General features: G+C 35.5%; 1 pseudogene; it reads left to right on the forward strand.

The window, feature by feature from the left end:
• The first annotated feature begins 1,121,561 nt into the window (after window positions 1-1,121,561).
• On the forward strand, window positions 1,121,562-1,122,312 carry LOC147918311 (transmembrane protein 183A pseudogene; annotated as a pseudogene).
• Window positions 1,122,313-1,153,433: the final 31,121 nt, after the last annotated feature.

Here is a 1,153,433-nt window from a genome sequence, read left to right on the forward strand (position 1 = left end):
TTATCTTTCCTGTTCTTTTCCAGATGTCCAGATTTTTTATAATAACCATGAATTACTACTTTTATGATCAGAGAAAGAATTCTGTGTGTATGTGTTAGTTTTAAGAAATAAAATAAATTCTCCTGCATGTGAACTGGCTATAAGAGCTTCTGCAGGAAGGGGAGAGTTATTCTCTTAGCTGCGATAGAGACCAAAACAAGATGGCCTCAAAGACGCCCGACTGAGGGCTATTAATTGAGCTGGGGTCTCACAGTCTCCAATACCTGTCCTGAAGTGTCAACATTGTTCCTGCTGTTCTCACTAAGCAATTTTCAGGAAAACTGCATTTCTTAGAGAGATACATTTTAGGACAGAAAATGCAGATGAATCATAAGCTAAAATATAGGGATCTATGTGACTTGTTTGAAAGAAACGACTTCAACTAAATATAGATGTGGAGAATCCTTACATCATTTGGAAAAGATTTTATCTGGCAAAGAATATATGAAATTTTTTGCATCATCAGTTAGTTGTGTGTGCACACGCACACACACATGTGTAAGCCGCTTAACTTCCAGGGCCTGAATTTCTTCATTCACACAAAGAGTTGTGTTAGACTCTCTTTCAGGAAGGCCCTGCTCAGCTCTCAAATTTCTAAAACTCTAAATCGTATGTATCAGGTCACTTTCTTCTTTTCGTAGCTTCTCCTGTGACGAATAATGAGTAAACCCAGGAGAAGAGATAACTTTGGCAAAACTATTGATAATGTCTACTAGGTGCTACAATCTATGTGGAAGTCACATAGATTGTACTTTCCTTGAACTTGCCACTGAGTCAGTAGCAAAAATAATTAAGAGAGTTTCTAACTTTCGGTTTTCAAGTCTTGGAGCCTGCAAGCCTATGAATAAAATAAACGAGTTTTAGAGAAAAGGCAAACGTTCCCTTTCCAAGACGAAATTCGGGCAACTTTTCAAATATTGCTCTCTCTGGTCTGAACTCTGACCTACTTCAGGCTGACCAGACAGCGCTGTGCTGTCACCATTTTCATGAGAATGCCATTACCGCAACCCATGACCCCAGGTAACTGACTGCTCTGGGGAAGCAGAGCATTTTTGCCCAAACCTTAGTATTTGGGTAACAGTAATACATAGTTATTTTTTAATTTTCATTTTTTAATATAGGTATAGATATAGCTACTCAAGTGTTATATGGCAGCATAATTAAAAAATTTAATCACCCTGATACACTGGGAATCATAATTAATCGCCATTATCTTAAAGCAGCTTTATAATTTTTTCAGGCTATTTAAAGTTTAAGAAAATGGCTCTAACTCCAGAATGATCTTGAAAAGTAAATTTGATTCTCTTTAATTATTAATGTGTGGAAAAGACATATCTTTTGTTAGCCCTGAGCTAACATCTGCCAATCCTCCTCTTTTTGCTGAGGAAGACCAGCCCTGGGCCAATATCCGTACCCATCTTCCTCCACTTTTTTTATATGGGACGCTGCCACAGCAGGGCTTGACAAGTGGTGCGTCAGTGCGCACGTGGGATCAGAACCAGCGAACCCCGGGTTGCCGCAGCAGAGCGCGCTCACCTAACCGCTTGTGCCACCGGGCTGGCCCTGGAAAAGACATATCTTTGATAAAGGATGGTCAACTTGTTCATTTTCTTTATTTAAAGGCAACATTTCTCAAACTTCAGGGTTTTTAAAATAATTACCTTCATAATATTTGCCATAATCTTATCCTATTATTATTTTAATATTTTTAAAAGATTCTTTTTCCAATTTATTTTGATAAACTTTATGGTTTCCATGAATAAAAAAATAACTTACTTGTGATATATAAGGTAAGCATAAAAATACTTATGTAACCAAAACATATTATACATGTATAACCAAATACACACGTGTAACCAAAGCATACTATTGACTTTTAAAAATTGAAAAAATAAGTAAAACAAAGTGATAATGCATGTAATTAATTTACAAAATTTCTGAGCTGCAAATTAGTTCTTCAATGAAAGAACTGCAGAAAAATAGGGTTTCTGAGTCACTAATAATTATACAGTATTTGTCACTTCATTTGAGATGAAAATGAGGTTAAAGTTTAATTTTGCACAACTATTTTTAAATTTTTAATATCAGCCAGCATATCTATGTAGTAGGAAAACATGAAAGATATTTAACCGTTCCTCTAAATTAAAAATGAATTCTTAATCAATCATAATGATATAAGTGGTTTTTATTCAACAAACTTTTATTTCAAGAAGCCATCTGAAAGGCTATTCTGGATCTGTTCTTCAGAACATGTGGTTATTTAATAACTCCCAGTTTTGCAAGCATCAATTCATAAGGTTTAGGCTATTTACAACAATTTTTTCTGATAAGTTAATAACTAGGTAATTCAAACAATTATATCTGTTGATTGGAAGACTGAAGGAATGAAGTGAGGATTTACCACCAGGGTTCTGTCATTTTTTTTTTTTTGAGCCGGGCACTGCTCTCACAGCCTCCTAGATTAGTGCTCTTATTCACACCGTATTATTGAATCCCAGAGAGGTGATGTGATACATGTGGGCTCACATAGCTGTGAGGCTCAGCCAAGACCAGGATACAAGTCTAATATATTCCTAAGCCTCTCTTACAACAGCTCAACTTGGCTACCTCTGAGGGAGCTCAAATGGCCTCAAGACCTTCAGCCTTGACTCCATCTTCTCAAAGCGCTTGGTTGTGGGTTCCAGCGGTGCCTGGCAGGAGCTAACCTTGTTTGGACTGAGGCTACTCCTCCTCTCTCTGGTCATCGAATCTCAGCTGGCCCAACCCTGATCTGAAAACTAAGGCAGGACTGTGGGCAGGAAACTGGCACAAGTTTATGAATGTGTGTGTGTCTGTGTGTGTGCTATGCACGTGCACACTGAGTCAGACAGATTAAGTCACACAGAGAAACATCAACAGCCTCTGGATTTTCTTCCTGTATCACTTGTGCCCTCCCTTCCTTCTATCCATTGTTCCCCTCACTGCCTTTTCAACTAGCCTGGCCCTACCTTTCCAGTTGGGCCTCCCTCCCAATCCCTTAGTATATCACCTCTTGTCAAGTCACCTGGCTTACCACCAGTTGTATTTACACCATACTTCAGCAAAGAGCCATCATTTAAAAAATTGAACATCTAATAAACTTATTAATATTAAAAAAACCTAGTTTGTCAATTTGTGGATTGACAATATTTATTGTATCTTCTTTCTTTTCATTATATCATTTTGACCATTATCTTTTTAAAGGCATTAGTTTCATTTCATAAGGGAACAATACAAAGGATGACATTACATTATCTCATGACTTGTTAACAGCTATGGATGTAAAATAAATTAGTAGATGAAGGAAAAAAGAGAAGATTGAGATTCATGGTCAGCATGGGGATTGAGGCTATGCCAAGTTTTATCTATCAGTGCTGACCCAGTTCTTTGCTAATAGGAACAATAAGGAGTGTGTGCTATTTATGAGCCTGAAGGGCCAGGGTCAGATCACTTCAGCAGTATTTTAAAACATCACTTTTCAACTTATGGATTCTCTTTCATACATCACGAGTCTTTCTCACTCAACTATTTCATCCTCATCAGCATACACACATGTTCTGGAAACATCCATCTTAAAATGAATAAAACAAAACCAACCCAAATTAAAAACAAAATTCCAAATGTCCTTTAACTCTACATAACCCTCCAGCTAACACCACATATAGAAAAAAAATCTCTTAAAATTGTGATCTATCTTTATTGTCTCCAGTTCCTCTCTCTCTTTCCCTCTTCAGTCTATTGCAATTTGACTTCTATCCCAACTGCTCGAATACTCTTTAAAAAGTCATCACATTTCTCCATGTTGCCTAAGTCTATGGGAGCTTTTCTTCTTATCTAACATCTCAGTAATATTCAATCCAGTCCACCATTCCTTCTTTCTTTGAACACTTTCATTGGTTTTTGTGACACCACACTCTCTTGTCTGGTTGGTTGCTCCTTCACAGTCTTGTTTCCTGGCCACTCTTCTATCAGAACTCTAAAGTTTGGAATGCTTCAGGGACCAGTCCTAATCCCTCTTTTCCTCTTTAACTACTTGGCCTCTTAGATGATAGCTTATCTCATGGCCTTAAATATGTTTGATTTTCTGATAATCGAATCTGATTATTGTTGATAATTTAAATCTATTTATTCCTCACTTGTAATCATCTGCCAATATGGAGCTTTATTAGATAGTCTAGTTTTAATTTGTAAGAAATATGGAACCATCCCCATCACAAACTTGTCCCTTTCCAAATCTCTTATAATCTCAGTAAAAATGGCTCTTCCATTCACCAGTATCCAATTCATTAGCAAGTCCAAGTCTTTACACCTCTAAAATATTTCTCAAATCCATCCACTTGTCTCCTCACTATCACTACCTCACCTGAGTCCACTAGCATCATCTCTCACCTGGAAAACTGAAATTAGCCTCAAATCTTGTCTTTCTGCTTCTACTCTTGCTCCTCTCCAACCAATTCCTCACACATCAGACAGAGTAATCTTATGCAATAGTAAAAGAAAGCATGTTACTCCCAGTTTCATTGGCTTCCCATATATACTTCAAAAGAAAACAGTATCATTATTCACAGATAACGTGGTTGTGTACCTAAAACATCCAAAAGAATTTATAGACACGATTAGAAGTAAAAAGTAATTTAATAAGCGTGCTGGATGTAAGGTCAATATATAAGAATCACTTAAAAAATATATACCAGCGAGCAACAATAGAAAATAAAATTTAAAAAAGATTTGATTAATAACAGTATCTACAACATCAAATATCTAGGAAAAAATTGAATGAAAGCTATGTAAAACTGACACAGAAAACTATAAAAATTTATTAAAGAGAAATTAAATGAAGTGATTTGTATGGTCATAGACTGTTACATTGTAAAGATGTCAACTCTCTCCAAAATAATGTATAGATTTAATATAATCTCAATCAAAATTAGTTTCTGGGAATTGATAAGCTAATTCTAAAATTCATCTGCAAAGGCAAAGAGCCAAGAAGAGGCAAGGTGATCTTGAAGAAGACGAAGAAAGTTGGGGGCCTTACACCACAAGCTATTAAGTTTAATTGTAAAGCTATAGTAATTAAAATAGTGTGGATATATATAAAGGTAGATAAAGGTAGTGTGGATTATATAAAGGTAGATAAACTGACTAATGTAATGAAATAGAAAGTCCAAACTCAAACACACACAACGCACAAACACACATACATTAATGACAACTGTTGCTAAATTTGATATGTAACTATATGTTGCTTAAATATTTAGATTTATATTTGCATAAGTATCATTGGACTCTAAATTTCATAAAGGAAATTTCTGTAGCTCCAAACATAGATGTGTCATGCAAATAGTATACAATATGTAAAAATTTTGTAATGTGAAAGAAAGTTAAATTTCATTTGTTATTCAACAAATATTTATCAAATGCTTATTACGTGCTAAGCACTGTTGTGGATGATGTGATAGGTTGAGTGTATCAACAGCCTTCCTTTTTCACACCTTCTGTATCCATAGCCTTTGGTAGTACCCTTGCACACTGACTCTGGGCTTGGCCAATGTGTCTTGACTGGGCCAAGAAATAAATGCCTGCAAAGTTGATGTTAATAGAGGCTTTTAAAAATGCTTGCACATTTCTGTTCCCTTTTATAGAACCCTGCCACTACCATGAGAACAAACTGAGGCTAATCTGCTCTAGGGATGTGAGACACAGAGAGAGGAGCCGAGTCATTCCAGCTAAGGCCATCCTAGACCAGTAGTCCTCAGCCACCAGCCAGTTGGCCAAAGACTCATGAATGAACCTAGCCAGGGCCAGCCAAACCCAGCACAGATCTGCTAGGGGATCTGCCTATAGACCCATAGACGTGAGAAATAATAAACGACTGTTGTTTAAAATTACTAAGTTTTAGAGTGGTTTGTTAACCAATAATAGCTAACTGATACAACGAAGGAGTTACAGCATTAACCAAAACACACAGAAATTCTGCTTTTGTGGTAATTATTTTCAAGTAATAAATATACTTTATGTTAGAGGGTGATAAATGCTATAGAAAAAATAAAGGAGTATAAGTTGGATAGGGAGATTTGCTTCAACACAGGTAAATTATGTGTAGCCAATAAATAATATTTCCTGTTTAAATAACAAAGGAAAAATAAACTATTGTCACAATCGCCTCTTTCTAAAGATAAATTCTTGCTTTAGAACAGTTTTAGATTTACAGAAAAAATTGTGAAGATATTACAGAGAGTTCCCATGTACCCCACACCCAGTTTCACCTATATTTAACATCTTAACATTAGTATGGTACATATGTTACAATTCAGGAATGAATATTGGTAACTCATTGTTAAGTCCATATTTTATTCAGATTTCCTTAGATTTTCCACAATGTCCTTTCCTTGTTCTGGAATGTCATCCAGGATATCGTATTACGTTTAGTAGTCCTGTCTGCTTAGGATCCTCTTCGCTCGACGGTTTCTCAGATTTTCCTTGTTTTTGATGGCCTTGACAATTCTGAGGGGTGCTGGTCAGGTATCTTGTACAATGTCACTCAATTTAGATTTGTCTAATGCTTTCCTCATGATTATACTGGGATTATGTCTTCTTGGGAGGAAGACCCCAGAGATAAAGTGCCATTTTACTCACATCATATCAAGGATTCATACTATCAACATGACTTAATCACTGTTGATGTTAACCTTGATCACCTGACTGAAGTAGTGTTTGTCACATTTCTCCACTTTTTCCATACTGTAAGTTTTGGAAGGAAGTTACTATGAGCAGCCCAGAATTAAAAAGTGGGGAGTTATGTTCAACCTCACTGAGGGTAGAGTCTCTACATAAATTATTTAGAATTCTTCTGAATGGGAGATTTGTCACTTCTCTTTCATTTATTTATTCAATTATTTTTATGTCAGTACAGACCTGTGGATATTCATATTTTGGTTATAATCCAATACTACATTATTTATTTTGTTGCTCAAATTGTCCCAGCTTTGACAATTGGGAGCTCTTTCAGTTGGTTCCTATGTGTGTGTGTATCTGTGTGTGTCTACGTACTTGAGCATTAGTGTGTGTGTGTGTGTGTGTGTGTGTGTCTATGTACTTAGGCATTTCCTTTCTTTCTGGCGCTACAAGATGCTCCAGGATTATCTTGTATATTTCCCGCTACCGTTCTAGAATCAGACATATTTCCAAGAAGTGGAATCTTGGTTCCTTTTACTAAAGAATAGTGTTAGAAATTAAGATCGAAGTGCTAGGTGTGCTCCTTGCTACTAGCGTGTTGTTGTTTCTAGGGCCTCTCAACTGATGAGCAAAGATTTATACATGTGCACACAATAGCCTTTTCAGGAACTAAAATATTGTCTATATATTGATTACTCTAGTTAATATATACATATGTTAAAATTTTTTTGTGTGTTGTTTCCCTATACGGGTATAACCTCTATAGGTTTGTTATTCTGATTCCCAGTAACTGGAAAGATATTTTATACCTTCAAGAAACAATCCTTAAAATTGCAAGTTTAGAAAAAATAATTCTTCCCCAGGTATCATCTTTATTAGTGCTTGGTCACTGATTTATTGCCTGGTAATGGTATTTAAGGTACAGTTGGGGTCAGTAATACTGGAATAACTTTCACCAATTCCCTGATTTGAAAATCACATGTCCTTTTGATTAAAACCTAAAAAACACCTGCTAAGGAAGTCACTTAAAGTAAGTACGTAAGCCCATACAGTGGTATTTTTTTTTTTTTTTTTGGTGAGGAAGATCAGCCCTGAGCTAACATCTGATGCCAGTCCTCCACTTTTTTGCTGAGGAAGATTGGTCCTGGGCTAACATCCATGCCCATCTTCCTCTACTTTACATGGGACGCTGCCACAGCACGGCTTGAGAAGCGGCACGTTGGTGCGCGCCAGGGGTCCGAACCTGCGAACCCCTGGCCTCTGAAGCGGAGCGTGCGCACTTAACCACTGCCACACTGGGCCAGCCCCAATGGTATTTATTATATAGTCACTTTTATAGAGAAGTCAAGGAGGACTCAGAAAATTTGTAGAATACAAATATATACATATACGTTTTAAATACTGTTGAATAATTAAAAAACTACAATATACTAAAAATTCTATTTGGCAAAGCAAACATGAGATGTTCCACATATGTGATTGTCTATAATAACAGAAATCACTGCATCAAAATATTCTAGCTCAAAATGTAAACTTTTTTCTTTCTGAAATATATTTCAAATGCCTTTGTATACTTCAACAAAAGTCTGGACTAAACTTAATTTTTCCGTTTTTGTCTCAGGTTCATAATTATTGCTATGTGCATGAATTTTTTTGCTCCATGCAAAACGTTGATAAACTTAGAGATACTAAGTTGTATAATTCATTTTTTTGCCCCTATTAAATTGCCCCAGCATGGCATGTTGTTTGAGGTAAAATGCCTATTTTCATGATTATGAAATATTTTAGGTACACAAAAATGTATAGAATAATTTATTAAACATATTTGCAGCCATCACAGAGTTTAAGGGTCATTACAGATATAGTTGGCACCTCTTGTTTTCTCTCATTCCATCAGCTTTCTCTCCAGATGCAACCACTTCCGTGAATTTGTGTTTATCACTCTTTTGCACGCTCTTATGTTTTTAGGATATGTCTATGGAGCCATAAACACTATATGGCAAAGAACTGCATCTCTTTTCACTTTAATAAATATATAACATCACCTTGTATCTATCATTCAGCAACTGACGTTTTTTGCTCCAAATCATGTTTTCAAGGCTTGTCCATGTTTCTCCACCTAACAGTACATCAGAGGTTGGTAAACTACAGCCTAAGGGCAAAATCTGGACCACTGCCTATTTTTGTAAATAAAGTCGTATTGGAATATTAGCCATGGAAAGTAGCCTGGTATATATATACATATATCACCTTTGCTGCTTTTGTGCTAAAATAGCAGAGTTGAGTAGTTGTGAAGGAAACTCTATGGACTAAAAGCCTAAAATAGTTACTATCTGGTCTTTTACAGCAGAAGTTTGCTGACTCCTGCTCTAGATCATTCAGCTTATTTGCTATATAATATTCTAGTCTATGAATAATGTAATTATGAACTTCATTTAGTTTTCCTCCTACTGTCAGGTAATTACACTTTTTCTGACATAAATGTTTCCAGCCTTTTTGTTTTCCCCTACAGTTCCTGACTTTCTTTCATAGGTTGTGTAGTATGATGATTCTAATCTTATATGGGATGGGAGATTATACAATTAGGCTTATCGACACTGGGTGTAAAATATGAGTAAGAGAACATGGAATGAGAATTTTGGAATTTCTCATAAATGTTACATGTGTTAGTTTAGCTCAAGTATTACAGCATGGAGGTCTTGTTTTTCTCTTCATTTCCATTGCTCAGCTATATTCCTGATCATTAAGGTTTATTTTGAGGCAGTGAGGTGTTCCTGTATTTATATGCAACCTACTATGGCAGAGGCTATGCAAAATATGAAACTGAAGAAATTTAGATTGGTCCCTCAGCACCTAACCCATTGCTTTTGGCAAAATCTCAACTGCTATAGGAAAAATACAAAGGTGTGACCTTCAAAAGAAATCAACGAAATACTCACTGAGACAGACGCCCAACAAAAACACTTCCTGAAATGAATTACAGACTGATGATGAAATTGGAAAGAGAGAAGTTAACGCTGAAGACATCCTTCAACTGTTCTTTAAGGGATCAAGGGAATGAAATACACCTGCCTGCCTGTAAACATGCACAGCTAGACATTTCCATCTATAATCTCATATTCTGAAAGGCACAAATGCTATTCTGATTTCACAATCTTGAATTTCCTTAATGAATTTTCTGCTAGAATATCACAAGCTGTTCTATTAAATCAGTTTCAGGAGACTTAAGCAGGATTTGTATTAAAATGATTAGCTATCTATCATTTTGGTGGAAGAAAAAGTGAGACTGGCTTAAGGAGAATGCAATGTGGCATCCCCACACCTGAATTTATTCTATTTTTCAACTTTCTCCTCACACAAGTGTTTCCTAATATAGGCTGAAGCCATCCATTTAAGCATGACTTATTCATGCTCAAAAAATGATTGATTTAGACAGCCAATGAAATGCTGAACTCCCTAGTCCTATTGCTTGACATACTTGTGCTACAGATACTGATGGTTTAAAGCAGCAAGATTGACTATCTGGAGGATCAGCCAGAATGCCAGAATGGGTCAGTGAGAGACACATTGACTTTTACATGCAGGTATAACTGTTAAAGCGACTGGGTAAAAATGATATTATGGGAGTCCTTTTACCCCTCACAAGGACTTCAGTAGGGGATTTGTTCAGTTTTGCAGCAACAAGAGCATGTAGTTTTCTGACCAAGGAGTTGGCAAAAGTTATGCTGGTATCAGTAAACTGCGGTCTACCTTACATATGAGGAATTAGTAAATAGTCAAGCACAAATGAGGATGTTAGAAGAGGCAGAAGTTGATTTTCCAAATCTGTACTCCTCAAGCGTCATTTCTAAGGATCAAAAATATTTTTCCACTTTTAATCAAAGTGAGAACAACCTTATCCACACAACAAATCCTAAGGTGTGAATGAAATGGTGTTATCTTTATAAGAAAAATTAACCTTTTTTTGACAAGAGTTTTAACTATGGCAATCAATCTATAGGCAACCTTTGACTCCTGAAAAGGAAATTTTAAAAAGATGTTTGCTTTGCTTCCTTTGGGACTTCTACTAGGAAGTTTATATATCAGCCAAACATTTTAGAGCTGTGGAGGAATTCTCTGTTTCTTCATTCCTTTCTTCCTTCCTTCCTTCCTCCTTTCTTTCACATTTATTCCAACATTTGTCGGATACCAATAAATAGGCACCAGGCCCTAGAAGGGTGACAGTCATATGCAGTGTGCCATTATTGTTAGAATATAATAGATATGTTATCCAGAATCTGTTCTGACTGGTTTATTCATGTGTTTTATCAGTGATCAAATATTCTATCACCACTGATGCTAGGCATATTAATCAATGATGTACTCAACATATATAGTTTCTGCCTTCACAGAGTTTGTGCCTTGTGGTTTTCCCAGGGACTTACATTTAAATAAGTCATCCAGGGGATTATTTTAAGGACTGTAAACAGTTTTAAATAATAATCTGAAAAGCCCATTGAGAAGCTAAGTAGCACAAGCTTCTCATCCCGCTTGTCTTGAATCTATTAGGACACCTTTTGTGTCTTCAGAAGTGTGTGTGAAATTGTTATTCTCGGCATCACAAATTCTGCTAGACACTAAGGATACCAAAAAATATTCGGTGTGGTGTCTGTTCTACAGACTTTAGAAGTATTTGGGAGGAGAGTACATAAAAAGGTAAATAAAATATGACAACTTGCTAGTAAGAATGTTTCTTATCTAGAAGGATATACGACTGGGGAAGTTTAGTTATAATTATAACTAAATATAATTATAGCAACTATAATTCTAAGTCCCAATTTATTTATCTGAAAGATAGGGTTAATAGTATTACCAACTTCCGTATAGGTTTTGAGTATTAAATAAGATACTTCATACAAAATGCTTATCATAATGCCTGTCGTTATAAGTACTCAAGGAAAGTTACGGATTACTAGTCTGCTAATACTATTACTAGTCTCCACTGCTATTACTACCCAGCAAATGTACTCAAAGAGTATCTTCAAACAAGAGAGTTTAATATAGAGCTGAGGAAGACAAGAATAACACAGATGTCCACTTTCCACTTTTATGTGCTGGTTGTTTTCCATCATAAGTCAATCAGGCAATTCTGGTTTCTATAAGATGTTGAGTTATACCAGTCATTCTGTAATTTTTGTAATCTTGAACTGATGGTTTAATAAGGTTAACAGAAAGAATCTTGTCCCATAGCACACAAAATTTCACTAAAAAAATCTACATAAATACTTTTATTTTCCAAACTCCCTACTTCTTCTTCTGTCACCAATGATTCTTTCTCTTCTTCCTCCACACAGTGTTCACATTGTGGGTTTCCTTCTCCACTTCTGTGCAGAACAATCTTGCTTTGGACCCAAACTTGAATGTCACACTCATCTAAATTTTCTATCCAACAAGCAACCTTACAATCAGCAGGATGTCCTCGGCTTAGAAGGAACTTCTTTTGCTGTTGACTGTGGTTTATTAAAGTATTACACTGAATAGAAATGATGATATTTTCTCTATGACAATTTCTAAGCCAAGAAGATACACAATTTTCTCTATATCATTTTACCAAATAGGACAAATTTGAAAAGGAGTTAATCAGTGGTAGTGAATGCCATATAGGAGTTTTTGAACTGAGAAAATTCCATTAAATTTGGTGATTAGATAGCTGATCTTTGATGGAATAATTTCAACCTGATCCTGGAGGCTGAAAAATCAGATTGTGATATGCCTGCATCAAAAAAATTTGTCTTTACTGCTTCCAAATCTATATGATTATATTGAAATTTTAGAGCCAAAAAGAAAATGGTTAAGAAATGAACAGATGGTAATTAAGTGGAGACGGGAGCCAAAATTATTCTTTCAAAAAGTTTGTTAGTGAAAAAAAAGTGATGGACCAAAGATTTCACAGTATCAAAGAATAGCTTTTTTAAAAGAAATATGAGTAGAAATGATAAGATTGAAGATGAGACAGAAAGTGATGAAATGGAAAGCAAAAGTGAAGAAACTTTGGAAAGTATTTCTTATATTGGTCTAGGAGGGAAAAACATAAGGAGGGATAAATGTGTTGAGGAATTTTGGAGACGGTACAAACTGGAGTTATGGAGAAGTATTGAGGTGGCGGGAGAGCTGAGAGAAGTTGGCATCAAAGTTTCTACATTTTCCAGATCTTCGAGTGAGTGGGAAAAGCTTTTGTAAAATCTGATATGAAGAAGAAAAGCTAGTATGAGAGAAGTTATATTGGATGCTCTTGGTGCCCCATCCAGATCCCCTTTCCTGGTAGTGTACCCAACCCCAACTGCCATGAATATCGGCTGCTAAATACTCACAGCTGCACTCTTCTCTGGAGTGCCGCCACCTTCCACTGCAGACCCCAGCCAGGCATTGACACAGAGGTACAAAGAGACTGACTGCCTTGACTCAAGGTGGGACCAACTCGGTGGGTGCAATTCATGACCCAGAGCTTTGCCGTGGAGCAGAATAGCCTCCAGGTGAAACCCGTTCTTACCTGGATTTTCTCCCCTGCCCCATCCTACTTTCTCACTGTTTTACTCCTTAGAGCATTAAATTTAATAAATCATTGGAACAAGAATCCCCATCTCAGCCTCAGTTTTAGGGGACAGGGATGTATAAAAGAATCAGAGGGCTGCAAAGATGGTTTGACTGAAGTTACGCAGGGCTCATTTGTGGTGAAGTTTGTCGGAGTATTGTGGTGGTGGTTGCATTACTGTTCGTTTTATCTTACTTTTCAGGCGGTCCTCAGTCAGAAATGGGAGCAGTGAAAGCAGCTGGTAGGTTGACAGAGTAAAATGAAAAGTAATTGATTGTTCTAAAGAAGATAACTTTGAGATATCTGACGAAGAGATCTAGGCTGGGAGGGAATATGTAAAATCCAGAGACAGAGCTGTTAGGTAAGAGGGCTAAAACGAGAAAGCAGAAACTCTTCTCTCCTCAGTTACATTTGCTCTTTGCCTTTACCTGTAGATTCTCTGCAGTTCCTCAAGCATCTTTGACCCTGAACCTCCAATAATCCTGTATACCCCAGAGAAGCAAGGTCATGCCTTTGGGAAATGACAGTCTCAGCTGTCTTCAGCAAATTTATAGACCATTCTTTACCCCAGGAAAGATGAAGTTATACGTATGAAACCTGATGTTGTAAATATATTTGAAAACATCTGACAGTTAACTGGATCAATTACTAGAACACAAGAAAATATCAGCATCAATTCTTGCTCTTATTTTTTTATCTATTATATTAAAGTTTTGATGATTGGACTAGTGTGATCCTTCCACTGGGTTGAATTTCTTGGACTTCCAGTGTATTCCATCCAAAGCAAGGATAGTCTAAAAATATATCCTCCCTACTCTCTCACCTCTCAAGTCAGGGCTGTTTTGGGGAAAAAATAGGGTTATGGCTTCACTGGGGATTAATGGTACTTTCAATTTTTTTTTTTGTCAAAATAAGGTCAATATTCTCATATCTCAATATCTAACAAAGATGATTTTCCTCCGATTGTTAAGAACACTTATGCATAAGATAATACACTGCAGCATGGTATTTTTGAAAGCATATTGGAACAGGGCTCTGGATAACAGGTTTTTAGTCACAGTTCTGTCATCAGCTAGCTGTGAAGTTAAGCAATTCCTCGATCGTCCAAAGTCTTAGTTTCATTTGAGCAATAAAGAAATGTTAGTCCTTCCTAGAATTTATAATTAATTTACTGAATATTTAGTAAATGCTTATGCTGTGTGAGCTCTTGAGGAGTAGGGCAAGTACAGCACTTGAAACCTTTGCTCTCAAGAAGCTCGCTGTTCAGAAAGATCCTATGCATGTGGGAGATGAGGCAAACCGAGGACTTGCATTTTCAGAAGAGACCTGTGGAAGTACTCTGAGGGCCTACAGGCTGTTTTAGGCATATGAGGTGATGGAGAAATGAGCACAGAAACAGCAGCAGCAGGAAAACTACAAGTTACACCTGACCTGAAGTCCTGAAACACGTTCCTCAAAAACTGCAAATATACCTTAAAATGTAATGCAAACTGGACTCAGATTAATAACTGAGAGATGTCATTGAAAGACTAAATAAGATTTTATAATCTGATGCATTGTCATCAGTTTTTATTTATTACTATCAAGTATTAGTAGGTTTACCTCTGTCTCAGTTATAAGGACATCATCATAACTATTGAGCATTGCCTATCAATCTGCTATACTTAGCGTTAATAAAATATAGAGAAGATGCTTACTTTCTATTGAATTACATTTATCATTGTGATTTTTTTAATGATTTACATAAAACTTACAATTTTTTATCATAAAACACAATTGTAGTCTTTTCTTTTTTTAGGGGTTTCTGAAGAAGCACCTTTTACTTACTGCCATCAGAAAAAAATCTTCATTTTTGCTCAAGGCCTGGGTCATATTGTTTGGCAGAATTTTTTATAAATAGGAACTCTGTTACTAAAATGGTATCTTAGGGCCGGCCGCATGGCGTAGCGGTTAAGTGCACGCGCTCCGCTACTGGCAGCCCGGGGTTCGGATCCTGGGGCGCACACCGATGCACGTCTTGTCCGGCCATGCTGAGGCCGCGTCCCACATACAGCAACTAGAAGGATGTGCAGCTATGTCATACAACTATCTACTGGGGCTTTGGGGAAAAAAAAGGAGGAGGACTGGCAATAGATGTTAGCTCATAGCCGGTCTTCCTCAGCAAAAAGAGGAAGATTGGCAGGGATGTTAGCTCAGGATGTTAGCTGATCTTCCTCACAAAAAAATAAATAAAATAAAATAAAATAAAATAAAATAAAATAAAATAAAATAAAATAGTATCTTAAACAGAAATGGAATAAAAAATTAAACATTTGGAGACAAAAAAGGAAGTGATGCAGAAAGTTTTTTTTGACATATGCTTACACCTAGGAATTTAAAAGAAAACTGCTTGGGAAATAGACAAAAATTGTGTCCTTCAACTTATGTGGCTGAATGAACATCAATCTTGTATGATATTTTAAGAAAATTTAAAAAAGACAGGACTTCTACCTTCCCACATCTTGAATATGATGTGGGTTTTGGCGAGAATAAAAAGTAAAGTTTATTCAAATTATACCAGGCAGAGTGAAGGCAAAGAGATAGAGGAAAAAATTGTTGTCCTCGACGGGCTTATGAGCTAACTGGGGAAGAGAAATTGTCAAATTACAAATGCTACATTTTGTGGTGTATACCACTAACACTACAAGAATGCAGGAAGAAGACAACATGGGACTACAATTGTAAGGGAGGCCTCTGGACAGAAGTTCACTACCTTGGGGTTGTTAAAGAACATGACTTGGTTAGATGAAATGGAAAATAATGGCAGATAAATATGCCGATATTATGGCATATAAATGGTGGTACAAACACAGAAAGGCTTTACTGTCTATAGGTTGGATTTAACAGAGTCGGCAACAGCTGCCACCACTTGTCCCTTAACGTGAGCTATGAAGAGTGTTATTCTGTTACCCATTTTAATCTTCATAGTAGGCTTATTATTAGTCCCACTTTTCAGATGGAGAAACAGAGGTTTAGAAAGTGTTTGTCATTCTAGCTCTCACAGCTAACAAGTGATGAAGCCACCTTTTGATTCTAAATTTGTCTGGCTCCAATCCTATTTATTTTTTATTCTATGGCTTCTTTTTGAAGATTCTTAAGCAGAGGAGAACTATGATGTATTGACAGTTAAGAAAGATTACTTTTTTAGTGGTGTGGATGGTAAATTAGAGGAGAAAAACAGACTAAAGATGAAGCCATCAAGTAGAGTACTCTGGCTGTAATTCCAGCATTTCCATTTAATTCTTTCTTACAGTTTCCATCTCTTGCTGAAATTACCTAATCTTGCATGTAGACTACCTTTCCCATTAGAGCCTTTAACATACTAATCATAGTTATTTTAAATTCCTTGTCTCATAATTACAACTTCTGTGTCATATCTGAGTCTTGTTCTGATGATGGCTTTATGTCTTCAGACTGTATTTTCTTGCCTTTTTGCATGCCTTGGAATTTTTTGTTTGACATGTACAGGAAAGTAGATACTGAGGTAAGCAGGCCTTTAGTGTGGGAATTTATGTTAATCGAGTCAGAAGTCGTGCTACGTTTGAAGTATTTTGTTGCTGTGGGCACCAAAGCTGCAAATTTCTCTAGTGACTGTCTCCCCTTTTGGTTTTTGATCTGCTCTCTGTGTAGCTCTCCCAGCTGTACTGGAGGCTTGTTAGCATGGCAGCCAGGTGTTCTGATTAAATCTCCTGCTCTGGAGTGCACATGGGACCTGTGTCTTGGGGGCATGACCTTCACAGGTGTTTCTGGCCTTCTCCAGGGATAGAGGTTTTGCCCTCTGCCCATTATGTCCTTCCTTGGTGGAATGGTCATTCTCCAGTGCTCTCGGTCTATGTCCTTGAGACACTTTCCTATGGACATGAAGCCTTCTTTAGTTCCCCTCATGTGAGACAGGGGTTGGCCCAGTGGCATAGTGGTTAAGTTTGGGCACTCTACTCTGGTGGCCCAGGATTCACAGTTTCGGATCCCAGGCGTGGACCTACACACTGCTCATCAAGCCATGCCTTGGCGGTGTCCCACATACAAAATAGAGTAAGACTGGCACAGATGTTAGCTCAGGGGGAATCTTCCTCACCAGAAAAAAAAAAAAAAAAGAAGAGCAGAGCTCCCTTCTGGAGCTGAGATGGATTTTTACTTATGCCCACAGGGGATATCCTTTTCCCTGCAGATAGAGCCTTTTGCTCAATAAAGGAGAAGGGTCTGGATGGATTTTACAGTGGCTTCTTTTCATCGTCCCCTGCTAGTTCCACAAAGGGAGCTTTCTCCAGTTTCTCCCCAATCTTTCCCATGAGAGGAAAAAATGGGACCCTCCCTATGACTTCAGCAACCAGGAGTTTCACACTTTTACTCCAGGCCAGCAATTCCTCAGAACTTCTAGTTTAATGTTCCTACCACTTATATGATGTCCAGCAGTAGCCTCCTTGCCACGTGAGTGAATGTTTTGCTCCTCTGTTTCTCTGCAGGTGTCTGTCTCTCTTCAGGTCTGCCGTTGGGTTCTCTAACAGGTTTATGAAGTATTAATTTGCTTTGTGTCCATCTTGTTTTCTCAAAAGGATGGGAGCTTGTTTTTTTCAGCTCACTACGTGTCTAAGTCGAAATTGAAGTCCTCCATCCATTTACAGTTAATTTATTTGAGCCTTCTATTTAAAGTGGATTTCTTTTAGACAACATATAGTTGGGTGTTGTTTTTATAATCCAACCTGACAGTCTGCCTTTAATTGGAGTGTTGGGCTATTAATATTTATAATGATTATTGATAAGATTAGGTTTAAGTCTAGCACCTTCTTCATTGTTTTCTCTTTGTCACATCTGTTATTTGTTTCCTTTGTCTTCCTTTTCTGTCTTCTTTTGAATTAATTCTTCTGGATCAATTATATATTTGTAATGATTCCATTTTATCTTCTTTGCTTTCTAATTAAATATAATTCTTTGTTTTGTTATTTAGTAGTTGCCTTGGAGTACATATTCTATAGCTTTAATTTACTGTAGTCTACCATCACGTGATTTTATAGCAATTATAGCACTTCACATATAGTATAAGAACCTCCCAGTAGTATACATCAATTTCTTTCCTCCTAGCCTTTTTGCTATGTTGTCATGATTTTTACTTCTACATAGGTTGTAAATACAGCAATTTACTGTTAATTTTCCTTCAAAGAGATTTAAATAATAAGAAAAAAATCTTAGATATTTATCCATATTATTATCAAGTCTTATGTTCTTCATTCCTTTGTTCTATTTGGCATCATTTTCCTTTTGGCTGATGAACTTCCTTTTACATCTGTTGCTTTTTGAATCAGCTACTGATAAATTCTTTCAGTCTTTGGTAGTCTTAAAAAGACACTATTTTACCTCATTTTTGAGAGCTATGTTGCTGGATATAGGATTCTAGGCTAACAGTTTTTTTTCTTTTAGTACTTTAAAGATAGTGTTTGATTATCTTTTTTCTTGCATTGTTAAGAAACAGAGAAATTTGCTGTCATCCTTATTTTTTTTTTGTTCTGTACATGTCTTTTTTTATGGCTGCTTTAAAGTTTTTCTCTTTATCACTGGTTTTAAACAATTTGATTAAAAAGTGCCTTAATGTTCTTTTCCTCGAGTTTCTTATGCTTGGGGTTCATTGAGCTTCTTAGATTTGTGGGTTTATAATTTTCATTAAATTTGGATAATTTTTGACCATTATTCAAACATTTTTCTGTTCTCCCTTCACAATCCTCTCCTTGAATATTCCAATTATATGTTGATTAGATCATTTAAGGTTGTCCCACAGTGTACTGATGCTCTGTTTATTGTTTATTTTGGGGTCTTTTATCTTCTCTGTGTTTTATTTTGGATAGTTTCTATTTCCATATCTTCAGGTCCATGAATCCATCTTCCTGCAATCTCTAATATTCTGTTAATCCCATTCAGTGTATTTTTTATCTTACACATGATTTTCATCACTAGAACTTTGATTTGTGTCATTTTATATCTTCCATGTCTCTGCTTAACTTTTTGAATGCATGGAATATAGTTAAATAACTATTTTAATATCCTTGTCAGCTAATTCTAACATCTGTGTCAGTTTGGGGCTAATTTCAATAGACTGATTTTTCTCCTAATTATTTGTCCTACGTTCTTGCTTCTTTTCATGTCTGTAAATTTTTTTAATTGAAATAGCTGACATGCAGTATTACGTTAATTTCAGGTGTACAACATAGTGATTTGACATTTATATACATTATGAAATGATCACCACAATAAGTCTGGTAGCCATCTGTCACCATACAAAGTTATTACAATATTATTGACTATATTCTGTATGCTGTATATTACATCCCCATGACATTTATTTTATAACTAGAAGTTTATACCCCTTAATCCCTTTCACCTATTTTGCCCAACCCCTTACCTCCCTCCCCTCTGGGAACCATTGGTTTGTTCTCTGTATCTATGAGTCTGTTTCTGTTTTGTTTTATTTGCTCATTTTTTTTGTTGTTTTGGATTCCACATATAAGTGAAATCATACAGTATTTGTCTTTGTCTTATTTCACTTAGCATAATACCAACTTAGCATAGTTCCTTTCATGTTGTCACAAATGGCAAGATTTCATTCTTTTCTACGGCTGAGTAATATTCCGTTGTATATATATACCACATCTTTTTTATTCATTCATCTATCAATGGACACTTAGGTTGCTTTCATATCTTGGCTATTGTAAATAAGACTGCAATGAATATAGGGGTATGTGACATGTCTGTAAATTTTTGATTGGATGCCAGACATTGTTAACTTTTACCCTGTTAGATGTGTACTATGTTTATATTCCCATAAATATGCATATCCATTGTTCTCACTTGTAGTTAGGTTACTTGGAATTAATTTGATCCTTCTTTTAAAGAGTGTTAGGCTTTGTCTTGATCAGCAGCTAAGTTACTTATGATTTAGTTTGTTCCTTTCTAGGCTTATTTTTAAGCTTAGGTAGGGCAAATCTAGAATGTCCTTTACTCTAGTGATAGTTTTACTTGACTACTAGAATGTGACTCATTTGGTGTCCCAGGGAAGGTGATCATGAGTGACCAGTGAGGACTCTCCCCTCTGGGTGGCTGGGACTTAGACAACACTCATTCTTGTGTGAGCTCTGGGAACTATTCATCTCTCAGATCCACAGTCATTTTTTGCCTGACCTCAGAGAGTTTCATGTTTCACATACACATCTTCTAAGTCAGCAAAAACTTAGGGGAACTCTGTAAGATTTATAGGGATCTTTGCCTGATGTCTGCCTTATACTAGCTACTTCAGACATTTTGAATTGAGTGCTCTGTTTGGAATTTCCTTTCCTGTTCCAAGGTCCAGAATGTGCCTCTAGGCATAAAGTTGGGCCAAATGTAGGACTCATCTCTTCTGTTTCCCTTTCTACAGAAATCACCATTTTGTGCTGTTTCTTAGTGAAGTCTGAAAAGAGTAGTTTTATATATTTTGTCCTTTTTGTGTGTGTGTATGTATATGGGAGTATAGCAAAGCTGGTGTGTGTTACTCCATCATAGCCAGATGTGGAACTAAAAACAAACAAACAAATAAAAAACAGTCTTCAACATTACACTTCTCCAAAGCAAAATTTAAAAATTGAATAGAAATTCCAAGATATATACACTTGTTTCTTTACAGATAGCTATATTCAATGATTTTCTAATCTTTAATGTTTACCAGTAATTGGTATTTAAAAAAGAACAACTCTAGCCTTTTCATTTAATTATTTTTCTAATTAGGCACACAAAGATAAATTTATCTTTAGGTCTCCTCATACATTTTGGTATGTTATAATTTCATTATCATTCAAGTTCAAAATATTTTCTAATTTACCTTGTAATTGCTGTTTGACCCATGGGTTATTTGGGGATTTTCTAGGTCTCTTATTGTTATTGATTTCTGACATAGCACTGTTTTTATCAGAAAACATAATTTGTATGATTTTGATCATTTTAAACTGATTTAGATATGTATTTTGGTCCAGCATATGATCTATTCCAGTGAGTATGGTACATTTCATAAAATATGCATTCTGTGGTTGTTGAGTACAGTGTTCTACAGGTGTCGGTTAGGTCCGGTTGGCTAATGGTATTGTTCAAATGGTCTATATCCTTTGTATACCTCATGTTTGCATGGTGTCTTTTTCCACTCTCTTGTACTTATAAGTTAACCAGTGTTAGAAGTTTTCTTTCAGGTCTCATGTTTCACTCTCAAACTTAGGAAGGCCTTGAGTGGCTATACCTCAAATGAGGGAGGAATCTCTTCTGCTGTTTGCCCCTGGTAGACAGTAGTTTTCTCATACTCATTGTAGAGTCTGGAGTGTCAGATGGTTTCTTTTAATTTCCTGCTTCCCTCTCAGACCTAGGCAAGCCTTCTGTACCTGGACTTTCATAGTATATCTCTCAGCACTCTCGCTTCATCCCCAGGGGTGAATGTTAGCTGCCTCATGTATAGTGGAGGCCAGGGTGTGAGAAGTTTTCCTTAGTTTCCCGGTCTGTGCTGAGACAGGCAGGCCTAGCACACTTGTGTCTTAGAGGACATGTCTCTCAGTTTTTATTGTCTTCACCAGTCTTTCTCATGAGCACTCAGTAAGGCCCCATGGAAAAGAATTGGCATAAGGTGCAGGCTTCCCTCTGTGTGGGTCTTCTTGGATGTTTAAACTGCCAGGCAAGTTTACAGTTGGCCTTTAAAAATGTGTTAAAAGTCCATCTGCTTTCTTTTTACCTGTTTCTCTGGTGGCTTCCTCCTCCTTTGCCAGCTCTGCCCAAAATGAAATGGTTGTATGTCCCATTTTTCCTAGGAAGGACTGCCACTTCTCTGATTTTAGTTCATTTGTTTACTTTGTGACATCAGCTATGTGATGGGCTTAAAATAATCCTGATTTTGTAGGTTATCCAGCTTGTTCTTGTCAGAATAAGCAAGGTTTTCTTTTGTGAATTTCTACACCTCAAATGGGAGCAGAATTCCCTCATCACTCTATTAACTCTCCTGTCATTAACCTATCATCTTGTCAATCTCTGCTACGTAGGCATCTGTTTCGGGATTGTTTCTCTCATTATGTCTCCCCAAATCACAAGCAAGACCACTGATTTATTCATCTATTCATCAATTCAACAAATTTTATCGAGTGCTCAGGCTCTACAGATGCAATGCTGATCAATACAAATAAGTAGGCAATTCCAATCAATACCAAGCACTGTAATTGAGGAATCCCTGGGTACTATTAGAACAATTTAGAACTTGAGGAGAACAACATGCCACCCAAACATTGTATGTCAGATGTGATTTTATAGAGGAAATTACATGTAAACTAATATTACACTGTCCCAGCATATCCAAAAGCACTACTAATGCGTGGAAGTGAGAAAAAATATGGCTATTTCCACAAAGAAATGAAATACGATTGGAGTAAAGCACATTGGCAAAAGGAGAGGAGCAAAAGGTGGCAAAAGATGGGGCTAATTGGTAGCCACAGGCAAAATCATGAAAGGGCAATTAACACAAGTTTAAAAAGTTTGAGTTTTAGGACCAAAAAGGGTATCTTTGAATCTGGCTATAGCAGTATATGAGCCCATTTTTTCTTGCCAGGTGTTTTTCTTCGCTATTCCTTATCCTGATTCTGATATGAATCCCCAGTGATTTTTAATTCCTAATGAGGAATGCTTTCAACTGAGAAAACAGGTCAGAGCACTCTAAGCTGAGAGAAGTATGGAAGATAGTTAATGTTTTCAAATGATCCCCGGTATAGTGACCTCTAGAGGATTGAATATATGATAGGCATGTTGTAAAATGAAACTGGAAAAATAGGTTGGAGAAAGCTTACAGAGGGAATTTTTTTTTAATTGTGGTAAAAAACTCATAAATTAAATTTACCTTATTAACCATTTTTAAGTATACAGTTCACTAGAGTTAAGTATATTCAAATTACTTTGAAACAGATCAGAAATTTTTCATTTTACAAATCTGAATCTCTACCCATTAAACAACAACTCTCCCTTTCCCCTTCTCCCCAGGTCCTGGTAACTCCCATTCTACTTTCTGTTTCTATGAATTTGACTGTATTAGAATCCTCATATAATTGGAATTACACAATATTTGTCATTGTGTTACTGGCTTATTTCACTTAGCATGGTGTCCTCAAGTTTCATCCACATTGTAGCATGTGACAGAATTTCTTTCATTTTTAAGGCTAAATAATATTCCATTGTATGTATATTTCACATTTTGTTCGTCCATTCATCTGTCAACAGGCATTTGTGTTGCTTCCACCTCTTGGCTTTTATTAATAATGCTGCTATGAACATGACTATATAAATATCTTTTCCAGACCTTGCTTTCAAGTCTTTTAGATATATATCCATAAGTAGTATTGCTAGATCATATGTAGTTCTATTTTTAGTTTTTTGAGGACTCTTCATTCTATTTTCCATATTGGTTGCACCATTTTACGATCCCATCAACAATGCACAAGGGTTCCAATTTCTCTATATTCTTGTCAACATTTGTTACTTTCTTGATTTTTTTTTCATAATAGATACCCACATGGGTGTGAGCTGATATATCATTGTGACTTTGATTTACATTCCTCTGATGATTAGTGATATTCAGCATCTTTTCATATTCTTGTTGGCCATTTGTATTTCATCTTTGGAGAAATGTCTATTCAAGTCTTTTGCCCATTTTTTAAATCAGGTTATTTGATTTTTTTATTGTTGATGTGGAGGAGTTCTTTATATATTCCAAATATTAATCCTTTATCAGACACATGATTTGCAAATATTTTCTCCTGTTCTGTAGGTTGCCTTTTCGATCTTGTTGATTGTGTCCTTTGATGCACAAAAGTTTTTAAATTTGATGTAGTCCTATTTGTCTACTTTTGCTTTTTGTTGCCTATGCTTTCGTTGTCATATCTACAAAAACATTGCCAATTCCAATGTCATGAAACTTTTCCTCTATGCTTTCTTCTAGGAGTTTTATAATTTTGGATGTTAAATTTAGGTCCTTAATCCATTTTGAGTTAATTTTTGTAAATGGTGTAAGATAGGGATCCAACTTCAATTTTTTTTTTTTTATATATAGATACCCAGTTTTCAGAACACTGTTTGTTGTAGATACTGTCCTTTCCCAATCGAGTGGTCTTAGCATCATTGTGAAAGATGATTTGACCATTTACATGAAGGTTTATTTCTGGGCTGTCTATTCAATTCCACTACTTGTCTATCTTTATGACAGTACCACGCTGTTTTAGTTACTGTAGCTTTGTAATATGTTTTAAAATGAGTAAGTGTGAGTTTTTCAACTTTATTCTTCTTATTCAAAATTGTTTTGGCTATTTGGGGTCCTTTGAAATTGCAAATGAATTTTAAGATAAATTTTTCTATTTCTACAAAAAAGGCCATTGGGAATTTGATAGGGATTGCACTGAATCTGTAGATTGCTTTGGGTAGTATAGATAATTGAACAATATTAAGTTCTTTCAATCCATGAACTCAGGATGTCTTCCCATTTATTTGTTTCTTCTTTTAATTTCTTTCATCAATGTTTTGTGGGTTTTAGTATACAAGTCTTTTACCTCCTTAGCTAGTTTTCTTCCTAAGTATGTTATTCATTTTGATGCTATTTTATTGGAATTGTTTTCTTAATTTCTTTTTTGGATTGTTCATTGTGTATAGAAATGCAACTGACTTTATGTGTTGACTTTGTATCTCATAACTTTGCTGAATTCGTTTACTAGTTCTAACAGGTTTTTTGTGGACTCTTTAGGATTTTCTACACATAAGGTGATATCATTTGTGCATAGAGACCATTTTATTTCTTCTTTCCCAATTAAGATGCATTTAATTTCTTTTTCTTGCCTAATTGTTCTGACTAGGACTTCTAGTACTATGTTGAATAGAACATAGTACTCCTTGCCTTGTTCCAGATCTTTTTTTTTAAAATTTTTTGTTTATCGCAGTAACATTGGTTTATAACAATGTAAAAATTTCAGGTGTACATCATTGTACTTCTATTTCTGCATAGATTACATCATGTTCACCACCAAAATACTAATTACAACCCATCACCACACACATGTACCGAATTATCCCTTTCACCCTCCTCCCTCCCCCCTTCCCCTCTGGTAACCACCAATCCAATCTCTGTCCCTATGTGTTTGTTTATTGTTGTTATTATCCACTACTTAATGAAGGAAATCATATGATATTTGACCTTCTCCCTCTGACTTACTTCACTTTGCATTATACCCTCAATGTCCATCCATGTTGTCACAAATGCCTGGATTTCATCGTTTCTTATCGCTGAGTAGTATTCCATTGTGTATATATACCACATCTTCTTTATCCATTCGTCCCTTGATGGGCACTTAGGTTGCTTCCAAGTCTTAGCTATTGTGAATAGTGCTGCAATGAACACAGGGGTGCATGTACCTTTACAAATTGGTGTTTTCAAGTTCTTTGGATAAATCTTGAGTTTACACTATTTCACCATTGAGTATGATGTTAGCTGTGAGCTTATCACATACAGCCTTTATTATGTTTAGGTATTTCTCTTCTATTGAGTGTTTTTATCATGAAAAGGTGCTTTTTCTGTATCAGTGGAGATAATCATGTGGTTTTTGTCCTTCATTTTGTTAGTGTGGTATATTACATTGATTGATTTTTGTATGTTGAACTATCCTTGCATGCAGGAATAAATCCCATTTAGTCATTGTGTATAATCCTTTTAATGTGCTGTTGAATTCAATTTGCTAGTACTTTGTTGAGGATTTTTTGCATTAATATTCATCAGGAATGTTAGTCTGTATTTTCTTTTCTTGTAGTGTCTTTATTAGGCTTTGGTATCAGGGTGATGCTGCTCTCATAGAATGACCTTAGAAGTGTTCCCTCTTTTTCAATTTTTTTGGAAGAGTTTCAGGAGCATTGGTGTTAATTCTTCTTTAAATTTTGGTAGAATTCTCCAGTGAAGCCATCTGGTCCTGGGCTTTTCCTTGTTGGGAGGTTTTTGATTGCTGATTTAATCTACTTGTTATTGATCTGTTCAGATTTTCTATTTCTTCATGATTCACTCTTGGTAGGCTGTTTCTAGGGGTATATCCATTTTTTCTGTTATACAAATTTTGGCATACAATTGTTCATAGTGTTCGTTTATAATCCTTTTTGTTTCTGTGGCAGTGGTTGTAATGTCCTATCTTTTGTTTCAGATTTTAGTTATTTCAGTCTTCTTTCTTTTTTTCTTATTTAATCTTGCTAAGAGTTTGTCAATTTTGTCCGTCTTTTCAAAAAACCAACTCTGAGTTTTTTATAGTTTTGTTGATTTTTTTCCTATTTTCTATTTTATTTATTTTTTCTCTAATCTTTATTATTTCCTTCCTTCTGCTAATTTGGCCTAGGTTTGTTCTTATTTCTCTAGTTTCTTCAGGTGTATAGTTAGGTAGTTGATATGAGATCTTTCTCTTTTTTTTAGTGTACATGTTTACAGCTGTCACTTCCCTCTTAGCATTGCTTTCACTGCATCCTATCAGTTTTGGTGTGTTGTGTATTCATTTTCACTTATCTTAAGGTATTTTCTAATTTCCCTTGTGACTTCTGCTTTGATCCGTTTATTGTTTAATAGTGTGCTGTTTAATTTGCACATACTTGAGGATTTTCCAGTTTTCCTTGAACTATTGATTTCTAGTTTCATTCCAGTGTGATCAGAAAACATACTTTGTATGATTTCAACCTTCTTGAACTTGTTAAGTCTTGTTTTGTGATCTAACATGTGGTCTATCCTTGAGAATGTTCCATATGACCTTGAGAAGAATGTATATTCTGCTGTTTTGGGTGGAGTGTTATGTAAATGACTGTTAGGTTCAATTCGTCTGTATTGTTTCAAGTCCTCTTTTCCTTATTGATCTTTTGTCTGGTTGTTCTACCCATCATTAACAGTGGAACATTAAAGTCTCCTACTACCATTTTGTTGCTGTCTATTTCTCCCTTCAATTCTGTCAAAGTTTGCTTCATGTATTTACAAGCTCTGAGGTTTGGTGCCTAAATATTTATAATTGTTATATTTTCTTGGTGATTGACCCACTTATCATTAAATAATATCCTTCTTTATCTCTTGTAGCAGTTTTTTATATAAGTCTATTTTATCTGATATGAGTACAGCTACTTCTTCTCTTTTTTGGTTATCATTTGTATGGAGTATTATTTTCTATCCTTTCATTTTCAGCCAATGTGTACAGTTAGATCTAAAGTGAATATCTTATAGACAACATATAGTTGGATCCTATTTTTATCCATTCAGCTAACCTATGTCTTTGACTGAGGAGTTTAATCCATATGCATTTAAAGTAATTACTGAAAGGGAAGCACTTACTGTTGCCATTTTGTTGTTTTCTGTATGTCTTGTAGTTTTTTTGTCCCTCCTTTCTTCTCTTACTGCCTTTCTTTGTGTTTTGTTGATTTTTGGCAGCGATATGCTTTGCTTCCCTTCTCGTTTTCTTTAGTGAATATTCTACGGATATTTTCTTTATGATTACCATTGCAATTACATAAAATATTGTAAAGTTTTAGCACCTAGTTTAAACTGATAACAAGTTAACTTCAATTGCATACAAAAACTGTACTTACAGCTTCACTCCCACCACTTTATGTTATTGATTCACAAATTACATCTTTATATTTTATACCCATTAACATGGAATTTATGTTATTTTGAAGTGTTTCTGTCATTTAAGTTCTATGCACTGAAATTACAATAGTACAGGTTACTATATTTGTCCGTGTATTTTCCTTTACTGAAAACAGTTATGTTTTTGTAGGGCTTTTGTTTTGCTGTCTACTATCCTCTCATTACACCTGGAAGGACTCCCTTCTACATTTCTTGCAGAGCAGATCCAGTGGTAACGAACTCCCTTAGCTTTTGTTTATCTGGGAAAGTCTTTATTTCTCCCTCATTGTTGAAGGACAGTTTTGCCAGATACAGTATTCTTAGTTCTAAGTTTTTTTCTTTCAGGACTTTAAACATATCATCCTACTCACCTTTGGCCTGCAAAGTAAAAGACAGAAATATCTGCTGAAAAATCCACTGATAATCTTATGGAAGCTTCCTTGTATGTAATGAGTTGCTTGTCTTCTGTTGCTTTCAAGATTTGCTCTTTGTCTTTGACTTTAGACAGTTTGATTACAATGTGTCTCAATGTGATTTTGTTTGGATTTAGTCTAGTTAGAGTTTTTTGAGTTTCTTGAACGTACATGTCCATTTCTTTCCTCAGCTGTTATTTCTTCAAATGAGTTCTCTTCTCCTTTCTCTCTCTCTTCTCCTTCTAGGATTCTCATAATGTGTATATTGGTCACTTTGATAGTGTCCCATAAGTTCCTTAGTCACTATTCACTTTTCTTTATTATTTTTTGTTTTTGTTCTTCTGACTCAATGATTTAAAGTGACGTGTCTTCTAGTTTTCTTATTCTTTCTTCTGCCTGATCAAGTCTGATGTTGAACCTATTTAATGAATTTTTCAGTTCAGTTATTGTCTTTTTCAGTTCCAGAATTCCTGTTTGCTTCATTTTTGTAGAGTCTAGCTCTTTGTTGGTATTCTGATTTTGTTCGTGCATTGCTTTTCTGATTTCATTTAGCCATCTGTCTTTTACCTCATTGAGCATTTTTATGACAGTTATTTTAAATTCTTCATCAGGCAGCTAAAAATTTGCATTTATTTAGGGTTGGTTTCTAGAGTTTTATCTTGTTCCTTTGATTGGACCACGTTTCCCTGTTTGTTTGTATGCCTTATAATTTTTTTTGACTGGGATTGATTTAGGTATTTGAAAAAACAACCAGCTCTCCCAGTCTTTGCATACTGGCTTCATGCAGGGGAAGCTCTTCACCAATCAGCAGGCTGGAATTTCTAGGATCTCTCAAATTTTTCTGAACTATTCCTCCCCCTGGTGTCTGCCTATGGAGCTGTACTCTAACGTGCTGCTCACCTCTGTTTTCAGTGGCTTCTAGACTCTAGTTGTCTCTATGGGAAAAGGATGGCCAGTAGTTTCCTCATCCACCATCTTGCTAATCTCCCTGGAAGGACTTTTATACTTTGGTAAGAAGTTGAATCTTTTTCCTGTGAAAATAAAGTCTCAGGAGAAGGTCCTATAGAATGAAGTAAAAAGATTCAATCATAGTTGAAGAATGGGAATTCTAACTTAACATCAATATTTGGATGAAAACATGAAGGAATTAAATGACTTGTCCAAGATGGCTGGTGGCAAAGGCAGATGTGCATCTCCAATATTCTTGTTTTCTTCCTTTCGTCACATGTTATGTAGTAATCTAAATAATACTTTGTGTACAGTGATTGTAATAAGTATTCAATAAAGTTTAAGAAAACTTTGGAGTTTTCATTACTCATTCCAAACACTCCATTAATTACGATTATCCTATGTTTAAATTATAAACTGTGTCTTATATGATTCACATCTCTAGAAATCCATCCATTTATTGAATCATCTCAACAATTGTAGATATTAGACTTTCCATTTAAAAAATTCATCTTGTAGTTTATTTTAATGACTTCTCTAAGACATTTGGGACTTCCCCGTACTGATATGTTTAATATTCCTTACTGTTCGTTACTAATAACTGAAAGGCATGGGGCTGGAATTCTAAGACACAGAATTATCATCAAATGATTAGAGTTCTAATAAAATTTTTTGAAAGCCTCTTTTAGGTAGCCAGGAATACTGAACATCTTTTATAGAAGAGTCTCATCAAGCACAAAAAGTCATGAAGTATGGTGAACAGAGACTTTTAAGGGAAAGACAGAATTTGAAATATCCTAACAATCACATGTTTAAAAATCATATGTTATATTAATAGTATAGTTGATAAATAATAAGGCTCGCCTAAGTCTTGGAAAGGTAATCTGCATACAGGAAAACGGTAGCACATATATTAGGGATTTTGTTGAATAGAAAGTTTCAAATGTGTGGTCCTGTTCAGCATGGTAGAGATAATAGAAAAGAGGGCTCTACATTGATGAGCATCTTCGGGGAAGATGGAGCAGGTGGAACGCAAGCTCAATGAAAGATGGTTGTGTTTAGAAACCAAGAAGGAAAGACTGCTGGCCTTGCCAGATGCAGAGGGTGAAGTGATTAAAGGTACTGACTAAAAATAGTTATCGCTCCTGTGAATGATAAGAACTCTAGCCTAATTTGATTGGAGTATTGGTAAGATATAAATATGGAGATGTGTAGTGAGGCAATAGAAAATGTTAAGGCTAAATGGGAGAACTTGAAATTTTTTCAAATTTTTGGAAGGGTCTAAACCATTATATTGGAAGAAATGTCTAGAGAATATGGCTAATCAATTAAAGGTTTGGTGATACGCATACATACATATACACACACAATTAAAACAACAACAACTGCATAATGTGGGGCATGGGGTAGTAAGGAGTTGGCTAGCATAAAAAGTTGGAGAAGCCCAGTAATAATGAAATAATCAAATGAGAATAGTTGAAGCCTACTCGCATAGTTTATGAAAATACTAATATTTATTGTTGTTATGCTTGTAGGCTAGGTAACTCGTGGAGTAAATCAGAAATAGCAGAGGGGAAGGGGGGAGGGAGGAGGGCAAAAGGGATAATTCGGCACATGTGTGGTGATGGGTTGTAACTAGTATTTGCGTGGTGAACATGATGTAATCTATGCAGAAATAGAATATAATGATGTACACCTGAAATTTATACAATGTTATAAACCAACGTTACTGCAATAAACAAAAAAAAAGAAATAGCATGATATGAATCTGAATTAGGATTTTGGAAATGGGGATTCAGGAGCTTGATGGCTATGAAAATCCATCTACTAACTGTAGAATGTGTATGTGTAATCATAACAGCATTACTCAATTTTTTTTTTTTTTTGGTGAGGAAGATTGGCACTGATCTTCCTCTATTTTGTATGCGGGATGCTGCCACACCATGGCTTGATGAGTGGTGTGTAGGTCTGCAGCCAGGATCCAAACCAGCCAACCCTGGGCCAACGAGGCGGAGCACGCAAACTTAACCACTATACCACCGGGCCGGCCCCTACTCAATTTTTAATATACAAAATTCCAATGCTTTTGTGTGTTGAAGTCTGTTATAAGTTTGTAAAACTAAAACATAATTATAAATGACAGTACTCTAAAAATGTAAAGTGTAGGCGTTGATTAGTGATGTTATATCTGCTGTTCTAAATATTACAAAACAAATTTGCTTATCATTAATAAATATTAAGAAATAACGTTTCTAGCTACATTACAAATATTTAGTTCCATCTATACTTAAACATACTCCAGCTGGCTGTCAATAGAAATTTTCTTTTATATGTTCTATCTTATCTATTATTTCTTATTATTTATTTTGTTATATACTTAGTAGCAGTTCAATTAGATGTAGTTTGGTATGGTTGGGGAAATAAAATTAAAAACAAAAACCCTCCCAACCCAGAAGATTTCTCCAAAAAGGTAGAAGGGAAAGAAAACTATTTTAATTATTGAATAAGTGTTAAACCAAACTGTGACCCACATCACAGGCAATCCACTGAAAAGATGGAAAAATTAGAAAGAACTCTTACTCTTTTCTTTAGCCAAGCAGATCCACCAACTGTATGCATTTTCTGAAGATAAACGAAACTAGTCCTCAAGTAAGAGGACTTGTCATCACCAATTATTCATTGTAAATTTATTTGGTAATTGGAGTGACCATCTGTATTAGTTAATTGGCTTTATCCACAGGAAAAATAAGCTTTTCATGTCTTTATGATGGGAGATAGTTTTACAATTTGGAGAGAGGCAGCCTGCGCTGAAGTTAGGCTCCTAGCTCCCATGGGAACTGGGAGATAGGGTACTATCTTCCTTGATGATTACATTTCAAAGAGATGATTCCCATGTACTTGAGAAAGGCACTCTTAGGTTGTGAAGCTGGTAAGAGACTTATTTAGCTTTTAAAAAGATTTACATACATTTCGAAGAGATAGAAAAAGAACTTACAAAATTTCCTTTTTTTTTTTTTGTGAGGAAGATCAGCCCTGAGCTAACATCCATGCTAATCCTCCTCTTTTTGCTGAGGAAGACTGGCTCTGAGCTAACATCTATTGCCAATCCTCCTCCTTTTTTTCCCCAAAGCCCCAGTAGATAGTTGTATGTCATAGTTGCACATCCTTCCAGTTGCTGCATGTGGGACGAGGCCCCAGCACCGCCAGAGAAGCGGTGCGCCGGTGTGCGCCCAGGACCCGAACCTGGGCCGCCAAAAGCAGAGCGCGCGCACTCAACCGCTAAGCCACGGGGCCGGCCCCACAAAATTTCTAAAGTAAGTACTCTAAGAAAAGGGTGGAGGAGATGATTCTCTTCTCTTATTCTTAACAGGGAGAATTAGGCCTCTTATTTGTAATTTTTATTTACCCTTACACTATCTAGAAGTTAAAATTTTGTTTTATGACAAATTTGTAGCTAGTTTCTAGTGAATACCAAAAGAATTCATAATCTTATAGTGAAGCATTAGTTATAAAATAGTACAAAAAGCCATATGCTGTATGTATGATTAAGAATGCTGATTTCAAATTCATCTAACTGCTAGCCTAAATTACTTCACAGCTGGGTTTTATCATTCAAGCAAAAGGAATGTATTTAAAATAGAATGAATAAAGATATTACTTATACCTCTGAAGACATTTTAACCCAGCGTCTATCAACATTATCTCCATTCTTGTCAAAATACATATTTTAAGACCAAGGAAAGTTCTAATTTTTGGTAATAAAAGATGGGGTCACTTGGATCAACTCTCCCACTAAAAACAATAGAAGTTGCTGGAAAAAATGTGTTTTTAAAAAATCATCTTATAAATCAATGAGGAGTCAGAAAGACAACGGGGATCTCCAAGCCAAATATGTATTTTTTAATTTTTATTGAGATCACATTGGTTTATAACATTATGTAAATCTCAGATGTATATCGTTATATTTTGACTTCTATATAGACTACATTGTGTTCACCACCAGAAGTCTAGCTGCCATCTGTCACCACACACATGTCCCACTTTACCTCTTTCACCCTCCTCCCACCCCCTTCCACTCTGGTAACCACCAATCTGTTCTCCATATCTGTGTGTGTGTTTGTTTATCTTCCACATATGAGTGAAGTCATACAGTAATTGTCTTTCTCTGACTTATTTCGCTTAGCATAATACCTTCAAGGTCCATCCATGTTGTCACAAATGGCAATATTTCATCTTTTTCATGGCTGAGTAGTATTCCATTCCAGTAGTATTCTATATATATATATACCCCATCTTCTTTATCCGTTCGTCTGTTGATGGGCACTTAGGTTGCTTCCAAGATTTGGTTATTGTGAATTATCCAAGGCCAAATATTTAGATAAAAACCTGTTAGCAGAGATATAAACATTAAATCTATTTTTTGCCTTAGGGGCATTTACTGATAAAGTTCTCTTGGGCTTTGATTTAATAGCATTACACAGCAAGAGAGACAGCTGTTAAGGCGCAGGACCTGACCAAAGTCTAGAATCCTGTAGAATTCCCTTTCCTAATAAAGTGGAGGCCTCAAAGATCCACGTCCTTTGGATGATGGTATACTAGATTTACTCCCACTCTTTTCCCATCCCATCCTGAATCCCCAGGGACTTCTGAGAAGGCTACCACGGCTCTAGGCAGGGCAGGAGAACAAACTGGAAAGAGGAAAATGAGGATTTGTGACCAAGGACCTTCCCTTGCCTGGATTTTCCCTCTGGGTATGCTTAGTCTGGGGTGACCAAGGAACCTCAAGACATGAACTTTATTTGAGGGGATCCCTGACTTGTAGTAACTTTATGCGCCGGGCAGAAGCACATGTAAAGTGTTTCTGAAAGAAGGTTCATGCATCCTAGACCCAGGGAATGCTCACAAATAATTTTTCAAATCCAGGAACTCTTATTAATTTTTTAAAAATTAACTAGTTGCATTTAGAAACAAGGCACTATGAATATTAACCAGCAGAACTAAACACATTGCCAAACCTCAGAAATAAATTTTTAAATAACTGTGCTTACTCTGTTTAAATATATAATATCAAACATCAAATCACCTGCAGGTAAGAGTTTATAAATGTGACATAGTAGCTGTGAAAAATAAGCAGAATTTCTTTAAATGAACATCAAGATAACCCAAATTAAAAACTTAATGGTTGTATGTGGCAAGAGATGGAACACAACAGAAGAGACAACAAGAAGAAAGATACAAATAAAAAAATTGTCTAGATTCAGCACACAGAGACAAAAAGATGGAAAATTCAGAAGAGAGGGTAAGATACAGAAAACAAATGTGACCCAAAATTTGGTTCCCAGACCAGCAACATCAGCAATCATCCGAGTGCTTGCTTAAAATATGAATTCCTGCTTCTTGATTTTGGGCTCACCCTGTGTATTGTTTTGGCCAATGAGATGTTGAGAGAAAAGATACAAGCAGGGATACAAAATATGCTTTTGCGGTAGGCCTTGCCTTCTTGTACCCCTGATATGAGGGGAACATGCATGAAACATTCTTCTAAAATAGTTGTCCCAAGCCAGCAGCTGCAGCATTACTCAGAAACTTATTAGAAATGCAGACTCTCTGGCCTCCACCTCAGACCTACTGAATCAGGAACTCTGGGGGAATCTCCACGGACATATACTTCATCTCCATGAGATCATCATAGGGAAATTAATAGCTGTGGCTAAGAATTTAATCTACTCTATAAAAATAATGAGAAGTTGAAAGTAAAGACTATAAAGAGATATACTGGGTGAATATTCGTACAAGAAAAGCTGGTGTAGCTATATTATGTAGGACAAAAACAGATTTCAGGTCATGAATCTAGAGATAAAAAGTTCAGTTTAATTGGAACATATAATAATTCTAAGCATGTATACTTTAATAACATAGCCTCAAGTTTACAAAACTCCAAATATAGAGGTGCTAAGTAGGAGACAGAATATGATATTTCTGCAAAGTTATGAAACATGACAACAATTTATCATGCATCCACCTATTCATCAATCATTTCATAAACACTATGTGCCACTATCATCCTAAATGTAAGAGAAAACATAAAGATGAATGTATGGTTTCTATCTATAGGAAGTTCATCGTTACGTGAGTTTAATTTTTTTTTTTGCTTTTGGTAAAATAAAAAAAAATCTTAATATTTTGAAAGTCAGATTACTACCTCTTTCTACTTCCTAGAATCCCCAACAATTCTGAGAGAAAACAGTGGCACAGACTTGACTAATGTCGTGGTTTTAGGGGGCAGTGGCATGTTTCAGCGTGCATGGCTGTGGATATGGGAATTTAGTGAAGAAGTTGCCCACATGGGAATGGAAAACTGTAGTAACAGTTCCCTCTGAGAAATTGCGAAACCATGACGCCAAATGTGACCTTTTATGTCTTAGAGTCAATTTTTGAATGGTTTCAACAGAGTCCTAAGAGATGGGTTAGAGCACAACATACAAACCTGATGGTGTCTCTCCAGTGTTACTTCAAAAAGTAGAGAGGCAGGGTCCACACCTGGAAAAACAGAAATCCAGTGAAACAACAGACCTATGTAGCCCAATCTGCTGCTTCTCCTCACAAGTTCTAGCAACACTGGATCCCTAGCAAGCAGTGCTTCAAAATGCTTATCATCCAGGTGATACGCACTGTTCTCAGGGAGCTCGCCCGCCTACTTCCTTATAGTGTGTTTGTGTGTGTGTGTGTGTGTGTGTGTGTGTGTGTTTATATAAGCAAGATATTCACATTGTTCAAAAATCAAGACAACCTAAAAAAGATACAGACTGTTCCCATCTACCCTATGCCTTACTCCTAAAGTACTATTTATTGGTTTCTTTTCTGCAACTATAAGCAAGTAAAAATATATATTATTAGCAGTCATTTTTTTATACAGAAGTTTGCATACTACGTATGTGGTTATGTTCCTTGTTTTCTTCCTTCAGAATGAATTTTAAAGATCTTTCTATAACTGGACATAGATTTCTCATTCTTTTTTGCAGCTCTGTGGTATTTCATTGTGTTAGCATACTATTATTTTATTAACTTGTGTCCTATCGATGGCCATTTGCTCCTAATATTTTGCTATCATAAACAATTCTGCAATGAAAAAACCTATAAGGTATAACAGATACATTTCCTTAAAAGTAGGGCAAGGTGTCAAAAAAATCTCAACTTAGATAGGGAGAGACTTTATTCAAAATGATTATTATTATTTTTTTTTTTTGGTGAGGAATTTTAGCCCTGAACTAACATCCATTGCCAATTCTCCTCTTTTTGCTGAGGAAGATTGGCCCTGGGCTAACATCTGTGCCCATCTTCCTTTACTTTATATGTGACGCTGCCACAGCATGGCTTGACATGGCGGCTTGACAAGCGGTACATCGGTCCTCACCCGGGATCTGAACCTGTGAACCCCAGGTCACCAAAGCGGAGTGCGCGAACTTAACGGCTACAACATCGGGCTGGCCCCCTATTCAAAATGATTATTGTAATAAGAGGAGAGAGATTATTACAATAAGGAGAATGATTCCACCAAAAGATATGCAAGCGTCTCAAAAGTCAGGCAGAAAAGCGTTACTGGTTTATAGGGAGAGGTGAGTGAGGCTAGGAAGAGCTGCGTATCGGGAAGTGGGATGAGTGAGTGGTGTGATAAAACGATTTTCTCTGAAAAATCGTTTCTTCAGGTTTTCCCTGAAGTCAGGGCTTGTCGTACATCCCCGGTCACAGCTTTTCAACACACAATAACATGCCATCTGCAAATAGCTATAGTTTCACTTCATCCTTTCCTATCCGGATGCCTTGGTCTTGCCTAATTGCTCTGGCCAGAAACTCCAGTGCAGGGTTGAACAGAGGTAAGGAGAGCAGATGTCCTTGTCTTTCCCCTGATCTTCGGGGGAAGCATCCAGCCTTTTCTCATTAATTCCCATCTCTTTATTGATATTCACTATCTGATGCACTATTATACCTTTCTTTACTTCTTTAATCATTGTTCCCTTCAGTTCTTTGAACATATTTATAATGGCTACTTTGAAGTTTTTTTCTGTTAATTCCAACATCTAATCACTCTCACAGGCAGTTTCTATTGCCTGGGTTTTTTTCTTTCGTCTGGGTCATACTTTCCTGTTTCTTTGCATGTTTAACAATTCTTTGTTGGGAACGGGACCCCTCTCCTCCAGGCTTGTTATTGTTATTTGCTCGTTCACTTGTTTGGTGACTGACTGGATGATTCTAGTCAGGTGGACGTGTCCCTGTGGTGTGAAGCCTCTGGTGTTGCTCCTCAGGGGTGCAGACTTGGTGGTGGCCATGTTTTAATTGATTTTCTGTAATAAATATTTTCAAATTTGCTATATGTCCTTAGGATCATTTCCAGACACTTTAGATGGTTGTTGTTTTTTTAAAAAATAATTTTCAGCCCTTTCGCTGGGGAAGAGATCTGCAGAGCTCCTCACGCTGTCATGCGAGTCTGCAGTATTCTTACAGATTTTTTATTTTAAATCTTTGTTCTTTTTTTTGTTTTTGTGGGGAAGATTAGCTCTGAGCTAACATCTGTTACCAATCCTCCTCTTCTTGCTGAGGAAGATTGGCCCTGGGCTAACATCCTTGCCCATCTTCCTCTACTTTATATGTGGGTTGATAAGCGGTGTGTAGGTCTGCGCCGAGGATCTGAACATGGGAAGTCCGGGCCGCCAAAGCAGAGCACATGAACTTAACCATTATGTCACTGGGCCGGCCCCTTAAGTTTTAGTTCTATTTGGACCTTTGCTTCATGTAAGGTGAGAAATAAAAAGCCAACTTCTTCCCCAGATGGCTACTCACTTATCCTAACTCTTTTTATTGACTAGTCCATCTTTATCCCACTGATCTGAAATACCACCTTCATCATAGACTAAATTCTCATATATATATTTGGGTCTATTTCTGGATTTTTAAATTCTCTTCTATTTGTTGGTAAGTCTAGTGACATGCCAGTATTTCACCTTTTAATGTTTTGAGACTTAATAACGTATTTTGATATCTGCTGTGGCTGGTTCCTATCATCATTATTACGTTTTTTAATTTAATGACTAATTTTACTTTTTAATTTTTCCCTATAAAGTTTAGAATGAAAATTCCTATCTCTATAAAAAGAAAATATATATTAGTATTTTTATTAATTTTGAGTTGAATTTATAAATTAGCTTGACAGGAATTATATGCTATTATCTTCCTGCCTAACAAAATTTTATGGTTTCCATTTGTTCAAGTGTTCTTTTGAGTTTCTAGTAATGTTTAAAAACATTCCTCATGTATGATTTACATATTGTTTATCCCAGATATTTTATGCTTTTGGTTGATACTGTAAACAGTCTTCTCTCCCTTTGTGTCCTCTTGCTTTAAAATTTCCTTACTGTATTCTTTTCTTTTCTCGGAATAATTTTTTGATACATTCTTGTCTTTGCCGGGTTATAGTCATCTTACGGAACTAGAAATCTCTAATTAAATTTTTTCTAACTATATTGGTTCATACCAACAGTATAATGTTAAAAGGTATAGGTAATAGTGAGAATTTCTTATTTTTTTTGTATTTTTGATGTAAATACCTCTAGTATGTTATATATATACATATGTAATACATTATATATAAAATTATACGTAAATATAGAAATAATTTTAAAGTTCTCAGTTTTACCTATATCATTGAATGATTTCTATGTAGAATGGGTTTTCAATTTTGTCAAATACCTTTTCAGCATCTGTGAAGATAATCATGTAATTTTTGTGTTAGCTCTATAAATAAGGAGAATAATATTTTTACCTTTCTTAATATCGACTCATCCTTGCGATCTGAGAATAAACTCTGAATATTCATGATTTTATTTTTTTAACATGCTGTTGACTTTTGTTCAGAAAGTTTTTTTTAGTATTTTTGCATCAATGTTTGTAGGTATGATTAATTTGCCACTTTTTTGTGTGTGAGAATCCTCAAACTTTAATAATAATAAAACAACAGCAACCAAACCCACATCCACACCCATTCCTGATTAAGAAATAATTCAAAAATTTGATTTATTGGTAAGGGCACAGAAACGGAACAGAGTGACATCATTTTACCTTAATAGTTACCATTATTCTGGAGGGGGTTATGCAAAGGGATGCTTAGAGACTACTTTCGGGAGGGTGGCAAGGAGATGACTAGGAATTTGAAACGTGTAGGTTAGAGGAAGGAGAGAAGGAGAGAGGGTCATGATCTAACAAATATATGGATATCTAGCCTGAAGGAAAATTTTAAGTGGGTGTTTATGTGACAAACTGGTAAGAATTAAGGTACCTGGAATAATTTTAAAATTCATCTCTTTCCCTCTGCCACAGTGTGTGGCATTCCCTCTTCCATGATGCCTAACCTTTCTTTATCTGCTGACACAACAGCCTTGCATTAGTTATGTGAAAAACTGAGGGCAGGGATGTGGGGGAGGTGCAGCACCCCCCACCGTACCCACATTGGTGGGAGCATCACCTTACAGAATTCCAGGGCAAGAACGGGCATGAAGTGAAGCCCAAGACAGACAGTCACACTTAGGAGTCAGGAGTAGGGGTGTGAACTAATTTAGGAATGAGTGGGAAACAGACCATCTTACCCTGAAATGCTATAGGAAGGTGACACGTGAAAGGTGAAGAGGTAAAAGTGTAGTAGTAGATAATCAAGTCTTCTCTTGCATAGCATTTAGAATTGGAATGTCACATTCACAGGCATAATTTCATTTGAACTTTATAGGAGTTTGGTGTGTTAGGTGGAGCAAGCCGTATTATTATTTTATTTTCTAGATGAATAACATTGTATTGTGTGAGGCATGTTCCTAGTCCAAGGTCACGCAGCTAGTAAGGGGTGGAATCGGGTTTACATCTAGGTCTTCTGAATATCTTCTGTTTATTTTTCATAATAATTCAGACATATATAAATCACGTGCCCCTAAGATAACTCTTCTGCAATCACCTTTGCCTCTAACCTGAAGTGGGACGTGTTTGGCAGTATTCAGCTATCATTAAATCGATGTAATTCTTTGAGACCTTCCTAGTGGTTACTGAACAGTGGCAGATGAACACCTAAATTAAGAAGCGGGATTGGTCCACAAGAAAGAAGTTGAATCTTGATCTACTAAAGCTCTGATTACACTTAAGATGCCATTTCTGTACAAATTTAATGCCTTTTGAGGAATTTTCAATGGCAATCAAAATATGTTTGTATGCCTTCTGGCTTTGAAAAATGATGACGCTGCTAAAAGTAATTCAGTAAAGATCTCTGATCATTGCCAGTCTGACAGGTATGGATCAAGGTAAACTTCTTTTAGAGAAAGTAAGTTGCTCAATGATTCAGTAAGCTGAACTTTAAAATGTGCTTCTAGTAGTCTGTGAATATAATGCCATGCATGGATGATACCTTAGGTTTCCACCTGGCCGCTTGCAAAGATTAATGACCAATGTCGCAGGCATGAAAGAAAACTCGTACTGATTCTGGATAAATGCACAGCACACTGTATAGTTTCCCTAAATAGCACTTCAGTATTTTTTCTCCTTGTGTAAAGCTATATTTTCAATCTTACCAATAAGTTAAAGCATATTCTAGACTCTCAAAGAGCGTTATCAAAAATATAATGTGCTCTGTTACACTATAGTTTTGTCTCAGTAAGCCCCACACCGTTTTTAACTAGGGTTACCATCTTGCCTTCCAAAATGCTTGCCTGTCTACATTAGGATATACTTGACAAATGTACTCTTGACGTATTGCTCAGAAACAATTCCAGAGTGCAAATTTTAAACTTTCTGACTATGGAGGAATAAGTGTTCTTTCAAGCTTTTTAGGCATTTGAGAAGACCAAGTGCTACCCTCTGATATCTATCAGCTTTTATAGTAGTATACTCTTACGAATTTTGCAAGGTTCTAAGTTGAACAGGCATATTACCTTTACAGAATCTGACCCTCAATTTCTAATCCTACAATTAACATATTTTTCTCCTAATTTTACATATTGGATGATAATGGGCATTAGCCAGTGATATAGCCAGTTCAAACGATGCAAACTAATTCTGCCTGTGATAATACCTGAATCACCTGACAGCTTTACAAAAAGTAAGATCTACAGGAATATACATTCCTAACTTTCTGTGTAGGACCAAATTATGCTGTTGCATGCTAATGAACTTTACATGGAAGAAGGCCAGACGGCCGAAATAATGGTTTCATTCTATGCTAAGAAATGAAGAGATTTTAAGCTAGCTCTCTTTGTTTATTTTTGAATTAACTTTTCTTAATAAAGGAACTTTTACTCCAATTAAATAAACTCTGTATTAGAGTTGATTTACTTCAAAATCAACTCCAACTGTTGCTAATTAGAATGAAATGTTTTTAAATTAAACAACAGCTGTAAAACAAATATAATTGCTCATTTTCATAAAGTATTCTTTTATTTTTAATGAGAAATTTTAAATCCATTGAGTTTATATACAAATTAGCCATAAGGCTCTTGAAGAAAGGAACTCTCACTTTTTAAAAGTTTCTTGTAATGCTTACAGAGCTTAGAAATGCATTTTGCATTTGGGTCATTGAATGCTGTGGAATGGACAAACTGGTGAAATCTAGTACCCAGAGTCATATCTGTGTGTGTTGACGTATAGAAATGAACCTGCCTTGGAACTAAAGTCCTTTTTCCTGCTGCTGCTCCATAGGAGCTCCCACCAAGTTTTGCTCATTTATGGACTGCCGCACGGTTTCTTAACAGATTTCCTACAGTATCCACGGAACTGTGTTCTGCTTGACTGGGACCCTGATGATCCTCCTCATTCTTGCTAGCTTCCTTTTCCCAGAACAGGACCTTGGTGTTCTATCCCGGCCAGTGTCTGGAGTCCCATTTCAAACTTGGTAAATTGCATGGAAATCTAGCATCTTACTTTTCTGATAATATTTTAAGCATTTTGACTGATTACAGATTCTCGCCAATATATTCCATGTGAAGATAGGACTTGCTGAATATGGCCGACAACTTGGATTTTTATTTTAATTTTTATTTTAGATCCATGACACAAAGTTGGAAACACAGAGCACCTCATAGAAAGGGCTCCCTTTGGCTATCTACGATACCATCTCCTTCACAGGGTATGGCAGCAAGTTGATACCCGAGCTAGAATTCCTAATCCTAGATGAGGAGCAGTTGTGGTGGGCTGACTTACAACTGTCAGAGAAAAGTGGGTCACCTGTAAGATGCACTATGGTGCTTTGGATATCAATATTCAATATTTAAATAGAGACATAGAGAAGAACCAATAAGTTGTCTAAGGGGAATTTATTGTCAGCCTCCCTTTTATCTCATTACCTTTGGTCTTGTTCCAAATAGGAACAAGAAATAAAACAAGTAAGGCTGAAAAGCCATTTCTGCTTCATTCACATTGATGCGGATCAGGAGTATGTGTCACCTGTGAAAAAATGCCATCAACAGCATTACAACTACCACCTCCGATAATAGCACACACTTGCACAGTGCTAACTATGTATCAGGCACTGTTCTAACTGCTTTACATATATTGACTCATTTTGTCTTGACAAAAATTTGTTAATTAGGTACTGTTATCAGCCTTATTTTACAGATGAAGAGGCAGAAGCACACTACGGGGCGTATTTCTTATGGACACGCAACTATCAAGTAGTGGAGAAGGGTTTTGCACACAGGCAGTGCACAACCGAGGATCTGTGCACTTAGCAATATGTTACGCTGCCTCGGGGTAAATTCCTTTTGAACTTAGTCTATTGGGATTTTATAATATTTATTCTCAGCTATGAGCTGATCGTTCCACAGGAAAGTATACACCTGCAGCTGAGCCAGCAAATGATGAGACATCTAGCAGGTAGCAAGGAGAAAGATTTTATTGATATTACTTATCATTACGGAGTCGAAGTAAGAAAGCACCAAAAGTTGTTACACAAATCACCTTTAATTGAAGTCAGAGCCTCTGATTGAATGCTGGCCTCGTTTGGGCTTTGATGCCCAAATTTAGCAATAGATGGGGATAAACTCTTGATGCACTCAAAATAATTACGTTGAGCAAAATTATGCTGAGTAAACTGTTGATACACACTCAACCATGGATACGTGCTCAATAATTACGGCAAGTAAAAGAAGCCAAAGAAGTGAACATATTGCATGATTCATTCATATACATTAAATTCGAAAAGGCAAATTAATCTATAGTGACAGACAGCAAATCAGTATTTGCCTGGTGACAGGGGACTAGGGGATGGGGAGGGCACGTAGGGAAAGGATTACTACAAAGGGGCCCAAGGAAAGTTTTTGGAGTGATGTCTATGTTCGTTATCATGAATGCATATGTCAAATTCATAAAACTGTACACTTTAAATATGTACAATTTATTGTATATCAATTATACCTCACTAAATCTGGAAGAAAATTAAGATAAAAAAAGAAAGGACATTGAAAGCAGTGGCTACAATGATGCAGGTCTCTCTAACCTACATGGCCTCCTCTGCTAGAATCAGATAGAGCTGAGTCCTTGTGAGTTGGGAAAGCTATGGGGGGTTGGGAAATCTCATGGGATAGTCTCTCCCATGAGGTGGCTTTCTATACTTCTTTAAGTGCTTTAATGCCTTGTAGGATGAGGTAGGGAAGGATGGGGAGAACATTCTGCTGTACTTTGATTTCTGGTTTCAAGCTTGCATTTATGGGTTTTACGACTAGTTCTGTTCATGTTCCATAACCCCTTCAAACAGTCTACTCCTGTATGTGACAGTTCTAGCTAGAAGCATTCTGGTAGATTATTTCTGATACCAACAATGGGTACACAGTGTGTATACAGTATAAATGGGCCAGTACAACATGGTCCATTGCTTCTTAATGCTCTATGTCTAGCTCTAATAGGTACTTAGTAGTAAAACTTCTGAAAATGATTTGCATCATATCATTTTTGCTTATTGCACAAGAGTATCTTACTGCACTTATGTTGTATACTTGTGAGTCCAACCCAGGTAGGCAGATTTTTCAGCTTTTAAGCATAAGGAGGAAAGCAGCTTAATAATACTGGTGTTGCTAATGCTGTTAACAGCTGTTCTGACAATAGCTTTTATGAGAACAAATGCTTTCTGACAAAAATTTCCTTATTAGCATACTCCTGAGAAACTCTATACTGGATCAAACTAAACCAAATTTGTCTCCTGCTTGATACAATATCTTCTCTGCAGCCTTATTTAGATGTCTGCATCTCTCAGGACAGTCTCTCTTGTTTTATCAGTAAACATCCTGTTGAAGCAATCTTAGTCAAAACTTCCATGCAACTAGATTAACACCCAGTAGTCCTTAATACATGCAAAAATACATCCGATAGGAAAGTGACAATGTGCTGTATGTCAGGAAAGTGACAAATGCAACCTTTGCCTCTATCATCTTTTGCCATTCTTTCCAAGGCAGAAAACCAGACCAGTTATTTTTCCTTACCCCTGCTTTGTATTGCTCTTTATTGTTTCCTTGACTTCGTGGCACATCAAATTATGCATCACTGCAAAAATTGAAAGCTCATGCATTTTTTTTCAGCAGATATAAGTAAATGAAAATTTTATTCTCGCCTATTTTTCTTCTAATTCTGGTAAGCATAAACTGAGCCTCATTAACTGTGCAGCATTTCTCTTTGCCCTGTGTATTTTCAGCTGTCCTTGATTCTTTGTTTTCCTCCTTTAGTTTTGGAAGTTACTAGCAATGTTATTTCTGAAATATTTTTTATTTATTTATTTTTTATTTTTTTTTAGTCTACTATTTGCTTTATTATTCAAACACAAGCTTTCTACCAACAGAAATAAAAACCTAAGCAGGATCATTTGAACAACTAAATAGAAAAATATCATGATCAAATTTAATGTCTTTTATTATTTTTTTTTAATAAATTTTTTGTTTATTGCAATAACATTGGTTTATAACATTGTAAAAATTTCAGGTGTACATCATTGTACTTCAATTTCTGCATGGACTACATCATGTTCACCACCCAAATACTAATTACAACCCATCACCACACATACGTACCGAATTATCCCTTTCACCCTCCTCCCTCCCCCCTTCCCCTCTGGTAACCACCAATCCAATCTCTGTCCCTATGTGTTTGTTTATTGTTGTTATTATCTACTACTTAATGAAGGAAATCATACGGTATTTGACCTTCTCCCTCTGACTTATTTCACTTTGCATTATACCCTCAATGTCCATCCATGTTGTCACAAATGTCTGGATTTCATCGTTTCTTATGGCTGAGTAGTATTCCATTGCATATATATAGCACATCTTCTTTATCCATTCGTCCCTTGATGGGTACTTAGGTTACTCCCAAGTCTTGGCTATTGTGAATAAGGCTGCAATGAACACAGGGGTGCATGTACCTTTGCAAATTGGTGTTTTCAAGTTCTTTGGAAAAATACCCAACAGTGGAATAGCTGGATCATATGGTAGTTCTATCCTTGATTTTTTGAGGAATCTCCATACTGTTTTCCATAGTGGCTGCACCAGTTTGCACTCCCACCAGCAGTGTATGAGAGTTCCCTTCTCTCCACATCCTCTCCAACACATATTGTTTCCTGTCTTGTTAATTATAGCCATTCTGACGGGCGTGAGGTGATATTTCATTGTAGTTTTGATTTGCATTTCCCTGATAGTGATTTTGAACATCTTTTCATGTGTCAGTTGGCCATCTGTATATCTTCTTTGGAGAAATGTCTGTTCAGGTCTTTTGCCCATTTTTTAATTGGGTTGGTAGTTTTTTTGTTGTTGAGATGCATGAGTTCTTTATATATTTTGGAGATTAAGCCCTTATCAGATGTATGGTTTGCAAATATCTTCTCCCAATTGTTAGGTTGTCTTTTCGTTTTGTTGATGGTTTCCTTTGTTGTGCAGAAGCTTTTTAGTTTGATGTAGTCCCATTTGTTTATTTTTTCTATTGTTTCTCTTGCCCGGTCAGATGTGGTGTTTGAAAAGATGTTGCTAAGACCGATGTGGAAGAGCATACTGCCTATGTTTTCTTCTAGAAGTTTCATAGTTTCAGGTCTTACATTCAAGTCTTTAATCCATTTGGAGTTAATTTTTGTGCATGGTGTAAGGTAAGGGTCTACTTTCATTTTTTTGCATGTGGCTATCCAGTTTTCCCAACACCATTTGTTGAAGAGACTTTCTTTTCCCCATTGTATGTTCTTGGCTCCTTTGTCAAAGATTAGCTGTCCATAGATGTGTGGGTTTATTTCTGGGCTTTCGATTCTATTCCATTGATCTGTGTGTCGGTTTTTGTGCCAGTACCATGCTGTTTTGGTTGCTATAGCTTTGTAGTATATTTTGAAATCAGGGAGTGTGATACCTCCAGCTTTGTTCTTTTTTCTCAGGATTCCTTTAGCTATTTGGGGTCTTTTGTTGTTCCATATAAATTTTAGGATTCTTTGTTCTATTTCTGTGAAAAATGTTGTTGGAACTTTGATAGGGATTGCATTGAATCTATAGATGGCTTTAGGAAGTATGGACATCTTAACTATGTTAATTCTTCCAATCCAAGAGCATGGAATATCTTTCCATTTCTTTGTGTCTTCTTCAATTTCTTTCAGAAATGTTTTATAGTTTTCGGTGTACAGATCTTTCACCTCTTTGGTTAAGTTTATTCCTAGGTATTTTATTCTTTTTGTTGCAATTGTAAATGGGATGGTATTCTGAATTTCTCTTTCTGCTGCTTCGTTGTTAGTGTACAGAAATGCAACTGATTTTTGTATGTTGATTTTGTATCCTGCAACTTTACCATATTCGTTTATTACTTCTAAAAGTTTTCTGGTGGATTCTTTAGGGTTTTCTATATATAAAATCATGTCATCTGCAAATAGTGACAGTTTCACTTCTTCCTTTCCAATTTGGATCCCTTTTATTTCTTTCTCTTGCCTGATTGCTCTGGCTAGGACTTCCAATACTATGTTAAATAGGAGTGGTGACAGTGGGCATCCTTGTCTGGTTCCTGCTCTTAGAGAGACAGCTTTCAGTTTTTCACCATTGAGGATGATATTAGCCGTGGGTTTGTCATATATGGTCTTTATTATGTTGAGGTACTTTCCTTCTATACCCATTTTATTCAGAGTTTTTATCATAAATGGATGCTGTATCTTGTCAAATGCTTTCTCTGCATCTATTGAGATGATCATGTGATTTTTGTTCTTCATTTTATTAATGTGGTGTATTACGTTGATTGATTTGTGAATGTTAAACCATCCCTGCATCCCTGGAATAAATCCCACTTGATCATGGTGTATAATCTTTTTAACATATTGTTGTATGCGATTTGCTAGTATTTTGTTGAGGATTTTCGCATCGATGTTCATCAGTGATATTGGCCTGTAATTTTCTTTTTTTCTGTTGTCCTTGTCTGGTTTTGGTATCAGGGTAATGTCAGCTTCATAGAATGAGTTAGGGAGCTTCCCCCTCTCCTCAATTTGTTGGAAGAGTTTGAGAAGGACAGGTATTAAGTCTTCTTTGAATGTTTGGTAGAATTCACCAGGGAAGCTGTCTGGTCCTGGACTTTTATTTTTGGGGAGGTTTTTGATTACTGTTTCGATCTCCTTACTGGTGATTGGTCTATTCAAATTCTCTACTTCTTCTTGATCCAGTTTTGGAAGGTTGTATGATTCTAAGAATTTATCCATTTCTTCCAGATTGTCGAATTGGTTGGCATATAGCTTTTCATAGTATTCTCTTATAATCGTTTGTATTTCTGAGGTGTCTGTTGTAACCTCTCCTCTTTCATTTCTGATTTTACTTATTTGTGCCTTCTCTCTTTTTTCTTGGTGAGTCTAGCTAAAGGTTCGTCTATTTTGTTGATCTTTTCAAAGAACCAGCTCTTGGTTTTATTAATTTTTTTATTGTTTTTTTGGTTTCTATTTCATTTATTTCTGCTCTGATTTTTATTATTTCCTTCTTCTACTGATTTTGGGCTTTGTTTGTTCTTCTTTTTCCAGTTCCTTTAGGTGCATTGTTAGATTGTTTATTTGAGATTTTTCTTGTTTGTTGAGATAGGCCTGTATCGCTATAAACTTCCCTCTTAGAACCGCTTTTGCTGTATCCCATAAATTCTGGCATGTCGTATTTTCATTTTCATTTGTCTCCAGGTATTTTTTGATTTCTTCTTTGATTTCTTCGTTAACCCAGTCGTTGTTCAGTAGCATTTTGTTTAATCTCCACGTATTTGTGGCTTTTCTGATTTTCTTCCTATAGTTGATTTCTAGTTTCATACCGTTGTGGTCAGAAAAGATGCTTGGTATTATTTCAATCTTCTTAAATTTATGGAGACTTGTTTTGTGGCCTAATATGTGATCAATCCTGGAGAATGTTCCATGTGCATTTGAAAAGAACGTGTATTCTTCGGTTTTTGGATGGAATGCTCTGTATATATCTACTAGGTCCATCTGTTCTAGTGTGTCGTTTAAGGCCAATGTTTCCTTATTGATCTTCTGTTTGGATGATCTATCTGTTGGTGTAAGTGGAGTGTTAAAGTCCCCTACTATTATTGTGTTACTGTCTATTTCTGTTTTTATGTCTGTTAATAATTGCTTTATATATTTAGGTGCACCTACATTGGGTGCGTAGATATTTACAAGTGTTATATCCTCTTGTTGGATTGTTCCCTTGATCATTATGTAATGCCCTTCTTTGTCTCTTTTTACAGTTTTTGTTTTAAAGTCTATTTTGTCTGATATGAGTACTGCTATCCCAGCTTTCTTTTCATTGCCATTTGCGTGGAGTATCTTTTTCCATCCCTTCACTTTCAGTTTGTGAGTATCTTTAGGTCTGAAGTGTGTCTCTTGTATGCAGCATATATATGGGTCTTGTTTTTTTATCCAGTCAGCCACCCTATGCCTTTTAATTGGAGCATTTAGTCCATTGACGTTTAAAGTAGCTATTGATAAGTATGTACTTACTGCCATTTTTTAACTTTTTTTTTTTCTCAGTGTTTTAGTAGTCCTTCTCTGTTCCTTACTTCTTCTATACAGAATTGATGGTCACTTTAGTTTGACCTCTGTCTGAAAGCTGTACTCTTTAACTCCCCTCCTCCCTCCTTTTATGTTTTTGATATCATATCTAACCTCTTTGTTGTGTATTTATATCCATTATGTTCTAATCATGGAAATAGATAATTTTTCCTATTTTTGGTCTTCTCTTTTCCCCTTAAATCAGTCCCTTTAACATTTCTTGTAGCACTGGTTTCTTGGTGACAAACTCCTTTAATTTTTGCTTATCTGGGAAAATTTTGATCTCTCCTTCTATTTTGAATGATAACCTTGCTGGGTAGAGTATCCTTGGCTGTAAGTTTTTTCCTTTTAGCACTTTAAATATATTGTGCCATTCTCTTCTAACCTGTAAGGTTTCTGCTGGGAAGTCAGCTGATAGCCTTATGGGGTTTCCTTTGTATGTAACTTGACATTCTCTTGCAGCTTTTAGGATTCTCTCTTTATCTTTAATTCTGGACCTTTTGATTATGATGTGTCTTGGTGTGGGCCTCTTTGGGTTTATCTTGTTTGGGGCTCTCTGTGCTTCCTGTACCTGGATGTCTGTTTCCTTCCTTAGGTTAGGGAAGTTTTCATCTATTATTTCTTGAAATAGATTCTCTGCCCCCTTGTCTCGCTCTTCTCCTTCCGGGACACCTATAACACGGATGTTAGTGCGCTTGATGTTGTCCCAGAGGTCCCTTAGACTGTCCTCACTCTTTTTAATTCTTTTCTCTTTTACCTGTTCACCTTGGGTAATTTCTTCTAGTCTTTCGTCCAGCTCACAGATCCGTTCTTCTGTATCCTCTACTCTGCTTTTGAGTCCCTCTAATGAATTTTTCATTTCCAGTATTGTATTCTTCATTTCTGATTGGTTCTTTTTTATATCTTCCATTTCTTTATTGACATTCTCACTGAGTTCATCTATTCTTCTCCCCAGATCAGTGAGCATCCTTAACACTCTTAGTTTGAACTCTGTGTCAGGTAGGTTGCTCATTTTTGTTTCACTTAGTTCCTTTTCTGGGGTTTTGTCCTGTTCCCTTACTTGGAATGTATTCTTTTGCCTCCTCATTTTGCCTCGTTCCCTGTGCTTGTGTCTACGTATTAGGTAGGTCAGCTACGTCTCCTGCTCTTGGATAGGTGACCTTATGTAAGTGATGCCTTAGGAGGCTGCCAGTGTGCTTCCCTCAGTTCTCAATGTTCCAGGGGTGGCCCCTATGTGGGCTACGTGTGTCCTTCTATTGTGGCCTGTTAGCTCTCCCTATAGGTGCCCAGGGAGGCTGAGTTATGCTCCTGGCCAGCTGTTGTAATGCTCAGCTGCTTGTAGTTGTTGTGGGCCCTTCAGTCTCTTTATCAGGTGTGGGGAGCCCCAGCACAGTTGGGTGTAAGTTCTAATACCACATTTGTGTTGCAGTATTTCTTTTAAGTGAGTAGGCCCCCAGCGTGGCAGGTTGTTAGGCTCAGGGCCTTACAACTGCTGTAAGCCTCTAGCCTATTAGGTCTCTTGTCAGCTCTCTGAGGATTGCAGCTGGGTGGGGCTGGCCTCAGGCACAGGAGCACCCAATTGTTTCAGGCTTTGGAGTGTGGGGCAAACCTCCTATGTGGGTCTTTGAGAAGCACAAGTCTTCTGCAGCTGACAAGCCCTGTTGCCCACAGGTCCCCACACACAGTCAACACAGTCCTGCCCCGTTGAGCTCCCTGACCTCCCCAAGCGGACCCAGTCTCACCACGGTGGGAGCCCCACACACTCCGCCACCGCCCCACACTCTCCACCTGCTCCTTGTGCACACCCTGCCCCGCTCAAGTCGGCTCAGTTGCCAGGCTGCAGAGAATCCAGTCACCAATCTATGCAGGCCCACACGTTGCCTGAGGGCTTGTTGTTGGGTGGGGCCAGTCTCTAGGGTGGGCTGCCTGCCCTGGCTGAGCTGGATTAAATCGGTGCTCTAGCGGGTGGGGCAGACCCTGGGCTAGCAGGCCTCAGGGAGAACTCCAATGGTGTCTGTGTCAGCACGCCCACACCGGGCCACAACAATGGCCGCTGCCAATGTCCCAGTCCCTGGAGAGGTCTCACCCCTCACCGAGATGCACTCAGGGCCTATCAGGTGAGTCTCTTGTCACAAAAGCACTGTGCACCTTTCTTTCTGGTGATTTTAGGATGCTTTCTGGAACGGGTGAGTTTGCGCGCGGGCCCTTTAAGAGCCAGTTTTAGTTTCTTTGTGAACCGGGTTTTCTGGGGGTGTTCCCCAATGTTTTAGTAGCAGGCACAGTCAGATATTATGCCACTCGTCTCGATTGTGCTGGGTCCACAAAATGCCCACAGCGGGGGCGCTCCCCGGCTCAGAGCCCCGCGTCTCCAGGGAGGCTGCGTACCTGTCCGCTGCTCCCGGCGGCCGTGAAGCTGGCAGCTTGTGAAGGCGGCGTTTTTCTTCTCCAGAAGGGAGTCTCTGCCTCTTCCACCTCAGTTAGGATTGTCCGTTGTTGTAGGAGTTCCTCTCATCCAGTTTTCAGTTCTGTCTCAGGGGTAATTTTTCCACAAGTCGTTGTAAATTGGCTGTGTCCACGGGAGGAGGTGAGTTCAGAGTCTGCCTACGCCACCATCTTCCACAGCATCCTGAAATATTTTTTATGATTCATTTTTAAAACTATTAAGAAAAGTCATGTCAACTTGTGCACTTCATGCATTAGGAAAAGGAATTTCAAGATGAGATATTCATAAAGTACTTGACAATTAATTTTCTCTTACTACAAAATCAATTCATCAAATGTAGAGAATTGTTTTAAGTACATAAATAAAAATAACCCGTAAATGAGCAGTCCTAAACTTCCAATACAGTATAAACTAACATTAAGACCCAGAAATAATGAAGGGATGAATATAATACAGCTAATAAAGTGCAAATATCTTAAAACTAATAGGAATACAAAAACAAAAGAAGTAGAAAAATTAGTGTCTTATGAAAAGGCAGAAGTTAAAGGTAGAACATTCCAGAGAGATCCCTAGTGAGTACTAGTGAGAGATCATTAAACCAGGTGAATGTGATGTTTTTGAGAGTGGCAGTAGGGAGTCACGATAGAATAATGAGTCATAGTCTCTCGGTACTTCTATCTCTCTCTGAGTTTGAGTAAAGTCCTTTTAGAACTGGAACCAATTTTTTTTTTTTTTTTTGTGAAGAAGATTGGCCTTGAACCAACACCTCTTACCAATCTTCCTCTTTTTGCTTGAGGAAGATTGTCCCTAAGCTAATACCTGTGCCAATCTTCCTCTATTTTGTATATGGGACACCACCACAGCACCAGTGGTGTGTAGGTCCGTGCCCGGGATCTGAATCCATGAACCCAGGGCCGCTGAAGTGGAGTGCACGAACTTAACCACTATGCCACAGGGCTGGCCCCGGAATCAATTTTTTAACACACAGAAATCTCATTGGAGCAATGTTTACTATTCAAGTGTTCCATACGAAATGGGGCTTTCCTGGCTTCTTCCAATGAGGTTTCACTAAGGAAGAAGTGACAGAGTTTTATCAGGAAACATTATGACATATTAAACTATCCCAATGCCTATACCCCAAGTACAGCTAGTATATTTATTATAAAGTAAATCCTAGTAAATTACAGCTTTATAACACAAAAGAATACAAAATAGCCTTAAAATATCAAGTGTCTTAACATGGAAGTAGGAGTTTAGAAGGGCATACATTCTTGATTATGTATTTTTTAAATGTCACTTCACCTAACAATCCCCAAAAGAAGGCAACCACAGAATAAATCTTGTAGAACAAATAACTAGAAGAAATTCTGAGCTGACAATTTATTAAATGTTCTGTTCTGTGTTATAGAATATAAATGACAACAATACACCCACATACTAATTCCTGACTTTATAATTTATTAGTCATATTGTTCGGTAGTCATGTCCCTGCTTTAAATATCTTGCAAAGTAATGATCTTTTGAATGGGAGTGTTGTCTTTTTAGACCTGGGTGAACAGAAACATTTTATGAGAAGACAACCATTGTTGTTTGTAAATGTGATTCTCTTTCTCGTTAATCCCTTCAAGAGGCTTATTGCTTCTATTTGTGTCTCTTTTCAATTTTTTTCAGCTCTGGGAATTTTTTACTCAATATAGCCTAAAGTAATTCAGTTTTAAGTATTCAAAGTCTTAGACTTTAATGGCAAAATACTTGGAACCTTTGGAAATGACTTTGAATAAACATTCACATTTTCCGAACACTTAATGGTTATTGATGTTAAAGTACCACGCCATTAATAAAAGATCATAAATAAAAGCACTTACAGAGGAAAGGAGAAATAAAATTGGAAAAAGGCCTTAGTAGGATGAATTATTGAATAAAAATAATATCTTCTTAAAATACAGCAGAATTTCCAGTGACAAATCAGATTTTATTTCCCTAATTAAAATTGTTGAAATGTGTTCAAGATGCACTTTGTCAAAACATTTAGGAGCAGAGGAAAGAGCTAGGCCTGTGCCATTTTGGCATTTAATAATTCAAGTCCATTACCAGGGTCTCATGCCCTCCTCTCCTACCTCCCTGTACCTTGGACCTTGCTTACCTCTCCAATCTCATCTAATAATTCTCTTTTTCTTTTATAGAGAAAATAAGTAAAATCTATAATCTTTGCAGTCATTTAAAGCTATTGAAATAGTCCCAAAACATGGGATATTTTACAGAAGGTTGCTCAATATAGCTAAGGTGCCAGAAATAGACATCTTCTCCATCAATACTCACTTTATTTGAATAGAGTTCAGTGTCTTCAGAATGTGAGAGGGAAATGATGTGTTGGATATGGGATGAGGGGGTACGGAACAGGGTCTTTGCTGTATTTATTTTACAGTTCTCAAGGGTAAATAGGACAGGACATTTTCTGGATGTCCTTTGAGAGCTAGGGAACCCCAAAATTAAACTTATGTTATAGGTACAATTACTCTTTGGAGATAATTTAGAATAATTAATCATTAATTTTTCTCCTATTCTTTTTCCTTTTGTAACAAAAAATATTAGAACTCTAAGATAGTTTCGATGTGAGTACCCGCCAGCCCGGAGCACTCTTAGGAAGCGTTTCAAGAGCACAATTCACCGTATGTAGCCAGGACTCAGTGGGCAAGCCTGGTTATCACTATTGTGAAACAACAACAGTAAAGACCTCAACAACAACATCAAATTTTCTCTTCTCCCTTCTTTGCATCGTTATTCTTTATACTGCCCTATTTTTTCTTTGTCTCCTTTCTTTTCTTATCTCTCTACTCTTTGTTCTCTTTCACTTCCCTTGACTCTCCATTCTTTCTCATCTACAGTATCATTTACTTTATTATGTTTCCTCAACATCTTTTTTCTTCTAAACTCTGCAGTCTAGTTTTGTTCTCATGCGCTCCACTATAACTTGCTCAGTGTCTCAAATATTTAATGAGCACCTACGGTGGGATAGGCACTGTGCCAAATGCTACAGACAATAATGAACAAGACAAAGTCTTTGAACTCAGAGAGGTTACAACCTAGATTATTCTTAGCTTTCCAACTGCTTAATGCGATAGTCTTTTCTTACCCAAGCCATCCTCCTTGACTCCTGCTTCTTTTGATTATTTTGTTCAATCTCTTTTTAAAACCCTCTCTTTCTTTCCCTTCAGTTGCATCTTGTTAAGTAATTCTCAAATAACACTCACTTGGATGTGAGACCTGTGTAATTGGTCTCATTGCTTTATAATGTCAACTTTTCTTCTTATGATTATTCTGCCATTTGCTCTTCCTCCGTCTTGCCTGTGAAGGAGAATTAATTATTGTGTTTAGGCTGATGATTCACAGATATATAATACTCATCTTTAGTTTTCTATTTCCATTTTATTATTGATTCTTAAAGTATATTCCCCATTCCTTCTTGAAACCAACTTTCTAGTAATTTTGCTAGCCATACCTTTCCGGAAATAATCTCAGTTCTAGTTTTCTTGGTGTTTCAATGTCATCACCATTCTCTCTAACATAGAGCTTAAAATCTTGGTTTTACAATTGGCTTGCATTTTCTATAGCTCAATGATTCTCAACCTTCCTCTTTTTCCCCTTTTTATGAAACACTCCCTCCTTGAATTGAAAATAACTAATACATACAAAATACAACCTATCTATGGCCTAGCTCTCATCAGCCAAGATAATTTTGAGTTATGTTTATGTACTTTGAATTAAAAAACCATAAACTTTTTAATTCAAATGTAAAATTATTCCTTAATATTTAATATGCTTCTTAAAAGGCGTGCACACACACACACACACACACACAAACATACACACAATGTTCAGAGATCTCACACACCCACACGTGGAGAAAGACTTTTCCTCCCTTCACACCTTCCCCCAATTCCATAGTCTCCCAGCCAAGAATCACTATTTTACCTAATCAATCTGTTTTTGACTGACTGCTCAATGTTTTTATTCATTCTTTTAAAAATATTACTCTAATATAATCTACACAACTAATAGAAATGAAATTACTGCATTATAAATCCGTATGAGGATAAACAGATTGTGAATATGGACAAGATTTTGTCTCCTTTTCATTTATAAGTGTTTCCAATACATATTTTACTTACATTCACATATGGCTTTTCTTAAAAAATAAACTTTTTATTCTACATCAATTTTGGATTTACATAAAAAATTGTGAAGATAGTACAAAGAGTTCCCATATACTCCACACCAGTTTCCCCTGCTAGTAACATCCTACATTAGTATGGTACATTTGTTACAATGAATGAACCATTCTTGATAAATTATTGTTAAATAAAGTGCGTACTTTAAGATTTCTTTAATTTTTATCTGAGCTCCGTTTTCTCTTCCATGGATCACTTCCAGGATACCATGTTAGATTTTGTCATCATTTCTCCTTAGGCTCTTCTTGGTTTTGGCAGTTTCCCAGACTTTCCTTGTTTTTGATGACCTTGGCAGTGCTGAGGAGTACTGGTCAGATATTTTCTATAGTATCTCTCAATCTGGGATTGTCTCATATTTTTCTCATGATTATATCCAGGAAAAGACCACAGAGGTAGAGTGTCATTTTAACCACAACCTATCAAGGACACATACTATAGCATGACTTATCACTGTTGATGTTGACCTTCATCACATTTGTCAAGTTTCTCCATTGTAAATTTACTCATTCTCCCTTCCCATACTGTAGTCTTTGGAAAGAAGTTGCTATGAGCAGCCCACACCTAAGGAGTGGGGTGTATCTACATAAATTATTTGGAATTTTTCTGCACATAAGATTTGCCTATTCTCCCCCATTTGCTTATTTATTTAATCATTTCCTTACATTAGTGTGGACTCATGGATATTTATTTTATATTTTGGGTAATCCAATACTTCTTTATTTTCTTGCTCAGGTTGTTCAAACTTTGGCCACCGGGATCTCTTTCAGTTGTTTCCTATGCCCTTTAACATATCCCCATCATCATGAGGGTTTTTGGTTATTGTTTTTGTTTGATTGTTTGTTTTAGTATTGTCTTACTTTCTGCCACTACGATGCTCCAGGCTTATCTTATATATTTTTTGCTTCAGTTCTAGAAATAGCCATTTCTTCAAGGTCTCTGGTTTCTTTAGAAACCAAGATCTGGGTGTAATCAATCATTTTTGAAATGTCTGTTGAATGTTTTTTCCTTCCTGGAAAGTATTAGTGCCACCACCTTAGGCTGTGGTCCAACATACAACATTTGTTACCTTTTATATTTTCTTGCTGAAAGCTGCTAGAATAATATTTCCCAGGTACTTTTTAAACTTTCCACTGAGTACTGACATGGATATAATGACACACCTTGCCTTTTTGACCAGCGCTAAACTCTTCAACATTCATTCAAGAACTTGCATCCGTTGGTCCCACTGTGCTTATTGAATATTATTTCCTCTCATTCTAAACATCTAACCCGCTCTCTAGTCAGGCTGACCGTTGCTCACAGACTCTCACAAATGCCGCATCCGTTCCTGCTTCTATGTTTTTTTGTTTATGTGGTTTCCCTGGTGGAGTTTCTCACTTTTAGACATAATTCCAGACTCATTTCTGTATATTCATTTCCAGATTTTGTTAGAGTAACTTGAATGTACTTGAACATCACCAGCTTGTAGGTACAAATGATGTCACGTTAATATGTGTGCCCAACTATAAGTGAGTCCATTTATACTCCTACTTGCAGAGTGACAGCTCCACTTTTCAAGGTTTTCCCTCCCCTCTGGAATCTCAAGAAGTCCTCTGGGCTATAGCAGGAACTTATTAACACAGCCAGCCTCTTGGGCTTCTTCCTACGCTGTGTTTCAGCCTCTGCTCAGGACAGCTGCAAGCAGTGCCCTGTGAAATGGATAGTCGAGCCCCTCTCTGCTCCAGAACTGACTCTTTCAGAGCCATGTCCCAGGAGGGATGCTTGGACTCTCCAATGCCATAGTTTATATGTTGTCTGAAATGAAAGATCTGATAGAGTAAAATTAAGAATAATTTAAGATCCCTATATTAGTCAGAGTCTAACCAGTAAGAGATTTAATTAGGGTCATTCAAAAAAGGCTTATTTATAATAGATCTTCTGACAGAGTAGGGTATTAAAGAGCCACAACAGTGCAGGAACCTGGCCTAGCAGCAGTGGAGCTGCTACACTTCTATGGCCAAAGGGACAAGGGGATGGAGATAGAATCACATCAAGCAGGCTGTCTTGAGTGGAGCAGAGACTTTGGTAGAGACACAATCAGTATGAGGCAATCTCTCAGGGACAGAATAAGTGGAATACATGTTCTGCAAGCTGATGATACTAGACTAGAGATGACAGAGAATGGAAATACCTAAAGAACTTATGTTATCTCTAAGCACTGTTACATACATGGCCTCATTTAATAGATATTAATAAAACAGTAAATAATATCCACTGGTCCCATACTATATTCTGAGTGCTGTTCTGAAGGATTTAATTCCCACAACTCCATGAGGTAGTCCACTTTATAGATAGGAAAATGAGACACAGTGAGGTGATCTAACTTGACAAATAGTAGAGCCTGGATATAAACACAGAGCCTGCCCTCAAAGCCATAACAATATACTGTTGCTTCTGACAAGTACAATGAAAATGGAGAATAAATGTGGATTAATACAGTTATTTAGCATAAGGAAAAAAATGAAAGCTTGAAGAAGATAAGGTGAAATGCTTTGGGTGCTTTTGAGTGAAGAATTCAGCAATGGGACTATAGGCTTCTAGTCTAAGGTCAGAGCTCTCTTCATTATTTCTCATTTGTAAGAAAGATTTCTTTCATGATGAATTCATGTTTCAAGATCTTGTTAGAGATAATGCAAGAAAAATCAAATATAAGTAGCTAAACATAAAAACACGTTTTCTAGTTTTCAGTTAACATGCAAAAATATGGAATTGAATTTCTTTCATTTAAACATACTTTAGCAGTTGCTGATGCCAGGGCTCCTCGGCTGATGCCTCCACATTTCCTGTGAAGAGTGGCCATTGCATCACTTTTATGTCATAGGGTGTGTAGACCTCTTCTTGCTTTCCTTGGAGAATGACAGGTGGCACCACCAAGTGACACACCTGTCCAGAGCTGCAGAATCTATGGTGTTCTGATGCATTATGCATTATTTTTTTAATATTCCACTTAAGCAAAATACTTTTAACCATCTTTATAAGGGCTGTTGTTTATCTGAAGTTTGCCTTCAACATGAACATGGAATGGCTTGAATTTATATTCGGTACATATCTTCTTTACTTATTAATATTCTCTGTTGTCTATAGCACAGTATCCTTAGAATTCATATTCTTTAAGATGCATGTATAGCTTAGGGTCTTACAACCTCAGTGTGTTTTTTTTCACTCACTAATTCAACACATCCTATTTTTTTTAATGCCAGCCCATTTTGATATCTTTCTTTGACTTATCATGTGCTTCAAAAATTGATATGGTCTCAGCTTGTGTGGAGAATGAGTATTTATTCTTTAGGATAAAAATCCAAATCCTTAATGTAAACCCACAAAATCACGCAACTCTCTAACGCCCTCTCTGACCACTCTCCACTTTTCTCACCATGCTTCATTCATCCTGGCCCTCCCTCAGCAATCCCATAAGTCAAGCTCCTTTTCACCTCAGGGCTTTGGCACGTTCTCTTCCCTCTGCCTGAACTGCTCCTCGTACCTCTCATTGCTTGAGGCAAATTTCCCCTTCATATTTCAGACCATATATTGATATTAGTTTCTAGAGAAGACTTCCATGAACTCCCAGTTTTAATATTGAAGTATTTCTTTATAAAATCACAATTTATAATTGGCAATTCAGCATCTCAATTCGTATTAATTTATAGATAAGTGTGAATTTTTTAATCATCTCTTGCTCCCATGGACAGTAAGCTCCATGAGATCAGGGACCACATTTATTTTGCTCCGCACTTTATAGGTGGTACCAGCCCAGGGATCAGCACATAGGAGACACTCAATAATTAATGGCTGAGGGACTGAATGCTCACCAGATTTCAATGTTTTCCGTGGTAGGAAGAGTATGTGGATTTCCTGAAATGTCTAGAGCATTTTAACTTATTTGATTAACCTTCACCCCATGTCCTTTTCTGTCTCTCTTCCTTTCACCAGATCTTATCCACTCTCTGCTTTGGTCTATCTGGTACGTGGGCGCTTTCTTGGGCTACACTAACTTTCTTCTCATCTCTGTTCTGCTCTTTTAATCGCCTTAAAATTTCCCACTTAGTTTGTCCTCCTTATTCTCTGATTTCACTATTTAAGTTTATCTGTTATTCAAATCCCTCAGTGATTCATGGTATTTCCTTGGATTTGCCTTTTGAACATGCATATGCCCTTCCTCCCTCTCTCCCTTCCTGCTTTTCTTCTTTTCTTTTGTTAAAATTCTGAGACTTTGCACAGATCATCACCCTCCCATTGCCCCCACCCTCCACGTGGTCACTTAACAAGCTAGGCTACTCTTTCAGAATTACATCTTGGAAATGTTCACTTTTAGTTAGAATGTGTATAAATACATACCCACAATGTCTAAATTGCCTTTCTTCTCTAAAGAACACCCTCCCTCTGACAAGTGCAAATGCAAGTGTCCTGTCATCTTCTGTGTGCTAAAAGACATAGGGAATTTCTCCAGGATCCATCTTTTATTCACTTTTCTAAAACTAATTGCTCCATATTGCCTGGCTTCTGTCAAAGCCTCTGTTTTGTGGCCAGGCTTTGCTTCTCTCTCTCCCTTTGGATTTGACTCTTTTATTTTTGAGTCTTCTTTTACCTTCCATCCCCAATTCTTTGATTAACTAAGTTCCTCCTTTACTATCCAGTCTCTGTTCTTTGAACTCCAGCCACATCAGAGCCCTGGATTAGAGCCCCAGGTCTCCTGCCTGCCTAAGATAAGAGTTTACACTCATGGCATGACAGTGTGTCTTCTGTAATATTGTGTGTAAAAAGTCAACCAATGCACATAGATAAAACGCATGAAAGTTGGAAAGAATTGGTGGAAATGGAAAAACAAAATATAGATTTGGCATGAAGCTGATACGATTCTACAGTCTCCAAATATTGTAATTACATTTAGTAAATTTTCTCCTCCAATGTGACTAAGTGATAGTCTTAAAAATATATGAAATCACTCCCTTAAGTGAGGATAAGTCTGTATAGCTTCTGCAGAATATATATTAACTCCTGCTGTAAAACACATCTTATGAAAGTTGTGTAGATTTGAACAACTAGCCCCAGAGGAGATTGGTCATTTATTGGGATCAGCAAACTTGCCTGGAACATGGGTACAAACGGAGGCCACCCACCATATGTATAAACATTTAAAAAATTGAAATAATGTTAGCAAATTATTTTCCTTACCTTGACAAATATCTTTCATAATGACCTGGAAGGCCTGGTTTGGATTTAAAATTCTCACCTTCTTCTAATGACATGCAAGAAAAGGGTAGTTCCTGCCTTGGCTCTTCACCTCAGTTCACCTACCTGTCTTTTCTTCCTACCCTTGCTCTGCCCCACACGATGAGAGACCTTGTGCACACATGTGTGGACACAAAGCCCACAGGCCCAAGCTCTTTCCACACCTCTGCAAACTGTGGCTTCTTAGGGATGGGAGCATACACCTGTGACATGGACCTCTCCCGGGATAGTAGACCTTGGGAAGAAGTCTGTACATCTCCTCTGTGCAGGTTTGGGATACTTGGCCAGTAATTTCTGGTTCCCAGGAATCTGAATTATAGTCTAGAAAGGGACCGGGAAACGTGAAGTGGGCACATCACTTTGATTTACAAACTCCTTGTCCTGTTTATTGGAAGGGGTAGAGCCAGCAGAAGGCTCAAGCCAAAGTCAGGCCACCTGAATTTCAAGGGTCAGGGCAGAGACCTTCCTTTCTGGATTTAAGGACGAATTGGTGTTTAGGGTTTATTAAGAATTTCTGCTTTGCAAACAAACTGAGAAATACATTTTTTCTTTATCTAGAATGAGAATTCGATGGAGAGCCTTAGATTGGGAGCAATTGTTTAAAAGATAAAAAAAAGCCAGTTTGTTTCCATTTCAGAAAGGCCTCTAGAAATCTTGTGCCCATCATCAAAAATCAAAGGACCAGTAGTGAGGTTAGACAAAGCTGAGTACCACTGAAAATATGGAGTAAGACTGGACAACGGTGGGAACTAAATTTCTCAAGGCTTGGGGACAGAAATCCTTCAAGAAGGGCGTAGAAAATTCAATATTAATATAAAATAACATGAGGTTCAAAGGCAGAGCTTTAGGACTACTTAAAAAGTCTTCATTACTGTTAGGTCTAGATTCACAGAAAAATCAATATGGCCAGAGAATTGAAAAGTGCAGTGAAACTCAGGACGAGAGGTGATATTGGGGTCACATTAGGAAAGATCAGGAAATAGCCTGGGAGAGACTGAGATTCTCAGCAGACCTCACAACAAAGCCCATAGAAGTCACCTCATACTAGAATTTGCTCAGAGAGAATGAGGAAAGAAATCGGTAGTCATTGAAGGGAATACGGCTCTCTACGAAATTGTACCAACCATGAAATCTGTTACTAGACTTTTAGTAACAGATCTGTTACTAGAATTCAGAATTCTTCCCTATAATTGTTCATTCATTTCTATTTTATTTTCATTTCTTAGTAGAGCTCCTTTATCAGCCAAAGTGCTTTGTTGAAAGCAACAAAATTTGACTCTGGAAAATTTTGACATAAACTTAATTTGCTGAAAGGACATTTTATAGCTTGTAGAAATTTTGGGAAGGTTGAAGAACTGAGTCCAAAGTGGGTAGAATTAAGCAAGGGCAGGGAATCTACAAGAGCCATGTGGGAGGAACACTTCCGTCTCTCTCTAGATACTTGCCCCAGATTTAGTCCCAGGTGGGATAGTATTACTAGCTGATCTGTGGTCCCATGCCAACATCCTAACAACCAGAGGGGCAAGAAAACACAGGCTTTAGACATTTTAACTTCTTTAGAATGAGATGCATTTTGTTTCCCACAAGATTCATATATTCAGATGCTACATAATTAACTTAATAATGACCACCATGGCTTTGGAAAAAAAAAAACACATCTGTTTGGCTGACTGAGGAGAAAAAAAATAAAGTTATAGGATATGTCTATACTTGGGCACACATAGATATCAGAGTTTCCTGAAAGTAAAAGTACAGTCTTGTCAGAGTGTATGGCAACAAGAAATTCAGGAGAAATTAGGGGAAATAGCAGTTAGTGAGGTAAAGCCTTAGAGTAGATACATAGCCGTGATTGCTTTTCTCTTTCCATGGCATGCAGTAAAGGATTAACTCATCAGGGCTGGGTTGCCCAAACTCTGCACATTCCAAAGCTGGCCCTTGACTGGCTCCTGGGAGATAACCTTTGAGTTATTGGAACGTCCTGCCTGAGAAGAATGTTTTTGTATACCTGAGACCTTGGGCCACACTGGATAGATTATACTAACCATGTGATTTATGGTAAATGCCTATTTTTGTATGTATGTCTGGGGCTTTGAGCCATGCTATATCAGTTTGACCTCTGGAGAGGCTCAAGTGTGAGTAGCTGAGGTCAGTTACACAGGAACTACATGACTAGGTGACTAACTCCCAAATAAAATCCCTGGACACCAAGGCTTGGGTGAACTCCCCTGGCTGGCAACACTTTGCATGTGTTGTGCCACGTCATTGGGAGAATTGAGTGCTGACTGTGTGACTCCACTGGGAGAAGACAACTGGAAGCTCGTGCCTAGTTTCTTCTGGACTCTGCCCTATGCACCTTCTCCTTTGCTGATTTTAATCTATGTACTCTTAATGTAATAAACTGTAACTATGAGTATAACAGCTCTTCTGGGACCTGTAAATCCTTCCCATGAATCATTAAACCTGAGAGTGGTCTTGTGGACTTCTGACACAGAGGGAAAAAAGATTTAACTTAGGATTTCCATAAAATCTTGAGTTAAAGAGTAGAACTCATTCTCTCTATCTATTAAACTTTTTCTCAGGAACTGCTATTTTAATGCATTGCATGCTATTATGTTCTATTTTTATTTAAGGATAAATATAATGCCTACTGGATAGAAGGCAGAAAACAATAAAATGGAGAATTGATACCTGACTGAATGCTTCCAAAATCATTGTGTAATAGTAGAAGAAGCAAGGTAAATAAGAAACAAATGAAATAGACCTGGAAGTTTACATCATTCATAAAAAGCAAAGCAGCAATACAATACTTTACATCATTTCTTTCTTAGAATGCAGTTTTTTGTGCATTCTAAGTATAGTTTATTGTGTACTATGTTTGCATAAATTGTTTTTTTTAACTCCCCCTTTTTGTTACCTTCTATATATGTTCCTTTATTTCTTTATGAGGTTGAGTTGGCAAGATGTAAGTTACAGAGACAAAACAAACATGATAAATTTCTCTTGCCCTGTGAAATTTTTTCAGTGTGGAGTTCTTTTCCTGTTTAGAATCCTAATGTTATGCTCAAGCAGTCCTTTCCATCCATCAGATAGCGTGCTGCCATCTGTAGCAGTGCCACCATGCTAAGATTTATGTGTTACTATTTAAGGAATTTAGGTTTGGCAACTTCACTCTGTTCCTTTGGCCAAACAATAATATGCTAATTAACCTGCTTGACCTAAATTATACGGCACTTGAGGATGTGCAGCCAACCCAATTGCTCAATTGGCTGAGCATTCCTGACCCTAGAGTTTTACATATAAGGAGCTTTACATCATAAAACAAATGGTTATTGGACTGCTCCACTTCATCATCTGAAAGGGAATTAATTATCTTCAGTTTACTAAAGGAAATTTATATATCATTTGGTTTGTTATGATTATACCAATATTTCACAATTAATGTGCATCAGCAGGGACAAAAAAAATTTACTTTCTTTCCCAGAACAATTTGTATTTTTTAGTTGGCTGAAACACTGATAAGGAAGTGTAGACATTCATATTTGTTTTAGCTTGAGCTTAGGACGTGAAATTCAAGATCTGTATGTGGGTTTCAGAGTACATGAACGCCCAGAAGCTATATGCAAAGTTTTATATGCATGTATTTGAAGTATTTTACTGGAAAAGGTTTTCTTAAGATTCTCAGAATGGATTCTTGCCCCTAAAATAAAATTAAAAAATAGTCATTAGATATTCAAGACTAATGATCTTTCTTAAAATAAGTTCTTCCTGTGGGCCCATATCTCTGGTTTCCTTATGGTTATTTTTCATATAGTGCTGAAAATTTATTGCAGTATCTCTCACCACCCCCAGTCTGCACCTCACCAGAATTCAAATAAGTGAAACTCTCCAATAATCAGAAACAAATTAAAACAGTAGAGATATTGAAGAAAATTATTGCAAGGAAGCTCTTAAACGTCAAAATCGTGCTAAAATTGCTCAGATCCCAAGACTAAAATCCCCTGATATCTTGGTAATGGAGGAACAGGGAAAGAACTTAGAAAAAGAAAAACATTCAGCAGGGAGAAGAGAAGTTAAGAGACAAGAAAGAAAAAAAGGAAATGGCAAATGGAATAGAATGTAGAAAAGTAGGGCTTTAAAAAATGTGTATGTACTGCATGTGTATAATATAGAGAAGTAGCCAAAAAAGCTAGATGTATTGTCCTGTAAATCAGTGCGTCTCAGACTGGCCTGGGAATAGAAATCATCTGCGGCTCTTGTTAAAATGCAGGTCCTGACTCAGTAGTTCTGGGTTGGAGACATCCATTCTGCATTTCTAACAAGCTTCTAGGTGAAACTAATGATGTCTACAGACCATACTTTAATGAGTAAGGCTGTAAACTAAGATCAAAGTCCACCTACTGCCTGAATTCCATCCTCTCTGTAAGGTAAAGTCAAAGCTGAAACACTTTAAAAAAGTTGTGCTAACAGCAAAAGAAAATTATATCTGTGCATGGCTTGAAAAGAAGCAAGAAGTTGAGGAAAAGAATGCCAGTAATGTCTGCTCAGTGCTAATAAGCATCCCGTGAAGGATTGCTGCTGTCTTCCCTAGAACAGCGCCAGGTAAAGATGATCAACATCTCTAATCAGTATGATTGAATGAGTGCCTGTGAAAAATGTTATTGAAATATTTCCAATAAAATAATCAGGTAAATGTACATATCGTTGGCCTAATGTTATTTAAAAAGCATTGCTATAATAATAATAATAATAATAAAAATAATGATGGAAAAAAGCAATTTACTAAGCAATGTAGGTGGCTTCCACATTCTGTCCCATCTTCCCAGTAATTCTGTTCTTTTTCTCATGTGTAGTTTGTATTCATATACAGATTCCTTATTCAAATATAAACAGAGAAATACATATTTTTATTATTTTCTCATAAAAGGCTACATACTATACATACTCTTCTAGACTTTGCTCTCTTCATATATACCATATTATGTACATCTTTGTATATCAGTATATGAGATAGGATTTTTTTTCTTTTTTACAGTAGGATAGAACAATGGCTTATTTAACCAGTCTCCTATTGATAGACTTTTGGGTTTTTTCCTACAGTTAACAAGGACATCATACTCAAGATATTTTGTACATGTTCACGTATACTGTAGGAAAACTCCCCGTAAGTGGGGTTGTTGAGTCAAAAAGTATATCCATTTATAATTTTGATAAATACTGCCAAATTGCTCCCCGTTGAAGTTGGTAGCAATACAGCTGATAGCATGTTTCCCAGTAGCCTTACCAATAGAGGATGTTTACACTTTTTTTTTTGATTTTTACTAACTGAAATGTGAAGAAACGTCAAATCTGTGTAGTTTAAATTAGCATTTCCCTTGTTATGAGTTAAATTCAGCAATTTTTCATATGATGAAGAATCACTTGAACTTCCTTTTTGGTGAAATATTTGTTCATGTTTTTTACTCCTATTTCTACTGTGTTATTGGCCTTTTGTGACTGATTTCTGGAGGCATTTTATATATTAAGGAGATTAGCTTTTGTGATGTGAGTTGCAAATATTTTTTCCCAGTTTAGTATTCATGTTTTTACCTTGCCTATTTTTTTTCTTGTAGAACTTTTTATTTTTATGAGGTTGATTTTATCAATCATTTATTTCATGGCTTCTGGATTTTGTCTGAAAGCAAGAAAGGAATACGCCATTGTTTTCTTATAGTACATTTTTTCACGTTACATATTTAAATATTTTTTATATTTAAAGTTTATCTGTTAAAGTTTATCTGATTTTGGTAATAAATACTATTTATTAAACAAGTGACCATTCTCTTACTAATTTGAGATGCTATATTTTTCATATTCCAAATTTCTATATATATATATTTTAGTCTAATTTTGTTTTTTCTGTCCCCTCGATCGGTCTATTCATGGATTGGTGCCATGTTACTTCAAATATCGAGACTTTATATGTTTAAATTCCTGGTGGGTTTAGACTTTCTTCATGGACTTTTTATAAAAATGCACTGAATATTCTTATTTATTTTTTGTAAGAATTTTGACATCTGTTTACATAGGTCTAAAGAAAGTTAACTGTTATTCGAATTTATTTCATATGTGTAGAATAATTTATGAATAACAAATATTTTTTTGGTGCCTAGTGTGTGCCAGACGCTGTCCCAGTGCTGGGGATACAAGTGGATAAAAAAGAAAAAAAACAAACTTCACTGGCCTTAAGGAACTTATGTTTTGATGGTGAGATATAAACAATGGGACAATAAAATAGGTAAATAGTGTAATGTATTAAAAGTTTCCAGTGCTATGGCCAAAACTAAAGTAGGGAATGGGGATACAGAGGGCGAGTATGAATCTCTCTCTATCGTCTATCTATCTCTCTATCTCTCTCTCTCTATCTATCCATCCATCTCTCTGGTGTTGGCGTATTTTTTCACTTATACAACCTTATTTTGTGTCCTTCAGTACCTATTAATTGAATGCTTGTTATGTGCCAGGCCTTGTCTAATTGATGGAGATCATCTGTGCTTTTGGAGCTCACATTTTGATAATGAGAGAAAAATAACGAAGAAAGTACAATGAGCAAATCATATAGTATATTCAAAGGTGAATAAATGATTGGGGAGAAACAAGGCAGGGGAGGGGGACAGAACCGGAGTGCCTGTGTGTGTGCATGTGTGTGTGTTTGTGTTGATGCAGGCAGTGGGGGGGCAGTGTAGATATATTTCATGATGCAGTGTTTTTAATTCAAAATCATAGTATACATTTTCATTGGTTCATTCTTCATTTATATCTTTTGATAGTGTTTTAAAATATTCTCCACATAGGTATGGTATATTTCCTGTTCAATTTACACCTAGGCATTTTCTCTTTTGTCTTTGTTATTTTTGCCATTGTAAGTAAAATCTTTTCTTCCATTGCATCTTCTAAACAGTTACCTATTATATGTGTGTGTGTATATGAGAGTGTATGCTAATTTTACATTATTAATTTGGTACTCAGCCATGAAACTGAATCCATGTATTCTTTTTTATAGTTTTAAGTCAAAATAGAGTTTAGCAAGACTGGTTATAGAATCATAGAGGATATATACATATATAAGTTTGTATGTATGTAGTATATGTGTGTATATATGCATGTACTATAAATATATCAGAGGGAGAGAGAGACAGAAAAAAAGAGATAGAGGGAGAAAGAACCTAGTAGAAAACAAAATGTAAAACCTCTCTTTATGGAAAAAAACTTTATTGAAAAACATTGAAGAAGATAGCAGTAAATGGCGTGATGTACCATATTCCTAGATAGACAGAAAAAAATGTCAATTATCCAAATCAATCTGCAGTGTTAATGCAGTTTCAAGCAAACTCTAATAGGTTTTCAGGCACACTGATAAACTGCTTCTATAATTCAGATGGGAGAGCAAAGGCCAAAATATTCATGAATAAAAGAATCAGGTCAGTGACTTGCTTTACCAGATATAAAGATATAGCTTAAAGTTATGGTAATTAAATAGGGTAGAAGGTGCACAGATAGACAAAGACGTTAATAGGACAGAATTCAGAGCCTAGATACATATCTCTACATACATGAAATCCTGATATAAGACACGTCAGCAGAGTTAGGATAGAATATTCAATAAACATGTTAGGAGAGTTGGTTGGTCATAGAGAAGAAAATGAAAAGTCTTTCTATGTCCAACCATACACAAAAATCTATTCAAGGTAGATAAAAAATATAAAGATGAAAAGCAAAGCTGTAAAATTTCTAGAAAAAGATATGGAAGAAGCTGTAACTTCTGATTAAGTAAAGATTTCTTAAATACTCAAGTAGTGCAAACTGAAATAGAACTGATTGAAAATCATAATTACCCTAAAATCATTACAAAGAAAATAGAAATAAAAGCCACACATTCAGTTAGGATATTAACAATACACTTAAGTAACAAAAGGTAAAGAATCTAGAATATATGAAGAACAAATCAATAACTTATAAGTCAAATGAATAGAAACATGTGCCATGCAAGAAATGGAATTTTAAAGAAAAGGAAACAAGAAACTCATCTTCAGTAGTGATTACCAAATAAAAGTTGAACTATAAAGAGATGCTATGTAAATCCTACAAGAGCCTCCAAATTTAAAAAATTTGAAAATACTAAGTGTAGACAAGGATAGGGATCGATAAGAACTCCAATATTTTACGGGAGTAAATGTAAATGGTACACCTTGGAGCACAATTTGTTATCATTGTATAAAATTAAACATGCGCACACGTATGACTCAGCAATTACAATACTTTCATTATGATCTTTTGACAGCGACACGAAGCCATCTGCAGAGTTTTAAAAATACACCGATGCTGGGACTTCACCACAGACCAAATGATTCAACACTCTCCAAGATGATGCCTAAACATCAGTATTTCTAAATAGCTCTTTGCATGATTATTATGTGCAGTCAGGTTTGAGGAATGGCGCCTTAGAGAAAACCTCTCATGTGTAACCCAAGAGACATGAATGAGAATGTTCATAACAACATTACTTATAATAGCAAAATGCTGTAGTCAAACCACAGAATTAAATAAACTGAACCACAATCATACTACAGAATGCCACATGGCAGTAAAGGGTGCACAAACTACAGGCGTATGTATCAATATGGATTAATTAAAAAGTAAACTGTTGACTGACGTAGTTTGGAGTCCTCAGAAAACAGACTGTGACTCATACTTTGAGATTTATGTGGGAATGCTCTTGGGAACAACACCTGTGACAGTGAGAGCAGCAGATTTGGAAAGAGAAGTTCAACTGTGACGCAGCTGTAAGAGAGGCCTCAGCCAATACTGTGGGGAGCTTTGATTGGATGGCCTTTCAATGTTGTCACAACTGAGGCAAAGGGGCTGGACTTTTTATCCCCACTTCAATCAGACTGGGTGTTACCTTTATTGGCTGCTCATCTTTCTTGTCCCTGGGAACACTGTATTCTATCGACTATCTCCATAATCCTTTCAGGGCCAGATACCCCTGGCTGACACTCTGATATTGCCACTTATTAAAATAATTGTACCCACTTTGCTTTTTATTTTTTATTATATTTTTTGAGAAAGAGTAGCCCTAAGCTAACATCTGTTGCCAATCCCCCTCTTTGCTGAGGAAGATTGGCCCTGGGCTAACATCTGTGCCCATCTTCCTCCACTTTATATGTGGCACGCCGCCGCAGCATGGCTTGTTAAGTGTTGCCTCAGTGTGCACCCGGGATCTGAACTTGTGAACCCTGGGCTGCTGAATCGGAGCGTGCGAACTTAAACACTATGCCACCAGGCCGGCCCCCTGACTTTGCTTTTAATCATTAAAAAGTCCACCTGAATTCCCTTATTTAAAAGCCCCATAATAACATAACCAGGTTCTTTAATAGCATCTCCTACCTGTAGCCCTGGCCTCCAGAGAACAGATACTTAATAATGCTAGTACCCTAATCACAAGGACATTCCTTATCATTATGGTGAATAGAATGTCCTCTGGGTTCTCTGGTGTGTTTTCTGACTTTACAATTCCCAATTCTCTGAGCCTTTTGATCTCTTCCTCTATCATTTGCCATGGAAGTTCTGGATTTCTACTCTTCTAAGTTTGTACCATTGCTTTTTCCAAGTTTTTCTGTGCTAACCTAGATGAATATTAACACTCTATTCCATGATGCTTGCAAGAGTGTTTAATCCTGTATCATGGGAGAGTGCTCCCATTTCAGCAACTCCAATGTTATATCTCGTCTCCATTATTGCAGAACCTAAAAGATCTAGTCCCTACACACTTTCCCAATTCCTGCTGGGATGTGTTAACTAGGTCTTACAGCTACTTTGGGCTGTAGTCCCTGTCCTTTCTTAGCAAACCCATCCATTCCCTGGCCAGATTATGTTGTGACTTGACCCTAGCGATTGGTTTGGTAGGCAAGAAGGGAGAGAGAAGTGGATTTTGAGGGGACATATGTTGTCTTGCAAAGCAGAAGACTCTGCAATGCCTTCAAGCAAGAATGGAGTATTTGTTTCTAAAAGGGAGGAATGAGCTACTTACCAGGCCCAGAGTGTTCAGGAGAATCTGAGATTTAAGATATTTGAATTCATTGACCCAGATATCCCACCCAAAGTCCTTGCATCTCATTCCTTTCACATCAGAGACCTGATGTTCACACAGCAATTCATGCTGGTTTTAAGAGTTCCCTCTTCTATGGAGCTCTGCTACTCTTATAATAGAATCCTCTGCCTGATCCTCAGCTTTTCTGCCCCCCAGGCATGGGAGATCAGAGACTTTTTATATGCTGTGAAGAACTCCCTCTAGCTTTCACACTTTTACACATTTTTTTACATAGGTGATTCATAAACTTCAGCCTTATGTTATCTTCTTGCAATGCAGTGATGGGTCCTAGCAACAGTTACCCTATTCCATTGTTCTTATAATTTCTATTTCCTCTGTGTTCTTGAACATTGAGCTATTGCATCCACCAGTGGATTCCCTTTCTTTAGCATTTCACTCCAGTTTACCACTGATAAAAGTTTAACAAATACACCACTACCACACAACAATGGCAATCAATGCTCCTCTTACCACAAGTGGTGGAATCTTGATTATCAGCTGGCCGTGGGGTGACCCAGCTCCAGAATCTTATCTTAGAGTCTACTTCCTAAGTTCACCACTGGCACCATTTGTCATAGATTGTGTTCTCCAGGAAACAGACTTTATGTGCAGGTCTGTTTATTGGGGAGTGTCAGTGACATCAATACCTATGAGACATGGCAGAAGCTAGACGAGGCAAAGGTAGAAGCTGACCTGTGATGCAATTGCAACAGACACTATGGGGACATCCGTAGCTGAGCTGTCCCTTCAGAGTTGTCCCATTCCAGTCAAGAGGACCAAGCATTTGTCCCTATGCATCAGCAGGGATAAATAACAGATGTTAGCAAATGTCACCATGGAAACACAAGAACGAATGTTTTTATAGAAACTCTAAGCCTCCCTACTTATAATTATGATAGTATCTATTTATGATAATGCGAATTTTTTTTAATTTTTATCATATATAACAAAAATCAGAGGTAGCCCATGATGGACGAATTGGGACTACAAATACATCCAAAATATGACCTAAGGAATATCCATCCATCTAACCAGCTGACTCTCTTTCCAAGCATGCATTCAACAAATATTTAGTGATTCCTGTTTTTGCCAGGCACTATTCTATTTCCTAGAGATACAGTAGTAAATAAGAGAGATTAAAGCCCAGAAACCTTTGATATCCATGGGAATAATTTAAAAGTAAAATAAAATCAAATATAATTCAATTATATAGTTTCACATGGGGCTAAGAGCTCAGAATTAATAAATGTGCACTAAGTCATTTTATCTTTCTCTTTCTTCCCAGCATCTACCGACCTATTCATCCTAGTTACCTACTTAAATACCTACTTTTAAAAATCAGGGCTGTTTGTGGAAATACCGTTTTCTTTCCTGTTTCACATATACACTTAATGCTGTATGTTAATATTTCTTCCCCTTAATTTCTAAAATAGTGTTTCTTTTTTGGTTCATTTTTAACTAGAACGTGTAAGTTTATATGTTTGAGGTGGATGGGGACGTGGGGATCCTAGGGACAAAGAAGAGGAATATTATAACCCCAAGGCTGGATCTAACGACAGCTCTTGGAGAAACAGCATATGATTTTAATAGGCCTCCACTGCAAGCATTGTTACTATGTTTAAAGTGCAGATTTGCAGAGGTGTTAGAGGAATATGCATGGATTAAGTATAACAACCAAGGATACTTGCAATAGATAGTTAGAATATCTCAGAATTTGTTGATATTATTTTATAATAGTACATTATTATCTTTATTTTAAAAGTTTGAGAACTGAAACTCAGGGAGGTTACATAATTTGCCCAAGGCAACATTGCTAGAAGTTGGAAGAGTTAGTCTCCAAACTCATGATTGCGAATCCTGATCCTTTTCACCACAGTGTCTCCCTAGCTTGGTGTCACAGAATGAAGAGAAGGGATCTTTTCTTATACATTATCCCCTCCATCTGCATTCTCTGCCTAGCTTTTGAAACCCTTATTGATATACATACAAATGAGGAATGGATCTAATCACAGACCAGGCTAATAACTCTTCTTGAGGCTATAATCTAAATGGAAAACATAACATCATGCAATTTTCTTTCCTTGTGAAGGAGGACCTGTTTTAACCAGATGTGTTGTGACATTTGAACTACTGGCTGTTGACTAGTTCAAATCCTATGCTGGGTATTAATAACTGTAGGGTATTTTATTGTAAGCCATTTACACATACCAAGAGTCATATTTTACTTTCCTATTTTGCAAGGACACTTCATGGTTATTTGAATCTGGATGATTGAAAGAATGGATGAATTCTCTTAATAACTCAGATTGTTTGACAATCATAAAGAAATCAAATAAATAGAGATTGTCAAAAAGTTGACTTTCATTTATATACGGTGTAATCCCAGTAAATTATTAAATAGTCACAAAGTGTTTCTTCTGTGTTTCCTTAGACATAAGAAAATAAACCCATAACGGAAATTTCTACTGGGGATCAACCTTTAAGCACTCATCACTAAGTAGAGCAGAGTATGCTTAGAAGGAAAAAAGAGGTAAGAAAAAAGATGTAGTTTATTTATATTGATATACGTTTGCCTCACTAATTTCTAAAAGCCTATTAATAGTAAAATATTAGAATATTCTCTTTCCTCTGTCTCACACACACACACGCGCACAACCACACATGAACACACAATAAATACTGCTTTGCTATTGCATAAGCCATTTAACATATACCTCAAAGGCCTAAACTCTTATTCAAATTTTACGGGTTTATCCTTGGGTCGTAAGGCTTTATCTCAATGATGAAGTATAAGAACCTCCTAGTTCTACAAGTGTTACTTTTAAAATAGGATTAACATTCGGGCAGATAACATATTTTTCTCCAGCATCATGCATTGAACTTCCAAGGGGAATAATATTTTAAGTAATTCCCAACAACATCATTTACTAGCACACTGTAATCCTTCTGTATTACCGAAGACAAATCATTTCCAGACGTGTCTAATAAGAAAGAGTTCCTCATCCATAATAGTTACAAAGTCTATTGATATCTTGACATTTTATCTTCATTACTTATAAATACGCCTCCACTAACTGAGCAAGGCCACCTCTGACCACAAAGGTTAACTTGTTTTTCTTGGAATAAAGTTAATGTAGCCTATGAGCCCATGATTCATATCTGTTAAGGGCAGAGATTGAGAGGGTCTGACCACCAACTAACCGTAATGAGAGAGGCAACTATACCATCAAGGCCACTGTTCACAGTTCACTTCTGGAGGCAGTGAGGTAATCTTAATCTGTAATATAATTGTGGGAGGAAATATTTTCCTGACTTCTTTCATGGTAGTTGACACATCTGAGATTCTCAGAGGGATTCTCAATCCATAGGAAGAACTCTAGGAAATAATTTTTCAAAATCTTTAAAGAATTAAGAATCTAAAACTTATCAAGCCATATATATTTATTATAATAACCATGAAAATTTAGTATTATATTTTGTATCTCTAAAACCCAGTATTTATATCTTTTTGGTGATTGCCTTTCTATGCATTTACCGATTGTGTGATTTTTCATATTATTCACTAAACTTGTATCTCAATGTCTTTTTTGCTATTTCTAAAAATGAAAGCCACCCTTATAGGTAAGAATTTACTAACAAGAGGATACAACAGATCCTAAGGCAGCTGTCACTGTTCCACACTTCTTTAAGTAAGAAATACCAATGTCATTGGAATGGATGTATAGTTTACTAGGGAAGTTACTTTAAGGGAGTAAATAATTTGCACATGCAATTTCTAAAATCTTTTAAAGAATTTGACCATGTTACCCTAGTTACATATCTTAGCTTGATTCATTCTGAGTAAGTAAGGTTATTGGCCTTTCTTTAAAAAGTGACTTCAATTCCATGGACACTTGCTTTGGTAAACACAAAGGGATAACTCAGAAGTATGTCTTCTAATGTTGTAATTGCTTATCCTTTTCATGAGTGAACTTTGTGTTCGTGAATTTTTAATCCAGTTTTCCAGGCTCATTTTGTTGATATTTGAAATGATGAATGCCAGGAAAAAAATGACTATAACCATAAGCACAAATTGTAAAATCCTTAAATTGCTTTTGAATTATCATATTTTGTACCACAGGTCTGATTCAGCATGCAGCAGTCAAGGAGAGTTGACCGTAGCCTGCTAGCATCATTGGTATGGCAGGTATCTCCTTATCAGGAGTAAGCCACTCAGGAAACACAGCTCCAGGTCAATTGTCAGAATATGCAGAAATCAATGTTGGTATCCCGTGGAAGAAGAAAAATATTCTTTCTTGAAATGACTAAGCTTCCATGAATAAACTTGACTTTGCATATAGTGCAGATCAGAATCCTAACCATTGTTTTTTTTTTCTTCAACTATTAAGCACCTGAATATAAGATGTTTTCCACTATTCATCAAGCAGGCTTTCTGTCACTAGTCTCATACTGTGCAAATAACTACCAGTTCTTTTAGACAGGACTACTTATGGCAGAAAACTTGTGTTATCAATATTATTTGTGAAACTAAGAATTCAAGTAGGCTTTAGGAGCATTCCTAAAGGTAAATATTAGGATATATCTTTCTAACCATAAAATCATGATTTTTTCATTTCTTCAAGAATTATGAATTTTGCAACTCTCAAAGATATAGGCTAAGCCACTCAAATGTAATTGGATACCAAATGATATTTGGTTGACCTTAATATTTAATTTTTCCCCAAAATACTTCCTTGTAAGAGAACTTTCTGCAAATATCTGGTATATATCTATGTGTATCATACAGGAGGGAGGACTATTTTTATCTTTACCCTTCTGTAGGAAAACTTAATTACAGGACTTGAGATACTGGGATTCTTAAGCAAAGGATGGGAAAATGAATATTGGAAAACATATACAACTTTTAGTTCTGGTAAAACATTCTTCAACACCATTTGGTGTTTGGCTTATTTGATTAAGATAATTCTTATTGAATTGAATGTTCGTATGTAAAGTTTTATAAGATACTTTCCAACCTTCAAAAATTATCAAACTCATTTAAGTTATTTCTTCTGTAGCTTAAATCTGAATGTTTTTCATTGCTTTGTGAGGAAAACTAGTGTTAAAAATTTCCATTTCTTTACCTGTAATATATAAACTCATTTGAGATAAACTCAAAGACAAAAGTTTTTGCTATAACTTATTCAAAGGTTGTCAGATTTAGTATAATAGGTTATGCTAAAATAGAAACCTGTTTTCATTGTTTAGCTTTTCATATATATATATCCTGTCTTCTCAATAAGATTTAAATTCTGGAGCGTGGGGCCTATGATTGATCTTAATCCATCTTCAACAAGTCAGTTAGCTACTGAGTAAACACATGTTGATAGTTGTGTTAGAAGCTATTGATGCCCCGTCTTCTAGACTAGGCTGAGGCAACTATTCTCAGCTATGGCAGATGTTTGCTGCTAATGGCTCTCAGCTGCACCCATCTGTGGAGCGTTGTCTTGGGCTGTTGGGAGTTGCCTTGCCTGATGGTCCCGGGGAGGCTATGTACTCCCACCCTAGGGTGGGTAGCAGTTTAGCCCCCTTGCTTTGGACAGTACAACTGTGGTGCAACTCATGCTCCAGAACTCCCTCTGGGATCAGGCTGATCTTGACTTCTCCTAAAACCACATCTTTTTCCCAGCTTCTTCCCCCATCTATGCTGCTTTTCTCATTCACTTACAGATTTCTTTTGAGAGAACTTGAAGTCAATATTAACTCTGTATTCTCTAGCACAAATGAGAGTAATTCTTGTAAACAAATTTAAAGAGGGTAGGTAAGAGCATGAGGACACATGACATCTAGTGATGGAATCATGGGTTTAAGTGTTGACAAAGGTTAAAATCCGCATATAGGGTTTTTAGCCTTTCTGGGGTTAATGCTATTTTTGCATTTGCTTTTGTCTGTGTAACCCTCTTGTCTTTTACTGTGTAATAATAATAGGTAGGATATAAGTGGAATGCACTTATGCTTATTGTTCCCACTGGTGGCCATATAAAAAAATTTGGTGTTATTTTGTTGGTTAGAACCCAGAATGGTGAAGTTCCCATCATTTTCCTGAACATGCAATTCTCTGCCTTTTCCCAGAAGATGCTGCCTGAGCAGGTCGTAGTTGTCTGGATCTGGCAGACTGTGTATTTAAAGGAGGCCACTTTGAAAGCTACATTAACTCCTTCATGCCTTTAGGGCATTATTTAGGATAATTTAGGACTAGTCTTAACCAATTCCAAACTGGTGAGTTACTCTAAATGATACACTAGAGCCTCAAGTGAGTTAACACAACTTCCAAACATGCTACCTGAACGAGAGAACAGCTGACACCCAGGAAGAACCTAGCAGAGTGCGTACAGGTGGCAGGATCCGGGACAGGGCAGCTCTGCTTGGCCTGAGTGAGCACTGAGTGACTGGGTTGGCCTCATGTCCAATATGCTCCCTCCTTTGTGCAGTGGAGCTCTATTTTACTGAATGATAATCTACAGGTCTGAAGGAATTAATAGAGTTTCCATTTATTTAGAAACAGATGTGACACTGGCATAGTCTGGATCTGTGATCTGAAATGGGAGATTAATTATTTCCAGTCTTTAAACAAAATCCAGTGTATTCTGAATCGTAACGCATAGCATCTGTATTAGTTTGCCAGGGCCACCATGACGAAGCACCCCAAGCTGGGTGGCTTAAACAAGGGACAGTTACTGTCACACAGTTCTGGAGACTAGAAGACTGAAGTCAGGTGTCAGCAGGGTTAACTCCTCCTGAGGGCTGGGAAGAGTCTATTCCATGCCTCTCCCCTCACTTCTGCTCTTCTGCTGGCAGTCTTGGGTGCTCCTTGGCTTATAGAAGCATCACCCCTACCTTTGCCTTCATAGTCGCCTAGTGTTCTTCCTGTGCATATCTGTCTCCAAATTTCCCCTTTTTATGATGCCAGTCATATTGGATTAGAGCCTACCCTAATTATTTCATTTTAATTTGACTACCTCTTTAAAGACCCTATCTCCAAATCAGGTCACATTCTGATGTACTGGGGGTTAGGACTTCCACATATGAATTTTGGGGGACACAATTCAACCCATAACAGCTTTATTAGAAAATGCTTTTGTGTTGGCAGACGTTATGGTTTGAAGTCACGAGACTTCAAAGAAATGCAGTACTTAAGGGTACATCTGACATAACAAATGACAGACCCGTACACTGACAAACCATATGTTGATAAGAGAAATTAAAGAAGAGAGAAATAGATATCTCATATTCATAGACTCAATGTTACTAAAATGTCACTTTCCCCAAAATGGGTGTATATATTTAATGCAATTACAATTTTAAAGAAATCACAATAAAAATCCCAGCACGTTCTTTTGCAGAAATCAATGAGCTGATTCTAAAATTCATATAGAAATACAAAGGACCTAGAATAGTAAATCAAATTTGAAATAAATAATAAAATTGGAGGGTTTGCATTAGAAATTATACGATCAAAGAATTCAGTAAAATAGCAGGATGTAAAATTACTACACCCAAATCCAGCACTTTTGTATTCACGATGAGTCAGAAACTATAATGGAAGATACCATCCCATTTACAATAACCACAAAAAGTAAAAATAGCATTTTATTTAGAGTATATTTAATAACAAACATGCAAAACCTAAGCAAAGCAAAAGCAAAATAAATAAGACAAAATAATAAAAACCAAACCAAAACCTTTAAAATACTAATAAAAAGACACAAAGTAATTCTGAAATTAAATGAACTGACAATCTCTCCCCTAGGTGTATGTCTAACAGAAATACTTTGAAAAGAATGTTCATTGACAACATTATTTGTAATAGCTCCTAAATATAAACCACCCAAATATGTAATAACAATAGAACAGATAAATAAATTGTGGTTTTCATCCAAGGCTATTATACAGCATTGAAAGCGAATGAAACATAGCTACCCAGAATATGAATCCACACAGAAGTAAAAGATTGAGAAACCAAAGACGGGAGGCAATGAGTGCAGGAGACATGATTCCTTTTATATATGCAGTTCAAAAGAATCACACAAAATTAATACAAACCACTATTTTTAAGGGTGCATATTTAGCTGATAAACTGTAAACAAATTAAGAAAATTAATACCATACGAGTCAGGATAATGTCTAATTCTATGGGGATATGAGGGCTTAGTAATTGAGGGAAGGTGTAAGCGTGGTGACCAATGTTCTATTTCTTTATTTGGATGATGATAACTTAGATATAATATTTGTGATTAAATAACTGAACCATATTTGTATTTTGTGTTCTTTTTAATATGTACATTAGGTTTTGCAATAAAAATACAAAATAAATTTGAATAAAAATTTTAATATATTCCTCTCACACCACAGGGGATGATCTTGTGCGCTCCCCGAATTGTGGCAACTGCTTTTGAGGATGAGGATGGATTAGACGATAGACAATGATAACCAAATTTGTATAGAAATATGCATTTTATCAAGATAATTCTATTTAAGACAAATGCAATCTGTCTTCATGATAAGGATCTTTTATTGCATCATTTAACCTTTCTTTTCTATAATAGAGACTTCTACTTCTTCCTAAAAAAGGGGGAGTCTTAGTAGAATGTAAGATAGTTGGAAATAATTGAAATGAAGTGAATGTCTTTTAAAACAGCACTGATTTTTATTTTAATATATCAGAAGAATAAAAAGTATATGTACATTTTAAACATATTTGAAATTTAGGTATTTATGTTCAAGTGTTACTCCTCGCTATTAGCACATTCTTATTATTTGTCCTTGCAATGTCCCTGATTTATTTTGCTTTATTTTATTTTATTATTATTTTTTTATTCTATGTATTGTTATTTACCCTCAGCCCTCAATTTAATTGCTATCTTGTTATTTATTTATTTTTTTGCATCCCAAGAGTGATAGCTCATTATTATTCTTATTACTCACAATATATTCAAGAAGTAGACGTTATGATAAGGAAAATCATTTCTGGCATCATATGTGAGTGTGTGGATATCCACGTCTAGATACATGCCACTGCAAAGTCTTCTCATATTGTCCCTCTTTTTCTCTTGTTTCTTGTATTTTGTATAGCCTGGGCCATGAATTTCCTGTATGATGATTTTCTAGTCACACATAGAGATTTGGGCCCTTAGATAATGAGCACAAGACAGTGGGAAGAATTCTTACTGAGAATCAGAGAGCTGGGTTCTCATTCCAGATATGCCAGTAGGCTACTCTGAGAATTTGGGCAAAGCAGTTCTTCATTTTGGACCTGTTTCTTCATTCATCCTGTAAACTGATTGGTTTAAAAAATCTGCACCATGATGGTTTCCAGACGTTAGGATTTCAAAAACAATTAAGATCAAGAGAAAATGTAGACCAGAACAGGACTGCCAGTTTATAAAATTTTGTGAAGTGAAAATATCTTTTCAACACAGTATGCCGTATACCAGGGGTCAAATCAACACCTTCAACTCCAACTTCTATTCATCTACATTCATCCATTCAGCAGCCTATCCAACATTTACAACTCTGAGTTCTACAGGCTCCTAACGCGTGACCTGCCCAAAACCAAATTCAATTTCCTCACCTGTGACGTGGTTCTTCCTCCTGTATTCCTGTTTGATTAATAATATCACCATTCTGCCTCTCAAGTTTGAAACGTTAAATTCTTTGGCTTTTCCTCTCTTCTACCATCTGCTGAAAACTTCAATCAGTCATAAAACCCCATTACTAGGAAATAAAATAGATCCCTTAAGTCGCCTCACCTTCACTGCCGTAACCTTCCCCCTGAACAGGTTTCAGCTCCATTATTGTAGCAACTTCCCAATTGTTTCTGACACTCTCACTTACTCCTTTTCAAGTGTGTTACTAAGCTGTCATCTTTCTGAAGATGGAATCATGTCACTCATATGCCTGAATTTTCTGCTGACTAATCAGCAAGAATTAATATCCAAACTCTGCAATTTGATGGATTAGACCTTTCAAAGTATTTTCTCAATTTACCTTTTGAGTTGCAATTCCCTGTTTCCTGACTGGCACCGTATACCTTTCCCATAGCAAAAGTTTTTCCTGTTTTCTGAACACACCACAATGGATGAACTCTTGCCATCCCGTGTCCTGTTTATTTTTCGGGGAAGGCCTTTTTATCCTTCTTTGCCTGCTAACTTCAATGAACCTAGATAAACATTACCTCACTCAATAAACTTTCACAACCTCTCCAGGATTAATCATCCCCTCCTTTTTTCTCTACCTGCGTTTAGCTCGTGATATTCTGAGGGAAAGGACAATATTTTAGTCATATTGTATCCCAAGAGCTTCGTATCATGCCTAGAAAATATGATGTATTAAAAAATATATTTATGCAAAATAATTGGTGAACTATTGAACGACTTTGCCTTAGTGTGGCTAATATTAAGCTGTATGAGGTGAATTAAATATTGGACAATGTTGCATCCTCTGTCCTCAGCATAGTGCCTGTTTTATAGTAAATACTTGATAAATATTTTTTGAACAAGTGAATTACTAAATATATGAATAATTTGAGCATGACAGAATAGGGAAATACTTAATCAAAATGAACTTGGAGGGCTCTGAGAGTCCCTTTACCCTCAGGGTCCACGCCCACCAGCCCAATGTCTGACAGGAAGTCTTACCCCGCAAAACCCGGATACCACAGACCTCTAACGTTGGCAACTATGTTCTAACATTGCCTATTCTTGGGAATCTTCATTTGGCAAAATTGTAAATCAGAGGTTTTCCACATAGTGTAATTGATTTATTCAGGCATGCTATTTTTTCCTTATCATGAATATGAATAAATCATTTCCACTGACAGAGCCTGCTGAAGGAACGTTCCCGACAAAGTGCACAAGAGGAGACTTTCAATATGGGGGCAAGGTGGGCATAGGTATGGAGTCAGGAAACTTACTAACAGAGGCGGTCATGTCACATGTGTGGGGACCATGAACATCTTTCCAAAGGTGCCGAGGTGATTCTTAGACACATTAAAGATGAAGCACCACAGTCTAAGGGACGAGGCTGAGACACGTGTCCCTGTGGCTGGGGGAAATCCCAAAGAATGCGCTTTCCTCTAACAAGTTGTGGAGTTTATTTTCCCCACTCCTGGAGAGGTCTCAGCAGAGTCAACAAGTGTCAGCATAACTTTGAAAATATTTAATTAGACTAAATGGAGCAACAAAATGTCTCTCACATTGCTTATTAGAAAATGTGGTAAATTATCCTGTAGGTTCTGGAGCCTCCACACTACCAAAAATTAGAAATTTATGTGGGCTTGATAGTTTGACAGAGACTTTTTTAGGGAGAAACAAACAAAACACACACACAAAAATGGCAAGTCTATGCACAAACTCCATAGAGTATCATTGGTGCTTTTTGCACTGTTTATAACACCTAACATTTGGTTAACAATTAGTTTGTCAATAACCATTGATTTAAGTATGAGCAGGGAAGGCATTAGATATACAAAAGCTTTTAAAAATTCTCAAATCTATCATATTTTCTTTTGAAGAAATATATGGGATTATTCTCAGCCAATAAAAAGCAAATTAGAATGTCATCAGAAAGAAATCACTTTTTAGTTTGTTGCCTAATTAAAGGCAGAATAATATAGTACAGTTTTAACTTAAGATATTAACTTTATTTAAAAATTTATTTTCCAAAACAATTTCTTTAGAAACTTTGAAAACTGATTTAAGAAAGTTTCCCACTAGATCTGAACTGATTGATCCATCTGTAAACTTTCCCTTACCTGAAAAAAAATCACAATCTCCTGTGAAGTAGCCAGAAATTTTTGTCATGACTTTGGTGGAGACAGAGATGGCATAGCGTTTCCAAACTAATTGCTTTGACCAAGACTTTAATTAACCAACTTCAACCAATTTTAATAAATTCCTCATTACTCTGTCTCCTTGAGTCAGTCTTTCCAGAAACTCAAATTGAAAAGAAACAAATGAAAATTCGTTTCATTTAAGGGGCTGGATTTTTTGTTTGAAAACTGGTGAAAGTTTATAAGTGGAAGAAGGTTGCTTCCTCCTCTGGAGAGTTTTGCAAGACACTGCGTAAGATACTTCAATTCACAAACATGTACTGAGCTTCTTTAATGTGATTCTCTGTGATAAATGCTGTGGAAAATACCTGGACTTTTAACTGTTTTCATGTTTGCAAATGGGAAAACTACATCCAGAGAAATTTATGTCCAAGGCTATAAAAGAAGCTTTGGGACTCTGAGTCAGAATCGGGTATCAAAATTGTTTCCTAACTCCCAGTCCTGTTTTGTGCACCTCTGAATATCATATTTCAGTGAAATTTCTCATCGTTTCTATGCCAGAGTCCCTTGATAACTGTTAAATTTCCATCATCAAATCTTCATTCAGAGAGTTATAGAAGAATCAGTATTAGATGCAACATTGCAGGTCATTTGCTTCAAACACACCTTCACTGAACTAAGCTAAATAAGAGGCTCTGTTGCTTTCTGAATCCCAAATAAAAAGAAACCAAAAGGAAAAATGCTACATTATCTCCTGGAATGACTTATCTGTAGCAGATATTTCCATAGTATGAGTTTTTTACAGTCTTTTCCCAAGAGCTATTTTCACAGAGAGAGCAGGAGAGAAGATGAGAATACTGGGAAAGAAATCATTAGAGGTAAGGAGGCATGGAAAGCATTGAAAATAAAATTTAATCATCATACATTTCCAGCATATTTTTTTGTAAAGTCATTTCTAATACTAAATCTAGAGGCTTTTTTTTAAAACCACTGTTTCCTTATCAACACATAGACTAAAATTGGCTCACAATGTACAAAATTTATTGAAAATTCTGTAGTGCTTTTGAGGTGGCAAGGACTTCTTTGCATAAAGCAAAATTAAGAGTTGCCTTGTGTGGTTAGTAATAATAATATACAACTGCCCTACCCTATAAACACTCATTCTACCCAGCGATTCATAACTGGATTTTAAATGCAACTGGAGACCATCTCATTTTCCAGATGAAAAGTTATACACATTTTTAGAGACTGATACAGAGTTGATAATATTCAGTCAAAAAATGTAAATAAGGGGGCCTGCCTGGTGGCATAGCGGTTGAGTTCTTGTGTTCTGCTTCGGTGGGCAAGGGTTCGCCAGTTCGGATCCTGGGCGAGGACCTACTCACTGCTCATCAAGCCATGCTGAGGCAGTGTCCCATATAGAAGAGCTACAACTCTACAACTATGATATATAACTATGTACTGGGGCTTTGGGGAGAAAAAAGAAAAGAAAAAGAGGAAGATTGGCAACAGATGTTAGTGCAGGGCTAATCTTCCTCAAAAAAAAAAAAGTAAATAAAGAGGGAGAAACACAACAAAATATATGGAAAATCATGCTAGCATTTTGAGCCTTTTATCAGCAAGAATCCATTCCTAAATTGTATGTTTAATAATGTGGACAATTGTGGATATAGCACTAGATTTGGAAAAGAGAATTCAGCTGTGAAATTACAAAACAATTTCACATAATTTAGTGCTCATCCCCACCCCCCGACAAAATATCTTGTAAATAAGTAGAACATGTATAACCATCCCTACTTTATAAAAGCGGAAAGGCAGCTTTAGAGTGATTTGCTATAGTTACTAAAAAAGCAAGCCACGGACAGAACACTGCTGAACAGAATCAAATTAGATTTTGAATTTAGGTATTCTGATTCTAAATCTGATGCTCCTTTGCAATGATATGAAAACGAAGGTGTTAAAATATTCTTGGGAAGATGACGTAACAGGGACCAGACATCTTCTACCTGAAACAATTTAAAAACCAGACAAAACATACAAAACAATGATTTCAGACATTAGACATCAGTCGGGGCAGAAAGTGATCCCTGAGAGAGGAGAAACAAGTGAGGGGAGCTCTCTGATTGCCCCAGCTCACTGGAGCCTGGTGGACTGCTGAGTTGAGGAAGATAAGAGAGACCAAAGTGGTTAAAATTTGCAAAGCAGAGTACCAGAGGAGAAAGAGAGAGGAGAGAGAGTGAGAAGGAGAGAAAGCGGTATGTGGGGAGATCTGAATATCTGCAAAGGTTCTCTTTCAAGTCTTTAGCTGTGTACTGATCAATGCACGAGAGACAACTTGCTGAGGCTGGGAAAGAATCACACGAAAGGATTAGAGGAAACAATTTACAAAGGTTGCAAAGGGTGGGGATAGTTCTTGTTCCCACCATCCAGAGGGGTTGCAATTTTGTAATTAAAGGACTTTGGGTAAAGTATGCAGAAGTGTATTGCCTCAGTAGTGGAGCAAAATTAGCTCTTGACTAAAATCACATCTGGTCCCACCTAAAAGAGTATAAAAGCAAGCTTTGAAAGGATCAAACTGTTTCCAAGTAATGCTACTACACCCCAGAATAAAGATCAAGAATATTTATAGGAATATAAAGATGTGAAGACCCAAAAAGATGAAATTCACAGTGTTTGACATCTGATCCAAAGTTACTAGGCATGCAAAGAAGCAGGAAAACTTCCATAATGAGTGGAAAAAAATCAATCAATAGAAACAGACATAAAAAATACGGATGATAGAATTAACAGATAAGCATATTAAAACAGTTATTATACTTATATGGCATATGTGTAAGAAAGTAGAAGAAAGATTATTCACGTTAAGTAGAGATATGGAGGATAAAACAAGACCCAAATCAAGCTTCTAGATATGAAAGTTACAATGTCAGAGATAACAAATACTCTAAGTGGAAGTAACAGCAGGTTAGATACTGCAGAGAAAAAGAATAGTGAATTTATGTCAGTAATGGCAACAAATTATCAATATCAGCAACAAGAGAGGAGACATTAATACAGAGCTTACAGAGTTTAAAAGGATAATAAGGGAATATTAGGAACGACTTTATGCCAATATATGACACTTAACGAAGTGTAAAAATTCCTTGAAAAACATAAATTACCAAAGCTCCCTCAAAAATAGATAACCGATAGTGCTTTTTCTAGTACACAAATTGAATTTGTAAACAAAGAAATATCCAGGCCCAGATGGTAACTTCTATCAACCATTTAAAGATGAAATACTACCTGCAATGTATTAGCAAACAACCCAATTAGAACATGGGCAAAAACTGAACAGACATTTCACCAAAAAAGATACATGAATTAAAGATTAGCACGTGAACAGATGCCCAACATATTTAGTCATTAAGGAAATGCAAATTAAAACAACAATGAAATGTCATTACAGACTCACTAGAATGGCTAAAATTAGAAACTTGACCAAACACAATTTTGGCAAGGATGTGGACCCACTAGACCTCTTATACCCTGTTAGTGGGAATGTAAAAAGGTACAGCTGTTTTAGAAAACATTTACACATGTATCAATGACATGCTTTGGCTATTTCACTCCTAGTATTTACCCAAGAGAGGTGCAAGCATGTTCCCACACGAAGACGTGTGTGCAAATCTTCATAGCAACTTTATTTCTACCAGCTAAGAACTGAAAGTGACACAAATGTCCATCAATAAAACAAATGATTAAATAAATTGTGGTATGTTCTTATAATGGTATACTACTCATCCATAAAAAGGAATAAACTTTGTTTATATGCAACCACATGGACAAATCTCAGAATAATTATACAGGAAAGAAGCCAGACAAAAGGAGTACATACTCTGTGATCCCATTTACATAAAATTCTAGAAAATTCAAACTAATCTGTAGAGACAGAAAACAGATTTGCTTAGGATTGGAAGTCAGGATTAGAGAGAGTCACGATGAGCTCTTACAAAAGTGCACATGTAAACTTGGGGGGTGTGATGGATATTTTTATTATCTTGATTGTTGTGATGGTTTCACCGTGTGTGTGTGTGTGAAAAATAATCAAACAATATACTTTAAATACATGGTGTTAATTTTATGTCAGTTATATTCCATAAAGTTGTAAAAAATTGTTTTTGCCATGTTGTTGGCCAAAGTATTCACAAATATTAATAATTCACTTCTGAACGAATGACTAAAGAATAATGAACTATACACAATTTGGATGGATATGAGTGGTAAAACATTATTCATCTTACCTGATAAATATTTGTACTAGCCCCAAACTGAAATAACTCAAATGCCCATAAATAGGCGACATATTAAACAAAGCGTGGTATATCCTCATAGTATACTGCTCAGCCATAGACAAGAATTAACTTGGCTTATATGCAGCATGGGTGAAGCTCACTATTATGACTACTATCCTTGTATACATAAGAACTTTTGAATAATAGGGTTTTCTAATACAGTGAATCTTTGTTGCTGTTGTTGAAATTATGTCACATTTCTTTTCCCATATGTAACTAAGATTCCACTCCGATAATCAGAGGCTGTGTAGCTTTTCTGTTGGGATAGTATAGAATGCATTCTTTCATTGGGAAGTAGTTTGGACTCAAATACCATTATTCAAAGATTCTTTCTATGTATCCAGTTAGAGGAGGCAACAAGAGAGATTCTTGAGTGAGATTTGGAGGACGGACTTAAGGCAGCAGCCACTTTGTAATTCACACCTCTTGTAGCTGATCTGCTGGCCCATATCATTGGTATGGGGCAGCTACTTGTCCTGCGAATACTGCGTCTTCCCCTGGATCTTCTTTCAGCTCTTTCAACTCCTGGTCCAGAGGTGTGTTCCCTTCCATGACTAAGGGCATCAGTTTCTCCTGCAGGACTCCCTTGCCCTCAAGATCAGAGGCAACAAGAACTGACACAGGTTTCAATCCATCCTTGTGGATTCTAATTCATGTTGTTCCAGGTTATCCTTGCTCTCCTCTACTTACACCCATCTTCCCTTCCACAATGCCTTCCTTGTGGATTTAAAGCCCCAGAATGAGACTCTAAATTTACTGAAGAGTCTGAATTATAGAGAGAGAAAGAGAGAGAGATACAGATATAGATATAGATTTTAAGGCTTCAGCCACTTTGGAGAAAGTTTCATTTTCATCTTGGGTTCTTGATCTCATTTCTTGAGACGTGAAAATGTTAGGGATATATTCACAATGACACCATCCATGGAAGCCTGCCTTAGTTATTTCAAAGCTCACTTGTGAGTTATAAGCTGTGTCATATAGCTAGAGACCCCTAGCAGTGTGTTGAACAAAGTAGATTTGAAGATGGCAGGCTAAGTGAAACACAATACTGCTCTACTTAAAATCAATGCTTTTTATTACCTCCCAGTCACAAATAGATATGATGCTTCCGTGGATGTGTGGTCCTAAGTGAGTCATTGACTTTAATCACCTCACAACACAAGGCAAAAATGTTCATGAGAAAGGGTCATTTTTACTTATAACTTTCAATTTCTTCTTTTTTCCTTGTGAAACGCCTTAGAATTAGCTCTCACTCTCTTTGTGATTTTTGCCAGCAGAGAGTATTTTTGTTTTGGTTTTGTAGTATTTAGAATTTAACTTAGTGTGAACACAATGACACATGTTTCCACCAGTTCTGTGCCTTGTACCAGTGCAGATTACCACGCAGATGAAAGAGGAAACCATGTCATTCATTCAATTTGTGCTTCCAACCATCCATCCTATCCTAGGGCCCAGCATTTCCAATGTGGGTAAAGCACAATTCTTAAGAGCCATTGAATGAAGTCAGGGGTTTTCAGGGCAGTGTTTGTTTTTGACCTCGTTCTCTTCCTTCACCCTGTAGGGAAATCTTAGGAAGGAGAAAGCTGTTGTTGGCACAGAAATTAACCCACGAATCAGGAGTCTTTTTGTTGTAAACCCAGCTAAAGTTAAGTAAAAAAAAAATTGAATGTATCTCCTCACTAGGACTATGTCAGTATTTGAGTATGTATGTGTGTACGCAGGTGTAGTGAAAATGGAGCTTTTGTTCCAGGAGAACAATTGGCTTTGAGGACCGCCTCACCTCTCCACAGTTGTGAGCATATCTTGAAAGGCCTCAGCCGTCAGTACTGCTATACCAACATTAAATCCCCAAAGAGGACTGAACCCTGCAGAAGGGAATTTCATTATGAACCAAGACTGGAGAGAGGCTAAGCTGTTTGTCATCAATTTGGATAGATTCAGATACAGCTGGAGTTTCCCTTGACTAATTATATTCCTTTCTGTCTTGTTTTATTAATGATAGGAACAGAGGAAGCCTGTCTAGAAGTGCTGGGATTTTTTTTTCTTTCTTTCTTTCTTTTTTTTTTTTTTGTGAGGGAGATCAGCCCTGAGCTAACCTCCGTGCTAATCCTCCTCTTTTTGCTGAGGAAGACCGGCTCTGAGCTAACATCTATTGCCAATCCTCCTCCTTTTTTTTTACCCCAAAGCCCCAGTAGATAGTTGTATGTCATAGTTGCACATCCTTCTAGTTGCTGTATGTGGGACACTGCCTCAGCATGGCCGGCGAAGCGGTGCATTGGTGCGCGCCCGGGATCCGAACCGGGGCCGCCAGTAGCGGAGCGCGCACTTAACTGCTAAGCCACCAGGCCGGCCAAGTGCTAGGATTTTTTATTGCCTGATTTTGATGGTAATCTTGGTAATATCAATAATTTCAGGAGGGAAATGTTACTATTAGATTATTTTTTTTTTTTCCTTTTAGGACATTTGAACTTGGTTACAAATTCTTTCTATCTGGTAGAATGAAGTATACAAAGATGGGATCAGGAAGGATAGACTCAAATTTCAGATTTTCCGCTTACTTTAAATATATCTATTACTGTTACTCTTTCTAATCCTCTGTTCTCTTGGCTGTGAATTGAGAGGCTGGATTAGATGTCTCAAAGTTATTCTATATCTAAAAGCTAATTATTATTTCTTCCTAATACATGTAAAATATTACCCATTTTTAGTAATATTATTTATCATACCATTAATATGACAACCATATTTAACGCTATCAATGAACTAACTCTGCCATATTAATTCTCAGATGCTCAATACCCAAAACTATTTTGCCAGCTCTCAAAACTCTTATCTGTTTTCTTCATACTTATCAATGTTATAACAATGAAACACAGCTAGGAGAGAACATTGGTAGCCTGAAGAAGCATGATAGAGGAAAATGGGTTGTATTTTCAATTTTATTAAAATTCTTATTTTCCACTAGCTATATGCTTTTTATGCTTGGCCTAATTTCCTTTTGGCTGTGGGCAACTTTTTATGGGTTTTACAGTCTTTTCATAAAACACAGCCTATACCATTATCATTACATACCTCCAAAGGCATGTAATATTTTGCTCAATTTAGAGGTAGAGAAATAAAGGTAAGAACAATTTTCAAGGTTTTGAACTTTTCATTAAAATGCAATTTATTGCATTCTGCTCCTAGTTGCATATTAACCAATATGCATGATAAAATATTTGAAGCCTTTTTATCTACTGATTTCTAGAAATCTCTTATATAGGTAAGAATTATTTGAGATAAATGGATTATTTTAACATGTCATTTTAATTTTGTTTTCATTTCTATAAATGACACACATGAATTAATATTTACTATACTAATGCATCAAGGTAAAAAATTCAATCTCACTCTATTCAGCTGTGCAAAGAAAGTTTAGATTCTTTTTTCCAATAATTGAACCTCCCCTCTACCGGATGACAAAGAAACTTCTACTTACTGATATCTCAGTATTTTCTGGGTTAACGAGTTTCTTTTCAGTCTAAGTAGTCAGTCTACTTAAATTTTAACTCTCTATCAGAATTGGTTTTATGCAGTAGCCTTTGTATTAGTAATTTTCTTTAGGTTAAGAGCCTTTGGAGTTTCATCTCTTTCACTGCTATGCCTCAGGATCATGTCTGAGTGAGCAAGTGGACCTATCTCTGGATGGAGAGAAGGGGACCTTGGCTTGATATATTGTCCTTTGGATTCTGGTTGATGGTACAATTGAGTTCCTTGCAGCTGGAAGTTGAGGTCCTATTCCTCACTGGCTGTTGGCCAAGGGCCTCTCTCTGAGCTCCATAAGGCTGCCCACATTCCTTCTTGCATGGTTTCCTCCATCTTTAAACAGCAACAGTGTGTCAAGCTCTTCCCATACTTCCAATCTCTCTGATGATTTCTTCTGTTCTGGCTAAGAGGAGAATATTCTGCTTTCAAGGGCTCTTATGTGATTAGGTAAGTCCTACCTGAATAATCTTCATATCCTAAGTCAAGTGACTTGGGACTTTAATTACATCTGTAAGATCCATTCAAAGCATTACCTAGATTAGTGTTTGAAAAGCCAAGAGATGGGAATCTTGGGAGGATCATCTTTAGAATTCTGTCTACCCCAGTCTGCCTTCTGGTCCCCAAAGATTCATGTCCCTCCGAAAAGCAAAATACATTTACCCCATTCCATGGTACCCAAAAGTCTCATTTCGTTACAGCATTGTTTTAAAGTGAAAAATCTCATCTATATCTCATCAGCTCAAAATTCTAAAATCTCGTCATCTACATCAGGTGTAGACGAGGCTATCTTCCTTTCTGGAGACTCTGGGGAAGAATCTGCTTCCAAATTCATTCAGGTTTTTTACAAAGTTCAGTTCTTTGTGGTTGTAGGACTGAGGTCCTCTCCTTGCCGCTGGCAGCCAGGGGTTGCACTCCACTCCTAGAGGTGAGCTGTATTACATCTGCAAAGTGTCTTTTGCTGTATAACATAACATATTCATGAGCATGCTATCACATCATATTCACAGTTTCTGAGGATTAGGGCAGGACAACTTTGGCAGCCATTTAAGAATTCTGCCGGGCCGGCCTGGTGGCACAGCAGTTAAGTGCGCGCTCTGCTTCGGCGGCCGAGGGTTCGCAAATTTGGATCCCAGGATCGCACTGACGCACTGCTTGTCAAGCCATGCTGCGGCGTCATCCCATATAAAGTAGAGGAGGATGGGAATGGATGTTAGCCCAGGGCCAATCTTCCTCAGCAAAAAAAGAGGAGGATTGGCATGGATGTTAGCTCAGGGCCGATGTTCCTTACAAAAAAAAAAAAAAAAAAAATTCTGCCTACATGGATGGGATGCTCCTATGGGCCTTCAGGAGCCCTTCCTACTTCTCTTCTCTCTCTGCGACTCCTGATTAACTAAGCCTCAGTTCTGGATGTTCTTGGGTTTCCCCACACAGGTCCCAAGAGGCAGGTGGAGCAAGGATCTGATATCTGATTTATTTATCCTACCTTTGTCTGTCTTCTATAATCCACTCAGTCCAGCAAAACAGGCTTTACGCTTGTTCTCCCTACTTTATTATGACTTTCCTTAATGAGAGCCCTGTGATTATGTTTTTCAAGTTTGGTTCTTATTCTGGTTGTCATAGGACAATTTAGATTCTAGGATTATAGAGTTCAAATATAACTATACACTCACTTTGTTCTAATAACACTGAGGGACTCCAACGCTTCCCTCCAAAATACACAGAAAGTATACAAGAGATAAATGGAGATGGACGTGATTGAATAAATATTAAAAATTGGAGAGAAATTACACATTGTGACTACCAAGTGTTTAAATTTGAATTTGCATCATTGATTGTCTGATGAATAGATGCTCCTTTAAATTTTGATCCGAGCATTGTAGGCATGTGATAAGTGCTACCTAGGTCTAGTGTCCAGGAGAGCCAACAGAATCTGAGAAATATCAGAATGAATAGATAGATTAAAATAAAATAAACTGTTTATGTGACATTCACTTAACAAATATTTATTGAGTACCTATTGTATGTCAATACCACTGTTCTAGTGAATGGAATACATCAGTAAACAAATCAGATACAAAATTCCAGTACTCAACAATATAAGTAAATTATATAGAATGTTAGACGATAAATGCTACTTATAAAAAATAGAGCAAAATATAAGAGATCAGAAATGTTGATCCTGGGATGGAGAGATTCAATTTTTTTTTGTTTTTGTGAGGAAGATCAGCCCTGAGCTAACATCCAGGCCAATCCTCCTCTTTTTTGCTGAGGAAGACAGGCCCTGAGCTAACATCTATTGACAATCTTCCTCCTTTTTTTCCCTTTATCTCCCCAAAGCCCCAGTTGCATGTCATAATTGCACATCCTTTCTAGCTGCTGTATGTGGGACGCCACCTCAGCATGCCCGGACAAGCAGTGAGTAGGTGCGCGCCCGGGGTTCCGAACCCAGGCCACAAGTAGCAGAGAGCATGCACTTAACCACTAAGCCACGGGACCGGCCCCAAGAGAGATTCAATTTTGAACAAGTTTATGGAAGAAGATCTCACTAAGAATGTACCATTTGGGCTAAGGCTTGAAGAATGAAAGGGAGGTTACCATGTGAATATCTAGGAAAAGAGAATTGCAAGCAGAGGGAATAGTCAGGGCAAAGGCCCTAAGGTAAGACTATGCTTGGAATATTCTAGGAACAGCAAAGGAGGAGTGGGGCTGGAGTGGAGAGAGTGACGGGCAGAGTGAGAGGACCAAGGTCAGAGGCATGAGTGGGGTAGGATAGAAGTCAGGAAGGGTTGTATAGTCACTGTAAGGATTTCAGATTTTCCTCTGAAAGAAATGGGGAGACATTTGAAGACTTTGAGCTAGCTTTGACATAATATACAACTCACATTTTAAAACAATCATTCTAACAACTTTATTGAGAGCACTTGTATAGGGAAAGGCTGGAAGCCAGGACCTAGCTGGGAGGCTACTGCAATAATCCTAACCAGAGAAGATGGTGGCTTACACCAGCGTGCTAGAAGAGGAAATGTGAGTAGTGGGCAAATTGTTGATGTATTATAAAAATATAGCCAAGAGAATTTTCTGAAGGATTGGCTGTAGGTGTAAGAAAAAGAAAGGATTCAAGTATAAATCTAAATTTTTTGGCTTGAGCATTTAGAAAGATGGAATTGTCAACTAAGATAATGAATGCAGGTAAAAACAGTTTTGAGGGACATCATAAGTTTAGCTTGGATTATGTTAAGTTTGAAATATTTATGAGATATCCAAAAGGAAATGTTTATTAAATACATATCAAAGTAGAATTTTTTTTTTTTAGATATCCACATACAAATGTTTTCTAGGTACCCAAGTAGAAATGAGTAGAGATTTGAATATCTAGGTCTGAGTTCAAAAGAGAGGAATGGGCTTGAGATATAAATTTGGAGTTATTGGCATAAAGACACCATTTAGATCCAAGAGACTGTATAGAATCCCCAATGCAGTGAGTGTAGATGGAGTAGAGGATCAAGGACTGAGTTCTGGAACACTACAATTTTAAGAGGTTGGGTAGAAAGGAGGAATAAGAAAAGGAGATGTGATAAGAAGAGAACAGTGGTAAGAGGGTATCAAGAGGGTGCAGTGTTCTGAAAATCAAGGGAAGAGGGTGTATCAAGGAGAAGGAAGTGATCAAGGAGGAGGGGTGATCAGTGTCAAATATTTCTGATGGTCAAGTAAGATGAGGACTGAGAATTGACTGTCGGATGGAAGGAACTGGAGATTTTTGGTGATTTTGACAAAATTAATTTCACTCAAGTGTGGGATGATAGCTCACATGAAGTGGGTTTAAAGGAGACTGGAAAGAGAGGAACGAGATAAAGTGAGTTTGGGCAGCTCTTTGATGAGCAACAACAGGGAGCTGTAGCTGATGAGGAAGTGGGTCAGTTTTTCCTTTTTTAATGAGAGAAAAACACAGCATGTTTCTGTGCTGATTAGAATAATCATATAGGAGGAAAAAAATGATGATGTAGGAGAGAGAATTGCTATGGCAAAATACTTCAGTAGGTGAGAGGAAATAGGATCTAATACCCAAGTGAAGGAAATGGCTACAATTGTTCATCTATTATTTTAGACGGGAAGGCAAAGCACATGGGCACAGATCCTGTAGGCAGATGTGATAATGGCTTCAACTTTCACAGCGAAGTAGGATGCAAGTTCATGCACCGAGAATGAAGATGATGGAAGAAGTGGAAAAAAAGTTGAATTTGAAGAGAAATTAGGTGAATATATACAGGATTTTTATTGTTGTTTCATATTATATACATCTGATATATTGTTCACCTTGCTCTTATCATCTATTGGTAGAACTCTTGTTTTCCAAGAGTTTTTTCACCAGTGCCCTTATGTGCTGGAGCAGTGTTCTATCAACTCCAGAAATGAGACTATGCTCCAAGTTAGGTACTTACTTTTATGCTATGACTTTCATAATTTATTTTTTCTTAATGACTTTTAGTCACTTGCATTAATTTTTATTTCTAACATAGTTTTTCCTTTTGGATGTCAGAACACTTTGAAACTTAATCCTCAAATTTTACATAAAGAGGAACCAAACCTATCAATGGCAAATTAGTCAGTACGTTTACTCCAGCCAGAGATCAACATTGTGTAATGATAGTGAACAAGAAGGAATAATCTTGTTATAATAAATAATGCTGTATGGAAATCAACCAAATCGTTAAATTCAACTCCTGTAGAACAAAATAGGAATTAGTGCATTCAAATAAATACTGGAATAAAAAGGCAAGTTGTTCTAATACAGGTTAACTTCCTAAGAACAGACTTCAGGGAAATAACTGGTTAGGCATGTAGATATCATACAGAAATGTTATCTCTATTTAGTCTCATTAAGAGAAAGACATTAATAAATAGAATTTTGCAGACACCCTCATGCATTATTCTCACATTTACCTCACAACTTAGGCATTAAACCTAATAACTTACATTGTAATTTTATTGATAAACTCAAATGCTCTTGTTAAAACACCACAGATCAGTAGTTCAAACTTAGCAATACCATTTGAGTAGGAGAGCAAATCCCTTTATGAATTTGGAGTTATGTGTTAAGGAAACTGCATACTATATAAAAGCTTACTAAACAAATAACATTGAATAGAGGAAACTGAATTCCCTCCTCAGATGGGAAAATGTGTTTTGTTATTACAAATAAGAAGTAAATTTCTGTGCTATATCATTCTTTGCTATGATGTATTTCCTTTAGTTTTTCCTCTGAATCCCCAATTCACAAACACGAACAAATGTATCAACTTCAATACCCTATCTATAATTTATAGTGTGGCAGCTATGTGTTTTTTCCTCCTCCCCCTCGACCCTTTTTCTTTAGAATTGCTCGTGCTCTTAGGGGCACAGTGTAGGTTGGTACTGAGGGAAGGCCAGAGATAAGAAAAGCACAAATATTTATCCAATACAACTATAGACTCCAAGGGACTTAGACATCTACACCAAGTAAAGAGAAGGCAAACTATTTCTAGAAGGTGAGTCTAAGTTTAAGTCTTAGCAATTCAAGTACTTTATGATACTATCCATAGAGCAAAAAAAAAGTCCATGACACAGCAAATAATATGTACTTATGCTGGGCAACATTTTGCTGGGTTGTATATGAGGTGGTGATTAATAAAGCCTAGAGGCAAGATGTGTAGGCTAAATAATGCAGTCAGAAATGTTTAAGCAGTTTTGGATTTTCCTGAAAATATTCACTCTTTTAGTACATACTAAGCACCTGCTGATCAAATTGCTATTAGAAATATTTCCTTGTGCATGGTATTTGGATTACTCCCCGTCGTGTTTGTTAGCCAAGGTTATGGATGATTAACCTATGATGATCTAAGTCAAAGCTTTTGAAATTGTTTCCATACAGGTTAAATAACAGTATGAATAAGTTTTTCAATAGAAAATTTATATTTTAAGTATAAACTAAAAAAATTTTACACTATATTTAAGGAAAATAAATGCTACTGATGTTGACCTATATTTCTTCTTCTGGTTCCTTTGTTTTCCATGAAAACTTTGTACATATACATAAATTATACATTGTAATTGTTTGCATGCTTGTCTTTGTTACTTGGCTAAGATGTTCTTGAGGGCAGACACAAAGTTTATAGATCTTGGTATCTTAACTTGGCATACTTGTATTCTTCGGTATGTTATGCAGGGGCTATAGTCTATGTCAAAGATTGACCAATGGGTAGTAAACACCTGGGCTAGGTCCAGAGATCTAAAAGGTCTTTGAAAGCCAAATGCACATTGGAACCACAGCCTATAGAAGGCAGTTTGGAATTTAAGGCCTGAACTTGACTAAGTCAATTAACTGCCAAAACAAAAATACCATCATTCTCTATAATATTTAAATAAGACACAGAGTTTTGACTAATATCCAAAATGCAGCAAATAAAGACAAAAAGTTACTCAGCATACAACAAAACCTTGAAAATCTCAACTGACATAGAAAAGATAACTAGCACATGCCAATACTGAGATGACACAGATATTGAAATTATCTGATATAGACGTTAAAACGTTAAAGCTATTGTAAAAATGCTTGAATAAAGTATTTTATGCAGCCTGTATGGTGATAACATTTTTTATAAATACATTTAAATACTTAAAACACTGAAACTATAAGCTCCCTTCTGACCTAGTAACCAGCTAGAATCATACATTTACACGACTGACTTGGTGCCTGTAGTGATCAGATTTTGTACCGCTTGGATTAGGCCAGAAGTTCATAGTTGTGGGCTGTTCAAATCCTTATGGGGCATTTTGGAAATGTGTGAGAGTGCTTTGGTGTTAATAATTGTTGGGGGTGTTACTTGCATTAGATCAGAGGCTGGGAATGCTAGATATTCAGCAATGTAGGCAACACTCCTATATGGCAAAGACTTGCCTCTTCAAATATCTCTATAGTTATCTCTTCACAAGTGAAAAAGTTACTTGTGTTTGCCTGAGGTGAAAATTTAACTCTATATTAAAAATAATGTAATAAATACTTTATGTTTATTATGTATTTAAATTTCTATAAATGAAAATGTATAAATTGAGAACACTGTTTTGCTCAGAACATTACCAAAAGTTGATTGCCATTTTGGTATCATGAAACCAATGACATATCAGCTCATGGATTTTAAGCCTCTAATACAACATGCATATAGCCCACTATTCTTGTAGCTGTTGCATTAAGGATGATTATACATAAGTGAAAGCATCTGACTGTTTCAATATGTGTTTTAATGTCTTGTGTTCAAGCATTAACATGATATTACATATTTAATTATAAGTCAATTTCACCTTTTATTTCACCTTTATACTAAAAGAGCACTATCTTGAATTAAATAATTTATAAATGTAGGTAGTTATTAAAAATCATATGTGAGTCATTTCAGAATAATAACTAGAGTGTTATAAAAATATTTTTATATTAAAAGGTATTTCAGTTCTAAACAGGTTGTGAATCATGACATAAATCTTCTGACATACATTTATTTCAGTTTGTTTCCCAGGTATCTGATAATCTGAAGAGATGATTTTAAGGGTAGGTTGGAGGCTAGCCTAAAATATATACAAAAAACTCTTAATTCGTCCATATGGCAGTGGGTCTAGGAATTTAAAAGCACTAAGACTTAACCTCATTTTCTACATAAAGGAAGAGACAAATGATCTTTTTGCTAGAAAATCTATCACTAAAAGCAAACACATAAACAAACAAAAAAATAAAGCCCCAATTCATCTGTCAGTAATTCATCACAGTGGTATTACACTAAGGTAGAGGCTGTGGATATCATACATGAATCATATTCATAAGTCAAATAGCAACTATGCAATACTTTCCATACAACTGGGATACAAAATTGGTAAAATACAACATCCTATTCAGATAAAAACTCTAAATAAAACGAAAACAACCTCAACCCAAACCTCATACCTTATACAAAAATGAATGAGTTCCTCTGCCCACTTTTTTAATCACAAGGTTGCTAAGAGACTAGATATTAAATGTTCTCACATACAAAAGAAATTATAATTGTGTGACATGATGGAGGTGTTAACTAACATTATGGTGGTAATAATATTGCGGTATATAAGTGTATCAAATAAACATGTACACCTTAAACTTACACAATGTGGTATGTCAATTACATCTCAATTTAAAAAATAAATAAAAATTAACTCAAATAGTTCATGAACTTAATTGTAAAACATAAAACTGTATAACTTTTAGGAAAAAAATTAGCAGAAAATTTTTGGTCTTCAGAACTGGACAATGAGTTCTTAGAGGACATCAAAAGCATGATCCTTTAAAGGCAAATTGATAAACTGGACTTCATCACAATTACAAACTTTTGCTTTGTGAGTCTCTGTTAAAAGGATGAAAAGAAAAACTACCAACTGGGAAAAAGTTGCAAGTCTCATATTCAACAAAGGACTATTATCTAGAATAATAAAGAATTCTCAAAACTGAGTAGTTAGAAATCAAACAATCTCAGTAGAAAACAGGCAAAAGATATGAAGAGACATTTCACCATAAAGGATTTACAGATGGCAAATAAGCACATGAAAGATGTTCAACATCATCAGCCATTGGGAAAATGAGAATTAAAACTACAATGAAGTACCACTATTCATTGGAATGACTAGAATAAAAATCAGCAAGGACACCAAATGGTGGCAAGGATGCTGAGTAACTAGATCACTCATACATTGCTGGTGGGAATTCCAGCCATTCTGGGAACAGCCACATTTCCAGCCACACTAGAACACAGTTTGGCAGATTCTTATAAAACTGAATATATACTTATTCAAGGGTGAGACTAAGGGGAGACAAGAGAGGCACTCACCTCAGATGCACGATTTAAGGGAGGATGCTAAACTCAGTAATCTAACATTTATTGTGTGTGTGAGGAAGATCAGCCCTGAGCTAATGTCCAATGCCAATCCTCCTCTTTTTTGCTGAGGAAGATTGGCCCTGGGTTAACATCTGAGCCCATCTTCTTCTACTTTATATGGGACGCCGCCACAGCATGGCTTGACAAGTGGTGCGTTGGTTCATGCCCAGGATCCGAAACTGCCAACCCCGCACACCGAAGCAAAGCACCCTCACTTAATCTCTGTGACACCAGGCTGGCCCCTAAGCTCAGTAATCTAACATTTTAATGCCATGTTTTAAAGAATCAAAATTAATGTTAAAAAATCTATAATGAAAAAAATTTAAATTTTAAATGAAGACAAGATTATATGATCCAGCAATTGTATTCCTTGGCATTTATCCCAGAAAAAGGAAAACTTATGTTCACATAAAACCTGCACATGAATGTTCATAGCATCTATAGCCCCAAACTGGAAATAACTCAAATATCCTTCAAAGGGTGAATGGTTAGACATAGCGTGGTACATCCATACAAAGAAACACTACACAGCAATAAAAGGGAACAAACCACAGATGCCCAGTACAACTTGGATGGATCTCATGGGCATTACGATGAGTGAAAAAAGGTCAATAACAAAAGTTATATATAGGCCAACTTCTCAAGGCCAAATTCTCAAGGTTACATAGGAAATTGAGGGCATTTAGTAACATAGGTGGTGCCATGTTTTTAACTTGCCATATACTTGTCAGAATATATTAAACCTATATGTAAATATTACTAGTCTGTTGGCCTCCCCTCTGGTTATTAGAGTGCTAGCAGAATTATGTGAAAGTGGCTCCTTCCAAAGCATCTTTACTATTGAAACTGGAGAGCATTAGGACATTTGAATACAAAATCATTGGAAAAAAGTTAAAGTAATAAGTTGCCTTCAAAAATAAAGGTTATATATTATATGAATCCATTTATATAATATTCTTGAAGTAACAAAATTATAGAGATGGTGCTCAGGTTAGTGGTTGCTAGGGACGAGGGGAGGAGAGTTCTGTGGTCATGGAGCAGTTCTATATCTTTGCTTTGGTGGTGGTTACGAGAGCATATACATGTGATAAAATTATATAGAACTATACACACACAAAGGATTGAATGTAAAAATTCGTGACATCTGAATAAGATCTGTGGTCTAGGTTCCAGTATTGAACCAATGCCAATTTTCTGGTTCCTAGTAGCTATTGTACTATAGATATGTAAGTTGTTAACACTGGTGGAAGCTGGAAAAACATTATACAGGACTCTGTACTATTTTTTCAACATCCTGTGAATCTACAATAATTTAAAAATGAAAAGTTTAAAAATAAAGGACAGAAGGATAGTTTCTTAAATGATAAAACTATCTCAATGTAGTACTACCTAACAAGGCTCCTATTTAACATACTTCCACAAGAGCTATTCAACTCGTAAATATGCTCTGTATTCTTTGGATGGTATGTTTACTTTATTTTATGGTGCTGTGTCTTTTCAGAGTTGCGATAAAGTGCCAGATGAATCTGGATGAATGCACTACATTAATGAGATTTTGGGTCAGAGCAAAGCTTTGTTTGCAGCATGCCTCGGCTCCTTTGCCTGCCTGGAAGGCCAGGCCTAGGAGAGGCTGAACAGTTAGTGTGATGGTGAGGGGTAAGTGACCAACGTAGGAAATGAGACAGGCAACCCCAAATCTGAAGAAGTAAATATGACCAGTTATATGAAGAAGTATTAAATGGATGCAGAATGATGGAGGTGTTTGGATTGCAAGCTGAGAATTTGCGTCATTGACACATACCAAAAGATCTGAAGAAAAATTAAAATGCTTTAGCTTCTTTGTTAATATGATGGAAGCTACAGAGATAATATTTTTCCTCATATGCTTTAGTAGCATGTTATACGTGCTTGCATTCACTGCTATAGTCACTCATAATTTAGTTCATATTTTACAATTGCAAGAAAGATATCTTCAGGCAAAGTTGCATTGTCTTCAATATGAATTTTAGAAAACAGTGTTAACAGCATTAGAATTATACTCAGTATAAAATTTCTCAAAAAACAACTGAATATATTTACAAAAATAGGGGCAATTACAACTCTTTGTATAGCTACAACAAAGATAAATGTATTTTATATATAATTGTATAATTTTCCCTAGGATTATAAAAGTTTTACCAATGGTGTTTTATTACTCCAGCTTTTAGATGGTGGGAATTAGAGAGGACAGTAATTACAAAATTTCTATCTCATTCAGAATAGAACAAAATGATCAAACCATGATCTCCCTTTGGGGGTCAAGATATGAGAATTCTAGAGCCAACTCTGCCAGGATCAGAACTGGTCATATTGAAATCTCTCACATTAAATTTTTGGCTCCCTCCAAAAACCGATAGCCCTAAAATGTTTAACATTTTAGTTGAGTGCATAGACAAATACATTTTTTACTTCTAAAAATTGTATGCCTGTTCAAATAAGGTATTTATTACTATAAATTTTCTGAACAATTCCTTGAGAGGCATTTTAACTATATATATATATGTATATATATAAAATTCACTTCACTTCACTGTCTCCAGTAAAACCCGCTGCACCATGCTTTTTTTTTTTTTCTTGGAATATCAGCTGCCTGTGAATGACAATTGTAAGAGAGAGTCATCCGGCAGGTGCATCCTGTGTAGTTCATACCTCCAAGTGTTATTCACTTGGCACTTTTTCAGTTGTGTAAGTTGTCATAAGTGGAAAGCTTAGTTAACTGACCTCCCATTTCCAACATATTCCACCAATGTAGAATTTCATACCGGGAAGCTAACACTAATTTAATCCTTAATTTGGTTCTGCTTTCTGCCTTTAATTATCATTTTTCTTTTTCCATATTTACCCCGTGAAATTAATTGTCCATTGGGTAGGAAGTAGACAGGAAGAACAATGGCATGAACCTAGCCAAGCTGTTTTTGGGAGATAGTCGCTAACTTTGGATACCCTAGAGGAAAGCTGTGCTAAGACCCCAAGGAGTGAACGCCAGAGATAGTGCATAAAGCTGTGTAGACGGCTACATAGTTGGCTACGTGACTATACCAAGTTGTTACTTCTAGAGGTTCTGAAAGTTCAGAATTGTTTTGTGACAAATTGTCAGCATGCATAATTCTCAAGAAACAGTAGGCAACCTTACCTGGCCAGTTACTAAGGATGCTATCTTACTCCCAGGGGAGAGAAGACCATTGCTTCTGAGGCATTCCATCTTTAGCTCAGAAATAAACAATATAATGACAAGGTAGAAAATGTATGTAGTAAAGACATTGTCTCTTTCAACATATACATCCTGAACCATTCCATTGTCACTTGAAGATCACCATTCCCAACACTCGGGTAAGATTTGATCAGAGCCTGAGTCCACCAGAACACCTGAAGTAGTATAATTAGAAAAGGTTTAAAGAGCACCAGGTGTTGTCACCTGAATTTCACTGTGAATGATGTGGAGAAACTAATGCAAACAGTAAAGAAAAGACTGCCCCAGGGATCATAATTTAGCGAATTGAGGGTTTCAACTACTTCCTTACTATTTTGAGTGTTTAATGGCCACTAATCTTGAGTCACATGTGGCTACTCTGAGGACTAATTCACAATTCAGCAAATGCCTCCCCTAACTCATCTACCTGTAGGATTAGAGAAAGTGAGAAAAGCTAAGGAGTGATTGTTCTAAGACTTTCTGACAAAAACCCTATAATGGCACTTCATCATATTTTGGGTTGAGAGCACAGTGTGGATAAGAAGCAAGGAAAAGAAAATGTCTTGAAAACATCTTGGATGACTAAGCCAATAGCAATGGAAGAGATTAAATATATATACATGTACATATGCTTTTACTCTGTGTTTAGGAGTAGTCTGTCATTCATAGAATTAAAAGCAACAGCCAGTTTCATGTTTTAACAGTTTACAGCGTATTCTTTTGACAGTCTTCAAAACTTTTCCCCAAAAAACCTTTTTTTCTTTTGTGAAGGTGCCAGGCACCTGTTAAGCAATTGCAAAAATTTTAGTGATCCCTAATCATACTTTACATGAGGAAAATGTTTTTCCTTTAGGGGAAAAATTATAATTAAAATCAATTTTATTCCTGCACTCTCCTCGGACTTATAATATTTTAGTTGTCTTCCGTTTTATTAAAAAACCTGACTTTTTATCAGCTAAAAAACTAGAGCATAGAAATATTTTATGCAATATTTGAATTGCTAATTAAGTGTGGGATTTATTTTAGAGTTGTAGTTTCTGAAACAGTGGAAATAACAGCTGTGACAGTTCATGTTGTGCATTTGAGACTCCATTCTCAGCAAAATGAGTAAAGTATAAAATAGCCCGTCTCTAATAGGGGACACTTGAATCCATTATAGAGTTCTCTCTACACTGAGAAAAATTGACTGATGTTCTCATTCTGCTGTTAATAACAAACACTTCTCTCTCCCTCTGTCTTCCTTTCCCTCCATCCTTCCCTCATCTCTCTCTCTGTCCCTACCTCCCTCCGCCTCTCTCTTTCTCTCTCCTGCTCTCTTCTATGTAAGGGATGCTTTTGTGGAAAGAGCAGTTGGGTATCCCTAAATATTTTCTTTTCAACTTTAACCCTATAGAAACTGGTTGTAAAAACTGAGAGTGATTCTATAGATTAAGTGTAAAACAGTTTTGTAATATTCCATATTTTTTAAAATGGTGTCTATTTTTTAGGAAACATCTGAAAAATCCTAAAACCTTCTTATATTTACATAAAAACAGGCAATAAGTAAGACAAAATGATGAAATCTGCAGAAGATATTCATTTGATTCTATTTTTGCCACTACGTGTTCACAGGAATTCCTTAAACTCTGTGAGTCTTAGTTTGGCTTTATCTGCAAAATAGGAATAATAATAACTACAATGCAGAAGATTTTCTAAAGATTAAGTAAGATAACACATATCAATGTCATTTTTTAAAGCTTTATTGTGTTGTAAGTTACATATCATAAACTTCATCTAAGTTCACAATTCAATGATTTTATAATTACAGAGCTGTATAAACATCATCACACTTTTATTTATTTTAAATTAAGTTATTGCTGTGGCGACAGAATTCTAAGATGGCACTCCAAGATTCCCGGCCCTGGATTATTCAAACACTAATTTCAGGTTTGAATAGGTCCCAAATCAGCTGACGTCAAGATACGGAAATTGTCTGAGTCGGCTGGACCCAATCGCACAAGTCCTTTAAAAGCGAAGTGTTTTCTTGGTTGGATACTGACGAAGTTAGAGGTTTGGAGCATGAGAAGGATATGACAAGGAAGAGTTTCTCCATTATTGAGATGGAGCGGGCTTTGAGGCAAAGAACTGACAGTGGCCTCTTGGGGCTGAGAGAGGTCCCAGCCAGTGGCCAGCAAGAAAACAGGGGCTCCAGTCCCTGAAATAAGGAGTTCAAGTATTTTGGGGAGAAGATGCAGGGTGGGCCCCAGAGGATTTGGAAATGAGGTAGGGAGGAAGGTAGCCAACAAAGGATGTTAAATCCAGCTACCACAAGGGGGCACCAGGAGCTTAACTCTTGAAGGACACCAGAGACTATGGCAAAAGCCAAAACCAAGTCTCGGGACTCCCTCACACAACAAGAGAGAAGGCTGAGTTGTTTGTACACCAACTCCAATATGCCACTGGTTGAGGGCTGTTCCCTGAAGGTATTACTAGCCGGGCACTTCTGGTCTGCCCTGCCCGTGGACAAAGTACCTTTCCAGGGTTTTAAAAAAGCACTATTCAGAGAAATTCAAATATTGACAATGAGGAGTCATAAGGAGTACACTGGGGTCTGATGAGTGGTGGGTGTTGACAGTTTCTACTATATCTTTGTTAAATTTTTCGTTAAAAAAATACTACTTAAATAAACCCTGCTCTATGGCTGGGAAGAATTGCTTTTTTCTTCCACTTGTAACTGTTCCTCCTGGTGAGGTGTTCCCGTTACGTTGTTTCATTGGTTGGGTCCGCGCAAGTCCTACTTGGACATCTGACTAAAAGAAAATCTTGCCTGACTATCCAGCTTCTAGTGCATGTTTGCTAGATTATCTGCCTGAATAACTTATTCTGTCATCTAGTGTACTCATTTGTATCTCCAACATTTACGTTCCTTTCTGATTGTTCTTGCTCCATTTCTCTCAAAATTATAGGTTTCCTGGTTACTAGATAAACCCAGAATTCCTCTATCCACTTGAATTTTTGATGTTATTTAACACTAATCCATGGTTTGCCATGTTCTGTTTTTTCCCTTCATGTACTTTGTCCTCTGACTAGCCTTGAATTGACTTGACCCTCAGCCCCAGAGGAAAGGGCCACCGGAAGGATCTGTGCCTACTGGTTTGGCAGTTGTCACAGGTGGTGGTCGTGGTTTGATGTGTGGAGCAGAATCTGATCAATAGTTTCCTTCCACATATGTAACTAGTTGAATCTCAGAGATGAAAACACAGAGTATTTTATTTGCTGTCTAAAATAACTATTAAAAGATGCCATTCAATTGGCTACATATGATAGATGAATATTTAAAAGAAATAATAATAGATTACTCTATTGGAAATAAGCAGTTTACATAATAAACAAAATTCAAATTATGTGATATTCTAAAAATGAAAAAACCGGTTGCTTCAACAACTAGAGAGGGAGAGAGAGTTGCCAAGAGATAGCCCTAGCACAAGTGTGCATGGAGATATAAACAAGCATACTTATTGTAGCGTCCTTTGCAATAGTGAAAATTGGAAACAACTTAAATCAACATGTGCATGGATAATTACATTTTAGTGTCCTAACCAATGGAACATTTTAAAGTAATTAAACAAAATTTACTCATCAGAACATGGCTCAATCTCTAAAAAGTAATATTTGAATACGAAGAGCATGTTGCACAGTGAACCTTGGCAACCTTATCCCCTTGGTCTCATCATGTTCACTAACTTCTTGCTATCACTTTTGGATTCTTGTACTCACCACTCATGGCCTACCTCAGCTTTGCATTTCCATTACTTGTCTCGAATACTTTTTCCTAGTCACTTGAATGTCTCTCTCCAGTACTTTATTCAGATCTTTGCTCATCAGCCTAAATGTTTTAGCATCTCTCACTTCAACAACTTATTCTTTACCTCTTTTTATTTTCACATCAACTATCACTTCCTGATAGTATATTGTAAATTTATTTTTGTTCCTCAACTAGAATGTAAAGTCCAAAAGAGTATGAACTTTGTATTGTTTTTCACTGTAAATTCAATTCCTAGATTATTGTTTGGCACATAAAAGGTGTCAAAAATGTGGTTAACTAAGTGAATGAATAGCTATATTATTATACCATTTATAAAAAGATTAAAAGATCATTTTTACAGGTAAATACATATGTACTAATAGTACAAACTTGTGGATGAGACTGAAAATTGAATTCTTCATGGCAGAGAATGAGATAAATGACATAAGGGAGGAGTCAACTCCTTAAATAATGATTTATTAATTTTAAAAACCTGAAGCATGTTTGCCTAATGTCAGGAGTAGGTAGAGTGGGATGGTTGGTACTCTGGTGTTTATTGTATTAGTCTGTATATTTTAGGATATTTGGAATATTTCAAAAAGAAAATGATTAAACAAATAAAGTAACTGAAGAGAATCAGAGATTGCCTATGGGAACGTGCTGACATATTTTTTCCTCTTCTTGCTTTAAATTAACCTTTTTACTGCCTTGGTGATGAAAGGGTACATTTAGCTTTATGTGAAAGTGAGCTATAATGAAGGTATGGAAATAAAAGAAAGGAAAGTGCTTACATAAAATTAAGTTGTTGACCTTAAAGCACCAGTAAAGTAAATTCTCTGGCAGTGGCCTTTTCTATTTTAAAGCGGAAGACGCTACCTACATGGAGAAATAAGAGAGAAAAACATTGAAAAGTTTGAAACCTTCTCCTCAAAATTGGAAGGGCTATTTTGTAAATTCTGGTGATGATTAATGAAATATGGAATACAGGCCATTGTATGAAATTTTAATCAAGAGAGCAAGAAAATGGTACATTATGGGTATAGTCTAGGCATTGCTCAAATTTCATTTAGAAATCTTTATGAAAATTCCTTTAGTAGTAGAATAGAAAAACATTTCTCCTGATTAAATGGCTGTTTGCGTTTGTTTTCAGCAGTGTCACAAGCTAACAAGAAGAAAAAAAAAAAAAAACGTGAACAAAGTCTCTTAGAAATGAGAGACTGAGGCAAAACTAACATTCTCGTACTGTGGAGGTGCAATCCCAGGGCTCCGTGAATGAGGGAAGAAGGGAAAACACTTACAAGCAGATACGATTTAGTGGGTTACCAAGACACACAGCCTTGCAAGAAACGGAACTAACTGCTCAGCCATGTGGAATGTTTCCAGAGAGGAGGGAAGAGTTCACATCAGACACTTTCCGTACCCCGACGTGCATTGGTCAAAACTTGCCCAAAAAGTATTCACTCCTTTGTACTCCTTGATTTTGTTACCAGCTCCAGGGGGCAGCTGCTGGGGAGGCCAGAGCATCTCTAGCATCCCACCTGCATGCTGCTTCTCCTGCAGCGTGTCTGATGGAATCCTGTGGAAGCGGCGTCTCCACGACTTGGAGAGGCTGAGACAACCTGGGGTATTAGGTGGTGAGGAGACAGTACATAGTAGTGGTCAGGCCTTTGAGCAAGTGGGTGAGGCTGGGTGGCGAGTGGACCAAGAGAATCTAGAGGGGCACGAAAACTGCGATGTAAGGTGTAGGAATTTAAAGAGACTTCGACAAAATGGTTAATGGGCAGATTTTGCCTTCGTTTAAGACTGAAATATGTGGTAATTCTTCTGCATAAGCAGAATGATGTTTTGGATAAATTCAGTTATTGTAAAATGAGAGAGAAAATGAGCAGTAATATTAATCTTGTTGAAGCCAAAACCCTTAATCCAAAATAAAAGAAAAAAAAAAATCTGAGGAGAATTCTTTAGTGAAGAAGATTTGGGTTGGGCTGGGATTCCTAATATGTGACAGTCAGTCTCCGGCTGGATTTCTGAAGGGTTATTTGGTAGAGTCATGCAAATTACACTTAATTTCTGTGATGCGAGGTCAGGAAGCTTTTGTTTCTCGTCTAACGAATATTTCTTTTCATAGAAAGAATCTAGAAATGCTCGTGTGAGCATGCCCAAGGTCCATGCCTTTAGGTCCTCCAGCGCCATTTCTGGGGTTTCTTGCATGAACATCCGGGACTACTTGTTAAGTGACTTCACTAAAATAAACCAAGCTAAAAGCTTAATATGGGTGTTGGCATTTTATTTTTGGCAGCCTGCCTGAGAAGATCTATTTGGGGTAGATTTTCCTCCGAAGATTTAGCAGTAATGTTCTTTAATAGGGTTAGAATCACATATTTCAGAAATAATTAGAAGAGTACATAGAGTATTTTAAACGCTGAAAGCAGAGTGGCTGAGCACAAAGGCTTGGGACTCCTAGCCCCACCTCACTGTGTGACTTTGTGCAAATTTCCTGCTCCGTTAACTGTGGGGAGGGGATAATCAGATTTAACTCGTAGGTTCATTGTGAAAATTAAATGAATGTTTTATATATTATGGCATGTATAAATGCCTGATATGAGTTGATTCTGTATATTACACAATTCTTCCCACAAACTCTTAGTGCTTGGGAGTAATCTTGACCAATTTTAGTCTTTTATATCAAGTTACATTTCATAGAAGCATAAAATAACAAAGCAGGAAGGGACTTGAGGGTAAATTGGTTCATCTTTTATTTTACTCAAAAATTTCCTGTTTCCTGTATTAGAATATTTTTGATGGTGAGTGGTCATCTGGTTTCTGAATATTTGTCATGGCAGTGAACTCATCACCTTGTATGGCTGCTTGTTTCACTATTGGGCAAACTTCCTTCTATTCTACTGATTGGAATTAATGTTATCTCTCTAATGTGAATTATATTATAATTTCCCGGGAATAGCAGTTAGCCACATTATATTTAATCTGATTTGTTCATGGCCACTTCCAACTGACATCTGAAAAATAAAATTTTCTTGATGGCAACAATAAAGAGAAAGAACAAAAGTAGTAATAATTTATATTTTAGTTTCCTATTCTGTATCACTAATATTTGAATATTTTTAATTCCGGGAGTTGAGAATAGAGCTCCATAATTGCATTAGGAATTCTAATTTGTAGACGGCCTACAAAATTTGGGAAATTCTTCTCAGATCAACACCACCACCGCCACCATCAACAACAATAAAACCTGCTGTACTGACCCACAGTCACAAAAGAAAACTTTTTATGGGCTTGTCTTATTACCTGAAAAGTCCAGAATATATTGCCTTGATTGTTTCCATCCAGTATGGACAATAGGAAGATAAAATGAGTATCACTTTCTTCCAGGTGTCAAATGGAATTAGGCAAAATAACTTGAAGGGTACCTTTCTTCTGGTAACCACATTTTTTCAGCTTGCATTACCTATTCTCTCTGGAAATAGGTGGTATATTTTTCTTCTAATAGAGGGAAAGCACTGACAGCCCATTGTACTGAAGGTTACGTTATTAATGATTACTATGAGGGTTGGAGAGCAAGAAAGGGGAAACTCGTACATGTAAATGTAACATGTGTACTGCCCTTTCAATCATCAGCAGGCAAAGAATTCTCTATCAGAGGCCTGAAACATATAATTGATTTTGACAGGAATTAAAATGCAACAATAGCATAACCGCAGCAAATACTTCAACTTTTTTGGGTTTTATCACAGAGCCTTTCATCTGATTATGTGTCTTAAGATATATAGCACTCACAGAGAAAAAAAACATGCTGAATGCTGAAAGCAACTATTAAATCTTCCTGAGTATTCAGATTACTACAAAGAGAAATAAAAACATGAATACTAATTTTTGGACTGGCATGGTTGATAATAAGCAGACCCGTCTATTCACAAACAACTTCTAAAGCCATACTTTAAACCACATGCATTTTATTTATTACAATTTTAGTAGACGTGGAGGGAAAGGATAAATATTGTATCCATAACTATTTTCCTTTTGTGTGAATTTTTTTAAAGCATCAACAATTGTCTTTGAATGGAGCTTCCAGGGCATCAGTTGAGGAAACCTTATGGATAATGAGAACGCTGTTCGTTTCCCAAAATCTCCCTCTACTGGTCCTGCGAAAGCAATGGGGGCCCTCAGCTCTGAGCTGTTATAGTCCTTTGGAAAATTAGAGAGATTATGTTCTATGCCCTGCTTCTATCGCTAGGCTTTTGAGATCAGATGACTTCATATATGTGTAAGTACTTTGGTGTTGATAATGAACTTCGATGATATGAAGAATTGTTTTGATATTAAATGGAATTTGTCTAATTGAATGTTTAACTTGAAGCAGCTAGACATTTGGAATATTATACCTAAAAGTATTATTAAAAGCTAAATATTTCTATTTATTTATTTATTTATTTATTTATTTATTTATTTTTAGTGACGAAGATTGGCCCTGAGCTAACATCCGTGCCAATCTTCTCTATTTTGTATGTGGGACATGGCATGGCTGACGAATGGTGTGTAGGTCTACACCCAGGATCTGAACCTGCAAATCCCGGGCCACTGAAGTGGATTGGGCCAAACTTAAAAACTATGCTACCAGGCTGCCCCCAAATTTTTTTAAATGAGATTTTTCTCCCCTAGATTAATGTTATGTTGCTTTAAGTAGACAAAGTGAGCATATTTCTAAATATTTAAATACTCAATTACATGTATTAAATTTATTATTATTATTTAAAATATAATACATCCACATTTTTGGGATTGACCCCTCTGTGATATCCAGTAACTTCTTCTATACACCACATTTTCTATATTATATCTTAAAACAATTTATCTGCATATTTAATTCACTTAAAATTACTAGAGAGTCTATAAAAACTGCAAATTGTTCAAGACATACATAACAATTCTTATATCAATTTTATGAAATGAAATATATTTTTTGCAGATGAGGTGGTTTGTAGATGAAGATACTGTAGTTTATATCTTTATTCCAGGCAGGAAAGGATATAGTATATATAAAACCACTTACATAAGATTTATAAGGAGAAAAATTAATTTCCACTTTAAATAAAGAACATGGTATTGTATATACTGCCTGATTTTCTCAGATAATATGCACTATATAATCATAAAATGAAAAATAAAGTAACATAGTTAAGTTTTTTAAAAGGAGTCAGGATACCTAAATATGATTCAACAATGCTCAAACATGAAGACAGTTTTCTTTATAAATGTGATAAATATATGCTGAGTATCTTTTAGATAGTAAATTTAGACAAAATAGTTCTGATTAAAGAATTATAAGAAACAAAAAGGGTAAATCTAAATATGCCAATGCAAAAAACTTCGTTTCCTTCTGAGTATTTCTCAAAGAAGAAAGTTCAGAATGAAATACACATCCAGTAGTTACAAGCAAATGTCTGAAGAATATGATACATAAGATAGATTATCTCCCTCAATTCTTTCTAAAATCATCTCTTTCTGTTCCCCCCACCCTTATATTTTTATATGTCAAATATAGGCATGACCCTTAGTTTATAAGACATTTAATACCAAGACTAAAAACACAAGGATTTTAAAAAGTCCTAATCAGAAAATTACTAGAGAAGTTTTGTTGGAGGTGACTAAGATTTATTCTATAATGTTGTTTTCATTGAATTCTTTTTGGCCTTTCTGAGGCCAGTGACAGGAGCGATCATCAAACATAGTCGACAGCTTTTATATAAAAATGTTTTTTGTGGGGGCTGGCCCTGTGGCGTAGCAGTTAAGTGCGTGTGCTCCGCTGCTGGGGGCCCTGGTTCAGATCCCAGCCGTGCACCGATGCACTGCTCGTCAGGTCATGCTGTGGCAGCATCCCATATAAAGTGGAGGAAGATAGGCACAGATGTTAGCCCAGGGCCAGTCTTCCTCAGCAAAAAAGAGAGGGATTGGCATGGATGTTAGCTCAGGGCTGATCTTCCTCACACACACACACACACACAAAAAAAATGTTTTTGTGTCTGTAATGTGAATAACGCTGCCTGTCAGAACTTGAATTTTTTCATATCCTAAATTTTGAGGAGATTTTAATTGTTAACCTTGAGAGAATATTAATATAACTCGATGAGGACAGATGAACTACTTTTGCAATAGGAAAATGGTACTAATAATAACCATATAGTAAGGAATCCCAGGTTCCAGTATTGATTTACCTTTTTGCTAGCAAATACAGCACAGTTTTACTTATTCCTTATTCCTTTTATTTATTCCTTATTCCTGTAACTTTTTCAGGTAAGGAGCTCAAGTTTTTCTGCTGTTATTCAACTGAGGGTAAACATTTTTATATACTTGCCACAAACTTTTCCTTTGTAGACACTTTATAAATAAACTATATCCACTTAACAGCCCAGAAAAAATTATGGAGACTTCTTTGTTGAGTACTTCTGAAGCCCACACAAGTACTCCAGGAAACTTTAGCCAAGTTAATGCTCAATCCCTTTAAGAGGGCTGTAATCATAAAAAGACTGTCTCCCAAGAGTATTCCAGAGACTGAAGCCATGCTACAGGACTTCTGTCAGTGGCTAACGTCTGGAAGCAGGAGCTGTAAAACAGAAGTCAGGAAGAGGTCAGTTGGTTTAGCTGGACGGTCAGCCAGGATGGCAGAGTAGAACAGAATCTAGGAGGGACCTAGCAAGACGGGAAATGGAAGGGACCGAGAAAAGATCAAGGTCTGGGTATGAGAAAGGGCAGTTGGTGGTTTAGTGTTCATCGTAGCATTCTTCTTCTGTTTGGTTTGCAAAGTGTTCAACTTCACTGTCTTCAGTACAAGAATTATGCCAAACATTGCTCTTGAATTTTGGCTACAGGATTTGACAATCCACTCCTTTATTGCACTGATTTCATGGCTAGTTTAATGGGACCTCTTTTGCTTTTTGACATAGTTGATTGACACTATGTTTTTTACATAATTAATAATTATGATAATATAATAATTGATAATACATATTAATTTTGCCCTCGTTTGGAAAGTTAGTTTTTCGTCTGCCTCTGAAACCACTGCTTCGTCTCTTCTCTTGTTGTTAACAGAGACTGAGAGGAATTTGCAACTTGAGAGCAATACGCTACCAGCTCTGATCCCAGCTATTAGGGCCTTGGCAGGTTCGGATTTACTCAATTGAATACCACTTTAGGCCTAATAGTTTGCACTAAACTTAGCCTGCTGATTTACCATATAATTTGTATATGGCATAACCTGGTGGTAAAGAGCTTGATTTCTGCACTCGGCTAGATCTGCGTGAATAGATAGGAGCTCTTATAATTCTTAATCCTAAAATGCTTTGCAACCCATAATCCTATGTTTGACCACTTACGACCATTGCTTCACTCTTTTTTGCTTCATATTACTGAATTATATGAATTACCGTGGCCTATTGCTTTACAAAAGTTTTCAAGTTACATTATAAGCTCTGGTTATTTTTTCCTGACTAGATTATAAATTCTTTGAAAACAGAGATGATTTCCTCTTTCTTGAATATCACCAAACAGATTCTAGTAGACTTAGCTGCCTATGAAACACTAAATCAATGCTTTTTGTTTTTGTTAAATGAATTGTCATTACTTGTGATTCCTAAATTAATCATATGTTTAAAATTTAATTATTCATTATATGATTTTCCTTTTAATTAAAAATCTCCTTAAAGTTGTATATTACATAAGCTGTTAATCAATTTTCTGGCTCTGCTATATGTTATATATAATGTGGGAATTGTTTAAATTCTGAATGTAGTGATATTAGAACTTATTCGACAATTCTGAGGAAGTTCAGAGAATTCAGGTGTGGGTTTTACGATTGACTGCCTGCATTGTATTCCACACTTGCTTTCAAATATGTCGAATTGAATCTTGCAGTCTGGACCTTCTTCAATCATTACTTACTTTTGACATTGTGCTAAGTCTTATCTCAGGCCTAGCAGAGGGAGTGCCATGCTGAATACTGCAGCAACAGCTATTTCTTTTCCTGCTCCTGAAATATTGATGATCGTGGAAGTTACTGCTGTGTTTAGCCTCCAACTGCTATCGCTGCCTCCTCCAACTGAAGCTTAACGGGTAAAGAATGGATTAACCAGTGGGAAGGGAGTGTGTAACAACCCAATGACAAAGTTTAGCTTTCTAAGAAATTGTATTACAAAAGGCGTATTGACACCTTTTTGGAAAATTCACCCAGAAAGATGTCCCAGATGACTTTTTTCCTGTAGAAAACATGTGGATGTGCAATTATAAAAAAAGCTTTTCTCAAACAAATAAGAAATGATTTAAATGTAAACAGTTAAATTTTAAACTGAAACTGGTAACTTTATTCAAATGCTGATAAATTTTAGCAGTGAAGAAGAGCCTAAGCAGAGGGTAACCAATCTAGTGTAGCGTAGCTGCCTATGCCAAAACGCTGCTCAGTCAGGATCAAGTGATAGATGGAGTAGTACATTAAGTTGAGCAAATATTGGAAAAAGTGCTTGAAGAAGGCAAACTCAGTTTAATCAACTGTTATCCAGCCCCTCTTCGAGTTACACTCTTGGATCATTAATGGATATTTTTTGAGTAAATAAAAAAAAATACTCTGCTGAGTTGCTTAGTACCTCAAAGAATTTACTATTTGTTCATGTTTACTTTACTTGGAAAATGATTCTAGAAATATAAAGACAAAACATCCAGTTATAAAATGCAGTGTTATAAAAAAAAAGAACCGTTTTTTATATTATTTAAACCATATAAAATGCTGAACAGACACATGCATGCTCTTTTCCTTTATGCTCCTATTTTCAGATTTGCTTTGCATAACTTGACCTGGTTAAGGTGAGTTTTCAAGATATCTGTCCTTTTAGTTTTTGAGACTGTTCTGTTTTGATAATTATCTATGATTCATGTGTTTACTTATACACTGTGAAATGTGCAGAACAATTTAAAATGAAGGAAATGCCTTTCTGGAAGGTTTCCTTTATTTTGAAGGAGCATTCTAAGCCTTTTAACAAGTTTAGTATCAAAGAGGAATTTATCAGTTAGGAAATAATTTTAGGGGACAATGTAGAGGCCACCAAAGAATCTGAAATAGAGTTTGGAGTGTTGAATTTTATGAGCAAGGTACATAAGGGTCATTATAGAGGCTAATTCTGGGCTATAGATGTCATAAAAACATATTACCATTAATCTCCTAAAGTGAATTTTACTAGAAGACCTTGATAAGATGTGGGGAAGCAAGAAACAGGAAAACTTGCGTCAATTTCCTTGGATTAACATCTCCTGGAGAGAGCAGAGACTTGCTTATTTTCATTTGATGGCTACTTTTAACAACACATTTGAAAAATATCTAAAAATTTAAAGAGATGTTTACTAATATCAATCTCATTAGTATATTAAATTATTGAATCTTAACATTGAAAGAAATCTTGTTTTTTTTTTAAAGCACAGATTTCTTCCTTCCAGTCAATGCAGAAATCTCTTTTATCATATCTTTAATAAATGGGCAGTTGGCAGCTCTTCATTACTTCCAGTGCAAGGTCCTCAGCGCACAGTGGTAAAGACACACACTTCATTTTGAGTGAGTCATTTTAAAATTTAAATCTTGTCTTTGTTGCTTGCACCTTTCTGAATCCCTCTGTTCTTATCAGCAAACATTCCTAAAAATTTTATAGAGTAGTGAGGAGTAAAGAAATCCTGCATGTAAAGGGAGTAGGTTAGTAGTACACCAATGTTCTTTTTTACAATGTCAGTTAAAATGGTCTTTTGTTTTGGGAAAAAAACTCATTGAAAGACTGAATTTCTATAAATTCTACTCATTTGTTCACATCCTGTTGTACTACAAGAACTGGTCTGCTCCGTTTACTTCATGACACCTTTTAAATATTAAAAGGTATCATAAACCTTTGTTTTATTGTCTCTAGACCAAATAAACAACACTCTTTCCAAAAAACCTACAAAAATCCTTTCTCAAGCCTTGCTCAGAGACATAGTCTTCAGATCCTCCTCCACATGCGTTTAAAATGTTCAGAACCCCTTTAAGTGGTAAAATTCTCATCTTCCCTCACAGAGATGGAAGAGTAGAAGAAGAATTTTGGCATGGAGTGCTCCCGAGGAATCAATTTAGGGGAATAGCAAATAGCCTGGAGTGTGATTGCGAAAAGACAGTGTGAAGAGTGTGACTGCGAGATTGCCCAAAAATTATTCGGGAACTAGACGGAAACAGGTCTTGAAAATCATGCTAATGTATTTAAGTAGTTTGAAATTTATTTTACAGAAAATGGAGGAATATTGATGACTCTTTTTAAAGGAGGAAATGATGTATCTGGATCTGTGCTTTTTGCATAGGTTACGCTGATAGGATAGATTGGAGGTGTAGGCTGCAGGGGGTACAGTGACAAAGAGCTCAGAAGTTTCTGCAATAGTCCAGATGAGAGTGGTGGGGCCTGAACAGGAGCAATGACAGTGAACATGGAAGAAGCAGAATCAAGAGAATTCCACGAAGTAGAAGAGGCAGGAAGAGTTGACAATATTCTTATCTGAGCAGGTGAAGAAATGGAAGTTCTGACCACAGATGGAACTCAGGAGAGGAGTAGGCTGGGTAAGCGAGCAGATGGTCAGAACTCCACTTAGAGAGTTTGTATTTGAAGCGTTTACAGAACGTCTTAGCAGGAAAGTCTTTATCAGACACCCTGCTGAAATAATGAAACACTATGTCTCTGTAATTTTCACTAATTCATTTGGAAATGTTTAAATTTCAGCTTATACTCCACTCAAGGAAAAAATATGTCCTAACATCTATAATATATTCTGAGGTTCAGGAAAGATCTCAGAGGAGTAGAATATTTATGAAGCGAAAGGGAGTTTCCAAGGGTCAGCTTCCTCGTGGTAATCCCTCCTAGAAGTATTTGGTTCTCACAGAAGCAGAAAAAAATGATTATGGTAAAAAAGTTAAAACAGATTCAAATACCATATAGTTAATTATTTTTACATGACTGAATAAATAATATAATTTTCTGTGTCTTTGTGATCAAAATGAATTATCAACATTTGAATAATAATTTTCAAAGCACATTGGCATATATATTCCATATACAGTCCTTACGAAGACTTACAAAAACCAAAACAAGGCCTGAAAACATCATTGCTTGTTAAAGAAAATTCAAAAATAGATGCAAAAAAGATTAGATACTTTTTCCAAGGTTAGGTAGCTTTTCCAGATTACTGAAAAATATATATAGTTATTAGCAAAACTTGAACATAAGCCTGGGTCTCCAGGTTAAATCTAGTGAATGCTCGTCTGAAATCATCATGAAAAGCAATCCTTAGTAGGTGTACAACTTTACAAGGCAATCCATAAACATCTGCCACAAGAATCTGCAAGATTCTTATATTACCATGATCACTGCAGATGGCAATGTGAGGAGAGAGAAGACCACTGCAGTACCCAGCAGCTAGGCAGAGCAGCATTCCTATGGAAACAACCACAGAGGAAAAGCACTGCAATAGCATTGGTGAGACTGACCGCTTCCTGGTAAATGTTACAGTGGTATGATGAGGGTTCCAAGGACTCATAGAAGGCAAAAAATAGAAGCAAGTTCTAGAAAAAGACTGGTTATATGGATTTTAATGTTAAGAAGTCAGTTAACGCATCTGCCTTAAACGTTAAGTGTAAGAACAGCCTGAAGAGGAAGATGGGTAGTTATCTTTTAATTGTGTTTAGTTAGAATTGACAACTGGTAAGCCAATTTACAATGCAGATATAATTATAGGACAACACATGCAGGGTTCAAGATCCCAATCTATAGAGAAGAAAAGAAGGATTAAAAATAAGGCATTCTGGGTAAAGGAATACACAACTAGATCAATGGACCAGAATAGAGAGCCCAGAACTAGACTGACATATATAGTCAACTGATCTTTGAGAAAGGAATAACAGTAATGTAATGGAGAAAAGGCAATCTTTTAAATAAATGGCCTTGGAACAACTGGAGTTCCACAAGCAAAAAAAAAAAAAAAATTAATCTTGGCTCAGACCTCACAACTTCACAAAAATTAACTTAAAATGGATCATAGACCTAAATGTGAAACATAAAACTATAAAACTCCTAGAAGATAACATAGGGGAACAAGCTAGATGATCTCAGGTATGGTGATGAGCTTTTAGATACAACACCAAAGGCACAATCCATGCTTACGTGATGGTTTATGTCTATTCTGACTTGAGGTGGGATGACTTGGAGACTAGCTGGCCTCCTGTCCCTTGATTCCTTGACAGTGTGTAAGCCTTGACAAGCCAAACCTTGACAAAATCTGAAGCACTAGGAATCAGGGCAAACCTCTCCCCCCACAGCAACTCTAAAGACTAAGATTAATGTCATCACTAACCCAGTGAGATGGTGGCTCAAAATTAAGTTGAGATGATAGAATGTAAAGTTAAATTTCCTTTACGCTCTAGTCTGTTAACTGAGAGGCATACTTGCTATGTCTCCAACTCGCTGATGACCTAAGAATCAACTAGAGAAATTTAGAGAAGCTATTTTTGGATAAATTTTAAAAAAAAAACGTTGTATGTTAACTGATAGAATAACCATGGAAAATCATAGTGAAAAAAAATAATTTAAGCTCTGACAGATGCTATCAGTGATTATATCTATAGATTTGGGGTGCTAAAAGCTTGTTCAGGGTAAATCCAAGGACATAAGCAACTATATTTTTTAAAATTAAGTGGACATTAACATATTGATGCCCCTCAATAATATGGAGAATTCTGAATATTGCGTTGTCTCTAATGCATAGGAGCTGATACTACTATTGGGCTTTCTCCATGTCTTCTGGAAGCTGACCCTCTCCAACATATACTGCATATTTCTGACACTACACAGAAGTATACTCCATTACAGGTAAAGTTGAATATCTGAATATCAACCAAAAAATGTCAGTTGAATGAAAGAATGAGAATGAATGAAGAAACTATCTCTGCCACCTCCACAAGAGGGGGAGGGTTGTTACAGAGTCAACAAAGAGTCAAATTGTGGTAACGTGAAAAAAGAATGGACTCTGTACAAATATTTTAAGTAATATTTTCCTCTCAAGGTGTTTCTTACACTTAAAAACATCTTAATAATGCAATACTCAGAAATTCTTCTTTAAAAAAATAAGATTTTAATTTTTTTGTGCAGTTTCCTTGTTTAAAAGTAACATATCAGGTGCCTTTCCATTTGGATGCCTACTTAAACAGCGATGTGATAAAAGATGTGAACAATTGAAGGACTTTCACTCCAAGAAGGTGTGCACCTTTTAGCAGGTCACTACCTAACATCGGCTGTCGCTACTATAAACAAGAAAAAAATCCAGGTTTATTCAGATCTCCTAGAGAATAAGATTTGTCAGACAATAAAATGTTAAACTCTGTGTTTTGATTGAAGAGGCAGTAGAAAAGAAGAGTAGAGTAAAAGTCAGAAGCTAGTTTGTCTAACCTCTAAAAATATAAATTCTGAGCACATGAGTATCCCAATTACAAAGAACATTGCTGTCATCGATCATATTTTGAATTATAGTAGATAATCTTTCATTTTCACATTCTATATGTGTGCTGTATGAGTTTGTGTACCTACAGTGCACACATACACGCATGCTCCATTCTTTTGGAATAAGAATAAATTACTCACGGAGGCAAGAGAAGTCCTTGCAGAAGAATTCTCTATAGTGATTTCCCTCAAAAAGCCAAATGATTTTAATAGACCAAAAAATACATGCAAAACAGCAAGGAAAGGAGCATTTTAATAGCATTTAAATTGTAATTATATATAGAAAATCGATTTCTAAAGTGATCTGGTGGGTTTTGAACGTATTTACTCATTCTCAGTGACTTTTACATTGAATGTTCTCAGTTTATAAATCAAAAGATCATTTTTAGCTGCCACTGTTGTAAATTCCACCTGCAATCTATTAATCACGCTATGTTGCTTTTCTCTGACATCATCAGCAGTAATAAAGATTCTGCAAATGGAACTTAGCCGACAGTGTTGTAGTTGATGTATGAGAAGAAAAGAATCCAGCCTACTCTTTCATAACTGCACTGGCTCAGCAGGAAGTAATGGTGTTAAAACTCGCTTTCTGTTACTGAGGTAAGGAGATACTGGGCCAAGATACCTAGGGAGAAAAAAAGTGTTGAGTGAAGCTCTGCAAAATTCACCATCTGGCATCAGCCATCCTTACTGTTTGCTTCAGTTCATGTGGCTCTCTGTTCTTTAAATTGTATTTTGTTTCATTAAAACACAAGTACAGATGGAAAGGCTGATAGGCAAAACAAAATCACAGGACTTCCTTCCAATGTGTAGATTCATAATTCCTTATAATGGTTTGTCTCTTCTCAGTTGTAATTGAATAATCAACCAGCACAAAATGTTCATTACACGGCTCAAGAGAACATCCCACCCCAAACTCCAAGAAATGTCTACCTTTTAAAAGACAATAATGTATTCTAAAAGAAAAGGCAGATAAAATGTGTATAGTACCAAAATAGAATCACATAATATTTTTAGAGAATGTCCAATTCAAGCTCTTCATTATAGATATGAAGAAAATGATACTATTACATATCTCAAGTTCAAAAGCTAGTTAGTGTGGAAAAAAAGTATCTGAATTCGATTTTCTTTTCAGTATTCATTTTACCACATTTTGTAGCCCAGTAAACCTGAATTTCAATCCTGACTATACCATTTATTGGCTTTGTGACTTTGGACGATTTTTTTCAGGCAGTCAATTTCCTCATGTCTCAAGTGAAAATATCACCACATAATCATGAGATTGTGTTGTGGATTACATGAGACTACTTATTCACACCACCAAGAATAATTTCTGAGACATTTTAGGTGCTAAATAACAGATACTATAATTAGTATGCATCATCCCTGTGATGCTTAATTTTATGTGTCAAGTTGGCTAGGTTATGGTGTGTGTTCTTTGGTCAAACATTAGTGTAGATGTTGCTGTGAAGGTATTTTGTAGAAGTGATTAACCTTTACAATCAGTTGACTTTAAATAAAGAAGAATACCCTTGATAATGAAGGTGGGCCTCATCCAATCAGTTGAAGGCCCTTACAGCAACAACTTAGATTTCCAGAAGAAGCAATGCTGCCTCAAGTCTGTACCATAGAAACTCAGTTTCTATGCCACCAGTCACCTACCTGTCCTATGGATTTTGGACTTGCCAGCCCGCACAATCATGTGAGCCAATTCTTTTTTTTTTTTCTTTCTTTCTTTCTCTCTCTCTCTCTCCCCCCCACTTCCTTCCTTCCTTCCTTTCTTCCTTCTCTTTCTTTTTTTTTTTTTATAATTTTATTTATTTATTTTTCCCCCAAAGCCCCAGTAGATAGTTGTATGTCATAGCTGCACATCCTTCTAGTTGCTATACGTGGGACGTGGCCTCAGCATGGCCGGAGAAGCGGTGCGTCAGTGCACGCCTGGGATCCAAACCCGGGCCGCCAGTAGCGGAGCGCGCGCACTTAACCGCTAAGCCACAAGGCCGGCCCTCTCTTTCTTTCTATGATCTGTCTGTCTATCTATCTATCTATCTATCTATCTATCTATCTATCTATCTATCTATCTATCTATATCACCTATTATTCTGTTTCTCTAGAGAACCCTAACTGATACAATCACTAAAGGAACTGATAAAAGAATGAAGCAAATGGCCCCTCACCCCTACAATACATTTTATTATTCTGAAAACAATATTTAACTCTGTATTCCACAGTTACATAGCTGGAGCTAAGCTCCACTGACGTGTTTAAATGTAATCATTTTATCCTAATGTTGAAGTATAGAATATTAGAGTTGTACCAGGCATCGATTCTCTTAAGCCAATCTCTTCTTTTACAGATCAAGAAACAGGTTTAGCAATGTCATCACACTCATTCGAGGAAGACAGAGACTAGTATTCAGGTCTCCTAAGTGATTATGTAGTACAGTTACACTTCTCAAGCACACATTTCAATACTTCAATTATTTTCTCAATAACTTGATGTGGCAATTTCAGTGTGTCCTGTGTGGGATAAATCCTCTTTATGTTTTAAAAAATGGAATAAAATATTTTCATACCTTTTAAATATTGGCATTATTTTGATCTCAAATGATAAACAAGGATAATTTTAAATAAGAATAGATAATTTAATGAATAATAGGCAACTGCATTAGGTACTATTGTCATAGTAATGTATCCCACATGACTCCATTATTGTCTTTCCTGGGAAAAATTTCTGACTCATTAATCCTATTTCTGGATACTGACATTTATGCCAGTGAGGAGTCATCCTCATACCATATTCATTTTTTAAGATATTATGGTCATTTCTTTCACCTATCCTCATGGACTCATTGAAAAAAAAAACACACAGCATGTTTAGAAGCTGGAGATATTTAAAAATTGGATAAGAAGCACAAATTTGTATGAGTTAATAATCTTTAGAAAGAAATGGGCTATGTTAAATTTATAAATATTAAGAAATCTGTGTTCCACTAATAAGAAGAAGAGAATTGCCTCATCTATGGTCAGAAAACTCCCTGAGGCTGCCCACACTTATCCAGCAGAAGGAGGCACCCCTTCTCTTGCCCTCTGGGTTAGCGTGGGAGGAGGCCTAGTGGAGAGTCAGAACTTTCACTACCACCCCAGCCTGATGGTAAGGCCACTCCCCCCTCCTCCTCAGTCATGCCTTGTGGTGTCAGTGGAGGCCAGGTGGGGAATCTGGACTTCTACCTCCATCTGACCACAGGGAGATGGCATGACCCCTCCTCCTACAGGAGCAGTGTCAGAATAAGCCAGATAAATACAGAAGGTTTAAATAAGCTAGAGTCTTGTAACATTATACACAAAATGTCCAGATACCAGTTTAAAATCACTCATCATACCAGGAACTAGGGAGATCTCAGCTTGAAGAGGAAAAGCCAGTCAATGGATGTCAACACTGAGATGATACAGATATTAAAATTATCTTACAAAGAATTTAAAGTAGCCATTACAAGATGCTGAAGTAAGCAATTGTGAACATGCTTTAAATAAATGAAAAAATAGAGAGTCTTGGCAAATAAATAGAAAATCATAGCAAACAAAGCAGAAGATATAAAAATAACCAAATGAAAATTTTATAACTGAAAAATACAATAACTGAAATAAAAAGCTTAATGGATGGCTCAGAAGCAGAATGAAAGGGACAAAAGAAAAAAGTAGTGCAATAGAAATTACCCAATCTGAGCAGCAGAGAAAATAGAATAAAAAAACAAAACAAAACAAAACAAAGCAACAAATCCTCAGAGACCTGTGGGAATATACAGAATTTCTCATATTTATGTTATCAGAGCCTGAAAGGAGAACAGAAAAAGTGTAGGGTTGAAAAAATAGTCAAAGCAATAATGGCTGAAAATTTCTCAAATTTATCAAAAGACGTATACATAAAGATTCAAGAAGCTGAGTAAATCCCAAATAGGATAAACCCAAAAATTCCACCCCAAGACACATCATAGTCAAACTTCTGAAAACTAAAAAAGAAACAAGTCTGAACTATATAAAGAACTCTCAAAACTCAGCAGGAAACAAAACAAAAAATCCAATTAGAAAATGGACAAAAACATGAAGAGACAACACCAAACTCTTGAAAGCAGCAAGAGAGAAATGACACTTTACCTATAAGGGGAAAACAATTAGAATTGCTGATGATTTTTCATCATAAACTAGAGAGGCCAGATGGAGGTAGTCCACCATTTTCTTCAACTGCTGCCTGGGCACTTCAAAGGCAAGGAAGCAGTCACAACTTGGCAGGTGTTATTGACCCTGATTAGGAGATGTCTGGGTTGTTGTTGTATAGTGGGGATAGGAAAGATTACGATTGGTGTGCAAGCAATCCCCTTGGGTGTGTTTTGATTTTCTATGCCTAATTTTGACGGTAAATGTACAGGTCAGCATCTTCAGCCTGGGAAATGCTTGGTGATCAGGAGGTCAATATCTTTCAAGGTTCAGGTGTAGGTCACACTCCCAGGTAAGACACCAAGGCCAATAGAGGCATAGCTGAGGGTAAGGGGCGTGTATCTACAATGGTGTAGGTTAGAGCAGATGTGTCTATGCTTGCTTGTTTGGGTGTAAAAGGGATCATAGAAATTAGGATGAAGAAGGGAATGGAGGAGCGGGATTATTGATTTCCACAGTTTAAGGCTAAGGTACATTTTTGTTTTTGCAATGATGATTGTTTGCTGTTTTTCTTCCACTATGTTATGATAGTACGGGGTTGAAAGAACAGGTCCTATACTGAATAATGGGCAAAGAAATAGTTCTGCTGGTAAAGTTGAAGGGAAAAAAGCAGGATGATCAACAAATGTCACAACAAAAAAGAGCAGTGACTGGAAGTAGATAGAAGGCTGTAGTGGTGGGAGGAAATGGATACATTGGCGAGTGTCTTTCTCCTTGCCAGGTAGCTGTGAATTGTGGCCATTTGCCAACAACTTGCTTTTGCTGCTTGGATTTGTTGGTGAATGGGAGGAGGGGAGTGTTGGTGAAAAAATACACACTCGCATTTTGTTCTCTGGAACTTTTCTATTCAGACCTGAGATCTGATTAAATTATGGCCAGAGTCTCTAACAGATGACAATTACCAGAACTAAAGAATTAGTGTATAAAAGAAAAGGAAGAGAGAGGGAAGGAAAGACAGAGGAAGAAATGGAAGAGAGAAAAGGGAGAAATAAAAAAAAAGGGGGAGAGGAAGGGAGAGATAAAAAGAGGAAGAAACCAAGAGAATGGTGAAGAGAAAGACAAAGAAATTGAAAAAAGGAAAAATCTTTTCCATATAGAGAGGCTGAGATATTTTTCCATAAAAAGAGGCTGGGTATTTTTTAACCTTGGGCCCTTAGCCACCTATTTTCATGAACTTTTAACACTTGATTTGAATAATCAGAGAAAAGTACAATCTTGTTACAGATCATTTCATAAAGGTCTTGGAAGTAAATACTGTGGCTAAAATTTTATAGAGAAAAAATCTTGGCTTTGTCTTTCATCTGACCTACATCCAGCTACCAGAGAGACTGAGAAACTAGACATCTTTATACAGGCACTGAAAGTTACAGAGGTTAAGAAAGTCTGCATTACTTACTCCTACCCCCATTAGTCTTTCAGGTTTAAGAGGCTAGATTATGCCATGTCGATAATTTTAAAGCCTTTCCAAAAAGAAAGGGAAGTTAATACAACATAAACTGAGAAAATACTTCTACAGAATTTTCTGTAAAGGTAATGGATATGTCTTATTTTCTAACGATAAGACCCTGCCAAGAAATTTTCAGAGCTGTGTAAAGTGGCTAAGGGAAGAGTTTATGGTGGGTCTAATCATTGCCTAATTTAAATCTGCAAGCAAATTGAGTCAAAAATAACATGACAGATGAGGATCAGAAGGCCAAGCTTATATGCCAAACAACATTTCACTAACCATGGGTCGTCCCGTGGGAATGGGAAGAAAATGTATAATACATCTGTCTGTGTATAGAGTGAGGTCAGAAAGAGTGGATATTCTATTGCAGACTGTCCTCAGAAACCATGGTCCCCCCTGGCCAGCTGGCATTTCCTCCTGGCTTTCATAAGGAGGCAAAAGGAAGCTGGAACATTTTCAGGCAGCGGGCAGGGGTAATGCAAAAGGCAATTTTGAAGGTGAAAATAGATGCCACCTGGGAGGGAACAAGAGGCTGAAGGCTTCCTTTGGGAGAAGTAAGAGAAAGACAGCTAACTAGTGAAGAAAGAGTTGAGACTGTGGTAAGGATAAGAACTTTGGACTTGATCTAATAAGTACTTGGAGACTGTTATTAGGAGGAAATGAGATAACGTATGTGAGAGCACTTTGTAAATGGAAAGACTCTATGCTAATGTGAGGCATTAATACTGTTATGCTCATTCACTACAGGTTCCTGAGCAGGGGAGTGAGTGATAAAAGCTCTACCGTAGAAGATGAGCGTGGGAGTGATGTGCAGAATGGCTTGTAAAGTCAGGGAGAGTGTATGTAAGGACAGGATTCTGCTGATGCCAGTTTAACTGAAAATATTCCTTAAAAAGCGAAAGTACTCCTCCTTTCTCTCTTCTCCCACCCACCATGCCCTGAGGAAAGTCTTCTTTTGGCCTGAAGAGCCAGCTGACAATCAGATCCTGCTTCAGCCTAAAGGTACACCGAGAAAGAATAGTAAAGGATGCTTAACCATGACAAAGACTGGTGATCGTGTAGATCTGTTGGTGCTTCTACTTCTGCTGCTTCTATATTTGGCTCAATATATTTATCTCTTCCTCCTTCATGCAAAACAGATGTCACGTTGTTAATAGTTGTTAATATAAATCCATTTGTGGTTCTAGGAAAGGAAACTGCATTAAAACCAAGCATTGGCCTCTGATTTTGGCTTCCTCATGGCTTAGGGGTTCCTGACTACACACCTTATACCACTGGTGCAATACTAAGGTTAACTGAGTGACTTGATCCTACTTCCTCAAACACTAAGCTTCTAAATCAATGCTCTTATGTGACTTGTAATAAAGTTTAATACCTCATTAGCAAAAAAACCATGAAGAAACATGCATTTTTAAACAAGATAAATCCTTAGGGAGGGAAAAAGTCCTGAGGTATATAGAATGGAGATAACATTGCTTAGAATAAAGGATCAAGATGGATAATATGAAACTTTAATTCACAAAAAGAATGATGAGTCTTACAAGTTGAATGATGAACTGCCAGCAACAAAATTAGAAATCAATATGCTATATAAAAATTAGTCAGTGTAAGACCAATAGCAAAATACAGTAATCATTTTTAGAGATGGGATTGAGAATAAAAACAGAGCTAGTTGGATCAAATTGAAAGCTGCCACACATTTGTCAAGGGGAAAATACCAAAGACTGTCAAAACATGGTAGATTTCTCTTCTTCTTCCTTTTTTATTTTGAGTTAAATAAACAAAAGCCGCCAAATAGTCAACCCTTATAAGTGAGCCAGGAGAAAACCATATTAAGAGTAGCATTTGCTCATAAACAGTGCTATTTGCACACATCATTTGTTATTTACATCATTGTAGTAAGCATCTATTTGCTGCTGTCTTGGAATGCTAGAGTCTGGTTACTGGAGGTACTTACCATGCATAACCGGGGAACCTGGAAGAATGGCTGAGAAGATTTGAGCCTTTCAATGCAGAGGCTCTGACCTCAGGCAAAGCGTGTGCATACGTGCACACACACACACACACACACGTACACACAACCAACTAGTCAGTCTGTGGGTCCAGGGAAGTATGAAAAAGACATTAGTTTATAGGCTTTCTCACTTCATAATGGGCCGTAGTAAAGTGTTTATAACTTTTAATGTTATATTTATTTATAAGTTAGCAAAATAAGTAAGAAATCCGAAGATTCCCTACTTTAACCATAGTGATGTTATAGGGCTAGGGAATTGAGTGTCTCTGTTACTGGAAGCAAGGAAATGTGTACAAGATCAAAGAGGAAGAGAAAGATAAAAGAAAATAATTAATCATTTTATAGTGAAAGAAAAGAATGTATGCAAGAGTGTAAAACACGAATGTGCTTAAGAATACACGTCTTTTAATTTATAGATCTTAAGAGTGAGTAGTTGTTTTGTTTTTTCAGTGTTCTTGTTATTTCTGTCCTGGATTCACCTGGCAAAGTGGTTTGGGTAGAAGAAATGATGAGACTAGGGCATAAGATTAAGGCTCTGTTGCACACGAAGGTGGATCTGTCTCATCCTAGTGGGAGAGATCCTCTATGAGGAAGTAAATGTCTCCAGCTTGAGGTGGCAACTCCTTTTGCTAATTATTGATGTATGTTATAGTAGTAATTTGAATGTAAAGCTAGGATTTAATATATAGAAGTGCAATAACTGGTTAATGAGTATGAAGAAAAGGGATTAATAATATATAAATGGCCTTTCTACCCACTTGAACAGTATTACTCAGGCTTTTCCAGAGAAACAGAACAGAGAGAGAAAGAGAGAAAGAGAAAAGGAGATTTATTATAGGAATTGGCTCATGTGGTTATGGAGGCCAAGAAGTCCCATGACATTTGCAAGATGGAGAACCAGAAAATCCAGTGATGTAATTCAGTCTGAATCTGAGGGCCTTAAAATCCCGGGGCTGATGGTGTAAGTCCTGGTCTGAGTCCAAAAGCCAGAGACTCAGGGAAATTGATGTCTGAGGGCAGAAGAAGATGTGTGTCTCAGCTCAAGCAGAAAAAGGGAATTTGACCTTCCTCCGCATTTTTGTTCTATTCAGACCCTATAAGGAGTAAATGATGTCCACCCACTTTGCTGAGGGCAATCTTCTTAGTCTACTGATTCAAACACTAATCTCTTTCAGAGACACCCTCACAGACATACCCAAAAATGTTGTTTTACCAGCTATTTTTGCATCCCTTAGCCCCATCAAGTTGAGACATAAAATTAACCATTACAAGTCTACTCCTTGTCAACGTGGCACCCATGCCCATCTCCTTAAACCATACTTAATCTCCAAGTAAACACAATAACAAAGTTGTAATTCACCTAACATGAAACATCCATCCTGCTTACAACCAAAAATGTTCTAATCTCTTCCCCAGAAGAGGAGGTAAAGTCCTTGAGTGATGTTTATTCTTCTCCTGATAGCTCATAACTTAAATATTATGATATAAAATTAACAGTACTCAAATACTGATATGAAGTCAATACATCTTATGTTACATGATAAGTGAATAAGAGAGGAAAGAAAACAAAAATATTTGTACACACAAAGGTATTCACTATAAAATAAGGAGGAAATACCACAATTATAATCTTCATTTCTGTAACTGATCACAAGATCATAGCTGGTATTTATAACTACCTTCTTCTACTACCCATTTTTGGTAGTCCCTTTGCCTTCAGCAAGCATTTCAGTTGGTTTTGGTTCTTTACCTGACAGAGCCACTTAAACCTTCATTCCTGAAGGGTCTGGTCCATTAGTAGTCCTGCCTGGATTGGGTTGCAATGTTTTCCATTGACTTTAATCACAGGACATGGTAATACTAAGAGATGTCCTAATGGATCTCCTGTATTCCAGACATATTCTTCCTTAGCTCCATTGTAGAATAGTAGTCCCACTTCCCCTTGGTGGTAAGGATCAATCACCGCAGCCAACACCGTCTGTTGATTCAGAGGCATGAGGGTTCAAAGCGGCCAGGCAGCAGTCTTAACTTCCAGTTCAATGGAACCATTGTTGTGTCTTCTGGTGGAAGCATTCCTCTCTCTGAAACAAAGAACTCTAGGTCAACAGAGTATAAATTTTGGGGAACAGGAAGCAAAAATTTGCTAGTGGGTCACTAGGGGTAATAGCGAGTGGTGCTGCTCCCATTTTCACCACTTGACTCCTGGACCTGAGAATCCTGGCTATTGGAGAAACAGCACCATATACTGAACAATGACTTAGAGCATTTACAGCTTTCTGGAGATCTTGCCCTAGCTCCTACCTAGCTGGATTGTGACCTAACTAGCTTTGTAATCAAATCTTCAAAATGCCATTCCACTGTTCTATCAAACTGGCTGCCTCAGGGTGGTGGGGAATATGGTAAAACCAGTGATTTCCATGAGCATGAGCTCATTGCCCCCCTTCTTTTGATGTGAAATGAGTTCCTTGATCAGAAGCAACGCTGTGTGGCAGACTATGATGGTGGAGAAGGCATTCTGTAAGTCCATGGATGGTAGTTTGGCAGAAGCATTGCATGCAGGGAGGGTAAATCCATATACAGAGTAAGTATGTATTCCACTAAGGACAAAATGCTGCCCTTTCCATGATGGAAGCAGTCCAATGTAATCAACCTGCTACTAGGTAGCTGGCTGATCACGCTGGGGAATGGTGCCATATCAGGGACTCAGTGTTGGTCTCTGCTGCTGCAGGTTGGGCACTCAATAGTGGCTGCAGTCAGGTTGCCTTGGTGGGTGGAAGTCTTTATTGCTGAGCCCATGCATAATCTCCATCACTGCCACCATGGCCACTTCGTTCATGAGCTCATTGGGTGATGACAGGGGTGGCTGGGGAAAAAGGCTGGGTATCCAAAGAATGGGTCATCCTATCCACTTAATTATTAAAATCATCCCCTGCTGAGGTCACCTTTCAGTGAGCATTCAGTTGGGACACAGATATCTTTACGTTTTTTGCCTGTTTAGACAGGTCTGTCCATATACCTCTTCTTCAAATTTCTTTGTCATCAATTTTTCATTCATGTTCCTTCGAAGTCCCTGATCATCCAGACAAACCATTGGCCATAGCCCATCACTATAGATATTTATATCTACAGATATGAATGTGCAAAACTATACATCAGTTAATTAAACAAACACCTATTAATTACACACTAAAGACCTAAGAAGGACTATGATAAAAAATGAAAACAGATGGGTGAAGTGTGTGATTAGGGGTATGACTTTATTTTTAGTTGGCATCAGAAGACAGCAGCACATGTAGATATTTGAATAGCTTGATTGAGATTAGCTTTAGCTAACTACCCCAATATGATGATTCTCTTGTTCTTATTCTAAAGAAATCAATATTACTTGTGATTTTGTTAATAAAATAAATATAACATACTTAGATTTTATATTATAAATTTCCATTTATTTAAAAAAAATACTGTGGCATCTGCCATATCCATTCACCTAGGGAAGTATCATAGTCTCTGAAAATTGGTTCCTGAAATAGAGCAATTGAGACCCCATATTCCTAGCAGCTATAACAAATTTCAAAAATGAGAAAAAGAAAGAATTCCAACTATCTTATTCAAACCAGATAAAATATTTTCATATTAAATTAGTGCAATGAATTAATAAAACTAATCTCAATAATTTTCTAAGGTTTTGTGAAATGTTGAGTGGTATTAACTCGTTAAAATGAAGGAATTATTTAATTCCATGGTTATCAGATTTAGAAGAGTATTTCAAAAAACAGTAATTTCTCACCTCCCTATTTCAATTGAGAAATTGTATTTAGAGAAGCCACACACATGCTAGATATATTTGAACTGTGTCTAGAGTTGAAAGAGACATTAATTAGCTTTACACATTTGATAAAATAAAAGAGAATTTGAAAGAATACACAAATTTGCTATGTAAAATTGCCTTTCATTTATAAATTAAAATTTTATATTTAGCAAGGTCCAACTATGCTCCTCCAAAGGCAAAACTCTCCTCTTCTCTTAGGTATGGGCATCTCATCTGTATTTATTTTGTCTGGGCCAAGGATACTGACTGTTTATTTAGTCTTAAAAAGCTCGTTGAAGTTTTAAGGGTTTACATAACAGTAGTTTTGGCAAACTAGATCAGTCATCACAAAACTAAATAACAGAGAAAGAGGAGTAAAAAATAAAGTTTAAAAAGATAGGCTTTGGGATTAGACAGTTTTGCATTAAAATCCCTGCTCCTCTTTGGGACTTTGAGAAAGAAAGTTAACTTCTACAGGCCTCAATTTTCTCAGCAGCAAAATGGGGATAATCATATTAACCTCATACTTTTATTTTGAGTATTAAATGAGAGGATATAAAATACTTAACACAACTCCTGGAATAATTAGGTGCTTAATAAATGGTAGTTATTTTTATTATAATAGTAAATATGTTGGACCTCAATCCAAGGTTCCAAAGTCATTTTCTGGGAGTCACCTGGGTTATAGAAAGTAGTGGCCAAAGTTGAAAAATGTATACTTAATACAGGATAGTGAGTGTCTGTGCAAATGGTTTAGATAGCTAGTACGATGATATTAGAGTTATGGATGAACTGTTTGATAACAACGGCATTATTAATCCATCTTTCTAGTCATGGAGCAACCTCCTTAACTGTGAGCATTTTTGGAGGAGGAGATGTCTGGGGCAGGCTTCCCTAGAGATTGTGAAAGACATACAATTGACCACTTTTTTTCTAGTCACTGAAACCCAGGTATGCCATTTATAAACGTCTTAAAACAGCTCAAGTCACAACAATCTAACTGCCAGTATTGGATTCTGGGTATCATATCTTGGGTAAGCTTGATAAAATGAGTTTGTTCTTTTCTGATTCAAGAGAGTGGAGTCACCTATAGGCAAAGTGTCAAAGTGAACTTTTACAGGCTTGTTCTTTTGCTCCTTACCTTTCCACCTACATGGATTTCTAGCCATGACATAGATACATTTTTCCAAATGAAGCAGATGAGATAAGAAATAACAACTTTTGGAAAAGTCTGGAAATTAAACACCGGTTGCAATGAACCTTCTTTCAGCTTCACAGTGTCTGTGTTCCCCGAGTACCCTGCAAAGAGCATCTATAAACAGCACTTCTGTCTGCCTGAGAATTGCAACCACGTGGGTGATGAGCGAGGAAATAACCTCTATTGTGGGGTCAAGGAATTCACTTACCTATTGTTGACTAGAAAGAAGCACAGATGAAACAGAGATTGCGAGTCAGTTGGATTGGAGAGGTCAACATTTTTGTGAGCATTTGATGCCTTCCTTCAGGTCTTAAGGAAAAGTTCTCTAGAAATATTGTGGCCAAAAAATTCAGAAATCCATTCTATTTTATCTCATTGGGTAGCTGCTCCTAACATTCAGCTGACATGTTGGTTCTGTCCAATCATTTAGGCAGCACTCTCTTTGACAAATAGAGTCAGTTAAGATGACATTCAGTCTGGCCCCACAGGTTAAAATTGAATTGGTGAAACTCAGTTTATCGTTGTCCTGCTGAAGTTTTTCTAAAATGCCAAGTAATTGATCTCTGCATTAGAAATATATTTTTGGGGGCTCTAAGATAACAACTGATGAGCAACAGAGGAACAGTGAGATGATGTTTTTGTTAAATGTATGACACCCAACATTTTAAACTCTATTTTTGAGTTTCAGGATGGAATAATAATTTTTTCCTAAATTGTATGATGATTGAGTAAGAAAACTTATAAAGAGTAGAGCAAGTATTTTAAGAACTGGATGAGAAGATAATAAAAATGCATAGATAATGACAGTGGAGGAAGAAAAGAATCCTTTTTGAGAGTAGAGTAGGGTTTCAAGACTTTGTATGTGATTTCAAAAATCAATGTAGAAAATAATGGAGACATAAATAGAATAAAAAATGTATTTGTGGTGGATCTTTGAGAATGTACTTTCCTCCCATCCAAAACATTATCTTTACTCAAAATAAATTTGACTAAATCTCCTGTAGTCAAAATAAAGTAAACTTCTTGAAAAAAAGATGATGTTAATCTCTGACAAAGAAGATCCAAATGGTTAGTGGAACTTATCATTGGTCTGCTTGATCTACAATGTCACAGAGCCAATGATTGAATAGTTTTCACTGTCATTCAGATACATGCTGTTTTAGAACAAACTCGAGTTTTCAGAGAAAGTCTCCCCCAAATTAATAAATTTCATTTATTTCAACTGTTCTTATGGGCCATACTAATCAGTAACTTAAAGGACTAAAGTTGAGTCTTTACCACAGGGAGAGCAGTTATGAAGATTCTGAAGACAGAGGAAGGGAAAATCTCTTTATTTTAAGAGCAATATCCAGGCCTTTGCTTAGAGGTAGGTCAGCAAACCGTTCTTTAGTCCAGGAGTTTATTAGAAAATGTAGTTTAAAAATTACATTGCCTTGGGCTTGCCAAAAGGTAACTAATTGTAAATTCCTTTTCATTCATTGGAGGGGATGGTGGAGGATGGAAAACAAATCTAGTGTGTTAGAACTGGGTAGTGTATATACTGAGCTTTGCCTCAGGACATTATGGACTCTGTGTAATAAGAAAGAAAACAAAGTCACTCCGTAGTTTCTCCAGATAGCAGCCTAGATCTCTAAAACTTGGATTTTTTGCACAGCATATACTAAATATTTCCCAACTTTAGCTTTCTGATATGGCAACAAAAGCGCCTTACAGCAGAGAAAGTGACAAAACTAACTTTAACCCACATTACAAGGAATAATATAATTATGTAAATACATAAATATACAAAATTTTTCAAGTATAGTATTTATTATCATTTGCATAATATGTTATGTTTAAGACTAGATTTGGCCAATGCCTTGTGGTTTAAATCAACAACTCTTTTATATTTGTACAAATTATAAATGTGTCCTTAAATAAGAAGGATATAACTGAGGCTAGAAGAGCCTATGAGAAACCAAATGCAGAGGTAGATGTGGACAGACAGACTATATCCCTCTGAAATTTATGTGCACAACATCATGAATTAGAACCTCACCTTGATACCTTCTGTGATTTAAGTTACAACTTAATTTTTTCAATTTCTCTGGAGCAACGTTATGAAGGGCTGGCTCATCATACTATCTATTACTTCATCCCAGAATGTGGGTACAAAAAAAAAAGAATTATATCTCCAATGACTGGTTGCCTATTTGATAATAAAATGAACACGTGAAAAGTAGCCTAAGGAGGAATATTTTATTAGATCAATTAATATTGTAGAGGAGTTTTGTTCCTGGGTTAATCATTGGTATGAACTCTTAGCTTGTAGTTAAGGTTTGAGGCTATCGTAAAAGTGACTTAGAAAGGACACCTCTGTTCTTCATTCTTTATTGAGGACTTTAACTCAGATTTATTCAATGTGGTACCAGCAGATTTCTCAAATAATGCATTTGCCAAAGGAATTCTAAGAAGAGTGTTGAGTTACCTTTGAAGGGTGTTTCACTCATTTTGATTAGAAATTTGTTTTTGCAGGTGAAGAAAACACAAGAACACCTAGGTACTCTCTAAGTTTTATTGATCATAGCTGTCTTTAATGAAAAACAATATAGATTTCAATTTAATATAAATACAGCCTAGATGTTTTTTGCTTCCTCTAACCCTTCTCTTTTTTTCAGTGTCACCTTTGGTAACCCATGGGATGGATCTTGCTATCTAATTTGCGTATATTGTCTCTGTCTGTGTAGAATCGAATCCTGTCTACAGGATTGTGGGACTCTTTATTGATGGCAATAGTACTGGCAACTTGTGTTCTAAGCCACTCAATGAACCATGCCCCTTCTCTTCTGGAGGCCTGCAAAGAATACAAGTTATCTGTGGGACATATATCCTTTCCCTCTTCTCTTTGCCTTGACAACTTTTCAGTTAAAGGGTTAGTGCCATGTTACAAGTGACTTAAAATTTTAAAGTGACAAATATTATTGGTCTTACTAAGTGTTTTCAGACTGTGATGGTCACATGTTATTGGGCCATGGACTCAATTTTTTGTATTGTGAAAAATTAAAAATAAGAGAATAGAAAATATTAGAGTTCATTACACAGAGCAAAGGTAAGTATTATTTTGGAAGTATTCTTTTTGTTTTGCTCATATGTATAAAATATATTTCTTATTGTGGGTTTGTGCTGGATTGAATAGTGTTCCCTCAAAATTCATGTCCACCTAGAACCTGCGAATGTGACCTTATTTGGAAATAAAGTTTCTGCAGATGTAATGAAGGTAAGACGATGTGGGTCTTATTGGGTCAGGGTGGGTCCTAAATCCAATATGACTGGTGTCCTTATAAGAAGAGGGAAGTTAGGACCCAGACACATAAGGAAGAAAGGCATGGAGGCAAAGATAGAAATGATGCAGCTGCCAGCCAAGGAACGTCAAAGATTGCCGGCAATCACCAGCACCAATCTTGTTGGCACCTTGATTTCAGACTTTTAGTGAGAGAATAAACTTCTGTCGCTTTAAGCCACCCAGTTTGTAGTACTTCATTAAGGCAGCCGCGGGAAACTAATACAGGGTTGTTAACAAAAATTTAAAATCTCTGGATTTGTTAACTTGGACTTATAGCACAAGGAAGGCATCTGATGTTTTAAAGTCTTCAGAAAAGAGGGACTCGTGGAGGCTCCCTCCTGTCTTTTCCTGCCTGTTCTGCCTTTAGCTGTAGGGCTTCGCCTCAGATGAATCCCCTTCTTAAATCTTTCTGTGCTGCAACCTCACGCCCTCCCACTGGGAAGAGGGACTAGGCTTCAGTTACAACATAAGGAAGATTCTCTCTCTTCCATAGGAGGAGGTCTTACTCCTTAATTATTTCCAGAGTTTTCCACTTCCCAGTAGTGCCCAAGACTTTAGGCGAGTGTGCCCTGATTAACATTTGTATTGCCCCTAATCTGGGCTTCAGTCCGAAGAGAAATGGTGCGTGTGTGCCCTTCAATTCTAGTTCAATTTTCTAAACGGAGAGAGCCACAGACTCACTAATTGTTTTGCTAATCGATATTTTAAGTAAGAACACATCTCCAAGATAAGTATTATTTGTTTCTCAAAGTCAGCACACTCTAAATTTCTTATGGACTAATGCAAGGAGAAGAGTATTTTCCCTAGTAATAAAGCATTGAAACTGACCATAGAATAATTGTTTCCTTTTTTCTCCAGCTCATCTGCAAGTTTGGGGACATCACACTAAATATCGTAGATTTTGATGTCTGCCCTGTTTCTACGGGAATGATATTATCTTGGATTTATATATATATACGTATATATATGTACATATATATGTACATATATATACGTATATATATATATTTTTTCCTTTTCATAATAGCTCTGATAGAAGATTGGGGGAGTGAGGCAAGCTACTCATGCTTTGCTACAACATAGAAATAGAATCTTATTAATTCTGGCTGAACTTGGTTCAATGAAACCTACTCAAATCTGGTAGCAATGTGTAAACCACCCTCATAAGTTAGCAAATACCTGAGAGAAAATATTTAACTAATATTTCTAATGAATTACTGCTGCTTTTGTTCAGGAGAGAAAAGAGGCATTAAAAAAAAAACTTGTAATTTAAAATCTAGGTAAATATTCCAAATATTGTGCATTATAAGTAGTTTGTTTTGAATTGAAACTTGAAAAGCACAACTATTTTTGAAGACTTCTTAATAATATGATAATTTAATATAGGAAAATAATAGAAAATTCAAATCTCAAGAGAACAAGTGGAGTAAAAGAAACAAAATAATTTCTTGATATTTTATAAAAAAAGTAGTCTTACCTTTCATTCTATTTATATTTACTTAAAAAAATACTGGCTGCCTACCACGTGCCATGCCCCCTGTTGGTGCTGAAGAGACAATTGTGAACAAGACAGATGAGGTATATTGATTTCTTGGAGTCTGTGGTTGACAAATGAATCTTTCATGTTTTAACGTTACAATCTTCCGGATTTTAGAATAGATGTAAAGAGCTTTGAGGCTAAGAGATGTTTATATTTTATTCAGAGATACTCATATTTTAACACTGGCACAATTTGAAATTGTGTGGAATTCAACATCCTCAATAAATGTTGATGATAGGTGCAAAATCACTATGATTGTGTAACTTGGATCAATTTCAGGACTCACAAACCATTCTGATTAGTTATGTCCTTTTAATGGGTTGAAACATGTTGAAAGAAATACTCAAGTACTTGGTGATTGTAAAAACTTGAAATAATTCAGAAGATTATGGAATAAACATGTGAAGTTCATGTCTTTCACAAGTGAATTTCTATCTTTCCCAAAGATCTTTCATGAAATCAATAATTCTAGCTTGATCTTTTGTAATTGCTGCATAGTATTCCAAAATAGATATGTGGCTTGATATATTTAAACATATATTTAGGTTATTTAAAATTCTACAATATTATAAACAATTCTACAACAATATGAACTATACTGCAATGAGCACCCTTGTATACGTATCTTTGTACACAAATGCTCAGAATGATAGCTGGCTATATTCCTGCATGTGGGATTATTGAGCGAGAGTCAGTAGATTTAAAATTTTGATGGCTAGGAATAAACTGTCCTCCAAAATGCCCTCCAACTTACAGACTGACCAACAACATGTGAGGATGCTTACTTTCTCACAACCAAACATTGGATATTATTAAAAGCTTTTAATTTTTGCCATTCTAATAAATCATGAATAATTTATCATTATTGCTTAATTTGTGTTTCTCTGATTAACAATGAGGTGTAATTTCATGTTATGTGTTAATTAATATTCAGATATTAAGTGGACATTGTATTTTTTCCCCTGTGCCAGAAGCATTTATTTAATTAAATAAATTTTATGTTTTTAGTTGAAGAAATTCATTATATACTTTATTATGGATATTAAAATTTTGTTATAAATATTGCAAATATTTTCTTTTAGTCAATTGTGTATCTGTTAACTGTATTTATGATCTTATATCCTAGCCATATATTTTTAGCATGGAAATTTTTCATATTTTACTTTTGGCATTAGGATTTTATGTCTTTATTTAATGGCTTTTATTTGCTTTTTAGTATGGTGGGAGTGGCCAGTATTTCTGTCTGCATTTATTGAGTAGTTCAGCTATTTCACCTATTTAAATTGTCATACATTGGGGCCGGCCCCGTGGAGCAAGCTGTTAAGTGCACACTCTACTGCAGCGGCCCGGGGTTCGCCGGTTCGGATCCCGGGCGCGCACCGATGCACCGCTTGTCAGGCCGTGCTGTGGTGGAGTTCCACACAAAGTAGAGGAAGATGGGCACGGATGTTAGCCCAGGGCCAGTTTTCCTCAGCAAAAAGAGGAGGATTGGCAGATGTTACCTCAGGGCCCATCTTCCTTACAAAAAAAAAAAAAGTCATGCACATCATATACAAATTTCCATATGTGCATGGGTTACTTTGTGTACTCAATATTGTATTTTTCTAATTTATTTGTTTATCTCTGCATCAATGATATACTGTTTTAATTGTGGTATTTTTCTAGTGTTTTTTGTTATTGGTAGGTCAAAACTTTGTTCTTCTTACTCATAATTTTCTTAGGTATTTTTGCACATTTGTTTTTCTGTAGGAATCTTAGAATCAGCTTGTCAGATTTCAAAAATGCCATTGGTAAATGAATTCAAGGGATAGATTAATATGGGAAAATGAATATCCAGGTATTTCCATTTATTAAACATTCCTTTATGAGTTTCAGTAATGTATTTTTATTTTTCTCATATGAAACTTCAAAGATCTTGTTGGATTTATTCCTGGGAATTTTACAATTCTGCTGTGAAATAGATTTTTTTGGTTCATTTTTGGGTTTTTGGTAGGTAGGTTGGGTGCTGAAATATTGTTCATTTTTCTATGTTTATCTTGTCATTTCATTGAATACATGATAACAGTATTCCTGTTCCACATAGATGTTGGATGGTCTGGTGTGAAAATTTATTATAGTTCTCCTTCATCAGGTTTTTAATCCCAGTGATTGCAGAGAGAAGGAGATTTAATTTTTAAAAATCATCTTAATTAAGTTTAAGTTGTAAAATGCAGCTTGAACCTGAGGCAGAATTGAGTTCTCTAATCTTTCCCCCTGAATGAGGACAGTTTTAGAGCTAAATGCCCCTCCTGAGGAAAAAAAAAATTATATTGGGAGAATCCCTGCCTTACTGGGCATTGGAATAGGAGGTGGAGGAAAAAACCATACTTTGAGAGGAGCACAATGGACTGGGTTGGGTGATGTCAAGAGGTGTGGCACAGATTTGAATTTTTTATTTTTTCCTAATTTTTGACAGACATGGAATGGGGAAGAATTAGAGATGGGATAGCGTTGAGAGACTTTGAGGCCTTTTCGTGGTAATGTAGAAGTGTTCTGGAATAACCAGAATCGCACCCCGCTAAGCCTTCCATGCCTGACATCGTTGCCTCCTCTCTCTCCTTCAATAATGCTTTTCCTCCCTGGTTTGAGGAAAGACACTGTTAGTGCCTTGTCAGAGGAGTTTACCTTCCATAGAGGAAGTTAATTTTCCCCTTGTCCCTTCCCCATCACTCCTCATTATGTCCAGACCTATAATTAGAATCCAATTCCAGTATGTGTAGGAGACCAATCACGAAGTCAAACGTGTAGGGAGAAGGCTTACACAACAAAGGATTTCAGGATTTTGCTCACTTTCCTTTTCCTTCTTCTCCCTTTCCTCCATTATTGTATATAGAATTTGCATGTGAAAGTCAATTGTAAATTTTGGTCTATAGATAACTGATTATTGAAACAGAATTGCAAAAGAAGCAGTGGAAAAAGAGACATCATTCAGAGAGTCTTAACTTGGAACTGAATTAGTTAAGAGATAAGAATATGTAATGCATAATTGCATTAAGTTAATTAGAAGCTTTAAAATTTTGTATTACCCAAAAAGAGTGTATGTGGATGTTAGAACAGTACCTGGGATATAGTAGGTATTCAAAAACCATTTGTTGATTGAATAAATACATACTGGGCCGCCAGTGAGATGGATTGCAAGGTAATTTGAATTTTAATGTTTTTGGCTTATTAACACCCAAAGCTCCTTCTTCTTTGAGGGAAATTACCCATCTCGGTGAGAGGTTGTGCATGCCTCTAAACTCTTTCATTTTGTTCTACGAAATTCAGTTTTTCATCAATAAAATTTGGTCATTTAAAATGATTTCTTATTTTCAATTTCTTTGATATCTGCTCTAATTCGTATTATTTTTTTTCTTCTGCTTACTTTGGGCTTAATTTGCTCTTTTTCTAGTTTCCTAAGGTTGAAGCTTAGATAATTGATTTTAAATATTTTTTTAATATATACATTTAATGCTATAAATTTCCCTCTAAGCACTGCTTTCACTGCATTTGCAAATTTTGATAAACTGTTTTTATTTTCACTTAGTTCAGAATATTTTAAAATTTCTCTTGACGTTTATTCTTTTTTTTTTTATTGTAGTTTATCCATTGTAGTCTGAGAGCAGAAATTCTATGATTTCTATTCTTTTTTTTTTTTTTGTGAGGAAGATCAGCCCTGAGCTAACATCCATGCTAATCCTCCTCTTTTTTTTTTTTTTTTTAAATTTTTTTTTAAAGATTTATTTATTTATTTTCCCCCCAAAGCCCGAGTAGATAGTTGTATGTCATAGTTGCACATCCTTCTAGTCGCTGCATGTGGGACGCGGCCTCAGCATGGCCGGAGAAGCAGTGCGTCGGTGTGCGCCCGGGATCCGAACCCGGGCCGCCAGCATCAGAGAGCACGCACCTAACCGCTAAGCCACAGGGCCGGCCCGCTAATCCTCCTCTTTTTGCTGAGGAAGACCAGCCCTGAGCTAACATCTATTGCCAATCCTCCTCCTTTTTTTTTTTCCCCCAAAGCCCCAGTAGATAGTTGTATGTCATAGCTGCACATCCTTCCAGTTGCTGTATGTGGGACGCGGCCTCAGCATGGCCGGAGAAGCGGTGTGTCGGTGCGTGCCTGGGATCCGAACCCAGGCCGCCAGTATCGGAGCGTGCGCACTTAACCGCTAAGCCACGGGGCCGGCCCGATTTCTATTCTTTTAATTGGCTAAGGTGTGTTTTATGGCCCAGAATGTGGTCTAGCTTGGTGAATGTTCCATGTGAGCTTGAGAAGAATGTGTATTCTACTGTGGTTGGGTGAAGCAGTCTGTAGATGTCAATTATATCCAGTTGATGGATGCTGCTGTTGAGTTCAAACTGCGTCCTTATTGATTTTCTGCCTGCTTATTGATTTCTAAGAGAAGAGTGTTGAAGTCTCCAACTCTGATAGTTGGATTCACCTATTTCTCCATGCAGTTCTATCAGTTTTTGTGTCACAAATTTTGATACCCTGTTGTTAGGTGTATATATGTTAAGAATTATGTCTTCTTGGAGAATTGACCCCTTTATCATTACGTAATGTCCCTCTTTATCCCTGATAACTTTCCTTACTTTGAAGTCCGCTCTGTTTAAAATTAATATAGCTATTCCCCTTTCTTTTGATTAGTATTAGTATGGTAAATTTTTCTCCATCCCTTTACTTTTAATCTATATGTGTTTTTATATGGAAAGTGGGTTTCTTGTAGACAACACGTAGTTGAGTTGTGTTTTTTGATCCATGTTAACAATCTTTGTCTTTTAACTGATGCATTTAGACCATTGGCATTCAAAGTTATTATTTATATAGTTAAATTAATATCTACCATATTCTTTACTGTTTTCTATTTGTTGCCTGTGTCCTATGTTTCCATTTTTGTCTTCCATTCTTTTTCTGCTTTTGTGATTGTAATTGAGCATTTTATATGATTCCACTTTCTCTTTTTTCTCAGTATATCAATTAGACTTCTTTTTAAAATTTTTTTTTTGGTTGGCCTAGAATTTGCAAAATATGTTTACAACTAATCCAAGCCCACTTTTAAAGAACACTATCTCACTTCATGGGTAGTGTGAATACTTTATAAAAACAAAATAATCCTAATTCCTTCCTCCCTTCCCTTCCTGGATCTGTACTTTGGTGTCTGACATTAATTTGGGGAAATTCTCAGTCATTCTTGTTTCAAATATTTCTTCTGTTCTTTTCTCTCTTTTTTTTCTCCTAATGGGTATTCCCATTTTTGTGTTACAGCTTTTGTAGTTGTTCCACAGTTCTTAGATATTCTGTTCCTTTTTTTTTAGTCTTTGTTCTCTTTGCTTTCTAGTTTTTGAGGATTCTATTGATATACCTTCTAGCCCAGAGATTCTTTCCTCAGCCATGTCCAGTATACTAATAAGCCCATCAGAAACATTCTTCATTTCTCTCACAGGGTTTTTTATCTCTAGAATTTCTATTTATTTTTCTCTTAGGATTTCCATATCTCTGCTTACATTGTCCTTCTATTCTGGTATGCTGTCTACGTTACCTATTAGAGTCCCTAGCTTATTAATCATAGTTGTTTTAAATTCCCAGCCTGATAACTCCTACATTTCTGCCATCTCTGGTTCTGACTCTTGCTCTGTCTCTTCACATCATGTTTTTTGCCTTTTGGTATGCCTTGTAATTTTTTCTTGATAGTCAGACGTGGTGTAGCAGGTAAAAGGAACTGCTTTAAGTGGGCCTTTAGTAATGTGGTGGTAAAGTGTAGAGGGAAAAGCATTTTAAACTTCTTTGGGGGGCGGCCCCGTGGCTTAGCGGTTAAGTGCGTGCGTTCCGCTACTGGCGGCCCGGGTTCGGATCCCAGGCATGCACTGATGCACCGCTTCTTCCGCCATGCTGAGGCCGCGTCCCACATACAGCAACTAGAAGGATGTGCAACTATGACATACAACTATCTACTGGGGCTTTGGGGAAAAAAAGGAGGAGGATTGGCAATGGATGTTGGCTCAGAGCCGGTCTTCTTCAGCAAAAAGAAGAAGATTAGCATGGATGTTAGCTCAGGGCTGATCTTCCTCACAAAAAAACAAAAAACAAAAAACTTCTGTGATTAGGTCTCAATCTTTTAGCAAGCCTATGCCTCACAAATGTTTCTCGTTTTCTTTCTCTTCCCTTAGGTGAGTCAGGGTGGCTAGAGCGGGCTAGAGTTGGGTATTTCTCTTTTCCCACATGGAAGGTTAGAGCCATCTGGAGTTGGGTATTTCCCTTCCCCTGGTCAGTTAGGCTCTGCCAATACCCACTAGGTTAGGCTCTAGTTAAATACTTTCCACTGAGGGTAGGCCTTGTTGAGAAGAATAGAGCACTCTGGAGTATTTCAGAATGGTACATTTTCCACTTTCCCTGCTGGAAGCTGGAGGGAATTTTTCTTTGATATTTGCTGTGGGAATATGGTTGAGCACCTGGAAGTAAATCTCACAGTATTGTGGGGGCCCCCATGACTGGGTCCCCCTGGAGTTTTTAACTCTCAGTTTTGTTTGTAATGAGTCTCCAGGTTTTCCTCAACTATAGTTCAGGTTTTCCTACTCCGCGCTGGTTGCTGCCACGGTTTCAGCTTGTGAGGCTGCTTGGGTAAGTCTCGAATCCCTATATTTGTCAATCTCCAGTCTTGGGGGCAGCGGTTTGCCCGGTGTCCTCCCTCTCTTATGGAGCCAGGAAGAGTTGTTGGTTTTTCAGTCTGTTCAGCTTTTTACTTGTTAGGACAGAGTGGCGACTTCTAAGCTCCTTATATGTGAAACCTATAACAGGATGCCCTTCCTCTGCTTCTTATTCTCCTGTGACACTACCTTAGGCTGGTCCAGTCTGCCGCGATTTCTGCCTCTACAGTTTTATAGGTGATTTACTTTCACAGGCTGCCTTGGGACATTTTTCACATTGTTATACTGAATGGTAATTTTCCCTATATATTAGGGTTTTCAGAATGTTTAATTTTTGACTCCCGAAATATGTTTTTTGTTCTTTCAAAAACAAAGTGTCTATTACTTGTTTAGAATCCTCTGTCCCGTCCCCAGCAACTATAATTGAGCCTTCAGTAAAGATCAGAAGGCTAATTATCAAACCTTTCCTTTGGAATCTGTCTCTACCTGCTTCCAGGAACAGCTTATGCCATGTATTTCCCACTCAATTCAACATTTGTTGTTTTTGCCAGGGTAGCATCCTTGCCCCATTCTTTCCTATCGGGATTGAATCAGGCCTTCATGTTACAGATATGTATATAATCTAAGCATGATCAATTAATATATTTTATTTCTCTGGCGAGGACAAAAGTAGTTTAGGATTGTATATGTAACCTACTTGGTTCCTGGCACTACTGTCTTCTCTGAGGCTCTTGTGATAGAGGTACTGAGAAAGACGTTCATACAGCTTAAAGGTATAAGGTTGGTAAGATGTGTGCCTTGCCACCAGCCTCCTTTCTCACCGTGTGGAGACAACCTCACTGAGAGACGGAGGAGTGGCGTCTGATGATAGCATTGAAGCCCCTAGATTCGGCACCTTAATTATATGAAGCAGTAAAATTTCTTTGTTGATAAAGTAATTTTAAGTGGGTTTCAATTATTTGTATTTAACAGAATTCTGCCAATACATCTCTCTTTCATGTGTCTGTAACTACATTTTCCTAGTGGTTTATTTCCAAAACATACACTTATTTTCGAGCACCTCTCACTATACAACAAGCCATCAAAAGCCTTCTCCGGACATCTGGGTCCTCTTTTTTCTTCGCCTTTTCATTAAAGCTTCTTGAAAGCGTGTTCAGAGCTCACAATATATCCTTCACTCCCCATTCACAGTAATGCTGATTTGGCTTTTGTCTCTTCCACTCCTTTGAAAGTGCTATTGTTAAAATCACTAGTGCTTTCACATCGGTAAATCCATTGATTATTTTTCCGGCTTTACATTATTTATGGTTTCTGCTACATTTGGCATTGGATAGTCTCTCATTCACATACCCAGCTTTCCCCTTATTTCCTCTGATACTTATTTCCTCTGAAACAGTATCAGGTTTTATTAAAAACAGTATCTGGTTTTATTCCCAATTATTTACTGCTTTGTCTTACTCTCACAGACTCCTCTGCCCAACTTTCTGACATTTTCAAAGGTTTGTCCTCAAACTTTTCATCTCTCACTCTATTTATATAGTTGCCTCATTTAGATCTATGGTTTAATATATTTCTACTTGCTGAATATATGAAAATTGAGAATTCTGGTTTCTGGCAATAGTGGGCTGGGTAATTCAGACCAACCATCCCATTGAAAACCATTAAAAATGCCAAAAATTAAAAATAAAAATCACCTTCCATAAAGCAGCAAAGGCTTTGCAAGATTATAAACAATACCCAGATAAAATATGAAAACAAAACAAAACAAAACAGGAATGCAGAGAGGTGAGCAGAGCGCAAGTACTGCTATGGAATTAAGAATGGTAAACTTTTATTCAATGGCTTTTTCCAGTACGAGATGCATATACCAAGGCAAAAGGCCATACAAGGTGGGATTCTAACAGAGACCTTCCCCACTAGAACCTGGGAACTCATAGTGTTGAACCAGAAGTAATCAGCACTGTGTGGGATTGCAGCTGTAGTTTGCATTGTCTGAGTTCAGGAAAAGACTCTATTTTTCAAAGGTTTGTTGGAGTTTTAGTCGGACCTTGAAGCCCTTCTCTTGAGCCCATTTAACTGAGATTGTCTCTTTGCTAGGTTACCTACCAAGCACTGAGATTCCTTGAGACCAGCAAATAGACAAAGGATTTGTCTCTCTCCTGACTAGAGTTACACAAAACAAGTTTTAATTTAAAGAGGATAATATATATGGAAATCTAATAATGGTTTTGAATTTTTCACAATATTCAATAAGTAAATAAATTTTAAATAAAATAACAATAATGTTAACCTTAATTAGTGGTATCAGTTTGAAACTTTTGAATCATTGTTCACTGGACACATTTTGTCCTTCTGTAGTGGTTGTTTAATTAGACTTGTTTACCTGAAAAATCACTAATTTACCTTGAAAAAACAAAAGGATTAGTTGTAATGTTAACTACAAGGAATGGAACTAGAAATCGTTAGATACTAGCCAATTTCCCCATTTTTCTGCCTCATCCTGCTTTGTCTATTGACTAACTTCTTTTTTTTTTGTTTTTTTTTTTTGTGAGGGAGATCAGCCCTGAGCTAACATCCATGCTAATCCTCCTCTTTTTCCTGAGGAAGACTGGCCCTGAGCTAACATCTACTGCCAATCCTCCTCCTTTTTTTTTCTCCCCAAAGCCCCAGTAGATGGTTGTATGTCGTAGTTGCACATCCTTCTAGTTGCTGTATGTGGGACGCGGCCTCAGCATGGCCAGAGAAGCAGTGCGTCGGTGCGCACCTGGGATCCGAACCGGGCCGCCAGCAGCGGAGCGCGCGCACTCAACCGCTAAGCCACGGGGCCGGCCCCTATTGACTAACTTCTTACACCTGATTTCTCCTTATAAATTCAGCTTCCAGGTGATTTTGGCTTTCTGTGACTTCTTTTCATTTTATTTAACTTTTTTTTTTTTGATGAGGAATATTACCCCTGAGCTAACATCTATTACCAATCCTCCTCTTTTTGCTGAGGAAGATTGGGCCTGGGCTAACATCCGAGCCCATCTTCCTCTACTTTATATGTGGGATGCCTGCCATAGCGTGTCTTGATAAGCGATGCATAGGTGCACATCCAGGATCCGAACCTGTGAACCCTGGGCTGCCGAAGCGGAGCATGGGAAATTAATCACTATGCCACTGGGTTGGCCCCATTTATTTAACGTTTTATTAAGAAAAATTTCAAACACATGTAAAATAAAAAGAATTATATGATAAATTCCCATTTATAATTGCCTCACTTCAACAATGATCAATTTTGCCAATACTTCATGGGCACATTTCACTTCTCATTTTATATATGTATGTATTCATTTATTTAGTTTCCTGCATTATTTTTTTTAAAAAGCTAATCTCAATTATGAATGAATCAGAACTTTTTTCTTGACGTAACTACCATGTCATTATGAACCCTTGAAAATTAATAGTAGTTTCTTAAAATCATCTAATACCTAGCTCATAGTTTAATTACCCAGATTGAATCAAAGATGCTTTTGGTTTTGTTGATTGTTGCCTCATGGAGTTGTTTGTTTTGCTTTCCTCTTCCCAGTATTTCCTGTAAACTGATAGATCTATAAACTTGATATTTAGGCAAGAATTCTTTATGAGTGACTCTTGGTAATCTTTTAGCATCATATCATTAAGATAATGGGGAAACGTTTTAGCATCCCTTTACTTATTATTTTCAAATGGAAATGTTCTAATTCTATCTTCCTTCTGTCTTTATTTATTGGAATTCTGTGAAAAGGAAATTTACACATCAACCTTTTGGTACTCTGCTTCTAAGAATAAGGGAAAGGCAGTATAAATACTGCACAGCAATGAGTTGGTGCCCTAGCAACTTCAGTGGTGTCCAATGATATTTATTTTTGTAGCGTAATCTTATGAATTTTTGTATACTTGATGTATTTCAATTCATCATAGTCATTATTATTTTTTATGCTGTTTAAATTGTCCAATGAGAGCTCTGTCAAATTATCTTTGTCATTTTGTCATAATGTCATTGGCCTTTTATTGCTTTCTTGTTCTCTAGCACAGCAAGATAATCTAGATTCATTCTTTTGCTTCTAGGTTTTTTCAATTGGTAGATCATGCTGTTAGTATTTTAAAAAGAAATATCATGCATGCATTTATTATGGTATTTCAAATTCAAATTTAATATTTTATATTTTACTTAAATTCTTTGATTTCATACTCATAATTTTTCTCTTTTGATGAAACTCTTGGTTCTTAGAAATATTAACAAAATTATTTATTTGTTTTTTTCTACAACATACCTATAATGGTTTCAAAATAATGATCCAAAATATTTTACTTTAGAGTAATATAAAATATTTATATTCTCTCTGTGATTTGCAGCCATTGTTGTAATGTTAGATATATTTGTTTCAGTCCCTCTCCCCTACCCCAGTGTTAGAGATTGTTTTACGGTTTGATTTTTTTTCATGTGTAAAATATTAACCTAATTCCAATGTCAAAATGAATAATAAGGTATGTTTCCATAAACTTGTTTTTTCCCTGTTCTTTCACCTATTTTCTCCATTTAGCTGTAGGTAATCATTTTGATATGGTTTTATCCTTCCATACTGATAATAAATAATTCTGGAAAATTCATTAGCAATTTAGTAACAAAATTTTACATCATGTTATACATCTAAGTAAATGCCACAATTAGTTAATAGCTACATGTAAAAATTACTTTCAATAAAAAGGCATTTAATGTTGATCTAAATTCTGAAAGAAGAAACAATTATCTAACCATAGAAGCTCTAAAATAAAACAAACACTGAAACAAAAAATTTATTTCAAAATAAATCACCAAATTAAACAGTAAAAATTATCATTGGAAATTTTTCAATAAATGTATCAAAATAAATTATAAAAAATAATAGGTACCACTTATTATCTACTCTATTCCAGGAACTTTTCAAAACCATTTTATTTGATACTCAGTATTTTCATGATGTTTGTTTTGGTATACTATTGTATAAGTGAAGAAAGTTAGTTTTAGAAAAATTAATTTGCTGTTATGGACTGAATGTTTAGGTCTCTACAAAATTCATATGTTGAGGCCCCAACCCCCATGCAACTGCATTTAGCCACGGGGACTTTACGGAGAATTAAGATTAAACGAGGTCATAAGGATGGCCTGGCTTCTGGTTCTACATGGTGCTGGGCTCTTCCTGGCGGTCCAGCTCTATGTGCAAATCTAGTCCCAGGAGATGTCCCGGCCCCGTGTGGAGGCCGGGGTTCCTGAGGAGGTCTAACCTCTTCAGAGGCCTCTTTTTGCCCATGGGCTTCTTACCTAAGGCAGCTTATTTATGAAGGAAGACCTGGTTCTGTGAGAACTGGTGTCTCACATCTCATGGGTTTCATGTAAGCAAGGAGTTTGGAGAAATGGCTTGGTTCCACAGGACAATATGCTCAATGGGGTCTTTACATTGCACACCAGGGCAGCCTGGCTCCCAAGGTTTGATTAGTGGTCATTGAGCAAATGCACTTTGGAGGGCTTTGTTTCCCCATGAGGAATCTGTTCTTCCTGCTCTTGGGTTCTTTGCAGCTGGCTTTGGAAGCCTGAAAGTTAGGAAGCACTCCTAGGAGACTCTTCCAGGAAGAGAGGGAAGGGACGGCATTGTGAGTCTAGAAGTGTCCAAAGAGTCATGGCTGTGGTTCTGTGGAGCCCTCGGGTATGTCTCCTATCAGGCAGATAAATCCCTTTCTACAAGCGTGTGTGTGTATTCACACATACATACGCTTGCCTATACTCATACACTTGCCTAGGGTTGCACAGCTAAGAAGTAAAACAGGAGAGAAGGAAACTCTAACTCATCTGGCTCCAAATTTCATGTTCTTTCCTATTGTGCCTTCTATAAAACATTTATTAAATATATAAAGTACTACAGATAGTAAATAAAAACAGCAAAAGAACATTTCATGAATAATTACAAAAGAAGAAATACAATCAGGAAAAATATGTATTGGAGCAGGAGTGCATATTACTTCATTAGTAACAAAAAAGAGAATTAAACAAGATAATATTGTTTCTTACAGTTAAGTGGCAGAGTATGGTTCTAAAAATTCTGTCAATTATTTGGAGTCTGAATCACTTTGTAAAAATTGGAAATATGTTATTAAATATCTTTCTATTGATTGGTATTTTGTTTCTGGGAATCAACCATAAAGGAAGAATAATATCACATTTTCCCCTCAAATTTGTTAATTAATGGCTAATTATAAAACATTCCTTCCCAGACTTGATGATTACCTTTCTGAGGTTAAAATTATTTATAACTCAGCAACTTGAGATCATATGGAAAGTAAGATTGGGGAACCCATGCAAAATGTAAAAAACAAAAGCACTTTCTTCTTTTTGTTTTTTATTGAAGTATAATTGACACACAATATCCTTTTAGTTTCAAGTGTATATCATAGTGATTCGGTATTTATATACACTACAAAATGATCAGCATGATAAGTCTAGTAACCATCCATCACCATCAAAGTTATTACAATATTATTGATTATATTTCCTATGCTGTACACTACATTCCCATGACGTATTTATTTTATAACTGAAAGTTTGTACCTCTTAATCCCCTTACCTATTTCACCCATCCCCCAACCCTTCCGCACTCTGGGGACCACCAGTTTGTTTCCTGTATCTATAAGTCTGTTTCTGTTTTGTTTGTTTGTTTTGTTTTTTAGATTCCACGTATAAGTGAAATCGTACGGTATTTGTCTTTCTCTGCCTGACTTATTTCACTTAGCATAGTACCCTCTAGGACTAAAAGCACTTTCTTTTTATTCCTAACACTACAGAAAATAAGTAAATAGAATGCAAAATTAATTGCATCATAATTTGGAAATTAAATCCAATATTTTCCCATTACTGACCCTTGCTACCTATAGTTGTTTTTATTATAAGCATATGAAGAGGTACTTTTATGCCTGGTCCTTTTGATTGAATTAGAGGAGAAACATTTTGTGTTTTACCTGCATATCTCCTTCTCATAGACCTATGACTCAGGCAACATGATCTAGCAGTTTGATATGATGTATTCATTTCAAATCTTTTCCTGGAATCCAGATTTAAGATCTTACTTTGTCCAACATATAATTTCTTCCAGAGTATCTTAATCTTTTTTTGGTTCATAAATACACTTGAGAATTTGAGACACTCTTTGTCCTTTGTACACCCAACTGTTGTCTTCCATGGATGACGAATTGCCCTTGCATGAACTTACATACTGGGGAATGTATATGTGGATGAAATAGTTGCATACTAGCTGGACATGGTGTCCAAAGAACCATTGTTCTGCTTAGTGATGGTCTCAGTTGGGCTGACTCACTTATGGATCATCCTAAATTTGGAACTCCTGTATTGGTTCTAATTTATTGATTATATATCAGCCAGGATAAGGTAGGTTACGCAGCAGGAACAAAAGCCAATTTTTCTTACCCAAAAGACTGCTGCGGTGTTGGTGTCCTACATGTGTAGACTCTTCATTCAAAGCTACCTTGATCTTATTGCACTACTGTGAGAAGATGTTACAACATAATAGCTAGGGGGTCAGGTAGGGAAAGGTGATCACACCCCGGCTCTTAAATGTTTCTTCACGGAAATGACAAGGGTCACTTCTCATATTTTACTGGCCAGAGTAAGACACTTGGCCAACTTCAAGAAGTTCAACTCTCATACTTAGTTTTAATAACACAACTGCTCGAGTACAGGTTATGGGAAATCTGACTGACTGAACAGTGGTTCATGGGAGAGCAAGGAAAACGAACAAAAACTTAGTGGTTTGCTTAAACATAAGTTCAATATAGATCGACGAAGCCTATTTAAAAAATAATATCTTTGGCAGTTAGCTGCTACACAAAAGTGAATTGTGAATATTGGCATAATATTTTAAAATCAACAAATAACTATGAAGCTTCAGAAATATAATAAAGGTATAGTGACTATATGACATATTAATAGGTTAAAATAAAGCCAAAACCAAGGCAAAAAATATAAGAATATTTGACCTAGCGATAATCAAACTCGAGGAAGACATTTCTTACCAAAAACATGGAATCAAAATTTAACTTATCTTGAGCAGCACAACATAGCTAAATTAGGACTGATGAATGGAATTTACATTAGTTCAAAATAAGGAAGAGGCATCCAACAAAAGGATGGGGCATCTTGAAAAAGACGTTTTCTGTTCCAGTGTGTTCAAGCTGGGGCTCGGTGACTGTGAGTCAAGGAGACCATAGAAGGAATCCTTACACCAGATGACTCAGTGAACCTTGAAAGTTTCCTTCAGCTCTAAATTATGTGATGTGATCCTATGTCATCATTTTATTTTCAGGGCCATATTATTTTCTACTATATATTCTTGAGTGAATTGTTTCATTTAACTTGAAACATTTCATCCTGACAATGTCTTATAGAATACAATCTTTTCCCTTAACTCAGTTTGTGGTTGTTAGTATTTATTTAGCCTAAGTTCTCTGTACCCTTCCTTTCATTTCCTCTCAATCCTCTGCCTCCCTGGGCCATCTGTCATTTCTGTTTTCCAAAGGAAAACACATTTTTATTTTATAGATATAAAGACTTGGTGTATAACTGGACTACTGAAAGTGAAAGAGACAGATATTGTTTAATAGCTGTTTCTATAAGAGAGAAAGGGCTCGGTTATTCTCCTTGTCCCTATAGATGTTTCTTTCACTTAACTGACTTGATATTGTATATATATTTCATCTGAGGCAAAATTAGAAAGACCAGGAGACAGAGCAGAAATGATACTGCTGCCAATTCATCTTCACTAGCACTTTTTTCATTGAGCCTGTCAGATGCTACAGGAGAAGGCGACAAAGCTCCAGTGTGACAAATAGGCCCCATGATTATTTTCAACAAGTCACAAAAAGGTAGGACAAAATATCTTAATGTTTTCCTCTTTCCCTTCATCTTTCATTCAACAGAGATTGGCTGTCATTTATAAAGGTCATTGGGCCTGTAAGGAGTCAGGCAGAGAAGAAGTTTGGTCCATGCCTTAAGTAGACTTTTAAACAGTGACTTGACTGAAATACTGTCAAATAAGAGCTTGGAACTCGAATGTGTCTGAGTCTTTTGGGGGAATAGATTTTATTAGACCACCCACAGTCTTCTGTCTACTTGGAGTTATTGTGAGCATCAGATAATATAGCATTTTCATGTGGAAATGATGGGAATGTTAAAAGCAGAATTTTTTCCTTGTTTCTCTCTAGAAATAGTAGATTGGTTTTGAACATGAAGTCCTAAAGAACAAAAGTTCATATGGGATACTCTTTGGCACTTAATATATATATTGATCTATTTAGTAACTTTTTTTTTCTCCTCTTGGGAGGCATTTTGAAGTAATAGATTCCTCAAACTGTAAATGTGACTATAGCTAACATGAATAAAAGATAGACTGAAATGAATATCTATTGCCACTTAGCCACAGTCACTTTGGTCTTGGAAATGGCCATTGTACCTGAAGGATTTATACTAATTGAAGAACTTTTAGAGCATGTATTGGATGTAGTACCTCCAATTTACTCCTGAGATAAGCCAGGACTGTAGTTTTACTAGGAAACTTTTCACTATAAATCTTTATGTGACAATATGATGAGGCAGTGAGAAAAGGAAACAGCTAATGATTGTTCCTTGAATGCCTACTCTGTGAAAGGCACTAAGGAAGGGGTGGCGGGGGGTCAGGAAACTATTTAAGGGATTTCTAGCCATCAATTTTATATTAGTCATCATTTTACTTGATGCAGCAGCAATTCTGTACTTTTCCTTCTTGGAAAAGCTTTCAGTTGGCTTCCAATACAACTCTCTTTATCCTCCTACACTTCACTAGCTTCTCTTTCTCAGTCTCCTTTACTGGTTCTTCCTCTAAATGTTGGAGTGCTCAGAGGACCAGTTCTGGGATCTTGTTCTCTTTGACTATCAGCTCTTAGGTGATCTCATCTGCATGCTGACGACTCCCAAATTGTTATCTCCAGCCAAGACTTCTGCCTTCGACTCCACTCGTACAACAACCTGACTCATCATCATTCCCACTCAGAAGTCTAAGAGGAAGATCTAAGTAGACATTTTCAGAACAGTGTGTGGTTTTCCCCAACATAACTGCCTTCTTTCAATCTTCCTCATCTCTTTTAATTGGGTCTTTGTTCTGCTAGCTTCTCAAGTAAAAACCTTAAAATCATCTTTGCAGCTTCTCTTTCTTTAGCCCCTACTCTAATCCAACCCATCAGAAAATTCTGTCAACTCTGCCTTCAAATTACATTGAAAACCCGAGCACTGATTCCCGCCTCCAGCACTGCCGTTAGTTTAGGTCTCTGTCTGTTCTTGCCTGGTCATCTGCAGGGCCTGGTTCCTTGTACTCTTCAGGTTTCGGCTCAGATGTCCCTCCTCCTCGTAACTGTCTGGTTGTCGTTGTTGTTTTTATACATAGAGCTTAATTAATTCTGTTTGGCTTTTACTTTGTTATTGTTAATGTAAGCTCCATGAGGGAAGGACATTGTCTTTTTCATCTGTTTCTCTATTTTCAGCACACAAAGTAGGCCTTAAATATATCTGTTGAAGGAATAAGTGAATGATTTAATGAGCCAGATATAACCATCAACCACTTGCTGCAATACACTGGTCCACGGATACTGGTGCCAAAGAAGACAGGACTTTTGATGGTGTGTTCCCTTGATACGGGTCTGCCTCCTTCTGTTGCTGTGCATATGCAGAGGAGGAAACAGGCATTCTAAGACTGGATGTGAAGAAAGCACAAGCCAAGCCACTGGGGAGAGTGGAAGGATATTTGAGGAGAGTGGATAGACAAGCCACTACAGTATATTAAGGAGAGGAAATTAAGGTCAAAAATGTAGGTCAGGGCCAAATCATGGATAGTCTTAAAAAATCAAGGAGTAAATTTTATCATCTCAAAAGGTCCTAGGAAAACTTTTAAACAGAAGGCATTATGAAAGTCATATTTTAAGCTGTTTAATCTGGCTAGATCAGAGAGAATAAGTCTGCCTTCTGTGAAACAAACCAGCAAGCTAGGTCATAGTTGAGTGGGAAGTAGAAAGACATTAATCTATTTATTGGTAGAGTGAGTAAAAACAATGCAAGAGGCATTACCAACTAACAACTGGGTGTTTATATAATAGGTTTTATCTAACTATTGCTTACAGTAAAACTTAAACACCTGGACTTGGGAAAATGACGGTAAAATTAACAGAAGATAGGAACTGTGTGGACAGTGGGAACCTAATGAGAGTTCTACTTTTATGTGTTTTGAACTTCAGGTAATTATAGCAATTAAGAACATCCAGTTGGCAGTTACTAGTAAAATTCTGGCCCCCAAGTCAGAATTAATAGGCCTCAGATTTCTAATTTAAATATTGAGGATAAATGAATTCTCTAATAGAAGGCTTATTAGCGAACAAAGATTTGAATTGTGAGGCCCCAGTTTTAGAATGTCAAATCTATGGGGTTAATTGAACACAAAAAGGGAACGAGAAAGAAAGAGTGGTCAGCAGAGAATCAGAAAAGAGAAAATGATGTTTTGTGTAATGCCACAAAAAAGTTGGGAAAAAGGACATTCAGGAAGGGAGTAAGGAACATTATCAATGGTTAACCACTAACGAAGAATAAAGACTTTTCAAAGAGTATTTGTATTTGGTGTCTATGGTATCGTTGCTAATATCCTATTTTTATATTTTCAATGTTAGGGGAAGTTAGTTTAATATAAGATCATAAAAAGTGAATAGGTCATGACAAAACAAATGCAGTAGATATGGTAAAATTTGCAAGAGAAATTTGTCAGGAAAAGAACAGAACTAGTTTGAGTCAAAGATACTTATGCAAAATTTAGAAATGGAAAAAATTTGAATGACTATTTAGTTTAGTCTTGAGTATTGCCTAACAAACCCAACTATAGGGCAACCCACCTAAAGGTCATCTGACTAGAGAAACGTAAATTTATTTGACTTGATATTTACTATTGATTATCCATATTTTCTTGTAATATTTTTTGACAATGCATATTATTAATACTTTACAACTCTAAAATTAGAGGTAAATTTATACATAACTGATAAAGTATAGTTATTTTCCTTATTGTTCAGTAGAAAAGATAACCCTGAAAATTATGCTTTTTTCTACCCTCTAGGATATTTACCAGTTTTCTAAATAGCCATCTTATTTCAACATTCCTTTTTTCCCACTGAATATAAAATCCAGCTTTTCTAAATTTCCTTTTGAACTAGATTTGTTTTCCTGCTATGCTCTCATTAATGAATTAAGTAAAAGTTTGCCACATCCTCACCATCGACTTGTATGAAAATTATGTTTTAAAAATTTGAAAATTATACTTTGAACAATGGCAAGTTTTTTATTTTTATTTCATTCCTTTTTTTGTAAGATGGGGAACACCTTTGCACATTGAAATATGAGGTTAAAAAGCCAGAAGATAGCGGGAGGTTCTGTCTGGAAGTGAGATTGCCATGCCTTACAGTTGTTAGCAAGAATGTGAGCTGTGTTCTGTTATCAGGTGTTAGAAGTAGATGGTCCAAGAACAAGCCAGCCCAAAAAATGTGTTCTGTGGCTTAAAGTCTTTGAGAAAAACAAGCAATTCAAGCAAGTCCAGGGGTGTCCAATCTGCAGGTCAGGGTTCAGAAAGAAAAGTTAGATCAGGAGCTTGCAAAACTTGGTGTAGGCATTGATAGAAAAGAATATAACCCTTTAGAGTTCTTCATATCCCCCACTTCCTGGTTTTTTACTCTTCTTTGTCAGTCTTCATTTCAGAATACTTGGACAGAGAAAAATCAAGAAGAAAGCAGAAAGATAATGGAGTAAGGTCTTAGAAGAACCCAGAAGAGATAAGGTAAAAATTGTAGTGTGAAGGTTCTTTCTCTGTGGTAAAGATCTGCATTAAGGGAGTAAGTCAGTAGGTCATATGCTGGGCTTCAGTTTCCTCATCTGTCAAATAAGGGCGTTGACATTATTATAATACTTTTTCCGCTGTAAATTCAATTTATTATCCTAACATGGGGGTCAGAACATACGTATGCTCATTTTTTTTTCACTCAACAAATGTATGTGCCGTATCTATTATTTTATGCACTTTAAGAAAGATTACATGTAAAAGTCCCCAGAATCTCAGAAATCTATACTTATAGATGAGAGAGTTTATGTATGAATGACCTGATCAGTAAATTAATATGTCTTGATCCTCTCTACTCAGGCAAAGATTGGAGGCTGGGGCATGGCGGATAAAATCTGATGATGTTTCCATGTTTAACGTTCTCTTCTGTTACCTAGACTGGTATGAAACAGTGCTGGCACGTGGTAGGCACTCAGTACATACCAGCTGAGTGAATGATTGCCCACATGAACAAATCGGTAATCAAATTAGGAGCAAATATTTATTGTGCACCCTATATTCCTAGTTGAGGAAATGTAAAGTAGGTAGGCAAGAAAGCAAGAAAAGAATGACAGATTATGTTAAGTGCTATGAAGGAAATAAGTTGATGAGTTAGAATAATTGGAGAAGACAGTACCTCCACCCCCCAACTCTTCTCTTCCATCCCAAACAGACACATCAACTATAACATGTATATACACATGGTCAGAAAGCCAAGGAGCTGGGCTCTCCTAACTCTTACTCCAGTCCATTATTGGCTGAGGGCCTCAGAGGTGGGAGCAACGGATGTAAACTTCCAGGCACTTCTGGGTCTCAGTCTGCAGACTGAGCAGCTCCTGTAGCCCAGGGTAATTCTTTAGAAGAATGGCATCTGCTTTGGATGCAGCAAAAGCATGCTGAAGCCAGGAAGAGAACACAGAAATGGTAAAGGGATCCAAGAGAATCTGGGATGACAGTCTCCATCAAAATGGGCAAACTTGTCTACAGGTATCCTTTATTGTCAGTTACAGCTAAGAGAATCCTGGTAACTTTGTGAGATATTTCTGAATCATTTTGACTGCCAAAGCTGTCCTTGAAATTTAGTCACCAACGTAAGATTTCAAAAATTGATCCAAATATTTAATCTGGTCATGAAATGAAAATGAAAAGTTTTCCTCTTCCAATTGAAGTTAAACTTGGTTGTTGCTATTCTGCACTACAAAGCAAAACCGCCCACAGGCCAGAGGTGGCATTTTCTAAGATGTTTTATGTACCAGTTATAAATATTTTGTGCGATTTCTTAGACCTCTGGGCTATATTTAATGTTTTTGCTTTATCTTTTTGGTTTTCATTATAAAATACATAACCCTTAAAATTTAGATAATACCACGTAAAATTTATGTTAATAAAAGACCCTTTAGTCTTAAGATGTAAGCTAGCTTTTGGGTATATTTACCTTTCTGAAGGTATGGGTATTTTGACTTTAAATCAGTATAATTATACTTAAAGGAAATTATGAATCTGTTGGCCAATGCTACCTTAAGCAAAGGCCTTCCAAAGGCCTTTCTTGCATTTAATTACAAGGTAATTTAAGGAAGTTTTAAAAATCATTAAAAATATTGTTTAGATTTTAATCTTCATCCAATGGCAATGTGAAGGATTTATTAGATATCGGGTAAGTTGCTAAAAATCTCTGAGTCATAGTTTCCACATCTATAGAGATAATGATAGCAACAACTTCATGAGATTGTTGTTAGCGTTAAATATGTAAAGCATATACTACAGTGCTTGAGAACATGGGGAATACTTCATAAATGGTATTTATATCGTTAGAAACAGTGTCCGCAGCAGCAGGAACTGTAGTAATAGTGACAGCAGTAATGCTAACGGTAGCAGAAGTAACATAGTAGTAACACTAGTGATAATGACTAATAATATAAGAGTTTAAAGTCTTTCTTTACCTGTGTGTCTCGCATGTTCAAACAGTTGTGATTTGTTGCTATTTATGTCACAATTTACCCACCCCCACATCTTCTGACATATCCTTTCCAATTCTTTCTTTTCTTTTTTTATAACACCCCTCATCTCTAACATATTATACAATTTACTTATTTTTCATACCTATTGCGTACTTTTTATGTCTTCCCTACCTCCATTCCACCTGAGAATGAGGGAAGGGTCTTTGTTTTGCCAGCCAAAGCCTGCATAGTGCAGGCAATGAAAAGCTACACTCACCGAAGCTGCCAGTGAATGAATGGGAATTGATTGACAGCTTCCTATTGAATTCAGGATGTATTTTTGATGGTCCTATAGGAGATGAAACAAGTTTCTTTTAAAAATGTTTTAAGTACGACTTTCCTAATTTTGATTTATATTTCAGGTGTCTTATAGATATGTCTTCAAAAATTTTTTTCTCCAGGAGGGCATAGGAAACCTATTTTGGGGTCTTCAGATATGAAGACGTTTTTGCTGCTTTCACATGGCCACTAGTGGACAAAAAAGTTTGGTGTAAAATTACTGGGTTACCAAATTTTGCCTAAAAATCTGTAAGTATTTGCTGTATTGTCATCTAGAATTTAGTGTTGCTGAGGAGTCTAATGCCGGTCTTAATTTTCCTCCTTTTGGTGGTCTGTTTATCCTGCCTTTACTTTTATAATTCAAACATATTCATTGGATTCCAAGGAACACATTAATGCTTCCATTCTGTGTTTTACTAATTCTTTTATTTTTTTCCCTCGAATACATCAATAAATCACGAGTTGGATTTATGTTATCTCTACAGCATATTTATCACCTTCAAAAATATTTTAATCACTTTCTATTTTTTCATTTCCTTATTCATTCAATGACGGCTTTTATACTTTGTTCTTCAAGTTTTTAGAAAATATTTGAGTGTTAATTTAGTACTTTGCTATCCCTAACACTGGTTTTAATTTTTCTAATTAATTTTTTGTCTCTGTATCTTTTCTTATTGCTTCTATCTCAATTTTTTTAAAATTATTGATGATACCATTTTTTCTCATTCAACAAATGTTCTGAATTTTCTCCTCTTACATTCTGCTGAAAATGTCCAATAATTTTCTAAAAAATTCACATGAACTTGATAGTAAATAATATATATATTATTTCATATAAAATTATATATAATACACATTACATATAAAATATATATAAATTTGTAAATATAACATATTCTTTTTAGATTTAAGGCCTTTAGATTTAAGATATAAAAATATATTCTTTTTCTTTTGTTTTATGATTTTGTTTGGTAATCCACTTATATAGTTTACATTTGCCTAGCTATTGATGAGGATAGGTCTGTCTAGAAAAATATTTGTCAACCATATACATTCCTCTGACTTCTATTTCTTCATTATAAATATTTTTAGCTACATGCTGGGTAAAGGCACATAGCTATTGCTCCCATTCTCAGAGAAGGGCAGGGTTTAGTTGACTGTTCAACTGTTGACTGTTCAGTTGAACTGAACAGGAATCTCTTCTTACCACTACTTCCTAGCTTGCTGATACTCCAGAAACATGGACAAATTAAAACTTATCTCCAACATACACTGCCACCAGGGATCTTTCCTGTCTCTGACACTCCCACTGGGCTTTATACATGTAGGGATTAAGCTCACAAGTATGCAACAAAATACAAATGCTTCTTTACTGGGAGACAAATGGTGTGTGTTTGTGTTTTGGATAGTCTCTTTCTGGATGTTGATAAATAATTACCATTATCAAAGATTGAGGATGTGGAAATAGCATTTAGGCTTCCTTGAAGAACAGCACCACTACAGTAGATGTGGATACTCAATTTTCTGACGGGAGGAAAAACTTTAATTTTGTAAAGCAGGATGACTATCAGGCAGAGGGATAAAGTATATTCCTTTCTCCTATCACGTGAATATAGCATATGTTCATCAGCAGTTATATTTCTCAAATTTGTTACAATAGTCCGTATTTCAGAGAAAACCTTATGTATTTGAAACGCCGTGACTGCATTTTTAGTGGTGTTATAGGTTTTCATTTTTCTTTGCCTTTATGTTTATTTTAGTGGAAAGTTGTGAAAATTGCATCAAGCCAATATTGCCAAATCAATTTTAAATCAGAGGCTCATTTGTTTTTCTCTTACAATGTGATTCAAAAGATTCATGGAAAACTAGCAACTGTTTGAAGATTAGAAACTGGTTAAAAAAAGAGACTAGGAAAAAGCAAAGAAATATTTTACTGTTTTTTCTTTCTATACAAAGTCCTTTACCTTTTTAAAAATTGTAAACATAAGATATGCTTACTGTAAAACATAAAGACACAGATACAATAAAACATCAAAGGCTTCTTACCCACTTCTGCAAAACCATTCTACCAAAGTAACTATATGTGTATTGTTAATTTTTTGACAAAAGCTACAAATTCCATGTATATAATGTTGTGCCTTGACAGTTGTTGAATACCTAAAAAAAAAAGCTATCAAGAGCCTATTTAAAAAATTGTACCTATAGATAGACGTGAAGAGGGTGTCTAGAAGAATCGTGGGATAAACTAACATTTGTGTATAGAATGACGAGGAACATACAGATACTGTCCAATTCCTCACTCGTTCCACTTCAGAGCTCTCTGGTGGGTCCTCTGAGCCCTCTGAGACTGTATGGCACTTCCCTTTCTCCCTCTGTCCAACCCTACTTCTTTTTTTCTCTCTCTCTCTCTTTTTTTTCATTGTGAAATTTTTGTTGTACATTATTGTTTATCAGTCACCATATAAGTGCATCCCTCCACCCCTTGTGCCCACCCCTCACTCCCCTAGCCCAGGGTAACCACCAAACAGTTCTATCTGTCCGTGTGTCCAACCCTGCTTCTTTCTCTTCCCTCCCAGAGGTGTTGATCTCAAGAATATCACCTAATAAACCTTCTGCATGTTCATCTCCATCTCAGGGTATGTTGCTGGGAAGCCCAATCCATGGCACCACCCAAATCTGGTTGCTCAGAATCCATACCTACCCTTCTAACTATATTTAAACTTACAAGCAACGGCATCAATAGCACATTTCCACTAAAGATAACCCAACTATCTTTTATACCAACAAACACACATTCTTAATCCAAAAAGGGGAAAACCAAACTCCCATCTGTTTATGTATTCCTCTTGTAATGACATGCATTCTTCTCTTTTGTTCACAGTACCCTTTTTTATCCTGTAGCTTAAAGATATAATTACATGTTTAACCACCTTCACACTTGAGAGGTAAATTAGTGAAGGAAGTGGGGAAAACTACAATGGATGATAATATGTATTATAGCTCCTGTAATTTTCATTTCTGTAAGTGGTCACAAAACCATAGTTGATACTTATTATTTCTCTCTTCTACTGTTTATTTAACGTTACTTTTGGCTGTCAGTCAGTCCCACCACAGGCAATATTATTATTATTTAACTGATGGAATGACCCCAAACCTTCATTCCTTCAGGATCAAATCTTATGGTTGCTGTATTTGATTATGATAATATTTTATTAACCTTTATTGCTGCACATGGAAGCACTATGAGGTACGTAAAAAATCCCTCATATTCCAGCAGTGTGCTCTCTTGTCCCTGCTATTAAGAAAGCCCCCAAATTTCTATGATATTAAGAAACAATTATCCCAGTTAATGTAAGTATTAGCCAGTTTTTGCTATGGCACCAAACAACAATCAAAATTCCATAACCTACAACAGTAAATATCTATATCTTCTGGTTGTGAGAGTCAGCTGCAGTTCTGACTTTGCTCCACATGTCTTATCCTAAAACTCAGGCTGATGGAATACTCCCTGCTCCCCCTATGGAGGAAGGAGCAAGTTGGCCTGAGCCAATCCACTCATTCTCATTCAAGCTTCTACTCAGTTGTGGAAAATATCCCATCTCTGTACGTCCCATTGTCCAAAGCATGTCATATAGCCAAGGCCCACATTAATGAGTTTTGTAATAGGGAGTTTGCAAGTTCTCCCTTTGTTTCACTGAAAGGCAGTTTTCCTACAAAAACCAAACTACTTTTCTTTACAATAGTGAATTCACCCAATTCATAGTTATTACTAGTTCAATCAATTTATAAATATTATCATTTCTGTTGCCTTAGGTCTCTGCTCTGTCATCTTATTTTATCTTCAAGCACTCCTTCTTATCTTTCCTTCTTTTTCTCCTTCCTTCTTTCTCTCTCCTGTGTTCGTTCACTACTGTGTGTGTTGTATTTTGTCTCTTTACTATTCTGTGTTGATTTGAAATAGGGAAATGCTAGTAAAGCTAAATGGCCAAAGTTCACTCCGCGATGTGTCCCCAAACTCATGGAGCTCATCAATGGAGCCAAAAGATATCCCTGCGGTACACAGCGAGTTACAGGCTCATAATATCCTCAAGGAGAACCTGGCGTTGTGTTACATACATAAAACCATACTGATTTTATTCAGTCATGTTAATTACTCATTGTGCCTAATAACCATATGGCACAATGATAATCATCCTTACTATTAAATGTGGTATTAAATGTGTAAGTTGTATTCATTTGCAATACTAATTTTGGCTCACAGAAACCAACTGGAAGAGATTTTCAGTCATCTCTTGAGAGAGGAGTGAGTGAAGGATGGGATCTGGGGTTGTTAATCTAGTTCAGTGAGTCTCAAATTGGCTGCTCATTGGAATTATTTGACTGGTGAGTTTCAGACAAGAAGCTGAGTTCAGTTCCTTCTTTTTTCTCTCTTCAAGCCCAGTCTGTCTTCTGAGATGGTGTGCTCTGATCTGACTTACCCTTGGTTAAGGGCGCACCCTCACAGAATTTTGTTTTCTCTTGAGGTGAGGAGGTCCATCTGATCGAGGAGTGGCTACCATTGATCAGCTACCATTGATTTCCATCTTCTTGACTCCTCTGTATATCTTTTAACCAGATTCAAGCTTAGAGACCAAAGAGAAGCTTCATTTGTTTAATTCCATACAACTCCAACAATAGTCATTATATAATCACTGAAAATACATAATACTAGACATTAGTATTACTATTACCTCTTCCAGGCATTGACATTTGTGAAGTTCCTTTTCCTCTCTGCTCAGTTTTTTTTTTTAACGTAGTCCACTCCTTATTTTCCTGATGATTTTCTTCTTTTTTAGATTTACAAAAACTATTATATATCTGTAATCAAAAATTTTTAGTTTTTATATATTGAAAAAATAGAAATCATGTATGTAAACTTAACATGTTAAAACAAAAATTGCTAATCACCTCAACAGACTGGAGAAGTTTAATCCCAGAACAGGGAGGGGTATAGTCTAATCTTGCCCTCCCTTTGTACTCGGTGTTAGAGTAGAGTTAAGGAGCGCATCTTTCCCATCTCAGGTGATGGGAAGTTACAGTCATCAGGACAAAGGAAGTTTTAAACTCTATTAGTGACTGTCAATAATTAAAAATGTTTCAGAAATTATGGCATCTGCCTCTACTGTCATTAGGAGATCTGCTCCCCAGTGAGAAAGTGAGTTTTGATATAGCATATTTGAGGGCAGCAATGCAATACAAATATTTTTGAAAAGATTTTATGTTTATACTCCTCACAGTTAAGGCAGTTTAATAAATCAATTCACTTAGTGTTAAAGATATTATTTGTGCCCTTCTGACTTTCTTTAGACAAGACATACAACTATGTGAGAATAAAACTCAACTACTACTTTAATTTGGACTTATAATAGTACTAATATAAATCAAAGAAAAAATAGTACTAATATATATCCAAGAAATTAAAATAGAAAAACAGGAGAAATAACTGATGATGGAAAGTAACCAGTATGCATCTTGCATAGTGTTTTCCTAAACATGACATCAAAATGGAGCATGGTCCTTTTAAAAATAGTTTGAATTAAAGGTTTATGCCCACAGTGTTTTTTATACTTATTTTATTTTATAAAAAGAGTAAAAAGAGAAATGCATATTCATAACAAATTAGGAGGTGAAGCCTAGAAGTCAGATCTTCAAATGGCTCTTCTCTTTGGAAACTCCCTCAGGCCGTCATGATTGATTACTTCTAATTTCCTCTTGAAAGAAGATGTCAGGCATAGATTCTTAACAGAATTTGAGCTTGAAGTGTTTTGAGGGATCAGTGACCAGAGTCGAAATAGAATCTTTAGAGTTTGTCATAGAGGAACATTTTAGAACCAGCTAAATTTTATCAAACACTTTGGAAAATATTAGAATAGAAGCTATTTATTGAAAACTTGAATGACTGAAGCTTAGGTGTATATGGATGGGTTGATCGGCTGTGTGACTGTAGGGAGAAGATTGGAGAGAGAAGTGAACTCTGTAAATATATGGCTAATTATTTGCAATATCACAACGTGAAGAGCTGTTGCAACACAAAGTGCTTATTGGGAAAATACTAATAGGCTGTTAAGAAAATAAAATTCGGATTTTCCAGTCTTTATTGGAAATTATTTTGCATAAAAACAACTAAAATTGCATACTTTTTTCACAAAAATGAGATGAAATGAAAATTTCAAATGGTTGCTCATTACTCAATTAAAAACATTTAAAAAAATTCTGGCTTTAGAGACTAAATTTTTTTCCCTATTTAATAGTTTTATTTTTGTCTTTGGTATAAATTAGCTCATTAATCTTTCATTTGAACCTTGTTCCTTAGATCTGTGTTCCAGTGCTGGCTCCCGGTGAGTTTGTCAAATCACTTAACTTTTCTTCACTTCTTCTTCCGGCCTCCACCGCCCTCCCCACCCCCTCCTGTCACCGTCACTGTACATACTAACTAAGCCATGTTTGGAAAGTTGGGTTGCCTTCTGCTTTTTCTGCACTGACATTACTGATATTTCTAAAAAGTTAGGTTTACACATTAGATCCTAAGAATCTTAAAATGCAGCCTTTGTAAAGATTTCAATATTAGGCTTCCTGTCGTGTTGACAGCAGGCAATCAACATAATCATCATCTTCATCATCATCATCATCTTGGTTAAAAAAAACAAAATTCAGGCGCCCGCCCGGTTGGCGCAAGTTGTTAAGTGCGCATGCCCCGGGCAGCCCTCGGTTGGCAGTTTTGGATCCCAGGTGTGCACCAACCCGCCGCTTGTCAAGCCATGCTGTGGCGTGTCCCATATAAAGTAGAGGAAGATGGGCATGGATGTTAGCCCAGGGCCAGTCTTCCTCAGCAAAAAGAGGAAGATTGGCAATGGATGTTAGCTCAGAGCTAATCTTCCTCACAAAAAAAGAAAAACAAAACAAAACAAAATTCAACTGAGTAAATTTTAAAGATCTTATTAGCTTTATTCAACAATTCATGAATCAGGTAGTAGCCCGTCTAACAGATAGAAAGTAGCTTGGAAGAGCTATACAAGGCAAGAGATTTTTATTTATTTATTTATTTTTTGGTGAGGAAGATCGGCCCTGAGCTAGCATCTGTTGCCAATCTTCCTTTTTGTTTGAGGAAGATTTTGCTGAACTAACATTTGTGCCAATCTTTTAATGTAAATCCTGAATAGAAGAAAAAAGTTAGGGGTTGGCCCAGTGGCATAGTGGTTAAGTTCACGCACTCTGCTTTGGTGGTCCGGGGTTTGCGGATTCAGATCTCGGGCGTGGACCCACCCACCACTGATCAGGCCATGCTGTGGTGGCGTCCCACATACAAAGAAGAGGAAGACTGGCACAGTTGTTAGCTAGGGGACCATCTTCCTCAAGCAAAAAAGAGGAAGATTGGCAACAGATGTTAGCTCAGGGCCAATCTTTCTCAACAACAACAACAGAAAAAGTGAAAATATTAACAAAACATTTAATTCCATAGTTTACCATTGAATAGATAACCAAATCTTTGCTGAATTAGATTTTCAATATTTAGTCTCCTAAAAGCATACATTTTGTAAAATGAATAGTTTCCTATTCATAAGTTATAGAAACAAAACAATAAAAATAATCAAAGAACAAAGTATTAAAATAACTGTATTAGTTTCCTGTTATTGCTGTAACAAATTAGCACAAACTTAAAACACACATATATTATCTTCAAGTTTTGGAGTACAAATGACTAAAATCAAGGTGTGGGCAGGGCTACATTTCTTCTCGAGACTTCATGGAAGTGTCCATTTCCTTGTCTTTTCCGGCTTGAAGAGGCCATGCATGTTCTTTGGCTTCTTCCATCTTCAAAGCCATCAGCATAGCATCTTCTATCCTCTCTCACCTTCTGATTCTCTCCTTTAAGGATGCTTGTAATTATATTGGGCCCATTTGGATAATCTAGGATAATCCATTTATCTCAAGATAATTAATCACATCTGAAAAATTATTTTAAATTTAAGGTAACATGTTTGCAGGTTCCAGGGATAAGGATGTAGACATCTTTGGGGGACCATTATCCCCCCAAATAACATGATATAAATGATCTTTCAGAAAAATGCTTTTGTTTTTTATCATTTATGATGTTGATGGTTATTGTTGCCTAAATCCTTGTCCGCATACCAGATAACAAGATAACTATATTTCTGCACACTATAGTTATAGAGGGAATGAGCAAGTAGGCCTCCTATAGAAAATAAGAATCATGATGTACTCATCTTTTCTCCTTATTGCTTTATCAAATCTGAAAAAGAAAATCTAACTAAAATGTTTACATTATTCCATATTTAGATTTGATTTTGAATTAAGTTGAGAATGTACCTTAAATAAGACAATCCCTGCAAAATACTATCACAAGTTTCCTTTTTCAATTAGGGTTTTGAAAACATATCAGAAGTATTTTTTCCTAAGAAATGTATTAATGAATTACTATCAATTATGCTAATGCATATTAATACACATTTAAACATTCAGTTTTTTTTTTACTTGGAGAAGGACAGAATACTATGTGATAACCTGGAAGAGAAATTAATAATATTAATGAAATTAATGATATTAAAGTCTTCTGAAAATAATAAAATATATTTGTACTTAGCCAACATGTGCAATAAAAAGACAAAAACAAGTTTTCCTCTTGTTTTTACTCCAAAAAGATCAGGAGAATATTTTTCTAGTAGCTTGTAAGTACCATGTTGTTTTTGTGACAACAAGCTTTGTCACTGTTTCATACAGAATATTGTTGTCTTCGGTTTTAACAACACTGCTGAGTGGCTGGGAAAGCAAATCAGATAAGCTACTTCAAAAAATGTAAAAACTCCAAATCTTCTTCTTTGCTTGAGAAAAGGAAGCCAGTTTTCAAAGCTTTCAAAATGGTGTTTTTCACTGACTCTAAAACTTACAAACCCTACATTGTAAAGTTAGAATAGTGTAAAAAGAATGCATGAATCTTATCACAGCTTCAGTAAATGACAGTTCTCTTATATGTTGTCTATTTGAGACTAGGGTTTCTACTGCCGTTATATTTAAAAATAGTTTTCTTGGGAGATAAGTTTATTCTCACAAGAAGTCTATAACTGGAACTTTGAAGCACATTTTAAAAATGCTCTTATTTCTGAATGGAATGCAGTGTTTTTTCTAGAAATAAACCATTTGGATTTCTCTTAATCTCTTTTTCTCAAGAAATTAAAAAAAAAGATATTTGCGTTTGCATCAGTGGTTATAAAAACCAAAGTTCTTTCAAACTGTGATTATTTCTAAGAATTAAAGAATAATTTCTTCAACAAAGTAAAATTTTCTCTAGATTTGAGTCTATATCAAATGCCTACTTAGTTGAAAAAGCCAAGGAAAATGCCAATTATTATCTCAGAAGTCCAGGATCCCAAGTATGAAATCTAAGCTAATAAACTTCAGGCTCAGTTTTTTCTGCTACAAGCATTATTTTAACATTTCATAATGAGATATATACAAAAGAAAAGTAAAAATGGTTTTTTGTTGACAGTAACACTAACATGTATTTTCTTTTTAAATTCTTACCAGCTAGTCAGATTTCATTAGTATTTCCCATTTTATACATTAGGAAAACAAGGTTCAATGTCTAAGCTTGCAGAATAAGTGACAGAGCTGATATTCAAATGATCCTCTTGACTGCAACTCTATATTTTCATCACTCTATGGTGTCACAAACAAAAGAAATTTCAGACGTGAATCCTGCCCTCTAAGAAACAGACAGACAAAAAAGAAAACAAGATGTCTAACAAGGTAATATTTTATGTCATGTGGTGTAGTGATAGTTGGATAAGTAATCAGAACTCTAGGAGTTTAGAGAAGAGGAACTTTGGTATATAATGAATGAGAAGTGAAGGGGAGATTCTTACGATGTTGATGGTTCTTGTGATGGTCTCTAAAAGTTAGATAGGAGTCGGATAGAGATGGAAGATGGCAGAAAGCATTATGGAAAAAGGAAATAGCTGCAACAAAATAACATCTAGACCTGGGATGTTTACAGGTTAATGAGAGCACCAATCGAATTCTAGAGGATATTGTTGAATTAACTCTGGAAAGGAAATATGGGCTCAGGTGTGGCCTGAGCCACACAGGGATGGAATATACAAATAGGCAATCGCCAGATCACTTATTACAATAGAACTCTGACCCACAGTCTGTAGCAACCAGCTTTGGAAGCCAAACCACAACCTATACAGCAAAAACCCAAAATGGCCAGGACTTGATCAATAACTGCCAGCTTCCTTAATTTGTGCTCCTGCTTCTAACTTAGGGCCAATAGAGAAGGCCAAATATGCTCCCCTAATCAATCACATAGGATGCCCTGCTTCTATTTAGCCTTCTCTTGGCTTCCCTCTTCCAACAACCTCCAATCAGGGCATATCTGAAGCTTCATTTTTTACACTATAAAGCTTTCCCACTCCTCTGCCTGCCTTTGAGTCTCTTTCAAAGACAAGTGATGATGGTTGACTCTCTTGCTATAGGAAGCTCTGAATGAATAGATGTTACTTGTTCTCATTTGTATCATGTTTGTTTATTTCCACACCAGTTATTTTGGGGTGAAGGCAGTGGACATATACAGGCATATTTTAGAAATGCAGTGACCTGGAAGATTGTATTGTAAAAAGAGTAAATGCAAGGAGAGTGAATAGTTTAGATTTGAATGAAAACTGATGAGCAGTCAAGAAGTTATTGTAAGGTTTAGGTATGAGTTGAAAGTCTGTGAGTAGGGTAAAGAAATGAAAATAAAATAGAAAAAATAGAATCGTCAACAATTCATTCATTCTTTCTCTCTACAAATATTTACTGTGCCCTTATTTGGCCACTTAATTAGATCTTCTGGGTAAATTTTATTTCCATGAATGATATATTTTCCATAATAATATCACTAGAACACTCCTGTCCTATTTCCTCAGCTTTTATTCCTGTTACATGGTTGGTTAGTGGAGGACAATTATTGGTCCTTCTTTCTCAATTAGGTACATAAAAGCTATGTGATATCCAGGGCAGAGAGGATTTATCTCTTTTTTTCCCTTCCTTCTCTAGTGAAACCCGTTGGAGATAGAAACTTTGAAAAGTATATTTGCTCTACAGACTGTTGGGAAAATATAATTTAAAACAAAATCTCCTCCAAACTCAGAAACCCTCTCAAAGGGTAGAAAAGAAAGAAAACAATTTTATTACTGAATAAGTTTGAACCAGAATGGAAGCACATCGGGAGCATTTCACTAAGAGATTGGTTTTCCTCTTCTCCTTTGACATCCTGGGGGATGATGGGTGCTTTGTTCACGCTGGGCGGAGATGGGCTTTCAGACTCTCCTCTCTTCTCCTGCTAACTCCACCTGGCTGGCAGGAGGACAGACACTTTGTTCTTGCTCCCTATGTAGCCTCTACTGACAATATGGTGGCAGAGTATGACTAGTTACCACTGGTTCGTGATGAGATTTCCAGCTTCCTATTTGCAACTCACACACTAGCAGGGAGGGGTGGATATCCCTTGTTACTGCTAGGAAGAGTGGAAGTCCATGATCCCTGTATGGCCTCCACTGACACAATGGTAGTGGGGGGGTCATTACTGCTGGGCAAGGATGAAACTCCCAGCTCCTTACTCAGTCTTCTCTAGTACCACACCAGTGGGGTTGAGGGAGTGGGGGCACCTCGCCACAGCCAGGCAAGGCTGCATGTCTAGTGTTCCTACGAGGCCTTTGATGACACGTGGGTGGTGGGACTGCAGCTTTTCCCGGGGTGTTTGCTGGGGTAGAGTTGTTGTTGTCTATAAGATTTTGGTTTTGGGGTTTTTTTTTGTCTTACTAGGTTGCCCTCCTCTCCCTGCCCTTTGTCTAGAAACAGAAGGCTTTTCTGGGGGCCCTTTCTGTTTGCTCCATTGGTATTTCTGGGTTGTTGACTTCTCTAGCGTCCGGTCTGGGATATGTGAGGCAAAAAGAAAACCCAGCAAACTCAAGAGCATATCATTCTTCAGCTGCTGAAGCCCCTAGCCAGTCTGCCTTTTTCTCTCCACTTTTCAGAGTCTTCCTATGTTGGTCTTATATGTATTGTGCAGGGTTTTTAGCTGAACTTAGTAGGAATAGGAGAAAGTATGTCTACCCCATCTTGGTCTAGATATTACTTTAAATATTAAAAACATACTTTATATATATCACCCCATACCCAAATCCCAAGTATCTGATTTATGTTGGGGATATTTTCACATGTCTCGGTTGATATTTAGCTATGTCATTTCCTTAGAAGTACTGTGTGGGATCCCTCTGAAGGATGAAGTTCTCTATAGTATCAGGACACTGGTAGTTATAAGAATAGAAACTAGAACAGAATGAACAAACTTCAGGCAGAAACTTTTTCTCTCAGTCCTGATCAGAACTAAGACATCAAGATACCTGAGAAACAACTCTAGGATATCAAAAGTTGAGTTATACTCTCTACAAGAACAAATGTCTTTAAAAAAACTTTGGGAGTTGTAGCTAACTTAAGACAATGTATCCAAACTCTGGGAGCATGGTATTGTGCTGTATGGTCCATATATGCCATATTCACCAGGCTGGTGAATGGTTGTTCCAGAATGAAGATAAATGTCTGTGGTGTTGCAGAAGTTAAGGAATTATAAGGCATAACTGTGAAAACTTTGAAATGCACTGATAAAGAGGATCCTGAAAATTTCTCCAGTTAATAGCAAGTGGAGAAAAACTATGGATCAAGTGTTTGTGTCGTTTTTGAAATGTGTGAGCAGCAAATATTATTGAAAATTATCTCCCTTCAATGAGTGTGAGTGGCAGATGCTGAATTTTTCATGGGAGAGGTCAGTTGGAGAGGAGTTAATGTGTCTTTAAGGCTCCTTGATAAAAAGAGAATAAAGTTGGAAATTTTCTAGGTTACATGGAAATCTCTCAATAGCAGTAGTGGTGTTCCAGAGAGCAAAGAGAAGAGAGTGATAGAATGGCATATTTAGCAGAACAGAGAGGAAAGGGCAGGGGAGGAAAATGGATGACTAAGGGATTTGAAGAGCAGGAGCCACATGATGGTAATTGTGGGTGAAGGCTGGAGCCTCCACTCTGTCTTGTATCCACTATGAATCAACTTCAAATACACTATTTTATTTTTGTGCTACTGACATGTGTGTAATCTTTGTTGGACATGGAAAGATATACTCCAAGATTGGAAGGAGAAACTGGAATATTATATTCTGAAGATGTAGTCAATAAACATGCATTAAAGAAGACATAATAATTGATTTGTTCTCTTTTATACTCATTTTCAAAAATGTGTTTCTCTTTGTAATGATGATTTCCTTTTGAATATTTCTAGTTTTATTGCATCTTCACTTAGGATTGTAAATATTTCATTTATTCCAAAAATATTGATGTTAAGCTGAATATTATTAAGATATTTTGGATTCTTCTGCATTTTGTTTGTCTCCTCTTAAGGTGTTTTTCTTTTTATTCACTTTCACTTGGTATCAGACTCCCTGTCATTTAGCATGCTACATTTACTGTGAAGTGAATTTCACCAGCAGTTCTTGATGACTCCTTCTTCCTACAAGACAATGCAATAAATCATGAGGAAAGCACTCTTATTAAATGTATATTTTCTATGGAATTTTGGAAAACCATAAATTAAATTTTTTTTAAGTTTTAAAATTACAGGCACAGGAGTTCCATTCTCAGATAAAATGGAATCAGTACAGTCTACCCTGTCTCTCTTGCTGAATGCACAATAGAACCTTAACAGACGCATGGAGCAGCTATTGGGGGACGCAGGTCCACCACACTGGCTATGATTTTACCATTGGTTTTTCTCCAGCGTACTCTGGCCTGGATTCAAGCCCACCCAAAACCAGGAAGTTGGCGTTGGTAGGACAGAGAGAGTTCCAGGAGAAGCTATTTCGTTCTGGCTCAAGGAAAGAGTCTCCTAAAGTCCAGACGAAGTGGGAAAATCCTCCATGTTTTTTCTTCTTTCACATGCACACCAGCCCTAAGGCAGTTGTGCCATAGGGATTGTGGTGTTAGCAACAACTGCAGCATAAGGGATGTGCAGTCACCTAAAATTCTGAGGGAGGGGGATCTTCCACTCTGATCAGAGAAGCTGGTGTCTCAAGAGGGTGGGTCAGACTTCCATTATTTTATTCACTCTCTGCTTGGCCTTAGATGTGGGAGCATTTTAAGGAAGTGCAGGGTAGAGTGAGTGAATAAAGCCACGGCTTTCAGGCCAGAGGACAGAAAAATAAGTCCCAGGGAATTGGAATGTATTTGGGATATCAGAGAGAGGGAAGAGCTCAGGAAAGCAACCCCATAAGTAGTTTATGAATTTCTGGGATTACCTCTAAGCTGTTCTAAAATATGCCAAAGACTTGGGAACTGAACAGATACATAGAGCACTGCCCAGGCTCCAGACCGCACTGGGCATGTGCAGAATATATCCTATAGCACTGCAAAAACTTTGAAAATGTAACGAAATTTGAAACCGTAATCTACAGAAAGCTGGTTGCAACTTGTAGCCCAAACTCAACCAAGTTGATAAGCCTGTTAAAACAAACAAAAAAATTCAACATTCTCTGTAAGATTGAAACAACATCCAGAGTTTCAAAACATAATATTCAACATGCTCAGGATACAATCCAAAATAATGCATCATATGCAGAACTAGGAAAAACTCAAGTTACAAAAAAGGCAATCAACAGGCACTGATACTAAAAGGACACGAATGTTGGAATTATCTAATGTATTTTTAGGAAAACAACTATGAAAATGCTCCCAGAAGTAAGTACAAACACACTTGAAATGAATGGAAAGGCAGAAAGTCTTAGCAATGTTTTAGATGATATAAGGAAGACCCACATGTAAACTTCAAAACACAGTAATCAAAATGAAGTGGCTTCTCACTGAATTGACTCACTAGCAGAGATGACAGGAAAGAAGCAGTGTACTTGAAGATGCATCAGTAGAAGTGATCTAATAAGAAAAACAGTCTCACTGACCAAAACGTCAAACTTTCATGTCATCAAAATCCCAGGAGAGTATGTGAGAAAATATATTTTTATATAATTCATATATAGCTGAAATATGAATTATGAATTCATATGTTAATTCAAATACTATATGATATATGATGAATTATATATATATATGAAAGAATGTAGCTGAAAATCTCCCAAATGTGGTGAAAGACATAAACCTTATGGATTTAAATAGCTCAGCAAACTGCCAACAACTCAAATTCATGCCCACACACATCATAACAAAGTAATAAACTAAAGCAAAAAAACTCTTAACAAAACACCAAAGAAAAGTGATACTTGCCTTATAAAGAACAATTAGAATTATTGATGATTTCTCATCTGAAACTATGAAGGCAAGAGGAAAGTGAAACATCTTTTTCAAAGCACTGAGGAAAAAGAAATTTTAACCCAGAATCCTATGTCAAGTGAAAATGTCCTTCAGAAATGAAGGTAAAATAGAGTTGAAAGCAAAATGAGAGAATTCTTAGCCGGCACACCTACTCTAAAAGAATTGCTAGAGAAAGTTATTCAGCCAAAGGGAAATGATACTAGATGAAAACTTTGAATACCAAAATGAAGCAGCATTACAAATTGTAAATATCTGGGTGTATTAGTTTGCTATTTCTGTTGTAAGAAACCACCACACACTTTGTGGCTTTAAACAATACAAATGTATTATCCCCTAGCTTCTGAGGGTCAGAAATCGGCACAGGATGGCTTGATTTCTGCTCAGAGTTTCAGCAGGCTGTAACCAAGCTAGCAGTTGTGGTTGCGGCTCTAATCTGGGGTTTGAGTCCTTCTCTTCCAGCCTCACTGGTTGTTGACAAAGCTCGTTTTCTTCTCATGCTTTCCACGTGGACCTCTGCATCTTCAGGTCAACGGTGTCTTGAATTCTTCTTGTGTGTCAAATCTCTCTGCTTTCTTTTTCTGCCACCAGTCAGAGAAAGATTTCTGCTGTTCAAGACTTATATGATTACACTGGGCCCACTTGGATAATCTCCCTCTTCAGAATTTATTACTAGTCTTAATTACATCTGCAAAATCCCTTTGCCACGTAATATAACTTAGACATAGGAGTAACACCAAGGTGTTAAGAAGGCTAAAAGTCTGCTTACTACACTGGGTGAATAGAATAGACTATTCTCTGCTCTTTGAGTTATTGAAAATATACTTCGGAGTTGAAATCAAGCTATAGACAAAGATTGGTGCCTTCTTTTTATAGCTACTATCTTTCTTTTACTCCTCACTGAAAATTACCCGTTGCTGAACCTGCTCATGCTATTCACCTAGTATTAATCAGGATTCCTGCATTACTTAATTGCAGTCATGAAATTGTGTAAAGGCTATCAATTAAGTTGTTTCTTCTTGTAGCAAGTAGCAGAAAACCAAATCTAAAATGTGATAATGAATATGAACATTTAATTCAACTAGCAATAATTCAGAAGGTAGACTGATTCAAGGTTAGATAATTCTGTGATTCAACAGACATCAAGAAACCAGGGTTTATATTTCTTCCCTTCAATGATGATGATATGATAATTATGTATGATCATTGTTTTATATATTTGTGGGGTTTTTTTTTTTTTTGCTCTTTTTCTTACTAGAATACAAACTTCTTGAGGACAGACACTGTGTCCATCTTTCTCATGTTTGAATCTATAGTGCCTAGTATAATAATAGGGATTAAATACATATTGGTGGAATGAATGAATAAATGAACCTCTTAACTTTCCCTTTAATTCCAACAAATAGAAACTGAGAATTTCTGTAAATGTAGATTTCCATCCTTTGATTTTAAAGACTAAGATGCTTATAATAAATTTAAACAGCTTATTTTGCAGTTTCTTCTGTGGCTTGTTTTTATGTAAAAGATTTATAATTCTCAGATCTTGGTCCTAATTAGGTGTTTGTAAGTTTCAGATTCTCCAAAATAATCTTAACTTGCATTCATGCCTCTTAGTAATTTCTCAGTGCTAGTTGCTGTCATAACTAAAACAAAACAAAGATAAATGTATATAGATGTCTAGATTACTGAGGAGACAAACAAATACAAATACTGAATAATAAGTGTTAAAGCAAAAGTACTCCCATAAAGAAGAATAAATTAACTTAAAGAAATCATGAAAGGCTTCTGGGAAGAGGTTATATCTGAGCTAAGTTTAAAGGAATAAAGTGGGGAAATGACGTATTTAAAAGGGAGTATTTACTGTGTTAAAACATGGAGGCATTACACATTCTTATAAATGTATCTCCTTGAATCTGACTCATTCATTGGATTCTAGGCAAAAGATAAGTGACAAGCTTTTAGGATGGCTTAGATTTTATTTTAAATCAATAGATGTAACAATTTTCCTATAAAAAGCTCCCTATTTTTCCCTTCCACAATGCCATTCTCTTCTTACCTTCTTTAGATATTTTCACTCTCATGTCTGTTTTTATATTGTAGATATGTGTGTATATTTACTATATATGCATATATAGTGTACGTAAAATATATATATACTTAAAATATTGTTTTGCACATTTTTAAATTGTACATCATCTATATTTATTTTACTTATTTTCTTTCAGTATTATATTCATGATATTTATTGATCTTCATAAGTGTATTTGTTTATTTACTTTACTGCTATAAATTATACCATTAAATGAATATACTACAATTTACTTATTTAATCTAATATTGATGAAATTTAAGGTTGTTTCCAATTTTATTCTCTTATTTTTATTTATTTATTTTTTTGTGAGGAAGATCAGCCCTGAGCTAACATCCATGCCAGTTCTCCTCTTTTTGCTGAGGAAGACTGGCCCTGGGCTACCATCTGTGCCCATCTTCCTCCACTTTATATGGGACGCCGCCACAACATGGCCTGGCAAGTGGTGCCTCGGTGCGCTCCCGGGATCGGGACCCTGGCCGCCAGCAGCGGAGCATGCACACTTAACCACTCTGACCCCTCCAATTTTATTCTTTTAAAAACAATACTTCTATGCATATGTTTCCTTGTGCACATGAACAGGAATTTCTTTAGCAAATATGACTGGGCATGGAGTGACTGAGACCCAGGATATGAACACGTTTAAATATCCTAGACATTAACAATTTTTTTTCCCAAATGTGCTGTTGCAATCTCTATGCCCACTTACAATTGCCATTTTCTTCATATTGTTGCCAACAACTTATATTTTTAGAGTTTCAAAATTTTAAGAATTAGCTAGGTATGAAACAAGACATCATTGGTCTTTTTAATTGCACTTCTGATGCACTTTCCTCATTATCAACCAGGGTCCAATAATTTGAGTAGGAATAATTTAGAATAAAAAACTCTTATCTAGGTAAAATGCAGCTAACTAATAAAGGGGTAGAGAGGAATTTGCTGTGGAGTGGCTGTTCACTCTTGGACTATGGGGGAGTGTTAATAAGAAAGGAACCTGGAAACTCAAAGGAAGGAGAAGAGCAAAACCAAGGTTCAGACCACTGGAGAGAAGGACATGGTTACCACAGGCACATACTGCCCAGGGCTGGGGTGACAAAGAAACTGGCCACCACTAGGCTGTGAGAGTAAGAGCTGCTGCCAATGCTGTGAGGATAAAACGGCTGGAAGGGTTCCAGCTGCTGTGAGAGCCAAGAGTATCTGTCAATGTGGTAACAATGAAACTTGTGGAGTGGACTTTGACGCTAAATTGCAAAATCAGCCTGCCACCATGGTAACCTAGCTGGGACCTTGGCACACCTATCTACTCAAAGTCACATGGAAAAATAGGATATTCTAAAAAAAAAAAAGACTGTTCTTCATCTTCCAGTTTGGCAGTGTCCTTCTAGAGTCTTCTGTTTGCAGAGGCTAATATTGATCCAGCTGGCAAAGGGGTAATGTAGTTTGTAACGTCCAGTTCCAGCATCACAAAGCATGGCACAGATGGGTGGGTTTAAAGCTGAAAGGAAATGAATTATAACTGGCACAGTCCACCCCTTTGATTACTCAGCATTCCATTGTGCATTCCATTCTACATGAACGTGGACTTCTCTACAACAACAAAACAACTCTGTTTCCACCTAACGAGTCACAGCTCTTTATAGAAGTGATGATCTCACCCTTTCCCCAAAATGAAGAAACAGTTTCAAAAGTTGTATTCAAAGCTGCCTCAAATTTAGTTTCAGACTCATTGAACATTCTCTTACCTGAAGACTAAATTGTAGAGTTGGCCACCAACAAACTTGTATAAAATAATAAAGGAAAAAAGGAGAGAGAGAGAAGAAAATGGTTCATGTATTCAAATAAACATATACATATTATAAGCAAGGAGGAAATATGTAAAGCTTCTACTCTCCTTGTTTCTGTGATTGGTCCAAGGCCATACTTGATATTTATCACAGCCACCTTCTGCTCTCTTTGCAGTGTGTCTTAATCTGTCCTTTACCTTAAAATGAAACCTCAACTGGTCAGAGTTCTTTACCTGGTGGGTAACCCAAACCTTCATTCCTGAAGCGTCTAAATCCTCAATGGTCCTGCCTATTTTGGCTGCTGTAGTTTTCTGCGACACTTTACTAATGGGAAGGAAATACTAAAAGCCACCCAGGGAGTCCCCTGGGTTCTAGACATAGTCCTCCTTGTTCCCAATGTTAGCAGCAACCCAATTTTCTCCTGGGCATTGGGATAAGTTACTCCAGAAGTAAAATAGCCCCTATTTTCCAGGTGCTTTATTGGAAAAAGGAGTCAGAATGTCCAAGTTACAATTTTATCTTATAGTTCAATGGAACCATTGTTGCATCCCCTGATGAAAGCATTCTCCCAATGGTAATTAAGATCTCTAAATCAGCAGAGTTCTAAGTTGCTAGAGCTGGAAGCAAAAATTCTAGAAATGAATTACTAAGTAAATTAGTAAGAGAAACCACTTCCGCTTCCATCCCATGATTCTTGGACTCATGCATTTTTGCTAGAGGGAAGACAGCACCTTATAATGGTCTCTGATATGAAGCATATACTTCATCCTATCAGACATCTGTTTTATCCCATTTTTTTTAGGATGTTGACTCTTAACTGGCACCATAACTCTGTCTTCATTAAGCCATTCCATCTTTCAACTAGGATGGAGGTTTCTGTGGGATAAGGTATGTGGTGAGGCCATTTAATTACATAGGCAAGAGCCCATAGCTGCACTTCCTTTGTATCTAAATGAGTTCCTTGATCAGAAGAAATGCTGTCAATACCATGGCACCATCACTGGACATATTCTGGGATATGAATTTTCCTTTCCTGTCTGTAATGTTCTGTCAGTAACACCATTCATGGAGTCATGGAATGCCTTATCCACCATTGTGTTACCATTGAAGTTTCATGAGAGTGTGAGTAACTGCCACTATGGCCACTTTGTTCATTAACTCATTCAGCAATCACTGGAAAGCACTGGCATGGCTTGAGTCAAAGGCTGATTGACATGCACAAAACATATCACGTTTTCCACCATAGGAGATGTTCTTGGGTGAGCGTTAAAGTAGGACATGAATATCTTCACTATCTGCTTATTCTGAGCAGCTCATCGACAAATTTCTTCCCTAGACTTTCTTGTCACCAATGTTCTAATCCTGATCTTTCCAATCTATTACCATCCACCAAAACAATAGCAACCACATATGAATAAGCTAAAATTCATATTTCTGACTACCATTATTCCAGAAGAAGTGACTACAATGGGTATCACTTGAAGTTCTGCCCACTGAGAGATTTTTCCTTCATTTTAGTCTTTCTGGACTACCCCTTGAGTGGGGAAGCAATGCCACAACTATCCACTTTCAAATGCTACCAGCATATCTTGCAGAAACAAGAACTTAGAAAATCAGAGGAAGGGGTCCCTCAGTGCTGAGATTCACATCCCTGAGGATAGGACAACTATGAATGAATTGACTGTTACTCTGATGATGACGAATCTAGCCACCCTGAGCCAAAAGTCACTGCCAATATGGTGAGGACAATGGTAGAGGGACACCAGTGACTAAATTGCAGTAAACGGTGCCAGTATCTCTAACAAGATTGCTGCAAAATAAAAATATCCTACACAAGGAGGAGTCCCTCCTCTTCACTCTTCACAGAGTCCCTCTGGTACCTGCTACTGGTGGTGCCAAACATTGATTCAGCTTGCGAAGGAGAAATATAGTTTGTAGGATCATGTTTCAGTATCATTAAATAGGGCAAAGTAGGTCGGTTTGGAGCTGAGAAACAATGAATTACTAACTGACACACCTGGATTATTACTTAAAATAGCTTCAAGATATTTTTTTAATGGATTTTCAAGTTGCTTCTTTTTTTTATTAACTTTTCCCATTATCTATTTTTTCTTTTATTAATTTTTATCTCGCTGAAAACATGAATATTAGTCCTTCATCTGTTTGGGAACATTTTCTCCCAGTCTGTGTCTTATTTCCTCACAATTTGTAGGTATTTTCACTTTTTCTTACTATTTCTTTATCTCTGTAAAATTATAAATACTATAATAGAGTTTGAAAATGTCTTCTCTCAGTCACTGGCTAGTCTTTTTGTTTAATGACATATTTTGATTCATAGACATTTGAAATTTAATGTAGAATAACATTAATTTTTTTGTGTTTTTTTATTAAATGTTTTATTTTGGAATAATTTTAGATTTACAGAAATTTGCAAAGACAGTACAGAGAGTTGCAATATAACACTCACCCAATTTCTTCCATTGTTAACATTTTATTACCCAGGTGCATTTGTCAAAACTACGAAATTAACTTGGGTGTATTACTATTAACTAAACTCTAGACTTTATTTGGATTTCATCTATTAATGTCCTCATTCTGTTCCAGGATCCAATTCAGAGTACCACATTGCATTTAATTTCCACGTCTCTCCAGTGTCCTCTGGTCTGTGGCACTTTGTTAATTATTCATTTTTTTAAAATAATTTTGACAATCTTGAGGCGTATCGGTCAAGTATCCTGTGAAATATTCCCCAATCTAGGTTTGTCTGATGTCTATCAGAAATAGACTGGGTTTATGGGGTTTTGGAAATAATATCACAGAAATGAAATGTTCTCCTCGCATCAGATCAGAGAGTACATGATATCAACATGACATTGTTGGTGATGTTAATTTACATCACTTGATTAAGGCAATTTTAGCTAGGTTTCTCCACTGTAATGTTACAAGTTTTCTCCTTTTCCTACTCTGTTCTTTAGAAGTCACTAAGTCCAGCTCATCCACAAGAGGAGCGATAGCCAGAAATTAAACTCCACCTTTTGGAGGGGGAATATTTATACGTATTATTTGGAATTCTTCTATAAGGAAGCTATGTCTCCATTTATTTATTTGTCTGTTTGTTTATTCAGTCATTAGTCATTATTTATATCATGTGAGTTTAGGGATATCTGGATTATAATCCTGTGCTACCTTATTTATTTTGTTTATAGAATTGTTCCAGCTTTGGACATTGGGAGCTTTTTAAGGTTGGTTCCTCTGTTCCTTTGAAACACCCCTATTTTCTTTCTTTTTTTTTTTTTTACTTTCTAGTGCAATAAGATGTGCAAGGCTCATCTTATATTTTCCCTGCCCCAGGCCTAGAATTAGGCATTTCTCTAAGGATTCCTGTTCATTCTATTCTAAAATAGTGTTTAGAAACTAAGGTCTGGGCTCTGGGTATGCTCTTTGCTATTAAGGTCTCATTGCTTCTAGGCCCTTCCTGCAGTCAGAGCTAGGTAATATATGTATGTGTACTGATCTTCATCTATAATCTATCTATCTAACTACCCTCTATCTATGTTTATCTACACACACACAGAGAAACACACATAAAAATATTTAGTATGTGTGTATGCAATTGAATAAATCCATTATTTCTTTCTCTAATTATTACTTATCTTTTTTTTGTGTGTGTGAGGAAGATCAGCCCTGAGCTAACATCCATGCCAATCCTCCTCTTTTTTTTTTTGCTGAAGAAGACCGGCCCTGGGCTAACATCTGTGCCCATCTTCCTCCGCTTTATATGGGATGCCGCCACAGCATGGCCTGACAAGAGGTGCATAGGTGCGCGCCCGGGATCCAAACCCAGGCTGCCAGCAGCAGAGCACATGCACTTAACCACTATGCCATGGGGCTGGCCCCTAATCTTTCTTTTTTTATATAACCAGCTCTCATGCTCTCATATCTATGTTGGTCTATTTTTATGCTTGCCTTTAAGGTCCACTGTTCTATTTAATTTTCCATGTACTGATCCACAGTCTTGATTATTACATCTATATAAAAATCAAATATATAACAATTAAAATTGCCACACTCTATTATTATTCTAAGTTTTGAGAAGGACCTTCTTCCTGGACCTTTTTTGGGGGGGAGAATTTAAAAATGATACTGATGCTTCCATCTTCTCTAATTTTCCTGTCTTGGGCTAAGTGGGATAGTATAAATATTGGTGGAGGATATCCAGGTCACGTTCTCTATGTATACCTACAGTCAATGGTTTTGCAGAAGTTTTTGGACCTCCAAAGGAAATCCTACATGAAGTAGCGAAAGAAAACTCTATTGAGAAATATGGTCCTTATATGTAAGTGCCCACCTCCCTCACACAGTATTTATCCCAATGCCTTCAGTGGGACACGAGGTTGTTTTCTTACTGAGCTGGTAGTACCTACCAATTTCTGGAGCCAAGTGAGAAATTCAAGAGGTACTTTTTTGAAAAAAATCACTTTAACTAAAATTAAACTTACCACCAAATCTTGATTTTGCCAAAAAAAGAGAAAATATCTTTTCTGTTTTTGTTTCTCTGTTGATAAAAGCCCTATCTCTTATTTGTACTCCAATAATTATCACAGTTCTTGATAATTTAAGTAAATAAAATTTGATATTGTACATGCTTTTGCAATACCATGTACTAGATACTTTGCAAAGTGTTTTGGATATAATAGTGAATAGGAGTAACGTGATACCTCTTATTTGATCAAAGAAAATATTAGTAGATGAATTATGAAAATCTATCAAGCATCAGACCTACAAGCATCAGCATACACTCACTGGTCTTCCCTCACCCCTAATCAGAACTAGGAGTTTATTACATGATGTTGTGGATTCCAACTCTAGTTTATGCCCATGTGTTTAATGCATTATCCCTTACCCTAACCCCAATAAATTGTAAGCTCATTGTACACAAAGTCTCTGCCTTTAACTAGTCATAGTACAGGACTCAAGTATTCAATGATAGCTGGACTGTTCAATTAATGTAAAGGAAGTAGCAAGATAGAGTAGGGAAAAATGATTAGGAACCAGAAGCAATAGGTCTTAATATTAATTCTACTGTCAATGCATTCTTAGATTTTTGATTAACTCACATAGCACTTCTGAGGCCAAGTTCATATATCCATGAACTAAACTAAACTATCTCTGAGAACATACCCCTAACCTTCTGTTACTGGTATTTGACTTGCTTTGGTACTGTTTTCTCACCCTTTGGGTGAGGGTCCCCAAGTCATATTGATTTTATTGGTAAAATGAATTAGGAGAGATGGTTAATAAGATAAATATAAGCAATATTAAAAATGATCTAATTAGTAAATTTTTCCAGCATTATTGAAGTATAATCAACAAAATTGTATATACTTAAAGTGTACCATGTGCTAATTTGATATATGTATACATTGTGAAATAATTACCACAATCAAGTTAATTAACACATCCATCACCTCACATAGTTTAACATTTTTTGTGTGGTGAGAATGCTTATAATTTACTCTTTTAGCAAATTTCAAATATATAATACAGTATTATTAACTATCGTCACCATGCTTTAAAAATAAATAGGATAAAACATATTAATGGTAAATGTTGTTCTATTGTTTTACATACATATGAAAATGCATTTTACAAACATGGGTTCTGGGATAGATTAGGATTGTCAAAATTTTATGTTAGAAAGAATGTTGAATTACAACGGACTGTAGATCTTTGTAACTCCAGAATTTGACTTTCCATCTGAAAGTATTTTTTAGCCCCTACAATGAGTAAGGCACTGTGTGAGATGTTGAAGTACAAGAGTAGCAATCTGACATTCAAAACAACAGAAAAGATAGACTTATCTTGAAGTTTTTCTTTTTTTTTTGGACAGAGGGGGTGCATTTATGCATATTGACAAACGAAAAGGCACTCGTTGGAGGTAATTGGAGGTCATATTTATTAATATATAAAACAAGCAGATGAAGGACGGTAAGAAGAGAGGTCAAGTTTAAGCAGGTACTTGATATTTTTAAACAATGTGTCAAATAGAGTGAGGATAATTTGGTGTATTAATATTCTAGTGAGAAAGTTGTACACTTCCTTTAGGAAGTCATATTTCAACTGTAGAGGATACAAAATAGAAAATAAGGTATAATGAAGTTTCTCCTAATTAAATGTTTCAAGCAGGGTTTTAACAGCCATGTCCTCTGAAAGGCTGAATTGTTGGGTAAATCTCATTAGGTTCTCTTAAGTCCTTTTTATATATAAGACTCAATGATTATAGAGTATCATCAATTTTCATTCTATCTACTTAAACTGACATTACATGTTGCTTCATATATGAAAATCTCATTAAAAATATATCCTCTAGGGCGAAGAGTAAACATGGCAGTATAATATCTTTATGCATAAAGTAGCCTTAATGTAGAGAGAACTTCATTAAAATTAAAAGAGAGAAAATTGCTAATTTTGTCTCTGAAGGACATAAGTATAAACACATATGTAGGCACACACACAAACACACATGTCACTAAAAACCTCAGGAGACTATCTTCTTTCTGTATTAACTGGAGCTATAGCACCATGACTATACTAACAAATAGTGATGTTAAGGATGACTTGGAAAGATATGACTTCTTTTTATGAGAGTACACACAAAAGCAGTGTCATCACATTACATATTCCTGTATTCTATAATGATCACACTCTGTCACCCTGAATAGGATTAACATGTTCACACACTTTTATTAAAAATATTTTAACTTGCCAGCCAAAGCATTATAGCCTAAATATTCTTATAAGATATTTTAGCTCTCTGTATTTCACTTAAGAAACTTTAAGTTCTATAAAAATATTAAAAAGAACTCTAAGATAGCCATTGTTGATAGGAAAAAAATAGAACAAGGTAAATGGGAGTTTAGAAATACAATCAGATGCATACAAGGAACAGAAGACAAGAATAATCTAGACTGTCAGAAAGTTAAGATATTGCCTTTTTGTTTCTCCTTGAGGATGAATACATTACCAAGGATTAGTAATGCTGTAGAAATTAGATCCTAGGGAAAATGTCACCACCACTTTGACAATAACTACCTTTCAGAGCTAAACAATGTGAAATCTGGATTCTGTGTAAATATTTAAATGAGCCATGGTATGATATCACATCATTTGTTTTCCTTTTTTGTGACTTTTAAATTGACTTGGCCTGCAGTAACTGACTTTTGTTTTTAATATAAAGAGATATTCAATTGTGTTCATAAAACAGGATAAATGTTTACCTTGATTTTGTTAGTGTTGCACATCCTCCTCACAGAAATCTATTTTTAGCAACAATTCCTGTTTACCTAAATATCAACCAGAAGAGCTATGATTACTGTCCCCAAACCTTCAAAATTGATTAACAAAATACCATTCCAGGTGGTTTTGTATGTTTTTAAGTATCAGCGTAATATCTGCATTATGTTTTCCTTAAAAATGTTTAGCATCCAATAATAATATAATTTTCTATAAAATAATCTATTTGAAAAGAAAGGCCGGGGAAAGGAAAACCTTAAACACAGCAAATTAGAAGGCAAAACATGGTTCCATAATCCATTATTCACAATTCCGAAATCCAAAAATTTAAAAAATAAAAAAAATTCCCATAAATTCTGTACAAACTTGTTTTGAGGCAAAACCTGACCCTAGAGAAATGTGATATTATACGTTTATTTTTATTATGTGAATAATCAAATGTTTTACTGTAAAAATGTTGAAGTATTTGATAACAGGATGTAGCCTCAGTTTCTGCAAGGATAGTGCATGAGGTATGGACTGTATTATCTTTTCAAAATCTGGAAAACTTCAGATATACTCATAAAACTCTCAGGGCTTCAAATAAGGGATTATTGATTTATATCACAACTGTTCATTGATTGTATGTGAAAACCATCATGGGGAATCTTGATAAGGCATACTTACTGGGAGAAATATCAGTCCGAGTGGTGTGTAATGCAAAGACTAGAATATTATGACCAAAAATTCTAGTATGAATTTATGAGTGAGAAGTGGGCTTGAAATGGAGTGCTTCAAATGATGTGATGGGAACTTCCATTAAGGGCTCATGTACCTCATTGAGGTATTCTGATGTGTATTTAGTTTCATAAGTTTTAGTTAAGGGAAGAGTTAAGAGATGAAATCATTCTGTGTTAGTCTCCCCCTTTCAGTCTCTTTAGAGAAAACTGACTGCTTTTCATGAGAAATAAGTAATGTTCTTGTCCCTTAAGCCCAAAGATAAGCTTTGGTGCTTCTGAATCCTCTGGGCTTCACAAATCTAAATAGTATATACTTCAAAGCAGAAAAAAAGTAAGAGATAGCGAGTGGGACTGCATCACCATCAGGAAGAAGTAGAAAGACTTGACAAACCAGTCACAAATAAGGAGATTGAACAGTAGTCAAAATCTCCCAGCAAAGAACAGCCCAGGACCAGATGGCTTCCCTGCTGAGTTCTACCAAACATTAAAAGAAAAATTAATACCAGTTCTTCTTAAATGCTTCCAAAAAATAAAAGAAGGAATACTTCCAAACTCATTTCATGAGGTCAGCATCACTCTGACATGAAAGCCAGAGAAAGACATTATAAGTAAAGAACACTGCAAGCCAATATCCCTAATGAACATAGATGTAAAAAACCTCAACAAAATACCAGCAAAATGAATTCAACATAGTATTAAAATGATTATACACTATGACCAAATGGGATTTATCACTGGGATGCAAGGATGATTCAACATATGCAAATCAATCAATGTGATACACCACATTGACAAAATGAAAGCTAAAACCACATACAATCTCAATAGATGCAGAAAAAGCATTTGATAAATTTTAACATCCATTTATGATAAAAACTCTCAGCAAAATAGTTACAGAAGAAACTTACCACAGCACAATAAAGACTATCTATGAAAACCTCACAGCTAACATCATAATTAATGGGGAAAAAGTTAAAGCTTTTTCTGTAAGATTCATTACAAGACAAAGATGTGCATTCTCATCACTTCTATTCAACATAAACTGGAAGTTCTAGCCAAGGCAATTAAACTACAAAAAGAAAAAAAAGCACTCAAATTGGAAAGGAAGAAGTAAAATTATCTCTATTTGCAGATGACATGATTATATATGTAGAAAACACTAAACTCAACAAAAATACTGTTAGAACTAATAAATGAATTCAGTAAAGTTGTAGGATATAACATTAACATAAAAAATCAGTAGTGTTTCTACACACAAACAATGAACTAACTGAAAAGGAAATTAAAAAAAAATCTTGTTTACAATAGGAACAAAAAGAATAAAATACTTAGGAATAAATTTAACCATGGATGTAAAAGTTCTGTACATTGAAAACTATAAAACATTGATGAAAGAAATTGAAGAAGACACAGATAAAGGGAAAGACATCTTGTGTTTATGGACTAGAAGAATTAATATTGTTAAAATATCCATAGTACCCAAAGTGGCCTATAGATTCAATGCAATCCCTATCAAAATTGCAATGGCTTTCTTTACAGAAATAGAAAAACCAATTCTAAAATTCATATGGAACCACAGAAACGCTATATAGTCAAAGCCATCGGGAGCAGAAAAACAAAGTTGCAAGCATCACATTTCCTCATTTAAAAATATTTTACAAAGTTACAATAATCAAAACAGTATGATCCTGACATAAAAACAGACATATAGACCAATAGAACAGAACAGAGCCCAGCAATAAATCCACATATTTACCATCAACTGATCTTTAACAAGGTGCCAAGAATACACAATGGGGAAAGGATAGTGCAGAGGAATGAAACTGGACCCTTTTCTCACATCATATACAAAAATCAACTCAAAATGGATTAAAGACTTAAATGTAAATCCTGAAACCGTAAAACTATTAGAAGAAAACATAGGGGAAATGTTCTTCTTCTTTTTTTCTTTGTTTTTTGGTGAGGAAGATTGGCCCTGAGCTAACATCCATTGCAAATCTTCCTCTTTTCGCTGGAGGAAGATTGTCCCTGAGCTAACATCTGTGCCCATCTTCCTCAATTTTTTATATGTGGGATGCTGCCACAGCAAAGCTTCAGGAGCAGTGTGTAGGTCCAAACCCGGGTCCTGACCCCGTGAACCCCGGGCTGCCAAACCGAGTGCACGAACTTAACCACTATGCCATCAGGCCAGCCCCAGGAAAAAGCTTCTTGACTTGATCTGGGCAATGATTTTTTGAAAATGACACCAAAAGTACAGGCAACAAAAGCAAAAATAGACAAGTGGGATTGCAGCAAACTAAAAAGCTTCTGCAGAGAAAAAGGAATCAGCAAAGTGAAAAAACAACCTACGGAATGGGGGAAATCATATCTGATAAGATGTTAGTTTCCAAAACATGTAAGGAACTCACACAACTCAATAGCAAAAAACCCAAATAACCTAATTAAAAAATGAGCAGAAGACCTGACTAGACATTTCTCAAAGGAAGGCAAACAAATGGCTAATAAGTATATACGTAAAGGTGTTCAACATCACTAATCATCAGGGTAACGCAAATCAGAACCACAATGAGATATCACTTCACATCTGTTAGGATAATTTTTATCAAAAAGAAAATAGCTAACAAGTGTTGACAAAGATGTGGAGAAAACTTCCACTGTTGGTGGGAATGTAAATTGGTACCGCCATTTTGGAAAACAGTATGGAGGTTCCTTAAAAAATTAAAAGTAAAATTATCATATGACCCAGCAATTCCACTTCTGGGTATATATCTTGAAGAGATATCTGCAGCCCATGTTCTTTACAGCTTTATTTGCAATAGATATTGAAACAACCCAACTGTCTATTGATAGATGAAAAGATAAAGAAAATGTGTGTGTGGGTATATAGATACACACACATATCTACATACGTACATACATACATTAAAGAAAAGACGTGTATACACACACACACAGGAATATTTATTATTCAGCCTTAAAAAAGAAGTGAATTCTTCATTTGTGACAACATGGATGAACCTGGAGGACATTATACTAAGTGAAATAAAGCAGACAGAAAGACAAATAAGGCATGATCTCACTTGTATGAAGAAGCTAAAATAGTTGAATTCACAGAAGCACAGACTAGATTGGTAATTAACAGGGGTTGAGTTTGGGCAAAATGAGGTTATATTGGTCAAAGGGTACAAAGTTTCAATTATTCGGGATAAGTAAATTTTGGAGACCATATATACAGCATGGTGACTATAGTTAACAATACTGTATACTTAAAATTTGCTAAGCGGGCAGATCTTGTGTTCTCATCACACACACACAAAAACATGGTAACAAAGTGAGGTGATGAGTATGTTAATTAGCGTGATTGTGGTGATCATCTCACAATGTCTATGTATATGACAACATCAAGTTGTATACCTTAAATACGTACAATATTTGTCAATCATACCTCAGTGAAGCTAAAAAAAAGTTAGCTGTAGCTTACTCTCTTTTAGATATATACTAAATGTCAATATTTTATGTTGTTTTTCTTTTTATATTTCATGGTCTGTGTCATATTCTCTATGATATCACTATCAATTGTTTTCCTTTCTCACTGAGTGCCATTATGCATATTTTATTCAGTTGAAATTTTTTTTGAATTTATTTTTTTATTGGGTAAAAACACTTAACATGAGATCTACCCTCTTAAATTTTTGAATGTACAATACAGTATTGTTAACTATAGGCACTATCTTTTTTAGCAGATCTCTAGGATGATATTTATTAAATAAGAATTTATTTTTAACAAATATTTTTTTATGAGGGAATAGTGCAGCTCAAAGATTGTTCATTCAATTGAGGCTATGAATTGACTAGCTTTTGACTTTTTCAAATGAGCAAAAATATCCTTTCATAGCTTTCATATTTTCAAAACATTGGATAATTACAAGTTTTGTTTGGAACATTGCACACAATATAAGAAAAAGAACTCATTCTAGACATATAAGAGAGGCCATCTTCTCGCTTATGTAATTAGCTGCTCATTGAAAAGAAAATGAAATCTTCGAAGCCGATTCAGCTCTTTTCTGTCACCCTGCATTTCATCTCCCCTTGGGATTCTTCACTCTGATTACTGCTGCCTCAATCACACTGGTACCCAGTGTGAAAAGTGTGACCTTGGGATGGACACAAATCTACTACATTAGTTCTGTTAGAACAAGTGAGACTTGAAAATGTATGTTTCGATATGTTTAAATAGTAAGGAAGAATAGGAAGAAAATAAAGAGGATGCAAGAAGTATTTAACCATATAGCTGAATATTACTGCCATCCCATCTCACTATGGATGTATCTCCCTTCTTCAATCTCTCCGAGGACATATTGTTACTCTTACCCGATGGTTTCATATGATTGACAGCCTCTTTGCTTGGCTGCTTTGCTTTTCAGTTTCCAGTCTGACTGTCAGAGAAGGGCCAACCTTCCTACTTTTCTTGTGTGATTCCCTTCCTAGCCACCTGGGGCCCCATCTGCAAAGTCCCCTTGTCCCCCTGCCACTGACTAAAGGCAAACGATATCATTTCTGATACACACTGTTTGCATAGCTTTCCCGCCTCCAGTCTCAGAACCCCTTGGAATTCACCCCACAGTCTGCTACCACAGCTGTTCGAAAGCTCCACACTGGAGCATATACTGTTCCTCTGCTTGGAAAGTTCTTTACCCATGGTCCTCTTGGTCAAGTCCTTCTCACTCATTCTTCAGTGTCAGTTTATTTTCCATCTTCCGAGACACACTCTCATGGTCTAAGTAGGGGTTATTTTTCTTTCCATCCTTTGTGTCACCAACATACCTTGAACCCGTCTCCCTTGTAGATTACATAGGCCAGTGACATAAGCTTTCCGCATTTCAGTTTTCCTCAGAGAGAAAATGTGGATGCTAATTAAATCCATCTTATTGGGTTATTTCAAAGACTGAATGAGTAAAAGTCATATAAAGTCTTTCTACTTGTATGTGTATGTAGTGTTAAATAAATGCTAGTTATTAATTTAATTATTGGAATTATTGCTTTTTATCTCACCTTTAGGGAAAAATCCATTAAAACAAAACATATGCACACATATGCATAATAGACGCATATAGGGATACATTTAGTAGCCCTCAACAAGGAAATATTATGTTGCCCTCTACGTATGAAATTGAAAATTAAAAAATAAAAACAGCTAAGATGAATGCAAGGATGTTAAAAGAAATTCTTATTCTTTCCACTTTAAGTACTATATTTTTTGTTGTGTGTGTTTTTTGAAATATCAAATGTTAAATGATATGTAGAAGTTTCCTTTACTTTTTTTCTTCTAAAATTTTGGTGCCTGGGTGCTTTTTTGATCTACCCTTTGGGTATTTAAATACGGTGTGTTTCCATAAAGGTAATAGAGAATTCAGCTATAAAAGCTTTTCGCACCCCCCCCCATTGTCCAAGTAATGAAGGTCTAGAGAGTTCTCCATACTTAAATGTATTGATACATAGCAGAACATGGATATCGTGTGTAAGACTGCAGTACTAAGATCCCTCCTCCTCTTCCTTTCATGTAAAAGTGCTGATGGGAAGGAGTGAGATTTGAGCACAGGAGCCAACAGGGAAAATGGCCTGTGGGACAGAGAGGCCAAGTCACCACATGTGCACCCGTAGCGAAGCAAACCCCAGAAAAAGTCTGTCTTACGAAAGGTTGTGGCTGATCATTGTTTACCCATCTCCCTCCCAAGTGGAGGAGGCTTATGTGTGACACGACATTGCCCTGGGCATGGTGAAGGTTGTTTCAGGGACCAGGAGCTGAACCCGGGACAGACTAGGCTGGGACACTTATTGTGGGAAATGTCAGAAAATTTTTTTCTGAGTTGGAAGGAGGAATTGGACAGGGCTGAGTGTCAGATAACTGTATACTTTGTTTTTCTTTTTTTTCAGAAAGCTGTGTTGAAGTATAATTGATATACAAAACTGCACATATTTAATGTATACAATTTGATGAGTTCGGAGATATGCATACCCCATGAAACCATCACCACAATCAAGGTAATACACATTTCCATCACCTCCAAAAGTTTCCTTGTGTCCCTTAGTTTTTGTTTTGTTTTGTGGTAAGATACTTAACATGAGATCCACCCTCTTAAATTTTTAAGCATGCAATGCAGTATTGTTAACTACAGGCCCTATATCTCTACTCCCATGTTTATTGCAGCATTATTCACAATTGCCAGGATATGGAAACAACTTAAACGTCCATCAACTGATTAATGGTAAAGAAAATGTGATATATGTTTACCATGGATTATTATTCAGCCTTAAAAAGGGAGAAAATCCTGCCATATGTGACAATATGGATGAATCTTGAGGACATTATGCTAAGTGAAATAAGCCAGTTACAGAAAGATAAATACTGCATAATAACACTTACATGAGTTTTCTAAAATAGTCAATCTCATAGAAGCAGAGATTAGAATGGTGGTTTCCAGAGGCTGGAGGAGGAGAAAATGTGAAGTTGCTGTTCAATGGGTATCAAGTTTTACTTATGCAAGGTAACTTAAGTGAATCAGTATAATAACCCTGTTTATCTCACATCTTTAGACAAAACTTCATTTGACTTACTCCAGAGAAGATGTTTATGGTGTTTCTAACATCTTATTCAAGATGCCAGTTATAATAAAGCTGCATTTGGTGGGAAGAAGGTTTACTGACAATTTCCTAAAGCCAGATTTCGTTCATTAATGAATATTCTATTTCATAAGAAGGTTAGAATGTGGCAGCTACTCTGAAGTTCAGGTCAAAACATGTCCACTCAGTGCCCAATGATCGGGACACATGAAGCAAGTCCTCACGTGCTGAACTTGCAGAAGTCAGATGTAAGCTATTAGACACAATTAGTGATTCGGATTGGAATCTGGAGCTGCTTTCCGTGCCGGTGGCAGAAATGGAAGATATTAATTGCGCTGCTTAGAGTTTCAGCCTCTTCAGCTGAATGAGATGTTGTGTGATTTCCCCAGGAGCCTGAGGCTTGCAGCTGAAATATATTTCATGACAGATTGACAAATAGGGCAGCTTTTTAAAACGTATTTTAGATTCTGGAATATAAAACAAGAACAAATAATAAAGAAAGGGTTTTATTTTCTCTCCCTAATACAAGAAAATTGTTTTCAAAGGATTATCTTCTTTTTTTAACATTTCCATTTTTTTGCAAAAAATGTATTTGTTCTCTATTTTTCTTATTTATAGAAATACATGATATATTATCTTTGAATTTTTAATTAAGCAATAATCAGCTATAATGATAATTTATGGGTGTTCAGGATGAGAGTAAATATGGAAACTAGCCAAATATTTTTGTTCATATGTTATTAATTGTGGTATGTGTTATTGTGCGCCCCCCAAAGAGGTTCACACACTAATTAGTGGAACCTGTGAAGATGTTACATTCTATGGCAAAAGGGACTTTCCTGGTATAATTAAGGGTATGGACCTTTAGATAGAATATTATCCTGGATTATCTGGGTGGGCAAAATCTAATCACATGAGCCGTTTAAAGCAAAGAATTTTCTCTGGCCAGAGATAGAAGAGAAATGTGGCAGAAGCAGTGCAAGAGATTTCAAGAGTGATGAGGGTTGCAAACAACATTGTTGGCTATGACACATGGGAGTCTCTGCAAGGACCACAGCATGGCCTCTAGGAATTAAGTGTCTCCCCCGGATGACAGCTGGCAAGGAAATTAGATTCTGTTAACAATGTGCATGGGGTCAGAAGCAGATTTTTCCCAAATCCTCTTGATAAAAGCCCAGTAGTGGATGCTTTGACTTCCTGTAACCTGTGTAACCTGGAGTGGAGAAACCAGCTCAGCCAACCCAGGCTTCTGGCCCATAGACCTGTGAGATAATAAATTTATGTTGTTTTAAGGTGCTACATTAATGGTAATTTGTTATATCAGCCCTACAAAACGAAAACATTAATTTATGTCCTGCCTACTTTCAAAAATGATCTGAGGTGAACTTTAATTTAAACAGAAGCGCTAATATGTTATAATGAAATGTTATAATTATTTAAGATGAATAATATTTAACATCTATAAAGGAAGGATTAATTTGTTTAACATAGAGGCAGCAGTATGTATAAATCCAGCTGACTGGAAACATACCAGGTTTTCAGAAGAAATATACTTTTTCCTAATTTGAAATGCTAACGGGATATTTTTCATTAATTTTAATTATTTAATTAATTTTAATGTAATTGTCAAAGAGCAGCCCAATAGGCTCTTCCCGTTTGTAGAATATACAGGAAATTCATGAAATGGCTGCTTCTTATAGAGTTTCTCAGTAAACTTAAAGAATGACAACCAAAAATTCAGAGAAGATAGTACTTCATGAGATCTACATTAAATGTGTATTCATGAACATACTTTACTGGAGACCCAGAAAAGGATAAACTAATAATGGAGAAATTGATATCAAGTGCTTTTATCCAGTTTCCTAGATAAAAGGAAATAACTTAATAATAAAAATGACAAAAATAATGGTAATTAAATGGGCAAACAGACACAGAGTTGTCATTTTTAGTGAAGTAAGAGGATAAAAACAATTTTCATTGACTATAAATTTTTCATGAACAAAAGAGAAAGTGCATTCTAGCACAAACATTAGTACTCTGATTTTTATGACTTTAAAATATTTAAATGTATTTATTTTGTTTTCTTTGACTGTGTAATACAAGCACATAATCAAAAATTAATATGGCCTACAAGATATAAATTGAAAAATCTACTCCCACTCCAAATCCACATACCTCACTATCCCTTTCCTCAACATATAACCTCTTCACTGTAATGCAGACTAAGGCAAGTACCAGTTTGCTATATATTCTTTTTTGCCATTCCCTTCTTTCACAAAAGGCAGAACACAAATACATTCTATACTTTGCCTTTTTCTGATATCATTTGTTTTATGTGAGTACAAAGATAGCTTTCCCAGATCCTTTCAATAGCTGCATAGTATTCCATTGTGTGGATGTACCTTAGTAATTAATGGACATGAGATATTTCTAACCTTTTGTCATTATAATCAAAGCTGCGATGACTACTTTGTATATATCTTTTATTTTTTTTTTTATTTTTTTTAAATTTTTTGTTTATTGCAGTAACATTGGTTTATAACATTGTAAAAATTTCAGGTGTACATCATTGTACTTCTATTTCTGCATAGATTACATCATGTTCACCACCAAAATACTAATTACAACCCATCACCACACACATGTACCCAATTATCCCTTTCACCCTCCTCCCTCCCCCCTTCCCCTCTGGTAACCACCAATCCAATCTCTGTCCCTATGTGTTTGTTTATTGTTGTTATTATCTACTACTTAATGAAGGAAATCATACGGTATTTGACCTTCTCCCTCTGACTTATTTCACTTTGCATCATGCCCTCAATGTCCATCCATGTTGTCACAAATGGCTGGATTTCATCGTTTCTTATGGCTGAGTAGTATTCCATTGTGTATATATACCACAGCTTTTTTATCCATTCGTCCCTTGATGGGCACTTAGGTTGCTTCAAGTCTTGGCTATCGTGAATAAGGCTGCAATGAACACAGGGGTGCATGTACCTTTGCAAATTGGTGTTTTCAAGTTCTTTGGATAAATACCCAACAGTGGAATAGCTGGATCATATGGTAGTTCTATCGTTGATTTTTGAGGAATCTCTATACTGTTTTCCATAGTGGCTGCACCAGTTTGCACTCCCACCAGCAGTGTATGAGAGTTCCCTTCTCTCCACAACCTCTCCAACACATGTTGTTTCCTGTCTTGTTAATTATAGCCATTCTGACGGGCGTGAGGTGATATCTCATTGTAGTTTTGATTTGCATTTCCTGATAGTTAGTGATTTTGAACATCTTTTCATGTGTCTGTTGGCCATCTGTATATCTTCTTTGGAGAAATGTCTGTTCAGGTCTTTTGCCCATTTTTTAATTGGGTTGGTAGTTTTTGTTGTTGAGATGCATGAGTTCTTTATATATTTTGGAGATTAAGCCCTTATCAGATGTATGGTTTGCAAATATCTTCTCCCAATTGTTAGGTTGTCTTTTTCGTTTTGTTGATGGTTTCCTTTGCTGTGCAGAAGCTTTTTAGTTTGATGTAGTCCCATTTGTTTATTTTTTCTATTGTTTCTCTTGCCCGGTCAGATGTGGTGTTTGAAAAGATGTTGCTAAGACTGATGTGGAAGAGCGTACTGCCTATGTTTTCTTCTAGAACTTTCACAGTTTCAGGTCTTACATTCAAGTCTTTAATCCATTTCGAGTTAATTTTTGTGTATGGTGTAAGGTAAGAGTCTACTTTCATTTTTTTGCATATGGCTATCCAGTTTTCCCAACACCATTTGTTGAAGAGACTTTCTTTTCCCATTGTATATTCTTGGCTCCTTTGTCAAAGATTAGCTGTCCATAGATGTGTGGGTTTATTTCTGGGCTTTCGATTCTATTCCATTGATCTGTGTGTCTGTTTTTGTGCCAGTACCATGCTGTTTTGGTTACTATAGCTTTGTAGTATATTTTGAAATCAGGGAGTGTGATACCTCCAGCTTTGTTCTTTTTCTCAGGATTCCTTTAGCTATTCGGGGTCTTTTGTTGTTCCATATAAATTTTAGGATTCTTTGTTCTATTTCTGTGAAAAATGTTGTTGGAACTTTGATAGGGATTGCATTGAATCTATAGATGGCTTTAGGAAGTATGGACATCTTAACTATGTTAATTCTTCCAATCCAAGAGCACGGAATATCTTTCCATTTCTTTGTGTCTTCTTCAATTTCTTTCAGAAATGTTTTATAGTTTTCGGTGTACAGATCTTTCACCTCTTTGGTTAAGTTTATTCCTAGGTATTTTATTCTTTTTGTTGCAATTGTAAATGGGATGGTATTCTTAATTTCTCTTTCTGCTACTTCGTTGTTAGTGTACAGAAATGCAACTGATTTTTGTATGTTGATTTTGTATCCTGCAACTTTACCATATTCGTTTATTACTTCTAAAAGTTTTCTGGTGGATTCTTTAGGGTTTTCTATATATAAAATCATGTCATCTGCAAATAGTGACAGTTTCACTTCTTCCTTTCCAATTTGGATCCCTTTTATTTCTTTCTCTTGCCTGATTGCTCTGGCTAGGACTTCCAATACTATGTTAAATAGGAGTGGTGACAGTGGGCATCCTTGTCTGGTTCCTGTTCTTAGAGGGATAGCTTTCAGTTTTTCACCATTGAGGATGATATTAGCTGTGGGTTTCTCATATATGGTCTTTATTATGTTGAGGTACTTTCCTTCTATACCCATTTTATTCAGAGTTTTTATCATAAATGGATGCTGGATCTTGTCAAATGCTTTCTCTGCATCTATTGAGATGATCATGTGATTTTTGTTCTTCATTTTATTAATGTGGTGTATTACGTTGATTGATTTGCAAATCAATCAATGTATATATCTAAGTTTGTTTTTACTCATACTGGTGTATCTGAAAGATAAAGACCCAGAAATGGGACCCCTGGGTCAAAAGATAATTGGATTTGTACCTTTGATAACAGCTTCTCCAGTTCTTTCCGTAAGACTTTATGAAGGAGCTGTGACTTCTTCCAGCATTGTATTAGAGCGTCTGACATACCATACGTAGATATTATCAAACTTTTGCAGTTTTCCTCAGATTTATTACAAGTGAAGTTGATCATCTTTTCATATACTAGAGAGCCATGTATTTTATACTTTTTCTCAGATACATATGTTTGTGTATATATAAAAATATAGTATCTTCCACTCTGTGGCTTGTTTTTGTAACTTAGTAATTCTTTTTTTCTAGATGGTTGAAGTTTTTCTTCTCAATTTCAAGGTAATTTAGAAATTTACTTTCCTCCCATCCAGGTGTGAGAATTCTAATTGCTCCACAGACTCAACAACACTTGTCATAATCTTTTATACTTTTTCTTATTTAGCTATTCTGGTGGGTGTGTGGTGATATCTCATTGTGGTTTTAATTGGCATTGTTGTGATGATTAGTAAAATTGATCCCATTTCTTTATATGCTCAATGACCATTTGGAAATCCTCTGGTATGAAGCGTCTATTCAGATCTTTCACCCATTTCTATATGAGGTTTCCTGCCTTTTCTCACTGATTTATAAGTGTGGTAAATGCAAAGCCTTTGTCAGATCTGAGCCAGATAGCCCAGCCTGTCTCAGCTTTTACGCCTAAGAGAAGCCTCCAAACTCTGCCCTTCATCTCTTATGACATGTAAACATTTAGGAAGATAGTCTTCTATCTTCCTAGGAGTCTTCTAGCACTGTTGGGCATACCCTAGATACTTTGCCAGTATGTAACCATTTAGTCCTCTCAGGGAAATAAGATCAGCTTTATTATCATTTGGATCAGAATAATTAACTACACAAATTATTACAGATCTAATTATCAAGATATGTGAAGAGGTTTAGGTGACTAGGACTTTTTGCAGGAGTACTGAGATATCTACAGACATTTTATTTCCCTACAAATTCAAATATAAATTCTAAAAGTTTATCTGTAGAATCTTAGATTTTCTAGGAACTCAATTATGCCATTTGTGAATAATTTCTGTTTTAATCCTTCCAATCCTTTTATCTTTGATTTCTCTTACATGCCTTATTGGGTTTTAATCTTGAATAAAGTGGTGATAGCAAACTTTTCATGATCACAGATGGAAAACTTTTGAAGATCTGGAAATTTTCTGTATCAATTTGAGAAAAATCTCCTTACATTTCTAGTTTTTCACAATTTTTTGGCCATTAATGGGTGTTAAAGTTTATAAAACTTTTTGCATCAATTCAGGTGATCATTTTATTTTTCTTGTTATTTTTTCTGTTAATGTGATCAAAACTATCAATCGATTTTCAGATATTAAACCAATCTTGCATTACTGGAGTAGAAGCCATTGGGTGCGGAGACATTATACTTGCTGTATTTCCCAAATTTAGTATAATAATGTATTTGAGGGGGTTATTGCATCTGTATTTATGAGTGAGATTGGTCTGTAATGTTCTTCTCTTTTATCTCTGTCAGGTTTTGGTGTTAAGAAGGTGCTGGCCTCCTGAAACACCTTGGAATTGGTCCCTGTTTTCTACATTATAGAAAAATTTGTGTTATTACTCTAGTGTTAATAATTAAGGAATTTCTTAAATATTTGTAAAAATTCACTGGTTAAAGCCATATAGAATGTTCTCTGTGGGAAAATATTTAAAAGTGATTCAATTTTTCTAGTAGGTATAAGACAATTCAGTTTTGGAAAGCAATGTTTTGTAAAAATTTGAACATTTCATGCAATTTTTCAGGTAACTTGGCATAAAGTTGCTCATAATGTTCTCTTATTAACTATTTGATGCCTAGGAACAGTAGTAATATCCTCATTTTCATTCTTGACATTGATAAATTATATTTTCTCTTCTTTCTTGCTATAAAATCCTCCAATATTTACCATTTTAAGAGTCAACTCAGCTTTGTTTTTTGTCTCTTGTGTCTGTTTTCTTTTTAATTTTTGTCTGCTCTTATCTTTATCATTTTTACCTTTTAACTGTGGGATTGATTTTTTGTTTTTTCCCCCTGTATTTTTGAAATTGATGACTTCTTTTTAACCTTTTAATTTCTTTTGTAGCAGATGTATTTGAAGTACTTTATTTCCTTCCTGTCCTAGTTTTAGCAGCATCCATGAAGTTTAAATTGTTTATTTTTAAAATTGTGATTTATTTTTCTATTTGTCAAGCATCTTTCATGTTTCTTTTACTCTCATTCCTTGCCTTCTTTTAGACTCATCGATGTTTTACTATCTTATTTTTCTCTTCTATTAAGTGTATATTATATAATATCTCGTATATTCTTTTAGAGGCTTCCTGCAGATTAGAACATTCATCTTTGGCTACTTATAGTCTAATATAAATTACGAATTTTGGCACAACTGTTGGATTTCCCAACAACACTAGGACTTAGAAGACTTTACTTCCTTTGCCCCTTTTTATGGAGTAATTGTGTATTTTTTGGTGTTCCATTTTGTGTCCACTACTGGAATTTTAACTCTGCATTTTGTTTTTGATGTTGCTCTAGGGTTAAAATAAATATCTTTAATAATTTATCACAGTCTAACTTCAAATTATATCACTTTATATAAAATGTTAAACTTTTATGATACTATCCTTATTTTTCCCACCTCCTGTTCTTTGTGCTGGTTGTGTCATACATATATTCTTCATATGCTATAATTATTATATTGTTAGCATTTTTGCTTTAAAGAGTGATTATATTTTTGAAGAAATTTTATAAACAGCAAAAGTCATTTATATTTATTCATATATTTATCTTGTCTGTCACTCTTCATTCCTTTGTGTAGATCCAAGTTTTTCTCCAATACCATTTTTCTAAGTGCAGATCTTCTACTGATAAATTCTTTTACTTTTTCTTTGTCTGAAGAAGTCTTATTTTGCACCTATTTTTGAAGGATAGTTTTCCTGGATAGAATTCTGATCTGATAGGTTTATTTATCTTTCAATATTATAAAATTATTGTTCCGTTGTTTTCTGGATTGCTTTTTTACTGAAGAGTAGTCTGAGGTTTTTCTTCTCTTTTTTCCCCAAGATAAAATGAGTCTTTTTTTTTTTTCCCCTTCTGGTTACTGTTTAGATGTCCTCTTTATCTATGGTTTCCCTAATTTTCTTATTATGAAACCTTGGTATGTTTTTCTTTTGCTTAGATATCCTTATTTTTCTTGAATCTATGGGAGTATAGTTTTAATTAAACTTGGAAATCTTTTGGCCATTATTTCATCAAAATTTTCTTCTCTCTCCTCCTTATTTTGGGATTCCAATTTTAATTATGTTATCAGCTAACATTTTCCTGCAGGTAATTGGGGCTCTGCTTTTTTGGGGGAAGGGGGGTATTTTTTCCCTATTATTCTTTCAGTTTCCATATATACAATGCTCTATATTCAAATGTACTGAATTCTCCTTCATTGTTTCATCAACTGTTAAGACCATTCAGTGAATTTTTCATTTTTGTTAATGTATTTTTAAGCTGTAGACTTTCCATGATCTCATTTTCATTAGGAGTTCATATCTTTTATCATTATGTTCATATTTTTAACTCCTTAATGCTCTTTGTAATAGCTGTTTTGAAGTCCTTGTTTGCTAATTTCATCATCTGTCATTTCTAGGTCTGTTTTATTGACTGATTCTCTACCTCATGAGACATATTTTTCTGCTTCTTCACATATTTTATAATTTTTATTGGATGCTAGACATTATGAAAGCTATATTGTGGAGCATTTGTACTTTGCTGTTGAGTTGGAGAAACTCTCCTGTGTTTCTTCTTAACTCTCCTCACACAACTAAGACACTTCACTTCTGCTCGCCAAATGTGTGGGATTTTATGCCATATATTAAGCAATTCCCCAACACCAGCTGAGTGTCCAATTTTGACACTATTTACCTGGAGATAGCATCAGATACCACAGGTTAAGGGCTCAGTCCCACAAAACTGCCCCTCCTCCACTCCAGATGCCATTGCAAGTCCCAAGTCATCACCTGTACTTCTGAAAAATTGGCCGTAAATCAGGGTTCTCATGACTCCCTCCTTGGGTTAAATAATTTGCTAGAATGGCTCATAGAACTCAGAGAGACACTTAATTACATGTACTGGTTTATTATATAATAAAGGATATGATAAAGGACATAGATGAACAGTTAGATAAAAATATAAATAGGGTGAGGTCTGGAATGGTCCCAAGTACAGGAGCTTCTGTCTCCATGGAGTTGGAGTGCACCATCCTCCTGGCATGTAGATGTCTTCACCAACCTGAAAGCTCTCTGAACCCTGTACTTTTGGGATTTTTATGGAGGCTTCATCACATAGGCATGATAGATTATTAAGTCAATCTCCAGCCCCTCTACCCTTTTCAGAGGATGTGGCTGAAAGTTATAAGCTTCTAACCATGACTTTGTCCTCCTGGTGATCAGCTCCCATCTTGAAGCTAGCCAGGAGCCCATCAAGAGTCACCTCATTAGAACAAAAGACACTTCTACCACCCAGGAAATTCCAAGGTATTCAGGAGCTCCCTGTCAGGAACTGGGGCCAAAGATCAAATAATGCTCCTAGTGCTCTTATCACTTAGGAAATTACAAGGGTTTTAGGAGCTCTGTGCCGTGAACCAGGCTCAGAGAGCAATATATATATACAATTTCTGTTATTCCAGTTATTTTCCTTAGGAGCCTAGAATTCAAATTGACCGGTAGTTAAGCTACTAGTGGATAAGTTTTATAATTTCTAAGCTTTTTATTAGTTTTGTTTTTAAAGTTTATTATTATAGGTCTAAAGTCACCTTTATCTTAGGGGTTATTTAACCATACTACTGTCAAATTTGAAAAAAAAGTAAGGAAAGACTGTTTTCAAAAAGACTAATGCAATAGGGAGAGCACTCCAACCTCAGGATCTGTAAGCATCACAAAATAAAACAGAAAAAGTATTTTCTATTATAAAGAGGATTGTATTAGTTTCCTAGGGCAGCCTTAAAAACATTACTATGAACACGGTTGCTTAAAACAGCAGAAATTTATTCTCACAGTTCTAGAGGCCAGAAGTCTAAACTCTAGACTCGGAGAGAATCCTTCTTTTTCTCTTCCAGCTTCTAGTGTTTACGTCACTCCAGTCTCTGCCTCTGTCTTCACATGGCCCTCTCCCCCTCTCTGTGTCTTCTCCTCTGTGTCTTTTACAAGGTTACTTACCATTAGATTTAGGGCCCAACTGGATAATCCGGGATGAACTCATCTCAAGATCCTTAGGTTAATTATATCTGCAAAGATCCCTTTCTAAATAAGGTAACACTCACAGGTTCTGGGGGTTAAGACATGGACACATCTCTTTGAGGGCCACCACTCAACACATGACAAGGGATTAACAAAGTTAGCAGGAACTTTGTGGGAGTGCAGTGAGCAAGTAGGAGTGAGCAGACAGCATGGTTGGAGCAGATCTATAGGAAATGTTCTTCTCTGTGGTTGGCCGATTTCCAGAATGATCTGATAAAGGGAAGTGTACTGCATGTTAGGACGTGCTTAAGCTTGAGGGTGAACCAAAGTTCAGAGGCCTGTGGGGAGGAGAGGTCTGACTAAAGTTAGGTCAAATCAAGTCAATGTGTAAGTTCTGGGCAATTGTGAGTGACTGCTAAAATATAACACTTCTGGAAACTCTTACTGAATGCTTCGAGTATTCAGTTAAGTCTCTCCAATTTGGCTGGTAAGAACTCAACTATGTCCTGGTCTCATGTGAGTTCTGGGAATCATTTTATTTTATACCTCGCTGGTAATTTTTTCCCTGGATCTTTTGCCCTAAATATGTGTAGCTTATTATTCAGCAACACACTCAGGGGGAGCCTTCTATAGATTTCTGAATCTCTTTTGCTGCATAGCTCCTTTCTTTACCGTAATCAATTCTAGCCACTTTAACCTCCTTGAATTCTATGATCAGGCTCCTCAGCTCAGCCAGAACATCATGTCTGCTCGTTTTCCCTTTCCCTTTGCTGCAGTCCAAAAAGTGTCTCTAGGTAGACATCCAATAATTATAAGCCTCACCTCATTTGTTTATTTTATATTATGGATCAAAATCCTGCAATGCCCCTTGTCCAATGTCTTAAAACAGTTTTTCCCATTGTTGACTCATTTATGGTGGGTGGGCATGTCCAGTAGCTCTCTCATCATGGCAGAAGGGGAAGCCCCCCCAGCAGGGTAATTTTTAATTGGCACTTTCCACAGTCTCTTATCTGAAATCATTTTTGCTTCCTTATTACCCAGGACTTTGGTCATACTGTTGCCTTTTCTGAGGATGAAAATAACAAATAGACTCATTTTTAAAATTTATCTACACCTTTCAGAAGCTTGGCAAATGTGATTCTTGAACCTGCGGCAGCAGAATTATTTCGTTGCCGTCATGATTAAAGTCTTCCACTGCCTTGGCTACTGGGTAGAACAATCAAGGACTTAGGTTCAATAGGATTATAAGGGCAAATGTTGGGCTATAAACGGGAGGGAACAATGAAATGTGAAAGAAATGGAAGCATTAGATATTGACTATTGCTTTTATAAAATATTTTACAAAAATGAAGGAGAGTGGTGCATTTTGATGGGATATCTGAAGTAACAGGATTAAAGAAAAAATTGTTTTTCTTTGAGGTAAGAGGACATGTATTTGTTTTTAGACTGAGACAATAAATTATTTGGAAGAAAGAGGATGGAGAGGAAAATATTGGACACAGAAGAACCCAGCAGAGTTAGAAAAAAGATGGAATTAAGGGAATAGGGATGATGGGTGAAATTCATTTAGAAAGGAATAAGAATATTGTTTTATCTAACTCAAGAGAAAGAAACATAAAAAAGAAATATTAGTTATTGAGATCTTATGTGTCAGACAGTGTGCATGCTAATTCATTCAATACTCATGAGACACACTAAGTAAACATTATTATTCCTGTTTCAAAATTGAGAAATTGAGATTTGAGAGTTAAATAACTAGTACGTTCCCCAGCAGCAGCCATTGTGAGCCTTTTACAGCAAAAATATATTCAAGTCATTTTTCTACTCAGCACCTCCATTGATTCCCCATTCTACACAGTATCGGAACCAATGTGCTCTGGGTTACAAGGCCCGCAGGGTATGATCTGGCTTCCATACATCGGTCTGACCTCACCTCCTATCTCATTTCCATGGCACACTCTGCTTCAGCCACTGGATCCTGCCTTCTCTCTCTTCTCCAACTCCCAGAGCTCACTCCCATTCTAGAGCCTTTGTACTTACTATTCCCTCTACCAGGAATCACCATTAGCTTTCTTACTCCATTACCTCAATTGTGCTTCTGCTTAAATGTTATCTCTTCAGAGAGGTTCTTTCTGCCTTTTCTATTGAAAATTGTACTTCTATCATATTCTGTCATGATATTCCACTTTTTATATCTCTCTACCTAGCTGCCCATGTAATGGAAGTGCTTAATTTTTGTCACATTGACTAGCATGTATGTTGCACAGGGAAGGCACATGGTTTGGTTTGTTCACTATTTTATCTCCAGAGACTAGATGGGTGCCTGGCACATAGTAGCTGTTCAATAAAAATTTATTGGATGAATAAAGAAATGAGGGAAGAGCCATACAGCTAACAAATCACCAGAACCTTAATTCCAAAATTCTTTTTCTTCCAGCCAAATAAGGGAAGGTAAGGATTCTTATATCATGTGGTCTTTAAGTGGACAGCAAAGTCAGGAATAGCATTTTCCTCATGGGAGCAGTACAAGGAACATCCTGACATCTTTTTGCTGTGATGGTTTTAATAAAAGCCAAGCTTAATTTCACATAATAAGCCCTTTAAAATGGTAATTAATAGATACTTAAGAAAAGATTGGCTTTGAGGGCTGGAAAAAAAATAAATGAAGAGCAGAATCCAAATACAGAAGCTGTATTCCAAATTTATATTATGCAAAAATAAAAAAAACTTTAAAATTTAATTAAAAAGCAATCAAAGTTTTTGTTTCAATGAACTTATTTTTCAATTTGGTTAACTTGTGGCACTCTGAAGGCTATTTAGATTGCTTCATTTTTTTCAGATGTTTCTTTGTACAGAAAGATACTGCTTTGGAGCATAATGTGTTTTCCTAGATAATGTCTATTACATTATTTGAGGATTTACAGAGGACAGGTCAGGGCTGACGAATAGAGGAGCTAGACTAGATTATACATCTGAAGAAATCAATAAGTGCATTAAAAAAATCACCTTTAGAAACTAAGCAAATTCGTTGAACACCTTACTGCTTAATTTACATTACAGCTTTTGTGTGATGAAGTTTACCTTCTGGCACTTAACGGTTGTAATAATCTTTTCTACTTTAGAAGAGAACAAAGAATTTGCTTAGCATATGAAATATAATTATTTTACTTTTCATGTGCTTGGATTTTTTTTGAATTTGGCTGTTATTGATTACGGTGGATAAACATTGAGTCACAAAGCAGTTTATACATAAGAACAGTAATTCTTCATCCTGTTTATTGAGGGCAGGATTGAAATTGAAATGCCATACACCATTATGAGGAACCAGTAGTTTATGCATGAGGGCAGCCTAGAGTAGTTTGCTGGAATTAATGTCATGGAAACTCTTAGAAAAGCAAATGAAACTCTGAGGTTATTTGTAATTTTTCTACCTATTGTTATCCTATATCCATTTAAAAATATTTGTTCTTAAATAATAATATTTAAAATACTGATTTTTAAAATTTAAACTTAATAATCATAAAGATGGTAATTTTAGATTAATGATAATTCCTATTATTTCATTAATTTAGCAAGAGAGACTTAAGTTAATGCTCTATCTTTCTGTTGACTTCTTGGGTTAATAAAAGGCCAAAATCCTATAGCCACATAATCAGCATTAATCAGGAATAGTTAAGTAAATCAGAAATGGACTGAGGTCGATGTGATTTGATGTGAATTTTCTTTTGAAGTTTTAAAGAGTTCTTGATTTTACCTGACCTGGTTTACTGAAAAAGCTAATATGGTGTTTCTCCATGAATAGGAGATATATATACATATATAGTAACACCAAACTGCAGGAGAAAAATATTGTTTCTAAATAACGTTCTTGCTTCAAGTAAATGACTATACAAATGTGAGGAAGAGAAAAGAAGATATATCTTAATGGATATTAAGCTAAAAAGGAATCTTAGGTGTTTACATCTGAGAAAGAAAAAAATGTTAAAATTGAAATACAAACTCTGGTTTTCACTTATTCAGGTCAAATTTGGTTTCTTCAGTACTAGTAATATTTTATTACATCCATACTTAAGAAAAATTTCTGAAACATAAAAATATTTTGTTCTTGATTTGTTGATGAATTGATTCTGACACTATATAGATCTCCTAAAAAAGTTATATTAATCAGATTGCAAATGATAAGTTATAAATATATGCTCTATAAATAAATCCTGGGATAAGAGTGAGGAGACTGGGTTATAACCCCCTTCTCAAAAAAGTCTTCGATTCACTTCTCAAGAGCTTGGGGAAAGCATTAAATGTCTCTATATCTGTTACCTCATTTGAAAAATGAGTACAATAATATTTTTTCATTTCAATGAGATTTCTGAAAGAACTAAATGAACTTTTTAAAAAATATGACTGAATGATGAATCTTGGAATGGGGACATAGTTATAGAAATGCTGATAGCATGCATGGCTATGGAGATATTATTGCAACTCCAGCAGATAGACTCATGGTAGAAGTTATTGAGAACATGGTGGAAGGAGAACTTCAAGAACAATGATTAGGATGTGTTTATTACCCATAGCAGAAAATATGAAGCTAAAAGGGAAAAAAAAGAGAGAGAAAATTGAATCAGGATGAAGAAAGGAATGAGGAGAATTGTGAGCAAATAAAAGAAAGAGGATTGTTATTTTATAGATTATTGACTATGGAAGGATTGGGAAATAGAACAAAAAATTGACAATATTTGTGAGCATCCAAGAGTCTGAGACCAGTTTTCTGAAAGAACTATGGGAGGGTCTATCATCATAACAAACTAAAATGAACCAAAGGGAAATGTTTGTATTAACTAAGATCTCCTGAAAGAAAAATTATTTATTTCTATATTGCAAGCATATATAATCATATTAAATTTAGTTAGGAAAATATTTAAATCACTTATAAGGTTTTATATATTTTGAGTTACTATCTCTGTCTTAGCTAGAATGGATTAATATTTTTAAAGCATTTCAATCATAGTGTATGTTCATTTATATAGATTTTTTTAAACCCAAATCTAGTTATTCACTTATTTTCAATAGTTCAGGTCAAGTGTGGTTTCTGCAGTTGTTGAGTTGTTTTAGTGTTAGTTGTGTATTTATTACACAGTAGGAATTAAGATATTTAAGTGGGCTTAGGGACACTAAATAAATCAAGGTTGTAGAGTGATAAAGATGGTATCAGGAGAAAAAGAGTAAAGCCGAAAAGCTTTGTGATGTGGTAGAAAATGGGGGAAAAATGAGAAACGATTGTTTTTCATCTTGGCTCTTTTGAGTAAACACCTTAATCTCACTGAATCTCAGTCTTGCCATGAGTAAAATGGGATAACGCTTTACGTGCCCTTTACAGGCAAAAAAACAGATGATATGTATGAAAGTCTTTTGTCATCTATGAAACCCTGTATGCATGTAAGATGACATAATTTTTCTTGAAGGAACTTTGGGCTGCTTCTATTTAGAGGCAATATTAAAAAATTTTATTCATCTCTTTGGCATGAACTAGCTGCTATAGGTAACATGAAGTGTCCTGAAAAAAAAGTGCTATTCTGATATTCTAGAAATTCCAGAGAAAAGACAGAAGAGTTTGTGATTTGAAATGGAGATTATACATGGGACAGAGAATTCTGGCAAGTGAAGGATGGAATTAACCACCTGCCAGGTACGATTCACATAACCAGGGAAGGATTATAGCTCTATAGGGGACAGTCAAAGACATGCTATAAATGTGACTCAAGAACTCATTTAAGTGTAAATGTGCAGTCAGGAAAAGTGTTCTGGTGTGGAGGACAAGGGCATAGCTGTGCTTTCAGTAAAAGAGACTTTGTGTGACCTCTGTGAGGAAGGGGGAAGGTCATATATAAGCAAACTATTCAAAAACTTATAATCATCCTTTCTCTAAATAAGATGTATAATGGATTTCAGGTCTTGAAGACCCTGTTTTAACTTACATTGGCTGTTTAAACTGGGGGGAACTTTCAGAGGGTTCCATTGGGCAAACCAAATTGTAAATGCCAAAGATAATTTAATTTTAATTTATTACTCATCTGCTCTTAGCATCCATGTCCACTATGGGACACTTTAGGGCAATGAGTGCTATGACTGTGGGGAATTTAGGAAAGGCATTAGTCTGATGGTTAAGGTAAGTCATATCTATTTTTTCTCTATTTTATATTTGATGAGATTGTAGGCAGTACTTTGTTTAAATTTAGTGGGATCACCAAGTATATCTGTAATTTGAGTCTCAATATTGATTAAGGCCATCAAGATTGGTCAATTGGTCTGTTTCAGCAGATGTTCAAGTTAATTCAGAACCAATGTTGTAGAGGTGCAGAAGGCAAAATGACACTTTTTATCTTTTGTTGTGTAACTTCTAGTAAATTTTGGATATCTGAGTGAAACTAAATTATGGACTTCTCTTTCAGGCTTCTATTTTTTTGTTTGTTTGTTTCCTCCCTCTGTATCTAGATTTCTTTCTTTTTTTAATCATCTTTCCTCTCTTTCTCTCTTTTGTGGTTGCTAAATATACTTTGGGGGAGGGGAGTTTCTCTCTAACCTGCTCATGTTTATGTATTTTTTCCTCCAGAGAGCTTCAAATCAGTATCATCAGGTTAACGGCCTTGTGACAATGGTAGAATTAACCCCTTGGGTGTTTTTCCTTATGACCCCGAAGATCAGGATCTTCATTTCAACAGAGTCATAGGCAGCATCAGCAGCAACAGGGGTATTTTGTAGCATCTTAATGACCCATGTGATTCTAAGAGTGTGGCCCTCAACAATCCAAATCTTCAAATAGCAATTGCTCTTCAAATTGTGCCTGCTCTTCCTCCACATGAGCAACTACCTGAGGGGCGCTGATATTGCACAGAGTATGGTCTTTCCCCTGAGCATCTACAGAATGAGGGCCAGTGCCTGACTGAGACACACAATCAGTCACAGAGTAAGAGTCATTCCCCTGAGCCTAGCATTCGTCAGAGCTTATGCTGGAATTGAGACACGCGACTCATTCCAAGACACACAGATACAGCTAAGCCAAAACACACGACCCGGGGCTGCTTTTAGGACAACCTCAATCCCATACTCCTGTCCCTAAATGACAATTAGTTATCCAACTTACAACTTAGGTCAATTAGACCTATAACAGAGGCTCAGCAGAAATTAGGAAACGCAGCATGGAGCAGCACAGTCAAAGCTCAAACTAGCTATCAGGTAGCAGCTCAAAGTACATGCTTTTCTGCAAACAGAAGAGCCAGTTTCCAAGTCAACATGAAAGAAGAAAGGCTCTGGTGGCGGTGGTCACTGTGTAGACTGTCCTGTTCATAACACCAATTGTTGTGACCACCCTGAAGGACCAGGATGGCCCCTCACCCAAAATTTGGTTTAGACATCAAGATTTCTGATACCACAAACACACCAAAGGGTATGGAAAGGTTTGCTACTTCCATAATGAGATTTTCTGGGGGGAGCAGGGCATGTCTCCCAAGCTATTCCAAAAATGGCTTGAGAGAGCAAAGAACAGAGAGTGACTAGGGTTTTTATTGTGGGTACGTGATGAGTTTGACCCAAGGGTCCCTTTATATACGCTGGAGTTTGTGTCTTTTGAATCTCCCACTGGCACCATAGGAACAAGCACTCAAACTTACTTAATGTCTTGCAAAGATGTAGATCAGAAGGAGAAGAAGAAGGAGTGAGGCTAAAAGCTGTCAGCAAACATCAAAAATGGAGTCAGACTCTTTATTCCACCCCCAAGTTGATTCAGAGATTTTATGCATTCACAGTCAAACGCCTATTAAGGTTGTTGGTAAATATCTAAAAACTATTTACATGAAAAGGTAAAATACCTAAAATAAGCAAAATTTCTTTCAAAAGAACAAAATTAGAGGGCTTACGTCAGTTGATTTCAAGACCTAATATACAGTAATCAAGACAGTACGGTGTTGGTTTGCAAGGCTAGAGATGTCAATAGGACAAAATAGATTTTCTGGAAATAGACCCACACTGGTATGATCAACTAATGTATGATCAAAATGCCAATGTAACACAATTGAGAAAATAGAACTTTTTCAACAAGTGGTGCTGGAACAACTGGATACACATATGGGAAGAAAGTGAACTTCACCTTTACCTAACATCATCCACAAGAGTTAACTGAATGTGAATCATAGACCTAATCATGAGAGAAAACTTTTACATTTCTAAAAGAAAACTTTGGAGAAACACTTGTGACATTGAGTTAGGTAAAACTCAATTATTCCTGTACAGGAATAAAAAATGTATGAACTCTAAACAGAAAAGACATTGTTAAGTAGATTTCATCAAAATTAAAGACTTTTATTCCTCAAAAGATACCTTTAAGAAACGAAAATGTAAGCCAAAGAAAAAATTTCCAAAAAATATATCAAACAAAAGACTTCTATCAAAGGTATTTAAATAAATATTACAAATTAGTAATTGACAATTTACTTACAAGTGGACAAATGGTTTGAAGAAACAGTTCGCGAAAGACATATAAAGGACAAATTGGCATGTAAAAAAATGCTTGAAAACACTATTTATTAGAGAATTACAAAATAAACCGCAATGAGGTACCACTATACACCCAATAGAATAGCTAAAATTAAAAAGACTGACAATATCAAGTTTTGGTGGCAAGAATATGGAGTAACTGGAACCCATACAATGCTAGTGGAAATGCTGTCACAACCACACTGGAAAACAGTACAGCAATATCTTTATAAAGTGAAACATACACTTATGATACTGATCAGCAATCCTACTCTGATATTTTCTACAAGAAGAATGTGAAAATATCGGTCCACCTAAAGATTTCTGTTCAAATATTCACAACAGCATTATTTATAAAAAAAGAAAAAACAAACTGGAAACAATCCAAATGTCCATTAACTAGTGAAAGGGTAAGCAAATTGTGGCATATTGCTGCTATGGAATATTACTCAGCAAGAAAAGAGAAAATATTAATATTCACAAGAGTATGACTAAATCTATAAACATTGTGATAAATGAAAATAATCACACAAAAGACTGCATCCTGTGTGACTCATTCATATGAACTTCTAGAAAAAAATTATAGAGACAAAAAGCAGATTGGCAGTTGCCTGGTGCTGGAGTTTGGAAGAGGAGATAATCTACAAAGGGCCATGAGAAAACTTTGTAGGACAATGGAACTCGTCTCTATCATTTTTTTGTGGAGAGAGTTAAGCAGCAGTACACAATTACCAGAATTTCTCAATCTGTATAGTACCAAAATGGGTGAATACAAGTTAAACCACTTAAAAAAATGTGATAAAGAGTCAGGTTTTAATTTTACCTTTACCAGTTTTTACTTTTGTGGCTTTAAGCAAGTTATATAACTTTTCTGATTTTTCTGTATAAAATGGAGAAAATAATACCTGCTTTGCATGTTTGTTGTCATGATTAGTGTAATATAAACAGAGTGCTTAGAACTGTTCAGGTCACATGGTTTATTAAATTAGAGAAAATGAGAGTGATTATTTTTATTAGTAGCAGAAAGACATCCTGAGTCAGAGGAGAAAACATTAAGTTGTTTTGCATATCAAATTATTTGGCCATAAAATCCAAAGAATTTCTATATTCATGAATTAAATATGAAGATTGTTTAAATGCTCTTTAAAGTGTAATTGTTTTAAAAAGCTTAAATTCTACTGGGAGTTTTTTTAAACCAAATACATTTGATAATTACTTACAAGTTCATAGAGTAATTAAACTCCAAGTTTTTGGTTTGTTGGTTTGTTTTACAAAGGTAAAACTGAGCACTACGTAGCAGAAAGGTTAACAAGACAAGAAGGCACAAAAATGGCTAGGAAATTAATTTAGCGTTGTATCTCATGAAAGCACCATCTTTTAGAAAGTGATAGTGGAGTTTCTGTTTCTTTTGGGTGGGGGAAGGGGTAGGGGGGTGGTACTGTTTGTTAGATTATTTTATCCAGGATTTGGTAACTCCAGTTCCAGAAAAAAATGCCTAAAGGTGTCCCATGGAAAAAATTTATCTTTGGCTAGGTGTATCTAAAGAGAAACTATCAATGTCCTGCAGAAAAGAGAAAATTGACTGTCGAGACAGAATAATTGTGATAAAGTAAGTGAGGGAAGGAAGAGAAAATGAAGAGAGAGATTATAAATTAAAATATATCATAACATTATAAAATGTGCTCAATTACTTGTTCTGTTATTGATAGTACCTGTTTCAGTGCTTTAAAAAATAAGCCATATAGCAGCCTTAGTAATAAATAAATCTTGATACTACTGATTATTTAAATGGGCATTATTACTTGGTATATGTGAGTCACATTTACAATATTGTCTGAGAGTTAAGCGGAAATCTCCAGAAAATTTCTTAGGATAACCGCTTGTGATGGAAGAAGTCTCTCTCTTTCTAGACAGTAGAGCAAAAAGTTGTATTTGAATATTAATACTACTATCCCCAATTTACCTGCGCTATACCTTGGGTAGGAAATTTTTTCTAAGGCTGTGTTCCTTCACAGGTGCTGGAGCAAACTGCTAAGGCATTGGGAACCTTTTCTCTCCCAATTACCTGCCTTCGACCTTCATTTCTTCTTTTTCATTCTGCTGTCCCACTGCTCTTTCTCTGGCTGTCCCAGGAATTTTGAGTTTTTTCTTAATTTTTAAAATAAAGCTACTGTATTCTTTCTTTCTTCTACCTTTTCTTCTATATCGTACTATACAATGAGGAGAAAGAGCGGAAGTTATGGGTAAAGAGAATTTATTTTTCATAGAAAATTCATCCAATTTGGTGTTTAGGAAAATAAAAATGATCTCATTTCAGAAATATGTTATTCTACTTCCTAGGAAATAGTATTGGATCGAGTCAGTGTTTATTTTGAACAGTATGTTTTTCCTTTCCATCAGTCATATAGTAGTTTGGTGAAACTCAGTATTCAACGAATAAATGCCAATTAAAAAACTAACTGCTGTTTCTCATCAAAGCAATGGGAAATTATAAAATTCAATGATGTCAAGGGTGAAATGAGATTTGCTTACTCACCTGTGGCTGTTAGACATAAGACTTATGATATAGATCATATTATTAATCCCAATTTGTAGATACAAAACATATGACTATATTCTTTTCCTATTTTTCCTCCAATATTAAGGTCAACTTTTAAATTTTTGCCAGTCTGGTCAAAGCATGAAATGTAACTTGTTATTTTAATTTACACTCCCCTCGGTATTGTGTTTAAACATATTTTCATTTTTTATTATTCACTTGGATTTTCTCGTCTACAAATTGCCTATTCATATGTTCTGTCAACTTTCTCTTGCTTTGTCTTTTTGTATGAAGTAATAAGAGTTCTTCACATATTATGGTTTTCAATTTTTTTTGTGGTCAATTTTATTACAAGCATTTCTTTTCCAGAATGTTGTTTACTGTGACCTCATTTATTGTGTGATATGTCTTCTGCCACATTGTTGTCCCATAAAGCACAAAGAGCTGTATGTTCTGCAATTTCCTGGGCTACCGCTATTTAAGATATTGTTAGCAACTGGGTCTGAGCTCCAATCAGTACAAAATATAAGATCACCACATATATAAAGAGGTCCAGAGAAGGAGCAAGCAAAATGACTACGATAGGCTGACAACAAAATCTGTGTTCTGGAGGACAGATATAATGTCCTTTAAAAAATAAGTTAATGAAGTTAATGAATATACATACAAACAAATACATTTCATATATATACACACATGCATATACATATGTACATGTGCATATAACACTTAAGGATAATCATATAAGGTACAAACTTGAATTTCTGGAATAAAAAATACTCTGTAATTTACAAATGTAACACAAAGTTCGAGCAGAAATATGTTTATGTACTGAGAAAAAATTACCAAATGATGGAAATCTTGTGCATAGGTCCAGGAAGCTTACCCATGTAAATGAAGACTTCTATCTTGCTAACTTAAATATTCATGTGGGGAGAGAGTAAGGCAATAAAAAATGCTTTTTTGTGTGTATAGGTTATATTTTTCCTTTTCCTCAGTCATGTAGTCATTTGGTGAAACACAATATTCAACAAATAAATGACAATTAAAAAACAAAATGCCGTTTCTCATCAAAGTGATGTGAAGTTGTCAAATTCAGTGCTGGCAAGGGTGAATAGGATTTGCTCACTCATCTGAGGCTGTTAGGTACAGATGTATAAACGAGAGAAGGAAATCCTATATGTGTAAAGTCTATACATTTGCGTCTTTAGAATTTTGTAGCAAATTAGTAATGTATTACTTAGTAATAGGAATACAATGAAATTTAAATGAGAAAAAAGCACCAGGAAAAGCCAGGTGAATTCACTGAAATTCAGCCTAGCTGAAAATGAATAGAGGATCCCAACAATGAGAAACTAATCTAGATCATATAAACACTGTTTCTAAATGAGTGTTTATTTAAATTCTCTTCAGATGTGTATATGACTGAGAATTTTTCTTCAACTTTGACAACACTTGGTGTGAGCGACTTTTGTTTTTTGCCAAATGAGAAGGTTTGTAATATATCCTTGTAGTTAGGATTTGAATTTCTGTAATAATAATGTTAAGTACATTATCATATGGCTGTTGACCAATTGGATGCCTTTTCTTGGTGGAGGGAGTGCTTGTTTCAAGTGTTTTCTTCATTTTTACATTGGTTTTATTTTATCTTTTCCTTTTTGAAATACAAAATTTCTCCATGTTTGTTGCTTGTCTTTTTATTTTCTTCATGATGTATACAAAGTTTTGTAATGTCTACATACTGTTAAATTTATTAGTACTTCTCTTTATGATTAGTACTTTTTGTGATTAGTACTTTTTGTGTCCCATTTAAGCAAATCTCTAACCTAAAGTCACAAACATATTTTCTATATTTTCCTTTAAAATTCTATAGTTTTGTATTTTACATTTCATTTTTTATTACATCTAGAATTGATTTTGTAGTTTATATGAGTTTATTGTTCAAAACCAGTTCCTTCCTTCCCTCCCTCCCTTCTTCCTCCCTCCCTTCCTTCCTTCCTTTTTCTTTCTTCCTTTTCTATCTGGATACCCAAATCTCCTCATTTATTGACTGATTTACCTTTCTTCCTCTGATGTGCAATGCCAGCTCTATCTTAAATCATAAGGCCATATGTACATATGTATCAGTCAAAGTCCATGCAATAGACAGATATTATACAGTAATTTGAAGAGAGAAAGTTTAATATAAAGAACTAACAACAGGCTTCTTAATAAAGCATTGCAGGATCCCAATGTCTTTCCTACATATCAAAAAATTACCTCTGTAATTTGTTTGTTCCACTGGCTACTTCCTTATCTTTCATCTCTTCTACTCCACTAATCCTTCCTGATTTTCACATCAGGAACCTCAAAGAAAGAGTCAATAATTGCCCCCTCAGTTTCTGCACCTCCTACCTCTGTACTCCCACCAACTGCTTTCAGGCGTAAGTCACTCCCATGCCAGTGGGACCACACTGACCGCTGCCGCTGATGATCTTGCTAGGTACCAACTCCAGTAGATTTTTTCCAGGGCTCATTTTCTTTTCTTTTCTTTTCTTTTTTGAGGAAGATTAGCCTTGAGCTAACATCCATTGCCAATTCTCCTCTTTTTGCTGGGGAATATTGGCCCTGGGCTAACATCCATGCCCATCTTCCTCTACTTTATATGTGGGAAGCCTGCCGCAGCATGGCTTGATACGTGGTGCGTAGGTCTGTGCCAAGGATCCGAATCTGAAAACCTCGGGCCGCCGAAGCAGAGTGTGTGAACTTAATCACTATGCCACTGGGTCGGCCCTTCATTTTCTTTTCACATCCACACTGACAATATTGACAATATTTTTTTTTCTTAAATACTACTTATTCCTTTGGCCTTTATGGATCGACTTCATCTGGCTCCCTTTCTACTCTTCTGATTCATTCTTTACAGTATTTTTGTATGCCGTTCACTCTCTGCCTATTCTGAAAGTGGTCTTCAAATTCCTTTTCATTTTAAGTTTTTTCCTGTTCTCCATATATATTCAAACTGAACAATCATATTAAATACCACAACATTTTGTTATAAGAATCTAAAGGCTAAGCTTGCCACCTGTTATCATTTGTATTGACCTTATGTGAGGTTGGCCTCTTTCTGTCCTTCATCCCACATCCAATCACATCCAATTGATCACTATGTTTTATTGACTATGTTTCCAAAATATTTTACCTGTGGCTTTCCTTTCCTTCTCTGCACCATGCCCTCAGTATCTCCACTGTAAAATTGCTTCCTGTCAGATAGCCTTGACTTTAGCCATCTCTTCTTTTATTCTATGTTGTAGTCATCTTCTTAAAATGTAAATATGATTGTCTTATCTCTGTGCTTAAAAAGCTTGTATATGTGTCCACATCAGCTACAGAACATGTCTTTAGTATGATCCAGCCTTTAACACACTTCACAATTTGTTCCTAACCTAAAATTCTAGGCTATATTTGTGTAAACATAAATATAATACTCTCAACATACACGACCATTAGTACAATTTTGTTGGTGTTAAGAATCCTGTTAGGATAGATTCACAGAATCATAGAAGTTTATAGTCTTAGAACATTAGGCCAAATAAAATCCAGACAAAAAAACTCATGCTCAGAGATATAACTTGAGTCGTCTAGCTTATAGAATTTGTTATTGACAGAACAGGAACAAAACCTTTGGTCTAATACCTTTGGCGCGATTGATCTCTTACTTGGCAATGCAAATATATCCTACAAGTCTATAGGACTATGGCAACATTGTATAGGTACACATATTCTAGGCAACAGAAACACACACTGGTTATATGGATCCACTGGTTGCTCCTTGGCAACTGTCAACTCTTTGTTTTGTACATCTGGGTTCCATCTAGATTTCATCTGGGAATATCTGTAGTTAAAAATCTTCAAGGATAGCAGATTATTTTTCTTTTCTTTTCTTTGATTTTTAATGGAAAATGAAGTGCTTATGTAATTGCAATTTCATACTGAGACACAAGATATTGACCAATATTAACATCTTAAGTAAGACTAATATTAGAGAAATTCATGCTAACTATAGAGTGTTTTAATATTAAAACAGAATTAGAGTGAGGAAAAAAGAGAAAACTGTTCTTCATTCTCACCATTCTTTTCGAGCAAAGGACGTTATCTCTTCAAGATAGAATCACCGTAAGTGTTCATATATTTTCAAATGTGTTTATTTTTGTTCCCTGTTTACTAGCTATGGATTATTTTGTTGTCTTAACGTGAAAAACCAAAACTTGTGTTAAGTCTTCTGGACATAAAAACATTAGATACCTGACTTCATCATCCTTTGGTTGTCATGATGGGAGGAAGCATAACTTCAGATTTTCTTGTAACTTTGTGAATGCTTTCATATTTGAATCAGGTTTGGGCAAGGCCATCTCCTTATTTCCTTGGCATGATGAATGGTATATGGCCAAATACAATTTCCTAGTCTTACTCGGAGCAATGTAATCCCGTTTTTAAAGTTACCCATGGCTAATAGGTTGTGGAGGCCTATTCTGACATCAGAGATAATCTACTCCTTCAAAAGACATTATTTATTTATTTACTGAGGTCACATTGATTTATAACATTATATGTTTCAAACATACATTATTATATTTAGTTTTAGTGAACCTCATAGTATTTTTTTAATCATTTCACAAAAATAACTTACTTATTTTTTCCTCCCCAGTTGCTTATTACAGAGTTACATATCAGAATCATTGTACTTTGGAGACTGGAATGTACTACGAAATTTACTTAACAAAGCAATGGGTGTTAAAGGGTTCATTCTTTTGAATTAGTTAATAACTGATAGGAATAGGCCTCAATGTACTATTTTCCTTGCATGGATTATGCATTTTGGAACTCTTTGCTCTTCAATTTAGCATTCTAAATTAACTTGTATCATAGCCATTATTGAAGGACATGACCACCTGCCATCCCCATATGTTGGCTTTAATTATAAATATTTCCATTTGAAAGTCACAAAACTCTACCCAATCCTCTACTCTATACAAGTGAAAACAAGGAGGACCAAAATCTCATGAAATACTTTTAGACAAATAATATCTTATTATGGGTCTTCACATCAAAAAAAAAAAAAAAAGAAAAGAAAAAAAGGAAGACAACCTGTGAAAAAAGTAATGTCAGAAACCTAACAGATGGCTCATAGTAAGAGATTTGTTAATCTAGTTACTTGAGACTTCCAAAATCTTTGACAACTAATAAAGCATAACAATTTTTTTTTTTGGATCCTACTCATCACAGTAACTCTAGTATAGAATTTAATTTTTATTTGCTTGGTTTTGGAGTAACTCTTTTTCTACTTCCTCACTTCCTTCCTCCTTCTCTCCCTTCCTTCCTTCTTGCTTTGCGTGTTATATCCAGCAACAAACACCATTAAAGAGAAGTAAGCTTTAGACAAAATTTTCTAAGCAAAAATTTGTGACTAGCACTCGGCTTTCTGGTTCCCTATCAACATCTATCGTTTTCCTTCTGGTTTATTCTACAGCAAGCATTTATTACTCTCTTTTTATGTTCCAGATACTTTATGGTTGTTGCAGATACAAAGTATATTATAACATGGTCCTTTCACTGACCTCTTGTGTGTAGGGCTGGGACAGACATGACAACATAAGACAAGTGTCCAAATAGGGGTACAAATGAGCTACTTGGTTATCGCTAGTGTAAAACACTTACCTTCCTGGGAATATCAGGAAATTATTTTTGGCGTTGATAACGTAGGGACCACAACTTGAAAGATACTTAAGAATTTACTAGGAAGAGCCATCCTGGTGGAGGGGGGCGGTGCAGGAAGAAATGTGAATTTCCTTATGCTGATGCTTATTCCCCTGGGTACCTCACCTCTGTCCCATTTTGTAGGAAATCGTTGTTTTTCTCAACCTAAATCTTAGCTAAGAAACCTTTCTTAATCTGTCTCCAGTGTATTTTTATTTACAACATCTTTCTTTGAAAGCTAAAAGTCTTCTTATAAAAGAAAAATAATTTCAAGTGTGGTAGAAAACATCTTTAAAAACTTATTAAGGGCTAAAGCATTTTACTTATGTTATTTAAACCTTTCTACAACATTATAAAGGATATTTGTTACCAATGAGTAAACTGAGAGGTAGGTCAAGTAAATCACACAGGAAGTAAGAGATTATGCCAGAATTTGAAACCAAATTTCGGTACTCTGCTTTCTTAGAATGGAAGAAGGTAGTAGTGCATAATCTTTGACCCTTTGGTTTTCTTGTTCTTTCATTTTTAAAAAAATTCATCTGAACCTCTTAATTCCCATTTTTATGTAGGCTATCCTCCCATCTCTGTCACTCAAATTGCTCCCAATACTTCAATATTAAAATAGCTTTGCAATATAGTTTGAAATCAGGAAGTGTGCTGTCTCCCACTTTGTTCTTCTTTCTCGGGATTGCTTTAGCTATTTGGGATATTTTGTAGTTCCATATAAGTTTTAGGATTACTTTTTCTACTTCTGTAAAAACTACCACTGGAATCCTGAAAGGGATTGTGTTGAATCTATAGATCACTTTTAGTAGTATGAACATTTTAACAATATTAATTCTTCTAATCCATAAACACAGGATGCCTTTCCATTTATTTGTGTCTTCTTCAATTTCTTTCACCACTTTCTTGTACTTTTCAGTGTAGAGATCTTTCACCTCCTTGGTTAAATTTATTCCTAAATATTTTACTGTTTTTGATGTTGTTGTAAATGGGATCATTTTCTTTGTTTCTTTTTCAGGTAATTCATTGTTATTGTATAACAATAAAATTCTCTGTTTTTGTATGTTGATTTTGTATGCTGCAACTTTACTGAACTCATTCATTAGATCTAGGAGATTTTTGGTGGAGTCTTTAGGAATTTCTCTATATAAAAGCATGTTATCTGCAAATAGAGACAATTTTACTTTTTCCTTTCCAATTCTGATGTCTTTTATTTCCTTGTCTTTTGTGATTGCTTTGGCTGAGGCTTCCAGTACTATGTTGAATAGGAGGGGGGAGAGTGGAGACCCTTGTCTTGTTCCTGATCTTAGAGGAAAAGCTTTCAAACTTTCACTGCTAAGTATGATGTTAGCTGTGGGCTTATCATATACGGCCTTTATTAAGTTGAGGTACATTCCTTCTATACCTAATTTGTTAGTGTCTTTATCATGAATGGATGTTGAATTTTGTCAAACACTTTTCTGCATCTATTGAGATGATCTTATGATATTTTTCTTTCATTCTGTTAATGTGATGTATCACATCAATTGACTTGCATATGTTGAACCATCCTTGCATTCCAGGAATAAATCCCACTTGATCATGGTGAATGATCTTTTTAAGGTGCTGCTGAATTTGGTTTGCTAGTATTTTACTAAAAATTTTTGCATCTATACTCATCAGGATGTTGGCCTGTAGTTTTCTTTTCTTCTAGCGTCTTTTCTGGCTTTGGTATCAGGGTAATGCTGGCCTCATAAAATGAGTTTGGGAGTGGTCCCTTCTCTCATTTTATGGAAGAGTTTGAGAAGGACTGACATTAATTCTTGTTTAAATGTTTGGTAAAATTCACCAGTGAAGCCATCTGGTCCTGGGCTTTCCTTCATTGTGAGATTTTTGATTACTGATTCAATCTCCTTAGTAGCAATTGATCTGTTCCGATTTTCTATTTCTTCCTGATTCAGTCTTGGTGAGTTGTATGTTACTAAGAATTTTTCTATCTTTTTTAGGTTTTCAAGTTTGTTGGCATACAGTTGTATATAGTTGTCTCTTATGATACTTTGTACTTCTATGGTGTCAGTGTAATGCTCCCTTTGTATTTATAATTTTATGAATTTGAGTCCTCTCTATTTTTTCCTTTGCTAGTGTAGCAAAACGTTTGTCAATTTTGTTTATCTTTCCAAAAAACTAAGTCTTAGTTTTGTTAATCTCTTCTATTGTTTTCCTGTTCTCTATTTCACTTATTTCTGGTCTAATCTTTGTTATTTCTTTTCCTTTATTATTTCCTTCTTTCCTTTATTGTTTTATTTTATACTCCTTGGGTAGAAGTTAGCTAACTTTTGGCTCAGTTTGTACTTCTTGTTCTAGTACCTTAAGGCATAGAGTTAGGTTGCTATTTGAGATCTTTCTTATTTTTTTAAAAATAATTTTATTTATTTATTTTTTCCTCCAAAGCCCCAGCAGATAGTTGTATGTCATAGTTGCACATCCTTCTAGTTGCTGCATGTGGGACGCAGCCTCAGCATGGCCGGAGAAGCGGTACCTCTGTGCGTGCCCGGGATCCGAACCCTGGGCCGCCAGTAGCGGAGCACGCGTACTTAACTGCTAAGCCACCAGGCTGGCCCAAGATCTTTCTTATTTTTTAATGTAGGCATTTATTGCTATGAACTTCCCTGTTAGGACTGCTTTTGTTGCTTCCCATATGTTTTAGTATGTTATGTTTCCATTTTTATTTGTCTCAATACTTTTTTATTCCCCATTTAATTTCTTCTTTGACCCATTGTTTTTCAGGAGGGTGTAGTTTTATTTCCATGTTTGTGAATTTTCCAGTTTTCCTCTTGTTATTGATTTCTAGTTTCATATCATTGTTGTCAGAGAAGATGCTTGGTATGATTTCAGTCTTCTTGAATGGGAGAGGACTTGTTTTGTGGCCTAACATATGGCCTGTCCTAGAAAATTTTTCTTTCAGTAATTTTATTGAGATCATAATGGTTTATAACATTGTGTAATTTCGGGTGTACATTATTATTTGTCAATTTCTGAATAGACTTCATCGTGCTCACCACCAGTAGTCTAATTTTTGTCTATCACCATATATATGTGCCTCTTTACTCCTTTCGCCCACCCTCAGCCCCCTTCCCCGCTGGTAACCACTAATCTGTTCTCTTTATCCATGTATTTGTTTATCTTCCACATATGAGTGAAATCATGCAGTATTTATCTTTCTCTGTCTGGCTTATTTCACGTAATTTAGTACCCTCAAAGTCCATCCATGTCATTGCAAATAGGACAATGTTATCTATTTTATGGCTGAGTAGTATTGCATTGTATATATATACCACATCTTCTTTATCCATTCATCTGTAGGATGGTACATGGGTTGCTCCCATGTCGTGGCTATTGTGAATAATGCTGCAATGAACATAGGGGTGTATAAATCTCTTTGGATCCTTGATTTCAACTTCTTTGGATCAATACCCAGTAGTGGGATAGCTGAGTCATATGGTATTTCTATTTTTAATTTTTTGAGAAATCTCCATTCTGTTTTCCATAGTGGCCACACCAGTTTGCATTCCTACCAATAGTGCATGAGTATTCCCTTTTCTCCACATCCTCTCCAACATTTGTTGCTTTTTGTCTTGGTAATTATAGCCATTCTGACTGGTATAAGGTGATATTTCATTGTGGCTTTGATTTGCATTTCCCTAATAATTAGTGGTGTTGGACATTGTCTCCTGTGTCTGTTGTCCATCTGTATATCTTTGGAAAAATATCTGTTCATATCCTCTGCCCATTTTTTGATCAGGTTTTTGTTGTTGTTGTTGAGTTGTACGAATTCTTTATATATTTTGGAGATTAACCCCTTGTCAGATAAATGATTTGCAAATATTTTCTCCCAGTTGGTGGGTTGTCTTTTCATTTTATTACTGGTTTCCTTTTCTTTGCAGAAGCTTTTTAGTCTGATGTAGTCCCATTTGTTAATTTTTTCTTTTGCTTCCCTTGCCTGAGTATACATGTATTCAAAAAGATGCTGCTAAGACCAATGTTGAATACTGTACAGCCTATACTTTCTTCCAGGAGTTGTATGGTTTCAAGTTTTACATCCAAGTTTTGAATACATTTTGAGATAATTTTTGTGTTTGGTGCAAAATAATGGTCTACTTTCATTCTTTTGCATGTGGTTTCCCAGTTTTCCCAATACCATTTATTGAAGAGACTTTCTTTTCTCCATTGTATGTTCCTGGCTCCTTTGTCAGAGATTAACTGTCCATAGTTGTGTGGTTTACTTCTGGGCTTTCAATTCTGTTCCATTGATCTGTGTGTCTGTTTTTGTGCCAGTACCATGCTGTTTTGATACCTATAGCTTTGTGCAGTATAAATTTTTTTGTGTGTGAGGAAGATTAGCCCTGAGCTAATATCTGTGGCCAATCCTCCTCTTTTTGCTGAGGAAGACTGGCCCTGGGCTAGCAACCGTGCCCATCTTCCTCTACTTTATATGGGATGCTGCCACAGCATGGCTTGACAAGCGGTGCCTCAGTGCACACCCCAGATCCGAACCCTGGGCTGCTGCAGTGGAGCACACACACTTAACCACCACGTCACCAGGCCAGCCCCTATAGCTTTGTGTAGTATATTTTGAAGTCAGGGATTGTGATATCTCCAGCTTTGTTCTTTTTCTCAGGATTGCTTTGGCTATTTGAGGTCTTTTATTGTTCCATATAAATTTTAGGATTCCTTGTACTATTTTTGTGAAGAATGCCATTGGGATTCTGATTGGGATTGCATTGAATTTGTAGATTGCTTTAGGTAGTATGGACATTTTAACTATGTTGATTCTTCTGATCCATGAGCATGGAATATCTTTCCATTTCTTTATGTAGACTTCAATGTCTTTCAATAATGTCTTATGGTTTTCAGTGTATAGGTCTTTCATCTTTTTGGTTAAGTTTAATACTAGATATTTTATTCTTTTTGTTGCAATTGTAAATGGGATTGTATTCTTGACTTCTCTTTCTGCTAGTTCATTGTTAAAGTACAGAAGTGCAAATGATTTTTTTAAGTTGATTTTGTACCCTGCAAATTTGCTGTAGTTGTTGATTATTTCTAAAAGTTTTCTCATGGATTCCTTAAGGTTTTCTATGTATAGAATCATGTCATCTGCAAGCATCAAGAGTTTCATTTCTTCATTCTCAATTAGGATTCCTTTTATTTCTTTTTCTTGCCTAATTGCTCTGGCTAAAACCTCCAGACTGTATTGTATAGGAGTGGTGAGAGTGGGCACCCTTGTCTTATTCCCGTTCTCAGAAAGGTGGCTTTCAGTTTTTCACCACTGAGTATGATGTTGGCTGTGGGTTTATCATATATGGCCTTTATTGTGTTGAGGTACTTTCCTTCTATGCCCATTTTATTGAGACTTTGTATTATAAATCGATGTTGGATCTTGTCAAATGCTTTCTCTGCATCTATTGAGATGATCATGTGATTCTTATTCTTCATTTTTTTAATGCAGTGTATCACATTGATTGGTGGATGTTGAACCATCCCTGTGTCCCTGGCATAAATCCCACTTGATCATGGTGTAGGATCTTTTTAATGTATTGCTCTATTCGGTTTGCCAGTATTTTGTTGAGTATGTTTGCATCTATGTTCATGAGTGATAATGGCCTGTAATTTTCCTTCTTTGTGTTGTCTTTGTCTGGTTTTGGTATCAAGGTAATGTTGGCCTCATAGAATGAGTTAGGAAGTGTTCCATCTTCTTAAATTTTTTGGAATGGTTTGAAAAGGATAGGTGATAGATCTTCTTTGAATGTTTCATAGAATTCTCCAGGGAAGTCATCTGTTCCTAGACTTTTGTTTTTTGGGAGGTTTTTGATTACTGTTTCAATCTCTTTGCTTGTGATTGGTCTATTCAGATTCTCTATTTCTTCTTGATTCTGTTTTGGGAGGTTTATGAGTCTAAGAATTTATCCATTTCTTCTAGGTAATCCAATTTGTTGGCACATAGTTTTTCATAGTATTCTCTTATAATCTTTTGTATTTCTGCAGTATCCATTGTAATTTCTCCTCTTTCATTTCTAATTTTATTTATTTGAGACTTCTCTGTTTTTTCCTTCGTGAGTCTGGCTAAGGGTTTGTCAATTTTGTTTGTCTTCTTGAAGAACCAGCTCTTAGTTTCGTTAATCCTTTCTACTGTTTTTTTTTTTTAATCTCTATTTCATTTATTTCTGTTCTGATTTTTATTATTTCCCTCTTTCTGCTGACTTTGAGCTTTGTTTGTTCTTTTTCTAGTTCTGTTAGGTGCAGTTTAAGATTACTTATTTGAGATTTTTCTTCTTTGTTGAGGTGGGCCTGTATTGCTATGAATTTCCCTCTAATGAGTGCTTTTCCTGCATCCCATAAGAGTTGGTATGTTGTATTTTCATTTTCATTTGTCTCCCGGTATTTTTAAATTTCTCCTTTGATTTAGTCACTGATCCAATGATTGTTCAGTAGCATGCTGTTTAGTCTCCACATATTTCTGACTTCCTCAGTTATTTTTGTAGTTGATTTCTAGTTTCATAGCATTGAGGTCAGAAAAGATGCTTGAGGTTATTTCAGTCTTCTTAAATTTATTGAGGTTTGCCTTGTTTCTTAACATATGGTTTATCTTTGAGAATGATCCATGTGCACTTGAGAACAATATGTATTCTGCTGTTTTGGGGTGGAATGCTCTCTGTATATCTATTAAGTCCATCTGGTCAAGTGTTTCATTTAAATCCACTATTTCTTTGTTGATTTTTTGTCTGTATGATCTGTCCATTGATGTAAGTGGAGTGTTGAGGTCCCCTCCTATTTTTGCGTTGCTGTTAATTTCTCCCTGTAGGTCTATTAATAGTTGCTTTATGTACTTTGGTGCTCCTGTGTTAGGTGCATATATATTTGTAAGTATTATGCCCTCTTAGTGGAATGTCCCTTTTATCATTATATACTGCCTCTCTTTGTCTCTCATTGTCTTTTTTAATGTGAAGTCTTCTTTTTGTCTGTTATAAGTATGGCAATCCTGCTTTCTTTTGCTTGCCATTAGTTTGGAATACCATCTTCCATCCCTTCATTCTGAGCCTATGTTTGTTTTCAGAGCTGAGATATGTTTCCTGGAGGCAGCATATTGTTGGGTCTTGTTTTTTGATCCATCCAGCTACTCTGTGTCTTTTGATTGGAGAATTCAATCCATTTACATTTAGAGTGATTATTGGTATATGAGGGCCTAATATTGCCATTTTATCTCTTGTTTTCTGGTTGTTCTATGTTTCCATTATTTCGTTTCTTTTGTATTTCTGATTTCCATTTCATTTTGGTGGTTTTCTGAGGAGGTTTTCTCAGTTTTCTCTGTTTTTATGAATTGTGGCTCTGCTCTGATTTTTTGTTTAGTGGTTACTGTGAGGTTTGTATAAAAGACTTCATAGTTGAAATAGTCCATTTTTCTCATACCCTCTTATCTCCATTAGCCTAAGAGGGTTCCATCCCTGTCCTCTTCTGCTTCTGAGTTATTGTTGTCACAAATTATTCTGTTTTGTGTTGTAAGTTTGTGACTAAGTTGAACTGTTTATAGTTACTTTTGATGCTTTCCTTCTCTTTATCTTTTAAGTTATAATTGAGTATTTGCTTCCCTTTTCTGATATACAGCCACAGTTTTGTGATTTTGTCTATCTACTTATCTCCTTTCTCAAAGCTTTGTAGACCTTTGCCTTTTTGTTTCCAGTGTGAGAGCATCTTTAATCATTTCTTGTAGGAGAGGTCTAGTGGTGATGAACTCCCTCAGTTTCCCTCAGTTTTGTTTATCTGAGAAAACTTTTATTTCTTCATCATATCCAAAGGAAAGTTTCACTGGATAGAGTATTCGTGGCTGAAATTTTCTGTCTTTCAGTATTTTCAATATATCATGCCATTCTCTCCTAGCCTATAAGGTATCTGCCAAGAAATCTGCTGAAAACCTGATAGGGTTCCTTTGTAGGTTATTTTCCTGTCTTGCTGCCCTTAATATTTTTTCTTTGTCATTGACTTGCCACTTTTACTATTATATGCCTTGGAGAAGGTCTTTTAGCATTGCTGTAATTAGGCATTCTATTAGCTTCATGTATTTGTAAATCTGGTTCCATCCCCATGTTTGGGAAGTTTTCGACTATTATATCTTTGAACAAGCTTTCTGCTCCTTTCTCCCTCCCTTCTCCCTCTGGAATACCTATAATCCTTATGTTGCTTTTCCTAATTGAGTTGGATATTTCTCAAAGAATTCCTTCATTTTTAAAAAATCTTAGTTCTCTTTCCTCCTCCACCTCTAGCATTTCTATGTTTATATCCTCTAAATCACTGCTTCTTCCTGCATAACACCAGCTCTATTTCTTAAGGTTTCTAGATTATTTTCTATTTCATTAATTGTGTTTTTCATATCTAGAATTTCTGGTTGATTTTTTTTTTATAGTTTCAATCTCTTTGGTTAAGTATTCCTTCTTCTCATTAATTTTATTCCTGAGCTCATTAAACTGTCTTTCTGAGTTCTCTTGTAACTCATCGTGTTTCTTTATGACAGCTATTTTGAATTCTCTGTCATTTAGATTATAAATTTCTTTGCTTTCAGGGTTGGTTTCTGGAGAATTGTTATTTTCCTTCTGGTCTGAATTGTTGCTATAGTTTCTCATGGTGTTTGATAAACTAATCTTTTGTTGGCTCATTTGTGTAGTATTAGGTCACAGATTCCACCTACTACTGCTAGGGGGAAGCAGGAGGAGAGTTTCTGATCTCACCCTTTCTGCTGGAAGTTGTGGGGGTACTATGGGCACAATGTGCTGGCCTGGAGAGCATTCAGATGCCTGCATAGACTGTGCTTGGTGGGCAGGACTTCCTCTGGGGGGTGGAGCCAGGGCTTCTCCTTGGGGCCACAGGGGCACGGTGGGCTCCCCCACCACTGGGAACATGATCATGAGCAGGCTAAGGGTTGCCACCGCCACTTCCTTCAGTCTCTGCAAGGCACAGTCTCACTTTCTGGTGCAGCATTTCTATGTGCAGTCACATGTGTCAGAAGTGTAATTGCCCTTGCACATAGATCTGCCTCTGCCTCTGCTTGTGGTCCCGCTGGCTGCTGTGCTTGGTGGGTGGAGCTTCCTCACAGGGACAAAGCCAGGGCCACTCCTTGGGGTCACAGTGGTACAGTGGGTTCCCCCACCTCCAGCAAAGTGATCATGAGCAGGCTAAGGGCTGCCGCTGACACTTTCTACAGTCACTCCAGGGTGTGTTCCCACTTTTGGGGCTCAGTGGTACTATGGGTACTTGAGTTGGCCTGGAGTTCAGTTGCCTTGTCATGTAGATCTGCTGCTGTTTCTGCATGTAGTCCTGCAGGCTGTGCTGGTTGGCAGGGCTTCCTTGCAAGGACCAAGCCAGGGCCACTCCTTGGGGCCACAGGGGCACAGTGGGCTCCCCTACCACCAGGAAAGTGATCATGAATGGGCTAAAGCTTGCTGCCACCTCTTCCTACAGTTACCCTGGGGTGTGTTCCCACTTTTGGGGTGCAGTGGTACTATGGGCATTTGTGCCAGGCTGGAAAGCATTTGTGCACGTGCACAGGGCTGCCAGGGAAGGGCAGGGAGTGCTCACCTATCTCTACCATTTCCCAGAGGGCCAGTCAATCCACCCTCAGATGTATAGCTGTGTGGGTCTCTCAGGTGTCCTGTTGTGCTGTGTGGGCTTCCTCTGTTTGTCCATGCATGTCCATTTAGTTGTAGTTCAAAGGGGGGAGAGACAAAGGGAACAGCTCACGCTGACATGTTACTGATGTCACCTCCTAGAAAATGTTTAATATAGGCTTGAGAAGCATGTGTATTCTACTGTTGTCAGATAGAATGTTCTGTAAATGTCTGTTAGGTCCCTTTGGTCTTTGGTGTTGTTCAAATCAGCTGTTTCCTTATTGGTTCTCTGCCTGGATGGACTATCCATTGTTAAGATTGGAGTATTAAAGTCCCCAAATATTACTGTATTGCTGTTTATTCCTACTTCTAGCTCTGCTAATTTTTCTTTATGTATTTAGGTGCGCCAATGGTGGGCATATATTTAGAATTGTTATATCTTCTTGGTGTATTGACCCCTTTATAGTTATATGATTACCTTCTTTGTCTCTGTGCCATTTTTAGTTTAAAGTCTATTTTGTCTGATGTAAGCATAGCTACCCCTGATTCTTTTTTTTTTTTTTGGTTATCATTTACTTGAAATACTTTTTTCCATCCTTTTATTCTGTCTATGTGTGTCTTTAAGGCTAAAGTGAATCTCATGTAGGCAGCTTATCATAAGATCTTGTTTTTTATCCATTCAGGCATTCTATATTTTGATTGAAAATTTAGTCCATTTACCTTTAAAGTAATTATTGATAGGTAAGGGTTTACTGTTGCTATTTTGTTAATTGTTTTCTGGCTGTTTTGTAGATATACTTTTCCTTATTTCCTATCCTATTGTGTTTTTTTTGTGTTTTTATGTCTTTTGGTTTCAGCATGCTTTGACTTTTTTATCATGTTCTTTTATACATTTACCACAGGTTTTTCCCTTGTGTTACCAGGAGGCTTACATAAAAAATCTTAAAACTATAACAACCTATTTTAAACTGATAACTTAACCTTGATAGCTTTCTTAAACTTTACACTTTTACTTCTTCTCCCCCTCATATTTGAGGTTATTGATGTTATAGTTTACACAATTTTTATATTTTTTATCCAATAACAGATTATTCTAATTATGATTATTTTTACTACATTTGCTTTTTAACTTTTAAACTAGAGTTGTAAGGAATTATACACCACCATTACCTTATTACAGAATCTACCTTTGACTATATATTTACCATTAACAATCACTTTTTTGCTACCTTCTTATGTTTTTATGATGTTAACAAGTGCTCTTTTACTCCATTCAAAGAACTCCCTTTAGCATTTCTTGTAAGGCAGGTATAGTGATGATGAACTCTTTCAGGTTTTTTTTTGTTCTAGGAAGTCTTTATCTCTCCTTCATTTCTGATGGACAGTTTTACCAGGTATAGAATTCTTAGTCGACAGTTTGTCTCTTTCAGTATTTTGAATATAGTATCCCATTCTCTCCTGGCCTGAAAAGTTTCTTTTGAGTAATCTGCTGATAGTCTAATGGGGCTTCCCTTGTACATAACTTCTCTCTTTCTCTACCTACTTCAAAATTCATTCTTTGTCTTTGATTTTTACAATTTAATTATACAGTGTCTCAGTTTAGCCTTATTTGAGTTCAATCTATTTAGGGTCCTTTGAGCCTCATGGATCTGGATTTCCATTTCTTTTTCCAGATTTGGGAAGTTTTTGGCCATTATTGCTTTAAATATACTTTCTGGGGCCGGCTCCGTGGCTTAGCGGTTAAGTGCGCGCGCTCTGATGCTGGCGGCCCGGGTTCGGATCCTGGGAGCGCCCCGAGGCACCACTTCTCCGTTCAACGTGAGGCCGGGTCCCACGTACAGCAACTAGAAGGATGTGAACCTATGACATACAACTATCTACTGGGGCTTTGGGGGGAAAAAACTGAATAAATAAAATCTTTAAAAAAAAAAAAAAATATATACTTTCTGTTCTTTTCTCTTTCTTCTCCTTCTGGGATTGCCATAATGCCACAATGTTTGTTTGTGACCTGTAAGTCCTATAGGCTTTCTTCACTCTTTTTCATTCTTTTTGCTCCTCTAACTGGATAATTTCAAATGTCTTGTCTTCATAGTCACTGATTCTTTCTTCTACTTGGTCAAGTATGCTTTGAAGCTCTCTATTGAGTTCTTCAGTTCAGTCATTGTATTTTTCAACTCCAGGATTTCTGTTTGTTTGTTTTGAATGTTTCTGTTTCTTTGTTGAACTTCTCATTTTATTCATGCATTGTTTTCCTAATTTTGTTTAGTTGTTTGGCTATGTATTCTTGTAGTTCACTAAACTTCTTTAAAAGGATTATTCTAAATTGTTTGTCTGACAGTTGTCTTCATTTCTCCATGTTTCCATTTCTTTAGGCTCAGTTATTACTACTTTATTAGTTTCCTTCATTGGTGTCATGTTTACCTGTTTTTTCATAATCCTTGATTCCTTGTGTCTGTATCTGCTCGTTTGAATAAGTGGTCCCCTCTTCCCAATTTTACGTGTTAACTTTGGCAGATACAGTTCTTCATCAGTCAGCTCAGTTTGGGCTTCTAGATGTGTACACTGGTAATGTCCTTGGGCAGGTAGGGCTAGCTATTAGGGTCTATTATTGGACAATGTCACTGCCAAAGCTCTGAAGTTTGTGGGTGGGGGAGTGCCACTGGCTAAGAAAAGTTGGATAGGACTGCTGGCTTAGTTCTCTGCCCAAGCTAAGCTGTAAGATGGGCTCCATGGTTGCCTGGGCTCTCTGGTCAGACTTAGTAGGTGGTTGGGACTAGATACTATACTCAGTAGTAGGCAGGGCCCTGAATTAATTTCCCTGCCCTGGTGGGGCAGGAGAACAGGCTCCTAGACCCACGTGGCTCATTGTTTGGAGACCCAAATTAGGCAAGATTATGGACTGAATTCACTGGCCAGACAAGGCCACTGATTTTGTTCTATGGATGGGGAAATCCACGGCTGTGCTCTCTGTTCAAGTGCCGCTGTAAGCAAGGCTATTGGACAGGCTACAAAGCTTCCTGTATGCTCTGGTTAGGTTCCCTGGTCAAGATGGCTGAAGGCTGTAGGCTGTATTCAGCAATGGGTCTACAAATTAGTTTCGCCTGCCTGAGTAGGAGAAACAGCTCCAAGGTTGGAAAGACTCTTTGTTTGTGGTCTTGATTCAAGCTGACCCATGTCCCAAGTTCCCTGGACAAACAGTGCCACTGACTTTGCTCTGTGGATGATCAGCTCTGCTTGCTGGACACTCTGCTTGAGCATTGCTGGGCTATGCAGCTTCCAGGTTCTCTGGCCAGCCTTTCTGTTTAGGCAGGTCCAGGAACTATACTCAGCAATGGGCCAGGCTATGACTTAGCTCTCCTGTCTGGGTGAGAGTAGAACACACTCCAGTACTGGAAAGCTCTTTGTTTGGAGACCCAAATCAGGAAGACCTGCACCTCACTAACTTCACTGGTCATACTGTGTCACCTTCTTGGCTCTGCAGATGGGCAAAGCCACAGGTTGGGACTACTACTTGGGCACTGCAGGTAGAAATTTTGTCTGCCCAGACCGGAGTGCTGGTGTGGCAAGCTCCTCCCTGCTTCTCTGTTACAATCAGATTCCCTCTGGTCAAGCCATGCAGATTCCCCTGCAATCCCTGTGGGGTGGTACCCACAGTGGGTACTCCCAAGAAATGACGTACAACACTGAGTGAGCTGGATGTCCACTCTGGGATCCCTTTTCCCACTAGAGGAACTGAATGCTCAAGGGAGACCTTTCGGCATGGTGCTCCACTGGGCCTGAGGTAGGGGTACTGTGTTCAGAGCATAGCTGCTGCTGACACTGTGCTAATGTTGTCTGTCTTGGTCTCGGTGGTGCAGGAGGGTGCTTCAACTTCACCCCTGTGTTCTAGGGTTTTCTCAGTGGTATCTTGTCCGTGAATAGTTGTTAATTATTCTTTTTTTGAGGGGACGTGAAGTCAGGAATGACCTAGGTCACCATCTTGGTGACATCACTCTCAGTTTCTTTTTCTCACTCTAAGAGTAAAACCTTTGTCGCTTTGGTTAAGTCTTTGACATTTCTCCATTTCACGTGTCTCCTGTAAAAAGTAAGGTGAGTCATCTGTGACCTCTGAGGTTCCGTCTAACTTTAACGTGATGCCTAGTGTGTTTATTTTTACTTCTCAATGCATCCTGAAGTGTAAACATACATGGTCCACTATTCCCTCCACAGGCCCATTCATTCTCCACTATAATATAGCCTTCATGAAGGTAGAGAAAATAAACAATTTGTTTATTGATAAATCTCTACGGGGCTTTTTAATAAATCTTTGTTATGTAAAATGATTCATACTTGATTCTTCTGCTATATTTTCTCTTCATTCATACATCCCTTCATTAATACATCTTGTGTTAAGTTACTTAGCAAATACTTATTGATCACCTCATTACCTGCTTCTTTTTGATTCTCTGGATCCTATCTGCTGTCAAAGTCAATTGAGTTTCAGCTTTTCCCTTAAACTCGCCTGGAAATTCCAGCTATAACCAATCTCTATCTTATTTGAACTCCTACCACACACACAGCGGCTATCATATTATAATAGACCTACCAGTATAATCTTTAGGGACGTTGATGTGCTATTTATTAATACCATACTACTTACTAATATACTATCTTTTAACAGTTCTGGTTTTCTCATAGAGTCTGAGGATGTTTCAAAGGCAGGAATATTATAACACTTGTTTTCTAAAATTTATCCATGGCCTCTAATACCATCTACACACAGAATCTGAAAACTGTAATTTAACACATTCTCTCTTTCTCTGCCCCTCTTTCTTTCTCCCAATAACATGTGCAAGCACATACATACACACACAACCCTGAATGGCACTTCAGCATCCATGGATTTATTCTGGTAGAGATTGAAACAGGAAAAAGGGAGAAGTGATATATACTCCAGGAAATGGCCACTGAATTTTTGTCTGATTTTCAAGGACAATGGCAATCTATAATTACCTGACATATAAGTGTTTCATCCCATTTTCTAGTTTTGCCCGTGATATGAAAATGCTCTTTCCTTCCTTATCTTTGCCACGATTTCTTTTTTTGCTGTGAGAAAAGCCAAGTAGTCTGAAGCTATGCTGGTGCACAAAGCATTTTAAAATAGCCTTCATTTATGAGCAATCAACTATGAAGGACTAACATTTAAGGAACCTTGCTGTGTCCTTTTTTGAGATTACAGCTTCTACACAAGTGACAAATGTATTTAGATGGAGAATGAAGTGTTCTCTGTACGGTTTTAGATTTGTATAGTTAGCAGTCATATCTTTTAGGATAAAATGCCCAATGGGGAAATGTTGAAGAATACTAATAACTACCAATAAATAACTAAAATAGATGTTGTCCCAGAAGTGCAACAGCAGGCTATACTTCCAGGGAGTAAATTTGGGTGGATGATTTATGATTCCTTTCTGAGGAAATATTAATAGTTTTTCTGACTGTACATTTCTCTTACTCAAAAAATTCAGAGGGAGATGAGAGAGAGGAGACAGAGAGGAAGAGAGAGATTTCTAATAGTTTATCTTATGTCTACTCTTTCTAGGTGAATACTATGTGTGAAAAATCTCAAAAGAAAAATTTATGGTAATGCATCAATAATTCCCTATTTTATATATTTCTTGTGGCCAAAGCCCTATTGATCCAGTAAAACTTTGATAAAAAGAACATTATATAAATAATTCCTAATCAAGAGGATGACAAACATAGAATTATATATAATATAGAACCAAACTACATCTCCCTTTTATTCTCTTTAAAGCAAGAATACACGAAGATATCACTATATTTGAGCTCTCTCCATATTATAAATAAATGAGCAACATTTTAGATAAGCATAAATAAAAATGGAGACTTCTTCCGCTAGGAGAAAATGTCTTGTTTAAGGTCTGCTATATGGCATTTGTTAAAAATTTAGGCCAATGCCAAAGCTAGAAATAATGATGACTGCCTTAAACATAACACAGGAGATTTCTGAGTATTGAGGTTGGAGCATGAGAAAAGATAAATGTTTAGTGTGAAATAGTGACTTAGAAATCATCTTGTGACTCATTTCACAGGTGATGATATTGAAGCCCAGGGAGATGCAGTGACAAGCCAGACTTAGAAACTAAGTCCCAGAAATCCAGAATCCAGATTTCCTCATTCAGAGGAATATAGTGTCCTTTTCTTTCCATATTTAAATTGATAAGTTGAAGTAGAGTAGATATTTCAAAGTATAGATATTTTTATATCTTCATAAATGTTATTATAAAATCCTCATTTTCTAAAACAATTGAAAGTAAATTAAATGCTAAATTTAATGCATCCTCTCAAAGTTCACGAAAAATAAGCTCCTGACATAGCTCTTGTTTTGTTTTGTTTTTTGTTGGTGTTGTTTTCATAGTAAAGTATACACAACAGAAAATTTCCCATTTTACCACTTTTAGGTGTACAGTTTTGAGATATTAAGTATACTCACATTGTTGTGCAACCATCACCATAATCTCCAGAAATTTTTTATCTTCTCTAACTGAAACTTTGTACCCATAATACCAACTCTCTGTTTTCACCTCCTCCCAGCCTCTGGCAATGATAATTCTTTCTATCTCTGTGAATTCGACTACCCTAGGGACTTCATGTAAGTGGAATCATACAATATTTGTCCTTTTGTGACTAGCTTATTTCACGTAACATGATGTCTGCAAGATTCATCCATGTTGTCCATATTTTTTTTAGTAACAAAAATGTCTATTTTCTTTTTTCCTCTATCGTTACTGAGGTGTAACTGACAAAAATTGTATATATTTAAGGTATACAACTTGATGTTTTGAAGATCTACCTTCTTAGCAAATTTCAAGTATACAACTATAGTCACATTGCTGTACATTAGAGCTCCAGAATTTATTCATCTTGCATAGCTAAAACTTTGTACCCCTTGACCAACATCTCCTCATTTCTTCCTCCTCTCAGCCCCTGGCAACCACCATTTTACTTTCTGCTTCTATGATTTGATTATTTTAGATTCAACATACAAGTGAGATCATGCAGTATTTGTCTTTCTATGTCTGACTTATTTCACTTAGCATAGTGTCCTAGAGGTTTATCTATGTTGTTGCAAATGACAGAATTTCCTTCTTTTTCAAGGCTGAATCATACTCTGTTTTATATAAATACATACATTTGTATATATATATTTCATATATATACTATATATATATAGCATATATCATATTTTCCTCATTTATTTGTCCATTGCTAGACTTTTAGGTTGTTTCCATATCTTGGCTGTTGAAAATAATGTTACAATGAATATGGGTGCAGATATTTCTTTGAGATCCTGATTTCATTTTCTTTAGATATTTACCCAGAAACGGAATAGCTGAATCACATGATAGTTCTATTTTATTTTTTTGAGGAACCTCCATACTCTTTTCCATAGTGGCTCTACCAAGTTACATTTCTACCAAAAGCCTCAAAAGTTCCCTTTTCTCCACATCCTTGTCAACATTTGCTATCTTTTGTTTTTTGGTAAAAGCCATTTTAACAGGCGTGAGGTGCTAGCTAATTGCAATTTTGATTTGTATTTCCCTGATGATTAGAATGTTGAGCACCTTTTCACTATTTGTATATCTTTTTTTGAGAAATGTCCATTCATGTTATTTGCCCATTTTTTTCAGTTGAGTTGTTTGGGGTGTTTTGCTATTGAGTTGTGTGAGTTCTTTATATATTTTGGATATTAACTCCTTAAAAGACAAATGGTTTGTAAATATTTTCTCCCATTCCATAGATTGTCTTTTCACTCTGTTGATGGTTTCCTTTTCTCTGCAGAAGCTTTTTAGTTTGATGCAATCCCACTTATCTATTTTTTCTTTTGTTGTCTATACCTTTGGCATCATATTCAGAAAATCATTACCCAGACCAATGTCAAGAAAACATTTCCCTACATTGTTTTCTAGTAATTTTACGGTCTCAGGTCTTACTTTTAAATCTTTAATCCATTTTGTGCTGATTTTTATATATAGTGTAAGATAAGGGTCCAATTTCATTCTTCTGCATGTGGATATTCAGTTTCCCAACACCATTTGTTCAAGAGACTCTTCTTTTCTTTTGTCTCAAAGAGTCTGTGAGTCTACACTGCTTGAAAGCTAACAAGCTAGTTTGTTAAAATTACAAGGATGTTGTTCGAAGCACTAGAATCCTGGGTTAGAGGTAAATGGATTTCTTCCTTGGGGCACAATATGCAACATGAGCATCATATGTGGATCAGCCCTTGCCTCGCGAGTCCCAGAAATCCAATGTGAAGGTGCTAGAGATACTGTCCTCATAGTGGGCACACATCACAGCTGAGGAACCCTGAGCTGAAGGCATCCAAATCTTTTTTGCTGATGGCTGACAAGCAAACCTGCTCATTGTCCCAGAAAGAGACATTACTAGACTGTAAGTAAATCTGTCTTTAGTTTCTGAGAGATCCCAATTTTTCAAGGTGGTTCACTATAAACACAGCCTTGAGAAGATAATATGGAAAAAAAAGGGCAGTCAGTACTTTACTCACGAGACATTCTATAGAATCATTCATTTATTCATTCATCCTTCTACTCACTTTTTCCACTATTCAGTGAGCAATCCGTCTCTGCCAGAGACTGTTCTATGCTTCCATATCTCTCCATTTCAACAAACAGGATAGATCTGTCTACTTTAAATCAGTCAGTCAATCCACGGACTTTTCTAACACAATAGCAATGTCTTTTCTGATGCTCTTCTTTCAACTTAGAAAATCCTTACTTTTTTCTACTAATTCAAATCCTCTGTTTTTCTCAAGAAAAAAATAAAATACTATATTCTTTACTCATTCTTTTTTGATTCCTGTGATTGGAGCTAAACATCAACTTTTGTTGAGCTCATATAAAACTTGCAGCCTACATTTTTATAACCATTTTTGAATTTTTGCTTTCTTTGATGTTTGTCAGAGTTTTTGTGTTTAGTTCTAACTCCCTATCTTGGTTGTTAGTTCCAAGGGATGAGAGTCTGCTCAATCCTCGTTTTTTTTTCATACCCTGTAGTGCCTTTGCAGTCTCTTGCTCATAGTTGGAAACCACATATTAATTAAAATTGATTTCTTTGGAATTTGGTCTGTGCTGCAGCTGGGATTTTAGTTGATATGCAAAATTACAGTGATTAACAAGTAGTTACATCATTTAACCGATTTTTTCCAATGCATTTGTACTTCCATAGGAAAAAAATATATAAATATCATATATATGGTATGTGCTTTATTCCCATTTTCTGGGCCAACATTATTGTGCCTGCTGAGGTGGAATTTAGCAATTCAGAAACCAAGTTCTACCTTCTACCTGTTGATTGGTTACAGTTGGAAAACAGGTATATTGCCTTAAAAAAAACCCAACGTTAGAAATAGGGTTCAGGAACAAAATGACTAAAAATAAAATAACTAATAATACCAAATATTGTCAAGGATGTTGAGCAGCTGAAACTCATGTATCACTGGAGAGAGTCTAAAGTGATACAATTACTTAAAAAAATTGTTTCACAATATCTATCAAGGCTAAACATGCATATACTCTGTGACTGAGCAATTACTCTCCTGGGTATATAGCCCCCAAAACAAATACATATGCCCATCAAAGAGCATGTCCAAGAATGTCCAGAGCCAGCCCTGATGGGCTAGAGGTTAAAGTTCAGTACACTCTGCTTCAGCAGCTTGGGTTCTGTTCCCAGGAACCACACCACTCGTCTGTCAGTAGCCATGCTGTGGCAGTGGCTCACACAGAAGAAATAGAAGGACCTACAACTAGAATATACAACTATGTACTGTGGCTTTGTGGAGGGAAAAAAAGAGGAAGATTGGCAACAGATGTTAGCTTGGGGCGAATCTTTCCCAGCAAAAAAACAAGTAGAAAAAAAAAGCATTCTCACTGATGCAAATACATTAAAAAAAAAAAGAGTGTCCATAGTAGGCTTATTCATAATAACAAAATAATGGAAATAACTCAAATGTACATCTACAAAATAATTGATAAATTATGGTATATTCACACAATGGAATACTACATAGAAATTAAAATAAATTTATCTCTGCTACACATAACAATATAGATGGATCTTATAACACAAAATGTTGAATGAAGGTAGCATTTACCTCTGTGGGGTATTGACTATTTGGGGGTAGGGGGAAGAAGCCTGCTGGCATGCTTTAAATTTTCTATATTTTTATACATGTGTAGTATTTACACTTGTGTTTTATGTGTCTGTACGTATATACATATATAGTGTGTACATATATAGTGTGTATAGTGTGTACATACATTGTGTATATATAGTATGCATATATATACATTCACACAAATACATTAAACAGTTCAGTTAATATTTTTAAGATTTTAACAGTTTTTCATATGTAAATTACTCCTTAAATTTTTGAAGGAAAAGGAGGAGGAGATTAAACTATGTTAGTGGTAAAATGAACAAAGTCTGAGGTCTAGGACCTAGAAACTGGAAATCCTATTGGCATAGATGACATTTTTGAAATGTTGGTCAAGGTAAGAGGTGGGGCAGAATGGGAAAGCACTGAGAGAGGTATGATTTACATCGTAAAGGGTAGAGAGCTACTCAAGAAAGAATAGAATAGATCCTGAGTCTAAGGATGAGGAAAGATATAAGGGAAATAAAACTAGAATTTATTTTTGTGCAGTTCGGGAAAATAAATGTGCATGTTGCAAAACATTCAGTAAAAACTGAGTTCTCATACCAATACCTGAGTTTAGAGTAAAACCTCAGTTCTCATTGGCAAAAATGGAAGCCAGAAGGTAAAGGACTAATATCTTCAATAATTAGAAAGATAATGAAAGGCAACCTAAATTCCTTTATGGAATAACATTACCAAGAATTAGGGAAATAAAAGACATTTTCAGAAAAATAACAATACAGTTTACCATTACTCTGTAATTAAAGAAAATTACAAAGAATACACTATATAAGAAATATGATCTCAAATGGAAAATCAGGGATACAAGAAGAAATGGTGAGCAAAGAAATTGATAATCATGTGGAAAATCTAAATATTGATGAATATTGGCTACATAAAATAATAAATTATGTCTAAATCATAGAGTTGATAAAAGCAGACATAAAAATAGTTTGGAAGTAGGAAAGACTGTGATAAGAATTAAAGCATTTTAAATTGTATTCTTCAGGAGGAGGGTAAAATATTGACTAACTTTGCACTTCATCATACGTAAACATAAATATTAAACTTAACTAAAATAACCACTTATTATTGAATTCAAAAGGTTGTGTGGGAATGTAATAATAAAAAGGAAAATAATTTCATCCTAATAAAAGGTAAAATTGAAATAAATTAAGTAACAGAAAATATAGGACAAATAGAAACATATAACATGGGAGAAATATCCCTAAATATATTACCAATCACAATAAATGTAAATAGACAAAAAATCTCCCATTAAAAGGCAAATCTATTCAGACTGGTTTAATAAAAAACACAAACTTCTAAGCAACTCAAGAGTCAAAGATGAAACACAATTGTCAATAGAAAATATTTAGAAATAAATGTATATAAACTGTTATTTATTAAACTCGAGATGAAGCTAAAACACATCACAGAGGAAAATATTTAGCATTAATACTTACCCTTAAAATGGCTCATAATTAATGTGTTCAGTTTTCATATAAGATAGTAAGGGATCAGATAGGAGAAACTTGAATAAAACAGAAAAAAGAAATAAAAATAATAGCAGAAAAGAATGAAATATAAAACAAACATAACAGAGAAGACCAACCAAGAGTTATGCTAGTACTTTGCAAAGATTAATAAAAGAGATAAAAATATTAATAAATGAAAAAAGATAAAGGAAATAGTAACATTTTATTCTATAAAAGGACACATAGCTACCATTGTTGAAGAAATGGGAAAGGCAAAAGAAAATTTACAATTTATGCCAATAAATGTAAGAACTCTGTGAACCAATTTTTTTTAAAAGCCTGGTGAAATAAGACTTACCCAAACTGACTCTAGATGAAATAGAAAACTTAAAGTCTATAGCCATCAATGAAACTAATTCATTATTTTATAAATGTAACCTCCAGGAAAATCATAAGTCTAAGAAATGTTATTTCTATCAGTCATTCTAACAAGTTAGAATTCAAATCCTAAATAAATCCCTCCAGATAGTAGAAAAAGGGGAACATTCTCTAATTCATTTTTAAAAGCTAACATAACCCTGATGTAAAATCCAAGTAGGGACAATACAGTAAATGAGCAAAATAGATTACTCTAGCTCAGGGTAAAGTTACAAAGACCTAAACCAAAAATAAATAAACTTAATCAAGTAGCATATAAAAAGGCAAATACAACACGAACACTTTGGATTGACATTAGTTTAATATTAGAAAATCAATTAACATAATCAACAACATTAAATGACTAGGAGAAAAGGCCACATGATCATCCTAAAATAGATAAAGTGTTCAAGAAATTCAAAATAAATTTAAAAGTTAAAAAACTAGCAATTTAAGAATTCAAGGGAAGTTTTTTAACTTGATAAAAGGAATCTATAAAAAAACTACAGCAAACATGCTATCTAATGGGAAAATATTGATAACAATCTCCTTTTGATCAAGAAGAAGATAAATATGCCCAATAATCCAACTTCTAATCATCATTGTAGTGGTTTACAGGAGAAGACTACAATAATGACATAAATACAATACAATATGATACAGTAAAATATAGTTTGGGAGAGAAGAGTCAAACTAATTATGTACAGATAATATAATTGTTTCGGGGGAAATGCAAATATTGAAATCTTTTTTAGAATTAATGAAAGTTTATCAAGATTGCTAGATAAAAAATCAATATTCCAAAAATTACATTTCTTTGCAGAAGGAAAAAAAATTCAGCTAGAAACTAATTAAACAGGTACTATTCAAAATAATAGTAGATTAGTTCAAGTATCTGGAAAAAAACATCTACCCAAAGACGTTAATACCTTTATGAAGAATATAAAATTCTACCTTATGATACTAAAAGGAACTTAATAAATTAAGAAACATGGAATGTCATGGATTGGAATACAGTCATGTGTCACTTAGCAACAGGGGATACATTCTGACAAATGTGTTGTAGGGCGATTTCATGATTGTGTGAACATCCTAGAATGTACTTATCCAAACCTAGATGATGCAGCCAGTACACACCTGGGCTATATGGTACTAATCTTATGGAACCACCATCACACATGCAGTCCATTGCTGACCAAAACATTGTTAGGCAGTGCATGACTATATTCAATATCAAAAGGATATTAATTCTCTGCAAGCTTACCTATAGATTTAATGCATTTTATTTAATGTCTCAGCAATTTTATTTGTGTTTTTGAGTGTGACAAAGGAGGGCTGTATATTGACATGTTAATTCCCAGATATATGTAGAAAAGCAAACAGTCGAGTAGCCAAGGAACTCTTGTAGAATCAAAACAAAATTTTGGGAATTTCTCTTAAAGACTTCAAAACTTTTAAGAGGTGCTAGTAAATAAGACAGTAGGATCTTGGTGGGGGAATTGATAAATAGACCATTGAAACAGATTTGAGAGCAGGGAAATAGGGAGTCCAGAAATAATTGATGATAGAGCTGGATGACATGGCCAATCAATGAAGACATAGTGGGCTTCTCAATAGATGGTTCTGGGTCAAAAGGTAATTATATGTATATACATACATACATACATGCACGTATGGTGTCAGGTTCAATATGTATAATTGAGCCTTGCATCATTCACAAAAATTTAATTTCAGATAGATTAAATACAAAATATGAAAGACAAATCTAAATTACTGTTATAAAACAAATAGGTACATTGACTCATTTAATCCTTAATAACCATAGTATTGTTTATAACCTTTGTTATTCAAAAGTTACAAATAAGCAACTTATAACTGAGATAAACAAGATATCTAGCTCAAAGTCATGCAACAATTAAGTACTGGTACCAGATTTTGAACCTGCGTAGTTTGAATGTAGAGTCCATTTTGTTAGCTACTACTGCTAAAATGCATTGTTTTGGTATCTGGGTAGATAAAGGTTTCCTAACCAGATTCAAAATATTCAGAAAATTTTTGATAAATTTCAATACATTGAAATAAAATAAGATAATATATTAAATAAAAAGAAAGGCTATAACCAAGAAGAATATATTTGCAATAATTTTGTGAAATTATTATCCAGAGAAATTAAAGATTCTATGAATCCATTAAAAAAAGAGGAACACTTCAATAGGAAAATTGGCATGTGGACAGAATGGATATTTTATAGAAGAAAAAAATGAGATTCTCAAAATTAAACCACTATGTAATATTTTATTGTTATCAGTTTACAAAAATTATAAAATTCTAACAGTACCAAATTTGTTGATGATATGAAACAAGATCTCTCATCCGCTGGCCATAGAAGGCTAAATTAGTTCAACCATTTTAGCCACCAATTTGTTATTACCTAGAAGAGCTTAACATATACATAGGTTATGGACCAATAATATCACAGTCAGATATGAGCAGCCCTGTCCAATAGAATTATAATGCAAGCCACATATGTAATTTTAAATTTTCTGGTAATAACATTACAAAAGAAAAAGAAATAGTCAAAATTAATTTTAAGAAAATATTTTATTTGACTGGATATTTATAAAGGATTATTTCAATATGCATTCAACATAAAAATAATAAACAAGATATTTTACATTTGTCTTCAAAATCCAGTGTGCAATTTACACTTATACACTCAATGCAGACTAGCCACATTTCAACTGCTCAGTAGCCACATGTGGTTAGTGGCTACCATATAGGATAGCACAGCTCTAGAGAAGTGTGTCTCAAACTTGAGTGTGCACACATACTCCATGGAGATCTTGATAAATGGAAGATTCTAAATTGGAGGTCTGGATGAGGCCTGGTCTTCTGCATTTCTAATAAACTCCAAGTGATGCTGATGTTTCTTATGCTTTAGTCACAGGTGACTAGCAAGTTCATAGATGACACACCCGGATACATGTACAAGAATGTTCACATTAGGATGCTTATATTAGCAAGAAAAAAATGGAAACCATTCAAATGTCCATCAACAGAAGAAAGAAGAGTTAGTATTACACAGTGGAATTCAATTTCACAGGGAAAATAAAGTTTAGCTGCAAGCACGGATGCAACTCAGAATATAATGTTTAGCTAAACATGCAAAAGTAAATAGCATATTGTTTAGAAATATTTTCATTGAGAATAAAATTAAAAGTAAAATCAAGGAAATTATTATTTTTATGTCTATATTCACAGCAGCATTATTCACAATAGCCAAAAAGTAGAAGCAACCGAAATATCCATTGACAGATGAATGGATAAACAAAATGTGGTGTATACATACAGTGGAATATCATTCAGGCTTCAAAAGGAAGGAAATTCTCACACATGCTATGACACAGATGAACCTTGAGGACATCAGTCTAAGTGAAATAAGCCAGTCACAAAAGGACGAATACTGTTTGGTCCCACTTATATGAAGTTCCTAGAGTACTCAAATTCATACAGACAGAAAGTGGAACGGTGGGTACCAGGGGCTGAGGAGAGGGAGAAGTGGGGCGATGTTGCTGAGTGGGTACAGTGTTCCACTTTTACAAGATGAAAGAGACTTTTGAAGCTTGCTTGCACAACAACATGAATGAATTTAACACCACTGAACTATACACTTAAATTGGTTGTTAGTAAACGTTATGTTTTGTATAGCTTGCACAATTAAAAATAAAATTAAAAATCAAGGAAATTATTAACATTAAATTCAGAATAGTAGTTACCTGGGGGGGTGTTCTGGAAGTAAAGATAATTTTCTATTTCCTACTCAACTATGACTGTTTTTATACATTAAACTGTAGAAATACATCTTGTGAAACATTACAATTTTTTAAAAAAGGTTTAAGATAGGAGTTGGTAATAAGAAACTATGCCTGCTTTCCTTTAATTTGCTCCACATAATTTTTGACTACTTTTTTGAGATCTTCACGTTGCTTCTGTAACAGAGCTATAACATACCGAAGGAGCTTTGAAGTTTATATACCTGGATCGGTTTACCCCATTTTCCAGCCATGCTGTCAGTGAAAGTTACTTAACCTTTCGGTACCTCAATTTTGTCAATTGTAAAATGAGAAAAATAATGCCTACCCTTAGGTTAATAACCGTTATGTAGGAACACTGATAAGAGCTTGTGCAGTGAACATCCCAATTATCTGTGTTGCTTGTATTCCTTTCGCTTTATTCCAGTGGAATGTTATGTTTACTAGTATTTGATATTCTTGTAATATCCAGCATTCTCTTTCCCTCAACGAATTTTATGGTCTCCTGTCCTAACTGGGATATGCTCCGCCTACCTGTTACGCAGTAGTTGAGAGATCTTAGTGCCTGTGGCTAGTGATGGGTCCAGATGAGTCTGAGCTCAGGGCTACTGGCTGCCTTGAAGCAGACTGAAGTGTTGAAGACTTACTGGCTGGAGATACTGCTGCTGTTACTACTACTAAAAACAACAATGAGAGCGCCAGTGCTAAATGCACTGGGGAGGAACGACGATGTGTGAGGCAAATCTCCAAGCTCATTCATCTCTCCAAGGTGCAAGGTCGATCCTCCTGTGGTGGTTAGATTGTCACTGTGCTGAGAGACTGGTGAGTTACTGGGAACGTTGAAAGTTACTACAATACGGAAAGAGGCTTAACCTATGTAAGTTTTTGTGGAATCATACTTCCTATAAGAAGTAAGTGTTTGAGATTTTACATTTTCTACTCACAGAAGCTAGAATCTTGGGACAATAAAGTCACCTAAGTTTCTGCAAGACAGGCCATACGCGTTCATTATATTTCCCAAACAACTCCACAGAGCTCATGAGTACTAAAGAAATCTTGATGATGAAAAGAACATCCTCTCAGGGTTGTACTGAGAACTCAGTAAGATAATGCATGTGAAGATAGCTAACATAGAGCTGTCTTGCAGTAGGTACTCATCTCACATTAAGTTATAAAATGAAATCCAATTATCTCAACCTAATATATGATCTATGGGAAACAGAATACTGAGCTATTGGCATAAAAATTCTTTTTTTTTTTTTTTCCTTTTTAATCCTCACAAAACCCCATGATGTGGCCAGATGTTTTTTGTGCCTGGAGAGGGGTGAAACTGCAGGTAGTGGCTAAATGGCTCAGGAAAGTCATTATAAAAATGAGAAAAATCAAACCAACTAATTATGCAAACTGTAGTGATCTTGAATTTCTGTTAATTGGTGAAAACTATACAGATACAATGCACATCCTGATAAGCTGAAATAATGCATTTGAGCAAGGAAAAGTAAAGAAACCTTTTCATCATTAAAGGAGATAAAGCCAACATACTTCAGATGTCTTGGAATCTTTACATTCTCCAGTCAATAGAGATGGTTTCCAACTGAAGATAATTTGACTATGAAATTCCACCCACCAGTCACCCTCCTCTACTTAGAATTGTACAAGAAGCCGTATAATGTAGTTGCTGAGAGTTCAGTATCTAGAGAAAGGCTCTCCACGCAATTTGAGTCCTGTTCTATGTTCCAGTAGCATGTGACATGGGGCAAGCCACTTCACTTCTCTGATCTTTAGTCCCTCATCTATAAAATAATAAAAATGATAAAAATGATTAGAGCACCTTCTGCATAGGGCAGTAATGAGAACAAAAAGACAGTCTGAGCAAAGCCCACAGGGTGTGTTCTATAAATTTCCCTATTCCTATCAGCCAGTGTACAGAACTATTCTGCCAACGCTGGGAAGAGATCTGCAAATTAGAGCTGAAATCTTGTAGTTCCCATAACTTCTACAATTCATCCAGTTACTTCGATTGAGGTTATTAATCTATTTCAGTTGATTGACAGTTGCACAGTAGTCAGTTATTTGATTTATAATTTGGACCAAGTTATTAAATTTATAATTTGGACAGAGCTCTAAATGCGTTTTTGATTTATGTGTGTCCCCCATGCAGTTACAACAAATCACTGGTGGCTGAGCAACATTTACTGTAAGACACACACATTTAGCAGTTGGATTTTAAAGGGCAAAGACATTTGTATTTCTTCGTGTAAATGTAGGGAATCAATACTGCAAATAAAGAAGCAATGTGATCAAGTAGGAAAGCTGCACCACTTAATCAACAGAAATACCCAAATTCTGTGTATAATTTTGTCCCTGGCTGGACTGCATTACAGACTTTCAGAGTTCTGCCAGACCACGGTGAATATCTGGGTCAGCATTTTTACTTTACACACCAGAGAGCTCAAGAGCTCCAGGCCATAAAGTAATTAGGGGCTAAGCTGGAAGTTGAACGAATTTTCCTGATTCTTGTTTAGGAAGCTTTCCACTGTATCACACAGTTTTTCTGTGACTCAGTTTCTTTCTCTGAAAAATATAAGGATAATAATACACGCCCTGCTTATCAATGGAGTATTCTTTTTAATAAGATAATTCACTTGGAAGAACTTTATGATATAAAAGTACTTTACAAATTCCTATCTAGACCCAAACCCTTTGTTCCTAAGGCAAGGGGAGATCCAAATGTGTGGGGTCAAGTGTTTATCCAGGGGCTACTATTAGCAGAGGGCTCCACACCCACCTATTTTCAGTTTAAATCCTCACAAAATCCCATTTCTCATTTTTGGTTGATGAAACTGAGGCTCAGAGAGGTTAAGGGAATTGTCACGCTGGGATTTCAAACACCCAAGGCCTGTGCTGTGTCACTGCTGCACTGCCACTGCACACACTAAAATAGGATCCACCGGGCTCCTTCATGGGAGACTGTGAGTTTAATATTTTCTGGCAAAGCAAAAACACCTGCCTCTTTAAGATTTGACCCTAATTGTAAAACAGTTTACTTCTTGCTGCAGTATTAGGTGTCATATTAATCTTTCGTTCTGACCTCATTCTGGCAAATCGTCTTGGAGAGAGGAATAAATAATGTTCCTCCAAATTGATTTATATGAACTCTAGAGATATAGTACTGGCAAAAAATACCAGGCCACGTCTGGGCCTCAGTCAGTAGATCAAAGGTGTCTGTGTCTTATTATTTGTCTTCATATCAAGCTCAGAATGATTACTGGAATGCCCACTTCCCTAGTACCCTACTTTCAATCAAGTACCCTGCACTTTGACCTCCATTGATCTGGTCTCAAATACAGTGCAAAGACTTCTTCCAACAGCCAGGAAACAACCAGTTGTAGGAATCTGAACTTGAAATGGAGGGTCCGGCTAGAGCTGTGAAGATGAGCCATCGGAACAAGGACGTTATACTTGTGGACTTCCAAGTACTAAAATGAACTCTGCAAAAATACTCTATTTCAGAGCATCACAGGGCGCTGCTCCTTTCATTTTGAGTTGCATGATTGAAGCCTGATGATTCTCCACTTTGAAACCCCCCTTTGATTGTTACAGAATGCAACTTTCATCCAGCACAGCAGATACCCAAAGCTGAGGATATGGTTGTGCCCATATCCTCCCATACTATTTCAATCATTTCCTTCAGGGGAAATTGGTACACTTTATATGACGAGGTCATTATCATCTTCCATTCAATTCAAAACATATTTATTGAACGCCTGCTATTGGATTAGCACTCGAAAAAACAAAAAGGACATACTCAATGACCTCAAAAACACTCATATTTCATTGAGAGACAAAGAAGTAACATTGCTTAAAAAAAGAAATGCAGTATATGGCCATGTGTTAAAGTAAGAATTACAGATAACTTCAATATAACGGTAATCGCAAAGAGGATTAAAAAGTATAGGAAAGCATCCAAGAGCTGAAATTTGTACGAAAGCTTGCCAGGGTAATCTGATGAGAGGGAAGAAGATATCTAAGACATGGAAGTGGCATGGCCAAAGTGAAGCAGCTATATAGCAAGCGTTTATTCTAAAGGCACTGGGAGTGAGGCGTTAATTTGGGGAATTAGTGGGCATGCAGTTGAATAGAAACATGCACCCAGTTAAGAAGGAGCCTAAAAATTAATGAATTTGGACTTCATCCTGAGTGGATTAGAGAGCAATGGAACACTGCAGAGCAGACACTAAGGACATGGTGAAAAGGTTTCAGATGGCATGCGCATGTCAGATGAGAACGACTGTGAGTGGCCAGAGGCAGGGAGTGTATGTACCAAAGACTGTGCAGGGATGACAGCAACAATTGAAGGGACTAAGCAAAGTGGCAAGAAGAAGAAAATGAGGGAAAGAGGAAGGAAGAAAAACATGAAGCAGACATCTTTGGGGAAGCCTGATGGAGTCTCGGTAATATTTCCCGGTGGAATTGACAGATTTAACAAATAAAAATACGGAAGGCCAGTTAAATTAGACTTCAAAGTAAGTGATTAATCCATTTTTAATGCAGGTATGACCCACATATGCCTAATTACACTAAAAGTTAGTTATTTATTTGAAATTCAAATTTAACTGGGTAGCCAGTATTTTATCTGGCAACCCTATATGGGGAATTTCTGTACATTACAGAAACACTCAAAGAACAATTGGTGTGGTGCTACAGAAAAATATGAATTCATTATATTTGGCTAATGTTAGAAGTATAGAACATGTTTAATTAAAAAATTATGTATCCAAAAAATAACTACTGCATACTGAGTCTAAACTTATTAGGGAAACTGTAGCATTAATCTAGGTAGGGCTTTCATAAAAACACACATTTGACCAACAGTTCTGAGAAAAAAAGTGGAAATTGTAGTTTTAAGGGATAATATGCAATTACCTAGAACTTGTAGTTTCAAAGTGTAATAAAACATATTTTAGTGCTTTGAAGAGAGCTTCTGAACTAGAATATGAACAGCATACTTGGATGAATGGCTATACTATAATGATTATACTATAATGATGCCAATGTGACTAAACTTTAGGGCTGGTCAAGAAAGGAAGTAAAAATAATTCATCATACATTTATCCATTTTTTGGAAAGGGAATTATGATTAAATGTAGGTATTTGGGAAATAAGTACTTGAAACTTCCTTAAAGACTAAGATTACCCTAAAACATCTAATAAGCTCAAAGATTTATGTCAAAAGTTAAAATTGGTCACAGAAACAAACAAAAGCATTGAACAACATTCGATCAAAGAACACTGTAGAAAGAAAAATGACACATAGAAAAGATTACATAGATTTTGTATAACATAAAAAATTGAGAGAGGGAAATCAATAAAATGCAGCATCTGGAAGATGCAGGATAGGAAGAGTGGTTGGTGGGAGAGCGTGTGGTTGACATGGTGAGGTTCTCTTACAAGGGTTTGAAAGTCAATGACAAAAATTTGGTTGTACTGGTGAAATGTCAACATGTGTATCTCTTTTTCCACCTTCAGCATAACCAAATTCTATTCACTCAAAGCACTCTCTTCTCATCATGAAGACTTTCTAGATGGCTCTCACCACCGTTAATTTCTTCCTCCTTCAAAACCCCTTATAACCTATTTTACTCATTTTTTTCTCATAATGATCCATAGCTATATATGCTTCATTTGTTGCACATCTTCTTTCGCCTTCATGAAAGCAGGGATATTGATTTTCTTTTTGTATGTAGCTCTAAATATATAATAGGTTCTCCATAAACACTCAATAAATTAAACAGAAAGATGTAAAAAAAAAAAAAAATAGGAAGCAAGTTTTGATTGAGGGTCTAAATCAGAAGGCTCATTTATCTGCTGGTTTAAAACATGGAGGCTGATTCGTCAGCGTATCGTCCACACAGGCTTCCTATAGTACAAAGAAAACTGGGTTCATGGAGAAAAGTCCCCCACCTTATGAAGAACAATGGAAATAGACTGCTTGAGACATCATTCTTTCTTGTCTTTTTGTCAAGGCAGTTTTTAAAAACTCAGAATGACTGCCATATATGACTTTCAAAGGAAGGACATTTTCATTTTGATTGTTGTCAAAAATTTAAGTCATCTCTTTTGTAGAAGGAAGTGTTAGACCAGTTGTAGCAGTCAGATCTTTACACGAAATAAAGTGTGTTATCTGGCAGAACCCAGTCCTTCTTTTGTATTGCTAATCTTTAGCATCATCTGAGGACAGATAAAAATTACAAATTTCTAAGATAGGCTGATCACAGTGTGTGTTTTTTTAAAAATCTCATCATACCTAGATTAATATTGCAACTTCCCTAATCTCATTTTAGTCTCAGTGTACAGTATTTATTATTTATTTACATTATTTTTTCACTTAAACAACTCTATATTTCTGTTATTAGATAAATATTGTGAAATCATATTTTTCTGTAGCATCAAACCAATTGTTCCTTGACTGTTTCTGTTTTGTGAGGTAATCATTGGCCCAGGGAAATTCCCGAGATGTGGTTGCCAGATTCATTAAATCTGGGGTAGGACCCAGGAATCTATAATTAAAAGAAAAAAAATCTCCAGGTGATTTTGTTCATCAACAACATTTGGGAATCACAAATCTATTGCCATAATTTCATATTTAAAGAAATTGAGCCCTCAGAAGGTTAAAAGAGGTTTCTGAGTGTCACAAATCTTTTTGTTGTTGAAACTGAGGGTAGGGGCTCAGATCTGCAATTTCAGTGTCCTGGAATTTCGTGTCTACAGTTGTGCTCTGGTCATTTCCTTTGATGAATAAATTCTGTCCGTTTGACAACCAAATTCACTTTTACATAATTATGCCTGGGACTTAATTTGAGGAAAACCATGGCAATCTGCCCCCTGGAAGCAATATTTTTGAAAACAGAGCAATTCCAAGTACTGCTGGAAATCAAGCATCAAAGAGAGTCACTTAAGGGTGAGATGAATGGGCAATATCATTTTTGTCACAGTGTGGGAATGAAATCCTGTAGTCCCAAATAAAGAGTTCACTTTTTAAAGCTAAAAGTGCTTCTAATAAACTAGAATATATATATATATATTTTTTTTTTTGTGAGGAGATCAGCCCTGTGCTAACATCCGCCAATCCTCCTCTTTTTTTGCTGAGGAAGACGGCCCTGGGCCAACATCTGTGCCCATCTTCCTCTACTTCACATGGGACGCCGCCACAGCATGGCTTGCCAAGCAGTGCGTCGGTGCGCGCCCGGGATCCGAACCAGCGAACCCCGGGCCGCCGCAGCGGAGCGCGTGCACTCAACCGCTTGCGCCACCGGGCCGGCCCCTAGAATATATATTTTTAAGTAACTCCTTGATTAATTCCAGGATGTAATAGCACCCTACCATTCAAAAAACAAAAAACAAAAAATGTTGTTCCTACAACTCAACTCCATAGTGTATCATTCTCATTCCACAGATAAGGACACATAGTGTAGCAGATCTAAGAGTAAAATTTATTTTTGTATCTTGCTGTCTTTAATATTTTACTTGTTGCTACACTTAAATCTTCCTCTCTTCTTTGAAAAAAGCAGCAAAACTCATAATGTATATGTTTATTCTGAAAAGTCTAAAGAATGTACATGCAAATAGAAAAAATCCACTTTAGGTGGAAAGTATTTGACTAGAAAGTGCACTAAGGGTTTTGTCTGGCTAGAGTTGATGCTCAAAATACACTACTAAAAGAGACAGGTGAGACAAGCTTGAGTTGCTCTGTATATTCTGTGCCAGATCAAACAAAGCAAAAACAAACAACTTAGAAAATAACAGTAACAAAAAAACTAAAAAAAGGGAAAAAAAAGTCTTCCTAATTTTCACATGAGAACATGTAAACAGATGTTTCACTATATTTTCTTAATTACTTAGGGCTCAGAAATCCCAAGGGAGAGAACTTGATTGCATCCAAACTAGGGTTTCAGACATGTAGACAAATAACTGAAGAACCTGAGGTAGGGAATAACTCATGGGAATCTATTTCAAGAAAGGCAATGGTTTCCTTAGACAGAAATCTTCATGGAGAAGGAAGGAGCTCTGTATAGTGGGCAACCTTGGAGATAGGGAGTAAATACTGGAGAGAACAATGCTTCTGAGTATTGTACTCATTGTCCCTGAATATACCTCACACCTATCACCACCATCATCCACACAAGAGCTCCTGGAAGGGAGAGAGCTGTATGCTAAAAAAAAGTTTAAAAATTCCTCTAAGTTACACTCCCTTTAAAGAGGGGGGCAGGAGAAAGGAATTTCTCTTGAAATTAGAGAGAAAGGAGCACAGAAGACGGGAGACAATTGACGATGAAGAATTGCTGGCTGCAGAAGCCCCATCTGGGAAGCGCTCCCTCACATGCAGCCTGGAGGCCTGAGCCGTGAATAGCGCCACCTAGAGGCAGGGATACCAGTGAGGAAGAGAGCCAAGCAACTGCAGAGCTAGAGTCCAAATTAATCATGTATGATGCAAATCCCCATGCCTTCACCCTTGCAAAGAAATAAGATAAGATAGCCACCCGGCAGATGGAGGTTACTGATGCAACGAGCCTAGAGATCTAGGGTAGAGATGCCAGATAAAAAGACAGAACACCCTGTTAAATTCGAATTTTAGATAAAGAACTTTTTTTTTTTTTTTTTTTTTGGTCTAAGTAGGTCCCAGGAAATATTTGGAACATTCTTATATTAAAAAATTATTTGTTGTTTATATAAAGTTAAAATTAAAATAGATGTACTGTATTTTTATTTGATAATCTGGTAACGCTAACCTAGGTTCATACCAAGAGTCAAGCTTGACTGGGGATGAGTTATTAAATTGGCCCTTCCAAGACAGTGAATGTGAGGATTTTTTGAAAAACAAATATATACAAATGAGTCGTGAAAACTCTATTTTATCTAGTCATGTCAGATAGTAGTGGGTACAAATGGGGCTGCATTGAGTATAATCATCCTTGTTTTTATGACTTGTGCCCTTAAAAGCTAATGACAAACTTCCAGGTTTATGAAGAACAACCGTCCTTCATTAGCACCTTCCCACACACACCACACTCTAGTTGGCTGGTACTTTGAGTTTTCTCTCACTTGGTGTCTTGATACTCTTCCTCACCTGCTCTCAATATCACAAATGGTCACCACCCATGAAGTCACCTCCAGGTTCCTCATCACTGCCTTTGCTGCTGGTGCTCGTGGACTGACATCTAAGATACCTACTTTCAAGATGCCAAAGTAATACTGAGTACCCTAGAGGCTCCATTGCACCAAAACACCAAAACAACGCCGTGCCCTGCAGATGTATGGAGAAATTTCCTTCCAATTCAGACTTACACATTGTCACATGGCCATAAAAACAGCCCTAATTGTGTCCTATGATTTACAAAGCAATTCATGAAGATTTTGTTCTACTTCAAGCCCTCAGCCATCTCTCCAAAGTTGCCAGGCACAAGCTGTGATTCCAGCCCCTTAGGTAGACCCCATGGAGCCTTTACAACTTGCGCATCCATACAAGCTCCTTTAGGTCTTTTTCACACACATCCCTAGCTCTCTCTAAGCCCTCATGAAAATCACCTCGCCAAAATTGCTCCGCTAATTTTGGGAGCAGCGCATTTTAAAGCTGGGAACACTTTTATAAACAGATATAAATTTCAAGCAATTTCTAACCAGTTGCTATACTCTTGAATATTCAACAACAAAAGATTAACATTCTTTAACATGCTGAATTTATATGAGCCAGCTGAAGCAATGGTCTCTCAAGGGTCACAGCTGCCTAACACTAGTTTCTGAAGTTGGAAGGTGTCCTGGTCACCTCAGATTTTATATATGGACATAGTTCATTCCAGGTCATTTATTCACTCACCAAATGTTTCATGAGGACTTTTATACGAAAGGCACCACCAGAAAATCAAAGATATACGTAACAGAATAGTGTATTTGGAATTTTTTTTTAAAAGCTCTCATCCCTCTCCACTTGACTTGCCTCACGTTGGCCTAAGTTACTCAGTCATTATGCTTTCATTGCCTCAGAGGAGAGAGATGATTTCATGACAGAGAAATAAGACAGACTCTTCTTGCCTTTAAAGTTCTGAGATCTGTTCACACAGGGAACTGAGAGGGATAAACATATTTTTTAGGAGTGTTTGAAGGTAGTTAAACCAAGTGGGGTTAGATAGCATTCCCTCCCTTCCAAGCTCCCATCCCCTGAATATTTTCTGTTGGGCATATAAATTAAGCCAAAAAATGATAAAATCTAGTAGAGACGTTGGTGGGTCCCAAAAGAGAAGATCTGGCTAAAAGAAAATAAATTAATAAATACATTTCAGCTTAAACTTTATCCTGCTACTTTCCTTATGACTATGATGATCATAAAATGTATCATCTAATTTTTGGCAATTTTGAGTAACAGAGGACTTGAATGAGATTTGATGTCAGGACAACAGGATTAAATCCTGTCCAAGGTACACCCAAACCTATGGTCAGCCTACTTATGACCCTCTTCTGTCCCAGAACCCTACCTCTAATGTGACTGGATCAAAAACTTCAAAAGGATAAATTCCTTTATTTTACGATAATTTTTTCAGTTATTGGCCTGCCTTTCATATCTTGGTCCCTCTTTTCTTAACATGATTTTATTTCCGAGTGAAACATTTTGAAAGGACAAGAGATTAAAAGTAGTTTATCTAAGGAAGAATGGGGAACATTGGGAAAATTTAGAAAACCTTGACACTTAAGGAAAAGTCAAGAATAGGAGATGTTTCAATAGGAGAATTAAAGGGGAAAATGTTGGGCTGAATAATCTTTCACATCTAAAATTCTATTATTTTTGTGGCAAAATGTCAAGAGTCATAGTGCTCATCAAATCTGTAAGCAACTAAAATTAAAACTGGGGATACAACAAAACTGCTAATCTACTTTGAATAGTAAGTATCGCTTAAGCATATAAATATTTTCCATTATTAAATTTCCCATCATTATACTCCTAAATAAGTGTGGCACAAGTGAACTTCTATTATTTGTGATCCTCCAAACTCTTCTCTTTACCTAGAATCTGTCTAGGAGTCAAGAGATTATCATATTCCCAGTGAACTTTTCTTTGTACTTTTCATATCATTAGAAATTACCAAAAATTCCCACTAGCAGATATTAAGGCATTTATTTGAAACTATTCAAGTAATAAATGACATGTCATTGTTAACACAGAAGAGGTTTTGAAATCCATCTTCTCGATGAGTGTTAAGTTAATCAAATTGCTTATCCTCAGATGAATCTAAGATCAATCCTCTAGACGCTCTCCTCCTGCAATGAGAGGAGGATAACTCTGAATGTATGGCCCCAGGGAAGAATGTGCCTGGCAATAAAGAATAGTAGAGAGGAATGAGGGAAGGAATAAGGGACATAGTTCCCACAGCCAACTACAGTCATCTCACCTTGGGAAAGTCACTCCTAGCATTTGCGTGGTTGATGTGTCTCTGGCATGCCAAAATGAAGACTTGCCCTCATTACATGCTGCTTAAAATCTTTTAAAGGCTCTTCGATAATGTCAAGTGAATAACAGATAAAATTAAACTCTATAGTGAAATTTTCCTCTCCAGGTTTATTTTATAACAATTTCTTTCTTATGGTTTCCTCTACGGTCTACCTATTTACATTTTAATCTTTGTTTCACACTACTCTCTTACATATAGTCTACATTTTTGCCATGTCTTGGCAGTTCTCAAATTTTCCATAAGCCCAAGATCACTTAAAAGAAAAGTCATATTCCATAGGATAAACAATTGCTAGTGAATGAGGTGGAGTTAAAGGAGGGAAACAATTATTTCCTTACCATTTAGCTTCAAGAGCGAATGCTGGCAGCTTGTATCTGCTAATAGAGGCTTGAAACCATCTGCAGTGAAATCTGTTCCACTAGACGGCAATGCAGTAACACTAGGAATAAGTTTTTTATTAGTTATTATCTTTAAAAGGTCAAATAAGAAGTAAAATCAGTGCCTAGATATTTAATTAATGATTTGATTAACACATTGTGTAAGAATCCATATACACATCCTAGCAGGAACTTCACACGTAAGAGAAGCTGACTAATGGAAGATGCTCATAGAAAACAAAGGGTTAAAGGCTGTGTCCTGCCAGGAGACTGCAACCGCTTCAAGACACATTACTAAAAATATTAAGATAATGATAACTACTTTTCAAACTGTCCTAAAATCATGATTTCTAGGTTTTAAAAAAAGATTTGGTGGATAAACTTAGCAGATGTGGATTCAATAATGGACAGAAAAAAGCATTTAAAGCTGGATGAAGTTATAAAGATAGCTACAGAAAGAATTCAGTGCAATCTGAATTCTGGATGTATTCATCTTGGAATCTTGCAAGGAAAATTCTGTGGAAATGAGGAAATGACTTTTTTTCGTTTGTTTATTCCAAGTAGATTCCCCTTTACTTGATGCTTATGCTTTAAAAACTCTGTGTTTCAGAGATGATATTATACAATTAAATGCAAACCATTTGAAACAACCACTTGGTGTTTCTTTTCTGAACATTTGTCTGGAAATCAAATTGGAAATACTCTAGAAATACTTAAAAAGTCTACAGAAGTGGGGAAATATGTCAATAAGTAATCCTCAGTACTCTCTAACAAAACTCTGATTTTACATGGAAGAACAATGAAAAAATAAGTTTTAATAGACAGGAAAATTCCTCAGTGCAATGGCGAAGGTTGAAACTATTTATGATAAGCATTTTATAAATACAAAAAAAATACTTCAACTTACTTTCTAGGAAAACATTTTTTCCATCGGGTACCAGACTATCTCTCCAACTGTAAATGATGAGAAAACAAACAAACAAATGTGTGTGTATATGTATATATACATATATATGTATAAATATATCAACTGTTTTACAGCATTGTATAAAAGCCAATGCAAGATCTTTATCCTTGAGAGCATGGATATGCACAAGGGAAATCCCACCTTCAATGCTGTTCTCTCTCTGGGGACAAATTTCTCATGAGTGTGCAGTGGAGTCCAAACAAATCATGTGGTCCTGTTGAGTGGAGAAGGCAAAAATCAGAGTCTGGGGCAGATGAAGCAGCTGTAATCTACAAATGAGAGCAATATGGAAGAGAAGCGTCCAAAGAAGTCAAGATGAAGATCCCCCAAAGTACTTGGCTAAGGATTGAGCTGTCTATACACAGAATGAGACACTACAGCCTTGCCAGAAGTTGGCAGCTATGAGGTTGAGATTGAAGCATAGTTATTAGAGTCTGAGATGTGCTGGGGACATTGGAGTTCCGACACATCCCTAGTACACAGAGCATCTACTGGAGATGCCATTGAGGCCACACTTTAGAAGTTATGTCCTTATTCTAGAATAAGACTTCTATGGACTGACCCTAACACAGTCTGAAACCAGGCCTTGATAATATCTACACAGGAGATAGAGTTTGGAGACTGATTCTTGCTAATTTAAAGAGGTTTGAGAAAGACATTGGGCTTTCCCCAGGTGTAAAAGCCATAAAATCAAGCCTATCCAAGCTCAAGGTGATCAGGCAGTAATTCAGCTGCCCACTAAAATAAAAATCAATGTTTTTAGAGGACAGTAGCAGAACCTGGAACTGCCACAATTTGTAATCCACAATATTCAATATAAAAGTTTTAAAAAACTACTAGTCGAAGTAACATGAAAATGTGTTCCGTACTCACATTATGGAACATTATGGAAAATGTGTTCTGTACTCACATTATGGAAATAATTCCATACATTTGGAAATATGTACCAAAAAGAAAAAAGAAAATGTAGTCAATAGAAGCCAACCCAGTGATGGCACAAATGTTGGATTTATTGAATTGCATCTATTATAAAATATTCAAATAATTATAAAAACATATAAATAGAAAATATACTCTTAATGAGTTAATAGGCTATCTGAAAGAACAACTGGAAACTATAAAAGAGAACGAAATGGAAATTCTTGATCTTAAAATTATGGTAATTGAAATAAAAAATTAACTGGATGGCCAATGTATATTGAATTATAACCCAAAGTATAAAATAAATATCTCTGATATGATACTGAAAAAATTTTTGAGAAAATAATAACCAAAAATTAATTTGCTAAACATTTAAGTATTATATAATAAAGAAATCAGGGTTTGAGTTTTTTCCTGTTAGAGAAGATTTGAGAATTCATACAGTAGGCTGGAGATTATTGACAACATTGGCATCCTATTATTGGATTAATTATGGGCATGGCGTGTCATGGTAGAAATACATCTTATTATGTATTTTAAAGTTGCTAGTTATAAATGTTATCAGCAACACAGCAGCTGAGAATACATTTTAAAAGTAGATGTGGAAGAAGAGTATTAGTTTATTGGACTCATGATGAAATAGTGAAGGATTATCAAGGCAGGTGTAGAGTGCTTATTTCACAATTTTTTGTCAAAACCATATAGTTGAGAACTAAGAAACAATGGTTTTGAGCGGGATTGAGATAGTCTCCAGAGAAGTGACCCAAACTTGTTTTCCTATATTCTATACAAAGACACTTCGTAAAAATGATTCAACCTTCCTTTGTCATTATCTCATTTCTACTATATTTACCTATTTACCACATAGTCTTGTCAAAGAAATATAAGTATTCAATGGTTCCCGATGAGATCACCTTGACGTTTGTATTTCCCAGTATTCACAGAAAGCTCATATCTTTAAGCTCTTCACTGAGGCAGCAATGCCCTATTACAGGTATGAATTGCTCATTACCTCGATGGATTTGTAGGTAAGGGCAAGCAACATTCAGAAACTTTCCGAATGACATATTTACCCCTTCCCCCCACCAAATGTTCAAGCTAGGGTTAAAGAATTTCTTTTGGTATGTTTCTCTGCTGCTGTACCACTGGAAGTTGGAACAGGTTCTGTGCTAATCTGGACATTTAAAAAAAGTGTTAATTTTCCTTAGGTTTCCATTACTCATTTTTCCAACTGATTGAGTGGCTGTATGTGTACCTTCCAGTACTTGCCCTGATAGCTGCTCCATTCACATTATAAAAGAAAAAAATACAGTTTCTTGTTAATCATCTTATTTAATACTGCATCACCCAGAAAGGATGCAATCATTCTGGGAACCAGGCTGCAATCCAATCTTTTTTCCATTTACGATAAGCAAATTCAATTCCCCACATCTCTGTTTTAAAGGAAATTTAATCGTCAATGAAACTGACGATCTTGTAATTTGACACTTGGATGTTGTCTCTAGTGGACTAAAGATGATGAATCAATATTGATTTCCATTAAATTGAACAAAATATGATATTTCATCCAGGATCAAACACTTTCAATTCATTCAATGACAACATGTAAAGATACGGTTCCAATTTTAGGCATCTCATATTTAGCAAAATTAACAAATCAATATAATTATGCAATCCCCATCACTAGGATATGAAGTTTTTATGAAATATTTTTTACTTACAAAATCTTATTATGAATTAAGCAGGTAAATAGTAAAAACATATACATTTTTCCTATTTAGTTACTAGTAGTCTTATTGAAACTTCTAATATCTTTGCTCCCAAGCAAAGAGGTAATGTTTAGAATTAAAGTCAATGTAGTAAGATTACTTTTGATAATGTTACTGCTATTTTTAAACCTAAGATTCATTAATAAAATAATGTTTGGCTCAATCATTGTAAAATGTGAATAAGCTTTAGCTCTGGCATTAGAATAAGATATGGATTATACCATCAAGTCTGTTCCTTCTCAGCTTAGTTACATACTCTCTCAACCACAGTCTTCTTCATTTGGAAAATAGAAAGCTTGCTTTAAAGAATTTTGCCAATGTTTGGGCCAGCTCCGTGGCTTAGCGGTTAAGTGCGCGCGCTCTGATGCTGGCGGCCCGGGTTCGGATCCCGGGTGCGCCCCAAGGCACCGCTTCTCCGTCCAGCGCGAGGCTGAGTCCCACGTACAGCAACTAGAAGGATGTGAACCTATGACATACAACTATCTGCTGGGGCTTTGGGGGGAAAAAAGTGAATAAATAAAATCTTTAAAAAAAAAAAAAAAAAAGAATTTTGCCAATGTTAAATGAAAAATATGTGTGTATTTTGTGTTTGTGTGTGTGTGTTTATGTGCATAAATCATATTGTATGCTCGATTGTGATGTCTTATAAATATTTCCTCTGAAATATTTTTCTTTCTGTTTACATTTTTAATTATTTCCATTTCGAATTATCTTTTTTTGGTAATTTGATGAATATAACACATCGTTTTTAGTTGTCCTAAGCCCCAATTTTGATAGCTTTTGAATGATGATACTTAAAAGAGCAATTCTTTCTTCACCATTAAGATATCTTATTTTGATTTAATTTAGAGCTTTATAGTTCACAGTTTATCTTTACAAATTATAATCATTAAGACCCCCAGTAACTCTGGAATATTAACATCATTGGGATAAATATCTTCATTTCACATATTAAAAAGAACTGGATGTTTGGAGAATACATCAATTTGACTACAGTTACAAAAGAGCAAGTGATGGATCTGAGAATAGAGACTGTGTCTTTTCAACATAACTTACAAGACTTTTGGAAAGGCGTTAGGCAAATACATTGTGGGATACATTACTAATTGTGAATCTCTGTCAGTTCTTTCTTTCCTGTTAGTAGTAGCCCCCCTGTTCACACAGACAGTCAGAGTCTATATTTCCCAGCCTCCCTTCCAATACCAGACACTCATGTGACTAAGTCCAGGGAAATAAAATGTGATCAGATTGATGTGAGCAACTTCTGAATCATGCTGCCAACAGAAATGTGGTTGTACTATCCCTTTCTTTTTCACTTTTCTATCTTTTTTTTTGGCTACTTATATTCGTCTATGATAGAAACCCAAGAGGATATTTCTAAATGTTGAAAGCTTTTCCAAGGGAAAGTAGAAGTACCATCCTGAAAGTGTATAGCATTCTGGTGGTCTTATTTGATGCAAAGGCTTGGCTTTCAGATTCTAAAAGAATGAAAGCTTTATACATACAAATTACATACAAATTAACTCAGCAACGTTGGGAAGGAATTGATTCAGTAGTAAGATTTTTCTGGAGAGAACATGAGGCTTTTGTTAAAAACTAGACATGCAGGTGAAAAGTTGACTTTCAGATAAAAAATATGAAGCAACAGATTTGTATCATTGCTCAAATAGGCTTTCAACTCTGCATGAAGTGGACTATAGAGAGAGCTAAAAGTTTCCTTAGGAAGCAGCTTTGAACCTGTTCATGTGCCAAAATCTATTGTCTTATGTTTTGGTTATATTTTATTGGACCTATGCCCCCTCTAGAGATCCAAAGAGGAAAAATGCCTTTGAATGCTAGATAGGTTTAGGTTTCAATTCTATCTTCTATCTTTACCAATTCTAAAACACTGAAGAAATTACTTAACCTCTTCAAGCCTCACTTACCTAGAGTGTAAAACAAATACAAACTATTACCTGATTAGGCATTTGTGAGTTTTTAACAAACTGAAAAGCATCAGAAATAATAAATAATCGTCACTCTTTGAGAGAAAGGTATATGCATTTTGATATCTGTATCATAAGTATCCCAACTCTAATATTAATATAATGTAAGTCACATGTGTAATTTACAATTTTCTATTAGCCACACTAAAAATTTTTTTAAGTGAAATTAATGTAATAACACTTTCTATAACCCAGTATATCCAAAGATCATTTCAACATGCAATCAATATGAAAATTCTTAACGAGATATTTTACATTCTTTTTTTTATATATACCAAGTCTTTGTAATCACTTATGTATATTACACTTACAGCACATCTCAGTCTGGACTGGCCACATCTTAAGTGTTCAACAGTCACATGTGGCTAATGGCTACTGTATTGGACGGTGCAAGTATAGATGGTTTAATATATAGTGGTTATTCAAGATATGTTTTCAATGAATAATAACCCAAGTTACAGATAAACTAGAGGATAATGAGATCAAAGATATTTCTCTTGGTAGGTCTTTTATTATACAGAAAATGATACATAATCGAGATAGAATAAAGCGATCTGCAGTGTGTAATTATTGATAATGTATAAGTGCTTTTGACTTTGAACATGATCTTAATCAAAATGGATTTTAAGGAATACATTATTAACTATGTATAAATAGACTAAAATGTCATTCTATTAGATCATAAATGGGAGGACCAGATCTTGAGTGAACTAGTCAAATAATTTTCCTAAACTTCACAGGTGACTGTAAAATGGAGTCTTTTCAATAAGTTCCAAGGCTATTTCTTTTATTTTGTTAATTTCCATGCTTTCTTTTGTCTATTTTTATTTATTTATAGTAGGGACATATTGATGACAAAACACATTTATAATTTTACGCATTTTGAATTCTCTAATTTAGATAAGTTCAGAATAATCCTGAGCATAATGTGCAACTTTAGCAAGCCTTAACTGCAAGGGATGAAAGATTTCTTTCATCAGGCAGCTACAAAATTGCTATTCCTGGCTCTAAACAATTCCAGATCAAATACAAAATGAATATTAAAACATATTCTCTGGAAATATCATATCTGAGGTGTAAAACGTGATATAAAATTTCTTTAAATTTTTGGAAAATTATACTTTATCTTATTCTGGAGTTTAATAAATTCATTAAAACAAAAAACACAAGTAAGATACATGTTACAGTTATTTGTGAGCTATTTTATGAGGAATCAAAAGTCTAAATTAATCAACTGAACAGAAAATTAGAACCAATAAGAAGGCCCCATAAGTTAGCCTGTATGAAACAAAAATATAAAATAAATGTACTTGTTATATACCATCAAAAACAATTTAGAAAATACAAGAAAAATATTCTATTAACAAAAGTTAGTGGCAAAGTATAGGTATCTAGGAATAACTTTATATCCTCATGAATAAAATCAAGAACCAAAAAAATATGAAATAGATGTTTACTAAGAGGAGATTCAACGTTCTGCTCTTAGATGGGGCACTAAATATTACAAATATTTTAATTATTTTTGAATTATTTTAAATATTTACTTAATTTATCTCAAAATGACTTAAAAAAATAATAGAGGTTTCTAAAGTTCCTTGTGAAAATAGCCAAGAATATATGAAAAAAATTTTAAAGGGAGAAATTAATCTACCACATATTGAAAAAATTATAAAGGTATAATAATTAAATAGTCTCATATTTATATCAGAATACCAAAAGACATTCCTGAATTTGCATAGTCCAGAGTCTATACAACATATGTTAGGTAAAGGTATTACTTTTCCGTGGGGAAAGGAAGAAATATTCCATAACTAATTCCGTAGAGTAGAATAACAACGTTTTTCAAATTATTTTTAGCCTCTGAGCCTATTCTTTAAAGGTCAAAGTTTAATACGTGAGAGTAAAGGTGGCAGCGGAGCCCCAGGAGACCTACTAATTGCTCTTTTTCTTTTCTTTTGTCCCTACCCATCCTGAAGCTACTCGGAAGAAGACATACATGTCAGAAAAGCACAGTAAAATATTTTCTGGGCAAGCTACTTGAGGAAGTTTTGGTCAATAAATTACTAACAGCCATGGCACAAGTAGGGGCTTGAAATGTGCTTGCACTGTTGTGTTACTGCATTTTACCAAGAGAAAAGCATGCCTCGGAGAACTGAAGTTACATCTCTACACTGAGTTTGCTACATTTTAAAAAAACATGAATGGGAACAAAATTTTATCGGGTACATTTTTCTGCATCTTTCAGGGAAAGTAAGATTTTCTCCTTTTTTAATATGTTCATCAGATGAAATAAACATTGATTCTATCTACCCTGTGTTTCTGTAATAAACTCCACTTGATGGTTGTATGTATATTCACTAGATTCCACTTGCTAACATTTACTTAATGGGTTTTGCATCTATATCTGTGAGAGAGATCAGTCCATCATTTTCTAGTCTTCTAATTCCCTTGTCACATATTGTATAAACATTACTTCTTCTCCTAAAATGAGTTGGACAGGATTAATTCTTTTTTTCTCTCTCTCTTAAAGAATTTGCTAAATATTTCTATTATTTCTCCCTTAAATGTTTGGAAAAAATCACTGATGAAACTCATAGGTCTAAAGTTTTCTTTGTGGAAAGTTTTGTAATAAGATTTTCAGATCCTTCAGTAGATACCAGAGTATTCATATTTTCTACTTCAGCTTCTATTAACTTCAGGAAGTTGTATTTTATTTAAGGATTTTTTCCACTAGATTCAAATTGTCAATTTTTTTGTATAAAGTTATTCATAATATTTTATTATTATAGCTTTAATGTGTGTGAAACCTGTAGCGATATCCCCTTCTGTATTTTTGATATTGATACTTTTTGTTTCCTCTTTTTTATTATCAGTCTTGCTAGGAATTAATTAATTTTAAAAACCTTTTCAAAGAAATAGTTTTTAGTTTTTGTTTTACAAAATGATTTATTTTTACAATTTACAATTCCATTGATTTCTATTTTATATTTATTATATTCATCCTTTTACTTTCTTTAAATATTGTGTCTATCCTAACTTCTTTTGATGGGAGCTTAAATCATTGGGTTTTTTTTGGTTTTTTTCCTTGTCTAATACATGCATTTCTAAGCACTGCATTATCTCTTTCTTACAAGTTTTGATATGTCATATATCATATTTTAATTATAATTTAGTTCAGATTATTTTGTAATTTTTTTAATTTCATCTTTTACTGACTTACTACTTAGAACTCTGTTATCCAAATTCCAGACTTTTGAGATTTTTCTAGTTATCTTAAAATTATTGAATGCAGTTAAATTCACTTGTGATCAGGGACATATTTACTCTCAATGATTTCAATTATTTGAAATTTATTGCAGCTTTCTTTATAACCCAACATATTGATGTTAGTAAATTTTCAGAATCATATTGTGTCTAAAGAGAGTTCTACTTCTTCTCTTCTAATCTGAGTACTTTTTCTTTATTTTTCTTGCTTAACTATTCTTGCTAGTACTCTCAGCACAGTGGTGAAGGAGAGCGGTAAGAACAGGCACCTTTGTTACGTTCCTGATCTTAGGGGGAAAACATTTAGTCTTATACCATTAAATATGATGTTAGCTGGGGTTTTTCATAGATGGACTTTATTAAGTTAAAGTTCTCTTCTATTACTAGTTTGTATGTTTTGTTTTCATGAAAGGATATTAGATTTTTGTCAAATGCTTCAAATAGATGAGAATCTATTGAGATGATTATGTTGTTTCTGTCTTTATTCCATTAATATGATGTATTAATTGATTTTCAGATGTTACACCAACCTTGCATTCGTGAAATAAACCTACTTGATCATGGAGTAAAATCCTTTTTATATGTTGCTGAATTTAGCTAGCCCTGAACTAATAAATCTCTCTGCTAAAAAATAAAGCGTCAGCTGAGGAGCTTATGTGTATGTGTGTTGGGACATGCTTCCATTACAGTTTAAACTCTGCCTTAGCCTTCACTTTCCACTCCCACAGAACCTCAAGATAGACATAAAGGAGAGATTAGGACCTTCTAAGGTTTCTTCTGGGCGTGTTCACAGCCCTGCATATGCATATGTCCTTCTAGATAACCAGAAATATGTGACTAATTTTCAAAGGCTCTATGAACATCTTATTCCCTAAATTTTCCTTTTAAGTTTTCTCGTCAGCCTCCTGTTTGCCCCAAATGGTGTTGACAACTTAGGCAGCTGCAGTGTTGAAGATTTGCTGCTGATTGTTTTTGACAAATACCCTGGGGATAGTGCTATTTGCCCTCAGTGGGCTCTGAGTCAGGTTAAATAAAGACAAACTCTGGGGCCAGCCCAGAGGTGCAGTGGTTAAGTATGTGTGCTCCACTTTGGGAGCCTGGGGTTCACAGCTTCAGATCCCGGGCATGGAACTACACACTGCTCATCAAGCCATGCTGTGGTGGTGTCCCACATACAAAATAAAGGAGGATTTGCACCGATTTAGCTCAGGGCCAATCTTCCTCACCAAAAACAAAAAGACAAACTCTAAGAAAAGAGTTTTTCCAGGGAGCAGCCAGAGAGGTCAAATAGTAATAATTGTCTAGGAATGGGGCTTTGAGGGAACTCTAATTACCCATGTGTTAGACCATGTAACCAATGGTCCAAGTCATTTATGCTCTGTCTTATCTTGTCCTTTTTGCTCTGTATACCCCAGGATGGCCATCTTTTATTGATGTATCTTCCACTTCAGCAATGCTGGTCATGCTTTAAACAGTCTGCTATTAAAACCATCCATTGAGTTGCTAATTTCAGATATTTCATTTTTCAGTTCTAGAATATTTATTTGATTATTACTATTATTATTATTTAGATTCCATTAGCTGGTGAAAATTTTCATCCTCTCTCACTTGACCTCTTTTTCTCTATTTTTAACATATTAATCACGATTATTGTAAGCTCCTCATCTACTAACATCAATATTGGATCATCTATTCATCTCATTCTATTGTCTATTTTATTCTCTAGGTTGTTTATCAGAGAGCCATACTATTCATATGTTTATTTGTTTTTTTTTTAATCTTTATTAATACAGAATTTGTATATCATAAAATTCACCCTTCTCTTAGTTTTTAATCGTTTGGCAGACACTGTATATAAAAGAAGTGTAGAGGCTGAAAAAGGTGACATATTCATTACCAGAGAGGATTCCCCTTTTCCTCAGTTAGGTTTTGGGGCTGGTCACCACCGTCCAATCTAAGATTAAGCTCATTCAGTGCAGGGTGGATGTTTCAGAAAATACAGGTACTTTTGGTTAACCACCATTACACTACAATTCTGTAGTCCTTCAGGACTTTTAATTGGCATCTTATGGGTCTTTATCTATACTGAATGACTATGAGGATTTAGTTCTTCCTGGGGTAATTTTTTTAAAGTTTTCTCTTTAGCTTTTGTGCAATAATGCTTCAAAATTTGGCAAGTGTCTTGAGGGGGAACTTCCTCCTTGGTTTTGAGGGCTCCTCCATCCTCTGACTTTATCACACCAGCACACACCAAAGGCAAAACCTCTGCTGGCTTCTCTGTCCACAGCAGCTACTTTTTGACACTGGCCTTCCAACATCCATCTGAGCCCTGAGTCAATGCTCTTACACAATGTTAGCTGTTGATTTGCCATGGAAATTCACCACTCATTCCAGTACCTCCATCTCTGGCCTATTTTGCTTCTGCTTCGATCTAATCTATCTTTGACAGGGATAGGTTTTAAACTTCTAAGCAGTGAAAGTCTATGAGAAATTTCACTTTCCTTTACAGGGCTTTCCTCCTAATTCCTTAGACTAGCACTCAGTCCAACAGTTCATCCAAGATTGTGCAGGAGAAACCAAGATTATATACCAGTACTTAAAAATCTTCACATTCTCTCATTCCAGTTCCTCACCTCAATTATAAGCTTTACAGGTTTCCCTTTCTCTAACAACAGTCCACTGCCTGATCCTAACTAAGCCTATGCCCCAAATCAGCAAATGTATTCATTCTACAAACCGGCTGCTTATCCATCAGCTCACTGTTGAATGGTTCTACTTTCTATAGAATTTCAGTTCATCTAGTCTTCCTAGCTTCCACAGATCTCTGATATCTTTAAAACTTGCAATTTGCCTTCTGTTTCTTGTTATCACTATTAAAAAAAAACAGAAAACTTCCAAAGGAAAAAACTGCACAACACACAGAAGAAATTCAAATAACATACTCAAATGAGAAAAATGATAAATCTCAGTATAAAAAAGGAAATGCAAATAAATCAATAAGATATCATTCTTCATTTATTAAACTAGCAAAATAAAACAAGGAGGAAGGAATGTTTCCCGCTGTTATGTGTGAAAATCTGTAAAACTTTTCCAAAAATAATAAAGCAGTACATTTTAAGAGGTTAAATAGGTTTGTATGCTCTAGTGATTTCAGTTATTATCTCTCTAAAATTCTTGGGGAGTAATCTGATAAGTATAAAAATATTTCTTTACAAGGATCATCATTATATAGTTATTTAAAATAGAGAAAAATTGACAAGAACCTAAATGTACAAAAATAGTGTTTAAATTATGTACATTTATAAAAGGATTATTCCACTGCTAAAATGGTGTTTTCAAGATATTTCTAATGTCATGGGAAAATACTTGTTGCATAATGCTTATTTTAAACAAGGTTACATAATTATCCTTATTTATTTATTTTTTTTTAATTTTTTGTTTATTGCGGTAACGTTGGTTTATAACATTGTAAAAATTTCAGGTGTACATCATTGTACTTCTATTTCTGCATGGACTACATCATGTTCACCACCAAAATACTAATTACAACCCATCACCACACACATGTCCTGAATTATCCCTTTCACCCTCCTCCCTCCCCCCTTCCCCTCTGGTAACCACCAATCCAATCTCTGTCCCTATGTGTTTGTTTATTGTTGTTATTATCTACTACTTAATGAAGGAAATCATACAGTATTTGACCTTCTCCCTCTGACTTATTTCACTTTGCATTATACCCTCAATGTCCATCCATGTTGTCACAAATGGCTGGATTTCGTCGTTTCTTATGGCTGAGTAGTATTCCATTGTGTATATATACCACAGCTTCTTTATCCATTCGTCCCTTGATGGATACTTAGGTTCCTTCCAAGTCTTGGCTATCGTGAATAAGGCTGCAATGAACACAGGGGTGCATGTACCTTTACAAATTGGTGTTTTCAAGTTCTTTGGATAAATACCCAACAGTGGAATAGCTGGATCATATGGTAGTTCTATCGTTGATTTTTTGAGGAATCTCCATACTCTTTTCCATAGTGGCTGCACCAGTTTGCACTCCCACCAGCAGTGTATGAGAGTTCCCTTCTCTCCACATCCTCTCCAACACATGTTGTTTCCTGTCTTGTTAATTACAGCCATTCTGACGGGCGTCAGGTGATATCTCATTGTAGTTTTGATTTGCAATTCCCTGATAGTTAATGATTTTGAACATCTTTTCATGTGTCTGTTGGCCATCTGTATATCTTCTTTGGAGAAATGTCTGTTCAGGTCTTTTGCCCATTTTTTAATTGGGTTGGTAGTTTTTTTGTTGTTGAGATGCATGAGTTCTTTATATATTTTGGAGATTAAGCCCTTATCAGATGTATGGTTTGCAAATATCTTCTCCCAATTGTTAGGTTGTCTTTTCGTTTTGTTGATGGTTTCCTTTGCTGTGCAGAAGCTTTTTAGTTTGATGTAGTCCCATTTGTTTATTTTTTCTATTGTTGCTCTTGCCTGGTCAGATGTGGTGTTTGAAAAGATGTTGCTAAGACCGATGTCGAAGAGCGTACTGCCTATGTTTTCTTCTAGAACTTTCACAGTTTCAGGTCTTACATTCAAGTCTTTAATCCATTTGGAGTTAATTTTTGTGTATGGTGTAGGGTAAGGGACTACTTTCATTTTTTTGCATATGGCTATCCAGTTTTCCCAACACCATTTGTTGAAGAGACTTTCTTTTCCCCAATCTATGTTCTTGGCTCCTTTGTCAAAGATTAGCTGTCCATAGATGTGTGGGTTTATTTCGGGGCTTTCGATTCTATTCCATTGATCTGTGTGTCTGTTTTTGTGCCAGTACCATGCTGTTTTGGTTACTATAGCTTTGTAGTATATTTTGAAATCAGGGAGTGTGATACCTCCAGCTTTGTTCTTTTTTCTCAGGATTCCTTTAGCTATTCGGGGTCTTCTGCTGTTCCATATAAATTTTAGGATTCTTTGTTCTATTTCTGTGAAAAATGTTGTTGGAACTTTGATAGGGATTGCATTGAATCTATAGATGGCTTTAGGAAGTATGGACATCTTAACTATGTTAATTCTTCCAATCCAAGAGCACGGAATATCTTTCCATTTCTTTGTGTCTTCTTCAATTTCTTTCAGAAATGTTTTATAGTTTTCGGTGTACAGATCTTTTACCTCTTTGGTTAAGTTTATTCCTAGGTATTTTATTCTTTTTGTTGCAATTGTAAATGGGATGCTATTCTTAATTTCTCTTTCTGCTACTTCGTTGTTAGTGTACAGAAATGCAGCTGATTTTTGTATGTTGATTTTGTATCCTGCAAATTGACCATATTCGTTTATTACTTCTAAAAGTTTTCTGGTGGATTCTTTAGGGTTTTCTATATATAAAATCATGTCATCTGCAAATAGTTAGAGTTTCACTTCTTCCTTTCCAATTTGGATCCCTTTTATTTCTTTCTCTTGCCTGATTGCTCTGGCTAGGACTTCCAATACTATGTTAAATAGGAGTGGTGACAGTGGGCATCCTTGTCTGGTTCCTGTTCTTAGAGGGATAGGTTTCAGTTTTTCACCATTGAGGATGATATTAGCTGTGGGTTTCTCATATATGGTCTTTATTATGTTGAGTTACTTTCCTTCTATACCCATTTTATTCAGAGTTTTTATCATAAATGGATGCTGGATCTTGTCAAATGCTTTCTCTGCGTCTATTGAGATGATCATGTGATTTTTGTTCTTCATTTTATTAATGTGGTGTATTACGTTGATTGATTTGCGAATGTTAAACCATCCCTGCATACCTGGAATAAATCCCACTTGATCATGGTGTATAATCTTTTTAACATATTGTTGTATGCGATTTGCTAGTATTTTGTTGAGGATTTTCACATCGATGTTCATCAGTGATATTGGCCTGTAATTTTCTTTTTTTGTGTTGTCCTTGTCTGGTTTTGGTATCAGGGTAATGTCAGCTTCGTAGAATGAGTTAGGAGCTTCCCCCTCCTCAATTTTTTGGAAGAGTTTGAGAAGGATAGGTATTAAGTCTTCTTTGAATGTTTGGTAGAATTCACCAGGGAAGCCGTCTGGTCCTGGACTTTTATTTTTGGGGAGGTTTTTGATTACTGTTTCGATCTCCTTACTGGTGATTGGTATATTCAAATTCTCTACTTCTTCTTGATCCAGTTTTGGAAGGTTGTATGATTCTAAGAATTTATCCATTTCTTCCAGATTGTCGAATTGGTTGGCATATAGTTTTTCATAATATTCTCTTATAATCTTTTGTATTTCTGAGGTGTCTGTTGTAACCTCTCCTCTTTCATTTCTGATTTTACTTATTTGTGCCTTCTCTCTTTTTTTCTTGGTGAGTCTAGCTAAAGGTTTGTCTATTTTGTTGATCTTTTCAAAGAACCAGCTCTTGGTTTTATTAATTTTTTCTATTGTTTTTGGTCTCTATTTCATTTATTTCTGCTCTGATTTTTATTATTTCCCTTCTTCTACTGATTTTGGGCTTTGTTTGTTCTTCTTTTTCCAGTTCCTTTAGGTGCATTGTTAGATTGTTTATTTGAGATTTTTCTTGTTTGTTGAGATAGGCCTGTATCGCTATAAACTTCCCTCTTAGAACCGCTTTTGCTGTATCCCATAAATTCTGGCATGACGTATTTTCATTTTCATTTGTCTCCAGGTATTTTTTGATTTCTTCTTTGATTTCTTCGTTAACCCAGTCGTTGTTCAGTAGCATTTTGTTTAATCTCCACGTATTTGTGGCTTTTCTGATTTTCTTCCTATAGTTGATTTCTAGTTTCATACCGTTGTGGTCAGAAAAGATGCTTGGTATTATTTCAATCTTCTTAAATTTATGGAGACTTGTTTTGTGGCCTAATATGTGATCAATCCTGGAGAATGTTCCATGTGCATTTGAAAAGAACGTGTATTCTTCGGTTTTTGGATGGAATGCTCTGTATATATCTACTAGGTCCATCTGTTCTAATGTGTCGTTTAAGGCCAATGTTTCCTTATTGATCTTCTGTTTGGATGATCTATCCATTGGTGTAAGTGGAGTGTTAAAGACCCCTACTATTATTGTGTTACTGTCTATTTCTGTTTTTATGTCTGTTAATAATTGCTTTATATATTTAGGTGCACCTACATTGGGTGTGTAGATATTTACAAGTGTTATATCCTCTTGTTGGATTTTTCCCTTGATCATTATGTAATGCCCTTCTTTGTCTCTTTTTACAGTTTTTGTTTTAAAGTCTATTTTGTCTGATATGAGTACTGCTACCCCAGCTTTCTTTTCATTGCCATTTGCGTGGAGTATCTTTTTCCATCCCTTCACTTTCAGTTTGTGAGTGTCTTTAGGTCTGAAGTGTGTCTCTTGTATGCAGCATATATATGGGTCTTGTTTTTTTATCCAGACAGCCACCCTATGCCTTTTAATTGGAGCATTTAGTCCATTGATGTTTAAAGTAGCTATTGATAAGTATGTACTTACTGCCTTTTTTTAACTTTTTTTTTTTTTCCTCAGTGTTTTAGTAGTCCTTCTCTGTTTCTTACTTCTTCTATACAGAATTGATGGTCACTTTAGTTTGACCTCTGTCTGAAACCTGTACTCTTTAACTACCCTCCTCCCTCCTTTTATGTTTTTGATATCATATCTAACCTCTTTTTTGTGCATTTGTGTCCATTACGTTCTAATCGTGGAAATAGATAATTTTTCCTATTTGTGGTCTTCTCTTTTCCCCTTAAATCAGTCCCTTTAACATTTCTTGTAACACTGGTTTCTTGGTGACAAACTCCTTTAATTTTTGCTTATCTGGGAAAATTTTGATCTCTCCTTCTATTTTGAACGATAACTTTGCTGGGTAGAGTATTCTTGGCTGTAAGTTTTTTCCTTTTAGCACTTTAAATATATCGTGCCATTCTCTTCTAGCCTGTAAGGTTTCTGCTGAGAAGTCAGCTGATAGCCTTATGGGGTTTCCTTTGTATGTAACTTGACATTCTCTTGCGGCTTTTAGGATTCTCTCTTTATCTTTAATTCTGGACATTTTGATTATGATGTGTCTTGGTGTGGGCCTCTTTGGGTTTATCTTGTTTGGGGCTCTCTGTACCTGGATGTCTGTTTCCTTCCTTAGGTTAGGGAAGTTTTCATCTATTATTTCTTGAAATAGATTCTCTGCCCCCTTGTCTCACTCTTCTCCTTCCGGGACACCTATAACACGGATGTTAGTGCGCTTGATGATGTCCCAGAGGTCCCTTAGACTGTCCTCACTCTTTTGAATTCTTTTCTCTTTTACCTGTTCACCTTGGGTAATTTCTTCTAGTCTTTCTTCCAGCTCACAGATCCGTTCTTCTGTATCCTCTACTCTGCTTTTGAGTCCCTCTAATGAATTTTTCATTTCCAGTATTGTATTCTTCATTTCTGATTGGTTCTTTTTTATATCTTCCATTTCTTTGTTGACATTATCACTGAGTTCATCTATTCTTCTCCCCAGATCAGTGAGCATCCTTAACACTCTTAGTTTGAACTCTCTGTCGGGTAGATTGCTCATTTCTGTTTCACTTAGTTCCTTTTCTGGGGTTTTGTCCTGTTCCCTTACTTGGAATGTATTCTTTTGCCTCCTCATTTTGCCTCTTTCCCTGTGCTTGTGTCTACGTATTAGGTAGGTCAGCTACGTCTCCTGCTCTTGGATAGGTGACCTTATGTAAGTGATGCCTTAGGAGGATTCCAGTATGCTTCCCTCAGTTCTCAATGTTCCAGGGGTGGCCCCTATGTGGGCTACGTGTGTCCTTCTATTGTGGCCTGGTAGCTCTCCCTATAGGCACCCAGGGAGGCTGAGTTATGCTCCTGGCCAGCTGTTGTAATGCTCAGCTGCTTGTAGTTGTTGTGGACCCTTCAGTCTCTTTATCAGGTGTGGAGAGCCCCAGCACAGTTGGCTGTAAGTTCTAATACCACATTTGTGTTGCAGTATTTCTTTTAAGTGAGTAGGCCCCCAGTGTGGCAGGTTGTTAGGCTCAGGGCCTTACAATTGCTGTAAACCTCTAGCCTATTAGGTCTCTTGTCAGCTCTCTGAGGATTGCAGCTGGGTGGGGCTGCCCTCAGGCACAGGAGCACCCAATTGTTTCAGGCTTTGGAAGGTGGGGCAAACCTCCTATGTGGGTCTTTGAGAAGCACAAGTCTTCTGCAGCTGACAAGCCCTGTTGCCCACAGGTCCACACACACAGTCAACACAGTCCTGCCCCGTGTGAGCGCCCCGACCTCCCCAAGCGGACCCAGTCTCTCCAAGGCGGGAGCCCCACACACTCCGCCACCACCCCACACTCTCCACCCGCTCCTTGTGCACACCCTGCCCAGCTCAAGTCAGCTCAGTTGCCAGGCTACAGAGCATCCAGTCACCAATCTATGCAGGCCCACAAGTTGCCTGAGGGCTTGTTGTTGGGTGGGGCCAGTCTCTAGGGTGGGCTGCCTGCCCTGGCTGAGCTGGATTAAATCGGTGCTCTAGCGGGTGGAGCAGACCCTGGGCTAGCAGGTCTCAGGGAGAACTCCAATGGCGTCTGTGTCAGCACGCTCACACCAGGCCACAACAATGGCCGCCGCCAATGTCCCAGTCCCCGGAGAGGTCTCACCCCTTACCGAGATGCACTCAGGGCCTATTAGGTGAGTCTCTTGTCACCGAAGCACTGTGCACCTTTCTTTCTGGTGATTTTAGGATGCTTTCTGGAACGGGTGAGTTTGTGCGCAGGCCCTTTAAGAGCCAGTTTTAGTTTCTTTGTGAACCGGGTTTTCTGGGGGTGCTACTCAATGCTTTAGTAGCAGCAAAGTCAGATATTATGCCGCTGGTCTCGATTGTGCTGGGTCCACACAATGCCCACAGCGGGGGCGCTCCCCGGCTCAGGGCCCCGCGCCTCCAGGGAGGCTGCGTACCTGTGAGCTGCTCCCGGCGGCCGTGAAGCTGGCGCCTTGTGAAGGCGGCGTTTTTCCTCTCCGGAAGGGAGTCTCTGCCTCTTCTACCCCAGTTAGGATTGTCCGTTGTTGCAGGAGTTCCTCTTATCCAGTTTTCAGTTCTGTCTCAGGGGTAATTTTTCCACGAGTAGTTGTAAATTGGCTGTGTCCACGGGAGGAGGTGAGTTCAGAGTCTGCCTATGCCGCCATCTTGACTCTGCCCCCTAGACCTTAATTATCCTTATAATAATTTCAGTAATAAAGTGGAATAGCAGCTTAAATCTAAAATCTAACTGCCTATAGCAAATAGTGAGCTCTAAATATGCTAATATATTAAGTGTTTACTTCTTCAGCATTAATTATGGATTATTCTTTATACTTTTTCTCTAATTTTCAAGCTTTCTACTATAAATATACATTGCTCTTGAAATTAGAAAAACAGTAATGAATCACATTAAAACAATTTGGAAGATTTCTATACAAATACTCAAGTTTAGGATGCGTACGAAAGGCCAATTGTATATACTTAGGTCTAATAGCTTTTGTAGCGACCTTAGGGCTAAAAAAATATGCAATTGACGGGCAAAGAAATGAGCAGATATATTTTTTATATTATACATAGTTTTTCATTTCTGTAATAGCTATGATCTTAACTTAGGTTAAACTTAACTATGAAACCTTCCTTTCAAAAAAGGCCATCTGCTCTAGTATAGTATTTTTTACAAAAGATGAAAAACTGATGCTGTGCTGGTTCTAAACCTTGAGTGCTACCCCCTGAGTTCCCTGTTGCCTGCTTCAGGCAGTTCCTGAGGAAGCTCCCAGGCAAGGCTGGTATCTGTGAGGATGGAATGAAAACATTAGTTTAGAGTAACACTTTTATAGGAAGAAGTTTAGCAAATGTTTCATTTGTTGATGGTCTAGCTCTACTAGTCTGAACTATTCTGACTCTACCAGGTAATATTCTATGAAGGTAGTAGAAAAGCTAAACATTACAGGTTACCTTTAGACAGTTAATAAACCAAATATTTCTAATACAATGACTCAGAGCATGTTCTATTTTATAATAGAGTTATAACTTAAAATTACTCCTAAATATGCACACAGCAGATTTTTTTCATAGAATTTAAATTTGTGATGGCAAAAAAAAAAAAAAAAAAGTAATTCGAGCCCTAAAATACTACCTTGTTTGGAATGTTATCAGATGCACATAACAAAAGTAGGCACTACCCTTCATTGGAAGATTACCCAGTGCAAAGTGCTGTGCTAAACACTTTACATACGATTTTTATATATTCTTAACCTCAATAGTATGAGATAGATGCAATTGACCATTTACCATTAACCCATTTTATAAGTGAGAACACTGAGTTTTAGAGAAACAAAGTAAATAACAAGTAATAAATGACTAAATCAGAATTTGGCTATAAATATTCTAATAGAAGAGACTACATTCACATCCCTGTGCTCTCTGCCCCTCCCTAAAATTTAACAGTACAGCTTTTCTCCTTTATTAAGACTTTTTTTTAATGTAAAAAAAATCATTTGCCTTATTTTTTTACTGCCTGCTTTCATTGGGATTTTAGTACAAAACAGATGGTATACTTAAATTAGGATAACTCAAAGAGAGTTTAAAAAGGAGATTATTTCTGAAGTGTGGGCAGAATGTAGGGAAACCTCAGGAGATAGTACAATATCACAGAGCTAACAACAGCTGCTGTTGTTACCACCCTTAGCCCTGAAGGGATGTGGGGAGGGAGTCGTTGGTTACCCAAACCCAGTAGGAGATAATGATGAAAATCTGGTCAGTTTGAGAGGAGCTGTGATTTTCAATCCAGAGACACCATATTGGAGCAATCCTACAAAGAAGGAGCCAGAGATTGATTATCCTGACTTCCTGTTCAGGCTTCCCATTGGCTGAACACAAACTGAATCCAGGCACCAAAAGTCCACCGAAGGAGCCCAATAAAAGTCGAGAAAGGTGAAGAGCAGTTGGGCAGGGATAGACAGAAGGTATTAGCTGCACACTCATGCAACACAAATGAAAATAATTCTTACATAGTACCTCCTAATTTTTGCAATTTGACAAATTTTAAAGACATCAAAATAAGTTTTATATTCTTTTTTCAATAAACACTTTAATTATTTAAAGTGTTGATATTTCTTGGCTACTTTTAATTGTTTATTTTATTCCAAGCAAAATTTTATGTCCAAATAGAGCTAGCTTTATTATAGAAATCATTATTGAGAAGATAACTTAGTGAATATTTAATGAATCTTTTGCAAAATTAGTCTAATGTACTTAGTCTTAAGCAAAAATGAGTGGAAATTTTAGCACAAAGGTTTGTACTGTGTTGTGATATTAAAGAGAGTTATCAAACATATTTTAAATATTCATTTTGAGTGCTGTAGCATGGAGGTCAACACTAATTGCTAAATGAGGTATATATCCAATAGTAATGTTAAAATATTACACCCAGAACAAAAAATATGAAAAACTTAGTGATTACTGTATGCAAGACACTGTGCTAAAGCTCTTTTCATTCATCATCTCAATGTTTCCACCTTAAGTCCTATGAGATACATGGTGTCATTAGCCTTATTTTAAAATAAGAAAATAGAGACTTAGAGACACTTAGTAATTTAATCACATATAACTATTTATTCGTTCATTCATGTCTTCATTATTTGAAATATGTTTATTGTGATACTAAACTAAGAGAAACTTGAAGGCAAGGTATGTCTTCCATCTCTGCATTTTCTTCTATCTGCAGTGCTTGGTATATTGGAATGAATGACATTTTCCATCAAGGAATGGCCCCCACTTTTCAGAGGCAAAGAACTGGATTATTTCTGAAAGTGTAGGATCTTCTCAGGCTATGGGAAATCCTGTTGCACTTGACTGAGAAGTTTCTTGAGGTTTCTGGAGAAGCTCAGCATTTGCCACCTGGAGGACATTAATGGAAAGAACTGAGATGGAATTCTCCCAATATTTAATTTTGAGCCTTGCTCAAAGTTCCTTGATTGGAGTCCTCCATGTGAAGGCTCCTAAAGTCTCAGGAGGCAATGTTTCTTTCTGGCAACAATTTGTTTTAACATAGACCTGCAATCTATTTACTTTAGGGGAAATAATTCTGGACAAAAAACACACAGACCCTAGTACAGGCATACTTCATTTTATTGCATTTTGCTTTATTGTGCTTTGCAGATATTACATTTTTGGCAGATTGAAGGTTTGTGGCAACCCTGTGTTGAGCAAGTCTACTGGTATGATTTTTCTAACAGCATTTGCTCACTTTGTGTCTCTATGTCACGTTTTGGTAATTCTCGCAATATTTCAAACTTTTTCATGATTATTATATTTGTTATGGTGATCTGTGATCAGTGATAATTGAGGTTACTATTGAAATTGTTTTGGGGCAACATGAACTGCGTCTGTATGAGATAGCAAACCTAATCAACAAATGTTGTGCGTGTTCTGACTGCTCCACTGCCTGGCCTTTCCCCCATCTCTCTCCCTCTCCTTGAGCCCCTCTATTCCCTGAGACACAACAATACTGAAATTAGGCCAATTAATAACCCTACAATGGTCTCTAAGTGTTCAAGTGAAAGGAAGAGTTGCACTCGCTCACTTTAAATCAATCAAAAGCTAGAAATGATTAAGCTTAATGAGGAAGGCCTATTGAAATCCAAGATACGCTGAAAGCTAGGCCTCTTGCGCCAAACACTTAGCCAAGGTATGAATGCGAAGGAAAAGTTCTTGAAGGAAATTAAAAGTGCTGCTCCAGTGAACACACGAATGACGAGAAAGCAGAACAGCCTTGTTGCTGATGTGGAGAAGATTTTAGTGTCTGGATAGAAGATCTAACCAGCCCCAACATTCCCTTAAGCCAAAGCCTAATCCAGAGCAAGGCCCTAACTCTCTTCAATTCTATGAAGCTGAGAGAGGTGAGGAAGCTGCAGAAGGAAAGTTTGAAGCTAGCAGATGTTGATTCATGAAGGTTAAGGAAAGAAGCTGCCTCTATAACATAAAACTGCAAAGCGAAGCAGCAAGTGCTGATGTAGAAGCTACAGCAAGTTATACAGAAGACCTAGCTAAGGTAATTAATGGAGGTGGCTACACTAAACAACAGATTTTCAATGTAGACTAAACAGCCTTATTGGAAGAAGATGCCATCTAGGACTTTCCTAGCTAGAGAGGAGAAGTCAATGTCTGGTCTCAAAGCTTCAAAGGACAGGCTTTCCGGTTAGAGGAAAATGCAGCTGGTGACTTTAAGTTGAAGTCAATGCTCATTTACCATTCCAAAAATCCCAGGGCCTTTAATAATTATGCTGAATCTACTCTGCCTGTTCTCTAGAAATGGAACAACAAAGCCTGGATGACAGCACATCTATTTACAACATGGTTTAGTGGATATTTTAAGCCCCCTGTTGAGACCTACTGCTCAGAAAATATCTTTCAAAATATTACTGTTCATTGACAATGCACCTGGTAGCCCGAGAGCTCTGATGGAGATGTGCCATGAGATTAATGTTGGTACATTACTTGTACATTAATGTTGGCAGCCCATGGATCAAGGAGTAATTTCGACTTTCAAGTCTTATTATTTAAGAAATACATTTCATAAGGCTATAGCTGTCATAGATAGTGATTCCTCTGATGGATCTTGGCAAAGTAAACTGAAAACCTTCTGGAAAGGATTCACCATCCCAGATGCCATGAAGAACATTCATGATTCAAGGGAAAGGTCAAAATATCAACATTAACAAGAGTTTGGAAGAAGTTGATTCCAACCCTCACGGATGACTTTGAGGGGTTCAAGACTTCAGTGGAGGAAGTACCTGAAGATGTGGTGGAAATAGCCAGAGAACTAGAGTTACAAGTGGAGCCTGAAGAGGTGACTGAATTGCTGCAATCTCATGATGAAACTTTAATAGATGAGGAGTTGCTTCTTATGGATGAGCAAGGAAAGTGGTTTCTTGAGATGGAATCTACTCCTGGTGAAGACACTGTGAAGATTGTTGAAATGACAACAAAGGATTTAGAATGTTACATAAACTTAGTTGATAAAGCAGCAGCAGGATTTGAGAAGACTGATTCCAATTTTAAAAGAAATTCTACTGCAGCTAAAATGCTATCAAACAGCATTGCATGCTACAGAGAAATCATTTATGAAAGGTAGAGTCAATTGATGTGACAAATTTTATTGTTGTCTCATTTTACGAAATTGCCATGGCCACTCCAGCCTTCAGCAACCACCATCCTGACCAGTCAGCAGCCACTAAGATTGGGACAAGACCCTCTACCAGCAAAAAGAATACGACTCGCTGAAGACTCAGACAATGGTTAGCAATTTTTAGTAATAAAGTGTTTTTTAATTAAGGTATGTATCTTGCTTTTTTAGACATAATGCTAATGCACACTTAATAGACTACAGTATAGTGTAAACATAACTTTTACATGCACTGGGAAACCAAAAACTTTGTGTGACTCACTTTATTGCAATATTGGCTCTATTGCAGTGGTCTGGAACCAAACTAGCAATATCTCCAAGGTATGCCTGTATAAGAGATTGAAAGAATCACTGCATCTAGCCCTCAGTATGTAAGCTTACTCCTGCTGTAAGAGTTGTTTCCACAGGGCATTCAGTCATAGAATTTTAGGAATTCTAGGAAATAAGATAGAAGATTAGAGAAGTTCTTCCTTTTATCTGGTCTAATTAGCACCGTAGGTAATTGTGAATAAGATTTTCCAGGAAGGGTGGTCAGCGCCAGTTCTCTTATGGATTTAAAGAACTTAATGCATGATAAGAACATCACTGGCATAAGCACTGTATTTTCAGCTGAAGGCTATTCTTTACTCACAGGCTTAATACACACTGAAACATCTGGACCAGGATACAGTCAGCATGGAATTAATTTAATCCTTGTTCTAAAATGGCTAAACTCCGAGCGGCCAAAAGGGAAAAAAAAAATAGGTAACACTTTTATAGTACTTATGCTAGGCCACGCTTTGTCTAAGCACATAGCATTTATTAATTTACTTCATCTTCAAAGCATGAAGTTGGGTTTTATCATTATCTCCTTTAACAATTGAGGAACCTGAACACAGAGAGATTGAAGAATTTGCCCAAGATTAAGCAACTAGTAAGCAATGGGACTGGATGGGATTCCAACTCAGGCAGTCTAGCCTCTTAGTCTACACTCTCACCATGTGATATCACTTCTCAGATACGTTTTCCTCCAGATAGGACCATTGAGTCCCAGTGAGGAAATGTGCTTTGGTGTGCCCTTTCTTGTACAAGGCTGGAGCCCGCCAGCAGGGAGCAATATCTGAGGAAATCTTCTAACACATAAATCACCCAGTGAGTAATTTACCTACAGAAATCACAAAATGACCAATGGCCAAATTCCAAGTTGCACAAAAATTGAATCTAAATGCTTTCCCTAAATTTCAGAAATCTCATGTAGATTTCCACATATCTAGTTTTTCTGGACCTGTGTCCTTATTTGATTGACAGCACTCTGTTGGTGTTCTGTTGGTGACCCCTTTTAGGTCAGATCGTGCTCAGGCATTTATTATAGTTCTTCATAGTTCCTGCCAGAACTGGCTGTGTGACCTTGGAACCTCCGATCTACTAGTTCATGCTCTCACACTTCCTAAATTATATAAACTGATGGTTGCGAAGGACCTATACTTAGGGGTGGATCCATGTTTTATGGAGACTGATGCTTATGCAATATTGGGAACTCTTTAAGGAGAACAACATAAAATTATAAAAACAAAAGTAGATGTGAAAGTCAATATTTATTTAAACTATATTTATTAATAAAATAATTTGTAAAGTTTATTTAAATTAAGAAATAATTACAAAGTACTACAATTCAAAAGTATTAAATTACACAAATGTCACAAAATCCAGAAAATGTATTTATATTAAATTAAGGTCTGACATGCCTTTATAATATTTCTTCCAAAAATCTGGCTCCCTAGTCTTGGATTGCCTCTTTGTATGATAATAATTTTTATATTATTATTTTCTATACAGAGAATATAATGACAATTCAGTCATAACAAACCTATATACTTATATCTCACTAAAACCAAACCAAACTAAATCTATCCCCAGCTCAATTGACACTCAGTAATATCACAAAAATGGCCACCGCCACTTCTACATCATTACACACAACAGGAAATATGATGGAGAGGAAGCTGAAATAGAAAGATAGTGGTCTTAAGCAAATGTAGTTAAAATTCTTCATTTTTGCTAAGTCTCCCAAACCATAAGTGTTTCAATCAGCTTGGGCTGCCATAACAAAATACTATAGACTGGGTCGCTTCAACAACAGAAATCTATTTTCTAACAGGTCTGGAGGCTGGAGGTCTGAGATCAGAATGCCAGCATGGGGGTTTCTGGTAAGAACTCTCTTCCTGACTTGCAACTGGCCACCATCTCACTGTGTCCTCACATGGCGGAGGGAGGGAGAGAGAGCGAGCTCACTGGTGTCTCTTCCTATCAGAACACTAATACTATCAGAACAGAGCCCCACCCTTATGACTTTATTTAACCTAATTATCTCCTTTCAGGCCCTATCTCCAAATACAGTCATATTGGGGGTTAAGGTTTAACATATGAATTTCAGGGGGACACAATTAAGCCTGTGTGTGAAATATGACTTTGTGAGTATGTCACTAAGGTCCCTGCCAGGACCTTGGAAGGAGCCTGTGCAAGTCAGGATCCCGAAACTTCAGCTTTTTTAACTTCATGGTAAATCGACCTCTGCATATATGTCCTAGAAAAAGCCTTTAGAAGGAAGATAGGTGGGGTGAGCAGGAAGGGTTAGGGTATTCCTCCTTCTGAAAAGTACCTCGGCATTTTTAGATAGCTGCTAACGCAGGGAGTCAGTACCATAAACCTTGGGGGCCCAGTAAGCTTTAGCAATTTGTTACTGTTGTCCATTTTTGCTACTGCACTGTTTTCTATCATGTTTAACGGGAGAAAAAGAGAATGGCCTGTCTCCTTATTTTGGCAGAAACTGCAAAGAAGGCAGATGGAGGTAACGCATTCTCTTTCGCAGCAAGTCTTAGGGGATGTAGAGAGTAGAACCCTGTGAGATAAAGTCAACCTGGCAGTCTTGAAGATGCATTAAAAAAAGAAAAGTTCCTAGAGGCTGAGGTAAATAAATAGAAAAATTAGAGCCACTAGGTTCTGAAACTTATCTGGATATTGGCTCTAATGGGCTCTGCCTCAGTGAAACACGGCCACACATGGACTTAATTTCTATTAATGAAAAGGAAAGAGGAAGGCTACTGGCCTAGAACAGACTGTAATAGACTTTGCTCTCTCCTTCCTTTAAGAGAATCACTTCCACCCCTTTCCTTGTGGCTAGCAGCACCTGGCTGTGGAACCTGTGGTGGCCAGCCACGGGGATGCTGAGGAGTTTGTTGTAATTAAAGTGGGGCTAAGGTGAGGAAGAGAGGATGGAACACCTCATCCACTTCTTATGTGCCTGAACTGCTGAGGAAAGGACTTTGCCTCTGTGAAGAATTTTCAGAAAATGAAATAGACATAGAGGGTGAGAAATGGGCTGGAGGAAGGAGAAGGTCCATGCTGATCAGGGAGTTTCTTAGTAAGAGTAAACTTTAAACTGTTTGAAGAATATGAAGTAATCAGCCAAAGGTAAAAGTGAGGACAACATCCCAGCAGAAAAATAAGGAGAGAAAAGGGAGAAAAGAGCAAAGTAGGATGAGATCTGAAAAGCATACAGAATAGTTGTGCTTAGGTTATGTGTAGTATTGAGTATCCTTGGAAAGGGGTTTGGATTGCACTCAGCATCCCTGGAGAGTCAGTTAAGAGTTGTAAGCAGAAGAAATAAAGTCAGATTTATAATTTAAAATGGATGATGTCAATAGGCAACAGAAGTTGTCCAAAATGTTTGTTGAATTGCTGAAAAGATATAGTGAGAATCTACTATCTGCCAACTGCTTAGTAGTGTATTGTTTCACAAAAGGATTCTAAGGCGACGTCAAAAACTGTGGAGGCCTGGGATTTTACTCTACTTAAAGCTAATAAACTACACCTGTTGCCAATTCATGGATTCAGGCCCAAGACTTGAGACTACTAGGACAGAAAGAAAGGACTTTATTCCTCACAGGAAAAGCTCTGTCTAGAGCTTCATTTTTGTGCCTCTTCCCATGTCCCTAAGGTCCAAGTGGGGAGGGAGGTGATGCAGGGGGCCTCAGTGGACGCCTGTAGACACAATGAACTGAGGCACAAGAGAGGAACACTGGGCTTGTGGGACTTTATAGTAAGCAGAAGCAAGCCTGCTTTGTCCAAGAGGAGAAGTTACCGCATCCCTTAAGGTTTCCCACTGCAAACACAGTCCTTAGAAGCGGCCCAGGTAGAGTTTTCAGAGCCTCGTATTCTTGGCAGAGCAAGCAAGAACATACAGGGATGCTAGGGATCATTGGCGGATTTTCTCTCCCAATAAGTAATTGCATCATTAGAGATAAGGATCACGTGTTTCAATTTCTACTTTTTATTAAAAAAAAAGACAAATAGTATTTGGACGTTTATGTTCTTTGAAAAGGAACAATACAAGAACTTTTCAGAGTTCCATCATTCAGCAGATTACTTATCACTCAGTGGAGTGCCATCAGCTATCATGGTGGCTTTGTTATTTATAAAGTTTATTTTTTCTAGTCAATTATTGTTAGATATAAATCTATAATGTACCATTGGTGAAAGGTACACAGATGTGTACCTTAAAATATAACACGTTAGCTAGGAGTATAAACTAAGTTCAGAGAGGAAGTCAAGATGGCGGCGTAGGCAGACTCTGAACAACCTCCTCCAGCGGACACAGCCAATTTACAACTACTCGTGGAAAAATTACCCCTGAGACAGAACTGAAAACTGGATGAGAGGAACTCCTGCAACAACAGACAATCCTAACTGGGGTAGAAGAGGCAGAGACTCCCTTCTGGAGAGAAAAAACACCGCCTTCACAAGCCGCCAGCTTCACGGCCACCGGGAGCAGCCCACAGGTACGCAGCCTCCCTGGAGGCGCGGGGCCCTGAGCCGGGGAGCGCCCCCGCTGTGGGCATCTTGTGGACCCAGCACAATCGAGACGAGTGGCATAATATCTGACTTTGCCTGCTACTAAAACATTGGGGAGCACCCCCAGAAAAGCTGGTTCATAAAGAAACTAAAACCGGTTCTTAAAGGGCCCACGTGCAAACTCACCCGTTTCAGAAAGCAACCTAAAATCACCAGAAAGAAAGGTGCACAGTGCTTTGGTGAAAAGAGACTCACCTGATAGGCCCTGTGTGCATCTTGGTGAGAGGTGAGACCTCTCCAGGGACTGGGACATTGGCGGCGGCCATTGTTGTGGCCTGGTGTGGGCCTGCTGACACAGACGCCATTGGAGTTCTCCCTGAGGCCTGCTAGCCCAGGGTCTGCCCCACCCACTAGAGCACGGATTTAATCCAGCTCAGCCAGGGCAGGCAGCCCACCCTAGAGACTGGCCCCACCCAACAACAAGCCCTCAGGCAACTTGTGGGCCTGCATAGATTGGTGACTGGATTCTCTGTAGCCTGGCAACTGAGCCGACTTCAGTGGGGCAGGGCGTGCACAAGGAGTGGGTGGAGAGTGTGGGGTGGTGGTGGAGTGTGTGGGGCTCCTGCTGTGGAGAAACTAGGTCCACTTCAGGAGGCCGGGGCGCTAACACGGGGCAGGACTGTGTTGACTGTGGTGTGGACCTGTGGGCGGCAGGGCTTGTCAGCTGCAGAAGACTTGTGCTTCTCAAAGACCCACATAGGGGGTTTGCCCCACCTTCCAAAGCCTGAAACAATTGGGTGCTCCCATGCCTGAGGCCAGCCCCACCCAGCTGCAATCCTCAGAGAGCTGACAAGAGACCTAAAGGCTGGAGGCTTATAGCAATTGTAAGGCCCTGAGCCTAACAACCTGCCACTCTGGGGGCCTACTCACTTAAAAGAAATACTGCAACACATGTGGTATTAGAACTTGCAGCCAACTGTGCTGGGGCTCCCCACACCTGATAAAGAGGCTGAAGGGCCCACAACAACTACAAGCAGTTGAGCATTATAACAGCTGGCCAGGGGCATAACTCAGCCTTCCTGGGCGCCTACAGGGAGAGCAAACAATCCACAACAGAAGGACACCCATAGCCCACATAGGGGTCACCCCTGGAACATTGAGAACTGAGGGAAGCACACTGCAGGCATCCTAAGGCTTCGCTTATATAAGGTCACCATTCCAAGAACAGAAGACATAGCTGACCTGCCTAATACACAGACACAAGCACAGGGAAAGAGGCGAAATGAGGAGGCAAAGAAATACATTCCAAGTAAGGAAACAGGACAAAACTACAGAAAAGGAACTAAGTGAAACAGAAATGAGCAACCTACCTGACAGAGAGTTCAAACAAAGAGTGTTAAAGATGCTCACTGATCTGGGGAGAAGAATAGATGAACTCAGTGAGAATGTCAACAAAGAAATGAAAGATATAATAAAGAACCAATCAGAAATGAAGAATATGATACTGGAAATGAAAAATTCACTAGAGGGACTCAAAAGCAGAGTAGAGGTTATAGAAGAACGGATCTGCGAGCTGGATGAAAGACTAGAAGAAATTACCCAAGGTGAACAGGTAAAAGAGAAAAGAATTAAAAAGAGTGAGGACCATCTAAGGGACCTCTGGGACAACATCAAGCTCACTAACATCCGTGTTATAAGTGTCCCGGAACGAGAAAAGCGAGACAAAGGGGCAGAGAATCTATTTCAAGAAATAATAGATGAAAACTTCCCTAACCTAAGGAAGGAAACAGACATCCAGGTACAGGAAGCACAGAGAGCCCCAAACAAGATAAACCCAAAGAGGCTCACACCAAGACACATCATAATCAAAATGTCCAGAATTAAAGATAAAGAGAGAATCCTAAAAGCCGCAAGAGAAGGTCAAGTTACATGCAAAGGAAACCCCATAAGGCTATCTATCAGCTGACTTCTCAGCAGAAACCTTACAGGCTAGAAGAGAGTGGCACGATATAGTTAAAGTGCTAAAAGTAAAAAACTTACAGCCAAGAATACTCTACACAGCAAGGTTATCATTCAAAATTGAAGGAGAGATCAAAAATTTCCCAGACAAGCAAAAATTAAAGGAGTTTGTCACCAAGAAACCAGCGCTACAAGAAATGTTAAAGGGACTGATTTAAGGGGAAAAGAGAAGACCACAAATAGGAAAAATTATCGATTTCCATGATAAGAGGGTAATAGATACAAATGCACAAAAAAGAGGTTAGATATGATATCAAAAACATAAAATGAGGGAGGAGGGGAGTTAAAGGGTAGAGCTTTCAGACAGAGGTCAAACTAAAGAGACCATCAATTCTTTATAGAAGGAGAAAGGAACAGAGAACGACTACTAAAACACTGAGAAAAGAAAAAGTTAAAAAATGGCAGTAAGTACATACTTATCAATAGGTACTTTAAAGGTCAATGGACTAAATACTCCAATTAAAAGGCATAGGGTGGCTGATTGGATAAAACAACAAGACCCATATATATGCTGCATACAAGAGACACACTTCAGACCTAAAGACACTCACAAACTGAAAGTGAAGGGATGGAAAAAGATACTCCCCGCAAATGGCAATGAAAAGAAAGCTGGGGTAGCAGTACTCATATCAGACAAAATAGACTTTAAAACAAAAACTGTAAAAAGAGACAAAGAAGGGCATTACATAATGATCAAGGGAACAATCCAACAAGAGGATATAACACTTGTAAATATCTACGCACCCAATGTAGGTGCACCTAAATATATAAAGCAATTATTAACAGACATAAAAACAGAAACAGACAGTAACACAATAATAGTAGGGGACTTTAACACTCCACTTACACCAACGGATAGATCATCCAGCCTGAAGATCAATAAGGAAACATTGGCCTTAAATGACACATTAGAACAGATGGACCTAGTAGATATATACAGAGCATTCCATCCAAAAACCGAAGAATACACGTTCTTTTCAAATGCACATGGAACATTCTCCAGGATTGATCACATATTAGGCCACAAAACAAGTCTCCATAAATTTAAGAAGATTGAAATAATACCAAGCATCTTTTCTGACCACAACAGTATGAAACTGGAAATCAACTATAGGAAGAAAATCAGAAAATCCACAAATACATGGAGATTAAACAAAATGCTACTGAACATTGACTGGGTCAATGAAGAAATCAAAAAATACCTGGAGACAAATGAAAATGAAAATACGTCATGCCAGAATTTATGGGATACAGCAAAAGCGGTTCTGAGAGGGAAGTTTATAGCAATGCAGGCCTATCTCAACAAACAAGAAAAATCTCAAATAAACAATCTGACAATGCACCTAAAGGAACTGGAAAAAGAAGAACAAACAAAGCCCCAAATCATTAGAAGAAGGGAAATAATAAAAATCAGAGCAGAAATAAATGAAATAGAGACTAAAAAATAATAGAAAAAATTAATAAAACCAAGAGCTGGTTCTTGGAAAAGATAAACAAAGTTGACAAACCTTTAGCGAGACTCACCAAGAAAAAAAGAGAGAAGGCAGAAATAAGTAAAATCAGAAATGACAGAGGAGAAGTTACAACAGACACCTCAGAAATACAAAAGACTATAAGAGAATACTATGAAAAGCTGTATGCCAACCAAATCGAAAATCTGGAAGAAATGGATAAATTCTTAGAATCCTACAACCTTCCAAAACTGGATCAAGAAGAAGTAGAGAATTTGAATAGACCAATCACCAGTAAGGAGATCGAAACAGTAATCACAAACCTCCCCAAAAATAAAAGTCCAGGACCAGACGGCTTCCCTGCTGAATTCTACCAAACTTTCAAAGAAGACTTAATACCTATCCTTCTCAAACTCTTCCAAAAATTTGAGGAGAGGTGGAAGCTCCCTAACTCATTCTACGAAGCTGACATTACCCTGATACCAAAACCAGACAAGGACAACACAAAAAAAGAAAACTACAGGCCAATATCACTGATGATCATTGATGCAAAAATCCTCAACATAATACTAGCAAATCGCATACAACAATACGTTAAAAAGATTATGCACCATGATCAAGTGGGATTTATTCCAGGTATGCAGGGATGGCTCAACATTTGCAAATCAATCAACGTAATACACCACATTAATAAAATGAAGAACAAAAATCACATGATCATCTCAATAGATGCAGAGAAAGCATTTGACAAGATCCAGCATCCATTTATGATAAAAACTCTGAATAAAATGGGTATAGAAGGAAAGTACCTCAATATAATAAAGGCCATATATGACAAACCCACAGCTAATATAATCCTTAATGGTGAAAAACTGAAAGCTATCCCTCTAAGAACAGGAACCAGACAAGGATGCTCACTGTCACCACTCCTATTTAACATAGTACTGGAAGTCCTAGCCAGAGCAATCAGGCAAGAGAAAGAAATAAAAGGGATCCAAATTGGAAAGGAAGAAGTGAAACTCTCACTATTTGCAGATGACATGATTTTTTATATAGAAAAACCTAATGAATCCACCAGAAAACTTTTAGGAGTATTAAACGAATATGGTAAAGTGGCAGGATACAAAATCAACATACAAAAATCAGTTGCATTTCTATACACTAACAACGAAGTAGCAGAAAGAGAAATTAAGAATACCATCCCATTTACAATTGCAACAAAAAGAATAAAATACCTAGGAACAAACCTAACCAAAGAGGTGAAAGATCTGTACACTGAAAACTATAAAACTTTGCTGGAAGAAATTGAAGAAGACACAAAGAAATGGAAAGATATTCCATGCTCTTGGATTGGAAGAATTAACATAGTTAAGATGTCCATACTTCCTAAAGCAATCTATAGATTCAATGCAATCCCTATCAAAGTTCCAACAACATTTGTCACAGAAATAGAACAAAGAATCCTAAAATTTAAATGGAACAACAAAAGACCCCAAATAGCTAAAGGAATCCTCAGAAAAAAGAACAAAGCTGGAGGTATCATACTCCCTGATTTCAAAATATACTACAAAGCTATAGTATCCAAAACAGCATGGTATTGGCACAAAAACAGACACACAGATCAATGGAATATAATCGAAAGCCCAGAAATAAACCCACACATCTATGGACAGCTAATCTTTGACAAAGGAGCCAAGAACATACAATGGAGAAAAGAAAGTCTCTTCAACAAATGGTGTTGAGAAAACTGGACAGCCACATGCAAAAAAATGAAAGTAGACTCTTACCTTACACCATACACAAAAATTAACTCCAAATGGATTAAAGACTTGAATGTAAGACCTGAAACTGTGAAACTTCTAGAAGAAAACATAGGCAGTACGCTCTTCAACATCGGTCTTAGCAACATATTTTCAAGCACCATGTCTGACCAGGCAAGAGAAACAATAGAAAAAATAAACAAATGGGACTACATCAAACTAAAAAGCTTCTGCACAGCAAAGGAAACCATCAACAAAATGGAAAGACAACCTAACAATTGGGAAAGGTATTTGCAAATCATACATCTGATAAGGGGTTAATCTCCAAAATATATAAAGAACTCATGCATCTCAACAACAAAAAAACTACCAACCCAATTAAAAAATGGTCAAAAGACCTGAACAGACATTTCTCCAAAGACGATATACAGATGGCCAACAGACACATGAAAAGATGTTCAAAATCATTAATTATCAGGGAAATGCACATCATAACTACGATGAGATATCACCTCACCCCCGTCAGAATGGCTATAATTAACAAGACAGGAAACAACATGTGTTGGAGAGGATGTGGAGAGAAGGGAACTCTCATACACTGCTGGTGGGAGTGCAAACTGGTGCAGCCACTATGGAAAACAGTATGGAGATTCCTCAAAAAATCAAGGATTGAACTACCATATGATCCAGCTATTCCACTGCTGGGTATTTATCCAAAGAACTTGAAAACACCAATGCATAAAGATACATGCACCCCTGTGTTCATTGCAGCGTTATTCACAATAACCAAGACTTGGAAGCAACCTAAGTGCCCATCTAGGGATGAATGGATAAAAAAGATGTGGTATATGTACACAATGGAATACTACTCAGCCATAAGAAACGATGAAATCCAGCCATTTGTGACAACATGGATGGACATTGAGGTATTATGCAAAGTGAAATAAGTCAGAGGGAGAACGTCAAATACCCTATGATTTCCTTCATTAAGTAGTAGATAATAACAACAATAAACAAACACATAGGGACAGAGATTGGATTGGTGGTTACCAGAGGGGAAGGGGGGAGGGAGGGGAGCGAAAGGGATAATTCGGGTCATGTGTGTGGTGATGGGTTGTAGTTGGTATTTGAGTGGTGAACATGATGTAATCTATGCAGAAATAGAAGTATAATGATGTAAACCTGAAATTTATACAATGTTATAAACCAGTGTTACCGCAATAAACAAAAAATTAAAAAAATAAATAAACTAAGTTCACTTTAAGATGTTAATCACAAACACAACTTGTATTCTGCTGATCAAAGGTTTTATATAGCACATCAGAATGACTCTGGTGTTAAAAACAAAAGGTTAAAAAGAAAGAAAAAGTGATGATCATATTTGGTCTTTTCTTCATTAATGGAGAAAAAACACTATTCACACTTTAAATGTGTTATTTTCATAGATGTAATTTAAAATACCTTGAGACCTTCACTCATCTTGCCTATTAGAAATAAAACATATAATATAAAAACAAGCCAATTTATTTTTTAATGCAAAATCCAAGATTCAAAATTTGGGTAACAGAAGTTGTTTTTTACTTTGAGTTGATAACCTAACCTAAGGTTGGCTAAAACATATATATTTTATTATAAATTCAGATACAAAATATATGTTGAAAAATGCCATTTTAAAACCTTACAATTGTCAACAAAAATCTTTTATATTATATGAAAAGTTAATGTAAATTAAACAGCATGCCCCTTATTAAATGAAACAAAGTATCTTTATTTATTAGAATGCTGTTGGCACATAATGTGGCCTCCATGTATATTTGTTGAATAAATGCATAATTATTATAAAGATGATCTTCAAATTGAAAATGCATATTTATTGAGCTTCCTGCTCTGTGAAAGATACTAGGCCTAGACTGGTGAGTATCTTTTTTGTCCTCATAAAGCATACAATGTTGGGGAGAACACAGAAATTATACAAATACTAACACAGACAATCTCATAGTTAAACACTGTCATAAAACAATGTGAATGATAATAACAGGACATTGTGAAGGGGCATAACAGGCTCTATTTAAACTGTTTTAGATGCCAGATAGCATCAACAAGAAGGCCACATTTTGCACGTGTTCTAGGAAGGAGTAGACATTAGCCAGCAGAGTGCTTGAAAGAATACCCCATGGTGACTGAATTGTATCAATGAGGTCATTGGGGTGTCCAGTGTGGCTATGACAGTGAGAGAAAGCGCGCATAAAATGGGCTGAAGTTGGAGGCAGAACTGGTGTAGTGGGCGAATGGTGGATCCCAAAGATAACAGATCTTAATCCCTAGAACCTCTGCAAGTTACCTTACATGGTAAAGTCTTTGCAGATGTGATTAAATTAAGGATCTTGACATGAGGAGCTTAAACTGGATTACCTGGGTGGGCCCTGAATGCCATCACAAGTGTCCTCAGAAGAGAGAGGCAGAGGGAGAACACAGACACAGAGAAGGCAATGTGAAGATGGACCAGAGAGAGATTTGATGAGAATGGCCTTGACAATTGGAGTGATGTGGCCACAAACCAAGGAGTGCTGGAAGCTATGGGAAATCTGAAGAGGCAAGGAACAGATTTTCCTCTAGATCCTCTGGAGGGAGCACGGCCCTGCCAACACCTTGATTTTGGACTTCTGGACTCCAGAACTGTGAAAGAACAAATTTCTGTTGTTTTAAACCACCCCATTTGTGGTAATTTGTTACAGTAGTCACAAATAACTCAGACGTCAGGTGAACCTTTATCAGGGCTCTGCCTGTTATCCTATGTGCAATAGGAGATAATGGGAGGGTTCGTTTGCAGGGGTTTGGTATCATTCTATTTAGATGGTAAGAAGAAATCACTGTTACTTTCCTGTGGAGAATGGACTGTGGAAGTCACTAGTGGAAGCTGGGAGACCGGTTACAGGAGACTGTTTAAATAATTCAGTCAAGAGATGGTTTGAATTAGGTAAATGGCAAACCTGGAATTCAAATTTAATAAACTTGAAACAATAAAGCAATTGTACAAATATTAATGAATAACAGGTCATTTTGCCCAATATATTCTCCTAAGGCTTTACTTAAAGGAGATTCACATCTCCAATGATTTCCACTTCTTTTCTCTTTCTTGGCAACTTTAAGAAAAAGAACAGATAAAGTCACTGGTTTCCAAAACATAGTACCCACATTTAATTAAATGTAATTAAATTAAATTTAATTAAAAAAACATTTAATTTTTTTTTAGTCACATACCTGATATTTTGAAAGATTTAGATTGCAGCCTCTATTTTAATACATATTTAGTTTCTTTATTTTTATTAATCATAAACACAAATGTTAATCATATGTGTTGATTGAGATGAAATGAACTATTACTGTAGTAAGTTATTATAATTCCTGAAACAAAGCAAACTGAGCTAACAGATATACTTCACTGCAATCCAACCTCTTATCCCATCTCCAAAATTGCCTATGGAGACCACAGATAGTTTGGTTTATACAGGAGTCTGCTAATCTTAGGAGACATCACATAGATGTGAATAGATGTTTTTCATTAGATTATATATATACTATTTAAATGTTAAGATGTTTATCAATATACATACATATATATATAATATGATATGTATATATATTAGGTATATATATTATGTATATTATAAATTAGACTAATAAGAACTATAATCGCTATCAGAGACTAGTAGTATATCATATGAACAAATGATTGACGTGTAGGTAATAAGAGGTGATATTTATCAAGTTGTTACTACATGCCAGGCACTCTTCTAGGCACTTAACATGAACTGACTCATTTGATACTCTCACTAATCCTTTGAGGCAGCTATTATTATCAGTCTCTTCTAAAGATAAGGTTATTGAAGGAGAGAGAAATTAAGTTACTTGTTTAAGACCACCCAAGTGGAAAGTGGGAGAACTGAGATCTGAACTTCAGCAGTCTTATTCCAACCTATGAAACATTATACTGTACCATGACTTTGATGATTTTTAAATTATTTATATTAGTATATTTAAATCTGTAAAAAGCATGATATTTCCCTAAGTGTTAGAATATTTGAAACAACTGTCAGTCCTCTGAAAGAAAGAACTGAGTTCTCTTGATATCTGCATCTCCATCACCTCTCACAGTCCCAGCTGCACAATCAGTATCGTTTTGAATAAATGACTAATTGAATGAGTGAATAAATAAGATAAATAATTTAAAGCTGACTGATAAACTTGAGGGACACCAAATTGTTGTCCAACTAGAAGATTCTTAATAAGAAGAAAATAAAATGTAGAAAGAAACTACAGTCATTATGTTTCAGGGGAATAATCAGAGTCCCCTCTTACTAATTATTTCAGAGGTCTTTGGGCATTTTTGAATTTGTTTCCTTATTTGTATGGAAATATTAGTACCTGACGTATCTCATAGGGCTAAGAATGTCCAGGCACTAACAGATGTGAAATATGATTTAGACTCTAAAATATATTCCTCCAAATTAATAAGAATTCAATACTGAACACTTGAAAAATTGCTGTCTCAACTTATATGATGTATTTTATATATTTTTCAATAAGCATAAGATAGGTAGAGATGGATGGATAGATGAATGGAAAAGTAGATAAATCGATGGATAGATAGAACAGAAACAACAAGAGCTATATGGAATACCCTAATAATTAATCTAATTGTTATAAGTCTGTGTACTGTCAATTAATGTCTCCCCTTACTCATTACCCAAACTTAAGCTGCTCAAGTTCCCTATTATCTCATTAAAAAATAAATCTTATTCAAATGCAAGAATTCTAACATAATCCTTATTGTTCTTTATTATTTAAAAGACTTTCTTGCCCAGACTTCTATTTATGTGATGCCTTTCCTGGGTCTTTATGGATAGCTGTGTCCATTATCCTGTAAGCATTGTTTAGAATCCAGTCCAAGCTTGTTCACTTGGGCTCATTAACCTTCATTTGTTTCTACGGGAGGAGAGAGATCACCCTCTCTTGCCCTGCACTGCAGTACTCAGAAGAGTGTGGGTCAACTAAAGCATATCCCCATGCACCTCTTTCCATACATCTTAGAAAAGATGAAACACCACTATTTAGGTCTCTCTCTCGCTCTCCAAATAGCGTTCATTTATTCTGATCTGTTTATTTTAATTTATATGCTAGTTCCCAAAATAGGACAAAATTTTCCTTTTTTCTCAATCATGTGATAAATTATCATGCAATGAACTCTGTGGAATCCTATCAAGACTTTCTAAAAGACAAGCATACTTTTTATAGTATTTTCTTTCTTCTATACAATGAATTATTCCCTCGTATAACTTTAATAGCTTAAAAAGCATGGTTTCCCAGCATAGAAATAAACTTAAAATATGTGAGGTAAGAAAGTTAACAAATGTATGCATTTGTTTTTGTGTGAAGCAATGTAAAAAAAGATCTTCATGCAAGAAATAATTTTGATTTAAAAATTGCTCAATTGAAAGATCTGATATTTCTTATTATGTTTATTAGTGGAAAAAAAAGTTCCTTCATGGCTATTTTATATAATGAAGAGGTTTATGTACCAAGAACAGGTAAGTGAATACTTGTAACTTCAATTGTAAATTGAGAAATTGTATAAATATTAAATGATGATTTTTCTTTTTTCTAGAGAGAAAAAAATGCATTAGTGTTTATTGCAATCATTAAATAATGTATTAAAGTTACTTTAAGGAACTTAGTTTTTCTTCATCCAAAGTCTGAAATACTTCAAACTTTGGATATCAAGAAATTCCCTCAAGGCATTTTTAGAATAATTCATAACGTCACAGTATCGGCAACATGATTTTTAAAAATTATTTTACTCAAAGGCAAGTACAACAGCAGGACAATTAACAAACACAGAAAAACAAGAATGACCTGAAGGCAACAAAAAGAATTATCAAGGTGACAGTATTTTTTAAATAATCAAATTCAATAACTCTGAACATGTGTGCTAGAGTATCAAAAAATGAATTAAATAGTAAGCCAAATATCTTAGAATTATAGATGCAAAATACTTCTTATGCTGAGTATTTCCTTAAAAGTTCATGCAAAAACCCTTTTTTGTAAATAAAATAATGTTGCCTTGGTCTGTATTACTCTTCTAGTGATATATTCTCACCAAAAAAATCTTTTGGCTTCAGAGTGACATAAAACATGATTGAGAAAAGTGAGTTTTTATAAAAGTGTTTATTTAAAATAAAAAGAATGTTTTCAAGTTCTTTGGATAAATACCCAGCAGTGGGATGGCTGGATCATATGGTAGTTCTATCCTTGATTTTTTGAGGAATCTCCATACTGTTTTCCATAGTGGCTGCACCAGTTTGCACTCCCACCAGCAGTGTATGAGAGTTCCCTTCTCTCCACATCCTCTCCAACACATGTTGTTTCCTGTCTTGTTAATTATAGCCATTCTGACGGGCGTGAGGTGATATCTCATTGTAGTTTTGATTTGCATTTCCCTGATAGTTAATGATTTTGAACATCTTTTCATGTGTCTGTTGGCCATCTGTATATCTTCTTTGGAGAAATGTCTGTTCAGGTCCTTTGCCCATTTTTTAATTGGGTTGGTAGTTTTTTTGTTGGTAAGATGCATGAGTTCTTTATATATTTTGGAGATTAAGCCCTTATCAGAAGTATGGTTTGCAAATATCTTCTCCCAATTGTTAGGTTGTCTTTTCGTTTTGTTGATGGTTTCCTTTGCTGTGCAGAAGCTTTTTAGTTTGATGTAGTCCCATTTGTTTATTTTTTCTCCAAAGAACTTGAAAACACCAATTTGTAAAGGTACATGCACCCATGTGTTCATTGCAGCATTATTCACAATAGCCAAGACTTGGAAGCAACCTAAGTGCCCATCAAGGGACGAATGGATAAAGAAGCTGTGGTATATATACACAATGGAATACTACTCAGCCATAAGAAACGATGAAATCCAGCCATTTGTGACATCATGGATGGACATTGAGGGTATAATGCAGAGTGAAATAAGTCAGAGGGAGAAGGTCAAATACCGCATGATTTCCTTCATTAAGTAGTAGATAATAACAACAATAAACAAACACATAGGGACAGAGATTGGATTGGTGGTTACCAGAGGGGAAGGGGGGAGGGAGGAGGGTGAAAGGGATAATTCGGTACATGTGTGTGGTGATGGGTTGTAATTAGTATTTTGGTGGTGAACATGATGTAATCTATGCAGAAAAAGAAATACAATGATGTACACCTGAAATTTTTACAATGTTATAAACCAATGTTACTGCAATAAACAAAAAATTAAAAAAAAAAAAAAAAGAAAAGAAATTCAGTTCATCCTGTCTAAAAAAAAAATAAATAAATAAAAAGAATGACTATTTCATATCAGCTTAATAGGCATATTCAAATTAAATAGCTCTCTAGAAGGGCTGTGCAGAACACCCTTGTTCCATGCTGATCTAGGCAGCGCTGACCTGCCCTCATGCTGGCCACAGCCGACAGGCAGCCCCAGCCCTGCTCCTCTGGCACCAGCACACCAGACCCCACCGGCTCAGCTCCACGTGCGCCAAACAACCCCAAAGAGATAACTTGGCAAGCAATGGCCCACTTTCTGGTGACCATCTATTGATTTATAGTGAATCGTTCAGCTATTTTCAATAATAAAAAGAAAAGAAAAACATTAAAATAGTTAACTTACCTTAAAATGGAAAAAACTCCAGGAAAGTGAGCACAGGAGGAAGTGTGTTGTGCTCTAGGCTTAGCTCCTTCAACCACCAGGAAAATTCTAAAGATTTCAGAAGATATAAGAAATATCAACCAATAAATTCCTAATGGTATGTTGATAACAGGAAATAAACTACCACCTGTGAGATACATCTCCACAGAGACCATGCAATAACGGCCCGGTCCAGATCTGCTTCTGTTCGCATTTCCGTCTGCTCGTGTATTGCCAGCACCAGGAGGCTTAGGGGTGGAGAAGGGGAGATGGGTCAGGACGCAAGAGGAGAAAATAATTAAGGCTGGCCTACGAAATGAAGGTAAGAACAAAAACAACAGTTGCTGTTTCTTTGAATCACAGGCTTCAGAGAGATTATTTTTGTAATTTCTGCTGATATGACAACGCATTTATTTCTTCATTTATTCCAGCTTTTGCAGCACTTTATCCCCACTACCCATAAATTGGAAAATTATAGGATATAGTCACAAAACCTCTAGCAATACAGAAATATATTTCTCTCTTCCCTCTCTATGCTCTGCTCCCCCACAGAAGTAACATCTATCAAGAGTTTATGCCCATCCTTCTACTCTTTCTCTATGCATTCTTACACACACATACACACACACACAGAGCTAGGAATAATTAGTTAGGGATAATCTGTACTTGCACATAAATATATAGAATTACTTTCAATAAAATCATATATTTATTGTCTAGTGAGCTATACATTTCTGTTCATATAGAGCTATTTCATACTTTAATTGACTTTCATATTATTCAAAATATGCATATCCCATAATTTCTTAGTCATTAGCCAAGCGATATTTACCCTATTACAAATGGTGCCATGACATTCTTATAAATATACATTTTGTGTATTTGTGAATATTTTTGTAGGGTAGACATAAGTATGCACATTTTCAATTTTGACAGATTACTGTCAACTTGTCAACTTTAAAAGCTGTACCAGACAAAAAAGTGCTACCAATTTATACTTCCATCAACTGTGTATGAGAGTACCAATTTTAGTAGGCTGTTTTACTATTGTAATTTATCATATTTGCATTTTAGTTCCATAATATAATTAATGAAAATTAAAATCTTATGATCACATCTATTTGCATTACTGATTACTAATGAGAATAATATTTTATAAGCTTATTGGCCATTAGAATTTTCTTGCTGAGAATTCCTGCTTTTATCCTTTATTTTTTCTATTGTTATCTTCTTTTGTCTTGTGAGTTCTAGAGATTCTTTATATATAAATATTAAACATTTTATTGCAACATATGTATTTTTCAATCTGTTTCTTACCTTTTAACTTGCGCTTATAATGAATTTCATGTAGACAAGGTATATAAACTTAGGTGGTCATATCTATCTTTTTCTTCATACCTTTTTGATTTTCTGTCTCATTTAGGAAGGACATAATGTAGTAGATTTCTCTTGTCCTTTTGACTACTGCACTACTCCTGTGCATCTGATACTGGCATCCCTACTTTTGTGAAGGAAATCACCCTGACACTATACGAATCAGGTGAGACAAACTCTGACTCCAAGGATGGGCCAATCAATGCATGCATTTGAAGACAAAGAGTTGGAGCAGATGACCCAGGCCATGTAAGAGCAAGGGAAAGTCAACCCAGGGACTTTTGCTGTTACATTGGATAAAGAGAAGAAATTATTCATTCACTGAAGCCCTCATCTAGTTGGATATAAGCCTAGAACTTTTTATGGCCATCTTGTCAACCTTCAGTAGACCTTGCCTGAAAACAAACCCAACACAAAGGAAAGCAATGCAGAAAGACGTAGAAAAACACATTCCTGATGACACTGCTTGGGTTCTGGTATCAACAGTGCTAAAAGCCGGGGCTACTCTTGGGCTTTTTAGTTACGTGAGTGAATAAATTCTTAAAGTGTTACTTTTTTGAAATGCTGGTTTAAATAGCATTCCATTCTGCCTTGGATTTAAAAAAAAAAAAAAAGACTTCTTTAATACATTTTCCACCAAATATAATTTTTTAAAAATCTCCTATACTTTAATAGTTTTCTCACTATATTTACAAATATAAAGTTATTGTAAAAATATTAAGAAATACTCAAAAATGTAAGTGAGGAAGTAAAAGTGTCCTCAATTTCTTTTTCTTTTTTTTTTTTTGTGAGGAAGATCAGCCCTGAGCTAACATCCACGCCAATCCTCCTCTTTTTTTTTGCTGAGGAAGACTGGCCCTGAGCTAAAATCTATTGCCAATCCTCCTCCTTTTTTCTCCCCCTTTTTCTCCCCAAAGCCCCAGTAGATAGATGTATGTCATAGTTGCACATTCTTCTTAGTTGCAGTATGTGGGATGCCGCCTCAGCATGGCCGGACAAGTGATGTGTCAGTGCGTGCCTGGGATCTGAACCCGGGCCGCCAGTAGCGGAGTGTGTGCAATTAACTGCTAAGCCAAGGGCTGGCCCTGAGTCCTCAATTTCTTGAAAGAAGCGCCACTGATATTTTTAAGTTGTCTTTTTATATGTCCTTCTAGATACACCCTGGCCCTCAACCCAGCCACGTATTTTCATATATGTCTTACCATAGAGTTCTTATTTTTTTACTGGAAAATGGACATACTTATTTTTACAGCATTTTGGTATTATTTTTATTTACATCCCTCTTACCTTCTTTTCTCCTCTACCTACCATGTAATTAATGTTAACAACCCGGTGTGTACTTTTCTCCATGGTCATAATATGGTTATTGATACACATAAGCACACACAAAATGCATTTTTGCCATTTTTGTGTAACAAATATGGCACATTATATATACTTTTCTGCATCTTGCTCTTCTCACATAATAGTATCCAACAAATCTCTCCAACTAGTGATATAAATGTTTATTTTGCATATATTATATATAGTAATCAGTGCCACAATTTATTTCCAAATATCTTGTCTATAAGAGACACTGCAATAACATTTTTGTCTTTTATTTCAATGTCTATATGTGTTTGAAATTTTAGCAGATATTTTTGAAGTTGCTTTTCCAAAAGAATGGAAAGCAATAAATACTTTCGTGAGAACTCAAGAGCAAGCCACTTTCCTTGCATCTGCTACCCAAGTAGGTGTTACCACTTTTAATAACTGTTATCAATATAAACGTTATTCAGGCCATCTAGTTTTTACTTTTATATTTTCTTAATACCGAAATTGAACATATTTACATATATTTATGGTACATTTTGAATTTTTAAAAAATTAATGTAAACGTATTGATATCCTTTACCAATTTCTTTTAGTGTTGTTGGTTTTCTTCTTAAGAGTTCTAGACCTTTATTTTTAATATATCCTTTGAGACATTATTCTCTTATATATAATAAGCTTGTAAATATTCAACCTACTACATTTGATTTAATTTGCACGAGTAATTTCTCACATTTTTCACATATATTTTCTTTCTCACACAAGTTTTGGAAAGCCTACAGGTTTCTTCACCCCTCATTGAGATCTGAAGGAGGTAAGTAAGGGCTTCACCTCCCTGGGCTATTTCCTTTGATTTCTCCCCTAACTACCTACTCATGCCTTGTATTGGCCTCTGTGTGCAAGTCTCTGCGTGGACGTATGCCTAGAAATGAAATGGATGGTCATGTGGTACATGAATGTTTAACTTTTTAAGGAAAAACCAAGCTATTTCCCCAAATATGCTTACTATTTTACGCTCTTACCAGTAGTGAATGAGATTTACAAATGCTCCACAATATTGCCAATGAGTTTTTAGGTTAGGTTAGGCTTTTTAATTTTAAATATTCTGAAAGGTGTGGAGTAGTGTCAGATTGTGGTTTTAATTTTCAGTTTTTTATAATTGATGATGTTGAATAACATTTCAAATGCTTGTTTGCCGCTTATACTTCTTCCTAGTGAACAGGAAAATATTTCTATTCAAATATTTTGCCCATCTCTAATCAAGTTGCTGGTTTTCTTATTATTGAATTTTGAGATTTCTTTATATATTTAGAATATGAATTCTTCATCAGATATATGATAATTTCTTCCAGGTGTGTCTTATCTTTGGATCTGTTAATAGTGACTTTCAAAGACCAGCAGTTTTTTACTTTTTATAAAACCCATTGGTTTTATATAGTTATTATTCTTTTAAGAAATCGTGGCTTAATATTAGGTCAAAAATATTTTCTCCTCTGCTTCTAGAAGTTTCGGCTTTATATTCAGGTCTATGATCCATATTACATTAATTTTTGTGATTCAAGGCATGGATTATTATACTTCTTATGTATTGTTGGATTTAATTTACTAAAGTGAAGCCATGTTGGTCTGTACCTTTCTCTGTGGGAAGGATTTTAACAACAAACAACTGATACACGGCTATTCAGGTAATGTATTTCTTCTTGAAAAAGCTGTGGTAGGTTTTGTCTTTTAATTTGTTCATTGCATCTAATATTTAAAGTGGACATTTTGTAAGCAGAAGATAGTTGAGTCTTGCTTTTTTATCCTTTTTGACAATCACTGCCTATTAATTAAATAGTTTATATCACTTAATATGATCATTGTGATGGTTGGCTCTAAATCTACCATTTGCTACTTGTTTTCTGTTTGTTCCTGTTTCACTTTTTCTACTGTAATGTACTCTTTTATATTAATTTAGTGTATTTTATGATTCTATCTTTTCTCCTTTGTTGAATTATTAGCTATAACTCTTTGTTTGTTTTAGTGTTTGCTTATATTTATACTATGCATTTTAACTTAGTCTATTTTCAAATGATGTCATACCACACCGTGCATAGTATTAGAACCTTATATAGATTACTTTCATTTTTCCCCTATTAGCCATTGTGTCATTATTGTCATACATACATTATAAAGTCCAGGGGCTGCCCTGGTGGCACAAGCAATTGGGTGCGTGCGATCTGCTGTGGTGGCCCGGGGTTGGCCAGTTCAGATCCCCGGGCATGCACCGACGCATCGCTTGGCAAGCCGTGCTGTGGCGGCGTCCCATATAAAGTGGAGGAAGACAGGCATGGATGGTAGTCCAGGGCCAGTCTTCCTCAGCAAAGAAAAAGAGGAGGATTGGCAGGTGTTAGCTCAGGGCTGATCTTCCTCACAAAAGAAAAAAAAAAGTCCACAATACAATATCATTGTGTTTCATTTAAACAGTTAATTATCATTTGGAGTTTTTACATAATAAGAAAAACATTTTATATTTATTCATATAGTCACCATCTTGATATTCTTCATTCCATTGTATATATTGAAAATAAAATTTGGTGTCATTTTACTTCTACTTGAAAATTTTCCTTTGGCATTTCTTGTATTTCAGGTTTGTAGGTGATTCATGCTTTTAGCCATTGAATGCATGAAAATGTAATTTCAACTTTGTTTTGAAGATATTTATGTCAGGCATATAGCTCTACATTAATTGCTTTGTTTTTCTTACAGTACTTTTTTTTTTTTAGGAAGATTTGCCCTGAGCTGACATCTGTTCCCAATCTTCCTCCATTTTTCCTTTTTTCTCCCCAAAGCCCCAGTAGATAGATGTATATCATAGTTGTACATCCTTCCAGTTGCCCTATGTGAAACGCTGCCTCACCATGGCTTGATGAGCAGTGCGTATGTCCACACCCAGGATCCAAACCGGGGAACCCCAGGCTGCCAAGCAGAGCGTGCGAACTTAACTGCTACACCACTGGACCCGCCCCTGCTTCTAGTACTTTAAAGATACTGATCCACTAACTTCTGGCTTGCCTTATATCCTATGAGAAGTCTACTGTTATTTTTAGCTTTGTTTCTATGTATGTTCTGTTTGCTTCTCCTCTGACTACTTTTTGAGCTATTCCTTTATCACTAGTTTTAAGCAAACTATGATGTACCTTGAAATAATTTTTGTCATGTCATTGTGTTTGGGGTTCATTTGGCTTCTTGGATCTCTGGGTTTGGTTTTCATCAAATTTGGACCATTTCAAACTTTATTTTTCTTATTATTATTTCTGTCTTTCTTCCTCCATTTCCCTCTCTCTTTCTGGAACTCTAATTACATTTATAGTAAGGTGCTTGAATTTGTCCCACAATTCAATAATGCACAATTTATTTAGTTTTTTTATTCCTCTTTCTCTTCGTTTTATTTTGGATAGTTTCCATCTCTATGCCTTCAAGTTCATTGATCTTTTATTCTGCGATGTCTAATCTGCCATTAATCCCATCCAGTGCATTGCACACCAGACATTGTAGTTTTCACCTTTGGAATTAAATTTGCACCTTTTTTATATTTCCATGTTTTACTTAACATGCTCTCTCTTTTCCTCTAGCTTCTTATACATATAGAATATGGTTTAATAAGTGTTTTAGTATAATGTTACTGATTCTACAATCTGTGATTTTTGGATTAATTTTGATTGATAAATTGACTTTTCTCCTCATCATGGGTCATATTTTACTGCGTTATTGCATACCTGGTAATTTTTGAATGGACATCTTGTTGTGTTTGTATACCTTCGCATTCCTATAAATAGTGTTGAGCTTTGTTATTGGACACAGTTACCTGAAAATAGTGGGATATTTTCCTGTCTTGCTTTTAAAAGATTTTTTAGGCAGGACTAGGACCAATTTTAGTCTAGGTCTAATTTTTCTCTATTACTAGGGAGAGTCCCTTTTGAGTAGTCTACCCAATGACCTGTGAATTATGAGGTTTTCCACTTTGTCTGTGGGAACGGGAGCTACTCTTGGCTCTGTGTGAGCTCTGAGGGTTGTTTCTCTCTGTTTGTTTTAGATCATTGCTTCCTTGACCTCAGGTAGTTTTCTCACCATACAAACTGATCAGTACTCGGCTGAAGACTTGAGGACCCTCTGCACATCTCCAAATTGCTTTTTTTGTGCAGGTATCTCCCTCAGGATTCTGCCCTGTGAACTACAGCCTCTTGTCCTACCCAGATGCTCAACTTCCTCTCCTCGACTCAGTGAGAGTAGCACCCTATGCTTGGGTTTTTACTTTGCTGTGATGCGTCCGGGAACTTCTCTCCACACAATATACCGTGCCAATCATAGAGCTCCCCTTGTTGGTTTACATCTTTTAGGAAACGCTGTTCTTAATTGCAAAACCTCCAATGCGTTGAAAAGTGTTATTTTATATATTGTGTCCAAATTTTTAGTTGTTTGAGCTGAGAGTGTAAATTCAGATGCAGTTACTCTATCTTGGTCTTAAGAAGAAGTTTTTATAGGGATTTTGTTCAAGATTCAAAGGTAATAAATCCCAAGAGTCACTGTTGGACTAGGTTGTACTCTCACTGTTAAATATGCCTGTAGGTTTATAGTAAAGAACTCTAATAAGCATATGCAACTTTAATACAACTCCTCTATAGTTTATGTACAGTTTTCTTGTAGGCCAATTATTCAAAGTCAGCAAGAAAGTAACAATCATTATTTTAGTGTAATATGTAAATCTATATCCTAATGAATATAATAGGTTTGGACTAGGAATTTTGGAATTACATAAATGGAAAGACTAAAGGATATTATTCCCAAGCATTTTATGGAGAAGGAGACAAAGGAGATTAACTAAAGGAGATAAAAAAAGTTGTCATAATTTTTTTTAAAGGTAGGCTGTTAAAAGAAAAACACTTAATTTGAAAGCTTTTTCTGAATATGCCTGCTCCCATTCCTGCAATTTTGTCAAATTTTAAAGGATTTTCTACTTAATTTCATTAAGAAATAAATTGTTAACAAAAGAAAACTTCAAATTCACCTATAGGGTGTGTATTTTTATTTGTTTTTACTGTTTTATATTTCTTATCTTATTCTGGACTTCTGTTCCATAAAATTTGCAGAAAAGTATGCAATTGCCATTAACCATGAAACTATATTGTTCTTTAGCAAGTCATATATTCATATAAAGGACAAGTAATTTGAATTCTTGTCCTTTTGAATATTTGAATATTCTTATTTGCTTGGTAATTTAATTATAGTACTCCATGGTTAGTGCTGTGTGTTTTTCTTCAGTAAACAATCCATTTATCTTTATTAACTTCTCTATATGGAATATATTTTCATGGAGAAGACCAAGAAAAGAAGAGCACTCGATTTCATAAAGTTTAGTTATTAAGTGTTTAAACTTTCTGAAATCAAAATACTTAATGTCTCTTTTTTGTCTTAGAGGTATTGGAAATATTAAATTAGGAAATTAAAACTCTAGAAAAACCTACTCCTTGATTTAGGATACGTTTATTATCTTAACTAATTAAAAAGTAGTTTTAAGCTACTGGGTAGAATGCCACATTTCTAACTTCCCCTAAAGAAATATTTCTGTTTTCCTGTTATGGTGAAATAAAAGAAACAAAAGCTAACAACCTTAGATACTGAGATACACAAATAATCTAATGCCAGGATGTGGAAAAAGGTCACAGTTATCAAAACTGAGATGGATGGGGCCGGCCCTGTGGCGCAGCGGTTAAGTGCACCTGCTCCGCTTTGGCCGCCGGGGGTTGCAGGTTCGGATCCCAGGCGCGCACCGACGCACCGCTTGTCAAACCATGCTGTGGCGGCGTCCCATATGAGGTAGAGGAAGGTGGGCATGGGTGCTAGCCCAGGGCCAATCTCCCTCAGCAAAAATAGGAGGATTGGCATCGAGTGTTAGCTCAGGGCTGATCTTCCTCACACACACACACACACAAAAAGTGAGATGGAGTTGGATTGAGAGAAAAAAGAAAACATGGTTTCAACGTATGGTAAATTCTGCCTTCATTTTTTTGAACATAGACTTATGAAAAGGCAAAAGTTTCTAAATTTCTATAATTGATCCTTTGATGTTCTGATGCAAATATTTAAGGCCTACACCAGGAATTCTCAAGGAGGAGAGAAGGCCCTGGGTTTTACCAGAATTAATTGAGAAGTTTTATTTTTCTAAGTATACTCAGCTAGAGAGGAGAGGGAGAGAGCTGATTTTGGAGCCTGATTATGTAGGCTTGAATCCTGACTTTTCCACTAAGTTTATAGCACTAGTCAAATTGCTTCCTTTCTCTACCTTACGATCTTCGGCTATAAATAGGAAACAAAAGTAAATCATAGAATTATTTTGAGGTTGAAATGAAATAAGCTATGTAAACTGCGTAGCACAATCTTTGACACATAAATCCTCAATAAATGTTAAATAAATATTAGCTATTACATTAATAGTAGTTATTATTATTATTATCAGCCATACAGAGCTATACCTACTAACAGAAGTGTTTCATAATATGTAGAAGTGGTAGGACAGAAAACTAGTCGAGAATTTCAATTATCAGTAAGAAAACTGGACAGCCACTCTCCACAACCCACCAGAGGATGAGTAAGGAAAAATGCAAAGCATGGATTGTTCTCACCCTTTATTTACCTTGTCCTATAGCATCCCCATTTTTGTACCTTCATGAAGTCATAGTCTTTATCAGGTGTAGGAAATTCTCTACTCCTACATTGCCGCGAGTTTTATCATGAATGAGTGTTGGAGTTTGTGAAATGCTTCTTCTGCATGAATTGATCTGATCATACGAATTTTCCTATTAGCCTCTTGCTGTAATGGATTAACTTAATTGATTTTTGAATGTTAAAACAGTCCTGCGTACCTGAAGTAAATCTCACTTGGTTGTACAGTTATTTTATGCATTGTTGGATTCCATTTGCTAATATTTTGTTGAGGAATTTTGTACGTATGTTGATGAAAGATATTGGTCTTTAGTTTTCTTTCTTGTAAGATCTTTATCTGGTTATGTTGTTAGAATAATGCTGGCTTCATAGAATGAGTTAGAAAGTATTCCCTCTGCCTCTATCTTCTGGATGAAATTGTTGACAATTGGTATCATTTCTTCAGTAAACGTTTGACAGAATTCATAAGTGAAATTGTCTGGGCTTATTGCTTTCTATTTTGGAAGGTTATTAATTATTGATTCCATTGTGGCCCGAGAACATACTTTGTATGATTTATGTTCTTTTAAATTAAAGTTTGTTTTATGGCCAGAATGTGATCTGTTCTGTTCAATAGTCCATGTGAGCTTTAGAAAAATGTGTATTCTGCTATTGCAGGATAGAGGATTCTTTAAATGTCAGTTAGCTAAGTTGATTGACAATGCTTTTCAGGTCAATTTTATCCTTGCTGGTTTTCTGCCTGCTTCGTATATCAATTACTGAAGAAGAGATGCTAAAATATGCAATTATAATAGTGGATTTGTCTGTGCCTCTTTCGGTTCTGCTTTTATTTTTGAATTTTGATGTTTTGTTGTTAGGTGCATAGAGGTTTAGGATTTTCTTGGAGAATTGACCCTTTTATTGTTATTTTATGACATTCTTTACCTATGATAATTATATTTCTTTGAAATTTTTGTCTGGGAATAACGTAGCTACCAGCCTTCTGTTTATTAGTTTTATCATGGTATATTTTTCTCCATCCCTTTACTTTCAACTAATGTGAGTCCTTATATTTAAAGTGTATTACTTGTAGACTGTGCTGTTGTTAATTGTGTTGTGAATACAATATTTTGCTTAAGGAAACTCATTTAACTGAGGTAAATCTGAACACAAGAAATTTCTATATGAAATGACAAAAGAGAATTGAGCCTATGTTTGGTGAAGTGTTTGGTCAATTACTATGGAAATCCTTTGTGACATCCAATCTAGAAAAAATAATATTCTCAACTGAAGATTTTTTTGCCTATTTCAGTCATCTAATCCTCTTCATTTAACTGAGAAATCAAAATTATAAGGTTATCTACTCTTGCCAATATTAATCTCACTATTATTGTCACCTTACTTTATTATTATCTATATTAACATTTTGACACTTCTAATACTCAATTCTGCGCCTTTCTTTGTAATTTTGAATTGTTATGCTCTCTTTTTCTTTTTTTTGGTGAGAAAGATTAGCCCTGAGCTACCATCTGTTGCCAATCCTCCTCTTTTTGCTGAGGAAGATTGGCTCTGGACTAACATCCGTGCCCATCTTCTTCTATTTTATATATGGGACACCTGCCACAGCAGGCTTGATAAGCTGTGCACAGGTCCACACCAGGATCCGAACCTGCAAACCCTGGGCCTCCGAAGTGGAGCGTGCAAACAACCACTATGCCACCAGGCTGGCCCCATGCTATCTTTTTCTTAATTTAACAACTCAACACCTTTCCTTAAAATTTTTATGAGTTTATGAGTTCATTAATTGGCTGCTTAAGAATGGTACTCTAAGCATTATTCAAGCAATTTTGTTAGCATGGAAAATAATTCAAATTATTAAAACTATGAAATTTGGGTCAAGAAGCATCTAATTTTTATATCTGACCAATTTTAATGAGCTTATCAATCATAATCATACTTCTACAAACTTACTATACACATGTACAATTACAACTGAGCTTTTATAAGAAATTATTTCACTCACGTATAGGAAAAAAGTGGCATTTTTACTTTAATTTTGTTCTTGTTAGTTATTGTCTTTCTAGGTAATCCTATTTTCCCATGTTAATTTATAATTATCTTTCATGTTCCATGAAAGATTTCCATCTTTTTGATCTGAGCAAGGATCTCTGATGCAAGGTACCTCTATCGTCTGCTAGAGATTGTGAGAGTTAATTCCTACTGAGATTAAGTAAAGATGTATTTGTAAATGAAATTTTCATATTTGAACTACATACAGGTCTCATAGAAACCATTAGGGAAGGGAAATTCTTTGTGATCTTGCTCTATATTTCTTTTTCTCTTAGTTAAAATGGTAATGTTTATCCAGATGAATGTTAAAAAAGTTTTCACATGTTCTGCCCACATTACTAACCCATTATAGCAATCCGCTTGATCATGATACTTTTCAGCGTAGCTCTCCATTACCAAAGAGTTGATGTCAGTATGGGAGATGAAACCTTTGTGACCTCCAGAATTTTTGTCTAAACAGAGAGTCTATGGACTCCTTAATTAAAAAGGCATAATATTGTAAGCCTAGGCATCTTTGTGCTTATCCTTCAAAATGATTACTCTTGTAGTTATTTTAGTATTTGTAAAAGCTTTACTCTAATTCCAAATACTTTGAAAATAATGTGAATTTTTTTCATAAATTATATTGTCATCTTTTTTATTATGATATAATTTACATATAACATTAGTTTCAGGTACACAACATAATGATTTGATATTTGTATATATTGTGAAATGATCACCACAATAAGTCCAGTTAACGTTCATCACCACACACAGTTACAAATTTTTTTCTTGTGGTGAGAACTTTTAGGATCTACTGTCTTAAGAACTTTCAAATATACAATACAGTATTATTAAATATAGTCACCTTGCTGTACATTACATCACATGACTTATTTTGTAACTGGAAGTTTGTACCTTTTAACCTCCTTCACCAATTCCCCCAATTCTGGCAACCACCGATCTATTTTCTATATCTATGAGTTCCTTTCTGGCTTATTTCACTTAACATTATGACCTCAAGGTCCATCCACATTGTCACAAATGGCAAGATTTTCTTATTTTTTTATGGCCAGTTAATATTTGATTGTGTGTATATACCATGTTTTCTTTATGCATTTACCCATTGACAGACACTTTGTTTCCATGTCTTGATGTTGTAAATAATGCTGCTATGACCACGGGAGTGCAGATATCTTTCTGAGTTAGTGTTTTTGTTTTCTTCAGATAAATACTCAGAAGTAGAATTGCTGGATCATATGGTAGTTTTATTTTTAATTTTTTGAGGAAACTTCATACTGTTTTTCATAGTGGCTTTAACAATGTGCATTTCTACCAAGAGTGCACAAAGTTTCCCTTCTCTTCATGTTGTCTCCAACACTCGTTATTTCTTGTCTTTTTGATAATAGCCATTCTAACAGGTGTGAGATGATGTCTCATTGTGCTTTTGATTTTCATTTCCTTAGGATTAGTGATGTTGAGCAACCTTTTCACGTACCTGTTGGTAATCTGTATGTCTTCTTTGGAAAAATGTGTAATTCAGTTCCTCTGCCCATTTTTTAATGAGATAGTTTTTTTTTGCTATTGAGTTGTATGAGTTCTTAATATATTTTGGATATTAACCTCTTATCAGGCATATGATTTGAAAATATTTTCTTTCATTCTAGAGGTTGCCTTTTCATTTTGTTGATGGTTTCCTTTTCTGGGCAGAAGTTTTTTAGTTTTACGTGGTCCCACTTGTTTATTTTTTGCTTTTGTAGCCTTTGCTTTCAGTGTGACATCCAAAAAATCACTGCTAAGACCAATATCAAGGAGGTTCCTTCTTTGTTTTCTTCTAGGAGTTTTACGATTTCAGGTCTTACTTTCGAGTGTTTAATCCATTTTGAGTTAATTTTTGTGTATGGTGTAAGATGGTGGTCCAGTTTCATTCTTTTGCATGTGACTGTCCAGTTTTCCCAGCACTACTTAAGCCCTTTCTGCATTGTATGTCCTTGGGTCCTTTGTTGTAAATTAATTGACCATATATGCATGGATTTATTTCTGGGCTGTCTATTCTGTTTCATTGATTTATGTGTCTGTTTTTCTACCAATACCATACTGTTTTGATAATTATAACTTTGTAATATAGTTTGAAATCAGGGACCCTGATGCCTCCAGCTTTGTTCTTCTTTCTTAAGATTTCTTTCGCTATTCAGGGTCTTTTGTGTTCCATACAAATTATATGATTGTTCTCTCTCTCTGAAAAATGCCATTGGAATTTTGATAGGGATTGCATTAAATCTGTAGATTGCTTTGGGTAGTATGGACATTTTAACAATATTAACTCTTCCAATCCATGAACACAGAATATCTTTCCATTTATTGTGTCTTCAATTTATTTCATTAATGTCTTATATTTTTCAATGTACAGGTCTTTTTCCTCCTTGGTTAAATTTATTCCTAGGTATTTTGTTCTTTTTGATGCAATTGTAAATAGGATTGCTTTAATTTCTCTTTCTGATCATTCATTATTATTGTATAGAAATGTAACAAATTTTTGTATATTGATTTTGTATCCTGCAACTTGGCTGAATTCATTTATTAAATCTAAATGTTTGTGGTAGGAGTTTTAAGGATTTATATACATAATATTACGTCATCTGCAAATAGTGAGAGCTTTATTTTCCTTTCTGATTTGGATGCCTTCTTTTTCTTTTTCTTTCCTAATTGCTCTGGCTAGGACTTCCAATATTATGTTGAATAAAATTGGCAAGAGTGGGCATCCTTGTCTTATTCCTGATCTTAAAGGAAAAGCTTTTAGATTTTGACCATTGAGTATGATGTTAGCTGTGGGCTTGTCATATATGGCCTTTATTATGTTGAGGTACATTCTAACTATACTCACTTTGTTGAGAGTTTTTATTATAAATGGGTATTGAATTTTTTCAAATACATTTTCTGCACCTATTGAGAAGATATGATTTTTTTTTCCTTCATTTTGTTAATGTCGTGTATCACATTGACTGATTTTTAGATGTAGAACCAACCTTACATCCCTGATCATGGTATAATCCTTTTAATGTATTGTTGAATTGGTTTGCTAATATTTTGTTGAGTATTTTTTCATTATGTTCATCAGGAATATTGGCCTGTAATATTCTTTTTTGTGGCATCATTGTCTAGTTTTGGTATCAGGATAATGCTGAACTCATAAAATGCGTTTGGAAGTGTTCTCTCCTCTTCAATTTTTTGGAAGAGTTTGACAAGGATTGGTATTAATCTGATTTAAATGTCTAGTGGAATTCACCAGCAAAGCCATCTGGTCCTGAGCTTCTGTTTGTTGGTAGGATTTTGACTACTGATTCAATCTCCTTACTAGTAATCTGTTTCTTCTGATTTTCTTTTCCTTCATGATTCAGTCTTAGTAGGTTGTATGTTTCTAGGAGTATATACATGTCTTCTAGGTTGTCCTATTTGTTGGTGTAGAATTGTTGACAGTAGTCTCTTATGATCCTTTTTTGTGTGTATGATATCAGTTTTAACATCTCCTGTTTCATTTCTGATTTTATTTGAGTTCTTTTTTTTTCTTTGTGATTCTCGCTAAAGGTTTGCCAATTTTGTTTATCTTTTCAAAAAGCCAGCTCTTAGTTTCATTGATATTTTCTATTGTCTTTTTAGTTTCTATATCATTTATTTCCATTCTGATATTTGTTATTTCCTTCCTTCTACTAACTTTGAGCTTTGTTTGTTCTTCTTTTTCTAGTTCTTTGAGGTATAAAGTTTGGTTATTTATTTGAGATTTTTCTTATTTTTTGATGTATGCATATGTCACTATGAACTTCCCTCTTAGAACTGCTTTGGTACATCTCGTAAGTTTTGTTATGTTGTATTTCCATTTTCATTTGTCTCAAGGTATTTTTTTGATTTTTCTTTTGATTTCTTCTTTGACCCATTGGTTTTTCAGTAGCATGTTGTTTAATCACGTATTTGTGAATTTTCTAGTTTTTTCTGTAGTTGATTTCTAGTTTCATACCATTGTGGTCAGAGAAGATGCTTGATATGATTTCAATATTCTTAAATTTATTGAGATATTTTTTGTAGCCTAACATGTGATCTATCCTGGATACTGTTCCATATGCACTTGAGAAGAATGAGTATTCTGTTGCTTTTGGATGGAATGTTCTGTATATATCTGTTAAGTCCATCTGGTCTAGCGTGTCATTTAATGCCAATGTTTCCATATTGATTTTCTGTCTGATGATCTATCCACTGATGAAAGTGAGGTATTAAAGTCCCCTACTATTATTGTATTGCTGTCTGTCTCCCTATAGGTCTGTTAATATTTGCTTTACATATTTAGGTGCTTCTATTTTGAGGGCATAAATATTTACAAATGTTATGTCTTTTTGTTGGATTGACCCCTTTATCATTATATAATGAGCTTCTTTGTCTCTCATTAGTGTTTGTCTTAAATTCTATTTTCTCTGATATATGTACAACTACCCCAGCTTTCTTTTGGTTTCCATTTGCACGGAATATCTTTTTCCATGTCTTCACTTTTAGTCTGTGTGTGTCCATACATCTGAGGTGAGCCTCTTGTAGGTGTCTAGATGGGTCTTGTTTTATTTTTAATCATTTCTTTTGATTAGAAAATTTAGTCCAATTAAATTTAAAGTAATTGATAGGTATATATTTATTGCCATTTTGTTCATTGTTTCTTTGGCTGTTTTGTAAGGCACATCTGTAATTGCAAAGATTTAAAAGGACTTTGCATAACTTGCCTTGCTCTGCATCTATTATTGTATCTCTCTTATTTCTCTTTTAATCGCCTAACTCATATGTCATTGGCCTTACTGAAATGAAATTACATTTCTGTTATGTAGACAAGTTATTATGGCATAGGAGCTCACTGGCAACCTGTGAGAAATTCACACCCTTTAGCCTATCATGAAACCAGTGACAGTGAATCCCCATCTATATACCGTTGGACAAGCCTCCAGGTCCTTAAATTATATCTGCCTTTCTAGTCCTGCCAGTGGTCATCCCTGAGAGAGGGTCCCCTCAGCATATTGATACTTTACTGGACATGCCTATTTTCCTATTGGTGATCTCTTCTGATGCCCTCATTCTGACTAGTGGAGGGGATTTTTTTTTTTTTTTTACATAATTATTCATAGTACAGCTGAGCTCAGGCTGTGACTCTTAGAAAGCTTTCCTTATGTTTGTGTATTAAGGGAAATTCAGAATGGAGATCAATGTAAAACTTCTCTTAGAAATAGTTACTCTTAGGGTCCATAAGTCCAAACATGATATCAGAGTTCTTACTTTGCATCTTACTATGGGGTACACTTTAATCCCCACCATTAGCCTACTGCAAGCATCTTCACAATTTCTATTTCAGGCCCAATCACAACCAGGCCCTCAAACACGGAGGTAAAACTTCCCTGTCTCATACAACATTCACTGCATTCCCTGACCTTTCGTAATTAATATTGGACGTGTGATTCTTCCTCAGTGGATACTCCAGTTCTTTCCCACAGAATACCCTTCCTGCCACTATGTTCCATAGAATGCATTTCCTGTACTACTAGAGCACATTTCTGAAAGCCTGGGTTTCAGGTTTTAAATTGTGCTACATATTAGGCCCAAGTAGTCCAGTTCAATAAGTATCAAACCAACATCAGATTTTGTTTTCCAGTGTTTCAATACTTCCTTTAATATAAAGTTTTAAAAAAAGCCTCATCTTCACATACCTTTTCATTGGCCTGAAGGATGCACAAATGTTTGGACAATATACACAAACACTTCAAAAAAACAAACAAACACTTTTGGGATACAACAAATATTTAGGGGGAAATTCCTTAAATTTGCAGTAGCATTTTATGCTAAATGTGCTCACATATAAAATTATCAGACAGAACTAGTAATAGATGACACTGAAGAATATGCCCCTGGAATATTTCCCTGCATTTAGTTCTTTCCAAGGACAATAGCTGGTACCATACTTTCCATGTACAAGTCAAAGTTACAATGAAGAGATATTTCTTACATACAGGTGCTCTTGGATACCAAAAAAAAATTTCAGTAATTTCTCTAAAACTTGGGAACCATTCACAACCTCTAAGTGGAATTCCACTCTACTTCAGTAGAATTTATCATTCAGTTCTCATCAGCACAGTATCATCTTGTATATGTATTGATTTCTGTTCCCAATGTTTTCTTTTGCTTCTGAATATTGCTGTGTTTTCTGAGTTCCAGTTTCTTATCTAAATCCTTTCATATATAATCACATATCACTAAATATGAAGTATAATCTTCAAATGAAAGCACACTGGCATTAAAAGTAAGACATCTGGAAATTTGAGAGGAAACGTTAATTATAGAGCAACAACAAAAAAGGAAGGTATAAAATAAAGGACTTAGCAGATACCACCTATCTGCCACCTGCCTGATATTTTAATAAATACTTTCTGCCTTTATGTTTATAGCTCCTCAAATGACACAACTAATTTAATGAACTTCTGTTCTGTAAGCATGTGCCCATCACTTACTAAGCGTGAAGTGCTGTGAAATGGGTTGTACTTACACAAAAGACAGAGATAGAGCGTTTTCTAAAAATGATACCACACTTTAAAAGGAGAGATATGATTATAGACAAGAAGTTACATATAATTATACACTCAAATACCAGCAGAACATACAAGCCATGTATAGAGCAGCATGTCAAAGGAATGTTGCATAACAAGATAAACAAATTCATCTGTGAACGTTCACAGTCTTTCCTTTTCCTCTGTGTTGGTTCAGTATTTCACCTTTTCCCACCCTCTAAAGAGAAAGTAAACTACATTATTTTGTGGTGGATTCTCAAGAGGAAAACTGTTAGAATAAAATAATGTATAAATTCTCAAGGAGGATAGCTATCAGGAGAGAGGTGAAATGCCTGAGCAATTTCCATGATTCTACATATTATGCAGAAGACAAAAGATGTGATGAGACTAAAATATTAGGGTGAACATGTTTTGGATGAGAAAAAGAAACAAAAATGTCATTTTGAAGAAGGAGCATCAGAAGCCCCAGGAATTTCAGAATTTCAGATACCAGATATATGTAAGAGTTGTGTGTGTAGACAGTGTTAATTGTTTGAGAGATTTGAGTAATGCTTAAACTTCTCTTTGATCCTTGAGCTTTAGTATGTGAAACCACCATGGGACTTAACTATATGAGTCATGAACTTCAAGGTATTGCAGAAGCATGAATGGGCTTTCTCAGGTTAGGAAATATATATATGTAAGCATAACAAAACATATACATTTTGTTGTATATGTAGGGTGCATGTAGGGATGGGGGAGGAGTGGTGAGAAGTGGAGAGGAGGGAGAGATCATGAAATGCTTGAATATATAAGATGGTGGCAGAGCACAGGAGCAAAACAGAAATATCTCTGAGACTCTCCACTGAGGGCATTGCAGTGGATCTCCAAAGTCTGTGGGATGTGCCGCAGGATGGTGAGATATATCGAGACAGAGAGCAAGGAAAATTCCCCAGTGATCCAAAACCTGATAACTAGGCACATAAAACAGAAGAATTCACCAAGCTTTTCACAGCTGGCTCTTGAGCTGTAAAGCAAAAAGAAATCTCCAGAGTCTTACTGGTTCTAAGATCTCAAGCCCCACTAAGAAAATGTCATGATTCATGACTTCAGCATATCCACATGGAGTGGTCAAACAAATCTAACTAAACCTGCAACAAAATTGAACCCCAAATTACTGTAGATTAACTTTATTTAGCTCTCTGCCTAGAGTTGTGACGTGGCAACACCAATATGCCTTTTCCTGAGGATAAATATTATTTACTTAAGTCCCTATTATTTCTCAAAGTGGCAAGCAGTTAGAAAAAATTACGTCATGATAAGAGGAAAGAAAATGTCACATATGATCAAAGGAAAAAGCAGTCAATAAAAGCAGACTCAAGAGTTACCCAGAAGAGACTTTAAAATTACTATGATAAGTATTAAACATGTCAAACATGAATTAACAGGTGGGAAATTTTATCAGAGATAAATGTATGCCCCCCCACCAAATAAAAACAACCAAATGAAAATGATAGCTATGAAAAATAGTTTAAAAAATATAAACCATTACAGTACTTACAACACTAAACACTAAGTGTATTATTCAGGTGATATAGACTGAATGCATTCCCCCAAAATTCATATGTTGAAATCCTAACCCCCGACAAAAAAGAGGTTAGATATGATATCCAAAACATAAAATGTGGGAGGAAGGGAGTTAGAGTAGAGCTTTCAGATAGAGGTCAAACTATAGAGACCATCAGCTTAATATAGATTGCTATATACGTAGGTTACTGTATATGAAACCAGAGGGGAGGAGGAAGGGGAGGAGGTCGAAAGGGATGACTAGGCACATGTGTGTGATGATGGATTGTAATTAGTATTTGGGTGGTGAACATGATGTAATCAATGCAGAAATAGAAGTATAATGATGTATGTATGAAATTTATACAATGTTACTAACCAATGTTACTGCAATAAAAAAATAAATAAAAATAAATAAATAAATAGAATCATTAAAAAAAAAAAAAAGAAATCCTAACCCTCAATGTTAGGAGGCTGGTCTTTGGGTTGTAATTAGGTCATGAGGGAAGAGCCCTCATGAATAGTATTAGTGCCCATATGAAAGAGACCCGAAAGAGCTCCCTTCCCCTTCGGCCATGTGAAGACACAGTGAGAAAATGACCATCCATGAACCAGGAAGGGGGCTCTCATCACACACTGAATCTGCCAGCACCTTGATTTGGACTTTGCAGCCTCCAGAACTATGAGACATAAGTGTTTGTTGTTTAAGCCACCCAGTCTACATTATTGTTGTAGCAGCCCAAACAAAGACATCTAGGTTCTTTAGAGAAATAGAACCAAAAGGACACACACATATTCCTTTGGCATATATTTGACATATATATTATAAGAAATTGACTCACATGATTATGGAAGTTGACAAGTCCGAAGATCTGCTGTTGGCAACCCGGAGACCTGGAAGAGCCAATCCAAAAGTTCCAGTCCGAAAAAAGGTAGGCTGAAGACCCATGAAGGGTTAATATTTCAGTTCAGAGCTAATGTTTCAGTTCAAGTCTGAAGGCAGGAAATAAAATATATTTGACATATAACGTTGTGTAAATTTGAGGTGTACAACCCCTTGATTTTATACATTTATATATTGTAATATGATTGCTGTTGTAGTGATAGTTAGTGCCTCTATCACATCACCTAATTATCATTTCTTTTTTGTAATGGGTATAAGTAAGATCTAGTCTCTTAGCAAGTTTGATGATTATAATACAATATTGTTGTCCATATTCACTGTTCTGTGCATGAGATCTCTAGGACTTCATCTACCAGTAACAAGTTCATACCCTTGAACAACATCTCTCCTATTCCCTCATCCCCCAGCCCCTGGTAACCACCATTTTACTCTATTTTTATGAGTTTTGCTTTTTTAACTTCCACACATAAGTGATATCATAAAGTATTTGTCTTTCTATATCTATCCTACTTAGCATAATTTCCTCGAGATATATCTGTATTAACGGCAAGATTTCCTTCTTTCTCATGGCTGAACCATATTCCATTGTACATATACAGTACATCTTCTTTATCCATTTATGCATTGAATGATACTTAAATTGTTTCCACAAAATTGATATTTATAGAACATTACACCAAGCAACTGCAGAATATGTATGCATTTCAACTGTGCATGGAATGTTAACCAATATAGTCCATTTGCTGGGCCAAAAGACAAATGTCCGTACTTTCCAAAGTATTGAAATCATACAGAACAAGTTTTCTACAATAACAATATTAAATTATAGATCAAGATATCTATAAAATCCTAAAATGTTTGGAAATTAAACAACACACTGCTGAATAATACAAAGATCAAAGAAAGAATCACAAAGGAGAATAGACATATTTTGAGCTTGCTGAAAATAAAAACACAACATATTGAAATTTGTAGATTGCAGCTAAAGCAGTGCTTAGAAGGAAATTCATTGCAGTAAGACTCTACTTAGAAAAGTTAAAATCAGTGATCTATGCTTTCACTCCAGAAGCTAGAAAGTGAAAGGTAAATTAAACACAAATCATCACAACAAATAAGAGAATAAAGTAATAAAATGGAAAACAGATAATCAAGAAAAAACTGTCAGGCCGGCCCAGTGGCACAGGCAGGTAAGTGCGCATGCTCCGCTGTGGTGGCCCGGGGTTCACAGGTTCGGATCCCAGGAGGGCACCAACGCACTGCTTGGCAAGCCATGCTGTGGCGGTGTTCCATATAAAGTGGAGGAAGTTGGGCACGGATGTTAGCCCAGGGCCAGTCTTCCTCAGCAAAAAAAAAAAAAAAAAAAAGGAGGATTGGCAGATGTTAGCACAGGGCTGATCTTCCTCACAAAAAATAAAAAGAGAAAAAAACTGTCAAATGTTGATCTATGAGATTTTAATAAAATTTATAAACTCATAGTAACACTAATTGGAACAAAAAAACAGAGATACAGAATTTATCAATGTACTGAATGAAAGACAGGATATTACCATAAATCCAACAGCTGTTAAAAGAAATATAAAAAGTATTTTGAAGAGCTTACTAACAATATGTATACCAACTTGAATGAAAGACTATTTACCTGAAAAAATAAAACTGAACAAAACTGAAATAGGAAATTGAATGGAAAATTTGAATATCCTTATATCTATTAAGGACTGATATTTCAATTAAAGATCTTCCCACCAATAAAATTCCAGACCCAGAGGGCTTCAATGTTGAGTTCTATCAATGATTAAAGGAAGAAATTTTACCAATTTCACACAAACCCTTTTATAAAACAGAAGAGGCCAGAATCGTTTTGAAGTCATTTTGCATGTCCTCATATTACCCTAATACTAATGCCTGATAAAGAAGTTACAAGAAAAGAAAATGAGAAACTGATCATCTTTGTGAAAATAGGCATAAAAATCCTTTACAAGTTAGCAAATCAAACTCAGCATCTTATAAATGCTATATATAAAACCCAGTGTATTTATCCCTGTAATGCAAAGTTGGTTCAGCAATTGAAAATTAACAGGATAATGTAAGAAATATCATTATCCTTGTATTACATGAAGAATAAGCATTTGAAAAATTCAATATAAATCATAATAAAAAATCTTAGTGAATTAGAAATAGAAGAGTATTTCCTCCATCTATTATAGGGTATCTGAAAAAACCTAGGTCTAATGTGGAACTTAATGGTAAAATATTGAATGTTTTCCTCGAAGACAGGGAAGAAGACAACTATACATATTTTGACCACTTCTGTTCCCTATTGTACTAGAAATCCTAACCAGAGACAATAAGATAAGAAAGAGACACAAAAGGCATGAGTTGTAGGGGAAGAAGTCAGAATTTCATTATTGGAAGATGATATGATTGAGCATATACGACCCTATGTAATCTATATATAAACATTGTTATGGGTAGAATTATGTCCCTTAAAAATTCATATGTTTAAGTTTTAACCCCTAGTACCTCAGAGTGTGAATTTATTTGGAAATGAGGTCATTGCAGATGTAATTAGTTAAGATGAGGTCATACTGGAGTAAGGTATAACCCTAATCCTAGATGACTGGTGTCCTTATAAAACAGGAAATTTGGACACAGGCATGCACACAGAGAGAGCATCATGTGAAATTGGAGTTAGACTGCCATAAGCCAAGGAAATTCCAGAAGCTGGGGGAAAGATCTTTCCCAAACACCTTCAGAGGGAGCATGGCCCTGTCAAGACCTTGATCTTGCACTTCTAGCCTCCAGAACTGTGAGACAATACATTGTTGCTGTTTAAGCCACTTTGATACTTTGTTATGGCAGCCCTGGTCAAACTAATACAAACACAGCTCCTAGAACTATGAGTAAATTTAGGTTGTGGTAAAAAAATTCAATATAAACAATTTTAAGTGTATTTCTATATGATAACAACAAATAATTGGAAAATAAAAGTTAAAATATCATTTATAATAAAATCAAAAAACATCAGTTACCTATGAATAAATCAAACAAAAGATGTAGAAGAATTATACATGAAACCAACAAAACAGTGCTGAGATAAATTAAGGAGACCAACATGAGTAGAATTATGTACCATGTACAAATTTTGCTAGAATGAACACAATATTGGCAAGATATTCATTTTCTCTAAATTGATATGTAAATTCAATGTCATTTCAATCAAAATCCCAGCAGCTTTTTGAAGAAATAGTCAGGCTGATTCCAAAATTTATATGAAAATGCAAAGGATTTCAAATAGCTAAAACGATATTTTAAGTGAGCAACAAAGATGTAAGACCAACACTGTTTCATGCCAAGATTTTCTATAAAGCTACAGTAATTGAGACAATGTGGAATGACTGAGAAGATAGAAAAATATCCAGAAAAGAGATTCCAGAAATAGATCCATATCAACCAAAACTAACAAAAAAACCCCACCCAGTTGCTATATTCTTGGCTTAAATCAAAAATGAATCGCAAAACATGCTCCATAGAACATTACGCTGTAGGATGCAAATACGACCTAACAAGATTTTTTAAAAATCTGTGAGCAAATAGCTTTGGGAGATGGGGATAAAACAGAAGACAACAACATAGATTTCCTTACTGCAGGGGTTCAGAGGGGTTTTAATGTGGAAATGTACAATTAAAACCTCTAAAGAATGTGCAGTTTCCCAAATTTATTTGGCTTTGAAAACTGTTCCAGTCAGCATATCCCACAGGAGAGTATTTCAATGAAAGCCCTTTGAGGAGGAACAATGGAGTAGAGTTGTTAAATATATAGAGATGGGGAAACGATGGTCTCTTCAATAAATGATGCTAGGAAAACTGGATATCACATGCAAAAGAATGAAATTGGACCCTTATCTTACACTATCCCCAAAAATCAACTCAAAGTACATTAAAGATTTAAATATAAGACTTAAAACTGTAAAACTCCTAGAAGAAAGCATAAGGAAAATCTCCTTGACATTGGCCTTGGCAACAATCTTTTGGATATGACACCAAAAACTCAGGCAATGAGAGTGAAAATAAACAAGTGGGACTACATCAAACTAAAAAGCTTATGCACAGAAAAAGAAACAATCAACAAAATGAAAAGGCAATTTATAGATTGGGAGGAAATATTTGCAAAATATATCTGATAAGAGGTTAATATCCAAAATACATAAGGAGCCCATACAGTTCAATAGCAATAATCAAACAACATGGTTTAAAAAAAAATGGGAAAAAGGACCTGAATAGACATTTTTCCAAAGAAGACATACAGATGGCCAACAGGTATATGAGAAGGTGAGGAACATCACTAATCATCTGGGAAATGCAAACCAAAACCACAGTGAAGTATCACCTCACACCTGTTAGGATGGCTATTATCAAAAAAAAAAAAAAGTGTTGGTGAGGATGTGGAGAAATTGAAACACTTGTACACTGTTGATAGGAATATGAATTGGTCCAGCATTATAGAAAACAGTATGGCAGTTCCTCAAAAAGCTAAAAATAGAACACCATCCAATCTAGCAATCCCACTCTAGGTATATACCCAAAAGAAATGAAATCAGTACCTCAAAGAGATATCTGCACTCCTATGTCTTTGTTGCAGCATTATTCACAATAGCCAGGATATGGAGACACCCTAAGTGTCTGTCAGTGCATGACCAGATAAAGAAAAGTTGGCATACACACACACAGGCACACAATGGCATATCATTTAGCCTTAAAAAAGGAGATCCTGCCATTTGCAACAACATGGATGAACCTGGAAGACATTAGGCTAAGTAAAATAAACCAGACACAGAAACAAAAAAAACTGCATGATTTCATTTATATTTGGAATCTAAAAAATTCAAATACATAGATGCAGAGAGTAGAACAGTGGGTACCGTGGGTGGGGATGTGGGAGAAATGGGAAGATGGTTAAAGAGTACACAGTTGCAGCTATGTAGGATGACTAACTCTACAGATCTAATGGACATCATGATGATAATAGTTAATAATACTGAATAGAATACTGGAAATGTGCTAAGAGAAAGGATTTCAGGCGCTCTCATTACACTTACACAAAGCAACTAAGGGAGGAGATATGTTAATTAGCTTTAATATAGAGTTAATTAAACTCTATATTTAATAACCTCATGTATTCATACTCCAGGAGTGATAAAATTATTACAAATATTTCAGTATTTCAGCTAGTAAATATTTCTGACTCTTTTCGGAATTTCAGAGTTTTAAAAACTAGAAGTATACTTTCTTTTTTTTTTTTTTTTGAGAGTAAGATTGTCCCTGAGCTAACATCTGTGCCAATCTTCCTCTATTTTGTATATAGGATGCCACCACAGCATGGCTTGATGAGCGGTGTGTAGGTCTGCGCCCAGGATCCAAACCGTGAACCCTGGGCTGCCAAAGCGGAATGTGCAGACTTAACCACTACACCACCGAGTCGGCCCCTAGAAGTATACTTTTTTGAACATTTGCAAACATATCTTAAACATCCCCCACTCATGTGCATTCTTTGGAGAAGTTCAAGAAGGCCAGTGTGAGAACTAATCAGGCAATGAGGTCTGTTTTTAGGGTGACTGAAATGTTCTAAAATTATATGTGGTGATGATGGCACAGCTCTGTTAGTATAACAAACCCCCTTTGAATTGTATACTTAAAGTGGATGACTTTTATGGCATGTATAGATTATAGTTCATAAAGCTGTTTTAAAAAATAAACCAATCAGGCAATCTTTGGGAATAAATGTGCTCTTAAGACGCTTTAAGAACACTAGCAAAAAATCTAAACAGTAAAAAATGAGAAGAATCTGTTTGGGCATTAAAATATTATTGCTTGCATTGGTATTCACAATATTTCCCCTAATATCTTATTTTAAATGTTATTGCTATTGTTGCTGCTCTTGTTCATGTTAGTGTTGGTGACCATGGGGCTGCTTCAGAGAGGTGCTGAGAAACACGCAGCGTGTCCTGTATCTCATGGGAAATCAAATCAAAACACTGGTAGGTATTGAAAACTACTGCATAGGCAACAGTTAATACAGACTCCTGTGCATAGGGGAGATTTTTCTTTCTTTTTCTTTAAGATTTAACTGACTTTTCTGCATTTGTTATTTAGATAACACATGACCTAATAGCAGAAACTGTCAGTCTAAAATTGTCCCTCCCATCTATAAATTATGTTATTTTATCTATACTTATTTATTAAAATTAAGGTACTTCTAGTTTGTTTTATGTTTATTTACACATTTATCTTATTTCCTCCATGATATATGACCTCACTGAGGGCAAACAAATACACTCTGTTCATCTTTATAGCTTTTAAAGAGCCTAGAAAATTTTGCAAATAGAATAGTCAATTATTAAACATATGTTGAATTAACTTAAGCAACTCCTTATAAAGAAAACATATGGACCATTTCTGCAACAATATGCTTAGACTTTTAAAACAAACAACAAAAAATCCCAAGTAAATTCGCAATACTTACTATTTGTATATGACTATTATTAAAATATTTTTGTAACTTATAAATGATCACTTGATTAGTATTTATTATGGATTGGTTTTCAATTTTGGAGTACTAAATATTTACAAAACCAATTTCCTCATTTTTCCAAATTATTAAAATATTTAATTTGTTTTTGGGACATATAGTCCTTCAGAAAAGACTTCAATTTAAAATAGTATTACTCTAACACTAAAAATAGTACTACAAATTTTAAAGTAGTTTATCCTGTTTTCTGAATTTAAATGATGAGGAAAATTATTTCCCTATTCCAATTCTAGCATTATGTTATATTTTGTGTGACATCTAACAGTTTATGTTAATTCAATAATTTTGATTTGCATACATCAAATTGATTTATGAAAAGCTTGCTGTCAGAAAAAATCATGTCAGCAAATAGCAAATAATCTTTCTGATTTACTAGTATTATAAATTATATTCTGAGTATAGATTTCTATACATTCTCAATATCTCAAGGAAAGGATTTCATTGCTAATATATCTAATTTTATAAAGTATGTTTTAAAAACTTATCAATATCAAGTGAAAATTATATATTTTCATATCAAGACACTGCAGTTTAAATCAAACAGAGATGAAAAAGTAACAAGGCCATAAAAAAACCCACAAAGGCCTAGTCCTTGGGAGTTAACGCTACCTACTTTATGAAGAAGAAAACATAGTGGTCTACTCAAAAGACAGTATCCTGGAGGTACGTAAAAGAAATTTATGAAAACATTTTGTACAAGAGTCTGTATATTAATTGGTATAATTAGATATTTTGCAATATGTTTTCTTGTAGAGTTTAGTAGGTCCGGTAATTTACCTAAGGTAACATATCACGTGTATTGTATATTTTATTTGCTAAACTTCAAACTAGATGCCAAACCAAATTATAGTCCTAATTAGTGTTTTCACAACCAAATAAATTTTCAAATTTTGGCTCTTAAACACATTATAAATATTAATACTGCCATTATTACCTTTAGATTTAATAAAGTGATATTAGTTCCTCCTCCATGGCTATGAATACCACTAAGAAGAAAATCCGGTTCCATTGTGGCACTGAAATAAAACACATCAATGGATATTATTATATCATAAAGACTCTCTGTAATGAAAGCAAAATCATCTTGACATAATTATTACAATGTCGTCTGGGTAATCTAATGGAGTTGCCATAGACTTGTATTCCACTAAACTTTATCTTTTATTCTGCTTTAATATCCCATTAAGTAATTCTTTAATTGCTTTCAAATGCTCATGTGTTATTTCTGTTTAATAGCATTTTATGTGAAACTTCCAAGTTGGATTTTTACATCTGCATTTGACAAGGAATTACACTCTAATATACTACTAAAAGTGGTTGAATATATTTGGTTTATGTACACATTTAAAAATTGTGTTTAATCCAAATGATATGTTGAAATATTATTAAAAATAAAATTATTTTGAAGTTGTTACATTTAAAAAGATGAGTAAATCATTAATGAAACCTTTATTAAAGCTTAAATGATTAAAATAATGTTTCTTTTCTTGGCAGTTAGCAGTATTAACAATAAAATCTGACTCTTTTGCTCGAGGATCAAGATTTTTTAAGTTGTCCATGATATAAAAATAAATGAATTCCTATAAATACATACCTAGTGTACAGGACACTTCGAGATACAGAAAGGGAAACAGTCCTTGATTACCCATGACTGAGCTGATACACTCAGTTTTCTGAGAAAGAAAGCACAATGGATCTTACCGTCAAATATACACATTTCATTCATGGATCAAACTTATATCTCTTTTCATATAATGGCAAGTTGGGCCTGAAAATTTAAGTAGGAATCATGTATCTCTTTCCCTTAAGGATGAAGCCAAATGAGGGAAAGAATGAGGAAAATGCCCTAAGGTCTTTCTGGATATCATCTTGTTCCTTCTCGTCTATTCATTAAGGAAACCTCAAAGAAAGTGGCATTTCTTTTTTTTTTTTAAAGATTTTATTTATTCAGTTTTTTCCCCCCAAAGCCCCAGCAGATAGTTGTACGTCACAGGTTCACATCCTTCCAGTTGCTGTACGTGGGACTCGGCCTCGCGTTGGATGGAGAAGTGGTGCCTCGGGGCGCTCCCGGGATCCGAACCCAGGCCGCCAGCATCAGAGCGCGCGCACTTAACCGCCAAGCCACGGGGCCGGCCCGAAAGTGGCATTTCTATCTTCAAACGACTCACAGGAAAAATGGCTTCTCCATGCATAGTCCTGTCCACCTTTCCTGGGTTAAAAATGAGTTTATTCCTGAAGGCAAACAGTTTCACCTAATGTTTGTGATGCCTTCACTTGGACAGAGTGTAAAGAGCAGAAAAAGGAAAGGTTGTGTGGTGTCAACTCTTTCCTTTCTTGGGAGATAAGTATGCATCATAACATAAACTATCACCACCATCTATGTGATAAACATATCCATCTCCTTCAAAAGTTTCTTTCAACCCTTTTTATTTATTATTATTTGGGTGATAAAAACATTTAACATAAGATCTACCCACTCTATAGATATTTAAGTATTCAATACAGTACTGTTAGCTGTAGGCTCTATGCTGTACAGTAGATCTCTTGGTCCAGCCACTATGAAAAACATTATGGAAGTTTCTCAAAAAATTAAAAACAGAATTACCATGTGATCCAGCCATTGCACTTCTAGGTATATACACAAAATAATTGAAATCAGAATCTCAAAGAGATATCTGCACTCTTGTGTTCATTGTGACATTACTTACAATAGCCAGAAATGGAAACAACCTAAATGCCTAACAACAGGTGAATGGATAAAGAAAATATGGAATATATATACAACGGAATTTTATTCAGACTTAGAAAAGAAGAAAATCCTGCCACTTGTAACAATGTGGATGAACCTGGAGGACATGAAGCTAAATGAAATAAGCCAGACACAGAAGGACAAATGGTACATGATACCACTTAGCTCTTTATTGTTTTCAGCGCACAGGTCTTGCAATTCTTTCCTCAGGTTTTTCACTAAGGATTCTATACTTTTGATAACACTGTCAGTTGCATAATTATTTTGATTTCAGTATCTGATTATTTGTTACCACTGTATAGAAATAGTATTAATATTTGTATTTTGATCTTGTATCCTGCAACTTTGCTGTTCTTGCTTACCAGTTTTTTATATATTCAGTTAGATCTTATACGTAGAATGTTGCCTACAAATAAAGATAATATTTTTCTCTCTTTCCATCCTGGATAACTTTCATTAGTTTTTCTTACCTTACAGCACCAGTTAGAATCTCCAGTACAATGTCAAACAGATATAGTGAGAGCAGATATTTTAGCCATCCTCCTGATCTTAGAGGGAAGGCCTTCAGTCTTTCTCCATTAATAAGGTATCAAGTAAAATTATTGTAGATGCCCTGAATCAGGAAGGGCAAGCTCTCTTCTATTCACAGTTTGTTAAGAGTTTTTATCATGAATAGATGTTGGATTTTGTCAAATGCTTTTTCTGCATCCATTACAATGATCATATGGTTTTTCCTTTTTAGTTTGTTAATATGGTGGATTATATTTATTGATTTTTGAATATTATACAAACTCTCATACCTGAGATAACTTCCAGCTAGTTATGATGTATTATCCTTTTTAAGTATTGAATTCCATTTGCTAAAATTTTGTTTAGAGCATTTTCGTCTATTTTCACTCTTGTACTATCTTTGCTTGGTTTTGGTATCAGAATAATGCCGAAGGTACAGAATAAATTGGGAACTATGGCCTCCTCTTTAATTTTCTGTAAGATATTTTGTAGAATAAGCATCATTTATTCCTTAGATATTTGGCAAAATTTATTAGAGATTCTATCTATGTCTGGAGTTTCTTTGTGGGAAATTTTTAACTAGAAATTCAATTGTCTTATTACATATAGGGTTCTTCAGGTTATCTATTTATTCTTTTTCTTGTATATAAATACTTTATTAGGGCTCCTGCATACAGAGTAAAGGCTCAATGCATGTTAGCCATTCTTGTTTTTATACAATCTTTTCATTAAAGTGTACAATTCAGTGGTTTCTAAAGTAAATTCACAGAGTTGGGCAAGCATCACCACAATCCAAATTTGAAACGTTTTCATCACCCCCAAAAGATGTGCCATTTGTAGTCATAACCTATTCACACTTAACCCCTGGCAACCATGAATCTACCTTCTCTTTCTCCAGATTTGTCTTTTCTGGACATTTTCTATAGACAGATTCATACAGTGTGCAGTCTTTTGTGTCTGGTTTCTTTCATTGAGTATATTGTTTTTGAGGTTTGTCTGTATCCATTTATTCTTGAAAGAGCTTTGGTAGTTTGTATCTCTATTGGTTTGCTAGGGCTGCTTTAACAAAGTACTGCAAACTGGATGACTGAACAGAAATTATTGTCTCACAGTTCTGGTGGCTAGAAATCCAAAACTAAGATTTTGCATGGCCATGCCCCGTCTCAATGTGCAGGTGAATACTTTTTTTCTTCTTCTTCGTTTCTGGGGATTGGTAAGCAGTGTGATTTGTTGGCATTCCTTGCCTTGTAGAAGTATCACTCTAATCCTCCATATTTATATGGTATTTTCCCTGTATGTCTTCACATCATCTTTTCTCCATGAGTGTCTGAGTCCAAATTTCCTCTTTTATAAGGACACCAATCATGTTGGATTAGGGCCCACCCTAAGGGCCTCATTTTAACTTGACTACCTCTGTAAAGACTCAACTTCTAAATGTTGCCATACTATGAGGTACTGTGGGCTTAGAACTTCAACGTATGTTTTTCAGAGGAGTAAGGGGGAACAAAATTTAACCCATAATACTGTCTTTCAGGGAATTCTTCCGTTTTATCTATGTTGTTCAATTTATTGGCTTAAAATTATTTACAAGATTCTCTTATTTTTCTTTTACTATGTGTACAATTACTAGTGATATCAAGTCAATCATTCTTGATACTAATAATTTGTGTCTTCTTTTTTCCTAATTCAGTGTAGCTAGAAGTTTTTCAATATTATTTTTCTTTTTTCTCTCTCATTGTTTTTCTCTCTAATATTTACTACTTCTTTTTTACTTAATTTGCACTTATTTCACTTTTTTTTTTTCTATTTGCCTAAGGTAGAAGCTGAGGTGATATATTTAAGATCTTCCTCCTCTTCTAAGATAGGCATTTAGTGGTAAATTTTTCTCTAAATATTGCTATTAGAGTATCACACAAATTTGGATATGTAATTTTTCATTTTTATTCAGTTTAAAATATGTTCTAATTTCCCTTTTGATTTCCACTTTGACCTATGGGGTTTTTCTTTTCAAAGCATGTGGAGATTTTCCAAAGGAGTTTCTGTTACTAATTTCTAATGTAACTCCATTAAAGTCAGAGGACATACTTCTTTATAAATTTAATCCTTTTAAGTTTATTGGGATTTGTTTTATGTCCCAGAATATGTTCTATCATGGTCAACGTTTTGTGTGCACTTGAAAAGAATGTATATTTTATTGTTGTTGGGTGGAATGTTCTAAAAATGTCACTTAGGTCAAGTTGGTTGAAAGTGTTGTTCAAATTCTCAACATCCTTACTGTCTACTTCTTCAATCAATTATTGAGAGAGAAGTATTGAAATTTCTCACTATAATTGTTGATTTGCCTATTTCTCCTTACAGTTTTATCAGGTTGTCTTTCATGTTTTTTAAGTACTCTTATAAAGTACACAAACATTTAGGACCATTATGTACTCTTGATTAATTTACCCCTTTATAATTAAGAAATGACCTCTATCCCTGGCTATATTCTTTGCTCTGAAATCCACTTTATCTGATATTAGTAGATCTACTCCAACTTTTGTGATTAGTACTAGCATGTTCCATTTTTTTTTCATTCTTTCACTTTTAAGGAACTGTGTCTTTATGTTCGAAATGTATTTTTTTTGTAGGTAGTTTATAGTTAAGTCTTGCTTTTTTATTCAATTTGACCATCTCTCCCTATTAGTTGGGCTATTTAGACCATTTAATTTTATTTTTCATATGGTTAAGATTAAATCTATCGTCTCACTGTTAATTTTCTATTTGTGCCATTTGGTCTTTGTCACCCTTTCCTCCTTTTATTTTTCTGCCAGCTTTTTTATTTACTGAATCTTTTTTATGAATTTATTTTATCTGCTTTGCTTTCTTAAAATCTATTATTATTTTAGTGGATGCCTTTTGGTTTACATTATACATCTTTAAATTATTTCAGTCTACCTCCAAGGTGTGTTATAACATTTCCTATATAGTCTAAAAATCTTATAATTGTATACTTCCATTTATCCCCTCCCTTTCTGTGTACTATTGTAGTAATATATTTTATTTTTAAATATGTTTTAAACTCCATACTACACTACTATATTTTACATTACTGCTATGTTATTATTCACATGTGATAAAACCCATACTTTTACTTTTTAAACAGTAAATTATCTGTTAATAATACTTAAATAATAAAAAATTTATATATTTACTCACATAGTTACCCATTTCTATTGCTCTTAATTCCCTCTTATTGAGCCATTTTTCCATCTAGTTTCATTTTCCTTTTGTGTGAAGTTCTTTCCATTTTTTATACTGTGAGTCTCATGGTGATGACTTCTTTCAACTCTTATATGTATGAAAAAGTCTTTATTTAATATTTATTTTCAAAAGATATTTTTGCTGGGTATAGCATTCTACTTGACAACTTTTTTTCTTTCAGTTCTATAAAGATGCTGCTCTATTCTCTTCTCAATTACATTGTTGCCAACAAGAAATCTACTGTTATCCTTGTATTTATTCCTCTATACCTAACTTTCTCTGGCTTATTTTAAGATTTTCTCTTTATCACTGATGTTGAGTAATTTGATTTTGATGCACTATGATGCAGGTTTTTCAGGTGTCCTTTGGTTGGGTTTTGTTGACTCTTGGTTCTGGGGGTTACATGGTTCATCAGATTTGGAAATTGGCCATTATTTATTCAATAATTTCTGTGTCCCTTTTTCTTCTGTGTGGACTGCATGTACACATATTAGGTTATATGAATTTGTCACAATACTCACTGTTCATTTTTTTTTTCATTCTCTCTCCTCTCTGTATTTAATTTTAGAAACTTTCTGTTGGAACATCTTCAGATTCACTAATGTTCTCTTCTGCAGTGGCTCATCGCCCATTAGTATAATATCCAGTGAATTTTTCATCTCACATATCGTAGTTTTCATTTTTAAAGGTTTGTTTGGGTCATTGTTTGTATCTTCAATTTGTCTCCACTTAGCTTTTTCACTATATTAAACACAGTCATAAAAACTGTCATTAGGTTCTTGTCTGTTAATACTAAAATATATTTCAGTTCTGAGTCTGTTTCGTTGTTTATCTTTCTCTTCGTTATGCATATTTTGTTACTTCCTGCATGGTTAGTAATTTTTATTAGACGCAGACATCATGAATTTTATTTTCTTTGGTGCTGGATATTTTTGGAATTCTACAAGTGTTCTTGAGCTTTGTTTGGGATTCAGTTAAGTTAGTTGGATACAGCTCGAGATCCTTTGGATCTTTGTTTTTGAAGGTCTATTAGGCAATACCAGTGCTCAACCTAAAGATAGTTATTCCTCATTCATTCAGCCAGGAGCTTTTTGTATATTCTACCCAATTCTCTCTTAATCTTGAATCTCTCTTTCTATTCTGGCTATTGGGAAGTGACAATGTTTCTGGCCCCATATGAATTCCAGGCACTCTATATCTCTAAGAACATCTAATACTTCTAGCCTCAAGTAGTCTCTTTATATTCATGTGCTAATCTGTATTCTCATATATCCAGAGTGCAGTCTCTGTGCAGTTCTCTCTATTCTGGTAGCGTGTACTGTGAGTTTTAGCCACATTAATCTACCTTCATTTCTTCAACTCAGAGACACAACTGGGGTTTGCCTGGGTTCTCTCTGTTTGTCACAACCTAGAAATTCATTCAAGTAGTACATTTGGGTAAGCATAGGGTTCACCTTGTTTACTTACTTCTCATGGACTGCGGTGCTTTGTTACCTGATATGCAGTGTCTTTAAAACCATAGTTCCATTAATTTGGTTCATCTTTCGGTTGTTTCAGGCCATAGGGTAAATCTAGTCCCTGTTATTTTATCTTTATGGGAAACATCCTTACTAGTCTATTTTTTAAAACTTTTTTTATTAACAAATACTGATTCCTACAAAGACTCAGAATATTTAAATGTAATTAATAAGAGCATGCTTTTCTCAAAATACACTTTAACCACTAGAATATGACACTCTTCAAAATAATGACTTTGAGAAAAGAAAGTATTTCTCGTTTCGAATTTAATTTTAATATATCTTTAACATCGAAGTCCAACCATGACAAAATATACGAAAGCTGAGTAAATTTAATACCTGAAAAAATATCCTAGGGTTATACATGTATTTTATTTAATTTTATTGGCTACGTTAAAAATAGAGATGGGAGTATTGTCCTTTGGTGAAAGTAAAGTCCTGACAATAATGAAATTCCTTTAATAATATATGAATAAATTTATCTATTTTTATCTTACTTTATGAAAAACATTTAATATTTAACTGTTTCTTTTTAATATTGTTTCAAAGTAAATAGGCTATATACAACTGACATAACACTAAAGTATTTTTAAATCTGAAGCAGATATTCTATCCCAGAAATTTTAAAGACATGACGTTTTTTAATATCCATCATTTTTAGTTTGACCTTTATTTGTTTTTTCCAGAGTGGGAATAAAGTAAGAATTGGAAAGTACTTGTCTCCTCCTGATATGAAGAAGTGATCTCCATTTATAATATAAGGGCAGGGAAGCTCTGGTATCTTTCAAATAGCAACAGCACAAAGAAAGATTGTGAAACAGGTGACATTAGGCTTCGATCCCCTTCCGTCACCTCTTGCCACTACCACTTCCTACCAGCTGCTGTTCTTGCTCTTTCCTCTTTGGGTATCACGTGCCCTGATTACAATCAGATCTTCTGTTACTTGCACTGCAAAGTCAAAGCCTGGTCACTAAATAACCACTTAAAATTCCATTGACAATTATGTTTTGCAGAAAGGAACTTAGGCTAAACTAATAACATTGAAACAGTAAAATTAGAGGAAATTGACAAAGATGGAAGAGATTGTTTTTAGTTCCATATTTTCTTGTATATATTCAAGTGAAGTATTGCTTGTGATTCAATATTATGTTACATGGAATGGAAACAAATATAAGCCGTATGATTACTTCTGTTACATCTGAAGGGTTTGTCAAATTATTTACAACAATTACAATAAAGTATTCTACACTCATTCATTATTGATCCAAGCTTATAAAATAATTTTTAATGAATCATTTTATATAGATATTGATAATCCCTACTTACCTAGAGATTATCTGGGGGAGAATAATTCCTTTTCCAGAGCTCACCACACATATTTTTCTTGTCTTGGTATCACTAAACTCCTTCTGCCTCCTATAAAATATTCTGTTGGCAAATCAGAAGCTAAATAAGAAATTTGAAATTATCCTAAAGCAGGGATGTCCTCTGAATATTAATATGCTAAATGTATAACTCAGACTTTGTCTCACTTTGAATTTTCCTTATGTTTTATTTTAAAAATCTATATTAACATGATATAGATAAAATAAATGAGATGTTTTCTATATTTAGTCAAGCCTTTCCCATCACCTTTCATTAAAACCCAATAAAATTTATGAAAAATCATACAGAGATTATTAACTATCCCTTGGGCACCTGTGAACATGTGTTCTCAGAGTTGCATTAACTGTCTCAGATACAGACCTCCAGCTATGATGGAGAATATCGCTTTGCTTTCTTCTTTTTTAATATGTAGTTGGGAAATTTTGAGAAGACAATTAATCTCAAAAGATACATAGTGGTTGTTTTAGAATTTATATTGAAATGATAAATTTATCTTTCAACAGCTGTTTTAAAAAGACATATACCTTTAGGAACAATGTCATAGTCTAATTTCATTTAAGATAAATTTCAGGTTCTATCATTTCAAATATTATGTTCATCATATTGTTATATAATTTAAATGATAAAATATGCCCAGGAGGAAAACTAAGTTTCCCAGTCAAATAAGACAGACCAGGCTTTTGAAACACACTGTTATGTTAATATTTTTCACATAAATTTACTATGAATGATGATTCATTTTCTTTGGAATTAAGGAGCTATAATGCAGTTCCATCTGTCTTCCTGGATAATATTCTCTTCCTCTTGCTTTGCAGCCTCAGTCCTCAGGCTATAAAGAGACACTAATAAATTGTTACTTGGTAACTCTAAAAACTTCTGAAATGGTACAAACTAAATTCATGTTACCAGTGAAAATTCAGGATGCATACATACATATGATTCTATTTTTTTCTAAGCTGTAGATAATATTTTCTTTACCATCTAAATCAAATGTGGTAAACATCAGCCAGATGGATTGATTTAATAAAATCTGGGTCTTGTGGAGATGGCTAAAAGAAAGTTTCGTTATATTTTACCTACACCCCCAAGTTAAGATAGATATTGCTAATTGGCTTGTGTTAGAAGGTATAATCCTGACATAAGCTTCTCCTTCTATCAGAGTACTCTCAGAGCTGAGAATGCAGTTGACATAATGTTTATGGAGAAAATTGAAGACCAGCTCCTTTTGTAGTGAGTTCTTGAGTTGAGGAATAGTGAGTTCTTGACTTGAGGAATAGTATCTCTGACAGTAAGAGCAAGGTTCGGTAGTGGACAACAGTTTAGCTACCACTCCCAACCTGGACTCACACATCTTTATATTTTTAATAATGCCAACAGTGAGGACAAAAGAAATTTGTACAATCTTCTCTACAGTCAACCCAAATTTATAGACTTCTTTTACATTGAGAGGCACTATCTTAAACCAAAATGTAAGTTTCATAAATATTTCTTTCTCAAGAAATCAATTATACCTTTGTGTATAATTTCCATCTCTAGGGTCATTTCTATCTGATTGCTGTATCCATCCTGAAACAGAATTCTTCCTAAAATTAAGTTGGTATCAATCTTCCATCCAACCCCATCAGCTCTTGCTGCCCGCCCTCCCTGGCAAACCAAACTGACTTCTGTGCTTTTCTTAGTGGCATCATTCTATTAGTGTCTAAAGCGAAAATCACAAGTAAATTTTTACTTTTCCCTTCCCCTTATCTCTGTAGTAAATTGACCAATGTGTTTTCAAATTGTTTAGAAATCAATAACAAAAGGACAATGAGAAAATTCACAAATAAGTGGAAATTGAACACACACTTGAACAGTCATTGGGTCAAAAAGGGAAATTAGATAATATCTCAAGACAAATGAAATAAAAACACAACATACTGAAACTTATGTGATATAGTAAAAGCAGAACTAAGAGAGAAATTTATAGTGACAAACAGCTACATTAAAAAAGAACCTAGGGCCGGCCTCATGGCTTAGTGGTTAAGTGTGCACGCTCCGCTGCTGGCGGCCCGGGTTTGGATCCCGGGCGCGTACTGACGTACCGCTTCTCCGGCCATGCTGAGGCCGCGGCCCACGTACAGCAACTAGAAAGATGTGCAGCTATGACATACAACTATCTACTGGGGCTTTGGGGGGAAAAAATAAATAAAAGAAAAAAATTATTAAAAAAAAAAACAAAAACCTAATTTTACACCTCAAGGCATGAGAAAAATAACAAACTAAGCCCAAAATTAGCAGAAGGAAGGAAATAATAAAGATTAGCGAAGAATAAATGAAATAGAGAATGTAAAAACAATAGAAAAAATTGGCAAATCTAAGAGATTTTTTTTATTATAAATGTGCTTTTTTTTCTTCCAGTAACTTTATTGAGATCATAATGGTTTATAACATTGTGTAATTTTGGATGTACATTATTGTTTATCAATTTCTGAGTAGACTTCATCGTGGTCACCCCAAGTAGTCTAATTATTGTCTGTCACCATTTTATTAACCCCCCCCCCGCCCCAGTAACCACTAATCTGTTCTCTTTATCCATGTATTTGTTATATTCCACATATGAGTGAAATCATGCAGTATTTGTCTTTCTCTGTCTGGGTCGTTATTCACAATAGCCAAGACGTGGAAGCAACCCAAGTGCCTACCAACTGATAATTGGATAAAGAAGATGTGTTATATATATATATATATATATATATATATATATATATATATATACAATGGAATACTATTCAGCCATAAAACAAAAAACAAAATTGTCCCATTTGCAACAACATGGATGGACCTTGAGGGTATCATGTTAAGAGATGGTTTTTTGAATAAATAAAATTGACAAACCTTTAGCTAAACTAACTAAGAAAAAAAAAAGACTCAAATAAGTAAAATAAAACATGAAAGAGGACATTACACCTTATCCCACAGAAACAAAAAAGATCATAAGGGACTATTACAAACAATTATACACCAATAAATTGGACAACCTAGAAGAAATGGATAAATTCCTGGAACATACAACCTACCAAGACTTAGTCAAGAAGAAACAGAAAACCGGAACAGACCAATAACAAATAAGGAGATTGAATAGGCAATCAAATGCCTCCCAAAAAACAAAAACTCAGGACCAGATGGCTTCACAGGTGAAGTCTACCAAACACTTAAAGAATTAATACCAATCATTCTTAAACTTCCAAAAAAATGTAAAAGAGAAAGGAACACTTCCACACTCATTTTATGAGGTCAGCATCACCTTGATAAAGACACCAACAAACTACAGGCCAGTATCCTAATGAACGTGGATGTAAAAATCCTCAACAAAATGGTAGCAAATCAAATTCAACAGCACATTAGAAAGATGATGCACCATGACTAAGTGGGATCCTGGGATGCAAGAATTGTTCAACATATACAAATCAATAAATGTGATATACAGTATAACTGAATGAAGGATAATATCACATGACCATCTTAATAAATGCAGAAAAAACATTTGATAAAATTCAACACGCTCTCATGACAAAAACTCGCAACAAGTTAAGTAGAGAAAGAACTTACCTCAACACAATGAAGGCCATATATGAAAATCCTACAACTAATATCATACTCTAGGGTGAAAAACAGAAATCATTTCCTCTAAGATCTGGAACAAGGTGAGAATGCCCACTTTTGCTACTTTTTTCAACATAGTACTGGAAGTTCTAGCCAGAGGAATTAGACAAGATGAAGAAATAAAAATCACTGTTTCTTTTCCTCAAAATTTATTATATTTACCCCGTCCTTTGTATTCTAACTGCCACTGGCATAGTTCAGGATCTTAGTACTTTATACCCAGACTATTGCAATGTCTCTACACTGATGCTCCCACTGCGCAATCCTCAACTCCTGGGGTCTCTTTTCCAGGATTCAACTTCTAAAATGCTCATGACATTCATCTTCCAATTTAAAAAAACAAAACAAAACACTGTCATAGTACCCATATCACGTTTCAGAATAAAGGCCATGAGATTGTGCATTGCATTAATGGTGTATAATGATCTCTCCTTATCCTCTCCATTTGTCTGCCAGTTTGTGACATGAGCCTGTAATATGAGCAACCAAAACCAAACCAAACCAAATTCTTTGCCATTCACTGAATACATCTTGTACATACCTGTCTCTTTCCCAATGCCAGATACAATGTAAATATACAATGTTTATAGATGTAACAATGTAGCATTATTATGAAAACAAAAGTTCAGAGAAAAAATACAGTCTCTATAATCTTCCAATATTCTAGCTTGTTTTTGTGCCGTAAGTATATTTTTGAAGATGCAGAACTTAATGTGTGGCCGGTCAGCTTACAGAATATAAAGGAGAAGCTGTGACAAGTAATGTGTATGTTGTATTCAGATTTTAAAACTGAATTGCAAATGGGATAATCATGTTCCTTTGAACATTTTTGAAACGTAGATATACCTGGCAATTTAGACTTCTTTATTAAATTCTATAATTCAACTTGCTGCAATTTTTCCACTCTAAACGATTCTTTTAGGTAAAAATAGACATCTAAAGACTTAAGTAGAAGGCATATTTTGCAATAAATTTCAGTATGTCTAAATTCCTGACTCTATTCCCATATAATGCTATTGTTCAATATAAATATTCAGTTAATATTCATAAATCCTATAATAATTTTGCTTATGAAATATTGTTTAGTTTAAATTATACATATTATGTGTGTCAATGAAAATATCCATTAGAATCCACATTTTTGATGTTATAAACATAAATTACATCGTAAATATTTCTTCTAATTTATGTGACATTTCACACTGATCTAATCACTATAAAGTTTATTTCGTATAAAGAAAAATTGTTATAAACAAAATATTTTTGGTATTTAAAACATGGTAAAGTATTCATATATTAATAAATTTATAAAATATTCTTCCTTATATTTCCCCTTTCTTTTTGTTTTCTATTTATTTGTGGTATCTTAATAAAATAATATGAAATGCTGACATTAATTATAAGTGTATCATTCCCTTAAATCGAGGTATTAAAACATAAAACACATTTCTTTAAATTAGTATTTTATTATCTCCCTATCTCTACTGACACATTTGTTAACTGTAATGTTTGAACAATGTACTAATAACATTCTGTGAGATGAACTGATCATAAGACCTTTTTAACATTGTAACAATCTCCATGGCTAGAGGTACACCAAAGGAAATAAGGATTAAGGAAAAGAAAATGAAAAGCCTACCACAGAGCCATGTTTCCTAATTTGAAAGCATAAACTCATATTCTATATTAAATACAGGTATAACACTAAGAATGTCACACACATACGAACACACAAGGACACGATTATATACTATATTAAATCAGATGCAGAGCCAGATATATGGGCTGAGACATATGCTATATTTTGTTTGCAATGTGAAATTGTTTTTTTTTTAAACAAAACTGACAGGTCATGGAAACCCTGTATCACATCTGTGGTGCAAATTCTGCTCCCGATTCTCTGCTCAGTTGCAGCTACTTTCTGTCTGTATGAATTTGATTACTCTAAATACCTCATATAAGTGGAATCATACAGTTTTCATCTTTTTCTGACTGGCTTATTTCACTCAGCATAATGTCCCGAAGGTTGATTCATGTTGTAGTATGTGCCAGCATATCTTTTCCTTTTAAAGCTGAATAATGTTCTATTGTATGTGTAATACCATGTTTTATGTTTTGTTCATCCATTCATCCATTGATGGACCCTTGAGTTGCTTTCATTATTGCCTGTTGTGAATAATGCTGCTGTGATCATTGGTATGCTATCCTTAAGGAAAGTATCTTTTTTGTTAATTCTACACATGTAGACACCCTTGCCACAAAGATGAATACGTGAATGAGTTGTGGTAGAAGTATGTGACAATCACTATCCAAACTTGCCAAAATCCCAACTGACCTTATGAAAAAATCAATCAATTGTGAATTTTATTATTACAAATTATTTATGGAATTTTTTCTCTGTTTGAAGTTTGGAGAGTTGGAAAGTGTATAACATTATATTGACTTCTAATGTTAGAGTCAAGTAGAAACACAAAAAAGGAAAAATAATGTATGTTTTTAAAACATTTAATGCAATTTAACAAATAAATCTACCTCTTTTTTTACGTTTAAAATATTGCTTTGTATTTGATTCTGGTTTGAAAATATGCTATATATGATATTTCCCCAGTTGCATAGCAAGATAAAACTTGATGTAGTGCAAAAAATGAGCACTAAAAGAGCACTGACAGGCCCTGTTATCTTTTAAAATATGTTAATTTTTAATGTATAAAATTGGTTCCATTAAAAAAGCTTAATCTTGTGAGTTGTTTCATTGTCTCAGGAAATTCCATTAAAAATAATAGTAACACCAATATAAAAAGCAAAATCTAATCTAAAACTTACTGCAGGGCATTTTCTTTTAAAGCCATATCTGTGTTTTTTACTTGTCATAAAATAAAAAATGGAAAGTGGTCTCCATGTACTGGAATACTAAAGTATGCTTATCAGGAAATTAATATATTGCAACATGTATACTGTTTTATTGAATTTGCAAATATGCACTTCAACAGAGCTCCCAAAGTTTCATAAGGGTAAAGTCAACATCAACCTATCCTGATTCATGATTATATTCTGGGAGCTCATAAAGGGTAACATATCAGTCACATATAGAAGAAAAATAGCATACAATTAGATGGCAGAGAATCCTAGTTACTCTCCTACCACATACTCTTTATTAGTTTTTTTCTTTAGAAAACTAACCAAAGATGTGGACATGTCCTAGGTTACAACATTGTATTTCCAAACCGAAACTTTTGGATTCTGCTTTTCAGAAATCTCCTTAAAGAGGGCTGACTCTGCTGGGTCCTTTTGGTTTTATGCTTATGTCTCCCTCCTTCTTGCTTCCTGGAACATGGATTTAAGGCTAGAGCTACAATAGGTGTCTCATGAAAATGAGTCAATCCTTGAGTTTGGAAACTTGTTACAAAGATCACAGAAGAGATAAAAAGAGACTAGATTCCTGAAGAGTCTAGAGACTCCATAAAAATCATATCAACCCTGGTCTGCCTATGTCCAGAATTATTTTACATAAAAGAAATATAAAGGGCCGGCCCTGTGGCTTAGCAGTTAAGTGAGTGCGCTCCGCTGCTGGCGGCCCGGGTTCGGATCCCCCCGGGTGTGCACCGACACACCGCTTCTCCCGCCATGCTGAGGCCGCGTCCCACATACAGCAACTAAAAGGATGTGCAGCTATGACATACAGCTATCTACTGGGGCTTTGGGGGAAAAAAATAAATAAATAAAATTAAAAAAAAAAAAGAAATATAAAACATCTACTTTCTTTAAGTAACTATTATTTTTTATGTTGTTACTGTTTTTGATGTTATATAGAGATAAATTTAATCATAACTGATATAAAGTTTGGTACCTGGAAGTGTGTATTTCAATTAAGAGATCATCAACCATGGAATTGACTGAATGGAGAAGATGATCAGTCAAAAACTAAGCATTCAGATATTGCAAGCTACAAAGTTGATGATTCCTGTTAGGTGAGAGCAAAATATTTGTTCAAATTATTGGAAGGAAGATAACATGCCAAGCTAGGTTGTAATATTACAACCTCTTCTACAATTATAGAAAAAAAATAAAAATGTAGCACAAACTCAATTTTCTTTGCTACTTTCAATTGATAAACTGAAGTTAGAGCCAGGAGGAAAGTAAGCAGAAATCAGAGAAATACAGCTTGAGGCATCTATCTGCCAATGGCTTGCAGTCTAACTTCACTGAGAATCCATCCATTGATTTGGAATCTAGCTGGAATCAAAAAGGTGAATTCTGTCGTATTCCAACCTGGTGCCTTTATCAACTCTGGCTGTTAAGGGGCAGCACTAGTAGGAGATAACACTGTGGCCAAACCCTTTCAAACAATTTTCTTAAGTGTTTTCTTTCTTTACAACAGGAGTAAGCATGCTGATGAATGTAGGAATAAGGTATGGTATTCCTACCCAAACTTATTATTTCAGGTGAATTCAAAATAGTCAATGTTATTTTAACAAATAGGAGATGGGGAGAACACAAAACTCAAAAAGTGAAAGTCTTCACGCTTAACAGGCTTAACGTCTGGATATGAACTTGAGCTATGATTATTTATACATGAAATTTATTGCAAGGAATACACCAGATAATGGCTAATATTTGTCAGTACTTTTACAGACAATTAAGTAGTCTTCATTTCCTTAAAGAGAGTCCAAACCTCCCTGAACCTTCCCCAAAAGAGTTGTGCAGCTCCCAGAAAGAGTATCTTCCCCAATGTCCATGCTAGACATGGTTGTTGATGATAACAAAGGAGAACTTCCCAGAGAGCAAGCCACACCATATGTTTATGTTGGGGTGTGTGTGTGTGTGTGAGAAAGAGAGAGAGAGAAATATATAGGGAAGGAGAGAGAGAGGGACAGAGAAAGAGACAAAGACAGAGAGAGACAGAGACAGAGAGAATGGAGAGAATGAGAAGCATTATCTAATTTATTTCATTAACTATCACAAAAACCTACAAAATAATTAACAATATTATCCTCTTTTTTACAGATTAGGTAATGGGACTTAGAGAAGTTAAATGATTAACCCAAAATATAACTGCATATAAACGGAAGAGCTAGTGCTGGCTAACTGCACAAACTATATTCTTGGGTATAGAAATTAAACAGGAAGAAATAATAGCAGTACATAATTCTAGGTGGTGAGATTATAGGTGGTTTTTAAAAACTATTATAGACTTTTCTTTAATTCTACAATAAGTCTGCATTTACTTTAATTATTTGCAGGGAAAGCAATTTAAAAATTATTCTAATGAAACTTACATGCGCATACTATCCTGCTGTATGACTGTGTCACTCTTTAGGGTCATTCATATTGCATCTAATTTCTTGCTCTTTCTTGCTCTTACAAGCTAAGACTACCACACATATCTGGGAATATGTGTGTGTGTGTGTGTGTGTGTGTGTATATATACATATGTGTATATATATATATACACATATATATGAACATGAGTTATTCTAGGATGCCTAGGGATGGAACTACTGAATGAAAATAGCTTTACATATATTTAAGCTTACTAGATAGTGTCATATAGATTTTCAAAGAGCACAGTTGTTCCACATCATCCACAGCTCTTGCTAGACTTTCACCAGTTTGGAAGGGATAAAAGAGTATCTCTTCGTTTTTAAATTTGAATTTACATGGTAACAACTGAAAGTATTGCTTAACAGATTTATTTTTTTTATGCTTGATTTCTGTCCTGTTAATCATCCATTTTAATACTGACAATATTTTTGTGTGTTCTAAAGAAAATTCCCCTAAGACTCATTATTGCTTTTAGTGGCCAAAGGTATTTAGAAACCACTTTCTAGAGTGCTAATTGTGCTCCCTGCCTCCTTGCACTTCTGATATTTTAGGACTCTCAGTGGACTGAAAAAAAACTGTTTCTAACAACTTTAGCACAATTACTCATTTTTATATAATTTACCTATATTAATATAAATGTTACAACTAGCAATAACACTTTATCGAATTCAAGGTGCCTGTGCAGTACTTTTTGTCAGTGGAGTATATTCCATTAAAGATGTACAATCGAAGTACCTTGTTCTAAACCATTTGAAATACTTTTTTTCTCTGTTTCATTTTATTACTTTCAGTTCATTTGTTTCCATTTCTTTCAGTTTTATCTATTGTTATTTTTCCTTTGATTTAATGTTATTTTATTGAAAATCTAAGGCACATACAGCGTTCAAAATAAAAGAAAAAAATATATTGAGATATAATACATCCATTCTTGTTATCTCTACTTCTTCCCCTCTCTCTCCCACCTTGAATAGGTTACAGTTTCATTAGTTACTGGCTTATCCTCTCACTGTCTTGCTTTCTAAATACGAATATGAATTTGAATACAAATATGAATATAAATGTTTCCCACTTTTTCTTATATATTCTTTTATTGATATATAACTCATTTATTGAGTTCTTATATGAATATTCTCCCATGTTTATTTGCTTTTTACTGTGTTTATGATGTTCCATGTAGTTGAATTTACTGAATTTTTTAATACCTTCTGCTTTTAAAGTTGCAGCTAAAAAGATATTCCTACATTACAGTTATAAAAGAATTTACCTGTTTTCTTCTAGTGCATTTAGGTATATGATATATTTGGAATTTATCTTGGTTTACAGTGTGAAGTATGAATCCAATTGTATATTTTTTGCACATAGCTATCCAGCTATCAACACTATTTATTAAAATAGTAAAATAGTAAAAATAGTAAAATAGTAAAAATCTTATTCCACCAGTTTAATAAGGTGATTTCTTATTAAAGAAGTCATATATTCACAAACCTCAGAATGAGATCACATCTGTCATAGGTGGACACTTAACCTAGATTTCAAAAAAGAATTTGAATGTTTTGAAAAAAATGTTTATTTCATACCTACAAACTTTATAATTTAATACAATTCCTAAAGGCTGAGGGATTCTGAAAATTATATTTCTGGCCATGTGATTGTAAACTATTCTGTAAGAAAAGGAAATGTGACATGTTCAATGAAAGGACTGCTCTGATATGCAATTTAATTTTAGAAAAAGAGAAGATAACCAAAACCATTGTATTAAGTCATGTGCCTAGCAAGAAATACCGTAGGAATGGGAGATTCCTTTTGCTTGAAATAAATGGTACAAGAACAACAAAAAAGATTTAGTGAAAAGGATGCAGCACAAAACTACTGTGCATTGCCTTCCTAGACTCTGACTGGCATAGCTAACATCGTAAAGAGGGAATTGCGGGTCCTGATAGATGAGAAAGTATGAAGAAAATCATCTAACTATTTTAAAGTAGATAAAAGTCCTAGGCCAAAGGATTTACATTCTTCATAACGTTAAAATAATTTGCATGTATGCTATCACAGAGGACATTGCAGAAGTGATTTCAAATACTATCATTAAGGAAGATAACATTTGAGAGGTAATTAAGCGCTGAAGAAGGGCTTACCCTGTGTCTATATGTGTAAGATAATCTAGCTCTTATTTTTATAAGGAGTTACGACAGGCAAGAATTAATTCTGTTTCCTCACTTGTGGACGCTACGTAATTAAGATAGTTTTGCCACGCACGAGTAAGTCCGCATCGATTTTTTAATTTCCATAATATGAAAATGAATTACTTTTTTTTTAGAAGAATAAACTTCTAAAAATGGACTATCCAGGGTGCCAAACCATAGATAATGAAACATTAAAATTGAAAAGTACAATGAAGCTAGAAAATTGATTCATTAAAGAGCTTACAACTTTCATCAAATTACAAAATGAGGAAATAATTCCTGTATATGGGTCAGTAATTTGACAATGATTTAATAAAGAAAGCCTACAAAACTCAATACTATTCAATATTTTATTATCTAAAATAAAATAATACGCTTCACAACATAATTTAACTGAGGGCTTAAAGAGAAAAACATACAACAAATAAAGAGAGAGTAATCATAAGCTTACAAAACTCAGACAAGTTGACTTCTAGATTCCTATTTCTAATTTGAGTGTGTATTTATGGAGGGAAGACGGTTTTTTTTCTTTAGAAAAGTAGAGCAAAGAGCCATTTATTTCACATAATGTCAAAGTAAAAAAATATCCGTTAGTAATTTTAGTTTTAATGGAAGATTGAGGAATTTCTTTGGATAAATACACAAGCTGCCTATCTCTCCTAAGGCCCTTTGTCTCCAACCTCTCTTTCAGGATGTTTGGTATGAAGAGAAGCAAAATATTCTCACTTCCTCCCAGGCTTATGACAAAATTCCTCACTCTCAATTTCTAATGAGATCTCAAAACTATGAATAAAAGAAAATTGACTTCTGTAAAAAGTTTCTTTTTGGAAAATTAAGAAAATAAAGCATGTTATCTGTACCAATGCTGAATTGCAAGTCTTCAGATGAGATGAGATATGAAAGTGTTTCTTAACCTTCAATGTGATAGAGCACTGTATGTAAATAGAAGATTTGATTATGGAGGGGCAGAGGGAGGAAGGGAAAGAGATACACAGACAGAGAAACAGAAAAATTTTCTTCCTCCATGGACAAAATGAGAAGTTTTCATAGCTACGAGAAACTCATAAATAACCAGTACTGTTTCGCCAGTAAATTTTTATATACAGATATCTTGTTTTGTTATTATAGTATCTCTCATGTTTCAAGGAATTAATTTTGCTGGTTTTTCTAATGTATTATATTATTCTTCAGTTGGTTTGTTTTAATGCTTTAAACCTTAAGAACATTTAACACTATGAATAGCTGTGTGTGTGTACAGTTTTTGCTAATGACGTGAAGTGTTTCCATCATTGTTTTTCTCTGTAGTTTGTAATTCTAGTTTGATTTTTTTTTTTTTTTATTTATTTTTTTTTTGTAATTATTGAGTAATTATTAGGAGAAACTGTGGTTTCTAAGAAGTTGGTTAATATTTCCATGATTATTTTATTAATTTCTAATCCCATTATATTTTAATAATTGAATTTCTGCTTTTGCCATTAAGTAAATTTTTTAATATGTATTTCTAAAATTTTACAAATGCTTGAGTGCAAGATTTATTTGCTGTAGAGAAGCATTAATAAAATTGATAAACATAAAAACTGTATTAACTATGGTATTTAAATAATTTAAAGTTTTGTTTACATCAGACGGTTGTATATGAACATTTCTAAAACTTTTTTTCTTATTAATTATTTATTTTTTGTATTATGTAATTTTATGTACTTTATCGTGGACAATTTTACCTTCTTTATGAGTTCAACTTTTAATTAATATAAACTTATCTGTCTGAGAGAATTTTTAAACAATTATTTGATAGCAATATACGCTTCTTTGTTGTTTTTTTTTTGGTTTTTGCTTACCCAATATTAACTTTCTGTGATATTTTGTTTAAGATGGTTTCTTAAAAACAACAAAGTATGTTTTCTTCTATGACGTGTGTTATTGATTTTGGTCATTTTATAGGGAAATTCTGTCTATTTACATTGAATTATGTATTAGATTTATTTATATTAACTCAGTTATATTTTGTATCCTTTCATTTTTTGATACTTTCTTACTGCTTCTTATTTTTAGTAATATGGAAAATTTTTATTATTTTTTCTCTAGTGGTTTGGAAAAATACTGTGATAAACTTCATTAATTTTATGCATAACATTTTAAAATACATTTGAATCTTTGTATCAACATTTTATTATCTATTCCCATAATTAAATACTTATTGATATGCTATAACAATGTGATATAATCACTTTCTTATATAAGATGAGGAGAAGGTCTGGTTATTATTTCCTGTACTCCTAATCTACTGCCTACTTTTTATTATTGTTTTTGAAATATATAACAGTGCTTTATATTTACTATTATTTTAACTTTACTCTTAAGAATACAATATCCTATATTTTAATAATTTAATACCTTTTCAACTTTGTTGAATATTTTCATTTATTTAGACTTGATTTTGCAGAGTTCTACTACTTAATTTTGCTTTTTTTTTTTTTTGGTAAGGAAGATCAGCCCTGAGCTAACATTTGTGCCAATCTTCCTCTATTTTTATGTGGGACACCGCCACAGCATGGCTTGATAAATGGTATGTAAGACCACACCCTGGATCCGAACCCAGGAACCCCAGGTCACCAAAGCAGAGCACACAAACGTAACCACTATGCCACCAGGCTGGCCCCAAATTTTGAATTTTTTCTTTTTCTTTCTTTCTTTTTTTTTTAGTGAGGAAGATTGGTCCTGGGCTAACATCTGTTGCCAATCTTTCTCTTTTTGCTTGAGGAAGATTGTCCCTGAGCTAACATCCATGCCAATCTTCCTCTGTTTTTTCTATGTGGGACACCATCACAGCATGGGTTGATGAGAGGTGTGTAGGTCTATGCCCAAGATCTGAACACGCAAACCCTGGGCCACTGAAGCAGAGAGCATGAACTTAACCACTATGCCACTGGGCTAGGCCCTAAATTTGCATTTTTAAATGCTACAATTTACTTTTTTCTTATTTAGAAGTCTATACAAATAGGACCATAAATTTTATATTCTTTTATTCCCAATTCATTTTGTTTAAATTGCATTCTTGACAATGTGTCCATGTTGTGTATAGTTATAATTTATACTCATTGTTGTATAGTATTCTGTATTGTGATTATGACACTATTTATTTTTCCATTCCTCTATTGATGAACCTTTAGGTTGTTTCTAGATTTTGACTATTATGTATAATGCCACTATGAACATTTTTGTTTATGTCTTTGATGAAGAAAATGCACATTTTTCTTTTGAGTTTATAACTAAAAATAAGATGACTGAGTTAACAGGTATATTTATCTTCAAGTTTAGAAAATTTTTCCAAAATTTCCCAAAGTGGTTGTACCAATTTTTATTTCTATCCACAGCGTGTGAGAATTTTACTGTTCCATATTTTCGTAATAACTTGGTTGGGCACTTATTCATATTTTTCATTATTTAAGTATCTTCTTTGACTTGTATGCTCAAGTAACTCTTAATTTTATTAGGCTATTAATGATATGATTGGATTGATGTCTACTATCTTTTTCATTTTCTATTTGTTCCTCAGGTTCTATTTCTTTTTTCTTGACTCTTTTGGATTAATTGAGTATTTTTATGAATCCATTTTACCTCCAATATGGGCTCATTACTTTATATCTCTTTAAAAAAACTAATTGCTGCCTAGGAGTTTATAATATACCTTTAAAATTGTTCACCATTTACCTTAAAATAACAACCTACTGCTTCACATGCTGGGCGTATAAGTCTTGGTTTATAGGGGTATTTTTTCCTGTCAGTACTTTAATGATGTCACTCTATTTTCTTTTGACATGCATAGTTTCCAACTAGAACTAAGACTTATATAAAGCAAGATCACTGACTACAAGGCTAATATGCAAAAAATAATCATATTTCTATGTATTATAGTAAATATTTGGAAATTAATATTTTTAAATGTCCATATACAATAGAAATAAAAAATTCAGAAAAAACCCACACTTAAATGATCAATTAATCTATGATAAAGGAGCCAAGATTATATAATGGGGAAAGGACAGTTTCTTCAATAAATGATGTTTGGAAACTGGACAGCTACATACAAAAGAATGAAACTAGACCACTATCTCACACCATACACAAAAATTACCTTAATATGGATTAAAGAGCGAATGTAAACCTGAAACCATAAAACTCCTAGAAGAAAACATAGGCAATAAGCTCCTTTTCATCATCCTTGGCAATAATTTTTTGGACTTGACACCAAAAGAAAGGCAACAAAAGCAAAAATAAACAAGTAGGGGGGCCAGCCCTGGGGCATAGTGGTTAAGTGCACACGCTCAGCTGCTGGCGGCCTGTGGTTCGGATCCCGGGTGCACACCAAGGCACCACTTGTCAGACCATGCTGTGGCGGCATCCCATGCAAAGTGGAGGAAGGTAGGCACAGATTTTAGTCCAGGGCCGGTCTTCCTCAGCAAAAAGAGGAGGATTGGCGTGGATGTTAGCTCAGGGCTGATCTTCCTCACAAAAAAATAAATAAAAATAAACAAGTGGGACTAATCAAACTAAAAAGCTTCTACACAGCAAAGGAAACCACCAATAAAATGAAAAGGCAACCTACTGAATGAGAGGAAATATTTGCAAATCATGTATCTGACAAGGGGTTAATATCCAAAATATATAAAGAATTCATACAACTCAATAGCAAAGAGAACAAACAATCCAGTTTAAAAATCGGCAGAAGATCTGAATAGACATTTTTCCAGATGGCCAACAGTTACATGAAATGGTATTCAACATAACTAATCATCAGGGAAATGCAAATCAAAACCACAACGAGATATTACCTCACACCTGTAGAATGGCTGTTCTCAGAAAGACAAGAAATAACAAGTGTTGGCAAGGATGCGGAGAAAGGGGAACCCTTGCGCACTATAGATGGGAATGTAAATTGGTGCAGCCACTAGGGAAACAGTATGGAGTTTCCTCAAAAAATTAAGAAATAGAATTACCATGTGATCCAGCAATCCTACTTCTGGGTATATATCCTAAAGGAAACAAAATCACTGTCTCAAAGAGATATCTGCACTCCTATGTTCATTGCAGCATTACTTACAATAGCCAAGATATGGAAACAACCTGAGTGTCCACTGATTGATGAATGGATCAAGAAAATGTGGTGTATATACAATGAAACATTATTCAGCCGTAAAAAGGAATGAAATCTTGACATTTGTGACAACATAGATGGAACTTGAGGGCATTATGCTAACTGAAATAAGTCAGAGAAAGACAAATACTGTATGAACTCACTTATATGTGGAATCTAAAAAACAAACTAACAAACAAAAACAGCAACAAAAAATGAACTCATAGATGCAGAGAACAGGTTGGTGGTTGCCAGAGGCAGAGGGTAGAGCTTGGGCGAAACGGGTGGAGGGAGTTAAAAGGTACAAATTCTAGTTATAAAATAAGTAAGTCATGGAGACGTAATGTACAGCATGATAACTATAGTTAATAATACCTCATTGTATATCTGAAAGTTACTAAGAGAGTAGATCTTAAAAGTACTTATAACAAGAAAAAAATTTGTAACTTGTGAGGTGATAGATATTAACTAAACTTACTGTGGTAATCATTTCACAATACATACAAATATCAATTATGTTTTACACATGAAACTAATACAATTTTATGTGTCAATTATTTCTCAAGAAAAAATTTAAAACACACACACAAAAACAACTTTTTATAAATTTAACGAAATATGTTTGCTGCTAACAAGATCTATTTGCTAAAAGCAATAAAACACTGATGATAGCAATGAAAGTAAACAAAAATTGGGACTATATTCTAGTTCCATGAATTAGAAGGATCAGTTTATAGGATGCCAATTTTCCTCTAATTAATCTATAGATTCAACATAGTCCCAATCAAAATCACCACAAGCATTTTTTAACTTTTGTTTGGGTTTTTTTTTTTTTGTGGAATCACAAACGGATTCTAAAATCTTAATGGAAAGCAATGGAACTAGAATAGCAAAATAATTTTATATGAGAAGCGCAAAATTAGAGAATGCACAGTTCATGATTTCATGAGTTCCTATAAATTCCAGTAATCAGCATAATGTGGTATTTGTGAAAGTGTAGACACATGGATTAACGAAATAGAATAGAAAGTCGAGAAATAAACTGATATACATATGGTCAATTGATTTTTTTACAAACTTCAAACATAATTTAATGGAGAAAGGAAAGTCGTCAAAAAATGATGCTGGAGCAACTGGATGTCGATATGCAAAATAAGGATTCTTACAAAAATTAACTCAAACTGTATGGTAGACCTAAATATACAACTAAAAGTCTTTCAATTTCTAGAAGAAAAATTCAGGAAAAAGTATTTGGGTTAGGCAAAGATGTCTTAGATATGACAAAAAGCATGATGCTTGGAAAACGTTAATAAGTTGGACATCATAACAATTTTAAATTTCTGCTCTTCTAAAAATGTTAAATACATTTAAGTAAATGAAAAACAACAAGCCACAGACGGAAAAAAAGACAACATATATATTATTAAATCATTATTTCTTTATTTTTGCTCCAAATACTATCCCAGCTTGTATTCTTAGAAATAATGTATATAAACACATGTAAGTACACCTAATTCTTTGGTTGCCAAAAGGTTTGCATGTCAAAACTTCTTTTGCATTAATCCTAAACAACTGATACATATTGCTGAAGGAAATATCCATGAAAAAATAAACAATTATTGTCTCAGTTATATAGCCTTTTAAACTATAACAATGTGTTTATATTTATTACAGTGTCCTGAATGTGTCCACGGTTTTAATAAGTATATATCATTCTTATATTGTGATTTGTACCTACTGTGGCTGCTTGGAAACATTTTGCTTCACTCATTTCAAGTTTATTGGCTTTCTTTTTAGGTAGGTTAGTTTGTTGCATGAATGATTTCTGGATAAACGAAACATTCTCATCTTTGAATAGGCTATAGTTAGCAGTTTCTGTTGAAAACATGTGAGTCCGATTTCTGAAGGAAATAATTTCATAGAAGCAATAAAACCAAATATGGTGATAACCAAAATAATCATCTCAGAATAATTATGGATATATCTTCTTTTGCCATGTACATTTTAACTTTATCATGTAGTCTTCTCACTGACAATATAATAATTTAGAATTAATCTCCACAAGCTTTCATGAATACTGTAGTTAGTTATGGTAAAAAGGGATTTAATTAATTTCTGGGGTAAATTCCTGATCATCATAAAAACTTGGAAGGGGACCATTTGTGTATATTTAATTAATAAACTATAACATGCACACTGTTGTTTTTATTCAAAATGAGCACTGTAATACTGATCATTGCTCAATGTGAAATTCCTGCCAAGTATAATCACAGGGAAATCCTCAGGATGAAAAATGAGTATAAAGAAATATCAGCAGCATCTTAGAAAGAATTCAATGGAAATAACAACAGTAATAACAGATTAGGACTAGGTATATTTCCACATGGTTCTTATAAATCACTTGCTGAAAATAATCAGACTTGTATACAAACTGATTCTAAAATGACAAAATCCATGGAGATTCAGGCACATGTTTAAATACCTTGATATGATTTAACTAAACTTACCTTACTGAAACCATTAAATACTAACTAATTTATTCAGGTACTTTTACTTACTGTTGCATGTTGCTTTCAGGTAACAAGTCCCAACAGGAAAAACTGGAAAGGGTGGAGAGGTGGAGTGATTTTGTTGTTTGGAGAAATTCAGGAGTTCAATTTAATTTACATGTTAAGATTAAAGTGTTTACCTCCAAGTGGAAATGTCATATAGACTGTTGGGTATATGAGTCTAGGGTTCAGGAAAGGAGTCTGGGTCTTGGCGGTAACTTTCGATGGCATTCAAAGCCAAGGACTAGATAAGACAACCAGGAAGGTGAGTGTAGATAGAGAAGAGGGGAAGGCTACGGACTAAGAACGAGAATACTTCCACAGCAAGTGATCCTGCAAAAGCTGAGGAAGCAAAGAAAAGTTTACTTATTGCAGCTTCTATTAGTTTGGGTTTCCCCAGAAAGAGGATTCAGGTATGAGTAGTTTACTTGTAAGGTGAAGGACACATGAGTGGTGGGGTGGGAAAAGAATTCAGAGAAGGAAGATAAAGTAACCAAAATTACGTGTTATTAAGTTACTTGCCATAGTAGACGACAGGAGCTTAATTTCATAGGTAAATCTTGAAATCATTGTTAAAATACTTGGCTTAGAGTTATCCCACTAGTGGCAAATCTAAAATGCTCTTTGATTACTAACCAGTGGAAAAAAAGTAAATCCATATCTAAGACTTAAAGGTGAAGCAAAAATTATCAAGAATAGACACAATCTTAAAAGCTACCAGACAACTAAAAATTATCTTCACAAGGATAATGATTACATTAATCTTAGGCTTATTTTCAATAAATAAAGATACCAGAAGACAATTAGAGTATCTTCAAAGTATTTTCAAAGAAATGTAACTCTCTAATAAGAATTTTATATCCAGCAAAATTATCATACAAGACTATGGGCAAAATAAAGACATTTTCAAAATAAATATTGAGAAAGTATTCTACACGTAAACCCCTACTAAAAATAATTGGGATGAAAGAATGTCAGCCTAAAAATAAAAAAAAACAGAAAGAATGGAGTGTATAGACTATTCAAAACAATGATGAGCTCAGCAAAAAATTTAAAAGATAGTAAAGTTTTACAAACTAATTCATTAATATCAAAAATATAGTAAAATAGAAACTATAAATGACTACAATCCTAATAAGACTGGAGATGTACCTACTGCATTGATCAAGCAGGCAGAAGTCTTTGTCATCATAGAGGAAGAAAGAAATGTCTGGTTTTTATATATATCTTGCTCTTTTTTATTTCTTTTAAATATGTTCTTAATTTTAAAGAAACGTAATTCAGTTTCTAGATTTCAGATGTTTCTTATGTTAAGCACCTTTGATTTTCTTTTCTATGTTAACGATTTCAGCTATGAATTTAAAATGTTTTAAAAGTAATTTATTCAGTATTTTTATGTGCTTTGTTGTAGGAGAAATTATCACAATATCTAGAATACAACATTATAAAAGCCTAAATCTTTGACTTTTTTTCTAACCCTAAGCACCCAGTATTATTTATCAATGTTTTACAGTCAATGATAATTTAGACATATCAATATGTTTGACAACTTCTTTGTTCATTAATACTTCTAGTTTCCCAGTCCTTTCTGGGTTTAATTTCATTTTAACTGGAGTATATTTTTAGTACCTTTTTTTTTTTTTTGGCGAGGAAAATTGGCCCTGAGCTAACATCTGTTGCCAATCTTCCTCTTTTGCTGAGGAAGATTGTTGTTGAGCTAACATCCGTGCCAATCTTACCCTATTTTGTGTGTGGGATGCTGCCACAGCAGGCTTGATGAGCAGTGTGTGGGTCCACGCCTGGGATGCAAACCTGCGAACCCCGGGCTGCTGAAGTGGAGCCCGCGAACTTAACCACTACGCCACCAGGCCAGCCCCTATTTTTAGTACTTTTTAAATTATGCTGAGGGTACTACTCCCTCTCTGTTTTTGTTCATTTAAGTGTTTTCTTTATTTTCTTCAAGTGTAAAATTCTAGGTAGGAAATTATTTTTTACAGCACTTTGAACAGATTATTTCATGGCCTTTTCACATCTTTTATTAACTATTAGAAGTCTATAATTAGCCCAACTTTATTTTCTTCGGTGTAATGGGTCTTTTCTCTGTGGTAGCTGTTCAGACTTTATCACTGAAATTTTGTTTTACCATGATTCTTTTCCAGCGGTAAATTCCTTATTAGTCTTGCTCAGGACTCAACATGTTTCTTCAATCTGAGAAATCATTTTTTTTTTCATTTTATAATACATATACCAATTTTATAATACATATACCAATTTCTCTTTAAATATTGATTTTTTTCCCATTCTCTATTTACTCCTTCTTCAACTCCTATTGTTTTATTCCTTCCATTTGTCTTTCCATTTCTCTTAAGATACTTTAATATTTTCATATATTTTTATCTTTGTGCTGCATTTTGGCGATTCCCTCAGAAATTGATCATTTCTGTTCATAGTTGTACCTAATTAACTCTTGGTTAAATTCACTGAGGTTTCTTTTTCTTTTTTGTAATGAATATATTTTTTATTTTAGAAGGTCCGTTTTGAAACTTTTAGAAAATTGTTTTTATTCTGTAGGTTGCCTTTTCAATTTATCATTTCCGTTGCTTTGCAGAAGCTCTTTAGTTTAATGCAGTCCCACTTGTTTATTTTAGGGGATATGCTTTTGATGTCTTATCCAAGAAAATCATTTCCAAGATTAATGTCAAATATCTTTTTCCCTAAGTTTTCTAGAAATTTTGTGGTTTCAGTTCTTATGTTTAAGACTTTGACTCATTTTGAGTTAATTTCTGTGAGGGTGTAAGGTAGGAGTCTGGTTTCATTCTTTTGTGTGTGGATATCCAGTTTTCCCCACACCACTTATTGAAGATACTGTCTTTTCCCCATTGTGTGTTCCTGGCACACTTATCAAAAATTAGTTGACCATGTATGTGTGGGTTTATATCTGGACTTTCCATCTATTCTTCTGGTTTTTCTGGCTGTTTATATTGGGTAAGGAGTTAACATCTAAAATATATAAAGAACTCATACAACTCAATAGCAAAAAAGCAAATAATCCAATTAAAAAAGGGCAAAGAATCTGACCAGATATTTTTCCAAAGAAGATATACAAATGGCCAATAGATGCATGAAAGGCTCTCAACATAACTAATCATCAGGAATGCAACTCAGAACCACAATGAGATATTACCTCACACCTGTTAGGAAGACTATCATCAAAAAGACAAGAGATAAATGTTGGTGAAGATGTAGAGAAAAGGGAACTTTTGTACACTGTTGATGGGAATGTAAAATGGTACAACCATTGTGGAAAACAATATGGAGTTTCCTCTAACAATTAAAAATCAAACTGCCATATGATTCAGTAATCCCACTCTTGAGTATATATCCAAAGGAATAAAAATCAGTATCTTGAAGGGATATCTGCACACCCATGTTCATTGCAGCATTATTCACAATATCCAAGATATGGAAACAACCTAAACGTCCTTCCATGGATGACTAGATAAAGACACTGTGGTGTATATTTACAATGGAATATTATTCAGCCATAAAAAGAAGGAAATCCTGCCATTTGCAACAATGTGAATGAATCTGGAGGGCATTATCCTAAGTGAAATACGCCAGAAAGAGAAAGACAAATATTATATGATATCACTTATATGTAGAATATTTAAAAAAATCTGATTTCATAGAAACGGAATAGAATGGTGGTTACCAGTGGCTGGGGGGTGGGGAAAGTAGGGTGTTGTAGGTCAAAGGGCATAAATTTTCAGTTATGAAAAGAATAAGTTTTGAGGATCTAATGTATAGCATGGTGACTATAGTTGTTAATACAATATTGTCTTCTTGAAAATTGTTCAGAGTAGATCTTAGGCATTCTATCACAAAAAAGAAAAAAAAAAAGAATTACCTATGGTAATTATGTGAGGTAATGGATGTGTTAAATATCTTGATCTTGGTAATCATTCTACAATATGTACATGTATATCAAATCACTTTAAATATTTGTAATTATATTGTCAATTATTCCCTGATAATGTTAAAAAACATAAAATAAAAAATTGTTTTATGTTCAACCATATTGCCCTTATGTTTTCTCTGCTTTTCTTCTCTTTTTCAATATATAACATGATTTCAGTATGTGACAATATGTAACGTGTAACGTTCTCTTTCAAACTGCTCTATCTTTTTGCATGGAGAATTCTGCTACTTTTATCTTTCTTCCAATTAACATGAATTTCCAGTTTCTTAAATCTTTCTGACAGAAACCATAGTCACTAACACTCCAGAGTTATATCTTCATGATTTATTGGAACAATAAGACTGAGTAGAATATTTTAGAGTCATTTCTAAAATCCAAGGGGGACCTTATATGACCCAGCTTGTAGATGCCCAGTCCTGGGGCAAGCATCATTGGAAAGGGGTCTGAAGCTTATAGAAGTGGCTACTCACATTTCTACCAAATAGATAAGAGTACGGTATACCATCTAATAGGTGTTTCAATCAAAGCACAGATAGAAATTTCAGTGTAATTTTGGATGAAAACGAGTAGTTTGGAAGGATGAGACTATATAAAGATCACTCTGAGTTAGATTGTGAGAAATAAGTCAAAATAGATAGATTCCTATTGTTTTTAATTATAAAGGTAAATGATTTTAGTAACAGCATAGGTGTAATTGAGGGACATTATAGGTTTTTGAACAAGAGAAACAACCTGAGGAGACTCAAAGTCCAGATTCAGGGCACATTCTCACTTTACTTGCCTCAATAGTTTAATGATATCATCCTTGACCTGGGTTCTTCTCACGTCTCTGGTCTGCCATCTTAAGTATGACAGTTTTTTCCCTCAAGCTGATTTCCCTCAAGGTTATGAGATAGCTGCGGAAGTTCCAGGCTTTATATCCAGACATGAGTACATCCAGAGTGAAAGAACCACCTCTTATTGATCAGTTTTCATCACGTCTAATTTTATTCTCTGCACTATTTTTCCAGAGCCTTGTATATGGCACTGAATTGGTTTTAACTTGAGAAAAAAAATTATATTGTTATATCGCCTACTAAACTGAAGCATTATAGAAATATTAGAAATGAGTGTAGTAATATATCAATCAACAATAGATGCGTAAGATGCCAAATAAATCATTGAATTTAATCTGTTGTGTGTGTAACAAAAACTTTAGAAAACGTTTGCCTAAGCCAATGCTCGCATTGCTACCACTTAATCATGAAAACATTTGTCTTAAAATGTAGTTCATCTAGAGGATTAACAGGGAGAAAAAATGGTGAAAACTGAGAAATATTGAAAAGCAAATAAACCACGGATGGCAGTGATTATGCTGATGACAAGTCTGCTTTTTGTACACTCTGTTCTATTCCTTTGAATATTTTTATGATATATGTAGGAGGCTGATTCGCCAAAGTAATTAATCATGTAATGACTACACTTGTGTGTTCAATTATAGTCTTCATGGTTGATTACTCTTCGTAATAAATACCATTGCTAGCTTTTTTTTACTCCTTTTGCCCTGGGCGAGAAGGCCAGGACATAAACGGAAAAGACAAATATAACCAATGTGCAGATGGAATACTTTTTGTAACGCAGGATATAAGAACATATTAATTTTCAATGTCAGAAATATTAGTTTGTTTAGTGAAGCTAAAAGCATATAAACATTCACTAAATGTACAACTTCATTGCAATATCATCAGCTCTTTACCACCACATTTCAATTTTATTAATATAAATAATTTTTAAATGATTTTTTAAAAGCCTCTTTACTTTTTCTCAAATGGTAGAGAAAAAATTTGTGCATCCCCACAAAAGCTTTTAATGTTTAAAGCCAAAAGCCATTCACAAAGGCAACATCACTTTTCCTAGAATAACCTCTCATGAAAATGTCTCATTGGACTTCTAAAAATACATATATGACTTTAAAAAATATTGGGATTATAATTTTTCCTAATTCTGAGAAGGAAATTCAAGCCCCTCCTTGTGTAGGAGGCACTCTTTCTTCGTTTGGAATGGAGTTCATTCAATTTCTTTGGCAAATATTTACTGAGAGCTGCCATATCCCAGGCACATTTCTAGGTGATGGAGATAATACAATGAACAAAACAGGTAAACATCTCTGACATTGTAGAGCTTACATTTTAGTGTAATAAAGCACATATAACACACAAAAATAAAAAATATATTTTAATAAGTGACAATGAGAATTTTGGAGGAAAATAAATCAAGTGACATCTAGGCAGTCCATGAGGTTGCAATTTTAAATAGGGTATTAAGAGAATGCTTCATTGAGGAAGTTATATTTTAGTAAGTCTATCATTAGTATGGTTTCTGCCTTGTGATAGGACCTCGACTGATACAGAGTTGGTGTCAACAGTGGTCCTAGGAGACCGTTCCTCAATTTTAGAATTTTTGGATTGGTTTTTAGTCATGGTCTTGCTGAACATCTTGCTTATGGAAAATGGGATAGTAAAAATGGTGTACACTAGCATCACAATAAATCAAGTTGTTACCTGTGGTTGATTGTGATAAAGGACATACGAAGCAAGTTCCTAGGGAGCTCAGATTATTAAATTAACAGCTCAAGTCACGACCTCAGAACCAGATAGCTTCCATGGTAGGACAAGAATAATCTCACTTTTTACAACCTTAGAGCCACAATTTTTGACTATTAAACATAAAATTTCACTGAGCTAGTTGCAGAATTAGAATGCCAATGTAATTTATGATCTTGCTCAGTTCTTCATATGAAAGTTAGGGCTTTGATTGGGAAGGATAGGGACCTTGACACAGAATAAAGTAAGGCTCCACTGAAACTGAGAATCTTGCGTACCCAGTTACTCTGAACCTTCCTTGCCAGTGGAAGTAGCTGTCCATCTGTATCTGAGGAGACTTGCCTTCCTTTGCTGAAAACTCCTTGTTAACCTGTCCTGTGGCAAATGTCTTGCAAGATACTTATTTCCCTCAAATCCACCACCATCACCCCCTGTTAGCACCAGAACCACAGCTAAAGTCAAATGTCAGCATGATACAGAGGTCCAGGTACATCCTATGACCCAAGAGAAAATAGCTTGCATACAAAAAAATTACAAGATTTTGCAAATATACATCAACAGAAACCTTGGCATCAAGCGTAAGAGTGGATTCTAAAAGTGTTAGACTGAGGAGGTTAGAATAAAACAGTAGTACATGCCTTTACTAGAGATTCTGGATTTAATGTGTTAGCTCACGCAGATGAAAGTAGCTCCAACAACTAGTTGCTTGGTTGACTGAAGCTTGGACATAAAGGTAGCATATGTTTGATGAGATTGATATGATAGACCTTCCCAGGCACAATATGAAGAAAAGAGTCAAGCAACTTCAGGAAACAAGAAGGTTGGAATGTATTTAATTTCTGTAACCCTTACACCAACCCTCAACTACATCTCATGAGAGTGTTGAGCAGACACTGCCTTCACTAAGCTGATGAGATACACATTAATGAGGAGAGCATCTACATCCTTCAAAAACTCTGTGGTTGTTTTCCTTTGTGGGTGAGGTATGAACATGGGAGATGCTGCAACTGAAATGGGTTCCCTGATTTATTTGGGATGATTGGATCACACAACAGCAGAGGCCAAATGGCAGCACTTAATCACCAAACAAAAGGAGTTTATTTACCGTAATGAACAGTAGGGTAATACCAGTAATCAGAATGTTTTCCTTCTGGGATCTCTGGAGCTGGCTAATTGATCACATTGTCTCCAGGAATGAAAGAGATGATAAACATACTACACCATTATATAGACCATTGCTTGGTCTATATAACTGAAAACCATCAACCACAACTATGTGTGTTGACCAAATCCCTACATAAGTTACCATAATAGAGAATCATGACATCTTACCCAACTTCCAGATGTAAGTCACTTAATAAGCCTAAAACTGCTTGATTCAAATGAAAGCCAGGGGGTTATTATCTTATTTTAAAAAATCTGTCCTGGTCTTCTAGTTTCAGCTATGACATCTAAAGAGCTTAGAAATCATCACCTATGATTCTTATAACAAGAATAAAAAAGCTGAACAAATGAAAATCAACAACTTTTCTTAGACCCATTAGAGAACTGATGTCACACGACAAATTGATAACCCAAAATTTGAAGGGACAGGCAAATACAGAGAACAACAGCTGACATCAACTTACCTGGAGCAGAAGCTGCTGGAACAAAAAACTGGTAGGAACATTTAAGTGTCAATTTTGAAAAATTGCTAGAGGTTGGATATAGACCAGCTTTATAGTGAGAAACTATTGGGAGCCTAGTCTTAGTGAGGTCCTGACACGTTCATGGGTTTACTTCCAGAAAACTCACCAGAAACCTTGTGGGACAGGAGAGAGTGGGATAATATATTCAAAGCGCTGAACAAAGAAAACTGCCAATGGAGAATACTCTATCCAGCAAAGCTGTCCTTCAGAAATTAACGCAAGATAATGACTTTCACAGACAAACAAAAAGTAATGAGGGAATTTATCACCATAGACCTGCCTTACAAAAAGTGCTGAAAGGAATTGTTCAAGCTGGAATGAAAGGTCACTAGTTAGTAACAAGAAAACATATAAAATATATAACACACAGGTAAAGGTGAGTATACAGTCAAATTAAGAATATTCTAATACTGTAATATGGTAGTGTGTTAACCAATTAACTCTAGTATAAACATTAAAGGACAAAAGTATAAAAAATACGGTAGCTACAATAATTTGTTAATGAATACACAGTATAAAAAGAGGTAATTGTCACAACAAAAACACAAAAGAGGGATTAAAAAGGTAGAGTTTTTGTATGTGATTGAAGTTATTAGCAATAAATAGACAGTTATAAGATATTTTATGTAATCCTCATAGTGACCACAAAGCAAAAATCTAGAGCAGATACACAAAGGATAAGGAGAAAGAAATCAAAGCATACCACTACAGAAAATCATCAATTCGTAAAGGAAGACAGCAAGAGAGGAAGAAAGGAACACGGGAACAACAAAAACAGCCAGAAAACATTTAATAAGATGACATTAGGAAGTCTTACCCATCAATATTTACTCTAAATATAAATGGATTAAATTCTGTAGTCAAAATGCATAGAGTAGCTGAATTTATAAAATAAGACCAACACTATGCTGCCTATAAGAGACTAACATCAGCTTCTAGGACACAAATAGGCTAAAAGTGAAGGGATGGAACACAATATTCCATGCAAGTGGAAATAAAAAGAGAGCAGCAATAGTTATACTTATATCAGAAAAATTGACTTTAAATCAAAAGCTATAACAAGAGATAATGAAAGTTATTATATAATGATAAAGAGGTCAGTTCATCAAGACAATATAACAACTATAAATATATAGAGGTATTTAACATTATAGCACCCAAATATATTAAGCAGATACTAACAGATCTCAAGGGAAAAATAGACAACAATGCAATAATAGCAAAGGGCTTCAATACTCCACTTTCCACAATGGCTAGACTATCCAGGCAAAAAATCAAATGGATCTGACAGACATACAGAACTTCCATCCAGCAGCCCCAGAACACACATTCTTATCAAGGGCACATGGAACATGCTCCAGGATAGATCATATGATAGGACACAAAGCAAGTCTTAGCAAATTTAAGAAGACTGAAATCATACCAAGTATGTTTTTCCACGACAATGGTGAGAGACTAGAAATCAATAACAGGAAGAACTCTAGAAAATTCGTAAATATGTGGAGATTAAACAACATGCTACTGAGCAACCAATGGGTCAAAAAATAAATAAAAAGAGAAATAAAAATGATACCTGAGACAAATGAAAATGGAAATACAAAATACCAATACTTACAGGATACAGTAAAAGCAGTCCTAAGAGGGAAGTTCATAGTGATACATGCCTACACAAAGAAACAAGATCTAAAATAAACAACTTTATACTTCAAGGAACTAGAAAAAGTAAAAACAATCTAAGCCCAAAGTTAGCAGAAGGAAGGAAATAGCAAAGATTGGAGCAGAAATAAATGAAATAAGGACCAGAAAAACAGTAGAAAAGATGAACAAAAATAAACAAAATTGACAAACCTTTTACTAGACTAATTAAGAAAATAAGAGAGAAGACTCAAATAAACAAAATCAAAAATGAAAGAAGAGACATTACAACTGATACCACAGAAACACATGGGATCTTAAGAGACCACTGTGAAGAGTTATACACTAACAGATTGGATAACCTAGAGAAGTAGATAAATTTCTAGAAACATTCTACCCACCAAAATTGAATCTTGAAGAAATAGATACTCTGAACAGACCAATAACAAGTAAGAAGACTGAATTAGTAATCAAAACCTCTCAAACAATGAAAAGCCCAGGACCAGATGTTTTCACTGGTGAATTCTACCAGACATTTAAAGAAGAATCAATGCCACTTCCTCTCAAACTCTTCTAAAAAATTGAAGAGGAGGGAACACTCCCAAACTCATTTTATGAGGCCAGCATTACTCTGATATCAACGCCAGACAAAGACACTGTAAGAAAAGAAAACTACAGTCCCATATCCCTGATGAAAATATATGCAAAAATTCTCAACAAAATATTAGCAAACCAAATTCAACAGCACATTCAAAGGTCTATACATTATGATCAAGTGGGATTTATCCCTGGGATGCAAAGATGGTTCAACACATGCAAATCAATAAATATGATATACCACATTAATAGAACAAATAATAAAAATCATATGATCATCTCAATAGATGCAAAAAATGTATTTGACAAAATAGAACATCCTTTCATGATAAAGCTCTCAACAAATTGGGTATAGAAGGAAAGTACCTCAACATAACAAAGGTTATACACCACAAACCCACAGCTAACATCATACTCAATGGTGAAAGGTTGAAAGTGTTTCCTCTAAGGTCAGGAAGAAGATAAGGGTGCCCACTCTTGCTGTTCCTACTCAATATAATACTGGAAGTCCTAGCCAGAGCAATTAGGCAAGAGAAAGAAATAAAAGGCATCCAAATCAGAAAGAAAGAGGTAAAACTACCTCTGCAGATGACGTACTCATATATATAGAAAATCCTAAAGGCTCCACCAAAAAACTGTTAGAACTAACCAACAAATTCAGGAAAGTTGCAGGATACAAATCAACATACAGAAATCAGTTGTGTTTCTATACAATAACAACAAAATCTCTGAAAAAGAAATTTTAAAAAATCTCATTCACAATAGTATCGAAAAGCATAAAATACTCAGGAACAAATTTAACCAAGGAGGTGAAAGATCTGTACACTGAAAACTATATGACTTTGCAGAAAGAAATTGAAGAAGACACAAATAAATGGAAAGATATTCCATCTTCATAGATCTGAAGGATTAATATTGTTAAAATGATCATACTACCCAAACCATCTATAGATTTAATGCAATCCCTACAAAAAATTCTAATCTTGTTATTTCACAGAAATAGAACACAAAATCCTCAAATTCATATAGAACCAGCAAAGACCCTAAATAACCAAAGCATTCCTGAGAAAGAAGAATAAAGCTGGAGTCATCACACTTCCTGATTTCAAACTATACTCAAAGCTGTTGCAATCAAAGCAGTACAGTACTGGCATAAAAATAAACACATAGACCAATGGAACAGGATTAAGAGCACAGAAATAAACTTGTATATAGGGTGAAATAATATTTGGCAAGGGAACCGACAATACTCAATGAGGAAGGGATACTCTCTTCAATAAATGATGGTGGCAAAACTGGATAATCACATGCAGAAGAATGAAATTTGACCCCTGTCTTACACAACTCATGAAAATTAACTCAAAATGGATTAAAGACTTAAACATAATGCCAGAAATAAAACTCTGGGAGAAAGCATAGGAAAAAAGTTGCTTGACATGGATAGTGGCAATGATCTTTTGGATATGACGCCAAAAGTGCAAGCAACAAAAATAAAAATAAATAAGTGGGACTACATCAAACTAAAAATCTTCTGCGTAGTAAAAGAAACAATCCACAAAATAAAAAGGCAATCTATGAAACGGGGGCAAATATTTGCAAACCATCTATCTGATAAGGGGTTAATATCCAAATTATCTAAGATACTCATACAACTCAATAACAATAATACAAACAATCCAATTAAAAAATGGGCAGAGGACCTGAACAGATATTTTTTCAAAAAAGATATATAAATGGCCAATAGGTACATGAAAAGATGCTTAATATCACTAATCAGGGAAATGCAAATTAAAACCACAATGATTACATCATGTATACCTGAAATTTATACAATGTTATAAACCAATGTTACTTCAATAAAAATATAAATTAATTAAAAATTTTAAAAAAATATTTGCTTAAAACCACAATGAGATATCCCCTCATACCTGTTAGAATGGCTATTTTTAAAAAGACAAAAAATAACAAGTGTTGGTGAGAATGTAGAGAAAAGGGAGCACTTGTGAACTCTCAGTGGGACTGTAAATTGGTACAGCCAGCATGAAAAACAGTATGGAGGTTCCTCAAAACATTAAAAATAGAACCACCATATTATCTAGCAATCTCACTCAGTATATATCTAAAGGAAATGAAATCAGGATCTCAAAGTGATACCTTCACTCCCTTGCTCATTGCAGCATTATTACAATAGCCAAGTAATGGAATCAACCTGTCTGTCAACGAATAAATGGATAAAGATTATATATATGTCATAAGATGAATGGATAAAAAATTATATATAATTTATAACGTTATAACTTATAACCATTCTGATATTGCTGTACATGGGCAAATTGATGTGCTGGAATTGACCAGTTAAGTAAATGGATGGCTGATTTTGATAGCCAGGTACTTCACCTTTGGGGTGAGAATTTATAGATAAGCAAGCGGAAGATGTTAGAATGATCCATGTGGTAATGCATTAGATTTGAAGACAGTAAGAACTCACGTTTAACTAAATATAGATATATATGGTTCATATAGAAATATTTATAGATATGTGTACATATAAAGTTCATATACATACATATATTTCTTTGCTCTGTGTGTTGAGAGGGCCTAGAAGCTATGGTGCTCCGGTAGGGAAGCACACACCTAGGGCTCCTTTGAGAAATAGTTGACTATAAGACTGGTGCAGGAAATACACAGATGAGTCTGGGGCATCTTGTAGTGCCATCAAGTAAAGAATTACTCAAAAAAATTTCAATGATGGGAGTATGGCAAAGGCACACAGGAGCCAACTGAGTTTCCAATAGCTAAAGCTGGAACAATTTGAGCAACAATTAATAAAGCAGTACTGGTTTCTAACCCAAAGTATAAAATAAATATCCATGAGTCCATATTAATAAAAATGATTGAATAAGTTGGAGAAGAAGAGAGAAATCTCCCATGCAGATAAACATCAAATGATTTATATAGATACTCCATCCACTCCTCAAAGTGTAGCATAACTCCCCACTCCTTAAATGTAGGCTACACAGAGCTATTTCCTTCCAAAGAGTAAAGTATGAAATGGAGGGAGGGTGGATAGTAACTTTGTAGTGGAGAAACCTGATGAACACTACCACAGTCAGGTAATCAAGTCACTATTGACATTGATAAATCATGTTTATGTAGGTACCCTTTACAAGAGCGATGAAATGGCACTTCTCCTCTGTGATCTTTGTTCCAAATCCATATCCCCAGTCTAATCATGAGAAAATATCAAATGAATTCAATAGAGGGGCATGCTATAATATACCTGACCAGTACTCCCAGAAATTGTCAAGGTCATCAGATACAAAGAAATTCCGAGAAACTATCACTGCCAAGAGTTACTTACAAAGACCTAACAACTAAATGTAATGTGTTATCTTGGATGGGATCATGGAACAGAGAAGAGTCATCAGTAAAAGCTAAGGAAATCTGAATAGAGAATGGACTTTAGTTAATAAGAATGGATCAATATCGTTTCCTTAATTATAACAAATTAACCACACTAATTAAGACATTAATAATAGGGGAAGCTGCAGGGTGAGGGGAGGAGTGTATGGGAATTGTCTGTACTATCTGTGTAATTTTTTCTATAAATATAAAACTATTCAAAAATAGTCTATTCCAAATAAAAAGGGAAGCTAGGTCCATTTGAGGAAAGACCCTGCAGCATCACTACAGTATAGAACACAAATCTTCCTCTAAGCCTCCCCCTTAAGGGACTTAAGATAATTTTCTAGAATGACTGTGCACTGGGGAGAAAGAAATACTGAGACTTTTCAAAGATTAGTAGACACTGGATCTGAATTGACACTAATTCCTGAACACCAAAAACACCACTGCAGCTCATTAGCTGAAGTGTGTACTTTTGGTGTCATGTGATAGATGGAGTCTTAGTCCAAGCTGAACTCGCAGGGGGGCCACGTAGTGATCCATCTTGTGTTTACTTCCTGAATATATAGTTGAAATAGATACAGTTCACAATTTTCAGGATTTCCATATTGGCTCTCTGACCCATGGAGAAATGGCCAATAAAACAGGAAATGCGTAAGTGGAAGCCCCTGGAATTTCCTCATGTAGCAATACAGTAAACCAGAAGCCCATCTCATTCCTGCAGAATTGTAGAAATTAGTGCCACCATCTAGAGGTCTCAGGAAATGTACAATGATTTGGGTGAAGCAGCCTACAGGTAATATTCTATGAGTAGAATTTTAAGATGCTGGTGTTCAATGGACAATAAATATTACAGAAGATAGGGGCTGTGCTAAAATGTTCTAACTTGAAACTGTATGGGTTTAGCATGCCATACTGGAGGGAAAAAATGTAGTGTAATGTTACAAACTGCAAAGTGTGACTAGAGAGATTTTTCAGGGATTAAGCAGCCTTTACCGGAGAGCATATTTAGAAAGGCTATTACACGTAAAAGGATCATAATGTGTTTGTCTTTTATAGGGGTTATCTGCTAAGCCTGCCCTTTACCCAATTTTAATTGGCTGTGCTAATTGGAAACTTTTAGAATTGCATGAACCCTCTTTGCTAGTAAAGATTAAGCAGTGTCTTAGTCCATTCCGGCTGTGATAACGGAATACCATAGACTGGTTGGCTTATAAACAATGGACATTGATTTCTCACAGTTCTAGAGGCTGAGAAGTCCAAGATCAAGGCTCCAGTAGATTCAGAGTCCAGTGAGAGCCCGTTTCTTGTTTCACAGACAGTCATTTTTTTTTTTTTTTTGCTATAACCTCACATGAAAGATGAGAAAAGGTTGCTCTCTGGGATTTCTATTATAAGGGCATTAGTCCCATTCCTAATCACCTCCCAAAATGACCTAATCACCTCCCAAAGGCCCTACCTCCAAATAGCCCTACATTGGAGATTAGGTTTCAACATATGAATTTGGGGAAGGGGGCCCCAAACATTCAGTCTATAGCAAGCAGTATAGAATTCCAAAAGGCAAAGAGAATACTACTTTGATTAAGGAAATGACTGAATGGGAGTTTTGATTCCTACTATCTGTATTTGGCTTTCTTGTCTGACAAGTACATAAGGCAGACAGTTCCTGGAGTTTACCAGCAGGCTGTCAAGGATGAAACAAGGTGGCCCCTGCAATTGTTTCCCTCACGTCTGATATGATAGAGACCACAGAGGAAATGCACTAGGCCTAGGAGGCTGGTATGCCATTAGACACCAGCTAATGACTTTTTTCCCCATTCCCTTTCATTTAGAAAATGAATATTTAAGCAAAAAAATGGGAAAATATTTTTTAAATTTATATCTGACAAAAATTTTACACAGAATATATAAAGACGTATTACAACTCAATAATAAAAGAAAAGCAAACCAATAAAATGTGGGAAACGCATTTGAAGAGACACCTTACAAGTGACTATATATATAAATGTGCATTGCAAAGTTGTCAATATTTTGTCATTAAGGAAATATAAATTAAAGCCCTAATGAAATACCACTGTATACTAACTAAAATGGTTATAATTAAAACAACTAATATTAAATATTCAAGAAGATATGGAGCAATTGGAAAACTCATATATTGCTGGCAGAATTCCAAAACGCTTTGGAGAAATTTGTGGCAGTTTTCTTTAAAAATTCAACATATGACAATCTACAGCCCAACAATTTCCGCTCTTACATGTTTCCTCATAGATAAATTAAAACATGTGTGCACATGTATCAGATTGCTAGGGCTGCCATAACAAAGTAGCACAGACTGAGTAGCTTTAACAACAGACATTTATTTCCTTACAGTTCTAGAGGTTAGAAGTCTAAGATTATGTTGTCAGCAGGGTTGGTTTCTTCTGAGGCCTCTGTCCTTGGCTTGTAAGTGGCCATCTTCTCCTACATCTTCATATCATCTTCCTTCTGTGTGTGTCTGTGTCTTAATCCCTTCTTTTTTTAAGAACACCAGTCATATTGGATTAGAGCCCACCCACAAAGACTTCATTTCACCTTAATTACTGCATTAAAGACCCTATCTCCAAATAGTAACATTCTGAGGTACTGAAGGTTAGGACATCAACATATGAATTTTGGGGGTACACTATTCAGTACATAGCAACACAGAGACATATAAGAAAAGTCATAGATTTATTTATACTAACCCAAGTTGAAAATGACCTAAATGTCCATCAAGAGGAGAATGTTCAAGCAAACTGTGGCATTTTTGTACCACAGAATAGTACTTAGCAATAATAAGTATACTATGGATATACTTGTATGAAGATCTAAAATATAGGCAAAAATCACCGATGGTTTAGAAAAAATCAGAAAAGCAGCTGTTCTTCAAGGAATCGACTGGGAAGAAACCTGAGGAAACTCACCAGGTTGATGACATATTTTGTATCTGGAATAGGGGGCAGTTACATTGTGTATGCATTTATCAAAACAGTAAAATTTTTACATTTGCATTTTTAACTACATACGAATATTACCTAAAAATGTATATTTTTAAGTTTGCCCCTTATTACATACCATAGCAAATGCTTGTCTTCAGGTATGCTGAGAGAACAGACTACGAGTGCAGTCATTCACGCAAATCATCATGATGAGAAGATACAAGAGAAACTGTAGACCAAACTAGGACCACTGGCTTCTGTATCCCAGATGCCGTGTTATCCACGTAAAGCACACCTGTGTTCATGGTGAGATAAGGGAGAAGGGAGGTATTTAAGGTTAAACCTAGATCTATCTTAGAATTTTGAAATGACAATTTACTCAAAAGTAAATTTAAAAATGTCTGTGTACCTTGAGTTAGAAAAATTTCTGCTGACTGACAAATGAAAGTTCAAGAATAAAACCAAGTTACAGAACTAAATATTATAGAACTAAAGATAATTACCTTTTTTGAGACAGCACAATTGTGACAATAAACTTTAAATTATATTCATTGCTAGTTATTACTATAATGTTAATGTTATCATCATCAATACTGAAAAAAATTGTGGTATATACATAGAGTGGATTGGTCAACAATAAAAATAATGATATATGCAATAACATGAATAATTCTCGTGGACATTATGCTGGGTAAATGTCTCTGAACTCAAACTGTACATACAGCTCAGGGACATGTGGTTACAGGGATGAATAAATGGGATTTATTTAAGTATGCAGTTCCTTTTCCCCTTCAATTACATAAGGAGTCAGATGAGGGAGAGATTGATCACAATGAAGAGAGCTAGAATAGCATTACAGCTGGAAAAACATGGGCAGACAATTTTAAAAAGTGGATACATAAATGACTGATTAAAATACTTTTTCATGTTTCACAAACTAAAAACCCAAAAACTAAAAACACAAACTAAAAACCACTACCTTTCACCTGCCATATTATTGAGATTTTTTTTAACAAAAAAGTTCAAATGGCACAACATTTCTGAATAAATGTTAAACAATCTAAATAAAAATTATTAACTATATTCAAATTTGAGCAAGCAATTTTACTTCTGAGAATCTATTCTATCATTTTGCAGTATTCGAATAAAGATATTTGCTGAATAAAGATTTATGCACAAAAGTGATCATAACATTATTTATATGGTGGAAAAATTGAACAGATAAAATTTTCAATAAAAAGGAAATGCTAAATAAATTATCGTGTATCCAATTGATAGAATAACGTGCACCAGTTAAGTAACTTTAAATAACCATTTTAATAGCATGTTAAAATGTTTATGGTATGGTAGTAAGTGAGAAGAGCACAAAATAAAATTGACACTGAGTACTTATTTAACCTCATATATTTTCTGAAACAAAGTTGGGCATAAATGAATTTTTAATAATAAAATTTGAGGCATGAGCTCAACTAGCTGACATATGTTCAAAAAAAGACTATGAAAATATATGAAACTACTTGAAATTATCATGTTTATTTTCATTTTTATCTTCACTCATTTTACTTTTTTATAAAAAGTTAATTACCAAACGCTATAAATAAATTATAGCATTCAACCTTAAAACTATAACTCAGTATTTAGAGACAATATTTTAAAGTCAGTTAATAAGGAATTTTTGCACTATTAGGTACTTTTTAGGGCAAAAACTAATTATATCAGGATATATAATATTTAAGGAAAAATAGTTCTAAGAAATTAAATAATAATTAACTACAATAAAATGATACATATAATAATAACAATAGCATTAACTCTCATTCATATCTACTATTTCTACTTGCACCAATTTTCTCTGAGCCTTGTTAAAAACTGTAAAGGACGTGAGCTTTTACCTGACATGCAAGCTAAAAAGTAAGCTTCAACAGTTTCATAGATGCTAGCAAACGACAGGATACTTGTGGGTCAGAGACAAAGGACTTTATTGTTCACATTTACATTGTTTCCCTTTGTGATACAGAGCAGCCCAGGTGGATGCTGCATGTGCAGTGGGTTTTCATCATAGCCCAGGAACCCTCAGCTCAGAAAACTCCACCGGTTTATAATGAGCTGCAGGAAAACCTGCTCAACTTTTACCCTGGAAGGAGACATTATCTTTACTACACTGGGCACAAACCTACCCTCTGCTCCGAAGAAAAATGTTATCTCTATCTTCTGAAGATTGGCTATAAAAACATCCTGAAAAGATGATCTAGAACAAAAAAAGGCCAGTGCCTCTGCTCATAAGACATGTAGAAATGCGAGAGATCCATTAACGCCAACAAGCGTCAGGTTCCTCAGCTATCAAATTGCTTTAAAATTTTGTGATATTCTTTATAGTCGAATCAAGTAAGATAATGAAAGGGTCTTAAACATGCCATAGTAGTATGTAAAAGAAAATTCAACTTTTAGACTTATGTTTGTTTAAAAAAAAAGGGATCAATGACCTGATCCAAGTAGTAGGCTCTCCCAGACAACGACAATGTGAATTCAAACAATATCTAGGTAGTTTTAAAATAGGTCTAGGAAAGTTGGCTTCACATAAAGCACCATTGTATGAACATAGTTCACCACTTGATGAACTATGTTATTATAAGGAAAAAAATCCAAGAAGATAAAAATATTGTAAAATTTGCTCCTAAGATGAACTTTATTCAAGATTACATTACTGTGTTTTGTAGATTTGTTGGTAATATTTCCTATAATTCTATTTCTTATACTGCTTAATAGAAATATGCTTTTAATAACACAAGGACACCCACTTTTATACCAATGTAACCTGAAGCGAAGAACGCATGAAGATTATGAATAACTCTGTTCATGTTTTATTGTTCCAACACACATATTCTACATTCCACAGAAATACATTTCCAAACATAGAAGATGTTTTATGCTCACATTATCTCTAATTAATGCTCAGCCCCTAACCCATCCACTCACCCCTCTCACCAAAAATATAAAGGAAAAAAACAAAGTCCTCCAAACAGAAATGTCATTGCTAAAGGGAAAAGAATCTCCAAAACACTATTCTATTATCAATATCCAGAATTTGGGGGGAAAAATAAAGCTTTTGGTATATGAAAGCATAGGGATAAAGGAAAGTGTAAATTGAAGTCCTACAAAGTTTAAAGATAAAAAGTATAATAAACTGGGACAATGATGTTTCCTTATATATTTTAGTTTGTAAGAGAGGGCTATAGGGTCTTGAGAGTGTCTTTACAGTCAGTTTTTCCTCTGTTAGAAATAAATTCTTACACGAATTCTCAAACAGATTGAAAGTGCGTGAAATATTCCAAGAAGGATATTTGTTGTAAGAGTTTCATCAGTGAAAAAACAGATTGATATCTGGAATAGCCATTAAAACAAAAAGGATGAGAACTAAGCTGGCCAGACTGATGACCCTGTCCTTTCTTTTGGAGAAAGAAATTTTGGTTATAAGAGGTACTGTCACATGAATAAAGAAATATTATTATGGCTCAGACAAAATACGATAGAGAAATCAGTGATTTTTTGATGTAATCAATAGATTGTGAAAGAGGTAGAATCAACTTAATATTAAATATGATAAAAATAATAACTTGTGAAGGAGAGAATATGCTGACCATTACTCGAGCTTGCATTAGGAGCAGAGAAGAGTTGTTAGTATTGCATACATTTTTTAAAAAGCCTCTTATGTCTAGGTTCTTTTAAGCAACTACATGAGAGTAGTATGCAGCCATGAAAACTACTTTTCATGTGGTTTTATAAGTATGTGGCTGCACTTTTATGCAACCTAGTGAAAGAGCCTAATGCAGTCAATGCATCAAGAACACAATACGGGAGCAGTCATAACTCAGCCAGCATAGAAAAAAAAAAAAAGACAAAGGGAAAAAACCGCTACCTACCATCTTGCTTGCCCACACCTATCCAAATCCTATGCTTACTCAAAGGGGAAGACTAAAAGCCATCTGCTGATTTAGTCTTTCCTGATTACCACGTGTGGAAGGGATCCTTTTCTTCTTGACTGCTCTTGGCTGCTTCTACCCTTTGTTTCCATCACTGCTTTCTACTTTGATTTTCATTTTTGTGAATAAAGCATACTTCACAATAGACCATAGACTAAAAATTCTTGTAGTGCAGGGCCCAGGTGAGATTGAGATTTTTTACCCTTAACGGTACCTAGCATAGCACACTGATAGTAGCCAAGAACTCCACAAAGCATCATCGAGATAATATAATTTAGACAATAGAGTGAAAGACATGAGAAAGAAAAATAGGTAAATAAAAACAGAAAAATAAAAAGGAAGAAAACTAAATGGTAGGGAAAGGATCATTTAGAAGGAAATTTAGCGTGTATGCACACACTAAATGTGGTACTAAAAAATCATGTCTCTTAGTTCCCTTGAAACCATGATTCTGTGGTTATAACCTGATTACCATTAGCAATATCCCACCAAGCCACCCAAGGATTGGCTGTTCAACACCCCCCATACACACATAACTGGAGCAACTGTAAGATAAAGCAAAGACATTGGTAATATTATGTGAGTCCCAAAAGAAATTTTTACAAATAATGAAAATTATGACTATTGTCTCCACTCACAGTGTGTGAGTGAGTGGGTAAATAAGTCGAAACCACAAAGCTAAAAACGAGTGATAAAGGCTATTTAGGACTTTTCTGAGGCTATGTCCTCCAAGTTTGCTCAGAAATAATACAAGACAATTTAGTATATTAGAAGGAGAAGCAAAATTTCTGATAGGCTGATAGAACCTCAGGTAGGCAGAGGCAAATTTATTATTTATATTACAGTACAGTATTGTATAGTATATATTTGCATAATTATATAAATTATATTTATATAATTAACATATTTAAAAATACATACAATATAAAATAGATATATATTATATATCTAACATAAATATCTTCTAACATAAGCAAGGAAAATGTCTCTTCCTTTGGTTTCTAAATGTACTTTTATAGGCCTGCATTTGATACTACTTACACTGCATTGTAATTTGTTCATATTCAGTCTCCTGTGTATACATTTAGGTTTCTCTAGAAAGTAAAGTGTAGCCAAAGACACTGCCTTAGAAATTAGTTCTACCCCTAAAACCAGTCTCTGCTTTTCAGTTAATATTGAAGAGTTGCTTAACTTCTCTGAGAATTAACTACTTCAATTATAAAATTTAAAAATTTTAAAATTATACAAGTGCCTTGTACATAATCTCTCACTTAATAGGTGCTTACAAACAAAATACCATTAAACATAGCAGTAGTAGTGCATGGTACTTAGGCGTAAAGCTGAAAACTAGGATAATCCCTTTATGGAAAAAAATGATAAAATGTAAAACACTAACAAATTCCTAAATAAATGAAGAGTCATAGCATGTTCATAAACAGAAAATTCAATATCATAACTATATCAATTCTCAGTTGATGTTAAACTCAATCTTATTCCACTAAAAATCTCAAAAGGGTTTTTGTTAATCTTCACAAAGTAATGGTAAAATTTAACTGGAAGTTCAAATAAAAGAAAATAGCTAAAAAACTCCTGAAAGAGGAGAAAAAAAGCAGAAGGAGGATAAAACTTTCGGCTTTGCCATATTATACATCAAGAATTTTTACAAAGGCATGGTAATTACACCGTAATATTAATGCAGAGAAAGACATCAGAACAGTATAGAAAGCTTGGAAGCATACACATGCATAATAAATGGAAACCTGATCATTGATCCAGCTACTACTGCAGACCAGTGGCACCTACTCAATATATGATGATACCTCAATCAGCTGTAAATATAGAAAAGTAAAAATAAATGAATCCCTATCTCACACCACACACCAATCACCTTCAACCCGGCATATATAAAAACTAGGAGCTTAAGTACTGCTCAAGTTTTATGCAAACACAAATAGTTTGAAGAGAAAAAATTCTAGATCTTTAGCTTCAATATCTATTCTTTCTTAAAACTGATCTGCCTGGGAATACACTTGAGATGAAGATATCATTTGTGGTCTCTTCTTTTTACGTCCTTTTTCACTTTTCCTTTCTCCCAGTTTGCAAAAGAGGGCCCTACCTCTCACTCAACCAGAATTATCCTGTGGTGTAAAACTGCCAAAGTACCTGATAAAGGGAGAAATAAAAATGCTGCCATCAATGGACTAACACACCATAATCTTGCCCTAAGGCTGACTTATTTTCTCTTTCTTACATATGTTTTTCTAAGGAAAAAGCCTAGCATGAGGAAGGTAACATTTTACTCTATATCAAAATGTTCTTCACCATATTTATTCCAAGTAGAGTACAGGAGTGACAAGGCTCCAAATCATTCCCAAATATTCCCAAATTATTGTCAAATATGTAGTGCATCACTCCTGGGTGGAAGTCCTGCAGTACAAAGTGGGCAGGGGGAGGAAGAGAATGAATGAGAATTTAAGAAATGCTGATGGTGTAGGCCTTTATTTTATCCAGACTACAAAATCATGCTAAGGGTCTACATTAGAGTTAGAATTTAGAAGTTCAATGATTGCCAAAAGAAAGCTTATTAACACATTTATGTTACTTTCTAACAGAAAGTAAATCTCATTTGGCTGATTTGTTTGACAAGGATTGACTCTGCCAATTAGGTTATATGACCATCATTTCCCATAAACTAAATGAGTTAGACTATGGCTCCACGATTTTCACTCAAATATATTTAAAACATGAGATAAGATAAAAGCATTAATTAAAATATATATTGTACTGACAAAGGTATATTGAAATTAATTTGTTTTAATCTTATTCTAATAAATTTCTAGTATATCAGGTTAAACAGGTTGCTTCTAAGTTGAGAAAGAATTAAAAGGAATAATTAATAGTCTTTTGAAAAGTCTTAGTAAAGCCTTTTAGGCACAATTCCTAGAAATTGGGTGTGTGATTGATCTTCATGACTAGGTAACAAATCTTTTTGAAAGTTAGGTCATTTCCAATTCCTTGCTATCAATAAAACTGAAAGAAGAAGTAATCAAATTGTCAGCTGATTTAACATTAAAAATAGGTTTTATGAGAAACCACTGTATTATTTGGAATATAATTTGAAAAAAGTTTAAAGAACTGAGTAACAATTCTATAACAGAACTCCTCTCATTTTTATCTCTCCATATAAATACACAAATTTTTTCATCATTTACATCTGTAACGAAACTAACTAGGAAAAGTTCTCGTTCTAGCAATAAGAAATAATCATTCAGGCATATATGAACTAAATTTTTAAAAAAAAATGACCTCCTCCCTCTCATAGTGGATAATTTTAATTTTATTTTTTATTTCTTAGCTTTAATAATTATGCAGATAAATATCAAAATGTATGTTGTTTGGATCATTTTTGTAATCACATATCACATTAACTCAACTGTAATAAAAAATTTTAACTTGCAGAAAGTTTTGGAAACAAAAATTCTCAAAATATTATTTCAAATCATATTTACATTTTTGTTGCAGCTATATATAATAGGTGACTAAAATAATTTGATTCATAAAACAAGGCAAAAATCTGAATGTTAAAAAAGCTCTTATTGCTGAATTTTCAAATTAGATGATTGTGGGTATCGAACTGCCATAGTATTTTGATTCATTGGATACTTATAAAAGAGTGACACTAGTTCTCTGTTGAAAAGGCAAAATTTACAAAATACCCCATATTTTATTTTTTGCAATTATGTACATTTGTTGAAATATCATATATATCAAATTAAAACTTTCAAAGCAGTATGTAGCTTTTCAAATTTTTTAGAGAATCTTTAAGCAAAATTTTAAGACTGTGACCATTTACAAAAGGCAATTCTACATAAATCAAGGAATTAAATGTAAAAAGCAAATGTGTAATCTTTTAGAAACAAAAGCAGGAGAATATTTTTGTAACTTAAGGAGAGGAAAAAATGTTTTATATAAGCACAAAAGAGCAATTAGAAAAAAGACTGATCTTTTGAAAACAAAAATGATAAATTTCTATTCAAATAAAGAAAACACAAATTAAGAGAAAACAAATGCACTACAAATAACTAACAAAGGAAAAATACTCAGAATATATAAGAGAGTTCTGTAAATCAATTATAAAATTTCAACAAATTGGATGTGACTTTGATGAGTTCACACAAGTTGCCAATAAATATTTGACAATTTGCTTAACCTAATTTATTCAGAAAATGAAAATTTGAAAGCACAATAAAAACTCTTTTACAATCGTCAGATTGGCCAAAATTAAAAATTGAGAAAACCAAGTGGAAATGAAGAGAAGGAACAACAGGAACTCACATGTACACTTATTCAATTCCTTTGGTTAATAATTCAGCTTTTCTCATGTCTTACAACCTAGCGATTCCACTCTAAAGATATATTGGCATATAGGCAATAAGAAATATGTTTAAGAATATTCATAACAGAAAAAAAAATGCTAAAAAGAACCTAAGGTCCATCAACAGAAAAATAAATAAATTGTATTACATTCAAGAAATGGAATTATAAACAGTAGTTTGCTATGAGTGTAGATTTTGAGTGTTTTCACCTTGAAAGAAAGGAAGGAAGGAAGGAAGGAAAAAAGGAAGGAAAAACAGTAACTGTGAGAGGTGATGGATATGTTAATTAGCTTGATTGTGGTGATTTCACAATGTATTTACATATCAAAACATGAAATTGTAATCCTTAAAAATATACTATTTCTATTTGTCAATTATACCTCAATAAAGCAGAAAAAAAAACCCGTCATCATAAATGAATAAACTACATAATTATATGTCAATATAATGGATCTCATGATATTTTTAATTTTGAAGGAAAAGAACAAATATAGCTGTTTACAAATATTCCATTTATATAAAGTTCAAAATCAAGGGAAATCTGAACATTGAATTTTTTAGTCTTACATTTATATGAGTTTATAAGGTAGTGAAAGGCAAGGAGAAATGTCATAGGGAATGTCATTGTCCCTGTTCTATTTTTAAAACTATGCATTGAGTGACATCATCAAGATGGTGACATAAGTCATTCCTGACATCAGTCCCCCTCACAAGTAGACCAACTAGCAACTATTGTCTCGTCTATTCATAGATGAGACACCAGAGTGAAAATCCTAGAACACGGAGGTGAGACTGAAGCAGCCACCTGGACCACAGAGATGGAGGACCACATTAAAAGGGGGAAATTTGGACACAGAGACACACACAGATGAAAGACAACGTGAAGAGACACATGGAGAATTTGGCCATCTACAAGCCGTGAAGAAAGGCCTGGAACAGATCCTTTCCTCATAGCCCTCAGAAGGAACCAACCCCGCCGACACCTTGATCTAGGACTTCTGGCCTCCAGAACTGTGAGACAATAAATGTCTGTTGTGTAAGTCAACAAATAAACAACAACAACAAAAACCCCTGTGTGTTGTGTACATGAGTGTTTATATTATTGTTAATCTTTCCAACATCTATATATGTTAGACATATTAGTTTTAAATATTCAATCTTTCATTGAATATTTTAAATCAAGTGTATAAAGGAAGAGAAAATAAAATTAAGATAAAATGTTCTCCCAGCATGGGTTTAAGGAAGTCCCATGTGAGCATTCAGTATTAACCTAAAAGAGCAGAATGGTCCTGGACCTGCAATGCTATAGCAGGACACCCAGCAGTGATTTCATCATAAGGCACAAAGAGACGTGCGAGAAAATTAAATCAACCTTCCAAGGCTAAGGTAAAATTTTTTGCTTGTCACTCCATCATTTCTGTGGAATATTTGTAAGTTAATAACCTTCAACTTAGCATTTAAGCAGTTATTCAAAACAAGAAGTAACTCTAAACACCTCTACTGGAGGATGATCTCTGGAGAACAAATATCATATCCTATTATCTCTATGGGCTCATTAAATCACAAACCTATGTATATAACTGGTGTTAAATATTTTGATTCTTTGTATCACTATTTTTCAAACTATGTATAGCCACCAACTATAAATATCTGTAAATACTTTGTGAATTCTAAACGCAGTTTTGCTCCTTCTTTTTCTAAGCCTGGATCAAATTTCCAGAATAGGTGTTCTTGGGTGTCTACTTGAAGAAGTACAAATTTAAATCTCTATTTTGTACAAATAAAAATGCTTTCCCACAAAGTCCATAAAAATCCTTAATGACAAAATGTATTAAATATGTGTAGATAAATTCAATAGTGTTTCTGTGGATGTTATGTAAAAGGTAGCTGTTATGACCACTCTTCACGTTTTGGAAAGCTCCTTAGTTTATTTCAAATACCTGTAATCCTTTTAACTGCTTGAGCATTGGTTCAGAGATAGTTCTCTTCTCTTCAAACAACTCCAGCATTGATTTTGAAATAAAAGGTTCCCTATGGGATTCAGAAGGTTTTACAGTGACACAGTTTGAAGCAATAAACCTGAACTTTTAGGAATTTGTTTTATAACCTTGAGGTGTCTTAGACATACACACTTGTAACCCTGGTTGATAGACCCTATTGACATTGAAGCACTCAATTTGTTTTATTTTTTTCTTTAGGGGACCACGCTGACTCACTCTGAGAAGCAAGTTTATTTGATTTCGTTGGATCCTATTATGCCTTATACTTACAGGTCAACACACACAAACAAATGCCTTTTAAATAATTGTGCTCTGACTTTCAGACAATTCCTCTCGGCCTCAAGTGCTTTAACAATTTAAGCACATATAAAACAATTATCTAAACAATTGTCAAGAATATTATTAGTGTTAAATTCATTGAAGAATGTGCAACCCTGAAATGTCTTTAAATGTTTGCTTAAATTGATACATTTTATATTTAAATCATTTTTATATTATTTGTGCCAGGCTAAAGATAAATTTTTAAAATTATCAAAGATTAAAAAAAAAACAGAGTAAAGAGAAAAAAGCAAGATTGCCCTCTATCATGGTATTCACTTAATGCAAACTTTTATGAAAGAAAAAAGTGATCCTTTATAAAAATATCATCTAGTGGTATTATGTTAAACAAAAATACAGTAAAATCAATAAAATAAGCATATAAAAATCCATATTTTTTCTATATCAACTAATATCAGCTAGAAAACGCAATAGAAAAGAGATCTCTATCAGAATACTATAAAAAGTAATACCTAAGAGAAATTAAAAAGCAATGTGCAAGAATGATAAGAATAAAAAGAAGACTTGAATAATTGGACAGATACGATGGTAAAATATTAAGCTGTCTATATTTAAGTACACCTCTGACAAAACTTTAATCTATATGAATAACAAATGAGTAACAGCAAAGAAAAAAATAACAAATCCTGCAAAGAGATATAAAACATATAGAGGCTATAAATTTCAGAAAAACATATGCTTCAAGACTTAACATTATTCAGGATAAAGAAGATTGCCAAAGAATGATGAAAGATCTCAATTGTAAGGACAATATAATTATTTCAAACTTACATAATATTAAAAAAAAGCTTCACAATACATATAACAAAAATGGATACAAATATTTTGAGAAATTGTCAAATTCACCATCATACAGAGAAATTTCAATATCAAATTTCCATAATTATAATTATATGCTAAACATACCAAAAGATAGCGAATATATGTAAGAGCTGAACAACACAACTAACAAGCTTTTTCTAGTGGCTATATACAGAGCTAATTTCAGCTGCCATCTCTGGGTATGGTGTACGTGCCCTCAGCTGTTCTGATTGATTGAACATACGTTCTGATTGGTTGGACCAACACAGCGTTGGTTTTCAAATATTTTGCATACTGCTTATTGGCAATATATAGAACCTTGTATCCAATATGCAAAGATCATATGTTTATATAATGAATATACGGAATATCTAAAAAATGACCACATTTATTAGCCCATTGAGGAAAACTCAACACATTTCACATTATCAACTCATCAGTATTGGCAGACGTTCTCTTAATGAAATGCAATCAAATTAGAAATGAATTTGAAAAAGAACATTGAAGGATAACTGTAAAATAAAAACACACTTCTAAATACCTCATAAATTCAAAAATAAATCATATTTGAAATTTTAATTAAAGAGAATTTTGAATAAATGTGATAATTACTGACAACAGGGAGAACATTTGCAAAGGGAACACATAGAAGCAGTAACCAACACAGTCTTGGGAGATCATAATTTCCTTATACTACTTAAAGACATTCCTGAAGGATGAATGGAAATTGTTAAGGAAAGAAGTGGAGCGTATATAAGACAAATGGTGCAGAATACACGGCAAGATAATTGTTTGCTTTTTTTCTTATTTCTTTGTGTTTCTTGCTTTTTGATCATCCAGAGGAAATTATTTTACTGGAGAAGATTAGATTTTTTAGGATTGGAATAAAAAGGAGTCCTTTTTTTTTTCTTCAGCTTTGAAATTCTAAAAGAGGTTAGTGGAGTCCAATTCAAAAGAAACTGTTTTAAAAACTAGGTTTTCAGATTACAATATCCAGGCACCTGAAACTTAAAATGAGTTCTTTATTTTAAAAGCTTAGCTCAAATGGAGAAATCCAATGCTCAGAAGATTGAACTTATGTTTTCTTCTATAAGTCATGACTCAGTGAAGACACACATATATTGTCAAATTATCCAGAAGATGCCTGTGGTCTGGACAAAGAGGACACGAGATTTATGGACCTCACAACTGGATGTCATAGCAAATACCATAGACAGGACAACAAGTACGTATACCCATTCTCAATGGACAGACACAGCAATCAGGGCGGCAGCAGAGGCGGGGCAGGAGGTACACCAGAGAATAGATAGATCAAGATATGCAAGAGGCCACAACTGGCCTTGGGGACAATTCAGAACTCTACACTCACTTCTAATGTCACAAAGTCATGAACATTTCCCTTGCAGCTCACAGAGAGGGATAAAAGGAAAAATTACTAAGAGGGGACAATGTGTCTGATAGTGAGTTTGAATCTGAAATTGACTAAGCTTAATTGCAACATTGAGAAATTAACCTTAAGAGACTGTTTTAACTTGAATGGCACAGAATCTCCTTAAAGAGGCTAGATTATATATTTTCCTCTATTGAGTGGAAAAGAGAGTTCAGGGGCAAGCTGATTGCAATTATAGAAAGAAAAATAAGAAATACACTATACAGCAGAGTATTAGCATATAAATTTAAAACACATGACTCATGTAAAAAGTTGAGATGGGATACTTGTGGAAACTGGCTATTTCAGTTTAACTGAATGTGAGATTTGGTTAATAAATGGGGAGAGAAGAGCTTAGGCTAACCAGAGAAAATCATAAAATAAAAGACATATATATTATGTTATAGGGTGTAGATTTTGTACAACTCTGACAAACCTTTAATCTATAAGAATAACAAATGAGTAACAGCAAAGATTCAATAGAATTATTGAGGATTTTAAATTGTGGAATAACCACATTATTTTTTAAGTCACGTTTATTGAGGAATAATTTACATACAGCAAAATTCACTCTTTTTAGTGTACAGTTTTATGAGTTTTGGCAAATGGATGGAGTCAGACACACCACCCCAATCAAAATATAGAACAGTCCCATTACCCAAGAACTCTCTTGTACCCTCCCTCACTCCAGGTCTGAGTGCCCATTGATCCATTTTCTATCACTATAATTTTGCCTTTTCCGAAATGTCATATTGATGGACTCATGCTCTGTGTAGCCTTTTTAATCAGGCTGCTTTCACTCAGAATAACATATTTGAGATTCATCCATATCGTTGTGTATATTACTAGACTGTTCCTTTTTTTGCTGAGTAGTATTCGATTGTGTTGCTATACGACAGACTACTTATCCATTCACCAGCTGAAAAGCACTAGCTTGTTTTAAGTTTTTGTGATATAATGGATATAACTATAAAAATATGTGTGAACATAAATGTTCATGTCTCTTGACAAGCTCTCTAAGATTGGGATCGCTGGATCATATGTCAATTTTATGTTTACTTTTACTAGCAACTGCCAAATTATTTCCCAAAGTGGCCGTGCCATTTTTCATTCACACCAGCAATATATATGAGTTCCAATTGCCTTCTATCCATGCTATTTGCATGTGTTTTTGATTTTAGGGATTCTAATAAGTATGTAGAGATATTTTATTGTGGTTTTAATTTGCATTTTCCTAGTGACTAATGGTATTGAGCATCTATATTTTTGTTATTAGTTTCCCTCCATATATAGTGTGGATATTATTAACATTATTAATATAGATGCTATTATATGCCATCCATATATCTTTTTGGAGAAGCATCTTCATATTTTTTGTATATTTTATTGGGCTGTTTGTTCTTCTTGTTATTGATTTTTAGATAATCTTATATATTCTGGATGCAAATCCTTTTTCATATTTGTCTTTAGCAAGAATTTTCTACCAGTCTATGTCTTGCCTTTTCAGATCGAATATGTGTGTTTGAAAGGTAAGCCTGGCTTCAATTTTTAGAATCAACTAGAATGGACAAGATTGGAGGCAGGGAGACCATATATTTACACTTAATTGGAGAAACTGAACAGAATATAATAATATTATAGAGAAAGAATCAACAGAAGCTGTTATTTTGGACTTCTGGGGAGATGGAGAAGAAGGAATAAAAATATAAATGAGAATTCTTCCCAAATCAAATGTAAATAAAATTTATTAACATAAACATATTCTGGGAAAAAAGGCATTTTCCCCACTTGTTTATTCCATTTTATTTTAATTTTAAAAATGTGAGGTATTATATGAGCGTTTGTTTACTAATGTCTAACTTTATACTTACCATGATGTTTGATATGGTCATATTTTGACAGGCACCATGGTTATTATCCTCTTCTGCGATGTGAAAACTCTCTAGTCAATAAAATGTCAGTTTCTTGATGGTCAGTCTTATTTGTGTATTTTACCTCAGTGTGCCAGTTTCTAGAAGAGTACTTAGCATATAGGAGGTAGTTTCTGATTAATGAAAATATGAATCTATGATTAATGTCACGTGTTGATATGTTTACATACTCTTGACCATATCCTGCCCCATATTCATGGATCCAGCTAATTCCATGTCCATCTCCTATCCTGTTTCTTCAGGTTGGCCTAAACTTAGACAATCCTTGTTCTTCTTTCTTTCCAGTGCTACTGGATCCACATAGTGTCCCAAACTAATATTATATCACAGCTTGTAAAATTTGCTTTAACTGATATTAAATACAATTATAAATCTGTCTGAGATGAACTTTCAACAGTTTCTGAATGTGTTAATCACTTCGCCCAAGACAAACTTTATCCTGTGTCCAAATTACCTCACATTGAAGAAGACACAAAGATTAAAAAAGGTAAAGAAAAAACAAATACTCTAAAAACTGTTTCATGTGTTACCATGTGTTTCTGTCTTACCAGAAAAAAACAGCCATTACATTTCATTCATCTCAAAAGAGCTAATGTTCCAAGAAAACTGTAATAAGAGTTATGACCTAACTTTCAAGGACTATGTACATTTTAAAGAGTTGGTTGAAATCCATTTGCAGTGTTTTTTACATCATATCATCAGACAGGGCATACTCTTTATTTGAATGGTGTAAGTTTTGAAAGTTGTAAATAAAGAAGTTTTAAAACAGTTTTGAAATCACACAAAATTTCCTGAAAACACACAAAAATTTTAACTAAAGTGCTTACAGAAATTTTCCAAAATTCTAATCTTTTAAATTATTTTTTGACCTATTAAGTCAAAAAATAGACTATAATATTCAGAAGACATGCCAAAATCAAATTAGCCAAGTAAATTGAATAGAGATTAGAAACATAAACATAGCTAATAAGTAGCACAGATGAAAACAAATGTGACCATCTTAGAATCAATGGATAATCACATTTTACACCGTGTAGTCCAGTGGCTGTAGCCTAATCCACACTCTGAAATGTTATTGACACATTTAACATTAAAGGAAAGAAGAAAACACATAAATGTTCCATTGAATTATCTCACTATTTTAACTCAATGCGTTTTATAAATGTTTCCTGTTAAAACTGTAAAATTGTGTTTATTCAGCTTTCCAGTCAAAATAAACATTGTTCTCAAAGCTACTGGTTCAGTGAAGCTTAGGGAAATCAAACAAAATCCCATCTGCTTCATAAATTAAAAGCAAAAACTGTGAGGTAATGGAAACTGTATCTGATTCCGGAATGAATCGTGGTGGTAATGTGAAATGTCCCTGCAAACAGAAGTTGAAAAAGCATAGTTTTATTTTTATAAACTAGGTGGGCCCCCTTGGGGTAAGGATAACAGAAAATAAATGAAAAATTATTCCATATTTCTTCTAGCCCAACTAAGCATGACAAAGAAATTGTAAAGATGAATACTAGAGTATAGCGGTACATCTATCTTTATGCCCAATTACATGCATCATTTTATAGGAGGAAAACTAACACCAGCTTGTATTGACAGAGTATCAAAGTCATGAGTGGAACTCTCTCTAATCACTCGTACAAACCCTTTCACATAATCTCTGATACTTTTGAAGTGCATCTGCATGACACTGGTAAATTTTTTAGTTCATAAAGATATAATGACTTTTATCCTCAATATTCTAGAATACACTGTAAGTAACATAAATGCTAGACTTCTTTGTTTCGTTTTCTGATGTATTCTCTGGAACCGTGTCTGATGCATAGACGGTGCTAAATAGTCATGTAACGAGGAAAGATAATTTCCTTAATTTTTTTTATTACACATCATGGGGCTATCATTAATTTAATATGCTAGGGTAAATTTTCCAGTATTTGATTACATTTGTGTCAAAAAGACAAAACTCAGTTATCAGGCAATGAAAATGTCCATTACCTCCTGGCACAGCAAGAATACAATCCCCAAAGTATATTCATTTACGTGGTTATTTATATCCATATCCATAACACATATGTAGTTATGTAAGACAAACTTTTTAAAAGTTTTTAATAAAACTGCTCCAAAGTTTCACAAGATTATGACTGTCTCTGACAAATTTAACAAATGACAATAAGGATGAATTGGGCCGGCCCAGTGGTGTAGTGGTTAATTTCACACACTCTGTTTCAGTGGCCCAGGGTTTACAGGTTCAGATCCTGGGCTCGGACATACGCACCACTCATCAAGCCATGCTGTGGCGGCATCCCACATACAAAATGGAGGAAAATGGGCACAGATGTTAGCTCAGAGCTAATCTCCCTCAGCAAAAAGAGGAGGATTGGCAATAGATGTTAGCTCAGAGCCAGTCTTCCTCACATACACAAAAAGAAAATAAGGATTAATTGAAGCTGAATATTGAGCTGAATTCTTTCTTTGTGCTGATTCCTACTAAAAATCTAGTATAAATTACAAAAAGAAAGGATGAGAGGGCCGGCCCCGTGGCTTAGCGGTTGAGTGCACGTGCTCCATTGCTGGTGGTGGGGGTTCGGATCCCAGGCTCGCAGGGATGCACTGCTCAGCCGGCCATGCTGAGGCCATGTCCCACTTATGGCAACTAGAAAGATGTGCAACTATGACATTCACCTATCTACTGGGGCTTTGGGAAGAAAAAGGAGGAGGATTGGCAATAGATGTTAGCTCAGGGCCGGTCTTCCTCAGCAAAAAGAGGAGGATTGGCATGGATGTTAGCTCAGGACTGATCTTCCTCACAAAAAAAAAAAAAAAAGGAAAAGATGAGAAAGATAACTTCATGAATAATTGATGTAATAGATATTTGAACAAATAATTAGAAGTAGCATTTCATAGGCAAGAGTGGATGAACAACCAAAATTTGGAATTTGTGCAGATTAATTAATTTGTGCCAGCTGATTAATTTACATAGATTAATTTGTGCTAAGTAACTTATTTGGGAGAAGAATGTAAGAGACGGCTCCGTAGAAGGTGGGGCCTTAGCGAAATTGTAAAAATGAATAAGAAGATGGAAACACAATGTGGTATTGTTAAGTTTGGAAAATTAGATATTATGCATTATTGCCAGGAAGTAAGATTAAAGATGGAAGTAGTAAAAAATTTCCCTGGAGCCTAGGCAGTGTTAAGATGATGCATAAAGTTATATATTTCATTACAAATTATGGATTCTCAATATGTATGTTTCATTTTCAAAAACTTAGGAAACAAATAAATTATATAGTACGTTAGAATGAGATGAATGCCATTGAAAATATTTTTACAAAAGGAGAGCAAGGGAAGGTGGATGGAAAACACTGATGGTTGAAGTGTATGTATAGATTAAATTTTTAAGAAGGTTGATTAGAGTAGGCCTTGTTGACAAGGTGATATTTGACTACTTAGAGGAAGGAAGTGGTGTGGTTAGCTATGCAAATATCTGGTGAGATAGTATTCCAGAAAGAGCAAGTACAGAGTGCAAAGAACACAAGTTCAAAGTCCCTCAGGTGAGCAAGTGCCTGGTGTGTTTTTAGGGATAGTAAGGAGGCTTGAGTGGCTGGAGCCGAGTGAATGTGGAATATTAAGTGACATGGTCATTCTAGGAACAATGAAGTCTGATCTTGTGGGGTATTGTAAGCCATGGTAGATATTTGGGTACTTATTCTGAATTAAATGGGGAACCATTGTAGGTTTTGAATAGAGAACATTTAGCAGTTGATTTAAAAGGATTGCTCTGATATGATGAGAATCAACTGTAGAGGAGCGATACTACAAGCCAGGAGGCCAGTTAGGAAGTTATTGCAGAAATTCAGGGGAGATGATGGTGCCTGTGGACCCGGGTGTTAGCAGTGGAGATGGAAAGAAATGATTAGATTCTGGTTATAATCTGAAGGTGGAACCAGGGATATTTTCTTACAGATTGGATGTGGTGTGTGAGGCAATAAGAAGAGTCCCAGGTAGTGCAAGGTTTTTAGCCTGTCCAAATGAATGCATGGAATTGCCTCAGTCGAGTACAAGTGGAGGACACTCTGAGTTAGAATATCAGTCTGGGGCATGTTAAGTTTCAAAAACCTATTAGACGTGTAGTTAGAGATGCCCAACAAGCAGTTGAATGTATGTGCATGGAGTTCCATAGAAATCCGACTGGAGATAGAACTTTCAGGGTCATTTGCACATAGATGATGAAGCTAGGTGACACTACCAAAGAAGTACACAAAAATGTGAAGAGTACTAAGCTGTGAGCACTGGGCACTCCAAAAAGGAGGTCAGGGAACAGAGGAAGATCCAGTAAATAAGTTTCAGATGGAGCAACAGACGGAGAACCAAGAGAGTGTGGTATCCGAGAAGTCAACTATGGAATGTCTATGAAAAAGGAAGAAGAGATAACTGTGTCAAATGCTGTTGACAGATCAAACTAGAAAAGAACTGAATATTCACAATTGCATTTAGCAGAATGAAAGTCATTTGTCCCCTTGGCAAGGAGTGTTTGTGAAATAGTGTGAGTAAAACCTTACTGATTTGGATTGAGAAGAGAATGAGAGGTTTTCTCTTCCCTTCATGAATAATTCAAAGCTAAAGTCATTAGGTGGGGCTTGACAAGGTAAGTGTCTGCATTGGTGGGAACATGGCCACAATGGCCCAGAGCAGGGTGGTAGATCTTGATCAGGGTGAAGAAGGTGTTACATGGGAGTGCTCTCTGGTCCAGGGTATTGGGGCACATGAGGGTTTAGGAGGGCATCCCTGGGAAGTGGCAGACAGCATAGAGTGCTAGCCTAGGGTGGGATGAGGATGACATTCACGTGTGTGACAGTAGAAACAGCCTAGGCAGGGTGTAAAAGCCAAGTGGCATGAAGAGGTCAAGTATGCAGGGGAGGAGAAAATGATGGTTATGAGAGACTGGACACTTATAAGGGAGTTGATAAAAAAATAGATATATTAATGTTTATAGGAACCAGGTTTCTCACTATCATAAAGAGGAGTAAAAAATATGGAAAGAACTAACACTAGAATAAACTCTGTGGTGTTAGATTTTTAATATATAGCAATACATATACATATATAGATATAGAAATAAATAGGTATTAAAAGGTGTGTTTCTGTATATATGTAGACACATTCCAGTTCTGTCTGCTAAGAGGGCTGGGGCAGGAAGACCCCTATAGCAAAGAGCAAATCTAGCACCTGGATCTTGGTTTCTAAATGTTATCTTCTACTAAAAAGAAAATAAGACTCCTTGAAGAAATGGCTGATTCCAAGGCAGGTACAGGTAAAGAACAAGATGAGCCTGGAACATCTTGTGCTGAAAAAGAAGTGCTCAGAGAAAGAAGGGAACATGTTAAAAGGACACAGAAGCCAACTTGAATGGACTCTCACTGACTGAACTTGAACAATTTGAGATTAAAAATAAATAACGACAGTAACAAATTATAATCAACTTTTTAAATAGGAAACCATGGGTCAATTTGAATATATTGAAAGTTGCTAAGTCACAAGATATTTACATAGTCAATGTAGTTACCCACAAAATATTTATTGACTGACAAGAAGTCTGACAGCTGAGAAGTCTGACAGGTGATTAGTTAACATAACCAGTGAGGGAACAAATCAAAATCATCTGCCCCCTGCTACGGCGCAATGATAAAAGCAGAGTATCATTTTCAAAGTCAAAGAAGCACAACTTGAAGCTAATCATGACAAACATCAGACAAGTACAAGTTGAGGAGCATTCTAAAAAATAACTGGTTTATATATTCACAAGTGTCCAGGTTATGAAAGTCAAAGAAAGACTGAACTACTGATGCAGATTGAAGAAAACTAGGGCCATGAACACTCAGCAGTACTTGCAATTCTCAATTAGATGCTTTGCTATAAGGCCATTTGGGGACTACTGGTAGAACTTGGATGGGATCTGAGGATTAGAAGTTAGTAATGTTACACGTAAATTCCCTGATTCTCATGGTTGTACAGTGGTTATGCATGAGAACGTCCTTGTTTGTAGGAAATACACATTAAAATGTTCGGAAGTGATAGTGCAACATGTCAGCAAATTACTATCAAATTGTTCTGGGAAACTATTCCTTGTATTATACCTACAACTTTGCGGTAACTTTAAGATTCTTTCAAGTAAAAATAAAAATTAACAAATGAGAGGAAGGAATTAGAAATAGTGAGTATAGATACTTATTCAAGGAGTTTCAACCAGCATATAAAAATTAGGACAGTCATATTTGGGGGGTGATAATAAGTTCATTCATGATGATGTTGAAGACTAGGTAGAGATGCTTGAGGGATCTTAGGAAAAATTTCTAGATTGAAAGATATAAATTTTGAAGTTATGAGAATATAGTAATTAGAAATATGGAGTGCATGAGATTAATTTTATTGATGACTGACTTAAGAAAAAACATTAATTTATCGATTTTCTAAGGTAGGTATGTATAAAAAGTAAAGCCTTGGTAGATAAAGAGTTCTAGATCTGAGTATCTTTCTGGTTTTGAATCCTGGCTTCACTACTCACAAAATGTGTGATCCATGACAAGTTACATAACCTGTCTGTGCCTCAGTTTTTGCATCGGTAAAATGGGGATAACAATAAATAATTTGGGTTTTGTGAAGATTAAATTAGTTAATACGTGCAAAACCCTTAGGTACTATAACTGGCATAGAGTATGCCCTCAGTGTTAGCTTTGTTATGGTTGTCTTATAATTTTCACAACTAGCCAAAATCCTCTTCCTGCAATTAGTGAATCAATTTTAAAATACACTTGGTAGTCAAACAATATCAGAACATTTTGCAAAATTAAATTGATTATATTTTCATGTCTACTTATCTGCAACCCCTTAGAGAAATCAAGTGTTATTTCTCTGTACAGAAGTATAGCCGCTAGGTTTTGTTTGCTGAAATTGAAAATGAGTAAGCACATGGCAATATCAAATGATTTTTTTCCACTATCTCAGTAGAGTTCTGCTGAATGAGAAAAGTACTTCTTCATTTTGGAATCTGAGCAGTCATAATAATATTTATATCTTCAACTGAGCACAAATATATGATGATCTCTAGATGTATTTCACTAACACATCACAAACAGTTTTAATATTGGAAAAATTGAGAGGACTAAAAAATTAATTTGAATGAGCAAGAACTGAGAATTATAATAATAGTACATATCATACAGATATGATGAATTATTTCATGTTCTGTTTGTGCTGCCTTAATTTTTAAAATATATGTGTATTTTGCTGGTAAAATATCCACTTCTACGTATCAACTGTATTTCCTAAATTTGTCAGTACTATTTGAAATTATAACAGCATTCATTCAAAGTACACATGAAAATTTTATTTGAATTAAGGACAAATTTCAGAATTATTACATCCTCTTCTATATTTCAAAATTAATATTAGTATAAAACAAATATTCATATTTCAATTTCTTTTCATACACCATTAACTATATATAACACACTAAATCAATATAATTTTTCTTTGAAGATATATTTTAAGCTAACTTGGAAAATTAATTGATTATAATTAATGGCAACTAATATAGTTCTGATTTTAAAAGAGAAACATAAAAAATATTCATTAGTTTTCTACATAGATTGCATATAAAATAAATAAATTGTATTTCAAAAAATGCTTTTAAACACATATGTGTTACTGTAATCTTTTAAATTTTTTCTCAAGAATGTCTTGGAACTTTGAGATTCTGTGTCCAGCAAAGTTGTAGCAACAGGAAACAAATTGATCGTCCTGCCTAAAAACAACAACAAAACCAGACAAAAACATATGAAATAGTGGTTTTCAAGACAGTGGGCATCAGACAACGAATGACACTAATCCCTAAGGGATGGGAAACAAATGAGGTGAATCTATTATTGCCCCAGCTCACCAATTTTGGAGTATTTCCAGCCTGCAGGTAGCAAAGAAGGGAAAGGCAAAAGAGTATATATATTTGAAGACAAAGTGATCAAAACATTTTCAAAATTGATGCAAATTACACCCTCACAAATCTAAAAATATTAATGAACTCTAAACCAAGAAATATGAATAAAACTACACCAAGACACCTTGTAACCTCATTTCTCAAAACAAGAGAAAATCTTGAAAGCAGGCAGAGAAAAAAGGTGTTACTTATATAGAACAAATATAAGAACAAGAGCAGATTTCTCACTGGAAACAATACAGGCAAGGAGAGAGTGTGCTAAAAATCTTTAAAGTACTGAAAGAAAAAAAAAGCTCAACATATAATTCTACATCCAGAAAAAACACATATATTTCAAAAATGAAAGCAGAAATTTTTTCAGACACACAAAGGTTGGAAGAATTCATCACTAGTAGACCTGCACTACATGCAAGTTTAAGAGAAGTCCTTCAGGCAGAAGAAAATGATACCAAATGGAAATATGAATCTTCACAAAAGAATGGAAATTACTGGAAATGGTACCTATATGGTTAAATTATATGTTTCTTATTATTTACATTTCTTTTAAATATGACCATACAAGCAAAAATTGTAACAGTATAATGTGTGTTCTACAACATATGTAAAAATAAAATGTATGAAAACAATCACACAGTAATTGGGAAGATAGAAATGCAATTGTGTGTTTGGTGTGAAGTAGAATCCAAAGTTCTTCTTTCTATGTGGATATTTATTTGTCCCAATCACCATTTATTGAAAAGACTACCCATTGAATGACTTTGGGTACTTTGTCTAAGATCAATTATGTATTAATATAAAAATAATTATGATATATAATAAATAATACATATAAGAAGTATTTAATAATACTTATAATATTATAATATAATAATAAATAATAATTATATATATATATATATGGGTCTATATTTGGAAGGACTATCCTGTTCCATTGATCATATCTTGATTATTGAGACCTATAATAAATTCTCAAGTCAGATAGTATAGCTCTCTAACCTTACTTTTCTCTTTCAAAATTGTTTTGTCAATTTTAGTTCTCCCCACACCCATATAAATTTTAGAATTAAGTTGCACATTTCTACAAAAAAGCCTGTTGAGATTTTGATTGGGAATGTGATAACATCTATAGATCAATTTAGGGAGAATTGGCGTCTTAACAATATTGTCTTCGAACCAATGTTTTATGTGCTCTTTAATATCTCTCACCAACGCTTAGTTGTTTTTGGTGTGGCAATTTTGAACATTTTTAATTGAATTTATTTCTGTTTTGTGTTTTTGATGCTATTGTAAATTATACTATTTGTTAATTTTATTTTCATATTGCTTGATGCCAGTTTATATCAAAAATTATTCTTGTATATTTACATTGTAAACCGTGAATTTGCTAAATTCACTCATTTCTTCTAGCAGAGATTTTTTCTCTAAATTCCTTAGGATTTTTCTATCTAGAGGACTCTATATTGTGTTAATAAAGACAGTTTTACTTCTTTTTCAAGATGTACTTTTTAAAATTTTTTTCCAGCCCCTGTTGCACTGTCTAGAACTTTCAGTACAATTTTGAATAGAAGTACAAATGGTGGATATTCTTGCCTTGTTTCTAATATTAGTGGGAAATCATTCAAGCTTTTACCATTAAACATGTTTACTGTAGGTTTTCATAGCTGGCCTTATCTGGTTGAGGAGACTTTCATTTATTTCTAATATTTTGATTGTCTTTAATTATGAACGAGTATTGAATTTTGTCAAAATGTTTTTTCTGCATCTATTCTTAAGTCCATATAATTTTCTCTTTTATTCTATCAATTGGATGAGTTGATTTATTTTCAAATGTTGATCCAGTCTAGTACTCTTGGCATCATAATCCCAATTGGTCATGACATATTATCCTTTTTATATATTATTGGATTTGTTCTGTTAATATTTTGTTGAGGAATTACACTTTCATAGCCTCTGATTTTCTTGTAATTGTCAGATTTTGGCGTCAGGGTTATTCTGGCTTCTGAAATGGTTTGGCAACTGTTTCCTCCTCTTTTTTCTTCAAGAGTTTCCATAGGTTTGGTATTAATTTTTTATTGAATGTTTGACACAATTTACCAGTAAAAATATATGGGCCTCAAGTTGCAGCATTCACTATTCTATATCAGCTTTTCCACAGGCATATGGAATATATAGGATTGGGAAGTGTTACTTAAGCCTCAAACCTAAGCAGTGTGCACCAATTCAGCCTCTCCCTAGAGAACAAATCCCTAGGGAATTTGTGTAGCTGTTAGCAAAATTCTACTTTGTTTTCCAATCTGCTTTTCTTCCTTTTATGTATCTCTGGGATTTGGGTATTTTCTATTTTTCTATTTAGTAGAAGTAAGCTCATCTTACTAGTGTCAAAACTTCTTCAACTACCTTCTGACATACTGAAGCCTAGTGCAGTTCAAAAGGGTGTATGCACAGGGCCTAACATTTGGATTAAGAACCACGTGGGAATTCTGATGCTCTGGCTGCAGCTGCCTCAGCAAGCGCACCCCACCCCAGCACATGCTGGTTAGTAAAGGGCTTCTCTTTGGTTTGGTAGGCTTGTTCAGGTTCTCCACCTGAATTAGCAGGGGTCTTCCCTCTGCCAGGGTCCGAGATTGTTTTCCTGGGATTGTATTATTCTCTGTGGGTAGCCTTAGACCAAAAAGACAATGTTACTTATTAGAAGCATTGTCCCTGATGGAGAAGGTAATATCTTGCTGAAAAAACTGAATCTCAAAAACAAGTAGGACTTTTATACATATGTTCTCTTCAAAGAGCTTCTGCCACCAAGCGACTCTAGGGTTGTTCCTGCTCTCAGCTATGGTGGCAGGGTTAGTATGCTTATCCTGGCTTATTAAAATTCTGGTTTAGTAGGAAATGGAGAGATGAAAGAAAAATTTTTCAACATGCTTATTTGAATATTGAAATTTTACCAAGGCTTGGAGAAATGTAAACCTGAGAAATGAAAATTTCGTAGAGCAGCAGACTAGCAGACTTCATCGCTTATGATTGGTCATGGCTTTTGAAGGCACAGACTTAGAAAGGGTAACCAAATACATTATCATTCAAACTGGAGCAATTCTGAGAGTGGAAAGGGGAGGTATTAGTAAGTACTTGGAACAAGATGTGTAAACAGACTGCCTTGGAAAGCTAGGCTATGTGCTCTGAAGACCCCTAGAGATATGAAGAGCAGAGTGGATAAAAAAATCTTGAGTTTCTTTAAAGTTTGGAAAATTCCAATGTAGTAGGCTTACCATTGGTGCCTGAGTTCTCCCGGTTGAGTTTAAACTCAGACATCATATGCTCTGTGTAACTGACAGTGACTCGCTGCCATCCTAGTAAGGTTGAAACTAAGCAGATCGTAACTTCCTTCCTCTTAGTTTGTCAGTTATTCTCCTTCCCTCAGGTAAATTTGTGTTCCGTTATGGTGAAAAACTGAAATTAGTAATGTGGGAGTTTCATTTTTGCTTACATAGTGTTTAATGTTTGCTCTGATATAGCGTTTTTCTAACCTTTATGGGCCTAAGAAAAGCAAAACTAACTTCTAATTTGTTGACCTTTTAGGGCATTGGGAAACCTAAAAGTGTGTTCATGTCAGAACATATACACATTGATCACATCCTTTCGCTCAGCTTGTACCAGAAAATATACACATATAGGCCCTAACATACGCTACATTCATTCATTTATTCATTTATTGATTCAGTGTGTATCGAATATGTGCTGTGTGCCAAGAATTGTTCTAGGTGCTTGGTATATACTAGTGAACAAAACATAACCCCTTTTCTCATGGAACTAACATTCTAGGGGGAGAAAAATGTTTATCTTTGTTTGAGGCCTGAACCTCAGCAGCTTTCACTAGTATTCAAATATTGACTTGGATGATAAAATAACTAAATTAATTACATTGATTTAACTTTCTGAATACATAATAAATCACAGCATTCATATTTCAAAATGTAAAAGATACATTTCTTTCACTCATTCCAAAATCAAGGAATTTAGTTTTATTTTTTTTCCTGAACTGTTACAAATTTTGTTTATGAATATCTAAATAAACATATACAATTCTTATTTTCCACTTTATACACAAATGTCATTGTAGTATAGATACTCCTCTATCTATTATTTCTTGATCATAAAAATTTATATTAAGAGATTTTTCTAGATCATGAGGAGAGCTTCCTCACTCTTTTTTTAGAGGGTCAGTATAGTATTCCATTGTATGGTTGTAGCAGAATTAATTTAACCAACACATATGGACTGCATTTAATTTGTTTCCAGTCCTTATGCTCTTATAGACCATTCTGAAATTAATAACATAGCTCTCGTTGTTTTGTATATACATAAGTATATCCATAGGATAATTTCATAGAATCTTTGCATTTATAATTTTGCCATATTACTAAGCTGTCATCTGAAAGAGTTTCGTACAAAGTTACACATAATTTATGAGTGCCTATTATTCATGGCTCAACACCTCAGTGTGATCAAACTTTTAGATTATTGTCAAAATGATAGGTTTAAAATATATTTCACACCTCTGCATAAGTTTAATTTTCACTTTTCTCATTATGAGGAAATTGGACATTTGCACATTTGTATGTGTTGAAGAACCACGTGGGGTTTCAATTCTATACCTATCTTGTTCATATTTTTCAGTCAATTTTGATTGGGGTTTGGATCTTTTTCTCTTTATACATTAGGGAGATTATACCCATGAGTTGCAAATATTTATTTCCTAGTGTGTTATTTATATTTGAGTTTTATATGTGTTTTTTAAATTAACCACTCAAAAGTATGTCTTTTAAATTTAGATGATATTTATTATTCATTTGTTTCTGCTTTCTGGATCTTGATTCAGTTGTAAAGGACTTCTTCACTCCAAGGTTTAAATTTTCACACACTTTGAAGTCGTTTTACGATTTCACTTCTGCATTTAAATATTTAATCCAGAAGATTTTTTAAATTGTTGCTATGTGCAGATGAAATTATTTTGTATATAGAAAATCCCAAAGACTTAACCAAAAAACTTGGATCTAATCAAGGATATCAGTAAAGTTGCAGGATACAAAATGTAAATACAGAAATCAGTTGCATTTCTATGTACTAGTAATAAAACATCTGAAAAAGAATAAAGAAAACCATGCCACTCACCATAGCATCAAAAACAGTAAAATACCGAGTTTGGTTAAATAAATTTAACCAAAGTGAAAGATCTGTACAACAAAAGAGACTTTGATGAAAGAAATCGTAGAAGACACAAACAAATGGAAATATAAATAAATATATCTGTTTATTAACCAGAAGAATTAATATTGTTAAAATGTCCATACTACCTAAAGCCATCTATAGACTCAACACAATTCCCATCAAAATACCAATTTATTCACAGAAATAGAATAAAACAATACTAAAATTTGCACAGAATGGCAAAAGACCCCAAGTAGCCAAAGCAATGCTGAGGAAAAAGAACAAAGTCGGAGGTATCACACTTCCTGATTTCAAACACACTACAAAGCTATAGTAATTAAAACAGTATGGTACTGCCATAAAAATAGACACATAAACCAATGGAACAGAAGAGAGAGTCCAGAAATAAACCCTGGTATATGCAGTCAACTAATATTTCACAAGGGAGCCAAGAACACCCAGTGAGGAAAGGATAGTCCCTTCAACTACCAGTGTTGGGAAAACTGGATAAACACATACAAGACAATGAAATTTGACCTCTATCTTACACCACTCACAAAAATTAACTCAAAATGGATCAAAGACTTAAACATAAGACCTGATACCGTAAAAATTCCTTGAAGAAAACACAGGGAGAAGCTCCTTGACACTGGTCTTGCCAATGATTTTCTGGATATGACACTAAATGCGCAAACAACAAAAGCAAAAATTAACAAATGAGACTACATTAAACTTAAAAGCTTCTGCACAGCAAAAGAAACAATTGAAAAGGCAATCTACAGAATGGGTGAAAATTTTTGCAAACCATATATTGGATAAAGGGTTAATATCCAAAATATATAAAGAATTCATACAATTCAATAACAAACAAACAATTGATTAAAAAATAGGCAGAGGAACTAAATAGACTTTTTCCAAAAGGACATACAAATGACCAACAGGTACACGAAAATATGTTCAACATCACTAATCATTAGGGAAATGCAAATCAAAACCACAATGAGATATCACCTTCTACCTGCTGTGGCTAACATCAAGAAGACAAGAGATAACAAGTGCTGGCGAGGATGTGGAGAAAGAGGAATCCTTGTACACTGCTGGTGGGAATGTAACTTGGTTCAACCACTATGGAAAACAATATGGATGTTCCTTAAAAAATTGAAAATAGATCTACCATATGATCCATCAATTCCACTTCTGGGCGTATACCCAAAGGAAATAAAAATGGGATATCGAAGACATATACGCACCCCCATGTTTATTGCAGCATTATTCACAATAACCAAGATATGAAACAACCTAAGTGTCCATTGATGGACAAACAGATAAAGAAAATGTGGTATATATATGCAATGAAATGTTATTCAGCCATGAGAAAGAAGGACATCTTGCCATTTGCAACAACATAGATAGGCTCCTTGAGCTTATTATGCTAAGTGAGATAAGTCAGGCACAGAAAGACGAGTACTGCATGATATTTCTTATATGTAGAATCTAAACAAGCCAAACTTGTAAAAACCAGAAAGTAAAAGGATGGTTACCAAGGGATAAGTGGTGGAGGGGATAGGACAGATGTTGTTTAAGGGTATACACTTACAACGAGCAGTAAATAAGCCCTAGAGATCCAATGCACAGTATAGTGAACATGGGCAACAATATTTTATTATAATAATCAACAATATTGTATTATAATCACTTGCTAAGAGACTAGAACTTAGTAATTCCAACCATAAAAAAATGGATAATTATATAATGTGATTGAGGTACTAATTATTGCTACTATGGCAATCATATTACAATATATAAATGTATCAAATTAATCTGTTGTATACCTTAAATTTGCACAATGTTATATGCCAAATATACTTCAATTAAAAAAAAGTACAAGAAAAAATGCTATATGGTGTAAGATGTGGAGAGAGAGAGTGTGAAAGAGAAGGAGAATGAGAAATATAGTTATATTACCCCAGAGTCTCAAAAACCTTTGGTGAATAGACACTTTTCCACTGATTAGAGATCTGTCATTATCATAGATTATTGTATACATGTTGCTTGATCACTGGATTTTCTCCCCATTGACTTTTCTATCTTGTCTATTCATATTCCGGTCTCACATGCTCTAACTGTTGAAGTTTAATAATATATTTTAATATCTAGTAGATTAGTCTCACCATTCTTGATCTTTTTCCCCTCTAGTATTCACTTTTTCTGCTTGTTTTCCAAATGTATATTTAGAATCAGTTTTTTGAGATACAGTCTGTAAAATAACACTTGAAAATTTTACAGATGTCATGTAAATTTCTAAACTAAATCAGGGAGAACTGATGTCTCAATGATGTTGAGCATCCTTATACATAATCTTGGTATGTCTTTCGCTTTGTTTAAGTCCAGTTTTATGTTTTAACTTTTCTTACATAGGGCATGCATATCATTTGTTAGTTTGTGCCCATGTAATGTAACTTTGCTTTGCTATTGTAAAAATGTCTTATCATCCGCAATATTTTCTAACAGGTTGGTAGTAAACGTGAAATCAATTGCTATCTATTTATAAATTTTCTATGCTACTATTAGTACGCCACTGAATTGTTCTTTGTAGTATTTTTAAGATAAATCTCTCACTCTCCAGGATTTTATACATAAATAATCATATCTTTGGTAAGCATCATTTTTTATTCCTTTCCATTTTTAATACTTCATTTTACTTCTGTTTAAATAAATGACTAAAACCTCCAGTTCAATGTTTAGTACTTTTGACGGAGACGAGAGGGTATTTTTCTTACCTCTTAACTTTAAAGTGAATGACAAATTTTTTCCCATTAAGAATGATGTCTGAGATAGATAGGTGTTAATATCTACGTCTATTTGATTTATTTTTTAAAAATATCTACGTCTATTTGATTGATTTTTTAAAAAATCAACAATAGATACTGAATGTTTTCAACATCTATGGATATAATCATGTGATTTTTTTTCTCCTTAGAAATCATTGGTGCATTTTATGAGGTAAAAAGTGTTATTTTCTAACTATGGATAAAATCCACTGTAATATATATTTCCATAATAAAAGATTGACACATTAAAATGTAATAATTTTAGTTTTCTCTTATTTAGAAAATATTTTTTAAAGTATTTTCTGTAATATTTAAGTTGGTGATATATATTAGATAGACTAAGATATATTTATGATTTTTCACATAAAGTACTTTCCCCAGATATCTGTCCCCTAGATGGCCAAGATATACCAGACCTTTCACAATCTGGAAAAGCTGCCACCAATGTCTAGCATTGACCAAAGCATGCTTTGTAGAGGAAAGGACAGAGGATTGATGTTATTGATCTAATCAAATTTGGGTTCTGCTCTTTTATAAATGCATAAATGAGGGCAGTTTACTTAATTGCTCTAAGCTGCAGTTTCCTAAGGTATTAACTTGAGAAGCAAATACATTACGTTATTATTGTAGTTGTCTCATGAGTACTGTCATCTTATTTCATCTGAGTCTGTTTTCAATTATTCAAGTTTCTGCTTTTCATTTTTTAAAAAAATTGTTTTCTTTTGTTTTTCCTTATAAAATCTTAGGACAGACTTTTTACAGAAAGTGCTTTCACAAAAACTGACAAACTGTGTCTAAATGGAAAGGTCACAGTTACAACATCTGTCTTTGTATTTCTTTGGGCTAAGCAAGAGGATTCAACCACCCAGAGGGTTGTTGGCCTAGTCGGTAGGACAGCAGGAGCCAAAGACAGAGAGAGGAACACGAGGTGTGCGGGAAGGAGACAGTCTTTGTGGCAAAGACTGTCAATCACCAGGAGAGCAAAACTGGAGAATGAGAACCTAGAGAGAAAAGGTGACTGTAGCAACATGACGACATGAACTAATGTGACACAGGTGGGATTCTACAGCACTGTATGTGTACTGAGAGACCTTAGGACTATTGAGAAGTCAGTGGGATTATGACTTTTTAGTTTTATTTAAAATCTTCTAAAGTCACACACACACACACACACACACACACATACACACACTCATGCTGCCTTGCCTTGTTTTTCTTTTCTCTTTTTTTTTTAACTTAGCTATTTAGTTGCATTTTATGCCCTTTCAGCAGCAAAATAGCAATTATCTAACTTTTAAAAATCTTGGAGTATTTTCTCATGAGTAAACTAATAATCTTAGAGTATATTACTCATGAGTAAACAGATGTAAGAAATCTGTTAAAAACATGTGGAAGAATGTAAAATATAATCTAATTGGCATTACTCATGGAGGAATAAAAAGTCATTTCTTAGCATTTGAATTTGATAAGTAGGTAAATATGGATTTTAGAATTCTTTTAATGTTTATTTTTTCCACTTGTCCCCTGAATTGGCCAGATTAATTTAAGACAAGGTAATGGATATTCCAATTTTCCTTAAACACAACACATTGGTAATGATGAATCAATACCTGTCTCTCAAAAGAAAAAAAAATGCTTATTGTTAGATGAAGTAGTAGAATAATAAATAGCCGCACCAACTGTCTCCTTCCTAGTTTTCCACTCTCAAAATCAGGGCAAGTAGTTAATTTTCTAATGATTGTGATTGGCAGTGGGTATTGGCACCTTTTGGACCACGGCTTTATCACAATTAGGTTCCCATCTTCGGTTGTTTGGGCAGAAGTGGAAGCCTAGCAGCTTGGTGGCAGCTCAATAAACACGTTATAAAATCAAGTAGGCTATAGAACCAGAGCAGTCTCCCAAGACAGGAATCAATTCGTGTTCGACATTTCTCCTACCCTTCACTGCTTCCTTTGCTCCAGGACTGTTAACATAAGGGATGTGGTTTTATGTTTATATCGGCTCACTTACACTTAAGATCAAGTCATTAAAAGTAGCTCCCTAATTATCAATAACTCAACTGTTTTCATTTGCTAACTGAGGCAATGCTTACTAATCTTTGGATTAGCAATGTTCAATACAACATGCTTATTGTTTGCAACCCGAATTTTTGTTACATAGGAGAAAACTGGCATTTGCTCTTGTGCCTTTTCTCACTCCTGTACCAGAACGTTCAGTGGCAACTTAGTGAAATATCCTTTAAAATTGAAGGGGAGGGCCGGCCCCGTGGCCTAGTGGTTAAGTGCTCACGCTCTGCTGCTGGCGGCCGGGGTTCGGATCCCGGGTGCGCACCGACGCACCGCTTGTCCGGCCACGCTGAGGCCGCGTCCCACATACAGCAACTAGAAAGATGTGCAACTATGACATACAACTATCTACTGGGGCTTTGGGGGAAAAATAAATAAATAAATAAAATTATAAAATTGAAGGGGAAATAAAGACTCTTTCAGACAGACAAAAACGGAGAGAATTAATTGCCTGTAGATTTGCACTGAAAGAACCATCAAGGAAGATCTTCAGGCAGATGTATTATAATACTTGACAGAAACAAGGATTGACACAAAAATATGGAAATTGACCAAATATGGCAGAAAAAGAAACAGAGAACAGATAGAAAAAACTAGGAAACAACTATCAAGGTGGTATTTTAATCCAAACTTATCAATAATAATATTAAATATAAACCCATTAGTACCAATTAAAATACAGAGATTGTCAAATGAAATGAAAAAGCAAGACCCAACTTTAGGCTGTCTACAAGAGACTCACTGTAAAAATAAAGAAATAAATTGATTAAAATAAAATTGATAGAAAAGATACAACATGCAAACACTATTTTTTTTTTTACAAAAAGAACAAAATTGTTCTATTAATTTCAGACAAAGTAGACTTCAGAATAAGGAATTTACTATGACTAAAAAAGGATATTATACAATGATAAAGGGGTCAGCTCTCCAAGAAACATAAAAACTCTAAATATGTATGGACTAGTCACAGAGCTTCAAAATATTTGTAGCAAAATCTGAAAGGAGAAGTAGACCCGGCCATAATTACAGTAGGAGACATCAACACCTCTCTCAGTAATTGATAGAACATGTTTCCAGAAAACCTCTCTGCCAATGAAGATTTCCTACTTTCATTTACTCAGACATAAAATCTCATGTCATCTTTAATTTCTACCTTTCCAACATCTCATCTCTATGCAACATTTATATATGAAATGAACCTGTTCTTACTTATTGGAGGAATAGGTATAATCTTTAAGAATCATATAAAGTTGGAAAGCCACACCTGCATATCCGAGAATGACAATACTGCTCTCATATCTGTTAAAGATAACCAACAGATACATTAGTTAGCAATTATTTAAAAAACAATGCTTTAATTTGAAAAAAAAAGCACGTTTCTTTCAATCTATAAAATCATCATGTAGAGAGAGTAATGCCTATGAAAATATTACTAAATCTTCCTTATGGAACAATTGTTGATATATAAAGAAAACTTCACAGAAGCTACACTAACACTAAAATTTAAAGAATTGCCTATATTCCAAGTCACTTTAAACTGCTCTATAGACGTTAGCAATGTGTCCAAATAAGAAACGTAAATCTTCCTCGCTATCTGTAATAGTATGCCCTGCAAGAAAAGCAACCGTCACTTTATTTTTCTTAGCTGTATACACCATAAGGCACAGAAGTAAAACGTTAGATTAAGCTGTTTTTATTTAAATACCTCACCGATGACTCTTTATTTTAAGGGTTTTGTCTGTTTTTTGGTTTTTTCTTTTTTCCTCTTAGAAATAAACTACCAACACAGTACTTTTCTGTGACAATATGATTTCTGCTTTGAAACAAAGTGATGGATAAGGTAACAGATCTCTCTGAACTTATTTGTGACTAAAAAATTCTAAAGAAAATCTTGTCAAATCAAATTTAAAGAAAAGAAAGACCTAACAATATGTTAGAGATCTCTTTTATATGTAAAATAAATAATTTACTTCTGAAAGCAGAAATATAGAGAGATTAACCTGGATAGTAGGTTGACAAGGGAGTAGGTCTTATCATGGTCTGACTGAGACTAGAGGTGTCTGCAAGTTCCATGTGTTCAGAAAAAGTACACGGCATTCAATTAAGGCAATAAAAGTTAGGCAGATGATTAACAAATGTGATTGTCCAAATCTACTCCGAAGGCTTGTAATAATCTGAATGAGGGGTGAGCATGCCTCCACTGGCACAGCTAAGGTATAGGGATGGAAATTACCACATAAAGATGTTGCTTTTCAGGGGAATAGTGGAGAATGATTTTCCCCATCACATATACTTCTGAGTTAGGCTGCAACTGGAAGTGAGGGAATAGTGTTATGAGTTTGTAAGATAAGAAACAAAATTAAATCAACATTTAATTACCATTTCTTGAAAAAAAAAAGCCATCTGTTATTCTACTTCTGCCTGTCTCTTCCTATATACCTTACTTCATTCTCCAATTCTTCTCTCTTGGTCTACTCAGACCCCGCGCCAACCATGCTGATTATTCACGATGTCTTTACGTATTGCTTAGCAAATACCTATTCACTTTTCAACACTCAGCTTAAGTTTCACACTCCCTACCTACCCCCAGCCCTCATTCAGATCTAACTGAAAACACCATACGCAGTGACGGCACACTTCTAATAAAACACGTGGGACAATTTGTCATACTCGTTTATGTATGTGTCACAATCTGTCCTTTTTCATATTATGCTCTTTAAAGTCTAGGATTCTTTCATTTGTATATTTCCTGGTTCTAGAACAATACCTGGCATATAATAAGTATTTAACTAATATCTGCTGAATGCATGTACATATAGCCAAATGAATAAGGTGAACTGTTGCTTGGAAACAGACGCATTGTGAGACAGCATACAGGATCTTGGAGTAGGAGGCAAGTATCAACGGCCTTAATTTCATTGCAAAATGGAGGCATTGGCATTTGTGATCTTCAGAGCTCTAAAGTTTTATGTCTATATGTTTTTCCTCCATATACATATTTAGGTACGCACCTGGTCATTTTAGCTTACAAATTGAAAAAGAAACCCAATGAAATATTTTTTTAAATTACAACGTAAATATAGAAAATCTATATATATAATAAAAATACTTGGTATTTTTACATTTATAACACAAATTCTGTTTTACATTAAAATTAAATTGAATTTTATTCCATTCAATAAACTCTTCTTTTACCCAGAAGAGAGTACTAGCTATAAAATAACTTACTTTTACCTACATCTGTGAAGATGTCTAGTTCTACGAGTAAAATAATCACAGTGCTATTTAAATAATGTTATTTCCATAGATAGAGTAAAATTAATCTTTAAACTTAATGATATAATGTTATATCATATTAGAAAGGTTTACATTTCACATTATGGGAATTACCAAGATATGATCTCAATCTCTATTATACAACGTTTAAATTCATGAGATTACTTAAAATAATAGGCTGCAGTTCCCTTGCCTTAAATTTTGCATTAAAAACTTTATCAAACATATTACATTTTTAACTACCAGTGTCATATATCTTATCTGAGCCTCGAAAGGTATTATGTATGCATTACCACATTGATGTTCATAAAAGTAATAGGAAATGTTCAGAGACAACTTTTTATACCTATATGTGTGTTTGAGTGAGCGCTGAAGATTAAGAAGGCTGATGTAAAAGGATAAGCTAGAATCTATTCTGTGGCCATGTACTAGTCTGGTAAATTGTGGATATCTAGTGACGTAAGTCAGTAGAAAGATTTCCTTGGAGTAACAAAAGGTTTCTTTTGTTTTTTTTTGTACCTAAATATTAATACACACAGTTGTTTTAGGAGCAGTGTCAGAGACATTGTGACCTTTTGGAAAGAATATGAAAATGAGTCCCGTATTATAATATTCCAATATTTTTTCCTTGTATTTTCTAGTCCTCCCTCAATTGAAATTGTCTGGCGACTATTTTAAATTTTGAAATTTTTGTTTAAACATCATATTGAATAAAATTGATTTGTCATGTTTAGTTAAGTGCTTATCTTTCATTATTTTAAAACTAACATTTTCACTGGTAGTAGTAATTTCCAAAACACATAGCAACTTTTTCATTTAGAAATTACTCTAAATGATTAATACTGCCATTATGTAAATAACCCTCTTATAAAAAGGACTTTATTTCTAATAATAATAACACATGCTATGAGTAGGCACTTTTCTAAGTACTTTGTTTTTTGTAATTTAATCTTCATAAACCCCTGTGGAGTATGTATATTATCAGCTCCATTTTCTCTATGAGGAAACTGAAGCATGGAGAAATTAAATTATTTGTGTTAGATCACCCAGCTGTGGCCCCACAATCCATCCTTTTATTGAAATTATATTTAAATATAATAATAATAAATAAATTATATATATTGAAATTATATGAAATGTTGACAACCAAATAGAAAGTTTTCTTCTAATACTTAAAAATTTCTCCAAGTTGTGTTTTATGGGTCATCATAATCTTACAATCACCTTTTATTCTCAGCTGGAACTACGTGTATGTGTCTACCTATGACAAGTTTTTTGTTAGGCCTATGTGATGGCTGATTTCATGTGTCAACTTGGCTAGGCTATAGCACCCAGTTGTTTGGTCAAACACTAGTCTAGATGTGGCTGTGAAGGTATTTTGCAGATGTGATTAATATTTATAATCCAGGTAACTTCTTTTTTCTCTGCTCCTTTGAGATGTAAATCTTCTCTCAGCCTCTTGCCAGTTTTACCACACAGGACTTTCTTTCTTAAGGACTTAGGAACCAACCCTTAGAAATGAAATCATCAAGAAAGGTAGTACCCCTGTCTCCCAGTCTCTATGGGAAGGTGGGAGCCTATAAACACCAACTAGTAAATACAGATGACATAATCACATTGACCAGTGTCCTCCATTAGTTTTCCTTTAGCTTGCTCCAGAGTTTAAAAACCCTCTTGCTTTGGTTTTAGTGGAGTTCAGTTCAATCTCTCTCCCCTCTTGCAATAGTCTAAAGTCTTCCTGGCCTGTTTAATTCTGTTCAGTGCAATTTTTCTTTGGCATCACACAGAAATGAATAAAACATAGATTCTGTCCCCAGAGAATTTAAGGTCTGATTAGGAAGACAAATTAAAACTTCCAAAATTGTAGTAAATGCTATAAAAGAAAACCAGAGGAAGCTATGAGAAGGTGTAACAAGAGAAATAAATTCAGATGAGAAGGGGATCAAGGAAGAGCTCTCTGAGAAATGATGTTTGAGCTGGAACAAATGTCTAGGCAGAGGGACTAGTACACATAAAGGCCTTCAGAGCAAAGATTCAGCTTCAGATATATTAGGTCCCTGTTTCCAAATCAAGTCCTGTTATATTAGTCCACCTCCCTTTCTTTTTCTTTCTTTCTTTTTTTTTTTTTTTTTTTTTAATCCTTTTGCAGATCCCAACAAGAAATGGGCAAAGAATCCTTTAAGGACAGATTTCCCCACAATCACCCACATGTTGTTTAGATTCATTTACTGCATGGCATATTGGGCTTTTAATATATATATGACAAATTGTATTAAAACAATAAGAATTTATTTTTTAATCAAATTTTATTATAAAATATTTAAAGCATACAGAGGAGTACAAGCAGAAACATAACATTTTGCCATATATATATATATATATTTTTTTTTTTTAATATTTTATCCCATTTCTCTCACCTCCCACTTCTGGCAACCACCAGTCTGTGCTCTACATCTATGACAGTTGACTCCATATCTATGTATCAGTTGACTTTAAGTAAGAGGATTATCCTTCATAATGTGAGTGGGCCTCATCCAATTAGTTGAATACCCCTGAGAGCAAAAATGGAGGTTTCCTGGAGAAAAAGGAATTCTGCCTCAAGAATGGAACATAGAAATTCTTCCTGAGTTTCCAGACTGCTGGCATGCCATACAAATTTTGGACTTGTAGCCCCTGCTATCATCTAAGCTAGTTGCTTCAACTCTTTCTTTCTCTCTGGAAAACCCTAACTGATACAACCTGGAAGCATTTCTTGCATATATATGTGATAAATCTTAAATCACCACTGAGTAAATATTAAACTGCTTCTAGAGTTAAAGCAGTACCTTATGAAGAGGTACTGAGGATATTATCAAATATTTATTTAGAAATTCTATAAATAAAGTATCAAAATGAAACATTCTTCATTTTTAAATTTTGAATTTAGTTGTACCAGTAAAATGATTTTATAAGGCTAGAAACACTGTCTTGTTAAACATTGAGCATAGTGATTACAGCAAGCAAATTACTTTAATTGTGAAATCTGTTTTCTTTGATACAGGTTCATTTGAGTGACTTTATTTTCTCCTCATATTTATTTCCTCTGCATGTGATTCTTCATAAAAGTGATGAGAAAAGGAAGCAATTATCGGCACCCAATTTATTGGGCTCCAGACTTTTGTCTGTCTCCTCAATCTCCTTTTGGTCTCATCATTATCACCTCTATGAGGTAAGCTTGACTTATCTTCACATTCTGGCTTGATTATCTTTTTCCTTTGCATAGATAGCATTTTCATAAGAGTTGAAAGTTTTATTACAGAAAAAAAATTTAGGATGAAAAAGATAAGCTTAGCAGATTATACTGGACCTTAAATATAGTTTTACTAGGTCTATAGGCTCTGATTGTTTAAATGAGTGGAGTTCCACTTCACAGACAGTGTTCTATATTTTCATGCCCTCATTTTCAGCTCTGTTTCCAACCATGAAGGGAGATTTTAAATCTATTAAGGAAAAATCTAAATTCTTTCTTAATGTGAGTCTACACTCAGTGTGCATTAATTTCTGGGGACACTGGTGTTAGTGTTCTCACAGAGATTGGTATTCTCTATTTTTCATAATTAAGCTATCCGAAAACTCATTCGAGTAGAAGAACTGCTATAACCATACATGGTAATGTAGGTATTTTAAGCCATTAAATTTGTGTTATAGATAAAGTATAAAAAAACCACAGCTTAGACATATTGCCACTCTCCTAAGAATAGCCAGCATCTTTTAAATTAAATTATTGGCCCATGATTTTGGATAAATATCACATATGAAAAATTAAAAAAACAAAAATGTCTTGAGATATTACAAGGATATATCAGTAAAGGTTTATTCAGGAAAACTAGTTTATCTATATATTATTTAAAAGTTTTTAAAAGAAATGAAGATCTTACATGACTGTTAGAAGAGATGAAAGCCAGAAGGTCAAGAAAGGTGCTTTGAAGATTGGCGTAGTTACACCCAAAGTCAGACATGCACACGTGGATCTTGGACTGAGGCCCAGGAGTGCAGGTGAAAAAAGGAGAACTTGTGGGGAAATCTGCAATGCTCTCCACAAAGGCAGACTGGAAGCTGGGGGACAGGTCCCCAAAGCTGCTGCATTTGCCACATGGGAATTTGTGAAGTAAATATCAAACGCGACAAACTGATGAAGCCTCTGGGAGTAACACTCACGACCTCCCCGTGATTATGTTATTTGTTTCACTTCTGCTGTCTGAATCTCCAGCAAATTCCCATCATTGGAAATCTCTAACCAAGAACTACACAGGGAAGAGTGTCTGGGCAGGGATGGAAGTGGTGGTCATAGCGCCGACTGGACTGCAGATAGCCCGTTACGAAGAACCTAGCTTTGTTTTTGGTATATTACAATAATTCTAGGAACACCAGAGTAATGAAATGTCTAACACAAATCTGAAACCTGGATAATTACACCAAAAATACTTACAAGTAAGACTGATAAGAAAATCACAAAGTCACTATGGGGGAGTTTTTTACAGAGAGAATTAAATGAAGCAGAAACCAAGAGAAGCAGATATGAGAAACCAAGTTATCCTAGAGAGAATGGGAAAAGGTGGGAATCAGTACCTCGTGGGTCTTGACTGGAAATTGTGCTAGGGGGCCAGACAGATTTTGTTAGACCTTTCTAACACATTTCTCTCCTTGTTTTAACTGGCAAATGTGGATTTCTGGTACTCGCAACAAAAAATACATTGACCAAGGAAATTTCCCAGCTATCATTTGTTAATTTTCTATCATGCAACTAACATTGCTGTTCTTTGTAGAATGAACTGATAAATTGGCATAGACTGTAGAGGCATAGACTGTAGAGATGGAATATATGGATTAAAATTCCATTTCTGTCACTTATTAGTGGTATGACCCAGGGAGAGTTACCTTATCCATCTCAGTTTCTCATTTATCAATTGAGGATACTATTATTGGAAATTATTAAGAGGGTCCAATGATTTACTATTTGTATAGTTCTTAGAAGTGTTCCTGGTAAGTTGTAAGTATATGTTAATGTTTTGTGAGCTAGCAACAATAGATTTAGCGATGGGCAATAAATTCATTTTTAAAAAATTCTGTCTCTGAACATACCAGAGACCAGAATCCTTATCATAAGTCTTCCAGAAAAGTCAATCAAAAAAATAATGAATAGTGGGAGACCTCATAGCCATTATCTGTAATTCTCCTTTGCCATATTGATGCTTCTTTCAAATCTGATGCATACGTCATTTAGAAACAGGCCATAAAAGAGACCTTGGCCAATAAGTTTTCTCCTCTCTTTAATCTGCATGGACTACCAGTTCTACATGTTATCAAAACAACAAAATTGATCTCAACACTGGAAATCTGAGTACTGAAGAGAAAAGATATTACAGATAGCAATATAGATTATGTGGACTGATAAGTTCCATAATAGATCATTCTTTTCTAATGTTATTTCTCATGAAGCTCTAGGTTCAAACTAGATAATAATAACATTGTGGACTCTTAAGCGTGTACTGATTAATAATAAAATCTAGTAGTGTACAAGGTATGATAAAATTATGAACAATTAATGTATTTACTATTATGTACTTGATAACAATGCACATGTTCATGTTAAATAAATGGTACAATTAAGAATAAGATCTTACATTTTTACTAAGTTATCGAAGTTTTTCTGAAAATTATATTTTTTAAATGTTTTATTTAGGATTCTTGGTTGTTTTCAGTGGAAGATCTATCCGTGTACCTATCTCACATATTATTTGGAACTGGAATAATTTATTTTCGTTGTTTTCTCCTTCCTTCCTTCCTTCCTTTCCATTTTCTTTTTGATCCATAAAATTGTCAAACAGATGCAATCAACTTTTCCAGATTATTTATGAATCTATTAATGCATTCTAATAAAATCAGCACTTTTTTCTTTGTATAGGTTGATTTCATTTTGTTAGTTGAATTGCTTATAAGTTCATGACTGACATATCATTTTTTGTAGATAGATCATTTTCTGCTGTGATCCTTTTACTTTATTATTCTTCACCTTAGATTTCACATGATATCAATATTGCTATATTGGCTTTCTTTTTTATTTGTTAATTATGAAAATTTCAAAATTTTACTTCTTATTCTTTTTTATCCATTTTTTGAAATTTGGTCCATACAAAGATCATAAAACTAATTTTTTCTCCTTTAGAAATCTAACTTGAGAATTTCTCATTTTCACCTGGCTGTTTTATTTTCAATATTCCAGACTGTGTGGGGCGGGTGCTGCTACTTCTGTACTGCCAGCAAAATGCCAGGCACCAAGGAGAATATCAAAAAATTGTGGGTTAAACCTTTGCTCGTTTACCAAAATTATTACATTCATAATCTGTCTTAATCCTCTCATCTTCTTTATGAAATCTGGCTTCTGTCTGGTGAGCGTTCTTCTCTCAAATGGAACTAATCTTTTTCGCATCTGTCTTGTTTATTGAGAGTATGAGCTTAACAAAACATTAATTTCTTTTTATCTGACAAACATTTTCATGTATTTATTACAGGCTTATGTGTATTCTAGGTATTGTACATATTAAGTTTAAGAAAATGCAAATGTCTGTCCTTCCTAGAGTCTCAGACTAGGGGAAGAAAACTAAAATAAACCAATGGCTACAATTTGGGATTAATTCTGTGATAAAAGAAGCTACAAGGTACTTTTGCCATCAGAAAAAATGGCATCCATGGTCTCTATTCTGTGTGGGAATTTAAGAGGGTGAGAGGTAAAATGGGCAGGAAAGGCTTCACAAAGGAGGCATTGCCTTTGCTGATTTATAAATCATTAGTGAATTCCAATAGGCAGATGAAAGTGAGGTATCACAGGGAAAAGCCAGTAAATGCAAAGAACATGAAGGAGACCAGGGAAAGATGTATGAAATGAGTTGAGAACTTAGGCAGAGGTTAGACTAAGGATGGTCTTAGAGGCCACATCACTGTGGATAGAATTTATCCAGTGGTTTGCTTGCACCAGCCTATAAGATATGGCTCAGTGTCTGTCTTTCCAACTCGGCTTTCAGTTAGGTCAGGTTGGTAGCTTGAAATAGGCCATAGTTTGAGTAATTATACCATGGAAATTGAACAAACACTGCAAACTAGGGCTTTTTATTCCAGAGATCTAGTTGTTAATCATCTACCAGCACACTCCTGACTTTATCTTATGTCTAATGAGGAATTATTAAAAGGTTTTAAATCAGGGTGTAACATGTATTTTCCTATTGCTGCTGTAACAAATTACCACAAACTTGGCAGCTTGAAACAACACATTCATTATCATACAGTTCTGGAAGTCAGAAGTCCAAAATGGGTTTCAACTGGCTAAAATCAAGGTATCTGAAGGGCTGCTTTCCTTCTGGAGCCTCTGGGGAGAATCAGTTTTCTTGCCTTTTCCAGCTTCTAGAGGCAGACCATATTCCTTGGCTCATAACCCCTTCCATATTCAAAACCAGCAGAGTCTGGAAAAGTCTTTCTTACATCACATTACTCTGACACTCTTTCCTGCCTCCTTCTTCCACTTACAAGGAGCCTTGTGATTATGTTAGGCCTGTCTGGATAGTCCAGGATAATCTCCTCATGTCGATTAGCAAATTTAATTCCATTTGCAAACTTAATTCCCTCTTGCCATAACATAATATATTTATAGGTTATGGTGATTAGGACACGGACATCTTTGGGGAACCATTTTGCCTCCTGTAGCATTCAATAAAGTTTGTTCTGGAAGTGGTATGGAAGATGGACTAGGAGTGTTCAAGACTCTAGGTTAGAAGGATATGGCAATATCTTGGTAAGATAAGATGAGAGCTTAAATTAAGTTAGTGGAAGTTAGAACAAAAATGGTGATGATAAGTGATAACTTCATTGTTGGACATAATGGTACAAGAAAAATAAAAGATCCCAGAGCCTTAATATAATGCAAAACTGTGTCGGCAATGAATGATATTATTTCCATTTCCGTAGAACAAAAATGGTGATGATAAGTGATAACTTCATTGTTGGACATAATGGTACAAGAAAAATAAAAGATCCCAGAGCCTTAATATAATGCAAAACTGTGTCGGCAATGAATGATATTATTTCCATTTCCGTTAAGAGTTTTTGTAAAAGTTATCAGAGTTTATATTTTGGTAAAATTGCCTACTTTGTATTAGTCAAAAACTGCAAATCAAAACTGCAGTGTAATACTTTATGCAATTTATTAAATCTTAGCAAGTAAAAAGCAATTACCTTGATTCTTCACATTTTTCTTCTCTGTCTTTCCTTTCGTTCTATAACATTCTATTCATGGCTTTGAAATAAGTAAAGATTGAAGAAGCAAATGTTGTTTACTTCTTTATACATTTTTACTCTAAAGCATGCTCTTAAGAAAAGTTCATAATAACTTTAATTGGTTCCTAGAGTTGGTATAATAACCTCTGTGCTTTGCATCTCCAACACAATAGCACAAACTACCTATAAAACTGTTATAGAAATAAAATATTTGCCACTGATACAGGAAGGCACAGTATATGTATTCTTAAAATAGTGAGATAAAGTCATTTAGTTCATGTTAAGGAAAGAAGAAAACAGTCTAACGTGTTGCTGGCTCTCACCAGTTATCCGAGGGAAGGACTGATTAGGTAATGCCTATTTCTAATAGGCTTATGACCAGTTAAAAGAAAAAAAAAAAGGTTGTTTTTATGGTAAAAAAATTGCCAGTTGTAGTGTTCCTAAATCTTTTTAAAGTGACTAAAAATGACTATGGTGCTGGCCCAAAGTAGATGCTCAACAAATATTTATTGAAGAAACAAATTATAACTTAAAGTAAAAAAAAATGTGTCAAAAAGTTTTAAAGCTCCAGAAATATGTATTGTTAACTCTTAGAATACTATATATTAATAGTTGTGGAAATTGAAATTTGACCAGGGCACACTAATCCAAGCCATTGTCCTATCTACAATTGCCACACTGTCCTCAAATTTTCTCCTTACTGCCATTCTTGACCCTTTTAAATCCCCATAGATGTCACATCATTATTGATAAAATCAAAATATAATAACTCTCCTGCATAAAACCCTCTAGTGGCTCCCCATTTCACGGAGAACAAAATTCCCTACCCTTGGTCTCCAGGGCTCATCATGGTTGTCACCTGCTTAGATAGCTGACCTCATAACCTGCTGGGAGCAGGCTGTCCTGAAACCTTTGCCCTGCCATCTCGCAAAAACTGCTGACCCTGATCACCTTATCTCAAGTAATTCCCCTTCTCATCCTATCAAGGTGTCCCCTTGTTTCATAATATTCATGGATCTTAAATACCTTAAATCTATGTTTATTTCCTTGTTTATTTTTGTTTTATTGCCTTCTCGCATTAAAATTTAAGTACCATGACAGCAAGTTGTGTGTGTTTGTTTGTGTTCATTGCTCTATCTTCAGGTAGCCCTCAGCAAATACTTGTTGTGTGATTTGGTGTGTAGATTACCTTTAAGTTCAAGTGCAACATACGCAATCCTATTTATAAGCACTGACTCATTGTCTGATGAGTTTAGAACTGACATCATCCCAAACATTCATCTCCTTTAATATATCACATAAATGAGACCATTTGTTTAGGCAAGAAATACTAAAATCATGTTTTTACTCATTTTATTCCTTCTCTTCACAGCATCTTAACCTTCAGAATTCTGTTGGCTTTGTCTTCAAAACATACTCAGAATATGACTAGACTCCCCCATCACCTCTAGTAACTTAATCTAAGGAGCCATCATGTCTTGTCTAGACTCTCATAAAGAAAAAAAAGATAGTCAAGAGTTCAATTTTCACCATGTTATGTTTGAGAGGACAGTCATGTAGACGTATCACGTAGATAGAGGGTTATATAAGACTGAGGTTCAGTGGAGAATACGGTGAGATACAAAATTGGGAGTTTTTAGCATACACCTGGTGTTAAAGCCAAGAGTCTCAATATAGTCACTTAGAGAGTTCATTTAGGTTAAATGGAATGCTACTACCCTTACAGTTTGAAAAGAGGAGAAGGTCTGAGAAAAAGAGATTGAGAAGTCAGAGTCAGTGAGATTTGTGGAACAACAACAAAATGTATTCACCTGGAACCAAAATTAGCAAGAGTTTCAAGGAGGGACCAATCAATTATATCAGTCTGGCACTGACAAACTAATATTAGACTAATAATTATATTAGTCTGGTATGGCCAGACTAATATATTGGTCTGGCACTGACAGACCAATTAAAATGAGGGCTGAAACTTGAACACTGGATTTAACAACTCTGATAAAAATAATTGCAGTTTAGTGATCAGAATCAAAGCTTGAGTAGAGTGAATTCAAGAGAACATTAGAGCTTATTCATCTTGCATAACCAAAACTCTACACCATTTGAAGAGCAACTCCCCATTTCCCACTTCCCCAGTCACCACCATTCTATGTCTTCATGATCCTGACTTCAGTTATTTTGTATATATACATTGAACAAGTTCTGGAGATCTGTTGTACAAAATAGTGTCTATAGTTCACAATATTACATTTGCACTTAAAACACTGTTGAAGTAGATCTCATGTTAAGTGTTCTTACCACAAAAAACAAGCAAGCAAACAAAAACAAAAACAAAGAGATATAAAGAAACTTTTGGAGGTGATGAATATATCTATTACCTTGATTGTGGTGATGGTTCCATGGGTATATAAATACATCCAAACTCATTAAATTGTATGCATTAAATATGTGCAGTTTTTTGTTTATCAATTATACGTCAATAAAGCTGGGTGGGGAGAGAACATTAGAGGAGAAAAATCTTAACGGGTTATATAGAAAAATCTTTTAAGCAACTTTGCCATAAACGGGGTCAGAGATATGGGGTGGCTGCTGCATGGGCAAGAGAGGTCAAACATACATGAAACATTTTTGCATATTTGTGGAAACTACTCAGCAAGGGGGAAATAAATGATGGCAGTGATGAGATAAGAGAGAAATTCAAGACCAAACATTTGAGTAGGTGGAAAGAGATGTAATAGAGTCCACAGACTACAGGATTGTTGTTCTTAGGAGCACACAAACTCCACCCATTGCTAAGGATGAAGGCAGAATATACAGTAGAGTTGTATGTAGCGTTACAGACTTGGCGGTGGAAGAAGTAATAGTTTTGTTCTGCTTGCTCTATTTTCGCAGTGAACTGAGAATGGTTTTAATCAGCTTTGGAGTGATTAAGGGGTAAGGCGTTTGGAGTTTTAGTCTCTGGCCTTTTTTTTTTTTTAATGTAGAAGCATAGTTAGTTGACCATAGAACATTCATTCCCATTCTTTGTAAGTTCCTTAAAGGGTTGTTAATACCAAGCTCATCAGACACTAATCAATGCTTGTAAATAAGAGTCTATATACCAAGCTTATATTGAAAAGATTTTTGTTTGAACATTCAAAAATGCAGTTGCAAGGATAGTTTAATGTCTCATTTTCTTTTTTGGTATAACAATAAGCTAATTGTTTTATCATTCAGCCTCTGTTCCACTTTCAATGGAAAAAAAATTTTCTTTCCTAGAGTTTTGTTTTGTTGTTGGTGAGGAAGATTAGTCCTGAGCTAACATCTGTTGCCCATCCCCCTCTTTTTGCTGAGCAAGATTGGCCCTGGGCTAACATCATGCCTATCTTCCTCTACTTTATATGGGATGCCACCACAGCGTGGCTTGACAAGTGGCGCGTCCTTCCGCGCCCAGGATCCCAACCCACGAAACTCTAGCCGCTGAAGTGGAGCCCGCGAAATTAACTGCTATGCCATCAGGTCGCCCTGAGTTTTCTTTTTTAACTCTTTCAAACTATAGGTGCTTGGTCATCTAGCTATTGATATATATCTTCTCACCACCAAAAAAACAAAACATATAAAATTTTAGATAAGTAATGTTATTCTTAATAACTATGTTTCAAGAGTAAATCTATTTCAAGAGTAAACTCATCTTGCATATTATTAAAGCAGAACTAGAACTTAAGTGACTGATAATCAGGAAATAATTGTTCAATCTTATTGAGAAAACTTCAAAGTTAAGTAACTTATGATTAGTATTTATCCCTGTATTTTTCCTTCCTCCTGTTGGTGGGAGGAGGAGCTGGATTAGATCTGATGTCCTGTGAGGCTTTTCTATAACACAGTTACAGTTATATGTCCAAGCTATTTATTTTCTTGATGATCTTAATCTTATTATCAATATTCAATTAAAGGCACCATATTTTTAACTGAGCACTTACTAAAAGTAAGACACAGTACCACATGCCTATGCAAATAACTATGTAAGCTCATGGGTAATTATCATATATTCATGTTTATATGCTAACTATAATTTGTAATACACTAACATTTTAAATGTGTAAAAAGTGGGCTCAAACTAAATTAATGATATCTACCCTATTCTAGAATTGGAAACTACTAAATCAAGGAATAATATGACACTCTCATTGGTAATAATCATTTTCACAATTCTAAACTGTATTCAAATGGAATAATTTAAACAAAATTTATATCTTATTATTTTTTAAAGTAAGCATCAATTCACTTCATTGTTTTTCCTAATGGGTTGGGCTTTTTTTGTCCTCCTCCTGTAGGTGGGACTATGAGCTGGATTTAGACCTGGTGTCTTGTGAGGTTTTTCTTTAATATTGTCACAGCCATCTGTCCAAGCTATTTATTTTATGATCTGTTATATTTTTTCGTGAAGATCTGCTTAAAATTGTATTTTATACCAAATAGGAAGAGATGTTTTCAAATAGATTCTGTTACGCAGATGTACTGCTAATATCCCCTTATCCTTATCCTGAAAATAAATAGCCGGAAACAGAGATGAAACAATTAGTTTGCATCTATCAATCAATTAAAACTTACTCTGAATCTCAGGAGAACAGAAAGAGGCCAAAGAGATACACAAACTTTCAAAAATGTTGGCAGAGTGAGGAAGGTAAGGATAGAAACCCCAGAAATACTTAGGTCTTTGTTAGAATTCATTTCAGAAGGCCTCTTGATTGGCACACCCAGAAGAGTGTCCTCTGTAAGAACTTATGAATGTTTCTTTTGGATGATGATTACAATTTTGCAGTCAACTTTTATTTCAAAGAATTACATTTTACATTGTTGCAAATAACATAAAGATTATATAAGATAATTTTAAATTGTTAAAAAAATTCTGACCCCTCTCCCTCCATCACCATCATCAAAATGAGAATCAGTACAGCAATAGGTCTAAACAGGATTCAAATTTATTACCTTAGGTGCTTTATCTTCTCTTTATGGTAATAGGACATTATAATGTGGAAGATGTCTTCATTGTTATCTTCCCCAATTGACCAATCATGCGATAATTCTATAATTCCCTCATCTACTCAGTCCATCTGTGCCTCATGCACTTAATATCCTAAAGTTGAAGAGTTCTTGCTTTTTCTGTGTATTATAGTTTAAGCAACCTGTTAAACAAAAGTTTCATATTGCTCTCTCAATTATGTTCCTCGCATCTATAGGAGGGACAAAATTTCCTTTCTCACAGTCTAAAACAATTTGGTAAAGTTCAATTAACCAGTAATACCATTAATCCTAATTTATGATTCATATTAGTCATTTTAATAATTTATCTTAGCAACAAAATTTCTCTCCTGATTGGATAGAACAGTGATATCAGGAAGGTTTACACCATCATTCAATAATTTAATTAAACAAAGGTTTAGCAAATTCCCACTGTTGTATAAAAAGCATTCTGAAGGGAGCCTGAGTCACAATGTGATTCTTCTCTTTTAGGAACAGAACTCTCTTCATCATGAGGACTTTATTTTAGTTAAGACAAGTTACTTAACTTGTCTTTTTGCAATTGATACTGTGGCACATTTGCAAAAACAGCCATAATTCTCCACCACTCCTCAGATTTTGCTCCTTTGCATTGTGATTTTGCAACTTTTTCCATCAAGAAATGGAGTTTATTCCCTTTGAGTCTGGGCTGGCCTTGTGACTTCCTTTGCCAAGAGAATGGTGACAGACATAACAGTGTACAAGTTCCAAACCTAGACTTCAGGAGACCTGGCTCCCTTCCTTTCCTTCTCTTGGAACCCTACTCAGGTGCAACGTGAACAAGCCTGGACTAGCTTTCTGGAGGTGGAGAGATCATGTGCAAGAGAGACAAGCCATCTACCTGAAACCATTCTAGTCGAGCCAGGCTTTAGCTGGCCTGGCGAATGACTCCAAATACATGAGGGAGCCCAGCCAAAATCAGTTGAGCCTAACTTCAGATCAGCAGACCTGCCCAGTCGACTCATGGACTCTTAAGCAATAATAAAATATTGTGTTAAGACATTAAGTTTTATGGTGCTCATTAAGAAGCAAAAGCTAACTGATTCAGGTGGAAACTCCCCTAAAAGGGAGAAATTATTGGAATCTTACTGAGACACATCAGGAAAGCTACAGGAGTATCAGTGATGCATGCCTCTTAGGAACTGCCAGAACCAGGGGTCAGATGTTATTAGGACTCTTTTTCCTTATATAGTTTCATATTCTCTTTCAATCCACTTGGCGGAAAGACTGTACCTGGTAGAAAGCCAACATTAGTATTTGTCCATTTGTATACGGTCAACTAAGGCTAGAGTTACATTGTACAAAAGGACTGCTATTTGGGAACAATACCGAGAAGGAATTGCCCAAAAAGAGGTTTAAGACAGCCAGCCATTATCACAACTAATAGTAGCAAATCTTGTTTAGGCTGAGAGGACCCGCGGTTTCAGTCACAGATAGTGCATTATCCATTAATACCCATCCCTCCTATTGTATGGACCTCCTCTGCAGTTCCTGATATATTCTGATGCACTATCCTCTGATGGGAAACTTTCTGCGTATCCAAATTTCCCCTTTCACCTAGTTTTACTTTAATATCCTTGTAACTCTCAGCTGACCTGAGCAGAATAAAGCTTCTCATACCACATATGGTATTCTTTCATGGTAGCAATATCTAGAAAGTAGAAGGATCCCTTTTTAATATTCAAGAGTCTAGAATCCCTGGGACTCAAGAAAATAGAATTATCTACCACGTGCAAGGTAGCCAGGCTAAATGAGCATAAACACACTTTGAATGCCCTGTCAATTTATGTCCTGGCTCCATCACCATATGATTAATTTTCATCAAGCATGTGTTTATAAAATTCATGTAAATCAAGGAAAAAATAAAGACATTTGTTTTAAATCTAAGACCTGGATCACTGACAACATTTTCGTTGGAAATGAGTGAGTGATCTAGCTTGCAGAGATATGACATAAAAGATATGTTAAAATATGTTTTTTAAAAAAAATCCATTTGCTATGCAAAACCAAGCAAGAATTAATAAGATTTTCTTTTTAATTCTCACTAAGTATCACTCGTGAATTTTAGGTTTGAAAAAATGGGTTTTAAAAATTATAGGTAAATTTATGTCTAAACTTACACACAAAATCAGATCTTTGAATCTGTTATGTTTTGAAACGGTCTGAATAAAGGTTAGCTCTTTGGTGGCTACATCAGTGATAATGGCCAATATAATCCTGTACAAATGGAGGATGGTAGTCAGTTCTCAAAGAAGTGAAGTTTTATTAGATTTGGTGTTATGAAAAAATGCATTTTGTGTGTTCTAGGTTTCATTCTGGATTGATTGATCACTCAGTCTAGAAAGCAATGCGACCAAGTATATATACGTATTTGTACTGGAGGGTGTGTTTCATATTATTTTCAAATGATTAATTTCATCTAATGTCCCTATTTGTTTTTACAAGGTGAATTTTACAATTTTTGTTAATTTTGAATTACTTGAAGAGTATATGTTGAGAGATTTGTGACAAAAATTCAATGTATTATATGTGTTGTAAAATGCTACATCTAGCTTGAGCATATAAATTTACAAAATAAATAAATGGACACAATATTGTTTAATATTGCTTTCTTCCTTGTGAATATTTTCTGTTTATGTCTGTTAATAGTCCATTTATAAAGAAACCATTGACTGCACATCAAAACATATATCTTTCTAGCAACTGTGGACAAAAAACAAATGCACTTTTTAAAACTAATGGAATTTCTAACGAAAGTTATTTCACTAAAGAGCCCTGTTAATTTATCAAGAAATAGTACTTAGAAACATTTACAAATGTCTGGGAACCAGATGTGCTCACTATTGTTGGGTGTTATTGCTTCTAGCTTTCTTAGCAACAGAGCTAGGAAACATATATTTGTACACACAAGACATCTATGTTTATCTATCTGTATCTCTATCTGTATATATACACACAGTAAAAACCATGAGTTTTTATGTTATTTTATGTTATTAAACCATGAGTTAAAAACCTACTAACTCGAATTCCAATTCAACATCACAAGCTTCATTTTAGTTTCCCTCTCTTCCCTAATTTGTAACATTTTTTTCTGACAGTGGATCTCAATATTCAAATTATAATAAATTTATTTATTTGTTCAGACCTAAACTATCAAAAGATAAATGCATACGTAGTTTTGTTAGATATTGTCAAATTCCCCTCCAACAGAGTTGCTTAACAAGGATTTCTTTTCTCTGCCATTCATGAAAGGTGCTTTTTTTTAGGTATAGACTTCTTAGTTGAACCTTTCTTTCTCCCCCAGGAATTTTAAGATATAACTCCATTGTCTTTTGGCTTCCCTGGTTTCTGATAAGAAGAGAAGCCTATTGTAATTCTAATTCCTGTTCTTCTCTATGTAATTTTTTTCTTATGTCTGCCTTCAAAATTTTCTCTCTTTTTTTTTTTTAGCTTTATTGGTCGTATAATTGAAAAATAGAAATTGTATGTATTTTAGGTGTATGACTTGATGTTTTGATCTATGTATACATTGTGAAAAGATCACCACAATCAAGCTAGCTACTTCTTATCACCTCACATAGCTAACTTTTTTTACGTTTTATTTTTAACTTTTTAAAGTGAGAACACTTAAGATCTACTCTCTTAGCAAATTTCAAATATACTATATGGTATCATTAACTACAGTCACCATACTGTATATTAGATCTTCAGAATCTTCATCTTGCGTAACCGAAGATTTGCACCATTAAATCAACATCTCCTCATTTCCTTCACCTCCCCCAGCCCTGGCAACCACCACTCTACTCTGTGATCCTATGAGTTCAACTATTTTAAATTCCACATATAAGTGAGATCATACAATATTTGTCTTTCTGTGTTTGGCTTATTTCACTTAGCATGATGTCTTCCAGGTTCATGTAGGATTCCAATTGCAGGACTGTTAGAATGTTTGATAGTGTCTAATAGCTTTTGGATGTTCTGGGTTTTTGTTGTTGTTGCTACTAATTCTTTTTATATTTTGTGTTTCAATTTGGATAATTTGTGTTAACCTATCTCCACTATGCTGATTTTTCCCTAGGTTGTTTCAAGTCTATCGATGAGCCTGTCAAAGCCATTCTTTGTCTCTCCATCTGTTGTTGTTAACAACATTTCCATTAACTCTTTCTTGTGCTTTCCATCTCACTCCTAAAATTTATAGAGGTTGTCCATCTTTTATACCAGAACATTTTACATATTAAGCATTGTTATTTTAACATCCTTATCTGATAGATTAAACATCTGGTTCTTTTTCTGAGTATATGTTTAGTGTTCTGTCTCTTGACAGTGAGTTATTTTCTCATTTTTTGTGTTTGTCTCATAATTTTTCATTGAATTTTGGTCATCATGTGAAAACCAGTACAGACTGAGTTACATAAGCATCTGTGCCTGGAAATGGACATACCTCTTTCTACGCTAGATTTTCAGTGTGTGTTTTTGAATCAATCTCTTCCAGAGTTGTGCTGGTTTTGATATTTGTTGTTGATTGGTTAATTTCTATGCGTTCTCTTCAAATTGGCCCGGATTACCTGTGGTTAGGGTGAAGTCTTGGTTGCTATAGGGATTTTCCTCAATGCTGCTGCTCCGTGTTCATCTTTCAACCTTCCATATTCACTGATGCCTCAGAGGGAAGCTCAAGTACACGCCTCCCCCCCACCCCCCCATGGCAGATTTCTCTGCTTGTTGCTCAGTGTTTGTTACCACACCAGTGGAGTCAGGAGCGCTTTCTCTTGTCCCAGTCTAGTTGAGGTCTTGGGCAGTCCCTATATGCCTCCGTCTCAGGGATGTGGCTTTCTTGGTGAAAATATTCTTCCTTTCATTGAAGCCAAACTCTGCCTTTCCGGCAGTTCTTGTGTGGGAGACGGTTTCTTATCTTTCCTTCAGAAGGAGGGAGTCTTTAAGCTTATTTGTATAGGATCCTCAGCTCAGGATCATTTCCTGCCTCTCTGCCTATGGCAAAGACTTTTTGTGTTTTGTTTTGTTTTGTCTTTAGTTCCCTTTCCCTAGCCACACAGGGTCTTCACATGTGCTCGCAGAGATTGCTGCCCTTCTCCAGCTTAAGGGTTTTGTTCTGGGAGAATAATTGTTCTTCTGGGCCATTTTGTCTTTCCTTCACTGGCAGTAACATTTGTCCTTCAGGTCTGTAACATCGAGGGAGGCTTTCTTTAGTCTCTTCCTTGTTCTCTCTAATCATTGTCCTAAGTACCCAGCAGAGGTATACTGACAAAAACCTGCAAATGGGTCCTAACACCCTTTGTGTCTGAGGCTCGCAGAGATTCTATATTTTCTCCCCAGCTCAACCTTTAGTACATTTGTAAGTATTGTAGTTAAATTATTTTCATCCTCTCATATGCTGCTTGGTGTTGTTTTGGCTCATGCTCTGCCAAGGTGATCAGTATTTGTGTTCCATTTCTTCTTGGAGGAGCTAGTCTTTGCAAAGATTTCATGCTGTATGCTTGCCCTGCCACCTCAGCTCTTGTCTAAAGGTTTGAAAAAAATTTATGATTTTGTAGTTTATCCTGCTTTTTCTTATTGTTAGGATAGTAGTGACTGGTCTTACCAGCTTCCCCCTCTTTTAGTGGAAGTAGAAGCCAGAAAAACAATTTTGAGACTTATTCCACATAGTTTTTTAGAGGACTCCAACAGGATTGAACCCCTGTTGCCCACAGCTTTATTCCCACTCCTCAATGCGCCCCTTTACTGGCTTTTCCCCCTTTCCTGTCTCACTTGCTCTATTTCCTCACACTTTCCTGGGATTTCCTCCTGAATAAAACTACCATCATTAAAGTCTTTTTTTATATGTATTTTATTCCAGGGGAACTCAAAATAAGACAATCTGTTTCACCACATTTTAAAACTTAGTTGTCTTCATGGAGCTGAAATCATTCACAGCACTGGAAAATAAATGTACTTAGCAAAAAATCTAATATTTTTCTTGCATTTAATTGTTCTATCTCTTTCCTCCTCTCTCTCTAAAGAGGGAGGGAAATAGAAACAAAAGACTTATTTTTATGGAGCGTAATGTATTATCTCTGCATGTAATTTCTACTACTTAAGTAAAGAAACCTATTCTTTCTTCCCTACAAAAACTCTCCATGTTCTTGATAATTCGAATACTTTTTGTTTTGTTTGTTTATTGCAATAACATTGGTTTATAACATTGTATAAATTTCAGGTGTACACCCTTATACTTCTATTTCTGCATGGATTACATCATGTTTTCATGTTCACCACCCAAATATTAATTACAATCCATCACCACACACATGTGCCTAACTATCCCTTTCACCCTCCTCCTTCCCCCCTTCCCCTCTCGTATCCACCAATCCAATCTCTGTATAATACATTTTTTAAAACAATGTCAGTGAAAAAGACTTGGCTTGCTATGAGCAATAAATCAATAAGTTATCTTTCTAACACTGTTTGTTTGTTGTGCGCTCTCTATATTCCCAAACCTGTCTACTATTTCTTATAAATTCTATCATCAATTATATTTCCCTTTGTTTAAAATTATACATATATAAAGACCTTTTAGAATAGCTGTTTCTAGGTTAAATAGGGACTTCATTAAAATACAATGCACACATTTTACAAACATTCCATTCCACCAAGTTCACTTTGAAATAGCTAGATCAGAAAAAGGCTAAGCACTAGGAAAAAGAAATATCATGTTTTATATAAATTCTTTGGATTTAGGGAGCAAGCGAGTAAACCTGAGTTTTGGCATTGCATTTTTAGACAAGGCGCTCAAAGCTCAACACTTTATCTGAAGTTCCCTGGTCTTGAAAATATAATCACGTTTTGCGAGAAAAGAACTTCTCAGAATGTTGTAAATGCATTTTTGCTTGAAGTAGATCTGAAAAGGCCCAGGAATAGATTCTGTTTGGGCTTTAGTATTCTATTCTTAAAGTTAGATAAAACTAAAGAATGGGAAACAAGTGTAACTTTTCAAAGTTCCAAAAAGATATTCGGGTAAATTACTTCCTTTATCTTAACTTACCACTTTTATTTCAATCTAAGATTCATTTAGAATGAATGTTTTGAGACTCAGAAAATATCCCTCTGATTTTACAATTTGATAAAAATCTGACCAAATTACTGCTGCACCCTTCATCTGGATTCTACCTAAAATCATTATATGATTTTTATATATTTATTTATAAGAAGATTAAGAACAGTATTTGATTTTATTTTGCTTGGTTTAGTTTATAAAACAAATCAAAAAACTTTTAAGCAGAAGAATATTTTCTTGCTCATATAATCAAGGAATTCCATGATATAACGAAGTATCTTTAAAGACATGGGGGAATTGGCAATTGATAACTCTCTGAGCAAGAGGGGTCCCATTTCCTTTATTATTCAACTCTTTCTGATTTAAAAAACTAATCAAGTTCTTGATTTTCAGAAAAAATTAACTCTTTTAGTACCACAAACACTGACTACTTGGATCAACTCTTTAGAACATAAAAATGTTTTTCTGTCATGTGACAAAGGCATATGATAGAGCTTTAAAAATAAGTCACTTAGGGAAGGGTTAAAAAGCCTTGAAAATCTTAAACATGTATTTTCAAGAAACTAGAGGAAGGTGATTAATGAATATATTTTATATTTTTTTTAAAAATGGCTTTATTATTATTTTTCCTCCTAGTGTACATTCTATTTCAGGTAATTTAACTATAAGATCCAGCCATATGTCAATCTTCCCAGGAAGCTAACAATGAATCTAAATTGACACTGAACATTCTGCTGCTGATTAAAGGAAGTTAATATCACAATAGAAAGACAAAAATAAATGGCCCAGACAATTTTGGATGTTTATCACCCTCTGTGAAAGTTATTCTTCATCTGAGAACAGATTTTACAATGTGATTTATTGTCCCATAAAAATGGAATATAAATTATGTTTAATATTATAAATATAAATTTCTAATCTTAGAATAATAGAGATTTAATTTTGCATTCGTTATCCATACAAAATTATTCTACTAATTCTAACTATTTTAATAATGATTTTTGCATAGACAACAAAGAAAGATAGCATTAACTGATAATGGTGATGATATTGCACAAAGAAATAGAGGAAGATGTATAAGAGAAACAAATTTAAATGGTTACTTCAAAGTTACCATGTTGCTTACTTATATGCACCAAAAAAATGAATGAGTCGAAGAGAATTTACCTTAATCTTAGAAAAGCTCTCTGTATTACATTCTGAAAATCATTTTCTGGAATTGAGTCAGTTCATGCTCCCATTGACTACTTATAAAGTAGGTCAATTTATATGAAAAAAAATAACCTTGGGTAGTACATAAAAAAGGGTTTGGTTTAGAATCAGCTAAAAATAAAACCAAATGATATATCCAATTTTGTATCTCTTCTGTCAATAAGTAAGAGATGTTTTTGTACGACTTCTCTGTTTCACAGCAAAGGAATGGTTTAACAGGAAAGAGAAAACTTGCTGAGCCCAAGAATCAAGCACTGAAAGATTTTACACATAAACACACATGGGGACACACACAAAATATTATCTTGGGATTAGGTATTAAACCAATTTGCTAATTGCATTGTTAAGATCAACTTTATCATAATAACTAAAATAGATATTCTTCAAGGTTATGCAACAAAAATTAGCTATATTTAATATTTTTTCTCATAGTAACATTCCTTCATAGCACTTATCACATCTATAATTTTAAATCAGTTTGTTGTGACTATTTGCCTAACATCTCTTTATCCATAAAATCATTGATGATATGGATCTTATTCATTTTTGTCCATCATTATAAGCTCAGTGTGTGATCCAGTGCCTAGAATATGACAGACGCTTAGTAGATATCTCTTGAAAAAATGTGACTGTTTAAAGAAATGAAAGGATGTATTCTTGAATGTCACAGTTTTCCAAATAGTGATAGAAATATAAATAATTTCACCTGGTATGAGATCAGTACGGAGCTCTAGGTGAAACTTCCAGATGTTCAACAGACATTTCTATTGGAATATCTCACAACTCAAAACCAATGAAGCAAATAAAGCCTTTGGGATTATGCTTAGGACTCAAGAAAAATGAGAAATTACCTTTCTGTTTATACAGCATAAAACCAAATATTGCTACCAAACAAGCAGGAGTTTTTATAAGAATTGGGTACCATTGTCCTTTAAGGAAATCTTAGGACGCTCACCTCTGACCCTCTAGGCAGCATCTCAATATTGTGTAGAATTTGAATTTGCATAGGATGTGAAGTCTGGTCCTGCCGAATGTCCCCAGGGAAGTTGTTGAAGGCTTCGCTGCCTCAAGCACCTCACCTGCAAAATAAGCATGTGACACATCTAACATACACTTGTCTTGAGGAATCAGAATTACTTGTAAGCCTCTTAAATGAATGCCTGGCAAATATCTAAGTGGTTGACAAAGGTTAGCTTACATAATTTTAATGACACTTTAAAGTTATGTTACTTGCCTTGTATACAGATATGAACCGTGTTTCAAAAGGCAAAATTTGTTTTAATAAGTAAAGACAGGACAAGAAAACAGTCAAGTTAATCAACAGCTGAATAACTCATTCAATCACTATTCATATATATATATATATATGTTGTGTTTACCACGTGCTCTGGGCAGCTTAATATTCAGTGACCAAAACACAAAGATCCTCACAGAATGAAGTTTGAATTCTGGTAGATGAGGCAGGCAAAGGCCAATAAACATAATTAATAAGATAAATTGTACATCGGAAGGTGTCAAGTACTATGAAAAAAAAGAAAATAGAGTAAAATAGGAGAGTTCAGTATGAGGGAGGAGGTAGGCTACAATTTTTAAAAAGATAGTGTTGAAGTCTTCAAGAAGGTTCATCTGAGCAAAGACTTATAGGTAGTGAGGGTATTAGCCGTATGGGCATCTAGGAGAATATGCCAAGTACAAGGAAAAGCCCGTGCACAGGCCCAGTGGTGAGAGCAAGCAGGACATAATGAAGGAATATCAAGAAGACCCACGTGGCAGGAGTTGGGTGAGTGAAGGGGAGCGTGTAGGGCCTTCTCCGACTTTTTCATCTTCTGATATCTTTTCCTTAGTTGTCAGGACGTGGAAGAAAATGTATTTAGTGTAAAGGAATCAAAGCTATACGTTGTCTTTAAAATTATTATTTAATATTCAATTTTGTTTGTATGAGTTGTATGCTCCATACAACTTTGAAAACACCTACCAGTCTTCTAAGAGAACATATTTCTGATGTTTTTCCCTAAATTATTAGGGGTTAATATGATTTTCCTTCACACCATGTTGTCTCTTAATTTGTAAAAAAGTTAAATTCTTCTCTTCCAAACCACATTTGTTTTGAAGTTTCCTATTTGGTAATAGCTTCATATTTCTCCCTGGTCACCTAAGAAAAGAGCAGCAGAGTTGTCTTTTGATATTCTGTATCGCTAATTCTTCTATCTATTTATTGACCAAGACTTGCTTATCTTTTCTCTAAAAACAGTCTTTCCATTCCCATTTCTAATTCTTTAACTCAAGTTCTTATCCCATATAACTGTGTTATAACAGCCTTTTTATGGCCTCCAACCTTCTAGTTCCTAATCTATTTTTATACTACTTTCACATGAATTGTGGTAGTTCCTCCATCAAACCATTCCAGCAGGATAAATCGATAACTGGTGGATGGGGTTACAGCTGCTCTTGAGTCTCATCATCCATCGGCCCCTCCTTGTGTGTCCCATATTAATCGGGTAGTAAGTTAGCCCTGACTCCAAGTGGGGCTAATTATATGTTAACATGCACCAGCATGGTATTTTTAGTGGCCTCTCAATGTTAAGCCAAAAAGCTCACTTCTAGTGCTGACTGAGGCAGCAGCAAAAGTAATGAGAAACCTGATTTATTATCTTATTTAAGAGATGAGGTTGTAAAGGTGAGGATCCCCTCGGGATGGGACGTTTGCAGGATGAATGGAGTTAGGGAGTGAAGATTGATGCAATACCCTAAAAGTGATAAGATCATCTTCCAGGGAACCAAAGAAAAGGAAGGTGCCCAGTGCTTCAGAGTAAAAGACAATATCTTTCTCCAACAGAGGTTGAATTACATTTGTTTGCAGTGATTTGATGAATAAAATATGTAAAACATCCCATTGCTTGAAATGTCAGAGAGAGAAAAATATCAATTCCATGAAAAGGAAAGACAATATGGGAAAGGTACAGTTGTGTCATCACCATATTCCATTCAAACTTAACTAAACTTGGATTAAATGTCTAAAGAAAAAGTAGGAATGAACTAAAGAATACAACTTAGACACAGACAGATTTATTTTCCATTCATATAAAAGAGAAATTAGATCAAAACAAGTAGATGACATTTCTTCACATGACATTCTTTTCACCCATTCAATCTCCTAGAATTTAACACATGATTATAACCCTCTAATTTGTGCTATATAACTACAGTTATAAAACTGAATGATGTGGTGAGCTAGCATGATGTCACAGGAGACAAGGCTGAGCCACATGGCCTAGATTTGAGACTTAGCTCAGTGCAATTTTAGGAAACAAGTCATTTTATTTGTATGTTTCACTGATTTTCCATTTGAAATGATTGTTAGCTTGTTGATCTCTAGGGCCTAGGTCTATAGAAAGAGGCCTTGAGAGCAAAGAAAGAAGTAGAAGAAAACGAAGATATACATACCTATATATGTATGTATGTGTAAATGTATGTGTATACATCACTCAATTGGAATGCCACATAATTCAATTGAAAAGTAAACACAGCTCACTTATTTCCATTATTTCTATTAAATCAAGGATTTGTGGATACATAGTCAGGGCAATTCTCCCAGGGTCACTCTTGCAAGCAATGTTCACTTTATGTGAAATCAAAACAGTAATTTAAGGAGCTCCAGAAGGTATGCAGGTCTATTACAGAAATCTACTTGGTTGCAGGTTAGAATTAAAAAGGAGAAAAGGCTAAAGCTTGCAGAAGCTTAATTTCTGAGAATGCTAAATGCACGCATACATCTGTTCTATCTTTTTCCTATGCTAACACTGTGGTCATAATTGAGTCACTACCTTGAATTCAGTATGACGTATATTCATTAAAAGCGATCTAAGTTTCTTCAATTAATTGTTAATTATTAAGTTAAATACATTAAACATAGACCTGTAAATATGGAAGTTTTTTTTAAATTAGGGTAAAAACCCCATGCAAGAATATTATATTACTGACTATATTACAAAATTAAAATAGGAATTTTAAAATGATTATTTTAAATGATTTTTAGGAGCATATGGCCTGAGCCTCTCTTTCTCTCTCTCAGCTCTCTTAGGAGAAGATTCAAATGGAGGCAGGGAGGAAATCTCATAGTATTGGGTAGGAAACCCATCCCAAACACTTCCGTGGCAAGCAGAATTCTAAGATGGCCCCCATGACCTCCACCCTCTGTTATTACATTGATGATTAGGTGACATTATATAATAAAAGGAATTTGCAAATGTAATTAAAGTTACTAATCGATTGACCTATGATCAGAAGATTATCCAGGTGGGCCAAGCCTAGTCAGGAGAGCCCTTTAAAAGCAGTGTTTTCTCTGGCTGCTAATAAAAGAGGAAATCAGAGAGATCCAAGTGCAAAAAGGATATTATGAGACTGGGAGAGAGTCCATTGCTGGTTTGAAGATGAAGGAGGTCATATGGAAAGAACGTGAGTGGCTTCTAGACGCTAAGACTGATCCCTGTTGACATCCAAACAAGAAAATAAGGACCTAGTCCAACAACAGAGTGTACTGGAAGGAGCTTGAAAGCAGATTCTTCCCAAGAGCCTCCAAATTAGAGCCTACTCCAGTGACATTTGGATCTCAAGTCTTGTGAGACATTAGGTAGAGAGCCCAGTAATGTCCACTCAGACTTTTGACCTACAGAATTGTGAGATAATAAACGGGTAGTGTTTTAAGCTGCTAAGTCCATGGTAACTTGTCATGAAAAATAGAAACCTAATACCACTCCTAAGGCCTCAGGTTCATACCATATATGAAAATATTCTAAATGGATTAAAAACTGAAGGTGTAAATGAAAGCTCCAGAATTTTTAGAAAGAAGTATAAGAAAATGTCTTTTGAACTCAGATCAGAAAAGGATATTTTAAAGAGAAAGTTTAAAAAACACAAAAAATAAGAAAAACCATTAATAAATTGGGCTCAATTAAAAATCTCACAAAAGTATCTTTCATATTCAAAGTAAAAAGACAAATTACACATTGCAAGAAGACAATTTTAATACATATTACTTAAAAGGATCACTCAGTGATTACTATACAACAAATAAAAAGAACTACAAATCATTCAGAAAAAGTCAATCCAATAGAAAAATGAGAAAATCATGTAAAAACAAAAGTACATAAGAAACTGAAATGGTTTATACATATATGAAAAAATGCTCAATCTCGGGTAAGAAGAGATATGCAGTTTTGCAAAAAAAGTGATATACTATTTCATGCCCATCACATTGACAAAAATTGAAGGCTGTTGTTGTAAAACCTTAGTCTGAATATCAAAAAAGGGGAAATTTTGTACACTATTTTGGAGACTAAATTGCTGTAATCACTTTGGAATATAATATGAGAATATCTAATAATGTTGAAGATGCCAATTCCCTATTAGTCAACAATCTTATTTTTAGGTTACTCCCAAGAGAATCTTTCACATATGTTCACATGGAGAAATGCAGAAGGTATCTATCGCAACTTTACTTCTACTAGTGAAAAATTGTAGCCTGCTTAAATCGTGGTCATCCAGCAGGTTGTGTAATATTGGGGTGATATTAAGGGACAAGTACTAGATACTGTTTATTTTAAGTTCAATAAAGCCCAAGATCCTAAATTTCCAAATACATTATTTTCTAGTATTATGTGGAATATTTTTTCCCATTTCCCTTTTAACTACAACTCTTCTAACATTAAACCACACATACAAATACATACACACACCTCACCAATTGTGAATTTCTCATTTTTATGACAAATAAAAATACCTCTATAACATCAAATAAACATAATTTAAAAATGTATTTTGGGAAAGCTCTCCTCTAGTGATTAGTCAAGACACCACAGATTCATAGGGCTTCTTTCTTTCCCTGATTATTCACAAAGGATGAAGCATGGCATTGGATATGGGTTATACTGGTCTTTATTTGGATGATCTGAATTAGAAATATTGTAGACTGTGTTCCATGAGAGTAATGGCAATTTTTGTTTAAAACCTTCCAATCTTTAATAACTCAAATATCATCAACAAAATATTTTTATTGAGAAAGAGTCTTATTATAGGGAGACAAAGAGAGCTTTGGAAAGAAATTTTGAAAAATAAAAAGACTTTTTAAAGTATATCTGAATGCAAACAATTATCTATAGTCATCCTTACAAGTATTGCATTAGCTGGACCACCAAATTTTTCAAGGTATCCTAAATAAAATTCAGAGTTAAAAACTTTACATGTTATTTTTTTTTCCATGGAGTTTTCTTTAGTAAGGTAGTTAAGATCTATTTTATGAGAATTTCTATTCCTGGACAAGATGGAGAAGATGCACTTCTCCCTATTCCTCCTGGTAACTAAAGCTAAAATTCCTAGAGATACATAATTTTTCCCCTGGATTTACATAAATTTTAAATATAAAGCAAACATAAAAAGAATTTGAAAGGTGGAGAGAAGAAGGCAGAGATACTATGGATCTTGAGCCCTGAAAAATTATATGTGATACTTTCTCTGGTCTTTCATTATGACATAAATACACCAGACTCTGCTGGAGAAGCCAGAAATATAGAAAAACCAAAAAGCACAGACAGAAACAGGCCCTTCTGGAGTCACTTTAGCCCTGTGGAGAGCCTGGACTCTACCCCCACCCATCAGTAATAAGGTGACCCCCCCCCCAGTTGGGGTGATGTCTAGGAGGCTGAGTGAAAAGCTGGGACTTTCCTCATGTTCCAGCAGCAATGACCCCACCTCACACAATGTCAGTGGAGGCAATGTCAGAAGCAGTAAAAAACACCTCTCCCCTTCATACCAGGGTGGTCTCCAGAGAGGACTAGAGGGGTCTGGACTCTTACTCCTGCCCAGCAGCAATCATGGCCCTCTGCCCCCCACCCCAGAGTATCAGTGGAGGCTAAATGGGAAACCTGGACTTCCAGTCACATCTGAAAGTAATAGACAGCTTCTTCCTTCTTGAAACAACTCTTTAAGAAATTAGAACGTCTCATAAAAGAAATAGAAAATCTTAGCAAAGAAATAGAAGATATAAAGAATAGCCAAATGAAAACTTAACGATATAAAAATATAATAACAAAAATTTAAAAGCCCAATGGGTGGATTCAATGGTAAAATGAATTAGATAGGGGAAAAAAATCCTTGAACTGGAAGATGGAACAATAATATAACACAATCTGAACAACAGAGAGAAAATACACTAAAAAAAATGAACAGAGTCTGAGGAACCTGTGGGACTACAACAAAAGATATAAAATCCCAGATGGAGAGGAGAAAGAGCGTATGGCTCAACAGGCACTTCAATAAAATAATGGCTGAAAACTTCTTCAATTTGGCAAAGGACATAACCTACAGATTTAAGAAGCTGAGCCAATACCAAAAAGGATAAACCATTGCAAGACACATCATAATTAAACTTCTGAAAAATTAAAGACAAAAAGCAAACCTTGAAAGCTGCCGGAGGTAAACAATACCTTACCTACAGGGGAAAATCAATTCTAATGACAAGAGATTTATTATGAGAAAAAGGAATTGAAAGACAGAAAGAAGATGCACAGTATTTTCAAATTATGAACTAAAGAACTGTCAACTCAGAATCATATATTTAGTGAAAATATCCTTTAGAAGTGAAGGAGAAATCAAGATATTATCAGATGAAGGAAAACCAGGAGAATTTGTCATCAATATATGTACTCTAAGAGAGTGGCTAATGAAAGTTCTCTAAACAGAAAGAAAGAATAAAAAGAATCTTGGAACATCAAAAAGGAAAAAAGAACATGAAGAACATGTTAAACAAACGTTAATAAATGCGATAGACTTTCTAATTCTTCTTGATTTTTAAAAATTGTACATGATATATATATTTCAGTATACTATATATATATATATCTAGAGAGAGAGAGAGAGAGAATATATATATATATATATATATATATATATATATATATATATATATATATATATATGAGAGAGAAGTGACAGTCATCTTTTGGTATCCATGAACGATTGGTTCCATGACCCCCTAACAAATACCAAAATCTGCGGATGCTCAAGTCCCTCACTTGACCTTCCGTATCCATGAGTTAAACCAACTGCACATTGTAAACAAAGTACATGATCTGCAGTTGGTTGAATTCACGGATGCTGAACCCATTGATACAGAGGGCCACTGTGTGTGTGTGTGTGTGTGTGTGTGTGTGTATGTAATACCTAGAGCAACTACTAAAAAAGCTATGCAAAGAGATACACTCAAAAACAGTATTAATAAATGAAAATAGAATTCTAAATTAGTCTGAGGAACCCACAGGAAGGCAGGAAAAAGAAAACAGAGAAACAAAAAATGGAACAAACAGAAAACAAAAAAATGAAATGGTAGACTGAAGTCCTAAAATTATCAGTAATTATAGTAAATATAGAGGGTCTAAATACTGGTAAAAGACAGAGAACAGCAGAGTGGTTACTAACATGACCCAACTAAATGTTGTCTATTTAAGAAACTCACTTCAAGTAAAATGATACAAGGAGGTTGAAAGTAAAAATATGGAAAAAGATCCTGAAAATATTAAACAAAAGGAAAGAGGAATGGCTATATTATTATCACATAAAATAGACTTCAGAGCAAAGAAAATTACCAGACAGAGAAGGACGTTAGATAATGATAAAAGAATCAATTCACCAAGAAGATATAGCAATCCTAAGTGTGTATGCACCAAATAAAAGTGCTGCAAAATATGTGAAGCAACAATTGATAAATGAAAAGTAGAAATAGAGAAATCCACAATTATAACTGGAGACTTCAACACTCCTCTCTCAAAAATTGTTAGAAGAACTAGAGAGAAAGTCAGTAAGGATATAAAAGAAATCAACAATACCATCAACCAACAGAATATAATCAACATTATGGAAAACTCCACCCAACAACATCAGAACATACATTCTTTTCAAGTTCCTATGCAACAAATACCAAAATATATCATATCCTGGATGATAAAACAAACTTCAACACATCAAAAATAATTGAAATTATTCAGAGTATGTTCAACTACAATGGAATCAGACTAGAAATCAGTAAGAGAAAGATAACAGGATAATCCCCAAACACTTGGAAATTAAACAACACACTTCTAAATAACCCACTGATCAAAGAAGAAGTCTCAGGAAATTTAAGTCAATGCATTGAACTGAATGAAAATGAAAATACAACCTATCAAAATGTGTGGGACACAACTAGAGCAGTGCTGTGAGGGAAATTTATAGCACTAGCTGCTTATATTTACAAAAAAAGGAAAAGTCTCTAAATAATAATCTAAACTTTCATCTGAAGAACCGAATAACAGAAGAGCAAAATAAGCCCCCAAACAAACAGAAGGAATGGAAAAATAAAGAGCCTAACTCAGTGATATTGAAAACCAAAAAATAATAGAGAAAATCAATGAAATAAAAAGATGGTTCTTTGTAAAGGTTAATAAAATTAACAAACCTCTAGCAAGATTGACAAAGAAAACAAAAGAGAGAAGACAGAAATTAATAATATCAAGAATGAAATAGGGGATATCAATACAGACTCTACAGATATCAAAAGCATAATAAAGGAATAGTACAATCTTGCATCCATAAATTTGACAACTTAGATAAAATGACCTAATTACTTAAAAAAAAAAAAGCAAACTATGTCTAGTAACCCAATATGAAATAGATATTTTGAACATCTCTGTAACTATTAAAGAAATTGAATTCCATAATTTTAAAACTCCTGAAAAAGAAATTTTAAGATCCAAATAGTTTCCCTGGAGAATTTTACCAATATGTTTAAAGAAGAATTCACACCAATTCTACACAATCTTTTCCAAATAATGGAATTGAGAACACTTCCCAGCTCATTTTTTATGAGGGAATATTACATTGATACCAAAACTAGTCAAATAAAGTACAGAAAAGGAAACAACAGACCAATATCCTTCTGTAACATAACATTATCAAATAGATTTCAGCAATCCATAAAAATAATTATATACAATTTCAAGTGAGGTTTATTCCAGGCATGCAGGGATGGTTCAATAGTTGAAAAATAATCATTGTAATCCACCCACTGTATTATCAGGGTCAAGAAAGAAAAAGAAGATCATCTTAATAGATGCAGAAAAATTTGACAATATTCAACACCTATGCATGTAAAAAAAACCCTCAGAAAATGAGAACAGCAAAAAGTTTCCTCAACTTGATAAAGAATATCTGCTAAACCTATAGTTAACATCACACTTAACGATGAAAGACTAAATGCCAGTGCTACAAGGAAAGAAAAGGCAAACAGATCAGAAAGGAAGAAATAAAACTGTGCCTATTCACAGATAATGTGGTTGTGTAAAAAATCCCAAGAAAACTACAAAAAACTCTCTTGAAATGATAAGTTAAGCAAGTTCATAAGATACCATACCAACCCCTAAAAATCAATTGTATTTCTATATATTAGCAAATACCATTTATAATCATTCAAAAAAATGAAACCTAAAAAAAAATTCACATGACTTTGTCACTGAAAACTATAGAACGCTCATGAAAGAAATCAAAGAAGACATAAATATTGGAGACATATCATGCTCATAGATTTGAGACTCAATACAGTAAAGACGCTAACTTTCCCCAAATTGATATGCATATATAAAGCAATTTCTGTCAAAATCCCAGCAAGGTTTTTTTATAAGTATAGCCAAGATTAGTCTAAAATTTATATGGAAAGACAAAGGAATTAGAACAGCTGAAACGATTTTAAGGAAGAATAAAATAGGAAGAAACAGTCTATCCAATTTCAAGACTTACTGTATAAGTACAGTTATCAAGACCATCTGGTAATTGTGGAGGGATAGACACATATTTCAAAGAAAGAGATTAGAGATCCCAGAAATAGACCCATATACGTACAACCAACTGATTTTTAACAAACATGCAAAAGCAAATCAAAGAAGGAACAATAGTCTTTTTAACAAATGGCTCTGGAAGAATAGAATATCCATAGACAAAAGAAAAAAGGAACTTTTTCTTAAACCTCATACCTTATACAATGACTCAAAATGGATCATAAATTTAATATAAAATTTTTAGAACAAAATATAGAAGCAAATCTTCAGAACATAGGGCTTGGGGTAAGTACTAAGTAAAAAATAGAATGGTGCAGTTAAGAATTTCCGACGGATAGTAGACAGGTTAATGTTTGTTTTTTGTTTTTTGTTTTTTGTTTTTGTGAGGAAGACTAGCCCTGAGCTAACATCCATTGCCAATCCTCCTCTTTTTGCTGGGGAGGTTGGCCCTGGGCTAATATCCATACCCATGTTCCTCTACTTTATATGGGATGCCGCCACAGCATGGCTTGACAAGCAGTGCATCCGTCTGCGCCCCGGATCCGAACCTGTGAACCCCTGGCTGCTGAAGCGGAGCATGCAAACTTAACTGCTATGCCACTGATCCGGCCCCAGGTTAAAGCTTTATATAAGGTATTCCTGGGAAGTTTGACTGAGGAGCTACCATTTGAATAAAGACCCAAAAAAAGATATAAAAATATCTAAATACTGAAGGAACAGAAAGTGCAAAGGCCCTGAGGAGAGAGTGTGCCTGTGCTGCTGGAACTGATCATAGATTTCCCTTAGCTAGTCATCCACTTATGCTTCAGCGAGAGGCATTTATTGAATGTTATTGGTGTCTAATATAAGAAGTTGAGTGATTCAGGTCAAAATACTCCAAATTGGTTGTGTTTGTGGGGGGTATGTTAGACAAATTATTCTGGCAAAAATTTCATCACTAAAATCACTTTCTACTGGGTTAAAATGTACTTTCACATCTTCTTTCAGCTAAAATACTAATGATTTTCTTGGAATTCTTAACTCTTTACATCATCATTTTTATTATTAATTAGAAAGTCCCTGGATTATTTGGGGCACAGATGAAATTATATTGTGCCACTAAAATCGCGGGCACATTGTTCAGTTACGGGTCCAGATACCTCATGAGGAGACACAGAGGACAAATTCTCTGTTCAGTTTTGCATAGACCTGGCCTTGCCTTACAATCACAGCGTACAGCATTCAGTGGTTAATTGCTTAGTTCTCCAGTTGACTTTGCCTATATAGACACAGTCTCTGAGAAAACCTATCAAAAAGCTTTAACTTTTTAAGAAAAATTACTTGTCCAAAACCTGCTAGAGCAAAAGAATTTGACAATACAAGCAAGGCTTAACAATAGTGATTCTGCTTAAGTAAACCATTGATGATTCCACCAAAAAGAGGTGAGCACAGAATTTACATGGCCCCAGTGAGGCTACCTTGCATCCATACTACACACGATAATAATGACAAGATGTCGTAAATGCCATACCTTCATTCTAAGATAAACAGTTTATTCTTGCAGCTGAGGACAAAGAAGAAGGCTTTTCACCCCATGAACATGCTTTGAGGAAGAATTCTTTAGTGTGTAAGTGATAAGTCTTTGAAATACAATCGATCTTGAGTCACATCAGCAGGTTAATTCCACTACATGTGAAATTGCTAAAACTATTCTCACATCAACATTCCAATTGCAGTATTTAACCAAGTTAATTCCTCCATTCTCTATTACCTAGTCCAAACAGGCTTTTACCTCATTCAGTTGTGTTAGCCACACTTACCTCCCTACTGTCTTGATCATGAACAAATCCATCCTTATCCATTTTAGCTCAAAACTTCAATGTCCACTCTCCATCTTTGTTCATTGTAAATTTTTTCCATTTTTATCCATATATGCCTCTGATAATTGGAACTAGTCTAATTAAATTCACTTAAGACACACACATTGAATGTCTTTCCCCCAAGTATTTTTATTTCCATCTATACACAGGCCACACTCTTGATACCAATGAGAGCTGGCACCTTATAAAAAGCTGCCTGAACCTGAGAATCAGTGCAGGTGATTCTTCCAGGCCTTTCTTCCTTACTTCTGCTTTGGCTGCTCAAAGCTCTAGACTGAATTGCCTTTATAACTCCTCCTGCTTGTCTCGTCTTGACTCCGTGTATGTTGGTAAATTGGCCTTAAATTGCTGCTTTCTGAACGACAGAACTTCCAGAGTGTGGTTCTATGCACTGATGAGGAGACCAACAACATCAGAAAATTTAGGGAGCTTTTACAATGTATATTTCCAAGACACCAATCCTGAACATTAAAAATTAGAAATCCAGGTGTCTGTTTACCTAAGCAAATCCCAGGTAATTTTCAGAATCAGCTACGTTTGGGTTCTGCTGCATAGAATGCTCAGAATTGTCCCAGGATACATGCCTTGCCTCCATGGTCATACTAACTCCTATGTGCTTGCTCGTTCTCTCCTCCTTTTTCTAGCCTATATTATATTTATATTTCAGTAATCATCTTAAATATACATATATAAATGTATCTTAAATATCTGTGGGAGTTTTTTCCTTAGGCCTGACTGGACAATGATAGGTCCCGTTATGTGCTGGAAGAAACCCTCTGCTTACTCAATGATAGCATTTATCACATTCTTATTTATGTACTTATCTATTTTGGAATTTGCTTATTTATGTCTATTTTTTAACATAGTCATTGATTTTATGCCTCTAACACAGTGATGTGTATTGAATAAATGAAGGAAATAATGAATAAAATAGAGACTATCCTCTCCTCCAATGAAATTAGGATTTCCCTTCCCACCTTCTTTGCTCTCAGTTTGACCTTTAATCTCTTAGTTTCCTCGATTCTCTCAGTATATAACTATTGTTCTAGCATCAATTTCTACTCTTCCCAGTCTAGTAGTATTTTAATGAGATTTTTACTGTTTCGTCAACTTTCTATGTTAGGAAAAGCCAAGGGGAAACTTCTAAAAGTTCATCCCCACCCTAGTGACTAAAATTATAATTTTTTTTATAATTAAAAACATTATAAATTTTTTCATTTTATATGTAAAATAAAATCTATAAATTTTTTTTATAAATTTATAAAATTATAAACAAAATTATTTTTACATGTAAAGATTATTGATTCTTTAAAACAACAACAATAATGTATTTGAGGTCTTATAACACATGTAAAAGTAAAATATAAAACAACCACATACAGATAGTGTTAAATAGAATTATAATGTGATGTTTTATACTTTTTGTGATGTCATCGAATAGTAACTCAAGACAGATTGTACTATGAAGGATACAAATTGTAAACACTGAAAAGAACAATAAAAGTTATAGTAAAATTTGACAAAAATAAATATGTCATTTATCCAATAAAGTCAGGAAAGAAGAAACAAAGGATAAAGAAAAGATGGGACAAATAGGAAAAAAATTTAAAAACAGGAATTAAAAACCATAATATCATCATGATTGTGTCAGGGAAATAGGATTTGAAAATATCCCATCCATTCTTGTTAAATAATTCCTAGAAAGATAGGAATAGAAGAGAAATTCTTTATTCTTAATAGAAGTTTTCTAAAAAACACTTCAGCAATAATTATGCAGAAAAAAATGGAAAATATTCGATATTGTTCCTGATAACTCTCATCCAATTAGAAATAGAAGTCCCTTCATGTTAAAAAAAAACTATCAATAGCAAACCAAATATGCAAAACACAATACTTAATGACAAAATATTGAAATCTTTGTCCCTGGTGACTGAAATGATACAAGACTCCCACCATCACCATTTCTATCCAACATTGAACTGGACGTCTTAGAAAGTACAATAAGTGAAGAAAGATAAAAGACATTGGAAAGGAAGAAATAAAAGTGTTCTTATTTCCAAATAAAAAGATAATGTACATACACAAAACAAAAAACTCTACAAGCTATTAGAATTAATAAAAAAATTTATGAAGGCTACTGGATACAGATCAGTATACACACCAACACACAACATTAATCTCTATGCCAGCAACATATAGTAAATTAAGAATTAAAAACAGATTTCGAGTAGAACAGCTTTAAAAAATATCAAATATATTGAGATAAATTTAAAAAATAAGGATCTGCCAGACCTCAATACAGAGAAAAAGCCCAAAATGTTAGTAAGGAAAATTAAATAATTCCTAAATAAGTTGAGAGAAATATGATTCTCGGCAATTGAAAAACTCAATGTTGTGGTGTCATTTCTTCCCTAATTGATGTATAGATTTAAAGCAATCCCAGTGGAAATCTAGTGAATACTTTATGTGAAATTAAAATGTAATTTTAAAGTTGTTTATGGAAATGCAAAGGATAAAAAATAACTAAGACAATCCTAAATAGAAAAACAAAGCTGGCGGGCTTACTCTATAATATATCATGATTTATTGTTTACCTATAGAAATTAAAATAGTGTGGTTGACACAGGGATAAAAAAATCTATCAGGGGAACAGATAGAGTCTAGAAATAGATCTACAAATATATAACCACCTGATTTATAACAAGATAACACTGAAGTACAGGGAAGAAAATACGGTTTATTAATAAATAGTCTGGAACCTTTGGCTATCCATGTGGAATAAAAAATAATTGACCCTGTATTAGTTTCTTATGACTGCTGTAACAAATTACCACACACTTGGTGGCTTCAAACGATGCAACTTTATTCTCTTACAATTCTGGAGGTCTGAAGTCTAAAATCAGTTTCATGGAGCTGAAGTCAAAGTGTTGACAGGGCTAGTTCCTTCTGGAGGCTCTGGGGAGACTCTGTTTTCTGCCTTTTCTAACTTCTGGAGGTCACTTGCATTCTTTGGTTCATGACCCTTTCCTCCCTTTACTCCAACCTCCTGCTTCTGTGGTCACATCTCCTACTTTCATCAGATCTCCTTTGCCTAACTCTTACAGGGACACTTGTGATTATGTTTAGGGTCCTGTATAATCTTCCTGTCTCAAGATACGTAATCACATCTGCTATGAACATTCCTGTACATGTATTTGTTTGAATACATGTTATCAGTTCTTTTGGGTTTATACCCAAGTGGAATTGCTGGTTCCTATGGTAATTCTATGCTTAACTTTTTAAAGAACCACCAAAATGTCTCCCACAGTGGTTGCTTCAGTTTACTTTCCCACCAACAATGCATGAGGGTTCAAATTTCCCCATATCCTCACCAACACATGTGATTTTCCATATTTTTTATTATAGTCATCCTAGTGGGTATAATGTGCTATCTTGTTGTGGTTTTGATTTGCATTACCCTAATGACTAACGATGTTGAGCATCTTTTTGTATGCTTGTTTGTCCTTTGTATATATTTGTAGAAATGTCTATTCAAGTTCTTTGTCTATGTTTAGCTGAGTTGATTGCCTTTTTGTTGAGTTGTAAGATATACACACAATGGAATATTATTTAGCTACAAAAGGGAATGAAGTACTGATACATGCTATAACATGGATGGACTTCAAAAACTTTCTGCTAAGTAAAACAAGACAGAAACAAAAGGTCACAAAGTATAGGATTCCATTTATATGAAATATCTAGAAGAGGTAAATCCATAGAGACAGAAAGCAGTTGGTGGCTACCAGGGGCTAGAGGGAGGGGAGAATTGGAAATGACTGCTTAATGGGTATGGGCTTTTCTTTTGGGCTGATGAGAATGTTTTGGCATTTGATAAAGGTGGTGGTTGCACAACATTGTGAATGTTCTAATTGTCACTGAATTGTACACTTTACAACGGCTCATTTTATGTGATACAAATTTCACCTCAATTCTAAAAAGTAAAAAATAATTAATAGTAACTAACCTTAGGAGGACGTAGAGAGTGTAAGGGAGCATAAAAAGGACTTCTGGGTATCAATGAGTATTCTGGCATATTAGTGAGTACTCTGTTTCTTGGCTTGGGTACTGGTTTTCAGAAGAGTGAATTTGTGAAATGCTTCTAACTGTATACTAATGATATGTGGACTTTTCCATATAAATATTATACTTTAATTAAAAGTTCATAAAAAAGAAAATATTTCAAAGTAGGTCTGACCATTTCCATTTTTTGAGTTTTGAAATAGTACTGTATAGAATAAAACCACAAGCAAATGTAACACAGGTGTCGAGCTCTGAAATTCTGATAATTTCTCAACTCTTTCCATTGTATCATGCTCTAGAACTCAAAGCAGATTCCTGTGTCTATGTTATCATTTAGAAATTCTATAATAAACATTCTTCAAAGGCTTATACTCAAAACCTAAACCAATTTTTGTTTTAGCGGTTTTCAAATTACTAATAAATTTTGCTTATGAAAAATGCTGTATTAACAAAGACCCATGCACGTGTGGGTGGACACCAAATATTATGGATGTTAAAAGGAACAACAGAATATCAATTGATCCTAAGACAATTTAAAATAAACTAGAATATTGATATATTTAATTTTCTAATTAATATTTTATCCATTATTTCAACAGAGCTAGAGAATGTTAAACTTCTTTCCATAATGAATTATTACCTTGCCTCCAATGCTTTAAAAATTTGTTTTGGTAGTTCAATTATTCTATTATTTTTGTTTGATTTTTAGAGAACAGAATTGAACACTTTAGCTAATTAAAATCTAAATGCAAAAAATATCTTCAGAAAAATACACTGCTACTCTATTAATTGAGCTCTCTACTTTCTCATTAATGCAGGAGTTTAGAAGAGAGTGCTATTGTATTAGCAGAATCCTCTCTGTTTTCTTTGCATGGATTCCCACAACCCTCATCTTAGTTGGTAATTTCTCCTTTTTCCCTGAGGCTGCTCAGCAAAAAGTAAGAAAAGCTGACAACTTTCTTGAAATATTTTTATTAAATCCATCTTTTCCCGTTGCATCTGTCACACATCTACCAGAAGGAATGGAATTGCGACTCTCTTGAAATGCTCCACCTTAAGCCAACATTCTTATGTGATGATGATTGGAGTGTAACCCAAGAAAAATGATGGTTACTTAGTCCCTAATGTCTGCACCTATATAATCAGCATGTGGGACACACACAAACACATGCTAACACAGGTGTATGTACACACATGCACACAGGCTTACGTACACACATGTGTCTGTATGTCTGTGACTGTGGGATCTATCATCTGGTGTTTTTTTTTTTTAACAACTTGTACTTTTTATATGGTGTTGATGCTCTTATGAAATGCTACAGTGTTCTTGACTATGTAGAAATGTTCTTACCTGTGTTACCCACAAATAATAAGCATGAGGTAAAGACATAGATTATTAGCAGGTGGATTTTAATCCATTAAATATCATGTCTACAAGATGATAAATAATTCATATGTAAGACTAACAATGTGTTAGTAGTATAGCAACAAGATTGTTCAGACAGGTCAATTTCACCTAGAATTATAACAATAAAAACTGGTCATCATATATGCAAGTGTCTGTAACAATTTGGATTCTCAAGAACTCAACAATCTCAGTCCCTGAAGACAGAGATGTGGTTTTTTTTTGTCTATTTTATTCACCATCATATTCCAAGAGTTTGGAACAATGACATAGTAAGGACTTCATAATATTTGTTTGATGAATATACGAATACACACAGAGTTAAAGGAAGTATGAAGTGAAAATTGTTTTGATCGTTAAACTAAATGTATATCTATACTATACCACTCCTACACACACATAAAAAGAAATACAGAAAACATAACAGTGAAGGGACTGCTAAACAATGCTGACTCATAATTAGTATTTAAATATATAACTGAGTGACTTGGTAAATATACCACTAGTCTTTAATGCCCGTAGGTCTCTGTATTAACTCTTAAAACAGTCTTGAAAGTCTTTAACACCCAATAAGTAGACTCTACAAGGGTAGGATGCAACCATACAAACTAGTCTCATCTTAAGTTCACTTAAGGCCACACTAATACGCCTGCTTCTTTTATCTGAGAGAGAAAAACTGAGGTGGTAGTTGATATCACCTGCTTATACCACCAATGGAATTTAGAGAGGTAAAAGGAGAAGGATCAAGAACAAAGAAACCAAATTATATTTGAGTTAAAGAAAACTGTTTGTAATGTTAAATCACATGTAGTTATAAGTAAATCCCAAAACTATAAGAAAAAATAGATATGCTTCCCTTGATTCTTTTTTTTAATCTTCAGATCCCTCAGTAGAGTGATTCTCATAGATACTGAATTTTATTCATGGAAAACATAAACACGAAATTCAGTATCTGTGAATGACTCACTCCATTCATTCAGCCATATTAACTGAAAATAATACTAAGAACAGTAGATATACTGTCAGTTCAATTTAATAAAAGTTATTAGACTTAAACTTTCTCCTGGATGTTTAAATAGTTGACATGGTTCATCCCCGCCAGAAGTTACAATATTGTGGAAACAAATGGATATAAAACAAAAACTTGACATGGATAATCCCTGCAATAAAAGTTATAAGATTTTGGAAAAAATGACATATTAGGTACTTTTAAAATTAGGGAATAATAAAATAATACAGCGAGAAAGTGTGAAATTAAATATAATAAAATGCTAAAAGAAACATATAAATAATAACTCCTAAGAAGAGCTTTAGGAAGAAGATAAATAAATGCTACCTGGTGTTATAGGAGGAAGCCTGTTGAGGGAGGTTATGACGAGCATTAAAGAAGTTGAAAAATTGAGACGGAGTTGTAAATCCTACATGCCAACAAAGAGAAAATAAGTATTTTTAGCTGTGAGAAACAATCTCTCCTAGAGCCCAGACTTTTTGAAACCCTATTAAAAGCATCAAATTTTCAGCATTCCATGGTATTATTCCTCTGTACTGTGTTAGAGAATTCAGGATACAGGAAGGTGGAAAGAGAACAGTGGTAATATCTGTAGGGCATAACCCCACATCTGAACAGGGACTCTCTTCAATTCCCTAAAACAAAAGAAAGGGAGAACTTTACGTTAGCAATGTTTTCATAAAGATATATGTGTGTCTCACATATTATCATATGTATTTGAAGATCTCTGAAAATGCTATCTCTAAAGGACAAATTATGGAGAACAGCCATATTAAAGAGGGTAATCAGCAATTACGTGAATTAACATCTTGTATATAATTCAATTATAATACTATAAAAGTAGCTATTGATTTATCTATGTAATTTCTGAATTTGGTTCCTTGTGATTAAGACAAAGATCATTACATTCAAATATGCTTGTGTAGTTAAAACATAGTTTCATATCGATAGTTGTTACCGAGTAGAAGTATGGCAAATCCATAAGTAAAATTTTTTAAAGGTTTTTTATTTTAATAATCAGAGTGTTTAACAAGTATTCTTCCCTGCTAGTAGCCATTGGTCATTCCTGAAACATACTAATGAAATTGTCTATTTCTCCACTGATATTAAGATATAAACTCGTTTTTATCAAAAGAGAAGTTGCTCAAAAAAGCAACAAAAAACATTAAAGGCAATTTTCAACAATGGTCACCCATTATCTCACATCATAGCTGTCATTGTTTGATATCAAGTTGTGTAGTCAGCATGTATGTGTGTTTGCTTTGAAGAATTTTCTTCTCTTTTCTACTTCTCTTACACAAAGCATTTCAAAGATGCTTCAAGGATCCATAGTAATCACTTTAACTATGAATTTTTAGCCCATTTTATTTTAGTAAGTAAAAATGCAGCACAATTTTGTTCGAACTTTATGTCTCTGTTCTGTCTCTGTCTCCTTTTGTCTCCGATTTGTAATATGACTCTATATTATATTTTAAAAATTCCCTTTGCACAGGTCTGTTTCTCTGGGACGTAGATGGAGAGATGGAGACAGGAGTGCAAAAGGTTTATTGGCGAGTAACACTTGTGGAAGAACGGGGGAGCAGGAAGATTGGGCAGGAGAACCATCAGACCATGATGAAAACCTGCCAAAGTCTGTCTTAGCTTGAAGGCGAGCTCCAGAGGAAATACTGCCCAATAACGGAGCCCCACGTTGGGTGCAAGTGGACTGCCGCCCTGCTCAGACACTGGCTGCAATCCACCCTGGAAAAGCACGTCCTCAACCACTGCCTTGCTGAGTCATTGGCGATGCCTTAAACAAAGTGAGATCTCAGCTGTAAGAGCTGAGGCAAAACCCCAAGGGGTTAACAGCGGGATGCTGTCAGCTAACCCCCCCCTTCTCACAGCTGTCTTAACATAAATAGAAAATATGTCCATCAATTTTAATAATCTTCCATTTGTCAACAAAAAAGCCATCCATAAAATACATATTTCAATAATAGCAATAAAAAATCTCTTCACTTTTCATCAGGAATTCAGAATAGCTCATCCTTCATTTTGGTTCCTACACTCATCCTTTGAAAAATAACTTATTTATTTGTTTAAAAACGCAACTATTTTGGATTAATATGAACAAGGAAGAGGTGAAAGGCTGAGAAAAATAAACTATCTAGTATATTCAGAAGAAAATTCATGCATTTAAGATCATTCAAGCATTGCTTTTAATTGTAGAGAAAATGTGAAACTATTTTTAACATTAATTACATTAATCAGCAGGGAAGAAAACGTGATCAAAGTTGACATGTATGTGGGGCCGGCCCCGTGGCTTAGCGGGTAAGTGCGCGCGCTCCACTGCTGGCGGTCTGGGTTCGGATCCCGGGCGCGCACCGACGCACTGCTTCTCCGGCCATGCTGAGGCCGCGTCCCACATACAGCAACTAGAAGGATGTGCAACTATGACATACAACTGTCTACTGGGGCTTTGGGGAAAAAAAGGAGGAGAATTGGCAATAGATGTTAGCTCAGAGCCGGTCTTCCGGTCTTCCTCAGCAAAAAGAGGATTAGCGTGGATGTTAGCTCAGGGCTGATCTTCCTCACAAAAAAAAAAAAAAAATTGACGTGCGTGTGAGTGATGGTTGTAATAGACTTTTCAATTTTTCCTATTGGGAATGCCATGCCAAACTGGCGTGATGTTTTCAAGTAAGCTCAAGAGCTGAACAATATCTTCAAAGATAAGCATATTGTTAACACTGGCTCCTGCTGTTTTCTATGAATGGGTGATAATATTCTCTATACAACAAGCCCTTGGAAATTAAATGTCTTTCATTGAAAACACACAGGTTTGTCACAAGGCTACTCTTTTTATGAGGAACACTGCTAAGGAAATGAAATGGCCTCCCCTTCTCACCCAACCACCACCATTATGCCACTAAACTAATAGAGAAATGCTAAATTTACTCTCTGATCAAGTATCACTGTAACTACTAAAAAAGAAATTAATTTACTTATAAGGGAGTACAGGGTATATACTGTGTTTTGGACATTGACATGTTAAATACTATCTTGAAATAATTTAAGAAATAAAATATATGAAAATTCCTGTGGGAATAAATATTATACAGTAGAATTCAAAGGGGAATTCCTTGCTGTGAGTCACAGTTACACGCAAAGAACTACTCAAAACTTCCTTCATGAAAACTATTTAGGGAAAATTAAAGAATGGAAGAGGCAATAATATAAGATGCCAATACACAGTAGGACTTGGAAGAAATTTGAAGAGCAAATATTTTTATACAAATAAAGGTCAAAGAATCGCAAATTAATTATCTCTAGGCACCATGCAAGCTACTCTGAAAAGAATGCTGGGTTGGTTACTAAATTCAATGATTGCTTTTCATTGCTCTCTTCGTATATATTCGTGCAAAAATCACACTGTATAAATTAGTGATGCTTTAGAGTAGGTCTTGATATCTGGTAAAGTAAACTGTCTTCAAGATTATCATGTTTCCATATGAATTTTGGAACTTGTTTTTCAAGTTCCAAAAATACCAGCTTAGATTTTGATTGAAATTTTATTGAGGGCCGGCCCCGTGGCTTAGCGGTTAAGTGCTCGCGCTCCGCTGCTGGCGGCCCGGGTTCGGATCCTGGGCGCGCACCGACACACCACTTCTCCGGCTATGCTGAGGCCGCGTCCCACATACAGCAACTAGAAGGATGTGCAGCTGTGACATACAACTATCTACTGGGGCTTTGGGGGGAAAAAAATAAATAAATAAAATCTTTAAAAAAAAAAAAGAAATTTTATTGAATTTATAGATAAGATTGGGGAGAATTGATATTTTTACATTTTATAGGTTTCCAGTCCATAAACAAAGCATATCTCACATAGATCATATTATTTTCTTCAATGTACAGCTTTACAGTTGTGCCTTGTAAATTTATTTTAAGATTTACTCCTTAGCATTTGAATTTTCATATTATTCTAAATGGTATCACCAAAGACTGGAAGAAAAATATTTGCAACACACACAACTAATAAAGGTTATATTTTATGGAATGCATAAAGAACTCCTATAAATCAGTAAGAAAAAAGTAGCTGAGCCAATGTGAAGAATGGGCAAGAAATTTGAACAAGAAATGTTTAAAAGTACATTCACATGGCCATATGAAAGGTATTCAACCTCATTAGTCTTAATATAAATTAAAATTAAAATTAAAACCGTAAGTGGATACCACTGCACATTTGCCAGGATGGCTAAAGCCAAGAAGATACCCAACGGCAGTATTTGCAAGGATATAAACGCAAACTCAAATATACTGCCTGTCACAGTGTAAGTTTTTACAACCACTTCAGAGAATTATTCGGCATAACTTACTAAGTTGAACATATACCTACTGTTTATTAGCAACCCACTTCCCATTGGCATAGAGCCCGGCACTATGCTCAAGCTTACAAACATGATTAAACTAATTTCAAAATACTAACTTTTAGGATTTATCCCCTGGGACCTTCCCCTATCTATCCAATATAAGTTAGAATCCAGTTAGGACACATAAACCACCAGTAATTTGAATATGAAAACATTTCATATAAAAACATATTATGAACAGGGGAACGCCTATGAAGGGAGAATAAAATAGAATTTTACAGGATAGCCTAAGGCTGAGAGAGCTTAGGCAAGGAAGAAACACACCAGGAAAGGGGCTCCCACCCCAAGGCTGAGATTCAAGCCTTCTTGGAGAGGGTGAGCCCATAGCCCACTGATGCTGGAGACAGTTGCTGAGTTGCCAGGGCAGTTAGTCCACAGTTCTGGGAGTAAGAAACCAATTAGATGGTGAAGATGATACCTAGACTGTCCCCAGCTAGAGCTGGCCCACAGCTAGCAGATAAAGCCCGATGAGCAGGAAGCTTCCTGCCAGTCTGCCGGGAGGCTGAGGCTGGTGAGCAGGAAACCATGGGACAGGATTGGCAAGCAAACTGGCTGCAGGACAACCATGTCCTTGGTGTGCACGCTGCTGGCAGCTGCACGGCCAGAGCATGAAAGAGAAAAGCACAGCAGAACCAGGTGGAGCCTCCCTTTGTCCCACAGGACATCCTTTGCATCCTTTGCATCCTTTACTGACCAAGCTTAACATCTCAGCTGACCAAAAAGAAATGTTTCCTGAGTCTAGCTCCAGTATCACTAAGCCAGGCAAGTAGAGGTGGACTGGGAGCTGAGAGGCAAGAAATTAACACCAGGCACAAGGAAGAATTAGGCTACTTGCCATAAGAATTTCAGAAACAGAGGCCGCCCTGGTGGTGCAAGCTGTTAAGTGCGTGCGCTCCGCTGAGGCGGCCTGGGGTTTGCTGGTTCGGATCCCAGGCGCGCACGGACGCACCGCTTGTCAAGCCATGCTGTGGCGTGTCCTGTATAAAATGGAGAAAGATGGGCACAGATGTTAGCCCAGGGCCAGTCTTCCTCAGCAAGAAAGAGGAGGATTGGCAGATGTTAGCTCAGGGCTGATCTTCCTCACACAAAAAAAAAGAATTTCAGAAATAAACTAACATAATTAGAAGAAACTAAGTAAACGTATATGGATGTAGATTTTGAGAGGCCCAGTCTACCAGTGATCACATAGGACATGCTCTATAACAGTTGGTGATTGATTGATTCATCTTAATAGCACTACTAAAATGGCATAAAAAGAAAGGGTCAGAGAAATGGTGAGATTCCAGTAAAAGACAATGCAACAGAAGTCAGGGAGCAATAAAGTTTTAAATGAAAGGGGCAGTAAAAGTGTCAAAAACTCTAAAGAGAACAAGGAGAATTAGGACTGAGGAAATACTTTTGGATTTGGACAGAAATAAATCACTGATGTCTCCTAAGAGACTATTTCAATGTTAGCTGTGAATTCCGGCCAGATTTCAGGTGATTAAGAAGGAAGTGACTGGAGGCTAGGCACCATGACAAATGGGAGGTACCATGGAATTGGCGTTTAGCATGCACCTCTTAGATCATGTGCTGTATAGGCACTGTATGTACAATTTATTTTTTAATCTTATCCATATCCCATAATAAGAATTCTTATTATTCCCATTTTACAGTTGAGAAAACTGATGGTAGAGAAATTAAGGAAATTGCTAAGAGTTTTAAAGTTTATATGTAACAGTACCAGGATTTAAACCCAGGTTGATTGAATACCTGCCAGAAGGGATAAACAAATCAAATGAAAGTAAGGCTTATTTTTAACATAGAGCTGACTGTGACTATTTGGATTTGCAAGTGATGGATTTCATGGAAAAAAAATAATAAAGTTTCTAAGAGATGAAACGTATATTCTTATGATAAAAATAGTAGTCTAAATAGTAAAAGATGAGTTTAGAGTTTGTGGCAGATGATACACAACAGAGAGAGAGTAGTATGTGTTTGTTAAAATGAAGGACTTTGGTGTCTGCTGAGTGTATATTGGTCTGTCTCTTATGATCTGTATAATCTTAGGCAAATTACTTTACCATCTGTATCTAGGTTTCCCCATCCATATAAATAATAACATTATTTAATTTTGTTATTATGAAGATTAAATAAATTAATATACAGAAAGCATTTAGAACAGCGACTGGCACATAGGAAGAGCGACATATATTAGCTATTGTTATAACATGGAGATACAGCAAGGACCTATCAAATATTATTTTAATTTTCTGCAAAGTTAATACAGTGAAGCTACTTTAGGAGTATGATCAAATAGACAATTTATACTTATCTACTATAGATAAGTAAATTAGAGACTAGATTAGTATGATATCTTCTAGGCCAGATTAAAAGAATAAACAAGAAGCTTTAACTTCTAATTATATTCTAGTCTGTTTTAGCATTCTTACCAATAAATTAAAACAGTACAAATACTACTTTCTTCTTCAATACTCCTCTGGATTTCATTCAAAGCTGGGTTGGCATTCTTCTCCTTTGACATTTATCAAAACTGCCTTATTTTATTTAGCTATTGCTGCGTAACAAATGGTCCCCAAACGTTACAACAATAAACACACATTTATTATTCTGCAGGTAGGGAATCAGGGAGAAGCTTACTGAGCCCTCTGGCACTGGGTCATTCACATTTAGTGTTGCTAGATTTAGCAGATAAAATATAGGATGCTCAATTAAATTTTTATTTCAGATAAACAACAATTTTTAGTGTGTGTCCCAAATATTGTATACTTACACACAAAAAATTTCATTATTTATCTGAACTTCAAATTTAACAGAGCATCCTTTTAGGTGGCAACTCTACAAGATTTCAACCACCTCAAGGTTCTACAGGAAAGTTAGATCTAGTTCTCTAGATCACCCACAAGATTGTTCGTAGGATATAATTCCTAATGGAGTGTTGGATGGAGGCCTTCGTTCCTACTGAGCTATTGGACAGAGACCTCTTTCAATTCTTTGTCATGTAGACCTCTCCATAGAGCATCTCAGAACACAGAAGCTAGCTTTTATCAGAGCAAACAAGCAAGAGAGAGTTCCAGGAAGAAAGAGTACCAGGAAGATGAAAATCACAGTCTTTTGTAACATAATCAAGCGACATTCCATCACTTTCACCGTATGCTGTTGGCTAGAAGCAGTTAACTATGTCCATCCCACATTCAAGCCAAGGGGATTACAGAGGTCATGAACACCAGGAGGTGGAGAATCTTTGGGGCCATGGTAGAATCTGCCTACCACATCACTGATTCTCATTCTCTCTCAATCCATCCCTTTCTTTCCTCATCTCCTATTTTATGCCCAACTGTCTACACTGCTCCAGTCACAGTGAACCCCACTAATTCCTTGAACACACCAAGCATGTCCTTGTCATAAGGTTTTTCTCTTTGATATCCTTCTGTCTGAAATGCTCTTCTTCCATGGCTAACTCTACCACTTTATTCAAATCTTTTCTCAAATATCTCCTTCTCCCTGAGGCCTGCACTAACCACTCAATATAAAAGAGCATCCCTCCTTCACCTCTAAAACCTAAATGATCCTTTTCCTGTTCGGACTTTATGGACAGCAATGTCACAGTCTAGCATATCATTTCATTTACTTATTTAATTCCTATACTGTTTATTGTCTATCTCTGCTGCAATACAAGCTTCGTGAAGGCAAGAATGTTTTGTTAACTAATGTATCTCAAATGCCTATAAGTGTCTGGCACATGGAATGTATTTTATCAATATTTGTTGAATAAATTATGAATGAATAAATAAATAAATATTACATTTCTTTTCTACCTTACGAGATTTCAAACACACTAACGGTGGACTCTAGAACTTTAATTGTATCCTCCTTAACACTTAGCACAGTAATATGAAAATATTTACATCCAAATACAAAATTTTCTTTAAGATAATCTCTGTATATTGACCCAAATTTGCAAGCATTGCAGTGTCATTTCTCTTCGCCTGTAATGATCCCATTGACTTCAAAGTGAGTTTATCAAAGCAGTTCTATAGTAGGAAAATTTGAGCTATCAAGTGTTTTTGGCATATCAGCTAGAAAAAGCCAATTTAGAAAGCTATTATAAAATGAATGAATAAAATTTGAAATTCAAAGACATGGGTTATGAATTCAATTATTTAGAAAAAGAACTCCTTTGATTTATACTTCATTTCTGGTATACTATCCAATGCCAATCTTTGGTTTCATCACACCACTTAGTTCAGGCTTTACCTTGACTCAAATATAAAACATTTCTCAATAAGAAAAAGAATAAGCTTTAGCTTGGAAAAGAAAAATCACCAATCAGAAGTAAGCCTAAATGAAATGAATATATTTTCATAGATTCTCTCTCTCTCTCTTTCTCTCTTATTCTCTCTCCCTAACTCCCTCCCTCTTGGAAATCTGCTCGCGTTAAAGTGCCAACATGTTGAATCTTGCTGGTGCAAATATTTTAATTCTAGTACCCTCCCTAAAAAGTGAACTATATCTTGCAGGAAACCCTGTTTGTTATCAGAATTGTGGCTCAATAAGATTCTTCTGTCTCTGCATTCTTTTCCCTTATTCATCTTCTTCCTCATGCCAGCGTATAGATCTAATGATTTCATCTTTGCCTTGTCCTGCATTCATATAATTTCAATAATTTTTATATAATTCTTTCAAGGACAACAATGATTGAGCACTAGCTAATTTTTAAATGACATAAGTGTGGGAAAGATAGCAAAAAATAAAAATCCAATACAGACTGAAATAAGATGACATTTAATAGGGACATGAATGTAAATGTCAAGTGCGAGATGGTAAAGCATGACTTACCAGCATGATATATGGAAAATGAAAAGTAGAGAATTCAGTTCATTGCATATTGAATATGAGTCAAATATTACAGAAATGATAAAAATCAAACACACCACTTTAAAGATTATCATGCCTATAAGAAGAGAAATAATAGTCACTCCTTTTGGACTGCTTAGATTATATTTTAGATTGTTTAGGCTTATAGGCCATACCTGTTAGGAGTTGTTGGCAAATATAGAAGATTTAGAAGAGAATGAGTTAAGTGAGTTTGTATGAAATGACATAATTAAAAAACAGCTGAAGAAATGGGAAAGATTTATCTTGAGGAAAGATGATATGAAGGAAACAAGAGAGCTCTAAAAATACTTAAATCTTTTTAACATGAGGAAAAGAGTAATATATTCTAGGTCGGTCCAAAAGATAAAACTAGATTCAATGAATGCAAGTTACAGAAAAACAAATATAGCTCAGTGTAAGATTGAAATAGGTCCTTAAAATTAGGATTGAAAATCTGTGACATAACTTTTACTGTCAGTTGTTTCCATCCCCTGATGTGTTAATAAAAGTTTAGGTGGTCATTTTTTAGAGGCAATTTTTTAAAACATTGGTAAATGACTAGAGAGTCCCTTAAGAGCATTTCAACTGGAATGTTATCTGACGCCATGATCTCATATTGAAAACTTTAGCCAAAATCCCCTACCTTCTAAATTTTCTACTCCTCTGAGATGATGAAGTGTGTTCTTTTCTGTTCACTGTGGCTTCATTTTTCTTCTTCATTTTCCTGGCACCACGGCCATTTTCTCCCTCCAGCAGCTTTTTCCAATATTCACATGTTTCTCTACCCAACCTGGGCTAGATGATCAGAAATATCACCTCTATTCTCACTAACTATGCTAGAATATTTTTCCCTCTTAATTTTATTCTGTTTTATGCTTCCCAGTACCAATTACCTGTCCAGAATGCTGATGAAAAATTTGGGGTAAGAATAATTGACAGAATTTGTGAAAAGATTATTGGGAGATTTTTAAAGACCACATGTTTTCCCTCCATACTATGGAGTGCAAACCATGTCTCAGACAAAGGTGAGTCAGCAAAAATATCTTTTATAAAGATGTTTTTACCGCAGAATAAAAATAACTTTCTAAGTAGCCTTGTACAAAGTCTAACCGCTTCCAACCTAACACTGGAGTGTCCACCATCAGGGGTGGAGAATAGGTAGAAGGAACTGGATTGGACGAGACAGCTTGATGCTGCCAGCTATGCCTCTGTGCTCCAAAGCGTCTGATCCACTGTGGTCTGTACTCCATTTAGGGCACAACCACACTTTTTCTAGAACCATGCCATATCCTATAACTCCTAAGTATATTTATTGGATAGGGTAAAAACAATAAACATATACAAATTTTACAAAAATTTACACATTTTACAAAAAAATGCACATTTTCCAAAAGGCTGAAAATGGTCCAATTGTTTGTTTGTTCCTTAGGTTCATTGGTTTGGTTTGGTTGTTAATCACCAGAAGTTTTCTATAATTCACATTGAAAAAAATGTCATATGCCGATGTGTGATAATTTGAAGCTGTTCTATCATTAAATCCTCCCTGGCAGTAAATAAGACAGGAAAACTCTTTTACGATTTCTGGCCCTACATAGTTTATTACTAAGATTTCTTTGACCATAGACTTTTAAATGATTAAAGTCTTTTATCTTTTCTGCATCAATCGTGCCAGTCCTTAGACCCTGGTAAATCTGTTTGCTCCTGTTTCCTACCTGCTTTGGGCTGCTGAGCTCTGAAAAGTGTGCTATTGTAGTGATATCTAAAGGCTTCAACCACTCCAAAATATTTTTACACTAATTAATCTGTAACTTTTCTCCCTGCTCTCAGTGATTATTAGTTTGCATACCCCACAGTGTTACTGCTTTCTTGTTAGTTCTGCACTGCTGTCACTCACGTAAGCTCCATTTCTTCTCTTCCTATCAATCCCACTCACTCAAATGTACTTGAAGGAAATAAGGGTGTATTCTAATACGACTGCCTTCAGCTGCCCTTCACTTCTCAGCAACGCGTGTCTACATCTCTATCCTTTCGCCATTAGCCCTCCTTCTAAGGAAAACACTTCCTCTTTCATTTTTGGTTCTTCAAGCTTCCAGGATTTTCTGTGCATTCTTCTGTGATTCTATTCTATTGTCATTGTCACTGAATTTTAAAAACAGGTCAAGTCTTCCTCATATTCAAATACACCTCCTCTTGGTTCCATTAATTTTCTCCATCTTTCTTCATCCCGGCCCAGTAACAGGATAGGACAATGTGTATTTTTTTTGACTCCTCTTTAGTGTAATAGTATAAGGAACACAGGCTATGGTTGTTAAATTGCCTGCTTCATTCCAACTTGACCACATTCTATTGTGTTCCTAATTACTTTAATTCACCGAGATGCCCTTTTCTCATTTGTAAACAGAAATAATAATATTATTTTGAGGATTAAATCAATTAGTACCTGCAGGAATCTTAAAAACGTTTGGAGCATATTAGGGCTAAGGGTATGTTAGCCATTACTAACTTTATTAGTGCTTTTTTTAAAAAATGAGTTTTTATTAAATCTTCTAACAGAAGTTGATATATGTAATTGCAAATATTAATTGTTTCTTTCTAATATCTAAGTTCTATGGAGAAATGCAGACAATGAAAAGTTTGGCTTTTTTATACTAGTTACTTTGCCCTTAAAAAATTGTAATACTTGCTGTATAAAAGAAATATATTAATTAGCAAAATCCTATTTTGAGGATCTACAGTAATTAATATTATTTGAACATTGCTGAAGAATTTCCACATATGAACTAGGAGCAAAATGTCAAAGAGCTGGTTCACTTTCTAGGCATCTCTCTCTTCATAGCTTTAATGTTTTTCTAGGTCCCAATAAAAAATTTAAGCTATAGCTGGATAAATGCATAGAAAGCAGAAAATGGGATGTCTAAGTAGTGTTTAAAATCTACACAATAAAGTAAAACATTTTTTCATAATGTGTAAAGTAAAAATCCAAAAACTAAAGGTATATCCACATATGTAGGCATATATGGATATACGCGTTTATTTTCTTACACATCATTCATGGAATACAATACCTGAATTATACCTTTAAAATGATTTTAAAATGCACCATAAACTAAGAAACATATATAACTTAAAATTATTAGCTAAGAAATAATAATTAAATGAATATGCATATTTTCATATTATTTACATTGTTTTAGTAATTTTATAAGACATTTTAATCTTTGAAATTTAGGTAATTTAGCTACACTTTATAAAATTTTTTCCATGTATTTGTGTTTCCTTGTTGAAATTATCTCTAATTTTATATTTCTTATCCCACTGCATTTCTTTTGGAAACACTGGTTTGAATGATACCAAATTGTTTTAAATGTGTTCATGTATATATTATTATTTCTTAGTATTTCAATTAGATGTTATTATTTTATACAGTCACTTTTTAGGCTTATTTACCATGTTCTTTCTCCCTATTTTGTCTTATATTTTACTTCACATTTCCTTTTGAAATCTTTCTTTTTTCTTCTTGAAGCATTTTTCTGGGGAATTTTTATTAGTAAGGTTCTAAATGTAAAACTCTCTACGTTGTTGTACATATTACTTAACAATATCATTATTTCACAGTTATTCTTAAAATTAATTTTGCTGGCTTGAAAGCTCTATTAAACTATGTATTTACCTACATCAATACATTTACCTACAGTACAATGAGTAGGTAACTTTCCATTTCTTCATGGCTTCGTCTGTTTCCATTGCAATGTTTGCTGTCTGTCTACAATTCAGTTCTCTGTGTTAATCTAGCTTTTCTCCCCAGCCACTATCATCTTCGTTTTTGATGATCTAAACCAAGTATCTAGGTATGTGTTACTTTATATGATCCTTCTTCAAATTTGTTTGTTTCCTGAATCTGAAGATTCATGTTTTTGTAAATTCTAGAATATTTTCAGCCATACTGTTCTTTACCTTGTTTTTCCCCATTCTCATTTTTCTTCTCCAACTTTTAGTTGCTCACTTATTACATACTTTATTTCATACCCTTTATGAATCTTAGACATTCTGTCACATTTTCAATCTAATTTTCCTTCCGTGATTCACTTTGAGTAATTTCTTGAGATCCAATTTCCCCACCAATCCTTCTTTTCCAGCTGGGTCTATACTGTCATTTTATCCATCCACTGAGTTTTTAATGTCAAAATATTTTCTTGTTTTAAGTACTGTTTGATTCTTTTAAAATGTACTTGTCTGTCATGCTTTTTTCATTTTATATGTCTCATTTATTTAGACATAATTCAAATACTTATTTTGTATTTCTCATCTGAATATTCTGGCCACTGAAATCTTTGAGGAATAATTCAGTTTATTGTTGGATCTGCTTACTCTTGCTCATAGAGGCTTATTTCCTCATGCATTGTGATTTTAAGTGTGTGTGTGTTGTGTTGTGTTACAAGTTAACCATACAATCAACAGAAGTATATATGCCTAAATTTCTTTATGACGTGGGACTGAGTAAGGTCTTTCTAGCTAATCTAGAAGTATAATTTATCAAACTACATAAAAAATTGCGTGACAAAAAAATACCATATGGGAAGTCAAACTGAAAAAAACATTTGCAACTTACTTAAGAGATGAAGGATTAACATCTTTAAAATATAAAGAATATTAAAAATCAAGAAGTAAAAACAACAACCTGTTGAAAATAAAGATATGAACAGATAGTCTCAGAAGAAAAGTGTATATGAAAGGTACTTAAACATATAAAATATGCTTATCTTTATTATAATAAAAAATGCACATTAAACTACATATTTTCCATCAGCTTGACTAAAATACAAAAGTTTGATGATACATTTTGTTGAAACGGCTGGGTGGAAACACAAACACTCTTACATTGCTGGTGGGAAGAAAAATGCTATTTTTCCGTACAGATGGAAATTTGGCAATACGTAGCAGGATTACTGATGCGTATCCCCTGACCTATGCATCAGTCAGCTATTATCACAATACTCCTTAAGAAAAAGAATGTGAAATTTAGCAGCTTAAATGAGAAAACAATTTTTTCATTTATTTTTTACCCAAATTGTGCATTGGCTGTGGTTGTTCTGTTTTAAGTTGTTGATTATCTCAGTTTAGTTCCAGGCTTTGGATTGGGTGCAGTTCTACGCTGTGTATGCCTCGTTTTCCTTTAACTAAAACCTACCCAAGGCATATTCTCCTGGCAAATCAACAGATCACAATAGAGAAGCCAAACCAAAGCACATTTAAAGCTTCTGCTTGGATATCTGCTCACATCCCACTGTCCACAGCAAATCACATGGCTAGCCCCACAGTAACAGGGGCAGAGAAGTGTCCTCTGCCCCAAGGCAGAGAGACAGGGAGAGAGATGAATGGGTATTTGCTGAGTCGTACTTCAATTTATCAATATATGCCCTCTTGTTCACAAATATTTACATTTCTTTTGCATGAAAAGTTCCAGGTCTGGGGTTTGTCAACTTGGGTCATCTTGTAGCGCCAAGAAGCAAGGTACTGCTCACAGACTAATGGGACTACGTTAAAGGGAAATGGAGGTCAGCGTCAAGGAGTTCTCACTTGGCCTCCAGATGTGATGCAGCATCATTTGTAAATTTTTCTTGCCCAAGGTATAATCTGAATCTAATCAAACCTGTAGAACTAACTTCCAGTTTGCAGGATGTACGGGGGTAAAGAAACAAGTTAAATGAGAAAAATGAAGAAACGTGCAGACACATCTAGGATTTGTTTCAAGTTATAAGAAAACTGAACTGGACTCTTCAAAAAATCAACATTATTCAAAATATTTTAAAGGCTTGTGCATGCTTCTAGATTTAAAATTTGTAGCAACCCAGTACAACGTGGATCCTTGTTGGCGGTGAGAACAATAAAAAGTCATTTGGAGGGTAATGGGAAAAATTTGAAAATTGATTAACTATTAGACAATATTGGTAAATTACTATCAACTTACCAATAATATATACATATATATACACATATATACATAGAGAGAGAGAATCTGATTGTGTAAAAGAATATTATATTCTTAGGAAATACATGCCAAAATATTTATAGTTGAAGTTTAATAATGTCTGCAAGTTATTTTTTAAATGGTTCTCTATACATTTAGAGAGAAAGTGAGAGACATGAAAAATAAATGTAGAAAAATGTTAGCACATTTTAAATCTGAATGAGGGAATACAGGTATTTATTGTACTAGTCTTTCCTCTTTTCTCCATTTTCAAAATATTTCAAATAAAAAATTGAGGGAAGAATAAATAATATATAGTCAATCTGTTCCACATCACTGTTGTAAGCATTTCTAAGAATCTTCCTCGTTTCTTATAAAGATTTAAGAAAACTTGGGCCTAGTTTAGACTGCACAGCTCCCTCCTTATAAACATACAGATTATTTACATCACGACAAAGAATTTTAGTACTTTTCCTTAGAAGATAGCTGATATATCTTATTTCAGGCTTAGAAAGGAACCTCAATAAATTTTGAATTTCTTTCCTTCCATATTCCACGCCTCTAAAATCATGATTATCCATAAGAATACCATTTACTTTCTCAATTTTTTAAATTAAAGTTCTCTCGTTTCCTTTTACTTATTTATTTGTATTTTTGGGGAAATTCTCTGCCATGAAGAGGAGAACTTTTCTCTTAATTCCCCTGGGAGATAGTAATCTCTCATTTTCAATCCTTCCTGGTACTTTTTCAGAGTTTTCTTTGTCTATATGTTAATTTCTCAAATTTTTTGTCTCAAGAAAAATATTACAAGAATGTCCCGATAATAGCTTTTTCATTTGTCAACTTCTTTTTTCTTAGAATTTCCTGTCTTTTCAAAAGAAAGTCAAAGACTGAACAAAATCTGTATCCCTGCCACATATATTAATAATAGACCATATACAAATGTGTACTTCAAAACATAGAATAACTTTTTATTTATCATCATTGCAAAATAAACGAGTATCAAAAAAAGGAGAGCACATACACACACATCCTAAACACTTTTTATGAAAACTGTTCTACTTACTATGAAAACATTCTCCCACTGAAATTAATTGGGACAATTCTATCCAAAAATTTCCTATAAGTCATTTTCAGTCATTAAAAACAGACATTTCATTTATTTCAACATCATCACTAAGGTAAAGTTTATAACAGAATAAACTAACAAAATTAAGGAAGAATACTATTCTCAAACACAAAACAAATTTTGAATAAGCAAACAAATAAAATGCATAAATAAATGTCAGAATGTATAAATTATTTAACAATTTCAATGCTTTGCAATTTATGTGCACAACTTACCTAGTAAAATTCCAGCAACTCTCTGTAGCCTAACTGAACTAATATAAAATAAAATAAAATTTTATCTTTAAGGACAAGCAGTAAATGAGTATTATATAACCTCAATATGAAGATATATAGTTACTTCAAATAAGTACTTGAAAATTATTTTACATGTTATTTGAAAACATATTTGTGAAAAGAAGAGGAGGAGGAGGAGGAAAGGAAGAAAATATGTGCACACACCTCACTGCGTGATGCATAGACTTGTTATTAAGGACAAACTCTTTCTGTGTGTTAGCTCAAGAGGGATAATTCTGTGCTTAAAGTACCTGATCTTATAAAAAATATGGTATTACTTCACGCCAATTTCTTAACAATTCCCGGAGCATACATACTGTAATAGATCCAACCAACCTGTTGATATTTCACAGCAATATTGAAAGATTAGTAAAGTCATATTTGAAAAATAATCTGAGCCCCTTGAAAGACATAGGATATGTTAAATATTACCAAGTGGTCTGTCCCCGATTTCAGTAACAAGTAGAAGTTTTTAGATTTTCACTTTGCTTTTATGGCTAAAATCATGTACTATTCTTTAAACTGTGTCTTATTAATAAACAGAAGCCAAATACTTCCAAGTGAACCAGGTTTGTTACTATTCACCTAGGCTGACACATCTACTCTTTAGTAAGTAATTATAATTTAAAAAATCTGTCTGTATAGAACAAACAGCAAATATTTTCAAAGATCAAAGAAATATCTGGGAAAATAAGTACTCTTTTATTGTTGAAAGAATATTAAAATCTAAGCAAACCTCCTTATTGAGTGTTGCAAACACTGAAGCTCAAAGAAACTGAGACTTGAACATAGCCATCTGACAAGAGACAGAAAAGGAATGAGGGTCTTGGCTTTCAACCAGGACCGGGCTCTCTCCCTTCAGGTAATAGATAATGGGTAACTACTAGGAGGTGAGTATTACACTAGGGATACCAAAATGACCCTGCACTCAAAATGCTCACAGTTTAGAGGGTGAATTATTTACAAATAAGTAGGGTAAAATGTGATATTTGATTCACGTATGTGTGTTTGAAGTCTACTTTAAACATGTTATTAGTTTTGTCTGGAGGAGGGAGATGATATCTCAGATACCTTCCTAGAGGCTTTCTCAATACAACTCTGCCGTGAAGGGGGAAGAGTCATTAACTGATGATAAGAAGATACTCCAGTAGGAGAAACAGCACAGGAAAGGCCAAGCTCTTGCTAGTACCACTTGTACTCAGCAAACATTAGTATATAAGGTACAAATGAGGGGAGGCAGAGATTGAGACTGGATGGGGACTAAAGTACGAAGGTTTTTGAATGTTTGGAAGAAGACTTTGTCCTTCATTTTGTACACAGTGAAAAGTCACAAGATTTATGCACAGAATAGGGTGATCAGACTTGTAATTTAGGAAAAAAAGCTTTAGTAACAGGAAAGAGAATTGGCTTAAACACATATTGGAACACATTACCTAGTTACAAATAGATACATGAATGTAGTCCTTTATTACAGAAATGAGAATTAGATGATTTAAGAAACAAGTTGGAGGATAAAACTAACCAACTGTTAATATAAATGAGAGAGAAGGAGAGTCGCAGGTTTATATTGATTGACCAGGTGAATAACAGATAGAAATAGAGTAGGAGGGGAAGTTTTGACAGAAAATTTATACATTTAATGTTGGATATGTTGTGTTTGAATTGTCTTGGTCACATTCGTTTGGGAAAGCCTGATAGGAAGCTAAATATAGACATCTAGAACTCAGGGGAGAAGTCTGAGCTCCAGGCACATATTGGGAAGAAGTTAGAATATAAATAGAAATGAGCATTCCTTGAAGAAAAGAAGATGGGAAGAAGGGAGGAAAGACGAAAAGAGACAGTGAAGAGGAACTAGAGCTACATTTGAAAAGATTTTTAACATTATTTTTAATTATAGAAGTATAGAAAATTTCAATTTAATTGAAATTCAATTTTATTAAAATCCATAACATTATGTTTTGCAAATTAAACATATGGCTAAATCTGTCTTCCTGTCTTTTCACTAAATCTAATCCTAGAGCTAACAAAGGGGAAAATTAAGGTATCATGTTATATATCTGGAAAACATAGAAATTAAATGAGTACCATATTCAAAAATGTTGGCTTACATATTTTATTTGTTAATTAAGCTTATTAAGACAATGCTCATTTTGTATTTCTTTCAAGAAACATCCTTCCAGAACAATAGAATATACTTTCTATTAGAAAGAAAAAAAAAGACTTGTTGGAAAGGGAAGACAGTTATTACTGGAATGCCTTATGCAGTCTGATTCACCATCCAACAAAAATAACAAATTTATTTGCATCAAAGTACAGTCTTTTAGTACTCAGTCATTTATTACAAGTTATCTTTTGTGGTAGGACGTATGTCAAAAACTCATTAAAATGCATGAACAAATAGAACAAGATTGTCACATCAGATATCCTCTCCTCCGTGAGAACCCTAAATGTGTAACTTCAAGGAGAAATATGTTTGTGTCATAGTTTGCATTATATATTCATAAATATTCCCAGGTTAAAAAAAAAATTTTTCTATCCCTAGAACATATCATAATTGAAGTCACAAATAAAATCCAATGTTTTATCTATTTCTAATAGAAAGTTTGCTTAACTTCTCTCTGTAAATTTCTCTCTAACTTGTTAGGGGATGAATAATCACCTTCCCCATGCTGATCTTCTGAAGAATTCTTGCAAAATTAATCTGAAAATTACAGACAAAAAGACTAATGAAATTAAAGTGATTGCCTAGTACTCAATTAGTAGTGGCTAAAATAATCTGATGATAACAGTAGCATTTACTTGTTTGAAAATTATTTAGATTTGTATTGTGGAGAGGTGGGATAGCATTGCTGATTCTGAACTTCTTGTTTCACATCCTATAGGATCTCTCACCGTGTTCCTCTCAACTCAAGCAGAATCTATGATGGGAGCCCAGGGAAGTGATTTTCTATACCTGAATGTCCTACTTTTCCACTAGGTTTTAAGTAAAACAAGAGGAGAAAACATAGTTTTTTTTTTTTGCACAGCTGTCTTCACATCACCTGGCTCATCAGTAGTGCAGATGATAGGACAGAGCCCACATACCTGACTGGATGGATGCAGGATAAATGAACTGCTACCTAGCTGGTGGCCCCAGGCAATGGAAGAAATCTCACTGGGCCACCATTACTAATTTGTGAAGCAAAGAGGCTGGATTTTCAAAAATGGCCAAGCATCACTCTATATTCATCAGAAATTTAATTATGACTCTAGCTATGAATGCTTGGTTGGTGCAAAATTTAATATACAAATTTAAACAAAATTGGAGTCTAAATTTCCCTCTTCATAGGAAATAAAATCTGGGAAGTGAAGAGTAAGAGTTAGAAGAAAAATGCCTATTAATAAAGGGAAATAAGCATACTATTTATTCCACAGTAATTCTTATTTTCACCTTATTTTCAAAACCTGAAAAGTACAGATATTTATAAATAGACTATAAATATCACACTTCATGCTACTACTTAAATAAAATTGATGCTTAAAAGTTTTGTCTATTTGTGGGGCTGGCCTGGTGGCACAGCCATTGAGTGTGTGCGCTCCACTTTGGCAGCCCGGGGTTTGCAGGCCCGGATCCCGGGTGCGCACCACGCACTGCATGTCAAGCCATGCTGTGGTGGCGTCCCATATAAAGTAGAGGAAGATGGGCATGGATGTTAGCCCAGGGCCAGTCTTTCTCAAGAAAAAAGGGGAGGATTGGCATCAGATGTTAGCTCAGGGCTAGTCCTCCTCACAAAAAAAAAAAAAAAAGTTTTGTCTATTTGTAACTTATATCACTGAAAAGGTTAACATTCCTAATACAGAAAGGGCTCCTAAAAATAGAGAAAAAAAAGATCAGTACCCTAACCCAAATAGGCAGAAGATAAGTACAGTACTTGCACACATACATTCAAAATAAATTCAAATGCCCATGTCATATAGGATAAAATGGTGAACCTTGCTCCGATAAGAGAAACGTAAGTTAAAACACCGTGAGGTGAGGCTATTACCACTTATCAGATTAGCAAAAATCAGTAAATTTGACAATACACACAATTGCATAAAGTCATGGCAAAATAGGCATTCTCAAACAATGCTAGTGGGGTTGCAAAAGAACACGCAGAGGAATTTGGTGATATCTAGCAAAATTAACTATATATTGACCCTTTGATCCAGAAGTCCCACTTCTAGAAATCTATCCTGAAGATACACTGATAAAACCATAAAATGTCACATGCACAGACTAGTCACTGCGGCACAATTTGTACTAGGAAAGATGAGAAGCAACCCAAATGTCTCTCAATAGAGAATTAATTAAATACATTTATAAAACGTATAATTAATAAAAAATACAACAATCATTATCATGCAGCCTTCAAAATGAATGAAAAATATCTCTATACACAGCTATGGAGGTCACTCCATACTGTACTGTTTATTAAGAAAGCAAAGTGGAGTGACTTCCAGTTTCTGTAAGGAGCCTGGCAGTCACCACTCTGTACTAACAACAACTAAAAAGCTGAATAAACTGAAAAACCAATAGTTTTAGAGAAGTGAGTTCACAGAGTAAACCGCTTCCCCCAAAACTGGAGAGACAGGTGAATACAGAGAATGATAACTTAGCAGAGCAGACACCCACGAGCTGAAACATCTTCAAGATCCCGTCCGGAGGTAGGGAAACAGGCACTTGAAATGACAAATCATTGGAAGCTCAGTGTAGACAAGTCTGAGAGATAAAAACTCCAAGGGGTCCAGTTGTCTGAGCAGGCAGTTCTACCAGGTTCTCACAGTGACTGTCTGTGAAAACTCCCCTTCTGCTTCTGGCAGAGAGAAGGGAAAAGGAACCATTTTGAAATACGCCAGAGCATTCTCTTCTCCTTAACAAGGCCTGATCTCAGAAGAAACTATTTAACCAGAGCCTAATCTGCTGCGGTTTTATCAGAGCCTGAATGACCTGGGGGAAGGGAAATACCCAATCCCAGTTTTCTCTAGACTTTCACTTGAAGAAAGGAAAATATCAAACTGTAGGCCACTCTAGCCACTCTGTCACACCTGAGCAGGGAGAAGAAAAAAAACAAACACTTGTGAAGTTCACAGAGCAGGGCACAGGCTACTAAGAGACAGAGACCTAATCATAGGACTATAGGATGCTTCTCTTCTCACACCTCATCGCCACATTACTAAAGGCCTATTTACAACAGTTCTTATTTTACCCAGTTCATTCTGCTTGGCTATCAAAGAAAAAAAAATATGACATATGAAAAAAGCAAAAAAAACCCCAGAGTTTGAACAAACAGAGTAAGCATCAGAACCAGACACAGATATGGCAGGGAAAGTGGAATTGTCAGACCAGGAATATAAAACAATTATCATTAAGATGTTAAGGGGTCTCAGGGGAAAAGTAGATGGCATGCAAGAACAGATGGGCAACGTAAGCCGAGAGATGAAAATCCTAAGGAAAAAACAAAAGAAATGCTACAGATCAAAAACACTGTAACGGAAATCAAGAACGCCTTTATTGGGCTTATTAGTAGACTGGACACAACTGAAAAAAGAATCTCTGAGTAGAGACCTTCAAAGCTGAAAAACAAACAGAAAAAAGACTGAAAAAAGTCCCCAGAATATCCAAAAACTGTGGGACAAATACAAAAGTCATAACATACACGTAATAGGAATACCAGAATAAGAAGAAAGAGAAAAGGGAACAGAAGAACTATTTGAAATAATGGTGACTGAAGTTTTCCTTAAATTAATGTCAGACAACAAACTACAGATCCAGGAAAGGACAGAAGGAAGACAAAAGAATAGAGAAATAGATCAGTGGAACAGAACAGAAAGCCCAAAAATAGACCCCCATAAATATAGTTAGCTGATCTTTGACAAAGGAGCAAGGGCAGTAGAATGGAGCAAAGACAGTTTATTCAACAAATGGTTCTGTAACAGCTGGACATCCACATGCAGAAAAATGAGTCTAGATACAGACTTTATACTTTTCACAAAATAACTTAAAATGGACCACACACCTAAACGTAAAATACGAAATTATAAAACTCCTAGAAGATAACATAGGAGAAAACCTAGACGATCTTGGGTATAGCTATGAGTTTTTAGATATGACACAAAAAGCATGAAGCATGAAGGAAAGAATTGATAAACTAGACTTCATTAAAATTAAATGCAAATTAATTACAAAACACTGCCAAGAAAATGAAAAGACAAGCCATAAACTGGGAGAAAATATTTGCAAAAGACACATCTGATAAAAGACTGTAATCCAAAGAATTCTTAAATCTCAACAATAAGCAAACGACCCAATTAAAAAATGGGCCAAAGACCTTAACAGACGCTTCACCAAAGAAGACATATAAATGACAAATAAACATATGAAAAGATGTTCCACATCATATGTCATCAGGGTAACGCAAACTATAACAACAAAGAGACACCACTACACACCTTTCACAATGGCTAAAACCCAGAACACTGACAATAGCAAATCCTGGCAAGATTGTGGAAGAACAGGAACTCTCATTCATGTGGCAGGAATGAAAAATGGTACAGTCACTTTGAAAAACATTTGGGCAGTTTCTTACCTAACTAAACATACTCTTACCATATAATTCAGCAATTACATTCCTGGATATTTACCCAAAGGAGTTGAAAACTTATGTCCACATACAAGCCTGCACAAGGATGTTTATAGCAGTTTTATTCATAACTGTCAAAACTTGGAAGCAACCAAGATGTCTTTCAGTCAGTGAATGGATAAATAAACTGTGGTACACCCAGACAAGGGAATATTATTTAGCGTTAAAAAAAATTAGCTATCAAACCATTAAAAGATATGGAGGAAACTTAAATGGATATTACTAAGTGAAAGAAGCCAATTAAAAGGCTACATACTGTATAATTCCAACTATATGACTATATTCCAACTAATTTTGCCTGGAAAAGGCAAAATTATGGAGACAGTAGAAAGATCAGTGGTTGCCAGGGGTTAGAGAGAAGGGAGGGATGAATAAGCAGGGCATAGAAGAGTTATAGGGTAGTGAATTAATCGGTATTATACTATAATGATGGACACATGTCATTATACATTTGTGCAAACCCACAGAATGTACAACAAGAGTGAATCTTAATGTAAACTATGGACTTTGAGTGATAACGATGTGACATTAAGTTCATCAATTGCAGCACATGTAACACTCTGGTGGGAGATGTTGATAGCGAGGAGGACATGCATGTGTTGGGGCAAAGACTATATGGGATATCTCTGGGTCCTCTGAGCAATATTACCACGAATAAAATACTGCTCTAAAAAATAAAACAAAAACAAACAAAAAAGAAGAACGGAGAAAATTTTGATTATGTTAAAATAAAACAATGGTAGGTTAAAACGAAATTAATTGATTTTAAATAATTATTGCCCGTGGATTGGTGGAACAAAACAGGGTGGTAGATATGTAGAGAGAAGCTGCATTTCTTTCAATATACCTAGTTCCATTGATTTAAGTTTAGAACCATGTAAATATTTTAGGTAAATATAAAACAAAATTAAATAAACAATCTAAAAGTTCAGAGTCAAATGAAGCAAATGAACTGACTTGTTTAATGAACTGATGGTATACAGTTAGAAAATATTCCAAGTGAATTTAAAACAATTATTTTTGTGTCCCTAGTGGGATATCAACTAAAAAGAATAAGAACCTAAAACATATTAAGTTCATTTGGCTAGTAATACATGTTTTGGTGATACTGGTATTATTAGTCTATTACTGCTGTATGTATATCATAGAATGAAAAAAATGGGTAATTATAAGATTTGTTCCTAGGAGAACCTGAGATTTCTTCCTCAAGAAAGGAAAAGCTGATACAATTTAATAAAACTAGTAGGGTAAATTGTTAATAGTACAATTTAGGGTGTGTGTATACAGGTACTTACAGTAAACTTCTTCCAACATTTCCACGTATCTCCAATTTTTTATAATAAAGTGTTGGGGAAAAAATAAATTTTTCCTACCCAAGGTCATGAAAATATTGTCCTATGTTTCCGTCTGGAAGCCTTTCTGTTTTGTTTTTACCTCTAGGTTCATAATACATCTTGAATTGGTTTTTGTGTAAGGCATGAAGGTTCAAGTTGCAGGTTTTTTACCTTACAGATATCCAGTTAACCTGACACCATTTACTGAAATTGCCATCATTCTCACCAGATCGCCACGGTGTCTTTGTGCTAAATCAGGTCTCCATATATGAGTGGGTCTATTTCTGGAATCTCTATTTTATTCCGTTGTGTTCCATTGTTCTGTATGTCTATCCTTGTCCCTTTATCATACTGTCTTGACTACTTTTACTTTGTAACTCTTGAAATCTGTTAAGGTATGGTTGTTTTTCACTTTTTTTCCCAAGATTGCCTTGACTTTATTAGGTCCTTTGCATTTTCAAATTAATTTTAAAATTGGTCTGCCAACTCCATTAAAAGGACTTGTTGGGACTGTAACTGGGATTGCATATACTCTATAAATTGTATTGTTTTACAATAATAGTCAATGTTAGGTTATATCATACTAAGCATATTAAAGACATATTTACTACTTTCTATTTTTATCCTTGTGCCCCTACGAGATACTTATAGATTAGATAAGTGACACATTAGACATTAGACAACTTGTCCAAGGTTACACAACTGGCAACATTTATATGTAGAATGACAGTGGTGTCCAGATAATATTATTTTTTGTTCTCAGATAATATTATTTTTTGTTCTCAAGAATATTACAATAAATTCTAGAGAAAAAACAATAGATTATTCTTTACCATATATTTATGTTATTGGTCAGGGGTGAAGAGGGATCTGGATTAAACTTCCAAGTCTAACTGAATAGACAGATCTGAGTGTTAACACTCTCTTAGTTTAGTTGAAGAAATTCTCAAATAAGTGTCTCCACTACTATGGTTTTAGCAGTTTTGAAGAATTTGCCCAAAGTTTAATTTTCTCAGTTGCCAGGATTTGAATTTAGGCCTTCTGAATTTGGTCCCTAAACCTGGATATGTTCCTGGTCTTGTTGAGGAGCAATAAAGATCCCAGGACACTCACAGAGTGAAATTAGGAGATCCACATGGTATAAGGTTGACAGTAATGCTATATATTTGAAAAAAGAAATTGGTTCTAATAGCTAGGGAGGGACAACATACTTTTCTGTTAATTTCTCTTCTTGACTCACATTTAATTTTATCATAATATTTTTTCATTTGTTTTCCTCTGTTTCCTCACCTTGCTTAATTTTTAAATTATCTTATTTCTTCTTTTTTATTTTCTAGTTTCTTAATTTTTTTCCTATTTTATATTTCACCTAAGCAAAATTTTTGTTTTTTCCTTACCTTTATTATTTTTCTCTTTTTAATTTACCCATTAACATTTTTCAATTTTTCATATCATTATTTTATTTCATTTATTTATAAGCAAATATTCATTTTTTAAAAAAAAAATCCTATACATTAAAACCATACAGAAAATAAATGATTGATAAATTTGAGTACATAAACATCTGTATTTGAAAAAAAACATGAAACAGTAAAAAACAACACATATGACAATAATTGTCTTAGTAGAAAGAGCTCATAAATAAAAATAAATAAACTTAATTGTGTGTAATATGATAATTAACGTATTATAAGATGTTCATAGAAAAAATTGCAAGAAAGAAAAAGAAGTTTTATGCTAGGCTTTGACCTGTGCCCGTGTAGCAGGCACTGTTTCAAACCTTTGCTGTGTTGGCTCCTCGAGTCCTCACAGCAACTCAGCGTAATGGAGACACATGCTTTTAAATGTGCCGTAAAACAACAAATGGTAACAGTCGACATGCTTGAAATTTTGAGGAAAACAGATGGAGTTGTATTAAATGAGAATCCGAAGCAGATGGAATGAAAGGAAAAAAGAGTCAGGATATACAAAAGAGGCAAAAACTATTTCAGAGCAGGAGGAATACATGGAATCTTTGGGATAAAATGAAGAACAGCTGAGACAGATGCCCCTCTCTCCTTAAAAATAGCCAATAAACATGTGAAACCATGTCAGATTTTAGTCATAATTGAAGAAACCTAAGGTAAAATGAGATGCCATTTCTCATCTCTTAAATTGTAGGCTCTGAAAATATATATTTAACAGTGTTAGAGAAAACCTGGGGACACAGGAATCTGCATTCATTCTCAGTGCTAATGGAAATTGGCACAACCTTCAGAGAGCAATTGATAATATGGATCTAAATTAAAGCGCCTAGCGTCCTTTAGCTTAGTGGGTCTAATTCTTGGATTTAACTTTACAGATATGCTTAAAGAAGTGTGCAAAGAGATAGACACGAGTTCATTACTGTGAACTGCATATAATAGCAAAAAATATATTTAAAAAACATGATGTTTACCATGGGAGAATAGTTCAACAAATCATAGGGAATCCATTCAATAAAATATGTTTTCTTGTACATGACTCTAGTTTAATTGTGGAATGGGGTAATGTCCAGATATCCATCCAACTGTATTTTTTAGAAATATACCTGCTAAACTTTATATCATTTCTAACATACACAGATACCAGACATTGAAAAAGCAAGATAGTAAAACTTGAACAATTCTATTTCCTCTCTCTTTCTCTGAAATGATAGAATATGTTGTAATAAAAACAATAAAAATACTAAGAACATATATTGAGCTATGCCAGGCTCATGTTACTATTACCATTATTAACTTCTATAATCCTTATAACAACCCTCTGATATTGGTACTTATATCCTTAACTGTCCTATAAAGTAAGAAAAAGAGCTATTCGGTATAATATAACTTTTGCATTAATCAGATGGAATTGAATTAATAGAGGAAAAAAACAGATGGATGTATAGGAAAAACATCCAAAATCTGCAGCATAGATAACAACAATCCTAGAGACACTCCAGACTCAGAATCAACAACTGTAAAGAGCAGCAGGGAGCCCTTCAACAATCTTTCAGAAAGTAAATAAAATAAGTAAAATACAGGTGAGGCACAAAGTAAACAAGACTAAATTGTTGGCATGCAGGGGCTAAATATTGAATAATTGTGATCAAAGTAAAAGAACGAACTTATTAGAGATCTGTAATATAAAGTTTGCCACACGATTTTAGGCTCAGTATTTCACAAGTTTGAAATAAATATATAAAGGAATTATAGAAATTTATCTTGTAGATTAAATTTTTGTGAGCACCTTACTACTCAAATAAAACTGTTGCTCCTGGGAAGTTTACTACCATAGGTATTAAAGAGCTAAGGCTAAAAATAGGTAAAAGTAGGTGTTAAAAAAAGTGAGATTAATTGATATTCTATATATGGAAGGTTAACTTCATCACACTGCTCCCTCTCCCACAATCAAAATATCCAAGTATTTGATCATAGGCAAAGATCTGAGGATTCTTCCTTGTTAAAAAAGAAAGGAAAGAGAGTGATGTTAGCATCGTGGCCCAAGTGAGCTTCCCCCATTGAACTCTCCCCCTCTAAGACACAACAAAAAAGACATTCATGTTCCAACAGAAGCTACACCAAGGCAGCTGTACACCCAAGGACTGAGGTGCTGGAATCCCCAGAGAAAGTGGGAAGAGGTAAGAGGAGATCCCTTCCTTCCCCAAGGACTGCAACCCAGAGACTGAGATCATGCAGCTCTCAGAGTGGGGGGAGGGGCAGTTCACTGCGGGAAAACCCGCACTCTCCAAGACCCCACACAGCCCGTGAGGAATCCCCCTATGAAGGGAGTAGAACTGTTGTGAAGGTACTTCTGACAAGCTAGCCCCTCAGGAGAGCAGAGAGTGACAGAGAGGTGAGAAACCTCTAAGATCTGGCAAGCCAAAGTAAGCGCCCCTCCCCTACCTGCCCACCCGGTGCTTCAGCACAGCGGCCCTTCAGCCTCGGCACAGCAGTGCTTCAGATGAGCCCTGCCTCCCGAGGCAGCGGTCCCCAGGTGCCCAGGCCCCACCAGCAGCAGGGCATGCCTGCACCCCTGCACCAGAGGTGGCGGCAGCTCAGGGCCCACCATGCCACAGCCCCAGCTGCTCTGGCTAGACCGTGCCACGGCCCCAACTCCTTTGGCTCCATTGTGCTCTGGCCCCAGCTGCATCGGCTAAACTGCACTCTGCCCCTGGATCCTTTGGCTCAACCGCCTTCCTGGCTCCAGCTGCTTTGGCTTGGCCATGCTCAGGCTCCAGCTCACTTGGTGCCAGCAATTTCAGCCCAGCCACACTCCAGTTCCAGCTTCTCTGGCCCAGCAGCATTCCAGCTCCAGCTCCTGCTTCTTCGGCCCAGCCATGCTTCAGCTGAAGTTGCTTCAACCCACCTGCACCCAAGCCCCAGCTGCTTCAGCCTAGGTGCGCTCCAGTCCCAGCTGTTCCCATGCTTCAACCTCAGCAGCCTCCACTCGGCCGTGCTTCAGATCAGCTGCACTTCAGCTCAGCTGTGCCTCAGCTCAGCTGGGGGCCGACCAGAGTACCCGCGGATTGAAGCGGGCCAGAATACACAGCACTTGACGCCCACCCAGTGGCAACAAGAGGAAACTGCAACCGGTATTTTCACTATGAGGAAAAATAAGCCAACACCAAAAGGTACTATGCAAAAATATATTAAATCTCCAGACCAAAAGGAAAATGACAAGCACCCAGAAATCAACCCTGAAAGCCCAGAAATATATAAGCTTAATGACAGAGAATTCAAAATAGCCATCATAAAAAAGCTTAATGAAATACAAGAAAATGCAGGGAGACAATTCAATGAAATAAGGAATTTCTTTACAAAGAGATTGAAACTATAAAGAAAAACCAATCAGAAATCTTAGAGATGAAAACACAATAGAGGAGATAAAGAAAAATTTGGAAGGCTTAAGCATCAGAGCTGACAATATGGAGAAAAGAATTAGCATTATTAAGGACAGCAATGCAGAAATGCTCCAGATGGAGGAGGAAAGAGAACTAAGACTAAAAGGAAATGAAGAAACTCTCCAAGAAATATCTGACTCAATTAGGAAATCCAACATAAGGATTACAGGTATTCCAGAGAGAGAAGAGAGGGTAAAAAGAGCAGAGAACTTGTTCAAAGAAACAATAGCTGAGAACTTCCCAAACCTGGGGAAGGAGCTGGAAATACCAGTGAATGAAATAAATAGATCTCCTAAATGTATCAACATGAAAAGACCCTCTCCAAGGCATATAGTGGTAAAGCTGGCAAAAGTCAATAACAAAGAGAAGATATTAAGGGCAGCTAGACAAAAAGAAAATAACATACAAGGGAATTCCTAACAGGCTGTCAGCCAATTTCTAGATGGAAAATTTACAGGCTAGGAGAGAGTGGAATGATATATTCAAAATTCTGAAGGACAAAAACTTTCATCCAAGAATCCTCTATCCAGTGAAAAAATCCTTCAGATATGGTGGAGAAATAATAACTATCCCCGATAAACAAAAGCTAAGGGAGTTCATTGCCACAAGACCCCCACTATAAGTGCTCAAGAATGCCCTCATTCCTGAGAAGAAAAAGAGAAAGGGGATTCAAAGTTTTGAACAAGGAGGAAAATAGGTTGAAAAAAACCACAAAAATTGCAGCTTTCTCTCAGAATATATTAGCAAACACTTAATTATAAAACGAAAGATCAAGAGAAGGAAAACACCAAACATAGATATAACCTCATCACTTTAGATACAAACTCACAGCACAAGAAGGAATAAGATGTGACAACAATAACTTAGAAGGGGAAGAAGAAAGGGATTGAATCAACTCGGTCTAAAGGAATAAGAGGCCATCAAAAAATGGACTATCACATCCATGAGATTTTTTATACAAACCTCATGGTAACCACTAACCAAATAATCAGAACAGAGTCACACGTGATAAATAAAGAGAAAACTAAGAGAACCCCCATACAGAACTACAACTGAATTGGCAGTCCGAAACACACAGGACGAGAAACAAAAGAAGTGCAAAAGAACTGTAAAGTGAGTGATAAAATAGAAACAATAAGCCCTCATATATCAATAATTACCCTAAATATAAATGGACTGAACTCTGCAATCAAAAGACACAGAGTGGTGGGATTGATTAAAAAACAAGACTCAACAATATGCTGCCTCCAGGAAACACATCTCAGCTCTAAAGACAAACAAAGGCTCAGAGTGAAAGGATGGAAGACAATACTCCAAGCTAATGGCAAACAAAAGAAAGCAAGTGTTACTCTATTTATATCAGACAAAGTAGACTTCAAGATAAAACAAGTAATGAGAGACAAAGAGGGGCAATATATAATGATAAAACGGACACTCCACCAAGAAGACATATCATTTTTAAATATATATGCACCCAATACAGGAGCACCAAGGCACATGAAGCAACTATTAACAAACCTATAAGGACATATTAATAACAACACAATAATAGTAGGGGATCTTAACACCCCACTTCTATCAATGGATAGATCATCCAGACAGAAAGTCAACAAGGAAATAATGGACTTAAATGAAAAACTTGATGAGATGGACTTAATAGATATATATAGAGCACTCCATCTAAACATAGCAGATTATACATTCTTCTCAAGCGTGCAAGGAACATTCTCAAAAATAGACCATACGTTGGGAAACAAGGCATGCTTCTATAAATTTAAGAAGATTGACATCATAATAAGCATCTTTTCCGACCATAACGCCATGACGCTAGAAATCAACTACAAGAAAAAAACCAGGAAATTGGCAAAGTTGTGGAGACTCAACAACATGCTACCAAACAACCAAGGGATCATCGATGAAATTACAGGAGAAACCAATCATATCTGGAGACAAACGAAAATGAAAATAGACTGTATCAACTCATATAGGATGCAGCAAGAGCAGTCCTGAGAGGGAAACTCATAGCAATACAGGCTCACCTTAACAAACAAGAAAAAGTCCAAATAAGCAACCTCAAACTACGCCTAACAGAATTAGAAAAAGAAGAACAAACAAAGCCTAAAGTCAGCAGAAGGAGGGAAATAATAAAAATCAGAGCCGAAATAAATGAATGTGAAATTAAATAAACAGTAGACGGGATCAACGAAACAAAGAGCTGGTTCTTTGAGAAGATAAACAAAATTGATAAACCCTTAGCCAGACTCAACAAGAAAAAAAAGAGAGAAGGTTCAAATAAATAAAATTAGAAGTGAAAAAGGAGAAATTACAATGGATACCACAGAAATACAAAAGATTATAAGAGAATACTATGAAAAACTATATGCCAACAAATTGGACAATCTAGAAGAAATGCGTAAATTCTTAGACTCATACAATCTCCCAAAACTGAATCAAGAAGAAATAGAGAACCTGAATACACCAATCACAAATAAAGAGATTGAAATAGTAATCAAAAACTTCCTAAAAAATAAAAGCCCAGGACCAGATGGCTTCTCCGGAGAATTTTACCAAAGATTCAAAGATTTAATATCTATCCTTCTCAAACTACTCCAAAAAATAGAGGAAGATGGAACACTTCCCAACACATTCTACAAGGCCAACATCGCCCTGATACCAAAGCCAGACAGACAATACTAAGAAGGAAAACTACAGACCAACATCACTGATGAACACAGATGCAAAAATCTTCAAGAAAATAATGGCAAACCGAATACAGAAATACATTAGAAAGATCATACACCATGATGAAGTGGGATTTATACCAGGGACACAGGGATGTTTCAACATCCGCAAATCAATCAATGTGATACACCGCATTAAATAACAGCAAACAAGATACTCTTAGAAATAAATAATCATAGGTCAAGAAATAATTATTAAAATTAAAATATATAATTGATAAAAATATATAAACAACTAGAATATCAGCGAGACAATACCAAAATTTTCTCTCAGATATACGACCAAAACAAAATGACAGAGACTGAGAGGACAATCACAGACTGTAAAGATGGTAGGTAGAGGGGGTGGGGGCAGATTATAGCAGACAATTAAACCTGTTGGGAGCTCAGTGAAGAGGGAAGGAGAAAAAGAGTGAAGATGCTGGAAGGGTCAGGCACACTCCCTGAGAAGGCAGAAAGGATAGGAGCCTAAGCATCCATGTGGAGTCCCATCTCTCATGGACGAGAAATGTACTCTAATGTGGAAGAGGCAAGAAGAAAAGATGAATGCTATTGAAAAATAGGTTATTGAGTAAGCTGCATGAAGACAAAAGGGAATCAATCTGACAACTTTAAGAAGGTCATAGCGTGTGAGCACCCTCTAGGCACCAAGGAAACGAGGCTAAATTGTTGGAATCCGGTGGATAAATATTGAATAATTGTTGATGTAAGTAAAAGAACTAGCTTATTAGAAATCTGTAGTACAGATTTTGTCACACAATTTTAGGCTCATTCTTTCACAAGCTTGAAATAAATACATAATGAGAACTACAGAAAACTGCTGAAATTGAAATTATTTACCCAGAACAATCTTAGGTTACTTCTAAATCAAAGGTACCGGTGTTAACTCTTTTCATGTTTCTTTTCTTTTTCCTCTTGAATGCACTATAGAGTTTTATTCATTTCTGACTGGCAGAAAGAAATTTCAATAAATTATGATTGCCACTTTATGAATTTTCAGAACATCTGAGTAATGTAAAATGATATATTTCAACAGAGAAAATGTTTCAGGTACTGTGGAGACATTTTCAATAGGTTTAGTGGGTAGGTGAAAAATGATATTTCAAAGACTTTTCAGTATGAAATATCCTTCAGAAAATGACTGCTCAAGTGAAAATTTCTCTCCGTATAACTAAGATAACTTTCTTCAGGGGTCATCTAGAGAAAAAGAGAAGCTGGAAAAAACTAGTATGAGACGTAAATGTTAACTGTGCTCTTTTTTAAATAGTTTTTAATCCCAATAGAAGTCATAGAAAAGAAAAATGGTTTTACTTTTGTCTTCATGGTAACATGTGCTAGCTACCATTATTTATTTCCATGATTGTTCAAAAAGGACACAGAGGAGACAGCGTGAACCTTGATCTTTCTGCCCTATTTTATTGTGTCACTTTTACCAGTGCAGTTGAGAACTGAATACTTGTGTGACCACATTGAGAGGTAAAGTTAAGACCAGAGGCACTATGTTTTCTGAGCTAAGTGGATACTGGACACTGCCATATGCTCCCTCCAGACGAGCTGAGGGCTGTACACCACAATCAGTATTAAAAAAGAATATAGGAAAAGCAGCAGTGGAAGATTTTGGCAGCTCCCTGACTTTATTATTAACTAGTTTTTGAACATATTATAAATAGGAGTCAACTGTAATTGTAATGGATTTATTAAAAACCTTTCGAAGTTTAGTTTATATACATAGAAAAATCAATGATAGAAAACTAATAATATCAATGTATCAAAACTAATGTATCATGATAGAAAACTAATCTTCAAATTAATATAAACGGAATTTCAGAAATATGGTAATAAAAACGTGCATTTTAGTTTTCAGAATAATTTCTCATAGAAAAAGGAGTTCTCAAAATAAAAATATAACACTTCTAGGCTCTTCAAACTCCCACTAGAAATTATTATATTATGTTTACTTATATTAGAAATACCAATTTCTTATGAAGTCATGAAACTAGAATTTTAATCTCTTTAAAGAAATTTTGAAAATAAGACAATCTAAAATCAAGGAAAATAAGTTGAAAAATGGTTACTATTATCTAGCTATTTGTGTATCGAGTCATTCCATAGTTTAACAAATCAACTGACAAACCAGCAATACTGTGTCAAATGAAGAGCTTTGGGTATGCAGAGAGCGGGTAACACGTATAGTAGCATTAAGTTTGCCGGCCCCCTGCTGTTAGCTTTTATGCTGCCTATGATGATTGTCTTTTTCAATATGAGTTTCAAGAAATCTGGTTGAATATGCTCTGCTGGGCTTCTAAAATACTATATGTGCTCATAATATAGACAATTCTTGGGAACAGATCAATTCAATTTGTTATATTTTCAAAGTTTTTACCTCATAAATTCCCTCCAAATAGAGACTTGTCTATATCTTTGCAGCAGGAGGTTGCAAATAAAAAAAGAAAATGCCTGTTGTGACTTCACTTTTTTTCAAATTATCAATGGAAAATATATCATACTGATTTTTTTTTCTTAATTTTAAAGAAATGCAATTATTTAAAAAAGAGAATTGCCCCTCATGAAGCTCATTAAATCTCATTTGATCAATCCTTAAGGATTAAATATTTAGGTCAATTAATAGTATAAAGGATAAAAATTTCTAGAATTAAATTTACTAAAACTAAGCAATGAGATTCCCAGATTCTTAAGCCGTATATAGCATATGGTTCATTAAACGTTAGACAATATTTAGAATGGAACAGTGTTAGAAATTTTAAGGATGGAGAAAAACTACTTGATGTGCTTCATGACAAGCTGAATGACATAAATATATGTTAAGAAATAAAAATTGGTGGAAATGTGTCACATTATTTTGAGAAATTACTTCCTTTTATTTATCTATGTAAATTAAACATACTAAGTTAAAGAGAATACTGGACCAGAACTTGAAAAATAATTCTAATACTAGGCATATAGGACATAAATTATAAGGCTTTCTTCTCAACTTTTGTGAGGTTGAAAAACATCTCATAGGAGCAAAAAAAACTGTCTGAGTCCTCAGAGAATGACAACACTGAACCAAAGAATATTATCTTGGGAGTGATCTCTAACTTGTATTCTTAGAGAGAAAAGAAGGTAAATGCTTTTCTTAAAAAAGAATAGATGTATATTGAAAAAATCTTGATAAAGTGATTATTTGTGCGATCTTTTGCAGGCAATTAATTAAAAAAATAATAAAAAAGAGAACATTTCCAATATGTCGAATTCTTGGAAGGTAATAACTCAAGCACAGTTCCATCCTTTCTTCCCATCTCTCTCTGGAGTAGCACAAGAGCCAAAGCAGATGAAGTCTTCTAGTTGAACGAGCATTGGCGCAAGGGGAGAGCTGAGGTTATCAGTGGTAAAAGAGAGGGTCTGCTTTTTCTGGGGCCACTAGGCTGGTGTTTTTCGTTATTTTCCTGCACATTATAATCAACTGGGGAGCTATACAAAGTACTGATGCTGGGGTTTCAAGCCTAGAGATTCTAATTTAACAGGTCTTGGGTGTGACCTGAACTTTGGGAATTTTAAAGAATCCCTGGGTTATTTTAATCTGCAGCCAAGACAGAGAACCACCGCTTCAGGCAGAGTTTATGCTTTCTTGGCTCCCTGCAGTCAGGTGGCAAAATCTTGTAAATCCTCTTGGGAAAGAGTTCCAACAATCACTTTAATGCTGACGCTTCTGAAGCAACTCGCCATTCCTACCAACCCTGGGATAGGGAACTGCCGTGGAAGGCTAGATTTCTTTCAGTTTCTGAAGATGGTGGGAAAACTTAGCTCAGCAAAGCCTGTCTGTTGCTGATAACACACAAGGGAAGAAATTACTGGGCCCACTGGCTAGACTCTGATCAAGAGACTCTAGCAAAATGATCACAGGATGGCAAAACAAACAAATGAACTAAATGAAAGAAAACAAAACCTCATATCTAAAGGAATCAAAAATCTGAAGGGTAAAAATCAAGCTGAACATCTAGAAGAAGGGGTTGCCTTTTAATTAGAAATGTCACTTAAGAACTAATTCATCTCTCTTAGTGATTGGAAAGATACTGGTGCCTAAACAGGAATTTGGAAAATGTATATAACCATGTCCCATATCTTCAAAAGATTTTTGAGAAAGGACTTGAACAAAATGATAATTGGATCCAAAGAGACACCTGAAGACAAAGGACGACAGACTGAAAGTAAAAAGCATCGAGGAATGAATTTAACTGGAAAGTTGTATTAATTTAAATAAGGTTAAGATAAAATACAATGATAGCTTATTTGAAAACAAATGATCTCATCAAATACCAGAAGTTGGATGGAAGCATCTGAAGAAATAAAAGCATTCCCAAGCTCTCAGGTTGTTGCCAGAGAGTGGAAAGAATTTGATGGTGTAGGTAAGGTGAGGACTATCGCCATTTTTTATTAAAACAATATTTCTAATCACTTTAAATATCAACAAAGTGTGATTAACCATGGAGTAGGGATTTTAAAGTATAAAACCCATAGTAAATATAGCAAATAGTAAAAAACCAATCAAAGAAATATGATGGGGAATTACTCTGGAAAAAAGAGGTAAGTTTTCTTTTGAGCAAGCACTTAATTTTCAAGTACTTTAACATATATTATTTCAATACCACACAAATCTATGCGGGAGACATGACTATTACTGTCTTTGTTGTGTTGTTGTTTTGCAGAAGAGAATACTATAAAGACTACAAGTAAAAGAATTTTCTAAATGTTACAAAAACTAACATTTAGCAGCTCAAGAATATGTATCCAATTCTACATGACATTTAAACACTTGCCCTAAACCTCTACTCACTTCTAGGAGGCCCTAGAAAACCAAATACTACATTTACTGAGAAAAGGAAATTAGGAAAAGCATGAATTATGTAATCCCTTGAAACCTGGATCCCTCAAGGAAACGGACATGTCAGATAAGCATAACACAATTTTAGCCTGAAAAGAAAGTTTGGCAAATGCTGTTGACCTGTCTCCTTTGGTTCTGCGTTAGTCTATAATAATTAATTGTTTTAGCTCTGGGTGTTTAGCTCAGTCACAACTTGCAGCACGCTCATAGAGATGACCCTCCCATTTGCTCCCTGAATCAAGGTTAGAGTCACTGTTAGGGATTGAATTTTTTCTCCAAAAATTCATGTGTTGAAGCCCTAACCCCCATGTGACTGTATTTGCAGGTAGGGCTTTTAAGGAGGTAATTATGGTTAAATGAGGTCCTAAGGGTAAGGCCCTAATCCAACAAGACTTGTGTCCTTATAAGAAATATAGATGAGAGTGTGCACTCACCCTGTCTCTCTCTCTGCAAACACAGGGGAAAGGCTATGTAGGGACACGGTAAGAAGGTGGCTGTCTAAAAGCAACAACGAGACAGGTCTCCAGGAACCAATCCTGGTGCCACTTAGAACTTAGACTTCTAACCTCCAGAACTGTGAGAAAATTTCTCTTGTTTACGTCACCCAGCCTGTGGTACTTCGTTGTGGCAGCCCTAGCAGACTAATACAACCACCAGCCTACCATTAGAATAGGGATCTGCAAGCTTTTTCTGCAAAGGGATAAATAGTAAATATTCTCAGCTTTGTGGCTCATAAGAAAATGTGTCAACTACTCAACTCCGCTGTTATATTGTGAAAGCAGCCATAGACAGTATGTAAATAAATAAGTATAGCTGTGTTTCAATAAAACTTTATTTAGAAAAACAGGCAATAAGCTGAGGCTATAGTTTGCCAACTGCTGCTCCAAAAACATCTCTTGGTAACAATGCCTTGAATCAATAAATACCAAGACTGTGCTTCTGGCAGACATGTGAAATCCAATTCTTAATATTACCGAGGGAACTTGAATATTTTCTTACCAATAAAGTGTGTGAGACACTGAAGGACTGAGAACATCTCACTGTGGCCCTCCCGTGTTCCTGTCTGAGACAGCTTTTCTTCCATACCTGCCTTTTCACATGTCTTTAACTCCTAGTTGGTCTACAAATGCCCAAACAATGGCTACTAATCCAGAAGAACAATTTCTCTTTCTTTTGAGAAGCGTTCTTAACCGGCTACATCCAAAACAAGCTAACTTTTGCCTGTGTCCCTGCTTCTAAAGCCCTATAAAATATTTTGCCTGCCTTCCCAAGATAGAATGCTCCTTCAGAGCCTTCTCATGCCTGGAATTCTCAAGAAAGGCTTTAGAAAATTTATGCTGACTGTGCTCTAGTGATAGGGACTTCCACAGACGTTTTCCCAGTAACATTAGGTCCAAACACCCGGAAGCACGTTTTTTAAGTTGACTTAATTTTCTTAAAAAACTTTTTTGTCATGAACTCCTAGTTCCTGGTGTCAAAAGCCTAACCTTCCTTGATCACATTCAAATCCCTGTACCTATAACCTGGGCTAGGACAGATTGGCAGAGGCAGACAAATAGGAAAAAACCGGGATTGAGAGATATTGAATTTTTGTTCTCTGCAGGTTAATTATGTCTATCATACATATCCACTCCATCAGATTTCCTCCACATACATCAGCTTGAACCATACCAAGCCCTCAATAAATATTTATTGACTGAATGAATTGGAAGCACAATTTCATGTTTTAAATGATGTAAGATCTATAATCCAGGAAAGATCACTTTGCACCTTGAAATAACTCAAGCACAATGGCTGCTAGAAATAGGAATTTTTAATACAGAGAGCATTACTGTCAACCATACATTCTTCTGAGAGAAAGGATAGAGATATATATAGAGAGAGACTGTCTGATACCACTCCATAAATGTTTACAAATCAGTGCTCTTATTATTACTAACAATGCTGCAATGAATAATCTTGTATATATTTCTTATCATCCTTGGGCAGACAGGCAGTTTCCAACTCCTTGCTTTCTCTTTGTAATAGGATTAGACACTCAGACCCATCCCCACGTGCCTCTGCAATGCTTTCCAGCAGGTGAAGTATACTACACTGCCTAATGACCTTGGTCTTAGCCATGTGACTTCTTTGTCCAATAGAATACCGGCAGAAGTAACAATGTGCTAATTTCAAGCAGGGACTTTAAGAAGTCCTCTGTGTTTCCACTAAGTCCCTTTAGCTTTTGCCCAGTGCCATAAGAAAAACATGTCCCAGATAGTGGGAGGTACTTCAGCCCTGGTCCAGGAATGAGAAGGCACCAGACAGACCAGAAGCTGACCTGCATCCCTCAAGTAATACAAGCAATAAATAAATGCTTTTGTTGTAAGCCACTGAGATTTTAGGGTTGTTTATTGCTGCCACAAAAACTGACTAGCAGAGTTAGGCTAAATTCCCCAAACTGGGATTTCTGGGTCAAGGCATAAATGCAATTTTGATTTTGATAGATATTGTGAAGTTTCATCCCATAGGAATAGTACCATTTTGCACTCCAACAACATATCAATATGTGTCTTTCCCGACAGCCTCTGTAACAGATCCTGTTAAACTTTTGGATTTTTGCCAATCTGAGAAGTGAGAAATTATATCTTAGTGTTGTTTGAATTTGCATTTCTCCAGTTAAGACTGAGATTATTTCTCTTCATTGTTTAAGACCGTTGCATTTCAGAGAACTCTCTGTTCATACCTTTGCCCATTTTTCTGTTGGTTTGGTAGTATTTTCCTCTCAATTTCTAGATGTTTCATGTGTATTAAGAAGATTAGTTCTTTGCAATATGATTGGCAAATCTTTTCTGTATTTGTCCCTTGCTGTTTGACTTAGCTTATTATTTTTTACATTAAATTCAATTGTTTCGTTTTACTTCAAATATCTAAATCTGTATTATCTTCTTGTGGATCAAATTGAGCAGAAATCTGTTGAATCTCTTCAAGATGTCACCAAGTGGTAGATGAAGCAAATGAGGTAAAAGAGTATTTTTGATAGAGCTATTTGCTAGGTGTATTCTACTGGGTTTAGCTCACTTAATATATGTTATGTATTTTACAATATACAGATATCTGGGTTTGAGAAGTCCTACTTGACTATTATAATCAAGATTCTTTCTCTTAAAATACTCAAAACTAGGTTAAAAGAACACATTTCTTGTAGAATGGAGTGTTAAGGAAACATAATCCTAGCCAATTCTAAAAAGAATTAAATGGAATATGAGTCATTTTATGTGAATAAATAAGAACAAAAATAATCAAAAAGTCACAGAAAATGCTCCAAGTAACACAGTGTAGCAGAATAATCTGATTAATAATGCATGTATGTATACCTTATTTTTTGTTATAAGCTCATCACAAAAGAATAAGTATTTTAGACAATTTCCCTGCACCTTTTTCTTGCTCCACGTTTGCATTTGTAAGACAATAACTGAGTTTATGTTTTCCAGATAGTGATTTTTCAAATATTTCTGCTAGTTTTTACTTGAAAATATTGCTCTGTGTGCTCTCTCACACATTTTTAATTTGGGATCTGAAATTATTCATCATGAGTTTAAATAGTTGCAATTTATTTTTAGTTTTTAATAAAAATAAATAGTTTAAATAAACCTGTATAGATAGCTCTAGACAAGTTTAAATTTTGCTGGACATAATCTGTGGATACTTCTAACTTACCTGAAAATGAATTTCTTACTTTGTAACTAGAATGATTCAGTTCTCAATTTCTTGAGAATATGCAAAAAAAAAAAAAAAAAAAACCCACAAACAAACAAAACCTTACTGAGACAACATATGTCTTTTAATTATAATGTTAATCCTTCACCTTGACACACCTGATTAACTTAACATACTCAGAAAGGTTTGGGAAGATTGAAATATTGCTCATTTCAATATGTCTTTGCCAATAAATGTTTTGGATAAGATGTTTTAATCTTATCACACTCCATATTACATATATTTGTGAAAACCTCGACCTACAGATTCCCTAGTTCAATTTGGAAAATGTCAGCCATATAACCTAATTGACAAAGCCAGTAAATATTTTCCAACTAATCAGCCAGATCAGAATTCTTTCTGTCAATGAAAGTTTGACTTCAGTTTTCAATTCAAATAAACATATTAATATGCATTCCTATGACAACCATTTCATTTCTGAATTCTAGTTCTAAGACAGATAGATAAGACAATCTTCCCATGAATATCTCGGACGGATGAAATAGTGTGCTGCTATCTTCAATATTTCTTCCTGAAGCTCTCTTGCTTTGCTTTTACAGGATTCTTTCAGGAGTGATTAATTTTTTCACAATAGTTGGCAAATGAAAGAGGCAAGTTCTCCAAATGAAAATTGTCATTGTTTCTCAATTGTCCTGTTCTAATGTATACATAAATCCCAACAAAATACTCTGTTTCTATGGCCATTTTAGAAACAGAAATGTACATAAGACAGGGACAAACAATGCTGCCTTAATTAAAGGAGTGTTTCTGGAAAATAATTCCTATTTCAAGCTGTCACTTTGTTTTACACCCCAGCAAGTCTCTTCGTTTGTAAAGTAGAAAGGGAGAAAGGAAAATCAGCATTACATTCTCTTTGGACGGCACAATCTCAGGCTGATAGATTTTAGAAAAGAGTAGGTATGGAATTTGAATTTCTGGAATATGATTTACTTAAAATACTCTTGTCTATATACCCTTTGGAATGTATTTGTGTACTCAAAAAAAATTGCCTGTGCCCTAGTTTGAAGTCTATTATCCCAGAGTGTGATATTTCCTTTACCCTAGGGCAAACTTCACAGAACTTTTTGAGAACAAGACATTTTTGGACAAACCAGATTATCTGAGAAGGGGAAAATTTCCCAGCATGAGCAGATATAGACTGGACAGCCTAAACCTGTAGAGTAGTTGTATCCTCTGTACCGTGTAGAATAGTGTCCCTCCAAAATTCATGCCCACCTGGAAACTGTGAATGTAACCTGATTTGGACATAGGGTCTTTTCAGATGATATCAAGTTAAAATGAGGTCACACTGGATTGGGGTGGGCTCTAAATCCAATATGACTGGTGTCTTAATAGGAAGAGGGAAATTTGGGCGCAGAGATACAGACACAGAGGGAAAATTACCATGGGAAGATGGAGGCAGAGATTGGAGTGGTGATGCCACAAGCCAAGGAATGCCGAGGATTTCCAGCAACCACCCAAAGCTAGAAGAGGCAAGGAAGGATTCTCCCCTAGATCTTGGGAGGAAACGTGGCCCTATACCTTGATTTCAGATTTCTAAACTCCAAAACCATGAGAGAATAGATTTCTGTTGTTTGAAGTCATTCAGTTTGCAGAACTTTATTATGGCAGTACTATAACTAATACCCACTGAGATTAGGATCTCTTATATCTGTAAGTTATTGAATTTTAAAAGGGGTGGATATATGCACATTTCAAGTGGCAGGATTTCTGATAGTGCTGTTGGACTTGAAAAACAGTGAATATACAGTGATTGAGTTGAGCGAGGATGCAGTGTGTCCTCTGACCAGCATAGTCTGCCTTTGAATAGATCTTGAAGATTTAGATAATAATTGGTTTAATAGCAATCATAGTTGTCCTAAAACCACAGGACCATTCTCAAAATATTGGGATTATTTACTGCTGTAGGAGTAGTTGGAAAGTAGAGCCCCCCATTTCCATGACTGAACTTAAATTCCTCCCCTGACGCACTCCCACCCCACTCCTGCCCAGGGAGAATTCCCCAGTCAGGGAGATGGATACTGAATCAAATTATATATTTTAGAAAATAAATAAGGAGTTATTGCTTACACATTAGTGTTGAGGGGGAGATCTGTACTCTTTACATTAAGGGAGGGGATTTGTTGTCCTAGATTGTGGACATTCCTTGAAGAGGAAATATCTGGCACACTGACTAAGTCTCAGGGCTTAATTCAAATGACTTTTTGAGATAGTAGTTTAACACCCATGGAAAATTGGATTGCAGGAAAAATATGAAGATCCTTAAAATCTGATGGTTTAGAGAAAACGATGGACCCAAATGAAACAGAGTTTGAAAGTATACTTCAAGAATTAAAGAATGCTTCAAAAATCTTGAGAAATTTCAAGATAATTGGCAGACATTTGAGGAAATAAGCAAGGGCCAATGCAGATATACTGAAATTTGCAAAATTAATTTCTCAAGGATTCAGAGAAGATTGAGAAATGGTGGGAATCGAAAGTGATTTAAGACTCCTATCTCAGGCTCTGATTTTCTGAAGTAAACCATATCTCTTCTTCTAAAGAAAAGAATACACTACAGCTAATGTGATTTGATCTGACTCAGTCTGATTATGTGTCATAAGACATGGCCTATAATATTGAGTCAGGCTGTGGGGCAGGTTGTGGGTCTTCCAGAAAATGAAACAATTAATTGTCAGATATGGAAGATGCTTTTCAGAATTAGATACCCAAGTCATAGGCATTTGAGTGCCAGCTAAGATGCAATACCAAGATGCTTCAATAATAGTATGGTTTTGATGTTGAGAAGATTAAAACTGAAGAAATGGCCAGTTGGCCCCCTTGAGATTCTGCATTCACTCTACCAGAATTAATCTCATTGTGACTATATATCTGAGACATTTAGAAAAGCCTTTGGGAAGAATAAAAATAAACAATTTCAAAGAATGAGGTTTACAGCTCAGCCTTGTGAATCTCTTCCAGGGGGTTGAATTTATACTCATGCTGGAAAATTAGTACAGAGTGTGCTGGTTAGGGGATATTTAAATCCAAGAAGCATGGATCTGAACCATTAAAGCAGGTATGTGGAGGGAAAATACTGAATGGCATTCCATTCCGAGCTCATTCTGACCATGCTTGACTCTGTTTTCACTTTTTCCAATTACTGAAGCTGATAAAGACAAGGGAGGAAGAACAAATGACACAGAGTCTTCTTGAGTCACAGGAGCCAGCGGCAAGAATGGTTCCAGCCCTGGAGCTAAAAGATATGGGGAATTAACCTAGAAGTCAAGACTCTGATGTTGACTTTGTAAGATTTCAATAGGATTAGTACAGGCATCTGTCCTCAAGGCATGTGGACAATGGATCCTCTTAATAACAATAATGACAATAATTCTAAAGACAATAATAGCCAATGCTTATATGGAGCTGACACTGCTCCAGGCACTTCCTAAGCATTTTACATAAATCGCCTTATTTAACCCATGCAACAACCCTATGAAGTAGGTACAAACATGGCCAACATGGGCATGCTTCTAAATCTGCTGATGATGTGATGGCCTCAGTCACATGCCGAAAAACTGTGACATGAAGTCGATGATTTGCATCTGTATCAAGATCTGGAATACCCTTATCAAGTTATTGAGAGGGAACATTTCAGAAATAATCACGTTCAGTTTAGGGAAATACAAATGCTTCTTTTTCCTCTTTGCTTGTGAGGAAGATGCACGTTTTATGGCTGCTAACATCCACAGAGAGAACCTCCTGCGAGTCAGGCAGAAGGAAGCGCTGTTTTGGAGGCCCTTGATAAAATGGAAAGGAATGGAGGCTACCCTGTTTCCATAAGAGATGAGGTTTAGGAAGAATTTTTAAATCTTTTTTGGGACATGCTGGCCTGGATCTTGGAGGTAAAAGAGAATGAGTTCAGAAAGATCACCCGATAATGAGTAACCGGAAGAGCAGATGGCCATCCTCACGGCACCTCTTGCTGTGCTATCTGACATGGCTGCTGAGCAGATTCCATTCTATCCTCTCTTAGGAGAAGCAGCCCACAAACATGAGGCCAAATCCTCTGACGCAAATTGTAGAGTCCAGAGTATTAGGAAAGGGTGATGACATGGATTGAGAAATCAGCTCACACTGTCAAGATTAAATCTGTGTGTTACTGTATTGAACCAAATATAGCAGCCCTCCTTCAGGACTCATGTATGCCTTGTTCCCCTACAATGTCCTGTCACGTGGCGGAATCTCTGATACATTTAATTACTAGGTGTGGTTAACCCTTTAGTGTCACAGACTCTGGAGCCTTGGCAATGGTCCTATTAGGGTGTTGGGCTCAAATAGACAACCTTGGCTTGAGCAATCAGCACCTCACTGACAAGCAGATTGAGCTAAGGATCAGAAATTAATTTGCAATTTTTTCTGGACACTTCAACCTCTCCAGGACTTCTTAAGAGTCAAAAGCTAACATTTTTAATTAATAATGGGAAATTCATAACATTTGATCAGATACTAGCCCAGAAAAAAAATTTTAACTGTAAAAATTTGAATCATTCAGACCATAATCTTTGATGAATATGTAAAAAACAACAAAAAGCAAAACAAATATTATAAAAGTTGAAACACAACAATTCAAATATTTAGAAAGAAAGAAAAAACTTTCTTAAAGAAAAATTCAATGTAAAATTACAGACTATTTGGAAATATAATAACAATTACAAAAAAACCTAGGAAGATGTCTAATATATAGCAATCATTATATAAATATTAAAAAATATATAAATTTATAAATTATAAATATAACAATTTACTCTGAGGAAATTTCATAGTCGTAAGTGTATTAAATAAAATGAAGAAAGGGTAAATATGAACTGAATTTCAATTAACGAACTTAGAAAAAAGATTTTAAAAAGAAAGAAAAACTTTACTTGAAAATAAAATAAGGAGAATACCAAAAAATTACAAAAGTAATACATAAGTCAAAGAATTACTTTCTTGTCAAGAAAATAACAAAATAGACAAAACTATTCAAGTTTAATTAAGGGGGAAAAAAGAGAGAATGAAACACATATGCACAAAATTTCCAAAGAGAAATATGATATGTGATACAGATATATAATCTAAGAATATTAAAAAAGTATAGTAATAGATATGGAAGCATAACAAAATTTCAAGGAAAACATGTAACAACTTATCGACTTTTGAAAATACTTCAGGGAGTTAACAAAATCCCAATCTTTCCTATTCTTTTAAACGAACTAGCGAAGAAGTGATAAAGAGACAGAAAAGAACAGAAAAAAGAAAAGAAAACCACAACCCCATCTCATTGATTCATTATCCCTACTGAAAAATATAATTCATCAGTATACTATAAAGTTTCTTCTATCATCTCAGAAACTTTAATATTAGCCAATCTATTAATAAAATATCAGTAGGAAAAAGGGGAAGAAAAAAGGATATTTCTCTCTCAGTAGATGTCAAAATGGCGCTTATAAAAGTCAACATCCATGTCTTGTAATAACTTTAGAAATATGAAAATTGGAGGATTTCTCTTTAACCTGATAACTCTCCTAAACAATCAGCCTATAATATATTTAATAATGAAACTCTAGAGGCAGTACTAATATTTGTAATATTTCAATTATCATCACTAGCAATAAAATAATCTTATTTCCATCTTCTCATTAATATTTTCCATTTATAATTTGTTTATCACATAATCATAGATATTTTATATGAATATTTTATGAATTATCAGATTGGATCATCATGAGTCTTATGAAGTTACGATTATTATCCATTTTTACTGATGAGAACATTGAGTTATAGGGAGGTTAAGTAACTCAGCAGAGGACACACAGATGGTAGTGGAAAGAGTTAGTTGATTTTCTCTTCTAGACATATGATAAACCGGATATTCCAAAAGGCTCTCTCACTGTAAAACAACTGAATCTGGGTAAAACATCTTTTTTTCACGGATTGCTAACCTTATAGTAAATACAAGATATCTCCAAATCTCCTTTTGTCTCCTAAAACAAGAGGTCTAATGCCCAAGTCAGGGCTATATTCAGGACCCTAAGAATGACTGGACTTGAAACCAGGACGTTTAGCAGGAGAAGCTGGAGAGAGGCAAAGTTGATCCAAGTTAACAGTTGCCCTGGAGTCTAGCAGAAAATTAAAGCCTCTCTGAAAAGAAAGGCCATTTGAGACCCCAGAATATCCACAGATTAAGATAAACCAAAGATGAGCTCACAATAAGAGATTACCAAACCCATGCAAAACGAGTCATTTTGAGAACCAGAAGAAACAAGAAACCAGTTAAAATAAGAAAGGAACTCACATATTAAAGATTTTTTTTTAACGTCTGAAGAAATAGAAGGTGGCAGTTTGGCTAATCATAGGGGAAGAGTTCTATGATTGCAGAGAAATATCCATTTCCAAGGCCTAGACTCACGGCCTGCCGAATTCCAAGGGTACAACAAGAGAACGGAGACAAAACTCCTGCTTCTACCACTAACCTTGTGCCAAGATGGTTAGTCCAGCGTCAGTCCACCACTAAAGGAAGAGCACGAGTGGGGTGCAAGGGATCCTCTTATCTGATTTCAGCATTTAAAAATGACTGGTGTTATTCTGATCCCAAGTTGATGTCACTTTTCTTACTAAACATTTGTTCTGCAGAAGGCTTTTAGAAATCTTTCTAATCCAGGAATACCCTAATATAAACACTTGCTAGAAAAGTAGTTATATTTTGGTAAAAACATGGGGTGTGGGGCTCTTAAAGACATATGTGCAATATGAAATGGGTCTCAAATGAGGGGAAAATCAATTTTTAGGGACTTTATTAATAATTTCAGTGAAGAAGTAATATCTGACCTCTGCTCTTTAGTCATTTTACTGTGAACAATTACTTGGAAAGTGGCTCTGGAAAGGGTAAGTGGGAGGATGCTGAGGTCCTAAAAGTGGCAGAACTGTCTGCTGGGCTAAGAGTATGTGGAAGATCACCCTGCCCACACCCCCAGCTCCATCTTGGCATCATATTAGGCTGTGATGCAAGAGGGAAACAAACCTTTCCTGTGCTCAGAACCTGACTTGGGGCTATCATCGCAGTCAGGATGGGCTTTGCCCACTTGTTTGTTTGTTGTTTGTTTTCTCCTTTCTTGCCTTCATTTGATTAATAAGGTTTACTTTATTCTATCTTTCTCCTTTTACTATTTTAATTGTTATTTTCTATGTCTATTCTCTAAATAGTTACTAATGTATTTAACAACACCGAAAATCATTGTTGCCAGGCTTAAACATATCTCAAGTTAATCAACTTCAGTAACACCCCCCGACACACACACACACCTCTGGGCCCCCAACCCTACGAGGCTTTCGCTCCATGGATCCCCTTCTATTGTATGTCATCTTTCCCCCACTTTAGCTTGCTTTTAGTATATCCCTAAAAGGCACTTTGTAGAACTATGCTACACAGCCAAGCCCTGCTTACATTTGTCTAAATGTTTACCAATATCTTTTCTCTCTATCACTTTCTTCTTTTCTTTTAGTGCGCAATTTTCCATGGCCTCGATTGACTTTGAGTTCCTACTGCGAGGCTTTGTGGTTGCCTCTAACCCGGGGGTGCTATCAGTTCAGGGCCCCTTTGCATTAATTTTGTCTTTGAGGTTGCCTTGGGCCACACAGGTAGCATGAATATGCACCACAGAACCACGTAAGGGATCACTGGTGTTTATAAACTCTCTGATCGAATTTTTCTTCCCTGCACCTAGTTCAAGGGTTGAGAAAACAAGTTTCTTGTTTTCACTTTTTGTGTGAATGTTGTCATTTCTTATTCCATCTTATACTGCATGTGTAGCCTTTGGGGTAGCAGCTTTGTACCAAGCATCTTTGTACCGAGATCTCTATTTCTGTGAGCTTTGGGGTTTGTTTCTTGCCCTCTTTGCTCCACGAAGTCTTCAAAGTAGTTATTGAATTGCTTCAAGTTTTGATAGAACCTCCCATTGAGAGGGGGCTTTGCAAGCTCTTAACTCCACAGAATCCTGATTTAATTCCTTTTGGGGGCTCAGTGTCTTGTTTCCTTACATTTATGCCTGCTCAACATTGTGTTTAAAAGATAATTTTTTTAAATTCAATTTTAGTTGATCTTTTAAGGAAAACCGTTCTACTCTAGTTTTCTTTCCAAAAGTGTAATTTCCTCTACCTTTTTACAGATTCGGTTGTAACAGATTGAGAATTTCTAAGAATGTTATAGAATGATAATTTTCAGATTATCAGTATAATGATATCTGCCCTAAATGATTTAAATGTATCTTTTTAAACTTTTTTCTCACTAAAGATATTAAAGAAATCCAACGCATAACATGGCAAGCCTTCAAAGAATGTCCATCCATTTTTCCCCCCCAAATTTCCCATACTTCTCATGAACCCTCAAAACTTAAATCAAGTAGGTTTCTTTCAGACCTATTTTTTCTCTCTCCTATTTCTCTCAACATTTTAATATGAGCAGGCCACCGTAGCCTTTCTAAATTTTGTGTTTCCTAAGCACTACCTGAGACTAAATTTCCTGGAATCCTATGCCTCTAGGCCGCAAGCATGTAATCTAGACCTGCCAACAAAAGGCAGAAGGAATGTTACTTAAATGCAATTCAACCATGAGCTATTCAAAAAGGTAGACATTTGTGAAATCAAGTCTTAGGAGGGTGGCAGCATAAAAATATAACACCAGGGGCAGGGGTGTCAGGAGTCTCTGTGGTCGCCATGGTACCTGAGCCCTGCAGTGGTCCTGTGGTGACATATGGTCAGTGCTATTGCCTGTTTTGCCCTGAAACCTGATTCTTTGGTCCTCCGGAATGCTCTGTGAGCTAAGGTCCTTTAATATTTTTTTCTTCCTGTTTAAACCATGTAGAATGGGTTCCTGTTCAAATCTAAACTCCTGACTAATTCTAGTATTGTTTCTCAACCATGTCTACATATTGGTATCAACTGGGGTGTCGGAGGGTGGGGAGAGGGTTTTAAAAAATATCAGTGCTTGAGATTCATTCAAATTAATGAAACCAGAAAGTCTGTGGAAGGGGAAAAGCATTCCTAGGATGTAAAATCTCCCCAGGTGAACCCAATATATACTCAGCATTGGGAAAGACTGTACCAGTGGATACACGTAAAGAACTTCAGATTATGTTAGTAAAAAAGAAAGTGGAATGAGTACTGGGTAGGCAGCCCAGTATGTTTACCAAAAAACCCTTTCAATTACATCCCACTCTGAAAACCAGCAAAGAGACAGCCATAACTTTGCCCATAATAGAGCTTTCCCTAAACATCAAAATACAATATAATGTCATTGCCCTTCTTTTTTAGGCTCAGCATATTTATTCTAATTCTTAACTTCTTCAGAGGTCATTTCTTCAGCAAACTTAACCACAAGTGACACAAAAGAAAATAAAGGAAGTGAAATCAACCTTGAGACAGTTATTAAATACAATGAACATAGAGGGCTATGGCTCATGCCAATTACACAGGAAAGAAAGCTTAAGCCATCAATCACTAAGAGATTTTTTACACTTATTTTGCGTTTAATTCTTCAAAAGGAAATTTGGTCAGCTTGCTTGCTTGTTTGTTTTTTAACCATATCAGACAAGTACCAACAATTTAGAAGACAGAGAAGGATTCTGATAGAATCAGGCACACTCACAGCACTTTGAAGTTATGGGTGACACACTGATGAATAGAAAAAAGACAGAAAAACTATTCAAACAGATAAATTCATTAAGAACATAACCTGAACTTACTTAATTGAAGTGTTCCACATGTCTCGATATTCTTGAGGGAAGATTGCATTACACAGTAAAATAATTTTAATCATCAAAAAACATATATTATGTTTAGCATCTTTACCAGGAAAAGAGCAAATGCAGCTTGTTTGAGAAGAAAATCCAAAATGTTTAAATTTTGATATTTTCTCAAAAAATCTAAATTTTCTGTAATATTCACTTTGTAACCCATCTAGTGCCTGTTAATGCTAAATAAGTAAAGCCTTATTGCATTTTCTAGAAATATCACTAATAATTGTAAACTAAAGTATAATGTTACAACTGAGATTTTACGTGTATCTGATCAATTCAATTTTCTACACAATTTTTAACACACATTGCATACAGGTTTATTGTTTTACTAAAATTCTAGCAAAACTTATACAATTATACAATATCTATAAAGCACAGAAAATAAGCTGAACTTCTGTTATTCTTTGGTAGATATATTAAAATTACTTTTAATTTGTTGATTCATTAATGGCTTGCTTTTACATATGTAAAAACACTTCCAGTTTAAGTTAATTTCAGAAAAGACATTCTCTTTGAAAAAAATTGACAAGTGTAAAATATCTAAAATGCTCTTTATATTTTAATGCAATCCTTCAAATACTTTATTACAGCATTGAACTATAGAGTAAAATATCCTCTAGTCAAAAATCTGAAATGAATTGTGGATAGCCTCCACTTGACTAGAGATTAATAAAAATGCAAAACGGGTTTCAAATATTTTAAGGCTTGTGTTATTTTTTGGCTGAGATTAAAATAAGATCAGGAAATAGAATGGATTCTTCTGGGAAGAGAGCTAATAACTTATGGAAAACTCTACTGTGTGAATGATGCAAGGGTTTGGGTAATACAGTTTTGTAAGTTCTTAAAGAATGAGGACTTTTTGGCCTTTTGTTTTTAGTATGTATCTGTTTTAAAAATCTAATATTACCAAAGATTTTAAAGCTAAAATCCCTTCTCCACATCTTCTCAATATAAGTATATTATAATTTATAGGTAAATCATTGATCAATATTTACATTATTTTGACTGTCTAAATATGATTTCCTGTGGTGCCAAGTAGTTTATTGTGTTCATAATAATTTTCTTGTGTAACTTTTCCTCCAAGCATTAATAATTTAATCATATTTCCATGCAAAAATTTCTATAAACTTACTGTTCAAACTAGCCATACACCTGTCAGTGTTTTTAGTATTAATTATTTTTCTTTCAGATGTTCAAAGGCATAGTATCATTCATTGCTTTATTTCTTACAGCCCTTTCTAGAAGAGACTTTTGTCTGACCATAGTAGGACCGATTGTTGATAATGCTATTGCTAAAGAGTCCGATTTCCTTTTCTCCAGAGCCTATATATTCCTTTTCCTCAGATTTCTTCCTTGTTTTGGTGATGGATAACCTCTATTAATATCCTAAACTAAGATATATGAGAGAGAAATTTTCTGTGTTTTTGTGTGTCTAAAACTATCTTTTTATTTGGCTAGCATATTTTATTAGGATTTGACTATCTAGAAATCTAAGTTAAAAATTATTTTCAGTAAAAAATTTCAAAGACATTTTTCTATTGCTCTCCAGCACTCAAAATATTTTGATTGCTATTTATTCATTCACAACTTGTTTTGCTGTTCTGCAAGATTTTAATAAGCACATCTTTATTCCTCATATTCTAATACTTCATGATGATTTGTGTAAGTCTGAATTATTTTTCATTTATTGCTCGATCTTTTCTAATCCAGAAACTCACTAAGAGAAACATAGACAGAAAGGAAATTCAGGAAACATCAGAAATTTGGAAGCAAAGAGGAGAAAGTGTTAGTAAAGAAAGGCAAATAATCTGAGCCTGAAAATACTTGCTGCTTGGAAGGGATGGATCTCAAAATACCACAGGGATAGAGCTAAAGAAAGAACTTCATATTCTGGAGGTGTGAGTTGATGAAATTAGTTCAAAGATCACAGAGACAAAATCACTAAAGCTGAATTGTATGGTAACTTGTGACTGGCTAGTGTTCACAGAATTATACACTTGTTAGTATAGAGAATCTCAAAGCTGAACATCAGTGGGTAGAAAAGAATATTTTCTGTCATTCTTTTAAATGAGAGTGACATTAAATGACAGTGACATTAAAATCACTCAATTAACCATTGTATTTTTTGTTTTCCCTTGACAGTTGCAAATTATTTAAGGGAAACCAAATAAATTTTTCCTGGGTTTATTTGAACTTACAATTTATAGGGAAAGTGAATTATTAAAGTGTAAACTCTTTAAAGGACTATGTCAACATCAGATCTGTGTCCTTTAAAACGTGAATTTATTTTCTGGTCTTTGGTAGGTGGATATATACACCAGTGTTTGCATATACTCAAATAATAAACAATAAAAAGTGTGTTCTATTCAAACATCCGACAAAGAATTGTACATGTACATCATGTTTTAGAGTTAAAGAATGGTTACATAACAATCACTGAGATGATATCTTCATAGATGAGATGTAACTTGGATTTTACTTTGATATAGCTTTATAAATGACAAATAAGTAAATAAATATCATATTGAATGTTCTTTATATTTAATTATGGAAATATTTGAATAGTAGGATGGCATTTCTAAGAACAAACTTATACACAATTTAATAAAATTATATTCAGTACACAATTTCTCTTGCAGCACATGTTAAACCACTATTAAAGATGTTACTGCTGAAAGTCTAACTGCAAAATATCATAAGAGTATTTCTCTCTAAAATTCAAATACTGAGTCTTCTCAAAGTAAACTGATAGAATATTAAAATAAATTAGTTTAACAGATTCATATTCACATGTGATAAATTTAACCCCAAACTAGTGAATAAAATCCACTGGGTCATGCAATTGACACATTTGAAACTTTCCAAAAAGGCATTTTGATAATAATATGGGAAAGTACAATAGTACTCACATAGTGTTCCACTAAAAATGAAAGAAATAAAACTCTTTTCTTATTATACCTCTTCAATACAGGTATAAATATTTCAACAAGTATGAATTTCATTCCCACTATTTTACAGTCACTTTGAGGTATAGGGAGGGCCCCACAGATCATGGAGAAAGACAGTAACAGTCCTAAGGCTGGATCTCTGTTCCTACTCTGTTGATTAAGTACTGTATTTCTCCAATCCCCTAACTGGACAATGTCAGTTTTAACATGACTAAATAATAATCAATAAAGGAATAAAGTCAACATTATAGATCTTCGATAGACAAAAACACAAGAAGAAGACACCCCGAGGAGTCTAAAATGTGTAAATAAGAGTAGTGGAAAATAAATTGAGGGCAGGGGAAAATAGAGAGTGTCATTTCACTGGTTTAGTAGATGCTTCTTAGTTTCATGATAATCTTGAAAATGGCCCAAGAATTCCCCAAAGCATTTTTACTTCCTTATAAAAACTGAAGATCCTTGTTTTATCAGCTCCAGACTACAAAAGCAAAATAAAAATCAGCAACATTGGGAAGAAATTAACAACCATATAAAAGACTGAATATTGTAAATATTTCATTGCAAGTGAACTAATTCTTTCCCACCAAACATTTCAGTGTGCTATTTTCTTTCTTTCTTTTTTTAATCTTGGTGATGGAGTTTTCCAAACCAAGATTTTCCAATTTGCTTTTAAGTAATTCGATTCTCATTTTATTTTTAAACACCTTTTTTAGGTTCATGACTGCAACTATGAAAAAGTATATGGATAGTACTTTTTTAATTTAAAATACATAGTAAAATCATAATTTAAATAAGATTCAATCTATTTTTAAAGTGTATCACAGGGGCCAGCCTGGTGGCATATCAGTTAAGTTCATGGGCTCCGCTTCGGTGGCCTGGGGTTCCCTAGTTCGGATCCTGGGTGTGGACCTATACACCACTCATCAAGCCATGCTGAGGCAGCGTCCCACATAGAGCAACTAGAAGGATGTACAACTATGACATACAACTATCTAGTGGGGCTTTGGGAAGAAAAAAGGAAAAAAGGAGGAAGATTGGGAACAGATGTTAGCTCAGGACCAATCTTCCTCAAAAAAAAAAGTAAAGCATATTACAAAATCTTTGCTTTTACAGCTGCCTCATTTTAGTATTTTGATCATTGCGATATTTGTCATCGGAAAAAATAGACTATATTGCTACAGTCAGCCCAGATCATTTAGTGCATGACTGTTACTTTTATTAGCTCTTTGCCACACTTTAAACTATGCCATCCCTATTTCATATTGATTATTAAAAAAAAAACAACACTATGCCAGCAATGGTCCATTTGGTCATTTAATGAGACCATATCTAGTATAACAATTATGAAACATTATCAGTGCCATTATCTACTCTTTACTTTCATTCTCTACCCAATATTATATATTTCTTTAAGTGCTTTCACACTGCCTGATCAACAGTATCCAATTTCAATTTCTTCCCCACCATTAGGTTTGGGCTATTTTCATAAAATAGAAAAGTCATGTCTTCATGCTTATCGGCATCTAAGAATTTTTTAAAAACTAATGAGGAATTGTTATTCTCTGGCTCCTATGTGCTGCATTTCCATCCTCCAAATAAAAAAGATTACAGTCATGCTTAATTGACCCCTATGATAGGCAAAGTCTTTATTCTTCAACAGTAGTCATCCGAGATTGTTCCGAAAGTGTCTCATTATATTATACGTCACTATTCATAGATAGTATTGAAAACAAGCCTTTGAACCGTTCATTCTAAAATCTGACTGTTAATATCTGGTATGAGAAAGAAACCAGTAAAAATATTGTTCCTTTTGGAATAGATAAAGGAATTGTATGTCTTTAATGCTGGACATTCAATTCAGCCTTTAGTGTACTAACATGCGCTGTGAGTTTCCAAGATGGAGTTATAATGTGAAGCACTTTCCAAACACAGAGATTTTTGGTTGCTGTTTTTATTTACATATATATACTTTTCAGGGCCTAATGTTTAAAGAACTACACTTTGGAAAATCTAACCTGAAAAATTTAGAACAGGGATTTTGACACTGATTCAGTGAATTCTATCCATGGATGAGGCTTCAGGGATCCATAATCTTTTGTATTGTGACATTACCATGCAATTTTTGTTCTTTTCTTTTTATTTTATATTTGATATGATAACACATTATGGCTATTGAACCACATATAACATGAAGAACATAAAATGTGTACATTGCCTCAAAGGAAGAGACTGGATGAGGTGTACAAAATTTCTTTGAGAATTCCCTCTAGGTCAAAAAATACTCATTTTTTTAAAAATTTTTTCTACTAGAGAAGATAGAAGAATCCCCCTCATTTCTTCAACTAAAATAAGACACTTAAAATCAGTTGTAATCAGTTAATCAGCTTCAGATAATAACATTTGAGAATCAAATCAAATCAAATAATGATTGGCATATGATTTTTGACCAGAGGAAATAATAAATGGGGACAAAACATTTCTTCCCTTTGGTTCTGTCTCAGGATCTTGTCTCAAAGTCTTGACTGTGTCTGTCCCTTATACCATAGGAAGCTAGGATCCTTGAATTTTGGATCACAGAAGACATACTTTTCATAGAGAACTGGAAGAATTCCAGGTAATATGGGAAAGTGGTTTAGCAAGGGACAATTAAACTTTATGGATTAATTTCTTTTTACTGGTATCTTGAAATTTCCACTTACTGCAATTAAAAGAATATGCAACACAGAGGCAACTCTGTATTTGCAAATCCTAAAATCCCTAACATTGTGTGCATAATTTTACTTTTGCGTGCTTTGTCTGGTGAAAGAAGAATGACCCTTAGCAGATAATCAGAGTCTCAGAGACTCAGAAAAGACTCAGAAATCATGGTTTAGAGGCTCAGCGAAATGAAACAGTTTCAAGAATGAACACATTATAGTGCTAAGGCGGTCAAGTCAATTAGTTGTGTCAGTTCAGCTGAGCTGTGAGGGAGAGAGCTGAGCGGTCAGGCGTCAGAGCACTCGATGAAAGCAACAGCCAAAAATGAGAGTTAAGCCTTCCATCACTTACTGCAACGGTATAATCAAGAGCCTAAAACCAGAGCAAGTTGCTGAAGCCCCTGTTCCATGTTCCAGGGACCAGTGCACTGGTCAAGGGTCAGTTGGATCAACACAGATGTGGGGGTCATCTTCCTTTTGAGGGACCTCCAGACAAAAGGCTCTGGCAGTTTTATGGAATCTGGGAATGGGAGGAGGGCGAGGGCCAGTGCTAAGCTTAGAGAAGCTTAGGTACTGAGTCAGATTGGGAAAATGTGTCTTCAAGGTATCCCCCTCCTTCCCTCATAAAGAGATCTCAGCAGAGGTGTCTGAAGAAGACCTGTGCCCAAGGCCTCAGATACAGACAGTAGGAATGAAGTCTCAGGGCCAGGAATGCAAATATGTGAAAGAGCCTGAGCAGAGGGGAGGGGGCCTGAGTCCTTGACTGCAACTCCCTTCAGAGACTGCAGTGCCCTGGCTCTGCCTCAAGTCTGGTGTGGAGAGGGCAGCTTTCCCCCCACGAGACCTGCTAGATAAACCTTTGCAATTGCCTGTAGTCAGGCCTAAAAATCATACCTAGGTCTTCTAACCCGGAGCTGGGCTCCCCAGTTGATTTATACATCGAGTGATGTTCAGTCACACCCAAATTACCATACATTTATATTTATATAAAGGCTTCATAGCTTATCTTAAAACTATGCTGAATTCTTACTAAAATTCATCTATTTTAATTTTTAAGATGTATAACTTTTTTCCCCCCAAAGCCCCAGTAGATAGTTGTATGTCATAGATGCACATCCTTCTAGTTGCTGTACATGGGACGCGACCTCAGCATGGCCGGAGAAGCGGTACGTCGGTGCGTGCCCGGGATCCGAACCCCGGGCCGCCAGCAGCGGAGCGCGTGCACTTAACCACCAAGCCACGGGGCCAGCCCGGGATGTATAACTTTTTAAATTTAATTTCCTTCCTATTTTTGTCTGTATGTTGCAAAGAATAAAAAATTACTCAGAGATGATTACAGGATTACCTATTATATTAAATGTTTCAAATAAAATATGAGATATATTAATATTAGGTTTTTATATAACAACTATGAGATATAATTCACATAGTATACAAGTCACCCATTGAAAGTCTACAATTCAATGTTTTTTACTATGTTCACAGAATCAGTCAACCATCACCACAATCAATTTTAGAACAATTTCATCACTCCGGAAGGAAACCATTGATCTACTTTCTCTCTGTATAAATTTGACTATTCTGTACATTTCGTATAAACAGAATCATACAATATATGGTATCATACAATTGGCTTCTTTCATTCAGTATAATATTTTCAAGGTTCATTCATGTATCATGTATCAATACTGCACCACTGTTCCAGAGCTGGGGTGGGAAAGAGTGGCCTGTTTCTCTCAGAGTGGTAGTGTCTGGCCTCCTCAGTTTGTCTCTCCTGAATTAGAAGAATCCACCTTATGAATCAACTAGGGCAAGGATAATCAGGGCCCCAGTATTTTTGGCCTGCCATCTCAAAATCTGGGGTGGATAGAGGAAGGGATCCCCAGACCTCTCAGTTGCACTCAATTGATATTTAGCTTCTACAACACGGAAATTGGAGAAGAGGAAGGAAAATGTTGACCACTGTACCTTCCATGGTGATACCATAGGCCTTGATGGGGGTCTTTGGGGAGAGGAAGCCCCATCTTCTTGACCATCCTTACTCAGACTAGAGTTTCTGTCACGCTGAGATGAGTCTGGTGGGAAGGAGTGTCGTGGCTCAAATGCCATAGACTTTTACTGTTCTGACTGAGATTTAGTAGATTTCCTTGAATACATGTTTCATTACTTGCTATATGCCCTTTGGACAATTTCCACAGACTTTAAATGCTTGATTTTTTAAAATAAATTTCACCAGTTATGGTCATTTACCGGCAGGAAGGTCCTGAAATTTCTCATACTACCATTCTGGAAACTATCCCTAAGTTTACATTTTTAACCACCGAAAAAAATGTTGTTCACAATATTTTTGATATAATCCAAAATTGATCACTATTTTGACATAATGAAATAATTCAATGAGTGCTTTTTTATGGGTGCTTCATTCGATTAATGCCTTATTGTTGTTTCTCTCACATTGACTTACAATACCACTACACAAGATTAATTGCTTTATGACAGAGAAAAATAAATGTAAAAACAGTTCAATTTTTTTAATTTATAGCAATTACATTTTCCCATTTTCAAAAGGTAATCATAATAACATCCACAAATCGCAAGAATTCAAAATCCATCATTCTATATTCAAAAAAACCCAGTAAGATTAATAGTATATATCTTTTGGTATAGGTTTTTTCCTTAATGAAAATACAATATTGATATATACAGGATTTTATAGTGCATACCAAAAAACAGCAATTGATAATTAATCAGTTTTATTACAAAATCAACAAATATCTATTAGTATCTGTCAGGTACTCAGCAACATGCTGTAGGAAAAACACTGGAATTATTAAGTATAAGTCTACTTTCAGGGAGATAACCTAATTGAGGAGAAAATACAAATGTGTGTATTTCAAAAAAACAAATCTTGACATTCATTTCTGTTATTTTTTCCTGTACCATTCAGTTTTCTCTTTCCAAGTCAACTGTCTCAAACCTCTGACCACAGCACACTCTTCTCATTTTCAGAAAAAGAACTTTCTTATTGCCTTAGCCTGTGTTTCCCTGAGCAAAGTTCAAGACAAGGACTTGTGTGCACATGGTCGATTTAGAGATAACAGAAAGGGAACAGAAAAATGAGAAAATGAAGAAAAACCAACATAGGAGTACATTATAAAGTTGACTGCTGTGGGCAACCAAGACTTGACCCTGCCTATGACCCTCTCAGAATTGTCCACCCTATGATTGAATAGGAAAATATTTATTCTTTGGTTCTCAATGCACATTGGCTAACTGTTGCCCGTGAGGTTGTTAACCATCCCACATTTCAAGACTGCTCAATGAGCTCATCCAGCAGGCTGTAGCCTCTGCCCATGTTGTCAGAGAGTCTGGGAGGGAAGTGAAGAGTGCACATTTGAGACACTGTCAGTGTGAATTGAAGCCAAGCCCACACATAACTCTGCCAAAGCTATGGCTGAATTGAAGGCAATGACTTACAATAAGAGTTGGGGGCAGCAGAGGCATGTGATATACCTTCTATTTAAGAAATACGAGTGAGTTGAGCCATTACATCAGAACTCCCTCTACTGAGTTACAGCAAGATTTCCTCTTTTCATACCCGTTTTTTCTTTATTCTCCTCTGAGTAAAATAGGCACTGTCCTCCTGCTATTGAATGCTTGGCACCCCAACCTCACCTTGGTTCCCATTCCCCTCCATCATTACTTAGGCCACTAAGTAAAATCACTCATCAATTTGTTATAAAATACAAAGAAAATGTTCATCCTGTATCTCTGTGTTATAATGCCTTCTTTGAGGATCCTCCTGTCTACTATGACACACTCTAATCAGTGCTCCAAACTACAGCTCTTGCAGCCTTTCAAAATAGTTTAACCATATTATTTCTCTACTCAAATCATCCAGTGCTTTCCCTTTTCTATTAGAAAGAAGACCAAAATCCTATTAATAGTCTAAATAACCCTATTAAATGAAATATTGCCTCTCCCTCCAGCCTCACCTCATTATACAACTCCTTGTGCATTCAAGTCAAATAGATCATCTTGAGTTTCTTTATTCTTTCCTTCTCATCACAGAGAATTACACACTGTTCCCTATTCTTGGATATCTCTTTCTCTTTCCTCTTCACTTAGCTACCTTTTAACTGTAACTAATCCTTCATATATCAACAACATTTCCTCGGGGAATCCTCCCTAACTCAAAGATGAGGTCAGCTCCATATTAAAGTGTTGCTGTTTTTTTTTTTTTTCTGTGAGGAAGATTAGCCCTGAGCTAACACTTGTTGCCAATCCTCCTCTTTTTTGCTGAGGAAGATTGGCCCTGGGTTAAAATCCGTGCCCATCTTCCTCTACTTTATTTGGGACGCCTGCCACAGCATGGCTTGATGAGCGGTGTGTAGGTCTGTGCCCGGGATCCGAACCTGTGAACCCTGGGCCGCCAGTCAGTGGAGCGTGCGAACTTAACCGCTACACCACCAGGCCAGCCCCCTAAAGTGTGTATTTATAGCACCACACAATCTTTTTAAAAGAAATTATGTAGTTGCCATTATATATTTATTTATGTGATTATGTTATTAATATATCCCCAATTCCCTAAACTATTACATACAAAAGGTCACTGTCAATCTTTTTGTTTGTACCCACGTTTGTACCTGAGATACATATCTCAGTGTCTGTCATATAGTAATAACTTACTAAGTATTTGGGAAATGAAAAGAAAATATGAAACTATAAAAGCTTAGATATTAAATTGTATGCTTATAAGTATAAATAAACTGGGACTTGAAGGAAGATAGATACTATCTTAATTTGAGTAGTCAGAAAAAGCTTAGAGGAGCACACTTTAATTAAATTAGGCATTGACACTATATTCATATGTGCAAACAAGTGAAAGAAATTCATTTCATGTTTGGGATTAAAATAGTAGCAAATATAAAGTTTCAGAATACAACATATATAAAACATACAAGGTAATAAAACCTGGAAATAAGATACATATTGATTGAGTGAAATTGGATAAGGTAGAACCTTATCATTAAAAAAAATTTCAAAAGTGAAAATCCTTAGACTATCTAGCTGTCTGAATGAGAACTGCTCAAGGATTCCGATCAAGAGCGAGGGCTAATTAAAGTAGCAGGGGATTAGGATGTTTAATCAAATAATATGGGAAAAATGGAGAGAAAATAGTAAAAGAAAAGCCAGATATCAGGGTCTTGTGTTAATGTACATGTGGCTGTGATGCTCAGGCAAGGGGATTTAAAACAGCAGAGGGAATCAAGAGTTATTTCAAATTGATTTGCCACATTAGATAAAGAAAGTAAGGATAAAGAAGAATTAAATATGATTCCAAGAGTGTTTACCCTGTGAGATAAAATAAAAATTGTTAATTTTAGGAATCATTACAATGAAAAGAAATTTGAAAAGTGGTGAAAAAGAAAAAACAGTTGTTACAAAACAGATTGAGAGAACCTGAGAGAAAATTAATATCAAACATATCCAGAATTTGGATATTCTCTATGAACTCATATCCCCATGAATATGGGGAAACTGAGATCTGAGAACAAAATTATCTAATGTAAATGCAACATACATAAATTAATAATGGCCAGAAATTCTTTATATCTCCTCTCTTCAAGAGGAGACATGATTTCCCCATGACTTGAATCCCTACTGGGCTTGTGACTAGTTTTGACTAACAGAATGAGGTAAAATTGTGCAGTTTCCAAGCCTAGGCCTTAAGAGCTTTGTGACTTGCACCGTTACCATGACTGAATATTGCCACAGTGTAGCTCAGCCAACACCCACTGCCACACATGGGAATGAGGCCACCACTGACTACCCAGCCCCAGTGGAGAAGCTGGATGGCTGCAACTCCGTGAGTGAAACAAGATGAGACCAGCAGGAGGACAGACCTTCATGAGCAAAAAATAAAATAGTTTTGCAGCCGGCCCTGTGGCGTAGCAGTTAAGTCCGCACGTCCCACTATGGCAGCCAGGGGTTTGCAGGTTTGGATCCCTGGCGCAGACCTACGCACCGCTCATCAATCCATGCTGTGGCGGCATCCCACATATAAAGTAGAGGAAGATGGACACTGATGTTAGCCCAGGTTCCTCACCAAAAAATAAAAAAAAAAAAAATAGTTTTATTTTAAGTCATGATGTTTTAGTGTAGTTATTACATAGCATAGAAAATTGATTACTATATATCCCCCAAAGTGGAGTGGCACTTAATAAAAACCAAAAACGTGGTATTGGCTTTGGGTCCAAACAGTCAGAGGCTAGGAAAGTGGCAATCAAACTTCAGGAAGGAAATTAAAACCTTGGCTTAGTTGATTGGTTGGTTCACTTTTGCCTATTTTTCAGAGGCATCACAGAATTGCTACTTTAATAATCAGAGAAAATGGCATTCATTTAAGGGTTTTTGAAAAAGATCGAAATTTATTTTCCAACTAGCATTGTTCCCTATGTCCACTAGGGAAAAAGCAAAATGGAGGAATGTCCAGGTGGCATGGAAGAAATGCCTTACACCTGAGAACCAGTTAATTCTTATCATAATCTGAACTTCTTTTGAAGCCTGATGATTTCAGAGGTCAGAGCTGCCCTAGTATTTAATTATGAGATGTGCCGTAATTGGTAAATAGAATTTTTAAATGTCAGTATGTATGAAGACAGGTATTAGTTAACTCATGGACCTTTGGGACTTTATTCCATATTTCTCTGGCTAGAAAGTCCTTGAAATGCTAGCTCTCAGCAGAAGTGAAGCTGGAAAATAATTGATCATAATGAATAAGCCAGTGGCTGCCTCCTGTGATGGTAATTAAGTGATTATTTCCACTTGGAAATAATCTTGGTACAAAGAGGATTATTTACACTGTGAGGCCTGTGGTTTGCTACAGATCTTATTTTATTTTTATGGTGGGATTAATATGGCAATAAAGGGAAAGGGTGATTCTAAAATTTGTGAGAGGACAAAGTTTTATTGACAACCACAAGTCAGAATTTGCAAAAACTAAAAGCAAATGTACCCTTTTGATGATGGCAGATTATCAATACATCACACCAACAATGCTTCTCTCCTTTTAGGGCAAATAGGAGAGCTGAACAAATATAAAATGAATTCATCTGAAGATCATTAAAGAGGTAAATGATGATGCAGGCTTAATAGCCTACCATTAGGAAAGGAAAATGACTCAGTCAGGAGAGCGCAGGACTTAGGTATACATTTTTATGGGTGCATTTTTTGTTTGTCTTATTTTTTACTTTATTTTATTGTGGCAAGAACACTTAACATGAGATCTACCCTCTTTACAGGTTTTTAAGTGCACGATACACAATTGTTAACCACAGGCACAATGCTGTACAGCAGATCTCTAGAGCTTATTCGTCTTACTTTAACTGCAACTTTACGCACTGGTTAGCTACTCCCCATTTCCTCCTCCCTCCAGTCCCAGCAGCTACCATTGCACTCTTAGATTCTATGCATTTGACTATTTTAGATACCTCATATAAGTGAAATCATGCAGTATTTATCTTCTTGTGATTGGATTATTTCACTTAATGTTCTCCAGGTTCATCTATGTTGTCACAAATTACAGATTTTTTTAAGCTGAATGATATTCCATTGTATGTGTATACCATTTTCTTTATCCATGCATCACTCAATGGACATTTAGGTTGCTTCCATGTCTCAGCTATTGTGAATAGTGCTGCAACGAACACGGGAGTACTAATAACTCTTCAAAATCCTGATTTCAATTCTTTTGGGTAAATACCCAAAAGTGGGATTCCTGGATCATATGGTAGTCCCATTTTTAGTTTTTTGAGGAAGCTCCACACTGTTTTCCACAGCAGCTATACCATTTTGCAGTCCCACCAGCACTTCACAAGGATTTCGATTTCTCCACATCCTCTCCAACACTTGCCTTTTGACTTTTGGTAATAGCAATCCTGAAAGGTGGAAGGTGATATCTTGTCCTAATTTTGATTTGCATTTTCCTGATGATTAGTGACATTGAAAGTTTTTTCATATACTTGATAGCCATTTGTGCGTCTTCTTTGGAGAAATGTCTGTTCATGTTTTTAGCCCATTTTTTAATTGGGTTATTAGGTTTTTTGCTATCGAGTTGTAGGTATTTCTTATATATTTTGGAAATTAACATCTTATCAGATATATGGTACGCAAATATTTTCTCCCATTCCTGAAGGTTGCCATTTCACTCTGTTGATTGTTTCTCTTGCTGTGCAGATGCTTTTTAGTTTGATGTCATCCCTCTTGTCTAACTTTGCTTTTGTTGCCTGGGCTTTTGGTGTCAGATCCATGAAATCATTACCAAGACCAATATCATGAAGATTTTCCCTTATGTTTTCTTCCAGGATTTTTACAATTTCTGTCTTACATTGAAGTCTTTAATCCATTTTGACTTTATTTTTGTGTATGGTGTAAAGTAAAAGTACAATTTCATTATTTTGCATATGGATATTCACTTTTCCGGATACCATTTGCTGAAGAGACTATTCCTTTCCTATCAAGGATCCTTGGCACCCTTCTCAAAGATCAATTAATCATATATGTGTGGATTTATTTCTAGGTTCTCTATACTGTGCCATTGGTCTATATGTCTGTTTTTATACCAGTACCATACTGCTTTAGTTACTGTAGTTTTGTAATATATTTTTAAATCAGGAAATGTGATGCCTCTAGCTTTGTTCTTCTTTCTCAAAATTGATTTGGCTATCTGTGGTCTTTTGTGGTCCCACATGAATTTTAGAGGTTTTTTTTTTCTATTTATATAAAAATGCATTAGAATTTTGATAGATTTACACTGAATTTGCAGATTGATTTTGGTAGCATGGATATTTTAACAATATTAAGTCTTCTAATCCATAAACACATTTGCCTTTCCATTTGTTTGTGTCTTCTTTAATTTCTTTCATCAGTTTTGTAGTTTTCAGTGTAAAAATCTTTTGCCTGCTTAGTAAAGTTTATTCCTAAGTATTTTATTATTTTTAGTATAATAGTAAATGGGAAAAGGGTCAATTCACCAGGAAGATAAAACAATTACAAATACATATACATCTGACATCACAGTGATTGCTCAATATCTGGTAATTTGACTGTTACCATGCAATGTTGGATACAGAGATACTCTAAGGCTTTTTTTTTTTTTTCACTTGAGGAAGATTCGCCTGAGCTACGTCTGTTGCCAATCTTCCTCTATTTTGTATGTGGGTTGCCGCCACTGTCTGGCCACTGATGAGTGGTGTAGGTCCACGCCCAGGAACAGAACCCAGGCCACTGAAGCAGAGTGTGCTGAACTTAACCAGTAGGCCACTGGGGCCAGCTCTCTAAGGCCTTTTTAGTAGATAAATAGGAAATGTGATAGGATAGGGTATTAGAAAGAGAAGCAAGGTACCTCAATGTTTTTCTCATTTTATGAATTCTAAGAAACACATGCATATATACTTGTATAGGAAATTATTTCTTTTAAAGAAATGAGGTGATGATGCTTTATTAATATACCCTGATCTTCCTTCCTACCTCATGTTCTGGATCTCACTGTGTTAAGTTAGTTCTTTATCTTCTTCCAACTCCAAGAGATTCAGCTATTATATATTGTTAAAAACTTTATGTTGCAAAGTTGTTAGAGGCCTGAAAATCCTCGGCTTTAAACAAAGCCACAGATAACAAGTGCCTTCCAAGGAGTAAGAACAGAACTTCCACATTGGACAATGAATGTATTGACTACTTTACGGGGAGGATGAAAAGGCGTGAGACGGGACAGTAAAGAGCTACCTAAAAATATACTCAAGATAAATTAACAATAGGATGTGAAGATCTGGAGAAAAATGGTAAGAGTAATTTAAAGTTAGAGGACAAATTGAATGGATTTAAGGATTTAATGAACACCTGTAATTTAGGTTAAGAAGCGATTTAGATAAGAATGAATACTAGATAAGAGAAAGAACTCTATGAATTATATAACCTGGTTTCTCATTCTGTCATCTTTAACCCGAGCTATCTTTAAAACCACTTCTGCTGTTAGTCCAGTTAATCACATAGGGGCCAACATTAAGGCAACTATTTTCAATGTATCTGATTTAAACACTTAAACACGTGGGACACCAGAAGGCACACCTGTGTAATGTAATCATATGGCTACATCATAAAGTACCTCTCAGCCTTTCACATTTCTCTTTTCACACTTCTGTTTTTATCCATCTATCCATCTATCTTTCATGTGATCTTGTTTCAACCCAATGAATTATTTTGAGCCTAGAAAGTTAGTTGATTTGAGCACGTCTATACCAATGCAATGCCAAAAACGAGAGAGGGGTGCGAGACACCCTATTAGCTACCAGAGGTTAAAAAACAAGAGGAAAGAGGAAGGAATAAATGATTGAGAGACAGAGGGGAGAAAGACGAGAAGGAAGAAAAAAAGAAGGGAGAAAACCTAGAGAAAATAAAAACTAATATGTACTTTAAAAACATAAATGTTAAATTTTATTGTAGCCATTTCTAAGACTTTGGTTTAAATCTCAAAGTTGTAGACCCTAATTAGATTCTACAACATTCTAAGGCAAGTTTCCTACCTTTTTCACCTAGTGTAGAGTTTGCAACTATTAAAACAGAAATATTTGCTGGCTAATTAATTATGCACGTCTAGTCCTACTTGGAATAAATGGTGGCATAATTCTAGTTAGTGTTGGTTTACATTTATGTCTGATGTGGTCACATTTTAAAAAGTGAAATTGGTGAAATTATGACTTTCAATGTGGTCTTCTCTGCAGTGGAGCTGAAACTTGCAACAAAATCCAGTGTACCCTTTACAACTAGCTGTTGGTTTAGTTTATTTTTTATTTTTCCTTTTCAATTTCTTGACCCAAAGCCTGTTGCCAGAGGCACTCTCTTGGTTCTGGCCTTTTGTTTTAGAATTCTGTTCATTTGTCATATCGCAAAAATGAAAATATACTCCACAGGAAATGGAAATTTTATGAAAGAAGCAAGTTGGGATGGGGGCTGGGTATCTCTTTCCTTTCAAGTCAACCCTCGTCACAAACCTGTTATTTGGGGTACTTTGAGCTCTGTTAATGATCAAAACAACGTTTTTATTCTCAGTGATATTTGGTAACCATGACTGTAATTTTTGTTGCCATGCGATCTATAGGCTAAAACTTATCTGCTACGTCTGAAAAGTGAAGAAATGAGCAAGTATGTGTTGCTAAAACCAGAAAAAGGAATTGGCCAAACTCTCTTTAAGCGTTGCTTGATAACCACGGCCTGCTGTTTCTTTTCTCTGCTCTCTGGTTGCTTCTGGGCTGAACTTCATTTCATTTTGAAAATCAAATATTAGGAATAAATGGAAATGAAATATCACTCCTCAAGGATGGACTGGTTTACCTAAAATTCTTATATTTCTACCTCCACAAAGAACATAAAGCAATGTTGGAATCCTTAAGATAAATCTTTCAATCATTAGCACTTAGAAAAAGATAAATTTTAATGATCAGCCTGAGGCAAAAAAGCAATAGGGGATGTCAGGGGGCATACACTTCCCTCTGTAAGGTCGATTCACTGTCTCTGTAGTTGCTGCCAATGCCTCAGGCAGGGCTCCAGAGGCTACACAGCAGAAGCATCCTCTGCTCTCTGGTGAAAGTATTGCATATGTCTTCTAATTTAGAGAATATCCCTCCATGATTCACACAGATGCCTCAGAGTCCAACAGAATGTAAAGCAGACAGAATAGTGCCAGGACCCTCTATCTCTCATCATCCTACATTAAGCGAGCAAGTTTGTTTGCTGTACCTGGACTTTCCTGATCCTGAGTCCCTCACTTCTTGCTCAATCTTTCCAAAGAAGATAACCAAATAGAGGTTCTACCTAAAAATCATTTTCCTGCTAGTCAATCTTTGTTGTTTTTTCCATAAATTGATCAGTGGGGAAAATAGAATGGATTATAAGAAGTTCTCAAAGGGATATGCTGGACCCCAATTTCTCTCTGTCAAGTCTCACTGGCAACATTTGATGCAGCTAACCTTTCAATAGCACAATCTATGCTCCAGATTTTTCAGGAAAAAGTGTAACCACTGTGTTGATAATACAGGCTGCGTGCTGGCATATCATAGTCAAGAGAAAACCCATGGTAGGGAAAGTTTTCATGGAAGAGGTAGGATTTGAACTGGACCTCTTATGATATTTTGGATTTTAATAGATTACGGGTGCTACCGAAGACATAGAAACTGGGTGGTTTTCAACAAAAGATGATAATTTTAGATTTTGAAATATTACTAGAATAATAATATTATTCTAATATTATTAGAAATTACTAGCTAATATTTCCTTTTGTAGAAATAGCCAGTAAAGTAATTGGAAATAAGAAACTAGAATGCCGGGGCCGGCCCTGTGGCTTAGTGGTTAAGTGCACACTCTCCGCTACTGGTGGCCTGGGTTTGGATCCCGGGTGTGCACTGATGCACCGCTTCTCCGGCCATGTCCCACATACAGCACTAGAAGGATGTGCAACTATGACATATAACTGTCTACTGGGGCTTTGGGGGAAAAAAAAAAGGAGGAGGATTGGCAATAGTTGTTAGCTCAGAGCTGGTCTTCCTCAGCAAAAAAAGAGGAGGATTAGCACGGATGTCAGCTCAGGGCTGATCTTCCTCACAAAAAAAAAAAAAACAAAGAAAGAAAAAAGAAACTAGAATGCTATTACGTGGGTGTCATAATTTTGAATTATAATCATTCAGTGAAACAAATCAACAAACTATAAAAAAAAAGTGCAGAATGTGGTCAAATAAAATGTCACAGTATATTGAATACTGGATTTAAATAAAAATTAGTAAACTGAGGAATTTAAGAACTCACAATAAATAAATATTCTTTCCTGGGTACAAACACTTCCATAGAATCATAGATTCTGCTCCTTTCCTGCCTTCAGAATCTCATGCAATTTCTTCTCATTGGCAAACTTTAACACTAAGGAAAAGGGATTCTGAGAAATACAGTTTCCAGTTTCCCCTTGGCATTGTCCCTGTGTGTCCCTAGTGAGAACATTTCTTCTTAGGGAACTAAGACCTCTAAATCATCAGACACTAATAGAAGCACTTATTGTTGTATGAGATTCAGAAATAAACTTCTGCCTATAGGATATACCTGAGATACTTGCAAGGTGTGCTAACTGAGGTTTCAGATCCATTTCACCATTCTATGAGGCCACTAGCCATTCCACCATTCTATCGGGCAGGAAATGGGGTATATGGTAGGAAACATGAATTCCATGGGCATGGGCTAATTTTTACATTTCATTTGCTCTAAAATTATTTCCTTGTTCAGAAGAAATACTGTAGAGAACTTCCTGGTAGTGAGTAAAACAATCTCCAAAATCATGAATGGTGTTTTGGAAGGATCATTATTGGCAGTGAAGGCAAATCCATCTCCAGAGTAAGCATCTGTTCCAAAAAGAACAAATTGCTTCCCCTTCTGTAATGGAAGTGATTGAATGCAATCAAATTGTCACCAGGTGGCTGGCTTGTTCATTTGAGAAATATTACCATATTGGTGGCTCAGTGTCACTTTCTGTTGTTGACATGTTGGGGACTCACCAACAGTAATAGCCACCTTACCCATAGTGAGTAGATGCCCATGTTGAGTCCATGCATAACCACTATGCCTGCTTCCACAGCTATTGGTTTCATCAGCCCTTTTCAGCAATGACTGGAATGGCTGGGCAAAGAGATTCACTGGCATCCGCATAATGGACCATCTTGTCGACATGATTATTAAGAGCCTTGTCTGCTATGGTTGCCATCTGGTGGACATTTACACAAGACAAAAATATCCTCACACTTTGTGCCCAACTAATGAGGTCTGCTCCAAGCCTCTTTGTCACCAATTTTCCAATATTTTTCTTCTAAGTCCATGACCACTCGGCCAAATCATTACCATTGCTCAAAAATCAGTGTGAATCTGATATTTCTCTACTTTTCCAGGAAAAGTAAACCACTGAGTACACTCCTCCAAGTTCTGCTCTCTGGAAGATTTCCCTTCACCTATGTTCTATATCATGCCTGACTGGGGATAATGCTATAGTCATCTACTTTTAGGTGTTCCTAGTCTATCATGTGGAACCATCTTATAAACTAATATAAATTTCTTCTTCATCAGACAACTTGTAATAGGAAACTCCTCATAAAGCCATAAGTGTGGGTTCCTGGAGAGGAAGCAGTGCTTTCAAAGTAGATCCATGATAGTCTAAGCCTCTTGCTCGTGTAAATTAATTGTGACTTCAGGATCTGTTCAAGCCCAATATCATATACACTTCTTGCAATTAATGATGGAATGCTACTGAAAATGCCAAAATTTATGGCTTCTGTGGACAGATTACATCCAGGTCATGATAGGCAGCTCAGATGACATGGTTTCTTCATGGCCCCAGTCAAATCTTCTATGTCTAATAGGACTTAGTATTAGGCCAGAAGTTATTTTGCTACTCTGTTGTTATTTTCAATTAAATAAGAGTTCTCTTCAGAATATGGAGCGTCTTTGCTTCAAAATCTTAAGAATATGTGCTACAGTTTCTTAAAGGGTACTTTTTCCATAAAACAACCTAACTGCCACCGATATTTTAAGTGCCACTAAATCTCCTGGTTCTATGGCTCACTGGTGGTGCAACATGCTTCAGAATTCTGGATCCTTCTATTCTGATTCCAGTGAAAACAGTAAGCTTTAGGGTTACTTGCTAAATGTGTTGCAGCAACACACTGTTATATATTTGTTAAACGTTGCCTCTAAAATCCAAAGGGCATTATGCTATTTTCTTGGCGGTAAGAGATTCCAGATACAGCCTTTTTCCATTTGCCTATTGTAGATATCCTCTCATGACCCAGACCAAAGAAAACTTTGAAACTTAATCAAAGGATCAGAGTCTGAATTCTCATGAGCTTTTACTTCCTGAGGCAGGCATGTATCTTACCGAGGCTTGTGTAGCATTCAATGCATAAGAACGGTGTCATAAATACAGTAGACCAACATTATGTCTTATGAAATGATAAATTATAGAGATCCCTACATATTACATTTTGAGAAAGAGTTTTAGAGTTGATACATCCCTGGGAAAGTGAACATAATTTTTTTTTTCCTTTCTAAGTGAAATCAAATGGGTCTGGTTGCTTACGTTTACTTGTGAAGACTTAAAAGTATTCACTGGATCATTAGTTGACTACGAGGTACCAGGGGCTGTCTTTACATCCTCTGGAAAAGTGACCACATCTGGGACAGCAACTGATTGGAGTCTCCAGCTGGATAAGTTTGTGCTAATACACTGTTGTTTTGAGATCCATCCGAGCTACCTTATCCTTAGTCTGGGTTAGTTGTTAACTTTCAGTCTCTGATATCAGCATGCTGTGTAGTCCTGTCATGTCGCTTACTCCAACCTACAGTTCCTCTTAGCAGACCATGAATTCGTGATGCAAGACCATTTGTCTTACCTGTATTTTCCATGTTCCTGAAACTTAGTAAGCACTTACACTCATTGGTGGGGCGGGCCCTGTGGCTTAGCAGTTGGGTGCGCGCGCTCCGCTACTGGCAGCCCTGGTTCGGATTCTGGGCGCACATCGAAGCACCGCTTCTCTGGACATGCTGAGGCCGCGTCCCACATCCAGCAACTAGAAGGATGTGCAACTATGACATACAACTAACTACTGGGGCTTTGGTGGGGGAAAAAAAAAAAAAAGAAGGAGGATTGGCAATAAATGTTAGCTCAGAGCCGGTCTTCCTCAGCAAAATGAGGAGGATTAGCATGGATGTCAGCTCAGGGCTGATCTTCCTCACAAAAAAATAAATAAATAAACAAAAATAAATTAATTAATTAATAAATAATATCATTGGTGGATTTTAATTTAACTAAAAGCTTGTCAAATGTGTTTTGCTAGTAAAAATGTCTTTTTAAAATTTTTCTTTCATATGAAATGTTTAAATAAATGTTTTCTAAAGTATCTCCAACATATGTCAGAATCGATAACTATTTTATGACCTTTAAAAAGTCAGTGCTTTCACAGTATGAGTATATATAAGATTGAAACAAAATGTTTCCTGAATTATGCTTACTTTTGGGTTCTCCAAATAATTAGTCAAATATAGAAAATCATGAAGTGTTAAGATACAGTTGTATTGGACAGGTTCCATAAACTAACATACCCCATTTTTAAGCAAGTTTGAAAATTGAGGAAAGAAATGTTTAGAAGTCTTTAGAAACCTCTCAAGCTTCTGAGAGTCAAGTCATGCATTACTGTTCCTATAATTTTAATTCTATTTTAGATATATTTAGTCAATAATGCCCTTTTCAAAACATATAATTTATATCTAGGCAGTATTTTTGTATTAATAGTCTCCGGCCCACTAATTTTTATGACTTCAACCATGTGTACAATCCCTTAAAACACTAGCATAGAAAAAAGAACTATATTGCAAAATGTTCAAATTATGTTCGTCACCAAAAATACCCAGAGTTTTTACGACATTTTGATATATATACCAGTGATAGTGATTATGCTTCTTCTCCAAAAAAGTCTTACTTAGAAAATAATGGATAGGGCCTTGGTTCATAGAAATCTACCTTGTGAGCATTAACACAGAAGCTACTTCTAATATCAAGAAGATAGAAACTTAGAAATTAACAAATGGGTCTACATCAGAATAAAAAGCTTCTGCAAGCAAAGGAAATCATGAACAAAACGAAAAGACAACCCACAAACTGGGAGAAAATATTTGCAAATCATATATCCAACAAGGGGTTAATTTCCAAGATATATAAAGAACTCATATAACTCAACAACAGAAAAACAACCTGATAAAATAATGGGCAGAGGATATGAATAGACATTTCTCCAAAGAATATATACAGATGGTCAACAGACACATGAAAAGATGTTCAACATCACTAACTATTAGGGAAATGGAAATCAAATCTACAATGAGATATCATCTTACACCTGTCAGAATGGCTATAATTAATAAGACAAAAAAATCACAAATGTTGAAGAGGCTATGGAGAAAAGGGAACCCTCATGCACTGCTGGTAGGAATGCAAACTGGTGCAGCCACTGTGGAAAACAGTATGGAAATTTCTCAAAAAATTAAAAATAGAAATACCATACTATCAAGCTGTCTCACTACTGGGTATTTATCCAAAGAACTTGAAATCAACAATCAAAGAGATCCATGCACCGTTATGTTCATTGCAACACTACTCAAAATAGCCAAGATGCAGAAGCAACCTAAGTGCCCTGCTACGGATGAATGGATAAAGAAGATGTGGTATATATATACAATGGAATACTACTCAGCCATAAAAAAGACAAAATCGTCCCATTTGTAACAACATGGATGGACCTTGAGGGTACGATGTTAAGTGAAAGACGCCAGATAAAGAAAGACAAATATCACATGATTTCACTCGTATGTGGAAGATAAATAAACATGGATAAAGAGAACAGATGAGTGGTTACCAGAGGGGAAAGGGGCTGGGGGATGGGCAAAAGGGATAAAGGGGCACATAAGTATGGTGATGGATAAAAATTAGACTACTGGTGGTGAGCACAATGCAGTCTATACAGAAATCGATAAATAATAATGTATACCCAAAATTATACAAAGTTATAAACCTATATAATTTCAATAAAATAATTGAAAAAAAAGACAGAAACTTAGTAAGAATATTAATGTAAACTTATGTGTTAATTTATTTGAATTATATATAAATTTAACTCCAGATTTTAAAAGTATATTATTATATAGTGTTTTAAAATAGATTCTATCTGTCTTCATCTTTCAATCTCTCTACTATACAAAAGATAACCTTTTTGGAAGGATAAGTGAGGCTTTGTTAAATTGAAAACAATAGTAGGCATTTCTCAGTGAGCCAAGGCAGACTCTTCCCTGTCAAGTGCTAGAAAGGTCCCTAAGGAGTGACCTTCATAGATGTCATAAACATGGTGGCAGCTTTTTAAAGTATAGTGTGCACATTTAATCATTTATTAAATATTTTTAACAACTTTCATACTCCTGCATTTAAAGGAACATTTATAAGCTTGGGCTCTGTCATTATTAACAAATATACCTTTGATACTCAAGTCAATAATAGTGTATATGCAGGCTTTTAATTCTATACACAGCATTTCAAAAACTTTGGATTATTTTTAAACATAATAGACATTTATCAGGCTCTCCAAGTTCACATAGAGATTATGTGGCCTGAGATTATGAACTAAATCTTTTCACTCTTTATATATTAGCTGTATTATTTTATTGATGGAATCTAGAACATTTTGAAATCAAATTTGAATTCAAATTTGAAATAAAAAATGTGTTTCCCAGCAACATAGTGAGATGTTAGCATCATATGAATAACAGTTTGGGATGAGCCCAATTTGTTGCGTAACTTTCTTGTACCGTACTTGGGCTCTGCACGTAGTCCCGTAAAGCCCATCTTCACGGTTTGGTGGAAAAGTTACTGCACGATCTAACGGTCAAGCACAGCTACCTGGAATTTGGATTTAGACAAATCTGAGTACGAAGTCTGGCTGTATTTAAAAGCTATATGACTCTGGGCAGCATATTCAATTTCTATGGGCTTCATATTTTAATTGTTAAAATGAAGATTAGTATTCTGCCCAAAATTAGATTAAGTGGAATTACAAACGTAAAGCACTTAGCACAATATTCGGTGCAGGGTAAATGCTTAATAAATTTAGATATTATTATACTCTTTACTAGGCACTATTTTAGGCACATTAACATACTTACAAAACCTCTCACAATTATTATCAAAATGAGAAATAAAGTCCATGATAACATATCATCCATCTTTCAAGTCTATCATACTAAATGGGGTCAAATGAACGTTAGGAGAAATGGAAGGGAAAAACAAATGAGTAACGTTTAGGCTGGAGGTGAGGGTAGCCCATTGCAGGGAACTCAGTATTAACGGAAGGGGAATAGGCACCCTCTCAACACCATGTCTTGGTGATGACTGACAGACATACAGACTAGTCCTTTTATCAGCACCAGGGTGGATGAGCCACTCTTTCCCCATGAGAAGTCTCTCTGTGTCACAGGTCAACCGCTTGAGTCTTAGAATCCTTTAGTCAGTCGGAAGAGTCAGAACCTGCATTAAATACCCAATTTGTGATAATAAGGTTGGCTACTTCCCCTTGATTGGGATCCATGATGGATTGTTTCATGCTGCCAACCTCTCTACAAAGGAAGTTTCCATTGTGCATACAAATTTGGGTAATTACCCTTCCTGTTGTGTACACTTGTTACTATGTTGTGTTTTTTTAAAGGACATAGCTTCTATAAGGAAACACACATTCTCTACCATTTAATTAAGGGCAAGAAACATTATCCTCAGTTTATAGCGTAGGTACGTGAGTCTTAGAACCATTAAATGCCTTTTTAGAAAAAATGAGTGATTGGTCTAGAGACAAAAATGCCTTTAATGTCATCTACTTTAAGTAGGGTAAAATTGGACTACGTTTATTGTAGAAAACTTTTAAGAACTTATGCATGAATGATACAAATATATCTTTTTAATCACTGTTTTTTTAATAATAAAAAACAAAGAAAAGTTTAACAAATTTTATTCAATTCTCTGCTTAATACATCTTGGTGACAATAAATTGCTACATATACACTTACTTGAGTTTAGATATCTTTTTATTGTCACACTAGAAATAGGTCTAGACTTACAGCTGAAAAGAAATCCTATTTTATGGTCTTATTGTGAAAAAATGGCAGATTCCCTTCTTTATTCTCTTTTTCCAGACCAGGGTCCAGCTCTGTCTCTTGAATTATTCTTATAAATTTAGTCCAGTTCATAATCATTGTCCTTTAATTATGGTGATTGGCCTTTGCTAATTTGATAAGAAAGCAGAGAACTCAAAGTAGCATTTCCCACAGGGTTTCAGAGAAAAATTATTTCCCCGATGTGTTATACACCCACACTTGGTTTGGGGTTAAATAAGTTTGGGAAACATTAGGTTAAAATAAATCCAAGAAGTCTGCCTGCTCCAAGATAATTTCCTGTATTATCTTGTGGATTATTTAGTGTTTAGATGTACAATTGACCTGAAATTGTGTATAGTAGTTTGACACATGGTACAAGTTCCATTTTTTTCCCCACCACTTTGCCCACAGCTATACAGTGCTATGTTTATTATAAATCAAGTGCCCATATATGTTGGGTTCTGTTTGTGGACCATTATATTCCTTTTGTTTTTTCTTGTACTACTGCCACATTATCTTATCTATTGTAACTTGGTCGTAATTAGAGCAAGGACTCCCACCTGAAAGACTGCTTGGCTATTTTTCTCCATTTATATTTCCACTTAAAATTTAGAATAGGCTTATGAATTTCCACAAATACCCAAATACATAGGCTTACATTATTGAGGGAATTTTTATACAGTTTGAATTGAATTTACTTATCAGTTTAAAGAGAATTGCCATCTTTAAAATATCATTTTCTAATCTCTTGTTGAGATACATTTCTCCATTTATTTGATTGTTCTTTAAATTTATTTTATAATTTTCTGTGAAGAGGTATTGAATAATTTTAGGATCATTCCTACATATTCGATATATGCTGTGGTTATTGATATTAATATATCAATGTATGTCCAATAATGCTGTGGTTATTATAAACTTTCACAACTTTCATTTCTTAACTCGAGGGTGGTATGTAGAAAATCAACTGGTTATTTTTATATTGCCCTCTTATCCAATGACTTTGTGAAAAATCAATAATTAATTCCTGTATTTAATTAGATAGTCTTTAGATTTTTTTCAAATGCAATTATATAGTTTGTTTTATAAATAGATTCATATTGGATATATTTTATCTGGATTGCATCTCTCTCTTTCTTACTTAAAACTTTCATTTTCCTTGTATATATAAACATTGCAACAAGAAAAAAGTGCATGGGAAATCATATATTACATTATATATGATATATAAGTAATATATTATATAATAGTATTTCCACAATCATTGAATATCTGAACATATAATTTTTCTTCCTTCATCTTTTCCATTTTTGGATGAATTTAAGTCCACGTACAATTCTCCTCAAAACTCTAAAATGACAACTCATTGAAAGTTCTTCAGTAAAAGAGCTCTGGATAAGTATTGAATCAACTTTTCCAAGGAACCCAGGCCCTTAAGGAATAGAAAGGACTTAGACTTCAAATTCTCATCCCTGAGATACTAAGTAAACAAAATGGAAACTCAACTCACAGAGAAGGGGAGATATCTGGGCTTGTGACCTGGGATTTGGCAACTGGGTTTACAAATCCCTGGGAGAGATCAGGAGCTGACAGAGCATTGTGTCTACTTGAAAGCCTTTCCAGAGATGGCCTCCCTATCATAGTGTTCTACTTTAAGAAAAAGACCAGAACATGTGAGATTCAACTCAGAGCTATAACATTCTCAGAAAACAAAGCACACAGAGGGCATTTTTGTAGTGTTGAAGACATTCTTTCAATGAGTTATGACCTCTTGGAGTGATCTTTTTTCTTAAATAGGGTCAATATAAGCAATCTTTAGGGGAGCAGCATTTTTTTAAGTGTACTGCTTTTCAATTAACTGTTCTAAGACTTCAACCACCATGTCAGGTTAGACCATATACACGGCGATACGTTCTTGAATATCAGTCACATGATTACTTCCTGCCTGAGTTTAGTTCCATGCAAAAGTTTATCCATCTTTTTTCTGTCTTACCTTCTATTTATTGTTGAACCAAACTCTGATCATAATTTCATAAATCAATGCATCTCAATCAATGAATGAAAGACATTCATCTTAATGTCTATTCTCTCTTCCCCTATAAGACGAGCTTCACGGTTTTAAATTTATTATAGCCAGCCATATTTTCATTTTATTTGGTCTGTTACACTCCCTCAAATTCTTATGTTAATAAATAAAATTTAAATGTAATCCAAATGAATAAGAAGTGTAAATGTAATCAAAGTTGCAAATGATAAAGTAGAAATAACTGAAAATTACTGCAAGAATATTAAGTATGCCTATAAAAGTAAGTTGAATGGCTTAAAACTATGTGTCATATTTTATTGAGATATTCTCCCATTGTTAAATATTTAGGTTTTTTTTTCTGATTTTAACTTTTTAATAACTCTTCATTGATCACCTTTGTAACTATATATCTGAACAAAAAGTTAATCTCCAATATGAATTGCTAAAATAAAATTGCAAATTCAAAAGATATTTACAGTTTTAATTATCTTGATAAATAACTTTCAAGTTCTTCTTTTGTACCAATTTATAATTGAGAATAACATATACTTTATAGTTTTAGAGAAATACGGCAGACTAAGCAAATGTGTTAGTCTAGCCTCCATCCTCAAAAGACACTACAGGAATTGTAAATGATTAAAATGAGGGTAAACCCATAAAGGTAGAAAGAACAAAATGGGTAGAGGGTTCACATATTGAGGAGGTTCTATGTTTTTTGTAAAAGTAAAAGCAGATGGAACCATATTGGTAAATTTGATCAAGCATATAACTCTCAAATTCCAGATTATGGTAGATATGTAAAACTAAGGGAGTCTGAACTGCACAGCTGAAACCCAGAAAATCTTTCTTCTTGGGCACAGAAGGTATAATAATAGAACTGGAAAAAAGTGATGAAATACAGGGGCCGGCCCGGGTGGCGTAGCGGTTAGGTGCGCACATTCCACTTCAGCGGTCCAGGGTTCGCAGGTTTGGATCCCGGGCGCACACCAGATGCACCACTTGTCAGGCCATGCTGTGGCACCATCCCATATAAAATAGAGGAACATGGGCATGGATGTTAGCCCAGGGCCAATCTTCCTCAGCAAAAAGAGAAGGATTGGCAACAGATGTTAGCTCAGGGCTAATCTTCCTCCAAAAAAAAAAAGTGGTGAAATACAAGGTGAAGGCATTTGCCTTCAACCTACACACACACATGGAACTGGATTGAATTGTGAGATTGATTTAATCTTCAAAAAAAATTAAATGAACCCCTTAGAAAGAATTAACCCTGTTAGACTGTATGTTACTATTCCAGAATAAAGTGCTTTTAATTCTGAATTTGTGGTGTCTTCCATCTTAAAGTTAGTTTCCCACCATTTCAGTATGAAGGAAAGTTTGCCAGTCAACAAGCTCTGCACCTGTACTACCCTATTAAACGCCCTATTCAGGAGAAAATTAAAGAGACAAGACATGCAGCAACTAATTCTACTGACTAATCTAATCACTTCCTCTTTAATTAGAATGAAAAACCAAGGATTAATAGATATATAAAGCCAATCAGCAGCATGAAAGGAGAAAAACAAGTCAAATACACAAAAATGTGACCCCAAGAGGCAATAGAGATCATTCACAGACAGAAGAGAATTTTTAAAATTTTACTATCTTCAGAAGAGTTCTAGATGATGCTTTGATAAAACAAGAATCATGAATAGGTTTGAATGAAAAATCACTCTCAAAAAAGAACTTTTGGAAATTAAAAACATATTAAAAAATTAAAAATAAAAATCAATAGGAGAATTAGAAGATAAATTTGTTATTCTTCCAGCACAAGCAGGTGAAAACATAAAAAGAGGAAGTCTATAAAAGAAAATAAATTGGTAAAGACTATAAATCAAGATAGCTTGATATCTAATAAATAAGAGTTTCAAAAGGAGAGCATTATGGAAAAAGTAGGGAGAAAATTACTAAATAAATCATATAGGAAAATCTCTCAGAACTAAAGAGAGATCTATCTCCAGGTTTAACAGGGCCCACTGACTGCTGAGCTCAATAAATAAATAATTATTCAAAGGCACATCATTGAGAAATTTCAGAAGACAAAGTACAAAAAGAATATTCCAAAAACATCTAGAGAATACCAAGAAAAAATATTAATATGAAGCAACTTGTCATAGTTACTTCAGGTTTTTTAAATCAGCAACTTTGGATACTAAAAGAAAATGATGATAATTATTTCAAAATTCTGAGGCAGTAATATTTTGAACTTAGAATTTTAAAGCCATTGAGAAACTCAAGAAATCAGAAAATGTTCCTCCCATATAACATTTTGGAGAAGGTTACATGGGGATATATTTACACAAAACGAGGTTGACAACCACCAATGAATGTGGGAAAAATGAAATAGTGGGTTTAAGTAAGGAGCCCAAAGCAAATGAATCTTTTCTAGCTGGCACAGTAATAATCAGGAAAATGTGAACAAAAAAATTCCTAAAACAAAGCAAATCTTTATAGAAAATACTATTACAAATATAAGGCAAATTGAAATGTACCACGTTCTGAAGCTACTGATGGCATGTAAGAAAAGAGGATCTATTCGATATTGACAATATACTGTTCTTCCCTGAGTAGCACAGGGGTTGTGACTGTAGACCCACATGGGGAGAACTGTAATATTAGCATATTCCTCAGTTTTTCATTGAAAAATATCTCCATGATTATAATAATACAAACAGTGATTTTCAGCTTTTAGAATCAACCTGTAGACAAACCTAAGAGACTGTGTTTTTAAGATATAAATAAATAGTAAATGTATTCAATTTTGAAATATTATTTTAAATATAATTAACAGATGTTTAGATAGAGAAAGTCAAAAAGAATGAGTCAAGAGTAGGATAGGGATTTTTGTTTCTTCATTTAGGTAATAGGAATTGAACATATTCAGAAGAGAATAAGAAATACAAGTTTTATCTTATTAAAGTTTTAAATAGGTACTATAAATGTGTAAATAAATATAATCAAATTTAAAAGCAGAGACAGAGAGATGAAAGATTAGTGGGACTGAATTTAATTATTGAATAATGCCAGTTAAAAGGAATGATATGGAGAAAAACATGAAAGCACAGTATTTTAAAATACAGTGAATAAATCAATATGAACATCAATATGAAAATAATAGTTGGAGATGCAGTTAGAGAATTAAGATGAGACCTTATAGGAATAAATGGTTTCTTGTTTTACTCAAAAATTATCGTGTGGGAAAATGAAAATCTTTGATTTCCTCAGTAGTATGCTTCCAGCAAAGGAAACAAACCGAAAGTAAAATCTTGTATTAACCTACCATTTTAAAAAGTATTTTTTTGCAGGAAATGAGTGCAAGCCAATTGAATGAAGAGGAACCTTAATGGACTTAAAATGAAAAAACATCAGTCAAGGCAGGAGAACAGAGAAAGTTTCTTTATTTCTAGATAGAGTACAGAATTTAGGAAGTGTGTGCATAAACGAAGGACTTGAAAAAATGTTGCTGACTCAAATCCTAAATGTGATAGAGTGTCGATAAAGAGCAAGACAGAGATTCTATGACTAGCCACAGCAACAAATCCACCCTTTGGAGTGGAGCAATAACTCAAGGTCAGAGACAATGTTTCTAGCCATCAATACAACTTGCCTTCAATCATTTTGTGTACTTTGTATGATGCAAACACAAATATTAGGATAGAGTATTTCAATTAAACATAGAGGATTCCTAAAACAACTTGATCAAATTCTACATGGAAAATAATACTACTTATTTTAATTAATGACTAATTTACTTTCAAATATATTGATTATTAGATGGTAAATATATATTATTTAAACATAATAAATGTAGATGGCCAAGATAACATTGCTGGAGAAATGATGAATTTTCAGTTTCCTTATATTTATGTGCCTAATACTGCAACTTTAATATAGCTATAATGTGCTTTTATACTATTATGAATAAATGAAACTGATTTTAATAACTAACTAAATGGTCTCAATCAAATATTAAGCACCTAAATAATGGCCTCTGCTAGATTGTACCACTTAGGCTGATTTGGTTAACTGCAGATATTAAAAGTGTTTTCTGCCCTATCTTTGTGTCATACTGGGAAGATCAGAAGCTCTTTCATTTTTCCTATGTGGCTTGTAAGAGTAACACTACCTTTTAAAGATATGATATATTAATTTTTATATTGTTAATACTGGGTTCCATAGGATTACAAGATTCTAAATTTGAATCTTAATAAACCAGATACTCACAAACCTCAATTCTCTGGCTCCCCAGAGAAAAACTGAACACAGTTAGGTCACCGCTTTGTTTACCCGAGTGGAAAGGAAATCATATCAATGCTTCAGTGTGGTGGGCAGTAGAGGCATACCACGCCTTTTGGTCACAGGCTGGGAGAAAATATTTGCAAATCATACATCTGATAAAGAACTTGAATCTATAATATATATATTAAAAAACGATCAAAACTCAAAAGAAAGCAATTAAATTAAAAGATAGGCAAAAATTTGAACAGACACTTCACCATGAAAGACGTATAGACAAAAAAGCACATGAAAAGATGCTCAACATCATTAGTCATTAATGGAATGCAAACTAAAAAAAAGGAAATGCCATAACAAATCCATTAGAATGACTAAAATGAAAAAGGCTGAACACATCAAGTGTTGCGAAGAATGTGTGTAAACAGTACCCTCTTACGTTGCAATTGTACAAATACTTTGGAAAATAGTTTGACAGTGTCTTAAAAATTTAAATATACAACACCATGATCCAGTCATTCCATTACTAAATATTTACCCAAAAGAAAGAAGGCATATGCTCAAAGATTTGTACAAGAATATTCATAGCATCTTTATTTGCAATAGCCAGCAACAGAAAACAACCCACAACTCCATCAGCATCTGCATGGATAAATAAACTATAGTGTATCCATATAATAGAATAATACTCAGCAATAAAAATAGAATGAACTATTGATATGCCCTGCAATATAAATTAATCTCAAAAAAATTACACTGAATGAAAAAAGCAAGACCAAAAATAGTACATGCTGTATGAATCATAATATAAAATTTTAGGAAATGTAAATTAATGTACAGTGACAGAAAGGAGATCAGTGTTTGTCTGGGGAAGGAGGTGGGGTGGAGGTAAGGAGACAGAATTTCTTTTCTTGATGGTTACGTTCATTATGTTGATTGTGGTGATGACTTTATCCAAAACTTATTAAATTCTACATTTTAAATGCATGCAGTATATTACATGTCAATTATACCTGAATAATACTGTTAACAATTAGGAATGCTTAACTGAATAAAATCTAAGACTAATTTTGAAATGCATCCAATGAATAATAAATATGGGAATAGATGTGTGTGTCTGTATATGTGTGTGTGTTAAAGAAAATATAGTATAGTATTAATTACATAATTTATGTGGTAGTAATATAGATATTTACTGATTCACTTTATATTTTTTCAACTTTCTATAAATTTGAAATTTTTCATAATATGTTGAGAAATTCAATTTAACCACTTAAAAACATGGAAAAGGAAAGATCATTTTCTGATACTTTTATGTTAAGTGAGCATAACGATACCAAAATATGAAAATATTACCCGCAAATAAAACCAAACAAATGTCTCACATAAATGTGAAAGCAACATAACTGAGTATTAGCAAACACAATCCAGGAAAATTTTTAAATAACAGTTCATTTCCAGATAAAGTTTATTCCAGCAATGAGAGAATAGTTCAATTTTTAGGAAATCGTGTCATATAATTAAAGAAAAAAATCATATGACCATATATGTGTATGCTGAAAAAGCATTTTGCAAAACAAGTCAAGATAAACCAACACTATAGAAATGATAAAAACTTCCTTGACATGCTAAATTCCAAAAGCCAGCATTATATTTAATAGAGAAACAATAATAATTTTAACAAAGACAAAAACAAAGAAAATTATGTGGATACCACCACATAATTATTACATTTTTTAGTATAAGTACAAGGTGATGTTATTAAAAAGTGAAAAACTAATGATATTAATAAAAATAGAGTTCTAAAAATTTGGAAAAGAAAAACAAACATTTTTTTTTATTTGTGGATGATGTAATTATATGCCTAGAAAACTCACAAAATATCTAAAAACTGCTCTATACAATAAATAATTTGGTTAGATCGTGTGATACAATATTAACATGCAGAAAATAAATAACATTTATATGTGTATTATAAACAAGTTAGGAGATATAATGGAAGATATTATTTAGGAATATGCTAAACAGGAAGTGTGTAGGGCCTCTATAAAAATAACATAAGCTCTGAAACAAACTCTTGAACAAATAAAAAAAACTCACTAACTTTTTTAACTGCAATATTTAGCATCAAATTTGATGTCAGTTTTTCTAATTTAATTGATATATTTAATAAAATCTTAATAAAATAAAATTTTTACCAAGGTTATAGAAGGTAATTTTAAAGGCAATATGTGAATATTCAGGAAAATTATAAGATATAAGCATAAATAGGGGAGATTTGCCCCATCATATATTAAAAAATACTCTAAATCTTAAGTCATTAAAGGGCTATGGTATTATTTCATGAATATAAATACCACCAATGAATTGAAAGTCCAGAAGTGGACTTTATACCTAATATATGACAAAGGTGGTATTTTAAATCTTTAAATCAGTGGAGAAAAGAAAGAATCTTCAATAAGTGATATTGGAATAAATGGGAAGCAGTCCAGAAAAAGAATTCAATCTAAATGTCAGTATCTACACATTATACACTTGGATAAATTTCAAAAATTTCAATGATTTAAGTATAAATAATGAAAGACAAGTAATTATTGTATTACTTCATAGTAAAGAAGAAATCTCGCCATGCCAAAAAGTCTAGAAGTCCTAAACTTCTTTAAAAAATTAAATAACTAGATCTTAAAATATTTCTGCATATAAAACACACACACACCGAAAGTCAAAAGATGAAGGAGAAATTATAAACTGGTTAATAATATTTGCAATTCATTCCACATAGTGAAAATGCCAATTTTCATGAATACCAGTGAGATAAAAGAGAAACAGCCTAATTAAAAACTAGGCAAGTGGTATAAAAGTGGCTCTTTACTATACTGAATGATTTTAACATTGCAAATTCAAGTTGCACTGAGATACAGTTTTCACCTATCACACTGGCAAATGCATAAAATTTGATCACACATTTCATTAGTGAGGCAGTTCAAAAGGAAACTCATACATTCATGGGGATAGTGTAAATTGTTCAACACTTAACGTCAATATTTCTCAAAATTGCAAATGAATATACATTTTGTTCCGGGTATTTCACTTCTAGGAATTTGTCTCACAGACATCATCACCCATATGGAAAATGTTCTATGTACAAGGTTATTCAATTAAGAACTTTTGTAACAGCAAAAGTTTAGACACAACCTAAATGTATACCAACAATGAATTGTTTATGCAAGTCGGACATATCCATATAATGGAATGCCATTTGAAAAAAAATAGAAGACCAGTTTTTTGAATAAATTGGTTTGCAATTAGGAAAAAGTATAACATCAAAGAGAAAATATCTATAATTTACAAGTATTTCTATTTTTTAAAAAAAGGAAAATAATATAAATCTGTACTGGGATAAAAATATCTGGAAGAGTAAAGAATAAAATAGTTACCTATTAGGAATTATACAAACTTAGTAGAGGAGTAATAAAGAAAGGAGGGACATCTTACACTGGATCTCTTTTCATGCTTGTTTTAATGTTTAAGCCATGTAAATGTATTATTTAATTTAAAAAGACATGGAAATCCAGCTCAGCCAGGGCAGGCAGCCCACCCTAGAGACTGGCCCCACCCAACAACAAGCCCTCAGGCAACTTGTGGGCCTGCATAGATTGGTGACTGGATTCTCTGCAGCCTGGCAACTGAGCCGACTTGAGCGGGGCAGGGTGTGCACAAGGAGCCAGTGGAGAGTGTGGGGCGGTGGCGGAGTGTGTGGGGCTCCCACTGTGGAGAGACTGGGTCCGCTTGGGGAGGTCAGGACACTCACACGGGGCAGGACTGTGTTGACTGTGTGTGTGGACCTGTGGGCAGCAGGGCTTCTCAGCCGCAGAAGACTTGTACTTCTCAAAGACCCACATAGGAGGTTTGCTCCACCTTCCAAAACCTGAAACAATTGGGTGCTCCTGTGCCTGAGGCCAGCCCCACCCAGCTGCAATCCTCAGAGAGCTGACAAGAGACCTAATAGGCTAGAGGCTTACAGCAATTGTAAGGCCCTGAGCCTAACAACCTGCCACTCTGGGGGCCTACTCACTTAAAAGAAATACTGCAACACAAATGTGGTATTAGAACTTGCAGCCAACTGTGCTGGGGATCCCCACACCTGATAAAGAGACTGAAGGGCCCACAACAACTACAAGCAGCTGAGCATTACAACAGCTGGCCAGGAGAATAACTCAGCCTCCCTGGGCGCCTACAGGGAGAGCAAACAGGCCACAGCAGAAGGATACACGTAGCCCACATAGGGGTCACCCATGGAACATTGAGAACTGAGGGAAGCACACTGGAAGCCTCCTAAGCCATCACTTACATAAGGTCACCTATCCAAGAGCAGGAGACGTAGCTGAGCTACCTAATACATAGACACAAGCACAGGGAAAGAGGCAAAATGAAGAGGCAAAAGAATACATTCCAAGTAAGGGAACAGGACAAAACCCCAGAAAAGGAACTAAGTGAAACAGAAATGAGCAACCTACCCGACAGAGAGTTCAAACTAAGAGTGTTAAGGATGCTCACTGATCTGGGGAGAAGAATAGATGAACTCAGTGATAATGTCAACAAAGAAATGGAAGATATAAAAAAGAACCAATCAGAAATGAAGAATACAATACTGGAAATGAAAAATTCATTAGAGGGACTCAAAAGCAGAGTAGAGGATACAGAAGAACGGATCTGTGAGCTGGAAGAAAGACTAGAAGAAATTACACAAGGTGAACAGGTAAAAGAGAAAAGAATTAAAAAGACTGAGGACAGTCTAAGGGACCTCTGGGACAACATCAAGCGCACTAACATCCGTGTTATAGGTGTCCCAGAAGGAGAAGAACGAGACAAGGGGTCAGAGAATCTATTTCAAGAAATAATAGATGAAAACTTCCCTAACCTAAGGAAGGAAACAGACATCCAGGTACAGGAAGCACAGAGAGCCCCAAACAAGATAAACCCAAAGGGGCCCACACCAAGACACATCATAATCAAAATGTCCAGAATTAAAGATAAAGAGAGAATCCTAAAAGCCGCAAGAGAATGTCAAGTTACATACAAAGGAAACCCCATAAGGCTATCAGCTGACTTCTCTGCAGAAACCTTACAGGCTAGAAGAGAATGGCATGATATATTTAAAGTGCTAAAAGGAAAAAACTTACAGCCAAGAATACTCTACCCAGCAAGGTTATCATTCAAAATGGAAGGAGAGATCAAAATTTTCCCAGATAAGCAAAAATTAAAGGAGTTTGTCACCAAGAAACCAGTGCTACAAGAAATGTTAAAGGGACTGATTTAAGGGGAAAAGAAAAGACCACAAATAGGAAAAATTATCTATTTCCATGATTAGAACGTAATGGATACAAATGCACAACAAAGAGGTTAGATATGATATCAAAAACATGAGGGAGGAGGGGAGTTAAAGAGTACAGCTTTCAGACAGAGGTCAAACTAAAGTGACCATCAATTCTGTATAGAAGAAGAAAGGAACACAGAAGAACTACTAAAACACTGAGAAAAAAAAAAAGTTAAAAAATGGCAGTAAGGACGTACTTATCAATAGCTACTTTAAACGTCAATGGACTAAATGCTCCAATTAAAAGGCATAGGGTGGCTGACTGGATAAAAAAACAAGACCCATATATATGCTGCCTACAAGAGACACACTTCAGACCTAAAGACACTCACAAACTGAAAGTGAAGGGATGGAAAAAGATACTCCACGCAAATGGCGATGAAAAGAAAGCTGGGGTAGCAGTACTCATATCAGACAAAATAGACTTTAAAACAAAAACTGTAAAAAGAGACAAAGAAGGGCATTACAAAATGATCAAGGGAACAATCCAACAAGAGGATATAACACTTGTAAATATCTACGCACCCAATGTAGGTGCACCTAAATATATAAAGCAATTATTAACAGACACAAAAATAGAAATAGACAGTAACACAATAATAGTAGGGGACTTTAACACTCCACTTACACCAACGGATAGATCATCCAAACAGAAGATCAATAAGGAAACATTGGCCTTAAACGACACACTACAACAGATGGACCTAGTAGATATATACAGAGCATTCCATCCAAAAACCGAAGAATACACGTTCTTTTCAAAGGCACATGGAACATTCTCCAGGATTGATCACATATTAAGCCACAAAACAAGTCTCCATAAATTTAAGAAGATTGAAATAATACCAAGCATCTTTTCTGACCACAACGGTATGAAACTAGAAATCAACTATAGGAAGAAAATCAGAAAAGCCACAAATACGTGGAGATTAAACAAAATGCTACTGAACAACGACTGGCTTAACGAAGAAATCAAAGAAGAAATCAAAAACTACCTGGAGACAAATGAAAATGAAAATACGACATGCCAGAATTTATGGGATACAGCAAAAGCAGTTCTAAGAGGGAAGTTTATAGCGATACAGGCCTATCTCAACAAACAAGAAAAATCTCAAATAAACAATCTAACAATGCACCTAAAGGAACTGGAAAAAGAGGAACAAACAAAGCCCAAAATCAGTAGAAGAAGGGAAATAATAAAAATCAGAGCAGAAATAAATGAAATAGAGACCAAAAAAACAACAGAAAAAATTAATAAAACCAAGAGCTGGTTCTTTGAAAAGATCAACAAAATAGACAAACCTTTAGCTAGACTCACCAAGAAAAAAAGAGAGAAGGCACAAATAAGTAAAATCAGAAATGAAAGAGGAGAGGTTACAACAGACACCTCAGAAATACAAAAGATTATAAGAGAATACTATTAAAAGCTATATGCCAACCAATTTGACAATCTGGAAGAAATGGATAAATTCTTAGAATCATACAACCTTCCAAAACTGGATCAAGAAGAAGTAGAGAATTTGAATAGACCAATCACCAGTAAGGAGATCGAAACAGTAATCAAAAACCTCCCCAAAAATAAAAGTCCAGGACCAGACGGCTTCCCTGGTCAATTCTACCCAACATTCAAAGAAGACTTAGTACCTATCCTTCTCAAACTCTTCCAAAAAATTGAGGAGGGGGGGAAGCTCCCAAACTCATTCTACGAAGCTGACATTACCCTGATACCAAAACCAGACAAGGACAACACAAAAAAAGAAAATACAGGCCAATATCACTGATGAACATCGATGCGAAAATCCTCAACAAAATACTAGCAAATCGCATACAACAATACGTTAAAAAGATTATACACCATGATCAAGTGGGATTTATTCCAGGGATGCAGGGATGGTTTAACATTTGCAAATCAATCAACGTAATACACCACATTAATAAAATGAAGAACAAAAATCACATGATCATCTCAATAGATGCAGAGAAAGCATTTGACAAGATCCAGCATCCATTTATGATAAAAACTCTGAATAAAATGGGTATAGAAGGAAAGTACCTCAACATAATAAAGACCATATATGAGAAACCCACAGCTAATATCATCCTCAATGGTGAAAAACTGAAAGCTATCCCTCTAAGAACAGGAACCAGACAAGGATGCCCACTGTCACCACTCCTATTTAACATAGTACTGGAAGTCCTAGCCAGAGCAATCAGGCAAGAGAAAGAAATAAAACGGATCCAAATTGGAAAGGAAGAAGTGAAACTGTCACTATTTGCAGATGACATGATTTTATATATAGAAAACCCTAAAGAATCCACCAGAAAACTTTTAGAAGTAATAAACGAATATGGGAAAGTTGCAGGATACAAAATCAACATACAAAAATCAGTTGCATTTCTATACACTAACAACGAAGTAGCAGAAAGAGAAATTAAGAATAGCATCCCATTTACAATTGCAACAAAAAGAATAAAATACCTAGAAATAAACTTAACCAAAGAGGTGAAAGATCTGTACACCGAAAACTATAAAACATTTCTGAAAGAAATTGAAGAAGACACAAAGAAATGGAAAGATATTCCGTGCTCTTGGATTGGAAGAATTAACATAGTTAAGATGTCCATACTTCCTAAAGCCATCTATAGATTCAATGCAATCCCTATCAAAGTTCCAACAACATTTTTCACAGAAATAGAACAAAGAATCCTAAAATTTATATGGAACAACAAAAGACCCCGAATAGCTAAAGGAATCCTGAGAAAAAAGAACAAAGCTGGAGGTATCACACTCCCTGATTTCAAAATATACTACAAAGCTATAGTAACCAAAACAGCATGGTACTGGCACAAAAACAGACACACAGATCAATGGAATAGAATCGAAAGCCCAGAAATAAACCCACACATCTATGGACAGCTAATCTTTGACAAAGGAGCCAAGAACATACAATGGGGAAAAGAAAGTCTCTTCAACAAATGGTGTTGGGAAAACTGGATAGCCATATGCAAAAAAATTAAAGTAGACCCTTACCTTACACCATACACAAAAATTAACTCCAAATGGATTAAAGACTTGAATGTAAGACCTGAAACTGTGAAACTTCTAGAAGAAAACATAGGCAGTACGCTCTTCGACATCAGTCTTAGCAACATCTTCTCAAACACCACGTCTGACCGGGCAAGAGAAACAATAGAAAAAATAAACAAATGGGACTACATCAAACTAACAAGCTTCTGCACAGCAAAGGAAACCATCAACAAAACGAAAAGACAACCTAACAATTGGGAGAAGATATTTGCAAACCATACTTCTGATAAGGGCTTAATCTCCAAAATATATAAAGAACTCATGCATCTTACCAACAAAACTACCAACCCAATTAAAAAATGGGCAAAGGACCTGAACAGACATTTCTCCAAAGAAGATATACAGATGGCCAACAGACACATGAAAAGATGTTCAAAATCATTAACTATCAGGGAAATGCAAATCAAAACTACAATGAGATATCACCTCACGCCCGTCAGAATGGCTATAATTAACAAGACAGGAAACAACATGTGTTGGAGAGGATGTGGAGAGAAGGGAACTCTCATACACTGCTGGTGGGAGTGCAAACTGGTGCAGCCACTATGGAAAACAGTATGGAGATTCCTCAAAAAATCAAGGATAGAACTACCATATGATCCAGCCATCCCACTGCTGGGTATTTATCCAAAGAACTTGAAAACACCAATTTGTAAAGGTACATGCACCCATGTGTTCATTGCTGTGTTATTCACAATAGCCAAGACTTGGAAGCAACCTAAGTGCCCATCAAGGGATGAATGGATAAAGAAGCTGTGGTATATATACACAATGGAATACTACTCAGCCATAAGAAACGATGAAATCCAGCCATTTGTGACATCATGGATGGACATTGAGGGTATAATGCAGAGTGAAATAAATCAGAGGGAGAAGGTCAAATACCGCAAGATTTCCTTCATTAAGTAGTAGATAATAACAACAATAAACAAACACATAGGGACAGAGATTGGATTGGTGGTTACCAGAGGGGAAGGGGGGAGGGAGGAGGGTGAAAGGGATAATTCGGTACATGTGTGTGGTGATGGGTTGTAATTAGTATTTTGGTGGTGAACATGATGTAATCTATGCAGAAATAGAAGTACAATGATGTACACCTGAAATTTTTACAATGTTATAAACCAATGTTACTGCAATAAACAAAAAATTAAAAAAAAAAAGAAAAAATAAAAAAAGAAAAAAATAAATAAAAAAATAAAAAGACATGGAAAAAATGTGAAACTGAATCATCAAAAATCCAGTGATGGGAACTACTGGTTACAACCCTAAGGTTAGAAATCACTACTCCCATTCTAACAAGAAAAAAGCAAACATTTGGTCATGGACAATCAATGTCTCTTCTTGGACACAAGAGAAAACTGAGGTCACAAGGCAAACTGGCACTGAAATTTGGAAAGACAGGCAAATCCAGAGTCACAACTGAGATCTGCCTACCTGGAGCAGAAGCTGCTGGATCCATAAAGTGATGGAAACACTTAAGTGGTGATTTTGATGAGTTGCTGCAGTGTGAGTGTGGACCAGCGTGAAAGTGAGCCACTCCCAGATACTGCAATCTTAGGGGCCCCCAAACCTTCCTGGGTTTTATGTTTAGGATTCCCACCAGATTCTCATGGTGAAGAGCAAAGAAAGACTCCTGTGGCTTCGGCAGAGAGGGGGAAAACGTCTTCATTTTGAAATATTCCCAGAGCATTCTCCATAACAGAAGTTTAAGCACGGGAGAAAATAATTTACCAGAACATTATCCCACTCCAGTATCCTCTAGGCTTATTCTCTTAGTTAAGGGGATGGAGAGAGAGAAAAGAAACAAGACAAAAAAGTTGTAAAGAGTACATCCCAGAAACACAGGCCCAATAAAATACTAAGAATTAAATGGAAAATTAAAGTATAGAATGTGCCTGCTCTCCCACACCTCACCACCACATCAATATAACAATAGTGGATTACAGCTGAAAGAATTTCAAGATGCAGACTCTCTGAGAAGGAGGATTTAGGAAGCCCCAAAGGCAATAGTAGAGAAAAAAAAAGAACACGAGAGGAATTTGAAGCCTCTAGCACCTATAGCTACACCAAATATTAAACACAGCCCAACTCCTAGCCGAGTTATCATAAGTCTCGCACTAAAGGCCAGTTTACCTCAGTTTCTATTACCTGCTACATAAGGCCCAGCTTTCAACAAAAATTGCAAGCACTGCTAAAAGGCAAGAGAAAATGCAGTCTGAAGAGACAAAGTGAGCATCAGAACCAGACTTAGAGATGACACAGATTTTGGAATTATCACACGGAATTTAAACTAACTATGATCAATATGTTAAGGGCTCTAAAGGAAAAAAAGAGACAATATGCAAGAATACATGGGTAATATGAGGACAGAGGTGGAAACTCCAAAAGAATCCAAGGGAAATGTTAGAAATCAAAAACACTGGAAGAGAAACAAAGAACGCCTTTGATGAACACATCAGTAGACTGGATATGGCCAAGGAAAGAATTGGTCAGAATAAATCTCCAATCCTTAAATGCGGGTTTATATAGTGATTTCCCTTCAAAGAATATAGTGTGGAGAGAATAACATTACAATGGAGAAAACTGATAATTACTACTTCAGCCAGGTGATCAAAGTCAACACCAACATTCATAAATCATGTTAATAGTTTGTACCTTTAATATGATGTCATGTAAATGACTTTTTACTTCTGTTATCTCCGTCTCGAAAACACACGGCCCCATTCTAAACACAAGAAAAACCTCAGACATCCCAATGAGTGACACTCTACAAAATACTTGGTGAATACTACATAAAACTGTCAAGATTATCAAAAGCAAGGAAAGTCTGAGAAACTATCACAGCCAAGAGGATTTGTAAGAAAACATAACAAACTAATTTTTTTCATGACAAACTAAATTTAACACAGTATTCCAGAGGAGAGACTGAGAAGAAAAAGGACATAACGTAAAAACTTTAAAAATTTGAGTGCAGTGTGGACATCAATTAATAATAATGTTTCAATACTGGTTTGCTAATTGTAACAAATGTATGATACTAATGCAAGATGTTAATAGAAGGGGAAATTCTCGGTACTATCTTCATAATTTTTCCATAAATCTAAAACTGTCCTAAAATTAAAAGTTTATTTAACAAAATCTCCAGTGATTAATGTGGCAGGGTATAAAGGGCTAATGGAGAAATGATGGAAACAAATTCAGAACCTAGAAAAGATCCATATAGAAATTTTAAAAAGTAATTTAAGAAACATGGAAGAAGATTGATTGAAAAGTTTCAAAATATAAGTTCTGGATATGGATGACAGAGGATTCTTCAAAAAGGCAGTAAGAAATGGCTTAACAAAACAGACAAAATAAAAAAAAAACCTGAGAATTTTCCTAATTGAGGAAAGTAATAAGAACTCAGAATGTCTACAGAAACATTGAACATCAAGGATAAAGCAACATTTTTAACAGCAGCAAGAAAGGACAGATATTTTACCAGGGAGTAATAATGAGGCTGACGATCTACTACTCCGCAGCAGTAATAGATGCAAGAAGATGATGAACTGGTATCTTCAATGCGCAAAGAGAAAATAGTTGTCCAACTGGACTAATAGAGCCGAACATAATATTTTTCAACAGTGATGATGAAATAACATTCTTATTCAAAAGTGCCAAAAAAGCTTACCATGGAGAGACCTTCAGTGAAAGAAATATTAATAAAGGATATCCCTCAGCAGGAAGAAAATTAAACCTACAGTAATTGACAAAATATATTGCTGAAGCTAATAAACTAGAGACTATTAAAAATAACACATATTTTCATGATTAAAAATTCGGAACTAAACTTCAACACAAATAATATAGGTGATGCGAGGGAGCACAGAGGGTAACGATAGACATTAATGCCAAGTTCTTACCCTATTCAAGAATAAGAGAAACTTAATAACGTCAAACTTTGCTAGAATTTTTAAAAATCATATTTGTGGGATAATTTCATGGGAACAACTGAAAATTCAAATTACACATCCAAAGTAAGAACACAGGGTGGAGGAACAACAACAAAATAGAAGTCATTGAAGGAAGGCTGTGGAAGAAGGACAAAAGCCCAGGAAAAAACCTCAGCTAACAGAAACAAATTAAAATAGCAGTAATGATTGCCAACAGTGCATTAAAAACACTAAGATTTAAACTGCGTTTAAAAAAATTTAGCTACATGCTGTTCAAAAGGAACATATTTAAAACAAAATGGCATAAAAAGGTTAAGAATATCTGGAGGTATAAAGAAAAGACAGACCATTTCTACAAAAGAAAGTTGACGCAGCAATATGTGTAAGAACAAAAACATTATGAGGTTTAAAGCCTAAATGAATATTGAGTCTCACTACATGATTATCAAAGAAATAATCCACTAAAGGATATTACAATTACGAATGTATATGTACTCCAAAATACAGTCTCCTAACATTTAAAGAAAAATTGACAGAAACGTGAAGAAAAATGTTTAAAACTATCATAGTAAACCCATATAAACGTAGTCAACTGACCTTTGACAAAGGAGCAAAGGCAACACGATGGGGCAAAGATAGTTTTTTCAACAAAAAGATTGGAACAAATAGATACCACACACAAAGAGATGAATCCAGACATAGATCTTACACCTTTCACAAAAATTAACTCCAAATGGATCACAGATCTAAATGTAAAACACAAAGCTGTATAACTCCTAGAAGACAACACAGGGGAAAACCTAGACGACCTTGGGTATAGCAATGCCCTTTTAGACACAACTCCAAAGTTATGATCCATGAAATAAATAATTGATAAGCTGGACTTCATTACAATTAAAAACCTCTGCTCTTCAAAAGACAGTATCAAGAGAATTAGAAGACAAGCCACAGGCTGGGAGAAAATATTTACAAAATATACATATGATACAGGACTGTTATCCAAAATATACAAAGAACTCCTAAAACTCAACATTACAAAAACATTCTGATGAAAAAATGGGCCAAAGACCTTAACAGATACCTCACCAAAGAAGAAATACTTTCTTTAGGTATCTGTTACATTTTTGGTTTCTTATTAATTTATTATGAGAATTATAAGTCAAAAATACAAAATGTGACCGTTATTATTATTATTATTATTATTATTATTATTCTTGTCCGAAGTTTTGTGGTCAGTAACTACATTGACTACTACTGCTATCGATATTGGGAATTATTAAATGTGGTAGGTTGAATAACGGTCCTCCAAAGATGTCCACGTCCTAATCCTGGAACCTGTGGATACGTTATGTTACGTAGCAAAAGGGATTTAAGGTTGTAAGTGGAATGAAATTTGCTACTCCATTGACCTTCAAATAGGGAGATTATCCTGAGATATCCAGGTGGGCCCAATGCAATCACGAGAGTTCTTAAGAGCAGAAGACGGTGGCAGAGTAGGGCAGAGAGATGCACTTCAATAGGCGGTCTGTCCACCTTTTCTTGCTTTGAAGATGGAGTGAAGGGGCCACGAGTCAAAGAATGCGGTAACTTGTGGAAGCTGGGAATGGTCCTCAGCTGATAGCCGGCAAGAAAACAGGGACATTTGTTTTGTAGTCATAAGGAACTAAATTCTACTAACACCAATGAGCAAAAAGCTAATTTTTCCTTAGAACCTCCAGAAAGGAATCCTGCTGACACTTTTCTTTTCTTTTCTTTTTTTTTTTTTTGTGAGGAAGATCAGCCCTGAGCTAACATCCATGCTAATCCTCCTCTTTTTGCTGAGGAAGACCGGCTCTGAGCTAACATCTATTGCCAATCCTCCTCCTTTTTTTCCCCCAAAGCCCCAGTAGATAGTTGTACGTCATAGTTGCACGTCCTTCTAGTTGCTGTATGTGGGACGCGGCCTCAGCATGGCCAGAGAAGCTATGCGTCAGTGCGCGCCCGGGATCCGAACCCGGGCCGCCAGTAGCGGAGCGCACGCACTTAACCGCTAAGCCACGGGCCGGCTCCTGCTGACACTTTTCTTTAGCCCTATGGGACCCATACACAATTCCAGGCCACCAGAACTGAGGATAGTAAGTTTGTGTTGTTTAAACCGCTGAGTCTGTTGTAATTTGTACGATAGTGATGGGAACCTACACCAAAGCTTATTCTACCCTATCTCAGGCAAGGATAAAAAATACCTATTTCAAAGAAGTTGTTATAAATATGCTAAAAACACACATGTGCACACACATACTCAAACACACTTGAAATACTTATGATTACTAAGTCCACTTCATCTTAACTTTAATGTCCCTCATGAAAACCTTGGAAGTACAAGTAATTTAAATTTAGAATAGAAAATACCACTGGAGATTTGTATTTATTGAAATACAGTAAACACTAATATTCCTTCAATTCAATTTAATAGCAATCTTCATGTGTATGCTTTATTAGTTTAACCTTTATTAGATCATTTCAAAGGGCTTGGGAAATGTATGTTTATATAAAATTCAAACTATAGATATCGGCTGCTTTACTGTACTTAAATGAAACCAACATTAGATTTTAAGGTTTTTAATCTTTAAAATAAAGCAATCTGTTATGGTAGGTTTTATAAGGCAGGCTTTAATGTTTTCTGTATCTCTTCTGTCCTAGTTTTAGGTCAAAGGCAGAGAATTATAACTACCTGAGGGCTAGAAAGATTACTGTTGACACAAGACCCAAGAACAATTTACTGTGATCATAAAATCACCCTGTGCAGATATCATTAGAAAAAAAGAAACTATGTCTACAATAAAAGTATTCTATTATAAACTAAAATAATTTACATCAAAATAAAGTTAATGACTTTTTTTATGTGTATGAATTTTGGTCCTTAGATTGGTCTTTAACAAACAATAACACTCTTATGAGTGAAGAACCTCTTAGAGGATCTGTGAGGCAGGTGGAATAACGCAATACTCTGAGTACAGCACCATGTAGGACCATTATTGTACCTTAGGATATTTCTACAGGAAGGCCCATACATAATGGGGATGTATATTTCTTGACCGTTGCCTTTCACCACCATTTTCTGAACAATATTATAACAAAATGTGCCATGTCTGATTTTTGTTATTGTCTACATAAACTCATAGACTTCGTTACATTTTAGTTTTATTATGTAGAAGAATCTGTTATGGGTGATGACAAACAGCCAGTTAAGGCAAGCTGTTTCCATGGGGAATGCAAGGTCTATTTAGCAGACAGGGCATTTATATTTATGAAAATATAATAAGTGCTAGTGCTTCATCATATACATTTTATAGTAAGCTTCAAAGGTAAATCTTAGTCAGCTAACTCAAAAGTTGGCAAACCATGGCCCAGAGACAAAATCCAGCTGATGGCCTGCTTTCGTAAATAAAGCTTTACCTGAACATGTTTGCTTACATATTGTTAATGGTTGCTTTCATGCTACAGTGACAAAGGCGAGTCATTGTCACAGATACTACATGGCCTGCAAAATCTAAAATATTTACTAGCTGGCCCTTTACCAAAAAAATTTGCTGACCACTGATCTAACCAAGGGTAACTTTTGCATATAAACAAACAATATCAATAAAATATGTTAGAAAAAGAATGTCAAGCTTTACCTATGCGGTCAAGGAGACTTTCCCAGAGGAGATGATATTTCAATTGAGTCTTGAAGTATAAACTGGAAACTGCCAGCAGACTGTACCACACGCGAAAAGGCACAGAAATTGTGGTGTATATACATATATATATATAATGGAATACTATTCAGACTTAAAAAAAGATAGAGATCCTGCCATTTGCAAAACGTGGATGAACCATGAAAATGGTAATTACATGAGGAAATGTGTTAATTAGCTTGACTGTAGTAATCATTTCACTATGTATACGTATATTCAATCATCATGTTGTACACCTTAATACATACAATCGTTATTTTAAAAAATAATAAGATAAAAATTTTAGAAAGACAAAGTACCTCCACGTTCACAGCAGCTTTATTTCCAATAGCCAAGGCATGAAAACAACCTAGTGCCCATCAGTGGATGAACAGATAAAGAATATACAATGGAACATTATTTAGCCATAATAAAGAGTACAAGCTATAAGATAAAAAAGTACTGAAGATGTTATGTCCAACATGATGACTATAGTTAACACTGCTTTGTGATATATTTGAAAGTTGTTGAGAGTAGATCATCAGAGTTTTCATCACAAGGAAAATAACATTTTTTTCTTTTTTTTGTATCTATATGAGATGATGGATGTTAACTAAACTTAGCATGGTAATCATTTCAAATATATGTAACTCAAGTCAGTATACTGCACACCTTAAACTTATTCAGTCCTATATGTCAATTATATCTCAATAAAACTGGAAAAGAAAAAGAGTTCTACCAAAGTTTACAAATAGACGTAGCAATGTGTAAGATAATGATCTATGCAAATAAATATAAGTATTCTATAAAATACATAGAAGGAAGGGTGGAATATGAGATGGAGAGGCAGACTACAATAAGAAAATTAAAGGTCATTAATGTCATTATTTGTTAAATATTCATTTTTATGTTGTATTTTATATCATTTCTCCATTGAATCAATTTGCAGCATGGACTGTAGATGACTATAACTGGAAATAGAGGCATCAATGTGGAGCATAACTCAGTAATATACATGAGAGATGGTAAATTCTTGAACTAAGTCAGTGACAGGGAGGATAGAGAGGAGGAGATAGATTCAATAGACTTTTAGGAGGAAGCATTTCCAGAACTTTTGACTGACTAGAGATATAGGGTTGTTAAAGAACGAGGAGAAAATGATGCTTTCGAGTATCTAGTTCAAGCTAGTTGATGCTACTAATCATTAGTAGCATCAAATGAGGAAGAAGAATGTGTATATGGAAGAAAAAATCAATCAGTCTAAATTTGTAAATGTCTTTAGAGAACCTGTGGTTCATTTAGTCATTCTGAAATAATAGGCTATGATTTGGTTCTGTTTTGTGTGCATGACTTCTGCTTTCACTATCTATTCTATAAGGATATTATTCTGCTTTTCATTCTCATTGAGCTCATAATTACTTCTAAGGGGTTTAATTACAATTTTTATGGGTTTTCTTTGTGGGTGTGATATTTGTTATCTTAAACTTTTAGAAGGACTTGTGGTTCAGGTTACTTTTCTAATTTGATATAGCCCCCTTTTCTATTGTTTTGCTTAGTGACAAAAAAACAAAAGAATGACAACAACAACAAAAATATGGCAGCTTGTTTTCTGATATTTACCAGGTCTGTTCCACTGCTTTAATATTATTGTCCAGGAGTTTCTCCTCAATGCGTAGCCTTGTGCTAGAAATTTCCCTGGCTGATTAGCTTTGAGGGATCACAGGGGCTACACCGCGCCAGCCTATTCAGACAGGACCTCAGATCCCTCACACTCACCAACTATTAGATTGGCCAAAACCCCTCCCAGTTGTAGCTGCTGCTTTTCAGTGAAAAGCTATTGAATATTTTGAATTTTTCCTGTTTCCAGATTTTTCATATTCCTTGTTTCTTTCCTGTGCTCCATTCCACACAAAACTGATTCCATATAGGTCTTATAAATATTGAAGGCTTTTCACTATATGTCTGTATTTCAGAGTTCATGGGGTACCTTGTCAATTGCTTTTGTTGAAAATGTCTGTAATGAGTTATTGCTTTTGCTAATTAGTTTCTATATCTGCTTAATAACAGGACTCTGGGACATTCAAAACAATATTATTGCTGACATCTTCCCTGAATCCTTCACATATTGGGTTTTAATTATTTGATATTAATTCTGCTATAGATGAAGTGAGAGCCATACTACATTTATTGATAGTTTAGATTTTAAAAGAATTTTTCCATGTCTTCTAAGCAACACTTAGTAATATAAGGAATAATTTAAGAGTTGGGTAATTGAATCTGGATGCTTATATAACTTGGAACTTAATGGCCAAACTTTGAAATTATGGAGTGCTGAATTAAAAGATTCTGATTTTGCAAATCAGCTCAGAAGTCTATAAGTGACTTAAAACCATGTAAAACCATTTATTGCATTTATTGCAGCTGTTATTCCTTACAGCATAGTTTCGGCTTGTCTTTCTCTTATGAGTACACATATTGAGGCTGAATCTATGCCTTGCAACATATCTTATTTCAGCAGTCCAATCAGTATTAATAATCAGCTTTGGGTTTATGCTTAATCAAGTGTATAGTAGGAGCTTTACCAAGTCTCTTCTCTTCTCTGCCAACATTAGCTTCATCAGAGAGAATTAAGTTTTATCATGTAATCAAAGAGGCAGAAACTAGGAAGGCAGGAAAATAGCAATTTATGCAGCCTATTTTAGCAGCTCATGGCTTTTAACAACAAGATAAGCAATAGGAAATACATGGAAATTGAAAGCATAGGCAAAAGGCAATTTTCCAGTAAAATATTCATTAATCTAGGAGAATTTAAGAATATAACCAACTGTTTTTATTTACCATCGTTTTATATACATAAAATTGGCTTTCAGATTAAGATATTGGATATAAAAAAATATATAATAAGTCTTCTCCCTCTTAAGACCTCATTTCAGTGTAGGAAAAATAATAAGTTATAAGTAGTATCAGAAAGAGAATAAAACAAGAAATTTCAGCAAATTTATGAAATAAAAAATAAATAAATAAAGCAGAAGTTGCTGCTTAAAGAGAAAGTAGAAGATGAATTCAAACTATTTTGCATAAACCTGGAGAGGCTATGAACACAAAGGTAGAAGGTGAGAGAAAAATAAGAATCAGTGGATATCTGAATACAGTGGGAATTATAGTGAAATAATCAGCAGTTTTTCTTTTAGAAAAAGTTTGTAAATGATCTAATGAGACACAGAGAAAAAGGATGGTAGAACCCCAGAGTAATGTCCTCTTAACTCAGGTTTTGAAGGTGTCCCTAAAAATGTCTCAATTCCCAAATATTTATCTAAACTAAGGCTTATCAGGCAGCAAGCCCTCCCACATACACAGAGTTCTCAATTGGCCTTACAAAGATCACCAAGCATTTGAATTAAGCCTGAAGTATGAAGAGGCAAGACTAAGACTAAACAGACAAGCTTATCAGAAAGAGAAGAGATAAATCAGGGAAAGAAAAGCCCTTTTAATAAGTTTCATGACAGATACTTGAATCCATATCATTTCCATGAAACAAAATTAAGATGTTAGGTAGAGAAAGAGAGAGACAGAAATCTATACTGAGAAGAGGGACAGAGGGAGAGAGAATAGGGAGGACTTCAATTTCATTAATGATAAGACAGCTCAGTGTATCAGTCCGGGTTTCCAGGGAAAGATATATATATGTGTTATTTCATTTTATTTTGAGGAATTGCCTCAAGCAATTGTGAGGTCTAACAAGTCTGAAATACGTAAGGTAGGCTGGCCAACTGGAAACTCAGGCAAGAGTTGATGTTGTAGTCCTGAGACAGAATTTCTTCTTCTTCTCTGGGAAACCTCAGGTTTTGCTTTTAAGGCCTTCAAGTGATTGGATGACGCCCACCTACATTATCAAGGACAATCTCTTTGATTTAAAGTCAACTGATGATAGATGTTAACCATGTCTACAAAACGCCTTCACAGCAAAAGCTAGATTAGCGTTTTATAAATTAACTTGGTACCGTAGCCTAGCCAAGTTGATATATAGACAGACCAAATATTCTGCTGAATGCAATAAAATATGTTGGTTAAAATACAGATATTCTTTTCTTAAACCCATCATGATGATGACAAGATAATAAGAAATTACCAGGCAAAATTCTAAGAGAAAATGGGGCATAAAAGATGTATGAAACATACGCAGGCAACAAAAACAATTTTGCCCTGAGGACTGGCTGCCAATCCTAGCAAAGTTGGGCTTTCCTTTTGGAGACCTTATAGATGAGAGCAACAAAAGCCAAAGCCATATATCCTTCCTATATGGGCAACTCTTAAGAGAACCTGTCCATTTTAAGCTAAGTCTCCAACGGGATCTATTCTCAGGGTAAAGGGGAAGAGGAAGCACCACTGCTCCAACTTCATGGACAGTGGACTTAAGACAAGGGTTCCCTGATGCTGAGTGGAGCAAGGGAAAAAAATCATCCTGGAAAAGTTGTGGTTATAGCAGTCTTCATACAGATTTGCAAGCTGGGATCACGTGGAAACATTCTGAAAGTTGAATAAGATTTATCAGAGTTTGATTGTAATTGCATATAAATAGTTTAAACAATCTATAAAATTTCTAGAAGAGAACATAGGAGAATAACTTTATGATCTTGAAGTAGGCAAGGATTTCTTAAACAAGACACAAAATAATACTAATAAGAAAGAAAAATATTAATACATTCGTCTAATTAAAATTAAGAACTTCTATTCATCAGAGGACAGCATGAAGTGAGTAAAAAGATAAGTCCCAAATTTGGAAAATATATATATTCAATAAAATAACTGAAAATGGATGTATATTCAATATATATAAAGAATTCCTACAAATAAAATGATAAAACACAGATGCCCTAATAGAAAAATGAACAAAAATCATGATTATACATTTCACAAAAGAAGATATCCTTGGCTTGGAAAAGTATGTATTGCTTCACAGATAAAAGTGTTCATTATAACTGTAGTCACAAATGATATATTTTGGGCATGTTGTAAGTATTGACATTTAAAAATAGAAGTGAGACGTCATTCTTTCAAATATATTAAATGACATTTAAATTCGATAATGAGTTGATACCCATTGTCATGTAGTCATCCATTTAAAAAATACGTAAAGAAGCTCTTCCTTAACAACAACAAGAAATATATGTATAACGAGATATCTATATGTAGTAAGCAGGGAGATCCACATTTAAACAATATTTTCCCATAATTTTATGAATGGGAACAAAAAATTCATTGTATAATATATTACATGGCTTTATGGGAGATTAATGGACTCACTGGGGTGACTGTCTTCAAATTAGTAATTCAAAGCTCAAGAGGCATGGGAGACCACGATTCAAGACACACTTTGTGTAGACTTAGTTGAAGTGTTTATCTACATAAATGACACCTAAATATATTAACTATTCTACCACTAAATTGTACAGCTTACATTATTGTCTTTAGCTAATATTGACTAGATAATATCTACACACTGTAGGATATTTACACTATAAAGATGTGTGATGTGAAAAGTAAATCTCACTCCTGTACCTATCAGATTCCCCTTCCAAGAGTCAATGAGTTTTAACTGTTTCCTCCGCACACTTTCAGAGATGGTCCATGCATATGTAAACACATATATCAATTTTGTTCACACAAATAGAGTGAAATATATACAGTGCTCTGCAACTTGCTATTTTCACTTCACAGTAACCAATATATGTGCAGCTGCCTCATGGCTTTTGAAGACCACTGTGTATTGCTTTTATGTTTGTGTATTGTACTTTTTCAAATAAGTAGATAGTAAGATTATTGAAGTATCATGTCATTTGAAAAAGCAAAACATAGAGAATGAGAGAGTGCTAGGAAATATTTTAAATGTATTGCTGAAAAATTAACATAAAGAATACAATAAAAAAATAGAATATATATTTGAAAGCAAAACAAAACTACCAGCGATATGTAGCAGAACTTATTTATCAGAAGAGAGAAAAGCATAAGCATTGTGCTTGCCAAATACTGGGGAAGGTGCAGAGATGCTGAGAAAAAAAGCTTGTGGTTCCCCAGGCCTCACACTGAGCACAGAAGAGTAATTGCCTAATGCTGGGAGAAAACTGTGGACCACTGAAGATAACTATAGCAACCAAAAAAGAAACCTCCAAACCAGCCAAACTAATGTCTACATTGGCTCAACTCATCATATTAACAGCCTGAGAGCAGAGGTGTGTCTATTGCCAAGCAAAAATATTATACCTCAGGTTCTAGTGTTCTGCACATCACGTTCAGGATAGAGTGAAAAATTATAAGACACAAGAAAGTGAGGAAAAAAGTGACACATCTTTAGGTTGTGTTGTAGACAGTACTGACTACTGTCAAGAGATAAAGGAATTAACAGAACTAGAGCCAGAATTTGCCCTAGTAATGGAATTAGTAAACTGGGATTGTGAATAATTATGATTAATATTTAAAGGATATAGTGTAAAAGGTGGACACTGTCCATGAACAGATGAGAATTGTAGAGGAACGGTTGACGCTATCTTTAAAAAGTCAGCTATAGGGCCGGCCCCGTGGCTTAGCGGTTAAGTGCGCGCGCTCTAATGCTGGCGGCCTGGGTTCGGATCCCGGGAGCACCCCGAGGCACCACTTCTCCGTCCAACGCGAGGCCGAGTCCCACGTACAGCAACTAGAAGGATGTGAACCTATGACGTACAACTATCTACTGGGGCTTTGGGGGGAAAAACTGAATAAATAAAAATCTTTAAAAAAAAAAAAAAAAAAAGTCAGCTATATATGCTAGCAATAAAAAAACCCACGATATCAGAGACAAGGAGCTCCTCTGAGAGATTTTTCAGCAGACTGAACATGTCTGGGTAAATAATTAGTGAACTTGAACAATGATAATTAGATATTATCCAAACTGAAACACAAAGAGTAAAAAGAAAAAAAAAAAAAACCAAGCAAACAGAAGCAGAATAGAGCATCAATGAGCTGTGGGACAATATTAAAGTATCCAGTATCTATGCATTTGGAGTCCCAGAGGTAAGAGAGAGGGAATAGGGGAAGAAATATTTGAAGACCTTATAGGGAAGAATTTTCCCAAATTAATAAATGACAAGGACCCAGAGATGCACAAAGCTTGGAAGTCCCATGCAGGAAAAGTACAAAGGAAGCATAGCTGGGTACATATGCAAGCAAAGATCCTACCTTGCACCATACAGAAAAAGTAATTTGAAATTGATCACAGAGTTAAATGCAAGCACTCCAACTATGAAGCTTCTAAAAGAAAATGTAGGAAAAATCTTTATAACCTTCAGTTCAGCACAAAATTTTTATATATGATACAAAGAAAAGCATGACACATGAAAGAAAAAAATGATAAATTCAACTATATGATAATTTTAAAGTTCTGTTGCTTGAAAGACACTCAAGTTAATAAGAAGATAAGACTAAGACTGGGAGAAAATACTTGCAAATATAATTTCTTATAAAGAACCTCTATCGAGCATATAGAGAACTTTTAAATTTTAATAAAACAAAGACAAGTAACCCAATTTAAACAATGGGGAGGGGCCGGCCCCGTGGCTTAGTGGTTAAGTGCGCGTGCTCCGCTACTGGTGGCCCAGATTCGGATCCCGGGCACGCACCGACACACCGCTTCTCCGGCCATGATGAGGCTGCGTCCCACATACAGTAACTAGAAGGATGTGCAACTATGACATACAGCTATCTACTGGGGCTTTGGGGACAAACAACAGGAGGAGGATTGGCAATAGATGTTAGCTCAGAGCCGGTCTTCTTCAGCAAAAAAGAGGAGGATTAGTATGGATGTTAGCTCAGGGCTGATCTTCCTCACAAAAAAAAAGAAATAAATAAAAAAATAAACAATGGGGAAAAAATTACCAGACATTTCACCAAAGGAAGATATATAGATAACAGATAAGTACATGAAAAGATACCTACCGTCATTAACCCCTACAGCAGTGCAAATGGAAATGACAAAAAGATTCTACTTTACACAGACTAGATTTGCTAAAATTAAATACTGTCAGTGCTTTGTGCTGACAAGGATGTGGAGCAACTGAATCTTTCATACACTGCTGAAGGAGTTCAAAATGGTACAATACGGTATTTGACCTTCTCCCTCTGACTTATCTTACTTATTAAGTAGTAGATAATAACAACAACAAACAAACACATAGAGACAGAGATTGGATTGATGGTTACCAGAGGGGAAGAGGGGTGGGAGGACAGCAAAAGGGATAATTAGGTACACGTGTGTGGTGATGGATTGTAATTAGTATTTGGGTGGTGGACACGAGAATATGATGTAATCCATGCAGAAATAGAAGTATAATGATGTACACCTGAAATTTATACAATGTTATAAACCAATGTTACCGCAATAAAGAAAAATAAAAAATAAAAATTGATGGTATAATAGGCTTGGAAACAGACTTGGCAGTTTCTTGTATATTGAGATATATTCAACCATATGCTACCACACATGATACCACAGCTAATTCATTCCCAGAAATTCATCCAAAAGGGCAAAAGCATACAACCACACAAAGAGCTGGGTGCAAATGTTTACAGCCATTTTGTTCATAATCGGAAAAACTAGAACAACCCAAATGTCCTTCAACTAGTGAATGAATAAGAAATTGTGTAATATTCACACGATGGAATAACATTCAGAAATAAAAAAGAACAGATACACGCAACAATATGAATATATTTAAAAGCATTAAACTAAATTAAAGAAGCCAAACTACTATCATTAACCAGTCTGACATTAATCTCCTTGACGGCAATGTTTCCTAGAGCATCTGACACAAAATATGCTTCAATAAAAAAATTATTGAAAGAACAAATTAATTAATTAGCTATGTGTCAGATACTTTGTGAGTGACTATGTAAAAAGCTACCAGGGAAGTCATTTTGAGACCCCCCCTTCCCCCTACAGTGAGTCATTCCGCAAGGGAAAAATTACCCTCTTTGTTTCTATATCTCTGTTAAGACACAGAAAATAGTCTCAGGTATTAGAGAGGATAGAAAAAAATAAACATTCCGTATCGGATTGATAATAGGTTAGAATGATCCAGAAATTGATCATTAGTTTTTATTAGAAAAAGAAACAAAAAACATCAGGCTTTAACCCAGCTTGCAGTTTTGATTGGATTGAGGCCCAGAAACTGAATTCATATATAATCCAGGCAGGTTTGCAATAAGGATTAGTGTAGTCCACCAGGTAGATTTAAATCTTCCAAAATATTTAGTGGAAATACTGCCAAATGCAATAATTCCATTAATGGAATAATATCAGTTGATTTTTAGAATCACAATCTAGCAATATTTGTAAAATCGGTCTAAATGCATTTAGGATTGATTTGGTTTACCTCACCTTGATTGTGAATTGTTGTTCTAATTTACTCTGTAATCTTTGCAAATAATTTAACTGTTTCTCAAATTAAAATATTTATTAATTTCAGAGAGTCTATTGGGAAAAATGCAAAATGATGAGGTAAATATTTACAAGTTTTCAAATCTGTGGTCAATTGAAAGTCTCATTTTATATATGGAATGTAAAAATCATAACTATCTGTCTCAATTAGCATGAGTCAGGTAAGCAAATACAAGAAAAATAAGCAAATAAATAAAAAATAGTTTTGCAGGAGGGAAAAAGATATACTCAACTGGATTTTATGATTTATAAATGATTTATAATAGTCAGGGTACTAGGGAGTGTGGAAAGAGTTGTGTCCTTAATTTAGAATGAAGTTGCGAAACGAGAAAAGTTTAAGATTAATCTGTAAAAACAAATATACTATTGCCCTACTATTTATAGAAAATCATTTACTAAGTAGGGGCACCCAAATTATATGATACTTAGGCAGTTGCAGAGATGATACAATCTGAAAAGTCTTGTAAAGCCTCTCCTCTCCTAAAATATTATACCCATTTAATAGGTATATACTAGTGTATAGAGTCCTGATTAAGTGCTTGACATATGGAGCTAGATTAGAATACATAGGCTTTTACAAAGCTAAGTGTGGGTGAAAATGATGACTTAGACTTTGTTCAAAGTTGTTAACTTTGGATTCTTGGCAGTCATCAAATAAACAAGATAAAAGACCTAAAGCAGATAATAATGCTGATGAATGGGCAAGTCTCCCCACTGCCAGCGTCATATCTCAAAGGAGTACCCATGGAGTTTGGTGGTCTTGGCAGCTTACTCAGACTGAGACATCAATGAGTTTGGAGAGTCCTAGAATTTATACAGCCATCTATGAAAATAGTTCTGCTATTCAGCAAGTTATTTCTCAGTGGTAACTACATATGTAGCTTCTGGGTCTAGAAATTCCTGCCATGAGAGCACTGGGACCATTTCCCCTTATCTGCACTTGCACTTCAGGACTTAGGGGATTTCACCAGGTCCTCTCAGGGGCATTCACAGACCATGACCTAACACACTTGCCTTTTCTCCTTCACCCTTGTCTTCATTTTACAGACTTAGAAATTTAAGTTCAAAATGGTTAAATATATTTCCCAAGGTCATAAATCTAGTCAGAAGAGGATCCATTTTCCCCTGCAGATCAGTCAGGGCTTCAGCAACCATTTTTCAGCAACCACTCTGCAGCACTGTCTCTTTGAACAGATACAAAGATTGCTTGGCTGGGATAGTCCAAGTAGCCATAAGACACTTTTGGCCCATGGAAATGGTAGTCAACTAAATGAAGGAATTGTCCTGTATGACCTTGAGAATATTCTATAAACTGTCTATACTTTGGGTTCCTCACTTGTATAATAGAGATAACAATAGTGCCTATCCCATAAGGTTGCTGTTGAATTAAATGAGTTAATGGTTGAAAAGTAACTAAAAGAGGATCTGGCTCAACATAAGTGTCTTATGTGTGTCTGTGACTACGATTATGATGATGGTGGTGATGATGATGGGGAATTTTCCTTTTAGGGATGGAAGGAGAGATTCATTTGTTTGTAGTGTCCAATCATGGAAAGCAAATATTTATCTCAGATATTCTGGGAATGTTGTCTTTGGAGATCATGTATTGAGTTCACCAGAATCTCAGGTTTTAGCAGTGATTTAGAAAGCTTATTATCAGCAAAGGATGTGACTCTGTCAGTAGTTGCCACAAATGACTTGAATTTTATAGACCAATAACCGGTACCAACTATCCCTGTAAAAGTCAAGTCTCCTCTGCAATTCCTTACGCTTACCTAGTACTATGCTTCCCTTTTGTGATTTTCTTTTTCCTTCAAGTTAATTTCAAATATTTATTTAATTTGATTTCACTTTTATGAAAATATATGATGGAGAGACTAGAATATGCTATGATACGCCTAAGGCTTAAAAACCCTTAGGGACTTTTTCCATCTTATTCTATGTAACAGCCACCCCCACACACACCCTCCCCACCCCACCCCAACTCCCACCCCCCTACCACCGGCTTTGAAAAGGCAGCATCTGAAGACAAACTTTGCATATTTCAAATTTTGGCCTAAAGCCAGTCTACTTTGCTACTTAGAGAATGCCTTGAAGCCTGAAATTTATTTATTCAGGCATCAGCACAAATGCAGCAGTTCCACTGTTTCCTTAGACTCATGTTGCTGATAGCTAACAGGCTCTTGTGCTTATTCATTTAATGAATGACGTTCAAATTTCATAAAACTCAATTTCCTTTTCAACGAAAACAACTAAAGAACAAAATTCTATTAGAATTATGTCTAATCTTGTATTTTTAATTGCACCTTTACAGCAATGAATGTCAAATAAATATTTACATCCCTGATCTCTCTTCCAAGGTTCAGATTTTTATTTTCACTTTCCTGTAGGATACTTATTTCTCAATTCACTGTAATAATAACAATAATAGATAATAATAATAATTACCATTTATTCAATACCTACCACTTAGCTAGCTAGCACTCATGGTTACTTTATGTGCATTATCTGAGTTACTTTTTCTATGAATTTAATAGTCCTTTCAGAGAGATATTTATTGATATTTTACTTAAAAAAAAACTGAGGCTCAAAAAGATTAACCCTGATTTTGGAAATCTACATTTAGCGTGGACAAATATGTTCTTACTAGCTCTCAATCAATTTTCTACATTTTGCATCCTTAATCTCTATTAGTGTTGTCACCATTGTCCCAATTTATAGCCCCCAGGTTTAATTATAAATTCTAATTTAGAAATTCCTATCATCTCTGGTCTTTTCCTTCCATCAGCACAGTTCCTTCTCCAGAAAATTCTGTATTATGCCTAAAATTGGTATGTTATTTGTACCCCAAGTATTTCTTCATTTCAATTAACCTTCAACTCTGAAGATAACAAGAGTCATCTTAAACAAAAAACAATACATCACTTTTGTGGCCAGCCTGGTGTTGTAGCGGTTAAGTTCATGCACTCCTCTTCGGCGGCCCGGGGTACGAAGATTCGTATCCTAGACGCAGACCTACACACTGCTTATCAAGCCGTGATGTGGCAAGTGCCCCACATATAAAGTAGAGGAAGATGGGCACGGATGTTAGCCTGGGGTCAATCTTCCTCAGCAAAAAGAGGAGGATTGGCAACAGATGTTAACTCAGGGCTAATCTTCCCCACCAAAAAAAAAAAAAAAATCCCTTTTTTTCTCATTTAAAATCTTTTTTGTCTCTTTCTTTTCTACAGGATAAAAAACCAAATTTCTTAGCTAGCTTAAAAAGCAATTCACAACCAGGCTATACACTATCCCTGGTGACACACATTGAAGACCTTTACCGATCCATTCACTGTCTGAGCTACATTGGGCTGCTCATATTTTCAATCACACCATGGTCTTTCTTGGCTCCCTGCCCCTGCTCAACATATTCCTTTTGGCTAGAATGTCCTTCTCTACTCTATTCCTCCCATCTAAAACATATACCTGTTCTTAATAATAAGCTCTGAGCTATCCCTTTGTGTAAGCCCTTAAGTTATTACCTTCTAAAATTGAACCAGTTTCTTGACGGTTTTCCTTAGCACTTGGACATACTCCACTGGCCACATGGTATCATTTCTCTGGCTACAGTTGCCCTACCTACATCCTTAGATCCAAAAGTAAGTGAATTGAGTAGATAGATGAATAAAAATAAATGAATCACCAAATCTAACTTTACATCACATTATCAAGAAGTTACAAGCATTCCTACATCAGGGGTCTCGAAATCTGGATCTAACCCTGACTTTTCTGCTTTGTAATCTTGAGAAATGCTATTAACCAGTGTGTGGACCAGGGGTATTAATGCCTCACCTGTCTGGGAGGGGGAATTTGCAACAGATTGTTATTCATTGTACCTTTTACCTTTAAGACCTATGATTCTATAACATAGTAATTTGAAATATCCTCTCTAATAGGTCATTGTCCAGAAGACAAGAGTTATACTGAATAATTTTTATTTAAAAAATATCTGACTGCACCCTGCCTTGTCATTTACTTTTTGCTTCATCTCTATTACATTCCAACCCTTTCATTTTGCTCTGGGCATTCATTGTAAAATGTTAGGATAGTTTCAAAAATGTGGAAGAGAACCACATTTTGCCCCTGGATAGTAATAAGAATCCATTAGTGCTTTATCATCCTGGTAGACAAGTATACATAGGCAATGAGTGAAATGTTGAGCCAGTTCCAATATTAATCATCTGAAACAGCTAAGGAATTATTGCATATTTAGCTATACACAGACTCCAATCACGTAACTCATAATACAATAAATCAGTGATCTATGAATACCCAACATTATTCCAACTCACCATCAGATCCAAATGATTATTTATAAAACATACAAACTTTGCTGATAAATAGAAAATATTGTAAAATTTCTGGTTTGGAAAATGTGATAACTTAGAAGTATTTGATTTCTGACTTAGAGAACCTTCTAATTCTATTTATCTTTAGTATTCCTTGCAATCTTTAAGTATTATCATAATGTACAGGCTAAAAGAGTATATTATTTAGATTATCAGTCCAGCTGCATAATCGAGAAATTCAAAATACGAGTGAATTTAATAAGATAGAAATTTATGTCTCCTTTACCTAAAAAGTCTAGATAGACAACCCAAGACTGGTGTTGCCACTTCAGCCATTAGAGACCAGATCCTTCTATCTAATGGTTCTGCCAAGCTCATCTTGAGTTTCCAATTTACAGTCCAAGATGGCTGATCTGGCTCTAGCAATAGAGTCTGCATTGCAACCAGTGGGAAAAAAGAAACAAGGAAGTATTGAAAATAAGCCTTAACTTTAAGGGTACAACCTAGTAGTAACAGAAATCACTTCTGCTCGCATTATAGTAGCCAGAATTTGCAGGGCATGCTACTACATCTTTCTCTAAGGAAACATAAAAATGTAGTGATTACACAAGGGGGCCCTGGGCCTAATATTGGGATATTCTATTGCTAAAAGAAGAAGGAGAGAATGGAGAATAGCCAAGAGTCTCGGCCACAAGCATGCTCCAACAAAACACAAGTGTTCCACAATCCAGAGATTGATTAATGCATATTTTATATACTTTTCAGGAAAAGTTCAAATAATAAGTGTAATTTTCTTAATTAAAAGTTTTAAAAATATTTTCAAGCAACAGTTTTCAATGATGACCAAAATAATTAATAAATGCCACAGGAATAGGAATGGAAAACCTGGAAAGAGTTCATTGTGCCTATTTCAATATTGACCAGTTTCTCAGCCTCAGTAGGAACCTGGGAAGATGTAACTGGGCATTGTAGATCTTGTAGAGAGCCTGTGGTAGTACTACGCAGTTCCTTATGCAATACTGTTGGTGAGAAAATTCTGTGTGAAGTTAAGAGTTAGTTGAGGGCCAGCCTCATGGCTTAGCGGTTAAGTGCGCACGCTCCTCTACTGGCGACCCAGGTTCGGATTCCGGGCACGCGCCGACCACCACTTCTCCGGCCATGCTGCTGCCGCGTCCCACATACAACTGGAAGGATGTGTAACTATGACATACAACTATCTACTGGGGCTTTGGAGGAAAAAAAAAAAAAAAGGAGGAGGATTGGCAATAGATGTTAGCACAGAGCCGGTCTTCCTCAGTAAAAAGAAGAGGATTAGCATGGATGTTAGCTCAGGGCAGATCTTCCTCACACACACACACACAAAAAGACTAAAGCCTTAGCTTTAAATACTCTGATGAAACTGTGTTCTTTAAGATTTCCAACAAGCTCCAATTTGCTGAATATCATATCAATTCTTAGTGCTCAATATTATTCAACCAATTGTTAGTATTTAACACAGAATTGACTACTGTCTCCTTCTTAATTCACTTTCTTCACTTGTCTTTTTTTTTTTTTTTTTTTTTAAAGATTTTATTTATTTTATTTTTTCCCCCCAAAGCCCCAGTAGATAGTTGTATGTCATAGCTGCACATCCTTCTAGTTGCTGCATGTGGGACTCGGCCCCAGGATGGACGGAGAAGTGGTGCCTCGATGCGCACCCGGGATCCGAACCCGGGCCACCAGCATCGCAGCGCGCGCACTTAACCACCAAGCCACAGGGCCGGCCCTTTTTTTTTTTTTTTTTAAAGATTTTCACTTGTCTTTTTTATTTATCATTTTTCTTTACTGGTTCCTTCCCTTTGTAATAGACTCTCAATATTTGTTTGCCTCAGGAGTCAAGTTTTTGACCCTTTTCCTCTCTATTAATATTTATTCTTGGTGATGTCATCCAGTCCAACAAGTTTAAATACCATTTTCTTGCTGTCACACCCAAATTTATACATCTAGCTCAGCCTTCTTTCCCTAACTCCAGACTTATACTTCCAACTGACTATTCAGTATCTAAATTTGGATATGTAATATGCACCTCAAACAAAATATATTCAAAACTGGGAGTCGGACTCATGGCGTAGATGTTAAGTGCACGTGCTCTTCTGCTGGTGGCCCGGGTTCGGATCCCGGGTGCACACAGATGCACTGCTTGTCAGGCCATGCTGTGGCGGCTTCCCATATAAAGTAGAGGAAGATGGGCACAGATGTTAGCCCAGGGCAGTCTTCTTCAGCAAAAAGAGGAGGACTGGCATGGATGTTAGCTCACGGCTGATCTTCCTCACAAAAAAAAAAAAAAAAAAAAATTCAAAACTGAACTCCAGTGAACATGATGTAATCTATGCAGAAATAGAAGTACAATGATGTACACCTGAAATTTTTACAATGTTATAAACCAATGGTACTGCAATAAACAAAAAAAAAAAAAAAAAAAAAAAAAAAAAACAGAACTCCTGACCTTCCCCACATGACCTACTCTACTTGCAGAATTTCATGTCTTATTTGGTGACAACTCTTTATATCAAGTTTCTCAAGCCAACAATCTTTGAGTTATCCTTTCTCTCACACCATGAGTAATCATGTTGACTCCATCTTCAGCATATATCTAGATGCAACCATTTTTCATTATTTCCAGAGTGTCCATCTTGCCTGAGCTACAATGATCACTTATCTGGATCACACAATAATTTTCTAAGTCTCTCAATGATACTTTTTTTCCTCCTATGATCTCTTCATGGTGAAGAAGCAAGAGTAGAATGAAGATCCTATCAAAGCATGAGTCAAATTTTGTTACTTCCCTATTCAAAACCCTGCAATGCCTCCCCATGCTGCTTAGGGTGAAAACCAAAGTCTTTAAAAATGGCTAAAAGACCCTTCAGGATAGACTTTGTCTTCAGTTTCTAACTAATTCTTGCTCATTCTACTCCAGACTGGCCTCCATGTTTAAATTACAAAAGCCATAGTAAGGCCATGGCTTCAGTTTTTCAATCTTCCTAGAATAGAGTTCTGCAAAATCTCTATTTGATTAACTGCCTCATTACATTCAAGATTTTCCTCAATTATCACTTTCTTGAGGAATCTTTTACCACAACTTGACTTAATATTTCATTCTCTCCCCTATCCCTGGGAATTTTGATCCTTTAATTATCTTTTTTTTAATAATTGATCACTAATTTAATTTTGGTGTTCAGAGAGAGTATTTTCTATATAACAAAACTTTGAAATATGGTGATCTTTTCTTCATACCCCAGTATGTGGTCAATTTTCATAAGTGTTCTTTCAAGCTTGAAATGTATTCTGCTGTTGTTGAGTGTAATGTATACTTATCTGCTAGATCAAATTAATTATATTATTCAAATCTTCTGTATCCTTAGTGATTTTTTTCTGCTTAATTTATCAATTACCAAGAAAAGTATATTAAAAATCTACCATTCAAATGGTGCATTTTTTCAATTTTTCCCCTGCAGTTCTGTGAATTTCTTCAAATATTTTTGAGGCTGATATTAGGTGCATATAAGTTGATCGTTTTTGCATCTTTTTTAGTTTATTGAACTACTTGTCAGTATAGACAGATCCTTTATCTTTGGTAATGTTTTCTGCCTTTATGCAGAGGATGGTCTGTATAGATATAGAACTTAAGTTCCTTGCCCTCTGGTTTCATTTTGGATCCAGCCAAATGGAGGTGCCAGAAATAGATCCAAGGGCAGGGTAGTCATTCTCTGCCAGAGGTCACAACTGCTGTAGAAGCTTCTGGAGCTGCAAGTCTTATTTTTGCCCCTGACTTCTTCAGGTATGGCATTGGTAATGCTTCCTTGCTGTTGCTATCATTGGGATGCTTTACATTCCACTGTTAGTTTTCCTTAACATCTTTGTAAATTAGTCTATTCATAAAGTGCACCTTAGTTACCTGGTGTGAGAATGTCATCTGTTTTATGCATACCAAGACGCAATAAGAAAGAGTTTGATAAAAATTTATTTACTTCATATTAAGGGCCACAGATTTCCCAGCTGGAATGGATTAATGGCCACCTTACCTTCTGTAAACAACTACTTCCAAATCTTAAAGGATGTTACCCAAAGCAAGCTGTTTATATGTATCAGTTTTGAACCAGTTTGGATGCATTTAGCTACAAGTAACAGCAAATTCAAATAACTATGACTTAAACAAGTGACAGTCACAATTTTTGAACATAAATCATGCAAAGAAATACACTTTTTCTAGCTAAACCTATATGTACTAATACATATATATGTCCATATATATATAAACATATATCCATATATATATATAAAGTGTTTCAGAAATCATAGTTAGAGTACCTGTACTGTTCTCTGATATTTTCTATTTTATTCTATGCTCTTAAAAAATTTCTCGTTGCCACCAATTAAGTTGATTTCATATTCCACTCGCAACCTTGAATTTGACAAATATTGACTAAAACCATAGGGATATTTACACAAAGTCACCCCTAGATGCAAAGAAGCCTAGGAAAACGAACAGCTAATCATTTCAACGTCTATAGTGGGAGATGAGGGGTGGGGGTGGAGATAGCTTTTGAGAAAGCTAAAAATAAGCAAACAATGGTAGCAAACAAAATACTTACCAAAAAGGAAAAGTAAGCACCATCTTAAATGGTGACATGTCAAAGCTATTTTTGTTGAAATTATGGACAAAGTCAGAAATCCCTGTTAGTACTATCTTTTTTTCCAATATAATTTTGGAAGTTGATCTTAGTATTCCCACCACAAAAAAGAAATGATAAGTATATGATAGAGGTGTTATAAGTACAATGGTGATCACATTACAATATATAACTGTATCAAATCAACATGTTGTACACCTAAATTTACACAATATTATGTCAAACATACTTCAAGGAAAAAAACTCTTTAATTAAAAACATTTATGGGGTTGAATTGAAGCAACAAGACAATAAAATAATCTATATAAAATATGGGAAAAAGACACAACATAACCGTGCTTTGCAAAAAAATTGAAGACAACGTAAAGCTACTAGAATTAATATGAAATTTTGGTAACCCAGCTAAATACAAAATATATAGGAAAAATCAATTGTTTCTCACTAAACAAACAATATCTGAGTAGAAATGGAAAATAAAATAGTCAATCACTATTAGAACATCTATTAAAATTAAGTTGGCATGATTAATAACTTTTCCAATAATATTTATAAAAATCTATCCTACACGATAAAGTAACTATAACCAAATATATATTATTTGAAGTAATATTTATAATGATGCTTTCCAAAAATATTTTTAAAAATCTGAACACAAGTGACAGTTTCATTAATAGGAGAAATAATGAATAAATTGTGCCATATTTTTACTATGTAAATTCAGGAAATATTAAAAATGAGGTTAGATAGATAATGCAATAATCTAGAGAGTATAGTATTCTAATCAGGATGAATGAATGAATGAATGAATCAATCAAAGAAACAGAATACAGAAAGAATCCCACGTATATATATTCAACTGATTTTTGAAGCAGGCGCCAAGGCAATTCAATGCTTAAGGAAAGTCTTTTTAACAAATGATGATGGAACAACACCCACTACAAAAAAAAATAAAGCTTGTTCCCTATCACATATCATACATAAAATTGATGTGAATGGATAATAATTAAAAACATCTGCTCAAACAAAATGCCATTACAAAAATGAAAAGATAAGGCACAAATAGGGTAAAAATATTCACTCCTACAGGTATCTGAGAAAGGACTTGTATCTAACATGCATAAAGAACTCCTAGACTACATAATTAGAAGACAATATAATTAAAGAGCGAAATATTTGATCACACAGTTCATGAAACAAGACAGATGAATAACAAGCACAAGAAAAGTTGTTTCACAACCTCAGTGAGAAATCATTTCACACAAACTAGCCTTGTATAGTGTGGAAATTTCTTGTTAAAACATACACCTACCCAATGAGCCAGCAATTCAGCTCATAGGTACTTGCCAAACGAAAGTAGAAATGTATGTCCACAAAAAGAAATGTCAAACAATGGTCACAGCTGCCTTATTTGTATCCCAAACTGGAAACAATTCAAATGTCATCAAGAGGAAAATTGTTAAGCAACTTATGGTATATTTACACTACAAAATAATACTTAGCAATAACAAGGAAACAAGTGATTCTTACATGCGTCAATCTCAAATGGATTTTGTTGAGTGATAGCAGCAAAGCACAACAGAGTGCATGAGTTCTTTTACATAAAGTATTAGAACGTGAAAACTAGAAATAAGAGCAATGATTGTCTCTGGGAGTAAGTAGAAAATTGACTAGGAAGGATACAAGAGGTCTTTTTGGGGTAATGGAGCTGTTCTAAATACTAAATGGGATTACTAAATGGATAGTTACACAGACATAAACTTTTGTCAAAATATCTCAAACAATATACTTAAGATCTATGCATTTTTAAAATATACTCGTTTAAAAAAATATTAGATCATGACCTTTGCAAGTTTTTTTTTTTTTTGGATTTTGTTTAAAGTTCTCTTTTTTCATGGTAAGAATACTTACCATGAGAACTGCCCTCTTAACAAATTTTTTGGTGTGCAATACAGTAATATTGACTATACGTACGATGTTGTACAGCAGATCTCTAGAATTATTCATCTTGCTTAACTAAAACTTTTTGCTGATTAATTAGTAACTCCCCATTTCCCCCTCCTCCAGCCCCTGGCAACCACCATTCCAATCTTTGATTCAACGAATTTGACTATTTTAGATATCTCAGATAAATGGATTTATGCAGTATTTCTCTTTCTGGAAGTGACTTATTTCACTTAGTATACTGTCCTCAAGTTTCAACCATGCTGTCACTTATTACAGAATTTTCTTCTTCTTTAGGCTGAAAAATATTCCGTCATGTGTACTTACTACATTTTCTTTATCCATTCATCTGTCAATGGACATTTAGGTTTTTTCGACATCTGGCTGTTATGAATAGTGCTGCAATGAACATGAGAGTGCTAATATTTGAGATCCTGATTTCAATTATTTTCTATAAATATCCAGAAGTGGGATTGTTGGATCATATGTTAGTTCTATTTTTGATTTTTTTAAGGAACCTCCATACTATTTTCCATGGCAGCTGCACAATTTTGCGCTCACACTAACGGTGTACAGGGGTTCAAATTTCTTCATGTCCTTACCAACAACTGTTGCTATTTGTTTATTTTTGATAATAGCCATCCTGACAGGTGTGAGATGATATTGTGGTTTTAATTTGCATTTCCTTGATGACTAGTGATGCTGAGCATTTTTTCATATATCTATTGGCCATTTGTATGTCTTCTTTGGAGAAATGTCTATTCAAGTCCTTTATTTGAGTTAGTTTTTTTTTGTTGTTGAGTTGTAGGAATTCCTCATATATTTTGGAGATTAACTCATTATCAGGTGTACGGTTCACAAATATTTTCCCCCATTCTGTCAGTTGCCTTTTCAGTCTATTGATTGTTTTCTTTGCAGTGCAGAAGCTTTTTATTCTAGTGTAGTTCTACTTGTCTAATTTTGTTTTTGTTGCCTGTACTTTTGGTGTCATTCATGAAATGACTGCCAATGCCAATGTCATATAGCTTTCCCTTTATGTTTTGTTCTAGAAGTTTTATTATTTCAGGTCTTATGCTTTAGTCTTTAATCTATTTTGGGTTGACTTTTGTGTATGGTGTAAAATAAAGCTTCAATTCATTCTTTTGCATGTAGATATCAGTTTTCCCAACACCATATATTTAATAGACTATACTTTAGCCAATGTATATTCTTGGCACTCTTGTTGAAGATCAGTTGACCATCTATATTAGTCAAGATTCTCTAGAGAAACAAAAACAATAGGATATAGATAGATAGATGGTAGATAATAGATAGATGGATGGATAGATAGATAGATAGACAGATAGAAGAGGAGATTTATTATAGGAATTAGCTCACATGGTTATGGAGGCCAAGAAGTACCACAATCTTCTGTTTGCAAGCTGGAGAACCAGGAAAGCCAGTGGTATAATTCAGCTCAAGTCCAAAGGCCTGAGAACCAGGAGCTCTGATATCTGAGGGCAGGAAAAGATGGACATCCCAGCTCAAGAAGAAAGAAAGATTTCACTCTCCCTTCATCTTTTTGTTCCACTGGGCCCCCAACTGACTGGATGATGCCCACCCACATTGGTGAGCACAAGTCTTTTTACACAGTCTACTGAAAGGAATGCTAATATCTTCCAGAAACACCCTCACAGACACACCCATGGACTTTGGTGGTTCCATAGAATTTTAGGATTGTTTTTCTATTTCTGAAAAAAAATGCCATTGGGGTATTGATGGAGATTGTATTGAATCTGTAGACTGCTTTGTGTAGTATAAACATTTTAATAATATTAAGTTCTGCAATCCATGAACATGTATGTCTTTCCATTTCTGTGGCTTCTTTCATTTCCTTCCTCAGTGTTTTGTAGTTTTCAATACGCTAGTCATTCACCTTCTTAGTTAAGTTTATTCCTAAGTATTTTATTCTTGTTGGTGCTATCATAAACAGGATTGTTTTCCTAATTTCCTTTTCAGTTAGTTTATTGTTTATTAGTGCATATATACACAACTGGTTTTTGTGTGTTGATTTTGTATCCTGCAATTTTACTGAAAGTGTTTATTAGTTCTCACAGTTTTTTATGGAGTCTTCAGGGTTTTTGGTATAGAAGATCATGTCATTTCAAACAGGGACAATTTTACTTCTTTCTTTCATATTTGGATGTCTTTCATTTCTTTTTTTTTGCCTAATTACTCCGGGTGGGACTTCCAGTGTATGTTGAATAGAAGTGACAACAGTGAGCATCCTTGCCTTGTTCTTGGTCTCAGATGACAAGCTTTCAGTTCTTTACCACTGAGTAGGATGTTAATTGTGGGTGTGTCATATATGGTCTTTATTATGTTTAGATATTTTGCTTCTATTCCCAGTTTTTGTCATGAAAGTAAGTTGAAGTTTCTTGCCACTATTGAGATAATCATGTAATTTTTATCCTTTATTCTGTTAATGTGTTATATCACATTACTTGATTTTCATATGTTGAGCCATTCTTGCGTCCCAGAGATAAATCCCACTGTGTCATGGTGTATCATCTTTTAACGTGAATTTTAGGTTTGCTGTGATTTTGTTGAGGAATTTTGCAACAATATTCATCAGAGATATTGTCCTGTAGTTTTCTTTACTTGTAATGTTTTTGTCTGGCTTTGATATCAGGGTAATGCTGGCCTCATAAAACGAGTTTGGAAGTCTTCTCTCCTCTTCAATTTTTGGAAGAGTTTGAGAAGGATTGGTGTTAATTCTTTAAATGTTTGGTAGAATTCACCAGTGAAACAATTGGGTCCTGGGTTTTTCTTTGTTGGGAAGTTTTTGATTACTGATTCAATCTCCACACTAGTTAAAAAGTCTGTTCATGAGGCTGGCCCGGTGGCGTAGCGGTTAAGTGCGCCTGCTCTGCTTCGCTGGGCCGGGGTGCTCAGGTTTGGATCCTGTGTGCCGAGATGCACTGCTTGTTAAGCCATGCTGTGGCGGTGTCCCATATAAAGTAGAGGAAGATGGGCATGGATGTTAGCCCAGGGCCAATCTTCCTCAGCAAAAAGAGGAGGATTGGCAATGGATGTTAGTTCAGGGCTGATCTTCCTCATAAAAAAAAAAGTCTGTTCAGACATACTATTTTTTCGTGATTCAGTTTTGGTAAGTTGTATGTTTCTGGGAATTGATCCATTTCTTCTAGGTTATCCAGTTCATTTACATATAATTGTTCATAGTAGTCTGTTATGATCCTTTGTGTTTCTGTGGCACCGCTTGTAATTTCCTCTTTTTTATTTCTGATTTTATATATTTGAGTCTTCCCTCTTCATGTTTACAGGCCAAAAATGATTCCTGTCACATATCCTTTACTTTTGTTTTTTAACAAATCCTGTAAAAACTTTAAAGCAGCTCTTAGCTCACAGGCCATACAAAGACAGGCTAAAGGCCAGATTTGGCCCATGGCCCATAGTTTTCCCATCTCTGCTTTATATTAAACTTTTCCTATCCAAAGAACTGTATGGCTTCTGTTTCCTGGTGGGATCTGGAGTGATAGAAGACAGACTCTGAAAGATGAGATTTAGGCATTCTTTGACTGTGGTTTTAGGCTTGTGCGCGGTGCTATGCCACTTGACAACGAGAAAAGGAATGCTAGTAAACTACGACATGCAATGGCTTCATAATTAACAAACTATCTCCTGTGATTGATTGCGATGAAGTGCTAATTGAAGTCAGTGCCTTGGGAACCCAAGTGCCTGCTGCAGCGAGTCGTTACAGCAGTAGTAATCGCCATAAGGCCTGTGGTATGAGACGGATACTTTTCAGTGCACTTGAGCACATACAGGAAGAAAATGACAAGCTCAGATCTGTCAACTTTCATTGAAGTCATGATCTGGGACCCAGAATCAGAGTGCTTCCATGACAGTGAAAAATGCATCTCTTATTTCTCGTAGCTACATGGTTGATATTGATGCATATCAAACACATTTAATTGTGCAGTTTGCTGAATTATAACAACAGTTGAATTCTCACCAACTTCCTCATGTGAAAGAGTAATGACTGGGAAAAATGTGATCCTGAAATTTGGAATGAGGACATCTGTTTGGATCCAGATGACACTATTGAACTTCCGAGTCACTCTGAGTCTTCTTTACCAATGGAAGTAGCTTTCCCTCCAATGTCTGAGTAGACTAGCTAGCCTTCCTCTGCTAAAGAAAAAAAACGACGACAAAAAAACTTTGTTAAGCTCATCTAAGGTAGATGCTCTGAAAGAGAATGATCATTTTCCTTGTGATCCACCACAACTACTCCTTGTGGTCACTTGACCCAGAACGAGGGTCAAATATCAGTATGCTCCAGGGGACAAGTACATAATATGACTCCTCAAACAGGAGTTTATACGTCAAAAGAATTATCCAATAACTTTAATAATATATCAGCAGAAACTTAGAGAATATATGTGAGAAAATATTCTAAGATCATTAGATCAGGCTGAACTCATTAATATGAATGTATTTAATAGAGAATCTGGATTTAACATGTGTTAGCTCATTCAGCAGTAGGTAGCCCTAATTGCTTACTTGGTTCGTTAATTGAACATTGGAAACAAAGCTGGACTTTATTTAACGAGGTTTAGGTGCCAGATCTTCCCTGGCATGACGTGGAGGAGGGAATCTAAAGATTGGACTTATGATGTGGGACATGCATACACATCTCCCAGATACATCCCATAAAAGATCCAAAAGACATACCCTTCAATAAGACATTGAGAAATTCATTAATGAGGATAACATCTGTATCCTTGAAAAGCTCTGAGATTGTTTTCCTTTTTAGACCAGGTGTACTTATAGAGGATGCTGGCATTGAGATGAGCTCACTGATTTATTGTGATGATGAGATACCAGAGTAGCAGAGAACAAATGGCAGCACTTAACTGCCAAAGACAAGGTAGAAATATATACCATAAAGGGAAGAAGGAATATACTGGTAAGCATATATATCAGTTAGCCACTGCCTTGACTCTGAGAGCTAATTGTTCAGAGTGTCTCTAGGAATGTAATGGATAGGAAAATCACTTGAATATCACTTGAGCTAAACTTTAGATCTTATAAGCCAAAAAAAACCCTGACTTGATTTGGTACAGTGGAGAGTCATAGCCTTTCTACAGTTTCCAGACCTAAGTCAACAGAGACAGCCAGGGCCCCGTGATTGAAAAGGAGGAAAGGATTTCTTAAGGAAGGGTTCTGCACCATTACTGCAAGTAAATACCACAAATACGTCTCTAAACCTTCCCCCACTAGCCTGCAGCCATTTACTAGAAGGACTGTACAAGGGAAAAAGGAAATACCCAGACTTCTCAAGGATTACAAGACACTGGCTTTGAAATGATGCTTATTTCTGGGGGGAACCAAAATTTCACTGATGCCAAATTATGATTTTATAGTGGTCAAGTGATAGCTGTAGTCTTAGCTCAAGTCTGACTCAGTGGGCCGAGTTAGTCCATAGATCTACCTTATAGTTATTTCCTTAGTGCCTGAATGTTTAAATGAAATAAACATACTTGGGAACTGATAAATCCCCATATTGCATCTCTAACCCTTGACGTGAGAGCCATTATGGTAGAAAAGGCTAGGTGACAGTCCCTGGAACATTCACCACCTAGCAAGACAATGAACCAGAAGCAATATGTCATCCCTGAGGGAACTGTGAAGATTAATGTCACTAGCAAAGATTTTAAAGAAAGATGGCAGTAAGTATTCAGTGGGACTGTAATGGAATTTGAGGAGTAGTTAATATTGTCAGCAATGGACACAATGACTGTTGGGCTATGCCTCTCCCAACTTGAAACTAAGTGATTACTTTTTCACTTGTAAGGATAGCAGTACCCTGTATACTTGTTAGGTAAATATAAACACCTTGTTAGAGATTCCATTGTCATATATATTCAAATGTGTGTAGAAGGGTACATTTGAAATCTGAGTAGCCAAAGGAATGGACTGTCCCAAGTATCAACATATCTCATCTTAAGTACAAACCCATACTTAATTGCTTGCTCTGCAAAAGTGGGTCTGGGCCCTTTAGAGATTGCTCCTTTGCCAGCTGGTACAATGTTAAATTTTGTCAAGAGGGCGCTGAAGGGACACTGGCGGTGGAAAGAAAGTTTTCTCTTCCAGGTTCTGGTGTGCTGTTCTCGCCAGATTCCTACACTACGCAGTTTCTCCAGTGCAGAACTTCTGCAGCTCATAGATTCTCCTATGTCTTGCTGCTGCAATGAACAGCTTCACCAGCCATCAGCTCCTGCAATGTATGATTTCTCCACTATCTATCTCCTAAAGTGAACATTTTCTATAGGTCCTACAGTTTCTCAGGCACACCCACCATCTTCCCAGTGGTGTGCTACAGTTGAGGGACCATCACATTAATAGTTCCCCATTGGGTGGCTTTCCGGAGAGTTCTGCTGTATGGAATCTTCCCCAGTACCTCAGGGGGCACATTCCAAACAAGTTCCATTGACACATGACCTCAGTGATTTCTTCCTTCACCATTCGGTGAACCATGGACACGGCCCCTCTGAGAAAGTGTGGATCTCAGCCCTGCAGGGAGCTCTTTTTTAGGCACTCTACTTCAGCCGTAGGGATAGTGGCTCTTCCTTACATCTAGGATTCCTGAACTCTCTAGAGTTCTCATTATTTCTTACTATCCAATCTCCCATTACTACAGTTCCTGTTATAGTTAATTCTTTGTCTTAAACTTTCCCTGTGCCAATTATTGGTTGGTTTCTGTCACCCGGTTGGCCCCCAACTGGTTAGATTACATGATGCTTAAAATCCCTTCTAGCACTAGGAGTTAGTTATTCTTTTATGGATACAGAAGCAAACCTTGTCTTTTTAATTTGGTAAGCTACATCACAGAATATACAAGGACAGAGGAATTAAAAATGTTTTTTGATCCATGCCACGTATATTTTGTAATATATTAGACATCAGTACTTTATATAAATTAGCTATAATGTGGAGTTCAAATATTTTTCTTAACCATGGAACAAATTAACATTGCTGTAAACCCATACCATTAGTATTAATTTTAATGTTCTTGTAATTTTCTTTCAAATATAATTGCCAGATGCCTTAGGAAAGAGTCATGTTTCGTAATTTTAGTTAAAATATTCTGCATTAGAGTGATGTTTCCTCTTTAAGTGCCATGTAATGAATATGATATATGTTTGCCTTGTAGTAGTATTAAAATAGGCTACATGAAATATTGCAATTAGCTTATTGTTAATTAAAATAAATTAAGAAAAATGAGAAGTGTTATGATGAACTCATAATTCACTTTTAAGAAAAATATTCTACATTTTGGGGAAAAAAGAACTAAGAAATATCCTAAGAAATATAGTGTTCAAGGAAAACTCTATGCCATTTATGATATCTTTTGACTTTTTCATTAATATAAGGTGTAGGCCTTCCTGAATGGTCACTAAGAACTGTAATATCATTACTATTTTATTACACCTTCCACTGTCTCCCTAAACAACAATGGCAATCATCAAGTTCACATGCCTCCTAATATTCTTGCCCTTCTGTAAGCTCCTCCCCTTGAGCGTGGGCAGTTCTCACTGACTCACTTTTAACAAACAGAATACAGCGAAAGTGGCAGGATGTCAGTTCTGAGATCAGGTTATAAAAAAATTGAAGCTCTCACTGTGACTGCCTTCCTTCACTCTTTCTCTCCCTCTGGAGCTCTCACACCGAGGGTGAGAAAGCTGCCTACATGGCAAAGAACTGATGTGTTTAGTCAAAAGCCGGTGAGAACGTGAGACCTGCCAACAGCACTTGAGTGAATTTGGAAGTGGATCCTTCCCTACTTGAGCTTTCAGATGACTTTATCCTTAGCCAATACCTTGATTGCAGTCTGGTGAGAGATCTTGAGCCAGAAGCACCTGCTAAGTCATGCCCAGGATCCTAACCCACAGAAACTGTGAGAAAAGAAATGTCTGTTGTTTCAAACTGCTAAGTTTAGGAGTAATTTGTTACACGGATAGAAAGTTAATACATAATATATATCAGAATGGGAAACAAGGGAGAAGGAATGTGAATATGAATGATTGATTCAGATCTACAGAAAAAGAATAGGACAGTGATGATATTTGTATATTTAAAATATACTGAAAGTCCTTGTTTGAGAAACTAAATTTACTACTTAATCTTCATTAAATTTTGTACAAAATTCAAAATCTACACCCTCCCAAAGTTTTTCTTAATGAATTTATTCTGTACGATATCTACTAAAAGGTTTCATCACAAAATTGACTTTTAACTTTGTTCTTTTCTTCTAGATACTTAAAAAAAACACAGAAACATTGATGTGCACAGTTAGAATTTATAGCTCTATGCGAATAGGTACCATCCCCATAAGTAGTGACAAGGAGCAAGAATAAGCATAGAATTAGGAAAACGTATCAGAGAGGGATGGAGCTGCTTGAATAGAAATGCACCAGTGATAGCAAAATGAAATAACGAGCATCTCATCACTTAAAGCATGTAAAATTGTCAAAAAGGCTTCAGCAGGAAGTTATACATTTAGAAAGGTGTAGAGAAGAGAGGTGTATGAATGGAGAATACTTTTCTACAAATTTGTAAACAATACTTCCTACTGCTTTGTCTTACTTTGTCATAACAAATCCTCTGCTATTAACAAGACTGGACCTGTCAGTTTATGAATTAGAGAATGGCCTAGTAACAACCACAGAAAATAAATCAATAAACTCATTAAAAATAAATAGAAAGATAGGTAGATAAGTAGAGAGATAATCAAATAATTAAGATAAACCTCAAAAAATGTTCTCTAATTGAAAAGAATACAGTCATAGAATATTAATAATCCCAGTGGTAAAGAAAGCTAAATATTTAACAAAACCTCCTCTTCTTCCTTCTGGGCACTCAGCTACTTTATTTCCCTGGTTTCCTTTGAAATTAGGAGCACTCATGTGATGAGCTTTGGACAATGACCTGTGCTACTTCCAGGCCTGGCTAATGAATATCTGTTATCCTATGTATTCTTTTCTGTTTCTCGGTACCTGGCATATAGACAAATCCCATAGAGATTGTGACAGTTATAAACTGAAAATGGCCCCATCTCAATAGAATAAGGATTTTTGTCTGATTTACTATTCAGACAAGCATCACCCAACCAGGAGCATCACATCAGAGTGGGACTTGAGCAATAAATACAATTATTGAGTTACAGCACTGTGGGGTTTTCTTGTTTGTTCGTTTGTTTTAGATTTATCTGTGACAACAGCTAGCATTTATTTGTTCTGATTACTATACTTACCAGGCAAACGTTTTTTGTGTACCTCCTAAGGGTGAAAAATATAAATACCAGGTCAAGGGTCCAAGGATACTGAGAAAACTCTGCATGTAGAGAAAGTGTCCCTAGTGGTCAAGAGGACAAATTCTTGAGCTGAGTTTGAACCCTGGCTCCATCACTTCATGGCAGTGCGATCTTGGGCAATTTCCTTCAATTCTCTGTGGCTTGGTCTCCTTGTGTATACAGTGGAGTCATTAAGAGTTGCTAACTTTTATCATTGTTGTAGGGAATAAGGGTGTGAAGACATTTAAAGCTCTTGGAATAGCAAGTGGCACACTTAAAGCTGTCTAATACCCTACATTCTCCTCCTCCCTATGCACCTTCTCCTTCTCCGTCTTCTTTTTCTTCCTCTTCTTACACTTATGCTTTGATAAGCAGGCTTACTTCACCCTTTCTCCCTTCTCATTATCCCCACACAGGCATTCTTTTTCCTAGACTACAAGAAGATTTGAGGAAAACAAAATATATCTAGTAATTGTGACACAAGCAGAAAGGATTTCAATCAATCAAAGCTGACACTTCAGTAGAAAATAAAGGGCTTGAAGTTATTTTGACTTCCAATAAATTAGAGGGAAAAGAATCTAACAGGTGGCCTTTTGTAATCAAGGATAAAAAGACTATGTAAGAAAATAAGAACAGTTAAATAATACAGTAAAAATTGAAATTGTAACTTAATTATGTTTGTCTTTAAAAATCATATTTTTAAATATTGCCTATGTTATAATCTGATCATTTTGGAATAAGACATTTTTGAAAATTTTGAGATTATAAATCCAGGCAAATAGAACAGAGAGCCATCTTATCAATCTTAGGAACAATACAAGTTTGATATTTGAAAAACATGATTAAGGCACCATCCTATTTCTTGATGTTTTAATACTCATAGTAATAATGGCAAACATTTATATACTGCTATGTGCTAGTCACTATTATAAGGGCTTTATATATCCTAATTCATTTGCTTCTTATAACAATTCTATGCAATAGGTGCTACATTATCTCTATGAGAAAATTCATTTGTAAAGATAGGTTAAATAAATTTCATATATTTAATAAGTGGCAGGGTCAGAATTCCAACCAAGCCAATCTAGATGAAAAGTTGGTATGCTTAATGGATGCACTATACTGCTGAGGGTATATGAAATGTTACATTTAGATCTTTAATTTTTTAAGAAATGAAATAACCCTATGGGACAAATATATTAAATATTAATGTTTCCTTTTAGGGGGTTATGATTGCTTTGAACTAACTTTAAAAATAACTTCCCAAGAAGCTTATGTGTCCACATAGGAACGTATTTTTTTGTCAACTGGGAAGAGAGGTTATAACCTGTGACTATAAAGGAGATTGTTCACTGAAAAGTTAACTGATTTAAGAAGATCAATTCCGTGACTTGACCAAACTTGTGCTCAAACCAGCTGAAAATCTAGTCCAAGGGTCAGCTTGGAACTGAGCACTGTAGCATGAAATGAAATGCAAAGGAAACTTCATAAACAAATTTAATGATGAATGGCAGTACACTGCATTTTAAGAAAATTTCTAATAAGATGTAAGGATCAATGCTAGGTCATGTCTTGTTCTATAGCATTTATAATTAGCTGGGACATGAAGTAATAATTAGATTAATGACTCTCACAGGTGGTGTTAATTTTAGAAGTAAAACAGGCATCTAGATAGCAATATGTCAATGCATATAGAAACTAGAAATTAGATAGATAGATATAGATACATAGATATTGACATTAATAAGGAGGAAAACTGTTCTATTTTGACACTGATAATTCTAAATAAATTAGACGTATTTAGTGTACATAATTTAATACTTACAAGATGATTTAGTTTCTTTATAAATTTCAGTCATGGTAGTGGTTGAGATGATTTAATGACATGTTGAGACTATTTAAATACAATTCTTGCCTCTGATTCTAGAAAAGCTACACTTTAAAGTTAATTGACTACTCTCCTGGTTTATACTTTCCTTACCGCCAGGATCTTTGCTGTCACTTGTTGTTCTTTTATCTCTTAACTGTCTCTCAAATCTATTATAATTTTTTACAGCTATGTACATTTTTATGTTCAAGCTTATGAAAATTGTATACAAATAGTCTTGGAATGAGGGTCTAATGATTGTCAGTCTCATGAGTAAGATAATAGAACACTGTGACATATATTTATTAAACTTCTCTGATTTCCTTAGATGAAGTTTCCAGATATGATTTCCAGATAGACGAAGTGATCTCAGACTCTTTATGGCTTCAGTGCCATGTTTGCCTTGTATACTCATGATCTTCTTCCCCCAGGGTATCACTTCATAGATTAATTTGGTAGAATCTACTGGCAAGACTGAAATATTGTGGAAAACTACGTTGAAGATAGAAAGAAAGAAGAAAAAATAAGCTTAGTATAAGTATACAATTTTTCCCCAAATAAAATTTTTTCCAAAATACCATTTAAATTCCTTCTCTATAAATTCTCATACCCCCTGTTCTCATTTATTCTTCTCTTGTTTTCTGTATTCAGGTTGACTATGGCTCATAATAAGCATGATAAACTGGAGAGTTAAAAAGCAGTACACAGTACTTATCTGAGGCCTTTTTACAAATGCAACTATTTAGCTCTCAAGAGGTAGATTAGCCATTGCAATGCTTTGAAGTACTACATAAATTTCCTTTAAAACTTTCTTCAAGGAGTGTTTGATCCTACTTCATGTTGTTGTATAATATTAACATCTTAATTCTACTTTCCCTGAATTTTCTTCCTTCAGAATGCAGATGTGATATAAGCTGATTCAATGTGTTTATAAAGGCATATTGTCTAGATCAATTTCAGTTTACAAAATGATGTATTTCTGGTATAAAAGTACAAATGAATTGTTCAAATAAAGTTAACACACAGGTGAAAAAATAATAACCATTAAAAAATTAACTAATAATCTGAGACCCAATTACTCGCTCGTTTAAATTTCACAAAAATATTTTAATTCACCATTCTGAAAAATTTTAGCATCATTTATTTTCTCTAAAGTTTTTGAGGAAGATTACGTTTGTCTTAATCCTTTGTGTAGGGGTCCGAAATGATCCATTTGCTGTTACCTGTGTTAAATAATCTTTTCTGTGATTGAGGTAATAGTACACACTTTAGAGTTCTTTCATCTGTAAATTATCCCATTATAACAAATAAGATATACCTACTTGAAAATTTTATTCCTGTAATTATCTCTTCACTCTTCTGCATCATCTCTTTATTACCGATATGAGTATCCAAACCTGCTATAATATCTTATCTTTAACAAATACATAACAGATTCCATTTCTGCTCCATTTACTACTCTGTTTGCGGCAATTAGGTCCCACTTCACTTCTAATATTGTTTACTTGTCCTCTATTGCTCTCTTTTTCTTTTTTAAGCAGTACCACCAGAGGTTTTTCAATTTCATTAGTATTTTCAAATAACTAATTTTGAGTGGGTTGATCCTTCCTATTGTCTCTTTGTTTACTTACATTATTAATTTCTGCTTTCCTCTGTATTATTTCCTCCCACTACTTTTGACTATTTCTATTGCTCTATTTCTATCGAAATAACATGGATATTTTTCAACTTTTCTTCTTTTTTACTCCAAGTATTGGATATTATAATTGTCTTGCTATAGCTTTATCTCACAAGCTATGATATGTAATATTTTTATTGTCTTCTATTTTCTGGTGGCTCTAATAGTAAGATTTCTTCTGTTTTCTCACATAAGTTAATTCCTATTATTATGTGTAGTGTCCAAATCTATGATGCTTCTAAGGGAGCTATTATTGTTATTATTCATTTCTCATTTGATTGTAGTTTGGTCAGAAAATGTGATTTTTAATGATAACAATCAATGATAAAAATCTTTAGAAATTTTTCCCACTCTTGCTTTATGGTCAAGAGTAGGCTCTATTTATTGGTTTATTTATAATATTTCAGTAGTGCTTGGAACATTTTTTTCTCCATTTGTGGTTCAAAGTATTAGAAAAGTATATATCCATTAGATCAAGGTTATTAATTATTTTATTATGTATTATGTTTTTCGTATTCTTTTTCCTTTGTTCCATTCCTGAAAGCTGGTATTGAACTATCACTATGATGGGGTATTTTTTATCTTACCTTTATAATTTTTCCAATTTTTGTCTCATATACTTTGAGGTTATATGATCATGTATAAGGCATTTTCAATTGTTGCAACTTCCTGTTCAATTCCTCTTAATGTCTAGAAATGTATTTTGCCTCCCAATTTTTTCTTTTATTGTACTTGGTTTTTAATCTGTACCATCTTTCTTCTGGTTAATAGCTGTCTAATATATCATTTTTCTATCCTTTTATTTCAAATGTTCTGTGTCCTTATTACTTCATTTCGACTCTTGTTAAAAGCCAAGAATTGGCTTTGTTTTTATTTCTAATTCTGTCTACCTCAATCTTTTAACTAGAGAGTTGAGTACATTTGTGCTTGTTATGACTAATCACATATTTGGGATTATTTCTACCATTCTGCTTTCTTTTGGCTTGCGTTTTCATTTTTCTCTATTTTTAAAAAGTTTTTTCTTCTATTTTGGAATTTATATGTTTATTCTTTTTGTGATTAAACTTTAAAGTTTAATATGCAAACTTAGTAGTATCCCAAATTAATAACATATTTCCCTTCTGCTTAACTGTTACAAGGTCCTAGGAAGACTCAAAATTAGATCATATTCCCCATCAATTGTATGTTACAACTTCTCAGAATTTTAGTTCTATACCATTTCTTTTAACTCCCAAAGTTAGAGAATAATATGTATGTTTCATACAGTTATTTGTATTTACTGACATTCACTAATTTTTTTCTTTACTCAGCTGTTTCTAATTTCTTCATTATCTTATCATTTGATTTTTCATTTCTAGAATCTCTTTATGGATCCTTTTCGAATCTTCCTGGCCATTTTTGTAGTCTCTTGTTCTTAACTCATACTTTTGATAGACTCGTTTAAAAAAATCAATGACAATTTATATTCTGCTTTTGATAACTTTAATATCTTCATTCTTTGTGATTCTGAGATCCTGGCTGTTTTTTGTTGACTACACTCACGATGCCTTGTTCCTTCATGTGTATGAACTTAGGGATATTTGATTCTGAGCTTGTGTTCCATGGAACTTGACCTGTGGAAAATCTTTAGGGCCTGGATTGACCATGTACTCCTTCAGAGACCTGCATGTGCTTTCCTTGGTTCTGAGGACTGCCACCTCCCAGTCTGCTTTGGAATACATTCTTTGGAGTGTCATGGTCACAGGGAACTATGAATTTAGGCAGCAAACTGACAAGTAGGCAAGCCTGACACGGGTGTCAATCAAGTTTCCTCATTGTCTCCCTCTGCAGGGCAGATTTCTCCTTTTTCCTGAATATGTAGCCACTTGGCATCCCAGCTTTCGTGTTAAACTTGGTGGACCTTAGGAATTATCTCCTTTCTCTATGCTCCAAAGCCTGTCATAAAGACACCCAAGATCACCAGAGGCAGGAGATGTCCTCAGGAAGAACAATGGCTTCAGGAACAACTGTCTTTCTGAATTTCTCCTTTAACTTTACTGTCATCTCAGCAACAAAATTAAAATAATGTTAATTATGATTTATCCAGAACTTTTAGTTGTTTGGCTGAAGTAAGGTTCAACGTTGTTTATCGTTCAATGCTGGTGGAAATGGAGGTGTCAGTGCTTTACTACTGAAAATCCAATTCCCAGGCAACAATGTACCATTCACACTGCCCCTATTTCCTCATTAATTCTTCTTTAGTAATTATAGTCTTATTAGTTAAAGCGAGAGATGATTGTCACCCTCTTCATGATAGTAAGCTTACAATCAGTGCCACTGTGTGGAATTGTGTAATATGTTGGTGCAGAAAAGAGCTGGACATGAGGGCAGGTGGGAGGATTGAAATACCCTCTGTGCTCTACTTGCAAAATGCACTCTTCTGCCCCTCACCGCAGCACATCATCTCCTCAGCAGGAGTGGTATCTTATCCTCACTTACTAAAAGTACCTAGAGGCTATCAGCAGCACTTTTACTTGCATTTTTTTAAATTATTTTTCTGAATTTAATGGACGTGTCTGTTTCTTTAGTCTTCTTTGTTAGCATTCATGAACTAGAACTGTGCCAGTTTGGTGATTGGTACACATCCTGCATATCTGAGTCAGAATGAGCAAAGAAAAACACTGATTCAATTCTTCAATCCATTTCAATTCACCTCATAATGTGTGGAGATTTCCCCCCATTCTAGCAAGTCTTAATTTTCAATGTTGATGTGTATTTTTGTTTTTTTTTTCTTGAGAGGAATTTTAGTTGTCAAGTGGAAGACTATGTATAATACTCTTAACTCGCCTTCATTGTAAATAAAAAATCCAGATGGAGTCATTATCATTATACATATTGTTTCATAACATTATGTTGTAATACATATAGCAATGCATTGTGATATTTGCTTACTCTAAATGAAAACCCTGACAACTCTGCATTGCCTTCTATACGGTTTATAGACTTTATTTTTATTTACTTATTTATTTTTTGGTGAGGAAGATTCACCCTGAGCTAACATCCATTGCCAATATTCCTCTTTTTTTGCTTGAGGAAGATTAGCCCTGAGCTAACATCTCTGCCAATCTTCCTCCATTTTGTATGTGGGTCGCCAGCACAGCATGACTTGTCAAGTGGTGTAAGTCCATGCCTGGTATCCAAACTCGTGAACCTGGGCCACTGAAGTGGAGCATGCCAGATTTAACCACTATGCCATAGGGGCAGCCCCAAGACTTTATTTTTTTAGAGCAGTTTTAGGTTTATAACAAAATTGAGAGAAAAGTACAGAGATTTCCCATAAACTCTGCCCCCACACATGCACAGCCTTCACCATTATCAACATCACTCACCAGAGTGGTACATTTTTTACTAAGGATGAACTTACATTGTCACATCATGATCATCCAAAACCATAGTTTACCTTACAGTTCACTCTCTGTGTTGTACATTCTGTGGGTTTGGACAAATGTATAACGACATATATCCGTCATTATAATGTCATGTAGAATATTTTTACTGCCCTAAAAATTTTCTGTGTCCTGCTTATTCATCCCTCCCCCTACCTTACCCGTGGCAACCATTGACCTTTTTTATTGTCTCCAAAGTTTTGCCTTTTCCGAATGTCATATTGTCATACAATTGGAATCACACAATATGTAGCCATTTCAGATTGGCTTCTTTAATTTAATAATATGCATTTAAGGTTCCTCCATGTCTTTTCATGGCTTTGTAGCTCACTTATTTTTAGCACTGAATACATTTAGTTCGGTAAACTAGTTTTGTAGACCAAGCTGTCATTCAAAGTGCCTGTTCCATTTTACATTCCCACCAGCAGTGTATAGTAGTTCCCTTTGTTCCACTTCCTTGCTGCATTTGTTGTTGTCAGTGTTCTAGATTTGGACCATTCTAATAGTTGTGTAGTGGTATCTCATTGTTGTTTTAATTTGTATTTCCCTGATGACATATTATGTGGAACATCTTTTCATATGCTTACTTGCCATCTATCAATCTTCTTTGGTGAGGTGTGTCTGTTAAGGTCTTTGGCTGATTTTTCAATCAGGTTTTTCATTTTCTTGTTGTTGAGCTCATTTTGGATAATTTTCCTTTATCAGATATGTCTTTTTGTAAATTATTTTCTTGCAGTCTCTGGCTTGTCTTCTAATTTTCTTAATATTGCCTTTCACAGAGATGAAATTTTTAATTTTAATAAAGTCCAGCTTATCAATTATTTCTTTCATGTGTGATGTCTTTGGTGTTGTATCTAAAAAGGCACTGCTATACCCAAGTTCATCTAGGTTTTCTTCCATTTTATTTTCTAGGAGTTTTATAGTTTTGCATTTTACGTTTAGGTCTGTGGTCCATTTGAGTTAATTTTTTGAAGGGTGTAAATTCTGTGCATAGATTCAGTTTTTTGCACGTGAATGTCTGGTTGTCCAGTACCATTTGTTGAAGAGACTATTTTGCTCCATTGTATTGCCTTTGCTCCTTTGTCAAGGAGTTTACTACATTTATGGGTGGTCTAGTTCTGGGGTTTCTATTTTGTTCCATTGATCTATTTGCCTATTCTTTTGAAAATACCACACTGTCTTGATTATTGTAGCTTTATGGTAAGTCTTGAAGTTGGGTAGCATCAGACCTCCAACTTTGTTATTCTCTTTCAATATTGTGTTGGCTATTCTGGTTCTTTTGCCTCTCCTTATAAACTTTAGAATAAGTTTGCCAATATTCATAAAATAACTTGCTAGGATTTTGATTGGGATGCATTGAATGTATAGATCAAGTTGGGAAGAACCAACATCTTGATAATACTGAGTCTTCCTATCCATGAACATGGAATATCTCTCCGGTTTTTTAGTTCTTCTATGATTTTGTTCATCAGAGTATTGTAGTTTTCCTCATATAGATTTTGTATATATTTTGTTAGATTTATACCTAAGTATTTCACTTGAGTTGGTGCCAATGTAAATGGCATTGTGTTTTTAATTTCAAATTCCACTTGTTTATTGCTGGTATATAGGAAAGCAATTGACTTTTGTATATGAACCTTATGTCCTGAAACCTTGCTATAATTTTTTATTAGTCCCAGGAGTTTTTGGTCAATTTTTTCAGATTTTCTACATAGGCAATCATGTCACCTATGAACAAAGACAGTTTTATTTCTTCCTTCTCAATCTATATACTTTTATATCCTTTTCTTGGCTTATTGCACTGGAAAGGACTTCTAATATGATGTTGTAAAGGAATGGTGAGAGGGCGATCCTTGGCTGTAGGGTTTTTTTTTTTTTTTTTTTTTTTTTGGTGAGGAGGTCTAGCCCTGAGCTGAACATCTGCTGCCAATCCTCCTCTTTTTGCTGAGGAAGATTGGCCCTGGGCTAATATCCATGCCCGTTTTCCTCTACTTTATATGTGGGACCCCTGCCACAGCATGGCCTGATAAGCGGCGCGTAGGTCCGCACCCGGGATCCAAGCCTGTGAACCCTGGGCAGCCAAAGGGGAGCATGTGAACTTAACCACTATGCCATGGGCTGGCCCCTGTAGATGTTTTTGTAGACAGTCTTTATCAAGTTGAGAAGGTTTCCCTTTATTCATAGTTTACTGAGAGTTTTTATCATGAAGTGGTGTTGGATTTTGTCAAATGCTTTTTCTGCATCTATTAGTACGATCATGTGGTTTTTATTTTTTAGTCTGTTGATGTGATGGATTACGGTAATTGATTTTTGAATGTTGAACCAGCCTTATATACCTAGGATAAATACCACTTGGTCATGGTGTGTAATTCTTTTTATACTTTTTTGGATTCCATTTGCTCATATTTTGTTGAAGAATATGTTTTAATTAAAATTATTTTTTTTCTGTAATTATAGATTGACATTAAGTTGTAAGAAATGTGTTGTTGTAGGAAGTGTGAATTTTATAGCCACACTCACTTCCCTCCTGCTGTCATTATCTCCTTAACTCCTGGCATCCATTAATCCTTTGTCCATTTTTAAAATTTTGTTATTTCATGAATGTTATACAAAATGGAATCATACATTATGTAGACTTTTGAGATTGGTTCTTTTCTCTCAACGTAATGCTCTGGGGGAGTCACCCAGATTGTTGCATGTATCAATCGGTTGTTTCTGTTTTATTGTTGAGTATTATTTCATTGAATGGATAAGCCACAGTTTAGCCATCCATTAAGGACATCTGAGTGATTTCTAGTTTATAGCTGCTATGAAAAAATGCCATGAACATTCGTGTACAAGTTTTTGAGTGAATGATAAGTTTGAATTTTCCTGCGATAAATGCCTTGAGTTCATTTTCTTGGTTAGATGGTAGTTGTATGTTTAATTTAAAGAAACCTCCATGTTGTGTTCAAAAGTGGATGTACCATTTTACATCCCTACCAGTAATATATTGCTGGTCCGGTTTCTCCACATTCTTACTGGTATTTGGTGGCCTATTTTACTTATTTTATGATAAGTATGTAGTGATAGTTCACTGTAATATTAATTTGTATTTACCCAAGTTGTTGTACATTGTTCCATGTGCTTATTTGCTGTGGGTATACCTTCTTATTTTTTTGGTAAGATACCATTTCCGTTTCCTTGTCTTTTGCCCGTTTCCTAAGTGAATTGTTTATTTTTTTTCTGTTGAATTTTGAGAATTCTTTACATATTCTGTCCTTTCTCAGATATATGGTTTACAAATATTTTCTTCCAGTGCGTAGCTTGTTTTTTCATTCTCTTAATAGCAGAATATTTTACAGAGCAAAAGTTTTAAATGTGATGAAATCTAATTTATCAACATTTCAACTTATGGACCCTACTTTTGGTATCAAGTCTTTGCTTCACCTTAGATCCTGATAAGTTTCTCCTGAGATTATTTTTCTAAAGGTTCTGTAATTTTACACAATATGTTTAAATCATGACCCATTTTGAGTTAGCTTTAGTATAAGGTGTGAGACTTACATTGAGGTTCTGTGGTTTTGTTTTTGTTTTTGTTTGTCTACAGATATCCTATTACTTTAGCACCATTTGTTTAAAATGCTAACTTTCCTACATTTAGTTATTTTTTCACTTTTGTCTATTTTTGATTTCTCTATTTTGTTCCATTGATCTATATGCCTAGTCTTCCTCTAATATCACATAGTCTTGATAATTGTAGTTATAAAAAATGTCTTGAAATTGAGTGGACTCAGTCCTCCAGCTTTATTCTTCTTTTTGGAAGATTTTTAACCATTCCAGTTCTTTTGCCTTTTTAAATAACTTTCAGAATAATCTTGTAAATATCTACAAAAAAAATCCTACTGGACTTTTGATAGGAAGTGTGTCAAACTTGCATATAAATACAGAGACAACTGACATCTTTACTATGTTGAGTCTTCCAATACATGAACACGATGTCTCTCCAGTTATCTAGGTCAGCATTTTATAGTTTTTATGCATACAAGACCTATACATGTTCTGTTAAATTGACACTTAAGTGCTTATTCTTTATGTAATTGTAAATGATATCGTGTTTTTAATTATTTTTCTGCCCTTGTGTTCAAAGGTGATATATAAAAACACAATTGATTTTAAGGGTTTCTCTTGCATCTTGCATCATTGATGAATTCACTTATTAGTCTTAGAAGTTTTTTTTTTTTTTTATAGCTTTCTTGGGATTTTCTACATAGATAATCATGTTATCCATAAACAGGGAAAGTTTTATTTCTTCCTTTCCAAACTATGTACCTTTTATTTCCTAGTCTTGTCGTATTGCACTCAGTAGAACTTTCAGCACTATGTTGAATAAGAGCGGTGAGAATGGATGTCTTTGCTTTGTGCCTAATTTAGGGCTAGAGGGAGTTAACATTTGTTGGGGCTGGGTTTTTTTTTTGTTGTCGTTTTGCCTGCCCATATTGGTGTTTCCATATTGCTAGCTTCTTCATCTTCAAGTGTGGAATACATAAGGTAAATTGAAAACCCAGGGAGCTGACTACCATGTTATTCCTTGTCTCCTGCGTCCCTAACTAGGCCGCCTTCTTGTCTCCATCTTTCAGAGTATTCTAATGTTTGTTTTAAATATAATGTCCAGGGATATTTAGCTGTACTTGGTTGGAGGATTAAGGAAAAATATGTCTATTCCATCCTCCCTGCCTTCTATATTTTAACTCATAACATTTCCTCAAACATTACCACACTATGATTTTGCCTGTCTTGCTAAACCCGAGAGGTGACGGTCAAATTTTACATGTAGAATATTCTGCTATTTTGTATTAACAGTAAGAGTTACTCCTCACCAGCATTATGGTGAAAGGAGTTTTTAAGTTCCTACCTCTTACCACTGGCTAAATAGATGCAATGATACTTCCTAATAACAACAATAAGCAAATAATCCAATCGTTAGCTGCAGATGATCAAGAGGTTGTACCTGCGTAAGCATTTCATATCCAACATATCCACATTATCATATCTTATCAGAATAATGACAACTTGCATATGTGTATCAAGAACATAAATGCACCATTAATGCAATTTGGAACAATATGTTATTTCCAGAAAATAGAGGAGAATTTGAAAATATCTCCTGTGCTTGGCAAATTGGAAAGGCAAAGATGCTATTAATTTATTTCAGTCTCCTTGTCACTGACAGGGAATCTAGAAAGAAAACTCCTACTTTGTGACTCCCTAACAGCTGGTTTTATTGTAAAGCAAGCATTACTTAATTCCCGAGATCAACAGGGCTAGTACAAGAGCATTACTTTTTTTCCAATATTTTAATAACCACAGTTGTGCTTACTCAAGAGCAGAGAAAAGGTAGAAGAAGATAAATTCCTAGGATTTGTGTGATCATCAAAAATATCATTTCTAGGGGTCACCACAATCCTAAAAGCCATTTATTTGCATTCTGCAGACAAACTGCATAATTAGCAAGATTTCTAGCTCGATGGTTGAGAAATTGTATTCAGAGAAAATCAAATAGCTGACTTATTTGGAAACTAAACAAATTTCTAGTATACATATATTTGAATTTTTTAAAGTATAACTGAAACTTGCAGTATACAATGAGAGCTATTACAAAGTATTTAACCTATTTTTAAAAAGCCAGATTCAAAATTGTTATGAGTTTAGGTTCTTATTTGCCATGCTGAATTAGACTAAGAGAGGATAATTTAAAAGGTAACTTTAAAACTAGAAAATAAATTTCAGATATTTTGCTGTAGTGATTCTATTCAAATATCTTATATTGAAACAGTATTTTATAGTGCTATACATCTTCAGGATAATTTTATCCATATGGACTATAACACATCTTGGAATGAAAAGGCTTTCACCTCTAAGAATGTAGATATCTTTACAGATTTTGTAATATGTTGTAAATAGATAGTATGACAAGAATCAACAATTATATTTTTGGTTTTTGTTTTGTTTTTTAATCTAAACTACACCTACTAAGCCATACATTATCAATGATATTAATTTAAGCTTACTATGTTATATAAGATATAAAAAATTTTAAATTTTATAACAGATAATGTCTTCTCTTTAAAATTGCTCCCATATTTTAATAGAATCTTCTTTTATACCTACATGTGGATAATGATTGCTCCCTAGTTACAATTAAAATATCTTGTCTTCTCTTGAAGTAACTGAAGTAATAATATGAAGTAATAATATAAATGGGAATAATTAAGCAGCAGATGTTCACAAAATGAAAAAAGAATAATAGCATTATTTGATAAAAAGTGAATAAAAAACTCCTGAAACTCCTGAAAAAGAAAGACTAATATCGTTGTCTCGAGACAAAATACACCGTGAAGTTACCATACAATCTGGTAGGTTGTTGTCCTGGTAAGTCATTGACTAATATTAGTTTTCAACAAATTTTTGTGCTCGAGTTTCTTTGAAGCAAAAAGTGCTCCAAATTTATTACTGAGACATAAAAAAGTGAGACATGAATTAAGAGCAACTAGACTTACAAACTCCTCTTTCTCTCGACTCTTTACTCTTGTGAAAGTCTACATAAATAAAATTGCCATCCTCTTTTGTTGAAAAATGCAGTCAGAATACCTTTTTTTCTTTTTTGGCATGAGAAACAAAAACACAACTGAGATATCTATCAAATCACAGGACCCCACAAGACTGGGCTCACTGCATTTTCTTAACCCAATTTCATAATTTATGAACATATCTAATATTGATATTTATAATATCCTTATGGCAGAAATAAAAATTTTTTTCTTAAGTATTACTATAGACTGAATGTTTGTTTCCCCCTAAAATTTATATATTGAAGTCCTAGTCCCCAGAGTGATGGTATTTGGAGGTAGGGCCTTAGGGAGGAAATTAGGTTGAGATGAGATCATGAGGGTGGAGCCTTCATCGTGGGATTAGTTCTTTACAAGAAAGGAAGAGACCAGAGCCCTCTCTCTCTCTCCTCCACGTGAGGACACAGCAGGAAGGAGACTGTCTGTAAATTAGGAAGGGGGCTCTCACCAGACACCAAATCTGCCAGCACCCTGATCTTGGACTTCCTAGCCTCCAAAAATGTAAGAAGTAAATGTGCGCTGTTTAAGCACAGCCAGTATACGGTATTTTGCTATAGCAGCCCAGATTGACTAAGACAGTAACTATATTAGTCGGGCTTTTCCAGAGAAACAAAAACAATAGGAGAAGCGGAGAGAGAGAGACAGATTTATTGTAAGGAGTTGGCTCGTGTGGTTATGGAGACTGAGAAGTCCCACAATGTGCTGCCTACAAGCTAGAGACCCAGGAAAGCTGGTGGTGTAGTTCCAGTCCAGATCCAAAGGCCTGAGGACTAGGAGCACTGATGGTGTAACTCCCAGTATGAGGGCAAGAGAAGACCAATGTTCAGCTCAGCAGTCAGGCAGAGAGAGCAAATTATCCCTTCCTTGGCCTTTTTATTCTATCTGGGCCCTCAATGGAGTGGACAATGCCCACCCACAATGGGGGGGGGGGCAATTTGCTTTTCTCAGTCCACCAACTGAAATGCTGATCTTATCCGGAAGCATCCTCACGGACATACCCAGAAATGTTTAATCAAACATCTGGGCACCCTATGACCCTGTCAAGTTGACATAAAATTACCCATCACAGTAATCTTGGTTATTATAGCAACTAGAAGCTCCTTCCCCTTTCTTCCTCACTATTTTGCATTTTTGTAAGGTCTTATATTCATTCATTTATTCATTCATTTGCTTCCCTGTATTATGGTCCAGGTATCCCAAAAATATATATATAAAGTTGCACATGGAATGCTTGCGACTAATGAATAGTTTTGGTTGGTGGAGAAAAGAAAATAATCAGAAACTATCATACAATGTGATAACTGCTATATTTACCTTATGGGCCAAAGTATAAGAAAAACAAGGAGGCAAAATTAAGTTTTCCTGAGAACATTAGAGGATGTTTTAAAGAACAGTCAATATTTTAACTGGGTCTTAAAGACTGAACACAATTTCACAAGAAAGAGAAAGGACAAGGCAAGCAAAGGGAATAGTCTATGACAAGGCACAGAGGCCTGAGGGATCATGCTATGTGTATTGAAATGGGAGGATTCAGTGGGTTGAGATAATCAGATGCTGGAATAGACAAGAACCGGGTTGTAATGTGAGTTCTCTGAGCAATTATTATCTTTAGTGTTCTAGCAGCAACAATCACATCAACCAACTTCTTCTGAAACTCTCCCTATAGATGCCTCTTCTCTGAACCATTCTGAGAGATTTAGGAGGGCAAATAAGTGTGGTTCATTCTGTGACATGCTTTCATTAGTCTTGTCCTGTAATTCTTTCAGGTTGACCATATTACTTGGGATTGGTATTGTAGATAAATATGATTTCTCAGAAGAGCAGTAAAATAGACCATTAAACACTTAGCACAAATTAGCTTTTTCAGTGTAATTGACTGCACACAGAGGGACTATAAGGGATTTGGGACATGAGGCAGGACCATTTCAATGCAAATAAAAAGGAACAAAAGTGTGCAGATAAAGGATGCTATTCAGTTAGGGCAGATCTCAGCAGAAAACCAAAATAGATTTTCTGGATAACCTAAAATGCAGCCTGAGACTTTTAATTGTCAAAACCCGAGAAGGCACTGAGGCAGTGATTGACAGGTCCTGATACCAAGTATGATTCAGCTATGCCAGACCAGTCCTAGGTTCTTCCAGTTTTAAGGAATGGAGAAAAAGGCAAACTGTCTTCATTTTGGTTGCTATCAGCATAGCAGACAAGAAGTGCAAAAGATTCACATCACATTAAATTTAATAGAAGCGGATGTGGCTCACTGCTATTTTCCTTTATTCTTCATAAAAGTATACTCAATTTTTTCTGCTCTAAGCAGCCCTTGTGGAAGCCTTACCCACAGATGAGAGAGCCCAGAAGTATAGGCATTAGCCCTTTCTTTTTATACCACATTTGGCTGGATGGTTGGAGGGATATGTCAGTACCCAAGGGTCTACATTATTCCCATGTAAGGAAATATTTACAGGGTCATGATTGTATAATCACACATTTTATATTTTACTGAGACATTGTATCAATTAGAGGTGCCTATGTGCCTAGCCTGGCCATGGTTCACCACAGTTGTATATCTCCATTTTTGTTTCTGCCTAAGGCTATTCAGTCTAGAAAGAGAGAATAAATATTTCAAAGAGATTCTTTTTCAACAGTAAAGATTGTTCTATTTAATTTCACTTCACTTAATGTTTAATTTTTTATATGGAAAGAAATCATTATCCAATTTCTTATTCTATGGGAAGTCATATAAATCTCAATGCTTCTTTGAACTTTCCAGTTTGTTTCTCTAGATAACCTAAATTTTTGGCTTTCCTTTATGTATATATAGGTGACCTCCTTTTACTCAGTTTATGCTTGAGTCAGGATGACATATGTCTGTATTCTTCATTATCGTAAGAGGTGATATGTTCAAAACCTATAAACTTGAAATTTAGAGTTCTTGAGTTTAAATTCTGCCTCCAATTTTAAAAATCTAAATGTACACAGTTAACTCAGTTTCTCTGAGTCTTTCATATAGTGAATGAAATTAACAAAGCCTATATTAAAAAGAATTTTAAGAGAATTAAACAAGGTGAAACAAAAAATACATTATTTTATATTAATATACCAATAAATACATAATTGTTGAATCTGAATCATATGTGGTCATCTTTCTGACATAACTGATTTTCTATTTCTTCTAATTTATTATTATTGTTGTCATATTTGATAATTAATTTATAACATAACTTTATGTACCTATCATAGAGGTATAGTCAAAGCATTTTGGCTGCATTTATATGGCATTTAGTATCAAATGTTAAGCAACTATGTGAATCAATCAGTATGTGGGAGAGGTTACTTTAGAAATGTGCAGTAAATTTACCCATGATTCCTACTGTTTTTGGACATTTAGACCTCCATGATGGCAAACTAAAAAGAAATCTGGATAAAATGTTGAAGCAGTTGATAGATAAAAGTCCAAAACTGACAAATTATATTATGGAGATTGTTAAAAAGAAAAGCCAGCTGATAGTCTAACATTAAAAAATCATAAATAATATGGAATCCTGAAGACTCAGATCCAAGAACAAAAAGGTCTGTCTGATCCATGCTTAAGTGTTACTTGCTCATTTATTCTTAAGAAGTAATAAAACTAACATTTCAAGAACAAAGACATATTTTTTTTAAATTTTTAAAGTGTGTATTTTTCTTTCAACCCCCATCTCCAATTTCATCCCCTTCCTATAAGCAACTACCCTAATGTGTGTCCAGCAGGTCTTTTTAAGTCCATCTTCCATGTATCTATTTAAGTGTAAATCCTTGGATGATATTCTCCTCAGTCGTATGCGTGCTTTAATTTACATAAGTGATATTATATTATGAATAACATTGAGTTTCTCACTTTTTGTTTAACTTTTATGCATTTGAGATCTATATATTTTGTTTTACTAAAATCTAAACATTAACTGTTTTCTCCATAAAATGGTGTGCATTTTATTATAGATAATCTCCAAGATCCTCTGTAGATTTTATTGTTATTTGAAATGGTTTCCTATTCTTGCTTTATTTTCTTGTTGATTCTTACCGGTAGAGAGGAATGCTATTGATTTTTATGTGTTGAAACTATATATTAAAAATAATATAGTCTCTTCCTTTCTGATCCTTTTTTCACTTATTTCACTTAATATTCACTTCATTGCTTATTGTTTAACCCAGGATCTCCAATACTTTGTTGAACACTAGTGGTGATAGGCAAGTAGGCAACCTTGTCTTCTTTTAGTACTTAAAGGAATTCATCATCAGCATTTCTACATGTAAAATGATCCTTGCAGTAGATTTTTGATATTTTGTCTTCATCAAATTAAAGAAGTCCCTTCTATTCTGACTTTTCTGTTTTTGTTTCTTTAATCGTAAGTCAGTGTTGTATGTTCATAGACTATCTCTCAGCTTGGGTTCTTTGCAATTGAATCTCTACTCTATCCTCTATACAGCAGGTGGTGAACCATTTTTGCTATCTACAGCTGGCTCTGCTGTTTTGTTCCTTTGTATTAACAAATGACAGGCAATGATCTGACCAGAACTGTGTATGATAGATGAAGAGTAAAAATTTGAACTCTCCACCATTCCATTCTATTCCCAACCCTTGGTCCCTGGCCCTTTCCTCCTCCAGGCCAATGTTCCTCTCACACCAGCATCTAAAAATCTCTCTTTCACTGGCCAGTGCTCAAGTGAAGGAGTGACTATGTTCAAAGTGCCATGAATTTGGTCATACAATGTGACTAGGAAATACAATCCATCCAGGAGGTTTATGAGGATCTAATTAAGCCTCCCTTAATAGGTTTTTAGTATAGTCTTCTTTTTGTGTTATTTTTGATATGTAAATTTTTTTCATTGTGAAATGTTTTAATCATCTCTAAATCACCTAAGATATTGGTCACAGACTGCATTATTCATACACTCATTTTGTCAATAAAGAAATAATTGAGTATCTACATTATGTCAGATAATAGGCTACATTTGGGGAAATAAATCAACCCAGCAAAAATCAACAGGGACCTTGTTTTCATGAAGCTTTTATTTTAATGGAGCACAAAGAGGGAAATAAAACAATCACATTAATATACAACCTGATATAAATATTCAGAAGTAAAGGAACATGTATGTTACTATAAAGCAAAGAGATTTTACCAGATATGCTACCATAGAAATCATTCTCTATGAAAGTGACAGTCGAGTATAAGGTTGATGGATAAGTAGGAATTAACTAGGCAAATTGGGGCTGATTGATGGGGTGGTAAGAACAAAACTGTCTAGCAGAAAAGAAAATCAGGGGCAAAATATCTGCATGGAGGAAACTAGCGTATTTGAAGAAAGGGAAGATCAGTGTGGCTGAAGTGAAATGAGGCTTGGCAGGGAGGAAGGACTCTGCAGACTGTATTAACGACTTTGAGCTTTCATTTAAGGTCAATGAGACAGCATTAAATGGTTTCTAAATGCTGGACAATAAGATCAGATTTGCATTTTGAAAGATTACTTGGCCTATTTGTAAAAAATGGCTTTGAAGTGTGGTCCCGTTAACATGAAAACCCAGTAGTGAGATCTTTACAGTGGTCCATGAGGAGATGACAATAACTTAGACACCATGGTGATAGCAGAGAATATAAGTAGGTGCATTTGATCGATATAATAAAGGGAACCTAGGCAGTTTATTGGTGGGTTGCTTGCTTGGTTGTCTGTCTGTTTTAGAGAGAGTGAAGCATTGAAGTCAACTGATACGGAATGAATGTTTTTATATCCACCCCCCCCAATTCATTTGTGAAGCCCTAATCTCCAATGTGATGGTATTTGGAGGTGGGGCTTTTGGGAAACAATTAGATCATGAGGGTGGAGCCCTCAGTAGTGGGATTAGTGCACTTAGAAGAAGAGACAGGAAGGAGATGGTCTCTCTTTCCTCCATGTGAGGATAAAACAAGATGACTGTCTACAAACCAGGAAGAACCAGGAAGTAGGCTTTCACCAGACACTTAATCTGCCAGCACCTTCATCTTGGACTTCCCAGCTTCCAGAACTGTGAGAGAAAATATTTGTTGTTTAAGCCACCCAGTCTACAGTATTCTGTCATAACAGCCAGAACTGACTAAGACAATGACTTTTACATATTTGTTTGAACCACTAAATTGATAGTGGTATCATTCACTGAGCCAAGAAACATTTGAAAAGGGCCTTGCTTTAAAATATAAGTTATTTGGACATCAACAAATACTTATTGGACATGTCAAGCTTGAAATTATTGTCAGATATCCGACAGGGCTAGTAAGTAGGAGTATTAGCAGAGAAAAAGTAGTTGAAGCTAAGGCTTAGATGAGATTTTGTAGGAAACAAACACGGGCTAAGAAGTGAAGAGGGCCTAAGACCACTTTGCTTAAATTCCAGAGAAAGGAAGAAGAGCTATCAAAAGAGTATAATAAGCAACTAAGTAAAGAAATAAAATGACTGTCTGATATCACAAAAAAACAAAGGAACATTGCTTAAAGAAATAGGAAATGGTCAATAATGTTGAATGCCTCTGAGTTGTCAGGTAAGATGAAGAATAAAAATGAACTTTAGTGGCTTTAGCAAGAACTATTTTAATGAAATGTTTGGGATGGAAAGAAAATTGGACTATGTATAGAAATGATTTGGAAATGTAGAAAAAAAAGGAAAGCAGAAAATCCAAATTTCAAGAGTACGGACCAGGATAGCAAGAGGGAAGATATGGTAGCAGTTGTCAGAGGGTTGGAGGAGCATGTCAGCGCTCAGGGGTCTACATAATTCCCATTAAGGAAGTATTTACATGACCATAATTGTATAATCGCACATTTTATATTTTACTGTGATCGGATCTATTAGAGGCTCTCATGTGACTGGCCTGGCCATAGACCACCACATTGTGTAACTCCCTTTTTTTTTTGAGGAACTTGCAAAAGTAGTTGAAAATATATATAGGAAATTCTTTAAAATATATTCTATTTCTTCAATATGAATTACCCTAGATTTTATTTTATAATTATTATTTTATTTATTTATTTTTTTTTGGTGAGGAAGATTGTCCCTGAGCTAACATCTGTGCCAGCCTTCCTCTATTTTGTATATGGTACACTGCCACAGCATGGCTTGATGACTGGTGTGTAGGTTCACACTTGGGATCCAAACCTGTGAGCCCTAGGCTGCCAAAGCAGAGCAAATGAACTTAACCACTATGCCACTGGGCCAGCCCCAGAATTATCCTAGATTTTAGAGAACAACTAAAGATTCATTCTCATAAATTGATGTCCCATCAATATCATATTTCTTAGGACCACATCAATCTATGTCTCATCAAAATTACATTTCTTACTATTTTCATCAGTCAACTTCAGTTCTAAATTTTTACATAGTTGGTCTAATTCACATTCATAATGACTCTTCAAGTTACTCAATTTTTTGTTTGTTTCTGCAGGTTTTGGAAGAAGTATATTGCCTGAGACTATCACTCAGACTAATTTACTGAGTGACACAAAAACTGCCAGCTTTGAGTAGAGTACAGAGCAAGACAGGGCTCTACAGCATATTCAGGCCACGATGCAAGTTGCCATCTCAGTGGTGGGGAAAGGTCCAGTGTACAGTTTATGGGAAGTCCAAATGTAGAATCACAATGTAGACTCACAGCATGCTAAGCTAGGACATGCTGTTCTCTGTGGAGAATTAGACATCAATCGAGAAATAGTTCCTCACTTAACCACTGGGTCCAGGAAGAAGGAGAGTGCCAGATCAAGGCATTTCGCGTGACCATGACTTCACCCACTAATGTTCTTCGTGTTGCTTTTCCCAGGAAAAGAGACCAAGTGAATCCTCAAGAGCTTTCCCCAGGATGTATTATTTGAAGTAAGTGGGTCAAGTAAATGTCGTGGCACACCATCCAGATCCCTATTCCTCCAGCTACTGTGAGTGTTTGTGACTAAGAGCTCTCAGCTGAAGATCTCTCCAGGGATTGCTATCAGCTTAAGAGTATCACCTAGCCCAAGGTCATGCCACCTCCTCTGAGGGTACTCTAATCACAGTCATTGCTAGATATAGAAAGTCTAAAAGCAGGCCGACCCTGTGGCTTAGCGGTTAAGTGTGCGCGCTCCGCTACTGGCGGCCGGGGTTCGGATCCCGGTTGCGCACTGACGCACCGCTTCTCCGGCTATGCTGAGGCCGCGTCCCACATACAGCAACTAGCAGGGTGTGCACCTATGACATACAACTATCTACTGGCGCTTTGGGGAAGAAAATGGAGGAGGATGGGCAATAGATGTTAGCTCAGAGCCGGTCTTCCTCAGCAAAAAGAGGAGGATTAGCATGGATGTTAGCTCAAGCTGATCTTCCTCAAAAAAAAAAAAAAAATTAAAAAAAAAAAAGAAAGTCTAAAAGCCTGGGACTCTTGCCTCAAGATGGGACAACTATGATGATGGTCCAGCTCCAGAGATGCCTGTAGTATCAGCTGGAATCTTTTCTTGTGATTGAATAGTAATTCAACTCCACCTGATCCTTCTGTCTTTACTCCTTCACAGGTGTTGCCTCCAAGGAGCACCTTTAATAAACTTCCTACATGTGAAGCTCTTTCTCAGAGTCCGTATACTGGGAATGTAACCTAAGACAAGGTGGTAAAGGTGGAGGTTTGGTCATATTCACAGTATACTATAAAAGTAGATCCCAAGAGATTTGCTAATGAGTTATATTGTAGTGAAAAATAAAAGAGTAGTCTCCCCAAAAAATGGTGAAAACGAAAAGAAAAAGTGATTCCTTCAAAATGTTCAAGGAGTAAAATATTTTTCAGACTTGTATTTCTAGCACTTTTAAATAGCTTCCCATTGTTATTAGAGTAAAATTCGTATGCTTTACCAAAGCCCTGTGACCCTACCTGGTCTCTACTGCTATGTTGGTCTTCTTTCTTGTTGGCCTATGACTTCTAATTGTTTTTCTTCAGGCTAGAATGCTCTTTCCCCAGGTCTTCACACAGCTGGCCCTTTCTCATCACTCATGAATCAATTTAAATATCAGTCCCTCCTATATCCGATTTGGCAAATGGGTTTTGTGTCTTCGATGCTCCAGTGCAACTATTATTAGTACTTCTTCTTGTATTACTTTACTCATTTTACACTTTAACACTCACAATATCTGAAATTATTTCTTTTATTTGTGTATTTATTGTATAACTTTACTTACTAAAATGTTCACTCAGTATTGGCAGGATCCTAAAGTTCAGTAGGCACTCAGATATTTGTTGAATGAATACATGCTATATTTTTATTCATTTAACTCTACAATATCTTAGATGTATTTATATGTTGCATGATAAAAGAGGAATGCTCATGTTTGGAATAGCATGTGCCTGGTGAATGTATATGTATGTGCGTATGAACACAGATATGGATATGGATATTAGAAACATTCCAAAAACCTCAACATCTCACCATGACCAAACTGTGAGTGTTAAGAAGTTCTAAATCAAATCATCAAAATCATGAAAATGCAGATAATATCTAATACTTAATATGAGTTATCTCATTTAACCTACATGACCATTCAAAGATATAGGTTCCTTTTATTTATCCCTTTTTACCAATGTGGAAATGGACAGAGAGTTCAGTGGACTAGATCATAACAGAGAAAAAGACAAAACTTGGACTTAAATCCATGTCTGAGTTCAAAACTCAAACTTTTAGCTTTAAGATTGAATAAATAACAAGATTTCCAAAGGTGGACCTGGAGTTTTCCTATAAAGAATGACACTGTACTTGGCCAAAGGTCATCTCCAAACAGTTGTCTTGAGTTCTAGCCAAAATTTTAATGTCCCATATTTCTAATTTCATAAAGTAGAGCATCGAAGACACAAAACCCATTTGCCAAATCAGGGAAGTTGCATCTCTAAGCCATCTGATCTACTCTGGGTCTGATCTGACTGGCTTTTCTATGTTTTCTAAGCTAGTGATTTGGGACCCATTGCTGATCAATCACACATGATCTATCTGTGGAAGTGTGCATGTCATTAAAGTACTTGCTACATCTGAGAATATATGAACCTATGGAATCTCGTGCCAAATATATACCCTATAACAGGCAGAGAAAGGAATAATAGCTTACACCATGTTATTCCATTTGTAACCTTTATCAGAAATAATAAACTCTTACTTTAAGAGTGTAGATTTCAAAGCATATCATTAGAACAACCCATGTGATAGGTTAGAGGAGAAAAGTGATATGCTGTACCTACTGGAAGGATAAATATGCCTCCATTTTGCTCACTGAAAGGATCTGTCATTGAATCTATTGTCAGAAATTCAGGAAAACTATAGTGAGAAAGCACACTTGAAAGCGAGTGGCCATGCGAGATGCCCAGTGTCCTCAGAGGCACCTGTACTAACAAGAATGCTTGGAAATCAGACAGGGACTCCATATGGGGAGACTTTCCCAATGTCTCATACACATGAACTCAGTTTCTTCAAAAGTGGCCTATATGGCTCCTATTCTTGACGTATCTCCTCCAATTCAGAGCAAACCACGCCCAACCCCCAAACACACACACATACCTAACTTCCTAATCCCGGATTCATTCCAGAGCAGATATTATGAGCTTAAACTAAAGAACTGAAAAGATTTTAGTTGAAAATAAAATTGTATGAAATTGTATTTCATGAAGTATGAAAACAAATTGCTTTCAACTCTTTTTTGAGGGACCTTATTCATTAACTTCCCCTACTTTCATTTTGTGAAAATTAGGCAAGACAATATGTCTTTCTTATAAAAATTACCATCAGATCTTTAATGAATTGCATGAGTATAATGTGTAAGCTGAACAATTAATATTTTGTGCAGAAATGGGTGTTTATATTTGAAATGAGGGATAGAATAGCATATCAGAAACACTGAGCTATAATAACACAAGCATAGGACTGAACCAAGATACCTAAAGTATAAATTTTTTCTTCTACTAAATATTTTTTCCCTTGCATATTTCACCTGTAAGATGAAGAATTTGGACTTTGTGACCTTGGGTTATTTTCTAGCTGGTTTCCATAATTATTAGATAGTAAAGTAGAAAGAAGAAATGATAGAAATAGTGAATATATTTCATAGTCTCATATGGGATTTCTTGTTTACTGCGTATAAAGTCCAATAGCTTTTCTATTGATCAGAATAAAGTCTGAAGGCTCTATATAAGTGAGTTCATTGAAAATAAAGCCATAGTTGTATTTCACTCATAAAATGAATATGCATTAACTCTGAAAAACTAATTAAAGTAAAGCAGAGGTGATTTTGAAACCATCAAAAAATATGCTTTTAAAGTTTTCTTCCCTACAGAGATGTGGAAAAGTTAATTCCAATTTTTGAGACTCAGGATTTCTAAAAATGGAAAAATTCAGTAGAGCACAGACAACTTTTGATAAAATTATATGCTGTTTCTTTTTTTACCAGCTGGAAGTCATCAGAAATTTTAAGGAAGATGGCAGAATTCACCTTTTTACACTTGTTTTTTAAGTGATTTAAGTGGAAACAGGTGTTTGTACCTTATCAGATGTAAATGACCCTTTGCAAACACCTGCCAGCTAAAATCCTGAGTGATCTTTGAGCTTTGGTTTGCTAGCAAAACTTATCAAAAAAGTTAGTTTGTATTTACTACGTTCCAGTTCATCTAACTCGCTATAGATTTTCTTGAGTTATATATGAGAAAAATGGTTAAGCAGCAGTTAATGCATCAAGTTGACTCTGGGGTCATTGAACATGTCTAGAAAAAAATCCTGTCATCTTCGACAGCCTAAAGCAGGAGTTCCTGAACATATGGGTAAATTATTTTTACAATACACATGATTATAAATACTATTGGAGTGATGACTAGGCCACATATTTAAGTCTGCACACGTACAGTCAGTACTGAAAAACAAATTAATCAAGAAATAGTCACTGAACTACTATATGTAGATTGTTGTACTCAAAGCCGAAATGTGTTAGGAATAGGAAAAAAGTAAAATTTGTGCAATGCCAAGGAAATTCATGGGAAACTCTTATCTTTGGTTTGCTATTTCCTCTTCTCATGATTTTCTAAATCATGGAAAGTTACATATAGATAAAGACATGGGTATGGATATAGGTGTAAATATAACTATATGAATAAATGTGTGTGTGTTACAGTCATGTAGTGTGGGCAATTTTGTAGTGTGAACATCACAGAATGTACTTACACAAACCTGGATGGTATACCCTATTTCACACCTAAGCTATATACATGGTAGTAATCTTATGGGACCACCATTGTGTATACAGCCCTTCATTGACCAAAATGTCATTATGCAGCACATGACTGTATTTAGATAGTCTCTCCCTCTATATATGTATATATGTGTGTGTACAGTCAGAAGCCATATAACAACATTTTGGTCAATGACAGAGGGGAGGAAGAAATTTTCCTCTATCCTTTCTAGGTTTTTCTGGCTGGTCTAAGAATTAAATTGACATGAGACAGATTAATAGGAGAAAAGCAAAAGCTTAATACCATGTATACATGGGGGAAACTCAGGAAAACCCAGTAACTTGCCAAAATGGCTGAAGCCCTCACCTTCAATACCATCCTCAGCTAAAGACGAAAGAAGATGTTGGGAGTGGGGAGAGTCAGAGACAATTCACAGGTTGGTGAAAAGGAGGAAATGTTTGGAAAACAGTGTTTGCTTGGCCACACAGAAACAGAAGAACACAGAGGGGAGCCCAACAAATAGGCTTTTCTAGGTTCCTCTCTGTCTGTCACCTAGTTCATGTGATGCTAAGGTGATAGCGTGCTTCCTGAGACAGATTTTTTATCTGAATTCTTTCAGGCAGTTAAGGAAGAGGTAACAAGAAAACCTTTCTGACTGTTTTTTTTCTTAAAAATAATCAGCCTAAAACAATCTTCATGTTAACAAGATATGTTTTGGAGTGGCAAATTTTATTCCCCTTCAGTATACTCTATGCTGTTCACACAATGATGAAATCACCTAATGATGCATTTCTCGGAACATCTCCCATCGTTACAGGATACATGACTGTATATCACCTTTCTACGGTCTGCTTTACCGTGCTTTATAAATATTTCAATATTTTAAGTCACTCTTGGTTATAACAAGGGTTTTCAGCTCAGTAAGAGAATATAAAGGTCATTTTGTAGCTATAAAATAAATCAAAATCATTCTGCCATGAAATGTTCCCTACGAGAAAATAGAGAAGTTATCACATCTGAAATTTAATTTACTCACCCTCAGTTCATTGCTAATATTATTTAATTTATTAATTTAATGAATTTATTTTATTTTTTAATTTTAATATTGAATCTATGTTAATGCGGATGTATTTCAATACACCTCAGTGGCTTTCTAGTCAATAGCTCCACCACTACATGAATAACAGCTGTTCAGATTTGTCCCCATTAATAAAATATCTGCATATCCTTGAACTTTACATACATGGAGACACATAAGATGTACTCTTTCCTGTCTGGATTCTTTCACAGTTTATAATGTTTTTGAGATTCATCCATGTTTCTGCATGTGTCAGTAATACATTTATGTTATTGCTGACTAGTATTCCATTGTATAAGTATGCCACAGTTTGTTCATCCATTCTCCTTTGGATGGACATCTGAGTTATTTCTAGATTAGGTTCTTATGAGTAAGGTGATTTAATTTTTTTGTATGATTCTTTTTGTGGACACAGGCTTGGCAAAGCTAGGAGTGGAACTGCTGGGTCAGGGTTAGCATATGATAAATTTCATTAGAAAATGAAAAATAGTTTTTAAAAGAAGTTCTGGTATATTATTTTATTTTATTTTTTTTTATTTATTTATTTATTTTGGTGAGGAAGATTGGCCCTGAGCTAATATCTGTTTCCAATCTTCCTCTTTTTGCTTGAGGAAGTTTGTCCCTGAGCTGACATCCAGGCCAATCTCACTCTATTTTGTACGTGGGACACCTCCACAGCATGGCTTGATGAGTGGTGTGTAGGTCTGCACCTGGGATCTGAACCCACGAACCCCAGGCCGCTGAAGTGGAGCACTCGAACCCAATCACTACATGTGTCACTCGGCTGGCCCCAAGAAGTTACATTATTTTAAATATACACTAGCAATTTTTGAGATCTATGCCTGCGCCATATCTTTCCAGCAGTGGATACAGGCAGTGTGTGTGTGCGTATTGTGTGTGTTTAACTTTAACAATTCTAGTGAATGTGTGGTGGTATCTCATTGTGGTTTTAATTTGCATTTTCGTGATGATTAATAATGTTGAGTGTGTATTGATTTATGTATTTGGCATTCTGACATTTTTTTGTGTGTAAAGTATCAGTTGAAGGCTTTGTGCATTTTAAAGTGGGTTATTTGACTTTTATGATTTGTATGACTTCTTTATATATTTTGCACGAGTCCTTTGTTAGAAGGATGTAGGATATGTGTGTCACAGGTGTTTTCTTGCAGTCTTTTGCTTTCATTTTCACTTTCTTAATGGTGTCTTTTGCTGAGACAATATTTTTTTTTCAATTTTGATGTGAGGTCCAACTTATAATTTTAGGGGCTTTTTTTCCTTTTATGCTTAGTACCTGTATTAGTTTCCTAGGGCTGCCATAACAAAGTACCACAAGCTGGGTGGTTTAAACAAAAGAAATTTGTTGTCTCACAGCTCTGGAGGCTAGAAGTTTGAGATAAATGTGTCAAAAGTGTTGGTTTCTTCTGAGGCCTCTCTCCTTGCCTTGTAGATGGCTGTCTTCTCCCTCTGTCTTCTCACCCTTCCTCTGAATAGGTCTGTTTCCAAATATCCTCTTCTTATAAGGGCACCAATAATTTTGGGATAGGGCCCACTCTAATGACCTCATCCTAATTTAACTACTTACATCTGCAACAACTCTATTTGCAAATAAGGTCATGGTCTGAGGTACTGGGGATTAGGACTTCTGTATATAAATTTGGGGGAGGGGGACACAATTCGATCCATAACAGCACCTTTTATGCCATAATAAATCTTTGCTTGGCACAATTTAAAAAAATATTCTCCCATGTTTTCTTCTAAAAGCTTCAAAATCGTAGCTTTCATGTTTAGGTCAAAGATTTACCTCTCGTAATTTTTTGTTTGGTGCCAGTTAGAAATTAAAACTCATTTTTCCATAAAATATCCAGTGTTACAACACCATTGGTTGAAAATAACTTCCTTTCCTTGTTGATTTCTTTTGTTGCTATTTTCTAAAATTAAAATTAATTAGCCATGTTTATGATGTTATTTTCTAAAATTAAAATTGGCCATATATTTGTTGGGGCCATCTCTGGATTCTCTGGTCTATCCCTTTGAGCTATTTTTCTATCTTTATGCCAACAACCATACTCTCTCAATTACTGTAGCCTTATACTATAGAACTGTAGCTTTACAGTAAATCTTGAAATCCTCTCCATACCATGTCTTGCAAATTCCAGCTGCCTTAGCAATTCCATACTCCATTCTCTGTTTTCTCCACCTAATGAGATTGGTTTTTGTTCTTGTACTTTATTTCTCTGCATCGTAGTTTAGAAAATGCTCCCAGGCAAAAAGCTGCAGTAAATGTGAAGCTTATTTCATGTCTCTTAAGTCTTGCAGTCCTGCAGGACGTGCTGTAAAATAACTGTTTCTTCATAAATTTTTCCAGTTGTATAGTCACTTACTATGGGAGGTAGGTCTGAAACCAGCTACTCCATCATCTGGGGATCAGAAGTCAGCTTTCAGTTGCTTTGGTCCATCAATTATTCTGTCATAACAACCTAAGGAAATAGATTTTGTTTGTTAACAAATAATAGGTTTTGTTTGCTAACTCTACATCCTTATTTCCTACCTGGAATGACAACCTTAGAGATACCTCTCATTCTTTGTTATTCTGTAGTACTAAAAAATGGATGTGGTTATTAACCGAATGAGTGTGGCAATACAAGCTGTCAACAGAGAGACTCAGCCTGGGCAGATGTGTGAGGCAACCAACACTTTATTTGGGCAGAAGCACACCTATAATGATCACACTCCAGATTTCAGTGAATAGAGAGGACTTATATAGAGATACGAATCAGAAGAAGCTTGCAAGGCTATTTTTTGAACAACGTTTTTTTTCCATGAATGATGATGTAATGAAAAGGGCAAGTCTCTGGAAATACACAAACCCAGTAGAAACCTGATTTGAACCCTCATTATGTCTATGATATAACCACTCCAAGCATTAGTCTCCTCCTGGGTTAAAAGGATATCAATAACAATGTTTTTTATAAGGTTGTTTCAAGGGTTAAAACAGTTACTCCATTAATATATTTATCAAAGTGTCTGGTCTCATTCTCTGCTTAATAAATGTCAGTTACTATTATTTTAACTGAATGCAACTATCTTTAGCTGGATCCTAGAAGCCTACAAATGCCATCACCGCCTGGCAAATGTTCACAAGTGTCCTGACAGTTTAAGGATGTGTACCAACACATTGAAAGATAACAAGGAAAACAAAGAAGTATTACTAGGAGATGGGTATAGGCGGAAGAAAGGAAAAAATTCACCTTTGGTCCCAAACAAATACTAGTATATTTTGAGAGAATAATCCAATTGAAATTTACTCTTCTAGCATGACATAAATTCCCTTTACTTCCTGTATGGTTCTAACTCAGTAACTGTAGATACTGAATGAAAATAAGAGCCATTTAACATACTGAATGTATGTAATATCTGTATGAAGATGCAGAGTTAGAGTCAATAAATGACTAATTTTACATTTTTGACAGTTTAATTTTTATCAATTCTTCCACTTTGAGCTAGTGTAATTGTGCATCTTAAAAACTATAATGTTATTTTGTGGTTATGGAATTTCTCTATCCCATATATTGTTGGCAAACTTTTACACAATAATAGGAAAAAATATACCACCATGGAATGTTGGTAAGATTTAAAGAATCAGCAAATGAGAGAATGTTTTCTATGCACTTACCACTTCCTCTTAAGAATATTTAACAAATATTTATTAAATATTTACATTTTATAACTTTTGCACACACGTAAAGAAGTGTAACATGCTATCCCAGGTTCTGAAAACCTTACATTCTTGCAAGAAAACTCAACTGTGAAACTATTGTAAAATGTGTTGCTAGTGTAAAAAAAAAACCCAGTATATATTTTCTTTTCTGGAAAAGTTGGCAATGGGCTCATAGGGAAAGTGGCATTCCTGCTGTGTCTGAACATATGAGTTATATGCTCTTAGGAGGTCCAGTAAAGGGAAGAACCTTCTAGGTCAAAGTAAAAACACAAGCAAAGGCACAGAATTATAAAAATGTATGCAATGTTTAGAAAATAGGTTAAATTGGAACATATATTTTATGCAAGACAGTGATAGAATGTGATACCAGAAAGATAGGTTGGTAACAGATTATGAAAGGTTTTAATGCCATTTCAAGGTTAGATTTTATACTTATGGAATTCAGGAGCAAATAAATTGTGATCAGATCTTTTGGAAAAAATATAAGCTATGAAATATTCTATAGATAATATAATATATAATATATAATAACATATAATATAACATAAAACATACAACACAATATATAGTACATATAACATATACTGCATATAATATTGATAATATATAATATATTGATTTAATATTCTATACATAAATGTTGATATTATGAAAAAATTAAATTTAAATGAGCAACATGCACTCATTTATTGCATGGGAAAAAACATAAAATAATATGACTTTGTACCATTAAAATTACACATGCATTATATGTCTTAAATCTGGACCTAAGTAGTTTTACAATTTTAATTTTTATGGATCAGAAAGCATTTCAATATATTCTTCTGTATTACCTAGAATTTTTGTTTCAGCAAATTAAGCGTATGTAGTGGGTAATGTTTGTTTTTATTTCTCCATATTATATAAACCATCTATTGATGTTTGGGAAATTACTTATCTAATAAATCTTGAGACTGCCTTTCACTAGTGAAGCTACATCTCCTGACAGTTTAGGTGCACAGGTGACCTAAGTACCTGCCTAGAATATTACTTCTGGAGTCAGTGACAAAAAAACACAGGGAAGCAGAGATGGAGAGGTTTCATCATTGCTGTTATTGTTTGTTTATTTGTTTGTTTGATCTGAAGAGGTGTAGTCTCCAGGCGAGCAGGTACAAAATTGCACCAGCAGTGGTGTCCTCACGGGACTGTTTTCTGCACTGTGACTTTCCACTGTGGATCTGACCGGACAGCCCTTTCTTTTCTGTTCTCTGAGCCTTGTTCTTCCAAGCATCTAGGCTTTCAGCAATTCTGTGAGCCATCCAAAATCTTTTCCAACATTTACTTCCTGCATATACCCTGTGTAGACATATTTTGTTGCTTGTAAATCAGATCTCTAATGCAAGGTGTGTCAACTCTTCGAGAGCATGAGCAAAGTCTATTGACTTTGCAATCTTTAGCACAAAATCTGACGTTAGTTGTGCAACTGTTATTGAAAATATGTATTTAATAAATTAATAAAGAAATGCTAAGCATTAAACTGACACATGGTTTGGAAATTATGGAAAACTTTTGCAGGCTATTTTACTAGAAACTTGGCATGCTTTGAATAAAAGGACGTATAAAGTACTTTTGCGTTGAATGAGGTATCTAAAAGCTTCCAGAATTAAAATAGCAGCATCTTAGAATGGAAGACCTTTTGATGAGCTATTTAGTTTTGATTAGCCTTATTCTACACAATTTGATTATCACTATGAGGAAGCGCCATATGGTGTCAATAAATAAGACTCAGTATGTTCACTTACCCTCTAAAATGTATATAAAAAGGTCAATTATCCCTAATTAAGTCACTATTTTCTCTGGTAAGGATGTCTGTGTTTTTCTAATCAAGCACCAGAGAGGTTATTGAGTGTTTCCACGTGGCTGATTAAGGACATGTCAAAGATATGAGTCTGCAGAAGAGTTGAAATGTCTTGCTCTGTTAAAAAAAAAAAATATTGGGGTTGTTTTGCACATTACGATCACTCTTCTATCTCATCTGTACTCCATCAAAATCTTCTTCTCAAACCTCTATACCTCTCCTCACCTAGGTTGATAGAATATAAGAATAACGTGGAATAGGGGCATGCCAGGTGTGTTTCTTAAGGACTACCACCTGACATAGAAGTGCTCGGCCCAAATCCATGAGTCCATGGCATGGGTTAGGGAACGGCTGCTGAGAAAGGAGTACGGGGCGGGCTGGTGGGAGCTCACTCACAATGACGCTGGGAGGTACACAGCAGTGGAAAAAGTGGTGCTCTGAGAAGATCTGGCTGATCACTATCACTATTGGCTACACTCCCTTTCTAAGAGGCTAAGGAAAAACTCACTTCATTTAAATATAAGCAGTAGAAAATGGTTACGTTCAAACCCCATATTAAATTATTATAAGAAACAAAAATTGAGCAGGAAAATCTGTATACAGACGAAGGAATGCCAGAAAAGGACGTCTCCACACAAATGAAGCTTGTGAATTAACATTTTTTTAAGCTTGCTAAAATAATTTTTTTAAAAAAAAATCAACAGAAGCTAAGAAAGCACTGCAAAAATCCTATTTAGAAAAGACAAGAAATGTAACACTTGGTCAAGAAGAAAAATTGAGGAGAGAGTTAACAAAACACTCACAGGGAAAGAATTAAAAATAAAAATGTATGTAACAAATTTAAATTATTTATGTAATAAATTAAGAAATATGTAACAAAGAACTAGAAGAAACACATGAGTGGATAAACACAATAAACAAAGTAATGTCATAAAAGAAATATGAAAAGGAAAATGATCATTATTAACAAATGAGGAAAGACACAAGAAGGATTAGGGAGAAGGAAATACACAGAAATAATAGACAAAGAACGAAGAGAAAGAGAATAAAACCAAAGCAATAGAGTAACACAAACAAGAGCACTGAAATTCAAGAATCACATTCTGAAATAAAAGAAGACTTAAAGGTGTATATTTATATAAACAACAATAAAAAGTTTATATTGGAAGAAGAGAAGAATAGTGAGGAGGGAACAAGAATAGAAGCCAGAAATTATTGACTATACCTTGTTTTGTAGATTTGACTTTGGATATATGCAAAATAAATCACAAAATATTAGGTAAAAAATCAACCCCTGATAATAAGCAGCATAATGAAACAAATAAACCTGTTTTTCTAATTGGTAGTATAACAGTCCAAAGAGGAACTATGCCAAGTGATTTTACACACAAGTAATTTTAGTGTACATCAGTTAAGAAGTACATATGCCTTATGGACAAACAAAAAGTACTGAAAACATACTTATGCCGCATTCTGATAATACGTGATGGATAATATTGTTGGTAGTTTTAATTCAAGACTCTTGTCTGCATGGTAGAATAAAACTAATGAGGATTATGTTTATTTCATTGAGAATAGGGATTAGTGGTTGGAAGAAAGGGGATACAAATATAAGATTGACAAAATTAGGTTTAAAAAAGGAAGAAAAAATTTTTTAAAAACCTATTGTCCCTATTTTGCATTGGAAGGATCATGATGAACTCACACTGTATTATATTTTAAAATAAGAAAAGAAAACCACATATTTACTAGCCCTTTCCAATAAAAACATTTAAAAACAATTACCAACCCTCTAAGCACCCCAACAGCCATATTGCTGACTCTGAATATCATTTCATATTAAACAAACAAGAGCTCCTTAGAGATATGTCTGGCTCTAGATACAAGGAAGGGAATGTACAAGATAAGTGCAGCCTATTCTGTCATTTCAGGAAGCAAGCAAGATCTCAAGGATAAAGATGTATATCAAAAGGACTCTGGGACCAACTTGAAGCTCCTACTAGTCAATGATGGATCAGTTTGAACATCGTTAGGAATAAGAACTGTAATGTATTGGAAATTATCAAAATTTTTAAATACATGAATTCACAATAATGATATACATACAGAATAGATGATGGAAGGAAGGAAGGACGAAAGGAAGGAAGGAAGGAAGGAAGGAAGGAAGGATGGAAGGAAGGAAGGAAGGAAAGGAAGGAAGGAAGGAAGAAAAACTAATAGATCATTTTCTCATGATGCTGGAGATCCAACTCATTATTCTGAAAGTGATAAACTGTGGAAGTGAGTTTTCCTGGAAAAATTCAAAGTAATCAAATGGTTGAGGAAGTGAAATTTCCCTTTCTAGTAGCAATTAATGAAATGAAATGATGATAAAATTGGATCACGAGATGATAAAATTTCATCAAGATGATAAAATTCCCAATCCCTAATGGGTTCATTGATTTAGGTAATGGTCATGAGTGGTTTCTAACCTTACAAAAAGTGAGAGTAAGCATCATGTCCTTCTTGATGAGTGTACACTACACCACCTATGGAGTACTTTTGGGAAAGGTCTTACTCGAATCTCATCAAGTCTCTGTAGAGCTCAAACTACCTATTTATAGGCAGTACAGCAGACAAAGAAACACATTGAATTACACCACAGTGAAGCAATAACACACTTCAGACTGAGGAACCCTGCTGTTTTTTTTTTTTAACAAATTAATTGCAAAGAATGAGAAAGAGAGGGAATTGATTGCAATATATGGAACTCATTTTAATCCCGATTCTAATAAACAATTTTTGGGAGAGTTAAAATTCCCCCAAAGGAGAATAATTATATAAATGATGATTCAGCAATTCCATAGAATATTCTGCAGCCATTAGTAATGATGTTTTGAAGGTTAGTCAACAAATTGGAAATGCTTATGATATTATCCTAAGTAGGATAATAGCAGAATGAATATTACAGGATTATGCATAAAAAGTATTATACATGTACATATGTAGATACATACACATGTATATATACACGCACACATATGTGGGTAGATAGATAAATAGATAGGTAAAGAACCAAAGACACTTTTCATAAAGTAATGAAATTGTGAATGATTTTTCTTTCTTGGGATTTCTACTTCACGGTTTCAATATATTTTGTTCAATGAAAATATATTAGTGCAATAAAATAAAATTATAATTAATGGACTTCTAAAGTCTTTTGCACTCTGATTGAAATTGTTCCCTTCAATAAGGACAGTATGGCATGAAAAGAAGCAAGTTCTCAAAGGCAGTCATACCTGGGTATAAACCTTAGATCTGCCATTATTTTAAACCCAGGTTGCAAACATCATAATATAACTTAATGCTTCAATCACAATGAATTTCTTTAGGAATTCTTTGGCAGCTCATCTGGCATCAAATTGTAGGTCAATACGTTTTAATTCTCTTTCTTTCTTATTCTTCCTTTTGATACTCAAATTTGAGAAACTTCTTTATTTTCTACCATTTATGAAAATGTGTTAAAGTCAAAACAAGTTATAATATCTGAGATTCAAGTAAAAATATTTGCATTCATTCATTTTTTATTCATAAAACATGTTTGGTAATTTATTATTTTCCATACACAGAGGCCTGCATTGTCTATAATTCACTTTCACCAGATTCCCTTTGCACTCTTTCTGATAATAGGAAATATATTAAGAAAATTTATGTTCTTGGTATTCATTTTCTGTGGTGAAAATCCAATTTGGTGTCTAAAGATGGTCTTTTTATTCTTTATCATCTCAGTGCTGAGTAAATTGCAGCTGTCCTCATTCTTGTACCACATTAAAATCTCTCAGCCTGTCTCTTTTAAAGGACAAACGATATTTTGAAACATAGGTTCTGCTTTGGCCTACAATTTAATCAGCCCTCTAAATCCTGCCAATCACCTTCAGACTAAAACAGCTCCTCTGTTCAGATCAAAATATCACCTTTAGTGCTTGTCTGTCATTTCAAGTTCATGCCATTGTAAGTCAAGACTGTGTCCTCTGTAGCTCTCTACACTGAGAGGACTTGAAGGAGTTCTCAATTTAATTCTGCTTCTCGAATTTCAGACAACTTGAGACTTTAAATGACCCCTCACTCTGAACTGGATACCGACTTACTCTTCTCTAGGCTCTGTGACTGGCTCTTTGTATGTTGTCCAGGAGATTTGAATTCATTCTTGTAATCCCATTATCTTCCTCTTCATATTTAATAGCCTACTTTCAGATCTGCCTTGGAATGCCATTCTGCAAAAACCCCATACAGTATACATTGCCTTTAGTTATTTATTACAGCAGAACAGAGTGCTCCTAGCTGAAAAATTGGCTAATAAGTATTGATTACTGTTAATTAAACTAAATGGACAAAGCTTACTTCCCTGCTTAGCTTAATTCTTACAATTTCCTGAAAAATCTACATTTCTAATTAGATTTAAGAGCCTTTAAATTCGTAGGAATAAATTTAAGGCAGAAACATGTTTACAGAGTAATTAATTAGTAATCATCCTTTCCGTGTAACCCGCATATCACCCCTTCAACCGGCACTGCCAGCTCGTCTATCCTGCTCTACTTTTTCTCTTTTCTGTAGCATTTATCACATTTTAACATCCTAGATAATGCTTTTTTATTCTCTCTGCTAGAAATTGTGCTTCACAAGGACAAGAATCTTCATCTCTTTTATTCATTGATACATGCCAAGTGTCTAGAGCAGTGCCTGGCACATAGTAGATACTCAACAATTCGTATTATAGAATTGATGCATATATTTTTTTCTTTGTTTTTTTGATGGGGAAGGGATATAGAATGTTGTATTTAGACACTGTATTTTCTTCATTCAGGTTATTTGGAATTTTTCTTTCTGTCCACCAATACATTTGTTGTTAGTGCCATCCAGTTGATTCCGACTCCTAGTGACACTGTGTACAGCAGGGCAGAACCCTGCCTCATCTTTCTGTGCCATCCTCTCACCTTCCAGTGCTATATCAGCCAATGCTCTGCTGCTATTCATAGGGTTTTCATGCCCAATTCTTTCAGAAGTGGGTGACCAGGTCCTTTTTCCTAGTCTGTCTTAGTCTGGAAGCTCCACTGAAACCTGTCCACCATGGGTGACTCTGCTGTATTTGAAATCCCAGTGGCATAGCTTTCAGCATCACAGCAACACGCAGCTGCCACAGTATGACAACCAACGGATGGGTGGTGTGGATCTCTGATGGGGAAACAGACCCAGGCAGAGACAGTGAGAGTGCCAAATCTTAACCACCAGGGCTGGTTGTTGGCATGTTATGCTCACATGTATACTAGGACCTGATTAGATAACTTCTTCACACGAGTTACATGATTTGTAGTTATGGAATTGAACTGGATGGAATAGCCAAAGTGACACACAGTATATCATGCTTGCAAATATAGGTAACATACTTCACATAAAGGAAGTGATCCACTCAAGTGAAACCTTGAACAAGCTTTTAACATAGGGTGCCTTGTCTTGGGCTTTCTTATCTTCCCCTCCTCTGGTTCTTTGTCCCTTTGGCAGTGCCCTCTTCTCCCAGACATATACATTTCCATTATTCTTCAATATACAAACAAACTCTCAGAAAATACTCTTAGACCATGCAACACAAGGCTGCAAAAACTGGTAAAATTTTATCTATAACCTCTGCAAGAACTTGAATTTTCATGTAAAACAAAGCCTTAAACTAAAGGGGCGGACTGGGAAAAGTCTATTGATAGAACTTAAAACATAGATGGGGAAACCAAAAATATTTTGGCAGGATGACTACTCCTTTGACATTGAAATCATTTATATTAGAGATCAACTGTTGAGATTCTGACCCCACCAATCCCCTCCCCTCAATCCTCAATGTGACTTGTGAGAAGTACTGTGCTCCTATAGATTACTATGGATCTTATAATTTGAACTGTACCTGGCAGGATCACTTTCTTCACATATGCATGAAAAGCCAATCTCTGGAAAATCCCTCAAGGAAGACTAGCTTGTTTCTGCTGCCTTCACACTAGCCCTTTTAGGATCTACTAGGAAGAAGGAATGAAGGAAATTCAAAGTGCTCTATACTGTACTCAGAATCCTTACTTCTTATAACAAATCGATTTTGCTCTCAGCAGACTGTCCAATAATCCATTATTAGTTAAAGGCGCACTAAACCTTCCAGATAGTTACAATTTTACAGAGCACTCTTGAATAAAGAATTAATTTTTAACACTGAAATTTTCAAAAGTGATAGGAATTTGGGGTCACGGTGTCTATGGGAGTCAAAAGGGCAATTAAAATTCCATTTGTTCTCTGCATCTAGAGAAACAATTTAAGATCAATGATAGGAATTCACTCTCATTTTAAATCAAGAATTGCCTTCACTATAAAACGTAAAGCACTGTATACATGTTGGCTAATATTATTAACAATAACTACAATGTATCTATAACTTTGCATGTAGTATTTTCTCAACCTGGGATATCCACAGTAATTCTTTTTACCTCTTTAATGGGCTTCCTGTTCAAATATTTCTCCTTGCATAAAATAGTGCATAAAAATTCCTCAACCCATGGATTGATCTCTCACCTCACAGTATTTTTATTTCTTAAATGATCCCTTTGGAATTTTATCCTGGGATATTTTTATTAAAATATAATGGTTTTAAGCAACCTAGGAGTGACAAATGTACTTAAAATATCTCCATGGCTCCTGGAAAATTGTTTGAATATAATAGGTACCTAATAACTATTTACTGACAATTTTTTTTCTGTATTTTTGATTCCTGTATTGTTAGGTAAGCTTTTAGTGCATATATGCAATGCCTCACAAGATTTTATTTTACTTTAGTCCAGAGACTTCCATTATAAATCTTTGTGTCCACATAGTGCATAACTCAGTAATACATACATGAATATAATCAACCTCTAGTGAGATAATGAGGATGTGGTTATTCCTGGGCAAAGTATATCTTTAAATTAATTTTCTTTAATGGAGCATGGACCACAAATTGCTACCACATCAGAACTCTGTGAAACTAATAATCTAATGCAGTACCATGTAACCCCTTCATGACTTTGTTTACTCTTGGATCTTGTGTTATCAGTACAGTACAGGGGGCTACGTAAGACTGAGATAAATTATTAATATTCTGCATGTCAATTTCCTGCTTGTAAATAGTTTATAATACCATTGATTTGATGCATAGAATTTATTAGTGTGAATATCCATAAATCTATGATCCCTGGACCTGTAGACATCTTCTGATTGAGGAAAGATCTGTTCATATTGTGAGTGCTTTTTGACCATTTGATACAAATTGATTAATGATTTTATGGAGCCCACAATTTTCCACAAATATCACAGATTTTAGATTTCATGAGCCCATATTTATGTTCCATAAAAACACATTACATTATATTCTATGCTGTTGGGTTGTATGCATCTGTCAATTCATCAACAGGTATTTCTTTAGTGTCTAAAGTACCGACTATGCATTAGGTTTTGTTCTAAGAGTTGGGGATACATCTGTGATCAAAACAAAGATTTGTCCTTATGAAGAACTCATATGGAAAAAGACAAAGAATACATTTAAAATATTCTGGAAGGTTGTTAGGTAATGATAAAATCCATGAAGAAAATAAAGAAGAATAAAGAGATGAGAACTGGGGATGGGTCTGAGAAGGTAACATTTGAGTAGAGATTTGAATGAATTTTAGGGAGAGAGCTAAGTGGAATCTTGGAGAAGAAACTTCCAGCAGCAGAAATATCTCTAGTTGGGTTCTTATTTGAAATATTGGTAAAACAACATAGGAGTCAGTCTAGTTATAGCTGAAGCAGGGTAAAAAAGGGAGAGAATGTCAAAGGGTCAGGGGCCAGATCATAGGGGGCATATAGACCATGGATGGGGATTTGGATTTGACTCGTAGTGTAACTGGGAGACATTGAATTGAGAAATCAAGGATGAATTCTAAGTATTTTGGCATTAGTGGTTGGGTCAATGGCGATGCTATTTATTGAAATAAGGAACACTGGGGGAAGAGCAAGCTTTGGAGGGGAAATCAGGAGTTTGATTTTGGACAGGACACACTTGAGATGCCCATTGGAATTCCAACTGAAAATCTCTGTAGGCAAGTAGTGATATTGCAAGGCCAAAATTATGGTGTGCTGAACGAGGCATTGCCTCAGGCATTTGCCTGTGCAAAATTTAATGGGGTGCCAAAACACTCAGTAATCAAGATAAATACTATTTTAATGTGATTTTTTTCAAAAATCCAAATTAATGCAAACAATCCGTGATGAACAAAATATCAAAATTTTAAAATAAAAGTAGTTTTGTTGGCAGGATTTTGACCCCTGTGATCTTCATCTCTGAGTGTTATGCCTGTGAATATGTCACTTTATATGTTAATAAGGACTTTGCAGATGGCATTAAGGTTGCTAATCAGTTACCCTTAAAACAGAGAGATCATCCTGGATTGTTAAATGGGTACACTGTAATCTCATGAGCCCTTAAAAACAGAAAAGGAAACCAAAAGAGTCAGAGATATGTGGTAGAAAAAGAGGCAGAAGCGATTATAAGAAAGATATAATCCTCTGGTGTTGGCTTTGAAGATGAGCAACAGTGAATCACCAGCCAGGGAATGGGAAGAGGCAGACTCTAGATGCTAAGAACAACCCTTGGGCAATAGCAAGCAAGGAAACAGGGACTTCAGCCCTATAACTTCAAGAAAAGGAATTCTGCCAACACCAGAAGCCGATTCTCTCCTAGAGCCTCCAGATAAGAGCCAGGACCAGCTGCCATCTTGATTTCAGCCTTTGGGGACCTCAAGGAGAAAAGCCAGATGAACCTACTGGACTTCTGACCTACAGAATTGTGAGATAATAAATTTATTTGATTTTGTTTTTAAGATGCTAAGTTTGTGGTAATTTGTTACAATAGCAATAGAAAACTAATACAAACAGGATCAATACTACTGAGTTTTCCTTTGCCTCACTCTCCAATATGGTTTGGCACAGTACCATAAATCGTCTGGACTGGAGATTTAAATTTGAGATTTATCCTCCATGTATGTTATCTTCAAACCAGGATTATATGTGATCACTAAGAAGTGAATGTAGATAGAACAAAGAAAAGTTCTAAGAACTGAGCCTCAGAACACCCCAAATGTAATAATTCAGCAAGCGAGGAGGATCCAGGAAAGAACAAGAAGCACCATCCTGGAGGGTAAGAGGGAAAAACAGAACAGTGTATTGTCCAGAAACCCAGAGTAAGGATAAAGAAAGCTCTACACCTTGAAAGTCAATTGTTTCTGCTTCTGATATCCTTTTTATACACCAAATCTCCTAATTTCTTGTCTTTTTCACCAGGAATAATGTTTAAATATGTAGTTGTGCATTTCAATGGAAGATTAAAATATGTACTGTGAACTATTTGACATTACCTTTTTGGAGGAAGTCACTATTCAGAGTTTAACCCATCAATCCCTACTTAATTTATATTATTGTAAAAATTGGTTCTCTGCTAAATTACACTTGACCAAATGTAAAATTGATATTGGTCCTTATCTAAGCTCATTTGACTCCTTTAGCGTTTTTCTCCTCAACTCATATCACTAGACTAGAATGTCCTTAAATAAATGTATGCACATACATATAGTGCTCCCTAAAAAAACCTATTCAGGTATTAGATTACATCATAGATACACATTTCCAAGAGAGAAATTCATCTAATATAAATCATTGAATATGAACAAAGAAAATTGCAATTGTTTGAAAACATATAATCCCTCTCAAAAAGACTATATACTGTTATTGTATGTTTGTCATGAAGTAGATATTATATCAAAATACTTTTAAGAAAGCCGTAGATTGTTTAACAGCTGTAATTTACGTACCATTAAATTTTCCTATTTAAAGTGTACCATGCAATGGTTTTTAGTACGTTCACAGAGATATGCATTCATCCTCACAATAATTTTAGAACATTTTCATCCTCCCCACCAAGAAAACTCCACAACAGTTTGCAGTCATTCCCTATGCCCTTCATCCCCAGCCCTAGGCAACTACTCTTACTTTCTCGATAGATTTGACTCTTCTGGAAACTTCATTTAAATGGAATCATACGATATATGGTCTTTTGTGACTGGCTTCTTTCATTTAGCATAATGTTTTCATGGTTCTTCTATGTTGTAGAAGCATGTATCAGTTGTTTTTTTTTTAATGATGTTGGCATTGATTTAGCTACTAAAACTGTTTACCGTATTATTTTTAGTTAATAAATTTTATTGTTTAGAGCAGCTTTAGGCTTACACCAAAATTGAGTGGAAAGTACAGAGAGTTCTCCACTGTCAGTGAAAAGGTTGTTTTGTTTTAATTTGGGTCTTTGTTTTTGATAGATCAGAATTTTATGAAAATAGTCTAGATGGCACTTGCTAAAGAGACACCAGCCTCTACTTTTCTCCCATGTATGTTAATATTATTTATTCCACAGGCAGAAGGTTAGGCAGGTTAAGGAAACATGCATTCAGGTGGTTCTGCAGAGTGGGAGTGTTTTTATGTGATGGAATACTGGAGATGCTTCTTTCATAAAAATTCCCCGAAAAAGGTTCTATAAGTTAGCTCCTGATAATGCTGGTGGGAGTGGCCTTTAAGCTAGCCCACCAAGGGATTATTTGAAGAGGCAGATCTCTGCAGGAAAGCTCCCTCCTTCTCAAGATGATGATTTGTCCCCTCATTGTCTCGGTATTATTCTTTGTACACCTGTGAATTAAAGTTTACCTCTACTTAAGAAAAAAGTCCTTACCTTCAGAAACAACTGAATTAAGATGGGGAGAGTAAATTTCAGCTTTTCAAAATAGAGAATTCCCTAAGGAAACATTAGGGTTAATTTAATAAAAGAATAAAATACAAGTGCCAGTCAACATTGCATGATAGTGCTGTTTCAGACAGTGAGTATTGACTTACTGACATTAATCCCAGGATTGTGTGTTCTTATTTTTAATATCAGATTCTGTACTTCATAAACAACCATATATTAGCCAACTTTCTTCCTATCTTTCATCTTTGGGACATTTTTGTGATCCTGCAAAATGTCATTCTTTCTCCTGATTTAAGCCCTGATTATTGAGGTTTTATCAATACCCTAAAAATGGGATTGGGAAATTCTTTAGCCAGTCAGATGTGACAAGTTAATTTGGTTTTCACATTTATAGCTATATCATCAAAAAAAAACCCTGCTTTAAACTGTGAGGAAAATGACAGTTTATAATTGCATTAAAAATACCAAAATGAATGAATCCCATTACTCAAGACACAGTCGTGACAGGTCTGTAGTTGCTATTTATTCCAAGTGCCTACCAATATTATCTGTCCTGGACTTGGACTCTGCTGCTTGCCGGCTGTAATAACTCCTTCAGTGTCACTTCCAAAGAAATGGCATTTCTAAATGAAGGGTGCTCAAAATCACAACTTTCTTGTTTTTAGATTATAGTTAAAGGGGAATGGTTATTCTTTAAAGAGAGAATTTCCCAATCCTGTTCTTCACCTTCACATTTATATACTCTAAAGTATTACAATATAGAAATAAATAAGCTAATAAAAGATTTGAAAAATGAAATTTGAAATATGTCTTTTGGACAGCTTAATGGACAGCAAAAACAGAGTTCTCAGAAAGATCCATGAGATACACCCTTTAAATGAAGTTTTTTGTTACTTCTTCCAGCTATAAATAGGTTTTTTAATGCATCTTTTAAAAACAGTTCATTCTGGAGTCAAACTGCTTTGTGTTGAGTACAGCCCAGCACTTTTTAGCTGTGTGATTGCTGGCAAGTGACTTAACCCACAGGGGCTCATATTCCTAATGAGTAATTAGTAGTTATCTCATAGGATTTTGTTTCAAATACTAATACAGTCAATTAATACACCTAGAAGAAGTATATTCTAAACCTCGATACACGTTTTAAAATGATGCTACCTGCTTTAGTTTTATCAGCCACAATGTTTGCAAATGCCCATTTTGATTTTTTGATATATTCGGTCTTATCCTAATAACCCATTGCAATATCTAATACTGATACAGCTTTTATAGTTTATACACCGTTCCACATAATTTATGTTCTTCTTAATGTAATGATCATGACCACTCTGGGGGATAGATGCTATTATAATCCTATGTTACAAGAGAGAAATCTGATACCAAGGGGTGCTCTACCATTAAAACATATCAAAAACATCCTGTCCTATTTCCATTTGGTTGTCCACAATAGGCCTGTTCTTTATAAGAAATGCAACGAGAAACATTAGTAATAATTACCATTGACTGTCAGACATTACACATGCATTATCTTTAATCTTTTCAGCAACTCAGTAATATGTTTATTATTATGATTACCTTCCTACAGATGAGGAACCTGAGGATATAGAGAGGGTAATGAACATACCCAGGAAGGGACTGAACCACAATAAAAACCCAAATATCCTCATTTCACTGCAGTGATCTTTATGTCCACCCTCCACTACACCTAAATGCTTTCTAGTAAAGAAGATAAAAGATTAGTTAAACCAACTGAGTGGTTCTATTGCTATCACAATTTGTTAAGTATATAGCTTATTAAGCCAAAGCATAATAAGCCTAATTATTAGTAACTAACACGTTTATCATACATAGATGAACGATTTCCAATATTCTTGGACCTTTATTTCTTGTCATTCTGACATTAATTTTGTAAATTAGGACTCAAGACCTTTTCTAATGTTTTCCTTCAAAAATGTGAGTATCAACCAATCGCTAATATATACATGCATCAAGTGCCATCAGCTATATATATATATATATATATATATACATACATAATTATATGTCATTTGCCACATTATACTGTATTCACAATGTCTGTATTGAGACTTCTGTGATAACCTATGATTGTAATGCTAGTTCTACATACATGCAAGCAATAACTTACGTGTATTAACCCTGGGGTAACTATTAACCCTGCATACATTATTCTCAAGTATTCATTTTTAAGTATTTTCTATATATGAAGACTAAATAGCAAAATCAAATAGCTATAAAGAGTTCTTTTGAGGAAAAAAAGAAATGGTGCTTAAACAAAGGCAACAAATTTTTTTAATTCAATTGATTAGTATTAAATATTGATCAGCCAGCCCCGGTGGTCTAGTGGTTAAGATCCAGCACTCTCACCGCTGGGTCCCAGGTTTGTTTCCCTGTCAGGGAACCACACCACCCGTCTGTCGGTTGTCATACTGCGACGGTTGTGTGTTGCTGTGATGCCAAAAGTTATGCCACTGGTATTTAAAATACCAGCAGGCTCACTCAAGGTGGACAGGTTTCAGTGGAGCTTCCAGACTAGACAGACTAGAGGGGAGCTTCCAGACAGACAGAAGGACCTGGCCACTCACTTCCAAAAAAATTGGCCATGAAAACCCTATGAATAGCAGCGGAGCATTGTCTGATCTAGCGCTGGCAGGTGAGAGGATGGCACAAAGAGACGGGGCAGGGTTCTGTTCTGCTCTCCACAGGGTTGCTAGGAGTTGGAATTGACTCTGCGGCACTAACAATAAAAATATTGATCGAAAGAGGGTTCAGGGCACCTTTAGTTTTATATAGATCTATCATATTTCAAATATATATTGTTTATTTGGGTGGTGAACATGATGTAATCTATGCAGAAATAGAAGTATAATGATGTACACCTGAAATTTATACAATGTTATAAACCAATGTACTGCAATAAACAAAAAATTTAAAAAAAACCCACACACACAAAATAAATAGATAAATAAATAAATAAATAAAATATATATTGTTTATCAAAACAATCCAAAGAATGAAGGGAATGAAGACTGAAAAGGCAAATTTTTTAAACTTGATGTAATTTAAATACTTTAAATTCAGTGATGTGTGAGAACATTTTAGCCAATCTCTTTAATGAAAGAGAATTACAATACCTCATTTACGCGTTCAGTTAAATGATTGGTTTTGCCATAAATAATACTTATATAACTGTAATACCTTATTAACTGGGTTTACATTTTCAGACTCAGAGGGACAAAGCAAAGAAGAGCTAATTATAGTAACAGAATAAAATGTAAATGCTACAAACCTTGACATTTTAAAAAACTTAAAATTGCCAACATTTTAGAAAAGAAGATGTTAGAAATAGAGAATAATTTACTCATCTTTTTGACTTGGGAGTTAAAAACACAATATCTGAAGTTGATGAATCAAGAATATTGTTAAAATCATAAAGTATAACAATAAAATAAAATGATTTAAATGAAAAAAAGTGGAGAGGATTGAGTTGACAATAAAATTGCATTTAATTCCTATTCTTTAAAATGAGTCAACCAAATTCAACCCAAGTTGACAAATGAAGAAATTGACATATGGATATATTGTTTAAATTTATAAAGATGACTACTAGAAGAACCAGACCTGGCGACTGTTAAATGTGGTTACTTCTGATGAGGGAGATTGGAGGAGGGGCTCAGAGACTATTCAACTTAGACAATTCTACAGAGATTTTTGTTTTGCTCTTGTTTTTGTTTTTGACCTTGGCAGGTAACTTTTAAATTTATAAAAACATTTTCTCCTTCCAAATGACTTCCTGCATATGAGTTAAACCACATTAATTAAGATTACTTTTCAAAAATTCTCCAAATATCCCCCTCATTTGGCTCTATGGAGAAAAACACAATGAAACAATGATTTGAAACATGTCACTTATAAATATCAGAATACTAAAGATTTATGCATCTAAAGAAAATGCATTGTTATTATGTTTCACTTACCAAAACTACATTATTCGATATGTTTCTTTCCTTAAAGCATACATGGTAGACATATATAAATTTGTAGTATCTAGTAAGGATCATCTGAACTTCCTGGGAGCTACCTAAGAGAGATAGTGATTAGATTACTCAAGGAATCATTGCCGAACCATATTTTTTTTTTTTAATTGAGGTGAAATTCACATAACATAAAATTAACTATTTTAAAGCAAACCCTTTAGTAGCATTTAGTATATCCACAATGTTGTTCAACCATCACATCTATCTAATTTCAAGACTTTATTCCTTCCCCCAAAATCCCCATACCCATTAAGCAGTCACTCCTCATTCACCTCCTCCTCCCAGGCCCAGGCAACAACCAATCTGCTTTTTGTCTCTATGGATGGACCTATTCTGGATATTTTACATAAACAGATTCATACAGTATGTCTTGTTTTGTGCGTAGCTTCTTCCTCTGAGCATGACATTTTTGAGGTCCATGCACTGTGTGGCATGCATCATAGTACTTCATTTTTATGGCTGAATTGTATTCCATTACATGTGTGTGCCGTATTTTGCTTATCGATTCATCCATTGATGAACGTTTGGGTTGTTTCCACCTTTAGGCTCTTGTTAATAGTGCTGCAATGACCATTTTTGTACAAATATTTGTTTGAGTACGTGTTTTCATTTGTTTGGAGTATATATCTAGGAGCAGAAATGCTGGGTCATATGGTAATTCTATGTTTAACCTTTTGAGGAACTGTTCTCCACAGTGGCTGCAACGTTTTACATACCCACCACCAATGTACTAGGTTTCCAAATTCTCCACCTTTTCACCAAGACTTGTTGCTTGTTTGTTTTAATTATAGGCATCCTAGTGGGTATGAAATGGTTTCTCATTGTGGTTTTGATTTGTATTTTCCTAATTACTAATGTTGGACATCTTTTCATGTCCTTGTTGGGCATTTGTATATCTTCTTTGGAGAAATGTCTGTTCAGCTCCTTTGCCCACTTTTAAATCAGGTTGTTTGTCTTTTTGTAATTGAGTTGTATGTGTTCTTTACATATTTTGAACATTAGACCCTTATCTCATATGTGATTTGAAAATATTTTCTTCCATTCTGTAGTTTGTCTTTTACTTTCTTGATAATGTCCTTGATACCCAAAATTTATAATACTGATGAAGTTCAATCTCTCTTTTTTTTTCCTGAGGAAGATTCGCCCTGAGCTAACATCTACTGCCAATCTTCCTCTTTTTTGTATGTGAGCCACCACCACAGCATGGCAACTGATAGACGAGTGGTGTAGGTCCATGCTGAGGAACTGAACCTGGGCCACCAAAGCAGAACACACCAAACTTAACCACTAGGCCACCAGGGCTAGCCTGTCAATCTATCATTTTTTTGTTGCTCATGCTTTTGGTGTCATATGTAAGAATCCATTGCCAAATCCAAGTCATGAAGATTTATGTCTGTGCTGTCTGCTAAGAGTTATAAGGTTTTAGGTCTTACATTTAGGTTGTTGATCCATTTTGAGTTAATTTTCCATATGGTGTGAGGTAGGGAACTAAGTTTGTTCTTTTGCATCAGGAAATCCAGTAGTTTCAGAACTATTTGTTAAAGAGACTACTCTTTGTCCATTGAATAGTCTTGGTACATATACTGAATTTTAAAATTTTCATTTTGTTATTGATTTCTAGATTCATTTCATGGCACCTGGAGAAAATAATTTGTATGATTTTAATTATTTTAGAATTGAATGTAACTTGTTTTGTAGCCTAACATATGGTCTATCCTAGAGAATGTTACATGTGCACTTGAGAAGAATATATATTCTGCTATTGTTGAATGGAATATCCTTTAGTTCTAGTTGGTTTATTGTGTATTCCAAATTCTCTATTTTCTTATTGATCTTCTCTGGTTGTTTTATCATGGGTATTGACGTCTCTAACTATTACTGTAGAACTGTCTACAGTCATGCATTGCTTAATGACAGGGATGCGTTTTGAGAAATGCCTTGTTAGGTGATTTCATCATTGTTTGAACATCATAGAGTGTACTTACACAAATATAGATGGCATAACTTACTATACACCTAGGCTATATGTTACTATATGGTACTAATCTCATGGGACCACCATAACCCTACATGCGGTCCGTCATTGACTGAAACGTCATTATGCAGCACACGATTGTATTTCTCCCTTACATTCAGTCAGTATTTGCTTCACATATTTCAGGGCTCTTTTGCCTGATGCCTATATATTTATAATTGTTATATCTTTTTGATGAATTGATCTTTTTATCAATATATAATGACTTTCTTTGACTCATAACATCTTTTATTAACTTAAAGTCTATATTGTCTGATTTAGTATTGCCAGCCCAGCTGCCATTTGGTCACTATTTGCATGGAATATCTTTTTTCCATCCTTTCATTTTCCTCTATGCTTTATATCTAAAATGTATCTCTTGTGGACAGCATGTAGTTGCATTTTTTTATCCAATCTGCCCATCTCTGTCTTTTAATTGGTGAATTAGACCAATTTGCATTTAAAGTGATTACTGATAAGGAAGACTTACTTCTGTCATTGTGCTATTTGTTTTCTATGTGTCTTAGATCTTTTTCATTTCTTAGTTCCTCTAATTCATCCTTCTTTGGATTTAACTGATTTTTTATACTGTGCCATTTTGATTCCTTCCTCATTTACTTTTCTGCCAATTTTTTAGTATTTTCTCATTGGTTACCCTCAGGATTACAATTAATATCTTAAATTAGTAACAATTTGGTTTGAATTAATCCTAACATAACTTCAATAACATAAAAAACTCTTCTACCCCTTCTTTTTATGCTTTTATTTTACAAATATCTTTATACGTTGGGTGCACATTAACATAGATTATAAATATTGTTTTACACATTTGTCTTTTTAAATCACATAGAAGAGAAAAGGAGGAGTTAGAAACCAAAACTAAAATAAACTGACTTTTATCTCTATCTATGTAGTTACTTTTAAGTGTATTCTTTATTTCTTTATGTGACTTTGCATTATGGCCTAGTGTCATTTCGTCTCAGCTGAAAGAGTCCCTTTAGCATTCCTTGTAGGGCAAGTCTACTATTAACAAGCTCCTTCAGCTTTTGTTGATCCGAGAATGTCTTAACTTCTCCTTCATTTTTGGTGGACAGTTTTTCTTTTTCTTTCAGCACTTTAAATATATCATTCCACGGCCTTCTGTTTGGTGTGGTTTCAGATGAGACATAAACTGTTAATCTACTGAAGCTCCCTTGTACATGATGAGTCACTTCTCTTCCTGCTTTCAAGATTCTCTTTGGCTTTAGCCTTCCACAATTTCATATTATTTTGTCAGTGCAGATTTCTGTGAGTTTATCCTACCTATAGGTTATTTTCTTGGATGTGTAGCTTCATGTTTTTCATCAGATTTGAGAAGTTTTTATCCATTATTTATTTAAATATTCTTTCTGTCCTTTTCTCTGTTCTTTTCCTGGGACTCTCGTATTGCATATGCTGGTATATTTGATTGTTCTCTATAGGTCTCATTGACTCTGTTCATTTTTCTTCCTTCTTTTTTCTTTCTATTACTCACACTGGAATGTTTTAATTGTCTAATCTTTAAGTTCACTGATATTTTCATATACCTTCTCAGGTCTGCTGTTGAGCCCTTCTAGTGAATGTTTCATTTCAGTTATTGCATTCTTAACCTCCAGAATTTCTATTAGGTTCATTTTTCTATCTCTTTATTGATATTTTATATTTATTCATATATAGTTCTTCTGGTTTCCTTTAGTTCTTTGTCCATGGTTTCCTTTAGCTCTTTGAGCATATTTAATACAGTTGATTTAAAGATTTTGTCTAGTATGTCCAATGTCTGTGCTTCCTAAGTGAGGCTTTCTGTCAATTATTTTTTCTCCTGTGAATGGGCCATACTTTCCTGTTTCTTTGTATGCCTTGGTTTTTTGTGTTTTTGTTTTTGTTTTTTTTTTTGGCTAAAAACTGGACAGTTTGAATATTACAGTGTAGTGACTCTGGAAATCAGATTCTCCCTCTTCCCCAATGATTTTTGTTGTTGACTGTTGAGGTTTGCAGTCAACTGTTTCTTTGTTTGTTTTGGTGAGGAAGATTGGCCCTGAGCTAACATCTGTGCCAATTTTCCTCCATTTTTGTATATGGGACAACACCGCAGCATGGCTTGATGAGCAGGGCGTAGGTCCACGCCCGGGATCTGAAACTTCTAACCCTGGGTGGCCAAAGGGGAACATGCAAACCTAACCACTACTCCATCGGGCCAGCCCCAGCAGTCAATTGTTGTCTAAGTGACTTTTCCACACTATTTTCACGAAGACTGTATTCCTTTTTCTGCACAGTCAATTAAGTCTCTGTTGCATTATCTTAGCACTTAGCCAGTGACTAGACAGAGATTTCTGTAAACACCAAAATTTAATAGTATTTTTCTTCATTAAGCACTTCCCTGTTGCCCTAAATTCCTGTTTAGGTTTGAAAGTTCCTAAAAAGTTTATTCTTTGAGGTTATTTTTTTCCAGTTTCACAGTTGCTTCAGTAGAGGGTCTTATTCTACGAGCTTCCCCTTCCACCATGTCCATGATGCCTACTCGCCACACAATAGTTAGGGATAGAAGATGGGGGGTAATGAGAAGAAATAAAAATTCTGTTCTTCTTTTATTTGCTATCTTTATAAGCAACTCTTCTAGTAGGTTTCTTAGTTTAACTATTCAGGGAAGTAAAAACTTTGAAAGAACATTATAACTTTCAATGTAGTTCTTAAAAATGAGATATTTGATAAAATAATGACAAAATTTTCTTGGGAATATTTTTGTGAACACTTATTTTATACATTTATTCCTAAAATATTTATCAAGCACATATATGTGCCAGTCAACTTCTGGGGTACAGCACTAGAAAAAAATTTCCCCTCATTTTATTTATATTCTAGTGGTGAAAGACAAATAATAATCAAATGAAAAAGTAAAATATAAAGTATGTTGAATTATTTTAAGTGCAAGTAGAAAAACAAAGTAGTGAAGGAAGATCGTTAAGTATAAGGATGAGAGAAATGCACTTTTAATCACTAAGAAGGTGATTTTGAACAAAAATCTAAATGAGGTAGGTGAAGGGATGAGTCATGTATAAATTTGAAGGAAGAGCGTTTCAGGCCAAGGAAATCACAAGTGCAAAGGGCCTGAGGCAGGAATGTGCCTGGTGAAAGTGGAGCAGTGGCAAGGAGGTGAGTGCCTAGAGTGTGATGAGTGAAATGGGGCGCCTTAGTTTTAAGACATTAAGTTAGATGGAAAGGGGTTAGATCATGTAGCAATGTGTAAGCCATTAAAACATTATAAGAACTTTGGTATTAATGTAGGTGAAATGAGAATCCATTAGAAGGTCAAACCCTTGAAAGCAAAGAAGTATTATGATCAGACATTTGGTTTTAAAAGATCACTCTCAATGAACAAATTGACTGTAGGGTTCAATAACAAAAGTAAAAACAGGGAACATGTTTTAGAAATTATTGCAAAATCCTGGGGAAAGCTGTTAGCACCTTAGTCCAGGGTAGTAACACTGGGGATGAAGAGAAGTGATCAGAATCTGAATATATTTTTCAGACTAGAAGTACAATTTATCCTGGCATAGGAATTCCATTTAAGGAATCTATTCTATGGAATTTTTTCCATGATGTTTATTGAATAATTACTTTTACTAGTAGATACGGTAACGACCTAAATAAACAATACACGTTCGCCAAACACTAATTAGACATTTCCACACAATAAATGAATAACTTCTCACTCATGGATTATCTTGGATCTGCTGTCCCCTTACTGTCCTATTTATGTGACCTTCATTAAAAGAATAGTCTTCTCATACATCCTCTGCATCCAAAGATCCATGCCAGTATCAAACATTCTTGATATAAAATCAGCTTCTCTGCTGATTGTATAAACGGTCAAAAGAGAATATGGGCATTTGAAAACAAAATGTTGTTATTGCCATAGATGGTTCTTTATATTTACATCCAAGAACCAGCCTGTTAAAGATTCACGACATTTCTGGAGTTTCACAGTGGGTGCTGCAACCAGTTGGCCTCTGCTGCAGAGGGCCAATTGTCAGATCTTCAGGAATCTTGCAAGCCAGGTGGCAGCACACCGGGGGCTTGAAATCAACCCTGGTGGTATTTACACCATAGAAATTGGTAAGGACCACAAATAAGCACCCCCACAGAGCTGGTTTTTAAATGTTCACCAGCACGCTACTGAGTTTAGGTTTTTGTGTGTGTGTGTGTGTGTGTGAGGAAGATCAGCCCCGAGCTAACATCCATGCTAATCCTCCTCTTTTTGCTGAGGAAGACTGGCTCTGAGCTAACATCTATTGCCAATCCTCCTCCTTTTTTTTCCCCAAATCCCCAGTAGATAGTTGTATGTCATAGTTGCACATCCTTCTAGTTGCTGTATGTGGGACGTGGCCTCAGCGTGGCTGGAGAAGCGGTGTGTCGGTGCGCGCCCGGGATCTGAACCCGGGCCTCCGGTAGCGGAACGCGTGCACTTAACCGCTAAGCCACGGGGCCGGCCCCGAGTTTACGTTCTTAATTGTAAATGGTACAAAGACTGAGAAAACAGATTTAGCACATAAAGTGCATTGGATTAATATATGGTTCAAAATAAATGCATTTTTAGACAGTTTCTGTCCGAAAACAAGTCTATATTCTAAGAATGTATTAGAGATATATTGTGTTGTTGAAAAATATACTAAGCATTTACTGCTGTTCTGCATATATCAAACACTTCTGGATATGCCTCCTAATGAAGGGAAAAGTAAAACTTAGGCAAAATCTAAATATTTAGTGACATGAGAAGAGAAATTAGCCAACCAAAATTAAGAATTTGCAACACATTTTTTTCTTCAAAATATTTTACAAAGCAGCATACGATAATCAGATACATCAAATTTTTCTAATTTCCTACATATCTGTGTTGGTCTTTTAAAGATCCTGTGGCAAAACTGCTTACCAACAGGATTTTTAGCAACCAAATCTGCAGACGCTGAAGGAGAGCAGATACAGTAGTTCTGAAAATGTCCATCCTTGTCGCCTGCTTGTTCTTACTATGACTTTCCTTTTCAGAGTTCTCTTTCAGAACGTGTATCTGCTGTCTGTCTTGTTCAGTAGTAAATTGTCTTTGTTCCATTAAACATACGAGATTTTCACCACGTAAAATAGTCTCTGAGAGAATCATTTGGGATCTGTCCATTAGGATTTGGTCAGATGGATCTGCTGTGACACCTCAACCAGCCACGCTCAGCCTGGCGGATCACACCTTTGCCACAAGAGGCATAAAAAAGCAAGTCATCCATTAGTTGTTTTAGTAGACAGATTTGAAATGTGAATAGTGGCTGTTTTATAAACCATTTTGGAAAAATCTCTTTTTTGAATGTTTTGAAGTGCTTAGACATGCAAATAAACAATTAACTATTATATTAAACTATATGTCAAAATGTTTACATTATTTTTGTAGGCAGCTGTATAACTAGATTTACAGTAGCATCTCTGAGACAGACATGACTCTTACAAATTGTAAAGTCTTGGTGTTTGTGAGGAGTTGTATGCGTTCTTTCACCCTTCACATAGAGACTAAAGTGTCTATTCACTCACGGCATCACTCTCTCAGTTAACATGGAAAGCTGCCTGGCCTTGACCTGAGAGCTCTTTCATATAGATAAGGAATGCTCTAGTGTTGTGGATGGGCCCCAGGACAGCAGAGGCAGACTGTATGTTCAAATGTCAGCTTTACTTCACTTTTAGCTCTGTGAACGTGGGTGAGTTACACAAGTTCTTTATCCTCAGTTTCCTCATCTAGAAAATCCAGGTTAAAAGCTGACCTACCCTGAAGGATTTTTTTTTTTTATTAAAAAACATTGTGCATATAATGCTATATGCTATATATGCTATATGCATTTTCTATTATTTTTATCATCATTACTAATATTAAGACATTGGGAAAATCGTGTTAAAATAATGACTATTATCCAGTTACTTAGTGCACATTGATTTTCCCTCTATCTAAATTATTATAACTATTAGGGTCCTTTCCTTCCATAGGTTACATTTTTCACTCACCCAAATTCTCATCCTACTCACTGAATATCCACTTCCTTAAGGGCGTGAATGATTTCTTACGGTTCGCTTTAATCTCTCGTGGCAGATATCCCAGAACTTCACATAGCAGTTGCTTGTTCATCGTGAGAAATGTGATTGCAACCAGGATCATAGATCCCTGTAACACAGAGCATCTAGTATGGACCAAGTTCCTGAGGGAACATTGCAAGTAAAGTCACATCTCTATTAAAGGAACTTAGGACTTAAATCTTGCAATCTGTCTTCCTTGGTGATCTCTGGGCTACCTGCCTCAGTCTCACTTGGGGTTATGGTTAAAATCAGATATCAGTGCTTCCATCTCAGATTTATTAAATCAAAATCTTAAAACCAGAGGCCTGGGAATGTCCACGTTATTCAAATCCCCCAGGTAATTATTATTCCTTTTAAAGTTTGGAATTTGGTTTCTTACCTCCTACTTGTTCAACTAGGCTGTGGGGTCACACTGTTGGGTCCCATGGAACTTTCCTGCTTATTCAGGAAAACAAAAGCACTAAATAATTGGTCTTTTCTGCATTCCCTGAGTTCCACTCTTTGGAGTGTACTAGTAAACTGTATTATTGTATTTACTGATTAGTTATACCACAATAACCATACATAACAAACAACCATAAAAATCTTAGCAGCATGCAACAATAAACATTTATTTAACTTATAAATCTGGGGTTAGCTGGGGCTTAGCTGGTCTAGGCTGGGTTTGGCTGGGTGGTATGGCTCTGCTACATGTTTCTCTCATCTTCCTGGGACACGCATGTCAGTCCAAAGCAAATTCTTCTCATAGCAATGGCAGAGATGCCAGAGAGGAATCCCAAAAGTGTAGACAGATTTCAAGCCTTGGCTGAGTCATATCCGCTAATGCTCCATTGGCCAAAGAAAGCCATATATCCAAGCCAAACATGAACAAAACATGGGACTATGTGCTTTCCATTGCAGCAATGGGATGGTGTGGTCTTTCTGAACAGTATTCTAGTTGACCACATTAACCTAAGTCACTGTTGATGACTTTATTTTCCTAGTAACTCCTTTGGCCGTCTAGTTTCCCCAAATTAAGGAGAAATTAACACCGTCTCCACAAATAAATCCCAAACTAAGAGAGTCACACCACCACTACGTCATTCAACAGTTGAGAAAGAAAAAAGAAAAGAACATAAAAGTGCAATTGTTGCTATCAAGTTCTAGAAAAATATTTCCTTCTTTTTTTTTTCCTAGTAGAATTCCTATGCCCTATATAAGTAGTCTGATTGTGAACTCTATCCTTTTTGATGGAGTAAGGCGTAGGGTTTGAGATGATATGTGTGAGATTGTGCTCAAATATAACTTTCAGTTATATTGCTTTGCTCTGCAGTGTTTATATACTATTGCTATAGGATTCAATTCCAAGAAATGTTCCGGGGAGAACCTTTTCAATGTTGTTAAAATCCAGCATTAACTTGAGCATTTGCAATGATTTCTGTGAAATGATTTGGTAAATAAGAAAGTAGTAAATACTTTCTTTTTATTTAAACATAAATGTTTATTTTTAAATGTTCATATTGTCAGAAATTGCGTGTTGCTTAATCTGGTTTAAAATGCACTCAAGATTTTAAAGTTAATCTTTTGACCTCTTTCGAGCTCTAAAATACTATTTGGAGTGTGACATTTTAAACTATTTATTCTAGCTTATGTTGCACATATTTTGTCGATTAAAGGAAAAATTATGGCTATGGTTTCAATTATTCAATTCAATTCAATATTACTGAGCTTCCAGATACCCTACAGAGGTCTGGATAAATATAGGGTATTATTCCAATAGAGTCTTTTTTAATATTCTGGGAAGACAAAGATGATTTTCTAATGGCCTAATTCGTTTTTACATCCCCAATACCTAATTCCTGGCAGAGGAGATGTTCTGCAAACATTTGTTGAATTACTGTTGATTTTAATGTAATAAAAATTATACTAGCTGTATGAACAATATGTCATACTCAAAAAGAAAGAACTTTTGCTGAAAATTTGAAATAGATCCATGTTTATTCCAGATAATTAACTTTCCATAAGTAATTTATCCCTGAGAAGAATGCAAATTCCAAAAATAATTTTGTTACTTGTCGTTTTTATGTTTGTTAGGAAAAATAATCAGAAAAAAAGAGTATGTAGTCTTTTGTGATTTTGGGATCATCACTCATTGAGAATGTAACAAAGCTTATGGAGCATTTTCTAAAATAAGTATATATACATGCAATTTTCATGAAATTCCAGAGTTCCATGAAACCCTAAAGCCCATTCACATGTCATAGGGACCCTAATTTAAGAAACTCTGGGTCATAGTATTATCCAACCAAAGCTCCTAATGGTATGTAAAACACCTCATAATCATCCTCAGATCACTGGCACACTTAAGATTCCCATGGGAACTGGAGCAGTGCCATGCTTACAAGAAATCCTAGGAGTCTCTATCAGACAAAGTTTAGACCAGGTAGTGCTGTGCGTTATTCAGTGCTTCCCTCAGACAGACATAGTCTACGTGGACACTCATATATTCCACTTGCTAAGTTAGAGTCTTGTTTAATGTATGGGAAGTAAAAAGAGGAAGAGAGCACAAAAGAGGTAAATTACCAAGATCACAAATATCTCTGCCCTCTCAACAAGAAAACTGGCGTGACTGAGAACCAAACCATTTAGTTCTGGCCTAGTTCAGAAACTATAAAAAGATACTACCCTATACAAATGAGAAAACCTAGATGCTCTATAAACTGCAAATCCAATAAGAATTTGTAGTTCCTGAAACTTCTGGAATTTTGTGGTCCTTTATTCTAAGTAGTGTTTGAAACCCAGAGGACGTAGAAGCCATCATCAGACTTCCCTCAGTGACCTGCTGCAACATCTACAAACCTGTTGCACTCACCTTCTCCTTCATCTTTCCTATTACAGGGGAAGAAACGTCCCTTCACCTATCAAAGACTGACCTTTCCCATCTTTCTTCAAACTCTCCTTCACTGATCCCTATCCCTCACATCATCACCATTCCATCACCCTCAAACCTCTTCTCCTTTTTACAGAGAAATTCTGAAGAAAAACAAAATGCATTTGTACATATATACTCTACACCTCCCCTCCATTCCATTTACTCCTCCATATATTCTGATCCACATTTTGCCTCCACCATAATCTCCAAGGCTCGAAAATCAATGGGGACGTCAGTCCTCATTTTACTTGAGCTCTCATTTGTTTTAATCACATTGAATATCCCCTCTGCCTTGAAACATACTCACCTCTAGATAAAGTACCACAAATTAGTATGTCTTTCTCTCTTTTTTTTTCTAGTCACTCTCTCCTTGGGGGGATCATATTCTTCTGCCTGAGCATTAGAGTCTGGTTTTATTCCGAGTTTCATGCTTAGAACGTCTTCTGGTTCCTACTCATTTTTTTTTCCTAATCTCTCCATTTTTCTTCCTAAGCAACCTATCTGTTTAAGTGAATTAAAGTACAATGTACAGATTAATGTCTCTCAAATCTATCTCTGTCTACATCCCTCCTCTGGCTTCAAGCCCATGTATCCAGCTCTTTAGAGAATTTTTACAACTTGTTGACTCATAGATACTGCAAATAAAAATGTATTTTTTTTTTGCAGAAACAACAGCTTCTGCTCATCTCAATAAATGTTGCCAAGAGCCATGCAGCTTTACTTTCAATACTTATTCATTACTAAAAATATTATAAACAATTTGAAATAATGTGAAAACAGACTAAATATAAAATTCTGAAATTATATAGAGCCTGAAAATTGGCTTTAGCCAAAACAGAAATCTTGAATAGAGCGATAAGCCTTAAATTTAGATGCTAAACAAGAACATCCACTCATCTTTCCACCAAAGAGATTCATACACCTCACTCACTAGCCTCCAGTCTCACTACCCTTCTTTCAAGTCTTCAAATGCATCAATCTCCTTCCTGCTTCAGGGCCTTGACACTTGCTGTTGTCTCTGCCTAATAAGCCTGTCTTGCCCTGCTTCCGTTATCCTCCAAATGTCACTTCACATGGTACTTTCTAAGGGAAGCTTTCCTCCGTCCCCATATTATACCCTTCCCATGACACCCTCCCAGAGCACTCCTTCTTTTTATTCTTTATCATGTATTACAATTGTGAATAAAATTTTATTTGATTATATTTCCCTGATAATTTCATATTTTTAATAACTGGAATATTTTCCCTCGCTGAATTCCTGGTATCTGTTATCGTGCCTGGCATAGAGCACATGCCCAATTAGGAATTATTGGATGAATAAGTGAGTGAATTCTACCATTTTATCCTTTTTTTCTGTGCAAAGTTAATGATTATACATAGCCATTCAGATTTGCAAATCATTGATTGAAATACTAAATGATATTTTGTGATCTCAAAACATTCTTCTTGTTGGATAGATATTTGCTAAACAATAAAGATCCATCTTGACCTGTCTTCAACTATGTTGGAAAGAATGTAAAGGTAGATATATAACTCTGCTTCATATCACTTATTCCTTTGCCTTGTGGATTGGTACTCTGTTATGTATTCTATTGGTCTGATACAGTTTCCTTCAAAACATGTTCTTTTCAAGTTTTTTTGGCAAATGAAATAATTGCCAGCTATTTTATTCTAGAATCTCAGGAAATTTAACATTAAGGTAATCAGTATATAAGTTTCAAATTCATTTTAAAACTGATACATATATACCCACCTTTTTATCTGTAATCTTCAGGCCATTTTCATGTCTTCAGTGAGTTGGCAGAAATAATAACTGATGGCTCTGTAACAACATCAGTTGATTCTTAAATGCTTTCAATATATGTCATCAAGTTGTTTTTAAAAGCAAATTTTAAAAGTAATCTGAAAACACGTCCCTTCCCTTTGCCTCCCATCACAAGTAATGGGCTCTGATTATGTGATCGTATTTGTAAATACATTCTATATCCATTCAATTAAATAACATAGGTTATTTAATTGTGAGATTCCATGTGGCAGTGACAGGGAAATACATCTAAAAACAAAATCTATTGCCACCTCAGAAAATCTCTTGACAAAAGTAGAAGAGAAAGAAAACACTTGTCATTGACTAAGCGTTAAACAGGAATGTGATGCACATCACAGACAATCAGCTAACGGGACTGCAGAGGGAAGAAATCTCACCCCGTTATATAGCCAAGCAGATATAACCCATTACATACATGTTCTCAGGATAAATAATAACGAGTCTTCAAGGAAGAGAACTTGATGGCATCATTTGTCAAACATAGTTCCCCCTAAATTCATTTTGTAATTGGGTAATCACAAGAGTTTGCCAATTGTCTTTAAAGAAAAAAATTAATTTCTCATATCTTTATGACCAGAGGTAAGTTTGCAATTTGGAGCCATGGACCAGCTAAAGTTAGGCTCCTATCATCCCAGGAAACAGGGAGATGGGGGATCTATGTTTCTTGATGATTACATTTCAGAGACATGGCTCCCAGGTCCTTGAGGAAACATTCCTGGGCTGCTTATCTAGCCTTCAAAAAGATTTACATACATTTCAAAGGCAGAGAAAGTAAATACCAACAAGTTTTCTAAAATAAATGCTCTAAGGAAAAGGAGAGAAGGTAAGCCTTCCTTTATCGTCAAAGGGAGAATCAAGCCTCTTATTTTTAATTTATATTTGCCCTTAGAGTAGACTCAAAGTTAAAATGGGGTATAAAGTACAAAAGGGTATTTGTTGATTTTAGGTAAAGAGTTTTTTTCTCTGATTATAAAGATGACTTCAAAGGTATAACAAACAGGGGAGGATATTGAAAAGAGAAGCCTAAGGGAGAATGTACAGCTGACCTTAATATTTAAAGGGCTCTTGTGCAAAAGAGGGGTAAAACTTACCACATACAAATCCAGGGAGAAGAACTAGGAATAAACAGCTCAAATCTGTAGGGAGACAAGTTTCAACATAACACAGAGAAAGAGCTATCTAACAGAACGACCTGTGTAACCTTATCTCCTGCTTGGTGTTTACCCGAGTTTTCCAAGCACTGGCAGAATGTTGACTCGCTGAGAAAAGGACTGGAGGGATCCAACATCAATTGAGTGATTGGACCTCAACTAGGTGATGTTCAGGGCTTCTTCCAATACCGAGATTCTGCCGTATATTTACATATTTTATAGACAAGAAAGTTGCCCATATTTCTAAATGTGTACTCACAGAAATACTTCATACAATAAGATAACTAACATTTTTGTATTTCAGTTTGAAACCACCCAACTGGAGTGATCACAGTGTAGGGAGGGTTTATTTTGCTCACAGGATTGGTCAGACTAACTATGTTAAAGACTGGACGTAGAGCTAGCAAGAAAACGCTTCATTAGAGTTTATTTTATTTAGCAGGTTGTGCAGACTTTTTCTAGAATTCAGGAAATTGTTTAGGCCTAGGAAAATGTTATAGTGGGTATATAGAAGAATAGGAAACAAAGCAATGGCAGAGAGAACCATTAGCACTGAAATGAAAGACGAGCAGGGGGTGGAATAAAGACCAAGTTCAATATGCCGTGAAAGTCGTGTGAGAGAATAATAGTTCTGAAAGAATCGAAGGGAGTGAGCAGGGAAAGTGAAAAGCATCTTAAGGAGAAAAAAAGGACTTCTGAATAATCTGAAAGAAGCAGCAAGGAGATTACTTCAGGACCGCTGCAAATCAAAGCAGTGAAGACCTTGATCAAAGAATATTTGAACAGCTGAGAAACAGATGAACAATTCCAAAAGAGTCTGATGCTTATAGGTGGAATATGCCCAAATAATCATGCTATGATTTGTTAAAGACTTCAGTTAATAAATTAAAAGGCTAGAGAGTTCATTTCAGTATTTGGTTAGCAGGAGTTATTTTTATATTTTCTCTGGTTATTAAAGTAATAAATGCTCATTGTCAAAAATGATTTAAAAGTGCGTAAAGATTAAAGAAAAAACTAAAGTCTGCACCGCTGCTATTCATCGTCACTGTGAAAATTTTGTGTTCTGAATTTTCGTGCAGGATTTTTGCTCTGTTTTTAATGCAGTATATTTTAATAGTCAATTGCATAGGCTCTAGATAGCTTTAAATTCCTAAATTACAGGGAGATATGCTTCCATAAGTTGCTAAAATTATGGAAGCATATCTCCCTGTAATTCATAGTAACAACACCTGGGTTTGGAACATCTTGCAGAATTCTGACATCTGTATGCCATTTCTTTTTCTTTTCTTATGTTTTTTCAGTTTAGTCCTTTTGTAAACAGGAAACATTGTCTTCCAAGTTTTTATTGTATTTCTCCAGGACATATTTCATGATGAACTGAATAATAGACCATAAAAAGTAATGACCTTAAATGTTACAAAGCTATAAAGGAAGGAAATAAGAGAATGCCTACTATGTGCCAAATGCTTTAAACGCATTTTTTCAATTCATTCTCACAGAAATATATATTTACTACAGGCTAGAAAACTGAAACTCAAGAGATTAGTTGTTTGCTAAATTTTGTTGAAAATAATTTACCGGAATGAGAATTATAAATCACTTCTTCTAAGTAACCCAAGTGATCATTCCCAAATTGTACTTAAAATTTTGCATAGCAAATTCTTGGAAGATACCATTTCATTTAAAATAACAATAAAAACATATTAAAAATGCCCCCAAACCTGCTCTTCCTACGTCGTCCTCAATTGATGAGTAGCATCTTCATCCTTCCAGAGTTGCTCAGGCCAAAAACCTTGGAAGTCATCCTTGATTCCAATACACCAGCAAATCCTTCCAGATGTACCTTCAAAATGTATCCCCAGTCCTACCAGTTCTCCCCACTTCTAGAGCTTCCTGCCTGAAGACACCATCCTCTCTCACATGGAACACTGCCGTGATTTTCCAGTTGCTGTCATGGTTTATTCTGGTAGTCTTCACGGCTTTGGTCTAGTCTCAACACAGCAGGTAGAGTGATCATTTTAAAATGGATGTCAGATTGTTACTCTTTTGTTCAAAACTTTACAATATTTTCCCACTTCCTCAAGGTAAAAACTAACTCTTTACAGCAGCTGACAAGACCCTATTTGTAAGTCCAATACCATACCCTCCCTTCCAACTACTTATCAGAACTCAGCTTCTATCCCCTCACTTGCTGGCCTCAGCCACACAGGTGTGTTAAGTCCATTATTACCTCAGAGACTTAGCACTTGCTCTCCGCCCACCTGGAACCTTATTCTCCTGCACTCGGCCCTGTTATGTTCTCACGATCCATTCTCTCTTTTCTGTTAAGTGTCTGACAAATGTCACATTCTCAGTGAAGTCGTCTTTGCATATTCTAATTACATCACAACTCCACATCCACAACTCCACGCCTACTCCCCTTTCCTGCTTTGTGTGTTCATTGCACTTACCACTCTAGTTTACAATATTTCTCTTTGTTTACATGCCCTCCCCGAGAAACTATAAGCTCCATGAAGACAGGGATTACTTTCTGTTTATTCATTCATTTATATACATTACCTAAAACAGTTCATCTCATAGTTGGTAGTCAATAAAAATGTGTTGAACAAATGAATGAATGAACGAATATTTATTCATGTAGGAATAGTTTTAGTTGGCAAAACGCTCTAACTGAATACATTTCTCAAATTCCTGAGGAATAGCCACATCATTTTCATTAAAAACATTTCTAAAACCAAAGAACTTGAAGTTGTGCCTTTTTCCCCCAAGGTTCATTGAACAGTTAAAAACAAAGCTGAATAGGTAAATCACAAAATAATAAAAATAGCACTACTGTAAACCTCATTAATTCTCAGTTACCCAGAGAATCAAATTATTCAAAACACTTTACTCACCAAGCTCAATGGCGAAGTGGTATTTGAAGGTAAATATTTGTAATTCACCATCAGTGAACTAGAAAATGTTAGCAAAGCATCTGCATGATCATTTTCCTTCTTCTTGAAGAGCACATTTTAGTATTTTCTTTGGTATGTTTCTGCTGGTGACAGGTTTAAAATCATCTTTTTTCCCTTTATTCTTGAGGGATATATGGGTATAATATTCTTGATTGAAAGTTATTTTAACAATTTGAAAAAATCATTGTCTTCTAGCTTCCACATTTTTGGTCAAGAAGTCAGCTGTCAAACTTACTGTTGTGAATTTGAAAGTATGATATTTTTTCCTAGCAATTTTTAATATTTTCTCTTTAATTTTAGTCTTTAGCAGTTTTTATGGTATACCTAGGTGTTGTTTTCTTTGGATTTGCTCCTTTTTTTTTTTTGAAGTATTTAGTTCTTGAATTTGAGGTTTGATATTTCTCGTCAGTGCTGGGAAATCCTCTGTAAACATTTTGTCTGCCTCTTTTTCTCTTCTTTCTGAGAGTCCCGTTACTCTTGTGTTAGACATCTCCTCCATATCCCATGTATCCTTTATATTTTTTTCAAAATTTTCTCTTTTTGTTGTCATGCCGAGCTTCTAGCTGTATATTTTACTGGGATCTACCTTTTAGTTTACTAATAATCTTTTGAGCCATGTCTCATCTGCCATTAAATTCCTACCTTAATTTCTTAATTTCAGTTATTGCATTTTATTCATTCTAAAATTATCTAGTTTCTAGTTCTCTGAAAAATTTCTCTATCTTGTCTTTTAATTCCTCAAATTTATTATTTCTATTTTAAAAAGTGTGTGATAGGGGCTGGCCCAGTGGCATAGCAGTTAAGTTTATGCATTCCGCTTTGGCGGCCCGGGGTTCATCGATTTGGATCCTGGGCTCAGACCTACTCACCACTCATCAAGCCATGCTGAGGAGGTGTCCCACATAGAAGAACTAGTAGGACCTACAACTAGGATATACAACTATGTACTAGGGCTTTGGAGAGAAAAAAAGAAAAAAACATATGTCTGATAACTCAGTTATCTTAATTTCTTGTGTGTCTTTATATTTTCTGATATTCTTCTGGTTTCTGTCTTGTCTTATCATCTTATATGTCTTTCTATACTTGTGCTGGACATCACATATTAACATTTATAGAGATATGCTGAGGATCTTAGTGTTATCTTCCTCTAATGAGGATTACATTTTACTTCTGGCAGACAGCTAAGCTAGAGGATTCAGTCATTGTGAGCACTCTCTCATGCTGCGTTCACCCCTGCTCCTTGGATGTTATCCTTTAAGGAAATAACCAAAATATGGGATATATTTACCAGACTCCTCCTTCCTAGAAGGCCCTAAATTTTACTTTTTTATCACTCCATCTCTGTAATATAATCAAATGTATATTAAGTTACACTTTCTAAATATTTTTCCTGAAGAAAAACACTATTACTTTTTCCATGTTCATCAAGAACACTCCCCAAATTATGATAATAATTGACATGGTAATGTAAAGCTCTTTGAAACTAAAAGTATTCAATAAATGACCAGTGATATTAACTTTAGAAGTAGTATTGTTGTTGCTTTGAGTTACTCTCAACATTTTGAATTACTAATATGTAATAGACACGATATGGAAACTGTAATTGTTCATTTGAGCATCCTTTTGTCTAATTGAGGATTTCATAAAAAAGGCAATATCTTCTTAGGCAACTTTTGAGAAACTCTATTTAGGGAACTGAATAGGGTATATAGTCAAAATATATTTATTGCTAATCATTTCAGAAAATATGCTATAGAGTTTGTTTAACAAACAATAGTCCATACAGCTTTTGACACTAGTGTAAATATGATACTCTGTCAAGAAGAATAAATTCTCATGTAAAATATATGATCATGTATGTAATCTTTCTGATGCTATCTCCACAATGTGACTAATATCACTTTGTGTCTATTTCAGTACATATATACAACTATGTACCAGGGCTTTGGGGAGAAAAAAGAAAAAAAAAGTGATAACAGTTATTTTCATACCTTGTGTATCTTTATATTTACTGATATTCTTTTGGTATGTGTACAGAATCAGTGTAATTTAGATTTCCCTTGGCCTAGGTAATGCCTCTTTAAAATAATTGAATTAATGCATAAATAATTTAAATAATAAACATATAAAACAAAATTCACATTAATATAAGGTATAGACCAACACTCTGTTTACTACTATGTGTTGGTCTTGCCTACATGTCTTTCCCCAGACTAGAGTGAGCAAACAGGGCTCCCTCCTGTGCCAGCTCCCGTTGACGGTGAGTGGTTGCCTACAACACTGTTTTAAAAGAATATCTGAAGTTTTATCCGTATTTCTCATACGGATGCAGAAAAGAGAAGATTTGAACATGTATAGGTATACTTTCCATCATGGAGATACTCTCTCATGTAGTTCTTCCCCAAGGTATTTGTCATTTGTCTTATTTCTTAATCTGTCTGAGTGCAGGCAGTAATGGCTGCCAGGAAACTCCTCTCCTATGTCTTATCAACTTTTTTCTCTAATTCTTTGATCTTATCAACTTTTTTCTCTAATTCTTTGATCACCCTCCACCCCCTCTCTCTATCTCTCAGAGAAACTGCTTGTAATATCTGTGTTTTCATTCTGTGTGGTTGACCCTTATAAGACCGTTGCAAATGGAGATATACAATCGTTTTATATCTGAAGCTCAACCTCATACTGGTCTGTCCCCACTGCTTTATAACTTAACCTCTGAAATTAATCTCTAAAGATTATTTTCTTCTTATCTGAACAATCTGGCACATTAAACAGCTCTAAGTAATTAATTTTGAAAAGGAAGTGAAGATAGCAAGTATATAGAAGGTTGGAGATAGAGTTGCAGCATGGTCCAACAAAGAAAGATTTAATGAATTCAGAAGTCTCCCTCTGCACATTAATACTTCCAGGATCTGCTCCCCTCTAGCATGCTCTCCAGGAATCTTCCTCTCTCCCCACTTTCTCTCTCTCTCTCTCTATCTTTACCTTTAATAAAATCATGATCACTCATATTTTCTTTGGTCCCCACTGCTTTCATATATATATATAAATATTCATCTGTACATGTGAATATATCATATATGTATAAATATTCATATGTACATACAAAGATATCATATATATGAATATATGTATCAGAATACTCATATAACTTACTTGTTTGATTTAATAAATAATTCTTCTCGATTTGAAATTCTTAGGATTTTTATTATTTTTTGTTATTTGTGTTATTTTGTTGCTGATCTGATTGAGTTTCATTTTCCTGTTGTTTCTCAATATTTCAGACCCCACGTGAACTCCAAAAAAATATAGTTAAACGAATGTAATAGTTAAATCTTCAAATAACACTAAGACAACTGTGTATGTGTGTGTGTGTGTGTCCAATCATGGGGTAACATAGTAATATAGTCAAAGGATTTACCTTCCAAAAGGCAGTGGAAGAACAGACAGTCAGTTAGACAGATTACGCAGGACAGCTGCTTGCAGAGTGAACATGATAGCAGGTGCAGAGCTGGCCAGTTTCCTTTCCCATCAGAGAACAATGCTTTAGTAGACTTCTGTTTTGCCTAGGTAATCTCTATGCCTTCTGCTTCCTTTAATGAGCTGCTGTTTATTTTTAATTGACCGAGATAGAAAATACTAAGGTTATAACAAGCGATATCAAGATTCACTGACCTTTCTTCGTCTATTTTCTTTTCATCTCCTAATTACTTTGTCCCTCCTCACTGATCTATCTTTATTTCAATGTGTTTTTCAGTAATTTGGCTAACTTCATATTCCACATTTCCTGCTCTAGAGGAAATGGCTTTGTCCCCGAAAGTGGAATGTGCAATGACATTTTAAAAACGCAGAAGTCCAGCAAAGAATTAAATATATTGAAAAGAAAACTCCTTCTTTGGCAATGCTCTCGAATTTTGATAGTACATTTCCACTCGTAAGCACACGGTTTTCATTTTCACCTAAAATGCAGGACTGACGTGCAGGTACCATACAGCACGGTAGCTGCTCCAGGTGTTTAACTGTCCCATTTGTTGATAAATAGGCTGCTCCAAGCCTGCAGTGTTCCCTGCCCTCCTGTATCCCTGCCGCCTCCTCCGTGCAACCCTGACCTGTTTATCCTCCGGCGTGTAGAATGTCAGCCTCGAGCTTCCAGGGTGCCATCGGGGTTTACCAGCTGAAGCCTATTCTACTTAGTCAGTGACTGTATAACCAGTTAAATAATCTGAACATGACTCAGCTCACAAAATTGGGCCTCTCAGCTATTTCATCTACTTGGCACACACATGGGATTTAACGTTTTACTCTCCCCATGCCATTGCATTACTAGATAAATTATTCCAAACAGTAACACTTTGATTAGTTAGAGCATTAATGGGTTTTGAAATTAAAGACAACCTTGATTGGAAAAAATAAATTATCCTCTGTCACAGGATAAGGAACTGAGTCCACACAACATTAGGCCGCATCTAATAAGGGCCACTGCATTCACAGATGCCTCTCACTCCCTCTCTCTGTCTCTACAGACCGGTGTTCGGCCTGCTCTCTTGAGGTGCTATTAATTTAGGGGGAATAAGTCAGTCTGAAAAGAAAATGCCACCAGAAACAAAAACATGTCAGAAAATCCAGCCTAAAGCAGATATTCTTCAAGTACAAGATCCAATTAAAATATGAACCTTTATGCAAGGCAATAAAAATAACTTTAATTAAAAAAAAGGTTTTGAGGAAACTTAGCAACAAAATGCTCTGTTCAGATTAAGTTTTAGGGTTGGTAGTTCAAATTGTTTTATGCGTGTGGTGTATCTAATACCATTAAATGAAGTGTTTAGCACAGTGCTGGGTATCTGTAAAGCATTTTTGGAAAACACACACACAAACATACACATATACATGTCTTTGGCTCAGAAATAGCTTCAATATAAGCCAAGAAAGCACTTGAGCCAAGGAGCATTAGTTAATTATGCACATGCTGAGAGATTTAGGGGGAAGTTTACTGATGTCTGCAATTTACTTTGAAGTGCACCAAAAATAAGACGAATCAGTAATTGGATAAAGAAATGGATAAATGGATAGATATTTGATAAAGCATCTGTAGAAAAATGTTAATTTTGGAATCCAGGTGATGACTGGTCATCGAAAAAGTTTTTGAATCTTGCTATATGTTTGAATTTTTTTGTAATAAAATGTTGCAAAGAATCTATTTTCTGCATGAGGTGTCAGTGTTCCTTAAATTCATTTTTTATGATATGGGACTGATACAGAAAATGGGTTTGGGGTCACTCCAGTTGTGTTAAAATAGTTTCTCAATATCCTTATAAAATAAAAGTTAGAACAAGGATCAGGCCCTGAGGAAACAGAGTTGACCAAACGTGAGCTTTGCGTAATTTTCCAGATATAATTTTGGTGACAGGACCCAGTAGGGATGACTTGATATTATAGGAGATAAGAATTCAGGGAATTAGTATTTTAGCTATTTTTCCATATAATATGATTAACACTAAGTGTTCAGAGCATATAATAATACTTGTGCTTAATTATTATGATACTTACAAAAAGCAAGTATGATACTTTAACAAAAGTGAAAATAAAATATGGAAATCATGACAGTTAAGAGAAGGACAGTGTTTACCATTTTTGAGATGCACTTGAAAGACAAGGAAAATTTGTTTATTTTTATTAGGAATTTAAAGAAATTATCCATTAACCACTATCCAATTAAATACACGATGTTTTTATTTTTCAAGAGTATAATCTCCATGCCCACATTGGGAAATTTATGCTTACATCTTTATGATTCCTGAATTATTATAATTCTGCAGTTGAAAGCCAAATGAGTGCATCAGACATGAAATGCTATAAATTCATAAATCCTAGAGACCTTTTACTAGTTGAACACTCAAATAAGATTTTATTACAGAATTTGAGTAAAACCTGCACCTGCTCACTTTTATTTTGCCACCACCTAAAATGCAAGACTATTTATAGTAGTACTTACTCAGCTACTCATCCCTACTAATTTCCACACCTCCCTCCCAAATTCTTTGGCAAAGTTTTCTATGGCACTTGCTAAAATTCTCGCTGCGTTAGAAATAAAAAAACAAAAACTACAACTCTAGCATTTTGGCAAAATGCTCCCTCTAGCCCCTAGTCTTACTTGAAGTCAGATTCTTACCCAAGGGTGCCTCCTTCTGACATGAGGCTACTTGCCCCTCCACGTCACAAGACGTGGGGAAAAAAGGCATGATATTCTTCTGGAAACCTAGACCATTCTTCTACTTTTGTGCCCCAAAACTTTCTCATCTGAGTGTCCTGCCATGCAGATGGAAGCCTGTTGCAATCATCTGAAGCCATTCTGGCCACTTCGTCTCAGTCAAGTCCTAACTGCTTCACTCAAGTCCTCCCAGTTACAAGTTCACATGCCACCCTGAACAACTTCAGTATCCACATGAACAATCCAACAAATAGCTATGAGTCAAATGTCTCTGACCATTTGACAAATGCTCACTTCAGCCGCAAACTCTCATGACCGTACTTCAGATCTTGCCATTTCCTGAGTGCAGCAACCTTGAATCTCTATTTCCAACATAGCAAATCTCACTTTCTTGTTCTTTGTGTCAGATTATTTAGACACCCAGATACCTCTTTTCTACCAAATACTACTTCTCATTATGATTTTATTTTTTTCCAAGGCCTGGAACCTATGATACATGGGGCTCACGATTTATAATTTCAACCACTTGTTGTCAGCACCTTCAATTCCCAGGTCCCTTCTCCTTCTGCTGTCCTTACCTTACAAATCCCCAATCAAATTAATTCACCCAACTGCCCTCTCTGCCCCTAATAACTAGGCTTCTCAGCATGGCTGAATAGAAGAACACCATCCATCTGGAATTAGTGCCACTCCCAGGTCATGGTCCCCAAGCTCAGCTGGGCTCTTGGCACTATTATGATATCATTTCACATGATCCTGGCCAGACCTGTTTCCACCAGCCACAATGACTAATCCAAACCCATACTTCTCTTCCTCGGTGTGTGGCCAAGTTCCAAATTTGCTGAGAAAAATTAAGACTATCAGTGTGATTTTCCTAAACTTCTGTTCCTGTTCCTAAAGGTTATCTCTATCTGTCTGTGCATTTTCACCCTCTTTCCTCCAGTTCCTTGAGAAGAGCTGTATCATCCTTAAGCTGAAGGCGTTTGTTTTCACTGCTCGAGCCCTGGGACCTGACTGCAGGATTTCAAACCTGGGTTTCAAAAAGATGGATAACATTGACAAAAAGGAAATTGCTTAGAAAGAGGCTGGTTTTGAGTATAAAAAGGAAGTTTACTTTAGTTTATTTCTTTGTTTTATGACTAAGCAAAGGAAGTTCAAATTATGCACAATATATTTTTAGAAAATTTTCCTGATAAAGGTTTAGAACAACTAAAAAGTAATTTAAAAAATAATGAAAGTTTATAAATCACATTGTTATTGTGTTTTGTTCTTGTATGAATCCATACCACATTAAAAATATTTTTTAATATGTGTCCATGGTATTGGCATGTTGCCAATTGCCATATTGCATCAATAATAAAACTGACCTTGGAATGGAACTTTGATTTTCACAAATTTTTGAATTGGGAATTAACCATAATAGCAGTTAGGAATACACACATTGGAGCTTAGAGTTCTGATCGTGACTCTTATCCTTGACAGTTACCACAACAGTAAGCAATGTAAAATGAGGAAAGTTATTTAATTCTATGGCTCATATACCTTATCTGTAAAATAAGGATAATAAAACACCTAAATCACAAGGTTATTTTGAAGTGTAAATTAGTTAATGTGTATTAAATACTTGGTACAGTGCCTGAAGCAGAGTGAACACTCAATAAATTGTAGCTATTATTATTATTATTAATACTTCATTGATTTTACCAGTAATTCAAACCAAGCTAATGGAATTGTTTTCCTATCTAAACTCAATATAGTTGAATGATGACTGAAAAGCATTTTTTTATTTGAGAAATTGCAGTTATTTAGTATTTTTATCAAATTAAAAGAACCTTTTAATATCATATATTTTTCTTTGTATTATTATTTTTACTGTAAGTTAAAATGGCAAAGTTGTTGAAAATTTTCTTAGACATTTTAAAGTTGTTTCCTAAACTGACAACTATATCTACCAAAATAGTCTTTAAAAATAATGCAATCTTCAGTGTAAAAGAATAAAATGAGACACACTTACTTTAGAGATCAGCTTACCCCTACATAGTTGACTTAGGGGTGAAGGCATTACATAATTAAACGTCTGCTTGTACAACACAACAAGGATCTCCTAGTATTTTCTAACACTTAAAAATATTTCAGATGTTTATATTTAGGTATGGAAATACGTTAAAATATCTCATCTACTCTAAAGCACTGTATTATTTATCAGAATTGTTGTCTTGATGATTTTTCAAAAAAGATCATTACAACATGAAAAGGTGAGAGCCAACATTGATAGGGGCTGAATAAAAGCAACAGAAACTATCCAGACAATGAGAGACCCTAGCAATTTGGGGATGGATTGTAACTGAAAGCATGTGTGCCTGAAAAGAATCAATGAAATGACTATATATTAACAAGCCAGGGCAGATGGTCCATTTTTGTTTAGAGTGGTCACATGAGACTGCTGAAGCTAAAAATCATGGCATCCTTTTCAGAACCAAAATTTCTAGATAGTATCTCTTATGTGGTGTATAAAAATAAATGCATCCTTTTATAGACCAATGCTCTCATGTGGAAATAGCTATTACAAATGAAATATTGTCTCTCATTACTGTTAATTATAGCACACTTTTCATGATTAGTTTACTTATTTTTTATGTAGCTGCCACTGTATGTAAACAATGGGATATCAGCATGAACAGAATGACCATTTCTGACATTAAACTTAAAAATTATCATAAAAATGTTTACATATACCCAACTAAATATTATAAAATTGCTTGGTATAGAAGCACACAGATGGAGGGAGGAGTTAATGTTAAAAAGGATGAGGGTAGTTTCTACTGAGTAAGGAAGAAATATGAAGAAGTTGTTTAAACACAATTTATATCAGAAGCATAAACACACACATACATATGAATCATTAATATTATCTTAATCAGATGATACCCTATTTTTATCAAATTGCTATTCTTTTGCTGTTTAAAGTCTGCTACAATTATTGTGAAATGAATTAAGGGGGATATACTTATGATGAACCAAACACATGATCACACTGCATTAAATATATTGCATGTAATTTTACACCAAAATATTGATGAAAATATTATTATTCCAATTTTATTTATTGCAAAATTAAAGGTCAAAGAGGTGAAATAATTTGACCATATTCCCAAAGTTATTAAATGTCTGATTGGTGCTTCTAACTTAGCTCTATCTGACTTGAAATTTTTGCTTTATACTATTCTCACCAATGTCTGGTTATTAAATAGAACAAAACTAGAGTGATAGGTGAACATCCAATTAGGTATCTCAAAATTATTTTCATAAAAGAGCCTTATCAGGCTGATGACACTGTTGTTTTAATATATGGTATTCTCCAATATCCTCCAGCTCTCTGCCATGGTCACCCTATTCATCCTTAAGGACTAAGTTTAACTTCACCTCTGTGGATCCTCCCTGTCACCCGAGGCCAGCTGGTATTCTGGAGATCTCTGTGCTCACATCTATTACAGCACTTAACACATTTCAGTGTAATTTCCCATTTAATCTTTTCTCTCCCACCCTAGGTTATGTGCAGAGTTTATGGGAGACACTTTATAAAGTCACTCAGGGATGGTAGGAAAGCAAAAGTCTCTAGGTGTAACTTCTCTTTGTAGTAATGGTATCCCTCACTTAGCAGAGAAAAACAAAAGTCAGGCTTTTGGTCCTTTACAGAGAGTTATTTGGTGATCAAGAAAAATTGTTGAACAACAAAAACGACCAATAATGCTCTCTCTCTCAGGCATCTCTTGATTTGGAATTTCTGCATGGTGCGCAGTACGTGGGAGCTACACTATGACCCTCTGGGCTCTTTAAACCAGACTAAGTGATGAATGCAGGTGGCAGTTCTGCAGGATCAAAACTGGATCAATTGCCTCAGACCGCTGTTCTGCTGTTTGTGGATAATGATATCTATAGCACATACTATATTAAACACATTTTCCTAAAACTTTCTATTTTCAACTTTGCTCAGTTGGTTTTGTCACGTTGGATGTGACTGCCAAGCTCCTTTCTGCTAAGCGTCTTCAGACGTCGGGCTTAAGCGGACCTTGTGTACACTATAGGATTATGACACATGGAAACCTTCATGCTGAAACCTGCCTGGGAGTGGACCATTCTGACATAAAAAACCCGTTAAGATATGGGTTATGTTCTCTTAGAAAAATGACTCATGGCATGATCATTAAATGGATGTTGACATTGACATCAAATGTGATCATTTATTTAATGAGATGACTGCTATCTACATCTACTTACATTGCAACAGGAATGACCTTTGGTCTACTGGTTGACATTCATGTCTACAACATGTGCACTTAGCAAAGGCTAGCTATTTTTCTTAAAACTGATTTACAAGATTAATTATTTTTTAGTGTTATGAATATTCTTTAGGTAAAAATGTATATCGTCCTACAGATCTTTCTAATTTTCAAGATTATATTTTTACTTGCAATGTTAATTTTGTCCATTATATTTCCAACTGGATAACCTAAAAGGAAATTACCTTTACCCAAAATTATACTCAGTGATTATTTTTACCCTAACTAGGGCTTTAAATGTTTATGCTTTGTCAAGATTATAAATGTGCATTCCTAAGATGAATTACAGATACTTTTAAATGAAGTAATAAATGCAAAAAGTATGGTGAACTGGAGACCACATATTTTTATTCTCCTAAAGATTTATGTACTGGGCATACATTTGCAAATAATTAAAATAGAAGACCATGATAACTAATGAGATAAATGTTTTTTTTTTTTAATTTTATTTATTTATTTCTTTTTCCCCAAAGCCCCAGTAGATAGTTGTATGTCATAGCTGCACATCCTTCTAGTTGCTGTATGCGGGACGCGGCCTCAGCATGGCCGGAGAAGCGGTGCGTCGGTGCGCGCCCGGGATCTGAACCCGGGCCGCCAGCAGCGGAGCGCGCCCACTTAACCGCTAAGCCACGGGGTTGGGCCTGAGATAAATGTTTTTATAGGAATTTTCCATTTGGATAAAAAAACTTGAAATTAAAAAATTAGTTTGAAACATTTATAAAAAGTATGTGTATGTATATATATAATTCATATCCCATTCCTCCAACTCTAATAGATGCTTCAGCAGAAAAATAAAAGGTAAACATTAAAAAGCTCAAAAATATAGTAAAATCATGAAATACTAAAATGTACCAATTACCACAAATTCAATAATTTCTGCAATTTAGAGCTTAGTATCTTTCAGCTTAGTAACAGATAAAAGAAAAAAAACTAGTTTATTTAATACATATTCAATGATACAAAGAAATAAATGAGTTTTTCTGAAAATATCAGTTTCTTGACAGATAATCCAATGTAGAATTAATTCCTTAAATACCTACATAAACTATATTGCATAATATGTGGGCAATTTCCTGGAATAAGGTACCATTGTGTTTTTATGTTCGTATATTGCTTATATCTGAATAACCAGATTATAAGAAAACACAATCTCTAAATTTTAGAGAAGGATGTAAAATTTCCTATGAGACAACCCTAGTTGGTAGTCAATCGAGTACTATATAAATCCAATACCATTATTTCCCAATTGTAAGGTGAATCTGTGTGTGGAGGCATAAAGCTTATAAAATTTGGGGAATCCTCCTTAAAATCAAGAAAAAATTAAATCTTACTCTTGGAACATTTATAAGAATATGGCCATGTAAGATTTGAAAGAGTCTGGAAGATTTAGCTTTATATCTTCCTTGAGCAACCTGATTCTGGGCCACCTCCTCCAACATGCCCCTTTTCGTGAATTACCTTGGATAACCATCCAGATTGTCAGACAGAAACCTACACAGATTCTTCCCTGTCACTTAACACCATCTCCCTCTCGCCATTCTCACTCCACACTTGATATCCAAACCTATTGATAATTTTAGCTCTTAATACTTACCATTCTCATTCTCTGCATTAACATAAACTCCTTCTAGGCCTCTGTGATTCTGAATGGTCCTCATTTAACCCATGTATTCAGTGCTCTGCTGTCACATGATCTAAGAGAGCAGATGGTTCTCAAGCTTACAGTGTATTACAGTCACCTGACGCGTCTTGAAAAATGGCAGACATCTAGGATCCGTTATCATAGATTATTGATTGGTTCTTGGCAGTACCCTGAAATCTTCTTTGATAAAAATACCTGACAAAATCCATATACAGATAGCCCACAATGCTCCCTTTGAGAAGCTTTACTTTGTGGAAAACAACTATGCTCTTCGTGGCTTTTTTCTCCTTTTTAAGCACAGTGTCTTGTGTGTCACATGTATTTAATAAATACATAATTAACATATGAAGTGATAAACATTTAAATATTTCAGGGAAGTAATTTCCAGGTGGATTTAAGCTTCTTAAAAAAAAGACTGATACTTTAATTTTCTATGGAGATTAAATTTAGAGACCCTAAATTATAGTCCAACCATCACTAGAATCACTAGAGGTGTTTGCTATTTTGATTTCCAACGTTACCCAGACTACAGATCAATCTCTGGATAATTTACATTTTCACTAGCTCCCCAAGTGGTATTTTCATACACTTGTTTTGGGGAATCGCTATCCTAGAAGGTTCACATTCTGCAATTACTCTCCCTAAAATATTCTTTCCAAATGAAAATTTCCTCACACACGACATTAGAAATGGTCACAGGTAATATTGTGGTTAAACTCGGGAAATAACATACACTTCAAATATCATTTGTAAAGTGAATTGATAGAACCTTACGTTAAGATCATTTTAAGCAATTATAAACTCTACCTGATAGAGATGTTTCTCCCCTATTATCTCTATATTGTGGAGAGAGACCACAGCATTGCCACAAGAGTGTGCACGCATCCTTAAGGGGGAAAATAGTTTTGAAATTCCTAAAGAACTTGACAAGCATTCAATTGAAACCCCAGAGTTTTGAGGAGAAGATTTTGGCCTCTATGTGCAGGTCAAGTGCCCATTGCAACTATCTATTTTTAAAAATTTAGAGTTTGTTTTATGATTTCAAGTAAAACTGATGTCAAAGAAAATATCAACCTAACACATCAATCAGAATAAATAAAATATAAAATATATACTGACATGACTGAAGGATTTAAATTAATTTTTGTATAATTTATCAATGACATCAACATTTTCAAATTTTCCCTTGATATTCCAGAGCCAAATTAAAAATACTATAAGCAGCTATTGCAGCAAGTAAACTTCCATTCATATCAGAGATCTCTACTTCCTTAATGACTAAATGGGAAAAACCTAACTGCTGTGATGCACGTAGTGGAAAACCCTGGCTTTATCCCTCCTATGTGTTGACCTTCCACAAGCATCCTCAACATAGCCAAGCCTCATTTTCCCCCCAATAATGGAGGGAAGTCCTCACAATATGGTTGTAAATATTAAACGAATTATATATATGACATTTCTCACAGCACTTTAGGGTGAGGATGAGTGTTCAGGAATCATCTCGCTGCTTGGCAATTTTATCAAGCTGTGTTAAGTATTTAGGTGTTAGAGCTGAACTCTTGGGGCATAGGTGGTATAGTAAAGAAATCTGAGAAGTGATTCTGATGAATTTCTGCACTATAAATGATTTATCTTGATCTTACACAATCCTATGAGTATTCAGTTGCCCAGACTTTTAGACAAAAATGTTATTTGCGAATGAGTGATTTTCGTAAAGCTGCCTCAAAAGGTGGTTATTTCGGTATCAAAGTCCGTGCTTGCTGTGAGTGATCTGTCTGTAACACAAAATCCCCGTTGGATTCTGATTTCTTGTTGCTTAGAGCTTTGACTCCATCTTTTTCTTCTAGAAATCTTGGCAGCCTGTTGCTAGAACTTCTGCCTGTACCCCAGATTCTTTTCGTCTTGCTTTCCCAATTCTAGAGACACTTGACACGTCTGAATTGTAAGTCTTTGCTGTCTGAAAGGACAGTGTTCTACCTTATTTGATTGCTCTACAAATCAACCCTAGCACCTAGACTTCACCAACTGCCTCTCTGCTGAACGCTTGGCCTTAACCCCCCACATTGCCCTGCCGAGCCCTGATACGTACTATGTTTCAGCTCAACACTTCAACCTCCACTGCTTCCTCAGATATAAAGGCTGCTTGTTTCTCAACTCTTTCCTGTCTCAGGGACTTCGAAGACATAGATGTGCTATAGCGACAAGGGTAAACTTCCTTTTAGTGTGTTAAGTGCAATTTTAGCAAAGCTGCCAGGAGATCATCAGATCATCAAAGATTCTATCCAGCAAATCATCCACGATCATTATTTTTATTTGCCCAGTTGGGAGCAATTCGTCATCATTAAGTGTTGCAGGGAGGCCATTCATAAACAGAATGTGTGTGAAACCTGTTTCTGGTATTCCTTGCCAACAGCTGGCATATGAGACAATTCGTTTCAGGCACAAGAACGAAATATTATTATTTCTTGATAATTTATTTATCAAATTGTTTTTGGCGATATAGTATTAGGTAGCCTTTGAGGGTATACTAAAAAGATTTCACTAGTAGTGCATGAAAGTGTTCACCTCCAGATACAACGCTCATAAATATTCCATAACGATTCTTATGTATATTAATGTGATGTGGCTTTTTTCCAGCTCTGGATGTTAATAATGATAATTCCACAAAAATAAAACAATTCTTTACCTTTGCATAAAAATTCACAATTTCTAAAACTGACATGAATTTTTATCTCGTTTCATCACAGCAAAAACTCTGTGATGTGGGCAGGGTAAATTATGGTGTAGCCATTGTACAGCCAAGAGACTAAAGCCCGCTGCTGTGGCCTGGTTCGTCTCGTATTAACAAATGGTGGACCAAAACACGTGCTCTCTTGCACCATTACCCCAGGGTTTCCTTCATCATAAAGCTTACCTGTAATTACTAACACATGGATCAGATAAAAGCAAAGCTGGCTAGCTGAACCTAGGGGAAAGCACGCCCAGGACTCTGTTAGCTGGGACCCTTACCTCCTAGTCCTCCTAGCCCTCCATAGAACACAGTTTTAAGGAAGGGTTATATGATCAAGTCTGCATTTTAAACAAAAAGAAGAAAAGAGAAAAAAAAAAGATTACTTTGGCATAATAGGTGGTGTCGAGGAGAACAAGCAGGAGAAAAGGTCATTAACTATCAACTCACAATAAGTGAGAGAAACCATAAAACTGGAAAAACATGCCGAAAACTTCCAGTGAATTTTGCATGGACCCTGTTGAGGGAGATCAGGTACCTGGGCAAGTATGCCCTAATTATCTTCTGGATAGGGTCCTCCTAACTTGACCTCCTTCATTGTTTCCAGCAATAATCATTGAAAAAGTACGTTTAAATACTACGTGACTTCTATTTGCTTAAAAAAATAACAACTCATGTTACAACTGCAACTCTACTGAATATTTTATAAAACAACCCAGAGACTACTCAGGAAAACACCTTACACAGTAAAACCCAGGCTACCTGTCAGCCTTATCCTCTTAAATTTTGCTCTTAGATTATACTCTGCTTCAATTAATGCATATTATTACCATAGCACTAGAATTGGGTAAAATAGGATAAAGACCGGATTTGCTAATAAATAAAACTAAGTTCAAAACTGGCTCTAGCAATTATTGTTTAAATGACCTTTGACAAGTTACTTAACTGCAGAGGGCATCATTTTATCGTTGTAAAGCGGTGACAGGAACGCTGACCTTGTAGGCTAACGTTTTATATTTGAATGAATACGTATATAAAGCCACTAGCAGTGCCTGGCACATAGTAAATAAATGCATAATTAATATTTGGCATTTCTACTAACATCTATCGCTTCATTTTGAGCAGTCAGAAAAAGTTAACAATGGCTTGAAAGTCAGTCGGAATGACCAAACGGATCTCTAAAGTTGATCTTTGAACCAGGACTCCTCTGATATCAGTTGATTCCAAGGTTGAGGAAGAGTAGTTTCGAGATGAACCTGGAGCATCTTGCTGTTCCAGAAAGTAAAGAAGTGCTAAAAAAAAAAAAAAAACACAAAACAAAACAGGCGGGGTCATTACACACAGATGCAGAAGCCAGCTAAAAAGAGGCCCCACTAGTCAAAACTGGGATCATTATAAAAATTAAGTACAGTAATAAATTATAATGTCTCATCATAGGGTTTTCAAGGTAAAAAATAAAGTTTAAAAGAAAGAGAAAAAGGGAAACACAGCAGTGGTTTACCATTGCCTTCTGCTGCACAGCGTGTTGGTCCAAACCACATGTGCTCGGGTCCTTGGTGTTGTAATCGCCAAATACCTACGCCTATGAAATGACTAAAGAAGAACTACACAACTTTAAAGTAGACAAGGGAGACATTGAAATTGTTAAAGATTTTGTTTACCTTGGTTAAGTCATCAATTTAAATGGAGACTGCAGCCAAGAAATCAAGAGAAGACAGAGACTTGGAAGGGCAAATGAAAGAATTAGGCAAGATCAAGTGTAAGGAAGTGTCACTAGAGACTAAGGCCAAGATTATCCACACCCTCGTGTTCCCAATTATTATGTACAGGTGCGAAAGCTGGCCAGTGGAGAAGGCTGACAGGAAAAAAAGGGATTCATTTGAAATATGATGTCGGAGGAGAGCTCTGTGTATACCTTGGACTGCCAGAAAGATGAACAAGTCGGTTCTAGGGCAAATTAAGCCTAAACTATTGCTGAAGGCAAAAATGATAAAACTGAGGCCATCCTACTTTGGGCACATCATGAGAAGGCAGGATTCTTTGGAAAAGACAATATTGCTAGGAAAAGTAGAAAGCAGCAGAAAAAGAGGAAGATCAAGTACGAGATGGATTGACTCCATAAAGGAAGCCATAGACATGAGTCTACAGAGGCTGAGTAGGGCTGCTGAGGACAGGACATTGTGGACATCACTCATTCATAGGGCCACGAAGAGTCAGAGCTGACTTGAAGGCATATAACAATAATAATGAATTATAAACCATTGGAAAAAAATAGGAATTCATGAGTCCATATTGATAATAAGTAGATGAATGAATAAATATATGCATAAATGCACACATACAAACATACATAAATAAGAGAAAAAAGAGGTCTTTTGCTTAAGTAGAATGGGAAAGTGCACCTGGTAAATGTCTAGATACAAGTCAAGTGGAAAGATTATTTTGCTATGATCATAGGAGGGATTGGATCAGGCAAGAGTCATTAATGAATTCAAGATCTGGGGAAATTTTTTGAGGAAAAGCAGGATATTTTCATAATCTTAAAGTTTTTCCCCATTGACTGCTGATTAGTTGCAAAGGAGGAAAATAAATAATTATACAGAAAGATAATTGTTCGAGTGACCAAAACAAAGTTTCACCAGTAAGGACAGATGGATATCATATGTTTTCAGATATGACACCCTGAGGACAGATCACCTGTGCAATAATCCTGCTCAGAATGAAAACATCTCATCTAATCACAAGTAAACACCAGCTAAGCACAAAATGAGGGTGTTTCTATTAAATAGCAAAGAAGGGGGAGGTGCATTCTTCCAAAATGTTAATGATGTAAAAGACAAAGAAAGGCTGTGGAAATATTCCAGATTAAAGAAATCCAAAGAGATGTGACAACTAAATACAATTCCTGACCCTAGGCTGGATCTTGTACTGGAAGGAAAAGGAAAAAAAAAAAAAAAAAACCTCCTTTTAAGGACATTATTGGGTCATCTGACAAAACTGGAATATGAATGGCAAATTAGATTAAAATACTTTCATGTATTGATATTGCTTTCATGTTAAAGTTTTGGAGGTTGAGAATAGTACTGTGGTCATATAACAGAACATTGCTATATTTAGGAATTGCATATTGAAGTATTTAGGGGTAAGAAACCATGATATATGTAACTTATTCCTCAAATGAGTCAGGAAAAAATTTACACATATGTGTGTGTAAATTATATATATGTGTGTGTGCATGTGTGTAAATCGAGAATGAGAGTGATAAACAAATGAGATAAAATGTTGAATCTAGGTAAAGAATATGTGAATGTTCTTTGTACTGATTTTATGTTTGCAACTTTTTTGTAAGTTTGAAATTATTTCCAGAGAGTTAAAAAATAAAAATAGGTCCTTGGTTAGCAACACATTATTTCCATCAAAATAAAATAACTATAGTGTATAGTGAAAGTCCCTGAACTCAACGTCTGCTTGTGTTTATTTTATTGTTGCTTTTTCTGAATGCCTACAAACATTCATCTTGTCATCTAAAGGAAACGACTATTCAAAATCACAGGACTGAGGAAAAAGTTGTTTTGGTTAGTTCGTGGATCAACAACCTTCCTCTCTTTTCTCAGTGTTTCGCTTCTCCCTTTTGTCATTCTATTTGTTAAGCAGTCAACCATGGCTCGTTTTATGAATAATAAAATGCATATGAGCTTTACTTTCAGTTTTTATGGAGGAGAAGTAGCTAAGGGCAGGGAACACACCTTATAAATTTTCTGTGTATTTTTATTGAGATTTTTTTTTTTTAATTCACAGTTCTAAGAATTTTATAGCTTGGAAATAAGGTATGTTGCCCATTCTTCCTGCTTCTTTACTATGCATGTAGATTTAGTGGGCATATATTTTTTAAATTACATCTTGTATGGTATAGAATCTGAAGAATTAAGTTTCACCTGTTGTATGTTTCTTGAGACTTTCTTACAAAGGTATGAAGTTAAAAATACCCTCAAACATTTAAGATCTTTCTTTAGAAAATGTGCCCATTCTGGAAAAACTTCAAGTTGTTTTTAGATTTATGAAGATATTTTTCTATCTTATAATCAGTAAATTCCATATTGATCTTATTTCAACATTTCTGCTTTTATTACGTTTCTTACTTGGAAGTTTACAAGGCAATACCAAATAAATAAAATGCTAATTTCTACCTCAGAAAACTCACAATTCATAAGAATCAGTGGATTAAACATTTACCAATATTTGAACATACAAAAAGAATGCCAAATAGATGAATAAAGGAATTCATTTAAGAACTGAATTTTAATAAGCACATCTCCATTAACCTATAATGGATATTTTTGGGGTACAGGTAGATTTATTACATTAACACCTGAAAATTCATGCATCTAAAAATATCTATAATTGAACTACTAAAGAAATCTATTTGAATTTCTCTGCCCTATTCTCTCTAATAAGATATTTTGAGTGTCCCGAATCTAATAGAATTGCTTCAGGCTTTTGGTTTGAATTTTCAATGCACTGTCTAAAATCACCAGCACTAAAATGTAGCACATTAGTTATTTCTAAAACATTGTAATGGACCACACTAATTCAGGTGACTTGTGCTGAATAAAAAGGGAATGGACAGAGGAATTAAGAGAAATATAACAAACTTTTTACATAAATAAATTACTTAAGGGAGGTCTTTAGAGCGTATGGTTCAGCTCTGGGATTTTGAATTGGCTACAAGCAAAATACATTTATATTCTATGGAATTATTCGTTGAAACTAAGTCATTGATGTGTTGAACAGCTCAGTCTTCTGTAACGAAATATCATAGACTGTGGGATTCAACACCAGAAATTTATTTTCGCACAGTTCTGGAGACTGGGAAGTCCAAGATCAATGTGCTCACAGATTTGCTTCCTCTGTGAGGACTCTTCCTGGCTGCCTCCTCTCTGTGTCCTCAACATGGCGCAGAGAGTGAGGGGAAGCAAGCTCTCTTGTACCTCTTTTTATAAGGGCACTGGTCCCATCATAAGGGACCCACCCTCAAGACATCATCTAAACCTAATTATCTCCCAAAGGCCCCACCACCTTTAGGTTAGGACTTCAATATGAATTTTGGGGGAACACAATTCAGTCCATAACAACTGGCTTAAAAGAGTAAGTATATATGAAAGGAGTTTGATGATCCTCTAACATGACATTTAATTATATCCAGAGCACCGTTAGTTTCCATTATTGATTGTGGTGAAGAACAGTGTAGACGTGACTGGATGAGTGTGAAATAATAGCTTTAATAAAAAGATGAAAATGTTAAGCTTATAAACTTTTTTCACTGCTAAGTAGCCTTTTTAAGTTTGAAAACTTTGTATTATAATTGTCTTTAAAATTCTTAAAGAACACTAAAAATGGCATGGTCAATGTCTTCATACTATGCAAATTTTATTATCTAAAATAAATGGGTATTTTTTGTGTGAGTATCTCATTTATTATTATAAAAGAGAAACAGATTATATTCCATTATAGTTCGCAGTACTAGTATAAAGACTAAATCATATTTTAGTCTTACTTTTGGATTCCCAGGTTATAATTTCAATCATAGAATGTATCTTATGGTTCCTAACTATTGTATAAAGATGAAAGAAAAATAAACTGAGAAGATAGAGCAATTAATTCAAAGAACAGAGTAGAAAACAAAAATACGTTAAAGAATTCTGAATTTGAAACTATAGATCTCTAAGCACATAAAAAAAATCTTTTTAAATATGAAATGATATGACACATATTAATAATTAGAATCAATAAAAATAAAGTCCATAAAATTAAAAGTACTGAGATAACCATTCTTTTAAAACTTTTTAAATTTTACTAAAAAATTCTCCTTTATTACTCCAAGTAACGGACATTCATGTAAAACCTTTTTCTCTGTCTTAGGAAAAAAGCTTTGATAAGGCATATCCTGCCCCCTGATGTAGAATACAGTCAGACAGAGGCCTGGAATTTCTCTGATTATATATTTAATGTTCTCAACATATGGTTCAGGGATGGTCAGACTACAATCCATGGGCCAAATCTGGCCCACTAGCTGTTTTTAGAAATAAGATTGTATTAGAACACAGCCACACCTATTTATTTACATACTGTCTATCGTTGCTTTCATGCCGTAACAGGGTTCAGTAGTTGTGACAGAACTTCTGGCCCACAAAGCCTCAAATATTTACCATCTGGCCAAATACACAAAAAGTTTACTGACCACTGGCTTACACTAATATTATGCTAGCTTGCCCAAAGAGTGGATCTCTTCTTATCTTTAAGTATAGCTGGAATGGAGATTATGCTCACATTTTTACTGGTGTTAATGCATCCTTCACTTTTGCCTGCAATGGCATTACTCTTACAGATTCAGGCTATTATTTCTGTAGTTGTCCTTAGCGGTTTATGCATTGTTCGTTCTGTAATCCATGTTCTATTTCAAAATAAGTCATTTTCAAATTGCTTCATATGACACTTTACTTTTTATGGAGATGTGTCTCCTCTTTTGCCTCTTTGGAAATTTTGTAATTTTAACATCGAAGTTTGAGGATTTAGAGCATCCTGTGATACAAGGCCTAAAATTCATGTCTAATATAATATGTTCCATGACATGTGGGAAAGTCCAGGAGAGCCTTAACTGGCTTAACCACAAGTTCCCCTCTCCACTCCACTCCCACAGATAAAGTCTCCCAAGCAACAAACAACCCTCTTTATCACGGGGACCAGGCACAGTTCCTAATTACCCCTGAGTAGTGGCTTCAGCTCCCTGCCAGCCTGTGGAATTATTCAACCAAGCCAATTGCATCCTCCTGCAGGAACCAAGAGCCACCTCCCCCTCTTGATACTATGAAGCCTGCCTCCCTTAGGCCTTGTGGTTCACTCTGTTCCCAAGTACAATCTGTGGCCCTGCATGGTGTGTGGTGTCTTCCTCCTCCAAGCTATGAGTATATGTGATAATAAACTGCTGTCAATCTCATCTGTCTAGGGGCAACCATCTGCATCCCCCTAGGATGGAAATCCCTGGCTCACCAAAGTGGTGACTAGGAGGTGATTAAAATGTGTCCCCACCATTACCAATTCTTTTGGACATTTTCAACTTTTGAAGCCTCCAGAAGTTAGATAGTATATGTGCATTCTTTCACCTTTCAGTAATCTGTTTTCTCAAAGTTTCAGATAAATGTATAACATTTTGCTTAAGTCTCTTTCAGAGAGTATTCTTTATAGCATTTTTAAAGTGTTTTCACGCCTAAAGTCGCTAAGCAAACACTGGCAAAATAGTTGTAGTCTAGCTCTTCCAGTATATCTCCCTGTCTCTTTTCTTTTCTTTTATTTCAAAATAAACAATTCTTATCTACATTCCTTTGCATCTAAGAGGCTGGTTTATATTCTTAAGAAATCTCTGCTGAGAAAAGTAAAATAACATCATTTTTTTAACAGTGGTGGTTGAGTTCCAATGTGTTCTTTTGGTGATATCTATGTAAGCATGCTCCTAATTCTGAGCTCTAGAAAGGTAATTCAGTTTTCACAGTGTCATCTGAGACTACTGCTGTAGCCATGGCAGCTGGGAGTTTGCTTCAGTGTCTCAGAAGCTGACCACCCTGGAAGCATTCTGGAGGCTGCTTTGATTCCCGACAGCATGTATGAAGTAGAAAAAATTGTGTGTGTGGCGGGGGGGACAAGAGAGGGGACTTTGCAGAGAAAGCATTTTTCCTCATTTTTCTTCTCAATGTAGGGGAAATAAATATACAAATAATTAAAATATTGGGAAAATTGTACATTCTAAGAAATTTGGGCTATATTTGGAAAGGAAGTATTTTAAAATATAATTTACAACTTTAATGACAACAACCCGAGCAGTAGCTGCTTCAAAGCCAGCACCAAGGCATGATAGCTGAAGCACAGTGGGGACCAGGGGAGGGGGTGGGAAACGGAGGCCCACTGGCTAAGGAGACAGTGGGAAATGTGGGCTCAGGGAGGGAGAGGAGACCATCCAAACCTCCTTTGTGCCTGAGAAAAGGTCATGGATGTTAGCTGAGAGAACTAACACCCCTGAAGGAAGGTTTAATTTGGAACAAGGAGATGAAGCTGTGTACGCTGTGTGAACTACACAAGCAGAATCTGAGTAAAAATGGGACATCTCTGCAGACACCAGTGTCTGAGGTTGATCACTCTGAAGACGATGAGGCTAAGCACGTAGATGCAAACGTGGACACAACAAGGACAGACCAAGGTCAAAATGCTGTTCCAACCACCCTAATTTCCAACATTCTGTCTCTAGAATGATATACCAGAATGAAGCCGGTAGAGCTGGAATCAGATGGGGATAGGATTGGAGAATTCTGAGTAGACTGAGCTTAAACCTATAATACTGAACTTACCCAGAATTGACTACTATGTTTTCTCGTATTAGAAAAACATGTGGGGCTTGAAATTAAAATGTTGCTAAGTGATCAAGAAATAAATTTCCTGCCTCCTGAATATGCATCTTATAATTTTTCCCACTATCTTTTCAATACTTGATTCAAAATAATTAATACTTAATAATACTTATTAATGTTAATATATGAACCAATTCCTCAGCGATGGTATGAGCTCTTTGTTCTTTCTATGTTCAGAAAGATAATGTTAAAGAAAAATAAATGCACTAAATGGGTTATTTTTATGCTCTTAAATTAATAACATATACACACTAATAGTCATAAAATAGAATAGAACTGAATCCTATATTTTTCTTTTCTTATATACAAATGGCTCAAAATATTTATGCAAATTGTTTTAACTTTTGGCACATATACACGTCTCTTAAAATGTCAATGTAATATATACAAAAACTTTTAGTATTACATTTTACTGACAAATAATTCACTGCAAATGCTTTATGCTATATTTGATGACTGCAAACTTATACCCTTTACCAACCTCTATTCCCTGAGGAAATTGAATTTATTTGTATAAAATAGAACTGTATAATATGATCTGATTCTCTACTTTCTTTTCATAGCCATCTTAATATAGTTAATTTAAATTTCTCTTTAATTCTAACTTTGGAGTTATATGGGTTTTATTTTTACTTTTATTTTTTCCAAATGACTGTAAAATAGTCTTTCTGAATGTCCAATTGATTATACAGAAAGGAGGAAACACTCTCATAATGATAGTATCTATAATTATGTCAATGGAACAAGAACATCCTCTGCTCAGTTAGATTCTACTGAATTCAGAGGCAAGGGGGGAGGCTGTCAGTTATACCCAGAACAAGGATATTTCATCAAATAGCACTGATGCTACTTCCTTAACTCAAGACTTTATAAAGACAGCAAAAGTATTAGCAGTGAATAACTGAACCTGCCGTGTTGGACGGACTATTAGCAGCTTACCTATGAGTATAGCTTGCTGAGAACTTGATGGGGATTGCATTGAATCTATGGATCAAGAATTGACATCTTAACAATACATAATCTTTCAATCTATGACTACAGTGGATCTCTCCATTTGTTTTGGTGTTCACTGATTTCTTTCCTCAGAAGTTTGCAGTTTTTAGTACAGATCCTGCACATATTTTTGTCAGAGATATGCCTAAGTATACACATTTTTTGGTGCTAATGCAAATAGCATTGTCTTTTTAAGGTTTTTAAACTCTAATTGTTTATTGCTGGTATATAGAAATACAATGGATTTTTTTATTTAAAAATATACACTTTTTAAAGTACATATTGAAATGGAAGTTTTGACACTATAGAGAAAGTAAATTCCAATTTAGGTTTAACTAATGTCACTCTCGACCCTCATGAGCAAGTAAAGTAAAATAGTATCCATTTTTCCGCATTTTCATTTTCTGTTTTGTCAATTAGATAAGACAGATTGTATGTAATATGTCATTAATAGTCATGTTAATGGAGATAGTTAAAACTAGTAATATTAATGGAGAAAGATAGTTAAGCCTAGTACTTTTCTGAAAAATACTATTAATCTTTTAATTACTTGACTGTTACCTAAAACCAAGGTGTCCATAGTATTCCTTCTCCCTCTCTCTCTCACTCTCCACTTCAGATGGGAAAGAAAATAAAACCAGTGAAATTTTCTCTACCACAACACAAATTCCAAAAAATATTATCTTGATACAAACAGCTGAGGCATAGGAGAACATAAACTATTTTAATTTTATTTTAACATCACTTAACTTATGATTGAAGAGCTTTTCTTTAACACAAACTATTAATTATTCTAAATATAAATTGATCAGTCTATAATATATATCATCCCTAAGAAATGAAAATTTGAAGCAACAGTAAAGGGAATAAGGCGTAAGATTGGCATGAGATAAATTTAGAGGCCTCCAGACACCTGGCACTCTCTAAATTAAATCAATAAGAGCAATTTTGTGGCCCTTAGGTCAGCTGAAATGAAATAGTGCAAATCAAACATTCCACAACTTTCATTAACACTATAGATGTGGACATAGCAGAATCATGAATTTTGAAAAATCATGGCTTTGGAATTATTTATTTGTAATTTCAATAGCAAATATAAAAATTCTTATATCTTATAAGCTATTTAATTTGGATTAAAGACCTTTATATATTTAAAAATTAATATCATGGGGGTGTAATGCACAGCATGGTGACTATAGTTAATAACACTATATTGCATATTTGAAAGTTGCTAAGAGAGTAAATCTTAAAAGTTATTATCACAAGAAAAAGAATTCTGTAACTATATATAGTGATGGATGTTAACTAGACTTATTGTGGTGATCATTTCACAATACATACAAATATTGAATCATTATGGTGTACACCTGAAACTAATATAATGTTATATGTCAATTACACCTCAATAAAAAAATTTGAGAAAGGAGAATGTTAGGAACATAATAAGCACAACTACAGATATATTAAAAAATGCATAAAAGATCATATGGGTGATACAATAGCTATGTTGTAGGAAAGACAGACCATCGTGTCATGTACATTTAATTCCCCAAAATGCAAGCATATTTATGATGGGAGCATTTTAAAAGGGGAGTGGATATAAAGTACTTAGTGAATGACTTAATAATTATGATGAAATGACTGCCTGAGAGTGTCAAGTTTTTCAGGGATAACGAAATGACCATTGGAATGACCTAAAATAACTAACAGGATTTGAGATAAAATGCAAAACTAATACTTGCTTTCAAAGAAAGAAATATATTTCTGCAGTAGGTAAAACAAAGAAAGCTAGTCTAATCTGGAGGCAGTGATTAAGAAAATGTTGCCTGGAGAAATGTAATTTAAATGACATCTTAAAGATTATCAGGAACTAACTAGATGGAGAGGGGGTTACCTAAATTATTCCACTGAGAGAAGTAAAATGATCTACCAATGTTGATAGTTTTCACTCAGTTACAATGAGAGAACCAAAATCTCAACAACCCCACAATCTCAGTTTATAACAACCGGAGTTTTTTTGCAATCAGATTAATATCTTTCACGGGTCAGATGTATCTTATTTGTGATATGATAATCTCGGGGCAGAGGGAAAAGAACAATGACAGAACCACGTGTTAGCTCTTAAATCCTCTGCTTAGGAGTGGTGTACAATGCTACCACTCGTGTTGATTGGCCAAAGAAAACCACCTGGCCAATAACCCCTCCCAAATTCTTGGGAACAGTAGTACAACTTACCAAAATTTCTAATAATTTTAAGGCTTGTAACATGATTTTATTTGAAAGTAAAGACTGTAAGAATATATTTTCTGTTTCTAAAAAGGTTTCTGATTCCAATGCCCAATTTATCCATGAGTAAAATGTTGTTGATCATTGTGATTGTAAATTGCTAGTTTCTGATGGCAGCAATTGTAATGTTGAAGGGCAGATAATTTTCTTTTGTGTTATATTATCTCTGTTATTATATCGTTATTATTCTCATAAAATACAATCTCATTTTTAACTTGCCCTATTTCTATTCACTTGATACAGACATAACGAGTATTTCTGGTCCCAGCATCTTGAATTCACCAGGGCATGGATATTTAGTCCAAGTCACCACTCGTAAAATAAAAAGGACCCGAGCTCTTCTTATTGGTGGTGCCCTGTGTGCTCTTCAGTGACCATGACAGCTTTCCTCATAGTCCATGCCAATTGCTGCTCTTAGACCTAGCGTTCTGAAAGAGCACCAGGAACAAAGTCCTTCCGTTTGGACATAACTGCATAATTCTCAGTGATGCAATGCTGATGCTTCAGCCATACCTTCTGTTACATTTTGCTGTACAGGAAGCCCTGCAACCATATACCATATAAAAGTATATACTTCTCTCTTTTGACTGGAAATCATGCCTTTCCCATGTTAGTCCTTTGTTTCCAGTTCTATTTTTTGCCTCTCTTCCTCCTCGGCTCTGCTCTGCTCTGCAGACAACATTTCCTAGGCGTCCACGTTGGCTGGATTCTTGGGAGTTTTTCTAATGGGAGGCTCTAGTGGAAAATTGGAGGTTGGGACACTGGGAGTAGGAAGAAATGGAGAAGTTAGGTTGTTTCTCCGCCAGCTGTTTGCCTTAGGTGGAGTCTCCAGAGGTGTTTGCATCTCCTTTTTATCTCCAGTTCCTGCTAGACAAGCTCATCATAATTCCAGCAGGGAATTCCAATCCTGGGCCTGGTGCTAGCACCTCCCTCTCGGTTTCCTCCAGCGTAGGGGGTTTGCAGCGTCCTGTTGTGGCTAAAGTCTGGGTTGACGCATCTTGGCTTTTCAGCATGTCCATCACCTATGTAACAGTTCCTTACAGTAAATTCTCTCTATTTCAAGTAATTAGAGTGATTTCATTTCCCAGGAGCATTCTGACTGATTATCTGCCCTAAATATCACTCAAGATCTTTTCTTTTAACTGTATTACTTCAACATTGTTAGAAATATAATTCTCACAATAACAAATCATCCACAGCCATCATAAAGTGCATGATAACTTGGTCAATCACACAATAAAAAATACGACCTATTACAGGCATGCATTGCTTAACAATGGGGATACGTTCTGAGAAATGCATAATTAGGCAATTTCATCGTTGTGCAAACATCACAGAGTGTACTTTCACAAACGCAGAGGGTATAGTCTACTACACACCTAGGCTATATGGTACTAGTCTTGAGAAACCACCATTGTATATGCGGTCCATCGTTGACTGAAATGTTGTTATATAGTGCATGACTGTACATATATTCTATTCATGTTGATTAAACTTAAAACATATCACTTTGGTATCAATATAGGAACACAAAATTTCTATATTTCTTATGTGTCATATCCTATGCCAGGTCATTTATAAATGCACCACTTTATACTTACAAGTCATTATAACTCACTTGACCAATAAGTTAATCTATAATAGCTACTTATTATCCACTGTACCACATGAGACTGACTGCTACTTTTACCATTTAGGACTGATGTGCTTCTATTTTAATCCACCTCTAAAAAGACTGTAATTATCATTGGAAGATCTTAAGTCTCCTCCCCTCCTGGTTGAGATTCATCAAAGGAAGATCACCAGAAGCTTCAAATCATATGCCCCTGACTGCCAAATTTTTAGACTCATAGAGTTTAGAGAAATTGGTGTATGAATAGGTAACTTTTTACAAAATATTATAATTATTTCTACCTTGAAAGATAAGTAAAAAAGAGAAAGTTGCATATTTTTTTCTTAGTACACTGCACTTCTATGATAAAATAGCAAGAGTAAAAATCTTACAGTGGTCAAAAAATTTTTAATATTCCCATTTTTTATAAACCTTGCCTCTCCAAACAAGATTCAAAAAAAACAGCTGGAGTCATTTTAGCATCTTGAACGCATTTGATACCTGATGAAGTAACCTTCACAGTGGATGAGCAGAAACAATGTGGACATGCCCTGAATCTATTGGAAAAGGATAAGATGGTGGCCAATATAAGGCGCTTAGACCTTGGTTATAGAGTGTAGGGTGTGAAAGATTCTGTTGTCACAATGCTCGTATCCTCTCACTCATACTTTGAGTACACACCAGCCTACCAACTGCAATCACCTACATTTCTTTGACAGATGGCTTTCTCTTGCTAAGAGTCTCATTTCTGCTTTTGTGAAGAGATGAAAGTGCCAGAAAATTAGTGGCACCACCGCTTCACTGCACACATAGAGCCAAACTAATGATTATTAAGAGTTTGGTACATAAATACTTTACCTCATTCTTCCCTGTGGTGAGATAACACCCAAAGTCCCCCAGTGGAATTAATCCTGCCTGTCCATGGAGACAACCATTTTTCCTTGGCTATCTTGTCTTCCTTTTATCACTTCCCCTTCCCATACTGGTAGTTCCTTCACCACCCAAATAAATACTTGCCCTTGAATCCTGGTCTCAGGGTTTGCTTCTGGGGCAACCCAAATTTAGACAATGGATGTAAGAAGTTATCGCAGGACGCAGACCCTCAGGATGAGATTTTGGGATTGTGTCACTCGCTGGCCAGATAATAAGGACTGTATTGCTGGTAATAAGTGGAATAAAGTGGAGGTATTTCCTTACATGTTCTAGCATCACAGTTATTCAGACTTTCATCTGTGTTGAATTAGAACAGGATGCAGATGGAAGGAGAGTAGTGGCTCATGTATGATTTTAAACATTTAAGAGTAACGGTGGCAATGATAATTAGAAGGTTGTTTGTTCTTAAGTGAAATTGAAAAACTGAGGGAAGAAAATGGCAGGCCCAGGCCAGTCAGTTACCAGTTCAGGACATTTGTAAAAACCAGAAGGCTTCTCAGATAACATTTAAAGAGATTTTCAGATCCTGCAGCCACAGGGCAGACTGTACTGAAAGTAGGTCCACAATCTGATTATGAGAAGGCTGAATTCTTACCCTGGTGAGTCTCCTTTGATTAAATACTCAGACCCTCATAGGGAAGAAGACCCAAAGTCACGGATAGGGACATCTAAGGATGTGCTTAGGACACTGAACTCATATTCCCCGTGAACCCTTTAGGCCTGCAGAAGTATCCCACTTCCTCTGCTGGTAGATGATACAGAGGCCTAACCTGAGGCATGTGCCTCACAAGGTATCTGCCCTCCACATGATTCATACTCACCTCCCCTACACCAATAGTAGAATCAAGTATCAGTACAGCTCTCCTAAGACAGCGCTGTCCTTCCTATGAGAAGGAAGAATTCTTCACCAAAGGAGCTGCAGAAGGGGATGATAGAATGGATATATTATATAAGAAAAGAGAACCCACAAGGTGACCATGTTCTGTGATGAACCCAGAGGACACTCTTTCACTGAGGTAATAAGGAATACACCAGTGACATGGGCACTGGCATTTCTGAGAACATTCCTGTTGGCTGTTCTTTATAGGCCAGTGTAGATAGTAGGGGAGGCTGCTATGGAACAAGGTTCCTTACTGTCAATGGAGATGTTAGGATTCCAAAAATCAGTGGCAAAGTGTTAGCACTTAACCATCAGAGGCAAGCTGGAGGTAAGTCCGTAACAGTTACTGAAGCCAGAATGGCAGTCAGAGAGTCCTGACTGCAAGAATCCATGACGATGTCTAATAGACCCTGGTGTTCTTAAGAGTAGGAGAAAGATGCCCAGTTAACAAGGGCACTGGTAGACCTACATAAGCAAAAGAAAACAAAAGCAAGAGCACATGCACAGAAGGCTCATGTCAGTTGCTGGAGAAAATGGAATTCTTACCCTGTGTCCCATTGTAAGTCAGTTCTCAGACCCAGAGGACATCAATTGAGAGGAAGGACATTGCAATAGGAAACAAGTATATTCGGAATAGGTGCCTCAGGCCTCCTCCTACAAAAGAATTTATGGCTATTGGAAGAAAAGAAAATAGTCTCTTCTAGGTATATATCCAAACAAAATGAAATAAGGATCTCAAAGAGATATCTGTACTCTGTGTTCATTTCAGCATTATTCACGAAAGTCAAGATATGGAAACAACATAAATGTCCATCAATGGATTAATAGATAAAAAAAATGTTATAATGAAATAACATATGTAATGTTATATATATAATATTTCATTGTTATTCATCTTTAAAAAAGAAGGAAACTCTGCCATTTGCAACAACATGGCTGAACCTGGAGAACATATGCTGACTGAAATATGCCAGACACAGAGACAAATGCTACATGATCTCACTTATAGGTGGAACCTAAAATGGTCAAACTTGTAGAAGCAGAGAGTAGAATGGTGTCTACCAGGGGCTGGGAGGATAGGGGAATAGGGAGGTGATGGTCAAAGGGTATAAACTTTTAGTTATGCAAGAATGAGTTCTGGCGATCTATACAACAATGTGACTATAGTGGATAATACTATATTGTATACTTGAAATTTGCTAAGAAGGTAGATCTTAAGTGTTCTCATCACACACACACACAAGTGGTAACTATCTGAGGTGACAACTGTGTTAAATAAGCTTGAATGTGGTGATTTTTTCACAATGCATATGTATATCAAATCATCAGATTGTACACCTTAAATATATGCAATTCATAATTGTCAAATATACCTCAATAAAAAAAAAGAAAATAGCTAGTTGTCTCAAGACCTGTTGGATAAAGGGATCGAGTTAACATTGACACCAAGTGTCCCAAAATGTGATCATGGTCCCCTTATCACATTGAGGACATGTGGAAGGCAAGTTATTCTGGCATATCCTCACATTGACCTGTGGAGTAAGATACATAATGGTAATACAGGCCAAGTGGAGACCCTGATATTGTATTCTTCCTCAGCCAAGATATTAAATCAGAATCAAAACTGTATCTTTGGGGGATGGCAGATATTAGTGCCACTGTCAAAGTTGTAAAAGATGCAGGAGTTGTGGTCTCCATTACGTCTGCATTGGTCTCTCCAGTTTGGCCACTGAAAAACTCAGGTGGAATATGTTAGATGATGGTGAACTACCAGAAACTAAACCAAGTGGTGCCCCAGTCACAGCTGTTGTGCTGGATGTGGTGTCTTCACTAGAAGAGCTCAACATGCACATTGGGTACTTGTTTAGCTAATGATTTTGGCAAATCCATTCTTTTCAATCCCTGTCAGAAAAATAGGATCAGTTTGCATTCACTTTGAGTTGACAGGAAGAAACTCATTTTCTTCCTGAGGGTCATATAAACTCCCCTTCTCTCAGTCACAAGATAGGCAAAAATGTGGGAAGACATTTAATAGATATTTGGTGATTTTTTTCCAGTTGTTTAAGCCTTTACTTACAAATGTTGGATACTACTATAAATGGGATGGGTTTAAAATTAATCACCCTGTGCGAATCAGGAATATATAGCAACAAGATTCTTGGAAAAATAAAAATGTGATGTTATGCAAATTGCTGCCTGTCATTTAGGCAATTAAGATAAAATTTCCAGAAACAGTATCATACACAGATTTAAAAAGTGAAGTACTTAAAACAACTTGGATGAGAATTGAAGATAATGTGCTATTGAAAACTGTGATAGATGACTCAAAAATTGGCTGTAATGATGACAAAAATACTGATGTCAAAATTTAAAGAGAAGAGTTTGAATAAAATTAACTCATAAAATGTGACAGTAGAAAACTACCTTTTTATAGCAATATATTGCTTAATATAATATTTTAAAATACATATGCCACTAAATTTCACTTAAGCATAACAGGTAGGCATATGACTATTTAATCAGGTTTTTTAAAAAATGTATATATTCAAATTAGCAATCGTGAGCTGTTTCCATTCATCTGGCTGGCTCAGAAATGACACAGCACCATTTCCCCAAGAGAGCTGCTTGCAGCCAGGATGTCTGTATCAGACAAGTTAAGAGACACTGTGCTATATTTGGAACCATTACCCCCATTTGACTCACAGGCCCTGTTCTACTATTTGATTTGGAATAGCAAGATCCTTCCCTCATCACGATTTTTTTTCTTCTGTTCTCGGCATCCTCATCATTGCTGCTCTGTGCTTCTTTGACGGGTCTTTTCTCTGCCCAGTCTACTAGGCACTCCTCCATATACTTCAAAACTAATTCTAAATATGGCTCAATTTTTTCCCCAAGAACTTCCTCAGACTTTTATGAATCTCAGCTCTAACGAAAAATAGACACTTTTTATTATTCTATAGTATATTACTATTCTTTTAACCATTTCTGTTTTTGGACTTTCACTTTGTTTTTTACTATTATAAATTATGTTATAAGAAATAAATCTGTGTGTAAATTACTATCATCATTCCTAATGCTGTTTTTCAAAATACAATCTTGGAAGTATAATTCCTGGACCTGACAATACGATCAATTTCAGTCTTTGATACTTATAAACATACCTACTTATATTTTTACTACAGATAAATATGCTTTTGTAATTTTGTCACTGAGATTATTTTATTTTTCAATTAACAAATTAATAATAGATAATTTTATATAAATTAAATAATACTAATAAAGAGACTGAACCAATTGTTTCTTATCAATTACTTGAAGTTACTGTAAAGCAAATGTTGATTTTCTTTCTTTTATTTAAATCACAGGCAACTCTCCCAAAAAAGGAAATTGCCAATAATAAAGGACAGATTTCTGTTCAGGGCAAGAGCATGATGTCTGCAGAGTTTTTGAGCCTCTACAAATCTCCTCATAAAAAAAGATTGAGCAACTAGAAGAAATAAAAAAAAATAAAATAAAATACCTACAGGCATCTTCACCAAAGCTAGTTGCAAAGGTGTCCCCATGATGCAGAATAAGAGTGAGTGAGGCCAGCCACCAACAGCGGGACCCTAGTGGGCCCCCTGTGCCCTTCAGAGTTGGACAGAGGTAGTAGAGGGAAATAAAATTCCTCAACATAAACCCAGGAAGAAATGTTTCAAATGTATATGAGAAAAACTACAGAGCACTTTTAAGGGGCCCATGAGGGACTTGAACAAATGGGAAAACATGCCATCCTATGTCCCCAGCACCATAACTGGGGGCGTCAGCTCTTGGTTCACGAATGGACTTAAACTTGGACTTCCTTCAAGGATTACCTAATCCTAGTAAGGAAACAGGTAAGATATTAGTAAGGTAATATAAATGGGTAAATATAATATTAAGGAAATATATATATATAATATATATATTAGGATGTGTATATGTATTAGGATGTGTGTATACATATGTGGAGATATATATATAAAATATTCCTTTAAATTCTACAACATTTAGTGGTATCATGAATATAGTAGTCCTGCCTTCATTTATGGTTGGTTGTTTCATGTCTTTTTTTTTACAAACTAGATGATAAGATATAAAGGGCAAAGGAAGTCTTTGGCTTTACCATTCTCCACTCCCAACTTCATCTTCCACAGCTCCAGGCTTAGCATTGTGCACATAAAACCCATATAGAGTTTCCAGAAACACGTTAAACCTAACAATGCTGAGAGTCACAGACCAGGAATACACAGCTTCTTTGACTCTGTCATTTATGTACAACAGGCAACAAGCATGTTCTGAAGTGAAAAATAGAAAGCTTTGTCAAAGAAAACAAGAGGAGAGAGAGAGGCGACCTCCAGCAATTATTTCTCTTGTAAAATGTGGCCTCATCAGAGGTGAATAAGTAATCTTTACCAGTGTGCAGAAGAAGTGGTCATTTTGCATTTCAGGGAGAGTCATCTTTTCCCCCCACAGTGTTTAAAGTAGTCAAAGCTATTGTGGTTTGAGTGGTACTTGCTGATATAGAGTAAATAAGAGACAGGAAGTTAAACAAAATAGTGGAACATCCACTACAATAGCCATGCATTCAATAGGTAGAATGAATCCTCTTTGTATCTTATAATACAGAGGAAGTTTATATGCCCTTGAAACCATCATGCTGTTACAAATGGGATGAATGCAGAAAAAGACACGACCCAGGAAGGTAACAAAAGATTAAGAGCAATGTTAGTGGGATAGGAATAGTCAATGAAACGAAGGGGCAGAGAAGACACTGCAGGGGGAGAGTAACTGTGAGTTACAAACCCTGGTTTAAACGCATTCGTGGTAAAAATAAAAGCCATACACAGATGGAGAAATGCCTTGGGAGGCAGTGTGGCACAGGAGAGAGAGGACAGGCAGAACTAAGAATTATTGCAAAATTGGTTTCTGACTCCTTTTAGGTGTCTACAGTTTGACAAATTATTTAGTCTTTCTTCTTCACCTCTGTAAAATGGGGCTTATAATACTTATCTAAGAATTAAAAAATAAACTGAGCTAATATCTGTAGAAGGTATAGCACTGTGCCTGGCATGCAACTATGTTACATACTCATGATAGCTGTCATTATCATCATAAAACAATCTTCTTACCATTCAATTCCTAAATTTTAAAAAAGCTTAAATTGTAGAAATACCGGAACCAGGCATATTTTTTTCTATCAGGAGACATAAATAATAATATTACTTAATATTATTAAATATGCAAAAATAAACAGGTATTATTATAAAGCTGACATTTTAAATACACCAACAACATACACATGGAGAATTGGGTACACGTGTTAAGAGTTTATTAAATGTTTATTGAATCCATTAGACTTACCATAAATAAATTTGCGTGAATGCTGTGTCTCCTGCATATTTTCTTGTGCAGCTATTTAAAGGACCCTTTGGATTTAAAATTCCTAAAATTAGTTTCATTTACTTTTCACTTGGCTAAAATGTTAATATAACGTTTTAAATTGATTTAGTAATATCTCCTATCAAACCTATCTTTACAATCTTTAAAATGAAGTTTTTAAAAGCATACTTTTTATCAGTGTGTTGTCCATTTTTACAAAAACAAACAAGAAATCAAATCTTAATAGGTTTGAATGAAATTGGAACTGTGAACAGATAACAGATGAATGGCTTACGAATTTAGTGTTTTTCCTCCAATATTGTGTAATGTGTCATTCATCTAAGTATCTCACAACATGGGGTAACGTGCCGTATTATGAAATGTTACAGTGAAGAAGTTATATGAGTCATAAGTCAGTTGGTAGCATTCTAGTATATATAATGGATGAAAAAAGGGGTTTCATTTCTTTTAGGCTTCTCGTTACCTCAGTCTGTCATTTACTAATACAAAATAAAAATCAAAGCAATATGCAGACACGAAAAGATTGAGACTACTCCTAATTTTCTATGAATGCATTATCTGCATTGAATTACGTATGATTTTATGTTTTCCTTTAAAACTATTAGTCATGAGTCACCTTGAATTCACTCCCAAGAGTATGAAATTCCTGGTAAGAAATCAGGCCACAGCAGGAGATAAAAAATTCCTTTGGCAAATATGGCAGAGGATAAATTCAAATTCTTTAGCTTCGCATTTTAACGTCTAAATAGTCACTCTAACCTTAGTGTTTCCATATAGTTCTTCTTCAAAATGCTCTCGTCATGTTCCGTGAGTACATCTTTCCTGCATTATTGTCAATTTGTATTTTTCTCTTCCCTGCTCTTAAACCCACCCTTCTCTGATGCGCCATTTCAGGAGCTTCATTTTTCTTGAAGCTTTCTAGATAAGTGGAAACTCATCATGATTCCTTCTTTTAAAATAGAATATTTTTAGCTTAATTTTGTTAGTTTATACTTGCATGAAATGCCCCATTTTTTCCTGTTTCCTTGTGTGGTATGATATTTATTTTTAGAAAATTGATTTTATGGGTTGCAATATCTTCTGTGGTTTGTCTTGCTGGCCATTTAATTTTTTTTTTTTTTCACCTTCCTCTCCCTTGTCTCCACACTATGTTGCTTGTTCTTTGAGATAAAGATAATCTTTACAACATAGTTTCTCATACCCTCTGTAGCCTATAGCATATGTTCTTGGATTCAACAGATTTTAAACACACATTTGTTGGTTATTATGTAAGATTCAATCAATGATAAAATGGCCAGAAAAAGCATTAACTGGATAGGTTGTTTTTTTATAGAAGCTAATATAGCTTCACAAAGTATATTTAAAGATGAGGAAAATATATCGTATTTTGGATAATATTAAAAAACATGGAGCCCACAAAATATCCCTTCTTGCACTTTGTATACATCAAAGGGATTTATTGTTTTCATTCTTTTAAATGTCATATACTGACTTGTACTCTAACTTTTTCTAAAATACTCTTGTAATTGTAACTATAAAGGATTAATCAAGAATAGAAAATGTCAACATCCCTTATACTCTGAGTAAGGGAAAAGGGAATATAAAGCAATAATGAGCTTAAACATCTTAAATTGACATTTCTCAGAAGTCTGACTCTGTGTTAAGAATACAAGAAATATATCCTGATTCGAAGGATGATAATAGTTGTGTTTGACAACACAAATTAGAATAGGGCACATGAACAATGAATGGTATCTAAAGTAAGAATTATTGGAATTTAGAGGAGAAAATAAGGCTTCAGGATATTTTGTGACGTAAACTAAACCTTGATGACAGGGTGAACTCGGTTCAGTGGTTGTCAAGCTATGAGACAATCCTTATGGGCCTGTTGCTAAGTTTTGATCAACATGTAAACTTTGTCTTTGTAATAATTAAAGAGATATATGGTTTCAATCATATCTGGAGGACAAAAGATATAATTGAACAGATTTGAGCAAATTGTGTAACAAAGGATAGAGGGAAATACATATCACTGCCTGTGAGAGGGAGAAGGCACGGTGTAATATTAAGCTGGACGTTTGTTAAGTGCACAAAGTAGGTTACAAATATTTGTCTTCACAGGAAGAAAACAGCAGTTAATTCCTAGGATTCCTCGCAAAAGGTGTATTCTAGTAAGACTGTTTGTAATATATGGGGCTTTTTCTCAGGACTCACTAAGAGTGAGCAATAAAGGCAGTGAACTGTTCCCCCCCACAACATTGCATGGTGGTACCCCCAGCAAGTGTGGGTTTCCTGAGGCTGTGGACAGAGGCATTACTCTACTGCAACCATGATTGAATTGTTATCATAGCTGCTTTGCTAATGACTTTAATCTTTTTAAAATCCTTTTAAGTGTGTCAGCCAAAAATATCATTATTTGAAAGCTTGTTATCAATAGAACTCAGCCAAGAATCACCGATTCAGAGGAATAGAAATAAAGGTGGAGGGAATTCCAGGCAGAGGCAATGTTATGAGCAGAGGCACAAGCTTTTGTCAAGACAGCCAAATTTGCAGACCAGCAGACTCTCTGAAGGTTAAATGTTACACGTTGTTCATAAGATCTTACAGAAGGTTTTAGAGGATGAAGGAGTAGAAGATAAAATATTCTAATTGATTATAAATACTGTATGTGTGAGTTAAGTTATAAGAAACTACTCAGCCAAAGATAATGGATGAGATCCCTTTTTCACAAGAAAATCTTAACGATTAATAAAAAATAAAAGATTATGAATGTTTATTTTTTAAGTTGTAGACTTGGTATATATACAAGGAATATAATAGAACATTTCTTCTCACAAAAAAATAAGATAATTATGGAGATCTTAGACTTTTAGTCCCAAAAGTTGTGTTATAACAAGAGAGGTGTTGCCAAACCAGCAACCATTGACGGCAATGGATTTTAATACATTCTAGGAAAACAGTGGGGAGGATGGAAGGAGGAGGGAAAAAAATCTGGAAGTAAGCTGAAGATGTTAGGTACACAAAAGCAGAGCCAAGTAGAGCATATCATTTATGTCCTGACTGTAATAGCTATCTATAAGTATTACCTGGATAGTAAGGGTGGTGTTAATAAATCCATGCATTCTGAGTTTCTTGGCAGCCTGTGAATCTTTCATCTTGTTCCTTCTTTCTGACAACGGGCTGGTTCTTATATTCCAGACCAGAGAGGATGAAGGTTTGACTCGCAGTGGTCATGGTGAATGGTAAAATACAAAAACTCTACCTAGGAAGCTGGGAGTGTTTTGGTCCCTCTCCTCTCGTTAATCCACCATATCCAGTTAACTTGTTCTCATCTTTCAGATCTCAACTCAAAGTTCACTTCCTCAATGTGATGAGTGACTAAGTCATGATCTTTTGCTAGAGGAACTCTAACATTCCATTCTTTGTATTATCTATTAAAGTTACAGTTGTATTTGACTAATGTCTTTCTATCACTTTAATCTAAATGCTCCTTGAGTGTAGGAAACGTGATTATTTTGTTTACCACCACACATAACACCCAGCACAGAACCAGACATATAGTATATACTCAATAAATATTTTTGAACAAAAGAATGGATGAGAAAGTGAAATTCCATGAGAAGCGTTTGCACTCAGTTTTTTAAAAATGCATAAACTTTTCAAACAATAAAGTAATGAATAAAATTGGAAATATAAATCTCTCATAATCAGGATGGAGTTGAGAGTATGGTCAGAGATGTCTGCTGCACAGATTATTGTTACTTTTTATTTAAACAGTATGTTTTTGAACTAGATGTGGTTTTAGCTTTATTTAAATAAAAGTGATATTTCAAATTATAAGTGTGAATTCAAAATATTTACCTTACTTTCAGGAGTCTAAAAATAGGAGTGTAGAATGAGAAAAGAAAAGGATTAAGAACATAATTTGAAAAATGTATGTTCCAGATTTAGGGTAATGAAGAAGTAGGAGAACATTAGCAAAGGAGCTAGGAAAGAAGTATTCAAACAGTTGAGATAAGAACAAGGAAAACGTGCAACATTGTTGATTAGAGAGGAAAAATCTGAGACCTGATTAACTTTACAAAAAGACAAAGGAAATAAGTGTTTTGTGAGCATCTGCTCCATGCTGAGCACTTTGCTAGCACTTTTGGTATACCTTATGTCTCATAATCCACCCAAGAACCTTAAAAACTATATTGCAGTTTTGATTTTTTATCACATCAGGAAACCACTTCTCAGAAAGTTTAAGTGACATGCCAGCTGCTATAAAGCAAGTAGACTCTGAAATTTAAAGTCAAACTTGTGTTCAGCTGGAACTCAATGTCATGTTCATTCCACTCTATCTCTTTTTAAAGATTTTATAGTTTGATAAATTTCCAAAAATATTGATACAATTCTTATCAACTCCTATAAGAACGGCATTTCCAAAAAAGGATATACTTTTACTGTACCTATGAGAAGTCATAGGAAAATGAATACATCAACATAAGGAAATTAACTGTTTGGAAACTTGGAAAGGAAAGAGCCTGTGACTCATTGTTGTCCTATTGGGAAAGTTCGAGGGAATGATCAACCTCAACCAGATCTCCTTTGTAAATATGCTATTGACCTTGACTCACCTTCCCCTATTAACATGATGTGGCATTTATGTAGAAAAGAGAAGTCCCTATGTATTAAATGGTTATATCTAGATAGTCTGGTTTGCAATATTGTAAATTAACCTGGCATTGTTGATTTATGCTGCAGGGCTGCCTAGAGAATTAGAGTTAGTAAGTTATGTAATTAATAGTGTACACAAAAGAGACTTTTTTTACCCAAAATTAGTGTGGATCTCTTTGTGCACAAGGATGTCCTAAGAAAGAAAGGGACACTTTTGGATGTTGTCTGAAGGTTTCAGCCTCTTCCTGGAAAAAATTGTTTTATCTACACTTGATGTTTGCTGGTATCATCTGAATAATTAGTAAAGATTGGTGCTGGGTAATAGCTTGGTTCCTGTGAATCTGCTTCGAAGATTTAACCTAGTGTGCCATCATAGAAATCAAGAGGAACTTGGAAAGGAGAAAGAATATTGGCAAGAGGGGAAATGGCAGGAGAAACATCATGGCAGTTCTGCTTTCCCAATATCAGCTACGTACATACTAGTGAAGAACCCATGAAATATTCAATATATTTAAAGGCAATTCATTAGGGTGGCCTTTCCTCTATATGCTTTAAGATACCAGGTCTCTCCTACTTAGCAGTAATAGCATTTGTCTAAAAGTGTGAACCTCTTAAATCGGATTAACTCGCTTGATGAGCGAGTTATTATCTTAAAATTAATTGTTGGATATGCATATACAATGTCTTCCAGTGACTTCCAGAAATAACCTACTTGCTATCAATCTGTAATTCTGGCAGTAAAAATGATTTTATAGAAATAATATCTTCATATAAGTAAATCATATTCTCCTAATGCATGAGTGTAATCCCTTGAAGGTGTAACTTTTAGAAACTGTAGGATCAGTTCGCCTTGATGATTAAATAACTAACCTTTCTATGAAAACAAAATGGCATTCTAGCAGTGTAAAACAGATGTACTTGCAAATATCCTATAGCAAACAAGCATACAAGTGGTGGAGATTTTGTGAAATTCTAGTCACAGTTATGTGATCCTTGACCTTAAATGGTTTATAGAAAAGTGAATTCAGTTTACTCACTGCTAAGTAGCTCCTCACCATTATTTAGAATCATTAACCAATTTTAAATTTAAAAATCCCAATAAAGCTATTCCTCCTCCCCCATCACTTCCCAGCTGTGGTGGATGTGTAAATGTTGTCATCTGAAAAACCCCTCAATGGCAAAACACTGTTCACAATTCAGAGCACCTGCCTTTGTGGTTTATTATTTGGAGCTAATATTTAAAACAACTGTTATTTTGTATAGTACCTTAATCCACGGAATGTCTCTCCTGATGGACAGGTAAATGGACGATTTTCTGTATCTGTACTTTAACTGCCACAGATGACGACTCCAGTGTCCCCCAAAGTGAATTTGGCACATGTCACATAGCCTGTATTTCATGGGAGACTATCTTATACGGCCCCATTAAATTTAGTAAAAAATCCACCCAGAAACTTTGCACAATAACAGTAATAAACAGAATGAAATATGTATATTCAACAATAATTTTAATTGCATTAGTACTTTTAAATATTTATTATGGCTGATTATTTTATAGAGGTTTAACTTCTAATTATGAAAGATTTTGAAAATATATATCTTTGCTGTTAAATTTTAAAATAAGATTAAGGTATAGATAAATAAACACTCTAATTACAATTAAGATTACTCTTGTAAAATGGATTCCTACTAGTTTAGAACTTTTTTGTTGTAAACATAAATATTGAGTTATAATGTACTCCAATTTGTGTTTTTATAGGAAATGTCAGAGACTTTGGTCTGTAATAGCTTCTCCTCAGGTCAGTGGTCATTTTGGCAGAGAGTATAGTTAATCCCATCAACTAGATCTTCATTACAAGGAAGCTAAAACTTTCATGAGCCTGAGATGGAATTCTACTTGTATAACACTTGTGATCACAGCAAGCTGATTACAATGTCTTCACATATCCCTGGACTCATTAGTCTCAGAATTGGAGAGATTTAAGGGACTAGAGTCCAACCTCTCATCTATGGCAAGAATCTTTTCTGCAATAACCCAAACAAATGTCACTCAGCTTCTACTTGACTACTTTCATATCAGAAAAATCACTAAGTCCAAAGGAAATTTCTTATTTTGTGGGACAATTCTAATGATTAAAAAGCCCTGGATCTTGTTAGTGTTAAGGAATTTGTAGCCTAGCAATTTTGCAATTTGAATAGTTCTACATTATTGAATAAGAGCACCTGACTCTTAACTTCCTCATTCCTAACAGACTCGATATATCTTAATTGCCTCTCTCTCTCTCCCTCCCTCTTTCCCTTGCTCTCTCCTTCTGTCTGTTACCTGTAACCATTAAAACCTTATTTAGTACAGAGTCATCCTGTTCTCAATGTTCACAGCAGACCCAACTCACAGACTTCAAAAACCACAAACTAAACTGGCTCCTAAATTTATAAATGATGCTTTGAAAACCAGCAGTTGAAGACTACAAGTCTTTACAAAGCCATATGTTTCAATCTTGCTGTGTCTTTATTTTACCAATAAAATATGGTGATTAGTTAAACATTCATACTATTATTCTAGGAAAGAGTATTGTAATTACAGAAAAAAAAAACGCCTATGGACGGGGACAACGTGCTGAATGATCTGACACTCAAACAATCACAATTGGGGTATTTGTGACAAGTCTATTGGTCTATGAATAATCAAATATTATTTGTGAAAATATTCAAATATTAACACTTAACAAATTAACTATCTATTTATTGAGTACCCACTCTATTCCAGGCGTTTTTTAGATGGTGGGGATACCAAAGTGAGCAAGAAAGCCTATGGTCTAGCAGGGGTGGTTACAAGTGAACAAGCAACAGCAATACAGCACTTAAGTGAGAAGTGGGAGGTGAGAGGTACCATGGGAAGACATGGTAGGACCATCTAACAGAGTCTACGGAAGGCAGTGGACTCTTCCAAGTGAAATATTTAAAATTAATGAAACAGAAAGGATGGATGTGTTAACAAATTGAGTTGAAAGAGGAAATATGTTTTTGGCAGGAGAAACATATCCGTGTGAAGACTGATGATAATATATCTTATGAGATAAACACAGCAAAGGTCACTGCAGCCTGAGCGTGGGAGAGGAGGCTGGAAACACACTAAAGGGACAGGAAGAGTCCAGGTCAGAGGGGCTTATAAACCCAGCTGGAGAATGTAGACTTTCTGGACTATGCTGGTATACTCCACGCCCTCAACATACCAGGTACTGTTAAACATTTCATCCTTGCCAAATTCATATGTAAAATAAAAAATAATTTCCTTTTTAATTTAAATTTTATTAAATTATGGATAGAATCAGCATTTTGTGATACCTTCCTTGGCTGTTACATGTCCTTGGCTGTGAACTGCTTATTCATGTTCTTTATCCATTCAGCTATTGCATTGTTCATCTATTTTTTATTGATTTTTAAGAAAGAGTTAGAGATTAAGGGATATCAATTGATTTTAAAAGTTTTTGTTCCAAGTTATTTTTCTTATTCTACTAATTTAAAGAAATTGCTAACTAGAAATTTTATACTTACATAGGTACATTTATGGCTTAATAGATTTTTATTATGCATATACGGTAGGGTATATAGAGCGAGATAGATATTTATGTATTCTGTGTATGCAAAATAAAAATGTATTAAGCCATAAATGTATTTATATTATATATATATAGATATAGATAATCTCGAGCTGTCATATGGAGAAATAAGAAGAGGGGAGAAAAAAATGAAAGCAGAAAGACTAGTAGGGCATTAGCTGTGTTCACACATAGATTAGTGAGAGGGACCATCTATAACAGGAAGAACTGGAATTATTATTAAGGATAGTAGTTAAGCTAAGACTCGAATCTTTGCTAAGCTCAGGTTTTGGTGAGAAAGCACATGAATAACAACTAGTATTCTGTCTTTCAACAGGTGTAATTATCAAATATGAAATGCCAGTAGCCTCGGTAAGGAAGGAGAAGGAAATAAAACTTTCCTGAGTCACTGTGTGACTAGCATCGTGTATCTTCATGCCTTTACTTGGTACAAGTAAAGGGGACTGAGATTGTGTACTGTATTTCACAGATGATGAAACCGAAGCTCACGAAGCTTAAACAACGTTTCCAAAGCCACAAAAGGCCAAGATATACAAAAGGTTTATTTGGTTCCAACTCCAAAATTGATTCCAATACATAACAGGGAAAAACAAAAAAAGAAAGAAAGAAAGTGGAAGGAATTGGAAATGTAAACAAGTGTGAAGAAAGAGATTTGACAAAGTGACTTGGTCATTTTGAATTATCATTGGTTGGGAAAATTAAGATTTAGCAATCAAAGAGGGAGAGAGAGCTCGATGGCAAAGCCATTATCTGAATATAAATTTTCAAGAAGGAATTCTCAGGGGCTCAGGAAATCAAGCACGAGCAAGCAGGAAGTCAGTGCCTTGGGCCTGGTCATCCCTGGAAGGTGTACATCCAAAGAAAAGAACGATGACCCTTTACATGAATGAGAGAAATGGGGCTCAGAGATGTAGAAATGAAACTAAGCAAAAGTGGTGATATAAATCTTATAAGGAAATAAGAAGATCTGATAAGCCAAGAAATTAAATGTGTAGTCAAAACCAACAAAAGAAACAAAAATAGCAACATAGGCTCAATGTGGTATAAAAGCTTTGATGGGCAGAAACAGCCTCACTCATCTAAAAACACCCCAATTACCAATTGAATATCTTCTTACCAGCATCGCTTCTTTGAGATAGAACATGGCTAATTTGAAAATAAATCATCGTGGAGTGACAGTATATTAACCTACTGCTATCCACTAGCTCAGTTTAGTTTGTCAAACTAGGAGGCAGCAACACACCCCGGATGAAATCCCGAGGATTTGGAGTATAGGATAAATAATGTGTACAATGCGGAAGAAATGAAAAACAGTTCCCGAGAGACAGTTTTTCAGATCTATATGGGAAAGGTATTCAAGAAGAATGATGACCTGACTATCTTTTAAGCCTATGTCCCAAGAACCAGTTCCTCACATATAATCTTCAATAATTTCTAGAGAACGTGTCAGTTATTTATAACACGTGACAGTCAACTGAACAGGTCAGGGAATTTTCCCTGTACATATCCTTGTAATTCAGAGAATAATTCTGCCTTAACAAAGATCCTGGTTCATATATTGTTCATTATATTTCATATTTCAAATTGTTGATTCATTGAGAATTAATTGAACAAGATTGTTGGACTACAAAACAAATAAGCAAGAAAGAGAACATGGAAAGAAGCAAGAAACCCAGGAGACCGCTCGCTGATTCATATTAGCAATCTAATTTATTTGTTCCAAACTATACAGGTATTATAGGCTCTATGGAATAATAAAGACTTTGCAAGTTGGTTAGGGTCATCCAATACATGACCTTATACAGCCATGGTCCTTGGGCATAATACATTCTAGTTCATAGTTTTATTACTGTATTACCAAGAAACAAATATTTACTATGGACTTCAAATTAGCATACTGGCCTAGGGCTTGCAATTAATGACACTGGATCTGAAAAACAATGCCACGGAAAATTAATATTGAAAAGTGTGATCCACTGAATTAATAATGCATTTCTGCCAACCACTAATAATCACTTATACCAAATGTAGCTTCTCTTTAATAATAAACTGTTGAAATGTTTTAAGCTTCTAACTAGTTTGGTTGCCAGAACTTAAAAAAAAATTGGAAACTGTTTAAATAAATATAGATTAACAACATATCTCTGAATCACCTACATGCAATTTTAAATTTGTTATTTAAAAAATAATCTAGATTCCATAAGAATAATGTTATACAAGCACACAATCTACTATACATATGTCAAAGTTACTAGCTTTTCTGACTGGGAGGCTTTGAGTCAACTTCATAATAGCAGATAATCAAAGAACAGGAAGAAGCCATTCAGAATAATAATTGAGCAACACCAGAAAGGTATCAATAATTTCAACTAAAATATATACTTTTAAAAGATATGTATGACGTACATAAATTAAAATAAATCTTTAAAGGAGTTTTCTAAATCATTGACGATTCTACTTCTCAAACACCTATTTTTGTTGTTTTCAAATTGACTTCCAGATCTTGTCCATATTACAAATGATGTTACAAAATATATAGATTCTTGTGTTGAACCATATGACCTTGCCATTTTTACCTATAAAAAATGGCAATTTAATATGGCTTAAGCGACTCTTTTCTCCATTTCACACTAATATATTATTTGTTCAAATTTACTTGCGTAGTAGCATATTTTCCCAAAGTCACAGTTTAACCGTAGAAGAACTTTGTCTCTGTGAGTAATTTGATCAATAAAGGCTGAAATGTTCACTTCAAAAGTCTTAAAAAATAAAGTCAACTTTCAAAATTTCCAAACCTAGTTTGAAAAAACATAAGAATCTGCCAAAAAAAATTTTCATATTATTACTGAGTTCTAGGTACATTATGTCCTCATGGTCTGCAAATTGTTCCTATCTACAAAAATTATTTTGATACTTATGTTATCTTTTTTGTTTTTAATGATTCCTCCACTTTGATTCCAAAACTATTGACTACACCTACCAGATAAAAATGAATTCATCTCTCTTATCCAGGAGTCATGTAAAAAAATTATTTAATGTTAATTCTGATTTTATCCCTTTTCTATAACAATTATTTGTATATGAACCTCAATATCCGGTGTGATCAGTAAAATCATCTTTCATTTGAGACGTTACATTAACCATCAGCTCTTCATAAATCTTTATTCTGATACAGATGTAATAAAAACTAATATATATTTATTTTACAAAGTACCTAATTTCCGGGCCGGCCTGGTGGTGCAGCGGTTAGAAGCACGTGCTCCACTTTGGCAGCCCCGGGTTCGCAGGTTTGGATCCCCGACGCACCACTTGTCAAGCCATGCTGTGGTGGTGTCCCATATAAAGTAGAGGAAGATGGGCACGGATGTTAGCCCAGGGCTAATCCTCCTCAGTAAGAAGAGGAGGATTGGCATCGGATGTTAGCTCAAGGCTGGTCTTCCTCACACACACACACACACACACACAGACACACACACAAAAGAAAAAGTATCTAATTTCACAGAAAGACCTGAAACAACTGGTACTTAGGTTAGTTTGATATTTATTCATTAAATAACTCTTTCAGCAATGATTTTTACTGTACTTTTTTTAATATACATAACTACATGGGAAAAAAGGAGGAAGTGTATCTATATAATTTTGATGCCTAAGAAAATTTATTTTCAGTACTGCAGTAATATTGTAGCACAATTTTTAAAAAAGGTTTGACATATCATGAGCTTAGTGAAATATGCTTGTATAATGGTATACCTGAGAGATACTATGAGCTTCCAATGCCACAATGTATTGTGGGAAAAGCAGGAAATATTACTTGCTTATATACATATACAAGAAACCCACTTAAGGTAGCAGAAGCAAAAATAGAGAAATATGCTATTGGGGTATATTGAGTATTCTTAGAACCTAAGGGGAAGGGAAATAGAGCCAGCTTCAGGAGCCTGGAAATAAGATTGCAAAAGCTATCAGAAATGGAAACTTTTCTTTCTCGGCCCGTTGTCCCTCCTTCACTCTTTTCTCTTAGCACAGTGGCTTTTACTTCATCTCTCTGCATATGGACCAAACATCACTGTGCAAGAATCACACCTTGTAAATTCACATTGTACTGACTTATGTGTGTATTTGGGGGCATTTCTATAAATGGTAAAGTTTTATATTATAGACATCAGCATTTCATTTGGTTTACATTTGCTGTAGTCAGATAGATCTATATCTAGATTGCATTGATGCATACAATTGTCATGGAGATCATATGACATATGATATTCATATCACTAGAGAGAAACAGAGAGATAAGCAAAAGTTTAAGTAGATGTAGATACAGAAGCCAATGTAACAGATATACAAATCAAAGACTATTTTTAATTCTGAACGTATATACCAGATAACGTTTCTTTGTAACAATCATAAACTGTTCACTACAAAAAATCAATAAAAAATATAAAATTCAATAAGCCAACTTTATATATTTTATGGATATTAGAACTACATGTTTTTAAGCATGTTTTCATAATAATTTGTCATTTGTGGTTTTTTTAGAGTGAAATATCAATAAAACATGAAAATTTATCATGGAAAAAACCTTAAAAACAAAATAGGACATTTTGTTTCATTTTAAGTAACATTCATTAAGTAGGCAGTTGCTAAGTCCTGGGAAGGCAAATCTGAATAAATCTCAGGCATTATAAAATTTAGAATCACTTAATGAACTTAGATAATGAATTTAATGATGATTTTATTGACTAATTAGAATTCATGTTTGTCTCTAGAATGTTTCTAGATGTGTGTTTTACCCTCTAAATAAATCCTTATTTGTAAAATGACAAAGTTTTTACAATATCATTTATTAAAACAGTCTGTAATATATTAACATATTTCATTATTTAATTATAATTTCTTTAAAAAACTTTAAAAAGTTAATCTTACAGAACAATAAAAAAGTTTTCCATATTTTTTCAAAGATAATGTTAAACTATACCATATATTTCTTCAAACGTTCAATTAATATTTAATTATATTTTTTTCATATTATTTTTATATATTTAGAGAAGGCTTAAATGACTTAAGTGGGGGAAATACTGGGAAAATTACTTTGTCTAAGTGAGTTTTAAGGACAGTCTTCAAACATTGAGTGGCTTGATGAGAAGCTTTTCTGCTCCTTTGGAACAAAAAAATCACAGAAATGACGTATACTGCAGCATGAAAGATTTAAAAAATAAAATTTTAAAAATGTTTAAAATTGATTTTCCTTTAAAAATTTGGTAAACTTAAATTACAATGGTGATAAATCTACCTCTTAGTCATTTATCTGGTCCATCTTGCATCATAATAGCAAAAAATAATAACGCAACTATTGATTCAGAACCTACTCTGTACCAAGCAAAGTATTAAATGCATGTATTATCTCATTTAAACTCCTGTCAATCCTATGCATTAGTTACTATTATTCCCCCCCATCACCGCCCATCTTTTGATAAACTAGGAAGCAAAGATTCAGAGAGATTAAACATCTTGTGCAAAACCACCCAGCTAATAAGTGGTGAATCTAGGATTTTCACTGGCGAACTTTCTCTTCTCCCACTGATCTAAGCTCCCATTGTGGAGAACATCTAGAAAAGCATGCATTTTGGCTGGCTGGCACGCCAACATTGATGATGCTGGGATGTGAAAGAATACTCTGATTATTGGCTGAGATACTATCACTGCACATTCCTTCTTTGGGCTAAGGTAATTCTTCATTCCTAGGTAAATCCTCCTGAGGAAAAAAGTGAAAGTTTATGAGTTATTAATAAATTAATGTGAATTATCACATTACTTTATAATTGACAGAATTTTTCAAGATCCTTGAGAAAGTGAAGCTGTTGTCAGAGGAGGAAAGGCAAGTAAATTATTACAAGGAAGAATTGACATTTTAGGGAGACTTAACACTAAAATTTTTCTTTTATGTCTATTCATTGTTCACGAAATTTGTGTGGACATAATTTTAATTTGGTATTTGATTTACATATGATTATGGATATTTTCCTATCTTGGTTTTCCAAATGATCTTTCTTCTTTATATTTTCACTTTTCTATAATGCTTTGCACAAATTAAAGTCAATCAGAAATCATAATATGCAATATCTTGAACTTTAGAATGAGAGGTATAAACAATATGATCCAAGATTAATATTATAATTGACATTTAAAAAAAGGTTTCAGCTCCAATAGATACAGATTATCTTATTTTTATAATTTTTCTATAATTAAAAAATAATAGAGGTAAAAAACATAGGATATATGATTAATGATTAGGTTTCATTGTAAGATGGGAAGAAAACACTTTTTGTTAAGTACATCAAAGTGAAAGAAAGTGCACATGAGAAAGTTTAAAGATTACTATTAAAATTTGCCTAATTTGTTCATCAAATTAATGCAAACTCCCCCCCCCCGAAAAAAAAGAGTTCAGAACTGAGAGGTTTTCTAAGGCGGAAGCCTCATTGTGGAGTGACTATGACTGTGCACTCGCCTGTATCAGACGATCTTGTCTTCCAACCCTGCAATTGTTAATCCTCCATGCGTGAGGGTTCAAATGCGGTACTTCACACAAGACGACTACACAGAGAGAACAAAGACTTGTAAAGTGCCAAAGAGAGAGGATCTCAGGCTGATTTGGTTGATTAACAGTGCTTAATACGTAGGAAAATTACAGCAAAGAAACTGTAGCCCAGAAAGGAGCTCTTAACTCCAGATTTCATGGTATTAGGAGAGGAACTGGAACAGAGCATTCAGATGAACAGCAACGTTGGAGTGACCAGTAGTATTAACATACAAATGTCTAGTAAGTAGCCCCTTCAAGCTGCTTAGTGCTTGGGCAAGAGATTTAATTCACAAAAAGAGTTAATCTCTAATAATTGAAAGCTCTTATCTGGCCTCTAAAATCTACTTCATTCATCTGTTTGGCCACGAAATAATCTGATGTGATCCCTTGATGTACGAGATGAAACAGCTCCACCTGAGCTAGGTGAGCTGGACACTATATAGCACACTCGCCACCTAGTGGATATTCGTTGTAATTTTCTTCTTTATTTTTTATTAATCCGTTCTAGAATGCGTGGAAATCACCCATTACATTTCATACTATAAAACGAAAGTGTGCATTGTATGCGTTGCTTGATACTGTGGTCAAGAAGTTTCTAAACGTATTTTACAACATGAATAGCTTGGGAAATGTGAAAAGAAAACTCTCGTAAACAAATTAATATAAACTCTCTTTGGAGAGAGCAAACTAATCAAGCCCTGTAAGGAGGACAAGCCCTTGTAAAAGTTTGCACTGCTGGTCCTTCTTCCTTCTTCTATGACCATTACCTACCTCTGGGGCCACTTAAAGTGCGTTGTCCATGCTGGACCATTCATTGGGTTTCTATCCATCATCCCACATGGTGTGGGAGTGGGGGGTGCTCTCTTGGATCTAGAGAGAAAGGTTCACTCTGCTGTCGTTGAGAATAACCAATGCAGTTTTCTCTTTTCCTTTCCTACCCCTCTTTCCACTATATTGTCTTTTTATCAGGATACTCTTTCAAGGCCCAAAGAAATAAATCTCTAATGTTGGGAATTTAAGCATGGTGGCAGACCAAAGAGCAGCTGTTAGGATTTCCAGGCCTTTCGGACACCTATCAGATCCCAGGAAAGCTGTCAATCTGCTTTATCGTAATGCTGGTCATGGCCACGGAGTTTCATTTCACCATCTGGCACATCAGCGCTGCCTCCCCAGATAGCAATCATCATCCCAACATCCATGTAGTGAAATTAGAGTGGGAGAATTGTAATAGATTTTAAAAAGTTTATTATGTCTGCTACCAGAGTTTCAAGAATGCTTGATATACTTGTCTACTCAATAACCCCATATCTGATGACTAACTATCTTCTCTACTCCGCCCTTATAATGCCAGCTATGTCCGCAATATATCCTTACACAGCTTAGTTCTTCAGTGATCCCTCGACTGTCCCACCCTATGCAGACGAGGAGTTACCTAGAAGTATCAACACATATGTTAACACAACCTCTACACCCTTGCATAAAAGTCCTTTCTCTGTACTTGTATTCGAGGCCTAGTATTAATGGGTAGCTTCTGTCGTTGCTGTAGTTCATTCTTCTAAGGGCCTTGTTTCATCATTCCAAATTTCTTTCGTGCTTTGGTACTAGATTCTTGTACCCAACACCCTACACCTACACCATTATGAGCTTATCTAGTACGAATTTTCAACCACATGAATCCAACATGAACCCATGTAATAAGTGTTTTCACTCAGCACAAAACGTTCATGACAAAATAGAATCTGGAACAATAATGTAATTTGTAAAATGAAATGGCATTAATATGTAGCTAATATGATGACACTATGGTTACAGACTTACTATTAAATGCAATCAAGTTCTCTTGTACATGCTAGTGTGGCAATAATTCTGTGGTGTAAGTATTATATTTAACTGGTTTTTCACACGAAAAATCTCGGATTGAATCCTGGCAAATGTTTATCTGGACTAAACAGTTTGAAAATCTCTAGAGAGCCAGGACAGAGAAACATGAAATGGACATACATACCTATACACACACACACACACACACACACACACACACACACAAATATGTATGTATGTATATATATATTTTTTAAGCACATGAGTTGATAAATGTTAAGAAAATGATTAATTATTTTTCAATAACTCTATGCAATGGTAGGTGATCTAAACATTTATAGTCTTGGAGTTTATGCTATCACTTGTACCAGCTTTGATATATGTATTAAACCATTTCATGACATATTACTATTGAATACACACACATACACACACCACACAAAAACAAAAACAGCACTGAGAAGGGACACTTCGGAAACACTTTCAACAACCAGAGTGACTTACCGTATTTGGTGATCCAGTGGTGTGATGGAGCAGGCTTGTCCCAGCTTCTGAAAGCCAACTGAGCTCGTTGACAAATACTCGGGAATTCAGTGAGCCAGTGGTTAAGCAAAGCCATTATTAATATTAAATTATATAAATGTACAGTTACATTGTATTGAAAACAAAGATAATAAATACTGATCATTCCTAATTATTTTAATGTTTTACTATTATCTATGCTCTTTAAGTTATGTTTATTTTATACGTATTTTAACATATATAGAGAAAATATGAATACAAATTCATATTTTAGGAATAATGTAAAATGATATGCTACTGCACATCTTTCTGGAACTCCTCATTCAGTGACACCATGTTGGTGCCTTAGAATCGGCCGTGGTGGGAGTTATGTATACACAGAAGTCAGCATATGCTACCATTCAAGGCTTTTTTCTCCAGGCAGCTGATTGTCAAACAACTATCAGGAAACTAGCAGATGAAACCGTAGCATGGGTCTACAAGATCCAGTTTCCAGACCTAGCTCGGTGATATTGGCCAGTTTCTTAAACATTTTAAGCTTCATTATACACATCTACAAAATGAAGTGTTGGAAACGTTGATCTTGTAAAAACAACAAGTTTTAAAATCGAATCCAACTTTATTGCCTAATGGGCAGAAATGTAGCATAAAGCTGTGACATCAATTTAGCACCCAAACCAACAGAAAAACATAATTCATTTTAAAATGACATACAGTTTATCTCAATAATGCATCAACTTCATTGTCAGGAGCTCTATAAAAAAGAAATGTTCATGAAAAAATTCAGACAACTCGATTGACAAATAGAGTATGATTTCTAAAATATATAGCAACTAATTTTTCTATCTGATTAATTATATCCTATAATGAAAATTCTCTTATTCTATGGCATTTTAACTTTTAGAGAACTTGAAACTCAAATAAAATACAAATCTGCAAGTGATGTTTTACCTATTAGTAGGTTAACTTTATTGAATACTATATAACTATATTTTTAAATTGACCATTGAAATGCACTTATCATGTTTGATTTCATTTTGTCGTTTATAGGCACACAGCAACTTTGCTTTGCAATATAAAGATCTTTCTATTCTAAATCCTATTACATCTTAATCGCAACATGAAAACATGGAGAGAATCTTTCTTAAAAACTGAACTCGCTCTTTTTTTGAAGTAAACAGTAGCACCATTCTTATGTCACAGAAAGTAAAAAGAATAGTAGAAAAAAAGATTTAGACAATGTGTCTAAAAACCTAAGTTCTGGTCCCAGTTCTATTACTTATAAGCCCTTTGAAGAAAAAAAACTATCTTCAGTAGAAAGAATTTTCAGTAAAAACATCTATCATAGTAGAATGAATTTAGTTTTTTAATAACCACTTCCTCTCACAATTTATTATTAATAGAATCTTCTAAATATGATAGAAACTAACAGCAAATGTTAATTACTATGTTGGTAACACACTTGACCTCTCAAAAACGTGGTGGTTGCCTTGCAGAAACGGAGCCAATCAGGCATCTTCAGTGCCCAACACGGACACCAGTATATGGTAGATACTCAGTAAAACACACTACGTGAACGAAGGCTTTGTGTTAAGCATTTTCTCCTATTGAGATTCAGCTCACAGGCTCAAGTGAAAAAATTGTGAGAAGAGCTTTAGAGTTGAAAGATAATTTAACACTCATTTCAAAATGCAGAAGTATGTTCTCTCTGCTTCTATTCACACCATTCTTCACGAGTTTGAAGCACTTTCAGTCAGCCAGCCAACTGGACTTAATTGAGTGTGCCATTGTGCATTGTACTGCACGAGTTATCATGCAGAGAGAAGGGGGACGCAAGGACCCTGTCTGGAGCGATCCATAATCTAATGTCCATAAGTAGGCTGCTATAGGATTTTTACAAATATGATACACTTCCAACCCACCATTGTACAGCAATTTCTTCAAGCTGATTTCTGATTGAGTAAATGGTTTTACATTTTTCTTTTTCGTACCCTTCATAGTTCCTAAGCCCTGCATTTCCAAGACAGCTGTCTGTGGTTAAGGGTGTAAGCTGCAGATTTCAGAGTGGCCTGGTCTCTGCCACCCTGGTCTCATTAAACTCCATGACCAGTGAGCCCTGACATGCCTCTGGGTTGTGGTGGTGGTCTCAGGGTCTTATGGCCGCCCCTCACACAGTGAGTCCTTAGGAGGACTAAGGGCCTGAGTGTTCTCAGGCCCTGGCCTTTCCCCAGAGATATGCTCAGTTGTGGTGACAGAGAGCTGAAGGACTAGGGAACATTATTCAGTGTTCCAATTATTAGCAAAAATGCAAGCAGATGGAGCAGGGAAATAATATCTTTTGCTAATTATCTGAATGGATGAGCTGACAGAACTTTACACTCTCCCACGAGAGCCAAAGGGTCATGGATCCCTGGCCAATTCTGGCCAAGCTGGCCGGCTGCCAGCAAGCACAGGGCCTGCCATCTGCCCTCCCCTTCCTCTTCCACTCACCTGAGGCTTCTGTGGGAGAGCCCTTACACTTTGCCGGGGGAGGGGAGGGGTGCTTTTGTCGTTTCAATAACAGTTGGCTTTAATGACAGATTCTCTGTTAAGAGTTAGAAAAAACATTTAAAAATCAAGTGTACTAAACATAGAAGACTAGATGTGTTTTTAAATGCCTACATGTCCTTTTGAAATATGTTATGATATTTCTGTGCACTATTTTTCTTGCAAATAATGCATAGAAAGATCGTTAGTGAATTTCCTATCCACTCAAGTATTCATTAATCTCTCCAGATCATCCATCCAATGACTTTTCTCTTTCTTTCTCAGCTCCGGTTGCTCAGCATTTCAGCAGCGCAGTGATGGCACTCCACTTTTACAAGTTTAATTTGTGCATAAGCCTGTTGGTTCCATTCTGTTCAACAGCTTTCAGCTGCTCTCCTAACCCTACACAGATGTCTCACAAAGCCATGCTCTGCTCATGGAGGACGGGCAGAATAAGCAGAGCAATTCCATCACCCCAACACAAGCACAAGACCTGTTGGAGGTGAGTCTATAACACCATACCCGTATGCGAAGCAAGCACGTTGCACACTGTAAGTCCTTCCCAGCCTGCGTCCTTATATTGCAAATTTTACACATTTTCAGAAAATATTGGAAGCTCTCTATCCACCATTTCCACTTCATTGAGCTTCTCAAAGGCTCTAGTATTACCTTTCTCTCACACCATTACCTCCAGTACAAATGAGCTACTTCTGAGGTTCATGCTACTCGTCTTCCAAGAAATATTCCATTTCCTCCATCTGCCTCGAGACCCTTAGCCTTTTTTTTAATCATTCTTTTTGTTTTTGAGGAAGATTGGCCCTGAACTAACATCTGTTGCCAATCTTCCTCCTTTTTTCCTTTTTTTCCTGCCCAAAGCCCCAGTAGATTGTTGTATGTCATAATCGCACATCATTCTAGTTGCTCTATGTGGCACACTGCCTCAGCATGGCTTGATGAGCAGTGCGTAGGTCTGCACCCAGGATGCAAACCAGCAAACCCCAGGCCACAGAAGCAGAGCACACGAATTTAACCTCTAGCCCCACTGGGCCAGCCCCACCTCTAGCCTTTTTAAACTCCTATGAAGTTCCCTTTGCTAAGAAAAATAATGTGATCCATAGTGTTATATTAAGTGAAGTATTTCACCTAAGACAGCATTTCTCCCTTTCTGGACAACTTAAGGATAACAAAATGAAATTTGCTAACAAAGACATTCAGAAACATCAATAAATGAGTAAATGTGAAGTGACAGAGATGTGGAATTCCATTTCTCTTATTGGCATGGCTGCTTTTGGTAAACAGAATTTGACTTTTATTGTAGTAAAATGTTAAGTCTACTTCATTTGGAATTGTAAAAAAAAATCATATTTATCAGTCTTTGGAGAAAGTAAAGTGAAAAAAAGTTGCCATACAAATGCCTCAGTAACTCAACGCGTGAAGTGGAGTTTGCTTTATCAGTCCTGCAAGATTAAACTGTGCAGGGTTCCTTTCTGTCCTGTTCTTACTGTTGGAGACGTGAGATCACAGGCTTAAAGCTGGAGGGGTCCAGAGAGGCCTAATACAGTCACTTTTCTTCAAACATTATTATTATAGCTATCCCACATATGATTTAACAAAAAGGCTTAAGGATGTCTTAAGAGAAGAGAGGGTCTTGCCTCAGTCCACATAGCTAGTTTGTGCTTGAGCTGGAATTTGAACACTAGTCCATAGCTAGCATTTTTTAGACACTTTACTATCTAGTTATTTGATCTGTAAATGTGCGTGCAAACACACACACACGCACGTGCACAGACACAAACTCTTGACATTTATCCTCCTTAGTAATCAGTGAATGCCATGTGTTATGTTCTATTTTGCCTATCATGTTGACAATAATTAAAAATAACAGCATCCAGTGTTAGAAAGTTACAGAGATATTTGAATTCTTATACATTGCTAGTGAAGCATCTAAATTGTGGGGGAAAAAAGAGACAATATATATCAAATGCTTAAAGAATTATTACTGTATCCCTTTGCCTATTTTATCAGGTCCAGGCAGAAAATAGATGACACACTCAAAGAATATAAATGAAGAGAGATTAATGAGTGTGCTATTTACAAAGGTATGGCCGTAGGTAAGAGAACCAAAGCATGGTGAAGCATTTAGTGGCTAGCAACATGAGGAAGCCATTGCCCCTCTAAGACAAAAAGGGTAAAGCAGTAAGTGATGAGATCCAAGCATGAAGGAGAAGGGAAAGAGATTAAACCACAGAACTCAGTCACTGTCAGACCTGAGGCCAGTAAGTGGGAGGTAGAGGCTGAGAAGAATAAATACCCCAACTTCCCTCTTTTCTCCCAGTGCCAGGGCCTCCCATTGGACAAAACCAATGGAAAGCCAGAGTCCTAAGTGATGAGGCTTACAAAGGTGACTCTCCCTGGGCACCAGGCACAACAGAGAAGGGCATCAGATTGACTTCAGGAGGCACTCAAGAGAAACAGACTAGCCAGCACACTCACCAAGCCATTTCTAAAGAAGTAAATTGAACTTTGTGCAAAAGTGTATGCACGAAATGTTAATTGCAATATTATTTATAAATGTAAAGTATTGGAAATAATATAAATAATCAGCAGTAAGGTATGGAGAAGTCAATTTTAGATATGACCCATAACTTTTCAATTGAAAATGATTAAAAAAGCATGCTAAAGAATATTTATTGAAATGGGCATATTCGTACTGTTAAGCTAATGTGACAAGGCTATAAAACATACATGTGTTTTATATATGTGCATCTAAGTGTGAATATGAATATATACATAACTACATATTTATAAGTTAATGCTTATATATTATATATATATATAAGTTAATGCTTATATTTATAAGTTAATGCTTATATCAAACTAAACTGACTTGAAAGACCTAAAATGAAGAGTTTAAATTAAATTGAAATTGGGATGAACTAACCTATAAGAGAGTGACAGTCTTCTTAAGGAATTTTAAATATTATTTGTTCTCTTTCAAGTTCCACTAGAATCATGGGGCAGAGTGAGGAGTAAGGTCTTTGCACTGAGATTGATGTGACATTATGATTTCACGAACACTGAATGCATTTTTTTTCATATATGAACAAATTTACAGCTATTAAGATAAACAGAGCATGAATTTTCTCTAGGTAAAGGTCAGTTGGTAGGAAAACATTTGACCAATAATCCCAGCTCAATGTACCTTTGAACCTAGAAATACAGGATATTTAAAAAATTATTGTTGACTATTGTCAAATAAAATCAGTTAAGACCAGTGGACATCTTACAATCCAGATTTATGATTAATCATCATTATAATACATTGATGCCTGTAGTTTCTGATTTCTATCTGCCTTATCTTTCCTTTCCATTTGTATGAATTTGAGTTGAAAAACATTTTGCAACTCTTTTCAACTGATAACCATGACTAACTTAGGAAGATACTAAGTGATTATGCACTGAAAAAAATTTGCATTCTGTACAATGAAGTGCCATCAAATGAGCACCTGGGGCATTTCACTACCCCAATTCTTAGATCCCCTCAGAGCCCACCTATAGACAGACATTTATTCATCAGGAATTAATTTCTTTAGTGTAAACCCTCATTTGAATTTAACCATCAGAAATGAAAGAAACATATTGTTTTGACTAGTTTAAGAGAGTAGACAATATATTACTTCATATAATAATATAATAATTCTCATATAATAATTATGTTAACTGATAGGACATGTGACTAATCAGTGTATGACTAATGATAACCTTGCTTAGTTAAAAAAAGTAAAAGGTGTATTGTTGAAGACAAAATAAGCAACAAGAAATATGAACACTATAATATTGGAAAAACATGAGACACAGATCCCAAAGCCTAAGTGCTCAGAGAAATCAAACAAAATGGCTGTCATTTTCAAAAGGGATTATTGTAGAGGGTGAGAAAGATGACACCAAAATGTAAATATTGACCAAATAGTGACAGTTGAAAGACAACAAAGGATAACAGGCTAAGCATACGCTAAAAATTTGGCAGATTTTTAAAAATAAAAACAAAGAGAGGAAACTTAGAAGGCACTGCAAAATCAATAACAACAACAACAAAAATAGTAATGAATGTTTCCATCTGGTGGAAATTTTACTTTTTTATTATTCATCATCCATTGTTGCTGCTTCACCAGAATCTTCTCATAATAATTTGAATTAATTAATATCTGTAAGTTGTTTGCTTTCCCTCGCAATGCTCAAGCAGTAACTTTCATCCATAGCCAGCCATCAATACACAGATCCTGTATCATTTTCTTAAATGTTTACATAATTTTCTAAGCACTTCCAAGATTAAAATATTAGTGCACATTTGGAAAACAGGAGTCATGTTAACAAAGATCTAACTGTATCATACAATCAAATGGAGGACACCAGAGAAAGAGAATGTTTGTCCATGTACAAAAAAGAAAGTACGTCTATCCAGAAAGGAAGAAAATCATGATTGCTTTAGCTTTCCTAGGAGAAAGAATCCTGGAACAGAGCAGTTTGTGGATATGAGCTGTCTACACAAAAGAATGCCGTTTTAAACAAATCTTTGGATGAGAAAAGTAAATAATGTCAAATGCTGGAAATTTGCCAGGACCAGGTGGACAAGAAATGCTCAGATTTCCCTCTCATCAATCATTGCTCTCTTCACATTTCTCCTGTGCTACTTTTTACCCTAAATTCTTTCTCTTTCTCCTTCTCTCTCTGTCTTTCTCTGTCTTTCTCTCTCTCCCTTCCCTCCCTCTCTCTTCTCATCCTCTTTCTTCAAATTGTCATAATATGTCTAACAATAACTGTTGTGTTTTTTATTTCCTCCTCTTCCATTACAAGGAAATTGCAACTTTTAGATTTTCCATTTATTATAAACAATTAAATTGATCTTCATTTGCATATGGTCTTCAAGTGATTATCCATACCTAGTATAGGATGATCAATTTTATTTAACACAAGTGGAAACTTAAAGATCAATTTATGAAAAAAGCAATATAGCCTAATTCTGTTTGCTGATTAGTCCGTTTTAGTGCAAAATTCTGTCTCATCTCCGGTTTGGCACCTCTAGAAGATAATGTAGTGTAGTCAAGTCCATAGCTGCGAGGGCCAGACTGCCTGGATTTGTATCCAGTCTCTGCAACTTCCTGGATATCACTGACCTTGAACAAGTTAACCTGTTAGTTCCTCAGTTTCTTCTTCTGTGTAATGGGGATAATAAAGTAGTTGTTGTAAAGTTAAGAAGAGCTAATATTTGTAAAGTTTTAGAATGGTTCCTGGCACTTAGGAATTGCTATATGCATCTGCTAAATAATGAATCAAAAATCTTATTAACTTTTTTTTTTTTTTTTGGGAGGAAGATCAGCCCTGAGCTAACATCCGTGCTAGTCCTCCTCTTTTTGCTGAGGAAGACTGGCCCTGAGCTAACATCTATTGCCAATCCTCCTCCTTTTTTTGCCCCGAAGCCCCAGTAGATAGTTGTATGTCATAGTTGCACATCCTTCTAGTTTCTGTATGTGGGATGCGGCCTCAGCATGGCCAGAGAAGCGGTGCATCAGTGCGTGCCCGGATCCGAACCCGGGCCGCCAATAACGGAGTGCACGCACTTAACCGCTAAGCCACAGGTCCAGCCCCCAAAAATCTTATTAACTTCATAGAATTTAGCTAGGTAGCAAACCAGCTTCTGAGCAGCCAAAATAGATACCACTAATTAAGCTGAATTTCAAATCTAAGTTGAGACAATGAAAAAATATGCTTGCTAATGAGAGTATACTGAGAGTCACATCACTGCAATCATGACTTTCATTCTACTCTTCAAAAGCACTTGAAGTGGTTGCACATCTGAATAAAAAAAGTCACTTTTGCAGCCATTTAATAAATGTTTTCTTCCTTTCTAATAACTTTAAATTGGAAAATAATTTAGAGATTAAAGTAGCAAGAGAATATGTCTTTGGGTTCTAATGTTTTGGAGGTATGTAACAGCAAGAAGGAAACTTAAGTTAAATGCAAACCCGAGATCACAATGATGATAAAGCAGCCAACCCCAGCAGGCACAACACTACTTTAAACGAGTATTGTATGACACTTGCAGAAACAAAGTTCATAGATAATATAGCCTACTAAAACACAATTTCCAAAAAGATCAATACATTGCCTTAACTCTAATATAAATGGAAACTATAAGAAAAATAATTTATAATAAATGGTATGCATTTCTCTATATTAATACTCAACTACAATGAGATTGTAAAATATCATGAAGTTTGCAGAGCCTTGCAACATTGTGACATTTGCAGAGCCTTGCACCAGTTCAGAGTCACCATGATTGTGTGAACTGCATATGCAGTTGAGACAGGGATCCTATTAGTGGTTTTCTACTAGTTTCACGAGTGGTGTTGCCATGAGTGACATGATTTCCTGAAATGACAGATAATGTTCAAGAAAGTTCTAGGGGAAGAAAACAAACTAAAATTTTTTCTCAATTTACACTATAGTTGCATTTTGGGAAATTCAGTGTATTTTAACAGTGGATGGAAAATTATTTGGATTTATTATAAAACTAATTTAGGTTCTAAACTCAGTAATTATAAACCCATGTCCCACTGCACGATGCACAACGCACAGTGCCTAGCATCCCTCCTCAGTGCAAGAACTCTTTATAATATTGTGACCACCAAAGAGCAGTTCAGTTTTCCAAAATTCTCCCTAGAGATAGTAGCTCCATTATTGGGAACCACTGTTCTAGACTATGGGACTTTAGAAAAGATGTGAACTTTTTACTGAAGTATAACGTATCTTCAAAAAGTGAAAGATATATGCATAGTTATATAGCTTGATAAATTTTCACAATGTGAAAATACTCTGGTGACCAGCACTAAGAGACTTTTAAAAGGTCTGCCTTCAAAACATAAAAAGGAAATAGTTTATTGTTGAAGCTCTGAGAATGGTTAAACTTTTTGAAGGAAGAAACTTGATATTGACCTGTCTTTATAGATGACTACCATGCATAAAGGGATTCTATGCATAACCAGGGTTCTAGAATTTACTCTAGACACTACAGATGGGTTAACTTCATTTCCCTATTTGTATACTAGCAATCTGGTGAAATGTATAACAAAGGCCAGCTTCAGTGAACACTTAACCAAATATGACACGTTGCAGGAAAAGGCAATGGAGCCCCTGACCGTGGATGCCATGCCTGACTGCTCAACTAAGTGACACAGCTTAGCTCTTGTTTCATTCAATTCTCATCCTTATACATCAAAAGAAACACAAAAGGTGGAAAACAGAATACAAGGAACCGTCTTTAGGACTCAGGATTGAACTTGTGTAATTTTTTACCTTAACTATGTGTGGGTAGAAAACTATTTCTCCCTGTATCAGTTTGCTAGGGCTGCCATAACAAAATACCACAGACTGGGCAGTGTAAGCAACAGAAGTTTATTTTCGCACAGTCTCGAAAGCTGGAAGTCTGAGATCAAGGCGTCGGCAGGATTGGTTTCTTCCGAGGCCTCTCTTCTCGGCTTGTAGATGGCTGTCTTCTCCTTGTGTCTTCATGTGGTCTTTTCTCTGCATCTTACTGTGTCCAAATCTCCTCTTCTTACAAGGACACCAGTCATATTGGATCAGGGCCCACTCTGATGACCTCATTTAAGTTAGTTACTTCTTTAAAGGCCCTGTCTCCAATTACAGTCACATTCTGAGGTCCTGAGGGTTAGGACTTCAACATATGAATTTTGAGGGGACATAGTTGAGTCCGTAGCGCTACCTACTATAAAATATCATTAAGGAGCATGATAGAAACTATCTAAGACACTAACTTAAAGTGCAACTCTTCAACAACACTCCTATGCTACCTAAAAATGTAAATATGTGCTGAGATGGGCATGATTCCATGCTTCTTGTTCTGCAACCTGAGTGCTGGCTCCTCCAACCTATGGGTTATTCTCCTCTGGAGTCAGAAATAGACCAAGTCTGAAGGGAAATATATGTGTACTAGGGCATTTAGAGTGACATCTCCCCTCCACCTGAATGCACCCCTACCATTTTTTTAACTCATGCTAATGTTCACGTGGTGTGTCTGTAATGAACAAAGAAGCTGCCATTTCTTATTTGCGCTCTCCACGTGCACACTTAAGGCTGGAGGGGAGATAGCACCCTGAATGCCCTGGTAAAAGCAGCTTCTTAGTTCACTGCTGAAACCCCATGGAAGCATTAACATAAGTAAAATAATGGTGGCGGTGCATACAGGTGGAGGAGGTAAAAGAAAGTTAATAAAACATGGGCTCATAAACATTACCCTGAAATCAATTTAATTCATTATATCTTAACTTTCAAAACTTTCTTTTCTTCATTTTTTTAACAGAAAACTTCTCGGTTTTCTTCCTAGCCACTGGCCACTCTGTCTTAATCACCTTTGCTACCTCCTCCTGCCCAGTTTAACTTCTACATATTGGAGTGCCATAAGACTCTATTCTTACGTTCCTTCGCTTCTCAATCTTCACATTCTTCTCAGGCAATGTTATGTAACTTATTTCCATCCTTGATCTTTATCTTAAACTCCAGATCAGACATCTATCTACATACCTGACATCCAAACTTGAATTGCTCACAAGCATTCTGAATTTTAATTGTCCAAAAGAAAATAATTATTTTCACTCCAGATCTTCTTCTGCTCCAGTCCTCCTCATTCCAGTGACTGTTGTCATTGGGCACCCAGTTGCTTAATAAGAAATTAAAAATAAATACATAAAGGCATAAAAATAGCAGACATACTTGATTTCCCCTCCTAGTCACATCCAATCCATTAGTAGGTCTTATTGACCCTAACTTCAATATTTTATCCAAAACATCCATTTCTCTCCATATCCATTGGAATTATAGCAGTTTAAGCTACCGTTATCTCACTGACGATACAATAGCTTTCTAATCGACTTCCCTCCTTCCTATCCTGGCAACCTGTCCAGCTCCTCTCTACCTTGAAGACCTCGTCATCTACTCCTTTCTTGCTTGCTCATTGGCCACTACCCAAACTGAGCTATCTGCATCACATTTATACTAAACTCATTCCCACTTTAAAGTCTTGCAAAAACTATCCCCTTTGTAAAAAAAAAAAAAGCAGAAGCAGCAACAGAAATGATTTTCCCTTTTGATCTTCGTATGATTGATTTCTTCTTGTTCTTTGGGTCTTAGCTTGAAAAAAATCACCTCCAAAAGAAGTCTGTATTAATCATTCAATCCATGGTAGCCCACCAGGCTTTGAATTACATTAATTTTAATCTTCACCAATCACTTATCACTGCATAATATTTCATCCCACTCCATTATGAGGTAAGATCTAGGAGATCAGGCATCTTATCTGTCTTGTCCATTCCTCTATACTCAACATCTAGGACAATGCCTAACTCATAGGAGGAAGTCATTAAATGTTTGTGGAATGAAATGAATGATTGAATGAATGAGTGAATATAGCTTTGTATGAGATATTTGCATCATTCATTTCATCTGATTTTCTTTTCCCCAAACTGTTGAATGAAAATGAAAATAGTGTTTCAAGAGTTCAATGAGGATGATTTAAATGTATTTTGTGGACACTGAAATGCTATGCAAATGTGCTTGTTGAAAAAAAGAAATAGCCTCTAGGTTGCCAGTTCTTAAAATGCCCAGACATTAACATTTAGTGGTTAAAAAGAAGTGCCAGTTTCTTAGTGACATTCTTCTATTTAATAAAGTTTGTTCCGTAAATTATAAATTTTTTTTCATGACATTAATTAAATTTATTTTTATTTTGATTGTAAATAATGTAACTTAGAAATATCTTTATTTTTCCTGGTAGAGGGGTAGTTATGGTAGAGATTATTTCCTGGTGAAATAGAGGCAACAGAATTTGACAGGACAGTGGGTTACAGACATATTTTATATTTATTGGGCATTATTTTCTTTGCTTGGTGTTTTGAAATACCCATGTTCAGTACCAGTCTTTGCGGTTAGAGCAAAGGAAGAAGTACTTCTACTTTTTTTTTTTTTTTTTAAGTCAATCATTTCTTTTGCTCTTAATTTCATACTCTGCGTGCTACAGGACTATGAATAATAAATTAAATTTTTTTTTACTGTTTAGTTTTAATTTATTTTCTTTTCTTCCTCTGATTCCTTCTCTAAGGATTTTTTAAAAGTATTAATTATAACTGCTATTCAAAACTATAATTTGGGGATTAATTTAAATATTAATATCTTTGAATCTCTTCCTCTAATGTTTTAATAAATGTTACATTGAAGTTAACTAATCATTCTCTGCATTCACAGAACTATGTAAAAAAAGAAAATTGTACAAAAGCTGAGGTAATATTTGGATTTGATATATTTACTATTATGCTTAAAATTGATATTGTTATTTTTGGGAATCTAAAGTAACCAGTTGTAAAGTAATTTTTCCTTCACCCAGTTTAAGTCCGTTGGTTATGTGCTGAATGTTACAGACACATGGAGTGTGAGCCAATGGTCTGAATTCAGGAATAGAAATTTCAATTCCTAGATCTTTACAAACTGTTTCATGCTCTAATGATATTCTGTTTGCTTGGCTTTTTTTATTGTTGTTTACCCTAGAATGAGAAACGGAATACTGCCATCTTCTTCTTTAAATTTCTTCGTACTTTAAGGAATTCCTACACGATGGAGGAACTCTAAAGGTGATCACACAGATAATAGTCTTCGATAGAGATAAGTGAGCAAAAAGTATCTGATTGCTGTTATTACCTGGATAAATTTCCCCTTCATTTTGTTTAGAGAAGCTAAAATATACATGTTTTTGTTTCTCTCTCTCTTTCTTTTGTTTCTGAAAATAAAGACCATATGCTATGTGGTCTTTGAAGTCAACAAAGGGGAAATGTTATTTAATTTTTCTCTATTCTTTCCAGAGTAGTCTGGAGTAGACAAATAGTTTGTTAATTATTATAAAGCAATTTTATTAGGTTTTGAGTAATCTTCAAATATAGTGATTAGAGAAGAAGAATTCATTTGAGAAACTACAATTTGAGAAATGAATTAATGAGATCGCTTTACATGGAGAATTCCATATCTGTGTGGTACATGCTACATTGCTTGGCTCTGTAAAGATAGTCCTGTCATTTAAGTAAATATTTATCATGAAAGGTCCTCGCCAAAGCCTAAGAGGAATACAACTGCGTTACTGATTTCCACCACTAAAGGCAGTCAAGTCTGATTCAGTTTTGAAATCTGAGTTTAGTCTTACGAAATCCTGCTTTATTTTCAAATGGGCAGTTTGAGAACATCCTGGCTAGAGGTTTTGTGACCTACAAAGGCGTGAATTCTTATGAATCTGGTAAATTATAAGTTTCAAATCCCAATTCACAGTTTAGGTGAAACTTATTCAAATGAAAATAATGCCAATGTGCTTTCCTCAGGACAAGCCTCACCATGTGCAACTTTTCTTTCTTATCCGCCCCTCCACTCATCCTTATTGTGTCTCTCTGTGAGTCATAAATTGCAAGCAAATTTCCACAAAAGATGTCATGTTGGATGAGGAGGAAAGGATGGAACAGACTGTGTTGTTTATTGGACTCAGTGATGGTAACTTGGGAGAGAAGTTTGAGAGAGAGAGCATGGGGTCACAGACCCATTTCATACAACAGCTTGGTCTTTTCAAATACATTTGTGAGGTCACCAGATATCTATTACAATTGCAGTTTAAATTTTTATGTGCTCATCCTCCTCTTTAAGGAGGCACTGGACAATCATCAGAGTTGACTATCTTAGGCAAGTTGATCATTTTCAGGTCAAGTTTATTATCTTAGGGCGAAATTACCCTATGATTTTTCCTATCAGAATATCAACATTAAGAAGGAGAACAAACTCTAGAAAAAGTCTTCACAGTTCTTTCATCAATAAGTTGAGAGAATTCTTATTAAGATGTTTTGATTACATGTGTTAACTAATAATTCTAATGACTTGGAATAAGAGCTACATTTTAATCAAGCAAGAATACTTTACTGAGTGTCTACTAAAAATGAGGTTAAGTCATTCCCAATCCAACCCATCTCTTTCTGCATCTGGTGGAATTTAAGTCATGGATTCTGGCAGAAGAGAGATCAGAGAAGTCTCCCTTGAGCCCAACCATCTGGTTACTCACCCCAATGTGAATGTGAACAACATTTCCACAGCACGTGAATTTAAAAAGCAATATGGTGAAAGCTCTTCTCACTAACTCTGGATGTTATAAATTGTAAAATGACCACTGTCACATTTCAAATGTGTTAGGTGGAGAGGATAGTGGTTTTTACTCTTAAATTACATGACCATAAAGTGTGCCACACGTTGGAGAGTACTTGAGTGTTGGCATATATTACTCATTATTTATTAAATGTAAAGTATATATATAAAGATTATACCTAAAATGAGAATAACATGCATAGTCTTATAAGAATTTGATACATGTGCATTTTGTCCCTCTCTTCCCCACACAGACTCACAATTTAAATTACTTCAGGAAATGAAAGTTTTAGCTAATTTATTTCAGTAACTCAATATGGAAGTCTGTAAATGATTTTTACTCTCCACTAAGGATTTCTATATGGGGGACAAAAGGATGCAGAACCTTCTGAGGAATGGAAATACCAACAGGTCAGTCCATAACCTTTATAGTAACAACCAATTAATAGCCTCATGTCAGTGACTGGAACTCACAATAAACTAGCGTTGTCTTCTGTATTTGGCATTTATGAAAATGACGTAAATTAGAAATATTACAACTGGCATATATATGATATGACTGAAGTTACTTGTGAAGGAGAAAGAGTCTGAGTCTTCTACAAGTAGCTACAACCATGGTTCCAAAGGGATATAAGCAAAAACAACAGTAAGTAGTCAAATAATTGTTTATTACCATCTAGTACCACTTCTTGGCCACTGGAATTGTATCACTCTTATTAAAAAAAAAAAGCACAGAATTATGAGCCAAATTAAAATATCAGCCTATTCCAAAGATCATCCAACTCTAGTGGTAAGCGACTTCAGTTTCAGCTTGTTGCATGGACCCTTAGAGATTTAACAAGATGAAGAGAAGATCAGAAAAAAGCAAATTGAAAAGAACATCACACTAATTCTAGAATCAGAAAAATTTTAATCTCCTACCCTCAATTGCAGTATATGCAGTTAAAATGGGGGATTGCATTACGTAATTCATGAATTACCACAGAAAGATTCAATTATGTCAGTCTACTCAACATACTAAAGCAGGTATGTGAGCTAATACATATTAGAAATATTGTTAAACAAGATATAAATGGAAAAACCATCTTCCCTCTATCTTCCCCATTCCTGGTTAAAGGCTAATCAAGCAGAAAGTTTAATACACCAAGAGATCATTAATTATTATATTATCACATAAACTACTTTGAGTATCATTAAATTATAATATCATATATATTTGGATGTTCATAGAATTGGTATAATAGGGAACTTTAATATCTATGTATTCAAATAAAAATATTTTTAAAAAGAAGAAATAACCATGTTTATACTGAAGCATATACAGTAGTCCCCCCTTATTCGTGGTTTTATTTTCATTGGTTTTGTTAACTGTGGTCTGAAAACATTTAATAGAAAATTCCAGAAGTAAATAATTCATAAGTTTTAAGCTGTGCACTGTTCTGAGTAGCTTGATGAAATCTTGTGCCATCCCATTCCTATCCATCCAGGAAATGAATCATTCTTTTGTCCAGCATATCTACGCTGTATATGCTGCCCTCCTGTTAGTCACTTAGTAGCTGTCTAGGTTATCAGATTAATCGACTGTGGCGGTATCACAGTGCTTCTGTTCCATAACCCTTATTTTTCTTAGTAATGGCCCCAAAGCACAAGAATGGTGATGCTGGCAATTCAGGTATGCCAAAGAGAAACCTTAAAGTGCTTCCTTTAATTGAAAAGGTGAAAGTTCTTGACTTAATAAGAAGAAAAATCATATACTGAGGTTGCTAAGATCTACAGGAACTTTTATTACAGTATATTGTTATAACAGTTCTATTTTATTACTAGTTATTGTTGTTAATCTCTTACTGTGCCTAATTTATAAATTAAACTTTATCATAAGTATATACGTACAGGAAAAAACAGTATATACAGGGTTTGTTACTATCTGAAGTTTCAGGCATTCACTGGGGGTCTTGGAACGTATCCTCCGTGGAAAAGGGGGGACTACAGTAATTAAAGCCATCTCTGAAATTCATTTTACAATCATCACACTGATCAAACTGAAATAGAATTTGTTCTTGGTTTCATGTAGGTGATATAAAAGACATCTATAGGTTCCACAATTTTCTTCAACTCTGCATATATAAAAGAAGACTTACCATTTCCTATTGCCAGATAAGGCATTGCATTCTTACAGGAAATTAGGAACCCTGTGAACTATGGAATCTAGCTTTAAGCATTTTGGCAGTAACTATGCAGATTAGCTTAAAATGTTTGGGCAGTAATCATCACCTCCAATCCTGCTCCACTCAATACCTTCGCCACTGCAAATTGAGGATGTAATACATAATTTGTAGAGAGATTTAAGTCAACCCAGCTTCCTGGATGGAATAAAAAGAATGTTCTTAGCAATCTTTATTTTCAGTAATGTCGACTCCTACAGTGTGAATGATGAGTGTCTCTTTGTCCTCCTGTTTGTTTGTTTGTTTTGTTCTTAAAATGCCCAGATTCCCCAGATCAATATGACCTGTTTGCTATGTTATGTTCCCTGGTGTAACCTGACTACTAGTTCAATCTAATTCCTGGATTGGGTTTTGGATGCTATCTGATGCCATTCAATTTTGTCAGTAGGCCTGGCATTATGAAAGATGAAAGTCCAAGAAACACTTAAGGAAAACTTTGAGGATCTTAGATGTTTGGGAATTCAACAAGCAGACATCATATAGTACAGCACGTAAAGAGGCAATTTAACACTAAAGCCATCTCCCAAATAGGGTTAAGTGTTTATTATTTACTTGCTAGATGGTGAGTTTTCTTAACCTCAGTTTATTGTTGATGCTGTTGCTGCTGCTGAAAAGTTGCTTTTCACATGATCCCTGCTATAGCTGTATACTGTCCAATCTGATAAGTACCTAGAAAGACGTTAACAATGAAGAAAGCGGGACCACCCAAGATCATTATAGACCGCATGCCTCAGAAACGAATTCATTCTGATCTGGAAGGAAGCACCAGCGTTAACATCTAATCTGTCTTGAGTACCATCCAATCTGGTTCTTCCTTCACTGATACTAAAAGCTTCTAATTGGAAGGGTTTTCTCTCCTTCAGTCAACTGGAGATGCTACAGTAGATCTTGGTCCAGAAATATCTTGAGGATGAGGCTGACTGAAAAATTGGACCAACCCAGGGGGTAAAAAATACTTCTAGATGAACTGACTTCTTCCAAATTTCCTTTGTCCATCACCACCCTAATTGAATTTTCTTTGTTATTCCATTCCTCTCTGTAACCAGCCTATTTCTTCTTTTGTCTCCTCCCTCTCTTTAAAATATTGCTTTAGAAAATGGGTCCCCATTGTTGCTAAGGCAAATCTATACCTCTATACCTAATTTTTAGTCTCAATAGGGACACCTTAATGATCACCTTAATGTTAGAATAATTGAAAACAACTGTTTTTTACTCTGTTAATTGAAATAAAGGTAATTTTCTAAATCTTAAGAAGATGTCTGATGTTGGCAAATAGGTACTTCTGTTCGAATGCCCCACATCTTGCCTTATACTTCCGTAGACATCATTTTCTCACAGTCCTCTCAAATTCCAAACAAATTTCTTTTATATATATATATATATATATATTTATTTTTTGTGAGGAAGATCAGCCCTGAGCTAACATCCATGCCAATCCTCCTCTTTTTGCTGAGGAAGACTAACCCTGGGCTAACATCTGTGCCCATCTTCCTCCACTTTATATGGGACGCCACCAAGGCATGGCCTGACAAGCGGTGCATCAGTACCTGCTGGAGATCGGAACCCGGGCCGCCAGCAGCGGAGCGTGTGCACTTAACTGCTACGCCATGGGGCCGCCCCCCCAAACAAATTTCTAAAATTTTATTTCAATATGCATTTTGTTCTTTCCCACTGTTTCAGCATCAATTAATAAATGTCTTGTCTTTATGTTCAGACAATTTTAAATGATTTTTTTCTAATAAAAGGCTTATTTTTTAATCCAAAAATTTCTGATTTTGCAATGTGAGTATATTGAGACATGAACTGAAAATTCTGGGACTTCAGTTTAGAATTTTGGCACATTCATTCATATCGTTAAAAATAATAGTAGCACTTTTCATGAGCCAGATATATTACATAAATTATTTTTAATACTCAAAATAATATAACTGCATAAGTATAAATACTACTCTGATCTTACAAACAAGGAAATTAAGGCATGCAGGCTGTGAGTATTGCCACACAGAGAGCTGTCCAGAGTGAATACGCAGAGTCCAGAGACCAGATTCAATAGCTACCCTAGACTTCTTCCTGTGTGATCACCTGATTCTTCCTAAATTCTATGTGATTATAACACTCAGAAGCAATCCACTTAATATCATTGCGGGCTTTTTCTGAAATGTTCCTGTTCCTTGAGCAAAATTTTTATTTCTTGAAGTTCTTTTTGGCAACCCATTTCTAGCTAGTTTTGATTTCTCATATAAATAAAATTCTATTTTTAAAATCAAACAGACTTTACAAACATTGAACTTGCTTAAAAAGTTGTTTAATTTTCAAAAATCTAAAAGGCACACTCATTGCTAAATAATTATAGTTTAGCTATGGTTCCTTTAGTAATTGGGTATTTTCATAAGAGTTTACAACTAGGAAGTTATAGGTGTGTGTTAACCTTTCTTCTTTATCTTTTGTTCATTTGCTTTTTTTCTTGATCCTTCCCTGACTTCTCTAGAATTATGATTTGATTTGAAATAGCAATACTTTAAAGAGAAATGACACGCCAGTAAAAACCTAAGTCAATTCTAAGAGTATTCTCCCTCCCTCTTTAAATCCATAACATTAATAGGAAATTACCACACTTTGATATTTAAAGAATATGTATTTTTATTCATCTACTATGTTCAGTAAGTCCTTGTCCAAAAGATAAACAGTATATTTTATTTTTTGAAGTCATGGCATTTTTGGGGAGACAATTATTTGAAATTATATTCTTCTTGTTCTGTGATTTAATCAAATAATGGGAGATTTTTGAAAGTAATCACTACATAAATCATAGGTTAGAGTTGTCAGAGCCAAAGTTCTAAAATGCCAAAGAGAAAGGTAGTTTTTAATTGCAATTCTGGAAGAACAATTATTCTGACTTATGTGATTGATATTTATGCATGTTCCACTACAGTCAAAAGGAAGCTGGATGTCCAGAAAGTGAAGAATGCAATAACGGTTAAGATCAGATTCAATATTCTAAATATTACAAATTGGTTTAGCCATCTCCCTCCCAGTTTCCTAAACTTGATTATGAATTTCAAAGACAATTTATACATGCATTAAGACCACATTTTTTTTACCTATCCCCTTTCCCATTAATATTAAATAGTGAAACATGAATTGTTTCTGAACAAATATCTTCTTAGAGTTTGGTCCATATAACACTAGTTGCCGTGCATTTCTCTGAGAACTTTAAAATAGCCAGGATTTTGGAAGTCACTTTTAGTTTATGACGCATTGCCAAAGGCTCAGACTCCAGGTGGCTTTTCTCTATACCAGAGACTTTCCTATAAGACTAGAAGTCATTCTGTTCTTTCCCACTAGAGAACGTATCCCAGACAGATCCTTACATCCATAGAAACAGGTGCTAAATTCTGCTGGGAGTGTGTAATCAGACTGGCAAATGTTTCTATTCTACTTAGACACGTTTTTCTGAGGTAATTCACTGATTTCTGGGCTCAGTTGAACAGCTTGCTTTCCAGAAGGAAATTCCACTCCAGGGACCTCACCTAGAAATAAACCAATGTTTCGCTATGTATTGAAAAGTCCTGAATTCACTCAGTGCTTCCTTCATTAGAGTCAGTCACTTCAAAGTGTTATTAAACCCAACTATTTTGACTCTTTTTGTCATTTAATTTCCAAAATTTGGAGAGGACTTTTGAGATAATTTGCCATGTGACAGATTATTTGTAGATCTCTAGAATAATAATGATAATATGTTTCTATTTTTGATGATATTCATTTTTTAAAGAATATATGAAGATACTAGAATTTTTACCCAGTCAACGTTTACTTGAATAGATGTTAATGTAAAAGTGATGTAGACTTATTTTGATCTCTTTATTCAACCATTGGCCACCAACTCTGAGGGCAAAAGTGTTATCTATTTTGCTCAGAGGCATAACCCCAGTATATAGCACAAAATCCAGCTCAATAATAGTAGATACTTAACAAATATTAGAGACATAAATGAACGCTGAATATATTGCTAGTGAAGCAATAAATCATTCCCAATTATGGGGTTATGTTCACATAAAAAAATGAGTGTAATAATTTCTGTTGAAGAAGAAAAGAGGATGTGAGTGGTGGGAAACAGGGAATGTCTATTCTTTCTTATTTTATATTATTCCACTTCCAAAATAATGCAACTTTCCCATCTTCTTTGCCTACCATGCTTTTGTTTTCTCTTTGTGTTCCTTCGGTCTGCTTAGTTTTACTATTCTCAAGCTTTGATTGACTTTCTATCCAACCAAACATATTTCATATCATTGTATGTTGTCTTCAATTATTTGGAAATACAATGAAATGCACGTATTTATAATGAATTCACTCTCTGGAACAAGACAGCCCATGTTTTCCATATCTAATAGACATCTGGTAGAACTATTGATTGGCTTATCAGTTTTACAGGACCTTGAAGGATGATCAGACCAAACAGGCTTAGTAGTGCCTACCTTCTCACTAATAGTATGGTTATAATAGAAGTAAAAAAGAAGCTTCTTATCTTCTTAACTCTAATGATGAAATGGTGAATTGGATAGGGAGAATATAGCTTTAGAATCCAAGGAATCTAAGGATCTTGCAACTATTAAAGTCCTGTTTCTTTACGTATATTGTGAATCCCAATGTCTGCATCCAATTAACAGAAATTTGAGGCAAAGGTAGTTGCATTACAAAGAATGTGACTTCATTAACTTTTAAATCTGGAAAGGTGCATTGCAAAAAGATGAAGGCAGGTTCTTAGCTCACACTTACTTATATAGCACAGTGGTGACGGAGGGTAATTATATACGTCATCAAAACAAGCTTTTGTTTTGTTTTTACTCATTAAGAGGAATGATTACAAACTGGTCAGAATGTTTTTGGAGAAAAAAAGACACCCTCAAGTGTGTCATTTTCTGTTACAAAACAATTAAATAAAAATATCTACTGCCAGCTCTTTTTGCTCAGTATCCTATGAAGTGGAATTGTTTAAAATCTGCTTGCGATATACACCCCTTGAATGGCCTCCACTGAGATACTGAAATGGTAATATTTTCAATTCTTTCCTCTTTTATTCTTCTATTAAAACACTTTAACACCATTTCAGTGGAGTTTAACACAATGGTTGAAATGGAGAGACACTGTTAAAAATTGACTTCTGAAAAAGTTGTGCCACCTCACAATATTTTTTTCCCATGACTGGATTCTTTGAGCTCTTACAAATGGTTGATGGTCTTTCTCTACCATAGTGTCTTTGCAAGTGTTCATGTGGGAATTCAAATAGAAAAGGGGCATTTTATAATCCATAAGAATGTGTTCACTGTATTATTTTATAGGAGGCAAGTTTTATAGCATGAGGATGCAGTGTTTCTTCTGTTAGACATCTGTGTGTTTCTTCGTTTTCCAGATTGTACCCAATCTGCAGTTCTTACTAGGACAAAACATCCTTTAAATCAATAGGAAACAAAGCTCTAATGAAGAATGCTGAATCAGGCCATTACCACCATACTGATTATACGGTGAACACACAGCACTGTTTACAGTGGACCTTTTCAAGACCTACCCATAACATTAAACTCAGAGGTTATTCCAGGAGTAGGCAAGTCCCCATAAAAATTGTATTTATCTTGAAAGGCAAATGCTTATTCATTGCATAACATTGAAAGACACGGTTACTCCTACTTCACCCTCCCTAAACATCGTTAGATAGTTAGATGACCAATAATTCTTATGTCTGTAAAGTCAGTGAAAGGATTGGTTCTGCAGAGTGGTGAGAATCCAAGTACTTCATGTAGACTCCACGGAAGGAAGCCGACGGAGGATCGAGTATGGAGAGGTGTGAGCTGGCAGAAGAGTTTGAGATTTACTGTTGAAATTAAATGTGAAGATAAAATATGGTCCCTCTAGATATTCGTAATTCTTAGTACTTGTAATGCGTCAGATATCCTGAAGTAGTTGTCCGTATGCCCGCTTATTTATTTCAGTTTTGTGTTTGTGTCTGTTTGTGTGCGTGTTTGCCTGAATGTAGTTTTCCTGGCAGCAGCGCGTGTTTGGTGTACGTGTGCATATGTACGAGTATGAATTAATTACATATCGAAAACATCTGCATTCGCGGCTTCTGCAGTCCCCGCCGCTCCAGTCGGGATGTTCAGCTCCGTCACTTGGTGTTAGGACCACTCGGAAGACCTGCTTGTAGGACGCCTGATTGTGGTTCCCGGGGGGCCGGAGCTCGGGGAGCCTGTACCATCTCTATCTGAAGGGGAGGAGAGAAGGAAAAGAGAAGGCATCCGAGCGGAGGGGTTCGGTTTCCTGCGGCTGGGTGGGGGGCAGCCAGGGTGGGAGCAGGGTGCCAAGATTACACTGCAAATTCCCAACTTCAGCACCGCCTCCCGCCTGGGGAGAGCGCGCGCCTCCTTCCGCGGCCCCCGCCCCAGCTGATGGACCCGTGCCGGCCGGCTCCTTCTCCCTCCGGCATCCAAACGCGGCGAGGGCAGGGCAGAAGGGTTCTGACAGCCAGAGGGGCACGGTAAGGAGGAGGAGGAGGAGGAGGAAAAGGAGGAGCCGGGGAGGGGACTGGAGAAGGCAGGAGGAGGGAGGGCTTCCCCGCCCCGCGCGCCGCCCGTGTTTGCAGGCGCTGCTGGCGGCGGCGGCGTCCCCAGCTCTCGGCTGCTGCCGCCGCTGCTGCTGAGCCCCGCGCCGGGGAGATGCTGGCCCGCGCCGCGCCGCGCTGAGGCCGTGCGTGCGCCCGCCCGCCGGCGGGGCTGCGTGCTCCGCGCAAACACGGTCCCTCCATGTGAGCTGGCAGGCGATTGGAAACCCCCCCGAGTCACGCTGCCCAGTGGCGAGGGGAGCGCTCGCCCGCAGTGGCAACAGCAGCACCGCCGTCCGCGGCGCGCTCCCTCTCCTTCAGCATCCTCCGCTCTTCTGATTTTCCGCCACGTCCTTTGGTGATCTTTTTTTTTTTTTTTCCGGAGAGCGAGAGGGCGGGGTAGGTGTCCCCTCCTCTGTTCCCCCCTCCCTTTCCTTCTTGGTTTGAATTTCTTGCTCCTGGCATTTCACGGGCTGGCGGAGCGAGAGTCAAGACCTGCACGCAGGGAAAAGGAAGGCTGCGACTCCCCTGCTGCTCCAAGCCCAGCAGACCTGGAGCCCCGAGGGCGTGAGGGGAGAAGAGGAGGAAGCGGGAGGGGCTTGGCTTGCTCTCGTCTTTGAAGACAGCCCATCTCCCTTCGAGAGCCCCGCGGAGAGACGGACGGCATCTCTCTGCAGCGAGCTTTTGGAGTACCGCGAGCCGGCAGGCGAAGGATGCTGGTGGCCCGGCGCGCCGGCTGCGGGGCAGCGCTCTGGCTCTGGATTGTCAGCAGCTGCCTCTGCAGAGCCTGGACGGCTCCCTCCACGTCCCGTAAGTAGCCCTCCCGCGAGCTCGCTCCGCGCTGGAGCAGTTTCAGTGCCGCATTGATGTTCCACACCAGGGCATCAACTCCGAGGTGCATTGGCAGTTCTCGCCCCCTGATCTGTGTGTGTGTCTCCGATGTCACCCACTTGCAGCCACTGCAGCAGAAAAAGTCCAAACCCAGCGCTCCGGGTTTGGGGGAGAGGGTTTGGGCGCTGGTGATGGTTCTGGAAAGTTGTTCCTGGTCGTGGAGAATGGTTGACAACTGCTTGGTTAGAGTGATTAGCCTAGATGACGCTTCCTTGGAGTTATTCTACCACTAAGTGTGTTTGTGTAGAGGGAGTTCATTGCATTTTGCTTAGGTAGGTCAGTGAATGAAAAGTGAAGACTATAGCAAAAATAAGTTTCTTATTTTTATTTGTCGCTTTAACTTAAATGAGCACGGATTTGGGGATGAAAGAGGAGCATATTTTGAGCAGTGTGGGCACCTATGGACTTCTCTTTAGCCCCGCATCCCCACCCCCACAAATTAATGACCGTTTAGTACTTGCTTATTAAAATGGAAGACCGTGAATCCAATATTGTAACTGACATTGCCTTAATTCTTTGGCAGTTTGATGTAATGCAGTCTAGGACTTGGGACAGTCAGTGCAAAACATCACTAATGCAGTAATGAACAGATTTCTTTCGAGTTCTCAGGAAAATGATGCTGTTCAATATGTTTATCTCTGTGTGTTTTAGCCAACTTAAAAAAAAATATTGCTCATGTTTTCATTAGGTTAGAAAGAATAGAAAGAAATGGAAGATTCCAGCCCATCTTCTGCATTGCTTTAGAAATGCATACTGTGCTACTTAAGAGAAGAAACGTCTGATCGCTCCTTTGGTTCAGAAAGAGTTAAACACTAGAAAGATTGCCTATAGCAATCTTACAATAATATTCATAAGCACATACTCGTTTCTGGGAATAAGTTGTTAAAGAGTAATCATGGAGATTTTAGAGTTTAAAAATAAGTGTTTTCCATTTAGGAAAAAAAAGTTTAGTGTTTTCCAGAATTCATCATATGTGAAGTAGTCCTATCTCTGTTTCTAAGATCCTGGGATGCATTCATGCATCTTCGTTAATATGTTAATATTAATGTTCTTATTTCAGTATGTAAACATTAATAAGAATAAACATTGAAAAAGGATTTTATAAGTTGTGCTAAGGAATATATGATGAACCAGTATTACTGTTTTGACATATTTTCCCAAGTACAGTATTTGCTTCTCTTTTCTTGCATTTAAAGATAGGAAAGCCGCTAAATGGCAATCTAAATTTGTAGTGAACTTGAAAAAAACTTTGTAGTTTTTTCACAAAACCTATTAAACCTAAAAAGGCATATATTATTAATATTTTTGTCAGTTTTATAGATTTAAACAGAAATTGGGAAGATACAATGCTCAGTATTAATATTTACATAAATATGTAACTATATCCTGAGAAAACTATTCTGATAAAATTTCAGTTTCCATTTCAGGGTCTGGCTATATGGAACTAACTGCCACTTTTCTCTGAAAATAAACTCATTAGAAATTAAATTTACTACATTCACTGATTGAAGGCCCTAGTATCCAAGGTTTTTCCTAGCTTCTGTATTTCATCTTTCTGTATACTTTAATTATAACAGATCAATCTGAAACACTCGTGATGTGCAAGAATGGCACACATGCAGCCATTGGGTTAATATATTTTAAGAATGGAAAAGTAGTTGTTTCAGAAATATATTCTTAGTTCTTCCAGCTTAGTTAGAATTTGGTGATAGGGAAGAGCAGAGACCATTATTTTTAAGATAGTTAATAGTTATGTTTGATTAGTAAGATTTATTAATTTGGCCCTTATTCTTTATTGTTTAAAAATGTATAATGGCTTAATTAATATGACTGTTTATCTCATTTGAATTTAAATTGTGTGACCAAAACCCAAAGTTGCCTTACATCCTGGAAATGAATTAAGTGGTAAGAATGATGTAAACACTACTGATCAGAATGAGCTTCACATATTCAGTACTTTAAAATGATATTTTTACACATAATGAAAAATTTTATTTAGATTATATATAGCTCTGAAGAAGAATGATAGTTATATTCTTAATACTAAAAACATTCAAAGGAGAAAAAAAACGGTAACTACACGAATCTAAGATAATGAACAACTCAACCAGGAGAGGTCATCACAAGACAAAAAGTAGCCTGAAAATCTAAAAGTAACGTTTTTATTTGGTACGCATTTAAAAAAATATGATGACTATGCTAAAATTTTCTATCCTCAGATAACTTTTTAGTTTGATGGACATTTTTAGAAGATACAGTTAGTATTTTTTCATTTGATAACAATACCGTTTGAAATATATATTTGCTTCTGGCTTATTTCTTCTTCTCTGTTATTGAAATGTATATAGAAATGGTGTTAACACTATGTTTTTTACAATTAGACTAAAACTCTAAAGAAGCTCGTCTCTAGGATTAAGTAGAAATAGAATCTAATTTCTTGGCGGCTAGTGAAAATGTGTGGCTGCCTGAGCTCATGGAATCATATAACCTCCCTTCTTGTAAATGTATATGTTTACAAGACACATATGTAAAGTTTATGTAGAATATTTTCTCTTAGGGAGTTGCATTTATTTGAACATATTTGAAAAACCCTGACAGTACAGTTCTTAATGGTGATGAATTTGAGCTAGCATTTAATGAATTTAACTTATTCTTCAAGTATACTAAATTTTGGCTTAAATAGTGCTTTCTGATCAAGGTCACTTTACATTATTTTGTATAGCCATTAAAGTATACTTTCACTGACTGCAACAATTGAGAAATGTATTTTCAGTTGGTCAAATACTTTCTAACAAATATATTTTTACATATAGAAGCATATATAAACACAAATGTATATAAATCTATATATACACACACACATATATATATTTGGTAAAATCCTTTAAATACATGTTACATAATGTATAGATACACAATATCATTTAATATAGGATGTATATTATATATTTATTGTATGTAAAATATATGCATATTTTCTAATGTCTTTCAAGGAGTTTAACTTGCTTACAAGTTTATAGGTAGATCTTTTCATGTGGAAGTATTTCAAGTAACTAATGCAACAATATCAAAACAATAGTGTATTGGTCTATTTTCTCTCTCTTCAATTCATATACCACCCTAAAAATGGCATCTTTCAAATAGTAGCTGAATTAAAGGTAAATATATATAAATAAATATAAAAGCAAATATTATTAGTTTACGTTGAGCTTGAACATAGAAATGAGTTTATCTTACTAAAATGAATTTAAATAAAAGAGTGCTGCAGGGGACCGGCCCTGTGGCTTAGTGGTTAAGTGCGTGCGCTCCGCTACTGGCAGCCTGGGGTTCGGATCCCTGGCGCGCACCGACGCACCACTTCTCCGGCCATGCTGAGGCCACATCCCACATACAGCAACTAGAAGGATGTGCAACTATGATATACAACTATCTACTGGGGCTTTGGGGAGAAAAAGGAGGAGGATTGACAATAGATGTTAGCTCAGGGCTGGTCTCCCTCAGCAAAAAGAGGAGGGTTGGCATGGATGTTAGCTCAAGGCTGATCTTCCTCACAAAAAATAAAAATTAAAAAAAAGGGCTTCAGGCCCACAAAATTCAATTAGTACATTATTTACTTAATCCAAACTAATAAAAAGAAAATTATTATTACTTGCTAGAGAGAAATCCTGATTTCATAGTTGGCGCTAATATTCAGGAAACAAGAATCTTTGACTCTTCAAGTTTTCTCCTTTAACAACAATATACAGCAAATTTGGGTAAAAATAGGAATCCACAAATTCAATATGGATTTTTATTAACTTTTATACAGTTGTAAACATACAACATATCATTTTTAGATAAGTCATCGAAGTTGTTTGATGTCCATCATATTTTAAAAATCAGATTTCTAATATTTTTTCCTATTCTAATTGGCAGAACATTTCAGGTTCCGTAACTTCTGTCAGATTTTAAATAACTTGTCTGTTATAAATCCTTGCAGAGAAAATCTTAATAACTCTTTAAAAGTGAAATAAGAAGTCCTCTTATCTGATGTATCCTTTTTATGATTGAAACATAAAAAGAATTTGATGTACCTCCCCAGGTCTTGCTTCTCTTTTTTACAGTAGATTTTATTTTATTTATTTTTATTTTTTGTGAGGAAGATCGGCCCTGTGCTAACATCTGCCAATCCTCCTCTTTTTGCTGAGGAAGAGTGGCCCTGGGCTAACATCCGTGCCCATCTTCCTCCACTTTATATGGGACTCCACCACAGCATGGCTTGCCAAGCAGTGCGTCAGTGCATGCCTGGGATCTGAACCCGTGAACCCCGGGCCGCCACAGCGGAGCACGCGCACTTAACCGCTTGCGCCACCGGGCTGGCCCCTAAAGTAGATTTTATTTGTTGTCAGTGGTATACAGAATAAGGAGAGATTCTAGGCTCAGAAATTCTTAATTCAAATCTAGTGCATGATTATCTTAAAAATACTAAACATAGTAGAGAGATCCAACTTCTCATGTTGTCTGTGAAGTGATTGATTTTAATGGGATGAAGAAATAAAACATGTAATTTCAAATTTCTCCCATATCTAATCAATTTGAGAAGTGCTTTATTTTATCATTTATTGCTACTTGCAAAGTTACATAAAAGAGTACATAAGAATTTAAACCTCAAAATACAATGTTATGGAAATAAAGTGAATGCTATATTTATATCAGTATCTGAAATTGAATGCTATGAGTTTTTCTAGAGAAATACATGTTTTAAGATAAGTAGCTTTTAGATAAATGAGGTATATTTCTATAATAATCTAATATTTTGCTATTGGAAGAAATTATGTTTTTGGCATTTTAATAGGTAAGAATAATGATGAAATGATCTTTATATAGCCTTTAACTTTTCAAATGAGAAACTTAAAAGAGAATACTTCTCAACAGAGTGATCAGTTAAAACAGTGGCTTTTCCCATCTCCTGGGGTCTATAGAACTTGTATGTTTTAGTTCTGACCAACTCAAAGATGTTGGGATGTGGAAGTGCTAGGCCTTTCTTCATCCTAGTGTTTCCTTTTATTTGGAGGAAACTCAACTGCTAACGTTCTTAGCCTCTATCTCTGCAGTTCGTTCATTCTTCCCATGTAAGGGAAAGTAACTTACCTGCTAGGTGACTTTGGGATAAGGACCTAACATAACTGAGCCTCTCCTTCCTTCCAGGCTGCCTGCAGAAAGTATAGATTCTACTGAAAGACGTATAAGAGTAGGCTATGCCTCTGCAATAATTTCTGTGATAATATGAGGAGGCTTATGGTGTTCCGTTCTTCCTATATGGCTAGAAAGTCTGTTTAATTTCAGAATTAAGGTTAATGCTTCCCATTGTTGCCACACATTTAACCCCTATTCCTGTGTATTAGCAATTATTATGTAAAGGGTGATATTTGCTCTCCATTTGTGACTTTTCTAATCTAGAACTCAGGCAGAGAACATAGTGCTATTTATTGGACCCTATCAAATCCAAAGATATTAAAATTGCCAATGATAAGCTTATTTAGTATTGAACTTGGTGGTCTAGTGGTAATATTTGCCATGTGTCCCAGATTCGTTTGCTGATCAGGGAACCACACCACCCATCTATCAGTTGTCATACTGTGGAGGCTGCATGTTGCTGTGATGCTGACAGCTATGCCACTGGTATTTCAAATACTAGCAGGGTCACCCATGGTACACAGATTTCAGCAGAGCTTCCAGACTAAGACAGACTAGGAAGAAGGACCTGGCCACCCACTTCTGAAAGAATTGGCCATGAAAACCCTCTGAATAGCAATGGGGTGTTGTCTGCTATAGCTCTGGAAGGTGAGAGGATGGCACAGAAAGACCGGGCAGGGTTCAGCTCTCCTGTACACGGGGTCTCTAGGAGTCTGAATGGACTTCATGGCACTGACAACAACAAAATATTGTACTAAAAGAACATGAGAAAAATTTTGTGTGTTTTAAAAACCGGCAATGAAATAAGATTTGTTTTTTTTCCCTTTGATGTTGAGTGGGAGAATGGGACTTATTCTAGCTATGACCTCTAAGCCCTCCTATTCATTCATTCATATTTCTGCACGGTTCTATTAGTGATATTTATTTTAGAGACACATTTGGAATACCATTTCTTTATCTGTGGTCAATAGCATTATTATCTTAAACACATCCTGGTTACGGACTTTAGTGACTGCACATTCAATTGAGTCTTATGGGTTTAAGTATCAGGTGAATTTGACATGCCTTGAGCTGGTAGTTACTTCATGTCCATGTTCCTTCTGCACAATCATGAAGAGTTAAATGTTTTGGGTCAATTATTCTAAAAAACATGGTGTCATTTGCACTTTGAAAACAAAGTCGATAATTTCCTCAATTGTAAATTTTGAAAAAGATCTTGTTAAACTCTTAATTTAGTTCATTTTGGAGGTTGACTATCATAATAGCAGCTTGAAGTAACTGAGGTTTTTATAGCGCTCCAGATTTTAAAACCTCCCTTGATAGTAGGAAATCTGGAAAAAAAGATGTATTAGTTGGCTCCGAGTTTGCTTGCTGAAGATATCATATTTTTGGTATACTGTAAAAGTGCTGAAGAAATATAGAACTCCAGAGGGCCATATTCTACATTTTCTTTATGATTTAAGTTGGTTTGAAATATATCATAAACATACATAGTGATATATTCTTTAATGTTTTCATGTTTAGGAAGGAGGTAAAATTAGTTCCTGAGAATATGTACTTTTACCAGGAAAAATTACCCCCAAATATGTAAGGTTCTTCTTCCTTTTTCTAATACATTCACCGCCTACTTTGTCTGCACTGGGTGGTGGTCTGGGAATGTGAATCATAGAAAATGGCAGTGGAGGTGCGAGCTTCACACTGTGAGGTTCGTTGAATCTGTGTGGGGTGGTGCAGCTGCACTGGAATCATGTTATATAAAGTTTAATCAAATTCAACAAGGATTTCTTCACTTCTATGCATTAGGCGTCATGTTGAAATAAGTATATAAAAAGAAAAATTTTGACTTGATTCCTAATTTTCTACTAACTGCTATTACAATGTCAGTTATGTCATTCAATTACAGTATTATTTGAAAGGAATACATGGAAAAAGTAAATACATACACTCTGAATAAAACAGCTTATTATATGGTAAATATTGTGATTTGCCAAAGATAATAATACATTTACTTCTAAGAATATACTCTTAAAATAAAAGATGCTTATTGTCATCTGTAAATCATATGGACTCAAATGATTATTTTGAGCTAACATAAAACATATGTTCATTAAATTGTATCAATCTTTTAACTCATTTTACTAGGCAGTCACCTCTTAATGGAAATCATTTTATTAAGCAACCTTATATGTAAATATTTACTTTCATATACCTTCTATATCTTTTTCAGATATTAGGCAATATATAACTGCATGAAAAAACTACATGAAAAGGTAGAAGAACTACCTGAAAAAATTTCAGCCTAATTTTGTTACATGGCAAAATTTTAGCATATTTTAGAAGTATCATTTGTTTAAAATTTATTAATTACACATTAACCATGGCCTATTCTGCATTAAATCACTTAATTGCTAATAAATTTTAACTCAAAATTTATAGATTTATGTAGTGTATTTGAAATATTTTTAGTTCAAACAAACATAATATATCTGGAAAACCGTACGTGAGTATCAATTTTTTCAGATGATAAAATGAATATGCTATTAGGTTTATGTTTTTAAGGTCAACCAGTCTAAGAACATCTAATCCAAACTTTGTTCCCCCCACATACCACAGCCACAATAACACGTGAGGTTGGTGCCACTGTCAAGGCAAATGTTAATCTCGCATAGCATGTTTTTCTCAGGGAATCTGAATATGGCCACAGGATCAAATCTTTAACACAGTATACCAGGCAACCATGTATGATCTCATTAGATTTGATCTATATAATAAAACTTTATCCTTTACTCATGTTATATTTAATACCGTCACCAGAAGTTTTTCAGCTAACTGTTGTTAGTGATAAAATACCCTCACTGTTTCTTAAATCACTTGACTATTAAATGTTCTCCTATGAAAAGAATACTTAGAAGAATGTATGCCTACCCTATAGTAGAAGATCTTTTTAATGGTATTGATGAAATATCCAACTAAAATTTCATCATGCCTCATGCATGTCTGTAGTATATGTGAGTTTTATTCAAATACCTTTACGTAAACATTTAAGTGTCTTATGGCTAGTTTAAAGCAGATGCTAATATTGTCTTTTTTGGGATTTGGCTGTCTGGAATATGGAATTAATAATAACAATTTTATTTTGACAGTCGACAAAGATAGTACTGTGTTAAAGATATCAATGTGTCATAATTGGATATTTGCATTTCTTGCACTATTAAGAAAGTAAAAATAAACAGCCTCATTCAGATATTTAAATAATGATGTTCTTAATTTTCTGGAATTGATGCCAAAGACTAGGATGCTTGAGGAAAGAGTATATATGTTTTTTCTTTAATAGCTGTTTCCCAATTGAGTTCCACAAATTTGTATTAACTTACATTTTTAGCACCAATCATTGAGTGTCCTTTCCAGAACTCCAGGCAGCAATAGACAGTATTATACTTTAAAATTTTTTGCCAGTTGATGTGAATAGCCAATATTTGTTGAGTGTTGACTTCAGATCAGGCACTCTTCTTTACATGTATTAACTCATTTAGTCCTTACAACAGTGCTCCAGTTTGCAGATGAGAAAGCTGAGGCAGACAGAGAAGTTAAGTAGCTCGCCAGGCCACCAATGTGGTCTGTCTCTACAGCCTGTGTCTTACCCATGGCACCGCTGGCTGAGTGTGCAGTAGTATGGCATTGATTTCCAGTTCTTATTAGTGAGTTTCAGCTTACGTCTAGGCAACAGTTTCAGAGTTAAGCAACTGCTTTTATAGAGTTATACTGGGAAAAACTAATCATAATGTTTCTATCTTTTTGTTTACTTGTTCTTTAATCAAATTGTTATATATGCCGATGACTTAAAAATTATATTTGTCGACAGGAAAAATATATATTTGACATAAACAGAGGAATACAGCTTATTTCAATGGTAATAACATTAAATAATAATACATACCATGTCATTTATGTTCTTCCTCTTCATAACAAAGTGATTTTACAATGTAATTCTATCTTTTTGGTACTATTAGTGTGCGTTTAATAGTCATGTAGTGAAAACGTTTATTTAAAGCTATGAAAAACATTTGTTAAAATGTTTTGTCAGATACTACTAAAAGCTGTTTTAAACTTGTTCTCAGGAAATTTTGCAGTCTGTATCCAACACTGTAAATGTTATTGCCATCACTAAGGTTAAAAGATGATACCTGTGTAATCTATAAGCATTGTTTTGAGTTTCAATTTCATGTAATGTGTAAATCATAAAGCTTTTCTTGAGAGCCTTGTTGAGAGGAAAACTTCTTTTACTTTAATGGCCGTGGAAAAATATTTGTCTAAAATATATTTGTCAGTTCTAATGCTTAACTATTTGTTGTATCTGTTCCCTGCTCTTCATTCCCATCACCACAGCTCTAGTGAAGATTTTCAGCATTTCCCTCCAGGCGTTAATTTAGTAGCCTGCTACCATGCCTCCTTGCTTCTAATCTTTCTCCTCTGGTTTGTCATCAATGTCTAGGCCAGAAATACTTTTCTAAAATACAGATCTTGTCATAATACTCCACTTTTCTGGTTCTTGCCTGTCTGTTTGATGTAATCCCCCCCAACCCAACATTTACACCCCATAACTTAACCATACTGAAATTCTTGCAGTTTCTCCAATTCAACATGCTGTTTCCAATCACTTTTCTTTTATGCCTCCTTACATTCCGTTCTCTTCTTCTGGAATGCCTTCTCCTATTATATCTGGGCTGATTTAGGGGAGACTCATTTATGGTCCAAGCCTCAGAACTTTGGAGCAGACTAGAGGTACCATCACCTCCCTATGGTGATTTGGTCTAATCGCAGGCAAAATACTAAGAAGAAAAGCAATTTCTTTGCTATCTGGACTTTGAAAGCATAGACTGATGACAAATAATGCAGATCACCTTCAATTATCTGATGTTAGAGTGAAAAATTGTCCCAAATTGCTGACAATAGACGGGAGGCAAGAAATATATTTTTAAAGGGTAGAACATGGATACTTTTTTGTCATAGTTTATACATGAATATTCATCAATAATTTCAAGGGAAATACTGAAACCATGCTGTGAAAAGTCCACAGCTGCCCCATCTCTTTCCCTGCATGGCTCTATTCTGAAGTATGTTCTGTACTTCACTTAAGCCATGTGTGTATATACTGAGTGTACACTGAGGCATGTGGTGGGTCAGACTTCTTAAAAGCCAAGCATGAGTGCCCTTTCCAAAGCATGCTGTTCCAAAGAAATACCTGTAATCTGCATGCAAATTAAAGACAGATGTCAACAAAATAATTATTGTTCCCGACAGGTACTTTAAATAGAGTGCTTAAGATGTCAAAAAATCTTGTAAATGATAGAGGTAGTTGCAAAGAAACTTGATAATTATATATATTTAGTGTATAATAATGTACCATGTTGGTTGATATTGTCAAAGTTGGTATGGAATGTCATTGAATTTCATTTTGATTTTAAAGTAACAAGAATATCCTTCGATAAGTACAAAAAATTAGCACTTATATTCTATTTGTTTGTATTTTAAATTAACACTCTTCATCTCTACATTTGAAACTTTTTACATGCTGCACCTCGACCTTACACTATCCTGTAGCCTGTAAGGTTCTTGCCTTTTGAAACCTGCCAATCCAGGAAAGTCTGTTTCAAATTTTATATCCTTTACAATGATTTCCCCAGGTCTGCCTGATGGTAATACAAGTTACTCCCTTTTCTCTTAGCCCACAGTTTGCATAGTCAGAGCCTACATTTTGTTCTTAGGTTAACAGATAAAAGGGTGTGGTCATATCAAAGGAACTAGACTTCAGTAAGCATCTTCTATCACACTAGGCATAGGCACTGTACTAGTTGCATTGAATTTATTACATAAAATTAGTAAATTACCACTCTGCTGGAATGCTCAAAGCATAAGGATGCTCAAAAACATTAGAGCTCACTGGTTTGATTTCTATACAGTTCTTACTTTTATCAAGCTCTCCCTTATACTGTCACAAAATCTACATCATCATAAATTCTGGCCTTAGTCCTAGTTGGGCTTTTAATATAATAAATAAAAATTTACCCAATATTCTACTGCCATAAAATATTTGAAGACAGATATCATAAAGTCTAATTAAATATAATTTTAAAGTTTAGTCACTATTTTCCTAGATAGCTAATTAATATCTCAAAGATGAATAATCCATTAAGAGAAAAGACTGTGATTTATATATACTTATATCCTCCAAATTACCTATAACATTTCTAGGTACATAAGCAGTGTTAAATAAATATAATTGAATTGAATTGAAATGGGTTAGTTCTGGAAGTTCTGCATATAAATTGTGCATATAGCTAGATTGTAGCAACAAGTACAGATTTCTTTTCTTAGTTGTATTTTTATAGCTAAAAGCATTGTGATAAGAAGTAATATAATTTTAAATTTTAATATAATATTAGTTACAAAGGTTGTCTGTAAGTAGTAATACTCATGTTATAAAAATACTGCCTTAAAACTGACATGACTGTATGAGTCAAAAAAGAAAAATGAAACAGATAAGTATTTCAGAAGACTATCATTCAAATATCACAGGGCTATTAAAAGTTATTTTAAAGGGTAGTTTACACCTATTTGCTCAATGGGAAAGGCAACATATTCTTGAATTTCAATTTATCTTCTGTTCTTTGCCCAAAGTATATTAGGAAAGTATTACTGCAATTTGAGTAGTCTTCATATCGTAAAACATGGTTTAATGTTATATAATTACTGTGTATACTGAGGCATTTTAGTTTTACAAAGGTTATACAATCACCCAAAATATAAACTTTGGAATTTAAAATGTGTTATTACTGTACATTTTTAGATTATAGGTGGCAAAATTAAAGTAATGTATCCACTTTCAGAAAGAGATTTCAGAATCTTGTCCATAAAATAACATTGTTTCTTCTATCAATTTGGCTTCAATAGGGCTTTTTGTAACAGGCTTGCAGGTCTGTTGTTTGTTCACTTATCTGTCTATAATTATAGTATTTAGAGCATCTCATACTGTGTTTATTTCTACACATTGAACTTTTAAATGACAAATGCACAAATGGTAGAGCCAAAGACAAGCCACACTAGTGACTGAAGTGCTGGCTTCCTGGAGTGGTCCTGTGACATGGTTGCCTAAGAAATAATGAAAGAGGGACTACTGAGAAACCTCCATTGAAGATCAGCATGTTTTGGGAAAATTAGTGACCTAGGCCTGGAGCTAAAATTATTTCTCATTGTTTTATTCATGATTCCCTTTATAAGCTTCCACATAACACATTCTGTTTATAAAATTTTAGTAGAGAAAAAGTTGCCATTTAATAATATGTTTCTGGAAGTCACACATCCTACTTATGGCATCTTACCTCTTATTTCAAAATTAGTTTAACTGTCGATTTTTGTAATATATGACCTTAGTAAGTTACTTTAAATAACCCTTTTATTTACTAGGCATGATAAAATTTAAATTAAAATTATTCAATCATCTCAGCCAGTCCAGAGGTAAGTTCATCAGTGGGTGACTAAGAAAATCCATTATGACATTTCAGCTGGAACCTAAAGAATAAGGAGGCCCTAGCCAAGAAGAGAGGATGGGAAGAATGTTCCAAGCACAAGAGGACAACTATGCAATTCTGACATTGGCCAAGTTTGGACCTCTCTGATGAGGAGGTATTTCATGATTTCAGAAGAAGTCTTTTGTAAAACATGTAAAGAAAAGAAAGTTTCAGAAGAGTAAATGACACTGCTTAGTAGTTTATCAGCAAACAGAGAGAAAATAAATCTTCACTGGTTGGAAATATAGACAATAAGCATTTATTGTCATTAATAAGAGAATAATATGTTTTACCAGTTTTGTTAAAAATAAGCTTTAAGAGGGGCAGGCCTGGTGGTGCAGTGGTTAAGTCAAGCATGTTCCACTTCAGTGGCCCAGGGTTTGCAGTTTCAGATCCTGGGCGCTGACCTACACCACTCATCAAGCCATGCTGTGGCAGCATCCCACATACAAAATAGAGGAAGATGGGCACAAATGTTAGCTCAGGGCCAATCTTCCTCAAGCAAAAAAGAGGAGGATTGGTAACAGATGTTAGCTCAGGGCCAATCTTCCTCACCAAAAAAAAAAAAAAAAGAAGCATTAAGAAAACCTTATGCTCTATGAATTAACTTGACCATCTTCCCATTCAATTAATTTATGACAAAGGAGCCAAGAATATACAATTGAGAAGGACAGTTTCTTCAATAAATAGCGTTGGGAAAACTGGACAGCCATGTGCAAAAGTATGAAACTGGACTGCTATCTTACACCATACAGAAAAATTAACTTAAAATTAAAGACTTGAATATGAGACCTGCAACCATAAAACTCCTAGAAGAAAATATAGGTGGTAGACTCCTTTACATTGCTCTTGGTGATGATGTTTTTGGATCTGACACCAAAAGCAAAGGCAACAAAAGCCAAATAAGTAAATGGGACGACCTCAAACTAAAAAGCATCTGCACAGCAAAGGAAACCATCAACAAAATGAAAAGCCAACCTACTGAATGGGAGAAAATATTTGCAAATTATATATCTGATACAGGGCTAATATCCAAAATATTTAAAGAACTCATACAACTCAATAGCAGAAAAACAATCTATTAAAAAATGGGCAGAATATCTGAATAGACATTTTTCCAAAGAAGACACACAGATGGCCAACAGATACATGAAAAGATGCTCAACATCACTAATCATCAGGGGAATGCAAATCAAAACCACAATGAGACATCACCTTATATCTGTTAGAACGGATATTATCAAAAAGACAAGAAATAACAAGTGTCAGTGAGGATGTGGAGAAAAGGGAACCCTTTTGCATTGTGTTGGTGGGAATGTAAATTGGTGCAGCCATTATGGAAAACAACATGGATATTCCTCAAAATATTAAAAATAGAATTACCATATGGTCCAGCAATTCTACTTCTGGGTATTTATTCAAAGAAAATGAAAACAATAATTTGAAAAGATATTTGCACCCCCATGTCCATTGCAGCATTATTTACAATAGCCAAGATATGGAAACAACCTAAGTGTCCATTGATGGATTAATAAATAAAGAAGTTTGTTAGGCAGACTTTACTGAAGCAATCAGAAGACTACGTATGAGTGTTTTATGTATGTATGTATGTATTTACTTATTTATTCACCATCCTTGAGTGTTAGATACTAGGCGTCTTCTCTGTGGCAGAGTTCCCAACTCTATTATCTGTGGCAAGATGTCTCCATTATCAAAGCTAATCTCCGTAAATGGGTGAAATTAATAGTCCTTTACTATGAATGGAGATCTCATCCCAGGCTCTTAAAATAAGGATCACTGTAATCTAATGTTCTATAGTCATTGCTGAAAATTAGTTTTATATTGATTACCTGCCGAAATAGTATTGACATTGATTTGGTAAAAGTATTAATTTTTTTAAAAAGAATCTACATATTATTTTGGAAAAGTATCTTGTAATGGTTATTAGCACAGACTTTCATATCACAAAGACTGGGTTTGGTTGTTGGCTCTCTTCCTCAGTGACTATAGACAGATAATCTCAACTTTTGAGTCCCAGATTTCTAGTATTTAAAATGATGAAATAACAGTACCTATGCGAAGGCTTGCTGTAAGGATTAAATGCAGAATGTGCAGTAACGGGCACATGATGGTAGATTAATTTTAGTATTTTTTTGTTATTTTCAAAAGCATTAAATATTTATTGTACAGTTTCTATGAATATAACACTAGACTAGACTCTACAAATATTGCAAAATCATCTGTAATTGCCTCAGACAGTTATTTCACAATTTAGTTGGGAAGCAAAGACTCATTTAGAACAATTAGCAAGGATAAGACCAGTATATTATTTAATTTCCACATAATACTAGATGTAAATGGTCAAAAAGTGAGACAACAATATAGTTCAAATATATTAAGAAAGACTTAATTGAAGGAAGTAATGCATAGATCATCTATATTAATTGGATTTATAATTTGTTATATGTAACAATATATATGATATTGTTATACTCTACACACAGACATGTTAGTACTTGAGTCATTTATTTAAAAAGTATACTCATGTTAAAAAGGTAGAAATTATTAAGCCAGTGTAAAATAATTAATCTGTTTAGTAGAGCCTATTTTACAGTGTAGTAGGTATTCAATTACCTTACACACACGTTTCTGAAAAACCACAACATTTGCAAATTAGAGAGCTTGTGGGCATGAGGAACATATCCAAAAGCATAAACATTTTCACTCTAACTTGTCAGCCATATGTGCAGATGGTTATAAAGCTTGTTTTCTGAAATGTGATGGAAAGTATAAAAAGAAATTTGACATTTCTTTTTTCATTTTTGAATTTGACTATCCAAATAACTAGAAAGCAGGGAAATCAAACAGTGGATATTATTTTAAGTCTCTGAAAATCAGTGCCCAGGATTTTTGGAGGTTCATCTGAAATTGTTTATAGACATTTTCTTCATTATTAATGAAAACATTTGAGTGTCTATTAAAAATAGATCACTGCGGTAAACTCTGGAGATTATAAAATTTTGGAGACAGGGTCTCTGTCCTGAAGGATTTTATAATCTCTAGGAAGATAGAAAACATTTATAATTAAAAATTTAAAATAAGTAACTTTATCTATAATAAAAGCTACATGATTTCCTTGCAAAGGCCCAGGCAAAATTAACAATTATATTTTGCTACATGAAGGTATGAGTTGGAAATGATAGGATCATGAAAATGACGGAGAAAGTTAGTCACTGGAGAATTATATTCTGAGATGTAGTCTAGTCCTAGCTCTATCAACAGTTCATAGTGAATCCTTGTCATTCTATTTCTTGGTGCTCAACAGAGACCTTGGGCCATCTACCATGCAGCCAGCCCGAGTCAGTACAGGAACTTTATGTATCATTTTCTTTCTGAGACTGGTAAAGTATATGTGCAGATCTTCCTCTACTTACAAGGGGGTTACGTCCTGATAAACCTATCGTGAGTGAAAATATCGTTAAGTCGAAAATGCATCTCATACGCCTAACCTACCAAACATCGTAGCTTAGCCTCACCTACCTTAACCATGCTCAGAACACTTAACGTTAACCTACAGTTGGGCAAAATCATCTAACACAAAGTCTATTTTATAATAAAGTGTCGAATATCTCATGTAATTGATCGAATACTGGACTGAAAAACAGAATGCTTAATGGGTACAGCATGGTTGTCAGTGTATCAGTTGTTCACCCTCGTGATAGCAGGCTGACTGGGAGCTGCGGCTGCTGCCCTGCCGAGCGTCACGAGAGAGGGTTTGTAGCGCATACCGCTAGCTCAGGCAGAGGTTACAATTCAAAATTCAAAGTGCGGTTTCTACTGAACATGTATTACTTTCGCACCATCATAAAGTCGAAAAATCATAAGTCGAACCACTCTAAGTAAGGGACTGTATTAGATATTTATTTTCACAATTTCCAAATTCCTGGCCACATAGTCTCAAAGACTTAAGATGTATCAACCAAGTTGGAAAATGTTTGTTTCTTCTCCTTCTCAAATTTTGAATATTTGAGAGGAGGACTTAAACTTTCATTTATAGAAAAATAACAACAGAGGAGAGAGTGAAAAAGATCAACACTCTATTTTTACCTCTGGGAAATTTGAAACAGCTCTTGAGTACCTCTCCTGGTTTACCTTGCCCTAGCTTTCTTATTATTCCTTGTTTCCTCTTCTTCTGCATATTGCCACCAAACAGAAAGATAGATAAGGTCAGGTAGAAGGAAACTGGTTATAACAGTGAGAGAAAAATATCTAGTCCTGATCTCTTCAAATAATAACAATTAGCAATAAGAGAAAATATTCATGACTGTTATATATCAAATAATTTGTTGTTCTTTCTAACCAGACCCTAGGATATTAGGTATAGAGAAGTTAAATCCTGCTTTCTCTTTGAAAATTAAATTCATTATTTAATACATTGACACAAAACACATTTAAATCCAAAAGAAATTAAGGACAGTTGAACCATAGTAATTCCAAAATATTTTTCAATAAAGTCTAATTTTTAATTGTTGAGGAAAGACTGGAAATGTTCAATGAACTTATGAGTGCTTTAATATATAGTTATATGGTATGTATGTGATTTTCAGAAATTTATCTCAATTTTTATAGTTGTATTATAGTGAATTTGTACTTCCTATATAGTTTTAATATCAAAAGGAACATTTGTTTCATTATGTAAAAAATTATTTTGTTCTTGGACAATATTGTCTACATGAGATCATTCCAGGCTCATTTAGAAACATCAGTACTACTATTTGCAATAATTCAATGATATATAGCTTAGAGAATTTTGCTAAGGAGAGAAATAACTTTGATCATTTAACACATATATATGTATTATTGAAAGAGCAGGCATTTATACGAAGCAATTTCCCAAATAACCTGTATTACAAAGTGTATTGTTTATAGCTGACTTTAAAGGCAGTAAATAATACTGAATATAGTTATAACATACTTTCATATAACACTATTGTATTGATATTGTAACTCATTATTATAGGATATTTGTAGTTGTTCTTTAATACAATGAATGGTAATATGCCTCATATCCTTAAATATTTACCTTGAGCATTTCTGTGCTCTGTAATTCAAAATTTTTCTCGTTTTAATAAGATTTCAATTAGTTGGATTGCTGCATACTTTGGGATGGATAGTGGCTGAGTTTTTATTAAAGATTTATTTATAAAATGCTAGCAAGTTCAAGGATTGTTAGAAAATGTACCTTCTATTCTTAATACAATGGGTTCCATGCCTATCATTTGTTTTTAAGGAATACAATATGATGATAAGGTTATTTCAGAATTTAAGTAATATATCACTTCAATCAGAGAGCAATGTAGAGCTTGCTATATATTTTTTATACTTTTAATATCTTTGCAGCTTAATTTTGCAGCATTGACCACACATCAAAGGCTTAGCCTTCATGAAGTTTGACATAAGGTAAACCATAGCCTTAAGTGCTAGCTGATTATGTATCTATAAAAAATCCATGTAGTGTATCTGTGTCTCAGATTATAATATATATCTCAGATTATAGTCTGTGCAAAAGTGTGTTCTTTAGAAAATGATCAGTTTACTTAAAACACAGGCCAACAGGAGGTCATGACATGGATGTTTGATGGACATTGAGTACTAGTCAACACTGGCCATTACTGGAGATGCTATTGAGGAGGTTGGTGTAGAAGTCGGAGCTTCACAGAGCAGCACCTCTCATCTGTCAATATGCACATGAACCACCTGGCAGATTCTATTTCAGTAGGTCTGGGATGGGACTTGAGATGTGTCATTTCTAAGAAGCTCCCACATTATGCTGATGCTCTGAGTGGTACATGAGCCACACATGAGTAGCAACGTTTTAGACTTGGAATCTGTGAGATGTCATAACAAATTTCTTGCTTACTCTGAAATTAAGAAGCACCCTCTAAAGGGAGAAAATTTAAAAAAATGTATAAGCATTATCTCACACTATTAAATATTTTGGGTGTAAATAGAATGTACAATAGTGTAGTCTATGATGTGGTTTGGGGGAAAAACATGCAAAAAAATGTAGATACTGTGTTTCTTCCGCTAACTAGTTGGGTAGTCTTGTCAACTTACATAATCTAATTTTGCATTTATAATATTAGGGAATTGGACTACATTATCTGTAAAGTCCATTACCATTCAAAAAACTTATGATTCTAGTCTCCTAGGCTTTCCAGTCTTAGAAAAGAATGGAGAAGAGCCTCTCCCAATCCTCAGTCTTGCTTTTATCTCTAACTGGAGCTTTGGGATATAGTTTCAAAGGTGTTATTGAAGTTTAAATAATATTATGCATTTAAAATGCTTAACACATTGCCTTACCAATAACAAGTGCTCAATTAATGTCATTTATTAGTAATATTATTATAAAGATTAGGAAAATGGAATCTTAGAAAGTGAGGTGACTTGTTCTAGGACATACAGCTTTCTAGGGATATGCTAACTGACACTATATTAACAAAATAGCTATGCAGTTGATAATATACTAGAAATATGCTTTCTAAGAAAAGCCATTCATTATTGTAGAATATCATAAATACAAAGGAAGAAACAATGCTTGTTTCTTTTAAAACTAGTGAAATTCTGCCAAAATCAATCTAATTTCAATTACCAAATACTCTTGTCCTCACGTTTGGTGATGCTTGCGTTTATGCGCTGCTTTTTTATGCTAACATTATAATGAAAATATTAAGCTTACTGAAATGCCAATATCTCCAAGTTGATTAGTATGATGTCATGTTTTTAAAACACGCATTCATTTACTAACATAGAATGATTATTTCTGTATATGATTTCTACTTATAAATAGAAAAACATATTTCTATACATGAGTAAATGTATAGAAAAGGTTTAATAAGGTGAATGGATTGGTCAGTGTACTCTATGCCCTTCTTAATAGTAATCGAGTGTGATTTTTACATTGCATATGACCAGAAATCACTATATAGGCCATGATAGATGGCTGCCAATAGTCTTGTTATCCTCCCATAAATTACATGGCATTTATGCCAATATGGTGATTTTTCAGCTTAAAAAAGACGTTCAAGGTCAGTCTTTCCTATAAAATCAACTTACAAGCGACTGAAAAGCATTACTATAAACATATTTTATATCTCAAGTTATCCTCAAGAGGCTTTGAATGTCAGGCACTGATTGCAGTGAGGAAGTTGGGAGAGAAGAGGCCCCAGGGCACTCATGCTCTAGGTCTAGGTCTAGGTCTAGGTCTAAGTCTAGGTCTAGGTCTAGGTCTAGGTCCTAGTGTGGTTCAGTGGAGTTCCAAGGGTGGTATTAAGGAAGTTCATGCTGTGCTTTCCCGAGGGATTTCATTCCACAGAAATTCAGAGTTAGTGTATTCGTTGGTGCGTCTGGTCTGCTTTGATTGAGTTCTTTAGCAGGCAAGGCCTCCTAAGGAACGTTAATGACGTTCACGTGCGCTAATTCTCTAGCGGTGTTCATGGTGGGGTTATGTGGACCCAGCATAATGAGCAGATGGAATAGTTTAGCACCATGTTGTGCGATTTAAGATAAAAATATTCTACATGGCTGTTTCTCAGATGGGACTTATAAGTGATTATATAGGAAAAACAAACTTTCAAACTAAATTTGCTAAGATAGGACCAAGGTTACTTTTTTGAAAGTGACATTTAATTGCAATTTAAATTAAATAGTTTTAAGTAAGTTGAAATTTAAAAGTAAATTATAAAAATTTGGGGCCGGTGGTGCAAGCAGTTAAGTGCACGCGCTCTGCTTTAACGGCCCGGGGTTCGCAGGTTTGGACCCCAGACGTGCACCGACGCACTGCTTATCAAGCAATGCTATGGCGGCGTCTCATATAAAGTAGAGGAAGATGGGCACGGATGTTAGCTCAGTGCCAATCTTCCTCAAGAAAAAAGGGGAGGATTGGCATTGGATGTTAGTTCAGGGCTAGTCCTCCTCACAAAAAAAAAAAAGGTAAATTATAGAAATTAAGTGAGAAAGTGCACATTACACCTAAGTATATAATTCTTAGATTACTGAAGGTTATCTAGTTATTTCTTCATGGGCACCATAATTAACGATATTAATAATGGGGAATTTTTTTTTCAAAATATGTTTATATTTTTTTCAGTTAAGTTTTGTTTTTACTGAGTACATTTCTTGCATATCATGAAGCTAAAACCCAATGTATGGCATAATGTAAGAAAAACATCCTCAGAAAAAACATTCTTAAGTTCTAAAACTGTAAAACTTTAGCCATAAATTGATGACAAATGTCACATTATCATTTTAGCATTTTTCTTCTGGGAATTCTACGAGGAAATATGTATGAGATGATGTTTTCCAACTTTCTTTACTTTGTGAAAATATAATGTATTTTGTGCATTGAATTTTGAAATGAAATTTTGAAATTTATGGTAGGGCTGATGATTGCAGAATTGTTGTTAGCCCACCACAAATTTATTAGGTACATTCTTGTTTTTATCTCAAAATTTTTTTAATCACTTGACTTTGGTATTGATTGTTGTTAATACTGAGAGTTTAGTGTGTCACTAAACTCTCTTTTTTCTTAAAAGTGATCTTTTAATGCTGCTATTAAATTTGTAAATAATGAAAATGGCCATGAAACAGGCCTAAATATTGAACAGCATGGACAATACTGTTCACATGCATTAAGAGAAGTTTTGATATATGAGTGAGAAGTAGAACTTCTGAACTCTCAGATCTTGGAGTCCATTTTCAGTTTGACTAATAGGCAATGTACCTCATCATGTAGCTGATAACATGTCTAATTCTCACTCTCTCTGTCTAAGATACGCGTATACGTGTGTGGGGGTGTGGTCAACGTTTATTTAGCCGACATTATGAGGAAATCTGTTGCTCACATAGTTAAAATTTCTTTGTAAGTAAAACTCATTTCATCCAAGTGACATCAAATTCAAATGCATTTGTAAATGACTTACATATCCCATGCCTTCTGGACCTGAATACAGTGTAAAAGTATCCTGAGCACTTAGGCATGTGAGTGTAAACAGTTGTTAAATATGCTACTTTAATTATTATCTCAGTGACCCGTCAGATCTGGAGACCTGCTTTTTCTACCACTAAGTGGCTTAAGACCATTGTGCTTTGCTGTCACGTCCTATTGATGTCAGATTTCCCGGGCCGGCCCTGTGGCTTAGCGGTTAAGTGCGTGCTCTCTGATGCTGGCAGCCCGGGTTCGGATCCCGGGCGCACACCGACGCACCGCTTCTCCGGCCACGCTGAGGCCGTGTCCCACATACGGCAACTAGGAAGCTGTGCAACTATGACATACAACTATCTACTGGGGCTTTGGGGCGAAAATAAATAAATAAATTTAAAAAAAAAAAAAAAAAGCTGATGTCAGATTTCTCTTTTGATTGTTGACTTTTACATTAAAAAGGACTTCTAAATCCGTTAAGAAAGACTATGATAGATCTATTTGTATCAGAAGATGCATTAAACTTCCATTGCAACAAAACTCTGCACACCTCAGAGTTTCTTCTGTGCTTATGATGAATTTTCTTCAAAATTGTATGCGTGACATTTGACTTTTTCATTCATGTTTGTCAAGACACTCACTCCTTCATCCAGTCTGTCAATTATTTTTAAAATATTGATTTGTTGTATGAATGTAATAGATTTTGTATTAGATAGCCTCAGATTCAACTAAGGGACTACCTTAGAGAAGTCTGTGGAATTAGAAGTGTTTTTTTTTATTTTATTTTTTTATTTTTATTTATTTATTTTTTGTGAGGCGATCAGCCCTGTGCTAACATCCGCCAATCCTCCTCTTTTTTTGCTGAGGAAGACGGCCCTGGGCTAACATCTGTGCCCATCTTCCTCCACTTTATATGGGAGGCCGCCACAGCATGGCTTGCCAAGCAGTGCGTCGGTGCGCGCCCGGGATCCGAACCAGCGAACCCCGACTACCTTAGAGAAGTCTGTGGAATTAGAAGTGTTTTTTTTTATTTTATTTTTTTATTTTTATTTATTTATTTTTTGTGAGGCGATCAGCCCTGTGCTAACATCCGCCAATCCTCCTCTTTTTTTGCTGAGGAAGACGGCCCTGGGCTAACATCTGTGCCCATCTTCCTCCACTTTATATGGGAGGCCGCCATAGCATGGCTTGCCAAGCAGTGCGTCGGTGCGCGCCCGGGATCCGAACCAGCGAACCCCGGGCCGCCGCAGCGGAGCGCGCGCACTTAACCGCTTGCGCCACCGGGCCGGCCCCGAATTAGAAGTGTTTTTAATGTCCACAAATATCAGTTTTCTCATTTGTAAAATAATTGGAATAATAATACCTACTTGAGTTTATTGTAAGAAGAAATGAGGTGACATATTAAAGTGCATAGTACAGTGAATGGCACAATGTGGGTATTAAATAGATGTGAGTTCTCTTTTCATTATTTTTGTGTAAAATTAACATGTACTTCATGCATGGCTTTAGGGGCTTAGCATTCCTATTAGCTGTAGCCTCAGCCAAAGCCCTTTGTTGGAGTGTCTGCACAGCTACGGGAGTCACGCTTTATCAAGCGTAACACTTGCACGCCTGTCTCCCCACTACTCTTTAATTTGGTTGACTGCCTGCTTTTTCTCAGAGTATGCCTAAATAGATTTAGCTTTACCTATTGCTGAAGAAAAACTCATTTCAAAAATTCGGTTTGTAGACAACTCGCTACAGCAGATGAACTAGAAAAGATACAATGAGACGTTCCCCTGTGATGTCAAAGGACGGATAAAGTAGACTGGTTGTTGTACAGTTCCAGGATTGATGGCGTGGACAACTTCCTGTTCAATGACTCAAGACACTGACATGCTCTTCCTCCGTCGTGCGTGGAAAAGGGAAAAATATCAAGAAGAGGAATTGACAAAGAAAAAATGACAATTGTATTGAATTCCTTGACAGAATGCACCAATATGCTTTTGACATATTCAAACCTCCCTCTCCCTTCCATTCCTCATCTTTGAGTCCTTTTCAAACTCGTCTCTAAGAAGATCTCCAGTGCCTCATTCAGCCTTCTAATTATCTACAACTAATACCAACCCTACCATATTACCTCATCACTTTGTTGTCCTATGTTTCTCTCTCCCAAAGTGTCTGATATCTGTGGTGACTAAAGTTGCTGAACCTTGTCATTGAGATCTGGGAAACAACTAGGTAGATGGTAGGACAGAGTACTTGGAATACAATTCTCATTTATTAGCTCTCATCATTCCTATCAATTAAAATATCCATTCCCTCAGATGTTTTAACTTGAGGCCAGGAAATCTGAAAGACTGACAGCATCTCCCATTAAAGTTTCTCTTGGATATTAAAAGCTGTGATGTCAGTTCTTGGCAGGGGGCAAGCAATTTTTTATTAAGGGATGTTCACTTAAATCACCTCAGGTAGTTTATTCTCTATGTCAGCAATAACTGTGAGGAGAAGGAAGGGGGATTGGTGCTCTCTTCCTCCTTTCCCTGATGAAGAGAATCTCAAAGGGAGCATTTTGGGAATTTGCTATGATGTTTTTCTTGGTTACAATAAAGGTGGTGTTTGCCGTTGACATTAATAGGGTGGAGACTGAGACTGCTAGAATATCTCGCAATCTGCATGTCAAGCCTACCCCGCAAAGAATTCCCTACCACCCAATACCTGCAAGATTCAAGCAAATGACAATTCTGTTTAGGTATATCTGAATCTAGAACCTAACTAGAATTTGAATATAAATTCAAAGTATATTACACAGTTTTAATATGCACTAATTTTCCCGATACGACTGCTTTGTAAATGGAGGAAACTTTGGACTTTTTCAGAGCATTAATATGAGTTTTCACCATTTCAGAAAATCACAAACACCAATGCTGCTCATGATATCCGAGTGGCAAATGAAACACATTTGTGTCAGTATGCATTTGTAGCTATTATAGTCACGGTGATTCTAAGTATAAGTAAAACATCTGACCATTATGACTTCTAGGGTGATAGTCCTTGGATATTTCTGTATTGAAATGTATACTGTCAGTATAAATCACTTTCCTTTTATGTATTTATTTATTTATTTAGTTAGTTGAGGAAGACTGGCCCTGAGCTAACATCTATTGCCAATCTTTCTCTTTTTGCTTGAGGAAGATTGTCCCTGAGCTAACGTCTGTGTCAGTCTTCCTCCATTTTTTTATGGGATGCCACCACAGCATGGCTTGATGAGCAGTGTATAGGTCCGTGCCTGGGATCTGAACCTGCAAACCCTGGGTGGCCGAAGTGGGGCACATGAATTTAACCACTAAGCCATGGGGCTGGCCCCTCCTTTTATTATGTTAAAATGATTAATGTATAAATTTTGTGCATATTTAGATAATATTGTAATGAATCTTATTTCAGGTTTATAAAAAGGGAGTTAACAAGTGTTTATACAAATGAGGCATTGGATTTGATAAGGTTAAGAACCGTTGCTTTAGGAACTGCCATCACTTCTGTTTCCCTTCATGCATTGGTTTCTTATCTGTGGACTGAGGGATAGACTTTTCTGACATAGTCTCTCTTTAATTGAAGAGGTGTAGCTCTCAATGCAAAAGGAAATAGCAGCCTAGTCAGTTTGAAACGGAACATAGGTCTGCTCTACCTGGCATCTCCTTTCCAAGAGGTGGCTCACCTAGAGATTATGAAAGGACAGCCATCTGCCCTTTGGCTGGCCAGAGGCAAGCGAAGTTGGTTATGAAACATTGTGAGAAATATAGCTTTCATTTGCTTAGAAAGTTAACATTTGTAAGTGTTCTATATTTAAATAGCAATTATATCATTAAAAATGTTAAATTCATCTGTGAATTCTTTTTTAATTGTAAGATTATACATTTCCAAAAAACTCAACCTTAATTTTTTTTAGACACATTACATGGTTTTCTTTCAAGCATTAAAAATATGGTACTGAATGCTATTAATGAATTTAAATAATCTGATTTTCCCTTTATTTTATAATTTATTAAGCATTATTAAAATTTCGTTACTGCTGCATCTTACAAATTCATGTAAGACATGTGTCATTCTATACAGGAAAATTAAAAGTCCAAGGAATGCACAAGTCAAGATGGAGTTACAAAAGAAGTTTAGGAGACATTAGCACTCACAGTCTCCAAGTTACTATTCCTTGATAGTATTGTTCGCTGGGAAACATGATCTCAAACAGGGCTCAGCATTGATTCCCTTGTGGGTAGTTCAGAGATACTAAGTGCTGCTATGTCTTCTGCTGTATTTTCTCAGCTCTGCACACGCTGAAATTCCCCTGAATTTCTCATTATTAACCCACACCTTACTAAGTTGCAGTTGACTTTGATAGTCATCACTCCAATGAAAATGTTAGAAACATTTGCAGTGGGAGTAGCAAATCTTTAAGACTAGGGCTACTTTATGAATTAGAAAAAGTTGACCCCCACCCTTGGCAGATGTAACCCCAAAGTTCAGGGTTTGGCAAGCAGATGGGTCCTTTCTGGCCACCTCCTTCCTTTCCTGTGGAGAGACACTGCCTTTCATAGTTTTGTGGGCAGTGTGTGAGCTCACTTTCAGCCAGGGTCTTGCCCCTTTAGCTGGGCGCCTTTGTGCAAAGTACGAACTGTACACACATACATAGTGGTCCTGAACATGATTTTGGCTATGGAAGGAAAGGGAGAAATAGAAAATACTCACGTGGTCAGTGAAATAGCAGTTACAAGGGACTGAAAGAGGTTTTATAAGAAAACAAGGAAACAGTTGAAAGGGAGAAATTAAAGATAGCAAAATCTGTCCATAGCCAATCTGATCTCCTTTATTTTTTAAATTCAAGGGTGACCCACTTCACTTACAATCCACTTATGAACAGAAAATAAACATTATGCCATAAATTAAGTGATATATTCTATGTAAACTTTTACTTTATATTGTTTTAATTGGGCTTTCTCTTCTAATTCTATATGAAATAATAAACCTCTTGGTTTATGGCAATAGAGAACCATCCTACATGACTGGCAGTAGAGAATAGTTTCACTATTGTATATATTCTTTCAAATATCTTTAGAATAAAAATTGAAAACTCAAGAAAATTTTTTTCAAATTTTACTTTTTTGTTTTACCAGTTTAAAAATCCTTGAAAATAGAGAACTTAAATTCACTTTCTCCTGAAGTCACGGTGAGAAAACACACATATAATGGATTGTACTTTGCTAATGATATGCCTAAAATTAGATATTGTTATTAAAATTTTAGTTTTTTTATGAATGAGGACAAAAACCTCATTTCCAAATCTTGTCACTCTTAAATTATGCTGTCTCCTTTGAGTCCCCAATGGATTAAGTCCAGTCTTATGATTATCACTCCTATAAACTTATTTTTATCCAAATGATGTAACTTCCAGAAATAGGTAATTTTGAAACTCTTTTCCAAGTGGCTTGCATTATAGCTCATCTCTCCTATGGAATGAAGAAAATCTGTAAGTTTCACAAATACCTAAACTCCTAAAGAAATTATTGGCTAACTGTATTGTGTTTCCTGAAATAATCTGTTTAGAGAATAAGAACATTTCTAAAATAAGTTTACAGTCTTACTTTAGAATACCACTGACCTAAATCACAATTAACTTTAAATAAGCAATGTTATACTTTGTGTGTCAATATTTCACCACAGAAGGATTTTTTTATTACTTTAAAAATATAAAAAAATTAGTTTTTATTGCATTCCTTTCTGGTCCCAGGCTTAAATTTTGGGGGGTTATTGGATGAATGTGTGTATGTGTGTATGTGTAAGACTCTCGGTTACTTTGCTATTGTTGAGTGGGCTGTTGTTAAGGCCATTGTTAGTCACTGATATTTATGTACTTAGGCTATATCCTTCTAGAATTTGAGGTCTTATTCTCATGTTAATTTATTGTGAAGGGAACATAGTGAAGGTAAAGTATTTACCTCATTTTTGTTTATTCTGTTATTTCTTCCTGCTCTCATAAATCCTTTTTTCTTTTCTGCTCCTAATTTTACTTTCATCATCTTTCCTATTGACAATTTTTTTACTTATAACTGCCGCCATGTTAATGGTGAAACTAAGTCAAATGTGACCACAGAGAAAGAGTGAAAGGATGAATTTAAGACTTTGGATCTGAAGGGAGAAAAGGTAATGAAGGTTTACAGATGACTTTTCAAAGCCTCCGGGGTTGGGGGCAGGTAGGGATTAGAAGAGGATTAACTCAGTTGATTGATGAGTTTTATCCATAGAAGTTGGAATTTGTATTGTTCATATATCACAGAAAACCCGAAAACACCAACCCTAGCAAGTAAGTCTACAAGTAGGCAATGCTGACGTTGTTTTACTCTGGGATGCCATTGGTCATTTTTCGTGGTTGAAAGAAAGCGACTACAGCTCTAACCTCCATGTCCATGATCAGAGTGAGAGAAAGAATGGAGAGTGAGGGGCAGGAAGAGTCGCCAGCTGAGTCTGCCTTTGGAGCATTCCTGAAAGCCTCACCCAATGACTTCTGTTTATATCTATTTCTTTGACCAGAATGGTGTCACATGACCTCTCTTATTTCCAAATGAGACTAGAAGATATTGGATTTTAGATGGGCACTTTGCTATCCCACGCCAAATTAAGGTGCTGTAGTAAGGGAGAAAACGTGAATAGATATTAGGCAGGCCACTAGAAATCTTGGCAGCAATACCTTAAAGAAAGGGAGATATTCTATATTTAGAAAAGAATAGAAGTCTTTTTGTGTCCTTGGTGTAGAATGAGTAGAGTGAGAAAAATTGCCTGTGTTCTGGTTTCCCAGTGGAGTTTCATAGAGAAATAAGAACTGTTCCGCTTTGCATGTTAAGCAGCTCTCAAATGTGTTGCCCATGCTCACCTCTCAATGACCATGGTCCCTCAGCAATACAGGTCTATTTTCAGCAATGGACTAGGAAAGAAACCCCATAAGAGGAGAGACTCCAAGACTGGTTTCCACTTCTAAAAATCAGTGTATAAAGGTATGTACTTCACAGGCTATACAAAACTAGAGTACTTTGGTATACTTTTTGTTAAAGGCAGGTGAACATAAGTCCGAATATCCAAATGGGGCAAATGAAGCAGGTTTTCACCTTCAGGAACAGCCACAGTTTGTATTCATTGCATTGCTCTTTCAGTATCGAGGATGGAATTGAATGTTATCATATAATTCTGATGATGCAATTTGTTGTTAAATGGTTGCAAAACTAAATAAAAATGAACATAGAATTTAGAACTACTGATCTCTAAATAATTTATTTTGGGAATATTTCACATTTAAGAGTATTGTTCACCTCAAGATCAGCAGATTGATGGTGAGCACAATGAAACTGGAATCAGTTGAAAGAAATATATTATTTATATCAGACTCTTTTAAGGTCTCTTGTGTTTATTTTATTTTAAAAAGGGAATTTAAAAATATCGTAGATTTTAAACAATTATAACGATATATTTCACACTTGGAGAAAATGTTCAGATTCTTTTAATTTCACATTATTAAGGAGAGATTTCAAGGTTATATTTCAAAAGTAAACGTTCAGTAAGAGCTGACTATTATAAAGTGGGATAAACTAAGGCCATAAATCTATGGCCTTAGTTATGTTTCAGTTATGTCACCAACCAGAGGAAGTTGACAATTTATTGGAGGAGACAAACACACACATGACTAAATTTGGTTGTGATTTTCCTCTGGCCCGCTCCATTAATTCAAGAATGTAGAACTTATCATTATTGATATCGTTTGTTCTCATTAACATTTGTCAAGTTATTCGCCTTGAAGTTGTTCGTTCGTTGCAAAGGGATTCCTTCTCTTTAGTCCATGTCTCTGCACTTTAGCATGTGGCCTTGTCTTTGTGGAAACCCCAAGATCACCCTGATAAGATATTGAATAATCAACTGACTCATAATATTGAAAAACTAGTGAGCTAGAAAGTTTTTAAGGATTACACTATTGAAAATGATGCCTCAAATTTCTGGAGCAAATGCTTTAAACATTTGTTAAAAACTAAGCAATACATGAAACTTTTCCTAAGGAAGAAATAATTCCTTCCTGAGTAGTTTCTAAATAATTATAATTCAGAGCCTATTATTTGCATTGGAGACTTCTTTGGTTAGAAAAGGATCATATAGTCTATATTTCCTTTGTCAACCTTCAAAAACAGAGACCAGTTTAAGAGGCAAAGCGTTTATTTGGGACCAAAGAACTGCAATTTAGGGAGCACAGATTCAGGTAGAAACCCAAGTAGTATTCCAGTTACAGGAGAGGGGCTCAGGGTTTTTGTGGGAAAAAGGAGAAAGATGAGGTAAGATGTTTTTAAGAAGAGTTCATTGGTGCTGACAAGCTAAATTACTCTTGCTCTACATGGTTGGTTACCAATTCTGTCTTCAGATAGAAAGCCTATAATCATCAGTCCTTGTGATCAGGAGGTCTGTTTTCCTGTTAACTTCTCAAACAATTAGTTGTAAAACAATGGTGGTTTCAGCACAGTCCAAAGGTTTGGCTCAGTCCAAGGTTCAAGGCAGCAAAGCAGTTTCTCTGGGAAGGCAACTCTGACTCCATTTTAAAATGGGTCTGCTAAAGTAAATTTTGACACCTTTTATGGGACAAGCAGTTGTGTTAGTAAATGATCCGTGAAGGCTGTGAAATCTTCCTGCTTAACTAACACGCAGTTTCCCTGGTTGGGCTCCAAGTGCTTTAGATTGTTTCCTAAACAATAAATAAATAAATATATAGCCATTGAATATAGGCTTTTATTCAGACAAATGACAACCCTGAAATGACCTCTTCTATTTCTCATTTCTCATCAAAATACCGCTGAAGAACCAGTGATTCAAATTGCCGGGAACTTCTACTTTGCTTAAATCCAATTGTTCCCCTTCCTTTTTAAAATACTGTAGTTAAACCCTGGAACAATAATGGAGCAATGTCTCTGGGGATTGAATTATGTTTAATTGGGGAGGAAGCACAGGATCTCTTGTTGTTTTAGTTCGTGAAGTAAGACTGTCAATTAGTGGATGGTGCAGCCCAAATGGAGCCAAGTTGCAGTATGGCCTGTTAAGATGAGATTCATTGAAACAAATAAGAGGATTTTAAAAAGCCTGTCTTGTAAAAGGCCATTATAGGTGGGCAGCTGGGTGCTGGCTGTGTTTTGAAGTTGTAGCAGCATTATATTAGAAGGTGAAGGATGCTCTTATCCATAAAGTAATGGCTTTTGTAATGCAGATGATCAGAGTAGGAAGCCCACCCACTTCCATTTTTCCCCAGGCATATACCAGGATCACATTGCGGTTATTGACCTAGGAACTGCAGGCTCTGTATTCTTTATCAATCCCTTTTATCAATGTTTCATCAGTCACTCTACAGAACCTCATGAAGGTGAGGAAGATTTAGAATAGACATCTGTTGTGTTCTGTTATGTTGACTTCCATACACAGTCTACACAATGAATTATGCATATGCATGCAGTGGGCATTATAAATATTCTAATGCCCATTGGGAATCTCGTTTTCTGTGGATGAGAATTTTAATATCACATGTTGACATTGATTTTGCTCATTTTTGGTTGTTTTACTAAAATAGGTCGTTTTATGAAAATTCTTAAATGTGGACTTTCGATCAGGAAAATATGTTTTCTAGATGTCAGAATGGTTGCCTTGAAGTCATTTTTAGATATGAATTGCGAATTTCTAGGAAAAATATACAGTGTTGTAGGAAGTCGCTGTGTTAGTAAATGAGAGGATACCTAGTTATGTCTTTTAAAGATACTAAATTTGTTTACTACAGATTTGACTTCTGTAGTGCTTACCTTAATGAGCATCATCATAATGTTCTTTTATGCTTAAAATGTTGCATTATAATCCCATCAGTATCTTTGCCAACCAGTAAATTATTAATAAGGTGGTGATCATGCTAATGAAGCTACTTTGTTATATTTTGATAGATTTTGTGCTAGATATTGTGGTGAGGACTTTGAAATATGCAGAGTATTTTCTCTCAGGGCAAATCTTCTGGCTTCGTTGAAAACTTCTCTGAAAACTCTTCATTACTCACAATATTGCTCGCCTATTTTCTAATGACATGATAGTCACTTTCACAGAAACATTATAGTCTGCAAGTCAAATGTTTAATTTGCTGCTGCAAAAGAATTCACAATAGAATTCTCAATGAGGGGTTAATTACATAGTAATGAAAGAGTAAACCTATTGGGAAAATGCTCTGAGTAGCATTGCTCTGTTTCCTCCTGATAAAGATGTGCATGCTTATTTCATTTTATATAGTGGAAAATTCAGAACCAAGAGAAAACATTTAAAAGGTATGTGCACAAAGAATGAAGTTTTTATCTTTTGTCAACGTGATGAAAAAACAATGAATGTGTATAATTATTATATTACAAAAGCAATCATTAATAATTAGTAATGCATAAGACTATAACATTATATCATAAACAGGATAAAATAGTACTTTATAAATAATTTATAATATATTGTAAAGAAAGAAATTGCTAATCTGGACATAAAACAGAAAAATAATAGGGCAATCACTCAAATTGTCTCTATGTTTTAAATTTCTACAAAGAATACTTTGCCCTTACTTCCTCTGAATGTAGTGTTATATTGCTAGCTATGTTATTGTAGGTTTACTCCATGTGTGTCAAATACGTCAATGGGTACTTTACATATGGTATCTTGTTAAACCTATCAAAAATTTTATGAAATAGGCAGTATGATCCCTACTTTATTAGGTGAGGAAAATGACATTTCAAGACCATAAAAATCTTTCCTGTGTGATAGGATTCAAATTTGGATCCATTTGTCTCCAAAGGCTTTGTTCTCATTTGTTATTTATACTGTCATCTATGTCAATTCATGCATTAGTTTGTATTAGAGAAGCTTGAAAGTTCAAAGAAAGAAACATTTTCCCTCTAAATTTGCAATGATCCTGGGTGAACAGTGGCTGTTACAGTGGCACAGTGTTAGACTTACTATAAAACTACATTAGGGGCCAGCCCTGTGGGATAGTGGTTAAGTTCAGTGTGCTTCGCTTTGGCAACAGATGTTAGCTCAGAGCCGATCTTCCTCACACACACACACACACACAAATCCTGATCCTTACTTCCTCCCATATGCAAAAATTAATTCTAGATGACAGACCAACTATAAAACCTTAAACTCAAAAGTTTCTAGAAGAAAATATAGGAGAGCATTTTCTGGACCTTGGGCTAGGCAAGGTTTCATAGAAAAGGCCCAAATAGCATTAGCCATAAAAGAAAAAAATGATGAATTAGATAAAAAATAAAAAAACTCTACTCCTCGGAAAAATCCCTTTAGCGAATAAAAAAGGTAAACCATGGGAGAAAGTATTCACCTTACACATATATTTGACAAAGGATTTGTATCTGGAGTATGTAAAGAGCTCCTACAAAACAATTATAAAAAGACAACACAATTAAGGTGAGCAAAAGATTTCAATATTTTACAAAGATAAACAAATGGCCAATAAGCACACCAAAAAAGTGTTCAATATCATGTCATCAGTTATATGTAAATTAAACCAAAATGAAATACAGCTGCACACTAGAATCACTAAAATTAAAAAGGCTAGTAATACCAAGTGTTGGTGAGAATGTAGAGTAACTGAACTCACGTACTTTGCTGGTGGGATTGAAAATAATACAATGATTTCGGAAATCTCTTGAGTTTTTTCATATATATATATATATATATATATGTTTTTTTTTTCCCCAGCTTTATTGAGATATAATTGACATATAATGTTGTGTAAGTACAATGGGATGATTTGATACACATATGTACTGTGAAATGATTACCACAATAAGGTTAGTTAACGCATCTATCACCTCACATAACTACTATTTTTTTTTTTTTTGGAGTGAAAAATTTGCGATCTATTTTCTTAACAACTTTCAAGTATATAATGTAGTATTGTTAACTATATTCACCATGTTGTATATTAGATCCCAGAATTTATTCATCTTATAACTAGAAGGTTGTACTCTTTGACCAACAAGCATACAGTCACCCTATGACCTATCAATATCACTTCTAAGTATTTACTCAGTAGAAATTGCAACATATGTTCACAAAAAGACCTGTAAAAATATGTTCATAACAGCTGTTTTCAGAGAACTGGAAATTGGAAACAACCCAAAACTCCATCAACAAGAGCATGGATAACCAAATAATGCTATATTAATATAAGGTAATACTACTCAACATTATAAACAACAACTACTGATGTGCACAACAACATAGATGAATATCAAATTTCATTTTATTGATAATTAAAATGATAGTAAAAGTAGCCAGACATAAAAGTAGCCAGACATAAAAAATATATACATTTATATGAACTTCAAGAAGAGAAAACACGTATATGTAATAGTAGAAATTGATTTGTCTCAGGGTAAGTGCTAGTCACTGAAGGAACTTTCAGAGGTAATTGAAATATTCTAGATCTTTTATTTGGCTGCTGGTTACAGGGGTGAGTGTAATTTTTCAAAACTCCTCTAACTGGACACTTAAGATCTTTGAATTTTACTACATGTAAAATATACTGCAATAATTTTAACTGTTTTGTGAGAAATGGGAATGAAAAATAGGCAATATTTTATTTCTTAATAAAATATATCTTATTGTTTTAAAGTTGCCACATGCTGCCTTAGACTTACAGTTGGCATTTGTTTGAAAAGTACTTCTCCTACCTCTATCCATTGAAGGTTAGACTCTTGATTTACTTTAAGTGGACAATTAGGAAACCTTAAGCTAATCACTGGATTTTACAAATGGGAAATGACCAAAGGACTTTTCTGTTACTTTGATTTTTTCTTTTTAAATATATAAAATATTTAACCAGCTCAAATGTCAAAATTATATGAAAGGTACACTCGGAGAAAACTCAGTTCCATCTTATGTTCACTCCAGCTTACACCCTAACCCATGTGGATAGTCATGGTTTTAGTTTTGGGTATATTCTTCCATTGTTACCTTTTACAAAATTAAGTATATGTGTGTGTATGCGTTCCTATCTTTCTTCTTTCTAACACAAAAATTAGAACACTGTATACTCTATTCTGCATATTCGTTTTGTAACTTATCCTGGAGATCTCTCTATATTTGTACGTAAGGATTTCTACCCTCTCTATCTTACACTTTAATAATTCTCCATTTTTTGATTGTCCCATAGTTTTCAAACAGTCTTTTATTAATAGACTTGGTTTGTTTGTTCCCAGTGTTTTGTTATTTCAAGTAACGATGCAGAGAATAATTTTCTTCATATGTTGTTTACATTTGTGGAGTATATCCACACTCTCAAAAAATTCTCCTGATCATAGCTCCCAACTGGTTATTGTTTTTATTTACAAGGGTTATAGATTTTTATATATTGATTTTATATATTTATATATTTTAATTTTTTTTTGAAATTTTAGATCTTTTATCATCTACAAATAAAGGCAATTTAACTCTTCTTTCCAATTCTTATATTTCTGTTTTTTCTTGTATAATTGCTTTGACTAACCCCCAATATAATGTTTGATGGTAAGGTTGATAGTGGCTGACTTTAGAAGGAAATCCCTGCTACGCTTTGAGAACAGTCATCTAGAGATGTCATTTCACCATTGTTGTCTAATTTAAATTATTAGCTTAAAGCCTATGAAGGAGTTACCAACTAGGCCATACAGTAGAAAATCTCCACTAGGTTGGACTTGGTGAGGAACAAAAATTACCTAAGGAAAATATTTCCCTAATCTGTCTATACATGGATCAATCTGTTACTGTTCAGAACCTTAAATCTTCCTACTGATCGCTCCCAGGAAGTTGTTCGATAGACACTAAGTCCTACGCATCAACATTTCAACATAAAAATATACATTTTATGACTTACTCCCTGAGTTTTTCAGTGACACAACTTCATACACAATAAATCTGATCAAAACAGAAATACTTTAATGAATTCTCTCTGGTATAATTAATCTTGAACATTTTGCTTCATGTGGTTTTATGCATTTCATATCTATCTTCATCATAGTAACATCGAGCTGTATTTTCTTCCTATTCTCATTTCATAAATTATGGAAATTTTTAATGTCATTTATTTTGCTATTTATTTCAATGTTTCTTCGTGATAAAATTTTTATAATTTATGATCTTAAAATTTTTAGTGTGTTTCATGACATTATTAGCAAAAAATAAGTAGAGCTACATGGTTCTTGCCAGAGCTATGCTGAGCTAGCATATAAACGAATGCTCTTTATATGGACTGGGATACATACAAGCAAGAGTTTCCCATATTTTTAGCAAATGTGGCCAAGCTTACTTTTTCAATCATCTAATTTTGGAATGTCTGACTGGGTTGTTGTTTCTTTGGAAAATGTAGTCAAACTGTAACAAAAGTGGAAACTCTGGAGCACAGCTGTTAAGAAATGGGTGGATTGGGTAGCATAAGGTTGACAAAACCACTAGTGTAGAAACAGTTCTAAACATCTGAGACTATCAGTGTAAAGAAATCTCTATTTCTGTAGCCTCTGTTTTAGCCTATCTCCTATGGAGGGCCTAATGAAGGAAAGAAACTATTGCATTCTAAATTGTGCGGAACAAATACCCTAAAAGGGAAGTGTCTGGATTTGATTGCTTTGGAGACCTAAAAGACAGTGTACTTTGAAGTTAGTTCCTTATGGTTAGTCTGTTTTACTTGATGTAGAAGTATCGTGTGAATTCATTGCCACATGAATAATACATGGCGGCAATAATCTCTATTATCAGACTGTTTTTGTGTATTCATGAAGTATCTTTTCTATGGCTAAAGGAAAAGCAGCAGATTATTAAATTTCCGGTTTTATTTTATGACCTGCTCTACTTCTTCCATTTATTCCACCTTTTTGTTTTAAAAAAATTGCATTGACAAGACATTATTACAAAAGAAGCAATTTGGAAAACACTGATTGTTCATTTTCATTCTGCCTCCTTTGTTTCACTTTGTGTTTTGAGCACAGTATTTCAGTTCATACAGACGTGATTGGAAGAGGGGCTATGATCTTCCTCTGATAGCTTTGCTCTGAGCTTATAATGGATAGTTTGGAGAAAGAATGTGATAATGACAGAGCTTCTGAAATAATAAAGTACAGTTATTTTTGTGATGTGATATAATGATGTAAAAGTGATTGAAAGGGTTTCTTTCTCTCTCTCTCTTTCTCATTTTTAATTTTTTAATTATCAGTCTTATACAAAACTTGCTGTACTTAATTCTACAAGACACATATTTAGATTGTGTTTCTTTTTATTGATTCAAGGATTAGTCTCATCTCATGCACCAGAATAAAGACTCGAATAAGAATAGAACTTGTTCTTTTGCAATAGCGCAGGCAAAGATGAGATGAAACGGGCAGCTAAGTGTCCATTTAGGCTCTTAGGATTCCTAAAACATTGACAGGGAAGTCAATATTGAGTTTCAGATAACAGCTTGACTTTTGACAATGCTCATTAGTTAAGTCGATCTGATCCAGGCTTTCATCAGTGCCTACTTTTGGCCCCCAGAATCTCACTGAACATTTAAGAATGTTCCACAGAGCCACGGAAAGGAAACACCTGGCAGTGGAAGAGAATGCGGGCATCCAGCTGACAGCTCAAAGGTGCCATTGGACCCGCATCATCAAATCACTGAGCACCACTCAGGGGTCTTCCCAAGGGATATTTGAAATCTTTTGGACTGTTGCTGTGCACTTGGTAAAAAGCATCTATGAACCAAAAGTACCTGGGAAGAAGGCATTCCTCCTCTCCAAAACCAAAGCAGAAAAATTTTTATTATCTTCAGGAAATTCCTTTTACAAGTCTATGATCTACAGATTGAGGATATTGTCATTGTGTATTGTAGTTTGCCTTCTACTATAACATATATTGTTTGCAAGAACAAGAACAGATAGTATTTATTAAACATTACTATATTCCAGAAACCACACAGATATAACTCCTTTAATCCCCTAACACACTTTTTTGGTAAGTACTATTTAGTACTTCCATTTTACAGATGAGAAAATTGAGGCTTTGAAAGGTTGACTGATTTGTCCAATGATGCAGAGCTCCTGTGTGGTGTGGCTGAGATTTTAATGCACGTTTTGCTAACCTTGGTGCCTAGACTCTTCATTACGGTATACTTATCAGAGCTGGGGAAAAGCAGTATAAATACATTTATTTTAAAATCACGGAGAGTAATCTTATTGCTTTAAGGCATTTAAATCGAAATTTATTCCCCAAAAGCACTCTGCAGATGTTGTCCGAAATTACAAGGATGTTTTGGGGCAAAAAGCACTAGAAAATTTAATTCAACTGAACAGTAAATTCTAGGAATCATGGAATCTTTTTCTTTCCCAGACCGTTTTGTTTCCCATAATTAAAAGAGTGTTCTGGCCACTCTTAGTTATAACAAAAACTTGTTGAATTGAAATAAAGTCATAGACTTTATTGAATTGAATTCCAGTCATAGACTTATTGTTGAGGCTTGATAAAATTTGCAGAATGTGCTATTAGAAACTTTGCAATGAGGAGAAGAGGTTAAGAAGAAAGGAAAGAAAAAGAATAATTACATAATAAGCTAGCATTATATAAAAACAGAAAAATTCCTGTCTTCCATGTCAATGATCCTAGAATACAGAAGCTGTCAACTCCCGGGGATAACTCCCCACACATCCTCTGAGACAGAACTTCATTCACTTGAAACTTGTGATCATCCCTGATGATAATGAGCATGTCTCAACTGGGCGGAGATGTTCCCGTTTCTCAAAGCAAATATGAGAAGGTGTAAGGGCTGATATGCTGTTTCTTACATTAGCGTAACCATGCTGAGAACAGAAGACAGAATGGAGAATTTCTGCCTCATTTTTTTTTTTTTTAGATAAGAGCACAGGGATACATAATACAATACTAGATCTGCTATTTAATTCACCTTTGGAATCACAGAAGAAAATTGGCGATAAACACATAATAGGGGAAACTGTGAATTGAAATGAAGTAACTCTATGTCTCTATTTTTTTGGAAAAAGGCACTATAGAAAATTTCCTGAAAAAATTAAAAGTTTCATGTGCTGAAATTAATGTATGTAAAATAGAGATTACAGCTCCTAAATTACTGTTATTTATTTGCAAAGTGCTCTTTTACTTACCTTTTTAAAGTAACTGTTTTATAGCACTTCCATAGACGTTCTTTGAACCTACCAAGAGTTCGTTAAGTCGGCTGGGTAGAGATTAAATCCAGTAAGGAAATTCAGGCACAGAGAGGTCATAGATAAAACTGGGAAGTGAATCTAAGGGTTTTGACTCAAACTTTAATATTTTAAGCAGTATACTGTCTCTAACTTAGGGTAGAGGCAATGGGCTAAAATAATAATAATTAAAAAAAAGGAGACAAGGTAACAGAAATGGTATTTCTAAACATCTATATCTTGGGCCTTTTTTATCCTTAGCAATTTTTAGTAATATCTGGGAATCTGAATTTCTACATTCTTCTTCTTAAAGAACATTAAAGCACTCAAATTTACACAATAATCAGTGGCCAAGTGCTTTATAGTGTAGAATTTCTATTTTTTGCATTCTTCAGCAGTTCTTAAAATGTCATTCACTATAAGAGGCTGTTTTAAGTGTATTTGTAAGAAAGTGCACAGGCAGAAAAGAGAGCTCATTCATGGATTTACATGAAGTATTTCTACTTAGGAATTCCTTTCTTTTGAAGGTTTATAATTGGTGTTTAGAAGCATTGATCAAGGGAGAGAACTGCTCTAGACCCAGCTCCCCGCTGGATGATAAGCGAGCGAGCGCATCTCACCCTCTCCTCCCTCTTACTCCAGTCAGTGACAAGGAGTGCTCCTCTCTGAAAATAAGCATCTGCACACACACTTCTGATGGTATGATCGTTGCTCCCTTTGATATATATATGTAAATTTTTTTTGCTGGGGAAGATTCACCCTGAGTTAACATCTGTGCCAATCTTCCTCTATTTTGTCTGTGGGACACTGCCATCGCATGGCTGGTGAGTGGAGTAGGTCTGCGCCTGGGATCTGAACCTGTGAACCCCGGGCCGCCAAAGCTGAGCAGGCAGAACTTTAACCACTTGGCCAGGGGGTCTGGCCTCCTTTGAGATATTTTTAATGTGGTAGAAGTATCAGTGAGTAAAAATTACCTAGACAATAAAACCTTTCATTTGATTTCCTCTGTTAATTTCTCTCCAGGGAGAGAGAGAGAGAGAGACAGAGACAGAGAGACAGAGACAGGGGTTATATGAGTAATAGCTGAACTGTGAGGAACCTAATGGCTAAAGGAAGAGATAGATAACAAATTTTTCAAGTTCCAGCTTTCATTTTACCCTAACATGAACATAGGTGAAATACGTCTCATTTGTATATTTTTAGTTTGTTTTTCATAGCCTTGTTTTTTAATTATTTTACTAATTCACACTATAAATGATCTCAAACTCCAAGATATTTTTATGTGATTTTGGGAAGGAAATATTTTCATCCACCTCTGTTACACTGAACAAAATGTTTATATTTTGAGGGAGGGTTAATATGGTGTATTGGAAATACAACTAACCAGGAATTTAGGATTTGCTTCACCTATATATAGAATCCTAAACACACAGTTACACTTTCTGAGCTCCAGCTCCCTTTCCAGTGAAATAAGAATACTGATACCTGTCCTGATTATCACTAAGGAATGCTCTGAATATCCAAAAGAGACCCTTAAGTGTTCCCCATGCTTTATAAAATTTCTCCTTAAAATTGGCAAATCAATATTTAATTCCAATTGGACTTTTCAAATATCTTATAGCTGTATACCTTGAATACTTTTTTCTTTTAAAGTTTTGCTTTCTCTAACTGTGAAATAAATGCAGTAACATTTGCCCTATTGTATATATTCTAAGACTTTATTAAACACAAACTGAAAAACAGAATCATAACTTATAGGCATTTTCTAGTCATACTTCACCCATCTATTTATTTCAAGAAAAGTTGGTCCTGAATAGATGCGTTCCTTGTTTTTTCTTAAAGTATTTAGGGAAGGTACTACAAATGTATGTATGTATGTATAGATTTAGGTTGTTATTTGTTTGTTACTGTTATGTAGTAGGCTTGTACTAATATAGTCATTTTGTAGAGCTGATTTCATGGCTTTATGTTGGTGAAAATCCCTTGGCATGATTGGAAGAGCACATTTCTACTTCCTGAACAGCAACTGAACAGCAACTCTTGAACTTGAAGGCCATCAATTGGTCACTTCTCAATTTCCTTCTCGTTTGGCTAAAGAAAGACATCTGTTCCCTGCTTTATTGCGTAGACTTGCACATTGGGTTACTTGTTCATGACTTTGGGTACTCTGATTCTTTCTTATGTCTCCCAGTTGGTTATCTTTATCTTCCTTCTTTATACTTTTGCAGAATGCATCATAATTTTTAAATAAATCTCACATTTCTGTAATTGCATAAAAGGGCAATTTGTGTTTAGACATCTTCTTTATGTGAATTTTCTGAGGATCGTATTTCTCATCTTTTGGATGGGAACAGTCTTCTTTATGAAGTTATTAGGAGTTTCAAATGGTAAACAGTGTGTGTGAAAGAACTCTATAAATTAAAGCCCTATACAGACATAAAGAAGTATTGTTAGTAATCTACAAAACAATAGTTTTGGCTCTTTGTATATATTTCTGTGAACATTTATAGTTTGGAATTAAAATATGGTGCCCTTGCAAAACTAAAATGTATAATAATTATTGTTAAACTTCCAGATTGTTAAGCACTAGGAAAATCTATTGTGATTTGGGTGAGGTTTTTTTTTAAAAACTTTTTTTGGTATCTTGGAAAGCATAACATATGATTACTAACATATTTTCAGAGAATTTGGCAATGTTCAATAAAGCAGAGAATGTATTTTTAGAATAAAATGCTTAATGTTTATCACAAATCCAAAAGAAACTGAAGGTTTTTCTTAATTAAAATCAGTTATGATAATTTTATTATGAATCAGTAATATTCCTAAAAGATGGCATGCTTTAATTATGAGATATATTTTGTACCAAATAGTCTTATAGTAGGCAAAGGAAGAGAGGCACATTATTAGAAGACTATTATCGAAATTATCTATTTTCTTTCAAATTTTATAGATTATAAAAGTTATCAAAGGTTTTTTCCTCTTGTATTAAAGCAAAACATTTCAAGTCAATCCATCAATCAGTACTTTTAACTGATTAATTCGAATCTTATATCAGCAATGTTTTTAAATTGTCCAGTGGGTTTTCCAGATGAGGTAGATATCCCATCTGTCCAATTAAAATCTCTGCTTCGTAATGCCATAAAAATGCATTCATGCTGGAAGTGTATGTCATTAGATAAAAATTTCATGTGGGATAAATATAGCTCAAAGCAAAAGTTAGCAGGTTACAATATGCAATTATAAAATATTTTTTCTTTGTACTGTGCAGCATCATTTGTGTAATCCACAACGACAGAGGCTATGCAAGGTCATGACAGTTCCCAACATGTGTCATTATTGTATATCAATAAATCATTCATCCTTTCTTTTCCTGCAGCATCACAGTTATTATTTGTATATATGTGTGATATTTCACAATTAGGAACAATATATTCTTAACAATGTTTAAGAGAATATTTACATATTTCCCCTTTTTGGTTAATCACTTCCTAAACTTCCAATAGACTGTACTCCAAAAGTTAAATTGTTTGGAAATTTAAATTCATTTTCTCATACAATCAGCAGTATTAATGTTGGGACAAGTTTCATGCTAACTTCATGAGCTTATTTAAGTCATAATGCAAATAAAATACTATACAGTAGAATTTTTTAAAGAAATGTTGATATATATACTGTTGCACACTAGTTATTAATCACTAGTTATTCACCAGAAAATTCACTAACTAGTGAACTGATATTTTAACTATTTAAAAAAATTATTTTGAATGCTAGTATCCTATCCAAACCCCTTGGATTGTTGACTCTGACTGCCTTAAATAAGATCAGAGTCCAGGCAGATGTAGGGGAGCCTGGGGGACCAATTCTTTCTATAGAAGAAGAGGGAAGAGATTTGGGGAAGATCGGATTAATGGTTGAGACCCAAGGATTCTGAAGAAATAAGCCAGGTAGTCAAAGCTCAGATCTGGAATAAGAACTGTGAAGTAGTGAGAGATGAAAGAAGCCAGAAACGAAATGTGTGTAATCTGAGTGAGAAGGAACGAAATAGGCTTCCCATGTGACATGTAGTGAAAAAGAATCAGGCACCTTGGGGTTCCTTCGCAGACACGGAGCATAGGAGTTGTAGCTGGTAGTGACAACTGGCGGTACAACAGCTGCTCTGTGAACTCAATCACAAGAGAAAAGACTTCCTAGAACTCTTATTACCAACCAATCAACTAGTTTTTTTTCTATTCACCTTCCTCAGCATACCTCACAAACAAACCTCAAGTCCTAAACCAGTATGGTTAATTCTAGTGGTGTTAATTGAATTATTCATGCATTAAACATTTAACGTATACATGATACTAATAGTCAGATCATGTAAGTGTTATAAAGAATACGTGTTTGGATATTGTGGGAACATAGAAACACGGATTCAAATCAATTGGAGGGTTATGAAAGACTTTTAGATGGTACCAATGCTTTAGCTGAAATTTGAAGGAAATAGTACTGTTAATGACATTGCAGCTGTTGTGTGCTAAGGTATTAATGAGCCACTGCAATGACTCAGTTGAGAAATAGTATAGGACTAGTCTGTAGCAGAAAGGATGAGGACAAGGACACTGATCTGAGAGGTATTTAAAAGTTTGGATATGTGTGGTTAAGAAGAGAAAGGAGTTTAGGATGATGCCTAGATATTCCACTAGTGCAGCTATATTTTTCGTTTTCTCTTTTAAAGATAGATGGAATACCAAAGGAGGGGCATGTTTGAGGAGGAAGATACTGGGTGTTGTTTGGACATAGAGAATTTGAGGTGGTTGTGAATTATCTCTGAAGAATTCAGTATGATATCGGAAATACATGCTCAAAATACATCTCTGAGTGGGGGTATAGATTTGGACCTCTCTTGCCTAAGAATAGCCTTGAGCATGGACACTTCCATTTTTTTTCTGTATGGTTGAGGCTGATCTTCCCCACCGTCTTTAGTTTCCCTATCACAGATTATGGCAGTTCTGTTTTTTCCCAATTGTTTGATCCGAGAACTTGAATTCATCCTTGACTTCATTCTTTATCTCGTTCCCACATTTGATTGGTAAGGAAATCCTGTTGACACTACCTAAAAATATACCCCGAGTTCAAACAGTTCTCATTGCATCCACTTCCTCACCTCTCCCCAGTCTATTATTATTTTACACTTGGATTATTCCAATAACTTCTCCTTGGTTCACCAGCTTCTAGCTTTTTCCTACTAAGAATTATTCTCAACACAGCAGCCAGAGTTATCTTTAGAGTAAAAGTCAAATTATATCACTCCTTTGCTCAAAATCCTGAAATGGCTGTCCATTTCACTTATGGTAAAAACCACAGTGTTTGAAATGACTTACCTAAACTGCCTGCATCACCTCCTTGCTTGTCACCTCCTATTCTCCCTTTTGTCCATTCAGCTCCAGCCACACTGGTCTTCTTCCAGGCCCTTGAACGTTCCTGGTATGTTCGAACCTTAGGACTTTTTTACAGACTGTTTTCTCTCCCAGATATCCACATGTGAGCACCTTCACACTTTCCACGATCTGCTCAGATGTCACCTTCTCAAGGGGACCTGCACAATTTGAAAATACCATCCATCCAAGCCCTTTCTCTCTCCTCTACATTTTCTTTTCCACATAACTTACCACCTTCTAACATATATAATTTATTACTATGTAACATTTTTTTTTAACTGTCCCTGCCATTAAAATGTAAGACACATGAAGTTAGGGATACTTATCTCTTTTGTTCACTGATATATGTCAAGCATCTAGAAGAGCACCTGACACACAGTATTTGAAAAATATTTGTTGTATTAAAAAATGGGGATTGAATGGCACTAATATTCTTTAAGTTGTTTTTTGCAGTGGAGTCCGATTTTAATGGAAACAACAGGAAATAACAATTTTAGAAACACTAATTTTAGAAAAAAAGAATATATGGTTTGAAATAAAATATGAACTGACTGTTTTTAGCTATGTAAACAAAACTAACTTACAAGAAACACAATTTGTGAAGACATTAAGGGTTAATCCTATGTGTGGATATTCACGGAGGAGCAGTTTTTTTTTTTTTTTTTCCATTATACTCTGCTATATTGGGTGGTTTTCTATTAAAAAGTTCCTGATTGATTGTCAGTGGACAAGCTCAAATCCCTCTTATCTTTAAATAACCTCGCTAGGCAAACAATAACTAAGGAGAGAAAAAAAACTGTATGGGACAAAACAATATTTTGTAGTATAGTTGGGTAATTATTGCCTTTGGTGGTGTCAGTAAATTCAATTTTCTTTGTTGCTTGAACCTGTTTCTTTGATATTAGTTCTTTGGAGATGCTGAATACAATAGTATGGTCAGAAGAGCAAAATACCAAAATGAATCACATATAACAAGTATGTATACAGATAGGTAAGAGAGTGAAATATTTTAAATAGCTAAACAATACCCCTTCATAAATTTAAAAATATGACTTTGGGCTGGCCCCGTGGCTTAGCGGTTAAATGTGCGCGCTCCGCTGCTGGCAGCCTGGGTTCGGATCCCGGGCGCGAACTCTCACACTGCTTCTCCGGCCATGCTGAGGCCGCGTCCCACATACAGCAACTAGAAGGATGTGCAGCTATGACATACAACTATCTACTGGGGCTTTGGAGGAAAATAAATAAATAAATAAAATTATAAAAAAAAAATATGACTTTAATTATGGTCATTATAGGTTCAATATTTATTTGTTTTCATTAAGTCAAAAGCTATGAACAAGTCTTTTATAAATTCTAACTCATTTGGTATCAAAAATATAAATTACCCTGTTTCCTTTTTCATCATCCATCATCACCAGTTTGGGAATTTGAACTGGCCAAAATTTCTAACATATAAGGAAAGTAATGTTTTTCTTAAGTGCTGTAGAAATAATATTATAAAACACTTGTAACTGATAAAGTTAATAAACTTCTATAAAAATATTTAATTAAATCTTTTTCATATTTTTAAGAGGATACATTGTGTTGATATCTTGTCAATAGTGCTACAGAGGTAACAGATGAAATTAAACTTATATTCACCTTGAATATAGATTTTATTTTATGTCATTTGTTCATTAGTTAAGCTAAGAATAACAAACTGGCTGTGTCCTTTCATTTCTTCTACAAATTTTGAAAAAACTCTCTTCTGAGTTTCCATATTTTAGGGCTTATGCTTTAAAATGTAATATTTTCTTCGAGAATTTCTTCTTATTGTGTTAACTGCTCATGTTGTTTTTTCCTCATTTTTGCCCACCATCCTTGAATTTCCTACAATTTTTTCCTGAAAACACTTCTTTATTTTGTTTAAACAAATGGCTTTAAACTAGGTGCAATTTGCCTCCCAAGGAACATTTGGCCATATTTGGAGAACTTTTTGTTGTCACGGCTGGGGAGCGGGGGGTGCTACTAGCATTTGGTGTGTAGAGGCCAGGGTGCTTCTAAACATCTTACAATGTACAGGACAGCATAGGATTTTCCTTCCCAGCATGTCAAATGTGCCAAGGTTTAGGAACATTTATTTAAACTGACTCTGCACAGTCATCTTACCAATCTAGATTCTTCTACCTCTTTTGATTTTATTGAATTCATTCACTTTTTTTTGACAGCAAAATTTTTATTTTCTCTCTCTTTATTTTTGTTTGGATATTTCCCAAATTAACAATTATGACTATGATTTAAATAGGGACATTACTTTTGGAACTTCTCAATTACCACCTCTCTAGATCTTTAATAATGAATTAAGTTCTGATCATTATGTGTTTTTATGTCTCCTGGGTAATTGGAGGGATCTTGTAGTTAATTAGCTACTATGCATGATATAATCTTAACACTTGCTAGAAACTGGTGGGCTATTTCAGAACTCTCAATTTAAAAACTCTCAGTGTTCTTTGACGTGTTTTCTTTGGAGGACCAGACTTGCAAGATGTTCTATAAGAGAAGAGTGTGGTCTAATAGGTTTGAAAAGGACTCAATCCATAGTCCTGAGAAACTTCACAATCTTTATCGAAGTCCTGAAGTATTGAAACCTGTTTAATCCATTTTTCTCCAGTCTCTTTTGTTTTTAAATAGCTAAATGTTTTGTTTTGTTTTTTATCCCACAAAATTCCTATTACCATCTACATTTTGGAAGCATTGATGTAATTCTGTCTACTTTCAAAAACCTCTGAGTGGGGGCTGGCTGGTGGTTAAGTTCGCGTGTTCCCCTCCGGCAGCCCGGGGTTCACCAGTTCAGATCCTGGATGTGGACCTCCTCACAGCTCATCAAGCTATGCTGAGGAGGCGTCCCATATAGAAGAGATACAGCTCTACAACTATGATATACAACTATGTACTGGGGCTTTGGGCAGAAAAAAAGAAAAAGAAGAAGATTGGCAACAGGTGTTAGCGCAGGACCAATCTTCCTCAAAAAAAAAAAAAAAGAAGAAGAAAAGAAAAAACAAGGCTTAAAAAAAAAGGAAAACAAGAAACTCAGAGTTTTCAAATCTCACCAGAACAAGCAGAACAAGAAGTACAATACTGGTTCTAAGGGTAAAAAACAGAGACATTTACTGATATAAATTTGTATCAGAGAACTTTTATATTTAGTGATAGTTTTGCTCAGTCACTTTAAGCCTTTTTTATCTTATTATATTATTAAAGTGAGTTCATTTTTTATTTAATTTCATTTTAAGGATTGAATAATACATTTGAAGTTCATAATAGCATATATATACATATCCTCTTTATAACTGAATTTTTCTCAATTCTTATTAACATTGAAATTTTGGAAAAACTGATGTAATCCTATCTGCTTTCTCAAATACATACATGTACAGACACACACACACACACACACACACACATGTACATATTTGTATCTTGGCTATCTTGTTTACAGCATGTTAAATATATACATATATCTTAGAATATGAGATTAAATTCAAATCTGTGCCTCTCTATGTCAATTCTTTCACCTCCTTGATAAATTTAATTGCCCTTATTAACGTTTCTATTACTTTTATAATTGTATCGTTATTTTTGTGAATAGTAGCTTATAATGTTCCTTTCCCTTACTAGATAATAAGTTCCATGAGAACTGGGACTCAATGACTTTGCTCAGTCCTGTATAGTGTATCATATACAGTTCTTAAAAGAGTGCCTGACATGTAAATACATTCAATATATGTTAGTTGAAAACAGATGATGTGAACCCTGACTTACAGGAATGTATAATTAATAGGTGGATAAAAATATGTCCAAAAGTAGTTAATTATCAATACATAGCTCTGTGTGACTGATGCCCCAATCAGGAATATTCACAAAAAGAAATTTAAGATTCTCCATGAGCTCCACTTCTTTGAGCTTAGTATCTTGATTATTTTCATTTAAAACTACAAGGAAATCGGTCAGAAGAGGAAATAATCAGTAAATTATATATTACAAGGAAAAATAAAAATCCATACACTATTGCATCAGTGCCCCAGTACTTCCATTAAGGCTTTGCTAAAATTTTGCTGTAGGGTTATAAATCCAGGATGACGTGGGATTATGGGTTTCACAGATGTGGTATAACTTATTCGTTTACTCATTTCTTATTCATTAAACATCAATTTATTATATTTTATGCACCAGGCTATGGGCTGAAACCAGTTGTTTGAGGATAGGAAGTATCCAGATTGTTAAGGAAGAAATGGGTAGATCATTCTGGTCAATAGCAATAATGGCAGTGAATGCCCAGATACAGGAATCACGCGTGGAGTACGTTATTAACCTGAATCTGTAAGAGGGCCGATATCATGAAACTCTGAAAAGTAAAGTTTGAAATATAGAGTGGAAGAAGACAATTGAAGGATGTGGAGACCAGGCAAAAAAGGTTGGAGGCAGAGTATGAGAAGCCACTACAAGTTAGTCTTTGAGGAAATGAAGGATAAAAGCTCTGTTTTCAGGTTTTTGGATTTGTGTAATAAATTCTTTAACAGGGCCATTTTGTGAGAGAATGGATGAGGTGGGCTGTTCAGCTGAGGGTGACATTAACTTTTAATTATCCATCTTAATATGAGAAACAGAAGTATATTATATGAACCCAATGTCAGAAAAGTATGAAATCTCTAGTTTTCATTTATGATGAGATGGTTGCCACTGGGTTGAGATTCTGTAAAAAAAAGAGAATCTCAATGATTATTAATGATTAAAAAATATTAAGAAAACTTTAGAGACTTTCAGAATGAATTGCAGTTATTGGGTAAGTCAATATTATTAGATTTATATTAATGAGTATGTTGTTAGTCTCTGATTTTTCTTTTCGAAATGAATGACTTTCGTTTAGTTCTAAGTTAGAAGTTCTCGCTCTATTATTACAATTGGTTTTCCTTTCTCTTTCTCTCATCATCATTCCTTTCTTGCTTCCCTCCTTCACTGTTTCTCTGTCTCTTCCTTTTCTATTGTGGCATCACTGGCAGTAGCCCTATTGTAGGATTATAGATGCTAAATATTTAGCAGCATTGCTTATGTCCCTAGTGGGAGCCATGGAAAGGGTACAGAAAAGCTAAAAGGGACTCACAATTCTTCTAATGCAATCTCTCACTTTCCACATCTACAGTTACTGCGACCCGAGGGGAAATTTTTATATGCTGTGAATGCAAATATGTGCTTTAGAAAAACATATTTAAACTTCTTCCTTCACATTTCAGAATGAAACAAAGTACTAGTTAAGACTTATTTATGAATTATATAATGAATTGGTCCTCATAATCTCCTATAGGTATGACATACTGGAAGTCAATAATTATAAGTCCAATTTCACACTTGTAAGTGTTAAAGACTCTCAGATGTTTGGTTGGTAATTGAAATAAAAAACAGTAAATCAGTCCCTTCTTTGTATACAGATCATACTACCTATGAATTCCTTTAGAAAAATAACAAAGTAATTAAGGTTAGGAGCTGGAGGTATAAAGAAGGAGGATGAAAGAAAGAAAAATAATTTTGCTTCAGAAGATTAGGAGTGCTATAGGAAGGGGCTTTGGCTGTCATTTTCGATTGAGATACAAATTGATAGAGAATTTAGACATCCTTTGGAAAGCCAGACAAAAGGAACTTAAGCTGATCTTAGACAAGATGAAAACAAGAGTATCCAATTCCCTGGGAATCAGTAGAAATTCTCCATAAAAGTGAACTCTGAGTCAGTGTAACCATGGCTCATTTCATCATTCAGATATCCGAGATATCTGCTATATGCCACACACTCTTTTAGTTGCGGGAGATTCAGATAAAAATGATACAGATAAGTTACTGGTCCTCATGCAGCCTACATCCTGATGTGATTGCTTTATTATTAGGTAATTTGTAAGCAAATTTGCCTTTGTCTGTCCTAAATTAAGTTAGTTAGACATTAAAAATCTAGACAGAGTATACTTTGTTATCCTGATAACTTGCTACAAGAAAAGATACCAATTAGGGGAAGGTTTTGAGCCTCTAGCTATAGCCGTCAGTGGGCTCATGCCTTCAGAGGGGGTCAGGGAAGACAAGGGACCAGCAGGCGATAGCATAGAATGGATGTTCTGGATATCGCCATGTTTAGTTTGGTTTTGCTTCAGAGAGCACTGGCAATCTATTCTGGTCTCTGTCCTTGCTGTGAATTCAGCTGCCTTTCACTCCAGTCTCTTCTGAAACTCAGCCCGTATCACTCTGTTTCTACTCTGCAATCCTTCCATGCTGCTTACTCAGGGGTTGTAATTTTGGGATGACTCTAATGTCTGTAGCGTTCCCTGAACTGTGGATCTGGACAGTATTGAAGGGCAGCAGGGCCTCCCAAAGAGCATGTTTTGCTTGACTAAGTTCCTTTGCTGTATTGATTTAGTATAAGAAATTCTGGGGTAACGTTCAATTTCTTCACGGTTCTTAAAAATCTAAGGCATCAGCAAGGGCTTTGTATTCCAGGCAAGAGGCACAAGATGCAAAAAAAAAAAAAAAAACTATTGTCAAATTGTTTGAACATACAAATCTCTACAGATTGCAGTTTTCTTGGGATTGGTTTCAGTAATGCCACATAATTTTCTTCTTTGAGTGTTCGCCTCATTTGCTGTTATAACAGAAAAATAACAGTGAAAAGCTAAACTGTACTAGAGCAGCTGTTATGTTATTACTTCTAAAAAATACTTCAAATCCTCCGTATTCCTTCTACTTCCGTTCATACTGGATTTCTCTTCACACCAATACTGAGACATGAAAACATGCTCATAAATCAAACGGTTGACTTGCCAGTATCTCCCAATGAAAATAATTGAACTGTTCTCTCTGCAAAGAATAATATATATTTATATACAAGAAATCCTTTAGACTTCATTGTTTTGTTATTTATAATATTGGGTGCTTTTTCTTGCAATTTCTTTCGCATTTATTTTATTTACTTCTACTTCTATACACAGAGGATTCTATCTCATTATTTCTATCATTTCATCAGTTTTAGAAGCCTACACTTTTAGAACTAAAATAACCATAGTGTAGAAATTTAGATATCATCAAGTTTAATCCTTCCCTTTCACCTCTGAGAATGGCCTTCTTTCATTGCATATAATCTAATAGCACTGAATGCCTTTATGTTACCTGTGCTTTATCTTATTTCATAAGCTACCTGGAATATATTCCTCATTTGCCTGTATTCCTTTCATATTAAGGTTGATTACTTAAATTCTGTAATTTTATCACAGCTACTCTGTAAATTTTTGATGCATCAGATTTATGAAACATGCCCAAAAAAGTAAATTATATTATAGTTTGCTATTTTTTTATTAGGTATTACTCCTTACAATACAGAACATTAACTTTGAGCATATTCAATTAATGATTAAAGACTCCTTTCTACCTATGCAAGACGTGACCTACATATCCTCCACTTGAGCTCCAGTAGACAATCCTATATAAGATTTTTTAAATTTTCCATTTTGGTAATACTAGTTCTTGTAATCTCCAGATGTCAGACCTCAATGTGGAAAAATGTGCATCTACTGGGTTATTCCTCAAAATAGTAAATATTTTATTAGAAATTGCGCAGTTCATCTACAGGTAGAGTGCAGAGAAATACAACAAGTAAAATATCCTTTCAGTTCAGTTCCTGTGATCCTACTGTTGGTTCTGCTTAGAATCCTAAAAACTAAGGTTAGGACAAAGGCTTGAGATAACTTGGTCAGCGTCCTAATCTGAGTAAACCTAATTTGGGACTAAAGCCACATAGCAAGCAACTGGTCTGTTATGTGGTATGATTTGAGAGTGTCCTTTTTCCTCCAGATACAGGCTCTAAATTAACTAATGAATTTACCAGTTAAAGAAAGCTGCAGAGTAGGGCTGGCCTGGTGGCGTGGTGGTTAAGGTTGCATGCTGTTCTTCTGGCGGCCCAGGGTTGGCAGGTTCGGATCCCAGATATGGACCTACACACCGCTCATCAAGCCGTGTTGTGGCAGGCATCCCACATAAAGTAGAGGAAGACGGGCACAGATGTTAGCCCAGGGCCAGTCTTCCTCAGCAAAAAAGAAGAGGATTGGCAAAAGGTGTTAGCTCAGAGCTAATCTTCCTCGCACAAAAAAAAAAAACCCAAAACTGAGGATTTCATAAAATACACATTCTCCTGGCTGAGATAAAGCAGATGATTTGTTTAGTTCAATGTAAACTAAACTTACATCAGTTTAATTAGTCTGCTCATCTCTGATCACCTAGTTAAAATAGACTATTGGGGAAATAGATGTTTTGAAAGAGAGAGATATGGGGGTGAGAAGGAGAGATGATGATTGGGGAGGTAATAAAAACGATTAGAAGAAAGTATTAGACATGGGGTCAGGGCTGTTCTGGACAGTGTATCATAGTGAAGGGCTTTGAGTTATCAGTGTGTAGCTTGGGGCATAGAGGATAATTAAAAGTTGAATTCTAAGGGCCGGCCCGATGGCGCAAGCGGTGAAGTGGGCGCGCTCCGCTGCTACGGCCCAGGGTTCACGGGTTGGGATCCCGGGTGCGCACGGACGCACTGCTTGTCAAGCCGTGCTGTGGTGGCGTCCCATGTAAAGTAGAGGAAGATGGGCACAGATGTTAGGTCAGGGCCAATCTTCCTCAGAAAAAAGAGCAGGATTGGCATCAGATGTTAGCTCAGGGCTGATCTTCCTCAGACACACACACACACACACAAAATTGAACTCTAAGAAATGATGAGGTGGGATCGTGTAATGACCCACAACGAACTGATTTTCCTTCTGCCCTGTGACCAAATGTGAAGTAACTCCTCCTTTTGAACATGGATTTTAGAGAACTGATCTAGAGGGCTCTCTTCTGTCATTAATATTTGCCATCATACTCTGGAAAGTTCTAGATGTCTGGCAAAGGGTGGTGTTTACTATATCGTATTCAGTGTAAGGAAGGACTTCCTCCTGGACTTCTATATCCTGGGACAGTGTGAGACTCTTGTTCCCTGGGGGTAGATTCACTGGCAGACCTGTGTCCTCTTCCCTTCTCCTTTCCTGTGCTTTTATGAGGAAACCTTCCTTTCCTTTCGGCTCCATTCTTCCCCTTACTTCTGAGGCTGCCTTCATAGTAAAATGGACTGTAGAACAAGGAGTTTTTGAGGGAAGCTGTTGTGATTGGTACAGAAGGCACAGAAGGCACATATCCAGGAGATTTTAGCCATTTATAGCCCCACCCACATGTGAACAGTGTAAGGAAAATAGTGGAAAGAACTACTTCATGGGCCCTTAAGAAGTTTATCACAATATTACATATACACTGAGTTGATATTGTTACAATTTTGTTGAATAAATGTTGAATGATTAAAATTCCAGTTGCAAAGGATTTAACATAATTAAAACTCCACATCAGTAAGATGGTGGGTTCAGCCTAGTGCATCTTCTCTTCACAGAAAAAATATGACAGAATCTAGATAGATTATAAATATCACATTCTAATTTGTCACTTTGTCACATTTCAAATATATTTTTTTATTTTCCTTGTTTCTCTGCATTATACCTATAAATGAACCATCTAATTGCTATATAAATAGTTCATACTAACCCCATGGTTAAATTTTTTCTCTTTTACTAATTGGGTTAGATTGACCATATTTCTACCATTATTTTTATTGTCTTAAGCCCTACTCTCCTCTTATTTTTTAAAACCAAAACGTCCTATAGACATATGTTTTATCCTTTAACATCTTCAACAGTATGTCACATAATACTTTTAAACCACAGGCTTAACAATCTGTGTAAGCCTATTTATATTTTTCAAAATCGAAGAAATGTGACCTAAAAAGGTTTGGCATTTAGTTCACTAAAAGAAGTAATGATCTAAGGTAATTGATACGCTTACCCAAGCACAGCTTCCTATGAATTTTAGACTTATGCACCCTTCCTGGAAAGACCTGAACACATCAAATAGAGAATCACTGAATATCAGGAACTCAATAAATGAGTAAATGAAGCCCAGAAATTAAGTGAATTGACGAGGGGAAATAGCCTGTCTTTGTGTAGAATTGAATAGTCTGAAGTGATATTTGCAAAATTGAGGAAGAAATGCTTCAAACCTCCTAAAATTAATTATTGTAGCATATAGATGTATGACTAAGATGAAAGAAAATGTATCAAGTAGATAATCCCTTTTACTTTGGGATAAATGTTCTAAAAACAAAAGATAAAGAACGTGTTTTTACGGAAACAGTACATTGAAAAAGTTGTGTAATTTCCTTTAAAATAATTTGAAATGGCTCTTAGTAAGAAAGCAGCAGCACTGTGTGTGTGTGTGTGTGTGTGTGTATGTGTGTGTGTGAGAGAGAGAGAGAGAGAGAGAGACACTTTCTTCCCCACTCCCAAACCATTCACAGTTAAACAGGCTTTTACTCAAACATCCTAACAATGATTGCCAAAGCACTAAGCTCGGCATGTTCTTGGATATCTTGGCACAAAGAATAAGTAACAGGAAAAACACCCTCTGGGAAAGTGTAGAGACTGTGTAGCTTTTTCACTTTAATAATTACAACAGTGCTAATTCACAGCTTCTTCTGACTAGATACTTAGGTTTTAAGTAGCCTAGCAGATGTTGCCTTCAGCTACTAGTAAGTCCTTCTGAATATTTATCAGATGTTCCCTGCCTTTCTTTCTGTTTCATTTTTTTCTTTTCTTTCCTTTTCTTTCTTCATTTCTTGCTTTTTTTCTCTCTCTTCCTCCTTCCCTCCCTCTCTCTCTTCCTTCTTTCCCTTTATTTTTTGCTTATTTTTAAAGTTGTTAAACTTTAAGATGAATTATATGGGGGCTTATATCCATTCTCTATCAAAAATAGATAGAGGGCCGGCCCCGTGGCTTAGTGGTCAAGGTCGCGTGCTCTGCTGCTGGGGGCCCGGGTTGGGCTCCTGGGCGCGCACCGACGCACCACTTCTCCGGCCATGCTGAGGCCGCGTCCCACATACAGCAACTAGAAGGATGTGCAACTATGACATACAACTATCTACTGGGGCTTTGGGGGAAAAAAGGAGGAGGATTGGCAATAGATGTTAGCTCAGAGCTGGTCTTCCTCAGCAAAAAGAGGAGGATTAGCATGGATGTTAGCTCAGGGCTGATCTTCCTCACAAAAAAAAAAAAATAAATATGTTTCATTTAAAGCTTACTGAAGTTTAAAAATCATTTTCCCAATATTATCGTGTGATTATTTTATTTGCAGTATCCTTTTTTTTTGCCTTGTAAATTAAAATGTATGTGTTCAGCATACAGTTGTTGAGGTTCTCTCTTCTACCTCTGTTCTTCCTCCATGAATCAACTGCCCTCTCTGTGCTCGGCACTGTACTAGGGAATAATGATAGTCGTAGCCTCTATTTATCCATCAAACCAACTACTCAATGATTTATGTCAGAATTCCATAATGTAATATTCACCGTAGTCCTTTGAAGTGAATGTCATTGTCCTCACTTGATGTATTAAAGTAAAAATAAAAATAAGGTTCAGAAAAGTTAAATTATATCCCTAAGGTTAATAGCCAATAATTAGAATAGCTGTGATTCAAGCCCAGTTCTTCCGAAGTTCAAACCTCAGTGTATGTGATGTGCCCTTTAGATGGTGATTGAACATAAGAGCAGGAGGAGGAGTGATGTGTGACCGTGGTTTGCTTCCTTCCGCCTGACTACTCCCTAAGTGCTGATTGCCTCCACTTTTCCCAAGACTTAGTCTATGAATTTCTAGGAACCACTTAGCACTCTTAGAGCGAATAGAAACTCTTCCATGACTTTAACTTTAAATTTGAATGCATATACTTCTCAAAAATTTGCTATCATCAGTGAGTTATTTTAAGCACCTTTTGGGAACAATGTGATAGAGTTAGCAAAATTTGCCAATATAGCCATGATGTCTGTGATTCGTTTTCTTTATTTTAGCACTAACGACACCAAAATAAATAGAATAAAGGAATTGGGACTTAGGACACTTGGGTTTTTCAGCTCTGCTGCTAAACATCTCTGACAGTTGGGGCTAATGTCTTTGTATTTATTGGCTTCAACTTCCTTGTCAATAATACGAAGAGGGCCAGCCCAGTGGCACAAGCGGTTAAGTGCGTGCGCTCCACTGTGGTCGCCCGGGGTTCGCCGGTTCGGATCCCGGGCACACACCGACGCACAACTTGTCAAGCCATGCTGTTGCAGGGTCCCATATAAAGTGGAGGAAGATGGGCGTGGATATTAGCCCAGGGCCAGTCTTCCTCAGCAAAAAGAGGAGGATTGGCAGATGTTAGCTCAGGGCCGATCCTCCTCACAAAAAAAAAAAATAATAATAATACGAAGAAATTTCTCCATGTGGTATTTAAGGTAAAATGCAATGCTAAATTTTTATCATTATTTCTAACAAAAATAAGGCAAAGTTGACATGAAGGAACGTCTGCAAATCTTAACTCAATGAAGTTTTACATATCTTTCCACAGCCCTGCCATAAGAGAATACATTTCTTCTCATGCCTTCTAAGATTATTTAGCCCTAAAGAAAGGACCTGGATAGAAAGTGTTGAATGACTAAAGACTGCTTTTTCACTCCACAGATGAATATTCAAAATGAGTATTACAGTGCAGCCACTATGGAAAACAGTATGGAGATTCCTAAGAAAATTAAAAATAGAACTACCATATGGTCCAGCTATTCCACTTCTGGGTATTTATCCAAAGAAATGAAAATACTAATTCAAAAAGATATATACACCACTGTGTTCATTGCAGCATTATTGACAATAGCCAATACTTGGAAACAACGTAAGTGTCCACTGATGGGTGAATGGATAAAGAAGAGTGGTATAGATACAAAATGGAATATTACTCATCCATGTAAAAGATGAAATCTTTCATGGATGGACTTCGAGGGTATTATGTTAAGTGAAATAAGTTGGACTGAGAAAACCAAATACCATGTGATTTCACTCATATGTGAAGATAAAACAACATCAAACAAACACAAAGATACGGAGAATAGATTGGTGGTTATAAGAGGGGAAAGGGGGTGGGGGAGGGTGACAGGGGTAAAGGGGCACATGTGTATGGTGACAGATGGCAACTAGACCTTTAGTAGTGAACATGATGTAGTCTATACAGAGGTGGAAATATAATGATGTACCCTTTAAATTTATATGTTATAAACCAATGTAACCTCAAAAGAAATGAATATTACAGTGAATTTTGTTGTAGTTTTATGCTTTCATGGCAAAATAAACCTGGCATTCTTTCTGAAGGCCTGAAACTCAAGTCTCTGGCCATGAATGAGTGTTAACATTTTATAATCAAAGCATTTCGTAAGTTCTGTCCACACAAGCAAAAAGTAAAAACTATTCAGGCTCTAAAGGGAAGTTGCTGCCCACTCAGGCTCTTATACAAGCTGACTTCTTGGCACTTGCAATATTGTTTCTTCATCAGGAGCTGATTTAATATTCTGTAATATGTTGATGCGTTCCAGTCAGAATCAGTTGTTCTGTAGGTTAGGTTAGAACCAAGTCCCCATCCTTATTATTATTTCTTGAATTGTTATTATTATTATTATTATTATTATTATTTTGGTGAGGAAGATTGGCCCTGAGCCAACATCTATTGCCAATCTTCCTCTTTTTGCTTGAGGATGATTGGCTCTGAGCTAACATCTGCACCAGTCTTCCTCTATTTTGTATGTGGGACGCCGTCACAGCATGTCTTGATAAGTGGTGTGTAGGTCTGCGCCCAGGATCCAAACCTGTGAACCCCGGGCTGCCAAAGCAGAGTGCGCGAACTTAACCACTACACCACTGGGCCAACCCCTGGAATAAATTTTAATGTCCATGTTATGTTGAAAGTTATGCTAACAGTTAGAATGGCTGCAATGTATAACGTCCAGTGCTTAGAGAAATGATGCAGAAAAAAAGAATAATTTATTAAAAAAACAGAAATAGCAAAAAGTAATTTAAGTCTAAAATATTTAGTATCTTTTCCCATGAGAGTGAACTGAAGAGTAAATGTGAATGGAAATAACTGTGTGTCTGTGTGAAGAAAGATTCCAAAGACCAGGGGAGTTGCTCTGCCACTTTTTATTTGTTTGTTTGTTTGATTTGCCTATTTAGGATACCCCATTGGCCTAATTATCTTTCCTCTAATGTTTAACAACGCCCCGACAGGAATCCCTCCTGAAAAGGGATATGGAATTAGAAGGCTCGAAATTTTTAGGAGATATGTACATATGATCTGTGCGCATTTCTCTTCTTAAGAAAATAGCAAGTCTACCTTATTGGCAAGTAGGAGAAATATTTCCTTCCTTTCTGGTATGTCGCATATCCCAAAGAATACACATAATGTCTTTTTCTAATACAGCAAAAGGAATTCTCTAGAGTTGATTTTTTATAACTTGTTGCAAATATAGGTCCCTATATCCATCTTTTTATTTGCATTTCCATTGCACCATGCTGGATCACTGCACAGGGTTCCAGCAGGCTCTTTCTCCTTCTGGCACAGCAGATTAATCCTTTTTAAACATTGCTCTTACCCCTTAAGGTATTGACTCAAAATTTTTCTTCCCGAGTCTAACTTCATTCTATTTGATTTCACAAGTCCTCATGTCTGATCTAGCCTCACACATCTAACTTTCTCTCATTGCTCTAGAATCCTAACTCATGTCTTACTCATGTACCTCTCTTGTCAGATCACATTTGACCTCTCCCTGAAATGTTGTATCTTTACCACAATTCCTATCTAAGTTCTACTCAGTTTTCTGTGTCCTATTTCATATTACCCTTTCATACCTTCTCTTGTCATAGAAGTTCTTATTTCTTGCTCCTTTCTTTTAAACATTACCATTTAATTTTTTCTACTCTTTCATATGTTAGTTCTACTTTGTTGAAACATGCATTATCATGCATATAGATTCCTTTTAGCCAACAACTACAATCACAGGTTCTCTCTCTATAAAGGTTCTCTCCTTGGAATGGTAGTTTTGGACCTTCTATGTTTTGCAAAGCCTTCTTTCAAGATTTAAACTGCATTCTTCTTCACTTTATAAACGTGTGTCATGCACAATTCCTCCATTATTGGCTCTTGCTGAAGAGATGCCAGGTTTTTCAGAACGCTGTTCACACCCCATGCTGCAAAGAGGAGACACGAAACAGTTGGTGTTAGGGATTCTGGCATTACAGATCTCACACTTGGCCCAATCAGCATGGGATCCATTAGCTGCAGTCAGTCTTTCGCTGGCTCTAAACTCTCCTCTCAACATACTGATGAAAAGATATCTGGAGCTTTCTATAAATGGCTTTCCAACTTCCTTTTCCTGGTTTTACTAGCCTTTGGTTATGAGTTTGAGGCTTGCCCCCCTTGTGTACTCTATGGCCCAATGAAAACTGACACCTTATAGTAAAAGGCCATCCAAATGTTATTAAAGAAACTGTGCCCAGAAACAAGAAGCTAGGCCAGCCAGCTCTCCTGTAGCTCTACTCTCACTGCTGTCCAGCCTCACGAACATTTATCACCACCAGTCCTACAGGAAACCCTACTGCCAGTTCCCCTGTAGACGTGCTCCATCAGAGTGCACAGTCCCAAATTTGTATGGGGAACAGCCAGGTCACTTTCATGACACCAAAGCTTGGGCTGGAGTGATGACATTTTGTCCAAACCAACTCAGAGCCCTTTGTAATACTCTTCCCACCTACATTCTCTCTGCTTTAGGCTGTATGTAAAATATTCTCCTTGGGCATTACCTTGCCATTACTTTGAGGAATCTCTCAAGATTCATACACTGAATCTTTCATTTCACCTTGTATAGCTGATTCTTTACTTTAGATCAAAGAGTTGATCTCTGCCTGTAATTATGGACTTGACTTTTGGACTTTTTCTTATTTCTCAAGGTGTCTCTTATGGAGGCCACCAAATTTGTTTTCCCTTTGCTCAATATGCACAGCCTCAGCTTCCAACATCCCAGGCATAGAAAAGTTATAGCTTCCTCCCCAACCAACCTCTCAATATTCCTAGAAGCACAATCATGGGCTATAAGCTTGAGAAACTTATGCCTTGTACTTACTTTGCAACTCTCAAATTATCTAATATAATGAAGATATATGATAAATATTAATTGGTTGATCAATTGATGAAATGCCTTGAGGATAAATCAATAGTCTAAGAATTCAAATAAGGCCTCAAAAATGGAGCATATGGTTTCTAAACTAATTTAAATGGCAAGCAGTATATGGGATATTATAGAATATAGCAGAGACTTAAGTAGACTTCAAACAATTAAAGATTGTGTAATCCTACACACTGACACCTACTCTAAGGAATTAAAAGACTGTGCCATGCTAACATGGAAAATTCTATTAGGGATTAATTAATTGATGATAGTTAAGAGAAGAGAAATTAATTAGTGTTTTAGTGGAATATGTTTTAATTTTTGTTTTTGTGTTCTGCTCTATTCTGTCGGTCTCAGGGACAATTAAATATCATAGAAGGATTGCTACCTTCTTCCTGAAAGCTTGAATTATAGTTTCCCAGGTGGATATTAGTACCTCTTGAAGGATGATTGGAGATGCTGAATATTTTACAAAGGAAAAGTGTATGGCTTGAATGATAATTTAGTTATCTTGATGAATTCCTCCTTTGTAGTGGAAGAAAGACAGTTTTGAAACATTAGACTTCAAAGAAAAACAGGCAAGGAATTGAGCATGTATGTAAATACTTCATAATTGCAATAAAGTGGTTCTAGAAATACCCTAATTTGAGTGAGATAAGCATAGAAATACTACATTATCTTTTATTTTGCAAATAATATCACTGTCTCTTTTTTCCATATTCAGTGATCATTTATTATGTCGGTTCTGCTAAAAGTTAAAGGAAAAACTAGTAAGAATTACTTCACTAACATAACATATTCCAAAAATCGTGCTTGAACATGGAAGATTTTTGAATTCAGAATGTACTTTCTCATAAAATTAATATTATGAGATCTATGGTAGTCAATTTCCCAGACCAGTCCACAAACTCTATAATATATATTTACATACAGCTTATAACTCCATAATATAGCTTAAATACAGCACATTTCTATTAAAATATATAAAGTAAGCCGTCCTGTTGAGATTGTAAGAAAGATCAAAAAAATTGAGAAAGAGCTATTTTTAGAGCTCTGGCTGGGAAGGAAAGTAGGTTTCATTAGAGCAGGAGTCAGCCAACTAAGCTGCAGGCAAAATCTGGCCAACCTACTGTTTATGTTTTGTCCACGGCTCGCTCACCCTACAACAGCAGAGTGCAGTAGTTGTGATGGAGACCATATGGCCCTCAGAGCCAAAAATATTTACTATTTTCCCTTTACAGAAAAACTGTCTGGCCCCCGAATTAGAGGAGGAACAGGAGCTAGAGGGAAACCTTTGTAAATTCTAATGGCAACTTCTGTACTGTGAGCTCCAAGGGGGAGTGGTTGTGTCTCCATGGCCATTCTATCTCCAGAGACAAGGCTCATGCCTGGCCCATGGTAGGTTCTTTATAAATATGCATTGATGCAATGTTAGTAAACTTTCAACGGCTTGACAAATCAATGCCTCTAGTTCTTTCTCATTTGTCATTTCACTTGTAAAGTTAAAGATATAACTAAATATTATTTTCAGAAAGTGTAGTTTGTAGTGTATCTTCTTTTTAGAATATACCGAGTTTCTCTCTGTGACCTCATGTAGGGTCAACTTCTGTAAATATTGTGTGGGCAATATTTGGTATTAAAATAAATATTTCTGTCTCAGGAGTATGTACTTACATATAATGTTATCAGATAAAACAGTAGTTATTTCATTCGATCCTCTTTTTCCTCAGATAGTTTTATTTACATAATTTATCAGACCAACAGAGGCGTGTTAAAATTGTTTCTCTCAACTTTTGCTTGCACTGCCAACACTTATTTCTTTATAGACATATCAGTGCATACAACCAGCTTTTTGTTTAAGATTATAATCTCTATTAGTAAAACAAACTCTCAATCCCATATAATAAAATGTATACTGAATTCTACTTTGAATGGTATTGATATTACATTCATGCTTCCTTATTTCCATTTGCCTAGTTTACCCAACAGTATCTTTTGATGCCCCAGAAAAGAAAAGGGACTTATGTCTCATTTTCTTCCTTCTTTCCCCTCCATTCCTCCAGACAATAACAACAAATCAAACAGAAAGAAAATTTCTTTGCTTGTATTTATTGTCTTTTTCCCTGTTGTACTTATCTTTCTCTGTGTATTTTCCCTCAAGAGTTATCCATTTTAAATTTGATTTGAATTCTGTGTATTGAATTATACATATTACTTGATAAAATAACTTTTGTCATGGTTTTGAAATCTAGATTGGATGTTTAATTGAATCTGTACTTTCTTCCAGTTTCGTGTCATGATTTACTCTTTCAGATCTTTAAAAAAAAAGACCTTACGTCTCGTATAGTGTCTTGTTGTTGCTTATTTTTCAAGTGCACATATTTAAAATCGACTTCTGTTGCTTTCATATATGAATGATAATTTGACTGAATATAGAATCCTTGGTCATACTCGTTTCTCTCCCCAAACTCTAAATATTATAGAAGACAAATCTGAGATAACTTGATTTCTTTTTGTATTAAGGGTGGCAAGTTTCTTCTACCTGCAAGTGTATAGCGTTCTTTATTCCTGAAATTCAATAATCGTTCCAGAGAATGTTTGCATGTGGTTCATTTTCATTAGTTTTGTGTTATCTACTTTTTAAGAATACACAATACATTCAAACGACTTGCTTGCAGTTTACAAACCTAAGTAATGTCAAAGCTAGGACCTGAATCAAGGTCTTAGATCCTGTTTCTATATGCTTTCTTCCTCAGTTACTCCAACGAGCCCTTAATCTTAAACCTTTTACTCCAGTGTAATCACATTTGTTCATGTAGACTAGGCCTAAATTGTGTTTACTTTAGAAATAGTTTTTAAAAACTCTAGTCATGTCACTAACATTGTTGAGGGAAGCCCATTAAGGGTGTTTTCATAAAGGAAAAGTGATTCGGAGGGAACTTACTTGTCACTCACACTATCATCCCACCCAGCTGCAGTAGGTGTGGTAGGATATGGAAGAACCCCGGAGCACTAGCCCCCTTGGTTCTCTTCTGCTCTAATGGGGATGGGCAGGCTGTTGTGTTTCACGTGGGAGGCAGACAGCAGCACTGGCACGCCTGATTGCTTCTTTGGCACCAGCAGCAGCAAATGATATTAACCCCATGAGAGCAGAAGAGGAGGACAATGGCAGCTGTCACAACATAGCCAAGAGGATGCTGCCCCATAGCACACAGGTGGGGCAGTTCTGGGGAATTCATAAAACTACACGTTATCACAAAATTAGAGCCTGTAAATACTGTTTTGTAACTATGTGTGACCCTATGGCCTCTCTCCCCTGGTTTGGTGTGACCTAGCTTACACAGAGCGTGTTCTCTCTGTCTCTCTCTCTCTTCACTTCTCTCTCTCTCATGCTCTTCTTTGAAAACTTCTCAAGGGCCATCTTTGTAGACAGGGAAGTCAGTCAAACAGCATAGAACTCTTTTTTATCCAGGCTTATCATGAGCATGTTTTCTGCCTTCCTAGAACAAAGTCTGGGTTATTGTGAAACATGAAACCCTCTGGTCTGAAAAGTGTAATGATAAATGCAAGGTTGTTTTTACACAACTCACTAGTATGTTTTATGTAGCTGACTTGCTTGCCCCAATGCTCTTCTGCATTTATTATTACCAGAGTGAGCAGAGGAGTTCTTCTGAGTTTTTGATAGTTTTAAAACTCACAATTCTCTGCATTTTTCTTTCCATAGTCTTAATATTTAAGAGTACATATTAGGGTACAGATAAATTAAAAAATCTTACAATGAAATGTAAAAAAACCTTTTTATCACTTTATGTATCACAAATGACAAAGGAAAATTATCCTTGAAGAAATATTCCTACATTGAAATAGACTCATAAAAAAAAAATAAGATTCCGGAATGAGGTTCACCTACTGACTGACATTTATTTCAGCCGATGAATATATTTGCTGCTTGATATAAGTGAGATTTGAAATAGTGCAGTAAATTGTTTCAGTGCAGCGTTTTCGGATGTTAATTACTATATATACCATCTATCCCAGAGCTCACAGTATATTAATGGGCTACGAGAGATCTCAGCAATCATTTAATCTCACTCCTCTACTTTTCAACTAGGCTCAGGGAGGACAATTGCATTGCCCTAAGCACTCAGCTAGTTAGTGGTAGAACCCGGCCTAAAAGCCATATTTAGGGACCCTAAATGCCAAGTTTGCCCCACTTTATCAAGTATCCTTCTATGTCCTGCAACCCATTGCTTAGATATGTTCATGTGTTCTAGAGGACTTTGATGTCACTTGACCTCATCTGATTCTAGGGTATTATGTCAAAGTAATGTCATTCTTAGTGATTCTCTAATATAAGTCATATAACATTTTTCCCATCATTAAACGTAAAATGGGTTGAAAATTGTGCAGTCAGCATACCCACAGCCAACCAAATAATTCCAGTTAATTTATCTTGCATCTTATATCACATGAATAGACCAGAGTACATCAAACCATTGAGTTATTGAGCTTACAACTGGTAGATATCAATTTGACATCTCAATTTTGTTATTTCTAGGCCAGATGAGTAATGTCACAACTGTGTTAGATCAGTGGTTTTCAACTATGGCTTCACATTAAAACCATCCAGGAACAAGTTAAATCAGAATCTCCAGAGAGAGGGCCTGAGCATTGATATTTAAAGGCTTCTGGTTTGGATAAATTCATTAATCTTTTTGCTGGTAACGATGTATCACAGTAATTCTGAATTTCTTTAGCACAAAAGGTACTTTTAATCACAATACTTAGAAATGTAGATTGATATTAAATCTATTTGTAATTATAGAATAAAAATTAGGGAGAGAAATTGCACCAATTTCGGATATGTCCCTGATGCAATGGAATTTGGACTCCTTTCTTTGACTCATAGTCGCTTAAGCAGTAAAATAAGAATCATAATGCTTATCTCATAAGTTTGAAAATTAAATTAGCCATGTGATACATTGTGCACATACCAAATGCTCAGTGATGATGATGACGACAAGGGTAATCATGTTTATTAATAATACTTTGGCCTCAAGAAGTTAAATAACTGTCCCGTAATCATACACCTAAGTAATGCTAGAGTGAGGATTCAAACTTGCAACATATACATCTTAGTCTAAAATTCTTACCGCCAGTTACAGCTTTAGTGTAAAGTTAAAGATAGTTTGAGGCTAATGGAGTGACATAGAGAAATGCAAAATGTGAAACAAAGTCTATGTGCGTGTACAAAGCAGTTTAAAATTAAATGGGTTTATGTACTTAGACATTGTCAAAGAGAAAGTTAGAGAGGGGATTGTCAGGTTTGACCTTTTAGCTAGGAAGCAAATAAAAAGAGAGAACATAGGGCCCTGGAGGGGATATTTTGCAGGCGTGACTGAGTGGATGGTCCTTGAAATTCAGTGACAATCATTTGAATTTCAATATTCAGATGCAATTTTTGAACTCTTGCTCCTATAATGTAATCATTTGAAGCCTTATCACACTTCAACTGAAAGTAATTTACAGCTGTCTCCATTGGGAGTTTATCATGTACGACACCCTCTTAACAATATGAAATACTGTCTAGTCACTATGGTTGCCACGTCTAATGGCTCTTCTGCACATGATCCCATAAATTACTTTAATGGAGCAGTAATTTTCTCACTTTAAGTTTGTGATTTTGTGGCTAATCTTCCTAGAACATATGTTCGCAGACAGAAAGACAGCACTCTGACTTACAGCGCACGGTAATAACAGAGATAGACTTCAAGAGGGTGATTTCCGTACTGACCCTTGGTAAGAACTCAGGAAAATGATGCAAACCTTATGAATTAGTTTGTGAATTTGGAGACTGATCATTCATCTCTGCTGCCTTTACATGTGCAGGAAGAGTGCCAGCCCTGGCTGTCCTGCAAGCTGAGGAGACAAGCAGCACCCTGCACCTGTGCTACTTATTCTGGGCTTTATTTCTCAATGCAAGAGCAAGTATCAGGCCTATCAAACTGTACTTTATCATCATGGAAAGACTGTTGAGATAAGGTAAAGGATGAACAAAGCTTGTCTACTTCGGTGGAGCCTCTTTATCAGTGTCTGTACCAATAGCATGGCTCCACCATATTAGGAAACCAGCCAGTGGGGACTGTTTGTTACCACTGCTATGGCCCTTTGTTAAAACATGCAACATCCCAGTGGTACCAAAATCCTTCAGTGAGAGAAGGAAATGTCATGGCTCCAAAATAAGGGTTAGTAATTTTATCCACCCCACCTTAAAAACGTGATTTATCAATTCATATTTGGTAAAGAAACAACATACAAAGCATTCCAAAACCTTTCATAAGTAATAACAAAAGGTAAAGCACAGCCCTGATGGCCTAGTGGTTAAAGTTTGGTGCTCACTGCTTTGGTGGCCTAAGTTCACTTCCCAGTAGCGGAACCACACCACCTGTGTGTCAGTAGCCATGCTGTGGCAGCAGCTCACAGAGAAGAACTAGAGCGACTTACAACTAGCATATACGACCATGCACTGGGGCTTTGGGAAGAAAAAGGGGAAGATTGGCAACAGATGTTAGCTCAGGGCGAATCTTTCCCTGCAAAAAAAAAAAAACGTAAAGCAGCACTTTTTAACATTAGTCTTGAAGTTCAAGCAATGTATCATACGTGAATCACAAAGTGACAAAACTCTGTTGCTCATGGCATTGGAAGTGACACTGACCACTTTCAAAGACTTTTTTTTTTTTCCGGTGGCAGAAAAAGATTGTTCTCTTCTCTTCCTTTCTAATAAACATTCTATTTCATTCAGAACACGGAAAATGTCATTTATGTTTCCTTAAAAAGCATTTTCTAAAATTTAGTGGTCAAAGAAGTAAAGGTCCAGTGTAAATTTTACATGTTATAAAAAATATATATATAATAAATGACAAAGTACAATACAATACAATTTGAGAGACCTTAACCATATGATCTATCACTTATACTACAGAAGTTTAATCAAGTTCATTATGTGTGTGTTGTGTGTGTGTATAATCCTTTATGGTCATCAAGAGTTTTATTTGGTACATTTCAAATACAGATTTGTCTCCTGAATCTAGTGTTCAAAAGGACCTGTAAAACACTTGGAACATGAAAATTTAACTTGCCCCAAAATGCTTTCTAGACCCTTTTTCACAATGCACTGTTTGCTAAATCAGAAACTCTACTATATTTGGTAAGTTCTTGTCCTAAACTAGAAAATTTCAAAATTTAGACCAGTGTTTGATTTTCATCCATAGACTAAATATCTACATGGGAATAATAACAAAAATTACATTTATTGTCCTAAAATTATTTTTATGTGAAGTTTACGTTATTTCCTCCTTTAACGGTGCTAAAAATATCCTTGCAAACATCACAAAATGCTACCTCTTCTGAGTCAGTAGTTACTATAAGAGGCAGCAAAATATAGTAGGAAAAGAACAGAACTGAATATCAGAAAATCTCAATTCTAGTCCCAAATTTGCTGCTAGCCACTTTCCCAACCTGGGCTTTCTATGTATAAAATTATATTCAACAGACATTGAAAAATGTAAATGCGAATCTATGAGTGTTTCTGAACTCCAGTTTGTTGCTTTAAAACCAAGCTAAACAATTATTCTACAATAAAGAATGTAGCAAAAGTAATTCTCCAGCATGCTCATTTTATCCTTTCTTCTCTAAAACAGATGCCGGAAGCATTCCAAGTGTCGCCAGCCTTGGGGAGATAAAACTTCCTTTGCTTGCTACAGTATTTATGTATGCAATTGATTGTAGAAACAAGGGATGCATTTTTAAGGATGGTTTGATTTTCGTTTGAAAAAAGGTTTACACTAAAAACATTAAATCAGGTACAGTTTATGTGGCAACGAACCAAGGAATACCAGACAGTAAATAATGCAGAGAATACTGCACAAACACTCAAAAAGAAAATGAGAAGAGAAGAAACTGCACAAGTATTGAACTAACACGGAGGACATAAACTAAGTAGTGACTGACACAGTCCAAAATTGCTTTCATTCCTTCTTAACACTTCACTCAATGGCTTCTTTATAACTTTCAATTAACCCACTCCCTCTGCTTGCAATTTCTCTTTTTTACTGCAGATGGTATTTAAAAGAGATGCTAAGTTATAGATTCAGACATGTTTTCAAAAGACTTTTTGTTACTGTTTTTGGTATGCTTCTGATTTAAAATTTCCCAAGGTGCAGGACTCACTAAACCAAAAACAATGTAGTGTCAGAATTCAAGACCAAAACAGCCCAGCTGAGCAGTGACCTGCCAGCCTGGTAAATACTGAGGCACCAAGTGCTCTCCTGACAATGGAGACCGTCCAGGTACTTCGTCCCGGAGCCTTGGCTTTTTGCCTGTGATATGTGTCCCACAATTATCCCAGTACTTGAAAAGGATTTGTATGTACCACATTGTTTGCTTATTTATAAGAACTTTTTTACGTATACTTCGAGTCTGGAAACAAATCTTTAAATCTAATTTTACACAGAAATGTAGATTCCTTTCAGAAATCAAAATTGGGGTTTTGTTTCTTTAATTAAAGAAAAAATATTTTATTTTCCAATTTTTAAAAACTTATTGCTTGTTTCTCAAAAAATAGCAAAAGTTGATTCGAGTGGCCTAAGGCCTGAGGACTCTCTTCTCGACCACTTCCTTGACAATCGTGTGAACCCCACCCCACATGAGAGGTCCCTCAGTCCATAGCCACCAGCTCCTCTAGACTAGGATTGATTTACCACGTGAGTTGTCTTGGTGTCTATGTTTTTGTGAAATGTGACTTCTGTTTTCCCAACCTCTAGACGCAGGAAGAACAAGAAGTTTGCATGTGACTCTAGAAAGATTACACATCACTACATTTGAATGCACAGTGAGTAATGCAGTACATTAGCCAACAGTGCTTAACCTTAAAAGTCATTTGACAAATGGTCACTCATACATGGGGTCAAATTAAAATGAAGACTTGGAAATAACACTTCCCTAGCATTACTCTATTTATTTCTGGGGCAAAATGAGATGATTATAGACTCTTACACAGGTAGTTTGTGTTTGTCTTTAGGGCAGACACAATCTCTGACATGTATACACTAATAACTACAATGAAAGGTAGGAAGAAAATGAACACCAGGCACCACGTGGGTGTTTTGAGTGGACAGATCACTTACAGTTTAGAAGGTCCCCAAAGACCATATTTAGGGCTAATTTAAGATAGGCCTAAGCCTCTAGGGGAAACTACACTGTAGATAGTTATAGAGCAACAGAGGAAGGCTTCTTCAGGAGGGAGCAGTAAGAGAGAAGATTGTATGTGTCAAGTATAGGAAATTGCAAACAGTTCAACAATCCAGATAAGATTTATCCATGGCAAGAAATCTATTTTTATTTAATGTTAAATATAAAAGTATATATTCACATAGAAATATATTCATAAAAGACAGACACTGAGAGTTAGAGGATTTTTTGTGTGGTTGCACTATTACTACAAATTTCTAAATTTCTTTGTCCACACCTACTGTTCTGGAAGACTTCTTTATTTGCTCTACCTATAGGTTGTTTCCTCCTTCTTGGGAGTGTCAAAGCTGCAGGATATTGTCTCCGAGACACTGAGGAATATTGTTGTATGATATTTTTTTACTGGTGAACTTCCTTCATTTCCTCAAGTCACATCTCTCTCTTTTGAAGGTGGTCTCCTCTGTTCAGCTAAGGAAAAATTCTCCATTGGAGTAAAAAGGAAAGTTCTGTAACATTATAGGCTGATGATACTTTCCATTTTCTTTCTCCCCAGTGTAGCTTAGAACAAACTATTTTTAAAATAGATTAAAAGCCAGAACGGTATGAAAATCAGAAAAGAATAGTTCTGCTTAAATTCAAATTTTTTATTCCTTGTAGCAAATAATAGCACAAAAGATAAACCAAAAAAAATATGTGTAGGAATTACTACCTTACTATCCTATGTCTGTTTGCACTAATTTAAAAGTTGCCAAGACTATCCATCAAATAAATTCAAATAAGCTTCCTATAAAGATTGATAAGTGGTTAATTGCTGAACTTCTTGTTTTTTAATTAAGGTGAGACAGTGTGATTGGAATTTAAATTCAAGGTGTTAGACTCGGAGTCTTAGCTTGAAAAGTACATGTGGATTTTTGTTTTATGATTCTATTTTAAAATGTACTCAAAGCTTACAGGTTTAATTACAGTCTCACTAATTTGTTTCCAGATATATTCATCTTAAAATTTAGGTATAATGTTAATACGATATTTAATCCTTGACTTGTTCTTCAAAATATACATCTGTTTTACATTTTTGGAGGAAAAATGACTCGTCTAATCTGACAGCATGTTGTCTTCATTCCTTTCTGTAGCATTAAACTTGCATACAAACCAAATGTTTGTTTAAGCTTTAAAAATATGCCCCCAACTACAAGTGAATTTTTGAGATTTTCTAGTATCCCAACACTCTTGGTTACAATTTGGAAATATATCTCACTTTGGTACAATTCGGAAATATAGGGAAATGCAGTGAGATCCCTGAGGGTAACCTTCCATAAAACGTCAGTGTTAAATTGAAGATTTAGAAAATATTGATAATTTAAAAAGAGTTGTGGCAAATGGATAGAAATGACTTGAACAACTGAGTAATTTAAAAGTGAACAACTTAATCGCCATATTAGAGAATGGAAAGCTTGAGTCCCCAAATAATAGATGTATAGTGAACTCTGTGACTCCCCCAGGATTTGTGCTGCCCATTTGTTTAATTGGTGTTGCTAGTGAAATGGCAGTCTGATTAGCTTTAACATCCTTAAATTTTTGTTCCTGACTCAGATTACGTCACTTTTACACAAGTTCCATCAACTACATTACTGCACTCTCTTATGTTTTCTACCTTAAATTTTATATAAAATGTGTGAGATCTCCACTTAACCTGTCTTCGTCCTGGGGGAAAAACTCACAATATTGCCACATTTATATTCCTGTTTCTGGTATTCTAGGTTTGAATCTTCATCAGAACCAGTAAGAAGAAACATGAGCCTGGCACAGAACATCTTTTGCTTTTTTTTACACTAGATTCTGCATTTTTCATGCTAATTTGCACCATTTTCTGGTGCTATATGTGAATTCCAAGGTAGTATTTCGGTGAGGAACTTGTTTAGTGACAATAATTTCATCTCTTTCTTGGCATTCTTTTCTGTAGTACATATTTAATTTCCAGTGTCATTGCTATTCCTTCAAAAATTATCTTACTACATCAAGATATCCTGTCTTTCCCCAATCTCTACCCTGTATTCATTTGCTCAACCAAGTACATCATCTCTTTTATATCCATGTTTGTTGATTCCTGCCAACTGCCATTTTATCTTCCCGTACCTCATTCTCCAAATAATGATGATGGTAACTGAGTTCTCTTTAATATCCATCTGATCAGCAAGCATATCTTTTAATTCTTCCTTTAAAACATATCTAAAAATTGTCTTTTCCTTTCTGCTTCTTGGGGACCCATAGCCTATCACAGGTGGACTCCAGTAAATGGGGTGTTATGCCTTGAATTGTCAACCTGAATTTTAGTGGAGAAATTCTAGATAAGAATTAATCACCCAAGATCAATCATCATGCACTGATCCAAGATGTCAGAGACTAAGAGCTGGGAGACAGATCAATGGGTTGAGTCATAGCTATGGGCCTGTAGGGATGGGTAGAACAGAAAAGATTAGAAGCAAAACCACCCAGGACAGGACAGGAGAACAAATGGAGAGAGGAGGCAGTAAGGAGGGAAGCTAGAGACCAAAGATGGGAAAAACTACTACAACTTACTGAAAATGAAAAATAAGATCAATGACCACGTTAATTATCATTGTGCAAAACTGGAAGGAAAAATATCCTATTTTTTCCCTTCTTTTTTGTGTGTGCAGGTGTTTCAGCTCTAGTACTTTCTATTGCTCTAAGAATAAATTTTCTATTTGAAAGTACTTTGCCCCCCTTTTTGGGTTGGGCAGGCAAATCAATGCTTTGGACCAATTGAAGAATTAGAGAGAGAAAGAGAGAGTGGAAAGAAGAAACTGATGGAGATGTGAAAGCTGATGTAACATAATTGTGCGAGTGTAATTCATCATTCATTGTAACATCAATTATACAAAACTTCTCACTGCTTTTTTTTTTCCTAAAGGATTATGAGCTGAACTTTGAATATTTCTGTTCCTGTGCTTGGAAAAAAAGCCTCCCTCCCATCCACCGTCCCACCTCATATGCAGTGGCTGGCTAAGATAAGCTAGTCAAAAAAGTTTGAGTTTATTCTCAAAAATTCCAGTTGATGGAGTCTGAAAATGAGTTCTAAAAATAGTTCAATTTGTGAGTAGCAGCTTTTCGTAGGACCAAGAAATGGAATCCTTCCAAAATATCCGCAGTGATTGCTCTATTCTTTTTCCAAGACTAGAGCTATCATTACCTAAATTGTGCATATATGCATTTTCTCTTCTAATACTTTTGCTTCTGGAGAAGGGCAAACTTTGTCACTCTACCAAATAGTAGTGAGTGTGGCCTCTGAATGGAACTAAAGAGAAACTGCATACTAAAAAAGGGATAGTGAAAAGACTTGTTGTAGCCTGAACAATTTGGGTTAAAAATTGTTTCAATGGGAACAGATCCTGAATGGATGAAACTAAAAGGGATGTTTCATGATGTTACTCAGGAGGAGTTGTCATCAAATCCATATTTCTCAAAAATGGGGTTTTACATTTTTTAGTCGGACCCCATCTAAAATGTTCACTACTTAGAGAGGGCAATATAAATCTCATTCTATCAATGAGACAGAACACAGGAATGCACAGAGCACTTGTGTGAAATAGCAAAAAAAGAAGTTTCAGGTTAATAGATGAAGCTTGCAGTTAGCATTAATTTGAGTTTTCTAGGGGAGAAGTATAGCATCATAGAACACAGTCACCAAGCACTACAGGTAATGAGAATTTTGAGTAATTACATGAGACATGTCAGAATAATCTGAAAATAGTGTTAAGGATCCTAATGTAAAGAAGAAATGTCATGTTCGAATAAGCCATTCATGCAGTAAACGTTTATTGGCACCTAGTAAGTGTTGGTCACTCTGCTAGGTGTTTGAGAGGTAGGAGTGCAATAGAGGCAATATAGACCTGAGCCTCCCCTTCAGCAAGTTTACAGCCTATTGGATTTTCCAGAGTATTATGTAGTTGGAAAACAATAACACAGAAGAGGAGAATCAACAGATCCTAGAAGAAGAAAAATTCAAAATGAAGCAGAAAGGAAAATAGTATCTTTTAATCCACACTAGTTGTGTGAGTGAGTGTATGTGTGTGTGTTAATCAGACTTTTATTAAGGAAGAACTGAGAACTGATATCTGATCTCAACTAAATTATGTTTGGAATTATTTATAGTTTTGCTACAATTAATGCTTTGTAAAATATATATAATTCTATTTCCGAATTTTTTTTTGGGGGGGTCACAAATCATTTTGCCATCTTCATCAAATCCCAATCTAAAGAAACACACAATGAAATCACACCTTTGGAAAATGAAAGATTGACCTTTAGAACAGTTGTAGTGAGACTGGTGATATGGCAGAGAAAAATATAGACGAGAACAAAACTCACTGTGGTTTCTAGGTTTATCTGTAATAAGGACTTAGGGGGTTACAGTCTTGGTGGTGGTGGATGGCTGTCTGGTTTATATATGAAAAACATGGTCTTCAGTTACACTGTGTGTTTATTTATGGTTGTTTGGCCACAGATAGTTACATATGTACATGAAAAGACATCACTAACAGTGTAGAAGAATCTTTTCTGGCCACCATGCATAACCCATACTATCTGATTTCAACCAAGGAATTTTTATTTTTTACTTATGGATAAATTTTATTGGGAATTGTGTTCCCTATCAAGAATGAAACTAGATAAGTCTCCTTGAGTGAGGCCCTCAGATTTAGTTGTAGAAAACATTATTTATATCTAGCTCTAATTTTAATATTGAAAACTTAATGCTTGTGTATCAAAAGCCATAGAAAATCCCAACTTTGACACAGTAATTCCATTCCTGACAATCAAGCCTAAAGAAAAACCAAAATATAAAGAAAGCTATGCCCCTCAAAAAAGTTTATTGTTGCATATTTATGACATGTCGATATTTAAAATAGCCAAATATTTAACAAGGGCAAATGACTGTACACATTATGAAAAGTCTACTAGATGTAATGTTATGTAGCTATTAAAACTGCATTTATAGGGGCCGGCCCCGTGGTGTAGGGGTTAAGTTTGGCATGCTCTGCTTCAGTGGCCTGGGTTCGCAGGTTTGGATCCTGGGTGCAGACCTGCATCACTTGTCAGCCATGCTGTGGTGGCGACCCACATACGAAATAGAGGAGGATTGGCACAGATGTTAGCTCAGGGCTAATCTTCCTCAGCAAAAGAAAGAAAAAAAATCTTAAAAAAAATTTGCGTTTATAGAATGTTTATAATAATATACATTGAGACTCTTCTGTAATGTTTAATATTATTATCATATAAAATTACATGATGAGAATTTAAGAACAGAATTGCATGACAAGAATTTCGTATGGTATAAAACTTCATGAATGTGATTACAGAAAAATGTACATTATAAGACCAGAAATAAATGCATCAGAATACTGACAGTGGTTGTCTCTGGTAGTGAGGTTTTTGAATTAGTTATCTTTTTCTTTCTAATTTTCTTGTGATTTTTCAGAGGTTGTTTTTAATGTAAAACTTGTACACTGTACTTTTACTTAATAAATGAAATTAAAATTATGTGATAAATTATTTGGAGCATCACAGCATCAGTTTTAAATATATTTATGTTGACCCACCATCAATTCAGGGACCTACCAAAATATATCTATGGGAAAAACATTCCCGTAAAACTTTGTTTTATACAATATTTCATTTACATCTCAGGGAGAGTTATATTGTCTATCCTAAGATTCACGGGTCAAATAATACCTTAAGGAAAAAAATATGATAAACTCTAAACAGAAAATTAAATATGAATCTACTAGTGAGTTAGTAGGTCTATTAATCCTGTCTCAGGGGCCGGCCCCATGGCCTAGTGGTTAAGTTCGGCATGCTCTGCTTCAGCCGCCCAGATTTGGTTCCCGGGCGTGGACCTACACCAGTCGTCAGCACCCATGCTGTGGCAGCGACCCACATACAAAATAGAGGAAGATTGGCTAGATGTTAGCTCACAGTGAATCTTCCTCAAACAAAAAGAAGAAGATTGGCAACAGGTGTTAGCTCAGAGTGACTCTTCCTCAGCAAAAAAAAACAAACAAAAAAATCCTGTCTCATTGTGAGAAGAATGTTCTCTGCTTCTACTGACTCCTAGTGCTAAAATTGTTCTTAACCATAAAATCAGAGAAAAGATTACACTGCCTATTTTTAATAGCTATCCTTGCAATATGCACTGGTCTGGGTGCTTTGCGTTTGTTATATCTATGACTAGATACACATTATATCTATTTCAATGTAAATAATTACATGCCTATTTTAGAAACAAGTGTCATAGTGCTATGTGACCTGCCCAAGGTCCCAAGGCCAGAAAATTGACAGATTGTCTTCCGTGTGCAGTCTCTCACACAAGCCCTTTGGTGCTAGCAGCTTAATATGGTCAGGGATTGTGTAGTTTAAAAATTTGCAGGTATTTCAACTACATAGTTAAAATATTTTAGATATTTCAACTGTGTTTATAATTTACATTAAAAATGGCTCAGAGCTGTGTGATTTCGCTTTGTTTTACAACTGATTGTTGTATATAACTAACTCCACCCCACCCTTCAGCAGCCTGGCTTTAATATTTTGATATTCTGATTTTTACCGTGTAATGAAATGGGCAGTGTGCACAATGCTGTATTTTCAAATTGAACTAAGATGTGAACATTATATAATATGCATAAAATCTACTTTCCTAGAAGAAAATGGACTCTCCAAGAGATGAAATAAAGGATGTACTGATGCACTGACAGTTATTTGTCTTCATGGTGTTCTCCATAACAGGTAACTAGGGAAAAGATATGACTGGAGATGTATGTCAAGAAGATGTAGGCATGAATGCAAGTGTTTATAATTCTCTTTCTCTGATTTTCTCTCTAAATGTGAAGACATCTAAAATCCTATTCTCTGTTCCAGGGACATGTTTAGTATTGTTCACTGACAGCATACATTTCTCCCTACCATTGCATTTATTATTGTTTAATTAAATGGTGACAACTCAAATGGTTCGGAAAGAAACCAAGTAAATGAATCCCCATCAGTCTTTACATAATTAATGGTATTCCCTGTGGACTGTGCAATTTATTAAATTGCTGAGCAGAACCACTTCAGATAAACATATCTATGTATTCTGAGTGAAAGACTATTCTAGAAACTTTAGAATGTTTGAAACTAAAGTAAGTCTGTAGATTTTTTAAATGTTTAAATATGACAATGTTTTAGGAGAGTGTAAACTATGAATAGCACCTCATTTCTGCTTTTTCCATTTCATGAACATTTAGTGTATTACTATAGCAATTTTGAAATTAAAATCACTTAGCAAAAATAATATGAGAAATTAAGATATTAAAAAATAAAGTATATAATAAAGGAGAAATATTGGTTTCTAGGGAAAAATATTAAATTCCTATACTTCAGACCATGCACTTTTCTCTGTATCGAGTAAATTACATCTCAAATTACACATTTGAATGTATCTGACCATAGTATATATACAATAATGATGAAATGTTTAACACAGCAACTTGCATCTTTCAAGAGAATTTATTTTTTAATATTTAAGACCAATGAAAATTTATTTAGGGGCAGGCCCCATGGCATAGTGATTGAGTTCAGTGTGCTCTGCTTCGGCAGCCCGGGTTCATGGGTTCGGATCCCGGGCATGGACCTACACCACTTGTAGGCCATGCTGTGGCAGCAACCCACACATAAAGTGGAGGAAGACTGGCACAGATGTTAGCTCAGGGCTAATTTTCCTCAAGCAAAGAAAAAGAAAGATTGGCAACAGATGTTAGCTCAAGGCTAATCCTCCTCAGCAAAAAAAAAAAAAAAAAAGAAAAAAATTTATTTAAAGAATATCTTTTCTGTTCCTTAAGATTCAGGTTTGTATAGGAAGTCATAGCAGTTTTATTCTCCATATGGCCCAGGAGAAAACAGCAATAATGATTCTCCATGAAGCCACCAACATAGCAAGATAAATCTGAAAAAAGCAAGATACTATTCAGAATCCATTCATAGAGCATCTAATAATTTTAGGTTCATTTTTATCTAATATTTGAAATTGGAACTATTCTAAGCAATATGCCAGAAATTCAGTACATATGTCAAGATGCCAACTTATGTTTTAAGAATGAGTTTATAAGAATTATGGATAATAGTTACATAATATTACTGGTTCTAATTTGCATTTAGCTAGAATGCAGAGGATGATGTCTCTGTTTTAGTTGTGGTCCAAAACCTCTTTTTTGGCTTTTATTTTGTTCTGGCCCATATCAGTCTTCTTCTGTATCCCATAATTTCTAAAGTTGAAATACCAATGGCAGAATACATTTAGTCTGTGTGATGATTTAGTTATTATTCTTCAAAATAAAAGCTATCTCTTGTGACTGCACTTTTTACTTTCATCGTCTTTTTCATTTCCATTTTTCATTGTTATTTTACAAATCTGTGTAAGCACAGGAGTTGAATCCCTTTTGTTGAATATGTGTCATCTCATCCTTGAAGGCCAGTGAACAAATGCTGCATAGTCTTCCATGACTTGTTAAGGTGAAAACGATGTCTTCTCAGTAGATATAGTTCCTGGGAAACTATCACGTTACTTAAACATTCTTTCTTCTGTTGAAGCTGGGTTTAGCCTAGCCATTTCAGTTTTCTTACTTGGCTGGGTGGAGGTTACATTGTGTGTGCCTTTGAAAGCAGGAAATGAAATTGGGAAGGTGGCAAATCCTGCTACCATTTAAAAAAACCCATGGTATATCATGTGACATCTGCTTAAGCAAGAGTTGAGTTTTTCTAGTCTTGTGCTCCAAAAAATAAACTTGTGTGGGGCTGGCCTGGTGGCATAGTGGTTAAGTTCGTGTGCTCCACTTTGGCCACTTGGGGTTCGTGGGTTTGGATCCTGGGCACGGACCTACACACTGCTCATCAAGCCATACTGTAGCGATGTCCCACATACAAAAAATAGAGGAAGACTGGCACACATGTTAGCTCAGGGACAATCTTCCTCAGCAAAATGAGGAAGATTGGCAGTAGATGTTAGCTTAGGGCCAATCTTCCTCACACACCAAAAAAGTAAATAAAAATAAATTTAAAAAATAAATAAATAACTTGTGTTACTATTTAACAATATAATGCTTGCTATCAAACAAAAGCCTACCACATACTGCATTCTGAAAGGAAATTCTCTAGTAGTGATGAAGAATCTATTTGCTTCTTTTTAATATTTAATTTGGAGAGTGGAAACTATCAATTCCTTATTTTATACACTGTCTTTAATATTTTACTGCTATAAATGATTCTCACGTTAAAGAAAGGAGGAAAAAAAGAAATGAGAAGTACTATAATGTATGGCCTATATTATATACAATCATGTCAATGCAAAGCTAACTGATTATTCTGAGACAAATATCTATTTTTATTTCAACTCACTTGGGCTGGTGATCTACCAGTTAGCCCTTCCAGTGCACTCTCTACCCTTTTCTACTCTGCTTGGTGTCCCAGGAAGTCGGATATGGATGATATAAATGGGGTCCCTTTTCCCTCTCATTTCCAGCTGTATTATGTGTATGGGTGCACCTGTTAAAAATCTGCAGGGAGAGAGGAGACTGAAGTTAAGAATTTATTCCCCCAGCTTCCTTCCCTGAACCTATGTGGGCTGGTGTCATACTCTTCTCTGAACCGATGGTCCACAGTCTTGTCAAGCATCCTTCTTCCTGTAGGTCTGTGTCACTCTGGGCTCTGGTAATAGCCCGTGTTGGGATGGTGGGAATGGTAACAGCATTTCCTTTTGTTGCTAATCCCATTATACTGTAATTCTGGAGATTTCTCTCTTTTGACTCTATTTCTTTAAAGGCTTTTTACTAAATTCTCTAATTCAAAAGTTAGGATCCTATATGATTTATTTAATTTTTAAAATTTTGAAATTGGAAGATAAATTTTTGATACAAAATTATCCAAAACCTCCCATTTTAGCTTTATGTAAAGATTATGTGCATTTCATTGCATTTAATGCATATCTTGGTTAATATTTGGATCCAGTAGACTGACTCGTAGAGTAATCTGTGGTCACAAAACAATCTAATTCATAATATGGATTCAGGCTAAGTATATTATCTTAATAATATGTATTTATTTCGCCATACCTTACTAAATTTATTAAAAATTATTATGCTGAGAACAGTGACTAAGAAGGTAAAAACAGAAGAAAATGAGAGCTGGCTTATCTTCTCTCCATTAATACTAACTTCTGAAAAGGAAAAGAAAGAAACAATAAAGTGAGAAAGGAAGAGGAGCTCAGTTAATATCTGTTTAACACTTTAGCCTTTATAAGGTCCTTTTGACATGTATCAACTCACTTAGTTCTCACAACAATTCTAGAGGTAAGCACTATAGATGATGCCATTTAAAATATGTGGATGCTAAGGAGCAAGCAACGGAATCCTTCCAAAATATCCACAGTGATTGCTCTATTCTTTTTCCAAGACTAGAGCTATCATTACCTAAATTGTGCATATATGCATTTCCTTTTCTAATACTTTTGCTTCTGGAGAAGGGCAAACTTTGTCACTCTACCAAATAGTAGTGAGTGTGGCCTCTGAATGGAACTAAAGAGAAACTGCATACTAAAAAAGGGATAGTGAAAAGACTTGTTGTAGCCTGAACAATTTGGGTTAAAAATTGTTTCAATGGGAACAGATCCTGAATGGATGAAACTTTATCTACGTAAGATTGTAGAGGCAGTAGGTAGCAAAGCTGGAAATCAGCCTCTAGTCCTTTCACCAGACCTATTTCCTACAAACAAGAACTCTAAGTATTTTTTTGTGTATTTGGTTTTAGCTAAGTTTTATTTTAGCAGGTTTAAAACATGAACAACACTGTTTTTCAAGGACATACCACAAATTAAAATAATTGTCCTAGATAGAAAAAGTCGTAAAATATATTTGTGTTATGAATGTCAATCATAGCTGTTAAAACTGACATATGTTGTTAAAAAAAAAATGGTATCTCCAACTATTCTAGCAAAGGTTTTAGTGGGAAAGTCCATGAAGTAACTCGGTGGAAATGGCAACAATTAATCATTAGCTTTGAATAAATTCCTAAAGGAAAACAGCATGCTACATTGTGTTTAATAAAACCTATAAATGAAATTATTTTCAGTTTCTCAAATGTATCATATCAAATACAATGAGAATTAGTTCCCTCATTACTCTCATATAACATCAAAGCTGTCTTGATGTGCTGTCAGGACAGAGTATTTCTAGGATACTATTAATCAGACTGAAGAAAGTAAAAATAGGTTTATGAAATAGTCTGGACCCAAAAGGGAGGGTAGACATTAACTTCTTGTCTGATATATTGGATACATTAATATACAATGCATCTTTAGTACTTCACCTTAAGTGTCAGGAATATAATGCACCACTCCACTTTTTATAAGCAGTACTTTGAAGATGTGTTCCTTGTCAACATTATTTTGTGCTGTAAGGTGGAAATGATGAAATACGTTAAAACATTAAATACACGACTTATTAAAAATATAATAAATCAGTCCATATACCTGTATTCCTTTAATGCTAGACCTCACCAATCAAACTTCCAGGTTTAAATTAATCACCAACTTGATGCTGTGGCAGCATAAACTTCATTTAAGTCTAGCTTTTAATTTCTTCCAACATCACGAAGTTAATAGCCCTTTTAAGTCTATAATCAAAATATGTATTTTTATTTCTGTTTCTTTTATGCTATGTTTGCATTGATTTTTATTCATATAGATTATGTAGCTTCTCAGCTAACACCAGGTGTTCTCAAGGTAAACAGCTCAAGAGCAACTTCGGCCTCAAATATTCATCTAAAACCTGACCGTTTGATTGCCACTTGACCAAGTAGCCTTGTCAATGTCAGGCTCAAAATATCAGACCTTTCTGCCCCTTTCCAATGGAGGCCTTGAAGGGAGTCACAGTCTTCATTCCAATTTATTCTGACCCCATGTATTTACGTGTGTAATTGGATGTTTAAAGTTTTTAGACCAACCTACAACCAGTAGCATAATAGAATGTACCATGTAGTATAGTAGGGAAAAAATGGGATTTGAAGTAAGATTTCTGAATTCATTCATTTAAATCCTATCTACAATCTGATTTAATCTCTTAAAGCCTTGGTTTTCTTATATCTAATCGGGGGTTAAAATGCTTCCCATTCAAGGTGTCCTGAGCTTAAAATAACATTTTACAAATAATTCTTGGTTCATAGTAGGATTCCATCAGTTTCAGTTGGCTTCCTTCTATCTCCTTCCTTTCATTTATCAATCATACCAATGTGCCAGACAATAGAAATTTATTAGTTTATAAAATGCTTTTTGTAAGCATATGACAAGAAAACATATTTTTCGTTTATTCATGTAACAAGCATTTTTTGAGTCCTGTTTGTCAATAGCAAAAAGACCATAAAGAGAGAGAGAGAGATACACAGATGTAGATAGGTAAATGAGCCTGCTCTTGGTTGTTTGCTTTGTTCAAAATAATAGATAAAGAGATATTTTACCAATAGTGATTAGAACAAAGGTCTGGGTTTATATAGTTCAAATTACTTAAAAATCTCTGATGGAACTCAAAACATGAGAACAAGTAACTTGGGAAATATTTTTAAATATTTTTAAAACTTTAGGCAAAAATAAAGCCCAATGTTCCAGTACATTCCCTGCCAGACTATTGTCCATCATAGAGATACCGTTAAGAAATGAATTTATATAAAAATACATAGCCAAACGTGTATCTCATTAACTGGGAGGTTATTCACAATAATTTGTCCTATGGGTAAATAGATGGTGATGTTAGTGAATTTGGAAAAGATATTGACTTTTAATAAAACTTAAAATTAGGTATATGATGAAGTGAACAATAATATGATCATCCTAGTCAGGTACAGCCTGAGGAAAAAACATGGTTACTTTAGGATAAATAAAATGAGGATTTAACAGTGGAAAAACCACCTAGAAGATTGGTTTGTTCTTTTTTTTTTCTTTTTTTTTTTGTTAGGAAGATCAGCCCTGAGCTGACATCCATGCCAATCCTCCTCTTTTTGCTGAGGAAGACCGGCTCTGAGCTAACATCTACTGCCAATCCTCCTCCTTTTTTTCCCTTTTTCTCCCCAAAGCCCCAGTACGTAGTTGTATATCATAGTTGCACATCCTTCTAGTTGCTGTATGTGGGACGCCGCCTCAGCATGGCCAGACAAGCTGTGTGTTGGTGCGCGCCCCAGATCCGAACCCAGGCCGCCAGTAGCGGAGCGCCCGCACTTAACTGCTAAGCCACGGGGCCGGCCCCAGATTGGTTTGTTCTTCTAAGTGAAAAGCAAAAGGATGGAGAAGTGATCTCTTAACAAGAAGAGATGTATTTTAGTGAGCAGTAACATTTCTATTTAATTTTCAAGTGATTTGTCAGAGTTCTCAGACAAACAAGGGTAATTGAAACCATCAAAACTATTTATGCTTATTTGTTTAATGTTTGCATCCCTTATTTAAGGGTAGACCCTGATTGCAGGAACCACGAGTGTTTTGTGCAACTTTATAAAGTAAGTATAGCAACTAGCACAGTGCTAGACACATCCTGGTTGCCAAATAAATATGTGAAAAATGACCAATGAGTAAGTGAATGGTTGCATGAATAATAGAAAAAAAAATCTGTTTTAATGTAGGAAAGGTTACCAAAATTCAGTAAGCAAATAAGAAGGACTTTTGTGTTTAGTTCCTAAAATCTGTTCTTACTATTACTATTTCTCACTTTAGCAAACTAATTTGGGGGCAAGGGAGGTGGCATTGTAACCTGGATGCACAAAAAAAAACAAAAAAACTGTGCTAGCTGATGACAAAGAAACTCTTTCAAGTTATTAATAAAAACTATTTGTGTTAAAAGTTATTTCCTTATTATACATTTTTCAATATTTGAATCTTACACTTAATACTTAATAGATAAATTTTCATTCAGTAAGAAAATATTATAAAGCATAATAAAATTTCTATACTTCACTGTCTTCTCTCAAGAGAAATAAAAAGACTAATTATTCGTTGAAGTTAGACTGATTAGTTAGTGTTGCTTGTTCCTATGACTAATTAATGAGGAAATAGCATGTCCTTACCTTTGATTTGCTGGTGATTAATAAATCAATAAAGTATGACTGGAAGGAAAAAAAAGAACAGAAACCCACTCATGTAATGAGATGATGGTTGCCCTTTTTCACTTTCTGAAAACTCATGGTCTCAAAAAAAAAAAAAATCCACATCATAAATGAAATTAGCTGGGACCATTGCCAAATTTTTGAAGGAAGACTAGAATTGATGGCTCATGCAGATTAAATTATTCATTCACCCCTGGAACGTGACGCTCCAGGACAGGGCTGGGGCTCAGCCATTATGGTTGAAACTTCTCATTGCCCCTGCTGTCGTGTGTTTTGTTTCTTAATAAACAGGAATTTCAAACTTCAGGTTTGTTATTGTAGAGAGTTCTTTAGAGAGCACCTCAGTGTAGTGTGCGTGTTCATGACATGTCTGAGATAAAACACTGTTGAGCTTCTGAGTCACCCAGTCTAAGAGTTTCTAAAGACATCACAGTCGTGATAAAGATTCTACATAGCATAGGCTGACGTTAACCACCTTCAAGCCTTTAATGCTGTTTGGATATATCAGCTCCAAAGTGAAGAAATAGAGGCTTCGTAACAGACCCCTAAAGCTTCAGTTACTTTGATGCCTCTTTCTGCATGGGAGGATATCACCATTTCAACACCTGGAAATAAGCCATGTGAGGAGAGAGCAGAGCCAGCCTCAGGACAGAAATAGAAAAGGCTTCAGCCTTCCCTTGGTCCTTGACGAGTCACAGTCAGAACTGATTTAAGAGGGACACATAAGCTGCCTCTCCTGCATCTCTACACCTGTGCTGCCTCCATAGCTACAGGATTCTCCTGGTCTCTTACTGGGACTCAGGCAACACTTCCCTCACCTTGGATCTCTTGTTGACTTCAGCCCTCCTGAATTATTCTATTCTTACTCACCATCAACTACCACTTCAAACCTAACTAGTACATTACCTAAAGGTAGAGAACAAACCTGGGTGGAATTTTCTGTGCCTATTGGATTATTCAACATTTTAGAACAGAGAAGCACCAGACTCCCAGCTGGTCCAGTTTGGCAAATGAATTGGTGCCTTTAGCATCCTCTGGACCTTTGGTGAAGGCTAAATCTTCCACCATCTATTTAGTAAGTCAAATAGTTTGAAGAATCTTTTTTTTGCAGCTTTATTGAAATATAATTGATATGCAAAAAAACTGCACATATTTAATGTATACAATTTGCTGAGTTTGGACACATGCATACACCCATGAAACCATCACCACAGTCAAGGTAATAAACATATTCATCACCTCCAAAAGTTTCTAGAGATCTGATGTATAGCATAATGTCTATAGTTAACAATAAAGTATTGTGCACTTAAAAATTTGTTGAGGGGCCGGCCCCATTGCATAGTGGTTAAGGCCAGTGCACTCTGCTTTGGTGGCCTGAGTTTGCGGGTTTGGATCCCAGGCGTGGACCTACACCACTCATCAGCCATGCTGTGGCGGCATCCCACGTACAAAGTAGAGGAAGATTGCCACAGATGTTAGCTCAGGGCTAATCTTCCTTAGCAAAAAAAAAAAAAAAATTGTTGAGAGTAAATCTCATGTTAACTGTTCTTACTACAGAAACAAAAACAAACAATAAAAAGCCTAAAGGGACATAAATTCATAGAATCTTAGTAGTGTCTTCAAAAATCATGTACTTCTAGCCTAACCCCTTATTTTACATTAGGAAACTGGCTCCCAATGATCATGTGTTTCACATGATCCACACTATCAGTTGATGACAAATTTTAAATCACCAGATCCTCTGATTTTTATCTATACTATGTGGTCTATTTATTGAAGATACTCTTCTGAGTATATTTTTAAGAAAGAAACTATTTATATTATTTTTTCTTTTAAAAATTATTTCTTATTATAAGAACCTTACTATAGTTGAATAAGTATTATGGCATGGCACAATAGCAAATTGCAGTATATGAATCCGATATGGTTTTTGCAAGTTGCACAAACAAGAAAAAAAATACAGACAAATCATTGTTATTTCATAGTCATTCTATGACTGTAATTTTAATATACTTTATTAATAAACTTAAAAAATATCTAGAACTTTACGTCTTTATATAGCCTACAGTTTAGCATGGTTCTGAACATATAAGTTTCTATTATATATATATATATATTTATATATCCCTGAAAATTCTTCCCTCCACAGCAATTCTGTAACTTTAAAATACTTACTAATAATTAGTAAACTTGCTAACAAAATATTTACTACTAATAATTTGCTATTATTTTTGAATAAATAATCTCTAAATTATAGGTTTTTGTCTCTGATTTGCAATGTGTCTTTGTGTTTGACCCACTAATCCTGAAGTGGCCGAGCCACTCTAACCTAGCTATTCCAGCTTCTGCTAGTTTGTGGTCAAGGTACCTTTATGGGACTGTAGGCTTTTAGGTAATATCACTTAAAATTTTCTGTAAGAATTAATATAAATTCATCAAGACATGGACCCAGGCACAAAACTATTGCTAAAATATGGACTAGTAAACAAGCAAACAAACAGCTACATGGAAACATTATAAAGCAAAAATGATAAATACAGCATTAAAAGACCAATGTCACCTTCACAAAAAAAGCAAGAACTTACCAGTTTTTGACTGGTGATGGTCATTGGTTTTCCATCAAGGAAATGATTGATTTAGGAATTGATATCTGAAAGGTAGACATTTTTTCAGAATTTCTATTTAGCTACAGAATTACCCCTCCTTCAAAATTGCCTGAGGAAAATTATCATCATCCCAACATAAACCTGTATTTTTTCAGGTATCTAAAATGAAAGTCAGTTTCATGCAGAGTAACTGACTTCTTGATCTTTAAGCAACTTTATATTAATGCATGCGGCTTTTATGGTGAGATCAATTAATACGTTTTCTTTTACATTGGTTGATGGAAAGTGTCCTAGAATTGTTTACTGGTTAAAATTTATGTTAGCAAGGCCTGTATCTAAACTTATACATGAAAATTTGCTTTGTTTTTCTTTCTTTGCTCCCAAAGCAACATTCAATTCCACTTTGTTTTCTTTCAAGTGCTGTGTTCCACTGTTGAACCAAAATCTGGAGGGCATGGTTTCACATAAGGATAGTCGATTAGTTCTGGATCATTTAGCCTTCTTATCTTGGGAAAAAATTTTATGGAAGTAGGATGACTGTCCAGGGTTAGACAAGTGATGTATGACCATGAAAAAAAATTGGAAACAGTCTTGCCTACCTCCCCCCATGCATTCACAGCGCAGCAGTGGACTTGCCCTCCTTCCCTTAGCCTCATGTTCTCTGATAAACATCAGACTTTTTTTTTTTTTTTTTTGTGAGGAAGTTCAGCCCTGAGCTAACATGCATGCCAATCCTCCTCTTTTTGCTGAGGAAGACTGGCCCTGGGCTAACATCTGTGCCCGTCTTCCTCCACTTTATATGGGATGCCACCGCAGCGTGGCCTGACAAGTGGTGCATCTTTGTGCGCTTGGGGCTCCGAACCCGGGCTGCCAACAGCGGAGTACGTGCACTTAACCGCTAAGCCACAGGGCCGGCCCCAACACTAGACTTTTATCAGTCTTGCAATGATTAGTGGGGATAATGACAATATTTTTCTGATAAGGTTACTGTGAGGATTATTTGCGATATTATATAGGTATAGACCTGTAGCCAGTGGGGAAATCTATATTAACAATATACTCAGATTTTCCTTAAATGATTTACTCTAGCTTGCAAACCCTTCCCTTTCTCCTGTAGATAGCAGTGGAGAAGGCTAAATCTAATCTCATCAAGTAATGTACATTAGGTTACATCTTAGCATTGAATACTTTCAGATTTCCCCCTTCTCCCTCTCCTCTCTGCACGTATGTGACCAATTTGCAGGAAGGATCAGGGAAATGGGCCTGCGACCTTATGCTGACCCTGATGAGTGGCTGGTCTGATTGGTAGATGGGCACCGACGCTATCAACTGAAATACTATTGGTCCAGACTTCTCTCTGACTTTTCTGCTGGCCTTAGCTAAAGAAGTCTATGACTATGGTAACTCTGGCTGATTTCTGACTATGGTAACTCTGGCTGATTTCTGAGTCTCAGGAGCTTCCAGGAAGCTCCTGCTGTCTCCCCTTGATACCCGAGCCCCACCCTAATTCTCAGTTGTATTGCACTTATGTCTGGTCGTGACTTCATTCCATTTCAGACTGGATGGTTTTCAGCTAGAGCCAGTCTCCCACTTCCTTGATAACCCTTTCTGCAGGCTCCCGGTCACACTGAAATCCAACTTCTGAGTCTCCCCCTTCCCTCTCCTGCTGCATTTCTAAGGACAGAGAGGGACTCTCGCCCCTTCATCTTATAAAAGTGTCATGGGCTGCTCACTGACACCTGCCCAGGTAACCATATTAACTGTTACTGCCGTTCCAGTCTTGCAACTGCTCTAGCCAGCAGACTAGAGAGGAGGAGAGACTATGAGGTTATTGTTTCTCAGATACCTGAACAGGAAATAAGAGATATAGCCTCTACTTTAAAGGTTCTCTCTATTCTAATTCCCCACCTCTGTCTCTAGCACAGAGAAGAAATACCAAGATACAGGTGTCTCATGACTAAGTTTCCTTATCTCTGCTTCCTTTCTCCTGAGACCCACCAGGGTGAGAAGGGGTGGAATTTCTATTGCTTCCCTACCCTGGCCTATGGTCTGATCAGGCAGACTTAGTGTTTGATATGTGAAGTTGAATGAAAGGAATTTAGAAAGTCGTTTTCCACAGGTGAGGCCTGGCTTTCAAGACCTTGCTATTGCTGCTGGGCATCGGCTCTGATACTCAAAGCCAATCAATGCCTTCTTTGTTCTAGGTAGAATAGGGCCTTTCCTCCCTGGGGCAGTATGCTTGCTGGCTGTCCCTTGAAGTGAAAGCCTTGGAGGGGAAAATATTTCAGGGAAAAATAAAAATATGTCCTTCTAGTATCTCCCCCAGATCATCCTTATGTGTTAAATGCTTTCATGTAATATATCACTCAGTCTCATATAATCTGTTGAGAAGATGATCATCTCATTGTATATAGGGAAACACATAGTTTTGAGAGGTTACATAACTAGCCCTAGATCACACACACAGTAAATTACAGGGCAGCTTTTGAATTCAGATATTGCAATTCCAGAGTGCATATATTCATCGATCTAGCAATGCCTTTTTGACAAGACATATTTAAAATATCTGTTGAAACATTGAAAAGTTCGGGCATTTCAAAACACTAACAGATTTGATCTAGGGGAGAGGAGGAGGAGGTGAGAATAGTATATTTAAGAACAGAAACCTTAAGACATCTTGAGGAGCACACACCAGCCAGGCCACATACAATAAATTTTCTTCTTTTTGCAATGCTCAACCAGTTGTCCAAGATGCTTCTTTAGTCTTCACCCCAACAATTCAGGAATTGCATTCAAATTCTGTCTTTCCATTGGATTATTTCTGTCCGTATATTCATGTTTAAAATATTACTTTAGTTAATGACTTTATTCATTAAAATAAACTTATAATATAGACAGAAGTTTTTTTACTAAAAAAAAAGTTTGAATTAATCCATTGATTTTATAAATGGATTTTGGATAAATGTCCCTTTATTTAGAAATTTCTCTTTATTTTAGACATTCACTAAAATTCTAGAAACTATACATTTGAATTTTACTTTTGTAAAAGATTTCTAATTTATTCTGTCTGCAGCAACAACAACAAAAAATCCTCCATAAGCATTCTTTAGGGTATAAATATTAGTCTAGTAAACTCAAAGTTTTGTGAAACCCAAGGAATATTTCAATGCCATCTATAAATGTGCAACCTTAAGATTGCGGAACTGGGCAAGATCACAACAGATAAGTTGCCTTGACACTTTAGGACTTTTCTGGTTTTAAGCATTAAATGTGCAAAGTCATCAATCTGGTTGAAAGATCACCAACAAGATTCCAGAACTGACCAGGGTATTCTTTCCTAGTATTATCAAGGGGTGTGTGTGTGTGTGTGTGTGTGTGTGTGTGTGTGAGAGAGAGAGAGAATAATTAAACATCTTACAGCAATGCAAGAAAACATCTAATTTTCCCACGCATAGAACAACTGAATTTGAGTTTAACCCTGAATGATGAGACGATTTCAACAGGGGTGATAAGAAGGTATATAAAATGGTCATGAGGGGCAGGCCCCGTGGTGCAGTGGTTAAGTTCGAGCTCTCCGCTTCAGTAGTCTGGGGTTTACAGGTTTGGATCCCTGGTGCAGACCTGCACACTGTTTATCAAGCCGTGCTGTGTCAGGCATCCCACATATAAAGTAGAGGAAGATGGGCACAGATGTTAGCCCAGGGCCAGTCTTCCTCAACAAAAAGAGGAGGATTAACAACAGATATTAGCTCAGGGCTAATCTTCCTCACCAAAAAAATAAATGGTCATGAGGTAAGAACATAGTATACTTAGGATACACAGACCACCCTAACGTGTCTAGGGCATGGGACCCTTGTAGAAATAATCAAAATACTCATCACAAAGAATTCTTTGTTTCTCTCCAGTACGTTGTGTTCTTTCAGGTGATTAAAATTGATTATTTGGTTCTATCTGCTAGTATCGCCCTTTTACTGAGATTAATCTGACATACCTATGATGGCCAGGGCTGTCTTGTGTTCAATAGTGTCCTTCGTTGATTCAGTGTAAAAAATGAAAATGCTCTCAACCTTGTAGCCCCTTGCACCTTAGACAGCTTCTGTAGAAACGTCCTTGGAAACACTGAATTTTATCAAGGAGTGGGGAATGAGTGATTAATTTCTCACATACCTACTTCTATAAATCTAACTGCCATTCTCAGACTAATTTCATTTCAGCAGAGTTGTTTATGTGCATACAAAGGCGTCATTTTTAAAAGTGAAATTTCAAAATATGTCCAACTCTATTGGCAAACCTCAAAATTAAAAAGAAACTTTCTTTATAATTTTAAGCTATCCTTTCATGGTAGCTATAAATCTTGGTGCAGTTTTCTGGGCATAAGCCTTGGCTATTGATCAACATTTTCATCCTCTGAAGTGAAGTTAAATATCATGGATAAATTAGTGTTGAAAACGAAATAGCTGTAATTGTAAAACCTACTTAACTTAACCCAATGACACTAGTATTTTCCTTTATCTACCTAATGACACTTGAAAATTGATCAACTGTCAGATTATTTTTAGCTACTTTATCAGAATGTGTGACACTGTTGCATGATGAGCAATCCATGAATTAATTTATCCAAACACTAATGCTGGAAATTAAATAATGTGACTAATATGACTGTTCTGGTTTGTAACACAGTTTTTATCATTAAATAGTGAGTTGAACTACTTTAAGTAATTTGGTGACACTAGATTCAAATATCCTCATTCCCAAGGCATGTTTTCTAATTCACAAGTGAATATTAGCACTAAGGATGAACATTTCATAACGTTTGTGTCTTCATCTATAGAAAGAGCCTGAGTCTACCTGTCAGCCAATGCCTGAATCAACTAAACAGCCAATGTAACATCCTCATTTCTGTCCCACAGAGTTCAGGTTTGATTAGTGAGGGCTGTGGTGCAAATTCTTTCTCCCAACAGTCTACACTGTCTGTCGATTTTCATGTAGATTTAATTTTCTTTCAAAATTTACATTGACTTCTTAGATCTCAGTTTCCTCATCTGAAAAGTTGATGTAATAGTGGTGGGAGGAAGATTTATTATGAAGCCAATAAAGATTAAGCTTCAAGGCTCCATTTGCAAGGGCCCATGCATATTCACCCTCACAGTCTGTAAAATTCAGTCCCCACAAAACACAGATCTACTTGTGTCCTTACTTCATAAGGATGCTCTAAGGATTAAATGAGATCATATAAACCTCTTTGGCCAGTGCAGTGCCCAGTATGTGCTTAATATAAACTATTATCATTCTAATATTTATTCAGTGTAGAGTTCTATGTAGTTTATGAGGCAAAACACTCATTTGATATGGTGTACTGTCACTGCACTTACCACCTAGCATTGTTTACATTTATATACCTGGCTTTGATTTCCAGCAAAGAAAATCGGTGTTTATCTTGTTTGCCTTTCAACTCTAGGCATTAGCACAGTGCCTGGCACACTGAAGACATACTAAAAATACAGTACTCTGAAGATACAATAAATATTTATTGTATCGATGCATACTGAACATGATTTAGCATTTCAGAATAATATTGAAATTGTGAAATCAAATACGTTAAGAATCAACATTGTTATTTTAAAGATGCTATTGTCCCTTAGTTGTGCAAGTAATCATCAAATGTCTTGCCCTCTTTTTATAGTCTTCTTCAGTCTATAATTATCAAAAAATTGTCTTAATTTCCTTGGATTTTTCTGAAGTTCATAGATAGTCCTTCAATAAACTGGCTATATTGCATTGTCCCAATAAACCCAGGAAAATGACATTAATATAAATAATATAATTAAATATTCATATAAGTGATTATTCTCTTGTAGTTGACTTATCCGCTTTAGTCACATGCATTTTAATGATAATTTTGGACTAACCCACGGTGATAGCATCTGCTGCTGTTGTGCACTCCTCGTTTGCCGCTCCTTCTGCACATACACAGGAACGTTCAGTTTAAGGTTACAGAAAATCTGCTCAGTTTGATAACGTCAACCCATCACATTTCAGTTAAGCAGACATCAAATCAAATGATGCATGTCACAGGTACATAAATATCATGTGCATGGAGAGCAAATTTCTAGCCATAAATGCAGAGTCTTCTGGTTTGTAAACTTGAACTACATTCTTAAATTTTGACTGTAGGAAGAAGTTGATGTAAAAATAATGCATAGTTCTCAAATAATCCAGTTGTCAACTTACATGGAAACGATTTTTACAAAATATATTTTGCATTCAAAAATGCCGTCTCCTTGAAGTTATTAGCTTAACAACAACAAAAAAGCAATCATTCTACTGAAAGTAAACATTTCCTATGGGAAGGCCATATTGAGCTGTATAAACATACTCTCTTATGATTTCTTCAGAAATAGAATTAACCCATCCATGTTCTCTGAGTTGGTTCAAGGTAATTCCAAACCATCATAAGCTGAAAATCATTACACAATTGAAGCTTATCACTAGATAAGTGATTCTGACAAAATTGCCACGTTATGACATTGATCAGGATGAATGTTATTGCAACACAGGAGTCTCATTGTGAAAATGGAAAATATTTAATTACATTTGGAAGAAGCTTTATAAAATTTGTTAAAGTTCCAGTATAGAACGAATTACCTCATTCAATACTTTTCTAACTTTGTTAAATATCTAGGAAAAATTCTGTGTAGAAGGCACTTGCTAAATGTTTGTAGAACTGTACTGAATTCAGACAAAGAAGGCTAGAGGTGTTTGTGAGAGGGTGGTTCTCAGATTCTTTCCCTCTTCTCTGCCTTCAGCCACTATCATACTTGCTTTTATAAAGGATATTTCATTTTCCCATTTGGTTTAGTGACTGTCTTAGTCTGAGTCCCCCCAGAAGCAGATCCTGAAGGAGAATTCAAGTACAAGTAGTTTATTTGGGAGTTGAAGGAAACACCGGCAGGGGTGTGGGGGTGAGACAAGGAAGGAAGGACAGTCAGTAAAGCTGCCTTATCAGAGCAGCAGCTACTGAAGGCAACTGGCATTTAATCCCACGGAGACCATCCGGAACCAGTGTGCATCGGGTGCCTCAGAGTTCTCCCGACTGGAAGGCAGTGCTGCTGGGGCATCTGCTCATCAACGACATTAGTCTTTGGATGTTTTCCATGAGGGCTGCTCCTATGAGGGTTAATTCCCTGGCTCTTCCAGGCTTCCGTGTAAGTAGCAAAGCATCTTCAGTGACAAGAGAAAGGCCTTAGGAAAAGAAGCGTGGGTGTTGGCTGGCTCTCAGAAGTCAGGCACTGGTGGATAAGATGGTAAAGGTGTGGGGATGTGAGTGGGGAACCACAGCCCCTGCTGCAGTGACATCCATTCTTGACCACTCTTCCAGAACATTTTAAAAAATATGTAGAATATTATAGGAGTAATGACTAGAGAGAGTTTTTAAAAAATGCTTTTATAATATGGCAGAATCATTTTTGATACTGCAGTTAAGTAGTTACTTCAGAAACCAGCCTCAGAATGCCCTGCTGCCTTCCTTGGTGCTCCCTGAAGCCAGTGTTCCAGAAGCCGCTGCACGTCAGTGGGGCTCATCCATTTCTCCCACAGGGCCAGGCCCAGACTGACCTCCAAGCCAAGGCAGGCTCTGACCCAGGAGATCAGGCCCCTTCTGCTCCCCCTGCACAGAATCCCATGACTATTGACACCCAGAAAATCTGTTTTCCTGTTGCTCAAAACAAACAAACCAAGGGGCTGCCTCCCACTCTGGAATAAACACATGAACTCGTAAGCTACCTGGTGACATCATTCCATAAAATAGCAGTTCTATTAAATTGCATTATGTAAAAATGGGATTTGTACGAGAGTTGTTTTATAGGAGGTTGGTTTATATCATCAACTGTTTCATTGAAAATCTGAGCTGCGATGAGTCATCCATAAAACTGGCAGAATAAAACTTGGAGAATGGCTGTTGTGAAGTTCTTCTAAGGCTCATAAACCTGGGTTCTGCGCTTCGACAGTTTTGATATTGCTCAAACATTTTATCAAAAGAACCTGAATCATCATCAGTACCACATTTTAATTTGATTTTTAGAGACTTTCATTTTGAACTTTCCTTCTATGCTCTTGTTCTTTTATTTAACAGTATGAGAAAACTTGACATATTGTTCCTCTTCACGCTGAATCACAGAAGAATCCAGATAAATCTTCTACTGTTATAGATGGGAGGGAGTTTAAAGGTCAGTTATAGAATATGAACCTTGAAACATGTGTAATTAAATCAAAATAAAAGCTAACATTTGCTGAATACAGGTACTCCTTCAAGCATCACGTTCACTTATGACTCCGTTGTTTATACTCATTCCCTCATTTACTCCTCGTGACAATCATGTGAAATAGTTACTATTATTATCCTTATTTACTTAGAGAAAACTGAGGCTTAGGTAAGAGTCAAGAATCAAATCCAAGTTTCTCTACAAAAAATTATGCTTTTAAGCATTCCACTCTGTTTTCTGAAATAATGTGTCCATGTGAAAAAGAAATATATATATATAGAGAAAATTAATCTATAGTGGAAAATATCACACTACTGGTGACTTCTGGGTGGGGAGTGGAGATTGACTGGGAAGGGGCATGGAGGAACTGTCTGGGTGGTTGAAATATTATATCTTAATAGGCGTATAGTTGTGTTTTTCAAAATACATCCAATGGTAACACCTAAGATTGATGCATTGAACCAAAGGCAAATTATGCAGGCACCTCTTCTCCAGGTGCACTGCTCTCCTGTAGCCACAGCATCTGAATGGAAATGGCCAGTTGATTCCCTCCTTCGACCTCCCAGCCCGCATGACAAGTCAAGGGTTGTGCACATGATCCAGTCCAGCCAATCAGATTCCTTCACAACAACATTCAAAACTTGGGCTAGGAGGTTTTAAAAAATTATATTTTCTGTGGTAACAATTTTGTAAGGACATGAGTCCTACTTTCTGACAATCAAGTCCTCTATTTTGTGGAGAAGGTGCTCTGACACTTAAAATGTCAACTAACGCTATGTATGGCTAGTTGCAAACACAGTGGACAACACAGGTGCAAGAGAAGGAGCCGGATCCACAGCATATAAATAATAGGCAATGGGGAAAGAAAGCACTGGTGGAACTGGAGTGCTCCTTAAGGCTCCATCCTGTCCTTGTGATGAATTACATGTGCCTCCATCTCTGCAAATGATTCTCGTCCAGACGTTACCCTTTGAAATGACTTTTCATAAAATAAACCACTCTTTATCCCACTCTATGTGAAAAGAAGCATAGAACGCAAATGTGTGGGTTGGGATAACACTTCACTGTAATTAAGTTTCCATTTCTCTAAACAACAAATAATTACTAAATAAATACAAATTGCTAATTGTTGTAAACCTTTCTATCTTTCTAAGAATGGAAGATGGAATAAATAGGCAAAGACAGCATTGGCACCTTCAGAGTGGTAGGAAAGAAGGAGGCTTCACAACTTTTCCTAAGATTGACTGTGTTAACTTTCAAAAGTCTCAGGTAAATGCAATGTGTCTGGAGTCATCACTTTGCATAATTAATGATGTGATTTGTTTTTTGCACTCTTGAATTACTTAAAGTAGCTTTCTAAAGAATGTTTCAATACACTATGACCAATAATATCACAGTTAAAGACTTAGCATTTGCTAATAATGTACCTTTGAATTCTGGCTGATATTATTGGTCTTGTAGACTGATTTATAATTTTTATAAAAGTTATAATGATAAGACAAGTACTCTCTAAAGATTATGGATCATAGAGTTTTAGAGATGGAAAGAAACTTGAGAACATCTAGTCCAGCCCCCTAATTTTACAGATGAAGAAACAAAAGCCCAAGAGAGGCAAACTGATTTGCTCAAGGTCAATACCTAATTAGTGGCCAAGCCGAGACTAGATCCCAGGTCTCCTATTCCCCAAAGCGTGCTGTCAGGGAGCCAAAACCCATACGTCTTGCTCCTCTGACTTCTGCCTCTTGGAATGATATCTTAATTGCCGTTTATACTTTATGACTCTGTAAGAACTGACAACTTTGTCAAGACGAAATTTCATGTAATCCAATATTTTTTGTGACTTTGGCATCAAACAACCCATGTATAAGATGTTTATCCTGGATGAAAATCTTAAAAGTTTAAGGATGAAACCTCAAAACAAACTAGCTTCCAGTGACGTTATGTAGATAGGTCTAGCGTCAATTTATACCAAATTCTCTTGAAATCCTATCTATTTGCCACCGACATGTAAAGTATAATTGCAGACAAGACACAGGCTTGGAATTGAGGAGAGCAGTTTCAAACCTCAGCCATAGTACTTCCTTAACTGCTCAAGGCTGTTTGTTCTTGAAATAAAGGGATTTAAAAAGGTTCAGAATATATATAGCATCTAGTATAGTGCTAGCACATAGAGTTAATAAATACCTAGTAAAATTTAATAAATTGTTTTATACACTATTTAAGATGTTTTCACAATTGAATCAATCTTTTGATTAACATTCGATTATGTATGTCAATTTAAATACAAAATATTCTTCTATTAATAAGACGAATGCTTACTGTGTGCTTTATTCAGGAACTGTCTTTTTTTTTTGTGAGGAAGATCAGACCTGAGCTAACATCCATGCCAATCCTCCTCTTTTTGCTGAGGGAGACCAGCCCTAAGCTAACATCTATTGCCAATCCTCTTCCTTTTTTCTGCTTTTTCTCCCACAAAGCCCCAGTAGATAGTTGTATGTCATAGTTGCACATCCTTCTAGTTGCTGTATGTGGGATGCCGCCTCAGCGTGGCCGGACAAGCGGTGCATTGGTCTGCGCCCGGGATCTGAACCTGGGCCACCGGTGGCGGAGCGCACGAAGTTAACCGCTAAGCCACGGGGCTGGCCCCAGGAACTGTCTTATACTGTGGTACATTCCGTTAAAATATAAACACACACTCACACACACATCTTCGAGATATATGCTATCATGACCATCCTAAGGCACAGAGAAGTTGAGGACTTGGCCCTCATCACATAGCTAGTAAGCAGCAGAGGCAAAATTTGAAACCCGCGGTCTATGGAGAGTCTTATATTCCATGCCAATGTGTTTGGTTAATAACATGACTAACATCCCCAGATTCTGACTTAGTTTGTAGAGGTTTAATTAGAAGGAAGAAAGCGGGAGGTCTAGGCCAACAGCCTTCTTCCTGAGAAGAGATGCAGTAGCTCAAGATGGCAACAGATGGTCAAGGAGAAGACATTTTAAGAGGCAGAAGGTCAGGACCGGATCACTAACTTCAGTGGGAGGTGAGACTGGGAGGTGAGACCGGGAGGGCTCAGCTCACTCCTCTCTCCTGTGTGGGTGCAGGAGTGAGAAGGAGGAGAAGGTGTTCAGGCAAAGATGGTAGACTCAGTTTGGGGAGTGCTGAGTTTGATTTTCTTACTGAACAGGGTCGGGATACATAAGGATGGAACTTCGGCAATCTTAACTAGACACAAATATGGGAGTTAAGAATATCTTCTTAACAGGGTTAAGTGGAAATATAGGGCAAGTAAAACTGTGAGGAATTCACATTTTCCACTTTTATTTCAGTTACTATAAGGTGTCTATGAAAGATACGCAAGGAGGGGAAATGAAGTAACCTTTGCAGTAAAGTATTCTTATTAATAAAAACTAAACACCTAGCTCTTATCCTAAAGAGGTTACTAGCAAATGGAGAAAAATAGTTGTAAAGTATATTAAGTACATATAAGCCTTAAATTCTGAGACGGATTTACATAATTTAGCATAACTTGTGCCTAATGATGATGATAAAACCACTGAACATCTGCTAAGCACTTAAAAAGCATTTTTCTTCCATTGGCATCAGCAGCTGGAAAATAACATACTTTGGTGCAAATTGTCCTTTTAAAAATCTAGTTTGGGGCTAGTAGAATTTTATTCAAGGTTTGATTTGGGGTCCTTGCTTTTTTGTCTCAAAGGGTATATATAACCTGAAGTTTTCACCTGATTGGAAATGGGTATTCCAGTAAGAACACTCATTATTTTGATTATGGCAAGGTCACACTTTGAGAAAATCTCATCCATCTCTCTCTGTTGCACAACATCAAATTAGGAGAGACCACATTCCGGTGAGGAAATGAACAGAGTTTTGTGGCAGGAGGAGAATGAAAGTATGAAAGTGTTGCTTATTATTCTTATAAGAGGTTATAATTAACAGTTTTATTTTAATACAAGAAAGCTATCACATATTATTCCAAGCCCTAATTTTGTTGTGTTGTAATAAGTAATTATTATTATTTTTTTTTATCAAGGAACATGTTTGTTTGCTTGTTTCTCCTTAACTAAAGAATTGGATAATCCATGTGTTTTTTATTTTGGTCTCTATAGTGTTTCTTCATCAACAGAAGTAAAATAATTTACCAGGTTTGGCTTCAAATTGGCTGGGCCTGTGTAAAATAGCATAAGTGTGCCATTGCAGAGATAAGGACCTTTTGTATTAGTGATTGATCACTCAATTAAATCCTGCATGGAAAGGAAAAACTAAGCGATCTCATTAGTGTTTCTTTTTTATTCTTAGCAAAAAAAGAAGTATAAAAATATGAGAAAATTAGGGAAAAAAGTAGGGAAACAATGAAAAGGAATAGCTTTTAAAAAGGCACTTTGAAGGCTGCAAATTCTGTAAAAAATACAGAACTGTTTAAAAAATACAGAACACTGTTTAAACAAAGTCAACAACAATGAAATAAACTAAAACAGATAAAAATACAACTCAAAAAACTGATGAATAATAGTTTTTCAAAGCAGTTAACTACATTAAATAATGGCAAATAAAAATAATCTAGGTTTCATTTGGAAGTTACATAGAGAAAAATACTCAAAACCATATAGCATCCAGGAAGAATTTTTTGAAAAACTAACAGGTAAAATTAGTTTACTAGCTATACATTTTTCAAGGTGGCAAATGTCCTGTCAAATGACCGTGATTGCAGGGGACAGCCAACTGGATTCCAATTTATAAATCAGATTTCCAGTGGGAATCTAGAACACATAGATAAATGAGACTCAGAATTCAGCTTGGAAAGCTAAGGAAACTGAGAACCTAAGCCAATATAATGAACTAGGAAAAAACCTCCTGTGGACCTACTATGTGCCAAGATGACGTGGGGCATTGGCAGTACACAGACACAGCTCAGCTTTGACGCTGGTGACAGTCTGGTAGGATGTCTGTTATATAGCCCTTTAGCTTACTGAACTGCCCCCTATCCTCATCACACAACGTGAGAACTGCAGAAGCTCACTGGCTTGTCTGCCTAAAAGCCACCAGTTCTCTTCTAATCTGCTCTGCCATGTCACTGTTAGGCTGGTATTTTTTTAAACATAATTTCATATAATCCCTTCCAGGTCAAAATCCTGCTAACATATTTATTACTAACTTAAATTCAGTCTTCTTTGTTTGACTTCTTTGACTCTCTACCTCTTTGTAATCTAGTCCCATCCTTTCTCTCCAATCAATTTCTATTAGTTCCCAAATCTCTCCTGTCATCTCAGAGTTTAGCTCTAATCCCATTTCCCAGAACCATCCTGACCTGAACCAGGAAGAGTCTAGCTAGTTCCACTCTCCCGTATTGTGGTGACTCAACCTCATGGCGCCCAGATTCTGCCTCAGTCCTATTGGGGTTACTAACCTTACTTAATACTTCTACTTCTAATACTTGAAACTTCTACTTCTGCTGGGCTGAGGAGTGAAGCAAATTATGTAAAGTGGGGAAAGTACTTTTTAAGAAATCATGGTGTATTGAGGAAGTTCCTATAGTATGGTAAGGTCAGAGGGTGGAGGAATGGCAGTTCAAGAGGATGACCTCATTACATTTGTGAAATTTAAAGAATCATCATCCTGGAAGCACTGTGTGTGGTAGGTTGAGAGGTGAAGGTTGAACTGACTGAGACAGGGATGCAAATTAGGACATGATTAGCATAATCTGGATGAGAAAAGGTGAGGGACAATTTTGTCTAAGGTATGGTAAAATGGCCACGGAATTGTGATTTTTATTTTCTCCTTTTATTTTGTATTTTCCAAATTTTCTACGGTAAGCACACATTTGTATTATTTTTAAAAATGTAACTTTTGAAAGAAAAAACAATTATATTCTTTGACCTCAAAATTCTCTTACTAGTTATTTACCCTAAATGGATGAAAAATGCAGTCAACAAAACTATGTATAAAGCATGATTCCAATTTTGTAAAATATGTTTATGCATAGATAGCAGACAGAGAGACAGATGGGAAGGAGGACAGAGGAGGAGAGAATAGAAACGAACTGGAGGGACGTATCCAAAAATGTTATATTGGTTGACTCTAGTCATTGATATCATAAGTGATTAGTTTTGTCTTTCTTATACTTTTATAATTTAGAAAATTCAATTAATGTGTATTTCTTTTTTAATGATGAGAAAATTGAGTTTACTTAAAGATCATGTCCGTGAATACCAGAAGAGGGCAAAGAAACGATGCTAGTAATATCAAAAGGGTCAATTTTTTGATTGTTGGATAAGCGGGGATGATATAGAGAGGAAGGAGGCTGCTTTACTACCTCTTAGGTTTTTGGCTGAATGGCTGGGGCAGCTGTTGATGAAATCAGCAATAGGGAAGAGAGGTCAGCATGAGTGACAGGTGAGAATTATTGAAAGGGAGGCTGGCTGTGGGAGCAGTCGGTCGCAGAAGAGAGGAGTATTTTATACTGACACAGTTTAGAATTGCCTGCACACGGTGACAATAAAAAGAAAATGGACTTTATTCGGTTTTATTTATTCATTTTTTTACATTTCCTACAAATCGTGTACTCTATCGTTGTCTGCACCAGAGGGCACCTGCTCCCACCACTGTCCTCTGCCTTGCAGCATGATTAAGTCACAAGAATAGGAACTCTATAGGACTCACTTTGAGGGATACAGCATTCAAAGTGCTTCTAGTGTTCTAGTTGGAGATATCCAGGAGATAATTGAGGACAAGTGTCTGAGGCTGATGAGAAACAGAGAGTTTGCAGATAACAGTTTAAAGTATTGCTTAGTAGTATGGATGTCTTAAGTGAAACTCTCAGCACCGTAACTTTCTAGGTGTGTAACTTGAGCAAGGTCCTTAATCTCTTTGGGCCTCAGTTTTCTCATCTGTTATAGGGAGATGATAACAGTACAAACCCCATAGGGTTATAGGAAATGTTAAATGAATTAATATGTGACAAGTACTTAGATCACAGCTTGACAGATAGCAAATACTGTATAAATGTTGGACGATATTTTATTTTCACTATATTTTTATTTCTACGAAGCAAGTTCTTCATGTATTAGGTTAGCACCAGTTCTTGCTAAAAATTCAAATCTGTCCTGTGTATCTACCATTCTTTTCCTTATTGAAATATTGCTAGCATTAATTCCTCTCTTAGATAAATGTGATTCACATTTCATCTCTTTGTGCAATTTCCTTATTGTTTTATCATTTTCCTATTGCTCAATTCTATAAATAATAAATACAGCATTTTAATGATTCTAGTAAATAGACACCATATTTTTTTTGCCCATGAAGCACAAGGAAAAATTTTATTCATAATATTTTATTTCTGTCATTGTACTTGAGATTAACAGCACAATTTTTCATCCACAAAGTTTATTATAGGTCATAAAAATGAATGGGATCTCTTTTCTGATTGGCTGAGAAAAGGAATTTAATCTTATATAATTATCTTTCGAATCACACATGCATCAGTACAATAAAATTCTCTATATATTAGATCACTGAACCATTTCACATGATTTTAAAGAGATTAATATTCATATAAAATTTATATAACTCTCAGCCTATCTCCCCATGGTAGACTTTCTTAAAGAAAAACAAAATAGACTAGCAAAATGGAGCACTGATAATGGAAGCACTGAGTAAGAAAAATTCAGTGACTAGTCATCGTAATGCAATTTTCCCCACTAAATAAAAGGGCGGGTATGGAAGCAGAAAAGTCGCTATGGGTTACAAGAGCTGAAATGTTAGAAAAGACTAAAAACATTCTTTCTCAATGGTATAAAAATTTTGCTTGTTTCGCTTCTGCAGCCATGAAACTTTTTCTTCAAAAAATTCTTCCTCAAAGATCTAATTCCTAAACTAGATAGCCTGGGGGCCGGCCAGGTGGTGCAGTGGTTAAGTGCGCACGCTCCGCTGCGGCGGTGGCCCAGGGTTCGCAGGTTGGGATCCCAGGCACACACCGACGCACTGCTTGTCAAGTCATGCTGTGGCGGCGTCCCATGTAAAGTAGAGGAAGATGGACACGGATGTTAGCCCAGGGCCAGACTTAGCAAAAAATAAGAGGATTGGCATTGGATGTTAGCTCAGGGCTAATGTTCCTCACAAAAAAAAAAAGATAGCCTGTGGGGTGAGGGTGGGCAACTCCATGAAGTGACTCCGGAAGCCATTCCTCTGGATCCCTCGGCTGCAGGTAGTGGTTTGAATAACATCAGCCTAATCCAAACACTGCCTTTTAAGAGACCTTGAGAGGCTGTGATGTAGCCAAGATTACAGGGTTACACATGGTAATACCCAATAAAAGTGTATTGATGCATTCTGTGCACTGAAGAAGAATAATGTGTTACATTATAATTTTTCATACAGTCCCTACTATGGAAACTTCCTAAAATTCCTTCTGCTTTCCAAAACTGCTCCTGCCACATAATGTACTCATCTTTTCGGTAGTAAACTTTTCTGCGCTAGAGATTATTTTTCAGCCTATAAAGATTTTTTTTTTTTTTACTTAGAAAAGTTCTAAACTTAAAAAGTAAATAAACAAGACAAGTATAGTCAAAATTTAAATTTGTTTGGTTGCAGTTCCTGTTCTTAAAAAAAACAATCCTACTTTGGAAAAGCATTGCTGCCACTTGCATTCCTCTCACAAGGGAAATAAAATTCAACATAATAAAGTAAGTAAAGGTTAAATATGAATACTTTGGATATGGTTTACTAAATACCAAGCAAAAGACATCTCTCAGACATTCAGTGAAAGTAAATAAACATATTAGTAAATGGCAAAAAGAATAAAAGGCATTTTCCAAATGAAGATTTCCATTGAAAACAAGAGATGAAATGAACCTTCCTCGAAGCATATGAAGTATCCTGTTGAGTTTTGATCAAATAAAAATTCGGATTAAACTTGCTGTGTTATAACTGGTGCACATTTCAAATCAAAGGATACTCTACCTTATAGCTAAGGACACCCTAGATCCTAAAACTGATGGAGGTGAAGGTACAAATCAATCTGGCATCAGAGATTTTCTTCTAACCTGGAGGTGTCACAGGATTCTGCTCTGCTTTAGAGCGGTGGCTGGCAGGGACAGGGAAGCATAAATGTCACTGAACAATCTCAAAGGCAAGCATCTCCTTAACTAAAGAGTAACCTGGCATCTGTCTAGAAATTCCATCATGCCATGTTACAAAATGACAGAAAATATCCCATTTCATCTCCCTATGTTCATCAGCACCTTAATTTACGTTGCAATTTATAGGCAGTAAAGATGCTTTTAAATGTTCTTCCTTTGGATGGATAAAGAATGAAGAATGCAAGTAAATGGAAATGAAAAAATTTAAAATAGCAGTAATTGGCTGTAACTGGTGAGTGAATATAGCTGGACTTTAGAGTGATATAGCCCTGGACTAGAATGCTGCTTCCACTATTTGTTATCTATATAAATGTGGATAAGTCATATAAAGTAATTACCGTCTGGCGATATAGCTGTGAAGATTACATAAGTTAATATATTTTAATATATTTAATAATTTAATAGATTTTAAAGATCCTAGAAGAATACAGAACATTATGGGCATCCACTAGTTAGTGGGTTCTTTTATCTATTATGATTGCAAGAAATATAGATTCACTAAGATCAGCTCAAGTAATGGGGAAGTTATTTTGAACATACACGTGGATTAAGGGAACTGGGAATTCTGGCTCTGCCGCAGGTTTTTATGGAAACACAGAAATAAGGTGCATCTAGATCTCAGTTCAACAACTAGGTGAGGCTAAAGTAGTGCTATTCACCAAATCTTCTCAGTGAGCCACAGGAGGGAACCTGTTTTCTGTTGTTATTGTGACTAATTCTACAAAACCTCTGCATCTACCAATCCTGTTTCTAGCAACCAGTCACCTCATCCTCTATTGAACATTTTTCAGCCTTGAACATCTATTACTTGTAGTATCTAGTTACTCACACATCTGCTGACTTAGACAAAAGGCAAGGTCCAGATATATGAATGCAGAAAGTGAGAACAAAGTATAATTAAATTAAAGCATAATCAGCAGAAACTATGCCCCTTTGTTAAAGATCGTGTTACTGGCTAAATGAATCTTTCTTTGTGTCCTATTTGAAGCCCTCAAGACAAGATCTGATTGGTTTAATTAACTAATAAGTAGGGCACCTTTTGAGCAAAGCTATTCTAGACTACATTGCAAGGCTGCTAACCAGGGTATAATTGCTCTGATGCTGTGCATCTGGGGATGGAGTGAGGGTTGGGATCCAGTGACATATCATGGCCTTTTATGCTGAAGGAACTTTCTAGAAAGAGGCTGTACGTGTCGCACACACTTTTAGGTTGACATTTTTATAGTTTTCTTTTCCATTCAGGATGAGAGAGAACTAGTTCAGAAAAAGAGCTAGTGTAATGCTAGAACAAACACATTTATTTTCTAACTCTTCTTACTTTTCCCAACATCCTTAAGAGTAAATAGTTGTTATTCTGTTGTGACTTTTGTACCCGTGTTAAAGTTCAAGTACCTGTAAAAGAGGCTGACTGATCATCTGTCAAGGGGCTTCCCAGGGGAGATTTTCCACGGTGCTGGGTCTGGACTTCAGCCACAAACTTTAGCCTGAGAATTTACTAGGAAGACTATTTCCCTCATGAAAGGACTTACAGCATCCAGTTACAAGAGAGGCTTAGGGTATAAAAGAAAAAAGACACATTATGAATTTACAATTAAAAAAACACTCTCAGCCTATATTTTTGTATGACTTGTACATTTTTCCTATGGAAAAGGTAAATAGAAAACTAAACTAAAACCTGTAGGTTGCTTGATGAATTTGAAATTGAGAAATGAATGTAGTTCAAATAGTTTGTCCCTCTACCTGTGGGGATACACCTGCTAAAAGACCTTGAGCCTTTGGGCCAGAGTCTCTCCCCTTTTTGAGCAAGACTTGGTATCTCCCATATTTGCCTGTAAGAATCTATTGTTTCTAGGCTTCTGCTGCTGAACACCTCTCATCCTGTTGAGCACATTCTTTGTTATTTATATTAGTATTTCAAATCAAGGCATAATCTTGTTTGACAGCTATTCTATCTTCCTAATGACTCTATGTATTTATTTATTCATACATTCCAAAACTTACTTATTCTGCACCTGTTATGTGACTGGCACTATAGAAGTCATTGAGGGTACAAGAGAGAATACAGAAGGTATTATTTTTGCGAGCTTGCTCCTTAGAGTCCAGTAAGGGCAGGCAGACGAGAGCCTATTAATGCTTCATCCCTCACTCTATTACATATTAGTAAAATGTAATCAGCTTAGGGGTTATATATTATGGAACTTAATCTATACATGTGTAACCCTGAATCATCTTGCATATATTTCAGGAAAAAATCCTATCAAATCAATGTAATAAAATGTGGTAGACACTAACATAGAAGTATGTTAAAATTAAAAAAATTGTCCAGGAAAAGTGGTTTTCAGTTTAGCTGAGAATAGAGCTTAGGGCAGGAAGAAATTTTCATAGATTTGACTCTTCCATAATGGGTTGATCTTAGAATTATTTCTCAGAAGGCAACAATAGTCAGATACCTGACTGTTTACCTCAAAAGCAATTTAAATTTATCCTATCATAACTAGACAGTGGCTTTTCAAGTCTAATAACAAGCTAGGTGTCACTGCAACATGATAAAGCAAGGATTCACTAAATAAGAAACAAAAGCCTCTTCAGAGCATAATCTGTGACTGTATTTAAGGTCTTCAAGAATTGAAAACTCACATTGCAATTTATACTGAGTATTGTGAAAAATCAAATATATACCCACACTGGAAGCATTAGCAAGTACCACTTCCCCATATGGTAATGTTTTTTCCTTAAGAAACTGGGAACATTTTAGCACCTGATTTGGGAAAGATTCAATTGTCGTCCTGCTTGATTTCGTATTCAGCATTTCTGTGAGTAACGTTGAAATTGGTTAATAATTGTATTTATTCCTTGGGGAGTTGGATCTGTGTACAATAAGCATTTGCAAACGCCTGGGCCAAAGTATGGGCCTATTTCAGTATGGTCCGTTTATAGGGCTGGAGAAGTATAAACAGGAAGTTGAGAAGGGAAAAATAAGGGACACTATTTCATTAAGACACAAATGAAATGGCTGTAGATAGAAAATACGTCTTAAGAGGTCAGATATGAAAGCTATAAAAGAGGTAAGAGAAAAAGATGAGAATTAAAGTAGTTTCACTTATTCCTCCTTTTCTTTAAATTTGGGAATATCAGCATTGCGGGTTGGGGGTGGTGGATGAGGGACTGTCCTGATCTCCTTTACTTTCTGCTTCAGTCCCTGAGAAAGTAGATGTAATACAGACCGTGTCCCTACTGACTCTCGCTATTTGCATTTACTTAGAGCATAGCCTTCATTTGGTTCCCCTGGAAGCAGACTGTGAGACAAGGACTTTAGGCCTAGTAATTTATTTGGCAGGGGAGTTGGGTTAAGAGATAGGGAAAGGAAGGCAGCCAATGGAGCGTTATCAAGCCAGCTACCACCACGAGTATCTGTAGCTTAATCCCTCTGGGAACCTGGGACTCAGTGTAGAACACACTCACATCAGAGTTATCTCTTCTGGGACATGACGGATCTGGGGTATTTACACCTCACTCTCAATAGTTACTGCTGTCCCAGGGGGCATTATTTCTCCTGCACTTCCAGCTGTGGTATTTTCAGGCAAAGAGAAGGTGGCTGCATGAGAAAGCTCTCAGCCAGTCAGAAGTCAGGGGTGTACTATAACATGCCCTGTGGGGGCATAGATAGCCATAAAAGTTCTGCTATAAGCAGAGTAAGTTGGATAGAGTTATTCTCCCTTCTACCGTTTTTACCTTCTTATTAAAACAAAATCAGCAAAGGCTTTCATATATCAGTTTTTTAATAATCAATTATTGACTTACCTTAATTATCCATCAATTGTTCTCTGACCTATAGTTCATATGAAAATTTATGTGTGTGTATATATTTGGGACAGAGTCAATTGTCCTTCTGCCTACTTTCATGTTAAGCGTAGTCCTAGTACTCTAGATTCATCTACGCTCAAAATTCAGTCCATGTACTATGTCACTTTTTACTATACATCTCACAGAACAATACTATCTCATATGAGCCTAACAATATGTACTCCTTTTAAATTAGTTATAATCTCATGTTTTTTTATTCAATGTTTGCTCGTTTGTTTCACCAAGAACTAATTAAAATTAAGAGCTAAAATGACTAGGATAATTTCTCTGATGAAATTAAGTCCTTTTTAAAAGATTTGAGACTCCTTTGTTTTTATCCATTATGAAGTAATGCACTGAATAATATTTATTCATGTTGTGTTAAAAGTGGAAAATTTGAGTGAGAACAGCATTTATATGGAAGGCTCTGCTTACATTTTTAAAATAAATAAATAAATAAGAGTTCTACTTTATGGAATAAATTGTCCCATCTGAATTGATAAAAAAAAATCCTTTACCTGAAATAGGAATGCTACATAGTTAATTATATTTTAGTGGCTTTGTTTTCTTTCTTTTAAAAAAAAATATGAACACGATAGCATCTGGGAATACGTTATGCTGCATATTAAAAAAAACAACTGAGAAATATATCTCTGACTGTTCTGATGCTCAGGTTCTCTTTTTACAGGATTGTCAATATAGGGTTAATATCAATCTTACACTTAGTCAGTGAGACAAGCAAATTAATCAAACTAAGCAAACATTTCCTTCTCCAGGGAACTGGGAAGCTTCTGAGCACTTGATATCATGAATCTGGGATGTATACGCCAAATTCTATATCAACTACTCCCAAGGGAGATTGTTTTATAAATGTGATCATAAATTATTAATAAATTAATTGGTCCCTTTTATATTTTACTGTGTGATTTTCTGTTTCCACGTTACGGGAAGGAGTTCTGAGTTACCTTGCTTCTGTAGGGAGTTAATAGATTTTTCATGTTTCAAGTTTAAATAATTAGGTGCGGGCAAGAGCTCAAGATAGTATGTGAGGGACATTGTTTTTGTATTTTAGACAATTAAGCTGAGTTTTCCAAAGGGAAAATATTAAGTCTGGTATTTTGAGAAAAAGAGAAGAGGGACCCAAAACAAGAGCGGAAAAGGTGATTTAATGCCCTTGATAATGAGACTCAGCTGGTTCCAAAATGATAGCCATACACATGGCTATGCAGGAGGCATGGCCTTGGAGGAGGTGGCTCTGGGACCTTCTAGGACTTCAACTCTGGAGCCACTGAAAAGATTTTCGTACTTTGTAGTAAGAGTTGATCCAGAGGAAGGGGATGTTGTCAAAGAAGTCGTCACTTTAAGTGAACAAAGAGCACCTCAGCAGAGAACTACTGACCAGTGACCAGTCAAGGTTCACATATAAGGGGGCAAAGAGAGCCATGACAAATAATAAATACTGGGATGTTTGCTAATTTCATCAAATGGGTAGTTTGGACCAATTAATATCATTTTGAAAAATTAATGAAATCTGACATATTTTGCACCTTCAGTGTTTTGGAGCAATTCATAAGTTACATGATCTTTATAGTTGGAACTAAGGCCATCCACTTAAAAGAGAGATTAAAGAATAATTACTCTTGCAGTCCTAGCAGGTGTCTAGAACAGCATTTTCCAAAGCATGCAGCAGGAAGAATTAGGGCCATGAAGTTCTGAGGTTAAATGCATTTAAGAAATACCAATATTAGGGCATCTTAAAACCCTTTGGTGATTCAGAAGACACATTAGCATATTAAAAGCTCTGAGATAACCCATGCTTACCAGTCTGCCTTTAACCCAGAATTTCCCAAATTTATTTGATCATAAAAGTATATTAACATTTCCGAAGAACAAACGTCCTTTGAGTTATTAGATACTTAGGGGAAAATAGAGTTACTCTACAAAGCAATAGAAATCTATTACAGTTTCAGATCTAAATGTCTGTCTTTGTCCAAAAAGCAAGATTATGTATATGACTTCCTTTGTTGATACACAAAAGGAGAAAAATCTAAAATTTACCTCTATATTAACATTCCCCCAGATCCTACTCTGGCATGATAAAGACTCTAGATAGTGTTGCAAGGGTGGTCATCCTTATACATAGGGTACATGTTTGTCTTCTGTAATAGATATTTTCAGAAAGCTATTCTCTTAGTCAAGGACTGAGAATACGGCTCATCATCTTTAGAAAATAGGAGTGAGGAATGCAGGATATTTGTTTAAAAGTTTAATATTTAAGTGGGTTAACAGAACAGTTACATGAGTGAGTAAGGAGATAATTATGTCAATACACCCAGTTTTACAGTCCTTAAAATACCTGTTCTAATTTGGTATCAAAAACTTAAGTGCAGCGTGAAGAGCTAGATGACAGAGTGACAGCAGCAAAAATGCCTGCAGGTTGGAAAGTAGGGAACAAAGAGAGATTTAAAAATTAGAGGATTGGAGAGAAAACCATGGAAAGGCACAAAATATGTTCTACAGTTATAGAAAGGATATTAGCTGATTGGCGATAAGCAATTGTTATTTTCCATTGGTGAGGAAAAAAGACAGAAAGGTCAGAACCTGCTAAAGAAGGAATGCAATTTGGGTGTTAGGAAGAAATGTGAGAGGGATGCTAAGGCAGGCAATAATATCTCCAGGAAAATGTTCTAGATTTAAAGTAGATAAGTGCTTGGAATGATTTAGATGCAAAAGTCACAAAATTCTGAGAGTAGCAACAATGATTAGGTGTAAAATCATGTAAACAATTGTTAGTAATGCTAGAACACAGGTATTTTTAATTCTGCATTCTATTCTTTGGTTCCAATGGCAATTTTTCCCCATTGGTTTTATTTTTCTGCTTCATCAGTTTTGTAAATAAATGGATAACGGTGCTCCTTGGTGACCCATTTTCAACTCAAAATTCTTTCTCCTTTTCTGCTGATGTCTAACATTCCATGACTAAAAAGTGGTCCCATTCCACAACAAAATTAGTGATTAAAATGCCAATAGCTTCACAAGAAGGATGACCAGCCATATAACCTTGAAAGAGTGACAGTTAACCCTTCACAGTTTTCTCAAGTAAAAAATGGATGTGTAGCCGGTGGGATAACTTCAAGAATCCCCTCAAGCGCTATCATCATGTGTAGACACTGAAACAATCTCCTTGCAGTCATCCACCTTTCTTCCAGCCTACCTCTATGCCGTGTGATCTTGTTTTGAACAAGATTTCAGGTCAGATTCCTAATTTTCAAATCAACACTGATGGACCTGACACTTGTATCTTACAGTCCAAGTCGGTGAGCAGTTCATGAATCAGCCCTGTAAATATCAAGCAGGCACTGGAAACCAAATCACAAACTAAACCAGGCTATTGTCAAACGTTTGGCCAAATGGGATGCAACATGTCTCAGAGAAACATTAATTAATCTTTCCTCTAAGTTCTCTAAATTGGATAAATGGAAAATCAATTTTTTAAAAACTATAATATCATATAAGTCCTCATAGAAATGTCTTCATTGGGTTATGATTTAATTTAATTTAACTAGATTCATAAAGGGGCAATATAAAATATACATCAGAAAGGTTTTATATAGCCTATAGAATAACAATGATGTCACCCAATGGCCTTTATATAAAGATCTACTTGATGTATTACACCTAATATTTAATGTCAAGAGGCTTGAGATGGAGTAGAACATCTTTCCAGGTTAACTCACTCAATCATTTAGCCATTTTTAATACATGTTTATTGAGTACCTACTATGTATAACTCTTGGTAGTTTTATGCCCTTTTAAACAAGGAAACTGTATTAACTGTTGGGTTCTACATTTTTCCCTGGCTTCCAGGAAGCTCTGGCCTAAATTTATGCTCAGTTACAGAAATTTATTTTCTAGAATATCTAGATGAGAGTGAATCAGTCTCTATCTTACATGAAGTAGAATTTTATTTTTTATTACATTTTATTTTTTACTACCTTTTTTTTCCTGTTCTGTTTTATATGCATTTAATATTGTAAGCTACATTAAGCCTTTGAAGGAATAACGTGGAGTGTAAGTCATAAATGAATAAATAAAAGCTGGGTATAATACAGAAAAATTAATCACCTTGAAATAAAGGCTTAATGAGTCATTTTTTTAGGAAAGAACTCTTCCTCTAATGAGAAATATTACTCATAACCATATTCATCAATTAATAATTCATTAATAATGCCTTATATTTATATACATTAAAAAATGTATAACTCATTATCTCACAATAACTTTAGGAAATAGACAAAGCAGATATTTTTTCTTGTATTAAGGATGAGAAAACTGAAATTCCAAGATTTGAACCAAAGGCATTTAAAACCATATAAAGTGGTATGTCCATAAAATTTAGGGTTATAAAACTTATCTTTGCTAGTCACATATGACTTTAATGTGAAAAGAATGTTGGGAGGTAAGGCACTTAAATACATAGACTTCAAAATCTTACTGTTGTATCTTCAGTTGACCCAAATGAGGTAAGTATAAAGAAACAAATTTCATGCAGGCCTGTTCTGTTATGGAAATAATAATTTATGTTGATAAGGATTTAATTATTCTACTTAGGCTGTCACGTAAAGTAAGTTCTATTTATCCAGACAATAGTAATTATTGTGTTCAGAAAAATACACACACACACGAGCATGACTGTTTGCTCAATAGTAAAATTTTCTTTCCTCCAGCCACCAAATTATCTTGAAAACTGGCTGAACTCTTCACTACACTAACTTAAAAAGACAGTTCAGGAGATACAATAACTCATTTCATGAAGATGCCTAAGATGTTGACATGACATTTTTTAGAAAGACTGCCTTCCACAAATCTATTTCTAAATCTTGGAGGAAAGTGTGAAATATTGTTGATATAAGATATATAATCACAGCCCATAATTTTTTCCTTGTGTAATAAGACTTGTAACATGTTTTCAAGAAATCATTATCTGGGCCAGCCCGTGGCTTAGCGGTTAGGTGAACGCACTCCGCTGTTGGCAGCCCTGGTTCGTATCCTGGGAGCGAACCGACGCACTGCTTCTCCGGCTATGCTGAGGCTGAGTCCCACATACAGCAACTAGAAGGATGTTCAGCTATGACATACAACTATCTACTGGGCCTTTGGGGGAAAAAAATAAATAAAAAAAAAAAAAAAAAGAAATCATTATCTAAGGTCAATCCCTAACTCTAAGAAGAATTCAGTAACCTCTCTAAAATTTGAAACTATAAATACATAAATGAAATGACTCACATAGGAAGGCAGTCCCTCCTAGAAGCCTGATGTACAGCGATGTGGTTAAATTTGCTCATACTGAAATTAAAATAAATAGGTTTGAAATTTGACTCTACCATTTAAAAAAATACGTGACTTTGAGAAAATTACTTAACCTTTTCAAATGTTGGCTTCTTGAGCTATAAAATGGAGATGATAATAGAATGTATCTCATGGAATTGTGAGGATTAAATGTGATAAGGCATGTAAAATGCTTCACTGAGGGTCTTTGTAGGGATTCAGTAAAAGTTGACCATTATTATCCTCATTTCAAAAACAAGGCGCATACTCAAAATGTTTGCACAATTTATTGAAGAAATCCTAAATGTAAAGCACAGGTTCAAAATAATTTTCTATAACAATGGATTTAATACAGATATTGAACAATTGAATTAAAAAATCTATACGTTATGAGGGATAAGTATATTTAAGGATCGAACTAATAAAGAGAAGATCTAACAGTTGATAATATTACACTATAATTTGTATGTACAGTATATTTTGTCTATATTCAAAAATTATGTCGAAGCAATATTTGCTGCATTGTATTAATATGAAATTGTCCTTTTCTAAGGGAAGTAAATTCATCAGATCAGTAACTAAACATGTGTTTATCACTCTCTACCAGTCAATGGCCTACCAGTTGATCTTTGCACTTTACATTTAATAATTGATTGCTGTTTGCATATTTAATATACATTTTCTATCTTTAATTTCAAGACATCATTTTCTTATGAGAAGATTAAGGGAATTCTCCTTAATGGCTTTTAAACATGATAAAAGCTTCCAGTATAACTAAACAATGTTAAGAAGTATTTCATAATGCTTTCTTTCATCATGTTTTAAATAATCACTTTAACATTTGAAAAAAAATCTTAAAGGCCTTCCTCAAAGGTAATAGGACAAAAATTTTGACATGTATGACTCTATTGCCCCTTTCCACCCAATCTCTACTTTGCTTTCATAGTCTTTGTTGAAACTTTCTCTTAATATGTATGTCTTGTAAGATAAGGGAAGAAGACTATAATTCATGAGTTGATTAATAAAAAGAGTAAAATATGATGAGACATTCCATTCATCCATTTATTATTCAAAAGTTATTGACTATCTAGTAGCTTCATGAGAGTGAGTGTGTGGGTGTGTTTGAATTGGAACCTGAGGAACAGATGCACAAGAACACTTTCCGTGGGGCAGATGGACATCTTAATTGTCTAACCTACCTTCTCCTGTGCAGTCCTACCTTTACCACTGGAATTTAAGCTTATGATAATAGGTGGTCAAATTATAGTTTTACAAAGATGCAATGATTTTTAGTCAGTGGAAAATTATGTTATATTGCTGACATCAAGGTGAAGAAGAGAGCAAAGAAATGATTCAAAATAAAGAAAATTCTAAAAATGAAATAAATGTACTTTTGTAGAATTGTTGTATTTCCATCCGTGAAATGAAATGAAATGAAAAATTCTTAATAATATTCCTAATAGGGCCTTAGTCTCTTATTTAGACTGGAATGTGAGGTTTACCACTCAAGTCTGATATGTAAAAGATGTTAAAAATTGGCAAGTGCTTTGGATTTAAAAATCCCTTTATTCCATTCAAACTATAGAACTAAATTTATGTGCCTCCCAAAGACATGAGGACTGATATTTTTCTTCAGCTAGTCCTGCTATGACACACTCAGAACTATAACTACCACCAAGAACTCTCAGACTTAGAAACCATCTTTTTGATCTATTCACAAAATCACTCTTGGGTAATTTAACTTTTGGTTTGTAATAGAGATTGCTAATTTTTAAAGTCTCTTTATAAGGGAAAGGATTTTCTCGTGTGTGTGTGTGTGTGTTTCTGATACTGTTCACATATATAACATTAACATAAATTGGAAAGAACATTAAGATCAATTGTGTCTCACTTAATTTTGTATACTTTAAGGAGAGACAGTTGTGTTTAAGAGCAGAAGGTACGAACTTAGACAAATTTGTTAATCCTTTGTAAGTTGTGTATTTGTCTTGTGTGCCAACTACTGAGATTTTTGTTATGCTTTTAGATTTATGTGAGGTTTTTAAAAATATATTAAAGGGTATAATTTCATATTTGCAAGAAATGTACAGTTTGTTGTCTTTTGTTTTGCTATTTTTGGTCATAAATATTTCCATTTTATGTAATAAAATTCTTCTCTCTTTTTGTTTGTAATTTCTTCCATTTTTAAGCTTTGTCTTCTTCCACCAAGGGTGTTTAGTAATCTGCTTCTATTTTCTGTTGTGTTTCATAATTTGATTAGTTATATTTAATGATTAAATCTATCAAAAATTACTTTCTTCATTTATGCAAAGTGAAGATCAAAATTGCTTTTAAAATAAATAGCTCAATCGTCCTAGTACAAATTATTGTCTAATTTTTACATTTATTCATTGATTTGTTATTCCTCCTTTATTTATATTAAATCTTTATATATAATAGGGTATATTTCTGGACTACACCTTTTTGATTTATCGATCTGTGGGTCTATTCTTAGGTCAGTATCAGATGGTTTCATTTGTCATATTGTTATATTTCTAGATCTTCTCCTTCGGTCAATACTTACTATCCGAAAGGAAATAGTGAAAAAGATTTTAAAAAGAGGGGAGAGAGATATGTTGCATGACTTGACCAATGATATGGTTTGAAGTGCAAAATATTGTTTTTGTATGTGTGCAGTTTGTTTAAAATATCAGTTATTAGGATTCAAAGGAAATACATTTAATGAATAAAGTGATGAATTTTGGAGTAAGATAGATGTGGATTCAAATTTGAACTCTGTAACAATGACTATTTTCATTTTCGGTAAAATTGTTTCAATTCTCTGAGATTCTTTCCTATTAAATGGGATTATTTATATCAATCTCATCAGTTTGGAATGAGTCCTAACTGAGGTGATAAAGGAGCAAGTAGAACATTGTTGCTTTTTGATTGTAAGTGCTCAGTGAATTCAGTTAGTACAATTATTAGGAACACTTATTATTGCCATAGAATATTCTGGAGATCTTTATGTTTTATAATCTGGAAAATATTTTACCTAATTGCATTGCTTAAAAAAATCTCCAGATTACCATTTATCTCTCAACTGAAATGAGAAGATTTCATTCCTCTTCCCTTAGTGTGAATCTCAAGGCATGTAGCTGTTTTTTTTTTTTTTTTGGTCTTTTGTCTTTTTTTCATGCATCAGCTAGAGTAAAAGTATGGAAAGGGTATATCTAACCTCACATTCATGTCTCGCGTGGTGGCGTGTGCCTTGGCCTTGAGTACCTGGCCACAAATCTCTGTTAATTACTCACGTGTCACCTTTAATACAAATCTCAGTCATTATGTGCTGCTTCAGTGTTATTTTCTTTTTTTCTAACTTTGGGCTTGGTCCATTCAGTCCTACCATGCAATGAGTTGCTTTTCTTATTTCCACATAGGTATTTGAAAACCTGTCAGAGTGCTGTTTTCATTTTACACTTTTCATTATTATACTGTCATCACTGAACAAGTTTATTTCAAAGCCTTTTGGGAAAAATGGCAAGAAACATAGCATTTTATTTCCTTGTCCTTTCATTAGATTAGAAATGTCAGGAAAGATTTAGATTGTACTCATTTTTATTAAAACGAATGGTAGATCTTCTAGGCAAAAGAAAAGGAAAAATAGGAAATTTTAATTTTAAGTACTACTGGAGTCGAAGATCTGTGCATGAAAGTGCTCTTCACTGAAAAGCTTTTTCTTCATTATTTGGAAAGATTTATATTTCATTTTCAAACTCCAAGCCATCTTATACATTTGAAGATATAAAATACTATAGTCATTCTAGAATACCAGCTACATAAATGAAATCTGTTAGATACCAGAAACAAACTACACCAACGTGAACCTAAAATATTATCATCAGGGTTACTTAACGTCTTGCATTATAAATTTCAGCAGCTATTAGAAAAAGAAATGATAACAATACCTTCGTCTGAGGCATGTTGCAAGAATTATGACACAACATATCTTAAAAAAAGCTTCTAATACTGCACATAAGGTTGAACCCTATCAAATTACTAATCTTCAAGCATTTTTGGCTTACCAAAGCAACAGTTTCATCTTGGTTCAGCCTAAGTGTTCCTCGATAATTGTAGGTTTCTTATTCACCCCTGTGGTTTATACCATAGAACCGACCTTTAGCAAAGACAGTGCTTACTGATTACAATCTAAAATTCTCATAGATAGAGGGTAAGGCAGACTTGCTTATGACAAACTCTTTCTTCAGCCTATCCTAGCATAGTAGTGCCTCAGTTAGCACATGGCTTTCCATCTCCTACTACTGCCGAGTTATTGACAATCTCTGTAACCCTTCAACGTATCCCATGGCTTCTGCTTACCCATGACCGTGGCTTCTATTTATTGCACAACTGTAGTCAATGCCTTCACTCAGACAGGTAATTTACTAGGCAAGTCTCCAGCATGGCCTGCTCTGTATGGAAAGTAAGACTGGATTTGGGTATGTGTAGGTTGCTATGCTGGTGGTAGTTTGATGTTAATCATATTTGATGGCCTCAAATTTATAAAATTAGGATACATTGTATTCATTCTAGATTGAGGAGGATAGCATTTATATCGGATATTAGTGTGCCTAGCAAGTATGTAAATAATATAAAATTATCATGCATACTGTCTTTCAATAACATAACAAAATCACAGTTTAGTGAACTCAAGGTGGCAAAAAACAACCCATTATTTTCTTACAGTAAGAATCGTTTAGTTTATTGTTTGTATTAGTGACAGTCTTTTCCACCTAGATACTCTTGGTTAATAGAGGCTTTCTTATACACAAATATGAAATAAGAAGGCAATATAAACCAGAATATTATGTCTTGTTTTCATGACTATCTGATTACACAGAATATAGAACCATCACAATGATACAAAACATAATGTTACATTAGGTGAATACATATAGCTTAAAAATATTTCAACCATGAAGATATGATCAAATTACCCTTCCTCATTAAACTTTAGCCTTTAAAATGTTCATTTTTGTGATTATAAGTAAGTTTCCTTTTCTTAGTTTTGCACAAATTATACCTTTATTATGAACAATAGATATCAAATTTAACAATGTGAGCTTGTTTTTATTTATTTTTATTTATTTGCTCTATCTTATCTTTCCATTATATGGCATAACATTGATAATGTTTACCTTTTCTAATGGGATGAAAAATAGATGACTTTTTAAAGTATTTATTAATTACAAGGAAGTTTTAAGGATTTTTTCCTTGCATATGCATAAATATAAAATATGCACAATTATAAACCAAAAACAGATATGGTGTCACCTGAAATTTTAAAACTTCCATCTTTTCCTCATATCATTCTAGAATGAAATATTTAAGAATTAAGAAATATAAAATAATTAGGAATTTTATTTTGAAGATTGATATTCCTACCTACTTGCAGATATCAAAAAAGTTATATAATTTTTACTTTCAGGGAACTCCCAACATATTATAAGTGTTAATTTTAATTATCTTTATTATTATGATTCAAAAATGGGATGGAAGAGGACTGTAAATCAGAGGATGTAGTAACTAGGAAATTTAGGCTATAGAGACCAAACCATTCTAATTTGATTAATACTCCACTGTGATGTCCAAAGCGTTTTTCAAACTCCGATATATGACAGAGCTTTAGACTTGCCATCCTGTATTTTCACATGGATTTTAATCTGTGGAGAAAGTAAATGTTCTGGTATTCATTAGAAAATTCAGAGTTGATTTTACAGTGTGATATAAGAGATTTCAGGTCTCCTGAGGGCCACAGGCATTGTGTATCAGTCAGCATTTTGTTGCAATAACATACAACCCTCAAATCTCAGAGGCTGGTGACAAGATTGTTTGTTTCTTACTTCAGGGTGAGGACTGCAGGGTGAGCTCAGGTTGGCTGGGTTCAGCTGGGCTCTACTGGCCTCAGTTTCACTTGAGTTTGACTCCAGGCCCCAGAGGGAAAACACAGCCACTAGCTGGGTCATGCAGTTCTCAGGGCAGAGGACAGAACAGGAGAGATAGAGAGGCTGAGGCAAAGCAAATAATCACATTTACAGCTCTCCTTAATCATAATAAATGTCATGGCTGCTCATATCCATTGGCCAGAGCATGTCACATGACCCAGAAAGGTCACTGAAGACCAAGTGCTTACTTCCCCCATAGAATGAACAGGAATTCTCACATGACTGCAGCTGATTCCATCTAATCCTATTACAGGGGCTAAGCAAATAGTTGAGAACAGTAATCCAGTCTATCACACACACCAAATCCAAACCTCCAATACTGAATCACAGTCCAACTGCGGCTCTTCACAAACTTTCCCATGAGGATTTTTACTGGATGGATAGAGCCTTGCCCTTTTAAAAGGTCACTCTTTATTTTCTATGACCGTATTTCCCCCACCCTCCCATGTACATTTGAATTTCATGTGGCTAGCCTGAGGGCAGAAAATAATTTTATTAATTTATTTAGACTTTACTTAAAAAATATATTCACTTTTCCATAGCTTTTGTGTCCTCACTGCCTGACCCCCAACTTCAGACCCTCTTCTTTTGCCCAGACACTAAACAACAGACTCTTAACTTGACTGCCTGTTGCAACCCACTCCTATTTTGTTTTGGAAAATAACTGTGGTAGCACTAAAGAGGGTAGAAAAAAATGCGGAGAAAATGGAGACAGCAGAGATGCCGGGACCTGCACTCTTCATGTGTGTCAGGGATAGAGAGAGAAGCAAGAGTCTGAAAAAAGTTTGTAGAGCCGGTGCTGATAGAAACCAAATAGAGAACATTTTCTCTAAAATGTTCACCGTTTCTAAATGCATAATTGGTCTGATTAAGTTTTGTGCTTTCCATGGCCCTATCTTTTTGAAAAGAAAGAAAAATAAAACACTTAATAGCCAATAACAGAGTCAATGGAATAAAAACATGGCTATTCAAACCAGAAATACGATCATGTTAATTTCCTGCTTAGAATTTGTTCAGTGTCTTATTGCTCCATGGTAATGATGATAATGATAGCAACACAATAATAGCAATAACAACTACTTCTACCGTTTACTGTTTGCCTAGTAAACGCTGCACTTTGTACTAGAAGCTTTACATGCAGGTCTCATTCCTCACAACAAATAAGAGAAAAGTAGCTTTACCAAACTCACATAGTAATAAAAGTCCTTTCTTATAACCATCACAATACTCTAAAAAATATGTAATAGTGTGCTCTAAGGATTTTGTCCCACCCCAGCTTTCCTGACTTATCTCTGGCTTTCTCCTCTATGATATATACACTGAAGTACAAACCCACAGAATTTCTTGCGGTGGCCTCATTCTCCCGTTCTATTTCACGCCTCTGTGACACTGCATACACGGACCTCTCTGCTTGACATGTCTTTTCCAGCCACTCTGCCCCTTCCCCAACCTGATAAATTCTACTGCTCTTCCAGAGGCGGTCCTTAGGCCACCTGCTCTGGAAAGGTGTTCACCAGGCACAGTTCACTTCTCTCTTCACAATGTCATGATCACTTATGTAGGATGCTGGGCAGTCTTTGCATGTCAGCCTTTCTCTTGGCCTGTCTTCCACCCTTCCCCGGGTGTGAACACCTTAGGGATCTGGTTAATTCCTAGTTTATTGTATATGGCAGTGCATGTTTTAAGAATTACTCAAAGTGCTTTCAATGGGAATCCCAACAGCCAAACTGAGTTGTTGCTGTATATTTTTGATATTTACCTTTAAAAGAGAGTTGGATGTACTGGACGCAGTCATCTGAGATGATCAAATAAAATGGTTAATATTGACTGTGCTGATCATAAGAAATTAGAATTAAAAAAATAGCTTTATCAGAATCCTTAAAAATTAAAACTCTAATCACTCTGAAATATAGTATTCTACTTTCTACGTATACCGATGTGTGTGAAATATGGTATTTTGCTTTCTTCATATACATGCCATTTCTTCTAGGAGCATTGAAAGATTGCGTGCACATTTTATCTTCTCAAAATAAATGGTAAAAAAATAAATCAAGGAATTTAGCTGTTAAAATCAAGTATCCAAGCTGTAAAATCTGTGGTTGCTTTTGTCTCAGGGAGGAGAATAACATGTGTCTTACATATTAATCAACGATTCCTGAAATATTCCAGGATGAAAACCAGGCATCATGAATGCATAAATATATATTTCATTGTATCGATAAAAAGAGTCCTATGATTTTACTTTGTTAGTCTTGTGAAGTACCTGGCATTATTTTAGAGAAAAACCTATAAATTGAAGTAGTACTATCTTAGTGATGGAGGGGGGCAAAATCGAATAGTATAAAAAAGAATCACATCATCAACAAAACCTAAGCGGTGTATCTGAAATTGTGTCTAAATTGAAAAGAAATCTGAGAAGCTGAACAATTATCTGCTGAGCTTTATCAAAATTTACAGCTGATATGAGTAATTCAGGGAACTAAAACTACCTTTTTCCCTCAAAGTTTTGGAAAGAGACTGAATTATTTGTGTACAATCTATAAACGTAAAAAAAAATCATTCGGATATTTTTATCAATTAATAGTATTTACTCACCTCGTAGTGCTCGTGCTTCATTACAAGCTAAGATTCAAGTGTAAATGGGAAAAAAAAACAAAACCAAACCCTGCTTTCCAACTAAGGTGGATCATTTTAGAGAAAAGCCCTTTGGTCTATAGTGCTCCCTAATGGCTATAGTCGTGAAACTAAGTTTTCAGAATTGGATTCCTCCTCATAATATAGAGTGGAAGTTTTTTTTAATTTTTAATTTTGAGTGCTTTTAGATGTACAGAAGAGTTGCAAAGTAGTACATAGAGTGTCCATATTTCCTTCATCCAGCTTCCCCTAATGATAACATTGGACATAAGCATGGCATATTATCAAAATTAAGAAATTCACGTGGGGACACTACTATTAACTGTAGACTTTATTCAGATTTAGCCGGTTTTCTACTAATGTCCTTTTGTTGTTGCTGTTCCAGCATCCACATTTAATTACTCGGTTTCCTTAATCTCCTCCAATTTGTGACCATTCTGTCTTTCCTTGTTTTTCATGCTTTTTGAAGAGGACTTTTGTATAACGTCCTTCTGTTGGATCTGCTGGGTGTTTGCTCATGATTAGACTGGGATTGTGGAATTTTTGGGTCATACTCGGGGTTAATGATATTAACATGAATTATGGTTGGTGATATTAGTCTTGATCACTTGGTTAAAATAGTGTCTGCCAGGTTTCTCCTCTATAAAGTTACTGTTTCCATTTCCATACCCTGTTTGTTAGAAATAAATCATTAAGTCCAGCCCACGTTGGACTTAGTGGAATTGTGCTCCACCTCTATGAGGGAGAAGTATCAAAGAATTTGTGGATTTATGTTAAAATCATGAGAGTACCTAATAAATACTTGGGGGAGAATCACTGGGGCTATGTAAATATTCTATTTCTCCTTAAAGTCTGCTCACTAATTTTATCCTTTATCTGTGGATCTTGCCTACAGTAATTATTGCTGTAGTATTATACTGGCAATTTTCAATTTCTTTCATTCTTCCTACATTTATTATTTGAAAATTAATCATTTATATCAATATAGACTCATGGATATTTATTTTATTCTTTGGGTTATAATCCAACACTAACATTATTTAATTATTTTTATTTATTCAAATTCTTCCAACTTTGGCCATTGGAAATTCTTTTTAATTGGTTCCTGTGTTCTCCATGTCTTTTTGATGTGTTCTCATCCTTTTTTTTTCTTGGCAGGGGGTCACTTAGTTTCTTGCTTTCTGTAATTACATGATGTTCTAGGCTCTTGTGTTTTCCCTACACAACCATAGAATTAGGCATTTCTCCAAGGAGCCTCGTTCCTTTTATTATAAAGTAAATACATCTCATGTTATATGATAAGGGGACAGGATAATACATATTAATAAAAAATGCTTAGAATATTCCTTGGCACCAAAGTTTTTAGTAAATATTGCTTTCCCTTCACCACTGTCCTCTTCATACAGGCCCTACACAAATTAGAAATGGTAAAGAATGAAAATGAAAGCAGGAAGGAAGGAAGAGGAAGAAGTCACTTAGAGTTGGCAGTATGACTTTCAAAAGAGATATCCTTTCAGATGGGTTCAGATGACTAATGCTTTATTGGCTAGAGATAGATGGACAAGGCATTTTAGGACAAGACGAGTGGAACCAGGGACATACATGCCAAATTTAGGGAAACAATTTATTGAACTCTTTGCCTGGGGTTGAATTTGGTGTAGTAGTAATTTTTAAAAAAATAATTAGAAAAATAGAGTGCATGCTGGATGAATTAAGATCTTAAAAATAAAGATTCAGCAAATATTTTATGAAAAGAGAAAGAGGTGATCAGAAACTGGAATTTCAATGACTTGGCTTGTAGCACATTTAGAATATAGCCACTAAATATAGGAAACTAATGAGTAGGCCAAATTTAAGTTTTTCATACTGAGGTTTAGGAATATAGATTAGTATTCCATACTAGGGGTCAACAGTAATGATAAGCAATAGAGAGGACGATTTGACATTAGGCAAATAGCCAAGACATGCATTTCTGTGGCTTTCCTCAGTAACATATGTTACCTGGGACCTGAATTAGTATAAGATGATGTTGACAGCAACAGACAAATAAAAGCACGTGCCAAGAGTTAAGATAAAAGGCATCTGCGGCATTTGTGAACATTTCAAGGCAGATTCATGAATGCAAACCAGGGTAGTAAGTAATTCTAGCTCACTGTGCTTGACTTCATTTAGAGGCGTGTGATGAGAAGGAGCAACAGTGTGCATTGTGACTTACTGTGGGTACTGGCTGTGCAAGATGTGGCTGGAAAGGGTAAGACAAGGTTCCAGATGTTTGCATTGGAGCAGTCCATTGTGATGCCATGGTCCTGGATTTGACAAACAGGGGAGCCGTATAGAGGAAGAAAAGTGAAAAGAAGAAGGATGAACCCACTTCAGTGGAATTTATATTTTCTCTTCTCTTCTTTTCGAATTTTCACTGTGTATAAATCTTATTGCAAAAGAAAAGGTCATTACTAATAGTATCAGTCAGGGATGAAAAGAGAAAAATTAGTTCATTTTATTGAACATAATTTAGCAGCAGAAGTGTTTTGAAATAGTCAATAAGGAAGAAATTCACGCATGCATAAAAAGTGTTGGGGGCAAACCCTATTGGAAGCCTGTTTGGATCAAAGTCTTTCTGGCCTTTTCGTTCCTGCAGCTTCAGCAGCTCAGCATTACTCTCTAATTCTAAGTCCTGAAAATTGCCTAAGAGGTAAGTTCCTATTTCATTAAAAGTGCAAGAGAAAGTTCTGCAGTCAGTTATGTTATGACTGAACACATTGGCTGAGCACGTGATAAAATGAAATGCAATTTGAGCATTTTATTTCATGATCATAGTCGTTAAATCTATGTCAAGCCTATTCCATGAGAATCCTCAAAAAAAATGGAAAGGTTTTTAAAAATACTTTATTTGCAGTTATTGATATGTGAAGCAAAAATGCATGTAGTATTTTGGCTTTCTATGAAAAAATATTTCTAGTCAAGCTATTAAAGAAAAATAATGAATACTAAATATACAAAAGAGTAATACTTTATAGAATAATAATAAACACAGCAACCATTGAAGTTGCTACTTGTTAGTATCAATAAAATGCCAATTAAAGAAAACATAAGATAGAAGGTATTATAAAAAAACCTCTTAAGATAGGAGATATATTAAAATAAGAAAATTTCTTTCACATACAAATTCCCCTGCCTTACCACAATGCTGCAATAGATATTTTCTTCGATTTACAGTGGCAAAATGAGAGCTAAAGGGTTAAATAAAATGTCTAAAATCAAATAAGAAATAAACGGCAAGCTAAAAGTTTAAGGGATTTTTTTTCTGCTCCGTTCAGAAATATCCAGTGCATCATGGGATTCATTTAAACTAGAACAACCAGAATGTGTTCTGGAAATGGCATCCATAGAATAGTTTAATAGCTAATTAGAAAACATTTATCCACAATGCTGCAAAGTATATCTTCGCTTTATTTGCTTTTAGCATTTTCCTTGGGTTTGAGAAGGTTCACTTAAATAACCACATCCACCAATTAATTGCAAATCCGTTTAGCCATATTCCACAGTTGATCGCTCCATTTTCCTTTATTTAAACAACTAGCCAACTGCCAATATGCACAAATTTCGTATTAGAATCATTTTGTTGCAAGAGAGAGAAAATTATCTAAGCTCATGAAAATGAAGGAGGGAATGGGACGTAACAAGTATACAGAGATACGACACCAAATCCAAGAACAAAAAATACAGCCAGAAATTACATGACACCAGAGCCGAGAACAAGAAAAATACAGGAATAAAAGTGGCCACTTAATCATCTCTCTCTCTTTTCTTCTCTCTCCATGTATCTACTCTATTTTCCTACCTTTGACAATAAATCAACACCGTGTTGTTCACAAGTTCGCAAAATGTCTGTTCTAGTTTTACCTAAGCATACCTGACTTCCTAGCTTCAAAAACTGTCACTTGTTTAAGGATTTCTAGAGTGTAAGTCCCTTAGATTAAATTCTAGAGGGAGAGAATTTGATCGGTCCAGGTGTCTTATTGGATGGTGTTTCATTCTGTGAGTAGGAAGGGATGAGATAACAGGGTATAAACGTGGAAGTGGGGGACCAACACTTGAGCCTAGACCAATGATTTTCAAACATGAATCTGCATCAGAATCAATGGGAGGCTGTGTTAATACACAGATTTCTAACAAATGCTTGGGTGATGCTAATGTTGCTGGTCCAGGGACCACACAGTAAGAAGTACTGGTTATGCTGTAGGGCCATAACAGGTCTCAGCGTGAGGAAACAGGCAAGTGCTCCAATGATTCACTAACTTTACTCTTTTTTATGTAATTAAACTGCTTTGATTATCCACGTATTTTTTTCATTAATTTATTAAAAATTTATTGAGAAGTTACTATATGAGCAAATAAAAATCTGTATATATGCAAAAATTAGTTCCTTGAAAAATGTAGTCCGCTTCTATGCCCGAATTCTAAACCTCATAGTACATTATTCAAATTAATATATATTTTTGAAACACAGAAAGAAAATACGTAAAAAACAAGTTTACTTTTTATTGAATTATCTAACTATAGAATAATCATAGTTTTCAGAAAACTCAACAGTGTATATTTTATACTTTATTCATTTTCCAAATATTTATACTTACTATATGTGCAATGTTGAAAGTAAAAGAAAACAACTAAAATGGTTTAAGTGTTGGTGCTTTTGATATTTTCTTATTTACTATAATTTTTCTTTATAAAAAAAGATTGTATACCCATGTAATCTTTTATCATGTAAATTTTACTTATTACTTCTATATTTCAACAGTTAGAATAGTTTGAGAAGAATAAACTCTCTAAACTATTTCTGTTAAAATCTAGTCCCACTGTAACATAGCCTCCTGATGTATGAATGTAAAGGCATCAGAGATGGAACATTTTGTTTATAAATGTTACTCTCTCCTAAGTAACAGTTATAATCTAGTTGCATAATCTCTGATGATGTTTGGTTGTATAAAATATGCTATCATTATCATAGGTGTATGGTGGAAAATTACAAATAAGACATGTTTCTTTATTATTTAAAAATAGTTACTGAGATTATTAATAGTCAATAAATCACTAACAACATCATTTTGTCACTAAAAATCACAATATTATCCGAAAACTTTCCCTCAGATTTTATATGTGTAATTCAATAGGAATTGTCCCTTTGGCTGTGCTCTTCTCATTTAAGTCATTCTGTCTCTCAACTCCCCCATGCCACCCCATGTACAAGTGAAATTATGATAAATAATGTAGAATTTACTAAGGTTTTATGAAGAGATGAAAGAGAGTGGGTACACTCACTTCCTAAATTTCCTCCTTACCTAGATGTGGTCGTTATCCAAATGTCCTCCCCTAAGCCAGATACCACGTCACTCTACTCACAATATCTAGCAAACATTTCTAAGAGATCTGCTGCTTTTTCTCCCCAACACAGAATCTCAAAATCCTGGTAACTTGCATACTATACTCTATAAAACTTAAAGCTAGCTGAAGAGCTTCTGGAAAACAGAAATTCAATCCATAGCTTGAAACTCTTCTGCTCAAACGTAACCTAAGGGAGGCTTAAATCCACCCTCTTATAAATAAAATAAATATTAGGTCTCACTTTGAAATTACATCTAATAATTTCCTTGGGCATATTTTTCTTAGAAGTTTTTGGGTGGATTTTATGTGAATGGCATTTAGAACCAATGATTCTATGGATAGGAAAACATAAAATTGGACTGATCAATGAGCAAAACCCTCTGAAAGACTGCAAGAATTTTTAAATATTCTACCACATCAGTTGTTAGAAAAGCTCTCATGTATGCTGCTGCTGTATTTTGTTGTACTGCTTGGGAAGTGCGAGAGACACAAGAGGGTGAGAATTTTCCACAGAGGCCCTCTCCTATCTTTATCCTTCAGATGTTCCATTTCGTCCCGTTTTGCACAACCTTAGCCAGTAACTTTGTCCCCATGCATCTTGATAAACCCAGACTGCCCTTGAAACGGCTACTGATCCACAAGCACAATTCCTGCCTTTTCCATGCACCCGTTTTTGACCAGCTCTTCTGGAAACAATCTGAACCTCAGCTAACCCCTCTTGGTAACCCTCTCTGAAGTCCTTGCTCCCTCCATTACAAGTCAGAACTACCCTTTAGACTCTTTGCTTACCTGGCATTTTTGAACAAAACTTTCTGTTAACAATGCTCTGGATCATTTTCTTCCCCCAGAAGGTTCCATAAAATCCTAATGAGCAAAGTGATAGCTTTGTATGCTTTTCAAGAAACAGAAAGAAGGGATTATTTCTTCTTTTCTGTGTATGTAATGTTTTCCCAATGCATACAATATCAAGACTACTATTGATAATAAAAAACAAACAAGCAAACAAGCAAGGAAATATTACTGCAATTATTATGATACATTTTATCAAACATCAGAGAATAATTCCTCTACTATTGAATATACTTCATAATAAGTAGAAGCTTAGTAAGAAACAGCATGAAAATGAAGGAAACTTAAGGTTAGAGATGAAGTCATTATTTTGGTACTTGTGATAAAAATAATAGACGTCCAATTTTCGACATTAAGAAATGTGATTTTACTTTTAGAACTACTGTATTTGAGGTAAGAGTCTGTAGGAATCATGTTAACGATCTGATCTTTAATACCTTAATATAATTGCTCAAATTTCTACCCCACTCTTTGTTGAAAGGTTACTGAAATCCTTCAGATTTTTTACAAATTTCTGGGGAGTTTTTGCTCATATGTTCATCTCTGCCACAAACTTCAAATTTTGGTAAATCAGTTCAGCACCAACACTTTTGTCCACAGGCTGCCCTTCTTCCGCAAATGTTGAGATGGAAGTAAAAAACAGTTCTTGCCCTAAACTTTCCCAAAATTCCACTTAAACAAGACAAATGTAGGTTTGGGGGAAAAATCTGTATTACTATGTAAACAACTTACATAATAATTTAAAAACTCATGTTTAAACTAATTCTGTCTTCTGACTTGTAAACTCTCCTTTCTCTCTTTACTCTTATCATCATTTCCATCTCATTTCTTCTCTTCTGCAACCCAACCTCGCAGGAGAATAACGAGAGAAAAGTAATAGAAAAATGTAATCTCAGGTTGTTGTATCAAAGTAATTCAGCTTTTTAACGTCACAGGCAGATCAGGACTTATATTTTCCAAGAAAATATTGAAATTATAATTTATAAAGGCCTGCCTGATTAACTATTTAGATAAAAATTCACTTCTTGTACCATCCTGGGGGAGGTAGACAGAGCAGGGTGTGGCTCTATTTTGCTTGCTTAAATAGAGAACAGAAGATCAGGAATGAGTCAGGGATAAAGTTTGGGACGAGGAGTCATCTATGAAATAATATTTCAGAAGCCAATTAAAGAGAATTGAAGACATCTCTAAAAGAAAATATAAAGGGATAATAGGAAAGTTTCACTGTTCATCCACATTTAAAGAGTAGGGGAATAAATTGGAGCTAGAGAAATTAGCTGAACTGTAATATTGACAGTTGTGTGGGTTTGATGTAATTATTTTAATTTACTGATTGGGAACATAAGATATAGAAATAAATGTATTTGCCTGTGGTCAAAACTAGCATGCTAGAAGGAGGATTCATTGCCAAATTCCCTTGACTTAAAGACAGTGCCCTTTTTAGAACTCTTGGACCCTCCTAATGAATTCATTTTCCTCTGCAGGATCAAAATTGAGAATCAGTGAGTGATAAAGTGGTTTCACTTTGGGAGATTCCAATGCAAAAAAAATTGTGAAACTTTAAAACATCCTTATATATAAAACAATTTTATAAACAATTTTTTATATAAAACAATTGGCTGTGAGTCAATAGGAAAAGAATAAAATAATTGCCCTGTAGAAATAGGTCTATCCAGTAAAATTGAGTAACTGAATACATTTTTATGGCTTTCTCTTACAAAATCCATTAGTCTGATGTTTGGCAAAAATGATGGTGGGAGTGATCTAAACTTTGACGTTGACAGGAGAGACCCAAGGAAGTAGAAATGGCACAAGGGATTATCTGATGCTTGGGAGGGGAACCTGAAATAACACAGGGTAGAAGAGCAAGTGAAGCAAGGAAGCAACAAAGATGAATCAAGAGTAGTTGAAATTCCGGGGGTGTCAGTTACTGACAACACAGTTAATGTAAGAGAGACAGATGGTTGTGGAAGCTACAGAGAGAGGGTGGTAATTACAAAATATCATGCTCCAAATGTGGTTGCCAAATGACTTACCTACTAGAAAGGCTATTCTGGTCATTATATCACAAAGATATTAAAGACCTACAGTTCATTAGTTTCAAGGGAGACTAAATGAGTAGCCACATTCATTATGAGGTCAAATAAAAGATTATGACTGTTTATCTTAATACACAGAGACTGCAAGGGGGAACAGACCAAAGTTTCTAAAATCATAGTGGCTTTATTTAAAGTGAACATAGTGTGAGTCTGAGAATGCTAATACACACACACACACACACACACACACACATATTTATATCCTTTATGTATATAAAAGCATTATATATATAATCATTATATTAGTATTATAAATGAATGTTGTCTTATATTACCATATTATAAAATTGCCATAAATAATACCATTATATATGGTTATATATTGTTGAACCATGTTTCTAAACTTTTGAAATACACCATCATTTGGGTATATTTCCAAATCTAGAATACTGAGTTAGATGTAAGTTAATTGAATTCAATTTGGAAATTTCTACATTATTATATTATTGCAATGGGACATTTGGTGTTATCATTGTTGTTTTGTTTGGTTTGCTTCTTCAAGGGGAGCTAAATTGCCTTCTTATGTCTGGAGATTTCTTACCCCTGGGTCTTGGAAGTTAGGAAGACCGTAGAAGCCTAAAACGACAGATATGCCTTCTCCAGCCTCCCTTCTAAGTAATTATAAAAGTTCTACGCATTATATGCAAATTATCTTAATTTATTGAAGGGGAAAGTAAGGACATAAGCACATAACTTCAACTCAACCAATCTTAAGAATCAATCTGAGAACCAACGAAGCAAGGCGACAAGTCTGGCAAAGACCCCGTGAGATATTGGCAGTTCACAGTGAGTTCTGATATTTGAGAGCCAGAGATGGTACAAGCTGAAGCATCTAATGCTGAGAAATGGTCCCAATAGTGTCTTCACTAGAGAGTTATGTCTCCGTAACTCTGATGGACTCTGATTCTGGCTGTCTAGTCTTTCACTCTTCCTTCCAGTTTTCTGAGCTGGTATTTTAAAGGCTCTAGCAGGTTCTATCAGCTAACACAATTAGTCTTAGGAATTTTTTCTCTGTTCAAATCCTCCAGAGTTAGTTTCTGTTGTTGTCAACTAAAAATGCTGACAAGTATAGTAGATAAGGCATAACTTGATTTTTCATTTTTGGAATGAAATTTAACTTGTGGCGAGACCGATGTTCTCTATCTCTGCAAAAATTGCTTTTGTTATAAGCTCTATTCGTAAGTGAGTTGTAATGTTAAAGAGAGAAAAAAGAATTTTAAATTGCTTCCTGCAGCAGAATGTGAGGCAGTAAAGAGTACAAAGCTTCTAAGCCGAGAAAACAAGACAATAGGAAGAAAAGACTAAAGAGAAGCTGACAGGATTGGTATGAAAAGAATATGCAGTCTAGGTTTAAATTGCATATGTGACAAGAAAGATGTTGTGACAGGGAGAAAAAAATTTTTGTTTACTCACAATCCCACCATATCCTGACTCCAACACATCAACACACCAATATACACACCCTTCTAAGGAAGGTTCCATATTGCTGGATTGTTTTTTCCAGCTGGGTGCAAAGTTATCTTCAATATAATAGCTTTTCATATACTTGAACGCAGTGTAAGGTGAGAGGTGTTTGAATATTTAAAACAAAATTGGAAGAGCCTCAGCTGATGCAAATAGCTTGGCATAAAGAAGAGGAGATTGGTGAGTGGAGGTGGGGAGGAGGGGAGGACCGGGAGAAAAGGAAAATGATTTTCTCAGAGGGAGATGCTTAGTACTGTTTAATGTCACCCTCCCTCCATTTGCTGGCCAAATGGACGTTAAATCTCTTCTGGTCATTGTGGTTTGTGAGATATAGTTATATAGCAGGTGATGCTATAAAGCTCTGAAACTTGCTCTAAGTTATGCAAAAGGTGGAGAGAGAGGTAACCACTTAGAGGCCAATTACATCTGGGCCATGTGTTATTTCCATGTTTACATGGTCTTCTCTTTGTAGCCTGGAACTGCGAAAGGTGCTAATTGATGAGAACTTTAAATCCTAGATACTATAGAAAAAATACCAAATACTATGGATGTGTAAATCCTCTAAAATAGACATTCCATAGATATCACAATAAAAAAGAGTTGTGATACAAGGAGTTGTAATCTGCTACGTATAATAGGATTTATTCATTTTGTTAATGAACATTTATACAAGAATCTAGGAATAGCAACATGAGAAATCTGATGTCCCTGCCCTCATAGAGATGGCTGAAGCTGGAGAAATTAGAATTTCTTTTTTTTTTTTTTTTTTTTGCTGAGGAAGATTTGCCCTGAGCTAGCATCTGTTGCCAGACTTCCTCTATTTTGCATGTGGATTGCTGCCACTGCATGGCGACTGACAAGTGGTGTAGGTCTGCACCCAGGAACCAAACCCGGGCCACCAAAGCAGAGCATGCAAAACTTAACCACTAGGCCACGGGGCTGGCTCCAAGAAGTTAGAATTTCTGAAGGTGTGGTGGTTATAAATTCATTTCATAATACTCCAATGAAAGACACCACCTTATTGTTTTGTTCTTAATCATAGTAATATTATATCTTGTTCAGAGCTCCAACTAAACACAACAGCAAGACATCAGATTTAAGTCTGGGAACACTTTGAACTCTGCCTGGTGTTGAATATCCAGCAAGTTTATGTGGTGTCCAGAAAACAAAAAGATCTGACCCTTAGTCTGTGGTATTCACAGACACCAAGGTGAACCTCAGAGTTACTTTTGCTCTTTCTGCTACAAGGTGGTGTTGCTGAATCTGGTCCTCTATCGTATATTGAAGCCCTGATCCTCCAGGCGGCACTCTTCATGACCACAGAACTCCCTGCGTCAATCTTTTATGGTCATCCTACCGTCAATTAACTAACCAGTCGGAGGTGCCACAAGTAGGTCATATAGATCTTCACCGTGAACAGGACTGATTGATTGATGGATTGATTCTTTTGAAGAACAAAGTTGTTTATATTACACTATCAATCACTTATTAAACGTGACTCTATGTCTGTAGTAATTAAGATAATTTTGTAGTATCAGCATAGGAATAGACAAATAGAATAGTGTGGCAGAATAGAAAGTCCAGAAACGCTTCCAAACATTTCAAATATACATATCGCCACCCATCCATCTCTCTCTCTCTCTCTCTCTCTCTCTCTCTCTATTCTACTGCAATTCAGGGGGAAAGACTGTTCTTTTCAATGTTGAAAGAAATGAACCTTGACCAGTACCTCACAAAATACAAACAGTTAATTTGAATTGGATCATCAAACTAGTTGTGAAAACCAAATCAGTAACATTTCTATAAGAAAATATAGATTATACCTTCAGGACCTTGGGTGTGTGTGATATTGTGATTTATAATAAGATATATATTTGGTCTTGGTCTCTGTTTCTGGCACAGAGCTCCTTAAACTCTTGGAATTTCCTAAGTGATGAGAGCCATAAAGATGTCTTTTGTATGTTAATGAGACTACTTTTGGAAGGCACATAAGGATGGGGCTAGTTGTCAGGGGAACCAACCATGTGATTGGAGGGTTGAAACTTTCAGTCCCAACCCCTTGACTTCAGGGGAGCATTGAGGAGCTGGAGGTTGAATCAATAGCCAATGGCACTTGGGTTGCTTCCACATCTTGGCTATTGGGAATAATGCTGTGATGATATAAGCCAATGTGACCTCAATAAAATAATTTTTAAAAAAATAGCTAATGGCCAATGATTTGATCAATACTGCCTACGTAATGAAGCCCCCATAAAAACCCAGAAGGACTGGGTTTGGAGAGTTTTTGGGTTGGTCAACACATGGAAATACAGGAAAGGACGTGGAAATTCTATGCCCCTTCCCACATACCTTGCCCTATGCATCTCTTCAGTCTGGCTGTTCCTGAGTTGAATCCTTTTATAATAAACTGGTGATTTAGTAAAATGTTTTTCTGAGTTCTATGCGCTGCTCTAGCAAATTAAACAAACTCAAGAAGGGGGTTGTTTTGAACTTCTGGTTTATAGCCCATCAGTCAGAAGTATAGGTGACCACCTGGGCTTGCAGCTGGCTTCTGAAGTGTGTGTGTATTGGGGGTTGCGGGGCAGAGGGCAATCTTATAGGACTGAGCCCTTAACTTGTGAAATCTGATGCTGTCTCCCGGTAGATAGTGTCAGAATTGAGTTGAATTGTAGGACACCCAGATGCTGTCCAGAGAATTGAATTGCTTATTGGTGGTGTGGGGAGAAAACCTACACCCACACGTTGGAATTTGGCCCTGATCTCTATTAGCATGCAAAGATTTTTTTTCTTTCTTCTTCCTTTTTTTTTTTTTTTTTTGCTGAGGAAGATTCTCCCTGAGCTAACGTCTGTTGCCAATCTTCCTCTTTTTGCTTGAGGAAGATTTGCCCTGAGCTAACATCTATGCCAATATTCCTCTATTGTGTACGTGGGTTGCCGCCGTAGCATGGCCACCTGAAGAGTAGTGTAGGTCCATGCCTGGGAACCGAACCAGAGCCACTGAAGCGGAGTGCACTGAACTTAACCACTATGCTGTGGTGCCGGCCCCCAAAGATTTTTTTAACAGGATACAAAAAGCACTACCTATGAAATTAAAGTTTGATAAGTTGTACTTATTTAAAATTAAGAATTTTATTCCTCAAAAAGCACCTTTGAGAGACAGATGAGGAAACTACAAAATACACGTGTATAGGATATATGAAGAATTCCTATAAATTATTGTAGAAAAATATGGGTGAATCTTATCTTTATGAAATCACAGAGATCTATGAAATAAGTGAATCTTTATAACATCTCGAGAATCTCTTGTAATACCCCCTTTTCATTCCTGGTTATGATTATTTTTTTCTCCATTTTTTTTCACGATGAACAGGATTTAAAAACAAACAATAGAGGGCCAGCCTGGTGGCGTAGTGGTTAAGAGTCCATGCTCCGGTTCGGCAGCCCGAGGGTTTGCAGGTTCGGATCCCAGGCGTGCAGTGACGCACAGCTTGTCAAGCCATGCTGTGGCAGCGTCCCATATAAAGTAGAGGAAGATGGGCATGGATGTTAGCCCAGGGCCAATCTTCCTCGGCAAAAAGAGGAGGATTGACATCGGATGTTAGCTCAGGGCTGATCTTCCTCACCAAAAAAAAAAAACAAAACACAAAAGAAAACAACAGCAACAACAGCAGCAGCAGAAACCTGGGCCCTGTCTGCCTGGGGAGGCATGGCTCCTTTCTCCTACAGGTTGAATAACGTTCCCTCTTATGACATCTCTCCTTTCAGAGTTCTCTTGCCTACCTCTGTCTGGATCCTTTTCTCCACATCCATCTCTAAAATAGCTCTTGGGTAGAAGTGGTATGTTTTTGAGCTTGCACCCAGAGGGACACTCAGAGGTAGAGAGCTCCAGGAGAGGCCAGTTCATTGAGTTCTTTCCTTGGAATAGAATTAAGGGGAAAAAATAGCTCACATTCTTTCAAGATGGAACAAAAGACAATTTAATATTACACCAAATTATCCAGAGCACATGCATAATCTATTGTCTTATTTGATTGTCTTATTTGATTGATTGACCAAAAGGGTCACAAGAAGAAGATAGTTCAACCACTACCTGAGTGTTTGGGGTGAAACTCAGTTGAAATACTACTAGGAAAAATTTCTGTGGGAATCTATAAGGCAATGAGAAAGAGTAGCGTAATTTAAAGCCATCATGTTTACCTAGTGATCAAAGCCTTCAGCCTTTAATAGAGACTCTTCATAGCAACTGGCAAAAGAGTGCCATACTGGAGAAAACAGCATGAGTGTGGAAAGAGATCATTACCCTACAGCAAGGTAAGGGTAATTTTATGTAGGTGGCATAGATATGCTAGCTAATGCATGCCGAGAAGAGTTACTAAATTGGATCTTTCATAAATTTGAAATTTTAATCTAAAATATTGCTAATTTTGTTTTAGGGACATGATCCAAGATTCATACTACATAATTCAAAGTTGAATAAAAACGTAATGTTATATATCAATTATATCTCAATTTAAAAAAAAAGAAAATCTTAGTACAATAATATTGTATTTTACTCTTGAGATCTTGGTGTTGGGATGAAGTATTAGAGAGAAGAAAATCACTCTTCAAATAACAACTGAAAGCATATACAGATTTAAACAATTACTTAAACAAATGTAAACATGATTAGTTCCCACTCAGTCTCTATGCACTTTCCAATGGTTGCAGTTGCTTGCTCAGCTAGTTACCACTGGTAGTTTGTATGCACAGGCAATCAGCTCCATGTCTGAAGGATGAGGATGGGGGAAACCTTGACTGGCTGACCATAAGAGCAGCTCCGTATCTTTGCAGAACTTCCTCAGGGAAGTCCACTTTTGCCTTTTATACTCTCCAGTTTCAAGCATTATAATATCTTTTATATGCTGCTACCCTTGTAAAAGAGAGGAGACTCAAAACATGTCATCTCTTCTGTGTTCATTTCTGTCTCCTCTTTCAGTGTTTATGGCTACTATCTTATTTCAGGCTTCCATTTCACTGTTTCTTGGACCATTTCAAGAGTCTTATAACTGGGCATTCTCACTCTAGTCTGCCTATTACCCACTCCATCCTCCACGTTGTCTCTGTAATGATCATCTTTAAATTATAAATCGAATCATGTTATTCTTCTGCCCCGTTGCCTACAGCATGAACTACTAAGTCTGTTGTGTTACATGCAATACCCTCCATATTTGTACCTCAGTAATTCTGGTCCCTCAGCACTTAGCACAGTGCCTGGAACACAGTAGACCCTCAGTAGATAAATGTATGTGAGGTAACATGTATGTGGGAATCAATGAGTGATTGACTCTTCCCTCCACCAAATGATGACCTGCTCTCTAGAAATAGATGAATTTTTCTTGGCAATTCTTTGGCAATTGCTTTAAAAAATTTCAACCTAGACTGTCTTAATTATAAGAATTAGAATTTTTTGACTATGAAGAATTTTGTAATTCTTCTGATTATTCCATTCCATTTCACTCAGTTACTTTGGTGATCATCAAAAATAGTAGCAATAATAACTGTAATACAGAAGGAGAGAAGACAATTTTTAAAATAATTTTTTGTATTTCAAAAATACGTTTTCTTAAGATAATTTTTGCATTAAATCCATTATTATATCATTAGAACATATTCATTGAAGCCAAGTTCCAGGGCCAAAGATTATATAACACTTGAAGCCTTTTTGTGCGTATTGTAAATGGTTCTGTAAAATCACGTCAGTTCAGACCCAGATTGTTTAATGTTATAGCCAAATTACTATATTTAATTGTCAAAGAAAAATACATTGTTTCACACATAATACAAATTTAACTTTGTTAACTGAAAAACCATGAAGGCTCAATTATCACACAAGAGAGATTCATTCATTACTTCAATAAACATTTCTTGAACACCTAATATATATAAGACACCGTCCTAGGTAAATAAATAAATAAAGGACTACAGTTCAATGGAGATGATTGTGTAAGCAATCAAAATGCATAAATTAATTTGGAGTAACATAAAAACACATGTTCTTTAAAAATATTATGGTATCCTCTACGATCATTCTTTACTGGCACATGTTCAAAATTTCTTTTTCGGAATGTGTTATCTTGTGATTTGCTCTTTAATTAATTTAGAAGACATCACAGGTTCACAAAAGAAGTCTAACGTCTTTCCTCACAAGTTATTTTAAGCCATATTTAGTCATCATGACCAAATTTATTATCAAACCTGAGCCCTGAAACCAAGCAATTTCTATGTATTTTATGTATGTTTCAGTTTCTATTTCAACAGTGTCAAATGACCCCATATCGTTTCAAGTATTTTGTACAGACACATCATAAGATTATCGTTTTGCTGTCTAATATTAGAATATCTAATTAGCAAGATAATTAAAAGAATTTTACCACTTCCTGTCATATTTTAATTTTTATCTAAATTGAGTTAACTCCTTAGCTTCAAAGGCCCTAATAAAGAGTGAGAAATAATGAAAAGTATTTTAATAAGCTTTTAGTTTTTTATAAAATATAGGCTTTTATTAAATCATATATTAAGGAGGAATTTGCAAATAGAAAATACTTCAAATATAGAATAATAGAAACATACTCCATAGGTGTTAAGTTAAAATTGTTCTATTTTAGGTTTTATTTTTTGTGGTGTAATTTGTTTATCTTCTTTAGGGAGAAATATTAAATGAAATATATCCATTAGTTTCTGTAATTTCTAAAAATTTCTTCTAGAATTCTAATATTTTAGAGTCAAAATTTTCATAAATCTTTGACATTTGAAGTTATTTCTTGATATTTTCTTAAGTTATTATATCACATTTATTCAGACTCCATACCCATCTTTATTTCAGATAAATTATCGCTACAATGGGGTTAAAACTAAAAGTATTTCACAATTTTTTTAATATAATGACTTTTTTTAAAAGTGTTTTACATTAGAAAAATAAGAAAAGTTTTCAAAAAACATACACTGGAAATTGGTTCTTAATCCTCTATCAATAAATCTATGAAAATATGTAAAACTCTTTATGATTAATAAAATAAAATAAAAGTAATATACACTGCAAAACTATTACTTTTCTTTACCCAATTGGCTAAGTTTTTAAAAGTGATAATATCCAACTGTTAGCTATGACCTGGAAGTTAAGTTCTTCTGCTTTTCTGGAACACTTAAAATGTTACCTACTCTTTAACCCAGCAATTCCACTATTATGAATTAATCCTGAAGAAGTAATGGACATCTACAAAGATTTTCCTGTGTGTGTGTGTGTATGTATGCGTGTGTGTGTTTGCATGTATGTAGACACATATATATATATGCCCACATGGGCTGTGGTGTGGACAAAAACCCAAAGGCAGTGGATTGGGAGTAAATGGAGCTAAGGCAGTGATTGTAGAGAAGTCTTCCAAGAAGCTCAATATAAAAGATCAGAGAGAGAACAAATCGGTAGCTAGAAGGAGAGATAGGACCTGAGGAATATTATTTATGTTGGAGCAGATTTAAAACTATTTAAACATTAATGAGAAAGAACAAATAGGCTAAAAATAGAGTAGACAGAGGAGAAAGTGATGGAGGAGGTCACTGAGAGACGTGAGGCCAGGCATCCACAGCACGGGTGGAGGTGTACCTGTGACAGTGGGCTGGGAGGCAGGCAGCCACAGATTGGCGTGTGCATGAGAGGCCAGAAGGGGAGCACTGAGGGACAGAGGATTTAACCAGAGGCAAAGCCAAAAATGCTTTTCTGGGAAATGAATTTTTAATAACAAATGCCTTCACGTGCAAAATATTTCAGAACGCCTTTCGTTTATGTTATGAAGACTGACTCTATCCTAAGGTTACCTAACAATTAAAAAGAAGTTTATTCACAATCATACCTAAGCCAAATAGGAGAATAGAGAATTCCTTTATAATCTAGAACAGGAGTTGATAATCTGTTTTCTGTAAAGGACCAGATAGTATTTTAGACTTTGCAAGGTATACAATTTGTGTCACAACTACTTAACTCTCACATTGTAGTTGTAGCACAAAATCAGCCATAGATAGTATCTAAACAAATAGAGGTGGCCGTGTTCCAATAAAAGTTTATTTACGAAAACAGGTGGCGGGCCAAATTTGGCCAGTGAGCCATAGTTTGCCGACTCCTGGTCTAAAACTCAAATCAATGAAGAAAGGCACAGGGGTCAGCTCAAGCCTCTGCTCTCTCAGGATATTTTAAGCTTATGCTCCAATTTTCTATATTCTAGGGGTCAAGGAGATTTTCTTCTATTTATAACAGAACAGGGGAAAGAGCCTCTACTTTGTGGTTAGCGATTCTGAATTTCAGATAAGGCCCTCCCACTTCTACTGTCCAGTTATTTAAAACTTCTGAGCCTTAGCTCCTGCCTTTGCAAAATGGGGCAATGACCTTGTTTTTAATCTTCACAGATTATAATGAGAATAAAATGCACATATATAAAGCTCTAAGGTACTGTACTATTCAAACGTAAAGAAAGCACTATCATTTGCTACAAAATCTGAAAAAGTGACTTCAATCCCATATAAAATCTTGGCATGTTATATATAGTCCCTACCTCCTAATTGTTGTATTAAATAAGATAATAATGTATGTGAAATGCTTAGCCATGGTGCCTGCCATAGAGTATATACTGAATAAATGTCAGAAGATATTATTAATTTTTTAAAGATCCATTTAAATTGTCAAATGATTCTGACACATAGCACCTGAAAGGACAAAGCCAAGTTATTCCAAGTGCAAGGCTGGTGTTGTCATCCACGGGCAGGGCAATTACAGCAATAAACCCTTCCTGTTAGCCTCCCAGGGCTGCTTTGCAAATGGTGCAAGAAATGGGTATTGACAATTGCCGTGGAGGCCAATGACTCCGAAGCTGAGTTTTCAGATGACTATCAGGGGAGAGTTCTCATTCTTCCGTGATTTGGAAGCCACAGTCCCAGAATAAAAGGAAGGAGTCCGTCTGATTCTGTGGTAACACAAACATAAAGAGGCCAGATGAGACGGCATGGCTACCCCGGGGCAGCTTTAAATTAAACCGCAAACGTACTCCTCAGCCCTTCGGAGGACCGTTTGCCCCTATTTGTTCAGTCTGTGCAGTTTGTTCACTGCACCATGGAATGCTTGGTTATTATGTGATTCCACCCCATTAAAGTTCTTCAGGCCACACAGGAGGGGCAGGGTAAGCGTCAGGCAGCTTTCCATGGATGAAGAAGGATTCAATGAGGGAGAAAAGTGCAATGCAGGTGCAATTCCAACTCATTTCTGAGGCAGTATAGAGGCAACCTTGGTGGCCAGGGGTGATTCGTCAGAAGGAAAAGCATTGCCCACAAGAGTCAACCTACATTTTAAGAAAAGGGCGAGCTTTCTCTTTTTGCTTTCCTGTTTTTTATTAATTCTTTTTAAACTGTGGCTCTCCCATTGGAATCAGTGGGCATTAACACTGATGCAGTCTCGTGTAGTGCTCTCAAAACATGGACCTTCACCTGGAACACCTGTTATTTGCAACAGGCGTGATTAGGCCTTTGGCATTTAATGAGCCATTTGTCTTTATAATTTTAAATTCCTGGCTTCCATGTAGATTCGTTTTTGACATAGCGCATCTATAAAGCCTGAATGTAGAGGCTCTCCATGCTGTGCGTCAGAGGTTGGGTCAAACACAGGATACAGCTGTCTACTTAGTGTAAATTCTCTCTCACATGTTCAGTATCAAATAGTCATAATTTTTCATGTTGTCCTTTTGTCATGCTCAGAATCATCATCTTGAACATTCATGACACTTACAGTTTGTAAGGTTTTATTTTTCTTTCAATTATAAATTTTTTAAAATGATGCTAAAAATAGTGACTTAAGATTACATTGGCCACATACTAACTGAATGAGGATTCACACTCAAGTCTTCTGACTCCAAATACCATGTTTATTTGGTTTTTCAAATAGTATCTATTTATTTTTGAACTCATATTACAAATTGTTACATTAATAAAAACATTGAAAATAGACAGTTGTTGATATAAAGAATGATATAAAATGAGAAACAGAGGAAATATGTTTGTCAAAGAGTTTGCTTCAGTCTACATTTCTGTAACAGTTATTTCTAAAGCTGAAAATCAAGGTAAACTCATGTGTGCATGGACATACATGCTCACAGACCCACAAATTTTAAAGTAAAATGCCTAAAGCATACTGTATTTTAAACCCCTTTCTTCTAATGGGTGCAAAAGATCCCATAGGTCTTGAAAGGCTCTTATATCAATCAAGAAACAGGAGCCTTTGCGCCAAATTCTCCTTGTACACAAGCTGTGTTGAGCTCCAGTGTCCCCCTTCTGACAAACTGCTGTAGATAAAAGAAGTAAATCACATAAGACCCTATACATTGGTTTATGTGAGCCTCTATATCCTCCTACCTAAGGACACATGTCCATTTGCAACCACAAGAATGCAGTGGAGGCACACAGTGAATCTATGTAATGCTAATCTGAGACTCTCATTTATAGAACTGGAGCTTTTGCATTTCCCCTTCCTACCTAATTCAGTAATTCAGATTGCCTGAATTACTTTTAAGGCAATGGTTCCCAACTGGGTGCAACCAGGGGATATTTGGCAATATCTGCAAATAGTTTTATTTGTCACAAGAGATGGGAGGGTGCAACTGGCATCTGGTGGGTCAAGGCGTGGATGCTATTAAATATCCTGTAATGCACAGGACAGTCCCCCACAACCATGAATCCTCCTACTAAAATGTCAGTGGCACCGGTGGAGATGAATGCACACATGCTAACCATATTCCCAGAAACTAATATGTGTACTGGAATGTCATGTTATTAGTTTGCAATGATAACTAGACCTGTCAAGAGGACCAAGATAATGATATCTACTAATGAAAATATTTCCTCCCTTTAGAAAAGCTACATCGGAAGCCTATTTAGAATCAGAAATTTATTTGCTAAGCAAAGCATCAATCCTAAAGGAGATAGTTAGATAATCCTCATAGAATGTATCACTTCCTGAGTTTATGTTGGTTTGTACTTACAGGAAAGTTCCTATTATTTCCTAAAGTTTCCACATTTTGCAAGGAAATATAAGTAGAAAATCACAAGATGACGTGATGAATATCTTAACAGAGAACAAGTACAGGGTGCTAGGGAACACCTAAAAGGGACTCTTCATCCAGCTTGAAATTTCATAGAAAGCTTCCTGGATGAAATTATTAAATTATCCCTGGCATGTTTTGAAAGTTGAGTAGGTACTTTTCAACTGACTAACAAGAGATATAAGGACAACATAGGAAAAAAAAAAGAAAGAAAAAAACTAAAGTGGAAAGACATGCAATCATTTGGTTTATCTTCTTACTATCTAATGGCATCAGGCTATGACCACATGAGGGAGACAGAGAAGCAAAGGGCACGGAAATATTATTGCCAGCAGATTAGAATACTCTGTCTGCCACAGAGTGCTTTAGGTTCCATGATGAGCAACCTCTTCAGACAATTGTTATGACTATAGCTTTAGACGGGCTCATGCAGTTCTACTCCTATGCGATCACTTCAAAGTTACTAACTCAAGATATATTTGAAATCCTTCCATTAGTTGCCCTTTGTACAGTTGGCTGATATAATTTACTGTACTTCTTTTGTGATTTTTCTCACAAAGCGTATATTTGAAATTCTGGCTGTCTTAAAAGATAGGGAGACAAAGCTTTCTATTTTTTCCCTCTGGAATTTGAGTTAATGCCCTCTATGTGACATCAGTGTGAGGACTACTCATCAGAATAGAAATCAAAAAAAAAAAAAAAATTAAGCAAAAAATGTTTAAAATAATCTAACAAAATAGAGATTACCTCAGGTTTAATCTCTTTTTATCCCAATGATTAAAAAAAAAAAAGACTAGCTTCTTTGGCCATAAATTTATTATGTTTCTACTATGTGCCAATCACTATGTTAGCTCCTTAGTGTGAAAAGATGGCTAAGAGAGCCATCTTTTTCACCCATACATAAATTATAATTTGGTGTGTTTTGAAGGTATCATTTTGTCTGACAGTATGAGCAAAAAGCAGAAAATAGTGATTGATTAACCTTATTTTGTGGTGATGCAGAAATCTAATAAACTCAGACTATAAAGTGAAATGAAGATAAGAAAATTGAAGTAATCAATATTTCTGGTTGGTGCTCACTTTCATTACAGTGCTAAAAATAATCATGGAAATAAGAAGGGATAGATGAATGCCATCTTGCTCCTGTCCAGCATTAAGATAGGTGTAGACCACTGTGTCAGGATGGGAACATTACAAAGCAGGCAGCCTTAACACATGTGATGATTAAAGGTAAATCATTTTAAATAACTTCAAAACTCTTACCCTCAAAGGATCTGACTGGGCTCACAAGGAAAGGAACAAAGAATGTTAGAGCATGTGTGTTCTTCACACATCTCAAAAACAATCATTTTCTAAACCTTCTAAAGAATATTGTGAAATGGATGGAAATCTCTTGAGAAAACACCTGTTGTCACTGTATTTTGAAAGCTGTAGTAAATCACTTTTTGTTCTCACTCTAAACAATGAGAACTGCTCTTTCTTGTTGTTCTTAAAATATATGATAAAAGTTGCTATCATATAAATTATAATACTGTACTGTATCATTAAAGTAAAAAGTGCATCCTGTTACAACAAAGTTATGCATTAGATTTTGGAAAGCCAACATGTAATAATATAAATGTATAGAAACTGATTAGGGGAAAATCATTCATCTTTGTCATAAAAGTTTTTGTTCCTTTGTGAAAGAAATACTCTTGGAATGAAATATACACATACACGCATAAATAAAAAATCATATTGCTGACTCTCAAACCCTGTTAACTTGTTGGTATAGTTACTTCAATCTTTTAAAAAATGTTATAATCATATTATAATTATAATTTTATATTCTCTTTCATTTATTAATTATATCAAACTTTATGTTTTATATTTTTCATGAATTCATTTTAGAAGCTGTCTAATATCCTGTTTGTATATTTATAATTATTGATTGATAGACAACATTTTAAAGATCTTGATGCATATTAGTTTGTTCGAAGAATGTAAATAATTTTGCTAAGTGAAAAATTATATCTCCATATTTAAATTAGCATTTCTTTGATTACTACTACAGTTGAAATGTCTTCTGTATGTTAGCAATTTTTATTTCTTCTTTTACAGTTTATTATATTATGTCTTTTCCATGTGTAAATTGTGAAAAAAATATTTTTCTCATCAATTTGAATAATATTGCTCTTTTAACTTGGAAATATCTAATAAAATTTTAATAATCCTATCGAAATATAAATATGAATAGGAGACTACAAATTTACCTGTTCAGAGATATTGATTACAGCATTACATTTAGTTGTGCTACATAAAAATGTAGCATCATGATGAACATGATGTACATGTTCATCAATTGGGGATTGGTTAAATATATTTAGCAATAACTTATGGTTAGAAAAAAATGAATTAGATCTCTAAAGACTGGAAAAAGAAATTAGAAAAACAAGAGAATAATATTTTTATATTAATACACAAATTTGGAGGAATAGACACCAATATTTAACATGCTAATCCCCACAGGATGAGCAATGAGGGCTTTTAATTTCTAAATTACATATTTCTCTGATATTCGAACTATTTACTCACTTTTGTAAACAGAAAAATACCAAATAGTTAAATAATGTTTTTTTGTAGCATTTCCTATTTTCTCATTTTTTTTCTTTTTTATCTAGGGGCTTTTTGGTACTTGGATATTTGATAAGGCTCATTTCTTGTCTAGATATTTCATTTTACCCCTTTGCCTGTCTATTCTTGCATGAACACTACACTGTTAAATACTGTATCTTTGAAATATATTTAATATTGTGCAGAACTAATTCCACCTTCTTATTTTTATATGTGAAAGTTGTCTTAGCTAGACTTAGCCATATGTTCTTTCAGGTAATTTTTAGATTAATATGGTTAAATTACACACACACACAGCTCAGTGAGCTTTTGATTGGCAATGCAGCAAGTACATACTTCAATGTGATTTGATATTTTTTACAATACTAAAATTTGAACTGTATCTCGATTTATCTGTCATCTTTTTTGTTAAAATAATTGTCTTTATTAGAGAATTTTTAATTTGACAAAAGCCTGAAACTCCCAAATGCAGCTAAAATATGACATATGCAAAAACAGTAGATGAGAAAGTATTTTTAAAAAATACTTTATGTAAATTGAAGTTAAAATTATTGTCTTTACTATTATTATTAAGAAGGACCCTTGGGCCGACCCCGTGGCTTGGCGGTTGAGTGCGCGCGCTCCGCTGCTGGCGGCCTGGGTTCGGATCCCAGGCGCGCACTGACGCACCGCTTCTCTGGCCATGCGGAGGCCGAGTCCCACATACAGCAACTAGAAGGATGTGCAACTATGACATACAACAATCTACTGGGGCTTTGGGGGAAAAAGTAAATAAATAAAATTATAAAAAAAAAAAAAGAAGGACCCTTGAGTGAAACAGGAAGTAGAGACTTTTATGTTCTTTCCTCCCTTCCTTTTTTCTCTATTTCTTCCTCCCTCTCCATTGGTAACTGCCCTTTGTTCACATCTCAAGGATCAAGTCCCCATCTCACTCTCTTCCTGTCGTCAATACTTACCTTTGACACTAAGGCCAGGTATAATGTCTATGTCTTCGTTTCACTCCACTTGATCCCTCCACGTTCTCTTGCAGCCACATGGATTAGGTAGAAGATTGACCCCCATTCCAGAGTGTGAGCCAGAATGATTCTAAATTCTGACTGCACATTAATGTCATGTGAGGAGTTTGTTGTACCAGTATTATTTGTCAATTGTTCACTTTATGCATTCCTCCACTTCCCCACCCCTGGATTCTAATCTCACTGGTCTGGGATCCCGTTCAGGCACAGGCATTTTCAAATCTCCTGGGCTTGTTTGGAGGCCCAGCCAACTCTGCTAACTTCTGGCCTCATTCTGTCAATGTAATCCCATTCCCTTGGCTGGAGTTCTTTCTTCAAGGATAGGGAGCTATAAACCAATCAATGAGTGACCAGCCTCATGGCGGGCTAAGGAATCCTTTGAGCCGATGAGACATCAGGCAAGATTTGCTGAGGGCTTCTGAGGAGGAAGAAAAAGCTTCCTTCCTCTTGGAGACAGTTTCCTGGAGTGACTGTCACTCTTCCCGAAAAGCTTGGTCATTCTGCACTTGCCCTGAGGATGAAGGCTACAGAGCGGGGAGGGCTGATCTATAAGAATTGCAGAGAAGAGTCCAAGTTCTACATGGACCACGCCTGATCACACCTCTACACCTGGATTTTTTAGGTTATGTGAACCAAAATATTATGTATTTTTTGTGTCACTTCAAGTTCAATTTTCTGCTAATGTGAGAATATTCTAAACACAGCTTTCCTTCACACTGAGGTCTAAGACATTGATTGATATGGCTTAATATGATCCTATAACCAGCAGTATTTTCAGTTTAATAAAGGTTGAGTAGCTTCCTACTAAAGAATAAATCTTTTATGGTAGAATTTCAGGCATCAGCAAGCAGAAGAGATACAGATGGTACTTTCTTGGCATTCCTGAAATAAATTTTATCTAATTGAACACTGAACAAAAACATATTGAAATAAGGCTTAAATTCATATCTCAGTACTAGCTTTTTACTTACTACCTGTATGACTTCATTTAAATTACCTAATTTCTTTAGGTTTCCTTTCCTGCAAAAAGATACATATATCATAGGATAAGAGTGAGGATAAATGAAATAATGTATGTAAAATTTCTTAATACAGTGGCTGGTATATTAATAAAGACAAGCCACTCTATATTATTATAGGGTAATATATGCCTGTATGCTTTGTTCCTCTCAATTATAGAGATCTAAAAGTCCTAAAACCTAAGTGTAAAGAATTAGAGACAGAAAAGTTTGCATTAGCACTGCTGTTTGAGTCTCCTGAGATGTGGTTACATTCATTAGTGCCTACCTGATTGACTGATTTCTTTTGATCTGATGATTGGTAATCTACGAATAGAAGCCAATTCTGTAGAGACCCATGGAAGGGATTCCATACCAGAATGCCCCTGTCCCATCCTTGATCTTACACCTGTGCTCTATACCGCTTGCTCCCCGAGTGGCAGCTATTGAAAGGCAAGGGAGAAATGCTTTCTAGCTCCAAAGCAAAGATAGGCCTTTGAAGCTTGAAGACACTGTATCTGTCACCTTCTGTGTCAGCCCCTCTGGTGTGAAATGATTAGATGGAGGCTGAGCCCACTTCCCCTGCCATCACTTTGGAACACTATACAACTTTAGTAGTCTGTCTGATGCCTGTCAAAACAGGTTTTGTATATGAGTAAAATACAAAGCAAAACTCACAGGGCACACAAAAATGATTCAGGAAAGTACTATACTGTTTCACTTGATATTAATGGAATGTTAAAAAATGAGATTATGACTCAGAGTGCTATTGGTCTGTTCTCAGGAAGAAAAGACCAATTGATAAGAATGTAAGAATAAGATCTTGAGATATCAGGTATTTTCAGGCAGAGAAACCTTTCACTGTTAGTTGAAAGTAGGCTACGCTTTTAAAATGAACTTTATTTTAGATTTATGAGTAACAGATCCTGTGGCCATATTCTCAAAACAAAATATGGTCTGATAATAAGTCGGAATATTTGAAGTTTTGAAATGTGCTAGAGAAGTGTGAACCACACGTTGCTGAAGTTAGGACTTCTCTTAACCATGTGACATAGCCAAATTGGTCCCTGGTTCCAATGATCAATTGTAATATTAAAGTTTTATTTTTTTAAACAATGCTTGTATGATGCTGAAACTAGAATATCAAATCCTCAAATATTTATAGAATGCTTCTGTGCTAAGTACTATTATTATTATGAAACAGATAACCCTGCCTGCAGTTTTGTAGATGAATGAGATGAACCTTTTGTATCTCTTTTCATATATCACATGAAATTTGATTTTTGTGTTCTCTTTAGTATAAGCTAACACAAATTTCCAACTATGCTGCTATTTAAAATAAATCTCACCTAAGAGAACACTTCAGATTCAAAGTCATATTTTATACTTTGGTAATACTGTGAAAATTAAAACATATCTTTGAAAGTTTTTAATGATAATTATCTCACAAAGAATGTAGTAGACCAAGAAATCTCAAGTCTTTTAAATTCATCTTCTTGTTAAAATACTAAAATCATTAGTTAAGAATGAGTAAAAATAATCATGTGAGAAAAATGAGTGGCCCTAGATATTTTTAAAGAAATTAAGGTGTATTTATTGGTTTTATTAGCAATCATTAGACTTACCCAGGGGAGTGATCCCCACAGTAGAAGTGCTAGCAGTACATGAGTATGGAATATGAAACATGGGAAGAAAAATTTAGATCCTCTGTTTTGTTTATTTTTACCTAAAAAATAGAAATGTTTTACTCATACTTGATATAAGGATAGGCATTGGTGTCTGCACTTCATCCATTTGTTACACTGTCGTATTTTACATATGGTGCCAGAGTTTCCTGAGGAGAAGAGAATACGGGTTGACAATAGACATTTTATTTGTATGTTAACTCTCCTAAAAGGAAAAGTGGCTAAAGAAGATTCTTACAAAGAAATCTTGGGATGAATGTTACACTAAAAATAAAAACGCAGACAACAAGAAAATGGCAGAGTTGATATTTATACTCCCGATACAGGCACTTTTTTGGCCACATTATCAGGTAAAAATCAATGATGATTTAATCAGATCTGACAAAAAAATGACCAAGGAGACAAAAAATTATCCGGGAAGTAATTGGAAATGTGGATAAATCTACCATGTTATTAATAAGCCTGACTGTGTGTAGTTGATGATTAACTAGTGATAATTGTTCATAGAGAGACTTTATTTTAAAAAATATACATTTTAGAGGGTGCAAACTCAATATTATTTTATTGTTAGGATTACACAATCTAAAATATTTGGAGATGACTGATGTAGGGCAAATGTATACTCTAATTATTTCAACTGGTTGCTATAATAAAACCAAAAGCATGTATATGCCTTTTATAATTTATCAATGTCTTTTCAAGTATATTATATATTAGTTTATATAAAAGGCTTATGAAGTTGGTGCTTTCCTCATTTTATGAAATCAAGGTTTTGAAAGATTACAACTCATCCTAGGATGTAATAAATGGAACAGCTATAGCCTGATCCCTGATCTTCTGATTTCAAATTCTATATTCTTCCAGCTTCCAGAAGTTTTAGTTGCAAAGGATCTACCTAGCTGAAACGAAATTCAGTTAGCTGGCAACCAAGATGCCAAAAGAAAGTCCTTATATAATTTGATATTTTACATTTTTACTTTTTAAAAGTAATTGAAATGTCAATATTATATTAACAGTAAATTCACCATTCACGAGATTAACCTTCTTAAAGGATGATCATCGCATCCGATAGAGGGAGCCTGGTGGGGTTTGACGACTCAATCTATCACTGAACAGGGTACAGGCAGGCTGAGGGGTAACACTGCTTGTCTCCTGAACGGGTACTCATTTGTGCCATCTGGACTAGCAAACAATTCCCTTCCATTCTCTGTTCCCCACCTTCTAACAGGCTCTGAAGATGTCTCTTGCAGCTTGATGGTTTACTGCTGAGTTGTGTTAGTAACTACTTGACATTTGTGAAATCCGAATGATTTTCACCCAGTTTTTCTCTAATGGTCAGGTTCTCTGCAGCACTTTCACAGCCATTCAAGGCCTGTAGACATTTCTTGGAAATTTATAGAATGAAAGTGTTTAACTCATGTCCCTATAATGGATAGTGTGGGTTAAAGCTCACAAAAGGAAATGATAATTGGCAGTTTTTGAAATTATCCTCTCTTTACTTTAAACAAAGTAGCTTTAAATAAAGAAGCTATTTCTTTAACCTGCAGATTTTGAGTTGATATAGACATGGGTATTAATATGTAAAACAATGAACTCAAATGAGTTTCGGAAGTGGGTATAATATAAATACCTCACTAATTAATGTTGAAAATCATGATCCACATCCACATATCACTCGCTTGTATTCCATGACGTGGGAAACTACTCAATCTATACTTATTATACAGAAACATCAGAATCGGGCATAGAGAATTTAACATCAATCTTCTATGTTATGAAAATTGTAAAATTTGTACACCAAAGAGAAAACATTAAGAGTTTTTATTAAGAAGTCAACCATTTTTAGATAAAATGTGATTCCTTGAAAAGAAACTGTTGCCTTTCCCTTTGGGAAGGGTGTCAAAGTTGACAAGTTAGTGTCAGTAACAGGCAAGAGTTTACCTTATCTAACCCTGTTAAGGCTTTCTCTCAAAACTCTAAAATAAGTCCATGAATAATTAATCTCCCAAATACACTGAGGTTTTTTTTTGTTTGTTTTTTTTTTTTAGAGCTAAGGTTTCCTAAGTATTTGGTTTATCAGGAGACCGTCTAGTCCGTGGGCAATTGCATTTCTCGACAGAGAGGCTGTGTGCTAAGGTAGAAACGGCATGGGGTTTGGAATCATACAGAGCAAGTTAGAATCTCGTTTTAACCTCTCACTGACTTTGTCACTTGGGAAAACTGCTTTTTCTGAGCCTTAGTTTCTTCATCTGTGAAATGGGAACAATAATAGCTTCCTTGCTTTTTTAGTTTTGGGATTTCATTGATTTTTCATGAAACCTCCATCTTAAGAACTGTCTAATCCATTTGTTTCTGACTCTGCAAAGCTAGGCAGTGATAAATTCACCAGAGTAAATGCCACTTAGCCATTAAAATCTTTTCAAGAGAAACTTCTTCAGGGACAGGCCAGCCTACAATTTTTTCGCTGTCTCTCCAGGCAATTTCCCAAATCATTAAGAACTTTGCTTTTCTCAACACTCAGCCTTTCTTCATGCTCAGCCAGAATGATCCTTTCAAATAAAAATGTGATTGTGTCACTCCTTGCTTAAAACTCTTGAATGACTTCCTATCGTTCCTGGGATAGGAGCCCAAATCCTTAATGTAACTTCAAGAGGCTGGGTAGTCTGACCTGTCTCCCTCTGCGGAATAGAGCAGTGATTCACGAATGTGTGAATGTCCACCCCCCGCACTGTAGCTAGTGACTGTCCTTCAGTCTTTACCCAGTGTGTGTCCGGAAGCCTGTATGTAATCATCAGAACATCACGCAATAGGACAGATGACTCCATGAAAAACACATAGGTGATTAGAACATCCACCTGAAGCAAACAGAAAACTCTCAACAGGAACAGCAAGTATTGCTAAGAATCACATAAACGCAAATGCAACATTTATGTGAATTTAAAGGAAAAACAAGTGAGACACGAGGGATTTCGGTTGTTGCTACCTTTTTCTAGAGAATGAACTGCTTTCAAATTATTCTTTTCTGCCTTTTTAAAAAATAACGGAATTTTCCTGGCCCCGAGGGGTGGCTGACTCATACTGCTGAAACTCACATGAGATCAATTTGTGGGCCATACGATCGATTTAATAATTTTCATTGGGAAATATCTCTTCAAAGTAGGTGTCCCCACCGGGACATTGAATTAGCATTAGAAGGCTCGCTTGGCACACACAGAGGCTGATGTCGGCAGGTGCCGAAAGGGAGATAAGCCTGCTGAACTTAACAGGTTGCCTGTCAGGGCACGTTCTCCCCAGTGTCCTGAAGGCAGACTATTATTTTTTTCTCCACAATCCTCGTTTGCAAAGATATGAGCTTATTTTCTAACTCATTTTTACCTCCGAGATGACCTCAGAGAAAAAACTGAATGCCACGGGGAGAGAGCTTCTAGCAGATGCTAATCAATTTTTTAAGGCTATGACTTCTGATCACCTGCTTCCAACTAGACGACTACGCTCACACAGATACTGCCTTGGACAGGGAGACTTCATGTACATTAATTTGATCATAGAGAGGTGATATGACAAGAATCTCAAAATGAGCTATTTTTAAGTTTACCAGAATTTTGCTGCTTAGATAAAAGGCTTTGTTAATGTAAAAAGGACAAAAAGAATTTCAGATTTGAACCTTAAGATAATAAATATGTGTAAAAACTTACTGTTATCTTATCTGGAAAAAGATATCTATAAATTTTTTTAATGTTACATCTGCCTAGGGAGAAGTACAAAAATAGTGGTATCCAAATAATTAAATTTATACTAAATTCACCCCGATTCTTACCATTAGAAAATCTATTCTAGTATACTTAATTATGTGATTAAGGTTTGATATTTTCTTGGTCCAACCACTGGGTGCACATAAGGTTGGAAGACATAGGGAAATGAATTATTTTTACTGATTTCTGAATGTACATTTGAAAAATGAGATGAATCTTATGGATATTAATATGTGTTGACTGCCTGACTGAATGACACTTCTTAATAGTCAGAGGAACTTGAAATATAGGCCATATGTTCATAAAATCAGGAATTTGTAGGTGCCACTGTACTTTGTAGAATTGTAGATAATTAATCAGTCGTCTGACCTGCCTACAGTATAAAGGCAGTAGTAGAGTAAAATTAATGCATTTCGTGCTGCATACTTCACCACTCACTCAGACAAATGGGAACTGACGTAGCGTAAGAAGAAGAGCCTTCTCCTTTCCATTCACCTTGGTACAGATTTTCTTCCCTCTCCTTATAGAAAGACCAAACTTAAAAAAAAACAAAGTAAGACGGGCATATTTTCATGGTTATAAAGATTTTAGCCCTTGATTAATGATACAAAATATTAATTTAATTGGGACAATGAAGATATTCAAAAGGTAGGATGCAGAGAGTTGCATCCAGGCATGGACTTGTATTACGCATCCATGGGAATTAACTAGACAATGAAAATGTTGACTATATTTAATTTTCCCTCATCCTTAATACATTTTGCTGCCTTGATTCATTATTTTCTTTTAAAATCTTGACTGCAATTTTAAGAAGTGTAAATAATTCTGTCCTTCCTAATTTTCATTATTCACCAGAGTAGTGGAAAATCAGCAAGTACAAATCAAATTAAGTCCTGCTGCCTGTGTAGGTACTCAATATTATGTACAAGTGATTGCGGCCTTCAGAAAGAGAACATTTATATTCCAAATCATATTTGAAATTTGTCTTTATTTTTATTTACTTTTTTAATAAGAAAAGGCAAAATTTCACACCCACAGTCTGTTTTATTAAAAAAGAAATTTTCATTATAGGAAATTATCTCATTTTATATTCCAGAGCAGAAACATATGAAAGTGAGGTGAATCCTTAGGACAAAATACTTTTTTTGTGTCAAATATTCTAAAACAAAGAGTGTCAATTTCATTATGTCAATATTTCTCATATTTATTTTATCTTTGGCAATAAAACATGGAACTGCTACTATTTTTTTCTCTCGTGATTAGTTGATATTATAATTTAAACAAATAAATTAATACATTTTTATACCATAAACTTGGACAGTTACCAGCAGAATAAGACAACACAAATAAGAATTTTATTTTATCCTTTGTATGAACGAAAAGCTTAAAATATTTAAGCTATAATAACTGGTAATTATATATGTATCCTAATTTATATGTTTAAGGGGAGGAGGTAAATTGTGTTGCGGGAGTGTTTTTTTATGGCTCCATTTACAGAAGTAGTGCCATTGCAATGAACCTTAGATGTCATCTAGTTCAATTCTCCAACCTGAACATAAATACCATCTTAAACTCAAGTGCAGCAAATGCTTCCCTAACTTCAGGCACAAGATAGCAAATAAATCTTGTACCTCTATAGTGATAGAACTAAGTAGTACTTACGCAGGGCACTACCACTTGTTAAGCAGGTTCTGTGGAAAGCTTATCTGCTAATGCACAGTTCTCAAGCAGAGCAAAGCTGTTTCTGTATTGGTGTTAATTATGTATTAATGCAGTGAAAACACTTTAAATTCCAATTAAATTGTCACTAATTACTTGTGAACTAGAGGCTAACATGCTTAGTTTTCTACTTCCTTCTGAGAAAATATAAGTGTATTTCTGTCCTTCGAGTCAGTTTATAGGGGAAAGAGCATTTATTTTAGAATCAGAAATAAATGCTCTTGGGTTTGAAACTACCTGTGTGCTCTTGGGCAAGCTGCTTAAACACTCTGAGCCTCAGATTTCTTCGTGTATTACATAAGAAGTTTAGGGGGCGGGCCGTCTGGCCTAGTGATTAAGTTCGGTGTGCTCTGCTTTGGTGGGTGGGTTTCAGTTCCTGGACTCAGACCTACACCACTCATCAAGCCATGCTATGGCAGCAACCCACATACAAAATAGAGGAAGAGTGGCACAGATGTTAGCTCAGGGTGAATCTTCCTCAGCAAAAAAAAAAAAGTTTTCACTACCAATCTAAGTTTAATGGCTCGTTTAAAAACATATAGCATCCCTATGTATCCCCCAGAATACTCAAATATCTTAATTGCAGAATCAGTGCCAAGAATATTGTCACTGTGTAGCAAAACATTGCTCAAAGTAGCTAAGATTTGTTTTATTGATACATGTTGGTTGCCTTAGCTTTGAAAACTGTTTTTCTTATACTGTCATAGTCCTTTTTCAAATGGAGGCAGCAGAAATTACAGTAGAGTTCCCTTGCCAATTACAAAATGTTTCATTTTAATCTGTTTTTTCCGTTTCCGAAAATCAGTTACATCAATTTGGAGTCAAGTATACTAAGATTGCAAGTGATGAATATCTTTCTGTGAAATAAAAACTTGACAATAAATCCTTAAAATTTTTCTAAGAGAGAAGTCTATGTGACTTCAGAGAATAGGGGAATAGTATGTAGAAATATAAATCTTATAAGAAAAACTTCGCTTTTTTTAATACTATGAACCAAGGGCCAGCAAACTACAGCCCAAAGGCTACATTCAACTAGCCGCTGTTTTTGTACAACCGTTAGCCAAAAGTTTTGTAAAAAGTGAAAGGAGCATAATATTTTATGACACATGAAACTATGTGAAATTCTTGCTTTAATGTCCACAAAGTTTTATTGAAATGCAGCCACGCCCATTTGTTTATATATTGTCTTTGCTGCTTTCAGAAAGTTGAGTGTCTGCCATAGAGACCACATGTGGCCAGCAAAGCCTAAAGTATTGCTACTTGGACCTCTGTAGAAAGAGTTGGCTGACCTCTGCCAATAAAGAGTGGAAGGCAGGGGCTCAGCGCCTGGCCGAGTGTTTGGCATATGGGTCTGTGCATAATGTGTAAAGGTAGAAAGCATATGTAAAAACATTGAGATTATTTTCTCATTACAAAAAGGAACAAATATCTATAATTTTTAAAAAGTCAATACAATTGTATTCAATTGAAACAATGAAAATAATTAATATGTAAATGACCGGCACACTCACTGCATCTTAAAATTTATAATACTGTGAACAAAGGGACTCACAAGAGAAACTCTTAGGCTTATGAGACTATACACAGTGAAAACTGTCAGGCTTTTTTTGCTTTCTTTTTTTTTTTTTTGAAATTGTTCAGTTTTAGACCTTCTGAATTCTCTTATCTTTTATCTCTCTTCATTAAAATGGATAAGAAAATCATTCTATATGCTTGTTAATTTGACCTAGGTGCCTATGGTTATTTACTGATTAGTTCAAGTCCAGAGCTGGCTAATACCACGAAAATATCTATAATATGAAATATCTAGTGACCAATCTCTTCATAATGGAGGTATGCTTCTGGAAACAATGTATTATAGTTATCTATCAACATTTAGTAACTAAGTACACTAGTACATCTTACTTCAGGCCATGAATTTTCCCTTAGAACAAAGTAACTTTGAATCTATCCTATCAATCTCCTCTAGAATTTTGTCAAATATAGGAAATATGGGTATATAGATTTCACTGCTGTCGTTTTATTTTGTATTATTCTTTTATGTTTGTTTTGACTTGTTTGCTATTTTTTCATTCCTCTAAATATTGAAGGAAAAATAATACATAATTTCAAAAGAATTACAAAGGCAAAAAAAAAAAAAAGCAATGTAGTGAAAAAAAGCTTTCGAATGTTAAAGTTTTGTTTTTTTAAAGAACCTTCTCCCCTGGTTGAAATAAAAAGAAAAAAGGCCTTTCAAAATTTCTACATATAGCAGCTGAAAAGTCGTGCTAGGAAGGATCACTGATCCGGCTTCTAGAAAGATTTTCACAACTCATTTGATGAGAGAGAGAGAAGTCAACTCCATAAAGAATATTCATCTTCACTCTCGTTCTTTCTGGACTGGGCTTTGCTTCTGGCTAGTGATTAGGGCTGACTGACAATTCCACAAAATCACAGAGTGGAGAAGCTCTTTTCAAATATAGGTTAATGGCTTTGTAAATCTAGTGCCTAAAGCAAAATTAAATTAAACATTTAGTCATTCATCTTCAGCATCCTTAAGAATTCAATGCTTCGCAGTATACCCAGGACCAGGGAATTCAAATAACTTACTGAGAGTTACTTGGCCAGACTGTGCTAAGGATGAATGAGTTGAGAGGACATCTGGACTCTGCCTTCTGGGAAATGTGACATGAAGAAGGAGAGGACGCTAACAGACTAACCACACCTTCAGAGGGAAGGATCATGTACTAGGCCAATGCCAACTGGTCTGTCTCCAAACAGCTTCTTGCTTTTGGAAACCCTGTGTTATATAAACTACAGCAAAGGTGTTTGTCTAACATACTTGTCAGTGTCCTGTAAACACAGTCTCCTCACAATACATTCCTTATAAAATTGAGATAATTACTTTCACCTATCATGTCTTTGATTTAAGTTATGATTGATTAACATTATCTTACACTCATCAACGCTTTTATCTTTAGATTAACATCCGGAACAAAGCCTGAACCTTAGAGAATTAAACTCACTTAAAGTTGAAGTATTCATCATTTAATAATTTATGTATTTCATCATTTTTTGAATTAATGCCAGAATGTTATCAATCATATTGAGATGTGATACATTAATTTTGTCTGTGGGTACACTTTTGGGACTCTTAGTTATTAAAATAGTAGCTTAATTTTTGTTTGCCAAGAGTTTTCCTAACTGAGACAAACTTTTATTGAGAGATTATTTGCTACTTTTAGCTATTAACCAATCAAATTATAAGATGATAGAGATTCTAATTTTTCTTTCATTTTTTTACCCAAAATGCTAAATTATCATCAACATGAAAATAATTGGTTTAATTACTTTTTTAGTTAAGTAACTTCAAATTTAAGTAACAGACACAGGAAGTCATAAGTTTTATATCTAAAAATTAATGAAATAGTCGTAGCCCCTCCATTTCAGCCAGCAAATATTTATGGACCATCTACGATGGGTCAGTCCTTGTACTAAAGATATCAAGATGAATTTGACAAAGTGGTATAAAATTCAGTCCCATTATTTGTTCTGTCAGCCTCAGGGAGAGAGGAGGAAAAATGGGTTTGTGGGTTAGAGGTTGCAAAAACAAAAATATTTTTTCTGCAAAAGCATGTGTGGGTTGGATTTTATTTTTCTGGTTTTCTAGGCTGGCTAGTCTTTGTAACAATATCCGTAAAGACATGTTTTTGTACATAAGAGCTATACTCAAACTCAGGTTGAGAATTGTTCTCACAGAGTATTCAGTTTTTTAGAGATATAATAACTAAAAAATGTAATAATCTAAGTAGATATTTTGCCTCCCATTCACCCATTAAAATGCCTTTTTTGTGCAAATCCAAGAAAAGTCATTTTATATAGATTTTCTCACATCTCAAAAATAAAGACAATAAAATTTTCTCTATTTTTTTTCAGATATTAGTCAGATTAGTCTTGTAGTCATAGCTTAATTGTTGCCATTCCAGAAATCTTAGAATTATTGTCCTGAGACTAGAAATTTTTCATGTTCTCATGAAAAATTATCTTATGTGAACTATCTCATTTTGCCTTATTTAACTTTTGTTTGCTGGAGAATGTTTAATAGAGCAAAGAAAAATTTTTTTCTTAAGTACTTACAGTGCTCTCAGGCTGTTCTGATTTCAGGAGTCAGACTTCAGGAGGTGGCGTCCCTAATCTGCTGTAATCATGTTGAGGGAATATGCTGCCTCATAAATTTGGGTATTGCGTGGCTGCCCACACCCCGTTATACCGCGCATTGTTGCTTTGCTCTGGTGACTAACCCAGCATCCGTTAACGACACAAACAATGGAAATTAATTTGGCCACATATTTCAATGTAGATAGTAAAGCTGCAGATAATGGCTGGCTGTCATCCTGTCACCTAAATCTAAAGTGCCAAGATCCTGGTGAGATCAAAAAGTGCACAGTTGAAGTGCAAAAATTATATATATGAAAGTTTAAGGTTCAATTTTTCAAAAGATAAAAGTTCTAAGTATTTATAGAAAATAGATCAACAAAGTCCTGAGTTCTTTTAGATAAAGAGTAAAGTAGATATTAGCACCTATATTATTTCTTTCTATATATTCCTAGAATGTTATTCTAATATTAATAGAAATAATATTTCTTCTAGTTACTTTTTAAAATATAATAAAAGCCAAGAAGTAAAAGTGTTTCAATTACCAGACGGTTAATCCAATTATTTTCTTGAATGTACATATCCTATTTACATCACGTGTTCACTGTAACATTTCTCAATACTCATATGTAATTTATATAGAGAAAAACATTTTAAAGTAAGGATCATTGATCCATCAGTGAGATCCATCTATATTCCGATTCTGTATGTGCTGATGTTTTATAAAGAAAAAGATATCTCCTAATTTTTAAAAAATTAGTATCAAGGACATAAAGTTTTATTGAACTAATCATCTTTAATATAATGTTAGGTATATATTTTAGTTTCATGTTATAGCCATTTTGGGAGAATAGAAACAGGAAGAAAAAAGGGAGAAAAACAGATGGGTAACCAAAATAGGTAAAATCACAAAAACCCAGGAAATAAAAATGAGAAAGGCAAGACCAGTGAGAAAAACAGATAAATAAGCATGGAAGACAATAAAGGTAGAACAAGTGCTGGAAAAAGGGGGAAATAATGGGTAGATGATATAGGAAAAAAATATGAAATGTTCAGTAGATATTACATTGATTCCATTTAGGTAATAACCGTCAGAGTTACGACTTTTATATGCTTCTCTTTGAAATGTTTACTACACAGTATTGATAGCTCTTAGGTTTGTCTAATAGTTAAATTCTTTGTAGTTCTACACTCATAAGCATAACTAGAATAAACACGTTCTCTGTGCTGCAGGCCTAAGGAAAGCTGTATCTGGTTTTCCAGGCTGAATGCTGTGGACACGTTTCCTAAAAATGTTAATGTAAGCATATGCACACCCCCCACCCCCCAAATACATACACACATAAGTGATGAGAAATTTGTTATATTAACTGCTAGTACAAGGAAATTTATTTTGTTTGGGGAGATACCACAATAAGCCTCTTACCACTGCATATAAAAGATGAGATGTGTGGGCACGAAAATGGCCATCAACACACCAAAGGAAGGGATGCTTTTTCCACACAATAAGGAGAGGAAATGGTTGGTTTTGCTGCTGAAAGCGGAATGTAGAGGGAGAGAGGATGAAGGAGAGATAGAGCCACTGTTTGCCGGTTGAAGGTGTTGGCCTTGCTGCTATTGAGTCACTGCTCTCTCTCTTTTCACAAATCTTCAAAAGGTCTCCGCTGTTCACAAGCGCTTGCAGTAAGGGATTTTCTTACAGCAGGTGAGACACTCAAGCACAGAGAGAGAATATACAGCAGCTTAGCTCAGGAAACAGAAGACATCATTAGAAAGTAAATCACCCCACTACCTACCTCCTCCAAAATTCGGGAAAAGTTCATATAGTTGACATCTATAATCTGTAAAATTGAGGGTGATTGAGGGGTCTCAAGTCAGTTTTACCTAAATTTCTGAGGGCTAGATGCTATAAGTTTACACAGATTTCTGTCCAGATCTAAGATGATCAAGTTAGTTGAAGTTTAGTTTTGCTTTGTTTTTCCTTATTTCATCCATTTATTTCTCAGAATAGCTGCCTGAATGGTTGATCCACAGTGGCTGTGTCACAACCTTGTTTTTATTTTTTTTTATTTTTATTTTTTTTATTTTTTTTAAATTTTTTTTATTGCAGTAACATTGGTTTATAACATTGTAAAAATTTCAGGTGTACATCATTGTACTTCTATTTCTGCATAGATTACATCATGTTCACCACCAAAATACTAATTACAACCCATCACCACACATATGTACCGAATTATCCCTTTCACCCTCCTCCCTCCCCCCTTCCCCTCTGGTAACCACCCATCCAATCTCTGTCCCTATGTGTTTGTTTATTGTTGTTATTATCTACTACTGCATGTTCAACACTCAAGGCAGTAGGTTGGACATTTCTGCTCTTAGAGGATTCTGATTCAACAGTTCAGGTGGAGATGAGAGGAATGGTGATGTGAGCTAGTAAGGAAGAATGGAGTGCTAATCGCTTTGCAGATGTGAGAGCTTGGCCTTGAGTGTCAGCCTGACAGGAATTTGCATCTCAGCTACCCATTTGAGCTCAGGCAGATTTCTTTAACGTGTAGTTCCTGTAGAATATGGATGTTAATATTTTCTACTTCAAAATTTTAGTGTGAATATTAAAAGATATAGTGCACACAGTGTGCTTAGCACAATCTTTGGCACGCAAATACTTGGTTGCTATCATTATCAATATTATTGTTAAATAGTAAAACAAATCGCCAAACCAATGGGAATTTAGAGTCCAGTATATTCCCCAAGTATTTCCCCCCCAAGAGGGGGTAAAATTTAAATTAAACCTTAAAGAATGTGTAGATTTTATATAGGTAGAAGGAAGTAAAAATCTTAGTTCAGATATGAGGTAAAGTGTGTACAAATTTAGGAATTAACATGGCACATCTGGCAGGGACAGGGGTTGCTACCTGATGAGAATTCAAGGTAGATATAAGTCTGTGATGGCAGGAAATACGATTAGGTCTGAAGAAAGGGTCTCTAGGATATGGCAGACCTTGAACTTCAGGGGAATTTTAGCTCAATATGACAAGTCAGAAGGAACCATTACGTTATATATTTATATTTATATTATATATTTTAGAGCATGGAAGTGATATAAGCTGGTTTTGGCAAGTGTAATCAATTGTGTTACGTTAGTCTGAGAGACTCTTTTCGAAAAGATGACTGGAAGCCTCTGCAGTTATCAAGGAATGAGGTGAGGAGAACTTGGAGTAATTTTGGCTGAGAGTAAAATAAGCTTTCATATAAAGCTATACATCTATAATCAAAAAAGAAAGAATCTATAGAACTCCGTATGTACAGAATAAAAAATAAGATGTTACAGGTAAAAGAGTAATGAAAGACAAGCATTATAGTTCATCTGTAAACTTAAATCAAGTGTCCCTAATTTATTATTGAAGGATCTAAGGATTAATGAATAAATATTGCATACATCTTATGTTGTGAAATGAAAGCAATTTTTGTGAGTTTAACCAATGGGAAATTGGTCCTGCTGGATAAATAATACAACCTATGCTTGAAGCATTAAGAGAGAGAATATTAAACCAGATAGATAATTTTGAGAGTTCCACTACATTAAAATTTAAAAACATCTTACTAAAAACAGACCAACTTGGGGATCTCATATTGTATAAAAATGTTATCTTTTTATTTTATTTTATTATTTTTTTAATTTTTTGTTTATTGCATAACATTGGTTTATAACATTGTATAAATTTCAGGTGTACATCATTATACTTCTATTTCTGCATAGATTACATCACCTTCACCACCCAAATACTAATTACAACCCATCACCACACACGTGCCAAATTATCCCTTTCGCCCTCCACCCTCTCCCCTTCCCCTCTGGTAACCACCAATCCAATCTCTGTCTCTATGTGTTTGTTTATTGTTGTTATTATCTACTACTTAATGAAGGAAATCATACGGTATTTGACCTTCTCCCTCTGACTTATAAAAATGTTATCTTTTTAAATGTTAGAAATAGTACAGTGGGTTGATTTTTATGGAGAAAAATAATCAGAGTCTTTTAGGCTCACCATATAGTTTCAAGTTATCAAAAAACAATGAATTTACCTATTTAAAAGTTATCCTTACCTACTTCAAGACAGAGTTTAGAAATTTCTAAGTTGCACATATCACATCATGAGATATTAAGAAAAAAATCAAAATAGACACTATAGAAAGATAGCAGAAGAAATATATACAGTTAGAACTCTACAGGGAGTTTGTTATCATTACAAACTGGTGTTAGTTCTGAGTATCCTAACAGCTAAGAGAAAAAGGGAAATATATTGTATTATGGATTTTGTAATGTTTATAAAAATCATTGAAACTTGATCTACAAAAACTTTTGTGCCTGTATCCAAATCCAAAGGGTTTATTGTTCACCATGACAGATGATGATCTTTAACTTGAATTTTACAGACATGCTATTAAGACAACAATTACATTCATTCTTTATAAAAGTTAAGACGCTACACTTCAGTGGTAACATTTCCTTAAGATAATAGAAGACCCCAACATTTCAGGTCAGCAAAATCAGAGTTAATAATATATGTAATTAATGCAATTGAGGTAGATGCAGTAAATTTTAATGACATTTCTGAGATCTGTTGGACTCTATGCAGCTTAATTTGAGAGATAGTAAAATTTACTCAGGATTAATTTGGGAATGGAAGAAAAAAATGATCTCTTCCATATTGCCTTTTTATAGAATATTTTCTTCTTTCTATTCAAAGATCCACCTGGTGTCATCTAAAAACACTGATTGAATGCCAACAAATGACCAAAGTTTTGTGGGTGATTTCAAAATAAATACACGTATATATTCACAGAAGTGCTAAGAATTTTCCGAAGGAGCAAGCATGAACACAGGAGGCTACAGCCTGTGTGCTGGGCATGGAAGTAGATAAGAAATTGATGTTGTGTGGTGATGAAGGCTGGTGGTAAACCTCTTCTCACCTGGAGAAAGAGGAATGCTTATGGTTGAGTTGTGAGTCCCATCTCCCTTCTCATTCCAGCAGTTTCCATTTTGGGCAAGCATGCAGGGCTTGACAAAGGAACAGCTGTTCTTTCACTTTTTCTGAGAAACTAATGGGATCCTATTGTCCTCAAGGATAGAACAACATTGTCCTGGGTAGTTTTGATGTGGTTACAGTGGTAATTGGATAATATCTAGAGTATAGCAAAAGGTATAATTAATAATGAAATGGCTGGACAAATGTTTTCTGTAAAGCAAAAATTTTTAAGACATGTTATAGACTATTTTGCTACGTGACAAAATAAAAGGATTTAAAATAAAAAATACCCAACCCCTTTTCAGTCTCAAGTAACAGATGTTTGTTTTGCTGTCCTCTGTAGGTGATCTTAAAGCATTTTGACAGTCTCAACTTCTATGTCCATCTGGTTTATGTATGTGTTCATTCACTCACTTATTCAAAAAATCTTGAGTGCCTACTATATGGCAGAAATATTAATAGCTAACACATATAGAATCTATTATATTCCATATTTATATACATACTATTAGTGCCTTACATCTGTTAACTCATTTAATCCTCACAAGGAGCCTTTGAGGTAAATTATTCCCCAAAATTTATGGAAGGGGAAAATGAGAAACAAAGAAGCTAAGTAATTTGCTCAATATTGCATAGCTACTAGGTGTTGGAGGTGGGGTTTGAAAAGGCAGTTTGACGTTGGAGTCAGAACTCTGAAGCAATATGGCATACTGCCTCCTGAGTCCTGGGTGATGGGCTGAGGTTAAAATGCGGACTAAATCATACAGTTCCCACCCTAAAGACCATGGATATGGAGCTCTCCATCATCATCATAATGTTATTTTTTTTTCATTATTATTACCTTTGTTATTACTTTGCTGCTATAGCCTTGTACTCTATTTCTGTCACTAGAAATTTATCTCTATAGACACATTTCCTGTTCAAACAGATGAAAAAGCGTCTCCTCCCCAATAGTAAATTGATTTGTAATAAATTTATTATTCAACGAGAGTTAACCAATTTTCTATAGTATAGTAGATACTGTTCTTATTGTGGGCTGGTCTTGCCCTCAAGAGTTTCAGCTTCTAAGGGGAGAAATAGGTAAGTGCACAATTATAATCTAAAGTAATAGGCACTGAAATAATGCTATTGGGGATTCAGAGGTAGGAGCATTTATGTCCGCCTGTGTGTGTGTGTGGGGTGGGTGGTGTTCTGGGAGTCATAAATAAGGAGACACGAGGGGTTTGAGAAAAATAGGAGGGATATGCAATCAGGAAAGGAAAGGACACACTTAGGCACAATCTTAAATCTCTTTATTTTCAGACATAAAATGAGCGAGAGATTAATAAATAGTTATAAGCAATTTGCCAGTCTCAAATCATATACCCTCCCTCAACTTTTTAAAAAAAATATTTTAAAGTAAAGACAAAACACCAGACTATCTTTCACACCCAATATTAATATTGGGCTTAATTTTAAATACTGAGACAAGTTAGAGAACTAATGGTGAGAAGAAACACCTTTGCCATCTTTGGAAATGACTGAGGGCATTGTCGTGGTTACGATAATGTTAAGATGTCTCTTCATTGATCATTGAAATCTTAGAAACATTTCCTATTTTAACTTTGGAGATGGCCTTTGTAGGGGATTTTGCTGGGTCTCCAGACTGTGTGATTTGATCTAATGGTGCTCTCAGGGCTGCCATGTGTGTTTGTGTAGACTGTGCCCTGAAGAAGGAATCTTGGCTCAGGGAGTATGTGAGCTGACATGGAGCGGAAGCTTTCTCCCCAAGAGCACAGGGGGTGCATTTCTAATTTGCAACAAGTGTCCTAGAGGCCAGAGGTCCTGACAGCAGCAACCAGGACTCAAAGCCACTTCTTGGGGCTTCTGATCCTCACCCTGATTCTAAGTAGACTTCTAGTAATAAAGGGGAACTGTAATTTGACAATCTGAACTAAATTCAAAGAAATTTCTTGGCTGCTATTTGACATGGAATTGTGACATAGTACTAGGGCAGATATGTCATTGGGTAATGACTGTGCAAAGTGGTTTTCTCTATGATTATCTTATATCATATCGTTAATGCTACACGGTATGTCAAAAATTAAACTTGGTATTTTTAATGCTAAAATGAGTAAACACTAATCAGAATGCCAGCAGGTACAATATCTCTGAATGAAAATACCACCCTCAAACAGCTGTTTGGGTTCTTTTTCCACATGGTCTGCATAGTTGGCCTGATAAATATGAATAGAATTTTCATACTGACATTTAATTAAAATGAAATTACCTATCATTGTTACCCACTACACAGAAGCTATTATTTATGTTGATATTATTCTAATACCATATTAGCCTGAGATTGAATTTGTGTCAGTGGTTTTTATGAATTAAATTATTTCTGATTACTCAGTTTTCTTAAAAAGCCAAGATGTAGATGCTGTTGCATTGTGCATGAATGTAGCATATTTTCCTCTTCGTTGAAGAGTTAGAGGTAGAAATTGAGTAGTTCTGTAAAACTGTGATTGCATACTATTTTCCTGGTTTGCTCCTTTGGGCTTCTTTAGATAGTCTGGTGCTTTTAATGTGTCCTGTGTTGATTTACATATTAGTATCTGAGCTGACATGGAGATAATTTTTTTTAACTATTAATATCTCTCTGTCTGGGCTCCCGTTATGTTATTACTATTGTGATTACTTTAACTTACTATAATCAAGGTAGTACTTTGTAGTCAGTAGAGCAGTGATATTCTTGGTCCATCCATCTATCTACCTGCCCATTCCTCCATCCCTCATGTACTGTGAATTTCCAGGGCTAACTTACACTGAAGCTCATTGGAGTTTGGTGTTGTAAATCTCTATTTCACCATGGCAGTACAAACTGTTTCATATGTAATTCAGAACTTCCAGATACTGTACTTGGTATTTTAACAGTTGCTTCTATTGACTATTACAACACAGCATAATACTCTGTGAAATCACTCTGGCAGAAATGTTTATTTAAGTTTTAAATCTAAGGAAACAGCACTCAGGATAGTCAAACAGGAAGAAATGTCCACAGTTTACACTGTCTTAGACTTTCTACGTTAAGCAAATCAATTCATTGTGATTCTGAAGGTTTTTTTTTCTTTAGGACAGATAATATATTGATAACGAAGCAATAACATGGCACAATGTGTAAACTCCACTAAATGTGATTATGAATTTTAAGAATAAACATTTTTCCCCTTAAAAGATATATATGTCTTTTTAATTGGGCACATAGAAGCAAAACAAATTTCTCTGATGCAAACTCATACTCAAGTTTGAGTTTATACAATTTAACTTAAAAACAGGTGACCAGTTCCTTTCTACACAGCTAGTAACCAGAACAGCAAATATTATGCATCAATTGATTTTTAGTTGAGAGGAAATCAGCTGATTCCCAATCATTGATTCCAGTGATTCCTTGTTATGACAAATCAACATTGTTTATTAAAAAATACTAGATAGAAAAAAAATGCTAGAATTTTTAGGAAGGAAAGTAGAATAATATTAAGTATTCATCCATTAAATGGCATATACCACCTAGAGACAAAAGAGGAAAGGCAGTCAATATACATTATATAAATAGCTGCCTCAATCAACTGTTTGGTATTATCTGTTTTAAGTTCTTGTAAGATTTTCAATGAGAGGAGAGAGTATCATTCCCCCACCACCTATCCACCTGAGTTTATCTGCAAGACACTGTGAGCAACAAATAAACTGCCAGCACTTTAAAACCATCTTATCTGCCATCTTAAAATTTGAGATGAATCGAAAGGAGCTATGATACAATTCTTTTTTAACCTCCATGACCTTGAGCAGCTTCCCGAAATTTTTGACAGCAATTTGCTGCAGTGGAAATGTATGATAAGATGATATTAAATGTTAGAAACTTGTGCTGCCAGGTGAGGGTTAGTTGATGAGTAAACTTGAATTTTTAGTGTTCCAGAATACCCAGTAACACATGTTTTTGTAATATAGCATCATTTCATTGTTAGGCTGTAATGTGTTGGGAATTTTTGGCTTGTGCTTATTTACATTTTGTTTATGCATTTATTTTTTAATTACTGATGCTACAAGAATGTGGTTTTATGCTATCAATTACGAGTAGCCTTAGGTTAATTGCTGCATTTAATTTCCTATTACAGCTACAGCTTCTTGTGCCTTAGAACTGCCTTAGAGTATAATAATTCTAGCAACAAAAAAAATAGATTGAAATGGACACAGACAGAAATTCGTCTGTTCTCTCTTTTTATAGAGAACAAAACAAAAAAGTACTTATAATTTGAGACATTGTTGCCCATTTGAAGTAATAAATAGCATCTAAATTAAGACATAAGTGCTTATTTATCTTAGTTCTTTCAAACAAATCAAGTAAACTATAGTCAGAAGATATATGATCATTTGTCTCATGATTTAATTTTTGACAATGCCTTTTAATCTTTCAAGTTTAAGAGGCCATTTGCCTTCCTTATTAATTGTTTGTGTTTATCAAATGATCTGTAATTATTTGTAGATAATGATAATGCATTTTTAAAGCAGTTTTTTCCTATATGTCCTGTTACTTCATTACATTTTTATTATTATTAATATTTTGATCTTCAAGTTAAAGAGATAAAGCCTGGTGCTTCATTTTCTTGTAGGTTATAGAAATTAAAGTAGAGAATAAAGAGGTTGAATGACTGATTCAAGGTCAGATTATGTGTCTCATTAGAGCCTTTTATGCAAATGCTGAGCCCTGTACTCTTCCATCGACGTTTCACTGTTGGGGATCCCAATGAGCCAAAGAGAGAGAAGGCAAGAGTAACATTGGTTATTTAGATGAGAAACTTAAACCAAAATGTAGTGCTGGGAATTACGAACACCAAAGAATGGGAAACAGTTGAGTGTAAAAAAAATCCTATTAAGCCACCTGTGATGGGAGATAACGATTGCAGGGGTGTGTGTGGCTTTGAGAAGTTGTTAGACTCCACTGTGGGATATACAGTGTACATCTCAGTGACATACGTAGACTTAAGGGATAAACAGGATGTTATGTAATTGTAACTCTTTCCTATATCACAGAAATTATAAACATGTTCAGGAAAATGTTCTTCAGAGAAACTACTCACTCTAACCACTGAGTGGCTCCCCCAAGCTTCTCTACTCTTCCTGAGAGCTTGAACTCTGGTCAGGGTGGCACTGCTGCTTTTGTTCCAGTGCCCTATGTGCCCAACGAAGAGAGGCCGTCAGAGGAAGGGCACTGAATCCAATGGCGTGTGGGCCTTGTTCAAATGGGGATTCATTCGTTCATTTATTATTTCAACATGTATTTACAAATCAGTCAAACTGTAATCTCTTAATCAGATGGAAAATTTCATTGTTTACCACTTTCCATTGTGGACAATACCACACCTTCTATCTAGCAGAGTGAGGAAGATTGGTAAATATTTGCATTTTCTTAATCTCTTTTTATGTATTCATATAAATTTTAATGTTTGATTGTCATAATATTTGAATTTTCTTTGAGTATAAGGTTCTTCATAAATGCCATACATTGAAATTAGAAATTCAGTGAGAGGGTTCTCAAAAAATTAATAATAGTACTACCATATGATCCATCAATTTCACTTCTGGTCATTTATCTGAAGAAAATAGAAATGGTAACTCAAAAAGATATGCATACCGCATGTTCATTGCAGCATTATTTACAATAGCCAATATATGGGAACAACCTAAATGTCCATTGATGGATGGATGGATAAAGAAAATGTGAGATGTACACACAATGGAATATTATTCTGGCATAAAAAAGAAGGAAATCTTGCCGTTTGCAACAACATGGATGGACCTTGAGGGCATCATGCTGAGTGAAATGTCAGATAAAGAAAGACAAATACCATATGATCTCACTTATATGTGGAATCTAAAAAAGAAAAAAGAAAGCTCTTACATTCAGAGAACAGATTGATGGTTGCTCGAGGTGGGGGTGGGGTGTGGGTGAAATGAGTGAAGGGAGTCAAAAGGTACAAACTTCTAATTATAAAATAAATAAGACATGGAGATGTAATGTATAACATGATGACTATAGTTAATAATACCGTATTGCATATTTGAAAGTTGCTAAGAGAGTAGATCTTAAAAGTTCTCATCACACACACACACACAAAGAAATTAACAGTTGACTTTATGAGAATCATTAATAAAATTTATAATTATTTAGACAACACAAACAAAAAGGTAATCATATATACCAAGCTCTAAGTTCCAAAGAAGTATAAATTCCATATTCTTCCCTGCCTTTTTGTCCAATCTTTCTGTGAATCCTTGTATAATTTGACAGTAATCTCAAATCCAAAGAAAAACAAAAATCTCTTCATTCATTCCTTTTCTTACATGTTGTACCTGAGAGTTTTTTGTGTTTTTTTTTTTTTTTTAATCTTTTGTTGTATTCCTTTTTGCCTTTTTTGGGTTCTTTCAGTGGTAGCAATTTATTCTAGTAAACAGGCACTTATCACATGATCTGGAAAGTACTGGTTTCTTCTCCATCTGCCACAAATACAATTAAGCTGTTCTGTTTCCATGGTCATCGACGCTGTTTTCCAAAATAGGAGGTCTCTAACTTTCTCCGTTTTCCACAACTAGTTTGAAACTAAACTGTTCTTTCCTAAATGGTTCTTTTGTGTTAAACCAAAACACGCTATGTAATTGCTGATGCTGGTAGACAGAACTTCCAAAAGTCCAAGCTCACATTGCACATGTCAGCTTTGCTTGAAGAAGTACACACAGTGAACTTATTCAAAACAATGTAATGTTGTCTCAGGGTATTTTGTATATGAGCAAGATGAATTTAACATTTTTCATCACAGTACTGGTTGTAAAATGATGATTATCACGATTATGAAATTTATAGCAATATGGATCATGGTTTTAAATATTTAGTTCTATTTTCATTATATTTTTCATATGGAAAAGAAGATATTAAAGTGTTGAGAAGTGTAAAATGTCAAAAACATGAACTATCATCTCAAAACAGATTTTGTCATTATAGATAATCTTGTTTCCATACCGATGATAATATCATGTTACTTCACTGTCTATATATTATGCACGTAAAATAAGATGAAACATATATCAGTTAGAATTTTTTAAAATTATGGTGTAGCTTCTGGAAATCACTATACACATGCTATAACTTTTTCTATGAAATCAAAACAGAGATATTCCTCAATATTCAGAATAATTGTACAATTTATTTTAATGCCTTCTCTCCCTAATTATAAATATTCTGTTTGGAAAACACACATCTTATGCAAACTGCAGGTATGTGGAAAAGAATAAATGAGTCTTGTTTCAAGAGAGATATGGGGAAAGCATCTACAGTAGTAAATTATAGAATTACCTCAACTGGAGTAATAGGTAAGGGTGGGTAGTGTATAAATTTTTTGAACTATATTTGGGAATACCTGGATATTTCTATCTGTAAATTTTAAGATATATGTGTATTTCTTATTTAAAAAATTAAGTTTTAGAAAATCATAATTGTAATGAGTTAACATTAATTTAGCAAACACTTTTGGAGCACCTACTCTTTGCAAGGCACTGTTGTGTTTGCAAATATTAACTGATTTGAGCTGAAAGCAGCCCTAGGAGACAGAAACCACTGTTATCCCATTTTACAATTGAGAAAACTGGGCACAGAAGGTAAGGTAACTTGCTCAAATTTGTAGATGTAACATGTGGTAGAGCTGGTGTTTGAACCCATGCAGTCCGGTTCTAGAAGCGTTGCTCTTGAATGCCTCACTCTGTTGTTTCCCTGTAATCAAGTGCGGTGTCACAGAATCATCTTTATCTTCTAGGTCAGATAAATTTTACTGTTCTTAGGCTTTTGATATCTTTCTGAAGCTTAAATAGTGATTCTTTTTCCTCAGCACATATGCGAGTTGAATATATCAAATCCATTCTACACTGTCATTTACGTAAGTTCACAGCAATAAAAATGCTTAAAAAAGACTTCTCACATTACACACTGATAAAGGAATTTCTGTTGTCACGTCATCAAATTGTCTATGCTATTATATTAACGTAAAAATTAAAATATAGTAGCAAAAGCCTTAATCTATGTGCCTAGATAAGACTTTCCCATAAAGCCAGAGAGACTTTAAGAGCTTTGGATATGGATTAGACAATTAATGTTAGAAAAGAACAGTGTACACAAACTCTCAACTCACTTCTTTAGCCAAGCTTGTTAAAAGTATATAGTTCACGGGCCGGCCCAGTGGCACAAGCGGTTAAATGCGCACTCTCCGCTGCAGGGGCCCGGGGCTCACTGGGGCCGCCGGGCTCACCGGCCCGGGCCTGCACCGGCGCACTGCTTGGCAAGCCATGCTGTGGCGGCATCCCATATAAAGTGGAGGAAGATGGGCACAGATGTTAGCCCAGGGCCAGTCTTCCTCAGCGAAAATAAGAGGAGGATCGGCAGATGTTACCACAGGGCTGATCTCCTCACAAAAAAAAAAGAAAAAAAAAAAAAAAGTATATAGTTCGTGAATTTGGACTCACATCGTTTCGCTTTTTTATGCTATTTGAAGCCAGATTTTGATATATGGGTGTATATTTAGGACTCAGTTCCCTTCTAACGTGAATTGATTATTCTGCTCGATGTCTATTAACATTAAATAACTTGAGTGGGCACTGAATCTGATTTATGTATTTTAGCATCTGTTAATAAAAACAGTTTTCTCTGTAGCGCATCTAATTTAGGCTGGACAGCAGAATTGCAGGTGTCTGGGCTGGGTTTGTATTTTCATCATTTGGGCCTGGCTGTGTTGTCAGTTGCTGATTAACATCTCTCTTGAGTGACACTGCTGTTCCTGCTATAGGAAGGGAGGAAGAGGGAAATCCTTTCCTCTGATTTTGCACAGTAAAAGTTTCCATTTCCTCTAAATGTGCTTCACATTTTCCTCATAATTTTAGTGCATAAATGATTACAACTCCATTAATGGGTTTATACAGAAATAGATATCTAAATTAATATTTTCCTTATGACCACAGCACAAAAGTTCTGGGCATAAGCTCCTTAAAATATTGGTGAGAATTATATAATATAGAAAGTTTATATAATGTTTTGAAATGTTGTTGCAATAATAAATCATCATATATTCAATTCTGAAATTTTTCTTAGTTCTAGCCTGTATTTTTCAGATATTATCTCTCTGCAGTTTTAGGTTTTGTTTTGTTTTGGGTGATGTTTTTGAGTGGCTGTAATCAGGTATATTTCAAATAAAGAAGTTAATGCAAAGAGAAAATGCTAGAATTGAGCAGGTGTCCATGGCTCCTTTCCTTTCCATAGAGGAACAAGTTAGATAAATTCAATATTACATTCAGACAGAATGTTATATGCAATAAGAAGAAAGAGGCACCAGATTAGATAGAGTCTTTTGAAATGTTTTATTTATTTTCATGTTAAGATTACAATGTAAATTGATCTTCTTCACTTCCCCCCTGTAGGATCAGACTCTATGATCAGAAATAATTTCTTTCCTCTTTTTTAGGCATACTGAAGGTTCTGACAGTAGTTCATAGGGCTTACAAAGTGGTAGATTGATTTAATTGACCAAAATTTAGCAGGGAGTAGTCATTGACTATACAAGTATGAAATAACATAGAAAGGAATTTTGTATTTCCATTCATACGATTCACTCAAGTTCCTTTGAGTTGCTGAGTTCAAACGTTTGCGGCAAAAAATCACCAATAAATAAGAAAAATAAAATTTATTTTTTAAGTATCTTGATTTCCAAGGAACAGGAAAAAAATGCAATAATAGTGAAAGATTTTCTTATACTTAGGAGATCAGGTAATAGTTAAGAAGTGTTTACAAACAGACTAACAGGCCAATTTTGAAATAACTTTCAGAAATATAAAGTATGGGCATGGTGAGATTTTAGTTGATGATATTTTTGCCTTAAGGATGACACTCTCGTAATGATAACAGGAAAAAATAGTGTGATTAGAGTAAAGACCTAGATACAAGCAAACCCTAAGTTATCAAGTGCTCACTGGGGCATTATTTCCATTGGAGTAATTTGATTATCATAGAATCAGATGTGAATTTTGAAATAAGGAAACTGTGTTTTATTTTTCCAGTGACCTATAGGTAAGTGGCGTTCTGGTTGGATCTCTATGTTAGAAAACCAGCATTTCTCTCCGAACCTTTGGAGAGGAGAGAGTCACTGTGCCGAGCTCAGGTCTCATTTTCAGTCTGCCTGACTGTGCTTTGCAGAGCTTGAGGCTTCATCTGTGCTGAGAACAAATCCAGGCTACTGCAATACCTTTTTAATTACCACCTAACAGACTCTTTGGAATGAGACCATGGCCATAAGAGCGGCTGCAGCAGCCTCAGAAGCAGAGAAGATAGAATGCGGAATGCAGACTGAACCTCATTATGGCCTTGCCCCAGATTAGTTATGTGGCTCCAAGCAAGGGCGTAACTATGATGCATGGGAGCAAGGGACAGAGCTGAGAAGAGAGATGCCCTTCCACGCACGGCTAACACACAACGGTACTCTCCAATATGTGGATGCTTAAAACGTTAAGAAGGAAAATATTGTTCATCTATGGTCATAAAGGGCAAGGCTGAAAAATATGTAGAATGGATATCAGCCTCCATGTAGGATTAGTGCGTTCATTTTGTTCCCCATCAATTTTACACAAGACCTAAAGTTCTCCTGTATTAGAGATTCTTCCCTTTGTAACCTACAATTTTTCAGTTTTTAAAAGTACCATTTAAATGTGCAAAAACATCTGGGAAAAATAATTGCATTGTTTTAGCACAGTTGATAGGCCTTCAAGTATGACTTGATGGCAAGACCACATGGAAATAAACTCACAGGGAAGGTGGTACTATAAAGAGAAAAGGATCTAGAGGGAAAAAGGAAGACATTAGAACCGTCGCTTCTTTTTCTGCCTAGGGCCGGTATTGATGGTTACAACCCAAGTGACATCCCACTTACAACACATTTTAGAGCATGTCACTGATAGCTGCCTAAAATATTCATGTCTTTTGATCGCTAGGTTTTATATCTTTTCTACAGCCCAACACACAGATGATGCTCATATGGCAGGACTTAGCTTTTGATTTGAGTAAACTCAACAGCTGGGCCAGTATTTGTACTGCCAGATAAATGGCATTACCTGCTTCACAGTAAAGAAGTATCCTTTCCAATTTTAATCATCAAATAGCTAACTCCGCTATTTGAGTTTTGGTAGGACCTCAGCTGGCCTATTAAAAATATGCAGGATGTTTAGGAGCATTTTATTACTTTTAGAAACACAGTGTTTCCATTGGAAATTTAGCAGTTACCTAAATATTCAGGAAAGGTTTTCTCCCCATCTAGGTCACTGTTGTTTGTATTCTGGAATTATCTCATCCATGGGTGCAGTCTCAGGATGAAATATGTACACTGAGATTTGGGAAATCTATTGGATCCTCTTTTATTTTCAAGGAATTTTTTTTTCTGTGAATAAGATGAGACTCCGTTATATTCATCCTTTTTACTCCTAGTGACTACAATAGTAACCGACACTTAGTAGGACTTCATTCAATGTTTGTTGAATGAATACGTGAAAGCACAATGGAGAATGAAAACAGAACATACACAGAGACAGACAGAAGTGGGACTAATGATATTGCAGCTACAAGTTATAAAATTTGCAAAATAGAAAATCTGATCTTAGTGGGTGGTTTAACATATAATTCACAGAATAGAATATGAATTGGAAATCACAAGGTGTGAATTTACTTTTAGTATAGTGAGAGAGAGGAGTTGATGAGCATTAGAAAACAATAATGGAAATGAGTCATTCATGTTTTCTTGCAAAATATTGTTCTAGTCTTTCTAATGTTCCAGATAACATGGCATTGTAAGAGTCCTTGGATATTTAGAGCTAAAGGAGTCTTATATACCATCTAATTAAACTTCTTATTTCACATATATTTAGAGAGACTTTCAGGAAAATTCCCTAAATTTGACCTAAAGTTCTTTAGAAACACCAAGTAAGTTTTTCTTTTTATGGGAAATAGATGGGGTAAAAAGTATCAGATGAAGCAAAGTATGCCAGAGTCTACTTGCCTGTTTTAAGAAATCATGAAATGTCTAAAGGTCTTTTGCTGAGAAAGGTTTTTTTTTCTTTTCGTTAATTATACTTTGTCTAATGGTTCTTTGTCAAGCCCTGGTTAGTACTTGAAATTGTAATTGATAGGGAATAAAGAAGAGTAAAATCTTTGATCTTTGTCTCTTGGTGTTACACAACATCTTTATCATAGAGATCAAAAGAATCAGAATATCATGCTGACCCAAGAGAGGCTGCAGTGCTGATTTTGGTAAAGACCGAGACAACAGATAAGGAAGTTAGCTGCTATATATGCATGAAAATGACAAAATCAAAACCGAAAAATAAAACTCTGTTGAGTGCCTTCTGCTAAGCACACTTGTATCCCTAAATAGCATAAATAGATCCACAAATAATACATCAATAATATCATCTATAATATGAATCCCTGATAGATCCATAAATAATATTGTCCACGGGTGGGGAGGGAGATATCACTCCTTCAAAGAAAAGCTATAGCCCAAGCATATTCCTAGGAAGGCATTAAAATAGACTTTTATTAAAAATAAGCCTGAAGGAATAGCTTTTACCTATTCCTGAATTTAAAAGCTTCTGAGGAAACTGGAATCCTGAAAATCCAGAATTACTTATTTTTTAATAAATGCAGCCTTTATTAAATTGTTTCTCTCCTTATACTACTTAAATTTATGAAGTTAATGCAGTTTATCTTTGTTATGAGGCACATTCCTTTCTATTCTCCCCAGTCTCCTTTTGTCCCAGGTATTTATTTCTTACCGTATTTCCTAAAGAAATCCCCCTTATGAGGACTGCCCTGGTGAACTCATTCTCAGAAGAGTTACAGTGACTTCATGCCTTGTCCCTCTAGGGATTCCTTGCATTTTAAACTACCTGTGAAAAGAGAACAATGCTTAACCCGAGGTTTCTCATACCCTGAAACCTAAGTGGAGAGAGTTATTATGGGGTGTTAGAACCAGTTGTGTACCCATTCAGTACAGACCATGAAGGCAAATGAAGACACACACACACACACAGACACCCATTGATGATGCTGTTCTGTGACCCCCGTCTACCTTCCAAAAATGTTTTCCTTATGATTCCTGTTTAATTTGAAGTATTAGTATAGTAGGAATACTTAGGTATAGAGAGAGAAACACTTGACTTTGTTTTTTTTTTTTTTCCACATCTATAATCAACAGTTGTTGAGCACCTAGGTAAGACCTTAGATACAAACCATACAAAGATATAATCACTGCCCTTCAAGCACTTAGGTCAAGTGTTTCTCTCTTCATGTATATAGTAGGAATACTTAGAAGGCAGTCCCTTTCAGTATTATACTCCTACCATCTTCCAGGTAGGATTCCTTGATTAATGTTGAACCCTTTTTTTTTTTTTTGCTGATGAAGATTAGCCCTGAGCTAACATCTGTTGCCAATCTTCCTTGTTATTTTTTGAGGAAGATTAGCCCTGAGCTAACATCTGTGCCAGTCTTCCTCTACTTTATATGTAGGTCGCTGCCACAGCGTGGCTGACGAGTGGTGTAAGTTCACATCCAGAATCCGAACCCATGAACCTGGGCCACCAAAGCGGAACATGCCAAACTTAACCACTACGCCATAGGGATGGCCTCATCTTTTATTCTATTTAAATTGTCTTGCTTTTTCCTATAAATATATATTTCCTTTTCTTATGATACCATGAACTTTTGAAGTAGTTATTTCCTTTGTCTTTCCCCAAATTAACTCATTTCATTAGGGAGAGACACAAAAATATTTGGAAAGGTAATCATACATATATAGTCATGTGCTAATAAAAAATATTTGCTTGAACAAAGACAAATAAACAACTTGTAAAATAATTAGATGCTAACATGCAATTTTATCATAGCAAAGCAAGAAGTCAAAATCCGTGGACTACTATTAATAAAACAGGATAATACAAATAGCAAAATACATTTCATTCATATCTGCAACACTCGTAAGATAATTAGAAAATAGGAAAATTTTGAGTTAGGGGCCCTAAAATGTAAAATATTAAGAAATAATCAAAAAGGTCATATTGCTGTCTTTGTGAATAATCTAAGGCAAATATGCTCTACGTATATTTTCTCCTATTTAGTTTTTGTGTATGGGTATTTTCCTGGCCAGAGATTACCTAGAATGTCAGACCTACATGACTTACTGAATATTGTCTGTCCTTTTTCCTGTTTTATATATATTCTTAGAGCTCTCTATATAATTCCTATTTAGAATTTCAGTTGAGTGAGGGAGGAGACCCACACATGGGCACACACACATGCACACCCACCCACCCCCACGCACAACGACAGAGACAGAGACAAAGACAAAGAGACATTAAATGTGGATATGACGTGAACATTAGATAGGACAAACACATGATAGGCATTAATGAATCAGTTCCTCATTTCCTTCCATCTTCCTTCCTTCCTACTTCCCCTGCCTAATATATTTTCAATAAAAATCTCTAAAGTTAATATTGGGTCAACGAGATAGATCACGTGAACATAGGGAACAATAATTAACGTCCAGTTTAAATACAATTTGATATGAAAAAATAGACATATTTATTATGGTTTGTCTAGGTTTCATCCAGCCACAAACTAAGCCTACTTTACCAATTTCCAAAAGAATTGCTCAGACTAGAAAATATTGACACTTTTCTATGTTTATATTGATTAACTTTTGGAGATTATATTTTGGCTAAACAGTATTAAGATCTAACTCAATGATTCTGTCTACAATTATACATAATTATTAAGCGCTCAACTCAATGCTCAGGCGTTCTCTTTCTCAAGTCCTAATTTTACTAAAGATCGCGCATACACACTCACAACTGATAATGACAAGGGAAAAATAGATATTTGTCTTGAGGCCAGTGAAGGACACTCACATTAATTCTTTACACACCTGCACATGCGTGATTCAGACAATCAACAAAGTATTATTTCTGTTTGTTTTCTCAAAGTCCTCAAAGAGAATTAACACAATCCATTTCCAAGTCCTGAGCCAGCCTCGCATCTCTCCTCCCTGAATGCTCCTGAGTCTGCTTCTTGTCAGAGCTGCGATGAATCAGTTGCTTGACAGTGGGTGTCATATGTTGATAGCAAATTAATTCAAACAGCCCTCAATCCGTGTAGGACAAAATTGTCATGTGCCTCGTGGTACTATTCTTTGTGTTATAAATTGAGGGATTTCAGCATTTATTATCCCATTTATAATTTTGTATATGTTGATGACACATCATAGCCACAAGGAACTATTAAAGGGCACAGGGACAGGTGCCTGCACAAATCAAACCTTTGCCACAAAAAAGTAAAAGCCCCATAGATTAGGAGAGTGATGACTTTTTATATTTAACTTATGACAGCTCTGGACAGCACTGCTGGCATCCATCTCACAGAACTATTTTACTATCCACTTTGTGATTGAATTGGCTTCATCCAAGATGTGTTAACCAAATGTAAAAACTAAGTCTCAGTCTGTTGGGTGACATGCTGCCCATTGGATGGCCAATTTTCTTATGGAAGGAAAGTCACATTTCGTTGCTTTTATTCTTGTTTAGATGTCAAGTATGGTGAAGAAAATATTTCCCATCCTATGTATAAAAGTAATTTGATGTATCTTTTTCTTTTCCTTAAGGAAAATTATAAAAATCCAACAACTACTTTGTACAATATTCAGGATTATGATGCAAGTTATTTTAAACTGCAAGTACTATAATGTGACATGATGATAATATAGACAGTAAAATCTCATTGGGATGGAGTGAGCAAGGCAGAAATTTCACTTATTCCCTAAACTTAATTCTTCAAGGGTATTTGGAGAAAAAAGAAGACATTTAATATTTATAGGACTCCATGGTTCCATTCCTTTGAGTCGAATCTACACAAATTCTTGATTTAAGGACAATCTGAGCTAGCCAAATAATATGGGGGACTATAAATAATATGCTATACACCTTTTTGTACAAAATGGATCAGCTGTGTTGGTTAAACACTAAATTTTGAAAACATTAGCATCAGGTAGATAGCAGAGGGTACCTCTTAAATAATAAAAACAATTGTGTATCTGGTTGCCCCAAAACAATGAAACTTTGATAGATACTTGAAAATGTTGTCCTATTCCTTCTGCTAAATTTTGCGACTACAACACAATATAGCACCTGAGATACTTAACCTGAAATTAAATTTTTAAAAAAACCACACGTCTATGACTTATAGTTCATCTAGCAAGTAGTCCATTCATATTTTCATTGCTTATCAACAAATGAGAAGGCTATAAATGTTCAATGCACTTTGAAGGTCAATTTTTATGGTTGCATAATTTTAAAGTAGCTTAGTCCTCAGTGGCTATTGTAATAAAAATGAATGAATTAATAGCCTCTTAACCAAAGTGAACTTTTGATACAGAAACAAAAAGAATATTAAGCGTGCCCTGCCTTAAGTGAAAAGATTAAGAGGTTTATTCATGGAATAAATTGAGCAGGAGCTAGGATCTAGGACTTTTGCTTTGATATCCAGGAGATTAAAAAGGTAATGTAAAGATCACTGGGGAATTGACCATTGCTAGAAAGAGGCACAGAATGATGTGATATCTGTTAAAGAATTTCACTCCAACCTATAATAACCACAGGGTATGCATAAGTACTAAAGTGATGTTCTCAGTCTTAGCTATATCTTCCAAAATGTCAAGATGTTTTCTCCTTCACAGAATTAGAATCAAACCATTTATTTATTTATTTATTTTGTGAGAAAGCTCAGCCCTGAGCTAACATCCATGCTAATCCTCCTCTTTTTGCTGAGGAAGACCAGCTCTGAGCTAACATCTATTGCCAATCCTCCTCCTTTTTTTTTCCCCCAAAGCCCCAGTAGATAGTTGTATGTCATAGCTGCATATCCTTCTAGTTGCTGCATGTGGGACATGGCCTCAGCATGGCCGGAGAAGCGGTGCGCTGGTGCGCGCCCGAGATTCGAACAGGGGCCGCCAGTAGCGGAATGCGCGCACTTAACTGCTAAGCCACGGGGCCGACCCGGAATCAAACCATTTTTTTAAGAATTACAACACATCATGTTCCAAGCAAAAGACACCATCTATCCATAAATGGGCATAGTAATTCTTTCCTTTTTTTTGTCCTATCTCTCTTTATTTATGCTTTCGTGTGACACATATAGAGGCCAGTTGCACATGTGAATCTTGCCCTCTATTTACTTAAGTGTGAGTGTGAATCTTATCCATATTTGTATTTTGAGTGCCCAGTGCGTCTCACACATAGTATGTATTAAATAAATACTTCCTGTGTCTAATTTAGCTTAATGTTCCCGAGTGTCTTTGTCAATGACGTTTCCAATCTCTCTCACTTAAAAACCTTGACTTCAATTTTTATTACTTTCACTTCCATCACTCTCTTGTTATATACCAAATTCTAATGTTATTTTATGGAGTTCTATTCTCATCAAGCAGACCCTCATTTTAACAGTATTATTACTACAACACTTTATAGTGACCTCCCTCCCTGATCTCAAGTTGTACCTTGAATCTATTCTACATAAAACTATGGTTCTGAATATCCTCAATTAGTTCCCTGCTGAAGAATATACAATAATTCTGCATTTCCTATTACACTGAAGCATACATTTTTTCCTGTATTTTACATCATCCATAATTTAATTCTGCATTTTTCTCCAACTTCATTTTCCATTACACTGCAATACTGTGTATCAGTCAGAACTTCTCATTCGTTGATTCAACAGATACTTTCTTATTACTGATAATATGCCAAGCACTCTTCAAGATTCTGGAAATGTTGCAAAGTTCCTGTATGATTTGGGGGGCGGTGGTGAGTAGTGGAATCAGTGGCTATGAAACAAATTCATAGAGCATATAACCAAATAAGAGTATAAAAATAAAAATAGGTCAGGTGGGGACAAGTGGTATGAAGAAAAATAAAGTATGATACAAGGACAGAGAGTAATAGGGGGAATGGGAGTGCTATTTTATATAGAATGTTCAAGGAAAGCCTCTCTGAATTTACAAAGAACCTCAGTGAAGTGAGGAACAAGCCATACATGTATCTAGTCACTAGACTTTCCATTCTAAGAGAACAGCAGGAACAAAGGTCCTGAGGCTAGAGCATTCTTGGCTGTTGGAAGAAAAGCAAGTAAAGATAACGTGGTGATTTGGATGATGATAGTAACAGCAAAAGTGAGGAAAAATGTTAAATGCAGCTTCAACTTTTTAATTCACCAATTAGCAAATGTGTACTAGCGATATATTGTGTGTCCCGGCCAGTACTGGATCTATATTCTTTCTTCTCATTTGGTCCAAATATAATTGTGCCATTGTTTCTGGAGAAAAGTAATACCATGATTTAATGATTCCAAGGCTAATATATGATCAAGCTGTCTACAAGATGTGAGCAATAATGAGAAGGTGTTACTCGATAACCGAGTATCAGATAAATCATTCTGGCCTTTATCAAGTTTATTCCCTTTATAAAACAGTGTGATTTCTAGCTGCCTCAGTCATTCAGAACCTAGATTCAAGCTCGGAATAAGCAGAAATGGTCTTTGAACATCAGAGGGAAAAGAAAATTTTAAAAAGACAACCTCCCCACAAAATTGGTAAATCCCAAACTCAGATTTTGTTTCCTTGGGAAAGGAAAGGAAGCACCATAGCTCCCGGATTAGGATCTACTCATCACTAGTTAATTAAGCCCAATTTATCCTAGTCATCTTGAACTTATTTATGGTGTTCTAGGTATCTATTGTGCTGTCCCATAGTCCTCCCAATTAATGTCTTAAAACAGCAACTTTAATTGCTCATGATTTTGTGGGTCAAAAATTCAGAAAGGGCTCAGATTTAACCCTGATTCTTGTGGCATCTACCAGGTAGTCATGGCTGGAGGATCCTGTCCCCAGATGAGGAAATAATCACTACAGGTCTGCTGTCTCCCTGCTCTTTGGCCTCCTTGTGTCTCCATGTGGCATCTCATGCTCCAGGGACCCTCCACATGGCTTGGGTTTTTTGTGGGATGGTGGTCTCTGGGTGGTCATACTTCCTCCATGGTGGCTGACTTGCTTCAGAGTCAGTCTTCCAAGAAGCCCCCAAAGAAGCTATAAGGCCTCTAATGTTCCATGTCACTTCTGCAGCATTGTGTTGGGGAAGCAAGTTTCAAGGAATAGGAATTAGACTCTACCTGCCAAGGGAAGGAATAGCAAAGACTCTGTAGTCCCCTTTAATCTGTCACAGAATTTAATGTTGACAGTATTGCAGAAAATAATAATGATATACATGAGGATGCCTTTCATCTCTGTGGAAAGAAGTATGTTAAAAAAAAAACTTTGTTTACTAAATCGGGAAAGAGGTAAGCACATATTTTAAAAAGATTTTCATTGACAAAGTTAAAACTAATTTTTTTATTTCTCAGTTATTGCTTTATGTATATATATAATTTTTTTAACATCCCACTGATAAGTAAAGTGGTATGTTATTCAAATTTCTATAAGTGTGGTAATATTTGTATTACTAAAGGCCCAAAGAGTCTCAAACTGTTAAATCTTATAATCAAATGCCTATTTTTGTCTTGGGATTACTTAATTTATTGTAGAACTATTTACTCAAAAAGCAAGTTAGAGAGGGAAAACAATCATAAAACTCTTATGTATTCGCACTGCTGATATCTGCTGAAAAACAAAATTGGAAACATCAGGAAATCAATTGCCTAAAGGAAATTTTAAATTAATTATAATGTCTTAAATATTTTGTGAGGAGTAATGAACCTAAAAATGTATGCCCTTTATTGTAGTGACTTTGAACCAACTGTTCTTTTCATTTAATAGTTTCTTATTTATTTATCTTTTCAATCAGAAATTAGCAGTTACCCTTCAAAATATGTCACATATTCAATTATCTCCAAGTGTGAATTATCAAGAGATCTCAGAGAAATTTCCAAATGGAAAGCTGCATTTATGAATGTCAAAGCAAATGGTGAATATAGGCTTTTATTATCTATTAATAATCACCACTTGAGAATTATTCGCTAACATGTTTCATTTGTGAAACAAACAATGAATAGCACTAAACATGAAAATAATTATTCAGTTTTACTTTTTTGGATATTAGACTCCTGTTTGATTTTTTCCTGTGAAACATATCTCTAACCCAGGAAGTGTCATTTGTATGCATGCCCAAATATACTATGAGGGGTAAGTGAAGAATGGACTGGAGGCCCCCCAGAGTGATAGGAACCAAGGTCAATTCCTTCATTTAAAAGAATAGATTACGTTAACCTGAAACATCTTCAGAGTCAAGGGGATGCGGCTCTCCTCCCAATGTTGTTGGATGATCCGGGTGATGGTGGTGATTTACTTTTGCCTTTTCCAAGAATTATAAGTAACCTAAATTATATGTAAAGATGCATTGCTCAAAGAAGTCAGTTTCTGTGAAAGCACATTAAATATCAGAGTAGCAATACATGCCTCCACTCATGCTCTCAAAGAAAAAGTGTATGGATTAAAGTATGTTACTTCTTAGAATATAATATACATTTCATTTCTTGTTGAGTATGAGTTTCTCGCAGTGCACTTTCCTATATAAAGTGATGGAAACATCCATTTTCAAAGTTCAAATCATATTTATTTGAGAATAGTTTAGTAATCCCAGTGTTAATATCAATTAGCAGGTATTTTAAAGTCAACTGCTGTTAAAAAGCAAACTCCTAAATGTATGATGGCTCAAGTACAATGGAAAATTATTTCTTGCTCACTTACAAAACTGGCACTCCAGTCAGTAACTCCTTTCAGAGCGATAATTCAAGGATTCTGGATCATTTCACCCAATATCTATGCCATCCTTAACAGTGAATTCTCAGATCACCATGTTTATCTTTTGTAGGCCTGTGGCAGCTGAAGAGATATGGAGAATCATGCATGGAAAATTTTCATGGGCTAGTCCTGGAAGAAATGCACTTACTTAAAACTAAGTCACAGGGTCATACCTTACTGCCAAGTAGCCCAGGGAATGTAGTCCAAATGCATTCCTTGGGAGAAGATAAAGTGAGTATGATGAAGAGTTAGCCAGTCCCTACCACAACAGAGAAAGGCCATTCTGTTTAAGACACAGAGATCAACAAAGTGGGATAGGTGCGACAGGAGGCATAGAGATGGTTGGAGGTCCAGCAGTAGGTTCATTGAGGTCTCTGATCAATAAAGCTTCTGAAAATAATCAAGAATTATTGCTGAGAAACTTATAGAATGAAAATCTATCAATAGCTACCTCTTCCACGCTCTTGGTCCTGGCACGTATAACCATTTACAATTTAAAAATAAAAAAGCGTGAATTGTGTGTGTGATTTCCCTATTGTATGCATGAAGCTATCAAAGGTAATTCCGTTTCCACCAGTAGGTATCAATACCTTATCTAAGATATCCTCAAGTCACTTGACAATGTCACCACTTCCATTCTCCTCTACAAGGATAGTGAAGAGGGGTTTCCATGGTTTCAGTGGGAGCAATGTTTCACTTTTTCCCTCAAGGACTTGACAAGCGTTATTTTATGATCTCGCAGAATGGCATTCACACATGTTTGCAGACATGCCCGTGTTCTACCCCAATTATCTTTATTACTCTTCATTACTTCCCAGCACGTGCGGGCCAGTGTCCTCACTCACCTTCATCCCTTCCATCCAGACGAAAAGTACTACGTTGATGACACTCCAAATTCCCCTCTTGTATCACTTATAGTAGTGTTGGTATCTGCATATTGATTTCACCCATAAAGCTGTGATTTCCAGCTCAACTGAGTAACTTGAGGTCAGGGGTTATTTCATTGTCATCTTTACACACTAAGCACCCAGCAAAAGATCCGGCACAGGGCAGGTGCTCAGGAAGCATTGTGAAATGATTTGAAGCCATTCACTGATTAAGGTGTCCCCTCCTACTCTGAAATTTGCATCAAAACCCCTGTTTTGAGAGTTCCAATTATAACAAAATGTACTACATCCTACTTCTTGATTGTGGTGTTGATTAGGAGCATGTGTACAGTTTCCAGAACTCATCAACAGCACATTGAGAATGGATACATTTTAGTGTATGTAAATTATACCCCAATTAATTTATTTTTAAGACTTTATTTTTTATTCTTTTTTCTTCCAGTTTTATTGAGATATAATTGACATATAATGTTGTATAAGTTTAGGGTATATGGCATAATGGTTCAATATATGTATATATTGCAATATGATCATCACAATAAGTTTAGTTAACATCAATCCCTTCACATAGTTACAATTATTTTTTTCTTATGATGAGAACGTTCAAGATCTACTCTCTTAGCAGCTTTCAAATGTACAGTATATTACTATTAACTATAGTCACCGTGCTGTACATTACATCCCAGAACTTATTTATTTTATAACTGGAAATTTGTACCTTTTGACCATCTTCACCTATTTCCCCTATCCCCCACCCACTGCCACTGGCACCCACCAATCTGTTCTCTCCGAGTTCAATTTTTTTAGATTCCACATATAAGTGAAATCATACCGTATTTGTCTTTCTCTGTCTGACTTATTTCACTTAGCATAACTCTCAAGTTCCATCCATGTTGTTGTAAATGGCAAAATTTCCTTCTTTTTTATGACAGAATAATATCCCTTTGTGTATATATACCACATTTCTTTATCTATTCATCTGTCAATGGACACTTTGTTAAATAAATTTAATTTTTAAAATTGCTACTGTAATGCTAGACAAGATATTTGCATAGTTTAAGGATATATATTCAAATAGTGCCAATTGTTCTACAAACTGTTTGAAGGAAAAAATAAAATGTTTGATGGATTTTGTACGTGTATGTTTTAAACATTCAAACAGTAGTTGTCGAGAACATCTTACTGAGTTATTATTCGTATTGTCTGAAAGTTTTACTTTGTATACATTTATTCCCTTACTTAGACATAATATTTTATGGATAATTCCAATAGCATGAATGAGCCTACCTATATATATAAAATATATAAAATATAGTGCTAAAATTCGTAAGAATCATCACAAATGGTTAAAAATGTTTATTGTTATAGAAAAACAGAAAAATCTTAGAGTGTAATGATTATGCAGAAATGAAATGAATTGCAGCGAATCTACGTTAAATGACATAATCTGATTCATTTGTTCAATAGAAATGGGAAATGTTGGCAGGGAAAATCTCCTTCACTGACTCTCCACTACATTTCGTTAGGTTGATTGCACTGCAGCTCCTGGGATTGGAGCGTACTTTCCCACAGATAAACAGTGTAAACATACCCCTGGCTCTAGTGATTGGTTAAGGGACGGGCACATGACCCAGTGTAAACCAATCCAAACTAAGACTGATTTTGCTTGAAGCTACAAGAAGAAAGCAACACTTTTTTTCTGCTGAACTTAAATGTAGGAGGAAATGCAAGTAGAGCTATTGGCAGATATCTTCAGGCTATATGGAAATTATGAATAAATCAAAATGGAGGTGAACAGAGTCAAGAAATTCCCAGTTATATCACATGAGGCCCTTGCTCTCAAGCCTTGCTTAGAACCAGTAACAGGTGTGATTTCACTGCTATTTTGTGCAAAGGTCCTCTTTGTCAGTCTGATGAAGCCAAAAATACCTTTCTCAAACTAATGTTTTGTTTTGTTTATTCTTTTGGTGAGGAAGATTGACCCTGAGCTAACATCTGTTGCCAATCTTCCTCTTTGCTTGAGGAGGATTGTCCCTGAGCTAACATCCATGCCAATCTTCCTCTACTTTGTATGTGGGACGCCTCCACAGCATGGCTTGATGAACGATATGTACATGCATGCCTGGGATCCAAACCCTCGAACCCCAGGCCGCTGAAGCAGAGCATGCGAACTTCACCACTATGCCCCCAGGCCGGCCCCTCAAACTAATGTTTTTAAATGCATAGAATAAAACATAGAGAGTTACAGAGAGAGCTAATCATATTTAAAACTAATTTTAACCAGTAAATCTAGATTACATTTTCTTTTTTTTGGTTACCAAGTTTTTTGGTTAAGCAAGCTAGTTTTTCTAACATATCTCTGAGACTTTTCAAATTTGTCCCATATTTGCCTGTTGTTTATGAAACCTAAGTTAAGCAAAAGGTGCTTTTTTCCTAAATAATTACATAATTTTATTATTTTTTAAATGAAAGAACATTTTAGAAATTGAGAACAACAAGACTAGGGTTAACAGATAAAATATAGGACACTCAGTTCAATTTCAGTTTCAAATAAACAGTGAAAAATGTTTGGCTTAAATATGTACCAAATATTGCATGGTGTAATCTTATACTAAAAAAATTTTTATTTATCTGAAATTCAAATTTAAATGGTCATTCTTATTTTTATTTGCTAGACTGAGAACCCTTCCAAAGCCAATCTCTAGCTGACACATTTTGGACATCAAGTTGTCATGATCACACCCCAAGGAAGTAGAATTTGGTCTCCTGACATTCTTATTTCTATCTGACAAATATTAACCCTATGGATTGGTCTCAGAGCTGTCTCTATATTATGTTTTATGAATTCTGAGTAGGCAGATCTTTGCTAAAATAAGATTTAATTCTGTGCTTCACTGTTTTATTGATTATAATGTAAAAGTTGTAATAAAAGAATATTTCTTCATTTTCACACAAGGCAGTTGAAGATACTGGCTAGTATTTTCCCAGAAAATCTGCCTAGATTTTAGTGCCAAGAAGAAAATACCTCTTTCAAGATTATATATTGAACTTACTTTTATCAGGAAGAAAATTATAATTCACTACATTTTCTCTTTTGCCTTTTCGGAAAGAGCTAAGAGTTTGGTTTGTAATTCTCAATAATGATTGAAATCGACTTATCTATCCTTCTGTTTAAACATTTTAAGACATTTGCCTGTTTTATGTTTATTTTAACTGTCCTATTTTATTGACATTATTATTCTAAGTTTGATCAGTTTTTACAAAATGATCAGGTTATAAGTTATAAATCAAATACCACTAATTTGAATAATGTTCAGAATATAAAATATTAAGAAAGTTGATATATCACCCTATAGCAGAAACTATAGGTCTTAAATCCCAACATCTCTCTAATTAAATTATTTTAATATTTATTTTCATTATAATTTAAAGATTGACTAAAGGTGGTAAGTGCCTTCGATGATTTTAAAGACTTGGAACAAGTTTTGATTAATAGATATATTAGCACAAATGAGATAGTGATGCATGCAATGTATCAGTATGTCAAATGTAAGAAAGATATAAAAAGAATTGAAGCAATTTTGTACAGTAACACTGCAATTTTGGTATACAAATAAAACGATTTTATCACAGATAATGTAATAATGCTCATATATTGCTAGAAAGGAAGGATTTTGACAGTGATTTTAAAACGTTGCAAAACAATTTGTGGAAAAGTAGTTTTAATATTTAATTCTAGTGTTAATTTTGAAAAACAAAAAGAAACATTAAAAAAAAAACCCAAAAAACAGAGTTGCTAAATTGTCTAAGAAATATTCATTTTTAATGTCCTATATACTGTATAGTGCTTCATAATTTAAGATTTTATGCACATGCCTGATTGCATTTTGATCCTTGAAGCATTTTTGGGTTAGATATGGCAGGCGTTGTTATTCATTACTTCAGATAAGAGGTTGAATTCTTTTTTCAAAAAATTGTTTCTGTACTTTTTTGAATAATCCTGCCCTTTCAGCAATAATTCTTGATGTATGTGACACACTGAATTTCATTGATTCTAAGACTTTTTTTTCACTGGAACAATTACAAACAATGATATCTAAAAATCATGGTCACTCAGGCAGAGTCAGGCTGTGCTTGTCATTCCTGTGCATGTGCAAACCCCAAAAGCCCCAGCATAAAAACTTGCAGAATAGGTGTCCCTGTGGAAAATCATTCTCCAGAGACAATAGTGGAGCACTCTTTCAATCCCTAGGAACCAAATACTTGGAATAATATTTGAAGGAAGTGGTGAATTAAATATGTTTACCAATGTGCTACAAGCTGAAATCAAAATGTGGCTAGCCCTACATGATTGCAAAGTCAGAGTTCAGATGCCGACACCAATGGCTTTTCTTAAGAAATGCCCCGTAACCAATGCACTTAATAGCGCAGGGAAAGTCATTGCCTGGAAAAAGAAAAACAGCAAGAACTCGAAATCTAAAAGTGATTTAGAAGAGTTGGATTCCAGATGGGAAGAAATTATAGAGTGTTAATTAATTTATTTTGCTTATATATTTTATGTATGTCCATGATAAAATCTGTCTCTAATTAAGGGTAAATAAGCTCTTTCAATACATACAATATAAAAATTCTAGGTGTTAGAAAGCATATAATTTAATTGCCTGGCTGTTTTCCTTCTTAATGGGTGAGTCTACCAAAATGTGACATCTTAGATTTGAGCAATATTATGCTAGAGACTTAGGATCTTAAGTCCTAGTTTGGGTTTATTTTGTCCCATTTATCTACCTGTTGATTCCTGTGCTGGCACCCCAACGTTTCAGTTATCTTGTGCTTAGAGCACATGCTAACATTTTAGGGTAAGACATTACTTCTTTATTACTCTTCATTTGTAAAGTTCTTTTGACTATTCTTTCTTGTTAATTTTCCTGTTTAACTTTAGATTTACTATGTCAGGTCCCCTTTCAAGCAGCGCCCCCCCCCCAAAAAAGGAATTTGCATATAGTCATGAATGATCGGTATTTTGCAAATATGGGATCTAGAAACACAAAATAACTTGCCATTTTTTCAAATTTTTTATGTTGTTAGGTGAAGAAGTTTTTTTCTTTTTCCTTAATATAGGTTATATATCTTTCTTGTTAACTTTAATCTCTAACCGATTATCTCCTCTATCTATTACTGAACAATGAACAATAAATTTTATGAAGATTTTCATAAGAATAAGTGGGTTAAAATTGTGGGTATACAAAGTGTTAGCCTTTGGTTGTTTGGGAAACACAGGCCTAGAGAACACTGTACCTCTGGTCAGGCTTGGAATCCGAAGCTGGGCATGAAGTTATGAGTGATTCAATCTCACCCTTGTCTTCTTTTTTTGTAAAGGAAATAATCCTCTACATACTACATACTGTGCCTGTCAGATTTAAAATCTAAAATGTGCAATATGTTTGACTCATCTGATATGTTTATTCTTTGCTACAATGACCTTCAACAGGGCAAAAATAACTACCCTCATCTATTAGAGTTCTTCATGCAAACTCTTTAAAATGTCTTTTAAAATGTTAAAGAAATCACCAATTGTAGTCAATTTTTTTAAAGAGAGACAAGGAATTAGCAGTAATATTTGAAACATTTAAACTGATTATTTCTTAAAACATGCTGTTAAAAGACAAAATATGTATCTAATTGAAATAATCTGAGGTAAGTAAATTATCAGAAATTGTCTGAAAGGCATTTTGGTTTTTTTTTTTTTTTTTTTTTTTGGTGAGGAAGATCAGCCCTGAGCTAACATCTGCCAATCCTCCTCTTTTTGCTGAGGAAGACTGGCCCTGGGCTAACATCCATGCTCATCCTCCTCCACTCTACATGGGACGCTGCCACATCATGGCTTGACAAGTGGTGCATTGGCGCACGCCCGGGATCCGAACCAGTGAACCCCAGGTCACCACAGCGGAGCACGCGTACTTAACCACTTGCACCACCAGGCCGGCCCCATTTTGGAATTTTTAAGTTTTCAATTTATATAGGAAATTGGATATTTCATTTGTTTCAACCTAGGACTTTTGCCTATTTTTGAAAGTTTAGGAGAAAGTAATGGATGTGTTTCAGACCAATGGCAGTTCTTGTTCATATTAGTATATTAGTAAACAGAAATAAATGCCTTAAAATACTAGTTGAGATTCTGCAGGTTCTTAAAAAGTGAGAAATCTAAAGCAAAAGAACTTATGATGTTCTTATAAATTGTGCAAGTAATTTTTCTGTTGAAATTATAGGCAATATAAATATTTTCTTATATTTTTCTGTAGTTTTCAAAACATCATTTTTGTGGATGTCTAATCATAAAAAAATAAATGACTAAAAATATAAGAAGGAAGGGAATGGAGAAGATGCTATTGTATAAAATTTGAAGAGCAGTGTTTTTCTGCTATTTAACGTTGAAACTCTAAAAACGATTTCCTTTGAAATAATTCTCACTATGTTACCCAAGTTCTGAAGAGAATGTTTTAGGCTACAGTGCCTCTATCAGCATAGCCGAAGAGCCATCAAACATTGGGCTCTAGATTGTCTTTACTGGAATGCAAATTCCAGTATACTCTCTTCACAAAGTCAGTTGTCCCTACTGTGACAGATATTTGACATCCTAAGTGATTATTTATTTAAGAAAAATAATTAAAATAAAATTAGTTCCTCATATGTGTCTTAAACTGATATTTCAAACAAACATGTTTATGCAGGGCTGGTGTCTATTAATTCTACAGCATTCTTCATTATACTAACATTTACTGGAATGCTATCTTCAGCCTGGCAGGTAGACAATTGAATCTAATAGTTACATACTTTAAGAGCATTTAGAGAAAACACAATACAACTACTAAAAATTTGAGGAAAAATAATACCCACACTAGAAATGTAAAAGTCTGGCATTAATTAACATGAAAAAGAGATGCTAGAATAGTCTGGAGAATAATGTGTATGAACATTGTAATGCAAGGTCAGTGAACAGCTGGTTCTCTATTTTTGCAGACGCTACTAATTGGAATGGATTTAAAATTTAACAAAGACTCTGAGCTCTTAAAGTGTAGATTGTTAAGGAAGGCAGGCAAACATTCTTTCTAAGTGGCTTGGTAGAGTTGTGCTTGACTACTATGGACTGAATACATGAACTAGATAGTAAGTTACGGAATTGAGAAATGCTCCATCAAGATGTACCATGTTCCAATAATGGTACTCTCATTCTTTTGATGGCATATGTGTTAGTAAGGACTTTTTTGTTTTCATTTCATGTGTTCTAATGAGTTTGCATTTTTCCTCCTGTCCTTTGTAGGATTCAAAAGGTTAGGTAATAGGGTGGAATCTGGGCAAAGGGGGTTGTTCTTAAGGCATCTTAGGGTCCTTTTGGGTTAATTACAGGAGGCTGGCTGAAAGCACCTCATTAGACTGTTGGGAATCATTGTGATGTTGACATTCTTCCCAATATCAATACTCCAGCGAGCAAAGGCCAAGACAGATGTCTCTTTCCCACCATCTTTATAGGACAAACTGCTACCTATGCTAAAGAGAGAACACACACACACACACACACACACTCATACTTACACCCACACACAACCTGGGGAAGTCCTAAATGCCAAAGTCACACAGATTGTTGATGACAGGTCCAGCATGATGCCTTAGAACCAATCATTTCTTTTTCCCACTCCACTTTCAATAAGCAATTTCAAACGTCACGGTTCTACCTCCAGTTTCACAAAATGTCCTCTAATTGCTATGTGAACAAAAAGGAAATGGAAAGAAAATGGCATTTTGCTTTAGATACTAAATAAACTTAAAGGGAAAGTGAAACTCTTTCCTAGTTGCACGGCTGAGGAAGAGGAGGAGGGCGAGGAATAACATGTAAAACATGGACAGTCACTAGTCCCTGGGTGCCACTTAAAAGCGAGCCTCATTTAGTTGATGACCATGCAGCACCGTGAATAGTAAATGAATACATAATTAGAGCTTTGCTATGCTCTGCCTCTGTAAAAATAGGTAAAGGCACTGTTCTCACAGGGGGGTTATAGGGAGCTAGGGGGAAATATTAATGCAAGAGGCGGATAAAAGGGACCAACTCGTGGAAAAGACAATAAAGACACATGAGTTTATCCAGAGGACTGATAGGGCACAGCCACTAATTTGTGTCATGGTAGAACAAAGGATTTTTGTTTGTCTGTTTGTTTGTTTTTGTGAGCCCCTTTTTGTCAAGGAGGAAAGGGAGAGATGAAAAATGCCTTAGCACAAAAAACCGTGATAGAATGGTGGGGATGGAGTCTGATGTTCCTGCAGTGGGCAAGAGGCCATCCTTTGGAGGGCTTTGGCACATCACAATGGAAAGCCAGTAGAATGTGGTTTGGAATCCAGACTGTGAATAAAATCTGCCTTGGTCATTTGACATGCTTATTTCAATCCTTTAGAATGCTATAATAATAAAGAATGGGAAAGGAAAAAAGATTTCAAAGCTGGAAATGAAACAGGAACAATGTCCAGGCAGAGACCAAGGCAAGGAGAGAGCCGATATTACCAATATAAATCAGACTCGCCACTGGTCCTAAACTCCCAACTGGTAAAGAAAGAGCTTGAACCAGATGCTAGAATTAAAGCTTCCTGAAATTGGAAGGACTGGTAGAGGTCATCTTGTCAAGCTTCTGAATCTTTATTGTCATTAATCTCACGGCCCCTATTGACTGGTTCTACCCTGGAATATTTTTCCTGGATTGGCAAATCAGAGATTTTCTAAAACATTTTCACTAAGTTATTTTTCTGTTAAATTTCCCGTTCAGCATCAGTTTTTCTTCTTTGTTTCACGGCCACAGTAGGAAATTCTTTTACCTTGAGCTTCAAAGGTGCTAAAAATCTGCACCTGAAGCACTTATCACCAGATGGCAGACTTTTATTTATGATTTTGGGAAAATAAACAAATTTCTGTGGCCTTTTAGAGTTGGCTCTGTGAACTGGGAATGAGATGAGCTGTGTTTACTAAAACCATAAACTTATTACCAGGATATAGCATTTTTTTCCATACTGATTCTTAATAGATATGAAGCAACAGAAACATTGATATAGAGCAACATTTCCAACACAATCTTAGTTAAAATTAAAACCGGCTAGGATTCTAAATATCCCTTCTAACAAATCCTTTGATATTCCCTTAAATTTAAATTAATTTAGTTGGTTCAGAAGTTTTCATTTGAAAACTTTTACTGGCATGTGTAACTCTTTCCTTATTTGTGCTGTTAATCGTCATTGTATATATGAAAGTCACACATCTTTAGAATCAAAGGTTTGTTTTCACTTATCTTTTGATATATTAAAATTATCTGCTTTTTATCTGCTGCCAGTAAGATTATTAACAGTTTGGTCTTTATGTCTTGTCTCATTAGCACCAAACAAAGTAGGCATTAACCAAGATAAGGTTTTTTTTAATTTCTTCTTTTCACGATTAAAAAAGAGTTACGAAATTTTCAAACACAAACAATTGAATGATAGAATGAATCTCTGTGTATCCACTAGTTTTAAAATAATCTTTAATTCATTCCATTCACTTTAATTTTATTGTTGTTTTGATAGAGAATTTTTAAACATAGCAGAGATTGGAATCATAGTGTATCAGTTTTCTATTGCTGCATAACAAATTGCCACAGAGCAATTTGAGGACCTTTATTTACAGGGCTCAGCTGATTAGGTCAGGCCCATCCAAGATAATTTCCCTTTGCATTAATTCAGAGTCAACTGCTGAGGGCTCCTAATTACATATGACAAATCTCTTCTCTTTTTTTGTTTTCTAGTCACTAGAAATCTAAAGTCACAGGTTCTTTCGGCGTTCTAGGTAAGGCATGGGGAACAGGGGGATTACACATGGGGTGGATATCAGAGGGTGGGAATCATGGAGGCCATCTTAGAATTTTGTCTACCACACATGGACTAACTTAGCAACAGTCTTTTACCCCAAATAGAATCTGTCATTTCTAATTTTTTTAAAATCTTGAACGACATATGACATAATGAAGAAGAAAAGGAAAAGCTAATTGCAAACTTGTGTATATAAAAATTTTCAAGTGTATGAAAGGTCAACTCAGGACCAAAAGAACTGAGAAAATAAAATAAGTTTACTTGACAAGAAGGTGTTTTGAAATTTGATTTCAGAAGAACTGGCCCATCAAATAAAAAACGCAATGTATATTTAAAGAAAGTGATGCAAAATTATCAAGGTTACCAAGTTTACATTCTCCTAAGAGTTTGTTTTGTGGGTTTTTATGTTTGTTTTTTTTTTAATCAATTTATATGAAATTCAAGACAACACAAATATTTTATATACAACTTACATTATATTGACATTAATTAAATGATGCCTGTTTACTCATTAGAGCTCTGACCAGCTAAAATAGAAATTCTTAACTTAGAAAGTTAAAATGTTTTATTAAACCTCTTTACTAAAGTTCTCTGATTCTTTTGAAAATTTTTTCTCTTTTTTACCTGAGATACAGACTGTTGAATTAATCACAATCTTTTATGACACAAAAACTTGATTCCTGTTTATTGTTTTAACTTACTTTATGCTCTTTGTAAGTTGAATGGCTCCCAGATTATTTTATCTTGGCCGTTAGCATTATTTCAGTTTTTCTGAACTTTGTTACTGTGATGTCAATGAGGAAGGGATACTGCTTTCTAAAATAGCATTTTAGCTTCTGTGCTGTGGGGTATGTGATGTTAGTCAACGTCTCTGTTCCCCTCTATGAAAGCTTCAGTAAAATCTGTAACACTGTCTCAGGCTTTAAAGCAAGTTACTTTATTTGCGGGAAGTTAAAAGAATTTGCCAAACATTGGTCTGTGTTGGTGAGTGGCAAAACAGATCCAATATAAAAGGAATACTTTGAAAGATGAAGTACATTTTCAAGGTCACAGAGCTAGGAAGCGGCAGAGTTGGGCTCTAACACAGAATTTCAGAGTCCGTATTTTCAACCAGGTTTTTGTTTTGTTTTGCTTCACATCACGGCATTAATGGTGTGTTCTTTGTTTTTCCACATATTTACATGTTGTATAGTATTCATTATGTAATAGCATCACAGTTTTTCAATTGAAATATTTTATTATATTTTAAATTTTTATTATAAATATAGCTAAATTACAAAGAAATATGGCATAAAATCATAATTTTTAATAATTTTAAAGAGTTCCTTTTAGAATAGTCTCCTATAGGTTTTGCATACTTATTCCAAAAATACCATAATTAATGTAAAAATAATTAAAACTATTTCTTTAATAATTACTTTTTTAGTCTGTGTCATATGCTTTCTATTATCTTAAGTATGTAAAATCTCCAATCTTTCAAAGTAGATTTGATTTTTAGAAATGAGACTAAAAGTCATCAAGAACAGATATGGTAGATAAAATGTATAATAAAGCTGAAAAATAAATCACTTTTATTTTCTCAAAACTATTTTATAATCATTAGAACATGGTCAACTCCTATAGTGCCATATAGAGTATGTAAAATCTATAAAATGTCTATAAAAACATCCTTATCTTTGAGCGATTAATTATGAACAATGGCAACTGAAATCAAAGAAAGAAATACACATAATCTTCTCTTATACTTTTGGTAAGCGTAATTCTTCCATATGAGGAATATTTTTATAATCCTTGATGTTTGCACTTTATTTTCAAATCTTACTTGAATTACATAGTTCATCATTTATTAATTAATGTTTTCCTCAAATTCACTTTTTGCCTCCAAATCCTGGGAAGGTCAAGAAAACGTCTAATCTTTACTAATTCTCAAATTGTGTGACCAATTCATCCCATAAATGCTCTTCATGTTAATTTTTTCTTTGATATCAGTGTTTTTATTTAAATTTAATTTTTACCCATCATTCTCAAACTAATAATTCATTTGAATGAGCCAAATAACTGACCCTTTCAGAATTTCATTGGTTTTATTAATAATCACCACTTTATATATAATCAAGGACATCTTCCTTATCTTCTTAAACATTTGTGGGTTTTTTGCCAGTCAAATATTCTTGACAACTTTTTTTCTCTATAAGCTTTGTGCAAGTTTATATGTCTATTCCATTCAAAGAAATTAATTTCACTCAAATCTAGCATTGTTTCTTTCATCTAAACTTCTCTCTACAATCCTTATGTTCAACCGATGTTCTTGCATCCTCTATCGCAGAAAGCATAAGCAGAGAACTTCCACAAATTATTACCACTTCACCCATTTATTTCCATCTTTCTCTTTACAAGTTGACTTTTTTCTGCTTGCTATTGAAGAATGTCCCTTTGCTCAGTGAATGCAGTAGGTGTCTTCTTCTCTCCCTCACACAGGAATATAGCTCTTCAAGTCTCTCCTCTCAATCTCTCTCTAATGGAAAATTTCATCAGCATACACACATTTTAAGTAATCTCGTCTTCAAAACAACAGCAACCAAAACTTGCTGGATTCCAATCTCATGGCAGATATTTTCTTATTTCTCTGCGACCTTTACAACAAAACTCTTAAAAAGACTCATTGATACTTATGGTTTAAATTCTTCCTTTCTCATTTGAAAAAAAATAATTCCACTTTAATCAGGCTTTTGTCCCCAGCTTTCTACAAAAACTGTTCTTGTCAATGCCACAAATATTATTGCCTCCTCCTCATTGGTAAGTCCATTACTAAATTCTTGCTGCTCATCTTTCTTGCCCCATCGGCAGTGCTTGACGTGGCTGAACATTTTTTCATCCTGGAAACACCTTCTGTACATGGCTTCAGACATGATTTGATTTCACTTTTCCTTCTGCATAATGGGTCACTCCTTCTTACTCTTTTTCCAATGTCCTTGACCTCAAATTGTTGAAATGCCAATCTTCTCAGTCCTTGGGCCTCTTCTGTATCTGCATTCGTGGATTACATACAGTTTCGTGTTTTTAAAAATCATACATATGCTGATGATTCCCAGAGTTGTGTCTCCTTTCCTGACTTCTTCTGAAAAGTCCAGACTTCTATCCAAACTGCTTATGTTGGGATAAGCAGTTATCCCATGGCCATTTATAGAGACATCTAATAGCTTCTTAGTTTTAAAATGTTCAAATCTGAGATCATCTTTTTCCTTTAAAAATCTGCCCCAGGGCCGGCCCGGTGGCTTAGCGGTTAAGCGCGCGCGCTCCGCTACTTGCGGCCCAGGTTCGGATCCCGGGCGCGCACCGAAGCACCGCTTCTCCGGCCATGCTGAGGCTGCGTCCCACATACAGCAACTAGAAGGTTGTGCAGCTATGACATACAATTATCTACTGGGGCTTTGGGGAAGAAAAAACAAAGGAGGAGGGTTGGCAATAGATGTTAGCTCAGAGCCGGTCTTCCTCAGCAAAAAGAGGAGGATTAGCACGGATGTTTGCTCTGGGCTGATCTCCCTCACAAAATAAATAAATAAATAAACAAACAAACAAATAAATAAATAAATAAGTAAAAATCTGCCCCATCCACAGTCTTTGTCCTATTGGTTAATAGCACCTTCATCCCTTCTGTTCTTCAGATTCTAAACATTACAGTCGTCCTTGATTGCACTTTGTCTCATCCTCCACATCCAAACCGTCAGTAAATCCTTTCTCTATCCTAAACAGGTGGCCGCCACCTCGCACCTCCACTGCTACAACCCTGGACCGAGACATTACTATCTCGTACCTATAGTATTTCTACAACCTCCAGAGTAATCCTCCTACTTCTGTCCCTGCCATTTCTCGTTTCAGTCTGTGCTCAAAACGGCAGCCAGAGTGACACTGTGTACACTAAACGTTAGATCATGTCTCTGCTTTTTCTGAAAACTTACTAATGGCTTTCTATCCCACTCAGAGGAAAAGCCCAGGCCCTCACAGTGACCTGGGTCCTGCCTGTTCTGGCCCCTCTGTCCCTCTGATGACATCTTTCAGAAACTCTGACAGTCACTCAACTCCACCCAGAAAGGATTCCTAGTTGTTCCTCAAAACTGTCAACCAAGTTTCTGCCTCATTTGCTGTTTCCCCTGACTAGAACACCTTTCCCACTGATATCTGCATGAAGACCTCCCTCAACTCCTTAATGTCTTTGTTCAAATATCTTCTCAGTGATGCATTCCCTGACCAATTATTTAAAACTGCTAGCCTCCCAGCCAAGCCTCCTGCCAACATTACTTTACCCATTCCATATGTTAGGCTTATTATTAGCTTTTCTCTGCCTCCAAGGTGTGTATGTTTTAGTTATTTATGTATTGTCTAGCTAATCTCCACCAGCATATCAAATCCATGAGGCAAGGACTTTTATCTATTTTATTTACTACTATGTATATATCTATTGCTTAGAACATTGAGTGTCATATATTAGATTCTAAATAAATATGTATTGAATGAGTAAATATTGACCATTTATTTTGGGGCCTCTATGAAGAATATATAGTCTTTATTTACCAAAGAGCTGCCATCACATTAGCTGGCAGCCCTAAAAAGTCTTTCTGCAAAAATATGTTTCTTTTCATAGTTATAAGCCACACAGAAACCTAGTATCAGTGTTCCTCTAGAATATTTCTGTGAGTTGCTGTGTGCAAGGGTGAACATGCATTAATCAGCTTGACAATTTTTGCATGTTTTCACAAAACATTGGGCTAGGTTTCAAGTCTTCATTCCACAATTATTTAGTACACTGTTTTGCTGTGATAATTTCGGCAGTGAGTGATACGCACCCCCAATCTTTTTGCTGTCTTGAAAGTTTATATCAAAATTTTGTAATTGTGCCTTCTCACTGGAGTATTTTGAAAACTTCTTTAAGTAACAGCTAAGCATGGCAGTCAAACTACCTGGCAATCTGCATACCAAAGGAGAGCATGTACCTATACACCAGGAAAAAGCAGTAGCTACATTGGGGTGGAAGAATGTTTTGTGAACTGTTAGCTTATTATGGCCTGTTTAAATAATAATAATAATAAAATGATAGAATCTTCTATAGGGTATAGTTATTGCTATCTACAAATGAGAAAATATATGGCACTAGAAAGTTTATTTAAATTGATTTACAATTTAAATTTATACCTAATTGTAATGCCAACTGCATATATTTTAAAATGTTGCTATCAAAATTGATAATATTTATTCACGTTAGCTGGCTTGTGCTAAGCCCTTTGCATGTACTGTTTTCTATTGCGGAAACTACGACTTAGGCTTAGAAGTTCAGTAGCCAGCTCAGGGTAGTGCAGCTAGTAGTGGTAGACCCAGAATAGGTACTCAGATCTGTCTGACTCCAGACTGTTCCAGACTGATCAGACTGTCTGATCTCCTGACTCTAACTGTTCTGGAGAGAGAAAGAGAGAGAGAAAGAGAGTTGGGTACCACCACCCGCTACCCCCAGTGCTATGACCCTAGACCAGGTGGGAATATGTGTGAAGAATACTCATTCTTCAGTTAAGTCCTCGTGCTGGTTGAGGCATACTTATGCTCAGTGCAGCCACCGTGCAGCCCTCCAGAACTCTGAGCTGCTGCACGTTAAGATAACTGCGCTTGTAGAGGAAAAAGTTTGACCCTAGGAGTCAGAAAAACCTGTTGACGTCCTTTTCCTGCTCCTTACTAGTTATGTGACCTTGGACAAGACATTTATCATCTGTGAGCTTTAGATTCTATATATAGTAATAGGTATAATGTTGCCAGTTTGGTCTACTTCTCAGGGCTTTATAAGATTTAAATTAAACTCTACTTTGATAATATCTAAATATAAGGCATTATAATTGTTAATATCATTGTAGCTATAGGCATATTTCATTCTTCAGTTCCTATTTTATTAGCCTTTTAAGGGATCTTATGATGTTCTTGTATTGAGTGGGCAACCTGGTCTCTTTCTCAATAGATTCAATTTCAGATCATTAAAAAGGAGAAAGAAATTGAGCTGTGCCTTTGGGCATATTCTGGTAAAATTAAAAGTGGCGTGATTTCAGTGAGGTAAGGAGGAAAATAGGAGGCACATCAGTGGAGACAGATCCAGGGAATGGTATAGCAGGCAAAAGGATTGGCAGTAGGCACAGGCTTGTCCTATTTGCCACAGATGCGAGTCTACACGTGACTGATCATATGGAGGAGTTTTCTTGCATTTTCCAAGCTAAAGTATAAACTGGGTCTCAGAGGACGTGTGATTTCTAAAAATAAGTACAGTAAGAATGTGCTTGTGGTTTTACAATTGTTTTCCTGCTCTGTTCAAATTCCATACACATCAAAACAGATAAACCTTGTCAACTATTTGTTTTCTTTATCCATTCTTCAAATCTTCTTACCCATAAGGAAGAAATCAGAATGTCTTTTACATCATAAACTTAAACAAGATGATAATTTAAATATGCAAAAGCTTGATTTAAGCAATAGCAAGGACATAAAAATTTATTTTTGTTGAATCGATTTATGTCTAATTAACTGACCAATGGGGGGTAGTGCTAATAGTGCCAGACAACTGAAGTAAATATTATTTAACAGCGTGGGGCTCCAATAACACAGAGGCAACCTTCTAGGCCTTATTTCATCCGAGTCCACAAGCCCCTGTGGTAGCAGCACTGTATTGTTTAAAATCAGTTAATCATGTTCCTCATGGGTGTTGGTCACCTTTCAAAACTATCTCTGGTCATGAGCTATTTGCGCCTGCACTGCAATAATAAATCTCTCCCATAATGTGTAAAACTCATGCAGATGAGGTTTAGAGATTCCATAAGAAAAGAATGCAGAGGAGTTCTGCTCCCTGTTTAATCCCTATTTAAATAAAATTAGATTTTATAGTTACATTAACTTACAGAGTCCACAATACCTTTGTCAAACATCTTTTCATTTTACAATATATTTTTGTTGTTGTCTTATTCAAGGAGTTTTTAACTCTTGGGTGTGTTAGCTAGTGGAGGGGTGACTGAGGAACAGAAATACATGTTCATCGAACTAGGACTTTTTCCACTTTTTCCATTATCCCATTGAGTTTCTTGAATTCTCTATTTTTTATGGGGATTGCTTTCCTTTTTCCACAATGCAGAGACAAGGGGTATATGAATATCCTTACTCTTACAGCAGAGTCAATAATTGGTCCCTTAACTGTATAGTTAAGAAAAACAACACTCTCTAGCTAAAAGTCTCAATTCAGGAGACATATAAAAAGTATGCGCATAAACACACACATGCACACACACACACATTATAGAGTTTTGCAAAATCAAATGATGTCCTGTTTTCTGGGCAGCTCTATCTGTTGACATTAGATGGGTTATGTCTCAGAGTCTACATTGTTGTTTGAGGAGCTTCAACAGGAGATTCTGAGATTGTAACCTGAGTTTATAATTCTAACAATCTGTGCATTTAGAACGCAAGTTCTTGATGTCTAACCAATAAGATGCTGGTTACCAGCCTTCAGCCTGCTGCTGACATAGCCCTGTCTCATGTCCCTATTGCCTACTAATTAGTAGCCTCAAGGTTTCACCAGACATAACTACCTCTGGGTACCTCCCTCTTTATTTGGGACGTGGAGCAGTGTTCATTTCCTGATCCCAGCTCTACCTATAGGAACATTCTGTCTCAGAAACATTCACATGAAAAAAAGAAAGTATAGGATAGGGGAAATGGATGTGAGGCCTACCTGAGCAAGCTGATAAAAAAGACATTAAATATCCTTAGGCTGGCCAAAAATAGTTGTAACCATGAATTTAGAGACTATGAATTAAAGATTTGAAGGACTTACTGTCTTATTTTTAGGTGTTTGGAAAACATCAATAATAGCTGCTTTTAAAGAAATAAGCTTGTGAAAGTCAATATAAAGTATATGCTTTGACCTCTAATTTGAATGTGAAAAAAGATTAAATAATTATTATTAAGATAGGAAATTATGCAAAATGGATAAATATGCTGATTTCTTTTTAGTATTTCATTTTATTTCATCCTAACTGCACAGTTAGAGGTTCTCTATAGAGTTTGTACATGGGAGTGGAACCACTGTTTCATACAGAACATTGATTCATATGGTTTTTCAGCTTTACTAGATCTTGGCAAGCCTCTCTTCATCCCCTCACACGCGCGAGCACGTGCACACACACACACACACACACTTTCTTTAAACATTTTACTTTCAAAGTTCCTCTAAGCTTCTAGGCATGACAACTTGGGATCCCACTGTAAGTGACATTTCTCCAGGTCACTGCTTATGGTTCCAGCTTCTGCACAGAAAACAGTTGTGCCGTTTTCCCTCATCTCATCAAGCACAGCTTCCTCTCTTGCAAAAAAAAACATCCCACTGCAATGATCGAGGTCATTATAACATCTTGTTCAGTGTAAGCAAAACTGAGTTCTTTAGAACACTGTTTGACTGAAGATCAAATGCTCAGGCTCGGTTTGGAAAAAAGAATAATATTGAAGGGTTACAGATCTGTGGAGTCTAATGAAAGAAAGATCAAAAGAAATGATTATGGCTGGATTATGAACGTTGAGAAAAGATAGTATTAATATGTACAGAGTTTTGATAACAGCAGGCTAAAGGTTGTTGATTAGAATTCATTATTCTAGAGAGTGTTATCAGTCTTAAAAGAGTGGTCTTTTTTTTAGAAGTATCAAAAAAAAAAGGGAAGACAGTCTAAAATAATTATGTTTCAATTAATCACTAAACTTAATACAAACTGAATTCAAAAGGATTTTAGGTTAAGAAATGAATTCTACAAATGGGTGAAAGGAAGGCAGTGGTTTATCCTCCTCTCTCCCTGGGCTATGGGGCTAGGGTGGGCCTTGGTGGTGTTTCCACAGGTGAGGAAAATCAGGTGCTCTATGCATCCCCTCAGAAGGTGACGCCAACAGAAGCTGTGAGTCACTAAATCTTGTCTGGGAAGCAGCTGCTGTTATTTTCCTTTGGTTGCGGTTGATCTCAGTTAAAATGACTATTTTCTGGTAGAAGAAGCTGTGGTTCCATTCATTCTGATTATGTTACATAAGGAATTTTAAGATCAGAGGAATGACCCCATAATTTAGAAAGAAAAGGAGTTTGCAGAAGTGAGTGCTTGAGGCTGGGCGCAGGGCTGTTGTAATTCAGCATACGGCACAGACATCACCAGGCCGTAGGTGAATTGTTTCATGTGGTGAGCCTGGGCAGTTGAGGGAAATCTCTCGAGGCTTTCAAAGCTTTCTCTTCTGTACTCAAGGAATAGATATGAGGACTGTGAGCAAGTTACTTTCATTCCTGAGGCCTCAGTCATCTAATCCGTGGAAATGAAATTGGGTTCCATGATCTGTAAGGTCTATCCAACTCCATCATGCTGTAATTCTAACTCTTGAATTTCTTGCAGCCACAGAACATTCTAATGAACAAACTAAATATTTTCCTTCATTACCTTAGAGCAAACTCTTGTTTCTTGGCAGATTGCCATGACTAATCACAGGTGCCCCACGATTGAATATTAATATAGCTATAGAGTTTTATGTATTTTTGTAGGAGTTTAGAAAAACATATTGTATCTATGAACCGTCCAATATTTCTTTTGCTAAAAAATTCTGAAATTATCATAGGGTCTAATAAGTAACATGTAAACATGAATTTTGTTATAAGGTATAAGGCATATAAGCATCCCAAGTGACTTTGTAAGAGACATTCTATATGAATGCGTGTGTGTTTATCTGTGCATGATCAATTGATGTTGTGCAGCTGTGATATAAATTGTGATGATATCAAAAACAAGTTCAGTGACTCCAGTATTCTAACCTTCTAATCTCGAGTAAACTACTGCAGTCTGACTGATCCCTTTGATTTTCAAATCTGAAAAGATCTCTCCCAGCTTAAGGGTTCCAAATTACTTTAGGATAAAATGCAAAACTCTTAACATGAAATAAAATGCACCGCAATACCAGAGTTCCATTAACTTCTATAGGCTTTATGTCCAGTATTTCTCTCCCTGACACAATCTAAGCTCTAGCCTTTCTGACCTACTTTCAATCTGAATTCTCTATCTTCTTTCCAGTGCTAAGCCTTTACAGTGTCCGTCTCCCGTGACAGAAATACCGTTCGCCCGCCTCTTTGCCAGCAAGCTCTTTCCCTTCCTTCAGATTTCTGCTGGGTAAATTTGACTTTCAGCAAAGGAGATTATAATCATTTCTTAATATCAGTTCTGCATCTGACAACAGGGAAAGAGCCTAGACTTTAAGTCATTCATTCATTCGTATTTATTGAGCACCTATGCCACAGGGGACATAAATATGAACAAGATACAGACTCCTGTTTAAAGAAGGTATGTGGAAAATATTCACACAATAATAACGCAGGAGGTCACATGGGAAATCCAAGTGCAATGGAGATTTAGAAAAGAGAGTGACCACGTTTTGTTGAATTTGAAAAGCAATTTATTTTGATGTTATTCTAAGAGTTTACAAACTTTATAAGCTCTGAATGGCACCTCTCAGAATACTCTTGGTGATTGCGCAAGGATCATGTAAGTAGGTCTTAGACCCCCCAATTCCAGTTCAATCAGAGCAGCTCCACTAGTTTTTGGTGGCTTTAATCAAGTTTGAAAGCCACAGGTGTTTTCTACTGGGCTAATAGTATGTTATGATATTGATAGGTATTCTCAAGTTGATTTTCACCTTCAAGGAAATTGGTGGATAACGAATGCACCCCTCAATTTATAGCAGCACTTGTTCCCTGTGTCACTGAAGTGAAATTGTGATTCATCAGTTCATGGCCATATGTGATATCCAGGCAGCTCAGGACACCTTACACTTGCCAGGTGCATTCATTATCCTTTTTTCTTTGCTATTAGTAGAATTTCACAGAAAGAATATTTATCAGAAATTACTATCCAGCACCATGATCTTTGAGAATGGCTCAGTGCCTTTTGTTAATTACAAATGTGTCAATAATATGCAGCAGGAATTCTGTTTTTTTGAGGCAAGGAGAAAAGGTATGGAGCTTAAGAAGTACAAATTCTTGAAATACCTCTGGAAGAAAAGTGACATCTCATCTACAGTACTTTTTTTCACCTGAATATGTGTTATAGTATATGATTTAAGCTACTTTTAATTTCTGTCTTAATCCTGCTTTGGTGCAAACTAAACTAAGCATATTTCCCTAGGATTCAAGCATTCACTGTAAGAGGTAAATTAACTCTTCCAGTGCTCTGAGATACCAATTAATGCCCCAGAGGAGGTAAATTGCTAAATGGTACCCTGCTGCTCTAGAAGACTGAATTTGTCTGAAATGGTTCAGTTGCTCTCTGGTAAAGAGTAGATTACTCCAATGGTTCCCTATAGGACAGGATCCATTTTTAAATGGGAAATTAGATTCCATCTGATCAGCAGGCTAAAGCTTCCCAAATGTGTCATACGATAGTCACGATTAGATGATCAGAAGCTATAAATACCTGTATTGAAAGCTTGAAAAGCCAACAAGTAAATATAAGGACATGGAATAGAATATTTAGAATATTTAAAATGTTTAAAATTTTGTAAGCGTAGTGAGAACAAGGTATGTATTTGAATTTTATTACTAAGGTGGGACCTTCTATCATTATGATTTAGAAGTGTGGACTATTTGTGATATTACACAAACATGTTACAGAATAGCATTAATCCTTTTCTTCATTCATTAAAAATGTAGAAATAAAGATACAGAAATGCAGATTTTCACTATAGCATCTTTTGCTAATGGATTTTTAATGTTGCTTGAATACTCTCACTGCTTTATAAGATGCTTTTTCATTGAGTCTAACTGTTAGAAAGTTTTGCTTTATATTGAGGTAAAAATTACTTTCCTATGTCTTCATTTGCTAATTATTGCACAAATAGTTTTGTGTGCCTCGTAAGTGTGAGGCACTGCACAGTGAAGAGAAAGACAGCATTCCTGCCTTCTTGAACCTTACGTTCTACCAGAGAAGAACAAAAACAGAACCATAAGTGTTAATATTAAATTGTGATAAGTGCTACGAAGAAAACAAATAAGGGTCTAAAGTAGGAAATAATTGGGGTAGGGGCAGGGGGGCAACCACAGCTACGCCACCCTGGAACACTGTAGAAGAGTAAGAAGATATGTTTATACTTAATCCTCATGGACGTGAAGGAGCTGTCTGTGAAAAGCAGGGTGGGGTGGGGTGAATATGTGCAAGATCCCCTAAAACAAGAAAGATATTTTCATGTCCGAGGAGCTAAAAAAGGACCTATGTCTCTAGAGGCGAGTGAACGTGGGGGGCGGGTTATGAGTTGAGTTGGAGGGAAGAGCTGGCGTCACATCACGCAGGGCTTTGTAAGCGAACATGAAGCTGAATTTTACTCTGAGTGCAATAGAAGAGGGGTTTTAAGTAGGGGAGTGACAAAATCTGAATGAGTGCGCAAATAGCAATGATATTAAATATTTATATAGCACTTACATGCCAGACACTTTTTTAAGCATTCGATATTTATTAGTATTTCCAATAACCCTATGAAACAGAATTAAAGTAAGCCTCAGAGAGGTTACATGACTTGTCCAAAGTTGTGTAGCTGCAAATTGCAAAACTAGGATTTAAACCAGAGGAGTCATATACCCTAAAGAGTAACTATTTATATTTATCTAGCTAGCTAGCTACATCTATCAACTTTTGAAAGTTATGCATAAGCAGCATTGAACCGTGCTTAAATCCATGAGAATAGATGAGGTTTTTTAGGGAATCACTTTTGAGAGAAGGCAGCCCAGGACTGAGCCCTGAGTGACCCCTACAGTGCAGCCTGGGTAGAAAGACAAAACTAGCAAAGGAGACTGAAAATCAGTGAACCAGCAACAGGAGGAAACTCAACATGGAGAAGTGATGGGGAACTAAGACAGGGGAGTGTCCTAAGACAAAATGAGGGGACACTTCTGCCGCCTGGGCTGAGGGGCGAGGAAGGTGACATACAAGTCTATGCTGGATTACGTCGGGGGCATTGTTCACGCCCCTGAAAAGAGAAGTTTTCCTGAAGTAGTATATAAGAAGGCTGACAGATGGGATTAAAAGTGAATGAGAGATAAAGTTGAGACAGAATATATAGACGGCTCTTTAGAATTTTGTGGGGATAAAAGAAATAGCTAGAGATATTGTGTTAAGGGAGATCACACACACACACACTCACACACAGGTGTGAGTAAGGATGGAGCATATGTGTATGCTCATGAGAGAAAAGGGAGCCTTTGAGGATGCAAAGGAAAAAACAATATCAATATATAAACAAATAATGAGAAATATCTAAGACTGTTTATAATGGCCACCCTCTATGCTAAATGCTTTAAATATATTCTTTCAATTGATTCTCAAAAAACTCTGAATCAGTTTTTCATTTTTAATTAATAGCTGATGGAACTGAGACTCAGAGGAATTAAGTGATTTGCCCCAAATCACAGATCCACTAATTGCTGGAGCTAGAATCTGAAGGCAGTCAGCTTGGCTCCAAAATCTGATCCTAGAGCTAGAAATTTTCTTAGCTATTCATTAGTCAGTGACGAGAGAGGCATCGAGCACTAAACCAGCCTTCCCAAGTGTATGCACAAGTCTCTTGCCTCCCAGCCCAGTGTTCTTTCCACTATACCTAATTCTCAGTTGCTTTAGGCAGGAGGCATTTTAAAGTAAAAATACATGACTATTGATTGTGAATTTTATTCACTGAAAATATAATGGAATTTGAGGTGGAGATTCTAACGATTAAAATCATAATAATCAGATATAATTGTTTTTCAAGACAGAAAAAATAAGTCAGAGGACTCTTTGTATGACTAGTATGGATTTGCCTAAGGAGAACTCCACGAATATACAATTAGTTTCAAAAAAGGACTTTCCAAGTGCCTGATTAACTTTTAATCAGGATACCACAGTGATTAGACACAGTCTGATTAGGTGAAGAAAAATGCTACAAAGACAATGTTCTGATTTTTTTGAACACACATGTACTACAGAAGCAATTTAGAAGAAGTTTAACAATTCCTCATTTAACAAATCTGATCAAAAATAGCAGTGGCAGGGCTGGCCCGGTGGCATAGCACTTAAGTTCACCTGTTCTGCTTCGGTGGCCCCAGGGTTTGCTGGTTCGGATCCTGGTCGCAGACCTACTCACCGCTCATCAAGCCGTGCTGAGGCAGTGTCCCACATAGAAGAACTAGAAGGACCTACAACTATGTACTGGGGCTTTGGGGAGGAAAAAAAAGAAAAAAGAAAAGGAAGAAGATTGGCAACAGATGTTAGCTAAGGGCCAATCTTCCTAAAGAAAGAAAGAAAGAGATGAATAAATAATAGCAGTGGCAATTTTAAAACGTTGTGTGTGTGTTTGTTAATATTTCTGTCCTATATAGCAGAGAGAGATTTCTAATCTTTAAAATTTTTCTCATAGAATGGCTCTCAAATTTACAAGCTCTTACTATAAAATGCCAAGAGAAATTTTATATTCCATATTTTAAGGAAACTATATGTTTTCAATTCAATCTTATTATTCATTGTATAGTTTGTCTAGTTATACAAATGTGGCATCCTGAAGATATTTTGCTTGTTTGTTTTTTCCCGATTCCCTCTTATACACCACTTAATATGCACATCTTTTCCTCCAGCCAATGTATGTTATGGTAGCCAATTCCTCATGGACAGTAAACAACCTATCACAGGTGCAACCTAACAGCACCTCAACTCAGATCCTGCAGACTGTATATCTTTCTAAGGATCCTCTGAATGTCCCAAAGGATCACACACCTATCCCTCAAAATGGTGGCCGCCTTTGATAATACAACTTGTATTGGTTTCCCTTCTTCCCTTTCATTCCCTTGTTCCTTACACACTCTCTCTGGGATGGCTTTCCCAAATAAACTAAGTGCATAGTCCAGGCTAAGACATTGGCAGTAATTAGATTTCTATCAGCAGAGGCATAAAGAGAAGATACATATGTCTTTAAGTTTGCATCCAAGTGCCAAAATGAATCTTACTTTATTAAAACATTCACACACACAATTTTATTTCAGTGTTTTTCAACTATTTGTCTAGATTTGTGTTTTTATACAATAAATGTTTTAGGTTGTTTAAGATCTTGGAATTTACTTCATTCTGCAAGAATGAGGAAAAATATGAACTATAATATGGTAACATGAGTCAGCTGTGTTTTGTTGCTAAATCAATCACATGATCAATTGTAATCCCTTTTTTCTGAGCCAATCTCTTTTTGATGCCTAACATTTGACACGAAGTAATGTCTATTAATTTAATAAGCCAACATTAAATCAAATGAGCTGCTCTATCAGAAGTAGAAATGAGAGAAAGCTTGCAAAATAGTTGTTTCAAGTTGGACTAAGAATAAACATAAGCCTGGGAATCAATTAGTCATTGTGCTATACCACCTGTTAAACATCTACATATGCTTCTTCCTGTGTTGAGTACCCAGGAGGTCAATTCCTGATTACACAAAATGAAAGAATTCTTATGACCTACATCAATGTTGTACCTTAACAGGAGAATTAACACTGACAGTATCTATATTAATGGAGGTGTCCTTATTTTTGCTGCAGTTTTCCTCTCATCATGAAATTGACTGAATCTGACCCAGAGGATGGATAGATAGATAGAGAGATTGATTGATAAATGATAGCTAGATAGATAGATGGATGCAGATATGGAAATATATATAGATATTTGCATATTGATGGTAATTTATATATATAAAAAGTGACAATGTATATTCTACTGGATTTAATCATTTTCTCATACTTCTGTGACATAGTAAGAATTTAGAGTTGAGAATTCTTCTTAAAATAGTTTTTATCCATACTTTCAATCCAGAATTTTCTAAATGCCAGAATAATGAATTCATTTAGATTTTTGTAATGTACTTCTGATAATATTTTTTCCTGATAAAGGATAAGTTACTCATAACCTGAAAAACCATATATCTGGACAAAGTAAGTCAGTTGCTTTGAATCCACAGGAAAGGAATCTTGTATCATATTACTATTTAGATAAATATAATGGAAACAAACTTACAAATACCACTAAAACCTCAGAGAAAGTTCCTCCACAAAAGGAATATTTGACATCAGATGTTGGGCACCAGAAGACCAGAGGGATTTAGGATGTGTGCTCAAAATTAGTCTTTCATGTGTGTTTCTGTATTCAGCTTGTCCATCCATCAAGAGCTCCACCTGTCTAGGAGATCTTGCCCATCATTTACTTACCTGCAGAGAGACTGGAGTCTGAACTGATCTTTATTTCAGTCATGAACTGAATGTCAGAATTGTGAAGAGCAATTTGGAGCCAAGATCCATCCTTTTTCTGAGAGAGAAGTTGTGCTTCACAGGGATCTGAGGTCTTGAAGCTCAGATCTACTTTTGGAGAATGACATAAAATTCGTAGGAAACCGCTTAGTCCGTTTATAGACGGATGTGGACATTATGTCGGGTCAAATCATGAAACTAAACCTGATGTAAGTTTTCTCAATTAATCTTTCTTTGGACGACTATAGTTAATTTAAAAGATATGAAGTATATAAAAATAGCTGCTTTGAGAACTATCAGTTAAACTATAGCATTGTATGAGACCCAAGAACAACCAAAATATTCTCATCTCCAGTGTTTTGAAGGAGAGTGCATGATTTCTTCCTTCAGCCAAGGAAATCAATTGATAATGACTAGTAGTGATGGTTGCTCAGATTTATGGCAAGTTCACTATGTGTCACACATTGTACCATATGCTTTATATGAATTATCTAATTTAATCTTTAATCTTATTATTAAACCCATTTTAGGTTAAGTAATCTACTCACTCAATTTGTAAGTAGCAGAGCCAGTGCAGTTAAACATTTCATTCCATTGCCTGTATGATTCAGAAAACAAACATACATGAAAGCCTTTGGTATATTTGTATATAAAAAAATTCTTTAAGAATTTAAAAGGCTGTTAATGTCACTGATCATAGATGAAGCATTGTATTATGGAAGATAGAGAGACGGAAAAGAACGTTTTTCACTCTTAGGAAGTTGACAATCTAGTAGCGGGGATAAAGCAAGTACATACATGTTCGTAATAAAACTCTTCCTATCTGTATAGGCTTAAGAGTTTACACAATTTTTTCAAACATTTTAATTTTATTCTACTGTATGAAATGTTTTCATCATTAAGCTATCTATACCCCTCAGTCCACTCTGTACATAGCTTGATTGCCTTCTTATCCCTCTAATAAATCCATTAAAACTTTAAAACTAAGACATTTGATTACATCTGCCTCCTTAATACTAATAAAAGTTTATGTATAATATATATGAATATATATAAATGATTATTTCAATATCGTTATATGATGAAATGAAATGTATTTGTCATAAACTTGTGATTCACTATAATCTAAACATTGGCTTGGTACAGGCAATTAAAAAAAAGCAGAGCGAGGGCCCACTAGCCAAGTTCTCTACCACCACTTGCATCTACCTTCTTTCTTCTCATATGATGAGTACGAAGTCTCTCCTCTCTCAAAGGCTGAACCTTCCATTTCTTCTCTGAATTCTCTTACTTTGTGTTCTCGGGTATGGCTACATATTAGATACCATTTTCTCTTCTTAATCCCCAATGGCTCCCCTTCCCCTCATCGGCAATCATAAATGCTCTATCCTTACATATGTTTGTGTGTGTGTGTATGTGTGTGTGTATTCTCCCTTCTCATATCCTTCTTCAGCTATAGCTCTCTTTGTATGCAAAATCCCAGAGAAGTAAAACAAAACAAAACAAAACAAAGATTCCTAGAAAGCATAAAGGAATTAATCAGATTTAGAGTAGGAAAAAATACATAGCAAAAAAAAGTCCCTAGGGGAGGAGGAATATATATATATATATATATATAAAATAAAGTCAATGAATTAAATATGAAGAAAAGAGCCCAGATATGGTATCAAAAGTCTAGCATTTAGATCTGGCTCTGCCATTTACCTATCCCTTTGATATTGACCACATCACACAAAATCAGTTTCTTTATCCATAATAATAGCTTCCCTTGCTACTCAGATTGCTGCTCCGATCAAAAATAAAATGTCAATTTATGTTAGAGAGCTTTATAAACTGTACGGCCCTTACCTGATACAAATATAAGATAGTCTTGCCTTTCATTGAGATAAATGTCCTAGTCACTCTTCAATTTTCACAAACAAATAATTCTCCTATCCCCAGTTTTGCTGATTCGTGCAGCTCTGCATTTACCTAGAACATAGATTTGCTATATTCCAAGTAATTGTCAGGGAGTATAATATCAAATTCACTGCTGCTCAATTCTTCAGTGGAGAAAAATAATACCCATGGATGCTTACCTGAAAGATATGCCACTCTTCCAAACCTCTAAGCATTCTAAATTGTATTCCTGGATTAAGCCATACAGTCAGAAAGCCTGATATCCATCATATAGTCTCTTATAAAGTATATTTTTTAGTTTTCTGAGATAAACTTTGGAATGATAAAGAACATTATATAGAAAGAGAGCTTTCTGTAAATCATGTCACTTTTTAATGTAAGAATATTGTTAAGGGTATTACATACCATCTACTTCAACTGTAAGGTCTCAGTATCATAAGTAGTTGTGCTTTTAGAAATTGTTTTTTGTCTTTTATCTTATTGTCACTGATTTGTATAAATGGCCATGCCCATATCATCACATTCAAGGCATATTTGGGTCACACCTCTTGGAAATGTACAGATTTCAGATAATAAGGTTTCATACATTTTCTGAAGCATCTCACTCTTGGCTTTATTGTACTTTCCCCTCTTCACTCTCCCTTCGGATCATTTTCCTTTACCATTATTTTTAATGTGTGTATGTATATGTGTGTGTGTGTTTTAAAAGGTAGTATTTGTACTAAGTAAAACATCAGACAGAAGAGGAATACAGTGAAAATCTCTTTCCCACCTCTGAACCCTAAATCCTAATTCTTCTTCCTACAGGCAATCATAATACAGATCTAATTATTAAATTACTCTCTTTTTGATGGATATTGACATTTTCTGATATTTTGTACAATAATTAAAGTTGCAGTAAACAAAACACGTATTTGGCAAGTGTATCTGTGGATATGTTCTAATAAATTATAGATCAATGGTCTGAGCATTATTTGTTTTGCTAGATACTGCAGAATTATCCTTCAATAAGTTATAGGAATTTATGTATTTTCACCCACAATGTATAACAGTTCCTGTTTCTACACATTCTTACCAAGAGGAACTTTTTGATTTTTACCCTTCTGAGTGCTGAACAACAAAGTTACATTTTATGTTAATATTTATCTTCACATGAGTGTAATGGAGCATAGGGCATAGGTTTAAAGGTCACTTGCACTTCTTTATCTGTAATCCATTGTTTACTCATTTTGTCTATTGACTGTTGGTTACTTTTTCCTTTTACTGATTTTGAAGTTTTTTTCTTGTTAAAAAATAAGATTTTGGGGGGCCAGCCCAGTGGTGTAGTGGTAAAGTTCGCACACTCTGCTTCGGCAGCCTGGGGTTCGCCGGTTCAGACCCTGGCCAAGGACCTACGCACCGCTCATCAAGCCATGCTGTGGCAGGCGTCCCACAAAAAATAGAGGAAGATGGGCACAGATGTTAGCTCAGGGCTAATCTTCCTCACCAAAAAAAGAAAAAGAAGGTTTTGTAATATGTCACATTTATCACAAGTTGCTATTTATCTTTGACTTTGTTTATACTGTTTTGACATCCACGGTTTGCTAATATTTATTCTTTTTATCAATATTGTATTTTTCAGCCTCTGGATTTGGGGTGATGTTTAGAAAAGCTTTTCCTAAATGAAGACTTTAGTGTTTTTTTTGTTTTTTTTTTGTAAGGAAGTTCAGCCCTGAGCTAACATCTGCCAATCCTCCTCTTTTTGCTGAGGAAGATTGGCCCTGGGCTAACATCCGTGCCCATCTTCCTCCACTTTATATGGGACGCCGCCACAGCATGGCCTGACAAGCGGTGTGTCTGTGCGTGCCCGGGATCTGAACTGGTGAACCCCGGGCCGCCGCAGCGGAGTGCGCGCTCTTAACTGCTTGCGCCACTGGGCCGCCCCCGACTGTAGTGTATTTTTATTTGTTGTTATGTCTAAATCTTTCCTAAATCTGGGATATGTTCTGCAGTAAGAAGTGATATAGAACTCCAACTTTGCTTTTATTTTGCTTTGTTGTTTTTCACCTAGATTGCTATCCAGTTGTGTTAAGAGCATTTATTGAAAAATTCATTTTCTCTTAATAGTTTTTAGTGCCATCATTATTATTCATTAGGCAAATATTTGTGCATTTTACTGTATTTTGGGACTTTATATTTTGTATTATCTGTTTGTTTATTCAGACACCAGCACCAAACTGTGAATTAATATAATCTTAAAATATGCTTAAATACTTAGCAGAGCTAGTCACCACTTTCTAATCATTTTTATCCTTTTTTTAAAAATGTTATATTTTCCATGTGAATTTTAGTGTCAGTTTGCCTGGTTCTAGACCGAAAACAAACATAAGAAGACAAACAAAAGAATTGTTCAATATTTGTAGGAGAAATGTGTAAATTTATATAATAATTTGGTGATAATTGTTACTTTATAACATTGAATCTTACCCAAAATGGACAAAAGTTCATTCTTTCAAAACTTTTTTATATGTACCTCAGTAAAGTTTTAAAGTATATTTACATAGATCTTGCACATATCTAGTAAATTTTAAAACTTGATAGAGTTATCTTAAACAGTATTTTTCCTTAATTATGTTGCAGTACTGAATGTAGTTTGTATATGATAGCTAACAATTTCTGAAATTTTAATTTTATACTAGTGATCATACTGAATTCTCTTATAAGATATAATAATAATCTGTCTACTTCTCTTGAGTGTTCTGAGTAGGTAATCATGCTATAATTATCATTATAATTGTATAATTCTGCTTCATCCATTGTCTGTGTGCATCTGCTATTTTATCCTTTTGCCTATATGCACCATTTACTGCCTAAAGCAAAATGTTTAGTCATAGTGGTGATGGTGGGCTTCTTAAAGGAATGCTCTCACTACTTTGACTAAACACGGTGTTAAAAATGTAACTTTTTATCTACATGTATAAATCCAAATATCTATTCTTTTTTTTACTTGTGTGTTATTTTGCAGTATTGTATACGCTATTATAAATTCTTTTCTAACTTTTTTTTTTTGCTGAGGAAGATTCACCCTGAGCTAACATCTGTTGCCAATCTTCCTCTATTTTGTCTGGAGCCACAGCATGGTCACCAGCAGATGAGCGGTGTAGGTCCACCCCTGGGATTGGAACCTGGGCCACCAAAGCAGAGTGCACCAAACTTAACCACTAGGCCACCAGGGCTGGCCTACTTTTATAACAGTTTTCAAACAAAATTTGGCATACATACAAATTTTAAAATGTTAGTGCCCTAATTAGAGAAGCCAGAGAGAAATAAAAATAATTGGAAAGAAGACCTGTATTTACAGGACCAATGGAGAGGGTACTGATGGAGGTCAGAATGTATGCAAAGAACAGATGTGAAAAACCGTGTCTATTCAAAAACACCCATAAAAGTCCATTTCTGATGTTCTCAATACCCATTTTTACACTGGCCATATCTTTTTCCTAAGTAAGTAATAAGAACAAAACCACCTATAGAGATATATTAGAGAAACTTCACAGGTTCCTATTTCCTTCTTAGTCAGTGCCATAGAATGGCTTTCCTATGTATTATAAATTGTTTCCAGATTGTCTAACATTTGTGTGGAAGCAAAAAAGAGAACAAACCAAAGCCAGATAAACAAATAAAACACTTGAAAGTTTTTGGATACAAATTCTTTCAGGATTTATCCATGTTTTTTTAATCTGGTTACCTGCACTACCATTTCTTTATTTGCACCATTTCTTTATTTGCATGAACAAATAAAAGTTTATGGAAAAATTCATCACATATTTTAAAAGTAACTGAACCCAATTTTTAGTTTCAACAGAGTAAAGTCCTTTTTATTTTCCCAAATGATGGCCCCCAAATTAAAAGGAGAATGAACAGCATAAATATAGATTGCATCTTTGATAAACCTAGAAAAAATCTGTAAGTCTGAACTTTAAATGCAGAGAGAGTGGGCGAAGGTGGAAGCGCAATTTTAGGATTCTCCAGATAAAGATAAGTGCAAGAGATCATTTGAAAAAGGCTAAGGGATAGGAGACACCAAAAAGAAAGTACTTTGTAGGCAGTGGTGAGGCAGGGAGATTTTTTGTCTGAGAGACAGTCGACTCCCGGGTTTTCATTACAAGCCTGGCTCAGTCAGGTGCCTATACTCTTCTCCCAGCTGTCTCCGAGACAAGTCACGTATTATCTGAGGAAACCATGGGACAGGCTCTGGATATAGGGGCATAAGATAAAGAGGAGTGGTAAGACATGTAGAAGAAAATAAAAATATTAAGGAAGCAGAGTGCGCATGGTAAGATTGCCCACTCGATTCTCCTTCAAAAACATGGCAGACATTAAAAGATCCTTCTCAGGGTAATTAGATGCACCCTGGAGAAAAGACATTTAACTACAGACATTTGGAGAACTTCCACAAGAATGTTAATAGCTAAGTGATTGCCCAACAGTGAAACCATGAAGTGAGCAGGATCCTCTTGTGTGTCACAGAATTTCTATTTAGCTATTTAGTGACTTGCCCTAAACCAGAAACAGATTCCCAAATGTCCTCAGGCATTTGAGGAAACCTTTGGACATAAAAGGAGAGATAGAAACTATAAAATCAACAAACAAAAGGAACTTATGAGCACACACATACCCACACACACACACACACAATTTAGGCAGGAGGGTAAAGCATAAACCAAATTTATCCTTCAAGAGATAATATGATGTTGTGTTGTGACGATGTATGATGTTGATGATGCTATATACAAAATTCATGTATACAAATATCAAAGATATGTTGGAAAAAAAGTCGAAGCAATCTCCCTTAAAGTAGATCAAAAAGATAGAGAGGGACTATATGGAAAAAACATAAGAAACTTGGAGTCTTACCCCCAAAAGTCCAAAATCTAAGTACTAATCTCAGAAAAAGAGCAAATGGTGGTGAGAAATTATAAAAAATATAATAAGGATAACATCCCAGAACTGAAAGACACAAGTCTTCAGATTTAAAACATTATTGAGAAATTTCACACTACTAGAGAATAAAGACAAGACCCCAAAAAGCTTCCAGAAATAAAAAAATGTCTCATATAAATTATCTGGGGTTGCACCAGAATCACCATCCTCAAAATTGGAAGCAAGTGAAGCACAGCTTCTAAAACGTTGAAGGAAAATGGTTTTCAATCACTGTATCAAATAGGTATGAGAATATATTAAAAACATTTTCAATCGTGCAAATTTTTAAAAATTTACACACTTTCTTCAGTCTGAGGTTGTACTTTATTTAAAAAGCAATGTAAACCAAGAAAGAGGAAGACAAATAAAAGTTGGAGTGGTTATTTCTAGGTAGCAAAATGGAAAAAGGGAGGAGGGTTAGAGAACTAGAGTTTGCTTTTATGTTTTTAATAAAATTTGACTTTTAAAGTTTTGTGGGTGACTGTGAGAAAAATATAATTGACTTTAAAAGTTTAAATTAAAAAAAGGAGTTAATTAGAAATGTCTAAACACTCAAATGGTAAATAGCCTCCAAATTTAAAACATTTATGAAGTGCATAGCTTTTACCAGAACTTAATTCAGATATGTTAGCAATCTCAATAGCTGTAGAAGTATGTCATGTCTCTTTGCTAAACCTATTGTATCTATTTCCTTGCTGTTAAAAGCTTAAATTATCCTTATACATGCACGAATACACTAAAATAGTTAAGAGAAGAGGATGACAAGAAAGATATTCACAAGAAGCCACATTATCATTAAAAATTCATTTTGTCTGTGAGGAGGGATTTAAAGGAAGAGCATGTCCTTAGTGTGAGGCCTTTGCTGTAGCTGAATAAATATGTAGCTGATGTAACCCGAACCATTTTAATTGATGCTTACAGTAAAAGCAAATATACTATGCTCCTCATTAGGGTCAGAGGGGATGTGGGAAATTAAATAATGTGTTTTAGTTTTTCCTAAAGCATATAAAAATAGTCCAACAGGCATATTTTCAAATCTATTTGTGAGTCATATCATTCACATGGAGTAAAGTTAGCGAAGGTTTCACCATTTGTGGTTTTGGCTTATTTTAATGGTCTTTTCGACAATATTATGATGCTGTAAATGGAATATACAATTGAATGTGAATGTTCAACTCTAGAATTTTTTTTAAATCTTATAAGGTCTTATTACCAGATATTTTTGCTGATGTGCCCGCTTAAAAGTGCCTGGTCCTGGAGAAAAGATATCAATGAGTCATTTCAGATATCATTTCAGCTACTGGTAGAACCACAAAGAAAGACATAGAATATGTTCAAATATAATATGAATATACTATATTTGTTCATATTCCCTTTAAAAATACACTAAAAATTTTAGTTTTGAAATTTCACTTTGTTAACAAAACGCTTCCTTTAGCAATTTAATTTCCCTAGTTTCACTCTTTTTAAAGAACACATTTTTAGTTCATTGCTCCTCTGTTACCAGACTCTCTCTCAAGAATTATTTCAACCATTGATTTTACTTCCCCTATACCAAGGAAATCCTTTAGCTTTCTCTCTGCAGTAGTCACCACTCCTGTTGTGGGAGTGTGGACTCCGAGCAGAATAAACCCCTGTACCATTTGCAGAGATCTGTGGGGACCAGAGCTGTCTCACCCACACAATCACCAGTAATCTTCTTCAAGACAAACCACCCTCTGGGCGCCAGCCTCAGCCCAGTCTGAGCAGGGATTAGTGTGTGTCTTTCACTGTGTGTGGTGTGAATCACATTCACCTAATGGAGTTTGCGTTGAAGGGCAATCTTACAGTTCTCAGAGGAGAGAATAAAGAAAAATCTAACAGTTTCTATTCTCCAAACTTGAATCAGTTATTATTTTGTTTACATTTTCTTCCGACAAATTTTGTCAGGTTTTCCACGTGTCTTCTCGAGAAACACTGATTGCTTTTATAAAGAAAACCAAACAATGAAATAAATCAGTATTTTTTCCCATTTAAGTCAGTTCATTTAAACTTATTTGAGTGTGTAGACCTAGGTTTGATCTCTCTTTATTTGGAATTTAAAGCAGGACTCTGAGTGACGTTAAACTGGGTCCCCTGGCTAGATGCTATCAGCTCCTCTTATTTGCTCCCGTCAAAATTCCCTGTGTCTCCCTTACCCCTCTCTCCACCATGGTACTTACCTGGGGAAATCCCCCACAGATTTAACCCAGCTTTTCACCATCTCTTTGCCTTGCCCAAACAAATGAATTTTGCTGAAGAAAGTCAACTTGGTTGACTGGTTTTACTTTAAAATCATGAGTATGTACTCTCAAATTGACACTCCACGTTGTTGGGCAATGTCGTTGCTTCTTCCCAATAGGATGGAGTTCCCACTCGTAGTTGACTGCCTCTCTGACGTTTCAGTAAAAACAATTAAAACTACAATAGACAACCACCCTCATCTTCCCACAACCTAATTTACATATTTGCCAGTACACACATCCATAATCTTCACCTTTTTCCTCTAAATACAATGAAAAAAAGAAAAAAATGGTTGCTACTTCTCTTTTTACAACCAACTCCTATACTGTGGTCTGAACCACTTACCCTCCGGCAGTCTTAAAGATTTAATCCATCCATTACTCCTGTTCTTTTTCTGCATCGCTCATCTCTCCTCTACATAATCATTCCCTTCAGGAGACAATATGCCGTAATGATCTCTCATCCGTAAAATAAAGAAACACAAATAAACAAGAAATAGTTAAAAACACAAATCTTTGCTGACACCACAAACTTTCTCAGCTCCCACCTCATTCTTTTGCTGCCTACATAGCAAAATGTCTTATAAGAGTTATCTATATTGACTATTTTTATTTTCTCCCATTTCATCTGCATTCTTTGCTATTGTTTTATCTAGTTTATATTCGGAAAGGAAATAGTTCAAAAACTTGGTATTTTCCTCACACCCACATGACTAATCTGGACACATCCATAGAGTAATGAAACTCTGAGGGGAAACTGCTGGGCTCTGAAATTAATCTGACATCCGTTCCATTTTGGTTTATGGCCTCTTCACATAAACCTCTTTTGTCAATGCCACCAGTTGCCAAATCCAACAGACAGTAATATGCATTCATCTTACTTTGCATCCTTCAATTCCACGGAGCATTCTCTCCTAGAAACATCCTCTTGTCTTAGGCCCTACAACTCCACACCCTTCTCATTTTCTTCTAATCTCATTTCCTTGGACTTCTCAGGGTCCTTGTCTGTCTTTCTCCTATCATCTACATGCCCAAGTGCCTAGGACTAGGCTTCTTCATCCTCTGTTTACCTTTTCCTTCAAATCTGCCACATAACTTTATTTTTTTGTGTGTGTGAGGAAAACCAGCCTTGAGCTAACGTCTGTTGCCAATCCTCCTCTTTTTGCTGAGGAAGATTGGCCGTGGGCTAACATCCATGCCCATCTTCCTCTGCTTTATATGGGACGTCGCCACAGCATGGCTTGACAAGCGGTGCGTCAGTGTGCGCCCGGGATCCGAACCTGCAAACCCCGGGCCGCCAAAGCGGAGCGCGAGCACTTAACCGCTGTGACATCAGGCTGGCCCCTGCCACATAACTTTAAATACCACCTACATATTGATGACTAACAAGTGTATATCCCTGGCCCTGAGGGCTCCCCTGATATCCTGGATCATGTGTCCAACTGCATACTTGGTGGTTCCACCGGATTGCCTAATAAGAATCTGAAATGTACTATGTCCAAAGGATAATTCTTGTCCCCCCCCGTCATTTCCTGCCACTCTCCACAACCACCCTGTCAACTTCTCTCTCCATTTTCTACATATTGGTAAATATTATCTCCATCTACTTAGTTGTTCAAATTAAAAGCCTAGAAGAAGAGTCTTTATCTTTAATGATACATACTAAAATATTTATAGATCTACTTATATGATGTCAAGGATTTGCTTCAAAATAATTAGAACAAGGACTATAAAAGGAACGTTTGCCATGAGTTGACAATTATTGAAGTTGGGTTATGGGTAACATAAAATGCAGATTTTGATTAGGCTTGGGACGAGGTCCGAGATTCTGCATTTGTAACAAGCTACCAGGTGATGAGAAGCAAAGAAATGGAGGCCATCTTTGACCATTGTGTTGTAAATACCCCCCTGCATAATTTGCAGTTACCCTGTATGTCATCATACTATTTATTTTCTTAATGGGAATTGCATAGTACTTATCTGTATTTGCTTTTCTGTTATCCTTGTGAATTGTTTGTCTTTCCCACTGTAAGGGCATGCATCTTACCTGTGTTACCTATTCCTACATCCCAGACCCAGCTCAGTGTGTGGGGAGTAACTGCTTAATAAATATTTATAACAGAATAGTATGGAGGGCAATCTGGGCAACAATAACAGATGCATAATAGATGGAGGGCTCATTAAGAGGGCATTGTCATTAAACTGCAAAAAAACAAATACTGAAAAAAGGACTCTTGGTTGTGTGACTACAGAATTTTGATATTTGAGTCACTCCCAAAATTCTGGCTTAATTGATTTGAGATGCTGCCTTTTAAAAAGCACCCCACGCTATTTCTAATTTGCAAGCAATGTTAAGAACCACTGCTGCTGCTGCTGCTGCTGATGATGTTGATGGTGATGATGATGAAGATAACAACAACCACCCGCTACCGAGTACCTATTTACTTGAGACTCTTCCAAGTGCTTTACATTTTAACTTATTTCATCTTTATAAGAAGCCTGTGAAGTAGATACTTCTACCTTTATTTTACAAATAAGGAAATTGAAGCACAGAAATGGTATATAGCTTTCTTAACATCGACCCACCTGTATATTGTGAAGCTACTATTTAAACAAAGGCAATGGGACTCTAGGCTCTTAACCATTGACTTACGATGACAGGACACATATTACAGGCAATTGTGTAAACATAGGATTGTGTTTAACATTATTTTTAAAATACCACTCAGGCAAATGATATGGAACACAGGATTCAAATATGGCAAATGAAGGAGCAAACTTTGCTCAGAGGAAACAAAATACTGTTTTCTCAAACTAATCCTGTTAGGGAAATCAAGAAGGCAGAGAGAGATGGAAATGGAAGTGTTAAGGAAGAGAACAAATTTGCAGTAGATCCAGCATTACAGTGCTTAGATTGAACAGTAGGGTCTGTTCTGACTTTCTGTGGCAGGCTCCCCTGCATGCACCCCACGTGGCACAGAGTACGTGGGACCTAGGAGATCTGTCTGTTTGGAGCTGTGCCTCCATATCCCTCTATTAAACCATGCTTTGGGTACCCAGGACCTTGGAATTTCCTGCCTAATGACTCCTTCCAACTTCCAGAGCTTGTACTACTCTTCACTGGGGATGTTCTCCCAGTGATGACTAGGAGGCAGTTATTTTAGAGGAAATTTGGTGCAGGTATGGAAAGGAGGTTCTCAGTGAGGGGAGTGAGGGATAGGCCTTGAGCATCCTAATTTGTATTCTTGCCCTAAGAGTCCCATAAGGACACACCTGAGGTCAAATTCTGATTCCAGAGATAAGGTTGAGGGGTTAATCTTGAGAACGTAGAAAATTAATCTTCAATTAGAGATGATACCCTAAAAATACTTTGTGATCTTAGAGTATCTGACTGATAGCAACTTCTTCCTTTTCCCATTCTCAGACTCCCCAGTGAATTTAGGCAAAAAAGTAAAGCTGTTCGTTTTGAATTGCTATAAGAAGATGGAAAAGGGGCTTGTATTTTCACTTCTGTGTTTGAAGAAGAACCAATATGGCCTTTATGTGGTTGTTTCATCCTCACCAAAGAGGCCTCCTCTGCCCCTTCAACTCTGGTATGTAGATTAACAATAAAACCTTCCAAGGATCATTTAGGATCCTTTTGTAGGTGCTTGGGACTAAAATTTGTGAACAGATCACATGTTGAGATTTTGCATACATTTTAAAAATACAAAGAGGAGTCAGCCTTGTAAAAGGGAAACACTTTCGTAGTAGGATTTTCTTTTTGTAGCTTTCAAATTTAGCTAAGCTTATGTTTCCTACCAAATAATCAACACTTAGAGAGCCTGAAGTTATAAATGTGAGCTGTTTTTAAATTATGCACAGACTTTCTGCAATTCTTTTTCCTAGAACAACAAAGTGCATTATTTTCCCTTTTCAGGTAACTTACAAACAGCTGAATATGTTGAACTTAATGTGTATTCTGAGAATGCTGACTCCTTGAATGAGAATAAAAATATTAAATTTCTGCTTAGAAAATGTTGAGACCAATCAGTCTATAATGATTTTGCTTTTTAACAGAGCATATCCCTGTATACTGCAAAAAATATACTCAAATTGCCCATAGCTACCATAAAAGGTAATGATGCAGTGCATTTAATTACTGTTTAGTAGTGCTTTTTATTTGAGCATTTCAAAGTATTAGTAAAAGTGTTATATGTCATATTTCTATGAGGGACTTAAATTAAAATGAGGTATAGGCAGATATGTTAAATGAGAATTTCAGAACTTCAGGAGAAGTCGGTTTTTTGCAAAAAAGTAATTTATGTTATTTTCTGTAGAAAAAGGAAGATGAACAAAATTAACATTGAAAGCATCTCTAGTTTTATCTCTTCGTGATTCTTGGCCCAATTACCAAAGACTTTTTAAAAATCTTGACCATAGATTGCTGTTACCTGTAACCGTTATAATAAATTCCTGGTATATTAAACAGACAAAAATATTTTCCAAAGAAAGTTACAGTTAGTTGTTTTGCATTTTTCTTTATTCTACGTATGTCTATCATGGTGGCAAACAGTACCAACATCATTCTTCATTTGCATCATTTCTTATTGTATTTATACACAAGAATTTTATAGTATTAACTTCAAAGAAAAAACATTTAAAAATCCCTTCTACTTCCTGGTATCCATTCTCTTGTATGTTTCTCTTTCACAATGACTCTGGACTGGGTCATGTGATATGCTTTAGCCAGTGGGACATCAGCAGACATGTCACAGGCAGACACTTGATGAGCGTTTGCATATTGGAATTTACTCTTTTGATCATTGACCTGAGATTGACATGCAAAGAATGTCAAATCTAATAGGATTAAAATTAAAATGTGTTCTCACAAATTAGAGAACAAACACATACTTGAGATGAGTAGGGCCCTGACTGATGTGTCACTATAATGGAGTATCAGCAGCAGTCAAAAAGGCATTAGCTTATTTGTTAAATAGGATAAGACCATGTATTCTAGAGCAAGACTGCTTGATTTGGAACCCTGGCTCCTCTGCTTATCAGATATGTGATCTTGGGAAAGTCATTTAAAGTTTCTGGGCCTATTTTTTCATTTGTAATATGGTGATCATATTAGTACGTAACTCATAGGGCTTATAAGGAATTAAATGAGTTAATATTTTATATTCCTTAGAATAGTACATAGTGCATGTAAGTGTTACATAAATATTTGTCAAATAGACAAAGATTTGAGATGAGGGATTTATGAGGACAAGCTCCTTGCAAAAGTTCAAGGACCTAGGTCAGTTAAGGAGTCAGATTTCAGAAAACAGTCCTGAAGTTAAAAGCTTACAGTAATTAATTTTATTTTGGGAAGAAACCTCAGGGTCAGAAGTAGAGGACTGGGGGAAATGAAACAAAGATGGAGGGAAACCCACATGTAGGAGTGGTTTCTCCTTCTGGTCCATGGGGCTTGATCCTGACTAGAGTGGTGTAGGCTGTTCCCACAGAAAATGAGAGAGGAGCGTTTATCTACTGGCTCCCATTCATCATTGATCAAGGTTTGATCCTAGGATGATAACTTCCTTGGAACTTGCATGTTGTTAATAAAGGAGTTGTGGTTGGGTTCCTCCAGGTGACCCTTGTGGAGGCATAAGAGAAGACTTATTGTAAATATCAAGAGATTCTCTGGACAACTGAAGTGAAGTGTTGTCAGGTTACAGTTGTTGGACGCTTACTGACAAATCAATGCACGGAATTAAAGGTAGACTTAGAAAATGTGAAGCAGGGGCCAAGAGGATGCACTTGGGAACAGGGGAGTGTCACAGACTTCCAACTGTTTGTGGCCTTGACATTGCAGAGTGAGATGCAATTAATGAGAAAAGGAAGAATGGTTCATAGAAAGAAGGAGGTGGTAACCTTACTTGGAGGGATGAAAGAGATGAAATAACTTGCAGAGATGTGGCCAGAGAAGGGACAAGGTAAGGGAATAGTTGAGTGGGGAAAGCACCTCCCTTCTGAATGCTTTCTTATACCATTTAGTTTATACCTACCTTTTGACAGGGAAGTTTGCTTGAAATCAAGGTATAAATTTCTCATGTTTTTTGAAAATTGTATCAGCGTTCATTAGGCTACACCAATCCTACTATCAATAAAATTGCATAATTGCTCTTCAGGGTACATATAATTACTTTCCAGGTAGCTCCATCTAGTAATTTAACAAATATAATAGATAAATAACATTTAAAGATTTGGAAACCAACTTGGCTAGGGAAATGCATGGTGCTCTATAAACAGAATAATTCATCTAATAAACCTGAGGTGGCAATCTAATCTCTATATCAAGCTCTGCTTAAATAAATAAAGTTAGCAGTTCTCATTAGTGCAGTGAACTGCACTTCAATGCTTCTAGAACTGTCCTGCTATGAGTTATGATGAACCTAGAAATATGGATTCTACAGTCAGAGTGAGAGAAAAAATATTTGTAATGTATTTGTGGCAAGGCATAGAGTTTGAAACAACTATATAAAATCTTTGTAATTTAAATAGAAATATGATTTTCCCTTCCACTGATGATGTCCCCCCAAAATCTATTTTATTCTTTTGAAAGCCCACTATAGCTAAAAGGGCATCTGGTTTAGCTGATGTTTTCACTGAACTCATTGATTAGTTAGTGTCATGAAAACAATGAGGATGGGTGTGAAATATTTCATGTTGTAGGAGAAGTTGATGCACTTTATCCGGGAATCTAAAAATCCTATACCACAAAAGCATGCCAATTTTAAAGAAGATATTAGTAGCCAACACAGATTGATTAATTTTGTGTAGCTTTGACTTGCTAAAATGTGTTCATCCAATCAATTTTAATCCAATTAATCAAAAATAATAAACTATATTTGTATAGCTATTTAACATTAGCTCTTCAATGTAGTTTCACATATATCTTTTAAGAAGCAGTATGCCAGTACTGAAAAGATCATTAAAGTAGGAATCACGTGGCTGGCTTTTTGGTTAAGAGAGTAGATCTCATATTAAGGATTCTTAGCACACACACAAAGAGACACAAGGAAACTTTTGGGGATGATGGATATGTGTATTACCTTGATTGTGGCCATTGTATCACTGGTGTATGCATAGGTCAAACTCATCAAATTTTATATATTAAAAAAGTACTGGGGCCAGTCTGGTGGTGTGGTGATTAAGTTCACGAGCTCCGCTTTGGCGGCCTGGGTTTGCAAGTTTGGATCTCTGGCGGCGGCGAACCCTCACACTTTTCATCAAGCCATACTATGGTGGCATCCCACATACGAAAATAGAGGAAGATTGGCACAGATGTTAGGTTAGCAACAATCTTCGTAAGCAAAAAGAGGAAGATTGGCAACAGATATTAGCTTAGGGCCAATCTTCCTCACACACACACACAAAAGTGCAGTTTTTATTACATATCAATTATGCCTCAATAAAACTGTTAAAAAAATCTGAGTTATATGATCTCTAAGTATTCCATACTATCTAAATTATAGGATATTTTTTGATGCAGATTCATCTTTGAGTATGATGTAAATGGACCTGGTCTATCAAATTATTAGTTTCAAACTTGACACACGTAAATTTCCCATTGTTTAGTGGTAAGAAATTAAATTGGCATGTTTCTTACTGCCTCCATTTTTTTTAAACAATTTTGATTGACTTTCATAAATTCTGACCCTGGACATTCTGGATTAAAGCACAATATATCATTGGGGAAATAGCTTTGTTTCCATTTTTGAGGTTAAAGTCTGTGGTTTATGAAGGTGGAGTTATCTTTTTGGGAAGTTATCATATCTAGGGTCATTATCCATGGCTTCTATTATCTGTTAGCCTCAGCAGCGTTTTTGGCAGCTTAAAAAAATATCAAGGAATTGGGTTCTTTCTTTCTTAAAGAATGGACAAACCCCGTCTCTAGCCTATTAGTTAGTTGTAATGGAAAGGAGTATCATTGATTTCATAGAAAGCTCTGGCTTGCTCTCAGATGGCTTACACAGATGGGCCAATGCAAGGCTCTGAGCATCCAAAGTCTCCTGCTGAAAAAGGAACAAACAGAAATCTCTGAAATTCGCTGAGCTTCTCTAACAGAAATATCCAAGGAAATACATCAGAAAAAATAAAAAAAGGAAATAATGCAATATGATGTGTAGAGTTAATTGTGTGCTCTTCTCAGAATAATTAGCAAAGTTAATGCCATTCTATATCCACTCTTATTGTTAGAACTATCACTGTACAGAAATTATTTCTGCTTATTGAAATATAAAATTCAGTGGAGCACAAGACTGCTAGCTTGAAACATTTAATCAAGCAGAGAAGACATCTACTATATCATGAAATGAGAAGCATAAACCAAGCTGAAGGGATTTGGTGCTATTACCTTTTTCTGAGTCATCAAAGATAATAAATACTTATTAATGGAATGATAAGTTGTGGTTTATTATATAATATCTTCAAATTTCATTTTGAACTACTTTTCCCCTTGTAGGTGTTAAGTGTGCTCAGTAGTTGAAAATTTGCACAAAAACCAAGCGATCTTGATTTCCTCTGACCTTTTGAATCAACTATCATTGCAGAATCCTATGTAGAGAAAGTTGCTTCCTTTCAGTTTATTTGTTATTAAGCAAAATGCTGCTGACAACAGACAGCCAAGCTGAATGGTGAAAAATTACACATATATTAATTCCTCAGCCAAGCAGCATAACTGGGCTGAGGTGCTTGATTAAAAAGCAGGCTTAAAAGCAAGGACTAAGCCTTTCATCCTTTATAAATGTTGCTGCCTCTGAAAGTTCCCTGATGCCTTCATTGTGTTAGGCTCTTTTCACTACTCAGAGAAAATTTTCCTTTGTCCACCATAATCCCATCACACTTTACTAGTTTGTTTACTTGCCTGATTCCTGCTCACTGTTTTATCACCACTGTTTGCAGCAAGCCAGGAACGTAGTTGGCCTTCAGTACATTTGGTGAATGAATAGAGTTTGCTTCTGCAGTCTCTGGACCAGAGGCTGTAAATGGAAGTTGCTGAATATATACTTGTGAAACTGAACTCAACTCTTTAATTCCCTTGAGACTATCAATGTTATACCCTATGCTGCATAAAATCTATTTTTCTATTTTCATTCCATTTTTCTATCTCTAAGTTTCCTTCTAGCTCTAAAATTCCTTAATTCTACCAATTTCAATTATTCATAACTTCTATTTCTTGTTATCTTGATGCTCTTCCTGGGCTGACAAAAGTCCTAAACGCCTTGCTTCGGGATCAAAGTTCTTTCCCTGCAGTATTTCTACCTGTAGAGAGTTAGGTGGTTGGGTGGTGCTGCCCCCAAGAAATGATCTTGGTCTTATCTTGATTTTAAAACTAATAACTAAAAAATCCAGGAAACAAATATACCGCTGAAGTTACATATATGAATGTTTGTTTATAGCTCACCTAAGAACAATTCGTTTACGTCATATCTCATGATTAAGTATATCCATTTCAAAATAAGAAACAAAATAAAAAGACAATTTAAACTCAAGCCTAGTCATCTCTTTTCTAGCTTAAGTTGGATGAGATTTATTTGGCCTCCTCTTCTGCACTCCACTTAAAATTGGGAATGCTCTTGTTTTTTGCTTTCTAGTCAGCTGAGAGCCAAAATTTAGGAGTTCCACTAGTTACTGATTACTTCTGGTTTCAGAGCCGGCTATTTTCTTGTCATATAAGAGTTAAAATAGTGTTCTTCTTGTTGCAAAAATTTGTTTTCTAAAACACTTGCTACAATGGGCTTCGCTCTGTGCTTCCTCGGGTGAGGTTTCTATAGTAAGCTGTCATTGTATTTCAGCTACTTACAGGACATGATATCAGCTCAACACAAGGTTGACATAACAGAAGCGATATTGTAGAAAAGAAACCATATTGTAACTTTGAATGATGACCTATGATTAACTAACCCAGACATGCTCTGTGGATTTTATGGCCCCTCCCAGCTCCTATAAGTTGATAACTTTGTTCTTTTGAGTTCCTTATGAATGTGATGAGCCCTGGGCAGAAAGTCTATGCTGATAGACATCATCTTTGACAACTGAAAGATCTGGGTATTGCTCTGGTCTCTGATGCATATCAGGTAAAAGAAAAGACAGGAACTAAGACAGATGTCTGCCTCCACCTGGAGATCAGACGGATGCCCCCACCCAGAGACCAGATGCCTCCCCAACTCGAAACTATACAATTGGCCTGTAATCTTTGTTCTGTAAGATGGTTCTTTTGGACATGAGTCAGCCATCTTCCCTCTTGCTAGCAAGCTGTAATAAGAAGTCCTTTCTTTCCTACCTCCTTGCCTCTTGACTACTGGCATGTGCTATGGTGGGCAGATGAACACCCCTTTTTGGACGATAACAGAACCACAAAGTATTTCTGCAAATGATCAAAGTCATGACATCTGTAATCTAAAATGTTATTTTCTTTTTGAAATAGTATGTCCTTCAAATATCTTGTCCTTTTCCCTTACAGTTATGGCCTGCTAGGTCAGCTTTGGGAGAACACCCGAGTCCTTGTTTGCCTTCAAGGACTCACAGTGTGGAAGCTAAAGGTGGCCTGGATGGAGAACACGGAGGCACCAGGAAAACCATAGTCTCCACTCCCACCCCCTTAGAAGCACTCCTAAGTCAAGACTTCACTCACCGTTTGCTCTTTTAGGAAAGCAGAATTTGAGGACAACACTCCTTAGGTTGCCATTCACCAGCTCTCTACCTTTGAGGAAGACGAGGAATGAATAAAATAACTCCTATGTGTTTTCCTCACTTTCCTGCAGTGAGGATTCCGGGCTTTTTGGGCTTCCCTGATTTCACTCCCAGAACACCTGCACCAGAGGTTATAGTTACAGCAGGAACAGTGAAGCGGACATGAGCAGACAGTCAAGATCTTTGTTCTCCCGCAGCCAGGTCAGCCGCCTCCTGCCCTAGGTAACTCAGGAAACAAGCTTCAACTGGCCCAGTTGCCCTCCACCCCAGCAGGGTTTCACCGTTTGTTTGTCTTTGTTTTTTCCTTTCTTTTGTTTCTTCTCTAGTTCCTCTGGATTGGCAGCTCTTGGAAGAGGATGCTAGTGTTCCTAGTAATTTATCATCTTAGTAGGATAAATGGTCAAATTCATGAAGTAAACTGTTTTTTCTTCTTGCTTTCTTCCTTACCTCCTGAAAAGACAATTCTGAAGTCTTATGTAGTGTGTTCAAAAATAGACTGTTGTTCCCCAGGCCTATTGCATAGTTGGTAGGACTCAATTTTTCCATCAGGCTACAAGCTTTCTTTTCCTTGTAGTTATGTGAGATCTCCTGTGTCTTGACATCTGTTTCCAGTTGCTTTACTTTCTCATTTTGGTCGAGCACCTCCACAAGCCTCCTGAGAAAGAGTGTATGGGAGACAACTTTTGAGACTTGTATGTTAAAGAATGATTTTAGTTTACCTTTACTGTCAATTAATTTGACTAGTTAGATGTTAATTGGGGGGGAAATACTTTTCCTTCAGAATTCGAAAGGCATTCTACGGCCTTCTAGCATCTTATTTTTTTAAGAGGCTTTTTTTTTTTTTTTTTTTTTGTGAAGAAGATCAACTCTGAGCTAACATCCATGCCAATCCTCCTCTTTTTGCTGAGGAAGACTGGCCCTGAGCTAACATCTATTGCCAATCCTCCTCCTTTTTTTTTCCCAAAGCCCCAGCTGATAGTTGTATATCATAGCTGCACATCCTTCCTGTTGCTGTATGTGGGACGCGGCCTCAGCATGGCCAGAGAAGCGGTGCGTCGGTGCACGCCCGGGATCTGAACCCGGGCCGCCAGTAGCGGAGCACGTGCACTTAACCGCTAAGCCACGGGGCCGGCCCCTAGCATCTTATTTTTGAGATGCTCTATCCTACCTATATTTCTGATTCTGTTATGTTACGTGTGTATGTATTCTTTGTTTCTGAGTTGTCTGAGTTTTCAGTATCTTCTCTTGATCCATGGTATTTAAAATTATGTGATTGTATATCTTGATGTAGCTCCTTTCAATCTGGTATCAAAAGGGGATAGAGACACAAGTATTTCAGAAAAGAAAGAAGTTACATAGGGTTCAGGGGAGTCAGGCTTCAGAAGAACTGTCTTGCCAAATAGAAAATATAAGTTTTAAAGGACAAAATGAAACACAGAAAAAAACCCATGAAATATCCAAATGACCAGATTTAATTCGTCTATCCATGGTAGAGAAACAGCAACTTTCTCACATGATTATCATGTTCACAGAGGGCCTGACTTATTTTCAGACATCAGTATAGCAAAAATCAGACATAAAATTGTTTCTGTTAGGGAGCCAGGTATGAGAAATATTCAAGAACCGATCAGGACACCCCTATTATTTTAAGTTTATCTCAGTGTATAAAATGGTATGTGTGAGTGTTTTTTCTGACTGTAGAATGTGAAGCACTTAATCATTGGAAGCAAGACAAAGTGTCTATTTTTGCTTCAATACTAGAAATTAGTGTTCTTTGGTTCTAGTATATGTTCTTGAATGATTTTTTCTTCCCAATATCATCCTCTTCATCCATCTTCATTTTCCCTTTCTGGAATTCCTGAATCGACCCTCTGCTATTATCTTTTCTGTTCTGTTTTCTACCTTTGTCTTTTTACTCTTCTTTCTGGGAATGTTCCTCAAATTTCTTGCAATTCATCTTGACTTTCTATTTTTAATTTTAAATATTGTAATTTTATTTTAATATAAGAACATTGTCTTATTTGTTCTCTTTCTCTTCTTTTTATAGCATCTGTTCTGTTTTCATAGATGTAACATTTTTCTCTTTGACATTATTGAAGGCTTTCATATTTTACACTCTTTGCATTTTCTTTTGTGTCTTCTTTTCTTTTGTTTTGGTCTCTGTCTTTCATGTTATAGACTTGCCTCACCTGCACTTGCCTATTGATTTTTAAGTTTTGTTTTGTTTTGTTTATTTTTAAGTGTAAAGAATAAAAAAGTAGACTGCTACCTTAACTGAGTGATCAAACTTAACATCACCAGTAATGGAACACCTGACAGGATGCACCTTCTGTGAGACTCAATGAGGAGTGCAGAGCATCACTGTGTGACCCAAATCTAACAATGAAGAAACAATCAGACACATCCAGATTGTGGCAAATTCTACAAAACAACTGGTCAGGGCTCTTCAAGTATGTCAGTCACGAAATTAAAAAAAATATAAGGTGGACTGGAGCTGTTCTAGAATGAGGAAGACATGACAAGTAAATGCAATGCATACTTCTTGATTGATCCTGGAAAAATATGAGATGACAAACCTGTTCTGGATGTATAACTAATGCTCACATAGAGTTTCTTTCATGTGCCTTGCAGTCCATTGTAGTTCTACAGGAAGATAGGCTTGCTTTTTGTGGTGCCTCCTCCCCAACACCCAGCCTGACAAACATCATTAACACCTAGATATTTTGAGCTTTTTCACCACTCATCCATCTGCTCTTCATCTTCCAAAAAATGTCTGGTCAAGTCTCATCTACTATAGTCTCCCATAGTTTTTTTCTTATGGGTTTATAGTATTTTATTCTCATTGTACTTGTTTGAGATTTCAAGAAGGAGAAGAGATGTATACTTATGTTCAATAAGCCTTATTAAGTGGAAGTCCATGTCATTTTTTAAGGATTTAACTTATTTTCTATCTACCTAACTTTGATCATATATCATATACATTAACTATACATTTAAAATATTTCTAATTTCTAGTTAAATGCTCAAATAAATGTCAACTCATTTTTAAAAGATTCCTGCCCATTTGATTGCTTTTAATTAATTTGAGTGAATAAAATAAACTGAAAGAGGAATAAAATATTTTCTCTAAACCTCAAACAGGCAGAAAGAAAACTTGCACAGTCCTGAGAAATTGTATGTACTTATACGACAGTGGTTAAATACTTGGGTACAGGTAAGTTAGAACAACCTAAAGTTGAATACCTGGGTTAAAATCTACTTTGGAGATTAGTGCTCCTAAGCTTCAATTAATACCATTTAAACTTTTATTTAATTAATACCATTTAAACTTTTAAATGGTATTAATAACATTTGGGTATATTTTATAGCGTTATATTCAGACTTAAAGAATACATGTTAATCACTTAAAACAGTTTTAATATTTATCATTAATAAGTATTTTTGTTATTATTATTATCATCATCATCACATCATTGAAAAGTCTAAGAAAGTAGGGATGGTTCATAAACAAAACCAAGAAGGTTGGAATGTACCTTATCATGATATAAAGTGTAAAGAAGGATGAATCAAAATAAATTGTGAATATCTTCTAAATCTTGGACCAAATCTGAATCCATGTTTACTCCTTTGATAAAAGCTGCTCCGTTTTTAAGTTAAAAGCACAGAGATAGAAATTGGGAATTTCAAGATATTTGAGAAAATGTTAGAGATTTGTGTTGACTTGGATAACGCTGATTATTTATTCTGAAGAATGGTACCTTCTTGTATAATTAATGTTTGTTTTTTTCCCCAGTAAAGCTTAAAACATTACATAATAATGATTTTTTTCCCTGCTTTTCTCTCTGATTTTAGAGCAATTTCTTAACAGTCAGCAAAACCGGTTTTCAGTACTGGCATTATCCACTGAAGAAGGAATGACTTTGGGAAGCATTTAGGTGTGAAGATAGACTAATTGTGCCTCTGTCTAAAGGATCTTAGAAAACTCCCTCAGGCTAGGATTTCCAATCATCGTCAAATCTTCTTTTGAAAGAAAGTGACCGCTGAGTAATCATTTGCACTCAGGCAGAGTTTTGCAATATATTTGAGGTTTAGATGTGGAAAAGGGGAAAGAAAAGAGTCCAGTCCTGCTGCCAACCATAGTACCCAGAGAAATGACAAGCAAATGAGTTGTGGGGCTTGCCTTCCAAACATCTGAAGGACAGAACTTGAATTAAACAAGGAGGGAAATGTTACTTTTTGCAGTTACATTCTGATAACGTGTATAATCTGTTGGGTTTTTTTCCATACAATGGTTTATGTCCTATTTGTAGGATAATAGTACGTATAGTAAACAGATGATATTCAGGTGCTTATAAATCTATCGAAGTGCCTTTCCAGTGACGAAGTTCTTTATTTAGTATTCTTCCCATCTGGAAACATAATGACTTACTTATAGTTTTCACCCCCAAATGAGTGTTAGCTATGATATAACAGGTACTTCATTCCAACTTGGAGTAGCAAAATAAATGAATCCACCTGGGAGAGACATTTATACTGATTTGGGAAATTTTTCTTTGGCGTTAGAGACTCTGCTAAAGCAAACCTGAGTATAGCCATAAGGGTGTCTTCCTTTGGGAAGTTTTTGAAATAGATAATAGGGCCAGTCAATTGGGAGCAGTCATGGTTGTCCTTTACGCCGCTTCATGCCTAATTTGCTGACGTCGAATGGGAAGAATGTACCTGTTTACTTTGGGAATTCCCTATTGAAGCCTCCCTATCATAATCTGCCCTCTCCCAGCCGAGCTGCAAGCCCCATGCGAAGGGTTATTTTAGTTCGTAATCGTTTCATTTTTGCCTAATTCTCTGGAATATTTCTTCATAGATGTGGTTGATAGGCAATGCCATTTAATTAATGCTTTTTCTGGTTAGCCTTATATAAAAGAAAAAAAAAGTTTTTGGATGACTAATACATAAAAATTTACCAAATAAAATATAAACATTTACATAGAGCAATTAAAAAGAGTCAAAAACCTAAGTATATCTGCATTGTCTGTACTTTTTGTACAAACATGTACATACATTCAGTGACAGTCTAATTTTATTGTTACATTTGTTTACAAAGGAGCAAAATTTATTGTTAAGAGGTACTCTATGATACGTTGTTATCAGAAATAAGTGAGTATTTTTTCAGATATTTTCAAAGTCTGTGGTTTATTGTTGCTTTATTCAAAGGAGTTGATAAGTGCACCTGAGTCAATCTGGCTGACCCGTTGCAATTTGTGTTTGGAGGAATGAAATTTATTGCCAGGGTTAGTACTGCGTGTGGATTGCCGTGGGCATTTGGATGGCATTTCTTAGATTAGTCAGGTGCAGGTAAGCTTATCTGAAATTGCATCTGGATTACCTGACTAAAGGAAAGAAAAGCAGAGATCTGCTATGGAAATAGTCATGGAATAAAGGAGTACTGGGCGAAGCAGGTAACTAAGTGCTGGTTTTTAAATAATGTTATACCACACTTAAGAGACGCATGCAGGATAGGGCAGGGACTGAGAGTTTGTTAGCAAGAATGGCGTTTGGATTGGATTGTAGAGAAGGATCTCAATCTATCCTCTATTACTCAATCCAGAGCACAACACTAATTTCTGCGTTTTATAAATATAGTTATAGAGTCATTCCTGGAAACTGTGAAGTCTGTGATAGAATGCTTCATTTCTTATTACTGTTTGCAAGTCCAATGCATGACTTTGGGCCTGACACAGAAAGGTGCTTAATGTATGCTTTCATGAAAGGTTAGGTGAATGAATGGCTGAAGTAGGTAAGCTAAGAGTATTTAAGCTCAAACGTTATTTCCTATAGTTGTAGTTTATATTTTTGTCTCTTCTCCCCATCAATAATAAAAATACTATCTGTTGTATGTATCAGGAAGTGTTCGAAGTATTTTATACTCCTAAAAAGTAATTATTCCACACAGCGACCTCATGAGGTGAGTACTTTTATCACCTCTATTTTACAGCTGAGGAATGTGAGGCACAAGTCTAGTAAGTGAAAGAGTGGCCATTCAAACCCAGGGAGTCCAACACCGGAGTCTTAACAACCTCACACGTGCAGAGGGAGGGGGAGGTGTTTGTTATTCTTTATTTCATATTCATCATAGTTCACAGTAATTTCTTTGTACACAGTATATGCTCAACACATGATAATGCTAAAGAGTTTCTTCTTGTAGCTTCCCATTGTAGGGGAGGGGCAGGTGGGGCCTCACGGTTTCCCGGTCATATTCCTCAGCCCTACAGATAGGCACTAAATATTTGACAGACCACAGGTGGAAAGCATAGCTAATATTCTAAATCAGATTAGATTGATGCAAATAAATAGCAATATGGCTAAAAGTTGCATTTTGTGTAAATAATTACATTGAAAAATTCATAAATAGCATCACAACCATAAATGTTCCATGTAGCAAACAAAATGAAAAGATGATAAATGGATGGATAGATAGATAGATAGATAGATAGAAAGATAGATAGATAGATAGCTTTACCTATAAGCAAAGGGCAAAATGACAATCTCAGAAAGGAAAATTTAGAAAGCATTAGACAGAGAAATCTTCCTAGAAGAGTTTAAGTTGAGTTGTCTGTAAATTGGAGAATATTTTCATTTACAATATCGTTGCAAACTTAGATGAGTTGTTATTTCTGAATTTTATGTGTGTTTCTGAGTAGTCATATACTTCCCTGCTTCCATACTTCACCTGACACCTGATAGACCATTTCTTCAAACATACCACAGCTTATAGCATGTATTAAACAGTATTTCTACTACTCGGGTTTCTGAGAAAATAACACATCTGTCAGTTTCCATATTTTGTTAAGACTTTTAAAAACATATTTCATGAGCGGCCGGCCTGCTGGCGTAGCGGTTAAGTGCGCGCACTCCGCTACTGGTGGCCCAGGTTCGGATCCCAGGCGCGCACCAATGCACTGCTTGTCAGGCCATGCTGTGGCGGCGTCCCATATAAAGTGGAGGAGGATGGGCACTGATGTTAGCTCAGGGCCAGTCTTCCTCAGCAAAAAGAGGAGGATTGGCAGATGTTAGCTCAGGGCTGATCTTCCTCACAAAAGAAACAAACATAAAACCATATTTAATGACATATGTTTTGTCCTTTTGTCCTTTAATATTTAATGTAATATTTTAATTGCAGCATTTCAACAATTTTCCTAAATTGGATACTTCGTTTTCTCAGTGTTTCATAAAGTCAAAATTTTAAATATAATCATGATATTTTAAAATAAGATATTGAGCAAGAAAACACAACATCTGTTGTTGTTTTTTAAATGAACCATGTAGCTTTATTTTCTAAGTTTAATTAGTACTACCAAATCATTAATTCTAAGTTAGAATTATAAAGCATTATCAAAGGTTCTCACAGCATATTGCAATTAGAGCAAGTAGGCGATTATAGGTAAATGAACATTTTTTTTCTACGTGAACAATGAAATCAGTTAAAATGTTTTGTGGAACTCATGTGATAATAGCAATGCTGTAGAAATATAGGTAGCATTATTATTTCAAAAACATTTTCATCTTCCATTTTGGAAATGGTTCATTTCTTTATTGGGGCTCTATTTGTTTTAGACAATGTCACATATATATATTCTGTAAAAATGATGCCTTTTCTCTTAGATCAGTACTGGCAGAAGAAAGATTTACTTTTTAAACATTTGTTAGGCAACTGGAATTTAGGGGTATTAAACAGGAAATAAGGGAATTTACTTGCTTAATCAAGAGTGATAACAATACTTTAAACTGCACATTATTCCTTTGATGCATTAATAAATAAGAAAATAAGTTTTCGAATTCTTATCTAAGAAACATAGCAATCTACTTTTTAGAAGTTTATAAATTTATCGTAGCCTTTTGACTCACGCAGTACATTTATTTCTTACAATTTATAACGGACTCCAAATAATATTGACCTTTGAACCTTCATTTGACCTCTATTATCTCACTTTCCTATTACAATAAATAGATGGAATATTACTTGAAGTTCACTGTAAAGTGTCTTCATTCTCTCTGAAAATTTTAGACCTGTTGGCTCTAATGACATTTTACGCTGATTCTGGATCCATTTTCTCCTGATTGGTATACACACTTCCACGTGTCATAGTGGAGGCCTTGACTTTTCTGCCACTTGTCAGTGGGTTCTTTTGCAGATTTACGTAAATACATTTCCCGGAGGCAACACTTACAACGTTTACTCATGACAGCAATGATCCTTTGGCATTTCACGTACTGTGGGTTTCATATCATTCGGGAGGATATTGTTGATCGCCTGTCATTCCTACTGCGTGGATGTCATTCAAAGGGTTATTTGTTATTTTAATGTATAAGAATCTAAAACATTAAGGTCAATTAACCCAACAGGGCCACAGTAGGAGTCAGGTTCAAATGAAAGTTTCAGAGGCTGCTCGAGAAAACTGCCTTGAGAGATGATGAGGGAAGAGCTTGCTACTAATGGCTGAACCATGAGTTAGGGTGATTCATTGTTCTGAGCATCTACACTCGCCATGATCCCAATTTCCTGAGTAATTGTGAAATTAACATTTTCAAAATATCTGGGAATATCCTTCCCTCCCTCGTTAACATCTAATATCAGTATAAGGAAGCGTTACATTAGCCTTGCCATTGTATAAACAGAAAGAATCCACTGTTATAAAAAGTCACAAAGGTGAAAGACGACAAAATTTGAGGGCAGGATGGAATAATTTAGACATTTTATTTAGCAGAATGCCAAGAATAATTTTACATATCAGACTTTTACATATGTTTTTTCATACTGGAATCTTCTATTGCATTTTTCTCTGAATCTAAAATCTGAAGCTGAACATTGCTGTGATAAAGAGTCCACAAGTGAGAAGTCTCTGTCGTCTGTGGAGTGAGGTGAAGTTGGGTCTAAACATGTTTTGAATTCTCTGAACACTGAAGTCTGTCCCTCAAGAGAATAAGTTAGTTGGGACGCTATGAAAAGTCAGCCCTAATTACTTTGAAAAAACATATATTTGGTTTTTTAACTTTGGTGCCAGCCAGGACAGAGAGAGGGTGAAAATAAATATTTTTCTTTTGAATTTAAAATCTTGGAAAACATTTCTTCTTAAAATATTTGAATTATTATTTCCTTAAAGATATGTAGGATTTCTATTTTCTCTCCTATCACAATTCAATAAGTAGATAGAATACCTTGAACTTTGATTTTTTTTTCTCTATTCAGTATATATGTTTCTACTCATTTGTTCACTGGTAGTTATGTTTGTGTGACAGAGCACATTTTCATCCCAATTTTATTATTTCTATTTCAGATTCACTTAACTAAGAAGAGAAGTACATTATCTCTTTATTGTATTATTATTGTTTAAATAGCATGCTCATAAAACTCATGTAGGCTTTCAGGTATGTGGTCAACTGCAGTTCCAGGAGACAGCAGAAGAAAAAAAATCCAGTTCTAGGAAGAGAACACGCTTTCCTTTATATATCCCCTGGGCCGGGTATTGTTCCTTGGGCAAACCTCCCTTCCTTCTACCATAATGAACCAATGATTTCCTCAGTCTGTGCTGTCCAGTTATGCTACGACTCTCTTAACTATTCACTGAAACCTCTAGAAGGGAAATGGAAGCAGTTTCCTGCATTTGTTGAATACGTTAACTAGAGAAAAACTATTCTAGTAAAAAATATGAATGAAGAGGATGTCGAGAGACAGTAGAAAAACTATTAATATTTTCCCCTGAATTACCTTTTTTTTCAATGGTAGGCCTTCTTCTTGCCCATTGTTTCTACTGTAGTGAAGTATATAGTCCATTGGAGTAAATAGAGAGACATGGTAACTTGATGCAAAAGAAGGCTTGGATATTCATCATATTTAAGTTGTTTTAATTATTACTTGCCTCGATGATTTGAGAATGAAGGATGTCCCATAAGTGTGAAGTGAAATTTAGTGTGAGATCTAACTATAATCTTTGGAAAGGAAATTTCCAGTTCTGCAAAGCAGCTTAGAGAACTGTCAATGAAGTCCAAATGAGACAAGCAAAGTGGGAGTTTGGGGTTGTTTCTTTCAAGATCCATGACATAACAAGCTTTGAATAATAAGTAAATGATGGGAACATCATATATGGGTAGAACCGGCTTTACCAATTAGTTATTGATTGCACCCTCAGAAATCCAATAGGATATAGAAAAATGGGCTTAGGATATATAAGAAGTTCAAAGGGCTGAAGACTTTGGAACTTTTAGGCACAGGAATCTGAGTAATTTTGCATGGTCTGAAAACTCTTGGATTGATAAGGAAATTCTCTCTTCACAAAGGATGACAAGCAGATTCTGAAAAACTGAGAATTCTTTTTAAACCAACACTAACCAAAATCTGTGCGAAAGTCTCAGTGGCTTGGTATTGTTTGAGGATAATTAGTAGCAAACAAACAAACAAAACAGAAAGTCTTCTGAAGCAACATTTAACAGAAGTCAGGAAAAGGGGTACAGATGAAGAACAAATAGCACCATTTAAATATCATTACACACCTAGGACAACTTTGAATAATACCATTCTGTGGTTTCTTGAGTCTATATAACTGTCCTAATGTTTCCTATACATACCACCTGCTACTGGTCTAGCAGCTAGAACTCACTTTGTAAAATAAAAGGAGAGGGGGTTTACTCATAGGACAGAGTAGAAAAGTGGTTGCAAAGCGTGTGGGGGAAGGATAGGAAGAGGTTGGTAAAAGAGGACAAACTTTCAGTTATAAGATGAATAAGGTCTGAGGATCTAACGTAAAACATGGTGACTAGAGTTGATAACGCTGTATTATATAATTGAAATTTTCTAAGCGAGTACAACTTAAATATTCTCACCAAAAAAAAAAAGATAAAAATATGAGATGATAGATATGTTAATTAACTAGATAATGGGAATCCTTTCATAATGTGTACATATATCAAATCACTACAGTGTACACTCTTCATATCTTACAATTTTATTTGTCAATTACACCTCAGTAAAGCTTGAAAAAAAAGAGGGAGTTGTATTTATTTCTAAGACAGTAGGGCAGACAGGAGCTAAAAATCAACGTCTCATTTTTCAGTTGATATGGGCAGAGAGTAGGCAAGTGACAGAGCTGGTGGCAGAGAAAAATAAAAATAAGTGAACTAACAAGAAATAGAAAAGATGGACAGCTAGAGTGGGTCAATGAACTTGACAGGCAGGAGGCTCCTATGTACCCTCATTTTTTTGCTGGCACAGTATTTTGTGATTAGACATTTCTTTGGTATCCCGTAAATTTGTTCCTTGGCACACTTGTGGCATGGTTGATTTTGTAGAAGAGCATAGTCTTATTTCTCACACATACGCATAGTGTGTTCTAATAGCATCTTTATGGTTTGCATTCTGAGTAACAGATAGTGATGACATTTTATTTATCTTGATGAATGATTTACGTTACGTTATATCTTTTGCATTTTCATTTGACTTCATTTCCTTTCCATGAGATTTTGTGAGATATATTCTCTCGTTTAGGTTTATTTAAAATTCTACTCAGCAAAAAACTATTTAGGCAAAATAGTGTAATTTATTAGCTATTTTCCTTAAGAATTTCCTCAACAAAACTTTATTACATCACTGCCAAGTACATATCCTCATACTATTTTATGCAGAAAATATTTTATACTGTAATTGGTCACAGTGTAAGGTTGGTATTTAGAAAATATATTTCTCATATTTACAGTCATAATATTAAAAGCATAAAATCTAAAAGATGAAAATGTGTTTTATTTTCAACTAAAGGCATGATATATATGTATTGCTATTATAAATATTATATCTAGAGATGAATTTTCCTCAGAAGTTGAAGATCTGCCCCATAAAATATGTTTATATATAATGATCTTTTATATAATTTACACTGGGTAGCCGTAACACATTCTTAATAGAGGTGTATGTGTTCATTTCATATTGTTAATATCTGCAATAAACCTTCAAATTACCAACGATTTTATTGATATTGTGTTTGTAGAGCACCATCAACATATGAATTTTAAACCTGTGCTTCAGCTGTTTCCTGTGTATTTGAGCTAAAGTTACAATCTGAAATTTGCATATTCGTTGTTAACTCCACATTTTTCTCAATACCAGAGGGGTCAGAGAGAATCTTGGGCATGAGTCCAGGGACCAGATGCTCAGTAGGGTCTATCCAGAATCAGATATAGCCATTGTCCTTTTCGTCATTCCAAAATAAGATGTAAAATCGCAACGATATGTTAACCATACCACAGATAAACTTATCCACAGAATTAATTATTTACCTCAACGTTACACCTGGACCACCTGTTTCTACCTCCAGGAGGAGGCAAATAAGTGAGTAATTGTAACCCAGTGTGATAAGTCTATAAACAATTTAAGTGCAATGTACCATGAGCTTTCAGATTGGTTCTTGCAGAAGTTGCAAAAGCTTCTTAGATACCACTAGGTTTCTATATATTAATATATAGAAATACGAAAATGGGAAGGACATTTAAGATGTAAAATAATTGAAAAATAATTGAACTTATTGACTAGATCTGAAAATTTTGAGACTTTGGAAAGTTTAACAATGAATTCAAATAACTTTTTTTGTTTTTTAATTATTTTTATAATATAAATCTTTGAGTACTTCAGGAATTCAAATCCTTGGACTTAAATAACTTAAATGCTGTTCTGGATTTTACAATTATAGTTTATATTTCTATAATTTGATTTTCTACTTTTGCTTTATTTGAGTTACTAAAGTAATTCTTTATTATTTTACTATACAATATGATTAATAACTTGGTAGCTCATTGTTATATATTTATGTGTCTTGTGGAAGTCACCCATACTTGAGTGAAAAATTTTGAGCTTTTAATGAATTTCAAGTGACACTTACACTTGTAATTTTTTTACTTTATATATATTTCATAATTTTTTGTTAAGAGCATGACTTAGAGAGTTTAGTCAACTCACATTAAGATTTTATGTATAGTACTTGTAGAACTTTTGAAAAATTAATTATAACCTTTCCCCATTATTAAATATGAAATTCATAAAATAATTTGAGTGATAATTCAGTAATTACCAGTGGGCATTTACTATCATACTCAGATGAAATAATTATATCTTAATCAAGCAAAGTTTTAGTCCTTTTCTTTTATAACGATTATATGAGACACATTCACAATTTTTAGCACTTACATAATATTAGGTTTAAGTTTTGTTCCTAAGGCTATTTTATCACTTTGTAATAAAACTTTGAAACACACTGTTTCAGATCAGATAAATTCACTATTTTTAATTTTTATCAATTTCTAGTTAATATGTCTGCTTTTGGGGGGAAAAGTTGATCATTAATGAGCTGAAATGTTATCTTTAGCCCTAATTAAATATATTTTTGAAAATAGAGGTTATCTTAAAGTGACAAAAATACCCACCACCAACAAAAAACCTTCACATAATAAAAACCCAAACCAGAACTGTTTAAATCTAGTTTTTTTAAGCTCTACTTAGTATTTGACAATATTGAATAAAACTATCAGACAAAAGAAAACCTTAAAATTCTTCCCAAAGGTAGGAGTAGAGCTAAGACTACTGCCATCTCCACTGAGACAGTCATGAATTTCGAGAGTTTCTGCTCTGCTAAGAAGTGAGTTCTGACTCTGAATCTCTAACTTAATTCAAGGAGAACAAAGAACACGTCCTCCTGACTTTAGTGATGTGGAATGAAGGAGGTTAAAAATGAATACTCTTTGAAGATGTCTTTCTCCTGAAGAGTCTCACTTCATACAGAGCCAGTGTTTCCCAGGTATTTGTGGATTGAGTTAGTTGGAAAGGACAGTGGTAGAAGATGGTAGCAGATAGGCAGACCCAGGTTACACTGTGTAACTGAGCAGCAAATCACGGCCTGGGATGGAATGAATAAATCTGGTACACAACCTGCTGAGTTGTCTTTTTCAACAGAGGCAGTGTCCCCAACCGTATTCCCAATGCTGTCTCCTAAATTCAAACCCAGTCTCACCTGGATGACGTTAGAAACCTCCTAACTCATCTCTCCATATGAGTTTTACCTTCTCTAATCCAATTTCATACTTCAGCCAGAGTGATATTTTTGAAATGTGAATCAACTTGCTAAAATTTTTTCCCAGTAGTTATACATTGCTCTCAAAAAAGACCAGAATCCCCGGAATAACTACAAGCCCTGCAGGATCTGGCCCCGGCACGTCTCTCCAGCCTCGTTTGGCTGCTCTGCCAGGTCTTCTCCACCCTTTGCTTCTCATGCCCGTCACCCCCGTGCAGCAGCTTCCATCAGATCCCCCAACACGCCGTGTTTCCTCTTTACTTGGCCTTTAGCTGGAGTTTGCCTGTGCTTCAAAGGCTCCCAAACTCTCTACCTAGTTAACTTTTATTCATCCTCCACATCTCATTCAGACCTCAGTTCCCTCGGGAAGTCTTCCCTGATGCTCCAGATTAGTTCCGGATTCTCTTACAGCTCTCAACGCGCCTTTCGCGTTACATATTTTGTAATTAGGTATTTATTAATGATTAAGTAATATGTCTTTCTAAGTAAAGAGCAAAGAGTTATTTTGAGGAGATAACCAGCGTCTCTTCAAAAATAAGTATATTTCCCTTTTTTCACATCGTTTGAAAATGTATTCCTCCCTTAATCCAAAAAAAAAGATGTGGAAGCAACCTAAATGTCCATCGACAGATGAATGGATAAAGAAAATGTGGAATATATATGTATATATATACAAGAGAATATTATGTGGAATATATATATATATATATACACACACACACACACACAAGGGGATATTATAATATATGTATATATATACAAGGGGATATTATTCGGCCTTAAAAAAGAGGGAAATCTTATCATATGTGACAAGATGGGTGAACCTTGAGGACATTATGCTAATTGAAATAAGCAAATCACAAAAATTACAAATACCGCATGATTCCACTTATATGAGGTGCCTAGAGTAGTCAAAGCCATCGAAGCAGAAACTAGACAGGTGGTTGCCAGGGACTGGCAGCAAGGGAAATGAGGAGTTGCTGTTCAATGATGCAAGAGGAAAAATTCCTGGAGAGCAGCTATACAACATTGTGCATATAGTTAACAACATTGTACTATTCACTTAAAATTTTGTTAGGAGGGTAGATCTCATGTTATGTGCTTTTTTGCCACAATAAAAAAAAATTCTAATCGGGATTGCTGGTGATTGAACCTGGCCCATTGAGCACAGTCTGGACATGGCCCCATGTAGGCAAATCAGAGACTTCCCTCAAGATTTTTGGAATTGGAAGAAAGAAAGAGAATACAGTCCCTATTTGGCATTACAAGCTGATCTATAGAGGAATGGAGGAAATCAGCATGCTGAGTTAAGAGATAAGAGATGTGGATGGAGGTGGTCTGGTGGACATCGTAGTTTTCCCTGAAGCCACACGTGGTTATGGAAGTCAATAAAAATTCTACTTTAATTTCTAACCTAGTTAACTTGGGTTTCTCTCAGTGGCAAGAATAACAGTTCTGAATAATAAAAACAACATCAACAGCAACAAAAACCGTATGTTATGAGACTATAAACTCCATGAGGGCTGGGATCTTGCCTGCTTTGCTCAGCAAAGTTGGTACTCGATAAATATTTGTTAAATGAATACACTTTGTGCAAGGATCAACTCCTTTTTAAATTTCTAGTAGATATAGCCTATAATTATCCTTTGTTTTAATGTGGGCTGAATGAAATAAATTTTTGAAATGTTTCAGGCTGAATTTAAAGAAAAAATTATGTATATTAATGCAAGCAGAGAGACAATGATTAAGAAAAAATAGGTGACAAACTAAACTAGTTAGTGAATTTTTTGAAATTCAGAAAAATCAGATTTTTGTTATGTGTTTGAAGCAAAGATTCAGGATGGCTTGAATAGGTTCCAAAGAGGTATTTATTTGTTTGTTTATTTATTTTACCAACCTCTCCCTATTTCCCCCACCCCCAACCTCTCCCTCCCTGACAACCACTTTTTTCTGTGAGTTCAACTTGTTTTTTTCATTCCACATATGTGTGATACCATGTGGTATTTGTCTTTCTCTGTCTGCCTTATTTCACTTAGTGTAATTCGTGCCAGGTTCATCCATGTCGAAAATGACAGGATTTCCCTCATTTCTAAGACTGAATAATATTCTGGTGTGTATGTATATATATATCTCATATTTTCTTTATTCTTCATCTGTTGATAGACACTTAGGTTGTTTCCATACCTTGGCTATTGTGAATAACACCGCTATGAACATGGGAGTGCAGATATCTCTTTGAGATAATAATTTTATTTCCTTTGTATATGTACCCAGAAGTGGGATTGCTGGATCATATGGTGGTTCTATGTTTAATTTCTTGAGGACCCTCCATACTGTTTTCCATAGTGGCTGCACCAATTTCCATTCCCACCAAGAGTGTACCAGGGTTTCCTTTCCTCCACATCCTTGCCGGCACTTGTCTCTTGTCCTGTTTTTTGATGAGGAAGATTGGCTCTAAGCTAACATCTGTGCTGATGTTTCCCTATTTTTTGTATATGGGACGCCACCACAGTATGGCTTGATGAGCAGTGTATAGGTCTGTACCCAGGATCTGAACCTGTGAACCCTGGACTGCCCAAGTGGAGAGCGTCCAAACTTAACCACTACGCCATCAAGCCAGCTCCTCGCTTGTCTTTTTGATAATAGCCATTCTAACAGCTGTGAGGTGATATCTCATTGTGGTCTTGATTTGCATTTCCTTGTGATTAGAGAGGCTGAGCATCTTTTCATGTACCTGGTAGCCATTCGTTGGTCTTCTTTGGAAAAAATGTCTGTTCAGGTCCTTTGCCCATTTTTTAATTGGATTATTTGTCTTTTTTCTATTGATTTGTAGCAATTCCTTGTATTATTTTGAATATTAATCTCTTATTGGATATGTGGTTTGCAAATATTTTCTGCTGTTTCATAGGTTGCCTTTTCATTGCACTGATGGTTTCTTTTTTGCTGTGCAGAAGATTTTTAGTTTGATGTAATCCCATTTGTTTATTTTTGTCTAAGAGGTTTGTATCTGATTATTTCACCAAAACTATTTTAATGTTTAACTTTAAGATATACAAATCACATTTACACACACTTAGTAAAAAAAAAGTTTAACTTTGCCAAGGTAGAATGAGGTCCGGTACCATCTGACTTAAGAAAGAAATCTCAAATAACCTCCTCTTGTCACTATGGCAACAGGTGGGCACACAATATTCAGAGAATAGCTGAGTAGTTAGGGGAATGGTTGACAGTCTCTGTGAAGAACTGTTGACTAAAAGCACTGATTCTCCCACTGGATCCACTGCCTGAGAATCCAGCATTTGAGAATTCATTCTTGGGAATTAATAGCTAAAGTCTTTAAAAATTAACCTGAATGAGCAAATCATACTCTCTGTCGCTAAGAATGATGGTCTAATGGTCAAAGTGTGGGCCAGAGGTTCAGAGCTGCTTGTATATTTATTTATGAGAATTAGAAAAATGCTTCCTGATTAAGACATGCTCTAAAGGTTTTTCTGTCTGTCTATCTTATCTATCTATCTATCCACCTACCTACCTGTCTGTCACTCTTTAAATTTCCTGATTCTTCATACGTATATTGTGGTTATATTGAGATAAGACTGATCAGACACTGCTTGCCAAATATCATTGTAAATCAGATTCCCCAAATTCTGTTTATTAACAAAAAGTTTTATTGTAAAGTCCTCTTAATGTTTTAAAAATATACATATACATTTAATGGAAGGAAGAGCAGGTATTAATCCATTAGACAAATTAATCATTTAAAATGGCATGTGAGTTATGTCTCTTCAGAGAACAGTTGAGGATCTCTGAGCATGACACTATTAATATATTCCTAACTAGGACAGGTACAAAACTAGACGTTTATTTTCTTCTAATCTGGCTCATCAAAACAACAGAATAAGACAGAAAACATAGAATAAGGAGCTGAGAGCTCGAGAGGTTGATGTATAGAAAAGCTGACATCTGGGAAAGACTTCAGTTATAGAAGTGCCCAATTGAAAGACCCAGTCAGAAGAAGAACTGGAGGAAAGCACCCAGGAGGGCCAAGGAGTGTCAGGGCTGGGCTGAAGCAGTGTCACAGCAGGTGGGAAGATGAGTCATCCTCATGAGACTGTCATGAGTCAAAGCTGCGGAACCTTTTGTGTTAGAGTAAGGTGCCTGGAAAGCCAGAGCAATTACTCTGATTGTTCAGGGTTAGCATCCTAAGGTCTGAAGGATAGCGGCCAAATATGCATAGGATACGGAGAGCTATAGAGGATATGGTGGCTTCTAATTTCCAGGTGGAGAGAGCTTCCAAAGGTTTTTAAAATTCTGGTGTGTGTTTTCAACTCATCACCTAGGTCACAGGTGTTTGAAAGAGTTCTCACAAGTGCTTATTTTCACAGGTTGCTTTCTAACTAAAAACACTGATAGATGACAGGACGGCAGTTTTGATCTATTATAGGCCTGTGTTGGGGGCCAAAGGAGGGCCTTGGGTACTTAAGGGCAGAGGACACCAGGAGTATGAAGAGGTTATAGAAAGGGGAAACAATGGACCCAGAATAAAATTTGTGCTTTTCCAATATTGCCTATGGTTTTCATTACAAAACATCAGGAAAAAATGAACAATTTTGTTCTTTTCAAGACTACCAAAAATGTTGATTTTAATACCTGATTTTAAATGGTTTGGTGTCTTGAGGAAAAAGTGTAATCAGTTAAATATGGTGAAATAATAAAAAGCATAGAGATAAGTATAGTGATAAACATCATTAAATAATTTCATCTATGGGGTTCTGTTGTTGCAGTTGTAGGTTCTCCATATTGAACAAACGTTCGTCTGTGAAGTAAAGTATTATTATATCAACTCAAAACAAAGCATAAGTATGTTAAAACTTGACACTTCTAATCCACTCTGTTCTAGTATATTGTTTAGGCTGTGAGTTATAATTTTGTGAAATCGTTTTGAAGTGCTGTGGCTATAACGCAAACTCTGAGGAGATAATTGCAGAAAATGAGCTCGGCTGGTACAGCAAATCAATAACGGCAGCCTCCTCCAGGAAGATTCTGGGATGCTCATAGACACTGGTACTTCATTGACCTCATAATCTTTTACTACCAGCTCTTCCCGAAGCTCAAACACATGTGATTTCCTTGAGTGAGGGCTCTAATAGACCACTCTGGCACTTTTCTTGTGATTTGTTTAAGGACGTGAAATATGTTGAGAGTTCTGCAGACTGTCAACAATAGTCATGTATTTTGGAATAAAGTATATAAATAATCCAAATCTGGAAAATGCCCACGTCGGGTAACATAATCACTGAACATTAAATAATAGATACAGAAAAATTCTTGCAAATCTTCTAAAGAAGATGAGAAAACATTGAACAGTATTAATTTATTCAAGCAAAATTAACCACTAAAAATAAGTAGTCCATTTCTCTCTATACAGAAAATCTATTGACAGAATACATTTATAAAGATAGGACTTCTTTCTTCTCTAGTCAAGGATTATTTACTAAAAGAAACTAGTTGCAAATATTGTGCACAAAAAAACAGTACTTAGGTTTTTCAAAACAACTTTTTCCACTAATAAAAGTTATAAATTACCACATATAGATGGTGGTATGATATAAAGTTGGCTTTGTGTCCTTTTGAAGTGTTTGAAGTGTCTTGTAAAGTATTTTGAACACCTCAAAAATTGTTATTTTGAAGTGTTTGTGTTGAGAATTTGAGTGAAAGAAGTTTCAGTATTTCTGAGCAAAATAAAAGTGTTTGAAGTGTTTGAGCGAGCACAAAGCAGCCGCCTTCCACCTGGAGCCCTGCAGGTCGGTTCACGCTGACCGGGAGCCAGGGACCCCCCAACCAGGAGTCTCACCGTCACTACACGCTTCCCAGCCGCAGGTTTCCTGTCTGTAAATCAGAGAAGACACTTGCACACTACAGGCCTGGAAATATGTTCCAATGAAATAAAGATTGGGTTTGTGCAAGTGCTTTGTTATTCTTCTATCCATTTGGGGCTAAAGACTGGGGAAGAGTGTCAGGAAGAGAAGTTCCTTGTTTGATTTAATTCAGTCAAATCAGGACACAGAATCCAGACAAGACTGAGATTAGATTTCTTCAGGGCACATATGTGACTGCCTTTCCACTGTGAATAATGCCTACTCCAACCATGTGTTCATCCTACCATTTGTGAGATTTATGTAGCAGTCTTCCCTCCAAAGTGCTGAAGATGCGTGGTGGAGAACATGAGTTACTGCAGCAATTTGTTTTAGTTGCATATTAAAGCAGTCGTGCCTTGTCTATGAGGCGGAGCTGTTAAGTCCCTGTGATGTCTTGCTTAGAATTAATTCACTAGTTATAGCCAACTGACATGCAAGTAGAGTCTGCTAGTTTATAAAGCTGGTGCATTTTCTGTAGCTCCTCAAATACTACTGTGAAACCTTAAAGCAGAAAGTGAAAGATTTTACTTTAGTCACAGAGTAAACCTAAAATCCAGAGATGAATGCCTTCCTTTCATTTGTGCCTCCTGGAAATGGATACATTTCTATCCCTAATCAGATAGATTAGCTTTTAGATCCCAACCATATGAAAAGGGAGACCTTTCAGTTCGAATAGACCACAAAACACAGTTGGTTGTTGACAAATCAGGTTATTACAGTTACACAGACTGGGTTTTAGACAAAAAACAAAGCAATTTTCATTATAAGTAATGAAAAAAGCAGCAAAATATAACCATATAGTGGTAAAGGAATGGGACTTTTCCAGTATATAGAATGCAGAAGGCCTTCAGACTGTTTATTGTCTGCCCCTAATACACGAGAAAGATGCAGGAAAGAAAATGATCAGAAGTCACGAAGCGCCATTATGAAAAGAGAGCAAGAGCTCAGGTAGGACAATGGCTTAATGCTGTTGGGCATCACCATATCCCCTTCTTCAGGTTGTACTTTCCTCTTGGAGTTTGGTGTGGAGGTATTTTTGTGCATTTCCCAAAATCCCTAAAGAGAAATCAAGAAAGAAGTTTCAGTATTGCTGAGCAAAATAAAATAAGAAACTGAGTAAAGACTCATTTCACATCATTTGAAGTAGGTTATTTTCTATTTATGGAGAAAAAATGCTATAAACAAAGCTCTAGATCAGCTGTGCAGGTTGAAAATATCTTCATTCTTGTAAGACTTTCACAGCATCTTCTCCGGGTGATCTCATCTTATCACATTTGAATGTTTGTGTTGTTGCTTTTTTCCTCTTTCTGCATGTCCATCGCATAAGAGATCTCAACTACCCAGATGAATTGTTCATACTTTTCTCGGGGCGGGGGGAAACTTTCAACATAAGCCTTATGAAAGGAAAGCAATGTTTATTGATCCTTCTTTCCTTGCTTTTGGAGTTTATAAGATCATTCCTGGAGAAGCAGTGTTCACCCTGTCAGCTCAGTGAAGTATGGGTGACCTCGGAGACCAGATCTTTGCAGCCTCTAGAGTTTGTCAAGTTTTTTAAGTGGATACTCAAAACTTAGTCATTTCTTCAGACAAAAGCCGGGCATGTTAACAATGTTAGCTGCCAAACTTGCCTGCCTTTATGTTTCTGTGAATGTAATGTTTGCAGCACAAGGGCCAACTGTATATGTATCTATGTGTACGTTGTCAAAGGACGCAAATAATTCAACTTAGTAATGAGTATGATGTCCTTTATCTGAGGAAAAACAATCCACAGGGTGCGAGAGGACAGTGCCTCACAAGCAGTAGAGCTCTCTTCCTGAGGAATTTTGGGCAAGAATGGGTTTTATAGAGCATTAGAAGAGGCAATGTGGAAACAGGACATGATCGGCGAGGAGGTTGGAGGTTTCCTTATGAGGCCAGCAGGTCCTGTTCTCTAGGGGCAGGTGAGCTAGCTACAGCTGAGTTGAAGGATGAGGATTGGTGTGTGTTAGGATTCCTTGGCAGGTGTTTCCCATAAGTGCAAGCTGACTTAGATTTGGATTAGTGATGTGGCTGGGCCACTAATGGGGCCGCCTCCATTTTGTGGGTCCTGATATACTAATTAATTTTGTCAACATGTATATACAACAATATAAATTCTTAACTGGGTATGAAGCAGTGTTCTAATTGTTTAAAGAATTTGAAGAAGAAGGTGGTATCAACTTGGTTATCTGGCTGCTCAAAACTGGATTACAAGCATGTTTTCTCTAGCCCACATAATAGTGTTAAATTAACTTCAGCTGCATGTCTGGGTTTAAGAGTTGAGAAACTTCCCATGAGTGTCCAGAGACTGTGGCTCCTCTTGAGAAACCTGAAGCACTGGCAGGGCTGGACCGGCATTCCCCTGCAGCGCCATCCTGGAAGGTGGGAGCTGCCACCAGCTCAAGTCACAGGAGACTTTCCTTTTTTCCACCGTCCTGGAAACTGCCTATTGTCTCTATTGTCTTACCCCTCGCTTCCCTCATTTGTTTCCTGGCCTCGCCCTGTTGTCATTTGAGTTGATACCCCCGTAGATCAATAAGTGGTGACTGAAAGGGGATTGGAAAGAGAGTGGGAGGGGGGAGGGTTGCAAAGAAATGTGGGAAAAGGGCTGGGTTTGGAACTAGGTGGGCTCTGGGACTCACCACGAGAAGAATGGGAGAGCACTTTCCAGCACCTGGAAGCAGGACAACAGCCTGGAGGGGAGGGTCCCTGTGCTGTAGAGAGGGACACTTTTTTTTTTTTTTTTTTTGCAGAGGTAGATTCACCTTGAGCTAACATCCATGCCAGTCTTCCTCTATTTTTTAGTATGAGGGCCACCAGCACAGCATGGCTGCTAACAGAGTGGTGTAGGTCCGTGCCCGGGATGACGAAGCAGAGCGCACTGAACTTAACCACTAGGCCGCCAGGACTGGCCCCCCAGAGACACACTTTTAAAAGCCTTTGTTCTGCTGAATATCAGCAATATGTTGAAGAAAATACCCCTTCCTGCTTTTCTAGAATGGATTAATGTAGGCTTTCCATCCTACTTTTTTATGTAAATACAATTTGCAATAAAAGAAAATAAATAAAATCCCTTTTGAGGGAATAGGGTGGGAGAAAAGGAGGATTATGTGGAAATATTGGGGAGGATTCCATAATGGCTAATACTCGCAAAAATAACTTAGGAGCCCCTTGGCAGCAAAGCATGGAATGCAGTCTGGTTTACACCACAAGTTCTGTGTGCCTAGCGAAGCATGCTAGTCTGTAGCGGGGTGTCAAGTGGAAAAATCACAGTTGACAGCTTCAGTTCACAAGAAACAAAGCACCAGAATCCATGAAGAAATTAACGGCCCTATGAGCACTCAGCTTCAGGAAACAACGAGTGCTTCACTGAAGGAAGAGTGTGGATTTTCAAATTAATTCTTCTCATTTGTGTTTCTCTGGTATTTCAATTTTAAATGCACTCATTTTGATTATACTATGTTTTCTTACAATAATAGGAATCAATTTCAAGCACATTGTGTTTTTACTTCAAAATAATTGACTAGGTACACTTTAAGTAAAATTTCTTTACTTGCAGTTACAAAAATATTGCAGCTAATAAAATGAAACTCTAATGGTTTTTATTGCCAGAAGAAAAATTATATGTAATGTTTAATGAACTCCTTGAAAATCGTAACTGTTATCTTAATGCAACTAATTCTGATTTCCATTAAATGTACCTGTTGTATTTGACCCCCATAGTTTAACATCCCTGGAACTGAGACTTTCCCCTTTAGAATCACAGGAAAATCTCTATATCTTATTTTCCTTATAAGTTTAGAAAACCGTATAAAAATATTTTTTGCTACCAGTCCAAGACTTGTGTTATTTCTCATTTTAGTACTCTTTTTTTTCATATTTTCAATAAGAATAAAAACTACAAATGATACTTGTATATCTGAAATGTGGGAAAATTCTCTAAAACTGTAAAATTAAATTGTTCTTGTTTGTTAAGAAGTCAATATAAATTGTCTTTCAGTTGATGATAATGCCTATCCATTCACCTCAATAAATATTTCACAATTTCAAGGCTCTTTTTATCAAATTCTATTTTAGAGACTAGACATTTTATGATAGTCTATAAAATCAAAGGACTTCTATTCAAAATCACATCAAAAATTATTTGAGTTAGTTACAAAGTAACACCAAAAGAATATCCATTATATTATTTATATTTATTGCTGTTTGAAAAATTAATAATTTCCTATCTTCTCATATTCAAAATTTCAACTGGCATTCGTTTCATTACATGTAAAATGAGAATTTAGATAATTTGATCTTAACATATTTTGAACATTAATGTTGAGAAGATATACATTTTATTTCTAATTTAATTGTGGGGGTTTCTGTGTAGTTTATTATCTAAAAAAAAATTCTCTTTAGCCACGCACTTTATAACTATAAAATTTTATAAGATGATAAGACTTCTTGGAGCTTTGTGTTTACCCTCTTGTGGTTAATTATGTCTCTGTTTAGCAGAGTTCCTTTTATTCAGAATTGACTGTCTTTCTACTGTATTTCAAATACCACCTATGTTAAGTTCTGATCACATTAGGTCCACTACTTATACTTTTGATATGAAGACATGGATGAATCAATTGCCTGACATCTTCATTTCTTTAAATGCTAGACGCTATTTGGTACATAACATCCACACACCAAAATAAATGATACAATAAAGCACAACTCACAGAATCCTCCAAATAAGAAGATTGATTATTTCTTAAATATTATGTGGCATTTTATCCCTGGGTTTTAGAAAAGCTAAATGAGGATAACTTGGATTCTATCGTAAAATATTATGCAATGGACTCACTCTCACATGTATGCAGTAGGTTCGACATTTGATGAGAATTAGGGGACAGCAGAAGAGAAAGAATTCTTAGCTATGTCTGCTCATATTTAACTACCCTAAGGCACTTTAAGTCTTGTCCATCCTTTATTCTAGTAAAACTGTCACGGAACCAAAAGATATATCTATGTAAAGTAGTCTGTAGTGTCAAAAAGTAAAGCTACTTGGAGAAGCTTATGGGACTTTATGTCAGTTTTCTACTTGAATTATAGTTATTTCACTAACTAGTTATCTTTTTCACATCTATTGTGACTAGAGGATGAGATGTAGCAGCAATCTTTCTGCAATGCCATTTGTAAACTAAATTTATGTTATAGATTTGCATGCTAAGTGCCTCTCTGGTAAGAGCAGTTCTCAAAGACAGCATGTTTATGCCACCATTTGTGTTTAAATTGGAGTTCTAAAGCAGACCCAAGTTAAACATGAAGACAACTTTAGATCTTTAAGTCAAATATGGATTGTTTACTTGACAATGGAGTTATCTTTTACTTTTTTTTTTTTTGCAGCTACTAGCAACATGATCTGTGATCATTTTTATTCATCTCTCTTTTACTAACTCCATAGTTTTAAAATTTTGTGTGTTTTAGCACTGTCATGAAAAGTATATATTTAAAGTTCATGATTGTTAAAATGATAAGATCTGGTGTTTAAAAGAAGTCTTAGGAGGGGCCGGCCTGGTGACCTAGTGGTTAAGTTCACTTGCTCCGCTTGGTCAGCACAGGCTTCACAGGTTCGGATCCGGGCGTGGACCTATGCACCACTTACCAAGCCGTGCTGTGGCAGGTGTTCCACAGATAAAGTGGAGGAAGATGGGCACAGATGTGAGCCCAGAACCAATCTTCCTCAGCAAAAAGAGAAGGATTGGCAGTGGATGTTAGCCTAGGGCTAATCTTCCCCACCAAAAATAAAAATAAAAAAAGGAGCCTCAAGAGGCTTTAGTGCGTAAAATACATTTGGTATGTAAAGTTATACATACTTATGTATACCATGTGGTTATTTATTAGATACAGGGCCATTCTGGTCAGATAAATCATAAGCATCTTTGCTAGAAGTTTCTCATTCATTCATTCATTCGTTTAACACAGCTATGTAGAGCGTGTGCCAGGAAGCAGGCCTGTCGGGTGCACGGGGTGCTGTTCTTGAAGCTATTACCTTCTAGTGGGAGCAAAAGAAAAGGCACAAACAAGAACACGAGCTTGAGAACCAGACAGGGTGAAGTCACGGAAACACGTGGGCAAGTGCATGCAGATTTCAGTCCCACTTTTCATTGTCATTTAACTTCTCAGACATTCTTCCTCATCTGTGAATGGGAATTAGAATATGTGACGTGCCTCTTTTAAAGGACAATAAAATTAAAATTACCACTTCAGGCTGGAGCCCAAAGCCTGAGTGCTGTGTGCTGTGTGCTGTGTGCATGGGGGCTGTTCTGAAGTTCCCTTGTTCCCTCTGCAGGAGACTGTTAAGTTGCAGAACAAATTCCAGCACTTACTTAAAAGCCTTTAAAGAATCCCCATGGGGTGTCTTTAAAAGGATTTTTAAGTTGTAAAATTAAATCATAAACATTTTTTAAATAGAAAGGGAAGTAAAATAAATAAAAGATGAAATCTCTGTATGCTTCTTTTACAACCTAAGTTTTCCTCTCCAGAGGTAATTACTACCAACTGTTGGTTTTGCATTTCTTCTATATATATTCTAAATAGTGTATAAACAACTTCCGTTTTTTTGCTTTTTCAGAAATCAGGTCAGAAAATACAGTAATCTGCAACTTTTTTTGCTTGTTGGTTTTCTTAAATAGGTAAATATTTCATACATATATATGTATATAATATATATTACATAATATACAAATACTATAATAATAAATATATATAATATATATTCATTATGAAGTACACAAATATTCTGAAATACGTAGATAAAAATCTTCCTTCAATACCCTTCTTCCCCTCACCTGCAACTCCCAGGAAACCAATGTTATATGAAAAAATATGCTATCTTTTCTATGACAGTGTTATGGTTGAATTGTTGTTATTGTTAAGATATTATAATTGTTATGGATTTAGTTGTGTTCCCAAAAAAATCTGATGAATGATGTCAGTGTGTAAGAACCTCTTACATTCTGTGTAGAGACAGATAAGGTCCACATGAGCTTCTTCATAAAAAAGAGTTTTTATTGGCAGAACTGTTTTCCCCTGGGCCACCCTCTAGGAATGGTTGTGGGAAAAGAGGAAGTGGAGCTCTATCAAATAACTTTCATAGCTTCCCACAGCACAGGGACATTTTGAGAAATATTTGTAGCAAATAAAAGGAAAATGAGGCAGTTGTCAGCACTTTTTCCCTCGTGCTGATTTTAACTTTCCTTTTGCTTCTTATTGATTGCATTAGTCTTCCTGTATATTAGTGCCAAACTGAGTAAATAATGTTCAATATGAGAGGATTTTACATAAATTGTAAATATTCTGTTCTATTACGTATTACTTTAGTGTTTTATGAACTCTAGAAGTTGCTGATGTAAAAGTGTAAGAAAATACTTAGAAATCCCATTACAGTTCATCTTATGCTTTAGGATTTCCCAGCTTTCAGATCTCCAAGCTTTAGAGTGCCTGCGGTTCTATCTTAACGTAAAATCTCAGTGCCCACATATTAGTCAGGGTTCTCCAGAGAAACAGAACCAATAGGAAGTGTGTATAAGTAGAAATAGAGTGCGGAGGATTTATTTTAAGGAATTAGCTCACGTGATTGTTGAGGCTGATGAGTCTAAAATCTGCAGGATGGGCTGGAAGGCGGGAGACCCAGGGGAGAGTTGATATTGCACTCCCAGCCCAAAGGCAGTCAGCTGGCAGAATTCTCTCTTCCTTGGGAGAGGGCAGTCTTTGTTCTAATAAGGTCTTGGAATTATTGGATGGGACCCACCCACATTATAGAGGGTAATCTGCTTTACTCAAAGTCTACTGATTTAAATGTTAATCTCATCTAAAAAATACCTTCCCAGAAACATCTAGAATAATATTTGACCAAATACCTGGGTACTGTGGCCTAGCCAAGGTGATACACAAAATTAACCATCACAGCCCCTTTCTGTAAGGAATATTTATTCTTATAAATTCATTTTATCAGTTCTAAAAATGAGGCAATGAAACTTTTAAGAAAATTTCATATGTGACTATTTGTTAGTGTACAAAGTTAGCCAAACTGTAAAATTTGAAGGAACAGTCCCTACAAAACTGCCCTGACTTCTAACACCAGCTGCAAGTGTTGGGGGAGAATCCTAAAACCACCCTCAGTTTCAGTAATTCACTAGAAGGACTCAAGGAACTCACAGAAACTTTATTATATTCATGATGATAGTATATTGTAGGGAAAGAATAAAATCAGCCAAGGGAAGAGAAACATAGGGTAGAATCTGGCAGGGGTCCTAGCACAGAGCTTCTGGTCATCCTCTCCCCATCAAGTCAGGGTTGGTGTACCTCCTCCTGGCTATGATGTGTGACAACATGCACAGAGTATTGCCAACCATGGATGCTCACCTGAGCTTGGTGTCCACAGTATTTACTGGGGCTTCATTCCATCGGCAAGATTGATTGGATGATTGCCCACATGGTTGAATTCAGTCTCCAGGTCAACTGATACTTCATGACCCAAAGCCCCCAACCTAATTCACATGGTTGGTCCTTCTGACTTGGACAGCCCCTACCCTAAGTCTATGTGGTATGGCCAATCCTATTCTAAACAAAGATAATTCTGTTAGGTATGACGTAGATTACCTTCCAAGGGCAAAGGCCAAACCTCTTTTTAGACAAGGTTGATTTTTTTAGTGCAGAGTTAAATAATATGATCCATTATTATTTGGAGATAAGAAGCACCAATGGAAAAGTTTTAAGGCAAGAAGACACTAAATAAACAAAGAAACATGGTAATGGAAAGGTTATGAAGCTAGGCACTTAACTTGTCTGAGCTTTGCTTACCAGTTCTATAATATGAGAGTATTAGATTACACGAACTCTAAGGTTCTGTTGAAATTTTATGATTTTGTGATTTTAAAGGGCCTACAGAAACTTGAATGATTTCTCCTTTCCAATTTCACAACTCACTTTTAGGTGATGAAAAATCCCAGGCTGCCTGTCCAGAGCTCAGCCATTGGAATCTCACCTTCAAGCTTGAGGGTCCTATATGAACTTATCCTTTGACTTCGGAAGGAATTAATGTCAAGGACTTAATTTGCCTTTTCAAGTGTCTGTTTTAATGAACAAAGTCCATGTCTCACTCTGTCACTTCCCACTCTAAAATGTGTTTTTCCTTGCTGTCTTATCCATCTTGACTAGATCATTGAAGAAGGATACAATAATGAATTACTATTAAAAAAATGAGATAATTTTTTCTTAATATAGTTTTTTATAATCCATTATTGAGGTGAAAAATATTTTTAATAAGAGTTTTCTAGCAATATTAAATTTTAGGCAGAAAACTAAAAATGGCAGTATACCTGCAAACTGAAAACTATCACAATTGGATGGAGCCTTAGTTGTTTACTCTCCTACCCCAAACAGAAGTCCTCTCTACAACAGTTCTTCTGGGTGGTTATCCATCTTCCCATTGGATGCTCTTCTGATAGAAAACTCATAAAACTGCCTGCTTCATCTTAAAGTAGCTCATAAATGATGAAATTCATTCATAATATTAGAATAATTGCCTTGATTTACGTAAGATGCAATATGAATGTAAGAACTGTCACTGGTTTTCACTGTTTTAGTTTTGGTCAAATGATATTACTAGAACTTTGTAGGCTCTTAGCTACCTTTGGGGAGTAATGAGTGAAGAAGAGTTACCAAGCTTGTGCATTCATATGTTCACAATGCCCTGATAGTCGTTTTCTAACTGTTTATGGCCACACACGTATCAACTTGTATTATGCAAAGATTTTCTGCATTTATGTGAAGGATTTATTAGGGAAAAATGGACTTCAGAGTGAAAAGGCAATCACGGCTATAGAGTAGAAAAAGCCATCATGTCAAGAGGGGTAAAAATGAGAAAAAGAATTTTGATTTTATAGAAATACTGTAAGATTGGCCATTTGTTATGTGTCCTCCTAAAATGATGAAACCATATAATGGGATCTATCTTGATATTGTGGTAGTCTAGTGGTTAAGATTTGGTACTCTCGCTGCTTCTTGTTTCCCAGTCAGGGAGCCACACCACCTGTACTGTGGTGGTTGCTGTGATGCTGAAAGTTATGCCACTGGTATTTCAAATACTGGCAGAGTCACCAATGGTGGACAAATTTCAATGGAGCTTCCAGACTAAGACAGACTAGGAAGAAGGTCCCAGCCACCCACTTCCAAAAAAATTGGCTGTGAAAACCCTGTGAATAGCAGCAGGGCATTGTCTGATGTAGCCTGGATTGTAACAGGATGGTTCCGCTCTGCTGTACACTGAGTTGCTAGGAGTTGGAATCGACTCCATAGCACTAACAACAAATCGTGATATTGACTACATTTCTCCTTTCCCAAGTGTGTACAGAATGTTACTGACATAGAATTAGAATAAGCTATCCCAATAGCAAAAGTTGGCTATCAATTGTGTATAATTAAATAGGTATAAAGAAGTAAGGAGTCATACTACTAGACATGAAAAATTTAAACAAAAATCCCATGGCTTTTACTTAACTACCTTCTAATCCATAGATCTGTTATAAGGGTTAGTTAGAATAATATTAATGTGTACATATACAAAAGGTTTCGTGGAAACACAATTAATTTCAAATGAAAATTAAAATTGAATTTTACAATAGGCGGAAAATGTATGTAATATATAGTAATCAGGAAATAATCATCCAATTACAATCATGTATTGCTTAACGATGGGGATACATTCCGAGAAATGCACCGTTAGGTTATTTTGTCATTGTGCAAACATCACAGAGTATACTTACACAAACCTAGATGGATAGCCAACTACCCACCTAGGCTATATGGTACTAATTTTATGGGATCACCATCGTATATGCGATCTTTCCTTGACGGAAACATCAAGTGAAATAGACATTTAAATGTTAGTCATGTAAATATTTTGTCATTTAAATAATTATCTAAATATTTGTAATTTTAAAAAAATGAACAATTTTCAGAATTTTTCAAAATATTGTAAAAATCACCTAAATGTATTCAAAGTCAAACCAACATTTATTAAAATGTAGATGTAAAGTATTTCTAGAATCTTAGAAGACTTCAAACATGTATATAAGACAAAGATTAGTGAGTCTTCCTTGTCCAGACACCCAGTCTCCCTCCATAGAATCATCAATTCTATGTATCATCAATTTCTTTTGTATCTCTTCTGAAATTTCTCAGTTATATACTCACATGCATGAGTATATATATATAGACCAATATAGAGATAGATAGATAGATAGATAGATAGATAGATAGATAGATAGAGAGATAGAAAGAAAGATAGATAGATAGACAGATAGATAGAGAGACAGAGAGATGTTAGATTTTTTTACACAATGGGCGTTTCTGTATAGATACTTGTTTCCCTGAAGAGTATAACTTTGGGATCTTTTCATATTAGCACACCGAGGTCCATTTCATTCTTTTCAGTAGAAGTGGTATCAATGTATCATTTCCTCAATTTTACATGATGTTTTGTTAAAAAAATATTGCAATGAACACTTTTGTACATGTATCTTTTCATTCTTGTGTAAAAATATATGAAAAAATGAGACACAAGTAACAGCTTTGTGTCTGGGCTTTATTCTCTACCGTCATAGAGGAGTTTGTTATGCTATTTTGGCCTTTCTATACCCCACAAATCCTTCCCTATGTTACCTGAAAGAACAGGGTTTAGTTTTCCGATTTAACACTTATCTCTCTACCAAGTGCTTTTGGCAAGACAATTTATAAGAGTAAATTGCCTTATAGCATAAAACACAAAATATCCATTAGTAGGAACTTTTTTGTGTGTGTGTGTGAGGAAGATCGGCCCTGAGCTAACATCTGCCAATCCTTCTCTTTTTGCTGAGGAAGACTGGCCCTGGGCTAACATCCATGCCCATCTTCCTCTGCTTTTTATATGGGTCGCCGCCACAGCATGGCTTGACAAGTGGTGTGTCGGTGCTCACACGGGATCCGAACCAGTGAACCCCGGGCTGCCGCAGCGGAACGCGAACACTGAACTGCTTGTGCCACCGGGCCGGCCCCTGAACATTTTTTATTAAGCTAGCCATACTATACCCATTAAAAAAAAAGTTGATTTATTCATATCTTAACAATTTCTTAAAAAATTCTTTATCTGAATTACATGTAGTTTTTCATAAGATAAAAGGGATGAAACATAAATCAAAGTCATGTAAGAAATTTTCTGTCTTTAGCTATCTGTATGTTCTGTGAAGAAAATAGTGTTACTGTACTACTAGACTTATTTTTTAGCTTCCTTCAAAATGCATCTAATGTTGGTTATTTAATACTTGTAGTTAAAATCTTTTAACATGTATTTTCCATTCTCATATTATTTTATAGCCTTTCCTTTTGAGTCTCTCATCTCTAGGGCAACTTTTCTTATTACAGTTCACATTTTCCTTTCTGTATTCTCTCTTGGGAAGGAAGAACAGCCATATATGAAATCATATTCTGAGCCCTGCAGCCTTTAAATATTTACTGCATATTATAATTACAGTAGAGATGAACTGTGAGTGGATTCTTTTCTTATTTCCTTAGCTGCTTTGCTTATATTTATTTTTCTGAAAAATGTGTAGTACAGTCCTTGCCCACAAGCATTTTGTGATTAATGATTTTATCATTGTCATTAGTGAACTCCATGGGGAAAAGTAGTGGAGTTAAAAATCATTGAGGAAAATGCTAGAAGTTTTAGAGGTGAGTGTGTAAAGGAAAGAGAGCTGGAGGGATAAGTGAGTAATCCCTACTCTCCCATTTTTGAGCGCCTCACTTACAAATCCAGGATATTTGTGTTCTAGTCTTTTAGCAACCACCCAATTTGCAACCCTTCAAAGAGGAAAACGAGTAACAGTAACAAATGTGAGGAATGACCAAAACCCATCATCCAAATGCTCTAGGTCATGCTGGTTGGCCTCCTTACGTCTCTGCACCATTCCTCTGGGTATGACATTTCTGCACACTAAGTATTTATTATGCTCAGCAGCACTTAAATCCATAAACAGTTGTAACAAACATTTTTAGACTAAAACAGAAGGCAGCTCTTCCTCTCTGCTGTTTTCAGGAGAATTTGTGCAGCATAATGGTAAGAGCACAGGCTTTAAATTCAGACAAATCTTAGATTAAACTTTGCTAACAAGCTATTAAATATATCATCATAATATGTCTGAATCACTCCGAATAGTTGGTGAATATTAGTACCTTTTATACTTCCCTCAAGGAGAACTTGGGGAAAATTTCACGAAGTACTATCAGTCTGTGGTGATAAATTTAAGAAATTCAATTTCAAAGGTAGTCTAAAATTATAAAATAACTATACTCCATGGGATTCATCTGCACCAGATTCTCAGCAACGTTAAGTTGGGTAGTATGTTCAGGGTCTCCAAGACTCAGCATGTAGTCATACTTATGGCTATGATTTACTACAGCAAAAGGGTATGAAGCAAAATCAGCAAAGAGAAGAGACAAATGGGGTGAAAACCAGAGAAAGCTATGTGTAAGCCTCCAAGAATCTACTCCTACTGGAGTCACCCAGAAGGCAGTTAATTTCTCTAGCAATGAGTTGTGACAACACATGAGGAATGTCGTCTACTGGGGAGCTGGCCTGAGACTAGAAGTCTAGGGTTTTTATGGTGAGTCGGCAGGCACCTTCTGTCTAGCACATACCAGTCTCCCAGAAGGAAAGCAGGTATTCAGTTTAACCATATAGTTTGCACAAACAGTAAAGGCACAGTGGACTACTCTTATCATTTAGGGAAAATTTTACATTAGTGTAGGGAATTGCTTAGCATTCAAGTTCCTGGACACCAGCCAAGTGCAACTTTACAAGAAGTTCTTTGCCAGGACAGCAGTCTCAAGCCTACTATGTTAATTTGTTTCTGCATAGGTTGTATCTATATTGCAGCAGAGAAGCATTTTGGGAAGAGATTCAAGTAGTGAAGAGCCAATATGAACAGTAAATGCATCATTCCAAGACTAGTTCTCCCCTATACTGTCATTACAATATTGTCTATAAACTGCTGCAAACATTTCAGACATATGTTGAAAAAGCATTTTACAAATCAAGCTTTATAATTATTAGTGGTTCACAGTCTAATACATTTACAACTTAGATTTTATTATTCATCACTGGCAAAAAATCTAACCCAGGAGGGGAGATGTGATAGATGCAACATTACATGCATAAACACAAGCATCAGATAAAAGATTAAACAAAAAAAACTGAACAAATGAAACAAAACAACGAAAAAACATCTCCTCTCAAAATATGTTTTTTGCCTCTTAAATTTTCACAAACAAAATTTATGACTTTTCCAATTGGTTTTGTCTTCTGTTGGGCTTTGGTTACTAGAATGTCCTCTAAAGGTTTTCTAAACCTTTCCCGATACTGTTCTTTTGATTGTCTACTATTATGCTATTTGCGTTTTTAGATGAATCATAAACCAAATCTTGCTTTAAGAAAAGATAAGCCTTCCTATTGCCATAATTCCTATAAGGAAGTGGAAAATGCCCAAAGTTCTTTCTCCTTTCCTTCTTACAAAAACTCCGTTCCAATAAAGACAAGTGATGAGCTAGCAGACATTTTCAAGGCAATCAGCATTGCTAAAGATGATGGAAAGGGAAAAATCTTTGCACTCTGGTCCCTTCCAGTTCATCCATACCTTGTATGACATAAATGATTATTTTTACAGGGTAAGTTTTCAGGTTAATGGACGCCTATTTTTCCAGGCCAGACAAGACAGATGATATGTCCTTGAAGATGTTTTCATATATCTGTAGACCCTTCTGAATGGAGGGAAAGGAAATGCAACTACAACAACCAACCCAAGAAGAGCTGTTGGCTAACATTGTGGAGGGCTTACTGTGTTCCGCTCTCTGCTCTAGGTGATCTATATATGTAACCTCACTTAATTTTCTAAATCAACTCTATGACGTAGGTAGGTTTTCATTGTTATAATTATCTTCCACATTTCAAGGATGAAGAAATTGAGACAAGGGTGGTGTAATTCCCCAGGCACCCACTGGAGGAGCTGAGTAGGGATTCAAACACTAGTACTGTGATACCAGAGACTGGGTGTTAACTATTTTAGCCTCAGTGTTTTTAGGTGTATGTTTCTGTGTGTAGGCAGGGTGATAAAATATGTGTTTATGTATATATGTCTATTCATACAAAAATATATATCTTAAAACATTTAAAAAATTATTTAAAAAAATTTTGTGTCAGTCAGTTAAATGCATTTTAAGCCAAAATGTATTGTAATAACATTTCAATAACTGTATAATTATTTTATACTGTTTTTGTAAAAGTTTCTCATTTTATTCCTAAAATAGAAACAAAACAAAAACTGACATTCTAGTTAAGTGCTTCTACATATTAAACGTCTGACAGGGGCTGGCCTGGTGGCATAGCACTTAAGTTTGTGTGCTCCGCTGCCTGGGCCTGGGGTTCACAGGCTCGGATCCTGGGTGTGGATGACTCACTGCTTGTCAAGCCATGCTGTGGTGGCATCCCACATAAAATAGATGAAGATGGGCACGGATGTTGGCCCAGGGCCAATCCTCCTCAGCAAAAAGAGGAGGATTGGCTACAGGTGTTAGCTCAGGGCTAATCTTTCTCACACACACACACACAAAATGTTTGACAGATAATATTGTTTTTCAGAAAGACCGCAAACTTACCCTCCATGGTGATTAAAAAGATTACATATATGTGTATCTTTAAATATACTTTGTAAGTTTTCATTCCACAGTCATATTTATTTTATGACTTGGAAATAAACAGTAAGATAGTACCAGTGGAAATGGTTCAGTTCTGTGCCATCTAGATGAGGGGGGAAAACATTTTTGGTAAAGGGCCAGAGAGTAATATAATTTAGGCTTTAGAGGCCAAACAATCTCTGTCATAATTACTCAACACCGCCATTGTAGACAATATGTAAAGAAATAGGTGAGGCTGTGTTCCAATAAAACTTTATTTATGGATGCTAAAATTTGAATTTCATATAGTTTTCATATGTTACAAAATTTTATTCTAGTTTTGATTGTTTCCAACCATTAAAAACATAGAAACCATTCTTAGGTCTAGGACGTAACAAATTCAGGCCTGGGCCAGGATTTTGCCCAAGGGCCAGAGTTTGCTGTTCCTGGATCTGGATAACTAAAAACTGCCAGGATAATTCATGATTGCTTTACTCTGCTAAGGACATTTTTCTTTTGCTTTCAATTATAGATTTTGATCATAAAATAGGAAACTGACATTGTAAACCTCATATTCTCATTGTTTTCTAGTCTAACCCATATCTTAGTTGATTCAGAAATGCCAATGAATGTAGGAAGGCTACTAACAATCCACATGCCCAATGATAATCTCAGAAATTATGTCTATGTCTTACTAACAAATCTACAATTTTGTTCAGAATACTTTTTCTGGGACTAGAATACCTTGACAGCATAAAAATATTTCCTAAGGTAAACCAGTCTTTGAATATATCCCATTTGTAATGTAATTTATCTTTTGTTTGATGCTGTATATGAAATCTTTCACAGAAGTAGGCAGGATGTGACCAAATCGATAAACAAGCAAATGCAAACATTCTCTTCATTTTAAGGAGGCAGTAACAGATATTCAATGAAGTTACATAATTTACCCAAGGTCTCAAAACAGTTAACCAGGATGGCCTGGATGGACCCCAGTTCTTCGGACTCTAAGACATCTTGTCTCCTGAAAGAGCTAACATTTAATTGACTGTCTTAATAGACATATGGAACGGTTACCAATCTCTTTGATCTTCTTACTGCTGTAATTATTTTTAACCAAAGGACTGCATGTTTTGAAAGTTTCTAAATACTAAAATGCTTGTATAAACCAATGATTAATTTTCCAGGTTTTTAATAATGAATACATTTAGAGCTTCATATGATCAAGAACCTGAGATAATATAATTCAATCAACATAATTCCATTAAAAATAAAGGAATTTAACAGTTTAGTTAATCTATTCATCTTGATTATGGTAAATAGTAAGTGTTTTGTTAGGTTCTTTGAAATATTAAAAATAAGTCACAGGCTCCTGTGTCTATTTTTGTAGACTACAGATTCAGAACCTCCATAATTCCATTTTTCTATATTAGTAGAATAATAGTATTATGTTCAGTTCTGGATGAAGTTTTTCAAGAAAAATATTCCCACCTGGGAGGAGGAGGTGGGGGCTTGGCAGAAGTTAAGCCTGACAGTGCCTGAGGTCAGAGAAATGCCCAATTAGGCAATACATCAGTTCTAGTAAGATTTCCTCCATTTTGCTCTTATGACCTTATCGACCCTTAGAATCAGAAAGACATTTATTATGCTCGTCTAGTAGCAATTTGGATAGAAACACTTTCTAGTATCTCTGAAAGTCATTCATCCTCTTCTTAAGCATCGCCAGTGTATAGGGAGCTCATGTTTTGGCAGTTGTAGTCATTAAGGAGTATTTCCTTGGGTCTCATTGAAGTCTGTGGTCCTGAAACCACCATTTGTTAGTTTTAGCTCTGCTGTTTGGAGTAACTCTTCTTGGTTGCTTAAACTATTTTTCATAAGATATGATTTCCATGTTTCTTACCATAATAATTAGAGCTAGCATTTATTTAGTGCATACTATTTGCCAGGCACAATTCTGTATGTTTAATGTGTATTAATAATTTAATTTTCATAATGAGTCTATGAGGTAGATTCTATTACTATTTCCATTTTCATAATGAGGAAACTAAGTTATCATAAGGTTTAATAGCTATATCAAAGTCACACAGGTTGTTAGTGAGTTATGGAAAGGTTTAGCAGCTGAAACAAAGTCACATAGCTAGTTATTGGGGAGCCAGGATTCAAACCCAGACAGTCTAAGTCTAAGACCAGTCTAAAGTCTAAGACTCCTAGACTAATACATTTCTTTTTAAAACTTATTAAATCCCTGGTCTTTGGATTGTATCCTTATAACTCTAAATTCTTTAAAAATAGCTTTCCTAGGATCTGGGAAATATACTTACTCTTACTCCAAACATTCTCTTTCCTCACTCATTGGTATCTCATGCACAGGAAAGACATAAATGCCCAATCATTAAAGATGGCCAAGATACCCCTTTTTCACCTTGTGGACACATTGAAGAGTCATTAAGAACAGGAAATCTTGTTCAATGGCTCTATTAAAAAGTAATTAGGGCTGGCCCCGTGGCTTAGCAGTTAAGTGCGGGCGCTCCGCTACTGGCGGCCCGGGTTCGGATCCCGGGCGTGCACTGACGCACCGCTTCTCCGGCCATGCTGAGGCCGCGTCCCACATACAGCAACTAGAAGGATGTGCAACTATGACATACAACTATCTACTGGGGCTTTGGGGAAAAAAAGGAGGAGGATTGGCAATAGATGTTAGCTCAGAGCCCGTCTTCCTCAGCAAAAAGAGGAGGATTAGCACGGATGTTAGCTCAGGGCTGATCTCCCTCACACACAAAAAAACAAATTAATAAAATACAGAAGTTATTATGAACAAAACAAACAAAACTTCTCAGCAGTCACATGGACAAGTCAAACTCACATAATTCCACCCAGTCATTGATATAGAAAAAAGTCATACTCAGGAAAAAACATTTAAATCAGGAGATCAAGAGATGGGGTGTTTTCTAAGTAATGATTAAACAGAGAAAGTTTCTTTTGTAGTTTTCCAGAGAACATCTTGCTATGAATTATCATCTTGAGTCATGTTCACTATTTTTACATATTGAAAAGCTCAAGGCATTATTTTTCTTTCTTGCCTCAGTAAGTTCAGTAGAATAAATAAATTGAATTCTGTGTGTGTTGATCATTCAGAATTCTACCATTCTTTATCTTCTTCTAAATATAAATTCGCAACATAAAACACTGTAAATGCAGAAGCTATGGGAAGCAAAAATTGTACAGGATGCTCCTAGGTGATCCAAAAAAATAAAAATCTCTTTCAAGTAATATTGAGGATGTTGGTTATATAGAAGAAATGCTGGTCAGAGAGTCAGAAAATAAGAGTTTTACACAAACTCTGACACTAATTACCTCTTTCCTCTTTTGGTAAAATGAGGGAGTGGAGTTGAATAGCTACAAAGGTTCCATTTAGTTCTTAACTTGCATTGCTAGATAAATGTTTTTTACGCCTTATTTTTTAAAGTATGAAGAGTAAAACCAAAATTACAGTTAGTGAAAACATTTACTTAGCTGTATTCTCTTTAATATAGTTTACACTGTTGACATTGGGTTCATAAGAACCTAAGCCTGGCCATGCCAGTTGACTTTGGAGCACTGATGAGGTGTAAGTGTACTTATTAAAACAGTATCATTCCATGGCCTAGGCCATCTCTCCACAGAGACTGGAGCTAATGAAAACAAAAATCCACTAAAGCCCCAAACAATTGTATTTGGAATGGCTGAATTTTCCTTCCTCCCTTAAGAAAAGTCTTGCATCACCAAAACATCAGCGCTCTATTGTAATTGCTTTTGTTTTAACTACAAAGTATTTGGCGGGTCCAGAACCCGGGGTGATTAATGAGCTCCATATCTATGTGTGCTCTGCCAAATTAGATTTAGCATATTTGCTACAGGTGATCACTGGGGCCTTTGTATACACAGAAAGAAAGCAAATTAGTAATTAAAAACAGAAAAACTACCTGGTGGTCACTTTTAATTTGTTTGGAGTCAGGCCCACACCTTATAATTCAGAACTCCACCTCACTGGCTCTTGAGCTGTGATGCTCAGGGAATGGAAGTAGAAAAGGTTAAGAACACAAACCCCCTTAAACACAATAAAACCTGCAGTGGGAAAGATTCTAGGGTGGGGGTGTGCTTGCAGTCTGAAAATGGCGTTCTCTGTGCTTCTTCCTTTCATAATATAAACTCAAAAATATGCATTTTTTGCCTGGTGGAGGAATGCAGAAAATGAAGTAAAAAAGCAAGTAAGAAGACATGAGTTAAAAGGGTTGTGGAATACTTCTCCGTGCAGATGGCCCCTCTGCCCACTGTGTTGTGGAGTGTGATATGGACAACTGTGAAAACCTCAAGGACAGAGGCTTGCGTCTCTTGCCATGCAGTGCTTGGTGCACAAGAGGACCCAGTCCAGATGTGTTGAATGTATGCACAAAAGTGGGATCATTTTAGAAGTAGCCTAGTCTTACGGATAGGAGTGGCAAACTGAACCGCAGCTTCCACGTTTTTGTGTGTGTGTGTGTGAGGAAGATCAGCCCTGAGCTAACATCTGCCAATCCTCCTCTTTTTGCTGAGGAAGACTGGCCCTGGGCTAACATCCGTGCCCATCTTCCTCCACTTTATATGGGACACCGTCACAGCATGGCTTGCCAAGCGGTGTGTCAGTGCGCGCCCGGGATCCGAACCGGCGAACCCCGGGCCACCACAGCCGAGCACGCGCACTTAACCGCTTGCGCCACCGAGCTGGCCCCCCGACAGCTTCCACATTTTAAAAAGTCTCCTCTTATTTTTGAAGAAGCTTATCTTGCATTTGTTTGCTGGAATGAAAATAACGGTCTTGACCATTCCAGTTGTTTTCTTTCCTCCAGAAGCAACCAAGTGCTGGGTATTGTTTTAAGACTCCATCTTCATAGAGTATTTAAGGGCAGAGGGCAGTTATTTTTGCCAGACTCTGAATTTCACAAATGATACATGAGGATTAGTGAATGGTGTTCACCGTAGCATTAAACTGCTTTTTTTTTATGGCCAGATACCATTTTAATCTAAATCTGCAGGAGCCGTTCACGAGAGAATTACCCTGTGAGGTTACATTTGGATTCGTTCTACTCAATAAAGTGACATAAACAATAGAAGCCAGAGTATTCAACAGAATTTCTAAGAGGCAGTCTTATTAGTTTTCTTATTTATTAATGTGACTAAAGCTTTAATGGTGCTTTCACAGATTTTACACCATCATGAATGCATGATGTCGGAAGACGCTCTGGACTCGTGAGCTGATTTTTACAATAATCTGTAACTTTCAAGAATGGATTAAAATTACTTTAGCTTATTATATTTTAGCTTATTATAATTTAGCCTATTATAGTACCATAAGTCTCAAAATTAGTCAGTTATCTGACATAAATCTTTATAAAACGTGGGGGACAACAGAGTTTGAACGCAAGATATGCTTCAGAAAAGGTGTGAGCACAGCTTTCTGAGCAGGTGGTGAAGAACACTTAAAACAAACCCTGAATCAAATTCCATTTAGACAAAAAAAATAATAGATGATATTGTTAATAATGGTACCACAATGATGTGGTTTCTGCTTAACTATTTCAGCAATGTATTCAAACAATGTTAGCGAGAGGAGCAGTAAAAATCATAAAATAATAATCAGCATGTCATTTTGCTTGAAGTTAGCAATTCAATATTTATTGTTTTTTGCTCAATTCCTGGAAAAACTGGTGGCAATTCACAGTGGAGTGCAGCAGTATTTATTGAATCCCTAAAGGTGCCGTGTGCACAGGGTAACTGTGCAGAGCTCAGTACTGCCCATGTCCAAAGGATGCCTTTCAAAGAGACTGTGATGTGAATGGCCTTCCCAGTGTTGTGTGACTCAGGAGCCCTGAAGTCTCCATGTTTGACACAGAAAATCAAAGGTAGGTAAGGTGAAGTTTCTGCTTTTAAGGAATTTCTGGAATAAGGGAGGTAGATATTATTTTACAGGATAAAGAATCTGATGGTCAAAGGTTTAATTAACTTGCCTTTGGTCAACATAGCTAGTGAGAAGAGCATATAAAATCTGGAATTTAGATGTTCTCACAAAATTTAGTGTTATTAGCGTTATATCTCACTGATTCTTTAACCCGAAATGTCATGTCAAGAATATAACATAACATTTTTTAGTAATAATTTTCATAAATCATCATTTTAACACCCCTCCTCCACCATTGCAAGAAAGTATGTGGTAATGTGCTAGTACCAGCTGCTTCCAGAACCTACTTAAAAACCTATGCCAACATTTTCTTAGTTTTCATCTTAGTTCTGCTTCTTGTGATGTTTAGTTAAAATAATCTTCTGCCTTTGTGAGAGCAGAGTTTTTAAGAGCACATGATGTGCATCAGTTAGATTTGACATCGAATTCCACCTCAATCAGTTATTTACTGGCTGTGAAAATGTCTAGTTGAACTTTTTAACTTTTTAAACTTTTTAACATTTTAACCGTTGTACATAAAGGGGGAGTGATAATACCTGCATTTCAGATAACATATTACACACACACTTAGTGCCTCTGAAAGAATAAATGTGTGTATGTCATGTGTGTTAATCACTTATTTAGAGATACATGTTTCAAGCCTCTTTATTCAATGTTCTTCTTGGGAGATGTGTTGCAGACAGTCGTTTCCTCTCCTCACAGAAAGATATGAGCATCCTATATGGTATCATATGTTTAAAAGAGTTGATTTAGGAAATAAAAGCCAGTAGAAAGAGAAGCATTTCTGCAGTAAGCTGCTTTGATAAACCCAAGGGAAATAGCTAGCAAATAATACATATGGCAAATGGTATATCAAGATTTGGCTGAATCCAAAACATAAACTCATTAAAATTACCCCTCTTACTGTCTCTGTGCAAACAATCCAGTTATTGAACACATTTCTCTCTGCTGCAGATGAGGTATTCAGAGAAACTGTGACAGTTTAGGGAATGTCCATAATATTTTGAATTTATAGAATGGAAGATACTGATAATCTCCTGTAACTAGTGTCGTGTATCTCTCTCAGAAATAGACTCTTGGATAGAATGAACCATAGGTCTAAAGCAGAATAATACTTTAGAGGTTTATGTTTGTGATGGCAAAGTGAGTGAAATTTCATTATGCTCTGTTCGCAAATTTTCAATTCTGGAGTTAGTTTAATTATCAAACAATGTCTGCAAAATAGATATGCTCTTATGCTGTTGATATTATTAGGCATGTTTGTGTGGAAAATTAGAATATAAATAAAGTTAGTTATGAGTAGTAGTAAGATGAGACTATCTATATTGCACTGGTGATGATAAAGATGTGGATTCATAGGTCTTCACATGGTATGTTTGGAAAACAGCATAAAAGTTTTTTGTTGCTATATATTCCAAATTTAATACAAAACAAGAAAAATATTTGATTTTTAAAAAGAAATAAGCACCTAAATCATCAGAATAAACAGATTAAAAGAAAATTATTCCAATTTAAAATAACTTATCATACTTATTAAAATTTAGTAAGTCAAAAAGCAAAATTATAAATATTTACAGGGATGCAAAAAAGTAGGCAACCATGTTAGAGGAAACATAAACCACAGAGAAGTTTATTTGTGTACTGAAAATGGAAACTTCTAAAATTTAATAGATATTTTTCAGAATCCAACTTTGATTTTGAAGAATGTACTATAAAATAGTTTATGGAATTTCCTAAACAGTACAATGTAAAGTGCTTGGTATATGAGCTCTATGGAACATTAAATATATACATGTTATTCAGTGATATTAAAGAGTGGAGATTATAAGACAGACAAAGGGCTAAGATGACGTCCCTGTTGACAATACCAAAGGCTGGCATTGTTAGCACTAACATTGTAGAAATAATGGAAAGAAAAGAATCTCTTGATGTGTAGTTCCAAACTATAAAGCTACTCCTTCAAAGACATAGGAACAGCTCATGTTTGGATGTGTGGGTTGTGTGCTAATACAGAATAAAATAATAAATGCTATATGGAATCAAAACTATATTTCACGGTGCCCAGTATTTCATCTTTAAGGTGCCTAGAGTTGATTTTGGCATCTGTTTACCATTCTTCAATCTATTTCTATCAAAAAATTATGACTGAATTATAAGCATATTGCTTAAATTCCTTCTTATCAAACAAAAGCTTATTTCAATGAGTATTTCCCAAATTGTGTGCCATTGACATTTAGTTCTATAAAATACCACACTAAAAAATAATTCTACACTCAAATAAGTTTGAGAAATGCTGCATTTTAAAATTCTCTCTTGGATACTAGAGAAAAAGTATTAATGCTCACCAAACATAATTTTGCTTCTTTATATTTTCCAGTTGTATTGGGTACTGGAATTTGTGACTAGTTATGCCCAATAAAATGTGAGCAGAGTGAAGTGAATTTCGGGATAAGACATTGGAATATTTGTGAGCAATTCTTCAATCTCTGTGGGTTTTTGTTTTTGTTGTTGTTGTTGTTTGTGTGTTTCCTTTTTCTTACCATGGTAATGAAGAAAGTCCCATGTTACAGATGATGCTATAAGATAGTGGTATCTCCATCAGCCATGGGTTATTGTGGAACAGAGCATCATTGCTATCCTGTGATGGGCATGTAGTGTGAATGGCAAACACTTATTGTGTTAAGCCGCTAGAAGTTCAGGGTTTGTTATCAAGATATAATCTAGCCTATTTTGACCACACAATTATGTATGCAAATATGCAATTACGTATGCATATATATAATAAAAGCTCTTAGAAGCCCTATAGTAAAGGGAACTCTTAAACTATTTCCATCTTATATCCCAAACTTATTTGACTATAGAAACCTCTTTTTTTTTTTCCAGAATCTATTCATATCCCTTTGACGTGGTGTTCTCTGGAGCACAGTTTGTGAAACACTGATTTTAAGTGCTTCTTCACCTTGCTTATATTGTCATCCTCTTTAACTGTATGGGATCAAGCACATTGAAGGTTTACTGTCCACTGGATAAAAGAGTGACGCGCTTTCTTTTATTTGTCCAGATGTTACCTTAAGAGTTTTGGGATACACATTTATAATGAACTGAAACTTTGTGGTTATATTTACATATCTTTCATTACTGGGCATTTTTATCGTATCTTATTTCATCCTTCACCTTTTCAGACAGTGTAGGTCATTCTCCTTGAAATAACAACAACAATAATAACAATAGTCCGTTTTGTAGTTTTGCAAGTCTGATTAATTTAGTTGTTCTTTTCTGGATTTTCCTGAGTTCTCTTATTCATAATTGAGGCATGGAAACCTTTTTTACAAATATTTTACAGCGTGTTTTATAAAGGAGTAAGATATGTTTTTCTATTGGGCTTTTGTTGATACCTCTAAAAATTCGCAGTGGACACTAGAGAACTCTGGAAGGATAGAAATTCATTTTGCTTCCTGGTTCTCTTTCTTGGGCAGAATTTGTTGACCATAGCCTATCATCTGAAGCATAATTTTCTTATTCCTGTAAAATCTTTCCTGCTCTTCAGTCTAGTCACATACCCTGACACGTTGTTCCTCTAGTTTATTCGTGTTAGCTTGACATTGCATTTCAAAAACAATGTAAGATAATCTATAATCTTTGGTATTTCATTATATCATTTTTTGGATCATTTATTAAAAACCATGCAGTACCAACACTGACGGCGGGAGTATCCACTATTGACACATCTCTTTTACCAGGGAGCACATTTCTTCTCAGAGAAGGGAATATTTATCCCTTCCTTATATTTCCTGTGCTTAAGATAATCAGTTTTTCCAAAACTTTCTCTTCAATTTCAAGATTATGTTACCAAAATTATATTACCAAAATTATGTTACCTTTTCTCTAATATATTATGCTTGCTAAAATGTTTAGTGGATTTCTTATTGACGTAGATATCACTGATTTCCTTGATATAAAAACAAGACTTGCTGTTCTCTAGTTCTCGTGTCAATTTTAGAACCAATATCAGGCTTTACTCCTTCCTTTAAATATAAATATTCATCAAGGAACTTGTTTTGTTTTGCTTTGTTTTCTCTCCCTCAAGTGTCACATCTGCTTCCTTACCTTCAACCATTACTTCCCAGTAGATGATTTGAAAATCACGTGTCCAGTCCAGATCTCATTTCATTAAAACACCCCATATTTCCAGACACAATTCCATCAGCATCCACCGGTACAGCCACTTCTGCATATTCAGAGTCTACACCTTCTACAACTCACCACAAGGTAGAATTTCTTCCTTACTTCCATTTATTTGGGAGCACTCTGACCATCTTCCAAGTCACATAGGTTCCAGCTTCATTACCTGCCTTGGAGGGGTTATTTAAAAAATCCTCTTTGCTTGTATTACATGCAACCTAGGCATATGTTCTGGATTTATGGGATGATCTCACATTCAAATACTCTGTCCTTTTATTTACACAAGTATATTATAATTTTCCCGACCAGTTATCTGACTGTTTGATTTTTGCAAACATGCACTTTAGTAGTAAGAAATTTAGTAGAGTAAAAGTAAATATAAAGATGACTGTTTTTTCATTTTAAAATGTAGTCAGTTAAAACTTATTAAGCCTAACATTTAACAAAGTATATAAATACTGAAAATTATTCATTACCTTTTCTCACAAGAAACTCTTATCTTTTATTTCTCTTACCCAAATTTGATTTGACATTCAATTTAAAATCCAAAGGATGTAGTGAAAGACCTTAAGATAATAACTGTGAAATAGCAATATAGACTGACATTTAATGAACTGGATGGGTATGTTTCTTACTTGAAGAGAAAATGTGAAGATTGAAAGTCACACTAGTTATACGGTCTGTGTGTGTATCTTCATCTTTTATCAGAATCTATGGGGAACAGTAATTACTTAGCTCTCAACCAAAACAATATCTCTAGATATTCCACAATTTCACATTTTTTAAAGTTTACTGATAATGAGATAGTTAAAGCTATTTAATACTGTTTAGTATTTTACCCAAATCTTTCAAAATATTAACAATCCTGAAGAGCCCATGCTTCATTTACAGTAATAGAAGTAGATTCACATTCCTGATTCTGTTATCATTATTATTTCATCTCAATTGCTTGTCCAGTTAACTGGAAAACTCAGTATTGGAATTTGACACAGGGAGATTCTAGTTCAGTGAGGCATCATCATCATTATCAAATACCTAAGGTGACAGTTCTTTGCACACTTGGAATGTCACACAATTCATTCTAGTTCCCACTGGATGTAAACCAAAAGGTTACGTTGACAACTTGTCGTAGACTTCTAAAATAAGAGCCAGAAATTTAGGTGTATTTCATTAACTCATACAGTGAAGAATTTGTAGAGAGCAAAGAGGTGGTCATAAGATACATTCAGTAATGTTTTAGACCTTTATTTAAGCCATGTTAATATGGAAACTTCAGATTAAAACTATAACCATATGTAATGGGTATGCCTTTCAGTTCAAAAATATAGCTGCACAAGAACTTTTATCTAGAAGTCAACTTAAGAACTATCTCAAGCCCTATTCTTCTGGGCTGGCAAAATAAGTGTTTTTCTTGGGGTTGTGACTGAATCTCCAAGGGTTTACATATTGCCGGATTATGAATATCCATGTTGTCATCAAGTCAGCTCTCTAAGCACGTGTTGCCTGAAGGGTCCATCAACCTCAGTTACAGATAACTCACAGACTTTCCTTCCTTTCCACAGGACTCCTTCCTTTATAGTGCTTCTCTCCGCTGTTGATTACATGTGTGGGGTGGACCTCATCCTCTGGTTTCCGTACCACTGGATGTGAGTATCTATAAGATAAGCCCATCTGCCTCAAACCAGCAAGCATCTTTCTCTGAGGTCTTGCTGGCCCCCTGGGGTCTACTGAAGAAGATCCTCTTGGTGCTTCAATGTCCCAGTCCTCTCTGGGTTTTTGCTACTTCCCAAAGACTCTACCTGAGAAGGAGGCATAGAACTCTTCCATCAGTGTCTCCCATCTCATCAGCGTGCCTTGTCTCTCTTTTCCTTACTTCCTTGTCTCCTGCCGATATATAAAGAAACAGAAAAGCCAGAAATTATCAGATATGTATTGGTTTTTAACCCTGTCACCTCCTTCCCAGGAGGAGTTGTAGAAGAAATAAAGAAAAAGGTAAAACACACAATAATGTTTATTTTTCCTATCTTTGATGTACATCATACTCTCCCAAAACATGATAAGTGCGTTAATATATTTGCACATCCCTCATGTCTTCTGCCTTCTTGCTTATTCTGCTGGAATAATTTCTCCTATCGCTAGAGTACTTTTTCTGAGGGTATTTTCAAATACCATTTGTATGTATATCTGTGTGTGGCAAAACCTTTGAAATCTTAGATGCCTAACAATATGTAGATATTATCCTCACTTATACGTATAGAAAATTGCTCTATATAAAATTGTGGGCCACATGTTCTTTTCCCTTTACATTTTAGATGAGTTAATTCTTTACCTTCTTGCCTCCAGGCTGTCTAAGGTCCGTGTGATTTTTGTACCTTTGTTCTATGTTTCTGAAAGCCTTTAGAATGTTTCAATTTTCTTTACCTAGAATTTATTATGATGCATCTAAGAGTAGGTTTTTAATTCTACCTATTACATGTGTTAGTGGTGATATAGTTGTGAATGGGGTGGAGGGAACTAAGGGAAGTCCTCAAAATCCATTTTGGGGGTGTGTATGTGTGTGAAACACCTTCAGAATCTCAATCATACAGGCCCCTTTTCCTCCTAACAAAGCTCAATAGGCCAAAAGCTCTCTGCGTTGAATTGTTGCCTCTTCAAGGCATCTCACCCCCAACTCAAGTGGGTGGTTCGTATTGATAGGGAGGAGTAACTTATTACAATAGAAATAGCGTGTTACATGTTTTCTCCTTTAGTCCCCTTCTGCCCCACTCGCCATTTTGTGGTGTTGCACTAGCCCTGCCCAGCACACCTGTCCCCTTTGATGCTGACCTGCTGATTGGATATGTGATTGGATATGTGATTGGATATAGCCTTCAGGATTCTAACACTCACACTTGGGGCTTGAGGATTGAGGAGGTGAGGGTAAGCTCTCAGTGTTCTTCCTCTCCTTCATCCAGATTTCACAGTGTTTTTCAATATACACTCATAATCCATAGTTTGTCCTTTTGATAGTTTGTTTTCATTAAAATAGAAACATGGTCAGGTTTTGAGGGTGCTGACTTGACTGAAAATAATTACATATTACCACCATCTTTCCCTAGTAGAGTTAAATGGAAATTTCATAAACTTGTTTAGAAAAAAAAGCAGTTTCAAGCATTGCCCATGCCCCTCCCTCCCTCTTTCCATTCAGATCACTGTGCTGAGGCCTCCCCGTTTGGAAATTTCAAGGCTGCTACTGAGACTCAGGGTGAGAAGAAAGCGAACTGAGGACAAAGCTGTAATGACTATTGCAAGCCCTAGTATTTGAGCTTTTTTAATATTACCTCACTTAGTCCATCTAACAACTAGTATATAACATTGATGAGATTAGTAATATCGCCATTTTACAAAAGAAAAAAGTGTTGTTTAGAAAGTCTCCAAACCCCAAATTTAGCAAGTAGCAGAGCCACATTTTATATTCATGTCTGTCTGACACCCAATCCCTTTTTAAAAACCAAGATATTTGGACTTGAAGGCAAAAGACATAGTTGGCATACTAGCTCTGTCAATGCTGTGACCTTTCATAAGCTGTATAACTTCGCTGTGCCTCAATTTTCTCATTTGCTAATTTAGAATATAAAAGCCATTTTCTAGTTGTTTAGAGCATTAAGCTGAATTAAACCAGTGATGCATGTGAATATTCCTAGTATCATCCACTATGTTGGTGTTCAGTAAATGTTTGCTGAATTTGAATTTATTGGAAATTAATCCACGTCCCATTTTCTCAGTAGGAAACACTACCCTCAGTGCTGTCTTATTAGTTGGCATTTATCACCTTTTTTCACATAATAAAAATGAACCAGACTTACATGAATCAGAAACTTACCTAGTATTAAGCTTTACTAATAATTTAAAGAATACAAGCAATACACAGCCACAGATGAAACATAAAGTGATTTAGGACATTCCCTGTGGATCCCAGGTCCTCCTTTCCTGCATTGGACACATTTCCTGGACCAAAGTAATAGATGAGCCATCTCAGTGAAGATTGCTGGTCACATCACATGGTGACAAGTGTGACCAACATCTCTCTTCTACACTCAGATCATTCAGGGCTTATATGACACTTTCCAAGGTCCCGTACCTCATAAGTCTATGGATTCTAAATGTGTTTATCATAAGTAATCCTATACCAAGGATAGTCTGCTAAAATCATTTCATAAATAAGGAATTTCCTGTAGACAACTGTTAGTATATATACCAGAAAATTTCAGATTCTATTCTGGGATCACCAAAGTTTTTTCCCCTTAGAGAGAAATAGATCATAGGCCACGCTCAACTTATTCCTCTGCAGGTGGCAGACGTTTAATTGAAATTTTTGTAATAAATATTGAAATGAGTATTGTAATCTCATCCCTAATGTCTAATGATTTTAACTGTAAATGAGGCAAAATCAAGTCAAGTAATCATATATTAAGTACCGGTTGTTTACATGGTAAATTTGACAAGGAGAAATGTAATTGAGACCAAAATTCCTTTTGACGTCTAGAAATGTTGTGACATGATAGCATTTTAATTATTGAAACAGAATACCTTATATAATACAAACCTAGAGTAAACAATTTCAGATGAGGTAACAAAAGAACTCCCAGAAAGGTTTTCCAGATCACTGGCAGACTGAGGTATGGGATAAGGAGAAGTTTTCTAATTGTTAAATGCAAGAAATCTTTTTCCCATTAGATACTTGAATAACTGAAGAGAGGGTGTGTGTGTATGTGTTTGTACATGTCTTTATCTCTTTATAGTTTATTTTCTTGTTGTTATTTGTGTGTTCAAATAATCTAGGCAATTTTTGAATATTCTACTTTCATTTTAGCAGCATTTCTGAAATCTATGTTAAATAAAGATAGCATGTAATAGAGGAAAGAGGAGGAGAGCAGAAAGAAGGAAGAATGAATTAGTAGTGGAAATAACATTTACTGAAAGCCCACTTTATAGCAGGAATGATAGTAGGAGTTTCTATAAATGCTAGGTTAACTTGAAGTTGTAACAAATGTCTGTTGCTGCTTTTCTTTTTAAATAGAATTCTAAGGTCTTATGTAGGAAATTTATTGCAGGGAACATTTAGCAGATATATTCTCTAAAATATTCTTCAGGTAATGGGATCCATCTCGGTAAAGTGACTAAGTTGCTTCTTGCTAATGGGTACATTGTGGAAAATCAGAATCACTTTAACTCCAGAGCAGAAGAGAATCATAGATCTTTCTTACTAAATTAATTGGTCTTACGTGTAAATTGAGAAAGATTGCCAAAGGCAAGATTGCCCCAAAGAATTCAACTTGAAATCATGAGGTTACATGAATGTAAAGTGTCTTTGTTTAAATAAAAAATATCATGGTTTAATAATTCTCATGGTAATTGTGACACAGTATGAAGTAAACACATTGAAAACTGGAAAACGATCTGGTAGCAGTTGCTGAGTTATCAAGGACTAGAGCAGTTCAGAGGATGGTGGCTGTTAACATTTTAATATTTCACTTAGTTCTAAATTATCTAGAGAAATCTCCTGTATAAACTACAGTCAAGAAACCCTTTCTTTCAAAGCACAAGGCTGAGGGTGTGGCAGAAAAAAAGAAAAAAATAAATTATATTTGCAAGCACACTGGCGCTTTCTTGAGAGCACCATGGTGTCAGATTCACATCAGTGAACATTTATTCTTAAAAACAAATCCCTATTATTCTTTGCCTCAGTGGTCACTGAGCTAAGAAAAAGGCCAATTGCTTTTAGGGGAAAAAAATGAAACAAAGCATGTGAGACATTGAAAGGGTGAGTGAGAAGTTGGTGAAGGCAGCTCTCAGGTGGGTTTTATCACATGTAGGTTTATTTTCAACTCTGAATGTTTAGTATTATACAGAAAACTTGAGCAGCTTTTGAAGGTTCTTATTTAGATGCCTGCAGAGAAATCGAGTTGAAATATACAGTACACTCACCTATGAGTCTTGCCCTAGCTCAACAGAATATCTCATTGCTTTTATTGTTTTATACCTTATAAAAGCCAAAGAGACTCTGACTATGGAAGTAGACTGCTTACAAAATTGTACCCAAGTCCAGCTCTGTAGACAGCATATTAATTTTAAACTGCCTTTTTTTTTTTGTGAGGAAGATCAGCCCTGAACTAACATCCGTGCCAATCCTCCTCTTTTTTGCTGATGAATACCAGCTCTGAGCTAACATCTATTGCCAATCCTCCTCCTTTTTTCCCCCAAAGTCCTAGTAGATAGTTGTATGTCATAGTTGCACATCCTTCTAGTTGCTGCATGTGGGAAGCGGCCTCAGCACCGCCGGAGAAGCGGTGCATTGGTGGGCGCCGGGGCCGAACCCGGGCTGCCAGCAGCGGAGCACGCGTGCTTAACTGCTAAGCCATGGGGTGGCCCAGCATATTAATTTTAGACACTTAAGTTTTTCAATTATTCATAAAGTATCATTTGCATGAACTATAGTTTCAATGTATATAAAGATCACATTTTTATTTCATTTTTAATTTAGCTTCAAAAGTCATCTATTTCAAAGAGATAAAAACAATATGTTATAAATGTACTTGTCAACTTGCCTAAGAAAATAGGTCTCAAAAAAAAAAAAGAAAATAGGTCTCGTTATGTTATTCAAGTCACATTATAAATAATACACCTCTGTTAGATCTATGCTGGCTCTCAAATTTGAAGACAAATGTATTAACATGATTTTAAATGCTGCTGTGGGCTTAACTTTTATTGCTTAATTGAGAGTATATGCCACAGCACAATTATGCCAAGAATATAGCTTCAGTGAAGAAGAAAAGATGTTTTATTATCTCAAGGGCTAACTGTATTTTTATTTTATATTAGGGGAAAGGATGTACATTTCTGAGGTTGAATAATAGCAAATGCATTCGTTTTTGCCAAATTAAGAAAGGCCCTTCTAAAGACCTCAAGACTTTGATTTTCCTTATTATGTTCTATTTATTTTAGAACCAATTTACTACTTTCAAATTGTCCCCTGAATTGTTATTAATTAGATGATCTAATCCAGAGTATATACTGGTGAAGACAGTGTTCTTTTCTTTGGCACTTTGCAAACTTAAAAAAAAAACAATATTGCACTGCTATAAAACATGAGAATCTTGCAACTGCAAATCAGGTTGGAAAAGTTTTCATGCCTCATTAGCACCTGTGCTATAAATTCAGGTTTAACAGTTTGACAAAGTAATATTTCAAATTGCAATAATCGCAGGCGTGTTTATTTTAATAGTTTCAAATGCCAAGCAGAAAACTGTTCGAGTTAATAAACATCCCCAAATGGATTCTTTATGATAAAAGAATATCAGTGTAGTTTGCTTGTTATCCTGAGGATTTAAATGGAATCATATCAAAGAACTGATTCTTTCTTTCAAGTTCCACATGCATTCTTTGCTTCTTTCCTTAATTCTCAGAGTTTTGAATTTACATGATGATACACGCATCTAAGAAAATGGGGCTATAGATTTGTTGCCTTTTTTTTTAAACAGCATTGTCTTCCAAAATGGAATGATAATTAGAAAGTTTCTCAGAGTCTAAATAACTCTGTGGACAGGAAGCTCCCTATATATCCTTAATTTAGTCCCACAAGGTTCCTGTGAAGTGTCTTGAAATAGTAATTACTAAGTAAAGACAAATTCGTGATGCTATCTACACGTATTTAGTCATCATAATGAGATCATACAGTATGATTGTTAACTTTGACAAAAATATCAAATCATAAAATTAGAGGTGTCAGAAATCTAGTCTTATCCATTTATTCACAGTTAAAGAAATCACAGAAAAGTCATGACACTTTTCCAAGATGACATCCCACGAAATGGCAACTGCACCTGGGTCTCCTGACTTCCAGCTCAAAATTCTTTCCCCTATACTCACTACAATCTCAGGAGAGGGACAGGGAATATAGGATCCTTACAGTAGGTGTTTACTTTTAAATAATTAGAGATCCTCAGAAAATTGCAAAGGTAATACACAGAGGTCCCGTGTACCCTTTGACTAGTTTCCCACAATGATTATATCTTACAAAACTACGGGACAATAAATTGGCATTGACACAATGTGTGTATAATATCTATCACATGTGTAGATTGTGTAGATTCATGTAACCACTGCTACAATTAAGATACGGAACTATTCTGTCACCGTAAACAGTTCCCTCATGCTATGCTGCTCCTTTCTAGTCAAACCTACCATTACCCACCAGCCCCCGACGTAATAACTTAAGGCAGTCTACTGGAAGTAGAAATATTAATCCCTTTAAGTCCTTTTCAGCCATTACTCTTTTAAATAATCTTTCAGCTCTACCCTCTTTCATTTCTTTTTCTGAGACTCTGATGACATGAATGGTAGATCTTTTGTTATAGTCTCACGGGTCCTTGAAACTCTGTTCCTTGCTCCTCGCCAATGCCCCCCCCCCGCCCCCGCCATTTTCTCTGCAGTTCAGGTTGGGTCATTTATATTGCTCTGTCTTCTAGTTCATTGATTCTTTTCTCTGTCCTTTACGTTCTACTGTTGAGTCCATCCTCTGAGTTTTTCATTTTTCTTATGGTATTTTTTAGTTCTAAAACTTCCATTTGGGTTTTTAAATCTTCTATGTCTTTGCTGAGACTTTCTGTTCTTTTGTTTGTTTCAAGAATGTTCCTAATTTCTTGTTGAATTATTTTTATGATGGTTGCTTCAAAAATCTTTGTCACACAATTCCAACTTCTGTATCATCTCAGTGTTGGCATTTGTCAATTATATTATTTAAGCTGAGATTTCCCTGGTTCTTGGTATAACAAATGATTTTGATATTATCCTGGATATTTTGGGGTATTATGTTATGAGACTCTGAATGGTCATTAAATTTCCTGTTTTAGCAGTTCTTCTCTGACATCACACTGCCTTGTTAGTGCCAGGTTGGAGTGAAAGTCCAGGTTTCTCATTCGGCCTCCTTTGGCATCCTGTGGTGGGGAGGGCTACTTTGTTATTGCTTGGTGGAGGTGAGATTTTAGGCTCCCTACTAAGCCTCAGCTGACACCATCCTGGCTGGGAGTGGGGAGACAGGTGCCTCATTACCTTTGGGTGGGGGTGGAAGTCCGGGATCTCCACTCTTCTCCGACACCACTCTACCGTGGAGGAGGAGAGGCTGGAGACATGCCTGGTAAGAGCTCAGTGTGAGTTGGAATATAGGCTTCCAACTTGGCTTTTGCTGATGGGGGTGGAGACGGATTTTTTCCATGGTGTTTTGCTAGAGCAGGTGTTTGGTATATAAAAGTTTTCTGTCTTTCTAGGCTGCCCCTTTCCTAGCCCTTTGGCGAGAGAAAGCTTGCTTTTGTGGGCATTTGTTTTTCCTTTGTCCGTTGGTGTTTCTGTGTTGCAGGCTTCCCCAGCACCCAGTCTAGGATGTGTGAGGCAAAAAGAAAATGCAGGAAATTCATTGCCATGTTGTTTCTCAGATCCCAATGTCCCTAGCCAGTCTGCCTCCTCTCGTTTTCAGAGTTTTCTTATGCTTGTTTTATTTAGAGTATCAAGAGTTTGAGCTATACTTAGCAGGAAGAATGGGATGTGTGTCTACTCTGTCTTAGTCTAGAACAGGAAGACTTAGGTGGTATTAGATCCCATGGATATGTATGTGATAGAGAGTATCAATGAAAGAAAGGAAACACTGGGGCTGGCCCCGTGGGCTGGTGGTTAAGTTTGGCGTGCTCTGCTTTGGCAGTCCAGGTTTGGTTCCCGAGCGTGGAACTACACCATCCCTTGGCAGCCATGCCGTGGTGGTGACTCACATACAAAAGGGGAAGACTGGCACAGATGTTAGCTCAGGGTAAATCTTCTTCAGCAAAAAAAATACAAAAAAAGAAAGAAAGGAAACACTGAAAGGTGTTTAAGGTAGCACCATAAATAGATTTTTGCACATTTCACCAATGTCCTTAATATTAAACTGGTTTGATATGCCTTTTAAAATGATGATGTTTTAATTGACAGTGATATAAAATCCATCAGATTACAGATTGTAATAGGTGATGTTTGAGAGACTATCCTGCCAGCTCCGAGCCATGTTCATTGTATTTAGGTGAATGAAGATTACATTTGTCAGTGATGTACACACCAACTGACTTCTGCAGGACATTGACATATGGTCTGCCTCGTTATAGGTAACAGTCAACAATCTCATGTATAGCACCCAATTCTAATTTCATTACTGTTATTTTTCAGGTTATTTTATGTTCACATTATTAAATATGGTATTAATCAAGATGTTTACCAATGCTACTTATGTTTTGTGTGTTTTCTGAAAAATTAAGTCTTTCTAAGCTGATATAAAAAGAACAATAGCAAAAATAGGTAATAGCTATTATTCCTTTTAGTAATTAATAACATTTTTAAAATAATAACATTTTAAAATCTATTGCATTTTAAGGAAAACTTGAAGTGTAAAAGTAATGATACTTCATGTTTTATATCTCAGGGCAGATTTAATTTCTGTTTCAATTATCCGTTGCTGTATGAGTAATCACCCCAAAACTGATTGACTTAAAACAACAATAATTCATTATTTCTCATAAGTCTATGAGTCTGGAACTCTGCCAGGGATCAGGTCAGTGATTTTTTTGTTCAACCTGGTTTGGGCTAGGTTTACTCATTTGTCTGCATTCAGCTGGTAGCTGGGACGGGAGGTCCAAGAAGGTTTAATTTACATTTCTGGTGCCTCATTTCTTTTCCATGTGGCTTCTCTATATGGTTAGCTTGGTCTTCTTTAAGGTTCTAGACAGAGTTCCAAAAGACAGTGTTCTAAGAGTCAAAATAGAATCTACAAGTCCTCTTAAATGAAGCTATATATTATCAATTCTGCCACATTCTATTGGTCAAACCTAATCACAGAGCCAGCCTAGGTTCAAGAGAAGGTGAAAAAGACTCCACTTCTTGGTGAGAGGAGAGATCAAATTTCATTGCAAAAGGCATGTGGAATAAAAGATATTGTTTTGTGACCGTCTTTTGAAATAATATGCCATGAAGACTTACTGGGTAGAATTGCTGGTTTCATAATTTGCAGCTGGAGATGCTGTTATATTAGCAGTAAAATAGTTTATTTCTAAATAATTGTAATATTAAACAAAGGAAGATCTCAAATAAACAGCCTAACTTTATACCTCAAGGAACTAGCAAAAGAAGAACAAACTAAGCCCACATTTTGCAAAAGGAAAGAAATAATAAAGATTAGAGCAGAAGGAAATGAAATGGAGACTAGAAAAACAAAGAAAAGATCAACGAAACTGAGGGCATTTTTTTTTTTTTTTGGAAAAAGATTTTAAGCGTTTTTCAATCAATTTCCCTTTTCTCTGGCATGGACTCAGTCAAACCATCCCACCCCTTCATATGTTATATATATCTTTCAGGGTCATCTCTGACCTTGCCATCGCTATTCAGCCTAGACTCTAGACATAAACAATGGGGCCAGCTTCGTAGGCACATGACCTGTAGAGTCACACAGAGTCCTGCATTCAAAAGGGCCCCACAGCAGGCTTAATGCTCTGCCATCTGGATCTTGAAATTCTTAATCAATTTTAACAAGGGGACTGCATTTTCATTTTGTACTGGGTCCCACAAATTTTGAGTCGATCTTGTTTTTATGTTTAGAATTAGCTTTCTATTCCTCACAAAATTCTACCTGGCAAATTTTCAAATGTTTTTCAAGATGCAGCTTAAGTATCACATTGCCTCTGAAAATTAGCCTGGTTCCCCACCCCCACATGCAGAGGGAATAAGTGGCTCTTTTCTATATATATCTTGGTTCCATGCCACTTGGCATAAACTTCTATTATAGTAATTGTTTTTTTATGAATACCTGTGTATACATTTTTCTGCTGCATTAGTTGGGCTTCAAAAACATGCCTTATTCATTATTACACACTCAATAATTCCCCAATGTGTAGTCCATGGCATGTATGGTACATACTCAATAAATATTTGATTGAATCAAAGAACAAATGAATAGATGAATACGATATAGTTATATATCCTTGTCTTTAAAATATTAAGAGCAGACTATAGATTTAACATCAGACAAATTTGTTTTTTGTCTAACATTATTCACCTCTTATCTCTACCAAAACCACACAGTTATAATTTTTGTCCAATCCTTATTTCTTCCTTATTGGAAATATAAAGCATACTCTATTATCAGCTATTCAGTGACCTTCATGCAGTTATTACTTGAACTTGAAATTCTTCCTCTAAACTTAACTTCCCAGAGGCAATGAGTCATGCACACAGTTTAACACTTACTGATGTGCTATTCTGTGTGTTTTCATTAATTTATCTTTGCAAATTCATCCACAATTAGATTCTAAGTTCATGGAGAGGCTTCTACTTCTGGCCAACATAGAACAGCAGGGACCAAATTGATCCTCCCATCTGAAACAACCACAAAACCAGAGAAAACACATGAAATAGCAATTTTAAGCACATTGGATGAGAGTCAATAAAGTGCAGCGATCTCTGAGAGATTGTGAACAAAGAAGGAGAGCCCTCTGATTGCCCTGTTACTGCCTGGAGAGTGTCTCCAGGCTGCAGTGCAGGGTAGAAGAGCTCAGCTGTCTCCTGAGGTTGAGGAAACAGAGCTGAGAATCTTGAGAGGCCCAGATGGCTAGAGTTCTCAGGGACGAGTGTTGGAGAGGACAGACCTGCATACTAAGGGAGCTCTGGGGTTCTGAAAACGATCCCTCTGGACTCTTCAGTAGGTACTGATTCAGACCTACGTTGACGAAACTACCTGAGGCTGCAGAAAGAACTACTGTAAATGAATAAAGGGAACAATACTTGAAGCTCACATAGGGCTGAAAGCAGAGCCTGTTCGCACCAGCCAGAGAAGAAAACCTCATAGTTCGTTGGACAGGGAATAGAGCTCTCACAAGTATTTGCCTTCATAGTGGAGCAGAATTAGTTCTAGAGTAAATGCTGCTCGGGTCCCGCCTAACAAAGCTTTAAAGCAAGACCCAAAATGATCCAAATATTTCCAAGTAACTTAGTCATAAAATAAAATTTGGATTATTTATAGGAATATGCAAATATCCAGATGCAACAAGGTGAAATTCACAAGGTCTGCTATCCAATCAAATATTGCCAGGTGTGGAAATTAACTGGAAAATGTAATCCATTATGAGGAAAAAGAAAACAATCAATCAACACGGGCCAAGAAATAACACAGATAATAGCGTTAGTAGACAAGGACATTAAAACAGTTCTTACTATTGTATTCCATATGTTCAAGAAGCTAGAAGAAAGATTGGGCATGATAAGTAGAGATATGGAAGATATAAGAGAGATCCAAATTGGACTTCTAGAGATTAAAAAATACATGCAATTAATGCCAGCTTAGGCATCGTAGAAGGTGAGTGGACTCAAAGACAGAAATAGAAATCATTTAAAATGAAACACAAAGAGAGAAAAGACTGAAAAAAATGAATAAGCATCAGTGAGCTGTGGGGCAACTTGGGGTCCTGAAAGGGTGGAGAAGCAGAAAAAATATTTAAAGAAATAATGATTTTAAAAATGTGCAAATTTGATGAAAACTGTAAATTTAAAAATATAAAAATCTCAACAAATCCCAAGTAGAAGAAAACTACATTCAAGTGCATCATAATCAAATTGTTTAAAACTAAAGAAAACATAAAATGTCAGGCTCTTGGAAGTCATGCTGTGCGTTTCTCAGGTATTATTGAATTTGGTTCAATATAGTAATACACACATAATTACTGCTTAGTCTATTCTCATAGATTAGTTTTATAAAATCAAATCATTTCTTTGCATAGATAGTTTTTAAAACCTCAGAATGTCTTTCTGCCAATTCTGAGTATTCTTAATTAGAAGTGTATCTCATTCCTCTATATATTTATAGCAAGGTAGGTAACATGAGGCAAAGAATTTTGCAATGAGAGTTTTACTTTTAACTGAATTTGCTTATGCAGAAGTAAGAGATTTTGCAAAAGGAAATCTTGTTTTCAGTAGGATAATGGCCTAGTTGATTTTCAAGTAGGTAACTCACCTTTTAAAAATTTCACTCTGTATTAAGAAACCTACAAATGTAGTGTGGGTCTATGTACTTAATCTTGGGGCACATTAAGAAGGGGACACTAATTGATCAACTAACACATGTTTAAGTCAGGTAAGGTGAAGTACTATTTTCACAGAGCAGCTAAAATGAGTGAATTGCTGAGCTCTCAAAATGATGCAAAACCAAAATAGATAGTTGGTAGATAGATAGATAGACAGATACATAGATAGATACATAGAGTTAAGAAATTTGGGGAATAGAGAATAAGAAATACATATTAGCTTATAAAAGGCATCCATTGGGGCCGGCCCCGTGACTTAGCGGTTAAGTGTGTGCACTCCGCTGCTGGCGGCCCGGGTTTGGATCCTGGGTGCGCACCGATGCACCGCTTCTCCGGCCATGCTGAGGCCGTGTCCCACATACAGCAACTAGAAGGATGTGCAGCTATGACATACAACTATCTACTGGGGCTTTGGGGGAAAAAATAAATAAATAAAATTATAAAAAAAAAAAAAAGGCATCCATTAATGGAGGAACTATTTTATATTTTTCCCTCACAGTTCGTTTCTTTCTCTCAAACCAACCTTCATGAAACCCTACAGGTCCTCATAGGCTGTCCAGTCTGTGCCATTTCTTACTTACCTCTCTTTGTTCCCCAACTGTGGGATCTTTTAGAGTCACTTCTATTCCTACTATCTGGAGACTCCTCGGTCTCATCTGTCAGTCTGAGATGTCAGGTTAAGTCCTTTAATTCTTTAATTTCTTCATCTATACATCCTCGTTAGCAGTAAGGCATTGTATGTAGTCAGTATACAAAAGCAACTTTAGATGTAAATCAGTCATGTTAAAAAACCTTACAGAGAACAATAGCTTTATAAGGGTATACAGAAGGCAATTATATTCTGTTTAAAAATATGTATATTTCTAAGGGATTTATTCTTGACCTCAAAAAGCCTTTCTTCCTAATGCATCCTTATGTCTATCTTCTCTTCCTAGCCCACATCATTCTATTTTCCCCAACACTAAATACCTGTATGTTATTCTTTTCAATTTCAAAATGTCTATTCACAGCCTCTTCTGGACAAGATCAAGTCAATAAACAAATGTGGGCCAGATGTCAGTGCAAAGCATCAGTTTGGAACAAACATCTGCACCCTTTACAGCAATTAGAAATGAGAATGAGGACAGGCATCTGGTTAAAGAGGCAGGGAGCATCCCTGTCTTGTTTGCTTGTTAGTTCTAGTAAGACCTTCTCTCCTTCCAGATGTGATTTTTAAATTCATAGGGTCTTATGTTAAAGGGAGACATCACTGTGTAGAATAGGAAATGAAAACTCATTTTAGAGTGGGAAAAGGAATTTAATGTATCCAGCTTGTTATTTTTCTTGGGAATAAAAGAAAAAGATTAGATAGCTGCATATTTTAATAGCTTTTAACATTGTAAACTCTTACAGAAGAAAATAATGGTCAGTTCTTTGTATTTTCATTCAAGAAACTGCCAATGGGAGGAAAATTAATAATAAAAACATCAAACAACAGTAACCTTAAAAAATCACTTAAAAAGTGAAATATATGGAACACATAAACCATTTATTCTAAGTTATATGTTTATAAAGTTATACTATACTGGGTACAAACCATGAAACAATGTGAGCTCTGAGTGCATGTATACATATCCCTCACTTTTGAATAAATGAATAATTTTTTCTTAAAAACAGAAAAAAACTTTTATTTTTCAGTATCCTTATTCAGTTTCCCAAAATGTGGTATTCCTTACTGATTTCCATAATGGGAATTCCTGAATAGTGGCTGATTCAATGTGACTTTTTTGGAAGCTTGCAAATGCCAGGAAAAAGAATTGGTTGATTTTCAAAATCAGAAGTAAGATGTCTCATTATTTATTTATTTTATTTAATTTTTTTTTTAATTTTAATTTTTTGAGCAAAGCCACCTGAAAATCTGAAAAACAGTGTGGCAGATCCTCCAATCATGATAAGATTTCCAGGCAGGCCTGGTGGTGAAACGAAAGCCCCTCTCTACTTGTGATTTAAGTCTTCCTATGAAGGGTAACTTGCTTGATGAACTGGAAATAGACCAAAAATCTCCACATTCATCCAAATCTGAAAGCCCGATATGAAAAACTTGTTCTGCTTGGGACTTGATCTTTATATAAATTTTTCCACGTCTCCTAAATCCTCCCAAAGGGCTTGCTGGTACTGAGAATAGAACTAAAAGCTCCAGATTCCTCCAAATCTGAACACTTCAGACCTGGATTACTTTTCTTTTTGGGTTTTGATCTTTATATAATCTTCCCCCAAATCTCCCAAGTTCTCCTTAAGGCCACACAACATTTTTGCCGAGTGTGATGTTGCTAAGTGCTGTCTTTTCAGCGTCAGGACTAAATGAGGTCAGAGGGTGTCACTTTAATCTATATCTTAGAGTTTCATTCAAAAAAGAAATATTTCCATAAGCGTTCAGCCTAATATAGATGGCTTATGCTTTCTATATATGCAACAGCCCAGTTATAATTTTGCTCTAATAGGATAGAAAACACATCATACCGAGTATAAATAAATTGGTAGGAAAAACACCCTTAGAAATTATCTAATCCCAAGGTATCAAAGATGACCTTCTATGCTTTGTTCCTATAAAACATTTTTCATAATTTAACTATTATTTAAGTTGATTCTTTCAAACGGTATCACATGACACTTTCATCTTTATTTTGCTGACCTCATTCAGATTAAACTTTTCCCAATTTTGATGTGAAAAGCACTATGGAATCAGGTCCACAAGGATTAGAATCATCATTTGTCATCTGCTAATTGCAATGTCAAACCGTAATATAAGATAAATGCCTTAAAGACAACTCTGCAATCACAGATATATTTTTGGAAGTGTTGAATTAGATTTCATATTGTCAACACTGTGATCTTTACAGGAGGTAATGAAAATATGAGGTAGATAAAGTATAGTTATGATTGTCTTAGAAGCTGAAGCAAAATGCTGTATCATCAAGGGACTTCACATGATGAATAAAACTAATGACTAGAAAATTAATCAGAAAGGATGTTCTAAAGATTTATGATAATACCTACATTTTTGAAGGTATAAATGAATCAATATAATGTATTTTCATTTTTAATATGTGAAAAAATTATTTATAAGAAACACTAATTTAAAATGTGATCATCATTCAATGATGAGTTAATGTCATGCATTCATTAGAAAGCTACTTAAAAAATCCCATTTAATAAAAAAATCAATCCAGGAATGACAGTAACAAAGTCAAAGTTCCAGTCACCCACACATGCACTTTTTTCTGGAATTTTGGGTTGCAGTACATAGTAGAATGTTAGAAAGTATCTTAGGTTTTGTGGAACATAATATATATATGTATATATATACACACACATATATAAAATATTATATATATATACACCTATATTTTATACATATAATATACCTATATTATAGTGTGTGTATATATATATTTGTATATGTTAACATAATACCTATGATGGTTAATTTAATGTGTCAACTTGGCTGGGCCACAGGATGCTCAGATATTTGGTCAAACATTTTCTGTGTGTTTTGGATGAGATTAACATTTAAATCATTGGATTATGAGTAAAGCAGATTGCCCTCCATAATGTGGTTGCGCCTCATCCATCAGTTGAAGGCCTGAATAGAACAAAAATATCAGCCTTCCCTGAGCAAGAGAGAATTCTCCAGCAGATGGCCTTCAGATTTCATCTGCAACCAGCTCCTCCTGGTTCTACAGCAGACAGCCTTCAGACTTGAAATGGAACTTTGGATCTCCTGAGTCTCCAACCTGCCATCTTTTGGACTATAACTGCATTATTGGCTCTCCTGGGTCTCCAGCCTACTTGTTTACCCTGAAAATTTTGGACTTGCCAGCCTCCGTGATCACATGTGCCGATTCCTTATAATAAATCTCTTTCTGTATACATTCACATCCTATTGGTTCTGTTTCTCTGAGAAACCTAATACAATACTCGTACAAAATATATTTCTTCTTGGTGGTTATAAATACACCCTTGGATATTAAGAACTCTTTCGGCACCCAATATTAGTTAACTATCAAAAAGCAACAAGATTAAATTTCAGTGAAATGTTATAATTTATTTCATTTCTTTTTCAATTCCTGAAATGTAATGGAGAAACCAAGACTGGTTCATTTAAGTCATCTGTACTTGGCCTCGACATTACCAACAAAATTGATTTTCTCAGAATAAGTATCAGGATTGAATTTTTCCCCATGGATGCTGACTTTTTCCATGCTTTGCCGAGAAAGAGAAAACATATGACTGATTAATATAGTCATATATGTGTGCAATTACGAACATGAATTTTCACGTGCGTTTAGCACCTCCCAGGAGATACTAGCTAAGCAGCCTCACCACCTAGATAGTTCAGATTCTGATAGCAACGTAGCCAAGACTCAGGATTGCGCCCGGTTGTGCCACCACCATCGCAGCATGAACTGCGTCTAGCTCAGGTTGCTCTCTACTCCTCTCCCTGACTCAAAGGAACTGGCTTCTCCTTGTAATTTTACTCAAGCCAGTAAACTATGGGAGCGTCAGGAAGTAAAATACTTCCTGAAAATGACATTTGTATAAACTTCTGATTGTCTAGTTATTATGAGAAGAGGAGAGGGAAGGAGGTATAAAAGTCCAGGAGGAGATTTTCAAACAGGGGCCACTGGATGCTTGTGAAAGGAGGGACGGAGAGGAAGTTTAACATCAAAATGGAGACCAAGACTAGGATCTAGAAATACTGGGACAAGATCAGATTACTGAACTGGCCAAAGGAAGATGTTGACAGGACCTGTGATAGTTTATACCCAATATTTTGGAATTCTGAGGAGAATCATGTCCACCTTCTCGGTGAAAGCAGTTCAGTAATTGAATTGTTTCCACGAGAAATTACTAAGAAGAGATAGTAACAATTTTTTGCATCATTTGTTTATTTTCGCAAACACCTTTTAAATTCTTTTAAAAATGTGATTTTCATAAAAAAAGTTCTTTAAGGGGGTTAGAAAACTGTGGCTGGGGGTGTTTAGATAAACATAGATAAATTGTCTAAATTCGGATCTGCTAAGTGGTAGAGTCAGAATTCAGTCCCTTGTCTTTTTATTCTATTTGCTGTATGTGGTGAGGAATATATGAAAAGAAGGATTCAGTGCCTGTCAAAATTTAGGTGTACTGGGGATAGATAACTTAAACCCACACAGTTACAGAGCATTAAAAATACACATAATCCTTGTATATAATCATTTGTCAATGTTCTGGAAAAAAGGAAAATCAATGTGGGCTGGACTCTTTTTATGCCAATGTGATCTGTCATTGCTAAAAATGAGCCAGAAATGAAAAAGATCAAATTCTTCTATTATTCCTAAGGACCCTCTTCACTCCTCCACACATAATTTTTAATTCTGAAACACAGTGCAAATACTATTTAAAATATTCTAGTTTTTTTCTTACAGTTTTTCAATTAAGATACTTCTATTTTAACACATTGAAGGCTTATTCTCTGTGACCTGAATGAGTTAGAACAGCTTCCAAATGTAACTGATATAATCCAGAGAATAGTTAAGCCCCAAAAGAATAACAGGATATGTCCCTGCCTGGGTTCATTTAATACTTCTCAGTGTGTAATAAACCATTTCATTTCTACTTAAACTACAAAGCCTAGCTTTACTTTGTTGTATAATTTATCAGTTCTCTTACAACTGATGCTGCTTTACCATTTGTCTTCCCTTTCTTCAAGAAGAGATCTGAATGAGAATAAGTGTATTTACCAACTCTGGCTCATATGCAGAGTCTTGATAAGGAAAACAGATGATCCTTTCTTTCCTTACACAGCCGCTTTCCCCCTTCTAATGTTGGGGAGAAAGGGGAGCCTATTATAATCCAGACACATTTCTTCACTTCTGACCTGGGAGTTTTCTTTTTAGAGCATCTCAAGATGCTCATCACTAGTTGGTCTTCTTGTTAAAGTAATGCCTTTCCTCATGATGAGATGTGCTTCATGAATACATTTTCTTTTCAGAATATTTCTTATCAGAGTCAGATATATTGTAGCGGACAAAATAGGATGTGTTCCAAAGTATCAGAAAAGAGGATTTTGTATCCAAAATCCATCATTAATATTGGATAAAATATCTATGAGGCCCACGCGAGGCTGTTGACGTTGGGAAAAACTTATTTTGCTCACTGTGTGGGAAACAATTTGTTGACTTAATAGCATTTTAGATCGCATCATTGATCCCCAACAACAGTTTGGGTATCTCTCTTGTCATCTCTTTTGTATAGTTCAGAAATGAATAATAGTTCAAAAAATTCTTTAAATTATTCAGAGTCAGGCCAGCTATATTCTGGAGTCTTCTTTAGGGAGAAATGACCAGATAGATAGAAGAGGAAAGAATGCTAGCCTTCAGACACTGCCCTTCCAACTTTCCAGGTGAGACAGGCCTGGACTCCCCAGTTCTCTATGGACAGGGAGAGGGAGGAATGGGAGGAATGAAAGAAAAAAAAACACTGGATAGAACAAAAAATATTAGAGGATAAATGGGAAGAAATGGGAAAAATAGAAGGGGAAGTAAAAATTGAAAAAGAAAAGAAAAAAAAAAGGGAGAGAAAAGAATAAAACAAGAGAAAAGTCATCTGGCTCAGTTCTTCCGTTCTCTGATGGATCTAATCCCAGCTTTCCTAAAGGCTTTGTTGTGTTAAGTGAGTTTTGCCAGCACTGTGATTTGGTCCTGGTCTCCATCTATTTACCTCCCTTCTTTTATTCCTGTCTTTTCCTCTTTACCTCCTTTTCTCCCCTCCTGTCCCCATTACTTCCAAATTCAAGGCAAAGATAATCTCCCTTTCAATATAGAGAAATTATTCTTTTCCTGAAAATACCATGAAACCAAAGTGTTAAGTCATTTTGCCGCGTTGGCTAACCACGTGTCAATAACATTGTTTTCAAATGTGATTGTGATGAGATGACTAGATGTCACAGTATTCATGTAACACGTAAATCTGACATAAAGTAACTTAAAATATTATTTTGGGCAAAGTAATTGGCCATCCATACTAGATTCTAACATATGCACGTGTTAATAAGGGCTAAAATTTAAGAAAAAAATTGGAGGAACGTGAAAATTAATAAAATACCATCCATTTACTTATCTTTTCCACACCAAAATAAAAAAAAAAAAAAAAGCTGACATCATTCATTTGGAGTGGAACACTGTTTTAGATGGCCCCTGGGGACGATGATTTGGGAAGCAGTGCTTTAGAACATCTGAATTTGAGAGCAGATCTGGAATCATGGATATAATCCTGCCATTATTTTAAGTAGTATCCCACTCATTTTCTTATACTCAACTTGGTCACAGTGCATTTTCAAAATACAGTGTTTATTTTGTTCACTAAAAAACAGTTCAGGGCCAGCCCGGTGGAGTAGTGGTTAAGTCACGTGCTCCACTTCAGCGGCCAGGGGTGTGGAAGTTCGGATCCAGGGTGCGGACCTACACACCGCTTGTCAAGCCATGCTGTGGTGGTGTCCCATATAAAGTAGAGGAAGATGGGCATGGATGTTAGCCCAGGGCTAATCTTCCTCACAAAACAAAACAGTTCATTAGTAAATGATCCTGCAGAATACATTATTTACTCAATGCCTTCTTTCTGTTCCTGAAGCTTTTTTTGCCCTTTTTCCTTTTCTTCCTCTCAAAACAACCAACCAACCAACCACAAAAACCCTGTCTTTCCAGGTAAAATTCTTAAGGCACATTTATAGTCTTTCTCCCTCCCTATCAGAATATTAAAAAAGAGTGTTTGGTTTGGAAGGAAATAATTGCAGTGATGGCAGAGGAAATCTGCATAATAAGCATGTTGAATGTATCTTCCTAAAATGAATTATATTGGAGAACAGAAGAAAACCTCTTATTTGTTAACTAATCTCTCTTGTGGAAATTGGAAACCTTAGCTAATTAAACATAATCCATAAAACCCATTAGGTAGATGGGAGAGATCCTTTTTGAAGGAATAAGTGTATAAACCCATAGCTGCATCCCCTCCCCCTTTTTCTCCTCCTCTTCCTTCTCCTCCTCCAATTCCACCACTAATACCTCCTGTATTTGCTAACTTAGCATCATTTTTAATACTAAGCCTGCTCTTCTGAAGTGATCCATCATGCGTTCTAATATTGAATGCCTCATCTTTCTGGATAATTTTTATTTGTCTAACAGATAAATGAGAAGCCTAACACCACATTTTGTGCAATATGTTGAAAAATCTTCTGAATGACTTTGGTCACAAAATGTTAAGGATCCATTGGAGTGAAATTGGCTGGGCAAGTGGTAATGAATTTGAGCGTTGTGTCACTGTGTCATTCTGGTCCCAAGTGCTCTCCTGAATTTTAATGATTTCTCAGCCTGTCTCAATGCTTAGACCTCATCAATCTTACTTCAATTTGGGGGCTGCCTTTTTTACAGTCTAGGATCACTCAGTGTCTGGACCTAGTCTGGTTTCTGCTTTAATTGGCCACTGTCAGTGATTTGTTCAATTATCTCTGAACTGTGTAGAAAGATGGTCAAAGCCCTTCCCATCACAGTATCTCCAGCTAAAGCATCTCTGACTCGTCTAAAGGAAACCACAGTCCTTCATTCGAGTTGGGCAAGATGCTGCAGTCTTACGTCCAAATATTCAAAGACTGGAAAGGGCACTGGTAGCTAGCTGAATTTTCCATTTCATTATGAAGCAAAGATTACCAAATCTGTTTGTTTTCTAAAGGGATTAGAATAGGGCAGAATAGCAAAAAGGGCTCATCTGGCAGAGTGGGCCTTAGCAAAGCGTTAGGATGCAAGTCCACAGCATAGAACAGTTGGAAACCTACCCAGCTACAGGTCATTTTCACCCTCTATCCAAGTTCCAGAGCCATTAGTGTTTCTAGTCCTAATTGCTCAATGTGAGTTTTACTGAGGTGTATAAGGTAAATTGAAGTCCTAGGGCTAGTTTGTAGACAAGTATTAAGTGGGTTGTTCCAGACTCTTCAAACCATCAAATTATAGAGCTTATCCTGTACATTCCATATATATATGGCAGAATCAATTCCCTTTAAACAGGATGCCTAAATGTTCCAACAGCTTCTGAAGAGTCATTTAAAAATCGGCTGTTCTGAGACTTTGCATGCTGTCTTCAGACCACTTTTATATCAGAGGACTAGTGACTAGTGCTCTAGGACAGGTTAATATAGGAAAATATTTTCATAGTTCAGAAAATGAGAATTCACGTGGTTTATTTTGTTGTCCTTTTTATATGATTCTTTGGCTAAGATGTTAAGACTCAAATCCAGTAATTGAAATAAATTTTATCTGGAGTTATCATGATATATAAGACTATGCAAATCTTTATTAATTAGGAGTCAGAAACTGTTTTGTTTGCTCTTTTGTTGGGTCACATATCTTGTCACGTATTGTGACCAACATATTGTGGGTCACATATCTTATCACATATTGTGATAAGTGGCAATGTTTACTACTTACCTGATACTTACCTGGGAAGAAGGCATTTGAGTCAGAGGCCTCTGCCTAGACCTGCAGTCTGGTTTTGGATCTTTAAGCTAAGCTAGACCATAAAATCTGGATTTGTTCCAAAGACTGGATGAAATGATGATTCAAGCTTGCCTAAGGTTGCTTTTACTTCCATCAATCCAGCAAAGAAGCAACATTCCAAGGGAGGGATTAGCCTACCTAACCTCCTTTTCTTCCCGGAAGCTGTTCACATGATGTTCAGTGATCTCAGCAATGCACAGCAAGTGAAGAATGTAGCAAGTCAGAGGATCTAAGAAGTGTGCGTGTGCAGACTTTCATGTGAGTGGCTGAGAGTGAGATCACATCAACCTTCAGAGAAGGTCCTGCTGTGCCCCATTTAGGAGTTCTGTGCTGTTTCTTACTGTGTCATCTTGTCTACTCAAAGCCTCACTGCAGCAGGTCTGAACCTGGACTGCAGCTGTGCTGAACAAATGTTTGTCAACAGCCGGTTGTTTTTAACCTTGGTCAACTCTGTTAAATTTTACCCAATATGAACTAATGGAAAGGATCGTTATTACAGATACATAAGTTAATTTAATTCATCTGCTCACCCTTGGTCAGGATCCATTATCCTTCATCCACTTCGTGGCTTTCTTCACCCACATTTATTCTCAATCTGAGTAAGAAATGCTGATTTTTAAAGTAATCAGTAATTTTAAGCATAATAAGAAGGTGATGATGTTAGCACAATATATGCCTGAAATGACGCATCATAGTTTGATTATTTTAGTCATTCAGAAGTCTGATTGGTCTTGACCTTTGATTAGAACAATAGCTAAATTATTGACAGGCAACTAATTTATCCTAAAACTAGAGGGTTAGACCTAAACATCTCTACTTAACATTTTATTGTACCTAGAATGCTATTGTATCTTTGAAGTCAGCTTTGGTTTTGATGATTATGTGGATTTTATGAAAATTAGTATGACTTACATCCATCTATTCAGGAATACATTTTTCATACATTCAAATTTCTGTCAATCTACTTTTATTTTTGTCCCTATCTAAACTGCCATCGGGGGAATAATGGATAGTTAATAATTCTATGCTAACAACTGACAATACATGAAGGACTTCCAGAATACAAGTAGCCTAAACTAGTCTTTTTTTTTTTTTTTGTGAGGAATAAACTAGTCTTAAAGAATTTCTGAACTCTTATTCATATTTGAAAATTACTATATTAAGTTAGATAAATTTAAGCATACATTTTTAATATATTATCACCATCTGGTCTGCTATTTTTTAATATGTAGAGTTTTCTGATAATTATTTTGTCTTTAAGAAAAACTAGTAGAAAAACCAAAGGAGTATGTGTGGTGGAGTCATTGACATGACTGATTTCAGTGTCTCTAAGTAATTAGGTAAGTTATGCTTGTCTCTTTCATTAAAAGCACCATTACACAGGCTGATGCAGAAGATGACTGTGGTAAATGGGTTTTCAGGTCATTTCTGATAAAGTTAAATGTGGTTGTCATTTCACTTGATCATTCTGCTTCTTTCCAAGACTGTCCATCCATCTCTTGGAACAGCCTGTTCAATAAACTCTACAGGAAATAATTTGGGCAATTTTAAAGAAAGTACATCTTTAGATTAAATGGCTTTAGAGTGTTTTTATTTCCTGCCAAGATGGATAAGAATATATTTCAAAGGATGTTAATTTCCTGTATTATAATTATTGAGTTTCCTTGGGAAATAAGAATTTAAATAAATCCCAAGTGAACATCATACAAGTTCTTTGAATCTCAAGTGATACACAATTAATTCAAACAACTTTGATTCACGAGAATCTGTAGTTCACATAACTCTACGTTTCCATTTGCTAGCCTAAATTATTAATTATTTAGCACAAATTTATAAAATCCTCATATTATGGAAGTATTGAATAATGCTTTGGAGCAGTGTAGTGGAAATGCTTTCAGTGTAATAACAATTGATTAAAAATATATCTAGTGATTGACTTAACCGACATTTGATTTTTATTTCTGGGAAAAAATATTTAAGAGGTAAAATAAACAATTTCATGAAGTATGGGCATTTGTGTTCTCCAATTGAATCTCTAAAATGATTCTTTTAAAAGAAAAAAGAAAAAAAGAAATCTTAATCAAATGCATGGAAAGAGATTTGGGGGGCAAAGGGTAGAGTAGGTCTAGACATTTAGGATAAAATAGAAGCATATCAAAATTATCTCAGTTTAGCATACAGACAAAGAAGAAAGCGGATGATAATAGCACAGTGTGATAAGGACCACGATAGGGCCCACACAGGAAGTGTCGAGGATCTAGGGGAGGTGTTTAACCCAGTCTGATGAGTCCTGAGGAAGCATCAAGGGACTATAAGCTGAAGCTGAATCTGATAAATATCCGTAGGAGTTAGTCCCGCTGTTGTGCTGAGGCTCATGAAAAAATGTTCTACACATACCTTTTCAAACAGAATAGCAAGGAAGAAATAAGCCCTCTGCTTGGGAAAGTGTGTGAGATGCTAAATTACAGCTGAAAAAGAAAGGCAAATGCTGATTCATCTTTCGCTTCCTGCTCTTTCAGCGAGAAGAAATGGTTGGGAAACTGGAAGGAGTTTAAACAACATGGCAAGATGGAAATTATAGACGGAAATAGGTGAAGCAAAACATAAGAGATTGCACAGCCAAAGCAAACGAAATTAGTCTCTAGAATCTGACAATATGTCCCAGGGTACTGAAAGAACTTGAAAATGTGTTTTCGTTGAAAAACTGTGGAAGAAAAAGAGGCACAGCATACTGTATAGAACATATGTTTTCTTTGATTTCAAGTAAAAGAAATGATCAGACTCTAAAAACAATACATTGATAAGTTGAGGTTATTTTAAAAATATATTTCCTGAACTATTGTGTTGTTACAAAGTCATATGCACCATCCGGATCTCCCTTCAAGGAAGGACCTGCTGTCCCGGCTGCTGGAAATGCGGTAGGTGGACAGCCTTCAGCTGTCAGTGCCTTCGGGGATGGCCTCCGCTGCACCGGAGCGTGCCTTTCTGGGGATGGCTCACATCTGATGACTGATGAGGCAGGATATAAAGGCCCAGCCATTTCTGGCTACCATGGGACGACTCTGACAATTTAGCCTTAGAGCTCCCCGGGAGCTTGGCTGAGGGTGGCAGGCCTGCATCACAGCTGGCCTTCTCCCTCTGCCCAATCCTGCTTCCTTCCTCTCGCCTTCACAGGTGTGGATCCCAAAGGGAAACTCCAATGGACTTACCTCCTGCATGCTAACTCCATCTGAGTCTGCTCCCCATAGAACCCACCCTGAGAGTGTTTAAGGTGTAAAAAGTGATGCTACTCACCAATTTAAGAATTAGGTATAACCATTTCCTCTGAAGCCCCGGGCATACTCTTTCTCATTCCAAATCATTCCAACTCATCTCAGAGGTAACCACTCTCTTAATTGGTTTTTAATTTACCACCCTCTGTTTTCCTTTATGGGTTTAAACACATTTGTATTTGTAAACATCATTTTTATTTTGCATATTTTTGAAATTTATATACATGAGATTAGTCTATTTATATTATTCTTCCTTTAGTTTTGTTACCAAGGCATCTGAAGTTTCAAGGGAATAGAAGATGAGCTCACAAGGAGAAATAATAAGAAAACTGAAAAGTTAAGCATTATTAATGAAGAACAGAGAAAGAAACAACTTACACTTGAAAAAAGCTTAGCATGCACTATTCCCATCACCTTACTTGTCCCACTCTCCTTTCTCTCCCCGACAGAGACCTTGCCCAAATATCACCTCTTTTTCCCTGAATATTTTTTCCTAATTCTCCTTGGTTGAATTTCTTGCTATTGCCCTAATTGCCATATTTTATTTTATTACCTGAATCCCAAGTGTCTATTTTACTAAACAGTACAGCCAGATAGGAGTAAGCCTTGCTGAGGCAGAATTCTGTAAAAGGTCCCTCTACCCTGGCTTTCAGAATCTTGGACCCGATTACCATTTTTCTGTTTGCAACTATAATTATCTGGTTAATTAACAAATTAAAAGTGCACAAAATGATTGGGAATAGAATGAGAATTGCATATAATTTCACAAAGCATTAGATAAGTCCTAGTTATATTGAAAACAAACTACAAATATAGTACTGAGTGGATCTGATAAATATTTTAATCCCTGTTTACTAGAGAATTTGGTGAAACCATTATCCGAGTGAGCTCTTTGCTCTGCATTATCTATCGATCTTCCTCTGTATTTTCCACGTAGTCTACAACATGGAGGTCACTCCCTTGAATCAGAGTTTCAGGCAAGTCTTATTTTCTCCTCTGAGATAGATTCAAGTTCTCTTTACCGGACTGTGTGTACTGTGTTTCTACGGGTCTTGGAACAGTGTTGCTTCTCTGCTTCTGTGCTATGACGCATCCCAGCTATGAATCAGCAATGACGGACTAGCTGCTGGGTTTAGTCAAACGTGAAAATTTCCAATGGCAAAAATGTATTGAGCTCCTTGGCATTTGCTCTGATGCACTGACAGAGCCCGCCTTTCTGTTCAATGGGCTTGCACCAGCGTAATGCCCTGCACATAGTAGTCTCTCAATTTATGTTTGCAAATTCAATAAACAGTGAACAATAAACAAATGAAATCTCTATAACATAAACTGTGTGTTTGAATTTGTCATTTAAAACAAATGTATTTAACATAAAATTCTTTTTACAAGAGCTATTCAGATAGCTTAGACACATTTCTAATTATCCCGAGAATTAACTTTTAATTCCCATGAGTGAGTGTTAACTATTACCTGTAATTGAGAATTAAAAGGATTCTATGGGTAGCAAATGATCAGAAATTAAGGTCCCTGAATCACTTATTGTGGGACATGAGGACCAACTTTGGTAGTTTGATAAATAAAATTCTGGAATATTCTGTCAGCTGCCCAGATTTCTTAAGAATCTAAAATGGACTTGCTAGTTAGGATGAAAATGACCCCCAAGTAGTGAAAATAAAAGCTCTCATGGGTGTCCTGGTTTGGAGAAATATTATAAACATTTTATGTAGCTCAATTTAACATCCCTACATTATCTTTGTTGTGTAAATGCACCGTTACACAGGCCACTGTTTTGTACTGTTTCGGGTAATTCTATTTCACAATGGGTAGATATGACTATTCAGTTCCACATCAATATATTTATACCTGATGCAGAGGATATGGAGGGCTGTGCTATATATGGCTCATAAATCAATACAAAATGAGGCCACATTTATGCACCATTTACAGTGAAGTTTTGTATATCCTGCATCCAAATGATTACACCTATTATGTTCCATGTTTTAAAGAAAAATCACATCTTTTCTGCTGTAGAAAATTGCTTTCTAAGTGGATAACTGATTTCTGAGTCAAACATAATGTGCAGCCTCAAAGTTAAAGCAACACACTTACTTTACATCTGGATAACCACTAGACCTCAGAGCATAGTCATCCTAATTGATTTTGTTTCAGACTATTAGTTTGCCATTAATCTAAAAATTTATTATGACCCAACACTCATATATACCATAGTACAAATTAGTATAAATATTATAAAGCAAAAGAGTTATGTAAAAATCGATGGGAAAAAAAGTATGTATATATATTGTGTGTCCAAACTTTAAAGTAATACAGATTCTTTACAAGCAAATTCAAATATTTTCTCTTGCATCTTTCTTGGATTAAAAAAATATTTTTTACAAAAAAGATGAAGATATTCTCCTTTCTGTGTCACATAATTGATATTTTAAAAAGTCAATCAGCTTAGCTGAGAGTCTGGTTAGTTTGAGTAGATCATACTTTGGCAACCAAATGCAGTTGTGAGTCTACTCCTTCAGCTTAGAGCCTATTTTAATTTTATCCTTCTTTATATATTATTGTTTTACACCCTTTATTTTAAATGAGGAAGAATAGACCCTAATGACTTTAGCAATGGGCCAATAGATAAATGAAGCCAGTCATAAACTTAACACATCTACACAGCATTATTTGCACAATAGTTATGTTTGTGTTTAGAGAGGATAGGCAAGAATTATATTCATATTGAGAGAAATGGATATATACTTTGCATGAATTTCCAACATTTGAGATTTAAAGAAATTTTGAGCATAAACCTAGTCATCTCCTGGAGTGCTAGTGGAGATAAAGAGAAGCTTGGGCTCCTGCAACACTTGTGCCCCTCCTGTCAGTTCTCCATAGACGAGTTCAAAGCTAGAGTGTAAAATGCATATCAGGGGGCCGGCCCGTGGCTTAGCTGTTAAGTGCGCGCCAGGCTACTGGCGACCCGGGTTGGGATTCTGAGCGCGCACTGACGCACCGCTTCTCCGGCCATGCTGAGGCCGCGTCCCACATACAGCAACTAGAAGGATGTGCAACTATGACATACAACTATCTACTGGGGCTTTGGGGGGCAAAAAAAAGGAGGAGGATTGGCAATAGATGTTAGCTCAGAGCCTGTCTCCCTCAGCAAAAAGAGGAGGATTAGCATGGATGTTAGCTCAGGGCTGATCTTCCTCACTAAATAAATAAATAAATAAATAAATAAATAAATAAATAAATAAATAAATAAAATGCATATCAGATCATATTACTCAAAGCCCCAAGAGGGAAACTGTCCTTGACTCCTCGACAGGCACCGTGACTTGGTGGCCCCTCTTAGCATGTGTTCTTCACCTCCAGCCAAATACTGCTCCCTGCCCTCCTGCTATTCTGCAGTTGAACTGAACTTCTATAAGTTTATCAAAATGAAATGCTCTATTGTGACATCAAGCATATTACTTGCCTACAATATTCTCACCCATCTCCTATCCTATCCTTTAGATTTCTGCTTAGACATAAATACGGCCTTCGTCCCAAGGGAATGGTACAAAGCACTATTATAATTTAATGAAAGTTCACCATAGCTGGATGACATTCTAGGAAAAGTGGCCACTTGGAGATAAGGCAGAGTGAATGGAGGTTAGAAAGGAAAGTATCTTGACTGAGGGGTATATGGAGAGAGAGCGCTTTGAGCACCTCATGGGAGTTATCCATGATCTAGTATCTTTCAAGGAAAGTCTGCAGACTCTGTGGGGAGAGATCACTCTGGCTAGGTCAGGAAAAAAGGGCTTCAATTCCTTTCAGTTAATGCCAAAGTTTCCCACAGACAACTCTAGAGGTCTAGAAGTGGAAAGAGGTCACTGGGTAATAAGTAAAAAGTTCCGATGGGCATGTCTTATTAGGTGATTTCTAGAGAGAATGTATAGAAAGATAAGTGGTTCTTGAATCACCTCATTGCGTTGTGTGGGTCCCCCGCCCCCTTCTTCCTTTTCTTCCTTTTTTTTGTGTGTTTTCCCCTTTAATATAAAGACTTCAAAAGTATCTACTCTTCTATTTTTCCTGATCCCTCAAGAAACCAAATACATCATTGGATGTTTTGGTTGAATTTTGCTCTAAACAATCTTTTGATTGCCTGGGGGACAATACTCTTCTGATCTTTCTTTCATGGATACTGGAGTTTTCTTAAAGAAATTCTCCTCAATAAAGAATTTTATTGATTTTAAATTATTTTTATCATGATTTACTTCTATTCAGTTGATGTTCTTTTCAACTGCAATTAAAACTATTCATGTCTGAAGCATTTAATAGTTTTTCTGATACACTAAATATCTATTTTGACCATTTATTTTTTGTTTTTATTTTTCATTATTCTATTCAGTTCAGTCAGAATGAGATCCAGTCTCCTGAGTCCCTCAGGTTTGTCTCACCCTGCTTTGTTCTTCCAATACTAATAACCTTAAAACTCATATTTACATTATGGTTTCTTCTGTCTTGTCAAGAAAAGATTTCAGGACTGTATCCATAGTACAAATACCAGCAGTTGTTTTTATTAAGATCCATCTGTCAATCAGAATCTGGCCTAGCTAACTGGCTGGATGGCATAGACTATTTTAACCTGATTGGCAAGTTTCACTCTCTCTGCTCAGTACGAAGGCCTGGGATGAGATGGACTCCATGATTTGGATAAAGATTGAAATGGGGCATTTGGAGATTCTGAGTATTAAATTAATGTTTTTGCATAACATATTGCAAGATATTTGGGGGCTTCTCTGTAGGTATTTTTCCACTTTCAAAGTGTATTTGTATTTGTCTCATTTTGTTTATTTTGCACTGTGGATATTTGCTTTTGGAAGAGGCTACAACCCATTTTATTAAGAAGTTTTTCCAAACAAATGATTTATATCTTGATTTTAAATTATTTTTCACCATATACCTCTGTTGGTGTATCCCTGTATATATCTGCCTCAAGGAGGAGGGGGGATGCTGTATATTTTTCTGCATGATTGGGACCTGAACACTTGAGGAGGATGACATTCTCTGCTGTGTTACCAACAATGCTCTTGTATTGCTAAAAGATTCGTTATTGATTTTATATGAACTGTAAATCATGAATCGATCTGAAAACAGCACAGCCTTAATTTCAATAATGAAAATAACACATCTTTTTTTAGGCAAAGAGCATCTAAATTATTTTTATGTTAATTGCATTTTTAATAAGAATAATAGTGTGTTATGAATGAAGCAAAAGAAAAATAAAGCTAGACCTGGATGCATCTGGATTGAAGAAAGAAAGATGTTGACATTTTTGCCTAGTGGAAGTAGATTGCTTTATCTGACACAGCTTCTTATATCTATTCATCACTGTAAACAGAGAGCTGGGTCAAGTCTCAATTTCCACAAGTGTAGGCTTGGGCAAGTCACTTCCGCTCTCTGGGTCTTAGATTCCTTACCTGTAAAATTATGGAAGTGAGAATATATGGGTGTCTTTCTAACCCTAACTTTCTATGGTTCTATCATTAGCCTGGAATACACAGGCGCACATATATGCACATGTGCATATACCCATATGTATCCATCCATACATACACATATATATGATTTATTTTTCTGCAGACTAAATGTGTAAAAAGCATATCTTTGAAACATTTTGAACTTTTGGGTAACAAATTTACATGAAGATGTGATCCTACTGGATACACTTTCTAGCTGTTCTTAGCTTGCTGGGTTCCACTATCCATTGGTTCACCTGGCATCGAGTAAGAAGAAGCTTCATGGCAGAGATGGAGTTTGCATCTTAAAGAGAGAAGAGTATGTAAATTGGTAGAGCAGAGGAAAGAAGGCAGACTAAACCTAGAAGAAGAAAGTTCAACATTAAAATTTATTACAACGCTACTTATGGATGAGAGGAGACTGGTTTAAATGAATGAAGGTGTTCTCATTGGGGAATAGGGAAAAGATAAATTTAGACTAAAAAGGTCTTTAAAGACCAGGCTTTGTGAAATAGTTTGCAGGAGGTAGGGCCAAACATTAGATGTTTTTGGACAGGATGGTATAATGATTAAATTGAAGTTTGGGAATGATTATTCTAGCAGTGAATGGTATGCAGTCTAAATTTGGGAGACCGTGATTGATAGACAGGATATCAATGGGAAGCAGTTGTAGTCATCTAAATAGGAAGTGACAGGAGTCTATATCACAATGGTGACAAGAAAAATGGAAAGGAATGAGTATATGTGAGATAGATGGCAAATGAGTAACTGACAGTATTTGATCATACTTTGACTCCTCCCAATATCCCAAAATATCACATGTATTTCTGGCCAGGGAGTTTGAGCTAATGATGTTGTCACAGATTGACAGCAGATTTGAAGAGTAGAAGTCTCAGACAATGAAGAAGATTTAGTTTTCAACTAAATTTGTGTTTCTTAAGTTAGGAAACTTAAAATATCCTGAAGGCACTCTAAATTGAAATGCAGCCCAAATGAGATGTCAGGTGAATAGATATTGATTAGGGAACCATCTTTATATGGGTAGTAGTTGAGACCAAAATCTGTGAACCAGCTCTCACTGAAAGTTGTTTTTCGTTAGTGTTTCTACTCTTCCGTGTGCAAATTTGGGAGAATTTACTGGTTTCAGATAAAGCAAAAATATCACTTTGACCTTTTTTTTCCTCCTTTGCCTTTAAGTATAATTGTAAGTTTATTCTTCTTCAGATACAAGAACGGATTTAGAATAGGTTTCCAGTGTGTATTGCCAAGTAATTACAATATTCACCAACAGAATCTTGTAATATTTCATATTCATTAGCAATTCCATTTTATATCCAAAATTTCAACAAAAGAAAAATTATATCCTTCTTTGTCCAAGCTTAATATTTTTGAAGATACTGCAAAATTCATAGCTGCTATGGAGATAAAAGCAACCTAACTAACTCCCGGTATTTATTTTCTCAAAAAAAAAGTAGATTTGATTCTTTTTTTCTCTTTTTTTGTATGATTGTAATTATTATCATTATTTTTTTAATTTTAGGGGAAGGAAGGATTTTTGCTATGAAATGAGAGTATAGTTGTACGTAGAGAAATGTTTGTTTTCATGTTCCCTTTCACTAAAATGTCTGCTAGCGTGTATATGAAAAACCTACATAGATTAAAGATAACTTTTTTGGAAACAACTGGATTAAGAGTAAATTGATTTGACTATTTTGAAATACAAATAAGACTAACTGTGAAGAATCTAATCTAATTTGATATCAATATAGTTTAAAGAAGAAAAGTTGAATTTGTCATATTAAATACAACCTCAGGTAAAAACCTCATGAAGTAATTTTGTTGGTAAATGACTCAGAGAGTAGGACAGTGAGAAACATGTGCCCTCTTCATTGATGTGCTCTATGGACTATGGCCCCACAAATTGCTGCTTTCAACAGTTTTCCATCAGTCTTAAGCAAATGTAAAGAATAAAACTAAATATGGGTACCATTTTAGAAAGTTTTCCTACTTTAAAATGTTTTGTAAAATGTAAGATTTGCTATATTATTGCCCTGCTTGAACTATTTTCCCAAAATCTTTGAGTAAAGAGATATTTTATTTCATGAGGAATATAAAGCAATAACTATAATCCTACCAAAGGGAAGAGTTTTCAGTTAGTTAACATGATCGTGTTTGTTATGAGGCAATTAGCAATAGTTCCGATATCAGAAAATCCAGGTTTTAGTTTCACCTGGGCCATTAAGTGGTCATATGAAATTGAGGAAGTGAATTTATCACTCAGAACCTCAGTTTGCAGAGTAATATTTATTTACATAGGTTTTTAAAGGAAATGAATCCAATATGTATGACATATAAATGTATATTATATGTTTATAGAATTTATATATGTTATAATTTATGTATATTATATATAATATATAATGCTGTGAAAACTCTAACTGCTTTGTGAATATCTTTCTAGGATAATCATAATTTTATTATTTGTCTCATGGAGGAGTCCATTCTATATATTTTTAAGTTAGAGATGAAAAGTTAAGCTTGCTAAATGATTTCTAGATTGCATAGTGATTTACTATAAAACTGAAAGCTGTACTATTATGTGATTTTTTACATTATATGTGGAGTTGTTCTGGATTCATCTTAATCATTTTTTGTTTAACCTCTGCTTAGTAATTACACTTAAACTTCCTCCATTCAAAGATTCCAGTATCATTCTTCTTCAGCAATCTCACACACACGTTCAAACACACTGTCTTCCAAATTATGTACTAAAAATTATCATTTAATTAATTTATACTAGACAAATTAATTTATGTGAGAAAAAATTCATCACTTAGAAACAATGTGATTGTCCACAGATTACTTAAGTTTTTGAGTCTTCTAAAATGGAGACAATAGTGCCTGAGTTCGATGGTTGCTGTCAGGGTTAAGGGAGATAAGGAGCAGGGTGACACTGCACGAGATACAGCAGGTCCTGAACGATCATGCCTGTGTCTCCCCACCCCTCACAAACACATAGGCTCTTCCTAATACCAAATGAACACTGAATGTAAAAGCCCCAGAAAGCTTTCATGGAATAGTTAACTTCTACTCTTTTGTAACCCTAGACAGAGGGTTTGTTTTAGGAGTTACACGGGAAAAACATCACAGGTGAGAAACTGGTTTGAGGCAGTTTTATGGCAGAGTGTGGAGATTTATTCCGAATTTGGAGGTTTTCTTTCCTCATTCATGTCCCATCCACTGATTCTCCCAAGGATCATCCCAAGCCTGGGAGAAGAGTAAAGGAGAAATTCAAAGGAGTGGAAAGACAAAAGGAGTAGAGAAGACAGGAGGAAGGAGGGAAGCAAAGACCAGCCAGGTAGGAAGGAATGTGAGAATAGGGAATAAAAACCCAGCAGAGGGTGATCAATACTGAAGAGCTCTAATTAAGTTCTAAGCTAGTCTAACATTTTTGCCTCCTGGATATAAACATCCTCTGAGTCAGCCTTTGATTGGGCCCCTCCCTTCGGTAATGGACCTTGTCCTGAGATCTGGATATTAGCCCCACAGACAGAGACAGGTTAATTTGACTTAGTATTTTTTAAGTCTCCACTGCAATGAATCATCTATGTGCCATGTCTAATAGCCACCGCCTAATGTCACCTAATGTTCCTACTTCTTGCTAAGGACTTCTGCCTATTCTATTCATTGTGGACCCTCACCACCTAGAACAATATTATGTTCTGGCCAATATTAAGCAACATGATGAATAAATGATAGAGAGCCATATATGTCAGTAGGTGATTTAGGGCATCTGAAAGGTAAAAGTTTGTGGAGGTTGGGTCATTTGGGGAAGGTTTCTATTAATGTGTTTTAGTTTCAAGTTGTCCATTTGTTTCGAGTTAATATAGTGATATGATATATTAATTAAAGGTGGGGTCCTCTGCTGGGTAACTGCCCCAACAAAGGGACTGTTTGTTGAAGGGACACTCATTCCTTTTTCTTTGCTCAAAAACAATCCTTTTTATTTTGCTTATTTAATATTCCAGCAGGAAAACAATGCATAGGAACGTCTATACACTAAAAAAGTTTATCTCTGTGTAGCAAACGATAGGATCTGACGGGGAGAAGCGCCTCTGTGAGACTGTCCGGACTCCACTCTCCCATCTGTTCCTAGAGCAGGCCAACCTACTCACCTCTGGTTTAGAATGGAGGCTGCAGGATGTCGCTCATTATTGTTTTTAGAACAAAACTTTCCCTTGGAGAGATGTCGCATTACTATTACCGTGGCAACAGAGTCATTATAAAGATGAATTATCTCTCACTTGTTCTGCTGTTCAATAAACGCATCCCGGAAATTCATCAGGAAAAAGGTTTAATAAAGATAGTTATATATTTTAACAATTCCTTTTTTTTTTCTTTTTGGTGAGGAAGATTAGCCCTGAGCTAACATCTGTTGCCAATCCTCCTCTTTTTGCTGAGGATGATTGGCCCTGGTCTAACATCTATGCCCATCTTCTCTACTTTATATGTGGGACACTACCACAGCATGGTTTGATAAGTGGTGTGTAGGTCTGTGCCCGGGATCTGAACCTGCGAACCCCGGGCTGCCAAAGCAGAGGGCATGAACTTAACCATTATGCCACCCGGCAGGCCCCTTAACATTTCCTTTTTTTAAAGCTCTGTTCGCCAATAAATATTCATTTCATAGAACTGTGTAATTTAGGTGTATTTCATATTAGCTACATCACATACGTTTATAACAGTTTTCTAAATTTAAAACAGTTGTTTAATTGTGAAAATAACATACTCACATGGTAAATAAAATTATTCTTATGCCAAAGAGCATAAAGAGAAAAAGAGAAACACCCTCCCCTATGTCAATGTTTCTCAATGTTTAAGCATAAAATCAACAATTAATTAATAAGCAATTTTATCATCTTTATCAATAAATAATTTTATAAACTTTATAAGCATAGAGTCAACAATTAATTATAAACTAAAAATGAAAATTGTTTTAAATTAAGACTTGTTAGAGGAATGCACATAAGTGGGAAGAAATAATGCCCCCGGAAAATTTTAGGCAAGAAAGGTGTGTCCATCTAAGTGCCACCCTCTGGGATTTGAGGTAACAAGAATCCACTTAAGCAAAAATTTTATAGGAATAAGTCCTGCTTTCTAAGCTGTAATATATCAAAATTATTGACAAAATAGGTAAATGTAATGTAATTGGGAACTATGAAATACAGAAGGATAAATTTGTAAAAAAACATTATAAATAGAGGAATAGAAATAAGTTTGGAGACTAGAAGAAAGGCAAGAAGAAGAATTTGTTAGCAAGAGAGAGAATGATTTGATTATAGGTAACCAGTCCTGTATCTTTAGAAAGATAGGTATGATTTTAATAAGTTTCCATAACTTTAAAAATATATATATAAACAAAGAAGATGTGACTTCTATTCTGACTCCGGACCCATGGAGAACTTCTAGGGTGATTTATTCGTAAGGACTGTGCCCCTTTGGAGGCATTCTGTGTCTTCAGGTTGCAGATGCAAATCCCCACTGTCAATTAGACAATCACTAGTGGTTTCACAATTTTCGTGATTGTGAACTAATTTCTCGGAAACTGGGTGGACTAATGAAATGAATTTTTGAAATCTCAAAGCTACAGACTAGATCTAAGAAATCTAGCAACTCCACCAGTATCTACCCCGAGTGGCCTAACCAGAAACTGTCAGTCAGTAGTAAACACGTGCTGTAACAGGTTTACAAACTCTTTCAAACCACTACAATGCATCAGTTACTATTCTGGCAATAGAAATAGGTGTTCTGTAGATTATTTTGCTGTATCTCCCAATATCTTTCCTTCTTCCCTTCTAACTAACTTTCTTTCTTTAGTTTTGCTAACCAGTCCTAGTCAAACATCTTCTTTACTTTTTGTATCTTCTGGACATTTGGAGAAATGTGATATCTGTAGACATAGAATATATTTTCGAAGACAGTATAGCATAGTGGCTCTAAAATCAGACAGATCTGGAGTTCAATGCCACATCAACCACTTATATGACCTTTGGCAAGCTACTCACTGTCTTTTATCTTCCATTTTCTCAGTTGTAAAATGGAGATAATGAAACCATCTACTGCACAGTGTTTTTCAAAATTGAATAAGATAATACTGTAAAGCACTTAGCACAATTTCCAGGACATAGTAATTGCTCAGTAAGTGTATTCTTCCCCCTCATCATCAGTGTAATTATTCTGGTTGTTATTTTCAGCCATTATTCAGATTCTACTGGGAGATTTAAGCACTGTAGAAAAATACGTGCAGTGATTTTTATGGTTGCTTGGAGTAACAGATTTACGGGAATAAATTATTCTTAGCTTTTTGTGCTAATACTATATTATAACTTTAGTCATTCCTGACTGGGGTTCGACTCTTAGATATAGCTAAGATCCAATGGGCCACATCATCAGCAAAAGTAGAAGTGGTGGTGGGATATCTTTTAGAGAAGGACAAGTACATTAATTTACTAGACCTTGACTTTGAATAGAGGGGAAAACTCATGTAAGAATTTATTGTGAAGTGTCTCAGATGGATAGTGCCCACAGAAGCCTGTCATAAGCAACACAAATCTTCTCTGGAGGGAAGTACCTTCAGTCCAAACTTCAAAGGATGCCCAGATATAAAGCTCCATTCATTGTGAGTATAACAATCAAAAATAAAAATATAATAACTTAAAAACACATAGAAGAGAGGAAAAGAAAAGATTAAGGGTCAACCAATGCAACAGTCACAGATTCCAATCACGATTTCTAGTGGATGCTCATTGGGAATTAACAAGTTGATTCTAAGACCTATATAGAAGAACAAAAGACTAAGAATGAAAAAAAAATACTCATGAAAAATTTTTTTAAAAAAGGAAGAAGGATTTACTGAATAGTAAAGTGCTTGTAAATTTTGTATATGCATATAAATTTATACATACACAATTTGGATATATATGACTTTGTGTGGTGTATATACATGCATATAGAGGGATAAGTGTATATATATACACACACCCACACACATAAGTATCCACCTTGGTCTTAATTTAACCAAAAAAATTTTCTTAACATCAGATATGTGAGAAAGATCTTAATTAAAGAAATGGATATAATAGGATACAACATTCCTGATCTATAGTCAGAAAATAATCACCTTTTAGTGACAAATATATTTAATGGACATAAATGTCTAAATTATGAAAATGTTTGTCACTTGTGTTTTCAATACAATACATTTCATTGCCAGTTGACAAGTTAAAAACAAGAGATTTGAGCACGTAGTGGTGAATAATATACACTACTGTATATTGACACATATGTATTATTACACTATTTTACAGATGAAGGAATAAGCTCATAAATATGGCTGAAGGAAAAGCTAAAGAGCTGCTTTCTAGCACAGGTCTTATTTTTAAAGCCTGTGGTTTTGGTTTCCTAGTTATTTGGAATTTTTGAAAATGGTGATCACAACATGAACTTTCATTTTTTTTCATTTGGTTTATATAGATTATTCCAAGAATGAGAATATATTTACCATGTAAATATTCTTTTATAAACTAATTTCTGTTGGCTGAATGGACCCTAGGAGTAGGGTGCTTAAGACATCTCTGCCTCATGCCCTTTGGAGTGCACCTCCAAGACTTGAGCGTTTCTCAGTCTATTTAAAGGTTTTGGTTGGCACACAGGTGAGCAATGCTGCCAGGCCAAGAATAATAATAGTTAGATGAAGTGCTAGCATAATAGCACATAAGTGATATTAAAAAAATCTGAATGAATAAATCCCTTTGCCAGAGTTCACTCTGATAGCATTCAGATGGAGCCAACTTTTCATACAATAGAGGTAAGCCTACTGAACTTTGGGGCATAAAAAACTTTATTGTTATTTGGAAGACATCATATTGGAAAAGACTGAATTTTATCTGAAACTGTAGGTGTTATAAAAGAAATAGCATTTAGGATTTACATCCTTTGTGTGTGTGGATTTTTGTCTTGGATTTTTCAGTTTCACATTCATCAGATTTGCAGGATAGCATAAATATTCACTTTGTTTGTTCTGGTAGACACAGGCTTCTTTGTATGGTGTGAGACGTTTTATATATTCACAAAAGAGTTGTTAAATCCTTTTTCTAAGAATGACAGTACAAGTGGACAAAAAAGATATTGTACTCAAAAAATATTTCTCTGAAACTATCAGTAAAAAATATATACATATGCTTGCTGTGGAACCAAACTAGATTTGGCTTTTAGAAGGCAGATTCTGTGTTAAAAGCTAAGGTGCTCTTATTTCTACATCTCATGGATAGAGATTCTAGCACATATCGTCTTGATCCCTTGTTAATGATGATTCAGTCTGCAAGTTAGAGCATTACATTTCCCCGCCAAAGCTTTCATACTCTTATTTCTAGGGTGCAGTTGTTCATCCAGTCATTTCCTATTTTCTTTACTTTTGGTCTAAAAGTCATAAAGTAATTTATAAATTGACCATGTAGACAAGAATATAATGGCAAAAGAGAAAAAGGTCTTATTAATAGCATTTTAGTAATTTTGTGTATGTATGCTAGCGAGAGAAAGAGGTTTTTTCTGATTTTGCCAGATGACCTTACAAATTGTAGTAATTATCCTCTTTTGTTGACTTGAAGCTTTTATGATCTTTTAAAGATATGGCAAAATGGGAAAATAACTGCTAATTGCTGATCTTTTTGCAACGTTGGAAAGTACAGTGTGGTGATACTTAAAGAAATAAAACAGAGGAAGGAAAAATCATCACCACCATCATCCGACAGCCTTTATTAGCCCCTTGCTCCCTGGAGGATGCCATGGCAGGCAGACCGGAAGGGAGGACGTGAGATGTGTGAATCCTCTGTGATGTGTCTTGTGTGTCCAGCATTCTGTCCCATTGAATGTTCACAGTGAGTCTAAGCAATTTGGATAACTACACCAATTTAGAGATGAGAAAGGTAAAATTAGAGGTATAGCAACCTTCTCATGCTATACACTTAATAGTAAGTATCAGAGTTGGGATTTTACCCCAATTGATCAGATTCCTAAACACATGCTGTTTCCTGGTATGATAGAGCGCTTATCCCTCTGAGAGAGAGCAATTCCCAGGTACTGTCCAGTGAAAAGATAATCCCACAAAGCTTATATTCTTTTAAATAATTAATGAAGAATATATACATGCTATATAATTAAATAGATTTTAATCTTCCTGAAAAATATGCCTTTCAAATTTAAGATTGTGTGTTTTTCGTAGTATCAGTTAGTACTAAGGTCACTACAAATGAAAAAAAGAAACCAAACCACAGCAGCCTTAAACAAGAAAGAAATCTGTCTCTTTCTAACCTGTGAAAAGTGTGGAGATAATCCTTCTAGAGTTGGTATAGTGCTACAAAGGCGGTCTGCGACACAGTCACCTTCTGTCTCCTCTTGTGGGTTCTATAGTCTGGAAGAAGGGAAGTGTTTTGAGGTCTGGCTGCCATAATGTTAACTTCATTTGGAGAAACCCAAGGTGGGTCTGGGAGGGTCACCAGCAGGCCATTGGCTAGTCACTAAGATCATGGGTATCATAGAAAATCAGAATGCAGGTGGAAGCCTGTTGTGGGGAGTTTACAATGATAAATGTGACAGGTCTTGGAACACGTTTAATTGCCAGGACAATCTGGAGAGCTGGAGGCATGATTCTTGTGGGAGAGCCAAGAGAGGTGCTTGACAGATGGGACAGCGCCTTAAGCCTCAGAGAATTGAAAGGCTCCTGTCTCATTTTTTCACATCTGTTCTTGGCTTCCTAAGTATTCTCCTCTCTGTATTCCCCTCACCTAGATGCCAAGCATTTTCTCTAAGAAAACATAGCATCTTTTCCAGCTGTACTGTAAGTTCACACTGTGACTTGAATTTAACACAACTTTATTGCAGAAAGAAGGAGAGGCTTTCAGATGTCTCTATCATGTATGCATTGCCAAAATGATATTTTTAAACTTAGAATTTTCTTTTGAGAATGAGATTTGCTAGTACCCACATCCTCTTCAATTTAATAACAATACTTATAGACCACGATCTCATTGCAATATGTCATTGATTCATTTCTCCCATACTAGAAGGTAACAAAAGCTGATTATGATAGACTATAATGTAAATTCTAATTTATTTCAATGCCAAATAATGATTGATACTTAATTTTATTACAAATATTATATTAATGCTCAGTTTATTCTAACAGGCATGTCTGGATTTATTTATAAGTGAAGAGAGTAGTTGATGGGGGAAATTTAAAGAATTCCTGAAAGTACTTAATAAACAAAAATCTTTTCTAAGAAATGCAGTCATCGTTGGGCCGGCCCCGTGGCTTAGCGGTTAAGTGCGTGCGCTCCGATGCAGGCGGCCCGGGTTCGGATCCCGGGCGCGCACAGACGCACTGCTTCTCCGGCCATGCTGAGGCCGCGTCCCACATACAGCAACTAGAAGAATGTGCAACTATGACATACAACTATCGCCTGGGGCTTTAGGGGAAAAATAAATAAAAATAAAAAAAAAAAAAAAAAAAAAAGAAATGCAGTCATCGCAAATATATATCTTTTTGTTAACAAACTCCTATTGTAAAATGGGAAAGTACGATGCCCTCCTAAGGCAGCTATGGCTATCTCTTACTGGAGTGATTTACAATTTAATGCTAATGTCTTTAGTTTATTTCACAAAGTAGTTAAGGTAAGTTAAGCTTGAGAGCAAAAAGTAAGAGAGGAGGAGTGACTTGGTGATAATTTTCCCAACAGCACACTGAGACAAGAAAATGAGATGGTTGACATTGGGACTGTTCTAGAAAATTCAGATTATGTGGTCACTATAAAGTCTGGGCACTGTCTGGAGAAGATAGGCTTAGGCAATGAACTGAAGTAGAGACAATGTACTAAAACAGGCAACAAGTGAATAGTGTGAGGTCAATGGGCACTTGATACTTAAAAAAGATGGTGAGGCAGAAATAAGGGAAAGTAAGTAAGAGGCCCAAGCCAACCTGCTTAGTTCACAGTCTTTCCTAGAGCCAGCCCTGCTTTCAAGCAGAGTGGAGCTGGGCCAGGGGTGGATGTGAGATAGAGACCCAAACAAATCTGAAGGGATATTAAAGGTTCATAGAACCATGAAGTTAATGTTCAGAGTTTTTCAACAATCTTGAGAAGTATTAACAAAAGACCAATGGCTAAAAACCAAACATCATCGTTTCTCCAAACCTAGCCCACCATCCAGATGGCTGTCTTTCTTTGAAATTTCTTGATTCCTTAGCTTTGAAAATTTGGAACACACCTTGATTTCTTCCCCTCAAATTGTCTCTCCACCTCTAGTCAGACTTGGAATTGTCCTTTCATTCTTTGAAGTCTTTCACACATGGAATTTTCACGGCCACAGTCCCTGGCAGGAATTTACAGCAGAATGGTCTCTCTTTCTTTGCCTCCTCCCTTTTCTTCATTCTTTGTCTCTCTCTCTCCCTTCCTTCCTTTCTCCCTTTTGCTTAAATGGGTGTATTTATAATTGAAAAATTATAATGGGATATCATTACATCAGATTTCTTTAGATATGGCATAAATCACTTTTATTGAAAAGAGTGAAATTATATTAAATCAGGACTCTGATGGGATATCCGGGACGTGTAGTCATTTTAAAACCAAACCCTCTGCTTTATCAGAAGTACACTACCATGAAAACTTCCCATCTGGTCATCCTACCTTCATTTCCTTCAATCAACCAAGTATACTGCTGCCTAGTAAAACTCCCTACAACAATAGGGTTTTTTTTTAGCAGGTGTTAGAAACAGAAAGGTTTTCCCAAGTGAAATCTTACTAGGGACATGGAAACGTTAGATGTTTAACTTCAAGCAGCTGTGCACCACAAGGTAGAAGTGACTGAAGCCACCCCCATTTGAAATTTCTTAAGTTACCATCCATCTCTCAGTAGCTTTGGGGCCATTTCCCCAGATCTGCATTTTAACTACTACTGCCTGACAACAGTTCATTACTTGAGTAGTTCTTAGCTCAAAACCCTCCAGCATCTCATCACTGCCTTCAAGATCTTCTTTCTCCTTTGATAATATTAAAGTATTTTGTTGGAAAGTAGGAGATCAGAGTAGAAAGATACGTAAGGCCTTCGAAAAGGAAATAATTCAGTTTTACCTTATCTAATGAAAACTGAATTTTTTTCATATTGCTCTTACAGTAGTAATATTATGTACAGTCAATGTGAAACAATGTAGGATACAATTTTTTTTTTTTACTTTATCCTTGTGTCAGAACTCTGTATGACACCTCACAGGTTTCAATAATCATTTTCTTTTCATTCAACTAATATTGATTGAGCATCTCCTATAGGGCAGGCACTGTCCTAAGCTCTAGGGAAAATATACAGCAGTGGATAAAACAAACACGTCTGCCCTCATGAAGCTTATATTCTAAAGAGGAAAAGAGGCAATAAACAAGATAAATAAACAAGAAAAATATAGAGTGTGATAGTGGTAAGTGCTAAAGGGAAAAAAAAAAATCACAGAAAAGAGATATGAAGTGTTAAAGGTAGGGGGTTAGATAGAGTGGCCAGGGTGTCTTATTGGGGCAGTAAGTTTTGAGTAAAGACCAATAAATGTTGTTGAATGAAGCAGGTATAAAAAGAAAACAGGAAGACATTTAAGTGCAGAATTTAATTTAAAATTATATTTTTGGAACCCCTGCTATATTATACATAAAGGAAAATACTAAGATGAAAGACTGTTTGTCCTTAAAATATTGTATAAATACTTTTAATAAAGAATTGATCACTTTAGCTAAGTGTAGGTTTTCATCTTTTGAATTCTCTTCAAATTACCCAACTCGCTCTGAATTTTGTTAGACCTTTGTATCCACTTTGAAATAAGGGATTTCAACGACAGCAATTAACATTCTATATATCTGTTTTGGCGATGTAGTACCTACTAGTGGTGAAACAGAGAAATTTCTCTCCTTTTGTAATGGTGGCTTGTCTATCTAAAATCTAAGCCAACTGTATAATTATCCCAATGGAGAAGTATGGCATGTTCGTTGTAGGCACTTATGTACAAATGTACTTTTTATTTCTCTCACTCTTATTTAAACTTTTATTGTGTCTAGAGAGCATATGATATGAATAAGAGCATGTGGATTTCTGCAAAGCAAGAAAAACCCAAATAGGGGAAATTATAAGAACTTTATATGAAAATAAATTCTTAATGTACAACTAAAATGATTATATATACCAGAAGGTTTATGAGTGGCATTCAGTACATGGAATTTCATCACAGAACGGAATCTCGTGATAGTTCCTTTTAACCCACCTATGTGAGCTTTGGAGGGTTAGGTTCTGTTAAATTCCTGTTACATGATAACATAATGATGCTCATGGGAAATGTGTCATTTTTTCTTCTTTTTCAGAAAAAAAGTTACCCCAAAGCCAGGAGAAATCAGAAAGTGAGCTTCTTTTCCTTTAATATATTTCATTTTTTTCCTCAAGGGGGCTTTTTCAGTTCAGATTAGCATGTTTTAAAATTCATATCTGAGCTGCAGTGCTGACAGATTAATACCCTAAGGGATAAGTAATAGTGACTAGAATGAGGGTTCTGGATGAAAGGCTCATTCACTTCAGTCATTTGAGGAGGCTAGAGGAGAGGAGGCCAGGTGCCCATAAGAGCATTCCTATCCCTTTGGCTTCTGCTACTTAGAAACCCTATGCTGCTAAGTGAATCTTCTGCGAATTCAGAAACTGAAATGAAACTAATGCTCCTTACCTGTAGGTACAAAGGAAATAAAGACAATATCAGCTTTGTACTGTGAATTAGAAATTGTACAGTCAGACTCAGCCTACTCCCTGAAACCAAATTTCTCACAATTTTCAAAGAAAGGAGGTTGTCTTCTATTATGTGTCTGCTAGTGGAATGTTCTATTTAGGCAGGCCCAAAATGGTACTGCATTGAAATTCTGAATCCATAATCTAAGAATGTGAGGATGCAAAATTGACAGCGACTGTTAGAAAAGTAGGAAAAGCATATTGTCTTTTTTTGTTGACTTCCAGATGGATTTCTGAAGGGTAAAACTGCTATGGTGTTCTGTTACCTAACTAAGAGACCTGCTGTCTTGGAAGCCTGGTGATTGGAACACAGGTGACCAGTGTCAAAACAAAAACAATGTATCTTGCTATTTTTCATCTTTGTATAACACAATGGCCCACTATCAATTGGAAATGTTTGCTAAGACAAATACATATAGAAAAGAGAGAGAGAGAGAAGGCACGAGTAACCTCTATGGTGTCCACAATATAAAAACAGAACTTCTTGACAAACCAACTTTTCTCTGGCAAATGCTGTGCTCATCCTTACATCTGTCTCACTCATGTGAATGTCTCTGGCAAATTATTTTATCTAGGTTAGGCATCATGAATTAATCTATCCTATTTTAAAAACTTAGAGTTTGATAATGGATCTTTCCTCCTTCCTTTGAGTTGTCTATTCTAAATATCAATTTGTAAATCTTTTCACATCTTCTTGAAACACATGTGAACCCACCTCCTTTTGCAGAATTCTTTGTAAGCAACTCTAGAACAGATAAGTGAACATGAGATTTATGACTTCTTTTCTCTGCAGGTAGGTGTGCGTGCACTGCTTATATCACAACGTGCCTTCAGAGGGGAAGAACACCTACTAAAAACCAAACACTTGCTAGTAGTGGTTGCAAAGGCTCATGTTTGCCTCATCTTCAGAAGTGTTATTTGAAGTGGTTAGTCTACAAATATTTACTAGGCCTTTGTTACTACTGGGTAAACAAAACAAAGCAAAATGAGATTTGTGATATAATGAATACTTGAGTAATCTAAGCATGTTTTTTATTTTAATAAGTCTATAACCCACGCATATATACTTAAATAATATCCCTTATAAATAAAGGGGTAAAAGGAAGAACACATTTTCTAACTTGCTTTCCTTGCCATGAAGCCTATTGGAGCTCAGCTTGAATATTACACATTTTTCTTTTCATCTGTATACTTCTGCTTATACATGTTTCAAGTCAAAATTGATTTTAGCAGCAGCAAAAATGCTATCGGGGTTTTGTTTAATGATGTCAAATCTATTCCTGACAGATGGCCCATTTTTGCTATTCTTGGCTAGTATCATTTCAAAAATTCTGGAAAACGAAATATTCTGTAGAGCAGAAGCTCCATAGTGGTGAATCTCTAAAATAAATACATTGTTTTGGAGTCATATTTGTGTCCTGTCTTAAATCACTTTAAGGATTTGAAAATAAAATTTGATAGGTTTTGAAAAAGGTAGTGTTTCTTTTTCTGTTGTTGTTGTTTAGGCAGTGTTGTCTGGAGTGATCTAGAAGGAACCTAAGAGGAGATGAAAGAAGATAATTAGGGAACAGAAAACAGCATGTTGGGGTTTCTGGGTGAGGAAAGGAAATAAAGACCCAGGTCTGAAAAATCTATATGGAGCAAGAGTCATAAAAGGCAATTGAGAGCCTTGGGATGTTCCTCTTATCTGCCCATCTACCATCCTGAGCCATCTGTCATCTCTGGGTGAGTTCCTGCCAAAAAACAGACACTGATAAGGTCATTATTGAGAAAAAGGGGAGAGAATAAGATGGAAATATACAGTCTTTTGAAAAATCTACCAAACTTTAATTACAAAATTCACCACACAATTCAATACAGGATAGGACAATATTAAATTAGGTAATATTAGCCAAAAAGATGCTTTGTGTACAATAAAATACTAGAAGATTTGGAAATGTTAAGTGATAACTATTTTTAAGAAGTAACAATAAAATAGTTTTCCTGAAAACATAAAGAATATCATCATCTAAACTCAGTTATAAAACACTTTGTTGTAAATAATTTTTTTAATGAAATGAGATAGTGTTGATACCCTGTCAAGAGATCGGGATGAGACTTGAATATGGAATGCAAATAACCAGTTGTCAGGAGGATAGAGTACGGTGTCATGTATGTATGACTGCTACAGATCTGTTTATGCTGACCAAGATGCATGTCGTTTAACCAGACAGGATTTCAAAGGATTTGTGTTTAATAGTTATACTGCAATACATTTATTTCACTTTATATTTAAGCATATCCCCTCTAAAAGATATAATGCTTTTAAATACGTTTACTGAACCTGCTATTTGATTAATTTTTTCATTTCCCACCCAAAAATAATTAGAAGAACTATGTTGTGAAGACAATTTACCTGTACATTTAGGAATATGTTCAAAATCTAGTGTGTGTTTCTGTGTACATTTACCAACTCCATATAATGCTCACAGCAAAAGCTAAACAAGATTAGTGCTTCCCAACTACCAGAGGATAAAATCAATTTATCATCCATTCTAGCAGAAGACATGAAGTTTTATAAGTGATTAAATCGAAGGAGATGCTTTGGGCAATGTAGAAATGGAGGATCTCTTGATAAAATTATGACTGAGGTTGTCAAATCTGTGGTAAGCCTGTGATGCGGTTAGGCAGGGTCAGCTCCTCTGGGATCCTAGTTGCAATGACATTTTCTTATGTTTGACTTTTCTCTGGATTCAAAGGAGGAAACAGCTTTCTTAATAAAACCCCTTGTTGCTTTCCCATGTCCATTTTGAATAAGTAAGGAATACATTACATAGTGTGCATTTCTTTCTAAGTAAGGTATGTTCTAGCTGGCCACAGATTAGAAACAACAAAAATTCCTGAGAGCAATGCTGAAATGGGGAAAGTGAAGAAGATTAATTCAGGGGAACTATCCACGCCCTGGCTTTGCCTCTGATACTTAGTTCCCTTATGACCCTAGGTGAGGCACTTTTACCCTCTTGTTCTCAGACTCTTCATTGCAAAATGATGAAAGTCCTGCCATCTCTAACATGTCATTCCTTTTTGCTTCAGTGAGCACATTAAAATATAAGCATTAAGTTTACTTTTATATAGCGAGTATTTCTAAGAGTGAGAATGGCATAGAGATAAGAATATATTAGTTTATTTGAGATTGAATGGTAGCTTTTAAAATGGTGTGTTATTTCCATTTGCATTCCAAGAATACTTATTATGTGTGCAGAAGTGCAAGTAGGGGGTGAAGAAAATTAGGAAGAAGAGTAGTAGAAGAATGAAGGCATAGGAAACCGAGCAAGATAAACTTAGGAGCGCAAACGACAATACTAAATCAACTTCTTAAAAGAAAGATCTCAAAATATACCTTGCAGAATTTCAAAAGAAGGTCAAAAAGGAGGAAAACAAGCAACAAAGATCTGCTTAGTGAAATTATGAAGCCTCGATTAGGAGGGAGTGTCACATGATGTCCCCCCAGGACACAGGTTGTGGTTGCCTCTCGTGTTTGCTGGTTCTAAACAGCAGCCCGCATGTGCCTTGACAGATGGCAAGAAAGAGTGTGAGTAGTGTTGGATGGGACCTTACCATAGCTCTTTACTCCCCTGATGTCACCAAGATTGTCTGTTGCCCATATCAGGTGCAAAAAAATAGCCTTCTCAGGTTGTAGTCAAGTGTCCTAAACCTGTGTGGTCTCCAGTCATAGGTCTCAGGTTAGGTGGTGATAGTATTATGACTTTCTTGAGAGCCCATGGTGTGCATATATGTGAACACATACATGTACATGCACACACATATGAAAGGATAGGAAAGTTAGAACAAATGAGTAGCTTTCCATGTACTTGGTCAATTTCTTGAGACGTAAAAATTTGCTTTTTATGAGAGTCACCCATTTACCAAGTGATGGTAAATACATTGAAACCAATTCTATCTGGCTTATAGCTACTAAAAAAGCAATGACTCCATTTTGTTTTGTGATTAGGAACGGCTTTAAGGGAGAACAAGTGAAATAAAACAAAAGAAATAAAAAGTACAATCAACTAGGAAAAAATAACACAAATTAATTCTGCAAAGCTGGAAATGCAGTGTCCCAAGATATCCTACGGGACCTTCACGGAAGGATTCTGTCCTCCAAGGATCTGACAAGCTGATCAGAACCTATTGCCCTCCTGATTTTCATTGACTTCATCCCTTAAAAGCCTTCTTTTTCCCATATCAAGATCAAAGACTAAGTCTGTGTTCACCGGGCACCTCACAGGTTTTATCATGAATTTCATGAGATTGAACATCTGTTAGAAGATGATATTTGAGAATAACAGCCTAATGAGCCATTCAGGTATAGCAAAAATGGAAGTAAGTGGTATATTTTTAATTTTGTCATACCCTATATAGCCATATCATCAAATTACAGAACACTTGTATGTCCTCAGTACTTTAGTTATAATTAACCTAATGCCACTTGCCTTTGTAAGGGGGAAATTCAGAAACTGCCCATTTGATTTACAGAGTGGGCATTATCCTTTAGTGAATACCTACTATATATTGGATGCATTATATATGTCGTCTTCTTTCCTCTTCATGATCCTATGAAGCAGGTTTTTTTGTTAATTTTACAATTGAGAAATCTGAAGTTCAACATGAAGGATGTCTTATTCTGCTCTTTCTCTTGTGTGAACAGCTTCTTAGCACTTCCACTTCTTTAATCTGGTCTCAGAACTTGGTCTTTTGTCACTTCTGTTTCTCAATTCTGATTACAGTTGTGTCTACTGATGAAAAATAATGAATATTAAAAAAAGTCTTAATTTAAATTAATCCCCAATTTCTCAAAAGGTTTTACTGTTTTTCTGATTAAAACATTGTTGATCTTTATCCACCATTTGTATAATACTTTTCATCAACAGTTCAAGGTAATGTATGCCCCAATTTGAATTGTATAGTTTTCCAATCACAATTTATTAATGAATAAGGCATATCTTAGTATCCTTATTCCTTCCAGTAAACAGTGCTTTCCTTTCTTGGGAGAACCCAACCATTTCAGCCAACCTCAGGCTTCTTAGTGCCTCATTCCACAGTGGCCCACCCCAACTTGCCCTCCTAAGTAAGTGCCCCATAATCCATATTCATTCTACATTTCCTGCCCTCCATCAAAATTCTCGCCTTTCCAATGTCTACCTCTCCCTCCGAATGCAAAGAATATGTCTTGTCAAATTAATTCATATTGAAGAATTCATGACTTATAATTTCTCAAGTTCTCCTTCCTGAGTCATATTTCTTTTTTTTTTAAATGTATTCAAAGAAACAAATATATATTTATTGATTACTCACTAAAGGCAAGGTACGCACTACTGTTGGAAGGAAGAAACAGAAGTAAAAGGAATTCACAAGTTCATAAGAGAAGTTATAGACAGAAAGTAATAAATGGCACGCAGTTGGTGTAGATAAAGAATTGGGTGAAAATAAGCAGAAATTAGTGATATATGGAGATGATCTTGGAGAACCTTACAGTGCAGCTGGCATTTGGGCTGTTTCTAAAAGTTAAAGGATCTGAAAATTTAAAGGTGGGAAAGGATATCTGAGGAGGGAGTATAGCCTGAGTCTGCTTAGATCGCATACACGTTTACCCACGAAGAGTGGGATTTCAGGGCGCGTGATGAAGAATTGGGGAGCGTTCCTGACGTGCTTCAATCACTTCATAGAGGAAAACATTAAAATTTCCTTCACGGTAAGCTGCCCTAGTTTACTTTGTTGTTGTTTTGACATTCCTACATTTAACTGAAATAATCAGCAATTATGATGCTTTGAAATTGGACTTGCTGTATGTTGTGGAAAATATTTTTTGTAAGATAAAACAGCTTAATTCACATCACTTAAAATTCTACAAGATTTTTTTCTGAAGTCAAGGACTTGGATCAAGTAGGACTCAGAAATTTTCATTTCCAATTATACTTAATTCCAGTAATGAAGTTAATCATTTCCACGTAGTTTTTTTCTTTCATCTATTTATATACACTGAGCAAAAAATAATAATAAAAAAATAAAGATGTATAGGAAGAATGCTGCCAAAAGTATCTTGTCAGTTCAGAGTTCATTTAGATAGGAGCCTTCTGAATCTTATTGTGTGCTTTCTGCAGAGAGAGGGAAAACTGATTTTATGCCAGTGAATGGTTCATATATCAATTTAGAGAGGGAAAATAGCAGAAACACATTTCCAAAAGTATGGGTGCTGAAAAGTCTTAGAACATTAATTTTCTGTCAAGAGCATTAATGTACTAATCCAGCCAAACACTATCTGCTGAAGTACAGGGTCAGGAAATGTGATTTGTGAGGTCACATTTTTAAAAGTACACAGTGCATTCAAAAGAAATCGTATCTCAAAGCACGTCTGCTACACTCATCCTTCCACACAAATCTCTGTGGTCTATGCCTTCATCATACTCTATCTTAAATAGATTATCTGTACTTTATCAATTTTTACTGATCTATTGACATGAATTATAACATGTCATTTTGACTTGTATGTATATATATATGCTTCAAATTGGTGCCTCTTTAATCTTAAACCTTGGCAAAGCAATGTACATGTATGAGTTCTATACTTGGTGAAATCACATCACATCTAAAAAATTAATACACTTTTTTCTTACACCATCATTTTAAATAATCACTGACAGAAATTATCATCACATTAATAACACATATAGTCTTCCTCCAAAAATTTTTCTCTTGGAAGAGAAGTCTATTGCCAAGGAAAAAACCATGAGACTAGAATTCAAGAGAGTTTTATATTGTCATTGTATGTTTGATTAAATGAAATCTCTATTGAGATCTAACTCATATGACATAAATTCACCATTTTAAAGTGCACAATTCTACGCTTTTTAGTATATTTACAAGGTAGAACATTTTCATCACCGCCCAAAAGAACCTCATACCCGTTAGCAGTCCCTCCCCATTCTCTTGTCCATCCCAGCCCCTTGTAACTATTAATCTACTTTTGTCTCTATGGATTTGACTATTCTGGACATTTCATATAAATGAAATCATATAATATGTAGACTTTTGTGACTGGCTTCCTTCACTTACCATAATGTTTTCAAGGTTTGTCAATGTTGTAACACGTATCAATAATTCATTCATTTTTACATTATATAGGTATACCACATTGTGTTTATCTGTTTATCAGTTTAAAGACATTTGGATGAGTTTCCACTTTTTGACTATAATGAATAATGCTGCTGTGAACATCCATTACAAATTTTTTGTGTGCACATATGATTTCAATTCTTTTGGGTATATATCTAGGACTGTAACTACTGGGTCATATTGTAACCCTATGTTTAACTTTTTGGGGAACTAACTATTTTACATTCCTAACATCAATGCATGAGGATTACAGTTTTTCTACATTCTCCCCAATACTTCATATTATTCATCTTTGTGATTACAGCAATCTTAGTGTGTGTGAAGTGGTATCTCATGGTGGTTTTGATTTGCATTTCCCTGAAAACTAATGAAATTGAGCATCTTTTTATATGGTTTTTGTCTATTTATCTTCTTTGGAGAAAGGTCTATTCAAATTCTTTTCCTATTTTTTTAATTGGGTTGTTGATCTTTTTATTGTTGAGTTGTGTTAGATATATGTAAAAGTGGTATTTATATATTCTGGATACAAGTCCCTTTCATTTCAGCCTCAAGGACTCTCTTTATTATTTCTTATAGGGAAGGTCTACTAGCAATGGATTCTCTCAGTTTTTGTTTATCTAGATTTGCTTGATAAAAAATTCTTGGTTGAGTCTTATTCCTGCATCATGTTGAATATGTCCTCCCATCGCTCTTTGGCCTCCAATGTTTCTGGATGAGAAGTTAGCTGTTAATCTTACTGAGGATCACTTTTGCATAATGAGTCACTCCTGTCTTGCTGCTTTCAAGAGTATCTCTTTGTCTTTGATTTTAGGTAGTTTGACTATGATGTCTAGATGTGGAGTTCTTTGAGATCCCCTTGGATCTCATTTGGAATTTCTTGAACTTTTTTGATGCCCAGATTAATGTTTTTCAAGTTTGGAAATTTTGCAGCCATTATTTCTTCAAATATTATTTCTGCTTCTTTTCCTGTCTCTACTTCTGGAACTCCCCTTTTTTATGCATATTTTCTTATGTTTGATGATGTCACACAGGTTTCTGAGCCTCTGTTCATTTTACTTCAATATTTTTCTCTTTCTGTTCCTCAGACTTGATAATCCCAGTTGATCGATATTAAAGTTCATGAATTCTTTTCTCTATCATTTCCAATATTTCATTGAACTTCCCTGGTGAATTGTTCGTTTCAATTATTGTTCTTTTCTACTCCATAGTTGCTTTTTTTTTTTTTTTAATTTATGTCTTTACTGATATTCTTTTTTTAGTGAGACAAAATCTCACACTTTCCTTTAATCCTTTAGATATGGTTTTCTTTAGTTGTTTAAATGTATTTATAATAGCTGAAGTCTTTGCCTTCAGTATCTAGAATTCATCAGGGACAGTTTCTATTGACTGCTTTTTTTCTGTGTATGGGCAATGTTTTCTTATTTCTTGGCATGTATCATAATTTTTAAAATTATAATAATTTAAATTTTTTAAAAATTATAATTTGGCAACTCAAGACATTATTTCCCCCCTTTTCCCAAAAAGGGGTTGCTGTTGTTGCCATTTGTTCACTTAGTGACTTTCCCAGGTTAATTCTGTTAAGTCTGTATTCTTTACTGTGTGCAACCACTGAAGTCTCTGCTTGATTAGCTTTGTTGTCAGGTAACGACTGGACAGAGATTTCCTTAAATGATTTGAAACAATAATTCTCCCAGCCTTTGCTGAGTGGCCCTATGCATTGGAGCACGCCTTCAAAGTGCCTGCGTGACGTTTACAGCTCTGCCAGCTTCATTTCCTACTTGAGCCTCATGGTCAGCCACTGGCAAGAAATTAGGGTCATTTTACATCTTTTCTGGGCATACATATAGCCCTGCACATGCATGTAGACTTCTGGATTCCCAGGAATATGTCAGAGCTTTTCAAAGCCTCCTATGGACGCCTCATTCCCCAGTTTTTCCTTGTAAATGTTTTGATCAGTCTTTCATTAGCTGCCATTGGAATCACTGCCTCAACCACACGAGATGTTAAACAATTGTCACTGATTTTTTATGACAAATGTCCTAGTGATAGTGATGTTTGTACAAAGGGAGCTCTTAGATCAAATAAAGAAAAAGCCTGGGAATACAGATTTTCAGGAAACTGCCAAATGGGTCACATAGTGGCACTTCTCTGAGGAGGGGGCGTTTGAGGATCTCCAAACCATTTCTACTCCTCTAGTGGCTGATAGGCTGCTGGTTTTCAAGGCTACGTGGTTGTGAGGATTGTGATTGGTTTTGACTTTTCTGTGGTAGTATGAGGGGAGATGGAAATATGGCAAGCTAAAATGTCACAAAATTCATTGTTATTACCATGATTCAGCCATTTTTCTTAAACAAATACTCTTTTAATTGCCATAATCCCTTGGTCGATTTTTAGAGTGTTGAGAGTGTTGATTTTGAAAAACTTTTTGCCAGTTTTCTCCTTGTTTTTATGGAGGAGTGGATTTTTAAAGGTCTTTACATTGCCTTTTGGGAAGTATGAAAGGAGACAAGTTTTTAACAGGTCCCCACTGAGCCGCCAATTAGCAATGCAGCCTCCCAGCTATTAACTCTTCCTGTGTGTCCTCATTGGTATTATCTAGAAAGTGAAGGTATTGGAGTGTGATCTCTATTGTTCAATTCAGATCTTAAATATGATGAATCATTTCTAAAGTGACTGTAAGGCATTGACAGGATGGTCATTAAAAAAGTCTTTTTATTTAAATCTCTTGATCTTCAGAGTTATTTTCCAGTACCCATTACTGTGTGGCTTACTGTTCCATTTTGTCTTAGATCTTATTTAAGCATAAAAAATATTTAAAATTTATATATTTATTTACTCTGACTTTTAATATGTAATATGTCATTATTAAGAACAACAGTAAGTACTCAAAAATTGCCAACTTAGATATGAGGGATGCCTTTTGGCTAGAGGATATCAGATCAAATACACTTTTTTTTTTATTAAATTCATTCAGTGTTCAGTGTGGATAGCAGTAGGAAAAACTTTTATATTAGTGGTTAAAACTATACTCTATTTCCTGTATATTGTATTTTCAAGGCTCTGAAGAAACAGTATTTTAAAAAATGGGAGACATTTTAGACATTATGTGTCAGTTCAGCACCTAAAGAAAGTTCAGAGGAGAGGAAAGACACAGGCTTTTATTGTTAGGAACAGATACAACTCTGCTACTCTAGAACTGTTCTCCACAGGGCCTATTTTTGAATTATTCAAATAAACATAAACATGCATTCTAGTATTGAATCAGATTAAAGTTGTATTTTTTTAGGAAGATAAGAAGTAATATAATTATATTTTAGTCCAGTATTAGATTAATTATAAACTACACCTTGTATTTATTTAGAAAGAAAATAATAAAGCAATCAGAATCTGATTTAATAATTAGAGATTTTTACTCTAAAATCATCAAAATCACAAAATATGTATATGTTTACCCACGACCAAGATTTTAGCCCAAGTGCAGTTCTCACCACCCTTATTCTTTAAACCTACTTATGGATACTATTTTACAGAAATACATTCAACAAGCACTTTTTGATCATCAACCATGTGCCAAACACTGGATTTGGCATAGAGGATATAAAACGAAATGAAGTGTGTTCCTTTTCCTCAATAAACTTTCAGTCTAGCAGGAAAGAAAGGTATAGAGGTCCATCATCTGTTTCTATAGGCACGGTGAACAGTGACTTCAGACATCAGTAGGGACCATATATTCTTGGAATGATCATTGTAAGATTCACTATAACAAAAACTGAGTTTGTGGAGCCGGCCCGGTGGCACAGCGGTTAAGTGCACGTGCTCCTCTGTGGCGGCCTGGGGTTCGCCGGTTCGGATCCCAGGCATGCACAGACGCACCACTTGCTAAGCCACGCTGTGGCGGCGTCCCATATAAAGTAGAGGAGGATGGGCACGGATGTTAGCCCAGGGCCAGTCTTCCTCAAGATAAAATGGGAGGATTGGCATCGGATGTTAGCTCAGGGCTAGCCCTCCTCACAAAAAAAAACAAAAAAAAACTGAGTTTTTTTTAATATCTATTTTCTGAATCTCTTATTTATCTTCTGCTATTTACAGATGCTAAAAATGAGTTTTGTGTTAAGAGTTATGACAAAGCAATGTATCTTGCAGCATCTCAGCACTAATTAAGCCACAGTGTAGATACAGCAAAGAGTAAAGCTAAGTATTATGTACGTAACTAAATGAGAGATAAATGAAATCTTTGCAGAATAGGAAATGATGTCAGATTCTACTTTGGTAAATCAGGGGGAAATTCAAGTTCGTTAGTCTTGTCCTAGTGCAGCCCCAATTATCTCATTATTGCACATTACAGGAAAATAATATGGCACCATACATTCTCAATCCTTTCCTCATTATATTTTTCAGAGCTGAAACCACTGCAATTTAATATGCTAAGTGGTTCCCACACAGCATCTGTAGCTTTCAAGAACTCATGATCAATATCAGGGTTCTTTTTTATCTCCCTCCTCCTCACACTGTGCCGCCCAACCAAAGTGAGCAGGGAGTTGTACTCCTTGCGACTGCTCTCAGAAAGAAGGGTTCATCTAGATGGGAACTACGGATTTAGAGTATTTTAGGAACTTTCTACAAATAAACTATCAGTTAGGCTAATTAACGATAACACAGGAAAGGACTTGGTCATGACTAAATCTGAAATAATCTTCTGCTTGAGAACTGTTCTGGAAGGTCATTACTAATATTCAGAGACATAAAAATAACAACAACAAAAAAAAGGCAAAGACAGAGGCCAGGCCATGCCAGGGGGAAAAAGGGGAATATAAAGATCTTTTAAAATGTAGTATATTTTCTGGAAAAATGTGTTTCCTTTTAATTTCATAGCTTAAGAAATATTCATATGATATTGAAAGTACTAGAAACTCAATACCTAAGCAATGTTTTAGAAGTGTGTAATTAATTTATCATGCACCATAGATCACATAGTTATAGCTAATTGATGGATTGTGTCAGGGATCAGACTTGGGACAAGTACTATGACATTGCACAGCATGAGTTAAGGAATAGACTCCTGGGAGAATGCACAAGTCAAAGGTCAGGAGATGGCATGAGTACCCTGATCATCCTGACTTTCCATGGAGAGGCAGCCTGGGAGAAGAGACCCCTGCTCTTTTGCTGCTCTCCCTATTTATGAAGGAAGCCTTAAGAGCAACCAAGAATGTTGAAGAACAAAGACATTCTTGATTGCTAGACAACATAGGGTTTTCAGATGCCCAATACCTAAAGATCTTGGGATCTGTGGAAATGAGTAGCCCCCACTGCCAGAGCAAAGAAACCACTCGTCTGTGGGAAATTGAATTTGGGGTGAGTCCCTCCCACTGGTGAAGTATGAGGGGGGCAGTCCCGGTTGGCTCATTGTCCAGGCAACCCAATGAACTCCATTATGGCAGCTTGTGAAAATGTGGCTGAGAAAGTCTACTAGGTTTACTTATCTCCCCTTTTTTACCCACAATCCCCTTCTCTTGCCAACCTTCTTTGCTTTTCTGACAGTATTTGTTTGCTGGAAATAAAATTTAAACAATACTTAGAAACTCCTCCTCAAAGTTCCACGTGTAATGAAACCCTCTGTCTACACAATGTTATTTATCCTCCTTTCCAGAGAGTGATATATATTATTAAATTAAACAATTATTATAATAATAATTTATTGTGATGTGGTAGAGACTTGAAGAAGGGGGACAACGTGAGATTTAATAGTCAGGAGGCTCCTCTGAAGAAGGTATTTTAGCTGAACTTGAGTAACACTTAGCTGGGTATTGATCTTGGAGACAAGTAATCTAGGAAGGTGGAACATAAAGTGGGAAGGTGGAAATAAGTTTTGTATCAGAAAAGATCTGATGTGGCTCAGATGTAGGAGGGACAGGAAATGGGGTGAGATGGTAGGCACGGCACAGATTGTGGAGGGATTCAGGACCAGGTTTAGATTTAATTCTAAAGGGAATTGGAAGCCACTAGAGAGATATAAGCAATTGAGTGATATAATTTGATCTGTGTTTTAAAATTCACTTTGGCAGCTTTGTAGAGAAAGGACTGGTTGATGAGCAAGAATGGAAGCAGAGAGACAACTCCTGAGGCTCTGGAATTAGTTCATTAAGAGCACGAAACAACAGAGAGGCGGGTAGCAGTGGTGGAGGTGGAGAGAACTGGCCCGATTTAGGATATTTTGGAGGACAGCCAAAATTATTTGGATACTATTTAGCAGCTGCATAATCGCCCATTAGATGGATGTACCATAACTTATTTAAACATTGGAAGGGATAATTTAATATTCAAGTAATCAGTGTGTATTCTGAGATCTACTATTAAGTTCCTATTCTCCAAATTGCCTTCTTTTACAGCATTTATACTCTGTGAATATCCATTAAAAAGGAATAAGGTAGAACCCTTACTGTACTAAAGAATGATATTTTAGCCATCCTGATTTTTTATTTCTTTTTTTATTGAAGTATAATTGACATACAATATCCTATTCATTTCGGGTGTACATCATAGTGATTCGATATTTATACATGTTACAATATGATCACCACGATGAGTCTCGTTACCATCTGTCACCATATAAAGTTATTACAATATTGTTAACTATATTCCCTATGCTGTACATTGCATCCTCATGACTTATTTATTTTGCAACTGGAAGTTTGTACTTCTTAATCTCCTTCACCTACTCTTAACTTGTTAAACCATTATCCTGTAATAGTATAATTTTAATTTTTAAAATAAAAATCGATATAATGTATGCAGAGCATTCTGTATATCATTCAAAATATATTAATGTTGCTATAGAATTTAATGTTATCATTTTGTAGATTTTTCATTTTTAGATTTGAGTCGGGTAGACGAAGAAATGTGGGAATACCCGCAGGAGTCAGAGACTATTTGATAATTAAACCACTCTTTGGCTTTAATTCAAAATTAAACTCAGGAGAATATGAATAACTTAAATAAACCAATAAAAACTTTGGCAATGTAATTTCAGAACTCAACAGAAAATGAAAAGTGATGCATCCAGTAAATTTTTCAATAGGCAGCTCCTTTTTATGCTTATTATTAACTTTCATTGTATTCATTAAAATGTTAAACTTTACACTGAATTGCCTAAATCTTCCATGAGCTCTGAATGTGGAAAATAACTTGGCAGATGCTTAATTTGGGGAAATTGCTTACTTTTGCATAAAACAATTTTTTTGTAAGAGAGGAAAATATTAGAAGAAATAATTTATATGCCTAAAAATACAAACATTTTAGTCATGAATAGAGGCATAAAGAGAATATATCACATACACTTGGAAGAAAGCCTTAGATGTATGGAGCTCAAAAGGAATGAATAATAGCAACTTATTTGCTGGTCAAGATTCAATCAGTTCTCACTTATTTCCTGAGTTAGGGAGCAAGAGGATGAGGGTGTGGTAATTTTCAAAACACACCATGCACAATCTTTGTTCACAATATATTTATAATCTAGTTGGGGATACAAGGCCACACAGAGATGTTTTTGTGACTTGGTGTATGCTATTCCTTTTGTGTGGAATGCCCTTCTTTACTCTCTTGGCCACACAATTACTAATTATCTTTCAATTTACCAGTGTCACACCTGTGAGGCTTTTCTTTCCACATCACATAGAACTGATTATAAACCTTGTTATTTATACTTGTTTGGATGCACATGTTTGTGCCTCTATCAGACCATGAGGTCCTTCAGGGAAATGACTGTGTCCCAAGTGCCCAGTAGAGCATCTGAAACACCACTGTGCATAATCAATATGGATTATTGATAAGTTACTAATAATAATGCAAGGCTTATGATGTGTTCTAAATATCTGGTGCTGACAAAAAGTGTTTGGGGAATTTGCATTTCTAAAGAGGACGAGATCACAAGAGTCTCTAGTCCTACTAGTAGAAATACAATCTTATGGGCAGATGTGCAAATTGTTAACCATCTGAGGTTTCACTTGGCTCAACAATAAATCAGGTTGGGGAGAGCAAGGATGGATTGGGGAAATCTTCAAGAGAATTTTAGCTCTACTGATCTAAGGTTCTACATTTCAAAGTATGAATTTTTAAATAGGTCTGTTATGTTTACCATCATTACTTGGTGATCTAAGAGTAAAACAGTAAAGTCCACTTAATGTGACAGAAGATACTGGACTGAGGTACTCTTCACTTCCAGCCAATTCTTCACAACATGTTACAGAAGGAGGTTACAGAGTTCTTGCTTTTTGTGAATCCTTTTGACTTCGTTGCTGCAAATCATCTGATGCTGACTTTAAGGGAATTGAAATGTAGGAGAAAAAAAGTAAAGACAAGGGATCAAAACCAAGCAGTAAATAAATACACAGGGGAGTATATTAACTGAGACATCTCACTGAGGATACTTGAAAATCTGAAGCTAGCCTTTGAATAGTGCATGTGTAATCAGTTCTTCGGTTTATAAATTCAGTAATCATGAAACCTCATGAATTAAGTATCAGCAGAAGAGGCTATATCTTCATTAATATTTTGCATTGTTACCTTTGCAGCTTCTCTGGGGAATTCAAGGAATTTCACTGGGGGAAAAAATCATAAAACTTGAAGCTACTAAAATTTATATAAAAATCATACAGATTGAGTGAATAAAGTATATGAAATACATTGGCTCTTTTTCTCAGAGACTCAGCATATCAAATGAACCTTAATCCCCTCCACTAATAGTTAGGCCATGGAGACACAATAGTTAGGCCATGGAGACACAAGCAAGCACTCACACAATTTTTCATTTTTCCAATTTCTACAATAGCTTGAAATCTCCAATGAGGGGAAAAAAGGCATAAGCTAACTAACTAAATAATTAATTTGGTGATAAGATCATCTACTTAGGCAAAATCTATTGATTTTCATCTTCCCTATATACATAACTTAGTATTTGAACATTATTATGAGCACAAATATGTCTTAAGATAATATGAATGCAACTTTTAAATTAAGACACATAACTTCTGAAGATAAAAATGACATCCATTACCACGGGGAAAGAGAACAATAGTAAGCAGTCAACAAATGTGTGCTGAATTAAACTGAATGAATGCAGCCTGCTCTTTACACGTATAGTGAGACTGATACGGACTCTAAGCAAGGAACTGCGCAAAGTAACAGTTACGTGAGGTATTTTCCTTCCGTAACTTTTAGGCAGCCTAATGAAATATTCCAAACACAATATATTTTTTCTTTTTTTTTTAATTTTATTTATTTATTTTTTTCCCCCAAAGCCCCAGTAGATAGTTGGACGTCATAGCTGCACATCCTTCCAGTCGCTGTACGCGGGACCCGGCCCCAGCATGGCCGGAGAAGCAGTGCGTCGTAAACTAGGTTCTCTGTTGACGAGCAATTGCTTCTTCCTAAGTCCTCGTCATATAGGATGTAGGAACCGCTCTTTTAATCCCAGACTCAATTCTGGTACTTACAATTATGTTGGTTCCACTCAAAATTAAGTAGAGATACAGTATATCTCAAATGAACAAATTTATAATCTAACAGTTAACAATGGTTTACTGTTAACCATTGGTGGAATTTGGAAAAGCCTTCAATAAAAATGTTTTTTTAATTCTATTCTAGATGTCTCCAAGAAGAGATTTGTGTTACTCTATTTTCTTACTAAATTGGTTTAAAAAGTGGACACTGCTGACCTCTAGAGTTGGAGCGTGCTAGACTGTACTCTTAATGACATTATTTTACCTGTGTGTTTGTTTTACTAAGCTTATCTTTCAGTATGGATAAAATTAGTTGATGGCTTCCATTTTGAGCAAATCAAGGTATTTAAAAACAAAAAGTTATTACAATTGTAATATTTAGGGTTGATTCTCTAACTCATTGGAGCACTGAAACGATAATAAATTTAAAAATTTTGATATTCAGTGATAAAATTTATACCAGAAATTCCTTTGTATATTACAATTGATACAGCTGTTTACCTTTTGCCCACAAAACTGGTCCTTCTGCAGACTTGCCTATCTTGGTTGGCCAGAATTAGTCTTGGAGTCCTCTAAGACTCTTTCTCTCTGTAATCTGTCAGTATCCAAATCCTATCACCTATTTTTTTTTCAAATTGTATCTTACATATGGCCTCTTCTGGTCACATAGCCCTCATCTGTTTGTAACATAACTATTTATTGGGGAGCTTCTGCCTGTTAAGCATGGTGCTAGATGCTGAGAGTACAACAATGAGTAAAGTTTAATCATCAGCACCAGGGTCCTTTAGATTTGCTCATCACCTCATGCCAGGACTACTCTAATAGTTTTATTATTTAGTGTTATTTTTAAACTATTCAGTTCCCTTATTTTTTTCCTGCCTCTACTCAACGTAATCAAATTACTTGCTCCCTGTAACTCCAGCTGAAAAAACCCTCTGTGGCTCTTACATGCTTGTAGGATAAAATCTACACTTATATTCAAGTTTGTTCACAATATGATTTTTAATTAACTTTCAACCTTTTTAAACCACAATTGCCCTATCTGAACCATTTGTATCTACTATTTGGTTTATTTTTATTTTTTGCATACCCTCCCTCCTTCCCTTGGCTTATGCTATGCCCCACTTGGAAAACTTCTGACTCTTCTCTCCACTTAAGGCTCAGTTCACTTCCTACCTTCTCCAAGGCTGCGATGATTGTCTCAGCCATAGTGACCTCTCTCTTCTGAACATCTAGCGAGTCATCATTCCTTACATTTAGATCTTTTTGACTGTCTACCTTGTATCGTTATCTACCCATATTCTAAAAACTGTGTATTTAGAGTAATGCTAGCTGCTCTAGCAAACCCCCAAATTTCAGTGGGTTCATAATAATGATAAAGAAAAATCTTTTTTACCACATATATACTAATGCAAGAGATACATTTTCAGCCACTCCATCATATTTTTTCTCTGGTAAAGAATGTTGTTTTTAGGAACAACTCAATGTCACCTGATGTGCAGTACCTAGATATCAAGAATGTTATGAACTTCTCGGAGATTTCATGCCCTTGTTCTATCTTCCTTGAAGGACGGAATTATTGCACACTGACATTTCCTTAAATGCCCATGGTTCCTACTGGTGTCTTGTTGACTGCTCTCTCTTGCCACTCTGCTCTGAGAGTCTTGGAGATGTCTCTACTCCTGGCTCCACGCATCATCTCTACCCCCACTGAAGCCTGGGGATGTAGTTGTGCTGCTGTGGGGAACTTCTAGGAGACCTCTGGCTTCTCATGTTCCAGATAGGAGCCTGGCACAAATATCCTCTTTCCTTACATTCCCCAAAATTCATCTGGGGTTTTAACCGTCTTCTGTAAATCTTGACTTTCATGATCCCTCATCTCTCCCTAGTTTAGGAACAAGTGGGGAGGTGGGATGAAAGAGGAAGGACAGCAAACTGGGCTCTTATCCAATTATTATTTCTTACCTGATCTGTGGTTTGTGACAGAGGTTGACAAACTTTTTCTACAAAGGGCCAAATAGTAAATATTTTAGTTTTTTCAGGATATAAAGCTTCTGTCACAACTACTCAGCTCTGCCTCTGTATCATGAGAGTAACCATACACAATACGTAAATGAATGAATATGGCTGTGTTCCCATAACACTCTATTTACGGAATAGGTGGTGGCCTGAATTTGGTCTGCAGGATGTAGTTTGTTGACTCCTGCTTTATGGCATAAACTTTGAGTTTGGCATGCAAAAGATATTTCACTCAGCCTATTTTTTCTGCTAGGAATTTCCAAAATCAACTTTGAATGACTGAATGATTTTTACTTTTATTTCTCCTTCATTTATTCTAATGTAACCTCTCTAGAAGAGGTTGATAGCAAGGAAGGTCACAAAAGGGAATTACTGATACAAAATAATCATTACCTGTAAGTAGGAAAATATCCTTCTCACCATGTTATGCAATTACCATATTTCTACAGACAACAGCCCCACTATCAGGCATTTATGGAACATTAGTCACATTTAGATTCAACAAATATTTAGTCTAATGCTTATAACCATCCACCGTTTCCCAACTGAGGAAATTCAGATTTAGAAAGATAAAGTAGACCTATTAAATAGGAAGTAGCAAAGTTCTAAGATTTGGACCTTATTGGCTTCCAAATCTTAAACTGATTAAGAAAATATTAGATTAAAAAATTTTTGTTGTTCAAAGAAATCTGTTTATTTACTTTTTTTTTAATTGAAGTATAATTGACATACAATATCCTATTAGTTTCAAGTGTACATCATAGTGATTTGATATTTATATACATTACAAAATGATCACCATGATAAGTCTAGTCAGCATCTGTCACCATGCAAAATTATAAAACACATTCAAAGGCTTTAATTCTCTCTGTTGCTTCTTCAGTACCAAAGAATTCTGTAACAGAGGCAATTCTCAGGAATTGTAAAACACACAAATGATGACAACTCTCACTGTTTTTGGTAATAAATATTAAATCAATGCAATTCTTATAGTCATTTTATTTAATAGAGCACATTGTAAACCACAACAACTATGCTCCCTTTCTAGTATTTTTCTGATGAATTTTAAGAGCTAGCCTCTCCTCATACTTCTGAGGTTGCCATTCTTCCTTAGGAGCAAAGGGCAATTTAATGAAATGTTTGCAGTGGATAAAATTGCCAAATTTAATGTTTCAATATTTCTTTTCTTGAGCAATGACATAGAACAGTGTTGTCTGAGATTATGACTTCTTATGCAGAGGCATTATTGAAACACCTGTTGTTCATAAAATACTATGTTATACTGGGTACAAAACTATCAGATTTTATTAAAATTTAGGTATTTCAAGTCAGGCTTTAGATTTCCAAATAGAACTAGTGAGCTGCAATGTGTCAGAGCTCTAAATGTCATTACCAAGGCAGGTGTGGTTATTTGGCACACACGACTGGTGTCTGTGATAACTACATCATATAACCCCAAAAGAAATAGCAGAAATGTTCATTGAAAGCAACTCTTCTGTGTTTCAGACCATAACATTTTTGAACAGCTCAGCCTCAGAACACAAATAAATATTGAAATCTTGAGGTCAAGTTATTGATGATTTTCATGTTAAGTCAAATTTTGAAATTCCAGGAAAGTGTTTTAGATATTATAGTATCAGGAAAAAAATAAGGAAAGAAAATTAACCCACAATATTAGAACTGACTTAGGGCCAGTGAAATGATTTCATGCAAAGTATTTTAAATATAATGGCTAGCATATAGTTAGATGGCTAAATAAATATTTATACACCATTAGTAGAATGTCAGTCCAATTCTCAATTTTCAAACACTTTTATGCTATTCCTTAGAGTTAATAACTCTCTCTCTCTCTTTATATATATACATAATATATATATATATGTATATATGATTTTCTCAGGAGTAGAGCTCACCCCATCTTTATGATTAAAATTTTAAAAAATATTTTTATTAGGTCAAAATGTGACTTCTTGTAATTTTTACTCCTTGAATCTGGTTATCCATTATTGTATCAAACAGTGCCTATTTCCTTCTCACCAATACCTTTAAAAATATTTAAATAAAATGAATCACTGCCACTACCTCCCAATCATTTCTTGTCCAAGATAAACTTTCCAACCTCTTTTAACCATTTTTCTTACTATAAGGTTTACAATTACTTCTTGTCATTGCCGTTTTGGACAAGCAATTTTTTTTTAAATCAAAGTCTTTCTTAAAAATTACATATAGGGGGCAGGCCCGGTGGCATAGTGGATAAGTTCGCACAGTCTGCTTCAGTGGCCCGGGGTTCGTGGGTTCGGATCCCAGGTGCAGACCGACACACTACTCGTCAAACCATGCTGTGGAGGCATCCCATATACAAAATAGAGGAAGATGGGCACAGATGTTAGCTCAGGGCCAATCTGTCTCAGCAAAAAGAGGAAAATTGGCAACGGATATTAGCTCATGGCCAAGCTTCTTCAAAAAAAAAAAAAAAAGCATGTAAAACGAAATAAAGAAACACAAATAGAGTGTGAGGATGGCAAAGTGATGCTAGTATGTCCTTGACCTAAATAGTTAATGCCTGTTGATGAAGCCTCAGATTATAAAAGCTTTAATAGCAACCGTGTCAAGTTATTGGCTAATTCTGATCTTTTTCAGTTAAATCCCAAAGATTATTTTTTTTCAATTTGAGGTATTATCAAGCCATCAGCCTGCTAGTTTCCATATTTGTGTAGTTGATTCTCTAATCTAATATAATGCTTTATATTTTTCCTAGTAAATTTAATTTTGCTTGTACAGCCTGTGCCTTCATTCAAGCTGTTGATTAGAAATCTAATCAGAAAAAGTCCAAGCAAAGTTCTGTGGCACATTCCCAGTAAGCTAATCTCCACATGGACATCAAGCATTAATCAATATCTCAGCGCACTCTTACTAAACCCTTTGAAACTCTGCCAAACTTTTTGCCATTCTGCTCACAAGAGTATCATGTGACTCTGTCAAATGCTTCATTGAAACATAGACTCACTATGTCTATGGCCCATATGAGGCCCATAAAGAGCATTCAGAGTGCTTAAAAATTTGCTCTGAATCTGTAATCCCATCATTTTTCCTTATCTCTGGTAAAATATCTGCTATCTATCTTTCCTCAAGTTGTATTAGAGAGTTTAAAAGTGGGTGACAGATATCTGGGATCTGCCTTTCTTCATTCATAGGAGTCTCAAGGTAGAAATCATAATGACCATATTTCATTCTTTTACAGGTCTATGCCGTTGTGTGATAGTAGCATATTTGCATGATAGGACGTCGCAGGGTCTTGTCCTAGAACTGGAAAAGATTTTATTTGGTGCCAACAAAACAAAATTGTATCCCATCTATTCTTCTGTTTCTTTCTTAACAACTTACGTCACTCGACATAAAATACTAATGCTCTGGGGCCTGCCCGTGGCGTAGCAGCTAATTGCGCGCGCTCCGCTGCTGGTGTCCCGGGTTCGGATCCGGGTGCGCACCAACATACCGGTTGTCAGGCCATGCTGTGGCAGCATCCCACATAAAGTGGAGGAGGATGGGCATGGATGTTAGCTCAGGGCCAGTCTTCCTCAGCAAAAAGAGGAGGATTGGCATGGATGTTAGCTCAGGGCTGATCTTCCTCACAAAAAAAAAAAAATAATTAATAAAACACTAACGCTCTCGTGCCAGTCTCCTGTTTCGGACCAGCTTCTTTCCCATTGCAATGCCTCAGAATAGAACAGAAGGCTCAGTTTGTCACTAGGGACGTTCTGATACATCTTGTGTTATTGGAACTACAGGACTCTTCAGGAGATGTAAGAGTACGATAAAATACAAGGTGCAAAACATATGCAGTTATGACACCTTAGAATCAACTAGAGAAAATCACATGAAATAAGATTTCTTTGACATAATATATTATCATTTCTACTACCAAAATTATTTCAATTGAGGAAGCTCTCTTCAAGGGCTCTCCTGGCTTCTGAGTAAGCATTCAAAAGATTCCTAGATTTTCTAGTGTTAAAAACTATTTTACCGGGGTCTCTACAGATGATAGCCTGCCTTATAATTGGGAAGCTTTCCTGTGAAAAGCAGAGCAACTCAGAAACAACCGAAAAGCTTTGCTGTTTTCAAGAGTGAGGAGTGCAGAGGGCCGGCGAATCCTGGTGATTGTTTTAGCTGAGGAAAAAATAATGGGAAAAGTTGATCATGGGTAAGTAGATTATAATTTGATTCTTATTCAGTAAAATGGAACTGTTGGGGCATAGCCTTGTTAATCCTGTGCTATTACTGCACACAGTTTAAAGTTCCTGGTTCTCACTTAACCAATCTGAAAATCACTGATTTGCAAAGAAAGAAATGAAGCTCTTTGTCCTTGTCCCTTGTTCTTAAAAAATATTTGGTATCAGTGCCATTTCATAATTTCATGTTACCATGTTTACTTTGAGAATTATTGGTAGAAAAGACAAATGGCGTGACTGTTAAAAATGGGTTCCCAAACCAAACTCAACATGGCTCAGCATCGAGTTTAAGAAGCAAAAGAGAAAAAGAGATGGGCGTTTAGCTAGGCAAGTGTAATGAAATGATGGTAAACTAGATAACTGGATCTTTCTATCTAGTTATCTCTCTCTCTCTCTATCTATCTATCATCTTTATTTATTTATCATAGTGGGCATAAGCTTATTACATAAAAGAAGATTGGTGTTTCCGTGCCATTTTTTTTGCTCACAGATGCTTCTGGGTCTTCCATGGGCCACCTCCAAGGCATCTGTGGAATTGTTGGACTGCTGAATGAGCTGAGATGATAGCTGCAGCACTACTGTTTTTATTTTAATTGAGGTATAATTGACATATAACATTATATTATTTTTAGGTGTACAATATAGTGATTTGATATTTGTGTATATTGCAAAATGATCATCACAATAAGTCTAGTTAGCATTCATTACCATACATAGTTACAAAAAATTTTTTTCTTGTAATGAGGACTATTAAGCTCCACTCTTTTAGCAACTTTCAAATGTGCGATATAGTATAATGAATTACGAATAGCAGCAGTACATTGTCTGGTATAGTGCAGTAAGGTAAGAGAATGGTGCTAAAAGACCAGTTCCCCTCTGCTGTACACAAAGTGGCTAGGGATGGGAGTCAACTTGATAGCACTAATAACAAATTATTAACTATAGTCACCATGCTGTACATTACATCCTTGTTTTAGATGAGTCATTATTACTTCATGTTTGTCCTCTTGGGATATCAGCCCCTTCGCCTCATTAGTGCAACTCTTGCATGGAAGAATGTTAATGTCTTACGTAAATGTGAAACAAACCCAATACATATGTTATATCTGCTTAGGTTGGTCACCAGAGCCATAGAGTGGATTAGAACCACATGTGTGAGCTTATTGGGGGAAGCAGTCATTAAGAGACGGCGAGGGTATCAACAGGGAAATAGTGAACATGAGACTTAATTGAGTGAAGAACTTTTTCCCCCTTATTTGAAAGAAATATATATTATGGTAGAAAATCAAGAATATAAAGAAAACTAAAAAATACATGAATTATTAAAGGAACCTGCAGCCTCACCACCCAAAGAAAAGTATTGCTGAAATTTTGGCTGCATATCAGTTTCTTTTTGATATACATACATGCATATGAATGGTATTCTTAACAATGTGGAATAGTTTATTTAAACTTTTGCATATTTAGGTTATTCTCAATTGTTTGATATCACAGATAATTCTCTAGTAGACAGCGCAGACTGAATCATCCAAATATTTTGTGATAGTTCCTCAAGTTAAATTTCCAGAAGTGGAATTTATTAAAATTTAAGCATTTTAAGACTCATTATATACATTTAGAGACTGCTTCAGAAAAAAGTTGTGTCAATTTACATTATGACCATTAATGCAACAGTTTTTATATTGAAAAACTCCTCTAATAACGTTTTTAAGGGAAAAAATACCTCTACTCCTTTACAAAATATGTAATTATTTGCCTCTTTTCAATTTCAATTACTAATATGATCTATATAACTGCAAAGATACCACAATTAGAAAGGCATAATGAATAATATTCACTGTATGCATTAAAGTAATGCAGGAACCAGGAAGAAGGCTGCTTAGAATTTATATAAACATTTGGTAATCACCTACTTGCTTTCTACTAGATTGTGAACTCAGAAAGCAGGGTTTTCTCTTCTGTTCAATGAATTTTTGTTGCACACCTATTGTATATTAAGGACTTTCCCATTTTCTGGGAATGCAGAGGAAAGCAAAATAGACAGGGTTCTAGCTGTCATGCATGAGACAAGAAAATAAGGAAGAGAACCATGTGGGTATCAGACTCAGTGTCATATGTCTGGAGTTCATCTGTACACAGATGGTATTTACAGGTGCTATTTATAGACCACAAAAATAAGGCAAATTTGGAAATTCACATTAATTTTCTGATTGTCACATTCGAGGACTGGATTTCACTTGCTTCAAGAATGAATTATCTCTTGAAAGTTTACGCATCAGAATCCCATTTAGGAAATAATGAAATAAAAATAGCATAACTTTTATCATCCCTTTTTTGGAGGTTAACATCAAATCATAAAAGCATAATATTAGACAAGTGTTTAATATAGTTGATGGGATGTTCAAACTGCATATTCAATAATTTTAAATTGATTAAATCATTTGAAATTTAAATGTTGAAATCTTATTTCCATAGGAGTAAAATTGAATCATTTAAAGGTAACAGTATCCAGGATAGATTTTCTTAATCAAAAATTCTCATTCAAGAAATTTAACTCTCTATATGTTCTGGCTTGTTTTATTTTAATCTGCTGCTATAGTCAGTAATGAAAAGTGAATGGATAGAAAGGAAAAAGTTGTCTTTTTGTTATCTTCTTTCTATTGATATCTTTCCCAGGATCTTCTTGAAGAGGGCATCAAAAGCACCTGTAGGGTACTTAAGGTCTTTTTTACCCCTTTAAAAGGACTCCATTAAGAATATATTAAAAAATAGGGCAGAGGGCTTAGAGAAATCCAGGCTGGAATAGAGAGGGCCAATGAAAAAGTTAGATGGAAAAGGTAAAAGTTGATGCAAAATTTTTAAGTTAGAGAGTATTGGTCAAAGTGGGGTTCTAGAGTAAAGATGTTGGGTTCAATTCCTAAGTTACTATGCATTGTCCTCTCTTATCCTTAGTTTTTTCATCTGTATAGTGGGGTAATAGTAGCTACGGTTATTATAAAGGTTAAATAAAATAAGGTGTGTAGCACACTTAGCATAGCACCTGGCAAATATGGTTGAGAAGATTTATCGTATAAGCCCAGAAATACGCATTAGCAATGTGCAAGCATTCCAGAAATCTCACTCAGTATTAACAACAAATCATTAAATAGGCCAAAGGATCAAGATGGGCCATATTTTTATTATGCTTAGTGCGATAAATTAGCCAAACCAGAAATAAAATTTGTTTTCTCTTCAAGGCCATGCAAAGATATGGTACAAAGGTTGTTGAAATCAGTGAGGATATTATAAACCAATGGGTAGGAGAGGAAATGAGACAAGGCTAGCTACACAGTCACTAATGGTATCCAGAGAATGCATACCCTTTCATAAGAAAATTCTTGTCAAACATATGAGAAGTGGAGGGCAAAGATAAAAAAGAGAGAGTTATATGCAGGCTGAGCCCAATTATACTGAATGTTGACTTTATCACATTGTAATTACAGAACAGGAAGAAAAAGCTTAGTTAAAATATGTAAACGATACATCAGGAAAACCAAAGAAAGGCTCGATTAAATAAGTTACAAAGATCTAAGAAAGAAATGGAAGGGAAATATCATAATATTGTATATATAGAGAAAGGGCTGGGGCAAGGTGTGTTTTTGGTGTACATTATAAAGAGAGATGATGCTAACACCATAGGCTAAATGAAATAAACATTAAAGTAAACTTACAGAAAAAACTAGTATTTTTGTTTTACTTGTACATTTCTGATAGGAATCTTCTACCAATAGAGTCTACAGAATCTGGTCCCTCTTATGGGAGACTTTAAATTTGTTCAATGTAAATATTTTCAAATTATCTCTCTAGCTTGTCTCAGTCAGCATAATACCCTTAGGGTTCATGTATGTTGTTGCAAATGGCAGGATTTCCTTCTTTATCGTGACTGAATAATATTCCATTATGTATTTATATATACCAAATCTTCTTTATCCATATTATATGTCAATTATATCTCAATTAAAAATGTTTTCCATTTTTCTATACATACACAAAGAGAAAAATGAGAAAATATGTGAAAGTAAAGGGATAAAACTAAACACGCATCATCAACTGGGAGATGATTTTATGCTTTCTGGGAAGCAGAGAAAATGGTCAGGATATAGTTTGAGACTCTGTGTCTAGAACAGGGGTTCTTAACATGGGGTCCATACCCTTGAGATTATATGCAAAATGTTTGGTGTATGAAATATTATTCTAGAGAGATAGCCCATAGCTTTCATCTGATTTTCAAAAACATTTGTGATTCCATCCCCAAAAGCTTAGAAACAACTGATCAGGGTAAAGATAACTAAATATGAGTGGTTCATACGTGATCCAAGCAGTTTGTATTGATGGATTAGCTTTCAGTGGTAAGGAGTTAGAAGAATGCAGCCTTAAGATCATCTGGGCAGGGAAGGCAAAACATATGGTCCCGGCTAATATTGAAAGATTAGATGGAAAAGAAGTTCTCTGGAGAAGAGAAAATCTATAAAGTGTGCTAAAGAATGCAGCAGAGTGACAAAGTTAAAGCGTCTAAAGGAAATCTAGGAAAGTTATTTCCAAAGACAAAGCATGTATAATAAATCAGGTCCTGGAAATAATAACACTAAAGCAATCATTAAAAACCCAGAAGAAATAGATTGCTACAAAGATGCTGATCATACACAGCATGTTTAAATAATATAAACTTGAGCATGTGAGGGGAAAGATGTATGAAGAAGCAGAAATGGCAACATCCCATTATTGAATGAAAAATAATCAATAACTTGGAGTCCAGCTGAACAGGACTGTGGGAAGCATGTAAGGAAAGTATTGGCAGTTTCCAGTAAGAAGGAAAAGGAAAATAAAAATCATAATCTTAGAAATAAAGGGCTGAAACAAGAGAAAATCAAGTTTTATGCAATGTAAGAAAAATAATAGAAAAATGATAAATCAAAATTATGCATAAAATGAATATTTATTTACAATGTGGAAAGAAATGACAATAAGTTATACTTTGATTCCTTCTTAATATGACGATAAATTTTTAAAAATTCTCTATGGAGAAAATAGACAATTGGGTCTTTTCTTTTGCATAATTGATTGGAATTTATACTTGTAGTATTCTACAGTGTGTGCCTCCAAAATACAGGGATATTAAAACATTCTCTCTTGCGTGATTCCCATCAAAAATATTAAAAATTATGTTTACTGAGGAGAATTATCATTTTCACTAGTCATCAGAGAGAAGCAAATTCTTTGCTTATATACAGCTGATTATTATATTTGTCCACAGATTAGCTTCTGGCTCAGAACATTTTCAAAGCTGCTCTTTCCTCTCCTTGGCATGTTCTTCTGAGAATCGGAATGCTATGGAATGGGACCATCTGACACGAGGGAAATGTCGTGGAGGGTAGGCAATTCAGGAGGATATGGCCATCTTAATCAATTGCAGTTTTTTAAAAAAGTTACCTTTTCAAATTTTATAAAAACATATGCCATGTGAAACTTTGTTAGTGCCACCCCCAGGGTTTTGGGGTTGCTCAGTCTTGAGGCTGAAACGTTATTGGCTTCATTGTAAATCTCCCTCTAGACTGACACCTATATGTGGGTAAAAGAATTTGGAAATAAACTATCAAAAAAAATTAACCATGTTGTAAAAAACATGAGGACAAAGTAATCAAAGGAAAAACACTGGAAATGTAAACATTTTGGGTTGTAAAACAAATTTATATTCAACATTATTGAAAATGTCCATTTGTGCCTGGCTAATCGGAGAATTACAGTCTTAAATAAAAAGTGATTGTTCCTAGTAGGGCAGTAATTTATTGCAAAGCACACAGTCTTGTGAATATGGCCACTTGCTGGAAAATAAGATTAGATTTGTGTTCCATGACTCATCATATTTACTCTTGCTCCTGAACCTGTCCTGAAAAAATAGCAAATCCTGGTCCATCTTCAGGTCTCTCATCCCACCTCTGTGTCATTTCTCTTCTTCCTGACCCTACTCTGGCTCCCACTGCTGTTATGTTTCTAAGTGGATGGGAAACTAACTTCTTGGCTTTACGTTGGGCAAGTGAATATGCTAGCTTTTGCTGTTTCCAAAGTCTTTGCTCTTCCTACTAAGCCACTGAATATGCAAACAAAACAATTCTGTACACTATAAATGTTTCCTTCTCTATCTTTTCTTAACCCAAAATTGCCAGCTGTTTTTCTCAACAAATAGCTTTTAATTACAGATCATGTACTAGACATTGCTGGCAATACCATAAATAAAGTGTAACATAGTATTAAAGTGAAGTTAGGAATGTAGTTTAATTTAAAAACATAGTCTATGGAAAATTCTAACCCTATTGGGAAAATCAGGCCTAAAATAAGGTTCTACTCATAAGTCATCTGTCATTTTAAATGATATATCATAAACTAATTTACAATATTTCCATGACTAAAAGTGTGTAAATGTGTGCTGTCTGCAAAGAACATTTGCATTTTTTTAGAGGCTGATCAAATGGCTGACTTGCTGCATTTGAAGGACTTCTGGGACTCAAACAGACATAAAAGGAGAAAATTTGGAGGATGGAGGGCTTCCTGGTAAAAAGTAAAGAATAGAATTCAAGCCTATGAATAAAACTGAACTTGATTTTTTTCTGTGGATCCTTTCTCATATTCCAGAGACAATTCTTTTGTAATATAGTTAAAGGAAGTAAAATATGCAAACTGACAAAAACAGCAACAGAAACTTCCCAGCCCTCTGAGGCTTTGGGAGCACCGTCATGGCTGTGGACTTGGTTGACGTGAAAATAACAGTGATGCAACGTGAGTGCCTTTTATTTATGACAGTCTCTGCATTTATCAATTGCAAATGTACTATGTATACAGCCAGCAATTTGTCAAGCAGTGTGGTAGAAATGTGTCTGGCCCAGATAAAATGACCCGTATATAGAAAAGTTTTGTTTATCTAAACTGTATACTCAGTAATCAAAGGGGGAAATGAGAGCGACACCTGTCTAATCTTTCCTGGCCGCAGAGATAGTTGTCGTAGGAAAACTGGCTTCATATATTACAAAATGCATGTATAAATTATTCACATGATAATAAAACTTGCTTTCAAGCCTCGTCTTAACATAAGAATATTGGGACATTACCAATAGAATTCTATTACATTCCATCCTACAAAGTCAAGGCCCCTGTCTGTCTATGTTGAATGATTTACACTCAAGACTTGGGTTCAAATTCAACCTAAGCAATTTACTTCCTATATGGTCTTAGGCAATTGGAATTTCAGTTTTTTTTCTTTTGAAGCACTTAAAAAATAACAACACTTAACTCGATTAGGCACAAAGATTTTAAGAAGTAATATCAGTGGGATATTTTGTGTAAATTCTAAAACTCTAAGTAGGCGATACACACACACACACACTTAGGCATACTATGTCCATCTTTTGTATTCACTTACTTTGTAAAAAATACTCTTTTAGTAAAAAATAAAAATGTTACCATGGCCATTACGCAAAAAGATTTCTGTATATGCAGCCAGAGTAGGCTACTCTGATAAGCCGGACACATGAATTCTTTAAAAGCAGGCACTTTAAAAAAAAAGTTCCTCTCACATGGATTGTGTTTCCTACTTTGTGGTCATTCAGTATAGATGGATGGAGTGCTTATTTATAGTGGAATTTAATTATTCACTTAAAGAACTATCCTAAAAGTGAAGGTTAAAAGAGGAAACATATGAAAGGTGTCTCCGCCATCTGGACCTTCCGTGAGAGAAGTAACGTGCCGCAACCACGTGCAGCCGTCAGATGACCGCATTTACGTTCTCCTTCCTCCCTCGTTCTATAACAATGAGAGAAAAGCAGATGGGTATGCATCCTAATCCAATTTGGAGTTCTGCAACCTGAGGAAAGATTGTGACTTTGAACTGAGTTATCAAAGGCCAGTGAATTACACCCAGAATTATGCAGTATTCATTGGAATCTGTGTCTTTCAACCTGAATCTCTTTCCTTCCTGCAATTACTTACCGGCTAAAAGCAATGGCTGCCACAGTTTATCTGCATATAAGATAGAAACCAGGAGTAGAAACTGATTGCATATGATTTAACACGGGTATTAATAATAAGAATTTTCTTTCCATCTTGGGATTTATGTTTAAGATGTAAGTATTTTGGTCCAAAGGAAAAAGAGTCGGGGAGGTCTTTGATGGAACACACTTTCCTCTGCGGTTTTAATGATGCGTTGGAGGAGGGTTGGGTAGGAAGAGGAGCAGAGGGCTGGTTGGAAGGGAAGTGAGGAGGGATGAGAAGAACCACACTAATTAGTGTACCGAGTGCTCGCTGCCTGCCTCGCTGTCTCACCACCCCATCTCCTCATCATTCTTAAAGGTTAATCATTTATAAAGGAGAAACTAGAGCATTTAGAGCAGGAAAAAAGTGCTATATTTGTATCAGTTGTCTATTGCTGTGTAATGAAGTACCCCAAGACATCCATAGTCTCATTGCAGTGGGACAAGGACACAGGGAGGCATGATTCATGAGAGGCTGTTATTGTAAAAATCTACCAAAGATGATACAGTTCTCCAATAGACAACTAAACATGTGAAAAAGAACGATCACTCTTTTTAATTTTAGGAATTTCTTTATTTGTTGCTATTTAAATAGCATAATATTTTTATCAAAGAAGTATACTTGAAATTAGCCCTTAAAATAATCCCAAATTTGAAATTAGCTGTTTCTCAATAGTGAATCCTATATAAGTTGGAAAGACATTTATATTTTGGGTGTTGGGGTTCTTACCCCAAGTCCCCTAGTGTTTAATAATTTAAAGCATGGGTTTGGGGAGAAAATTAACCTTAGATAGTGCTAGGCATATCTACAATGATACAGTAGTGAGTTTTGATAAGAGAGAAATCTTGTTGGATTCTGAAATGTACTTGAAAACCTCTATATCCTATCAACCTATGAATGTGTTTTATTTAGAGGGATAGAGGAGATAAACCTGACACAGAACTGCTATCCACTATCATAAATGTTAAATTTAAAAAATGTTTTAAAAATAAGTGGAAAAAAGTTACCTCTGAGAGAAGGCACAAAAAAATATTAAAATAATACAGTACTTCACCTGTCTCTTAAAAATATAATTCCTTTCTGCATCCACCCAGCAAATTCCTTTACTTACTAAGTTCTTGTCAAGGTTATAGACCTCAGCAATAAACAAAACAGTAAAAATAAAATCCCTATCATCAGGAAGCTTATAATCTAGCAGAATTAGACAGTATATAAGTAAATAAGTAAACTATATGATGTCAGATGGTGCCAAGGAGACAACACAAGGAAGAGAGAGGAAGTTCTGGGAATGAGGAGGCTTTGCAATTTTGAAGAGTGTTATGGAAAGATATCACTCAGTAGGTGATATTTGAGTAAAGAACTGAAGGGTGTGAAGGACTAATCCTATTGTCCCCTGGGACAGACAGCATTTCAGGCAGAGGGAAGAGTAAATGCAAGTGCCTGAGGGAGGGACTTGTTGGCCAGGTCTGAGGTACAGCAATGAGTCCAGAATGACTTGGAGAGAGTGAGCACAGGGGAGATTAGTGGGGAGGGCAGGCATGGAGATGGCATTTTTCGTGAGCCTCCAATGACTATGTGAGCCATTATAAGACTTTTGGCTGTCATCTCAGTGATGTGGGAAGCTATTGAAGGGATTTGTGTTCAGGAGTGACACAATCTGATTTACATTTTAAAGGGATTATTCTGGTACCTAGTAGAAAATAGATGGAGAGTCAATGATAAGGGAAGAAACATCCAGGCCCATTGGGAGGCTATTGCAATAATCATGTGAGAGAGCTTGGAGGCCTAGGCCTCAGTAATAGCAGCAGAGGTGATGAGAAGTGGTCTGGTGTTGGAAATATTTGGAAGGAAGAGATAACAAGATTAGCCAAGGTCTTGGATATGGGCTGTATTCATCAACTTTAATTTATGTTGCAATTATAGACGACCTCAAATCTTCCTCCCAATCTCTGTAATTTGCAATAACAAGCATTGATTTCCTGCTCAAGTTACGTGCAGGCCACTGTGATTCTGCTCACTGGTGGGTCTGCCTGGCCCTGCTTCACTCTTTCTCATTATTTTCTATGAATTCTAGAATCTAGGTTGTGACAGCAGTTCCAATCAGGGAACTTGCAATCCTCTTGAAAGTGGGCATTCTTCTTAAAACTTGTGTGGACGCAAGAGGTACATTACATCTGCTCACACTCCATTGCTCAAAGCAACGTTGCCAAGCCCAGGGTCAGTGGGGTGGGGACATACACTTCTCCTATGGCGAGGTCCCACAGCTCTCTTTATTTGACAGAGGAGGGAGCAAATAATTGAAAACTATAATACGTCCTACTGCATCCCAGCCTGAGAAAGAAATCAGTTTTTGGCCCGAGCAACTACAAAAAGAGGTGCTATCCACCAAGATGGGAAACACAATAGGTGGAATAGAATTAAAAGTATACCAAAAAATTGATAATAATATCATGTTATGATATGATGTTTCAATTATTTTAAAAATCTATTATGAGATATAGATCTGGATGTCTGATCAGTTGTACAAATGGCATGAGATGATCAAGGTACCAGGTCATTATCATCTGAAGTGAAATAACTACACAATTCAGAACAGGTCACATGGGGTCATGAAAATATCTGTATTCATAAGTGTAGCCCATTCCAAAGTCATATAATTATTATTCACAGGTCATCAGCTGCATTTAAGGGACGGTGAATTTCAAGCTGTCTTGCACTTCACATCTCTAAGAGTCATAAATATTTCCCTCAACTACGGACACAGAAAACGAGTATAAAATTTACACAGAATAATTATCAATGTACTTATCACTTGTGTAGAAGTGGTATTTTGCAGCTCTTGTGAAAATAATGTTTCACAGCTGTATATCATGTTTCTTACATCACCTAAGCCTGCTGGTACATAGGTTTCTGAAGAATGAGGGAGGGTTAATCAACTTTTGGCAGAGATCAGCAAAATTTGCAAGCATTTTAGCCTCTCCATCAAGACTCATAAAATATTTTGGAAACTACAGGACAAAAAAACAACCCATCCAAGCAGAAAATTAAAAAGCAATCTGCCAGTTCAATGGAATTCAACCTTTGCTAGGCTGCACATGCTGGTAAAATGGTTAAATATTCATTCATGATTACTCTGAGACACAAAGCTATAGCGGAAACATGAAAAAAAAAATATATAGGCTATGGGAGAGCTGGCAGAGCATAAAAGAAAACAGGGCTAAATTGTGCATCTTATAGAGCAGTGTGGGTTTTTTTTTTTTTTTTTTTTGGTTAACTGGATTTCTACCAAGATGCCTGAGGACCTTGCATTTAGATGTGATGGGAAAGGGAAGGGGGATCGGCCCCTTGACCCCTGCTGCTCCAAACAGGGTACGATTCTTTTTTTCTGACATATTTTTTTTATTTGTTAATGATTACTTATAAGAGTTAGAAGATATAAGAAAGTAATATTACAATTTTATGAGTAGAAAATAATAACGATTTGCACAACTCCTTAAAAAAAGAAACTCTGTTATTCATCATTTTAATTTATTTTTGTACTGTGTGGTAACCGATTTAGACATCAGTAAAAGTTCCAGTAGATACTAGTAATGTACAAGCACGATTTTTGGAAAGAATAATTATATGAAATTATGAAGATTTTCTTTCAGTTTCGTAGTTATCCAGGGTAAATCTGAGAATTCTGTGCTTCAGAGCAATTCTTTTTTTTCTGTTTTCATATTGAATTTCTTTCTAAGATTTCCTTTGATTCCAGAGATGTGCTCTTTTTCTCCCTTGAGAATAAAATAGTCCCAAAGTCACCAGTTGTGTGACTCAGGAAATGTTTGTTGTGTTGACTGTCAATTTCCTTAAAACTAAATAAGTAAATAAAAAACTATTGATGAGGCAAAGCTGAGTTTATTAGACATGTTGTAGTAAAGGAGAACATTACCTCCTCAGAGTAGTGTCTGGAAAGGGAAAGTTGGAGGAGGATATTTATAGAGGCTAGGATCTGGACTGAGTGGTTTTAAGGCAGGTCTTGCATGAGGAGCGCTGGTGAGGACTGAGCAGAGTCGATGATCTAATAGCTTTGGATCTGTGAGCACCGTGAGGGGAGAGTCTTAAAGTGATTGGACAAGCAAGATCTTAGTCTTGACAAGCAAGCTGTTTAGTCGGTTTATGGCCTTCTCTTCAGGAGCAAGCAGTTAAATGATCTTTACTGGTCTCAGTATTGTCTAACTCAGGGTCAGGAAACTATACTCGTTTCTATACTCATTTGAGAATTTACTTATTCTGTGAGATTTTGGAAGAATCCACTCCATGTCCCAGACTTCCCAGATGAGTAAGATTTCTTTGGTCTCATTCTCTGCCAGACATTACATCAAGAAATGATAGAACTCAAAAGTGTTGAATTGCAGGCTTCAAATGGGCACATTGTATCGCATGTGAATTATAATAAGCCAATAAAACTTTACAAACAAAAGTAAAAGCAGCTTTTTAAGAGAAAGAAAAAAGAAAGGAAATGATAGGATGTTGAAATTGGAATTATATTGTAAACAATAGAAAGTTGATACTAGCGAGAAATACTGTGATAAGCAGTCAAGGGGACTGAAGAATGAAGCTATGCGAGACTGGAGGAACTCCTTCCTCTGCTTTCCTGGCCCATGACTATCACTTTATCTCTCTTTTGGCCTCCTATGAGTCCCAAAACGTGGCACAGATATGTGCTCCAAAGAGAGGAAGCAATCACAATCTACCCACATTGGTTAGAAAGTGGGCATTATCCAAACTCCCAGAAAACCAAAAAGGAGAAATGCCTCAAACAATACGATACGCAGTACTGCTCTTTGGGGCTAAAGATGATCAGGGGACCAGGCATATGGACCCTGGAACACCCCCGCTGTTTCTCCTATTTCTAGGATACATCCCTCATACTCACTATCAGAAATGTGTTTGTTCTATTTTGGGAAATGGTTCCACCACAGAATGTGTGCTTAGTTATGAATATCCTATGGTTGAATAATTTGCAAGTTCTCATTTGAGCCAGAGAGAGCTCAGTTGTCAAGCTTCACATCCCATGGGTGCCATCAAATATAAAACTTGTCTCTGTCATTTGGATTTCTGATGGCAATTCCTCTGAGTCTAGGAAATCTGTATAGCATAATTATGCTAAGATAAGTCTACTGTTAATCCTTTTTGGTGCCCATTTCCCAGAACATACAGAAACAGAAACAACTCATCACCTCTGCCTCCACCTCATCCTGCTCCTCTTCTTCCTCCTGTATTTCAGAGCTAAACCGTGATGAATGCAAAATTGCTTCTGTCAGGAGAGAGAAACAATAGATCCAGTAATCGCCCTGTCAAGAGTTTTGGTGGGAGAAGTATTCTGAAATCACAATGTAATAATACAAGTCTCATGGAGGATTTCCTAAGAAGTGTGTTTGTTGAGCTCCCAGCTGAATAAAAAATACCTCATACCACATTTCCTCTTTCAGGTCTAATAAGGAGAGATCTATCAGCAACTGTGGCTTTAACATTAAGATAATATATTTTGGTTTTATTCCCCAGCTTACTGAGGTATAATTGACAAATAAAATTGTAAGATATTTAAAGTGTACAACGTGATGATTTGATATACATATACATTGTGAAAGGAGGATCCTTGGGGGAGCTTTATTATGTTTTGAAATCATTGAAAACAACTCGAAAGGTCTCTGATTAACTCCAGGTGCTGTGTACAACAGAAGGGGTTTGCCGGCAGTCTCGGCCACTTCATTCTGGTTCTACAGGAATATTCCTTACATTCTGGGCTTCCATAGGCCTGATGTTTTCCCACTTTTAGTTGTTGTTCTCCTTCAGCATTGCATCTTTTGTGTACCGGAGAGTGAGGTTATTAACAGCAATAACAAAACAGAATGATGGACTTTTGTAAAAGATGAATCTAGGAAAGATGCTGCTGTTACGGTGGCAGCCATACACGATGATGCTTCCCTTCCTGTCACTGATGAGGAAAAGGGGCACATAATGCCATGAAGACAATAGGAATCTTCCGAGTACCTTTTCTCCAGAAAAGCCCTCTCTTGCCCTCCCTTGGATATGCTCTCCCTGAATGATTTATTGCCAGGATATTATTAAATTTCCCATATGCCAACTTAAGAGTAAGAAGAACTAGACATGAGTGAGGTAGATATAACAGAAAATTACAGTCACCTCAGAGTGGAAATTATTATTTTAATCTAGCCTTGAAGATAAACATTTCCTCAGGTGACTCAAATCCTTAAAAGTTAGGTGCAGTGTGCTTACCAGAAGGTGGCAACAAGCCAGGGAAAGCTGGGCAAGGCCTCTCAAGGAAATTAAACCCATTTGGCTTCTCTGTTCTGGTGTCTTCTTGTTTAGTCCTTCTGGAAATTAGTTTTGATGGAGAGCTCTGGCAAATGTTTGGGTTCTGTTAGTTTAATGTGATAAAGGGAAAAACATTCCAGCTGGCAGTGAGGCTCTAAGAAGGTACCGAGAATAGAAACAAAAACACAATTGACAAAATAGACTGTGCCGTGACTTGCAAAACACATATATTATACCAAACCAAACCACCATCACAGATGATCTGAGGACTAATTCCTTTAACAATAGCCCATTTAGATCTATATGTTCTAAGATAAGATCAGAGGCGACCTGATCCGGCAGAAACTCTGCATAGACGTGTGTTCTAAGGAGCTCTGTTCCAGCAAGTCTCCTCAGTTACAAACTCTGACCAGTCCCTGCTAAGACCATCCTATTACTTCCTCTAGCCCCAAAACACTAAAATAACCTACCCTTTAGGGACACCCCTTGGTTCCCCTGGTAGGTATCCTGGCAGGCTTTGACAAGTAATATGGAAAGACTGGAAAGGTATGAGAGAAGACTATGAGTAACAATGATATAAGACATGACAGGTAAACTGTTGAATTAAAATATATGGTTTATTTCTAGGACTTTTCTCTAAACATGCATTAAATCAAAATTTGTGTGTTTGGAACTAAGTAACAATATCTTTTAAAGTCTCTACAGGTGATTCTATTGTGCAACCAGACATGAGAACCAGTGGGTTAAAGACATGAACTTTTTTCCCCAAAATATTTCTTTAATTGAGTTTTAATTTACACTTAATAAAAAGTATAGATCCATGGTGAGTGTATAGTTCAATGAGCTTTGACATATGTAAAAGTCAGGTAACCAACACCTCAATCAAGGTATTGATTGAGGGATATCTTTCACACCCGAGAACGTTCTCTTGCGCCTCTTTCCAGTCAATCCCCTGTCATAGGTAAGCGTTGTTCTTCTTTCTATCACCACAGATTAGTTTTGCTTGTTCTTGAACTTCACATAAGTGGAATCACACACTAGAGAGGTTATTAAAGATGACTGACATAGATCAGGAGATGTCAACCTAGAATGACAGCTTCAACTTCGAAAAGCTCTTCAGATGTAGTTTACTGTGATTCCTTAATTTTCCAGTTGAGAATGAAGCCTTGGTTAAGTGACCCAAGATCACAGAACTAGTTAATGGCACAGTTGGGATCAAATTCATTATCTTCTAATCTCTCTCTGTTGATATTTCTTATGTCATTTATCAACACTTTAATAAATATTAACTAAACTAAAGTAGGAATGTCAAAATATTTCTAAATCCCATTTCCTACTGCCACTACCTTAGTTCAGGCTCTCTGAAACCCTTATCTAAACCGTTGAATGATCTTCCTAACTAGTCTCTTTGCCTTTAGATTCTCTCTCATTCATTCATTCACTCATTCATTAAACTATCAAACACCTCTCAGGAGTTCATAGGCTAATGAACTTTATTTTTTGTTCTGCTACCAGCTTTATCTTTGTAAAACACAGATCTGATTGCAAAGCCTTCATTGGTTTTTAATTGTCAGAGATTACAAATCTGTGGCCTATTGAACAAATGCAATCCGCAGGAGTGGCGTTTTTTTTCCCTCCCAAATTTACTTTTAAAATTGAATTAGTTCTAATATTTAAAACTGGGGCAATTCTCTGTGGTAATTAAGTATTCTGACTTTTATTTGTTCAACATAAGAATGGCTGATCATACCGAGCTCTCAGTTACGGCTACAATTAGTTGGAACTGAGGAGCAAGCATGTTGGCCAGTTAATTACAGCTCCTACCATCTCCTTATCCTCTGTCTGACCCTGCGGCCATGCAGGCACACTTTTTTTTATCTATGTCACCTTCTTAGCCTTTTTAGGCAGGCTACTTTTTGATCCTAGTCTTTTAAGATGAGTTCTAAATTCTTTAGTCAGGCATTTAAGGCCTTTTAGCTTTAAAACCACATTTTCCAATACATCTTACCATATTATATTCAGCCTAAAATAATTGTTCTTCCCTGCATAACAGGAGATGAATGAGCACACTATTTTCGTTGGAAATCTAACAGTTTTGCTTTTTTCTCATTTTTTTCTGCCATAGAAATAAGAAATGTCCATGTTTTCCTTTGCTCCCTGGGAAGGTTTCCTCATCCCCAGGACAAAAGAAAACCAGATTGTCAGTTGATGAAGACTTTAAATTTAATGGGAAAGGAGAGTCTATATTAAAAGAACAAGAAAAAGATGACCTTTACAAGAGGAAGAGAGCCTTGAAGAAGTCAATATTAAGTAAGTTGTGCTTCTTGCACCAGGTACTGAGTAGGCTCCAGTGGAACAACAGTGAAAATGTGGCTCTGGCCTAAGAAGATTGCAGACTAGTGCAGAGACCAACACGTCACTGGACGGAATAGGAACAATCACAGGGTACAGTGGTAGCATAGGACGCACACACTGGGGGCCCGCCATTGGGACTGGAGGATGCTGTTCCTAAATTTCTGAAATTTAGACAGTTCTAAAGAAGTAGTATGAGTAAGCAAAGTGAAAATGATTGTTTTGAGTGTTTATTTACAGGAAAACACATAGACAAAAGGGTAGAGCACAGATTCAAGGTGTCTTGAGGTGGTTTATCATGGCCAAAGAGAAACTCACAGGGCAAGGAATGTGGGATGGAGGAGATGAGGGGATTGGGAGAAAAACTGACTGGGATAGGGGCCAGAATCATTAGGCCTTGTGTTTTATTTAAAGTAAATTTGTTTCTGCCCTGAGGTAGTGGGAGACATCAAATATTTTGGGGGAGATGTGCAATGAGAGAATTATATCAGGTACTGTGAGCTGTTCTAAGTTTCCTTCACGTCACAGAAAACAAGAACTGATTTATTCAGTTGTTTTTATGGTGTTATTTGGTGGACAAGTGGAGCAAATTAAGATAAAATAAACAGTGAAAACAAAAGACTATGATATAGTCCAACTTGTATTATCAGAATTCAGAAAAATTTGAGCTTTGGCCCGGGGTGGGAGTGGGGTGGCATTCAGAGGAGGTTTTATGTGAGACCTGGCACATGGTATTGAAGGAAACGTGGCTTTTGAACCAGAATGAGATTGAGGGAAAGGCATTCCAAGTTGAAGAGCGTGAGGTAGTGGTGTGTGTGTGGGTGTGTGTTGTGCATGTGTGTGTGTCATTTAGAGGGGAAGACTGATGTCTAAAGATTCTGAGATGTGTCTGCTAGTTATGATAGGAGCTAATAATTTTGAAGTTGATTTGGTAGAAAGTTTCTGACTCTGTTCTTGAGCAGGAGAGTGGCCTGATGAAAATAACCTATTAAATATTGTCTGGGTTTTTTGCATGTGGTATTCAAGTTTTCTAGAATGCAGAGTGCTGTTAGCAAGGTCTGTTGGATGGACAGCAAAGAAAGAATTTAGAAAATCTAAAGATAAAATAGACCTGGGAACTAAAGGCATTGCAAAGTCAAAAATGGCTCCAGTATTAAAACCTAAATCTCAGCTCTCCAACTAACTGGAACCACCTTCTCCAAAGGAGGAGCAAGGAAATCCACCTTCCTTGTGCTACAGCTGCCTCCGCTTCTTCTCCTTCTGAGGAGGTAATACTTGGGCTCAGACATGATCACACACAGGTCATTCTTAGCAATACGTCTCTCTGTTTGTGTGTCTAGAAGGAATGGGAAGACAGGTAGGGGGCCCTTTAGGTCATAAGCATTTAGTTTGGCCCTTAAGTCCAAGTTTTGTGGGTGCGTCGGACTTTGAGATTTACCAGTACTTGTCTTAGTTCCAGTGGCATAATTGTTTTATGTAAGAATCTAGTATTCTTATCATTTTCTTTTCTAGTATTTTGAAACTTTAATTAAGCCATAGCTTCTAAAGGTAAATTCATATGACCTCAAACTTTTCTCTAATTCTTATCATGTTTCATCTTAATTTATGCCTTTCAGGTCATTTTGATGAGAATTGCTGACACTATACATTTTATGAGGAAAGCATATGCTTCAGACAGACTGTTTAAATCACTAAATGCATAACATATGCCAGTTTAAGTCCTGAGATCTCTTTACTGTAATCATTTACAGTTCTTATTATTTCAGTTACAGATACATTCTAGTTTTGATTTACAGTTAACAGAGCAAACTGCATTTCATTTATTTATACTGAATCAATATTAAAGGAAATCTCTACACAAAAATTGTGATTGTGTATTTTAAATATTTGTGCTGCAAAGGAAAACATAATGGTTTGAGATCTCAATCAAGTTGTTGAAAACCTTAGAAATTATCAGAAAATATGGTTACAATAACAGTTGATCAATTATTTTGATTAATAGTTTGGGCTAAGTCACTTGGACACTGATTGTGCCTATAAGATTGTGGAGGATGCATAGATCTATTTGCAGCCTCCCTGGTACAAGGACTGGGCCTAAAATTATTACTTGAAAACTATGTTGAGTTTCATAGAAGTGGGCTCTTATTTTCTATAAATTCGTGTTAATGTGAATTTGAAGTACCTTCAGACAAATGTTATTAATTTAACTTTATCCTATTAATCTAGGGACATAGCACATTGATCTTTTTACCAGAAAAAGTAGAGTGAAGGATTGGCAGAACATCAATAAGTAAAATAGTCATTTGCTGAACACTCTTGCCTGAGAGGCAGCCTGTCAAGGTGTAACACACCCATATATCAACCTCTCTGCCAAGGACATCTCACAGGCAGTCGAATCAGCTCTCTAACAGGTTGAGGATAACCTTAATGCTGTGCTATTGATTAAGTCCCCATGTTGTCATTAGCCCGATGTTCTAAGGTTCAAAGAATTGAATTCACATAAAGTAAACATCAGAAAGGAAAGCATGAAACCTAAACAGCTCCAGTCAAAGGCAATCACTTTGAGGTTTTCAAACATAAAAATTAAAAAGGTTAAAAATGGATTGATGGGATGAGGGGAACCAGGGTGAGTAGGCATGAGAAGTGGATTATTTGAAGACCAGTTGAGTTCTTGATGATCAGTGCTTCCTGAGCCCCACCTCTGTACTCAGCACTTATGCAAACTGTTGTAGCTAGTAGAAATGAGTTATCCCCCAGGTATCCAGGGGTCAGCAATTGGAAACCTACAAGTAGGTGACCAACTCATCCCAGTTTGTCTGGGACTTTCCTGGTTACCAAAGCCAACTCATCATAACATCAAAATGCCAGCTTTTAGGTATAGATTCCAGGGCCAGCAACTCAGAGGTTCTGAGTCCAGCTCTATAGCAGTGGAGTCCAGTCATCTGTATTCATATTATAAAGTGCCCCAGGTGATTCTGATAATACAGGTGCTTGGGAAACTCTACTCTAGGACACATTACCCAGAATTCCTGATTTTGAGACATTGCTGCCTAAATAAGATGTGTGTGTCTGTGTGTGTGTGTGTGTGTGTGTGTGTGTGATTTTCCCTTCCCTTCCCCAAGATGCCACCAAATGCTTTCCTTTCTGTGTTATGACTATGACCTGTACAGTCACAATGTTTGCATGTATCATGGTAGAGTCTAATTAAGTATTAAGATGCTTTAGGATACTAGACCAAGAAAGTCTTTAAAATCTTGTTTTCTCTCTCCCTTTCTTTTTTTTTTTCTGTTTCCAGTGCTTGGATATAGTGGATACTCAGTAAATAAATCAATTAATAAGAGAAGGTATTTAGGAACAATTTAGTACTTAAAATGTATTCTACAAGTCATTAAAGAGAAACATTCAGATGATGCTTCATGAAGGAAGTGGCACCTAAGGGCATCTAGGATCCAGTAAGGAAGAGAAAGGGAGGCAGGTGTTATGAGCAGGCGGGAAAGAATAACAGTACCAAGTTGACAGGCATGGTTATGGGAAAATGTGTAAATGGTGGAAATTAGAGTTGACCACATAAACATTTTAGATTCTTCACCAGGGAGTAAAAAGAGTAAAGCGGTGTTTTAGGAAGGTGCAGCTGATCATAATGAGTATATCTGGAGTCAAGAGAAACCAGCATAAAGAACCCCCTGGTAGATGTTTATGCCACATGTCATGAATGTGCCATTCAGACTCAATTGATTTCAGTTTCAAAAGAATAAGTAAAAGAGCCCCATGCTCTGTCTCTTTTTTACACGTGTTCTATTATTTTTTTTCTGGTCTATATGACTGATACCACTGCACCCCATTGGTGCACGGTCGGGCCTTGAGCATGGTTGGGGGATGGGTAGCATAAGATCATAGACAAAGCATGCTTTTCTTTTTATTGCCCTTCTCCCCCTCCCTCTCCCCTTGCCCCTTTCCATCTCCTCTTTCCGTTTCCCCAGCCTTTCAAAGAAGGCGACTGCGTTGATCATTTCTGAGTTATTCAGCTAATATGAAACCATTTTAATGTATGTGATCATATAAGTTAGAAAATACAGACCCCTCAGTTTCAACTAGAGATTACTGATACAATCTACATATTTCACTGGAAACATAGACAACAAAATGCAACTGATATAAACCGGGGGCCTAACATGAAGTGTCCTGTAGTACTCTACAGAACTGAGACTCTGCTAAAGGCCATGGGGAGCCACCGAAGTGCTTTAGCAAAGTATAACTATAACTGTATGTTCATTATATATTTACTCTGTCCAAATATTACTGTGCAAAGTGCTCCTGCTGTATGTCAGAAACAATAATATTCTGAGAAGTATTATCATTAAGTTGTTCTTTTGCCGGTGCACATAACCCTAGATCAAATTCCCCATACGCTCCAGCCTCCTTCAACAGCTGCTCCCTCAGTTTCCCTGACTCAATTAGTGCAACTCTGTTCTTTCAGTTATGCAGACCAAAAATCTTGGTCCTATCCTTGGTTCCTCTCTCACTCTTTCTCTCTCAGGCCTGACACATTGACTCTACTTTCAAAATGTTTCTAGGTTTGATCACTTCTAACCACCCCAATGTCAGCTACCATGGTCTTTTCTCACCTGGATCATTACAGTAAAGCTCTAACTGAATCCCTGCTTCTGCTCCTGCCCACAACATGGCAGCCAGAAAGATCCTGTTGATGCTAAGTCAGATCATGGTGCTTCTGCCATGAAAACCCTCAAATGGTTTCCCTTTCCACTCGGAGTAAAAATCAAATGAGGTTCCTCCTGGTCTGTGCTCCTGGTCATCTCTCTGACTTCTGTCTTCCTGCTCTTCTCCTCTGGTCTCTGCTCCAGCCACCCGGCCCCTTCCCGCTCCTTGAACATGTGGTATATCCAGACAATGTGCTTGCAACTCTCCTCAGCCTTTCCTTGGATAAATGTGTATCTGTGTCTTTCACTTCCATCACATCTTTGCTTAGAATGTCACTTCCCAGCAGAGACTTACTTTGCCACATTGTCTAAAATTTCATCCCTCCCCTCCAAAAATTTTTCATATTCCCCATCTTGCAATATTGTTAGTATCTCCCCACTGGAAAGAAAGCTCTATCGGACATATATTCTAGTCTCTTTCATTCACTGTTGTATCCCCTGCATTAGAACAGTGCCTGAATCACAGGAGACACTCAATACATGTTTGTTGAATGCATGGATATGTGAAATTACATCCAGTTTGCATGGTGATATTTGACATCTCTCTCACTATATTTGGAAAACTAGAACAGATTTATCTTTATCTTCTGACCTTAACATGTAGGAAGTCTATTAAAAACTCTCTTATTTCACATTTTATATGATTTGATTGGATTTTTGGTACTGAAAATACCAAATTAAAAATGTTGGTGTAAATACTGCAGTTAGTTTCTATCAGTGGTTTTATTTGTTTTGAATGTTCTTCATTTACTGTTTAGTGTTAGATATATTTTGTAGAAAAAAGTTTTAATGCAATAAATAAGCAAATGCTTTTTCTATACTGCATCATATTTACTTATTAATGTTTCATATTTAGAAGGGATTTGATTAGATGTACAAACTCTTTTCTGTTTTTAAATATGAAAGTCCAATTTGCATTCTCTTCAAAGAAATAAATGATGTCCATAAAATTTGGACTAATGATTTTATTTAATTTTGGAAGAAAATTTAGGCTAATCCAATTTAGGTTACTGTAAAAAAGTTACTACACAAATATGATATTTTCAAAGGTGATGTATCACACAGTGAACATTTCGATGGAACACAGTGAAAATGCTGAGGTTTCGTTTCCTCAAAAATGTGTTCCTCTGTTGTTGTGAGCTGTGATCACTCCAGTGATAGAAGTGAGAATCTTGCCAATATCTCTGTTCTTATGATCTGCGTATGTTTCCAGATGTGCCAGCTTTAATTACTATAAAAGTTATGTGATTTATTCACATTTTCTGACATGTATATTGTTATTGTGTTGTTTGGTTTAACTAAATGCATGATGTTTGTGAACACACGCACACGCACACACACACACATAAAACAGTTAAAGAGTTGTCCTTTTGGGGATTCCATTTGGGGGTCAAATATCTGTATCAACACCCATTCCTCTCTCTCAGGCTCATGAAAATGCTGTGTGAGGAACGTTGAATCTAAGCCGGAAAGCATCTGCACACCCCTGGAGCCTCACTCAAACAATTTTAGGCTGCACTCTGATGGCTGAATGACTTGACCTTCTGTCTTGGCATATAGCTTTGGCAATGCTTTTAGCTTGAAATAGTGAGATTTGAAGCCCCTGACAAATATTTATCTTATAGTTTCTAACAATAGTAATTTGTTGGTGGTGTGGGAATTATTTCTCACCTCCAAAGCCCTAGATATCGTTCACGCTGATTTCGAAGTACATTTTCTTAAAGGGGATTTTGCTCTAAAATAAATAAAACCCATGCAACATATTTTCATTGGAAATTATTTTCTTTTTGTAATCCTTCATATTAACAAAATTAAAATAAATTTTTTTTTAAAGTATATGGTATGTCTTTTGTATTTCTTTCCCTCTACAATTTCCTCAAAAGTCCCCTAAACATTTTTCCTGCCATTCCCTCTTTCTTTCTTGTTTGGTTGGTTGATTTTGTGTGTGGAGGTGAGGATGTTACAATGTTGTGAAGATGTGTGGCTGTCTGAGGAGTGCGTGGCCTCCCTGTTTTTCTGCAGAGCAGTGGGCACAGTGTGGAGGCTGGCCCTGCTACCAGCTCTTGTATTATTCACTCTAAGCTCGATGTGCAGGGCCCTGACCGTGGATGGCTGCCCAGACAGGTGGCCTGCATGGCACAGAGTCCCTGAGGCAGGTCAGAGCCCTCAAGACCTTTTGACAAAACAGGAGTGAGCCAGGGTGAAAAAGAGGGAAATTGCATTTATACAGCACTCGAGTGATCACAAATTGCATTTCATTTACTTTTCTTTCATTGAACCTCATAATAACCCTGTGATCTACTTAAGTATACTAAGTCTTATTTCCCCTACTTTCCAAATCACGAAAATGGGGGCTAAGAAAGGTTAATTTATTCACCAAAAAAAGAGATAGAGTCAGGGCTCAAATCTCGATCCTCTTACTATGAGTTTCTTACTCTGCACTCAGCAGCTCCGCGTCCTCTATTGCTGCGCCTGGTCCTGGAGTGAAGGAGTCATTCCTGAGTCTTCCCTCTCCCCACTCCTGGAGTACTGGTCAAAGCAACTGAAAAGCTAAAGATGTTGTATGAGTACAGCTAAGTCTGATCAATTCCAGAGACACCTTCCTACCCCATCCCAGCCCCACCTTGACAATAAACCTTGCCTTTACTTTAGGTTTACATTACTTCAGTTGTGTATCAGACTATATGTAAAATGATTCTATCTGTCTATCATCTATCTACCTACCTATCTATCTGAAATCTATCATTTTTTTTTTTCCTTTGGTGGGGAAGATTCGCTCTGAGCTAACATCTGATGCCAATCTTCCACTCTTTTGTATGTGGGTCACCACCACAGCATGGCTTGACAAGCAGTGTAGGTCAGTGCCTGAGATCTGAACCTGTGAAGCCGTGCTGCCGAAGTGCAGTGTAGCAGGCTTAACCACTACACCATAGGGCCGGCCCCTATCATTATTTCAATATAGAAAGTGTTTTTAAACACCTAATTCACCAAAAAGCAACCAGGAGAAAGATTGTAGACTGTAGAAAGAGATATGCTTATATACATGAAAATTTAGAGAGCAATAAAAGAGTATAAAATAGTATCATATTTAATATAATCATCTTCCAAAGTGTGTGGCCTGAGCATGTGCGATATGTAAGGGATATTTTGCTGTAGGTTTAAAGGCACAGGCTGTGGCGTCAGAAGGCCTGGGTACACATCTGGGCTAATGTCCAGGTGACCTGAGCAACTTGTCTCATTTCTGAGTCATACAACCTGCTTTTGCACGAAGAGATGCTAACACACCTACAGAAGTGTTGCAGACTAAACGACTAATGTGTGTAAAGTTGAAGCTTAGTGCCCAGCAGGTAATTCGCGTTCAGAAGAGAGATCTGTTTATTCCGCACCTGTAATTCTTAATCAGCTACGTTAAAGAGAAACACCATGACTTCTTTATATACCAATATTATGTCAGCGATGTTGATTGAATTCCAGCAAATATTCTTTCAACGAATGCATGAAGAAATAGGATATTTCACTGTGAAAATTTTTCCTAATGTATAATGTCAGACTTTTTCTTTGCTCAAGTTGCAATTAAAAACTTGCTTTAAGAATACCAATATAACCTAAAAGTATTGTATTCCTTTGAAGTATTTAGATGAAGGAGATAGAGGAGGCAGCAAAGCAAAGTGGAAAGTACAGGGGACTGCATCCTAGACCCAGGTGCTCTCGATTTCTGGCTTTGAGACTTTGGATAAATTACTTAATCTCATCTAGGTCTAACACACTCATTCGTGAAATGAGGGAAATAATAATTACTTCACAGTTCTGACAGTAAGAGCAATAAAATAATGCATGTAAATAATGTATAACAGTACCAGTATTATGATAGATGCTTAATAAATGTTAATTTCCCTTCTTCGATTTCTTTTACTTCTCCCTCCTTATCCTTCTGAACATAACACCCCGGGAACCAAAGGAGCATGACGGAAATCCTAAGACGTTTAAGAAGAACGAGTGAGAAAAATCCATACAGAGAAGACAAGACTGTTGAAAATTCTAATCATTTCACTGGAACTGATGTTTGCCTGAAACAAACATAACTCATAAGAATTGCTGCACAGTTTATTTAGGAAGCAAAGTGTAATATTTACAGGGGCAAAGAGGGCAGCAGGGAGATGAAGAGAGTTAGTGAGAGCCGACCTTTGTGAGCTGGCACTGTTTTGTAACTCTCACTTCCCTCAGTGAAAAGGATTAGCTCCCCGTACAGATAATGCCACCTAGAAGAGAAACACGGGAGCATTAGACTTGAGGGATCTTACTCTATGTGGCCAGGTTCTTTTCAGATTATTCCAGTTGATTAAACAAACAGGAAAAATAACCCTTCTAAAATTGCATAAATATTAAGATTTGGAGTAGTCATATGGGCCTCCCTGTACTACTGGGATGAAATATTTCAAAGCAACACACAATTTAAATTAATATAGTTGCACATATGATGGTTTTCTTTTTTACCAAATTATCTGTTTGACTGATATCCAGTTTTCTGACATTTCTCCAAACAATACCATTAAAGCTGTAAGGGGGAGAATTCCTGATATTTGGATTATGAAAGGAGAGAAACTTTTAAGAAGGTAAGAAAGGCATGAAAAAAATGGCAGGAGAAGAGAAGGCAGGGACAGTATGTTGTTACCCTCCCAGACAAGAAGTCTAAGACACTGTTATAAAACTGATTATGATGTCCATTTTTTGCTACTGGGTAGTAGTTTCAAAGGAAGGAAGGATGGTGGGTGAATCTCACTATATTCTGTAGGGTTGTTCCAGAAAATTTGTGCATTTATAATTAATCCTATTGTCTATTACAGTATATAATTAGGGGTATCTATCACCTTTTTTGTAAAATGTATTGACTTTTAGGGTTGAAAGTAGCCAAATAAGTCATACAGTCCAGAGTTCTCAGGAAATGAAAGGTTTTATGGGAAATTGCCTGTGGCTCAAATCAGACTAGAATTAGACTAGAGCCCACATATCTGAATATTCAATCCAGGAGACTTGCTGCTACACAGTACTACTTTATTAATTAACGAATTCACCATTTCCTAGCTCAATAGTTAGACAGACCTAGATATTCATATGCTCTGTGTGCATGTGCATGACTGTTTGTGTTGTGCATTGACGGAAGCCAGTTAGGTTGTCCACAGGAGACAACTTTCTTTTCAGCATCCCTTGGTATTTTTTGTTAGAGGTGAGAGTTGTAGTTCTTCTGTAGCCCAGTTGTAATATCATCTCAGGTTACAATGAGAGCAAATCATGGAGATCAAATTCTACTGCACATTCAAATTCTTCTTAGCAACCGAGCAGAAAAAGTCATAAAATCTACATTGAGAGTTTAATGACATCCCAGCTTTTTGTCTTTTTGGGTATTTTGATAAGCACTGTGCATTAAAGTTTCATTTAGACCGATATGGGAGTTTTCTATTAGCAGGATTTAGTTACCAGATAGTTGAATCAGGCCCAAGCATCCTCTGGAAGAGGTTGCTCATGGGACCTGATGGAATTCATGGCCTGAAGCAGCCGTGAAGAGTAGCAGTGACTAAGACCACTAAGTCTGGAAGGCTGTCCATGTGAGGCAGAGGCCCCACCATGGTATCTTAGCAAGTCCACACGTCTTGTTTCACTAATGAAACTTATTTCACTAATGAAAAATCACTGCTACTCTCCAGGAAGATAATGAACACGCTTTTGAAGGTTATTAAATATCAGCATAGTTGAAGGATTATAATAACCGCATCTGGACTCTGTGCCTCTAATTGGTTTCTCAAATGCTGACAACCTATGGAGTACATTTGCTGTTTTAGGGTTTTTCAAATATTTCCTAAATGTCCCACAAAACTAATGAAAATACATATGAAATACTATTTTTAGAACTATAACACACCAGAAAAATCTAATTCTATTTCCTGTTTATAAGGCATTCTACTGCTTGCCCACAGAAGCCTCATCCTTAGTAGATTTCTCTTGAATATCAAATTTTGATATTTAGTTCAACCATATTTTGGATATATTTCAGCCTATTGTTAACCATCCATTCTCCTTGTTTATGAAATTTCATTCTACTTTAAATAAATATGTTTCATATATTTGGGGATATGCTGTTAAGGGGTCATCTAAATTACATACTAAGAATGACACAATTCTATTAAATAGGTGTCATTTAAATGTCTCACCTCCTCTCTGCACAGCCACACACATTTACACATCTGCGCATTGGTCATTTAATTCTTTATCACAAATTTTAATTTTAGTCCCTTTTTCAGTATTTAAAATGAATAATTATCTTTCATCACTTAAAGCGCCTTTATTTGCTTGCAGAATTGTTACCATTTCTGATGAAACAGTAGCAAATACTGTAGTCAATTCCAGCTGAGATTTGTTTATTATATTAATCCCATTGCCAATGCTGAATTCCTTCGCAAGATAATTAGATTGTTATCTGATTCTGTCTTGCTTCCACTGAGTCAAGATGTACACAGGTGGAAAATGCATTAAATAAGCCATCTTGCTTGATGGCTTCTTTTCAATGCCAGTGAGTCTATGCAAATACAAATGAGATTATATAAATTACTGTCAATAAACGTTTTAAAAAGTCAGGTCATTTATTATATAGTATACCCAGATGGTATATATATACGTTTGGCTAAACATTTATTTTAAGCATTTTTTACATGGCTAAGCATTTCTTCAGTTTTTTCAGTTCATTCTGAGATGCTGTTACTGATACCATTCACAGCTATCAACTAAAGGTCCACTACAGCTGGCCGTCCCTGAATTCCCTTCAGAATCCCGCTACAGTAGAGTAGGAGTAAGCAATGATAGTTTTGTGTCAACTGAGTAGAGGTGGGAATGTGTCACTTGTCATATTAAAAGAGTGGTGTTTGACATCTTTGAAGTGAAGTTCCTGACCTTCCCTTCATCCTTTCCTAACTAAGAAAATGTCAGCCACTTCCACAGCTGGACTCCAACAGCACCTAATGTATATCTCTATTCCAGCATTTCAACACACTCTGCTGTCATTATTTGATTATATATTGGTTTATACCTCTCTTGTGTCAACTCAGGGGACCTTGATTTACTTTCTGATTCATGCTTGTATCACCAGAGGAATTCATGAATAGTAGGCATTCATTAAATATGGAATTAAGTGGAACATTCCTTGAGATCACAACCCCAGTGCCAATGATATATTATAAATAAAAACATTATAAAAATTATATCTGCATTATAATGTAAAAGGCAGTCTTTTACATTCTAATGTAAAAGACATTGCTACCTCCTCCCAGGTTACCTTGAGAATTGTAATAGTGCCTTCTAAATAGCTGTTCTATATTTTCTTTAGTTATAGGAATGTCTGTAGAAGACAGTGGAGGGGGACCCTCCCCCTCCAGGTCAGTAAGGTCTTGAGATGCCTTTTAAATAATTTCAGGAAGGCAATATCTAACCTTTATAAGCAGTATGTACCTTAATGGCAGGCACAAGCAAAAGGAACCATTTTGAAGGTATAGGACACATGTCAGAATAGAGAGGTTCTGCTCGGAAAAAAATTACAATATCATCTTGCGTAACAGCATTCGATATACTAATAGTGAAAATGATTGATATGAAAATTCCAACAACTTGTTTTTTAATAAAAGTTATCCCTCCAAAAACATTTTTGAATCTTACTTTTATCTCATTATTTATTTAAAAATTACTACTCTTATTTCCACTGACTACTTAAACAGAGGATTTGAATAGGCATTAAGTTGTTCTGGTTCTTACAGGACTGATATAAAATATTCTCAAATCATAATAGACTTTTTTAGATCTGAATGACTTTTTCTTTTGATGGAAATGATATTAATGAAATACATTTTACTTGTATTCGAAAGGTTTCTCTTTGGGGGGTGGGGAGACAGGCTAAGTTTTTAAAATAAGAATCAAGGCTTCCATTAATTAAAATTTGTTCTAAGTGATTGAACAGATTAGCCCTTCAATTTTAAATTCTAAATATAGAAAACGTACATTTTAGGGTAATTTGTAACATGTATACGTCATAAAGAGAATCGAAATTAGATTGAACAAGGAACAATGTGACATGTTTAAGACAAATATATAATAAATGCTAAAATGTGCTGATAATAATCTAACTTAAGAGAAATATTTTATTTATTAAAACAGGAGTTTCTCTCGACACTTAAAGACAACTCTGATTTAACATTATTTACATTATTTTTAATGCTACTGTGCATGTCCTTGAAACCCTGGGCAAATTTGATGGCCATTATCTTTCATTTTCGTGATGAAGAAACAAAAAGTAAATGTCATTTTTACTAAGTCTATAGCTAAAACTGAATGTAAATTTCTAGGCTTAAATTTTCTAGGCTTTCTACAAAACACTAAAACAATTTCACAATTCAATCAATTTATTAAAACTAAAATTCAATTTAGTGAGGAAATAATCCAATCCCTATTATTGTATTTGTTATTATTACTTAAAAACACCACATAGATGTCTAAATTACACACCAGACACTATTACATTCTTTATATAGAGAATCATACTCTCCTGCTCTGGGAGCAAGCCTCCTTATATTACAGGTGGAAAATAGAGTTTTAGAGAAATTAACTTGTCCAAGGGTATACAGCTAGGGGCAGACATGGGTTTAAAAATCATATTTATTTGACTCTACAAGAAATATGGACAAGTTAACTAATTGATTCAGTTCTCCGTTATGTTTTCAGGAACATCCTCTGCAATATAGACCCTCTGCTGCCAATAACCCAGATGTTTATTTTATTCCAGTTTCCTGAATATGACCAATGTTACCAATTCTGCAATTTTATTCTTACAGTTCCTCATGCCTGGAAGGTCTCATTCTTTCCTTTCCTTTAAATATTACCCATCCTTCAGGGCCAAGTGAAAGCCACATGCTCAAAGAAGACTTCCAAACCACTGCACTCTGAACTCGCACAGCTCTTACCTTGAGTTCATGTGAGAACTTCGAGACTCATCTTATGGTATTGTTAATACTGCATACCATTAGGTCCCTGAGACACAGAATATAGTGCCTCCTTCCTCAGTATCCTCCAGAGAGCGTGTTAAAGAAATTGCCACATAGAAATTATCCAATCAATATTCATTTACTGCAAGTTGCTGGTACCTGGAAACATTCTTAATAGTCTTGGCTTCCCTGGAGTGATAGGATAATATAGTACAGCCAGAGAACTCTTTGATTCACAGAATATAAGTAAACTCTTGATCTCCTGGTGCCTGCTAGCACCTGGGGAGAGGCAATGCAATATCTTAAGACCAGTTCAAAGGAATTAATTCTGAGAAAAATTTATAGAGGGTGTGCTTCTTTGCCACATCACAAAATCTTTCATTTTTGCCTCAAACCCATGTTCTCAATTTCCTCCATAAGCTGTGAATGGATTTTTCAGGAAAGATGGTAACAGTGAGCCTATAAATGGAACACTGTCTCCATAATTTATTCAGAGATGTTTGTCCTTGGAGATACTATTTGGTGATGCTGCCTTACAACATCTTGGACCCAAGGGTATTGGTCAGATTCTTATATTTCCCCTCTAATATCCAGCATTAATAGACAAGTCAAATGCCCTTATTCTATGAATTCTACACATCAACCAAGGGACAAGGTAGGGGATTTGTCAGGTATCTTGTTCAGTACCAACTTCTTATTAATTATCTAATCAACTAATCAGAAAAGAAGTTCCTACTGCCTTTTGGAAGAGAGAGAAGAATATAATTTCCCTGAAGATGAACTTTTGGAGAACACACGGATCAGTTACACAAACAAAAGCAGAGGCTGATGATGGAACTCTGAGTCTTGCTGCCTTAGAAAGGCAACATTGCCTAATAAATAAGAATCAACACTGCTGTGGCTGAAGTCTTGTTCTACTCCTTACTTACAGTATTACTTTAAACAAGTAATTAACTTTTCTAAGGCTTTACTGCCTTATCTATATCTGTATCTCATAAGGTTGCTGTGAGAATTAAATTAGATAATTTGTGGCACATAGTAAGTAGTTAATGAGTATTTTTTTAGAAGAGCTTACTTCAATTTTGTTTGAGTAACCCACTTTTTAGGCCTACCACAGCACAATGGATAATAGATCCTTGGTAGATTTTCACACAGCTGGTTAATGAATGGACTTCTTCTATTGTCTATTTTCTTTATTTCCTTTTGAGAAAACGCTGCATTTTTTCTACCCAATTAAAACCAGACGTGCTATATGAGGCTGTTTTCTGATTTGGATTTACAGTGCTGGTCTTGGAATCCTGACCTCCCTCCTGGCTATTGATCATATGATTTCATGTCTTTGTGTCAGAAGGTATTTTAGAATCTAGAAGCTACAATTAAGGGCATCTAGGTGTCAGCAGGTTCTCATGTACACCTCCACATATTCTGTACGTTAAGATAAATAGTAGGATTTGGAAGCTTTAAATGCCTAAACAAAAATAAAATTGGAAAATAGAGAGAAAAAGAGAGGTCTAAATCTAATAAAAAGGCAATCAGAGACACACAAGGAAACTGACAAGTCAATAAGTCCAAGAATCAGATGGCCCAGGCGATGACCATGATCATTTTTAAAAAATTTTTTTTTATTGTGTGTTTTTCTGGTGAGGAAGATTAGCCCTGAGCTAACATCTGTTGCCAATCTTCCTCTTTTTGCTGAGGAAGATTGGCCCTGGGCTAACACCTGTGCCCATCTTCCTCTGCTTTATATACGGGACACCTGTCACAGCATGGCTTGATAAGTGGTGCATAGGTCTGTGCCCGGGACCTGAACCTGCACACCGTGGGCCACCAAAGCACAGCGTGTGAACTTAACCACTACACCACCAGGCCAGCCTGGCTGTGGTCATTTTTGAGGTCTAAATTCAGTAATATTTCTTCCCGAATTACTTTATCGACCAAATCTAATAATATAGCGTTTGTTGTCTACCTGTAATTAATGTTATGACTTGATTCCATTGTTTCAAATTCATAATTAATATGTTTTCCTTTATTTTGGCTTCCTCTATTCATTGCCACCTCCCCTGTCCCTCTACAACAGTAGCCCAGCACATTGCTCTCCATTCCTCCTCAGTATTTTTAATCCTTTCTCTTTGACTTTACAACTGCCTTATCCCATGCATTCAGCCCATGACCTGTTTTGTTTAAAAAAAATAAAAATTTACATTCAGATCTCCTAACCACCCTGAGAGAGCATTTAACCCCACTTCTTTCATTTTACTGTTGAGAAAGCTAAGATACAAAGACATGAACATCAAACCCTATCAACTGGATTTACAGGAAACAGATAATGTGTATAGCACTTAGCAGTTTACAAAATACATTTACATATGTTGTTAAATTTTGTCCTCCTAAGAATCCCATAAGGAAACCATGGTTTCTTATTCTACATATTTTATAGATAAGAAACTGAGTATCTGAGTGGTTAGGTGGTTGCCCAAGATCACATGACTAATGATTGACCCAAGGTCTAAATTTAGGTCTTCTAATTCCTAATCCAAAGTTTCTTCCACCACAGTGTTCCACTTCTGCGTTTTCCTTTTGCCCTGTCTTATTATTTTCACTGAATTTCTAACTGTCTGTTATTCTTTTTTCGATACTGGACTCAGATATTTGTGAAGAGAAACTCACACACGTGAACGTGAACACACCGATGCACACACACATCATTTGGACACAATATGTAGTTCCAAGGTTCCTGAACAACTTGTACAAGGCAAATCCTTTGTGAGAGATTGTATGGTTCTGCTCATTCGTGTGCTGAGTACACATTTTCCATTGAAACCATTGGTACAATTTGGAGAGATTCAATTAAAAAGAAAAAAGTATTAGGAATCCTCTTTTGGGATTTCATGTTTTTCATCTGAAGGTATTATTGATAGCCATTTTTTAAATTGTTTATGTTAAATAACAGATCCCTTTCCAGAAGAGAGTAGAGTATATATCAGAGTTAATTAAATAGTACTACAATTTCAGGGATAAAGATATGGGGGAGAAAAACCTATGTTGGTGTGCTTTTTTGTTTCATTTCTGAAGTGAGTTGCTTTTGGCTTTTTTTTTTTTTTTTTTTTTAATAAAGAATTAAGGTAAAGCTAGTGAATAAGACCGATTAGATGTAGAAAACCATTTATGGTCCATAGGTAAATTAGAAGGTTTGTTGCTAACAAAAACATTTAAAAGCTCTTCAAAATGGAGGCATAAAATTATTTTTTAAAGTTGTTAGAGGAAATCCGCTCATGAACTGTTTATTTTCCATTTAAAATAAACTGTGTGAATGATTTTGACTCCCTTCTCTCAGTGGCCCATGTCAGGTTTAAAATATGCAAGGAAATAAAACTGCAAGCTTTAAGGAAAAGATAAACTTCATGCCTGCAGTATTTGCAGAGTAATCAAGTATTATGGTATATTTATCCCATTTCCTCACTCCTCCCTTCTTGTTATTTCAGTCTTCCTCATCAAAACACTTAACTTTTCACTGAATCCTTGCAAATTAGCTTCTCATTCATATTCACTGGCAGATCACTCAGTGACTCTGGAATGGCAGCAGCCCCTTTGCCCCTGAGCTAGGGCAGGACAGACCTGCACCAGCCAGGTTGCTTGTCACCAGTGTAGGGTCACAGACAGTGCGCATTAGCTTTCCGGCAACAGGAAGTTGACTACAGCTTGCTGCTACAGTCCTTCAACTAGCAATTCTTTAATCTTCCTTAAGATAGTGCAACATTTATCATGAGAGTGAGCACACAGCCATCATTCCCATCCAATTCACAACTAGAATTCTCCTAAGGGGAGATGACCTTTCATATTTATAAGGGACATTTTATCTTTTGCTTTCCATGAAGCAAGTGTCAGGTATTTTGTTGTTTTATAGGAGAATTAAATGTATCTCATAGTAATATTTTTCTAAGACTCATTCTTTAAATGTGTAGACTTTTAGTGGAAGAAATTCTATCTTGAAGGATTCCACTGATAGAGTACAAAATTTGCAAGTAACCTAATCTGGATTATAATCCTCTACTTGCAAATTGATTTTCCTGTGATCCTAGAAAGTTCTTCACAGTTTAAGGATCCTTTTGGACTTTTGTGTCTGAGTTAATTGCTAAAATAAAAATACTCACCACCACATACACTTCATTTCCTTTTTTAAAGTTACTTCTTCCTCTATAACAACTGATTGGAACCACCCAGTAAACTATATATAAATACATTAGATACTTATTTTCTGGATGAAGTGATGGGATACAGTTATGCCATACAGTTCTGAGTAGATGATGCCATTGTGAAATAGAACTGAAATTTAGAAAAGACGCCCCCCCCCACACACACACACGCACATCAGATACTAGAATAATGAGATTCTTTAAGGGATTTTATGGATCATCTAGACTACATTTCCCAGCTAACATAGGAATCAATTCTATGTGAGCCTCAGCATACCGTGTTCTTTCTCAACAAAAGTTCCTTAAAAAGAAGGCACGTAATAATAATACTATATGTTTTTTCTTTTCTTTTCTGTCTTAAAGTGTCATGTATCCAAAAAAAGAACAATTACTAAACTCCATTAGTACTTTCAAAGCAAATTTCTGAAACAAATAAACTTAGATTTGGACATCAGCCAATGTAATTGTATTTGAAAGTATGATTGTTAAAAATATATAGTTTTAATTATTAGACCACAGTCTAAGAACTGACTATTTTCATTGCTTTTGGTAAAAAAGAAATTTTAAAGTAGGATTAAAGTTTGAGATAATTTGGTTTAATTTAACTTATTTTTATACTAAATTGCCCAATTATATTTCTTTTCCTCATTAGTCTAATTCTTGTCAAGGATATATCAGAAACCCACTAAGTTGTTACTTTCACTGTTTTAAAGAGTTATATTAATGCTGTTTAGTGAATACTTAACTTGATTAAGTTGGGTGTGCATTTTAATTTGGAACATTTTCATGTATTGAAGTATTTTTCATATTTGACAATATAGAAGAGTAAAATTCATTCCAAATATTTAATTTCAAGAAGTAAGCATACTTTAATCTAAGTAGCACCTAGATTTTGACCTATGCTAGGATATCATATGAAATCAATCAGGGCACCAGCATCTTGACCTCAGAGGTAACTAGGTAGATCTAACCATGCTAAGTAGACCCAAATGGTTTCTTTCAACTTTGGCCTTTCAAAAGATTTAATAAAGGTGGCAAAAGGATTGATGAAAGGCTGAAACCTTACTGTTGAACAACATATGTAACCTATTGTTAAAAGTTCCTAATTAGGGTAATAATAAAATATTTGGTCCGACAGAGGATGAGGCAACATCTCTGGCTGGATGCTTGTCTACTTCTCAGCATCTCTTTTTCTATTATTCTCCTAATTTCCTTCAGAGAGGTAGACATTTTAGTCCACCTTTTGATTAATACAAATTAGCAGTTTCTTTATATTGACAGTAATACAGTGATTGTATAGGATTATCAATCTCTTTCCTTGCTCAACGTTTAGATTTGAAATAAAAGTTCTTCATCAGCTATCTTTCTATAGCTCAAACAATATTTGCTGTTATATTCTGCTTTAAATTCTGTAGGTTATAAATCCCCTTCTTACTATGCCACATACCTGGGAAGGCTGCCTGTGAATTCTTGACTCAATATACTATTGTCTCTGAACTTTTGCCTCAAGGAGAGGTTTTGCAGATTCCCCTGATTTTTAGTGGGAAGAGGCCAACTTCTCACCAGTGTACTACGTGGAAAATCTTTCCAAATACTATAAAGGAAAGAGGCCGGGTTTTAAAGTCATACAGACTTGTGTTTGAATTCTGGTCCCCAAGTTCCTACCTCTGTGACCTTAACAATTTACTAAACCAAATGGAGATAGCATGGTAGTAATATTTACTCCAAGGGGAAGTTGTTAGGATTAAATGAGATGATTTATTTAAGAGTGCCTCCAAGTCAAAGTAGATAACAAGTTGCCATCTCTCTTTTACTCTGTGGTTACTTCTAGCATTAGACTAACAATCTTCCATCCTGGGCTCCCTATGGGCGTTTTCCTATTTATCTATTTCATATCCACTTATATGTGATTTACACCTGCATACCTTATCTTGAGTGAAAAGAAAGGAAGACTAGTTTCTGAGACATTACTCAATGATATCTTTGTGAAAATTTTACTGCTCATTTTTCAGTAAAATAAATTAATCTTTCCCAAAGTACCGATTATTAGCTCAGCACACCTATGGCATTTTAGTTCTTCTTGGAAAATAATGCAATAATTTTTATTTTCATAAGTGCAATGGAAACTGAATGATTCTAGGTAGTGTAGCCCAGGGCTTATTGTCGACTTCCAGGATCACAGATGAGCACAAAAAGCATATTTCTGCTCCTTGTGAGCAATGTTACAGAAAAGAAAAGCACGGTATCTGCTCAGGTTAGGCAGATGGCCAAATGAGTTTCCTATAAGACAATGTCACGTGTCACCTTATCTACTTTGTTATAACTTTCCTATTTGACAAGACAGTGTCAAGATCTGTTAACGAGATGACCTCACAAGTGTATATTTGAATATTTTATGAAAAGTCACTGTAGCTTTCTATGGATCTGACAGTAATTAAATTCATGAGCTCCGAAGGCCCATTTCAGGGGCTACATGTACATTTTTTTCCTCCTCCAAAGACATATCAAGGTGTACAAGTCACCTCACTGACTTTTGAAGGGTAAGAATTGTGCTCTTTCTCTACTTCTTTTGGAGATTAGCTATCCTAGTTCTCTTTGCTCCATTTAAGCACTGTTATGACATAAGTAGAACTCATTACTGCAGAAGAAATTTCCATATGAATCTTGACTTAAGGTGCCTCAATACAGTGGTCTGTAGACACAACACAACTCTTTTTTACCCTCTCCTTGGCTAATGTAATATATAACTTTCTCTAATAGAACAGAATATAGTGAGTAGGCATTTTTGAACAATCTGTTTCTACCGTTTGGCCTCACTATTCTAAATTTTGGGGAGATATAGAAATAATGCCTTACCTTGTATCAAATAGTTGATATCTGTGTATGTGCTTATTGCATATCTTTTTTTAAATTCAGAGTTAATTTTTTTTCTTACTAAGGAAAATGGAATGGGTATTGAAACATAGACATTTTTACGAAGTATCTGAAAATTGATGCAGGTGTATTTCTCAGTTAACTAATAGTAGTGGCTTCCATAATAAATGTGTACATTTAACATTTTCTTCTTTTGGAATTCTGTGGTTATTTGAATTTTAATTTTTTGTGGAAATTTGCATATTTGAATATTCGTGGTTATTATTAATTCAAGACACTAAACACTTTATTGCAGTCTTGGAGATTCAAAATCACATTAGCATATTATGGTTTATGAGAGGTCAAGAAGTCCAGAGGCTTGTTTAGCCTTGACTGTTTCATTTAAAGTTTCCCCAACTTAACTGGGCAGCAAACCTGCTTTGTGTTTGTTTGTTGTTTGTTCTGTTGTTGTTGTTTGGGTAATCCCAGTAACACTTGGAGGAAAGGACATTGAGAGTCCCTGGGAATGGAAAGCCCAAAGAGCCTAAGGGGCAGGGTGGGACCTGAACACAGTCTCTAAAAGCAGGAGATTTTCAACAAAATTTTTAATTTTTTGCCATTGTGGTTGTCAAGACTGTAATAAAATATGTTTGATAAGATGGTATGAAAAAGCAAAGTCACAAATTGTTAAAGAAAGGATGGCAGTCTTTTATATGTTGAATTCCCCAGAATATAATATATTTGATTTCTTTCCTGTCGTATGTGTGACTTTGGGTAAAAATGACCATATTCTACAAAAATATGGTCTATAAAATAGGAGTTAGTGCCAGGGGTAAAATGAAAGTTTAAACAAGCAGAAAAACAAGTATTCATGGAAGAGAAGTAAAAGAGATTGTTTAATAAGTCAGTGATGTAGATTCTTGATATTTGCATAGACAAGGTAGAAAAAAATTAGATGAATTAATGAATGATGGAGCAGTATGCAAATAATATTGATACGTGATATCACCTTGAAGGGAAAAGTCAAGTGGCATTTGTCTCTCTGGGCCCTTCTGTTTCTACAATTTATACAATGAGTTGGAAAAAGATATATATGTATGTGCCCCCCTTCCCATTTTTGTGGTGATGATATGAAGAAATCAGGAGGGATGATGGAAACATTGCATGACAGGACCATGACCCAAAGCACAACTCAAGCATCTGAAACTGTGTGAAATTCCAGAATAATGTACTTGATAATGTTTAAATGCACTGTCCTACATTTGATTGGAAAAGAACACCTGCGTAAAGACGTAGAATGATTTAGCAGCAGTGGAATCAGTTATTTTTGCTTATCAGAACATAACAGTGTGGTGATATCTTCCCGAGGCTTCGGTGTCAAACTGCTCGGGTGTAAATCCAGGCTGCACCGACAGAAGCGAGGAGCTCTTAGGCAGTTTACTTAGTGTTTTTTAATTTATTCTTTTCCTCATAGAGTTCTCTATATAGGGTTGCCAAGAGGATTAAATGAGATGAGTATATAAGTTGCATAGCATAGTGTCTGGCACATAATAAACGTGGTATTATTTCAATCAACAGTAGAGGATGTTATTATTTTGTCTCAGTTGGTTGTACCTGGAAACTTGAGTTTGTTTCTGGGCCTTCCATTCCAAGAGGAATATAGGCTCACTGGACCATGCTAAGAAGAGGCAACAGAGCATGCAACTCTGTCACATGAGACAGGAGATAAAATTAGAGATGTTAGGACTGGAGAAGAGAAGACCCAGCTATCTCTGAAGACTAATAAGAGACATTTTAGACTTGGTCTGCTGTACGACAAGGAGTATAACTAAGATTAAAACTTTGTTTAGAAAGTTAAATATTTTCCATAATTGCATAATTTTAGTCTTAGGCATAAAAGCCGTTTTATGTGTTTATCATTGAGGAGACTCACACCTTGAGTATGGAGAGATTAAAGATCTCTAAGCTTCGTTCCAAACCTGGTATGTCATGATTCTAGCATGTGGAGAGTGTTTCTAACGCTTGGTTGTCACCTCATTTCTCCCTCCTTAAAAAAAACAAAAACAACACTCATTTTTATTCATGAATTCAGTGGTATATTTTGTTTGTTTGACTGTTTTTTACCATGGACTCTGCACACACACACATTTACACATACACATACAGCAAAATTACTTAATGAGTCTACTTTTGACATAAAATTAAATTGTTTTAACAAGGAAGAATACAATGTTCATTTATGGTAACTGGTTCATGAATATAACACATTCGCTTTTGAAATATCTATGAAGCAGAAATCTAATTTATTTTTCTTATTTTTTCTTAAAGCAGGAGAAGCAGTAAATAATGACTTGCTGGTTGACACAAGTGGTGAACTTTTCCTCCATGCCAGAGGTTTTTAGCTCCGAGCTAAAAACCCTACCCTGAAGTAGCGGGGTGCCAACCAAATTTGCAAACTTTCTCTCACTCCCCCATTTTTCCCTCTCATGGATCCCTGTCTCAGAGAGTGATTGGTTTTATAAAAGGCCAGAGGCTTAGAATAAAAACATAGAACCCCAATAGCCTCAGCCTGTATAAAGACTGTTCACTTTCAACTTTGGTGATACATCTTAAACCCTAGTATTTCAGAAGAAGAAATTTTTTTAAGCCTACTCTTTTGACTAATTATTTGTGATTATTGATTACTAATTATTTGAGAAGAGATATTAAAGAATTAAACACTCAGGACTGATCTAATAATTACTTTAGTATATTTAAGTAAATATCATTTAAACTGATCTATTAATTTAGTTGAGTTATCCGAAGGAGTGAGACGACAGTGGTGATTTCTCTTTGAGGGAATTTTAATACTGGTGGAAAGGCCAGATTGTCAACTTTCGAAACTGAAATATGTTATCAGTGGGAAAAAAGTTTGAATGGAATATAACAAAATTTTATTACCGAAGACTCTAAGGCAATAAAAACTTTCTAAACTTCCTGGCAAAATATTATAAGACAGCAATTTCCTAGCAACCGCACGACAGTTAATTTTGGCAATTTGTTTTGGGCCATTTTAACCCACAAATAGCGACTAAATGGCTCAAATCTTCTCTATAGAAAGGCTTACAAAAAAAGAAAAAGGAAAGACAGAGGAAGTGAACATGAGAAGAAGGTGAAGACACACCTTAATTGTGATTCAAGGCTGCAACATACTCTGTGTACAAATAAATAGACTTCAACACCTGCTGAGGTGCTGGCATCTGGCTTGAAAGCAACAAACATCTGTTTTTAATTTGCAATGGGAGACCGTGACAGTGAAGAACTGGATACTGTCACAGAATATACAACCTTGTTAAGTTACTAAAAGGATCCAGAGGAGAGATAATGAATGGATAATTTGGGACATGTGACTCCCATGTGATAAAATGATAAGATGTGTTAGGTTTTCTTTCCAGGTTGCCATTATGTTTCCATCCTGAAGCATTATTTAATAGACTTTAAGGAAAGCTCTATTTAAAAGAGAGAACTTTCCGAACCAGGTTATATTTTCCCAACTCTTAGGGGTTAGATATATTTGTCCATGGTAGGTATGGACACCCTAAAACTGTTCAGATTTATGTACCTTCAGTGCCCTTGGCCCAGCCATTTTGGGAAGAATCAAGGGTGTGGGCACCATCATCGTGGTGTTTGCTCTGAGCCCCGAGGCAGGTCAGGTGGGTACATCAGGGTTCCTCAGCCCCTCAGTCTCTAAAAATCCTGGAGCTCTTGTGCTCTTTGATTGTGGTTGTCATTCTGATATTTGAAGCAGTAAGTGATCATTTTGCCATGTTTCCTTCTGACACTGGTGCTGATAACTTTGGTAACATCCCCAAGGCCAGGAAGTTTAAGGCTTTTCCCCACATTTTTGTTAAAGGGGGAGATGAACACCTGGGCCTTGGAAGCACCACTCCCAACTCTCTTTGCCTTTTCATCATTTTTCTAAGGATTTATATCAAGGATTCCTCCTCTTGCTCACCCCGAAGTTCTAGAGATGGCTTTTGCCTTAGTCTGTTTGAGCTGCTATAACCCACAGACTGGGTAGCTGATGAATAGCAGAAATTCATTTCTCACAGTTCTGGAAGCTGGAAATATGAGATGAGGATGGCAGCATGGTCAGGTGAGGGGCCTCTTCTGGGTTGCAGACTTCTGACTTCTTTCTATGTCCTCAAAAGGTGGAAGGAGCTAGGTAGCTCTGTGGGCTCTCTTTTACTAGAGCACTAATCCCATTCATGAGGGCTCCACCCTCGTGACCTAATCACCTCCCAAAGACCCCACCTCTAAGTACCATCACATAGGGCATTAGGATTTCAGTATATGAATTTTGGGGGGACACACACATTCAGACCATAGCAGCTTTGCAAAATAGTACATTTATATTTATCTTCATAGATAATGACAATTTTTCTAGTTTCATGTATTTGGAGATTGAAATAGCAATCATCTGTTATGATTATTTTTAAATGAAAGACTATATTTAAATGATTGATAACATCCCCAGATACTAAGAATGATGACGACTCCACAATAACAGCTGCAGACAATACACCATTCCAATCAGGCTTTTATTTGGAATTTCCAAATTTAAAAAATGTTATCTAATATTTTCTAATTTTATGATTTGGCAACATCTATTTTTGTAAATTTGAAGTTCTATGTCTAGCTTAGGTACCTGAATTAGATCAGCCTAAACAATTTAACAAATTCTTATTATATAATTTATATTTACTATTTAAAGTGAAGAACGTAGAGTGGATTCAATGATGCCCTTGCTAGTTACAAACAGTAGTGAACCAATAAAGGTAGAAACAGATTATTGTTTGCATCGAGACACAGAGATAGAGATCCGTGACTTCTGTTTTGTTTGCAGTTGGGTTTTTACCTATGTGCTAAGACTAGATTTAGAGCTTCCTTCTTGGACGAAGAGATTTGCCTAAATTTACCATTGTACACATGCCGTCAAGAATATATGCTGGACTTCACAAACCTAATTTATATTTTTTAAGAAGTTCAGCATTTAAAGAACTTCTGCTGTGACTATAGAATATAATGGTGGCAATAATTCTGAAGAATCTAATATTTATATCATGACATCAAAGTTATCATTTAATTAGGTTTTTAAAATTTTGTCTCCTGATTAAATTTAAAATACACACCCAACCGGTTAAAACACTTTCAACTTTTTGAAAAAAGAGTAAGTAGATTTCTATTTGGATAACATAAAAAGAAGCTTAGTATGTAAGGATAAAATGGTTGAATAACTATATGGAGGCCAAACATGATCCATATTTATAAAGCAATTTCGCTTGCTCATTTAAAATGCACAATAAAAATTTGAACACATTAATATTTAATTTCATCTTTAATTATAATGGATACAAGTAAATATCGAATGTGTTCATTTTTCACTACTTTTGAAATGTAAGGAGTCAGGTCAGTGATTTTGTTTTTGTTTTTTGACTTGGGCTGCTTAGGAAGGACGTGGGCATGTGTATAGAGCCAGAGGCCTAGGATGGCAGATACTAGGGAAAAACCCAGGTCAGAACTATTGCTACACAGGAGTCATCACAGGATTCTTCTCTATGGACTATACTTTTAATTTTTTATGTCTGGCTATTAATTATTTTAATACTCAATTATTTCACCTGACTTCTTTAATATTGACTGCTTTTCATAGTTTTAAAGTATTTATAAAGAATTTTTTGTCCATTAAGTAATACTTCAAAGTTGTATTATGTTTTCCAAGTAGCAGAAAGTAAACCCAACAACTGGAATTTAAACAGTATAATCTTAATTGAGTGAGATCATTTTGCCTGGAGCCGCTATTAAATCTCCACTTCCCCAAGTGTTAATTAGTGAGTCTATATTAAATTTTGTTCAGAGAAAATTTGAGGCATTGAATATTTAATTTCTCATTATACAGTATTTGTTGCTTGGATCTCACACTTGTATTGTAGACACATGCATGTTTTTCATCCTCTGCTCAGAAAAACACAACCTTAAATAAGATATGTAAGAATCTTACATAAGATTCATTTTGCAAATGAGGTCTTTAATTATTTTAAGTAGCATGAAGCTATTTTAGAAAGAAGTAATTTCATAAGAGGTACCATGTAGTCAATGCATTTAAATTTTGTTTCTATTGCCACTACCCGTTTATTGAATATTTCCTATAACTAGATATTTTCTATGTGCCCCCTTGTGTAAATATCCCCTAAATATCATTTTATCTCCATTTTGTAAATAAGAGTATTTAAGATTTAGAGAAGTGAAATGTCATGCTTAGCATCATCCAACCCGAAATGGTGAACACCAGGATGTAAACTCCAAAACTTGTGCTCTACAACCTGCAACATATTCGTGGCTGTGGCTTTGTTCCATGCTGTAGACATCTAGTAAACAAGAATTAAGTCAGATTTTTTTTATCCCTTCTCCTTAAACTCCCCTTCCAATTATTTCTATTTCCATAAGTATGCTTCATATCACTCTCCATATGGGAAAGCCCTTTAAATAATCTTTAACAATGTATAGCAGATGGCTGTACCCTTGAGATGTAGGTCCCCAAAATTATGGCTAAATTGTTTTACTTTGAGTTTATTTGCTTATCTACTAAATAAGTATTCTAGCTGGTAAAAACCACTGACTACGACGGTGTGAAACCACTTTCTCTAGATGAGTTCATTACGTGTTTGATCCAACAGAGAAATTTCAGGTCTTGAGATATTTCACTTGGGAAAATAGTCAATGCCCGATTTCCTCCCAGAACTTCATCTTTGTTAAACATTTTCTAAACAAGGGTTATTTGTATCAGGTCTCAAACAGCTACTCCTCAAAATCTCGTTCCCTGCTGAGCTCTATAAGGAAGGTATGATGGGATTTATAAACATAAATAAGCAAACAGCCCCTAGAAATCTTAAAGATGCATTGTATTGACAATAATAGCAACCTACACACAACGTTCTCTTGACTAATGAGAATGTCATAATGTGAAACACCTCAGACCTCTTTGTGTGCCAAAATGCCAGCCCACTGAGAAGTTAGCATTATGGTAAATAGTGTTTGCAAGCCTCCAGAAAGCTCCAAAAATTGAACAGACTCTTAACCTTCACTTAAGCTTTCAAATCAGTCAAACAGTTGCTCTGTTTGCTGCTTACTGCCCACTGGAGACTCACTTATTGAGAGATACGCAGTTCATCATTGATCATTTCACTGATTTGGTGCCAGGAAGAGACTAAAAATTACCGTGTGTGCAAGCTGTTTAATTCCATCCCCCTCACATGAATCTAAGAGGCAACCAAACAACATGAATGGCATTGAGTGGAAAAGAAGATGTAATTTATAGTACCTCATTATTACATGATACAAAATAATTTATTGGCATGAAAATAACAGCTTACTTTAAAATTTCTCAGTCTATGTAATATTGCAGAGGATAACCCCTCTCATTTTTTTTTATTTTATTTATTTATTTTTTTTTCCCCCAAAGCCCCAGTAGATAGTTGTATGTCGTAGCTGCACATCCTTCTAGTTGCTGTATGTGGGACGTGGCCTCAGCATGGCCGGAGAAGCGGTGCGTCGGTGCGCGCCCGGGATCCGAACCCAGGCTGCCAGCAGCAGAGCACGTGCACTTAACCACTAAGCCACGGGGCTGACCCAACTCCTCTCATTTTTAATCCACATTCTGCTGAACTTCTTTTTGATCCTGTTTCCCAGCTCTTATTTGATGCTCTTAACTGCTCAGAATCCTTCAATTTTGGATCTAACCAAGGGGGTGTGTCCAAAGTTGACCCATATCACACTCTTTGCCCTTACATAATCAATTAAATTTCTTATCTTTAAGGCAATATTTTCTAAAAAAAATGACTTTAAAAAAACCTCACCAAATTCTAATGTTTAGATACTAAATACTAATGTTTAGCTTTTCTGGTTTATCAATCTATAGGGATAATTTTGTAGCAGTGGAAATTTATCAAGGATAATTTTCATAACATCTGATTTTATACTTCACTTAGAAAATCAGAATTATGTGATTTTTGTTTAGAAAGTGACAGAGTGATTTCATGTGGCTTTGATTTTTTTTATTGAACTTTCCATCTCAAATTAGATTTTAAAGTTTTTTGGAGGGAGTAGGCAGTGACTACATCTTTATATTATACGTAGTACCTCAATTAATTGCTACATGGTAAAAATTAAAATATTTTGTACAATTACAGAATCCTCAAAACAGCTCTGAAAGAATGGATTATTAAATTAAAAAGCCAAAAACACCTGATGACTTGATATGTTTAGGAAATACCTCAATGAGATCTCAAGATAAAGAAGAAAATTAGAACACAAGCTCAAACTTTTCTGAGAGCAAAGCCTGGACTATTATCCACTGCTCCATTCTGTCACTTTTGCTGGCCAGTACCCTTATCAGTTTATGCTTTGTCCTAACATTACATGTTTAGTTTATTAAATACCTAAAATGAAGAGGTACCTAAAATGCTTGTCTATTTAGATCACGTTTAGGAAGGGTTAGAACTGCTGAGGAGTTATGTGATGGATTATTAAAATGTAATCTCAATGAGGGCTAGAAATTTTGTATGTTTTATCCACGGCTTTGTCCTCATCACCTATATCAGTGCCTGAAAAAATAGCAAGAGATCGGTAATAGATGTTGAATAAATTGAATGTTCGTATACATTTGGCCAAATGACACTCCCACCTCAAAAATGTACTAAAAATCACCCCAAGATATAAAAGGCTGTTAAAGAAAATTGGAAAATTAATTCAGCTGATGGCACTAACTGCCAAATATGACTTGACTCGGAACAATATGACTGAAGGATGACTAAGGCTAAAATCCTGGTCCATAAACAACCTCAAGCCTTCCAAGGACAGGTGTCTGACAAATGTACCTTCTGTGTGTGATCAGTGCCACAAAATATGCAGATCAAAGAATTGGTGGAAATGTAGCCTCATTTCAGCATGGTAAATTTTCCTTGAATTATAAAGCCTCCTTTACTAAGTGACTAAAATGTGGGCTTCCAGAAGGAGCTAACTTTTTCTACAGGATGTTATGTGCAAGAAATGAAAGCAACTTTTATGCCTTTCTCCATAAGGTCAGAATTGGCATCCTCTAGGATATTTTCTTTTATTTTGTTACATTGCAATAATATCTAATGTTTCAATGCTAAGAAAAAACAAAAGTAAGATGATGACAAATTATAATAGCAATAGCTGAACTTTTTCAAGATTATATAAATCTGATTTAGTATTGGGATTTTATAAAAACAATAATACTTTAACTGGTGGTAGAATATTGAAAGTGACGTATATTGAGAAGAAATAGAGAAAATTTAGTTCACAAAAAATCAGATGCATTAATTCAACATAGTTTTTAAAAAGAGTTATCAAGGGTTAAGATTCAGTGTAATGTAATATAGTCTGAGAAAAACGATGGCTACTTTTAGTAAACAACTTATTTGAATTTTCTGATTTTATTTTATTTTATCTGATACAATATTTTTCTCAGTTTAAAATGAGAATTATATTTTAAAAAAAATATATTTAATTATTATTATTTTGCTGTTGAACACAGTACAGAGGAAATAAGGCTTCCAAGTTGATCGCCAAATAACAGTAGCATTGATCAAGCTCACTGTGTCTGCTCCCAGTGTTTCCTTTCTTTTTGCACAAAATGATGGGGCAGGAGTTGATAATATAAAGTGGTTCTGACTTTCAGGAGTTTACAGTCTAGAAATAGTCATATACATAAGTAGCTAAAATGCAAGGATGACTATGGCAACAGTGAAGAATGAAAGAGTGGTCTGGCACTAAGGGAAAATATGATTTCTATCCCCTATAAACAAGCCTTCACTGGATCTCTAATGAATGAGTACTTGGCCGTCATGAGGAATCTCGTCTTGGATGTCTTCAAGGAAAGATTTCACCATAGCAATACCAATTATAACATCCCAAAGGTTTTCAGATTATATTTTGACAACCTTTTTTTGTCTTTTGTATGGCACATAAATAAACATAAGTTTCTCTCTGTTTCTGTTACTGGGTTACACAAAAACAACTGAATGGGTTTTCTCTAGAAGATACTTTGGGATGACCTGACTTAAAATAGAGGTTGTGTCATCATTTAAATTCACTGTGGGCAGGCTTGGAAGACACCCCAAAGACATAGGTTATCAAGCTGGCGAACGCTGTAACTGCTGATCATAGGAGACATGCCATAGATATTAAGACGCTACAGGGAGAGAAAATAAACAGTGATTTATAACACAAGCCTCAATTTGAAAGTCACAAGGGCAGACACTTGGACTTGCAGGTGCTGATTTGTGATCAAAGTGTTTCTCACATGGGCAACCATAGAAAGCCTTACTCGGAGTGAGTAACAGCACAGAGGTACTAATATAATGTTGGCTAAGATTTTCCCAAGCAATGCAGAGACCAGATTGTTCTGAATGCATTTCTTTTTTCATAGGTTTTACCAAATATAATATAATTGGGTCTGAGAATACTGCAGAATGAACTTTTGCTATATCTAAAAAGGAAAAAGGAATTGATTCTCTTTTTTAACTTTTTTTTTAACTTTTCCAAGTAGCTCTATAATATCCTCCTTCTGTTATTTTTAGAATACTCATTAATAGATAACTAGGCAACACTATGGTATTTTGCTCTCTTTTTCTTTGACTATCTTGGAGATTGTTATCTTGTAGTATTGCTGCAATGTAATCACCATGTGGGAGCTCTTGGGTCATCAGCACATAGACGATAAGTGAAGCACGGGAGTGGATGGGATCCCTGCTCAGGTGGAATGCGTCAAATGAGGAGTAAAGAAAGTTAAGGACATAACTTTGAGGAACTGGCATTGAAGGATGGACAAAGAGCAATCTGAAAAAGGAGACTGAGAAGAAGCAGCCAGAAGGAATACTGGGAGAGTGTGGTGTCCTAGAAATGAAGGAGGGAGAACATCTCGCAAAAAAAAATGGAAGTCAGGTGGGGAAGACATATATTGATTGGAATTACCAATTAAATTACTTTACTATAGTTCAAGCAGTGTCTAAAGCCCAGTGAGGGACAATGTGAGATGTTTGGGGGTCGAGTAATGAAGTCAAGGATGAGACTCTGTAGATAGAAGGAAGACAAAGAAAGGACATAGATTACTTGTAAGCAGAGGGGAGATGGGTCAGAAGATCTGAGTCTTGATCTTTTACAAAAGACTGGAACTGTTTTTAAAGACTAATAAGAGAAACACATAGAACAAGAGAATGTTTATAAAATAGCAGGAAAAATTCATATTTTTAATCAGTTCTTATAAAACATTGAGGTGACTAGATTAATCTGGTTCTTGCTGTACTTTTCCATTCTTAAGAATAATGCAATTTACATAAATATCAATTTCCTTTAGAATTACTTTTGAATGACTTCAGCCCTGATGCTTTACTCGTATTTACTTTTTGTTATGAATGACATAACCCTTTTAAATTAAATTTAGAAAAATACCCTAAACATATCATGAGCTATATTTATATACAATTAAGTAACATTTTCCCGGTACAAGATAACTAGTTTTACAAAAATGATTTGGAATTGAGGTCCCTTTTTTGTGAATGTATTTTTATATGCTGCTTTTGTAGGCAAGTGTGTGGGTCTTATTTGTATTGTATCTCATGTGGTTGTAAATCTATATTTATAGAGCAAGTTTAACTTGGGCCCTAGCTATCCAAGCTTTCAGATCCATTTTTGTAAGATATAACTTTTCGAAATTATTAATAAACCATAAAAGTACTGATATAGGAAGACTGAAATAATTTGTTAAGCTTTTTTTTTATTATTTTTCAAAGTGAAGCAGTTTAACTTCTAGGCTTTAGAGTAGAGAAAAAACAAACACACTTTAACATTATGGCTCCTCTGTGTACACTAATCATATTATGTAACACTCCTCAGCTTCAGTTTTCTTATATGTAAAATATGGATAATAAACCTCTTGTTTTGTAATAAAAATTAAGTTAGGCAATGTTTAATAGAGTGTGTAATGCATAGTAGAAATAGCAGAAAGATGTCTTCAGCTGTAAGTAATAGAAAACCCAATTACGTCTAGCTTAAACAAGGAGGGAATGTATTTGCTCACATAATTTGGGAGAGGAGCTGGGGGTTCCAGCTTCCTTTCTCATAGTGGTACATTCCTTCCTGTGCTTGCTTTGTCTTCAAGTGCCCCCTTCATAATGGCTAGTACCAGAGACCTGGCTTCACATCCTCACACCCTCCTCACATTCTCACACCACATCATTCAGAGGAAGAGAGAGCATAAGCGCTCTTATCATGCCCATTTCTTTTTTTTCCAGTTTTATTGAGATATAATTGATATACATCACTGTATAAGTTTAAGGTGTAGAGCATAATGGTTTGACATGTATATTGTGAAATGATTACTGCAATAAGTTTAGTTAGCATTCATCATCTCGTATATGTAGATAAAAAGAGAAAGCAAAAAAAAGAAAGAATATTTTTCCTTGTGATAAGAACTCTTAGGATTTACTCTCAACTTCCATATATATCATACAGCAATGTTAACTATAGTCATGCTGTACATTACATCCCTGGTACTTATTTATTTCGTAACTGGAAGTTTGTATCTTTTGATCACCTTTCTCCAGTTCCCCCTCCCCTCACCCCCAACCCTGGTAACCACAAATCTCATCTCTTTTTCTATGAGTTTTTGGGTTTTTTTTTTAGGTTCCACATATAAATGTGATCATATCGTATTTGTCTTTGTCTGACTTAGTTCATTTAGCATAATGCTCTCAGGGTCCATCCATGTTGTCACAAGTGACAGGATTTCCTCTTTTTTATGGCTGAATAATATCCCATTGAATGTATATATACCACAAATTTTTTATTCATTCATCTGTTGAGGGACACTTAGGTTGTTTGCATGTCTTGGCTGTTGTAAATAATGCTCCTATGAACGTGAGGGTGCAGATCTTTTCGAGTTAGTGTTTTGTTTCCTTTGGATATATTCCCAGAAGTGGAATTGCTGGATCATATGATAGTTCTGTTTTTAATTTTTTGAGGATCCTCCATACTGTTTTCCATAATCATATGCCCATTTCTGAAGCAATGCCTCTGGCTAAGGGAAAGCCATGGCCTAACACTGGCTATGGTTCTTAAATCAATGATTGAAAAGTTTGGGGGATTATCCTTTGTCCACTCAGGGTCACTTTTGGAGCTAGGGGTTGGTCAGTGTTTCCTGAGTCACTGTATGAAAGAGGGAAGTACCCTGAAAAAAAATTAGAATTCAATTTGGAAAGGATAGCAGGGTGCCAATTAGGCATCTAAATAATAGCTATAATTCACCTCATCTTGGGTCCCAAATCTTTCCCAACAAAAAGTGAAGCCAAAGGTCGAGGCCCATCTGAGCTGATGTCAGTCCACGTACTGGATCAAAATATCTCAATGGTCTTGAGATTCTTGGCCCAATACCCATCTTATCATCTTTTTCCTACCCTCATCACCTGCTTTGGCACTTGAGTCTTAAATGAGGTAATAGAGTGAAATGAGGAGTTTGTGCAAATTCTTTAAAACACGTCAAGTTAAATAAGATGTTTATCTAAAACGGTAAACTGATTTCATAGATATGATTTTGTTACATAATTCTCTTACTAATGCCAAGTTATTTTAGGAATTCAGGGTTGAAAATGAGGAATGAAATCGACAATTTATCAAAGACAGGCCTAGAAATTCTGTCCCCATCTAAGTTACACACCTACCCAGTAATCTAACAGGCAGAGGACCAATAGAAAATAATGTCTACTGAGACTTTATTCTATGTTTTGGTAAAGGCAGGAAAGGTGAGCGTGTGCGTGTGTGTGTGGTGTGAACATGACATGGTACTTGTGAAGTGCTTACTTGCCTAATGTTTTGTTCAGGGCATCAACTTTAGGAAATCAGTCTGATTATATGAACAGTCTTCTCACCATCGAATACTACAGATCCTGTCTGTCAACATTTCACATTTCATCTTTATTCACATCTCAAGTCAGAACTCCTTATTCTGTGGGGTCAATATTTTAATTAATTTATTAAGTAAAGTGGTGCCCAAATTTTAAAGATGTGATAAACCAGTCTTCATGCTAGGAATATAGAAATGAGAAAAACAACGTTTCTACCCCCTAGGGGCTGAGAACCTAGTAGAAAATATTTATATCTAATGATTAATTGCCATATAATATGATAGGTGGTATAAAAACAGGTGTGCACATGTATACATGGGTGCCAAGATAGGAATGGCTTGTCACGTACCATCTTATCTACATCTATGTTTTCTGTGGTGACATCAAATCTTGTGGAAGCAAAGAGCAAACTGAAAGAAACTCTTAATTTTCATTATATGACCTTAAAATATAAAATTTTAAATGAAGAATAGTGAATGAGTTTATAAAAAACAAAAACAAAAACAAAACAAGACTGTGGTACCAATATATATAATAGGACATATTTAAGAATGATTGTGACATTCCTTGTTCCTTTAAAAATAATTCTATCGCATGTCAAAACAGGATTTTGCTCATAGCAAAAATGACCCTGACATTTATTTTGTTAAGAGATTGTGCCTTCGCTGGCAAAATAATACATGCTCATTAACAGTCAGGCTAGATAAGATTCAGTTGAGTTAAATGTGGATTAATTAGCTCATCTGATTGTCAGAGGAAGCATCCTTTCCTATATGAACTGCCAACAACTTCTGGATCTCTCATCAAAGGTTCTTGAAGTTACCAAACTGCACTTACACTGATTTTCTACCCACTATTTTTGGTTGTAAATGTATGCTTTGTCCATTATCTAATTTCCTTTTCACTGCTAACATAGCATTTTATGAAGCATTTTTACAGGCTCCCACAAAATATCTTTATTAAACTAATGTAATCCTGCTGGCTCAGTGAAATGCTTAGGCATGGGGGTCCCAGAGAAGATCATCAGTATCATCTCTAGAGACTGAATGTACGGCCCTTGTTTGAAGAGCAGCTGTTGTAATCTTGAGTCACTTTGCATCATCACCTGTCAGGTGTGGATCACGCTAACTGCCCTAATCACATTTTAGTACTGAGATTTAAAAGTGCATATTTGAAAGTAAAAACCACCGTATGTGTGTATGTGTGTGTATATATGAGATGGTTATTTTTCTGTGAAGAACTCCGACTAATTATATATTTTATACAAACACACACACATATGTATGTGAGTAAATATTAATGGAATTACAAAATATTTGCTTTATGTTAAGCCCGTAGTTCAAATTGTTATATAGAATACTCTAGGGAGCCAGATGTGAGCTAGACACTCTATTCTCTCTCCAGAAATTTTCGATAGGTAGAGATTTTGATGTAGTGTATCATTTATTATAGCTTGCTTAAGGATAGGCTCAAATATTTCTGAATTTTTCTGAAGTTTTTTTTTTTTATAATTTTTATTTATTTATTTAGTTAGTTAGTTTTTCCCCCAAAGCCCCAGTAGATAGTTGTACGTCATAGCTGCACATCCTTCTAGTTGCTGTATGTGAGACGCGGCCTCAGCATGGCCAGAGAAGCGGTGCGTCGGTGCGCCCAGGATCCGAACCCTGGCCGCCAGCAGCAGAGCGCGCGCACTTAACTGCCAAGCCATGGTGCCGGCCCTGAAGTTTTTAAAGATATGTAAAAGGCCATATATAACTTAAAATTATGAATTTAGAATAGGTAATTGTAAGAGTGCAGCACTCATTCTACAGTTTATAAATTGGGAAATTTTCTTTAATTCCACTACTTGATTTTTGGAATACTGAGAATGAAATCTTCATGAGTAGAAATAGAAAAGCATTTTAAAGTATCTTTTTTATGTCATTCCAAGATATATTCGTTGAAGTATGAAATATGAAGTATGAAAAGAATTTTCTTCTTTTAACCAGAAGAAAATTCCCACAGATGTTCATTTCTATGTATATGTACATGTATATGTTCATGTACAGATGTGTATGTACATATGTACACATAGTTTATATGTATATGTTTATGTAATTTTGAACCGGCAATCACTTGAGTTCTTTTTTTATAGCAACTGATATGTAATCATTTGTTTTAGTTGCTGGATTTAAGAATTTCTAATGATCTACAATAATGACCCTTTCATAGTTCAATTATAAAATACCATTTCACCATAATTCTTTGAGGTCACTATATTTGTCAGTTCTTCAGAGAAACACACCGATAGGATATATATATAGATATATAGGAAGAGGTTTATTTTGAGGATTGGCTCACAGGATTATGGAGGCTGAGAATTTCTGTGATATGCCCTCTATAAACTGGAGGCCCAGGGAAACCAGTGGTGTGGTTTCAGTTCAAACCCGAATGTCTGAGAACCACAGGAGCCAATGGTGTAATTGCCAGTTCTGGTCCAAAGACTGGAGAACCTGGAGTGCCAATGTCCAAGGGCAGGAGAAGATGGATGTCCCAGCTCAGACAGGGGGAGCAAATTCACCCTTCCTCTGCCTTTGTGTTCTATTGAGGCCTCAAGGAATTGGATGATGCCCTTCTGCATTGGAGCTGGTGATCTTTACTCAACCTACCAATTCAGGTGCTAATCTATTCCAGAAACACTCTCACAGACCCACCCAGAAACAATGTTTTACCAGCTGTCTGGGCATCCCTTAGCCCAGTCAAGTTGACGCATAAAATGAACAATCACAGTCACCTTTTTCAATATCGTTCCTGCTTCCTCAGTATCCCTGTTAGGTTGCCACAGAACCTTTCCTTGAATATTTCCTGTTACTTTAGTTCACATCCTCATGAGCCCTCCCATTCCATTTTTAGAAAGCTGTTGGAATGTTTTCTAGAACGTTATTTTTTTTGAGCCATATGAGCATTGTTGTAAGAATGTGATTGCAAGTGGAGTGGAAGTACGTTTACTACACAACGGGTATATCAATGAGGGCAACATGAGCTGCTGTGAAAAACAAATCTCCAAATATATAATAGAACAATACAGTGTCAGTTTATTTCTCAGTCAACATTCGAATGTGTGCTCCTGGTTTGCAGGAGGCGTTCCTCTGTGTCTCACAGGGAACCCGAGTTCTCTCTTTGTTCCTCAGCGTCCAAGTGGAAGGTAAGGGAGAGAAAGAGGGGAACATTGCATGAGAGAGTTTTTATGAACCTCCTCTAGAAGGAGCACGTGCCATTTGCATTCACATTACTTTGGCCAGAACTCAGTCTAATGGCAGATGAGACTGAGGAATATATTCTAGCTGTGTGCCAGGAAGGAGAACAATGCTATAAAGTTTAACATCTACCCAACTCTGTGGCTTCATTTACCCGCATGTCTTCTTCTCCCTCTGTGTTCCACCCATATTGACCTTTTTCTTTTTTTCATTTTCCAGAAAGCGCTACAGAGTCTTGACAAAAGTTGTTCCTTCTACGAAGAATGCTTTTAACTTCACCTAATTTAGTCAGCTTACTTATATTTTTCATTTAGAACTCAATTCAAATGTTTATTTTTCAGGATGCCTGCTATACATTCTTATGGTGCCTCATATTATTCATAACACACAGATTGTAGCGTTTATAATATTATTTGACAGATGTTTATCTCCCCACTAGACTGTAAGTCCTCTAATAGCAATGACCATACCTGTCTGCCCTCCATTATACCACAGCTCCTATCAAAGAGCGTAGAGCATGAAAAGTATTTAGTTAATAAATACAACAAAACTCCATCCTCCAACTCTCAATGATGGCAGTCCCATAGAATAAGGCCTTAATCATAGAAGCAAAACTGTAAATTCTTCAAAGCAACTGCTTGTGACTTATAAAAGTTTCAAAATAGTCTGTGAATTTGTAGCTTAAACTATGTCCTTGGATGCCAAGATGTACAAAATAATTGAGAGAATGGCCAAGGATATCTGACTCTAAAAATAGATGTGGTGAAATCTCTCTTTGTAGAATCTTAATCAAACCCCCTCTTATTTGGCTGCCGTATATGAGTGGCAATGCATAGAATGTAGAACAGTTAGCATGATTTTCACATTTAGTTTATTAGGTAGAAGAAACACTGTTTCCGTCTTTCTTCAACATTTATGTTTGTTTTTCCATCTCTTCCAACACATTTACCATAACCAAGAAAGGGAGGGTCTCTACTTCAGAGCCCAGGATGCCTGCTTCAGTCAATTGTGCCAACTCAAATCCGGCTGTCGTGAAATCTGGATGGGAAAAGAAAGCCGGTGCCAATGCTGTTCAGCAGGATGGAAAATCTCCGTGGCTTGGAAGCCTCCCAGGTTCCCGCAGAGAGAGTTCATTCTGGGCTGGGGATCCCTGTGGCAGCTGGGATGAGATGGATGCCCAGGAGGAGAGTATCCATGAGAGAACAGGCTCCAGAAAACAGAAAACGAGAGGCTCACAGAAGATCTGGCAGGGCTGGCATGGAGGAATTCCCCATGGATATTTGTTAGTGCTTGTGCTCCTGCCTTTGGATCAAGTGGTACCAAAGGCACCACACAGGGCTTATCTGTCTACTTTCCTGCCTTCTGCTGCTCTTTGGAGAAGCTGCAGTGTTTGCGGTTGTGTGTGCCCAGGTCTCTGCACCATATGTATGAGCCATGTGTTGCTCCAATTCCCAAGAATTCAGCCATTCCAGAGATTACTCGTAGTAAATGAAAAAACTCCGAATTCCTACTTTCTGGTGCAGAAAGATAGTTGGGAACAGATAGGAACCAATGTGAGAATTCAACTTCAAAGTCAAAAATCAATCCCCTAGGTTAAAGTGTGTGGGAAGGCTGCACTCTGACAGTCAGTACAAAGATATCCTGACCAGCCCAGACCAGGACTGCTGCCTAATGCAGGTCAAAACCTCCCGTTTCATCTTTCTCCCTCATTTGTGTGGGCATATTTGCCTTGTTTATTAGCACTGTGCATGTGGGCACGGACATGTTGGTCTCTGACTGGTGGTGCTGTCAGAATCTTTCTCCCTGAGAGCTGTGCCTTCTTTGTACATTCATACTCCAGAATTAGAGTGTTAATATGGTTGGATGATTATCTCGAGGGATTCTGATGATTCTTACAACATTTTAAAGCAGAGTTTTTAGAAATAATACTGATGAAATCAATATCATATAGTATATTTCTTGATAACATTGATCTATAATGATTAATTTTAAAAATGTGTGCCTGGGGGCAGCCCTAAATTAGGCCAGTCAGTTAGTAACCAGATTGCAGATGGGAAGGAGGCAGCTGGTTTGCATATCTGGGTAGTGCTGAGCAAGCCCTTCAGGTTTCTGAGGTTCCCTTGTTAGGGATAGAGACGGGAGTCAGGATGGAGGGTTGAATTAAGAAAAACATTTAAATATAAGTCTTGCATCTGAAAGGAGAAGCCTGGCGCTGTTCCGAAAGTCAAAACTCTATTGATGCACTTTTAAAACAATGATATTGAACATCTTTTAAAAATATGACTTGAATCTACTGGTAGAGCCTAATCTGCCAATCCTCATGGCCACCACCTCCACCACCTCAATGCTCCAGCTCCCTGAGTTCCTCACAGAGCAAAGATCAATGTCTGGCATGTGGTGGGTGCTCAATGGAACGAAAAAAATCACAACCAACTAGTGCCTTTATATTTCCTCATCTCTGTATCCCTAATCTTGCTGTTTCTCATTTGTAATGCCTTTCTCTTCTTTTTTCCTTCTTTTGAAATGTTGTTTATCCTAACAACCTCTTAAGTGTCACTTACCATGTGAAGCCTTCGCAGGCATTTCCAGCCCCGCCTGGGTAACTAAGCCCTCCCTCTCTGGGCTTTCATAGAGCTATTTGTAGTTTGCACCTCTATTAGTCTATTATAGAACTTATTTTCTGACGAGTGTTTCACAGACACACGGTTATTATTATTGGCATATCTACATCCTTGAGTAAATACATTAAACATTTTTTCTTGTCTCAGCAACTTAAAAATCACCTGAATTTTAAAAGCTATTTTATCAACAATTGACATAAAAAGTGAGTTCTTATAGTATTAGTTAACCGTTAAGAGGGCCGGCCTGGTGGTGTAGTGGTTAAGTTCGTACACTCCGCTTCCTTGGCCCAGTGTTCGCTGGTTCATATCCTAGGCGTGGACCTACCCACTGCTCATCAAGCCATGCTGAGGCGGCATCCCACATAGGAGAAATAGAAGGACCTACAACTAGGACATACAACTATGCACTGGGACTTTGGGGAGAAAAAAGGAAAAAAGAATAATCACCATTGAGAAAATGTTATGCCCACCTTTCAATAGCCACTAGTGGTTCATAGATGCTTAAAATAACTAATCCTCTGCAATTTTGTGTCCTCACATCTGATATACTCATTCTAATAAATGAAGAGAGGATATGTTATACATAATAGGCAATAGTATATTGATAAATGTTTAACAACTGGGTCCTCCTTCCAAAATTCAAAAGCCCTTACTTGTAGCATTTCCTGATTTGTGTAATGTAAATACTCCCACCATGGCAGATTTCTGATTACCAGTATGACGTTACTGACCCTGGAGTGGAGAAGAAATGTGCAATGACACATTGTCATGTAGCATCTCCACCATGCAGATACAATAGATGTAAATAACCTCAAGGACATAGATAATAGTAAAATGTAATTTTTAATGATGGATACATTTAACTGGCCTGCAAATTCCTGAAAATTTAGCTACCAGCTCTCAACCACTGATATGAGTTGGCTCCAGCACACCAGTGGAATGGATAACAGCATATTCAATTATATAATCACCTTCAAGAATGTAACAATATTAATTGACTTAAAATAAATTTTAAAAATTAATTGATTATAGATCAGTGTTATCAAGAAACATACTATATGGTATTTGTTTTACTGGCATTATTCCTAAAAGCTCTGCTATTTTAAAATGTTGTAAGAATCATCAAAATCTCTCAAAGCAATCATCCAAACATATTAATGATTTAGTTATCAAGTTGTATGAATGTACAAAGTTGTATGAAGGCATATCTGCAAAAATATATATAATAGTGTTAGTACATGGGATTATGATGATCAGGAACAGTATTATTCTTTAAAAGAAATATTAGACTTTCAGAAAGATTAGGATACATTAATTCTCATACCTCCAGTGGCCACTGATCCACAGAGCAAACGATGGTATCTCATATATTCAAGTATCTCATACAATTTGCTTATACAAAAGCCTTTGGCAGGAGCACTTCTGCAAAGGGTAGGGAGAAATCTACTCACCAAGCTAAAACAATGCCTATATTCAGGATACCTGCCAGGCAGTCCCTAAACTACCACCTGTTCTCATAACATCAAAGACATCCAAAATAGTTGCTCACTAAACCTAGTCTTTCTATGTATATCTAATTTTCCTGTAATGCCGATGGTAGAGTGGTTTCTTAATTTCATATACACATATCAAAGTTTGTTTCTGGACATAGCTCTGGTCATAACCTGGTCCAACAGCTGTTCTTGAAGTGCAGTTGACATTTGCTGTTCTATTGGGTATTGATTTGTAGTCATCCTTTTTAACATAACCAGGTACAAGTGGTAGTTGCTAAGGCCTGTATATAAAGCAAATTTGCTACCACTGACGCATTTTTTGAAAACCATTTCACTGGCATTGTGGCACTGAAATTTGTTGTTGGATTATCTAAAATTTATGGAAGTTATGGATAAATCAAGCAGTAGGCCAATGTCTTAAACTCCTTGGGGTCATGTACCAATGTAGCATCATGCTCCAGAACAAATAGTTTATAGAATAAAAATAGCATGAATTCTGCTGTATATCCATATATTCAATTTGTACCTATGTAGGTTTTAGGTTATTGTAAGGAGAATGTAACAATATCATGTAGAATCTTCGTTAGACAATTCTACAGGGCATATTAAGTGGATGATGAGAGGAAACCAGCTGCTTTATGACAAGCTAAAGTGGGGTGACATGCTACAAGGACACACAGAAGCACAATGCCTGGCTATACAGCAGGCTGTGTAATAATGAGAGGAAACAGCAACCGGCAGAAGATCAAATAATCAGCAATCAGAAGCATCGTGATTAAAGAGAATACACAGGCTCCGAGATGATGAGCCTAAGCTATAAACGTCATCACTTTTTATAAATGTGTCTACAGTTATAACCCAAAAAGAGCTCTTTCAAACAATTTTTGGCCACATTCAATCAAAGAAGAAAAAACGTAAAAGACAGAAAAAACGAAATTGATGAGGGGGCTAATGTGAGCCATGATGGTCTTATTCATCACTATAACGTAATAGTTTAAAACCTGGATTCAGGATCTAGACAGCAGATTTGAATATGAGCTCGATCATCTACCTACTTGTGTGACCTTGGGTAATTAACCTCTTTATGTCTCTATTTCCTCATTTGTGAAATTCTGATTAAAATGGTATCATATCTCATAAAGATATGGTGAGGATTAAATGAAATAATGCAAAGAAAGCCCTTGGCACTGTGCCCAAGGTGATGAAAATGTTCCAAAAAGTTAACTATTATCTCATACCCACTGCCTAGTACATGAGGTGGCAACTAGCAGTCAATAAATGTTGGGGTTGAATGAATTCACACTGCCTTCGAAGACACTTGCAAAAATAGCCATGAGACAAGGCATACGTTCCTTTGGAGGGAGATGAAATAGTGTTATTATAGCACAGAAGTGCTTTATTCTCATTAAGAAACTCTCAAAGCATTCTTGATGGAACTTCACAGAGGGCGTGGCATTGAAAGTAAATCATAATCATAGAATTATAGATTTGGATAAGATTTTAAGGATTATTTAGTGTGCTCTACTCTAATAGGAATGTCTGCTGTAATATTCATGAGCATGTAGCCTCTGGTTACATATCCACAGAGAATGATCTCAATGTTAATTTTAGAAATGAAATAAATACAAGTTAGTACATAATGGTCATTTTAAAAAATGAATACATTTAGCAGAACCATGAGCCTCAATTATACATCTTAATTATTTTATCACATATTTTACAATTCAATTTTTCCCTTTCTTGGTGGTTTTAGATATTATTCACACACTGTTCCATTAATCCTTTGTCTTTTCTGCACTTTAATTGCACTTAGCATTCTGACTCACAAATAATTGAAAGATATTATTTTACAATTTAAAAAACAAACACAACTATTTTTCACTCCGAAAGTATGGGCATTTCTAGGAATATTGCTTTAATATTGGTAGAATAGAATAATAAATAGTATAGCAGTAAACTACGAAATATTTGCCCACGAAATTGCTAAAATCATAGCCATCAGCAAAATCTCCTCTACCTTTAGCATTCTGTTCATCTTTGGGCTCTGAGTCCTGGCTCGCCCCTGAAGGAAACTGCAGCCTCCTCAAGTCATGGTCCTTTACTCTCCCTCGAATCACATACTGCTGGGCCTGGATGTGTTCTCTCTTCCCTTGTCACCCTCACTTGGATAAACCTCAACTCACATTAAATCCAGTCCCTGCCCAAGCTATTCCTTCATGCAGGCAACTCAGCCAGGCTAGAGAAGACCCCTTTGATGACCAGTCTCCCTTGTGTTACATGACCACTAATTTTAAATGGGCTCTTAGTGCTGGGCACCATCCTCACTCATCCACTCAAAACATCACTACAGCAATTGCCTCTTCTCTCTCCTGTTTCTCCAATGATGCCTTTCTACTCTATCACTTCCACTGCCTTACTAACATGCTGGTATTTTTCCTTTCAAATATTTAAAAAAAAAAGTGCCTTGACCTTGACCTGACAGATTGCTCAAGTTCCTGCCTATTTCTCTGCACCCCGTTAGGGCAAAACTTCTGGAGAGTTATTTATACTCACTGTCTGTACTTTCTCTACCTCAATTACGTTTTGAACACCTCCAGTTTAGCTGTTGTCTTCACTATCTATCAGAATAGGTCTTGTCAAGGTCACCAATGATTTTCACATGTTAAATCCAACAGGCAATTCACATTCCTCCTTTATTGATCTATCAGCAACATTTGACTCAGTTGCCAGTCTCTTTCCTGGAACACTTTCACTGGGCTTCTGGAACTCCTTCCTTATCGCTTCTTCATTGTCTCTTTGGTTGGAACTTGCGTGTTTCTAAATATGAGAGTGCCGCAGAGTTCCATCCTGAGACCTCTTCTCTATCTAAATCATTCTATAGGGGATCTCGCTCCAGATCGTGGCTATAAATACCATCTCTACTCTGAGGATAAAATATATATCTTTACCCAGAACTCATCCCTGAACTTCACACTTTCAAGTCCAAACTGCATCTTCTCCATTTCAGTGATTAAAATTCTCAAATGAAATGTGCTAAAAATTGAAATCCTTCTGATCCCTCCCAAAACTTTTCCCTTAGCAGTTCCCCATCTCAGTAATGGGCAACTCCAACCTTCTAGCTTTGGTCAAAAATACAGGAGTCATCGTTACTCCTTATTTTCTCTAACATGTCGCATATAACCCGTCAGCAAATCCTGTCATCTCTCCCTTCAAAATATATCCAGAATCTAATTACTTATTACTACTTTTGCACTAGCACCATTGGCCAGACAACCATCGTCTCCCATCTAAATTATTGCCATAATTTACTGTTTTCTCTGCTTCCATCCTTTCACCCCTCTAATATCAATATCTTATCATCAATATATCAGCTAGAATGATCTTTTAATAATAAGTCAGATTATGTCTCTTCTCTACTCAAAACCCTCCAGTTGTTTAGTGTCTCCCTCAGAATAAAAGCCACAGGTCTTACAATGGTTCCCAATGGTCTAAAATAGTCTGGCTCCCCTATTTCCTCTCTGATCTCATCATCTAGCACTCTCCTTCCTCGTAGGCATGTTCTACCTCAAACTTGCTCTTTCTTCTGCCTAAAACTATCCACCTGCCTTCTTCCCTCTCCTCTTTCCAATCTGTTCAAATATTTCCTTAAATCAGGCCATTTCCCTGTTCATCTTGTATATAAAAATGTGGACTCCCCCTTTTGCCACCCCATGACCCTTCTTCTTACATTGCCTTAATGTTTTCCATAGAACTCACAACATCTGGCTTATTATCAATTTATTGGTTGCTGTGTGAGCCCTTCCACACAAAATTTAGATTGAGATAGATACCTAGTTTTATTTACTAGTGAATCACTAGTGCTTACAATAATGCCTAGAACCTAATAGACACTAAATAACGTTGTGAATGAATGAATTAAGCAAGTAAATATTTACTGCCGTTGTACTCTATGCTATTGATGATGTTCTGAAAAACTGTGTGTAAAATGATGATTTATATAGATTTATATTTTTCCATTATTATGCTTTCAGAAACTTGTTTCTCTGGGGAATAAAATGACCTTAAACACACTTAAGGGATTTTTTATCTTTAAGAGCATTTTCTCCTTGTACCCCTGCAGCCTAGGCACATTCATTTCTCCCACACAACTCCCGTTAAAGAGATATTTCAATGTCCAGGTGGCTCTCAACTATTCATTAACATCATTCCATGTAGTCAGTTTTGAAGTGGAAGGAAATGCTTGCCAATTCTAGGGCACTCATGAATACCTGGCCATGTTCAGAAATAGAAATGTGGATATTTTCTTTTTATTAGAACTCACATACTCAAATATGTGATTTGCATTTTTACATTAAATTGTACTGCTGCTTAAAAATGTGTTTTAATAATCTTAGTTCGTGTTCTCATTAGTACCCAAATTAGAAAATATTTATATAACTGATTGACTTCACAAAGCACTGTTTTTATTTCCAAGGTTTTTTTTTTCATTTTTTTCGCATGCAATCAGAATTTTAAAAGATGAGATGACTAAAGTTACCAGCCCTAAAATACTTGTTTACAGTATCTTGTTCATATTTGTACTTTCTATGTATACACACACACATATATACATATACATGCATATAGATGTATGTATGTATATATGTATGTATTCTGTACATTTTTCATACTATCATTGTGTGTACAATGTATTTAATATATATATATATATATACACACACACCATACACACATACTGTGAGCCCCAGAAGAAAACATGGGGCTTATTTCCTATTCATTTCTGCATTTCAAAACTTAGCTCGGTACATGACATGTAGCAGCTGATCAATAAATGTTATGTTGATCTTTACAATATCAATAACAATATGTTGCACTAGCCAACTTTTTACAAACTGTTGTCAGAGGTCTATAATTCTGCAATATCTGAATGATATTCTAGGGTTTCACATACAGAACACTCTGAATACTAAACTCCTTCTTAGGATGCTGTAATGCTCATTAGTGTAATTAAAGTCTCTAAGAAACTAAAAATTACAAAAAGGAATTCTTTTTGGCATTGTTTAAGATATAAACAAACTAATTTTCCCAGTGTTTCCTCTTTTTATGTCTCTTCTCCTGATTTCCCAAATACCCCAATTTTAGAAGCGGATTGCCTTCAGGTAAACACAAAGTGATTACTGTATTATTTGTCTTAGGTTGAGAACAACATGAATCCACTTTACATGCCAAGTTCAATTCAGGAAGTGGGTACAACTCTTTACTGAGAGCTCACAATGTCATACAGCAGATAAGTCATATATATGAACAAAATATAGAGAGATGTTTAGCTTAAGTGTATAAAGAATTTATATGATTTCTGTGCAAATGGTGACAGTGGTTTTTTGTCACCTAAACATTTAGAGAGAGTTTGAAAATGCAGTGGTCCTTAAGAATCTTCTGCTAATAATAATCTCAGAGTAAAAAGCCATTATTTACTACTATTTGTGATTAATCCTATGGTTGCAAGTAGGAAAACTCAATGTTATCAAGATGTCAATTCTTCCTATGTTAAGCTGTAGATAGGTTAATCTGAAATAAAATAAATCACTAGTGTTTTTGAACTAGAGACACTTATTTTAGAGTTTATATGGGAAGGTAAGTCTGCAAGAATAATCAGGGGAATTCTGTTAAAGAGAAGCAATGAAGGAGGGCTAGCTCTATCAGCTATTAAAACATATGATAAATTCTCAATACATAAAACAGTAGGGTACTGGCACAGAGAAACTGAATGGGAATGTACCTGAATACATGTGGAAGATTAGTGGACATAGGAAATGGTGTGACTGTAAATAGAAAAAGTATAAAAAATTAAGTTGTCTCCATATCTCACCACTTACACAGGCAAAATTCCAAGATCAAAGGTTTAAATGAACTAAAGTGGTAGTGAGTGAAGTAGTGATTATAATTTTAAAGATAGATTGAAGATGGATGTGCAAATCATTCAAAGCAAAAATCTAAAACTTGTAGGTGAAGACAAATGTTTTATTTGGGGGAGGATGGAGGAAATGGTATCAAAATGGTTTGAATTGGGAGGAAATAATGAGTTTGAAGTGATAGAGACTTGGGGATGTCATAGGCACGACACAAAAATCGTGTTGGAGGCTAAAAAAAGAGTTTTTATTAATTTGCACAAAGGGGTCTAAGGTTATATGTGATTATATAGGGAAAAGAGCTAAGATCTGAAGAATGAGCTTTTGGCTGTATCCACTGAAAAGACGTGAAAGAAAGCGAGAAGAGTAATGAGACCCTAGATCGGACATGTCGAGGGAGGAGGTAGTTTAAAGAGTGTATAGGTGATCAACAGCACCAAATGTTGCAAAGAGGTCACCATGTGCACAGAGTGAGACAAGAGACGCAAAGGCAGCAAAGTAAAGAACGCGAGGAGATGTTGCTTCCATTTTTCACACTATGACTTTGAATTATTTTCAATTTCCCTTTCCACAAACAATATTTACATTTACTTGCTATTTAAAAGGAGATTAATTATAAGGATCTCTTATTTTCTTTGAATTTTGATAAGACACCATTTGAAAAATGTTTGTCATATCAATGGTAACTATTACATAGCCATATTGCCTTCTACACTAGTTAAAATTGAAATTTCACTGATTAGGAAATACACAGAACAATTTATTTCACTAGGTGAAGAAATGTCATGGGGGGATCTATTAACAATCAGTTCTGGCAGGAGTCTTATTCAATATGTTCCAAATAATGTGGAAGAGAGAGTGTAGAGTGATATTTTTCAAGTTTGAAATGCCAAAGATTGTACAATATTATGGAGAAGATAAAGTAATATGAAAATTCACCAGTGATCCCACCATGGAGGTCTTTTAGAACCTCATGTCCTGTTTCCTTAGTCTTTCCCAGGTGACAACATAATCTTGCAATTGTATTTAATTTCCAAATGCATTAAAAATGTGAGAAAATATAATCAGATTGTATAACAAATCTTAATAAAACATATCTACGCAAGCATGAGGCGCTGCACTTACAGAAATGTACAAGGACTGTGAATCTAATTTAGTAAAATACGTAAATTTAAAAATGCTGCTAAATCTTCCTTCCATTGCACAATCTTTCTTTACATTATTACTTGTGATCATTTTGTTTCCTTTCTAATGTGAAATCTTCATGGAGGCAGGGCCCATGTCTTATTTCTATATTTGTATTCATCTTTCTATATGGTTAGGAACTGTGCTGAGTGTTTTATGTATTATGGTATTTATTCCATACCCCAATACTATCAGGTGGCTGGTATTGTCATTATTATTATTATTATTATTATTATTATTATTATATTTTCATTTTACCAGTGAGGACATGAACTAAGAGCTTAAATAACTTGCCCTAGATCAAACATAAATCTTTGACTACAAAGGCCAAATTCTTAGCCATCTTGTAGTGTTGCCGCAGTACCTGACCTGTATTAATGCCCTTAATATAGTTATGAGTTATGCAGAAAAAAGGAGTCTCAGATTGTAAAGGGTCCCAGAGCGAAGTTATGGCAAAAATAAACTACAGATGTTCAATGCGGAGCCAAGAAGAACTAAGATATTAAACTCTCTTATAAATATTTTGAAGGTCGTGATATCACAGATGAATGATGATAAATATTCTTAAATATTATTTTTGCTATTAGGATTTGAATCCCAAAAAGAACTTAGAACAAAGTATGGTAGATGTAACACATTTTAATTCAACAGGGAGAGCATTGTTGAATAACTGGCATAATAGGCAGAAGGCAGGTAGTTATCTGTCATGGATACTGTTGAAAAAAGTCTAAAAGTGGTGAGCTGGCTTCTTCCAAGGGTTGTAAATCTATAGAATTTGGTTTAATGCTCAACGTATATCATGTTGAGATAAGGATTTCATTTGACTTGAGTAAAGTGAAATGTGTAGAGCAGGAATATCAGCTCTTTTTATCCTCTAGGATCAATTTCGATGTAAACCTCTAATTTACTTATTCATATTTATACATACATGTTTGCAAGCAGGTCTGATTGCTGTTGTAAATTTGCTAAAACACTAAATGCATTGTTGGCATCCAACCATTTACTATTTTGGTATAATTATTAGTAATATAATTAGTATTATTCTGCCTATGAATATGAATGTGATTATTAGAATAAATAGAATGAGTCACATTGCAAATCTTCTTTCTCTCCAACTTTGTATTATATTTTACGTGTGCTTCATTATTATAGATAGCAGTTATGTAAAAGTTACATAGTCTTGTGGAAAGTGAGAAAATGGTCATTTGACCTTGAATGTCATGAATAAAGTGAGTCAGAGAAACTATGTATACATAATTTCTAAATGGAATTTTGCATAATGCACCAAGAAATTTACATGTAGATTATTTTAGTAGTCATAAAACTTTAATATTTAGAAGGAATTAGGTAACATAAAGATAACTTTTGGTAGGGAGCCAAGAGAGACTCTTTCAAATTGCACAATATCAAATTTTATAAAGAAACACATTTGAACATTATTGAGATTAAAAATATCAGTCATATGGCCATATTCTGTTGATGCAGTTGATTAAACATAGATATATATAGTGATATAGATAGATAGATATAGATATATTTTAACCCTACTGCATAATTATGTGGAACCTATTCTGTTACTTTAACCTCAAATGTTTAATTCAACAAGCATAAATAGAATCTTTCATTCAAGAAAGTCTGTTTATTTTGCTTTAGGAATTATAAAACAAAACCAGCAGTTGCCTGAGATTGAGTACTTGAAATTATCATCATTCTCGTATGTTTTAGACCTCACTGTCTCCATTTTCTGGCAGCTGACACTCAATTATCTCAATGAGTGAATAAGTAGTCGGTGAGTGTCCGTGATGTCAAGGTGCTGTCATGATTTCCATGAAGTTCACTCAGTTAGGCAGTGCAGAAATTAAATGTGATCATGCTGACAAGCCTGTCTGCTCCTGTGTGCAGCCATAAACTATACAGCAAAGCAGTGTGTGCCAGAGCTGAAGTCAGGATTCTTATTTTACTATTGCTTATTTTACTTAACTATGAGGAATTCTTAGTTAAATCCACGGTACTATTTGTGTTCTTTCTTTTAAGAAAGGAGGAGACAATGGTGTGTTTCCGTCCTTCTAATTCAAAAGGTTTCTAAGATTATTATTAGATTAGTATTACTTGGCTGGTCAGTCCTACACGGGAAAAACAATATATAGAAATGTTGATAGTCTGTCAGGTTTTGAGCTAATTTCAAACAACATTAGGTCGTATTTTAATCATCTATGGAAGTGTTTCCCAAGTTTCAATCTTAAAACGATTTCTGGATTTATCTCCATCAAATATGGATTATGTCTCCTGAATCCAGTGATTACTCCTGTGCATGACCTCCCAGCCCCACCCCAGCTCCTCTTCTCAGTGTTATCTTCACTCTGCATTGAGGGACTGTTGGCTGGCATTACCCGAACTCAGCAGGCCTAACACCAGATGCATCACCTTTCTTCTTAAATCGCCTATTGACTAGATGTTTTGTCACAGTTTTCTTATCCAAACATAAAGCTTTGCCTTCTCTACCTCCAAAATCTTAGAAACGAACAGATTCTGTTAATTTTTCCCTTACTCTGTACTTTGCCTTCAGCCCCTTCATTTGCTTTAATTATATTTATTGTTTTCTTCATTTTATAAAAATGACATTCATTTAAAGAAAATAGAAACTCAGAAACTTTTAAAGAACATAAAAATCTGTTGGGATATCATCCAGACGTAAGTGTTATTAATATTTGGAGCTACATGTCATGTTCTCCATTTTTTAATGTTAAGCTAAAGAGTCATCTGCATCATAAAGTATTTCTTGATTGTTTCATCAGGATGTATCTTCTCCTTCCTGCCTCTACTGTCAGTATTGCTCAAATGCCAGCTACAGTTTTCTCAAAGGTATTTGTGCAGATATATTGTTTCCTTTCCCAAGTTTAAAACTCTTTAAGGCCAGGGCACATGCTTATCTGAATGTGAAAGTAAAATTTTTCATTGAGTTAATAATGACAGTACAGATTACGCTCTTCAGTGAAGCATACTCCTTTGTATAAAATAAAGGACATTGTTGGATAGACAATTGCATAGAGTCATGAGACAATATATTTCTCCTCATATCCTTCTCTTACAGAATATACTATTCAAAATAATTGATGTAAGTATAAAAAAATTGTCTTTTTGTGCTATTAAAATTTCTACTATTATTTTCATTCATCCCCCAAGCAGTCCCTCTAACCAATTGGGTATTTTTTAACGCTCTTAGTGTAGAGTGTTGAGTCCTTCCATTTTGTTTAAATGTGTTCCATTTACACCTATTCTTTCTTTTCTTGATGTCAATTCTCCCATTTTCTTCTATGTTTGATTTTAGATTTTAAATTTTCACTGTCTCAACAACTTATACATACTTTTTAACTTTCTCTTAAAATGGCCAGATTGCATCCTGGTTTTTGCACAAATAATTAAAATTATTTCTTCTTGGGAGATGTTTTCAAATTAAAATTAAGTTTTTAGGATGGGGAAAAAGGCAGAAATCCAGTTGTAATAAATAAATACTATTATAGAACTTGTTTCCCAAGACCATTCATGCTTGGGAACAATCAAAGGTTATGGCACTGTCAATCAGTTTTATTACTGGGTCTGAAAAGTCTCATTTACTTTTTCTTACCTCATATGACTCAAGGTCCACTATATTGATTAAATTAGCTTTTCATTCCTTGGTCAGAGAGCTTCATCAAAAAGTGTCTGGTGCTACACTCAGATGCATTATATTCTGTTGATCAGCGGGTATTCTGTCTTCTCTATGGTAAAGTAAATGCATTTCCTGTACTTGTGCCCACCCCATGGCTGAAGCAGTAGTTATCCACATTTTATAATTTTAGGATTGTGGGGTTTTGTCTCTCACTCACAAATGGAACTTCACAATTTTTTCCACAAGATCCAGGGGTCGTCCTAAAAATAGGATTCCTGATGTGTTACCCTGATATTACAATATCATAATATTCCCCTGTGAATATTGTAATTATTGATCATAAGATCTACATTTGAAAATGTAAACTCCAATCTATTTGCTGTCCCTTTCGTGATAAATTTAAAACATTTGAGCTCTTTGAAGAAAGTCTCAGTACATAAATTTTTGTCACATACCTAAAAAGACATGGATACTATACAGATTTTTGGTCATGGTATAGAAGTTTGTTCAGAAATAGAAAATAGTAATTGGCTAAGAAATATATATAGGTAAATGGAATTATCCTTGTCTAAGTAGAGTGTGTAATATGTATTGTTTTGAAAAAAACAAAGTTTCTCTAGCTAACAGCAAAAAAATACAGTTAGCGTGGCTTAGTTCTGAAATGCCCATTACCGGACTTCTACATTTGGTTAGAAAAGTTTATCATAATACTAGGTAATATGGGAATCAGCTGGAGATCTCCTAAGTCTAACTCCTGACCTGTGGTTCTCAAAGCATTCTCTCTAGACCAGCAGTGCATCAGCATCACCTCGGTAATTTCAGAACTGCAAATAGGTGATCCCCACCCTAGACCTAGTAAATCGGAAACGCTGAGTGTGGGGTCCTGCAATCTGTGATTTAACAAGGCCTCCAGGTGATCTTTCTGGACCTAAAGGATGAGAATTGTTGTTCTATACCAGTTAAACTACATTCTTCAGGTGGCTCCCATGCACTGCTAAAATTGAGAAAGATTGAGAATTACTGAAAAATGTCATCTTCAAATGGTACTTGTTAAATTAACAAACATAGTAACATGGACTTTCCGTGTCCATTCACACATTTATATGGGTTTATTTTCAGATTAATTGTCTCCTAGCAGAAAGCAGGGCACACACACACACATATATGGAAATCAAGATTGGAAAGGCAGTTGTGGAAGACTTGACATAGCAGGAAAAAGGTGCAAGTCTGAAGGGTATGGAGAGCTTCTTTGGTGACTAAATATGAAGATTGACTTTGTTTCTTGTGTGTGTTTGTGTGCCCACGTTTGCAGTGAGGTGAGGTAATGCTAAAAATGTAGCAAGAATTGAAAGACTACATATAACATAATCTAGGTAGATATTGTCAATTTCAGAATAAAGGGCAAACAATCCCAGCATATTTAGCGTTAGTAAAAGTGTTGACTTGATTGTAATATCCTATTATTATCTCAATATACATTAATATTTTAAATTCTATTTTTGAGACATGATTGCATTTGCCTCTTAATTAGTATCTTCTTCAAAATAATCTTGATTTATATTTGTACAAACCTATACCCTAAAAGGTTTCACTTGTTTTCACCATGTAGTCTGGTCTCTGAACATATTAAGTGAAGTAGTTCTTCTAGATTTAGAAATGGTACTAGTCATCTATTAGCACATTAGCACGTAACCTGTCTTGAATTAAAATATGTTCTGAAAATGTTCTATCCCCAGAGTAATTATGTTCTTGCCTTCAGCCCCGGGTGCCCCAATGCTATTTACACATTAATTTAGTCAGTCTCTTATATGTTTAAGAAGAAAGTATATTAATGCAAATGAGAACGTCCCAACCTCTGGGATTTGAATCGGGAATTTAAAATAAGCTAAAAGAGCATCAAAAATGGAAGCAGAATTGCCAATAAAACTTCTAATGACTTTAAGGAGCATTAAAATGATACTTTTGCATCTATAAGTAAAGCCATTTATGTATTTTGCTTTAAAAGTTAATAAACCACTAGGGTGTTAGTTGGAAAAAATATTTTATTTTATTCTATTATTTGTAGAAATGCTGTAGAGGGGAAAAATACCTAGTATTTCTTAAAATTTACTGCCCCTTTGTAAGTGAAAGTAATTGAAGCCTAATATCAGAAGTATCTGAGGGGAAAGAAAGCAGATTCATGGTTACTGAAACAGGAATCATATGGTGCTACGATCTTAAGATCCTTCTATGAAAGACATTTCTTATATATGTTTAAGATAGACTCTTTAGAGTAATAGTAAAAATTTATCTTTCGTATTCTATATCTCCCTTCAATGAGAAGAACTGTTGTTAAAACCGTGCAAGGGAATACATAACCTAAATTATATCTTTTGGTATAAGTTTAGGCAAGTTTGACACAAAAGTAATGCTTTTCCTAGGTATTGTGCCTTCAGCATACCTGAAAGTTGAAGCAGACCAGCCTTGCCTGGAACCTCAGGACAAACAGAAAGTCTTTTTTGCAAAACCATCTTTTAGACCTTTCAATATGAGAAGGATTTGTTCCAACTTCCCTGCTCCCTCCTCATATGTACATAACATAGAAAAGATTATTCTTATTCATAGATGAGTCGAGGGGACAAATGCATATTTAACACTTTCTTGAACAAAAATAAGAGGTTTTTGTTGTATCAGACACCAGCCCCATGCTTTACTCTGAGCTCAACAGAGGGGTAGCTTCCAACACAAATGTCAGAATTGGACCACCTCCTAATAAATAAGCCAGGGCACTGGATGCTTGTCCTGAATATCCATCCTTCATACAATAGTTTCCAGGAGTCTTATTTTGAAATATCTGTTTTCAGTCTGTTCCAGGCTATGTTATGTAATCTTTCTAATATTTAGTTGATATATCTTTAAATTGACAATAATAAGACTCATAGTATTGTGAAGATTAGACTTAGAATTTTTAAGAAAGAGTCTAGAATAGTCCCTAGTAGATAGGATAATTAATTAATAAAAGTAGCTATTACTATTATTAAGTATGTGATTTATGTACTTAATGTTATAAGATGATATGCGCTCTTTCTCTAAAGCTAATGTGGACTTTCTCTCTTGGTGCACACATCGTTAACAGCAAAATTAGTTTTCAGGTCAGAAAGACAACAACACATGAAAGGGAGGAGATTATTTCAGATATTTCCTTCGTTTAGATAAATGACATTTCAAGAAACCTAAAAAAGGAAAGGGGAAATGTGATCTTTTTATTTAAGAATGTTATTAAAAAGAGATAGTACCAATGGTTTAAGATCATAAAAGAGCTAAAAGAAGGACTATTCTCAGGAAATCTGGCCAGAGTTTACGGGGCAGTTCATTTTTCTTGCCAGACCTTAAGTATTTATTTTTTAAGGCAATGAGCCAAAGAGTCAGAACTACAAGAGACAGACAATGATAAGAAGTTTTTACAATATTTTTTAAGATATTATTTTTATTTTCTAAAAAACATTATGATTTTTAACACTTGAGACTGATTCTTAAGATAGGAACTGCTTGTATCATCCGTTTTAATATCCGCATGTCATTCCTATCTAAGCTCCCTCCCGTTACACAGACAAAAGTACATAATTATTTCCCCATTGCTTTGGCCTTTTTAAAACATGAATGAAGAGTTTATTGTTTTATAAAACTCATAGATTTTGTGTGAGTGTGATTTCCCTTTTCTAATTCATTTCCAAAGATGCTAAATGATATTGTTCAATGTTGCTTAATGTTAAATGAGATCAGCGCCCATCACTTATATCTGGGGACGATTTTTCTTCCAGTTACATACCTGGGCATCTGTCCATTTTTTGCCACAAATGCTTTTGTTCCTGCATCTAAACTCGTAGTTATCCATCGTTGTTTCGCCTTTCCCCTCATTACCAAGGAGACTCAATATGATGACAATTTAACAAGAGACTTGTAGGCAGGCTAATTGGCTTCAGTATATTTTTCCTCTCTATAATACTTTTTTCTTCAAACGGTTCCATGAGAAGTATGAGACTTTTGCAGACACACTATCTCGGTTACATCCACGAGTTATTCAAGTCTCCACTGTCCCAATGAGACTCATTTGTCTGCAATTCCTACAGTCATCACTGGAAGACTTTGCATGAACAAATACCATCATGCTGGCCACATGAAGACTCCGATACAAAAGACCTCTGACAGACATTCCATAAGAATGATGCTTACATTTTGGCCAACAGTTCCTGAATTTCCTTCTTTAATTACTTCAAAACTTTAAGAAAAGTGCCATCAGGTCTCCATGATATGTCCACACTTATTTTCTTCATTTGGCTTACATTGTAACTTTTGACAACAGTAAAATCCAATAGTCCAATAGAAATATAATGCAAGTCACACGTGTGATTTTAAATTTCCTAGTAGCCACATTTAAAAATGAGTAAAAAAAAAGGTGAAATTAATTTTATGAATACACTTTACTTAATTCAATATGTCCAAAATATCATTTGAACACGTAATCAATATAAAATTATTAGCGGGATATTTGACTTTTTAAACTAATGCTTCTAGTTTCAGGGTATATCTTACACTTGCAACACATCTCAGTTTGAACTAGTTCCATTTCTAGCGCTTGATGGTAACTGTGGCTTACGACTACCGTGTTGGATCGTGCAGGATCAGTTCCAAAACAAAGAATATAGATTAGGTGATCTTTATGGCTCCTTTCAGTTTACCTTTTAAATTTTTCTATTGAATTATTTTTAGATCTCTAAACTATGTGTTTCAAGAAACAAGTAGAAGATGGATATCTCCCTAAAATTGTTGGCAGTAAAGAAAGAAAAAAGTAATTCCTTTTTTTCTCATCATCAGCCATCTGCTTTTGGAGAGCAGACAGGGGCCAGGTCCTCAGTAGGCCCTTTGTCCTATTATCATCAAGGAATATGACTAATTTCTCAGTTGCTAGTCTCGCTTTGACATACTTAAATACATTTTAAACTTTTATTATGATATCCTGTAAATCCTATTTAATTTTAAAGCAATACATTAGTATAATTTCTGTTTTTACTCTAGTTAACCTTCCATTTCCTGCTAATTACTTAGATATATTTAAGCGGTCATAATGTAGAAAAGGTAAATTGACTAATAAATGATTAAGTTAGGGACTATAGTTCAGATAGACTTTATTTACATACGTCATGTTTACGTGCTTCCTAAATCAGAAGTTAAGGAAATGCATATAAATGTTTGTAAAATATGAATTTTACTGACAGCATAAGTTCATAGACAAAGTTGATTAAGAAATTTAGTAAAAAATGTTTCTACTTGATAGGCTTAAATATAGCCAGCAATGCCGGAGACACCAAGAAAAAAGAGAATAGAGGGAATATGATTGGTTACTCAGGTGTGAAGAGGTGAAGCAGTGATGGAGAAAGGGCCACAATCATGTCTACTGGGGATTTACCCTGTAATATTATAACCATCCAGCTGAATGCAAAACCTGCAGAGAAAATGTTAAGGTAGACTTGTCGAATGTTGTGCTTGCAATCTGTTTCTCTGCATGCCTATAAAAAAGACAATAAAGTCAATATGGCCCATAGTAATGTATAGTCATTCTGGAGAAGAAAACTAGGCTCAATTGCAATTCACTACAACAATTTTGGTTATAAAATACCACACACTTGGGTGACCTAGAAAAATTGAAGTTTGGGAGGGTAGCATTACAGAAACCCGTGAACTATGGCCATTATCATACAAATAAAAAAACTGGATGGTTTCTTTTTAATTTTCTAAACACCACTCTAGACTTCCAACTAAGGTAGCTGCCTTTATCCATATTTCAGAGATTATAAGAATACATATAATAAAATAGAACAAGATTAGAACTTTTTAAACAAAAATGTTACAAGAAAGTGTTATTTTAATTCCATGTGTTGTAAAATCCTACTCTTGGTGATTTGGGGCGGGGGGGTGGGGGCTGATGGAAGTAACCAGCAAGAATTGGTTGAGCATCTACTATCTAACAAAATTATGTTCTTCTGCCTGCCTTACTTGGTCTCTGTTAGTGCTCACAACAGCTGTGTGCTATCAGTATCTCTTCCTAAAAGGTGAGGACACTGAGGCTGAAAAAAAAATGTAAATTTCACAGGCTTCCACCATCATTGTCTGAAGCTAAACAGAAAAACTAGATCCATACAACTGCAAAGCCCACATTCTTTGCACACTGCTTCCAGGCCAGGATAAAACTAGAAATTTCACTCTGAGTTTCGCCACTTATGCTTCTAAATAGGCATGTGGCCCATCGGACCTTCTTATGAGTCACTTGATTCACCAGTGTACGTATTAGAGCCAGCAGAGGGGCCAAGGGATTTCCCCAATGACACAGTAAATATAAAAGTCTACTTTGTATCAGAGTTAAAAGTCCCACTCAAATACTAAACAACTAGAAAAATATAGCAAGGAAATAGTTTTTTGCAAGTGCTGTTGGTGCCTCACTCGTATCTCATCAGCACACACCATTCCTGTACATTCCAACTGGAAACACCTGAGATTCTTTCTGAGGGCTTTTCTAGCCAAGACACCTGGCTCAACAAAAGGGCAAACAGAAGTGCCAGGAGTTCATATCACCAGAGAGCAGCGCTGATCAATGACTGACAGCACTGGTGGATAAATATCCCAGTGCCTTGGTTGGGGTAACACTGAGACATAGTCTACACTGTTTCCCAGAGTTGTCCAATGGGATTGGGTTCCAAAATTCTTCAGGTCCCCACAGCAGGAAGCTGCTCAAGAAAACATACTTCACTGACTTCCTTCTCTCCTGTGCTTCATTTCCCCCCTCATACTGGTGCTTCCTGGGTTTCCTTCCCCCAAAAAATATTAGCACTCGCACATGAGTTCAAGGTCTTCTTTTGAAGAAATTCAACTTAATTTATAATCCTCCCTCTGGAAGTTGAAATTTTAACATCAGAATTGATAATCCTGTAAAATTTCATTAAGGATCACCAGACTTTTTTTTATTATTATTACTATAGCATAAGAATGAAGCAGAATCCATAAGGGAGAGGGCAGAGTCTGTAAGAGGAGATGAGAGAGAAACAGGAAGGGAAAATAAAAAGGGAGGTGAGGAGGAAGAGGGAATCAAACCTAAGGAACATGATGGAGAAAAAAGTTGTGAGGAAAGCAAGAAGTCATCAGGTATGTTTGCGGGAGGTCAAATTATTTTGAAATAACTTTCTGTAAATTTGGACAATGAGCAACAGAGTAATTTCAAATACCATAGCTCTTTAAATGTTTATATGTGTGTGTGAGAGAGACAGACAGAGACAGAAAAAGAGAGAGAATAAATGAATTATTTCTATGTGTATTGTTCCAAGTAGAAGAATTTAGACAAATAAGTGAAGTTTGCAGTAAAGAAGATGCTTGTTCAATATAAGGATGGACTTTCTAACCAAAATCGCTTACCAGGGCAAAGCTACCTCTCCATAACTTAACCCCTGCATTGCTCAATGTGTACACATGGTATGGTATTTCTCAGAGAGTGTGTGACATGAATTTGGATTATGTTACTGTGTATAGTCCCCACCAATTCTGTGAATCTATATATCAAAGAAGAAAAATTAAGCTGATGGAGGGAAAGCATTTCTTAGCAACAAGCTAACATCGTCATACCTATTGAATACTTTGTGATAAGATTTAATCTTGAAACGCCTAGCTTCTCAGGGAATCTAGCGTCTCTTATAGTATACTTGTGCCAGTTTTCCCACAGTCCGGCCAAAGCAAGTCCATCAGTTGAAATTCAAGAGACATTTACAAAGCACCTGCCTCACTGAGGAGTCAAGATCGCTACACAATTGTCACTTGTAATGAAACGTGCAATGATGAAATAAGGTGTACTTCATTATATTGGAATAAAATCTAGTTGTATAATGGGCTTAATTCCTGTGAATGCTTTTTTCTAGTTGACTATCATTATAATATTGGATGTGATAGAAAAAGTGCTGATTCCAGGAAACCTGATTTTTGTCCCACCTTTTGCTGTAAGTAGTGGTTTAACCTTGGAAAGTCGTTTGACCTGTGAGGAAGGATGTTCCTTTGTCTATACGATAAGCTTGAACGATATCCCCAAATTCTACAACCTGGGGTCCATGAATAGACTTCTAAGCTTCAACTGTATTGGAACTGAATGCAAAAATTTGTGTGCCTGTGCATTTTTCTGGGAGAGAGAACATAGTTTTTAATTAGATTCTCCATGGAGGCTGTTATTAAAAACATTTTAAGAATCGCTGAATTGCAGTACCTTGAAGAGCTTACTTTTGTCTGAAATTCTTTGCTTCATAATTCTATGACTCATTACCTCTATAGCAATTTTGAATAGCCATTCTTCTGAAATGAACTTCTTCCTTAAATAAAAATTAAAGTTACATGTAAACTTGAAATAATGGTTTATCTACTCATGAACTTTTTTACATATAAAGGGATGGCTTAGGTTTTTTAACAATTAAAAAATTGATTTGTTGTCAAATATTACAACAAACTAAAATTGCAACGTATAGTTGGGCAAAAATACACAAAATACCAAGAAAAGTGGCATTTAAAAAATTCTAGTAGTATGACTAAGGTAAAACAAAAGGTATTTTTCTTTTAGGAGGTTTATGAAAGTCAAGTATGGAAAATAAGATTTCTCAGGTCCTTCAGAATGTAAATAGCTTAATAAAGACAGAAAATATAAAAGTGACTAAAATGAAATGAATTACTTCAAGAAATAATACATTGTTTTGTGAGTTTAGTACTACCTTAATTCATAATAGCTGTATGTCTCATTTATAATAGCATTGATTTGATTTTTATTGTTGTGGGGGTTTATTTGATTTGCTTTTTCTGTATTATTTTCAAGGTTAATAAAAATAAAGGAAAATAAAGCAAATGAGTCAAAAAAAAAACCTCTTTAGGAAGTAGTTTGTTGAATTGGATGTTCGTCGCTCCTTGAACCTTCAGATTCACTGCTCAGCATAGAGTCCACATGCTGCCTCACTGGAAGTGCAATTATTGTGTGAACTACAGCTCAGAAGAAAAATCACCTGTTTCCTAAGCTCTTGTTGAGAGAAGCTTGAAAGAGATCGATATAGTATAGAGGTTCAATATCTTTAACCCTTAACTTTTATATTATTATTTTTGATTTGCAAACCACACTATTTATCTCAAAATACTCACCAATTAAGATAAAGCTTGTGATTTTTACATTTTAAGATTTTCTTTCAAAAGAGTAATTAAATTAACCAGAGATCACAATATGTATTATTTTAGGATAATACTTTCAAATTGTTCACAACCTATCTGTACTATACTATGATGATGTCAAAGAGATGAACATCACTATAATTTTCAGGAAGGTTGTTCCCATGAGTATGAATAAATATATTTTCCAAAGTTTAAAGCACAATTAACTCATATCTAAAATTCAATCCTAAGGCAACAAAGCAATTCTGCAGTTGTAAGCATAGGCATATTTGTTCTAATTGATGAGGGCAGAATGCTAATGTTTGCTTTTTTTAAGGATTGATATTTGACTTGAATCTCAGCTTGTTTTGTTTTAAAAAGTATAAATGTTTATGCAAGATAACTGAAGGCATAGAAGGTAAGGATAATTGTGTCCAACATGATATAAAGAGAAAAATACAAGTGGATTTCCTAAAATTAAAAAAAATAATAATAAAAGTTGTTTTTAAAACTGTAAAGAAAACAGCATGAAAGTCACAGAAGAATAGCTCATTTTTATATTATGTAGTCAGAGAATAGTGTTTAATATTTAAATTATCTTTGTCTAATTTGTTAATATGTTCACCATTGGTTAGATATAAGATATATCAACCCCTAATGATGGATTAAACCCACACTCAAGATATCGTATGAAGAAAAATATTCTCTCTACATTATTATCACTATACATTTTGTGCAACATTTAAAGAAGTAGTGGAAAACTTATTTTACTAAACAGAGAGTTAAGAGAGAAGGTTATAATTTTTGTTATCATTAACTTCCTATATGAGTTTGACCAGATTCTATAACCTTGTTGACCTTCGTTATTCGTGCAAAGGAAGTCTATTCAATAATTGATAGTTTGTAATTCTATCATTTTATTCTAGTAATAGTGAAATAAGAATTGATTGTAACATACGTTGATAAGGATTTGTGACCATGATTTGACTCTAATATAACTACGTTTTATCCTACATCTGACATAGTACATAAATGACACGCGTTGAACCTTGCCAAGACCTACAACCTCATCATGACTGTAGGAGCTCATGGATGAAAATGCTGCATAGTAGTTGATCCATAAAGTCAGGTTCTTGCCAGAGATGTAGAGCAATGCGGTGCATTGATCATAACCAGCTAGCTCCTTCATCTTTCTTCCCATAAATGTTAATCATAACCTTGAAATCCTGAGGCATTTCTTTAGCATTTCTATTCTTCTTGTGTGAGATAGAGACTGAAGGCAGTTAATCAGTATCACCAAGGGGCCTAAGGATGGAGAATTCTACCAGGACCCACGTCTCCAATCGTGAAATGTAGAGGATGGGTGATGTTTGTAAATATATATGCCAATTCTTATAGCCTTTTGTAACTCCTTAAAGTTGAGTCACATACATTCCACATGTATTATATCGTATTTAGTTTTAAACACACTGGAAATATTGTGAGAAGAATATTGTGATGATCAGATGAGATTACATATGAGAGAGCATTTTGAAAAGTATAGTGCTGTACATTATTATTAGCGCTGTTTCTATGTATACATACTCACCCTTCTCCAGGTTCTTTCTACTCTTTGTGACCTCACTTCACGCCTGTGATTTAAAGGAAAAATTTTTGAAAACCAAGTAATTTTATGTATCAAGAGGTAAGAGGGGAGGAAATAAAGTGACTTTTTTCACCATCCTAAAATTGTAAAATTTGGAATATTTTGTCTTCTCCACTAACTGTGTCATCTTCTTTTTCTTTTTACTTTTAGAGCTTTTTTCATTTAGCCACATTGAACTGGAACATATATCCATCTTAGTGATCTCAACTTTGACTAGTTTCCTATAAGTGACAAATGGCACAAAAGAGTGAAATTTAAGAAAGCACAGTGACAGAGAACCGCGTCCTCTCCCCCCATTTTGTTATATGCCAATATAAGGTTATACAACCTCTTTTTAAAAATTAAACTTTTTATTTTAGAATAGACTAGATTTATAGAAAAGTTGTGAAGATAGTACAGAGGGATCCCATTTCCCATATAACCAACGACTAATTTCATCTATTATAAACACCTTACCTTAGTGTGTTAACATTTGTCACAATTTAAAAAACCAGTATTAATATATTATTATTAAGTCCAATTTTTTTTTCAGATTTCCTTAGGTTTTACCTAATTCATTTTCTGTTCCAGGATCCTTTATCGTTTACCTATTACATTTAGTTATTAGGCCTCCTTGGTATTCTTCTGTCTTGACAGTTTCTCAGACTTAACTTATTTTTGATGACCTTGACAGTTTTAGGGAGCTCTGGTCAGGTATTTTGTAGAATGTCCATCATCTGGGATTGGTCTGATGTTTTTCTCATGATTAGACTGGCATTATGGGTTTTGGAGAGGAATACTACACAAGTATAGTGCCATTCTCATCACATTATACCTAGGGTACACACTATCAAGATCATTTATCACTGTTGATGTTAGTCTTAATTACCTAGCTGAGGAGTAGGGTGTGTTTGGTTTTTCCACTGTAGAGTAGACCCTTTCCATACTATACTCTTTGGAAAGAAGTCAGTACATGCAGCTCATGTTTAAGGAGTGGGGAATTATGTCCTACTTCTTTGAGGGCACAGTATTAACATAAATTATTTGGAATTATTCTGCCTGGGAGATTGTCTAGTCTCCATATTTATGTAATCAATCTTTTATTTATATCTGTGTGGACACGTGAACATTGATTTTATACTTTGGGTTATAATCTAATTCTGCTTTATTTATTTTGTTGCTCAAATTGTTCCAGCTTTGGCCACTGGGAGCTCTTTCAGTTGTCCTGTGTCCTTCTGACATACCCTCATCATTGCAAGGTATTTTAAAACACTTCCTTACTTTCTGTCACTACAAGATACATCAGGCTCATCTTATATATCTTTTGCCGCAGTCTTAGAATCAACCACTTCTCTAAGGAATCCTGGTTCTTTTTATTGAAGAATGGTACTAGAAATCAAGATCTGGGTGCTATGTATGCTCATTGATACTGGAATGTCATTGCTTCTAGACCCTCTCAGCTGACAGAGCAAGAGAATATGTGTGTATACTAACTGTAGTATATATGCGTATCTATAAATATCTGTATCTATAGCTATCCATCTGTATCTAGGTGAAACTAACTATGGGTTAGTACTGATGTTTCCATCTATAATCCATTGCCACATCAATCATGCCAGCCTACTACCCTTACTTTTCTGTGAATTCCCACCCCAACAGTAAGAAACCTAGATCCCACTGTTCTCCATCCATTTAATTAATTGTTCAATTCCAGTACACATTCATAGAGTTTCAGAGTTGTTAATCCATACTTGCATGAGGAATAACTTTATCAACTAGAGTACAGCATTTATGTGCTGTTCCTTTTAACTTTTGTTTTACAGACTCAGCTTATTTCTAAACTTGTCTGGGTCAGCATCTTTCCCCCATACTCCCACATCAATGAGGTTGTTTCATACATTTTCATTAGTTAGATTATCTTAGCACGTTCTCTACTCCATCCTGTGATTCCCTGACTTCCTAAATATTTTTTAAATTTGCATATATTAAAGTTAATTCTTTCTTTTGTCAAGTTCTATGGATTTTGACAAATGTGTAGTGTCATATATTCACCATTTTGGTATCATACAGAATAATTTCACTGAAATTATTGAATTTCAGTGAAAAAATTTCCTATGTTTTACCTGTTCCAGTTTCCCCTAAATCCCTGTCAACCACAGATCTGTTCATAGTTTTGTCTTTTCCAGAATGTCATATAAATGGAAGCATAAATCATGTAGCCTTCTCAGACTGGCTTATTTTGCTTAGCAATATGCTTTTAAGATTCATCTATGTCTTCGCATGGCTTGTTAGCGTATTTTCTTTTATCTGTTGTTCGGTTGTGTTACAGTTTGTTCATTCATTCACCTATTGAAGAACATCTTGGTTGCTTCGAGTTTTTGCTAATTATGAATAAAGCTGCTATAAACATTCATGGGCAGGGTGTGTGTGTGTGTGTGTGTATATATAAAATAACAAATGATATTAAGCATTTTTCCATATGTACTTAATTGTCATCTGTATACCCTCTTTGATAAAGTGTCTGTACAGATATTCTGCCCATTTATTAATTGGGTTGTTTTCTTATTCCTGAGTTTTAAGAGTTCTTTGTTTATTTTGATACAATTACATTATAAGATATGTCTTGCAAAGATTTTCTCAGTCTGTGCTTTGCCTTTTAGTTCTCTTAATAGTGTCTTTTGAAAAGCAGACTTTTAAATTTTTAATAAAGTCCAACTTATCAATTTTTTTCATGGATCATGCTTCTTGTGTTGTATCTAAAAACTCACTCCATATCCAAGGACACATCAATTTTCTCTTAGGTTTTTTTCTAAGTGGCTTATGGTTTTTCACTTTACATTTAGATCTATAATCCATCTTGAGTTAGCTTTTTGTGTAAGATGTACCATCTGTGTCTATGTTATTATTATTATTATTTTTGCATATCAACATCTAGCACTATTTTTTCTCTACCTTTCAACAAAGGACAAATATTATCCTTTCTCTATTGAATTGCCTTTGTCAAAGATTAATTGATTGTGTGGATTTATTTCTGGGTTTCCTATTCTGTGCCATTGATCTATGCATCAGTCACCGTCTTGATTACTGTAGCTTTACACAATGTCTTGAAATCTAGTAGTATGAGTCCTCCAACTTTGTTCTTTTCTTCAGTATTGTGTTGACTATTCTATGTGTTTTTTCCTTTCACTATAAATTTTAGAAATAATTTGTCAATATCTACAGGATAACTTGCTTGAATTTTTATTGGAATTGTGTCAAATATATAGATCAATGTAAGAAGAATTGACATTTAACAATATTGACTCTTCCAACCCATGAACATAGACTATATCTCCAATAGCCTCTTGTTTTTATCCTTTGAAATAATAAAAATTTCTTTGCCATTATTTAATAATACATATGCTTACGTTATTAAATATATCTTATAACTCATTTAACTCTTGAAGAGAATAAAATACAAATTGCATAAAACAAATAGCAAAGACAAGATTAAATAGTTATGCAAAGTGCTGAGTCATTTTAATAGGTTTCCAAATATATTCATAAAAGAAGCTTATCAGAACATATTTTGATTTATGTTAATTATGAGTCTGCTTTGAATATTATAGACAGTATTGAATTTGAAATTCATCACTCAGAAGATTGCCACATATGATAAAAGGAGAAAGGAGTCTCAGGGAGCAATGCTTTACTGTTAATAAGATGGTGAAGGAGGATAGATACAGGACTCTCTGAAGGAAAAAAAGGACGGGAAATGAGGAAGAAGCTGAAACAATTTGGCGGGAGTACAGATGCAGAAAGAACATAGGGTATTGGAAAAGAATACTTAGAAAAAGATAAGTAAAAATTTCAAGTTATGGGGCCAGAAATGAATGACCTAGAATAACCCAAAAAATTAAACTTGAAAAACAGTGACCAAGATATCAGAGTGTTTATAACATAAAACATGGGCTTATAATTTGAATCCCAATATTTGTTTTCAAATTAATCGCCTATTATTGGTCTGAGTTGCAAATTCTATGTGTTTGAACAAGTTCTTAGCAAGTTAAGCAATATTTTCTTTCAAATTAAAGAAGGCACTTTTTAAAAAATTCCAAAATGCAATAGAAAGGGAAGATTGGCATATGAGGGAGTAAATATTCCAAACACTTATTTTGTTGTTAATATGCTAGCAAATGTTGGTTTTGAAAAGATCATTCTTTTTTTATTTCAGAAAAATATGGTTTCAATAATTCCCATAAGTAATTCAGCCATGAACTATCAGCTACTGGTAATGAATTCTCCTACAAAGGAGTAATTTATTCTCATTGTACCCACAAAAGCTGGGATGCTACTGGGAACTGGAAACTGCAAAATAACCCTATCTTATTAGCTGCAGTGCCACATTCACAATACATATCTCATGAGCTACATATTAAATGATGAGAGGCTATTTATCTTCCATACACTAGATGGGAAGTGGATGAATCATTTCTCATTTATTCTGAAAGATATACATTGTTTTTTTGTTCAAATTCCCATTTTAGAGCTCCAAACTTGTAATACTCTATCTAATTGAAGCAGTAGCATGCACACACACAAAGCACAAAACAAATGAACTGCCATATCTAAAGGCAGTAGATATTAACCATAAAAAAACATGAATAATAATGAATTTTTGCTTCCTAAAAATGCTCAGTTATGTATTAAAACAAAGTTGTATTGCATCCTGTTTCTAAGCAAATATTTTTGTTGTAAGATATCCAAAATCATAATTAATGGTATAGACTTAAAAAAAATAAAAAGCATTGGTTTGCAAGTCAACTCATTATATCTATTATTCTGCTCTGAAAGGTCAACTTATGGGTGCCTATAAATAATAAAAACAAATTTAAAAAATTTAATGAGTAAATTCAATATACTTTAACATGTAAGTTGAAACACTCTAATTCTATTATCAAATGTGTTGACTTAGAGATACTAATTTTACTTTAATCTTGATAAGAAAGAATTGTGTATAAATGAATATTTTGTAGTATAGTAAGTGTATGATTATGTACCTATAAAAAAATTAATATTGATAATGAAATATCAATGTCTTCAATGTTCATTTGTATTCCCCATCAATATTTTTAAAATGTTGAGGAGGAATATAAATAAATGTGGAATATATTGAGATTTCATTATCATTATTAATTTTGTGTTATTCTTATGTTTTTCCAAGAATGCAATAATTATTGATGACCTTCATGAAAAAAATCAAAGATTGCATTAAAAGTAATCATACTAATATTAAAACTCTAGCAAGATCTAAGATTTGTGAAGGAGGCTTCATAAGCATTACTCAACTGAAGCATCTAGCAATTCTTTTGGCAAAATCTATAAGGTGTTCAGTTTTCTGGATCATAAGTGCGTTTGAGAACCTAAGTAATGTATAGATTTTCTCTTAAAAATATATATACACACATATACATGCATCCAATCGCAAATATAAATTCTTTTAAAATATGACACTTAAAAATATAAATTCACACTTGTCACAACCCCTAGAGGCTCTTTTTTTGAGATCACTTTAAGAACATCTTCTCCAAAAATTCATTTAAACAATTTTCACAAAACTATAATCTGTAACTACTATTATAGATAAAACACCAGACTACTAAAATAACAGCCAAAGACAAATTTTCTAAATGACATGCCAGACACTTTTCTCTTTACAAAGCCTAAAAATTTAAGCACTAATTTTTTTTGCTTTTAGTTACACATTTTTCTTATCACGTTTTCTCAGAGATTTACCAGACACCTAGAGTATGCTAGGAACTTTGCTAGGGACTTGAAGTATAAGAATCAAAGGTTCTTTCATCAAGGAACGTGTAAACTAAAGGAAAACAAACAGCAATTTTATTGTAGTGTGATGGGCATTTTACTCTTTGAATACTACATTGTAACATGAAGTGGGAGGAAGGGATTATGAATCCCTAGGGTGGAAAGTACTTCTTGACGTTTCTCCCTAGTGATACTGCCTGGGAATTACGTACAGAAAAAATGGATAGTTAGGGTGAAAGGAAGAACACTCCACCAAATAAGCTAGTATAAGCAAAGATCTGGGGACCAGTTTTCAAAAATGAGGTCTAAGTAAATGCATTCAAGAAGTTTGAAAAGGGTGCATGTATACTCTTTGTATACAAGTATACATGTATAAATATACTACGTATGTTATTGAGAATGTTGTATATTATATATGTTATAAATGTCAATGAGGCTCATTAATTTATTGACTGAATTGAATTAAAAAAAATCCCGACTAGAATTTTTGCAGGAAACAAAGAAAAAAGATTCTAACATCTATACGTTAAGAATATGTAAGAATAAGCAATACAGTGAAAGAAAGAGGAAGAGGGGGAACTTTCCTACTATGAGTTCAAGTGTGTAAAACCAGCACTAAAGAAAGCAGTAAGGAGTGTCACGAAAATAGAAATGCAATTGTGTGGAACAAAATAGCGCTCCAAGAATGGGACCAAATTATATATTTTAATAGCTAAAATAGGCATCCAAACTTGTAAAACATAATTATTTACTGAATCGTAAATGGACAACTGGCAAGGGTTGGGCAGTAGGGAGCGTTCTATTCACTCTTTATAGCATATACAAAAATAAACTCATCATGGATTAAAGACTAGATCAAAGAGATACAAAAAAATTAAAATTAAAAAAATGAAATGCTTTTCTTTCTTAGTATCCTCATTAAAATAAAAGTTTAATATTAGCATAGCTCAGTTCATTGCGTGTCTGTGTTTCGAGTGCTATGGTGCTCTCTATGTATTATCTCATTTAAACTGTAACAACATGCTAGTTCTAACCTTACAGGTTAACAATGAAGGTCACTCTGTGGTCCTAAATCTTTCAAGTCATCTCTAATACCACAAGTCCCTGCTTGTTTTGCAATTCCAGGCTCCTCCTAAATCGACTGCTTGGTATTTTTATGCATTATGTATGAAAATGCATATCACTTCATGTTAACTGAATAGTTGATCAAGAGCTGATTGATTATGCTAAAGAAAGCAATTTTGTACCATAACTAGGAAAAAAGTGCTTCATTGGTCAGGATTAAAAGAATGAGCAAAAGACTGTGAAACCAAAGTTTACAAAGATACACTATGTGACTTCTTCATATCATTCTCCTATAGTGTCTAATTCTCTAAA

Source organism: Ceratotherium simum, chromosome 1 (genome assembly GCF_057802395.1).
Source record: "Ceratotherium simum simum isolate JZ-2026a chromosome 1, ASM5780239v1, whole genome shotgun sequence".
NCBI lineage: Eukaryota > Metazoa > Chordata > Mammalia > Perissodactyla > Rhinocerotidae > Ceratotherium > Ceratotherium simum.